The sequence below is a fragment of the Apis florea genome, unplaced genomic scaffold (genome assembly GCF_048593485.1).
Source record: "Apis florea isolate Af1SG1 unplaced genomic scaffold, ASM4859348v1 contig_2495_pilon, whole genome shotgun sequence".
NCBI lineage: Eukaryota > Metazoa > Arthropoda > Insecta > Hymenoptera > Apidae > Apis > Apis florea.
The window spans coordinates 2,558,015-3,554,335 of NW_028256595.1; the positions used below are offsets into that span (position 1 = coordinate 2,558,015).

Here is a 996,321-nt window from a genome sequence, read left to right on the forward strand (position 1 = left end):
ATTGATAACATCTACGGGTGACAAAGAGAAGGGAGGGGGAGGAGGAAGACTAGAAATATAGACGAAACGTGGCAATTTTTCAACGGCGGATCGCCGGGACACGCGCGTCTTTTAATTTTCGCGCGAGCAAACAGCGGGGGCTTCGCGATAAACGTTAAAAGCCCGCGGCCGGGCGGATACAAATTCCGTGGCGCGAATAAATTTCGCGCCCGCCTCCGGGGAATAAAAGTTCTAAACGGGGAGGGGAGGGGGAGGGGGAGGGGAATAAAATGGATGAAACGGAACGAGCCTCACGATTTTTCGGCGTGAACTGAATTCTCCCCTTTTTGTTCATTCAACGAATTCGTGTAGTAGTATACTTTTTTTCCACTATGTTTCCATTTATTTATTTTTTTTTTCCCTTTTCTTTTTTTTTCTTTCTTTTTTTTTTTTTTTTTTTTTTTTGTATATGACAACAGTACGACCTGTTCCTGCTTCTTTGTAACAAAGAGAAAAAGAAGAAGAAAAAAGGGAGGGGGGGGGGGGGAAGACGAGAAAAAAAAATTAATACTTTCTCTTTATCGTCATACTAGTAATCGCTCGTAATAGTTACAACGTGACACGCTTTCGATATATGAAAGAAAAGAAAAAAAAAAAAAAAAAAGAGCAAAAAATGAAAAAAGAAGAAAAAAAAAAGAGAGAAAATAAAATGAAAACACACGCTGCTGCTTTCTTTCGCCATTATTTTTTTTTTTTTTTTTCCTGTTTTTTTGAGTCTCACACACGCAATTGAACCAAGCGATCGCCTGTTCACGCTTCTTTTTTTTTTTTTAATTTTTTTTCCTTTTTTCTTTTTCTTTTTTTTTTTCTTTTTTTTTTTTTTAAGATCTCTGCTCTTAAGTTACGCTGGCCGCAGCCTTAAATCTTAAGTAACAATTTTCGATATCTTTTATCATATACGCTATACAACTCTCACCTCTCTTTCTCACCTTCACTCATTTCTATACGTTTCCACTCACTCTCTTCCATTTAGTGCTCGATGTCGTGTCCTTACGTGTATATATGTATATTTATATGTATATGTATAAGTATAAGTATAATAATAATAATAATAATAATGATAATAATAATAATAATAATAATAATGATAATAATAATAATAATAATAATAATAATAATAATATATTCTGAAAAGTAGATGATAAAAGTCTAAGCTCAATTTTGATTCGATATAATAGACAAGTCTGAACATGATTTATCAAACGTATCGAGCACCATGATCGCGACTCAAAAGAGAAAGGACACCCGGAGTTTCCAAATACGAAATCTATTTTGATCGGAAAGGAAAAACGATCGTGAAAAATCGATCGTCGTCGGATCGTGATTCGATGCGTCGCTGATTGTACTTTTTCCATCTCTTTTTCTTGTTTTTTTTTTCTTTATTTATTTATTTTTTTTTTTCTCCGATCCGCTCTGTCATCTGTCGCGGAATAATAAGTACACACGAGAGTAAAGATAATAGCGCCTTTCAGATCCTGACCGAACGAATGGAAAATGGGATTCCGCACGCCATTTTCGAAAACGCTCTATTCCTCCTCGTCTCGAACGCGTCTCTACGTAGCGTATTGTCGCGATGATATAATAAAGCATTTTGCTTGCTTCGATCGTCGGTGTACAATGTTGGAAGGCCTTCGTTCGATTCGTGGTTAAATTTAAGTACTCTGCAAAATCGGCCTTTGCTCGTAAAACGAACGCGCAAGAAACGCTAACAATAACAAGTTTCGAGTCTCGATATTTTGATAATTTTTTTTTCCTCTCTCTCTTTTTCTTCTCCCTCTCCAAAGAATATATCTTAGAGAAACGTCGAGGAGGCGAAATATTCGGGAAAATTGCGTTTTTGAAAAATTGGGATTATCCGCGCGTCGCGTACGATATCCGCCGTTCGTCCGATAAGGCTGGAGAGAGAACGGTCGACGACGGAATCTTATCGCTATAAGTATACGAAGTACGAAGGCACAAGTTTGGGTGAAGAAGTAGATCCGTGGCTCGGCCACGAGAATCCGAGAACGAGAGCGTTATTCGATGGATAGAGATCCCTCGAACCCCTTAATAATTTTTTTCCTCGAACGAATTGAAACGAGAACGAAGGGATCGCGATTCCTTCTTCCTTTCCTCTGCTCCTTCCTTAATGCATCTCCTTGATTGAACACGAAGCACGCTGCTATCGCTAAGGCACGAAAAGTGGCCGATTATCCGTTTTAAAGTTTTCGTCCCTGATAGACACAATCGACACTTTATGGATTCGTATATATATATATATGATATATAGAGGGGGATAAAGGTAATAGAGGCGGATAAAAATCTATGTGTGTGTGTTTCGGAGTGGCAGAGAGAAGGAGGGTGGTGACTCGAGAGAGGGTGATGGAGGGAGGATGATACATACGTTCATACATTTTTCATGCGTCCGATACGGATGGAAGATGGTCGTCGGAGAAGAGGACATGGCTCGCGGCGTGCCATTTTTCAAAACACCTGTCGCCCATTGTTCGTATCGTTCGATCAATCCCCATAAATCGGCGGGGATAATATCTTTCCCGCGCCGTTCCTACTCCTTAATTCCGCGCGTATATCCCCCCCTCCCTCTCTTCGATATCTCCCACGAATCTTTCGTATCCTTCACGATTCCTTCCTTCGCCATCCACGCGGATGTGTCGTTTCGTATTCTCCTCGTCGACCGTCGATCGAAAACGAAGAATCGAATTCGAGGCGTCGAATCCGAATCGCGGCTGAACGTGGCTCGGGAAGAATTCTTCTTCTTCTTCTTCTTCTTCTTCTTCGTCGTGTCGATTCGGATCGAGACCGATCACCGCGAGTTGCGTGGGGGAAAAAAACAAAACGAAACAAAACAAAGGAATCGAAGAACCGATCGACCGCTAGATGGATCGTAAGGCGCGAATGCAAAGACGATCCGGTTTCGTCGATCGACGGTGCAGTTTCCGGTATTTCGAGGCCATCGCTCATCGGTTGTTCACGGAGAATAGCAAGCACCGTGAAAGAAAAGACGTCCAAGGTACGAACGAAGAAGAATCGTATCGACGAGATTACTATTAATGATTCGAGTCCGCTGCGAAAGATCCTCCTCCTCCTTCCTTTCGAGAGGGAGGCGCGCGAGAGGAGGAGGAGAGAAACGAAGAAATACACGGTTGAATAAAACTGGCGAGAGACTGTATCGTTGAACACTGTATCTGTGATAAAATTGGGGGAGGAACCGGGAGAGGGATGGTGAAGGAAGCATATCCGTCCGTGTGAAAATATACGAAAGCCCCGTTACGAGTGCCCCTCTCCTCTCTCGATCCACGGAGTCCAGGGGAAATAATATCATCTGCTCTGCGTCCGCTTGGCGGGGGGTTGATCCGTTCCTAGCTTCTTGGGGAGTCGATCGACGAGGAGGGGACGCTTGGGGACTCTCCTCCTCGTCTACTCCATCGCGGCCTCTTGGAGGGCGTGAAGATGGGCGTAGAGGCCATCCGCCGCGATCAGGTCGTCGTGGGTGCCCATCTCCGCGACGGTCCCCTTCTCCAGGACGCAGATCACGTCCGCGTTTCTTATTGTCGCCAGCCGATGAGCTATGGTGATGCAGGTCCTGCCTTCCATCGCTTTGTCCAGGGCCGCTTGCACCACCTGCGCGCAAAAAATAATACACTCGATATTTTCTTCTTCTTTCTCTTCGTTCTCGAATAATTCGAATACGAGAGATAAATAAACGAATATACGATACGACGAACGATACGATAGGACGATGATAGGCGCGAAGAGGATCGACACGATCGGGCGTTAAACAAGCACGCGGGGGTACAACGGGAGTCTATTTTGGCGCGGTGAGCGGCCAACAAAGAGGGGAATGCGATTGCCTGTAAGCAGCCGCGAAACAATAATTGGCGTGAAATTCGTTCGCCGCGAGAGAGCCGCTTTTCCGTCCGCGGGAACAACAATCGAGCATCCTCTCGCACCGTATTTCCGATTGTTTCCATAGATAATACTATCGCGTCGCTCCCCCGATTTCGAGGGGGATCGGCACACCAGCCTGGAACAATCGATCTTTCCCCGCTCTCGGGGAAATTAAGCAGTCGAACCGAGATAATCGGCTAGGCGGGAGAGGCTTTCGTTCCATCGGAACGTCGATAGAGGAAAATAGAGCGAGGAGAGAAGGAAAATAAGACGGATCGTGATGGCGCGTGACAATTCCGTTTTCCCGCTTTTTCTTTATTTTCTTTATTATCTTTATTATTACCGCTGTTCCGTTCAAATAAGTTGATAGAATTGCATATTCAGCGAAATTCCGTGTTTTGATTTCTCTCGATGGTATTCTCTTAGAAGTCTTCCTTCGAATATATCCTTTTTGCCATTTGTGAGTGGCATTCTCTCCGTACAATTTGTTTTTTTTTTTAACGTATCAATCGCTTCGTTTCCTTTCCAGTTTCGATGAGAAATTTAGAACGCATTAACGCGTTCCACTTTGAAAAGATCACGAAACATTTACATTTTTCGAGAAGTGAAAATTTAATCCGTTTATAGATAAGACTAGATCGGATAACGAAAAGAATCGTAGCTATTTATTTTATCGAAGAATAGATAATGTGGAAACGCGAGGGAAGTGGATATAATTACGTGTTATGATGAGCGTAGGAGTAACCGTTCGTTAACACTGAATTCTCGCAAATATATGAATTTTAATTTCGTTAAATTAACGCGTAAAGGTATATCAATTCTGCGATGCAAAGAGATAGAAATTTGGTCGTATCTTTCCTTTTTTTTTTTTCCTTCTTTCTTTCTTTCTTTTTTCTTTTCCAACTGGTTCGGTTCACGCGTTTTTTGCCCGCGTATTGTTCATTAAAATCCATCAGGATCCATTAATATTCATCAGCTCGCGTACTCGCAACACTACGAGTTACTTGGTTAATTTACATTACCGAACCTGCGCTGTTATTCACATTCAACGTTCGCGAGAACAAAATATTTTGCAGCAACTTTGATGGCAGGGACGCGAAAATACACGAGGGCTGACGTAGTAAAATATCCGCGTGTAAAGTATCGGTGTAAAATTGGATCATTTATGCAAAACGTTAAGTCAATCCGCTTCGTATCACTAATAATACTTGCGCGCGACGATAATATCGCGTGTAATGATATTTATGAGATCTAGTTGGAAGACACGATTCTTAACCGAGTAATTAACCAATTAACTGTCTCGAGCGGAGCATAAATTAAACTTTAACCGGGGAAGCGTGTTAAATTTTCCGTGCAAATTTTTTTTCCCTTCGATTCGAAAGAAATAAGTTTCGAGAAAGTCGTCGTCTCTGGGGAGAATTCTCGAATTCGAGTCGAGTTCGAAAAGACGATCGATTCGATTTTTCCCGAGAATTAAGCGCACCATGAAATATTCCGTCGTGTAAACAAAACAATTTCAATTTTGTTGAAACGCGCTATTCGAGTGTACCGTAGTGAAAGATACGCGATAAAGGAATACAAAATTGCGTGGCTTTTGTGAAATTATTTTCGAGAATAGAATGTATTATAAATTATATTGTTTTCTCTGCTTTAACAAAGTGTACCGTCCCGTTTCCTTTTTCTTTTTTTCCGAATTTCTTTCCTGCACGAATGCACGAACGAGCACGAACAAATATTTTATGTAAGAAAGAAACAGCATTGAAAGTAAATAATAGCAGCGTAGAATTACAAACGTTATATTACGGACGTATATACGTCTTCGTCGTGTATAAAAATTCCAAACGCTTTGGAAGTTAAAATAAAGTTCTCGACTATCGATTATCAATATCGATCGTAAAAATATCGTTCAAAAGTCTGTACATAATAAAAGTCGAGTAAAAATGACTGTTGCTTTTTTCATTTTCTTCGTTCCGAGTTATTATTGCGCCACGTAAAAAAAAAAAAAAAAAAGAACGCGTTATACAATCCACTTCGAAATTGACGCGTTAACATTTCCACTTATTTTTCTTCATCCTCGTACGATATCTTGATGAGACGAACGTATATTTATCGCACAACGATGTGTCATCCTCGTTCCGGATATTCCACGATCCAAAGAATATAATCGGAAGGGAGGGAAACAGTTGCGGCAAAGTTACGAGGCTGTTAATTGGCGACGAGCGGGGATGGAACAATGGGTCGGCGATGGGATGGAATCCTTTTGTCCACGCGAGAATTCCTTTCTCGCGCTTCTTCGGGAGGGCGGTCATTTTTTTCGTCGCCTTTTCTGCCCGCCGTTAAAAAGTTCCACCGCGTATTATATTAAATGAATGAGCCACCACCCCCTATCTCTACCTCAACCCGATTTCACGACCCATTTTCTCCCGCGTTGCCCGCGGTGTTTCTCGCGCTTTTTCTCTCGTCGGCCCGAGTAGAAAATAGTTTTCGAGCGCGAAGAGGAACACGCGTGGTTGACCTCTTACCTTCTCGCTCTGAGTATCAAGAGCGGACGTGGCCTCGTCGAGTAGCAGGACTCGAGGATTTCTCACCAAAGCGCGCGCAATCGCGATACGTTGCTTCTGTCCTCCTGACAGCTGCGTGCCTTTAGAACCTAACCTAGTATCGTATCCCTGTAACAAAGGGTGGAATGTAGGATAAATTCGCGAGGGATGAATCATCCGTGCGGATGAGACGAATCGTAGCTTTCAACTTTTCACAATTGGAACATATATAAAAGTGATTGCAAATAGTGAGGCTTATGTATATAATGATATCGTATACTTGGCTCGATGTTTTCGTAAAAAAAAAAAAAAAAAAAGAAGAAGAAGAGTCGAGGAAAATGATGGCTTATCGGTGGCGCAATAATAAAGAATTATCCCCACTCACTAGCGGTAGAGAGCTGACGAAGCTGTGGATATTGGACTTCTTGGCGGCCTCTATGATCTCGTCCATGGCCACCAGCCGGAAATTGTCGCCGTAGGCGATGTTCTCCGCGATGGTACGGTCGAAGAGGACCGGCTCCTGGCCGACCACACCGAGCTGGGACCTCAAATTGCGCAACGAGACCGACGAGATGTCGCGCCTGTCCATCGTCACGGTGCCGGAGATCGGGTCGTATAGTCGTTGCAACAATTGGATGCAGGTCGATTTGCCGCATCCACTCTGGCCGACCAGGGCGACCATCTGGCCAGGCTTCACGATCAAGTTCAATCCCTGAAGAATTTGCATCTCGGGCCTCGTCGGGTAGTGGAACTCCACCTTGGAGAATTGTATCAGCCCGTCCGCCTTCTGCAATTTATTTATCGACCGTTTTTATACTCTGACCTCTCCCGTGACCCGTCGAATTAACAGAGGGGAGGGAGGGACAGAAGAAAATTGATTCGAGGGAGCGCATAATAGGGTATTTGCTCGTGGAACGAGTTACACGTGACTGGCGTTCGCGAGTGGCGCGACTCTGGAAACTGTCGTTTATACGTATATCGCTTCATTAAACGGATTGGAATTCTGCGGGGATAGTCGGAAACCTCGATCAAACAGAGCTCTTCTCGTTTCGGGCGTAATTAATCCGCTCGTAGCCGGAGGCGTAGCTGTCGGTACGTCATAAATTCGACGCTTTGCTAAACATTCGTGATGAAACCGAGATTGGGGGGGCGAGGTAGGCCAGCTTTGCCAACCGGATCTCGCCCCTATACTTTGCGCGGTTACTTCATAATTTCGATCGAAATTTCTTCAATTCGGTGTGGTAAATGCGAATATATATCTGATACACTGGTAAACTCACCCAATCGAGATCTTTGTCCTCGGAATCCGGTGGCGAGGCGATCTCTGGAACTCTGTCCAACAGCTTGAATATCCTTCCGGCCGAGATCTTGGCGGTATTGAAATTGGGCGCAAAGGCGAGCGCCTGGCCCAACATCCAAGAGCCGAAGATCAACGCCTCCGACACTTTGATCACGTCCTGATAATTCAACCCCTCGGTGGCCACCAAAGCGCCCCCGTAATACAGGCTCAAAGCGTAGCCGAAGAACGGCGTGGTCTGGCCGCACGAGAATACCAATCCCCTCAATCTCTGCCTGATCCTTGTCGCCTGGGCTACGTGATCCAGCTCCGAGCAGTAACGCTGAAGGAACGCCTCCTCTTTGCCGAGGCTGGCCACCGTTCGAATGTTCGAGATCGCCTCTATCGCGATCCTGGTCGCCGCCTCCATCTTCTTCTTCTCCTGCAACCCCTGCCCGCTCATCACCCTCGCCTCGAAGAACACCGCGCCCAGCACCAGAGGTATCGAGACCACGGAGACGAGCGTCATCTTCCAAGTGTAGTACATGGACAATCCGATGCCCAGGACCAGGGTGGACAGGGCTTGAAGAATGGCGCCTATCCGTGTCCCGGTCGCGCCCTGCACGGCGCCCGCGTCCGACGAAAGTCTGGCGCAGAGCGCGCCCACGCTGTTCGTGTCCTCGTCGTACCAGCCCATCTCCTGCTTCAGCATCGCGGCGAACGTTATCTTTCTGATCCTCGTGGTCATTCGCACCCCCGCCAACCCGAACATGTACATTTGTAGGAAGGTGCCGAGGCCGGTCACCACCCCGACCACCAGAAACAGGATGGAGAAGTTGACGGTTTCCCGGCGCACTTCCTCGTCGTCTTGAAGCCCCAACACGTAGTACACCTCGCCGAAGAGGACGGCGAACGCGGGGAACGAGGCGCCCACCATCGCCGCCGCCAGACATCCTGTCGAACGTAAATTTTTTTTTTTTTTTTTTTTTTCCGTCGACGAAATTGCGCGCCATCTCGGGGGGAGAGGATTTTATCGCGCGATCGACGAAGCGGCGAACGATCGAGCGATAAAATCGGCGCGCGAATTCAGCGACGCGATCGTTACCGATGATATTGTACGGCCATTCCGGTTTATTGAGCCCGAATATCCTCATCATGGGCGCGTCGTACGGTTTCTCGTGCTCCTCCAATTGATTCGCCGAGGTCTCGGATGCGCCGGCCAACGACAATCGATGGGAGTGCATCGACAGGGTGGAGAATTGTCTCTTCAACGGTGGCTTCTGCTTCGGTATAGCCGCGGTCACCGTCTTCGCGGCTGAGGCAGTCGCCTTCGCTGAAAATTCGATCCAACGTTTGTGTCCCTTGTCTTTCGAAGGAACGAGCGAGGAGAGGGAGAACAATTTTAAACTCAAATCTAATCTCGAGGAGAGATTCTCTTCTTTCTTTTTCAATTTCCCTTCGAATTTCTACTCTTCTCTTACGGGGAGAGACTTTGTACGCTCGGATCCGAGCGCAAGATTAATTACCTCTGGCGGTGGCGCTGGCGTCGGCCGACACCAATCCGTAATAATGCTTGCCAAGGGCCAACAATTCCTCGTGGGTACCCTGCTCCACCACCTGGCCGTCCTTTATAAACACTATCCTATCGGCGTTCGTGATGGTGGACAATCTGTGAGTGACGACTATCGTCGTCCTTCCCTTCGAGGCAGCGTCCAAAGCTCTCTGCACGGTGGCCTCGCTGTGAAGATCCAACGCGGAGGTGGCCTCGTCCAGCAGAAGTATGGCCGGCCGTCTGACGAGGGCGCGAGCGATCGCGATCCTCTGCTTTTGCCCGCCCGACATTTGCGACCCCCTCTCACCCACCGGGCTGTCGTACGCCTGGAACATAAAGCTCTCGATTCAACGACCATCGACGACCACGCTCCCTCCTCCCTCCCTTATTACGGCCCAATGTTAATCCTCCTGGCGAGCGTTCCGATTTTAATCGGAAGGGGGCGATCCTCGACCGATCGGAGGAATTTAATGGAAATCGAAGGAGCGCGATTTTCGGTCACGTTTCCGGCGATAATTATTGGAAGGGAGGGCGAGTGGTGGTCCGCGACCCATTTGCCCGTTCGATTACCGTGCTCTCGTGGAACAGGCCATCGCGCGGTCTCTGCGGTTTGAAACAACGATTATTTCATTAACGGAAGAGTACGACGTGACGCGCCGCGTAGAGAGATTTAATAAATTTACGAGGCGCAGCACTTTGCCGCCCGTAACACGCGTATACGTATCCTCGTGCTTCTCCGAAATCGCGATTCTTCTCTCTCGCTTCTCTCAACGTGACGAACTTTCCGAGTTTCTTTTAAGATAATGAAAAAATCCAACCTCCCGTGTATCTTTCCGATTTTTCCGTGTAATTCCGATTTTTTCGTCCGCGTTGTATCATTCGGACGCGTATTACACGCACACGATACCTTCCCCCCCTCCCTCGTTCGTTTTCGCCGGATAAAATTTCCCGTGCACGATCGCGGCGCATCGATCCGTAAAATAAACTTGCACGGCGCCTCCCTCCCCCTCCGCCCCATAAACTGGAAAATGTCTGGTCCACTTGTTCCCGCGGATCGTTACGCGTCCTAAACGCGTCGCGGGGGGTGCGAAAACCGTCGAATTCGATAATTCGTCTAATCGGTCGACGCGTAATCTGGAATACTGTTATTTGCCCCGAGCGCGAGGCTTAAACGGGTGTTTTATCGTCTGTTTGCACGCGTGCTCCGGTAGTCCTCGCACCTGAGACTATTGTTAACGCGGCCAGCTGGATATCCAAACACCGGTCAACACCGTGTATTGCAAATCCTTGCGAGACAACCTTCGTCGAAATCGAGATTATCCGTGAATAATTAACGACAAACATCGAAATCCGCGTGTCATCGACTCTGCCCCCTCCCCGTTGAAAAGTGGCCGAGAAGGCAGCGGACGGATCGAAAGTCGACGAGATTCCGATCCGAAACGGGAAGAAGAAAGAGTCTCGCTCGGAAGCCACTCACCTCGGGCAGTTTGCTGATGAAGTCGTGGGCATTCGCTTCCTTCGCCGCTTTGATCATCTCCTCCTCGGTGATGCTGTCATTTCCGTACCGGATATTCTCCCGTATCGTCGTGTCAAAGAGCACAGGCTCCTGCCCGACCACGCCTATGTGCGAGCGTAGCCACTGCACGTTCAGCTTCGACACGTCCACGCCGTCCAGCAGAACCTGTTCCAGAACAAAAAACCAATAAGAATCTCTCTTTTCCCCGAAAGGGAAAAAAGTAATAAGAAGGGATCGTTTGGTGGAGCGTTAGGCGGAAGAATTTGCCGACAATGGTGGACAATTTCGTGAATGGAAGGTTGCTCGAAATCAGTATACGGCGTGATATTTTCAACGGGGGAGGCCGTGAAACGGCGATGGATGCTGAAAACCACTAAAACTTTTACTACTTGGAAAACTGTGGTGGTGCGCCGCCACTGTTTTCCACCCCCCTCCACTCGCGTGGAAACGCTTCAAACTTGTTCCGTAAAATTCCTATTGCCCCGCGCACATTCGCGAATACAAATGTAATAATGGGATATTCACCACGATCCGGATATATATATATTTAACCTGCGAGCGCAATAAATAATTTCCACTTTCTAGAATTTAATCCTACGAATTTCACCTACGAAAGTATATTATTCCTTTACGTAAAATTTTCGCTCGAAACTGGAACTAAATGTCGGGCGGGGAGAGAATCGGTGCGAAGAAAATTGGCGATATTGGAAAGAAAGATAAAGGAGAACTCGAAAAATTACAATTTCGACGAGCGATTTCGAGTCTAATAAGGAAGGGAAAAAGAAAATCTGTTCTTGCGTTTTAATAAATTTACTCTCTTCCTCTCCTCGGCCAGAGATGAACAAATTGGAAACGCGAGATTTCGCGGAATGGAAGATTATATAATGAACGCGAGATTAAATTGCGCGATTTAATACAAGAATTATCGTTATTATCGTTTAATTGCGATACAGAAACGAAGCTACCGGGCTCGTTATAATTTTTCGTAATCAACAACAGCTCTCGGTTTAAAGCAACGTTACGATAATTTAATTCCACCTAAAGTTGGATAACAATTCATCGAAGAGAAGATCGAAAGATTTATTTATCACGATTCTTCTTCTTTTCGCTCACCTGTCCCTTGTGAGGATCGTAGAGTCGTTGGATCAACTGGAGGCAAGTGGACTTGCCGCAGCCAGATCCTCCGACGAGGGCGACGGTCTCGCCCCGATTGATGGTCAGGTTCAATCCCTGCAACACCTTCACGTCCTTTCTAGCCGGATACTGGAAGTGCACGTTCTTGAACTCGATCTCCCCGTTCACGGCGGGAAGCTTCTGCCCCTCCTTGCTCAAACTGTCGATCGTGGGCACGCGGTCGAGCACCTGGAAAATGGCCGCGGCCGAGCCTCGCGCCACGGCGAACGCCTCGAGATGGGGGGAGGTGAGGCCCATGTTCTGGGCACCGGCCAACACGCCGAAGAACACGATCACCAGCACCGCGGGCGTGTACTCCTTCACCTCCTTTGGCCTGTCCTCCAGGATCAACTGGACGCCGTACCTGACGATAACCGTGGGATCGATCGATTACTCCCAACGAGAGAGAAGAGAAAAAAGAATTTGGGAGAGGAAAAGGATCGTTTTATATCGAATTGAAGTATCCCTCGGCAAACAAAGGAAACAACTTTTTTACTCGTGACGCAACGCGAGGAATTATACTCCCCCTGACCCGTTTCTCGTGCCTTCCTGCACTCGGGGAGGGAAACGAAAAAACGTTGCAACGTATATGTATACGGCTTGGAAAGCTGCAAACTTACCAAAACGCGATGGCGTAACTGATGTATATGATGAACCACATAACTCCGCCACCAACGCCCGACCACATACCGCGCTTGATCCCGGTCTTTTCCGCGGGTATCAACTTCTCCGCGTATCTGTTCACCTCCTTCTGCTCCCCGTTGAACGCGATCACGGTCCTGATGGCGCCCAACACCTCCTCGGCCACGCTCCCCGCCTGGCCGTACGCGTTCAACTCCTGGGCCGTCAACGAGCTCTGAACTTTGGCCACTACGGCGGTCGCGATCACGATGATGGGCGCGCAACTCAGCACGACCAGGGTCAACTTCCAACCGTAGACGAACGATATGATGATGGAGGAGATGAAGGAGACCATCAGGTAGGTGAACACGCCCAGCTTCTCCCCTATACCGTCCTTCATCTTGTCCAAGTCTCTGAAACGAGGCAAATTATTATTATATAATTGTGAACGAATGAGATGCGACGCGCAAAATTTCAAACTTTTGCCCACGCTTGTCGCGACATTGGGTCGAGCAAGGCGTAGTAGTAATTAGACACGTTTATATCGTGTCTCGGAAGTAACGTTGACCGACGAGGACGAAAATAACCAGCGGGCAGCCATTCAGCGAATTAATTAAAGTTCGGCTTATCTTCCCGGTCACCTTGAAAACGAGATCTCGAAATTTGTATACTCTACGAGTATACCTATTTACCTGGAAATTAATTATAAGAGTAGAGTGATCGTCGTTCGATCAAGCGCTGAAATTAGAACAATCTATTTGGGACGTTGCGCTTTTCGGTGTAAAGTTCGTAAATGTCAAGGTGAGCCGTCGTCGTTCGTGCATCTAACTGTTCTCGTGTCGTCAGACGTCGCTCTCTCTCTCTCTCTCTCTCTCTCTACGAAATCCGGTAAAATCGTTCTGGCGCCACGTTACGACACTTCCGGGTGCAATTAGCGTACAATAATACGCGCGCTGGTGGGTGTCGTACCAACTCCCGAGACCGAGATCGATAAATTTGTTAGAACAATGTCGCTTCGTCGTGAAATAACGTTTTCCGAGCGATAACGCGGTGTTTGACGTGCGATTACACTTGCGAGATATAAAACGATCAACGACGAATTCGCGTGGCAGAGCAGCCGTTGTGCAATTTTACGAATACGAAACGATAGAAATCGAAAGATTCGTTTTAATTAAAATTAAAATTGTAATTGTAATTCGCGAGGATGGCGAAACGAGACAAAAAAACGCCGGTTGATCTTCGATCGATCCATGTATCTCGTATCGCAACATTTATTGTCTGCGTGATGATCAAAGATAGCGCGACTCACGTCGATCTCTAACGCGGCGCGTCTGCATCTTGAACGAGAAGGAGAAAAAAATGTAAAAGATACGCGTCGAAATTTCCCATTCGAGATTCCAACCTCGAGTGTCGCAATTATCACATGCGCCATTGTTGTTCGAAGATTCTCGCCTCGAAATAAATAAAATTGCGCAACAAAACGATTTCGTCGTCGCGCCGCCGATTTAATTGGCCCCTGTTATTGATCCATCCTTGACTTTTCGATAATTACGCGGACTGCAACGCGTCCGCAAACGCAAGAGAGAGAGAGAGAGAGAGAGAGAGAGAGAGAGGGACGATTGTATCGGGGCAAAGGATTTCGAGTTTCGCGAACGGCCACCTGTTGATGAGCAGAACTCTCGTTTCCTGAACTTTGCCCCACGGTTCTACCAGCATCACGGTTTACATTCGTCCTCGAGATCGAAACCACCACGCTCCCCTTCGATCGCTGTGGGAGAACGCGAGGCGTGCGAGATGGCTAAGATTATTTCCGCTCTGACGAATACGAACGGTTGATTTTGAACAGCAAACGACAAAGAAAATCACTCACTCGGTGATCCTGCTGGCGAAGTTGGTCGACGTGTTGATGTCGTACCACGTCATGTCCTGTCTGAGGACAGAGCGAAGGAACATCTTGCGCACCCGGACGATTTGCCTGGATGCCGCGACGTTCAACAAATCGACCGTGAACACGGCGAACACGAATTGGAAGGTGGACAAAGCGGCGGATGAAACGCCGAACGCGACCGAATCGTCGTAAAGCGCCTCCATCCTTTCGTCGTACGTCGAATTGGATCCTCTGCAATCGGAATATTCGTCGATTGTATTTCTCGGCAAAATTCGGAGCTCCATTCATCGTTTCCCGTTCCAAATTAAACATATAAATAAATATATTTATATCGAGGAAAGAAATTACGAAACTGGGTGACGGGCTAAAGTAAACCAGACGCGGCTAAACCATCTTCCCCGCGCGATTCTATTTTTCTCTTCACGCGTGACGCGTCGCGGGAAGAAGCGAGCGCGATTCGTGCTAAAAATATAAGAATTTAGGTAGGTGGGTAGGTATAGGTAGGCGCGTCTGGACACGCCAAGACTTACAAGACCTTTCCTCCACCGAACCACTTCATTATGAGAGTCGGCGTGCTCGTGTGATTCTTCATGTTTCGGTCCACGAGCAACGTGGTGAATTCACCGTATTGAATCGTCGAGATGGGGATGCACAGGCCCGTCAAGGTTCCCATGATCAGTCCGCCCAAGATCAGCATCAACTCCCCGCATGTTGCAAATCGAAACTGCGAACAGAATCCCTCGGATCAGATTCCTCCCGGAGGGGAAGAAGGGAGGAGATTTTAATTAATCTCGTCGTGCATCGACGTTATGCTAATTTTCCGAATGACGGGGTTCACCCTGGGCGAGGAATCGGCGAGCAACTTGTCGCGAAACTAGTCGAAAATTTCAGAAACATATTCTCGGGTGATTTAGCGGCGTGCAACTTCTGCCTTTCCGAGAGATTTAACCCGGGCAAAATTAATGCCGGCCTAACGGTGATTAATGGGGGGGGGGAGGGGAGGAGATCCGACTGGTTCTAAACAAAAACAAGCCCGATCGATCGCGACAGAATCGCGGTCGTTAAATTTGTCAAAGACAAAGGGGAGTGTGTCCAGGGGAGCCTTCACCCCTCCCCCGAAAGATGGATTTCGTCGTTTCGTACCAGACTGGGCCGCCGATATTTCAACCGTGTCTCGATTGTTTAACAAATGTTGCCGACATCTGCTTTCCTCTTTTTTTTTCTTTTTTTTTTTTTTTTCTATTTGGAACACTTACGAGTTTGAAGTAAGGCACTGGCGGTAGGGTTGGCTCCGAAGGCGACTTCTCCTCCTCCTTCGTTTGTGGTGGCACAAATTCACTGTGAACACAAACAACGGCCCCTTTTAACGAACATTTCCGATCCCACGTGCGATTGTTGCATCGATCGTGCTTTCCTCTATTCCGCGGCACGAAAACACGAAACAACGATGGATTGTGCGATTCGTACGAAGAGTAGTTCCGGATGCGAAAACGATTCGATTGAAAGCTCGTTGATCGAGAAAGAACGCGTTCACGATCTTGCGATCTTATTTTCAAACTTTTTTTCCTTTTTTTTTTTTTTTTCAATCCAGAAATACTCTTGCGTTACGATATTTTAGGAAATCTTTATGAATAAATTTATACGATTCTTCCAGTCTATTTACGGGCGAGCAGAATATTCTCCCATTAATTTCTACAATGATTATCGTAGCAGGAATCCCGTGCTATCTTTTTTTTTTTTTTTTTTTTTTTTACATTTAACAAAGAAATCTTATTCGTACATCGGTTTCCCATTCTCTTGTAGCATATACTCAGTTTCCTCTTTATCCTTCTCCGCGTCTTGGAGCGTGTCTGAAATGAAATATAAAAGGTAGCGTACACAGGCATACATCGTACAACATATTATTTTCATATGCATCAGCAATGAAATTTTAAATATACGTTCGCCTCTTTGCCCATCGCGAAACCGCAAGTTATCCGATATCGTGCCAAAGATTGCACTCGATACGTGATCGTATTTTGCGCGTATAAATAATATTAACACATTCGACCGCAAATATGATATTATTGTGATATAATTTGACGATTCAAAAATCAAACGAAATATCCCCGAATTTAGACGTGACTTACTTACTTACTCGATCGGAAGCGCATCGAAATTTCGAGCGAAGTGCGGAATCTCGCGCTTTAAAATACCTTTATCGAATCGTTTATCTAAAACCTTCGAATTAAAATTTCTACAACTCCCCAATCTTGCTCGTTGAAATATTTTTTTCCTTCGTTCGACAATACGACTTCCGATCGCCGAGAAAATATCGTCGCGTAAAGAGAAGGGTGATTTTTCATTTCTCTCTCCATCCTTGTTCTATCCGACCTATCCCAAAGTCCAGACAAGTGTCAGAAGCGATTTGCTAGAAATCGGGGGACCATTCATAAATTTTAGTGCATTGTCTTGTGCATGGATATTTTCAGTCTTTGTATCTTGGCAACGACGATTGAGATATCGGGATAAAACGAAAAGACACCATTCCGATGACTTTTCTTTGTCTTCTAAATATATCATCTTGACGACAAAAATTACGTACGATATTTTGCATAAAAAAAATTAGAAGATTTATTGAACGCGATAATCCGTAATTTAATACACGCTGTGACACATTTTCCGTATATCTGGTTAAATATTTGAACGCGTTCATTTCTTTATAAATATATCGTTCAAGATCAACCTTGGCTGGATTATTAAACACGCGTCGTTTGTTCAAATAAATCGTTGAGCGATGGATCGTTCGCTTCGTTCAACGATTTCTTCGACGAAAACCCGCCTCCTTTTCGCGAATGGAATGAATCGAGTGGCAAAAATATCGTCCGAGCACGTCCGTTGGAATCATTTCCTACGAGTGGATGCGCGTTTCGTAAAACAATGGATGCGCGCTAACTGTCTAAACTACAAATGGAACTTTGGCTAGGAAGAAAGTAACAGCTTCTCTCTTCTCGGTCCGGCTGGAACGAGCGTGACAAACGATCCGACGACTCCCAGGAAATGGCCCCGTTAAATTCGATCCGAGAGCCTTTATCCCCTCGAATGTAATAACATCGCCCCAAAGATAATAACTCTTGTCCCTGTTTCTCTCAAAAAATACACATCGGGAAAATGTTTCTTCGAACGTTCCTCTCTCCGAGAGGCAAAATAAATGGAAATGGATTGAGTTTGAGAAACTCGAATTCGAAACTTCTCTTCTCGAGCAACTCTTCTCGAAACTTAAAATGCTTGTTTTTCCTTCTTGTTCTCCTCCGCGATTCGATCGTACGAAAAGGATCCTTCGGGACGAAAATATTGTAAATCGCGCAAATATATTTAAAAATTTCATTTTCTCGTCGGCTCGATCGGTGTTACGAAAGTATCACTACGTTAAAATTGCTACGCGTCTGAATAGAATGTAAATTTTACAAATGAGAAAGTGAAAACTTAATCTTTAACGACCAATAATCGAGTCAGAAACGAGTCCACGATCCAAATATACAGATTCGACGACAAAAATATAAATTGCATTTCCATTTAAATTTCCAGAACCAATTTCCAATTTCCTCGAAAATAATCAACCGAATTCTTCGAAATTAGACAAAAATTCACCATTCCTCTTCCGGACCAATAGGATCTCTATTATTTCACGGGCGTAATAAACGACTTTGGTGAGTTTGGATCCATAAATCTGGCCGGCCACGGTGTGTAAATCGCGTGGATTCGCGGAGACGCACGAGGCTCGCGCAGCGAAAGGAAACGCAAAGTTTCGAAGGAGAGCTCGGCCCAGGCCAAGCTTGCTGGATCTTCCCTCCTGGAGGAGGGAGGCTGCTCCATTAGCGGCGTAATTGCTGTTCGAAACTCGTGCGACGACGAATCTACGAACGACGATCGGCATTTTATGCAGGGGACTGTCTCGTCGGTGACACCGACTCCTCGACGAATTTACCCCCCGGTGCACGGATACAACTTCGCAAAGTTGGCCGGCCAAACTTTTCCCCTCGACTCCTCGGATTCGGTGCGATTGTGTTTTTCGATAGTGGTGCTTCGATTAATTTGAAAAAACGGAAGTGACTTTTCGCGGAGCGGAGGGTGGAAGATTTTGAAGCGATTGATTTCGAAGATTGTTGGTTAAATTAGAAAAATGATGACAAAACTTTTCTATGGAAAAAGAAAAAAGTTAGGGGAGAGAGAGAGAGAAAGAGAGGGTATGTAGTGCGATTACGAGTTCGAGGAACACCGTTCGTTGCACGTGCAATGGCCATAGTTTGACGAAGAAGGTCGTATCGCCTTTTTACACACCTTTTCCGTCTCTCTCGCGTTTTTATACAACTTTTTTTATACCTTTACTTTTCTCTCCTTTCTTACTCGGTAATTTATCAAGACCACGCGTACACGTTTCTAAGTATTAATCGCGTTTCGCTTCCATCCATCCTTCGGGATGAACGATCATCGTTTCATCGAGCTCTTCTCTCGAATTATCGCACGCACGAAAGCCGCGAGAAACTATCTATCCATCGAAGAAAAATTTGTATGCATCTCGTCCAGTAGTTTCTGTCGTCCGTCGATCGATCTCCCAACTTTCTCGCCCGACAAACTCGCGAAAAACGAGGGAAACGGGGGAAATAACGAGGGAACAAGTTTCGCCGCAAATTATTCCGGTTTAATAATCCAGCATAAAGGTGTTGAAACGTTCGATCGTAATCATTCTCGATCCGAGAAATCTCGATGATTATTAGTTAACGATCGATCGATCGAGGGGCGAAACGAGCGGTGGATCGATTAAAAAGGAAGGGTGGAAAATTGCAATTTTTCATCTCATCGATCACGAGGCTTATAACCATCGATCAACAATGAGGATAAGCTCGCCATCTATTCCCCCCCTCGCCTATTGTACGAAGTTTTTTTCTCCTTGAAGAGAAGAACTTTTAGCTCGCCGCCGCCAGTTGAACGATAAACCGTCTCGGTTGTGTAAATTAATTTTTCGCGCGGAAAACTTTCATCGTGGCGGCGAGTTTGATCCCTTGGCCCCTCCCTCGTAATGGGGCGAATTTCTATACAACGATGTTTGGAATAATTGGGGAAATTGTTATACACTTACACTTCAAGAATATTTTTTCCTGGCGGTGAGAGTTTGTTTTTTGGGGTTCCATTTCCATACCCTGCGCCTTCTCGCGCGGGTTTGCTGTCCACTGACAAATTCGCCGTGTCATTGCGCATTCTTAATTAACAACTCTGCAAAAGAAACGGAACATGATAAGTTTAACAGAAGAAACGGAAGATGATCAAGAAAAAATCGAAAAGTCACGACGATCAACGTTTCAATGCTCGACCGAGACAAGTGTGCAGGCAAAATTCGATCGCGCGTATATCCTTAACCTTTTCGACTATATATCGTTCTGCACAAAATGCCACTACGAAATACTACGAGCGACTATAATCTATATAAAATGCCACTGAGATACTACGAGCGACTATAATCGTTCCATATGTCATTGACATGCTACTATCGTTTTGCATTATCATATCGTCATTCATGTACGATTATAGTCGCTCTGCATAAAATGCCACTGAGATACTATACTGGCCGACTATAGTCGCTGTGCATAAGATGCCGCGTATCGTACGATATGACGAGCGATCGGAATTACCTTCTCTCGAATCGATATTTTGTTTTTATCATCAATTTTTTTTTTTTTTTTTTCAATAAACACCGTCGAAGCAACTCGGCTCGCAATCAGGCTTTCACCGAGGCTTTTCATATTTTTCTCGCCCTATCCTCGATCTATCTATCGATTCTTCCAATAATTCTCATTAATTATCGAAATCTCGTTGTTTGGGGAGAATGGAAACAAAAGCTGTCTCCGTTAAATCGAAGCTCGGGGGGCATGGAATGGAAATTTCGCGTCGGTTTCTCTTGCAACCGACGTTCATGTGTTCATTCTATCCCCCTCCCTCCCGTTGTTATTCACAACGTTGTTACGTTATAGTATATATATATATACACTATATCGGTGGTTAAGCGACGTTTGGAAACGTGACAATGTCGGAACCCTTGAGCTTTCAATAAATACGATCGACAACAGCGTGACCGCCGCGGATTGGGGAAAAAACGCGGCCTTGCGCGATAAATTAAACCCGGGGCTGACGTTTTGATTGTCGGCCTATATATTTGTTGCGGTCAATATTTGCCCCGCTCCCGATCCATTGTCGCCTGCCGCCCGTTACAGGCCGTCTGTTTCGTCCAGCTTTGCGAACGCAAACTGCAATTAGCAACGATAATCCAGGGACAACAAACTCTATTTACCCCGGTCATTATCCACTGTATCATACGTTTACCGCGCGGGATATACAATCTAAGCGATGGCTAGAAATTGCGCTAATACGTGTTAATTAATCGATTGACCGATGGGGCCTATGATTACGTTTAAAAGGGGGGGGCCCGGCGCTGGATTATGCGACGAAAATCGTTCGTCTGATGATCGATGGATCGTTCGATCGATGGAAAGATGGATGGATTCTAAACTGGATTAATTTTTTTTTTTTTTTTAATCGTCGATTTCTCTTTTTTGATTCCATCTGTAAGGAAATGAAGTATTCGAGAATTTGAGATTAAAGTATCTCTAATAAATTTAGTAAATTGTCGCTCGATCGAACGATTCGGATTTTACACCATCTACGAATAGACGTGTTTTATTTTTGAATAGAGTTACAGTAACTTTTAATTGTTGATTAATTAATTTTAATTAATTTTTCCGAAGCCAAGAAACCTCTCTGTCGGTTTTTAAATTAATTTTCGCAATTATTGGTTTGGCTCATACGTTGAGAACGATTTCGGATCAAAAGTTGGGGGACGCGTGTGTGCGCGCGCGCAAAAAGGCGCGAGCAGGCGAAAAGGAAACTTGGATACAGGGAAACCTAAATGGAACCACGAGGAACGTTAATGTTCGGCAACTACAATTTCCAACTCGTGCCCCACATCTCTCGGACTTTCTTGCGTCTAATTGCTGTTCTAATTGTCGAATGAACGGCACGATAAAAAGTCGTTCGAGTCGTTAGCTCGTGTTGGAGAACCGAGAGGCCTTTAATCGCCGCCTCGGACTGTTTCGCGACGGAAACGTTAACATCCTTTCAACGGCGAGACGAAACGGCAACGTTAACCTCGTTGCCGGAAGAAAGATCTCGATACGACACTCCATTGTTCGAATCGAATCGAGACAATTCGATCGAGAAACAGCGAGGACCGACTGTTAATTTATTCGCGACATCCAACGTAATTAACGTAACGAGTACTCGTGCATCGATATTATAAGATAACGTTTCTTTTCTCCCCTTTTTCAACACATCTGTCAACATCTGTATTCGAATAAATAAAACCAAGGATGGAAAGCGGTCTAAACGAGATACTTGGTTGGGCAAATGAGAAAAAACTAATAAAATACAAAAAAAAAGAAAGGAGAAGATATTCTCCTTTTTATTTCGACCGGTATCTTTCATCATCAACTCTCCCCCTTTGATCAACCATCTCTTTGTTATGGCGTCTAGCCGCCTCGCCTTCGGTAACTAGAAGTAACGACGCGACACCACCCCATCAATGTCTCGACTCTTTGTATATTTTTTAAAATCGATATCCCCTTGAAACGAGCTACTTTTCTCCGTACTCGTAGAAAGGATGGATCCAGAGAGAGAGAGAGAGAGAACTCCTTCTCCGTACGATATTTTCCAATTCGGTTGAATATCGTCGCAAAAAAAAGGTGGGGGGGGGGGGAGGAAGAAAAAAGAGAAAAGAAGGACGAAAAGCGAGGTTTTATTAACGAGCCACTGGAAGAGAATCGAGACACGAGGAGTAATAAAGAGGCGCGAGAGGACGGCCGACATCGTGCGCCCGGTCAATTTCGAATTATCCTATTTCACCGGGAACGAGAGATTTCCGATTTCATTTGTCTCCGTTCCAATAACCTTCCTCTCTCCTCTCCCTCCTAGGCACTAGACCAGCTAGTGCCGGTTTATAAAATTCTCTCCCCCTCCTCCTTGTCTTCGTTACGGGATCGATGCAACGATGAATTGTCTGTTCCAAGTTGCGCCCCCTCCCCCTTCTTCCGCGCCGCTCTTTTTTCGCGGATCATCGATCGAGGCCAGAAGAGACGAGAAACTCGAGCTCGAAAAATTTCTTCAAGATGATTGGGAACAGTTGAAATATGTTTCGCCCAAATTTCCTTCCCCAAATCTTCGTATCGAATCTAATGAAAGAGCAAAAGAGAAAACGAGTGGATCCAACTTTTCTATGCGTTAAAATTTTCAGATTGTTCCAGAAGGGTTGGCGATCCATCTTTCTCGAATTCGGGGACAATCTTTTCGAAATTTGGGGGAAGCAATCCTCGGCCAGATTTTGTCCCCGCTAATGTATTCGTCGGATAGTTGCCGAGCTGTAAACTTGGTCAGGGGCGAGCCGGGTTGAAAAATCGCGGCTAATGGGAAAAATTGGTAAAGTTACACGGGAAGTTGGCCGGCGACTTTCGTCGCGGCACCTTCGTCGCAATCGCGAAACTCCATTAAGCTTGGAAACTAATTTCAAACCGAGTTTTCGCGGCGAGCATCGGTGTAATCGCCTTCCGTCGTGTCTCGGATTATTTTTCGCCGGAAACAGCGAATTTTACGAATCCAATTTTTTTCTTTTTCTTTCTTTTTTTTTTTTTTTCACGTCGAATCGATATTACAAATATTTGCGCGTAGAAGAAATTTCTCTCGAACGTGTAATTAGTAGTTTTGAATATTTAAATTTCATTGAGGAGGATAGATAGGTTTGCGATGTTAGGAACGGTGAGAGAATCTTTTATCATTTCCGTTTAACGCGTTTTTTTCAATAATATGATATGTTATATCCATTCGTTATTAAAAAGAAAGCATCGATATCCGATATAGGAGAAATGAAAACCAGCTTGATCGGAGAATTGGAAGACTCGTATCGGATTTCCATTACGTCTGATCACAGACCGTTCCTTTCCCCTTGCTATTCTCTCGAGATTTTGATACGAACTTATATAACCTTCGTGATAATCATTTACAATTCTTTGCAATTACGCTCTGACTCTTTACTAATCGTCAAGGAACCAAGTGATTAATTTCCACGCTTACGCGTTCAAACGTACGTGACCAGCTATTAGACGTGCGAATAGGTTCCTTCCACTTTTTTTTCCTATCGAATTCGAATTACTTCCCGTTCGTCTTTCGAAACACCGTTCTCTCGTTTCTAAGAAGAGGCGCTCTCTTAGAGTTTCCAATCCTGTGCGACAATTTCGAGCGATATGACGTGCGTGATCCCAGCTTAGGAAATCGGCTGTCGAAGCTACTGAAATGGTTCGCGCGCCACAGAGAACGTGATGGCAAAGATTTAAAGCCGGAAATTTTAATTCGGAAAATGACGATCGTTCGAGAAAGTTCGACGACGGTGAGTCAGAGGCTCGATGAAATTTCGATCCAAAGAGAAGAATCGGCGGAAAGATTGTACCTGATTCATGCAATAAAGTCTTGAATTTGGGAAAAGAGGGTAGGGGAGGAAAATAACTTATTCGCACACCTGATACAAATATTCCCCCATCTTCTTTAAATCCTTCTCCCTAAACGATCGGGAGAGCGAAGCACCGCGCGCATAACGATGGTAAAAAAGGAGAGAGAGAAAGAGAGAAACACGTTTTAATCCCCTCGTCGTATCTGTCGGGAGCACGCGTAGCCGACCAACCGCGTATTTACGATCGACGCGTGATTTACGACGCTCGTTTTAATTAGCGACGAAAATATAGGGCGGAGGATCGGTCATCTCTGACCGATAGCCGGGCGAGAGGTGGAAATTTTTTTAACTCAATTTTTCTTTTTCTTTTTTTTTTTTTTTCCCGCGGAAATCCCCGTGAATCTCGAGCTGACCGAGTTATAATTAAAGCAATTCCGCGGTCCTCGGTTGCTTTGTGCCCTCTGAGGTTCGTTAAGCTCGACAAATTAATTTCCATTGTATTTCGAAACGGCCAGCGGGCACAATTCTCGCGCCCTTTAACCGTTCGAGTTCGAGTCGCGCGCCACCTCTCCTCCTCGTTCCTGTCTCCGCTCGACGATGGAAAGAAGTTAAAAAAAAAATGGGAGGGGAGGGGAGGATGGGGATTGGACCTTGGAATTCGGGGAAATTTTTCTGCCGGAGAGAGCGGCTCGATTGACAAATGTTTGAACTTTCCTTCCCGGTCGGGGAAGGAAAAGTTTCATCGGCGGAACGTTTTCCCCGCGAATCGTGAATCTTTTATTCGAAAAATGGCGGGGCTTAAATTGGTCGAGGAACGAAAGGTTAAAAATTTGTCACCACGGAGCGTGTTCTCGGTTGTACGTGTTACGGCCAACTCGATTAAAAGTTGCGTTGTTAAAAATCAACGAAAATTCCGTTTTTTTTTTCTCTCTCTCTTTTAATGAAATCGCGTCATACGCCGTCGAGCGTAATGTCGAGTCCTTCGAGGATTGATTTTAGAGAGAGATTCGTCCGTAAGCGGATTTTCCAGCCTCAAAGAGAGGTCGCGAGGTGGAAAATTAATTTGAGGGAAAAAATAAATTAGCAAATGAAAAAAAAATAGCAACTCGTTCCATATTCGAACGATCGACGTTCCAATTTTTTCCTACATTCTTTCGTTTCGCACAACGAAACGTGCATTATTATCTTGCTATCTTGCGTAATATTCGTTTTTACGGAATGGTAACAATTTTGTCGTTCGATATTTCTAATTCGACGACGGTTCATTTATTCCCGGCTTTCGATATTTATCTTGGCTCTTTACAGCGTTATTCGGCAAGGATTCGTCTCGAGTGTCGTTCGTTATTAATCGAATATACCGCGATCATCTCGTCGCGGCTCCCTCTCTCTCTCTCTTCGACTAATTTTAGAAATTTCGAACGGTCCACTTGCGGTGTAGGGGCCACTTCTGGAAACGATTCGATCCTCGTTCACGATCCTCTTATGCGTCGAGAAGCGTTTCGATTCAGGTGCACGTAAGGAGAAACACGTAAGGGGCAACGAGCCGCGTTAAATCCTCACACGCCTCCCCTCTCCTCGACTCGAGAAGCTGATTTATCCGCGTCGAGGATTCAACGGGGAGCGGATCTCTTAATTCGAAACTATCGCTAAAAATATAACTCGGATGTATCCTATCTTCCGCGATAACGAGAATCACACTTTTCGATTGTTTATCGTCCGATTATTCCGTTCTTTTCATCGTTGATGAAAACGCGGATATTTTGGGGAAAAATTGTCAAATACAAGTTACATCGCGTATAAGCACAATTCGTTTACGAATAAAATTGGAGAAACGAGCGTGTCTCTCCTCAATGATCTATTTCAAGAATCGAATCGAGCAACAATCTCTGGGCGGGGAGGAAGAAAAAGAGGGGAAAGGGGAGGGGGGTTTTGAAAAGCTCGAGTCGAATTTCGCGAACGAAACGACGATAGTGGTGGTGTCGTATTTTTACGCGCGCGCACGGGCGCGACTCCAAGTCCACGATCGAAAGCTAAATACAGTGGAGGGACCCTGACAGACGAGATCGTCTGCAACCTTGGGCGAGTCTGGCCAACGCCGCCCACTTTATCGCGAAAGCTTCTTCGACGTTGGCAGAAAGCGTCCCACGTTCTTATCCCCTCTCTCCGCGTGAGAGAGAAAGAGAGTGGAGGCGAAATATCGCGCGATAATGGCGAGGGACGCGCATAAACCCGTTTCCAAGACGCAGCTTTTCCGCCCGAGGTCACCAAGTACTACACTTTTAAGCCGTAAAAAGGAGGATCGTCGGTTGCCAAGAATCGGGAATCCGCGAGGAGGCAGTCTTGCGAAAGTTCGTTGCCAAGAAAAAGCATCTGGAAATCGAGTGGAACGCGATGTTGCGTCTAGATAATTGCGAATCGTCGGATAAATGCAGGAACAAGAAACGGTTCGATAACGACGACGTTATTATCGAAAACAGATAATAGACCGATTTTGTATATAATTGGTAATCCTCGTAAATTAATTGTAGATCCTGATCGATAAAGATATATTCGACCGTTTCATCCTCTCCGCGAAAAAATGTTCTTTTTTTCGCTGTGATTCTTTCGGCCGACTGATTTTTTTCCTTTTTTCTTTTTTTTTTTTTTTTAGCATCTCGGAATACCATTAGGTACCATTGTCTTCGATTCTCGAGAGAAAACAAAGGGAGGAGGAGGAGGAGGAGGAGGAGGAGGATCGGAAACGACGTGTTCCTTGACGTTTCAACCGTCGAGGAACGCAAACACACGGTGTGTTTACAATCGTCTCGTTGTTCCACCACGCTTTCAACGATTCGAATTGCCGGAACGGAAAGCGCCGAACATTTTCTAGCGTCAAAGTGGCGTAACAAAAAAAGAGGGGGAGAAGGTGAACATCTCTCTTCTTCAAGGAAGTAAATTTTGTGAGCGAGAGTACGCAACAACGATTGGAAATTTCGTGTTTGTTGCTATACTCGGTCGCGTCGATCGATGGTTTTTGATCCAATCGAGCCGCGTATCGTGTATTTGTTGGGATTTTTGCCGGGATGAGCGAAGATGCGGAGGAGAAGAAATTTCTTGGAAATTGGAAATTCGACGAGAAAAAGTTTTCGTATCGTTGGCAAATGGAAAGATCTTCCGCGAGAGCGTAGATTCTCCTGTCTGTGTCTCACTTCGATCGGTTTAATCCCCTCGTAAAAATTAATTCCGCCGTAGAGAATTGCCAATCGCAACTTCTCGCGACGCTCTTTCCACCATGCTCCTCGTATCTCCTTTCTCGACGAGTGGAAAAAGAAAAGAAAAGAAAGAAAGAAATGAGAAAAATCAAGTCTCCGACGTTGAAAGTGGATCCGTTGACCGATGATCTCCCTAATCTAATCGATAATCGTGATACGCCTTCGTTGAATCATTTTGTTTAATTTCGGACGAAACGAGCGATTACGTCCAAAAGCAGATAATATCTGGAAATTTGAACGATAAACGGAACGACGCGAAACATAAACGAATCACTCGTCCATGCAAACGAACTCTGCTCTAACTCTTTTTTCTTTCTTTCTTTCTTTCTTTATCCTTTTCATCGAGAAATTTTCATTGATCTCGACGGGACAAGTTTGGAAAAACACACCCACCCATGCACAATTTTCTTATTTGACCGACACGAAATAATCCCAACCGAGTTTCGTCGAAGCGTCCGAATGTTTCGTCGATCTCGTCCAATTTCCCCCCTTCCAAATAGTTCCGCCAAATCGAAGGAAGAGAGGATTTGAAAAAAATTAAAAAAAAAAAAAGGAAAAGAAAAGAAAAAATAGGGGCGTAAAAAAAGTCGAAGAGCGAGGATAATTGGACGGGGAGGGGGTCGCGTTTCATGGGAATTTCATCGTTAAAGTGGATGTGCGGGGGGAATTCGCGTAACAAAGGAGATTAAAGCGGGCGGGGATGTTGCGAGGAGACGGAGGGGGAGGTTGGCAATCCTTTGCGCAACAGCTGCCGCTAACTATCCGCGGCTCGTCGACCGTCCAATCCAGTTAAGGGAGTTTCGAGTTTAACGCTGTTACACGAATCAACACGGAACGTCGCCGCGAAAATCTCCGCTCGTTTCCCGCCTCCTCCGATCACCCGGTTGAATTTCGCCGCCGATGGTAACGAGCTCCCCTCCTCTCATCACCTCCAATCGAATTTTCTCTTCCTTTGTTCTTCGATTCCATCAAACCGCCCTTCCTGTTCACGCGTACGTGCACGCCTCGAAAATCCAATTGGTAATTTCGCGATCCAAACACTCTATGATGACACTAACGGAGCATGGCCATATCTCCTCCTCCTCTCTCTCTCTCTCTCTCTCTCTCTTCGCCATCCGTTTCGCGTTGATCTCATCCTATATCTAGCCATTAGAGTTATTAACAATCGACTGAAGGAGCCTGTCAATCAATTGTTAAGAACGAACTTGCGGACGAAAGCGTTCGATAAATCCAGTTTCGACGGACGATTTTCGTTTCGTCTTATTTCGCTTCATCGCCCTTTGCTCAACCCTTTCGCTACTTCTCCGCCGCGGCAAAAATGTGCACGATGAAAGATCGTCAGCGTTTATATCTCGCTGCAATTCGAGTTTCTTTGACGGTGTTTGTTGAGAAAAAGAAATTGACGACAAAAACAAAATATCGATACGTTTCGAGAGAAAGATAACTCGAATCGTACGATCTTATGCAGAGCGACCATAGTCGGCCGAAAGGGTTAAACATTGTTTGCTCGAGACGTTTATAACGTAATCTCGATTGATATCGCGTTATTTCTGGAAGAATCCGCGACTTGGGGGGGGTCCACGGTGACACACGGCGGCATTCGTTCGCGATAAGAGGGCCTCGATATCTGGATCCATAGGTAAATCTCTGGTCAAACAAGAGCGAACAGGCAGGTTCCGGGGTTCGCGTTGGAGATGATTGCACGATCGATGATGCAATCGTTCGCGCGGGGAACGAATCTTGGACGATAACTGCGAATCATCTTCGTTTACCCACGGGCACTGTGATACCAGCGAGGAAGAGGAGGACACGTGTTTGCTGAATACGGAGGAAGAGGAGGATACAACTCGGTTGGTAAAGTCACGGTAATCGTAAAGTACACCGCCGCTTTGGAACTTTGGACGGATTAGTGGAAGCTAGAAATAGATTCGACGTGAATTGGGATCTTTGATCCGATTGTTTTATCTCTAACAACGATTTTCTTTTTTTTTTTTCGCCATCGATTGGATTCGTTGGGTGAAAACCATCGATCGAGATGAGGGATCGTCTTTCGATTCGATTCAATTTCGAATAACCGACGACGACGAAGATGGCGGAACGAGATTGACTCGTTATCATCGACGAGACTGTTGCGGGTTCGTTGTTTGTATTGACAAACACAAAAGTGTTTGTGTATCCGAGAGAACGTCAGCAGATTTTCCACGATCGTGTCAAAGATAGTGGTGGAGGCAGTTTCGTGGAATCGTGCGATAAAACGGCCGATTATTAAATGCTTGCATCGATACGTCAACGTATTTCTCGACATATATAAATGTATATATTTCGAAAAGACAAAGCGTTAACGCGTGATTCGGTCCAAATTCGAATCACTTGAATTTCAGGTGAAAAAAACGATAAATATTTTTCTCGGAAAGATCAACTTGATATATCTAATTTTATACTATAAATACATTTGATATCAAACGATTTATGCCCATAAATAAATAAATAAAAGTCTGACAGTGCGCGACGGAATAAACAATTATTTATCGAAAAAAATTGATATTGACTATTGGAAATAAAGAAAAAGAAAAAAAAAATTGTAAATGGGGACAAAAGAAACGGCGCCAATTATACAATCGAACGATCTCATAATCTATTGTATATTACAGTTACGATAAGAACCGATGAAAAGTCTGGCTGCGATACTACGTATTACATAAGCAGTCGCCGATTTCCCACACGCCTAATTTACAAGTGCGTCCGAAATCTGCCGTGAAGTTCGAAAATTCCCAACCTCGCGTTACGTAATCATTCGATTCGATTAAAAAAAAAAGAAGAAGAAGAAGAAGAAGAAAAGAAAAAGACGCGCGAAGAATGTCCGTCCACACTCCACTCGACAGATAAATACAGAAATTGTATTCTATTTTCATTCACTCGATAATGCGACTCGATAGAATCTTGATCCCCTCGATTTTTATCAAAACCAAAATAAATAAAGGAACGAGGAAAAGAGAGAAATAATTTCGATCGAACGTCAATTCGTCGTTGGTGAAAAAAAAAAAAAAATCATGGATAAAACGTGGAAAAGATGAGAGAGAAAGAACATTAGGAAATATTTCCGACTGCGTCTCGATATCGATCGTTGATTCGTAAATCTCCTCGAGAAAATGTGTATATATATATATATATATTCGATGATGAAATCTTATCCCAAATTTTAAGCGTCGTGGCACTCGTCGTCGTGAAAACTGTCGTGTCGTGTCTTCTCGATCACGAAATGAAACAGTGTTTCCATCCGGTATAAATGTAGACAGAGAGAGGCTACTATTTGGCAGTCGGCCAATTTACCTCCATAAAACTAATAACGGATCGGCAAAGTTTATTTCGAGTGCGATAATAACGTCGAAGCAACACACCTGGTTAGACTTCATTCTCGTTGGTGGAATGGCGCGGCCTGTAATTCATGATACGAACGAGGTCAGGCAGATTCTTCTTCGTCTCGAAATAGGAGAAAAATATCGGAAGAAAATTTCGTTCGTACGAAGCTTTTCGTTTCCGAGTGAATCAAATCGCAAATTGTTCGAACAGTTTTTTCTTTTTTTTTTTTTTTTTTTCATACAAGCGAGTAAGATCGGCTAAATTTTGATTGGATATCAATAAATGATCGCTCTATTGTTGTCAAATTGAACGCGATCGATGAATTTTTAAATTCGATCCCCTCGAAATTAATTTTTAATCGAACAGAATTTATTTTCCATCTTTTTTTTTTTTTTTTTTTTTTGCTTATTTTCATATTTGGAATAAATTATTAGCAACAGTTCGCTGGCGCGAGTTACGGAGAATTTATCGATCTCGCTTCTTCTTCTTCTTCTTCTTCTTCTCCGCTTCGAACTACTTTCAGATTTGATTTGAAAAACCGTGCGGTTAAGCTTCGTTTATCTTAATTTTCCCTCCTATTTCGATAAATTCCCCTCCCGAATCTTTTACTCGTATCACGGCACCATCCTGTAGTAGAGAAAATAAGATGACGAGGGGGAAATAAAGATTAATAGAAATTCGCAGGGAAGAGGGAAAAATTGGTGGATCGTCCATTCGACTTCTCGATCCATGTAGGTCAACGTGCACGACTCTATCCTACTAGAACTCTCTATCCTTGTGCCAGTTTCCGAGCTTTGATAAACGGTACCAAGATTATTTTGAAAGCAACCAAGAGCTATATAGACGTCTGGCCGCCATCCGAGAGATTCGTTTGAATTTTTCAAACTTCGATTCCGTCCATTTCGAAACGTTTCGAGCGAAGAGAGGGGGAAAAAAGAAGAAGAGGAGGAGAAGGAGGAGAAAAGGAAACGAAAAAAAGAGAAAATCCAATTGGTAATAGTCGGAGGAGGGAAGAGTCGATTTGATGGGAGTTATTATTATTATTATCATTATTCGATTCGAGTTGAAAATCGATCGATTCTCGGAGAAACGAATACGAAATATCGGTTGGAAAGAATTGGCGCGGAAAAGACTCGAGACTCGATTTACGACAACCGTTGATGCACGTGGTGTTCCTCTCCCCGGAATGGCATGCGCCATTTTGCGCGGCAACAAGTTTACGCGGAACGAAAGGTCGCGAAACCATGGAGGGACTGGTGGGTCCATCGATTCCGACTTTTAAATAGGATCAAGTCGACGAGAGAGGTTTCATCCTCTGTTCCCTTTCAATGGTCGTTTACCTCTCGCTCGGGTTCATCGACTTTTTCGTCTCGCGAGAGAAACAACAAGAGAAACAACAACGTATTTACTTCTCTCGAGTTGAAAATTGATGGAGGGAGAAACGTTGCGCCAAGATAGACACATACACACAGACACACGCGCGCACACACTACCGTGGGTGGCGAGAGATCAAGGCGAGGGATCGAAGGAAACACGGTAGGATCATATACAACACGGACGATCGTATACACAGGTCGAGATCGATCCTACTGTTGCGTCTACTACTCGATACACGTTTCATACTCTTTGCACGAATCGGTGTTTCCACCGGCCGATTGGTATTCCAGACGGTTGCAAGGGCATCATCGGTGATTAATCATTGTGAAACGAGGCAAGGAAATGCATTATCCCGTCATCCCGTTTCGAAACGCTCCTAATTTCTGGAAACCGCATCTATCGTATATATATATATACATCTCTCCACCGTTGTGTAAAAATAAAACGATAGCGATGCTTTTCAAACAATCGCTACCTGTTGTACACGTCGGAACAGCTTATCGAATAATATAATATGTGGGACAAAGATATTATAATTTCTCTGCGAAAAAGTGAGAAAAAGAAAATTGGCTAATTCCTAATTGGATACGAATGGATTATCGATAAGAGATTGTTCTGTATATATATATATGTGTGTGTATATATATGTATGTGTGAAAATGGACAAAAAAAAAAAATTGTAAGATTTCGTTCGAAAATTAACTTTCTTCGCGGTGTATAATAACGTTCGTATATATAATCTCGATTTTCTAAACAACGATAAAATTGTATTCTTATATTTTATGTTTACTTTCACGCGTAGAATAACCTTTTATCGATAGTCCACTTATAATCTAATCGAAAATTAATCAGTTTCACTTATACTCGAAAATTTTTCGAATCGACGAAAATTTTTGTTCTCTTATTTTTTCTTTTTTCTTTTTTTCTTCTTCTTTCCCCCTCCCCCCTTCTCGTTCACCTCCATTATATTTCGGCCTATATATATATACATATATATATCCCTATCCCGACCGACCCGTTTCGTCGACAAAAACTCGATATTTTTCTCCGTAATCGTAGATTCGACAACGCGGATCAATCGTTGACGAGGAAACGCGAGAGAGAGATATTCGTATCACGTACCTTGTACCAAGCTCTACTGCTTCCAATCGTTATCCCAAATGTATCTGTTCTGATCAACGATAGGCCTCGGTGCGTTGACGGACCCCTTCATAAGTGTCCCTCGCAACTTCACTAGGCTTCACTATGCGGGTTGAAAATGCACACGCGTGGTCCCACGTATCGCGCGTGGTGTTGATCCAAAGCAAACGAATCCGAGGGTCTGTTCCAGGTGGAGGGGGTTGGGGTGTCGAAGCGCGTCGAACGTGGGGAGGGCGCGTAGGTTCGTGCGGAGAGGGTGGTGGTGGTGGTGGTGGTGCACGCACGGCAGCGAGAGGAGAACGTTCACGACGTTGGAAACGAAAGGCGCAGCGATCGGCCTCGCACGAGTACGAATTACTGAAGCCACCTGTCGAAAGAGTCTCTCTTTTATACGCTCGAGATAACGCCGGCTCTCGGGGTTTGCATGCGGCTGGGTTTCCTCGTTCTCGGTCGTAAACATCCGATCGGGCTGAACGGTGATTAGAATTACGCTCGCTTGTATAATTAATTATTTGCGATCGTTGGAAACGATTAGAAAACTTTGTTTTTTCTCCAAGCTTTACAACGATTCGCCGTTTTCGGAATGAATATTCCGAATATTCGGGAGGGGGGGGAACTCGGTCGATTCGAAGATTCGATTGTAAAATATAAGATATGTATATATATATATATATATATTTTTCGAGCTACGATAAGACCAGTTGATAAACCAGGTCGGTCAATTGTTGAATCGATTCGCGTATACGCGCGCAAACGAGCATTTCGTCGAAGACGAAAAGTGGGGAATGTCGGTCGAAACGATCTCGAGATTTTCGAGTAAACGACACTTTTCCTCGAATCGATCTCGGGATATATTGGACACATGTGCGGAGGGGAAAAACGCGATTTAGCAAGAATATGATGTGTTGCGATCGGAGAGGAAAAAAAGAAAACGAATCTTTTTCGAATCTTTTTCCGTATTTCTTCATCTTGGAGCTCGATTAAAAATGCGTTGGACGAAACGGAGGAAAATATACGAGGATGATCGATGAAAACGATGGAAAACTAGGAGGAAATTTCAGATTTTCCTCCGCACCTTCGTGGAAAATTGATCGGACGAGGTTTGCGCAACGTGAAAGAAAACATGCGTTGAAACGACGGTCGTCTAGTTGACTCGTCTCTTTCCTCCGTTTGGACGAAGGTGAACGAGAACGTCGTCGCGTCACTTTGGTGGTATTTGAAACGGGAGAACCGGGTCGTGGAAAAAATTCAAGCACGAAAAGTGACGCGCCACCTTAAAGGAGACCAGCCACGGCCGCATCCGATGCAGCAGTCGGGACGGGAAGCCAGACGGTTGGCCGTTAACCCGTATCGAGAAAAAGTAACCGGTTAGTAACTTTCTCTAGTAAAAAAGATCACTTTGGATAAAATTACTCCATCCATTGATACGCTCGAACAATAACATTTATCGTTGAATCCGATTTTTCGTACAACCTCAATTATTATTATTATTATTATTATTATTATTGTTATTACGAACACTAAAGTATCGAACTAACTTTATTCGACTGTTAAATTTTCCCCCACATCACATCGCGCGTGTTTTCTCCCTGTTTCCATCTCGATTCGACGCGAGATCGAGTCGAGGGGGTGGAAAACGCTTCCTCTCTAAGAACAAAGTCGAAAAGCGCGATCCATCGCGCTCGAATCGAGACGATCGGTCCCATATTATACATATATATATACATATATAAACGCGCGCGACACCACGTCGGCCACCATAACGTTCCGTCTCGCCACGCGACTGCGCGGCCGCGTTGCTTCCGCCATTGACCTTGAATTTTCCACCACCAAGGTCGCGACACTCGAAATTCCGCGGGAACGCGACGCGACCTCGAGAACGCGAGAGGATGCCCAGCGCGGGGGGAGCGGAAAGAGCGAAAACCCTCTCCCGAGCCGAGCTTTCTCTCTCTCTCTCGAGAGAGAGAAAGAGATTAATCCCTCTTTCTCAGAGAGAGAGAGAGAGAGAGAGAGAGAGAGGTATTTATCCCCCCACGGTTGAGAAACTCACTGGTGCGTTGAGCCGGTATTCTCTCTCTCCGTGCGTCGGGGGATCTTTTCGTGTGTGGACCGCGATGCTTAGTAGCTTTCGAACGACTGACGCAACGGTGGCTCGGCGTCCAGACGCTTACGCAACGACGCCACGTCGTCCCCTCTTTTTCAACCCTGTGGGATAGAGGCAGAGAGCGAGTCGAAAAGGGACGGCCACGCGTTGGACACACCGCGTCCAAGAGGATCGGAAGCGAGCCAGCGGGAACCGGTGCGAACCGGATACCGTCGAAATTCTAGGAACGAGATTCGTGGCGCACCGAGCCCTCGTCACGCCCCTGAGATCGAACCATGACGTCTCAACGCCGCCACTCTTTTCGCCCGCCCTCGATGACGCGTTCTTCGAGTATTGACGCTGCGCTCTAATTGAACGGAAATCCTCTCCTCCTTCTCCTCCTCCTCCTCTTCTTCTTCTTCTTCTTCCTCTCTCTCTCTCTCTATCTCTCTCTCTATCTCTCCGATCCTCGTAATCTTTGCCAAAACTTTTTTTTAGAATCTACTCCGCTCCTCGACCGAGCGCGGCAACAACGTTGCGACGTCGCGTCCCGTTTCGTTGCCTCTGTGGAAAAACAAGGCGATCGATCGCGGGCACCGAGCAGGAAGCGAAAAAGTAGGAAAATTTGCGCTCCAACACTGGTGGGTATCCGCGACGATATCGTCATAGGCGAACCCCGCAAAATACGAAGGCGCAGGCTTGGCACGAGATAAATGTGGGTTGCTGGAGCGGCTCGGCCAAGCGTACCCTTCTTCGATCCGATCGATGGATGATAATATAATCCGGCCGATTTCGATCCCGAAACCGTCACGTTTCGAAATTGAAACGGGCCAATTTAACCCTCTTCCACGCGCGCTATCCACTTCAACTTCGTATTCAACCTTCTTTCGATCCGCAATACGACTCGCGTCCATATATGCCGATCCTATCTTGGGATTAAACTTCTTTACTATCTTTCCATCATCGATTTTAATTATATTTAATCGTCGAGGGATCTGCCTTTTTCAAGCTAAAACAGTGCTGAAAAGCGCAGAAACGATCCACACGATCGGCAGATCGAAAGGAAGGCCTTTGGATCTTCTCCGCCACGATCTCGAGATCACGTGGCAATCGAGCGATAAAACCGAGTCTTCCTGTCGAGGCAAGTGACACGAGACGACGGGTGGTAAAACACGGGTGGTGTATACACACACACACACACACACACACACACCGACATCGATTATTCCACGTATGCCCGTGGCGGCTATATGCGACGCGATTTCAACTCACTGCGGATAGACGGCCTGCAACGAGCGGATCGACCTCGACATCAACGGTAGACACACTGACCCATTTCGGCTGCCAGAAAATTTCCCAAGAACGTTCGAAAGAACGGTGTTTAAACGAGAGAGAAAGAGAGAGATAAACGCTCGAGCGCGTCGAAAATCCTGCCCGTCCTCCACTATTTTAGAGAGAATAGAGCGATAACGAGAAGAATAGTGAAAGTCATCGGTGTCGATCAGAGAAGTTGGTTTGCCAACTTTTTGTAATTCTCGGTGTAAATGTTTCTCGGTTTGTTTAATTTGAAGTAGATGGATCGTGCCGAAAGTTTTATTTTTGGAGGATGATAACGCTTCCGTGATCCCGTGAAGATAGCGTTTGATATTTTCGTGCATCGATATAAATAATTTTAACGCGGCCTTGAAGAAACTTTGATTAGATTTCGTTTGTATGCAAGATCCGTGCGAAGTTATCGATAGCGTGAAAATAGCAGCAACCGTAGAAGGAACAAATTTTCCTCGTTCCACCTCGCTTAAATTTACGTTAAGATGATATCTATGCTAGCTGGAACCGAGAAAATTCCTATCCTTATTCCTTACATATCCAAAGAATTCTCAAGAATTGGAACCTGTTCGAGCAAGTCTCAATCGTTCCAGCACATCAATTTCCACATCAGTTGTCTTCACGATTAATAATTCCTTAATAATATCCTAAACTTGCACGGAAAACATTTACATCGTTTTACATAAACGAAACGCTACATAACAAGCTTGCAGCGAAATAAAAGCCAAATAAAGGGAAAAAAGAAAGAGCGAACGAATTTAATCGAACGAACTACGGGATACATCATCCCGTGAAATGGATTGATTCTTATCAATCGACCACAGTTAATCAACCTGTAACGAGCCATTGTGACTCACGATTAATTGTACACCGGAGGGTGGTAAACAGTTTGCAGGCCGGTGACAATGCAACGGGTGTATTACTTGGCCGATAACCATCGACTAATAAACCGGTGTTAAACCAGCCGACTGTAATAATCGACTCGGACCCTCCACCTCTACCGACGACAATTAGCCATCGAGTAAACAACGCGCCGGTGAAAGTAGATCTATCGCGATCAACCATCGTGCATCTTCCGTTAAATTCCATCCAACCCGTACTTATCCCCAAAGAGTACGAAACGTGGCTGCTCGAGTTGCCGGTTTATCGACCGATTATCGATCTTCCTTAAGTAATTTGTCAGAGACGTAACAACCGATTCGTAAAAGCAACTCTCCACGAGGTTATTTATCCCTCGTTACAAATTCGTTGCCCTCTCGAACAGCTATTTTCCTCGAATCCGAGAGCATCATCGAGGTCGCTCGATATTCCAAGCTATTCAGAACCGTGACCCCGTTTCAACCCTTCCCGAAATCGCGGAATCCCGACAAATCGCGAAGGGGGAGGAAATCGGTGGAAAATACAAGGAGGCGGTTGGGACGGAAAAGGGCAGTGACCCCGAGTCGCCGAAAACCTCCCGCTTCCTCTCTCGATGACGCGAACAGTTGAGCGGAATTTAATCGAGACGGCAATTGTTTCCTATTAACAGTTATGAAAGCGCTCGGACGAACCGTCCTCCCCTCCTCCGTCCCTCTGAACGACGCCGAAACCGTGCATACCCCTCGTTTCAATTGGAATCCGTTCGAAGGAGATTAGACAGGGGACGAATTCGAGGGCGAAAATTATTGTGGGGAAATTGGGGCGAGGGAAATATGCGAGGGAAACGCGTGGAAGGAAAAAATTTACGAATTATCAAGGGGAGAGCGGCGTTGCGTCCGAGAGGAGACGGTTCGATCGATGCGGTTTTAGGAGTAACGACTCACGTCGATGAGTCACGGATGAGAGCGTTCGTGTTCGAGATTTAATTGGAATCGATCGAGACTGGATATAAATAGAGATGGAGAAAGAGAGTTTTAAATAGACCGGACGATTGACAAATTATCGGGAAAGGGAAGGCGAAGGGAGTGGATCTCGACAAGGTAAATTGTGAATTCTTTCCGAATTCTTTCCTCCTCGCTGTTCGAGGAATGAATTTTTTTTTTTTTTTTTTTTCTAAAAGTTTCGAGAGAGATTGGGAAACGGATGGCGGATGTTTGTTTAAAAAATTATCGAGACACGATCGAAATCATCGTTTCCTCTCTATATATTCGCGACGTTGCTTGAAAGAGTAAACGCTGTTCAGAAAAAATTCAGAGAAAAAGAGGAAAGGGGAAAAAAAAAAGATATTACGTGGGCGGGTTTCGAAGAAAAAAGGAGAAAGATAGAAGCGATTGCCGGATAAAAATACATTATGACAAAACTCTTATTGCGGAACGCATTATCAGAGACACCATGTGCAACCTCGGTTTCCAGACGGGCAAGCGCGCTTCGAGCCATCTCAATAACGTAACTTTCGCGAAAAGGGGAAATTCTTAGCGAGCTTTTGCACGAAGAATTAAAAAAAAAGAAAAGGAGAAGAAGAAGAAGAAGAAGAAGCCGCACGATTTACGATTTCAAAGAAAAAAAAAAGAAGGAAACTAAATCGCGCAAGAGAGAGCAAAGTGTAGGCATGTTTTCAAGAGATGAGCTCGCGAGAAATAGAAAGAGAGGAATGAAAAACAGCCGAGGGGAAGAGCAGGAAGGTAAAAGGTAAAAAAAAAAAAAATTCCAAGAGAAATATTACAAAGATGGAAGGATCGTTTACAACGAAGATCGTTTAATATCAAGATGCAACGTCTCGAGCAGATCTTCCGTTTTCTTCTTGATCTACGCTTTTCATCCTTCCACCCTCTTCTCTCCGGCGAGAATATTTTTTTTTCCTCGACGATGTTTGTCCGCGGGGGAAAAAAAAACAGCTTCCTCAACGAGGAGCATTCAAATTCGAATTTTTCGATCGAACTTCGAAGAGGAGGAGGATGTTAAAAAAAAAAAGAAAAACGCACGATATCGTTTCTTGGACACGAGCGTAGTAGTAATCGTTTTTTTAGCACGCGCGAGCGAGAGATAATTCGTAATTTATTCCGAGATTCGACGGTCCCTTGTGTTAATTTATTCGATGTCAACGAACCGTAAACATAATCGATTTGTCACGAGACACTGGATATATTTACAACAACGTTAATTAGGCGCCAGTGATATCATCCATTTGCCTCATCCATCCAACCGCTCCACCTCCTTCTGCCGCCCGTTTCCGTCGACGGCAACCGTTCAAAGTGGCATAGCGTCACTTAGCAGCGCGTTTCACAAAGGAATCGAGAACCGATTGTTATTTTGTCCAACGCGTGCAATCAACGTTGTCTTCCGTACGAAACTCTCCTTCTTCGGAAGAACCGAATTAACAAACTATTCCACTACGATAATCGTCCAAGGATTCGTCCCGTGCTATATATTCGCGATTTCTGGGTGGATTGCGTCGTCTCGCAATTCGCGAAAATTACAATGTCCTATAATATTATTATTTGAACACCGTCCATGATGTGTGAATGAACCCAACTTCCTTAAACGATCAGCAGGGAGAGAAAAACATAGAAAACATAGGGAAGAAAGGAGGAAAGCGCGCGAGTTGAAGTTAAACTCGGACAGTTTATTGCACCTCCTTTTTTCCCCTCCCCACGAAAGGGGGGGGACGAAAGCTCGTTCCAACGCTCGCCCAATGTTTCGGGATTTGAATCTCCGGGTCAGAGACTTTCCACTTAGCCCGATGGCCGGGGTATTAAAAGTTCGCCGGCGTCCGCAAAGCGGATTACGAGCGGCGACAACAGCCTGAATCGAAATCCGAGCCGCGAAACGTTCATTTACCAGGCGTTGCATTTACCATCCCCCACTTTCCGTAAATTCTCTCCCGAATTCGCAGCGTTAAACGTTAAACGCTGTCCCCCTCTTTGTCTTTTTCTTCCGATTACGCTTCCATAGAGCCAAGATTTACAATAGCCGTCGTGGAGGAACGCGTGTCGTGGATAATTACTCTTAAGAGGCGTCGCGAGATATTGTAATAATAATAATAATAATAATAATAACAATAAGAGCGATAATCGGTAAAAAAATGACGCGAGGGTTGAAATTGCGAAAAGCCGTCTCCTCTCTGAAATAATAAGCAGTGACTCTGGCGAGCGAAACGAGCACCAGCACTCAAAGGGACGTTCTCCTCTTCTGTTGCCGCTGCTGCCAGTCGCGTTTCGATTTTTGTTTTCGCTAGGACGACCATTCCTCTCTCTTTCTCATTCAAGAGTCTCCCTTCTCTTTTTCCGTCCCTCGCTTTGTGTCGCTCCTTCTTCCGGACGCGCGGACGACACCCCATAAATCGCGACGCGAGCATTAAAACGCGACTCGCAACGGTGTCGCGGGCCCGCGAACGGCTGGGGACAACAACAACGAGGAGGAGGGGAGAGAAAAAAAGGAGGAGAGAAGCGATGGAGGGCGATGAAAAGGCGCGAGGGTGGAAGAAAAAGTGGTCGGGACGATTTTTCACGGCGCCCTTTCGAGGGTCGCGCCCCTCCCACTTCTCGCGCGAGCTCGTTTAATTCTCCCTGGAGAGGCGGAGGACAAAGGGGGAACGCGAGAAAAGAGGGAAAAGAAAAGAAAGGAAGAATCGTCAATGACGATCTCGTGGCGAGATCTTTTCTTCTCGAGCGGTGGACGCGAACCGTGGAAAAATTGTATCATCGTCGAGTGTTTCGATTCTCTCGCCCGATAGATCCCATAGATTTTTGAAACGGGTGCATGGTATTCACGGTGGATGAACGAGTAGAGGAAAAAGTAAAATCCGCGCGTATAAAACGAGGAAAGAAAATTTTAACGGAATCGTATAAAATCTCGTGTTATTGATGCAATTAATCGGTGTTGTCAAAGGCATCAATAACGAACCAGATTGACTGGAATTTCAATTTTTTTCTCTCTATTCACAATTATTGTATCCATGCATGCAATAATATTTCGATCGAGTATTCGATATCTTGAAAATATCGATAAGATAGCAGGAATAAAAAATGGTAGGCCGAGATATTAATTTTTCAAACGAAACTTTTTGTTGCTCGTATTTTTGTCGCGGCTCGCGATACGCTTTTAAAAATAACTTTGAAAAAGAAAGATAATGATTTCGTGATTGACGACTCGATCGATCAAAAATTATGGATAATCCGCGATCTAGCGAAATCACGTCGCAATGTTGGGTTCCAATCCGTTCCAAAAATACGCGAGTGAGGAGCGGCGTTGGCCAAATCCGAGCCGGCTCTCCGCCGTCGGATCGTAATAAGCGCGCGCTGTATAGAATCGCGGCTCGAATCGCGGTTCCGGCCGGTAATCGGGATGAATTATTGAAACGAAGTCAACGCACGACACGTCGCGGCCGCGGCACAGAAATAGAAGCAGCGTGGCGTGGCGGGAATCCGCCAACGATCGACCGACGAAACTCGACCCCGCGACCTCGAACTCCGCGACAAAGACGCGATCCATCCTGTGACACGAACTCTGTGAACGAGCGCGTCCCACCAGGCCAAATGAAATCACGACACTCGTACGCGTCGATCGATCGATCGTCGTTCTCGCGTAACCGATCCGCACGCGGGTCGAGTTCCATTGACATCGTTTAAACTACCACAATGGCGCGTGTTCCAACGTGTCCCCCATCGCCACGCCGCTAAGCGTTGCACAACGACGCGGGAATGGAAAATCCACGCGAGTAAAACGCGGATAAATTTAACGCGTTTTCTCGCGAAATCTGCGTTACGTCTCTATCATCGATCTCGATAAAATCGTAGTGGACCAATCGTAGCTTAATATCGCGTGCACGAGCAATAAAGAAAGCCGAGTTTGTTAATTTTTGCCGCGAGAGGATTCCCTCGCCACGCCGTTGGTTGTTTGTGTTTCCACCGCGTGAAATAAACCGGACTGCGCCCGATAAATATATAGCCACGTCGCGTTCTATCCACCCAGCGATTTCGTAAACCGTCGTGTCCGAGCGAACGGTCGGAAATAGAATAGAAGCGAGACTCGCGTCGTATCGCGTCGTATCTGCCTCGACCTTAAAAAAATTGATCGGCATCGAATTATCACGCTTCTGTAATTTTCCCGCTCGCGTCACGCGCCGATATACCTCGCGCGATCATGAATTAAATTAAACGCAAGTCGAACGACTCGCGCCAATTCGAATGAAACGCGGTTAAATGATAAATGTCGTGAACTCTTGTAGATAGATACAAGTCGCGATACGTGTTCCATTGCGATCGATCGAAGAAGAACCTTGTCCAACTGCTGACTATAATAATTTTCCACTTTTTCTTCCCCTCCCTCATTTTTTTTTTTTTTTTTTTACTTCCGTTTTTAACTCACGTCGATACTCTGTAACGATGCTCCTATTTTTGCGACCGGCAGTGCGGTGGCAGTTTATCTTCTTCCACGATTTATTGACGGATTACAAGAGTGAAAAATAGGGGCAATGAAAACGGACGAATTGATGGGAGGCGATATTTTATCGCTTGCTTAACCCCGACGCGGCCGACGAAAATCATCGAATCGTTATCGAATCGTCTCGAAAACGAATGCTCCATCGCCAGTTCACTGGGACAGCTCCTCGACACCGCGTCCATCCGTTACTTCACCTCTTTCATCCGAGAGTAATCATAACTCCGCCCTCTCCGACCGAACAAAAACTTTCGAGTCGAACGAAGCCTTCGATCACCTCTTCGAACTTCCGCCTTTTCACCCGAGCTATTCGTTACTCGTCGATCGATACCCGCCTTTTTTGCGTATCTCGCGCGAGGAAATCACATCGAAACCCAAATTCTAATAATATATGTATATACGAATAGATCGGCTACGATATTTTTCAAGCACGCGTGTACGATTCCACTCAAATCGCGCAGAAAGATATCCGTACAACGATCTAGTGGAGACCCATCCAATGGATGTACCACGATTGTTACGAATCGCTCGTAAAACGATCGGTTTTTTCCGGAACAATACACGCGACGAAGAAACACCTTCCCCTCTCCGATCGATTCTCCATATATATATATATTATTTAAAAAACATGTCGGTTATTATAGAAATCGAATTGACGCGTTTCAATCGGCCGATATTCGAACAGTGGGATGGAACGGAAACTCGAAAAGCGAGCACGTCGTGCCTGCCGCCAGAGATCGGGAGGGGTGGGGAAAAAAAACCTTTTCCAATCGTTCCGACTATTTTCAAATCGCAAACACGGGGGAGGAGGAGGAGGAGGAGGAGGAGGGGAAGGATGGGAGAGGGGGAAAGCGAATCCATCAGCGCGGGGAGTGAATCGCGACAAACGACGGATCGTACTTCGAATCCAATCAGTCACCATACAAGCTGCATATGGGGAGGGGGAGGGCATGACGTGACAATACGGGGAACGCACACACTGGCTGAAACAAGCATATCTACGAACGAAACAAATTCCACGACAAATTGGAAGGTTTTCACTACGAGCGGCCGTACAATCTTTTCTAACCCGTCACGTGCGCGCGGCATTCGCTAATTAAACGAAATTATCGTCGTTATTGTGCTCGCCGCAGCGATGGGACTGAGCGAATCGTGTAAGTAAATGTTAAGTTTTCTAAAGGAAGATTTTAACGATCTATTTAGCGTTTTTCGATATTTTGGACAGAAACCCGTTTCAACTCGTTTCCTGCTAGTAAATTTAAATAAAAATCTCGTGAGACGAGATATTTCGTCCTTGATAGTGAAAGGATTCGTTGACTGGCCAAACCCAAAAAAGGAAAGTTAGATTATTGCCATCTCGGTACCGTTATATTACGATTACTAAACGATAATTCCATTATTCTCCCTCTTGCATTCCCTCAATTCTCTCAACCTGATAACACAACTGAAAAACACATTCGTAAAAACCGACCGTGATCGTTAATAAACTCGGTTTCGTAATTTATCATCATCTCGCTCGATCCATCTCGCATTATCCACGCTCATCCCTCCCTACCAGAAATACTTTTCAAATAAAAAAATAAATCACGATTAACAGGGAAACTTGGAATCGACCGATCGAATTTAGATTTAATTTAGATTTACACACGTTGAACTTGACCCCGCCGCTAATCCGCGCGCATAAATTTTTCCCGCCCGCGTTTAATCTCCGCGGCGGTTCCTATCTATTATTTCCGAACCGATTAATACCAGTCTCGCGAGCCGCGTCACCGCTAATTATTCTTCGTCGAGGCGGAGTTTAATCGAGCTCGCTTTCCCACGGGCGGAAAAGCCGAGGCGCGGCAGAGATATGGAAAACCGCTGACACGCGCCAGTTTTCCACGTGGCCGGGCGGCGTTCAACGGCCGGGTTCATTTGCTTTTCAGATCGGGGTCACCCTCATTTCCTCTGTATTATTGTCGCGCCTTTCTTCCTCCGCGAGATCCAAACGGACCAAGGAACGAACCGTTCAACGCGATATTTTATTCTCGTTCGTGCAAGCGTCACGTTTTTCCTTCCCCGGTTCATTCCTCGAACGTTGTTCCGGATAATAACGGTGGGAATCGAAACGCCGTTTAACGCCGATGATTCGTGGTTCGAGTTCATTTCAGCTTCGAGGAAGTATTCGAAAGTTCGAATCTATTTCTAGAAGAGAATTTTTCTCGCTATCTTTAGGATATTCACCGGGGTTTAGTTTTCGATAAGGCAGAGTTGGCAGAGATGCATTGGCTTGGAGAGACGTATGCATCCTGTTCCGGGAATACGTAGAATTTTGTGCTCGTTCGAATTAGCTAATGAATCAACCGGACGTGGCGAGTCATGCACGATACGTAAGTTGCACGAGCGACATCCGGTAGATTCATTTGGAAACGATTATCATTCACCCAAAATATATTTATACCTTTGGATTTCGAAAAATTGTGAAAGCTCGACGAATATTCTCCTCTCGAGCTTCCATACGTACGGTTTATTACAGGTGGAATCAATTATCGGCGATGAATGAGCCGCGAAAATAAATCCAGCCATAGATCGTTTCATTAATTATAATTAAGCGCGATGAACCGAGACGAGATGCATCGATACAGCGAAACAATATGCGCGTTACCCGCCAACATATCGCGTCCGTATAAATTGAAGCCTTCGATGAGAGCCTCGTGACTCTTCGCCGCGATTATCATCTCTCGTTTTTTTTTCTTTTTTTTCTCAACACCGATGCGCTCGTACGCGCCTTGAAAATATCAACTCTCCTCTGGAGCGATTATTGTTTCCAAGAGAATGCCAAGGGTACGACGGACGCGCGAACCGATACGATTATTTATAAATAATGAGACAGATGTTGCGCATCGTGGTACTCACCATTTTGAAGAAAACCTGCCGATGTCGGCTCTCGAGTCGAGTAGAAACAAGTTAAAAAAAAAAGAATCTCTCTCTGTGTGTTTATAAATCCGTAAATTCGTCCAATATATATGTATGTTATATATATATATCAATTCTTTTGTCCTTATTTTATATTTTTCATCAAAATACGACCCTCGTTTCTCCTTCTTTCTCTCTTCTGCTCGCTTTATTTGCTCGTAATAATGGAAGAAAAATACTGCATAAAAAAATATCACTGGTTCGCTTTGGCTTATCCTCTATCTCTTTTCACCAATACTAGAAGAATCCCTGTAAACCTAAGAAAAACCTGCAACAAGAAATTCACGGGTTTAGAAACGCAGGATTGAGAAAAATATGAGTAATAATGATAACAATTCAAACGATACTCCATCGTCGCGTTTGTGACGTTCGAGAACGTTAACAACGAGAAGTTGGAACGACGCGTTCGAATAGAATCGGCGCTAAATGATGATAAAGTGTCGTTCAACGAGCTCGACCGTTAATTAACATTTAATCGTAAGTATCGTTCCGTTCGAAAGCATATCGCTATAATAGTATTTCTTCCCGCGTGAAATAACGAACGAATATATATATGCATATCCCTTCGCGCCTTTTATTCCTCGCTTTTATTCCAAATATTCGTTTCCCGATCGATCTCGAGAATCCCGCGTGTCTCGCGTCGTTGGAATTCCGATTCTCGGGGCAGAAAGGTAAAAACCTTTTTCTCGTCCCGTTTGTAATAACCTTTGGTCGAATTCAAATTTCCAAATTATCCATCCATTAAACTCTGTTGTCGCTTTCGCGCGAGGAAATAATTATTTATTAGCGGGATAATATACAGCGAACGAAAGACGGAGAAAAGTTGTCTCGTCTCTCTGGTGAAACTTATAAATTTTCCATCGGTGTGCGATGCGTTTTGCACGAGGCTACGTAATAGGCTCGTCGAGAGTCCACTTTCACCGGTAGATTGGCCAAAGATAGAAAACGAGGAGGCGAGACACCTTACGAAAAATCTATCCCCTTTCCTCGCACGGGCATTACGGAGGCGTATCATTAGAAAGTATCTCGCGTGGATGGTACCTGTCTAAACGAAACGCCAACTCGCTGGATACGTGGAACAACGATACAACGCTATCAATTTCTGATCGGTGCGTTTCCGCGACAGTGCGTCGTTAAGGAGAAATCATGTTTCCCTCTCTGTTTCCCTATTTTTCTCCACGTATTTTTCCACGCCAATATCAATTTCAAATTCGTCCTTCCTGTGAACATTGGATAAATTGGATCTGAAAACGAGACAGGGATGAATCAATGTTATTCGTATTGACGCATGTTATGCGCGTGATTCCACTTACCTGTGCGTGAAAATCAAACATCTCGTAAAAAAAAAGAATCAGGGAAATCAGGTCGTCGCGCGGTCGTCGCGAGGTGTGACCATAGCGTATCTCCACTACCCCTTTTTCTCCTCTCGTCCTCTGAAATCTATCGTTTATTTCACATTCACTCCGTATACCAGCGCGTACACACGTGTTACAATTTGTCGACTATCGATACGTGACCGGCTACGTCGTCGTGGCTGCTACTACCCAGACACTAACGGTGCTCTCTCTCTCTCTCTCTCTCTCTCTCCTTCAGCGGCATGCAGATCGATCCGCTCGCTCAGAGGTTCACCGATCCTCTACCAACCAGATACGGCCGCCACGTGCGTTACGTATATATAAATATATATATATATCCGTATTCCTCACCTAAAAAAACCTATAAATATTCTCGTATGTTGATCATCTTGTTGTTCGTATTGCCGATGAACCTCCTCTGCTTCACCATGTGTCCGCCTGCCGATCTAACCTGTTCCAACAAGACAATATCTCCGTTAAAATCTCTTCCTTTTTTTTTTTCCTCGACAAAATCGTAAATTCACGAGGAAAAAATATATAAACTACGTATCGTAACGAGCGCTGTATCTTTTTCCCCCTCCCTCGTTTCACACGATCGGCATATATCGTCTCTAAGACCATTCTAATTAATTTATGCGCTTCTTATGCGGGGGCCGCTCTCTTGAATCCGATCGCTTTAACCGAGCTAAATGGCCGCGCTTCGAACGCAGAACCGGCCACAGCTTTTATTAGACTTAATTCGACCGGTCGTTTTAATTCGATGCGCCGACTTTGCCGGCGCGATGACACCGAAAGCCGAGTTTACCGTGCTTCTCGCGCCTCCTCCTCCTCCTCCTCTTCCTCCCCCCGTGGTTCGAAATTATCGGGGAAAATGGCGGCGATCGAAAGAAACTTTTGAGGAGAGAATTTTTTCTCGCGCGCGAAGGGACTCGAACGGATCGTGATTTCGCGATCACGACGGGAGGAAAAGCGACGAAAAAGTTATGTATCGTTGGAACAAGAAGAGAATTGATCGAGCGATCGATCGATACTTACACTCATCGGGTACGGGCTGTGTTATCGCGCTGGCAGCTCGAAACTTCGCTAAACGGCCTCTAGCCGACGACCCTGGCAGCCATTAACGAGCACGATAATCTATATAAACAGAAAAATGCCAATGTCAATAATCCGTTTCCGAGAATTCGAGATCTTGGCTCGATCCGAGTTAAGCGAGAAAAGAAAAAGAAAAAAGGTCTATGCAAGAACAAAACGAATGCTTTTCATCTTAAATCCACCCAATCCGATCCAACTGCGCAACGTGAAAAATTTTTTCCTTATTATTACGATCGATGTATCGATCGATCGATAAAATTCTTAAGTTAGGAATGCTGGTTTTCTGGGGGGAAAAAAAAAGAACAGAATTTTTGTCGCGAATCCAATAACACGAGTTATCAACGAATGATCAAAAAAATACTCGTCGAAGACTTTTTAAATGGAAAAGTGAAAAAAGTGATCGATCCTCGAATACACTCTGGTATTGGCTTCTCCAACAACGCGTCACGGGAACGAGAAAGTCTTTAAAAGTTAGCGGGAAAAACGAGCGCCTCTTTCATTTGCATCTGAATCGCAGGTGAATTTTTATTCCATCCAGCTCATATTTTCCATCCTCCGTATCGCGATACGAGTGCGCTGCTGCCCGTTCCTATCAATCATCCCGGATATCCCGTTGCTTCCCACCTCGAGGCTGCGTTCGAAAACTTTCCCTCCCCTTTAACCGACACACTGGAAAAAGGGGAAATGGAGTTTTGGTGCACCGTGGTCGGGGAAAATTCCCTTCGAGCGAGCCGAGGAATCCCGACGACGACGAGGACGACGCCTCGGGCAGATGAAACGCGAAAGTGCGTCTAGACACGGAGAACCGTTCCAAACCAACAATCTCTCTGTCACGGAACATTTCCTTTTTCCACCAATCTCCACCAAAATATTTACCCTTTATTTATAACGAAGACGAAATTATTTCGCGCAATTTTTTTCATCCAATATTTTATTTCGGTGAGGTGAAAGTGGATAAATTGATTTTTCTTTTTCCTCTCTCTCTCTCTCTCTCTCTCTCTCTCTCTCTCTCTCTCTCTCTCTCTCTCTCTCTCTCTCTCTCTCTCTCTCTCTACCGAAATTGACTTTGGAGAAAGTGATTGGGTTGGCGAGGACGAGAGACCGATCCCCTTTCGCGAGACTTTTCTAAAAAGTCTGTCCAAGTCTGTTCGTGCCGCGTGGCCGAGCAACGAAACGTTTCGAAACGACGACAGCGGACGATAAATGCGGCGACGTATTATGCACCACGTTGCTTGGTTACACCGCACACCAGTGGAACGCGACCAGTTTGGTCGAAGCAACGTAAATCGTCGCACTGCGACACACACGTGGGCTTTTAAACACGGGAAAAGAATTCGTCGTGATTGAAAAGTAACCTCGTTATTATCGGCAAATTAATGGCGGGAGGATAAAAACGGGCGATTAAAGGCGAATAAAAATAAAAATAAAACGCGTTTAAATCCCTCGCTCGGTTGAATAAGGGAGTCGAGTGGGAGAAACAGACGCAATATCACATTTTCGTTTAAGTTTAAACGAAAGCGAATCGCGAATATGAAATATGGAATCATATTTCTCTTGAGCGACACCATTTCCATTCGACGCAAAACGTTCATCGTTGATATTGTGCTAGGAAATTTTAGAACGGACGAGAATAGAATAAAAATAACGACGCAAAAGAAATAAAAGAAATCGAAATTAATATACACGTATGGCGCATGCCCGCCCTCTAAATCCCTATGGGATATTAAAAAGAGAGGAAGAAAGAAAGAAAAAAAAAAACTGACTCGATCGATTTCCAGACGAGAACTGAAAACTTCGCAAAGTTGTCAACGTGGAAGTTTAGTTCCAAGTAAGGATTATCGTGATCAGCGAACCGTACACTTCTCTCTCTCTCTCTCTCTCTCTCTTTCTCTCCTCGTTCCACCAGCCTCTTTTTGCTTCATTTCGCGATGAATTTTACCGCTAATTGACCTTTGCCGATGACGTTGCCACGATTCCAAGAAAGTCCACGGCGAGAGTTCGATACGATCGAACCGATACGAGCGTTCCCTCAAAAGAACAGGACAATAAATTGCGCGAAAGTTGAAGTTAACGCGGGTACGTCGACCTCCGCAACGATCGATCGTGTATCTCCAGGCTGTGTGCTTAAAGGTGCACGCACACCGATGCAGAGGTCTCGTTGCAACGCCGATCGATCGCCTCCGAGAGAATAGAGACCAATCCTCGAATCGTAAAAAACCTGCTCAACAACCGGCCACAAATTTGCCCGATTTCCCAATCTTTCGCGTGCCTTCGAACGAAAGGAAACGCGATTTTATTATCGTAGACCGCTTCGAGAAGGAGAGAGAGAGAGAGAGAGAGCTCGTGGATAACTCGCGTGATTTATTTTTAAAGATTTATTCGCAAGTTTTCGACGCTTGTTCGAAAGGCAAACGACGCACCGTTATAACACTCGTCCACGACGTAGATTTTCGCCGGAAAGTTGGCTCGCTCTTTCGACCGAACGAAATTTTAAGATTCTGCCGGAAACTCGCGCGACCGCAGCGGATTCCAGCCATTGCATCGTCGCTCGTGCTGACGCTTTGTAAACATCGCGTTGCAGAAAAGGACTGACGCTGTGTAAAACTCGAACCAGAATCGGCGCTACGCCCGATTCTATTTTCGTATATAACCGAGTAGTAGTGGTCGGAATGTAACGTAAACGTAACTCGTTCCTTCACTTCGATGAACAATCAAAAATTCAAAAATTCTGGAATATCCGATCGAATCGGAAGTGGAGAGAAGGCGGGGAACGGTGCGAATTTCAAGAAAAGAACCGGCTCGACGATCGTTCTCTCCGCTTGTTTTCTGCGCTCCGTATGCATACGCGAGCAAATTATAGACGTTACCCTTCCACATTTACCATTAGGACGCGGTCGAGACTTCTCGATCGATTCGTCTAAAATTCGCGACGAGAGGAAGGATCGAGAAAAACCGTTGGAGAAGCTGCGTCCAGCGTGCAATCGCTCGATAATTCGGAGATTGCGTAAATTGGTTGGATGAAGAGTTGCATTTAAAGTTCATCAACCGAAACGATGATATCGATACACGACGGATGGCTAGATTGGTATCGTAAATGGATATTATTATGATACCGTTGTGAAATGAAATCGAACAACGGTAATCGTGTTCAAGCAGTGTCTCGAGTAACGACGAGCCGGAAACCGCAGCGAGATATTAGAACTGCTGATTACGAGTCAACAACTATCACTTTGCAACAACTATTCCGTTAATATTGCTAAGCGAAATTCGCAAGTGCTCGCGCGAAACGCGATTAATCATCGCGCGTTATTTATTTCGTTTTCGATTTAAAACGGAGATTAATGAAGGAACGAGGCAATTTGTCGCGAGTATCGAAATAAAGAAAATGATCGGATGTTTGATATCTTTGGATAATTGTCTTAAAAATTTTTCGTGAACAAGTAGAATAAGTATCGTGAATAAAATCGATAAGTCGGTTGGTTCATGGAACGACACGGATGCGTCACTAAATCGATACGAAATTCTTGGAGGCAAAAATCACGATATCCGGTCTGTTGTTAAAGTGCGTTTATAACCGCCTATATCCAACGTGCAACGTGTTAACTGTCGTTCGCATTTTTCATCTGGCATCTTGGAACAAAATACTCCGGCCGAGGCGAGCCACGTTCGAAGGACTCGCATTATTGCCTTGCACGGATTAACGCGACGTTTATAATTGGAAAAAAGGAGGAAAAATATATAGCGAGTTTAGATAAACGGATAAATGATTGTTCCACTTGTTATCTGTTCGATAAAATTCCCACGAGGCTTCGTATTTCTTTTTTTTTTTTTTTTATATTTATTTTATCATCTCTCTATCGTAATTATTTTATTCCGACATTTATCCCATTGGAATATTTTTCTTTTTTTTTTTTTTTGCATTACGTGATGCATTATTCAAATTTCGCGCAAATTTCGCGCCGAGCTAATATTTTACGTATTAATTGAAACGCAGGACGCGTCACGACGAAAAATCCGAAAAGTTCGACAAAGGGAGCACCCATCGTTTTCACAAGCAATAAGACTGTCCCCCATTAGCGAAGGATGCAACTCCTATTTTTATCTACCTCCGTGACTCGATATACGTTATCGTTATCTGTAATAAGACAACCGAGAAACGAGCTAAACGAGCGAGAGCCAGCCAGCTTTCAAGGCTGCACTTGTGCAGGATGTAAAATTAAGGTGCAAAAAACAGAATGTAAAAAGATCAGCAATGTACGCGTTGCGCAGTTACATCTATCCTTTTCCCTCTCTGCACAAGTCAGACATTCGCATGGAGAGGCATCGATCTTTGAGATTTAGCAATGGTCTAGCAATCGAGTAAACCGAACGATCGACCGAAAGCGATTTTTCCCAAAGTGGAGTCTAATTTCGTTTAGAGAATGAAAATTCTCAAAGAAGATTGAAAACTTCTCGATAATTCAATTTTAAACGAAGAAGGAAATGTGTTTTTGTTCGAAATAGAATATTGGTCTATTTAAATTATTGACGTCAATTTCGTAATTATACGTAAATTCATATGAAATGTTTCAAGAATGAGTTTAAAAACGTCCAAGTAATATTCATTTGTCTATTTGTGACTTTTTCAATTAATGTTTCATGGAATAAAAGCAACCACGTGTCGAGCACGAATTCTAGGATTCTTCTTAAATAAATATTGGCTTTTATTAATTTTTTTTTTTTTTTTTTTTTTTGCGGAAAATTGACGCACGGTTTTTAAAAACGAATTGAACGAATGTTCACGACCAAAGTGCGCGTGGTGAGACTGTTTAATTACTTGTCAGAAAGCAAAATGATGCATCGCTCACGATATGCATAAATTTCACGGCGAACGAATCATCAGATTTGACCCAAAAACAAAATTCATTATCGCGGAAAATATTGCACCGTGGCCTGATTGGATCCTCTAAATAATTTTGATCCTGCTAATACACGATAGCCTTCGATGGAAAATCGCCACGAGCATAATTCAATTTGCATATCGTGTCCCTGGTGGCGTATCTAAACCGAACGTTTAGTTTACCGCGCTTTTGTTTACCGTGTTGTTATATTTTTCATGGAAGCAGTATTTTTCAGAATAATGCTGCTCGGATAAATGGCAACATAGTTAAAATAAGATAAAGCTTAAACTAAAAATTTAAAAATCCTCCACTCCATTAGTTCCGCTGTAATTTTGCTCGCAACATTAGCCGCAATTAATCGAGAGCCATAATTAATTAATCACGAATCGTATTCGTACTCTTAGGAATATTAATCATCTTCGATCGAGTGTCATAAACAGAGCTCCTTGAACGCGATTCACATTCAAATGACATGACGCGGTGCGATGAGACACAGCGGAACTTTCCTATCGACCGTGAAGAACATATGTGGCAACGGAGAGAAAGAGAGAGAGAGACTTTTTTTTTCTTTCTCTCGTGTATCTCCATTCATCTCGAGATGATTTTATTTTCGGTCGATCAAAACGAAACGGACATATGCACGTGCGAAATAACTCTAATGCCAACAGAGTTCGTGGAACATAGGTGTTTCCATGCGACACACGTCCACTGGCAAAAGCGACGCTCCCAACACGAGATATATGGGTTCCGCGAGGAAAATATGCGGCCATTCATCCGACGAGAATGACAATGAACGAATGAAATCACGTCCACGTGTTTCTACCCGGCTAATCGACTTCGTTTACCTTCGTTGCTCACGGAGAAAAATCTCGAGATAACGTGCTTTCGCATGCTATCTGAACGATTACGTAAGGCTTCCAACCGTGTTCGAGAAACGATTTTTTTGTTCCGTAGAACGATTTATTTTGCGATTGTGTACGGAGAAACGACAATTTGAAATATACGTGGATCGATTAGTACGTCAAATTCGCGGACGGAAAACGAATGTTTCTTTGGCAAAAAAAAAAAAAAGAAATATATATTGAGAATATGCAGATGATGTCTATAATAGTAAGTAAATGACCTGACGTCATGCTGCCTAGGCCTTGAAACGAGCGATCTCTGGTTGTAAGGGTCTCGACTCGGAGTGGGGACAAGGCGATAATGCTTTCAAGCGAGTCGAAGCATTGAAGCGACGGATACTCGGTCTGAAATCTCCTTCTCTCTAAATAGATTCTTTAGAAATTTGTGTTATATAGCTAGCTCATCCTCGAGAATCTTCTCTTCGCGAATGCAATAAGTAGGTATTACATCTCGAAACATTTGTACTGACTGCATCGTGCCATTTTCCGAAATGGCAAACTGCTATGTAACCGGTGTCGCGAAAGCTACACTCTTGTGTAAAATATATGGTGGGTTTAAGATAATAGTATGTGCTCGCCTCAGCTATGGATTTCGAAGCTGGCGTGCAGCTACCTTTGTACCCGGCTATCAAACTGACGTAAGATTTGTGGGCTTTCAGATAAAACCGCGTTCGACTTCGAAGGTGATTCCTTCTGTTTCGACAATCGAAAAGAGCTTGTTCCCGAGCTCGCTATCTCGCGTGATTCACGATCGCCGACGGGCTATTTTCCACGCGAAGGCCGTTTCACACGCGTTCGAATCTCGCTTTTGGAACACGCTCGACGAACACTGTATTCCCATATGGAATGGATTTAACGACAAACAGCGCATATAACATAATACGGGGAGGGGAGAACCTCTTGTATAACGCCTCTGTTTATTTTACTTCGTTCGATCGAATCTCCCTTTCCTGTACAAATTTCATTTTATGTGCGATACGGGCGCATCGTACACGAATCCCAGGTAGGTAAAGGATCGCGAATGTTTACACGTTCACAGCTCTAAACGCGATTGGAACGAGGCTTTCCACGATCCTGAACGGTTCGTTTTAGCTGACGCTATTCGAAAAACATCCACTGCATTTTGTATCGCATGCCTCTACGTGCTCGCGAGTCGATCGATGATACTTTTGTCTCGAAAGTCGATACCTGGTTTCTATATTGCTGATTACACGCTCTTGAAATTGCACAACACTGATCGTTGCCAAAACATCGCGATCTTTCAACTTTATTCTTTTATTTCCTTATTTTTTTTACTTATCTTTTCGACGATATTATCCTTATTAATAAAGAACATGGTCCAATGTAAACAGAAATACACACTTCCCACCTTGAATTCAATCTCGTTGAGTCTATTTCTTTACATTTTCCGTCTTTCCTCGAACCATCATCCGCTTATCATCCGTGGATCAGTGACACTAACGGTTTGGAATTGGAAAAATAAAATAACGATCCGTACGAGGGCGTACGAATCAAAACGCGCGAAATTCAAACAGGAAATGTAAGTAAGTATCCGTTAGAAACGGATTTAGAAAAATCGATCGCAGAGAATAAATATCGCGTGCATTCTTGAAACATAACAAAAAATCATAACATCCAATGCTACCTGCCTCGACCAGGTTAAACGAGGATCCAACGGAACGGGTCACGCACACAGACGCAAGATCAAGTACGGGACAGGATCCAACACAGAACAATTTTACCTGGTCGTGTTCTATGCTGGCTGGAGTAACTAACTGGTTCCGAGCACTGGCCAAAATTTAAATTCCATGAAAACAGCTAATACACGAGTGAAAACGTAAACACGAGGTCTCGTATACGTCGTTGCGAGAATGGTAACAAGCCAACAATGATACTGTATGCTTGAATATATCGTTCTTGGGAAAAAAAAAAAAAAAAAGAAAAAAAGAAAATCCATCACGAAATCAAAAGTTTTGCCAATAGAGATTTTGCGAGAGGCAATATTTGTCCTGTAAAAATTTAGTTCGTGAAGAATGTTGATTTTTAATGCGACAGAGTTCTTTCGTACGCATTCGTGAGTTTTGAGAGTGTTGTAGCAGTGGGAAGCAGACGTCCTCGACGCGACGAGTACGTTTCTGGAAGCTACCAGAGAGATCGCCTAATTCTGTCACCGATGCTGAACGTTGCACGGCAGCTCTGCTAGTAAATATGCCGAATGTACTATATCTGAGTAAACGACATGCAGACACGATAACGCGGTATCCCAAGGAAACGAGCATCGAGTAGCGTGTATTCCGTTTTCAAACGAGAAATCTCGATTTAACGTGACGAAAAAAATAAAAGAGAAAATGTTCTACGAAATAATACGAAAAATATGAACGTTCAATCGAACGAAGCTTCGATTTATTCTTTAAAAGATGGATATTCTTTAAAACAGAAGCTCAATACCAATGAAAATCGCGTAAAATTCGTTACCAGGAAAAATACATCGATAGCCATTTCGAAACAAAGGGAAGCATCACGTCCTGCGGAGTAACATACAGGAAGTACGCGGAAGAACGTTGGCATGTCGTGCGTGTCCTCGTTCATGGAAATCGCGATTTCGCTTCTAGCAGTCCCATCGATTTACCTTTTATCCTCGTACAACGCGAGTCAGCGTGTTTTATCGACTATGGCCACGACGACGTTTCGACGATCGACACACTGTCCGTGTTACCTAACGACGAAACGATCTCACCCGTTTCGATTTGCGAAACGTGTTTGTAAACGAACAAGAGTGACACCACGGTGAACAGACGGAGCTTATAGGAACGACGTTCGACACGTTGCGGACAGAAGGCCGTTTTACACTGACCCCCTGCCACTGGAACTTCTACGTATAACCATCGTCTACGTCCTGCCACGGTTGCCATGTTGCGTGCTTGCCTGTGTGTGCGTTGCCTATAGTCTGCTCGCCGCCGGTGTGCATGCCATCGTAAGTGTCAGGTTCTCCCACGGAACTGTATACACTGAAACGCTTACGTAGTTACGACAAAGAACTTTGAATTCTCTTCTTTGTACGCGTGCCTCCATATTCGAAGTTCCATCGAGTCGAGAAAAAACCGTTGTCCCACGACGATCAAAAAAAGATGAAAGAAAGAACGGAAAAAGAAATTCGAGCGGTTTAATAACGGAAAATTCAATAATGGAAAATTTTTCGACTCGGAATCGTTAATTCGATCGGAAACATATGTACAAAAATAGATCGATATGGGAGTGGGGATTCTCGTATCGTGATACCGATCGACACTGCTATTTTACGATTTGTCGTTTGAAAAATGACAATGCTTTTGACTCGTTATGTAAGTAGACATCTGATAAGTAGACGGTTTTGAGGTAGGTGAAGAAGAAAGATTCGCGAACGGATATAATCTAATCTTTTGTAGAAAAGGTATATAATTAGTGGATTATTAGAGGAAAATGTAAGCCATATTGTGAGATTAAAGAAGATTGGGAATAGGCCAATCGGAAGTTAGAATTGGCGATAAAATTTCCACGAGGTTACGCGTAATTACGTAATTCGTTTTTCACTTATTCACTAACAAATAACCATGTTTATTCTACGAGTTCACGTTCACGGTTGATCGAACAATCTTCCGCGGGCTGAAACCGATGAATGGGGAATGTGAAACAGTGCTATACGGGCTTATCGCGAAAAATATGTACTCGAAAACACGCTACAACGGTTCTCAATTAGTCGAAAAATAGAATTCCATCAAAAAATCACGCGCGGCGCGATAAAAGGCGAACAATCAAATTTGATTGTTTGCGATCTCCATTCGCGATTTAGATAACATTATTGACGTCATCATCAAATTGCATCTCTCTCCCCAAAAAAAAATATTATTTGCTTCTACATTCTTGCATTAACGTGTAATCATACACCAATCCCATTCGAACAACATTATCGCTATTCTCGGTTCGTGATACGCAATCGTCTCAAGATCGTGACGAGTAATATGTTTTCGAAGATCGATCGTTTTCCGAGAGAAGCGAGAAGTTGCTGCTCGTTCGAAACTTGCGAAACGAATCGAGCGAGCAAATCCGTTCAATCCGCAGTAATTCTCTTTGCGAATCGATTTACGACGTTATGACAAACGACGGGAAACACGAGAAGATCGAAGATCTCGCATTATCTTTAATCGCCTCGAATCATACTTACGTAAAATTCCCTTATAGTCCCAGACGACTGGATTACGTAACGATCACTAATTTGTTTCTCGATCTCAGCTACGAGTTTAACGCGACGAAGAAATCGTGTCACGACATATTTCGAAATTCCTCACAATATAATATAACGATCGCATCGTGTTCGCTCGTGGCGAACGTCGCTTGGCCGAATCGATAGGCCGTGAATCATCGAGCCACGAGGGTTGGACGAAAAACCGACCGATTTTATCTTGGGACCGCGTTAATAATATTATTACCGGCTCGTAATTAAATTTCAAAAGCCGTGTATTTAATGGATATACGATGTGAAATTGTCGCGCGAGTAGATACGCGTTTAGATACGCATAGAAGGAAGGGGAAACAAAATATAGAAGAGAAGAAAAAATAGAGGAATCGGAGGGAAGGGAGAAAGAATATTGATTCGATTAAAACGGTATTATCGAACGAAATATTGAACGTCGTTAAAACATTTCATCGACGAAACGAAATTTACGCGACGTTTTATACATTTTGCAAACGCGGATCGTACCTCGTACACCGTGCTCATAATCTGTTACGGTGTTAATCACTGGCGGAAGGCCCAGGATCGACGGAATCCTCGGTGAATAAATCGCGTCTTCGCCTCGAAATTATCACTTTTGCCTCCACACTCTTCGGTGTGACTCGACCGCGAACACTTAACCCACTTGCGTGGCACACATTTCAACAAAAGTTTATCAATCGCGATAACGCGAATCATCGGTTTATTGTCTCAGACCCGCGAAACTCGTTATCACGGTTCGATGGCATTATCAGATCACCGGTATTAATAATGCCGTACATTTACTTTCTACAAACATTTCGATACGATATATTATTATTATTACGTATCGTGGTTAACGTACAATTGTTTCACGCTCGATTAAATCTCACTCCGTTAAAGCTCAGTTTTTAAAACTTGAATGATACGGTAATCTTAATTCAACGAACCAGCCGAAGAAAATAAAGTTAAAAACGCGCCATTCTTACGATCTCCAAGTTCTGTCCACCATGATAAATGAACCTCGTGTTCACGATTAAAATCTCAGCTTAAACGACATCTGTTCGCTATTTCCTTAATTCAAAATTCTCGTCCACCAAGGTAATAATGGTAATACACGAAATTACGATCTCAGTTACAATAACGGCGCTTATATCTAATTTAAAAAATCAGATCCAATTCCAATTCTCGAGGAGAATTGTCCTCTAAATTCTCTGGTAACCGAGCAAGAGAGGAGATTCGTTCGATTCATCGATGAATCGAAGCCAGCCACCCCTCCATCCCCGAGATCACGGCATTTCATGCAAATGGCCGATGATTTGTCAGGGGCGCGGGGTCTATTTTCAATTACCAAAATCTGGAATGGGTTTATCCTCGCGAGAGATGGCGTCATACGAGGCCGTGCCGAATCTCTCCTGGGATCTTCCCCGTGGCGCTTTGGTAATTTACATACGATTAATCTTGATCACTGCTCCGCCACCCTCCGCCGAGACCCTTCGTCTTCGCAGGCAAAACGACGAGAGGCTGGCGCGGGCCGCCCATGATGGATCGTTACATTTCAGGTTATACCGCAGGATAAATTCTCGAGGATCGATCTAATTAGATGCATACGTCCCTAGACGCGGCTCCTTGAGAAGGCCGTATTCGAATCGGATCGACGTTTGCTTTCTCCAATCGCGAAGGTGAAGGCGAACGCCGTCAAAATAAGAAAATTTCTGATCCTCGATCTGATAGAAAAATATCTTGCTCATAGTTGGACGATACGAGGAAGGATCGCCAAAAATGAGGAAAACGTCGGCGATGTAGCTCGTTAATTAAAACCGTATAATGACGAGTGAACGGTTTTCCGAGGATGGATCTGGCAAGGATGGGTGGACGAAATTAGACGCAGTTCTGTATCGGCGCGATGCAAAGACATTGGCGAGCCGAAAGCGGATTAAACTGGTTTTTCGCGTACGCCGCGTGTTTCCCGCCCAAGTTGAGAGAAGCCGCGAAGAATCGTGGGCCAAGTCACGCCTTTCCAACCGAATTAATCGGCTTCGTTGTAGGCCGAGCTCGGCCTAACCGTGGATCGAAATTGAATTAAACCTTTCCCTTCCCCTCACTGTTCGGTGATGGATTACGCTTACGCGTCTCGAGCTCACCTCGTCTCCGCAGACATATTCGGATTGATCTAATTAGACGATCCTCTCCAGTCGAACCGGTGGTGGAGGGAATTGATCGAGTCGCCCTAACGCGATCCATCGAGAATCGAGGATGCCGCGCAATATTCGACGAGATCACGTTCTCGAACCAAGACACGTTCTAATCAACCGAAGCGGTTTACGTCGATCGGTTTTCGTCGGTCGGTTTCTTGCCTGGCACAGTCGATTCAGATACACGCGGATATATCCTATGGATCGTACAACGCATCTTCTAATACAGCGTCGACGTGTCTGCCTCGTCATTTTCTCGTTCGCGTTCCTTTCCTTGGCCAAGGACAAAACAGATATGAAACGCTTTGCTGCTCGTTGATAAGATATAATAATAATATATCACTCGCGAAATAATCCGATCGTGTCGTTTAATATTTCGAAAATATTTTGAACGCGTTGAGAGGCCATCCGTTTCCATCCAAGGATTCGAGGCGTGTTCGGTTCGACTCCGAATTTCGCCCCAATTCTCGCCAAATTTTCCGTAGAACGAACGAACCTCTTGAAAGTCCACGCGCGGATAGCCGTGGATAATATTTTCGTCGCAGCAAGGCGACGATCGAGAGTTAAAGTTAAACGAGGGAATCTAGGAAAGGCGTGGGGTGACCGAATAAATTCGACCCGTTTCAATTTCCGATAGCAATGGCGGCGTCGTTCCTCGCCTTTCCTCCACCCATCTCCTCCCCCCTACATCCCGCCCCATAGAGGCCACGTTTATTCCCGTTTCGTCCCCTATGAATTATTCGTACGGAATAACGGTTTTCCCGCTATTCTAATTTCCCTTCCAACGTTCCAACTTCTCCTTGATCGTTAAATACTCCTCGCATCGTATCGGTTAAGAAACGAGTTTTCGCTCTCTTCGAGGCTGAATTCGATAAAGTTGTACCGTTAATTATCGATAATTAGCGATCCGTTTGTTAAATTCGATTAAAAAATCGCTTTCAGGAACAGCGGTTTGAAAATTATCGATCTGCAGTAATTTCGAAGCGATAGAAGACAATTATAGAGCGTAAGAAACGTATAAGTTACATAACAGAGCGGTGGAAATAAATTATAGTTCCATCTGGATTATAATTATCACGAGTACGTTATTTTCCTATATCCCGATATTTTTAATGCTCTAATCAAAGAAATATTCGAGTCGAGAAAGGAACGCAGGTTGGAATAATTGAGGGAGAGCATGTTGATTTAATCGGAGTAAATAAAAAACTGGCCGCGCCGAAGCCATTTATAATCGATGCGTCAGAGAAGCATCGTGTTGGAAGTGTCGCGCGAGATAAATCAGTCCGCAGCTCCATCGAGTCTGCCGAATTATCTGATAACAATGAGTAACAGGGATGCGCGAGAGCTTGTCTTTTAAATTCTCTTCTACCCGATAACACGCGCGCGTGTCACGCCAATTGATCGCGATCGCGATATTTTCGCCTGATAGCCGCGATTTCGAGCGCGCGATCTTTTGCCGCGAGGAAAAGGATGGATAAAAAAAAAAAAAAGGATGGCACAGCTTGGCAACCAAGCCGCCATAATCGAAGGTAAATAACGCGGGAAATTAAATCGTTTTTTTCGCTGGTCGGCTGATTTTCGAGCGTACGCGTTTCGAACGATAGAAAGATCGATAAACCAAACTCGATCCTTCGACCGAGCAATTTCTCCGCAAGTGTCACGCGAATTTTTCCACGAAAATTATTCGAATCGATTTCCTCGCGTGGACAAATGGCCGGTTTTTGCATGGATTACGACCGTGTTGTTTCCATTTAAAAGGTATTACATACCCAGCTTTATACACGGTCGACAATCACATCTGTCTCACACTTTCGAGGAAACACGTTTTCACCCATCTGGATTCCGTGTGGTTAATTTCACGCAGCCGACCGTGCCCTCGCAGAGGTTCAGAGGTTACGAATCACTTTACCAAAGGCGAAGACATAAATCTTGAGGTTTGACGAAACCTTCTAGCCGATAATTCGTCGGGCTAAAAACGCTCGCTCCCATAGAAACGTCACAAAGGTAGCCACCCACAAAGCATACCTGTGCGTCCTCTTTCCTCAGACCCAGCTTACAGAGGATAACGAAAGGATAACGCGGACAAAAGATATTGGAGAGGCTAAGATTTTCTCTTTCCAGAGATTTTTTCGATTACGATTCCAAACGACTTGGCATACTTGTCCCGCGAATTTTTCCAAGATAATAAATAAATGCGAATGATGATTATAACGAAAAAAAAAAAAAAAAAAAAAAGAACAACGCTTTAAACGTTTCACGACACCAAGAACGAGATCCATGATATCTCACGATGTGGCAAAGTTCGAGAGTCGGAACGACCCTTTCGAGATTAACCCTCTCGAACCTTAAGTCGTGTAACTTATCGTCACCGGATGAAGAGAGACTGCTCGATGAAGCTGCTCGAAGAACGTTGATAACGGAATGGTCTCTCTCGTGTCATCAAGCCTCCCCTTTAATCCCTCTCTACGAATGCATCTCTACGATGCGTTGTGTGCGCTTTTACCCGGGGACACGAAGATATTTCGAACAGGTATTCGCATTCCGTCCGTGTTTTCTCGATTGTTCAAAAATTCGAAATAATATTATTACGTTATTACGTTCAAAAAAAAAAAAAATCACTCAACGATCATATATATAATTTACATATCTTACCGAGTGGAAAAAACTTTAATTAACTTTAATTTACGGTTGACAAAAAGGTATCGTTGCACGCGATATTTTCCTCAATGTTTATAAACCGTGAATGTATTCGCAATACTTCATTCCCGTAACGTAACTTCGTAACGTAAATACGATCCATTCTTCATCGATAAATGATTGAACCGAATCGAATCGAATATACGAGAGATTCCTGGAGAAAAACGCATACGAAACGCATCTGGATGGAGAATATCGTCGTAAAATGAATGATCGACCTTTTCTAAAAACTTCTCTGTCCAATATGAGCTATTTTTTCCCAACCAGCCCGTGTATACGCGCCGTCGCGATCGTTCAATTGGACAAACCAAGCAAAACCGACGACGTAACGTTTATTCACGTATCGAATAACGTTAATACCGTGAAAGATTTTTATTGATCGATCGATTGGTCCGCGTGGAGGGAATGAATCGTCAAGGTGGTGGGTTCGCGGAAGAAACGAAACGCAACGGATTAAATTCTTCGAAATCGGGTGGAAACGGTTCTCTGGAGAGAAATTTGAGGAGAGATACGCGGTTTGTGCACTCGGTGCACGCGCGCCACGGCTACGCACGTTTTCTTGCGAGAACGTAAGCACGCGAATACTATTCCGCGAACGTCGCATCTGCAAATGACAGCGGTTGTTTCCAAGTTTAACCAAAACCGTGTTGTACGTAGCCGGTTTTCCGATTCGCTTGCTTACCTCTATATTCACGCCAATTTCACCGCGGCTGCGGTAAAACGGTCGGAATAATTTCGCGCCCATTACTTCTGCCAGTCTCCGGGACGAATTTCGCCTCGAGATCGATCGAGAAATTCCACTTCTTTCTTTCTTTCTTTCTTGAAGAAAATTTATTCCGTCTCTCGGAAGAAAGCGAGAAACGGAAAACGCCATTACTTTCTCCCCGGATAAATAGGAAAGCGAGGAGATAGAGTCGCGATAAGGAATAATCGCGGCCTCGAGTTTTCCAGCCGAAGAATCGGCCTCGTCTCGACGCCTTTAAACGGCATCCTTCCGCATCGATTACATGCAAATTGATGGCAAATTGACATCGTTACGATACGGTGCGAGTTCAAACAACATCGATCATCGATCCATCATTCTGTCGGCCGGTTGTTAAGAACGCGGATAATTTGTCTATTTCGCGAAACTGAACTAAACAGCCATTACGGGGCACGACGAGGTTGAGAGATTAAGGGATCCAATTTAATCGAGTCGATCGTTTCCTTTGTTAGCGGAGGATTATGTAGCGAGTTTCGCGGTTAACGCAAAATATCGGGGGGGCGCGTCTTTCTCGCGATATGCACACGTGTTCTTTATCTTCGTTATCGCGTAACAAGAGATCGTGGAAAGCTCGTGGAAAACGTAACAAATTTTCCTGGAAACTTATTACGCTACGTATCGAACGATAATACGCAACGATCGATTAACGGACGAAAGTAACTCGCGAGCAATTTGATTAGAGGAGGAGGAGGAGGAGCGTGGAACGATTAAGTATCCAATAATTTCACGTACGTTCGATTTATGAAATTATTGTTATTAATAAGCCCCGTTATAACGTGTATAATATTGCTTAACTGCGTGCAATTCGCGTTTAATTATTATTCCACGGTATTTATAGCACGACGCGGCACGATTATTAAACTCGTTTCGAACAACGATCGTTTAAAAACAATCGGTTTAAACAATCCTCGCGTTTCGTTCAACCTCCCCACGGAGATACGGAGAAGGAGGAGGAGGAAGATTAAAGATTCGAGAGGATTTGAGATTTGAGACGCGAGCGGAACGAAAAATTGGAGAGGCGAGCAAACCGGTTTCGTACCGAAAATTTCTGGCGCGCACGCTCGATCGAAAACGATGATGTAGATCATCGTGCGACACACTGTGTCCCTGATCATTCGATCGTATTCGATCCCAATTTCTCTCGTTAAAAAAGCGCAAGCCTTCTCTCGCTCTCCGGATGAATATTCGTTGCCGTGCAAATGGAATCGATAAATCGTCTCGTTCGTATTTTAAATCCTCGCCATTCGTGAAATTTCTTCCTTCCTTTCTCCTCTAAAAGATTAATTCAAGATCAACCGCTCCTAATTCCCCATTCTTCTTGCAAAGTAGAGAATCAAGCCGAGCCAATAACGTGTCCTCCTCCGTTGTATCGAGCGAAATCGATCAGACTTAATCCCTCTCCTCGCTTCTTCCCTCCCTCCTTCTTCAAATTCGCCGAGTATCCCGAGTCCCGTCACGTAACCAATTCGATCCGACGAGTGCTCCTTGATATTCGCGTTAATTCGAGCCTCGATCAATCCTGTCGCAACTTCGATGCGAATTTGTTCGACGTCTGTACGTACATCTTTCCCTTGATAATGAGGAGACGACGAAAGAAGAGAGAGAGAGGGAGAGCACGTTTCGAAGAATTGATTTTAAGAACGAATAGAATATTGTCGTGCAATTGAACGTAGTACATACTCGGAACTGATGAGACTGGCGGGTAAGATTCCACGTGAATAAATAACGTGGAAAATATAGGATTTTTTGATCCTTTTGATCGACTTTTCCTCCATCGGATGGATGATTATTCTTATATACGTGGAATGCAGACAGGTTAAAAAAGTAAATATCGTAGTGAAAAAGTCGCGTAATTGGCGAATCTTCAAATTCAATCTTCTCGAAGACTGATTTTCAAGTGAGAAAAGCTCTATATAATATTATTGTACATTTTGGCAGATAGAACAACTTCAGTTCAGCGGTTGAAAATTGTTCAAATTCGGGAACGAGGTAATGAAGAAAATGTTATTCCATTTTTCTCGAATTCTTATTTTTTTTTTTTTTACACCAAAAATATCCCGACGATAAATTTGGCCCTATTAATCCCGCATACGTACGTAATCCCTCGCGAAAAATTGGTTCTAGTTTTATCAATCGCGATACACAAGTTATGCGTATCAAATCGTAATAACATCACGTGTTCGTACGTGTGACAAGTGTGGCCGGATACCGGTGTCATTGCAAATAAATAAAAGGTTATGCGACTAATAGTGGAAAGAATAAGAGTGATTATCGTTCTCTGTACTTACTTCGATACGAAGAAACGATACTATCCCCAACTAGATGCTTCCTCCCGATGCGATAGAGACATAATTTCGAGTGTTCTCTGCCCGAGAGCATGACAACTCGTCCCTCTTTCTTCAAAAAGTCAACGTCTACGTTTACGCCACGCCACACCATTTATTTAATCGAGGAAATTGCACGAGGAGAGGGAATTTTAATTCCAGGGGGAGGGAAGAAGAAAAAGATATTTTTGGATCGGGATTAAAATTATTCTGGAAAAAAAAGAAAAAGGCGGAGGGGAGGGGGAGAGGGGAAGGAAGAAATAAACGAAGGAAAAAGTTTGATCGAAAAAGAAAAAGGAAATGTGTCATCGCCATCGTTTCGTATTAAGTTTCGTTCACGATTGTCTGGATGAAACGAGACCTCGAGTTGAAACAACGTTCTAAAAACAAAGACACGATCGACGAAATGGAACAATTTAACGATTGTTCCCTCGCCTAGGAACAATTTCTGATCGAATTATTATTATTGTTGTTGTTATTATTATTATTATTATTATTATTATTATCGATAAACGTTCCACCCGATACGACGTACAAAGAGGAAAATCAAAGCAAAATCTGAAACAATTAACTCTTCCTCGATTATTAATTAGCTCGCGATATCTGTCGCGTGATGTGATCGCGCATTCTCTCTCCTCCGTTTCCGAGTGGTCGAAAGGGATCAGAAACGAAGTCGAAACGCGGTTGGATCCACGATATATAAGCCAAATATTTCCTCCCCGGTTGATTTCCACGGTTTCGCTGACACCGATCGAAAATTTCGTCGACGCGAAACGACGACGGAGCGCGAATCGAATCATGGAGGACACGCGGGGGTCGGGAAGAAAATTCGTGACGGTCGATGTGTTTGCTGGTTTCGCATCGCGCGGCTCCATCTCGCGACAACGTCAACGTTTCATCCAGACAGATGTATAGACAGGCAGCGTTGTAGGTCCATCAACGAGCGTGTGTAATTCGAAAGGGAATGAAAGGGATCGAGGGATTCTCGTCAATGAAACGCATCGTTTGCGATTGTCAAAGATCTTTCTTCTTTTTTTTTTTTTTTAATATGTACAAAGCTTTTCTCCTCTCTCTCTCTCTCTCTCTCTCTCTCTCTCTCTCTCTCTCTATCTCTCTATCTCTCCCTCTGTCTCGTTACGCTGCACGCGTTTCGACGATTCGACATACTCGAATTTCACGCGATTCTACGGTTACGAGCCCGCGATATCTGCGGCTCGATCAATTACGCGGCAGATATGACCACGATAAGGATGCGTAATTGCCGCCTATCTCGAGAATTTTGTTTCGAGCGATATAAAACGCGAATCATATCTGCGCATACCAGTTTTCACCGGCGCGAAATTAATAAAATGCCCGAGCGAACGTAATCGATTCGTACGCGACATTGCCTCGAATGGAGTTATCGATTTTTTGACTTTTTTTTTCTTTTACTTTTTTTTTTTTTTTTTCCTTCCTTTTTATTTTTATTTCCTTACCGTACTGTGCTCCCAGCCGTGTTTAATTGAGAGCGATTGTACGTACAGTTGTTTTTGTTACTCGAGAGCATCAATTACACTCGACGCGATATCGTTTTGTTATTTAATGTTCTAATCTCTTTCTTTTTCTTTCTTTCTTCTTTTGTAGATTAGATATCGAGAAGATTTTTATAAAGATTTGAATAATAAAAAAAATTTGTTTCGAAATTGGTACGTTTAATAAGGAACTCTATACATCTTGAATGACGTGTAAAATGGTAAAATCTTAATAACATATATAAACATTGTGTGTGTGTGTGTGTGTGTGCGCGCGCGCGCGCGTGTGTGTATATATAAAATATTTATCTATAATATTAATCGACGCATTCACGTGTCACGACAAATCGGATATTCTCGCTACTTATCATCCGATGGTTATTGTGGAAAATTTTCGTATATAGTTGACCTAATTTCTCCACTTTATGCAACACGATCCAACATTATCTCGATGGATGGAATAAGCAGTTATCCATGTCTGTCGCATGCCTGTTGTTTCCGATCAAAAAGACGATGTACGCAACTACGTACGTAAAATTAACGCCAACGATTATCGCGCACGCGGCGATCAATTAACGCGGCCTGCAAAATAATATTATTACGCGTGCAATATCGATTGATCGTAACACGTAACGCGGGAGTAATAAATTTCACGCGTCAAACGCGTATCGAGGGAAATATCATTGTAAAAAAAAAAAAAAAAAAAAAAAACGATCAAAAGTACGTAACATGCGGTATAAAAATTGGGATGGATATCGATCGCGATTTATACATAGATCAACTAACTAAAATTAATCGTGAGCACTGCTGTCGTTGATGCGACAGCTTATGTCGAAAGCTCTTATCGCGCGCCAGTAACGTAGCCACTACGCGACAACGAAGTTAAAGCTATCACAGAAATCTCTATGATCTATGCGCCGATAAGAGCGATCCGCGTGGAAAACGCGCGTTATATAAATTTAATCGGTGTTTGTACGGGTGTATAATAAATTTGATCGAATCAATGAAATCGATCAGAACGTATCCATGTGTATGGTGTCCATGCTCGAGAAAACGTTCGAGACGTTGTTGCTACCGCTTTGCGCGTACATCGGCCCGTCGCTTTCGTTTTCCGTCTCCTCTGAAAAGTTCACTAGTACCTGTAAAATTAGAAAAAAGAAGAGCGCTCGATTAAATACTTGATCGCGTAAAATTGCTCGAAAAAAAAAAAATGATGAAATCGACGAAATATTACGAATTGGTGGCATTCATTTTTGAGAGAATCGATTCCAAGACAAAAGTCGATGTACAAATCGAAAATAAATCGATCGAGGCTTATTCATGGCTAGAGTTATGAGCAATTTAAATTCGCGTCAAACGAAGCGATTTCATGGCCCCCCCGTTTAATTTCGATCGTCGATTCACTAGTTTAATTTTTGCGTTTTAGAGAAGAGAAAGAAAATGTTGTAAAAGTTATTCCACGAATGCGGCGCGCAACAATTCTTATTTTTCCAGCTACTTGTCGCGCGAGTGATCGGGCGGCGCGATATTCATAGAATTTTTACCGAGAATCGGATCGGGATCATCCATTTTTTCCGTCGTTACGCAAATACGAATCCGTGAATCCATCCAACGCTCTCCAACTTTGGTCCTCGTTGTGCGCCGACGACGAGAGTACGTTCTGTACCCTCGTCGATCCAATATACGACGAACACGAGCGAAGGGGGAATAAAAGGAGGAGGAGGAGGAGGAAGGAGGAAGAAGGACGGCTCGCTCCTTCGGACGGGGGAAGCATAAAAATCATGGAAACTCTCACGGAACGAGGCGAGTTTCGCGGTTTACGTACAAGCTCACCCTGGAAGAGGAAAAAAAAAACGCACATCTCGGGTTCGACTCGTTTGCGGCCGGGTTATCTCGCGTTACAGGTTGTGGAAAAATTCCATCGGGGGACGACACCCGACACCATCGATTCCTCGCACCATCTTTATCGCGCTCCTCCACCTTCCTGTTTCGCATTGTTTAAAAATTAAAGTAAGTCTAAGTCGTCTACAGACGATCTCGACGTCGAGGTACCCATGATCGACCGTTAGAACGCCGTCGATCGGCGTCGATCCCGACCACGAATCCAAAGACGGCAAACTGGGGCCCGTGCGATGAAAAATTAATTATGCATCCCATAGGTGGGAGAGTAGCAAATTATTTTCAACGATCGAAACTAACTGCTCGCGGTTATGCACATATGGAATACACAATACTTAATTAACCGACAAATTCGGAATCGCGCGAAAGTTTAATGTTAACTCTCGAAAACGATGCGTTGAAGATGCGCTCGAAAATCTGGCAAACTCGACGATTAAATTGCCGATCGTTCGATTCTTCCTCGCCGTGTACACCAGAACGAACGAATTTATATCTTAGCTCCAAGGAAAAGGGATTCCACGAAAGAGACTCCTTTTCAATTTCGTCTCTCCCTTCAACGAGAAGAGAAATTCGCGAATCTCTCCCGAGGAACGAACGTCACCCGCGAACGTTGAAAAATGGCTGAAAGAAGAAGCCCGGGTGCGGCGCTTTTAGGGAGCATAAAAATCTGCATATCTGTCTCGAGCGATCTCGAGCCATCCCCGGAAATCGGCCTCCGTGATCCCGCTGTTGCAAAGTGTCGCGTTGCAATTATTTCACCAACAAAAAGAAGAAAGGAAAAAGGGGAGAAGAAACGAAGTAGCTTCTCGAAAATTTTTGCTCGACCACCGTCTCTCGCGTCGATCGGATTTCGTTTTCAACCTTTGTCTCCGTCCGAGAACAAAGAGAGGGGCGCAATAACCGGTTGGTAAACGGTTGATCCGAGCGAGATCAGAGACGAACCAATAACCAACCAAGAATAAATAACGAAGCAGCCACGCGCAACGGTATAGAATAATACACGATCCCTCCCCCCGATTATTCACCTATTTTCATAATTTCTGAACTGTCCGCTGTCGTTGCAAGCTTAATTAATATTCCCGCGTTATCATAGGATAAATTGTATTTCGCTTTTATCTGCACTCTTTGATCACGAAATCGCGCTTTATTTCAATCACGCACCCCCTCCTCTTCTCACCTCGTCTCAAAACTCTGTCAAAGCAAATGTTTAATTCGTACGAGAATCGATATCGCACGCTCCAAGACGCGTCTCGCTTCTCTCTTTCTTTCTTCTTTCATGGACGCGACGAGACGACGACTAATCGACCGAGCTGTCGAGTGGCTCGACGGAGAAAATATCGGTTCGACCGATTAATCGGAGAACGAAAGAGGACCAAAGAAAGAAGAGAGGAAATCCCTTGGATCGTGAGAGATACATAACAACGTTGATATGAACACGTATACCTCGGACCATTGTGTTTCTTTAGAAATTTCTTTATCGTCGAATTTCGTTGTATTTATTCAACTCTTTCGCTCGTATCTTTCTCTCGAAATGTGGCATCGATTTTTTTTCCAATAAACACCGTCAAACCAACTCGGCTCGCAGTGAGTAAAAAGTAAACGCGGCCATCTTTCATCACATTTTTGCCGCGGCGGAGAAGTCGTCCGTAACGATTAACACGAATACATTAAGAAAATAAAATTTTCCTGTCTCATAACGAATCGATCGTAAGTAAGACGAATGGATAAAGCTGAGTTACAGGACGCCAATTTCGTAAATTCTTCTTAAAAGAGCAATTATTTCTTCGGATATTTCAGACATATAAATTCGTTTCGGTCTATATACATACGTATTTTTCTTCGCGTCACGCATTTACGTGATATTAACAAAGACCTAGGGTGTTGGAAAATTAAAGTTATCAACGGTCTTCTTAGACTCTCTCTGCCTCTGTTAAGTTAATCTCGAGGGACGAGGTTTGTGTACGGGTAAACGTAACCGGATCAACAAATCCTGTCACAGCCCAGACGATCCCTGGAATCTTATCTCCGTTAAGAGAGACGGGACGCCCTGGCACGGGACGCGGACAAACGATGCGAACGTGATTCCATTGAACGGTTTCTCGCCAATCTCCCGCTTATTCCATCACCAGCCTCGCCTATGAATTATTTAGGCGTCGCGCGCCATTCCCCGACCGCTGAAAAATAAACTCTCTCTCGTTTCTCGTGGTGGAATTAAAAAGTGCGTCGAGTTTCGAAAATTTCAGACATAGAACGAACCAAACGATGGAGTTCTCGAGATGGAGCAAAGGGCTTCTCCTCCGATCGGGGAGAAAGGATACAAATTTCTAAACGGTGTTTAATTCACAGTCAACGCGAAACTTTTTTAATCAGCGTTCAAATCGGGCCCACGGGTTTATTAACGAGGCCGCTCGTTGGATGAATCCGCTGTTTCTGCGCCAGCCGAAACCGAACCCCGAGGGGGACGCCTTTTTATCCCTCCTCTTCTTTCTCCCCCAACTTCTAATTGCGTTTCACACGGTACACTAACCGCAGCGGTTAGGTAATCTCTCGGAAAATGAAGAAGGAGAGTGAGAAGCGAAGATTTAATCCGCGTCGAAGGACGAAACACACGGCTGCTCGATCGATCGAGGAGAGGGATCGGTCGATTATATTGCGCTTAAATGAAAAATTCCTGCGTGGAGGAGAAGAAGAAAAGAGCGATTAGATGAAATAGAAAGGCGTCGGTCCGCGTGTCTTGCCATTAAAATTCTTGGGGGCACGCGAACGAGATTTAGACTGGAAAGTTATCTCGGATGGGATTGAATCGACCCGTTCCTTCCACGGACGAGGCGTGATTAATTATGAACGCGTTTTGAAACGCAGTGGATGTACGTACGTAGTGGATGTTCGATAGGGCGAATCAGAAAGCATTTAGTCGAGCTTACGTAAGACGAGGCTGAGGCGGTGCAAGATTGGTTCCAGGGCCTTGGTTGGATGAAACCACGGGTTCGAGAGAGAGAGAGAGATTGTACGCAAATGCGAGTGTAAGACAAATCCATTAATATTCCTCGAGGTAGGTGAGACGTAAACGAGGATCGTCCTTGATCGAACGGGCTGGCAGCGACGCGCATCGACTGTACATCATCCGCTCGAGACAAGAGCGTTGTACATCGGGACACAGTCACCCGGAACTTTATCGATTCGCCTTCGATTCGATACGATGAGCGACTGTTTCGTAAACCTCGATAATTCTATTCCATCGTACGGGATAATACGTTCGGGGAAGTGGAACGAAAAGTTTGTACACGGAAATATTATCGGTTGATGTTCGTTTATAATTCACAGTTCGAAAGTTTTTGGCGTCTAACGCACGAACGAAGTTCTTTTACGATACGAAGAAAACGAAGGTTAAATCGAAGATTTGTTTTCCTTAAAATTCGATCGAAGTTCTCGAGTTTCTTCGAGAATCAATCCTCTGAAGATATCGCGAAATCCTGTCCCATCGCGAGCTATTTCGTCCACGTCCCCTTTCGTTTCGAGTTTAAGGCGAGGCGGAAGAAGTAAAACGTAATTTCTCGAAGCGTGAAACTATGTTCCCCGGACATACGCTTGTAAGTTTTACGATACGTGCCTGATCCAGTGAACTTTGAGTGAGCGTGTAGTCGGTGGCTTTCAGCTCGTCGGCCAACAGCTTCAGCTTATTAAAGCTAACGCTCACGGGCATGTCCTGGCTTCGAGGTATGAGGAGACGAGCCGCGCTGCCCTGCCTCGAGGAGACCACAGCCTGTGGCAAGTAGTTTCGCACGGCTTTCCTCAGATCCGTGGCCGTGATTGGCTGGCTGAATCGTAAGAACGCCACGTAACCTTCGCCGAATCTATGAACAAAATTGCATAATAAACGAACGGATCGTCTCGCCGCAACCGAAGATAGAATCGCAGCAATGGAGGCGATAATCGATCGCGCGCAAACGGAAAAAAAATGGAAATAAACCCGGCAACGAAGCTTCAAAACCGTTCCATTTATTCGCTTTTCCGTCCATTTATTACGCGCGTATCAACAACGTGTGAATCGTATGCCGTGGGAAAGGGCAGATTAATTATTATTCCGCGGCAAGTGGCGCCTATTTCTCCGTTAATTTACATTTACGACCGTGTATCGGAGAAAGAGAGAATCGATCAAAGTATTTGACAAACCGATCCGATATCATGCTTCGTATAATATGCCGTACATCGAGCAGTCTCTCTCTCTCTCTCTCTCGACGCTCGTAATCGCGTTAATTAAACGTACGTTGAATTTTCCCCGAGGATGGAGAAATATTCGCGATCGCGTCGTAAAAAATTGCGAAACGAACGAGCAACGATCGAACGAGATCTGAAACGAGACTTCGTACAATGGGAAATGTTTCGTTGTTTACTTGGTGAAAAAAAAAAAAAAAAAAAAAAAAAAAGAAAAAGAAATTGAAACGAGAGGTTCGTTCTTCTTGGAAACGTTTCGTCGAGATTCCGCGAGATGGATTGGCATCCGCGAAGGAATAGATTGCGCGTAGAGTCGCGGCGGTATGCGCGATACATAAACGTGACGAATTCCGTAAAGCGCACGATGCTGCGAACGGAAAAAGTAGGAAAAATAGAACGTAAAAGGGGGGGGAGATTTTATGACTACGAGTCGGCGAGAGTTGCCGAGTCTAAATACTTGTGGCGATTTAAGTTACATTTGCCGAAAAGGAGGTTATATAGATGGGCGCGTGGAAAGAGAAGGGGAGAGGGCGCCTCGATCGCGCAGCTTTGCCAATATGGCGGTGTTATATAGCGGAACGTAATCTCCTTCCTCTCCTTCCGTTCGAATTGGAAATGAATGAAATTTAATGAAATTCCCCACGGTGGGAATTGGATCGTTTCGCGGAGAATGATCGGATGAAATTAAAAATCAATCGACACGAAGGGAACGCGGAACGGCAAATAAATTATCGAATTTTGTCGGGAAGCTGTTCGCGGGGAGATGAAATCAACACGAACGATCCATTAGTTGGAACAACATCGTTAAAACGCGCTGATCGAAATTAATCCTGTCCGGGATATATATACATGGGGGCCCGCATATCGCGCCCGGAATAATCGAACGTTTCGTTTTGTTAATAGGGTGTTAAATATCGTATCGAATTTTTGAATCCGATTTGTTTGTGTTCGTTCGAGACGAGAGAGGAGCGACTCGTACGTAAAAACGATTTGGATAAAAGACTCGCATGGGAAAGAAACTCACTTGTGTTTCAAGTGTTGCGGCGTACCGATACACCTGAGGCCAGCCTTGGCAAGAATACCGACCCTGTTGCACACGTTCTCGCAATCCGCCACGCTGTGCGACGTTAGAATCACGCAACTCTGATTCCTCGTCAGATGTTTGATCGTTTTCGTGACGAGATCTTTCGTGGCGGGATCCATACCGCTATTCGATAAGAAAAAGAAAATATAGGAAAATATAGGAATTTCTTGTTTATTAAATAGAAAAAAAAAAAAAAAGGAAAAGGTGGTTCTTAATAGACCGTTTTACGAAAATACCTCGTTGGCTCGTCCATAAGAACCACGGGTACCGGCGCCATTACGCTCAAGGCGGTACATAGTTTCCTTTTATTACCTCCGCTGAGGCTGCTCACTCTCTTGTGCGCGTATTTCAGAAGATCGAGTCTCTTCAGCGCGGACTCGACCGCCTGAAACAAACAATTTTTCACGGGGTAATATTAAATTCTTGTAAAGGAGTCGGTACACAACGAAGGAACGAGACAACTGTTGGAATGATGAAGTTGCTCGAGATTTGTTGCTCGTCGCGTGCAATTGTTTGTGTATTTAAAAAAGAATAGGAGAAAAAGAAAAAAAAAAAAAAAAAAGAAAGAAGGCGATTGCCTGCGCTTTCGAAAAAAAACTTGGCACGAGAAATAATTAAAAACGCAATCCGCGCGGGAGCGAAGAAGCCGTGGGATGGAGGAGAGGGGGCGGAGATAGTTGTTTCGAAGGTGCGGGAGAAAAGTGAAGGAAGGAGAAGGGAAGGGAGCGGGAGCGAAAGTTGGAAGATAAATCAAGCGTCACCTTAGGGACGTTGCTCAACCCGCAAACTTCTCCGTGAATCGTTAGACACTGATGCGGAGTGAGAAAACCGTCGAGGCCGTCGCTCTGTGGACAATAACCGACCTCGCCGTTGCACAGAGGTCCACAACCGACCTCCTTGCCCCTCAAAATTATTCTGCCCGCTGTCGGGATGATCTCCGTGGTCAACATGCGGAACGTGGTGCTCTTCCCGGCACCGTTCGTCCCCAACAGGCCGAAACATTTCCCCGCTTCCAGCCCGATGCTCAAATTTTCTACAGCCACGTTCGTCCCGTAAACGCTCCTGTACTCCTTGCGCAGTTTCACCGTCTGCAACGCGTCGTCCGACATTCCACCCTCCACCCTCATCCTCTCCTTGGACACGTCGTCGTCCTCCTTCACCGCCTCGTACGGGCATCGTTGTTTCTTCAAAATCGGCACGAGTCGACACTCGATCATCAGGTTGAGGGAGAGGAGAACGGCACCGATTGTCGCGAGGAAAACGTAATGAAGGCCCAACAGTTGCCAGCCGAGGGGCGATTGGTACGTGTCCATGTGAAATTTCTCCAGCAATTGGGCGGTGATGTCGTTGCGCGATATTTGCACCAGAGCGTCGCCCAACGCGTATTGGGGAAACACGAGTAGAAGATAGTGCAAAATTTCACGCGCGTCTTCCGCAGTTTTCGTCCTTCCTAGAATATCGAGTACCAGAATGGTGGCAAGGGAGGCTACGCCTATGAACGTGTTAACGCAGAACAGGACCATGTTCGACATGCTCGAGTCGTGGAACATCTTCTCGGCCAGATGCGAGAATGGTATCGCCGCCCACCTTTAAACAAACAAAATTCGAATCGATCGAAGTCGGGAAAGGGAGGGAAAAGGAGCGATCGTTCTTCTATCGATCGCGAAACTTACGCGAACAGGAACAAGAGTAAACAAATGCCTGGCAAATTGTCCCTGGCGACGTACGCGGAGAGGCCAAAGATCTCGAAGACGAAGACGGCCAAACCGATGGAGCATCCGAACACCTGGAACAACCGAGGAAGAAATTCGAATTCTCTTCTGGTGGTTAGAGAACTGTCTAATTTCTTCACTTACGAGAAAGTCCCAAATTAAGGCGGTGATCCAATAGGTGACAGGATGGACGCCGGCCAAGAAGAGAATTCTCTTTTCCTCGGACAATCTTTCTCTCACCAATTCTTTCGAGCCTTGGGCGGCCACCAGGTTGAAAGCGATCAAAAGTACGAGGGCAACGCCGACGTCGGCCACGTGCTGCAATCTGGATCGAAATTTTGACGCGGATCTCGTTAACATCGAATTCGTGGCGCGAAATCGTTAAAGAGGATTAACAGAGGTGAGAAATGAGAGATTGAAATAATGAACGGTGAAACTTGGTCGAAACGATTGGAGCGACGAGATATAGCCGTGTATATAGGCGTCGAGAGTGTTAATTAAAAGTAAACGGAACACGCGCCATTTTATTATTCGCATTTTCCGCTTCATTTTGTCGACACGGTAAGATCAACCTTGTATGCTAATCCTTGACCTTAATTGAATTCGGTTAATCAAAATATAACCGGTAGGCGTTTTTGAATATTCATACGTTATTTCTCTCTCTCTCTCTCTCTCTCTCTCTCTCTCTCTCTCTCTTTAATGTAGCAAATTAATGGAAATTGCAGCTTACAGAGTCATTCGATTTAGTTGATCGCTGGAGAGCTTCAAGGGATGATTCAAGGTCGTTAGATGACCGTGGACACCTGACGCCCTTAAGATTGCCTCGTTCAAGGCGCTTAAGTAAGATGGAAGCGCGTGATGACCTTTGTTATTGTACCAGACCACGAAAAGTGGCTCGTCGTCGGCGTGAAACAGAGACCATCCTCCGTATCTGTCGATCACGATTTAGTAAATTTAAAATTCAAACGTATAAATTCGAATTTTTTTTTTTTTTTTTCTCTCCTCTGTCTTTGCCACCTTTTCTCTATGTATTCTTGATGAGTCGATACTATCCAATCCAGGGTAGGTCTGCCAGGTAATACTTGAAGAAGACCTTCAACGGCTTTGGACAAACCATGACAAACCTGTTGGCCATCCTCGCATTCGCAGATACCCGTGTCCTGAATGGAAAAAAATATTCGAAACATTCGTTTTACTATTATTCGTTTCTACGCGTTTTCTTCGAGTAATTTTCGTGACAAATCCATACATTGGGCAACGTTTGCCACGCTCCAGCATAATCGTCCCCGAATCGATTGTGCAGTTGGAGAGACACGCGTTGCAAAAACGAGTCGACGCCATTATCGATGCTAAAATAAGATAAAATAAAATAAACGATAAAATAGGATATTAATATTAATTCGTTAACACGATCGTATTTAATCACCTATAGAAATATGTGGAATGAGTGTCGTATAATTTTGGAGTGAGAACCAACGGTGGTTCATCCTCGGAGGGAGGCCTGATCAAAGAGAATCCCATAGCAACCGCAACGAACATGGTCGGCAAGAGAAGGCCGGCCAAGAATGTCAACCAATCCTTTTTGAAGTGCCATATTCGTTTCCTCAACAAAGCTTTCATCTGCCTAATTGGGGTGGGGTTCGTGGCGTTCGATTCGTCATGAATTAAATCAACGTCGTCTTTCGCCACCGTTGAACCTATCGAATATTACAATTATATTAAACCCTCGATAATAATAATTAATAAATATACGTTTTTATACGTTTTTACACACCGCTATTATTATCTATACTGATAACGCTATCCTGACTAGCTCTTACGATGGACGACCCGCTCTCCGCTCTGGAGCAGAGATCGAGAAACACCCTTTCCAACGTGTCGCATTCCAACGAAAAGTGGGAATAGCCCAAGATCTTTCGACTGTCCTCCAACACCTTGGCGGCTTGCGCGATACTGAAATAGATATAAATATATACGCGCGATTTACGAGAAAGACGCGAAATAAATAAATGGTCTCTACGAAGGACGACCCACTCGTTATTAACACCGTTCTTCCCCTGGAAGGGCAGAGTGACTACCATCTCCGTGGCGGAGAGCTCGTTAGTCACCGCGTTAGCCACCACCTCCTCGACCACGCTTCTCAGCGTCTCCGCTTTCCTCTTCCCCTCTTTCGAATCCGTATTCTCGTCGCGGGGATCGGCGGGGAACGAGACGAGGAGTCTGTATCCACGGCCGTGCATCATCTTCAAAGACAAGGGTGATCCGGTGCAGAGTATCTTTCCTTTGTGCATCACGACCACGGTGTCGCTGAGCGTGTCAGCCTCGTCGAGGTGATGGGTAGACAGGATGACGGTCCTCCCTATCCTGTGTTGATCGATTAGGCGCCAAATTCTGCGCCTCGCGGCGGGATCCACTCCGGCGCCCGGCTCGTCCAAGATCACCAGCTTTGGGGAGCCTAGAAACGCCAAAGCCACGCAAAGCCGTCTCTTTGTGCCGCCGGAGAGTCTATAAACCGGCTCGTGTTCCTGGCTGCCAAGCTCCAGAGACGTCAACATCCTGGGGAACAGAGGATCCCTTGTCTAATTTCGATCGATCGAACATCGAGATCGGCCTTTCAAGATGATCGATTCGTTTATTTATTCCATTCCGATACACTACTCACTCGTCCACGTTTCGTTGCATATTCGTTCCGTCCTCTTTGGATCGTTTCAGTTTCGCGTAGAAGATGAGATGTTCCCTGGGTGTTAGGCTACCGATCAGCACGTTATCCTGAGGGCACACCCCTATGTCGGGTTTGCAACCCTCCTCGCCGTTCAAACATATCTCGCCGGTGGTCGGGGCCAGCATCCCCGTCAGCATCTTGCTGAAACGAGAGTACACGCTCGAAACGGTGGATTTCGATCGTTCACGAAACAATGGGAAAATCGAGTGGCGGAGTCGAAGAAAATCTTTCTACTTTCTACTATTAATTTTTCAATGTATTTGGGAAACGTACATGATGGTAGTTTTCCCGGCACCGTTTCTTCCAAGGAGGCTGGTTACTTCTCCCTCGCTGAGTTTCAGAGTAAAGTCATCCACCGCCACGATCTCGCCCTGATCGCTGTTGTACACCTTCCTCACGCCGTCGAATCTCACTCCCGTCTGCTTCTCGTTTACCGTCAAACTGGTGGCGTTGCTCTCTTCGTCTGTATTCCATAAAAACCGTGCAAAAAGTGCACGCGTTTTTTAACAAGGCAATCGATAGTTTCCTCGAGCAAGCTCTTACCATTTGTACAGCCATTTGTCTCTTAATTCTCGAGAAAGCGGGATTGAAATATCGATCGAAAAAGAAGCGGGTGTACTTGGACGATTGAACTTTTTCTTTTTTCTTTCTTTCTTTTTTTTTTTTTTTTTTTTTACATACTTTCTTTCTCTCGAGAGAATGTAAGACCAATCACGGAGGAAAAAGCAAATTTTATATATTTTATAATTCGCATGCAACACATGCAGCATACGGTGTAACCATCTGTCGAACCGGAGAGAGATATATAAAATAAAGGAGATATATGGCGTGCAAAACGCAAAAACGTTCGATATCTGGTGCATCCGATCTGACGTGGCTCGCGTCGTGAGACTCGAGCAAACATCGGGCAAACTATCGAGAAGAAACACAGCCATGGACCGCGTCCATGACCGCGACATAGTATAAATTAAGCATTCGCAAATTTCCATTCTCGTGGAAGTAGCAACAACCATTTGCATATTTGGCGCAATCCAAATATTCGGATATCTCTTTCCCCCTCCCCAAAAGTGCAAATTTTACGAAACAGCCGAACTCTCTCTCTCTCTCTCTCTCTCTCTCTCTCTCTCTCTCTCTCTCTCTCTCTCTCTCTCTCTCTCTCTCTCTCTCTCTCGACATTTCATCGCTGATTGTATTACGCGTTTCAATTTCTTTGCAATTTCGAACGAGATCGAGTGATTTTTCAAAACGCGTACGAGTATCTCGCTCGGTTGAACGGAAATCCGAATATATCCAAATATTTGAGCGGCGCGCAAAGGGAAGGATACGGAGATATAAGAAACGCGGGAGAGCGCGCGTTAGAAATGGCGGAAGCGGAAGAGAAGAAGAAGAAGCGGAAATATCGTGCAAAGAGCGGAAGAGCGAGCTAGTGCGATACCTTGGTAAGTGGCTGAAGGGTGGAGAACGTCGTTAGTGAAATAGAGGTTGTTGACGAAGGCGAGGTAGCCGGGCCTGCCATAGAGAGAACGTGTGTTGGCCCACCATAAGCTACGGGACCTCAAATCGTGAAATCCCCTGCCTGGAAAATTTTTTTTTTTTTCGCCAATGCTCGTCCGTTTTCTTTTCCCAGAAACATTCGCCGGCTTTTGGGTCATCGACACTTCTTTCGCGCGGGGGACAGTCTTCCTCTTTTTTCTCTCTCTCTCTCTCTCTCTCTCTCTCTCTTTCATCGCAGTTTTCTTTCCGTCCATCGATTGCGACTGATTAGAAGAGGAAAGAGAAAGATCTCCGTGATTTGTGGTGAGATCTGTGCGCGAAAAGATGCGAACGAGAGAGACGTGTACGTGTTTGTGCGGGTATGTTTGCGTGTGTATGTGTGTGGGCGCGTAGAACTCGTAGGAAAAATGTTCTTTCAGTTATTGACAACAAAGTGGCGATAAAAAAAAAAAAAAGTGTGACACAAATAGCATAGAGACACTCCGTATAAATCCGTGACATCACCTGCACCACAGATCCCCAGTATTCCGTTGCGATCTTCCGTTGAAATGAAACAGTCGAATCAAAATTATCTTAACGATATATTATCGCGCGCGAAGAATGAATTTTTTGAATGCGATAAGAGGGAGGAAGAAAAACAAAAAAAAAAAAAAAAAAATAGAAAATAAAACGTCGGAGAACAGAGTAAATCGTAAAAGATTCTTCAAGCTCTCGATACCTCCACCAAACGTAATTGAAAAATCGATTCTACTAGAATTCTAAAAGTCGGTAGGCGAGTTGGAGTTTTAAAGTTTTTCTACCTGAATTCGTGTATCTTGCGACGAGGTAACCGATAACGGCGTAAAGGAAACCGTCGAAGGCTATGGTCAACAGGATCAAACCCAAGGACATGGAATCGCCCGGGCTGGATTCCTCCCACATCGCGGACCAAGTTAGCCCAACGCCTTGAACCTCCTTCCTGGCCGCGTACAGGCAACCGTAACAAAAGCTGGTCGACATGCTGAGACACTGAGGGAAGGGGAGAAAAGAGAGTTTGATAAATCGTTTGCTTCTCCTGGAAGGGAGAAGGGGACGAAGGCATTAACATAACATTATAGAAAATGGCGGTTTTATGGGGAAGCGCGCCTAACGCGTACCGCGAGCCGCGCGTTATTTGTCACGAAAATGCTGTTGCCAACGCTAGGTGATGATAACTTACGATGAGAAGCTTATAACCGAGACCAATAACGGCCTCCATAGCGATGACAATGACGTATGGCATGAACGTCAGCAAGAACATAACCACGGTGGTGATCGCAGCCAGGCTTGCCGAGCTGCACATCGTCGAGATCATGTAGCTGAAAATTTGTTCGAAATATTTCGATAGAAGGGGAGAAAGAGGCGAATTAATAGAAATCAAAGGCTTACCAAAAAGTTACGATGGAGAAGGCGTAATCGATTATCATGACGAGGAACAAGGAGGGATCGGATTTTGGTAGGATTTTTCCGGCAAGCAGGATCGTGGCTATGGAGAACATCACGATCAACAGTTCTATAAACGTGGTGATGGACCAGGCCACGGTGTTCCTCCATGGTTTCAATCCCATCACGCTCATCACCATCGCGTTTTGGGATTCCTTCTCCCAGACTATGTGCCTCACAGCTGCCCCGACGCACATCATCAGCGCGAAGAAAAAACCCACTTGAATACCTTGCGACTCGTAGAGGGTAGTTTGAAAACTGGATCGAAATATCAAAATTATTCGATTAGAAACGTGGGCGAAAAAAAAGAAAAAAAAGAGGAGGAGGAGGAACGATGATGGTTGACTCACGGCACGTCTTTCCAGCAGGGATACGGCATCTGTTGCGTCACGGTCTTCCAATTCTGATCCTTTCGAGTTTTCGTCCTCACGATCGCTCGATCGATAGAATCCTGAAGCTGCACGAATCCTCGCAAATATCTCAAATTCTCTATGAAACTGCTTTCCGGCCCGGGTGTCCAGAACTGATTTTTTAACCTTTTGGTGGACTGCACGTAATCCACGTCCATTCGAATTTTGTACACCACGTTCTCGGGCAGTTCACGGTCCAAAGACTCGGTGGACCTCTTCGAGGGTTTATCCAAAAAGACAACACCGGCTAAAAATTCCCGTGTCTCCATCAGGATCCGTGCTTCCGCTTCCATCTCCTCCTCCGACCGAAATCCTCTTACTCGATCCACGAGCACGCACTCCAATAAATCATTCAGCATACCGACCATAGTTATCAAACGCTTGGACCTTTTGAGTCGCCACGAAATCTCGCTCAGATTCGTATCGGCAAAATCTCCTGGGAATAGGCGTGTTTTAGAGAGAGAAGCATTCGAGAGAAAAAAATGGGAACGAACGAGCGTTTCGTTCCGTTTATTATTTTACGTACCTTCGAAATTACCCCCGCCGTACGATTTGATCGCGATCTTTATAATATCCGAGGACAGTATGTCTTGAAGCTCCCTCAGATTGTCGCTCATGTCGGAAAGATTGGCCAACGAGGTCAACGTTTTCTCGAGATTACCCATCAACGCGCCAAATTGTTCCATCTCCACGAAAGTTTTGTTCGCTAATTTCATCACGCCGTTGATTACCGTGGTATTGGGAGCATAAAGGATTCGGCCCCGCAGCAAAGGTTTCACGTAAGACCATATGATCTTTCCACCTCCCATCGCCACCATACCTTTGTAAGCGTTTCTGCAAAAATCGGCTGAGAAACAAATTTGAAATTTAACCAAGTTTCACGAGAGTTTCAAAAAATTAATCATCTCTTTTTTTCTTTTTCGTTGCACCGATTGCTTCGTTGTACACGTACTGGGTAAGGAATCGAGTTCAACTTTGTCAAAGTCCTTGCTGTTGTCCTCGATCCGTGAAATAATTTTGTACAAATCGCCGTTATCGGAGACCATCGGTTGGCCGCACAGCATCATACTCGAATCTTGAAGGAACTTGGAGGCTGCGAAAACGCATTTGAACATTAAACGTTAAAACTAATTTCATCCGTGAATATTGCATATAACTCACTGGAGACCGTTTGATCCGTCTGCTGCGCATCTGTTTCCAAAGCTTCGGACGTAGGCGTTTGCGAGGAAAGTTTGTCCTTGAAGAATGGGAGCAACTCCGCCGCTACTCCGAGATTATCCAACACCATTTTCCCCTCGGCTTCCGTCAAATTCGCGTTGGCCAATATACTTTTCACATTGGCGCTCATCAGCTGGAAATACGGATGGGAAGAGAGGAAGATTCGATTTCGATCGGTCGATCGAAAGGGTTACTCACAGTTTTGAACACGTCTTGAAAATTTAAATTCTTGATCAACGTGGTGGTCACGTTCTTGGTCTGCGAATCCTCGAGTTGGCAGAGTGCGGCGCTCACCTCCTCGGCGGTGATTCGATCATCGATGAAATTTAATATATCGTCGAGTTTTTTCGGCGAGCAAATGATCTCCTTGAAACTGAGAACTCTTCTTTCTTTCATGAAAACGGAAATCATGTCTATCTTGGCTTGGCTCAGCAACAGCGCGACGTCGTTGGAAATTCCAATCTTATCCACCAAATACGATTTCACCACGTCCCAGTTGTCGAACATGTCTCTGATAACGTCTGAAAAATAAAAATATCGAACGAAACGTCGCGACAAGTCTCGTCTCGGAAGGAAACACGGCGTGAAATCATACATTTCATTTCGAGTAATCCCAAATTCTTGAAGATGTCCATCGACTCTAGAGCGGCAATTATCCGATAAATATCGTCCAACGCGTTTCGATCTTCGACGAACGGTTTAATATCTTCCACTATTTCCTTCATTCTAAGGGAAAAAGAAAAAGCACAAGAGAATTACATATATACACACACACATACACACACACATATATATATAGCAACAGTCCAGCACACGCGAAAACGAAGAAGAGAGGAAGGTCCGCGTGACAACTCGGGTCACTCGATGTCTCGCCTCTAATCTCGTCCGCCCGATCGAAGAGATCCATTCTTACCCATCGAAAAGCTTGTCCACCGTCTTATCCTTCAGGATATTAACCACACCATCGACGATATCGGGAACTCCTAGGACGTCCGAGACGTCTTGGAAGTCTATTTTACTGGCGACGTCGAGAAGATTGCCGCCCTCCCCGATAACGATCGACAAGTGGGCCAGGATCTCCCTCAGCCAAGTTAAATTCCACGAGGCGTCCATCCGCCACTGCCTCGACTCGCTATCGATCCGTTCCAGATCCAGACTCTTGGACAATCGATCGGCGATCTCCATGAGGGAACGGTTGCTCGACGCGTCGTACTTGAACGCTTTCCCCGCTTTCCTCGAGCTCAGGTAGTTGTACAAAACCGTCCCGTTCCGACACTCGGCCTTCGTACGGCACAGAGAATCGTTCCTGTCGTTCAGCACCGAGTTCGCGTTGATCGTCGCGCCCGGTAAAAACTTCTCCACGTCCTCCGCCACCGACGCCTTCACCACCTCGCGCAACGGCTTCCAGATCGGCACGTACTTCTCCGCCGCCCTCGACAACGCGTCCATGCTCTTGTGATTCCGCCCCGTGTCCAGGACGAACGGATTCTTCCGCAGAGAGTCCAACACGCCGAGAATCATGGTCACGTATCTACGAAATCATGCTTCGTTTCATCTTTCTCTCTTTTTTTTTTTTTTTTTCTTTCACGAATAGTGGTTCGATTAAGATTCGAGAGAGAGAGAGAGAGACACTTACAGGCCGGGTCTGGAATAGGCGGGTCTCCCCACCAATTTGTCAAAGCATTCCTCCATCCTCCCTCTGTAGGTCTCGTTCCCGAAATTCACCATTATATCGGCCACGTAATGAAACGTGGTCTCCAACGTTGTTACGAACTCGTCTCTCGTTCGTTCCACGCTTAAATATTTGTAATTCTTCACCTGGATTCAGACAGATTCGAGATTAGGCGCGTGTACTCGATATACGACGGTGTTCGAGGAACGCGCATTACCATGCTCGAGGTTTTGTTCCAATAAAAGTCACGCGTCAAAATGTCGTGAATCTCCGTCACGTTCAGTCGTGTCAACTGGCAGAGCAGCTTCGCGTAGAGTTGATGGTTGACCAGTTGGGAGTTTAAAATTTCAAGGGGGAACGTGACGCACCAAGAACAATTTCTGAAAGAAACTTTTCTAATAAACGGGGGCCAGAGTTAATAAACAAATTCCGCGGATGTTAACGGACAGCTTACTCGGTATTCCCGCTGGAATTCAGAACGTTTCTGGCGATCGCGGAGACTTTTTTCACCACCAAGTGAGCGAGCGCCCTCGGATCCTGGACAACAATAATTTTCTCCTCGTGAATCCTTCGCCACGACGCGAATCGCGAATTTCAAATTTCGAAAAATTTCACCTCCTTCTTATACTGGGATAAAAAGTCGTTGAACGTCCCCTCCTTGAACGAGGTCCACCACGTTGGTATCTTCGGATCCTTGAAACCTTCCGAGACCACTCGGATTATCGTCGAACGAGCGTGCTCCAATTTCTCCACGAGATACGTCTCGTCGCGATCCGCCGGCCTCCTCTTTCTCCCTGTTAAACTTTCCTGCGAAAAGTTGTACAACGACACGACCTTATTACGCGTTATTCACGCTCCTCCCAACGTGCACGTTGCTGTTGTTGGAACGTTACCTCGCGTACCTCGTACTTGGCGTCGAGAGGCAATATATCGATCAAAGTCAGCCGCCCGTCCGTGAGAACGATCTTTTGGCAGAAGTTGGTGACGCTCGACAACACGACCTTCTTCCTCACGAAACTGGGCACGATCAAATATTTGTCGATGTCGCACGGGTGCAGCTTGCCAACCGACAATTTCTCCACGAAATCGTTCAATCTCTCCGACTTGACGAAAGTGTCAACACCGCTCACCATCAGATTCGGCATGTCTTCGATCAGAGTGAGGACAGGCTTCACCTTCGAGTTCTCGTACGCGACCCTGAGCTTTTGCCAAACGTCACCCCCTCCCATCAACTCGATCGCCACGTCCACCAGTTGATACGCTCTGATCAGTTTCGCGATCGGGTCCGCCTCCATCGACGACGCGTTATCCTTAGCTCTTATCGCGTACTTGCGTATCCAGCTTTGCCCCGCCTTGCTCACGGCCGACCAAGTCTCGTTCGAGAGATTCCTCCACGTGGTCGAGTTGAAAATTTTCGATCTTATCGACAAATTCGGACCCTCCCTCGCCTCCAGGCTTAACGCAGCGTCCAACAGTTTGGCGACCGAGGAGCACAACCTCGTTACTTTCAACATCGTGGTCACTTCGCTGTTCGTCACCAGAGACTGTTCTCGAAAGTTATTTCAAGATAACGAAAAGGTGTGCGTATATATCGCATTTCTACGATTTTCCAGCTCTACTCACGTAATATTCCGCGCTGGTGGTGCTCCTCAACAATTGGTAAGGGTCGAACGAGCATATTTCCTTTATGAATCGAGTCCTGTTAGGGGTGGACCAGTAGCTGGAGTTAAATCGAAAATTGCACATTGTTTTCCTCACATCCCCGTAACCCATTAAACCGCCTGTAGTCGCGTTCAGGGTGCTAAGGGTGGCCACCAAAGTGATCGTTTCCTCGGGATGATTGTCGAGGATTCTCAACAATTGGCGCCCGTCACCGCTCTCCACGAAGTCCCATATGTCGATCTCGCCGTTCCTCGAGTTAATACTTTTTATAGCATTCGTCACGTGCTCCAAAACCTCGGCGATCCCTTCCACGAGCAGCTTGTAATTGCTCTTTTTTACGTCCTGAAAAGAATCGCGAATAAAAATATATATATAAAATTGGAGAAACGCAACGATCGATTCACCTTGCGAACGTTATCGTCGATATATTCCAGAATCTCCTTCAATTTCCGAAGCGTGGTCGATAGATATTGCGTGGAAAACGGCGCCTCGAATACCATCTCCTTCTTATCTCGAATCATCTTCCAAACATCGGACGCGAAATCGTACGCGTCACCGATCACGGTGGTCACGTAAGAATTGTATCTGTTGGCAGACTTTTTCCACGCAAGCGCCTCGTTCATGTACAAATCGGTGTAAACGTTGAAGTTATCCGGATTAAGATCGCAGGTGAATCTCTCCAAGACTCTGTACTCCATGGGGGTGAGGCCGATTATGGAGTCGGACCACCACTCGAACAATTTGGAACAAGTGATCGCCGTGTCCTCCATCTCCGATTTCGTTATACGATTATACACTTCTGGATCCGTCAATCCGTAGATGATCGAGGCCAAAATGTAGGGCAGTTTCTTGTAATAGATCGAAATGGCTGTGCTGCTGTCGAATCCTATCAAGGGGAGCAAGCTCACGGTTGGAGATTGCAAAACTGGAAGCAAAGCAAAGCAAGAAATAAACGAACGAGATATTTCGTTTTTAAGAAATCATCCGTTTCGAAATGATTTACCGTCGTGCAAAATTCCGCTCGCTGTCCTCGCTGTATTGTGAACAACGTGCGCGATATATTTGGCTAAAATGAGAACGCGATTTTCGACCGAGACGTTCGAATTCCAAACCTCGCTGGCTGAAAGAGAGCTTTGAAACGCCGCCACCGTCTTGTCCAATTCCAGATCAACGTAGTCCAGGATGCCTCTAAACAAATTGAACAAATTAACACTACAAAAACTTTTCTCTTCCCCTCTTTTCTATCGATGATTCCTCCAACCTGGAATCGTTTTTCATGTCTGGCCACCTCTTGTCGAATATGCTCTTAACCCCGGGCACGAGAAACTCCAAATCGTCCCAGAAAGTCGGCTGCTCCACGAGAACAACCTTTTTCACGTCGTTGACCAGATCGTCCAGCTTCTTGGCCAATTGACGAAATTTTATGTAACCCGAAGTCCAATTGAAAGGCGGGGAACGTATCGTGTCGTCGTTCTGAAACTGGAAACGTACGCGAAAAGGTTGTCGACCTACGTGCAAAAATCCAACGCAACAAAGATTCCGTTCGATAAAGATACTCGCTATTTTCTTCGCCCTCGTCAACACCGGTTGTTCCCTCCATTCTTGAATAAACAAAGTTGGATTGCACGATATCCTCTCGATCTCTCTTATTATCTCACGGGTGCCGGATCGCAGTTCCATCGCGGCACCGACGCTTTCCCTTTGTATGCACGGCCATTGTTCCTCCCGCGATTTGTAATCGTCCAGAATTGATATCTGGGCGAGAAGAAAGGAGATTCGAGAGGAAAATTTCATTGAGTGGCTTATAATATAATAAACGAAGCGATGGAAAAAAAAAAGACTTACGAGATGGATGGGTTTCATGGTTATGATGTCGACCACATCGAGAACCAGAGGGGACAAATTTTGCAGGATGGCCGTTAAAAGAATTTCCGTCTGCGGCATGTCCTCCAGCACTTGGGAGAGTTTCACCAGATTCCCGTTCCTCTGAATTTGATCGACGATCTTCTCCACGTTGTCAAAGATGACCGTGGACGCCCACGCGATCGCGTGCATCTCCTTCCATCCGCCTTTCGCGCGGAAAAGAGGGCTCTCCATCAGGTTGAAGAATTTGCAGATCAAACCTACGCTGCAGAGAGATATAACGTGTCACCGAAGTAAATATCTGCAATTTGAGAATGGAGAACGGAGGGAAAGGAGAGGGGCGTTATTGCCATCGCGTACCTCATCTCGAATACGTCTTTGACGCCGATATCAATCGTCCAGGACGTTTGAAAATCTTCTTTCAACTTTTCCAACCGAGCCAAATCGTAATCCGCGTCCTCTTGGTGGACCAACGTGTCGATGTAACGATAAATCTCGACAATCCTCGCGTTGAAATCGGTCCAATTGAACGACTCTCTGTCCCTGTAACGAATCTCCTCCCTGCTCTTGATCTTCGTCACGTTTAATTCCAAGTCGGTTTGCACGGATTCCGAGATGCGACAGACGAGCCCCTTCAACACCGTCCGATTCGAATCTTTCGGAAAATTCAATAAATCCGGTGGGTGAGGATCGGTGCAGTAGCTCCTCGTGAAATTGTCGTATTCCAAAATTTTCAAAGCCTGCGAAAGAAAAGGGGAGAAGAGAGTTCGCTCGCCGATGTAAACAGCGTTAAAAAGAAAAAAAAAGAATTGGAATATCGAGTATCACCGACCTTGTCTTTATCCGTTACGGTTAAGTAGAACGACTCGATCAGTTGCATCTTCCTCCGTCTAACCTCCTCGATCCAACTCGTAGGATTCTCCTTTAAATCTTGAAGAATTATCTCGGCGAGTATGTCCATCTTCTCCAGATCGGATTCAATGGTCACGTAAGATAGACTGCGCGATCCAATCATTTTCGCTATGCTCAAGTGGATCCCTAGGCTGAAGAGAGAGAGAGAGAGAGAGGATGGTGAGCGGCTCTTACGCTCTCGTTTCGTTATTCTCGCGAGAACGGGAAGAAAGAGATATAATCTATGATCGCTCACATGTTCAATCTCGCTTGTGGCTGAGTCTCCTCGAAAGTCTCGCGCCACCTTTGGCTAAATTTGAAAACGGTCCAGTCGGGATTCGATCTTTTCGGCGATTTCAGATACGAGACCAATTTTTTCGTGTTGGCCACGAGGGAAGTCAAGTTTGATCTCTCGACCGTGACTACTTTGTGGAACGCCATATTGACGACCGTGTACAAAGAATCGTCCACCTACAACGAGAACGTTCGAGAACGTCGAGGCACGTTTCTCAAAAAATTATTTCCATCGAACGCTTACTATGCTCTCAAAGTTTCTCAACTCCAAACTTCCGTATACGTCCGAGATAAACTTCTTCCCCGTATCGCTGCACAGCAGTTCCTCGATGTGTCTAGATTCGTTTTTACCGTGTTTCAAGAGATCGAAAATTTCGTTCAGCGTCTCCTCCTGACAAAAGAACTCCTCGGGACTCGTGCGCTTAACTTCGTTCACGAATTTCTGGAAAATGGGCGCAACAATAGGCGTTTGATCCAAGGCGATCTATCCGAGCGAAATTAGATTTCGAAAGGAAAGGAAGCGAACCTCTAAGAAATTTAATCTGGAGAACGACTTGACGAACGTTCGATAAAAATTTGGATCGACGTTCGTCAACAATTTTTGCACCGTGTCCCTGTGACGTTTCGTGGAGATATCGTAAATTCTTCGTTGAACGTCCTCGTGAACGATGGCTGCTTGGTACAACATTCTCACGATCGAGTTCATGGAGGACAAGATGTAGCTCAACGTGGCCAAGACGTTGTCCGATAAAAAATCCCTGACCCCGTCCAATATCTCGGTCGGACTGCAAAGAAAAATCGATACTTTTGAAAAAAAAAAAAAGAAAAAAAAAGAAAAAAGTATCGTTTCGAGGAGGAAGGAAACGGAAGGAAAATCTCACAGTTGGATGTCGTCGGTGTGACGGTCCAAAATCTTTTGCGTCAGTCTGGCGCCATCGTGCAAAACGGCTACGCTCAAATCCAAAATTTGAGTGAGATTCTCGGTGTTGGCCACGTCCAACGCGGATCGAATCGTGTTGGACAAACGTTGCGCTATCGTGAAAAAAGTCTCGGTGGACTCGACGGTTCGATCCTCGGCCATGCCCTTCGCCAGCTCCAGTAACTTTTGCAATCTCAAGAACATCGGGCGCACGGTGGACCAATCGCGTTCCTTCGAGAATAACGGGTCCAAAATTCGAAGCGATTTATTCACGCTAGAATTAGATTGGAAAATCACGTGTTATTTCTCGCAACGATAATAATAAAAAAATTTCGCCCGAAATTTTCTCGATCGAAATCACTCACAAAGTCAGATCGATCTGTTTGAACGTGACGTTCTTGAACAAGGTTATCATCTTTGGCATCCATTGCCGTATCTTCAAGTACGATGGGATATACTTGTCCACGGTGTGAAGATCGAGGATCGTTTCGACCGCTCTCTTCAAGTCCTCGAAAAAATCGTAATCGCGAAATTTCGCCATTACCCGGTCAACCATCTCCAACAAGCCGAAGAAATCAAGGTGCTTGGCTAAATTCTCGAGTATGTTGGGTATCATGCTCGAGTCGATCCCGCAAAGTATCTTGGAAATCTGCCCGTAGTCCTCGTCCCTCGGCAGAATCAGATACTTCTTTAAACTTTCCGAGGAGCAGATCACCCCGTCGATATTGGACGAACCGAACGCCTCGATCAGCTGAAAATCGACCAACGTTCGATCAGACGATCGTCGTTTCGAATCGATCGAAACTCGCAACCGAGAGACGGATATAATATACTGACGTATAGCAATTTTATGGACGAGTCGAACAATTGGTCGATCAATCCCTCCCGGGCGTACGGCATCTGAAGCCTGAGAAGATTCTTGATTTCCTGCTGGTTGTGGAACAGATCGCCCAACCGAACGCCCCGATCTGGATCGACAAATTCGACAGAAGAAATTCGTTGTAAACTCGACGGTAATTCGCGAAAGTAAACGAGGTTGTTGAGGTGTTACTCGTACCGAACAGCGCTTTGATTTCCGGCCTGGTGAGTATCTGCGCCATTGATTTGAGGAGTTGGATGCTGTTCGGCAACGTATCGATCGCGGAAAGAATCGTTTTGTTGCCAAGCATGGGCTGCAGCTCAGCCACCAGTGGACCTAGACTGGATCGTCGAAAATAAAATTCTCCAATGCGTGAAAAATTTTTGAGTGAGAGGAAAGAAAAGAATTATATCGATACAAGGGAAAAAAAAAAAAAAAAAAAATTATCGTTGAAGACTAACGTGGCGTTTTTGTAAGAAGGAACTTCTTCGTATTCCGATAAGGGATCGCAGGGGTTTCCAATGCTGCAAATGAAGCTCTGAACGAACGGGAGCAGCCCGTTCTGCGGCATCGACCTCGCAGGAAATTGGCAAGTTGGATAGTATTTCGGATCCACATTGTCGCGAATCGTGTAGAGGATCATGAACACTGCCACCGGCCATACGAATACCAGAGCCAGTATGCCCTAAACATCCAAGTTTTCGTTCATGCGCTTTTAACCAAAACGAGATTTCCTACTCTAAACAATTTCGAACGAGTCTCGTTCCAAGCTTGACACAATTACCGGTTGACGTTTCCGGACGACGTAATTCTTCCATAAGAGAAGCCCGATCTGGTCGACCCTCATTTTCCACGCGAGAACGGTGTAGATCTGAAAAAAAAGATACGATATTTCAATATATACATATTTTTGTTAATCGAAAGTTTCTTTGAAGATATTTTCGAAGCAAGCAGATTCCGTTTTATAAATTATTTTCCAAAAAATCGATACAACGTCTCAAATAAAGATGGCCTCGACGCTCGAGTCCAGAAGTTTTATTTCGCGATGTATAATCTGATCGTCGTATATCCGAAAATATTGCGGCTTTGTCGTCTCTCTCATTCAAAGCGCTTTGTTCGCCGAATAATAAGAAAAGGGAGATTCGTTGGAACAGGTTTTCCGGCTTACGTGGCCGACTTTCGAGGGAGGGAGGGAGGGAGGGAATTTCGAAAACGTCAGGTGGAAAAAGATCGATGACGAGAAGCACTCGGAAAAGCGAAGCCGCGATCCATAAATCAAGATTGAACGAGGGAAACCGATCGTTGATATATAGTCGGGAGGGCAGAACAAATATTTGAAGAGCGTAACAAGAGCGTGTGCGCGGATACACCGGCAACCGGAAATGCGCTTCACTCTGTCGCGTGCTGCTCCGGGATCTATTGCGGGGAAACGGAACAATGAACCGCGCGGATTGCTTTTCTCCTACCAAGAACGAAAGTCGATCACTCGACTACGTACGGTGTCCTATCGATAATCCGACGATATCGATACACGGGACCAAAACCTTTATTTCCGGCCCCGTACAAACGAGTTTCTGGCTACACGGCCAACTGAGGGGGGGAGGGAAGAGAACATACATACGCCCGTGTATTTCTAATTTCCAGCGAGTAAATTACCGGTTGTACGTTAAACGGGGATTTAAATCGCGCCCCTCTTTGAAAACGAAACGAAATAATTTCCTTTTTTTTTTTTTTTTTTTTTTTTCCTCCTTTGATATCAAAGCTCTTGAAATTGATCGGATTGCGTTCGTTTATTCGACGCGTACACGGTTCATTTTCTATCAGTTTCTACGTATAATAGCAGCGCGGAATCGAGATAAAAATGGCTGATTTATCTGTCAATTTTCCTCGAAATTAAGGGGAGGAGGGGGATAGAGAGAGAGGTTTGTATCGGTTTCAATTAGGAGATTGAAGCGTGGAATCGGCCAATAAAGCCTATTTATCCATCGATTTCTCTTCCGTTCCAACGATTATTCGAGCGCGAATCGCGACGAGATTAAAGTCGGCGACGATCGATTAATAAATTTGCGCGAGGATGCTTCTCTCGATACGATGCGATTCGCACTCTCCGATCGTCGAATCGAGTAGCGTGCCTTGAACACGGACAGGAGGCTGTTCCACTCGTTCCCATACCCATCATTATTCCAATTCAAGAAGATGCGAGAAGTAATTATTGATTCGAAAATACACCGTTTCCGCTTTGTGATTCGCGTAATCGCGGATGCGTTTGCGTAAATTCTTGGAACCTTGTCGAACGAAGCAACAAAGAAAAATGGATGAGGGGAATAAAAATTTGAAAAAAAAAGAAAAAAAAAAAAAAGGAAAGAAAGAAATGTCGATTCTGTCGTTGATTTCTCGTGACGTAGAATCGTGCACAAGTTTGAAGCGAAACCAAAGTTCTCCGCATTTCGTGATAGCGCAATAAAAAATATGAATATACATAACGGAGTCGTTAGATAAATTGAATAAAAATTTTCATGACGCTATCTGGCACACTCGTGGCCGTGAATTAAATTTTTTTACTGTGCTCGCTTGTGTTGTGAGTTATAAGTCGTAATCTATTACATACATTCATGATTTATTTCGAGGTTTTTCATTTATTATTTTCTAATTGGAAATATCCTTTCCTTTTACTAATAATCCTCGCACGTTAATCCTCTTACTTACAACAACGAGCAGATTAACTAACTAGCATTGGAAAATAGATACGATTATTATTTATTCAATAATGGCCTGATTATCCGATCCGCGAAATATCGAAAGATTTTGTGATAAATGTGCCTGATAAAAGTCTCTTCGACTTTACTCGAGGAATACTCGAGAGAATATCGCTTGGTTATTTCAATTGTGCCAATAAGATGATAATACATGCCAATGGAATACACGAGTCTATTCATCTTTTTTAATAAGTCGTTTAATCAAATTAAGCATTCGCCGCATTATATCAATCTTTGCGTTACACGCATTATCTCTATCTCGTCTATTCCGCTAATAAATAATAATAATAATAATAATAATAATAATAAAAAAGAAACTCGTTCGAAGGAAGGCATTCCAGTAGAAGGATGGTTTCATTCATTAACGCGTCACAGATTGTGTGCACTTTCACTGCGTTTGTAAATTATGCCAACCAGCTACGCTGCATGAGCGAAACACGCGAGAGAGAGAGAGAGAGAGAGAAAGAGAGAGAGAGAGAGAGAGAGAAAGAGAGAGAGAGAGTGAGAGATCATTTAGAGAGTATTTTTTTGCAACGATGATGAAAATGTCTACTGGTATAATAAGAATCTCCGGTTTTTCTTCCCTCAAACAGTAACGAGAAGGAAATCTCATTTCCAAGAGGCATTCTCCCGTATAATCTTGTTATTATCCTTGCATTCTTGGTAATTATAAAAAATCAAAGTTGGTGAAATGAAAAAAAACGTACCGTTTCTATCCTCTTTCTTCGCTATATTATCTATAAGGGCAGTAACGTTCTTTTAGTGCGAACCACTGTTTCCTCGAACGAGGTTAACCGAAATAAGGAAAGATTCAAGAATAAAATACGCGCATTCATCTCCTTCTAAACGAGGAAAATCTAAAGACACGCGATTATTATTAATAAGCGTTATTCTCCTCCGATTCGTTCCCCTCCCTCTTCCTTCTCAGCCACACTTGACAACCCAACATTTACCTCGTGACGTAATTTCAATTTGAAAATCATCGCTGTCAACTTTATCGATATTATCAAGATCTTCACGATCATTAAGAATTACGCGCAATTAACGAGAAAACAGTGATTATTTCGCTTTTTTTTTTTTTTTTTTTGCGATACCTAGAAATGCTAATTTCTTCAAAATTCTCTCTAACGTAATAACAATTATAAATACATCGTACGCAATAATTGCGAGAAGAGGAAAATCTTCGATACGATTCGAAATGGATCGTCGCTTCGATTCGAAATTGTTGATCGTTTCGATCAACAAAGTGCAATTTAAAAGTAACAACAACGCCACTCCTCTTGGAAATAATCTAAACGGATTACGGCAAAAGGTAACGTAGCCGGTCGAACAAGTTTCCCGATGCCATTACCATGCGTACACTTTGAGAGGATGAAGGGCGAGGAGGAAGGGGGAAAAAATCTCAAAAAGATCGTTTACATCTCTTCCCACGTTCAGTCGCAACGAGAATAAGCGGATTGAAAATTTTCAGTATACAGTCGAAAGGAGGAAAAGAGCCGAGTCGGAAGGAAATGGTCGAATTTGTTTTCTTCTCTCTCTCTCTCTCTCCTCGATAAATAAAATTGTGACGCGTGTAAAATACTAAAAACCTCGTTAACGCGAACAAGGATCGAATGAAGGAAGCGAGAAATCGATGATTTCGACGCGAAATGTTGAAGAAGTAGGGAGGGGGATTCGAGGGATTTGAAGAGAGAAAACACGTTTGGTGGACGCGGCATGAAAACAAACCGTTCAGCCAGACCTCGTTCGACCGTTTTGAATTTCAATCCGATGTTTCGCATTTCACGTTATGCCGCGTAATTGATGAACGAAGGCGAATCAGGGTTCCGAGGTTCGGAACGAATCGGTAAACAATACAAACACCTATAGCGCAACGAAACACACAAATCGCGTTTTCCTACTTACGTTCTCCACTCGGTAAATCGTCCCCCCTCCCGATTCGATGGATCGACGGTTGCCTCGTGGAACAAAGACCGACGCTACACGCTGCTTGTAATAATATCACTCGAGCTTCATCGATCTGACGGAATCGCGAACACGTGAAACCGCAGTCACCAACACTGCGCGTTGCAACCGTAGTAAGTACCCGTCGAGTAGTAATCGTCGTCGAACGCGGGAAAAAGAAGAGGAGGAGGAGGAGGAGAAGAAGGAGGAAGAAGAAAAAGAAAGAAAACAAGAACGTCGTCGCACCGATCACGACTGATGATCCCACGATGATCGCTTCTCGCTCGATCGAAAGACTTGGCGAAATGCTGCGTCAAGGACGGATCGTCGCGTCGAGAGAAGACGTTCTCGCGACACCCCGAAGGTGTCTCATTACGATTCGTGCGATTTACACGGAGGAATGGGAGATGTTGTTTTGGGAAATTTCGTCGAGGCTTGCCTCCAATGAAAACGCGCACCAAACGAAAGGGAACTCGTCCCGACCTGTTCCCTCGATCCACGATCTTTCTCGCTCTCGCTATCTCGCTCGTCGTCGCGAAAGAGAAACACACCGGGCTCGCGTTTATGCACACTTGTACGACAACGGTCGGAGGCCGACTGTTGCCACCACCGTGATCCACGACCACGTGGACCTCACCAATGCCTCAACATCCGCTCGTGAATATGTATTTATAGGCTTGTACACAACGACGCGATTGTACGCGTGTGTTTCTCACCCGGGAATAGTCCCCTCTTCAACTTTGTCCGTTCCTCTTCCTTTTCTCTTCCTTCCCTTTTGCGCAATTTCGGGCCCGATCTTTCGCTCGAATAAAACCGGATAAATCCTTCCCAAAATCGATCGATCTCTTGTTTTTCCCCAACCACGAGTTTTCCTCTCCTACTCTTCCTTCTTCTTTAATTTCACGCGTCCATCCTTGAACGAGAGATATAATCGAGATCTTAATACGGCCCGTAACATATCGTGATTCAACTTCCGAAGGAGCGAAGAAAAAGAGGAGGAGAGTAGCTACGAAATTTTCAAACATACGATCGATAATAGTATTTTCGTTTGTTTATCGCGTATATATCCGCGATTGACAAGATATATTCTCGAAACACAGTGTGGGATCCACTGTGGAAGTTCCGCCAGCTCGAAGGGAGATTTTTCGAATGAAATTGAAATTGAAATTCTTCGACGCGAAGAACCTTGACACGAAGCGTGAAGGTTCGATCACTATCGAAATTTTCACATTTGACGCAACACAATGTCCCGATACCCATAATAATTCCGTTTAAAATTCAAACGATGTATTTAAAATAACATTATTTTTCGGCGCAATTATTCGAGAAACGTATTCTAACTCGATGGTTCGTATTCGAAAACGTATTACGATTGAATAAGTATCGCGTAAGTATTTTAATACGCGATTTAAAATTGCTCTGGTATAATTTCTACGAATATTATCTACGAATATTTGTATAATTATAGGATGGTAATGATTTAACCGTCGAATTTGTATATAGCAAATAGATCGAGGCTTGAGACAAACAGGTCGATCGGTTGATCCCGTTGTATTGAAATGTTCGAGCCAATCGTGCGCGACGAGTTATCATTGTCATTATCGAAACTCATCCTCTCTCGTCGATCGTGCGATTGTTTCAATTATTAATTAGTATCAATTAACGTTATTCGAGAACATTATTAAAATAAACGAATGCGAAATGGCGAAATTATCGAGCTATTTGATATATTCGAGAGGATGGAAAACACGCGAATTGAAATTTATGCATTATCATGAAAATAAATATTTTGCTCGAACATACAGGAAACAGTTCTTTTTTTTTTTTTTTTTTTTTTTTTTTCATTCTTCTACCTTGATAAATAATGTATTGTATCCTAAGAGATGCATATTTAGAATTAGAGAGGATGCTATGACGAGATATGCAATTATCATCGTACAACTTAGGAACGCGATAAAAACGATTCCAAGTATTGAAATCAAATCCCTTGTATACTCTGCGAAACTTTATAAATACATATATTCGATTACCTGTAATAAACAGTTCTATTTTAGTTACCGATAAAATAATTATAGGAGCAATCTAACGATCCATCCAAAAGGGAAGAAAATTTTACGAAACGAAGAAAAAAATTTACGAATATGAAACGATTTATAATAGGAAAAGCAACGATAAATTATTCTTGTCGTTGAAACTTAAGATCAATTGAAATTGAACTTAAAACGTATTCGAATTTCGCGAAAATTCATATAATTCTAATCTGCAATTCTATCTATTATATTCAACGCTCGAGCTTGTTATATGTAAATTTCACGATTGAAGTTAATTATCTCCTCCTCGATGAAAAGGCACAAATAAATTGTTGTTCAAGATCTCAATCACAAGAATCGAAGACTTTTAAGAGTAAAATGATAAACGAGTCGTTCGAGATGATACTTACCAAGTCTTTTTTGTCCTTGAAAGAATCTCTCCTTCTTTCCTTTCATATTTATCACGATGTTTTCCAGTTATACCCGTTACCAATTACTGCATCTCAAAGATTGCAATGAACGTTGTATCGCGTACGTACGAAAAACTGACTTCTTTCCGTGAACAATTGTGTAAACCAATCCTTCCGGAAAACGATTCAAGAGAATCTTTTCTTTCCTCCTTCGAGCGGAAATGGATGAAAAGGGAAAAACGATAGATCGATGGAAAAAAAATATATAAAAACAAAAACAACGAATTAAAAAAACGTTGCTCGGGCAAAGATTTAAAAGCGTCCCGAGTGATCGAAAGTGTTTTTGCCCCAGGTCGGTTCAGGTAGGCAGAGATAATTTTAAGGAGGATAGAAAGAGAGAGAGAGAGAGAAAAATAAGCAAACGTATTTTGACGTTCTCGCAGCTTGAAGAGAAATAAACGGCTCAAAGACGAGTCCTTCGCTTCGTAAATAAACCTGCGTTTCGATGGAACAGTTTAACAGTACCTGGAACCGAAACCGAACACTCTAGATGCACCTCTCTTTTTCTTTCTTCTTTTTAAACCCTAAAGGACTGAATCCTGAAGAAATATTCCTTTTTCTTCTTCTCTCTTATCCTTTATCAACCACCAGGTGGTAATCCTATTAAAGGACACGAGGGGAGAGAATAGCGGATAGCGAATGTAACCGAGTCGAAAATCCTATTCTCCTGTATTTTTTTCAAGCCTAGACCGAATCTATAAATATACGAAACGCTTGGTATTTAAAAAACGAGCCAAAAAACGCGAACCTGTCCGACCAGGGCTCGGCCTCCGCGTCTTATTTCGTGGAAATCGAGAATGCCGGACTGCGTACGCGTTGCATTATATCGACCTGGTATCGGATGATGCGGCTACGTCAGAAAATAAAGAAATTATTACGTGAATACACGTGGGAGAGAATCCAATAGGAAAAAGAACAGAATGGACGATCTGTTTTTATCGCTACAATGGTATCGAGAGTTATTTAAATATAAAAGTATGATGTAATAAGAGTATCGATTACGATTCTGATAAATGTACACGAAATAAGGAAAAATAAAGAAGTTAGAAAATCTTGGTAAATTTGCGAGAATGTGGAACGAGGAAGCGAGCGATTATTAATTAATTTACATATCGCACGTTGTTTTCCATACAATTTCTAACAATACGGGGAGAAAATACAAAATGTTCGATTTAACACGGCTATTAAGTGTTATTGCGTCTTTGCGTCGTTGAAATCTAGCTGGAAACGATACGATTTCTGTGGATGGCTCTTTCAAATAAAATTGATGCATTCGTTCTATCGATTCTTCTCGAATGTAGCAATCGAATACAAGAACTTTTTGACGAAACGCGAGAGTCTCGCGATTCACGATTATTGTAGAATCACACGTTAGACATTGTTGTACAGAAAGCAAGAAGAAGAACGTTGATTTGCGCTTATTTTTCGAGAAAGCAACGAAAAAAAAAAAAAAAAAAAATATGAAAAATATTTCATTTTTCATCCGCGAATATACTATGCGCGAAGTTTCGAATTAGTTTCGAATATCGGCGAATATGTTAGAAGAGCGTTAACTAGGAAAATTATCGATAGGTAAGAGGCATTAATTCTTCTGCAAATTGCTATTTATAAATAATGTATGCTGTATCGCGGTGTAACGAGGTGTAAGGAGAGAGAGAAAAAAAGGCACGATTGAATAAGAAACAAAAAAGAAAATAAGAAAAGTGTTTGTTCCGCGATTAAATTCAATGTCAACTATTACGCGCAAAGATTACGTGAATTAATTCAAATTTAACATGTATTTCGTGTAAATTTTTTCTTTTTTTTTTTTTTTTGATCGAAGATGATTCAACTTCCTTGTTCCTTCCTTCTCGTAATATCGAATAACAATTTTCGCAAAATTTAAGATCTTCAAAACCGATTTTTTTTCTACTTACATAGCTATTAAACGGGATGGGAAAATGAAACGTTTGGAATAATAATCGAGAGGATGGATACCATTCTCGCGGTTACGAAACCGTGTATAGGAGATTCTGATTAAACGTTTGCAATTTGTAAATTCGTTGTGTAAATATGTCCAGAGCAAACAGGACATCTCGTTTCATAATGAACACGGGTTTCATGTGAACATACAAAGGAGGTAACGTCCTTGATGATATTGTCTCGACGAAGACGAAGAACAGAAACTTCTTTATCGTTCGCGATCGTTGCTCCTTAGATATCTACGTACGTGTCGCGAATGAAATGTTTATAATGTGTATCGCTACGAATCACGAGTTGGGGAAAAAAAAAAAAAAAAAAGAAAGAAAGAAAAAATAACAATGCAAAAAAATGATACAAAAGAGGGCATATTAATCAGTGTGCAAGTTATCTACCCTTCCGGGAAGCATCTATCTGAGTGATATGCACTATATACTGACAACAGTGAAACGAAAAATTCGCTCGAGCGTTGCTGCACGCGTAATTACGAATAATGCACCGTTATTCGAAGGATTAGGCATTTTTTTTCTACGTTTCAAAAAAGGAAGGAGGGTGCAGGAGAGAAAGTCTTCAACGATATTGGAAAAATGTATAAATCATTTATTACAGATTTTTCTCTATTTAATTGTAGAGTTGAAAAAAAAAAAATTTAGCGATAGAAATTAACGATATATTAGATATATTTGAAAGAAATAGTTTGTTGAAATGATATTCAAAAAACGATATTAAGATATTGTATCTTCTTCCGGAATCCGGAAATTTCGCGTCGCCCTCCTTCCCAAACTTCGCTATTTGAATATGGATATGGATTCACATTCGCGACTTTCTAGAAAGAGAATATTCATAAAATTGTTCGTAATTCGTAAACTTATTGCGACATTTATTTTAGTAGAAATGGAATAAATTCATGGCAACTGACGACGATCGTGCAACGAATATTCGTGCAACAGTATAGGAATCACATTTTTGTTTTCCAAGAATATATTAGAGAAAATTTGATTCTCTCGATCCTTTTATCTTCTATTCTTCGAAAATTTGAAATTCTCGAAGTATATCGCTTTGTGACGCGCGATAAAAGCAAGGGAGATGAAAAAAGAAAGAAAAACGAATGGAAAGATTAATAGATTTCTAATCTTCTTTGATTTCTGTCGATAGATTTGCAGCACAAGCACCTCGAGGTATCAAACTTCTGGAATCATATTTAAATGTAGCGACTTCTTGCCTTTATTAGGTGTCGTAAAAGATACATTGAATGCTTAAGAAACTTCGTCTCGGTGATAATGCGTATGTATCCGCAGAAAAGGCGAATCGCATCAACCTCTTTTCGCATTTAATCGATCGTTTGATCAAACGCGTTCGTCCATAGTAATACCATCGATAAGAATACGTGGACCGTGTAAATGTAAAATACGCGTATTTCCTTTCTGTTTAAACATTTAAAGGATCAAATTTGCGTCGATAAAATTCTTTTGTCCAATTATGCGTTATGATAATAATAAATTTGAGAAATTTACAAATACTATCAACTCGTACTATCTCGTCTCATTGTTTGTTGTGCATTTTAATAAATAATGGTGAAAATATTTTTGGATAACATTGTTGAATAAAATAACATGAGACGAGGAAAATTTTATATGTATATGAAAGATAGACGCTTATAGACAAAACAAAAATGAATCACTTGCAATATTTTCTTTATTCATTTCTTCATTTCACGAAAAAGTTCGACGCTTGAGAAGAAGAGAGATCAATTGAACAGTGTTCGTTTCTGTAGATCTTTCGGATATAGAGAATCATCTGTCGCGTATTTCCTCGTCTAAGTAGCAAGAGATCATAGTATGCCTAAACAAAAATTAATATTAATTATTGCGTAAAGAGATAAGAGTGATTTTAAGCAATTTTTTTAAATATTCCTTATTATCTGTTCAAAACAATAAAATTGTTATCGTCATTCAACACATTGGAATGCTAAGGATTAATCTATCAAAAAAATTAAAAATAATAAGAAATTCGAATTCGATTTTAAAATAATTCGATCGAGTGAAAATAATCGAACATCTTAAGTATCTCTTCGATAGGTGCTTTGATTTTAATGTATCAATTTCGGGATATCAAACTTCAAACCCAACATCAAATCCAATCACACGTGCAACTATAAGAGTATCATGACTTAGTGAACTGATATTTCGAAAGTATAGAATGATTTTCAATATATTTTATCTTAGATGCTTTATTTTCTTCTTAAATATCAGTTGTTTCATATTTTCGCATTAAGTAACACTCGCGTAAATTTAATTATAATAAATTAAAATTATAATATGCAAAAAATTCAGAATCTCTCTCTATATAATGAGTAAAAAAAACTGCGATACGATATTTTTCCATTCCTATTGTACACTTCTTTCCATATAATATTATATGTATAAAAAAAACAATATATTTCAATAATAATTTCAAACTCATTAAAATCAATGAATTAGCATAAAACAATAAATTCGAAAAGTATCTTATTTTTTGTACGAAAGATGTATAATTCTATTTTTACTTCTAAGTACTTATTACGAAATGCTAGTTCTTGCTGAAACGGAATTTAAAGTGTTGCATCATATGATTCAAGTTAACTAGATAAACAAATCTGTACTTCTTGTTGTGTATTTTTCTTTTTCTGTTTATTCTGATGATAGTTTATTTTGTTCGGAAAATTACAAAAAATGTAAAATTGGACAATTATGTTTAAATAAACAAATAAATTAATTAAATTAAAAACATTTTATTTACAACATTATCGTTACAATAACGTAGAATTTAAAAGAGAACTTTTTCCATAACATATATATATATATTTTTATTATATAACAATTTGACAATTATCTTGCATATCACAAATGCATTATAAATTTTCGATATTCGATCATAATTAATTTAATTTAATGTATCGATAAAGTTAATTTAATTTTTTTGAATATAGATTATCGTACACTTAAAAATATTTAATGTTATCACAAAATGTCATCAAAAATCATTAAGCTGAATTCATTTTAACAAAATGATTGACTCACAATTTTCAATTGCATCACAGTTCTCGTTTTATTGGAAATAATGTGATATTTTATGCACGTTTATATTTATTTTAATAAAGTAAAATAAACAATTATATATTATAAATATCAAAGTAATTATTTTTACATATTAAAAAATTATATTAAAAATGTTACACTTGTTGCATTATTTTTGCTACGTCAATAGATTTTTTATCAATAATAGATACAATCGTTCATAATTTCGAGAGCATTCGTGACATAAAATAAATGTGTAAATGATCACAAGGGTCAGCATTATGCAATATACATTTGCAAACATGAAAACGGTCAATATTATGATTATTCATGATTGTATACATTAATAGATAACAAATGAAAAAATGAAATATTTTAAAAAATTAAAGATCACATAAAAATATTTTAATAATCTTCAGAATTATTATTTTCAGGAAAATATTACATAATCATTTTCATTAATTTTATTAAATATATAAATAATACCAATATAATAATTTATTTTTAAATTCAAAATTTGACGATCAATTGTACTACTTGCGACATCTTTCATCTTCATTATGCATCTATGATGACTAAAAGATATAGCGATTTTATCACTATCTATTTTATCGACAGATAAAAAATGATGCAAGAAAAGAGAAAATGGAAGAAATAAATAGAAAATTGAAGATTATTTGTTACAATTGATATTATTACTCTAGCTTTCTTATATAATCGTATAAATAAATATTGTAATATTAAAAATATTATTACGTTCGGATTCTAAACTTTGCCCTAATATAATTGAAAAAAATATCACTTCCACGACATCTATCAGTTTCTCATCAGATTAATAATTATTTTAAAAAAATAAATTGCATTTATAATTCTTGTTTCAAACAATCATACAACAATGAAATTTTAATCTCTCAAAAGATCTTATCTTGAGATAAATTTCATTCAGTTTATTTATAAAATCGCTTGTGAGTAAAATCAATTTAATTATCATTCGCGATAATTTAATGAAAAAAAAAACGTATTTATCAAAGATAAAATCTTATATATATATATATATCATTCAATAATCATTCGACAATTGATATTCTGCAATTAGAAAAATAATAGTACATATAATATTGAATCGAATTATCGATTGGAAAATTTTATTATTTCAATTTCTAGACGATTAAATTATATAAAATCCAAGTAAAATTATGTAATATAAATCTTCATAGATTATTTATAATTGCCTCGTTGAAAAACATATAAAGAAAACATAATCGTCAATCGTTCATTCATATGTTTCTCAGTCTTAGAAATAAAAGGGATAGTTTCGCAAGTCGCGGCGATCATTCAGTCGTGTCTCAACCACCTCACTAACAACATGTATCCCTTTTTGTTATTCGTCTTAATAAATGACATTTATTGAAATGTAGAAAATGTTATCTTGAAAAAGAATTTCATCTACTGTGAACAGTTAGTGTTATAATTCATTGCAACATATATTGTATTTACTCTGTGTATAATTTTAATTAAAAAATAATATACTAATTTAATTTAAATTCGAAATAAGTTTTATTTTCAAGAAAGTACAAAAACTAGAAAAAGATGGCTTGTCCCTTATCGGATAATATTGCGTAAGTAATCTTTTAAAAATATTTTCTTGTTTATTAAAATCTATATAATTCTCGATAACAATATATTCAAATGAGGAAATTTTTTATTTGTTTTTAAAATTATTATTTTTTTCATTTAAAAATAGATAAAATTAATCATTATATATATTTATTTTATATAATGATTATATATTTTAATTTATATAATTTTTATTGATAATGAGTTGATTTATGCTTAGGGAAGATCATGATCAAGAGAACGATCAATTGGCTGAAGGTATGTTATATGGTGAATACCTTCGGTTGGATAAAATTTTAACCGCACAAAGGTTACTGAGCGCTGAATATAACAAAGAAGTGCATGATGAACATCTTTTTATCGTCACTCATCAGGGTAAAAATTTTTATAAATAGAAATTTACAATATATAATAAACATGAATCATATTATATAATAGAGATTGAATCATTTCTTTCAATTTATTTTTATTACTAATGTAGTTTTAGTATATTATTCATATTTGAAATAAACAAAATATAATTTGATAAAATTATTGGTTGATCAATTATGTTTTCTCCTATTTTCATAGCATACGAACTTTGGTTCAAACAAATTATCTACGAATTAGATTCAGTCAGAGCACTTTTTAACTCCGAACCAAGCAACCGTGGCACTTTGAATGGTACTTCTAACTGTCATACTTCCATACTTCAGAAAAACAGAATCTCCGAAGTTTTAGACGAATCAAGAACTCTAGAAATTTTAAAAAGGTTAAACCGCATCGTTCTCATTTTAAAAGTAAGCAAAATTAAAATTTCGTTCTTAAAATAACTATATTACGTAAATTTTACTTAAAAAAAAAAAAAAAAAAAAAATGAATAAAAATGCACGATAAACGATAAAAATAATGGTAAATAATTTTCCCGCGTAAAGAGAACGCATCACTCGGTAATCCTATACTCTAGAAAAAAAGGCCACTGACCAGTGATCATATGTTGACAATGACAGTGATGGAAAAAATGTGAACGACCTTTAATCTCAAGCCAATTAGAATATTGAAATTTATGACAAGCGTACTTTTATCCGCGGTGCTTTAATCAAATTTCGAACATCATTGAAATCTTACGTTACATTTTTTCTATGACAAATAAAATTTATTATTAAAAAAGAAAATTCAATATTTTTGAAATATCATAATATACAATTGTCCATATTTAAAGAAACATTATTTCCATTGAACTTTTAATTTTTAATCTATTAATAAATTTTTAATCTATGAAATAACGGTAATCTTTATATTTACTAAGAAACACTGATGAAAAAAAATATTAGAAATTAATCTGTAAACTTAATCTTTAATTTTCTGTAAAAGATATATATCTATTTTAAAAAACTTCTTTAAAATTTCTTATTGTATATTTTTCATAATTTATGATCAAAAATATTTTTACATACATTATCAAATAGGTCAAGATACTTACTTAGCAACGCGACACTTATTCGTTATTATTATTTTTCTTCTTCTTATCGAAATAAGAAAAATTGTGAGAACTACAAAAATAATAGTGAGATCTAAGTAATTTAATATTGCTGGATGATATGCGACACCTTGTACCAATACATATAGATGAGTTAGGTAACAAGCTCAATGGCACTCTTTCCATGCCACAGAATCCAGGTGTGGTCATCATGTTCTCTTTTCTTGTTCTATTAAAAAAATCTTGTAGCAGGATTAAATAAGGGGGGATTTAATGCAACAATTTTATTTTTTTATGTCAATCGTATAAAAATTGTATTTTTTATTAAAAATTAAAATAAAATATTTAACTTACCAAAACAAACATTTAAATTTACAATTATTATGATAAAATTTTTATTTACTTTTGATCTCTTTTTTTTAAATCACATAATATTTAATCATATAAAGAATTAAGGAAAAAAATGATTAATTCTACATTACGCGTTACCGATTATTTCTTCCCTATGTAGTAAAGCATGAGTGTGGCAACCATATAAATGCGAATGCGGTTCTCCTTAGACTTCGTAAGATCGATTGACTGTCTATATCTAAAGACAATAATAAAACTTAAAGGATATAAATTTGGATAATGAAAAAAATGATATTAAGATATTAATATTTTTTTATTGAGAATTTAAATAATTTAAATTAATATATTTACTTATATTTTTCAGTTATTAGTGGACCAAGTGACAATTTTGGAAACTATGACACCGTTGGATTTTATGGCATTCAGAGATTATCTATGTCCAGCCTCGGGCTTTCAATCGCTACAATTTCGTTTGTTAGAGAATAAATTAGGTGTAAAACAAGAGCATAGAGTTAAGTATAATCAAAATTACACGAGAGTATTCGGAAGAGATCCAAAAGCTATTGAGGCGATTAAACGTTCAGAAGAAGAACCTAGCCTCAGTTGTCTCGTTCAAAAATGGTTAGCGAGAACACCAGGTCTTGAAACTCACAATTTCGATTTTTGGGAAAAATACAAAAGATCCGTGGAAAATCTACTCGACGAACAAGAGCAACTTGCTCGAGTAATCGTTTTTTTTCAATTTTGAATATACGAATAACTTTATTAAAAAATTGTTAATGTTTCTTATTATTTTCACAGAAATACACAAAGGAGCAACTCAGAAATTATCATTTAGCAAATGTACATTCTCGAAAAGCAGTATTCGAAACGATCTTCAATGAATCTCTTCATAATGCACTCGTATCTCGAGGAGAAAGAAGATTCGCGTATGCCGCTCTTCAAGGAGCAGTATTAATCACATTATACCGAGATGAACCAAGATTTAGTCAACCTCACCAAATTTTGAACGCATTAATGGACATTGATTCTTTAATTACTAAATGGAGGTGTAAGAAAAGAAAAATTTATTTAATTAATTTAAAAAAATTTCAAATGTATCATTATATGAATAATTTTTTTTTCTTTGTTCATTAGATAATCATGTTTTAATGGTTCAAAGAATGATTGGATCTCAACAACTCGGAACCGGAGGATCTTCAGGATATCAATATTTAAAATCAACTTTAAGGTTAGTTAAAAAAATATATTATATATTTATAGGAAATATTATAATATTATTATAATAGACACATTTCATCAATAATTTCGATTTTTCATCAATAGTGACAGGTACAAAGTATTTTTGGACTTATTCAATCTATCCACATTTTTAATACCTCGCCATATGATTCCACCATTAACGAAAGAAATGAAATCAATGTTATCTGTTTCCTACAATGGTTGGAATCCAGATGATAATTAAAACAATTTTAAATGTAAAATGGATATAAAAAGAAATGATGATTATAATTTGATAATACCTTAAACATCAGAATTAAGTAGTAAGTATTAAGATAATAATAGAAATATCGAATGCATAAATATAATATCGACAATAAATCTTTATTTTATTTCATTATAATATATATTAAAATATTTATAAAAAAATATGTAAATGACTGTATAGAGATAAATATACAGTACAATATTAACGTAAATATTCTGTCAATTGTATAACAAATATTGGAATTATAATTTAATATATATTATTATTATTATTAATATTATTGTCGTTTTTTATCTCGATTAAAGAACACATTATATAAATTTATATGCATTTTAAAATTGACATAAATATTTCTTCAAGTATTTTCATTTATATTAATGGATTATATTAATTTTAAAAAGTATCCAATGATGAGACTTGATTCGCTATACCTGTTAACAAAAAAATATTTAATATAAAAAAAATAAGCTTCTAAAATATGTATTTAAAAAATCTATACCGCATAAATTATTTCCTATTCCTATGTACATATAGCCTTTGTCTCCGAAATTTGATCCCCATGAGTTTTTTATAATATAATGTGGTACGGCAACTGATTTATCATATCCTATTATTTGTACAGCATGATTCAGATTATCAAAAGAACCATCACAATGATATTGTATTACTCCACCTAAATAGTTTTGCCATGATAAAGCATTTACTGCTGCCGCTACTGGTCCATGAGTGGCCAGTGCTATCAATAACTCATCCTCTGCATCTACGAAACTAAAATCCGTTAAATCTTTAATCTTCTTAACGGCAAATATAGCAGACGATAGATAGACCATTTCCAAATATTGATGAACAAATAAGTTAAAAATTTGAATCTACTAGAAATTTTAATCTAATTTAAATTTTTAATATAATTTAATTTCACACACAATTAGATTAATGAAAAAATAATCTAAGATTTTTATTTTTTCGTATAAATTCAATAATATCAATGCATAGATGATATGAGAATGTCAATAATTAGCTTATGTAAAGAAATCTTTAGATAATTACATTAGATATCATTCTTTTATCAATTGAATGTTTAATATTTAAAAATAATCCATCATATAAAATCATATCAATATCATATAATTATAAGTAACATTTTCTTACCTATCACACGTAAAATCTTGTATTTTTATACCAAATGCTTTATCTGTCATTCTATAAAAACGATATATATTATTTAATTCGATCCATATCTTACATATATTCAAATATAATTGTTGCGATATACTTACTTTCCAAGTTTACATGTACCCGTCATTCCTACGAGCGGATAAATAGATTCTTGAAGTATCTGAACTTTTGATACTAATAACCACGAGAGCAAACTGCATATATCTCCTCCTTCACATCCAAAATTACTATTTTTCGCACAATCAATCATCTGATCAATCAAAGAAATTAAAAAATGATATTTTCTATTTTTTATTAAATTTTAAAATATATATGAAATATCCTACTTCTTGCACGCTCAAAGAATGTAGAGTGCCATTTTTGATTGCAAACATTGATTCAATAACTTCAATAGTACTAAAAGCCCAACAAGCACCACAAGATCCTTGACTACGTACTGGAGTTATTACTCCTTTATCTCTCCAATCGAATCTTGAAGGTATACTAATTGATCTTTTCATTCGATCGGTAGATACCTGATGCTTGCGATGATACGGCGCATTTTTGTGTTTTTCTCCTAACAAATTATTTATTTATTTCTAATAAATATATGCTGTTTTATTTCTTCACGTAAATATAATTAAATTAATTACAATCTTTTTAAAATGATACATAAAAACATTTTAATTTATAAAAATTTAAAAAAATAATCATCTTTTTTCATAAGATTCTTTTTTCATTCTATTTCTTACCTCTTATTGGTAAGTCAGGTAAGAGGGTATGTAGCAAAAATTCGTCTTCCGACATATCAGAAAATTCAGTGAGTCCGTAATAAGCACTTTCTTGTGATGATCGAAGACCATTCATTCTTTCTATATGTTGCAACGATCTCTGCAATAAGGATAATATTTTTAAATCTATTAGAATTATATAAAAGAAATTAATTATTTTTTTATATAATACAAAAAATAATTTATAATATTTTATATTATGTATGTATGTTTTATTATAAGTATTATAGAGATTTCAATTTCATATTTTCTTGATATGTATCTTTAAATTTCATAATCAATTATCAATTGTATAAATATATCGAACATTATACTATCAAAACAAGCTATATATTATATCTAACTATCATATGATTTCGAAATATATTTTGGAAAATAGAATAGATAAAAATAAAAATGAAGAATATATATAACAACGCGGGAAATTTTTAAAACTATTATCTGTCAACAAGAATGAAATTTTTGAAAATAAAAATACATTGTGTGAAATTGAATTGTTTATGTAATAATTTTATGAATGATTTCTCATGGCTTACCTGAAAGCGTTTAAATCTTTCTTCGTATTCTGATGGATCATTTTTGTAAGATTTATTGTAGCGAACAACATAATTTTGAAAAAGTTTAATATCTTCATTATTATCTGGATCCACCTTAATTGGTATTGCCAAAAAACATAAACTTACAACTAATATTGTAAATGCTATTGTTTTCCACTCCATATCAAGGATAAGACATAATTCCGAAGCACAGTAAAGCAACAAATGCATACACAAGTGTATCTTCATTTCATGACTCAATAGAATATACATATATAACATTTATATAAAGATGTATCACGATATGCATGTGTGTTTTGATAGCACGAGGGACGTAAGAAGTAAATCTAATTAGTCTTGTAATGACGGTCAATATTTTTTATATTTTTCAAAAAAAAGTTTATAACAAATATAGAATTTCATAATATTTATTTATTATCTTATAACATTTTTAAATCTACTTTTATTAAATTTAAATTATTATTTTATTTTTTTATATACATTAAAATTATCAACAAATATATCTATATTTTTTTTTGTATGAGATAAATATACATCAGGTGTATATATATATATATATCAGTATAAAGGTTATCTAATAATAAATTTATCATTTAATGATTTGCATATTTATTTAAGAATAATTACATACTCTAAAGAATACACTAATTTTTCATTGTATTACGAATGTGTGTGTGTGTGTGTGTGTGTGTGTGTGTATTTCAAATATCTAGTGCTTTTTCTAACTTTTAGATCTACGAATCTAGTAACATATTAATTTTAAGACTAATTCTATTTTTTTATTAAAAAAATATTAACTATTTTTATAAAAAAAAGTAGTGTAAATAATCAATATTTTTAAGTAATATTTTTTTATTAACACTAATATGATGCTATATACAAACATCATTTCCGCTTCCAGTTAAGTCTTTTGGATTTTCGATGCCTTTTGTATCGTCAGCATAAAACATGGATAACCGTTCCATTTCAAAGAAGAGAAAGGTTTGTGAATTTCCATAATTTATAATTAATATTTTATAAAAATATGATGTCGATTATAATAATTAAACTTTTATAAAAAGTATTTTATTATAAAATAGGCATAAATGACATGTGAAAATTATAGATGACATGGATACTTTCAGCTGTTTTTCTTTGATTTAATATGATCATAATCTTTATATTATGAATATATTCTAAATATCTTATTTTTATAAGTATTGAAATATATTATATATATTAGATTAGATTAAGCAAGTTAAATTAACAAAGTTATGTTTTACATTTTATAAATTTGTGTTTATATCAACAAATTTTAAGGTTAGTTTGTAATCTTTTAAAATTGTATTGTAATAAATAATAATGAATAATTTTATTTTTTAGTTTGTTGGAGATGGAGTTTTCAAAGCTGAATTAAATGAGTTCTTAACTCGTGAACTATCAGAAGATGGATATTCGGGAGTTGAAGTACGCGTCACTCCCCATCGTACAGAAATTATCTTGCTAGCAACTCATACGCAAAGTGTTCTTGGAGAAAAAGGTCGTAGGATTCGAGAATTAACTTCTGTTGTACAAAAACGATTTAATTTCAAAGAAACACAAAATATTGAATTATATGCCGAAAAAGTAGCAACACGTGGTCTTTGTGCGATTGCTCAAGCAGAATCTCTACGTTTTAAATTAATTGGAGGTCTTGCTGTACGAAGGTATAAATCATATTATTATCTTGTATATTATTATATATTATTATATATAAATCTTGTATATTATTTTTATGTAATTACAGAGCTTGTTATGGAGTACTTCGTTTTATTATGGAATCAGGAGCAAAAGGTTGTGAAGTGGTTGTTAGTGGTAAATTACGTGGACAAAGAGCAAAATCAATGAAATTTGTTGATGGATTAATGATTCATTCTGGAGAACCAACTAATGAATATGTTAATACTGCAACTCGTCATGTACTTCTTCGACAAGGTATGTTTAGTAAATGAAAAATAATAAAAAAAAAAAAATTTTTTTTAATTTAAATTAAATGTTTTATATTAGGTGTACTTGGTATCAAAGTAAAAATTATGCTCCCATATGATCCTCATGGCAAGACAGGTCCTAAAAAACCTCTTCCAGATTCTGTTTCAATTGTTGAACCAAAAGATGAAGTTTTTCCTTCGCAACCAACATCTGAAGTAAAAGCATCAAAGGATTTACCACAACCAATACCACTTGCAGTGTAATTTATATAAAAGTGAAAATAAACTTTTAAAAGAAATATTTTTTTTTTTTATATTTATTTAATTTATTTTGATGAAAATATTTTATTTTTTTTTTAATATAATAACAATAGTATAAAGAAAGAAATACAGTAAGAACATTCTCTTTCATAAATGCAACATAACAAAAAAAAAAATTAATTTTTATATATGATAAATTTCTATATAATTTTTATATGTTCATGAAAATTTCATAATTCAATTTAAACTTAATTTAATATTTAGCACGATTTGTAAATGACATTCATTACTGATAGAATTATCTTAAAATATTTTCCGAGACTAGCTAAGACTAAGGTAATACTTAACTAAATACTACTTTACTAAAAGCTTTATGGAATAATCCATATTTGTATTATGTAATAGAAAATTTGTATTGTTCATATAACATGTTAACCTGCATTGAATTTTCCCCCCTAAAAAATAAGAATATCGATATAAACGACAATTAAAATATAACATTTTAAAACATATCTTAATAAATAAGATACAATATATATTGATCAATATTTTCATATTTCTTGTACATAATGTAAATTTGATTTCATGATATCGAATAATAAGAAAATAGAGATATTGAAATTCAAAAAATTAAGAAATATGAATATGGAATCTATAAAATCTATATAGAATAAATTTTAAAGAAATTCATTATAACAAACACATTTTCTCTACTACATATTCATTGAAATTCTATATGATTTAGAATCATATAGAATATAGAATATAATTAAAATCTTATTGTAAATATTATATATGATAAAATATTAAAATTTTAGTTATATATTATATTTATATGCATTTTAATGTTTAGTAAATAAATTCTAAATCTATTTTATTAATAAATTGTATGAAACAATTTCAAAAATGTTATTATTTACTGCATTCAAAAATGAGTACAAATATTAATGAAAATTTCAGAAAATTGTTTTCATTTGTGTTCATTTTGAATAACAGATTATGAGTTTGTAGTTTTTACATTTGCACTCATTTTGTCACTTTATTATATGAAATTATTATTATATGGACCCTAAACCCTAGAAAATTTTATAATTTAATATATCTTTTTAAAATGAGAAGTTACTGACGAAGAGGAGCCATTTGTTGTGTAAGTGACAGTAGACCTTCAATTATTTGTCGTATTATAATTGGCACTGTTGGTTTTCTTGAGACGGAACTTAAACCATTTCTAATTTCATAAAAAACATTGCGAGTGAATGGATTTCTTTGTGATGCAAGACGGAATTTTAAGAATTGGAAGTAAATAAATGGTGTTAATAAACTAGCACGGCCTCTGTAAAATGTTTTTATAAATTAATTTTAAAAAATTTAAATTTAAAAAACTAATATGTGATACATACGTAAATACAAGAAGAACTGTGAATGGCAAAATAATTATTTCAAATAATCCACACAATCGTAAAATATTTCGTGATTGAAATTCTATTAATGATATTAAAAGACGTGCTCCCCACCAACTATTTTGTCCTAAACACTGATGTAAAAAATAATGATATATAATAAGTATAATTATTATAATTGCCACATATTATCATACTATAATTAAATAATATGACACAGCATTACAAAACAAAATTTTTTTACTTACATCAAGTAATGTGAGAGAATCACTAGCAAAATGCATCAATGCAAATAAAAATATAGGAGTTAACACCACTAATTAATAACATTTAAGAAAAATAATTTTAAGTTACATATTATAAATGTAAAAAAATTTTCCTATATCAAAAAATATTTTATTTTTTCTATTTATTATATTAAAAAGGATACATGTAACAGGAGCTGTATAAAGAAATATTAAAGAATATAATAAATAATGACAGGAATCTTCAACAAATAAACGTTCTAAAAATTGCCTATTAAGTTGAACATGTGGTACTCTTTGATGAAGACGTAATGCACTAGTAGCTGCATTATTCATTAATATTTTATAATAAATATTATAAGGATTGCTGAAATATAAAATATGAAGTTTAATTTTTCAATTCATATAACAAAAGTTTAAAATAACATACCCAAATATTTGAATGATATAACCAATAGTAAATATAATAGTGAAAAGTCTTGTAACCCATAATGCGGCTTTAATCTTATTGTCAATGATATGTTGTCTCAAAGCACCCCAACCTTTTTCCATGTGTACTGAATTGCTTGATGCTGTATCTGCCATTCTATATATTAAAAATAAATCTATATTTTCAATTTGAAAATATTTACGCAAAATTTCTTTAAAATATTTTTTTCCATTTTTTTATCACATTTAAAATATTTATATATGTTACAAAATTATTTAAATGTATTGGTATTTCAAAAAAAATTTTTCAGAAATATATGATAAATGTAAATCACGTCCTATTTTCTAAAGCGAAAGCAGAATACAAGCAGTAAATGAGAAATTATACTAATAAAATATTTTAAACATAATTAAATTTTCATTATTTTTATCAATACTACGAAAAAATTTATATTATTGAATTTTATACTTAAAAAATATAAATAAAAATTTATGTTTTTAAAAAATATTTAACATAATTTTTTATTATACACAAAAATTCTATTTGCATTGAACCAATGAATAATTTCAAGTTTTAAAACGAACTTACTTCATATGATGTTAAACAGTTGTTTATTTAATAAAAATCTCAATTCTTACAAACACTTATACGAATTTATATTGTAAATTGTAACAAGTATAAGGTAAAGTATTTAGTAAGTAAATTCACTACCTACAGATCTATAATTTTCACAAGTATCTTAATAAATATTCTGAGTTTCGACTTTAAGATTTTTAATTTCTCTACTAGATGGTGTGGATGATTCGTTGCCTGACGTACTCTATTGGCATCTTATTGAAATATAAAACTATTTTAATAAAAACATCATTTACATAAATGATGTTTTAACTTTAATATTTTTCGTCAATTAAAAATAATAATTTTTTATTGATGCAATTATTGATGTATATAACATCAGATATATAATAACATATTTATTTTATATATTGTAAATATTTATTATATATATTTTTATTAAATATTTATTATCTTTTAAATATATTTTTTTATTTGCAAAATGATTTAGAATTTTTTAAATGATATAGATTTAAAAATATTTATAAAATAAAATTAAATAAAATTATATATTAAGAAACATTTTAATTAAAAATGAATTTTTTGATACGTTTATAATACGTTTATGATATTGCTAAATTAATATATATTGCTAATAAAAAGATATAATATTTAACAAATTTTTATATGTACTATAATATTATTACACAATCATATTACGTAAAAACATAATCGAAATCATTTGATCACAAAGCAAAATTAATATAAATAACAATATTTAAATTAATTTTTATTTCTTTTATAAATATAAAATTAAAAATAATTTAATAATAAAATAGAAAACATGTGATCTTAATAAATATTCTCAATAAATATATATATTATATATATTATAATTCAGCGTATTTCAAGCGTTATAAAATAACGGTATTAAAATTTGTGGTATATAAAAAGAGTATATACAAAGAGTATAAAGTATTATATTATATTATATTATATTAAAGTATTATATATAAATTTAAACCAATTCTTCAATTATATTCATTAGTTTAGAGCAACTTTATTTTGAGAAAACAATTTTTTATTAATTAAAAAAGATAAATTTAGGAGAATGCTATTTATTAGTTCAATCTGTGTAATATTTATAAGTTTGATTTACTATAATTTAAAACGAAAGTCTCTTCTAATCGAAAGTTTCGTTTGCGAGATAAAATATTTATTATTAGGTTTTAAAGAACTTATAAATGATTGGATAAATGTAAAAAATAATAAGAATGGTAAGTATTCAAGATAATAGATATATTTAATATTTATTATACTATAAAATATGTGATCATATAAAATTTATAAAATATTTTATATTTTCTATATTCTAAAAATAATATATATAACTAAAATTGATTCTCTTTTATTTTTATAAGAAATTTTATATATAAAAAAATTTTCAAATGATAAAAATTAAAATAATAGATATAGATATTTGAATTAATGAATTAAATCAATTATATTGATAAATTAAATTTAACTAAATTTAATCAATTTAATTAAAAATTAAAAAATGATAATGATATTTCGACAAATATTTTTAACAAATAAAAATTATATTTTTTTACATATATGTATATTCATTATAAAAATTATTATATATTTTTTAAATATTTTTTAAGATTATTTACCTCAGACAGGAAGAATTGCTATCGTAACAGGAGGATCCAGAGGAATTGGATTTGAAGTAGTAAAAGCATTTTTAGAACTTGATATGGAAGTAATAATTGGTAGGTTTAAAATTTTGATTACATTTCATTTATTTATTAAATTTTTTTTTTAATATTTTATGTATATATATATATATATTTTTTTTTTTTTTTTTTTTTTTTTTTAGCTTGTAGAACACCTTCTGCAGGTGAGAAAGCTATTCTCCAAATTAGAGAATCTGGTGTTAATACTGGACAAGCAAAAATATATAATCTTGATAATTCATCTTTACAATCTGTAAAACAATTTGCTACAGAAATAAAGAAAGATTATAAACAGATTCATGTTTTAATTAATAATGGTAAAGAAAATAAATAATATAAAAAATTATATAAAAATTTATACAAAATTGAAATAAAATTAATTTTATTTAATTATTTTTAGCTGGTGTCATGTTTTGTCCTTATCAAGAAACAATGGATAGTTTTGAACAACACTGGGCTGTAAATTATTTGTCACATTTTTTATTAACAGCTGAACTTTTACCATTATTAAAATCTGGTGGACTTCCTGAACAATGTAGTAGAATTATTAATATTACTTCTTGTGCTCATCTTCTGGGTAAAATTAATTTTAATGACATTAATAGTAAGTATTGTATTATCATATTTTATATTTTTTTTTCTATTTTTCATTTGCAATTTATATTTTCATTCATGAAAATTTCATGCTTCAGATAGAAACAAATTCCTCACTAAATATGCATATGCACAAAGTAAATTGGCACAAGAAATATTCACAAAAGGCCTACAAAATCTTTTAAAACAAAAACAATATTATATACAAGTTTATTCTGTACATCCTGGATTAGTATTTACAGAACTTTTTATACATTCCTATATTTGGAAATATAAATTATTTTATCAATATATTTTTAAGGTAAATATATTAATATTTATTTTATAATTAAAAGATTAGAATAATAAAATTTTTTTCAGACTGCCAAACAAGGAGCTACATCTATTATATATGCAGCTATAAATAAAACAATTGAAAACTGTGGTGGTATGTACATTAATAATTGTCGCCCCAGTCGAGCTCATTCAGATGCGTCGAATTTATCTATTCAAAAAAAATTATTTGATTTATCTCTTCAACAAGTACAACTAAATGATTTTTTTCATTATGTACAGTGAAAATATAGATGATTACATATTTATTTAAACAAATTATATTATAATTATATAGTATTATTATAATTATATATTATAATGAGTACTTATTAAATATATTTTTTTAATATATATATATATAATTATATATTTTTGAAAGGAATAATTTTTTAAATAAATATATATATCTTTAATTTATATTTATTTATATAAATATTATTAAATGGATCTTAAAATTTTACAACAAACTTACATGGCAGAAGTGTATTAAAGATTTTATCAATTGAAAAAAGTTAGATATATTTTTAATAAAAGTATTATTCTGATTATTTTTAATAATTCAATATAATATATACTAATATAAAATGAACACATAAAACACAACTAAATAAAGTGCAGGCTGTTTAAAAATGTTTCATAAGTATTAAATATTTTGAAACAAAACAAAATTGTTTGTCATTTATTGTAACAATTTTTAAATTTAAAACTGATCATTTCTAAATAATATAATATAATATAATATAATATAATTATATTTTAAATAATACATAGATTTAATATCTTATGAAATATTTTTTGTTAAACAAATTAAAAAAATCCAGAACTTTATAGTTGTCTTTTATCTGTATATAAAGTGATATGTTTTTATCAATAAAATTTTATTATAAATTTTGCACATTCTGTATTATTTAAAAATTATGTTATTATAAAATATTATTGCATAAGAAATGTAATCAGAATTTAAAACTACATTCATCAGAACAGCATAATTATATAAGAATCGCAACAATTTTTATATATCATAACATATGATATTATTAACAAAAAATTACACAAAATGTTTTAATATATTCCTACAGATAATTATTATAATTTAATATTAGTATAGATTATCTGAGGTATAAATATCAGTAGAAATACAAATAAATAATTTTAAATATATTTGAAAAGAATATATGTGATTCTATTTTATAATTGTTTAATTTTTAAATTATGTAAAGTAAAAAAGATAAATACTTAACTTTTTTTTATAAAAACATGTAAAAAATAATGGTGATCTATCACATAATGTAATTATAAATTCTATAATATAATTGTACAAAATATGAGATAACTTGTGAATTTTTATTTGTAAAATATAAAAAGGTATAAAGACTAGAACAATGTGCTAAAAAAATTATATTATTAATTGTATGAACAAGAAATATCTTATTCATAAATAATAATAAAAATTTAACTTTAAATAATACAAAGACGGAACAAGCATTAATTATCTATTATTTAAAATTGCACATAAATATGAAATCTTAGAAAATACAACAAAACTTTGGCTGTGCAAATGTTAATGATATACTGAGAAAATCTTGCGCACCCATTATGATAAGCATTGATAGAGTAAAAAATTATTTATAATAATTTACATTAACCATGATAACATAAATAAATATATGTTTGCATTTTAATATCAAATTTCAGTTTGTTTCAGTTGACTTAAAGCAGTATTAAACATTTATGTATACTGCAAATTTGGGAAAATTTTGGACAATATTAGGCTTATAATTTTTAGTAAAAATCTTATATTCATAATAACTTCTTATTCAGTCACCAAATATGAAATACTTATTTGTACTTTCTGACATAACAAAAAATACTATAAAATATACAGTAAACTTCCATTTATGCATATACAACATCAAATAATATGTTTTTAACTTATCATTTAAATGCAATCAAAATATTTTAATATAAAAACTTCAGTCAATATTTATAAAAACAAATTCAAAGACAAATATATATCAACATACTTAAAGTTCATTTTAATTTCAGATATTAAATATTTTTTGCAACAAAATTATCAATATAATCTGCTTGTTAACACTAGATGCTAACATATAATATTAAAGATTTTAATATTAAAATTCTTTTTATTTAGTTATAGAAGATTGACTAATATTGCAATTCAATCTTCATATTCTATAAAAACTGTATGATAATATTCTACATACATATTTAGCAACTGAAATTATGCATTTGTTGAATGACTTAATCATAGATATAAAAGCTACTTAAGAAAGTCTACTACAACCACAGTTACTTGTATCACCAATTGATGTTGTTTTTCCATTTATTGAAGTTGTATTTGTTTCATATCTAGGTAGCTCTTTACTGCGTGCTTGCTAAAATAATATATTAATTTGACTCTAATTAATTTTCCAAATAAAAATTGTTTAGATAAATAATTTATTCCATTTTACCTCCATAAGTTCAGCAGCTATTTCCATAAATAATCGCTCTACATTTTCTGCTTCTTTAGCTGAAGTTTCTAAAAAATACATTCCATGTCTTTGTGCAAAATCTTCTCCTACATGTGTTGGTATTTCTCTGTCTTCTCGATCAATTTTATTACCTAAAATAATTATTTATATTTAATACATAATATATCATTATAATAATATAGTTGTTACTTACCTACTAATATCCTAAGGACTTTGTTACTTGCATATTCTTCAATTTCTCTTAACCAATCTGGTAAACAATCAAATGTAGGTTGACAAGAAATATCATATACTAAAATCAAAGCATGAGCTGATCTATAATAACTTTGTGTTATTGATCGAAATCTTTCTTGACCAGCAGTATCCCAGATTTGAAGCTAAAAGAAAAATATTAATTATAATAAAACAAAATTATTCTAAAAAGATATATTTAAATATTGAATGAATCATAATATATTATGTTATATACATACCTTAACTTTCTCATTTTCTACTTCTACAGTTTTAATCATAAAATCAACACCTATTGTTGCACCTTGACCTGGGGGAAATAATCCCTAAGAGATAGATATATATATAATTAAAAATTTATATATAAAAATATTATATTTTAAATATATAAATCATATATGTATAATTATAAAAACAGATGGAATAAAAATATATATATACATAAAAAGTATATAAAATATATATAGAAATATGTTTTTATTAAAAAATAATATATTTTAATTAATAATATACATGTATATGCATATATACCTGGGTAAATCTGCGCACGAGGCAAGTCTTGCCGACACCCGCATTTCCTACGAGTACAACTTTAAAGAGAAATTTGTAATCCTCCATCACATCTGTACCGTATTACGGTCAGGAACTCTGTGTAAAACTAACGATGCATTTGCAAACACGACACGTACAATTTTTGCAACCGTTCACTTTGACGACGCAATAAAATTTTATAATATACTTCGTTTAATAAAATTCACTTTTTTTAGTTATTTTAAAGAAAATTATTTATGACATTATTTTCTGTTTCTTATTTTTATGATTTAATGAATAGACAATTTTACATTTTTATAAGATAAATAAAAACACATACTTTAATATAAATTGTAATTGACTTTCTAGACTTTCTGCCATTCTGTCAAAATGACGTTTTCTCTCGACCCCGCCATTGAATTATGACGTTATCATGATTTAGAAATAATGAAATTTTTAGTTTTGTATACATATATATATATATATATATTGTGTATAAGTTTTAAGACTTCATATTTATAATATTATTTTTAAATTTAATTTTGTAAGTTAAAATTATACAAATATTTATCATAATCCTAAAGTTAAAAATATTATTATATATTAGTTGCAATAATATAAATTATTTTTTTATAGACAATATTTATAATGACAATATGTAAAAAAAATTTTATATATTTAAAATAATTACATAATTAACAATCAAACTATAAATATTTATCATATTTGCAATAATTCAATAATTTGAATATTTTTTAATTTCATATTATTTTATCGTTTAATATAAATTTCTCTTATATAAATATCGTAACAATGAAAATGCTCCTGTATACTTCCATTTCACCACTAGCGACACGCGCGGATAATTGTAAAATTCTGATATACTAAGCAAACTAGTTGTATTCTATAAGGGAATATATGATTGGTCATTTACTAAAATTCAACCGACAGAGTAAGAAATTTGTCCAATCACAATGAGTATTATATATCTGTAATCCCGTTAGAAGGTACAAAGGAATGGTAGCCATTTTACGTGGATATCCCGTTTGGCGTAGCAGTAGTGTCCGCGTGATTATCGCGAAAAGTCAAAATAATCGTGTTTCGGGATATTTCTATTTTTTCGAAATGCGTTAAAAAGGTAAATGTTAACTAGTGTCACTTATAGTGTTCTTGATAAAGCTCACTATAGAACGTGAAGTTATAATACTGAATGTCGTTCAAGTTTGCTCGTCAAGCGTTAAGGAAATCCAGATGCGTGTTAGTTATTCGTATACACTTAGTTATTTGTGCTAAATTTCTAGAACGTGCATGGACATTGCAATAATAGTGTAATAAAAGCTTTTGGAAAGTGTATAATTGTTAAATGAAAGGAAAAATCGATATGTATATGACGTCTCTCATCTTTTGTAAAAAGATTTCAAGTAATATTATATAAATAGAATATAGTAATGTACTATTTCTGTTCAAGATGATGTTTTAAGTTAATTAATTATGATTAATTTGTTTAGGACAACAAAATTTTGAATAATTGTATATGTATTCAACATTTTTGGTCTATATATTTATTCATTGAAACTAAACTAGCCTAACCAGAAAATCAAAAAATAATGCACAAAGATTTTGTATTAATTTCTTATTTATACAATAAATAATTTTATTTAAAATTTTTTATTTATTTTTTATGTATATTAGAATTTTCTAATTTTATTATAATATCACAATATAATAAACAAAAATTATTCATTTATTTATATAATAAACAATAGTTATTCAATTAATATTTTATTATTTCTTTTCAAATTTATAAAAATTATATGTAAATTTTTAAACAATCAATATATGGATAATTTTTATAATTTTATATTTTTTAATATTCCTATGTTTAAAAATAAAATCTTTATTTTTAAAAAAGTTTTATATAAATATTTTTCTACATTAAAAATGCTTTACAATAATTATTGAAGTTGCATCATAAAATATTGATAAATTCTTGTCATTCAATATGTTACTTCAATAAAAAGTCAATAAGAGATTGTGTTTATTTTATTGCCTTCCTGTATTAAAAAGAATATTAGTATTTTTAATGCTTATTTCTTTGTGTGTCACAGTTTGATTACCATTGTCAATTTGACGAAGATTTGTTGCATTTATCAACTGGCAACACAACATCATGACATCAACAAAATCTAAGGAAATAGCAGATGAGTACATCTCATCATTGTCTGATTTGACGATCAACAGTAAACCATTGATTAATATGCTTACTATGCTGGCTGAAGATAATATAGAACATGCACCAGCTATTGTTCAAGCTGTTGAAAATCATTTGCAAAAGGTTATTTATCTATTGTAATTAATTAAAATTAATTTATATTGTTATGTACTTTAATATTAATTTTGTATTATATATAAGAGAATAGGAAATCTTGGAAATCTATATGTTGCATTTTATTTCAAATATTTATAAATTATATATTGCTAAAAATAGTGAAAGCTGTATTTCATACCTTTCCTTATTTAAGATAAAACAAAAATAAATAAGATAAATAAAGTTATATAGATTATAATAAATTATACAATATACTGTAATTATTTATATAATCACCTCTTCTTTTTTGTTCTTTAATTATATTTGTTATCTTTATTATGGTATGAAGTAATGGCTGAAATTTGTTAATATAAATTATAATATATATTTTAATAGGTGAGAAGCGAGATCAAATTACCTGTTCTTTATTTGATTGATTCAATTGTGAAGAATGTTAATGGAGCATATTTGAATCTCTTCACTCAAAATATTGTAAACACTTTTTGTGGAGTATTTGAAAAGGTATGTTTTCTTATTAGTATAAAATGTTTTTAGATATATGTCTTATATTACAAAGTTTAATGTGTTGATATTATATTTGTATTTCAATGGAATACAATTGCCATTGTACAAAACTGCTTTATATTCCATAGGATATAAGATAATTATTTAGTCAATATCAGGTTATTGTACTTTTATTTTTATACTGTCTTTAGTGTAAAGCTAACTTCTTATAAAAAGAAAAAAAGGAAATATGAATATAAAAATCAAAATAATATGAATATATGAATGTACAGGTGGATGAAAATACACGAGCTAGCATGTGGAAATTAAGGCAAACCTGGAATGATGTATTTCCAGCAAAAAAATTATTTTCTTTGGATGTACGAGTGCAAAGTATTGATCCTGCCTGGCCAATCACTGCCTCTCCCACTAGTGTTTCTTCGGGATCTATTCATGTTAATCCTCGTTTTTTTTCAATGGTTAGTTTGATAACTTCATGATAAATATAATTATATAATTTTATACATGAAAAAATATATATATGTATAAAACAAAAAATATATATATTTTTATTATTTCTAGCCTCAACAATCAGCAACATCTATTGTCTCACAACCAATTGTAGCACCTGTTAAGCTTCCACCAGGTGATCCAGTAACACCTACAGAAGCAGCAATGCGAGAACAATTATTAAAAAAACAACGAGAACTGATAGAATTACAAAAGAAAAAAATTGAATTAGAATTACTTCAAGCTAAAGCTAATTTAGAACAACAACAACGGCAACTTGATAAACAAGCTGGGAATTTAAAAGCTGAACTGGTAAGTCACAGAGAGTTTTTTAATTATATATTTGAATTATAGTTAAATTTTTATTTTTATTTATTTAGGTGACAGTTACAACACATATTACATCAAGCACAGAAACTATTACGCAAGGAAAACTTGTTGCAACTACTGTGCCAAGTCAAGCACCCAAACAAGTAGCTAAACAGGTAGTTATTCAGTAATTATTTAAACAATGAAACTAAATTATTTTATAATATATTATTTATAATATTTTTTTTTAATTTTTAGTTTCCAGCAGCAACAGCTTCGCTTCTAAAAAATGCAGGAATAAATAATGGCCCACGAATTGCACCAGCTAGTAGTATAGCAGTGGCATCAGCTAAACCTGTATCTCGTGATCCAAGATTAAAGACTACCTCGGTTCAAGATATATCAGTTTCAAGTGTGGATCCTCGTCAGCGAATAAGTACACCAACTCAAAAGGATTCGCGGGGTGAAGCCCAAACGCAGTTAGCAGCAAATACAAACACTGTACTTTCAGATCAATTAAAACAGCAGATACTTTCGAAACAGGCTGTGACTAGCACTATCAACAAGTCTCCGACAAATCTTGCCGGCTCCGATACTGCGACATTAAACGCTAGTAATAACAATAATGCTAATACGAACCTCAACAATAATAATAATAATAAAAATTTCAGTGGTAACGCAAATAAAGATGCTGTGTCGCATCGAACAAGTCAAAAGAAAGACCCTCGATTGTCTAGTAATAGTAGTGGTAACCTAAACAGTAATAGTTCCAAAGGTTCTCAAAATCTATCTGTGGGTAGTAATAGTTCTTTATCCGTGGGTAATAGAGGAGGTGGGAGTAACGATTCTAAGTCGAAAGATTCAAAGATTTCGAATTCTCGAAGTTCTTCGTCATCGACGATCGATAAATCTTCCGCTTCCTCGAAATCCTCGCATAGAAAAGTAGGTAATAAATCGCGATCTAAACAACCTCAAACATCTCCGAGTAAAATACCGAAAGTCGACAGAGATGCCAGTCCTGTTAGATCCAAATCTCGTGAAAAAGACAGTGGAGACAGTTCACCATCTTCGCGTACCTCTCCTCAATCCTTTCAAACCTGTAAAAATCGAAAAAAGAATACAAAATCGAGAAAGCGCAGTCCAAGCCCTCCATATAGAATTCCCAGGCGTAACGATACAAAATCCAATTCAGTTCTAAATAATTCTGGTGGTGTTACTGAGGAGGAGCAATCTGGTTCATTGATAGTCTCTCCTCCTCATCCACCTACATTTAAAGAAATCAGACCAAATGCTAGACAAAGAAATTACGTAAGGCGTAATAAGGATGGCAGTCTTAGTCCCGAGCGCTCTCCAGCAAATGCTGGAAACGTTCAAACTACTGTGGAACCAACTGTGGAATCATCCAGCAAGGATGAAGATTTGAGAGCAACTCTACCTCTTCCAGGTGCAGCCACTTCGGTATTAGAAAAGAGTGAGTTAATATCTTACATTTTTCAGTACAAATACAAACTATTTATAAACACATATCAAGTACTTTTCATTGTTTGATGGTGAGTTACTTTATATAATGTATGATTCCTATAAATATCCTTAATCCTAAATATTTGAGTGTCAAAAGAATTTCAGCTGCAATATTCTCTAAACCTTTAAGGGTGAAGCATTAAAATATCTTATTTATAAATAATATATTCTTTATTTCTGTTTCGAACAAATATTTTTCGTTTTTCAAGATATAAAACTAGCATGCAAAAGAGGATGCAATGATCCTATATATTGGTAAAATTAAATATACATATAATACTTGTATAATATTTGAGTTATTTCACTTTATTTCAAAATTTTTTTCAGAAGAGGACTTAGATTTACGTGTATTGCCATCAGCAGTTAATACCAATAAAAGACAAACTTCAGAACACATGGAATCTACTTTAGTAAAGAAAACAAAAGCTGAAAAATTTGATGCGTGTGTATTTTTGCTCTATTTTTTCAATTGTAAAAAGTGTTCTTAATTAATATTATTCTTAATTAATATAAATTTTTCAATTTTATAGATTATTTGGAAATGAAGATGTTGATTTACGAACATTGACTCATCCTAAAGCTGGACGGCCACCTACACCACCTCCACCTGTAATATCTGGTGAAGATGGTAAAGATAGTTGGGCAAAATTAAAAACACCGTCAAAGAATGATAGAGAAAAACAAGCTAATAATAATGATGATAAGCGGGATAACAGAGATCGTAACAGAGATAGGTTGGGTAGACTCAGGCTTTATAACAAACTTCCAGATGATCCTAAAGAAAGAAGGAGAACATTATCGAATGAAGATCAAGATAATAGATCAGGTCGACGAGGTCGAGAAAATGATAAACCCGAAAAAAATGAGGATAGAAATATTGAAATAATAATGAAACAAGCTGCTGAACAATTGAATCAAGGTACTATTACTAAAACTCAATATAATACTCTTATTCAAGAAGTTTTACATATGAGTGAAGATCGAAAATTAAGAGCTGCACAACGGAAAGAAAAGGAAGTTGGTTCTATTGTATGGGAAAAAGGTGTAAATTTAGATATAACAGGTTCATCAGATCGTACATCTACATTTAGTCCTTCTGCTGATAAAGAAATGATTAGAAATAAAGATCATCCTATTGCAAGAAATCCAAATGGTCCTAGATGGCAAACTCAACCTTGGCAACAACCAGGACCATGGGCTCATCCACCGGGACCTCCATATGGTGGTCCACAAGGACATTTTAATTCAGATTTTAGACCAGTTGGTCCATGGCAAAATCCAAGACATTTTGGTCCAATGCGACCAGATTACCAATATCACGGTGGCTTTAATCATACCATGGGTCCAAATCCTCGTTTAGGACCTGGAATGATGGGACCTATAGGACCGAATGGGCCGCTTATGTCAAATTTATTACCTAATGGCCCGATCGGACCTATGGGTAATCCACCTATGTCATTATCTGGAATGAATGGACCTGGAATGATAATGAATAATGGACCAATGACGAATCTCATATCAAATCCAAATATGTCTTTGAATGCTTCAAGAAATGTATCGCCAAGTTCATCCTCAAAATATGACCTTGAAGATAGTGATCAAAATTATACCACGACAATGATAAAGAATCCAAATCCTCATAGTCGTGAATTACCACCACCAGATCCAAAATTATTGGATGAAATTGCAAGAGATACTATGAAATCTATAGATATAGATATACAACATATACCACGTGAAATTAGATATTATGGTCAAACTGGAGTTGTTTTTATGAATTGGGATGATCCAAGAGAAATCGGATTTCAAGACGGCATACGACGAGTTTTAATCGACGATAAAATCACTATAACTTGCGCATTTAATGATCAATACAAAGAATTTATTTATGAAGGTGAAGTTCATCGGTATGTATTTTATTATGTAAAATAATATTTTGCTTTAATTTATTTATTTTTTGATTAATTAAAAATATTATTAATATCTTTATTTATTATTATTATTTTCAGAATTAAATTGGGTGCGCCGACGAGAGAATTATATATTGATGATAAGTGGTATGAATGTTATTTCGGTGGTATGCCTGTAACAGTAGATCTTGGTGGTAAAAAGGTTAGTGTCAAATTGGAAGGACCTCCACCCCTTGTTAAGATTGGTACTGTAAAGAGAACAGACTTAGTAGTTGCCAAAATTAATCTTATTATTAATGCTCGTAATATGGTTCCTGTATTTTTAGATGCAAAACCTCAAATGTAAGTTATATTCATATTTTTATAAGCAGTAATTTAAAAATATATAAAACAATGTTTTAACATATAATAATATCATTTACAGATTTGAAATTGAAGGAAAACCTCATACGCTAGAATTTATAGATTCATTACAAACAGTCCTTTTAAATGGACGACCATTTAAAGTAGAATTCGGAGGATTGCCTAAACCTATTATAGTCAGAGATAAAAAACATTTTATAAGATTTTCGGTATTACCTAGAGGTGTCCGACCAGGATATGTTAAGATTGCAGGTATGAAAGGTGAAGAACCTATTGAAGCACCACCTACTCCACCTTTATTGACACAAAAACCAAAAGTGGACACAGCTTCTACACCAACGCAATTTTCTACCGTTGAACATGAATCAACATCGCAAGATGGTTCAGATCTTAGATCTACTCCTAAACCGGGTAAATATTATATTTATAAAATGGTATATATCCTGTGCATGTAATATTAATGTAATATTTGAAGGAAAATATAATATATTTTTTTGCGTAATATTGCATTAGACTTGTAGCGAAAATTTGTTTTGTTCTAGATTTGCAATTAGATATGTTATCTTCTGCTTTGCCTTCTGCAATGGCACCATCATCTGGATTATCATATCAAGCTGAACCAGCAGAAAATCCACCTGCAACTGCTCCACCATTATCATTACCATTGAATATGAATGAATTGTTCCAAAGATTAGTTGAAACTGGTATTGTATCGAATCTCTCTGAACAAAAAAAACAAGAAGAGGAAGAAAAGAAAGAACCAGAAATTATTCCAGTTTCATTTGATAAACCAGAGACACTTAAAGTGTAAATATTTTAATAAAATAATTATTAAGTCAATTTTTTTTTAATTGAAAATCAATTATTTTTCATTTTAGTAAACAACCAGCTATTGCAGCAGCACTATACAGTGGTATGCAATGTAGTTCTTGTGGTGCTAGATTTGCACCAGAATTGGCAACTCGGTATAGTCATCATTTAGATTGGCATTTTAGACAAAATAGACGAGAAAGAGATTCTGCAAGGAAGGCTCATTCACGACCTTGGTATTATGATGTAAGTGACTGGATACAGTTTGAAGAAATTGAAGATTTAGAAGATAGAGGTAAAAAATGATTAATTAATGATTACTTTCTTTTTTATAATATATATTATATAACGAGATATCTAATTATCTACTTACATTATTACAATAGTACAAAGTTGGTTTGAAACTGAAAAACAGACAGCTGATACAGAAGGTATTACTGCAGAGGATTCTCCTCAAGAAGCTGCACAACCTAGTGTTCCTACTGGAACTGATGAAGATTCTAGATGTCAAGTGTGTCATGATGCATTTGAACAATTTTATAATGAAGAAAAGGAGGAATGGCATTTAAGACCAGCAATTAATTTTGAAGGAAAAAATTATCATCCATTGTGTCTCGATGATTACAAGGTTGGTTTTGTTTTTTTATAGACATATCTTCAATATTATATTAATATTTTTTCATATTCAATCAATTAAATATCGATATAAATTTATTAACAAATTTTCCATTTGTTGCATTCTTACAAAAAAAAAATAGGAAAAGAGTCTCGTGGTATGTGCTTTTTAATAATTCATATTTATATATTGCACTTCCAGACAGTTTCCGCACTTATAGATATAGTGGAATTAGGCAGTGAAAGATGTAATGTAAATTCTGCAATATATATTTTATTTAATTTAGTTTTTCAATCTTTTAAATTATTTTTTAGAAATTATATACTATATTTTTTTTTACTATGAATTGATTTTTAACATTTTATAGATAAGTAGGAATAAAAGTCATACATGTTACATCACTGGTTATATGTATTCGGTAAGATTTGAGTTTTATTGAATACATACATTATTTTATGATATAAGTAATTTAAATTATTAATTCAAATTTTTTTAATATTTCATACAAATTAAAAGATGATAAAAAGTATTATTTATATTAAATTTTGTTGCACGTTTATTGTATTATATATTTTTATTATTATATCATATATATTGTATATAGATATATCATAATACTATATAATAATTTATCAAAATTAATATATTAATACTCTGCTCTTTTTATACCATTAGAGAGCTTTGGAAAAATCTGCATTAGCGCTTGAAGAAACAATTGAAGAAATGGAAGATGAAAAAAAGGAGAGCTCTGATGAAACGTTTGTAGAGGATAATAAGACTGATGAATTAAGTGTGGAAGCATTAAATACTGAATTTGAAATAATAGAACCGTCGAATGACGTAATAGAAGATAATATATCAGAAGAACCTGCTGAAAGAGATAATAAAGAGGAGGAAACTATAATTGAAGATAATATAGATTGTATTGAACAAAATGAAAAAATAGAAGAACAAGAATTAGAGTACAATAAAGAAGAAGTTGATATAGAAAGTATAGAAAAAGAAAATACAATTGAAACAGAAATACCAGAAACGGAAAACGTGGATAAATCTTTTAAAAATATTAAAATTAAAGAGGAACCAATTGATGAACCTGAGGAACAATTAGAAGAAGAACATTTTGATTTTACTAATGTAGAAGTTAAAGAAGAACCTATTGAACCAGAACCAGGTATATATCGTATATTTAATATTATAATTTTTAATTTAATTTAAATTTAAAAAAATTAATATATATATATATATATATTATTATTTGAAAATATACAATATTTAAAAATTTTCAAAATAATTTCGTAAACAGATCCCGAAGAAAGTATAATAACCGAACCTGCAACAGTAGACACAACATATGCTGCTGTGAAGAGCTCTATAGACGGAAATGTAGAATTGGATTCTACACCTGCAGCAATTCCGACAGCGCCATCTCGAATTAAAATTAATATTACGAAACCATTATGTATTAATAAAGAACCTGAAGAATCAAAGGAAAAAGAAAAATCTATAATTGAAACATCTACTGAAGAAATAATAGAACCTTTGGTGCCTGCTTCTATTAAACCTGCTTTACAAGGTAGAAAACTTTCAAATTTACCTCCTGTGGAAAGAGGGCAAGAGTTATCAGGACTCTGCTCAATTATGTAAATAGTGTATGTAATGTATTTGAAATATGTATGTGCGGGAGTGTGATTTGAATGAATTTGTTTAGTGCTACTTAAAATTAAGTATTGATACATTGTACATCATATTTGTGCAGCTTATATCACGTGATGTATAATATTATAATTTGATTTTTTTTTTAAATTATCATTATACCATTCATTTTTCTGTATTTTACTTTTCTATTTTTTTCAATGCATATGCACAATTTTTATCTGAATATTTCTTTAATCTACTGATCTAATGTGGTATAAAAAATTAATCACATTCATTTACTTTCAAACATCACGTCGTATAAGTTAAAGCATATGTGTTATAATGTGTGACTGTATAAGTGTATGCGTGTATTTAGTTTTTAAATTTTAATTAAGGCGAAAAGAGAACAAGAACTGTACATATTTAATATAATCAGTTTAGTTAGAGGCGAGATATGATATAGTAGCATTCCTAATAATATCGAGTGCAATCGTGTTTCATGACAGAGAAATGTCAGAAATGTAATACTGATATGCACAAGACTAACTGAAAATTTCATACCGTTTGTACTTTGTAAAAACATTTAAAAGATATTCGATACATTGTTTTCTAGAAGCATCATCTCCTATTTGATTTTACAAAGCACGAAAACGAGGTCTCATAAAAATAATGAATGATTAATCAATTTAGTTAGGTGTACAAATTGTGTGATATAAAATTGTTGATTATAATGTACATAATACCAACACAAAAATAATCCCGATGATATTGGGTAAAGAAGAAAAACAGTTACTACTAGAGAAGGATTATTTTGTTGTATAAAAAAAATCTTGTTAATTATTCGGGGTCTGACTTCCTTTGGTTGCTTATTTATGATCCTACTAAATTTACCTCTCTAAAATATCCTTTATGATAATCGCTATTGCTGAATAACTTTAGAAGTTTAAATTTTTAACTATAAAAATATTTGAACAAATAAACAGATAATAATAAGAAGTTACACTTTAGTTGAGATTTGTCTCGGTATTTAATAAATCTTATTTTTAGAAAAAATTGATTTAAAGTTCCTGTTGTTTTCTTATCCTTAATATATAATATTAGAATATTTGTAATATTAGAACATAATAAAGAGTAAAGTGAATAAAGTTATATTTTAGAACATAACATTCGATTATAAATATTTATTTATTTAAATATTCAAAAAAACAAAAATTTTCTATCTCCATATATTGCTAATTTTATATAAATATTTCTTATTTTCTTCTTAGAAGAAATTTTATTTTAGAATATCTTATAATATTTATTTTCTCATGGAATATAATATATAATAATGGCATAATCATAGTTTTAAATTATTTATAAATTACAATTATGAGGCCATCTTGGAAAAGGGAGAGTGTCCTTAATATTTGGTATATTAAAGATATGTTGTAAAAATCTTTCAAATCCCATTCCAAATCCTCCAGTTGGAACATTGCCATATTTTCTGAGTTCTAAATACCAAGAAAGATCAGATGTTGAAGGTAACTTTGATTTCAATTTTTCATAATTATCTTCACGTAAACTGCCTCCTGCTAATTCCCCAACAGTAGGTACTAAAAGATCTATTGCAGCAACCTTTAAAAAAAATATTATATATATCTTCATAATGATTTATATTTGACATATTCAGTATTGCTATACTTACTTTTGAAGCATCATCTTCACATTCTTTCATGTAAAAAGGTTTGCTTTCTTTTGGCCAATTTATAATAAATACTGGAATATTATCGTTATATTTCACTAAAAATAATTCGTGTTCTTTAGATAAATTTGTTCTAAATTTAATAGGAGTTGATAAGGAATTTGCATTATTTTCTAAAATATTAATTGCTTCATCATATGTTATACATATAAATTTTTTATTTAACCAAGCCACTTCACAACCACCTATTATATGTATATCTGAAGCACCTTTTTCAAATACATCTTTAATAACATATTTTATCAATGATTCAATTTCAATCATTATATCATCAATACTATTAATAAATGCTAATTCAACTTCTAACATATAAAATTCAGTTAAATGTAATCTTGATTTAGAATTTTCAGCTCTGAACGATGGTCCAAAAGTATATACTTTTGTTAATGATCTAAAATGTATAATACATAACTTATTTGATTATTATTTATAAAACTCTATAATTTATTTACCTTGCTATTGTTTCTAAATGTAATTGACCAGAAACTGTTAAAAATGTTTTGGTATTAAAATATGATTCTTCTTCTGACATATTTTCTCTTTTCATTGATTTTAATAAATTTTCACAATATGGTTTTACTAAAAATAATTCACCAGCACCTTCACAGTCATTTGAAGTTAAAATTGGTGTATGTATATTAATAAAATCTTTGCTTCTTAAATAATTTTCAATACTTGCAGTTGTCATATCACGTAATCTTAATAAAGATGAAAATCTTCTAGTTCTTGATCTTAAATGCAAAAATTGTCTAACATAATCCATATCATAATGCTTTCTTGGAACAAAAGGATATCCATCCATAACATCACATGTACCAATTATAGTAACACTATTTGTATGTAATTCAATTCTACCATTTGGACTTAAGACTAATTTCCCTTCTGCTACAATACTACTTCCAAAACTTAAGTTATCTGGCTTATTGGATTTTGGTATAACAACTTGTAACATTTTAGGAGTTGATCCATCCGTAATATCAATAAAAATATTATTTTTCATCTTTCTGACTGCATGAATCCAACCCTATCTTTAATAGATCATAAAAATTTAATGTATTAAATTTAAATATAAATTTTAAATATATTAAATTATAATAAAATATAAAATTCAATAATAAACTGTTTTAATATAAAAAAAAATGTTAAATGAATAATTTTGCATATTAAGATATATTGAATATCATTAACATATTATTGAATAAAGATATTAAAAAATTATAAAATACATCTAACCTGTACTTTTATATTTCTTCCTATATTAGTTTCAGAATTATCTTTATATATTTGCAACATACTGTGAATATTGCATTTTGAGAATTTAAGATTAACAAATAAATTTCTATTAAACTTAAATAATATTACAAGTGACATTTTTTGTATTTAAAACACACTTATAATAAAATAGTAAAGCTATTTTCACAAATGAAATATAAACATAAATGAAGTAAGCATTGAATACTATTAAATAATTAAAGTATGATGTTTCGAAATATCGATCGTATAAATTTATATTGTAAAATGTTGAAAGATATATTCTATCGTCTATATTTTAACGCAACGAATTTAGAAATTATTATTTAAATAAAGATTAAGGACAAATAGGATAAAAATGTTGAAATTAGCGCCATTTTCATTAACATCAATAATAAGGGAAAGATCGATGTAGAATAAGAATTGATCGGCAATATCATTTTTCGAGTGCTAAACATCTTTTCAAAGGCAAGATAAAGTAAGAATTAAGAATCAACTCCATGTTTTAAGTACTTTTAGAAAGATTTTTTGGAGAAATATTTTTGATATTTAAGAGATAGCGCTAACAGTCAATTCTTACTCTGTTCTTCTCGTTTTATTTTATATCTTTGTATTTAATTTGCAGTATTTTGAAAATGGTTCACATATTTTTATTTTATCTCTTCTATCTTTTTTTCATTATTTATTTTCTTTGTCTATATTTGTCCTGCATAATTTATGTGTTCAAATTTCGATATTTGATTAACATTATTGTTTTTTTTGTATAATATAATCTATTCATAAAAGATCTTAACAAAATTTGTATCATTTTATATAACAAATATAAATTGAAAAAAAAAATTAAAAAAATAAACGCTAGTAACTCTTATATGATTTTATTAAATTTACTCTTTACTTTTTACTTATATATAAATTAAATATAATTTCTATGTTCATTTTAAATCATAGAATATATATTTTCTAAATATATTATTTTATAAATATTCACATTTCAAAAATATATACAATATTAAAATAATTTTATAATAATTTATTTACATAAAATTAATTGATATTAAATATTGTTAAAATATATCGTTCTATATAATTCTATATAAAATATTATAATTATTAACAATTGAAAGATTGATTTATCGATATTAATAAATGAAGTTAAACATCATAAAATATATTTAAATGATTAGGAATATGGGCATGAAAAGAGAAATAAAAATATTAGCAGAATTTAATAATTCAGAATATGACTTATTCATTCGAAGTGCAGTTAAAATTTATTTACAATCTTAAAACTGAAATATCTTAACATTATGAAAATTCATCCTAATATAGGATACAAATTAATTTTTCTCCAACACTTTTTTCTTTTTTTTTTTTTTTCCAAAGAATATTAACTCATAAAACCTAATCTATTTAGCCAATATTTTATACTTTACAAAAATTTACATTAAAAGTATATAATATGAATATCATTGTTATTGTTGTCATGATTTTTGCTTGGATAAAAGAAGATTTACTTCTGTCAGTATCTAAAGGAGAATGTTGCGATATCGATGCAAGTTGCACAGCTGCGATAAAAATATAAAATAATTCACATTTAAATAAAAAATTTAACATTTCGTTATAACGTATTATATATATATATATTATAATATATTATTATTATTAATTATGTATTGTAATTAAATAACTTAAAATTTTAAATTACCTGGTATTATTGTATCCTCTTGTATCGCGTTTGTTATATAATTATCCTTATCTGCTAAAAAAAAATTATATAGGTCACGAAAATATGTAAATGAAATGAAACTGTTTGTACAAGGCAAAGAAAAGCTCACTTATTTTTATTACTTACAAGCACCTTCTGTAGCGAATCTTATTATTTCCGACGGTTTACTCCAACCATAACGATTTTTTGACAATACGAGTGCCTCGTAATGTGTTGCTTCTTCTAATCCTGTCAATTTGAAGGAATATGTGTGAATATAACTATTTCCATCACTGCCACTGGGTATGTATAATTTACGCCATTGTCCAGGAACGCCATTCTAAAAATTGAAAAATTGAAAACGATTCAAAATACAACAGTAAAATACGCATTTATTCTACCTTACAATTGAATTAAATTTTATTCAAATCTTACCACATATTTACGAAATTTAAATTCGTATTGTACGATACGATTGTAACTGTGAACCTCCCAGACGAAATTGTACGAAGTCTTAGACAAACTATGCGAAGTCTTTTTAAAAACGGCTGGATTCGCAATACCCGATAATTCGACCGCCGCTTCTGTAATTCCTAAGGAATTCGAAGCTCTGCATAGATAGAAACCATAATCTGTCGTCCTGACGTTCCTTATTACCAAACTATGATCGCTGCCCGCGTTATGTTTCACTATTCTCGATGAATATTTCACGCTTTTATTGTTGAAATACCATTCCACCTGAAGATCAAATTTTACAATGTATTTATAAAAGTAAAAAAAAAAAAATCATATCATTCTTGTTATTATATTTATCCATTGGTTAAAAATTATCTATGAGAAAACTGTTCGGCAAAATACACTACGATATATTCTGAGAGAAGTCTCTAGGAGAAATGCTGCGTCAGCAATGGATTTAACCTTAGTAGCTATTTTTTGTAAGAAGTATCGCGAGTCACGTTTTCCGCCAATCGATTTGTCACACGTTACCGCTTCTAAGGGATAGATTCACAGAAATTGCTTCACAGATAATACCATTATGCCGAACGAATAACTCGTAAAGAAACGATGCCGAAATAAAAATAAAGAAATTCCTTTTTTGACGATGATGTCTAATGAAAACGAATTCAAAAGTAAAGCCAGGAAATAATTAAACGAAGATACGATCCTAATTACGTTAGGCTTGACCCCAAACCTATTATTGTTCGAACTGTTAATTACTAGGGTCGTAATTACATCGTTCGTAGTCTTGCAAAACTGCTCACCGTTGCCTCTGGCCAAGCGGTAACCCCACAATGCAGCTGCACTCGTATCCCAGCGGGTGCATGCATCCAAGTTTTCGTCATCTCGATTCTAGGTTTGTCTGTCGATCAATTGAAACAATATTGATCCGATAAAAGAAAAGCAAGTTTGATTACATAGTGTTAAAAAAAATTATATCGATCGAAGAAAGGAAAATTAAGGATCTCGCATAAACTTAATTTCATTTCACTTTCTATTATACATAATGAATTCTTTTTTGAAATATAAAACAATATTTGATCCTTTTTCCGAAATATTTGCTGTTTAGATCAGCTTAGATGCTTTTAATTATTCAACCGTGCCAATTATCAAATCATTTAACGATGAATCATTTAAATTACAGGTTGAACGTTCATTAAAAAAATCCGCATATCTTATAGACTAATTCTATTACGTAAAATATTTACCGAATAACGATTTTTAATTGATGTTAGAATTGTAAATTATGTATCGTCTTGTAAATTATGTATCAACAATTCAACATATTCGAGAATGGAGATGCTACAATTAGATCGTGCGGACATTTGATTGGAGTACAAAAGAGAAGAATGTAATTTCCTAATTTAATTACAATCGTTTAACAACGTATGCAGAATGGTACATGCTGCTATTTCCGTGCATACATATAGATGTATACATAAAGTCGATTAAGTCGTACGTAGGTGGATCACAAATTTGCGTTACAACCGTGCAATCATAATGAAATACAATTTATCGGGATACAATCATAGAGAGATTATAAGAAATTGGACAAAATGATACCTACATCTAACGTGCAAATCTATGGTGGCCATGGCAGGTTCGCCAACATCATTGTTTGCGACGCAAGTGTATCGACCAGCATCGTTCGGGCTTTCAGCGTGGAATCGTAGACGCGATCTATCATATAAAAGTGGTATCTCCCCGTCCTATTAAAGGGATAAATATTTTTAAAAACCGCTTTTTGACGAATGTTTTATTTTTCATTTTTCTGATCTAAAGATATTCACCTTATTCCTCCAAGTAATGATCGGAACTGGAACACCTTTTGCGACACATGCCATATCTACTTCTTCGTCCAAATTCACTTCCAATTTACCAGATTCTGGTATTGGATGAACGCTAGGTGGATCTGCGGTATATTCAAAAATGTATGTCATTTTTCTTTTTTTTCATTCTTTACATTCTCACACTTAATGCAAATTCTTTTCTTCCTTGAAAATATTTTTCGTATTAAACATTTACAACGACAATAAAATTAACTATTATTAAAAATTTTTTAATCGAAATATTCAAGAGAACTATTTTATAAAAGACTTGTAAATAAAGACTTTGGAATTGAATTCTATAGCATCTTCCCGACAAAACGACAGATAATATTAATTGAATCCGAATGGCACGTATATAAATATGGATAAATACGAATGGGCGTTTTTAATTTCGTCGTGAGATCTGGAAAAGATCTACAAAATTCAATTCCATCGACAAATAGTCGAGCTAGTTAGGATTCTTCTTTCTTTTAGGAAAAAGAAATCTGCGCTTAGTTTCACGAAATGGAACCGAAATCCTTACGATTGGATAAACTCCACAGAGAATTTCAAAATTCTGGGGAAACTTTTCTGAATTTGTTTGAGAAATGAATAGCGTAGAACTCGAATAGCAGTTTCGGGTCATCCATAATTTCAACGACGATAGAATCGATATCTGTGTTTAACTTTCCTACAAAACACACATCATATTCTTCAACCTTCTTCAACTATCTTTACTAAATTTTTGATTTCGATTAATTCGTTACTCTTGATTGATTCTGTTTCTTTTTTTTTTCAACCAATTAACGATACACACAAAAAGATGTTATTAAGCAATTTAAACATCAGGATTACGAAATTTCAGACGATTGAACAAGAAAATGTAAACGATAGGATTGAAATATCCAGCGATGGATGTACATCCGTGAAGTGAAAATCTGTGTCGGATAAAATTTGATCTCAATTTGACCGATCTACTTACACATTACTTCAATCTCGTGTACTTGTGTGGCATGTCCCCAGGGAGCTGGTCGAGACGCTTGGCATACATATTCCCCGGTATCGTTCCGTTTCACATGGGAGACCTCCAAGCTTCTGTTTGAGTACATTTTAACTCTTTCAGGTGGTTCGTGTCGTGGTTCGCCGCTGTCAGCTAAAAGGATACCATCTCTCCACCACCTCACCCTCGTCTGCACGTTATCTAGCCGTATACAGAGAATAACATATACTACACGTATATATGGAAATTTTTCACCCATTCGAAATTCGATACGAAAAATTTAACGTCCAATTTTATGAATAAATGTATTAATTCCCGCTTCTCCTGATAAATTCGATTTATCGCAATAACATTCAATTCGCGCATGCTTCCAAACCGATCGGAATGCCTTTTCCCTGACCCAATTTACCATTAATCCTAACTCAATGGAATATTAAAAGCGATCGATTCGTTACGTTCCAGAATCCGAAGGATTCGTATAATCCGAAATAAAGTCTTTAATTCGTACCGATCTTCTACGATCCGGCTTAACGCGTGCCCTTCTTATCGAAGTTGCGACAAGGTAAAGCAAATGGCTGACAGACAATCCAGTTAGGCGAAATCACCGATGACAGCTCGATCGATTGCACGGTAAATTGTTTGCGTTCTATACCTGAGTGTCGCGAATGGACTGCGTTATTGCTTAAGGAAATTAACATCGATCGTTGTCCGAAATTGCGACGTCGTTCTCTCTCTTTATCCTCGATCGAGTTATCGTATTTATTTCAAAATGATTTTATTTTTTTTTTTAAATAACACGATCCGTTCTTATACTTGTTTTCGATATGTAAATGTTTCTGTTTTTTGGATCGAAAAAACGACGAATGAAAAAAAAAATATTTAAGGATGGGAAAAAAGCTACTTACCAAGATCCTCCACGTAACACGGAAGCAAAACTGTATCGTTTTCGAAGGTCTTTACTGTTGTAGGATAACTTTTAAATCCATTGTTCGCTGTCGCTCGACTACCTGTAACGATAAATAAATAAAGATAAATTCGTACTCGTAAAATATTTTTCTTCGATTGCGCATTACGATAATACGGTAAGAAATCTTTTTTTCTGTTTAATTTTTCATTTTGCAAATATGAAATCTGACTTTCAGAATTATATTGCAAATTTTGCTTTTTAGCTTTCGCGAGAGCAATGGTATAGCCGCGTTTTCTCGCGGTGAATTCGTGAAAAGTTAAATGCAGATTTTCCATGCATTATGTATAAGCAATTTTCGTGGTGTGTGTGACAGCACTCAAGTAATGGAACACGACTACTTTCTTGTTCAAACGGATTGAATTTCCGGAAACATAGTGAATCATTTATTTTTCTTATTAAAACGAAAATAATGAAAAAAAAAAAAAAAAAAAAAGAAAGAAGAAAGGGAAAAGGAAAAGGAAAGAAGAAAAGAGCGCGGGAACAGTTTTGCGAAATGTTTATGATGAATTATAATTGTAGAAACGAAACAAACAGAGCGGAAACAATCTAGCGAAATGTTCAGCGAAAGTTGTAAAACTCATTTCCGCGGTCGTTACACGATTATTTTTTCAAATAATAAATAATTATTGTTGTCTCGATGCGAGAAAAATAAGCATTATTTTGTCTCGGGACAAGCGAGAAAATAAACGTGGGCGAATTAATTTGAACGAATTTGATCGGAAGAGCGCAAAGGATTGTTAAGAAAGTTCGATGAAAATCGAAATCTTTGTGTCTTTTTCTACGGAATACGCCTATATATCCGCGTATGAATATGAGATGCAATTATGGGAAAAAAAAAAAAACAAAAAATGTGCATGTGCTTGGTAAACTGTGTAATTTTTCCGCTCACCTATGATAAAAATGCAAAGCATCCAACCGAAAACCATCATGTTATAAAAACATGTATGTACGTTTTACCACCCTCGTGCTACAAAATAAACGAAGAATAGAAAACGATTGAGAATGATGACCGTGGTATATACGCGTGTACTCTTCAACTTTTCACGAGACACTGATCTTTGGCTAAGGTGGTGATCGTATTCCATGCGATCTTAACTCACACACATGTACGCTCACGCACACTTGTCGTCCAGCGTAATTATGACCAGTTGGCCATTGTGTGATCCAGGGATGCTCATGTTGTCACCTATAAAAAGATTTGTCATTTTCGAGAAGAGACGAGAAGCAACGATCTTGGAGGAAAATCTTTGAGAAAGGGATTGTAAAATTATAGAATTGACGTTATTGTATTTTTTTCTCCCAAATATCCGAATCGTTCGATGTATCAAGGTATCAAGGTATTCCTGAAGATTGGAATTTTGGAAGATAAAAAGGACGAATTTAATCGATATGTATTTACACGTAAGAGTACACGTGCACTGTACGATATTTATAAGAAGATTCAAACGAGAGAGATTCCATTTTGATTGAGAACCTTTGCGCCCTATTGCAATGCTGTCGCTATGTATTACACGCATAGGGTGTCCATCTACCAACACCAAAGGCATTCTTCTATAATTTGTTCAATTTACGCACCGACACGTACCATACATAGAGTCATTCATCGAGTTATCCATTAAATCGTTAATCTAATATATGAATCGACGGCCCCTTTTTAAAAGGAGGCGATAAATCGTGTATTATCCGTTACAATTGTAAACAAATGAAAATTTCATTGTCACTGCTACGCTATCATTCGAGAGACAATGGAATGTTCATGATAGGAATGAAATTAATTATTCAATCGACAAAATGAAAGGAAGAAGGTTTTTTTTTTTTTTTTCCATTAGCCGCATGTAGATATTCGAATTCTTTCTTTTCATTGCGATAACATCTTTTTTTTCTCTGAATAGCATATCTTGGAAACGTGGTTGGAATTAATCCAACAAATTAAGGATATTGATTTTAATTTCCCCTGATGGTAGAAACGACAAAAAGAATAAAGTTAACGAATAAGAAGAGTAGAAGTAGAACCACTTTGAGATATTTTGAAGCAGAATCATGAGAAATTAATGATGAAACTTTTGTATAGAGATTATGTGTAATAATTAATCGTCCCACCACGTTAAACAGTTAAAAATATTCATATAATTATTAAACGTGGTAAAGACATGAAAATTATTTTCACTCAAAAATAAATAATTTTAATCTTACGATAAAACTTCAATTCATTATTTGAAATGAGATCCTTCGCAATTCATAATTGGTTACGAGTGGCGCTTGACTTCTATCAGATGGTAATTCCGTGGTATCTTATTTAGATAATAGGTCGGCGCACAATTTTCACAATTATATTAATCGCTTGAAAATTCCTCTTTAATCCTTTGTATTCTCTACTTATCATTCATTCGTTGATTAATTCTACTAATTTGTTCTTGCCCTTGAACCAATGATAAACGAGGTATGCATACGCAGAAGATTGTTGACGCGCGTATCGTAAAAGTGGCCTGTTTAATAGCGGGCATCATCGACGCAAATAATGCCACTGAATCGCATTGTTCGTGCATTGTGATCCACAGTCAACAGTCTAACCAACATTCAGCTCGATGAGTTGATAATATTAATCCGAATGAATGAATTTCATTCGGATATCGATGTCACCGGTACAAACCGGGGCAATTCATTCACGATGGCTAGACTTCTATAAATAACCGAAAATTAACGCAAAGTTTTGCTAAACGCCGCGCCACGCGGCTCCACGTACAGTTTCGAATAGATCGGTGCAAACACGTTGTGCTTCAGTGGCAGATTTAAATTGGCCGTACGTTTTAACTTGTGTGCAACGGAGATTAATCCAGAATAAAGAAACAATAGTATAGAGTTTGTTATTCGTGAACGCTGATGAAAATTTTTTTTTTCGCGTTCTGGTGGAAAATGTACCAGTCATGAGAGAGATATAAGCGTTATAAGAAAAAAGAAACAATGAACAATAGCCTGGTGGAAATATATGGAAATATATAGAAGCGATAAAAGATTTTTAACACTGACCTACATTTCGTTAAAATATCGCTACACATTAATTTATAATTCAAAACTCGCACGCGACATAAAAATTCCGTAACTGAGTTTTTTACACTCACGTTTTCCGATATCGTGTGCGTTCTAATCTCTTTCCTTTTTTTATGTCATGATCAAACTTAACTTGTGCTCCTTTTTCCATCTTCGATTCGTATTGTTAATCTTAAGCATTGCAGTATATCTGGGATCGCTTAGAATATTTTGGAGCCATATCTTCTTCCACGCCGGAATTTTTATTAGGAACTTGAAGAATTTGTATAATTTTTCCCCGAGGGTTACGATATAAATTGCATTCTTAAGAAGAGCGATCGATTTTTCTAAGATATTATTTTCTTCAGATATTTCATCTTAAATATGCATAACCGGAATGAAGTTCGTTCTTACAAAATGTGAACGGACAATAACGATGTCCACGCTTTTTCTTTTCTTTCGCGTTCCACCAGCTGCTACTGACAAATTGTGCAAACCGCCTACGGCGACGCGCGTTCCCGCTTTTTTCTTACACCGAAAATGAATGCGTTTGTCACACGATTCGCTGACACGCTGTTGATCATTCTTTCGACTTCGAGGGTCCACGACGCGGATCTCACTTCTACGCCTTTTTCGACGACACCGACGAATCTATCTATCTACACGCTGATAACCGATAAACGAGGATATTAAGAATTTTTCTTTCATTTTACCTATCGCGCTTTCAATTTCACGTTTTAATTATGCCTTTTTTAAAAAGAGAATCGCGCGCATTCTTCAATCGCTCCATTACGTTTATCATCGTAACGATCGAGATAAATCGGAACTGTTTTCCACGTATCTCGTATAACTAAGCATTAAAAGCACAAAAAGTTGATTGAAGTATTTTCGCGTAATAAGGCTCGTGCAATCCGTGCTCATGAATAATGCGCATGGCGTACACGAAAATCGGCCCGTAATTCGCTCGATAATCCGCCGTTTCATGGCTTTTTAAATTCAATCCCGTTCACTTCAGCCACGCTATTTCTCTCTTTCCAAGTCTTCGAAATGTTTATCCCTGAACCTTCGTTTGTAAAATATAGCGAGCTAAATTATTCATCGGGGGGATCGTGCATTGATTATTTACGCATTACTTATGCACATTCGAATAATCCTATCGGTTCACACCCGATATTTCCGGCGGGAAGGTAAGAAGATATCCTGGCTTCGGTAGTTATTTTCGACTAGGCTTTTCGTTGGCCTCTCCTGGATGAAAAAGAAGAAACGAGAAAGTGAAACGTAGGGCGAGAATAATCCTCCCCTCTTACTTCGAAACGATTGCGCGCGTAGTCGTGCGAATCCATGTGAATATGCTTAATCCAATGTGAAGAAGAAGAAGAAGAAGAAGAAGAAGAAGAAGAAGAAGACACTTTAGTGCGGTTCTCAATTATCCGATACGTCGAATAAAGTGACATAGAAGGATTGTTAAGTTGATTGTAAAATTTGCTTACGGGGGGGAGAGGTCAATGAATTGTATATGTTTTGCACTTGTTTTTTTCTCGACAAGTAACATTTTCATACAAAAACATTTAAGTTTTCCGTTGATACAATTTAACGCAAGAGATAAATATTCTTCCCCATCTTCGAACTCGTGGATTATTTTATTCGTGAATCACGTTCTCGGTCAATATCGATTTTCTCTCGCGACGGTTGACATTCGCAACAGAAAATTCTTCTTGTCAACCGCGACGGACAAGACAGTAGCTAAAAACTCATGGTTTAATTAAGCTAATTTACCGAAGCACTAACCCCAAGCGAGCCATTGTCGGTTGAAGCGTGTTTACGGAGGGCTCAAAGGAATATCTGCTAGTTAAAGACGGAAATGGGATTAATTGCGCAGGTCATGTTGGTACACCGGAAATTTTTTACCCACCGATTCCTAAACGAACGTTTAATCGCTGTGCAAATGTGAAAAAAGAAAGCGCATTCATATACAGTCTGTACAGGGAAGAGAATTAAAGATATTTAAAACGGGAACGATGTTCGTTCGATCACATCGATATTCCATAACTAGATTTTCAATTAAGCTCAATGATTTGTGAGGTAAATGATAATACACGATCGTAATTATTCTACCTTTTCCAAGTTTTTCAATTTCTAATACAAAAAGCACATGCATTGTATTCGATATATCGGTAAATAATATCTGTTATTATTTAAACTGTAACTGTAAAAAATACTTGGCGATCTCATTGAAGAGAGGTCGAAAGATTTGAAAAAAGCAAACTAATTAATTTTCTACCGTGAATTAAGGCAATTATTAAGGCTAGATTTTATCAATGCTCCGGGCTAAACAGTCGTCTCTTGTACGTACAACACGAACACGATATTTCGAGTCACTCCCTTCGTATATGTGCGAAGCACGTGTCGTTTGTTTCCTCGGCGACAATTCCGGCGAAAGCGCACGCAAACGCGTAAATAAAACTGCGTATCAAATGAACAGCCTCGACATATTTCGAGAATGTACAAACACGCCCATGAATAATTCACTCTTTGCAACTTTAACTGACGGTGATTTATTTAGAATAAACCTCACCAACTTCTAACGTAGTTTCGTGGATCAATTAATTTGGAAAGCGAGGACGTATTCGCCAGAGGACACGTTACACGTTACTCGATTCAAGACTATCAAATAGAAACCGGAACAAGATGCGACGTGAGTGCATCAAAGCCTGCATAGAGAGTATCGCGAATGCATCAATGCGAAGTGCATAATTCTCTATGAAAAGCGACTGTGCCGCGAGAATGTTCGATGGACGTTAATGAATCGTGGATGGGATCGTGATATTGTTCTCGAGATTCGATTAGTATCGGCTAATACTTCGAAATGATCTTTGGAATGTTCTCAATTACCCGTTTGATTAATAGTTGCCTCGGTCAACTTTATGTTTGTAACGATCTGTACCTGTTTAAAATTCAATAAATAAATTCAATAGTTTATTTATTTATTTATTTTTTTTTTTGGCAAAAGATTGGTGGTAATGATTCGATGAAATTCGCATAATAGAAATGACCGCATTCATTCATTCGTGTTTAATGAGTTTCAATATCTATCCGAATGAATTCAATTAGTTTACGGTTCTAAAATTTTCGATTCATAAAAATTGCACGCGCGAGAGACACGCGATACAGCATACCTTCGTTTATTGAATTCCTATTAACTCATCGATGTCTCGATACAACCTTTATTAATCAATGATAACATCGCTCGAGAAAAGATTCATATAATATTGAAATTCCGTGCGTATTTGTTAATATTATTTATATCGAGTAGTCGATCAAATTTCGATAATGTTATTAATGAAAACTCAATCTCCGTGTTAGTATCGTGACAAAAATATCAATCGTTCTACTTATTCATCAACGGATATATTCATTTGAATACTATGTTATAAATTAAGAAACGATAAGAAAAACAGTCCGTGATATTTATTTGAATTTATATTGCTCTTTTAATATTAATCTCTATAATTGGCTCGCTTTATAGTTGCGAGTTTACGATAAAAGCCATTAACCCGATCATGTAAATTCAACTTACAAGTCAGTCGACTAACGAGATTTGAAACGAAATCCGATTAGAATACAAAGCGTATGAGGAAAGTTTCGTTTCACAGAGTATAAATGCAAATTTTCGTGCTTAATTCTGTCTGTTTCAGGAAGTTTCGCGGTTTTACGAATGAAATGTAAATCATCCAACAACAATCGTATTTCGGGACATATAATAAATCCATTGAACCAAAATTTCAATGAACGTATTTTTTCAAGATGAAATTGAGAGGAGAACTGTTCCGAATCCTCTTGAAACTACTTTCGTTCTTGAATAACTCAACGACCCAGTCAAATTATGGTGGCTGGATGATTAGTCCGACGCTTTGCAGTGGGTAAATTTGCCAGACCAAGAGGCTTAGGTACGACTTAATAAAGACAAGATTATCATGGTAAATACAGACCAGAGAACAGTGTAAACGCGGTGATTCTCTTCCGTAACATTCAATTACGTCGAAAGGAACATTAATCTTTATATAACAATATTATATCGTCGTATTTATTACGTTATTTTTGTGAAAATGACGAGGAATAATCGAGAAGCTTTTATTTTCATGGTTAAATCATTTTACATGCTACCTCTTTTCGATGATTCCTTAAGGGACATCACGATAAATAGAATCTTGGATGACCGTTGGAAGCTAAGTGGCAGCGTCAGGAAGTAACTTGAAAAGCCGCTATTGATCGCGCTTCTGAGGACAAGATTGTCGAAGAAATCCTCCAGAGAGATCTGTTCCTTTATCAAACGAACTTTCTTGCCAATTCCATAGATTTCCAAACTTTTCCTTAAATTAATCAGGAAATTTAACATTCTTTCCGGAATGTCTTCTTATATAAGATTCGTGAAAAATTCCAGATGTATACGAAGAAACAATACGAAAATATTTAACGCGAATGAACGTTGTAGGATAGATAAGAATCGCGTGACATTAGGCTTAAAAAATGATAATATATTCGAGATGAAGATCCACAGGTTAATGAAACGATGAAAATCTAATTAACGCGTCGTTACCGTTTATCTGGGGCGAAAGAAACTCCGGAGCGAAATGACGGCAGAAATAACGAAGCAGCTTATTTCCGGTGCCGCGTCCCGTAAATCGGTAATTTCAGCGGGAGAACGAATCGGTAAACGAAGTTTACGCGTAGTTAAGGGCCAACAGCCTTCAATTCTCTTTGTGCCAGCCAATCCGTTATCCGGAGAGATCTTTCTAACGAATTTGTCTCAGCTCGTTTAAAGATCCTGTTATAAGCTCATGCCGCGAACGGTTAACTACGTAACCTTTCGTCCGTGTCTCGAACCGGAAACACCAATCTCCTACGATTACGTATATATTCTCGCTCCAATAACCTCGTGCGTACAGTTCCTAGATTGCTAATTGATTTTTGCCACAGCTGTCGAGAGCATATTTGTAATATCGATTTAATTATAATTACAGGAGAGAGAGAGAGAGTGAGAGAGAGATTAGTAATGATGTTCGTATTTCGTTAAAAATAAAAAATTGCTACGATGAATGGAAATATTGGCGAAAATAAAGAATTTTAAATGGATTTAAAATGGAATTAAAATAGAAATAATTTTTGTAATGCCATTTTTTGTAAACGTTTCCGCTTATAATCGTGAAAAACTTATTCCTCGGAGGATCGTTGTTCATTTTACAAAAGCAAAAGTCAATGATAGAAGATTTGTTATAAAATATTTGAATATTTTTCCCCCTATGTTTTTATCTTAAGTAATTTTTATCGTAGCTTTATTCTCATATTTTTTTTGCAAATGATACGATTATATTTTTCAATTATTGTTAGTCGCTTTTTGAGAATTTTCCTCGCGTCGTTCACATTATCCATCCATTTTATCTATACCTTCCTTTATTACCCTCGCTTTTCTGTTATTTCTACCAAGTCAACCGCTTTGTCTCGCATGCTTCCATCCACTTCCTTTCATTTCGAGAAGTAAAACGGTCCGCAACGATGATCGTCTCCTCTTACCTTTGATTGACCCACTGACACACAAATTTAAGCTTCCTCTCTTTCTTTTAAAACGTTCTTCTCGTTTTCAACTGTTCGTTTCGCCAAGACAGAATTTTCTAACTAATCCAGTTTTTTCACGATTTATTTCTATATAGAATGATTTTGACCATTTTTCTTTTTCTTTTTCTTTTTTTTTTTTTTTTTAATGCAAATCTATGAGTTAAATACGGTCAACAGTTTCTGACTTTATACGCGTCATATCCCCGATTTCATAGCCCACTTTCTTCCAGTTTTCCCTTTGTTTTATTTTTTCACGAGCTACACATGAAACTTAACCGTTAACCTCCTCACGCTATCGTTTTAGGCACGAACCTCATACTCTCTATTCTTCATAGTTTATCTATATTCCTGATTTAACATTTTCCTTATTTTAATTTTTTTTTTTTTATTTATTTAAATATGAGCAAAATGTTATTTTTATTTTCTGACGTACAATTTCATGCACGTTTTAACTTATTTATTCTGTGCAGATTCGTTCGTGAATGCATACATAGAATTGATGGTAAAATATGCAAGTAGAACGTGGATATCGGTAAGAAAAATTTTAAAAAGAAAAAAAGAAATATCTTGGCAATTTGAAATTCTTTAATATTTCTCAATGAGATTCGCTATGAAATATTAATTTATTGATACAATTTTACCTACAAATACCTTTTTTCTACGACTCGTAAGAGACTATAAAGATTGTAAGTTCAGAATGATAAAAGTAAACGCGTTATGTTTCATGCGTTATCGGTATTCAGAAATTAATGAATTATGTATCTTTTCCATATCACAAGATCCTTCGGTACACGTACATTTCTATTTCTAAATTTAAATATCAATGTTAATTAATCGTTATTTAAATACGAGCTGTTGCTATTTTCAAAAGTCACGAATAAAATTAACTCAGATTGAAGATCGTGTACTCGAAACAGTCATCCGTGACTGTTTCTAGATTTACATTTTCATCGTACAGCCTATGATTCTCCATTATCGTTGACCACCGTTCTGATTTTTAATGGATGCAAAACGAATGCATACATGCAAAGCGGCATGCAAATCGAGGAATACAACTCGGTTGTCGCATCTCGCTCAATGTGTGCGAGCGAAACGATTGAACGCATTGATCGAGCAAGAATCTATTTCGATGAAAAGTTCGCGTGAAAATGAGAGAATCTGATTACTTGTTTCGTTAAGCGAGATTTTTTTCATCGTCGAGACGATTGTTAATTTCTTTTTTTTTTTTTTTTAGATGTTTAGATAATCGATGTATCTACGGGTAATTGAATCGATATCAATCGCCCCCTTTTATCGATTTATGTTTGTCAAACACCGTGAATGCTTGGCAACTCCAAGACGCATGGGTCGATGTAAATGTAAATTGACATCTGGCGTCGATATATCGTGCGTCAACGAAACACCAACACCGAAAATTAGGGCTGATATTAATAGATTTCAAGCGAGATATATTACAGTCTCGTTTACGTGTATTATACAAGATCGCTCATTCAATTTGACATCAAAGCCTAAATTTCGCTAATAAATTTAATGTCAAAAGTCCTCCATTAATGAATTTTATTCGATCGAATCGTGTTACTTTATATTGTTTTCCAACTATTTTAAAAAATTTTGCATATGCATTAAGAAAGGCTTGAATATTCAGTCTGTTTCCATATTAAAAAGTTGTTATGCCTTGTAATATTATTATTCAAGAATTTATTTATCTTCGAGTCTACTAATAAGTAACCTCAACTTTGCCCAATAAATCACAATTAATTTTTCATTCTCGTTCTTTTTCGAATTTTACTCTTTCTTACTTCGATTCGACGATACACGTCCAACGCTCATGATTTAATCTTGATCCTCGTTATTGAGAGATAAGAAAGAAAGAAACATTAGGGAAGAATATCGTGATACTACGATAGACCGGATTAATATTTGAAAGAGTCATATTAGAGCGCCTCAACCAGTATTCTAAAGGTTGAGAGTCACTATTCTGCGCTCGACGTTTATGACACGAAATTTGCTGCAGATATCCGTTTTCCTGAGGGTCGTAGAACGACGATGCTTGTCTCTAAACCTTCATCTCACTACTATGACTACGCGAAATGGAAAGCCATCTCATATTGATGGAACAATAAAACTTGGCCGCGTTTACAGAACGTGAAAAGGATTATATTCAAGTTACGATTACACGTTAATTTCAAATATACATATATATTGATATTCGAAGAAGGATGAGATATTTTCACGAGATATTATTTTTTTTTTTTATGCTGTTTCTCCTTGGTAAATTAAATTACTTCTAAGATTCCAGTAGTATGATCAGTAAAACTGGCGAAACTGGCGAGTTTTTCGATCAATCCCATTTCAGAAATTGATTTCACCGGCAGCCTTGGGGAATTTATGTCTTTATACTTTCGAAGATTAAAAAACCACTGGCGTAAAGTAGGTAAACGGAAGCATTTTAATATGCGAAATAATGGAGCGGATACTTCGTTTTAATGAAGAACACGAATCTGAAATTTATACAGAAGTCGATTTATTCCGATTTCATGTGTAAATGTAATTATAAATCGAGATACGTAAAGTTCAATTTTTGTTTTATTTGTTAAAAAATGACCAATCTTTCTTATCTGAGCTGGGAAATTTCTCGATATTTTGAGACGAAGAAAAAACTTTTTTAACTCGAAAGAAAAAGATTTTTTTTTTTTTTAAAAAAAGTAGGAAGAAAGTCTCGCATTTGATGACGACGGAGCAAAGCGGTGGAAAGGAAGGATGAAAATTCTTGCTGCGCGGATTTTTGCCCGCGAAACTTGGCGATGATTGATGTCAAGGGCTCTCGTGAATTCTAGAACCACGTTACAAATTTCGCTCGTTATCGGGCCGTCCCTCTAACAGCCGTGGAAAGCGACGTGGTTTACCATCACGTGAACAAACAGGAAGGAAAATGGCACGGATATCGTTTTGAGAGAGAAAGAGAGGAGGGGAAAAAAGATGGGTAAAAAATCAGATAACAGACCTGGGCAAAGAGAGTGGGTTGAAAAAATATGAATTATCATACGAATTAAAACATGGATAGATTTCCTTCCATTTTCAAAGTTAATTGTTCCACTTTGATAAATTAATTAAACATTTCCGGAATAATCTGCTGCGTTAAAAGGATATTCCATTCATTCGCGTAACAGTTTCATCAACAAACGCGATCGATACACTTCTATCGCTTGATATCATGAAAATTTTTGCTACCGTATAACGAAAATATATTTGCTTAATCGATTAGGAGACATTAAATTTACTCATTAATTAGGAATATCGCGGTGAAACCAATATCCATATGTTGGTTGCAGCATACGATACCTAAATTCTTCGTTAAAAGTTAATATTTATGTAACATCCTATACATAATATATGCACATTATCTAATTAAATATTTATTAATAAATGTCAATTATCACGTGTTAATAAACACGTTTTAATAAGAAATTAATTAAATAAGAATATGTAATAAATTAAACGGAATTTACAAATTTAAAATTGGAAATTGTATAAAAAGTGTCCTTCGTTCTGAAAATTTTTTTCTTCTAAGAATTTAAAATGTTTCAATAATCGTTGAAACGATTCAGTTACATCGTCATGATATTACTGAATCAAAGATCACGAATGTTTATTAGTGCAAATATGAATTTTATTATGCTCTATAATACAAAGCTTTCAACGATTTCTTGTCGATGATTATTCGATGATCGATCGATCAAAAAACTTTTCATTTTATCAGAACAGTGTGAAGCGTTGACGTTGTGATTTTATGATCGTGCATGCACCCAATGATGTTGTTCTAACGTGAAATTAGTTGATCGCGCCTGTTGCTACGACACAGTTTCGGTCTGTGCACGGATGATATACCTGTTACTTCGAGCAATCATTTAGTTTAGGCTTTCGCCCACCATCTTGGATCAAAAAAGCAAAGATTGTTTTTTGAAGAATACGACTGAATATCGTCACTCATACACGCAACACTCTGTCTCTCAATAATACATCTGACCCATATTATCTGTCGTATTTGTATTTCATTTTGTTATTTTACAGTACAAATATTTTGCAAAACGTAATATAAACAACGTTTTGATTTTGAATCGAAATCAATATTATGGAAATCACATTAGTCATTAAGATTTTATTTTATCTTCTGTTCATCTTTTTATATTTAATCTCTCTTTTTCTCTTTTTCGATTTTCTTTTATTTCTTTATTCTATTCGGTTAAATTTTCGACAAAAGTAAAGAAAAATGGAATTCATAGATGGATAAGAATCAATCGATTTATCATTCTACGTTCGAAACTTGATAATGATGTCTTATACTTTGTCCGCGATATTTGTATCGTATCGTATCTTCTTTTTCTGTGTATCTTTAACGAATGTAAAGACCGCAGTAGTATAATATCGAATAAGTCAGCCGTAAAGAAACTCGAGAAACAGCTCTCTCTCTCCTGCTATTCTACCTTCCGTGTGACAATTCGTTGAAAATTCTGTTGTGAAACTTTTTACCAATAGGTTCACCTCACTATTATAAAAAAATGTATATAAAAATATATATTGAATGGAATAATAATACAATGTGAAATATACAATACAATTATTTATTTTGATTTTTACAATTTATGTACTTTTGGAAAATCGAGATGATTTTTTATATTTGAACAACTTATAAATGCATACATATTGATTAAGAGATTGTAAAAGCATAGTAGAATAATAAGCGAAAAAGGTCAGGCAAATAATCTGTGACAAAGAATTTGTTTGCGTTAAACTTTAATTACTTTAACGGTGCATTTTGTTGATTGAAAACAAATAAAAAAAAAGTAGACAATAATTGAATATAGTTTTAAAAAAAGTTGAAATTTCGATATTAATACAAATATGTTGAACAACAATGTATTATTTTTCACCACGAAAATGTCTGTATTTATTTCCATGCTTCTACATCTACCACGGCATGCAAAACTCCTTTTTGCTAATGATACGAATTCCCTCCTTAATTACTTTCTACATGGAATAGAATCTTGAGAATACAATTCGCAGCTTCTTTTAATTAAACATTTGTTCAGAATGTTGAAAATCTGTCTTCCAGATATAATTACGATATTAATAATAGAGAGAAAACAAGATATTTTTGAAATTGTAAATTCGCACATTCGAATTTTCATAGCTTTCTAAAGAATACACGCCCGTACAAAGAGATATCGAAAGGACAGAAGCATTATTACTTACTCTTTCGCTTATATTTTACGACTTTGTTCGGATACTATATTAGCCTGCTCTTTGACCAAAGATTTCGCTTTTCTCCATAAAAGTCGGCTTTCTCCTCGTTTCGTATCGTACAACAAGATACATTGTAATCTTTCACGTTATCATTTCCTATTGCATCGCGTTTAGTTCTCTCCGCATTGTGAATGCACGTGAAAGAAAAAGAAAATAAAAGACATTCTAAGGGAAGAAGAAAAAAGAAAAAGGTATTCATCAAAAACTGAATACGGAAGATTGATGATTATTAAACTATCGTTAAAAAATGGAGGATGAATAGAAGCGTATTTAATCATGTAAAATTTTACATAAATGACATTAAGAACTTTTACGTACGTTGTAAATAATTTTACTTATTTTATTTTAAAAACCGAATAAGGAAGATTGATGATTATTAAACTATCGTTAAATATCGAGGGCGTGTTTAATCACGTAAAATTTTACGTAAATGACATTAAGAACTTATACGTTGTAAATATTTTACTCGTTTATTAAATATTCTGAAATTTCGTACATACACGCGCATATAAATGAGCAACGAGAGAGAAAGAGAGAGAAAGTAATAAATACACGCGAGTAGTAGAATGACAGACCGAGTCAGACATGCGCCCTCAAAGCGGGAATCGCGGCAGTGAAAGAGCTCGAGAGCAAAACCCACGTTTCAGTTTGTCGCGTGTGCTCGCTCGGCGCGCATATCGTTCGGCCAAACTCGATAAACAATGTCACGGGGAATGTCGAACATTTCGACAAGAAGAAACGCAGTCGTTTCCTCTCACGCTTCCTCGTTTGATGCGTTCCGTTTCACGTGAATTTCCAATTTAAATGGGAAAGGATGAATCCATCGTCGAGGGGAGCACAAGGGTCGGATCGAACGACGCACGAATCGCAATACCGGCAGCACCACCTTCACTTTTCGATTTATATCGAGAACACTTCAGTCAATTCATCGGCGTAAAATGCCTATGAATCGTCGAACGAATTATTAATTCTCCGGAATTCGAACTTTGCAATTTAATCATCGTCGTTAGATTCCTTCGTTCCATCTACTGCCACCGGTTTCGTTATATCCGTGTTATGGTGGAGTGTGCCCGACGTACCCGAAGTAATATTTTTCTCGATCATTTTCGTGGGAACAAGACAAAAGCGAAAATCGTAATCGGGCCGAATACACGGAGAAGCATTGTGTTCGCGGCTCTCAATCAGCTGTTCGTGCGGTTGCATCTCAACTAGATGGATCACGTGAATGCTGTTCACTCGATGTTCTCGGACTAACAAGATCTCTCTCTCTCTCTCTCTCTCTCTCTTTCTCTCTCTCCATGGGAGATCTAGTTTATCGTGGGATGAATATTGTCAGTGTAAAACGTTGTTCATATATATATATCTGACCGTTGTTCTGAACCGTTGTTTGCTCAAAACCGATGTTGAATGAAAAAAAAGAAAAAAAAAAAAAATAAAGAGGAAATAAAGATGAAATTACATATCGATATAAAACTAATTTTGAGGAATATCGTTATCTCAAAATATTGATAAACGCCAAATGTTAATAATATTCGCGACTGATAATTCCACTGTAACTGATTAAATCATATCCATGAATTAACAATGGACAAACAAAACACATGTGTTAATTATCGATGGTTGGAAGTGTAAATTAAACTGGTATTTTCGGTGTCCCTTTAATGGCCACGTAGCATAAAGCATCGCAGCATTTGCAGGCTATCGTTTAACTGTATTGTTAATTGCCTTGTGGCGATTGGCAATCAAACGGTGCTCCTTAAAGCGCAATAATGACGGAATCGCCAATACCGTCGGTCAGCAACGTTCAGACTTGTACCCATCATAGTCGAAGCCAATCTCAAATGCAAACTCAAGATGACAAGAGCGAGAAAACGGAGAAGGCTGTTCTTTCGGTAATTTAATTTTATTATCTTATTACATTTATCATTATTACGGCGTTCATTGACCGGAATATCATTAGATTCGATGATATTTCGACAAATTTATAATATTATTCCGATAATACGTATTTTCCTTTCACGACGACAAGTTGCGCGTATTACCGGTTTCGTATAAAGCAGTTCGAACGGTAAATCGTTTTGTTACGTTTAACCGTGTAATAATCGTCGATCGTGTAACAAATTGCTCGGTTTACGATCCTGGAAAGCTTAATTTCCGATTTGTGTATTATATCGAAGCACGTTCTACGCATTGTGATCGGTGCGCTTACTTTAACGTCAAACATCGGGGAAACGGGGTTAATAGAGGATTTTATTTCGCAGCAAATTCAAGAGATCAACAGCCAAGTGGCGCAATACCGCGATTTGCTGATAAACATCGGTCAACCACGAGACTGTCCGGAACTTCGAGAAAAAATTCGAAGATTGAGACGAAATTGCGTAGAAACGTGTAGACACACGTCCCAGCTTATACTGCCACAAGTACGAAGGTAGGGCGCAAACATTTTGCTACGATTTTTTCCTTCTTCTTTTTCTTTCTTTTTTCCCCGATTTCTTTTCCAAAATGAAAAGAAAGAAAAGCAGAGGGAAAAAATTTTTTTACCGTCCTTGACACGGTATTTCAAATCTTCACGGTATAAAATTTTCACGGAAGAACTGGCGTATCGATCATTATGGCCATTAAACTTGCTAATTGGCGAGTAGAGAGAAGAAGTGAGAAATTGAAGGATAAGTCAAAAGAAAATAAAAAAGGGAAAGGGGAAACCGAACGATTGATTAACCAGTTTATGTCAATTACTCGGAATCAACCATTAAACGAAGACGTGCTACACAGAGCGAACTCGAATTGCTTCCGGTTAATGGGATTCCAATTAACACGATAAATAGATTGCTATGATAGAAGCCAACCAGCCAACGATCGTATATGTTGTTAGTTTCCTGATGCGAGATAATCAAAGATTTTCTACGGCGATACTTGGAAATGCATCGTTTCAAGAAAATCTTTAAATAAAAGGTCCCTTTATTGGTCCCTGCCACGTATCCCTGGCACGTACAATTTATCAGACTTTATCGTCGTAACTTTGCATCTCAAATTACATCTTTTAATTAAATAAATAAAACGATTATTAAACGATTTTTTCGAAATCAAGTCGGTCTTCTTTGTACAATTACAATTATATAATCTTATCACGTTTTGAATCACGTCTTTAATTCCGTAACGGTAAGGATGGAAGGAGAATTATTAATTATTAATTAATTATTGTTACACCAGTCCTTTCGTTATCAAACAACGCGTCACAGAAAAACACCATTAAGATCAGATAAAGGAAAGAGTGAAATAATAGTATCACGAGAATTTCTATTACTTTGAAGTGTGCTGCAAAGAATGTTATCGATTCTACGGAATTGGTTTTTCCAAGAAAAAAAGATAAAAGGGAAAAACGAACGATGACCATCGACCGCTCTTTAAAGATTCTTAGACGTCACCTTTGAATTTCTTTGTCTGTTTTAATGAAAAGTTAAATGTTTCGTGAATTTCTTCCTCTTTTACTTTCTCATTAATTCCTAATTCTTATAACCAGATAGATAAATCAATTGAAATTTCTTAATTGTCTATTTTTTTTTTTATAAAATTGCCAGTGGTTAATCAAACGAAAATCGTTTTTCTCGTTGGATCGTATTTATTGACGAGTTATTTTTATTTAGTTCAATTCTTACCTTCAAATTATCGAGTATTGCATATTCATTTATTTTCACACAGTTATTCATTATATAATTGTTTAATTACGGTGCAGCCCTGCGTGTAAGTATACAAGACTGTCTCTTTCCTCTCTCTCTCTTCCTTTCTCTCTCCGCTTCCAACACATAGCTGCATAATTTCTGTTACGTTTAAAACGTCAAACACACTCTAATTGTGATTTAAACGTTGCTTAAACGATCATTCGGTGAAAATTAAACGCATATAATTATCGAAATATCGAATAAACTTATGTAAAGATTTGACATAGTATAACACGATTAAATAAAAATCATTCCTATTCGATATCTTTATTAGCAAAAGCATTGCTAACGTACGACGAAACGCTTAAGAATATCCTGAATGTTTGATCATGCAAACAACTTTTCCAAATACGTGCGTCGTAATAGGGGATGTCGTGCAACATATCTTGCAAAATCACGCGACTTCTGTATCGATTACACGGAGCGCGACAGCACAGAAACATTTGTCTTTCTTTATTCTTTTTCTTTTTTCTTTTATAAAAATTGTTATACCCATAATTCGTCGAATACCATTCTTTTCCCAATTTCATTCGCCTCTTTGACGAACAATTTTCCATTCAAACGCTTACGTAAAAATCTATTTTAATACCAACAATGAAAACGGGTCACAAACTTTGCATAAATTATTCGATTTTAAATAATTTAATATCCTCCTAATAAATATATTCCAAAATTATTCTTAAATTATTCGAAAATTCTGAAGATTGTTTTTAGCGGTATTTTTGATGAAACAGCGGCAAAGAAATATAGCAAAGCATCAAGTTTATTCTGATAATCGTTCGTTCATATTCGCTATAATTCTTGAATACGAGAAAATTTCAGCCCGTAAAACCGTGAGCCTGAAATTGAGCGATAAGTAGTATAAACCGCGTGCAAGACAGACTCTAACGCGAAGTGTAATACGTATAAATGATCAGCCATTGGAGAGAAAGAAATTATTTTCCTCCTTCGCCTGGTTTATTAGATTTTCGCGATACTTAAAATTATGGTTCTCGAGTAAAAGTTAGCCAAGAAACACGGAGAAACCATTTGCAAAGCTGGAGAAAAGAGCTTCGTAAAAGGCTATTATACAATTTCTATGAAACTTCATAAATATCGTAATAACAAAATATTTTATCCGTGTGCGTAATTACTTTTTGTTTTAATTTTAATTACTTTTGAAATTTTATCACAGTGTGCGTATATGTATGTGTGTATGAGTATGTATTATTTATAAAAATAGCAAAATAGACGAAAGTGTCACGCAAGAAGTATTTTCACAGCCAAAGTATTGTCTCTCCGTTTGGCTCTCTGGCCTCCAACGTGACGATTACAAAATTAAAAAATGCCAGAAAACTTTTCCTCTCCGTCGACTTGGTTAAATCTTCGTGGTTTGTTTTACGCGTGACGCCGACGCACTTCATTATGATTCTACGATCTCTCGCTTCGTCTCTCCTTTCCACGGTGAAAAAAAGGTGGGGGAGGGGGAATTCCTCATTTGATCACAAACCAACACTAACAAACAGCCTCGTTACAAAACGAATCGGTTTCACGACGCATTTACGAGAATGATATAAACGTTTTATATTCGCGGTAACAAAAAGGGATCTTAAGATAAGTCTTTAATATAACAAATTTAACTTGAATCGTGATAAAATAATTCGAAATAATAATCGAAATCCTTTGGATCTTCATTCAAAGTTCTACATTTTTATTGAATTTTCAACAAATGTGTATCAAATTCTTATAAATAATCGATAATCACGATTTGGTAAGAAGAGTAATTGGTTCGAGGGAATGTAGAATGAATTGTAGCGAAATTATAGGCAGGAAAGGCGGAGAGATGTAGGGATAAAAGGAAAAAGAAAGTGTAATAATTAAAGAAGGAAAAAAGTAGACGACGAAATGCCTAACGAGAAAACTTCGATGATAAAAAAGTAATAGGTCTGGGAATGGGTTTTGCTTTCAGAACTACGGATATCGGAATCCCTGTAGACAGTCCAAATTTGATGCTTCTCTTTTATGTCGCGCAATTGTTTCTGCGCGAGCTCTGCAAAAGTAAGAACCTCATCCGCATCGTGCCGATGGACATGACGGAGTATTACGGTAATTTTGAGAATCCTCCTATAAATATCTTATCTTAGGAATCAATCAATTTTAATTAATTAAACAAAACAATTTTAATTAAATCTTGCCGCCTTATAAATTCATTTACAATAATCCTGCTATATTAATAATATCCGTATCGAAGTTGAAGATATCATCGAGAGAATATATGTTAGAATATATGTCAGTTTTCTGGTGGAACCAATAATATTCATAGTAACGATCAGCATAAATCTTTCTCTCTCTGGTTTCAGAAACTCGATCCGGCCCATCCAACATCGGCAATGTGATCTCACAAATAGTTCTCTGCAAGCAAATCACACCAGATTTCTACGAGGAAGAATTGTGCAGCATTCAAAAGGATTCCGAAGAAATTCGTGGTCTGATCAACGAGTTGCAAGAGTTTATGCCTCAATCAAGTGGTGATATAGGTACTGTCATTTTCTCTTTCTCTCTCTCTCTCTCTCTCTCTCTCTCTCTTCCATCCCTTTTATCGCATCTTTCCATTTCCTATCGTCTACCTCTTAGAATTTTATTTTTTCAACGATCTCATTCGATGTCCTCTATATTTTGACCCGATTTTCACAGAATGATCGAATTTACATCGTTAGTATAAAAGTTCTTGTCCCACCACGAGTACGGTTTCTTTTCAATACGGAGAAATTAAATTTTCGTAATAAACGGTAGAAAATCGAGCCACGTTTCGAATCGTACTCGAAACATAAATGTTCCCCAATGGTTAATTCGATTCTAATTTCTACTTGAACTCTTGATTATTCTATTTGCCACCCTGATATACATACACCTCCCCTTGCTTCGTTGACCTTTCTTTCTCTGGCCATCTTTCTTCCTATTCTACTATTCTCTCCCGACCTATCTATTCAACCGTCTCTAATCGGGTTACTCCAGAGGCCAAGGTCTGGATTTCAAAGGAGAACAATTCTCCCTTTCTCTCTATTCGTCTCTTTGACTGCGTCTTACCTCGTCGCGCTCGCCATTGATTCTATATAAGGAACAAACGTATTACCTTCCAACAGGATAGAGCTCGCAAACTAGAGTTATCAGGCGGTGGTTCGCTTCTCAGCTCAGTTAGTACACGGCGGCCTTAATTATCTATCGATATAATAAGCGAATTTGGATGCGTCCCCGTAGCCCATTCCCTCGGAGGAAGAGAGGGAGGGAGAAAGATAGCACGAAAATCACCACGTGTACCGCGATCTTCGATCCCGTGAACGTCGATTCGAAACTTGGTTGCTTGCTTATCAGGAGAATAACGATGCAACTAGAGAGACAAGAGGGGGGGAGAGAGAGAGAGAGAGAGAGAGAGAGAGAGACATAGGATATTTGACATTGAACGAGAAAGAGGTCAAGGTCGATTCGAAACACGGATTTCCTTCACCGTGTGTTACGAACGGGAAATTCACGCTCGAGAAAGATCGTACCACTGTCTCCGAGGGAAAATAAGAAAAACAAGTGGAATCGTTGTATTCGTAGGTAGAATTTCGAGAAAGGACAGGTCGAGTAGCGGTGTGCACATGGCGTGTCGAGAGAATTCGTCGGGGAAACGGTGCAAAACGACGAGAGAGGAACGAGGTGGAGGGAAGCGAAGCGCGAATAAAAAGAGACGCATGGTTTATTCCCGAGCCGAAAGTAAATATATATATCTGTATGTGTACGTGTATTTATAGTAGTATTTATACAACGTGGAAGATCTTGTCGAAATGAAAACGACAACATTTTTAACAATCCTCGAAAGACGTTCGATTGATCATTTCGGGAATCTGATAATATATTGATTTGATAATATAGTATATATATATATATATATATATATATCGAAATATATAAACAAGTGCACTAACGTAAAAATACGTGAAAGGTACGCGAGTATTTAACATTAAACAGAACTCGGGTCAAGGATAGATGGAAACCGTTCCTGCGTTCCCTCCGTTCTCCACGAGAGGAAACGAGAATCCGCTGGGCGCGGAAAAAGGGTGGGAAAATCAAAGATAAAGAGGGAAATATGTCCGATCATGAACCGATAAAACAATTCGAATCGCGATTTGTGAAAGAATCTCGATTGTGCAAACTTTACTATGGACTACTCGTTCTTTTCATTCATTTTTTCTACCCAAATCTTCTGTTTGTCGCGATAAAATTAATGTGTACACGTAACGTCAACTGTGTAATGCAATTCTTGAGGTCAAGGACGAGTGGAATTCATTTTCATATTCATATTTTCATATTCGACTACTGGAAAAAATATGATGGTATAATATATAAAAAATATTGGTGTGATAATATAAAATTTTTCATTACAAAATGTTGTTATGTGATGAAAAATTATGACGATAATTCGTTGATAAATTAATTTAAGTTACAACTTGAAAAAAACCAAACTAAATTTTTTTAAATTCGCGAAACATTTTTTATCGCCAATGATCGATGATACCATTAGCGATTATCGTGATGATGCAAAGGATCAAACGTGAAAGGATCTCAAATCTCAAAGAACAAATATCCCAATTTATTGCGATTGCGTAGCAATCGAGGAATTAAATCACACATTTTCATTGAAACATCATGTGAACTTGTACGATTTTTTCGTATTATTTTATACTATGTAAAATGGTACTACTTTGCAAAAATTATTAATTAATAATATCATCATATTTATGTATCATGTTTTATGTAAGAAGCTCACGCTTACATTTCGCTACAATTTGACAAATCTTTTTTTTATGTTTTTATTTCATATAATTGTGAAATATATTTTCCCCATTAAAAATATATTTTGAAATAAGATATAGTGAAAAAAAATTTTTTTGAAAATTAGGAATAGAAAAACATGTTAATGTCGATTCATGCTATTCATCGAAAGTCGTATATTATAAAAATCGATATACGATCGAACAGCTAAAGAAGAATTTTAATAGAATCGTAAAAAAAAAAAAAAAAGTTTTCTTAGATTATGTAAAGAAATTAACCATTATTAGTGCTATTTGTTTTAATTTCGAGAAAAAGTTTATGGAGAATTCCTTAAATTAGAAGCGTATATTGATTCGAGCTTCCACTGAGTAATATCACGTTTTTTACTTCTTCTTTCATTAAATAATTCCATGGTTGAAATGCCATTGACTTGGCTGTATATTTGGCTTATAAAGCTTACCTAACTAAAAACATTTTTTTTGAATTTCATTTGCAGAAAAGTACACGGCTTTACAAAATGCGGGAAGTTGGAGTAATCGTACCAATGGTAGACGGATACACCGATGGAACCAAACTCATAATAGACCTACTAGAACTACCAGACAATCGTCCTACTTTTGCGGAGCTTTGAATCTTTTTTGTTGCGCAGCAAGAACAAATTACGTTTAATTATTAGACATATTTGCCCGCCAAATTTCTTTACAAAAAATCTTTTTGCAAAAGATTTTTATTAATTTCCTCCTGTGTTAGATTTTCTGTTTTAAATTTTAAATTTTAAGGATAAGTCATAAATAAAGAGAAATTCTCACTATGTTTTGCAATCATGAAACGAAACATTCTAATAATTAGTCGATTAGACGATAAGAAACCTAATACTGAGATTTTATTTAGTTAATAGTACAAACTATTTAATAATAAGTACAAATCTCTTAATATAGAAAAATATTCAATAAACATATTTTTATAAAGGAATTTCATTTATTGCGGAATTGTTTAAATAATAATAAGAAATCTAACTTAAACTTACGATGCAATTTGTCTCACATCGGTAATCGACGATCGTAAAACGATTAAGATCGATTTCTTGATGAATTTTATTATACTTCCTCTTGTTCTTCGATCAGCACCAATAACTATGGAATGATATTTAATATATTATAAAAAAAAAGGAAAAGTCAATGTAAAAAACAATCATTATAGATATGGTATTATTATTTGTATTCAAATAATTATTATTCAAAATCCGAACTGTGATGAACGAGCTCAAATTTATCGCTGATCGATATAAAAAACTACATCACATCGGATAATAGGGAAATAAATGCCAATTGAATTGGACGTTGATTATTTCAATAGTGGACCAACGTATCATTTGTATGCAATGAAAGTGATGTAATTAAAAACATTTCTACTATTTTAAAATTTTAATCGTATTAAACTTTTAAAAAATATTCTATTGTTAAAAGTATTGTATTTTTCATTATCATTATAAAATTGTTATTTATAAATTAATATGATAAAATATTTTATTTAGTTATCATTTTTTGTTAACAAATTGGCGATACGATATACGATTCGTTTTAACGTTAAATATATTATTATATGTATAAATATTAAAAATATACATGTATGTATATGATTATATATAAAATCTTTATGTACATGGTTTATATATTGCTAATGATGTTATGAAATGTTTTGTTATTTTAAATATTGCGCAAAAAAAAATATTTATATAAAATACTAATTATTTCTATTAATTTAAAAACAAACTAAATTGTATGTATATTTGTATGTATATATGTATATTTTATTGTATTCATATATATTTCTATAATCGCTCTATTGAAAATAATTAAATATTTAAATATATGAATAGAATATTGAATTAGAACATACACATGTTAAAAAAAAACTAAAATTCATGATGCTATAAAAAATTATACGCAAAATTGAATATTAATATTCATATATATTAATGTAATTATTCGTAAGAATATCATCTATTTAATGAATCTTTGAATATTTTTTTATTTGGCGGTGCAAAAAAACTAAATTTTTCGTCTAATTTTCTTTATTAATAAATAATTTCGTTGTATATTATATCATATATGAAAAATAATAAATAAATAAATCATTAGAAATTAAAAATTTGTGTTTGATTTTGACAGAAAGAAAAATTCTCCAATTAATATTTATAGATACATATATATAAATATATATTTATCGAATTTTTATTTAAATTTATTTCTCTTATTTCTCAAAATATAATAATATACTATTATTCTCTTGCAAGAAAATATATAGCGCGCATTTATAAAATGATGATCGAAACTTGAAGCATGCATAAAAATAAATCTGAAATCATAATTGAAGTTACGATTAATAATTCATTTAATAATTTTCATTCATATTAATAATTTAATCATATTAATAAATATAATAATAAATTGTAATTGTACAATTTCATATTAATTATTGCATAAATAAAATTTTAAAACTTACAAATTGCTCCCTCTAGAGATGTCGCTAAAATATATATACTTACACATCTGTGAAATAGTTAGTTATATAATGGTGGATTTGTAGTATTTCGTTTATCGTTTTCGGACTTTAAAACGTGCTATTAGAAATATATGACAATGTCTTTCAGTAAAATAATTGTAAGTAATAACACATAATTTAATTATGAATCTTAAAATTTAAGAAAAATGCAAATGAATTGAATTATCAATAATAAAATAAATAAACTCTATAATTCAATTATTGAATGAAAACATTGAATTTATAGAATATTATACATATCAAATTAATAAAAAAAAACTTATATTATATTATTATTTATCAGGTGCGCTCATTTTCCAGTAGTACTGCTGTCCAACAATTGGTTAAGGTATTTTTTAAAAAAAATATAAAATTATATAACTATAAAAAATATATATATATATATAACTATAAAAAATACATATTTAATGAATTATGATTATTTTCAGAGATTTTTTTAGAATACTATCTGTTAATTTCATTATTAATAACGAAAAAAAATTTTATTGGTTTTTTTTTAGCCTCCGATTCAAGTATTTGGCATAGGAGGACGATATGCTACAGCACTTTATTCAGCAGGTTCAAAACAAAAAACATTAAATAATATTGAAAAAGATCTTCTTAAATTTCAAGTATGTATAATAAATGCTATATTTAATTTTAATTAAAATTATTGATAAAAATATTTATTTGTTAGGATCTCATGAAGCAAGATAAAAAATTGAATGAATTTGTGAAAAATCCAGCAATAAAAAGAAAAGAGAAAGTAGAAGGACTTAAAGCAATTGGAGGAAAAATTAGTCTGAAAAGTGAAACAATAAATCTATTAGCTTTATTAGCAGAAAATGGTCGACTTTCACAAATTAACACTGTAATTAATACATTTAAATTATTAATGGCTGCTACTAGAGGTGAAGTTCCTTGTGAACTAATAACTGCAAAACCACTTGATGCGGAAATGACATCTAAGCTTCAAGCAGCTTTGAAAGGATTTTTAAGTAAAGGTCAATCTATTATGCTTACTGCAAAAGTTGATCCTTCCATTATGGGAGGTATGATTATATCAATAGGTGATAAATATATAGATATGAGTGTTGCTAGTAAAATAAAAAAATATTCTGATATTATTGCTGAAACACTGTGATTACTTTTTATAACATTCAGTAAAATGAGCAAAAGTACTCATATAGAGTAATTTATGAATAATGTGTATGTCATTAAACAATAAATTATTCCATATATATTTATTCCTATTAGAAAGGTTTGTTTTTTCTTATATTAAACCATAAATAAAAGTAATTTTTATATTTTTTTATAAATAAAAATGAATTTTTTTTAATAAGATTACATAATAATAAAATAATCATTTATTTTTTGTTAAAATAAAACTTTGAATACCATTTGGAAAATATTTTTTTATTTTAAATATTAAGTACTTACAATGTTCATATATGCATTTGCAAATGAATTTAAAATATAACTCTTAAATATTGTTACATTTTATAAAATAATATATAATATATTTGCAGTTTCTATTAGCATTATATTTGAATATGATCAATATGTATATTGTTAATCTCAAATAACAAAATTGGTGATTTTATTGCTTTTTATAAAAATTTTAAATGGAATGTTATGACATTAATTATTACACATAAAAAAAATATTCACATATTATTTTTCAATGTGTAATAATATATGCAAGCGTGCATATATACAAAACAATAATAATAAATTATTAAAAAAAATTGATTTTATAATTTTTTTGTTACAAATTTGTTTATAATATTTTTAAAAAATTTTCATAAAATAGATAACAATACCCAATAAAATATGCATATATATCATCCAAATGTACATTTAGTATTCATTGAACATTTTCTAATTTTTTGGTTATAATTAAAACAAAATAAATTGCTCTAAAATAAGACTAGAAAATATATTATCTATTTAAAGTTTAAATTTTGTATATAAAATGCACATATACGATTATTTTTATTCTAATTATAAAAACAATTCAGTTAAATGTGCAAAAATAAATCAAAAGTACATCTGCATAAAACATAAAAAATTATGCATAAAAATTGAAGTAATATCTATAATAAATTAGTTTCTTTTCAACTGAATTCTACATTGCAACTGGAGGTACATCACTTTTAACTAAAACCCAATCTTCTTCCTCAAGTGTAGTTGATATTATAAACTCATTTGGTACAACTAGAAATAAATATTTTTGAAGAATAATTTTATTATTCTTGCTATAGAATTAAATTTTTAATTCATGTTTATTCATACCTGTTGAATGTAACATTTTTCTTCCATCAACATAATTATTTTGTTGTAAGGGTTCATTTAATTTATCTTGTAGAAGCTTTTTTCTACATTCACCTAAATCTTCTAACTTTTTTAATTCAGTACGATAACTGACATCTTCTTCTCCAGATTCAGTTTCTGTATGATCACTATGTTCATTATATTCATTTTGCACATTTTTTTCTTCTGTGAAAGAATTATTGGAATGTATTTTACAATCTATATATGTAATTGTATCAATTGATTGAGATATAATAGAATTAGTAGTAGTAATTTGACTGCTGCTCATATACTTTGATAAATCAAAATCCAGAACATCAGCTAAAAGTTTTTCTTTATTTTCTACATCACGTTGAATCGATTCAAGATTTCTTTCAGTTTTTAATATGAACTCGTCATCAACATTAAGTGTTAATAAAGAAGAATGTGTCGTCTTTGCATCATTAGCATTTATTTTGTCTTTGAAAGCAGACAAATCACAATCAATATCAGATAAAGATGAACAATTTCCATTTCCATTTAATCTATTACGTGATTTTTTAATTTTTCTTTCTGGAGTAAATACAACATCTTCAAATTCTTGTTGACTAATTTTTTGAAATATTTGCCTCCTATCATTATGTTTTTCATTTTGTTCGCTTTTTCTTTTAGAAACATCGTTATATTCTGTTATTCTATTACTATCTGTTATTAATGAAGAATTTAAATTAATTGATATTGCTGGTATTTCAACAGCTTCTTCTGCATTTGTAACTGAAGTTACATCAGTACCAACAGTAACCATTGGTACAATTCTAAAAAATAGTAGTTTTAAATATATAATTTAAATGTTATTTATTAATACAAAATAAATTTATTTTTTCTTTTCTATTCAAATACTTTACCCCACAGATTGAATGATATTAGTTGGATTAATTTTGTGAAAAGGAATTGCAGGTACTATTGTGCTTTCCATTAATTTTGAAGTCAATTCTAATATACCATTTGTAACTGGTTTACTAATTTCAGCAAATGATGATAATGAATCTAATGTGTCTTTTATTTCTAAAAATAAAAATTAATTTTAATGTGTTAAAATTTTTTTAACACATTGAAGAAATATTTAATCAAAATTTACCTGATGAGAACATATTAGTTTCAGGATAATATGCAATACGTATTATATTCCTTTCTCCTTCCAATATAAATATTTCATCTTTAGTACAAGCAACGTCGGTAACACGACGTAAGTCTGTGACAATGGATGTTATAGCAATAGTTTGTGGATTTACTACATATATAATATCATCACTATATGTAACTAATAAATCATCACAAAAAGGTAAAATAACACCAAATGTAGGTTCACCACGATTTTTTTTACAACTTTCTGGTGCTGGATTTAAAAGTTCTACTTCCGTATGTCCAGATCGAACAGCATCTTTAAAAATAAGTGTTTTTAGGACAGTCCCAGTTTTATCAGCTTGCCATAGACGTAATCCAGGTCTACTTGCATATATTATTAAATCTTGTACATAATTTTGTTTACAACCAAATACAGCACCTAATTTACCCAATCTAAAATATATGTATGTATCATTTTTTTTTCATTTATAATAATAATAATAATAATAATAATAATAATTCATTAAATATTTTATATTCATCTTTTTTTACTAACGTTTTACGTTCTTTCTGACCAACTTGTGTTACCTTTCCATTCTCATTTCTATTTACCAATATTGTACGTAATGTTGTAGAAACTAGTAATAAACCTTGTTGATAACTTAACTGTACTACTGTATATTTTTCATTTAACAATTCTGATGATTTTGATAAATGCTAAAAAATATTTATAAGAGAAAGATATAAAAAATAATAAACAAAACTATAATATTATTTCATATATATTACATACCATATAAAAGTCAATTTCAGTAAGTACAACTAAACCATCTTGATCTCCGCTAAATAATTTCATACCATTCTTAGACCATTCAACTGTTGTTACAGCACTATTATGTAAACCACTTATGCTATATCTTTCTACCTGTTTTTTCTGTTTTGGTTTCAAACTATCTGGTAATGAATCTGGAGGATTTTTAGGTATTTGAAATACAGTTACAACTCCATGTTCATTACCAGCAGCAACCATATAGTCCACAGTTGATATTACTTGGATACATGTAATTTTTGAATTAACATTCTATAAAAACAAAAATGTCTTAAAAATATTTAAATATCATAAAATCATTAATTAATTAAGAATAGATATATTATGCATGTTACCTCACATCGAAGTCTTTGTAAATCTTGCTTTTCTCTATCAAACCAATATACTAATCCATAATTAGTTCCAATAGCTATAAATTCAGGCACTGCATCAATACAAGTAAAGTTAATATTATGTGTAAAAAGTCCAGTTTGAATTTTAGCAGGTATTTGTTGAAGAAGCAGAGCAAGAGGTGCCCATTCTCGTAAAGTTCCACCATCTTCACACATAGGTGTTGTCATTGTAAATGTATGCTATTTATATAATATTATATTTAATTTATATTATTAAATAAGTATTTAATAAATTAAATTATAAGTAATGTAGATTAATTTTTTATTAATTGATAATATCAAAACTAATGAAATCATATAAATAATCTATAATCTTTTTCATTTAAAATATTATATGCATAATTATTACTAATGATAAACTACATAAACTATTTTATTAGTATTCTGAAAGTGATACATATATAAAATTAGTATTATGTTATCATAATAAATATGTTATATGACATACCAATTTACCTTCTTACAAAATTAATATAATTGCAGAAAATATTACAATAATTAAATCATATTTCTTTTATCGTATATATAACAATAATATTTTACCAAACATTTTAACAGTCCACTTACTATTTCATATTTCGGCAAATTATGTCAAAATTACAGTGCACGCCTTTAGATACCATAAACCACGTCACATCTATAGAACAGACACGACGATAACAAAAATTATATTTTTTAGATTTATTTTAATGATTGATATTAGTTAAATATGAAATTTTGAATTGATTTAATAAATTTTTAATTATATTATGTTTATACAATATTATAATTAATAATATTGGTATTTTAAATATTATCAAAAATTAAATTAATATTTTATATTAAATGAAATAAATGTAATAAAATAATAAAATAATAATAATAATAATAAATTAAATAATAAATGAAATAAATAAATAAATAATATAATGAAATAAAAATTTAATAATATTTCTATAACATATATATAGAAATTAAAACTTTTTGATAATTACCTTTTTTTATACATATGAATCAAATCTCAATTTTACATATATCTATATAAACAAAAATCCACATATTTATGAAAAACTATAATATAATTATAAATGTAATATTGTTTTTTATCAAAAATATATTACCAATGTTCAAGATGTAAATAAAATATTATAAAATATACTATCTAGTGTATATATATATATATACTATATATAAGATATAACAAAAGTAAAATGAGGAAAAATACAAAATATTTTTTATTAAATTACAATAATTTGTTTGTATAATAAAAAAAACAAAATTTTTAAAAATAATATTTCAAAATTCAATTTGAATAACTATATATATATATATATAATATTATTGTAATAATTCAAAACTGAAAAAAATTTTTGTATAGAAAAATTATAGATCAATAGTATTTATATTTTAATTAAGACTATTAGAAACTAACATATTTTATAAAGTTGTTATGCATATTTATTTACTATACTAATATACAAAAAAGATATATTTCACGATTTCATATTCCGACATCGAATTTGAAAGCTGATAGATTAAAGAAATCGATAATATTCAAATTTATTTCAGTATTATTAATAAATGTCAAAGTTAGAAATATATAATATTTTTGTATTGCTTTTTTTTTTATAAATAATATACATATAGAAAAAGAAATATATCAACTAAGATTTACTTATATCATTATATCATATAATATAAAGATTAAAAAATCTCAATAATTTAACAAAAAAAATAATAAATTTAATTATACGAATTCAAAAATTCTAATGTAATTTGTATATTAAATAATATAAAAATGATTTGAGAAGTTTTTTATACTTAAATTCAATATAAAGAATTATAGAAAATAATAGAAAAGCAAATTTTATTTCATATATAAAACGATTAATTCACTTATCATACAAACGATATTACTAATTACCTTTTCTTTTACAACAAACCAAACAATTGAATTTCACACAACATCAGGAAAATATGGGACTTACTAACGGGATTTCACGATAAGTCATTATGAAATGAATTTAATTTAAACATTATACAGCCGATGACAAAAATGTAATGCTTTCATTCTTACTGCCTGACTGGTTGTAAATTGTTATTCTTTTACAAGTATCTTATAATTATAATAATAGTATAATATTAATATTATATCAGACAGATTCACACAACGTTCGCAGTATGAAAAGTGTTTTTTTCTTTATATATTTTTTGTTCCTTTTATGTTCCTTTCTGCTAATGTTTACGTTCCCCAATGACTAATACATGTAGCACAAATACTTAGTAATCGTTTTCGTTTAAACGTGAAAAATGTGTAAAAACGTGAACGTTCGATGCAACGACGGTACAGAGCATTATTTTGGGGAAGGGAATTTGCGTACTGTTTTTCACTTGATTTCTCTCAATAATATTAATAATTTTGGATTTGCTTAAATACTCCTAATTCCTGTCAGTGGCTCGGAGCTTCTCTTCAACAGCTTCTTCAGAAGCCTCTGATAGATCTGTTGCCTGTATATATTTTTGCACACCAACTAAGGACTTTTTCAAAGCATCAAAAGAACTAGAGTACAACATCTTCTTCTTAACTTTGGCCGTGTCAGGACACCACGACATCAAGAACAATTTTTGTTTCTTGGAAGCCTAGAAAAATAATAAGTCTAAATAAACAATCTATTTTAACATTTATTAATAATTTTTAATGTTTCGAATAATATTAAAAATGCTACCTCAGAAGTTCCCTGACATTGATGAGTGTATTCAAAATCGAAGAGGCCATAGCGACATTCTCCGCTACCACCTTTTTGCAAATCTTCAAGGAAGGCATCATATGCTGCATCACGAGGTCCGATGACTTCAACATCAATTTGTTTCTCATCTTTAATATAAAAGATTACATATCGATGCTTTTTGTCTTTTTTAATCTCTTCGTACGTTGTTTTACAAACGTCAGCCACTGTTACTCCAGATGCCTAAACAAATAAACAGACATCTATTAATAATATTTATTATACATTTATTATACATTTAATTATTATTTTTTTATTAATAAATTATCTTTTTTTAAATTATAACAAATAATTTTCAATAAATGAAAATTTATCGAAGTAATATGCAATCGTTGATATCATAAAGACGAATCAAATGTAATAATGAGTCACAAGGTTGCATAAGAGTCTGATAAAAAAATTGTTTATAAAACTCAATCGTACTCGTTGAAATTGATAGCGGTGACAAGAAACTTGTAACTCTTTATACAGTTTATGATACATATCCTTATTACGTGTATAACAATATGAAATGTTATTAGAATTTTAAATCTTGTTAGATTATTTTATTTAAAATAATCAAAAATCCAATAATAATTTGAATACCATATAATTGAAAATTAATTATAAGCATTCGATTGAAATTGCATTTGCTGTTCGTTTCGTTGATTTATCAGTAACTTACTTTTCAACAACTTCCCTACTTATCTCTCAATACCATTTTTTTAGATAAATAACTTTTTCTTTTAGCATCGTGTGAACACAGATTACGAGCGTCGGACATCTTTCTGCATTGCCATATATGAGTAAGTGTTTGACTAATGATGAGATCGTGCCAGTATCGGTACTATCAGTACTATGCGCGTCATGTTAGTCTGGCCGTTTAAGCTTATTTCGCGGGCAAACGTAGGGGACGTACCGAAATAAAGTCTTCCCACGCACGAATTCGATGCTAAAAGAGATCCGACGTCCATTTCTAAAGTTATCCTTTGCTCTCGGCACGTGCCACACGATACGGAGGTCTGCCCGACTGCGTGTTTCTTCCACTCTGTGGAAATTTGTGAAATACGACTATGACATGATACTCGGATAGATTCTGGCGAAGGCAGCAGAATAGAGGAAAGAATGAAGGGAGGAAAAGAGAGAAAAGAGGGAAGGAGGAAAAGAGAGAAAAGAGGGAAGGAGGAAAAGAGAGAAAAGAGGGAGGGAGGAAAAGAAAGAAAAGAAGGGAGGTAACGATACAGATGAGCGGCATGCACAGAATAAAAGTTCGAAGTAGAATAGTTATTTTTGAAAGAGCTTTTAGATAAACGTTTTTTAATTCGAAAATCTATCTTTTTAATTCAAATTGTAAAAAATTTTAGGTTATCTTGCGACAAATGCAAGGAATCATGACAAAACAAACAGGTTCATGACTATAAACAAGAAATTGCAAGATCGCTAAAATTAGTCGAGTAAAACGTAATTCGATATTTGAAGATAAAGCAGATACTTTGCCAGACCACATATACAATTCCTATGTATTTGCTTAAACTTGGTTATTTACTAAAATAAATAATCTTAATTATTTATAATAATGATTTAACTTAAAATTATTCAACTAAATTTATTTTATATTTACAATATCACAACATATTTCAATAAATATATTTCATACTATTATTTATAACATATGAATTTTGTATATGAAATCAATACGATTTTTATATATGAAAATGATCGTAATTAATAAAACAAATAAAAAATATTGTTTAAAGATTTGTAAAATTAATTCGTTTTTGTTAATTGATCGTTTGAATTTTTAAATAAATAATTAAAGCTTTTATTTATTTGATATAATGAACGTAAGGATCTATTGGGGTGTAAAAGGGTCTAACGAAAAGTGTAACATGGTTGGAGGATAGCCAGTGGATGGAGGATGCAATTCCTCGGTCGATATTCTGGCACGACAGGGGATGCCGGTTAGGGCCAGACTTGGCTCCCTCTAGGGCGTTGTTGTAAATGTCTCTTGTGTGTGGCACAAGGTCAAACGGAAGATGATTCACCGATGAAGAGCGACATAGTCGGTTGTTTAACTGTCGATTATACAGTTCGTTTACATATGCGATATTTATATTATTTATTTAATATATATTTTAGTACGAAAATATTAAAAGTCAGTAAATATTTAATTTTTGTTAAAGAAAAATGAAATACTATTTGAAAATGTGTAACATGTATAAAATTTCGATAAGAATTATATAACTGTTTTCAATTTTTTTTATACTATCTTTAATAATATATTCAATAATTTTAATTTCTAATTATGTTAATTTCTTTTATTTCTAATGATAAATATTTTTCTAGCAAAGATTTTATATAGAAAAAATAAATTAAATGAAAAATTGAAAATTTTAATCAATATCAATGTTTTTTTAATTATTGATAAGAAAGAGAAAATATTAGATTATTAATGAATTAAATGAATTAAAATAATAAATAAAATTAATTCTTGTATTGCTGAAAATAATCAGCGTATTCATCACGTTTAACGAAGGCGTCAGTGAACTGAGAGTCACTGGCCTGCAAGAACCGACCTCCTTACAGGCTCATTGAATTTTTCCCTCTCTGCCATACTCTTGTAGTTCACTGTCATCCTCAAAGCAATAGAGAGGGGGAGGGTTAGTTTCGCAAGGAAACTCAACTCTTCATTACCAAGGATACAGCGTCTATCGGTAGCTAGCATAAATATTTAAAATGTATTCAGAGAACGGTAGTTACTACTACTTGTGCCAGTTTCACATGGTTAATTCTCTGTCGCCAATTTGCCGGAAACGAAACACGACTACTTAATGAATTCTTCCGGAACTTCGATAAATATAATTCACAAAACAAATCATTCTACAAACATGAATTCTTAATTAGTAAAAAAAAAGCTATTTATTAATTATATCTTTTAAACAATTAAATAATTTCTAGCAATAGAATATGATCACAATTAATGACAATAAATAACATACTTTAGATAATACAAAAATATGAAATTTGATAATATAAATAATTCATTTTTAAATTGCACACTGTATTTTTCATTTATATATATATATTATATTTGTACAAATTTATATATTTATGTAAAATTTTTATTACATATAGATTCAAGAAAGTTTTTTTATTAATTTATAGTAAATTTATAGTAATTATTAAAAAAATAAAACATAATAATATAGGAATTTAAAAAAATTAAATGCAAATTAAAACTGTCGCTGATCGATAATAGAGTTCAATATTTCGACATCGTATATAAAGATTAGTATGAAATTTAAATCTGGCATAACCTATATTCGTTATATAAATTTTTGGCAATTATAATGAAAATTTGAGAAATGTTTGAACTCAGAATAAAATTATACCATAATAATAATATTTAAATGAATTTCATAGCATTCAATGAAATCAATGTCAAATAGTAAATCAATATAGTATAAGAAATAAAGAGAAGATCCTTATTTGCACAACATTATATAAAATTTGTACATAAAATTTTATTTTCAAATAATTATTCTAATATTTAGTGAAGAAATTAGAATAATATAATTTTAACAATTTATTAAATTAAAACATGTTTATAAAAAAAAATAAAAAGACTAACCGTCAAAAATGTTAGATTAGCGGGAAAACATCTTTCTACTGTAGAAACAAATTTCTTCTTTCCTTCTAATTAAATACAACTGAAAAAGAATTCCGAAACTATTACTATGCAACGATGTGTTACAATATAATTGCAACTTTTTACTTATCAACGATATATAATTTTTTCTCGATATCGATCACAGTTGCTCTTTGAGTCTGACTGTCGTATCACGAAACTGGAAATGAATCATCCGTTTCCTGGAAACAAGGAATCGCGAATGGCACGTAAAAATGCACCTATATCAGAAGTTTTAATTTTGTTTGTTCGTTATTAAAATTATGAAAATTAATAACACAGATGATTTCAAACAAGTACAATATAAATGATATCAGTTGATTGGTGTAGCCAAAAGAAGAAAGTCGTTCTCGCGGCGTATTGCCGGGACAGAAATGGCGACCGGCGCGTCTGCTTCGGCCATAACCACAAAGTAAGCTTTGTATCAATTTCCGAAGGATCATTGACATTTTTTGAGATATAGATACATGCACAGTATAATATTTACCATTTCGTGATGTAGTAGCCGGTGAGAAGAATCACGTAAACAAGCACTTTAACCTACACTTTCGCGAGAGCCTTGGTCTGGTGGAACTGGATAGGCGCAGTGTCCAGTCGCGGGGGTCGCGGCTCACGAACGAACGGGAAGGGAGTCTCCTCTCTTAGCTAGCTTTCTGCGAATCCTGTATCCCTACGCCTGCGCGCGCGCACTCTTATTAACTTTGTCTTGATTGGTTGATCATTGACTAACAAAAATTCATAATTGATTATACGAATACTTTCTTTAGAAAAATTCATTAACAAATTGTATATTTTGAATACTGTCTTCTTTTTTACTACAAATCAGCAAATTAAATACATGCAAGCCTAAATTTTATTTTGTAACCGGTAGAATTATTTTAATGCGCAAGCGTTGTGTGATGCGGTCATGCCGGTATTTATACAATATTTAATCTCGTTTAGAATACGATTTTTTCTGAGGTTATCTTGGAGATAAGATCAATCAATCAATTTCTTAATATCATAAAACAGCTATGTAAGTCATTCAAAGAGCAATGATATATAATTTGTAGAAATTAATCATCGATGTGATCTGCCGGTCATACCAACCAATCATAGTAAAGGACGTGGGGAAATTACCTTATATGGGCAGCGGCATGCAAGCGACCGCATACAGCCGTCGCGCGTCGTTCTGTGCGCATGCTGCATGCTTTGCGTGCGCACGACGCGCAATATAGTTGACATTTTCAAAAATATTCAGACCTTTATTAATACAATATTAAATTAAGGGTAATTTTCAGTAATTTTATATTAAATACTAAATTATTAATATAATGAATTTTCTTATTAAATGTTATTAAATTAAAAAAAACTTATATTATTTCTTCTAAATTAAATAGCTTTAATTCTATATAGATACTTCAAGTAATATGTACGATAGATATAGTATATTAATGTGACATATTTATATTTAAGAAATAACATTATGATTATTTGAAGCACAAAAACTCATAATTTGTATTTCTATAAATATACTATTCTTAAATACTATATCTTAATATGCCAAATATAATTAAATATAATATTTTTATATATTAAAATCTGTATAAAATATTTGGTTGAAGAAATATGAAATATAAGTATATATTTATATGTTTATATATATTATTGTAATACTGTTGCCAATCATACAGCTTCAAAGTATATGCAATACATTTAAAGATAATTTTTAATACAATTAGTCTTAGATCATTGCTCTAATTTATAATAATACATAAATAAAATAATGAATTATGCTATAAGCACAAATTAAAAACTAAAAAATATTAAAGCAATTTATATTGAGTATTAAAATATAATTAATTCATAATATATGCTAAAAATTATTAATCACATCAAAATTTAATTTATTATTGATTTATTTTTATATGTAATAATTTTTAGTATAAAAACTGAGTATTATAAATATTCATTTCATAAATTCTAGAATATTTTTTGCAAGGCAAATAAATTTAAATTTTTTTAAAGAATTTTTTCTATTTGACAGACAATTTAAGTAAATTCTTATTTCTTATAAATAAATATATGAATTTTTCTAAAATTTTTTAATAGTACTGTCTAAGTACATATATGTACAATTTGGCGAATTTGTGGATAGAAGCAAACATGTTTTGTTTTAACAACAAAGTAATGATTCTAATATTTTATATATATGTTGTTTATCAGTTTACATAATTTTTTGACATCTTGGATAAATAAAATTATATATACTTATATATATATATATAAATTATAATATATTTTGAAACAAAAATATGTATTTATTCTATAAAGATAAATTTTTTTTAATTGATCTGTTTTTTAAATTAATATTTTGTATTTATAAAAAAATGCATATTTTTTTTATATAAAATATGAAGTTTTTATTTATTCAAGATATTTAATTTAAAATTATATATATTAAAGAGTGATATTATGGAAAATGAAAAAAAAAAAAAAAGTAATCATTTTTAGACATTAATAAAAATCATACTATTAATACACTTGATAAATATCTATCAAACTTGACAGATTAAAGTTAACAATAATTGGATTAACTAGACATAAGAAAAGTATATATCTAAAAATATGTTTTTATCATTATTTAGTACAGAAATATATATATGTATATATATAAGAATTTTGCGTTTAAATTATTTGAACTGTTTAGAGAATATTTACAAATTTTTATAATAAAACATATTATTCAAGCATCTGTAGCCAAATTATATTGGCAGTATTTTGCAATTGTAATATTATAACACTGTAAGGAATAAAAAAATATTTATACGTATTCATAATATTCTTATGTAAATCAATTAATTATAAGCTTAATTATTAAAAGCATATTTTTATCCAGTTCAAATATATATAATTTTTCATATGTTTTTTACTATAAGGTGGCCGCTTATTAATATTTATTTTAATGTATAAAACACAGAAGAAATGTCACATTATAATATACACAAATCATGATTAATATATTTGTGATCCATGCTGATTTTTGTTATTAAAATTATCTATTAAAGATTTATATTAAGAAATTAATTATATATAATTCTAAATATAGACTTTATTTTTTCTTTTAAATAAAAAAGTAGAACTTTTGTTAAAAGGTAGAAAAAATTGTACCATTGAATGAAAAAAACAAATGCAGTTTTAAAGTTCTTAAATAATTCAAATTGTAATACTTTTCTTTTAAGTACCCCTTAATAATGTTCTTTAAAAAACAAATATGTTCTAATGAACATTAAATTGTATTCTTTCGTAAAAAATACAATTCGTAAATAGAATTATATGGTAGGAACCACCTATCTATCCTTTCTAAAAGAAGGAGTCATTATTTATAACAAAAAATAATATTATATATGAGAACTATACATAAGCTTTTTCAGTCAACCGTTACAAGACTTCGTCTTCTTTTTTTAGAATTAATCAGATCATCAAAGACTGATTTTTTTACTTTTAAAACTAATAAAAAATTAGATTAGCCCTCGTTTTTTCTTATAATCTTCTAAATTCAAAGATCGTCGAGGTCCAGTATCCTTGATATTACTAATAGGTTTCGGTAATACGCTAACAGGATTGTCTAAAAAAATAAATATTATGTATATATATTTCATAAAAAAAAATATTTATAGAAAAAATATAAATATACTTGACTTACTTGGAATTGGTACTTCTAAATCTATTGTGATATCAAAGTCATGAGCATTAAATAAATCTTCAGTACTTTGTTTTTTCTTTGTTTCTTGACCATTTTCTTTTTCATTACATACTGTCACTGTCTCAGTTTGTTGAGGACTTACTTTATCATTTACTAGAGCAGTAGATGATACTTCTTCATCTTCTGGTTTAAAAACCATTCGTGGTTTTGTACTTCGTCTGGTAAATGGATCATCTACTTTTTTACCTTTATTAGCTTTAAACTCTTCCTGTTATATAAACAATATATAACATTTTAATAATTTTATATTTTAAAGTAGATATTTTATAGCTTACCATAATTGCTTTTTCTGCTTCTTCAACATTCTTTTTTCGGTTTCGATCATTAATATATGATATACTAGATATTGTTGCTGTACGCATTTTATCAAGTTCGGAAGCACGTTCTTCAAGTTCACTTAATTCTTGATTAAGTCGACTGGCAGTTTCATCATCTCCTCTACAATTAGCTGCATCTCTTTCACGCATAAGTTGTGCTTTTTTCATTGCATAATTATATGGTGTTTGTTTAAATCTTTCTTTTTCTCGTACTATTTTTTCTATATCTTCTTCCTTAAATTCGTATACTAAAGCTTCTTTAATATCTTTTAATTTTTGTTCAACTTCTTCAAAAGTAGGCATTGATATTCCTTGTAAAGCACAAGTTTCTTTCCATTTGAAAAATTCAGATTCAGTAAATTCTTGATTCGATACAAATTCTAATCTAAATACACGTTCTTGAGCGCCATGTCTTAGTTTTAATCCTTTATTCGTTCTTGTACCACCAAGTTGATATATTTTTCCTGTTTCACAAACACCACTAATTTCAGCTACTCTGTATACAGGTTTACCATTATTGTTTCCAATGCCAATTCTAACAAAACAACCTTGCACCACTCTATCAAAGAAAGGTAAATGTACAAATCTTTCCATTTTATGACGAGATAATCTAATTTTATTAAGATCTTCCTTGGTACTGACATATATTGGCTTTTTTGGTTTGGCTTTATTACTGGTAATAGATCTGTAAAATTATTTGATTATTAATACCATTAATATTTAACTAATGCTTTTAATAAAAAAAAAAAAAAAAGAAAAAGAAAGAAAGAAAAAACTGACTTTTTATCAGTGTCAGAATCAGTATCTCTACTATCACTTGAAGATGATCTACGTTGAGATGATGGTTTAGTAATATCTTCTTCTTCACCACTATCTGATGAACCACTATCATCAGAATAAATATCAGATGCTTTAAGTTTTGTTTTATTTGCTCCTCCTTTGTGATCATCTTCTAATTCTTCTTCTTCAATATCCTTTGATTGTTGTTGCTGTTGTTCTATCCTTTGTTTTTCTTTTTCCTCTAATTAAGCAAAAAGAAATAAAATATATTTAATCGTAATAATTTCTAATTAACTTATTTTTTATTCTTTATTTAATTATTTGTTTAATATTTTACCTCTTTCTTTCTTCTCTTCTCGTCTTGCTTTTAAAAGAGACATTGCATGAAATTTTTTATCTTGTTTTTCCTCTATAGTTTTCTTACGATCTTTACTCCGTTCTTTAGGATCTGGTGCTCTATCAACTTTCTTTTCTTCTGTACCTTTTTCTTTCTTCCTTGATTCTTTTTGTTTTTTTAATTCTTGTTTTTTAGCCATTCTCAATTTTTTTTCAATCTCAAATCTTGTTTTCATAATTTCACGTTGTTCAATACGTTTAAAAATTTCTTGTTCACGTTCTTTTTCTGTCATTTGAGCAAGTCTTGCTTGATCCTCAGCATCTCCCATTAATTTATCATCATAGCCATCATTAAATTCTTCTTGGCTAGAATCAGAAACACTAGCATCCGAGTCTGAAACTTCACCTAAAAACAAAAAATTATTATATAATGTCATAGAATTATAAAATATATCTTAATTATATTTTAATATATAAAAAATTTATTTTAATGTTTGCTTTAAATAATTACCTTCTTCTGGTTCCGAGATCTTTTCAGGTTCTTTTTCACTAGCACTTTCTTCGCTACTAGACTTTGTCATTTTTCGTTTATTTCTTTTAGTTGGTACTTTCTTTTTCTTATTTTTGCCAGCTTTTGTACCCCAATCATCATCTGAATCTGATGTATCTGAATCATGTTTATTATCTTTTTTAATATTACTGGTTTCTTCATTAGATTGAGAATCATCTTGAGCTTTTCCTTTTTTCTTTTTAGCAAGTGAGAGTAAGTCCTAAATCAAACATACATAAATTTAAAATTAAAATTCAATTGTTTTATATAAAATGGATAAATTTATTAAATGTATAACTGAAAAATACATATAAACTGATATATATAAATATATTCTTTTTCTTTTTAATTATAAGTAATGAATTATTACAAATTAAGAACTTAACTATTTGAATGCCTAAATCTAAACATATATTAGTAGGTTATGTAAAATAAATTTTATATATATATTTTTTTATAATATATTTTAAAGATTCAAAAAATAATATGAAACAAGTAATATTAATATTAAAATTGATTTGTTTAATTTTCATTGTATAAGAAATGAAATAAAAGCATAAAATAGAAAATGTGTAATACGAAATTTTTATGTAAGGTTATATCATTTACATTATCCAAATCCGAGCCACTTTCTGATGCACTGCCACTACTATCAGAATCTATAAGAGCGTGATTCTTTCTCTTTGGCATTATCACTAAAATAAGCAAACGGAGATCGTGAAAATTGCACGCCCTCCTAACAAGGGTAAATTTAACGTCATGCAAGATATAATAAACTAGGAAGACCGCGTAGAACCAAAAACGTTAAACATCAACGTCGATACAGTAGCGTATATCACGCCATTCGTTCCACAGCAATCTAGTTTTATAATCAAAATTATAATATACCATATTATATATTATATAATTATTATTTATTCATATAAAAATCAAGTTATTATTATTATTATTTGTTTCATACAATTAATAATTATCCGATTTCATAGGATGATTCTAATAATATAATACTTTTATTTTAGTAACATTTTCTTCTACATATTGGTAATCACGAATGTTGACACTTTTTGCCGTCAATGGCGTTTGATAGACGCAACTGTGTCGATGTGTCAGAGAAATTTTATACTATATTGGATTTTATATGACGTTACGGTCAAATAGTGAGATGTAATTATAGAAGTGGCATTTACAAATTAATTGTAATAGATAGTAGTGTCATAGAGAACGTGAACATTCTAATTACGGATGTTTAAAATTGGAATGTTCAATGGCTGTGAATATGGAAGTAGAAAAGAATATATCCAAAGAGATTGACACTCAACTTTTAGCAAATAATTCGATGGAATTTAATAATGATATTCAGATAGACAACGAAAATATTAAAGATATCGAGAATTCATTGTCTTCTCTTAAAAATATAACGATTGATAGCGAGAAATGTGACGATACTATTATATACGCACAAGTTGAAAATTCTCAAATTTATGCAAAAAATTTAGAAGATAATTTAATGTCTACCAATGAAAGAGAAGAAAAAAGTGATGAAGATAAAGAAAAAGAATTATCACAAGATGAAGAAGTTTTAAAAAATGATTGTAAGACTGAAAAAATAGAAGTAACATCAGAAAATTCTACTGATGGTTATGTATCTCAAGCTCCATTAGCTTTCACAATTGACTTTGGCAATAAGGAAATTGATACAACAAAATATCAAAATTTATTTGAAAGATATAATGCTAGACATAAAAGAAACTTATCTACATCTAAGGTAGATGTATTATAAAATATATTTTATAAAAATATATAATATTAAAATATGTATCAAATAATTTTTTACATAAATAAAATATAATAAAAATATAATAAGTGAAATATATAACTAGATTTATAATTATAATTAGAATTGCATTTTTAGGTAGAAATAAATACAAAAAAACCTGGTACTTTAGTTTCTTCAAATTTAATGCAAAAACAAAAAGTTTCTAGTATACATTCTGAAGGTTATTTTAGTAGTGAAGATGATACAAGACGAAAAACAGATCAATTATCAAAAAAATTAAAACAACTAGGTAATATTTTTAATTTAAAATTACATCTAAAAATATTAAAAATTTAATTTATATCATATTTTTGAAATTTAATGATAAATTATTTTTTTTTAACATAATATAATAATTATAAAAATTAATAATAAATTTTTTTTATAAATTTTATGTATCTGAATTATAATAGAATTATTTATTAATTATTAATATAATTTAATAATTTACTATGATAAATATGTAGTTATTATATGTAATTATAAAAATTTTAACATTTAAAACAATGTTATAATTATTTTAACATTTAAAATTTTTATAATTATTAAAGACCAATTTCTTTTGAGAAGCATATATGATTATATCTGTAATGTATGAGTCATGATGAAGTCATCTTTACTATGCTTTTTAATATTCTTCTCAAGTACTTTCAATATATTCACAGTATGTATACTGCCAATATTAATGATTTTAATATCATATATGAATTCTTATTAAAACTTTATGTTGCATATATTGAATTAAAAAATTTTAACTTCATAGATTTTAGCATTAAAATTATTTTACATTTCTCCTCTCTTATTTTATAAGTTTTTATAAAATTTTATAGTTTTTTTTTATAATTATTGTATTTTATTTTTTTTTTTAGGTTCAAAATCACTTTTAAAACCATCACATATTTTTAAAGAATCTGAATCTAATGTGAAAGTATCAAATTTTCAAAATAAACAAGATATAATGAGTAAATCTTTTGAACAATCAAAACAACTTAAACTTCCTTATAAAAATCTATCTTTAGAACTTGGTTATACAGAGAAAACAAATGCAACATCATATTGGGTACCACAAAAATCTGCTACTATAAATGATTTAAGTAGAATTCAAACAAACAATTATGATGATGATGAAAAGTTGTATACAAAAAATATTGATCAAGAAGATGAATATGAACATTCATCTGATGTATCTGAAAAAGTATCTAATATCAGTTATATTAAACATAAAAGTATAAATATTAAGGAACCTAATTTATCTAGCATTAGCTATACAATGGAAGTAAATCCTAATGATTTAACTGAGACAGATATTGATGTTTTCAATGTTAGTAATATTGATGGAGGATCAGATGGTGCAGTTAGTGAAGCAGGAACATATACAATTCATAAAGATTATACAGATGAAGAAAAAGCTAGAATGGATATAGATAAAGTATTTAGTGTTGGTGTTTTAACTGAAGATGAAAGCAATGAAGCATGTATTCATAGTTTTAAAGTAAGTAAATTCTATCTATTTTATTATTATTATGATAATTGCTATTATTTAAAATATTTTTTTATTTTAAAGATGAGTGTTTCAAGGGATAATAATACATGGATATCAGAATGGGCTACTCAAGTAGCAGAACATAATTCTTTGCCACCAGCAATTGGTGGATTAACTGGTCGTACACCTCCACTAAGTCCTTCTAAAATACCATCTCCTATTCATAACAGATCGCAACGATTGATTCGTGGTCGCAATGTATGAAGTATTCATTGTTAATATTTATATTTATTACAATATATATACATATAATCAATATATACTTACAAAGTGTTACAATAAGAGCAAATTTAACATTTTGTCAAATTTTATTAATCTACTATATCTTATACAACAATATAAATATATATATATAATTATAATAAACATTTTCAGGAACAAAGCGATAGCAGTTTAGATGCAGAATCATATTTACGAATAAAAGAAAGAATTTCAAATCAACATATACTTATTGATTCTGGTGGAGAATCAGATGATGATACTAGTAATAGTTATAATACACCTCCACAAAGTTCACAAAGAACACCAGTACATGGAGTTTTGGCTAGAAGAGGAAGTCTTTCTGAATCTCTTTTTAGAAGAATTAATACCAACGAAAATAGAAGAAGTATTCGCAAATATATAAGTTCAAATAAATCAAAGACTGAAGATATAAATACAGAATTAAGTAGTCCGTCCAAAGATTTTACTTCTCTTCATTTAGGAAGACGAAGTAGTTCCTTGGACAGGTAAAAAACATCAATATTTAAAAAATATAATTTAAATTAATTTTGTAATTTGATTTTTCATAATATAGGAAAGAGTATACATCTAATACAGCAGAATGTAATACGTCCAAAAATAATAGTGTGAAGTATTATCAAGATGATGAAATTAAGTATTCAAATAGTCCAGTTTTAAATCGTTTAAGGCCGTCTACACCAAAATTAACAAATAGTCCAATTATAACTCGTAAAACAGTTACCAAAATTGTTAATTCACCAGTGATGGAAAGAACTAAACATTTGGCAAAGTCTTCTCCACAAGCAAAAAATATTGGATATTTTACATGTGTTGAAAATAGGTATAAATAATAACTAAAATTTGAAAATACTTCATTTCTATTTCTAAAATCGTTTTGTTCTTTTAGTCCATACATGTTAAGAAAATCTAATAGTACTGCAAATTATCACGAAGAAAATATCGGCTTTAGTACAACAAATAATGTTTTTCAAAATAGTCCAAATGTTAAATGTAATTTAAATATCCAAAGATCATGTAGCAATGCAAATATTAGAAATATAAAATTACAAAGCCAATCATCTCGTCGCAGTAGTTTTAATAGTAGTGATATTGATAGAACATCTTTAGGAGGAAGATATCTTCCTGCTTCGGACAGTAGTAGTGAAACTGGTGAACAGCAAGTAAAATCTTCATTAGGTTCAGTTTCTTCTGGAATTAAATTGAATCGAGCTTTTAGCATAAGAAGAGCTAGGTACTTTAAAATATATGTAATAAAAATAATAAATTTAGCACTAATATAATGTGTTTGTAATTCTTTCATAATATATAGATTAAATTGTGAATCTGATACAACTCCAAATACAACTCCTGAAGAAAAACGCAGAAGAGCACAAAGTGAAACAAAATCAACATCTTTAAATAAACAGCAAAATCGAAATCGTATAACTAATATGAATATAAATAATAAAGAATCTTTAAAAAAATCAGAGCCTATAAAACCAAGAACTACATCTATATCAAGAACTGATAGTACCAGACTTAGTATGAGAGCACCAAAATCATCTCATGTAACTGTTTTATAAATATTTATTCTATATTTTTTTTTTTATATTTCATATTTTATATTTTTGTTCTATTAAATTTATAAAATTTCTTTTTTAATATAATTATATGTAATTATATATAATTATGATTTATAATATTTTATAGCTAACTTCTACTACACAACGTCCTATTCAGAAAATAATTAAAGATCAAAAGAAATCTGGTAGAAGTAATTCAACATTAACATCAAAGGAAGTAGAATTTCAAAATTGGAAAAGGAGAAAAAGTTATGATCCAATGAAAGCAGCTGCAGAAGGTAGAAAAAAATTAATAGATAATTCAAAAAAACATCATAGTACAGAAGATAGTTCAGGAAAGTATGTATATATTGAAAACATAATATTGCAAATGTTTATAGAATATAATTTAAATTTCTGTTAATATATCTCTAGTCATGATAATTCTGTATTGCGATCAGCAAGTTTTCATGGAACTGGTGCTGCTCTTTCATTAGCTAATGAATGGTCTGACAACGAAATAAATATTGTTCAAAATGATAATCAAGTACCTCCACCATGTAGCCCACAATTGGTAAATGTATATAAATATTTTTTTCTAAAATTTATATTTATTCTTTAATTTTTTATACATAGGAAAGTGATAGTGATATAGAAACATCATATTATTTACAAACAACACAAAATGTAATGTCAGCTATGTCAGCTCGTATTACGGTTTGTCATTCACCTTTAGTAGATTCAGATAATGATAGTGATGAAGACACTAGTCATAGTTTACATAAAAGTATGTCAAAAACATTACATCAACCTAGTGATACAGAAAGCAGCGATGATCGTCATCCTAATGCACAGAATGTTCTTTCAAATACTAAATATAATCGAGCATTTAGGTAAAAATTTATGAATGTAATTAATGAATAATATCATTATGTATATTTTAAGTATTTATTTGCAGTTTACGCAGAGCAAGATTAGACATACAATCAACAAAAGTACCAGGAAATATAAATAAGAATAAATCAATTATACAAGATACTCGAAAATCTGAATCTGTTACAAGTATTAGTAGAACTGATTCTGGACGTTTTAGTATGAGATCAAGCAGAACTGCAAATACTGTATTTATCTTTTATATTATATTATATTTTATATTATATTTTATGTATAAAAGATAATTTTTATTTTTATTTTTTATATTTTTAAAAACATTTTTTATTGCAGGGATCTAAAATAAAACCAAAAGAAACAAAAAAACCTGCAACGCCAAATACAAGAGAGGTTGAAATGCAAAATTGGAAACGTCGTAAAAGTTATGATCCTATGAAAGCAGCAATGGAAGGAAGAAGAAAAGCAGGTTTGGCAAAGAAAAATACGAATGCCAATCTTTCTCCAAGGTAAACATTTATTTATATAGATTAAACTAAAAATCATATAAAACATGTTATTATTTAGTTAATATAAAAATAATTATTTCACTGTTGGTAGGACTGATAGCGATCGATAATCTAATGATAGAGACCATCGATACAAGCAAGTGGTACGAAAATGACTTGTTTGATTTTGCGATATAGATTTTTTTAAGAAATTCATTAAAAAATGTAATGTTTATTTTTTTTATTTTTTTATTTTTTTTACAGTCTCTTAAGAAAATCTTATCGCAGCAATGCTGCTTTTTGGTATTTTTTATTGTTTATATTAATCTATTGCCAATGCACTATTAATCAATGAATGCTATGGATATAATTGAATATAAGAATTACATATCTTTATTATATATGTTTTAAAATAATATTTTAATATTTCAATTATCAAATCCATATTATTCATTTATATATATATATATATATATATATTATATATATATAATTATTTTATAATTATATTTTAGTGAAATACATTGAAAAAAAATGGATTTTCACTAAAATAATATTATTTGTATACAGGATAGTTAGAAAATAAGATAATATATACTTATTTTATATAAGTATGCAAATCATAAATTTCAGTCTAGTTTGTTGTGGCTTATTAATGCAATACACAGCTAGATTTATGTCTTATTTATTAATTTGTTTTATTTGCATGATCAAAGAAAGAACCAAGCATATTGAAATATTTTTATCTTTGCACAATGTATAAATATTTATTTTAAAATGATTAATAAAATAGAAAAAAAAAATAGAAAACTGAAAATTTTATTTAATGGAATAATTTTATAGAAATTTTTATGAAAATATAAATAAAATTAAGATCTTTTTATATCAGAATCTTATTGTATAGATTTAAAAGGCACTAGCATGTTAAAACATTACTATATATTACATAATAATATACTTTATTGGTTCTTTCTTGATTTATTATAATAGTTAGAAATAATATTATTTGTTTTGTTTTTAGCAATGTTGCAAGATCACGCAGTTTCCATGGTTCATCAGGATTTGGAATTAGTGATTGGAGTGATGAAGAATTAGCTATATCTGCAGATGAAGTTACAATTTATTAAAGGTCAACTTATTAACAATATTATAAATGAACCTAATTACAAAAACTTTAATTATATTAATGTATATACAGATTAAGAAAAGAGATTGAATACAAGATTGCTCCATGAATAGTTCTATATAAAATTATAACTGAGGAAAATGTTAAAAAATCTTTTCTATATTAAAAGATTCTATTTTTTGCAACTTTTAACATTAAGAACCTATAGATCTATATGGCTGTCAGTACTGTTCTAAGTTGAAATATTAATGTTCAACAAAATTGATGCGTAAAATTTATGTTTAAACATTTTCTTATTTTATTTTATTATTTTTTTTTCTTTTGTCATGATATAAATTCTGATTATACGTATTAAATATATAATACTTTTAAAAAATAAATACTATATGAATAAAAAATGAATGTGCAAAAATCTTTTGAAATTTATGGTTGGAAAATATTATAATTCCAATGTTAGGCCTAAAAATAATAAATATTAAATAGAAAAAATATATGTAATTGGACCAATAATGATATAAAAATATTAATTTTCTCATATCTTAATAATTATTATGTTAACTATGTTTTATTGTATTATTGATTTTATTGTATTATGTGTATTATTGATTTCTAAACTTAATTTTTAATGATAGTGTGTGCTCTCTAGTTTATTTTAATCAATTATTCTTTATATATTATTGGAAGCAGCATATATCATAACAGATATTACTAAATTATTAATTTCTAATAAATAAAAAATTATATGTTCTGCTTAATATAAAATAGACAAAACTTCCATATATTATAAAATAATATGTATGAACTCTTCATGTTTCTGCAAAAATATTGGTACATATAAGAAAAAAAAAAAATACTATTTGCTTTCAAAAGGTGCAATGAATTATTATAATTATTTTTTATATTAAATAATTTAATACTTGATGTGATCATAATATGCTTTAAAATAGTAATATATATTAGAGTATTATGTTTTATTTTTTACTGACTAGTATAATGGAACATACTTATTAAATTATGTATATATTATGAAATTATTTGAATTGATTATTAAAAAAAAACTTGCATTCTCGCTTAATAAAATTAATGCGATCAATGCATTGATATTGATCTGTATAATCTAAAAATGATCTGTAATATGTATTTCAAAAGTTTATATTACTTATTTGTGCAGCTTGTTACTTTGTTATAAATTTATTAACTATTTCGAATTTTGATGATATTCATATTCAAATTAATTCATACGTACTTTATTTAGTTATAATTAATTATATTATATTTTTTACTGTATAATTTTTTTAAATATATTTATCTCTAATCTAAAAATTTATAAATTATTAAAAAATATCAATATTTTGAAACACTTAAAATTATTTCGATTTTTTAATAATTAGAAATTATTTTTATAAAAATTATGCAGTAAAATATAATAAGATACATTTTATGTTATATTTAAAACAAAAAGATTATTGTCCAGTAGAATGTAATATTTATTTCTATCAAAAATTCATTCTATCAAATTTTCATAATTTCATTAATAATAATTATATGTTTGCACATTATTATTATTGTTATTATTATTATTACTACTATTATACTATTATTATACTATTATACTATTAATATTATTATTATTATCAAAATGCACTTTGTTTGTTATATAATTTATTTTATTAATCTAACAAGGTGCTAATTGCAATACATTTGTCTCATTTAGTTTTCAATATCTCACCTATTTATTCAATCACAAAATATTATATTTCATAATGGAAACAAATATTAAATATGATATATAATTTAATAGTATCTTTCTCATACTATATATATATATATATATATATATATATATATATATATAGTGATGTTAAGATCTTTATATATGATGATCTTTCGAAAATGATGTAAAATAATTTTTATGTTGTAAAATTATATGTTTGTATTATACAAATTTTTAAAATCATATTACTATAAATATTTATAGTGATGCATGTGCATAGTATTATTATCTTATTTTAAGAATATCTTCTTCCATGTTCTTCTTTTAAATAAAAGTGGGCTTCCATAGTGAAGATCATTGTAAATTGTATTCTAAAATTTCTTATCTATTATTCTTTATATAAAATTAATAATCTTTTTCCTATTATTTATTTTATAATTAATAACTCATAATTTAAAATATATTATGGTATATTTGACATAAATATAATAATAGAAGAATAATATATTTATTAATTTATTTATAAAAAAATTTTTTAAATATTTTTTTTTATAGAGATTATCATTAATCATTATCATTGACATAATTAAAATTTTTTGAAGCAAAATAAAGACTTTAAAAAAAAAAAGATTCTTAGAAATAATTTAAAATTAATTTTGTCTTACTTGCAGACAAAATAAAATTATATATTTTTAAAAATCTTAATTTCAAATTATTTAAAAGTAATATGTTTTAGTTTAAAAGACAAAAAAATTGGATTTTTTAATTTTGCTAACAATTAATTTTATTTATAATTTATATATATTTATATATTATTATAATATAATTATATATTATTATAATATAAACATCATCAGATGATGTTTTGTAATTTGTTTGAAATATAATGAATTAACAATGTCGTTGATATTATTATAGTAATTTACTATTTGCGAATTCACGTGGTCTATTAAAGTTTAAAACTGTGCATGTATGAAATATTTTGTTTCGTATTTTAAATTAATTTTTATGTGTCAATATATTTATATAAAAAAATATAATTATATAAAAATAAAATTAATTGAAAAAAATAAACATGAAAATATCTTATAAGGTAACTATTTAAAGAGAAGTTTCATTATATTTACATAACCTTAAAAATCTATACATATAAACTTTTTAGGCAAATATAAATGATTTTTTGAATCATTCTAATAATTTCATGTTTGAAAATAATGATCATTCTAACAATGAAATTGATAGAAATAACTATAGGAATGAAGAAAATGAAGAAGAAGAAAAAATGAAAAAAAATTTTCACTTAATATCTAATAAAAAAAGAACGAAAATTATTGATGATTCTATTGATATTTCATTAAAAAAGAAAAGAAAATTAGATAAAAATTTATATAAACCACCAACAGTAGAAGAACTAAATCAACTTAAAGAAACAGAAAATTTATTTCATTCCAACTTATTTAGACTACAAATAGAAGAAATGTTAAATGAAATTAAAGTTAAAGAAAAATATAAACGTTTATTTGATATTTGGTTTAAACATTTTAAGAAAAATATTGAATCCATAGAGGAAACAAAAGAATATAAAGTAATTAAATTTATTTAATTAAATTATTAAAAATTGTAATAAAAATTTTATATATTATTTTATGATTATATAGATTTCAGATCAAGAATTGAAAAACAAATTAAATATACATATTCCAATGCCAAAGGTACCAGAGGAAACAAAAGGAATATTTAAATTTCTTAAGCCATCAGATATTGCTATTATAGGATCTTATATGTTTGATGCTGTAATTAGTCCAAATATTACTGTAGATATAATGATTGAAATGCCAGCCAAAATGTTTCAAAAACAAGACTATCAAAATTATAGATACATGAAAAAAAAAGCAATATATTTGGCATTCATAGCATTTAATATTACTGATGATATTGCTAAAAGCAAAACATTTATGAATGATAGTTTAAGACCATTTTTAAAAATTGTACCAAGTGGAAAATTAGGCACTAAAATGAATGTATTTATATATATATCAGCCCAAGAAGGAAGTTTTAAATTAAGTAGATTTTTACCAGAAAAAAATAATGTTAGATCTGAATGGTTTTTTAATGAGGAAAAAAGTAGTATGTTTTTTTGTTTCTTTTTTTTATATTATATATATATTCTATTTTTTATATTATTTTTATATTATATATTATATATATGTTATTTTTGTAATGATAGTTACAGAAGATTTACTTCCAACACCATATTATAATTCTATCATTCTTCATGATTTAACTATGAAAATACATTCAGAAAATATGAAAATAATAAAAGAATACCCAAATTTAAGAGATGGCATTATTTTATTGAAGATATGGTTGACTCAACGTGGATTATCAAAAGGTTGTACAGCTTTTAATGGATATGTAATAACAATGTTTATTCTGTATTTATTATCCATAAAAAAGTTAAACACATTTATGAGTAGTTATCAAATAATAAGGAATGCATGGAATTATTTAGGTATGATATTTTGTATACACATATACACACACAAATATATATATATATATATATATATATATTAGAAAGATATAAAAGATTTGATATTTTCATTATTATTATTAATTGATATTGCTTATTTTATCAGTACAAGTTGATTGGTGTGAATCTGGAGTAACCATGAATCAAAATGAAGATAGTAAAAATAGAATTTTTAGCTATCATAAATATTATGATTGTGTACTTTTGGATAGCACTGGTTATTATAATATTACTACACATATATTTAAATCTACATATAAATGGATACAAAAAGAAGCACAACTTTGTTTAAATCATTTGGATAGTGTACATGCAAATAGTTTTCAATCACTTTTCATGAGAAAAATACCATTTTATATGGCATTTGATCATTTTATATGGTAATTATTTTTATAAATTAAAAAATATTCTAATTAATTATATGATAAACTAAACAAATGTATAGGTTTGAGGATCCACAAGTATTAAAAAATATAGTAAATGCTAATTCAAGTAACAAGGATAAGTTAAATTATGGCCCAAATTATCGAACTCAAATAATAAAAATTCTTTACAATATTTTTGAAAAAGGATTGATAAATAGAGTCCATCAAATTTGTATTTTACCAAAAGAAACTTCAGAATGGGAATTTACAGAGGATAATTGCGATAATATTGGGAAGATTTTTCTTGGATTAGAATTAAATCCAGAACACTGTTTTAATATTGTTACTAAAGGCCCTGAAGCAAATTTACCAGAAGTATATAAACAATTTAAATATGATTATAGAAATAGTTTTAATTTTTTAGTTGTTAATATTTTTTAATATTATATTTTAGGCAATTGAATTTCGAAAATTTTGGAACAAAAAATCAGAATTACGACGATTTCAAGATGGAACTATTCGAGAAGCAGTAATTTGGTCAAAAGGCAAAACATTATCAGGAAAAAGAATAATATGTAAAAAAATTATAACTTTTTTATTAACAAAAAAATTAGGTTTTCCTAAAAATAAATTTACATACATTGCTGATCAAATAGAGGAACTTATAAAATTGCAAAAGGTAACAATTTATAGTAAAATTATTATAAATTTTAATCTTATAAATAAATTAAATATTTTTACAATATTTAGGTCAAAATAACGCATTTTGTTTATGGAACGGGAGAAGAAGCAGCTCTAAAAGCAATAAATGTATTTAATCATTTTGAAAAAGATTTGATGTCTCTTACAGACATTCCCTTGTCAATACATGGAGTTCAAGGATCTAGCGCAGTTTTTAGATATACGGATGTTTTTCCACCACTTGCAACAGTTTATCGGCCTACTGAACAATTTAAAAAAATTAAAAATTGTTTAATATTGTCTAAAAATGTAACAATAGCACCTAGATATGTTAGTCCACTTGAAGTGAGCTTGCAATTATCAACTAGTGGAAAATGGCCAGATGAATTGGAAGCTTTTAGAAAAACAAAAGCCGCTTTTCACATACAAATAGCAGAATGTCTTAGAAAACAATTTAAGTTAAAAACAAATGCAAACTTTTCGCATATCGATGTATATAAGGTTATTATTTTTAAATAAGAAAATATTTATTAAAAAACAATATTGAATAAAATTCAATAAAAAAACAATATTAAAAAATAATGAAATTATAAAAAAAATTAATTTTTTTTCAGGATGGATTTGTATTTCGATTAAGAATATCACATCAAAAAGAAATTAGTTGCTTGAAACAACATGTAACTGAAAATGGAGTTATAGAATATAAAGATAATGAAGAATCGATAGAATTAGAAAATAAATTATTCGAATTACCGAAACTAACTAGTGCTTTGCATGGGTAAGAATGATTAATTTTAAAAAATTGATATATTTTTATTTATATAGCATTGTTACATATCAGATTACATACTCAACAACCATCTTTTGGAGCTACTTGTTGTTTAACAAAACGTTGGTTATCTGCTCAGCTATTGGATAATTCTCATATACCAGATATAGTAGTTGACCTACTTGTAGCTTCAATATATTTAATACCTATTCCATATAGATCTTCTCAAACACCTCAAGTACAATTTTTAAGAGTCTTAGAAATGTTTGCTAGAGGTCATTGGAATACAGATCCCATTATTGTAAATTTCAATGATGAAATGTCTAGTAAGTAAGCAATTGATATAAAAAAAAAACTGTTATTATATTATTGTATTATTATACTTATTATACTTATTATATATTATTTTTATCTAATATATTTCATTTTATTTAGGAGAAGATATAATAGCAGTGGAAACTCTTTTTGCATCATTTCGTAATTCTTTACCACCATTATTTATTTCTACTCCTTATGATCAACAAAAATCATTATGGACTAAAAAAGCACCATCTATTTTAATTTTAAATCGTATTACAATGTTAGCTAAACAATCTATAAAGTTATATGAAGTTCAAGTTTTTACAAAAGTTCTTTTAGATTTTAAACCATTATTTAGACCACCACTTACAGAATATGATTGTTTGATATATTTAAAACCACATATGATTCCTAGAAGACTACAAGCAGTTGATATCAATGATGCACATCCTATTATTGAATGGCATCCATATAAACGACATTCAGCTCAAAAGATTCCAGTTGTAGGATTTGATCCTGTGCAATATTTTTTAAAAGATCTTAGAGTAAGTTTAAATGAAATTTCATTAGTATTTAATATTTTCATTTTTTAATATAATAAATGTATAATTTTTCTTTTCTTTCTCTCTCTTTTTTTTTAGAATGGTTATGATGAATTTGCCTTATTTTTTCATGATACTTATGGTGGTGATATAATTGGAGTTTTATTAAAACCTTCTGTATTAGAAATTAAGGATTTTAAGACATCAAATATCAATGGTCGAAAATGTAATAACAATAATCAATTAGTTTTAAATATTTCGGCAATGATTCAAGACTTTTATACTCTTGGAAAAGATCTCGTAGAAGCTATAGATATTCAATCAAAAAAATTTTCTTTAACTTGATATTTTTTGTTAAAAAATTAAAAAAAAATAATTATGTTTCATAGTATAAATAAGTTATAATATAAATTTTAAATTGTATCTTTTTTTATGTATATTGTTTTTAAAAATTAAAACTAATTAAAATTTGTAATTAATTAATTAAATTGCATAAAAATAATTATTTTATATGTAATACAATAAGAATTAATAGAAAAAATCAAATAAAATATATTTATTTAAATATATATATATATGTATGTGTATGTATATATATATATTCATGTAAAAAGGAATTGTAAAGTATTTTATATTTTATATCGTATTGAGATATTTTATAATATAATTTATATAAAAAATCATTTCATCATTAAAGATCTAATTTCATTATTTAATTTTGTAATAACCATATCGTCAATTGTATAACTCCCCGTTTTTAAAAGAGAATCACGTTCTTCAAGTAATGCTTGCAATCGTTCATTTTGTTCTTCTGATTTTTTTAATGTATTTTTGTTAACATTTTGCGAAATTTTGGAACTTATAGAATTTGGTGTAAATACTTGAGAATAAGCATCTTTTTCAATAAAATATGCTTTTGGCTTGATTACATCGATTTCTTTTTGAATCTCATTTAATAATATTTGATCATTTGTCAAAGCAGTAGTATCTGCACATAATATTTCTTCTAGGCTAAAAATAAAAAGAAGAGAGAAAAAATAATAGAAAATATTTTTTGAATGATTTCAATATTTTTACTATATAATGTACATACTCTAAATTTTGTAATTCTTCTTTACTATTTTTAATTTGAATTTGAATAGCTTGTTGATGCTCCATTTTTATACGATGTATTTCACGAACTGCTTTTGCCCACTGTTCTTTAAAAAAAGATTTATTCTCTTGTGCATTTTGCAATTTTTCTTCAAGTGTTTTTAATTCTTGTAATAAATTTGCTGTTTGATCTTGGGTTAAAGATCCTTTTTGATAATTTTCTAATTCTTCAGATTGTTTTGTTACAAGTGACTGTAATCTTTCATTTTCAATACTTAATTGTTCTTCTTGTACTTCTAAAGCTGTTTTCCTTTTTTCAAGAATATTTATCTATAAAGTATTAAGAACGTATAATTTAATATATATCATATCAAGGAAATTTTATTTAATATAAATTTTTACCAACCTTTGTCATGAGTTCTTCTTGAACTAATTGAGATGATTCTTTAAGTTCTCGTAATTTCATTTCATATCTCCATTGTAGATCTTCATTTGCTTTAATTAATCTACTTTCTTTCTCAAGACTTTTTAATCTTCGCGTTCTTAAATCTTCTGTGGCATTATTCAAACTATTTGCTAGCATTTTACACTGCTCAACGCTGCATGCGAGTTTTGTTTCTAAATTTTCTCTATGTTTTTGCCATTCTTGACTTAATAAATTTAAATGACGATCTTCCTTTCTTTTTAACTAAATTATTGTAAAAAATATTTATTTATATTTATTTATATATATTTATTTTTTTAAAATAGTTATATATTTTTATCTATTATATTTTTATATTTTTATATATATTTTTTTCTATTATATTAAAACATTTTACCTCAACTTTAAATATTTCCATTTGTCGTTCTTTCCAAGTTTCTAATTCATCTACTATTTTATATGCTAAAGTATCATCAAAGATTGGTGGGCCTAAATTTTCATCTAAATCAAAATAATTTATTTTATAACATTATTTTATCTTCTTTATATTAAAAGAAATTTTTTATTGAAAAATAAACTTACTAGGAATAACTCTTTTAATTCTATAATATGGACCATGATCTTCTAAATTTAATAAAACATCTAAATTACCAATACTATTATGTTCCATATCATATAATGGTATATCATATTGGCACTCAGGCTGAGATATATTTATTAAACTTTAACAAGTATATACAAGAATAAAATATCATATTTTTTATAATATTTTATATATTTTATATTACCTTATTTGGACAAAATAATTCCTTTGCATTAATTTTAAGTTGGCATATACAAGTCTTAGCATTTCCTTCTATTTTATATATGCTAATTTTTGGTGGAAAAGATAATAATAATTGTTTTATTTCATCTACTGCCGATATAAATTGAAATTTGCATCCTATATCTTGTAATTTTACTTTTTCTCCTAAAGAAAAGGATAATTTTAAATGAAATGTTGATGTAACTCCAGTTTTTGGATGATGAAACCTAAATTCAAGAAAAAAAATATATTTAATTGCAAGTAAAAAAAAAAAAAATATTTAATAAATTAAAAAATTAATTTTAATTATTAAATTAACATATAATAATTAATGATTAATACCGAATTTCCATATTTGGTACTGTTAATTTTGAAGATTTTGCTTTAATTGCTATTAATAAAATATTTAAATAATAAGAATGATAAGCTTCTACACTTTTAGAATAATTATTAATATTAGGTTGACATAGGAATGTGTCAACTGAATGTGAACAAATAGCATTAACAGGTTGATCCTTTATAAAGTTATAATCTATAGTATGTTTATTTATATTATCATATTCATTTGAAGTAGTAAAAGTTTGAATTCCATTAATATATTTTCCAAAATCACCAGCAGGATTTCTATGACAATCTATTTCACTATAATTCTGAAAATTACAATTACAATTAAAAATGATAAATTTTCTGATAATCTTTTAATAATTTAATAATTTAACCACACAATTTATTTTATAAAAAATTTATTACTTGTTTTAAGTTTATATCCTTAGATAAAGGAATGATTAAATCATTAATCATTGCATTAGAAACATCCATTCCTACATTTGTTTTACCTACATATTGTAATTTTAATTGTAAATCAAGGTATGGATTTTTACAAATTTTTTCTATTTCATTATTTTCAACAAAATTTGTTTTACATAAGTAACATCGTTGATTTAAAATACTACTACTATTTTCAGTAATTTTAAGAAATTCTTCAATACTATCAGTAGGAATTAATGATTGCAAATTTATTTCTGATTGACCTAGTATATTATCTTTATATTTCAAATATATAAACAGAAACGGTTTTAATTGTAAATATTCTTTGAAAATTTTTAATGAACTTCTGATCCTTATTACAATTTTTTCATTGAGTGCCCAAAGATCTCCATATTCCTTTTTTGATTGATTAAAGTATACATCATTTTCTAATATCTTACACCAAAAATACAAATTATTTTTCATATCTGTATAATATTTCATTGGTAATAATGAATCTACATGCATTGCAGATATAGCAGTAATATTCATTAAAAATAATTCATGACAAATATTTAATGGACCTAATTGTATAAGACGCTCATTGCGAAGTAAAATTGGTGTTACTTTATTAAGTTGAATACTTTGTTGACATTCTTTTAAATTTTTTAACTGTAATTTCATAATATATAATTTTATATATTATTAAACATTCATTTATATATCATTTATATATAATTTACCTCTAATTGAGCATTTCCTGCTGTATTTTCCAGATCATGAATACTTAAACCAAGAAGTAATTCAGGTTTATGTATTTTGAGTTCATTTTTCAAACCTAATAATTTATGCCAATTACGTTTTACATTATTAGCATCCCATTTGGTAAAAACTTGGGCTGATCTTAAACTAAGTAAAAGATATCCTAATTTTTCTTTGTTGTCATTGCTTTTAACGGCAAAACATTCTAATTTTAGTGGAACTTGCCCTGATCTCATCCTATAAAGTTAAAATTATATTTTAATAATAAATATTATTTTATATTAAATATTATATGATACATACTTTCGTAATTTATTTTTATCTACTTCCCAAACCAAATCATGATCATATTCAGGATTTGGATTTGGTTCTATTATTTCAGTTTCTAAAGAATGTCCATTTAAAGTTGCAACAATTAATGTAGGTAGTAAGATTTGCTCAAAACCTTTGCCTAAAATCATTAACATCAAATATCAAATTTGGTAAACTTTTTAAAATAACATTTGTAAAATTTTATTCATTATAAATCATTTTTGTGCAAATGATAATAAGTAATAAATAGTCGATTATTAATCGTAATAATATTTTATATTATTTTATACAAAGAAAATGTCATATCAAAAGGTTAATAAATAAATAATCGTAAAATGTACCTTCCTTTATATTTAATACAACTCGAACATCAGAATTTGCTAATTCCTCCCCCATTGCGTCATAATATAATACATAAAAATAATTAATATAAATTCAGCAAATATTTAATAAATATTAAAGAAATCCGTAAATTTCAAATTGGTTACTATGGATACGCAAGTATTTAATATAATAATATTTTTATTTATGATAAAGACTAGTTTTATAAATAACATACAAATTATACAAATTCATATAAATATATATGAAATACATTTTATTTATAAAAAGTATAGATTATATATATATAAATTTTTGCACATATAATATTAGATTTATTAGATTTTTTTTAATTCTATTTGAAAATTTAAATAAACGCCATATTTTATTATATTTATTATCACTAAATAAATACTGACGCATAAATAACTATTCATACTGGTCTAGTAACAAATTTTAATACTAATTAATTTTTCATTTTTAAATTATTTTATTATAATTTTAAATATATGTCTATAATGAAATCTAAATATAAATAAAAAAAATATTTCATCAGGTAAAAAAACAATTAGAAGTCACTGATACATAAAGATAGATAATTTAAAAAGAAAGGTCGATAATATTGAAAACGCAGCTTTATTTCTTTTTAAGTTGGCAGCACTGCTAGCCTCGTAACAAATCTCACCCATGTCGAGTCGAGCGCGAGAGACAGGAGCGTAAGCTTGTCCGCGATCGTTTGTCCGCGTTCGACAGGTCTTTCAAATATCGTGTGTGCAATCATTAAACGGTATATCTAAAGATAATCATATTTATATAATCAGTTTTCGAAATAAAAATTTGGGAAGACTTGGGAAGTGAAGACTGCGAAGGAACTATAGTTAATACAGGCTTGTGTGTGGGCATATAATAGCCGATCGGGCATACTGGTGACACGATTGCGGATTTTCCTTCAGCAAGAAAGAACATACGAAGCTCGCAAAGTGCATGTGCTAGTGTGCGTGTCACTGGAAAGAGTTCAGAGCCGCTTCGGCGGCGCTCCCAAATCTAACCGCAGAATCGAGTCTGTGGTGGTGAGGCCGCGGCACTATCGGGGCACGATTGAGTACGATCACGATCGCACGCGGCGGGGCCGTTTGTAATGGAGGAGGTTTCCGAGTGTATTCCCGTGCGACAGAACAGTCACGGCGATGCACGCCGTATTGACTGAGACGCGATATCTATCGTTGACTATTCCTCCCGGCCGGCCGGGTGAAAGAGGCAGGTCGAAATTGGTATGGAATCGTCCAGGGTCCTCGACACGACGAACACTCTCTCCCGTCTGTGATAATTACTAGCCCCTTAAAAAGAGATAGAAGAAGGGAAAAAGAGAGAGATAGAGCTGTGTGTGTTTCGCGCGTGTTCTCATCTGCTCTCTTCATTACGTTTTTAAGTGTAAACATTTCCCAAAATTCATTTCGAGGTTAGGATAGCATGGGGATTGATCCCCTGAAGGCATCGACCGACAAACCGTGACACCTGCGACTCGCCGTGTTACGGTGTGTGCGTGTGTGTGCGTGCATATGTGTATTCTCCCAGGAAGCCGCTGGAGTATTATTTTTCATCGGCGGCCATCCAAGGGAAGACCAAAGAAGAAAATATGTCAAGAATGGGGATCGATCCCCAATTAAATGCCGTGCATCGTTTACATCATTAATTCGATCCGGGACTAATATTGGCAATTTTTTATCATACAATCGATCCTTTCTGTCACGTTAAACAGACTGTCGCGGATTATTCTGCCACGACAGAGGACACTCGCACCATGCAGAAAAGAGACGGTAGAGATACACAGCTACAGCTCGCGCGTAGCTCTGAACGCGAACAGGAAACGACCAAGAGGATCTCTCGTGGTAGCGGTAATGCTACCAGATTCAACGCGTATTCCTCCAGGTACAGTGTCACCTCCTCCTCTAATGTACTCATGGTCGGTCCGAACTTCCGTGTTGGCAAGAAAATTGGCTCTGGCAACTTTGGAGAACTTCGACTTGGTAAGTTTATTTTTTTTTCTTTCTTTATATTTATTTTCTTTTTAATTTCGCAAGATATATACGTTTATTTCGAATATGATCTTGAATATGATCATCATCATTATATACTTTTTTTTATATTTATATCTTTCTTCTAAAAACATCTCTAGCCATTGTGATATTTGCGTATGAAATAATTTTTTTTCTATGATACATATTAAAATGGAGCCATCCCATGTGTTGTCGTTCATAATCAGAAAATTCTTTCTAACCTTTTCAAAAATGTTCGCGTTGCGAAAACGAATAGAACTTTGAAGCAATATTTCATTTCGATAGATCTTAAATAAAATTCAACTGATCTCATTTAATTTATTTGCAAAGTTTTTTATCCTTTTCGTTTCATATTATCATTTATAATATACCTCCTGTCATTTATGACGATTTATCTTGTCGAAAAAATCAACTATAGGGATGACCATCGCGTAAATTAAGAACAATGACGTTGAATTTAAGCGTTTCAGTTATCGTCGAAGTTCGGGTCTTACGCGTGACGTAATTCTACCGTGATAAATTTATATCTTTTATCTATGCTAAGAGAGAGTGCACCGAATACAGAGATGTTTATACCCGCCATCATCTTCTCAGCAGATTTTATTACGTATTCCAAAATAATTGGATTTTAATGTACAAATTAAATATATATTATTAATAATATAGGATATATTATTGAAGATAAATAATTAATACATCGTATCGTTTGTTCTTTCACGCGATTAAGATTAAATGAACTCTCTCAATAAACATTGAATTTTATTAGGTACAAATATTTTTATGTGTAATCATGATCGATTGTGTGTCAATATTTGTTGGAGCTCCCTCCAACATCTTGTATAAATTTTTTTTTTTTTTGCTATCTTTTGTTCGTTCACATTGGTGAGAACTACCACTGGCTCTCACGTTGCATCGCGGTATAATAGACAGATGTAAGATTCTTGTGGTTGCTGTCGTTCATGGTATGAGTTATATGCGTTCTCATTGAAAAAAATAAAGAAAAAAAAATTCATTTTCCACGAATTCTATCAATTCGTGTCAATCGAATATTCTTCACTGTAATGGAAACACTTTGGCTTGGATGGCACAAAGGCTCGTCCTCAAAGAGACCGAGTTAGGTAAACCTCTAACCTACCTTCAATGGAAACTAGAACTATTGAAGTTTAGGGATTGGTGTTGAAATCCTAAAGGATCATGGTAAGCAGTAGTTGTAATCATATGTCCAAAAATTTATTACTTCTTTTTTTTTTATATTTTTCAAATTTTTAAGAAATTTTCAATAACAACATTTCGTTCTTATAATATTATTTTTACACGTAATCTATAGATTATATATTAGATTAGATTATATTTATAGATATTATATTAGATATAATATATAGTAAATCTCTTTTGGATCACGATCATCCGGTCAATTTTGTGACAAGAATGAAGCTTTTAAAAGCTTGTTTCCAAAAAGAGCATTACAGAATACACAAAATTCATACTCGGATAGTATCAACTGTTTAAATATTAAAAAAGAATAGTGCCATTAAAGTGTATGCTTCTCGGAGCTTCAAACAAGATATTACGCGTTTAGGTTATTACGCAGACAAAAGGGCGACTTCCGTGATTCTTTCCCTGTTGTTTTTCGGAAATCACTCAGCGTTCCGACAAATACTATCTTCTCTGTATTACATTAAGTTATATTTACGCGTTATCAGTTGAATTATTGCCCAGCTGCGAATGGACCCTCGTGCTAACTTTACCGACATATCGCGTACAGTTTGTCGAATATATATACGAAATTAATATTTTACCGTTCGCGTGATACATTTTAAAGATTCTTTATCTTTTAAATTAAGATTTTTTTTTAATCGCTTTTATAACGGTAGCAATTTCATGACGATTTCTCGTGAATCACGAATCATTGACGTAAGAAGATTCTTTGAAAAATCGATCGAATTTTATCGTTTGTGAGAGAGAGAGAAAAAGAAAAACATAACGTATGTTGGAAAATTTCGTTACAAAGTGTAATCGAACCGAATAATCGCGTGAAATGATCGAAGTCTGCATTCGACATCGCGAACAGAAATGTATAATGCAAAAATGTTTCTTTGTCAACTTGACGAATTAGCAGATTTGATCCCCCCCCCCCCCCCCACTCGAATATATTTATTTTTTTACGGAGGCGATCGATGAATTTCTCGTTAGTCCTCCTTTTGAAAAAAAAAAAAACTTAATTTCCAGGTATATTTCTCTCCGTATCTTGTATATATTGGGAGCACGATGCGAGAATATATTGGAGGCTGAAAAATTTAGCCTCTTCCCGTGATTCATCCCTGAAAGATCAGCCACGTGTGAATCCCCATTTAGTTCTTCTGCCTCGGCGGTTCCTTAAAGTCCCTCGGCCTTGTACACGACGCTTGCATAGTCTCTTATTGTGGTTATTACTGTTCGAGGACTATTCCGGTTTTCACTCGTTCAACCCTTTGAAAAATCAATGTGCGTTTCGCTGGCGTTATTTAAATTTCTATTGATCAGTTGGCAGTATGAATATATTAAACTACAATTGGCTGTAGAACAATATAAGTTCAGTCATGCACGGATATATTTTTTGAAACATTTTGAAGTCAAAAGTATATTCATTATTGTATTAAATGATCCATAAATTATATATTATGGTCTTTGTTACAGTAGTGTCATCTATCGAGGAAAAAATACGATACGAATAGGACTCTTCATTTATTCTCTCTAATTTTTTATCCCCGTTGCAAGCGGAAAATCGTAAAAACGAATTGTGATTCGAGATTAAACATTAATTATTCAAATAAAAGAATTATATAAGAAATCTTATACAAGAATTTGGACCCACGAGCCATTAATTAACCAAATATTTAAAAAAGATAACGATTAATCGAAAAAAGAAATCGTGATTGTTATTAATCGGAGCTAGTAATATATCTCCGTGCAATTACGAGATGCGATGGTAATTTATGAGCGACTATAACGGCACTAGTAACGATTTAGCGACATTATCTCTTGATAAGTTAGCGCTAGCATACATATACCAGGCTGGTTTGGTTGCATTTAGAACGATGTTCGTCGAAGGCGTATGACTCATTCTTAATATTAAAGCGTTTGTCGCGTGATTACGTTCTCGTTCAATGGCTGCACTTTGCCGAACGTATCGCAACCTTGTTCCCCTGTGTTTTTCGTACTTTTTTTTCCTTTTCCTTTTTCCTTTTTTTTTTTTTTTTTTTTGCTAGGTTAGATTCCAATTCGTTTCCCTGCCAGCGACAAAACTTCGTCATATCGATTTGTGCACGGGCCAAGTGGCTGGTATAAATAATCCGTGATTTAGGACTTCCATAATTTATAGTCCTGCGCGGATTCAAACTGTGACCTTAATAATGCCCCCAGGAAAGTATCATCGTCCTCGTGGGGTGAATATCACGCTCATTGGCGGGATATCTTGGAGTATATCTTTGTTGGTCGATTGAAAAGCTTTTCGTTCAAACGGTTTGAACGTTGAATTGTGGGTGTATACACCGGTATCGAGATATTTTGCGGTATCGTAAAATCGTCGATCGCATCGATCGGGTTAACCGTCTGGAGTCGGCGTCGCTTTACATTCGAGTGATTTCATAGGTAGCGATAAAGGTACTACATTAATACCGTCGTTATTGTTCGCGAACATTGGATGTCCGACTAAATCATCCAAGTGTGAAGTGTTCCTTTTCCATCGATGTCGTCGTTGAACGTCTATGATGATCGTTCCATCATCTAACAATCGTTCGATTTATAAACTTCCCAAATTCAGATTTTGTTTGCGTGTTTTTTTTTTTTTTTTTTTAATAAATAGTCTAAAAAAAAGAGATGCGCAAAATTTAATAGATTTTCTTAACGATCGTTTTATATTTAAATCGAAAGATAGTCAACGATATTGTTCATTACCTTAATGCAATGGATATACCATCAGTTTGTCCGCTATTCCATTAATACTAATTGCAGATTCGTACTTTGAATTCAACGTTGCATGCTCCGACTTCCATTGATGATGCATCGAACCAGCCAATGGGTATTCTTGAAAGATTAGTTCGTTGCCCGTTTCATTACAGCGGGAATAAAGTTAGCTAATAAGCACGGCGCGATCGCGTGACTATAAAAGATTTGCCGTTGTGATTATCACGTCGTTGTTAAAATTTGTTTGACGAAACTAAAAATTTGTTAATTTCACCAATGAGCAGAGGGATCGCATCGATTTCTTCACACGCTCTTAACTGTACTCGCTCGCCGGACAATTTTCGATTTCACCACGTTCCTCATCCGCGATTATTTTAGATTATTTTATTTCGTTGTAGTTGACTGATACGAGTAATTGAAGGTGAAACGCGCGCGTTTGTGCAAACTTGTATCCACGTGTATTCCTTTGTCGAAGATAAATTTCGAGGTCGAGGAAAAAAAATAGAAAGTATAACTGTCCGTTTAGAGGAGTCGGCCACTTTGTGCGAAACATTCCTTTCATTTATTCACTTATTATTACGATTTTTCTTGAAATCGATGGAAATGCGATTGTACAATGGATTAGCCAACGTCGGGATTTGTTTTCAATTTTATCGAGTAACAATCGCTCTCCATTTCTCACGATAATCCTATCTCAGTCCGGTGTTTCAGATTCGCAGATAAATTATAATCAGATCTTGCCCTCGTCCTTTTTTCCATCATCGTATCTCTACGTCTTCTTTATTCTTCTATCAATTTAATAATCTTTTCATCTCTAATCATTTGTGACTCGCCAAACAACAAATTTTTCATCTTCGTTCGAACTTGGCGCGCGCCGATCTATCTATCACGAGGAAGAACGAAGAACTCGAGTTTGTTTTATCAATTGCGCGATCCAAGAAACATCTATCGTTGAAATTCAATCATCTTCTCGATTTTCCAACGATTAAAAAAGATTCTCGACAACCACTCCATTTTCATTTTATCATCGAACTGGATCGTGGTCATCTAATTTTCGGATTTTCATTCGGTTCGAAAGAATGCGAAAACAATTAGGAACGATCTTAGGAAACCGAGCCACGTGGCGTCATTCGCGTCTCTTTGTCTCACGCGCGGTTATCAGTTTATCGCTTGGTTAGCGGCTCGTCATCGTGTAAATGCATTTAGCGGTCATTGCGCGCTCCCTGATACTCGTATTCGCCTGGTGACCAAGAGTTCGGACCAAGAAGTATCGGTCGTATTGCGTCCTCGGTAAATTGCCCTCCACGTTGCGTTGTTTCACGGCCGGGGGAACTGACTCGTGTTCTCGAGAACGTGCCTTGAGCCATCTTCCGCGATGGATTATATTCTGTCGCATCGGCTTCTACATCACGTGACAACGTTCAGTGGACTGTTCGCGCGGAATAACTCGCGCGGAGGATGCAACGTTTATCGATCCAAGACAGCGCGGGGGGGAAAAAAATCTGTGTTAACGATCGACCGGTGCTCTCGCACGAGGATTTTTAGTCAGCAGCCAGTTATATTGCGGTTACACATCGGAAAGAAGAACGTCGTCAACGAGAAAATGCGAGCGAGTTAATAAATTCCTGTTTTTCTTTTTTTCTTTTTTCTTTTTCTCTCCCGTTATCGGTGAACGTTTATCGATTCTCGAGAGAGAAGGTCGGGTCTCGTTTACAATAGGAAGTGGTGTTTACCACTACTTTTCCAAGGCGCCATGTGGTTCTTTTTAAGCCGAGTTTTGAATTGATTTCCGCTTTCGGTGGCGGAGAAACGGGCAGCTATAGCGCAGTTATTTGCGGTGCGCACGTGCTCGTGTTACATGTCGTAACAGACGTTCGTAGCGGGGCCTCTCCCCTCCCCTCTGAACTTGCAGATGGGTACGACCGAACGGAACTTTCTCGTCTCTTTTCGTCCCTATGATACACTGCTGGAAAACTCGATCAGCTGATGCTGTGACGTGTCATTACGGTGCAAAGCCCCCCTCCCCCAATGGTCACGATCACGGCGTACAACTTTCGAAATTCTACTCGAAAGTCGAACGAGCCCCTTCGTTATACATTCGTAACTGCTTGCACCGGATCAATTTAATCGTTCATTGTCGACGGTTATCGCGTTAATTATACGTTACGACGTCCGTTTTTCTTTCGTTCTCGAAACCGTCGAGGCAAAACCGATGTAAAACCGGTCGAACGGGAGGTATAGAACGTTTCGAATAGGCTTCTCGTTGGTTGTAAGCTTGTTGTCCTTTATTTGGCCGGAACTTTGGTGCTCGTCCGGGGACAGGAAGTACGAAATTCCAAACCGTAGGCCAGAGAACGGTGTACATAAAACCTTCCGGCCGGTACCTGAGGGGGTCGATCGTGTCTGTTATGACGTTCCCACGGTCACGTTTTTGAAAAATTGATCGATCCCCCTTCGAGGGGGCAGCGTTTCTGCCGATCCTTCGTGCCGTGTTTCGTACTCCAGGCTAGATTTTATTATTCGCAATAGAATTCGAATCTCTTTTTCCGTTCTCTCTCTCTCTCTCTCTCTATACTTTTCTTCTTGCTTCGCAATTTTGTCGTACGATTCTTTATACTTCGAGTTCGTACTTTCGTACTCATTGGCGTAATTACGCAACTTCTCCGAAGTTGGCGGATCGAGATAAGCATTTGCCTCGAAAAATAAACAGAGGGAAACAAAAGAAAACTCGTGTCTCGTTGAAATTAGGTATAGCTCGGATTAAATCTCTCGAGATTCCTAAGAGGCGGGCCGATCCACTTTCCGAGCGCGTGTTAAGTTTTCGGTCAGCTGATTCACATCGGCTATCCAGCTGACTCTCTCAATTTCCCTTATGGTGTCTCGGTCGGAGACGGAGCGTGGCGTGGCGAGATGTATCTGGTCGTTATACATCACGGTCGCAATTTTCCAGTGTCCAGTTGGCGATGGATCGAGCGGCCTGTGAATTCTCCGTGCATCGAAGAGGGAAATGCACGCTCGTTCACAGACTCGTATCGCACGCACACGTGAAACGTGTTGGAGGGCAGGTAGCAACCTGTCTGGCTGGCCGACTCGCTGGCTCGAGTGACTCAGGAGAACCTGATGACTGCAAAGTGAAATGAACTCGGCCCCGGATCCGGCTAGACTAGCCGCACACCGTGTAACGTCCTTTTAACGCCGCCTCGTCGCTGCCTGCCTGCCTGTCTCTTTTGCCTCGCCTGTCTCTCTTTTCCGTCCCTCCCTTCTCTCCCAACCCCCTACGTGTGGGCTGGCTACGTTCCTTGCCAACTCGGCAACGGAAACGCGATACATATTTTTAGACGGCCACTTCTTCGGACTTGACCCACGCGGAGCATTAACGGTGTCGCACCACGCGTGTTCCTGCTGCTCCTCCCGTCTCGCCTCCTCCCGTCGCCTCTACCTGTTATCCGCCATCCGCCTCTCTTAATTGCCTCTCTTCATCGTTCGGCATGTCCCCCCAGAGGAGGGATGGAGTGTTCGGGGGTCTGAAGGGCCGATAAAGTAATACCGAATTACAATCGATGATCGGCAGACGATCCGATGCTTGTTACACGATAAGATGAAAGGAACGGGGGAGATTGCGATCGCATTATCGAAGGAAAATAAATTGGAATTTCCGCGGTTCGTCGTCTGATTTTAAAGTTCAACGAACGTAAATTCGATGTTATTGCGTTTCGCGTCCCATGTGTTTGCTCTTCTTCTTCGCGGTGTATTAAATCTGGAGGGGGGAGAGGGAGGGGAAGACGAAGAAGAAGAAGAAGAAGAAGAAAAAACAGGAGGAATTCGTGTTTATCAAGTGGTTATTTCAAGGCGGATTTTAAAAACGATCGGTTACGCCATATTTGGCCTGCTAGTCTAGTGGATTAACGTTTTCATGCTCTTCAAACGTGTTCATATTTATTCTGTCTGGTCTGCTATATTTCATGGCTTACGTATTTTCTCGGTTTTATTGTTCGGGGATTCAAGTTGGTAATTGGCGTCGAGGCTGGAACAGCGACGTTTGCGTCGCCGCGTATGAACTTTGTTAATTAACTTCCCTTTTCGATGCGTCAAAACAATTCTCATCGATCTTATTTGTGTTTCACCGAATCTTTTACTTTATCGTTTCGTCGCCGGATACTCGATAAATGCGATGCTCTTTGATTTGTTTCGTTCGCCCAAACCATTCTTCCGTGTTCGAACATTTCCCCTCTTTTTTTCTTTTTTTTCCCTATGGCTTCTGCGTTTTTTCTTTTTTTTTTTTTTTTTTTTTGTCAATCATAAAAAACCAGTTTCAACGCAAACAAACGAATCGTCTAGGCGATTATCGACGAATTGCGAGTTTATTTAATCGTGACGTTTCGTTACGAATGATTCCGTATATATTCCGTGCAAGTAATTTTCCGTAACAATCGTATCCGTTTCATCCTGCTATACGTAATTCACGAATTACAATGCCATGGCGAAAACAGACATGATACAGCATAAAATCGAAGATATAAGAGATTAAATTATCGGATATTTACGTAAAATTGATCGATTGTTGTTGCATTTCTTTTTGATTAGCAAAAAAAAAAAAAGATATTAGACGTAGAGATATTACGACGATCCATTTGGAAATGGATGGATGAGAGAAGGAGGGGAATAGGAAAGTAATTTTGTGTTCGACGATTGAGCGGACATCGCGCGATATTCTCGTTTTCCTTCAACATTCCTGTCACGATGTTGCACATTTTCTTCGAATTTTGGTCGCATATCATCGAGGTGGTGTGAAACGAAAAGCGTGAGCAAATCGCGCGTCAGAAGCTATGCGGTAAATCGCGGCGCGATCGGTTGTTTCCCTTTTGCTTCGTTCCGCCGATGTTGGAACTCGTGTCCCTTCATCGGCTTATGCCACTGACAATGATTTATGTCTGGCCACGAGTATTGGCAGAGATTCCGCGGTTTTGTCGGGGTAAGTTGTTTCCGCAGGAAAATGTTACTCTTCTACGACCCGTTCTACCATTTGTCCGTTGAACGCGCCTCTACGCGTGAGATAACGTGGAATGCTCTTTTGGATCTGCTTGTATTTCTACACGCGGATAAATTTGTTTCAAAGTTGTTTCGCAAAGCTTGCGTTTATTTTCACGCGATTAATACGCGAAAACATTATTCGCTTCGATACTTTCCGAGTAACTAAAAAATTTCAAAGCGTTGTGAAGATTCTTCTATACTTTTCGACGAAAAGAAAAGAAAAAAAAAAATGATTCGGTTTCAGAGATTTTCATTTTTCTTTGTCGATGATTTAAAACGTCGAGCGAAATACGCGTTAGAATAATCGTTCCTCAATCGTTCATTTCTTTCTTCCTTTCGTTCTTGGTTGAGAAGATATCAAAATCGTTTCTAACGATGATTTCCTAATTCTATGAAATTATATAAACAGCAACCGGAAGGCATAAATTTTTTTTTTTTAGAAGTAACCGCTTGTCGTTCGAGTCTAGTCCATTACGTTTAAATACATTCCAAGAATCGTCGCTATTAGCGCAAACCACTTGGCACACCGGAGTCTTCTGCTTTATGACATAATCGGGGGAGAACGCTTGTCGTCGGTGGATTTATTGTGCAGAGGTCGTTGCAAATACATAACGTTACAGAAACGATTACATCCGTAATCATCCCGAGAAGCAAGTGGCGGGACGTGATAGGAATGCGTTTCGCGGAGAAGGTGATGCGTTGCGGAGGAACGGAACGGCTCTGAGAAACGGAGGAAAGTATCATGGTAGATATCTCGTAGTTACACTCCTGCTCCAACATCTAACATCGTCTCAAACTTTTCCAATTAAAAAAAGTGGATCGTCGTTGCGCGTGGCTCGCCGCGAGTATAGCAAAACCATTAAGCTCTCGAGGACTTCACCGTTCTGGAAAATTAGGATCGCGGTGTCCTCTCGTATCCGTATATCGGGCAGGGCCGCGTTCGAGTTCGGTTATCTGTGCCCGCCAGACGGGTTTGATATTCCTTCTATTGTTTAAACCAGCCGAGCATCCTGGTAAAACGTTTGATCGTGGAGAAAAAAAAAACTAGGTCGTTCGTGCGTCGAGCTCTGATTAACGGGACTATCATGCTTCAAACGTTAAAAAAAAAAAAAAAAAGAAAAAAAAGAAAAAGAGGAAAAAGGGAAAAAAAGACAAGAAAAAATATATTCCTTTCTCTTCTCGTTATTTTTCCATTTATTCTATTCGATTTATCGTGACCCTTTTGTTGTTTATATAGAAAAATATCTTTGTATCGGCTATATCAATGATTGAACATTGATTTATATATTTCATAAGAATTTAGAATAAATATATAGAATAATCCATAAGATGATACGATCATGAGACGATCGTTATCTTGGCGCCATTTTGAAACCCTCATACCACATCGGTGACATCGGTTTCCCGCAACCGGAAGTCTTTGGGGATCAGTTGACAAGCAAAGAGGGCGTTGTAATAGCACGTTAATAGCGCGTCTCATTCAACGTTCCCTTTTTTTCTTTCTTTCTTTTTTTGCATTACTTTTTCCTTTATCTATTCTTTGAAATGATCTGTGGATTAATATTGCAAAAAAGGAAAAATAAAGAAAAAGAAAAAAAAAACATACGTGCAACATTATCCTTGAATTAACCATAACCTTTATTCTTTGTCAATAGAGAAACATGTAAACGGAATATCTTTTCTCCCGATGGCGTTTGCCAAAGGTCAGGTTCGACAACAATCTTTTTCCCTTTCTATGTACTCGTGGACTTGTTCACTCGATTCTCACAAGTACTCACAGTACTCGGAACGAGTTTTTTTTTTCGAATTAAGCGTCTAACGCAATTCTTCTGATCGTGTTTTTTTCTTTTTCTTTTCTTAAGTTATAAAACGATGTTCCAAAGAGAAAACAGGAAGGAGAGAGAAAAGAAAATAGATTCGCGATATTTTTAACGTTCCTCTGAGTCACGGGAAGCGATTTCCTCCTGATTTTTGTTGCAATCATCCCGATGCACCTGTGCGTATATGCAGAAGCTAGCCACGGTCTAAAAATACGACTTGATTTGAAATATTTTCGAGTCGCGAAACTACAAACCGACCGTTTGCTATTATTGGGTTGCAATAATAGAGGCATCTTTGCGTTCTTTGTATTCTCTTTTCCCATTCTTCTCCCGCTCTACGGTATGCGTTTCATTAATTCATAGTCTTATAATGTCTACCTTGTCGCTTGTCGAACTTGATAAAATAGATTCAGAACAAGAAGTAAACAAGAAGAAGCCTGTCTTCTAGAGGAAAATTTAATCATTCGTGCTTTTTAAGTTACGAACTACCGGTCTTCTTATTGCTACAATCGCGCAATCTATTCTCGGCCCTTCTTATTTATCCCTAAAATTACACGTATTTGGAAAAACATTATATTATTGTATAACGCGAGAGGGAAACATATGTTCGTTGCAGCTCGATTCAGTAGGAATTTTTGAGGGAAAAGTTTGAAAGAACAAAGCCGGTTTCGTTCGTTGGGGCCTATTCTGTTCGCTTTGTCAACAGGCGAATCGCTTTTTGCACACGCACGTGAACACATGCGCGCACATAATACCGAGGTCTTCGTCGATGGCCTCTTTAGCCAAAGTCGGCCTCGGCGGCTTCTAAACGTGAACAACACGCACGCACAGAAATTCTGGCTTTCCAAGTTGCAAACTCGTATACAGGGTGTACTCCAGTATCGTGTTTCTTTTCGTTGATTGCGATGTCGCGACACCGATACCTCCTTCAGTTTCACACTTTATCGCCGCTAATTAAATGGACTTATTCGTACTTCCTGGTTTCATCGATAAATTTCAACAGGGGGAGAAACAGTTTCGTACAGTTTCCTAGCATAAGTATGTATAACAGAGTTTTGCATATTCGAAACACAACAGGATGACAGGATAAATTTTGGAGCGAGAATTTTAAATTTCGTTTTAAGAACGGTATATCTTACGATATTTACGATTATTTTGCAGGCAGAATCGTCGATGAATTTATCGTTATATTTTTGAAGGCTATTTGAATAGCTTCGAAATTCCGTTCGTTGCAATTTTTCCCTCTTATTTTGGTTCTCGTTCGTCATTCCACGCTTCGATTCTTTATAACCTCTAATTCGCGTATTGTTTCGAGTAGGGTTTACACGGGTGAAGGGAGCTTAAAAAAATAATCTATGTACAAACGTATTAGTCGTAACGCACGTCGTGGCACGCGTCATCGAACAATGGAATTGGGAAAAAGAAATGCACGGTAGTGCGTTATGAACACAGCTGGTCGGTGATCGAGTCACTGGAACACCCAGTACACGAGGCATCGCGAATAGTTTACACTATTCAGCTGATACTTAATGCGGGACGAGAATATACAAACCGGTGTACGCGATGTAAACTTTACCTTTCGTTGATACAGGCCTGCTCCTTGCAACTCGTCGTGACCTTCGATTAATGTCGTGGAAATGAAATGCACGGTGGATTCCGAGGGAGCCGTCGATGACTCGACCCTCTTTGGTATTATTATATTCCCCCCCCCCCCCTCCTCTGTGTATCTAATAAAATTAAAATAAGTAAACGACGTTCCCTTTCCATTATTCGTTCTCGTATCGAATATTATCGATTTCCTTGGATTCGCTTCAGAATAGTCATTTAGTCTTGCTTGCTTCGTACTTCGTCTTTTCCTTTTCGATGTAAAATTTATTTTTACATCGATCCTTGAAGATAATATCATCAAGAATTTAATTAGAAAAACGTAGGGTGTACGGTTTCAATGTAGAGTCGAGAATACTATTGTATCTACCGTCTCGTTTTCGAAGCTCTAATTTTTACTAGACGGGTTTCTGTTTTTCCTCGGTCATCTCGTTGTTTGCGGACAACAACGTCGCATTCGTATTTTCTTTCTAGCTGGCGGCATTTCAACTTCGACGCTTTTCACGCTGTTTCGTCTCTCTCTCTCTCTGCTTCTTTCTGCGTTTCCTCTTGTTACAAGATCAAACGCCTCAACAGCTGTGTCCCGTCAGAATTTTCTTCATCGGTTCCAATTTCCTCGCAGCATAAGATAGCTTCATTGGAAATCCCTGTTGGGGAATCATAATGCGCCGACTCTGGCGCATGATCCATTTCGGTTCATTCGGTTCTCTTCTCTTCTTATTAGAAAGAGGAGAAGATACAGGAAATGAAAAAAATGTGTAAAAAATGAGGTTATCTTGATTGGTCGTTTTTAATTATAATAGATAGCTGGGAATCCATCGAATAATTACAATATACTTTCTCTTTTGTTAATTCTTCATCCTGAAAATCCTTCGTTTTCTCTGCTTTTACTTTCGCTTTATCGTTCAGTCGTTAAAATCGGAGTCAGCTTTTTCCTCACTTTCGAGTAGAGCGAGAGTTTGATCGTCTGTGTCTCGTTAAAATTCTAAAAATCTATTTTTTTCTTTCCGCATCTATCTTCTGTAGAACAAATTTCCTTTTTTTTTTCTCTCTACTTTTTTATTGTACACATACTCGAATAGGGTCAATTAAAGTGACGACGCAAGTTGTCCTCCCCACTTAGGAACTTAATCTTCATGGAAATTTATCAAAGGTGTGCAGGACAAACTTTACACAATTTTCTTTTTCTCTCTTATTCGTTAATTACTATCATTATCTATTTCAAAGGAAACATAAATACCCCGTGTCTTTTACCCCGTTCCCTTTGTCCCTCTTTTCTCTCTCTCTCTCTCTCCCTTTCTCTCTTTACACGTGAAAAAGTAAAAACGATGGAAACGCGGGGCGTTTACGTTTCGTACGAGCCACGTTTAACGAAGCTAACCTCGATACGAGAGCCAGTTCTTCTAATGAAATTTTATCCCGAGAAAGAGAGTCGGTGGTGCGCATTCGAGATCAAAATGTCAACACGAGAAAGATATTTCTCTCGTGCCAATTGTTCTACGTTTTGTCGACCAAGGAAAAATACGAAGTGTCGTAAGCGTATTCGTATAATCCGCTTTCCTGAAGATTTTCCGATATTCTCCTCCGAATAAAAATCCTTCTTTGAAAATTCACCGTTAAAGAAGTTTTTTTTTTTTTTTTTTTTTTTTTTTATTCTATCTAATATTTGTCCAAAATGAATATTAAGCTCCATTTAATTAACTGTAAAAATGTATACGTTTCGCGTATACAGATACATCAGGAAAGGCGATTATTTGTATAATAATTCTTGTTAATTTAATACGCTAGATCGTATTATAATGGCAAATATCATAGAAGATTAGAAGTTGTTCCTCGTAGATTCGCGTGTAATTGAACCTGCGGACTCCTCCCTAATTGGATCTTATCCTGCTATTCGAACACCCATCGCCTTATCAATCTGCATTTAATTAGCGTCATTCCCATTCCATCGCAAACATAATTAAAGGGGATCTGAGAAAACGCTTAAATTCGTGGATATTTTAACGAAGTGAAACGCCTTATAAAGGGAGATGAGCTTTATTTCCGCGCAACTCGATCATCAACATGGTTAAATACCGTTATATATTTTAAAATTGAAAAATTGAACGTGTCGCGCAAGGAGCTCGGCTCGTAAACCGATTCACATTGCCGCAATGAAATTTAATCATTCAGGTAGTAGCCGAGGCAATTGACGGATGGAAGAGAATACCAACGGATCTGTTTCTTCCCCCGAGTCGTTACAACGTTGAAGAAGGACCCCGCCCTTTCGAAATTTTGATTCACGTAACGCGTTCGAAGGTTCGTAGCGAAGAAGGTGTTTCGTTCGCATGTCAATCAAATCTCTGTCGAATTGTCGATTCAATTTCAGTCTCTAAAAGTATTTCTAAAGTATTCTACATGGTGAGCAGAGAAAATCGGAGATAATCACGGTTCTCGCTTTTCAATTTAATGGAATTTATGAAAAGTTAAATCGTTGGAAAGTTCGAATGAGGCAGATCGATCATTACGTTCGAAACGTGGTAACGCTTGTAACGTAGATATTCTATTTAAAGAATATAATGGTATGCAAGTTGTTTCGCGAAATTTAAGCGACAAATATTACCGATCGATCGATCCATCCCTTTCCTATTCTGTATATCGTTAGCACTGTACCGAGCACAGTTGAATCAGAGAACGATATCTCCGATTCATTATTAATTATATTCGAATCGTTGTTGTCTATTTGTAGGAAAGAAGGGAAGGGGGGGGGAGGGTAATAAATAATTAAGGCTAATGACCCGAGCGATTTGAATTATCGAGGCAACGCCTTGCCTCGCTATCGTTTCCTCCTTCGAATCGTTAATTTCAAATTCTGTCTACTGGATGTTGGACTTTGATGATTTATAATTGTTCTCGTGACCTACATGGCCTACGAGGATTATTGGTGCAAAATTCAAAATGTAAACGAAAAAAGAAAAAAAAAAAAGGAAAAAAGAAGAGGGAGGTGGAAGAAGAAAAATTCTTCGTATCGAGTTCCTCCGCGAGAAGATTGCCAATTATGAGAATCGAGATACTTGAATTAAGCTTGGTAGATTATAGGAGGAAAGAGTTGACGGAAGCAGATTACTCGTTAAAAAGGTTTACCAGATTGGTAATTTTATTTAAATAATTGAACGTGGCGTTTAGATTACAGCGGCGCCTGATATTTAAGTATCTCGTAGTAACAAATTTCAGAAAAAATTTTTTTTTTTCCAATAACCTTTAAATAAAAACTTTAAATGGAACATAAGAAAAAAAAAAGAATATTCAACAAATTTATAGATAAACCAATATTCTCTAATAAGGTTATCCGTAGCTGATACCACTAATCAATATCTTTTAATCCCTCTTCAACCTTTTTTAATCATTCGCCAACGATTAAATTTAACTCGTAATTTCTCCAAATGGTTTTATCCCACGTAGACTCTGCTCTCGCGAGCTTTTATCGCGGTTATTTTATATTTCAATATCGTATCATCACTCTCTCTCTTTCCCTCTTTACGTAGAGAGAAAATGTTGCACGATTTATTAGCGGTTGCACCAATTATTTAGCGGCCGACTAAATCCCCCGTAAACGGTGCTGGATACGCCACTCTTCTAATCGAACGCGATAATTAACAGATTTTGGAGTAGATTTCGAACGCGCGATAATACCTGTTCGAGAAACAAGCGCGTCTACGATGAAAACGTCGAAGCAGATTGCATCCTTGCACCACCGTCGGTATTATCGATCCCTCGATGCCTCCCAAAAGGAAGGGATTAGTTTTGTAATCCAACCGCTGTCGAGGATGAGATCTGTGAAGCGAATCTCGCCCAAGGTTTCGAGGCGGGCGAAAATCTTGGAGATATCGTATTATGGAGAAGAGCCGGGCATGGGGGGAGAATGGCTCTCGTGAGCGAACTTCCCATTTGTAACGTGTATTCTTTTGCGGCGCGAATGGGCCGGCCGCACGTGCTGGTACCCTGACCTACATTCACACCTACGTCTAAACCTATGTCTACGACCACGGTCGATCGTCTGACCGTCCCGCGCCGATTGCTTGGCAACTGGCCGCTCTGATTTAATATTTTCGAAATTAGCTCTGCCTCTCCTGTCCTACATTCTGGATATCGTGACGCGCGTTGCGAACCAAATGGAATCTTTTTCAAAAAATATATATATGTATATATATATTTCTGTCGGCGCGATTTACGTCGTGGATATCGAACCTGTTGCTTCCTGTTCTATCGGCGATGGAAAAGAACAAATGGGGGGGAGGGGAAAAAAAAAAAAAGAAAGGTATAGAAGTGTTGTAGAGCAGATCAGAAATAGCGCATAGGCTGGTCGATCGACGACCAACTTACACGTAATCACGGTGATTTAACGTCACGACTGTTTGTTTGCCGGTCGATTCGTTACTCGCGTTGATAAGCCGGCTAGATAGCACTGATTTTTTTATTATCTGAAAGTAGCGAGTTCGCGACCGCTACTTCGTCGAAGGACTTTCTCGGTTGATCATTGCCGTTTCGATGCAACGATAATTATGTATTTTCTGCTTGTTTCGAGTTCTCTCTCTCTCTCTCTCTCTCTCTCTTTAACGTTATCGAGAACTTTCGTGCTCGCTCATATTTAAGCAACGTCTTATTCGAGAGAAGGAAGTTAACCGTTAAGTTGGAACCACTCGTTCCGTCCTTTTTCAGTCAACTATTTCATTAGCCATTTATAGAGAATAATATTTCACACTTGAGCCTATATCCAGGTCGACTCGTTCGCGTTTTTGTTTCTCATCACGGTTATTCAAACCGTGTTTCGTTGGCCGGATTAATTTACATAGCATTTTTCGAATCCGCGAGAAATTTCGCTCCGCGTTCTTGAAAATTTCGTGACGATTGTTCTTCGACCAAGGATTTCCTGTAAAGATAGATCTTAAGACCGGAAGTAGCTTCACCCTCCAATTGCGAATCGTTGTTCAAACTAGACACACGGGAGAGGTCTATCTTTGGGTCCTTCTTTTTTCCATTGTTATTTTCATTAATTACGTCGAGCTAATGCGTAATGCTTATGGTGCATCAGATCAAAGGCTTAGAGCGTAAAGAATGGTCGTAAAGAAAAAGGGGAGAAGGTAAATCGATAATGCAGCTCTTCTTTCTCGTCTGCCGTCCATTATCTTTATTCGCGTCTAACGACAATAACAGCATCGTTAAAACACGCTTTTCAATTAATGAAGTTGCAATGGAAACCGCCAAATATCTGGGAATGGTTTCATCGCCGCTTCCGTAAAAATCGCCGAACGATTTTCATAAAATTGCCGAGAAAAAGAAAGAAAAGAAAAGAAAAAAAAAAAAAAAATGAGAGAAAATGCACAAATCTTGTTATTACGAGGAAATTGTGCCACGCTGAAATTTCTATTATTCATGATTTGATTACAAATCTAGGAAACGTAATTAATTCGAATGTAATTACAAAATTTTTCCTCCTCTTAATTCTCGACGACACTTTCTGTAATTACCATTGATCTTGTTTGGTTAAAAAAAAAAAAAAAAAAAAAAAAAAAAAAAAAAAAATCTTGGACAGAAGGCCCCGTTTCGTCGTCCCGGTAACGTCACATCGCGACATTGAAATTGACTTTTGAACGTTAAAAGAGGCCACTGTAAGATCGATAAATCGAATCTCGAGAAGCCCTCGCGTATCGTCGAGACCTTAGGTTGCAGCCTTTGTTGTTGATGCAACGAATAATCGAATGCGATGCAACTCGTATTCGTCGAGATGTTTGGTCTTGGATTAAAATTTTTGCGTAACTCATTTTTCTCATTTTTTTTCTTTTTTAAATCTCGACTTTATTAACCTTGACTTTAGCTTTGATCAATGACCTTTTGATTCAAGATTAAACTAAACCGTAATTTAATCCTGACTCGACCTAATTTTTAATTTTCAGAAAAAAAAAAAACCAAGTAGATTTGGGTCAATGCATGCAGATTGGTAGAATGTTTTAACGATGTCAAGTAGCAGCAAACAGTTCACCGTAACGTCGAACGGGACTCGTACTAATTCATCCCGTGTGTGAGTGTGTGTGTGTGTGTGTGTCATTAGTAACAAATTCGATCTCGTAAGATTCGTTTCGACGTTTCCAGTCGAACAAAAACGGTGATTGAACGGAAAATCTTTTCCCATCGAGCATGACGAAGCGAGTTGACATACAATTCGCAATTCGAACGAAGAATTTCATTAATTAGATCGATAAGCTTGCATTTTGACAAGCTTCGTTTTCGAGTTTAATACACGAGTTATCAGAGTTTCGTGGAAAATTAACGGAGGAGCAAGTTTCTCGACGAAGACCTATCTGGAAAAGTTTGGTCGTTCGATCATCTACGGTTGAACCGTCTCGTTCGATACGGTCGGTCGTGGACGATTCCTCTCGGACCGACAGATCCAGATCGAGCGGGAAACTTCATCAGCCGACAGGTTCGCTGCTACAGGTTTCGATATAATTCAATTACAGTTAGCCCAACGAAGATTACACTTTTTTCCATAGTTGGATTAAGATGAAATTGCACGTGTGTAATTTTGCCGTATTATTTGCCGCCCGTCCCCCCTTCTTTTCTCGTATCGCGCCAAAGTGGAGTTGGATATACGATATATTAACAACTAATTGTCTTAGTATAAACAAGTTACCACTATTGCTAATTGGATCGGTTTAATTAACCGACCACGTGTTAGTGATTCTATGCTATCTAGACGCGTGTTTCACAATGCACGCTTTGTATTTTGATCTTTGTAATGGCTTCGTAAGCGATGATATATCCGCTCCAACCTCAGAACATCGTCTGTTTACGCTCGTGTAAGACTTTTTCAATTACCTTCCACGTATCTATCGATATCTGTTTAAACCGGATAAAGTCCCGGAAACTTTCTACTAATTTGGTTAACCTATAACGACTTGCATGGTTTCGGTCCTCGAATTAATTTATTTACAGTTACCGAACCTTCGGTGGGGGCTAATTTGTAATTCAATTGTCCCAACTTATTCGTATCGGTCAAGGTTATCGCGCATTCGATCCGAGATTCGATGTTATCTCCTTATAAATGTGTATATATATATAACGAAAACATCGAAATCTTGTAAATCTCGACAAAGATCTCGTTCTCGAAATCTCGATTTATCCGCGAAATTTGAAAAGGATGATCGATGATCTCGACAATTATCGGATGCATCGCGATAAATAACGTAAAGATACTCGAGCGGGTGGTGCGTTGTCATCGATGAGATTACATCGAGGTACATACGAGCTTTGAAAGTCTCAGCTTGCGTACATCTTGTTAGGCCGCGATTCGGAAACGCGATTAAGAGATGGCGTTAAAGAAATTTCTAAGCGAGTTTTCATCATGGCGATGCCAACCGGATCCCATCGAATGGCGAACAAAAACGAAAGTTTCTCGTGTTTTTCCATCCGCGATTCGGGACGATTCGTCGTCTCGTTTCTTTTCGAATCGATGGAATTCGTTCTCGTCACGGATAAATTAGCGATGTTCACCGCGCATTCCAGATTCGATGTAACGACCAGAACGGATGTTCGACTCGACTCGGTGTGGATCGCGACGAGTCCGTTACTCGTCGAAGGGAATAAACGACACGGCCATTTTTCATTGGGCCGCGAGTCGATGAGGATCGTGACATTCCGAGATCACGGTCGAGCGATTTTTCACGCGCAACATATCGTGACGCTTCCGTAGCGCGTTGAACTACAACATCCTAAGGATTCGGTTCGCCGATGTTCTGAGGCTTCGCCAACACGTGCTCTCCTCCAATATCTCTCAGAACACGGCTGAGAGCATGCTCGATACATGTCTCGTCGTTTTCCCACTTTCCTTTCTAAACTAACCTCGCCTTTAAATTTTCTAATAAATAGATTCCTATAAATATTCACGGATATTCGATATTCTCGTGCGATTCGATAACGATTCGTTCGTTGCTCGAAGAAAATAGAAACGTTATCGGTCATTATTAGGGGAAAAGAACGCGCGTTTAAGAAGGCATGGAAAATAGAATTCGGTTGAAAACGTTCTTTTCATCCCTGACCCGGGTGCCAGTTGTTAGTTCGAGGAGGAAGCTCGAGGAAGCTATCGTGTGAACGGGGCTTCATGTGGTGTAGGAAGAAATGCTGGAACGAGGAGGTAGGGGACGAGACGAGGGAACGAGCGCGATGCAGAGAGGGAAAGAGATCTCGGAAAGACGCGGAGAGAGAACGAGAAAAAGAGTGAAATGGAGGGAGGAAGGGAGAGAAATGCAACGCACAAAGTCTCGATCGTGACACCTGCACGTCTTTGCGTGCCTTCTCTCTCTCTCTCTCTCTCTTTTTCTCTCTTTCCTCCTTGTTCTCCGTTCCTCGTTGGCTCTTTAGTTCATTTGTTGCCATCCACGGATGAACATCGTCGACGAGGTGCCTCGTTTTATGCCGGCATTACGCGCAGACAGCTGTCTCTGGTAACGGTTGGAGGGATCCTCGATTCTCAAGGTCCTTGGTTGGCCGCCACACTTTCAAAATTCTTCCTTTCGTTCGACCGAAAGATTCTTCTCTACCTAGCTTGTTGCGTAGGACGTTCTGGAAACGATTTCCTTTTGTCTACGTGTGCAACACGAGCTGATATTTCAAAATTTTCGTTTCCAAAACGATATAGAAAAGAATACAGATACGAAGATTTCGAGTATTTATTTAATCGATTGTTATTCTATGACTTGTCGATATTGTTTTATCAACGTTTTGGATAATCTTTTTATCGATGATATCTCGCGAGAAATGTGCGAAAATTAAATACTTTTAATAGGCTGTAATTTATTGTAATATCCGTTTAAAAAAATTACCGGGCACGAATAAAAATAACTGGATAATTTGCTGTGAGCCAAAATATGTCGACGTTTCGAACGATGAAAAGGGAATTATCACGGTTACGTGCGTACTAACGTGCGTTAATTGGTTTGAAAGCAATCGAATGGAGCGATGTTCGATGGAACTATGTATCTAATCGCGGATTCGATTAAACCGTTTCGCTCGAAATTAGTCGAACGTTTGTCATGATTTTCCCAGAGAGAGGAGGGAATCGTTCAACCCGCATCGAGTTTCTTTTTTCTTCCGATTGGTCGAACGTACAAGCGAAAATCGATCGAACGGTCGAATTTTTCACAATTTTTCCCCTCAACAATTCGATTGATATGGTTACGCCAAAAAAAAAAAAATAAAAAAAAAAAGAAAAAAAGAAAAAAAAAGAGATATATTTTTTTCTCAAAGCATCACGCGACCTTTTTCCCCGTCTTTGGCGAACGACGTTGATAGGATTAGAATGTTACTGGGTCGCGTCCCGAGGTCTCGTTAACTTTTATATTTACACGGAGAAAAAGTTGACGAATGGAGTCGTGTTACTTTCTTACGGGGACGTAATGTCACCCCGTCAGTAGAGGGAACCTCGTTCGCACCTCGGAACGAGGTTGGTAACGCATCGTTGCGTAGCGCCGGCTTCTCTCAGCTCCGATTACTCTCTCGCGGACAGTACGTTTATATATATATATATCGTTGTCGATAGCCGATAACGAGCGCACACGTTTCTCGTGTCGATTCATCGGATTACGAAATACTCGAGTATTTACGTGATAATAATTTTATATTACAGTGAGATAAAATGGGAACTCGGATCGGCTCGGGAAGAAATCGCTTACGAATATGGAAAAATTCGTAAATTCGGAAAGGAAGGCGTCGATACTGTTGTTTTACTTGGAATGGAATTCGTTTCGTTCGGCGCATTCCTTTTAGCGCGCTCTCCTATCTCCCGAAACCGCAAAGAGAGGGAAGATTTTGGGACAATTTCGCTGAAATTCGATTCGAAGATTTAATAATCGTCGATGTTGCGTCGACGTGGAGAGAATGAATTCGATTTCCCGTTCGTGCGGTGCTCGCGATCGTGAAGAACGCATCGAGATAAGTGGCACGCGTGGTCGTGTGGCCATCGACGAAGAAGAAAAAAAGAAGGGGGGAGGCGAGAAAGAGAGCGAAGGTTGGGGAGAATAAGGGAGAAGAAGAATACGGGAGAGAGGAGGTCGGCGAAACAGAGACAACACGGGCAAAGCGTGACCAACGTCCGATGCGGAGTGGCACGCGTGCGTCGTTATTGCGGGAGCAGCCCGATAGAGAGGCGACTCGAAACACGGAGGGGCCATTGATGGAGAGCGCGCGAAAAACAGGTTGGAAAGAGATGCGGGAACAAAGGGATGATGGTGTGTAAAGGGGCTGTGTGTGTGTGAGAGAGAGAGAGATGGCAGGTAGGGAAAGAAGGGGGTAAGGGTGGTGCGAGGAAAAAGATGAGATTAAAAGAAGGGAGGGGTAAAAAGAGGGTAAGGATCGAGAACGAGGGTGAAAGAGAGAGAGTGAGGGGGGAGGGAGGGAAGAGGGAGGGTGGAATAGGCTCTCTCTCCGGTAGGCCACGATCGATGGGAGCGATGTTGCCTCCGTTCCTCGTATACGTTCCGCTTCGATTTTCTAGTCGTCGGAAGGCCGGGTCGACTCGGTTGCTCGGTCGACTGGTCGGTACGCTGGTTGGTCGATGTACGCTTCTATAAAACGGCTCTTCTCGACTAGGTTAGAGGGTTAAAAGTATCCGCGCACGAGTTCTCAACACGTGGACCTTCGAGACGCTTTTCCTTTCTGTTCCATGGTGAACACGCGGTCGCGGCCCACTTTTTTATCCTCCATCGACGCGCACCCATCCCTTCGCCTCTCGACACGCGCTCTACCCACTTTGCCTATCGGTCCATCCGCTCTCTTCCACTCGCTTCTTTCCACTCGATGTCGACCGTTTCGCCTTTCGTCGTTCGAGCCCCTCTTATCGGCTGCTCGGGGACACGAATGTGCCACCGATACGTGCATCTCTGCCTCGGCCACGTCAACTCGAGCCACGGCATAATTTTCCCTTTCACCGCCTACTTGCGCTCTATGTATACCGGCGCCGATGTCGCGTCCAGTCGCGCGTTTCGCTTTGGTCATCCGGTTTCTCTCGATACACCGTCGTTTGGCTTCTCTTAATTATCCCCGATCGGTGACGGCGGTGCACGGTATCTCTCGTCGCAGCCTCGTCGAGCTCGTTGTTATTATTAAGCTTTCGTGTTGCGCTTTAAAATAGCATTACTGTCGTCGAGGGCTCGGGATATCGATTTTCTGGAACACGGTCACCGTTTAAATTCCGAATCAACTCGCCGCTTTTCCGTTTCTCCAAAGGATATTCGAAAATTTCCACACGTCCGCGATTATTATTCTTTTCCTCCTCCTCCTCCTCCTCCTCCTCCTCTCTCCAACTTTATCTCGAATCCGCAAATTTATTCTCGCGACACAGCCAAGGACATGGCGCACACTTTTAAAACGGGAATCGTACATGTCGATTGTTAGATTCTCGAGTGGCCTACTTTTACCCCGGCTACCCTTTTCCTTTATATAATCTCGATATCATCCGCGTCACATTGTTACGCGCTGTGATCTTGTTTTTCACCGAGACAGGTAAATAAGTAGAGCTCCGTTCCGAATACTTAAATACGGTGCCGCGCCACGTTGCTCTTCCCACTTTAGAACGGGCTGTCTGTGCAACGTCAGCTCGATTTTCTTACAGCTTGCCGTCGCGATTTTTGTCTACCGGGAGTCTCGTTTGCACCGGTAGGACAGGTTATATCCACCCAGAACCACCGGCCTGATAAAATTCTTGCACTGGATTTCTGCACCCGGCTTCGATCGCTCGTTTCTTCGAATCGAGTAGAACGCCAGCGCGCTACTGATTTTTCTCTCGCTCCTCTTACAATCCCCGACGCGCTCAATTTCTCCATCGATTCATCGAAAATCGAAAACCCTTTTTCTTTCGTCCTCTCGCGTCCCATTTTATCGCATTATCACCGACCGAGAGCGATAGCGATGTTTAACCCGTGGACACTTTCCACTCCGACTAATCCTTTCGTCTATTCGCGATAATTAACTCTGCTTGTTCGAGAAACGCACGATTCAATTCATCTCGAGGTTTCCCAAACTATGTAACGCGTGCGAGTTTTCCAGGGATATCTCGCTTTCGACTTCCCGACAACTCGCAATCTCATCGACGCGTTCTCATCCACGTAATTAATCGTTTCGTCGATCGTTTTACAGATTTGCCGTCTATCTTGACGACATCTACCTTTTCTCTCTCTCTCTCTCTCTCTCTTCTTTTTTTCCTCGTATTTCGTTTCTCGATGATCTTCGAATCTACACACTGCTGATTCTTTCCGCATACACGTGTGTTCACGCACACGTTAATGTATGCGATGGATTTGAGATACAAAGTCGTGTAAATTCTCATTATACTTTTCCATTGGATATCTGATAATTGTTTAGCTTTCACGTTATTTACTTTTCCATATTCGTCGAACGTACGCGTACGATTCTCGGAACAAATCGATGAAAATTTATTTACGAATCGGACGTTTGGTCGTTTAATTGTAACGACGGCAAGCAGTGTGATACGGGAAGGAAATCGGTGAACAACGCGTAAACGACGCGAAGGAATCTCTTAAGATCGCGAAGGAACCGATGATCGGAGAGAAGGGCGTGGCCGGTTTATCAGAAATCGTTGTCTCGTCGCAAATTAGACGTGACACAGTCGGTGGGCGCCTCGCCGACTAATTACAGGCCGCGAGTCAACGACCTTCGCCTCTAGAAGACATCCGAGTCATGTATGGATCTGGTTCTTTCGACTCGTTCAGCTGTATCTTTCGCGCTATTGTCGGCTGTCGCAAGTGGACGCAGGAATGCGCCACTCGTCGCGTCGCGCCGACACGATACTTTTCCACCGATCCGAATCCTACTTTTCGTAATCACCGTGCGTATCGTTATTCCTCGAGGATCGAAACTCTTTCCATCTTTTTCGATCGACGTTCAACGACGTTCCATCCATCTCAAAGCTTCGCCATCTTCGAACGTTAAGTGTAAAAGGTTTACATCTGTAAAATTTCGAGATGAATCGAATTTTTCACGAAGTCTCGTCGCAAGTATGGAGAATACTTGCGTCGAAGGGGAAAAAAGCGAACGACGATAAAGGGACATCGTCGATGCCTTTTTTCCCCTCCCTTTTTTTTTTTTTCCTTCTTCGACACGGAACGTTGATGCTCAAAGCGGCGGAAGCTCTCCGGAGAACGCACGGCAAAAGGAAAACATGGCGGAGGAATAATATTTTTCGCGAGATTCGATAATCGTCCTGTTTCCATAAACAGGAATAGAACGGAATATTGGTAATATCGTGACGAGGAAATTACACGGAATTACACGCATGATTTCTGCACGCCGGGATCGCGTGAGAGATCGTTGTGTACGATGTATTTCACTGATGCGGATCTACGCGAGCGGAAGAGTTACGATCGATAAACCGTTTTCAACGGAATATAAACTGACTTTTCCCTGTAAAATTCATCTGTATTTTGTATATCTCCGCCTTCCTAACGTTTCCAATTAATATTCCCCTTAAACGATACCTTATCGTTCATCTCTCGATGACGAATATCTTTCGTCACGAAAGTTCATCCGAATATCCGTCTCTGAATATTTTATTCAGGATTTCATTTTAATCCCTTAATTCCCCGATTCCCCGATTAGAAACGATTCGATCCCGAAAAAAATTTTTCACGAAGAAAGGAAACGCAATCGATGGAACGTAACGCGTTGAGAATTTCTACGTTCACGCGATTTCGTTCCGTCAATTTTGATTCGAACGTGTATTCGTGTCACGCGAATAACTCTCTCTCTCTCTCTCTCTCTCTCTCTGTCTCTCCGTGTTTTTTCTCTTCCGAATCTGTTTTTATCATATCGGCGTTGCACAGATTTTTCCCGTCCCAAAGAAACGATCGTCGAGCAACGACTTCGATCGCAAGAAATATCTTGTTCGGAACTTTCTGGCCAGCCGCCAGAAATTTCTTCCCAACTTCCAACGACGCGTTCACTTTCGTCCGTTACATCGATATCTGCCCGCGTCTCTCGTTCCAATATTCCGTGGAGATGTGCAAGATTATCGAGCATTCGCGTGTATAAACTTGCAAACTTCTCATTCGAGAGAAAATTAAATTCGGAAGAAAATTAAATTGGAATCGCGGTTACGACTTTCTGAGAAGATTTCTGCTCTTCTAATTGAATGCAAGCAATCGACACGGCGGTCGGACTGATAGACGATCTGATCGTTGGTCAAAGCATCCTTTTGTTCCAACGAATCCTCGATCGTATCCCGCGAAAAATGTTCGGCTCAAGAAGAAATGGCCGCGTGAGAATGGGGGGGAAGTTTTATTTTCCTTGGAAAAATAAAGGTCCAAAGGGACGTATCGTGCTCGAAACATTTTATTAATTGGCAGCACCTCGGTGAAATTTTTCTTTCTTTCTTTTTTTTTTTTTTTTTTGGTACTTGACACACTTTCGGGAAAAAACATCCTCGCGATAAATGCAGCCATAAAACGTACGTCGTTGGCTCAATCGAATCGGTAATGGAAACGGTCGACAAACAACCACCTTTACTCAGCGATACGTTTACGTAATAACGCAATAACCAACTGCCGTTTCCTTTTTTCACGAAAACCGTTCGCGATCAACAGGCTAAAACGAACGATTCACTTCCGAGCCAGTTTCTTCCGCTCGTCTATTTATTAGATTTTCCGCGCCCGAGTGGGAAACCTTTTTCAAACCGAAGCAAACACGAAGCTTTGTATCTTAATCGGCTTCTGTTGTTCACCGATGGTCCAGTTTGTCCGATATTTCGCCTCGACTTCCGTGTGCCGAGAATTTATCCGAAAATATGGCGGGGGAAAGGTAAATTTGTTCGGACAGAGAGAGTCAAGGTTGCGATTTCTCTCTCTCTCTCTCTCTCTCTCTCGTATCACCGAACTTCCGAACTTAAGCATCGGAAACGATGCATGGGATGCGTATATAAACTCGTATAAAAAACCGATTCGATCGAGAAAGTTTCTGGAGGAAGTGATACGAGATACGAGTTACAAGGCACGAGTTTTCCTTTTCCTCGATGGAAACGATCGAGAGATGGAGGGAAGCAAGTGGGAGGAAAATATCTCATCGCGGACGCGTTTCGGGAAGAAAATTGGCGTTTCGAGACGGTTATTTACTTGGGGGAGGGGGGAGAGGGGGGCATCGAATCGATCAGCTCTCTCTCTCTCTCTCTCTCGGCACGAGAATAGTAGCCGAAGAGCGAGCAGGGCTCGCGCTCGAAATTTTTCTCGCCTCGAGCATTTATTCGCCGCCTCGGTGCTCCTTTTATACCACTTTCTTCCGTTATCGGTTCTGTGTCGGGAAAGGGGAAGAGGAGGGCATCCGGCAGTAGTGGGCCGACGATGCAAAACTGCCGAGTCGAAGCAAATTCGTGGTCCGTCCTTTCCGACCAGCAATCGCGAACCGGCCAAACTGGATCTCCATTTTCCGCCCTCAAACTCAACTTCCGCGATATCCCCTTCTTCCAAGTAATTGGATCGTCGGATTTTTGCATTATGGCGGAGAATCCTTGCCTCGATTCGAGAAAGGCGATTACCCGAAAGATGCCGTGTAAGAATCGCGCAGGAAACCGGATTAAGGTAAAAAGTTGACCGCGATTAAACAAATTTAATTTAACCCTACATCGCTATTCCGTTCAGTGCGAAGAAGGATTCTGCAACTCTTTCTCCTTAACCCTTTCGCTACTACGGGCGACCAAAGTCACTCTGCACAAGATGCCGCGTATATCGAACTCATCGCGCGTCGAGTACTTTTCTCTGGAAACGTGGCATCGATATTTTGTTTTTATCGTCAATTTTCTTTTTTCAATAAACACCGTCAAAACAATTCGATCTTTCTCGTGCACATTTTTGGTGCGGCCGGAGAAAGGTCGGCCGTGGCGAAAGGGTTAAAGACAAGGACAAAGATCGAACCGAGTAAAATTCGCCAAACTTGCGAAAGTAGTAGCAAGCTTTCCCCCACTGATAGCCGTAATTCCTCGAATGCAGCAGGACGGAAGACGCGAGTAATAGGCTTAGGCTCCGATCCTAATTATCAAGCGCGCACGTTTAACTTTGAGTCTAATTATCGGTGCACGTCACAAAGGAGATCACTGTGATACACGTATGCATCCGCCATTTGCGCGGATTGGGTCAAAGACGTCAAGTGCATACCGAACGAATCCAGTGGATGGCGGAGTGGAGCGATTCCGATACGCGTGGGCGGGAAACGGAGTCGACCGCTTTTGTCGACCTCTCGGGACAGACAGGGTGTCTGCGGATGAAAATCTTGTTTCGTTGCTGAAACGTTGGAAACAATAGCTCTTTCAGCGTTATTACTTGACCTGGATCCCTTTCGCGTATTAATTTCAAATTCTCGGTCGATGAACAGAGAGAGAGAGAGAGAGAGAGAGAGAAAGAGAGAAGAGGCAGTGCACCGTTTCTTGTTTATTCGCACGGACCTCGTTCGATCCTCGTTTATCTATCTGTTGCATACTTTTTTCCCATTCTATGATTTTCGTTTAATATTTCTCCTATCCTCGCCCGACACAGACACATGCTTAATTATTTATTAGCGGGGATTATTATTAATTGGAACGACACGATTGTTGGTAAAACGGAGATATAACGTAATTATGGATTATGGAATCGATGATGTAAATACGCGGGTCTTCGAGCGGCACACCAGAACGTATGCAAATATTTCTAATAATAACAAACGAGTAATTTCTTTCTTTCGAGTCGAGATCGAGTTGAAAAGGGACGTTAATCCATTATCTGTCGTACGATTCTGTTACCTATTACGAATTGATTTAACTAACTTTACTTGGAGAAATTAGAATCGTGATTCAACAAGTTTGTAATTGATTTCGACATATGTTAAAAAAAAAAAAAAAGGAATAAAAATAAACAATCATGCGTTTTATACACGAGAATCCCGATTGTTGTGTATTAAATTCGTATTCAACTCGTCACAATACATTTGTTCTTGCAATGCAAATATATACGTAATAGGAGGTCGTCCCATATTCGTGTCAACGTTTCGATGCAATTCGATGGCGCCAACGTTCCCAAACCAAGCCAAAAAGCTGTTACTCCGGAACGAGTTACTTCATCGTCATCAAGGTTGCGGAAGGTGGAAAATTCGATAATCACGATATCGTGGACAAGGATCGATCCCGTGGCCCGCAGCGATTCAAACTTGCATCGTAATTGATCGATCGTCGGGAAAATTTCGAACGGGCTGGTGCAAATACCGTTTGTTCCACGTTCGATCGTGCGACAAACAAGGTGTCCGGTTGGAAAGATCGATACCGCTTAAAAAGAGAAAAAGAAAGAGAGAGAGAAAAAAAGTAATATCCTTTTTTCGAGCCCTGTCGTTATTACCGTTTTTTACCGTCCCTGGGACGCTCGACCGAACGATCAAATTGAACGTCACACGTGTATAGACGCGTGTAAAATGGGAGGAGACGTTTGTTGTAAAGTACAGTTTGTTGCGTACAGATAATATAGTATTAATTCTATGATTAGTACGTGTGTGGCGCGAGCGGGCACGAGCCACGGTCGCGTTAATTGTCGCGTTAAAACGCGCGTGGGTTGCTCTCGAATTTTTAAACGAGAGTTTCACGCGGTTACGCGTGTTTAAAAACGCGGGAAAAAAACAAAGTATCGGGATATATCGGGTGTATCGTTTCGTAATTTCTCGCTTTATGTAATTGGGATCGATCGTTGGAAGGTTGGAACGAAAGCGGGAGAAAGCGATCGCGAGTTACGGCGATTCGGTTTTGAGACGAGCGTGCCACGACTCGACGTACTATTTATTTCTCGACGTTAACCACCTCGCGAGTCGCGACTCGAGAACCCATCGTGCACCTCGTCCACGGTTATACGCTTTCACTTTTTTTTTTTTTTTTCTTCTTCTTCTCTCAAAGGAGAATCGGAGGTTAATTAACGCGCCGTTATTAACAATTGAATCGCGATTCTATTCTTTTCCAAGGTTTCAAGTTTTTTTCTTTCGAACTCGGCCGGAATGATGATGATCGTTCGGATTTTCGAATTAATTTTCGTCGATCTCGAGTTTTCTATTTTTTTATGAAATTACGTCGTAAAGTAAAGTATGATTCATAATTGGTTGGCTAATCGAATCGAAAAGAAGGAAGAACAAGAGCGTATACGTAAGAGGAGGAGTTCTCGTTTAAGTATCTCGCTCGCGCGTACGCGCTCCGAATATTTTCACAAACTTTATCGCCAACACTGTGCGAGGGTTGGCCTATTTTCGAGGACAAATCAATTTTTCCACGGTATTCGGAGCTGTAATAATTTCCGCGGGTCTTGCGCTTTCCCGCTGACATATTTTCCATTGTCGACTATCTCCTTAGCGGAATTGGATCGGTGTGCAGCTGTCCCGTATAGGAAAAGGATTGGCGCAGCAAACAAGTACGCGTCTTTTGCACTTGTACGATCCCTTTTCTTTCTTTTTTCTTTTTTTTTTCACTTTCATCGTCTTAACAGATTCTCGAGCTAACTCTTTGCTTTCGATCTTTTACACACTTCGTTCTTCGTCGAAAAATCATCGATCGCGTTTCCTTTTTAAATTAGCAACTGTTCTTAGACATCGGTCTTGGGACGCTCGATTAATCGTTTCACATTTTCGCAACGAGAGAGAAATCTTGGTAACCTCGTGCAATGACCGTGCACACTTTTCACGCGTCTTCGCCCGATGGATCGATACAAGGCAGAACGGATGTCCGACCGGATGGATACGCGTTGGCAAATATATTTCACGCGATGTGTTCTAGTACCTATATATATATATTTCTCCTCCTCATCGTCGCGATTTCCAGCTACTAAACGCATTTCCTCCCCGCGTGTCCGCTCACGTACAATATCATCACGCGGCTAGACGCGAACCATGTCTGTCCGTGTTCACGCGCACGCATTAAGCTCGTCTCGGCCGGCACGTGAGATCCGGCATTGATTCAACGCCGTGGCGCACTCGTCAATTACATCTCGCGTGTAATTCATTCGCGATCCGCGACTCGAGATTCCAATTGTCGTCCTTAATCGCACGTGTTCACGTGAAGAGGTGAAGTCTCCGGCGAGAGGCTAAGTACGCCGGCTCTAGATTCCCCTTGGAGACCGTGTCGATTCCGTGCTTAGACGACTTTACCGCATATCTAGGTCCGTGACTTGTCGATATAGCGAATACGGAGGGTTTAAATTCTAGACTCTCCTGGTACTAACGATCAACGTCGCTCCATGCCGATTAGCGGAATAAACACTTGGCACGAGGCAAACTCTTAACTAACCGTTTCACGCTTCCTATCGATTTCCGTCGAGATCCCTCGTTCGAGTTGTGTTCGAACGCACTCTTCTCGAATCGAATGGTTCGAGGATCGTCGAAATATTTTATACTTTTTTTTTTTTATTTAAGCGAATAATTGGAAAGCTCGCGAGGTACGTGTTCTCGACAGAGTTCTTTGCAGAGATTGGCGACGAAATGAATTCTTATCAATTGTTATGATTATGCACGTTTAATTACCAATAAAGTTTCCACTCGTTATTCGAGCAACTTTTTGTTTTCGAACGCCTCGAGTTTTCTTCTTCTTCTTCTTCTTCTTCTTCTTCTTGTTCTTCGACGAGCAAACAGCTCGCGAAGTAAAGGCTTCTCGAGGCTTTGACTCCTCCTCGCTCGATACCGGGATTCTCGTCACGGAGTTGACGTTCCTGAGGTCACTCTATCTTTCCTCTGGCGCATACGAATTCGGTTGACGACAAGATTTTATGTCTTCGAGAATGTTTCGGAAGCCACTTTCGCGTCGCGCCTTTCCAACATGCTTGTCGGCCGTGCCAGGTTCCGCTTAAATGGCGTATAAATCGAATTATAAATTTAAAAGCGACAACGAAGCTTTGTGAACATTAATGACCGGTAACCATAATACCACAACGACCGCACACGTTATTCCGCAAATCTGGTCAATCCAATTTCTCACGCGAAGCACAATCAACGATGGGAGTCATCTCTATAGATAGAGAATTATAGCGCGATTACGATGCCGTCGAAATGGAGGTGAACACGAATAAAATTAAAGAAATTTTTTTTTTTCCCTCTATACAATTGATTATCACGAAAATAACTAATCAAAATATCGATTGAACACATTTATCGTTGCAAAAATTTGGACGAGTATAATTAAATATTTACACACGGTTCGTGTTATTTGTTGAATAGAGACCGTTTATGCGTGTAAAAATATTCTTTCTATGTAAAAATGATATTAATAAAATCAGCATAGCACGTGTGAGTGCCATTCATTCAAATTGGCACGATAATGAAACAGATATAAATACAACAGATATATATATATAGAATTTGTATTTTATAAATTTTGTATTGTTTGTTACAGGAAAGAACCTCTACAATAACGAGCATGTAGCAATTAAATTGGTGAGTTCGAAAATGTTATTACATTTGTCTAAAGATCTCGTTAGCATGATTTTCTTTTAATGATAGTGAAATCGATTTCACGTTGAATCAAGTAACAAGCCTCTAAAGAAACATTAGCTTTACATACACCCTGTTTAACCTCGACGCTTTTATTTCGAAACGATGTCTTTTTCCATTTTCCAGGAACCAATGAGGTCAAAGGCGCCGCAGCTACACTTAGAATATAGGTTTTACAAATTATTAGGAACTAGTGGTGAGTAATATCTATCGAACACGCGATTAATTAAATTAAATTTACACGAACGTTTTACAATTTAATCGATCAACGAATTGTATACAGAGGGTGTACCAGAGGTGTATTACTTCGGTCCTTGCGGGAAGTACAACGCTCTCGTGATGGAACTTCTCGGACCAAGTCTGGAGGATCTGTTCGATCTCTGCGGTAGGAGGTTTACCCTAAAGACCGTTCTCAAAATCGCCACACAGATCGTAAGTAGAATTAATCGATAGTAGCCTATTCCATTCCATTTAGATTAACTATCTAAATTCTTAAAACGTTAATTATTCGAAGATTCAAATCGATCTTTTACGGAGGAAACTTGCGAAATTTAATCGATAAAATAATTTTTGACAAGTTTAATAAACTTGATAACAAAGTTGATAACAAACTGGATGCTAAAATTTTTTAAATATTAATCGAAACGTTCCCTTTTTAATGCAGCTCTATAGGATAGAATACGTTCATAGTCGGCATTTGATCTACCGCGATATCAAGCCTGAAAACTTCCTGATAGGACGATCCACAACGAAACGGGAAAAGATTATCCACATCATCGATTTCGGACTGGCCAAAGAGTACATAGACTTGGAGACGAACAAACACATACCGTATCGGGAACACAAAAGCCTGACGGGCACAGCGCGTTACATGAGCATCAACACGCACCTTGGAAAAGGTAAAACTTTTACTTCGCCGTTTTAGATATCCGAGGAGACGATTGCCACCCGCTGTCGGCCCATCCGCGCAGCAAACTTTTCAAAAAACTTTGGCGGCCGCGTGCACGTTCTCCGTCGAGTCCTGGAGAAAGTTGTAAGCGAGCACGCGTCGCGATACGCTATATTAAATCCACCAGGAACGTTTGTTTGTTACGTGGCCGATATCTCCGATTGTATTCCGTTAAAATATGAGTAAAATATATATATGTGTGTGTGAGAAAATTATATAATAATGTTATTAAGTTATATAAAATATTTGAGATAAGTGAAAAATATCGATGATCTAGCGGATCGATAGACGGAAATGTATACGAATAGTATCGACACGATTTTCATTTTGTATTTTTATTATCAGAGCAGAGCAGAAGAGACGATCTGGAAGCGTTGGGCAACATGCTGATGTATTTCCTGCGTGGTAGCCTTCCGTGGCAAGGGCTGAAAGCGGACACGCTGAAAGAACGATATCAGAAGATCGGGGATACGAAGCGGAACACACCGATCGAGATTCTTTGCGATGGGCATCCCGAAGAAATGGCTACGTATTTGCGATATGTGCGTAGATTGGATTTCTTCGAGACGCCCGACTACGAATACCTGAGGAATCTCTTCAACGATTTGTACGAGAAACGGGGTTTTGTCAACGATGAAGAATTCGACTGGACTGGCAAGACGATGGTACGTGATACATTGATGCTCAATGCCAAGTGATCCCAGTATATGTCACTTTCTCTTTTATCTCTTCGCAATGCATGCAAGAAAGGAAGACAGAATAATAGAAGAGTTGCATGATGGTTGATTTTGCCCAGAGACGAAGCACGTATCGCAAGAGTCGATATCAAAAAAACCCATTAACAAAGTTATTTTTTTCCTGCCCTTCTTTCTTTCTTTTTGTTTTTGATATTCAAACGATTCCCATTTACAATTAACACAATGTACAATAATATAATGTCTACATTATTCATTAGATTATGTAAATTAAAAGATTTTTATTAATGACACTTTTGATTATCTTTCTCAATCGTGTACGGGTTGTCGAATGTTTTTTTTTTTTTTTCTTCTTCTTCTTTTTCTCTTTATACATTGCACGTGGTAGTTGTTTTAGCAATATCGTGTACTTAGAAACTTCGAGATATCGTCTCTTACGGGTAAGTAAGTCGTCCTGAGGATTCTTTCTCTACGTCGCTCCTCCGAGATTTTTAGTGAAAATCATATATCACTAATTTTTAACGTTTGCATGCTGCCTCCAATGTATCTCTAGCCACACAACTTCGACCAGCTTAAAACTCTGAAGATGGCACCTCCCTCTCACATTGGGAAAACTAAATCCGAAAAGGTGGGTGATAAACGGTACACGAGGATCACGTTTCTATGTAGCTGTACTCAAATATATATCTATCTCTGTTTGATCGAAATTATTTGTAAGAACGCGTTAACGTGCACGAAAGAATAAGACGTTGTGAAACATCAAAATAATTTGTGAAAAGGGAGAGAGAAAAAAAGTGTATTTTTGCTCGAAGCAAAATCGTTAAAGCACATGGAACGATGCTGAAAACTTATCGATTTTTATCTTCTTGAGCGTAAAAGTTCTTATTTATCATATCCTTCGAGAAACACGATATCTCGTTCTGATCGAGATTCGTTTATTTACTGATTTATAAAAAACGCTTAAAAGTTGTATTTACCACTTATGCACGCGCATCTTCATTCCTTTCCTCTCTCGTCTTTATATTCAATTTATATTTAATTTAAACTCGCAGTTTAGAAATATTCTTTAGATTTTAACAGTAGCAATAGCAAATATCCTTTCCATCGCCACGTATTCTCGTATTAAAAAGCTTTTCACTTTTAGTAGAACGTTGATACATGCTAATCCATCCAGTAATCCAGTTTAGATTTCTAATCTGTAATTTTATATTTTCACTTCTATACTATTATTACTTTATTATTATTATTCTTCTTTCATGCTTGTGAATGAATCGTACAGCATGTTTTTATCGGTTAATTGGGATGCTTTCTGTTTGCAGACGATATTAATCATGATATTAATCCGGTTTTTATTTCGATTTGAATGCTCGTTCTATTCTGTCCAATACGAAGAACAGTGTACGAAATAATAATGTTGAATATTACCGTCAATTATTGTTCTTTTCCTGTCACCAAGTATGTTATACGAAATTCATCATATATGTATACACGCCTGGTAATAATACGCTCTTTTGTAACGTAATATTTGTGTTTCGTTTTCAGTCTACACCTGTCGGATCCTTGCAGACTGGACAAGAGATTATTGTATCTCCAAATCGTGATCGGCATCCGTACAAAGTACGTATATGATTTTATACCGATTTTCTATTTTCTTTTTTTTTTTTTTTTTCCTTTTGAAAAAAAAAAAAAGTAAAAGCATGACTGTGTGAAGCTTAGCTATTTGAAATAACAGCATGAGTATACACCTCATCGGTAACGGAATAGATATACACATATATTTTTTCAAAATAATTTTCACGAAAACTGTTTTCAATTGAGTTGTCGAAAGGAAATCGAAGAAACGTTGTTGAGATAATAAAAATTCGAAAAAAAAATTTGATTTTTCGATCGGAAAGAGATTTTTGATTTTTTTTTATTTTTTTTTTTGAGAAAGAGAAAAAGAGAGAGAGGGAGAGAGAGAGAGAGAGAGAGAGAGAAAGAGAAAGGAAAAGAACGTTACATAAACGATTTTGTTCCTTTGCGAAACATGGAAATCAACGATATATAGGAATGTGATGATTTTGAGGAAGATGTTGCCCTCACAATGGATGAGGTTCACATCGAAATACAAGGCAACTACGTAAGCCATCATACAAAATTTTTGTAATAAGCTGATCTTATTTCTTCACGCATGTACTATCTTATCGTATATCATCCCGGATAAAACTTGAAAGAGTATAGTTACGCGAATGTATACTATACAAGGATCGGTTATCGTGTATAGATAAAACGTCTTTTTTTTTTTTCTTCCGATATATAACAAAATCATAAGTTTTGACGATTTTTTTTTTTTTTTATTATTAAGATGAAACGATAATCAATAATTTCAATTCCACTTATTTTTCCAGAATCTCAAATTTAAAACACATGTGTGAAGAAAGGAATTTGAAACATATCGTATTTAAAATCCTTGTTGACAATTCTCCCAGTGTTGTTTCTATCATATATTTGACGAAACTTGAATGTAGTTAGTTGCGTAGCTCATAAATATCGAGTAAATTGAAAATCATTTAATATCATTCGGAGTATCTGTTGGTATATTTCATGTATCGTACGCTTCAGTTAAACGAAGAGATCGAGAAAGTTATACCATGCTGAGATAAAAAAAAAAAAAGATAAAAGATAAGCAAAGATAAAAAAAAAAAACAAATGTCATTCGTAATTTTTACATTAGGAAGCAGATTCGCCGTAGTATTTAAAAATTTTTTTTTCTTCATTGCCGTTGGAAAGTGGTCTTTAGTGCTTATTCCTTTAGGATGTGACAGAACCAGGGGTGGGAGGCGGGGGCGGTAAATGGGTGGGAACCTCGAGGACAGATACTGCGAAGCAATCAGGAGCTGGTGGTACATTGACACCCGCTGATAGGCACGGTTCTGTTCAGGTGAGTGGACCTTGCCAATCCTTTGTATAGTCCATTGTGTCCGCCTTATTCATTTATCTATCCAAAGATATATCTCTTTCTTTCTTTTTTTTTTTTTCCATTTTTTCCCCCCATTTTATCGTATATTTTTGTTCATTTGATCTATAAATTTCGTTTTATCGATAAATACTCGACATTAATATTACGATTATACGATCGTAAATTTGATCCATGTTTGATCAATGTTTGAAAAACAAGAAAATATTTTTATTTTTTTAACATTATATTCTATGATAAAAAAAAAAAAAAAAAGAAAAAAGTATTAGAATTTTGTGTTTGTAATTTTATTCAATTCGTCGAATAAAGTTTTAAGTGCAAGTTTATGTTTAAATAGGAAGAGACAGTGCGCCTCTGTCCGCGTTATCCATTTGTTCCCTTTTGTCCTCCCCCCCCCCCCCGTTTTCTTAGCCCAAGAAGATGACGTGCAGACGCGTCCACGAAGTAAACCGTTCGCTCTATTTCTAGACAAAGCAACGCCGGATTATGGTCAGTTAGAAATCTATTTGCAAATTGGTTTGTTGCAGCATGCGAACGTTTGTTTCGTTGATCGATTCACTTCTTTAATATCAATTACTATTTCACTAATACAGTCTATTTCATGTATTTCCCTTATACTCGCGCCTTATACTCTTTTTTTTTTTCTTCGTTCTTTATTCCAATGTTTGACCAAAGTTCGATAAAATAACTCGCGATTTTTGAAGAGTAACTTGTTAACCAAGTTGATTAGCCGTACCATGTTTTTAGAGTTTCACTTCGTTTGTATTAACAACGCCTTATGAATATAAAGTGCCGCTTGTTTCACGTAAATTATGGGCTTGGTCCTCTAAAAGTAGAGGTTTACATACACGTGTACATAAACAGATATCACGTATTTTATGTAATTAGTTCAGTATTACAATATCTTTTACATTTTATACGTGTTACATTTTGAATTTCACTTATTACTGGTGTAAGTCATGAAACTTCATTTTTGACATTTCAAAAATGAATATTAGCTTTTATGTCCTTACATATAATTAAATATATTTCCTAGTCTATTTGTCTAGAATCTTTTGGATAATACGTTTTATGTATTATTTAGGTGGTATCTTCGACGAATGGAGAACTAGCCAATGATGATCCTACAGCAGGACATTCTAATACGCCAATTACTGCGCCTCAAGAAGTAGACATGGTCGACGAAACGAAGTTAGTATTGCGTTTGTTATACATTTCCTTTTTTTTTTTTTTTTTTTTTCTTAATATAACTAGTAGATTGTGAATTCTTGATAAGTAAGAAATAAATTATAATTGAACCAATAATATTTATGTGACTAATGCATGACGTATTAGAAATTTAGAGAGAGAGAAAAAAAAAGGCTATCGTTAAAAACGATACACTAATATTGTAGATAAAAATTAGCAAAGTCACATCCTTGTCTCATCGTACAACTTTAATCTCGTATCCTTTGCATGATATATGTTAACCGCCCTATCTGTCCTATTTCAGAAAGAAATGTTTGCCGACAAAAAAGCATTGTCGTGGATGCGGAAAAATCCTACGCCGAAGTTTTTGCCTTCCTACGCCTACTGATCATCCTAGATCGATCCCTGAATTAAATTTATTATCCCAGCACAAGTGGCCGTTAAAGAATTTTCTTTTATACAATATAAAGAAAAAATATAGTATTTATTAATTATCGTTATTCTAATCTAATCTAATTATATACATATTATTCGTATTATTCTGTTTAAAAATATTCTTCTTTTCTTTTTTTTATATTAATAATTCTTATATCGTTACGTAATACACAATTTGTAAAAGATTAGAAGAAGAGAATATTGATGACACATGATTTAATCAAACACAGTATGACTATAACCTTAGAATCATCGTTCTTACTCCTTGTTTTCTTTTATGTTGTTTTATTTGACAAGTGAGTCATGTGTCGACCGTCCGTCCGGGACAATATTCTAGCCACTAGCAAATTGGTTTGAGAAAACAAGTTCGATTTGTCGCCGCTTTGGAATGCCTTGTCGTACTGCATGTTGGTGTCATAGAATAAAACGATCAAAAGAAGACGACTCTAAGTCCTATTAGTGTTTGGTTTATTTGCAGATGCTGTTGTTTCTTCAAACGGAAGAAGAAGAAAAGTGGAAGACAAAAGTGACTGTCTGTTATCGTCAGTCTTGGGGGGGACAATACAGTGCGCGTGTAACAGAAGTGCAGATGAAGTTTTTTTTTTTTGGAGAATGTGTTGCGGCAGTGCGTGAAAGGACCATGGACAAGAAAAGATGCAGCCGATCCGCAATAGGGGAGGCCGTTACCTTGCTACGTGCCGGAAGTCGATCCGCTTCTCAAGATTCGGTGCTGCACATCATCGTCACGATGTCACGCCTCCGTCGTTATCAAATTAAACCACAGCCATCATTATTATCGCTATTATTACTACTATTATTATCATTATTATTATCACGATTAACTTTGCTCTTCTTCTTTTTCTTCTTACGATTATTATTACGATCACTATTATAATATTATATTATTACTATATTATTTTATTATTTTATTATTATTATTATTATTATTATTATCGTTTATGATTATCATCGTCATTTCGTGTACGATCATCGTTCAAATGAAAGAAAAGAACATCGTTTGTCAATGTCGATGTTAGCGAATATATTGTAAACTTGTGACTGAAGATAGTCGAGCCGTTGATTTTCGACCGTTTAATACCGGCAAATTGGTCTGCCCACGTAACACGCATATGCAAGAGAGTAAGGAATTGACGTACGGATGGCGAAAGAACGTGTTTGTGCCTCTCATCTTGTTCCGCGGTGGCGCGCTTTTCAACACGTCATCATTGCGAAATGTGTTACGATATATGTGTATTAAATCGTAAAAGAATTGAAGCTGAAGATCTCATTTTACTCAAAGTCCCGGATAACGAGCGTAGCGTACTCCTGCTTGTATCGAAGTTTATAACACTTATGAAGTCTGATCGACTGGAAAGGCATGAAACTGAAAGAGTAAACACGTTCGCGTCTGCTTAACTCGTGTCAGTTTCCAAGCGCGTTTGATACAATGGCGTTCTTCAAATTCGTGATCGTGTAAGCTGCCTTTCCTTTGTTTTCCTTTCCAATGACTACGAGAAATAAACAATCGAGTCGAATCGAAATTCGCGTAACGCGTAGAGCGTGTTTTCAGAGTTCTTTCTCTCGTTTTCCAAATTTTCGAATATTTTTTTTTTTTTCTCGTCGTTGTTCCCATTAATTATCTAACGAATATTTCTTGTTTAATGAAAAATTACCCTTTTACGTTTATTTTGTACGATACACGAAGTATAACAGTATTAACGCTATCTAGTAGATAGCAGCAGATTCGTGCTAAATTGCACTTATCGCGTTTTAGTTAACAATTTTTAACTAATTTTATTTTACGCCTACACTGCCTGTTGTTATTCTATATAAGTATCACAATTATATATGAAATCCTTACACCTACTGTACATAAAATGTATCAAGAATTACATATTTTGCTACGAAGCTGCACATACTTTGTATCGAATATTTCAGTTAATCGCATATCATTTAACGAGCTTCGTAGAAAAAAAAAACCTCGAAATGGTTGTTAATATATATTCTAAAGTGGAAGGATAATGCGATCGCAATTCTAAATTGTCCGATTTCGGTTTCATGCCTTCCATGAATTCATTATGTAAAAGCTTATACGTCGCAGGAATCATACAAATTACATTTTACATTACATATCGAAACAAATAAAAGAGAAATTAAAAATTTTCGTCTGTAGAGTCTGATATCTACCATGAAAATTGAATAGAACGTAGATCAAGATATTATACACATGTATTCGATATAATTGATCCGTGTTCTATCAAAACACGAAGATTCGGGAAACTTTCTTGAATCGTATCTTATCATCTAGAAAAGGATCCGTTCATTTCGGACAAACTTTTTTATTCTTGAAACACGTGTGTTAAAAAAAAAAAAAAAAGATAATTATTAGAATTGTAACAAAAAAAGAGAACCAAAGTATGCTTGTAATTGAATATACATCAATATAGATTTGATTTTAAAGCAATAAAAAGAACTTTTACCGTCTCTGTTTAACTCTATGAAACGGAATTTCCTTGGAACGAATCATTGTTTGCTAGATCGACGCGAACGATATTGAATTTAAACCAAAAAAAAAAAAAAAAAAAAAAAACGAAAAAAAAAATAAATAAAAAAAACAATATAAAAATGTACGTGACATAGATATAGAATATTGTGCACTTGGGGAGAACTTTGTTCAGGGCTTATTTAATATGTTTGTTCCACGAAGTTAACAAGAAGAAGAGCGTTGCGACGTGATATATTTGAATCCTCGTGGATGTTTTGAAAATTCATCCAAGCAGTGAAGAGATACTTAAATGAAATGAAAATGCGCGCGAAGACGAAGGAGAAAAGAATCTTATCAGCCTTGCCGATTAAACGAGCAAGTAAGAATATTTAATATGTTAATAATATAGTTTTGTTACAAATTTGCAATACCATTCGTTAAAATAAGTTATACGTTTTAAATGAACTTATTTTTTTATTAGAGCAAACTGTTGTTGCGGAAAAACTTATTGTTGTTCGTTTATTTGCAGACTGATCAATAATAAAAAGATTGGAGTACATTTAATCTCAAGTTCTTTATATCTTGAAATTGATCGATATTTTCTGACAATGCATTTTATTGTAACATATAGATATTAAGCAACATGTAGATATTAAGTCTTTGAAAATTTGAAAAAAGATGCATTGTTAAAAAAGGAAAAAAACGTCCTTTTATCCTTTGCTATTTCGAGTATCGAAAATGAAGCTATAGGAAGAATAAGAAAGAATAGATTTTCTAAAAATAACGTACTTATCTCTAAATATTACCAATACTGTTCATATATAAAGATATATAAAAGATTACCAATGATATGAAAGTAAATACATGTATAACGATATATAAGTGAATTAATAAAAACAAGATAAAGATAATAATGATAATAGAAAAAAAAAATTGTCGAGATAACATCATTAGATAATCATTGGTTGATATAGAAAATAAAAAGAAAGGATAAATTAGACGTGTTGATTGATATATACAAAAGTACTTCATTTAGGACCAGACAAATTTGTAACAAAACGCAATCGATTAATTAAAAAGAGAAAGTCTGTTTAATCGGCTAGTTAGCATAGATGTTTTTCTTCTTGCAGGAATATATTAAGAGGCAATGTAATTGACAAATTGTCTGCGCGTGAAGATGGCGAATACTAAGATTATCGTGTCCGAAGGTCCGAACTTCTACTAGTCTGGCCAACGATTGCGTACCACTGCCGAGCCATATGATGTACCGTGTTAGTGTACCGTGAGTGCCCGTACACGTTTCAATATTTAATGGCCAAGCACATCCGACGACGAGACGTTCGATGTACTTAGAGCGAACGAGAGTGAAAGAGCGAGAAAGAAAAAGCAGGATTAAAAGAGAGAGTGTATCATGATTTATGTAAAAAAAAAGAGAAAATATTAAGAAAGCATTATGCCGCTAGCTTCTTCACATCTGAATGTATCATGTTGTTATTGACCGTCGGATGTCTTGAAGTAATACGCTTAAATGGAGATGAGAACTAAACCCATTAACTTTGTAGATTTCCTCTCTCGTTATTATCTGTATCTTCCCATTAAATATGCAAGAGTATTGTTCCTTTTATAAACTTGCCAGCGCAAGTAAACGTCGAACAATCAGACGTTACATTTGTATACAGAAAAAGAGTGCGAATGTAAGTGCTATGAAGAGAGAATGGCCGCTGAAATGTGTGATCGAAAAAAAAAAAAATAAAGAAAAGAGGAATGACAGAGCTAAAAGATAGTATAGAAAGAAGAGGAAGGATCTTGTTGTCCTTCGGTGTGTGTATGCTTTTACGTGGAAAGAGAACGAATCTTCGTGTTATCCGAATGCTAAGGAACTAATGTTTCTTACTTTGTTTCCTTATTTTTTGTCAATAGTATCATTTGTAATTATGATCTCTTGATGGAACATATATTTATACCACAAAATACACATACAACATATGCACATATACCAAATTTCGCAATTAGAGTATACATTAATAATGAATTCCAAAATTAATTAACAATATCTTTATGAAAGAAGACAGAGAGAAAGGGAGAGAAAGAAGAAGAATGAGAATGAGAATGTATGAAAAAGAGTGAAAGTAAGAAAAATGCATGAATGAACGAGAGCCTTCGTATTTATATGGCTATCCTGCCACATATCGTTGGCACGATTATGCTGCAACTATGTTGCAATTTAGTTTATAGCTTTTTTTTAGTCGATTTTTCATGCGTCACCAGTTTTAATACAACACGACTGACTGCTGGTTAAGTATGGTTGTGAACGAACAAGAAAATGTTTCCCTACGTTATTCAGGATATATACTATATGTCCCTTTTTCGTGATGATTTTTTTTTTCTTCTTTATTCATTCATGTATAAAAAAGGTTGTTAATCTTGTTCTAATGAAAAATTTTATCGTTCTTTACCTACGAAAGAATGATTGAGTTTGAAAGCGATTATATTTGTATATTTATAAATTGGTGCGAATAATTCGGATCAAGATCAATATACATATATGTCTTTCATTTCCTCGCTTTTAATGAATTGCAATAATACGCGACGTATTATTCTTTTCTCAATTAGGAAAACAATATGCGTTCATGTTCTAGTAAAATTTGAACTGATTGCAAGATAATGCATAGAAAATACGTGCTTTCCATTGCGTTTTTTTTTTCAATTGATTATTTTGTAGCCATTACAAAGCGAAATTAAGTATTTTTATTATGTATTTAAATTTTGAAAAATTTTACTCAATATCTTTTTTTTGTATTAATTATAATATTTGTTTATCAGTTATTTATTTAATCCTGGTTACTTTTTGCATGCATTCTAAGAACGGAATCTTTCTTCATTATTCTATTTTCAATTTATTATAAATCAATTCCGATTTGTTTTTTAAATGTTTTGCATTGAAATGTTTATTAAAAATGCATTATATATATATATTATTAATTGTCGCACTTTTTTTCTAGTAAATTATTCGATCATGCGATTTATTTTATTCAACAAACGTGATCTGATAATATACGATTAATGTACATTTTAATTATTATTCGTTTTTCTATGTATTCATTGCTGGAGCATTTTATAGCTTGTGTTCAATGATCATTTGCCATTTGTATGGAATTGGCAGCTCATGTGCATAATGATAGTATGCTCATGTAATAAGTGTGATTGATGATGTTATAAAAATTTGAGAAGTTTATCGATATAGTGAGGAGACGTTATGCTATGAAGAATAAAAACAAATCGGGCGACGATTAATTTTTGTAAATAGAAATTATTGGAAGTGGATATAGAAGTACGCACACGGAAACATGAAAAGTTAAAATATATGAAACGTCAGATGTTGGGAGATGTATCAGCTTCAAATTATATATATATATACATAATTAATAAAATTATATATATATATGTATATATATATATACATATATGCATAAACAATATCAATATCAATAATGACGATTAATAAGCTGTATGTTACTACAGTAAATACCACTGTCTCGCAATGGCAGCGATCGACTAATTTTATTACCATGTAATCTTAATGATGCCAGTGAGAAGTGGATGTGTTCTTTGTGATGAAATTGGATGAAGGAGTATGAAATCACTAATAATTATTCCATTCGCTAATTTATAGACAATTTAAAAGTATCGAAGATGCTTTGAAATATTTTGTCCATTTCATACATGTCTACAAACACAAAGACAAAGATGTCGGAAGTTTTTGAGCGAGGATATTCTATTATATTAATGAAACGACATTGTTCACTTTTATCATGCTTTTGTTATTATATTAGTGGATTCGTTTTCTTTCCACTTACGAAACTAATAATCTATTAAAGAAAAAAAAAAAAAAGAAGATTAATGTACATAGAAATTAAATTGTTTGAATACTATTCCAATGGATTCTGTGTTTACGCTAACAAGCGTATAAGAATAAAGGGTGGAGAGCGGTTTGCATCCTAATGGTGAGAAATACGAGACTGAAAGACACACCGGACCATAAAAATTTAACGCGTTATATTCACTTAATATAAATGACAATGTAATTTACGAAATGGAATCATGTTTTTATTGATTATGTCAGCAAATGTGCACCTCTCTCCCCTATATAATACATTTCTATCGTACTTGTAAGCTGTGATTGAAATCCTATCTTTCAATTCGTAATCATTGGCTTACGAATTGTTATTTATCGATTAATATATATATATATATATGTATACATGTATACATATATATATATATATATACATAAAACCGTCTGATAAAAACCGCTTTAATAGAATTTGAAAAAGATATTGAAAATGCGCGAAAATTTTTTCCTGTAAATAAGCGTTGTGCCTGCGCACTTAGTCAAACAAAAAGAATTCTTATTAAATTTCTTGTACGATTTCTTTTTAACTTTACATAATTTGACAACTCGAATATACATTTCGAGTATATTTTATCTTCTTTTTCAACGTATATTGTAGAAAAAGAAAATGTTTCCAAAGCTTCAAGTTATATTAATATGCGGTAAATAGAGAGAATAAACATCTAACTTTTAAGTTTTTTATTTTGTTTTAAGAATCTTCTCATATATACGTATACATTTTTTCTATAGGGGAAAAAATATGTGATGTACTTAAAATTTTTTTATCCTTATATAAAAAATATTTCAAAAAAATTAAAATTTCATATTGTTATTACGTGAAATTATCAGTTGGTGATATAAACTTATATTTTTAAAGAATTTGTATTCAATAAGTTAAAAAAGTTATTATTTCAAAAGATAACACAATATATTTTATTTAAAATTTACATAAAATTGTTCCATTAAAAACATAGTACAAGTTAAAGTACAAAAGTAATAAAGAATAGAATATCATTTATAATGTTTTCTTTTATATATTTAGGTGTTTTCATTTGTAATTTCTGAATTTTGAGAAATTTTTAAAATTGTTTCAAAATTAACTAATTCTCTATGATCTTCTAGCATTTGTACATAAAATGGTTCATTTAACATATGACTTGAGGCAGCAATAAAATTTACGATTAATTTTTTCATCATATTAATTTTTTCTATTGTTTTATTTATTCTTTCTTTGTTACTAAAAAAAAATTGAATAGAATATAAAGAATTAAAATCTTACTGATATATTGTTGCACAGATATACTTACATTGCATGCTGAGGATTTGTTTCTTCTAATCTTTTGTTGCGTAATTCCTCCTGTTCCTTTAAAAAATCTTTATATTCAAATAATGCATTTCGACATTGAATTTTTAATTCCAATTGCTTTTTTAATGCATTTTCTATTTCTTTTTCTATAGACAAAATATTATCATTCAAAACAAAAAGTTTACACATACATGCATAAATTTTTCTGAAAAGATAATAAAACTATTAAATATTTTTTTTTTTTTTCTAAAATTTTAAGATTTAAATTATTTGATTTTTCATACTTTTGCATATCATGATCACCTTCTTCACCTCTTAAAATAGCTTGTATACCATACGAATGCAGACATAATTTAATTGCTGCATTATTTATAAGAGAATTTGCTGTTGCTTCATGTAAATTTGTTACTATATTTTCTGTATCTTCTTCCAACTCTTCATTTCTTTCTAAAATCATATTGAAAAATGTTTATATAATCATAATTTGTTTTGTATATAATACTTCTATAACATACTGTATTCATTCTGTGCTTTAAGTAATAATAATTTGGCATTTAAATGTTTCAATGACTCTCGAGTAGTTCTAATTTTTTCTTCAATTGGTTTAAAATCTTCTATAGAGACTGCTCCAATTGGAAAATTACAAATATTTTTACTCAAGCATGCAATAGCTTGCATTAAATCTTCATATTTAGACATTTTGTATATTTATAATGCTGTTATAATTATATTAGTTGATTACAAATTATAATAGTTGAAGAAATTCTTAGTTTAATTTTTATTCTTATCTTATGTGATTGGATTATTAAATTTCATAGTAAGTTTATAATAAGAAAAAAAAATTTTATTTTGTTAATATTTTTATCTTTGAAAAGATTTATACTTTTTCTTAAAAATTTATTTTCTTTCTTTTATATTTAATTATATTTTTTACGTAAATTATTGAAAGGAATTGCATAACCAAGGAAAGAAAAAGATATATTCAATATATTTTTTCTTCTATCTCAAGGAAATCAAAACTCTTTTTCATTTTCAATGTTATTGATTCGATTTGGAATAAGATAATGTTAAGAAAAATAACAATTGTAATTAAATTTCAATATAAAATTACAAATAAAAAATATAACATTTATATTTATTTCAATTATATTTATATAAATTATTATGAAACATATAATTGTAATTTGATTTTACATTAACAATTAAGACACTTAGTAACTTTGAGAAATAAAAGTAACGAAAATATAATGCCTATGATCACGCATTAAAAATAAATATAAACAATATAAAAAAGGAAGTAGCGAAAGAACAAAAATAAGGTAAAAATATAGGAATTAGCGCCATCTTCAGAATGTGGTAAATGAAATAAATGTTATATAGAAAGGATAGCAAATAGAAAGAGAAGGATAAAGATAGAATAAGAATTGACTATTAGTGCCATCTCTTGAATGCAAAAAACAGGTAAGATATAAAATGGACATGATTACATTCAATGTTTTTTCGTATCATAGAAATTTTATTATTGATGACTCATTTACATCAAGTAATATATTTTTTTTCAAAATAGATATATTTAGAATATGCTTTAATTGTCTTTTTATTAAAAAAATATATATTAATTAATTTATTATATTTAATTTATTTTATAAAATTAAATTATTTTAGAGATTCACATTTCTTTTTTAAATTTCTTTTCGATATATATTTATTTGTGTTATTTTCATTATATTTGTCTTTATCTTTTATCTATATTATGCTTGAAGCATGAAAACATTTCTTATAACCTCTTTCAAAAATTGGAAATCCGTTTTTACTTACTTACTTGGCATACATATTACATATTTCTAAGATTTTAAACTTGTTTATTGTTTTATTTTAATTTAATTTTATATATTTTAAATATTTATTTAAAAATTTTGATTTTATGTAACTTATTATTAGTCAATATATGAACATTATAAAGAATAATTGAATTGAATTTTTTGATTGATTGCAATTAGAACATGACATATTATACAGTATTTCAATTTTCGCATGGATTTGAAATAAAGAATCGCGCATCTCTAACCAATCAAAAAACTACTCGGTGGCTCGGAGGCTCGGTGATGAAACGAATCAATGCGCATCATAGTGCGCATCATAATATACATCATAACGCGCATGACATTAGTCTACAGTTGAAAATTGTGGTGATCGTGTTTCATGATTCAAATATATATAATTTTTATTGATAGAATATTATAATATAATTATTGAGCTTAATTATTGATTATCAAGCCTTGAATAATTAATATATATTTATTTAATCATTATTATATCAGAATTAAACGTTTTTGTGAATATTATTGTTTGATTGGAATTTTGAACACGGGATGGAAGAATGTAGTAAAAATTTTTGTATATATCGTGATAATTAGAAGATAATTCAATAATTCATGCAAATATGGTAAGATTTTATTTTTTAACGAAAACATAGTTATAAATCTCTTTTATTTATATAGTTAAATAAAAATAGTTAAATATAATTAATATTATAATAAATTCATATATATGTATATTACACACATATTCTCACATATATATATTTCTTATCTAATTACGTTATTTGTACGTTCAATTCGTGGGTTATTATTTCTGTGTTTATTTTATACTCGAAAGCCCAAAATAATTCTTATATATTATATCCTGTATAAGAATTAAACATTTTTTATATATATATCGAAATCGCGATGCGATGTATTATTCTCTTGTCAAAACTTTGTGACGGTTAGACATTTTGTTTTTTTGTGTGATCTGTCTGTTCCTTAATACTTTATTTAACAATTATTCTTTTTCTTTTATATTATTTCATTAATACGCATTTATTCAATTTATTTATTTATTGAATATTATTACAATCGATAATTCTTTGAGAAGTAATTTATTTTTTATATTCATATTTGATTATTAATTCATATATTCGTATATTAATATTAACTTGTATTATCGAACTTTTAAAATAGAATTTATATTTAATTATATTGTTAATATTGTTTTTTTTTCTTAATATTATTATACACCGAAAGAATTTATATAAAAATGAATAATTTTTTGCGTATTAAAGGAGAATGGATGAGATCCGATCGAGTGGTTAGAGTGGCTCTTCAATATTCGTAGCAATCTTCATGCGGTAAGATTTATTTTTATTTGATATATTATTTATGATTATAACATATATAATGATATATATGTATTGATTATTTGATTTACATCATTATATTATTATTGTTTGATAATATGTGATGCAATTAAAAATTATATAGCAAATATCATGAACTAATTGACTAATTATTTGTAAAAAATTTATTTTTCTATTCGTATTTAAAATGAAGATTTTAAAGTAAAGCTGTAAAGTGTAAAAATATATAAATTTTTAGCATAGAAATAGATTTTTATTTTATTTTGAAAAATTGTATTATTCGATTTAAAAATTTAATTAAGTCAAAGATTTAATCAAAATATAGTATAATATTAAAAAAGAAAGAAATAGTAAAAATTGAATCAATATTGAAAAATCTAAAAATTATAGAAAATTATTTGGCAAGTTAAATTAGATTTATAATTAAATAGGATATTTTTAAATTTAGGAATTGAATTTTTTTTTAAATTTATAAGATTAATAATAATAATAAAATTTATTTTACAAAAAAAATTGAAATATATAGAAATTCTATAATTTTATAATTTTTCTCAATTTTATTTATTTAAATCTGTCATTTTTTTTTTTAAGTTTTATTTTAATAAAAAATGTTTGAAGAAAAATCTTTAAAATTCCATAGATGGCATTGTTCTTCAATTCTTATTCTTATGTTTTAAAAAGAGTATTTTTCATGCTCAAGAGATGGCGTTGATTGTCCATTTTTATCATATTTTTATCCTTTTCTCAATATCTTCTATCCTTTTATATATATTTGCGATATTCTGAAGATGGCGCTGATTTCAATATTTTTACTCTATGTTCTTCTTCCACTATTTCCTCTCTTTGTCTACTAATTAGATGAAAAATTTTATAACTTTTTAATAAAGAGCACTTCATATTATTTTGAAGTTTCATAGTTTCTTCATTTTAGTATTTATATTAAAGATTGTATGTTATTATGAGTGCATCATTAAATTTATTTAATAAAAATAAGTTTTATTTTTTTATGTGAAATAGTTGAAAATTATATATTATATATCCAAATTTATATAATATTATATGTATATATATATATATATATTTTTTTTTAATTATACGAAACTCTTCAAGAAATAATCTGTCAAATTTAGATTCTCTTCCATTTCCATTTTTTCCAATATGCATCGATATACATGTACACTGATACCAAGAAAAAGAATTTATTACGCTGAAAATTGTAGAAGTTATAGACATCTTCATACATGCATATCTATTTTGTCAATAGATATTAAAGAGTAAGATGATTAAAAAATATTATTAAAATTAAAATATATTAACAATATTATTACCATGTAAATTAGTATACGTGTTTGATAATATAATATATGAAGAAAGTAGCTTTTTATTCAAAACATCGTTATAATAACAAGTATTATAATAATTTTATAATACTTGTATGATTATCTCGTAGAATCTTTTCAATTCTTTTGGAAGAATTTTTTAACGCCTTAACATGATTTTAAGCAATGTTGATGCTATAATTTCGAATAAATTTTCAAACATTTGAATGGAATAAATATTTGAAAAATTATTTTCATTATTTTACAAATCTTATTATCACGTTCGAAATCATCTTCGAAAAAGATTCGTAAGAACGAATATCTTCACGTGTATATATATTTTTTAAAAAGTGTGATAACATCGATAAAAATGTATTATCGTATTTTGAACGTATCGAACACTGCGCTATTATTAAATTATATCGTTATTTGACGAAATTCACGCTGAAGTGGTTATTGAGCGGTAAATATGAAAGATTACGTATATTTTAATGCGCCATTAATATATATGAAGCAAGAATAAACTTAACATTAAATTATGCATAACGTTGTTTTCAGCATGTAATTGAATATAAAAATATTCATAAATAGATTAGCGTAATATATTATGGATTAAGTGGAAAAGATTCCAAGACAGTTTCTCAATCTTTAACACAAGTCAAATCCAAGTTTTTCTCCATCATCAATTTTTCTTTTTATCTAACCTTAATAATGATTTATCGAATCCTCCATTCAATCGCTAAACTCTTGAAAAATTTCATCGATCCTTTCCAATTTTTATTCGTCGTCAGAATGTGAATCGCACCATCATTTATCCATTCTTCACTTTTATTTTGTAATTTAGAAGAATCATCACGGACAACGAACATCATCGAACGGATCAATTAATCATTACCATTCCTCGACATTAATTTACCGCAAAATGTTAGCTGATGAGCCTGTTACTTCCGAGATGTTGGTAGTCGCGTTCCTTCCTGATCGCTCGTAACAAATAATAGCGGAAACAAGGTGATCGTGGTACGGCGATTTGGCCACAAATGATCCCCCCCCCCCCCCCGGATATGTGCGTTCTTGTTGCGCGTACCAAATAATTTGCATGGCTGGCCGCTTCTCAAGTTCGCGTCAATGGATTTCGTTTCAAACAAAAAGCTGCTCGACGTATCAGTTTCCAATAAAAACTGCTCGCCAATCTATTCGTATAATAGCGGCTGTTGTTGTTTTGCGAATCAAACGATAGCTTTTGAAATCGTTCGCGAGATGTTCACCGTGTTTCTTTCTCTTCGTAAAAAAGGTGCTCTAAACCTATCTCGACGATCGGAGAGGAGAGAATCGATGAGAAGTTTTTTTCGTTTAATTCTTTGGCTGTTTCGTTTTTAAATGCCAGATTAAAAGTTAGAAAATTTATTTAGATATACAGATATTATCTATCTACTCTTTATACATTACACGTATATTTTTCTTGTTTTTCAGCCAGTAGATGCGAATGATATCGAATGACTTCTTTCTTCTTCTGGCTTAATTGCGAAGAGTTTGTGTGATAACATCAAAAGTCAAGTAAGTATTGTACGTAATTTAATTACGTAGCTCGAAAATAGATGTCAAAGGATTTGCGAAAGAGAGATTTATCTCGTATGCATGTATTTAATCGTATCGTTACACGCTGTATCAGTTATTAAATACCTTTTTATATACCAAACTGCTTTTTATCAAACATCATGTTCAGGAAGAAAATAGCTCAAAAGAAGTAGAAATTTTTGTAATAGTATACTTTTACATTTATCTATTGTTCTTTTATCGATCGACGCGATAATAGATTTCATTCCACGATGGATTCCAATTGACTTTATATACATGTTTTAATAAAGAAAAATACAAACGTATACGCAACGAATTGTAACCAATTGTTTGAAGTCATCGTGGAATTGTTTTTTATCGATTTCGTTATTCGCTTTATCGAACTTTGTTTTTTGTATCGTTATCAGTATCGCCGTTGCATACGATGCAATACGCGGTTTATAATCGCGAAATACGTTAAATCGCGTATAATGTTTCATTCGATACTTTGACTCAGGCAAGATGAAACACACGTTTTTTTTTTTCCGCCGCTGTGTTCACGCATGATAGAACTTGGGTAATTTTTCAAAAAAAAAAAAAAAAACGCGCATCGAGCACGCTCTTTGGGAATGGGAATTCGAAGAAACGGAAGATGAAGCTCGGTTTGATCGAAAGCGGGCCGATCAGCATCGCTATTTAATTTGTGCCTATGGCTGCGCCAATAGCACGTGGAACAACAGTTCATATCGCTCTTTGACGTTATACCGAGCTCGCTCGCTCTCGATTGTCGAGCTCACCTTTGCTTCTGACATTTGAAAAGCCGGCTGGAAATCTTGGAAAATAATTCGCGCCGTGAAATCTAATTCCCATCCGCGATTTAACGATCGCCATCGTCAGGCAAACGTGTATGTATCACGCGCAACGATTATCGATACTGTATTAATATCTCGCGATTATACCGTGCCGGAATTAATAAGAAATATTTATACAACGTTAAATGGAATGTATTTTAATTAAAGGGGAAAATCATTATCGCGTTTGCCGATAGATTGAACATTTTACGTAAAATTCTACGGCTTCTTTCTCTCTCTGTTAGAGAATTTAAACCCGATAATAATAATATCACTTATCCCTCCTCCCTCTCTCTCTCTCTCTCTCCGATTATCCGTAGCTTCCTTATTTTCCACCTCGTTTCATCGTATACCTATTTTCTAAATATCCGTAAAACCTGTTTTTTTCATAAGAATATATATATACTCTCCAACAGCGTCGAGCGTCGAAACTCTGTACGAAAGAAACAATAGAGCGGAATTTTTGTTTAGAATGGCGACGTAAACGGCGCGCACTATTTAATTTTCGTCCGTGACACGATGGTGGACGCGTTACAAGGTTACAACAAGCACCGGTCCCCGCGCTGTTCGACGGATGAACGGGTAACGACCAGGGCGATAGCATACGAAGACTACACGTAAGCACGGAACAGCGATGGTCGAGGCTGGATGGACGGAGGCTGGTGTTCGCTGAATAAGGATGCGACGAGAGAGGAGTTCGCAGGCCAGGATCACACGGTGCAGAAGGAAAGAGGAGAGGTGGTGGTGGTGGTGGTTCGCTGGTGCGCAGCCTGAGCTGCGGTTGGAAACTTCTCGTAACCCCCCACGGCACACGGATACTCGCGTGCAGCGAGTACTTAGGCCTGTGGCGGGCGAGTAATGGTGCGGCAGGATGGCTGAGTGTGTGTGTGACTCGAGCGAAGCCGAAGGTGGTCGAGGACAGCCGGCCGCGCACGAACCACGAATCACCGCGGGAACCTGTCGCGCGCCACGAAAGTCGAACAGTCTCTCACTGGCGCCCGGCGCGGCGAGTGCCTTGAGAGACAGGATTTCGTGCGAGGAACAGGCGCAGATCTGGTGTGTTGGACGGATAAGGGTTGAACATCGAAAGGAAGAGAGAGAGAGAGAAAGAGAGAAAGTCGATCCTTGCGTGGAGGGCCGGTGGAGTGGACGGTGGTAGAGTTTCCATCCGCGAGCACCTACCCCCTTCTTCGAGGCCCGATGACCGCGGCACGCGAGGAACAGAATCGACCGTGGATCAGGATGAGCCCCTGCCTGTTCGCCGATTCATCACGCCACGTGGCTCCGGCCCTTCTCTTTCTTTGGATCCTCGTCATCCTGCTGAACGGTGAGTGATCCACTCTTCATCACACTTTTTTTTAACGCGCGATCCTTTAACGATTGATTCGATACACCTTGATACTCTCGGGAACGAAAACGGGATTATTCCGATTCGGAAGAAGACGAGAAGAACGGACGAGAAAAACCGTCGGTTAAACTCGTGTTTCAGTTAGATAATAGGGGGTGGGAGTAGGGGCGGATAGATCTCGGTGAAAAGATAGAAGTAGCAAACGAGTGAGAACGATCGACCAACAAAGGATCTCGTTGTTGGTAGACGATCTTCGTCTCGATCCGCTGACCAGGCCAAATTCCCTCCGAATTAGCAGAATCGCTTGGGTGATTCTTCAGTTCCGATTCAATTCCGTAGGGATGCCCCCCCCCTTTCTTTCATCAAAATTTTATCACTTTTCATCGATCGATCGATTTTTCTTTTACGAATTCCACGAGAAAATTCCCATCGAACCTATCGCGCGTATTATTACGAGTTCGGTTCCCCTCGCCGGCAATCTCCTCTATGTTATCGAATCGTCGGGAGTTAAATACGAGGAGAAAGAAAGGAGAAAGTTTTTGCAAGACTCGCCACGGCAGGTAAACGAATTCGAGCTCGGACGGATAAAAGGACGGACAAAAAGCTAACGAACTCGGGAGTCCGTGACCCGCGTTCGAACGAATCTCGCCAACTTGATAGGAACAGGGACGAAGGGAGTCGAAGGTAGATTGGCAGCTGCCATTTTTACGACTCGTTGGAAACGCGTTGTTTGAACAACCGATACGATTACCGCAAACAACGAGAATGATCGATCGTGTCGAACACCTCTCTAGACTCGCTGGCTTTCCGCGTGCCAGTGCACGTATCGAGAGATTTCGTAGGTTATTTAATTTGCCGGCAAAAACGAATCGTGTTCTCCAAATGTTTACGCGATGTGTGGCTATCGTGGTTCGAACGATCGTGCCGGTGTGTTAAAAGGATAATTATTTTACATAATTATGAGCGAGCATGTTGATTTACACCGTAGCAAAAACGTAGCGAAAAATGTCGTCGATAAAGCGATTTTTTTTTCTTGATCCATTACCTCGAAACGCAAGATTCCTTCCATTTACGTGATTTATCACCGTGCTCTTTTAAAAATTCAACCAAAGGATCGAATCGTTGCCGGATTTATTACTCGATTCGCGCGAACTTATTGCGCCCTGCAGGAAGGACAGGCTGTCCGCTTCGTTACGGAAGTTTAATAGCCGATGGCTAATGAAATCCTGCTACTGGTCGGCCACGAGTTACTCTCGATAGACCTTGTTTTCCTCTACCTCCATTTCTCGTTTTCAACCCCGTGTATATTTTGACGAGATCATCTATGAGGATTGATCAGAAATCGTGTTCGCGTGTATCGATTTGTGGTAATTGCCGATCCAATAGATTACAAGCGTAGATTGTAATAGATTAAACGTACTTCGTTAAACCACGTTAGAGCAGAAACGTGTATAAAATCGTATTACTGTCTTCCAATTAAACGAGGCTTTAGTCTCGTTGGCCCCGTCTCGCGTCGATTACCTCTCAGGTGGTGTCCAAAACTGCAAGTTAATTATCATAATAGCCGGCCGTAGATAGACCGTGAATAGAGACAGGAACATCGGCGATCTCCTGCCAATGAAATCCATTTCCCTTCTGCCAGAGGCGATAGGATCGCCAGAGGACGTTTGATCGATGGCATTTGTGCGCCGTCCGTCCAACCGGTGTCGAAATCGACCGGTTCAAGCAGAGATGAGATTCTAAACTGTAGCATCGCTACCGATTTAATACGTAAAACGATAACAATGGACGTGTAGTCGCTCTGTAAAACGTATTACTACTACTACTACTATTACTACTATTACTAGTAGTGTTCACGTCGAGAAAATTCAAGACGAATTTCGCTCATTTCCGAGATGGTGTGTAAAAGCAGCCTAAACTTGGAAATCACGCGAGACACGTACGCGTATTACGCGAGTGCATCGTTGAAATTAGTCTGTCCGGCAGAGGGTCGAGCCTCGAGTGTGAAGTTAACTTCCGGATCTAACTTTTGAATAGCGAGAACAGGGTCACGACTTCGCCTCGAGAGAATCGAACCGAATAAGCCGAAGCGAGGGAGGAAGTTCGGGCGGAGGATAAATTCGATCGAGCAATACCGAGAAAGAGAGTCGATTCGAACCTTTCGAACCGAAACGAGAGCCGGCCCGCTCTCTAATTTATCTTGTTATTTGCATTACGAATCGAGGTCAACGAAACATTTGCGGAAACAGATATCGAATCTTTCCCCCCCTTTTTTTTCCGTCGATTTGTTTACACTCCGTTTGAAATAATTCGGATGTCGGATTTTGTCGTTTAACCGAGTTTGTTTAGAAATTCGAGAACGCGTTCTTAATTAAACGAAAGTTTTTGTGGATATTTTGTGGGAGGGTAACATCGCGAAGTTTTCGCGAGTAGTAAAGGAAATCGTGAAAATTTCTTGAAACTCGATATTTCCAAATTTTCTTCTCTCCAACGTTCGTTTCCAACGTTAACTCGATCACGTTTACTTCACGTACGAAATTTAATTCGTCCGAATCGGTATATGAAAATGTTCGTTCCAATTTCCCCCGGTTCATCGTTCTCCACGAATTCCAGCAGTAGATTTCCATCATTCGGAATTTCATCGTCGCTTATTAAAATATCAATGGTATTATATCACTTTGCGTGATTCGGTGCAGTCGATACCCATTTTCCATGCTGAGTCGAAAGTTAATGCGATGAAAAATTTACGATATCCCCTTCGAAAGATTTCGCTTCGTTAAAATCAAAATTAGTACCGATTCGAGAGAAAAGATTGAATTGTACCGTCCCGTTATCGCAATCTTAACATCTCCACGAACGATTAAGAAAATAGTATCGCCGATCATCCCGAAATTTTCTTCGCTTCTCCGATCCCGACATCCCCAATTTACCGCCATCAAAGACGATTAGAGGGGGAGAAGTTAACTACGACGTTGCGGAAGGGCAATTCCAGAACGGATCGACTACTACTTGGCCGCCTAATTTCGTTAATGGAGAATGCACGAATCGTCGTGTCGCTGGTGTAGAGAAATAATTGTCTTTTAAGGAGAATTATCTATCTGAAACGCGTTACGAATCGAAAAGTTGTCTCGTCCATCGAGTCGAGGAGGAGGAACGTTATTTCGAAAAAAATATCGTGCGCGAAGAAGAAGGAAGAAAGAGAGTGGACACTTAGCATTTATATTCTTCTTTGAGCGGCCGCTGAAATGGAGCAACCGCTCTATTTCCCCCTTCCCCCTCCCCCTCCCCACGATTCCTTTGAGAAGCTCTCCTTATCGCACTCGGCTCGGAACGATCTCGAGACGCCTTTTCCGATTTCAATTCAAGTGCGTTCGAACACCGAACCTCGCTTTCATCGTTATTGGATTAAAGGATTAACTCTTGGATGTACGAGGAATTATAAAGTCGGCTGCCTTTGAAAGTCGATAGCTCGGTGTATCTCCCGCGACGCGGTGGATAAATTCTCGCTTCCTTTAATCCATCCACCGAGGATGCAACGCTGCTTTCTTACTCTCTTTTTCACCCCTCTTAACGAATTTAAACGTCTAGGCATTCTCGTCTATTACTTCCTTCGTTCCTCCGTTTAAAATCGAATCTCTATGCGTCTCCTTCTTTCTTAAAAAAAGAACGAAACAAAACAACAAAAGAGAAAAAAACGAAGAGAAAAGTGGAAAAGAAAAGGGAGAAGGAAGGGCGTAAATGGATATAGCTTGTCCTGCGAAATACATTTTCAGGGATTAGGATCATTTGCGGGGACGCGTTATCGCCCCAGCGACGGAGCTAATTGATGGAACGCCGCGGTGGAACAACGAGGATCGTTGATTTCACGGAAGTCGTTCGCACGACCCGTCACTCGTGAACTTTAATTTCCTGCCTAACGCGAGCTGAATACATTAGATAATTCGAACGGGGGCGACCGCCGCCATTTTCCATTCAACGCGATTCCGAAATCCGGCGAGTATTTGCACGGCGCGATATCTTAACGAACGGGCGTAGGTGGTATCACGGTGGAAAAAACGGCAACTATATATCGACTAACGAAGAACAAATAAAAAAAAAAAAAAGTTGCTCGCCTCCGTACACGGCCGAATATTTAACTATGTGCAGCGCAAAACGTAGAAACGTTGTTTTTATAAGTTATCGCTATATATATGTGATTTCACTGGGCTCGACAAATATTTGGACAATGTACAATGTACGGTGGAAATGGATGATCGTTATTCGAACCATCGGGCAAACAATATCGGAATGACGCAATTATAACCAATACCAATTTCATTGTCTGTTCCTACGTACCGCCACGTTCACTTTTCTCCCCGTTTTTCCCTCGTCCCCCGAGCGAGGCAATTAGTTTAATTTTAATTAAAACGATGAAACGATGGAGGGATGGAAGGATGCAACGGAGGATGCAAGATCGCTCGTGGCTATCCTATGCGTCCGTTTAACGCGACATCACGGTGCTTTCTTTTTCGCGATCGAGCCGTCCAATCGCTCGTGTTTTATCAACGCCTCCGCCGTTTAACTCGTTCGATCAAATTTATTCGACGTTGCGCGACCGATCTTCTGCTCTCGAGGATGGAAGGAAACGATACGGAGTGGGGGGCGTATTACCACCGGCTTTTTGTCCCTTTTCGACGAAAGTTGGTCGCAACGGACGCCAGCGTGCAAATTAAGCAGCCATCTAATCAAATCTCGCGGTTAAACGATGCTTTTTCGAAGGGAGAGATCCGCTGACGCGACGAGTCTCGCCGATAATTGCGGTATATCTTTACGATTCGATTACGAACTTTCTTTTCTCTATCGTTGCTTTTCCTTCGTTCTTTTGTTCTTCAAGCTCCAACATTTTGATTTTTGAAAAATTTGGAAAAAAAATTCGAGCGATCGTAAGAAATACCGTTTGGAAAAGTCGTGACGATTTTTTTTAGACGAGTTTGGAAACGAATGAAAATGGAATGGCGTGTTTTTCCCCTTTCTCTCTCTCTCTCTCTCTTGGAAAAAGATCTGGATTTCCGATAAATTGAAATTTTTTAGTTCAGAAATATTTTGATAATATTTCGAAACTTTTCGAAAGGGAGATAAAATTCATTTTCGATGCATTTTCGATGCATTTCTTTCATCGAGAGGGGAGAGTAAATTGATACGAAGGGTAAATTCTTCATCGATTTGAAAAAAAATCGATACGAACTTTCTCGATGGTGATTGATAACGCGAAACATATAACATTACAAATTTGTCGTGACATCGCCCCATATCGGATACAAAGATGAAATATTTACAGATAGAAATAAAAATACCATCGATCAATCGCGAGAAACGAATAACCTTCCACCGAGAAGGTTGCGGCAAGCTGTATTTACGTGGCAAGTACGTGGATCGGATATTCATCGGCCACGCAGTGGATAAGATCGGCTCGAGTCGGACGTCCGTCGGGCTAACAGAGGCCTCGACTACTTTGCTCCGGGGAGTTAAGTGTCGAGTATTATGCGTATTAACGTTAAAGCGGGCATTAAGGAGGGGACGTTGAACTCGGTCGTTAACGAAATGAATAACCGTATATATATAGAGCGTGTATCGAGCGAACGAATCCGCATTTAATCACACGCGTCTCTCACTCAATTTGATCGAGTCAGTGACACCAAGCTTTCCAGCTTTTTCTCGCCTTTGATTACTTCGCTTCATTCTTAACTTTCATTCTTAACTCGCAAGGGATGCGAATACGTTCGAGAATAAAAAAAAAAAAAAAAAATCTCAACATCTCCCCACTTTAGAGGAAAATATTCGTTAACGCTCGGTTCGGTTAATATACGGAATATTTTTTTTAATTACGAAAAAACGAAATTAAAAAAGAAAAAGGAACGCGATACACGATCGATAATCGATCGAAGCCTCGATGTATATATATCGTTCGATTAGAAATTAAATCGTGGCCAGAAGGTATATATATATACATGGAATCGGCGTAATCGATGATACATCGAGTTGGCCGACATCGGGTATCGGAAAGTCCATCGCTCTTAAATTTTTGTATCGCGCGTGGCGCGCCACCGGCCGCCAAGCCTCGTCTCGAAATTTGAATATTCATTATCGGGTCCGTGGATTCCGCGCGGGTGGAAAATGGAAAAGTGCGATGGAAGGCGGATACGGGAAGAGGAATAAAAACGACCGATGGCCAGCCGGAATATAGAAGGCGTGCGGGGAACAATAAAAAGAAAGCGCGAGCACGAAGAAACAGATGGATACATTAATCAATATGGGATAGCCGATAACAAAAAAGAAAAGTTAATCCGGCGTGATGAAAATTCAATATCGGTGGGCGTGGATAGAACAAAGCTTTGGCTAGGTGAAAGAGAGAAAAAAAAAAGAGAGAAGTAAAACGTGGAAAGATGGAAATAAAGTGGAAAGAAATGACTGGTCCCTTGGAATCGAAAAAGAAGAAAAAGGAAAAAAATCGAGTACAATCAAGTAGATTTTCGATACGGTTATCGAAGTAGTCGCATTTGATACGAGGTGGATACGCGCGTAAAACCAGGAGGAGGAACGAAAGCGTGTAAAAATCATATTTGCCCCGAGCGAAATGTATTTACAAGTGGAATTTTATGCACCGAGGATTCCAGACTCGCGGATCAACGATCACGCGGCATACAAGCCGAGCGAAAACGGGCTTGACGAGCAACGCCAACTTGCTTTTCGGTTGTTGGTTTTGTGAAAGTCGTTAAACACCGTCAGCGAGTGCCATTTATGGACTTCTGTTTTCCGGCAGACAGAAGCACAAGCTTGGGATGCTGGTACGTGTTCTATTCCGACCCGATGAAATCACACGGTAATCCTGTTTATTATGAGCCACGACGAATCGAGGAATTCGATTCGAAACGTTATCTCGAAAATTTCATCTCTCTAAAAAAATTCCCCTCTGTTAATCCTCTTAATCCTACTTCTTGACCCGCGATTTTTCGACACTTCCGCGTTCGCGAGATTATTCTTTTCGGCTCGTTTATTTCGCACGGGATCGTTAACGGAATTATACAGCTCCTTATACTCGGAGAAACTCTCCGAGGAACGGAATAGTTAGGTCGGCGTTAATCATTCGAAATATCGCCACCCGGCTGCGAGGTATTTTGAACGCGGTTAAAAGTTGGCTCTGCGGTTTACGCGCTCGACCTTCGAGATACTACGCTCGGTTTATTTCGCGAAATAGTAACGTTCCGTCGCGCGAAAGTCTTAATTCGTACGCGTAACCGGAAGTACACGGTAATTTTAAAATGAGAACCGGAACACGAAGCACCGGCACCCTGTACAACAACGACGAATTACGCCATTTTCCATGGGCTTGCACGCTATTTCTTCCTTTCTTCCCATCTTTCTTTCTTTCTTTTTTTCTCTCTTTTTTTTCCCGCCGCATAATCCCGCAATTTGTTTATTAAACAAAAGCCGCGCGCAAAATACGACAACCTGGGGAAATTTTTGCGAGGTTGATCGTCAAAATGTATGGCGTCGGGAGGGAAAAATCTCGTTTCTAGTCGCTCGTTTTGTGATCGCTCGCGGTTCGCCTCGATCGTTCCAAAAACGTATCGAAACGTTCGCGTGCGTTTCGAATACGTTTTTCTCGTGTTTCCTTTCTTCCGTTTTTTCCTCCTCTCTTTCTCTCTCTCTCTCTCTCTCTCCCTCCCTCCCTCCTTTTGTACTTTTTTTTTTTATCTACCTCTTGGCCAGATGAAACAACCAATGAAACGCCACTTCCTCGATTCCCTGCGATCCGCGTACCTCGTTAAAAGCCGAGAACCAGTGTCGCTCGCAGGCTCCTACTGTTTTCTGGCGGGCGCACGTTGGATATCCGTTGTCTGGATGCACAGGCGTGCCGGTTGCAACGGAACCGTGTAATAACCACGTACACACGACGATATACCTGTGGATGGGGACGAGGATGGATAGACGTAGATATAACGTCGAGAGAGAAGAGGGAAATGGATTCAGCGTGCGTATACGAGGTGTACATAGCTTGCGGTTGTTGATGTAGCACGATGCATCGAGTGGAGAGTCGAGTCGAGTCGAGGCGAGGCGAGGCGAGTCGAGGCGAAGAGAATCGGCGAGAGAGGGGTTGAAGAATGGGATAAACATGGATATACGTGGGTGTATGCAAAAGCGAAAACAAAGAGGGACGGAGATGGAAGATACATGGGAAACGGAAGGAAGAGGAGGGAAGGGAAGGCGAAGGAATAGGAAAATTTAGATTGGAGGGGAGCGAGTTGTCGGATCGAGTAGAGCACGCGTCGAGTAGAGCTGTGAAACTTGCCTCTAATTCTCCTTAGCCGGCGTCTAGGGTTCGGTTCATCCTTATCGGTGGCGCATAAATCAAAGTGTTTACTCTCCGGCAACCGGGAGAGGGGATGGAAATGGCGCAGGCTCACGACTAATAATGAGTATCAGCCGACGCTTCCGTCTGACCCGTTCAGAACCGATCCATTCAGCCAAAACAACCATCCTTCTATATCTCCTTTCCGCTTCTATTCACCGAGCTCGATGCGGAACGGACGGCTACCCACATCTTTCCCAAGCGGTCGGATACCTCGTTTTTCTTTCGTGCCGCACGATCGAATTAGCGAGAGGGTTCGCGCGTCCGCAAACCGGCCAGGTTCAAATCGATCGATCGACGAGCTATTTAATACGCGGCTCGAATTCCTTCGTCCATTGCGAATTTTTCTCGGGGTCTTGGACCGACGCATTCGTCTTCTCTTTACGCTCGGGTTTTGATTGCGCGTCGCCATGGTGATGACTTCTTCTCTTCTCACCGATGCGTCGAGAGCCTTTCCGGTCGAGTGCGGCAACCACTTGCTTCCGTTCCAGTGTAATTAAAAAGATCGTCGGATACGAGACGTTTTTCCGTCGAGGGTAAAAAAAAAAGAAAAAAGAAACGCGCGCACGAAAACGCGTCGTCTCAAAAGGAATTCCCGACGACGTTTTGTCGACGACATCGGACCCCGATCGATATCGAAATCGTTTATCGGATAACGCGGCACGGGTAAACGTTTAAAGAGCACAAAGGATAACCGCGAAGCGTTTTCGGCAACGACGGATCCCCTCGCTTTCAAACATCGCGGTCGTCTTTATCCCGCAGCGAGCAAATACTTTAGGCGACGTAAAATCCATAATGAGCTCGACACGGGGAATTCCGACACGGCGAAAATCGATACCTCTTAACGAGCGTTGTCCCTTTCTCCTCTCTCCTGTCTGTGTCCGTATATATATATATTTATATCGTTTTCTTGAAACTATGTTAAATTGATACACCGCAAAGAGGGCCCATCGTCCCCTTCTCAAACCCCCTTCTCAAGGGGGTTCTACGAACAAAGTTTAAGCGGTGAATGGGAGGGAACGACGACGGACGAGTGCGCGCCCCGTTGTTTGTCGAATAGACTTCCGGCATTTGACGAGCATTAAACAAGTTTCTTGGCGTTGGAGGGGAGAGAGTGGCGCAAGTTGGACGGGGGAGAGAAAGGGAGGAGGGAAGAGACACATCGTCCTGTGTTATTGGAACGAAAGATTACCGGACATCGGGTGTTTAATTACCGTAGTCGGTTAATACCGAGCACAACTACCAGCAGACAGGATCCAGTCCCGGCGTCCATTGAACCAGCGGCTAATCCTTGGAGCCACAATGGATATCTACGACATGGAATGCAGTAAACCATCGCCTGCACAGCCTCGATCTATCGCCTCTACCCCCTCTACTCGGATGGATGGGCGGAACACGCCTTACGAGATGCCGTTTCCACGTATTCGCGATGTTTGACATTCTCCATTAGGACGAGGGAAGGGAAAAATACGACAGGGATTATTATTTTTCTCGAGGCATTTCGTATATTTTTTTCTTTTTTTTTTTTTTTTTTTTTTTGCAAACGAAACCTCGTAGAGTCGTAGGGACGAACAATTTCGTCGATAATAATAATTGTTGGCGGTGAAATTATTGTTTATCGAACAATATCGAATGTCGCGAAAGGGGATTTTTTCCCCGATACGGCTTTTGTTCGATCCTTTTACATCCGTCCAATCGGCGAAACGATGACGCGTACCGATGTGAGAGCACCACGTATCCCCGCTTCGAATTTATTTTATTTAAAAAGTGATTACATTAATGATCGAAAAACGTCGACCCGGTATACATAGCCGATAGCTCGCGCGCAGAAAGGTAATTGTATCGCTTGAAAATGGATTGAATCGATGCTCGGCGTATAATACAGGCCACGTCCGCCGATATAATACCGGGGCATTAATTAGTAAATTAACAACGGCTTTATACGCGGCAGAGTCGGGAACAAAGTCCTGTTTCAAGAATATCGGCGCGCATTGCGATTCAACCTCCGGTTAACGAGCTTCGTAAACAAAGTTCTTCGAAGGAAAAACTTGTCTCGTCCCGACCACCCTTTCTCCCCCTCAATTTTAAATTCCCCCCGAACTTGGAAACAATTAAACAATGCTCGAACGAATAACCTTTTTCGTTGATTCGCGATCTCCTGCAACGCGATAAATACTAACTTTTTCTCGAATTTTTATCATTTCGATCGGTCATCGAAACGCACGGATTCGCGATTTTCCTCGCGCGCTGGGAGATCGAAATCGGCTGGAGACTTGTTAAGAAGGGAGAAGGAGAAAAGGAGAAGGAGAGAGAGAGAGAAGGGAAAAAATAACGCGTATGATAACTCGGAGGTGGATAATGAGAGTCGGGAGAGATCCGAGCCCGCGCTCATTTACCTCTTGATCAGAGAGCCAGCCACCCACTCACCCACCCTCCCTCCGCTCTTTCGTTCTTCGCGTTTCTTCCAGCTCATTCGACTTCTCCCATTCAACCGGCCTCGACCGGTCCGGTCGTTACGACTGGCAAGCACGATGCAAAACGTGACCAAGATATCCGCTTCCGTCGCACGGACACCGTCTTTTCAAATGTTTCCAAGTGGCACGTTGGTTTCTTAAATTCGCGGTTAATGGCTCGGTGACGCGACGCTCCGTGAAAGCTTAAGGAGGGGGCGGAGAAAGGTGTGGATACGCGGCCGTATCCCTGCTATACAGGCGGAGGGAGTATAATCTCGTTTAAAGATTTTAAGACGGTGCTCGGAGGGCATTATTATTATGCCGGGGCTGGAACGAAGAAGAGGGAACGGGGTTGAATTTCATCGACGTTTGTCTTTTAGAAATTTGCATACATTTCGCCCAACCTCCTCTCTTCTCGAGGCTCTTCTACCTCTTCTTCAAAGCGGTTCGATATAATCGAATCGAAGGGGGAGTAGTTTGAAAACTCTACGTTATCGTTTCCGGGTAAATGGAAGGAGCATATTGGTTTCGAGTTTGAGGGTACAACGATTTACGATTTCATTTTATATATTACGGTCGAATCGTAAGAATTAATAATCGTCGATCGATATCGGCTCTGTCGACCCGATTCGTGTCCGCGAGCCTCTATACTTTTTTATACAAATCTCATAATGGCCTCCATTTTACTCGGCGTACACGTATTTTGCCCGGCCGCGAAAGAGGTCGACGGCCTATATTTCCCTCCCGACCCCGGTTTTCAAAGTCCGTGGGTATATTTTTAAACGGTCGTTTAATAAGAAGAATAGCAGGTGCACTCCCCGATCCGCCTTTTCTCTCGCCGAGTTAGCCACTCGACTGCGATGGAAACTGCATAAAAACCGTATCCGCGCCCTGGAACCTTCCCGGCCGGCCCATCTATCGGTTTTTCTTACTTTAAACGTGCCTCGGCAAATATCAGTGCCGCCAGTCCACGATTTTCCACCGTTAATTCCATAATGGCCAGCCTCCAGTTCTAATAATCCCCCTTCTTTTTACAATAACCCGTTCCTTTCTGAAGGAAGGAAGGAAGGAAGGAAGGAAGGTAGGCTACCGCTCGGAATTCATTTATCGGTTTTTGCCGATTGTAAGATCGGTTCGACAGATCGGTCTTCGTGCTCCGCACCCTTATTAAAAGCGACAAATTTCACGAATCGAAATTCGCTTTCTTCCATTATCCCGGTTAATTGCGCGTGTTCCCTGCACGAGCGCAGGCAGATATCGTCGAATACTTTTCTATCTCCACTCCTGTTTCTCGCGTATCGTATCTTCTTCGATTCGAGGAAATGTTTAAGATCGTCCCTCGATTTCGTTTCGTTTCCGAATCGCGATTCACCTGGAATCGTGAATCGACGGAATGCGTGTTTCGCCGCCTATCCTCTCTTTCCCTCCTCCTCCCCGTGAAATCGACCTTGTTTCAGGCGGAAATTTATGGGTCGAAAACAAGGACGGCCACCCGATGACGGGGTGCTCGCCCCGTGCAGAATTTTAATCGAACATCGGGATTCGCTCGCGTCTCTCGCTCTCCCTCGACCTTCCGCAGGAGTTGCTCGTCGTACCGGCTCTTTGTGGACGGCGACGGGGGCACGAGGGGATCCGTAAATGCGCAAACAAGCTGTAATGTTGGTCGGGGCTCGATTGCCGCGACTCGATCGTTCCTAGGTAATTTACTGAATTATTATACCGTCAATTTTCATTACCGTCCAATTTACACGGCAATACATTACTCCGGTGGAATATAATGGGGCATAAATTTCGGTCGGCCAATCAATAACAGAAGACTTGTTCCGTAATGTTTTGTTGTTCCAACGTGTTTTACATTAGTCTGGATCATTTCGAAATTAATGGCTCGAGATTAATACCGTTTTTCTCGCGCGACCAGCTCATCGAAACCGAGCCGTTATCAAGGTTACGGGGTTTCGTTTGAAATTTTGTTATTTATTAATTTCAAACCCAGTTTTTAAACCTCGCCTCGACGTTCTTCTTCTTCTTCCTCTTTTTCCTTCAAAATCGTCAATGTCTCCGTTCTGGGCCCAATCGGTTAACCTAATTCCTCCGAGTATACTCGCGCCAACCAAATTTGATCCTCGACTTGATCAAAGAATTTCGAGCATTCGTGTCGACGCTTGGCTCAAAATCAAATTCCAATTCGGGACGACTCGAATCGAAGGGTGTAGAAGAGGGGGTCGATAAGGCATCGTCGATATTGAACCAAATACCGTTGGCCCGTCTAAATGGACACAACGCGGCACTCGATCGGCCTCCGTCCGTTAATCGGGGGGGGAGGGGGGGAGGGGGGGGGGAGGGGAAGGGGGAAGGGGAAATATGGAAAAAGCTGCGCGTAAACCGGCCGCCTGTTGATTTTCCTCGCGCGATATATCCGTCGCGTGGCACGCGACTCTCTTCTCCCCAAAATCGATCCCGACACATCCGATCGGGAAGCGATTGTAGGCGCGTCGACCATCCAAAACTTTGGGAATACGGGCGCGTCGATCGTTCCGTTCTTGTGACGCGTGAAAATTAAAATGTATAATCGTAATCGGCCACGTATACGTTAACCCGTGAATTTTGCTTCGATCGAATTCGTAGATTCGAACAAGATCGGGATAACGAGGGGTGGGGGAATGAAAAAAGCGCGTTTCGATCGTTGCGGTCCGATTTTCCGGCTCGATTAGCGGAGGACGCGTATTAGCCGGTCGCGCGAATATTCTGAATCCGGAATCATTTGACGGAAAAATTCCAGCTTTCCTCCACTCTCGTTAAATTACGCCGACTAACTGGGCATCGAACCGGCAAAGATAGAATTAGCTCCGGAAATAAAAGAATCGGCTCGTCGACTTCTTCTTCTTCTTCTTCTTCTTCTTCTTCTTCGAGTTTTACCTTTATTTCTGGAACTGGCAATTTTTTCCAGATAGCTACGTAACTATGCACGACGATTTACAAATACGGTACAAATTCCCATAAGCGTACACGTGTACGCGTAAGATGGGACATGTTGTCGGTGGACGCGTGACGCGACAAGAATCATGAGCGGTGTATGTCTTGAGCGAGCTGTTTAGGAGGCTTTGGCGGGGGAGAAAGACGAACAACCTACGCCCCAAACCGTAACAATGCTATTCATGTCACTCGTGGGAATATAGTTTTGTTGCAACCCTGTCACCCATTGTTCTTCCCTCCCTCCCCTTTTTCCGTTTCCTCGGCTGTCATGTCGAGCGAATCGCTGGTACGCGTTCCATAACCGCCGTCCCATAACCAAGAAGGGGGTTGGGAAGAGACGTGGAAAATATGCTCGCACGGCTACCATATTCCCCTCGTGCGCCGGTCTGACGTAATTTAAAAGCGGAAAAAGAAAAAGCTCGTTCTTACCGCGAACACTTGGCCGCCCATCGCTCCATCCATTCGAGAATTCCAGAATACCGAATTCGTAGCAATTTCAACCGGTGTCAATTTTTGAGTTTATCGTGGAGAAATTTAACTACTTCCCCCCTCCCACCAAGATTCGTCTAATGGGGCGGAAGATCGAATTCGCCCCGAAGTGGAAATAGTCGCGAATCGAAGGAAGCACGGAGTGGCACCGCGTATTTCCGATCTGGCGGCGGCGGCACGACTCCGCTTGTACGTTTCCGGACAGATATATTTCCATTACCGAGGAAAAGAATGCGGGCCGCCTTTCCAAATCTTTGCGCCGACTCAATCACCAACGATCTCGTCCGCCGTAACTTCGGCTCAACTCCCTAGTCGGGGAATTGGAAAATATACTCGTGGAAGAGGCATGAGGCCTCAGGCAACTTACGGTTCCATCGAGACGACTACGTTGTTGCTACGTTGTTTGTTGCGTTGTTGGAGTAGCGATTCGAAGCGTACGTGTAGTTAGGAGGCGAGGAAAGAAGGAACGATCCGTGTTCGGTAAGTGTTTCGAACGCGATTAACGTCGATCCGTCGACGAAACCTTATATCGAATTCCATGGGACGCTCGCACGAGTAAGAAAGAGAGAGAGCGAGAGAGAGAGAGAGAGAGAGAGAGAGAGACTCCAGCCGGGACTCGCGTGGAATTCGAAATCGGATCATGTTTGACCCATTCCTTCTCAAGTATAAGTCTTTATTACCCGACCGGCTAAAGCACGGATCTCTATAAATTCGATCTACGACTTTATTCTTTCACGATCGCTCGAATTCTTCCGCCCCTACATACACGGAATACGGAATATAAGAACGGGGTATCCCCGTTGTGTCGATCGATTAACATCGATTTGGGAACGCGACATTGGCCAATCGACTCCGAGCCGGGAAAAATACACGGTACAATGGATATAACGTTTCATGCTATAAAGGTCCATTCATCTTGGCCCATTCCAGCCGGTGCTGCTTTTTCGTTGTTCCATTAACTCTTATTTTTCCTCGAGACCCGCCCACAACCTATCCCATGCCAACGGACCGGGAGAGAAAACCAGAAGAACTTTAACCCCGAGGCATCGTATCAAGGCGTTTCCTCCTCTTGCTCTTTTCCTCCAGACTTTTACTCTCTCCACCCCTCCCCCTCCTACCCCAGCCGCCCATCAAAAGACAGTTCTTTCACCTGCACCCACGCCATTGCGAGCCGGATGCTTATCTCTCTTCCCCTATGTAGGGCTTCGTTCCGCGTGGGGCTCGCTCGAAACGAGATCGAGAGAATTTAACAGGTCGTGTATATATATATAATAAACGGTCGACGATAATTAATTTTCATCGGCGCTACCGTGATTTTTCATCCGAGTTCCGCGGCCCTTTGCTCCAACTTTCCTTTTCCTTCCCCTCCTTTCTCCCCCCAGGACCGTCGATTTTTCGCTTCATTATCGTCAACCTGCTTCCGAATTCACTGTTACGACGCGATATAAACGAACGAAGCCACGTCCCGTTTGATGAACAATTAATTAATGCGAAAATACCACGCTTCGATACGGAAACATCGCTGAAATTTAATAAATACGTTTCGTTCTGAATACTGTTACGCGCTAATTACGAGTGTCTCTTCCTCCTCATCCAACGAATAATTGTCGTTAAACTCGTCGCGGTAAAGTAATAATTGCGTTTCACAATCCTCTCTCTCTCTCTCTCTCTCTCCCTTTCTTTTTTCGAATGATAATCGCGAGTATAACAAGCGATACATAACAAGTCCTTACGATCTTAATATATCACATCGCCATCGAAGGAGCAACGACCGAACATCTCCATCTTGGTCTCGAAACGTTCATCGATCGTGTAATCGAGCGTATAACCGATTCGAGTTGGCGCGAATTTTACCGAATCGCGGATTTTTGACGAGCGGAAATTTGTACTCGGCTCGAAATACGCGTCGTTTAATTAATTCGCCGGTGGGTGTCGAGTGGCGCGTCACGTGACAGCTCGATGACGTTGAATGACTGACGCCGCTTTTCTTCTTTCCCGACGTATCCTCGAGCACCTGCTCGAAGGATCCCGTACTTCCCCCTCCCTTTTTTTTCCAGCCCGCATCAATTTTTCTCCACCACGGAGGGGAGGAAATAATTCGACGGTTCCATTGGATTGGATCCACGAAATACGCGATAACGATTATAATATTGGATTGTTTCCGTTCAATGCTTAAATTTACGAGTTTCGATATAATTGTTCGAGAGCGGTTGAATTTTGAAATTAATTATTCCAGAGTTTCCAGTTGTCTTATATCGATATAATAATAATAATAATAATAACAATAATTAATTCCATTGTCGCGTACGAGAACAAGTTCGGGACAAGGATTTTTTTTTTTTTTTTTATCATGGAAAACGTTGAACTCTTCAGAAGTTTTTGCGAAATTTCAGGAACAAATGGCTGTTCGATGAAATTGAAAACTATGGCTATTGTTACCAGGAAAAAAGAAAAAAAATAGTCGAAACTGATGGAGAGTTTTCGTTAAACGCGTCGTTTCTCATATATATATATATATATATATCCGCGAAGATGATCGTGAATCGGCTACGTCTCGAATCGTATCGTATTTCCATTTTCCATCCAAAGAAAGATCAAACGTCGGTGGATAAATATCGGACGCGTTTAATAAAAGGAATTTCATTGGCACACTTCGAAAGAAAAATAACGAGGTAATTTTTCACTTCCTCCTCGCTCTTTTCTTAATCGCTCTTACAACTTTTTTAACTCTCGATAAAACGTCGTCGTCGTCGTTTGTGTAAAAAAAAAAAAAAAATCTGGATCCAGAGGTGACGCGATTCTTAATAAATCTTCGATCCGTCGTTAACCAATTATTCGTCTTCGTATTCGTTAGCGCGATATAATCACGGAATTCGAGGAAAAAATCAATTTGCAGATTTGCTCGGTCCAACGATCAAAGATCTCCTGGCGTAATTACGTCCAGTATTATTGGGAACCAATACTCTCTCTCTCTTTCTCTCTCCGGTGCAATATCATTTCCTCTCCACCACTGCCGTCGCACCACCACGGCATCGTGCTTCACCCTTTCCGACCTCCGATATTACCGACCTCCTCCATTTACAACTTGCTCGTAAACGATAAAACCGGCCGCGTGTCGTTGACAGCGTTTATCTCGGTCCAACTTTACCGAGAATCTTCTGTTGTTTCTTTCGTCGGTGGAAGAGAACGGTCGTGAAAGAGAAGAAACGGAGGAACGCGAGCGAGATAAGAGACGAGATGAGATAAAACGAGAATGAGACGTAAGAAATGAAAAGAGAGAACGAAGGGAAGGGGAGATTGCGGAATAAAGAAAAAAAAAAAAAGAAGAAGAAAAGACGACGAACCGCATGAAAGAATTAGCAAACGTGGTCGATAAGTTTCTCGATCCGAGAACGAGACTGACTCTAATTAGGAGATATCCCGAGAAGTCGTAAGAAATCTATCGTTTATCGGACGCAGAATCGATCGGAGAATCGAGTGGAGATCGAATTTATTTACTACGCTCGTCTCGAGTGCGTCTCAAAGTTGGACGAGAGTGAATTTGCGGGAAGCCGGACAATCGGAATTCTCGGGAGCAATTATCGAGGCAGACGACTTGGTCGCTCGACAATCTTTATGCAATCACGGATCTATGGTTGGCGCGCGATATCGGCGCGTAGTAGTCCTCCTAGCTCGTTTATTCTTCCGCGGGTAGCACGATAGAAGCGGCGGGTGGTTGCTGTCAGTGGCAGCATTTAGTTAAAGGAAGGAAGGGGGAGATTCTTCGGGGAGAAAGGAGAAGCGAGACGGGGGAAGCAGATGGAAGGAAGAAGGCAAAAGGGAGAAAGAAGTGGCGAAGAAAGAAAAAGACGGAGACGAGGTTACAGGAGGTTGCAAACGCTCCACGGGTCACCGCCGTCGCACAACAATACAACCCCATCACCCTTAGCTGCAACCCAACTTCTCCCCTCCCCCCGCGGCGTCGAGGTTCTTCCCGCTACCCACGCCTTCACCACTGCTCGTTTCCACGCTCGTTTCCACCGACCTTACCTCCCCCATCCCACCATCTTTTCTCCGGCCTACGAGAACCCTATCCAAGGTGAAACTCACCTCTTTTTACCTTTCCCTCCTCGCCACCCTTCTCGTTTCTCCGACTCGCTCCTTACCGCACCGCATATTTTCTCTCCCCCTTCTTTTCTCCTTCTCTTCTTATTTCTCCTTTCGCGTCCCCGTTATTTCTCTTTCTCTCTCTCTCTCTCTTTCGCTGTTTCTTTCTCCTCGTAGCCGTCGACGTAGTCGCGGTCGTGATCGTGGCCGGGCATACCAAACCTCCGCCCTTGGACCTCCACACCACGGAAATAAATGAGAAGCACACGTCAAAGTAAAAAAAAAAGAAAAAAGGAAAGCCTCTTTTCTCTACCAGCGAGTCGTCGACCGCCCCGCTGTGTTCTTTCCTCCTTAACGGTGCGGCGCGTCTCGCAAAGGAAAAAAAAAAAAAAAAAAAACCGATTGCGTTTGTGCGAGCGGGATAAGGACGAGCGAGTCTCGACTCGCAATAAGACGGCGTCGGTGACACGCTTCTCTTGTTGTGCGCGCGTTTTTTTTTTTTCTTTTTTCTCTTCTCCCTCGCCACGGGTTCAAATACACGTCGATATAATAGGGGAGAGTCGGGTGAGTCGAAGACCCTGCGTCTCTCCTCGTCAACGCGATTCGGGGTTAAATTCGCGCGAACAGGTGACGGGAGAAAGGTGGAAATTCGCCCGGCGTCGACCGTTCTTTTCGCCTTCTTTGTGATCGTGTAGGGCTCTTGGACCGAATCATTACCGTTGGCGTTCGCGCTTCGTGCGTTCATACGCGTTTCGCCGCCAACACCTCCCGCCACGTTTAAACGCCTACGATTATTTTCTTCCTTTTTCGCTTTTTCTTCTTCGCTCTCTCTCTCTCTCTCTCTCTTTCGTTAGCGTCGCTAATGATTGACGAGATTTGCTCTCGAGGCTGCAACCGTTTGTCGAGTAGTTGGCACACGCGCTTAAACGCGCCACTTCGCTCTCGGATTTACCGACCGAGCAAGAGAAAGAATTTTCGAGAAGAACGCGAAGAATGTTGCTCCGGGGATCATCCCCGGGTTGCCCCCGTCGATCCTCTCTTCGTTTTCTGCGTTTAAGCAACCGCGCGTTTATCGAAAACTTTTTCCAACTAGGTTGGATCGTTTTAACTAGCAGTGATGATCGTAATTCGGGGTTACGAACGCGGAATATTGCCTCTAATATTTCTGTTGTGAAAAATTTCAACTGGTAATTCGGAATTGCGCCTCGGATGAAAGTTTTCGTTCGTTAAACCGTTGGAAAATCGGGGGAGGAATCGAATTTCAACTTGGTTCGAACGATCGTTGTTGAAAAATTATCCGATTAAAACGTTAATGATATCGTACGATACGACACGTATCTGCGCGCTCGAAAGTAATTTTATCTTTCGCGGGAAACGAGCAATGCGTTTTTTTTTGTTTTATTTATCTTTAAATTTCTCTGCTTCTGACGAATCCTCCTGCGCGCTCTCCTAACGGATATTAATTAAGATCTTTAAACACGGAAGAGACGAGGGGAAGAAAAAAAAAGGAAAAAAATTGTTAAACGGGAAACGAGTTACGTGGTTAAACGTTAAAGCCAGAAAGAGAGAGAGAGAGAGAGAGAGAAACGGGAAAAGAGGAATACAATGATTAAAAAGGTGGGAGAGACATTATGAAATTCCCTCGGATCGGAATGGGAATGAGAACGCGTTGAATGTGGGCGAATGTTCAGTAGTTAGCCGTGAAATTATTCGTCCCCTTGGCGAGCGTACGTGCCTCGCTAGATGCGCGTGTGGTTCTTTCAGTAGTCGGAACCGATAATATGGCCAGACGTGGCGCTGATTCAGCATCGAACTCGCCGGGCTCACCGCGACATTAAAGTTCCCCCCCGCCCTCCCCCGGTTCGCTTTAGCTCTAGCCAAGAAACGGTATTAACTCTCACGTCCGACTGCTGACTACGAGAACGCGTGGAGAAATACGCGTGAAATTTTAATGCGAGCTCTCGATTTATCCGTGGCACGCGTGCACCGACTACGACTCGCGATTCTCTTCCCTCCCTCCCTCCTCCTCCTCCTCCTTCCCTCTACATTTATTTCTGTCTCGAAAATTTTTACAAATCATCGCCCCTCGAACGGCCCCCGCTCGTGAACCAAGCTGGAAATCGAGAAATCGGGGCGAGGTTGCGAGCGAAATTTACGAGCGGCCGTGCTCGTGGCGCCACGATCGATGCCGCTCACGAACGTACGTTAACCTTCGGTAAATGAAGTTACTTCGATCTATTCTCGGTCCGCGGGACTCGATTCCCCTCCCCGAATAGAAAACGAAAGATCGGGATTCGAAGGTTATCGTTCCCGCGTGATTCCTATATCGCGATTCCTATATAGCGTGCCGCCTATCTAATCACGCCCGTTTCTTTCTCTCCGTCCCCGAATTTTCTCGAGGTGGACGGGTGCGGAGGAAACGTGACGCTGCCGGTGGGATAAATAAATTCCGATCATGAACAGGCGTAATTCGCGGGGAGAGAAGAGACGCGTGGAGGTTTAAATCAGCGGCGGAGACGACGGTAGCAGCAGACGACAACGGGGACGACTGCATTGGACGGGAAGTAGGAGGGGGAAACGGTTTAGTCGAGGCACGATATACGCGCTCAAACGGTGGCGAACAATACTTCGCGACTAATACGGAACGTTTGCCAAATGAAAGCTCAGCAGAGATCGCGCGAGAGGCGAAGGGAAGAGAGGCGAGGATCCGAAATATCTCTCGCTAATCACAGGATGGTACGTGTCTGTCTTCTTGCTCGGTTCCCGCAATCTCTCGAGACGTCTCGGATCGAGACGAGTCGAGTTTCGTCCTCGAATTATGTACGATCGGGACAATGGGGTATCGGGTTTCGAGACACCAGAAATACGATCCGTTTCTCCCTTCGCGTCTCTAACTTTCTCCTTGTCAATTTGGGATTGGTCGAGATGAAACGTTTTTTATCTTTCTCGCTTTGATACTCTTCTTAATTATCTGGCCGAGTAACGGGACGGGAATAGCGCGCGGATTAAACCGAGTTTTCATCCTTTAATCCCGCGTAAATACGGAGACGCTTCGCGTAAAACTCGCCGTCAGATTTTTTTTCAACGTAAACAGTCGAGTTGCCGCGTTTTTTTTCGATCGATGCTCGCAAGTATGCAAAGAGGTAGAGAGCGCAAGAGGAAAGAGAGAGAGAGAGAGAGAGAGAGAGAAAGGATCGAAGATGCGAATCCCGTCGCTAATCCCCGCGCGCATTTGATCCCCTGATAAGCCAGGCAAAAAAGCAACGTTCCTTTGTGTAACCGGCGAACTGCAAGTAAATGAGTTCCGGTCATAAACGCGAGTCGTCTCGAAGGGAGATGGGGCGAGAGGAAAGGGAGGAAAATGAGGGAATGCGCGTGTGTTCGGGGAAGCGCGTATTCCGAACGAGAAGAAACGATGGTGGCGGAGAGCCACGCAACAGAGAGAGAGAGAGAGAAGAGAGCGGAGAGAGCGGCGTTGTCGAACAATAAGGACCCCGAAGGTAGCGCGGGGTGTTTGCCAAGTAAAACTCGGCAGAGCGGGGCGAAAAATAGAAAGACTGAAGGCCGCCGCCGTCGCCGCCGCCCCCGTATCCACCGCGTCAGCCCCTTAATCTCTGGCGGCGTGATAACGTCGACGCAGCATTTTGCATGCTAGACTGCTGGCCTGCTACATCCATTCCTATCCTTCTTCTTCGCCCTCTCCCTCTCTCTCTCTCTTCCATCCGTGCCCCTCCTGCTCCTTACTCGTCCTTACTCGTCCTCCTTCGTTTCTTCCCCGCTACGCTCACGTTGCTTGCTCACGACGACGCTACACAGACGATGTCGCGTCACTCGGTAATCTACCTTCTCTTACCTTCTCATCCCAAGCCTATCGGTGGCTTTCGCCATCCCCTGCAGGCGATGCAAGTCTCATCAATTACCGGGTATTCCGAATACATCCCTCCTCCTCTCCTGAAATAGGTCCTCTCTATTCGGAATCTCGACCTTCAGCTACCATCTTCGGTCTCGGTAGTAATGGTTTCCACGTATAATCCGTCGTGGAAGGCGCGTTCGTTGTCGATCCGGGAAGGATGGAGAGAGTGGGAGAGAGAGAGGATGTCTATGAACCACTCCACTCCGAGTCGAGTAGAGCAGAGATCTCTGATGGTGGTGGATTTGATTGGCTTCGAATAACGCGGCGCGTCACTTTAACACGGGCTCGTTTAATATGGGTCACCGGGACAATGAAGAGGAGAGGCGGAAGCTGCTCGAAAACGCGATTCCATTTTTAACCCCCGACGATTTTCGTTGTCCGTGTCCCCGATACGAGGACTGCCGTTCTCGCGGAACGAGCGAGAGAACAACGGTGGAAAAATAATTCCCCTTGTTCGGGAAATGGACGACAATTACCGGTAACAACTTTCCGCCTACGCGTCGACCGACAAGGAGAAAGGTCGGTTAATGGCGAACCGGCTTTTTTAATTGGCGCCGCCCGGTTATATATATATATATATATATAAGAATGGTAAAGATTAAGATTAAGGCAACGTCTTTAATTTATAGCTGAGTTTTATGCGTTTCTTTCCCAACCGTGTGTTTCTGACTGGGGGTATAATCCTCCCTCTCTTGGCCCCTCCCTCTCCCGCCCAACGTATTTCATCGCGCTCTCTCCCTCTCTACGTTTCTTCTCTTCCCATCTTCAGCGAGGATATAAAAAGAAGCGTCTCGCGCGGACGAAGGATGTCGGGTCGGGTAAGGGAGAGCGGCTGTTGCGAAAATAATGACGCTTTTCGCGAAGAGATTACACATAAATCACTTTGGAAACTTATTGCTCGAAGACGCCCTCCTTCCTTTTTTCTACTTCCGCCAAAGTCCACGCGTCCCCTCGTTCTGGGATAGCATAAAGAGACGCGCCTCTTACTTTTGCTCCTACACGAGTTCGCTGTTTGGTGAGTTTTCGTTATTCGCGAAAATATTCGCGTGACCTCGATACGAAGCTTGGCGCACGGTTAATCGTCGAGACGAAATTAGACGGAGATGGACTGGATTGCTGGACGGACGTTAATGCGCCAATGGTACATGGAGCGGATGTTCCGCTCGCTTCCTCTCATAGTCACGCATTACGAAGTTTCTCTCTCTCTCTCTCTCTCTCTCTCGCTTCCTCGGCCCCTCTAGACTCGTACGTTTCAATTTGTCGCCGGCCTCTGATGTAACCGCGCGGTCTCATTAGTCGAGAGGTGAAGGAACGACCAAGCCCTTCCCCGCCTCTGTCTCTCTTTACAATCAACCTTACCGTTGCTCCACTACCCTCGACCTAACCACCCTATCCGCCTCGTCGACACTCTTACCACCACCGCGCTCTAGTGCCAGTGGTGTGGCGCCTCCAACCAAGGTGTATCGCGAGACGTTCGTTATCGTGAAGTGTGCGGTTGTGTGGTGGTGAAGCAGCTCCAGGTACGGGCAAACAATTACCGGTCCCCCAATTCTTGGACGATTGGAATGCCGGGGGAAGGCATTCCATCCACCTGTCGGCCAGGTTTCTAAGACTTCTCTCCGCGAGGGAGAGAAAGTTTGGTCGGTTGGAGGCGGAGAAAAGAGTTCGTCCCAAAGAGTTGCAAGGGAATCGAAATTACGTTCACCACCTCGGCAGATCCTTTTCTGTACTCCGACGTTCCTCCTCTTTTTTCTTCGACCGTTCGTTCTTCATTTTTCCCCGCCGAGTTTCCTCGCGTGCACGGTGAAAGCAGGGCGAACCGAAGAAAGGAAGATGGGATTGGAATGGGAGGGGGGATGGGGAATGAAGTTGGATCGGAAGAAAATAGGAAATCTCGCGATCGAGACGCGGTGGTTCCGTTGCTCCCGGCTAAAATTCCCCCTGATTACGAGGAACGAACTTATTTGTGTCTCTGCTCTGCTCGATTACGCGGCTCTAAGAAGATCTCGAGCCAAGTTTAATCGAGACCGTCGGAGAGAAAATTCGTTTCCCCTGTTGTTTCGAAAATTTCGAGATCGAACGAAATTCGATGAAAACTCTCCGTTTGTCTCTTTGTTTACGGATAATTATGGATCTGCGTGACGGTTATTGTAACGTAATTACTTCGTCTGTAATTGGCGCGCCATAGCGACGACGACGACGACAACGACAACGACGAACCGCTTCCGGATGTTTCCGTAAACATCGAAGCTGGCGGATACTCGAAGAGAAGTTAATCGAATCGGAGGACGTTGATGGATATCGTTGAGCGAACCTTCCAACCTTTTCGCGTTATCTTTTTCGTCCTTCCTGATTTCGAGAAATTTATCATCCCCCGTTTGATATGCGATCCTATCATCGTAAAATCAGCATTCTCTCTCTCTCTCGCGCGCGCGTTCGTCCATCGGGTTGCGGAAAAATTGATCGATTCCCCTAGTTGTCGGAAGATAACGGGGAAAGGTTTTCGCTCCCTCGTCCCATTCAATCTTGTCGAAATGAAAGTTTCACCCGAGACTTTCAGCCGACTTATTTTTGCCTGCGACTTATCCTGTTCGCGGAATAACTCGGCTAACTTAAATAACTTTCGTTCCTTTCGTGGTATCGTTGCAAAACACTGTTTTCGTATCCGGTATAAAAAAAGGAAAAACACGATCAACTCGTTCCTCTATAAATCTATTTCGATCTATAAAGTTCGAGATGTCCACCGATTGCTATTGATTTTGTACTCCTGCTTGTTGGAAACGATAAAAAGACCCCTTTATATATACCCCCGTTATTTATTATCCTACGTATCCCCATCCATCTTTACCCAATGTTCTTAAACTACCCTAAACCCGGACTTGTTCCGTTTGTTCGCGCACGAGAGAGGTTCGATGTTTGCGCTAAGGGGAGGGATTCGAAGAGCAGTATTCCCTGTTTGCCGAGTCCTCCTACTAGGAGCTATCCGCAAGCTCGATTAACTTAGTCCGTGGTGCTTAGGGCGATACACGATAACGACGTAACGAGCAATTATACGTTTTATATATCCTCGGATATGGAACAGCTGGACGCCTAAGCGTGACCAATATCGTTTCACTTGGCCGAGACAAGAAGCGTGACGATTAATCGAGAACCGCGGGGATATCGGGAGATTAGAATGGCAAAGTTTGGCCAAACTAGTCGAGGCAAGTCGTGTGGATCCGTTCGAATATCGAATATCGATCCGTTATAATTGGCTCGAGGAGAATTTGTTCGAGGTGGGTGGTTAAAAAAAAAAAAAAAGAAAAACGATCACGAAAGGAGAATCGCGATCCGGGTCAATGGAGGGGTGGAGGGAGGGAGGACCGATCCGTGCAACGATTTCCTCCGGTTCCGCGCAACTTGCGGAAACTTATTTCCGACTCGATACGGGGCAGACGTTGTTCGGATTAAATCGTCGGTGTGACCTCGGTGTTTTATCTTGTCTCGTGGTGGAAGACGACCAGCGCTATCGTTCCAACGGTGTCCCAACGGGGATCGTCGATCCGACATTTGGTACACGATGCGCGAAACGACCGGAGTAAGCGAGCGTTCGCGGAAATTGTTCCTAGATTTTCGCACCGCGATAAAACGTACGTGGAGGAATTGCCGACAAATCGAAAAATTCTTAGATATTTCGCTTCGATCATCGACCTATCACAGACTCGTTACTCTCCTGTATATAGAAATAGAAAAACACGATCGATTACGTAATTTTTTGCCTCGTCGATCGAATGAAAATTTTTCGTTTTGATCAGAGGATCACGCGTGACTTGTACGCTTGAACTGTGTTTCGTTTGTTAACCGACGTATATGGAGGAATTGTCGATAAATCGAAAAATTCTTAGATATTTCCGAACATCGACTCAGTAATTTTCTGCCTCGCAAATGAAACGATTCGATTATTTCGACGATCGAATGAAAGTTCTTCATTTTAATCATTAAGAGGATACGCACGCGTGGCTGATACGGCCGATCCGAGCCGTTTGTCAACCGACGTATTCGCAATCTTATTAGCCGGTGAATGAAACGCGTTTCTATCCTTGGCGCAAATATTCGCGTGAAACGGCGCGCCTCGTAATCGATTTCGTTCCGGTTTAATGAGATTTTAATTAAACGCCGCACTTTTTCAAGGAGGGCATCGCTCGTTGCCTTGCACGATGCACGGCGCGGCCCAATGCGAGTGAAAAATTTCCCCCGGAAAAGTCACAGGACCGTACTTAATTCGTCGAATCGTTCGCTTCATTTTTCTTATTTCTCTCTCTCTCTCTCTCTCTCCTTTTTCTCTCTATCATTTCCTCTCTCGCTCGCTCCCTTCTCTTCTCCCTCATTTTTTAAATGAACCGCGTCGAACGAAATTAATCGTCGATGTACACGGAATCGTCGACACGATATTCAATATGCATGAAATGAAAACGCGGTCGCTGGTAAGAGGGCTAATCAGAGATGACGGTTGCCCCTGTCGTGATTCGGGGGAGGGGGAGGTCTTGGCAATAGAAGCAATTAAGTGCGTAATTATACGAAACCGCAGGTGGGCACGGGCCACGCCGCCACAAATTCATTCGGAGGGGGACCGCAAAGCAAATCACTGTCGAGCATCGCACCGAGCCGTGTCGCCGGCTTGTCAACCGTCATTGAAAACTACGCCGTGCCACGGGATGATAGCGTCTACCTCCGCGTTTACCTCCTGTGATCCTGTCCGTGCCGTTGAACGGGGATACGCGCGTATCCATTTGCCGTTCGAGAAGAGTATCCGATTGTTGATCGCCACCGCGATCCTTCTCTCCTCACGGAGGAGGAAACGCGATACGATATTCCGTGGTATTTCATCGAATTCCATACTGTGTGTATGAATTATCGAGTGCGCTTGATTTATGGAAAGAGTCTGGAATCGCGGGAATATTCGGCGAAAATGATTTATGCGGACAAGTGGGATAAAATGGGATAAATCATATATATATATAAAAAGTGAACGTAGAAAATGGTTAGAACGTGTATCGAGAAATCATATATCGAGAATGGATAATAGTAGCGAAGCGAGAGATTTTTAACGATTGGAGCTTTACAATTTTTCAATCGGGATCAAGACTCGACGAGTTTTTACGTTTTTTCCTAAAATTCACGGGTTTGGAAAACGGTGGTGGACGGTGAATTTTCGTCGGTCCCCGGGGGATGACGGGACGGGATCGGGTGCAATTCCGTGACCGCAAAAGAACCGGTCAAGCCGTGGTGGCTTTGGCCGCGGACACGATACACGCAATTTATTTTGATGCGCTCTCGAACCCTGTTGAAACAAACCCTCGAAACAACGTTGCCTCTCTCTTTTTTTTCTTCCTTTTTTCTCCCTCCCCCCTCCATCCCTCCCTCTCTCCTCCCCCAACCATCTTTTCCAATCGCTCTTCGCGCGAAAAACTATCCTATCCTTCTTTTTCCCACCGTTGGACGGTTTTTCTCGCGCGAAGAAAGATTCCACCGCCGCGGAAAAAGGAAAGGCCGCGAACAGAATCGTCTCCTTTCCCCGCGTTCAGAAATATTCAGCGTTTATTCGTTGGAATTCCAGTTCGATTCGAGCGGGGACGAAGTTTACCCGGTGTTTGAACCCGATGTTTGCGGTGGTCGAACGAGTTTGAAAAGGACGAAGCGGCTGAATTTGTATTTGCCTCGATCGCGAGGAAAAGACGGGGTCGTAATTTTCCGGACCGGTGTGTACGAACACACTCGTCCCGACCTTCTTGTCCGCTCTCGTCGTATAAATACGACGCGTGCACCATCTCGATTCGCGCGCCTACTGATTTCTGTGTCAAGCATGTGTGCGGATTTGAAAAATTGAACGAATATCGAGCGTACAACGCGGCCACGACGCTTTTCAAACGCGCCGTTTCGACAATACGCGATTTCCCCGTTCGGTCGGAATTTTCTTCGATATCTTTTCTTCTCAGCTCTGGGAAAGAATCTGGGAGAAGTACGAGGGAAACGCGCGAAGCACTTCTTTCTTTCTTCCAACCCGTTAATTTCATATTCACCGACGAATTTAATTTTCTCCTCCTTTTCCTCTTCCTGCCCACTTTTCTTCTTCCTCGTTCTCGAAACCGCTCTTGAACCCTAGCCATCCTCCTTTCATCGCCTTATTAACGTTTAATAAACGCCTCTACAACGGGAAGATTTATTCTTTGTATAAATCTACCGCGCGCGCGTATTATTCGTCCGATAAACCGCTTAAAGTACTTTTAATTGGTGTTTAGAGGGGGTGCTTACGTCGCGGGAAGTTGGGTAGTCTCGTTAAGACGCGACGTGTATCACCGGTTGTACGACGCGTTACGCCAAGGAGTTACATCCAAGGAGTTGCGAGTTATCATTCATCCGGCGTATCGTGTAATGCTCGCCGCGGTGTTTACCGTTTGTCGCTGAGCGAGAAACACGGCGTTTGGAATAACCGGAGCGTCGCGTATATTTAAATAACGTTAACAACCAATTAAATATAGAAGCACTCGTCGCGTTGTCGCATCTCTGGTAACTGGGTGGTAAAATATACAAGCGGAAACGAGCAAGAACTCGTTTCGTCGTGGCGAAAAAATATCGGCCGCCGGTCGAACGAAACGGCATTAAAACGAAACGTTCGGAATATATATTTTTCTTTTTCTCTTTATCTCTCTCTCTCTCTCTCTCTCTCTCTCTCCCTCTATCTTTTTTTTCATTCATTTTACGAGGAGGAATATAATTGTAAACGTGTAATCGCGGAGGAATTTTTCGTATTCAAGGGAAGGGCGGTTGTCCAGGAGAGAGAGAAGGGAAAACAGAGTTTCTGGAGGCCGGCCGACGGTAAATAGACATTTCTGTTCGCGAGAGCGGCGCGTCTGCTCGTGATAGACAAGAATGCCGTCGTTATGGCGACGCTTCACTGTAGCCGGCCTCGCTACCAGATACGTAAACGAGATAGAAGCTTACAAAAGACGCGCTGCGGATACGATGCCAGCTTGCGGCCGCTCGCTCGCCTCGTTTTCTTTCTCCCTTCTTCCCTCGTTACCCCGACCGCCTCTTTCCCCGTTTCGCCTCGCGAACTTGAAAGAGTAATTGAACGTCAACGGAACACTCGACGCATTTAAAAATACACGCTACTCTACTCTCTCTCTCTCCCTCTCTCTCTGCTGCTGCTGCTGCTGCTCTCCATCTCGCCCATTCCACCTATTTGGAATCGCGGCTGCTTTTTAAACGATCGACCACACTCGTCCGCGCGATACGTAATTTTTAAATGCTCCCTTGAAGGGGCTCGATTGAATTTGTTATTTACCTTTCACGTTTTGTACGCGAGTATTTCTTTTTTTTTCGCCTTTTCCTTTCTCTTTCTTTCAATTGCGCCGAACGAAAATGCGAGACGAGCGTGGAACGAGAGAAACCGAGCGATCGAGTTAAAGAATAAAAGGGAATTTCGGCTAAAAGGGAATTTCCTCCCTCTTTTCGGGGATCGAATTGCAAAATAGAGGAAAACAATGCAGGATAATCGTGTATCGATGAATAATTCACGATAAGGATAGCAGGACTTACTTAACGATTTTCGCATAGATGGTTCTAATTGGATATAAACTTTCATACCCGCGCGAGTTAATACGGAAGCTTCCCCTCTTCTCTTCACTCTGAAGAGGAGCAACGTTTCTTTCGAACGTAACCTGTCGTAAAATCGATTTGAATCGATTTGTCTGTTGTTGAAACTCGAGTCGAATCGAAGGCCGGATAAAGGAGGGATAGTTTTAGAGTAGAGGGGGTTGGTGCGGTTTTGGTGCGCAAAGCTCGTTGCTCGAAAATATCAGCGGAACGCGTGCGAGAGATGGTGCACGGATAAAGACAGATGTACAAAGCGTGAGAGAGAGAGAGAGAGAGAGGGAGTTCCGGGGAGGAAACCGACGGCGTGGTTGAGGGTCGATTTTACACGGACAACGTACAATCTCTATGCATGAGGCTCACTGGAGCTACAGCTTCCTAAGTACACAGAATACGTATTTGCATTTCGGTCTTTGTACCGGTGTGTCCCTGTTAGTGTTTCACGTGCATCTGTCTTCGTCCTCCTGTTTCTCCGCCTCCCTCCGTTCCTCTCCTTCTCTCTCTCTCTCTCTCTCCTCTACACATCCTTGTTATTCGTTTGACCATATCCATCCACCGTTCCTCCTTTACTCTCTCTCCCTCCCTCTCTCTCTATCGAAACCCTCTGTTCTCCTTCTTGCCCTCTCCTTTCCTTCTCCCTCGCCCACGCTTGATTCGGTGTTTCTATATTCCCACCTCCCCTCGGGTCGGAGTTTCAACGTTGACCCGACTCCATACGGGCAGGTCAGCGGATCCACTACGCGTCCTGTTAACCGCACTGCGGTCTCTCTCTTAGTCCCTCAACTATCATGCGAGTCGGTATTTATAAACTTGGGATTAAATCATCGTTAAGGTAGCGAGAGTTCGAGAGAACACCGAAATCTCTCCTCGAGTTTCGTCTCGGTGGTTGGTGGTGCACGGGCATAAGTACGAATAATTTGTCGAGAAAGACGAAAGGGTGGTCGTCGGAGGAGTTTGATCTCTTTCCTCGACACGATTTTCCCTCGACTCGAAGGGACGCATCGTCTCGCATTTGCGACATTCTCGCGAGACCGCACTGCGGTTTCGTTTTAATCCTCCGACGACTCGCTACGTTTCAGACACGTTGGAAATTGATCTTCACAGGAAATTATTTACGACTCTTTAATTATGTATTTTCTCGACGATTCGAATTATTCTCGATTGTAGATGTAGGATAATTAAAATTTTTCTCGTCCGGGGAGATTAAAATACGGAATCTTAGGAAATTAAAGACTTTGAATTCGAAGAGTCGTGTTCGACGATCGCAGCAAAGTTTCTCGGGCTTTGGGATTCGTTGAAAGGGAAGAAAGTTTGTGAAAAGTGTGATAAAGTCGGAAAGACGCCCCTCCAGTCTGACGGGGACGATATTTCTCCCGCACGTTGTTCGTTATCAAGAATCCACTCGAGCATTACGACTGGATTTTTTTCCTCCGAACCCGAAAAGACTTAACGCTTCCACGCTTGGACATAGCGGGATGGATTTTCTATGCCATTAATGGCGCGTCCCGCCACTTCTTTCGAGGATTCTCCTTTCACTTTTTCCGAGTTGGCCGGGTGACGGAGACGGCGGCCCGCTATTTCGCGACTGCCCTGTAAATCATCGTTAAACCACTCAGAGTTCAAGACTTGCGACGTCCCTACCCGTTAAATTAATCACCGAACCGGCGCCAAAATTCTTCTCATCAGCCCCGCGCGAAACTTTTAAATTGAACAGCTTTTATCTATTCCACCTTTCATAAAATCCTTCCTTACAAAATGGGCCAGTAATTTCGCAAAATTTTTCCACCCTTCTCTCTCTCTCTCTCTCTCTCTCTCTCCTTTTTAATCTCTCCTTCTTGCGGTTACGTTTCACACGATTCAGTCAAGGTTTCACGCGGTCCAACAACCACTCTCATTTGCCAAACTTCCGTTTAAATCATGCTTAAATCACTATCGGAGTTTACGATTCCACTCCCATTACTCTGTCTCGAGTAGTTTCCGGACCAGTTGAACAACTTTGCTCGTCATAAATCGTTATCGATTCCTCGAATCGGATGTATCACCGAATGCTTGTATCCCCATTCGATTTGTAGTTTGATCTTTGACTGGTTCGTTAAAAACGAAAAAAAAAAAAAACAAAAGAAAAAAATTGAGTTGAAATTGTTTGTCCAATGATCGGGGGGAGGGGGAATCGTTTGATGCACAGCAGTTCAAGAGCGGTAATTCTTCGTGGACAGTTATGCTCGAATTAATAAGAGAACACGAGTGGAATTTTAAAAGGGGATCGTTTCTGTCCAGGACAAAGGAACAGTGCAGTACAGTACAGTACGGTACAGTCGAGAGTTTCAAAGAAACCGTTTTTCCCTCCCGTTGATCAGCCTTTTCCGAATTTCCACCGAGATAATTTTTTCCCCCCGAGGAGAACGGGGAGGGAACTCCGTTTTAAGCGTGACTCCACGAAACACACAACCGCTCATTTCGTGGTCACGGTTCTCCCGTGAAAGTGTCCTTCATGATTTTTTTAACAACCATCGTGGAACGTGCGCGCGCCTCGGTTTCACATTTTAAATCGTGTCAGTCTTTTCCAGGCCAGTCGCAAATCCTCGCGATAATTTATATATACCGTTTTTAAAAAATTTAACCTTCTTTTCTCTCTCCCAACTTCTTTATTTCTTTCCCTTTTTTTCCTTTTTTTTTTTTTTTTCCCTCCTCCCTTTCTCTCTCTCTCTCTCTCTCTCATCAAATTTGCAACGCTTCGAAAGAATAATAAATCTAATCTAGATAATAAATATTTATCGAACGAGGGGAAGCCCCTCCCCCCTCCCCTCCCCTCCCCCCCACCGCGTAACGGAACCAATTAATTCCTCTTTGCCAAGGAAGGTTTATTCGCGACGTGTTTACACGCGTATAGTTTACAATGGCGGTGAAGCCGGGGGTTGAATTTCATTTACGAAAACGCGCGGTCGCTCAATGACGCGTGACGCGAAATTATGCGGCGCTGCGATGACCGTAATCACATTATTTTCTATCGCGTTACGAGGCATCGCGTTAAATCGCGCGTACCCAGTAATGCATCCCACGCCCGTTTCAATCTCGCGTTTCAACCCTCGTCGATTCCTCGTTCATTCATCTATTTATTTATTTTTTCCACCACCATGAATCGGAGGGGAGTCTCTCGTTTCATTGTATTTTGATCCGGCGGACAATCACCGAAATAATTCCGCCGAATAGATAAAGTTCGATCGGAGGACAAAAGGATTTTTATCGGTTTATGTATCATTTAAACGATTACCCCGCGATCGATTTAACCGCGCCGCGCCAACTTTTCGGATAAATCGAACGAACGAACGAGGATTTGGCTGATTGCGTAAATCCGGAAATATCGCTCGTTGCGTGCCCGTATCCTCAAGCTTGTCACGTTAAGTACGCAAGTTTTCGCTTAACTCGTCGATTTTCTCGAGGAAACCGCTCTTCGTAGTTTTCCGTTGTTTTTTCCGCCTAACCAATTTCATTTCGTCGAAAAATTTTGACGAGAGATTAATCAAAAAAAAAAAAAAAAAAAGAAAAGAAAAAATCTTATCCACTTTATAATATAGAATTTTGTACTTTGAAACTTTATTTCAATATCAATTTGTCGGTATCTATATTGCGCGATGCACGTTGCTTATACACGATCTTTCGCCAAGTGATTGTGCAATGTTCTGATATTTTGCATTAAAATTTCATAGAGAAATTTGCGTTCCCCTTGTTGCCCTTTATCGTGTTTCTCGTCGTCTGCGATTGCCTCCACACTACGCCACGTTCCTCTTCCCTCGAGAAACAAACGCGTTAAAAATCAATTCGAGAAAAACTCGCAACACCGCCGATGATGTCGCTTTATCGCGAGGAAACTTGATGCATTCCCGATATTCCGTTATAATGCTCTGACAGCGTAGACTCGACGCGCACAATGCATTTTTATATTATATAAAATACGAGGGCTCTAAAAACTTTTTTTTTTTTCCTTTTTTCTTTTTTCCCCTTTTTAATCATTTTTCGTGCTACTTTCCATTGTCACGGATCCGGGGATAGAGAATAAAATTGCAGCATCGGTGGTAGTAGGGAATTAAAACTTGATACGACGAATCTCGGTCGTTTAAAAAAAAAAAAAAAAAAAAAAAAGATTTCGAGCAATACCGTATTTAACCGAATTACGATTTTGCGATATCATCGCAATTTTTTCGAATTAAAGATCACGTATTAATAATTACGATTAACGAAATTATCAATATACGTAGCAATTTTTCACAAATCCCCCGATATATAAATTCAATCCCCTTCGATCATCTTATTTATTCCAACGTGATATTACATCCGTATTTTACCTCTTTAAAATTACCCTCATCGATACTTAACGCAAAATACTGAACGGAACGTAACAATTCCTCTCTTCGTGTCGTATCGTCCAATAAAATATATTAAAAAAAAAAAAAAAAAAACACGATTGCGAGGCGCATATCGATGCATCGCTTCAGACGATGTGTATTTATCGATACACCCTCGTCGTCGAATCACCGGAAATTAATCCTAGCCACAAAGAGGTAATAATCGAGAGGGTGGTAGTAGTAGTATTAACCCGGCGGGGTAATGGCAATGAAAGAACGTTGGTCGATTAACGTTGGAGGGAAAGCGAATGGAGGAGGGGGTCGGCGTAATATTGTTCCCGAAAAGGAAAGAGAAAGAGAGAGAGAGAGAGAGAGAGAGAAGCAGAGACGAAAGAGCGGAGGGAACGGGAGAAGATAAGTGCGGCGTTCGCGGTCGGGTAGACGAATTAGTTTCACCGGGTTTTCCGCGTTTGAACGTACGTACGTAGGTACGGCTGGTAACGAGTGGATTTAAGCCAGGCAAGGGAGAAAGTTTTCGCGGCACTGCTGCTAGTAGCAGTAGAGTTACGAAAGGTCCCTCCCTCGGAAGAGGAATCAGCCTCTGACCCGGGGCTTGGTTTCACAGCGTGAACCGCGAGTGAGCGACCGTTTTACCTCATCGTTTTAATATTCCACCGGTCCACGATGGCGAGCAATTTTTCTCTCCCTCCCTCCCTCCCTCCCTCTCTCTTTCTCTCCCTCTTTCGGCGTTCCGGTCAAAAACGTCGTTTAACTCGCCGATACAAGTGTGCGTGGCGGGTAGAAAATTGGTCGTATAGGTGGGGGGAGGGGGGGGCATTTCCACCGTATGAAAAGCAGCGAAGTCAAAAGCGAGATACTTTGAGAGGGGGGAGGGGATTAACGTTTGAAGCGGGGAAAATTTCATGGGTATAAAGCGACACACGTTGGCCGCGGGGAAAAAATATTTTTTCCGAATATATATATATATATATATACAGCTCTGGCTTCCGGCGAATTTTCGTTTTCCCGCTTGCTTTTTTTTTTTTAATTTTTTTTCTTTTTTTTTTTAATATTCTCATTTTTTTTTTCCACTCGTTCCTTCGATGAATCCCCGCCATCTGCCGATAACAGATACGGTCGCAATTAAAAACGGCGTGCGATTGCGCGTATATACGCTCCGATTCGACCGCCCGATCAACGTGCGAACGCGATTATTATTTTGTTTACGTTGGTGGACGAGGGTGGAACATGTGACCGTTGAATACAGGGTCCAACGGGCCGGCACGTGGCTCCTGCGTGCCGGAAATAATGACAGGATGCTCGCGCGTTTGTCGTCGTTCCTCTCTCCCCCCCCGTCCTCGTTTCGCCGTTGATGGACCGTTCCGCGACAATCGACCCTTTTGACGGCGACGCATCGGGTCAGGATTGGATTTCTGCTGTTCTGCATAGAACAAGATCTTTCCTTCCTTCCTTCCTCTCTCGATACAATTTTTTTTTTTTAAGGAATCCTCTCCTCCGATCTCACCGTTCCAATTTCGAACAATAACGTAACCGCAGTTTATCGCGACTTTAAGGGTATTCGTCGAAATTCGTTTCCGATTTTGGATGCGAAGGAACGAGTATGTAACATCTCTCGAATCTGTTCCTCGAATCTCGAATCCAGAGGTCCTTTCTCGATCGAGCTAATATCGTAAACAGATTTGGCCACGATCACGCGAAAACGGTACGATAAGCCGTTCAGCTAGAAATCATGCTGAATCGCGGAGACAGGATAATGAACGGCTAATACGCAGAGCCACTCGATGATACGAAATAATTAGTTGGGGGATCGCGGGCGCTCCGGGCTTTAGTTAAATCGATGCGTATTATTGCTGACGCAAGTTATATCGCGTTGCTCGAATTTACACCTACCTTCCGCGAATATATATATATACATTAACGATATACAATAACGGCGATCATCGTTCGCGTCATTTCACCGTCCGTCCGATCGATCGATTAACATCGCGACTCGGATGGAAAACGTTTAAAGGATTTTTTTTCCCCTCCCTCCCCAATTGTCCTCGAGTTTACGTTATCGATTCGGATAATGGGCTCGGGTTAATTTCGCCCAACATTCGATTTATCAGTGGCGAACTTTCCACTTTGCGGCCATCGCAAAGAGAGTGAATATCAAGCATCGCGAGGCTGAAACACCGCGTTTTAACCGAAATCGATGATTCCACCTTTCAATTACCCTTCTCTCCTCTGTGTGTGTGTGTGTGTGTGTGTGGCCTCTGAATTGAAAAATAAAAAAGAAAAAAAAGGGAGAGAGAGAGAGAGAGAGAGAGAGAGAGAAAGATTCCCCTTTATGAATCGGAAGCATAGAAAGTGTATCGAAGGGTAAATTCGCACCTTTTGATCGCAAATTTCCCCGACAGCACCTGTTCGCGTTACGAGTTTAAAATTCACGGATCAGAGGGTGTGGAAAACGAACGATCCACGCTCTATCTCCTCCTCCTCCTCCTCCTCCTGTTCAACGTGTTTCCCCCTCCCCTTCCTCTGGACGATTTTTCATAACCATTCGCCGATATATACATATATATATATAAAGAACGATAAAAATCCCGGCCGATTGTACTCGAGGGCTCCGCGTAGGATCCGCTTCGCTTCAAATCCTATTTAAATTCCCCGGCCGTGAGAGGGAGAGGGGGGAATAGCGAGTTGCCATTCGAACGCCGGGTGAATTACCGTTCGACTAAACGGATTTAACGCTAAGGGATCTTTTATTTTATTTCCCAAATTCCACGGGATCGTTCTTCGTCGTGCCGCTCATCGTTTCCAGCTTCGATATTACGCACACTGTTATATATATATATATATTCCCTAACGGAGACAATGAGACCGCTTTTCTCCCTCCTCGCCTCTCTGCTCATTTTCGGGCCCGCATTGTTTCATTGAAGGATAAATAATGCGCCCCGCTGGGATCGCCGCGCGGTTTTAATTCAATTCGCGGACAAAGGCGAAGAGGGGGGAGGCTCGTGGACCAGCCTTCTCTCCGTGAGGAGTGGCTGCTTCTCGACAACGGACTCGAGCAACTCGAAAGAGTGGAGAGGGAGAGAGAGATCGGCTGTCGGAGTGGTTGGACGCGGTCGTTGACGAGCATCGCGTTAAATTCGAGACATCGCGGAGAGCGAGCGGGCTGGCAGACGGAGCTGGAGATCGTCGTCCCCAGGTGGAGAGAAGGATCGATAAACGGAGGAGCGAGCCAGGAGGAGCAGTTTCGGGCCAGATTCGGGTTAATAATTCAGCATCGGAAGGAAGATCGGGCGAGATTCGGCTGTTGTAAACGAGAGGGATTAAATCGACGGGACGCAAAGGGAAATTTGGGAGCTGGTGAAGGGTTGGCTGCGATGAGATATGATTTCTCCACGGTAATCGCGCGATAACGCGATGCGGGATTAAATGTTTGCGGAACTCGCGCAAGATATATCGGGTATATATACATATATATCGAGCTTCTCGAACGGTTTGCCGGGGGTGTTTATCTTCTTAGAGAAACTCGGAGAAAGAGGGAAGGAGAGAGAGAGAGAGAGAGAGAGGAGTCTTTGTAGGGTTTCTCGGCCAAGGAGCACCAGTGATCGATCTTTAAGTATCGGCACGAAGCGCGGCCACTGGCTCGGAACGATCGTTTCCCTGCTCGCGATTAAGATGGATCGCGATATGGTGTATTTCCCTCGTTTTTTTTTCCAGGAGGAAGATCCGATCGGTTGTCCGATTATTTTTTGTTCGAAAGATCGTAATAAATAAGACGGAATACCCGAGAAACGTGTCGAAGCGAATTAAAACTGACCCGACTTTCTCGGGGGATAGCATTATGCGTGTATTTAAATTTACGTAACTTAACTTCTCCGGGAGAATTCGAATTTCCGAGTTGGATGAAACAGGGAAGAGAGAGGGAGAGAGAGAGAGAATTGTGTAGAGGAATAAACGGAATTTAAACCGACGTAATTTAAAGCGACGAAGAATATTTAATATTTTTCGCGTTTCTAATTCTTGGTGGTGTTGAAACAGCGGTGGAAAACAGCGAGTTTCGTGAAAAAGTTTCCAACGTAGCGCGATTAATACAATGGAATAACACTCTTCGAATCGAAAAAGAAAATGGTGGGGCGAAAAACGAGCGGTTCGCTCGTTTAACCGCGTCTTCGGCCCGGAAAAGCGATCGAAATTTCGGGGGCGAAACAATGCGGCCGCAAACACGTTGGCGCGCAATACGCGTTTCCGTGTTTGGTCGTCGTCCAATGAGGGAGGGGCGCGATGTCACGAGGCCGAAACCCAGCGGCAATCCATCGGGACGAATTCCCGACCTATACGTTCCCGTAATTTCATTAGCAATTGAAATTCCTTGGGCGACGAGTTGCGTGCGCGGCCGATTTCGGCCAGTTTCCCCACGCTTTACGAATATTTGAATATTTGGCCCGGTTTTCGCCACGGTTTTCGAGGCCTTGTTAAGATGGTAATACGGGCGTCGAACCGGCGCACATAAATTTGCCATACTTTTCGAGCATCGAGGATAGAACAAAATTGAGGATGGGGAAGGGGTTGCGAAACACGGTAACCTCGTAACCGCCTCTTTCCTGAATATTAATGCCACGAAACTCGACGCAGTTTACGCTATCGTTGTATCAGCGAGCGAGCGGAATATTCCGCCCGTATCTTCTACCGGCCCTATTAGTTTTCAATCTAAACGTCCTTGTTGCTCGTTGCAACATCCGGCGTCTTCGAATCGGGTTGCGGTACTAGATTACGTCGAGCCCCCCGGGGGCTAGAACAACGTTAAATTTCACCTGGCGGGGAAGTCTAGTAAAGTCGAGAGAAAGAAAAATTTCTCGCGATATACACACGCGACACGCGTGTATATTATATATGTATGTATGGATGGCTTCGTGCATAAATGATCGCGATAAGTGCTCGAATGCATCTTCGCGGACGTTTTAATGGAACGCATCGAACACATGGAAAAGAAAAAAAAGAGAAAAAGTATTGAGAAACTTGGAGGAAATTGGGACAATTTTAATATTCCAGGTAAACTGATAATAATCTATAGAAAAAGAAGGCAGAAAAAAAAGGGAAGAAAACGTTAATAAAAGTTAGAAATGAGATGGCTTTATCGAGGGATAAAACGGGGAGGCGGAGCGTGAGTGGTGAAAAATTGGAGCGGCGCGGGGTGGCGATATCGGGGGTGTTTAATTCGCAGATTCTATGATTCGGGGCGAGGGAAGGTAATTGCGATGAAATTAATTCGCATAGGATTGGATAGGCAGGCGGAGGTACAGGCCATTAAACACGCGCGCGCGTCGACGGAGGTAGTAACGCGAAAGAGCGGAAGCGACGGTTGCGCGGCGTGTTGGAAGCCGCGTGCGCTGCGAGACTCGTTCATCCCCCCTCCCCCCCTTCCCCTCCCCCCCTCTGTGGAACCCGCTGCTAATGGAGTACAACGAATTAGTGCTAATTAACGGGGTCCTACGGTTGCGCGTGACTCTGCGTCACGTAACAAATCCTGGGGATTTCCGTTTCCGAGCTTAGGCAACCAAGAAGTTGTGCCATCAGCGGTTAGGCTGATGTATTCGTCGCAACATCCGGGATCGGACGTTAAACGCAGCATTTTTATCTACTTACTTTTTCCAATCCAATCGTTACGCCGTTCGAAATTGAAAAGTTTCGATCTTGACAATTTTTCTTCTTTTTTTTTTTTTTCTCGATTCTTAATCGAGAAAACGCGAAACTTACCGGCTGTTTTCTTTCTTTCTTTCTTTCTTTTTCTCTCTCTTTCTCTCGAGAAAGGGTACGAGCGAAGAAAACATCCAGGAAGATTTTCACGGTTCGAAAGAATCTCGTCCCTCCGAAATATGGCCGGGTAAAAAACGTAGTTGCTCCGTTTAGGCGAGGCATGCGCCCCGCTCGTGTACTCGCGGCGAATCTCGATGATTCCTCGCCCAAGAAGATGAGATCCCCGCGGGAAGCGAAGAATTCTAAATATTCTCGGCGGGAGAATATTCGCGTTAAGAACGCGAGGGAAGGAAGGAAGGAAGGAAGGAAGGAAGAAGGGAGATGGAAGCAGGCAGGTTCAATAGCGGTTCTTTGGCTGGTGATAGTCGGAGCGTGGCCCGTCCCCGAAATTATTCGTAATCTTGGAAAGGAAGACAGGAGAGGAGGCACGAGGACGGGGCGGAAAGAGAGAGAGGGGGGGGGGGAAGGGGAAGTTTCGCGATGACGATCGGTGGTGGAAAGAAGATCCCGCATTGCCCAACCTCGCTTCCAGCATCACTGGCAACAACCCCTCGCAGCCTCGAACAATGGAAACAATACATTGAAATGAGAAAGTTGGTTTGCATTGTCGGACAGCAAGCGGGCGCGGTGCACGCGGAGGGGAAACCGCCTCGCGTCTGCCTATCTTCTCCAACCGCGTCCCTCTTTCTCCATTCCCTCCCCTCTCCTCCCACGTTTTCCACGCTCGTTTTTCCATTCGCGTCTCCTGCCTTTTACCCTTTGTGCCTGTGGGCTACGTACGTGTGCCCGATTCTCTCTCCCTCTCTCTCTCTCTCTCTCTTCCATATCCCCTCTGTGTCGTGCACAGACCTGCGCTCCCTTCTTTTTTTCCTTTTCTTTTTTTTCCTTTTTTCTTTTTTTTTCCCCCTCCGCGAAGAGACGGGATCCCCCGCCTCGTTCCCCATCGGCCGGCTGAAAGAAAGGATTGTAAACCGGCGGATGAGCCGCGGATTCCGGAATGGGGACTGCTCCATTCGCCGTTCTCTCTTTTTCTCGTACGGGTGTCGAGGCGCCTGGGCTCGGACGGAGCACGCACGACGCGAGCATCGGCAATTAGTCTTGGAGTGGAGGGGAGGGGATACGTCTCCTCTTCCCTTTCGAGCGTATTTTAATAAGTTAATCGGGTCGCTTCCACCCCTCTCGAGGGTGATCCAGAGCGGGGAGGCATGAGGCCAGCCGCATTCTCTCGAGAAGCGAGAGAGAGAGAGAGAGAGAGAAGCGGGCTCCTCGAGCGGATGGAATTTTTAAGATGTTTTCCTATCGACGGTGAGGTTCGAGCGAAGATACTTTTCAGACAATGGCTCCAGGGAGGCGGGGGGGGGAGGGGGGGAGGAACAATGGCTGGGATACAATAACCGAGCGTATCGCGAATGAATACTACTCGGCCGTGTGCGGTTTTTTTTTTTTTTTAAGTGTCCCATTCACGGCGCGACACGGTCTCCACCAACGCGTAAACTTGATCGCTCGTGATATTTTTCATCCCGACGACGCAACCCGTGAAATTATATAACGATTTCTGCGCAATCCGGTTCCCGCTGCGCGCCACAGATAAAAATGTTGCGCCCGTTTAAATCGCGACGAGTTACGGGTCTCGTAGACTCGTTTGTTCACTTTGTTTATCTCGGTGGATCAATTACGCGAGAAATATAATTTTCCACCCCTTCTTTTTCTTTCTTTTTTTTTTTTTTTTTTTCTTTTTTTGGACAAAACTTTCGAGATCGAACAAAATTTTTCGTCTTGGCGCGAAATTCAGCGGCCAATCGGAATTTTTAGAAACCGTTTCTGGCCGAACCTGTCGCGAAATTACGAAAAATTTAGCACGGCAATTTTGAAGGAACAAAAAACTGCAAATCACTGTCCGCGCGATTCGCAACGGTCGTTCATATTTCATCCCCGTCCGTCAACCTCGCGATTCATTTTTCAGCATCGGCGAGTTTAATTTCGATCCGCACGTACGTGCATTCGAGGTGGGCGGACAGTGGCAGAGGGGTGAAAAGTGGCGGGAGAGGAACTTTGATCCCATTGATGAACGCGAAACGTAGCGGTCGGAAACGAGATTGGTCGTTACGCGAGCGCGCTTAAAGAAGAAGAAGAAGAGGAGGAGGAGGAAGAAGAAAGAGAAAAAAAGCGCAGAGGGGACGCGCACTCTTGGCGAGTCTTGGCAAGGGATGTTGACGCAAAGCATTACGCGGATGGTCGATGGACGGCCGTGTCTCGTCCCTCGAACGAGGAGAAACAGAGGTGCACAGCTCGAGAGGAGCTCTTCCCCGATGACATCGAGGGTTGACTAAGGTTAGCCCACTCGACGTGTATCGCGTACGACTCGGGATGGCGAACGCACATTCACACGCGTGCCCGAGAGTGTGGCTCTCCCTTCTCTCTCCACCGTTACTCTCCCCGAAGAGGGTAGTTCTCGAGTAGCTGCTGCCAGGGCCTCGCTTCTCCTCCCGTCTATTGTTTAGTTATTCTGATGAGCCAGTACATTTCAAATACACTCGAGCGGGCCATTATATCGGGGAACGCATCGCTTCCTTTCGGCCACGTGCGCTCTTACCCCTCTCTCGCGATCGTCATCTCGATCCGGATAGGACGCGGCGTTAATTGGACCTGAACCGCGAAGGTGCGTTTCAAAGGCTATCCCATCTCTTCTCGGTTCACGTGATATCCACTTCACGTGCAAGGACCTCGTTGATTCTTCGTCGTAAACGATTCCTTTCTGAGGATGGGGAGAGGATGAAACGTTGTTGCAACAAAGAGAAATTGGACGGACCGAGAAATTGTTAACGAAAGAAATCGATCGATGATTCGACGCGTTCTCTTCGTGCTTTTCTCTTCTTTCGTGTAAAGTCTGTACGTACATGTGTATATATATACATATATGTGTACATAGTTTTATTTTTGCTTGTCGGCCAATAATACCGTGCACGGCTCCCCGTCCCCTTTTTCTCCCCGGCTTTCTCTCAACGCTCGGCCGTTGCTCCTCTTCCTCCTCTATTTCTCTTTCTTTTGTTCTTCCATTTTATTCGAGTAAAAAGCTGAAACGGTGAATAGACACGGAGGAAAACGCTTTTTTATTCGATCAAAAGCGTGTTTTCACTTGTTAGCGCGTGATTATATCCCATTATTCGAAATTGAAAATACCACTTTGGCGAGCGAGCTCTTCCGATTCCTTTTTTTTTTTTTTTTTCCACACAGCGCGGGGAGGGAAAATGGAATTACCGTGATACTCGATTCTCTCCATGTTAATCCGGATTATGAGTCGCGCGGCGGAGGAGGAGGCGGAGCCCGAGAATGGTACAACGAAAAAAAGCAGGCGAATATGGAAATTTCTCGTAAACTTTGCAATTTCCACCGTTCGACTCGACCGATTTCTTTTCTCTCTATCATCCCTCTTCGTAAACGGTGATGATTTTGTTCGGGGTGCGGAAGGAAGCGATAGCGTTTCGAAGCGTATATATAGGCAACAACGTATATCGAAAGAGGGAGGATTCGATCGACCGGTTCGTCTGACGTTATATAGAAAATTAAGTTTTTCCTTTATAATGCGAGGCGAACTTTTCTCGAGAAAGAGTATAGAGTTACGCCGGTGATGGGAGCGAGATTTGCTCTTTTTTTTCTTTCGAGGAAAAATTGTTGCGGTGATTCGAGCGGGATGTAGGTCATAAGGTATTACCGTCTGCGCGGAACCGAGAAGCTTTTAGAAAGAACGAGCTCCGGAGGTTGAAGAAATCGCGGAAAAGAATATCGGACTTTTTTTCTTCCCCCTCGAATAATAATACAACTCTCGCGGTTTATTTTTTATTTCTCATTTTTCTTGGAAAGAATAAACGATCAAGTTTCGAGAAGATCGTTGGGACGGTTCGAATCGTTTGGTTTCGAGCGCATCTTGGAAACAATCCAACCGGCAGAAATACTTGATATTACTCGAAAAGTCTTTCCTTTCCGCGAGGATAAAGATTGTCGCGACCGAGCGAAGAAGCTTCCTTTTGAACCTCCCTCAGTCAAGAGGAAGTTAATTAACGCTGACTTCTCGCGGGGAAGAAAAATGTTGCTTGTTCTTTCTCCGCGTTGGATTCCATTATCTCTCGCGAAATCTTATCTTTTACTCGAAACTAGCACTGAAAGAAAGAGAAGGAAAACGCACTGGACAACTGTTTCAAGTTTTTCGATTAATCTCAATCTCCACGCGGAGATGTTCCGTAATAATAATAATAATAATAATAATAATGGAGATGGGTTTTTCCTGGGAGAGGAGGCGGCGAAAGCGTGGACATTATTAACTAAAACGTAACGGCGGATAGGGGCGAGGTAGGCGTGCCCTGTTCGTTCCTCCGGGTATTGGGCGCAGTTCGTTGGGCCGGCTTCCAGATGGGCAATGTTGGACGGAATGCGGAATACATCGAGGCGGGCCGGCATTCCTACTTAAATCAACATAACTCGGGTGATGAATGGTTAACAGGGTTCGCGGGGGACGCAATGCGCTCCATTTATGGCGAGCTATTACGGCCGAATTTCAGCGTTAAATGTGTGATTTATGGCCACCCGTATTATCTTCGCTCGTGTCCCGTCCACGATACACTGCGCCCCATCCGCGTCCCGCGCTACTACATTTCGGAAAATTACTTTGAACCCAGGCGAAAAAAAATTCATCAACCGGTGGTGTACACGTACGTACGGCCGTGATTAATGTCCTTCTAACCGTCGATTCGAAAATCGGTAAAGAAAATTTATTCTCATCTAGTACCCATTGCCCGATTACCAATAATATTTATAATATTGAGTTAATGTTGATAACCATCGATGGATTAGTACGGATTTCTTCGTTTACCGTATTTCGGATTTTTCTTCGATAAAGCAGAGAGAAGCAGCGACTCGTCTAAAAATATCGACAACTATTATATTCCGAGAATACTTCATCCTCCACGTTTCCACGGTTCTCTTTAGAAATATTAGTTGGGGAATTGTATAAGAGAGGGAAACAGTTGGGGATCTAATTACCAACCGCGTACGATATTACGCTAATATTCTTGTTCCGCAAGATGAGGTAAAAGCGCGAACGGACGTGGAGAGCGTTACGTGTGGAAGGGGAAAAAAAGAAGAATTCGTAGCGTGGTCCATTCCATTGCGAAAGGAAGGAAACGAGGGGAGGAGGAGAAGCAGGGAGAATACAACGCGTTACTGGTTTGTTACAGGTTGCGACGCCTCGTACGAGATGCAGGGGCCAAGCTTCGTGTCGGAGCCACCGTCGCGGGTGGAATTCACGAACGTGAACGGGGGCCGAGTGGACTGCATAGTGAGAGGAAATCCGGCACCTACCGTCGACTGGCTGGCGGCGGACGGTGGCAGTATAACGAGTATCCCTGGAATCAGACACGTCCTTGGCAACGGGACCATCCACTTTCCCGGCTTCGAGGCCGAGGTCTTCCGACAGGACGTCCACTGGGCTATTTATAAGTGCTCCGCCGTGAACAGCGTCGGTGCCATCGTTAGCAGAGACGTCACTGTCAGAGCAGGCACGCGAAACTTCTCGCTCGTTATCCGCATTACGCCACCCGCCTTTCTCCTCCTCCTCCTCCTCCTCCTGCAAGCAACCCGTTTCCACCCTTCCTTCCCTCGATCCTGTTCGACCCTGACCCCCCCTCCCTTCCTTTCTTTCGTTTTTTTCACTCGAAAAAAAAGGGAAGAGATCGAGATTCCAGGGAAAAATTTCGCCTCGTCTTTTCATCGATTCGCGAAGATATTTCGATTTCGCGGTTTCTTCTCGGCGATGTACCTCGGCGGAGACTACCTCGTTTGGGGAGTATTAAAGTTTAATGGCCGTTGAAGGGTGAGAAAATATATATTCGTCACGCGATTCAACGGCGAGATCCTCGAGGACGACGACGTTTTACATTAAACATCCCCTCGAGCACATCGCGTCCGCGGCCGCGTGAAACGAACGCGGCAGTTCCGTTTCCTTACACGGAATAATTCATCCTCTCGATCGGAAGATGGTACGTCTTCGACGCTATGAAATATTTATTCCCATCGGCCCCGTGATTTGCTTCGTACCCGACGCTTTGATGCACCTCCTCCATAACCGGAGGAGACGTGGAGAATATGGACTCATCGCGTTGATGGTTTGTCCGTCGAGAATCGTGACACGTTGTTGAAACGAACGTTGAACGAACACGTTTTCCTTCATCGAGTTCTTCCTTCTTCTCTTTTTCTTTTTTCGCCTAATGGCGCCCCGCTCGGAAATCCCTCCCTCGATCGAGATGAAATTGGTTCCAACTTTTCCCTAAAAAAAAAAAAAAAAAAAAAAAATAATCCGTCTTATCGAAGCCTCGCCCTCGACGGTCGTATCGCCATTAGAACCACGGTTGCACTGGTTTTCCAAAAAATATATTCACGGTTGTTTCCTCTGGTTGTTTTATGGGACGAGCCCGGAATCCAGCGAGACGAGATCCATGGTTGGGCAGGGATCCGCACCATGGAGGGAGGGGGGGAAAGAGGTGTGTCTCCGCGTCTTAAAAATAGAAGTTGGTCCGGGTCAACGAACCGGAAGATATCTTATCGACCTAATATGCCCGTAAATCATCGTCGCGTGAACGTAGCCCATACCTTTTCTTCGGATTCATGCCCGCTACCCCTGCCACGTCAGCTTCTGTCACAGCAGGGCCTCCCTGTCCTTTGTTCCTTCCAGTCTCCACACCTCCTTTCGAGCCGATCAACTTCGCTGACTCCGTTCCTTCCCCGCCCCACCAAGAAAAGTCTTTCCGAGCGCGGATTGATAAGCGCACTCCTCGAAGCAAAACGGATATGATTAGGCGGCCGCCATACCGTTGGCGGCTGGCTTACGTATGCATTCGCAACCCGCTGACTCTGCTCGAATCGCGAATCGAATAACAACAATGGAGATCTCGTTTTCCCCTTTCTCGTCAAGCTTCTTCGTCTAACCGCTGCCCAATCTCCAACTCTCCTCGCACGATTCGCTTGATCATTTTACGAATAAACCTTTCCAAATGACGAGGCCAACAGATCGATACAAAGAGAGGAGTGGCGTGAAAAGAAAATTGGATCGAAGAGCGCGTGTTCGTTAAATTGTTTAAAATATTTTTAAAGAGGAGGATGGTTGATCGATCCTTCCTTTTTTCTTAACCGTTCCGCTTTCGGATCGATCGATAAAGTATACAACCAGTCCCTGCGCGGGCTAAACTTCCCTCGAGGAATAAATTCGTAGCCGACAAGTAGTCCGTTTAAACCGTGTTGCGCAACGACCGTCATCCCGCGGATTTAAAGCGGGCAAGATATCCATAGTCCTTTGTGCGCCACGTATCCCTCCTCGTATTTTTCGTTTCCTTCGACTGTTTAAAGTTGAACCATCCTCGTGTGGCGGGCGCCAAAGAACTTTAATCAAAGTTAATTCTCCGCGAAGGAGGAGAGACGGATTACGTTTCGTTAAGAAACACACTCTGGTAATAAATAAAAATTACATTGTACCGTTTCGAACAGCTCTGGCCTCAACAGCCTCGATTTCCCTCCACGGCCAGAAAAATATTTGCCTCGAAACAACGATAGTTTCCTCCGATCGGTGGGACGATGGGCCAAACGCGACCGGAGAGAAGGGAAAAACCATTCGGACCCGGATGAGTATCTGGGGGGGAGGATAAAAAGTTGGATCCTCGAAGGAGGAGAATCGAGTCTGTAGCGAGTCGACGAGACGCCGTTTAATATCGGCTTTCCACGGAACACGCCGCGAAAATACCGTCGAAGTGAAGGAAGCTTGAGGGAGGGAGGGAGAGGGGAGCTTAACGACGTTTGTTAACAAAAACAAGAAGCGAAGCGTATTGTTCGCCTTCGCCGATAGCGACGTGCCGCTTTTCAACTCGATCGTCGACGCGTCGTTCGTCTAAGACGTTTTCTTTCCACCCATCTACTCTCTGCACTCGAGTTTATTCTTCTTTCTGCAAATTTTCGAGCGTTTAATTCGAGCGCAGCGCAGAGGGAGCGTTTGAGGCTGGGCTGTAATGAGAAATCTCGACGAGGCGTTAACGCAAATACCGTACGCGGTTTTATTGTTTATCGCCTCGCTTCTCAAACGCCACGCCTTGATTAAGATACGCTACGTTCGTCGACAAAGATATATCATCGATCGACTCGTGAATTCCTGCTGAATTCTTTCGCGCGTGCTCGTTTCGAGCGAAGAAAGGATTCGATGTAATTAAGCGGCAAAGTTGTTGGCTCGTCGTAACGCGATCCCTTGCCAACTGAAACACGATATCTCTTGGACGAAATTGAAAAGCTCGAGTGTAATGCGCGCTCTCGCCGATCTGAATACGCGGAGGCTCACTTTTTTATGATATTCTTGATATTCACCGACACGCGAAAAACGTTGGCGGAATTTCCCCTTTTCCCGCGCGACATAAGATACACTACGTGGCATATTCGACGTGCTCGTAACAAGTCGCTTAAAGTGATCTTATTATCGTAACCGCGCTACGTGTGCGCTCGAAACTCGAACACGCGTTGGAAGATGAAATTCCACGGTATAAATTCGGGCCTGGAAGCGCACGGTCGTTCGCTTCTTTCCTTTTTCTTTCTTTCTTTCTTTCTTTCTTTTTTTTTCTCCTCCCCCCCTCCCCTCCCCCCGTTACTTTTCTCGTTGCGCCAAATCTTACGAGAAAGGGACGTGTATATTTTTTAATTCAACGCGATTAAACGCGAAAAATTTCTTTCCAGTTTCGCGAGGCTTGTTCTTTTATTCCGTGAAGCGAGAAAGAAATTCGCGGAAATTTTATACGGAAATAATTAAACTCGCCCCGGGGTCGAGTTACATCGTAGATCTAATTCGACGCGGGCTCGCTTTGGCTAAACGAGCGTTGAACTTCGTCACAGAGAGCGCACACGTTCTCCCCCTTTCATCTTTCGTTTCCGCTCTCCGACAAATACCCTTCGTTCATTAATTTCCACGCTGTTCCCAACGCTATTCGATTCCACTACCTATTCTTCCTATATCCTCCTGCATGGTTTATCGTTCGTGTCAAACGCGTGTTAAACATTTTATTTGTCGAGCTTACGTGTATTACGGATATTATAATTATATTGTAAGATTTCTTCTCTACTTTTTTCAATAACTTTTCTAACTCCGCATCCGTTACCGATCGCACAGATACAATCGGGCAACGATCGATCCCTCGTCCTGCTCGCCTGGCCAGGCCGAGTCGAGGACGAGCGAACGACGGCAAGAAGAGGACGCGTGATCGCGACGCGGTTTGGCCGTGGAAAAAGGTGTAGACTCTCGTCTCGGCGTAAAATTCGAGGCGGGCAGAAAGGAGGGCGGTTTTCGTGGCCGAGGCGAGGCCCGCTCTTTCTGTCAGGTGCAGGGTTAGGTAGGCTGGGTAGGCTGCATAGCCGGTCGTTTCTCTCTTCCCGTAGGTTTCATGGTTTGTAAATATTACCTGCCACGATACGTCTGCCGAGTTTATGCTTGGCTTGGTTGCCGCGTAACCGAGAGCCGTGTGATACGGGGAGGGGGGAGGAGAGAGAGGGATGTATGGCAAGGCTGGAAACCCGCGCTGGAGGCAGAGAAAGAGGGTGGAAGGCAGAGGCGAACTCACCGAGTTTTTACCCCATTCTGGAGTCTGAGTGCCTCGCTCCGCTGACTCTCGAAACGGGTTGCACAGCCGGGTCCTACACACACCACCACCGCATTTTCCTTTCCACCCCTGCCTCTTTCGCCACCACCACCACCACCACCACCACCACCACCGCCTCCTCCTTTTCCACCGACTATAACCCCCTCCCCTCCCTTCTAACCCGTCTTTTTCTCCGGCATCGGTTTCTCGTTCTGCGTCCTTGCTTCACCCTCTTTCAACCCTCTGCTCTCTTGCCAACCTTTCAGCCGGGACCATCGACTTACGCGGAACGTTAGTTCATGGCCGGATTGGGACAGCTTCGAGATTTCGCGTCGAGATACCACCGCGATCCTTTCCTCCGAACTTCCTTCCTTCACCTCGAAACCTCTCTATCGATTTGCAAATTTTTCTTGCCTCGATGTTGCCTACCTACCAGTAATAAGGGAAGGTGGAGAGAGAGAAGAGAAGGTAGCGGGTTTGCTACTAGGGCAATCGACGAAATCGGCGAATCTTTCCATCTTCGAACACGAACGATGATTCTACCTTGCCTCGATATGGATGTCAGTCGTGAAAGAGGAGCGTTCGTTTTTTTTCCTTCTTCTTCTCATTTCGACTCTGGTTAAATAGAAATATAATCAAACCAGGGATATCAAACAGGCTCTTTCCTCGCGAGCTCTTTATCTCGACGGGGACGGTACTCGCGCCATCCATTTGCTTGGTAAGGTAATTAATACAAGCCTGCGTGCAAGAACGCGGATTCGTCACATTTGTTTTGTCTCTCCTCCCTCAGCCCCTTCCTCATCTTTCAATTTTCATTCATACGTCATCTTTTCAAAAAGCTCGCGCGAACCTATTGAGAGGCGGCGAGGAGGGGGGGAGGAGACGATCCTTCCTGCTATCGAGATTTTTCTTTTTTCTTTTTTTTTTTTTTTAATTAAGAGTCGAGCTCCGCTTCATTTCGAGTCCGTCACGCTTTTTTTTTATCCGGCTTTCAACCGTGAAAGTTGATTCCGCGGCGACGCGGGTATCAACATCTTGTACTCGCACCCGCACAAAGCCTCTCCCCGGATTTAATTCCGAGGTATCGCCGCCCTCCATTTTGCCTTACACCCTCGCCGCGCCACTTAACAACCTTTTTTTTTTGTTTTCTTTCTTTTCTTCCTCTCCTCCTCTCTTTCTCTCTCCTTTTTTCTTTTTTTTTTTTTTCGCCTTTCCACCACTCGTGTCCTTAGCAAGCTTCTAGCGCGTAGACAATTATGTCGAGCGCAGACTGGCTTCAGGAACGGATTCGTGCCACGAAGAGAATACCTCGAATCGATATTACGAGATTTTTCGTGCAAACGTTGGGACGCGTCTGTTTTTTTGTTTTTTTTTTTTTTTTTTTTATATTTGTTTTAACATTGTTTCGAGAGGGAGATTTCATATATTGGAAATTGGGAGAATTATTTTATCGCGTTATATTCGTTTAAACGTTTGCGTTCTTGCATCGAATTGGATTTGATATTCCATCGATTTCTTTTTTTTTCTTTTTTTCGACGCATGAAATATAATTTAATTATGCCTCGTAAATTTAATTTAGACGGAAATATGCAATTGATTATGGAAATATATAAAAAAAAAAAATACAATTTCAAATTATGTATCGCGATATGTATCCAATTTTAAAGTGAAAATTGTTAATTATTAGCGGTAAAAGGTAATTCGTATTGCATGGAAAATGGAACTTGAACGTATCGGAACGTATCGGAAAAATTACACGGCACGATTCCCTAGGAATCTAGGGGGGAGAAAAATGTTAGAAAGACCAATCTTCCCCACGCACAAGACCACCAGGGTGGTACACCGGTGGTTACGTTTCCCATAGGGTGGGAAAATGGAATAATATATACATTGGCTGGCCGGTGTTAACGTTATGTTATCATAATTATATTAAACAAACATCACGCGGTATTCGAGCTCCCCTCCCCCCGGTTTCGAGAATTCCGAGGTTGAGAGAATTTCGCGTGTCTGTTCCCGTTCCTCTGCACCTCTGTTCGAGGTCAACATTCTTAGGCGACGTGTACAACGCAGATATATTCAGAGTTTCGTATCGATTCGCCGAGATAATTTAGTCTTTTTTTTTTTTTTTTGCCCGGTGTGAAACGTCGATAAAAGTGGCGAATTTGGTCACCTGTTCGTTTCTATTAAAAATGGATCGTTATTCGTTGGGGGTGAAGCGTGGTGGTGGTAGGAAAGAGGGGAGGGAAGAAAAAATATTCGCTCCGATCTCCCTGTCCTCGTCAGCCTCGGGCGGAAGACGAATTTGTCGAATTTTCCATCGAGCCCCGAGTTTCGTAATGAAATAACGAAATCGCGCGCGGCTTCCGCCGTTTAATTGATACGTCATGAATTTATGAGGGATGTATCGGGGATGGTGCGTGCCTACGTATGAAGCCCCGGTTAATGAAGCTCCGTTTAACGTTATTACGTTTACCAAAGTTCGGTTATCGACGCTCCATATTGCACGGCCCCCCTAACAATGAAACTCAACTGTTCGTTCATTAGCGTCGGAATAAAGCGATCGTTGCCGATTCATCTGATTTTCTCTTTACTTTGTTACAAAAAAAAAAAAAGAAAAAAGAAAGAAAGAAAAGGAAGAAAAAATGCGCAACGAAAATCGATAAGAAATGGAAAGTTGGAGAAAAACGAAAATATTTCTTCGTCTCTCGCGTTTTTTTTTCCTTTTTTTTTTTTTTTTTTTTTTTTTCTAGCCAACTACGCGAGGTTTTTCAGAGGTTTCTCAAGCGCGACGAATCCGCCCCTGTCGGAGCTCCACGCTTTCGAGACGCTCTTTTTTCGAGCGGCTGTGTTGTTTGCGTGTTTCAGTGGTGAATCAGCGTTACGATCCGGAAGTGCAATGTCCCGGCGGTTTCCTCGGCAACAACGTGCTTATGCGATGCAACGTGCCCAGTTTCGTTCGCGATCACGTCACCATCACGTCTTGGCTTCAGGAGCCGTCTTTCAACATCTACCCCTCCACGATGGGAGGTGAGCGAGCACACAATCTTCAACTTTTATCCTCTAACGACGCTCGCTCATAAATAAGAATGAGAAGAGGGATGAATACTCGCGAGAGAGAGAGAGAGAGAGATATCGACCCTTTATTCCAGGATCGAATTCGACGGGGATAAAAATTGGATCACGGAGTGGAAATGGAGATGATTTTCGTGGAATGTTTGGGGAAGAAAGATCGAAAAACCGGTCTTGCGAGTATCTCCTCCTTGAGATGTAACTTGGAGAGGATTCGAAGCGGGTCAACGTCACGTATCCCCCAGATTACGGTATCTCTCGATTTCTAGCCTCGTTTCGCGAGACAGACCACCCTCTTCCATTCGATTCCGACTCGGTGGAAATTCGTGGACTCGCGACTCGAAAAGAAAAGCGAAGAAAGAGAAAACGTAGGTTTTTCTCGAGGACATAATTGGCGATCGCCAAACGTGCGCGAATCGCGGCAAACTTTTCACTGCATGAAACGTTAACGAAACTTGATTAATTATCAAGAAGTTGGATAGCGGCGTGGCTCTGAATGTGTTGGCTAATAAAGCGAAGCCGGATCTGTTAATACACTCATCGATCGGGGCAAGACGATCGATAATAGGCGACCAAAGTTTCGTCGTCGGGTTCGAAGTTGAACGAACTCGCGGTTGAAATGGTGGAAAAGCGAGAATTATTATCATTATTGTTGTTATTATCGTTCCTTGGGAATTTGAACTTGAAAATCTCGGGAGTTGTATAATCGAATTAAATTTCAATTCCGAATTTATAACGGAAATGAAAGTTGAAGCTAATTCCCAGCTACTCCGTAACTGTCGGACGAAATATACCCGGCGTGATTTCTCTCCCCTCCGCAGATGGGAAATACCACATGCTCTCGAGCGGGGAGCTGATGATATTGAACATCACGCGGGAGGACGCGGAAAGGACTTATCGGTGCAGGACGCATCACCGTTTGACGCAGGAAACGGTGGTCAGCAGCAACGTCGGCAGACTTCAATTGACCGGTGAGTACGCGTTAAAATTTCGCGGCCTATAAGATAACGATCGCGATCGAAAATTCATCCAACCGATCGATGCGGATGCGAATTAATGTCATTGTCGTGTTTTACATTCATCCAGATTTTATTCGAGACGATATTTCGAGATCAACGTTCTTGAGAGAACGTTTTAAAGATATACTCTCTCTCGTTTTACGCAATAATAATAATTGTGGAGTAAACGGCTCAAGATGCAGATGCTCGGTTTATTAACAAACGGGATCATGGGGGATGTAACGCGAGTTGAATATTTTTCCTCCTTCCCTTACGAAGCGAAGCTCGGCAAACAGTGGAGAAAGGGAGGAGAGAAGAAGGAAAACGATATTTCCTGTCCGTTAACACACTTTCTTCCCTCTTCTCTTTCTCTCTCCTCGAAAGCTTGCGCGCCTTCCCTCCAAGCTTCGTCAGTTAACCTGACTAATAAAGTTTTAACGTGGGGCGAAGAGCATAGAAGGAGGAGGAGGAGGAGATTTTTAGCGCGAGGAGGATACTATTAATAAGACTATCGAAAGAGGAGGAGGAGGAGGAGGAGGAGGAGGCATCGTTCTTGGAAGGATCCCATCGGCGCTGGGGAAAAGAACTTTCGCCTTTTATCGCCTCGAGAGAATGGCGAGAGGATACTCGTGAACGGAAACTTATTATTGCAGCCGGATGCGATATTTACAAATTTCTCGCGAGGACCGTTGAATATTTATGAGCCGGTTACCCTCGGCCGGGAGAGCGTCAGATGCTTTTGGATCTCTTTCCCCTCTCCTCCTTTCCCTCCGGATCGTTTATCGAGGCCACGGAGATCCAGGCCGTCGAGCTCCTCCAAACGCCCGAATCTGTAATTGGACAAACGGTTAGACCGCGGCTGTTTCTCACCCGATGCTTCCTTCCACTCTTCTTCTTCTTTCCCTCCTTAACGTGGGAAGGCACGGGTGGTTATTAAATTTTTTTTCAATAACAAAGTGGGGCAAGGCGGGCAGAAGAGAAACGGGACGCTAACCGTTGCGGGACATTCTCTCGACCTTTTTTTTCTTCTTTTTTTTTTTTTTTTTTTTTCCTCGTACTGAACTGAGCGCCATCGGTGGACTCTGGAGTTTCGCCCGATTTCGATTAAACGTTGGCGCTTCGTACGCGATTATTATTATCGTTGGGGAAACGTGGTTGGAAAAGAGGGAAGAGGCTGGCAGAGAAATAATCGAGGGAATTTTTCGGGTTCCCCCACTCTCTTTTCCGTTTCACTCTTCTTTTCTTTATCGCTTGAATATTCAAACGTCTCGTGGATAAATCTGTAAGGGGATAAACAGGTGGGATTTTGTATTATTCTCGGATTTCAAGGTTCGAGATTCCCTCGCGTCAAAATGCGAACCCCGTGTCTTTGTTGTGCAAAGATCGGCGCGATAAACTCGTCTCTTTCGTCGTCTTCCGATTCGATCTCGCGATCGATCGTGGAAGCGCGGGAAAAAGAGGTTGAACGCCGAGTTGAGGTCGTACGGATCCGATTAAACGCCTTATTTCGCGTCAATCACCGCCGATAACGCTATGGGATCAAAGATTGTTCCTTTAAACGGAATGAAAAAAAGTGGAAGGATTATTCGATTGCAATATGAACGAACAATCAATACATACAATAATTAAAACGATCTATTCGATCGCGCGTTACTACACGATTAGTCGAATCACTCCGTGTAAAAAAAAAAAAAAAGAAGAAGCACAAAAAGGGAGAAAAAGAGGGAAAATGTCTGCGGATTCGAAAAATCCGTAAATCTCCGCGACACGCGATATCCCAGTCCCTCGATTTCGCGTCGAAGGGTTTAACGAGGCATCGGATGATCGAGGCCCGATCAAAGCAAAAATTCTCTCAGGCCGGGCGTAATTGGCAGGAGGAGGGGTCTGTGGCGAGGCCCGCGATCGAGAGCAGAGTCTGAAAAGGTTTCCTCGAGTCTCTGGCATCGCTTGTTACCGAGGCGAGTTGTAACGCGTGCTTTGGTTCCGCGCCCGGCCACTGCGGAGGAAAGGGAGGAGTATAGGGGCGGAAAGGAGGCGAAAGCGGAGAGAAGGAGGAGAAGAAGAAGCGGAAAGGGGGAGAAATCTCCACTCGAGCCGGGCTAACTAATGATGCTTCTCTTCGCATGCCTCGCCTAACCCTTCAACAGATTCGTGTTGAAGCTTCAGACGTGCCTGTACACGATGCGTGAGAAGAAGAAGAAGAAGAAGAAGAAGAAACGGGCAAGACATTCTTCGTTACCGCTTTTCCCCTGGCACGTACCAAGCGTCATAATTCATTTCCTATACGCATTATTCGCATTTTTCCTCCATTCCTTCCTTTACTTCCTTCCTTTTCTCTCTTTTTCTCTCTTCCATCGTTTCTCGATCGTTGACTTCCTGTATATATATATATGGATCTGTCGTTCAGTCGATAAGTCCGCGCAGGTATGACGGGGAATAATTAATACACCGGCGGCTTAATTGTGAGCCATGGATACGCCGCGTAATCAAGTCGAAGGTAAACGAAAGTGCGCTGAAAATTGGGATAAGCGAGTTACGTTTTATTATTTTTTCCAATCGATTCCGTACCGAAATTTTTATTTATGTTTAATCATAAAAATTATTGCTCGTGCACCGACGGATGGACAACAAAACCTCGGCGAAAATGTGTTAAATGCTAGGAAAAATGTCTCGATGCGATGCAAGATTGAACGCGATTCGCGATTTGTGGAATATATTCGCGTAAACTTGATTCTGTGCTTGGATTCTATCGTGGATGTTTAACCGAAACATGGTTCGGATACCCGTAGGTGTTCTCAACTACAGTAACAATCTCTACGTATCTCTCAATAGCGGTACGTGAGAGAGAACATCGGATCGGGTATAAAAGAAACCCGAAGGTTCCAAATGTTCAGAGAAAGACGAGAGAGAGAGAGAAGGCGAATGGTATTTAACGGTTACACGTTGATAGAGGAAAATTCGGAACAGAGCGTGGTGAATCGATGGCCGGCGGGTTTATTTGCGAATCGTGCATCTCTGCGGAGATTCCGCTTTAATGGAAGCGAGAGAGGGGTCGTAGGCGATCGTTTATCGCGATCGACGAACGTCCCCACGAGATATATCCCGAAACTGGGTGATGTTTACCTGGCGGGATCCCGGCCTGGATGGAAACTGGCCGAACAGGATGGAAAATTCCCGCGTAACAATTGTTTAGAATTTCTAAATAAACACCGCACCGCGTTCTACTGTGCAGAACGCTGTGCAAACGATGATTACCTCTAACCGGATTGCAAATTATTATTAGTCCGGTGCAGCGCACACAGGTCTCGGAAACGATACGCAGAAGCGCGTAATTGTTGCCTTTGCGTTGTTCAAGATTTGTTTACAACAATCGGTTCCTCGTTTAACCCGCCCTCCCCTCCACGCTCACTCGTTGTATTTCTGCGCGAAACGGTTTAATTTACGAAAAATGATAATAATAATAATAATAACGAAACGATTCGACCGGAATAATTTATAGTTTGCCCGTTCCATTCTTTTTTTTTGTACAACGAGAATCGGGAACGAAGAACAGAATTTGGATTATCGGGGAGAGGCATGGAGGAGGGAGATGTATAACAGGGAAGAGATAATAAAAGCGAACGAGTGGAAAGAGATTTTATCGTCGTTTTAGTTGCTCCATCCAGTGTTTCCGGTTCGCGGTAATCATTGTGCGTAGGTAAACGAGCGAAATTCGCCAAGTTCAAAATTATTCGAGACGTAACTCACGCGAAACTTTATTACAGACTGTAATTTTTCTAAGGGCGGACTGCCGTTGTGATCGTCGAAGCGTTCCTCGCTTCTGGCGGGAGCGCGATAATTCCTCGAACGTTTTCACTTCTTTTCTCTCTCTCTCTCTCTCTCTCTCTTTCTCGACTCGTTATATTTGTCGTATCATACTCCTCGAAATCTCTCGCGAACGAATCGAGAGAACGAGAATTTTTCAACGAAAAGCGAACTACTCGATTGAATTTTTTCCGTGACAGAGAATCGGAAGGAGAAGCTTTTGAAGCTTGGCGGGAAAAAAACGAGCAGCTGCTCTATTCTTTACACGTATTCCATCCACGTATAATACAACAAGTTGACCGGGTTTGGCGGTTGGATAGAATTTATGCTAAGCGCGCTTACGTACTTGCCAACTTAATAACGAAGTTGCAGAGTGTGCCCGATCGTTTGCATATTCCCGGACAATCGTCGGGGATCCCCCTCTTCGTTTCGAACACGATGGTAAATTAACATCGAAAACTCCAGAGATACACCATTTTTCCGGGATAACGAGCAAACTTTTCACAATTATCCTTCGCCATAGCTGGAAATTTTCGTCCGAACGGTCACGCGTGTCTAGCGAAATAATCCCATTGAAATCGTGTAGGCTGCTGTGCTATCTCTGATCGATTTTCATAAAAAAAAAAAAAAATCTCGCACGGACAGGCACGCATTTTACGCGCTTTTAATCGCGTCGTCGCGCGGATAAGAATCTACCCCTTTTAATTTCGGGAGTTGCAAGTTTTCGCGCCAATATCTTGTTTCCATCGGGTGGATATCGCGACGTGACACGATTGCGGGTAATGCAACAACAAACGGTTAATTCGTGGCGCTCGATCGCCACGAAAAACGTTGGGAAACAGTTATCACGCGTGGATCGATGCCGCGTGTCACTCGGTTGTAAAAGCTGCGAAACATGCGGACAGATCGGGTGGTAGTTCGGTTGGATTTCGAGAGAAATAGCGAGCGGAGGAAGAGGGTTAATGGCGCGATCTCGATCCGCGAAAAACGTTCCGCTTTAATTACGCGGGCCCCTCGTTTTCATTGCAAATACACTATCTCCGTTTTGTTGTAATATTCATTGCCGCATTATTACGATGTCGTTTCGCCCGACTTCCCCGCTAACGCTCTCGGTTCCTCTTTACCGGTCGCGTTCCAACCGACGCTAATTACGGGAATATCTGTTGATGAAATCTTAACGGTGCGAACGGGTTAATTGGCATAATTTCATCGACACGTCGCCTCGATAAATAAATATCGAGAAGCGAAATTGTCGGCGTGCAGCGACGAGATATGTACACCGGTTATCTGTCCCTTTACGGTACGCCACGTCCGCTATCTCCGACCATAATTCCCCATTAAATGCGTTGCCTTGACGCGTTCCTTCCCCCCTCTTTTTCTCCTTCCTTCCCTTCGTCCTCTCATTTTTCTTCCCCTCCCCTTCTATATGCCTCGCCACGAAGAACCTTTGTTCCCCCGTTCCTTTTTCAGCCGACGGCTATTTATATATGATACGCCGCGGAAAACATTTCCCGTATATCATGGAACAAACTTACATGAACTCGTCCTGAGGGAGGAGGAGGAGGAGGAGGAGGGCCTTTCTTCGGTCTTGCCGCAAACTAACCCACCGTGTTTCATCGTGTGTTACGTACGTGTGCAAGGGAGAAGATCCGGCCGGGCGATCTCGCGCAGGATGTATTTCCACCGTCGTTTCCTTCCCTCTCTTTTGTTAAATCTTCACCGATATTGTCGCTATCAATTTTCCAAACAATGTAATCCAATACTTTCCCTCCCCGCTTTTTCCACCTTATTTTCCACGTATCGTATTTTCCACGCTTCTCGAGACGAGCGCGTCCCGCGAGAGGAAGAGAGAGAGAGAGAGGAACGACACGTAACGATCGTCGTTAAAGAGAATTTCATTTCGTAATATACAGCGGTTGGCTTTTAATCCCCCAGCCCCTCCTCTCCCTTCTTCGTTTTATTAAACTCGACCTCCTTGGTCTTTCCGTTCGCAGCATCAGCACCATCCTCCTTCACCTCGTTTCTCCCCCTGCAGGAATATATTTCCCGTCGCGGGGAAAAACTTGGTCCAACTTGGTCCCTCGTCGGCGAGGGATGTAGGGCCGAGTCGAAGGAATAAGCTTTGTTCCAGGGGGAGAATATCGCCAGAAATTATCACCTCCCTTTATATCGTCCCGAGAAATTTCACGAGAATTTTGTTGGAAATTTTATCTTTTCCAGCAGCGGGAGCGGCGGCGGCGGCGGCGGCTCGTCCACGGAAGAGATACACATATATGAATACGTTTCTCGATCGTTTCACGCGTAGTTTCCACCCCCCCTTCCCTCCCCCCTCGCTATCATTACAGGATTTATCCTTTCTGGGTTTTTCTGGTTGCAGAGATACGCAGCACCATGCCGCCGATGATAAACGAGAAGGTGGTTTATACGTCTGCGCGGCTGAAAGACACCGTCGTGATACCGTGCGTCGCTTACGGGAATCCAACCCCCGCAAACAGGTAAGAACCAACGTCACCAACGGGATACGCGTTGTACGTGTGTGCACGAATTTGTAGCTTTTCGCATCGGCCCTCGTAAACTTCCCCCTGCCTACCCTACTATCGGCGCTCCCACGAAACTTCTGGAAAAAAGGGAAGTGACGACGCGACGAGTGCTGATCCTCGGGATTTCGCGAGAACGCGTGACGCGCATCGATCCCGCAACGTTTACGACCCGGTTTCGAATCTGTCGTCGTTCCAGGGGGAGGCGGTTCGGTTCGCTTTCTCCTAGCATCTTGTTTCACTTATCTTGATTACAGGATAGAGAGCCGCTTTTATCGAGACGAGTTATTGATCCCTTTCGTTGAACAAAGTCTCGTTTAATTCCAAGAACTTAACTTTTTCTTCCATTCTTTCCTTCCTTCTTTCTTTCTTTCTCGAAGTTGAAAGTGTGTCGTTCGGGAAAAAGGAAAAGAAAAGAAAGGGAAGACGTTTGGTTTAGAAACGATTAGATGCGATGATGATTAGAATCGGACGATTCGTATCGAATAGCAAGCGTCGAAGCTTTGACCGAGTTGAATGCACCACCCTATTCGACGAGGGTTCAACAAAAGGATTCCGGTGTGTTCCGTAATTGCCGACTTTCGCGGAGGAACTCGAGTACGATTCACTTACGTGGCAAACAGTTTCCCGATACAACGAGGTTGGGGGAAGTTTAATTGGCTCGGCGGCTGGAGAGGAGAGGAGGCTTTCCCCTCCGTTGAAAAATATTTCGCTCCAAGTTGGTCGTCCACTCGCCTCCTTTGGAGAGGGTAAGCTTCCTAGCGAGAAAGGTTTAAAATATCGCGACACACCCCATCTCGCTCCTCTCTTCTCAAATTGCTTTCTCTCTTCCGTTTCCTCCCTCGAGTAAACGGATGTTCCGCCGCGCAATTAACCGGTAAACGACCATTTACTTTTCGCCGTGGTCGAGGCTTGCGTTACGCTTGCCTCGCGGAGCGCGACACGCAGACGGCTAAATTGAAGATAGCTGTTTGGATTAACACGACGTCTCCGGTCACGGATTTCGCTTTGCCGACCACCACTTCCGGATTTAAAATTCCTTTAAAAATCGTTGATGATTCAATTCTCTTCCGCCGTATTGAAAAGTAAAAATTTCAATTTCCACGTATTATGAGAGATCCGTCTCTTCGTTTTCGAATACGAGGCTGAAGGAACGCTTATTTCGAGAGGAGTCTCGCGATGGAAAGGGTTCTTCCGTTGAGAAGAAAAGCCGCGTTTGTTTCGTCGCGTGGTGGTGATGGTGATTGGGTTTCAGGATTTTCACGATTTCGTTTGAAAAGGGTTGTAGCGAGGTCGTAGCGAATGATAATAATAAACGACGTCGAAGGAAACGAGGCGCGGAATCTACGTGTTTCTCTTGCATTAATGCTAATTTCGAACATGACCGTGTGTTATTTCGACCGCGAAAAGCGAGACGCGCGTTAAAAGAATAGCTTTCCCCCCCCAAAAAAGAGATGAAAGGAAATCCGCAAGAAAGAGAAGAAAGAAAGTTTGATGGTTTTTGAAGGAGTTGGAATTAGAGAGGCATGGATTGGTCTTTCGCGGTGATGTAACGGGTTTAAATTAAATTGAAAAGAAACAGGCGTGAAACCGGATGAAAATGGTTCGTTTATTCTCGTTACTCGGCCGATATCGATGAAGATTCGCTTCTTCCTTGCACGATTCCTCGCGAGTTATGAACTCTGAAAATTCGGACTCCTCTCTTTCTCTCTCCTCATCGCGACGAATCCAATAAACTCGAGCGTGTACAAGAAACGAAACCACGGGTACATACAACAGGGAATCGTGGAATCGGGGACAAAGGGAAAGCGGGGAATAAAGGAAAGCCTAGATGAATTTTCTTTTCGTTGATCGTTTCGTTTCCCATGCGGATTCGAGTGCTCGCGAAGATGGAAAAGGATAGAAATAAGGGATGGAAAGGGGTGCAATGGCAAAGGGATCGCGTATTAATGTATTTATTATTCGAGCTCGAAACGAAAGGAGGAAACGACCTCTTCAGCGGTTTCATGCACATGCGCTCCTCTTCGATCTCGACAGGATTATTAAAACGTGTCTTTTTTCTTCCCTTCATACCGGCGCAGACGTGTAATCGAGATTTCTCGTATCCTACCGTTCCAAGATTATATTATCTCGAATCGTGACGTGGGCAAAATTTACAGGTCTCGACCTTCGCAGGATCGTTACAATAGCGATACACACGCGCATTGTGTCGGGGTATGCAAATTCGCGGAAGGTACAAACAACGAGATATCGGTTTATTACCAGTTTCCTCCCTCCCAGATGTTTGACATCGGAGTAATCAATCCCCCATTGACCGATATTAGGATCGATAGCCGCGAGAAACGAGACGAGTATATCGCCGCCTTCCAAGGAATTTCTCCATCCGTGGATAATAATCGATTAGCGGGAGAAAGCGGGGAGATAGAGAAAGAGGGAGACAGGAGTGATACGCATGACCGTGTGTGGATGTCGGGGATGCGGCAAGGTGAGGCCGTTCCAAGGTACATAGACGCGAGGCGCTTAGTGTGGGTAGCGCAAACAAACCGACCGCTGATTACAGAGACTGCTTCTGACAGCCCATCAAATATTCCGCATTTACGTCGACGTCACCGAGTATTCCGTGCTTGTGTTCACCGTCTCCTTCTCTCGCCTCTGGATCTTCGTCCTCTGTCCCGCCGCCTCTTCCGTTCGCTTGACTGAGTTGACGGAGGAGAGGCTGCAGCCATAGGGGGATAAGAGAGAGAGAGAGAGAGAGAAGGAGGGGAGGCGGCAAAGGATAAGCAAAAGGATCGGAGGGAGACGGATAAACGAGGAGAGGGAGCGCGCTCGATCCCTACCTCTGCTCACCTATCTTTCCTTCCCTCCGCCAATTTCCCTCCGTAAATTCGATTATCTATAGGTATACTCCTCGACCGTGTCTCGTCCTCCGCCTCGAGTCTGCCAGAGTCCGACGACTCTTCGACAACCTCATCGGCGTCCTTCCGCGAGCCCACCGTGCCGCCTCCACCGTATACACACGCGTGCAGGTCAATCACCGGCCGAAGAAGAAGTAGGTAGTAGAGGGAGGAAGATCGTTTTTGGACCGAGCAGTAGGAGGAGTAGTACTACACGTTCCCCAGGGATGCTACCTTAACACCGAGATTGGATAGGCTGGAAAATATTCGAGATCCCGGACGGTAAAGACGTCGCGGATTCTCCAACTTTTTTTTCCCCCCCACGTTTTTCGGACGATGCTCGAATGATTTTGCGAGGCTAGAGATAAGGGGTGGTGCAAAAGTAAGTTTCCAAGAATAATATTTATCGGAGGGGGGCAACGCAAAGGCAAATGGTCGAATCGCGGCCGCTTAAGGGAACAAAATCAATAGAGGCCGCGACGAAAACTTTATTTTCCAAGCTCGGCTCGGTAAATATTGACGCGGCCGTTCGCGCGCGTTTCAACGCAACGCAAATGTTTCCCTTCGTTTTGCACATCGCTGCGAGCAATCGTCTGAAATGTCGCCACGGGGAGGGAGGGGCGTATTAATAACGCGGTGGTTAATTTTAGGACAGGTTTAAAAACGGGATAGTTCTCCGAGATCGAAGTTGGCTCTGTGTTCGAGCGGCGTGTTGGCGGGGTCAAAGGTCGCGCGTGCCCGCCGAACATCGATTCGATTATCCGTTCCCGTCTCCCGTATTTTCACCATTTTCGGGGATTTCGCGTATATGGTGGTGGCCCGCTAGAAACGCTCTCTCTCTCTCTCTCTCTCTCTCTCTCTCTCCGTTCGTCCATCCCCTTTATTTAAAGATCCGCCGGTATTAACGATTTCTCTGTGTATCCGATGCACCGCGGAACCGCAGTTTATCCATCCGCTTGTTCGAGCGCGAGCACGTTTTGAAAACGTGCCAGGGAGGGTTCCGCGCGTAGACACGGAAAAGGGGGAGAGAAAAAGCGGAAAAGGAGAAGGAGGAAAGGGAGGAGGGCACAATTCACGGCCGTGTGCGTTGCGTGTGCATTCAGTCTTCCCAATGAAACAGTTGTTATTTTGTGGCCGGCGAGTGCGCCGGAGAGATACACGGTTGGAATGGAAAGGCTCGGTCGGATAGCGAGGCAGCGATATCGTCCGATCCCAGCCTTCTCGCTCCGACGCTATTGCGCTGTTATTTTTCCCTCGCCACCGAGCTGAATCTTGAGCAACGATCGAACGTAATGTAACGTTGTATCGCAGCGAGACGGGTGGATCGGTTGGTTGGTTGGTTGGCTGGCTGGTTGGTTGGACGGTTGACTGCAACGATGGAACGTTACGATTCATCGAGTCCGGCCAGTCAGTGAAGCGAGCGTACGCTCGAGTCGACAGTGATGTATCCCATTCCGCCGTAGGACGGAATCTTCGTGCCGCTCGTTGCGCTTCCTCTCTTCTTCCCGAGATTATCGACTCTCCCTTTCGCGAGGAGAACCGTCGAAATGGAATCTAATTTAACATCGATGAAAACCATACGAACGTGGATATTTCTATAAACGAGGGAGGAAAAACTTTGGTGGAAATTTACGTTCGGTGGATTAAATCGGTTGGGATTTGGAACCGGGTTGGCGAAATTCTAGAATTCTAGAATTTCCGATCGTGACGCCGTTTCTTTACGACGCGAGACATCGTGTCCCCCTTTTATCGCGAATCTTTCCGATACTGGGGAGAATCCAGGGTGGATACGATTGTTCTCATGTGGTTGTTCTGCCGCAGGTGGTACTACAATAGGAACCAGAGGGAGGAGCCGGTCGAGGATTCGTCCGGGCATTACGTGGTGCGAGACGGTTCGTTGATCATACAAGGCGTCCAGGAGAGCGACGGTGGATCGTACATGTGCACCGCTAGTAATTCCGAGGGCAGCGAGTCCATGGAAGTGAGGTTAACGGTGTCTGCGCCATTAAACGTGCACGTCCAACCATCGATCCAGACCGTTGATCTCGGGAAAGCCGCTCATTTGGTAATCGACAATTTCCCTTCCCTCCGCGAAAAATGTTCCGCCCTTCCAACACATTTTTTTCTCCCGCCAACCTTTTTTTCCAACCGCGAACGAACAGAAGAAGCCGCGAATATATCTGAATCTCGAGGTTGGTTGGTCTACCGGCAAATTGTTCGCTCGCCATTCGCCGCGATCCACGGGATAATCCGATTTTTAGGAGGAGGCCACGGGTTTCGAGAGGATGCGCGCTTTTTGCGCGCTCGTGGCAATCTCGAAAGGAAAAGGGAAAGGAAAGGGGCGCGAGATCCGAGGACACCGTTCTCATCAAGTCCCTTTTTCTCTAAACTGCTTTTCAGACGTGCAGCGCAAGTGGATTTCCGCAGGCGGCGTTGTACTGGCTGAAGGACGGCCAGCCATTGAGAACGGGCGCTCGCATAAGGGCGGTTTCCAGGGAACGTATTTCCGTGATGTCGGTCGCGAGAGAGGATCGCGGCATGTACCAGTGCTTTGTGAGGAACGAGTATGAAATGGCTCAAGGAATCGCGGAATTGCGGCTGGGCGGTGAGTCTTTGTTTTGCTTGCCGTTTTTTTTTTTTTTTTTTTTTTTTTTTTTATATTACGTCGCGCCCACCGTCCGCGCCGCCAACCGAGGAAAATAGGCTGGCCGAGTGAAAGATCGTCCGTTTCGTTTCCGAGGATACATTCGTTTACATTCTCGCGTGCTGACAATCGTCTTTTTCTTCGCTTCTTCGAAATGGGGGAGGGAGGAGGATCTCGGCCCATCCGCGTAATATCCATTATACCGTTTAAACGATTTTAAGCAACCCTCGTCTCACCTATCCCTCCCTTCCTCTTTCCCTCGTTGGAACAGAAACAGCTTAACGAACGTTCCGCGAAATGAAACGTTTAAGACGCTACTCCGACGTGCCATCTAATGACATCGCGTCGCACAGTTTTCAATTGCTCCGCTCTAAAGCGCGCTATTAAAACTCGACCGCTCGTTAAATCGCGAAAGCGAGGAATTTGCATTTTATCCTGCGGACACGGTGCGCGGGCTATCCACGGATCGGAAATCTTTCGGGATCGTCTTGGGGGATTCGTCGTTTCCCCTTTCGAAAAATCCGTCCATCCACGGATTGGCCGTGATTCCGGGAATATCTTGGAACATCTCGGTCGGAATAGGTTTGGTTTGAAAGATCGAATTGGAAAGAGAACGAGTCCATAAGGGGTTAGGGAGGAAGGGAAGGAAGGGGGAGGGGGAGGAGAAGGACTTGTTTGTCGAGCGAATGGTTCCGCGGTGATAGGTTGCCGATGGTTAATGCAGTGGAACTCTTCTCCCCACCCCGTACGATCCATCCCGGGTTTGCGTGCCACTCCATCGTAACGCGTTTTCCATCATCCCGGATCCCTTTCCCGGCTTTTCTCCGGCGAAGTACGTGCCATTTTTGCGCGAAAATGGCCACATCGTTTTTCCCGATCGCCACCGGAGACCGATGTTTGCCGCCCGTTAATCGCCGCACCTACCCGCTTCCTATCCTCTCCACGCTTTTAATTATCGAATCTCGATAGTCACGTAGCACCACTGGCTTAATGCTCGATCCACGATCCTTAAGGCGATTTCCATTCCGGATTACTCTTCGTATTTATATGTGTGTGTGTGTGTGTGTGTGTGTGTGTGTGTGTGTGTGTGTGTGTGTACGTATATACGTATATATATAGGATAGAATACGCGATTCAAAGCTTCGGTCGAGGCAACGTTAAAACGTTAAAGTACTTTTCGCTCGTCGCCCTAAAAAAGAAAAACCTTTTTCTTCTCCTTTCATCCGATGCCGACACGATAAAGTGTGTCAAACGATTGCGATCGACCGTTCGTTCGTCGTCGTGGCCGTCTAGGCTCCTCCGCTTGCGAGATGCTTTGCCGCTATGAAGCGGCGACATCTCACCTCTCCCCGCCCCTCCGTTTTGTCATTTCGATGTAAAACAGCCGCGAACGAACGCGCGACCGTCTCTTGTTCTTTTTCCTTTTTTTTGTCTTTTTTTTTTTTTTTTTTTTCCCCTCCCCTCCACGCACGATACGTATCGATACCGGTCATATTTCGGTTACGGGCGGGGCCGCGATGCTTTTTCCATTAACCGGAGCATCGAGCCTCCGCGATCGGAGTTACGGGTCCGAAGATTTCAATTAAAACACTTTTACCGCGGCAGATTGCCTTTCGGCCGGCCCCGGGCACGGTTACAGGGAATAAAGTGTCCGTGGAGCGATTTCGCGCCCGGCAAAGCTTCCTCTGCCCGACCGACCGGCATCGAGGCCTCGTTTCAACCCCCATTTTCGCGGCTATCGCTCCAAACCCCCCGCCCCTCGTAACGTATTTCCCATCCTGCCGCGGGCATCACGCGCTATTTTTGCGCGAAAATGGCCTCGTTTGCTGTCCACCGTTCACCATCCCAACGTGCCGCATTAATACACTATCGAGAACCACGCGATACCCGAATATCCCGGGAAACACAATCAAGCCAATTCACGGCGCCTGCGTTTTCCCCCCTTCCCCCTTTCTTTTTTTTCTTTTCTCTCTCTCTCTCACTCTTTTTCGTTTTTTTACAACGATACGCGTGGAAACAAACCGCGTTTCGTTTCGTTTCGTCTCGTCTCGAATTTTCGAAGGTAAACGTTTTCATCTCTTGACTTTCGATCGAACGATTGTTTCTTGTTCCCCGTTGAAAGAACGAGTCAAACGTACCTTTTTCCCCCTTTTTCTTTTTTCGTTTTTTTTTTTTTTTTTCGTTCGAGAACGACGGTTCGTCCCCGGTTCGCCTCGGAAAGGTTTTCCGGAACGATTTGTATCCGGTGATGAAACTTGCCACGTACTTTCCCCGCCATTAGCCACGCCGGCAACTCGGATGGCCGTTGAAACTTGAAATTTTCTTTCCCACGGGCGAAAGAAACGTGGACGGTGATTGACGTCGGTGGTGGCCGAACGATACAATGGCGCCAGCTTTCTTTCACCCTCGATCCGACAATCAAGCTTGGACGAGGGTATCGAGGAGGGGCGAAACTATTCTTTCTCCCTTCGCAACTGGCGCTCCATCGCGTGGGGGTAATTGAAGAGGCGAACGGGAGTGTGAGGCACTGCTCTTGGTGGCGGCCCGCTATAGAAACAAGAACAGGAGCAAACAACGGTAATGGATTCAACCTTTGAACGGCTCGCTCGCAATTGCATCTGGCCGCAATAACATGCCGCAACCGTCCGGTTACACCGTTAAACGACTTTTCATTATCCTTAAACGTGGCTACGATTTCTCCTTGCTCTTTCTTTTTTCTCTTTTTTTCCCCCCTTTTCACTTCGATCCTCGTAAATAAATTTATGTATCATCGTTGATCGATGATTGAAAAAATTCGAGAATCACGACAATCGACGACGGAAAAAAAGAAAGAGAGAGAAATATAATTCTCTGAATATAAAATTTCTAGGAAACATTCGAAAATATCGTTTCGATCGATTATCCGGAAATTTGGAAGGAAATTTTTCGGCTGGAATCGAGCGATCAACGAGGCGGCCCTTTTCCGATTTTCCGCTGTAGGAAAATTCGTGGCCATTAGCCCCGGCCGTTAGAATTCTTCTCGGTCGCATGATTTCTAAGCTGCAGGGCGTACAGTGTACATTAGGTGGGGATTGCCCGCAGCACGATGGGATAGTTAGTACCGCCAGCCTGGATTTGCATACGCTAACGAGATTCCTGCGGTTTTGCCGATGCTTTGCATGCCGGCCGAGCACGATCCCGCTCCATCCTGCGCCACTGCCTGCGTCTATTTATTATGCGTCATAGATACGTCAGGGAAGAAGGCACGTCACCCGCAAGAGGGAACGGGATACCCGTGTGGAAAATGGGGTTTGGAGAGCGAGTGGATCGTCGTGTTAGTAGCGTTAGTTGCCGCGAGTAGCAGTCTCGCGAATGTCGCGCGTCCTTCCCTCTATTAAACGTGTCGTTCCACTTTACGGCGAAATTCGCGTATCAGAAACCGCATTTCCGCCAATTGCCTGCCTCTCGATCGTATATCGAGACCAGGTATTTCGCTCCAAATATTTACCGATTATCGTATACGTATTATTGAGCGCGTGATATCTTTTCTTCTTTCTTCTTTTTCTTTTTTCTTTTTTTTTTTTTTTTTTGCGGGATTATTGACATCATGAACTATCTATCGAGCGGCGATATGCCTCGAGCCAATTGGATTGGCGAGCGTGTTGGAAACAAAGCGATTAAAACGAAATTCGGTTGAAACTTCGGTGGAAGAGATAAGTTCGGTTCGGAGGAAGGATTGGATCGTGGTAATAAAAAAAGTAAAGAAACGTTGGTCACGTTGGTTGGATAAAGGTAAGTCGGGGAAAAAAGGTGGGCCTTAAACAGGGTCGGGAAACGATGAAATTTTCCCCTCGCAGGGGGAGGGCGAGGAGGGAAATGAAGTTTTTCTCCACGAGGCGCGTCGGCCTCCGCAGATTTTTAATTTAAATTGCAATCACCCCCCCTCCCGGCTAAGAGGAACGCTCACGAGTACTGGTTATATTTGACGACAGCCCCGGCTATTATTTACACGGCGATTCTCGTTTTCTTTCCAGGCGAACGATAAACAAGCGGTCTACCCTGTTAACGTTTCATTAACATCAACCTCGTTCGCTGAACCGCCGCTTTTCCTGCGCGAGAGTGTCTTATATTATTATATACGGGGCGGGGACCGGTTGGTCGGTGGTCGGATTAAACTCTTAAACTCTGTGGAACGAGATTTCAGAAATATTTCGTGCAATTTTTTTTTCTTTTTCTTTCTTTTTTTTTTTTTTTTTTTTTCCCCTCGAAAAAATCGCTCGACAATGAGTTCGAAATTCATCCGTTGACCGTTTGAAAATGGAAGAAGCGGGAAAAAAGGAAAAAAGAAAATAGATGAACGAGATAGTAGAGGATTGCCCGTGATTTTTCTCTCTTTCGTCTCCGAGAGAACCACCGAGCCACCTTGGTAAACAGGCGACCTCGAAACAGGACGCTTTTAAAGATTATTCCTCGCCCTCCAAGGACGCAAAGTTGCACCGGGCTTCGAAGGCGAAATAACGAGGCGGACTAATTGGACAGACGTAATTGTTAATTTACTAATAGCTTCCTAGGTCCGGCAGTCTTTTAATTATACGTTCTCGCCGTTCTCGCACCGCCGTGATTTTCATTACGAAGTTTCTACGCCGTGCCGGCACGAGAAACGAGATCATCGCTCCCTACGAACGATGCTCCGTGAAATATCTGTAACGCGATTCTTTTCGATTTCGTTTCGAATAATTATCCCACGCGAATCTTTTCCACTCGAAATTGAAATTGCTCTCAAGAAGGATCTTTCCCACTCGTTCTACCACCTTCGTTCGAAGGTACGCAGCAATTATCCTCAAAGAAATAAATCTTATTATGCGGGAAATTTCAAACGCAAAGTGAGAAAAAAAGAAAAAGAAGAAGAAAGAAAAATATCGAGACGAGAAGCAACCGCAAAATTCCCACTCGATGTTTTCCTCGCGACACCTCGTACAGCATCAAAGTTGATGGTACATGGCGTGCAAGAGAATCAAGGTATGCATACGAAAAGTTGTAGGAAAGTCGGCTGTTATTTCGTAGTCGACGTGCTCGCGCTTATGAAGTTCATGAATTCATTACCGAGAGGGCTCGTTACGCGGGGTGGCACGTTCATTTAGAGCCCTTCTGGAACTGGAACGTATATGCCTGCGAACGCGCCACGGTTATTTTCAATGTTTCTTCGTTAAGTCGCGCTGCTCTTAATCCCTTCCATTAATCTTCCGGCCAATTATTTAATGGAAAATCCAGCCGCTTATTAAGGCCCACTTAACGAGAAACGATGCGACGTATCGAGGAGATGGACGCGCGCCGCCATCTTCTTCTTTCCGTTTCGCACGAGAGGATTATAAATTTTATCGCGGCGCCACAGCGTGCGACTGACCCAGATACGTCGAATCGAAGATTCGCTCTGGATCTTCCATCCGATCGAAATATCCGTCGTAACTAAAAAAAAAAAAAAAGAAAAGAAAAGAAAAGAAAATCCCTCCGATTTTGATTCGTATTTATTCGTACGATCCCTCCCCCAACGCGAATTTAATCTAGCGAGCACGATCGAAGATTGGGCGAGGGTAGAAGTCTATCTCGTAAATAAATAGCCGGATATTAGCGGAGTGGTGGCGGGGCAGAAATAGGTGGTAATTAGCGAAGGAGAGAATCGAGAGAGCTCGATCGAGGGGAGGATTGTACAGGGGAGGAGGATGGTTGAGTTGGAGGATCGAGAGAGAGAGAGAGAGAGAGAGGAAAAGGCAGGGGAAATGGGAGGAGAAGGGAAAAAGAAGGGGAAAGGTGGTTGGCGGAACGGTTGGTTGGAGGAGGATACGCTTGGAGATACGTGTAATCCGTGACGTAACGTCTGTTAACAGAGATCGCGCCGCAACTGGTCTACAGGTTTATCGAGCAGACAATGCAGACCGGTCCATCGGTTTCTCTGAAATGCAGCGCCGCGGGTAATCCGACGCCGCAAATTTCCTGGCTGCTGGATGGATTTCCGCTTCCGCAAAACGACAGACTCCTGATTGGCCAGTACGTGACCGTGTACGGGGACGTAATATCGCACGTGAACATCTCGTCGGTGAAGTCCGAAGACGGGGGCGAGTACGAGTGCATCGCGAGCAGCCGCGCTGGCGAGGCGAGCCACTCGGCGAGGCTCAATATTTATGGTGAGTACTCACGGGGCGAGAGGAGGGAGAAAGAGAGAGGGTAAAGATTGTTAAGGAGAAGAATCGTGGACCGGTGTCGATTGAAATTGACTGGAAACCCCGGGGAATATTACGTTCCATCTCTCTCTCTCTCGTTTTTCCTTTCCCTCTCCGTGGCTCGAATCGATCGCCGGGAATATCGGCTCGATGGGATCCTTTGTCATTAACCACCATCGTTGGAGGGGCGATTTCTGTTAATTAAAAATTGGCTCGTAGCTTTTGTTTTATCAACGAATTTTTTTTTCTTCCTTTTTATTCTTTTTTTTTTTGTACGGCCGTATGCGGGTGGCAAAATTCTTGCATCGAGAAATTTCCGACATAGGGTTTCGAGAGTTAGCCAGAGTTTAGTTTAAAAAGAAAAGAGAAGAGAAGAGAAAAAATAGGGAGTCTTATAATTTCAGGGACATTGGAAACACGGAGGATCGTGTCGATGCGAGGACATCGAGGGAGGGGGGGAAATCGCTCGAAGCGAAATATATGTTTCGTTGCTTGTCAATCGCAGGTTTGCCATATGTCAGGCCCATGTCGACGGTTTCGGCGGTCGCTGGGAAACAGTTTCACATCAAATGCCCGGTCGCCGGTTATCCCATCGAATCGATCGTTTGGGAGAAAGGTGAGTATTAATCTCCCCTTTCGTTTCGTGAATAAAAAAAGAAAAAAAAAAAAAACGCTTTTCTTAGATACTCGCGTCGAATTTATTTTCGAAATATTTCCCGATTCGTTCGATCACGGGGGAGGGAAATTGAGCGGTCACGTTGTTAGCAGATGGTGTAAGGTTGCCCACAAACATGAGACAGAGGGTTGCGAACGGCAGCCTGTTCATCGATACGGTGCAACGAGCCGCCGATCAGGGCACGTACACGTGCACCGCGAGGAACAAGCATAATTTCACCTCTCAACGCTCGGTAGAAGTGCGCGTTCTAGGTGAGTAAACTGCACACGAATATTTTCCGATACCGGTCTCTTTTGCAGGGTTTCGCAGTGCCAGATGCCACGATATCTGAATATCCTGAATATCGGTCACGCGCGGTACGTCGAACCTGTATAATTTCTATAATTTCGGGCGGAGACTGATATATCGATTTAACGTGGATTTTTTTCTGCGTTTCGATTCGAATACGAAATCGTGACGCAAATCCAAAAGGAAATAGAATGATCTTCGAGTAAACCAAAAAGAATATCGCGTGTGACCGATTCAACGTATCAGAGGCCGATTATCAACAGGATAATCGGAACAGTGATATAGCCGAAGTTACATCGTCCCTTTGTTCCCCCTTCCTTTCCTTCCTCTACGGTAATTTTCCAATCCCTACGGCAATCGCATATTAATTACAATTCGTGTATGCGTAACATACCGGCGTGTTTGATGCGTGCCGCCAAATTTACCTTCGCAAGATGTTTCTGTATTAGGTATTACGGAGGCAAATTCCGTTTATAACTCCATTGTTCATCGTTGGCCGAGATTAGTTAACGCAAGCGGCAAGCATCGTTGCTTCGGGTTTCCCGAGTCGTGTTTATCATCGAGTCGTGCGCGAAATTTTCAAAATGGCGTAACAACCGCGGGCCAACCACTTTTATCTCCTCTCGAAACCGTATTCCGTTATCGTCCTTTAATTGCGTCGTCGCAATCCCTTTTTTCTCCCTCCCCCCTCCGTTAAACCGATGATACACGCTCGAATTAAATTCGCGATATCTCGCGATTTTCCCACGTCCCCCTCCCCCTCCCCTCGTCCCCTCTCCGTCCTTTCCCTTTTTCCCACCTTATCGATTTTGGGATGGAAAACGTTTAAGGAAAACGGATCTGGGAGGGTTAAATTCGATTCGGAGCAAACACTCGAGAGAGGATCGCGCGCAATTTAATAGACGTTGCCTGCCAACGATCTATACGTACTACTATGATCCCGGGCAAAGTGCGACGCAAGTTGGAAAAATTCGAGAAACTTGCCCCAAGTTTTCTCAAAGGATCTTCCCTCTTTGGTCGCCGGCTCACCGGTCGAGCGTTGGAATATCGTTGCCGCGACTCTTAATCGTGCACCCGCCTTGGTATCGCGCTCCCTTCCAACCCACCCGCCATTTTGTATACTTTGAGAAAGTACTTAAAAGCGATCTTCTCCGAGAGTCGAATAAGTAATCGCTTGCTTCGCGTTTCCTCGCGAGGAAAAGAGAGAGAGAGAGAGAGAGAGAGAGAGGAAAGAAGAAAAAGAAGACGAAGATGGGAAAAGGGATGGGAATTCGATTAAACGTCAAACCGAGTCAACGAAGGAGGTGATACGATGGAATCGATAATCCTCGTGTCAACGCCAAAGTTAATTAACTCTCTCTCTCTCTCTCTCTCTCTCTCTCCCTCTCTCCTACATGATTTTCGACGAAACCATTATTCGTCCTCCTCCCATACCTCGTATTTACCTCAACACCGCAACGATAATCGCTTTCCGAATCGATCGAGAAATCGCGTAACGATCGACTCGACGACCGTCTTACGCTCGATGATCGTCCATCGGAGCTACGTATGACAGCGTCACCAGAGGGGACAATCGAAGGATGTAGACGCGCATAAAGAATGCTTCTACGAAACGCGACGGAGGCCAAGATCTCTGGAAACAGATTTATGAAAAACAGTTTCTCGAGCAGGACGTTTCTTAGGAATAGAACTCCTTACCTCGTGTACACGATCGTGCACGACCAGGGATCACAGTGCAACGTGTGTGTGTGTATATATATATGTATATATATATATACATAAATGTGCACTAGAGTGTGTATTGTGTGCGTGTATTTGCGTATCTATCTCTATCTCTCTTCCTCTCTCTTTCTCTCTCTCTCTCTCTCAATCTATCTATCCATCTCTCTTTCTATCTTCTCTTTATATGTGCGTCAACGGATATCCGTGCGTTTGACAACACTTTCCGCGAACGAACCCACGCACCAAGAGCACAGCACTTCACTGCATCGCTCAAGCATCTGTCCTTGCACGCGCTCGCCTAAACTCTGCTCTCTGTATATTATTACGTTACGTGCGTGTACTTTTGTACATAAAAATTCATAGCGCGCCGATCGTGCACGTGCACGTGCCCCTCCCTCCCTTGAAACAGGATCTCGCCTCGTTTAATCGCGTCGAGAAATCGGGGCGAGAACGCTTGCTTCCACTTTCAACAAATTTTTTTCTCTCCGCCGAGCGAAATATATCGCTGATCGGCTTAATATCGACGCGTCACACCGTGATATTCGTTACGATGCCTCGTTACTTAAGAAAGGTAAACTTCGTACTTATCTAATATACTTTAAAGAGAGTTTATTAGTTTTTTTTTTTTTTTTTTTTTGATAAATCGTAGAATCACGAAAGGAGAGTTTCGAAATTCTACTAACTTGTTTCCTAAGAAGAAGAATTTTTTATATTTAGAAATCGAGAGAATCGTAAGAAGATAAAAATTTCGATCACGTGTCGAAATCGTTACGCTGAAGTATCGCGCAAGTTTATTCGTCGAAATCCAGTTTAGTTTCTATAGATTTTTGCCCGGGGTAACCGATGCTTTTCGATAAACTCGATCGACCGTCACGTTTTCGAAAAATAGGCGAAATCGCTCGTTTCCCCGATCGTCCCGCGATCGTCCAACGTGGACGTATCGTCCGCGGAAGGAAGAGGAGGGAAAAAAGGGAAGTCGATAGACGAAGTGCCGCCCACTTCAGTCGTCAGAGTGCAGAGAAAGTTACAGGGAACCGATCGAGTGGCGCGATTTCAAACTCTGAAGGAGGGGGGGGGGGCCTGTTCTCATATTCGAGAACGCACGTGCACGTGCCACTTGTACATAAATATGCTGTTGTCGAAGCATCGATATTCTATTAACGTGACTCGAGCCGCCGTTTCTTTCGCCCAGCGATGCGCACTTCACCGGCCCCGAAAGCACCCCCGTATTAACCACCTCCCCGCTCCTCCTACGTATTACCATATTACCCACTCGTTCTCATTCAACAAGCTTCGATTTTCACCGGCAATTTTCATAATCGACGCCGAAAAAGGAGCACGCAACACGACGTGTAAAAGCGCGAAACCCCCCCCCCCCCCATCCTCTTGCTCCATGTATAAACGCGGCTGAATCACGGCTCGAAAGCAATCAACCGGAGTGGTTGTAACCGATCGATTGTATTCCACGGGGCGAGAATTTGCCGCGATTCGTCGGCAGCGAAAGTCCGTTTATCGGCGCCGCGCGCGATACCGCTTCAATTCGGCGAGCCACCGCGAATTAATTGCGAAAGCTTGTCGGCCGAGATATTCGACAAGCGTGCGGCCAGAGGGAGGCGAGAGGAATCTTTGAAACGAGGTAGGGGGAAAAAAAAAAAAAAGAACGGGGGATCGATGAAGGGGGGAGGGAGTCGAGTTCATTAATACGATCCATGGCGAGGGTGGATTTTTCGCGAATTTCTCGTGCCGCTCGTAACCGTGGAGGGGGCAGGGGCCACCACCACGCGGGGATGGAAAAGTGAAAAGCGATCGACGAAAAATTGTACGCCGTGTCGTTGGCCACGGTTAAATATCAATTACCGCCCTTGTTCCACCGTTAACGCCAGTTTATTCGTCGAAATTCGTTCGTGGGAGGAAGAAGCGCGTTACAACAAGCGGGATACGATTATCGCGGGATCGTTTCGCGATATTAAAAAAAGGGAGGAGGATCGTAGCCGACGTGGCTTTGTAAAAGGGGGGAAAAATGGCGCGAACGAGCACCGAGTCAAAGAGATATAATTATCGGCTCGTGAATTGGGATATGTAGTGATTTGAAAAAAACGAGTTTAACAGGCGTTTCTTTGATCACGCCGATTTTATCACGTGGATTAACTCGACCGGATTAACGAAAACAACACGAACGAAAATGAATTTTGTCGAAACGGCAAAATTTTCCCTTCTATGGGAGGAGAGGATTGTTTGCGATTATACCATTTTTATCTGTTTCTTTCTTTCTTTTTTCTTCGATGGATGACGATGAGAGAGGAACGCGCGAGAGAAGGCCTCCAACGAGATTCCGCACGGCGCACGGTGATCGCCAGTTAATTCTTAATTGAAGGGATTAAACGCGTGTTGCGTAACCGATCGAACGGTCTGTTCATTGGATTTCGATAAAAAAAAAAAAAGAAAAAAGTAACTGCTACGCCCGCTTCATCCAATTAAACAAGTTATTCTACTGATATTGGATTAATTCGTAACGCTAGGATTGAAAAATTAGCGAGAGAAATCGAAGCTTCAAGAATATTTAACCAAATGTCGGGTGGTTTGTAACGAAATAGGGGATTAAAGGAAAAATTGGTGCTTGGGCCGAGTGATGTCCGCAACGCGGATTCTATCTCTATCTCTTTCAAGCTATTTGTTTCTACATAGATGATCGCAATTTCCTACGATTTTCTCGCGCATTAAAGACACTTGGATCGCAACGATCGAATTTCCAATCGAAATGCCGATAAATGATCTTTTTTTCTTTAATTCGAGTAATCGTGTTTTTCGTAATGTTTCGTACGCCAAGTGTCTTAAATGCACAAGCTTCCTGTCTCGACCGATGTTGCAGAATTTTCAACGTTTCCACCTTTGGGCGACGTGTAAATTCCACGACACCGATGAAAGAAAAAAAAAAACCGTCCGTTCGATGTGTGTGCTCAACCCGAATTCTTTCTGTTCCATGAAAATATATCACTTATGTCCCATGATTACCATCGAACACACACAAACAATTTTAAATATATATAGATATATATATATACGCGAATTCTCTATAGCGTTTTCTGAACCGCTTTTTACTGGAATGCCATCTTTTGTCTTTGTATTGTTCTTTCAGTGCCACCTAAAATCACGCCTTTCAGTTTTGCTCGCGATTTAAACGTAGGGGACCGTACTAGCGTACAGTGCGTGGTCGTGACTGGCGATCTGCCACTGACGTTCACGTGGCTCAAAGATAACGTCCCGATAGAGATCAGGACGTCGCAGGATGCTCCGCCGTCAAGCCATAGCCGCGTTCAGGCCCCGGCCGGTCCTGGAGACGCGATTAAGGGGCCCAAGCGGGGCCCCAAGGCCGAGGGCCAGGCCGAACAGTCCCCGAGAAAGGCCATTACCGTCCGCCAATATGACGCTTTTACCAGCGCCCTGAGCATTAGCACGATCGCACCCGCGCACAATGGCACGTACACCTGTCGCGTGGCCAATGGCGCTGCCACCGTCGCTCATTCTGCACTCCTTCACGTCAACGGTAAACGCACACCGTTGGTGTACTTTCTTCGTTCACGCTCTCACTACGACGCAGAGGTGTGACGCTTGCTTTCCTACTCTCTTTTTTCTCTCCCTTCCCCTCTCGCTATTTTCTTCCCGATATTTCAACCCGCCTCATCGATCTCGACGTGTCAGCATGCACCCTCCCTCCCCACACGTCCCGACACGTCGCAAGATCGTCAATTTTATTATGTTCTCAACTTTCGTTCTTTCGATCGGTTCAGCGTATTTGAGAAACGATAAAAAATTCGAACGACTTACTTCGTCCTGGCGTTCTAGTCGATACGCCGCGATCATCCTTACCGACCCTATACTTTGCTTCGATCGATTTAGAGCAACAAAGTTATATATGGTATAGCCGAGCTCGCGATTCGTGGAACATAATAAAGACAGACTGGCAATTTTCCAACCCGGTGGATTATGTGCTCGCGCTGGAAAACTAACTGATTGATCGGTCGGTAAAGAAACAACGAAATCCAACTTTGGTACACGCGCGATCGATCAATCAGCGACTCCTCGAACCCGTGACGCGATCAATTTTCCATTCCGCCTTCCGGGAGAGAGAATTTTTCGACTCGATCGCGTCACTTTCGCGTCACCTTCTCGAAAGAATCGATCGAGAGACCTTAAAGTCCATAGACGCTATCATCGTTACAAACGCGCGTATCGAAGAAGCCGAGAGATTTTTTTTTTTTTTTTTTTTTTCGTTTTTCATTCGTTTGTGGCATTTCCTAGAGAGATCCACCTCTGTCGTCGTTCGCGAGTCGAGTTTCTTAAGCACCCACGTACACTGAAGATCGTCGAGAATGATCTCGGACCTCCCGAAAGATTATTACCGGCTGTCCGAAGTCATTCGACGCGACCTGTTTCTGCTATGATGCTAGTCCAAAGTGCACGCCCAACGCGGCACGTTCGACCGGCGACAATTGGCGAGACCTTTTTCTCTCTCTACTTCTCTGCTTTTTCGTACCGCCACGGTTTTTCCACTCACCGTTCGTGAACCGTTCTATTTCTTTAACCTCGTTTTTTAAATTCTCTCTCTCTCTCTCTCTCTCTTTCTTTTCTTTTTCTTCTCTCTAGCAACGGTTAGTTCGAAAATGGTTCCCAAGGAATATCGCGAGGCGAAGGATATCGAGCGTGGTGAAACGTGCCGCGCGCCGTCTCGTCGTGGATTATTAGATTTCAATTTAGATTAGAAGTGGCGGCGGTGGGTGAAAATCGAGACGGCGAGATGATTCGTTGCCCCCGCTGTGGGAGTTAGAGAGAGAGAGTGTGTGTGTGCCGCGTGTCCCCGGTGAGGACGTGCCGCGAATTTTTTCGATTCTCTTACTTCCTTACGATTTTTTAATCCCACCGTACTCTCTGTCTCTATCCTTCTTTTTTTTTTTTTCTTTTACACCCTCGGTGAGGTACTCATGACGACTCTATCCCGCACGCTGTTCTCTTTTGCACGCCTCAATTGCACGCCTTTTTTTCTCGAATAAATGTATGTGTATATATTGTTATTATTATTATTATTATTATTATTATTATTATTATTAATACCTACGAACGCTATATCGATACATTGTGTAAATATTGTAAATATTGTGTATGTAACAGTTAACAGTGTTTCCACGTGCTGGTCGTCGTTCACGAACGTTTTTTCTTTTTTTTTTTTTTTTAATCTAAATAGTGCGCAATAATCGGGCTGAATCAGTCGGACTTTTGAAAGTGTATATATATGCTCGTGTATATTTATATAATTGCGATCTGTGACATCGAAATGCTCGTTGAAAATCTGCTTCGGGGGCGAGTTTCGACTCGTTGCTCCGACTCTTACGTTCACACGCACACACATCACATATTTACAAACACTCGTTCAATCGCGTACTACGTAGATAGAATCCCTGCAATTACACGTACGTACATTCCGTCTCCTACTCTCTCTTCTCTCTCTCTCTCTCTCTCTCTCTCTCTCTCTCTCTCTCTCTACGTTTCTCTAACTCGTCCTTCCATCCGTCCGTCCGTCTCTCCTGTCTTCTCTCCGGCAAATGCTCGCGGAGAAACTCGTGTTCGGACTGGTTTCGAATTGGCTGCCGCGAAATTAAACGGGAATCCAGCGTCAGATTAGGATTTTTCGTTTAATTTTGCGCTCGGCAGCCGCGGGATCGGGCTCGATGTCACAGCGTGAGATCGCTTCCACGTGAAACGTAAACGTATCGTGCTGACTTTTTAATCTTCGCACAACACAACATGCGCGTGTGTACTTTTTTTTTTTTTTGCATCGTTCAGCATTAATATGTTCGAGAGATTCGTGTAATGTTTTGATTGAATATTGCGTTTTATATTATATATATATATATATATTATTCGCATTATAGTATATATATGTATATATATGGAATTTCTATGGTATTCTTTCTAGTCGGATCGTTGTAGAACAACGACACCTCGAACACACGATCCGCAAATACAGTAGGAATCGTGCTCTTTTGTCCCGTTTCGAATGAACCGTCCACCTTTGTTGCTCTCTCGATATTTGTCTTGTATATCGTGTATCAATCACGTATATATATATATATATTTTGACCGATTCTGACCGAGTCACATTATATTATACATCACTATTCCAGTAGTACAGTATATCTTTTTATCAAGACTATGCTATGTTTACGCTCGAGATATTCTCTATCGTTTGTTTACTGTCATCATTATCATCATTATTGCCATTCAAATATTATATTTGGGACCAGTAGTAGTAAATCATATTTCTATCGGGGGGGGAAATCGATACGAGAGAGAGAGAGAGACAGAGTTCTCAATCCGCGCGAATGAAACCGATCCTGACGGTGTATCATTACGAACTCGATATACCGTTAAATCATGTTGAAGAAACTCGATCGGTCAAACAATCCTCGAAATTTCGACCGAATTTTCCACCTCTCTCTCGTGTTTTTTCCGCCCTATATTTAGTTTTCACGCTCGTTTCGATAATTGATCAGCTCGATACAGGCCCTATACAAGTGATGGTAAGTAGTTCATCGTTAATCAAATCGAATGAGAAAAGAAAGCCAAAAAAAGAAAAAAAAAAAAACGAAAAACAAAAAATAAAAACGATCCAATCATAAATTATTATATTCGATGATTATTATATCGATAATATAATAATTTTTTTTTTTTCGAATCTGCTTCGCGCGAAAAACACGCGTCGAGGAAGCGAACAACGAAGCCAAAGATCGAACGGTTCTCCAATGGAAAATGGTGATCGGAAGAGAAGGAGCGGCGCGATCGTCTCTCGGTTCTCCCAACTTTACTTTTTCTCGTCAGACCACCCTCGTAAAGACGCATCGGTCTGAACATTAGCAGTTACCCCGGCTCATAAATGTTCATTTTCCAGGCCACGAGGTATACGTGGGCGCGCTGCGACCGAATATTTATGGTCGAGCCGCCATTTTTCACGTGCTCCGGCCGCCGCTGGGGCCACACCTGTCCAACGTCCACGTTTCCGGAGGTCACGTAGCGGGAAACACGTAGCAGAAACTCCAAGTTATTGCCGTTATCAAGCTCGGTTCTTGTACAAACCCCGAGCTGCTCGAAATTCGTCCGTGGGGCGGGAAGTGGTGGGTTGTCCGTGTTTGGTCGGACAACGACGAAATGGAGCAACCACCGGTGTCCATTTCACGTTGGGGGATCGGCGCGGATTCGATCAAACAACGGTGGTCGCGAATTTCGTGACCTCCTGTCCCCGTTCCGCGACGAGACTTCGATTCGAAGAGAAAGAGGAGGGGATCGAGCGAGAGGATCGAACGCGGGAAATACGGATTTTCTTTTTGCAGATAGCGTTCTTTTTGAATTCGCCACCGAGAGAGGAACATTAATTAAGCCCCCGTCCTCGGGCAACGGATTAAACTCGGAGCAGTTTGTATCCGCCACTTGTATTTTAATGTTAATTTCAGACGTTCGGGAAGAAGATTTATCAACTCTCCGTTGTTTTCGACGCGTAACTCTCTGCCGCTATTAATTCCGGCCCGCTCCTCTCCAGTCTCGGCGAGTTTCACCGTTTCGATGTAATTATCCGACTTGCCGTTTCCAATTTCCCCGCGGCCTAACACTTGACTCCCTTTCGATAAGAGATAGAATCGAACGAAAATTCCCGAGGAAGATAATATTGGGGATGGAGAGAGTCTCGTCGCGCAACGGCGGTGTTGTACGTCTTTCCTACGACGCGTTCGTCGCGCACTCGTCGCTCTTCAAAACTCCCCTCTCGTCGTCCATACTCCCGAAACTACCTTTTTCCACTGCAAACGAAAAAGAAAAAAGAAAAGAAAAAAAAAAAAAAAGAAAAGAAAAAAATAGGGAAAGAAGACGGGAGCGTAATCTCTGGTCGAGATACGCTAATAAGGAGAAACGGTTAGTGTCCGGCATGCAGGTAGTACATACTATTATCACACGTCACGTTTATAGTTCCACCGCGGATCTCGCCGTTTTATTTCGAGAACGGTGTGACGGAGGGGATGAGGACACAGCTAATGTGTACCACGAGCCAGGGTGACCAGCCGTTCAACATCACATGGTTGATGGACGAGAAACCGATTCAGGTCAGATCGGGTGACGGTGCGTCGGCGTCGTCCTCGGCGTCGTCGTCGTCCTCGTCGTCGTCGTCGTCGTCGTCGTCGTCGTCGTCGTCCTCCTCCTCCTCGGGCGGATTCACCGCGGCCTTTCTCGAGACGGGCAACAACAACATACAGATAAGCGACTATCCGCCGTTTTCCAGCATCCTGACGATAAATAACGTCAGCGCTAAGCACAGCGGGAACTACACGTGCCAGATCAGCAACGTCGCTGGCCTGGCCGAATACTCGACCAGCCTCTCCGTTGCTGGTTGGTGTCTCAAACGAGCAACAACAAAAATCGACATATGGTAGCTGTAAGAACCTGTGTACATAAACCGTGTGCCAGCCAGATGTATACTTGTCTCTGACTGTCTTTCTCTCTGTATGTATATATATATACATATATATGTGTGTTATATATATATATACGTTTATTTATACATTGTATATATGTATATACATATGAATTATATATATACGTACACGCGTGTATATACATATTAAGGCACAGATACGGAACAGCCAACAAGGAAGATTGGAGTACCGGAGTGTGTGTTTCGACATTGGAATCGATTCGCGTTTTCTCCTTTCTCGCGATGACACTTCCACTCCCCTTATCTCGACGTGATCCCATCTTCCTCGGTTCTTCGTCGCCCTTCACCACCTTTGAATTTTCATGCTCCACGTGGATGTTTCAATGGATTAAATCGAAATCTCGTGAAATTTAACTCGAGAATCGTTCTTTCCGGGAAAGAATGTTTCGTGTTTCGAGAGTGTAGATACATTTGTCTTTGCGTTGAGGGACGCGTTTCGATCCGTTTGAATTTTCCACGCAAAGCCCCGGAGTTCGTGGAACGGTCGCTCTCGAGTTTGCTCTCTGAATACAGAGAGCTCGGATTCTTATTTTCCCAACGAATTCGCGCGAAGATAGAATATTAAGGTGGATATGATGATATCACGTTACCGGGGGATTCTTCTTCTTCTTTTTTTCCCTATCCCGCTAAGAAGAGCGGCAAAAGGTCTATTTAAGGAGGATAACGCTCCCCGACCGGTGGAATATTTCTTATAAAAGAAACAAAAAAAAAAAGAAAGGAAAGAGAAAGAAAATAGCGAGAGATAACCCCAGTCAGATGGCTCACGTTTCCTTCAAAGACACCTCGTCTCGCAATTACATTTCTCCTCGCTGCTCCCTCCTCCTCCCTTTCGTTCGACCACGTTTTTTCCTCCACCAACGCGAGCACGTTTTCTCCCCAACGAGGTTTCCTCCTCCTTCCACCCTTCGAACATTACGTTACAAGCCTAGTTTCCCCGGAAGTTTGCTCGCGAGTCGGATCGCGGCGGCCTCTCGCGAGGATACAGCCTCGCACAGGCAAATTAGTTTCGAGTTTCCGCGGTAACGCGACTTTTCAACGAGTTCGCCAACCCGGTCGATGATTCGGTTCCCAAAGTCGGCGACAACTCGTTCCTTCGCCACCATCCGGTCTGAATCACTTTCTTATCTTCGTTCCGACGGATTCTTCCTTCCATTCTTTGACGCGCGTCAACTTTCTCGCATTAAGAGGATGATGATCGAATTACGACGAGGCGGGCGAACAATCTCGGTAAATAACGACGCGGAGAGAGAGAGAGCGCGTGTCCCTCGTCGATCTTCGTTAACCGGAAGTTAATTCTTTCGAGGGACGTTGCTCGCTCCGAAGAAAGAGGAAGGTAACCGCAGAGGAGACGCTCTGTTGTTTTCCAAGGCACGCGCGAAACGCGACGCGTTGCAATGTTTCTCTTCCGCTCTTCCCATTCATATTCACTAAGAGCCGGGATGGGTCGTTGGGTCGCGCGTAAAAACTACCGTAAATTCGAGTTAGCCGTGTTACGAGTCGATGCAAGCGCGATAGCACGGCGGTACCGTGATTTCGATATCATCGTTTTTCGACGCCGCGTCCGACACCCTCCCCCTCCGATATCGTTAACGAACTATTTTCACCGGCCTCGAAAATACGGTCTCTTTCTCTCTCCGAGTGCGCGTATTCCTGATGATTAGCAGGGAAATAAATCTCGAATTTTTCGAGAAATTCCACCAACCCTGCTCGATACATCCGCGCGCTCCATCGATCGACCAAACCATCGGAGGACGCATCGAGGACTGTTCGAGGGTTCTCGCTTTGTTATTGACGGATCTCGATTCGACGTAGTAGCGGATGTGGCAAAACGTGTTTTGCGGCCTCAACGTCTCGTGAAACAAAGGATCGTAAATTAAACTCGTTCGAGTACGTCGAACTTAACGACGCGATCGAAAGGAGATCGAGTCTTTTGTAAACGTCGCCGGTCAATCGTCGAACACGCAACCCTCGAATTATAATACTTAGGCCGGGCAAGATCGACGCAGGCTCGAGGACACTCGAACGATCCGTCTCTCTATCGATCGTGAAATTTCCTTAGAGAGGAGAATTTCACGAGGGGCGGAGGAGTTGCGCGACTCGAGTGTGAAATCGATGGAAAGTCGCGAAACTCGTTGGCCAATAAGAAAGTTTTTGGAAGGGAATTTAAGAGGGGTTTTGAAGGAAACAAGAGTCGATCGAGCGTAAAATAGAGTGCTCGATTCTCGGCGATCGAGGTTTGGGAACGATAAGAGGAACGGACGGCGCAACGATTCCGAGGAGAGGGCGATAAGAAACACCTGACTTTCCCCGCGTTTGTTTCGCCTCGGGATATTACGGCCGGTTGTGCCATAGTCGTGCGTTGTCCTGGAGGACGGTACGATCCGAATAACGTCTGGCCGAGTGTGCGGAATGGAGCGAGCGAAACGGAAACGGCGACGTGTACAGATAAACGCGCGCGTTATCGGATACACGTGTCCTAATGCGCATAAAACGACGTTCCACTACTCGTCATTCGAAAGCCATTCCATTCCCGAGCGCGCATCCTGCAGGATCCCTCCCTCCTTTCCTCCCCCACCCATATAAACGATCCCAACTCCCTCGAGGAACGCGAGTAATTTAAAGTTGCGAAGCTTGTTTCCAGACTTCCGAGTCTTCGCTAAGTTGTTTCAACTGAATTATACTAAAACGCACGGTGAATTATATTCATCTTATTTCCGTGATTGTCGACCGGCTAATTTTCAACCTTTCTTTCCTCGGCTTGATTCGCTCGCTCTTTTTAAATACAATATCCGGAAAAAAGTGAAATTAATATCCGATTATTCTTTATTTCGATCGCTTTATACAACGCAAAAAAAGGAAGGGAAGAAATCGATAAAAATAAATCGTATTTTTCTCCACACGTAAAACGTAACGCGATAAATATTACGTACTCTCGATATTAACGACGGATCTTTCTCCGTCCCTCGTCATTATAATTGATAGACAACAAATTATTATTGTTGTTGGAACAAGGGAATAAAACAGACGCTAACGCGTTTTATTTACATTTCGCTTCGTTCCTTCCGTTATTTATTTATCTTCGTTCCCGTAGAAACCAGCGACTGGAAACCGATTTCCAACCGCCAACACGAACACACAACGAACAGCCTTTGGTAATCTTTATCGTTCGGGTAACGTTTACTCGAGCCTTTCGCGTGCCGCATTCACGAGTAATTAATTGTCGAGATCTCGTCGATCGACGATTCAAAGTTTCGCGTTTCGTTTCGTCCCTGACAAATACGAAACGAATTTCCTTCCTCCTATTCGCAGCTTCTCTCAAAATAGCGAATCCCTGTGTAATCGCGCCGCGAAGTAGCAAGCGCTTTTTAAGTCCTGCCGTTCGTCAACCTGCGCCGTCTTCCTCCATCATTTTTTCGCAACAGATCGTACGCACGGGTTACGTCGCACTTTTGTTTTTTTCGTCCTTCGCCGTGTTTCAGCCTCAGGGAAAATGGTAAGCACGATAGGCAAGATGATAACATCTTCGAATACGTTCTTCGAATGCCTCTTCGAAACAATTGTTCCCCGTTTCATTTCGAATTAAATGTTGTTAAAAAAATCCTAAAAATTCGACGTAGTTCCATTTCTTCGAAACTTTGTGGAATCTTCTACAAACTTAGGTATCGAAATTTCGATGGAACACTGTTTCCTCGAGTATCGATAGAGAGAGATTCGCGCAGGGATTTCGCATGGAATCGAGTTGAATATGGGTCGAAGTGTCCAGCCGGAAACGTGTCCATCCTATCAACCCGATACCTTTCGTTCGCTAAAATGGCTCGATTTTGCATAAGGTTTCGAAGCCACGTAACGCTGACGCGACACAGGTACTCCAATCCTCTTCGAGGCGACAGCACTTGCGCGCAAAGAGAGTGTTTTTTTTTTTTTTTTTAGAAGATGGCGGAAAAAAGATATCTATATATATATATGTATAAGTATATACGACACGATAGGTGATAGCACACAAGCCGGAAGTCCAGGATTTCCTTCACGCAGCACAGAAAAAGAACGAATATTTTCTAGGGACGGCAGGCTTACGAGTCGTACGATTTATCTTCCTTTTTTTTTTTTTTTGATCTCTGTCTATTTCTCTCTCTCTATTTTTCTCTCTCTTTCTCTGTCCTTCGTTTTTAATGCATGCCAATCGACGTGCCGGTTAACCGCAACGAATTCGAGGACACGAATTTCTTTCGTTCGTGTGATTTTTCCGGAAGAGCACGTTTCGCCAACGAGCAACGGTTAAAGCAACATCAAGTTGAGATCCATTGGCGACGAGTCGGTAAGGAAAAAAATTGGAAAGAGTAAAATGGACGAATTGAGAAAAAAAGAAAAAGAAAAAAAAAAGAAAAGTAGTAAGAAATAAGAAAGATGCTGAAGTAGTAAATGAGAACGAAACTTAATTGTTCTTACTTATTACTTTCTTTTCTCGTTGTTTCATCGTTACTATATATATCTGTACATCCTCATTTGATCATCAGCATTTGTAAAGAGTTCGATTTGTAGATTTCGAAAGTTGAGCGTGCTGATGTCTGATTAGAATTAGAACGTTTTTGTTGTTCGGTCGTCTTTCTTTTTAATTGCGTACGAATTATTCTTTTTTCTCTCTCTCCCCCTCTCTCTCTCTCTCTCTCTCTTTCTCTCTCTCTTTTTCTCGTATCTTTCGTTTTGTTTTACGCGTGTTCATCCATAGTTATAGTGTCGTTTTCTATTTTCCTATTTTAATTATTTTTTTTTTTTTCTATTTTTCGTTTTTTCTATTCTTTCCTCTTTTTTTTTCTCTCTCGTTTTCTTTCTTCCTTTTTGTAGTGTGCGGTTTCGTGTACCGAGAGATATTACTTATATTGTGCTCGTGTAATGCAACAAAATGTCTGTGACGGATGTAAAAGCATGCGTTCGCGTAGTTAACGTTTACTGGTTTCAGTAACATTTTCTCGTACGATTTTTTTCGCCTACCATATATATTTTATCTTTATATACATACGAGCAACTTGGAATGACGATGGAAAGAATGTTGGAGATTAACGTTTACGTTATTTTACTGTGTGCCTCGAAAGTTTTCTCTGCGTGTTTTTTATTCGTATTTACACTGATTATAAGTAACGTTCTTTGAAGATAGGATACCGTTATTGCTTTGTCCGTTGTTCTTTAAAAAAACCTTTATTATTCGATTACATCTTTTTTACTTGGAATGATGCCTGCCGTGTTTTTTATATTTTCGAAAATGAAACGATTCTTGCATGCAAACACTTTATCCCCTCCCCGATAATTACGATATACTTTTATAATTAATCCAAGGAATGCTATTTCTATCTAACCGATACGACGTATCGGTTGCCTCTCTCCCTTAATTCGTTCGAGACACTTTATAATTTCGTTTTATCATTCTTCTTCTTTGTCGAGTGTATATTTTTAATTCCCCATTTGCAAATTAATTTCTCCGAGCACGTTTTCATTTCAGTAATTTACAGATTAATTACAAACGCACGCATATTTTTCCCTCCCCCCTTCTTTCACGGTTTTTAATTTCACGATTCGACGATTGTTTTCTTTTTCCTTTTTTTTTTTTTTCTTCTTTTTCATTCTATCAATCACTGCTCGATGTTATTTCTGATAAATTAGTTAGTTTGTTACCTTGTTGACAATCGACAACAACGACGAATGAATGAACATCTTACTCCCCCTCCCCTCATCTGAATACGACATCGTCAATTCAAGTAGTCCAAACACAGACACCACCGATTTTGTTGCCACACACGTTGTTGTTTCACACGTACTTTATTATACTAGCGTTGAGTAAGTAAGTATGCAGTAACAGTCGAAACCCGTTTTGAAAAATTGCATGCGTCTCTCACGACATACACGACACACGAGTACACAAAACGCGACTACAGAAAACAGTCAAACACGCGACAGCAAAGACAATTGTAGAAGAATCGTAGTGAGAAAACGCTCGGAAATCGGTCGGATCCTCGTCGACGAAAAACCTCGTCTCGCACGCCGTTCCACAAAAACGGATCGACGCGAACAATGGCTAATTAGTTCGAACGAAATATCAGATTTCGCTTAGCTCGATCGGAGAAGACGCGGATTGATCGACCCTCACACGTGTCCCAACCCTCATAAATTTCGATTCTCCGTATTAAAAAATGCGGGAGGGACATCGATTCGAGAGACGAAACGATACTTTTCCTTCTTACATCGTTCGCATTCGCCTCTCGATTCTTCGATTCTTTGTTCCCGCACGCCTGATTCGAAAGAACGGTCTGTTTCGGTTCGTAAAACGTGGCATGGTGCGTGTGCCGGTCACGCGAAAACGAGGCGATTGTCTGGAACGACCGGGACAAAGCGAGGAAGAAGGGCGAGGCGACAGGGTGCAATCGCGGGGGTTGCCGATCGACGAGGATCGTCCGAGAGATCGGGCGAAGACGAAGCGCCGGCCCGCGGGGAACCGGCGATCCGGAAGATTTTAAGCCAATTGGATCGTATTTTTAGTGCCGCCGCGCTGGACGGTCGAACCTATCGACCAGAACGCCGTTGTAGGTCACGGCGTCTCCATCCCCTGTCAGGCTGAAGGATTCCCCATTCCGACGGTGACTTGGAAGCAATCGATCGGTAAGTCACGACTCTGCCCCCGAGTATCCATCGTCCCAGCGCGGAGAAGATTCCGCGCCGGTACCGAAAAACTGGCCCTCTGTCTTACCGGGAAACCACCGTTGGCTGACTTACGTCGGACATCGATCACGAACGATGACGCGATTAGTCACCCTTTAAGGAGGAACTTTCTTATCTAATCCTGTTCTTTCCCCGATTCGCACTTATCATTTTCCTTCCGAAATACTGTAGTACATGGATTGTTTTTAATATGTGTTTAGAAGCATATCTGTGTGGATCGAGGTTTTATTTATTTATTTATTTTCTTTTTTTTTTTAAAGAGAGAAGCATCGTTTTTCTAAATTCTTCTAAATTCGGGTATTTTCCACGATATTTTTTCCGACGTCACACGGTCGTCGGCTGATTGATATGATACCGCATTCCACTGCGGGAAATTTCTTTGGCGCTCGTACAAGCACTCGTACGTTTTGAGTACGCGGGCAAGTTGGTGTAAGAGGTTGATACCACTTAATAAGCGGAATTCAATGCTCGCTTTTTGACGGGTTGTTTCCCCTTTACGCGAAACTCGTCTGCATCGATCTTTATAAACTCGCACACGTGTGCGCATCCGGGATGTAATGTGATTCCTTTCGAAAAGTTCCTGTTTCTTTTTAATGGTTTCCCTCGAGTTTGTTTAATTGGCAACGTCGATGCCTCTTATCTATTCTTTTCTCTTTCACGACAGCGTGGCATGAAAATTTCCTTGTCGACGAACGAAAGAATAGAATTTCGCGTCACGCGTCGTAATGATGATTCCGGTTGGGAGGAGGGGAAAAAAAAAAGAAAAGGAAATAATCATGGAATTCTGTATAATGTTTTTCGAAGAGAAGGAAATGAAAGGAAAATGGCGAATCCTACCGTAAGGGAAAATTTAAAATTCTATCAGATGGGATCGATTCGTGAGCCGGTTCCGCCTCGATTTATAAGCAACGACGGGAAAATCTATTCGAACGTTGTTCCGATTATAAATATCTTTTTTCGCCCGTAGAAATTTATTAGCCGAAACGAAACAGAAGAAATTTCCTCCAGACGTTTCTTCTTTACACGCCCTTATCCCTCTTTTCTCTTCCTCTTCGGAAGGAGATTTTTAATAATTCCGGCCGACTTTTGAACGCGAATCGATCGACCATTTTCATCGAGTTACGAGTGTATTTAACCCGAGGCTGGTTGACGAAGATATCCATCCAGAAATTTCGCTGATCGGCCAGCTTTCCAGCCAGGTCTCGTTCAATCTGAAATAAGCCCTCCGCCCGATGAAACGGTAGTACAATTAGTTTCACCGGTTCGTTGCTCGTCCACGGACGAACGTTACATCGCACCAATGAAATTTCTTCCCTTTTTCCTCGATCGCGGCCCATTTCTCGTCCCACTCCCTATTCCAATTTCGCGAAAGTTAAATTGCTCATTAAGCGGGGGATACATTTCGAATGAGCCGGCCAATCAGCCGCGGTCTATCAATTAAAACGATTTAATACGCATCCAACGCTGGGATTTTCTTTTCTTCTTTTCTTGTTCTTTTTTTTTTTTTTTTTTTTTTTTTTGGAAGAAAGAAAGATCGATACCTACGACAACGTGGCCCTACGTATGCATCGAAAGGGTCGGAAAGCGTACTTCTCGATCGCATTTTCACCCACGTTGTATCTTTTCACGCAACGCCGAATCTTCTTTGGACATTTACCCGCCCCCTTCCAGATGCTTATTGTATCGGAAAGAATGTCGAGTGATGTTGATCCGCCGCGGTGGTAACGTTGTTCCGTCGTTTGGAGAATGCGGCGACACTGCGAATTCCGAAACGATATTTCCCCGGCTGTGTAAAATTCTGTAACATCGTAAATGCCTATCTCACTAGCCACGTCGAATTCCTGTGATTGTGACGAATCGATAAATGTTCGAAATTTCTGTTCCTTTTTCTTTTTTGTCTCTCTATCAAAATCAAGACATCGAACGTTTTAATTTTGCAACGATTCAGAATCTCTACAATTTTGAAATTTGTTCGATAGGGAAGACAGACAGCTTCGTAAGATTAATCCACGCATCGCTGCTTAATCCACACAGTCTATTAAAATTCTATCGCGAGTAAAGAGACGTTCGATACGAATCCGTTGAATAATTTGACTGAGCGAAGTGGATTAACTCTACGAGCAACTACTCATGGTAGAACGTTTTCTATCTAAAAAAAAAAAAAAAAAAGAAAACCAGACGACAAGACGTCGATGAATTAATTTATTAATCATTCCATGCTTCTCTCTATTATTTTTCCTACAAATTCATCGAAATTCTATCCGTTTCTATCTAATTCGAGTTAGAGTAAGAATTCTTCCAATTTCGTTCCGCCCCCGTTCACAAACATAATAGAATTGCGTTCCAAATTCTGTTTACCATTATCTCGGATAACAAGCGGAATACAGACGGAGAATTATCATACGGGAGTTACTTTGGAGGTTCCCTTAATGGTTGCTCTCTCTTTCTCTCTCTCTCTCTTGGAACAGGGATGGATACACCAGGCGACTATAGAGAGCTAGGATTCAGCGGGACCGAGGGTGCGGGGGTCGCGGGGAATGGATCCTTGGTGATCTCGCGGGTATCCAGGGATCACGCCGGTTTCTACCTGTGCCAGGCGAGCAACGGGATCGGGCCAGGCCTCAGCAAGCTCATTCGACTAACAGTTCACGGTAAAATATTCACCCAGCGTTACGAGTGTGGATCTGTCAGTGTGGATCCGACCCGCGAACTTGACTTCGAAATTCTTCAGTCCCGTCGAATTTCTCCACCGATCCATGCACAGGGGAACGCCTATTGGGGGAGGAGGGGAAAGGTCGTCGTTACAGTCTGTTTATCGTGAGAAACTCACGAGCATATTGCTTTAAACCTCGTTACGATCCGTTTCGACGAGTCGTGCGCGTAGCCATCACGTCCATTTGCGTTTACTCGGTCGATCGTGATTTTTTTCACTTTTACATATATATTTGTATTGTGGCGTACGAATCGAGGGAAACGTTATAACGCGATACACGCGCGGAGTAATTTGGAAAAAAGGAAGGAGCTGGATTCGTGGGAAATTTCGGTTTCATCGGTTCGATCGCGATAATATATCTTTGGACGAGATCGACGATTTTTCGAACGCGTCTCATCCGATTTCGTTCCGGGATCAAAAAGTATACGATATGCGAAAATACGATACGATTTTTTCTCTCACTTTTTTCTCACTGGCGTTCCCCTGAGAAGAAGAGAGAAACGATTATAAGAAAGATGTTAAACATGTTTTGTGGAAGCAGCGGGCCCTCAAGTGTCGGTGAAAACTCAGCAGGAGTCGGTGAGGCGAGGAGAGAGCGTGACGTTACGCTGCGAGGCCGAAGGAGACGCTCCTCTTGATCTGAGCTGGCGTGCGCGTGACAGCCGAGTCGATCCCAACTACGATGTTAGGTTTGTATCGAAATTAATCAAGCCTCCCCCTTCCCTCCCGTGCATGCTGTCTGGCTTTCGCTGCGGCGAACGATCGATGAGAGCGACATCTCGATCGAGATCGACGAGGGAAGTGACGCGGCTTAATTACAACACGCGGACGGATCTGATTGAACGCGTGTCCGCGATCCCGAAATTTCCATCTTTTTAAAAACTGCGACGCAGACGTTAGACGCGCCCTCTTCCCTCCGGGCTTCCTCGAGGGATTCATTCGGTCGGTTCCACTCCGCGGAGCGTGTGGACGGAACGTTTTCCCAACAGCTCCTTCGTTACGAAATTATTCTCGCATCATCCCTCGCTAACTTTCGCTCACGCAAAATTACTCGACGCGATGCATCGGTTCGATAATTCGCCCGCGACAGCGAATCGTCGTATTAGAAATCCTATATCCTTTTTCGCTGTACGAATGGAAAGATCGATCGATGAAACTCTCCCTCTCCGCAGGTACACGATAGACAACCAGAAGGTGTCCGGGCGGGTGATCTCGGAGCTGCGCATCACCCAGGCGAACCACATTGACCGTGGGGACTACACGTGCGTGGCGACGAACGCTTACGGCCACGCCAGGGCCGGTATCAAGCTGCTGGTGCAGGAGCCACCCAATTTCCCCCGGAATTTACACGTAGCCGAGCAAGGGAGCAGATCGCTGCTGTTGGCCTGGTCGTCGCCGTCCAGCGAGCAGGATCCAGCGCACGCCAGCTCGCCCATAACCAAATACATCGTGCAATACAAGGAGGCGCAGGGTAGGTTGGACGATTCGCTTTGTTCGCCGCGATCGGATCACGCGACCAATCATTATCGGGAACGACATCGCCACGAATTTTCTCCGCGAATATCTCTCGGGTACGGTATATTAATCCGGATGCAAAGGTGATTGAAATGGATTGAAACTCGATCGTGGCGGCCTCGCGATGAGATTGGACGCGGCACGGTGATTCCGTTTGATGGGATGGAAACGAGGAGGCGAATGGACCGAGGTGCAATGCTGCGACGGTCCAGCTTGCCTCGAGACAGAGAGGCGTGTCTCGGGAGCGTGTACTAGCGACCCTGACTTCGATTGATCGTGGTCAAATGTACGGCGCATGCACGACGCTTCGTGGATCGATGGATCGAGGTTTCGTGAATCGGCAATGGGAATCATCGGGGCTCACGATGACGCGTACACCATGTCTGACTCATTCCTATCGCTAAATAGACTCGCATATTCACAGTGCATATTCGCTCGTTACGTTCCACCATCGTATTCACGTCGCTATATTTTCTTCTTTGACGAGTTACTTAACTTTGGAAAAGAGGAATGTTGGCGGATGTTGGGCCGAGACCGATTTCGAGTCGAAAGTTAGCGTACCGGGATCATCGGGTTTGAATTTGTCGAATGGAGTGACCGACTTTCGCCTCTCTTTCTTCGTTTTCGCGAGCAGTAGGCCTGTTATTTCCATTGTACAACTCTCGTAGGCTTTTCCAGAGTCAGCCTACTTGCGAACCGCCATTTTGATAATGGAGACGGGCAAGAGAGATTCGCGGAGTATTATTTCCCCGTTACGTACGTATCGTGGTGTGTCTCGAGTCAGAGCTATCGCTTTATCCTGATGATGACTTTTTAATACCGATGCTCGATCGTTTCACGCAGCTGTTGGCTTCTACGTGGCTTCTCGTAACGCGATGAAAGCAGACACGCCGACGAAGGAAATAGATACGCCGATGTTGTTGGACCGCAGTCCAAACAAGTTCCCCGAGTTTGGCAACGTTACATCGGCTCCTTTTCACGAAGGCGTGCAGCGTTTCTCAAACTTGATCATTTTTCATCTCGTTCGCGTTCGATGTGATCGGGAAAAAATCTGGAAAAATCGAAACCACCCAGGCTAGCGAGTAAATTAATTAAATGGATAAGAGATCGATTCCGAGAATCCCATTCCTTGTACCCGTATAAAGATAACGGAATATATCATAGAGGCGGATGATTTATCGCTTTGACATCTGCGCCGGGAAAGAGACTCTCTCCGAAAAGATTCTTTGGAATTCAAATAGCGATCTTTTTACCGCTCGTGACGGTGTTATCCATCGCGTCGCTAAGATCCATCTTACGGCGGTTCCTCGACTCTGCCGATGTCGTTCGACTCGTTCATAACGATTTCCGTGGGGAACGTGTCAGAGACGTTATTCGTATCTCGCCACTCTCGAAAACGTCTTCGTTATTTTTCACCGCTGCTATTTTCCAACGTCCTTTTTTTTTTTACCACGCTGTTCTTCGAATCGATTCCGTCCAATTCTCTCCGACCCGTCTTTCTTAATCGATCGCGAAACTCGACTCCTCCTGTATCTCCTCCGACTCTCTCCCTCTCTCTCTCTCTCTGTGTCTCCTCGGTGAAATTTGAGAAACGCTGTGCGAACCTTTCGATCGATCGAAACCTCGACAAGGTCCGCCACCAGGCAAAACGTTCTTATAGATTTTTGGATATATCGAGGGCAATATCCAGGGCGTGGAGCCGTTCGGCCAGGGAAACTCAAAGATTCGTTTCGATCGACCTTTTTCTCTCGCGTATTTCATCGGTAAATCGTCGAGGCCGATTTCGCGAACAGTGTTACTCGATCGATTCTTTTCGCGCAGGGGAGAAAGAGGAATTCATTATCATCGAACGCGACAATATTTTTCATTTTGGATTTCTTTTGTTTACATGAAGAAGTAGCTTCGTCCGTCTGCCTATATTTTAATTGCTTTCCATCCGCGGGGTCAACGGATCGTCGTTTTCATTACGAGCATCCGGACGTCGGAAGGAGTTTGATTCGTAATATCTCGACGATGCCACATTAAGACTCCATTATTGGACTGTCAGGCTGGATCTCAAGTTTAATCAATAGCCTGGCCGCCTGGCTCCGAAGCCAATCGAGGGAATGAAATTATAGCGCAATATGGCAAACAATATATAATCAATCCGAAGCCGGTGATCGTGGAACCGTGATCGCTGCTCCGTTTCTTTCGCTCGTTGATTGGACAGACAATTCCGCGTACAATTCCTTCCCTCCCCCCCCAGCTTTCTATCTCCTCGACTTCTCGATCGCCGGCCGATCGACCAACTTTCGACCGAAACGAAATAATAAACCATTCCTTCCCCTCTCGAAAGCGAGCCAATTCGAGCTCCCTCCCCTCGGTTTTTACATTTTAATGGAAAAATTAATTTCGAAGCGTCGCTAGCTTTTTTACTTGGCTCTCAGCTTCTTTCTCCTCGCAATGGGTCCTCCTGGCCGGGCGAAAGTTTTTCAATTCTCGTGAAAGCCGTCACCGAGTTTTCGAGTCGATGCTCGAATCAAACGTATTGTCGTCGATGGAGAACAGGACCGGCTCGCTGTATTTCACGATATTATTTCGCGATATTTAATTACGCCGCGTGGAATGACTCGTTTCTTTTTTTTTTTTTTTTTCGTCGAGCGGCGCGAGCAACCAGAGTCAGGTCGAAAGGGTGTGTTATATCGAGCGGAGTGTAGAGAGAGAAAGAGAGAGAGGGAGGGAGGAAGGGAGGGAGGAGGGGTAAGTCGGAGTTTTCATAAAAGCGTGCCACGAAAAGGAAGTCGAAGTTTGGCCGCGAAGTCGACGCCGTGCTTCTTCTCTGTCTCGTGCTTTTATTTTCTCCCCAAGTTGGGGAGAAACTTCTCTTTGAAAGCGAGCATCAACCCCACGCGATACCACCCCTCTCTTTCTTCTCCCTCTCTTTCGCAACCAGCCCCTCCCCTCAGGATCCCAACTCGCTCGTTAACTTCGGATGTCCTCATTTACGCCTAATCGACTCGAATCGGGTGGCCACCGCTAAATTATCGAACTTAACACATGGGGGGACACAGCGAGGTGTCGTGGCGTGAACGCGCGTGAAACAGGGCAAGCACCGGGTCGGATATATCACCGCCGGGGATTCCTTTTTCCCGCCATCCCCAATCGATGTGTATCGATCGTATCGGCGAACGTGCGATCGTTCTTCGATTCATACGCGATCGATCGATATGTATGCGTACTATATATATATATATAATATTTTTCTTTTCTTTACGCCACGGCCACGGGATTGAAATTAAATATGAACGCGTTTAATTTCGATTCTCTCCCTCCCCTCTCCTTCCCCCCTCCCCCTCTCTTTCTCTTTCATTTTCCCTTTTGTTTCCAGAGTAAAGCGTGATGGCGATGAATTTTTTACACGTATGAACGAGCATCGAGGGCGCGTGATAAAAAAACGCACTTGCGTTTTTTATTTATTCATTTATTTATTTTTTTTTATTTTTTTCCTTTTTTTTTTTTTTTTTTTGCTCACTCGCAGCGGGATACATTTGATTAACTTGTTTTAAAACTTTGGAAACCTTGCGTACCATCGCTTTCGCTCGCTTTTGCTCTTTTTTTCTCTCTCTCTCTCTCTCTCCCCCCCCCCTCCACTTCGTCCTCCCATCGATCTCCCGTACACGTTCGCACGTTCGATTTTTCGACAGCTTCGAGGCGGATTACCCGCTGCTACTCTACGCCCGACCACGACTATCGGCCAAAAACTAATTCTCTGGTCACGCCGGTTAACGGCTCACGTGCCGCCACTGACGAATCCTCGTCGCTTTCGAGCCGAATGATAAAGCCAAAAGGCAAAAGTTGGTCGGCCCCAACACCAAGGTGAGAGGAAACGTTCCCGGCCTTGATAGTCTTCCGTGAAAACTTTATTTTTCCAAAGTTTTCTTCAGACCGGGTAAAGCTTTGTGGTAAAGAAGTTTCTCGATGTTGTTGCTCGAATATAGGCAACAACAGACGTTAAACACGGACACGTAGAGTTTAAATTGATTTCGATAAACTTTCATCTCGGAAGTTTGGAAAGGTCATCGACGAAGAAAGAACGCGATCTTCGCTTCTCCATTTTTCGAATTCTCGTATTCGGTGCGTAACCGGCTTTAAGACGCTTTAACCGTGGTCTACAGATCCTCTTACGCGTATAAGATGGTAGGAAATTGCGGTAGCATTGGGTAACCGCCTCGGGGGAGTAAGGCGGAGGTAACGCGCGAAACTCGTAGCGGTTCGTAAATTCGTCGATTACCTTAGCGATCAACGATGCACACAAACCCTCTAAGCCCTTGTCGTTGCCTTTTGCTGGAAAGACGTGTGGCATGAGCACAACACGCAGAAGATGGTGGCAGGGGACAACACGGTCGCGCTGGTATCGCCCCTAAAACCGGCGACCTCCTACCACTTTCGGGTGCTAGCGGAAAATCATCTTGGAACATCAGCGCCAAGCGACATCCTTCATGTCAGTATCAAAAAAACATTTCAGCATATCTCAAAAAAAAAAAAAAAAAAAAAAAAGAAAGAAAAAAAAGAGAAAGAAAATTATCATTATATCGCTTATCCATCTTATATTAGACTCGTTAATGATCGAACGTGAACATTTTTTCGCCATTTTGTTTAACGCGTATCGATCGTATTTCTCCTTTCACTCTTCGATCCTCGTGACTCGATCCTGCGCCCAAAAACCACCGCCACCACGGCTACGCCACGGTTGGACGACAACGACAACAACGACAGGCCCAGACCGACGGCGAGATTCCTGGTGGATCGCCCAGACACGTCATCGCCGAACCCTTAGGGCCGCAGCAAGTGAAGGTCACCTGGCAACCACCCGATCGATCCCTGTGGAATGGCGAACTTCTCGGATACACCATCAGCTACGCCAATCTAGGGTATCGTTATCCGTTTAACGGCTGTTTAGAATAGTTTCTAAAGCACACTCGAAGACGATAGAATTTAGCAGGAGAAGGAACAAGCCGATCTCTCGTCGAGCCTTGCCCTATTATTATGCTGATATCCACAATGGACGACGATCGACTCGCGGATAATCGCCGCGCGATTGTTCTCTCCAACCCCCGTAACAGATGTTTCGCGAACGTTTCTCCTCCCCCCGTTTGACGGGCCGTGTCCGATTCTCCTCCTTGTACTTACGATTATTAAATCGGGTTATACGAACGACGAGGCCAATTTGGCCGTATAACGAATCTCGAGGAGGATTTTGCTCGGGGAGGAAAACTTCCGTGGAACTTTAATAATCTCGGCGGGGAGAAGGACAAGACGGATTCGAATAAAATTCATCGTTAACCGTCCCGAAACGATGGAATTTCTCTCCGAGTCTTGGTCCTCGTTGGGATTCTTGGGATTCTCGATTATAATTCGCGAAGAATCGCGCGCCGGTTCGTTAGGCGAGGGGCGGAAACGCGCCCTTCCTTTTCCAAGGAAAGGAAATTTGATATCGGGTTGGAATGGATTGTATATATATATATATATCGAGGAGGGGAGAAACGTGGAGGGGGAAATCAGGGGACTATTTTTCGCTCCAATTTTCACGGGATGGGTTTAAGTATCGTCGAGTTCCGCGCGTTCCTTCTCGCGCTTTATCTTTCCGCCCCGAGAAACACGGACCGTGGCTTTATTTCAGTGGGAATGATCAATCGGTGAACATCACCAGAGTGGGAATCACGGAAAACGGCGATGGCTCCTACAGGCTAACCGGACTTCGAAAGTACACCCAATATAGCATCGTGGTGAAGGCGTTCAATAATAAAGGAGACGGCCCAGGATCTGACCCGGTCACGGTGCAGACTCTCGAAGACGGTGAGCGAACAACGACATCAAGGTTATTTCCTTTTTCTTTTCTTTCTTTTTTTTTTTTTTTTTCTTTTTTCGTTTCTGTCGTTTTTCTATTCGACGTTGAAAATTTTTCGAAACCTCCTGGTCATCGAATTAATTGCGATTAAATTGCAACTCTGATAAATTATTTCGATTCCATGGTTATTTAATAAATTAACAAAATCTCTCCTGTGTGATGCGACAAAGTGGAACAACGGCTTCTTTGCCCGGAATTCAATCTGAACGTCTCTTAAATGAGAAATAAATCGTATTATCGAATAGAACAACTATATTCTCCCCCTTGGCTCGAGGAATAAAGGATAATCGGAGACTTTAGCGGTATTCGGAGTAATATGGAACGAGATGCGGCGCATTCTCGAGCGTTGATGAGGCTAGAGATTCGTGCCCCGCTGCGAAACGGTGAAATTAATTTTCACGGGTGCAGTTTTACATCCAGAAATCCGCAACAGCACGGAGAAAGGGGATGTAAAAAATTTGCGTACATCTCGCAAGGCGGGGCTCGTTAACCGACATATCTCTACTTTTTAATCGGTTGACCTGTTGTTCCAACTTGTTGAGTTTCACGAAATCTGTGCACAGGATTACAAAAAAAAAAAAAAAAAAAAAAAGAAAAAAAAAGAATTGTTTCGGAAATCGATCGAATTTTTCGAAATTCCTCTTCCACTCTTTTCTTTTTCCTAAGATCTTCGCGACGAGATACGAAATAACGGGTATAGTTTAGTCCTGTTTCTCGAAAGACGCGAAAAGATCTGTGTCGTAAAGGTGTTGCAAGGATCGATCAATTCGCGAACAGTGACGGATAGAGAGATGTCCAGGTCGCGAAACATTCCGCCAAACATCGAATCGAGGTTCAAGTTTGAACGAGTTTAACGGGGAGTGGCCGCGATGCATGAAATCCGTTCAACGCTCGCGCCATTTCCGTGGTCCGTTCCTCTCGAAACAATGGCGCCGCTTAATTGCGCGGTTTCCTTTGCCAACACTCGAGGAAACAGTCGAAACGCATTTTCCAACAAAGGAAATGTCGCTCCACGACAATACTGCCTCCATCTGTTCCGTTCGTGTAAAGAAAAAAGAGAGAGAAAGAGGGAGAGAAAAAAGAAAATTTGTAACAACGTTTCGACAGTTATACATATATATATTCGAACAAGAACAAACTTCAGTTGGGCGAGTTTACTCGAGAGGAAAGCGGAAATGCTCGGCGTTCCTCCCCGCTTTGCTCGTCGACGGTGGGAATTCGAGACGGATAACCATCGAACGAGCTTTCTCGAGGAAGAGGAATGGCCTTTCGCGCAAACCGCGGCCGCAGAGCGATGGACACAACGCGCGTGCCACGTTTGACACTTGACCCAGTGGAAAAACTTGCGCGCTGTTAACGAGACAGCCGAGTCGTGGCAAACATCGCGCACAACAACACGTCGTTTTCGAATAACGAGCTCGGGCAAAAGCGAAGACAGATCGATCGCTCCTCCACTCCTCCTCCTTCTCCTCCTCCTTCTCTTCCTCGCCTCGTTTCAAGAAGTTGCCACTCGGGGGGATTCTAGCCTTCCAATCAGCAACGCAAAAACAATCCACTCGACACCAGTTTACCTCTCTTCTCTTTGTCCTCGAATTTCCTCTCGAAACTGAAAACTCCCTAGTCGCGCCATTTGCGCGCATCGGTAACCAGAGACCCGCGGACTCTCCCCTCGTCGCTTCCGCCCCCGCTCGAATTTCCACAGACACTCTCCCTTACTCGCCATCCTTCCCTCCACGAAACATTAATTTTTTATTCTCGACCGATTCACGATTGCCACGATTTTATGACGCAGTTCCAAGCGCCTCGCCGCAGAACGTGGCGTGCGCCGCGCTGACCGGGCAGAACATCCAGGTGACCTGGAAACCGCCGCCTTCCGACAAAGTTCACGGGGTCGTTCAGGGGTACAAGTTGCTGTACGAGGCGGGGAGCGCGGTTCTGGAGCAGCAGGCGGGCAGAGAGACGAAGATCAGCCATGCATTGAGCACCGTTCTGCACGGACTTAGCCCGTACACCAATTACACGGTGCAGGTGCTCGCCTACACCAGAGCCGGGGAGGGTGTCACGAGCAGCCCTGTGTCCTGCACCACCGAAGAAACTGGTAAACCATTTGCTCGCTGTCGAGTTTCCTCTCCCTCTGCGCCAGACAAACGAGCGACAGCCACGAGCAAACAGAAGTAAATTTTCCACGCGTCCACCGGATCGGGAAAGAGAGAGAGAGAGAGAGAGTTGTGGTTCCATCGTGGATGCTTCACGACGAGCCGTGCTGTTGATGTTTCGATAGGTCAATATGTCCACGGGATCGTCGGCCAGTTTGTCGTTTTGGCCCGCAGATCGAAGGGGGTTGTCAGATGGGGGTTGTTAGAGGATCGTGGACGTAAGTCGATTAGAAGCCGGGTCGTCGAAACGTTAATGGGTTTCGTCGCCGTTGGCTATCGATGTTAAAATCGATCGTTTCGATTCCCATTTTTCGGGACTAATCGGAGACAACTTTTTTTTTTGCGTGTCTTTACAATATTATCATTTAACCACCATTTTCGATTGGAGAAAGAACGGTCGCGGGAAAATTGCGTCACGTACGGTCGAAAATTTCTGTTCAAAGATGTGTTCGAGAGTGGGAACGGGTGCGCTTTACAGCGGGGGGAGGGCGCTCGTGAATTTCGGGGAATCGTCGGGTGCCGTTGCTTAACGAGAGCGGGGAAACATGGACCAAAGAGTCAATGACGGAAACTTTGCCGCTCCTTTGAAGCGACGTTATATCCAGAGGAGGAGCAATCGCCCCCCTCGTCGTGGAAACTCGAGCTAGCTTTTCCATTAAACGCAGCTGCACACGTTGGGGCGGAAATTCCGCGAAATGGGTCGCGAATAATTGTATCGCGTTATCGCGAAACTCGTAATAACGCTCGGGCTGTAATCGAAATTTCGCGTGTATCGCGAAGAAAAGCGCCGGATGGGTTCGTCAACGACAAATACTCCGCGCGTGCCTCCGTTCAACGAACGGAGATTTTTAATTGCGCTTTGATGGAGCGATAAATAAAGGGAAGTTCGCCAAAGAGTGGACAGAGACGTGCTATGATAACTGGGATGATAGGTCGAATAACGGAGGAGGAAAGGTCGTAAAGGACGGTGATAAGGGTAAAGCTTTTTGCCTTGGTCATTTGCCGCGACAGTGACCGAGTAGTGTAGGGCGCAAAAATCACGATTCGAGGAAGAACAAGTAACTCGAAAGACGAAGAATCGTAACGCGAGTTACGAAAATAACGTATTCCTCGTATATAAAATTCTATCGGATAAAACCGAGAAGATTAGAGTAAATACCGTTTCGTTCTATTTTATATTTATTCTCCGCGATCGAATCGAAACTTGGATTTTCCAAAATTAAAAACGAGGGGAACGACCCTTCCTCCTCCCCTTCGATCGATGAACGAGAAAAAGCGAGGTTTCCATTTCTTCCGCTCCATATCCGGAAGGCAGTGATCAACGCTACCCGTTCTTTAGTTCCGGATGCGCCCGAGCGCGTGAAGGCCGTGACCAGTAACGAGGACGCGGTGGTGATATCTTGGCTGCCGCCGCGGCGGCCGAACGGCATTCTCACCAAGTACACCGTCCATATCCGGGTGTTGGACCAGGGCCAGGAGGTGAAGACCATTAAGAGTTCGTTGCCTGCGCAGAACCTGCACCACGAGGCGACCGGGTTGAAGCAGCGCGAGTCCTACGAGGCCTGGGTTACGGCCTCCACCAAAATAGGGCAAGGACCGAGAACTCCGGTCATCAAACTTCAACTGAGCAATACCGGTAAGCCAAACTTTCCTCGGGGAGAGGAGAAGGATTTTCTTCCTCCTTCTTTCTCTTCTTCTTCCTCCCGCTATACTCGCTCCCCGAGGAATCGATTTCCAACGGCTCGATTCGCCAACGATCGGTGCGGTGAACGCGCGGCAGGAAATTGGGCCAATGAAACGTGCAACTTTTATGAAAAATTCCCCACTCTCCGGAGGAATGAGACCGCGCGATCGTGGTTTTGTATCGCGTGCTCGACGATCCTACGATGGATCGATTTTGGACAACGAGAGAGATACACAAGATCGATGTGCGAACGTGAAGAAACTGTTGGATATACACGGTGCTAATGATCGAGTAATTGGAATACTTCGCGCCACAAATACCGGTGATCATCGAGTAACCGAACCAGTGATTAACGTCGATACAATAACATATTATCCTTTTTCCATACTACTTTTCACGGAACAAGTTCGCTGTTAAGAGAACAAGATTTCGTTGCAGGCACTCGCTCCCGATCTCGTTCCGTATGCATGGGATATTCAATCGACCCTGTTCCCGCGATTCTTTGCGTTTGAGTTCGACGGAGTTGGCGAAAGTTGATCGACGAGCTCGAATAATATATATACATATACACATATGCACAGAGTTGGCGCAGAGTTCCGAGAATTATGCATTTTAATCCATAACCCTCTCACACGCGTCGTCGTTAATAGAAATCTGTGCACGAGTTTTGTTTTTCGTCGAAAACTCCCCCCTCCTACCCCATATATATATATATACACATATTCATATACATAATTCGAGAGAAACAAAGTGAGGAGGAGAAAGGAAAAGGGGAGGGTAGAGGAGGAGGGAAGTTTGGAAAGTGAACTCAAACACGGAGGATCATAGCTGGAGCAAGTTTAACGAAGAGCAAGGATAACCGGGACTTTTAATTAGTTCCAGCAGCTATAATATCGTTCGGAGTGCCGCTCGTGGTGCCTTGGAGGGTGGACGTCAATATGGCCTGTCTTGCAGTCGGTATTCCACGTCCCACGGTGGAATGGCGTCGGGGCGACGTCAAGTTGCAGCAGAAGTGAGTGGCGAAAGTGGTGGAATCCGAGGATATATATCCTGTATCGCGTTGATCGCTGACCGAGTTTTTCTTATTTTTCCTTTTTTCATCGGACAGGTCGGACATCGGGGCGGACAACGCGTTGACGTTGAGGAACGTGCAGAGAACTCACGAGGGCAACTATTCCTGCCACGTGAAGAATTCCCTCGGTTCCGATGAAATCGTGTACACGCTCCAAGTACAAGGTACGTGGAACTTGATCGTTCGCCAGGATAAGATTCCGTCGAACGATCGGGATTCTTCATCCCTCGTCGATCGTTTGGGAATAATTTTCCCGTTATTCGATGAAAGAAGGGACACGGATTCCATCGTTGTTTGCGAAATATCCTGGAAAATCCTTTGGTATATTATATTTTTATCTCTCGTGAAAGCTAATTATGAAATTGTATCTCATACAGGTCGAGGTTTAAAGATGGAATTCACGCATACGATGCACGCATCTCCATTTATTATTATTATTATTATTATTAACTTTCAATAACGATAACGTTTACAAAAATTTTTTTTCTCTTCCCCATTCGATTCGATATAAAATTCTCGCCACTCGAAACGCTCGCGTAAATGGTGTTTTTTAGCTCTCGCGAGAAACGAATAACCACGGTGGGGTGGCGAATCGGGTCAACGGGTCGCGTTCCCGTCGAAAACGGGACGACAGGACACGGGGAACGGTGTCCCCCCTCCCTGGGAAATTTTCACTCCTTTTTCGCGCGCATCGCATGGATATTATCGCGGTAATGAACGGGAACGGGTCACAGGAGGGGTGAAAAAGCTTGTCACCGACCGGGTTCGTTAAAAGTTGCAAAAACCAAATCGTTTTTTCGTTGCGGTGGTCGCACACAATTATCCCGCATAATTCCTCCGCTGGTTGAAAATTCGAGCGCCACTGTTCGGACTCCTCGTTACGTGAAACGTCACGACTTTCGATCGTGGAACGCATACGAATTCGCATGCGATCGAATTTCGAAGTTTCTTCTCCCTCTTCTTCTCTTCGTTCGAAATCGCCCCGTTCTCGAGACCGGCGTGTTAATCGCGCGTGTGTAAACTTTGCGCAGTGCCGCCAACTCCGCCGACTTTGCTCGCCACCGGCACCACGACCGACGCGGTCCAACTGCAATGGAAACAGGGGGACAACGGGGGCGCCCCCATCAAGGGATTCCTGCTGGCGTATCGTCGCGAGTTCTCCGAGTGGGAGGAAGTGATGATCGACAGGAAGGCGAACACGTATCTTCTGGAAGGATTGCAGTGCGGGACCAGGTACCAGTTCACGTTGGCGGCGTTCAACAGGATCGGTAGCGGGAGCGCGAGCAAGATCGAGACGGCGAAGACGAATGGGACGAAACCGATCCCGCCCGTCAAGCATCAGTTGATCAAAGCGAATCAAACGTTCGTTACGTTGGAGTTGAACTCGTGGCAAGACGGGGGCTGTCCTTTGCTCTACTTCGTGGTCGAATACAGGAGGTTGCCCGGTGATTGGTTGCTCTGTAAGTTGCACTTCGATATTCGATTCCCTCGTATAAAATAATTTCATCGCCCAATTTTTCCCCCCGCTTTTCTCGTCGATCGATCGACCCGAAAAGCCAAAGCCGAAAATATTTATGGTAAAACGGTAAAACGTGGAAAGGCTCGAAAATTGTCCCCGGAATGTTCCCAGCCAACGCGTCGTCGCGATCTGTTTCACGCAACGAGCCTTACTCTCTGTTCCAGTCTCGAACAACGTGCAACCACAATCGAGATTCTCCATAGTGAACCTGGATAGCGGCGCCAAATACGAGCTCCGCGTCACTGCGTACAATAACGCGGGCTCGACGCAGGCCGAATACTCGTTCACCACGTTGTCGCCGACCGGTAGCAATCGAATACACGACGAGCACCCGCCCGAAACCGAGGAGACCTCGCTTCTCTTCGACGCCCACGTGCTCGCGCCTAGCGTCATCTCGCTTCTGGCCGTGTTCCTCACGGTGGCCGGCGTCTGCTTTTGCTTGAAAACACGTGAGTCCTCCATTCGTATTATTCGCCCTCACCGATATCAAAGGTATAAATCTCTGGATCGGATCGAGCAAGGCGCCAAAGGATCTCGTCATCCGATCGAGCGACTTTTTTACACTCACGCTTTTACGATTGGGAAAAGGCGATAGATATAACCGAAAATTCGAATTCATTTCCGCGTTATCGCGTATGCTCAAATAACCGTGCATATAATTAAAATCGCCGGCGGATGTGTATCTCGCATTGTATTGAAACAAGCGATATCAAACAAAGAACCATCGAATCGATGTTCAATTAACGATCCTAATTGCCTATATTTAAATATATTGATATAAAACACGAGTGCACACACCATCGAAAAGCATAATTCCGCGTTGCATCGGAATCGCACTCCTCGTCCCTACAAACGAAATTCACCCGATGCGTTCTCGCGCTTTGCCCACCCAATCGCAAACTATGCTTCTCGACCTAACCTCGCTACGATTGCATCTCTGATCCAACAATCGGCCACTCTCCAATTCCTCTAAACTCTCCAATTCCCTTGATCGAATCGTAGTAGGTACAAAATCGAAGATCGATCAAAGGACATCGAGTCCATCCAGATCCGGATCGTCCAGAACGCCGTTCATTTCTCGGAGGAAAGGGGAGACGAAAAGGGTTTCGATGGATAGGATTTCAACGGTGGCGGCAATTTGCATTAAGGGAAGGAAGGGTGTGTTGCTGGCGCCACGCTCGTGCCACTCGTCGTTATCGAGTGGCTAAACGTCGCGATATCGTGCTCCAATTACCCTGCGCTCTTCGAGGGGTGGCTTCGAGATATCGTCCGGCTAAAATTGATCCCTTCCCTTCTTTCCTTTCTCCCTCCTCCCTCCGTGGACGCGATTACTTCGAATCGAATCGAATCGAACAGATTCGATTATTAATTAAAAGCGAACGAGGCATTTCCACGCAATTATATCAACCGGTTGTTGACGGTAACGCGCCACGATCGTCCCCTCCCCTCCCCCGGCACGCGTGGAACGGATCCGACAAATATTTACGCGACCGCGATTAGTGGAACGCGACACGACGACGTCGTTTCACTCGTCGAATTCCTCGTTTCCGCCGGGGAATCTCTCCGGCGAAAATTTGATCCCGCTCGATAGATGGCAGACGCTGTACACTTACGAGATAACCGCGATCTCCTTTTCAAGATAAGTGTTGTTACAAGTTTAATCGACGCGAGTCCTTTGTTCGCTTTCAAACACTTTGATGGTTGGACGATGAAAGCCTGGCTCCAATTTCTCTTCGGTAACGCGATGGCGGTGGTGGTGGTGGTAACAGTGTTCTGATCGAGCGTTTGGTAAAACGATTCGGTGATTTTATTAGAGTGCCTCGTAAATTTCTTTCTTCTTTTTTTTTTTGATACGAAACGAATACGAAACGAACACGATATTCGTTGTTTAAGATTGATTTATATATGAATTGTTCTGCTCTATCATCTTCTAAAATTGTTTTGTGAGGTTTACTTGCGAAATATTTTTCAGATGCGTTTTTATTATATACAGCTTTTCTCTTACAATATGCGATTTCGCGTTGCCGTGATGAAAAAACGCCGTTTTTCTTTCGATTTATCAAGTTATCATTATCTCATTGCAGTATTTGACAGAATCGATTGTTTCACCTTGAGGAAGGAGCTCGTACTAGTCTTTCCAATCCCACCAAATGAACAAAAGAACGGTTTAAAGTCCAGGCTTCGCGACAATCTATTATCCTTCCTTGGAAGTGCGTTTTCGATGCACGTTTGATCCGAGTCTCGTCTCCGGTGACAAGCCTCTTTAAAAAAGGATCTCTTTCGTGTCGCTGGAGAAACGAATCGCGCGTAGATTCACAAGTACAAACTTGACATCGATCGATCAGGTGATTATGTCGTCCTGGAAATGTTAACTATCTCGCGCTATATCGGGGATTTTGGCAACGATAAAGTTCCATATAGCGTTCATCCAAATCTCTTATACCAATCGTGGACGATTTAAAACGGTTTTACAAAAATCTCCTTTTCACTATCGTTTGCGCTATTACCTTTTTTTCAAAGCAACGAAGGACAACACGCCTCAAATGCTTCCTCCATCCATAATGAACGACGTAGAAAAAAGTTTCAAAAGAGTTTTCTGTCACCAACGAAATTTTCATAAAAGTCATCCCTTGTTGAGAAAGAAACTTACGATATATTCCTCGCAATTCACGAGATTCGTTCTGTTGTATAAACGGATGATTTTCAGACGCGGAGCGATCGGGGAGAGCGAACGATCCGAGCTCGCAAACCCAGGCGGCGCTGGAGAACAAGCACAACATGGAGCAGAGGGAACAGTACTACGCGACGGTGAGGAAGCCGGGGCAGCAGTCGCCCTGTCGCGAGGTGAGCGCCCTGGAAAGAATACCCGAATATTCCGAAGACATTTATCCGTACGCCACCTTCAATCTGCCCGAGCAGGAAAACCTGTCGGCGAACCCGATGCGACAGGCGTTCTACTACGAACGCAGCGAAACCATGCTGCAAGGCAATCAGGTGCGATAAATAGCAATGATACGAACGCGCGGCCTATAATATTTGTTAATCCATCGAGAAACACCTCTTTCGTCTCGCGCCAAAGAAATGCATCTTCGTCGCGTAAGCGAGTCGATGCGACGATTTGCTTCTACATACACGCGCATATATCCCGTGAAAGTAGCGAGTTACTCCTCCAAAGTGGAGACTTTGGCTCGTAAGTAAACGTCTCTTCGAGGGGAGGGGAAACTCGTTACGCGATGAATCTCGACACACGAAGGGAGAGGGTTTCCAGGAAGGCGCGTGGAAATCTAATTTAAAGAAAATGGGGGAGAGAATGGGAGGAGCGTAGAGTAAGGAGCGTTTGGACGCGTTTCAGTGCGACATGGAGCAGTACACGAAGGTGCGGGGAAGGGCGAGGCGGAAGTCGAAGTCGTTCAAGTCGGAGTCGGAGGAGTACGACACCCTGGGCTCGGACAGCGACACGGAGGTGGGGACGAGCAGTCGGACCGAGTCCTCGAACCACCTGGACGACTCCGGTCCGGCGTCGATAATGACGCGTTCCCCGGGGCCGAATTCGATCGGGCAGAGGGAGCAGCGACTAGCCCTTGTCCCGAGGCCGGTTCATCATAGTAAGTTAGTATTCGATTTTCTGTGTCGACGCCGGCAACAGCCTTAAAACAAGCGATCCAAGCCGCCACTAACGCATCACGTTTCTCGCATCGACGTGTCTCGCGCGCAGATGTGCTGTACCACACGCACGAATCAAGTACATCAACCGAGCCGTCACCAATTTCTGAGAGGAAGACTTTCCCGAGGCTCGAGAAGCAAAGGTAAGAACGCCGTTGGTTGGGGAAACGAGGCGAGATCCATGCTCGTTCGTCGATTTCCAGGAATCAAGGAGCAACGCCCGACATGGGGATGGACGGTCGAGTGCCGGGGATACTGCGGCCCGTGATGAAGCTCTCGGATTCCGGGATGCATTCGTATTCGAGGGGAGGGTCGCCGAGTCAGGGTGGGAGGCCTGGGTCCTGCGATCGGCTGGGGAAGGATCCGAGCCCGAGGAAGTCGGTAGAGTCGTTGTGCCTGCTGGAGGAGCCCGGATCGTCCAGAATGGCGAGGAGGGAGGAGGACTGGGGCAGCGAGCTGTCTACGTTGGAACTGAAACCGCCGACAGGTTTCACGGACGCGCACGAGACCAGCGAGGCCGAGTGCGATATCGACATGAAGCTGAAGCTCCACAGGAAGAGGACGGGTTTTCCTTCTAACTCGCTCTCCAAATCACCTAAAGACTTCACTATCACTGTCTAACTGTGTTAATCAAATATTCGAAGAAAAAGAAAAGAAAAAACGAAACGAAACGAAACGAAAAAAACGAAACGCTAACGAAACGAGTAAAGAAAGAAAGAAAGAAAGAAAGAAAGAAAGAAAGAAAGAAAAAAAAAACGATATATCGCATAAGGAACACAGATACACGCACGTACATACAGACACACAGACACGTAAATTAAATAAAGATGCCAAAGCATGATGAGTGTTAATTCAAAAAAGCAAAAATGTAAACAAAAAAAAAAAAAAAAAAAAAATGAAACGCAAAATGAAATTTTTCCTCGCCGATGAGATTGTCGGGATCCCCCAACGCTTCTCTGTGGATGGATGACTGTCTTTCCGTGTAACTACCGTCGACGATCCATTTACAATAAAGAGGTATTTTTGTAAGAAAAACCGGAAAAGAAGTTAACCGTTGAGTGATTTTTTTTCGTCAATCCTTATCTCCCATAATATACGCGATGACGAACGTGTCGAAGAACGTTATTATTCCGTGTTATTTTTCCCTAAATGTCAACGAAGTTTATCGATTTCAAGTTTAAATTCATCGACAATTGATGGTGGTACTTCGTTAACGGCGATCGAGTAGATAACATCGAAGCGAATTTGGAAATTCGAACCGATCGATCGCCCGATTCCCATCCCACTGGCGAGGACAGTGATTCGTTAAAATGACAATTTGTGGCCATAGACGCGGTCATAAACGAGACGTCAATCAGCTTAATTACCAACGCTTATCAGTTGCGCGTCAGTCGTGTTTCTACGGGACAGAAATTCGATTCTGTCTGGAGACGGAATCGTTGCGTTTGTCTTCCTGATCGATACGTTCGAATGTGTTTCACCGATTTTATATCCGTTTGATATCGATTCGATTCTTCTTAAAAATTATATATACAGTAAAATTTACTGTGAACTTGAATTTTCCATTTAATAAAGAGACTTCGAACATTCGAAGCGCATCATTAAGATGTATCGATGTTTTGCGAATTCGTTTTAGAAATATATTTTAAAGCTGACAACGTTATTATATTTTTTTATATTAAATATATTAAGATGTATATGTAGTTTTGAGAAAGAAAAAAAACGATAAAATTGTTCGGTCCTGTAAAGTCCTGTGTAACCGTGCTTGTGGTTACGCGGTAGGAACACGTATAAACAAGGAAAGGAAATAGTGAGAGGAAGACAGAGATAGGGTAAAAATATTGAAATCAGCGCCATCTTCAGAGTGCCGCAAACGAAACACGCGTGGAAAGGATAGAAAATAATAGAAAAAAGATAGAGATAGGATAAGAATTGACCGTCAGCGCCATCTTTCGAGCTTTATTCAAAGATATTTCTTTCCGGGACTCGATAGATGGCGTTAATCCTCGATTCTTACTCTTCTTTATCTTACCTTTGAAGAAGTAATTTTCTCAAGAGATGGCGTTGATAGTTAATTCTTATCCTATCTCTATCTTTTTCTTACTATTTTCTATCCTTTCTACGTGTGTTTCGTTTGCGGCACTCTGAAGATGGCGTTGATTTCAATATTTTTACCCTATCTCTGTCTTTCTCCAATTCATTATTTCCTCTCCTTATCTATATCTTTACATTTACGCGCTCAAAAGATGGCATCGGTACCTGATTTGAACTTTATGATTTTTTTTTTTTTACCAATCTATCAATTAAAAATCTTAACCAAGAGAGTCTGATTTTTATACGAGAAGAAATTATTTTTGAGATCTGTTAAGTTTTGCGATTGAAATTATTATAAATCCTACGCTCGTCGTTCCAAATCAAAAAGCATACGAGACAACAAACGCAAACAACGGGATGAGAATCGTTAGATTAATTTTTCTAGGTAATATTTACCATAGATAATGATGAAAAATTTTAAATCGATATTCTTACTACTACTTATATATATATATATAAGCAAACATCGAGAAGAGTTTCTGATAATCTATAATCTACTTTTGATAAATGCAAAATAAATCAATGGCGAGTGAAAAAAAAAAAAAAAAAGAAGAAAATATCGATGTACTACAGCATGATCGATGTAATGAAAAAACTCAAGATTTTTTTCGATAGTAAGAAGTGTATATTACTACAACATACTTGTGGGATATCGATTGCAACAATGATCGCATCAGAGAAGGGGTGGGGAGCTGGAGCGGGGGTTTTCTACTCTTCTACACGGCGGATACGTATACAACAAAGAAAAAAATACACACATATTAGCTGTGACAATAATTTGTTCGCGTATCAATACGTGTGTCGTGTAGTTGCATTTTTTCTTTTTTCCCTTCTTCTTTTTTTTTTCCTTTTTTTTCATTTTCACCAGGATAGATTACAAGAAAAGTCGCATATAGAAAAAACGGAAACTACTTCACTCGAATCGTGATAGATTGTATCGAACGCGGAATGGTGCCTGATCGTTCGGCCCACCCCGTTTTCACGTCTATAAAATTATCGTAAAATACGTATATGGCAGTCAAACAATGTTTTCGTTTTCGTTGATCGTCTAAAAAAATGGGCGTGGAATGTCTCTTCACTTTTTTCCCCTTCTTTTTTTCTTTCTTTTCTTTCTTTTTTTTCTTTTTCTTTTTTTACTCCGTTCGTTTCATTTTTTTATTATTTTTCGTTTGTTAAAAAATTCGCGTAAACGATGATTGGCAGACAGTCGTTGGCAATGTTTCGTTTTCTTTTTTTTTTTTTTTTTTTCGCGCAAATGGAAGAAAGAAAATCGTGAGGTTCACACGAGCGAGGACAGTCGTCGAGAAAATCTGAACGAGCATCAGTTCGACACTTAACATTGAGTATTACGCAGGTAACTGGTTAACATTTATCTCGGTGTGAGTTATACATCCATGCTAGCTTAGTATTTAATTGGTCAAGATATTGTTTACGATGAAAGGACATACGCGTGATCTTTTTGTCTTCTTTTCTTTCTTCTTCTCTTCTTGTGCATTTCTCAAGTCGCGCATTTTCTTAAAGAAATTCGTGATCGTGACAACAACCGGAATCTCGTACTCGATCTTTTTCTTCCAAAATTAATAATCGAACGTGTCGCTAATTCTTTAATTCTAGTTCGAGTTTCTAGTTGTTCTCATTCAAATTATATGTACGCATTTCGTTCAACGAGTTGTTTCAACTTTGCAAACATTTTTTGTACTATGTCGAATTGAAAAGGTGGGCGTGCTAATCGTAATGCAACTGCGAACGCACAATTTCTCCGAAGTTAGAAGTTAATTCACAATTGACCGTGGCGAACGTGATGAAAAAGTTAATCCCATTGTTGAGGTAAAAATTATCGATTACAAAAGTAAGTAGATTATAAACGATGAACGTAAAATCTATTATCGTAGAAGATAATAATTATTCGTACGCGCTCGGTCGCAGTTTGATCGCATAACTGCGAAATTAACCGATAATTAACAAAAACGACCTCGCGATATTTCATTTTCTTTCTGTTTTTCCTACGCAGTTTCATTACGATATTGTCGTACGTAGCGGAAGTAGCGTGCTATGAAAAATTTAAAGATTCGAGGGAAGAAAGGTGAAAGAGATAATAGGATACGTGATCAATTAGGCCAATTGCACGTGCGGTGTAAAGTCGCGAGTGAAAAGTCGTTCCGTCATTACGATAGGAGGCAAAAGCTTTTCAGTGTATCGTTATCCCATTTCTCTCTCTTTCTCTCTCTCTCTCTCTTTTTCTCTCTTCTCTCGCTCGCTCATTCTCTCTCTCCTCTCTCTCTCTCTCTCTCTCTCTCTCTCTCTCTCTCTTTCTAGAGCGCTACGCATGTCGTCCGATCGTCGATTAGCTGAATGACAATTAATGCTTGTGTTATTTAGTGTACACGTGAAACATCATGGATACGTATATAAAGAGTTTCTCTTATCGTAGGCCTGTGCGAATACTTGCATTTAAATGTCGCGCGTCGATTGGCTCGATGCCGCGGAAATTAACACGTTGAAAAAAAAGAAACGTACGATAATCGTAATAATGGTACAATAATGATCATAAAAAACACCGTTTCATCGGTCGCGATTTCCTCTTCTCGTAGTCGTTTCTTTTTTTTTCTTTTTTTTTTTTTTTCTTCTTTTTTTCTTTCTTAATTCGTTTGTTGTTGCAGTCTTGTTGCAGTGCGACGTTGTACGTTCCCCGCGCGCGGATACTCTAATACGAATAACGTGACATCATGCTCGACCCGAAAATTGCCGATCTAACTGATGATTTCCCCGATGATATATTTTCGTCCCGCTAATTTTCTAATTGTTTCTTTTTTTTTTTTTTTTTTCTTGGTCGGACTGTACGATCAAGCGTTCGACTTTTCTTTGCTCGTTACCATATCCGATTCATTAGAAAAAAAGATCACCTCGATCACGTGTCAAAGTTGTTCAGTGGTAGTAGGCCTTCGATACGCGTGCCTCGCGCTCCTTTTTTTTTCTCTCTTTTCTTTTTTTTTTTACATTACCCTCGAACGTATATTTATCTTTCTATCGGATTATTTCGATGGCTGCGTCTGCAGTCAGTTCATCGCGTCGTTCGAGAAACGATTCATCACGATCAATTTTCCAATCGATCATCTCGTCACTTGATTTTATAATCGAATTTGAAAAAATTTGAAACAAAAAAAAAAAAAATAATAATAACCAACGAAATCCAATGTAAAAACTCGATTGTATATAAGAGTTTAGCGTTTATTAACGTGTAAGGAGTTTAATTTTAATTTGAAATCGATAACGAAGAAGAAATGATTGCAAAAAAAAAAAAAAGAAAGAAAAAGGAAGAAAGAAAAAGAAAAGAGATTAAAGATAAGATTAGGAAACGAGAATTAACGACGATTACGTCTACTATAACGAACACGTCACAATGTGTGAGACCCTCACCGCGCCAACGCACCCCCTCCGAGCAAACGAACAGCCGTAAACGCAGCCACGCGTTCATTACAACTCGTCCCTAAAGTGTGGAAAAACCCGAACGCGTCGAGTACAGAGAAACAACGATGGGAACGCGATGCGTTCTCCCGTGACAATGCAAGAACGGAAACCGAAATGAACAAGAAAAACGTGTGCGTCCTCGATTACGATTGTGTTATGCTGACTAGAGTCTAAATTATTCTTCTATACACACCTATCTCCGTTATCCTCCGAATTAATTATGTATAATATTTATATATGTATAAACGATGCATCGAACCGATTCAAGGATCGATCGATATACACGCATCCCTCTCCGTTGCACGCCCCTATTTACTTTCTCACGCACACGCGCACTCCCATTCTCTCTCTCTCTCTCTCTGCTCATTTTTATATATCATTCTTTTGTATCCGTATAGGTACATTCAGAATTTACGGTGCTTATGGTAAAATACAGTACAGATTCGTATTCGATGCCATTCGACGAGGTACCGTGGCAATATGCAAGGGAAGAAAATCTATATACGTTTTCGATCGATTGTTTCTTTCCTTTTTTTTCTTTTTTTTTTCTTTTTTTCTTTTTTTTTCTTTTTTTTTTTGTCTATCCCTTTTAATTTTCCTCCGTGTGCCGCGATCGATAGGAGGGACTTGGAATGACGGTGTCCACGCGAGTTTTGCCAACAAAACTATCACACGGCCAATTCTCGAGAACACCCGTGGAAACGCGCGTGCATGCATGCCAATTACGGTATCTCGCGTGGCAATTCAATGCGTAGTTTTCACTCGTATTATAAATATCTGAATATAATATATATATATATATATATATATATATATATATATATATATATATATATTTATATTTGTATTTATATTTATATATTTATATATATATATATATTTATATTTATATATATATATTTATATCTATATATATATATATTTTATCTCTTTTTATGTATACGTTTATGTATGCGTTTTGTCGTGTGATCCTTACTCGCTCGTTTTAAGCAATTAATAACATTCGATTGATTCGGTGGTGCGCTACGATCGTTTTACTGCTAAAAGAGGCTAAGACCAAGTGACCTCGTCATCGTTCATCCTCTATGGACTTTTATAATCGGTTTTACAATGTGCATCCGTGGTTTTGTGTACAATGTGCATATCTATATGTATATACGGTGTACAGTTGGCATCCAGACACGTCTTTGCACGAGTCAACAATATTGTTCTCGCGTTCTAATTTATCCCTAATTACAATAACGGAACCGATATTACATTATCATTATCATTATCATTATCATTATTATTATTATTAATTTTATTATTATTATTATTATTACTATTATTACTATTATTATTATTATTATTATTATTATTATTGTTATTATTATTATTCGCGTATTGTACAGACAATGTTTAGCTTTTTTCTCGTCATAGGGAGGGATTCGCTGGTTCAATCGGTCCAGAGGAATTATCTACTTTCGCGATGCTTCCCCATCCTACGCTCACGAGGAGGAAGACATCGTGTTGTTTCTGTCCAGCTCGAGCTTCTCGCGTTTTACCTATGCTTTTATATTTCGACGGGTAATATATACGCGAGAGAACCAACCACCATTCGTTCCCTCTCTATCGATCGAATTTTCGTGACGAATACTACAGCCAAGATATCTCCTTTCCCTCGAATAATTCACGCTCCCGGTTGTATGTATAACCGAGAGGGGGAGACGAACGGTTCTTCGATCACGAATACCCGCGAATTAATTACGGTGGTGCTCGACACTGGACGTCGGCTCGGTTTCTCTGATTCGTCAGAAGCCTTCTTCCATCGCAAGGCTCGAAGCGATTATGCTCGCTCGGTTGAATGAATCATCGACCAACGTTCCTTTGTCTATCGAAACGATACCAGACTTGACTCGCGATCGTGTACCGATAAAAATCACGAACGAATTCGTCTAACGATCGAATTCTCTTAACCGAAAAGGTGATGGAAGAGATGAAGAAATGCGAAAGATCGAACGTCGTGTAGTCGTACACATCGTTTATTATGGCCCCTCTCTCTTCTCTTTGCTTAATTATGTTTCGTTAATTATGTTTCTTAGCTTCGCTTCGAAACGTGTCCGAAAGTTAGAAAAAAAAAATACGATACGCCGAATTTAGATCTCAGTTATTTCTTTTAGTATTTGTTATCTCCTATCTTTCCGACACGCGAACTATATATAAATCTTAAATTTTATTAATTTTAATCTTCCTTCGGGATCCTTGAATCAATTTTCTTTCAATCGTGCTGCGCGATTCGATAAATTTTTTTCGATATAGAATAAATTTCGTCGAATGATTAATAAAATATCGATGAGTGACGAGTGAATGATTTCGCCGTATGGTAAAAAAAAGACATTTGGTTTTTTCATCGCGTCGATTCATCCACCGAAGGAAGAAGCAAGCTTTTACGTAGTTAAATAGGTTACATTGACATCGAGTTAAAGGAACCGATGACGAGTTATTAAAAAGATCGTTCAATCCTGGATTACATACGTTACATACGTCTTATCAAAACGGACACGATTACATATATGTACATGCACACACGTATAATTTCTTCTTCTCTCTCTTCTTCTTCTTTTTTTTTTTTTTTTTAATTTTTTCCTTACATTTTTTTTTTTTCTTCTCTTTCCCCTCATTTTCGTTAATAATCTTCCACGTCGTCGATTTATTAATCAGCAGTAAAAGGTAAAAACGAAGGACGATCGATCGTTCGTCAACGATTAGTCACGATATATATATATATAAGACGGTAGAAAAACACGCACAGTAGATGGATCGAAGGTGTCACAGGCAGTTTTCGTTTCCGTATCACGTAACGTTATCTTAATTGTACGGTACAAGACTATATAAGAATTTTATTTTGTGAGAGAACAGTCTTCCGGATGATAGGTATTCGATAGAAAAAAAATGATCGCGCGGCAAAGGAACTCGTGGCTAGAATAGATATACTCGGGTACAACAAAGTGTCCAATTTTTGTGTTTTTCTTTTTCTCTCTCTTTTTCATTTTTTTTTCTTTTTTTTTTTTTTTCTTTTATATCACAATAAAAAAAAAGTCTCACTGGATCACATGATTTTGAACAGCATTATTAATATATACAAAAGTTGCTGAATCATATATCTAGATTATCCCCGATATCACCGGAGCGGGGATTTTTGAGGATTGGAAATTAATCTCGTTAATTATCGAACGTCTCGAATTGCCGTCGCCATAGATTTTCGACGCTTGATCGGACAAACGGAGAAAAAAGGGCAACGAAATTCACGCGCGACGAAGAAAATTCTAAAATTACAAATTTATCTTTGCTGCGATACATCTTTCACGTTTCGTTTAATTCGAATGTTACACGATGTTAGAAATGGATTACGACATTAATTAATTAGAAGGGAAGATAGACAGATAGATGAATAGATAGATCACGTTTGCTTGCTCATTTCTCTCTCTCTTTCATTCTCTTTCCCCTTTCGCATGCAGTCACACACAAAAACAGATTTCACGCTCGCTAGCTGTTAACTATTTTTTATCGAGTTAATTTAACAGCGATTTAACAGCCACGATTCATCACGGTTTATTACCATTCTCATCGATCATGATTAATCGTAATCATAAATGCTCGCAAATCGACTTTGATCGCCTATCCCTTCTCTTATAATTGTTTCGATATATTTTTCTTTCTTTCTTTCTTTCTTTTCTTCTTTTTCTCTAAACATTTTTTCTTGCTTCCTTGTCGAATATTTCGTAATAAACCTCGAGAAAATCGAATGGGAGGCACGACGACGCGTTTACAACATTTTTTTTTTTTTTTCTTTTGGATCCTCAATTCCTTGTGACATTGCATATTCGCTGCGATGAAAAGAGACAGAGGGGTGAAAGGGCGTTATACAGGAACGCGTGTCTTCTAATCGTTTTTTCTTCGACGATGGCAAAAATAAAAAACGTGCACGACTGTCGGCGTTCGATCGCTCGATCTTGCGGCTAAAGCGATGAAACCGCTTTAGGAAAGGACTTAAAACGAAACGAGAATAACGAGTATAAACGATTCTTTGGTAAAGAAGTGGTCGAATGATCCAACTCGCGTATTAGTACGCATATTACGCGTGTAAATTTAAATTAATACACGCGTATTTATACGCGATGTATGATCGCCGTCCAAGTGTGCGAATAAATGAATTATGTAAATGTGCACGTATGCGAGCGAACGGTGTGTGTGTGTGTGTGTGTGTGTATGTGTGTCGGGGTAAGTATATACAAACAAAAAAAAAAAAAAAAACGAGAGAAGTGTACACTCACACTTGATGACGAACGAGGTTGAACGAGGGTGTCCATGGTGGCGTGCGTTAACAAAAATGATTTTTGGCACCCAACGACACCGAGAAACGGACAACCCTCGTTACTTCTTCTTTATATTTTACGTGTACGCGCACATCCTCGCCGACATCCTCGAGAGCGTACGCGTACACTCTATCCTATATCTAAATAACGATTTATTATTTACAGTACAACTGTAGAGAGAATCCCCTTTAGGCTGATCCCACGATCGAATAGCCGTTATTCCGTTTGTGCGAAGACGTGTCCAATTTGGAACTCCTTGCGCTGTGGCCTATACGCCAATGTTCATAGAGAGACAAAGAAATATACAATATATATATATATAAATATATATACATATACTTTTGACGCTTGCGGAGACGATAGGATCACAGTTGTAGCGCGAAGGGATGAAGAGACGAGAGGTTGAAATGGAAGGAGGAATACTCACAGAATCAGGATTACACTTCGGGCAGTGAGGAGCTCGATCGGTTACAGCGGGTCAGACCGGTTCGAGGAAACACTGCAACCGAAGATCGGCAGGCATCATTGAGGTAACATCTTACAGCTCGACTCCATACCCTCTGGTCTCATACGCATGCTGCCGTTCGTCACGTAACCGTTCGCGTCAACGATAACCGATACACTGCCCGGATGGTTGTGATAGCTTACGTTCCGATGGGTCATCACGATGTTTTTCTCGTGCTCGTTCCCCGTATGCGTGAACATACAGCTATCGCTGCTTCTGCTGCTGCACGGTTCCATCGAGTGGTCCACTCGAATCGGGATAGAATAGTCGGACATAGAGTTCACCTCCACCGTCGCGTATTCCCTGATCATCGTCGATTTCGGTGAATAATCCATCTGCATGTGTTGCATCGACGAGGTGGCCACGTCCGCCTGATCCGTTATCGTGGACACGTGGCCGTTCGCCATCGAGTACAGATCCGGCTCGTCGTGACTTTTCGACGACAGCATAGTCTCCAGACATTGATACAACAACGCGTAATCCTCCTGCGAGGAAATCGAATATTTCGAAAAATATTGAACAACATTTATTAGATACGTATATAAATTGTGCTACCTTTGATCGAAAGACTCCGGGTCGTTTCATGTACAACAATTTCGCGAACATATAAATATCGGCGCTCTTCTCGAACTCCAATTGCTTGTTCAGTGTCGTGAGCAAAATGAAGATTGCAGCCTCGACGCCACCGAACCTAACGTCGAATCGATCGATGTCATTTTTATTCATTATTCATTCGCCGCTCGAGTAGCTCGATTAATCGTAATGCGAAAGATTGCTATTACCTATCCATTACGACAATAGGGCCGTTCTGGTAATCCCGATGTAGATCGTGGATCAAGGTTACGAGGGGTCGCGGGTTAGCGTTGTGGGGCCAGAAGCCTGGCTGAGATCGCGGCCCTTGCACGATTTTGGCACTCAATTCGTAATCGTCTTGCAGAGATCGGACCGCCACTTCGCGCAGGATCATCCCACTCGCGGTCTCCTTGATTCCGCACGATCGAACGCGAAATGTCTCCGACTCTAAATCTTTTCCCTCGGTAGGCCAAAATTCCGGATACTCCTGCGGATCGAAAATTTTGAAACATTTTTTTTTTTTTTTTACCGCGTGAATGATGAAAATATCGAACGATTTGCTTTACCTCGTCGCACTCGGTTAACATGACTACAGTTTGCGCGTTGTAATCCCACATCATCTGCCAGAATTCCATGATTGTGTTTTCCATTGGGTGTTGGCTGATGATGAACTCGCGATTCCGATGGAAGCCTGAGAATTTGAACGCTTTGCATATTCCAAGTTACGTCGAGCTTGTGAATAATACGAGATTCGTCATTTACCAGCGATCCATGTAGCGTTGATGTAATCGCTCCCATCGATCCCGGGCTTCGGCGTCAAGTGAACGCGAGCCGTTTCGATCGAAATCACGTCTTGATTCCGATTTTTGTGAAGATTGCACGGTTTGATCGCGGATACGAGATTGAATTCTTTCGGTTTCCACGAAGTCACCAGCTAAAAGAGAGAGAGAGAGAGATTAAGATACTGGAGAAAATCCGGGGAATATAACATTTTATCGTTAACGAATGGCAACCTTGTATTGAGCTTCAAGGTTGTTCCACGCATCGGTATTGGTGTTGTTAGGACTCAACATGTCTTGCACATATTCTAATAAATTGTTTTCCTCGATATTGGTTTCACCGCTTTCAATAGCCTCTTGCAAAGCGTGATGAATGAACACATATTGTTCCTCGGTCTGAACCAAGAAGTTTCTCTGTGTGCGAATGTGCTTTAGAAATCCAAACACGTTCACTTCGTTCTTGCACTTAGCCTGCTTCAGCATGGCATCGATAACAATGTATGTACCCGTACGTCCAACGCCAGCGCTGAAAAGACAACGATTTCGATTCGTGTTTATACGCTCTTTATATCTTCTTCCCCGTCGAATCGATGACCGATCGATCGTCTCTTACCTGCAATGAACGACGATAGGCCCCGCATCCGGGGGATTGGCATTGGAAGATTTCCGGATGAAGCTCAAAACGGGTAACGGATGTTCAGGCACCCCGTGATCAGGCCATCCGGTGTAATGGTATTGCCAAATGATACGTTCTCCCATGTTAACTCCATTCTTCCTTTTCTTCACCTTACACAAAATTGAAGTAACGAAATCATCGTGAAAAATTGATCGATCAATTCTCAATAATAAACATATACCAACCTTCATGTGACGAATTTGAAGAGTACGAATGGTATACGTAGCCATAACGTCCTCCCTCAGTAGAGTCACTTGAATACACCCGTACGTCTCGGACCCCTTCTTAGGCCAGTACATATCACATTTTTTCTGTAGACGAGCGAAATAGAGCAAAATTACGTTCACAATTTGCGTTCACGAAACGCAATTAACGATACTCACGCGGCCACGTTCAACGAGATTCGTAATCATAACGATGATCGATACTCTCTGCTCCCACACCATCCGCCAGAATCCATCGAAAGTTGGTGGCAACGGACCCTGCGTACCGATGTACGCGCGAGTACGTTGCCAACCATCTATGTAATTCGCGTTCACGTAATCGTGACCCTTCTTCGGCGGCCCTCCGCCACACGACAACAACTGAACTCGCGTGTGATCATCTGTGAACAAAGATTTCCTTCTGAATCTCTTTACCACGTGGAACGACTTGCAGCGAGATATTGAGAAAAAAAAGAAAAAATCGTCCAGGTGATTCTCTCCTTTTCTCTCCCTCTCTCTCTCCTCTTTCTCTGATCTATCATCAGCATTGATAGGCATTAACAAGCAGTGCCGCGAAACATCTGTGACCTCATTGTCGAGTGCTGCCAGTCACTCGCATTAAAAACGAACGAGAGTAGCTCGTTAATCCGATAACATCGTGAAACTGGCCGAGAGGCAAGTGGCTCGCGAATTTTGACATATAATCGCGGGATTTTAATTCCAGTCTCACGATTAATATTCTTCTTATCTTAAAAAACGACTTATCGATACGTTATCGATAAAGAAATCGCGAGAAATTTTTCATTCGACATTTTTCCAAAGAAAAAAAGAGAGAGAGAGAGAGATTATGAGATGTTATCGCGAGAACGATATTCGGGTGTTCAATTGAATACGATTATTACGAGCGCATGAATGGCGAATGAAGGTTGAATCTTAATGTAACGTGCACTTGATGCGCGCTTGTCTTCATAAATAGACGGCCTTGATTCCACCATATGATAAGGAACGATCGATTATCGGGAATAACGGAGGAATTTTCTTATCGAGAAACGCGGAGTAAACGGTAATAAAGGTTAATCTAGGATCGAGCGAAGGAAGGAATCGTTTCGAAAACGAGACGGATTGTGGATAAAATGGAAAGCGAGCACGAACTCGATTTCAGCTCCATTGAGGATAGATCCCCGGTGAGGAGGAGGCGAGGTCGAGCCACGACGATTGCGAATTTCCGATCCCCGCGATTACAATTGTCCCCGGCATTGTGCGTTTCTGCCTCGGCGTACGTGAAACCTCGCGTGTGCCCGATGACGAACAAACGTAAGTAACGAATGGAAGGAAACCTTGAAGAAACGGAAACGTGCCAGTTGCCAGAGTTAATCGATTAATCGGGGCGCTCGATCGGTGTTGCCGAGAGTAGAGATAACGCTGAGTGTCGTCCACGATACGGATAGAACGAAATTAAACGTCGCGATATATCGCGAGGATGAAAGGGAAACCGGGTTTAAAAATAGAAGCTCGACGCTGGTGGGCCGGGAGAAGAAAAACAGGAGCGGTGGACCTGTCGAAACCATCCGCGTGCGCTTCGATGGAAATAAAGTTTCGTTCCACGAAGTGAACTTCTCGTTCCGCTGGAAAAAAGAAGAGAGAGAGAGAGGGAGAGAGGGAGGAGGAGAAAAAAAGGAACAAAGTTTTACACGTGCGCTCTAATGGATGCGATTACTCACAGGCTAATATGTTCAAGTATCGGTTCTTCGCTTTGTTCTCCACGTATTGGGAATTCTCCGCTGTGAATTTGCCGCTCTCCGATTGAATGAACTCGTATTCCTTGCTGAATCCAATGTCCCCGTCCGCGTGCAGGCTCGCGACGTGTTGCACGAACTTCTGAATGGCGACCGCGGTACGCTCGCCGTCCTGCTCGCTGTTCTCCCATTCCTGAAGCGTGGGCACGTTGCGAGGCGGATAATCGAGGAAGTAGTACGCGGTGTGGAAGCATTTCCTGAAAATTGGCCTCAGGCAAGGCCTAATGAGTTTCGTCATAAGCGTGCATTCCGAACGAAAAAACGTGAGAGACGGGCACGGGAAGGAGGAAAAGGAAGAAGGAGGGGGACGGACGCAAAAGAGAAAACGAACATCGAATACGTTCTTTTTTTTTTTTTTTTATTATCGAGGCGCATAAAAGTTGTACGACCTTCTTTCGTAAAACTTGTATCCTTATCAAAGCGCAATAATTTGAACGCGATAAAAGACACGAGTTTACCTACGATTTGTTTCCTTTTCGCGTTATCGTTTACGATCGATCCATCGATGTACATACAACCGACGCGTATGCACGATGAGAAATCTTCGTATTCTTTGTTCATCGACGATTTTTCGTAATGGAAAGAAGAAGAAGAAAAAAAAAAGGAGAAGAAGGAGGAGAAGAAGAAAAAAAAAAAGATTTTCGCAAGAGAGAAACGAAACGTTTCCCCGTTTCTACTCTCACAACTCACAGTTCGAGGAACTTCTTCATCCCGTCGACGAGCTTCTCTCACTATCCATTCTAGTTTTGCAGAGAGAAAATTTCCAAGATCGGCAGAGCAAGAAGAAACGGTAAGGTAAACGTTCCTCGAATAGACCAGGAGAGCGAGGAACGCAGAGAGCACAGGCCGAGGCTGGCCGTCCGTGACCCAGAAAATATTCCTTCTTTACACGAATCGTTCCCTCGCGAGTATGATCGCGCACAGGTATCACGGTCGAATCGACGTCCTTGAATAATATATATCTTCGAGCGAATCGGCGATGATCGAAATTTACGAGGGATTGCACGCGACGGCACGTGTTTTGGCACACGACTATCGGGATCGTTCGAGACACTCCACACTCTCCGCGTGAAACGAACGAAACGTGACGATCCGCTCGAAACGAAACGCCGCCGTACGACTGAAGGAAGCCTCGCTTCGCCGTTGTTACATTGCCGTTATCGCGAACGATAAGAGGTCAGCCGGCGATAGAGAGAAGGAGAAAGATTGCGGGGAAAGAAAGGGTTGGAGGGGGGGGAGGAGGGGAGGAAGAGAGGCGAACCGTGAATCGGAGAGAAGCGAATGTTCACCGTTCGCGTAATTGTTTCCCCTGTCCCATTAACGATGATATTGCGCGGTCAGTCTAAATACCACGAGACCAGCCGGTATACTGCTGAGCGCTCGCCGACCCAACTAATCGCGCACCGACTGCGTGCCATTTAATACTGCGTGACTGCATCGTGGATCGTTTGTAATTGCACGATGACGAACGAATGCCTATTATCGTGCGATGGGGCAGAGATATAGCGTTCGCAAAGTTGAATGAGCGAACACGAGCCCGTATCGGCGTGTATCGGCCGGCTTGCGTATCGCGTGCTTGTCGTTAGGCTCGGGAGGAACGAGTATCGCTTTTTTCGAATTGCGAATTCGCGAATTGAGAGGAAAAAGAGAAGAAGAAGAAGAAGAAGAAGAAGAAGAAGAAGAAGAAGAAGAAAGAGAAAGGAAAAAAAGGAAGGAGGAGAAGAAGGAGGAAGAACGATATCGTGCAAAATAAAAGATACAGAGAGGAAAATAAACGGTTGATCCTCACTTCCACAGTACGAAGGAGGTGATCATCAGCATCACCGCGAGACAAGCGCAGATCATCCCGGCGATCACTCCGCTGCTGAACCATATGGTGGTGTGTGGCAATAACGGTGGTGCCCTGTTGCAATCGCGAATACCGCGCACCTTCTGTGGAGCAGAGCCTTCTCCGCGTATAATCAGCCGATTGTCGATAGCGCTCCGCGTGCCTCCGCGTACCACGATCTCGTATACGCTGTTCATCGTCAGGTTGGGTATGATCATCTGTGGATAAAACAACGTTTATCGAGCTTAATCGGTTGCGTAGTGGCAGTTTCTCCGTAATTCCCGATTCTACTCCCCCTCCAACCTTACTTCTCTCTACACGAGAGCCTCGTTGAGTCATGGTAAAAATTTCAATTCGAAATTCAACGAGATAACGAAGTTTCTCTCTGTCCCTCCGTGCATTTCCGCCACGTCTGCAGTCGATAACCGACAAACGTTTTAATCGTTCAAGGATGTTGTTTTCGCAACAGCTTAACTCGTGTCCGTTTCGAACAATCGCCTCTTGTTCGAAACAATTTTATCTGAAATACCATCGAGGAATCGAATAGGAGAGAAAGAGAGAGAGAGAGAGAAAGAGAGAGAGAAGGAGAGAGAAAAAAATCGTTTATCCAAAGAAAGGTTAAAGAAATAGTCGATTGGCCGGGAAAAGATTCGCCAGATATAGAAACAGAGTTCCACCCCGCTAATTCTCAGAAATTGAGAATCTTTTTTCTAGTACTCGTAGAGCTGTTCACGGTGAAACCGCAAGGAACGAAGAAAGTGGAAAGAGATGATCACTGTCGCAGCACTCGGCCATTCGAGTTTAAAATTTAAAAAACTTACCGCGTTCTCGAGATAATTTTTCTCCGTCATCATTTCGATCTCTTCGTAACGATTGTCATTCTCGATCCGATAATTGATGAAGTAGTAGTCGATCGAGCCCCAGAAGATGTTCGGCCTGGCCCATTGGATGTAGACGGAGTCGTGGGTCGGGCAAGTGACGTTCAAGATCAACGGAGCGCTCGGCCCTGAAATATCTGTCCGACGAATGATGTGCTCCGAAGGCTCGCCCTCGTTCTTCCACGTGTAAGCTTTTACCCATATCTCGTACTCGGTGTACGGTTCTGAAAGAGGATTATCGATTAGTCGATTCGATATCGCGATCTGTAATCGAATATTTTTACAACGTGGGATGTGCAGCCATTTTACGAGTAAACATAATTTTTCTTTCTTTTTCTTTTCTTTCTTTCTTTTTTTTTTTTTTTTTTTGCAACAGAAAACAGATATTTAAATATAAACGAATGAAATTGGCGTCGTTGAACGTTTGGATGGAATATCTGATATTTGATATCCACAATGCGCGTATTTCGCAAATGATCGAGCGATTGTGATCGAAAGCAAACGAGACAAACGAGAGTTTAGTTTCGATCGATTTGCAAAATATGTTGCAACGAACGCAAGCTTTATCTCGCGAGTAAGATCGAATTTGTGCTTCATTGCACGAAACCCAGATACCAACGTATTATCTAACGATGCATTCACCTGCAGTCATCGAGCATATAACTCAGCGCGATGATAAGAGTTCCGGTTTATCGTCGAGCTACGCGTACTGACTGTCTCCTATTCCTTTAACCCGAACGACAATTCTCGAAACGGACTGTTATCAGGATTGTTTATTTCATTCCGAGGCCTAGCTCCGGTACAGAGAAGAGAGGAGAAACGAAAGAATTTTACCCGTTTAACCCGTTTCTCAATTTTGTTTTCGTTCTTCAACGAACGAATACTCACCCAATTCCTTTAAAACGAATTCGATAATTGGCCCATCGTACTCCGTTCTGTACATTTTGACGTCGGTGTAATTGGAATGCATGTAGTAAATGCGATAACCGGATATGATCCCATTGGCGTAGTCAGGCTCGGCCCAGGACAATTCGATGGTGGTGGAGGTGATGCCGTGAGACGATAGGTTTAACGGTTTCGTTGGCACTGAAACGAAAAACGAAAAACTTCAACAAAGTTCGCGTGCGTATCGCGAATCGCTCTCTGACTCTCGTATATATACGAGAGTATTCGTTATTACATCGTCGAAATGTGTTTTCGTAAGAAAGAAGAAACGTCGAGGAAAGTTTGGCGCGAGCGATCGTTGAAAACAACGATTTTGTCGAGGCGAAGCGTAAACTATTTTTCGGTCGATGCACTCGTGTCAGTTTTTCCTTCCTTCCTTCCTTCCTTTTCGTCGGCCGCTTATCATCTTCCAAGGTGGCTTTCCAATTTTCAGCGCACAAAGACAAGAGCGAGGTTGCCACGGCCGAAGTCTGAATAATTAATTTCGCCTCGAGTGTCTTCTCAGACCCCCTCGCGCCGTGACGAGTAACTCTATAGACACCATTCACTTTTCGTACGGAGCGAAGCCACAACTTCTAAGACGGTGGCTTTGCTTTCATCCTCTCTTAGGCCAAAACCTAAGTGCCGTATAACTGGTGGCCGGCGGAGAGAAACGATTCAAGCGGATCGAATTTTATCGCGTCGCTTTCGATCCACCGGCGAAACATCTGCTCGCTTCAGGGCAAAAGGGGGAGGGGACGAAACGAAGGAATACACGCGAAACGACGCGCGTCGTCTGCATCTGGCTTCGCGATTGAATTTCGCCAGGTTTTAAACGATGACGAATGAACGCGACGAAACGGCAGCGTTACAAACCGTTTTCTCATCGGCACTCGTTCTCGTTTCTGTTCCAAACGAATCGAGAGATCGGATATCGCGAAATCGAACATAACAAATGCACCCGGTTCGTTGAAATTTTCGCTCGCTTTCGTATTCCCGTATTCGCGCGTGCGTATACGTTCTACTTGAAACGATGCATCGGGCGAATCGATATTCTACGCGCACGAAACGGAGTTCGGTAATTACAGCCATACCCTTCGGTGCTTCTCTGTAACGCAACACTCCTACGCATCAACGGCACGCTAGTCGCGCGAACGTGTACATTCGAGCGATTTGTGAACGGTTGATTGGACCGACTAATATTACACGGAGATTTGTCTTCTCGAACGCGTAATATCTTGAATAACGGGAGAAGGGATTGAAATTTTTTAACGAATTGTGCGCGATTTTCCAAAATTTCCATTTTTGAAAATATCCAATTTCACCCGATGAAACCTAACGGAGGGAACCAAAGCTGCGAGAATTACGAACGCGCCGTTTCTATCCCCGACACGATCACTCACGTGATTTAAAAGGACCTGAAAAAGCGTATCCACGCGACTTGTCGCGTTTCGCGCTCGATCCCCCCCGCAGATTCGCGCCGTATTCGACGATTTTTCCGTGACGTTTCGTCGCAAAAGAGTCTCGCGACGCGTCTCGTTTCACGCAAGCTTCTCTCCCTCCGGCTTTTCTTCGCCGTTGAAAAAAACCAAGCTCGAGCAAGAGAACCTCCCTTTCCATTCGCATTCACGGAGAGGGGGGAGAACGTGCGCGACGATCTTTAGAATTCGCGTCCGAATCGCGATAAAAATTTATATACGCGGCTTCTGGAAAAAATTGTATGCAAGTGAACGGAAGGAAAGGTCTCGAACGGGGCGAGATTCGAAGCGAATCGAGCTCGAGGGAAATTAAGGAAGGGAGAAAGAACGACGAAAATTCGAATCCCGCGCGAACGTGATAAAAGCGCGTGAACATCCTTCCTTTGATCGAGCGAATATCAATCACGTGAATTACGTTCCGTTTACGTATTTTGAATCGAGAATTAAAGTTACAGACATAATAATACGTAGAGGAAGAGGATATTGTTCAATCCCTTTACCCCTTGGCTGCAATTTAGAGGTGAGTTTCTTTCGAAGTTGGACGAAAGACTGGTTTGGAACACTGCTGATCGGGAAATGTTCGGCAAGAAAAATCTTATATAACGTACAAGATTGGAAGTTGGTTCTTTGGTAACGACTCACGACTGAACGATTCTTTCAAAATAATCTTGGCAAGAAAAGAAAAGAAAAAGAAACTGGCTTGGCGAAACGGAAATATGGTATCGAGTCGTGAAATTATACGCGGTTATATTGTAGAAATCAAAAATCATTTTCGATCTCCTCGTTTAAAATTTCCTCCAATTTTCACAGCTTATCTGGAACAATAGGTTTTCCATCTTCCTTCTCACCGAAACAACCGACCCAGACACGGATCCGTGCGATGTGTAAGACAGGTACGGGCGAAAGTTGTATTATTAGGGTCGGTTCGCAATACGTAACGAACGTTTGAGTGAAAGGAAAGGTTGATAAGAAAAGCGAGGATCTTTGGCTACCTGCTACTCGTTACCTGGCTTTCTCGTTTCTTCCTCGACGAGAAACGTTTATGAACTTGAAACCATCTCCGCTCGTCGCAAAGCCTGCAGCACCGTTGCAATTTCGTCCTCGAACCGGTGTCCCGGCAAAAACGCTCGCTGTCTTAACGCGTTGGGTGACTCATGCCACTCCTCAAACCTGAATTCCAACTCCGTGGAAACTAGAATTCCAATCTAATCTAATATTTAACTGCTACGGAACTGCTACACGGAAATATTCAGTATGGAATTGAAAACTGGCGATTTATTTATTCGCGAGATTGAGCATTTTCAAACTTGTATTTATTTCAAATCTATTGGAGAATCGAATTGAATTAATCGGGTTTAACAAAGGTGTGGCGAGTAAGAAAAAAAAAAAAAAAAATGCGTCAGCGGGAAACAATTGCATCACGTTGCGCATACTCCATCCTTCCAACGAAAGAGAATCACTTTAAGAGCATTGCACATATTACTACGCGCGCCAACGACTAAAAAAGGATCGAACTTCACCTCCACGTCCGCCGTCCACGTGGGAGCAAGGTGACTGTCGCGCGGCGAAAGGCCGACATTAAGAGGTCCGATCGATTCGAGAGATGGACAAACTCGAGCGCGAGCTCTAAACATTTTCGAGTCGATGCGAATTAGACGTCCTTGATGTCCTCGTGCCTTCTGCGTAAAAATAGACCGGCTGAAAATGCCTCGTGTACGGTTAACGTGCTCCGACTTGGAAAGAAACGGGCCGAAAACGAGAGAGGAGGAGAGGAAGAAGAAAAAAAGGAGCCTTTCCACGGCCGAGTTTCTATAATTTTATACCTGCTCGATGGCACGAGGTCAGATCGGAGATTGTTGCGAACGAGACGCGAACGAGAAATCGCGATGATTTCTCTGAACGCGGATCACGCGAGTGACGATCTGTGTAAGGCGGTTGCGAAACTGGACCGAAACGGCGCGTAAAAAGCGGCCCCTCCTCGGGGATCGGGTCGGTTGTTCCACCGAGCGGAAACGCGACTCGCTTCCTGGCGGAGGGAGGCAAAGGATCGAGTGACGAGGATTTCTCGGCGCCGTTTCCTCGCGCGGCGAGGAGAACTAGTTCCGTGGTCACGGTTCGGAACCTGATCGCGGCCAGAAGGAAACGCAACGCGGTGTTTTCACGCGTTTATGACAGCGTGCATACCGCAAATCCGCTGTTAAAACCGCTTACGTAACGAAGCGAGCTGCGTTTCAGGGGAAGCTGAGTAAAGCCGAAGGGAGGTGGATAACGTGCTGGCCGACGGGCAGAAGTGGATTCCGCGAGAGAAATGTAGTACAAGGCGCGGTAGTGCACCTCGGAATCGAGACGGAAAAGGAAATGAATCGTGTGCTCGCAAACGCACGACTGAAACGACGCGTGGAAAAATTCTTTTCTCCACGCGTAACGTGACCTGCGCTATCGACGATCCTGTCGGATGTTTTTTTTTTTTCTTTTTTAGGGAAATTTTGATATCCGTTTGAATAGAATAGAATGGATATAGAATGGGAGTGATTGAAAGAAATTGGAGATGAAAGAGAGGAGGGGGAGACAAGGAAATGAGTTTATAGGATAGGAGCAACTTTCTTCTGTACGGTATATTGGAATAGATATAAGCGTATAAAGATGACACGTATAAAGGAGTCGTTGATAGTAAAATCTCAAATCCCAGAGATTTTAACGATAGAAATTACTACTTTGTCACGGTTTCGTTGATGCCTTTTATGCCTCTTTCCGTCTACTCTTTTTTACGATATACTTCTGCTTTCACGTTAATTACTTGGCGAAAACATTCCGCTCTACTCCAGAGAACGGTGAAAAAGTTGCTTCAATCTTCTTCCGCGCAAAATCGAATCGTTTAAATCGAAAAGAAAAGAAAAAAAAAAAGTTATTATCATCTTTATCGTTCGTTGTTACGTACTCACGAGATAAATCTAAACAGAAAGAGTAAGAATTTTTTCGTTCCCATCGGGATGGAAAATATTCGACGGTCGAATGGAATAATCCCATTTACCTTGATAGACATCGGTGTCGTTCTCCGTGGAGGAGATCGGCATCGTGTAGGTGGTCTGGTCGTAAGTCTGCTCGTCCGTGTACGCGATCGGGTCCGCGGATGCGAACAGTATCCGTAGAATGACAGCCACTGCGGCCGCGAGTTGAGCGGCACTGGCTATCCTGGCCCACGACATTTTCGTTTTGCAGCTGCAGCTGTGAAGCGCGGTGTGGCGCGGCGTGGCGTGGCGCACGGCGTGGCTCGCTCGCTCGCTCGCTCGCTCTCCACCGGGCTATTTCACGAATTCGTCCATCCTAGTCGCTCTTGGCGGTGTTCTCATCGCGCTCGTTTCACCCTCGATACACCACTCGCCACCACTCGGGGCACGCACACCAACCACGAGAAGAACACGCGACAGGATGGTCCGCCGTACCGGCCACCGCGAATGTTCATCGCTGTTTTCCGCCTCTGCGTGCAGCGCCACGTTCAAAACGTGGTGCCCGTGCTCCACGGGGGGAATGGAGTTCACGTCAGTTTGCGTCGTCTCATGGCACGAGATTGTTCCAACCACGAAGCGAAAGTTCGCCTCTCGGAAAGTTCCGATCTCGTTCGGAAACGTTCGACCCGAATGGGGATGGTTACTGGCGCACTATGATCATTTTCCAAATGTTTTCCTCAATCCGCTGGTGGAAGGGGGCACGGGATTAGAGGAAAAGCGATCGATCGGCCGGCCTGTCCCTCGCTCGCCTGGAGGCAATATAGGAAATTGTCGAGGCGTATCGGACGGTAAGGATCGAAGCTAACGAAGCAGTGATTGCGTTCGCGCTGCATCCTGGCGACCCGATAAACCTCCGCGCGCCACGTACACGTCCGTGCAACGTGACCGGAATATCAACGTGGCTCGAGATCGAACTGGCTAGCCCAATTTGGTTTGTCTCCCGTTGGACTTGTCTCTCTCTCTCTCTCTCTCTCTCTCTCTCTCTCTTTTTTTTTTTACCTTTGCTGCTCGACCGCGATAAATACATGTGGGAATGGCGAGATGAGAAGAGAGGCGGTGAAAAAAATAAATTTGATCATCGCCGGTTCCCGGCTCGCGCGTTGTCCTAATTGCGCCGTCGAGTGCCTCAATTAGTCGGAATTATGACCTCGATTGTTTCTCGTCGAGCTAGAACACCGAGAGGCAGCGACAGCGCCGGTAGCAACAGCGGAGACGACCGGCGGCAGCAACGAGCGCATCAGCTTCGCTATTCGCTGGTCGCGAAGCAATAATTACACGGCCCCTCTGCAACGTTTTAAAGCGGCTTCCCCTTATATTTTTAGTACGTCAAGATCGAGGGGACACGCGGTCGAACGCCTCCGCGACGTGGATCGAGCAACGATCCAGCAACGTCCGTCTCGCGTTTCCACGAAAAGGGGTTGTCCGAAAAAAGCTATCCACGATCATCGTGGAAACGCGCATCTCAGTTTTTTCCTTTCCTTTTTTTTTTTTTTTTTTTCCCCTATCTCTCCATCTATCCGATGTAATTCTATCTATCTCGTGCAGCGCGATTGGGAGTCGGCGATGCAGAAAGTTTCGTGCGAGAAGATGGAAACGAGGTTGATCGTAAAAGAATTGTGCCGGCGTTTGGCAGGGAATAACGACGAGCCTGAGGACAAAGAGGAATTGTTTACGTTCGATTTAGGAGACGGTACCAGCAAATGGACGACTCGCAATTATGACTCAACGATTGCAATATCAACCGCAAGTTAACCGAGAGCCGGCCGCAGCGGCGCTGCACGCATGCACGAGAACCACGAGCCTTGACATTTATACGTCACGGAGAAACTCAACGTCCTATGTTCATCCTAGTTGCGTGGAAAGTTAGGTGGAAAGAAACAACCGAGAGTCTCGACCAACTTGGACGGCGAGAATATATAAACGTGGAAAAACGTTTCCGCCGATCTTGGAACGAAAATTCAAGCAGTTCCGCAATAAAGGATGACTCACTGGCGTGCGACGCCTCGACGAATGCACCTACATAGGGTGTATCGTAACGTGTGAGCATCGGTTCAAGGGTAAACTCGAGATATTAAAATTGATAAAAAATCGTATTGCACTGGGCACTATATCGTTTGATCCTTTTCTCCGAATTGTAAGCGTACACCGCTTTTAATATCAAAATATTTTTCCATTTCTAAGTTTAATTTACGTTTGTTCACGAGTCGATCACCCTGTGTATCTCTGAACGTGATTTATACAAAATTTCAAGTGTAAATATCACGTGTGTACGTTCATTAACACGATATTTGTGTCGCTCATTCGTGAAAATAATTTCTATATATTATTTCGGATGGATTATTGAAGATTATTGAAAAAAAAGTAAACGTTATATTGTTCGTACAACGATCCTATCGACGATTTCCTGCCTATTTCCGTTTCGCAAGAAAGATGTTGAGAGAAGCGCTCGCTGCTTCCGATTTCAATATCCTTCGCGACGAGAAATATCCAATTCCGCGACGAGTCATCGGGAAACATTCAAACTCAGGCCACGAAGCGACTGGTATTATGCAACGATTGTATTTGCATAGGTCGCACGCATCGATGGCATCGTGTCGCGTGGGATCACACCGATCGACCACGATAGAAGACGAATCGATTTCTTTTCGTGCGAAAACGTCTCTCTTCAAACGGGCAGATTCGAGGGCGAAGGGTGTTGCCTTTTGTCGTCGATGGTACTCGTACTTTACTGCTGATACTTCATACCTGACACCGCGTCGACGATCCCTTTTCCAATATTCTCGAGAGAAAAGCATCGATGAGGTTACGTACAATTACACGACAGCGAAGATCGATTAAGATATGCTATATACATTGGCGGATATACAGAGAGAATAAATTATCAAAGCGGATGACATTGACATGTATCTCGTGCGATGCTATGTAGATGGAAAGTTATTTTTTATTAATACAATTATGGTATCGATACAATACGATACAACAACAATCGGATGAAACGAAACGATAATATTTTCGTACACGTTTGTATCGATACTTTAGAAGGACAACGTGCTACGAATTGTCACGGCATCAACGCGATAATTACGATAATTACGATCTAAGAGAGTTAGACGGAGAAATTGAGAAAAATTGGGAGGAAACGATCGCTCGATTAATTAAAACTCAGGCGTTTGATTTATCGTCGTTTTGGCGAAGAACCCTTTTACGCCATATCGACCCTTTCAACCTCGAGCCACGATTCCGCCCATGTCGAACTCGTACCCGAATCATAACCCCCCGATCATTACCACGCGATTCTTTGCATTTCGCGTATCTCTCTCGTCCAGCTAGAAGAAAAATGTAACTGTTACTGTACGGTACGTTGTGTGCGAATCACTGCAAACTTTCTCACACTAGGCGTCACTGGCACTGGATAGGCGTCGTTTGCGCGGTGAATCAAACGCCATTTCAAATTCAACTACACAAAGAATTCATGTATATCACGAAACGATGGATCTAATCGCGATCAACCACGAAAAGACCTGATCGAAACTGATCCCTTCGATGTGACGGGACGTGCAGTAGGGAGCACTGTTGCGATCCTGCGAGAGTGACAAAACGCACTGCTCTCCAGCGAGGAACACGAACGTTGGCACGCACACACAACTATCTCTCACGATTACCAACGTACAACGTTCTCGCGCGTACGGTAAATCGTGACTCCGGCTCTCTACACTCGCTACTCCAACTTGCTCCCAGCCGGGAAGAAAACAGACAGATAGGCACGGAGAGGGAGAGAAACTCACGCTTGACAAACACAGGTTCGAAACACTGGCGCGCTGTGTGTAAAACGTGTACGTGCAAAGGGGATGGAGCAAGAGGGAGAATGCATGGGTGTACGCGCGCGCGCACTGCCAACCACGCTACACACTACTTCGAGCAAGCCGGTATACACGTGCGCTAGGAAATGTGCGTGAGAGGAAGAAAGGTGGCGACAGAGAGGGAGAACGGGCAGGAGGAGGGGATGTGGAGAACACGTTACACAGTCGCACGCGAGAAGGCGCGACTATTGGTTATATACGTGTGTGTAGTGCCGTGTTTGTAGACGCGTTTCCTTCGCCTGTTCTCGCTTATCGCGTCTTCTTCACGAGCCGAGACGAGAGCCGACTTTGTCGTGTCTCGTTCACCACGTACTCCGATACTCCTCTTCTCGAGAAGACACCGCACACTGGAGTGAAAAATCGTGGAAAATCGATCGTAGAACGAAGAGGCGCGCCGGTGGCGACGACCGAAACGGCGTGGCAATCCCCACTTTGCCCGCCTCTCTCGCTCCATTCTTCTTCTTCCATACCTCTTTGTATATTCTATCTCCATCTTCCTCTTCCTTTCCCTCTTTGTTCATTTTCCTCCCCGTTTATCTATACCAACGTTTCCGTCTATCTCTTCTCCTCTCGCAAATCCCGACTCGTCCCCTCACTTTCTCTCTATTTCCCTCCCTCTAAGCACTTTCTTTCTCTTCTGTTCACGGATCTTCCGTTCTTGTTTTTCATCGCTCTGTGTTTCTTCTTCGCTCTGTTGTGCGACCGATATTTTGCCTACTGCCTCTCCGTCGTCCCTACTCTTTTATATCAATTTTCGGAGAATCCGAGGAACGAAAATTCATACGATTCGTGATTCGCGATCGCGGCAAAGAATAATCGGCTTTCACACGATCTTGTTTCGCATGAGTCATGAAACGATAACGATAGGTCACTGAAAAACGTGCGGATGGCCATGAAAATCCCGACCATACCTTCTCTCTTTCGAGAGAGAGAGAGAGAGACAGAGAGAGAGCGAAACGCCGACATACAACGATGGTTGTTGATGGACAAGGAGAAGAGCAACTGGAAACTTGCTGCTGAGCTTTCAGGGACGTAAAATCCAATCATCGTACCACGTGGCCTGTAACTGTCATTGTCAAAAACGTGATTCGATTGCTGATTACGTATTCTCCGGCAATCTTTCAGCGGCCGATAAAAATCTCTAGCATCATTCGTGATAATATCGTTGGAGTAACATCGGCGCTCCGATCGTCATATCGATTTTGGAGCAGATGTCGCTTCGTTCCGAAACATTTTTCCTTGGAAAATAATCGATCTTGTTGCAAAAATTTCACATTGATTGATAAAAAAAATTACAAGTGAGTAGATTTGAAATCAAGCAATAGCAGATTTTTGAGATCAATAACGGAATATATTCTTTAATATATATATATCAGTTATACATGTAATTGTAATTATAAAGAATAAAATAAAATTCCGAGACATCGAGATCCCGATAATTACGTATCAGCGTGGATATGATAATAGTTGGAATTGATAAGGCTAGTTGAGAAATGAGACTGTTCATCTCGAATAAAATTATATATTTTTCTTATGTTGAATTTTTTTATGATTTATGACCTTAAGAACATGATGGTAAAAAAGAAGAAGAAAGGAGCAAGAATTTATCAGTAATATTATCTAACGCACATTATATTATCCGTACGTTTAGACATAAGAATAATAAAGTTAGGTTAAAAAATATACTATTCAACGAACGTTAAGGAAGAATTATAGAAAGATCACTATGTAGTAAAGTAAAATGTTTCAAAACCTTAAAATTTAATGAAAGCTAATATGGCTTGTGACAGCTATGAGAAAGGGGGGCAAAATTAAAGACCATACGGAAATCAGGGACGTAGTTACAAACAAATGGACCATCAGGAAAGATATGCAAAGGCACAATTCCGAAATAATAACATTTATATAAAATTTATGAAACATAATCTTTGCGACTATACTATAGGAAAAAATGATACGTGTTTGGTGAATTCAAATAATATTAACTGCGTCAATTACAAGAAGATTGTACACTATCTCGTGTTACGTTACGTGTTATCTTTCTCTCGCATAATCATTGTACTCGACAGAACAGACTCAAAGAAATAAATTGATTTAGAGCACACAATTAAACTATTTTCAGCCGAATGATTACAAAGCGCAGTAAAATTGCAATGTTATGGAATACCTCTTCATTTTCAATGTCTTATGTAACCTATCTTTTTTATGTACTAAAGATAAAACTATTATGATCTTGGTATAACATTAGAATAAACTATGAAATGAAAGTCACACCTTTATTATTATGAATAAAAAAAAATTGTAAAGCAAAAATTAGATGACACTTAATAAAATTTAGCAATAATTTTTACTAATGATATTTGCTTGTTTTTTTTTCTAGTAATATTCCATTAATTGTTAAGACTTTAAGTATTTGATACAATATATTTCTAGATTAGATATTTTAGATTCTATGTGACTGTTGGTAAAAACACAAACGAGATATAAGAATTCCAATATTCCAGAGACTCCTTATCATTTTACTGTCATTTCCAACCTTACCGATAGAGTGTACAACGAGATTATAATGTTAGCAACTGTTGGAAAAGAAATCTAACTTTACTATACAATCATAAATAAAATATGATAATATTTTATAATTTTATAATCTTAAAGTAAAGAAAAATATTAGTCTAAGATAAAAAAAACATTTTACCAATTTAAATAATTTAGATAAAACTTTTGAATAAAATTTGAAAATTTTATATTAAAATAACAGAAAATAGTGAAAATAATGTACGCGTCATACAAATTAAGAAAATTTGTAATTTGTTATAAAATATATAAATAAAAAAATTTCAAAGTTTATATATATAATTTATAGTATATCATAAAATATTAAAGAATTTATAAATTATTGGAGAATATCTTGAATATTATATAATAAATATTAAAATAATTAAAATAATATGAAAAATCGTTCAATTTTTACGTTATCTTTTTATTTTTAATTTAATATAAAATGGAACTTTTATTTCAAATCAAAATTATTCATAATTGACCAATTATCGGTCATTTTATAACTTATGATTATATTATAATTATTTTTCCCCTAAATAGTATTTAAAATATTTTAATGCATATTTATATATCAAAAATTAATATTAATGAAAATATATAAAAATATAATATATAAAAATATATTAAAATTATTATATCGATCAATTATGAATAATTATATTATAACAAATTGTAAGATATTTAAATTAATGATAAAAACGTTTAAAAATTGCTAAAATCATTACTTAAATAATTAATTTCTATATTCGAAAAATTATTTTTTATAAAATTGATAAACATACATTTTCGCCAAACTTCGTGACAATTATAGAAATATTTTATACATATAGGTATTAAATTCGAGAAGAAGATCATTCTGAAAAAGAGATTGGAAATATAACACTGTTAAAATTTTACTAAAATAGAAAATAATTTTAAATCATTTATGCTTATAATATTCATATATAACAATATAATAAATATTCCATATCAATATTTAATATTATTATATAAATCTATCAATTATTACTATCATTTTACTTTTTAATTAAAATTTATTTTATTAAAAAATAATTCATTTTTATTTATTCTTTTATACACTTATTTATTTTAATATTTACTTTTTGATTTATTTTTTTAATTTTTTATAAATTTATTTATTAATTCATTTACTGATTTAATTATCCATATATTTATTTATTCATTTAAATATTTATTTCTTTATTTAACAATTTATTAATTAATTTATTTAATGACTTATTTATTAATTTATGTTACCATTTATTTGTTCATATATTGATTGATTAATTTATTTATGTAATTATTTATTCACTTATTTATTTATTAATTTAAATTTTCATTCAATTATTCTTTTAATTATTTTTTTTTTAAGTTTTTAATTTTAAATTTTTAATTTATTTTAATTTTTAATTTTTCAATCTTTATTCACATTTACTATTATTATTGAATTATTATTTTTGAAATAATTTTCAATTTTTCAAAATTTAAAACAAATTTATTAATTTTCTTTATTTATTTTAATTTAATGAATGTTGATTGGAAAATAAGTTCAGAATATTAAAAGTAAAGAATTCAAACAATGATAATGAATACAAACGGAATACGAAGCAACAGTTATCAAAATATTTTTATTGAATTTTATCGTTCGATTATACGATCAATGAATCACACGTTTTAGCTTTTTTGCTAATGGATTAAATAAATTTTTGAATATGATAATTGGAACTTAAATAGAAACTCAATTACGATGAATTAATTAAACTTGTTTACCATGAACTTTAATATCTAATTTTTTTCAACAATTCCATAACTTTCATAACAATTTCATAACTTCCTTATATTTCTGTTTAAATTGCTAATGTCATTTCAAAAATTTTTATAAAGAATAATTTATAGATTTCGATTTTATTTTTAGTTAAATTAAAAAAATGTTAAACTCGTGTTTTGCTTCTATATCATTCGTTATTTTTGATTTTAAAATGAAAGAATACAAGTATATATTGTTTTGTTCAATTAAAATTAAAATTTTTAATCAAAAGTAAATTATTTCAATATAGTTATTTTATTAAATCGAAAAAATTTCAATGTTTTATTAAATTAATTATTTATATAAAAGTTTAAATTTTAAACAATCATTCATTTCTTTTCATTTAAAAAATTTGGTTAAATAAAATTATTTTAAATAAAAATTATTATCAGCGCATAAAATATACAAATTGAGTGATTATTGATAAAAAAAAATATATAAATTGTTATAAAATATTCTTATAAATAGATCGAAATAGATTTAATATCTTCTAATTCTTTTTAACCATTAATTTTTATTTCATTACATAATTATTCTCAATTAACTGGTATTGTTAATTTGTTGTTATTTCATAATTATTTTAAAAATGGCATTTAAAATCTTAGCATAGTTACGAATAAAAAACTAATATAATAACTAAACTATAATATAGTTTTAATTTGTAAAAATGTTTCAATTAATATATTTATTATTGCAATACATTGTTAGAAATAACGTTATTATAGAAAATTCAAAATTGATAAATTACTGACCACTATAAATTCTTCTTGTGTTTATTTTGTAATTATATTCCATGTAAAATAACAATTAGAATTTTAATTAGAATTTTAATACTATTAAAAGTCGAAAATCAATATTATAAAATAGTAAATTTAGCTATAGTTTCTAAAAATATATATTAATTATTATATATATTGTTGTTAAAGATTGTTAGATATGCAAATTAATAATAAAAATCTAAAACTTGATAAATTATTATGTTCAATAAATCGATTTTAATTTAATCGGTATAATTCGTTTGTTTCCGCCGAATTTCGATTGTCGCGACTTTCTATAATACAAAGGAGGTCGCGACGGAGAGCTCATTACCCAACGATCTTTCCTAACAGATAGATCGAAATTATAATACAATAACTAAATTCTTTTAATATAGAAAATAATTTTTAATTATTTAAATTAACATTTGATATTATTTTAAATATATTATATATTCATTTTAATTTTTAATTAATATTTATTTATTGCTTCATTTATTTATATATTAATTATTTATATTTTTATTTATCGATTTATTTATTAATTTATATTATCATTTATTTATTTTACTTTACTTTACTTTTTTTTATTTTTTTTTTATTCACTTTACTTTTTTATTTATTTATAAATTTATTTATATATTTACTAATTAATTAATACTTATTAATTTATTTATTAATTTACACGTTTTTAATTTACATTTTTATCTTATCTATTTATTTTTTAATTTTATTATTTATTTTTATTATTATTATTATTTATTTTTAATCATGTAATTTTTTTAAATTTGTCACTTAAATTCATAAAATTCATAAGTATTTTTGAATATTAAGAAATATTTTATAATTCATATCAGTATTTTCTTAAACAAAAGTTTGGTAAGAAAAAGGATGGAAAATATTGAAAGAATATTTTACTTCTTTTTCTGCCATATCTCTCCTTAATTTATTAATTTATTAATCCAATTTTACTTTTAGCAGAATTTGTAATTAGGCGCAATGCGATCACTAGAGCCAGTATTCGCTTCGTAAAAGCTTTTTTTAAATCCTTAAATGGATAATGCGAAATTACATGACAACCTATTTCTGGAAATAAAATTTGGAAAATCGAAAGCGAAGCTGAGACGAGTGGTCATCGATGACCAAATTGCGGTTTTTTAATTAGAGTTGCAAAAAATAATGATGATTTATGAGATATCGTGAATATTTTTAGTAATTTGATTCTCATAAAATATAATTTTTAAAATTAAATTGTTTTTTATATTGATAAAATAAAATATTTTTTTTAATCACTAGAGATATTAATTTTAATATATTAATTTAATTTAATATTATATATATATATAAGCTTAAATTTTAAATTTCTTTTCTATATTTCAGATTTCTTAAATTTATAGATAATGATTATATTACAAAACATTTTTATTTTAAATTTTTTAAATTTATCACTTTTTGTTATGTATATTTTGTTATGTTTTTTACAAGTGTAATCTCGATGTATAATCACCTCCTCGTGGATGAAATCTGGTAATTGTCATCACTTTTCAAATTTTTTTTTTTCAAAACTTTTTACATTAAAAAAATTTTAAAAATGTAAGATACATTTTATCAATAATAATTTTCGAAAAACAATGGTAAACTATGCATATTTGCAGTTCAGTTTAAAATATTTCCTTTAATTATTTTCCTTTTAATTATTTTAGTTAATTTAATGGAATAGACTGCAGGTATTCCATTCGCTTATTTCAAGTCGCTATTAACCACATGTCATGCAACAGTGGCAAGAATCGCTGCTTTACTTCCAGTGGCCAGTCGAGGGTCCGCGCTCTGGTCGATTGGTACCTTTGAGTACTTGATCAGAGTTAGGTCTTGTGGTCGAACACCGTTCTCGTAAATCGGCTTCGGTGGAATCTAGTATCCCTTGCTCCTTCCTGTGTCGTCAGAACGTAAATCTTCTGCTAGACCGCTGTCGTAACCCTTGATTGGTCACGATTGGTAAGTATCATCTGTTCGGCAACTCTCGTAAGTCCACTGATGTAAATCGTGATATGAGGACGTCAGTGATTTATAGGGGTTGTTTCTTAAGTTTCTTTTTCATTTTTATTCGTCACATTGGTCTTTGTTTTTTTTTTTTTTTTTTTTGATATTTATCTTTCTCTCAAATCGCGTTTTATTGATTTTGTTTTTTTCAATCACTTGTATTTTGAGCATTGTAATTCTTTTTGATATAAATGATCAATATTTTGCATTTTTTTTTCGCTTTAAATCAGATGAGAGCATTCTTCATACGAATGATGCAAATAAATATCATGTATTATAAATTTTAGATTTGGTATTAAGATTTAGATTAAGTTAGTTTAGTTAATCTCATCGATGGATAATGTGGGATTTACGAGTGATATTGCGATGAATGTAAAAGATTTTTGTAAAGATTATTGTAAATACAATTGTATACTAATTTAGACAATTATTTCATTTTATATATTTTTAATTAATATTTCTTTTCAGATTTTTCAAATTTATTTAATTTTTATATATTTTCTTTTTTGTATGTTTTACTTTATTTTAAGTTATTTAATACTTATCATTTATTTATATTGTATGTTTTCATATTTTATATTTTTTAATTTTTTTAAATTAATTATTAATTTTAATATCCCGTTTTTATTTTTTAGCTTCAATTGGGTCTCGATGCGTAGTCACCTCCTCGTTGGTGAGACCTGGTAATTGGCATCGCTTTTCAAAAATTTTTTTCGTTTATAAAATATTTTACAAATTTCAGAAAATTTTCGAAATATTTTAAATTTATTAATACGAGATATTTTATCAGTAATAGTTTTAGAAAAGTGATGGCAAGCCAAGAACTACGCACAACCAGCAGTCTAGTCTAAAATATGATTCCCTTTAATTATTTTGTTCAATTTATTAATAGAGTAGACTGCAGGTACTAAAATCAGTACGAGAACATTCTCGTTAACTCTTTTTCATTTTTATTCTATTCCTCAATTTTTGACAAAATTTAACTTAACTTTATTTCTTTTTTTTCCTTTTCTTTCCAATAAGACTAGAATATTCTTGATACACATGTTAGATAAATGAATATCAATTAGATTAAGATTTATTGTAAGCACATTCCGTATTAAGATATACTCTCTACTTAAAGTGAAAGATAAAATTCTCAATTTTATTTCCTCTTTCGTTTTTATTATTTTCGTCTCAAATTTCCATTTTTACGGTTCGATCGTTTTTTTATCTTTTTCCTCAATTTATAATTATTTTACTGTTTATTATTTTTCTGTCGTTTATTTCAAGTCATTATCAACTATATATCACGCAACAATTGCAGAAGTCGCTGGATGGAGGTGTTTTATTTTCGGTGGCCAATCGAGGGTCCGCATTCTGTTCGATTGGTACCTTTGAGTACTTGATCAGAGTTAGGCCTTGTGATCGAATGTTCTCGTAAATCGGCTCCGGTGGTCGGGAATCTAATATCCCTTGCTTCTTCTTGTGTTGTCAGAACGTAAATCGTTTTTTTGCTAGACCGCTATCGTAACCCTTGATTGGTCACGACTGATAAGTATCATCTGCTCGGCGACTCATGTAAGTCAATTGACGTAAATCGTGATGTGAGAACGATAATGAGAAGAGGTTATTTAAGTTTCTTTTTTTATCGTATTTTAGATTCTTCTATAAAATTCATTTTTTTCTTGACTCGCTTTTCATTATTTTTCTTTTGAGCAGTCACATTTTGAGTTTTCTTTTTTTTTTTGATCATTACGATTATTTTTTAATTAAATTGTAAATGTATTTTAAAATTTTGTTCTTTTGCTTTAAGTTGGACAAGAGTATTCTTGATACGGATGTTGCAAATAGATTTTAAACTTAGTATTAAGTTAATTTAGATTAAGTTAAATTAAGTTAGATTAAGTTTAAGATCACATCGATGGATGACGTGAGACAATGATGAATGACGATGGACAACTTGGAATTTAGTATTTAATTTTTTATTGTAATTTATAGTGTTCAATGTGAATGATTTGTGGACATGATTTATTTATAATGTAAGTGATAAATTGTGATTTAATAGTGATAATGCGAAAAAATTTTTAAGAATTATATTTATAATTTTTACATTAATTTTTCTGTTTCAGCCTTTTCTATCATATCTCTCAATTTTCTTTTACATTTTACGTTTTTTTAATATACATATTTAAATTTTATTTGTTGCATGCCTCTTTAATTTAATTAATATTTATATATCAAATTTGTTTAATTTCTTTTACTCTTTTATATAATTTTCTTTCTTTCTTATGATTTTTCCAAACATATTTGAAAAAATATTTATATTTATATTCTCAATGCATTTTTTATTAGATCTCGTGGTGAGATCTGGTAATTGATATCGCTTTTCATAGTTCATATTTTAAAAAATTTTCATTATTCCTTTTAAAAATTTTACAAAGATTATTATTCTTTAAAAGGTGATATCAAATTAACTTAATTAACGCTTAATTTCATTTTTTATATTTTAATTTTTCTTAATTTTAATTTTTATTGTATTTTTAATAAACAGAGTTTGCTAGACTATAATACTATAGGAATTTATAATTAATTTATATTATACTGATCTTCAATTTTCGCGCGGTTTAAGTAAACAAAGAATCGCGCCGTTCCAGCCAATTAGAAGCGACTTAGATGAACCTATAGCATGCGACATCATTTATCTGCCGAAAATCATAGTGACAGGATGCGTCATAGATTCGCTGTTTGATTTCTATTACGCAGTAAGTAATTCTATTATTTAATATATAATTTATTGTCAGATTGGCTTATTTAATAATCCGTTAAGCATTATAAGAATGAAATTAATTAATCTTTTAAGTTTCTTTGTTCTTTGCTTTCGATATTTTATTTGTTTATTGAGGTTATCGATAGGTTATAATATATTGTAATCTATTTTAGCTCAATTTTTGTTTTATTTTAAATATCATTGTAAATTTATATTACATTTGTTGCATCATTCTGATTTTTATTTGTCTAAATTATTCGTTTAATTGTTGATTCGTTTAATAATATCGAAGAAATAGTGATTTATATCATGTTACGGTACAATAAATTTTCTATATATCAGGTAAAATTTTATTTTTATTCTATTTTTCCACAAGAATAGACGTATTTAACACAGGTTTTTATCCGTTTTTTATTAATAGCGAAACGGAAATACAATAAATGGTTCATTATAATCAATTTCATTGCATTGAATTAAATTATTTGAATAATACATTTTCCTTTTTTAAATGCATATATTTATATATTTGTCTCTTTCTTTCTTTATATTATTCTATATTATTCTCGAGGATATAAATATTTTTTATCATATATTTTTTTCAAGAAATTGAGGTTTGCATTCATTCTACATTCGATATATTTTTAACATGTTTCGATATATTTCGATTTATTGGTAAACTATGGTAAACAATATCTTCTCTCTTTCCTTTAATCCTTTTCGATAATCGAAATCGAATCACGAGGTGTTACTTTAGTATCGATAATTGTGTAATAAGTGTTTAGACGTGTCATTTTTCCCTCCAAGTTTGTGATTTTTTGCTGTACAGTGTTTATTTCCATAATTATTTTTTGTGATTTATATATTTTTAATCTATTACAAAGATTTTTGTATTACAAATCGAAATCGGAAATCGACAAAATTATTCTTTTTTTTCTATTCATTCTATTCGTCTGTCTTAAAGTTATAGGTTAGTATTGCAGATAATTTATATTATACTTTTCTAAGATAGAATTTATGTTTAATTATTGTTTTATTTTAATATGATCGATTAATTGTGTACATTATATATATTTATTCAAAGATTTTGATTTTTTTATGTAGGTTATTAATCGATTGCTGATATAAATTAATTTCGAAGAAAAAGATACAATATGGATGCCAATATGTCTTTTTATGGAAACGCGGTAAAGTTTATAATATATTCGTTATATTTCATTATATTTATTATTTAATTTTTTTATTGGATCATTTATTAATGATCACAGTATTAATTCATAATATAGCATTTATTTAAATTATATATATATATGATAATATATATGGTAATATATATATATGATATATATTAATATAATTATATATTTGATATCTTTGAAAAATTAACAATCAATTTGAAATTTCAGAATAATAACATTGTTTGGAACAAAACATTTCAAGAACATTCTTTCAAGAAAAAGAAAAATATTATAAACTTTCTTTTTTTTTTCTATTCCATTTTTTACATCAACACAATTTTATTTTTACTGTGAGAATTTGTGGCCGCGTGTAATGGTAGTAATGGCGGTCAGTAAAATGTTTGTTATATAATAGTTTTTAATGTTTTTTAAAGTATAATAATTTTAAGTAAATTTAATTACAATAAATTAGAGTCAGTGCTTGTTCGCCAATTGCAATTAGTGCGCCAACAGTCTTTTATTTTTCTTTTTTTTTTTTAATATTCGTTTTCGATATATATTAAAATCAGTGCATAAAAAAATACGGCGGTCATTTATTATGCAAAGAGACAATTATCTTTCTTTCTATTTAAATTTTTATTCTTGTATTGAAAAATTGAATCATTATAAAATTCCTTCCACTTTTTAAATTTTTATTTTATTTTAAGATTTTAATTTTTATTTTTATTACATTATATTTTATATTATATTAGAATTTCAATCTTTATCATTATATTTATAAATTTATATTCCATGTTTTGTTGCAGATATTTTTCAACTTTTATGATGATTTTCCATGGTCCATATTGATGGCAATGCAGATTCTTCGCATCTATTGGTGAGTTGCATGCATTTTTGTTCCTATGGTCACTCAATCATGTCGTAGGATGAAAAGTCCGAATCGACACGGGTGCCTGGTTATATATTTAGATTTTTGCACGAGCACAGTGACCGCGGGTATTATTTATACCCGTGAGTAGTAATATATCTATTTTATTTATTTTATTTATTAGATCAGGATAGGTCTTCTTGTATATCGAGTTGTTAAAAAATAATATTGATAGTTAATTTTCTATTAAGATAATATTGTGAATGATATTAATAATTAATTTGAATGTGTGTTTGGTACAATAATTTGTAAAATCAAACTATATTTAACATATGAATATTTGTAAAGTCAAATGAATATACATTTATGAATAAAAAATAAATATTAATTAAATATTATATAGTGAAGAAATCGGATATCCTCCGATTTCGTTATTAAAAAATTTTAATTATTATATAATAATCAAAATAATAATTTTTTTAACGTATGGAACAATCCACATTATGGAACAAACAATTTAATTTTTTATTATGTGCTTAAATATAATTTGAAATATAGATAGAATATTTTATTTTTTCCATATAAAAATGTATGAAATTTTATATACAAGGAGACATTTCGCGACAGGCAGATTTCGGAATCAAAGCAATACGTTTTGGACTTCTTGAAAATTTACTTTGATGAAGAAATCACCTGAGGTTGATATTTCATATAGAGTCAATTATTTTTAATTATTAGCTGTTAAAAATAAGTTTCTCATTAATTCTTATAAATAAATTCCTCATTCGTAGCCTATATATATTTTTCCTTCTTCAATATTAGAAATTAATTATGAAATAAATTTGCTAAAGTCAAAATAGAGTAAAATGTTAAATCAAAAAAACTTAGCCCGTTAGAAAATGATATTAATACTTATTTTAGCTTAGGATTTTCAGATTTAATCCTTTCCATGTCCATTTCCAGGATCTCATTCACATGCTCAGATGCTATTTGAATGAGAAAGAGGCAATGGGCATGATGATCATAGTTCATAAGTTTATAACAATTTTTCAGCGACTGACGATTGCATTAATGTATCGTGCACGACGTATTTTTCACATAGTGTGTGTATGTGTGTGTGGTTAGGTTGTGGAATTGCGTCGTTTCGATTATATGTTTATTCACACAATTTACAATAAAATAAAAATATTACATGACTACAAATTATAAATATTATTCTTATTTTTATCACTTATTTCAAGAATTTTATTTATATATATAATATATATATATATATATATAATGTATATATAAACATACATATATTATTTCATTCTTATATATTTATATACTTCATTCTTTTTATCGTTAATGTTGATAATTAAAATTGACTTACAATCTTTTATCGCGATACACGCAATCATCATTAATCATCGTTAGTCGATTTCAGGAAAAAGGTATGTAAAGTTAGAGTATGAGAGTAGTGTGCCAAGCTCGGGTGTCGGAGGCGCCCCGGGACGCTTTCCCCAGTGTAGGCTTTTTGCGCCCGAGTGTTATGCGTGAGAAACGTGGAATGAATGTGTTGGTATGTCTGGCTTGTTATTTTTTTTTTAAATATAGGTTTAAATATTAAGATAAGTAGCAGCAAGATAGGTAGAATGTTTTCTGGTATGAGTGTTAATTATAAGTAGGTAGGGCTGGGCAGGTTGTCGCAGTCTCTTATCGGGTAGGCGTGTTTTCGCGTGACAACCTGTTTCAGAAGATAACATTTGAAAAATCGAGGGTAAAGAGAATGGATGAATGGACTATGCTATTCGTCTCTGGTTTCGCTCATCGATTTTTCGAATTCCGCGGTCGCGGTCGCGAAATGGGTTTCGAAACGAACGTTGCGCTCGAGATTCTGCGCATGAACGGATAACGATCATTGCGATCACTGGTCGTTCATTCAGCTTTCGTGATGTAGTTTTTTTTTATTTTTTATTTTTTTTTGTTCGCGATTAGGAAATCTCGAGCCTAGTTTTAAGTTTCAGCGGGCATCGCGCCCGAAGAAAGAAGACCGAAGAGGCCCGACAAACTGTCACGAAGAGGGCTGCAACGAATGGCTTCTCATTTTTTGGATCTTGTTTAGCACCAAAGAATGGGAAGTCATTGTTTCTACTTTGTCACTGTGCTCGTTTTAGTAATATATGGTTATTATTGTTGTATTATTCGGCCAATTTGCATGCTGGCCCATTATCCAATCGTCATGGATATCGCGATTTTTATAGTATTAGCGTTGCGCTAAAAAGTAAAAATGAAAATCGCGTTTGCTAATCATGAGATATCGTGTTTTTATTAGATAAGTTGCTATAATTTCTTATATAATAATATTAAAGTTAGTACCATTTGCCAAAATTTTTTAATTATAACTTCTTAATCCTTGTAATAATTTAAAAAAAAAATTTTTTAAGAATATTGTTCCATCGCATTATTCAATCCATTTTTATTATTTTTCAATTAGTGTTGCGTTGAATAATAATCGTGTTATTTATTTTAATATTGCGAATATTGAATGCCCAAGCTTTTAGAATTGTGTAAATTCCTGTTTCTGTAGTTAAAATACGAGGGATTATACTAGCAGGATTTATTAAGAAAACTGCATAAATAATAATAAATATTTCATTATTAGTATTGTGTATTGAAATTTGAGTGCATAGAGTAATATTTACTAATGTTGCATTTATAAATAATTGTTTCGCGAATTTTTCTTTTCTTTTTTTTTTACCGTTTACCGTAAATTAATTTGTATTGTAAATAAAATGAAGCATTTTTCGCAGTTCCTTTTGAAAATTTAATATATTTAATGTTGCGAAACAATGAAATTCCACTTACGGTTTATTCGAGTTCACATTAAGTGGATTTATTATTATATTTTAGTAGTCTTTCTGGTTATTTTTCCCTTTTTTTTTTTTTTTATAAAAAGCCTCCTCTTGTAAAAATTTGTTATTAAAAATATTACTAAAAAATGTACTTATTTGTTATTTGTAGTATAGATATCTTTCATTTATTATATTATTTTTTTTAAATTATTGTAAATAGAATGAAATAATCAATTCAAATCAGATTCAAATCTAAATTTTCTAATTCAAATTTTTAAATTTAAATTTAAATTTACATTATTTTAAGTTTATCTAATTGTGATTGAAAAAAATGAAAGATATAAATAATCTAATAGTATTTTTTGAATTTAATTATATATTTTCAAATAAAAATATTTTATTTATCTAATAAATGTTAGATATTCAATAGAATTTATTATAGATTTACTAAATGTGTGAAATATTTAGTCGTATCTTAAATAAGTATATAGAGTTTATAAAAAGAAATTCTTATACATTTAATAGGAAAAGTTTTTAAGATATTTAAAATTTTATATAATTTTTTCAGAATCTTTCCATTCTATTCTATTTCTATTTAAATAAGTATTATTTATTCAGTTTTACTTTTTTTATTTTTTATTTTTTGAAATTAATATTTCAAAATATATGATATAAAATCTTGTAAAATCTCATTTATCTATGATAAGAACGCGTTATTACAGAAATCGTCCTTTCTGAATTCTGTTAAAGTATGTATCCGCAAAGTTCTGCTTATCGACCGAAGCTACATAGAAGTTTTTAAAACGTTCTGTTTTATCGATAGTTTCAATTTTAAAGCGCCAAGTTTTGAACATAGACGAACATCAATTAAATTTCTTTCCTTTTTATTAAATATTTAATCGTAAAAAATAAAAAAATTTTAATCTCACCTCCTTCGTCGGTCATTACAGAGATGGTGGTTGCAGGACCATGTCCTTCCGGGTTGAAAACCTGTAATGACACCAGGTATTGGGTGTACGTCTGCAGATTGCGGATTGTATGATTCTGCAATGAAACATGCGAAATTTTTTAATTAAACGCAAAATATCGATATAAAATCAAACGCAACACGGATAATAAAAGATATCCGAACAAATTTTTATTCGACTTACGTCAATGGCTGGATTGCGTATATATACTTCTTTTTCTTCCATATAGGGTTTGTCTCGAGGTTTATACCCGATTCGATACCCAAGAAATTCGCCGTGAATGGTGTCAGGGCTGGGCGCTTTCCACGCCAAATATATAGATGTGGCGGATGTATTATGAGCGCTAGTAATTATAGGTTTTCCTGATGGCACTAAAATGAGAAAATGAAACACACGCATTATCATATTTTTGCATAAATAAATATATATATATATATATAAGATACTTTTATGCTCGCAAAATATTTTATCGAGTATTGTAAAAACTCTTCAACAAAAATTTTCATTATTAATAGATATTTTCGTAAATTTTCTGGATTAATCTAAAAAAGAGGAAAAAAGAAAATGAGTTCTTTTTTTCTGAATTTCTAACTTAGTTTCGTAATTGGTAATTTTTTCGAACGTTCCAATAATCGAAGTTAAAGATTTAAATTTTTCTATTACTCAATTTCTTTTACTCGTTTATTTGTTTTCATCTTTTACTTAATAAAAAAAAAAAGAAATTGAAGAATAAAAACAACCGAAACATCATCATATATGAGTTATACATAATGAAAAAAAATCGACGTTTCGAATGTACTAGTTGAAGACATATGATAGAGGGGCGGGAAACATCGAAACAGACGGATCAACACGAGTGCCATCGGATAAAAACGTATTTGCAATGATTGTTTGATGATCAGCTCGCAATAAATATCGGATCGATCGTATTTATTTTCTACCTTTGGCCGTCGTCGCGAATAAAATTCGAACAAGCACGCTTAATCGTATTTCCCATTATTTCTCTTTCCCTCCATCCCCTCTCGTTTGTGATCCAGGTACACGCATTTCAATGGACCCTTCCCTGTCGTAATATTTTCAACAATTGATAGCTTTCGACTCGTTTAAAATTCGTGCGCGTGTAATTTAATACTTTTCGCATAATCAAATTTTGCTGGCTGATCAAAACGGTACCATCGTTCCGTTCAAAAAATAATAGCAATTACCCCCTTATCGAAAAAATACGATCCGATCGAGCTTATTTCATCTCGACTCCTCTATTTGTCACAAACGTCTCGAAGAATTTATCGACCAACGCAGTCGCGGAATCTACCCAATGAAATGGAATAGAAATTTTCATTGCTATCGCCTTTTTTCCCCTTTTTCTCTTCTTTTTTTTTCCCCGAGCTATATCCGACTTCCGGGTTTAATATATCCTTTTTAAAATTCTCTTCATCCCTATTCCCTGCATTTCCACTACCAAGACATTTCATAAGCACATGTTATTTCATTACTTTGCTCTTGGCGCCGACGTTGCTCCACCGAATACTAAGTTACATTGTAACAACGAAACTTCTAGCCACCAGTTTCTCGCTGTAACGGAATACACAACGAAATTCCAAGGTCAAAAAGAAAGAAAGAAAGAAAGAAAGAAAGAAAGAAAAAAACGTTCTCAAAAGAAAGAAAGAAAAAAAAACAAGCACACGTAACGTTCATACGTCTGCTTTTATACTCTTATAATTCCAACAACGTTTTTCCTAAAATGCTAACACGACGAGCTTACGTAATGTGCGATCGCGTTGCATTAAGCAACTCGCGTTACCCTTTTAATTCGCAGGAAACCTTGTGTCCTTATTAATTCCCATTTCCCTGTTATCTCGAGCAACCGAGATCACGGTACCCTCGACCCTTCCAAACGGTCTCGCCCAACTTAACTTAAGCGGCGTCCGTATCGTTGGCGAGGCTTGTTGCCGTTATCGCGCGCCAATATTCGCGGATGGAAAGTTGTCAAAGTTCCGTTCCGTGTTTACTTGCCGAGGGATTGGCTTGGAAATAATTTGAAGACGTTTAATGCGCGTCACGCGACGCTCGATGACAGGAGGCGGGTACGAAACTTGCGGCGACTCGTTAGCGACTCCGTGCGCTATAAGTGTTGGCCGCGAAGTGGCGATAACCGCCGCGAAAATAAAGCGTCCGCGGGTGAAAGTCGACGGATAATTAATGCGCCCCGAGCGAAACTTCGAACGGAACGTTTCGGTGAATAATTGCCAGTGACAAGGATTAGTCGGCCGGTTTGCGGAGAAATTGCTCGGACGAATCGCGATGCCCGTTATTATTGTTTCGCGGATTCAGGGAAATTCGTGTCGGTCGGGGAAATCGCGAGATATTATTGTGGGTTAGATTAACTGGACGAATATTAGGAACAACAGGGAATTATTGAGAGATATTTGGGAAACGGTTGTGTGCATCAAAGTGATTATTTATTTTTTTTTATTACCAAATGTTAGTTACAAATAAGGAGATGGTAAGATGAAGAAGTATTTGTCGGAGGTTTTTTTTCGAGTTTCGAATATAAAAATGATCGGTTGAGAGGACGGTTTTCTTCGGTGAATCAATTACCTACATTACATTAGAAATTCTCGATTATTTCGTCAATATTCGAGTTGGTAAAATCGATTTAACTCGCGATCATGTTATTTTTTACACGCGTAGAACGATCGAGTAATTTTTCCATTTGACTGGCCGTCAGTTTTTATTTCCGATGATCCTTTTTCGCACAATTATTCATAAGTTGAACAATGTTCCATTTCACCAATAATTACTAGTAGTAGTTAATTTTCATCCACGTTATTTTTCACAGGATTTCTTAGCTCTCTAGTTCTTTTTTTGTCGTTTAAATTAACATGCTCTTCAAAACAGACTAGAATGTATTTTCAGACGGATGATTCCAATTACGTTCAAAAGTATTTCTCGAAAAGGAAAATAAAATTCAATGGTAAACATATTTTACAGGTTATATTTCAGAAAAAAATTTATCGCGAATACGAGAAAGCTCTTTTAATATCTGCAAATTGGTTTATACATCATGATTGTATTTTTTCGAGTTTACTAGCTTCGGGGCATTCGTTCTTATTCCAGTCACGTTTTATTTCAATTCAAGTAAAACCGCTGTTCCCTCGACCACCATCGTTGCGGTGGCAGTCAATTAACGAAACAACCAGAATTATTAATGCCTAGCTGAAGACATTGTAGTGGGTCAGGTATTACGTGGTATACGGTGAGCGCGATAAGTCTTTCATGCGATTCTGGGCCGGCCACTTCGCCGAGGTAATTCAGCTTTCGTAATAAATGCGAGCAACGCGTTCTTTTTTCTCTCTTTTTCTCTTTTCTTTTTTTACCGTCGCAAAATCTGCGTTAAATTATTACGATTCTGTGCCAGGGCTACGTTTACGACGGCTATGCTTGCCTTTACGTTTTGTCTCGCGATAAAACGCCACGCGACGTTGTCGATCCCTTCTCTTCCCTTTTCTTTTCTTTTTTTTCCAAATATCCCTTCGAAATTTTCGTTCGAAGCCTCTTTCGTTTTCTCTTCGAGCCCCGCACGAAGTTACAAAAAAAAAAAAAAAAAAAAAAGAAAAAGAAAAAACTAATTCAATATCCCGCGCGATAATAAAGTGTGGCGCGTTAGGTAAAGTGTAGCGGTTCTATAACCTAAATAGACGCAGTTGCCGCGATACTCGCGCAATAAAAACGTCGCCGCCACTTGGCGAATTACACTTTTCACATCCTGGTGCGCGATATAAAACGCAAAAAAAAAAAAAAAAAAAAAAAAAAAAAGAAGACCGACAGAGAAGACGTGAAAGTTGGAGAGAGGAGGAGAAGGAGTACGTACGGATAGGAATTTCCACGAACCCGTGAAATTTCTTATCGGCCCCGAAGGGAAATAAAAGCGAGGCGATCCACCACGCTCCTCGTGTTAAAGTTCATAACTCAGGCTGATTACCGACTCGCGGACCGAGGATGTTGCCGAAATTAGCCGTGGCGCGACCACGAATTTTCCAATTCTCGCGCGGACTCGACCCCCTCCCCCTCCCCTCCCCTTCACGAAACTTGGAAGCCCTGTGTGGGGACGTGTATATACGCCGACACGGCTGTCCCGATGGCTAATTGGTGGCTCTGTTACGCGATATATTTATGGGGGACAGGCGGCAACGACCTTCGGAAACGGAGGGGACGAGAGGGGTGTCGGTGTACGTATTGGGCTAGAACGGTAGGAGAAGTTTGGTCGGTGAGACCCTATTGATCTGGGTGAGACAGAGAGCGTGGCGGTGGGCAGGGAGGGAGACAGAGAAAGGGCAGCGTTTCATTTAAGCCAGCCCGTGGATTCCTGTACACCGCCAGCGACGTGGGCATCGCGCGTTTCTCCCTCTCTCACACCTATCCTTTGCACACCTGCAACGCGTACACGTTGTACGTACGTTTGTGTACCGAACAATTAGTATCGCGAATTAGAATATGCTGGCGATAAATTGCGCTAACGAACGCGATGTTGACGTATTATCGGTTAATCGTGCAACCCGTCAATTTCATTTGTTTCCATCCTATCCGGTTTGTAACCGGTGATTCGGGGTCGAAGAATATGTTCGAGAGAAATTGGAAACGAGGAGCGAAACGATTTTTCCCCCGCGTTTGAATGTGGGTCAATGTTACAATAAGGCCGGCTATTTTCCGAAAAGTGTCTTTTTCAGGTAGGGAGAACACCTAATTCGAATATTTATCGCCCGAGGATCGAGAATACGACGCTCCGCGTGCCGCTTAAGGGTAGTTGTGCGCCAAGTTAAACGGGCGAGGGCCAGGAAGAGAGAAAAAGAGAAAGAGAGAGAGAGAGAGATGGAGAGGGAGGAAAAAAGGAAAAGTTTCGTAGCATCTCATTAACGACTGCAAAGGGGTGGAACGTTTACCGGCTGCGAAATTAATTATTCTCTGAAGGTGTATCTATTTGCGCGAAGAGATTGGAGGAGTTCCCTTCAATCTCTCGGAGGCGAAGATCAAAGAAACACTTCGGTAAACTAGTAGAAATTTTATTATAAAAAAAGAAAAAAAAAGAGGAAAGAAAGAAAGAAAGAAAGAAAGAAAGAGAAAGAAACGCATAAACATAAATAGAGTTGTTCGTTCGTAGTTTTTAAGAAAGATAACAAGTTGAATAACAAATCTCGCGGCAACGCGATTCTGGCGATAATATCGACGTTGTTGTTTCCATCGAATTGACTCGTATTCTATCATCCCCCTCGATCTCTCTATTTATTAGCTTTTACGTTGGTCGACGCACACGCGTCTCTATTGACGGTATTAAATACACGGCCTTCTATTAATTGCCTGTTTATTATCCTGATAATGGTTATTATCTCGTTATTGCAGCGCAATCATTGCCATCTAACCTAGATGTTTCATTTATGCGTTCGTCCGTGTATCGACGTTCAACCGTTCATTTATCTGTGTTTGCAAAGTAAAAGGCAACCTCGACGTTATTCTATCGATCCTCCGATATCGATCATTCGATATTTCACGTTTCACGCAATTTCACGGTTTTACCAAATTAACTACCCTTCTTCCTTGTATCGTTACACATATCCATATTTCCACTCGTTTCACGCATAATGTCGTCTCGTCAAGAAATTATACATGGAAATTCGATTTTACGCGTTCGAATTTCAAATCTCACAACACGTATCATCAACACGTTTTACTTGTGTATTTATTTATTAAAAAATTATTATAATTTTGGAGTTTGATCCATTGGCGCGACGACGATGGTTACTTTTCCGGGAATGGAGCGTTAGAGATTTTTCCTTCGATCGGGCGATTTTGAAAAATTCATTCGTCTCGTCGCGAGGAAAGCATCCTGTCACGGTTGACGTATTACTCGTCGCTCGCTATCTAGCAAAGGTTTGTCATCCTGTTTCAAACGCGTGTTCACTCCGGATCCGGAAAGACTTCATCGATCTTCAGATAGAATGTCACATCAGTCGGTCGTGATTCGAGCACACGAAACGACCAATCGAATTACGTTCTTGAATTACTCATATCTGCTCACTGTTTGATCGGGCATGTACGAATCGAGGAAGGAGCTTGAATTTTAATCCGGGCGAATACATCGGCCCATTTCGATTCCAATCTCGTGCATCGTGTATTATCGTCGAAAAGAATCACGTTTCCCTTGACGATCGATACGATCGTTTCGTTCAGAACAGATCTCCTCTCGTAATAGACGCCGAACCAAATTGACTTTTCTCGCATTAACTATTCGCGGCGCGATCAAGGAGGGGGAAAAAACAACTCGATCGAGTCCCATGCGTTTTCATTCGCGGTAAAAAATTCCAAGCTTCTTCCCTTCCTTTTTTTTTTAAACGTTAGAATTTCCACCGTGTCAATGTTTTGCTCGCGTCGATCGCGCGACGTTATTGTTGCGACGATTCCTGTGAAAACGGCGTTTAAACTTCGCTTCCGATCGCAATATCGGGAAACGGCGGCAAGGGAAAAGCGTAGAGAAAAACAAAACGGATCCGGGGCGTGCAATATCGTGAAACGAATATAATCGCGTTCGGTTTAACAACTCGTAACGTTTCTGTTAGTTCTGTTTTTTTTCTTTTTTTTTTTCTCGGTCCCCATCTCTCGACATTCGCTCGTATGCATTCGTATCATCGACAACGATCCCCCGGTATTTATAAATCGGTTATTGACGCGCGAATCCACGCGATCGTCCAAATGCGGCGGCCCATTCTTGGAAAAATAACCCGATAATTATTCCAACCTCCTCGCCTACCGCTATCGCGATCAATCCATCTTTCTGACTCTGGCTGTGCGCGTGTATGCATTTGCGTGCGAATTTATACGTTCAACAGGACCGATTTCGTGTCTCTTTATTAAGTTGGAGGGAACCGATCACCGGGATTTCCGTGTTTCGATTCGATTCGACGGAGCATCGAAAACATATCGTTGGCTAGATTTTCCAAATCCATCGATGTCTACCATTTTCGCCCGTATTTGCCACGCCGACAAACGTTTGCCACACCGCGATTCTTTTTTTCTTTTTTTTTTCCCCCTTTTTTTTTTTCACCCCCCGTCAAGCTCTCGATGCTCGTTTCGCGGCCTGATTTTAATTGATTTCGAGCGACCGATCGACGATCCGTTTTAACGCGCGCGGATTTGCTTTCGTCACGAGATTCATCCGCCGCGAGTTGTTTATTGGAAAACTTTTTAAAAGAATCTCGCGGGTATCGCGTATTTGAGTTAAGGATCGAGTTTTTATCGCATCATAGTTGGGAATCACTTTTTTTTTCCTTTTTTTTTTTTTTTTTTTAACGAGATTCAATCAATTATCGTTGTTTGTAATGCAGGGTAATCGATCCGTACAGAAAACACGTTTCCACAGCGCGGAAAGATTAATACGTAATGCAGAAATAGTCCCCGTTGTTAATCTGTTTCGGTAAGCCGGTTTATTAAACGTGCGGTTATCGCTTCGTTAATTACGCTATTTGAACAACGAGCTTATTACCAATACCGGTTTATTGACGTTCTAACGTGGATATGTCGCGTATCACGCGTTAATTCGAAACAACGCGCGAAAAACGGAAACGGTATCGATATTTCGCGTCAATGGAATAGAAAAGCCATTTGCGCGAATGTACGCGTGAATTCTAATCGTTTGATTATTATAGCGGTGTATAACGTGCGATGATAAAATATTTTCCGCGCAACGGAATCTTAAATCAACCAGAGAATGAAAATGTTACGCTCTCTCGATAATACGCGCTAGAGAGACTGTTTCGTCTCTCGATAAGCTTTAATAAACTCATTTCGCGTTTTCCACCGTTACATTCTCCGTCTCGAAAATCTGTTTTATTATTATACTCTGGTGTTCTGGTTTGTTTTATGCAAGTTCGTGCATCAGATATCTGGTTACGGTGGCGGCACGTCCAAAATTTTGGGAAAAACCGTATCAACGTTACGAAGAAAAGTAAAAACTGTAGAAAGAGAAATAAGAGGATAACACGGGGAAACGTTTCTTGAAAAATATATTTATTCCGGTTACCATTATATTATAAGCCCGAAACGTTAACGTAACCGGAGATATTTTTGCGCAGAATTGTACAAAACTCGCCGATGCGAGAATTTTTGGAATATATATTTTTTTTTTTCCCCCCTTCTTTTCGACCACTCTGTATTTCGTCCAATTGATACCACGATAATAAATTGCTTTCGACTGCATCCAGTATCGGCAATTTTACGTTTTAATCATATCTTTTTTCTCTCTCTCTTTCTCTCTCTCTTTCTCTCCACCAATCTATCGGGATTATTCCGTAGCGAGGCAAACGAATTAATCGAGTAATACAATATATCAATCGATGACTCATTGTAACTCGATATTTGCACGGAATACATATGTTACTTAAATTTCACACGTTAAATTTTCTATAAAATCGTTGGATACAGATTTAATTAATTCGTGTGTTTAGTTTTGTTAACGATGAGATGCGATATTAATGATTAACGCGATATATCGATACATCTCGTAGATTATTAATTATTCCGTAATTTTCGATATCGAAGGGAAGGGGGAAGGAAGGAAAATCGGGCGAATTTTTCTTTTCGCATTTTTCTTTTCTCCCCCGAAATTAATTTTTCATATCGATAAATTCGCCAATAAACGAATAATATTCGCGGTGACCCGCGAAGTTTGCAAACTTGCGCGCTATGTATTTATCTTGTTTTTCAAAAACAAAGAGATCCGTTTGCATTGAACGCGTTTGTAACCGGCGAAAGCAGTATAAATATTAGCCGATCATGTGATCGAGCCGTGTTCATTCGGTAAAACCGTATCAATTTTCTAAAAGCAAATGCACACTCTGAGCAAACTCTTTAACCGTTTGTGACCGTGGTAATTTTAGCCACAGGTGGTAATTCCGCCGATGTTACCTCGTGTATTAATGATTATAATTAATTGGATCAACGAGCGAGTTTGGAACCGCGCGAAAAACCAGCCAGAGGTTTCCCCTCCGTCCCCAGACGAGACGAAAAAAGGATCATACCGTTACTCCCTATTATTCTATCTATCTATCTATCTATCTAACTAAAGGAGCAAAAAACAGAGAACGCTGTAAGAAATTCTATCTATATTAAAACCTCCACCAATTTCGACTCCACCGGAAGAGCAGAAGAAGTAACGTTTCTCCTTTTTTTTTCCCCCTCATGTTCCAATTTCCTTACTAATTGTCCTCGAACAACAAGAAGGCGATAAGAAATTCCATGTATAGCAAACTAATGCATCCGTTCCTAAGATCAAATATTCAGTGGGAAGGGGAAGGAGTGTGGGGAATCTCTCGCAGCTAATTCCATCAACGGGGGACCGTGTAACGCGCTAATTGCCATTGCGATACGCATGGGAATCGAGGGTATCGGGGACTGGCGCGCGCTCCACCATCGGCGGCCCGTTTGTTAGCGTCGCCTTCGTCGTAATCTTCCTCGTCATAGTTTCGCGAATGCAAAGTTTGTCGTGGGTATACATACACAAGGCGTCGACCAATCCCGGCGGCGTTGACAGAATTTATAGGGCTGAGCTCGCGCGCCCGCTCAACCTATTTTCCAAGCTGCTCGCGCGACGAAGGGGGATAAGGAGAGAGATAGAGAGAGAAAAGGTGGACGGACTGCTCGAGTTAAGCGCGATTGTACACCGTTCCTTCCGGTGCTGCAATTAGCGCCTCCTTAGTTGGCTGCGTCAATCTCGTGACGCTGGTGCCTGGCCGCGGAAAACCGGCGGCCGTGCAAACCATTCTTCTCGCTTCTTCGTTTTCTTCTTCTTCTTCCTCCTTTTACGGCTCTACCCTTCGTTATATTCGGCCCGTTTACTCTCGCGAGCTTTAGCATTGCCCCGGAGGGACTCGTTCCGTTTGGACACCTTCCCTTGGATTTTATGTCTGTTATCATTCCCCCCTCGTGTTTTCCGCTAATGCGCCTCTCCAAGTTATAGGAATTGCTTATACGATGGGGAAAAATATCGTACATGATTAATACGTAATAAGTAAGATGGAAGTTTAATTTAAATCGAGGAATTAAGATAGAGAGAGAGAGGAAACGTACATTCTCGAAGAGTGACGGAGTGGAAGGTCTCTTCACTGGGCTTGCTTCTTCCCATGGCGTTCACCGCTGACACGCGAAAACTGTAGACGGTGAACGGCTGCAAATTCTCGATGTTGTAAGTTGTATCGTTGTTCGGTGTTACGATTTCCTCCGTTGCGTTCCATGCTCCACCTACCCCGGTCCTGCAAACAATTGCGCTATCGTTAGTGAAGGTCGTGCGAGCGGGAGCCGTTGATTTGACAGGGAAAACTGGTACATACTGAAAGCTTTTGTTGTTTCATCCTCGCGCTTTTTTCCCTCTTTTTTTTTTTCCAGTAGTATTTTTATATAGAGTAACCGTGTAGGGAGAAGTTTCGAAATATACGGACTGTTATACACGCAACTCGCCGGCTAAAAATATTCTTTCTATTCCGATAGGTATATAGGGGAAATAAAAAACCGGTTTTCAAAAAAACCGGGTGTCTATGTATCGATGGTCCTTTGAATGTCCTCCCTCTCGTCCGCGTCGGGGGATGGATTCGAAAACACACCCCCGCCAAAGATAAAAACCCGTTTTCCGGCCCGGTCGAATTACGAGACATGATTTGAAATATCGTAACTCGCGACGGCACGTTTCGCGGTTGATTAGAATTCAATGGTTCGTCGACGAGAGAAACCGACGATTGTATTTAGACATTAATGGTAGAGGGATGGATCGCTGACAATCCGGATGTATCGTGCTCGCGGATCGGATGCAAATCAACTGCGTGGACCCGATTAATTAATGGGGAACGGTTTCCCTCGAACAAACAATACAGTTTTGCCACGAGCCCACCGTTCGTTCCAGCTAAGTTCCGATCCGACGGAAACATCGTTCGACGTAGAGTAATGAGCGGTCGAAGACGCGACACCGGCCGCGAGATTTTACCCTCCTCTTCCATTCCTTCCTCCCACCCCTATCCCTAATTAATACCACCCATTAATCGTCCCGCTACGGAAACTTTCTGGCAACTGTGCCACGAGTAATTGCCACAGTTTTGCCCCGCTTTCTTTTTTTTTTTTTTTTTTTCTTCCTTTTTTGCCGCTCGTTTCGAGAGATTGGTCGCTCCTTAAATTAACAAGCCGTCGCTCGAGAAAAGAAGAAAGAAACGATTAAATATCCTTGGTCGTAACGGGAGGGGGGGATCCTTTTTCGAATCGAAGTGCCGGGGCGGGTGACGCGGGAAATTATTCGATTTTCGAGGGGAATCCCGCGGTCGAGTTCCGATCGTTTGTTCGAATCTCGTGGTCTTTGATTCTCGGTTGTTCTGCAACCGAAATATGGAATTTTTATTTCCACTTCACGTTTCAAAGGGCCGATTTAATTAATTCGTTCCGTCGAGAAGAATATTCCACGGATTTTCCACTTCGCTCATCTTGCATTTTCTCTTCGTTCCCCTCGTTGTACGCGATATTCTAATCGTTCTAATTGAAATCTCTGCGCAATCTGTACATTTGTCGAGTCCGAATCCTCCTCTTTTCAGAGCGCGCATTGCGAATTTCATAACGAGCATCCGAGTTTTCGTTCCCTTCATTTTTTCGTTTCATTCTTCGAAACTCGATTTCGGTTTGATTTCGGAGAGAGAGAGAGAGAGAGAGAAAAAAAAATCGAAAAACTGGAAAATTTTTATGCGTCCACTGATTTTATTCGTTTTCGCATTCAACCGTAGTTTAAAGCAATTACGGATCTTACTGATATTCACTAGAAATATTTTTAGAAATATTTTTTCACCTCTCGGATTTTTTGTCATTCTCGAGAGATATTTCCAGATATCCCGAAGGTATTTTCCCTTTTTTTTTCTTCTTTTTTTTTCCCCTTCTACTACGCTATTTTGAGTTAAAATTAATATTTTTCGACAAAAATATTACATGTGTTTTCAACGCGTTCGTTTTTTTTCGATCCTGTAACGCGATATATGTTTTCAAGTTCTGGATCTAGTAATGGAAATTGGAACCACGTTTATTTCAGAAACATGATCATTGAATACGCTCGATGGAGCAGCTTGTATTAGCTTCACGGTATATTTACATTTCCGGTGATTCTGGATAACAAGCATCGCGTGTAGAAGGCTGTATTGGCAACTTTCGAATTACCAATGAAATTTGGAAATACGTTGAAACACGCTCCCTGACAGTTCCAACCAAAATGGTTCGGTATTGATAATTTGGTATCAACGGCGTTACGCAGTTTATCAATATCGATAATTTCTAGCGTGATTCGTGTTTTCGAAACAATTATTTTAGAAATCAGGATCAGGGAACGATCCATCAGTGTATTATCTAATTGATAAAAACGACGAGACCCGATATTGCGACACGTCGACGAAATCGATTACAATTTTTACAATTTTTACGTTATTCTTACAATGTATAAAAAAATTCATACCGATCCAGCGGTGATGTTTATTTTTTCATCATTGTTGTTATTAAGAAAAATACTCGACGATTTTTCTACCCGTCGAAAATTGTACAAATCGAAATTAGAATTCTGAATTTTCCGCCGGATTTATTTATGATACTATCTGTCATCTTTAAAACTTGTTTCCCAAAACAATAGTCGTGAAGAGAGAAACGGGGAGAATGGGATTGTACGGGAGAGGGGGGAGGAGATATTTTTTAATTTTATCCCTTCTTCATGCCGCGCGATCGTTCCATCAACGTTTCGAAAAAAAAATCGGCGCAGCACGACGGGCTGACGGTAAAAATCGGGCATAAAAATTATTTCCAACTCGCGAGGAACGGTTCCCGCGGGAACGGTGCAAAAAAAAAAAAAAAAAAAAAGAAATAAAGCCGATAACTCGTTTCCAATTAACGTCACTCGGCCGCCGTTTATTTGCCCCTTCGATTTGCTTATCGTTTGTACAAGCAGATCATTTCAATTTTGGTCACGCTCGGGACACGATCATTCACTGGCTTTTCCGACCGTGCACGAAATCGATATCGTTGTACTACGTCGATTTAAATTCACCAGGACTGTTTTCCCTTCGACTATCTCTTCCCCACCCGCCTCATCTACTTGTTATTAGATCCGCGTTTATCGGCTGTGTATATTCGATTTCGTTATCTATATCCGTGGTCCGTCGTTGTCGTTGAAAAATGGAAATTCGATAAGTCAGTCGTTTCGAGTACGAGTACGAGGGGAGGGAAATTTTGGACGGCGAAAAGGTGGCGAAAACTCGAAATTCGTTTCGATAAGTTCGACACTGGTATGGAAGTGACAGTTCGCCCGTTCAGTTTCGCGCTCTTGAAACTCTTTCGTCGGTTTCTGGCCGACGGAGAAAGTTTTACCCTCGAAGGGATGCTCTCCCTCCTCGGTCGTTTTCCAAGAAACCGAGTCATCGTATCAGAAATTTTGATTCGTGTTTCCGCCACCTCCCGCCCCAATCCAAATAAATCGCTCTTCTTTAACTTTTCGATCAACGAACGTTTTAAGAGAAGGAGAAAAACGTCGGTCGAAGGAAATAAAGGATTCGCATTTTCACGGGGGAGAGAGAGAGAGAGGAGAGAGAGTGACGAATTCGAATTTCACCGTCGTTCGCCCTTTCACGAAGCTGAGTTCAAACGATGCGTGAAATTCGTCGATTTTATAATATCGAGCCGCTTTTTATCGAGAGAAAGTTGAAAATACACTTTCGCGAATATCCCCTACCTTTATTTTTTCCCTTTCGTTTCGAATTTTTTTGATCTCTATCAAAGAGGAATCAACTTGTCGATTTCATTTGAAAACAGAAATAGAAACGAGAGAAAGAGAGAGATAATGGCGCTGTTTCATCCGAATCACCAGAGATCTAGATTTACCGCGGTCACGAAGAAGAATCGATATTATACCATTGCTTGTTGTTTTTTCCGTGACCCGAGGAGCGTTATCGGGGCTGTCCACTGTTTACGAGAGATACGTCGCGCAACTCGATATTGCGTGTACGGAAACTCGGTATGTCGGTTGTGTATCACGGGCGAAAATAACGCCATGACCAGTTCTTTGAGCGTGATTATCATAACGACGATTGTGAAACTCTGCAACCTGTTTGATTCCGTTCGAGCGCGGAAACTCGTTCCTCTCCCTCTTTTTTTTTCTTTCCCTCTCGTTCTTTCTTTCTTGCTTGCTTTCATCCTCCCTCCCTCTTTTTTTCTCTCCCCTCCCCTATGTCCCTTTTCTTCTTTTCTTCCCCAGTTATTCGACGACGAATATTGCGTCGATCCGCGCGAGGAACAGACGACAGAGAGGAGGGAACGAAAGACTTCGATATTAAAAGTGACCGATATTTGCCTCCCCTCGGAAAATCCGGCATCCTCGCCCGTTTTGAATCGACCTAATACCCTGATTGGCCATTGAACGGCCGCTCATGCGAGCGGCAAATATATCGTGAATTCCCGGATGATTGTTGCGGATTTCGAAGAACCGATCGAAATACCGCATCGGGGTAGGTAATACGCCGGGGTGAAATGAATTTTCATACACACGGGGGATTGTCATCCTTCTCCGTGAATGTCGATGACAGCGAAATTTCCTGTTTCCCCGTCGCGTTCGAACGAATTATCCTCGATCGAGCAAAGATCCTTTTTTTTTTCCCCCTCCCCCCTTATCATTCATCGAGAATGAAAAATGTACACGGCGATCTTAATAGGAATCGCGATAAAAACAGAGAGCGCACGGAATAAAAGTATTCGAGTAAAACGCGATCGTGCCATTTTTCTTTTTTTTTCGCGTCATATCTCGTTTCATTTCGGATCGGCTTGGATAATGAAAAAGGTATTTTGCGACGATTATCAACGTTAAAGAATCGAGCTTAAATTTACTCGCGACGAGTCTCGCGTTGTCCAGGTTTTCAACTTCTCTCTCTTCTTTTATTCCTTTTAATTTCCCACACGGCCGGGAATTCAAATGCGCGCAAATCGTAAACACTTGGGATAACGAAGAGTTTTCACGGTTTGTGCGTGAACGGACAGTTATGAAGTTTTATAAAAATTTGTGGGGGGAAAAAAAAAAACGATCCGTCGCCGCGAGATATCGAAACGCTTCGCCACCGAAAACTATAAAATCCACCACATCTTCTTGTTCCTTTCGCGTGACGGTGTTTTCGCTCGTTTGGTAACGCCATTTTTTTCATACGGAAATTCAAGTAGCGAAAGCAAAAAAAAAAAAAAAAAATTCACACTCGACCTGTTTTTCCATTTTTGTATTTCTCGAGTAACGTTATTCACGCGTGAAACGTAAAATAGATTCGTGTATATATATATATATTATATATTCGGATATTTTCAAGCTATACAACCGCGAGACAAGCAAACTCATCGAGTTACAGCTGAAACAAAGAGGAACTGGCTATGAACTAAGAGAAAAAAAAAAAAATCACACGGTGTTTCCCCTCTTGCGATTCAAATGTCCGCGTCCGTGTGTGGAGCGCGATGAAAATCAACGATCCATCCCTGACGAACCTCTTTCCCTCTCCCCCTTCGTAATACTCGTGTTATTAAATCATTCCACGAACGAAACGATCCATAAAAAAATAAAACTCGGTATATATCGAGATAGAACGGGGAGTAGGGGCGGTTACGAGCGCACTATATCATCATTGACAACCATCTTGTAAAAATAAACTGTCCCGCGAGCGCCACCTCGCGTAATTCACCCTCCGTGACGCGTTGACGCCGCCCGTCTGTCCTCTCGTCACTCTCCTCCCGCCCCAGACAGACATTTTTTAACAATTCCCTTTTCACTCTATTCGTTTCGCTGAATTTCGTTTTCGTTGTAAATTGTCAAGGTCGGTTTCACAGAAATTTTCAATCCGCCTTTCTATTCTATAGGGTTTGCTGCGCCCTACGACCAAGAAGTTATAAATAAAACGAGATGCGTGAGTTGAAACTTGTTAAAAAAAATTGTTTAGGAATTTAATCGAGTAGATTTGACTGAAAATTTTATAATCTCTCTTTATAATGTAATAATTATTTCCAGAACAAAATATATCTTCCCTTTTATTTTCCTTTCTTTCGCATCGCCGCGATAAAAATTAAATAATACCAATATTGCATTGTTCAGGATTCATTCGAAATATATTTAACATATCGAGGGTTCGTTTCACACTGGATCCAGAACAGATAATACGTTTTCCCTTCTACTTTTCTTCGCATCGTCAACACAAAACGACGATACAAATGTATCGTCGTAGATATTACTCGATCCATAAATACGAATAAAAATAAGAATAAGAAGAACGATACTCGTTCGAGTACACGAGTGGCGAGAAATGGCACGTAAAATGCGCGACGTTGCCATGTCGTGAACGTATTCCACTTGCCAAAGTTCGGTTAACGAGCAAATCACGTTACACGTGATATCGCGTTCTGAGAACACTATCTACGGGGGTTAGCCGTGCTACATTAGCCTGGCCAATTAATTAAGTTAGGAGCGGTTTAATGGGGATCCAGTTATCTCTTTGATTGGCCCGTCCCACGTTCTCGCGCCCGCCGAATTTCTCGGCCCCACTTATTTCCGATCTTCCTGGCGAAAGGTCACCTCCCTTCTTCTCACCCGCCTTCTCCGTGAAACAAAGAGACCCGAACTCGGGCAAACCCGTCTCGGAGATAGAGAGAGCTCTGTAAATGATCTCAATTATATTCTTAGTTAACCGTTCCAGAGAACAAGCTTCCAACCCTCCTTTACCGCTACCAGTTGTCGCGCGTAAAACGTCGTTTCCTCGTGTTAACTTTAACCTACGCGCGTAACAAGTTGTTTGAGGATATTAACTATCCACACTCTCGACTACCTTCTCTGCACATTACAGAGTTTCGTAATACAAATTTATCTGTAAATCCGTTTTCGCGAGAGTGGAAAGAAATAATTTCTCCAACTCGTGCGATTTCGTGTAGTTGATACGATGAGACGAGACGTTCGTTAACCGATTAAAAGAAGGTGGGGGAGGAGGGGAAAGATTCAAAGGGGCTTGTAAGCGTTACATTCGCGCAATATGGAGCGTTTCTCACGGTAGAGTTCCGAGGAAGAGTTTAAAACTTTGCATCGACGTTATTCCAATTTATCATATCATTATCATATTTACAGGCGGGCTCGTCTTTCCTCGAAGGAGAGCACTCGTTCGAATGGGTGCGATGAATCGCGGGCCGGATGTCGGAAACATGGATGATAATTATAGAATTATAGATCGACTCGACTTGGGTTTTTCGAAAATCGGTGAATTTCAATCTGTGCCGCTCGACTGGCGGATTCGAAACGCGAGTTGGACGTAATCCCGATTAATAACCGCTTTGTTAAATCGTTCGTAGGAACGATCGTTGTTTTTCCCATGGACGACTACTTTCGTTTCGCGCGTAACACGGAGCGTTGCCCGCGTTGTCCGACGTTGGATAATTATTTCGATTAAATGAACAGTGTCGAGCCGCACAAGGGAATCGTTTGGAAACGTGACAGCTCATTAATTACATAGTGCGTACGTTTTATTAAAATTGAAATCGTTTCGCGTCGAACGACACACCGACTAAAAAAGAGGTGGGAAAAAAAATATCAAATCGTCGATGTATATATATATATATACATATTTGCGAGTAAAAGCTCGTTATAAAACTAAAATAATTAAAGTTAACAAGAAGCGCGTTTCTTTTTTTTCATTCCCTTGAGATTAGATAAGAAAAACACGGTTCCCATTGTTGACGCAAGAATTATCCTTTGGAATGGCAGGAGAAATAGAGAGAGAGAGAGAAGGCAAGGAGGGAGGGAGATCGGCATGGGAGAACGCGGGGATAGCTCGATTCGAGTCTCGTCACGGTGGCTGTCAGGGATTTGTGTGGATCTTGTTGCAGGGCGGTATACGTGGTAAACGTACCCGGAGAGATAGCTGGAGCGACGCGCTGACCTCTGTATAGTCCAGTGTCCACCGGCGAGCCAGGACCGCTGTTTATGCCAGCTTGGAATAGTAAATTGGACGGTATTATCTGGCCGACCGCGTATCGCGTTTCTACCTTCTGTTCGAACGAATCAGCGGGACGTCAATGATAATCCTGCGGCAGGGTTCTAATTTTGAGTGATGAACGCGTCACGTTTGTCCGCAATCCTTGTCCCTCCACGCACAACAACGCGAAATCTGTTTCTGCGCGATCATTTCGATTTTCGTCTTCCCTTTCGTCTTTTTCCTCTCGTTTCGAATTTCTCGTTCGCGAATTTTCTCGATTCTGGAGGAATTGGAGGATACGGTTTTTCTTTTTTTCTTTTATATCGAGAGATTTCGTTTGTCTCGAAATTCGAGCGGCAATTTCGAAACGTTCCAAATTCGATCCCGTCCCAAAAACGTCCCGCAAACTCGATCCGAATATAAATTTCATAGCACGGATCGAGTTCATTCGAGTTAAAAATAATGTGAATGGTCGCGTTGAGCCGCGTGACAGATTCTATAAATCAACGGGGTGGGAAATCTATACGCCCCTATAGAATGTCGTCGAACCAGAAGAAACGCGAGAAACAATGATTCTCAACGGAAGATATTAGATTTCGAGTGGGTAATGTATTAGGGAAATATTTGGGAAAAGAAGCGGTATAAAATGCTTTCGGACATTGTCTTTTTTTTTTTTTTTTTCCTCCGCAAGGTATAGTTCGAAACGGTCGGTGCAATATCTCATTGGTCGAATTCTCGGAATAGCGCGCAGGGAAGGAGCGCTAAACATTTCCAAATATTTGCCGTTCCGAGTCGCTACGAGATTGGAACCGGGTGGTAGCTCTGTTCCTCTGGAGGCGAGGGGGAGGGATATTTTCCGACCGAAACGAAATCTAGCGAAAGAGACTAGGAACGGAGGGCCGGCCGGAACGCGGGAATAAATTCACCGTTGATCCGAGCAATTATTTTCGCTTCGAACGAGCTTCTCTTGTTTTTCGTTGCAAAAAAAAAAAAAAAAAAAAAAAAAGAAAAAAGAAAAAAAAGAAAAAACAGCTCGTTCCAGGAAAGTAACGTTAGGCGTTTCCTGTTGCCCTTCCATCCGAAATCGTCGATCTGACGTAAACACGCCGCCATTGAACATCCTAACAAAGATATCGTCCCTCCCCATTTTTACTCCCTCCCCCGGTAGTAGGAAAATAAAAATTGCTTGTTTCTGCAGCGTTGCGCATCGTATATATCGATACGATCCACACTCTCTCTCTCTCTTTCTCTCTTCGAATCCTGGTCAACTCGTTTCGATGGGCTTAAAGAGAGGTAAAGAGAGGGAGGAACGTCATCCCCAAATCCCATGATTTTTCTTCTCTTCTTTCTCCTCCTCCAATCAGTTATTCCACGCGATCGATCGATCGATTCTTTTTTTTTTTTTTTTTTTTCACTCGCCACGGATAATTGTTAGTGTTTGCGGTCGCCTCGTGGATCCCGCGAAATCGCGTCGAATGTTTCGCTTCCCCGACTAGGTTGAAACCGTTCGCCGGAACCGAATCTCATCGGTGGCGCGGCAAAAATAATAGGCGGTCGAATAGAGTAAAAAAAAAAAAAAAAAAAAAAAAAAGAAAAAACGGAGAGGAAAAATCGAACGGAAAATCCAATCGAAAGTGGCGGGCGGAGGCGTGGAATTGGCGGCTCCGTTGTTAACCGAACCGAACGTTTCGACCCGGCGGGTAGAATTCGTTAACGAGGATCGTTGCGGATAACCGACGCCTTCCCCTCCGGCCCAAGGCGATGTTCCCTCTTTTCGAGAAGTTGTTTCGTCAGCTGTTGTTTCTCCGCGGAAATAATTCCCTCGCGCCTAAGGCTTGCTGCACTCGTTCACGCGGCGCCCCTCCATTGTTTTCCAACCGTGAATAATGAGAAATATTCATTCTAATGAAATTTGGATTAAACGGATTAAGATCGCGGGATCGTTTGGCCGTTCAATTTGAATAATTCCGTAGCGGAATCGAAAATTTCGTCCCTTTTCAATTTAACAGCATCGTCGTCGTCGTCGTCGTCGTCTCTTGATGGCACGAGAGAAGAATTTTCTCTACACGCGATCGACGGAATCGTTGTTGTTATTGTTCTCGGCGGGGAGGGGAGAAAAAAAAAAAAGAAACAAAAACGACGTGTAAACTGACGAATGCAATTTTCGGACGGAATTCACTTGGTGTGAATTTGCTCGATTCTACATAACTCGAATAATTCACGAACGAGTTGCATTATTACGCGGATATGGGATTCTGCGGGATTGTACGTTACAGGGGGGCGAGTTTCTGCAATATTTACGATTCCGTGACGTGAGATACGCGAGCGAGCTGCCGTCAATCCCCTCCCCCCCCCCCCTCGATCAATTATCGCTAACATGATCAATCGTTCGAACGTAGAAGGATACGCGCTCGAGAAATTGTAAAGAGTTTGTTGGTTTCGAATTCGTCTCCAATTTGTTTTCGAGATCGACGAAAACAAAGATCGTCGTAATAGACGATATAATTACACACAGGCAAAAATTACGATTCGTTCAATGGAATTTTAATTAGAAGCGGAAATTTTTATATATATATATATTTCGATAAAAAATAATAAATTATTTCGTATCGTTATAATTATTACCCTTGTTATCGTGTGTAATGTAAAATAATATTCGTATTATATCTCGATTTTTCATTGCTACTCGTACTAATTTAAAATAATTAATTGAAGGAGTCTTGACAATTTGATTGAAATAACCTCGAAATTACGCTGTAAAATATGTGAAAATTTCATTATTGTTACTCTTTTTTTCTTCTTTTTTTTTTTTTTTTTTTTTATTTCACCGAATCATCAACTAACGTTTCGTACATCAACGGCGTTCGCGTACGAACTAATTATTAAAAAATATCACAATTTATATACCTTTGAAAAATGAAAAATTCTTCCACGTAACGAAGACTCGTACGATTTGTAATTCGACTCGTGATTCTGGATCTCATTGGTATTAACTCCTCGATAAAGAACAGCCATGAGCATCGTATGAGACGTTTGAAAACTCGGACCTCAAGTATCCTCGTTCTATCTTCGCGCAACGAACGTACGAACGAAGCGAAGCCAAGCCGAGCCAAGCCAAATATCTGACGTACGCAAAATCTCCGGCGGAAGATAGCGATTATAGTTGCCCCGTTACTGCGGGATCGCGCGTGATCGTTCTTGACCGATGCGCATCAAACGTGGACCATCCAGTTGCCATAACTGGTCGAAACACGGGGATCTCGAACCGCTATCTCGAACCTCTGTTTCGCATCTGCTCTAATAACGTATGGTAACGGCCGCCCAGATGACCGACCCGTGTACACACATATGTACACACGCTCGCTCGCTCGCTTCACCCTCGTGCCGCGTGTTTACGCGCGCGCGTGTCCATCGTTGGTTGCCGGTGTGATTTACGCTCTCGAGCGCGACGATACGTCAACGGAGCGAACGATATCGAGGATGCGACGGGTTACGCGCGTTTTTCGTCGAATAATGGAAGAAGGGGGAGGAGGGAAAAAAAAAAAAAAAAAAAAAACAGGAGGAATCGATTGAATCGTTTCATCGAATTTGCGAATTTTCACGTTTTACCAACGTTTTACGATGTCTTCGTCAGTTTCTTCAGTTTCTTCGGGGCGCAGGTGCATCGATTAACTTGTGGGGCAGGCACTCGTTGCACCGGACGGGACGCAATTAGTGAGTGATACGCGTGTAATTAGCAGGGAAACGGCAGGGCGGATCGAACGGGTGACGTTTTCGAAGATTTCGGGATTAACGGGTGGCTGTGGTGCTGGAACCGATGCGGCGAGTGGGTGGGTGGGGGAGGGGGGGGGAGGGGGAATTGAAGCGGTGTTTCGGTGTTCGTTTGACTTGTAAATCGCTGAAAGCGCCGCTCATGTTCGAGCCGCCCCCTTTTTCGCCCGTGCGATCCCGACAAAGACCTCGCTCTATCAAAATAATGAAACGCAACGCGATCCGCGCCACTCAGAAATTTCCTGTCCTGTTCGTTTGGGGCGGGAGGGCAAGGGCAAGGGCCCGTTTCGTTCGGCGTGAAAATAATTATTTAAGCCGGGGCGGAGAGGGGGGGGAGGAGGAGGGGGAGGGACGTTTCGTCGCACGGTATACATGGATGCTGGAAACGGTGGCAGAGGAGGGTTTGCATTTTTAATTTCTCGTACGGGTTTGATCGTACGACGACGCGCCGTCACAAAGGGACGTTCGAAAACGTACGAAGGAATAATTTCGTTTCCTTTGTGCGCTGTTTTTCCCCCGATTTCGCATCGTTCTTTGACGTTTAATCGTTTGATCGCGCGTTTCGTTAAATGTCGGTATAAAGCGATATTGCAAAAGAAAGAAAGAAAGAAAGAAAGAAAGAAAAAACAATTGATAATGTCTATTATCAGAAATGCGCACGTCAAAAAATATTACGATAAATTATATCAATCTGTAACGCATAAAAATAATTGGCGGCAAATGTACGATCTCTTCCTTTCCAATATTGTTTAATCCTTTCTCGTCGGGCATCATCATCTCGAAGCGATGTACCGCTGTCACAGAGAAATAGTACGTTATTGCAAGCGGATGGAAGGGGAGGGTTGGAAGGTGTTCCAATTCCCCGACGGAATCACCTGGTGGAGTGGATAGAAAAAGGTGTCAGGTGTGTCTCTCGTCCGACAATTTGGTCACGAGCCTATTATTCGCCTCTTATTCAATCTCATGAACCGTGGCTGAATAAATCGGCGTCGTTTCCTCGTGAATCGCCACCTCTACATCTTTCTTTCTTCCCATTTCACGGGCTCTCCCACCCTCTCCCCCCAATTCCTAACCTTTCTCACCATTATACCTGCAGAATGCGCTCGATTCAATTCGAAGTGGCTTCCGAGGGTGGAAGTAGCTCTTGGAGATATATTAAGGACCTTCGAGGAAGTTGATCGAACTCCTCTCTTCCTTCGATTGCCTAAAATGATCTGTGAGAACGTCAAAGCTGGGATGAAGACTCAAAGGGGAGAGATTGATTCTCGCGAAGCAATCGTCATCTCGTCCTCGTCGTCGTCGTCGTCGTCGTTGCGAGCGTCAACGAGAATTCGCGCGATCGATGAATTAAATCGTGAAAGGAGTCGAGTCTCGTGAACGATTGGGTCACGAACGTGGAATTAACATCGGCGCTGTCTCTTTCATTGGACCGATGATAGGCTTCCAAGTTTTGCCATTATTGTTCATCACGGGTTAATTTTCACGGAAGTGGTAAAATTGATTCCTTCCTCCGCCGATCGTACGGAAGACAATCGTCACATTTCCAACCATCCGACATCTTCTTCGATGCGGTCCAATCAGGTTTAAACTATTAGGATGCCTATCGGCTATACCTCTTTATCTTTTCTCTTCGCGGAGCGAAAAGGGATCGAGCGAAGGGAGCGTAGATTGCCGATTTTCTGATATCGGATATTTGACATTTCGTCAAATGAGAATCAGGAATAGGAAATACGGGGGGAGGAAAAAAAAAAAGAGATTGTTTTCGGTCGGTGCCTAATTTGGAAGGGGGAAAAAGGGATCGATTAGAGGAGGGAAAAAAGGGATTCGTGGTTGAAAAAGGGAATCAGGGCTAGAAAACGAATAAAAGTTTTTCGATTCCGAAAACTTTTTACGACTTCATTTTTACCGTGCCGCTTCGCATCGATAAATGAAAACTTGGATAATTAATATAATCGCGGTCATTTATCGTTACAAAATTAGAACTTCTCTTTTGATATTTTTCATTCCCCCCCCAAAAAAAAGCGACTGATTTTTTCCACGTCTACTCTCCTTTCTCGATTTTCCCTCTTCCCATCGAATCGACGCGTTCTTCTACCTTTCAGATTCGTTCACCGATTCGGGGAGGGGGGGAAAGTTGTCCGTTTCGTTGTCGAACGAGTGGGAAGGATAATAGAATTAAACGAAGAGGCAACATTCTCGTTCCCCGTTTTATTTTCGAAGAGGGGCGACGAAACGTTGCGGCACAATTTCACGTTTCGGCCTCGTCGTGGCATAAAAGTTAATTGGCGAAACTGGTGTCACGCGGCTGTCGCGATTTTGACGCTTTATGGTCGTGAGGGTGAAAAATATTGGCGTTCGGAACGATCGAGCGGCCCGTGTCCCGTGGAAAATAAACACCACAGGCGGCCGCAATACCTCGTTATTTAATTGTTTCCGCATCGGTCTGCACTGTTAGTCGTCGGCACGGGTTATCGCTCCGGCTCGTCTTCCCAACGAATACGTTCGATTCTTCTAATTGAACAGCGAAACGGTTTAATCGACTCGGTTACAGAATGGAAAAGCCTGCGGTGTTGGAAGAAAAAGGAAAATTGAAATCTAGATAGGGAGGGGTGTGTGCTCTCGGTCCATTTTCGACGAGCCATCGAAGGGGGAGCCTCCTCCTGGAATGCGGGGACCATTCCGCCGAGTGGCGCGGACGAAATTAAAGGAAACGATCGATCAAACGAGAATTTGGCCGCAAAACCATTCCGCTAAACGGGCCATCGTGTTCCGTTCAATTTTAAGTAATTCTTCTCCCGACCGGTTGGCTGCCAACTGAAAATTTCATCGGCGGATTAATCCCAGGATAACTGGTTGGTGGACGTTGGAGAGGGGAGGTGGAGGAGATCGATCGGTCGAGATCGGTTTGATAACGGCGTCGGGGTGCTGCAACGCCGGGCCCTCTGCGCCGTTATTTAACAACGACGACGAACGAAGGGAGGGGTTTTACAATTACTCCCTGATGACTCGCGGCTGAGAGTGCAGCAGCAGCCGCCGGGGGAGTTCGGCCTCGCGGAAGTCGGGGATTTTCCGTCCGTCTTCGAAGAAGGAGAGGCGACGGTTTCTCTCGATCGAGGCGAGGAATCGCGACGAGAGGTTGCCGCTTTTCGATCGACCTGTACGAATGCAAATACGAGATTCCCGTGCATTACTGATAACGACACGAAAAGATAATCGTCTCTCGAAAGAGATTCCATAAGTGACGAGATTCTTCGAGGTTTCTTGCTTCCCGGACCCGTGACTCGGGAAACGTGCGAAAAAGCGGGGGAAACGTGAGAATTTTGTAAGTGGAGGATAAAAGAAAACGTAAGATAAGGAAGAGAGGGAGGAAAGAAGCGATGGAAAAAGTGGTGGTGGAAAAAAGGGTAGGAGAAACACGGGGGAAGAGAGAGAGAGAGAGAGAGAAGGTTTCGAATCGATTCGTATTGGAAACGTTTTAACGTTTCCTGCACGGCGGTGGCGGAAACAGGCGACGAACAAAATCGAGCGGATGCCACCATTTATGTAAATAGCTTATCCACGGGTTGTTAGATACATAATACTCTTCGGCTGAAATTTCCATATGAATATTGAGCATTAATTCGGAATAACGGTATAGGCCCGTTCATATGTTAATGCTTTTCCACCGAGGCGCGGCAACGTGCAAATTAACGTCAGATTCGGAAAAATCTTGTATTTACGTCGTCTCTCTTCGCTTGATATTTCCGGTTGCGGGCCCCCTATAATTAGCAATTCGTTGGCCGGGGAGTCGCGGTGTGCGCGTCGAAATCGATTTACGACGACAATACGCGTTCCGCGCAATTTCAACTACGCGAACTCGAGTCCGACAACCGTCTTCGACGTAGAAAAAAAAAAAATTAAACTTTTCTGCCAGCCAAGTTGTTTGAAAGTCGGAAGCGAAAGGGGGAATAAAATTCTTCTCGTCCACCGATCCGTTTCTTCTTCCTCTTCGGTGACTTCGGTTATAGCAGAGTTAATTCTGACCGTCTTTCCACGCACAATTGTCGGGAACTAATCGCGTTTGACGCGGTTCCAGACAATGGAAAAGTTTCTGAACGTTGGCTGAACACCCGGGCGGCGATTGTTCGCGATGAAAGGATGCCGCGGCGACTCCGCACAGACGCGGACACCGCTAAAGAACCTGCGTTGTTGCACGATGATGCGGAGAATTTGGAAACGAGGTCGCGACGTGAAAAGGAAATCTCGTACGCGCGTCGGGGTAAAAGAGACGAGGGAAGAAAGAGGGAAAGAAAGAGAGAATGAAGGAGACGAGAAAAGAGGGAGGAAAGGAGTGAATGGAAGAAGGGGTTGATACGATGGCAAAGGGAGAAAGAAGGAAAAGAGAATATTTTAAAGAGGAGAGTTTTCGATACGATACAATTTTCGGTTACGAGAGACGACCGCGTTACCGTTAAACAATTCAAAGGTTAGGGAGTTTCCGTCGGTGTTGCTCGAGTTGTTCGGGATCTTCATTTCCGAAGATTGAGCTCAATTTCAAACTCATTTCATTAAGGGGATCATCAGGTGGGGGATCGCGTTCAGCTTGCTCGGTTCGGATCGTCCAACTTTTAGGTCACTACCCGTGGAAAAAGCTCGCGGAGAAGAGAGGTTAATTAAACTAATGCAAAAGTATACAAGCCAAGGAACCGAAGGGAAATATTGAGAGTTCGTATCCAACTTGATCTCGACGGGCCATCCAATTGAATTTTCCTCGTGGAAATAGATTCGAACGAGTCGTCTTCAGCCCCATTTTCTATTTCGCCGAATATTCCGACCTTTCACCTCTCGATTGCCGATACTCTCGAAAACTCGATCGAATGCATTTTAAATACGCCGGTGATGGAACAATGTATCGATGCGAATCCCGATTTTATCTCGTATTCATCACCTCGATTATTCATTTAAAGAGTAGCGGCCCGTTTAAAGCGTAATAACACGTGTCGATCAGTCCATTCGTCACGGCATTGGATCATTTTGCGAATCGTTACTTCGAGAACGCGATCGCAAACGTTGCTCTCTTGTCATTCAGAATACAGGCGCAGGAAATACACGATTTTACATTTTATAATTCGGAGATGAAACAGGCAAAAATTAAGCAAATTTTAGCGTTTCGCATTACGCGTGTTTTCAGTTTTCGTGATTATTGTCGGATCGATCCCATTCTTGTATATTTAATTTCGATAAAAGCGAGCAAGATCGAATGGCATCGATTCTTCGTCGTTGAATCAAAATAAAACGGAATGAAAACAGAGAAAAAAAAGGAAAATAAATAAAAAAAAAAAAGAAAAAAATATACATACGTACACACGTGAAAAAGGAACCAAAAGTACAATTGGAGCGAAACGTATTGTTTGTATTCGGTGTTTGAAACGTGTAGAATAATTGCATTAACGGATATTAACTGGTGCATAACGATGGAACTGTATCGAGAAAAATGTATCAACCTGCACGAAAAAACAAACAAACATATATACATTTGACGGTTGTTCATGGTGATACTGTTGAAAAAAAAAATGCTTTGACAACGCGCGTGTGTGTGTATAAATATATTTCGATATTTCTCTCCGTGATATTTCTCGTTAACTAACACGCAGATAGCAAAGGAAGGAGAGAAATAAGAATGGAGGAGGAGAAGGAAGAAACTTGGAAAAGATTTTTCCCTAGGATCAACGTTATCGCCCGGGAAGAAAGTTGGTGGACATTAGCGTTAATTTAACAGGATGATGTATTCGCATTAATTGGCTCGAGCTAATTTCCACGTAATTAGGGAAGATCACAGTGTCCTTGGTAGGTTGGTTGAATCCGCAGTGGTAGAAGTAAATCTGGCAGTCGGCCAAGTAGAAGAAACGCTGAAGGGTTCCGTTCACTGAGCCAAAAATTACGAAGCGCAATTATAAGCGTATTAATTTCAAGCAAGCAACGAATGAGAGGAGTAAAATAGAGACAGATCGAAAGTATGTAGTATGTCCAGATGTATCGTATAATTCGTACTATTCGTTTCTTTTCCATTTAAAAAATAAATAGCATGGTAAATTTATTTTAGAGTGGTAAACTGCTACGTAAACTCTATTTAAACCAGTTGCATTTAATTCTGGATCATTGTAAATTGAATTGACCATCTACGTTTGATCGTGGCACTCGTCCTATCCTACTTGTTCGGATTTCGCTATTCGTTAAAACCGTTCAATTCACTTTACGTTTAATTCATTTAATCGAATATTATACATCTATCGTTGCTTTTTTATTTTACTTGTCTTCACGATCAGCGGATATAAGAATAAATCGTGGCGATCGTCGTTTCGATATTAATTTAAACATTTCCAACCATTGCACCTGATTGGAATGGTACTCGTGGATCTTTGCAATTCTTCTTTCAATTATTTTCATCGCACAAAAGCACAAAAATGGAATCGTTTCTTGCTGTCTTCAATGGTGCGTGGACACATTGGAAAATAACCATCGCTTTACGATCGTTCTCGGTACTTGAACCATACTCGAAAACACCGCGAAAGTGCGTAATCCAGACGGGTTAAGCGTGCTCGATAGACCGTTAAAAGCAATGACCATGTTTGTCGTGTCGCGGAAGTTATGCCTCAACTTTCACGATGCGAGATTCCAGAAGGAAAGATTCTCGAATGGGTTGCGCTGGATTCGATTGTAATATCCAGTCCTTATTCGACTATGCACGCTGACGGATTTCGTAATAAATAGTCGGTCGGTGAACAACGATCGACGAAGGAATGAGCAATGGTAGAAAAAAAAATGGCCACCCGCGACGAGTACCGTTATCGTGATTCAATCGAAAAAACATCGAAAACCTCGGTATTTTTGACGGCAATGCTAACCATAAAATCATTCCACTCGTCGATTCGTTTCTGGTGAAAAATTTTCGATAAAAAAGTAAGCCGCTCTTTATCAATCGTATCCTTATCTTTCTTATTCACGAGTACACGAATTTTTATATGCAACATTTGAAATTATAAGAGGGAATTTCATCCCACGATTCGATCGATAAAACGTCGCTCCCTTCGTTTCGAACTTTTAAAACGAACGGAACGATTACGCTCGTAATTCCTTTTGGTTTTATTCTTAAAGAGAATCGACCATCGAAACGAGACGGAGCAATTGATCTTCGTAATTGAGAACTACGGCGGAGATGTCTCGACGAGGTTTATGGGAAAAGCGGCGTTAATTATTCCAATGTGTACTAATTGCTGATTCGGTGGATTATCTGGTTATCTACTCGTGCAACCGACGTCTCTCTCCCTCTCTCTCTTTCCCCGCTCTTCTCTCCAACGTTTTCCCATCTCACCCTTTCCTCCTTCCAACCCCTCCGCCTAGCATCGCTTAACGGCTTAACGGTGACTCGACGTTGGTAGCTCGTCGAGGTCTCGCCAAGATTTTTCGATCGAATTTCGATCGTTTCCATACTTATCTCGCCTTCTTCCTAACGAGCCATCCTTTCCAACGTCTTTCCCCAAACGACTTTCGTTACATCACAGGGAGAGAAGGGGGCGTTTCAGAGAAACGTTTCGACGAACGGCATTATTATTCCACCCGCGTTAATGAATCCACAATTTTTTAATGCGAGTATATACGTCGGCTTAAATATCGCGGGGGAGGAGAGGACATTCAGGCGGAATAGGTTTGGCTGGTGGTGGGTGGTGGCTTATAGCGCGCGAAAAGTAGCGGATAATAGCGGTCGAAATTACTTTGGCGTGGTGGCGTGGTTAGTTGGTAATAATTAGGGCGTTAGCGATAATTAATAAAAATGCGGCAACGGGAGGTAACGGGAGGCGAGGGGAGGGGTGGAGTATCTTCTATATATATATATATATATAAGCGCAATCCTATTATCGTTCCGTATCCGTGTAGAAAAAAAGATTAATCCACACTCGGATATCGTTCGCCGCACACGATCCGAGATCGTTTCGACGATGCAATCGATTGAATATGTATCTTTTAACGAGTAATCGATATTTATGACGAATTAATTGCTAATTAATTTTCGACCGGAGGGGAAGATACAAGCTTTATCAACGTGTGTGTGTGTGTGTGTGTGCCGATCGCGCAATTTTTTCCCAACCGGGTTTTAATTAACTTTCTCCCTTAGGCTTCCGCTATCCCCGATTTCCCTCTTTTTAATTATAGAGCGAAAATTAAAAAAAAAAAAAAAAAAAAAAAAAAAAAAAAAGAGGAGCGAGGAAGTAGAGGAGAGGAGGGAGGGGTAAAATAAAACGGAGGAAAAGAAGGAGAGAGGAAAGGAATAAAATAAAATAAGATAAAATAGAAATAAAAATTTGTCCACCGGAAGAAAAATAAAATCTGAATCGACGAGGGCCCGAACGTATCCGCCCCGTCATTGTACCCGCAGTTTAAAAGGTTTTAAGTATCCAAAGGCTTATAATACCCCCGGTTGAGGGTTGGCGGGGCCAGGAAGATTCGCCATGGACTAATCTTCTTGAATTTATGGACCCGCCCGATAATGTTCCCGCCTTCCTTTTACCTTAATTCTAACCCAGGGCTGCTCATTCCGCTCTCACGAATTCCACCGGCATTTTTCCATTTCCACTCCCCCCTCCCCCCCCCTCACCCGCGAGTAACGGCCGTTTTTTCTTCCCTTCCCCCTTTTTTCATTTCCGTTTCGCATTAAAATCCCTTGCCCGGCGAACAATAGAGTTTAACGTGACCACCGTTATCGATCTCGCATAATAACTCAAACGCAGTTACACGTTCCTTTTTTTTTTCGCCCGATTTTTTTTTTTTTATACATTTTCCTTCCCTAGTTTCTTTTTTCCCTCCCTCCCTCCTTCCCTCTCTTGGAAGAATAAATCTTCTGATCGAATCTTTTAAAGATGATTCATTCGTGCCGAATGAATCCGGCCCCACTTTTTTTCGAAACCGACACCGATTTTATCCCCGACGAAACAGAGAAACGAATCGAGTTAGGAAATAGAGGGGGGAGGGGGGAGGATCCACGACGACCAGGCGTAACGCGTGGAATTTGCATGTAACCGCGCGAATTCTTCCCTCCGCGAATCAAAAATCCTGCGCCCATACGATTTCGTTTCGTTGACCATTTTCCCTCCCGAATCGCGCCAATTTCCCCGGACGATTTACCATTCGATTTCCGACCTTGTTTTCTCCCCACCCTCTTTCTTTCTCTTTCTTTCTTCCTCTCGACGAGACCGAGAGATCGTTCTCGCAGGGATCTTCCGGCGTAATCCGCGACCGCGATCGATAGACACCGATCATTTATATTTATGATGGACGGGTGGATCGGTGGAGAAGGGGAAGGGAGGAGGAGGAGGAGGAGGAGGAGGGTTGCTGCAACATTATTCAACCAAGGTAGGAAGAGAGCAGCGACGGACAACGTGGCTCGTTAAAAATTGAATCTATCTACGCGTCCGAGCTTGAAATTCAAATTCGACGAGGTAGTGGGCCGGCCTCGCCCATACCTTTCACTCTATAATCGATACATATACACGCGATACTCGCCTCGATATTCGAGGAAGAAACGTGGAAAAACACGATCCAATCCCTGTTACATTGTTTCTCGAAATTTCTTGCTTCTTTCGTTCAAACTCGACTCGATTCGACTCGAAGAAGAAGAAGAGGAGGAGGAGAACGAGAGGGCGGGATTAAGGGATGAAAGGAATTTTCGGCGTGGCGCGATAAGAGTTTGATTTTTTTTCAGAGATAGCGGCCATTGTCGTTGTGTTCGGTCGACGTGTTTCCCCGGGCGTCTTTCATTAGTTTTAATTCCATCTTGCGCTGATTACTTGCCGGGAATACTTAAGCTGTGCACGGTATTTTTTAATTACGGCTGATGCAGCCTAGGTAGGACGAGAGGAGGCAGCCGGCGTTTCATCGATCGCTTGCCGGGAGCTTGTCCGACCGCTTCCTCCTCCAACGTCGCAAAACCCTGAAGAAACCGCGAAAAGCTTGGCCGTGACCGTTCACCCTCTCGAATCCGGATTGTTGGGGAGGGGAGAAAGGGGAGAGTGGGTCGGTGAAGGAGATTAATTTCGCCCAGAATCTCTGTTCGAGGCAGCAGCCAGACATACCTGGTACGCATTCTGATCGTGATAGAGCGTTGAATGAAGTCCTCCTCGGGTTTCTACAGCTTTAAAGGATACCGGGACTGATTAATTAAAAATAAGGGGCGAAGAATTTCGTTTAAACGAGGGGCTTAAAAGCGTCGTTGACTCTTTCTCCCGCGCGGAGTTCCTTCTAAATTGGTTGAAAAAGTAACCCGTCGGAATTTCGCGAAAATAAAGGTAATTACGGAAGGCCCGAAGCGCCGCCTCGGGCGAAAACTTTAAGATACCCGTACACGGTAACCGGCCGCCGTTAGGTTTATGAGAGCGGCTCAACGGATCCATCCCTTTAATCTCTTCTTCTTCTTCTTCTTCTTCTTCTTCTTCTTCTTCTATTATCTTCTCACCGTATGTATATCACGATATACTTATTTTGTCAATATAATAATTTCGGATCTCGATCCTCGGCATGAAACTCCATTTATTGTTAACGTTTATGCAATTAACGCACACATCAGTTTGAGTTTCTTCGTTAAAAATAGTAAATTTTTTTCTTTCTCCACGAATCATCGAAGAAAAGGGGAGAAAATTTTTTGGACGAATGTTTGCCAGTGTCTCGAGACAGTGACGATCAGAGACGGATTAATTTCCTTGCCTCTCCGTCACCCGTATCCGATCGACCGATGAATGTGGAGCGGTCGCGGCGGTTTATCTTGGACATTGGCGAAGGACACCGCGACGTTGACAATTAATCGTACGGTCGAACAATGGAAAGTAACTCGACGGTTTAATCTGCGTCCCGAATGAATTAATCGCGGTGGACAGGCGGCGCGGGGACCGTTTCCGGTTGCTAGGCGACACAACCCCGCGCCTCCTCCGTGAAACGCTTTCACCCCGCGCTTCCATTCCTGTGCACCGTCTTACCTTCTCTCTCTCTCTCTCTCTCTCTTTCTTTCTCTAATTCCAAACCGCCTAATCTCGAACGTCGCTTCAGACTCGTGTCCCCTCTCCCTCCACCAAGTGGATCTCTTCTTAAACGAGATCCGTGCGTTTCTCGCTTTCTTCGATCGTGTTTTTCCTCTCCGCTTTGCTGTGCGATCGATCGCGCGGGAAAAAGTCGGGAGAAAAACCGGGGAGAAAAAGGCGAAGAATGAATATCCGGCATTGACGTATCGCTGGATGCTCGCTGCGGGAACGCGTACCTACACCTACCAACTTTTACCGCCGTCGTAAGTCGGAGGTTACGGTTTTTCGAGCACACGGGTCAAGCGTCGCAGATTTTCACCCTTATTTTTTGGGATTCGCTCGTTCCTCCTCCTCCTCCGCTCTTTCCGCCACGGTGAACAAGAAATTTCGTGGGAGATGGTTTTTCCAGAGAGCGGAGATTTCAACAGGGTTGAAACGAAGGTTGTGTTTGTAGAAAAGAAAAAAAGAGAAAGAAGGAAAGAAAGAAAGAAAGGATCTTTCTTACTTGTCATTAACGTAACGTTTCGAATCCCGTATATCCTATTAATCTCTTCGGATAACAGCACGATCGAACGTTGCACGAACGCGACACTTCCCTCCTTATTTACGCTGCAAATGTTTTTTTTTTTCCACGCGGAGAAAATCGATCGGCCGAGAAAGAGAAAAATTGCCAGGCCTCGTCGTTAAAAACGCATAACTCTATCCAGCCGGCGGAAGGTGAGGGAGCAAGCAAATTCGGCAAACACTTGGGAGGGAGGAGAGATAGAGCGGACCACGCGCGGAAGACGAAAGTCGACTGGAAACGAAAATGGAGCGGGGGGAGGATGATAGCGGAGGAGAAAATTCGGTCGGCCACAAATTTCACGAGTTACTTCCAGCACATATTTTCAGGTTAATGACAATTATTATCCGGGGCGGACATGCGCCGCTGTCTGCCGACCGCAGCTCCCGCAGATAATTGCATTATTTATACGGGCGTCGGGTGAACCCCCCCCCGGCTCGGTCTCTCCTTTTGGAAAACACCGTGTTTTTCGTCGCGACGTACGATCGTTTGAAATCTTTCCGAGAACCAAAAAAAAAAAAAAAAAAAAAAAAACAAAAAAAAGGAATGGCTTCTGAGTGGAACGAACGCGTCAGGATAATAAAGCGTCGCGGTTCGGATTTATTATTCTTTGCCGATCAACCGTGATCAGACGAAATAATATTGGCCGATTCCATCCGTTGTTTGCTCAATTCCCACGATATCCGGCCACGGCTCGTGAATGATGATAATTCTCGGCTCGTTAAATCTCATTTAACCCCGGTTCGTCGAGTTTCTATATTATATTCCGAGGTATATGGAAAGATAGAAGGATCCCCGTTTCCTTATTTCGATTGTTTCGGTGAAACGGAGCGGCAACCCTGTTTCGAGCGGAAACCACGAATTTGACAAGTTGGCGATAAATACAAGGAGATAGTAGCTCGATTCGGTTTCGGGCGAGGCGGTTTTCGTTAAACGTTGGGAAGGGGAACAATGAGCAAAGGCGGACGGAGGAGGTGGTCCATCGGTGCGCAATATGTAACCTAATTAAGCCGACAATAGATAACCAGGGGGGAGGGGAGCGCGCGCGATTCCAATGGATATCCCGAAGGAGAAGATAAGAGCTTTGAAATATCGACAGCGGCTGAAGGGTGTATAGAGGTCGAGACAGAGAGATAATCCCCTGGAGAGGTTCCCGCCACGGAGCTTAACCAGTCAGGGATAATCACCGTAAGGCACCTCCCTGTATCCACGGTAAAACGGTATCGACGTCGACGATCGTCTCGAATTTCAACGAGGCCGCAATAAAGATTCGTCAGACGCTTACCTCGGGACTCCTCGATGAGCCGAGTTCAGCGGCTTTTTCCGTTTCCTTCATCCCTCCATCATCCCTCGGTCGTTGCTGCGCCCAGGGTTTGACTGGACTTCCACCCCCCGTCGAGAGATTAGAATCCGCGAAACGAGCGGTGGCAATTTCTTCTTTCTCTCCCCGTTTGATCCCCGGTGAAAATTAAAGTCGAGTCTTTTCCACGTGTTTCAACGAGAATGGAAAAACAGCCAGGGAAATTTTTCTTTTCCATCGTCGATTTTCAATTATTATCGATTCGATCTTATCGCGATACGCGCTCGAAGATACGACGAAAAAAAGACGAACGAAGTTTATATACGTGGATTCGGCCACGCTCCTCGACGAATGGTTGCCACGGCACGGCACGAAGGAGGGCGACGAGGAGAGGTAATCGCGATCGATCGGGAAGTCAATCTCGTGCAGCAGCAGCAAATTTCGCAGGATGGAAGGTCTATACTCCCATAGGTTGGGAAATCTAATCGCGTCGCGAGAATCCTCTAATCGGCAGCTTATAGATACTTTTCAATATGCGCGCAACCGCCCTGCCCTGTATCGCCACGAACGAAATAAAGATTTAATTCGATTGCCGATAATTAGTTATCCGATGTTGGAACGGGCCACTAATAACTGGATTTAGCGTAGAAATCCGGCGAATTAGCAACTCGTCGAAAAGCCGTAATTACCAACGGTCGTAATGCTCGTGGAAAACGGGATTTCAAATACGCTTCGGTAACAAATCTGTAAATTACGATGCGCCAACTCTCTCGCACTCCCGGTCCACACACTGCTATCTATCTGTCAAAATTTCATCCCTTTCCAAACGATCATCGTACCGCAACGTTTTCCATAAACTTTGGCGGCTCCCCACGCTTCTTCGTGTCTTCTCCCTCCTCGAAGCCGCGCTTAAGGGAGGAAAAAGGGAAGAGCGGATCGAGAAGGAAAACGGAGGGAGCTCGGATTTAAAACCCTTGAAATCTGGGAAAGTATCGTTAAGCCGTGGATTAATCTGTCCATAAAAGGTCGCCGCGAGAGGACGCGCATAATACAGATATGCAAACGAGCAGCCTGCCCCCGCTTATCGTTTACGCTTATCGATCGATTTTCGCCAATGGTGTTTAGCGGGGCGGTAATAAAGTCGAAAGATCGATACCTGGTTGAAGCCGACTTTCACCGCGAAATCAGCCACGTTTGTTCGTTATATAAATACCGGTTTTCGTTTCAGACGGTGAATTAAGTTACACGCGCCGCTATTTTGATTCGGTTTCGCCCCGATACACGCGCGTGCTGTATACACAGGAGCGGAGTTTCTGTTAAACGTTGATAACGTCAATTGAATCGTAGTACGGTGCAATGTGTGTGTGTGTGTGTGTGTGTGTACGCGGTAACTATTATTTGGCGTGTAACCGGGTCATTGCAGCCCGCGTTCCCTCCAACACGGAAATCGATCGAGCGCGACAAGATTTATACCGTTTATTATCGTCGTTGTCGATGATACGCGACCTTCGCTCTTTTTCCTTTTCCTTCTTCTTTCCCGCCTCTCTTCCAAACGAAACACTCGCCCCCCTCTTCCCTCGTTTCTTCTTATCTCTTCATCGGTGTATAATATAAAAGCGACGAAACGAACAATTCGACGCGAAACTGCGTCGTGCTTCGGAGAACGGCTCGGAGAAGAATTTAAATCGAATCCGGTAAATTTACACCGTAACGGCGAATTTTTCAACGTTTCGCTTCGTAAGATTGAAATTGATTTCGCCGAAACAAGCCATCAGAACCTGGTGCTGGCTCCACCCTTTGATGAACGGAGAGCGGTCGGCGAAATCGACCGACTCGATAAAGTGGGCATTTAATCGGGTCGAATAAATTTCCCTCCGTCTCGATAAATCTTTGCGAGAAGCAAAGTCCAAAGAGCTTCTCGCGTCTTTTTCTTTTTTTTTTTTTTTTTTTTTTTTTCCCCCCCAACGAACGTACAAAATACGCGCGAGTCGACGCGCTTTCATCATCTCGGGTCTAAGACCATCCTTTCTACGTTTCTCCGCATCTTGGCGCGAATGTATCCACGTCCGCCTATCCCGTCCGTCTCCATTCTTTTTTCTCTCATTTCCGTGGACCGTGAAATTGCTTGTTCTATGCGACTCTCGGCTGCCGCTCCCTCGTCGCCTTCTTTCCTCCTTCTTTCTCTTCCCGACGCGAGGCGGCCTTTTAAATCATCTCGAAAGGTGTCGGGACGCATGCTGAAGCGGCGGGGACACCTTCGTGCGTAATTAAAAGTTGTCGTATTTGCTCAAAGGGCAGGCGAGATCGATATCTCGCGAATCTGAATCGTCGATAAATTTGTCACTTCGATTTTTTTCGATTGGAAATTTGGTTTATCGTGAACTTTTTCGTGCTCTTTCCTATCGAAAGAAACGAAATTAATCGAAAATGTGCCTTCCCGATTGATTCCAACCGAGATAGAATGAGCGAAGATAAGAGTACATCGAAAAACATTGCCGGTATGCAATTCCGCGAAACTCCGCGTTATTGGCGGTGGAATAGGTCCGTCTTCTTGGAGTTGGCGATGCTGGTCCTCGGAGATTTCCACCAATCAGGATCTTTATAATTAAGTTTTCCCTCTAATCTTCGCGATGGTCGATTAACCAGCGTTGTTTCTACCCTCTTCTCTCTCCCCCCGCCTCGTATTCTATAAACATAGGAACGGTACTACAATTTCTGGAATTAAGTCGGCTGACCCTGGCCAGGTATCGCGCAACTAAGGAACTCCTCGTTGATGGAAGCGGCGAATCTCTCGGGGATTTTCGACAACGATCGGGACGTTTACCTCTGCCTCTCTTCTTTCTTTTCCCCCCTTCTTCGTATCCGCCTTAATCCTCCGTCCTCGGATCTCCGAAGAAACGTATCGAGAGCCAATCCTCTTCTCGACAATTCGTTCCGTATTTTCGATAATAGCGGTGTCCTGTCCTCTCGGCGTGTCATTCCAACGGGGATTGCTCGGCTAAGAAAACTGCGATTATAGAGACAATCGTTTCTTTTTTTTTATAATCTAGATAGGTGATAAATCGAAACGTTTGCCCTCGATCGTTCACATTCGTGCGGATTTTAATCGTAATTTAACAGAGGATCGGTGTCACGACGAGAAAAATGTTGTCGCTTGGAAACAAAAGCGGTATCGAATACGCGTCGCTCGGCGGATGATCGAGACGATCCGCGACGGATGATATCGTGGAATAGGAAAATTTGGATGGGCCACTCGATCGGCGACGCGATTGAAAAGGAGGCTGGGATGCCTGTGAACATTCTCGATGTTACTTTCATAAGTGTCATCCGCCCCCATTGTGCCCCTGGGCGGCGCATTGTTTCAGCGGAGCGTGGGTACGAGTAATATACGAGTGAAACGGGTCAATGATTGGCCGTACAATAGCCCGTTGACGTCGAAACGAAATTAACGAGATTCTTTCGATACAATTGATCGACGACGAGCCAGCCACTTAATGAACGATCAACGGGGTCAGAGTGGGGTGACGACTCTCATCTCGAGAGAGAGAGAGAGAAGGGGAGAGGTCAAAGCCGTCGTCTTCTCATCGCGATTCGACTGCGCGTCACGTAACTGTCATTAATCCGTTATTCAAATCGGAGCGTGGGGAAGAACGCTGGCCGTTCCTCCACGATGAAATTATATCCATTAAGCCCCGAGGAATTTTTCATACGGCCGTGTTCCTCATCCGGGCGTCAGCTGCACAACTACCCCGCCAGAACTACGCTGCTGCTGCTACGCTGCGCGTTTTGAAAGGAACGGGGGAAAAGTGGTGTTAAGAAGGTGAAGGGTGAAAACTTGGAGGAAAAACGTGTCACGTAGCTTGCGCCCGCGTTGAAATCGTGTTTATCGCGTCGAAATTAAAAAAAAAAGTCGAGATCGTGGCAACTCTACTTACCGCTCTACTTCTTACGCGAATTACATCATTCCTTATACTTTGACTTAATCCACCTTTTTCTTTTCTTTTTTTTTAAGCGACTCTCCTCGACTCTTTGATTTCTCGCAACGAAAATTAACGAGCTTGTGCAATATTTATTTTTTCCACCGCTCGAACTATCGCTCGGTGGTATATCATCTGTTCCTGTTTTCGATGAATTCTATCCCCCGTGTTTGAATAATGTATTTCAATAATTCGTCTTTTCCCACCGTATCGAGCGGACTAATTGCTCGGTTACGAAGAAGAGAATCGACAAGTGTGTATTGTTTGTCGCGTGTTTGTTATATAGCTTTCGAAGACGTGGATGTTCATTGTTCGGCGCTTCTTTTTTTCTTTCTTTCTTTGCGAGAATCGGAACAAAGCAGCCTATGATCTTATTCCAGTGGATCGATTTCTGTGTAGCTAGTGAAAACAAACCCCGATCCTTCGCAGCCGCGCAAAGGGTGTCCCACATATCGTGATCAAATATCGCGCAACGTGGTTCGATTTCTCGGCGAAATTTAATCGTAATCGATGTCTTCGAACTTTCGAACTACGTTCTACTCGATTTCTTGTTCGAAGGTTGAACAAGAAAAGAAGAAATTCTTTATACACGAACGATTTTAAGACTTTATTTGGACAGAAGAATGAAAAAAAAAAAAAAAGGAAAAAAGAAAAGATTTCGTTTCGATCGAAACGAAAAATTATAGTAATCTCGTAACGAGTCAATTACGGTTAATGTCAAGAAAGTTTGAACGAATGTAACGATATTACGCGCGTTACACGGGCGGCTGCGAATGAATTATTCGAGGAAATTGATTGGCTCCCCGTGAAGGTACGAAGATTGATAGTCCGTCGAGTCCGACGGGCGTGAATATAGCGGGAGGATTACTTTCCCGTCGACAGTTCATTAAACCCCATAGAAATAAAACTCTCGATGAGAATTTAAGAGAGATTTTTATTCTTTCCGCGCTCGAAAAAAATCCTTCGCTCTCCACGATTTTCTTTTCCCCCGTTTTTTTTTCTCGCCACTAGAGGGGAGTGCCCGTTATAAATGTCACCGTAATCGTTGTCGCGAACGTTGTCGTCGATGCGAGATCGATGAATTCGTTCATTCGATCGAACGTTATCGAGTAAAATTTCCAAAGAGTTTCTCGGTCAATTAGACGGCCGAGATATCTGTGGAACGACAAACGTCCCCATCGGTCAGTCAGCCGACGTCGAATTTTTAATTCGAGGCAGCCGCCGCTTATCCCTCGAGAAGAAGTTGGGGACGACATTCTGGGGACGAGTCGCTCGAGGAGGAGAGAATCGTGGTCGTGAGTTCTTCGTCAAAATTCGCCGCTTGATTTCTTCAAAGATTAATAATCCAACGGGCGAAATGACTGTAGACCTCCTTCTTCGTAGCTTCGATGGAAACTCCGCGTGGTTTGAGAAAGGAAAAGATGGAGGATCCCGGAGGATGGAATAGAGCGAGAGATATAAGGACCGAGAGAGAGAGACGGGGGAGGGGGAGGGGGACGGAAGAAGGAAGTTTGTTCGAACTTTATTATAAAACTAATATTTTCCAAGTTCTATGAGGTATTACGATAGTTTTCTGAAAGGGCCTGCCAGCTAGAGCGGCAAGGCGAGCGAAATGGTTCGCGGGCGAAACTTCAATATTCGGCGACCATAACGACACCCGGCTGATATATTATTTCCTATAACTTCTCTTCACTCTCACGGCTTTGTCTGGCTCCGTTGAACGAGCGGGATAAGAGGATCGGAAAAGAAACTTGATTAAGAATTCCGTCCCCTCTGAACCCTCCGCTTTATCTTCCTCCGACCCGATCTCTCTCTCTCTCTCTCTCTCCTCCCTTCTCTCCTCCATTCTTTCCTTTTTTTCTTTTCCTTTTTTTTCTTCTCATCCTCCCCGACCGGGGATGGGCGTCTCTCCCCAAGAAACGAACGATCGTACGTGCCGCCAACGTGCCTTCTCGACCCGTGTCGTCCGATTCCAACTTAATAATTAAATCGCGATCGATCTCTCTCGCGCGTCGCTCGAGAAATTTCGCCCCGTTAAACGTGATCGTCAGCCAATAGTTGTACGATCTCGATATCCGAATATCGGATTGCGCGTACCTCGAGCATCGAGTTATCGGGGAGGGAGGACGATAGGAGAGGCGCTGTTGGGAAGAAATTGAAAGGCGTTTGAAACGGGGAAGCGGATTTTAACCGGGGAATCTTATTATAGGATTGATTTATGGGGAGGGCGGCGTAATTTAAAACTATTTACGAAGAAGCGTTGCGCGGCCGGCCGCCGCGAAACGGAAAACGTGGCAGGGATGAAAATCGAAGGTCTACTTTCCAAGCCGCAGACGCGGGCGGCCTTCCATTGTCTCTCTTTTCCAAAGACTCTAACTAATTTTCTTCCTCGCGCAACGCTCTCTCTCTCTCTCTCCTCCACGACCGGCTCTCGTCACGGCTCTTTTTTCTTTCTTTTATTCTCCCTTTCGTCGCTCATCTTTCCTTTCTCTTGCGCGGAAATTCCACACCGGCTTTTCCTTCGTTTGACGGCTCGCGATAAAAAAAGAGAAAGGGAAGAAACACGGTAAATGGTAACGAGCGAAATAATAAACGCACAGCCCATTGGTTTCTCGAAAACGATTCGTGAACCAACAACTGGCGACGAATCCGTATTTTTCTCCACTTTATTTCACGCCTTCGACTCACCGAAACAACGAAATCAAATTACCATCTCCGGATAAATAAAATTTGTCACGGGGGATAAAATCGATGGTGACAAGAAGAATCGCATATTCGCGTTGTGTTTACTATACACGTAGATTCCCACGAATGAAGAACGATGACAGTCGCGGCAAATTGAATTAAACCGACGTTACTCGCAACCCCCTCCCCAGCCCTGGACTCGGTCAAATTTACGCGCTCCATCCACGGATGAAAATTACGGCCGCTGCCGAATTTCCCGATGTCGCAGCCGACGAAAGGCCATGATCGGTGAAAAGCGAGGTTACTCGCGATAAGGGAGGAACGAAGATCTCTCCACGATTTTTCCTCTTTCTCTCTCTCTCTCTCGCTCGCTTTTTCACGCGCTCCCTTCTTTCAAGTCCAATTTCGTTGCGCGCATTTCACCGTGTGCAAACCTCGCGAGTGGTGGTCAAGGTTCGATATATATATATATCGGAAATGTCGATAGCGAATTTCTGGAAAATGGTGGAACGCGGGGTGGGATAAGTGCGAGTTGGCGTGGGTTGGCTTCTTTCTCCTCTCGTACGTGAACGAGAGAGGAGAGGGAGGAGGAGGCGAAGGGTCGGCGAAGGGCGAGTTGGACAGGGAGAAAGAAGCGGAAAGAGGGTAGGTGGGGTAGAGAAAGGGGCAGGAAGGATGAGAGAAGATAACAGGGGCTGGAGGAAGCGAGGGAGAACAAAGGGTGCTTATCGACACCGCAGTTCTTATCCCTAGTAACTCCTTTTATTTTATCCGTTTCCGTTCCCCCGGCCACGGGGCTAAAGCCTCGAACTCGTACCTTGTATCCGAAAGATAATCAGACTCTCCGAGACGTACTCGAATGCAGACGGCTATTTTGGACCGCGCCCCTTGTCCCTCTTGTGTCGTTACTTTCGAGCCGAACCGAGAGGAAATATCATCGTATCGCGGACACAATGGACGAAAAGGAGGGTAAGCAGGGGAGAGAGGAGAAAAAGGAAGAAGAGGAAAAAGATGGGAAGAAATTAATTCGTCGAAGGATAACACGTCGAACGTTGGATCCACGTCGATGGTGTTTCAAACAGCTCTCGCTTCCGGTTCCGGGCGAAATTAATTTCCTTCTCGATTCGAGAGAGAGAGAGAGAGAGAGAGAGAGAGAGAGAGAGAGAGAGAGAGAGAGAGAGAGAGAGAGAGAGAAAGAGGCTAATCTTATCTAAGGAGGTAAGTGTAGAGTCAATATTTAAAGGACTTACTGAGTTTCGATGACGTAGTACAAGATCGGGTTGTTATGAGAATTACGACTCGCCACCCAGGATAGACGCACGGATCTCGAGGTGAAGTTGGATATGAGAGGGCGGTCCGGTGGATCAGGCACATCTGAAAGCAAATTTCCAAGTTTTAGCCGGTCTTTAAACGACTTTAAGTTACAGGGGGGGGGGCGGGGGGAGAGAGAGAGAGAGAGAGAAGTGGAGGGGGCGGGGGGGGGGTAAGTAAAGTACATTTATATACCCCCGCAGTGTAACTTATCAAGCTGTATCATATCTCTCCTTCTCTCGTTACATGTAAATATTATTCTTACTCTCTAACAATCGAGCTAAGCGTGAGCGCGAGTTTATCTTAACTTTTTTAAACTTGGATTAAGAGAACGGAGATAGGGAGAAACTTTTTTAACGGCACGATTATTTTTTCCGCGGGTTAAAAGAATTTCCTTAAGATCGCTTCGTTATACAAGCGTCACGTTATTTCTCTATCCCTTCCTTTTTTTCTTTCTCTCTCTTCTCGAAAACGAAGATTTTCCGAGAAATATTATATGCTCGAGATCGTCTTCGAGGCGAGGAATTCCTCGATCCCACTCTCTTTCATCGAGTCATTTAAGAGTCGTCTACCGGAAGAGGAGAAATTTTCCGAAGGAATCCTCGGTCAGAAATACCGATAGTTGACCGTAGAGGTGAAGGGTGTTTAATATGCGTCGCCACGAATCACGTAGATATAACATTGCGTTGCACGTTGCATAAGATCATAAATGAGAAAGGGGTGCGCAAGCCTCGCAACGATGGAGTCATCATCCTCCCCTGACCTCGGCCGTTTGAACGTTTTGCAAAGCGGGGCGAAAAGCTGGTCACAGTTAGCCTCGAGCAATTAATCGCCCATTGTAAACGCCTGTTGCAAACACAACGTAACATAGTTTCCCTCGTCCACTCTCGCCTAGATTTTCACTCGTATCGTTCGTCGGCTAACCTCGAATTATCCCCTATTGATCCACGTCTTTTTTCCCTTTCTTTCTTTCTTTCTGTAAATGATCGCTATATTACGACGCGACTGCTTTAATCTTATCTCTCGAAGAGAACCGATTGATCGCGCCTGGCTATTGATTTTTAATACTACTAATTTCTCGTATCGAGCGAGTTTTAAATATCGCGATAGTCTATTCGAGAGTATAATTACCGATTATTCGTATATCCGTTTCTACGAGAAATTAATAAGAATTTCATTAATTCGCATTATCATCCGGATTTCGATTCCAATTCTCTTCTTCCCTTCCCCTCCCTCTCGATACCAATAATTCCACCTCCTCGGATAATCTCGGCAACCTGATGCATCGATAATTAGTCAACGATCCGGGATAAACGACCAAGTTTATATACGTAGCCTTTGACGCCCTCTTTTTATCCGATCGTCGAACAATTAGGTCGAGGCTTGGGAAGGCTCGAAAAACCGCATGCTAATTTCGCGGACAGGTTAAACGTAGTCTTGCACCGAGGCGTCGCTTCGAATATTCATCCCCTCGTTAATAATTCACGTCATTTCTAGACGAGGACGGAGAAACGGCGGCAAACGGAGAGACAGAGAAAGAGAGAGAGAGAGAGAGAGAGAGAGATCGACACAGCTGATATTTCCTCGGTGGCACGCGTCACGAAGGTGAACGCGAAACGACCATCAGCCAAGAGGAGCGAAAATAAACCGTATTGTCACGGCTTAACGAACTCGATCTCTCCTCTCTGTTGCAGGGGACGCGGAAAAATAATCGCCTCTCGACAGGGTCGAGTCATCGTGCTCGAAGAGAAAAAGGACAAAAAAGAAAAAAAAAAAAAGAAAGAAAGAAAGAAAAAAAAAAAGAAAGAAAAGAAGCAAAAAACGATGCGGGCTCGTTTGCGCTCGGATCTTATCTATCGAGCGGACATGGAAACGCGAACGGGGCGTGATCGAATCCTCTCGGACTTATTGGCTGGCCCACCTTCCGTCTCGTTTCTCCAACGCTTTTGTCCGTGCGATCGAAACATCGCGATGGTTAACGGGGGAGAGGGGGGAGGGAGATAGATTCGAACGGACCGTTTAAAGGGACGGGGTTCTCGTATCGTTTCTACCTTTTGTTTTTTCATATTTTCCAATGGACGGATCGTGAAAGCACGTTTTTAAAATAATAGCTATTCGAATGTTTACCATTATTGTTTACATTCGGATATATATCGTCATTCATTTATTTTTCGAAAAAACAAAAACGTACTCTCGAAAGGGTTCTGTGTACCGTGTATTTTTTTTTTTTTTTTTTTTTAAACGAAGCGTGCAGATATATATATATATATATATATACATACACATATTATATTTTATATTTTTCTTCAACTCGGAAAAGTTATAACGTCGTAAACAGGGGGAGGGATGGGTCAATCGTGATCCGAGGGACAAGAGGAAGGAGGAGGGGGAGGGAATCATTTGTATATTTAAGATATTAATATCAACGTAAACGTTTCTTTCGGGAACCGTGATAGAACTTTTTAATGAAAAGAGGTCGCTCTCCGCTCGCGTAACGCCCTAACGTAACGTCCCTCGAACGAGTTGAAACGAGAAAGGAGAGGCCGGGGCGAAGAAAAAGGGAAGAAGATAGCCGGGGGAGCTCTTCACGTTCTCGAGATTAATCCAAATTGAAGCGAGTTTAATTGGCGGGAGGCGCGCGGTAAATTCCGCAAAGAAGAAATCGTATAATAAATTGTGGGGAGAGGGGGAGGTTACCCTCGTCTCTTTTGTCCGGTGAGGGGCGTTTTACGAACAATTTTTCTCAATTAGAGTCAACCGCGTTACCGGAACTAGCGCCACGAAATGTGTCTTTTGCCCTCGGTAACGAGGATCCGCTTGATACCGGAAGTTATACGTACATATATATATGTGTGTGTGTGTGTGTGTGTATAGGTTACGTTGCATACCGCACAGAGGGACGACATCGTCCCTTTCCTATATACGCGGAATATAAATTCCAACGAGGCCGTTTAGCAAAATTTATGATCGTCATTTTAAGAACTGTTTTGCTTTGCTCAACCATATGGCTCCCACGTAAATATCTCTGGCTACGGTTTTGTCGTTAAATGCGCGCCGTCTCAACCCGTTCCTTCTTGCACCCTTTCTTCCTCTCGTCCTCGCATCGATCATTCTCGCTGCAACGCGATCACATCCGACGGATGAAACTTCGTTCTATGTCGATCCATACCAATCGAATGAACGGGAGGAGGAGGAAGGAGAGGAGGAAGAATCGAACGATCGTTGATCGACCAGCGTTGTTTCGATTTCGAATATTGTGATCGTGTTCTTTCGGGAATCTGATCTCAGTTTTGACAGATTTTAAAAACTTAGGTCTTTAAAGAGAACAAGAAGCTTTTACCAGTCAAATAATTTTTTTGGGGAAACTGTCACTTCGCATAGGTTGGAAAATTGTCAAGGTTTAGGGATTCGAGTATTGGTAGTACGTGCAGATAGACACAGAATCCATGTCCCTTCGTCGAAAAAACGAGTTTTTAATCGTATCGCAACATATATACGTCTCAACGATCAACTTTTTTTCCTTTCGAAGACGATTGTCGATCGTCTGTGAAAAAAACCTTGAGACAAATTAAAACGTCAAGGTTTTTCCCTTTGTGCCGTCTCTCAAGAGGTTATCGAAGCGTTACACGCGTAAATACAGCGGAACGAGGCGACGAGTCTATTTGTCGAAGAGCGATCCATTCGGTATCGAATGGTTGTACGCGAATCGATCTTTCCCCTGTGTCGATACACTTGCCTCTGCGTCGCATCTTTTAAACGTTAGTTTTCCTTCGGCACGGAATTTTCCTCGAGTCAAATAATACCTGATCGGATAACGTAACGTGCCCTCCCCGAGGTTCGATCGAGCCTTATCGATACCGTACCACCTGAGTCTCTATTACATTTCACGCTTCCGCATGACGTACTTCCGCCCGATATTGTTTCTCCTCTCCTCTCTCCTCTACGTTTCCCCTAATGTTTCTATTTATCCGATAGTGGCGAGCGCGATGCGTTTGTTCAGATTTTAACGATCGGTTTAACGAACCTATCGATCGTAAATGGGATTGCGTTATATATACACGTAGTAACAGCAGCGTTATTAATTTTAACAGCGTGAAAATATGTCGGAAAGGGAAGGAAGCAAAAGTTTTTTCATTTCGAGCTGTACGTGTATGTAGAGGAGAAAAAACGAGTTTGTGTAAACCTGTGTCGCGCGCGCACACAGTTGAATGCAGTTTGGCTAATTTTCAGCTAGGCAGATAATCGGCTGGAGATTGTTCAACGGCAAAAAAAAAAAAAAAAAAAAAAAGAACGTCAATAACGTAGAATACAATATTTTCGTTCGAAAAAAGTATCCGGTTAAAAAAAAAAAAAGAGAGAGTAAATTTCCGGGAAAAATCTAATTTTGAAAATTCGTGGAGTAACACGTACGTCTAATCTTCATATTTCCCGTTTGAATATTTCAAACTCAATTTTCTCAAAAAAATGAAGCCTCTAAACGAAGCAATTTTATTCTCGGTTTTACGCGTAGAATTAAAAAAATATCTGGGATATATATATATATATATATACAACGAAATTCGAAAGCTGGCTTCTCTCCGGTTGTTGTCGTATATGGCCACGCTCGACGATATACATTTATTCTACGTTTAAGAGATGCGCGATACGGATTACGTATTCAGGAGGGGAAAGTTGGATTTAAAGGTGCAGGCGAAAGATTCAAAGCGTTGCCACGCGTTGGAAAAAGCAGATTTGAAAAAAGGATGTGGGCAATTTTGGTTGGAACGCGGGCGGAATCGATTTCTCGCGGGCAAAGGAGAACCGAAGGAGCGAGCATCGTCTCTTGTTGGGATAAACTTTAAAGGATAAACCGTCTGTTAAGGTTTCATCCACTTGATGCGGAGCGCGCGACGCCTCTCTATCGGAAATACAAACAGTTGTTTCCGATAGGAGGAGGTTCGGTTAACGCGACCCACCCACGCGGAACGAAAAGTTTAAAAAGATTTCCCGGTATTATCCGCAAATATCCCTCTTCAGTCGCGGATACTATCGAGGAAACTCCGACGCCTTCTAAACGCTCGGATCTCGGTATTGACAAGCCTCCGTAGCATCGGTCGAACGAGCCAGTTTCCGGATATTTTGCCATATGCCGGATTCGGATATCATCGAATGTCGTTCCTCGTGTATATCAAAATTTTTCTACCCTACCGTTTCTTCGTGTTTTCGAGTTTCTAACTTCGTCTGCATCAATTTCTCCCGAAATTCTTCCATCGATGATGAAATTCTCAAATCGGACGAATTTTCGAATTTCTAGTTCAAAGTAATTACGAGTTCCTAATTAAAAAAGCGCGCGAAAAATATAATCACAAACGCGCGTCGAGAGAGAAGCGACAATGGAGAGGGGCGATATTTCCGATTGATAAATACACGGATACGCCGACGTTTACGTCGTCCCTCTGTGAACCTGACCAGACGCGCTGCGATATTTCCCTTCTGTCTGGATATACGCTGACGTTTTCCCCTTGGGTGGCCCCGGGACTATCGTTAGATGGAGAAACGGGATTACGCAGGGCAGGGCAGCGTGCAAAGTGAAAAATCGCAAACTGTCCCGAGGAAATTGGCCCGTGGTCCATTCTTGGCCGTTGCTTCCTTCGGGGAAGGATATCGATTCGATCCACGCCAGGATTTGCGTGGATCTACTACGCGGTAGAGAAGGGAGGTTTGGTACCCAGGTGTGGATCGAAGGCCAGTAATAGAACCTAGTTTCCGTTCACGAACACTTTTGCAACGAGGAGGAGGTCCTCTTCCTCTCTCGTCCATCCATCCATCCATATCCATCCATCCCTTTGACCTTCCCCCTCCTCTATTCTTTCAGTCGTTCCATATCTTGGACGACGACGAAAAAATGCAAGCAGAGGAAGAGGAGGAAAAGAAAGGAAAGAGGATCGAGAGTCGAAAGAGCGTGGAATGCAATTTTCGCGTGGTCGCGATAAATTGCACGTGTAACCGCAACTCGTCGATCGGAATGGTGCCGCGTTATTTTTCGTTAACGCGCTCGACTTTTCGATCCCGAATCGAAATTACAACGATGCCAAATCGTTGGATATATCCACGCGGAGCGTGCATTTATTTTCTTCCTCGTTTCAATCCGTTTCAAACCGATTGTCGTCCTCTCGTTAACGTAATGCCGCCGCGTAATATTTTCCTGTTTATACCGCGTTGACGGAACATAATACAACCGGACCGGTGTAAATTTCAAATCACATATTTGCGCTCGTTTCGCTATTCCTCCTCCCCCGGTGACCGCGAATTTATCGCGAACGGCTAGCCGAGATTTACACAATCGACATTGTTTTCGCATTGGGAAATTAATAAGCCCGAAGAGGCCGACCGAAAAATCTCCTCGCCCGCGCACCTCGATTACCTTCATTAAAAACATAATAATTAACGGATCGGGGATTCCTTCCTCCTCCTTCGAACGGGGGATCGAAACTGACCATCGAAATCCAATTAAAAAACTAACGAGGAAACATTCGCTCGGGGAAAAAATTGTAAACTCTATGAAACGTTACGTGGTTGCAACGTATCGTTCGATCGGCCGGCTAATTTCGTGTTGGCTCGCCTCGCGAGGAACGGGAAGAAGAAGGAAGAAGAGGGGGAGAAAAATCTCGTGGCGGAAGGTTTAATATTCCTCACGGGTCCGGAAGTGACCGCTGATATTACCCGAAATTTCCCACCGCAACGGGCACGCTCATTCCGTATTTTACACTAGAAATCCCTGGGAAGGGAAGGTTGAAGAGGGTTGCACGATGGGTGGCCCCGGGGATAGAGGCCGGAGGCAGAGCTTTCCCCGTTCGAATTTTTGCGGATCGCGGAAACACGACCACCACCTCCTCCTCCTTCCTAGCTTTTTTTCCTAACTAGGGAACCGTGCACATCCAACCTCCGACAAAAATCGAGGTCCAAGGACGCCGGATAAAACGGAAGAAAAGAACCGGTGGTGGTGGTGGCTTTTGCTCGCTTGCTTCTCCGCAACCCCTGCTACACTTCTCTGGGATACTAACGCGTACGCGTCTCATCGTAAACTCCGGAGAGGAGGAGGAAATTAATGCCCCCTCTTCTACGCCCTTTATACGAACTCTTCTATTCGGAAATTTTATTCTCGCAACGTGGTTTTTTTTCCCGATAAGCCTTATTCGTTAGCCGCGAGGAAAGGATTTGGTTCGTCGTTTGGACCGATCGATACGAGGAAATTCAGAGCTCGATTTTCGGCCGTGGCAGGATTGATTTACGATCTCGTGCGTTTCCTTTCATGATTTCCGACAGACCGTGAGATATTCACCGTGTTGTGAAACGCGGATCGTGTGGATCTCGTGTTTGCGATATAGGCGGAGTTTTCGAAATCGAATCATATTTCGTCCTCGCGCGCGCGCGCGCGTGTGTGTGATCAAGACCTTTTCAAGACGCGGCGAACGCTTTCACTCGGAACAGAGGTAACGATTCGTCGTGGAACGATCTCAGAATGCAATATGTGCGTAACGCTGGGCAAATATCCGCTCTATCCGCGAACAGAGGTGTATAAAGAGACCGTGATATTGATGCAGCGACGGCAGAGAGATGACTGAACGACGGGAAAAATCGGTGAACGCGTGTAAAAGGCTTCGGAACACTTGGAGAATCTCCTCCTCGTGCGACGATACACGCACCGTCGAGAGACGATGAATATTATCGGGTATATTATTCTCTTTGAGTAATAATTCGACAGATATTGGAAACTTTTGCTAAATCTTTCTCGCTCGCTCGTCGCTCTACTGTTACGTGGATTACAACAAATGGTGTGAAAAATTGCAATTATCCGATGTTTGAACAGATTTTTCGGGCGAGAATAAAATTTTTGTAAGAGTTGGGGATAGGGAAAACGGGAAATACGTTTGCCAAGAAACGAACGACTCTATTCGAGTCCCAGATGCTGGAAAGAGAGATTCCTTGCAGAATTTCTCTCTCTTCGTTCCTCGTCCTTATTATCCAACCCACGCTATAACGTGTTGTACGCGTAATATTTGTTCACCTGCCCGTGAATATGTTTGTCGCTGCGACACAACACGCGTTCCAGCACCCATGTTTGCGCGTATATGATTTTGTCGGTCTATTTACGACATCCTCGTAGCATCCTCGATCGTGCGTTTCGCGCGCATCGCATTCGTGTTCCATTTACAAGCGTGCAACGACCCTCGTCGAAGAAACGGGGCGAATATCGCGGTGGAAAGAGCGGTTAGTTCGCCCGATAGGGTCGGCCAGTCCACCCGATCTGAATTCGAAATTTTTTGGACGCCGCCAACCTTCTTCCTCCAGGCGGTCGGATCTCGCGTGAAACCGGACGGAATTAATCGAATATAAAACAGCGCATTAGAGGCGGGGAAATCTCGAGTTGGCGCCGGGATCCACCTTGAATACTTTATTATTCGACGTTGGCGCGTTGGAACACCGAAACGCGATTTCCTCTGATTAATTTTTTTTCTTTCTTTCTTCCTTCCTTCTCTTTCCCTTTAGATCAACTTGATCGATACGATTTCAATTCAAGCGTGGACCCTATCTTTATATACCGGGGTGTTTATAATTTTTCAAGGCGGAAAGAAGAAATAGGAATCGGGATAATTTTCGTGATCGGCGTTGCGTTAATTCCAATTATCGTAAAGAAAGGAGAGAGAGAGAAAAAAAAAAGGCACGAAAAGAGCGGAACGACGATGATTCCGCGAATCGTTTGTTTGCACGAGTAGCCAGATGTTTCCCGTGCAAATAGTTTAGACAGAATTACCGATAGGATCCGTAATCCCTCGTAAAAATACACGTTAACGGGATTTAGCTGGGACAACCGGATGGAATAAGACAGAGGAATAGTGGCTAGGTGGGAGGGGCAAAAAGAGGAATCGCGGGCTAAGGGGAGAGCGGTTGCTTGCTCCCGCAAATATTTTACTTGCGTCTCGGATGCTTTAAGTACGGTGGCTGAAGTACAAAGACAAATGTTGCCGCGAATAACCCATTTGTTTAGTGCGACGTAATACTTGCGGTCGCGAGCGAAAAAGCTTGGACGAAATAATGGCGCGGATACGACAACGAGGACGAAGACGACGAGACGACGACGACGACGAAACTTTTCAGAAAGGGTAACAACCCCTTTTGTAACGAGCGCAAGAAGTGGATCGGTTCCGGAACGGCGCAACCTTGTCGCTGGTGGGTAATAAAGTCCTTGTGCGAGATGATTTAATAACGGTCTTGGCGAAAGGTGTTTGAATCGAGAGGATAATTCACTTTGAGAAAGATTCTTCGCGCAGTTTCTGCACCGTCGAGGAAAATGACACGCGTAACAAAAATGCGTGCAAACCAGTCGTGTTTCGTATCGAATATCATCGATAATCTTATTTACATTACACCGCCGACGACGTTGTCTTAATGGCCGCGAAGAAGATTGAAAATGTTGAGAGAGGATGATGAATATTTCGGAGGGAAGCTTTATGCACGTTTTTTAATATCGTCTCGTTACGGGGGAGAAAAGTGTCTTTTTTGAACTGGCTTCGAAATCTTGGCTTCGAAACGGGTCGTAAAGCTGCTTAAAACTGAGCTAAACGGAAAAGGAGAAAAAATGGCGAGAAACGAAATCACTTTAAACGTATCTGGATCACTAGGGGCCGGCCTCGCAACACCCCCCGTCGTCGAAACATCAATTTCCCACGGAGAAATCCACGATAAGAGCATTATAAAAAGCGGGGACAGCGTTGTTGGGGAACAAAGTTCGACATCGGTAAACGGACGCGCGATTTTTCACCGCGGGAACGCGATTAAACATTCACCGTCCCGTCGTTCAAACGTCGTTCCTTTGTGAACGAGTCTCGGCCCCGGTCCCGCCTCCGACCAACCAAGCGCGCGCTATTTATTTTCGGATCCGCTCGGCAAACAGTGCCGCCGCCCATCCGTTTCGTCCTTTAGCCCCGTAAATGAAGCTTATGCTAAAACCTCGCGGTTTCCCGATAAAAACCAACGAACGGAGAAATTTTCCTCGACCTCTCCAACCTTGCCTCCTCCCCTCTCTTCCCTCGCATACGTCTTCTAATGCAATTTCGCGAAACTCCCGTTTTTCTTTTTTTTCTTTTTTTTTCTTTTTCACGCCAACAGCGTGCAATGCATCGCCCGGAAATACATCGCGCCACGACCTCTTTTTCTTCTTCTCGCGAAGAAAGAGTGACGAATAACGGGGAAATGGTAATTGGATGAAACGATAGAATGGTGTGGAATGTAAGAAAATTATCTCGTTACGTTAGAAAATTGGGTTACCGGGAAAATTGCCTCGGAAAATACGAGAGAGAGAGAGAGAGAGAGAGAGAGAAGATTGAAAGCGATCGAAACGAGAGTGTATGTGTCTGTGTGTGCATTTCGACGAGGGTAGGTAGAGTTGACAAAACAATCGTGAGATTGGCGGGGAAAACGGTTGCTCGTTTTTCGATCGTGGATCGTAGCCTACTGTTAACTGAAACGCGATTCAACCGGGACAAAACGTCGTCCAGTTCCACAAAGGGATTCAGGGGGTATAAAAAGGGGTTGCTAGGAAAAGGTTTAATTAGAGTTTAAGCAAGAAGGGAGCAGCAGGAGGCGGTGTGGAAACGGCGAGTGGATTTTAATCGCGGCGGGGATAATTGTTGACATTAGCGGTGCAAAACCGTCGCCATCGATGCTGCTCTTTGATTCGAAGCCACCCTTCTTCCGGATCTTCTTTCTCTGCTCTCGTCGCACTATCCGCCACCGCTCAATTTCGCGCTGTTTTATAAACTCTTCGCGTTAATAAAATCGAATGGCGATACTACTGAAAGTCGCTTCTCGCGACTACGTGGTTACACTCTTTCGACCCTCGTAAAAAGGGTTTACGAGTCGTTTATCGCCGGTCGCGTGGATATCGTGAAGAGAAGAAAATTAGAAATGATAGGAAAATTAATCTCTTTTTATTCGACCGTTTAACTTCCCTTTGGTTAACAGAAACGAGATGAACGCCGTAATGGATTCTCGGTTCCCTCTTTTTATAATCGTTAACGTTGTAATTAGCGTTTAACCGTTAGCTGTTGTTGATTTTTTTTTCTTCAACTACTACGATATTCATTAATTTTTCCCCCAATGGCCCCAATTACTATTTCACAATTTTCATCTCGAAAACGTTACAACGTTAACTATCGAGCGAGACTAGTCTATAAGATTCTCTTATATATCCTCTTCCTTCGCTTGGAATTTCCTTTCTTTCCTTTCTTTTTTTTTTTTTTTTTTTATCTCGTATCTCGATTCCTCCTCGAATTATTCATTTACGAATCGTACACACGTAAAAGGGGGATCTTGATGATCGCTAAGAAGATTCAACGATAGATCATCTCCTCTCTATTTTCGCTTCGAGATCCTCTTGCTTCTTTTCCATCGAGCAATCGAACGAGATGGAACGCGAGAAAGGCGGAGGCAAAATATTTTCCTACGATTATTTAACGCGGAATTTGATATCCGAACATTTTGCCTCGATCTCGTCTTAAGATCCATTACGAGGTCCACGAGTCTGGGTGGCAGTCTGCGAAATCAATGCGAGTGAAATCGTCCGTCTGGGCAAATGAGACCGATAGCGAGACCTAGGGCGCAGAAATTTGCCAGGAGATAGGGGCAGGGCGAGATTTCTAGCTGGAAATACGAGCGGATGCGAATTAGCATCTACAACCGGGGACAGAGAGAAAGAGAGAGAGAGAGAGAGAGAGAGAATTTCCAAAATTCGGTTGGGCGGAACTGGCTGACGTTTCATTACGACATAAATGTCCGCGTCCATATCTGAGATAGTTGTGCACCCCGCCTCGATCTCCCCACATTTCGCCTTCTGCTTTTCCTTCTTCCCGAAACCGTTCGTCTCGAAACCGGCTTTGGTTGCATTGGTGGTAGTCGCCTCGTCGTCGTCGTTGTTGGCGCATACCCGCCTGGGGGAAACAATTACTCCGAGACAAAAGATAACGCGTAGACTCGGCGTGGAAATTTGCCAAAAGTGTCAAGACTGCTCCTCCGCAGCCGCGACGCTCCTCCGTGACCCATCCAATCGTCATTCCTACCCTTTACCCGTCTAATACCCAAGCGGGATACCCAAGATTCACCGTTCCCGGCCAACAAACTTCTCCAACAATCCTAACCGACCGTTATCGCCACAATTTATTCTCCCAGGGAAATTGAATATCAACCCAATCGAATCGAACCGGCTCGAATAGGGATAGGTGGCCGAGTTAAACTCGAGTTTGCCTCGAGTATGGATCGTCTCTTCGCCCACTTTTCGCTGCAAATCCGAATTGTTGCGAACGATCGAAATGGCTCGGTTTCGATCTCGTATCTTCGAACTCGCTTCGATCCGATCGTTGGAAACGTTGATCGAAGCGTTTTCAATAATGATTTTTCTCTCGTTGCGCGAAAAGGTAGCGATCAATTCCGATTTGCACCCAACGTGATATCACAGTGGAGCGAGTGAACTCCTCGCGAAATTTCTGGGGACGAGCGCGTACGGGAACTCGAATTTCAACCCCGTGGGTGCGCGATGAAAAAAAATAAAAGGCGCGAAAACGTGTCCGGGTGTGGCGCGCGATAATTCGCGATAATGTAAAGCATTAGCGCTTCAGTTCTCCGAAACGCGACAGTTATATAATATCCATTACCGCGGAAAATTCGTGTCATTAACGATTCATAAACCTTTTACAACCACGTTTCACCACGAGCTAATAATTCCCCTCATCGGGCCTCATCGTACTTTTAAAAACCGCACTTATCCAATCCAACGAACGAACGCACGTACGTACGCTTTTATCGATCCCATCCCGTTTGTGCAAACTACTTGTCCATGATTTCTTCCGTCGATCGAACGGGAGAACCTTCCGTAATTAATCTTAATTCGTATTCGTTCGATGGAACGAGGACAGTGGTTGATTCTCAAGTTTCGAAATTTCGTCGAAGAGGGTACGAATGACGTTTACAACAAGAAACGCAGAGTTTCGTTTGGGTTTGATATATATATATATATATATCCATCGAGCAGATTCACGTTGGAAGGATGGTAAAAGGGGCAAAGTTCTTTACAGAAGCGGGATAGGAGTGTTCTCGTTCCGGAAAAACGTTTCGCGCGAGAATCGGCGCACGTTTGGGTGGAGAAGGAAAAGCGCGCGTACGTGTAAGAGCGTGGCGAGGCGAGGCGAGGCGAGACGAGAATCGGAAGGGCTTCTCCCGCTGGAATTTATAGGAAAGATAATATATGTCGAGGCGTTTCGCGGACAGAAGTGGCTTATTTCTGATGTCTGGGGACTCGGCCGGCTAAAGAATGTCCCGCGTTTTGATTTATACCGCCCCGTCCCGCCACGGAAGTTGCGGATATTCGCAAACATCTCCCGCGAAAAATCCCTCCTCCCTGTGAAGACGGCCCACATCCCCCACCCCCACCCCTCCTCCCTCCCCCCCGCCAACGATTTATGGGGGAATTTCATTCCTCCTCGGTTATTCGCGCGTCGCGGCGCCCCGTCACCGACCATCCTCCTCCTCCTCCTCCTCCTCCTCCTCCACTTTGCCATCGTTTTCGAGGGGAAACCGCGATGATCGAACCCCCGCGCGTTTCTTAGGTCCGCCGACATAAATTATCGGGGGGAGGGGGGGGGAGGAGAGGGAGGGAAAATCAAGGTGTCAACGGGCGTGATGCATGGCGCGGTAACGATCGATTTGTCGCGATGACACAAAGGCTTCCACGTGGCGAGGGAGGGAGGGAGGGAGGGGAAACTCAATATCCATGGGTGCCAGAAAAATGTCGCTCTGCTATTTCACAAAAGAAACCCGATGCCAGGAAACCATTATTCTCGGACAATTCTTGCTACATCCAACCCGTTTCCTCTCAAAATTGGATGTTTCAACGTTGCGCGTCGTACGCGAACCCCTCCCCTCCCCTCTCCATTCTGTCCGTCTCTCTCTCTCTCTCTCTCTCCTGCGGACGACGCGTCGACGTATCGGAGATTCGACCCTCCTCCCCCCCCCCCCTTCGATTTTATTATCGAATTTTCGTGACGGCAATCACGATGCCTTCCCGTGCACGCGGCAGGGAAAATAATCGCGATGCCTCGCGAACCGGTAGACGCGTCGATATTGAATTTATACGGTTGCGGGAGTCCTGATTGGGCTCCGGTCGAGGTATCGATTATTCCGACGTCCAATCCGACAGATTTTCTATCTAATGGCTATTTTATTCTTAATGGGGAGGGGGGAGGGGGTAATTCTCGACGAATTTTGTCCCGTCGTTACGAACGACAAATTTCCAAGAATTTGCCCATCGTTCGTCCAAGTTTCGGATCGATTTCGAAATTTGAAAATTCGGCCCGGCACCCGACAGTGTCGAATTATGGTGACGGCCAATGGAAAACGGTGTGAGGAGACCCCGATAACAACGCGCTTCGACCCCTCTCCCCCCCCCCTTCCCCAGGTAATCAGATCCTCCCAATATAGACCGTTTCGTCGCTCAAATACACCTACTTTGCCAATTACCCGGCGCAGCTACTTCGCCAATTACAACGACCGGCCAGTCGATTCCCACTATGCAAAACGGCATCACGCGTGCTCGTGTTACCGGCTCCCCAACTAATGAACGCGCGAGCCAGCTTCGTGCGCATACCGCTAAGGAAGTAACGAACCCTGTCGTGCGCCACGATTATTCGTCGAATGGTGTAGATGGACTGACTAGTGTGTGTAAATGTGTGTGTGTGTGTGTGCGCGCAGTTTCGAATCGAAATTAACACTTCTCGAAACGGTCCGTTATTCCATCTCTCTCTCTCTCTCTTTCCTCTTCCTTTCGCATTCTTTCTGCAAATTAATCTTTTCCACGGGGAACACGGGGTAAACGAATTATTCGAGGTATTGGATCGTCCATGGGGGAAATCAGTTTCGGAAGTGGAATTCTTGGTGGAAATTACGCCGGCTTCTCTCCGTTCAAACTCGACGCGAAAATTAAACGGCGTTCTTTGACGAAAATGGCGGTGGTGGAGGGGCACAACGAGACACAAACAGCTCGTGATTAAACGTTTAAGCGAAGACACTTTTTAGGGAAAGCGCGAGCAAGGGATTTAATTAGAGGCTCGATACGATCAAAGAATGTTATCACGCACGTTCGAACAGATTATTCGAATACGGAGACGAGAACTCGCGTTTCCACGGCAATCGCTCGTTCGTAGGAAACAACGAACTTTTGAAAAATATTAGCCGCGATTCCATGGAAAGTCGGACACACCGAGTACACCTACCAGTATTTTTATCGAGGGCGAACACAAAGGGAAGAGAGAAACGGGGACGCGAACATCCCGAAGAATAAGTCTGGGAAATACGAAGCTTTGAGAATACATCTGCTGGTCCGGCTGGGGAATCGGATTCCTGGGAAAATATTTGATTTTTATCCGTGCAAGAGGACGCGGTTTACGTGACCGAATCCATCGTTATCCGACCGCTTCTTCCTCTTTCTATTCTCTCGTAAAGTGAATCTTGGGATTACCGAATTTTCCAGAAAATCTCGAGCCATTTGGATGGAGTGATTGTTGTTTATATTATCGAGGAAAGAAAAAAAGGGGAGAGAAATAAGTATAAGGGAGGGAAGGAAAATTGGCGTTAAAAAGTGAGTAGGGATATTACGGGAACGCTGTCAGCGGTGACAAAATGGCGTCACAGGGAGAGCAAATGAGACCTTTTTTTCGGATCGATGATAGTCCTCGAGCGACGGGATTACAGCCCGTAGTAGAGAAAGGAGAACGATGTCGGAGAGGAGGTAAAGCCTCGCGCCGGCCCGCTCTTACGGGTTGGAATTTTCAGGCGTCAGGCTTCTCGGGAAATTTATAGCGGGGGTCACAGCTTGGATCGCCATGAACAGTGCTCACCCTCCTTTATCCGAGCTTGTTATCGTTCTGAACCTTTTGCCCTTGTAGGAATTACATACGTGTCCTCTGCCTCTATGTACGTATACATTACCTATACACACACACACACATATATATATACGTATATACAACACGTATATATATATATATCTAGATAGGTACATTTCGGTTCGTTCGCGTATGTATAAAGCAAACGCACGATTACACACACGTGCAACGAGGCCACGATTGCTTGGGCAGCGCAAAATTTAATTTTGATAATAAGCGCACCCGTATCTCTTCTCGATGCCGGAGAAGAAACGCCCGAGCGCGAGGATTCTTCTCGCGGGGGCCGAATCGGAGGAGTCAGCTCGAAATCGGTATCGGTCAGGAAGAAAAATCGGGATAGAACGTAATAACGGTGGTATAAAAAAGTTTGGAACGATATTGAGTTACGCGAAAGATTTGCCGGATCGCTTAGGAACTTGGAAAGATTCCGTGTTCCTTAAGGCGTAACTTTCCTCCGAGACACTTAACCTTTTCGTTTTATCACCGGGGCAGAGAGAGAGAGAGGGGGAGAAGGGGGGAATCGCGGTATAACCCGGCCGTGACCGCGCGGAATGACTCGGGATTTCGAGCTTCGAACCCTCGAACAGGCTGCACTTACAACGGAGCCCGAAATCGGGCCAAGTTGGATCGTTGTTTGGACAGTGTATTGTTTGCTCAAAACTGACCCCCGCAGGAAAGCATAACAGTTACGCGCGATGAACCGGTTGACTTTGATGGAGCTCCCAACCAGTGGCGCTGTTAACTCCAACCCGTTGGCGCACCTGTGCCAATGTTGTTCCTTCGCCCCTATTAAAAATATCTCTGGGAATCCGATTCTTCGAGAGACACTCGGATGACAACTACTCGGCCAGAGCGCTTCCGCTCCTCCTCCATTCAAAACGAACGCAACTTTGCTCGATTTAAGAAGGATTTGCGAGGATTTCGCTCCCGTGAAATATTCCTCGATGCTGCTTTACTTCCACGTGTTTTCCCTCACAACGAGCCTCGTTGAGCACCTCGCTCAGAATCTATATCTTCGTTTGCAACACGCGCTCGTTGTTTCTTTTTCAAATTTACCATTCGTACAATTCTTGGCGCGAAATTCAGATCCGTGACGAGTAAACTGGCATCAGATCGCATAAACTCGCAAGAAATCACGTCGTATACCGCCTTCGCGCCTATTCTTTATTGCACGGCCACCAACCTCTTTTGCTACGTGTCACGGATCACCGCACCGCGCCATTTCCGTATCCGGTTCCGCGATCAAATGGAACACGCGCGCGCGCGATTTTATCGTCTCGCGATTCTTCTCTCGTCGCTTTCTTCCTCCCCGTGCGAGGCACGCGTGTCAAAGCGAGGCAAATAGAGTTTTAACGCGAGGGCGGATCCCCGAGGAGGAGGGACAGGAGGAAAGACAGGAGATCGAAGAGAGAATGCGTCTTCGCGCAGGGTAAGTTGGAGTGATCGGCTCGCTGATTTATCGGACTATAATTTAGTCGACCGAGCGGTGGTCCGCCTTTTGCAGTTGCCCGGAGGGGACGTGACGCCGCGATCATCCAATTTCACGGTGGCTGTAATTTTTTTTCTACAGCGCGCCAACCGGATTTATCTTATAATTATGACGTATTACTTGTGTCTGGTTAACCCTGGAAACGTCTACTCTAATTCATCTCGCTTTTTCACATCTTCTCTTCCCTTCCCCCCTCCCCTTTTTTTTCTTTTCCCAAAGAAGAATATTATTTGCCAACTTCTTCCCTTTAAAACGAGATCTTTTCTACCGTTCTTCCAAATTAATTAAAATTACTCTTTGCTCGATTCGGAAAACTCGTGCGGGGATGATTCAGAATCGCCTTGGAAGAAAAATCGTCACATTCGTCCATCGCTGAGATGAATTATTTTTGCATTATTTTTACGCGAAACGAATTATTCCCTCGACGACTGAGAATATTATCCGCCTTTTTTTTTTTAAATATCCGATGCGTGTTCCGGTAAAACTCTAAAAAATCGGATCGATCGTTTAATCGGCTCGTTTATGGAAGGATCGAAACGAGATTCCCAGAACACTTTCGCTCGATCGAGAGAGAGAGAGATCCTCTCTCCCCCCCCCCCTCTGTAGTTTTTAACGAGGCGACATTGATCATTGACGACATTGTCATCGTGCGAACGATTTAATTTCGAAATGATGAATCGATCGGAATGCGGGAAACACTACACCGCGACGCAGAAACCATCGGGTCGCCACTGAATTTGATTCTGTGAATCGTCGAACGGATGTTGCACAGTTTTTTTTATGACACGTACGCGCAATTTCAACCTTATTTCCCCGGCACGCGGTCATCGAAGCGAGTGATTCGTCCAACTCCCTTCCGGTGTTACACAAAAAGCGAAAAAAACACCGATAACTTTCGACTAATTGCGGGAACGATCCTCCAAGTCCATCCAATCGATAGGTTGTCGAATTATCCGCGATTCCATCGATCTTTTTTTCATTTTTCCTTTTTTTTTTTTATCGTTCGATTCGAATTCTCGTTACAGCTCGAATTTTACGGTTGAATAGAAATATTCACGAGGTGGTGGTGGTGGTATCCAAGTAAAGGGGGAGTAAAGAAGGAAAGGGAGGGGTGCGCCTTTTGAAAGATCGTATCGCAAATTATCCTTGGCGGTGGAACAAAGGAATGCGGCTCGGGAGGATTAAGGATCACAATAGTGGGGGATTGTCACGCGAGAGTTGCACGTTCATCCGGGGCCAGGTAATAGCGTGATGTATAATTCCCGACTATGTCATCATCATCATCATCATCATCATCATCATCGGGGTCGGTTCTCGTCTTTTTTTAAAGGTGGCTCGCCGGAAGAAACGAACCCTTTGTTCCCCGTTGATCGTTCACGCGTTCCACGCGCTCGTTACGTCCCGCGGCTAGCTGGTCCATTAATGCTCGCTCCCCTCCCTCTTGGAATAGATACCAGCTTTAATTGTTCGTTATAACTCAGCTTATAACTTCTCCCGCAGGAGATCCTCGCGGGTGGGGATTGGAACGCGAAAGTGTACCTACAGTGGATTGTCGAGAAGAAGAGAAGGAGGAGGAGGAGAAGGAAGAGAGAGAAGGAGAAGAAGGATCGAGCCAGGAGAGTGGAAGAGGCGAAATGGAAAAGGTGGAAGGGGATGAAAGAAAATGGACGACAGTGGGATGGGAGAGAAAAATGATAGGAGAGAGAGAGAGAGAGAGAGACGACGGCGTGTGGGAAGGAAGAGGGTTTGAGATGAAGGGGAGGCAGTTTAAGTTGGTGGAGTGTTAGCGAAAAGATGGACATTAAGGCGTCAGGCCACGTCTCGTATGCATCCCCAGGGCCGTGGATGAGGTATCGTCGAAAAAGGAGGGTGGCACCTGGTAAATCAGTGTAATCGGTGACCTGCCCTGGGAGTACATTAGAATAATTTATGATCGGGACCCGCTAAGACGTAAAAAGACATCGTGTTATCCATAGGCCACCGCTTTCTCCTCCTTCACACCCGTTCCTTCGCTTTGCGGAGCGTGACTTTGGACGAGCATCGGTTACTCCGATTGCCAGGCTACAAGTTTTACCAGGCCATTCCGCGTGACTTATGTCCGACCGGTGAATCGGACGCATCAATCAGCGGAGATATTTTCGCGAATGCAAATGTGCTACCCTCGCTTTTGGTTTTTTTGCCACGAGATCGTTCGAGGAACGGTTCCCCAGCGAAATTAAAAACGTCATAAAAATCTTGAATGATGTCGGTGGCCGGGACCTATTTGTTAGCTTTATCTCCGACTAGCCACTTTCCACCTTTCCTCTCCCCTGCTTCTGTCGGGAGCAACGCTGATTAGAATTCAGGCGGGCGCCAAAGAGAACTTGGAAAGAAAAACGGATATCGCCTCTCCTCCACCGTTCAACCGGGGAACACGAGAAATAATACATTTCATCGACCGTGTCTTTTACATCAGCGCTACATCGTTCCCCAGTTTACGTAATATTTATCGTATTTTCTACGAGCGAAAAGTTCTCGTGGATTCGTAACGAGCAATTTTCGCGAGTGCGTGGCGAAAAGCGAGGTCGCCAAAGGGATACTTTTGGGATTCGATCGGAGGAATGCATTTGACACTCGAGTTTCACAGATCCCGGCGAAGAGGGCGCTCGTTTCAAACTCGATCAAAACTGGTCAAACGAAACTTGGTCCGAATTTAACTTGGGTTAGGAACGTTCGAAACGAATATAGAGAAGGTTGAAAAATCGTTGTTCCCTCCCTCTCCCCTTTTCGATCCGGTCAGAATTCTTCTAGAATAGATTTTTACCGAAAGTTGGAAAGATCGATTTTCGCAAGTATCGGTATCGTATCGGCAAGATTCTCGATCGAAAATTTCATTCGACTTGGATTCGGTGGGCGGAAATATTAAAAGATCCGTGGTTCACCTGTTAGGTGAGCGTGGTCGGTGTATATATAACGCGCGCCACGAGAAACGCGTTTGTACACACAGGGAATTTCATGGGAATGAAATTCATGTGGCTGCATTGGGGAAGAGGATTAGGCAGGAAGCGTTACTCGGGAGGAATTTCCTTGCCTCCGAGTTACCTTCTGATGTCGCTTCTCGACAGAGAAAATTCATACGTCGCCTCTTAACTCGGACCCGTTATCCCGCCGGTCCAGAAATCCCCCTCTTATCTTTGTCTTCTTCGACGCGACGGCTTGTTTCTTCGTGGGATTTCGCGTTAACAGGCCTGGCCTGCGCGCGGATGATTACATCGTTAAACGTTTCCAACTCGCTCTTTCCAACGAATTTCAATTTCTCTTTATTATAAACTCCGAGTAAACGTTTGAGTTCGAGTTACCAACTCCGAAGCAAATACTCCGAGAATATCTCCGAGAGAATCTCGATTTCAAGAATTATCTTGTTATACCTATACTTTCAAGTATATTTTTTACCTAAGTTTCGCGAAATTATTTCTCTCTCGAAAAATTTTTCCGACCAATAATAACGCTCTCGATATCTCAATAATTATAGAAACTGTTAAACGTACGTTTTATTTTAACCACTTCGTTCTCATACTTCTCTTTTCGCGTTCCATCTGTATTATTAACAGATTTCGAATCTGTCTCTAGACTTTCGTGTCAATCTCGTGGGCAAAAAATAGAAGTAATTCCATCGATTCGCTCAACGTGCCATACCACGCATCGAAACGAAAAAGTTGGCGTTTCTTATCCCGCGTTTTCATCCCATCTTTTCAATATTTACCCATCTTCGCGCTGCGAGATCGTTGCGAATTAATTCGATCCGATCGAACAACTCGTTTCCTGACTCGAGCGGAGTGCTCTCGCGAATCGAAAGATTCCACGGTCGGTGTCGTCCTCCCTGCGCCTCGGGTAAACTCGACCTCCTCCCCTGTTGACACATCGCGGTGTTTCGTCAACCGTGATCCTTGCGTGTTTGCTCGCGCCGCGAGCGTTCCCACCACCATTCCCCCCCGCGGAACACGTACGGAAAGACGTGGCTCGAGAACGAACCGATTCCTGTTCCGCTTCCCTCGCGGAATCGAACAACTCGGACAAATCGGATTACCTGTTGAACGAAACGACCGATCGGATTATATCATCGTGTAGCAACGGCTCGATATTCTTCAGAATTTTCGCTTCCTCGTTTCTCTGTTATTTTTCCCGAATTTCGATCGAACGACGCTTGTTGTAGAGAGATTCGTATCGAATTTTTATAATACAGAGGGAGTAAAAGGTGGGTAATGGAAAATGTGAATTGTTTGTATTTTAATGTGTGTTTTGATGTATAGATTAAATAATACCATTGCGTATTAATTTATACTCGATATTTTATTTTTTATCGGGCGATTATTAATAGTTAGAATTAGAACGAAATAACTGGTCCGAATTTTGACTGACAAGGGCGAATAAATATTCGATAAAAGTTTTTCACGCGTGCCGGGAAATATCGAGAAGAGGGAATGAAACAGAAAAAAAAAAAAAGAAGAAAATCTTAATTCATTAGTTGTTTCTTTTTATTGAATTGGAGGAGATAATTGTTTTAAGTAAAGTTTATCGAATTTATCGTGTTGCCTTGTTATTATTATTATTATTATTATTATTATATGTTCAATTTGGTAAATCATGTTTGTATTGCAAATATACTAGCGTAAATGCGTTTAAATATTCTGAAATTTTGTTATACGCTAATAATCACGCTAATAAAATGAAATATGAATATGTTAATACACACCACCATGTGTGTATTACTATCCACGATATATATTACCATAATGTATATATGTATATATTGAAAACTATATGAATTACAACATAGAGGTATATATATATATATATACATATATATTGGATATAATGATATGATAGACGTATAAACGTAATTTTAGATATTCAAGTCAAGTGGAAATTTCCATTTCACAGAAGTTACAAATTGGAGGTAATCATATTTAAAAATTGATCGAGTGGGTTCTCGACTATTACGATATTTAAATACTTTTACCCTTTGACTGAACACTTATCAAAGTGAATTGTCATCTTTTAAAATTCATATTCTCCACGATTATAACCGTTATCGAGGGGGGAAACTATACCTATTTTTATCGCGATACAATCGGATCGTCGCGTGATTCGATTTCACGATCGACGAACGATCGACAGAGGAAGGAAGGAAGAGGAATGGAATGGAGAGGCAGAGCGGAGAATCTCTCCTCCCAAATGACAAAGCGCACGGGTGAGAGTGATCGGACGTTACGAATGCCGTTCGAACCGGTTCACGACTAATGAGAGTAATGAGAATCCGGAGTGGTCGCTCATTCGAATTGCGAAAACGGTGACCCGGTTGTAGAAAAGAATCGCACGAGGAGAGGGAGGGAGAGAGGAGGAGATCGAATGGCCAACAGGGAGATCCCGCACGGCAATTTAAATTGCGCCAGATGGGTACTACCTGTGCACTGCAGGATTTCATTGCTCGAGGTCCTTTTTCTTGCGACAATTGCGACTGGAAATTGCGGGCTAGATAAACTGGATTCGCCCGTGTGCGACTCTATCTCTCTCTCTCTCTCTCCGCTCTTCTCCTTTATCTCCCCGCTTTTTCCTCTCTCGTTCGCCGCTATTTCCAAGAAACACGCTGCGACTACTAATTGCGCTTTAACAATAAACCCATTATCGACGCAGCTGATCGGAAAGTTGAGAAAGAAACAAAGAACCCGCCGCGGCCGCCCCCGTGTTTTTATCGAAACTTTCCTCCGAGTTTTAACCAACGAAATTGGATGAATATCCCCTCCCCTCTACTCACAGTTCCTCTACAGTTTCTCTTTTCTCGTTACTTAAAATTTTCCCGAACGGAATTATCAGGAAGAGGGGAGAGGGATGATATCCCGTATGATACACGAACGAGGATGGAATTCGTCGAATTCGCAAGGTTCGGTAGACGCGGCGACGAACGGTCGGTCGAACGCGGCATACGCCGCAAATTCCATAGCTTTAAGCAGATTAAACTGGATCCCCCCGGTATTCCGAGTATCGTTGTTAAACTTGATTACATAGCCAGTTTAGCAGCACAGGATATAATTATTCGGTGGCTCGACGTAAGTTTAAAATTTGCGCGGTTCGATGTTGATCGAGGCGCGGGGACAGGTGGAGGAGGGTTTCGACGCGCCAAACCTCTCTTCCCCCCTCCCAACTTCGTTTCGGCTGGGTATCGTTGGCAAGTTGGACGTCGCGCGGCCATTCCGTAACGAGGTATCGAGTTTGCTAGTCAACGCGCCCGGTATCGCGTTACACGCTCGTATCCCGAACAATCAGATTATCGCGCTAATTCCGCCACGGCTCCTCGACAATTGCCACTTCTTCTCTCCCCGAATATCGTTTTTCGAAATTTGAACGCTTCCTCGATCGTCGGCCCCAAGATCGTCGGTTTAATTGTGCTTTAATCGTTCGGATTGAAAGAGGAAGACGGAAATCGATGGGGGGGTAATTCGTAAGCCTCTTCCGTGTTAATCACGCGTACCGTTCGAAGATGCGAGCAAATTTTCAGTGAGTGGCTCTCGTTAATTCGATCAACGAGCTTATGAAGAAATCGGTAGTAGAGGAATGGAATAAACGATATTTCAAATCGTTCTATCGTTGATCGAACGAGGGGAGGGGGAATCGGGATTAATCTCTGCGATTGTTAAACTCGTGCCGTTCGAAGATATTCCTTAAAAAAAGAAAAAATAAAGGATATATATACACGTCTTTAATCGCAGTTTGAATCATAGGTTAATTACGTAAAACGCGTTAATTACAAAATCGATGTCGCGTCTCTCGGTGTACCTCGATCGATTTTCGAAGCCGATAAATAATCCGGTCGCGAAGATAAAAATTTCCTACCGCCAGTGAACCGAGTGGACATACTTTAGGAAGGAACGGAGCAAATACCTTCGAAATACCACGAAAGTCGTGTTTCGCGATATCGAGAGCATTGTCGTCGCGAAGGAGGGATTGCGTCGTCGCAGTGTATCAAGCGGGTGAGCGGCGCTATAGAAGCCCGGCACCGGAAAGAGCGGAGGCGTCTGAAGCCATTTGCAGAGTTGGCGATCTTGATTGATGCGTCTCCGGCCGACCCCCACCGGGAGAGCAAAGTGTTTTCGAGCGGCGAGACGCCAACGGCGCCCACCCTTGCTTTGCTTCGTCGCAGCAACCGTGTTCCAAAGCGTTTCCACACCCGTCGAATATCGCCGATAAAACGGCGGTGGGGCGACGAGTCGAGCGATTCGATAAATATCGAACGTCTTCGGGGTGACGGCGATCTCGCCACTGTTTCCGGAACACGATGGCCCGTGAAGTTGATCGGCCGTTAAACACCACTCGGTTATCGCGGTTTACGCGAGCTCGATTAATTACCGCGATGGGATGATGGATCGTTTCGACGATAAAAGCGACTCCCACGACCGATATGGAAACGAAGGGGAGAGAATTGCGGGGCGCAAACTGGAGGAGAGGATTCGAAGGCGTCACGAATTATTCTCCCTTTCCTGTTCAACCGGGAACAATCGAATTTCGCGCGCGTGAGCGAAACCGCGCAACTGTTTCGCGTTCTCCTGGGGATTTCTCCCCCTTTTTTTTCTTTTTTCTCTCTCCCCCTCATTCACCCCCGTCGAACCGCGTACAAACGAACACCGCCAAGTGTACAGGTTTACGCGGTGTACCTTGTCGGGGATGAAACGAGAGAAAATAAGAGAAGAGAAACGGGGAAACAAAATTAAAAGGTCCGTTCAGAGGAATTTCCTGATGCTTTTAAGGCCGCTTTAACCGACCAGGTGGGAACTCGGCGAACAATTAGCGTCGATTATGGAAGGTTACACCGCTAATAAAACGTTGATGTAATTTACAGGATATATACATATATACGCGTACACGAAGTTGATATCTTATAAAATCGGCTCGACCATTTTATGAAACGCTTTTCACGCGGCGGCGCATATTCCGCGCGAAAGCTTTTACATCCTCGATGCTCTATCCATTTTGCTCGGGTGGTGGTCGGTCGCGGTTAAACTAGGTAAAGCTCTAGTTTCGCTCGAGTCCACGGTAGACTGCGCGTTCTCGATCACAACTCTCTCTCTCTCTCTCTCTTTCCTCTTTTTCGCCTCTCCCTTTTCGTTTTCCTTTTGTTTTCGAGCGTCGAATCGATCTTCGAGCGAGGAGAAACAGAGAGAGAGAGAGAGAGCGAGAGGGCCAGCTGCGACGCATTTGTTACGGTTTTAGAAGCGGGATTACCGGAGACGTTTCCCGGACGAATTGCACGGACAGCCGTTCCATCGATGGAATCCACTCGTAAGGGAAACAAACGTGAATAGGCAGACCGCCACTCGTGTATCCCGATTTTTCTGTTCGTTGAAAACGTATCCGATAATTGACGGATTCGCGGTGTCAAGTTTTCGATAATGTATCCAACGTTTCCGATTTTGATCCCTCAACGCGAATATCCATTTAATCGAAGGAGAATTTAATTTTCAGGAATCTCGATATCGTACGAAAATAATTCGTTCGATTAAAATTTTTGTTTTGAATTTCTTCCAAGAATAGCGATCCATTACTTCATTTCCGTAGAGCTTCAATTGTATAGAAGATTCGAGGAGCTCCCGTTTCCTTTTACCCTCTCCTAACAATGTCGGCGGGGCCGAGTTTCGCGTGTATATATATAAAATATGTCGTAGAAGTCTCTTCAGGGGGCATTTCGAACCGTGAAATTGCTATTTATTCGGTGAACGGTGTGTAGGTGAGCGAACGAATCGAAACCGAGAGAAAGAAAGAGAGAGAGAGAGAGAGTTCGCCGACATAACCATTTGGCCGGCTCGAAATCCATTACTGGCGAAACTATGAAGTTATCGCGCCGCTACTTGCCAACTACAAGCCACGCCGAGCGAAAATGTAGGCCGCTCTCGGGTTCAAGGTGCTCCTCGCGAGCTCCAGTCTCCAGACGATCGTTATCGGGGAGAATCCTACAACAAGGTTGCTCGAAAGGTTGCGATATTCGGATCGAAGGAGAAAGAGGGATCCTCGAATGGGTTGGTGGCCGCTTTCGAGGACAAGATATCGGCCAAGAGATCGTATTTGTATCGAAGATCGACAATTCCTCCTTACGAAATGATTATTCTTCGACAAGCCTGTTTGGTTTCGATTAAAAGACGTCTCATTCGAAATCTTTCAAACACTCGTCAATCGCAGCCGCGATTGATCCAAGCTTCCATTCTCGACCAATGAACCGTGAGAGAGCGATTCTTTCACGACACGGGGAGAAGAGAAATGGGGGTTCCTTTGCGCCCTGAACGAGTCACGCCTCCGCATCGATCACGAATCATTCGCGACGGGAAAGTGAATTTCTTCCCGGGTTGAAGGGAATCTGTTTTGAAGGATGCCGCGACAGACTCGACGACGACGACCGTCGCCAATTTTCTATTTTAACCGCAAATTCGTTCTTCGCGCGTCTCTCCTCGATCCCCGTGCCAAAATACGAGCGTGTTTGTTCCCGAATTGCCGCGTAGGACGGAAAAGGACGGCGGCAAGGGATCGACACTGGTGAATTTAAATCTCTCCGTGGGGAGAGAGATATTTGGTTTGGAGATTTAAACCGAGTTGAGTTTTTCGCCGTTGGTTCTTTTTTTTTTTTTTTTTTTTTTTTTTTTTTTTTTAATAAATGAAACGTTCGTTGAATTCCCTTTTTTCTTTCATTTTTCTTTGCTCCATCGATATCTCAAAAATCTATTTCTTTTCTCTTGTTCGAAAAGAGATGTGTTTACGAAATCGAATCGAAGCGCATCTACGATTTATTTAATAGAAGAGCGACGTTTCGAGTTACGTTGTTGCGGCTATTTTTGTCTACTGGCGTGTACGCGTGTATTTGGCCTCGATTTGCTTGTTCCCGAGCGAAATTGCGGATGAAGGAATGCTGCGCGGGAAAATATCTCCATTGACGAGCGATGATGAGAATGCAATGGACGGGTAATGTAATCTTGTCATGTCGATCATGATTACGTTCGGAATGCGACTAAATGAAGCCATTGGTTTCTAGCGACATTAATTTCCCGTGCGTGCAACCTCCATCCGGGTTATGCTGCAATATAATTACGGTATATATTAATTACAAATATAAATATTTACAAAAGTGTCATGATTAAAACGTAACTGAAATCAAATTATCGATATCATCCTCTTATTTAACATTCCATTTCACGTTCTACTGGACACACCAGTGGCCAACAACCGGTGTATAACGTTTCAATTTCTCGTTTATTATCACGCTCGGCCAAGCGTCGACGATACGTTTTCCAATTTTATAACCGATTTTTGTAACCGTCATCGACCGCGCGTTCCTCGGCGCGCGCGGGGAGGGCAATAATCAGGGAACGGAAGAACACCGCTACGAAGGGGAGGAAATTAGGGGCCGCTAAACTTTCGCACGTTTCCTTCGAATGAAAATCGAGAAACGAAATCGTTCGCGACAATTATCGCGACGAAGCGTCGAGTTTCGTCGGGGAAGGAGGAAAACTCGATCGAATTATCTCGGGGAAACAATTTCGCGACGAAGAGACCGCGAGGAAAAATCGGACGAGAAGACCGCGAATGGATCGATTAACCTTATTATTTACGACAGTTGGCTATTAGCTCCGTTCCATTTCCTTCCATCTCTATCCACCTATAAACACCGCAAACGAAATTTGATTAAGTATCAATCGCTCTTCGCGATACGAGTTTGGCCGATGGGAATGCTCGATACCCGGCCACAATTTTGAATTTCGATCGGCGCGTATTCGGTGACTGGTTTAAAGGGTCTGGCTAAATGGAGAATTAACACGGTATATACGTGGAAACGGCACTCGTGGTATTTACTTCATTTCAAAGCCCAAACGCGGACGTTCCAATTTGAATTTTCAAAATTTCCAATTTAAATCTTTTTCCCCCGATGGAATTTTAAATTCAAAGTGAAATTAAAAAGGGGGCGGAGGGGGGAGGGGGAAAAAAGTGTGTAATTAAACGACGCGTAACGAAATCGACTCTCCTCGTGGATATTTCCAGTCAAAATACTCTCCTCCGCCCGGTTAAAGTAGCGGGGCACGAAGCCTCGTACGAACGGACAAAGTCGCGAAGGATTTTTCGTGCGTTGCGCAACCATCGAACAAAAGCGGGTACAAATTATAGCGGCGGAATAAACGAGAGGTGGTACGTAGCCGAGCGATTCCGAATTCCCGAATTACCGGGACCTTGTTACGGCCGATCGTAAAGCTTAGAACTGGAGAATAATGCCGCCAACTGAAAGCAGTAATGGCATATTACGGAACGGGGTTATGGATAGGAGGGGGGGGATTGGGACGGAACGAGGCGACGGCGTCGTAAAGCGGAGCAACGATCGAAATCGACGCGGCCAATTGATCGAAGGAACGAGTGGATCGGATGCGTAAGGACAGAAACGATTCCTCCCCCCCGATTTTATTCCGAAGTCGATACAGTTTACGATTGACGCAAGATCGGTGACGAGTGCGTTAAAAACCGTTTCTTTAAAAGCGTGATGTGTAACGGAGAATCTCGAATCGATTATTTGAACGGACGGATTCCGTAAACGGAGTGGAGGGTAAGGTTGGTGGCAGGTCGGTTACCTGGTGCCATTTGGGAGCTGTTGTTGTTACACCCTGTTAGAAACAACTAGGAACTCGGTTTAGAAACTTGGACGCCCCGAGTGTTTCGCGATCTCGACCCGGGCGACTCATAAATCGCGGCCCCCACCCGCGCGCTCTCGTTCGTCCGCTCTTAAACCCCTCTTCGAATTCCCGCCGCTTTTCTCCTCGACCGCGTTAATTCGTCATTCGGCGAGACGAGATATCGCGTTTCGAATCGATGGAGAAATTATTTCCACGGGTTTATCCACGGATCCGGAGTGCGAATTCGAGTCAGACGCCCGGCCGAAAATAATACGATTGTTTGTCAAACGTTTGGCACGCGCGGCCAACCGATTGGAAACGTAACTTCTCTATTTGATTTTCCAATTATTCCGCGCGTCACACATTGCGCCGTCGCGCGATACTTGTCCACGTTACATCGGTATATTTCACCTGGCATTTCCGTAATTTCTGACTAATGGATACATGGATTCGTTTCCCATTGCGTCCCGTCCCGATACAATGTTTCGACGGCAGGGAGGGGGGAGAGAGGTTAATTATAGATCAACCGGGGTTGGATCGCGTCGTCCGGTTCAATTTTTCCCGTTGCTTCGAATCCGAATATCTTATATTATCGTATTATTCGGAAATGTTGGTAAAAAGGTTTAAAATTGGCGGAAATTTTATATTCAACTTGGAATTCAACTTCGATACTCGGGACAGAATATCTCTGTAGTATCGGAACTTGATTTTATAGTATCATCGATAATAAGTTTCGTACGTTTGCATGCGATTTCATTGGTCAATTAGTTCGATTTAGTAGAGTGTATGATATTTGGTCAGCGGGTAATCAACGAAACTGGAAGGAACGGAGAATCGGGAAGTATATCGGTTGCGAATTAATATTCCAGGTTTTGCATGCGGAATATTTATAAAGGCGCAATAATCAATGCAATTATTTGGGAAATTTGCCCGTCGGTTTTACGTGCTCGTTTTAATCCCTCCTTCCCTTCCGTTCGTTATTCCGAGTTCCACGCAATCGGTGTTTTTAATGCTCTTAAACACCGATCGTTCGAGCGTTAACTAAATATCGCTATGTAAAAGTGATCGGTAACGCGTATAAAATATCGGCGTTCGCGTATAAAATGGAACGATTCCCTTGAAAAGAAAAAAAAATTCAAACGATGGCTGCTTAAAAATTCACCGATGGGAGGGACACCCATTAGTGTTAACCGTGTTGCCTAGCGCCAATCCCCCCACCTGCGGAGGCCAGTTTTTCTCCGGAGGGAGCCACAATCGAGGCACGATAATCCACGTTGACGCGGAAATCGTGCTTGTCCATCTGTCATTACGACGTACGGAACCCGAGTCAGCAAATTATTCACGCACGACGCCTTGTGACGGCTCTAACGATCCGTTTCCCTTCGGGGATGTGTACGTCTCCCATCTTCGTCCCTATCTACACCGATCTTGGAAATTCAAACAACGAATAAAGAAGATAAAAGAATACCAAACTGCTCGTTCAGTTCTTTTTATCGAGATCAACACCGTGTATACACCGTTTTATTTTTTTCTCCTCGGTGACTAGAAAACCGATCGATCGAAGAAACGACGAGATGTCAACGCGCGTGACGGGGGAATATGCGTTAAAGATAACATTGAGTATGGAAAATACGACGATGTACGACGGGGCGAAAATCGACGAGTCATGCTCGGACTAACTTAAATCGGATCAACCCTTAACCCTTTGCGCTCGACGACTTTTTCAATCATCTCGGGCGAACTCGAGATGATTTTACGCATGCGCGACAAGTGAAATGATTCTACAATAAAGAAATAAAGATCCAAGGAATCTATTTACGAATTAATAGCGCGCTCTTGTTAATTGGAGATAACGAAATCTAGCATAAAAGTCCCACGAGTTGCCGCGTTTCTTTCCAGTTATCCTACCCTCCTCCATATATTTCCTCGCTAGTTTCCTCCGTTTGCCGAAACTTTGTCCCAGAGAAAATAAGACTTTGCTTGGAACACGGAGCTGGGAACGCGATCGACGACGTTTCCCCCTTTTATCTTCTTATTCTCGTAACTCGGGTGCAAAACTCGACGCGACATCGGAATCCATTTTCCCGACCCGACACGCAACCACTCTTAATTCCGTCCATTCCTTCCCTTCGATAAGGATTGCCGTTTTCAACATTAACGACAAATTACCGGTGTTTCGGCCGCCGAACCAAGAGTTCGACAAATGAGAAAGTTCCGTAAGAAGGCAGTTTGCGAGGCGAACCTTCCACACGGCTAATGCGTCCAAAGTTGGAGCTCGCGCGACCAAAGTTTGCCGCGTGTCCCCATCCGCCTCCAACTCGAGACGGACCTTCCTCGGGATCCTGAAATTCTTATTAATGTTTCAACCGGGCGGAGAGCGGGCCGCGTTAAACGAATACCGCGTCCATCGAGCTTTCCTTTCCCTCTTCCTCTCTTTTTCTTTCTCTCCCCGTTCTTCTCGTTAATCTTCCTTTTATGGAGTATCGGCTATCGAGTTTAACCGAATTTCCCCCATTTCCGCCGCTTAATACACCCCCACGGACCGCCCGTTTAATCCATTTTCCCGTGGATCGGGCCGCGAAAAGGACGGGAGCGGCGGGATTAATGCGATCCTATTTCGATTTTTCAACGTCCCCGCGCGCCTTTTCTTCGTCCGCCCTCCTTTTAATCGTGTCCTTGGATCACGTTTAATGGAAAGTTACGCGTACACGAAATGAGAAGAGAAACGGAGTGTCGCGCGCGCGCGTGTGTGTGTATCGTATATCGTAATCGGTTCGTTTACAGAGATTTCGGCTACGGGATAGAGAGAGCAATTATTTCGGTTTCTGTGGACAACGGACAGCTGGTGGGCCGGCTAAACGCGGAGATAAACAGGACGCTCGCTTTGAAAACATGCCCGCGTCCATTGATACGAGATTCGGATTAAACATACTTTGATCCGAAACTCGGGTTTCTTTCCAATTTCTAATCTTGTTCGAGGGAACGATAATTTTTATTTTATGGATATATAAACGGCGATCGTTTCGTTGCAGAGCGGATTAAACAAGAATAGGAAGCTGTAATCTGATTTCCGTGATATCGGAAGTCGAGATCTATTGAAAAGTCGATGTACAGTATAGAAATAGTACTATCTATAAACGGATCGACAACTTTAGAAATGAACGTTTCTCCACGTATACTTTTTCGTAAAAAGGGCATTTTTGGAAAGTAGGAATATACAGCTAATTTATATAGCGATTCGATGCTTTCGTTTGCTTTATTTGAAATATTTTCGACTTTCGATTTCTGACAGCGGTCGAAATATATATCGCAGGCTTCTTTCACGTGTATACTTCTTACACGCCTCGAAACAGACAATTAAATTTGAATTGAATTTTCACGAGACTCGATAGTTTCAGATTCTGCGGCGAAGGTTTCTCTACCCATTTCTGGAATGGTAATCGCGGATTCCCATTGAATGGCGCTCACCCCTAATACCACCCATAAGAACTCGCCTTAAGGACGCATGGTCGTCCCTCTCGCTTAACCTATCCGAGGTTAGTTAATTAAACGACTCGGGCGCCGCGTCTGTGAAAGGGGAAATTCGGTGGCGTCTTTGACGATCCTTTGTAGCGTTTTTTGCCCGTTAATCGAAACGGCAGATAAGGAACACGGCGAGTTGAAACAACGTGGATGGATGGGGTGGATCGATTCTTTCCTGTCTTTTTATTTCTTTTAGACAAACTATCTCTCTCTCCATTGTATCGAAATATAACAGACACTCGTAAATCCGAAACGCACCGTTTCTTTTCTTCGTTGTTTCCGCGTGGGAGGAAGGCAATCGATCTAAATCTAAAGTTGGAAGGGAGGTTCGGGTGGAGGAGAAGGAAGGTTGTTGGATACCGTTTATATCGGAGGCGGCGTCGTGAGGCGAGAGCGCGTCGACGATGGTCACAATAATCGCGTACAAATGAAATTATTGCCGCATCCTGACGTTAATTATCGTAAATTGATGGAATTCTATGGTACGGTAACGCGTTTAACGGACGGCAGACGCGGTTAAAACGGGCCCGGGCACATTTTGACCACGAAAGTTCGTAATTGCATCGGACAAGTTAATTACCGGTAATGAGTGAGCGAAACGATATCTTGCAGTTACGACGAAATAAAGATGAGTCGATCGATACTCCCCTACCGTTTCCGAATTAACGCGGAATCGCCTCCTCTTTCCCTCCATTCCATGCCATTTCCCTCTCCTTCCCCCCCTTTGCTATTCTTTTCCCAACGCCCTTCGTCGGAATAACGGGAAATTATTAGGAACAAAGAATTTCAAACGCTCCGCGCACAATTTCCATATTCGAAACTAGAGGAGAATAGAAGTGGAAGGTAATGAATATCGGCCAGGAATTTTCATCGTATCGTCATCCGATTACAACGGCCGAATTAATATTTCAATCGAATCCCTTTTTTTAATCTCCTCTTGAAATTTAAAAAAAAGGGAGGCGAAATGGGGCGTAATCGTTGCTCGAAGAGATTCTATTATTTGGAATTATATATCCCCCTCAGAAATGGGATCACGTCGACGAGGTGACGAATCGCCTTTGACGTGATCATCCGTGAATCTCCCGATCGCCATTAGTAGTATCCCCGCGGTGAACACCTTGATTTCCATTCGAATCGAGATTGGAGATAGGATCCTCCACGTATGCACGGATCGATATTTACCTGAAAATATATACCTCGCCGGATAATTCCACGGTTAAAAAGAACGAGTTCCGATTTATATCGGAAACGACACGTGGTAACCATTTTATCTCCCAACTTCCCGTTCGAATTATATACCTTAACGCGTTGCGAATAGCTCGAGCTAATCGAAGGACACGTGTCACGAAAATACGATGACACCTTTTTTTCCTTCCGCGAATCGCATATGTATTATTAATCGGATAGCTCGTCGCGGGAACGAATGATAGATAGGTGTAAAGGGATGGAGCGACAGAGAGAGAGAGAGAGAGAGAGAGAGAGAGAGAGAAGAGTAATCAGGATGGGATCAGATAAAAGGGGGTCACGCACAGTCTTGTTTGCTTGCCAACTGTTTGCTTCTTGGAAGTTGGTCGAATGGTTGGATCACGCGAGACAACAGGGACTGGATGATGATCGAGCGGGGGGGAGGATGGGGTCGATTTATCCGTCGTCGAAATTGCAGCCCGCTCTTAATAACGTGGAAGACACGTGTAGAAAAAAGATCCCGTGTTTAAAGCGATTCGGGTTAATCCGTATCGATCGGTCGTTACCTTTAACGGGGGCGTCGCGTTAATGTCTCGTAAAGGGAACGTTTTCGTTCGCTCCTCCAATTTTCAACCCCCTCGCGAGATTCCCTTGTAATTTTATAGGGAATTAAGCGTCGTTCCGAGCTGCGGTTTATTCGTTCGAACGAAAGGTGAGAAAAAGAATGAAAGAAAGAAAGGAATATCCACCATTGATATCGGGTTGGTAAATACATTCGTTGTATGCATGCATTATTTCACGAAACAAATGGAAAGGCGGGGAAATTCGCTAATTTTTTCCTCGCGTCCGTTCGATGCGTTAAATAAACGAATCAACTTTTCCACTACGGGGGAAATTTTCCACTCTGGATTCATAAACGACCCAGTTTCGATTCGGATTCTCGCAACATTGCCGTGGCAACCGTGCTTCGTAATGAAATTCGTTACGAAAAAGAGGAGGAGAGGAGAATAACGTTCGGCAAAATGACCGACGAAGAGATCGCGGAGGGACTCTCGAAACCGTGTCGTTAAACCAGACGTTCATTTCGAGACCACTGACCTTTCCAGTTTCTCGAATTTTCCTTTTCTTCGAATTTTCCCGCTCCGCCATATTGTACACGTGAAACGCTATTAAACGAAGGAAAAAAAAAGGGCGGTGAATTGAAACGCGCCCATTCAGTCGCGAACGATAATAGCGAACGATCTCGTATCACAATCCCCCGTTGTCGTATATTCGAGGTTTGTGATGTGCTGGTCACCTCTCTCTCTCTCTCTCTCTCTCTACATAATATCTCGCGTTATTCCCGTGACAATCGTTTTAATCAAGGTTAAATACGAGAGGAAACGATCCTTTCCTAGTTGTAACCCTCGCGCGTAACTCCTCCTTCCCTCCTCTCCGGAGTGGCAAAGTTTCTTTCAGGCGTTGTTGAGCGCTCTCCATTGAGAAAATTGAATAATTTCCTTGAGAAGCGGTGATGCTTCCTTCAGTCCATTATCGTATTCGAATCACCGAACACCGAGAGGAATCTCGATCCATTGTTGTCTCATAATGCTTATTGTCTGTCAGATTGCGCGGCAACAGAGATAATGAACGAGAGAGATCGTATCTGTGTGTAACGCGCATACGTGCAAGCGGCTGCCTCCATCATGGTGCGTGCACTCCGAAAGACAAGATAATTAACGTGTCCCAACTGCGTGCGCAACGACCAATCTATTCGAGCCGAAACCACGGAATCGAGAATTCGAATCTTCGTCTTGCTGTTCGAGTTCATCAATCCGTGCCGTGCGTTCCTCTCCCCCTCTTTCTTTCCGTCTCTCTCGTTCTCGCGCCATCGTTAAACGCGGCAAAAAAATTGGATAAAGAACGTTAAGGAGAAAGAGAGAGGAAAAAAAAGAAGAAAAGAAAGAAGAAGAAGAAGAAGAAAGTTATAGCACGTATATAACGAGGAAAATTTTATTTTCTCGCGTTAAAATTGTTTCACGCCCGTTTGTTTTTTGCTCGCGAACGTAAATGCACCCTCGACCAATCACTCGACCCGGTTCGAGCACTTTTCACGCGACGGCTTCGAACCCAGTCAAATGTCATTCAATTCCGACCCCGTCCACGATCACGAGCTACTTCGAATTTCATGGAAGCAAGGGGAGAAGGGAGGATGGGCGAGCCACTCGCCGCCTCAGGGGAGAACCGAAAAACAATCGAGCGACCATCTTACGTGCGCGTCATCGTTCCACTACAAATTTTTCCCCTTCTCTAAGTATTGTTCCCTCGTGGCGCGAATATAATTTATCCTGTGCGAATATTCGAACGATCGAGCGGTGACTCGAGTCGTCGTAAGAAACGATGATGCGCGCACAAACGAGAGATTAGCAGGCCGTGTCTTTTCCATAATTGACGCTCGGCCTTGTTCGCGCACGATGAATTATTTTGGATCTGGTTTAAATTCAGATCGATTCAGACGAGTATCGCCTGAAAAGTTTCATCCCCCGACCTCCTCTCCCCCTCCTTGAATCTCATATTACGGATTTCACGGTACGAGATCGAATCGTTTAGGAGATCAAGTCGAGTGTTCCATTACGTGTTGGGCTGGTAGCAATCTGGTTGGACATAATCGGGAATCCATGTTCTAATCTGCCCTCTAATGAAATCCTCGTATATCGAAGGGAAGGGAGATCCTCCCCTGTTGGGAGTCGGGGCTGCGAAACGGCAGCCGTCCCGAAATAAATGTCAAGGCTTAATTAATCCTCCTCCCTTCCCGTCATCGCGAGATCCGTCAAAGCGAGTCGTAGCGGGGCTAGCAGGAAGGCGACACTGTTAAATTAATCGGACTCTCGAACTAAACTCGTTCGAGTACCCGACCAACTATCAATAAAATGATACAACGAAAGGTGCGTATACCGTTGCCAGTCTGTAAAGAAACAGCTTTGTTTACGATTCGTTTAACGTCGCGAGAAATCCAAAGTTGCTTTAAAAGGTCGAACACTCGGAAGAATCGTTCGTATTACGCGTTGTAAAGTCGAAAGTGCTCGTTGATTATCTTCGTTTCCTAAATCTTCTTAGAAACTGTATAAAGTTCTATCTTTTCCAGCGCTACTTGTCGCAGGGAACGTAAAATATTTATAATCCGACAATCATCTGCGTGCCTGCCCTCATCTTGTTCGCCTACTTTCGCCTACTTTTGTCGCTCGAAATTGATTCAAAGTGGAAGAAAGGGGGGGACGTATCGAGAACGGATCCAACGCTCTCGTCTCGTCAGCGTCTTTCGGGACACTCGAGAGATCCCCGCCGCGTGGAAGGGGGATGCGTGTCGAACGATCGTGGAAGACTGTGGAGTCGGTGTCGAGCGAACTCGCGCGGATCGCGCACCCTACGCGCCTCTACGTTTTGACGTGCGACTATAAATTCGCGTCGCGTCTACCCCGCTGCATCTGCACGCGCGCCAAACTATGCACATACCGTCCATGAATATATGCATGCGAAGGAATCCACGTGGCTGCATCGAATTCGACGGGACGGAATAGTTTCGTCTTCGGGTCCTTCGAGTCGAGAACACGCCCTCCGCGGCCGTTTACCTACTATTTTTATCGCATTTTTATTTCGACCTGGCTTCCCTCTCTCTCTCTCTCTCCCTTCTCTTCCCTCCTCCGCGCGGACATCGTTTTTGCGCGCAGCGTTGCGCTTGAGGGACGTGGAAGAGATTCTTGGCTGGATGCTTGTCCGACTATTCCAAGTATTCTGCGTAAAGATTCTTGTTATAGTTGTTGACGTTGAGCTAGAGGAGGAGGGTTTGAACGAGGGGAGGTCGATCGAATGGTTAAGTCAAACGGTTGCGCAGCGTAAGGACAGCTTTTTTTATTCGAATACTTCAAATCCGTTTGTTACATCCTTTCTTTCGTTCGTCGTTTATTGATGTATGCGAGGAAGATTTGTTGATTGATCCCACGGTCGAATAATTTTGAGGGCGAACGACTGGTGTCGAACTTTTTCCTCGAACGAGTCGTCTTCGATCTGGATAGATTGATTTTATTCTTGGAAACTTTGAAAGATTTTAAAGACCACCTTTTGAAGGGAAAAGATGAAATCACTTTGACGTTTGTTTGTTTGTTCAGCCAGTTGTGTCCTCTCTTTTTCGATTCATCGTTTATTGGTAAATCAATGTTCGTACGCGAGCAAGATTTGTTAACTGATAACGGCCACGAATAATTTTGAGGGCGAACGACTGGTGTCGAACTTTTTCTTCCGCTCGAACGAGTCATCTTCGAATAGATTGATTTTATTCTTGGAAGCTTCGAAAGATTTTGAAGGCCATGTTTCGAAGGATTTCGCGAGAGATAGGAAGGTGAAAAAGGCGAGAAATATCACTTTGACGTTTGTTTATTCATTCAGCCAGTTGGTCGGGATTAAATGTAAATTCAGCCGAAGCCCGGGAATTTGGTCGCGCGTCGAAATTCAATAACGCAGGGAAGGTCGTGAAGAGGAATGTAGGTTAGCGGGCGCGGCGCGTTTCAGCCCCGGCGTCGAGCTTTTCCAGCACGCGTCAAACGTGCCACAAGTAAAAACGCCGCGACAAAATTGCATTCTGTTCCCGGGGGCAGGAACAAAGAGCTTTCGCTTTTGCTCGCTTATCTCTCTCTCTCTCTCTCTTTCTTCCTTTCTGTCTCTCTCTTCCGATCTCGCAGAAGAAAGCACGATAATTTAATAGAGCTGGTATAAGAGTATCGGCGAGAAAGGAAAGTTTCTTTTGGCCAGTTGCGTAAAACGCGAGTTTTTCAAACGAGCGCGATGAAAAGTAACGTCCGACAGGTTGGACGCCCCGCGAGATTATCCAAAGCTTTCGAGTCTTCTGCCCGCAAAAGGGCATTTCTTTTTTTTATTCGGTGGAAAAGAACACCGTTCCCTGCATTTCTCTCTCTCTCTATCTCTCTTTCTTTCAATCTTCCGTATTCGCGATTTCTTTCCGTATTCCGAAATTGTTCTTATCAACTTGTTGGAACGCGTATCGCTGTATATTCGCATCGTATTTTCAACAGAAAAAAAAAAAAAAAAAAATCTGACAAATATTCTAGCATCAAACAATGACCGTAATAAATTGTCTTTGAAATATCGAAAGAGGATGAAAACTGCCGGACGATATATCGCGTTTTATGAAAAATTAAAAAAAAAAAAAAAAGAAAATGGAAAAATACACGGAATGCGCGGAGCAAAATATCCGAGGGGAATAAATTTCGCAAAAAAAAAAAAAAAAGAAAAAGATATAATTTTGCCTCCCCTCCACCAAACGTGCGCGCGATCTAATTACGAAATGACGTCAGTAACGAACGTTATAACCGATATACGCGACCTGGTATACGGCACGGGCCGAGTGTATATTAAACAACGTAACGCGGGGCGGATGATCGATCACGCGGATTATCACGCGGGAGGAGGAGGAGACGGCCGATAGACTTTCGTAATCTGTTTCATATCGAGTAATCTACTTACGCGACGCGAATTCCCCGGCCGCGTCGTTTGAAACCACGATTTATGATATTAAACCCGTTCACCGGTTCCGGTGACACGCTCGGTTCACCGATTAATCGTCGTCGCCAGGTGAAACCTCAAAGGTTTTTGCGTTTCAACCAAATCAACCCGATTCCTATCCGCGATTATTATTCTCCCGGCGTCACTGCGCTTTCGAAAATTGTTAATCCTTTTTACCGTGTTTTCGGTCACGATCCACGATTAATCAAGATGTAATTGTATGTATATACGCGTGATAAATGGAAAACACGGGGAAATTATCGTTCTATTTAATCGACGAGCAATTCGATTTCCATAAGCAACGAAACCAGGAGCACGTTAACTTGACGCGTCAACGTTTAACACGCCAGTTATCGACCTCATAGCTCACGTACATCACGTACGTGCAGCTCGTGGTCGTACTTGTAACGTGGTCGAAACACGGTCGGTTTTCGGGGGCGATATCGGCCACCGAGTATCGTCCCTGATACGCTCTCGTCCGTTCGAGATATCGCGAATTCTAAACTCTTCTCCCAATCTTTCGACTCGAATTTGATATTAAATTCTTGAAAGGAGAATTCGTATTTCCCGTAATTTGATGATTCTCATCGAGCAACGGGAGGGGAGGGAAATTAGCCGTGGTCGGAATCGGAATTTCTGTTTCAAAGTCGGGAACGCGGATTGGCACGGGATTGGACGCGCTGCTGCAATTTTCCATCGTTTTTTCCCCCGATCTCGACCGCATATTCGCCACCCACGTTCGTTACGAGCCGTGACACCGCGGCGAGCTTGTAAAAAAACTATTTTGCCGCGGCGCAGATAGGTTTTCGTGGGACAATACGCGAATTCGTTGTAAGTGCATTCGTGGAATAATAATGGAATATTGTTCGATGCGAGCGGAGGAATTTTATTTCCAACGTTTCGCAAGCATCGCGAATAACGCGTTGCTCGAAACAGCTAGGCCAATAGGCGATTGCACCAATCCCGTTATCAATTTTTATTATCTTTTTACACGGCTTTTTCGTCCCGAGAATGCGACGACGTCGTCGCGACATCGACGATAAACGCGACGAAACATATTCGCTCTGTTTGAATCGAACACGAGTAAATTCCGTGAAAAATTTAACTCGTGAATGATTCCCGGGCCGAACTTTACGCGGCTCTCTCTCTCTTTTCTCTCTCTCTCTCCGTTGAAATATTAGTTTCTCGTATCGATAATTACATCATGCACGGAGAACGGTATAATATACGGATGAACAACGTTAATAATCCACGCTGTTGGCACAACAAATACAAAGAACTGGCATAACGATATCGACGATGCAATTATTTCCGCGCTAAAGCATCATCCTCTCATTACGGCTCGGCGCAGGACGTTTCAAAAATCGTCTATTTAATTGCAATTAGTTTCGCGTATAATCCCCGTGTATTTCGCGTATTATTAAACAAATTGCGAATGCGGCGTGTTATCCAATTTATCGCGTATCCACCTCTCTCTCTCTCTCTCTCTCTCTCCTTCTTCGAGGAGCAAAATTCGAGAAAGGAAACCGCCTCTCGCGATACGAAGGAAGGAAGGAAGGAAGTGGAAGCTATCCGCTTACTTATCGCGAATACGCGCAACGTGTTTTTCGGTTGCTCGACAGCGGGATATAATTAATGCAAATTAACATGTCGTCGATGGCCGCTCCTAGAACCGAGTCATAAATTAGAAAGATCCGAGCAGGCGCTCTCGTATTTTCGACACGGCTTCTCCGTTCCGCGTAACGATAACTGAACGGCTACTGTTCATTAAGCTCCCTCCTCCGGATAGGGAACATTTTCTTCCTTCTACCGTTGGTCGCGTAATAAATTTCGTTCGTTAATCCGTTCACGGAAGCGCGCGAGCCCGGCTAGTTATTAAACTAGGGGCCTCGGTGTTGCTGAAAACATTGCGCCAAGTTAAAAGTTGCACGAGTGCGCCATTTCTCTCTCTCTCTCTCTCTCTCTTTTTTTTGCTCCTCATCGCGTATCCGCTATATTATTTAAGCGGTTCGAAGTTAGTTTTCAGCAAAGTCAACGGATGAATTATCTATGTTTTCGAAACTTGATCCCACGGTGCGACAGGGATCGGTGGAAAATAAGAGAAATACACGTGCGCACATAAGTTTCCAGATCGAAATGTGGAAACGCGTTATCCCGGTCTCGCGATGCAATCCGAATTCCACGGGAGGGAGCCGATATCGATAAGGTCCGCGAGATTCAATTTCAGGAATGCGTAAGCTTATAGTTGGAAACAAGGATGAGTTTTCCAGCAGGTGGGCGAGGGGGAGGGCGAAAAGTTAGAGCTTGCGCGCGGGCTCGAATCCTACTAGCCCGGGATTTCCAAGTTTTATCGGTGCACCGATTGCTGTTGTCCCGCGGACAATTTTCTCGTCACCCACCACGTCTCTCCGCGTTCTTCGTCTGGATCGGTGCGGGGAATCACCCGGTCGAAGGGAATCGAACGAATCCCTTCCGAAAATCTCGAACGAATAAATATATTCCTGTTGCACATCCTGTTCACCCGTGTTTCACAACGTGACGTGGTTTAAGGAGCGTTCTTCTCTTCTGAAATCTTTCGATCTTTCCATAAACCGTCTCGAATAATTGCTTCCTCGAAGCAGCTCGAGGAAGCAAGTTTTGTCTCGACACGACGGGGGGAAGACGGCTTGGCGAATATGTCTTTGGATAAACGAGGGTGCGGTCTAAAATCTACATTCTACAGTGTAAACACCGGTGCATCCTCGAAAGCTGGGCCACGACAGCGCGAGGGTAGGGGGCTCGTAATTCTCCGGGTCTGAAAACCGGCGGCTCGAAAGCGAGGGTGAAGCACATTGTGCCGGGCCTCGCCTCTCTAAATCTACATTCAAAAAGGGAATATAGAAAATGCCGGCATAATTGCGTTCCGGATTAAAAGAGTATACGTGTTCTATATATATATGTGTGTGTGTGTGTGTGTGTGTACGGCGTGCTCAATTTCACCGAGGGCGCAATAAATTCGCGCCTTCGCCCAGGAAACAGAAGGGTACGGTGAAGGGACGAGGGGGGCAGAGCCTGTCTCGAATAAAATCGTCGCCCCTTTAACCTCCGCCTTGACCCGACACGTTCATCCTACGCGGGAAAAGGCCGGAAATTTATTTTCAAACTTTACCCATCGTCCAAGTAGAATCCACCAGTGGCCTGCGATAACGATGGATACGATGGGAAAAAATTGCGATTTGTTTTAGATATTTTCCCTCGGCAAACGTAGCGCGAGCGAATTGGCGAGAATAGTAGGTTAAGAATGAAAGATTTATTCGAATTTTCACAGAGTTGTTCACAGGTAACGTGGAAGAACGATGAAAGAACAATCTCATCGCGACTTCTCCTCGCGATTTAAATATACTTGGATCGTTTTGTCGCCGTCAAACGACCACGGTTTGAAATGGCGGGGAGGAATCGAAGGAGATACGGCGACGATACACGGTCTTAGAAGGTGTGGTGGTAGTAGTCGTTCACCTGTCTACCGGTTGGATACGAAATGAATCAAAGAGCTTTGACGCCCTTCGGAACCATGAATAATGCATACGCCGCGATCCAATTTATAACTGGCGCGGCGGCGTAATATGTGTTACGCCGTGTTACGTGGCACGCGGCACGATGCGCGGCAAAGAAGCCCGGGGAATATCTCGACCCCGGGTATCCCCCTCCCGAGTGCTCGTCCCCTGCATCCGCCTAATTGAATGGATGTCGCAGTGTCCGGATTGCGAACGATCCCTGAGATTTGCACGCTTCCTCTCCAACTTGCCAGTTTCGGATCCTTCGTTAAGAGAGATTCGCGATCGTTCTGATTGTATGGTTTCGCTTTGTACACCGCACCTTTCCGCTCGCAATCCGGATAATTAGAGAGACCGGATCCCCACACCTGTTCCGTTATTCCGTTATAATTATATTCTCAACGCGAGGATCGTTGCCAATCTTTGCACGGATGGGGTTGGATGTTTGGTCGGATGCGTGCAAGTTGATTTGTAATTCCGACCAGGGGATACGCGACATCGTATCGACATCGTTGCATTCCTAATTGATCGAATATCGACGTTAATTTCGGAAAATTAATAATATCGTCGAATCGTCTCGTCTACGTCCTCTCGCTTATTCGATCGGATGACCGATTCGAAACTTTATATAACAGAATCGCGATAAATGGGCGAAGGAAACGATCGAATCGAATTAACGTCATAGGCGAAAACGAAGGAAGGAATCGCGAAAGGGGACGAGAGATTAAAGCCACGCATGGGTGGAAAGAGGTGGTCGAGTACAGGCCACGCTCGAACGCATGCGAACTTATCAGCTGCGAGCAGGTGCTATCGCGGTACAACATTAATGAGTTGCATTCTATCTGTTCTATTGCGTGCACCGCGCCAATGCATCTGCTCAATCGTTCATCTCTCTATCCACGTGGCTTTACGATCGTTTCCTCTCGCTTCACCGGTTACCTCGCGCTTTTGCCCACGCGCTCCGATCATCCACCCTTTTACGAGCCCCGTCAATCGGCCAATAACCAAATGAAACCATTACCGTATTGCCCGCTACGATTCGTCTACGATTTGTCAAAATTCTCCCGAAAAAGCATAATTAATTCTCTTCGATAACACTATTCAGATATTTTGGAATGGATTTCGACCAGAGTATACGTTGAAGCGAGAAACCTCTATCCTGTTCCAGATGATTCTGATTCAAAAAGCACTCTGCACTTTCGCTTCTCTCGTTCGTTTAAAATTACGAGTAATCGTGGATGAATTCACAAATATTCGGGAAAAAACTAATTTCCATGTTCGAAGAAAAGTCCGATAGGCGATTTTTCCTCCTTTCAAAGTTCATTTACAATTTTATATCCGATCCATTTTTGCAACAACGATGTTCAAACCATGTTCGATTCTCCGCCAAAGTTGAATCCATCTTGGAAACGAGGCGACAGCTGCACTCCGCAGATGTGGTCGCGCCGTCGTAACGAATTCGTCGCAACGTCTCGTTGTTCTCGTCTTTTAACGTTAATCGAGCTTATCCTCGGGACAACGCTCGCCAACCCGAAACTTTCTCCTTCTCCGGGGGGATCATTTTCGTAGCGGCCACGGCATAATAGATACGGAAAGGCAAACTGGAGAGCAACACCGGGAGAATAAAGCCCGACAGACCGGCGGATAAATTCGAGACGCGAATATTAGTTACCTTGGCTGGCCATAACTTCCGAGCACGAGACACGTACATGTTAAGTGACGTCCCTCGACTTTCGAGGGACGGTCGGACCAGACCCTGTTTGAATTCAATTGGATTTTTGTAGACGACGTTCGCGCCTCGGAATTGCGAATTTTGTTGGGTTAACACGGTCGAACGATATCGCTTGATGAAATATCAGCAATTAAAACGTTTCGTTTGAACGTTGGCGCAATCGGATAATCGGATAATGTATTTTGTTGATTTTTTCTTTTTTTTTTTTTTTTCATAATTTATATGGAGACGCGAAATTTTAATTTCATTCGATAATGTTTTGTTTGGGGAACGAGTGGATTTCGACGATATTTTATCGGGTGATTTAACCGGCAGCCGTGATTTCGGAGGAAAAAAAAACACACACGCACACGCCGAAAGTTCGCTGATTTGTGTTTAAAGCGTTGCGACGAAACGCGCTTGGTTCGCAGAGCGGGCCGTTTTTCGCGATGATAATGTAGCTGAAATAAATCGCCCCGAGGTGCGGCGTTATTTCATCACGGGAAACTTTTGGAAATTTTTTTTCGACTCGGTTTAAGAGTTGTACCGCGGGGAACAAAATTATAAAGATCTCTTATCTCTTTCCTCGGTTATTTCGACCAAGCATCGAATCGAAGAAGCATACGGTGCGGACGACGAATAGGAAGACGTACAATCGGCCTTGATTTCAAAGTTCTCGTTTAAAAGTTTTTTTCCCATTCACGTTCGAAGCGGAGAGGGGTAGGGAGCGGCAAAAAAAAAACGAAAAAAAAAGAGCGCGATTCGAAATCGCGTGGAACGCGATTGTTGTTTCAACGAAGGTGTGTGTGTATATATATATATATACACGTGTATAACCCCGTACATCTATGATACGATCCGGCATCGATGACCGGCCATTGTATCCGTGGGATACGCGCGGAACGGTTGTTACACGCAGGCGAATACGCGTTTACGCGTCGCCAAACACCCGTGTTCGGATTTTCCTCGACTGCATTAGCAGAAATACATCGTATATACACGCATACGGCCGATCTTCGCGGCACGAGAATCTATGCTAATTTCATAGCGTTTCGTGGATGGTAAGCTAAAGGGGTTATTGGCTCGTTATTGGCCCATCCCCGCCGATATCGGTTATACTCGCTCGATTATAACGGTGCTCGCCGATATTGGATTTCCAACTGGCGATGCGGATGCGTAGACGTTTCCAAAGTGCATATGCATATCCCTCCATCCGCGTATTGTATTGTAATCAACGCGATGCCGGATCCATCCTCGATTTCGAATATTCCATCAATTTTTCACGTTCCATTCGATCCCTCCCCAATTGACCCCCGTCGTCTCGGTCGGAGCAAAGATTACACCCGACACCGAGATGCGTTACGCGAGATTCGTTTTCGAGCGGCGGTGCTTATCGATTATACATGTGGGGAGGTTATGAGAGGGGAGTGGGCGGATAGAGCGTGGTGAATTTTAAACGCGCGAGCATTCAGGGATAGGTCGATAGCGCGAATTCAAATTCCCTTCAGGAGTCGCGTGCGCGTCAAAATTCGGAGATCGTACTCAATGTATGGTTCAATAGGAGTTTCTCTCTTCCCCCCGCCCTCCCTTCCACTACCCCCCTTTACCACTCGTTGGATTCTACGCCGAGATATCCGCCTTTCAAATATAACGCCGGGAGACGTTTTCTGCGCCGTGTCACGTATATCCCGCGCTGTGTCGAAGAGAGGGTGCGCAGCCATGGCGACCACCGGGACGAAATATATTACATGTTTCCCACTTAAAAAGCAAATTTGATATTCCAACCGCCTCGATTCGAGAATATGAAAAGGTAAACACGATTCGCTTAAGGATCCGCTCTCGTTCCGAGCGATTGTGTTTCGAGTTCGCCGTTTTGACCGAGTTTCGATAAGGTTCGATCGGTTAAGAAGAAGGAGGAAAATTCGCTGCGTACGTGGTTTTTTTTTTTTTTATATCGATTTTTTTATCTTTTCCATAGAATTAGGAGACCACGTTAATAATTGGTTTCTGTCAATGTTGATACCCGGCGTTGATCGATATTTCCCGTATTTCAATATTCGATAATAATAACCGTCGAGAAAGAAAAATTAATTTCTCGCCGTTGTTTGTCCACGTCAAACGTACGCAACGTACGTTTCACGTACACCTGAAGATTCGAATTGCCGAGCTCGTGATTACCGAGCTTCGTAACCGGTGGTCAACCTCTGTCTACAAGCTCACAAGGATTGTTTCCCGTTTGCCCGGGATCGTTGAAGAGTAATTGCCGAGTTGGTGGTTCTGCTCGACTCAGCACGGGGTGGGTGAAAAAGAGAGGGGAGGGGGAGACGGCGAAGATGGCCGAGTCGAAGAAAGGGGGGAGGAAAGGAGGATCCGATCGTAAATTTTCAAATATTTTCCCGGCCAAAGTGAATCAAGACGAGAGGTGGCCGTTGTGCCGCGTATGCAGAAACGGCGCGTTCGATTCCTCCCCCTTATTTTTGTTCGCCCCGCCCCGCCTCGAACGAATCTTCCAAGCCTGGGGAATCGATAATTTGCTAATCTCCACTTTCCAGTGGAGTCCAGACCGATGATTATTAACCGCCGAAATGGAAGAATAACAATCGGAACGGAAACTTTCCGCGTACGATTCTCGTCTCGATCCTCTCGACTCGAGCCCTGCTTCTTTCAATTTCTAAACCAAACCAACGCCCCTGAGAAGAGAAATCGTATATTTAAAGCTGTGTCCACGAGTGTATTTGCTCGTAATTTTAACAAGATCGATCGTTTCTCTTATTATTTTCGCGAAAAAAGCGAGAACGAAGCGAATAATTCCGAAGTTTAAAACTTCTGTCTTGCTGTAACTTATTTTTATACATTTTATACATTCGATTGGTCGAGACGAGTCCTGTTCCATCATCGTCGCATCATCGTCAACACACGCATAAAGTTTTCGACGAGGTGGGAATCGGAGAAGAAGGTGGACGATTATTCCGATTTTCGGTGAATAATTCATAATTCAACGGAGGGGTAATAAAATAACAGGGAATCCGAGCGCCAGGTATGGACGAATCGGCGGGTGGATTGGCGTTTTCCACGGTCGGCTCGGTCACGGTTGGGCAAACGCGGCCGAACCGTTTACGGCCGCAAAACGCGGGCCAACGAGCAACGGGCCGCGCCATTGTGTTCCGCGTATTATATCCTCCGCGGCCGATCTAGGATTTCTCGCGTCGGCCGTCAACGGTACACGCTTCCGTGTCAACAAAATCATAAATAAACGGGGAGGGGGAGAAGCCGACCTCGTGTATCCGCCGTATCGATTCGACGCCAAGTTACGGGATTGACGGACGGACTGAAGCCGAAAAAATGAAAAAAAAGAAAAAAAAAAAAAAAGAAAGAAAAAAAGAAAGAGAAGACACGTATATATATCGAGGAATGTGGATATATCGAGAGGATGTGGAGGTGGGAGACAAAAGTAACGGTACGCTGACTTTTCGATATTCCATTCGCGTATCGAGCCGATTCGCTATTCACGACGATCACGTACTCGAACGGGGACGAGTAAATAAAACCTGTCTCCGTTATGATTTCTAGTTTAAATTGTCCAGGTTGGAGCGGGGAAGGGCGATGTTTATCGTCGGTTGGAACAACGAACGGGATGAACGAGGGACCCGATAAGACGGGCAGGGATTAAAACGGGATTTTGCGTTTGGGAGAAAGGAAGAAGACGCGGGAGAGAACGAGTGATTCCGCCAAACGATGATGATATCCCGGGTGGATGCGATATCGATGGCGCGGCTTAACCGATCGCGAGTCCACGTAACTTGGCCGGTCGAAACTTTAACCCGCCGCGACAGACACTTAGTTTGGCTTTAACTGCTAATTGATCAGAAAATCCAATTGGTGATCCTGATACATTATATTCCGCCCTTGTCGCGTAGATCAAAGTATCCGCCGCGCGACTTCTCCGAGTCCAGACCTCAAGTTTCTCTATTAACCTACCCTCCCCACTTGCTCTCAACTTGTCCGACTCGAGCAAATTTATCCACGTCCACCGCCGGTGCCACATCGACCCACTCTCTCCCTCTTTCTCTCTCCCCATGTATCTCTGCTATCTCTCCTCTTCTTCACGAGCATACTCTCGTGTTCAACGGATGTTCCGTGCGGAGAAGTCCGAGTTTCGTCGCCCTGTGCTAATTTAATATTCATTAACCGCAACGTCGCGTCCTATGGAAGATCGTGTTACCGTAATTGGAACACACGGACTGCCGATAATGCGTTTCAACGTAATAAAAAGCGCGTCGGATAAGCTTTTCAATTAATTATATTTAATCCAACGACGAGAGAATCTTTTTTCTTTCTTCTTCTCTTTCTCTCTTTCTTTCTTTCCGCGTTTCATCTATCAGATGAATTCATCGAAACGACTATTCGTTGTTTGTTCGACGTCGTTCGTTCGATTCCGTAGAATTCGTAATTGCCATTTTTACCACCTAACCCCTCTTCTTAAGATTAAACCGACATAGACTCGGTCACGACATAGAAGCGAGTGCCACGATTTATTACCATCCCTAACGAAACTATTCACTTGCCGCGGTTACGTTAACTCGTTCGCCAGACACCATCCGCAATTATTCATAATTTATACTCCGTCGCGTTAACGCACGCGATATCCCCGATCGTGAATCTTTCTCAGGGTGGTTCGAACCCCTTCTCGAGCCTGTCTCCCTCTCTCCTTCCTTGCTCCCCTTGAAAATGGGATAAATCGTTGATAAATTGCGGATGGTGGGGGGGGGAGGGATAAAATCACGCTCTCGTTCCGCTTATCGACCCGACTAATTACGAGCAATTAATCATCGGCAGGTGCTCATTGATGGAAGCCAGAAACTGGCCGCCCTGGTTCTGCGACCCTGCTCCACTCTCACCAAATTTTTTTTCATTCCCGGATACAACACCGTCGTTGTTCCGCTTTGTCGCTTTGTCGATCAATTTTTCTATCGGTTACCGTTAATTATCGGGCATAGATTGTAGCACGATTCGATGCACGCTCGTTTTTAATGGCTCGTTTCAAATTGATTGGAATATGATCTCGAAACGTTTTTATTATAGCCACCACCCCTCCGACCGACACGCGAGCATCCCGAGGTTTTCGGGATTAAACCGTATAAACGGATACGCTCGACGGTATCATCGGTGCTTTTTTGCGGCTTAACCGACCATTATCATTCTCGAAACAAAACGAGAGGGTTGGACGCGCGCGATTGGAAAGAAATACTTTTTACCTTCGTCGAAATAGGCCAAGATATTCTCGCAAATGGATCCATCTTCTTCAAGGGATACGACGTCAAAAGGGAGTGGACGCTTTGCTTAGTACGCTTCCATAATTTGTCCACTTAATTTTTTCTCTCGTACGAATTTGTCATCGAATCTTTTCGAAAACGCGCGTTTTTCGAGTCAATCGTATCGAGATTAAAAATTCGCGACGAAAAAAAAAAAAAACAACGGAAACTGATCCGGAAACTTTTTCACGGCCGATATAACCGTAATCAGTGAAAATTCCATTCGACGCGTCGGCAAGTTTATCTTGGCGCGGAAAGCTTCGCTCCTCCTTTTCAGCATAATAAATCTTGCGAGCACGTGCTAAAGCTCGGAGTAATATTTCACGATGGCTCGGGTGTGCAAGTGCGCGGGCTAACGTTTCCGCGGTTCGTTTCGCCGTTGCGAAAGCAAGCAAACGGTTGAACCTCGCGGGGAAAGCAGGTGGCGCGAATAAAAAGCGGCGCACGGGCGACGATTCGTCATATGCTCGCTCCCAACCGTGTTTTCGTCTCGGTTCGCGTGTCCCTCACCGTCACCACGCGCGCCACACCCCCACCTATTGTTCTCGTTGTTCTCGTCGAATAATACATCCGGACAACGCAACAACGGGGCTATCCGATTTTGGCAAGGGTCGCGATACCGCGGCTGGCATCGTGCCACCCTTCTATCAGCGTAATTATTTTTATGCCGTGCTCTCCCCAACCTCTCTCCCGCACGCATTTCAATATTTCACGTTGGCCGGCCCTTCCTCTATCCTCCTCTCGTCCTTTCCCTCCTCTTATTCAATTTCCAAGATAACCGAGCAATTCCTCCCGGGAACGAGAAACTTTAAACCCCGGCGGATCACGTGTTTTCATTCCGCGTTTCTCTCTGCGAACTTTTGCTTCCCGGCCCGTGCCGTGCTTCTCCCCCTCCCTTTCTCTTCTCTCTCTCTCTCTCTCTTTTTCCCGTGTAACGCGATTGTGCTCGTCGGACCAGGCAACACGGCGCGGCGAGCTGGCCGCGAAATTTCATTCCACGATATTTCGACGACGTCCCGTGCTTTTGACGTCACCGGTGACGCGTGCCATCCGTCCGTGAAACGGTCGAACGCTCTTCTCGCCCGGTGATTTTTATTTTTTCACGTTCGCACGCGGGTGAAACGAACAGCGGAACCGCGCTGCATCCAACCGTTCGAAACGATACCTCGAGAATTTCCCCTGTTTATTCCCCGTCGGATATCCGTTCGAATTCGAGACGAATACCAATCCCTTCGGTGATCCACACCGCTTTATCAACCGAATCCGTCTCCCCAGATGCGTCCTTCCCTCTTCTCAATCCTATACGGACAATAACGGCGTTTCCGAGTGGATAGATTTCAACGTCCGCGCCCCGATTATCAATCCTGGCGACAGAGTTTCCAGGAGACCCGTCCTGCCCCCGACACAGGTTATACTTGCATAATTACTCCGGACGATGGAATTAGCAGCGGCGTTGCCTTTGCGATGCGATCTTCCGGATAACACGTGTGATATCATCCCTCCGCAGAGAGAGAGAGAGAGAGAGAGAGAGATCACCGAGTTGGATCGGATGATAGGGGAATAGGTGACGTGGATCTTGCACAGGTGTTGCGCAGCAGTTCTTCGGTGTGACAGATTCGACGATCGACCCGTCTATACGCAGACGAGTTTCCATTCGAGCTCCACCAATTCCTCGGCTTCGACCTCTCCTATGTTTCTCGCTTCCTATCACGACAAATCTTCAATCGTCCAATCACGAGGGAGCATCGTACGTACCTTTGTCTCGCGACATAGCGCAATGGATTATCTCACGATGACCGATTTCCACTTTGATCACAGGCAAATCTCGACGATTGTATCGCTTCGCTCGGTGATCTAAGACCACGGAAGATTTTTATGCCGGAGCGATTAAACCTTGGACGGGTTCTGCTCGAGAGAAGGATCACGTGGACATCACGTGTGCGAATCACACACGTTCGATCGAGTCCATTGTTTTCGAATAACTTGCGAATCCGGGAATCAAAATCAAGCAGCGATTCCGTCCCCATGCATTATGTATATTTCTTTTACGTAATCGAAACGTTGCGAAGACGAAGATCGTCGTCTATTCTTGCCGAAAGACGACACCCTTGTGAATATTTAATAAGACGGTTGGCGCGAAAGAAGGAGAAATATTCGTTCTCGTCCATCTACTTGAGAAAGAAAGTCGAGTTGTCGCGTCTACGTTCGTGTCGTAGACAATCGTTGGATAGAATGGAACGTTGTTTGTCGGCCGGATTATTGCCATCGATCCGAGAGGCCATAATCTTCGAATCTCTCCCTCCCTTCTCCGATTCTTCGATATTCCAGAAATCGAAATCGCGATGAAAGCAAGGTGGTTAATTGTGAGACGCGTTAATTAAGCGATATCCGGCCGAGTGGTAAAGAAGGCGCGATTAAAAATGCTCCCCACGGAACGGAGCATTATTAATGCGCTGTTCGCGCTTCAACGCCGTGTACCGTGGCGAAGCACGATCTTTATTAAATAACGGTCGATTAAACGAGACGTCGATAGGGAAAAAAAAAAAAAAAAAAAGGAAGAAAAAACTTGGGATTAAATCAACGTCGGTTCGTTTAATTCCACGTAACGAGAGAACGATGGTTTTCTCCCTCGTAATTCTTTTATCGGATCTATTCCCACCAGAGTTCGAACAATCGTTTGCCGAATTCATCGAAAACAAAGATGCTATACACTATCGATTATAAACCTTGCCGCGAATTAAATTTCACGACGTTTGCTTCCCATTTTGGGAGGAAACGATCCATAACGATATATCGTATATATATTACATATAGGAGAGAAAAGGATCGAGGAAGAACCGGTTCCAGGGGAGAGGGAAGAGGGGAAAGTGGGCAAAGGCGGAGGAAAGGGGAGGGGGGAGGGGGGTTGGAGGAAAAAAGAGGATATCTCCGCTTGTTCGTATTTCTGACGTTCGAGGATCCGTTTCGCTTCTTTCCCAGGAATTATGCAATTGGATCGGTTGGCACGCCCAGGAACTAAGTAAATTTCCCGCCATTTTCACGACTCTCACGGCCATTTATGCTGGGTAAATTTGCCATTTGTTTCTTTTCCATTTTCCGGGCCACCGTCTGCCCGGAAACGCGAGGATCGTAATGGAATCCAGAGAGGGCGATGGCGCCTCCTCCATCCCCTCCACCCTTCCTAACTAGTCCTACCATCATCCCCCCGTGGCTGGCTGGTTATCGACTTCTCGGAAGGAATTTTAACTCGCGGAGACGAGAATCGCCCGTTATGAGTTATTAAGTGTTCGTTCGCGGTGGCTAATTAATGTTACGCGGGTCCGAAAACCGGTGGCGAAATTGTAATTAAGACCGGCGGAATTATTCCGAACCTTTTACCCGCGAAACCTCGTGGAAAATATCTACGCGAAACTCGACTGGTGGAAAAATATGACTGCGAAAAAAGTGACCTAACTTTTTCTCCCACTCTCCTCTCTCTCTCTCTCTCTCTCTCTCTCTCTCTCTTTCTTTCTCTTTCACGATACGTTTTCTCGAGCGAGCAATTCTTTCACGTCGAAGATGCGTCGTAGAAATTCTGTTTCCGCGTCGTCTCGACGCAGACCTCGTCTCGAAAGACGGATCGAGCGGGGGATCACGAGGCGGCTACGACGAGATATATCGAGAGCCCGAGCAGACGGGACGGAGAGGGATAACGAATGGTCCTCCGCGAGACAGCGACGGCCACTCTCTTCATCAGAATCGTCAATTAGCAACGGTTCGATTTACGTCACCGGCGTTATCGAATTTACGCCCGTCAAAGGTGGATGGAGGAGACTGGAAATGCGCACAGCCGTGTGTACACAGTAGTGTGCTCGCACAGCTTGCGCGCATCTCGCCGTATGTGACGGATCGCCCCTTCGCCCGTCATTCACCCGAACTCCATTTTTGACGCGTGTCGCGTCTCGTTTTCGATGACACTGCTTGCCCTGTTCAATCTGATAATAATCATCGTTCGACCACCACCGTTCAAACGATTCCATCGTCGATCGCGCGTTGTTTCAATCGCGACTTTTCCTTTTTCTTTCTTTCTTTCCTTCTATTCGCCAAGTTTCCCCTATTTTCCTCCTTCGAAGATACTTCGCTTCGACGGATCGAACAAGTATCGGATGTAACTAACATCGAAAGGGGCGAACAACGTGGCGAACTGTATAGAAGTAGCGGCTGTTCTTTTTTCATCGAGGAGGAGATAAGACTGTTCTCTCTCTCTCTCTCTGTCTCGAATCGGAAGGTTGGAACGAACCGGTCGGTAAATTTATCGGCCGCGTTACTCCTGGGTCCATTTCGTAGTTGGCAGAACGGGTGCTGCTCTCGGGTACCGATGTTGTAGCGTAGTAGAGCGGTGCTTGGAAGGTTTAGATCTATCGGCCGGTCCACTCTGGGGGATGCTAGCCTGTCCAAAGGATGCGCTCTTCCCTTGTACCACCGTCTACGCTTTCCTCCCATCTCCCCCTTAGTTATCTTCCTTTTTCTTCCACCCACCGCCGCTGTTACGTATCGGATTATATCTCTTCTTCGACGAAGTGCACGTCCGCCGCCGGGAGATGTACAGCCAGGCTGCGCTCCATCGGATCCCTATCCCCCGTTGGGAATTCGTGAGAAGCGTGTCGGTAGCGACCCAATCCAAATTAGTATTACATTTTTTACATTCTTCTCTTCGAACGCTCTGTCTCGAAGCCTATATCATATAACGTATATCCCCAAACGTGTTTCCTCTTCGTAATTTCGTCCCGTTCGCGGCTTCTCTTCCAATTCTACGTACAATCCGTCCGGAATATCGAGATCACGATTTCTCTTCCTCGAGTTTCCTCGAGAGTCGTTATTGATTCTCATCTCGATTCTCGACTTTCATTTTCGTTTCAATTATCAACGAGGCTAAGGAAGAGAGAGAGAGAGAGACTTTACCCCTTTGATCTCGAGAGAAAGAAAAAGGCTCGACTCGTGAAGTTGCTCGATATGAATAGGGACGATGTCGTGCTGGCGCGTGACGAAGCTTCGCGCTCCCCCTCGTTGCTCGATCGCTTGGAGAGAGAGAGAGAGAGAAAGAGAGAGAGGAAGAGCCCGAGGCCTGCATCGACGCGTCGCTAACCCGCTCGTGGTCGACAAAGGTGGCATAATGCAACGATAGAAAGAAGGAAAGAGGAACCGAACCGAAGCCCCATCCATTTCCGCAAAACTGACATTTCTATCGGGACGTAGTAGTTTCTCCTTAAAAACTTTCTCGAAGAATATAGTGTGTGTGTGTGTATGAGCGTGGTATAGTAGACTCTCATTTTTTCCTCCCTCCCTTTCTCCCTCGCGCCCTTATTCGCATTTTCTTCAAGCAAGCCGCTTCTCTCTTTCCGCTCATACACACACCCCTCCCCCCGTGTGTATAACGATACCGCGCGTATTTTTCTATTTACGTTTCGCAATTTACGAGGGAATGGCGAATATTCCACAGCCACCATCCTCCCTCGCCTCGCCTCGCCTCTTCGCCCTTTATCTTCCTATCCGTTCCTCTTTCTCGCATCGTTCCTTCCATTTTTCACTCTCTCTCTCTCTTTGTCTGGGTTGTGCATACGGTCATCGCATCTTTATTGAAATTCAAGCGGGATTCATACCATTCTATTCGCACGTTTCCCGTTATTCACCCCTGCTATCTTATACCGAGCTTATTAATTTGTACCGAGTGTTGGGATTTGCTTTTGCTTCGAACCGTGGTACGCGCGAAGAGGGACTAACTCGGTTAAACCTGTGTTCGGAATTAGCAAGGCAGTTTGCTCCGTATATCGGGATATACGTAGCAAATAGATTGTCGTATTTTCACGGTCTCTGAATGGATTCAATGGACATTCTGGCGCTGAAGATTCTGGTAGTTCGGGACCGAAGACTCGGGTAATTGTCGAAGAGAATTGTCCAAGTACATTTGCGTGGAATATGTAGCCACGTAGAGATGTTACGAAGATGTTGGGAAATTACTTTATCCTCGTTTCGAGTGATCCACTTCAATCTTAGAAGCACGATATCGCAATAGCTTGCGACTTTAACGAGGTTTTCGCAATTGAAAGACAGAGCTCGAGAGCGCTTTTAATCACGGCTAATGACTTTGTGTCTTTTGTGTCTACGAGGTGTCTACGAAGTGAGCAAGCGAAAATTATTGGATCGAGTGTCATTGGCGGGAAGCGAGCGAGCATTACGTTGTTCCGCCATCACTTTCGCCTTTCACGATTGTCGTCGCACGAGAAGTCTTATTTCGACGAGACATCTCTCTCCTCTCTTTCTCTCTCTCTCTCTCCAATCTTTCCACCATCCGTTGCATTTCATTTACTTCCGCTCCGATTTTTCCTCTTTCATTCTTCTCGTCGCGTGCCACTGAAGGCTGTCGACGAATATCGCCTCTGGAGGGCGTTCGAACGGAAGGAAACGAAGAAAAAAAACGTGTTCCTCTGACGCGTTGCTCGAACAGACGACTTTGTTGTTTTTCGTCGAACTTGCGCGTCGCCGTTGTTTATCGAACTCGTATCCACCATGCTCGAAAGATAATAAATAAAGCAAAGGAATACACGATTCGATCGAGGAGGAACTTTAATCTTTCAACCGGCGGCGAGTATTGCGATCTCTGAATGTGATTAAGGTGCGAGAAAGGGTAACGATGCCCCGATAAAATTGGATTTTCAAACTTGCGGACTCGTGTTTCATCTCGTGTGAACTCGATGAACATCGTTTATTATACGATTATTCTTTTTCCGTGAGAGGGACGAATCAGAAACCACGATGTCATGTTTGCGGAGCGCAAAGGACTGCGAGGAGAAAAATCATCAAGGCTAGGATCTTCGAAATTATGGATTGAGCGAAAAATTGGAAATCGGGTTTTGGTTTCTTCTGGTAAACTTCTTCGCCGTATATATTTTTCGACTCGTCGACGACGGTTTCGAATCAAACTCGATCGTGGAATTTTTCCAACGATAGAAATACGCAATCTTTAAATTAACTTTTTGATCGCGCGGATTCTTCGATTTATTCTCCCTAAACAGATGATCTCCAATTTTTTCCCCCTCTGTTAATCTTTCATCCCATAATCCTCGCCGAGCGAAGTTCGACGATAATACTTGGTTATAAATAATCTTGGTCGGATAGAAAAGTTAACGATGCAGGCGGTTCGCGTTCCTTCGATCGAGGCTAAGAAATTTCCCGGCTTTGATCGATCCGAGTTATAATCCCGCTTTTTCTTCTTCTTTTCGATTCAAGTTTCGCGATCACGCGCAATGCGAAGTTTCTTTCGAAACGCTCACTCGAAACGAGATCTGAAACGAGGCGTCAACTGTCGGTTCGATAACCGGCCGAAAACATCGGGATATCCGGATTCGATACAAGGAACGAAAGGGTGTAACGACCGGTGTAAGCTCTAAATCACTACAATAAACCTCGATATCGACGCTGAATCGAATGAGCAATCCTCAATCAAGCCGCAAAAGCGGAGAATAGCCGTGGCTAAGCGTCGCTCTTAGAGGAGGCGATTGGCGTCCACCGTTTGATTGCGTTCTGCCGTGTTTCTCTCCGATATTTAGGCTCGCGAAAGAGGAGAGATCGGTGATGGAAAAGCCTGGATACGACCACGCGCCACGCTCTCCGTTTTATTCCGCGGCGCAATCATCGGTCGCGCTCGAACCGGTGGAGAATCGTTTGGAAAAGTATCCCGAGCATTGGACGGCTGGAAATTAAACGACTCGATATCGGTGTGTTTCGCGACGGGGATCTCTATGGACCGCTGTTTGTGTTTGGCGAGAAAACGAGAGTTGGTGAACGGGCAATTCGGAAATAAAATTCGACCGATCGTGTTCGACGATGGTGACGCGACGCTCATTCTCGAATGAAAAACGTAAAAATGGCTGGAAATTCTAATAAATAGGTTATCCATCTTGGTTTTCGCTTTTTCCTTCTCCCGCTGTATTATTGACCCGTTAAGTATTATTCGATGTATATATATATAGAAAAAAAAGGAGTTACGCATAAAATACACGAAAGTTGCGCTGGAAAGTAAAATAAAATTAAAAAGGAATATATATTGGGGGAAATAGATCGACGAAAAAATTCGCATTCACTTGGAAAATAAGGGAACGAGTTTCACCGTCTCGAATACACACACGCGTGTGTTTCGAATGGAGATCCAGTGTTTACGAATAGCTCGTGGTGAACGAGCCAGCCAGTTCAAGCTGGGGCTGGGGTTCGGAAATTATAAATCGAGGAACGCGAGTCGAATCGAATCGAGCTCGCTCGGTTCGAGCGCGGGTGGACCAAGCCGATGTAAAGAGAGAACATTGCTATTGACTTCTGCTATTGAATGGAAGAGCTCCGAGGCTAATCAAATCCTTGATACAACCCGCATGTTGCGCCCACCTTACACGTCCATTCTTATCAGCTAGCATGGAGCACGCGATATCTCAAAAAAAAAAAAAAAAAAAAAGAAAAACTGTCCTCCCTTTTCACCCATAAATCCGATCGCCAGCCCGTTGTTTTTTTTTTTTTTTTTCACGATTCATCGACTTCCTCTCTCTTTTCATCCCCCGTTTCCGTCCTGATGGACCCAGTTTCCCCTCCCTAATAGATTTAAATTCTCGTTTACCGACGATCAACGGGTGAAAGGGGGAGAGAAAGAGGGGAGAGGGAGGGAGAGCGTCTTTCCCCCTTCGATATCTCGTCGCGTTCGACCGGCTAATCCGATTAACGTTCTTTTAGAGCGGGCACGGCGGTAATTGGGCGGAAAGTTTGCGAGAACGGTGCACGGCCACGGGTTTCAACGAGTTTCCATCGCGCCCTCGCGTCATTCCTCGCGTTTTTGATCGAACGCCGCACAAGGACACACCTTATCAACAACATTAGCATCAGCTCTAATACGTTCGTGCATCGCGCGTGCAAAGGGGCAGTTCGAATCTTTCAGTTTCGAGTTGGTGGCTGGAGATCCGTTCTTAGGCATCCGTGTTCTTTCGTACCTGACGCTCGAGCATCTTCGATCCAAGGAAATTGTATCCTCCCAAAAAATAATACTGAACATTGCTCCCATTCCATCCGATTTTTCTCCCTTTTCCTTGAAAATTCACGTAGTCGTAGCCGATCGATCAACTAACATAATTCGACTAACTCCCCCTTAAACGTGCTCGACGATATATCTCATTAGAACAAGGATGATACATATATTATATACGTAGACATAAATGAAGCGGACGATTTATTCCCGCTTATCGCGATTCGCCCACGGGGAACGCACAATCGTCCCCCTTTTGTTATACTTTTTTCCCCTCTTAGCGCGATCTCTACATCTAAACTGGTTATAAACTGTCGCACAAGTAACATTATCGTTATTTAGTGGCGGCCACACAACTTCCCTTCGGCTCCCGCATTCTGCATTTCCACCCGAAATTTCACCTCGCTCGCCCCTTTTATCCGCGCGGTTACTATACCTGTTTCTCTCTGCTCCGCTGGTAAAAAAAAAAAACCGGTAATTTACGAGTCTAAACACGAGATAAATCGTCGAACGAGTCGTCCTCGTTTCTTGGCTTGGTTGATCCAATCGATTTCAACCGATTATAAATGTCGATACGTGGAAGTTATCGGTGGAGGTGTCTTGGAAGGTGCGATTTGCGGCGCGGAGATCGATCGGCGAGGATCGGTCTCGAAAAGTGCGCTTAATTGTGGGCCGGCGCCGCGTCGTTCTAGTCGGATAGGCCGTAATTAATTTGCGGTTACAACACGTGCGCACGTGTCCCCGCGACCGATGACCAATAACGGTAATTATACTAATTAAGTTCGTGCCTAAGCGCGGCATGCTGCGCGTCCACTATTAACCGGCCTCGCGCTAAATCCGTCCGGGTATTAATACGAGTGAGGTATTCGTCGAGGCCTCGCCAGACTTCGTCGAATTCGTTTAATCCAGCTTACGTATCAGAAGTTTCGCTTCTCGTAACGCTTCGTCCGTGGAATTTCCACGTGGAAACGGACCGTCTCCTCCTCGTGATTGAGGGCCGAATTATGCTCGGAATGTCGATAACGGGTTATCGAATATCTAGCCGGATGTTAGTTAATTAAGTATGATTTCGCGTATTAACGTCAAGCGAGCTGTAACCAGACGGGGTTATTGCGCTTAAGTGGCATGATCGATAAGATCGCCCGTCACCGCCCTTCGAACCACGATTTCTCTGATTCCACGGGAGAAGAGTATGGAACTCCATTTGTATGTAAACTCGTGTCACCTATGAATCGGTGAAACTACCGTAAATTCTCTCATTTTCGCGCGTTATTAAGACGTTCCGAGCATTCGAACGTGCATCGATGGAAGACGTACGGTCGGTTAAGACTTAATCGGACGGTCGAGTATCCGTGGAATTCGAAGTTGTGGCCGAAACGTCGACGAATACATTGGATCGATGTCGGGAAGAATTGATTTTTAATCCCGATCCCAGAACAAATCTGTGTGTTAAATCGAAACATTCCGAGAATATTCTACTCTCTCGAATAAATTTAAAACTCGATCGTTGTCAAGAAAACGTAAGTGACGGACTCGTCGTAACGGCGATTATTCGTATTACGTAAAAGTAGGAAAAAAAAAAAAATAAAATAAACGTATATATTTTCTTTCCACGTGGTCCATCAAGAGTTTCCAAATATCGGGACGTAGCCAGCCGACTGCGCTATCTTTGACTCGTTTCCCTCGCATCCGATCGACCGCGCTGCTGAACGTAAGATCGAAACGCCGGGTTGCCATCCAACAACAGCCGGTGTAATTTCACTCCGAGTTTACACTCGGATGGATTCCTCCTTCCGACGAAAAGGAAACTCTTGGATCGTCGAATCACGTCGTTGGCCACGATCGAGCGCATTGTTTTCCGATTTCCTGCCAGCTTTACGACAGGTTAATACCGCGTCGCTGCGATTGTTAAAAAATTTACGATATCTGTTGAGCCGACAGCCAGCCCGTTTTTACCCGTTTCCGGAAAATCCATCGCTCGTTCCTCGTTTTTTGCATCAACGATGTAATATGTATATATACACACACACATACCCTTTGTGATGTAATATTTCCCCCTCCTCTTCCCCTCCCGGTTAAAGAAGATCCTCGATACAATTTCGAAGGGACGTGAAACGAGTTAATCGTAGATTAAAAGTAAGAAGATTAGTCCAATTGTCTGGGAGAGGCAAATAATCCTTCTCCGAAATCCAATGTCGTTAAGCCCCGTAATTCCCCCAGTTTCAATCCGACGTGTCGAATCGAGCAACGGGGGGAGGGACGGTATAAAGAAGGGAATATGAACGAGCGTACCGACGAATTACCGTGACAATTATAAAAACGGGGATAGCGGGGGATGATGATGATCGCCGGCTCGGAAAAATTGAAATCGAGGTGATAGGCCGGTTGGTTGATAACGTTGTCGGATAATTGATCGAGGCGAGACCCTCCATCGTTTCTCCCCCGTTCCTTTCGATTAACCGATCCACCAATCGCGGCTCGATATCCGAAAATTTGCGGGATTAAAGTTGGACGGCCGGTGCAAATAGAGGACACGTGATCGGCCGACGAGAACCACCGAACGTGTAACTTAAAATCGAAACGTGCTGACTGGCGCACAGCCACGCGTCCACAGCTCTCACCGTTCAATTACACGGCGCGTGACTAACACTCTAATTATGTATTTAGTCTTGATTAGACGCGGGGGACCGTCGGGTCGCCTCCTCCGCTCCGAAACTTGCGATTCTCCGGCTCTCCACCACATCGCTCGAGGAAAATTCGACGGATTAAAATGTCGTAATAATCCAACTTGCACGAACTTCCCCGGAGAATTTCTCTCCCTCGACAGTTTTCGCCATCTTAACGCTTCCCTTCGAGATAACCCAAGTCGTCAACGATTCGCAACGATCAACAATGGACAAGAACGACAACACGGTCGTCGCGGCGCATCTAATTGCGCTTGCTTCAATTTATAATGATAGAGAGCGGCGTTGGAAACTTCGTGCTCCCCTCGATAAACGACGAGATTAACGGTAAATCTGGTTGGATTCGAATTATACAGCGTCGTGTCCCGATATTCGAAACACGAATAGATTCTCGCCAATCGCGTATTAATGGAACCGCGGCGAGATCCCAGGTGCTAAGGATGACGAGTCACGTGATCGCAGGGAATTGCGCGCGATACAACACGACACGGGGAGCGTGGCCTCGATCGATATCAATTAACCCGGCTCGGGCGTCGAAAGTGGATTTCTACGCGTGAACTGTTCACCGCACTTCGCGCGGTTAAATGGCTCTCCACGTATCGGCCGTCCTTCCATCGCGAGTTCCACCGATTCCGGATTCTCGATTGCTCGATTTTTGATAATTCGACGATGAAAGTCCGCTACTTCTCATCGTCGTTTCTCATGCTCGCCAATCACCGTCCCTTCGATAGACCATCGATTCGCCGGTTTCCACTCCTTTTTTCGCTCGGCCGAACCAACAACTCCGATTTCCCGCACCCGTTCGATGAATCTCTTTAATAAAACTTTTATATTTTAATATCTCGTGTATCTTTACATACACGATGAAGAAAGAAAATTTATCGAATATTAAAATCTAATATTAAAATCAAAATGTCGTTTCACGTGTTTCATCTTTCTTATTTTATCGAGAATAACGTGCTCTCACATTCACTCTATCTATTATTCTTATTTTCCTTCTCTCTATCGTCAATTTCTTCGAACGAATAGAAATAATTTCGTTATTCAATAACGAAAATCAAACTCATCTTTGCTCGAACTAATTTCATTACCGTATATTTCATGCTTACAAAATTCAAAAACTTTTCATCGTTGGTTGCTCTTTCGTATTCGATTTTCATGCGATGATTTTTTTTTTTTCTTTTCACTTTCAGAATGTCCCCTCGCGAAGAAGGAGAAAGAATTGGGAGAGTCTTAATCGATGGATCGAGCGATGTTTAACGAATTTTAGAAACGCGAGGTTAAAAAGCGAACTCCGAGAGCCGAGTACCTAATTTTCTCGAAAACTCACGATCCTAGATTTTGCTTCTCCGCAACAACTTTATTAGACCCGAAACTTGTTAGTTTGGATTGGTAAGCCTACGCGATTCGACTCGATCGAAAAACTCCTTATTTCGATATGCCTGGTTGCGTCTCTCTTTTACGATTCTCGATCGTGTCTCGATCGAATCGAGGCAAAGTTCCTCGAAAATTGAAAGAAAAGGATAAGTCTCGTGAAGCATTCCCCCTTTTTTCCACGCTTCTCCTTTGAGAAAAAGGGAAGAAGTTCTCTGTACAACGTGGAAGAGTTCGAAAGCTACCCTCGAAAGCGTCGATTCGTTTCACCGCGCTAATCCCCCCCTCTCTTTAAAATAAACCGGGGATCCAGTTATCCGAAAAAACGAGTGGTCCTTACTTCCGACGCCGAGGAGAGAATGGGTTTTCGATGGGGTCGAACGTCGTCCCGGCCCGATCATTTTGTCGATTCAACGAGAAACTTTGCCCCGGGGAAGGGCTTTTTCGAGAAAATTCCCTCCACCTTTCCCTTCTCCCAACCTCGTCGCTCGTTGATTCGTTCGTCAGGGGGACAGGCACGGCTCGCTGATATATTGGCCCGATACCGCGTTCCAACGTTACCAACCCATTAAACGGCCTCACCTCGACGAAATTGCCGAGGTTATAGATAGATTTTTAATGGCCGTTTCCTGCACCCCTTCAGTTTCGCCCGACCAAATGTCGCGCGTGCAACAATCGCGGTAAATATCGAGCGACAACCGAACGCGACAAAGCTGGAAACCGATAAAGAAGGCGTGCAACGAGGTATAATAACCGGTCCTTTGGGGGATCCCGCTTGATGGTGGCAGGTGTGATTTATTAGGGGCAGCCTCGTGGCTTTACTTATGATCGCGGTATAAACCGGTTACGCGAGTCACGTCAATATCGGGAATGTGGCAGCCGACAACAGTCGTACTTGTTTCGTTTCATCGGTCTTTGACGGCTATGGTCACACGGCCGTCGTTGCGAACGACACCAAACCAAGATCACATAAATATTTAACCGTGTCGTGGCGATTTAACGATCCGCCGGAGCCAAGCTGGATGGAGAGTGCAGATGGATTGCTTTTGAAACGCGACCAAATCGTGGAATTCGAATCGCACGTTCTTTTTTTTTTTTTCTTTGTTTTAACATTATCGTACGAGCGAATTTTCTTCTTTTCTTTCGCTTTTTATCCGTTTTCCTTTTTGGAACATCGATGCAAGTGTTCCTCTTTATCGAAATAAATCCGTGGAAACGTGGTTGGTCCGACAATGGGGACAATTATCCGCGCGAAAGTCCATTATCCAAATGAAAGTCGCGAAAAACGGTTGCGCGAAATTAACCGGATCGTCAAAGAAAACTAATTTAACCGGTGTAAATGCGGTGTTTTAAAATGTGTGTCCACCGGTGTAAAGAGATTACAGTTGAATTATATTCGATCGATCGAAACGGATCGAGTCGATGCGGAATACTTTGCCACGTGAACCGGATGAATTTTAACCTCGTCGAATAAATATCCGAATTATCATAAACTTTGCCAAATTATACCCGTATATCGTAATTTGGATTTTCTACGCAAACTGGAAACTGCTAATATACGTTTATAAAATTGTAAAATCGGTCTGCCGAAAAATTAAAAATGTTTCAAATGTTTCAAACGGAATAAAATTTTCACAAGAATTCGTTTGATTCCTTTTTACGAATATCGTATTACTATACCTTTTGACCCAACTTTTTTTTGATCCACGTTCGAGGAGGATAAAAGTTCCGTTGATCCGAAATTAAAACTTTTATCCTATAGCAGCATCGATAGCGATTTCTTCTCTTCTCTCTTTCACGCTACGATATTAATTTACGATCGTAGTAAATTTTCTAAACGGCTTGTACAATTTTAACACGACCTAATTGTTCGCCTTCTCCCCCGCATTTCTCTAAAAGAATCCAAGTCGACCACCTAATGAGAGCCGAGTACCAGAATAATCGACCGCTCTACGTGTCCACTCGAGTGACCTCGTTCCACGGACCTTCATAAGCCGTCTCAAAAATACTGCAATTTTTAACAATTAAACCGGTTCCCCCATGTTTCAACCGTGTTCCAAACTTGGGACGGAAGTCGAGCTCTCTTTTTCGAGAGAGCCATGCTTCGGTTAATACGTCCACGACTTACTACTAAATTAAATCAAAGAGAGCTGGTGAAAGCTTGGCCGATGCTCGGCCACGAGGCATCCCCGACGTCCCCCGAAATTCCAGTTTCGCTATTTCAGGAATTCGCTATTTCATATGTCCTCGACCACCTCTACACCCGCCCGTATTCCACGGATCAACGCCGTTTCCTTCGATCCAAAATTCTCGATCGCGATAACGAATCGAACGATTTCTTTTTCGATTTCCCTGCCCGAATCCAATCTCGAGGAGAACGATTGTCGCGAATATACCGATACCAGGGATCGAAAGGAGGAATGTTTCGGAAGAGACGGAGGGGAGGATCGGGTGAAGCGACGTTAAAGCGAACTTTCATGAGCCGGGAAGAAAGCGCGCACAGGCTGACGCGCAGTCAGGAAGAAAATCGTATAAAGCATATCTAACGACCGATCCATTGATTTTCAATTTTCGCCCGGCTAGAAGTAGTCGGGTTTGGCGAATTAGCCAGCGCCTGCCGCCGCCTTGTCTCGATGGAGATTCAGCTTCGAAAACTTTTCCAACCGCGTCGTTATCGTATTCCCCCCACCACCATCAGGGGGGAAGAAAAATATCACCTCCTCGTCGCGCGAGAGATAGACTTTTCCGATTCGTTGCAGGAGGGAAGGAACGACGCGAGTAATGAGAATAAGATTAGGACGTTTGAAAGTGGGCGCGTCGTGTCTCTTATTTTCAAATTTGCTTCTGTTGATCGAGCGCACGTCAGCGTTTCATTACAGAACTTTGTACGAGGCATTTCGGGAGAGTTGTGTATATATATATATATAGAGAGAGAGAGAGAGAAGACCGTTCAGTCGCGTTTTCATCTCGCCTCCCCTCCTCTCTAACCCCCTCCTTTTCCACTATGGGAACACGTAAAGTTCGTATCTGCACACATCTGCATCCTGCGACCCTGTTTCGCTTATTTACCTGGCTCGTGAGGCGACCCGAACGAAGTCGCTGCTATTTCTATGCAGTAACGAAGGACATTGTGCTCTAATATCGCGGAGAGGCAACGAAGAATCCTAACGCGGACAAAGGTTGAATACACGGCGTGCTTCTTGCCTGTAATGTATGCCGTGTACAGTGGCAGCTAAATAACTGTATTTCATCGTGAAATCTATTTGAATACCGAGACAGACAAACCGGTATTTTCATCATATGCACACCAGCCGGGAATATTATATATACGCGCGATTTCAATGCTGTTTAACCTTGCTCCCATCGTATTCTCGTACGAGATATAAATTTTTTAAGCTCGACGATAATGCGCGGAAATTCAATTTTATTTCAACTTTATACGGAAGATTTGGATGAAATATTACGGTTTTTTTTTTTTTTACGCGGAATATAAGGATTCAGAGATTAAATCCTTTCTGTCAGAGTACACGGGTTGGATAAAAATTTCTCGCAACTTTTCCTTGGAATCCAAAAAAAAAAGGAAAAAAACTGGAGAAAAGCATTATGCATATAATATCGTATCTCCATTCTCCGCGTTTAATTTCTCGTCCCTTGTCGAACGCGTCGAATGCTCGCGCATTATTCGTTTCGTCAAAGAATTAAAATTCGCAATTTTAATTTTACGAATCATCGATGATTAAACAAAGAAGAAAAGAGAGAAGAAAGCATTCGTTGAAACGTCTCCCCTTCGAACAAGGAAAATTCGCGTTCGCGCTTCCTCGATGGGTTTAATTAACGCGGCACCTTACTTTAAACTCCGCCACGGCATCGAGCCCTGTATATAACGCTCGCGCGTAAATGAAATTTCGCGGAACCTCTATAATTGATACTTTGGAGAGGAGAGAATGTTGGAGAATCACATCGCCCAAATCGAGGGAAAAGCGGGCCCCCTCCAACGTGCGGGATCTCGTTTGGACGGATGGTAATCCAACGCTTCAAAATTGATATTTTTCCTTATTAATCGAGTTATTAATTATCTCCCCAATCGATCGCCCAAATTTTCTCTCCCAAGATCCCGATAAAACGCGCGTTCGAATTTATCCCAATTTAGCCGTAAACACCCGATCGATACCCGATTTCCGTCACTCGCGTTTAATTGCCTGTTGCAAGGGATGGGATTCACGATGATTGTTTAAACTGCTATAGAAACCGTGGACGTTTCCCCTGGCTGGCCTTCCAAGGAAGCCAGGATCTCTGCCTCGAAAGGGCAGGTCGCGATCGGTAATTCCGGAGGGCGGCAAATTTCCTGGCAACGTATCGATTGTGGCCAGGCGCCTCGCATTATCTCGGAGAGCGCCGCTGTTGTGGATCCGTGGAGACGCGACGCCTCCTCCTCCTCCCCCTCCCCCTCGCAATCTCGCGCGCATTACATAAATTCATAGACGGAGGGAGAGGGGGGAGAGATGGAGGGGAGAGACAGACGCGTGGAAGGGTGTGTGTGTGTGTGTGGAACATGTTTCGCGCGATAGTGTACATTTGAGATACAGCGGACTACGGTTCTAATTCCGATGACGTATGAGCTTGCATAACCTAGTTTTCTGTTTGCCAGCCCCGGTAATGAGTTGTCTAGTCCTCTCTCCGCCCTCCTCCTTCCTCCTGTCCACCTGTAACCACCGAAATCCGGCTCTGTCGCGCAACGCTTGCAACAACCCGCGTGCGTAAATTCTATCCGTTACGTTGTAAATTAATACGGGCGGTGACGGGTAATCGGGTGCGTTTCCAAGTTTCGAAACGATGATTGGGGAGGGGGGAGGGAGAAGTAGGGGGAAATCCGAGGTTGAGGCCGCGATAAGCGGCGGGGGTCACGTGATAAATTTTCGAGGTGATCGCCGGTGAAGATATACCTCGAACGGAATTATTTTTAATGGAAAACGACGACGAGGGGATTAGCGGGAAACGGATTATCTCGGATGAACATTCGACAGACATCGAAGAGACTTCTCCCTTTCTCTCTCTCTCTCTCTCTCTGTCTGTCGAGTTGCGGGAAAATTTTCTCTCCCCAACGAGGGAGGAAAAATCGTTGGGGAAAGAGAACACGGACAACATCTCTTTTTACTCGGGCGAAACTTCTCGCGAAGCGGAGAGGAGGACTACAAGAAAATTCTATCACGTTGGGAACAATCCCTAAGAGGTTTTAGTTGCCCGCGCAACTTTCGATCTTGGAATTCGGTTAATTCGTGTGCATCGAAAAGCACTCGAAACGCTTTCCTGATCCCGTCTCGCCGCTCCCGCGAATCATCCTCCAAATTGTATAAACGCTCGAGATAAGCGTATTTGTTCCGTGCGTGGGGAAACGGTATTTTTGGGAAACAGTTTTTCGAAGAAGATCGATCGTTTACAATTTCCCAAAGCGACGTTAACTGTTAATTGACCGTCGACATACTCGGCACAAATTTCGTTTCAGAGAAACTGGATAAACTTATTTCCTGGCTGGCGGATCTGATCGATTTAATTTTCGATATTCTTCGATCGTTGTCGAGGAATACTTGTTGCGATCAAAAATTCGAAAGTAAAAAAAGAATTAATATTTCTCGTCAGCCAAAAAGCCAACAGCTCTCGAAGAAAACTCCGCGCGAAAGAAGCGAATCTTGAATCTAGATGGAGAAAAATTCTATGTAACGATCTCGTTCGTTAATAAATCGATCATTCGGTAAGATGATATCCAAGCCGAGAAAACGATTTTTCATCGGTATCGTTCGCGAAACTCCTCTTTCATCGCCGTTTGTCTTCCTTTCCTGCAACAGGCCATCGACGACGACGACGACGACGACGATAAAACAAGTTGTTCTCGATGCCTTGGTTTCTCGTGGTGTTTTGCGACTTTTCGTCTACTCGAGGCGTAGAACGTTCTGGCGATCGTCGACGAATCTGTCGCGGGGACAAAAATTGCAACCGCGAAAGAAAGGAAAAGAAGCGTTTACGATGCGCGGAGGGGTTGGAGCAGTAAAAGTTTTTTCGACGGTCGGTTGTTAAAAATACTGGAAGAACGTAAGGGAAAAAATTTGACGTGGCGAGTTTTCAGAGAAATTGGGGCAACGCTCGTCGGATTTAACCAGATTAATCTTCGAAATTTAAATTTTGATAAAAAAATATACCATATTTTGTTGAATATGGGGAGGGGGGGATATTATCATGTGAAAATACCGTAATATTTTGTTTACTCTGTGAAATAAAGCACGAGCAATTATAATTCTAAATAGAATTGATGGAAAAACTTGTTGAAAATTTTAATGTACAGAGAAAAGAAAAAAAAAAAAAAAGATTACATCTTGTACATTTCCGTATTTAATGTTTCGTTTAAAATTGAAAAAATACATATACAACGATTAACTTAATATTTGAAAGATATCTAAAAATTTCATAACCGAGATGATATCTCGGATAATATAATTTCACTTAATAAAAAGTCGTTGCTTTCATACGCATCTTCAAAATCTATAACCGAAATCTATGCATACTTTATACAATTATTTTTAACCTTACCCAATTATCCTTATTTTCTCTCCTATAATCCTCTCCCGTTCCTCTTATTAAAACTAATAAGAAGAATGTCAGAAGGTTTCGCGTCACTCGTCTACAATTTCGTTTCGTTCGTTCGTAATATCGATTTGAGATACTTATCCACGTTTCCTTTCTTCGTTTTTGGATACGCATTTCGAAACGTTGAAAAGTTTGCAAACAAGCTTTCCACTCCCTCGAAAGAAGAGGAGAACACGAGAAGAAATTGGGAACAGGAGAAACTTCGGTTAAACTTCTCCTCGGTTGATCGCAAGGCAGAGGGAGAAGAGACCGCACGCGTCGTTACACGTAACAAATGCAACACGGTGGAGGAGGGACACACTCGAGGACGGGACGGGATGGAAGAAGGTAAACGAGCATACAAATGCGTGAGCGTGACAGAGTAAAAAACTCGGCAACTTAACGAGGTAATTCAATCCGTTTTGTCAGCCGAGCCAACCGGCCAAGGGATGCTTCACCAGGTTTACTCGCAACTTACTACAGGGATAATAATTCACCGCGAGTTTTGCTGAATCCACGCTTACTCTCCGTTCCTGATTTCGAGAAGAGAAAAAGAGAGAGAGAGAGAGAGAGAGAGACTGTTGCAGGATCGTTGATGAGATCATTTCGACGTTGGTATCGGCGGTGACAATCCGTCAATTAATTAATATCGTTTTCGAATAGCCGCCCCCCCCCCCTTTTTTTCGCGATTAAACTTTCGAACTCCTCCACTCTTCCCGTCCCAATGCGAGAATAAAGTTTCGAGTCCACTTCTGGCGACCTGGTTTTTCAATGTTACGGCGTATTTAAAGGGGATAAAAAAAAAAAAAAGAAAAAATAAAAAGAAGAAGAAAAGAAAGAAAGAAAGAAGAGGGATAGTTGTTGAATATTTTGTCGAGTAACAAAATTCTCGATGGCGGGACAAATTTCTCTGGTAATCGGTCGTTGCGTTTGGTCGAACGACACTTTGAGGAAACGTTGGATAACGGTTGAAAAGAGGTTCGTTCGTACGAAGCGTATCTTGTTCGTATATCTTATTTTCACGGCGCGCGCGGATGAATTCGGGTTATCCGCCATTGAAAGAACCGCCGTGGAAAGATATTTTTTTTTCTCTCTTCCTTTTTTATCTTTCCCCCGGTCTCTCTCTTTCTCTCTGTAAAATGAAGTGGCCGCTTAGAACTCGAAAAATTTGCCGGAAAGAAACGGACGCGCGGTGCAAAACTAGGCTCGTTGAAAGCTTAAACGCGCGCCGAGGATTTTCAACTTGGTAAAAAAATTATTAAATTCAGATCCGTCTGTTGCGAAAAATGGCGTGATAACGGGCAAAAACTTTAATAAATATTTCAACCCGGGAAAACGCGCGGTTTTTTTCCTTCCATCCCTCCCTCTTTCTCTCTCTCTCCTCTCTCTCTCTCTCTCTCTCTCTCTCTTCCAAATAGATTTCCGTTTTTCTAGTTTATTCACCGAGTGGAAGAGCAAACGTTAAAAGCACAATGCAAAAGATACGGGACGACCAACGTTTCGCCAATTTATATTCGTACGAAGAAGAAAAAAAGAAAGAAAGAAAGAAAGAAAAAAAAAGAAATATTAAAAAACGAATTAGGGGGAATTATTTGTCAGGAAAATTGGTCAGGCGAGCGCGTGACACACTCGGACATGGATCCGGGTTGACAATCGTGCGGCCCATATTTCGCCCCTCTCGCGTTGAATTAAACGTTGGCATTTTTTTTCGCGCGGCGAAATTTACCCCCGAGACGTGAGCAGCATCGGCGTCTTTGTCCCGGTTTACACTGTATTCCCGGGACGGGGAAAGGATACCCCGAAATATATTATCCGGGGAAACGTTTCCACCCCCTTATTTCAGAGGCGAGCTCCTCTCTCCTTCTCCTCTCCCCCCTGCGAAACAGTGTAGAAACTGCGGCAACGACGAGCCTTAACTTTACCGCTGACACCTCGAGTGTCCAAATAAATAATGCGCCTTATTTGTTATAGGAATTGTGCCCGGCAAGGGATGAAATCTGCGGCAGCCAACGCCAGCCGGCCAACCGGAAATCCGCGTGATTAAGCGCACCCTTCGTTGGACGATAATTGTTCTACAAATACGCGAAATTTATTGCCGACGGAGGGACAGACAGACGCCACAAACAGATCCTTTTCGAGGGAATCCTCCGCGACGAGATGGTCAACACGAACGAAAAGGGTTATCCTCCTCTCTTCTTTATTCTGAGCGCTCTTTCACGGATCTCCGTTCGAGGAACGCGACACTTTCGCTCTCTCAACTCGATAAAGGAGGAGCGGCTGTTCGCGAACAGAAACGCGACTGGTTTCTTCTTGCGGAGAAGAAAAACGAGGAAATCGTGACGAGGTCGGTTAACTTCGGATAAATTTGTTGAAAGAATTTCATCATGGAATGGAAATGGAGGAAACGCACTCGCGGTAATCGATAATTCTTCGCTCGATTAATAAACTTCACGGTGTTAAAAGCGCTCGGTAATTTCCCCGGGCGAGGGAGATATCCCTGTCGGATACATCGCTCGGAAGGGATTTATAATGAAAACGAGAAATTCATAAAGTTGCACGGGCGAATTTACAATCGTTGTGCCGGAGTATCGTGCCGGATCCGGTATATTATTAATCGGTGGAAAGAACGGTGTGTTTCGACGTTGAAATAACCATCCCGTATCCATCGAGCTCGATTTCGTTGTTACGTATTACTGTTGCTCCGATACGTTCCTCGCCGCGGTTTCAAATTTTTAATCGGTGGCGTGAAATCGGTGGGAGGAAGGAAGAGAGAGAGAAACGAGAGGGCGGCCGATATTTCTCGCATTCACGGCGCTTCGAACGGCGAGGGAGTTGAAAAATAGAAGCGGCGAGCAGCAATTTCAAACGTTTCCGCGTAATCAGCGACGGCATGATAAAAATATATTGCGTAGGGACGAAGCGACAATGCAGGGGTGTTGCTCGTTTCGGTTTTTCATTTTCGGGGGAACGACGAAGTATATATATCCGCGTGGCGGACGCCCACGGGTCTAAAATCTTTGCCAATTCCGCGAGATTTAGCGCGTTCGCTATCCATAAAAACCGGAAATTGATTACGTTCGCGCTAATAGAATTTTTATTCGCGCGCGCGAAATCACCCTTTCGTTCTATATCTCGAACCACCACCCCCCAGCATCCACCGATATAAATTTAATCGAGACGGATAATGTCTTAAATATCCCGCTCGTGGATCGCGTTCGTTTAAACGGATTTTCCGTTCCCGAGCAAGGAAGATGAGAAAAACGATTCGCTTTGGAAAGAGGTTGCGTTTCATTTCGCGAAAGAAGAGCGTGAAACTCGTCGCGTTTGAAGCTGATGGCAATGATGGAAATTTTGACTTTACGCTTTGTTGCTATACATATATATATATATATATATAGGTATATGTGTGTGTACGATATGTCGCGTTTAAGATATTACACAGTAATTTAGTCGTAACACTTTTGTTCTCCGCGTTCAATTGCCATTATTAATTTAATCTGTCGGCGTAACAGTGGGAAAACAAGGTATAATTAATACAATTACTTTATTACGAGTCCATGATACGAAAACAACGGGAATTATTCAAAATGTTAATCGTTCATTTTATAAATACTGCAACTACCGGTTGCATAATATGCAAATTCTCTCGTTAATTTCCTCTCGCGAGGAAAAAATTTTTTTTTTCCGCGGAAATTTCCTTCGTAACGATCCTTAAATCGTGTAGGAGAGGAGACGACGAGTTCGAATCGGAGTTGGAGATATCAAAAGATGTCGCTTCTTAACGAATCGCGACATACGTATTATCAATTATTTCCCTCGAATCGGGCAAGCAAAGTGAAAAGTGAGAAGGGGAGCCGGCACGGTGGAAAGCTAAAAGGAAGTGAAAACAACCTCCATGAATGTTTAACGGCATATCGTCGTTTGAATATTTAATCCCTCCTCACGACGCGAATAAACGCGCGCGTCACCGTGGTGAAACCAAGGTGTCCGATTCCGGTTCCCGGCGGAATCTCGACAAGAGGCGGGCGCGGAAGTGCGCGCGAATCAGGTTCAATGTCGGCGGCAGTTCGTTACACGAGGAGGAGGAGGAGGAGGAGGAGGATTCTTCCTCGGCGGTGTACTTTTTTCCTTTTTTTTTTTTTTTTTTTTCTTTCTGCGGCACTCGCGACTCGGTGACGGTGTTAAAATTCAGCGCGTTCAGCTTGTCGCCGGAGGCAGTCCAACTGGGTCATTAAATATGAGAGATCTCGTTGCCGAGACTCTTCTCTCGTCGAGCGTGCTCCTACACGTACGGTGGTGGAGCAAAGAAAAAAAGAGGGAGGGGGAGAAAAAAAAAGCAAAAAAAAAAAAAAAAGGAGAAAAAAGAAGAAGGAAGAGAGAAGAAAGGAGGGGGAGGAGAAGAAGGGTGGTCGACGAGGAGAGGGTGAACGAAACAAGCGGGAGAGAGGCTTGTGGAGAGAGGAGTAAGTCTCTTGCAGTTGTTTCTCGGCTGCCTGACGCGCGAGACGCGCCACTCTAGATGCACTTTTGTATAATTTTACTTTAATTGCTGTTGAGACCCGGGAGTTTTCAAGTTTCTCCTCTCCTTATCTTTTTCATATCCCCCTCCCCCTCCCCCCTCGACCCACCGCCCCCTGTCTCCGTCTCCCACAGCCTCTCCTCTCCTTTCTTCCCTTTAATCTATTTCTTCTCCTCCTCCTCCTCCTTTCGCCCCTCCCCTAAGCTTCTTGCCTTTATTTCCTCTCTCCTTGGCACACTTTAACTCCAACCGCCAAGCTTCACACCCCTCATCCTTCTCGCCCTTCTTTCTCATCCCTGCCTTCTTCCACCTCGCTTCTCGCTTTCTTCCTTCTTTTCTTCCTTCCCGTTCTTCCTCGCTATTGCCCTGACGGCTCCTGACCGTGTACCCACCACCGTCGAGGTATTTCGAGCTAAAACTGCTTTATGCAACCGTTCCCCGTCTTAACTCGTAACGCGGGCGCGCAGTCGAGTCGGCGATAAGCCTTTCACGGTTGCCTTGGCTCCACGGGATCCGCGAAATATGATCACGTCCGGCACCGGATTAAGCACGAACTCGAATTAGGGGTGAAAAGAAGTGGGGCCCCAGCCTCAACACCCCCCTCCGTTCTCTTCTCTTCTCTTCTCTTCTCTTCTGGGAACCAGGAGCGTCTGAATGAAATTCCCGGGACGTAATCCAACGGCGTAATAACGAAGACAGAGTTTATTGTTTTTTTTTTTTTTTTTTTTTTTTTCAGAGGAATCGATAACAGTCGTTAACGAGATTCCTTGATTTTAAACGCCCGAGTGGAAATAATCGATCGATTCGTCATTTATCTTCGATTCGAGCTTGAGTCGCAAATTTTAGGTGTATATTAGCGAGGAGACGTTACTCGAGACTCGGTCGTTGCGAGACCAAAGGCGATCCTTTATTATCGTTCTCCATTTAAAAGCTCCCCATAAGGTGGTGCACGGAAAGAGGGACAGGTCAGGAGCTTTTTTTTTTTTTCGCGTAGCCTCGATGGGTTGGAGATGGTATCGGACGTGGTGGCGATGTTTACCCAAAAGCGGTGTAAGGATCGCTAGGTAGCCGCGCTCTTTCACCGAGCCTATCGGATATTTACATCGTGCTCGTAACGTAAGGAAAGTTTTCCCCTCGTGGACGGATCGATGGGATGTGGGACACGCACGTAGCCGTCGTTCACCGATATCTTTTTTTTCACCTTTGCTTATCGAGGCGTATCAAGATCCCCGGCTTTATTCTCTCGCCTCGGCCTGTGTCGACCCACGAGGCAGCTAACTCTCGAGAGAAATAGGGATCCCCGTTCTTCGGTCGGGAAGGAATGGTTTCCCCCTCGTCGAAAGATTTTCCAGATTACGCGAGTGATAATTATTTCTCGATTCGAGGCGGTGAAATGAGTGGAATTAAAACGACGCGGCCCAGTCGTTGAATAATATTTAATATTCATTCGGGTGCACGAATCGGAATGAATATGCAAGAGCTCGGGGACGATTATCGCGCGGTGGGAGAAAAGTGGATGTATCGAGGTCACGGATCCTCTAACTTAAAGATAAATCTCCGCTCTCTTTGCTCGCCACGAGTGTGCCTCGAAGGCGCGCACAACGCTCCTTCTCCCTTTGTCCGTTTTCGTTCGTTGCCGGTCAAATAGCGCGTGCACGTGCCGCCCCCGCACCCTTCATTCGCTTTTTCCCCTCTTCCCTCTTATCGCGTCTTCTCGTGCCGGCTTTTCATTCCTTGCATACGAAACCTATCCCAATGAAGAAGAGGTGACGGGACGACCGACGTTGATTACGACGAGCAATTTGCAGAGGGAAATTTTAGCTAGGTTTATTCGAACAAGTAACCGAGTTATCGCTCGTTCGAATGAATGGAAGAAACCTCGATTTGAATAAGATCGCGACCATACGGATGAAATGACGTGTCTTTACCTACTTTTCTTTATTAAAATATAAAATATACATTTTTTTTTTTCAACCGCGTTCGTTACACGCGATTGCAAAGATATACTATCCCCCTCTAAGTAGAAGGCGGTAAGCCATGGTTGAAAGTAGCCAGTCCTAGGGAAGAAGAAAGAACGGTCGGAAGTCGGTGACACGCTTCCTTTTAATAAATTACTCCACATACACGCCATACGATATAAACCAGGCATTCGAGATAGCGACTCTCTGACCACCCTTATTACCGAGCTAAAACCACGCTACACCATCCACTTCTACCACACGGTTCCACACCCTTCCTCACCAATATTGACGCCTCTTCCCACCTCGTTTCTCCCCACTCCTCTCCAAGCTCTTCTCCCTCGAGCCTTCCCCGATCTCTCCATCCTTCGTTTACGTTTTCCATTTCAAAAAAGGAAGGAGAGAGAGAGAGAGAGACGCTCGAAAAGAAACTCGAGCTTCGCGCGAGGTCGAAAGAAATCAAAAGGACGATGCTGTTACGTGTCGCGTTTTAGATTACCAGAAATTAACTCGATCTCGCGTCGGGAAATTAATCGCGTCGCGTGACGATCGAAATCTCGGGCCACGCGTGTTATTATTTATTCCTATGCGATAAGAGACGAGGGGCAGCGATGGTATTAAAACCCGCGATAATTGTAATAAGTATTCCCTCCCGCAAGTATTCCCTTGGCGGGAAAGGAGAAAGGGGTTGGCCGGGATGGGCGGAAGAAGGGGGCGAAAGTTGGCGGTTTACTTGCAAGGCAGTCAAACAAATAAATGTTCCGACGGGCGAACATAAAACTCATGATATACGAGATAGAAGGAATACCGGCGATCTCTCGCGTGAATCCTCACGTACCAACCCCATGCATCATCCCCCCGTGCACCGACCGACCCCACCACCGACTCAACAACTTTCCTAACACCGTTTCCATTCACATACGCGTTCAAACTCCTCCCCCCTGCGTTACATTTTATGCTCGCTCGTGCGGTGCAACGGATGCGCCAATTTTTTCCGTGACCTGTTTTTTATCACTATCCTTTAGACCCTCCCTCTCCACCCTATCTCTTCATTTTCCCTTTCGTTGGACGGTTGCCAGAATTTCCATCTCGCGACACAGTAATTCTACGCTTTTCTTCTCGTCACGATTGCTTCCAATCTTCTATTTTTTTTTTTTCCCTCTCTTTCTTTCTTTTCCACAAAAAAATCAATCGCGGTCGGCGAATCTCGCGCAAGCCTCTTCCTTCGTTTCTCTCGTTCCTTTTTTTTCTCTTTTCTCCCCTTTTCGCGCAGGCAAGCCAACGACAACGATCGTTAATTTTAAACTGTGATGGAGATATATATATATATATATCGATGGGAAATCAATCGCGTTCGATTTGGACCGATACACACGCGAATGTATCGAGTCCCAGGGAGCGGAGAGATGAATTTTTCATTCGTTTTTCGTGTGTTAATACGGGGCGTTGACGATCGCAGCCTTTATCGTTACCTTCTCCTGGTATATAATAAAATACCAGGAAATCGGTATGGAAAATGTGGGAGACGGTATCGGGACAGGTTTCGTGGTCGGGTCACATTCCTGCCCACCGTTGCGAAAACGAGATTTTCGCAAGCTTGGCAACCATCTCGACACATCTGTCCCGCTTTTACGATAAGCGTAAAGTCAGGTTGGCGAAAGCTCGCAATCGCCCTCCCTCTTCCTCTCCCGCTTATCTCCCCCATAAAGCTCCGCGAGCAACCGAACGATTCGATCGAACGCACGGCTTACGCTTCACGCTCGCGAAATAATTGGGAATTACCCGTAATACCTCGCACGGATCCAATTGGGATTGAGAGGGGGAAGGGAAAAAAAAGAGCGGAGCTGGTTAAACCGTGATTAAACCGATCCGACTCGATAAAATAACACGGAATTATGAAATGGTCCTCTCTTTCTCTATCCGCTTCCAACCGCGAACCAATTCTGAACCAATCTTGAAGGAATGCGTTCTTTTCGAATTTGAAACGTGACAGTTGTTAGTCGCCTCATTCCCCCGAGAAAATACATTCGAAATAAATTATGTTAACAGCGTTGTATAAATATTGGATTCCTTTTGAAAATCGACGATACGATGGAAATAATCGTTCGATGAAGGAGGAGGGGGTTCGGATTATCTCTTTCGATTCGATTATCTTTATCGAGGCCCTTGTTATCGGGGGGCATTGATTGCGCGTAAATAGATTCGATAGCCGCGAGATCGTTGTAATCGGTTATAACTATAATAAACTAGGTACGTTATTAACGATTCATCGGGGCAAATTTGCCCTTATTAGTCAGATTGATACGTGTTCGGCTACATCGATTTTATCCCAAGTTCCCGAATATTTTGATACGTTATTAAACGCTTGTTTGCCGACTAATCATCGAGTTTGTAAATTGCGCGGATTAACTTGGCGCGTAATTGCAGATTTACACGGTGAGCTTTTTCTCAAAAAAGGAAAAAAAAAAAAATAACGAAAATAAATCGATCCGACAACATTTCGCGTTTCCGTTCTTCCGTTTTTCGAGTCGCGCGAGTGTCAAAAATCAGGAGGCATGGAGACGAGGGGAAGAATTATGGCGAAGGAACGAATTCGGGCGAGGAGCATGCATAATGGATTCGCGTTGCATGTCGATGCGATTCCCGGTGCTCGATCGTATAAAAATGTCAGCAGCTTTGCCGCATCCCGCTTTCCCCCTCTTTCTTATACCGAGTCAAAAACGTACGACGCGGGACGCAGGGGTGTTTCCCGTTCTGAATAATTTTAAATCTCACCGACCGACCGATAGCTACCCTCGTCTCCACCGCTCCTCGACCGCTTTTACCACCATCTCGACCAATTCCCAGATTCGGGATGGATTTCGTGAGACCTCGATTTCTCTCCTCGAGAAATATATCCCTACAATTCATCGAGAAGAAACGGAAAGATCATTCGACGATCTGCAGAACCATTCTTCGACCAGTTTTGCTTTCGTCTCGAGAAATTGCCGATCGGGCGAAATTGCCATTGGGCCGAATTCGGGCGAGATATCGGTATAGGTAAAATCGGTATCTTTCCTTGAAAAATATCTGCGCAGTTCGTTGGAAGAGAACAAACAGAGCCTTTCACTCTTGCGCTACGGTTTTTCGATTTTAGTTTTGTCCCCGTCTCGAGGAATTTTCCGCGATCGGCTGAATTTCGCGAGAATTTCTCGATAGAGAAAGACACGGAGCGGCCTTCCTCTTCCTCCTCGAAAAATACTTCCATAGCTCATCGGAAAGAGACAGGGACGTCCAACTTCCACCGAGATAATGTTCTGGTTTTGCAGTAAATCAGTTTATCAGCATTGACCCGGATACTTAGCCATTCCTCCGAGTTATAATTCATACGGAGCGCCCGACCGGACCCCTTTCTACCTCGGTTCCCGCGATTCAGACGTTCCGACCTGGTTGCGAATTCTATCGACGAACAGATATTAAGATGGTAAGATGCTTTTCTCGATTAAATGCTCCCGACGTGATTGAACGTTCTAATCGACAACGGGTTTTTAAAACCCGTTCCACGCTATTAGTCAGTTTCGATCGAATGTTCGATGTTAGATTTTTCAGGATTTTAAAAAATATATTCAAAAGATAGAAGAATTTCTATCCGAGATAAAGCATTGTCACTTTGTCGTCGACAAATTAATAAACTCGACTCGATGTTCAACAACGATTCGGGAGACGTTCGATGACTTCGCTTGTCTCCGTTATTTCGAGCACGAATCGATCAAACGCAGGGGGCATGGCACAACGAGGCACGATTGTGAATCTGACGCCTTTAGGTGATTCCGATCCCGGAGGTGGAGACACGTCAACCGGGATTGGCCGGACCCGATCAACCGTCCCGGACACTCGGCCAGCAGCCCATTCACGTGTGAACTCTCGCGTAACTCTAGCGATGATGTTAGTTGCGTGCGCATGGATGAATCAATGCGCGGACGTGATCGGGTAAAACCGTTCTGGAATATGGATTCGCGGTCCACCAATTTTCCTTCCTCTTGTGAAACAGATTGGAAGAAAGATTCCACCAATGAAGATCTTTCTAGAACGAACGAAAATCCAGTGCGAGAGTCGGTCCGTTCGAAATTCGGAAATTGTTTAAATTTAAACAATTTGAACGTACGAGTTTCAGAATGTACGATCGAAAATTGTAGGTTTAAAGGGGAAATTTATACGACAACGGGGATAAAGGAGGGACGAACAAATGGCCAAAGCCGTGGATAACTGCACCCCTTCGAGTGGCATTCACCCTCGATCCAGCGGTTTCCATCCAATCCCGTGGTTTTGATTCTTGCAGAGCACACAGTTTCGGCAAAACTCGTGCCGCGAGTCTTACCCAAATCCCGGTTTCAGAAACTCTTTTAAGAACGCTGTCTATCGCGACCGATCCGGTTAAACCGGAAGCGAGAACCTGTCGCGGCGTATAATAATCCCTCTCAGAATTGAAATTCTGGAATTTACGAGAAAAATTCTTCCCATCGATTCCATCGTATTATTCTTGTAAAAGAAGAAAGAAAGAAAGGGAGAAAAAAAAAAAAGGAACTTTTTTCCCCGCTACTTTTTTAACGCGAGATACCTTGGTTGCGCAAAAAGAACGCTTCTTTATCTCTCGACACGATAATCGATAGGATAAGTTCAATAACCGATATTGCAACATCATTCTCGAGGGGAAATCAAGCCTGCGCCATTATTCCCTTGAACTTCCACCCTGCTAGTTCTCCGTTAATACCGTCGATAAATCACAAACAACAACAACAACAACACCGATAAAACAAGCAACCCTTACGATCAACAAAATCAAAGCGAAACTTTCCCTCCAAGAAAAACCACCACCACTGTTGCACGAGAAATATCGAATCTAATTCGAACGGTTAGGAAAATTTCGAGGGCGCGCCAATCATCGCGATTTCGTCCGCGACACCCCATCCTCGGTTCTCTTCTTTTGTACGATCCTCACAAAAGTGTCTGCCGCCACTCTCCACGACTAAGGGAGGCGACGAACAGAGGCGAGAAAGGAAGCGCGTCTGGGCGAGTAACACGCGCGTCCCCCACATTCTCTCTCTCTCTCTCGACACCGAACAATGCGCGTCTACGAGCGTGTCGCGTCTTCTTTCTCGTCTGTCGCACCCATCCCCCTTCTTCAAGCCAGGCCTCAACCCGTGTGTCGTCGCGGCTCTTCAACGCGGCTCCTCTACTTTTCGCCTTGCCCGCGAGAGTGGAGGAGAGGAGAGCCAACTGTCTGTTTTGTAAATCGACCAACTTGTTTTAACGAAGTCGCGAGTGTCCGGTTTCGTCTGGAAGAAAGGAAAACTGGGACGGGAAGTGACTCCTCCTGGTTAACCAGGATTTATCGGAACACGATTTACCGACTTACGTATCCGCAGATACGGAAACCGCATCCGTGGAAACCCGTTCGTGGAAACGAGTTAATTCATCGACTGGAGCAAACAAGCTCCACTACGTTTATTGAAAGCTCCGTTTCCAACGCGCCGTCCCATCTTCCTTCAACCCGCCTCGTTTCCCTTTGACTCTCGGATAGACGTTTTGTAACTCTGTTCAAAGTTCATTAGTTAGTTCTCGCGCAACGTAAATTTCGTGATTGATAGAACGCGGCTATTTAACTTAACTCTATCCTTATTTTTCTTTTCTTCTTTTTCTTTTTTTTTTTTTTTTTTTTCTTTTAGAGGCATTCGAGAGAAGGATGGAAAAAAAAAAGACACGAAGGGAAGCACACTTTGCTCGGTAAATGAGTTCGAACAAATACTTGGTCCAAGTGGAAACGTTTCGACGAGGAATTCGCGCGACTCGAGGAACGATCGAGAGAGAGAGAGAGAGAGATTCGAGTCCAAGACCACATTGCGGCAAGACTTTTCTTATCACGCGGTTGTTTCGTATATGGAAAACTCGACTCGATGAAAAAGAAGATCAGAGAGTTTCGCTCGCAGGGCATTTCAAAGTTTGCCGGGAATCGAAATTATTCGAGACCTTTCCCGCCAACTTCTGCTCGACCGGAGAGACTTCGGTGAGACACGCGTCTTCGACGTACGTGTATTATCTTCTTTTAACAAAGTCTATCCTCTACGGACACGACTATTCGGCTATGCTTGTGTATCATTCAAGAGAGAGAATTTTATTAGAATTGAAAATTGTCAAAATATGGGGCGACGGACAACGGAATGTCAGCAGTAAAAGGATCTTGTTTCGTATTATGTAACTTGTATCCAGAATGCGAAAGGGAGAAGATTGTCCGGAAGCACTTTAAGGGCATGCAAGATTAACCAATAATTTCGTTTAAAATTCTTAACTCGTGTATATGCCGGTTCTGGCGGAGAGAGAGAGAGAGAGAGAGAGAGAGAGAGAGAAGGATGTTAAATATTCCCCTTTATAAGAGACCAGAGGCTTTTTCGTACGACCAAGTTTAAGAAGAAAGTCGCTCGTGCGTCATGAATATATTCGTGCAAGAAGTTGGCGGAGAGTTAGTGAAAACACCTTGTACGTCGAGTCCGCCCGTTTCACTTCCCGTGGGCCGCCACGATCCGAAACGATCCACGAACACGGGGGCCCTTTTCGCGATTAAATTTCCCCGTACAACTGTAATTTCCTACGTTTTGTCCAAACAAAACGGTTACAGGAGGAGGAGGAGGGCGGTGAATTTGATTTGGAAAGCGAGCGTGTCGCGAGTAAATAACAACCTCGTTTTCCAACGGCGAGCGCAAGTGGAAAATTATCGTTATTACGTCGAATTAAGTTACATACGATATAACTAATTATCCGAAATGTTAAATTAACACGGAACGGGACGTGATTTCACAATAGCTTTGAAAGCAATAGTGGCGATGAAATAATACCGGCAAGTAGTTATACGAGCGAGGCAATAGTACTAATTTCTGATTAGTTTCGCCGGTAATTACGAAACGATAATGTTGCCCAAGTACCGGGTTACCTCGGATGCTTATCAAAATGAGAGCGCGCGACACGGTTGCCCCCATTGATGACCCATTGTTCATCCCGCCTCCCCCGATTAAAACGCTTTCGCGTCGATTTCCCAACTCGTTTACCCGTCTATGAAACGATTCGCCACTTCTCACCATCAATATTTTTCTTTTATTTCCATAGGATGGAAATCTCGTTGAAAACTTGTCTCCCTCTCGGCGAGAAATCGAATCATCCACTCCTAACTTCCTCCCTTTAACTTTACCGTTTATACTTTCATGTTCGTAATCGATATTCATCGACGATTCTAACATCATCGCATTTAATCATCGAAATCGGAATCCAAATTTTCAAGAATCGAAATCGATCGAGTCGAATTGGCGGAGAGCCAAGGTTGTTATAAAAATTACGACCCGTTAATTATTTTTAACCGGTTAGCTCTTAGCCTGGAAGCGGAAACGGCGCGAAATCGTTAGTTGAAATCGCGCGATTCCGCATTAACGAGCCCGTTAATTTATCGGCCGATGAAATAATAGCGGGATAGAAAATGGTGGGTAGCGATCGGGCGGAAACAGCGCAATTTCAACGCGATTTCGATTTCGATTTCGCTGGACCTTTCTTTCCTAATTAACGTTTTAATGGCTAATGATTTTGATCTGGTGCGATCGGCCGTCGATGAAATCGCGTCGATTAATGGGCTACCTGGGTGACGGGTTCCAATGACTTTTCAACGGTAATTGGGCATCGATCCGAAAGAGACGACGATGGCTATCTACCGAGCTCCGCTTCTCCTTTCCACTTATACATATATATATATCTATCCACTTTTTCTTCGATTCCGTGCACGCGGGCCGCTATCACACGGCCAATTCGACTCGCGACTTGGATGATTGGTCGAATCGATTAATTCGATTCAACACCGAAACAGAGGCGTTCGACTCGATTTGTTCCCTCGATTTGAATAATCACGGAGGAGGCACGAAACGAGAAAATTGCCGGAGGGGAAAATCGTCGGGCGCAAATGGCCTCGATCGAAACCTCTTTAACGATATCCGCGTGCGATTCCAAACGTTCTCTCGCCGCTCTTTTTTTTTTTTTTTTTTTTTTTTTTTTTTTATCTCTCCGCATTTCTTTCCGCCTTTGTTTTTCCCCTTTTCCTTGCAGCCCGCAAAGGGGTGATTATGAAAGCCCGGTCAGGTTAAATTACTTTTGGTAACGTTAAACTGCCGGCTCCCTAGTTGGACGAAGATAGCGCGCTTCGAAACAGGGGTTTGCCGGCAGACCAGGTTTCCGCGCACACCTGTCGAGTTTCCCACAATTTTACGCGCCGGCTCGCGCGTTTACAGACATTTGGAGAGGCCGTGCCGCGAAAAAGAGAAGGATCGGGAATCGTCCGGGCTCGTTTAATGCGATTAGAGCATTCCTATCATCACGGCCCGTTCGAGTCGCCTTTTTGCCGCGAGTCTCCGTAATGTCTCCCTTCTTCTCGCCCCCTCCTACACCCATTTCGATCCTGTTTCCACGTTTTTCGCCATCTCTCCACCGCCGCCTTCCTTCGACTCGCGTTAATGGGCAAACGATGCCCACCTTTTAGCTGATTCTGCTCCAATTTCCCCGCTTTCGAAACGGTTATATATCGTAAAGACGGTGTTTTAAGGCGAGACATCCGTCGTTGGTTCGACTCCTCTCTTCTTCGACGAATCGAACAAGATATTAAATACGAAATTTCATTACGACACTCTCCGAGATTCCGTTAAATCTCTCCTCCTCTTCTCTTTTTTGATTTTTCTTCGTTTTTTTTTTTTTTTTTTTTTTTTTTTAAGCAGACCAATTTAAGCAGGCAAAGACAGAGGGAGACGAAATTTCATTAGGTCCTCCCGATCGAGCGGTGTTGTAGACGTTCGACATCGCGGGCCCGCGACTATTAATTACACGGTAACACGGTTAATTACGCGCGATTCGAAACTCGGCGCGGCAGTTGGAGGGGGAGTTGCGCTAATGAACGCAATAACGGTGGACCGCGGGGGGATCGAGGCACAGGGAGGGGAAATCGCGGCGAAGAAAAACGAGCACCACTTCTCGTTGACCCAATTTCTCGACGGTCAGCCACGGGGGCGCATCGAGAGTGGAGCCTCCGCCTCGCCAATGTGTCTGTACGTTCGTTACACGAGTGATTTAAGCCAACGAGTCCCTCCTATTTATTTATACAATTCGGCAACTTCGACAAGATAAGAATTTTTCCAATTTTCATTTCGATAATTGGTGTCGTATTAAATAGAATTTCGAAGGAATATTTAAAAGGAATATATAAAGGATCTTTCTAGATCGATTAATTGTTCCTTTTCAATTCTGTCGTTAATAACAATCGAAATAATTGCGAGGTATGCAAATATATACACATCTCGAAATGGATTGTCGCATTTATAATCCCTCCCCCCCCCCCCCCATCATATCGATCGAGGATTTATTTCCGTAGCTGGATTAGATTACCGTTAGTTATGGGGGAAACACGGTATTCCACGGTATCTCCAGTCACGTTAATATTATCTTCGTACGAGGCCAGCCAAGGGACAATACGGTTGCGGAAGTATCAACAAGAGGTTACCCTGCCGCTCGATCGTATCCCTCTTTGATCAAGCAATTATTAATTATCGCCAGTTAGCGATAGTTAATTACATCGGCGGTGGTGCACGAACGTGCAATCAGGCTGTAAATTATATCGTCCTTACTGCGTGCCCATGGAATGTCCAGATAGACCCTCCGTCAAACCTTAAACGCCACCGAGCTTTCGCCGATCGGTGTATTAATTGGAGACAACGGCGCGAGAAAAATCAATCGCAACGTAGATTTCGATAGTTAAAAAAATATATATACATATATAACGAGAGCGTGACGGATCTGAACGAGTTTATAATTGTTATTAACGAAATACACCGAATATCTGAGATTTAACGTAGTTCGAAAGATTTTTAAAAGATGGCTGATCGAGATAAGAACAGTTTCCTCGTCTCGCGTTCAATAAGATTGGTCGGAAGGGAAAAAGTTTTTGGATCGATCGAAAAAAATTTCCTCCGATTCATTTTACCTTTTGCTCGGCTAATTAAATTACTCACGGCTCGAAATAATATGCGATCCTCGATCTTCTCTAATTCCTTTGAAGCGTTCTTCTCCCGTTCAGGCTAGAATAATAGGGCCCATGGTGAATGGGTTCGATCAATCGAAATTAAACGAGATCTGGATTCAATGGATAACGATAAATAAAGGATGCGACGAGGACCCGAAGAAATCGAACGGAGATGCCTGCAGATGACTAAACTCGATTTTATTTTGTTCAACCAGATATATTGTTTCACCACAACGATTTTAATTTCGTAGTCATCGACATCTATAAATTGGGATGGCAATTACGCCATCACCATGGATATTATTGTCGTCCGAATAATAACGAAGATTCGAAGTTTTCTTCTAACGATATTGTGGACGGATAAAAATATCTCGTTATCCGAGTGCGAACAATCGAATTTAAATTTAAAAATGTCTTCTCGTGTAGATTCGAGCTCCGTCCTGATTTTAATATACGCATTCCCAAAGCACAAAAGCGGCGGGAATGCACAATGCATGGATCAATCGGTAAAATGGAACGAAATAAACGTCTTGGAAGAATTCAGAAATTTTCGTGCACAATACGATTTGTATTATTCGCGCAAAATACGATCTGTCCGGAATCTCGATTATTTATTAATCGCTCGACACCGTCACCTTCTTTTCTTCCTCTTCTTCTTCTTCTTCTTCTTCAGAGCGGAAGACGGAAGAGAAGAAAAAGAGAAATCTGGATGAACAGTCGAGTGGTTGGAGAATATCGCGTTTCAAATATGCCGAACATTTGCGAAATTTGATCATTCTAATGTGGAATTAAATGTAGCGTAACGTAAGCTCTAATAGTAATACCTTTGCTAATGGACGAGATGGGGGAAAAGCAGGGGACTTGTTAATCGTTAAACGAATGTAACTGAATTTTCACCTCGCTGCATTTCGCGACCAAAGTCAAAGAGCATGCGAATATATCTAGGTTATGTTCTCGCGCTTTCCTATTTTCACTGCGATTAATTATGCGGTTTCGGTGATATTTTCACGAAAATCCTGGTCGACCAGTTCCCTCATGTAACGCGCGCGCGCGCCACACTTTGCACTTTGTCACGCGGAGTAATTTCTTTCTAACCCTTTGCCGCTGCAACGGACAGCCCGTGAACCCGCAAACAACATCTACTCGGTAATATTTCAGATTTCTCGACAGACCTTTTAATTTCTCGTCTTACCATTGTGAACAGAGCCGAGTCGAGTCGAGTCGAGTGTGCATACATTATCCGCCATTCCGCTCCACGAATTTTTTCTCTCTTCGTTTACAACGAACTTGATCCATCGTTTGATCCATTTTACGCCCTACTCCAAGCCAGAATTAAAAGAAAAAAAAAAAAAAAGGAAAAAAGAAAAACTAAAAGAATTGTGAATATTCGTGGAAATCATTCCAATTTGTTCGACATTCGAACAGCGTTTGTCGAATTATTCGAGCGAAAGTAGATCAATGTAAACGCGGCTTTGCACACACACACACACGCTCATCGACCAAGTATCTCCTTATCGAGAATCGAATGCGACAAAGGGTTCGGTGGACCTTAACTTTGCTAATCGGATAAACCCTATCTGTTCCGAGCCATATTTTCGTCATTCATATTCGAAATTAACGCGTTACGTAATTGAATTTGTTGGTACTCGGTTGATGATTCGAGTTTTTAACCTCGTTAGCCGCGCGATGGCGACTCGCCGCCTTGCAAAATATCAAGAAAATCAAATTTCAAATTGTGCCCGGGGACGTGATAGAATTATTATACAGGGAGTCGGGTTAACCCGTGCCGCGGTCTCGTTTCCCCGCGGCTAACAAACCTTCTTGCATTTAAAGCACGTGACACGGTGAGTGGGTTACGTATGCACATCCTTGCAATACCATTAATATAAGCGACGATAAGGAGACGCCTAATCTGTCCAAGGGACGAAAACGTTCCTCGAATGTCGTTGAACGTCGACGATACAACATCGCCCGATTACAAATCGATCGTTCGATTAATTTAAGAACTCTCCACATAATAACATCAGTATAATCCATTTCGAGTTTTCTTTGATCAAATCGAATCGAAAAGGAACGCGTGGAACGAAGAAAACGGTCTACGCGAAAAGCGCAGTTGATACGGGTCAAGGGTTATTTGCGAACGAAAGTTCGAATCCGATTCCGACAATCTCGTTAGCGGGATCTCTCTCTCTTTCCCCATCGTTGAAACGTAACGTTGCCGCTATGTCGAAAAATGGAAGAGAGAAAACCTCTGTTTACTCTCTACCTTCCATTTCGACCGATATCGTCCTCTCCCCTCGCTTTCATCGTGTGCATCGACGATAATAAAATCAACGTTATCATATCGTATCGTTTCCAGAAAGCAGAACGAAGCACAGGATAATATACAGAAATGCTCGCGACGAGCATGACGCGTGTACACGATCCTTCTTCCTGGATCGAAACGAAACGTTTTCGTCGGTTACCAAAGACGAAGGGGTTGGGAGTGGAAGGATAAGCGATCCCCAAGCGGACAAAGAGGGGCCGGGAGAGCAGGCGGCCAGGCCAGGTATCTTTTTCATCCGCTGCTTCATCAATTTCAGACGGGGCCTGTGTATGTGTGTATGTGTACACTTCATATTTCCTTTCTTGCGGGACTCGTTCGTAACATACTTTTCCCACGAAGAAAATTAACGTGGCGGGTACGCGCGTGGAAAACGCCGTACTGGCCACTTACGTCCACCTAGCAGACGTATACGCCAACACATTCCCCTCTCCTCTATTTGGGTCACCGAGCGATTTTTCTCTGTCTTTCTCTCTCTTTCTTTTCTGCCCGAACCACTTTGTGATTTCCGCACCATGCACCTCCACGCGTTCTCCCTGACCATTAATTTATTATTTAAATATCGGCTCGTAAATCACCGGATTCACCGCCGTGGTGTCGCTCGTCGACGAAGATCGAGAAGCGCGGTCAACCGTTTTTTTCTATAAATTCCACGTGTCTCTCGCCACTTTCCTTTTTTCCCCTTTTCGCGCTCTACTTTCCAAAGCGATAATATCGATCGAATCGATCGTTTTAAAGGTTTAAAACCTTTGAAATCGTCCAAAAGTATCTGTACACGAACGATAATTGAACGGTTACGCGGTTTTTCATCTCGCGTTACACGCTCTCCCCTTTATATCCGCGACCTGGTTCCGCCTTTGTCGGCTCGGAAGGTTTTTTAATTAAAACGAAGGAAAAAGGAGAAGAGGAGGCACAGTGACGCCTGGTCGCCCATATTCTTTCGGTAGACGCGACTCTTTCGAAAAAGAATTATTATGGCCGAAGATTACGACGTCGAGGTCGGAAGGGAAGGTGTTACGTTGGTTAAACGTAATTCTTCGATGCAAACGAAGAAAGCGTCTCGAGTCGCGTACATCCGTTTGAAAGATGAAGGTTGACGAGGAAATATCGGGATACGTGTGTCGCATTAAAAATTGGGCATGAAGCCTCGTCGATGTATATACGCAACACGGATGATAAAGGAATCTCGTTGAAAGCGGCCAATTCCCTCCGACGGATTTCTTTTCCGTATTAAACGAAATTACGAACGAAAGAAAGAGGTTTCAAGAAAATTACCGCTGTACTTCTCCTCGGAATGTATCGTGTATCTTTGGCGAAACAAAGGGCGAAAACTTGACGACGATTTCTCTTCAACTTTACGATCTCTCGTTTCAAACGTAAGCTGCACATCGCCACGGAAATTCGATGGAAAGGCCTCGACAGAAAGGATTCGTAAATTCTTCAAATTTCGATCCGGCGGATTTCCGCGAGTAAGAATAAAACGCGTCCGCGTGGTGAACATTGGCGCGACAAATTTCTTCCTTCGTTTCAACCTGTGGAAAATGTGAAGAGAGTAAGAACGCGTGGCGGGATATCCTAGAAGATGGGGGAGGGTCGAGGTAAAAAAACGGAACGGAAGAAGAAGTTACACGTGTATAGGTGAAAGAGAACGCAAACTCTTTCGCAAAGTTTCGCGAAAATAGATGCTCGGTTGTCCCACAGGATACCCCTCCCTCCCCAACTCCTGGTTATTGTACAGCCGAGTGAACGGAGGGGCTGTAGTTTCGATACAGGACACGGGTTTTCGCGAGTATCTCTCGTCCGTGCGATCCAGGTGAAGCAATATCGCGCGCCACTCGAGGGGAAAAAAAAAGAAAAAACGAAAAAAAAAAAAAAAAAAGAAACTTATCACCGAGTAGCAATAATAGCTCGCCCTTCCCGCCCGACGTATTTTTGTCCTATTCACCGAGCGTCGATTCGTCGAGCGGAGGAGGAAGAGGCGAGGAATCACTTTCAACCGACGAGCCAAGAGCCACCACCCTCCCATCCCAGTTCGAGTCGAAAGTTTTCCCGTGGAAAAGTTCCATCCTTTTTTCCTCCGGGGATCTGCCGGTGTTCCCCCTCTCTGGCATCGAAGGGAACGGATTTTAATATTCGCCTCGAATTAACGTCGGCTTCGAATTAAAAACTCATTAAAACTGTAACCGGCCGAACGATAATGAGATTGGACAAATAGTGCGAGCAATTTCGCGACGGATCAAAGGAAGCGGGCAAAGGTCCTCCTCGCAATTGCCTCGCATCCGCCTCGCGTCCCCCGACGTCATCGGCTCGACGCGCGACGACGTTATTAAAACTTTTCCGCGCTCTCGGTTGTAACCGACATCGGCTCGTCCGTTCGTTTCTTCCTGCTCTTTCTTCCCCTTTCTACCTTTGCTCGCGATATCGAATACTTTCCACCACTTGGTTTTATTCCAACGGTGGTATCGTATCAATCGGGCGGAAACGGCGAAACGAACGAAAACAACGTAACGACGACCACGACCGCGATTTACCAGAAGAGAAGGGGGAAAAAGGAGAGAGAGAGAAGGGGAGGAATAGAAACGGGGACGAACGGGGTGAACAAACCTCGATCGGGCGAATCTCGACCCCCAAAGATATGCGTGTGTTTGCGCGGTGCAGCGGCGCGAAACTCGGCAGAATTCGAGCCTAACGCCGGGATATTCGATTTTTGCGGGCATGCGAGAAACTTTTGACGCGATTCAACCGAACCGATCAACCGAGGTATGCAGCTCCGTCGATATCATCCCCTCCTCCTCTCTGTTCCATTGTCGAAAGATCGATGGAAAAAAAAAAAAAAAAACAAAACGCCGCGACATTACCGGGGACAAGAATAGCAGCTATTGAAATCGCGCACGTTGGTACGAGCCCGATGTTTTCTACCACCATGTTTATTTATTCGTTTTTCTTTTTTTTTTTTTTTTTTTTGGTTTGGTTTGTTTTCTTCCGCTCTTTCTTCTTTTCCTCTTTCCCCGCGTTATTGTCATACCGGTATGCAACCCTCTTAATCAAATTAAGCGGGAGGTATTTTATGCGCGCCGGACGATTTTTCGCACAATGCGTGTGTACAACGGCCTTTCCCCATTTCTCTAATTGAAAACAACGAAGATAGATGCGTAGACGATAAAAGGTTGTACAGATCTTGAGTAATAATAAGGGATAAAAAACGGAAGTTTATTCCTTTTTTTTCTTTTTCTTTTTTTTTTTTAACATCCTTTTTTCTCTCTTGAAAACAATCTTGAATTTCTACAAACCGCCCTCGACGAAAGAAACTCGATGCGAAAAAGATTATTCGTGGAAACGAAGAACTCATAAACGATGAGCTACTGTTCTTTCTCAGAGATTAATTTTGTTAGGAGATATAATCCAGATCCTTTGAGACAACAAAGGCAACAATGTATAATTTCATAAGCGTAAATAGCTTTTGAATGTTTTTCGTTTTTGTTTCTCTCTCTCTCTCTCTCTCTCTCTCTCTCTCTCTCCCCCTTTCTCTCCTCCCGTTTTACTTTTTCGGTATATTCCAAAATTCGAACGTTCAAAAAATTGAAATTAAATTACATAAAAACAATCCCTATCTATTTTTCGAAAAACAATAGCGTTTACTTGTCGAATTTTATCGACATTCGGACGCGTGCAAACACACGAACGGTCGCAATCGAAACGTCCAAGATTGTTGGCAATTCACGCCCGCCACGATAATCGATGCATATCCGATCAGATATGTAATCGGTCCATCAATCGAACGTCCAACCTCGAATTTTTGTATCGCGGTAAAAGCGATACGATCGGGATCGACGATCCAGCCCCCATCGATCAGATGCGCCCCCTGTCCTATTTTTTTTTTTTCTCTCTCTTTCGTAATGCCGTGTTTTTGTTCCATCCTGACGGGCATATTTTGCGCGGGAAGATTTATTTTTGAAAGCGAATTAAACAAATTTCGGAAAGGGGATTTCCGAAAGAAAGCGGCAAACGATCCATTTGCATCAATTGGAACGTATATAAAAGCGTATATTTTCACACGGAAATGAAAATTTCAATCGTTCGCTGCAATCGTACGAGCCATTTTCTCCCACGCGTTTTTCGTTCCCTCTTCGTGAAGACGCTCGGTCGTAGAAAACGCTCGGATATGATTTGATTTTCACAGCAATATTTCGTTTCGTTGCTTTGTCATCATCGACACCTCTATCGGTTGTTCCAAGGGACAAAGAAGCGCGTGGAAAAGGGGGTTGCGCCAGAATAACATATGCCTAGCAGCGGCCCGAAACCCGCGACGAATTCCACCGGTAAAACCGACCCCTCCACGTTCCACGGTGTATTAAACGATGTTAGTCGAATTTCAATTCCAGGGAAACTCGACAAAGCAAAAACACTTGGGATCCGACCGTTAACCGTGGATGGGGATGGATTTAAACTGGGAGATAGGGGTGCCTCTGTGCAAAGCCCTCGAACCACCCTCGTTTTCCATTTGAGGATAAACACTGGCATTGGCCCACTGTCGGTCTCTTAATTATTATGCGCGTATATACACTCGCTGTTCTCTCTATTGTTTTCACAGAGCTCCCCTCCCCCCACGTTTTCATCACGCGCGATTACGCGATCGCCAAATAATATCGATCGAAACGATCGGACGGAAAGGGAGAGAGAGAGAGAGAGAAAGCGAGCGAGATCTTGGATCGATTCGTTTCTCCATTCCTATTTTCTCGAAACGTGTCGTATCGTTTCTTCGATAAGCTCGGTCCAGTCCATCCTTTCCCAACAGAATTTCTCTCGGAAATTTCCATCGACACGAGACACGATCGATCCATTTTCCATCGCTCGTTTTGATTCCTCGACGGGTGGCCAGCTGGCTGGGAATTCGATGGAACAAGAGAGATTCCTCTCCTCTCCTGTTCTTCTTTATCGATTTCGCGAAAATGTGTCGCGTGGAAGGCGCGCGACTCGATCGAAATTCGGCGCGATGTAAGAGGCCACTGCCACAGAAAGAGGGAGAGAGAATTGATCGGATCGAGTTGCCTCTAGCTTCCTCTCTCCTCTTGTTTTGAATAACGATCGTATCGAATGGATACTTGGTCCGGATTTTCGAGCTATCCCGAAGACGAATTGACGGAATAGCCGTGGAGACGGTTCAAGGGTTGTAAAACTTGTCTCGCGATAGATTCGAAGCTTTTCCTAAATCCCTTTGAATCGATCCTGGCGTGCACGTTGTTCTCCCGCGTTCCCCATTACTCGTGGTATAGATATTTCAAGCGTAATAAAAAGAAGGGAGTTACAGTTCGGGTTGTCTCACCGTGTCTATCTCTTTTCGCAGGAAAGGGAAGTTTTCGCAGGAAAAACTCCGACAGTTTTATAAGAAACTGTAATCTTGACTTAATTTCCATCACTGAACGGTTTTAATTGCATTTTTTTTCACCACGATTGAAATTGCAATATGCAAATCGCCGCGAGTAGTCGGGAACGATTACTTTATTCCTTTTCTTTTCCTTTTTTTTTTCTTCCCTCCCTCCTTCTCTCTTTCTCTCTCTCTCTCTCTTTCATTTTCTCTCTTTTATTCCATTTCAAGGGTGGTGAAAGTCGCGAGGCTCGGAAGAAGGAAGAGGAAGGAAGCGAAAGAAAGGAATCGCGCCGTGTCGAGACGTATCCATAGGAGTCGGTTAAACGAACGCCACCTCTCCGATTGACTAAAAACTGATTTGCATTTAAATTATAGAGGTGTCTACCTATGCAGACGGGGTTTTAATTTATCTGTACCCTCAATCCGGCCCAAGTTTCGTATCCTTTTTCCCTTTGAATATAATCTTATCAGAAGGAGGACGAGAACCGGAGGAAAATCCGACCGTCCTTCTTCCTTTAATATTCATGATTTATTGTCGCCGACTTCCACGACTTTCCGACAGACGACGTTCCCCACAGCGAGCGCTTCCCCACCGTTTCGAAGATCGTTCGCCCTTTCGTTTCACGTCGAAATCCTCGATGTCCTCCCCCCCCCCCTAAGATAAACTCGCGAATAAACGCGAGATATCCCGCGATAAATCTACAAACGAACCGTGATGATAATTGAGAAATACTTCGACTGGCTTCGAACTCTTATTTTAATACTCGAACTTTTTAACATTCAAGCATATTTCGGAAAATTATTTTTTATTATTATTTAATTTCCAAGACCAACACACGAATTCATCTTGACTACAATGAACTACAATTCTGACTACGAATATCTCGAAGAAAATGCTTTCGAATCTGATATTCATCTATTGAAACACGAATCTCGTGTGAAACAATTTTTGTTTCCTTTTTGAACGCATAGAATTTAAAACGTAATTGGATAAATTAGATTAGAACGAGGCAGCCTTTTTAATATAAATTTCTATCGTACTCGATCGAAAATCGACTCCACGTTCTCTTATCGAGAACACCTTTTTTTTCCTCGAGTCGAAAATTTCCCCTAGACGGTGAAAACGAACACCTCTCTGTGAAAACGGTTTTCTTCCAGAGGATGGAAAGGTCCGCGAGAAAATTCAGTTGGCGCAAATTGGCAGACATCAAAGCACGCGGATAAATCAGGAACGGAACGTCCGCGTTCTCTCCGGCGGACCGTATTATTGTCGACCACTTTGTGGCCCTCCCCTTTCGATCTTTCGATTAGACCGCCACTGTCCTCCTCCCCCTCCTCCCGCGACCGCAAAAAGATTTCCCCGGTAAATCAGCTTTTCTCCTCTTACTCGTTTGTTGCCGTGTTACGCGGCTCGGTCGCGCGGACCAAAAGCCACCATAACCAAACCGAACGTAACCGAGTTACGACGAAGGCGAACACCGCTCCCTCTTCCTCTTGTTTGTATGGAAGAATTTGTGGAAACCGCGCGTGTTACGAACGATTTGTGTGTTGGGTGGAGAATAGGAAAAGGAATGGAATATCCGTAAGTGGTTGTTGGTGCTCGATTCACCAAAACCGATCCAATCTTGTTGTTGTTGTTCACGGGATGGGCGAGGATTCTGAGGATAGAAACGCGTTTGTTTGGTATGTGTGAAAAAGAACGTGGAAACCAACAAGTTTATACTTGATTATGAAGATCTCTTTTTCCAATGCACGGCGAGAGGGAAGGCAAGGGAATCGAAGAAATTTCGGCTGTTAAAATTTTGCTAAGAATACGGAACGGAACATTGGACTTCAGCAACGGAAATAAACGGACGTTGACGATAAAAGTTGTGAATTTCGTCGAAATAGCGAGAGCAACCGTTACGTATGATTTATTAACTCCGGCTCGCTTTCAATCTATTTTAGAGTGCAAATTTATCGTTGATAATTCCCTGCCAAAAGGGCAGCGCGATAAATCGTCGAAATACAGGGAAACATTAGGACGCAAACAGTTTTCTTCTATTAAACGTTGTTGCCGCACGATGCGACGCGACGTTATACGTTGGAAAACTCGCGTGCAAGATTTCTAAATGCATCGAATGAGAAATGAGAGACGCTCACAGTTGCCGCACACGTGCATGCACGCGCGTTACCCGAAATATAACTAATCTTCTAGAAGCTCATCTCGAGTCGCCAAAAGGGAAATGAAAATATATGTATATTTCCTTTTTCTCTTTCTTTTCCACCTTTTTCCCCGTGTATGTTTAAAATCGCTCCCGATGGAAAAATTTAAGTATTACGAATAGTATCGATCTACTATGGAAAATCCAATTTTCGCTAACGAACAGAATGGACGTATAGTTGGTTCGTTAAGTGCGCCATTTAAACATGTCCTATTATAGGGGATTAATTTAAATCGTAATTAAATTTTAAATATGAGATAGCGGTTATATATTGTAAAATAGAACGGGGGAAAATGATTTTAACGTAATATGTACATATATATATATATATATGTATATACAATCAATCTCGAGAGTGTTCGATCACGATCGGCAAACTTTACGAGAATTGGAACATCGATAATGAAAAACCAAACTCGATCTCTTATTTTCGAACAAACATTTATCGTATCTTCGTTATTTTGCAACGATTCCTTCGAAAACGAAATAAAACGCATGCATAAAAAAAAAATCATCTATTAGAAACTAAATATATATATATAGTACTCGATAAAACGGTCGGATATTTTTGTGATCAACGCTGTACATCCAACGCAAATACAACGGAAGAACAAAAATGCAGAAAGAGAAGGAGACAAAGCAAGGGAAAATAATTTCTCTCCGTGGTATATCTAATTTTCGAGCGCAATATATTTTTTCGGGGCAACGTTTTGTTATTTTATCATTTATCTTATCAAACGCGGCACGTGAGTAAGTCCAACTAATATTCAGACCTTTTTCCTCGCGCACGAACGAACAAATCCCCCGCTCTCATTTATATTCTCTATCTCTTGCCAAGATGCAACCAACGAGGAAGCTACATCGATCTCGAGAAAAATCCGTGTTATTCTTTAACAACGAGCCCAGCTATCGATTCTTTCCTGTCGTCGTGTACCCTCCCCGACTAATTACGTCCTCCCCCGTTAATTTGACGAGTTGATCGCGATCGATCGCGCAAATCCCACGCGAAATCGCGGTTTCCACGGCACGAGAAACGCCTATTACTCTTGGAAGGAAGAAAGGAGCGCTGCGCAGATACGTGAAGGAAAAATGGCAGGCCGGTCGTGTAAAGTTTACACGCCGGTCCACGCGGTGCTGGTCAATTACCATCACGAAGAAGTTAATGGAACTTTTCAGCCAGGCCGGGGTCGGTGATGTATTAATCACGCCTCGGAACACGCACGCCCTTTCAACCCCCGATATTATAATTAATAGGATAATTACGGTCGACCGTAGGGGGAGGGGATACCCCGACGATTTCCACGGTGCTATTATTCGAAGAATATTATTCTTGCGAATACGAAAACCAGGGATTAGTTATTCTTCGATTAACTCTCTTTAAACGATGAATCGTTCTTCGATTAACTCTCGAATAACAGGAGAGCAAAAAAATGGAAACGTTTCTCCGTACGAGGAGATTCTTAACCTCGCCTTATACAAGGAACACGAACCGATTCGTCCCACCGTGTTTCTTTAAAAAATACGACCCGGGAAAATGGGAGGAGGAGGAGACCGATCTCCCTCCTCCACCGAATTACCGAATTAAACACACGCGTTATAACCTCTTTCGATCGATCGCGTCCTATCTCCCTCCCTCCCTCTCCTACCCGCGTGATTTAATCGATTTAATGATTCGGCTTAATTAATTCTCTCATCCTCGGTCCAATTCCCGCGAGTGGTCGATATCGATCGATCGCCCCGATTCCTTTCGCCTCTCGATTTTCCTCTCGCCGCGTCGACCATGTATACACGCGCACACCGTACGCATTGTGCCGATCGTCGTTAAGCCTCTTAGCGTATGGGCGCCGTAACAAATCGTGATCGCGTTACTAAGCAATTTCTCGCGTGAAAACGTGTCTCTTTCTCTCCCGCGATCGCTCCACGGGATGCAGCCACGTAGAGTTGCGGATAATGTATTCGCACGCGAAATCTCGCACGCGAGCGCTTTTGTGCGCGCCGCCACGCCTCGAACAATGGATGGACGGGGGGGGAGAGCTCGTGATATCCGCGCGATCACGACAAAGAGGAGGTTTCCCTTTGGATGGAAGGGACATCCCTCCTTCCCTGGATCGCGACGTAAATCATCGTTATACGAGTACGGTGGAGCCTAGCCTCTCCGCGTAAAAGCTTCGCGGAGGGAGAGAGAGAGAGAGAGCTCGCAATTAGAGGGCGGGGCCGGTGAATTTTGACGAGGCTGCTCTCTCTCTCTCTCTCTCTCTGTTTAATCTTCGCGCGAGCCGACCCTCGATGCCAAGTGACAATCGGACGGGAGGGATTCCAGGGGTGGCGCTGCATTCATTAGCGCTTGCTTGGACAGAGAGGGAGGAAAGGGGATTTAAGATGCTCGCGGACGGTGATCTCCGAGTTTCGTGACGTTTCGAAGGTGTCGATACATTCATGGGAGGAATTTCGATCGATTCAAAAGTCGGAAATAAACGTTTGATTATTTTACGTGTGCGATAAGTTTAGTTTGAAAAGCTGAATTTTAACGATCGATGGATCGAACGTTAAATGTGCGAAGATAGCGTTATTTTTAGACGATAATCGAATTAAATGCTTCTAACAAAATTAGAAATCGTGTATTTTAAAGCGTCGTTAATAGTCGACGCTTTTCCATGATTAATGAAAATGGAGTTGCGATCCGTCTTGAACAAATTGAAGACTCGGGGGGAGGGCTGAGGATTCGCACGAGTTTTCCATGACAATTAAGGCCGGTACGAGAATTCGGGGAGGGCAAATACGTTGGAGTGGACGTTGCACGGAATAGCTTAAGTTGGATAGCGGCGCTGTAATTTAATATCATATTACTGGTCGCCGGTGCCCGATTTACGGTGCGTAATGTATGATCGAGGAATATCCGCGGTCTCCCAAGGCGAGTTAATTGAACATTAAATTACGTTAATCGAGAATTGGCCGCGTTTAGCCGAAGGAAAGGGAAACGACTGGGTAACGGCCGCCGCGTTCTTTGCCTCCATTAAGGAGAGTTCGCCTCATTGTTACAAATTGTGGTAATAAATCGCGTCGCGTGGGAAAACTCGTATAATCGTCCCTATTTCGATCTCGTTTCCATTTAAACCAACGAGTTCGATTCAACGAACGAGACACGGTTAATTCATTGTTTATACCGATTATGGGAAATTCGTTACTCGACGAGCAATTAGAGGGAACAGCGTTGAACGAAGAAGGAAATATTTCACTTCACTTTTTCGCAAAAAAATCTTTCGATCTTTGCTACATTCGATTAAATTTGTATTTCATTCCCAAAATAAACACCTTTTCGCTCGTATTCGCGATGGCTTTTCCACTTCTATCAATATGTATAACGACGCGACGTAGCCAATCTTAACCATTTCCATATCCCGCTGCATTTTGCAGCGAGGATCGAAATAGCCTACGAAGAGTCGAAATGAACAAAAAAAGAAAAAAAAAAAGAAGAGAGGAAAAAAAAGAATAGAAAACTCGTGCAACAACAAATCCACGCGAAAGCTGGAGCCCCGGGGGGAGGGGCGAAACCGAACATTTACAGCCGACGAAATGGAATGAACATCGATATAAACATGGAAACGGATATCAAGTGTCGACTTATCGCGCGGAAGAACGTGGTCGAAAGATTAGGAAACGAGTGGGGAGGGGCCTCTCCTCCTCCCTTCCCCCGGTAATCCCTAACGAATTTACGTCGGTTCGCACGCTCGTGGACCGCACCGTGGCAAACACCTCGGCAGAGGTTACGCTCACGACCGATAGGAAATCAATATTTATGGGGACAGCGTGACGGGATGGGACACTGGTTGATTTCCATTTGCCTTCCGAGCCAAATCGTTCGGGATTTGACGGTATGAATTTCATTATATATATACACACACATATATATATACATATAGTATATACGCGCGTGCAACGATCAAACTTTGATCGTCCCTTGCTTGCGATCGGGCCTTGATAACCGCATGGTTTGGTTATTAAAATCGATCGATTTCGGAACCGAGATATCGAAAAAAGGGAGGGGAATATCGAAAGCGCGCGGAATCGGAAATATTTTACAGCGGAACCGGATCGATAAATCGCATTTGCATCGGTAATTGGGTATAATGGTGTCAATTGGGTCGCGATTAACGCGCTCGGCCATCATTTTCGCTTAAATCTCTTGCCCGTTATATATATATATATATATATACACACGCGTATGTACGCACCTCGAAACGGTGGGCAGAAATTGGGGAAGCGTTTTTAAAAAGGTTCATCCGCTGATGTAACTGCGACAGCGATGACGACGACGTTTGTTGAGCAATTATTTGACATCCTCGGTTGATGGAACCGAGACGCGGAATAAATGGTCGTAGGCCACCGCGGGGGGGTAATATTTGAGAAACATGAAACGGGTAGAATAATATTATAGAAATGGGAGCGTAGAAATGTTTGAAGATATGGAAATAAGGGGAATATTTCTCAGCCAGCCGGAGTAATAGGACTATAAAATATATACGGGCGGACGTGTATTAGAAATACACGATGGGGGGGAGGTAAGCCCGCGTGATAACCGATGCGTGCAAGTATCACGGGAGAAAAGTCGAAGCTCTCTTGAAACGAGGAGCGCGAGAGAGAGAGAGAGAGAGAGAGATTCGTTTTCTCGATTAGACGCGTTCTACACGATCGGTGTAATCGGTGGTGCATCGGTGCTCGTCTCGTCCCATTCGCGAAAATAAAAAAAAAAGAAAGAAAAAAGAAACAAGCGTGGAGCTGCCTCCGGCTATTTTTCTCCCTGTGATGCAATATTCATGGGCCGGGACGCCAAGTCTCGGGGAAAAGTTGAGCTCAGACAGGATATCGGATCAGGTGAAATCTGTTGGCGAACGTGAGCTGCGCGACGTTACCATTGTTGGACTTGCGTACGCTCGAAGGAATTTCAAAGAGTCATCGGGGCCAATCACGACGACTTTTGCTTCCGTTGCATGCGGGGGATTACGATTGATTTTCATCGATGCGTTGGATCGGACAAATACTTAACGAAGAAACGAAGGCATAAAGGTTCGGCATCCGTGCAATTTCGAGCGCGATCGAGAATCTTCATCGAGATCCCGTCCTTCTTCGAGGCAGGCGAGGCGAAACTTTAATCCCCTCCCCCGTTTCGTTTGTTGGGAGAGAGAGGGGAGAGATCCTTATGATTAATTCAGCGCATTATCGCGGCGAACTATTAGAAGAATAGATTTAAATAACGAAATAGTTCTGCTTACACGATTCTCTACTTTGCCGGTCCGGACCCTCCCCCCTCCATCTTGGTTAAAATACAGTCGGAAATTGAGTTTGACAGTTACCGGGCGAAGGCCTAATGTAACTCCCTCCGGTTGAGAGAACGGTTTCTGCCTTGCAAATTGTATTTTTAAACACTCCCCCTATTCATCTATTTCGTCTCATTCTTCGAGCAATTATTTGCCCGGACTACTACTCGACGCCTTTCTCTTTGAAAGATCCCGTTTGGGGGCGGGCAAGGAATATTTAGGTATCCTAATATTCGCGAGAACGTTGCTTCCTCTCTCTCCCGAGAGATGAAAACTCGCGTGGAAGCTCTGTTAACCGCACGAGAGGGGAGGGGGGATTAACGGAGGTCGAACGAGGAAAGGAAGAAAAGGGGAGCGAGTACGAGGAGGACAAGTACCATCCGATGCAAATGAATTCATCGATGAGTCGCGGACGACTGATGGAACGAGGGCACGAGTTGCGTGCCCAATCGAGGATCCTTGATGAGAGGGTCCCGGCGGGGCGCGCGTGTTGGAGAGCGGTCGGACGGAAAACTTCCGGCGGGCGGAAGAAGGGTCGCGAGGAGGAGGAGGAGTAATCAATGACCGGCCGGCGGGGAGGATTATTTTCAGCGGCGACGCGAAAGGGGAAGAGTATGGAGGGATGGATTTTTGGAAGGCGAGCGGAAGAAGAAGAGACTATAAGAATTTTCGATCGGTGGAGGGGAGGCGGCCGACACGCAGGGCAAAGAGCAGAAACTGCAGGGGTTGCTGGAGATTTGCCAACCGACGGGAACGGTCCAGATATTCGCACGCGATCGTTTCGCAGCGCGAGCGAGGAGGAAGAGCAAGGAGTAGAATAGACGAGGAAGGCGGGGAAAAGAAGGTAAAGCCGCGGAAGGTACGGTCGCGCTTTCCTCGACGTTGTTCCTCCTTCTCTCCTTCCTCTTTTTCGTTCAGAACGGAGCAAAGCTAGCGTGAACTCCGGGTCCCTGTGTTCTCAGCTTAAACTTGGGATCAATGCTCGGAACAATTGGTCGGGGGCGGGGGAGGAGGGGGGGGGGGGCTTAAGCGGAGGGCTTGCCTTATCGGCGAGTGATTTTCGTTCGGGGAACGATACGAGCGAGGCTGGTTCGATCGAACCGGACCCGATATCGAGGTAAAAGGAGAAAAACGAACGGCGATTATAATTGAGCGATACGATACTTTTTAACCTGGCGTGTTGCCTATGAACTCTATACAAGAACCTGTTTCTGGAATCTGGAATGAGGGTGATCGAGGATACGCATGTATCGTGGAAAGGACGAAACTTGAATTCACGTACGTGAAAATCGATCCGGTGGTCCTTATAGTGACGGTGAGATCGCTACTTTGATTCGCGTTAGAAACAAATGAAGGAGTTATCGAAGGGGATAACTTATCTCGAGGGGGATAAGTTAACATAAAGTAACAATTCTTAATATATTCGAGCGAATAGTCTCTTTTTTCTTTTATTTTTTTTAATTTTTCCAACGAGCACTCGTTACGATACGATACTTTTTAATCTGGCATATTGCCTACGAATTCCACGCAAGAACCTGTTTTTGGAATCTGGAATGAGAGTAATCGATCCTTATGAGATTGCTACTTTGATTCGCGTTAGAAACAAACGAAGGAATTATTGAACTCGATTCTCGAGGGGAATAAATTAACATAAATTAACAACTCTTAATATATTCGAATAGTCTTTTTTTCTTTTTTTAATTTTTCCAACGAGCACTCGGTGAAAGAACGTGGTATCGTAACGAACGAGCAATAATCGTTAGCAGCGAGGAAGCGATAAAGTACCGTGTATTATTACGAACGATGTACGTAACCTACGTAACTCGCTCGAAGCGAATACGTTCGAGGCAAACGCAATTCGTTCGAAGAAGCGTTCCCGTTTCTCCCAGAAACACGTTTCTAATTGTAACGGTGGGATTAGCGGGAGAACGTGCAGGATTAATTGCTTCAAGTCGAACAATTCTCCTCTCCCCGTAGGATGAACACGAAAGACGTCGTCGTCTTTTCCAAGATCCTGTCTCTCTCTCTCTCTCTCTCTCTCTCTCTCTCTCTCTCTCTCTCTCTCTTTCTGGAATCTTCGGAATCGAGATATCGCGAAGAATAATTCCCTTCATATTTCAGCTCGGGCCGTTGATCGTAAATCGGGAGGAAAACGTCGCGCGGAGAGAGAAAGAGAGAGAGAGAGAAGAGGGAAGGTCATCGAAACTTTGGAGAACCGCTGAAAATGGCCGAGGAACCATCTGCTCCGATTCAAAGCTCCATCACGCGTCGCATTTTTCCTCGTAGATTCCTACGTTTTATTTATCCCCTTCCATCCCTTCTTATCCTCGTTTCATCCCGATTCCACGCATCGAACGTTGACGAACGGTGTTGAAATATGAAGAGAGGGGAAATCAAAGGAAATGTTTGAGAATCGTTCCCTCGGGGAAAACCTTTCGGACGATAAACAAAGTAGAGTTGTTTCAACGCGTATGCGAAGAAATGAAACGTCGTGCGGTTGCTTTGTTCAGACCCGTAACCGTTCTTTCGTCCAAGTCTTTTTTTTTTTTTACCTTTTTCCAGAAGTATCTCGACAGACTTCCACCCTTTTTCCATTCGTCTCGCGAGCGGCCCGTCAGGACAGGAACGGGGTTCAACTTGATTCAAGAAAAAATAGTTTCGATTAATTTAACCTGTTACTTATGGAATAAACATGGCCCGATTGTATATGAAGGGATACTATAATATTACTTTAAGAAATATGGCCTCGCGCATTTTGTAAGAATATTACCGAATTATCGAATTTAACCGGCCACGCGAGGATGGAATTAATAACGAAATCTGTCTACGGGACGATTCAAAATCGTCATTGACGGGTGACGTGGATTCGACGTGGAAGAAATTCGCCACGAAGATGTCCTCCGCGTCGACCGAATTACCGGACATCGCCGAGGTAACACGTGCAATTGAATAATTATCGTGGATTCTGTAAAGGTGTCACGTTTCCCGAGAACGCGTCACGGCGATCGCTCGAATTATCGCGTGAATTTCAGATCGATCCGTGGAAATTTTCCTGGAATGGTTTCTCAACCATTTCGTGATTTTTATATTCTCCTGTCCGAGATATCTCCTTCAAAAAAAAAAAACGAAAAAGAAAAAGAAAAAAAGAGGAGAGAGAATTTTTAAGAGATTTCGAAAATTCGGATTCGAAACCGTTGGGTTCAACAACTTGGTCGTTCGTTAGTAGGGGGAAAAAGAAGGAAGAAAAAAATTATCATACGCCGCATTAAAATTCATCAAACTGGGAAGAGATTCCGAAAATACGAGCAACAACAACAACCAAGTGGATGCGGTTTTTTGCGTCGAAAGTGGAGGTTGGTTGGTAAAATTTCGGTGCGCATTCTTCGCGCTTCCACTGCTCATTTCTCTAAATCCTAGTCGTGTCCATAGCGCACGGAAGAGGGGGAGGGGGGGCGGGGTGGCGCGCAAAGCACCAAGAGGGGTTTATTATGCTCGTCCCGGTGATTATTCGCCTGATGGATGTCAATTAAACACGGAAACGTGGCCGGCATTCCACGCTCGATCGACTCGGTGAACAATTTCGCTGTGCTTTTTTCCATCGCCCCCTCCCCCCCCCCCCACCCTCTCGCGCCATTGAATTATGTTGACGGTATCTGTACACGGTAATGGCATCGTTCCTTTTATCGCGTATCATTAGTCCCCTCCCCCCCTCTCGCTTGTTAAATAAATTACGAACGACGCTTGTCCTCCCTACACTCGTGTATCCTCGTGCCCATTTTTTTTATTGTCGCGTGATGAATGATTGAACGCGCGCACGATGGCACGTACGACGCCGGATCCAAACGAATTTTTCATTCAGAGTATCCCTGTTTACGTGGAGGTCGCTTGAATAATATCTTCTTCGTATCTAATGATATTAAATACATTTATAGCGGAAGAGGTGGAATGGTCTCTTTTTTCTTTTTCTTCCTCCTCTTCTTTTTACATTATTAGAAATTATACCATCCCCGTATAATTTTCAGCGTGCGTCGACGCGCGGTTGATTTATTCGCGATAAATGCGCGAGATAATTCGTCCTCTCTCGAAGTGGTCGAATTCGGGCTGAAAGGAACCGCTAAAGAATGATATTGGCGAAGAATTGGAAAAGCCGTGTCAGATGGCGCGTTTTATCCGTGGCGCGGAAGCATCGGGGACGTAAAGGATGAGGAAGGGAGGGAGGAAGGTAGCCGGTAGATATCCGGAGTTAATCATACTCTTTTATTAGAGTAATTTGAGGATCTAATTATTATATGGAAATTTCCTTTTTCCCGCGGTGGCCTTTCGTACAATTTTTCTTTTACAAGTTCCGAACTACCCCCGGAGCAATCTACTTTCCCTCTCCTCGCTCTCGCCCCCCTTTGCCTCGTACGCTCGTGTCAGAGGGTAAAGGAGCGGCCATCATCTCGCCTCTCTTCGCCTCGAATGCTTTAAAAGTTGGCCATCCGACGCCAACTTTTGTCCTCTCCCTCAGAAATTAACCCCGCCGACATTAGCACGATGATGCTCGCCTGCTTCGTCATCGCGATAAGAATGTATGCAATTATATTTTCGAAACTGTCGCTCCAAACCGATATCTCGCGGAGATCTTATCCGCGAGAGAGTCCCGCTTCGTGGAATACGTTTCATCGTTCCACGAGCGATCGTGGAAATATTCATACGCTCTTGCGAGGACTCGAGTAGTAGTAATAGAATTTTAAAACCATCGTTTCTTATTCCCCCTTGCGCAAACGTTTACGCAAACTTACGCTCGTTGGTTATTAATCATCACGGTGGAAAATGCGATTGAGTTAAGAGACAAGATTCCTAGGAGCGGAAGCCCGGCAATATCAACCCCGAACGAAGAAAGAGAGGATCCGCAGCGCCGGATTGCGGGCAACCGGTTTGTATTTTCAAGGGGGAGTAATTTGATAATGGAAAAGGTTGGTAGATTTCCTCCTTCTCCTCTTCTGTGCGTCGCCACCCCCTTTTTAAGAAATTATGTGCCCTCCAGGATCGCTCGATCCTCCTCTCCTTTTTAGCCAGCCTTTTCGTTTCGAATCCATCCTCCGACGTCGCCTTCGCCGTCTCGAGTGTTTCCACGGGAAGGCCATCACCACGAGCGTAGAGAAACGAACGTTCTCCATCGTACTACTTTTTCAACCTTCCTTTTCCCCGCCCCCGAAGAGAAGCTACACGATCGGGCGGTCGTGTAATTTATTCCGGGGAAAAAAACTTCGGTCCCTCTCCCCCCCTCCCCATTTTTGCTGGATCATAAAAAGACCCGAGAGTTTCGCGAGAACGTCATTTCGCGATAATTAAGAAGAGGCGAGAAATCTCGTTGAAAAACAATCTTGTGGCACAGGGACCGTTCCATCCTCGAACGAGCCGCAATTCAAGGGAAAAAAACGCACGTAAACGTGCTTTCATCCGCGTGCAGTTATTACGCGCGTTCGGGTTTATTTATTCGAAGGGATATTGCGTTTTCGCGCAGAGAAGAAGAGAACACCGACAGTGTGTCAACGATAAATAGGAAAGGGAGGGGGAGGGGCGGGGGATCAATCGTTCCGTTGCATTCGTCGCGAGCGTCCATTTAAGCGTTTACGACGACACCACGTCTTTGCCCGCTTTCCATGAACACCGAGCCTTTCGACACCGTTTCCTAAATAGAGAGAAAATACCTTCGCCGGTTGAATAGGGAGGAGATATCAGGCGCTGGAGGAGGCAACGTTTCGTATAGAATTATACCCGGTTATAGAATGGATATTCTAATTTAAATCCTGGATGAAATAGTCGTTGACGAAGAGATAGAGAATACAGAAGGGAAACAAGTTCTTCAAACTTGACGACGACGAATCTTCTTATCCGCGCAACGTTGCAAATTGCTCGCGTTACGGATCACCGCTAAGTTTACCTTATTTACGAGTTCACGCGCGATCTTCTTGTTGCATATCCCTTGCGCGAATCTTCCTTCCTCTTCCGTATTCTTCTACCCTCGAAATTATGCTACCGTTTTTCTTTTTTTTTCTTTTTTTTTTCTTTTTTTGCAATCATCTTGGACACTTTCGAAATTAGAGAGGAGATTTTTGGGTGTCGGTCGGCCGACGAAATTTCGTTGCGAGAACGAAGCAACGAAAGGGCGGGTTGGGCTTCGCTCGAATTTCTCCGGTCAAAGGGAATAATTGGATTCGAAATCAGATGCGATGTCAGTCGGAGATGAGGAATGATGCGACGTTGGAGTTAACGTTACCCCGGACGAGATAAGCTCCGACACGCAACAATTACGCAAATGGACTGATCGCGAGAATAAATTCCACTCTTGTGTTGCGAGACGTTGCGTTACATTCTTCATTACCTGCCGGGACCGAACCTGCTACGTGATTCACCTGTATACACACGCGCGCGCCGTTTATTACGAGTCTCGCGTATATACGCACGCGCACACACGCACACATGTGTATATATATATATATATACATATCGCGTATATACATACACGGACCTGGATTTATTATTCAAACGGTTGCAGGCGAGGCTGCGTGAAACGTATTTATCGTTAAGAGGAAGGGTAATCAACGTTTCAACGAACCGGTATTTCACCGTACGTACGTACGGGGAATGATTTGCCGTGAAACGGCTCGTCTTTCGGCCAATCTTCGATTGGCGAAACGAGCGACCCAACCCACGCCAACCGACATCGACCAGCCGGGACGGACAGGCGCGTAACGAGCAGCCCATTAATAACCGGGCCGATCGTAAACCAATTAACCGACGTCCGTGTCCGAAGGCGCGGAATCGGGGTGCAGTTGGAGAGATAATGGCAGTCTGGGCGGAAAAACGAGGATGGGGCGAGGAGGGACAGGTTTCTTCCGGTCTTCCGGAAGAAAAGTAGCCCGACTATGCCGTGGAAGAGGGAGAATCGTAGCGTGAATGACTAGAGGCTAGAAAGGGGAGGAGAAGAGAGAGAGAGAGAGAGAAAAGAGAGGAAAGTTGGAAGAAGATAATGTAAGGGGAGATATAAGGGGAAAGGAGGAAATGGGGCAAGGGAAACCGAGCGGAAATGGCGAGAGGACGGGAGGAAAAGAAGGCGGAAAATGAGCAGGTTGGGGAAGAGGAGGAGAGGGGCGAGGCAAAGGACAAGAGAGCGATCCGGTTTGGAGACGGATGGAAGAGACGGGGATGAGATTCGTAGGGGGACGCGCGGCGGTTCGGTTGACGCGATGCGTTGCATTATTCATTTCTGGCCGGGGCAACGTGCAACCGCCTCAACCCTGTTTCCGCCCACGCAACCCACGATCGCCACTGCGAGAGAGGTTTTGATCGGTCTCGATACCACGCCAAGCCAACCCCGGACAACGTCTACCCCTGTTGGTCACTTATCAGCTGCAATTAATCCAGCATCGATGTGGCAAGTTCGAGTTATCGCGTCCTCGAGACGTAACGACGAAATCGTGTTTCAGATCGGATAATTCCCAGATCGAATTCGAATATCGTGCGAAGAATAGGAAAACTCCTCTACCGATCAAGCTTCTAATTCAATTCTCAAGTAAAATATACGTAGTTTGGAAAGTGCATCGTTGTGGACGTAGCCACTTTCGTTGCGTATCGTAATCCAGCGTCGAAGGCAAATCCGAGTTATCGCGAATCGTAACGACCACATTATGACAATTCCATTCGTCCATCAAACAAGCTTCTATTTCGGCTCTCCAGTAAAATATACGTAGTTTGAAAAGTAGCGGACATAGCCAGTGAAATCGTTGCTTCGCGTATCGTTATCAATTAATCCAGCATCGATGACGAGTTATCGCGAATCGTAACGACGAAATTATGACAAATCGTGTTCAAGGATCGTACGAGATTGGACTACTGGAAAAGGAAAAGTCCTCCACCAACCAAGCTCCTATAATTCGGGTCCCTATTAAAATATACGTAGTTTGAAGGTGGCCGGTGAAACGGTTGGCGCGCCACGTCGTCCGTGCTCGAAACGAAGCGTATCGTTTGCGTTAGCAGCCCCGAGACCGCATCGCAAACGACCTTGGTCCCGCGGGGATAGAATATAACGGTGGACGAAGCCGGCGGACGTCCACCACCGACGTGACGAGCAACGAGAGGATAGAGAGAGAGGGCAACTGTTTCGAGACGAGGGGGCGTGTCGATGATTTTCCACGTACAAAGGAGGACGAGAGTCGGTTTCGCGGTGATTCGGCGGATGATGGGCCGATTCGCTAAAGGACGACACAACTGATCAATTTCGACGCAATCTCATCGTGATCTCGTTCGAGGACACCTGAAATTTTACCGGCGGTCGATCCCCGTAACCGATCCCCGGTGAAACGAATGAGAATCCTCTCGATGGAGGTGGATCGATAATGCCCCCCCCCCCTCCCCCCGATCTGCAATTAGCTCGCGCGAAAACAGCTCTCGGTTGCGAGCCGTGATGGTCGTCGATCGTTCCACGCTCGACGTGGCCGTGGCGCGCGTGGGCGTGGTTGGCGTTCCGCACACAAAGGAAATGAAAATCCTCTTTGTCCGGGGGAGGGTAGAGTTTCATCGAAACATCGGCCCACATCGGGTTCGGGGAAAGAGAGAGAAAGAGAGAGAGAGAGGCGCGCTCGCTCTCCTGGTATACAACCGATACCGTTGGATATTAGCCAGAGAATTTTCCAACGTTCCCCCCCCTTCGTTCGAGGAGAAATGTCGAGGTGCAAATGTTACCGCTCCCCGACCTTTTCCACTCGGCCGAGAGGAGCGGAAACTTTTCCTCTTCGATTCTCCACGGATCGTTGCACGCCACGCTCTTTCACCGGCTACGCTGTTTCACGCGTGCGTACGTGTAAACGCGGCAGGCAAGTTTCCAAGGCGATTACCACGCGAAACAGAGAAAATTCGTAATTTCGAGGAGGGGTGGAAAATTCTTGCAAGACGGAAAGTTGGAGGGCGTGGCGAAAGTTGGGTGGGGGAGTACGTTGCGTGGAATCGAGATAAGTGTTGGATTCGAAGGTGATAACAGGAAACGGAAAGGTGATTTCGCCTCTCCTTACGAGGAGAGCGCAGACGTTGCATGAGTCTCGATCGTAATATGGGCCGCTTAATGCAGACTAATCGTTGTTCCGGTGAAACCGAGACGGTAATTGCAAAAACTCTTCCGGCCATTTCACGAATGACGCATTGTACCGTTTAAACCGTTCACGCCTTTCCCCTCTCTCTGTTATTTCTTCTGTTCCGACGAATCGTGGGGAATAATAATCGCGACGATTCATCTCGATATTACGATTCGGGTCGCGCGATTCCGTTTAATGGGCCGGATCTCGTTTCAGGTTTTATATTTAAATAAGAGAAGTTTGGATAATGCGGAGCCAATGCATAGCCCTTTGAAAATAGAAGAGCAATGGGAAACTACTCGAGTTATCGACCAATTCAACCGATTCCCTGGTTCGATGGGGACCCGTAAAGTTACATTGGTTGCAAATGGATCCCAGTACAGGGACGCGGGAATTCCACGCGAATTTGCATCGAAATTTTCAGAGATCGCATCTTCCGTTTCTCGTTTCTCTGTCTCTCTCTCTATCTCTCTCTCTCTCTCTCTCCCTCTTCGTTTCTAACGCTTCCATCGAAAATTTCCACGAGAATCACGAGAATTGGAGAATCTTGAAGAGAGACTCGGTCGAGGTTAACTTTTGTCTCGTCGCATAAGTTAAATCTCGGTACCATCGAGAGGGAAGTCACTCGGAAGTATAAGAAAAACGAGAAATAAGGATATCCAATTAAAGAGCTGGTGGAAAAGTTTCACGATTGTTTGGTCTCGCAAACTAAATGCAAACGAGCCGACGAGATTTACTCTTTCTTGACATTTAGAAGGATCTCGGTGATATCGTTTCCGTCCTCGAATATTAAAAAAAATGAAAAAAAAAAAAACCACCCACGAGAAACGTATGAAAAGTTTAGTCTTGAACAAGAAGAAGAAGAAGAAGAAGAAGAAGAAGAAGAAGATGTTGAAATTTAGTCGAAATTTAGTCGCTCGCGTTTCGAGGTAACAAATTGGAGGAATTCAGTTTGTAGGAAACGTATGAAAGTTTTTCCACGGAATGAAACGCGATGGAACGATGTTCAGTGACGGTGATTCGCGCGATGTTCACGCGGTCCTACTCGATTCATAAATGTTTAGCATCAGGAGTGGCAGAAGCAGTTGGAGTCGAATGTCTAGTCGCGAAGTAGGAAAGAGCGCGTAAATAATGGATCGCCGGGGAAACCGAGAAAAGGAATTCTCTCCTCTCGCAAAATTTACCGAGTTACACAGCTGGTGAACCACTTTCGCTGCATGAATAAACGGTACGTTTAAAATGGTTCGCTCGTTGCACGGTTTGCGGGAAACAACGAAAACGAATTCGTTGCCTCCGTCGTTACGTCATCAACGTCTCCTCCTAATGACTTTTCCAGGAAAAACGACTCGAGATTTTTCTTTTCTTTTCTTTTTTTCCGAACTGCTTTCAACGCAGAGCGACACGAGGTGGTTTTCGAATTCGAAGGGGGGAAGGGGGGGGGGGGAGAGGATACCACGACTCGTGACGTTTGCAAAACACGAGAGTTTATCGAGAGTCAAACGACGCGTGAATAAAATTATACCGAGGGATCGGTGAGATGATCGTAAAATTCAGCAAAAGAAACTGTACTCGGCCCATCGAGGAGAGGAATGAAATCTTTAAAAGTACGATATCGAGCAAAGTTTTATGCTATGCAGAGGAGATGAACGAACTGGAAATTTGCCAACTACCAACTAATACGACATTTTAATTGACATATTTAATTTGCTAACCCTTAAATTATATCCTATGCGTATCGATACCTTCTACTTGTTCGATCATATTCCATATTCTATCCCGAACCACCGAGATCGTTCGTTGCAAAGAAAAATTTTCGTTCGAGATTCGAAAAAAAATATCCAATATCCGTTGGAAACGGATTTTAAATTTAAACTTTTTAAATTTATCCAATCGAAAAGGCAAAAGGCAAATCGAAACTAGCGGGTTTTTAAAACTCGATTACGAGGCGAGGGATAACTCGTAATCGAGGGCTCGGAAGTAACTAACGTTCGTTCCATTTTCGAACCGTTGCATGCCCGTTGAAAGACAGAGCGGAAGCATTACGGTATATAATGCCGAAAATTTAACGAGGGACCGAGGAAGGAGCGTGTGCGGTTTAGCGGCTTATTTGAGGAAAGTCGCCATTTTTCAGCTGGCGATTCATTATCTTAGTAACCGGACCACTTTCCGGTCCGGAGGCCGCGTTTATATATCGTAGCATGCCCGGTGCTCACATGTTAAATCGCTCCTTTTATTCACCGGGCCGGGAACGTGAGTCGTCGTAGTTTGTCTCGCGGAATCGAGCCACGGTCTACCGGCCACGAATATCCAACCCCTCACTCCCGTTCCGCTAAGACGATTACTTCACTAATCGCGCTTTACTTTCAACGATCCGCCTCCTGATACTACGCCATTTTCGCTTAATACCTGAATCGCTTTATTTCAGACCGGCCAATCAAAATATAGCGTAAAATCACCGTCTCCCTTTCGTTCGTTTCCTTTCTCTTCTTTTTCTTTTTGTTCCTCGGATCGGAAATCGCCAAACGGAAATATCGCGAAAATTGGATCGCTCGAATTGGGGACGAGCTTTATTTCTGCGTATTTAAAGGGGGAGAATTTTGATCGGGTAATTAATCGCGCGTAAAATTACGCGTCAAATGTGAGATTCGGTGAAAATGTGGAAATTTCGTCCGACCCGATTTATTCTTACCGGTCGAATCGAAGGTAAATTGGTCGGCGCGTAATGGGCATAGTTGAGAAAATAATGAATCCGGCCGGGCATGGCCCCCGCTATATACGTGTCCGTTATAAATTACGAAGCGAAGTTTAGAGATTAGCCCGAAGTGGTGGCGCGACCACCGATGACTTATTACGCTTCGCTCCGGGGGGATGGAGGATTTTGCACGAGAGGGAGTAACAGGTGAACGTCGATCAAACAGGTAATAACTCGAGCACGATAGTTGGGAGGGAGTTTCAGATTCGAAAGGACTCGCGAGCACTTTGTTTGCGTACGTGGATCGTTTTCCGTACAGGGAGACGATTTCCGTTTCTGGGACGTTAATTGCCGATCGATCGGAACGAATTGGCACCGGTCTGGTTAATGCCTCGATTAAAAGGAGGGTAAAAGGGTAAAATGGGAGAGCAACGATTTTGCTGGATCGACCTTTCTCGATCGAATACGTTCCTTACACGTGTGTCGCTGCCGCAACGCGGGAATAAGAGAGAAAGACTCGACTTGCACGTTTCGTTTATTTCTTATTTTGCGCGGCCACCCCATTAATCCACCCCTGTTCGACCGTACATCTCTTTCTTCGCGTCGCTTCCGTTCATTTGCATGTATCGGTTCTTCCCACTCGATACTCGCTCCTCCTCCTCTTCGATTTCCCCTCACCTCGAGACCTCGCACCAGTTTTAATTTCGCGGCGTCGAACGAAACTGTACTGTCGCTCGCTGCGCGAACCGACCGAACAATTCCTTTTTTTCTTCCTGCTTTTTCTTCGCTCTCGTGCACACGTGCGTCTCCTTCCTTCCATATCCCCGATGCGAACTCGTAATTGCATAAATTTCTCGGTTTCCTCGTTCGGTGAAATGTCGCTAGCTTTGCTTCTGATCCTCGGCGAGGGGAAAGATAGCGCGCAGCGTGCATACGCGGTGGATTCGAGTACAGGTTTTTGAGTAATTGGTTTTCCAGGAAAAAACAGTTTTGTCTACCGATGCCGGATAGAAAGGAGGCAGAACGCGACAAAGGTAACGGCCAAGCGTCACGAGACGCGTTAAAAAGAGAAAGAAAGAAAAGAAAATTCGCTCCTTGTTACCGCCGCTTTCTAGATTGCTCCCCGATTTTCCTCCTCCTCCTCCTCCTCCTCCGAGTAACGAACCGAGTATGCTAATTCGAGATCACGAACGATACTCGAACCAGCACTCGAACACCACGCTCTTTCGACAATCGCGTGCAAGCCAATCGCTTGTCTCGACGCTGGAGAAACGATATTTTTCTTTCTTTCTTTTTTTTTTTTTTTTTTTTTCGAAATTTACATCGTTTCACCGCTCACCTGATGTTAATCCAATCCCAAGAATAAAACTTATGATTTACGTACGTAACTCGGAATGCTGCGTTTAAAAGGCGTTGAAATAAAAAGGAAGAGACAAATGATTAAATCGGGAAGAAGTGGAATTGGAGGCGAGGGCAATTAGCCGAGGATTAATGAAAGTTGGGAACGTTGGAAAGTTTCCGGTTCGGTTGGCGATGATTTATTCGCAAAGTGATTTCACTAATCGCGGCATCGATCGGAAAGGGGAGGAGGAAGGTGATCACAGGCTTCCGTAAGTGTAGTTCCGGGATTGGCCGGTGAACTCTGGCCAACTTCAATCTCCGCGAGGATAAGCGGAATGTAAGTTCCGTGCGACAGTAACAGCCGGGATTCCTCCGCCGCGCGAACGAATTTCCATACCACCGTCTCCATCCATTTTTTGGTAAAGCAAGGATGGAAAAGAAAACGTAATAACGCGAAAATCGTGGAAACAGTTTTGGCCAGGTTCCAAAAAGAGCCTGGCCAAAGTGGCGAGTCGCGTGACGTAGCTCGGATATTAAACCGCTCCTTCGGGAGGGGGAGGGAGTCGTTCGCGTGTCGCCTCGAAATTTGACGTTTCAATCCTTCTCCTCAACAACCAAGGTTCACGAACGTGGAAGGGAAAGGAAAGGAAAGGCGGGAGAAGGGGAACGCGATTATTTCAAAGGGGAGGCATTCGAGAAGGGGAAAAGGGAAAGCGTGCGTCGTTGTTCATATTCGTTGATGTATATATCAACCGGATAAGTAGGGCGAAAGCGAGCGAGCAGCTTCATTTTCGGTGAACCTGAACTTTATTTCGGTACGAAGATTGCGGACGACAGTTATACGGTCGAAACGAGATTGCCGACTGGCGCCTGTTTTACTCGAGCTCAGGTCTCGACCCATTTCTCTCCCTTCTACCCACCGAATTTTCCTTCGATCCTTTGAAATTTTACGCCTATGTATATTTTGAATGTTTCTTTGTTTCTTGAACGCCTATTTGAAGCGAGGACGAATATCGTCGAGTCGAGTGAGCGAAGATCGTTTTCGTTGCGAAAAACGACGCGAAGAGAACAGCTTGTGTGTATACGTGATTGCGTGAAACAAAAGTTATTACCAGCGATGAAAATAACAATTTTTCCCCGTTAAAGTATATATCATCAAGTATGAAACGTGGAAACGTGGTTTCACACGGTGCTAGATATCTGTCGTCGCGCGAAGGAAGGTAACATCCTTTTCAGGGTTGAATTCAATTGGTCGCCAGGGACCCCCCCCCCCCCGATCTCGATTCGAGCAGACATTTCTCACACGTTTACGTCCACGTATTTTCGAGGCGCGAGCCCTTTCACAGGTTGACAAAATGCTCGTCCAAGAAACGAGCAAACATCTCCAACCGGTCGATCCGAACTGGCTAATCAAAGGTCATTCTGGTCATTCGCAGTTTGGATGGTCCGCAAGTTTGTCCATTTTCCCCGGGGAGGAGGGTTTCTTTCCAACCAACTTTCGAGGTGAGACGCTCCATCCACCATTTCGCTCATAGGATATCGGATTGGCGGCGAGAAATTTACAAATAGTTCTGGCTGATGTTTACACCCTGTTGAAATTCTCGCACGGTTCGAAATTCGATAGCCGCAAACCTGCGGCTGCAAGATTTGTAGCAATTGCGAGCAGCTGTACCGATTTGCATCGGCTCTCTCCATCGCTTTTTCCCTCCATCGTGTTCGCCATGTTGGATGAGGTATCGATTCGTCGAAACCTCTGATTTTTAGCCGAATATTCGCGAAACAGACTCTCTGTCGTCCAAGTTGAACCACGTCGATCATCCCCTTTCTCTATCTCGGTTGATGATCGATCGACGTTCAATTTCGAAAAAAAAAAAAAAAAAAAGAATGGAGGGAGGGATGAATTATTCTTTCTCGAATTTCCAATTTGTGTCGCGATGTAGGAGAAATTCGAACAGCGAGACAGCAATCGCGGCTCATTGTTGTCCACTCGGAGCGAGATGGAAGTGGCGGATGGAAAAACGCTATTCAGAGGTTAAAGTCTAAAGTGGAGGAGGCGAGAGAGAGAGAGAGAGTCGGCGATGTTTTAGTTATTTGGGTCGCGAATAGTTGCGCGATTCGTCGGTATCAAAGGATGAACGAAAGAAAGGAAGGAATCAGGAGGGAAGAGGAGGGAAGGCGAACGGGGGGCCCGTTTCTTCGAGCTGACAATAACCGAGCCGGGAAGACAAGTAGTGTAGTAATCTCGAGAAAGAGAAATTTTATTTGCCCCAACGGAACGCTCGCTCCCTTTTGACTCTATCCGTTTCGAACTCGTCGCACCTGTCGACTATGTCGACCCACTTCCGCCAACACGCTTTATTTATTCCATTTCTTCATCGAGAGATGTATACGTATGTGATAAAACACGTCTCTAAAAATTCACTCGTTAACTTCGTAATTCAATTGCTCGCTCGTAATCGTATTCGCAAGGAGTCGAGGTTGAAAATTGCCGATTAATTTCCAGCTATGAGAATATTCAAGGTTCGATTAAATTTTCAGAAAGTCGATGAAATGAGAATTCCACGTGATCCGATAAGAAACGACGATCTTGAAAGCTTCTTGATCCGAACGTAGCCGTGAAAAACCACGAGGCTGGAATCGGAGTGAAATAAAAAATAATCTCGCGGCCGCGCGACAGTGGATAAAGTCGACGATGAATCCGGCGTTAAACCGGTTCCGACGCGTGTATGTTGATTAACTCGATCCTCGTGTCGGAAGCTTTGATTACGAGAGGCTGGCTCGCGGTGCAATTTCCGCGGCTGGAAATCGTGTCAAGTTCGATTCGGGCTGAGTCGCGGGACTACAAAGAGACGACGACGCGGCGGAGGAGGAGGAAAGGGAAAGGGGGGAAGGAGAAGAGGATAGGAATGGATGGGTTGGCGATGGGGGGGAACGGCTTTTCTGGCAAGATACAAAGAGACATTTTATTTGCCCCGTCCTCGTGGAGGGACGCAATCTCTCTTGCTCGTCATGCCATCTTCCTTCCATCGGTGCCTTTCTCAACCGCTTTCCACCTTCCTCGAGCAACTGTTCCACTTACTCTTTGCAACTGACGCGGAGGATCGTTTTCGCCGCTTTATTCCTCCATTTACAGCGAGATGCCTCTCCCGCTGGAAACCTCTGTGACGCGAGATATTCCTTCTACGTTGTTTTTTTTCCCTTCTCCCCTTTTTCTTTTCTTTTTTTTCTTCTTTGTCTTCCATTCGCTCTAATTATGTATCGCGCGACCTACAGTTATCTCGTAGCGGGAGCGGAGGGTGCGCGATAAAGGAAAAAAACACTTGGATTTATTTACGCTTCTGGCGTAAAAAAAAAAAAAAAAAAAAAGAAAGAAAGAAAGAGAGAAAAAAAAGAAAAACGTGGAACACAACCCTTTAACGTGGCTACGCCAGCTTCGAAATCGCACCGTTTTCCTATCGGCCAACTTCCTGGCACCGCGTCTGCAAGACGGTACTTCTTGTTGGAAGTGTTCTTCTTGTTTCGAACTTCCTGTTCAAACACGCTTCTTATAGATACTTCCTGCGTATAGCGCTTCGCGATCGTGACATGATCCTTGATGAATTGTCCTTTTAATCGTTGTATCGATCGCATTCGGTTATATTCGTAATACGTTGGAAATAATACTAGGGGATTACGAGGAATCGACGCAAACAAAATATACCCTAGGCACGTTCGTCGTGCAAAGATTCGGCGCGTCTGAGGGAGGAGGGGGTGTCGGTCGTTATCCGAGGAATAATCGTGGCTCGTTAGGCATCACTGAGATTTCGCGCTATTTCTTCCCTCTCCTCTTTATTCCTTGCCCGGCTTCCTCTGTCTCTCTATTCCTCCTCTCTCTCTCTCTCCCTCCTCCGAAGCTGGCCGTAGTCTGTCATGCATATGAATGAAACGATTTCGCCACGAGTCGAAAAAACTGCAGCGCTGTTAAACGACTGCCGTTTATTCATGGCCCGGCTCGGTGAACACCGGATTCCGATGCAGTAAACCACGATAATTCCCGTCTGCTTTGTGCGTCTGAGAAGAATGGATTTCCACCAGTATCTCGCCCTTTTTCTCTCTCTCGTGCCAACTCTCGAAACGAGACGAGACGCCCCTCCCGCATTACGTACGCGTCGAAGCGCGAGTAAAACGGTACCGCGGTTTATTTAACGAATTGATCCACGTTGAATCGTAGCTCGGACACGTACTCTTGTTGATCGATCGATTAAAATTCGCCGAAAAATTAAGATAAGACGGTAGCCAGGAATCTTTTCTGTGTCTCGTGCGAGATTTTTTTTTCTTTTTTTTTTTTTTTTTTTTCGTTATCGACGCGACGGTCCATTCGATTTGATCGAATACTCGACGCGGTCGTACTTTGAGAAAAAAAGCGGAGAGGCGAGAGAAAAGCGGGAAGAGTGGCGAAAGGAAACAAAAACTCGACGCGAGGCGAGGTCGAATTTGAAACCGCGTGCCGCTACTACACAATGCTCGGTGTTCGCGCACCTTTTTCTCCTATTGTCGCGCGTCGTCGCTGTTCCGAGTCGTAAACGCAGAGACAAAGTGCATCGATTCGGGTCGCGCACATGCGACCTCGTCGTCGTAAACGCGAGCTTCGCTTTCCTTTCCTACCTTTCTCATTGTTTACGCGTAACGACGCGCTCAAATTCATTCCCTCGAATCGAATTTAAAGATCATTACTCTTAAATTACGTCGTAATCGCCTCTGATCGTTGAATAACTCTCGTCCAAGGATTCGATCGATCGAAACTTTTCAACTTTGCGATCGATATTTCTACGAGACCAAAACTTGTTCCTCTTCTTTACCAATAATTCCAAATTCTTATCTCATATCTCTTCGTTCGAATCGAACCAAATGTAATTGAAAATCCATGACGAGAGTTTTTCTTTTTTCTTTTTTTCGTTCCCTTTGCGAAACGTGAAACGATAGAGAGCGCGGATGAAAATAAGATGAAGTTTCGACCTTGGAGAGAGAGTCGGGGCTTCCTCCCTCTCCCTCTATACACGAGCATCGACAAAAGGCAAAAACATTTATTCGATTTCAACGTTGGCCCAGAGTTGGCGCGGCCCTTTGAAGATTAACGAGACCGAAGGCCTGGAAGCCCCTTCCATATATATATATATATACTCGATCGGCCTCCTTTCTTTGGCTGCGCGCGGTGTTGGCGCGTTCCAGGGACCGAATTCGAACCATTTCCCTGGAAAACGTAGTTATCTTCGCGCGTCGATAAAGAGAAGCCGAGAGGAGGAGGATGTGGAGGAGGGAAGGGCACGGTGTCAAGGGGGTTGAGCGCCCTATTCAGAGAAATAAAATGGGGGAGAAACAAAGGTACAACTCGTGGAGTAACAAAAGCGGCGATCGTTATCAGATCCCTCACTCCCCTCTCTCCTCGTCTTTGTACCACCACTTTCTTTTCTCCTCCTCGTCGTCGTCATCGTTTACTCTCTTTCGGTCGATCCAACCCTCCCCGTTCCACGTGTTCCCGTGACTGTCTCCCGGTTAATTTTTGCGTGAAACGAACCTTGAAAGTCGACGAGCACCTCCTCGTGCTTTCCCACGAACGTCACAAACAGCAGCGTTTGCAATTTCAACGAGAGCAGTCAGCTGAAGTCCAAACAACAAGCGTTGGCTATCATTTCGGGAATGTAAACTCAGGCTTCGGGTTTATCTTGTTCCCGAGTTATAATCGTGTTGATGTTTTCGATCATTCTTTCCATAGCTTCCATTGTTACAATCGAATAATAGTTACATGGGATTGTATCGAAAAGTTCGAAGTTTGGTGAACAATGATAGGTTAATAATCGTGAAGTTTGAATTACGTTTATTCGTTATTCGAAAACAATACGTTTCTGCTTTTTCCTTTTTTCTCCTCCCATTCAAAATCGACAACGAAATAAATACACGACGATCGTAGATTAATAATTTTCGTTAAACGTTTCGTTATTCGAAATCGAAAATTGGCAACGAATAGATTGCGCAAGTTTTTTTGACAATCGAGGTGTCTCGATTGAGATGGAAATTAGACGTAATGAACGAAGTCGGTAACCTGTCGTTATCGCGTTACGCAAAACGATTTCACGAGTTCTCTTGTTCCCGTGAAATTCGACGGTAACGAAAAATACGAGTCGTACCAGATGTTGCGCATAACCTTTTCTTTTTCGAATCATTTTCTAATTCGCGAACACGCTTGTTGGAATGTTGGTCGAAAGCAACGCTTTTACGAACGATTTAAAATTTGAAAAGCGATCGTCGTGCAAAATGGCAAAATGTTTGGCCCTTTCTCGATCGCGCTTGTAACCTGTCCCCGAATCTGGGCCGAATGACGTAAGTGGAGTACGAGAAAAGAAGGAAAAAGATATAAGGTTCTTTCGGAGACGAGGGTAGAAACGGGGACGACATCGATGTCACGAAGGAACGTATGACACGAAGAATTTTTCAAAGCTTGGAGGAGGGTATCGCTTGTGTGCCTGGCGCAGACTCGCTTTGGCGAATTTGATTTAACTTCCAGCAGAAAAATCTGGTTGAAAAATCACAGGAAACCGTTCCGTTCCGCGGAACCTTTTACGCCCCGCTCTTAAAGGGGCTCAACTTTTCGAGCGGCCCAAATAATCGGCCACCGCCAAAGACCGTCAAGGACACTGAACCACCTCTTCCGTTATACCGCTTACCACTTCTTCTTCCCCCTATACGTATACGTATCCACGTTTCATAAAAGTTTAAAACGGAAAAAACCTATAAAAAGTTCCATCTATCTTCCCAGCCAAGGAGGGGAAAAAAAGAGGGAGGGAGGGAGGGAGAAAAGAAACGAGAAAAGAAAAATCCGTCGCGTGGAACAAAGCTCTAAAAGTAGAATTAATTTCTAGCGGGATTCCAAAAGCGAAAATCCATGTCTTTGATTATGGAATGGAACCAGGTTATCGATCGATTCCCCAGTCTTCTTCTCGTCCCAGTGGCGCCTAATCGTTCTTTCATCGATGACTTCTCGGAGGATTCGTGTGGAACGATAGATAGAAGAAGAAGAAGAAGAAGAAGAAAGTTGGATTCATCGAAGGTGATGGTGATGGCGAACACACGCCCAATGACGATTGGGGAGGGAAGAAATCACGGGGGATGAGGTAGTTTCCCGGCGGGAAACGAGCCATCGCGGAATCCACACTCGGCATGGACTCGAGAAATATTCATTTTAATGGTTGATATAACGCGGATATTGGTTACCGTTGAAACGCTACGTGTCCGGAATTCCGGACGGTATCACGCGCCGTGCGGAATATACGATATAAAAGGCGGGGTATCCCGAGCGCAGGTATTTGAAATCGGGAACCGAAGTGAGCCGGGGAGGGAAAGTACGTTCCTCACCTATCGTCCTCGCGTTTACATGTCGAATACGAATTTTCCACGGTTGACGATTGACTTGACTCGGTCGAACAAAAAGGGCCTTTCGCCCTTTTTTCGTCTTTCGATACGATTCTCCTGCGCATATCCTCTTTACTCGTAACTTTTGCGTACTTTTCCATCGATCGATTGGGGATAACTTTTAAATCAATTTAGTTATTATTAAGATCGTTGTTAAGCATTAGTTTTCTACGAATAGACGAATCTTTCGACGTTAAAACGTTAAAACTTCGGTATTAAAATTCAAGAAAAACTTTGGATCGTTGTAATTACGAAGATAGCGAGTTCCGGTCAATGAGCGAGAGATCACGTTGGAAGCGCGCAACTTTTAAAATGCTTTCTTCTTGGATTTCTCAAATACGACTTTCCTGAAATATGTCGTCGTGTAAAGAGAGGGGTAATTTTTTTAATCGCTTTAATCGCCATCTACGGTTCCTCTTGCTCAGTTTTCTCTCCTCTCACTGATCCAATTTCAGACAAGTGACATTCTTCTGGAAAAATGTGGTACGCGTTTCCAAGAAAAAATTGCAAACCCATTCGAATTCCTGCATCATAAATACTACTGAATATTTTTGAATTCTACATTATTCTCGATTGAAAAACGATTTCAATGACACGATTTCCTCCATACTCTGAAGTTCGGACGAGTTTCGACAACGAAAATATTTTGTTTCCGCTCACGTTTCTTACGTATGAAAATTCTAGAATCCGAATTCTGACTTCGTATAAATTCCAATGGTCCGTTGTCGCGATTTAAAGCGCACAGAGATTTAAATTTATCTCGTTTCATGCTCAACCAAATCAAGAAAAAGAAGAGAGGGAGGAGAAAAAGAGAAGAAGGTCATCGAAGCATCACCCCCCGGGAGAAAGAATCTACGAGAAAAATATTGAATTTATTTTTTTTTTTTTTTTCTTTTTTCGAAGCAGTTCGTTTCAACCACGGGAAACTTCTTATTCAAATGGAGTCGCGGTTCGTGCATTGAATGCAAATGATCGAGACATAACGCGATAGGGGTCTCGTTTTCCCTTTTTCTCCCACCTTCCTCTCGTTTTTCTCTGTCTTTCGGGGCAGATGTGCGCGCGCGTGCAAAACTTTCAGCCAAGTTATGCGGGGCGAAGTTTTAACGAGAACTCCCATGATTCCGGCGCCTATGGGACGAGCGGAAAAGTTAGCTTTTGACGCGGTGGGTGACACGTGACGAATTCAAATCAGCCGTAAATACTTGGTGCAAACACTTCGCGACGAGTGAAGAAACTCGAGTCTCAAATAAAGCGTTACGACGTTAACCCTCTCTCTTTCTCTCTCTTCCTTCTCCTCCATTTCCGATCCATTTCCCCTCCTTTCGGCTCTTTTGTTTCGACCGTCGCGCGAACTGTTTGTACAAACTCGGCCAACTTTCGCGGGGGACCGATTCAATAAACACAAATTACCAGACACTGGGTGAAGAACGGAAGAAAAGAACGCCCATTACCATTGTGTGGGAGAAGGATCGATTAATTTCCCTCCACGCGGAGAACGTGGACGGTGTTTCGAGATAATTCCTGGGAATTTTCAGTTTCAATCGAAGGGATTCGAAGGTCGTCGACGAGCAACTTGTAGCGAGTTCCCGTGCGCGCAGAGGTCCGCTCCGAAAGCGACCAAGAAAAGTTTTCTTCATTTTTAACAAGGGGAGGGGGGGGGGGAGAAACAGAGGAAGCGCGTTCCGAAGTTGGAAGCGCGTTGTTTGGCGCGCTAACTTGGTCGCAACTTGGGGTGGGAGGGATTTTTCCTCCGCCAAACAAGCGTCGTCGTCCCTTCCTTTCCTCGGAAGGGAGGATTTATCGGAATCTTCTCGAGCGCCGCCGTGGTAACTCGATCGCAACGACGAAAGATCGAAAAACCTTTCGATAACGGCCGGTGTACAATTTCGATGGCCAAGAGTTTGCCCGATTATATCGAACGACCATGTAAATTGCCTTGACATTACGCCGGAAATTTAACCCCCTCCCCCTCTGGCTCCCAAGTTTATCCAATATCGTGGAAGGAAGGGAGGGAGGGAGGGAGGGAGGGAGGATTGAAGTTGCCAGGAGCTCGGCTACCGCAGGGGTGAGAGCGGCAGAGGTGGCTCAGCGGTAACACTCGAAAATTGCCTTCGTTAGTTACGCGGCTACTCTTTCTCGGAGGACCCTTTAAAATAATAAGACCGGTAAAATTCGGCGCATGACCCGGCCGCGTTCCACTTGCATAATAATAAGAAGGAAGATCATCGTCGATCGTTATTGCGTGCTCGGTCATCGCTGCGTTGTTTTTCAAACATCAGAGCGAACATCAGAGTAACGCTTGTGTCGTTGTTGTTCGCCTTTTTTTTTTTCTCGCGATTTCGCGTGTTCGAACGAGCGCAGCATTAAAGCAGAACGAGGAAGGAATTACGGTGCATCAAGGTTAAAACGCAAATGTAGCGACCCGCTTGGCTCGTTGGCGGTGCGCCAAGTGACGAGGGACGCGAGACCGGGTTAATTTTTAATTTACTCGCCGAGAGAGAGAGAGAGAGAGAGAGAGAGGGAGGGAGGGGAGGACGATCCTGACGGGCTAAATAGAGGGACTTGCCGGGATTTTCCGTGATTATTTTTACGATGCGCACATTTGCCCGATTCTCGGTTCATTTCAATCCGTATGGACTTCATTTTTTTTCCCAACGAGAAAAAAAGAGCTCGTGTTATACGAGTGAATATATCGTTTCGATTTAATCCTCTCCCTACCCTCGCTTCGATAGCATTTTATATCAATTCGATTTACCCGTCGACCCAATTCGACTCGACAATTTTTCTTTCTATTTTTTTTTTTTTTTTTTTTTTAAAGCATCTCTTCAACGTCGCGTTCGAATCAAAATCGAGTCGATCTCGAAAACGCAATAAAAAAGAAAAAAAAAGAGAAGAAAGGAAGGAAGGAGGACTCACCGTGAACTATGAGACTGATGACAGCTTCCGGCATGCTGCGACTGTTCACCAAGCAAGTGTACTCGCCGGTGTCCTGCGCTGTGACCGGATGAAACTGGAGCGAGTAGTTCTTCAACGACAACGAAACCCTGTTCTGATGGTTCCACACTATCGTGGTGTTGCTGCTGTACTCGAGCAACTGCATACTGTTAACCCGCCATTCGAGCATCAGTATGAGAGAGTTCTCCGTCACTCCGGGACAATTCAGCGTCACGTTCTTCCCGGCCTCGACGACCATCTCTCCCACCATGGAATCTGGAAACAGAGACGTTGGTCCGTCGTTACATCCGTCACGTCGTGGCCGTTATCGGCCGAATAAAATAAAACCACCCAACGCTTTCTCGTGGACACGGCGCGAGGAGGATCTGCACGATCAGCCTGTGTCAGGACCATTTTGCCGGATAAAAACCTTCCCCACGCTCCTCACGATTCTCCTACGAATCGCGGCCAATGCCGTTCCCCCAATGCGAGTCCCCAATGTTGGCGAATTTTTTCCACACGGAGGGGGAGAGGGAGGGAATCCCTGTTCGAGTTCGACAGAGTTTAACCGTGTCGCCTTCGAACGCCAACCGGATGCGGTTTAGATAAATTTCTAGAAATCTCGACAGAGAGGAGAAGGAAGAGCCGAAGCTCCGTTATTCAAATCCTACTATAATAACGTTCCAAGTTTCCAAGAAGATTTCGCGATCGACTTGGACAGTTGGACGGATCGATCGAAACGCGCTCGCGATTCACCTCGACTTTAAAAGTGGAAGGAATCATCCTCCTGGATATTTTCTCTTCCGAACAATTTGACCACCCATCCTCCCCCTTCTGGTCAGGACACCGCGTAACGACATTAGCGACGCGGATTAAATGCAACGAGACGGATCAAATGGCAACGACTGCAATTTCTCGACCTGGCGTTAAACGTTCCTCCTCCACTCTCGGTGTCTCTCGCGTCGCGGAGCAATTTCGTGTCAAACCCCCTGGCAAAGAGTCCAATTAGAGTTCAACTGTGTTCCTTGTTTTCGGATAATCCTCCCCTCCCCCAGCCGACGTTTCGTTGATTCGAGAATCGGCCGGTTCGAAGGGAGCCTCGGTTGTGATTTGAATTTACGAGGCAACCTTGTTTGTCGAACAATTCGCGTTACTCTTGTCTCGCCACTCTTTTTATCCACCCTCCGCACGAGGGAGAATTCTGAAGAAATTCGATGGACGAGCGCTGATAACCGATAAGCGCTAACTATTAACCTCTTCGCACACAGTTACTTCTTGCCCGGATTCCGGATAACCAACCGGCTAAACACCGGTTACCTTAAAGCCTGTGTATATCTATACCCCAATTAAGAGTAGTAATTACGACTCCGTTGTTGGTCTATTATTTCTGTTCGCGGTTTCCTCGAACCATCCACCCTCCATCCAGAACTCAGGAGTTCGAATTCCAACAAGAAGCCGGCAATTAACGGAATTCGAGCCGCGGTTTTCATATTTCTGAAGTTTCGAAGTAACGTGGTCCACCCCCGTTATTACAAGGGAAAGAGAAACGAATTAGCCGTTAAAAATTCTTCCACCGTTTCTCCGCGCGCCATCCTCCCTCTCACATTTTTCACACGCCCGTTCCACAAAATTTCCACGCGCTCCCTTTTTTTTTTTCCTTTTTTCCCCCCTCCTACCCCCCCCCCCCATTTCTCGCCCATATCCCGCCGCGATTTCGACCCGTGGCCGTGTAGCTCCATTAAATCAGCAAGTGGTTTTCCATTGAACGGGAAAAAAGGGGGAGGGGGGCAGAGAGTGGATTGGTTCGATCGCGAAATCGCGCGATCTGGGGAAAAAACGGCGGCGTCGCGATTCGTTCGCGCGAAAAAACGATTTCATCTCCAATCTCTGATAAACCGCTCCGCTCGGTTCACGCGTGAATAAAGGCCAAGTTAGCCCCTGTATCCATTCCGGCCCACTCTTCTCCCCGTCTCTCTCTCTCTCTCTTGAATTTTCACCGTCCGGGCGAAACTCTCGAGTCGCGATCCAGCGATCGTTCGATTCCCGCCGACGAAGCGGCGATCAACGGGTCGAGGAACGGGTCGAAACGGCGGGCTCCACTCCGCCACCGTTTCAACTTTGATCATCCGACATTCTGCATCGATTCCTGGCCGGAAGTTACTATGGAAATTACCCCGAGACCTTGCCGTAATTTCATCGGCTGCATTATAACTTCGGTACACCCCATCAACCCGGGCCCCCGCCCGCTTCTGCTAATCATCAAACGACCGGCACAGCGCTTCCTTGCATTTCGTGCAACGATATATTCGAATTCCGTTTCTCCCCGATTTAATCGAGAATTAACTTTTTAATCGATCAACATCGTTCCCTCGTTTTTTATTATATTCTGCATGTTGATTGAGGGAAAGAAGAAGAAGAAGAAGAAGAAGAAGGTGGGATGTAACAGAGTCGATTAATTAATAATCGAACGGGAATGATTTATTTTTGAACGTCCGCGTTAGAATTAATAACAACGATAGAAGAGGGCTGTTTAACAATTATCTGCTGTCTACAAAATTAACAATCGGACGAATAATCGATGAAACGTTACTAAAACACTTATCTTACGATCAATCAAAATCCTACAATTTTCGACTTCTCGTTTCAACATGCTCCTGACTCGAACATCCGAGATCTTCCTGTTTCGTTCGGCTACCTTCTCTCCGGGTTAACGCGTTCCTTCTCCTCCTCCTCCCATTTACAGCCATTCGTTTCCGTGTTCCGGCTTTTCGTCGATTCGTGGAGAGGTGTAGGGAGGGATACTGGACGAGACCGCTGGCGTGAGATGCACGAGAGGGATGTACGCGAGAAATAGGTGGTGACTCGCATCCTTTCGAGCGGGTCGTAAAAACTGGAAGGAATTGCAGCTGCGGAATCCCGTGGATTGCGAGCGATACACCGGCAAAAAAGGTGCTCGCGAAAGATGAAAACAGGGGATGAATGTTTTTCGCCCGAGGATTCGAGGAGATGGGAAGGAGAGCGTTTGCCACGCCAAGAAGAAATTGCATCCAATCTGTTAAATGCATCGCAAAGTCGCGATATTAATCACGCGATTCACGAAGCAGTAAACGAATCGGCAAGTGATTTTTGATTATTCTGGAATATTTTCCGAGCTCGCGATCGACTAACATCGAGAAGAGGAGTTCTTATTAAGAGTATCGAATGAGATTATTTTTGCAGGTGGAGGGATCGATAGAGAAATTCAATAGAATTTCCCCCGGGCAAAATTGGAGGAAAGAAAGCGGAGTCGCGGTAAAATCACTTTCCGAATGGGAGTCGAACGCGCGCTTTCTTTGTTTGCTCTGAAACTAAATTACTTTACGACGCGTAAAGGGATTCGCTTGGCGCGCGAGACGAAAACGTTTGAAATTCAAGCGGCCGTGTCATAACAACTTCCCTTCCTTAACTTCGAACCTGTTCAAACGGGTGAGAAGCGCGTTCGAGCACAAAGAAATATATATTAAACGATCCTCGCCTCCATTATCGCCGATAACGCTTTATCCTCCCGCGAGATATACTCGTGAAAACGGGATTGTAAAGTATCGAAACAAAGGTATTACGGGGAGAGGAAAATAAACAAGTTGCCAAGCCTCTCCTCCTTCGTCCAACGTGCGTCCAACGCTTGTTTCAACGGTCGATTTTGCGCCGCTCTATTTCACGTGGACAACACGTGGAAGGATGTTTACAGCTCGAGGAAACAAGCCTCGATTCGTCGCGGAGTCGAGAAAGAAAATATACGAACTTGGAAAGCAACGTGGCCAACTACTCTTCGACGGAAATATCGAAGGATAACCCGTGCAAGAAAAGTGAATGGTCGCTCGACGCGGCAATTTTCGTCGCCCAGTTTGAAATTAACCGATGATTAGATTAGAGCCCCGCCGCTTCGTGACATTCCACGCTGTTTTATCGCGGAATAATTAGAGTGCCGCCCACGTAACTTGACCACGTGTACGTAGTTGAATGCAGAGTCTTGAGGGGATAGGACGGCGTGGTGGAAATGCGCACGCAAAGGAAATGTCATCCCCTTGACACAGGGTCGTTGCTTTAATTGAATAGTTGGAACCGGCGTTTTTAGGCCACGACGAGTCCGCGGGTTGGATTGAAGCCTCTCCGAAGGAGAAAGAGAGAGAGAGAGAGAGACTAGAATCGTATTCTACCCGAATCTCTCGAGCAAGTTGGCGTAATTAAAAACTGTTATTTCGCGAGAAACCGCCGTCCCTTCCGTGTGACTTCTCGCGCTGATCCACTCGAGCATCCCGCTCGAGATATAATATTCTTGATAAAGAGAAGAAGCGGGACGGGGGAAAAAGAAAGAAAAGAAAAAGAAAAGGAAAAAAGAGGAAAGAGGAGGCGTCCGCGTTCTCCGGCTAACGAGCGAGGCGAAGGGCGTCCCGGAAACGATTTCTTGGTCGTTTTTCGTTCACGGACCATGGAATTCTATCCCCAGACAGGATATAGATCACGGTACTTAACCGACTTGCCTGCAAATGCAAATAAATAGAAAAGTAAGGACGCCGGCGTGGCACCGGTTGGGAGGGACTCGGCGGGAGATCGAGCTAGGAAAACAACGAGGGGGGAAAAAGAGAGGAAAGAGCGGAAGTGGAGAGATAGAAGTGTGCGAAAAGGGGGACGGCAACTTCGTGTTTTCTTTCGCGTTGTCGTTACGATTAATCCGATTTCCTCCGTAATTACGTCGACGAACGCTGGCTAACGGAACGTGTCTCGACGTCCAACTTTCTCGTCCACTCGATCGACTTCGCCTCCGTAAATCCGCCACACACCGTTAAGATCGTTCCCGTTCCCGTAAGACGAACGCGATCGAAACGACGACCCTCTTTCTCTTTCCTCGTCTTTTTTATTTTTATTTTCTCTCTCTCTCTCTCTCTCTCTCTCTCTCTCTCTCTCTCTCTCTCGTTCATCGTGCAAACGACAAAATTTCCCGCGAATTAACTAGCCGTTACTAGACTTACGCGAGCCATCCTCTCTCTGAAAGGGCGGGACCAGCCTCGGCCAAGACGAGTCCATCCTCATCTAGAAATTGAATTTCGTCCTCTTTCCCTCCCCCCCTCCGTGGGAGCGAGTACCGCGGGTTGCCAGCGTAAATTAATTTACGCAAATCTTCTACGGGCATGAATTTTTCCTGCGCTAATTTCCCCAGAAGCCAGCGCCACTCCGCGGGATGCACTCGCACGGGGGTTGGCAAGCCGTTACCACGGTAATTACCTTCCCTACCTTCGTTCTGCTCGCCCTTTTTGTCTCATAACCAACTAACTATCTTAATTGCTTTCGCTTTTCTGACTCTACCAAGGATACGTCTCTCCTAGCTCTGTCTCCTTTCGTTTCCTCCCCTCCCTTCCTTTCCTTCAAAAAACTGTCCACTCCACGGACGGCGAGTTGCTCGTTCGGCTATCCGTTCGCCGTTTCACCGATCGGTTGAAAAACAAAAAAGGCTTCCTTTCAACTCCTCCGTTCCCTTCTCGCGTTTTCGCGGTTTCCTTTCCCTTCGTTCCACCTTCTTTGCCCACCCATGGAAAATCCTCCGCTCCCTCTTCGCAGGCAATAATGCCTGATCAGTCGTGCGCCGCGACTGCGTGACAATCCTCTCTCGAGGGAATATCGAACGACGGAGTTCCGGTCGTTCCGCCAATTTTCTCGCTAACCGCTACTCCCTCCTGCTCCTACTACTCCTACTCCCACACCCTCGTTATTCCGCTTAGAAAAATACGCTCGATGGAACGTTGATACGATGGAACCGATAATCGTCAAACTCACCTAAGTTCTCGTTCGAAGTGAAACGATATTCGCGATATATGCGTGTTGGAAATGTTGAATGAGAGACGGATAAAAATCACGGTTACTTTTATTCCTCGAGGACAAATTTCTTCTTCAAAGTGCCATTATATCAACAATCGCCGAACCGTAACTACGAAGAAACGCGGCACAACGTGATTATGTAAACGAACACCGTGACGAAGGGAAGTACGCGTTCACGCCACGATGAAAGCGGCACAGTTGGTTCAACATTTTTTTCTTTTTTTTCTAATTTCTTTTTCAACCGACGCACTACCGCTCGCGGCTTCAACCGAGTGTATCTCTATTTCGCGGCCGCCCACTTCCCGGAATATCGTTATTTCGACGAGAACGTTTGTTACCATTCGCGGCTCGCCTCGGCTTCTTCACCGCCGAAGTGTTTACTCGAAAATTCACCGCCGAGAAACGTGGAGTGGCGAGTAACGGTGCGCCACCTCCTCGTACGCCCCTCCAAAGCAATGATTTTTTTAAAAATCCAAAAGGGGTCTCGTGGAATTCGTTAAAGTCGTTCCAAAGGAGTTTCTCTCTCTCTCTCTCTCTTGTTCGCCTCTCCCTTCCTCTCCCTTTTATGCATCCTCGTATCTCGAGCGACAAAAAGATCGGACACGCGGTTCCACGCCACCCCTCCACGCCTTTACAATGTTTCCATCCTCGAATCGTTGCCTTTTCCATTCGAGTTCCGCTCACGCCCCCTTCGAATTTATCGTTCGCCACTCGCTCGAAGAAGAACTTTGGATCGCCAGGATGTTGACTCGATCGTGGCCATAGTCCAACCATCGATCCCCTGATCGACCGACGAATAATCGAATAGCACAGATTAGAAGGTAAACTCTTTTTCGAGTGTTGTTCGGAACAGATTACAGGCACTCGAAGAAACTTCCTCCCAGATCTATCCCCACTTTTCGATACGTAATTATCGTATCCGTGTGTGGCAAATTATTCGTGAAGGATCGAACATTGATACTCGAAATCGTCGGAATGGAAGAACAAAAATTCTCCTTAAATCTATGAACGATTCTCGAATTTCGTTCCTGCCTGGCAATACGTAAACTTCTCTTCCTTGGCTTAATTGGCCACTCGGTCAGGCTGGCTCGTTAATTACCTCCCGTTTAATTAACGTTTACTCTCTTAGAGTAGTAACAGTGGGCAGATCGCCATCGCGCCGAGTAAATCACCGACTCTCCAACGATTCGATACGTTCCCGGAGATTTCTCCTCGCGCGGCAAGTCGATCAGTACATCCTATGCAATCTACCGTATTTTCGACCGACTGGCAACTATTTTATGCAGGGAAGGAGGAGAGAAGATTCCCATTACTTTGCTCTTTTGATTTTCTTCTCGAGTACGAATATATATATATATATACAAGTCGAACAACGATCACACCTCTCTGAACATTATATTGATAGAGTTTCCCTTCTCGAAGCATTTATCGTCGTTACGATAACGAACGTTGGAGAATTTTAGTCGAGAAGTGGAGCAAAAAAGAATTTTAGAATTTATTCTCTTAATCCAGAAGGATTCGTAATTCGTGTTACGTCTATTCTTTTCTTACGTTTGATTCGTTTTACATTCGGAACGAGAGAGCGAGTCGCGATCGATCATTAAGAAATAGTATTCCACGGGCGTTGCCACGGTTAGACGATTCGAGGATCACGAACAGCATCCTTCTCCTCGACCTTCTACTCTATTCGATTCCCCGTTGAAAAACGAAACTGGAATTGCGCGGCCCGTGAGATTCCGATAGTCGACGCTTCCGCTAATGGATCATTCGGTAGAGACAAAACAAATGGAACCGGGCCTGCCCCCCTCCCTCCACCCTTCGTTTCCCACAAATGGAGCCCGCCTCGTTCCGCCCGATGCCCTCGTGTCTAACCGTCTCCCCGAAGGAGATACTGGGTCCTGGAAGAAACCTTAGCACGCGGCTTTCACCGACCAATCTCGCACGATATCGCTCGCCCGACTTAAGAAACCCCCGTATAAATCACCCTCCTGTATATAAATAACCACCTACCCATTTTCACCATTTTCGAGTATTATTCCACTTGAACAAATTTCACTAATCGATCCTTCTTTCGCGTCAATGATTCGTGCGTCGCCGCGCTTATCGCTCGTGATATTTATAAACAGCTTATTCGGAGAAATTTCCGTTATTATCGCTCCCAGTCCTCTGTTAAGCGAAGGAAACAAAGGATGAGAAGATTTTGAAGAGTTTACGTTCGACACTTGTGTAATCGTATATTTTCGACACGCTTCAGTCTAGCTGGAGCGGAGCCCAAGGCTGATTCAACGGCAATCAACGGCAGTTCTAGTTGGAGATATTTTCTTCTAACTTGGAGAGGAGGAAGGTGTCGCGAATCAGTCACTGACCATCGTGTTACTGGTCGTTATCGTGCTTTATCGAGAAACTGAAGATCGAAGTAGGAAGGGATTTTCTGAGGGGAGCGAAGAGAGTTTCGTTCTAACGCCACATCGTGGTCTGACTCGATTGCCTGCCGCGATATTGCGAGAAACCCAGCTCTTTTACAGAGGTACGTGTAATTGCTCATCTTCGAAGAAATATATATTAACATCTCAATCGAATATATATTTACGTGTATTTAACAATCTAAACACTACTGTGAAGCATTATCGATTCTTTTATACCGTTTAATTACGCAAAAAATATTTGTTATCCGTTTAGATAAAAGGAAAAAAGATTTCATTCGCACAAATTTTTGCAATGGAAAAGTGGAAGAAATTCGTCGAGTTGGATTCTCTCGAAATCGTTCGTTATTTTCGCGAACGATGCGTAACAAAAATTTAATATCGTTGCCGTGATATAAATCGTATCTGCTTTTAAAGGATAATTACAGGTCGCGTGCTTCGTCGAGTGGCGGGCTCTCCCGTCATTTTTCTCGTCCACGAACCAGGATAATCGTAATTACGGAGGGAAAAGGAAAAAGGACGAAAAGTTTTCATTGTTATCACGATAACCAAATTCTAACGTTGGATCTCGATCGAAACGAAACGAAACGAATCGTCCAGGAAGTCGCTTCGTTTATTTCCGTCCCCTACGCGCTTTCAAATGGGCCGCGATTGTTCGAATTTCGCTCGGAGGCGCGAGAAAAAAAATGAAACATCCTTGTTTTTCCTCTTCTCTCCGTGTCGATACGCGCTCTAATGGATTTATTCACGTTTTTTTCTTTCTTTTTTTTTTCACCAGACGTATTATTTTTAGAATAATAATGACATTCATTCCGTGTAAAAATTGACTAATTTAAAAATAGATGTACTATTGTGTATTATATCTTTATAGCTTAGAATATTTCCAAAATCTATGATATAATAATAATAGATACTAGAATCGACGGAGAGAAGATGAGTATCGTTTCGTATCGAACGGACGAAACATTATTATCGAGAGCCGTGCCGCGAAGCTTATTCTCGATCGCCGATTCACCGCGTGAACCGAGTAAACAATCCAGGTAAACAAGAGCGATGTTCCACATCGAAGGATCCACGTGAGAATCAAATTGGAAATCTCGATATAATTGGGAAATTAGGTACACAGAGGCGATAAGTGTCGTGTCAAGTGAGACAACCTTCTTCGCGCTCTTCTGCAGGTAAAAACGAAAAATCAAACATGGATTCGTTAGGTTACGTCGACACTCGAGAATAATTAACACGTAGCGCAAAGGCGATTGTTAATTATTTAAATAATTAACCCTTCTTTCACGTGTATTTCATTAAATAACAGATCCAAAGATTGTTCAAAGCCGCGTTGAAATTACATCTCTCTCCATCCGTGCTTCTGTATTCTCTCCACAGTTAACTCTACAAGATGTTGAAAATTTTCATGCGAAAGTCGTACATAAGCATGGCTGGATATTCGAGTAGTGAGCGCCACGTAAACGAGCCGCATTCCCTTCTTTCTCCTCTTTGAAACATCTTCGTCGAACGCGTGCAACTAATTACACGCACGCGATTAACCATGATCCACGACCAACCACTTCCTTCGAGACGAATCCCATTTCGATCTGGCTTATCCAACGAGCGGAGGAGACGCGAAGCGGCAGACTAGAGCCCGCGCGGCGTGCACGAGTTTGTACACGTATAAAATACGTTTGGATTGTTAACAATAAACCGTGATGAGACGGATAGAGAGACGAGAGGAGGCGCAATCGCGCGGTTGGAAACCCATCGCGGAAGAACGCGAGGAGATGGCCCGAGGGGACGTCGCGCTGAATCGAAGGGGGAAGAAATGGAAGATGAAACATGAAAGCCCTCTTCGAAATCGAGAGCTCGCCGGGACAAGGGAAGGAAGGTTTGGCAGAGGTGGGTAAAACAGCAAGCGAACGAGGTTAAACTCGGGCACAGAGATTCTCGAAAACTTCTTCCGAAGCACGCAGCCCGACACACACGTTCCCCGTTTTCCCATCCCTCTTCGAGCTGACGTTTTGCCTGGCCTCGCGTGATGGATCGTGACGCTTGCCGGGGGACACCGATCGATACCGTGTCGATAACACGCCGCCGGATATTACGTGTCGGCCGGGAAAATTAACGGTTTTAATGGAGGTCGCCGTGAATTTTCCGCGCCGTCGGCCTCGCCGATTCGAATCGAGTCGCTTCTTCCTCTCCTTTGTTCATTTTCTTCTGTATTCCTTTTTTTTTTTTTTTTTTTCCCCCTCCACCCATTTTAATCCCACGCGTCGTTGTAAGTGGCGGTTGAACGCTCGAGAAGCAGCTCTCGCCTCGCGATCTAGATACCCGTAATTGCTCGCTTAAAGCATGCGTCTTCGGAAGGGATTTGTTTCCGGAGTAATTACGGATAGAGATAGGGAGGAACGCACAGCTGCGCTCCTCGTGTTACTCCACGGATGTTTGACGTTCAACGGTCGGGTAAACGGTTCTTGAAGTACGATCCACGGGATCTTCAAGTGTCGAGGAATCCGCGAGAGAGGAATTTTCTTTCGTTTTTTTCCTCTTAATTAAAAATTCGTTTCACTCGATTTTAATGTAAAAACGAGACAACGAGTTTATTTTCGCTGTTCGCTCTCTGTTCGATCGGAGAGGAAGAAGGTTCGTGTTTATAACGCGGCTCGTTGGCTCTTTGACAGTTTGCGACACCGACGCCACCGCAAATCCTTGCCGCAAACGTGGACTAAGCGGAAAGCATATGTACAGGGGAAATTGTCGGTCACGAATCCGTGGATATTTGCGCGGCTATTAGGGCCGGTTAATCAAGCGTCACGGGGGATCTAATGAAAGGAAATGCACCCTCTGAGACCAGGGCGGATACAATTTACGAATTTATCGATACCATTAATTCGTGGCTGGTGGCGTCGCCTCTGAAGTCAAATTTCCGTGCCCCGGCCCGCTTTCTCGCTTATCGATGGAAAATTAACCCTGGGATTGTAGCGTCGCCCCGACTTCCCGCCGCGAATATCGCTTACGGGGCAATTGCCGCGAAACTGGGGAGGGGGAAGGGAACTGCTCTCCCGCCGATCGAACGGAATCGATTTTTCCGCAAAAAATTATCACAATGACGAGCCACGGCCGGCCACGCGTTTATTACCGGATGCATCGAAATTAATGGCCGATGCGAGCAGCGGGGGAAAATATAATTGAAGAAGCGGCGTTGAATCGCGCTTAAAATGTTATTTCGCAATCCTATTACCGGCCGCGTTTCATTCGATTTACCGCGATTTATCGAATTATTAAATTCACGCGTTTTCATTGAATCGATAACGATTTATGAACAGGCGTTACGCCGCACGCAACATCTGTGTAAACGATTAAAAACGCGGATTCGTCGGTTAAATCTGCCTCCCCCTCGATCCTTCCTTCCGCCTGTCGATTAATCAATTCCGTAGCGAATTCGCGCCAGCTCGAATTAAACGTACGGCGAATGGCAAGCTGTTTGCACGAGGAGCAGAGGTGTACATCGCTGGGTGTAAGGTAGGACGATGTAATTAAAAGGAACAATAATTGTCGAGGGTTTCAATTCCCAGGGTTTTCGAAGTGTTCTCCGCTCGTTCGTTTCTTCTTGGTGGCGGGGATGGTGGCGTTTATTATCACCGAGGAAGGTATCGTCGAAAAGGGGATGACGACGACGACGATGGTTGGTCGAACCGGATGGACGAAGACAGAAGAGGCCGTGGTGTGTAGTCGTTTCTCGTCGAGGAAGCGCAAAAGAGACGGGGGGAGGGAAGCACCATCGCCATTGTGCCGACACTCGAGCCCTTTGACGTTTACCTCGAGCACAAGTGATGGCGGACAAATCCTAATTCACTTGGGTCGAATTAATCGAATTACCATGACCCCCTCCCCTCCCGGCTCTCCTCTGTTGCCTCGTCTCTCGTCACGAGTCCCCCGTAGTTCCGATCTCCATCGAACACACCTTATCTTGAAATAACCGACGACGCTCGTCGAGGGGCGGCGAGTGGCTCTAGTTAAGGGTCCCCAGGTAAACAAGAATAATCCAATTTCTTCGTTGAGCGCTGCGAGGTCAACAGAATTTCGGCCGCGTCGTTTGTGGCCATCCTAATTCCGCCCGTCGCTTAAAACACACGTAGGATCGTGCATCTTTTAGATTTTCCATCTTATCGAAGTGACGCCAGCAGATGAAATTTCGATCGCAGACTGGTAAGAACGAGTTAACTCGATGGAATCAAGTTCGACGGTTGAATTAATTCGAACGTTCGGGCAATAGAATTGAAAATTTTAAGACGTATCGGAACAGGGTCGAACGTATAAGCTATTATTAGGTGGTAATTAGCGCGACGAAGCGTAGGTTTGGAAAATCTTGATACAGGCTATTCCATTAACGCCGTAGAATCTGTAATCTGGCGCATAGGTAGGCGTTTGGCCGAATGCTTATTAGCACGCGAAATTCTCGCTTCGTTCTCGAAATCCGCGGATGTAGGCCGGCTGTAGCTGTTACACGCTTCGACGTTTCGTTATTTCGTTTACGTGTCGGCTCCGTGTTTCGCCCGCTCCGTTCTGCATCGTTGCACGCCTCTCTCACGCCAACTTTCGTCCCATTTTCCCTCCATTATTCCGTTCGAAACGGCTATCAAGATTAATTGATCATTAGCCGGCCCGCCACTTGGATCCTCTGGCTTTTCCCTCGTTGCTTATCTATTTTTCTTGTTGATTAGAAGAGAGAGAGAGAGAGAAAGATATATACACGAAAGAACATGATGGATAACCCGTGTTCCCTGCTTTTTCGCCTTTAGCGTCGCTGTTTAACGTCGAGCATTAATATGTTGAAAAATGACTTTCCACGAGTTCACCTCGCGTCTGTCACGCTCGATGGCTCCTAAGACGCTCTTTCATCGTGCCGTACTTTTTCTCTTAACGTTTCAAGCTTCGTTAACAAAAGAGAGGATGCCTCCCGAGTTTTGTAGAAAGAAAAAAAAAAAAAGATAGAAAGAAAGAAAGGAGGGACATAATTCCATTTATGACCAGTCCATTTAGGACCATCTCGAATCCAACGAAGGATTCGAACGGAGGCGAATTTTCATCGATGCTCGAGAGCATTTTATTACAACCAACTTCGTGGTTAGTTGAACGATGAACCGCCTAATGTTATTTCCTAGGTCGAAACCCGAATGCGAAGCGTTATATCGCTTTTAAATCCGTTAATGCGAGGTTGGGAAAGGCAATTTGCATAGGTTTCACGGTAACGTACACGAACGCGGGCTCAGGAACTAGCAACGTAACAACCTGGATCCGTATCCTGCTAATCCTTCGGACTTTGCCCTTGGCGCTCGCGCACGAAAACGCACACGAAAGGAGAGAAGCACACTTTTAAACAAAGTTCCCTTTTCGAACTCTTTTCCCCAAGATATCGATTCTTTTTCCACGATTTTTTCCCTCTCGTTCGCGTCTCTCCTCCATTCGAAACGAAATTTTCGCTCGGAGACACGCGCGAGTGGCAGCAGACTTTTACCTCGTCTCATATTTTTACCTTCTCGTCCTTCTCTCGAATTTCTTAGGATTCAGTAGTGCTTTTCGCGAAAATTCGATAGATATCCGAAATGAAAAAAAAATCGATTTGTTCCACACGGAAGAACGGGTGCGATGCGACTTTATCATTTATTCCCTTCAACTTCGTCGAATCTTTTTCGGTTCGCTCTCCTTTTTTCCCTTCCGATTCGCTCGTCCCTTTTCGCGCGTTTTTTTCGCCGTTAAATCCGGCGCATTTCCAGGACAGCTGATCGAGGCAGGAACTATCGGCAAACTGGGACAAACAAGTCTGACGCGAACGCTTCGAGACAAATACAACACTTTAAACCGCGAACTGTAAACATATCCCTCGGCATCCCTTCATTATTGAATCGTCCCAGAAAAAACCTACCTCTCTGTGCTTCCCCCTTCCCTCCTTTCTTTTTTCTGCCGCGTCGTGGAATATCGCCCTCTTTTGAAGTTTTCTACATTCGAGAATAGCCAGCTTTCCGATCGACGTCGAGTTTATTCGTTTGAAATTAAACAGTGTACAACAAATATATATATATCCGTATTATAAGCGTTTGGAGAAATGGATATAAAAGTTTGTACACAAAAATATCGGTAAAATAAAGTTTATTTAGTTATAAGCGAGGCAATAAGATGGAAATAGAACAGAAGTCTCTCTCTCTCTCTCTCTCACCTGTGAAAGTGTTTCGCGGATAATATTAACTTTAACACAAATCTCGCGTAAAAGGCACGATGATCTCTCGATCCGTCCATTTTTTTCGATAAAATGTATACAGGAGAAAATACATTTCCGATACAATCCTAGAAGTAAGTAAAAATCGTGAATCGAAAACGTAGTCGAGCGATTGGATGGCGCGTGGCGGGCTTCGGCTTGCCCGAAGACAAACCCTTGCTCGGCTTAAGGTTGGCCCGTGGAACGTGGCCGGAAACCGCAAGGTGCGGGCGGAAGGATTCCACGTGGTGATCCAGCGCGGGCAGGTAATCTAGGATGCGTCGCGTGCGACTTCACTGGCTCGAATAACGAACGCTGATACGTCGAGAAGGGAAAGCCGAGATATCGAGCGCGAGAAATCGTCCTCGAAACGAAGAGGGGAAGGGGAAACGATCCCGTGAGAGGAGAGGAACGCCGCTCGAGATAGGGCGCGCGCGAACGAAAGGGAAGAGAGAGGAGGAGGGACGAGGATAGGTATAAAAATGGCGAAAAAGGAGAAGGGGGGAGGAACAGGAAGTGGAATAAAAATGAGGGTAGTTACCGATGGCGGTCGGATCTTTCATTTGATTCCACGCTCGTGGAAAAATTGCATTTGTCCCCGACAGCCTTTGGGCTTCGAATAAGGTACGGCGGTGCGCGAAAGGGCGCCCCCGGGGCCTTTACGCGAGATCAGATATTATGTTAAACGTTTTTAGTTATTCACTCGACGCTGCTCCCCGTCGAGCTTCGACCTTCCCTCCCTTTTGCCTACTCCTCCTCCTCCTCCTCCTCCTCCCCCGATCGTAGTCGTAAATCCGCCTTTGGTAATCGGAGAACGACTCGCGGGGAACTCGATATCGCGATTCCTTTCTTCGTCTTCTTAACGAATGATCGACCTCGCGGGGAAAACTCGAAAAGGTTTATCGACGTCTTTCGAATCGAAGGGGGCGAGTATCAAGCGAGCTGATACCGAGAAAGAGGATGTAATCGAACGAGGGGGTGGTGCTCGAAGATAATGAAATATCTCTGATCGTTTTTTCTTTTTTGTCTTTTTTTTCTCTCTCTCTCTCTCTCTCCCTCTTTAAAGGTGTCACGGTTAGGGTCGCGCTATCTTCGAGCCGCGATTTTCGAATTTCCTGCCAGACAAATCGCTCGACGAGGGATGATCGGTCGAATAGCTTAGGATGAAGGTAATGGTTTATGGGCAGGTTCAAGGGACAAAGGGAAGATGCTCGTTTCTTTCTCTCTCTGTCTTTTTTATCCCTCTCTCTCTCCGATTTATTCGACCCGGACGGATACATTAAGAGAGAGAGAGAGAGAGACGTTTTACGAATTTCGAGTGTCTTTGGCAAACGCGTGCCATTAAACGTGTCACACTTGTCTCGTTCGACCCCGCCCACGCGGGAAAAATCAATTTCATCCGTACGAGTTTGACGCTGGTTTGGGCCACGACCCCCTCCCCCCTTCCTGCTCACCGAAAACTCGCACCCCCGTCGTTCATAGACTCGTTTAATGAATTTCTGGCCGGGAACAAACGTTGTCGTCGTAAATCGCCGTACGATTTCGGCGGCGAAATTACGGCACGCGCAGGTGAACGCTTCATAAAGCGGCGCCAACGCTCGGACGTCAGGGAGGGGGTCGAATGCGTGGGGTGCGGGCGACGAAAAATCGATGATATTTCGATACAGTATCCGTCCCGGTCCCTCGTCGCAACCTCGCGTTTCCAACCGTTTACCCGAGATACCAACATTTACATCGTAAATTTTCAAAGACGCGTATATAGAATATCTGATCGCGTATAGAAAAGCGAATTTATGCACGAGTAATGCACCACTGTCGATAAAAAAAAAAAGAAAAGAAAAAGAAAGAAGAAATCGAAACGTAATTGCCGATCATTAAAATTCCATTCGTTTCGATTACAATACGAAATTCACGCAACGACGAGAAAGAATACACATGGATAAAGCTGATTTTCTTAATTACAAGTTTGATGTTTCCTAAATTCTTGTACATTGTTTAAATTTATATAATCTATCTATCATTTCTCTATCCGTTCGAAGCTCATAACGCAGTTTCATCGAACATATTCCTCCATTCCACTAAATGACTATGAATTATTCCTTACTCCCAAAATTACATTCGAAACTAATCTTCTCGTATTTCGAATCGCGATAAATCGGTCTTCGAAGTACTAGAAAACGAACCTATTGGAAGTAACCTGTTTCAAGGCTGTGTCCGTGGAAGAAGAAGCTCGTAGGCCGTTCGAAGCAAAGACGGGGCAGGTCGAAGGTCGTAGACAGTGGCTTTACCGCTTTACCACCGTAACGTCCGTTTTAATAACGTGTCAGAGAGGACGTACGAGCGTTGACGTATACTCCGGCTGGCTCTGCCGGAGGACAATGCCCGGCTCCCGGCTAAGGCCCGTGGTTGGAATATTTTAGAGATAAGGTCGTTCGAAGCGAGACCTCGCTCGTCTCGCCCGAAACAGGGGAACGAAGAGAAAGGAGTGGCGCTATAGAGGGGACAAGGTGGGAGAAAAAATAGTAGGTAGGTGAGATAAGAGAGCGGTTGATGGACGGGCCACCAGAAGGAAAGAAATTAAAAAGAGGAGGAGGAGGAGGAGGGTGGATAGAAAGAGAGGGAGAGCGAGAGAGAGAGATCGAAAACAAAAATGGGAAGAGAAGAGAGGGGAAGCGCCTTGGGACCAGTTGGAGGAATGTCAGAAGATATGCAAAGTTCGGAACTTGATTCATTTCTGAGGCGTCTCACGCAAACTTGGAACGTGCCAGATCGCTCGCCATCGACGTTATATATACTTGCCATTGCGGTTTCCGTACATCCGTACTTGTGCAAATTATTAACCGATGCTCGCCGATAGCTCGAACAACTTCATCCCCTCGACTCGAGGAGATCCCCCTCCATTTCCCTCGACGACCTCTCCACCGTTTCTTTCGTTTTAAAAACTTTGCCAAGGTGAGACGTGGAGAACGTCGGGGCATGGACCGCTCGGGAAAACTTCGTCCAATCGTCCAATGTATAAACTTCCTCTCCCTCCGATCCACGATTCGACCACGATGCGATGGTTTCACAATTTCGCGAAATTGCATTTCCGAGAGGCGGCAGCTCGATCGAAATCTTTCGCGTAGATTACGAAGATTTCGAAAACATCGTCGGTTACTCGTTTCCCTCGTTTTCTCGATTTCTTCCTCCCTCCCTTCTGTTTCTCATTCTGCAACCGCCACGAGAATTTCCAACGAATAAATTTCGACGCGAAGTTTAATGAATCGACTCGCTTAATCTTCACCAAGTCGGATGTATTATATATATATATATATTATAAATCCAACGTTTCTACGACGAAGTTCGCGAGTTCAATCTCGGCGACGAACATTACCTACTTTCCCCCCTTTTTTATCTCTCTATATTTTATATTCGAGGAAGCGAGAGGGGAAGGGTGAAAATATCGACGAACGAGGGAGGGAGGAAGGGCGCGGACGGAGATGGCGAAAGATTGAAACGTCAATTACAACGCACGAGGAGCGAGATTATCGAAATACCATCCGTTTGAATTATCGCAGCGCCACTTGGCCAGGAATATCGATTATCCGGAAGCTCATATAGAATGTAAATAAGCCCATCCCCCCCCCCCCCCACGTGTCGTTGTTTATTCGAGCCTAGCGCCCATTCATTGTCCCCTATCGAGCCGTTCCTGTTCTACCGATTTATCCGCGTGTTGCGCGCGCGAACTCCGCTTACTCAAACTACTACTCAAACCGGCTAAAATATCACTTCGATTCCACGGATTCCATTTTCCTTTTGTTTTGCTTCTTCCTTTCTTTCCCCTCGGCTAACACTTGGAACAAACTCGGAGCGGAATGCAAAAATATGCAGCTAATCGAAAGATTCACGCCTCGAACGCTATTGTGTATCGAGAGATACGCTTCTATCTTCTTTTTTTTCTTCTTTCTTTTCATTGTCCCGATCCATATTCCATCAAGCCCATCCTGGAGGCGAGAGCGCGGGTCATCAAAAGAACATCGTGAATGCATAAAACAAAACCGTGATAAGTCGGGTCTAACAAAAGTATGAATTCTTAAAAGCACTTGCCACTATGAGAAACGTCCCTGTTAGAAACGTTTACGTAAGTGGAAGAAGTCAGTCTTTGTACTAGATGGAGCCAGAGATCGATCTAGAAAAGAGAAGAGAGAGAGAGAGAGAGAGAGAGAGAGAGGAAATCGAATATCGTTCGAGATTTATAATATACGTATTTCTCCCGACTGTTAACCATAGATTCTCTCTATTAATTTCGAATGTTCCTTCGAAGCTGGCTCCCTCGATGTTCGCCTTAATAAGGTATTGAACGAAAAACGTGATATCCGACTCGTGTTGTTAAAGGGGGTGAAAATAAATACTTGTCATACTTGGAGAACGTGCTCTTAGGAACGTAAGTAAGAAGAAAGTGGGTCCTCTAGCTGGCAGACGTAAGATTCAGAAAGGAGAAAGAGGAAATCAGAAAGGAGAGAGAAAGAGAGAGAGAGAGAAACGAAACGTGACCCAGAAAGAGAAAATCGAATATCCTCGTAACGACGAATCGCTCATTCCCACGATTGTTAATCGTCGATTCTCTATTAATTTCAGATTTTCCACCACCCTCGAGTGTTCGCCTCAGCCTTAATAAATAAGGTAGAGGAACGCGGGAACGTGATATCCGACTCGTGCTGCCGAGCTCGGCGAAGAGGAAGGGGTGAAAAATAAAAAGAGGGGATTGCGGCGATACACGGCGTTAAAGGGAAAGGGGATGAAAAAAAATTACACGGTACGCGTAACGTTTGCAAACGACTCCCATCTAAAGTACGCCACTTTACGTCCCGCGCAACCCTACGAGCACAGAAATGAATTCTATAAACACATCCGGCCTCGCGTGCAGAATCCACTTCATTTGCGATGAAGTGCTTGTTTCATCGCGCCACTTTTCGTTACCGGGAATAAAGCAAGAGTTCATAACGAATGCATAACGAAGGAGCCGGCCTTCTTTTTCATCGTCGATGGAGGAGGGATTCGAGTGGCCTTGAACGCTTCTTCTCGAACCTTTGGCCACGAAAAATTAGGCTACATCTATCTATCTATCTCCTTAACCGGGAACAGATTTACGAGTTACGGTAAACGAGGCATCGTAAAAGGAAAAAGTATCGAAGGGGGTGAAAGACATAGAGAAGAGATAGACGTAAAAATCTCAACGTTACGCGAGACTTTTCAAAGGATAAACTTAAAAGGATACAAAGATTCTGGCGAGAAACGTATGAAAATTGTCGTGGAACGATGCTATATCCAGCACCAGTTCAATCGCAACGATACAATGCGATTACCCTCCCATTCCTAAGGCTAAGTCTCGCGTTTTATTCGCTCTTCGGGGTATCTTCGCGTGGATATCGACGCAAACCTATACGATTCCCTTCCCTATATCTATATACATACATACATACATACATACATACATATATATATTGGTCACGAAATGCGTAAATGAACAATCGTCAGACTCGAGATACAGCGAGGAGGGGGATGGAATTTCTTCGTTAAATTTTTTATTCCACGACTCGATTACGGTGGCCCAGTTTCCCGTTGACACGCGCATTCGCCCTCTTGCATATTCGAGCGAGGGAGAAACGTAACGCAACGGTTGGTTGGAAATACGGCCATAATTTAGCGAGCCGCAATATGGGAGGGCGAGCCACGCGAAGGATATCGCCGTATAGATAATAGTTCCGCTTCGTATCGTGTTCCTGATCTATATTTGATGGCTCTATTTAGATAGAGAGAGCGGTATCTTCTCGGCGTGGCGACGCCCCGCGGCCATCGTTGTTCCGCCGAGAGATTATCGTTATCCACTCCGCGTACCACGCGCCACACGCACATTCCACGTGCAGCTGGCTAGGCCTCAAGACGTAGGCCGTGTATCGATTCCTCGCGACGTTCCAAGGATGCCCGGCGTTATTACCGCCCTCCCCCCAAGCTTAAGCCGCCTCCTCGACCTCCGACATTCGAGTATAAATCGGATTTTTCCCGAGGAGGAGGAGGAGGATCGTGACAGATTCCACGAAACGGGCGGCCTGTTGCCAACGCGGTGTCGGCCAGGGATCGATTTAAATTTTAGCCAAAGGGGATATATCGGAATCCGCGGTGTCGGACGACGTCGAGATTAAGTCGATACGAGTTCGTTCCTTTCCTCGGCGAGAAGAATGGCGGTGGGTAGCCAGCGCGACGTAACGAGAATCCGAGAACACGGTAAAAAGATTTCGATCGTGGAATTTTCCTCCTAGGAGGAGGAAAGGAATCGAGGAATTGCCAATATATTCCACGGATTTGAATAAGTGAAAAATGTTTCGTTCGTAATGGTGGCGTTTTGATTAGATCTTGGAATCGGAGATATTTCGTATAAAAGTTGTAATTTTCGTTCCATTTTTGTGTCCTCGAAAACACGACTCGAGAGATTCGAGAGAGAGAGAGAGAGAGAGAGAGAGAGAGAGAGAGAGAGAGAGAGAGAGAGAGAGAGAGAGAAAGAGAGCTCGTGTGAAAAATCTTGACAATTTTATATTTTATTTTAAACTTTCCTCGCGAGCGTGAATATAACAACTGTTTTTTACGGAATAATTATTCCGCGTCCCTCTATTTCGAAAAAATTGTGTGCCGCGTGCTGTTTCCCAGCAATCTTTTTTAATTTTTCCATCTGTTTCACGGGGTAAAGAGTCCTCCCAAGAAGAAATAAATTCCGCACACTTGTTCCCTTCCCAATTCGTTATAATTTCAATTTATCTCTCTTATAATTTACAAATATCTCTGTCTTTCACGCTCCGTTTACTTATTTATCTCTAGGTTTATTTTTTTTTTTTTTCAGAAAATAAAGAAACGAATATACACGCGTATATTTTCGACCACTTAAAGGGTTAAATCGACGGATCATGACAAAGTCGAGGGGGGAGGATAACAGTTACGGATCCTTTGAAAATCAAGATCGTAATTGTCACCGAAATGAAGTTTTCGTGGCCAACGAGGGATTCATAGAAACGGGGAGGGGGGGAAACAATTTAAAGCCAACAATTAAAAGCTTGTCCGGCATTATCCCCCCTCTTTTCAGAGCCACCGTCCCGTGAACCAGGAAACGCTGTTTGCCCCTCAACCTTTCCCACCCCCGGGTTCGCTCAATAATTTTCGCGTCTCCTCCACAATCGCGCTTTTATTCTTGGTGAAAAACGGGGGCGTAAGAGAGAAGCTGTGCGCCCGTCGTCGGCTCGCGACTTAATTATCAAAACGGGTACATCAGCTGGAACGAGTCGTCCGCCAGTTTGCCGCAAACAAAATAAATGTGCCGAAACAAAAGAGGCGAAGAGAGACAAAGAGAGAGAGAGAGAGAGAGAACGTTTATGAAAAGAGCATTAGTGAAAGCGAACGTTGGCTTTTATTCGCTGTGTAATTCGGTCCACTACTGTTGCCGGGTGGCCGGCCTCCCCCTCCTTTCCCGCAGCGAGCTTCTTCCCTGCGTTTCGCCGATAACCTTTGCCACCGTGGTCCCTGCATTAGAAGGCAAAGTCGCGAATAGGTTTGCCCATTAACGGCAGAGATAGGAGAAATTTGGAAAACCGTTTACAGTTGAGGCCAAAAGGCTTTTAGTATTAACCGAATAATAATGGAACCGAATGAAAATAAGATCGAAACGTATGCGAGGAGGGAACTTTTGCAACGATTGCAATCATCCTCCCTTTTCCTCGTCCTTGTTATTAAAGGAAAAATTGGATGGAATTTGATCGAATGGGGAAAAATATTTCCTCGACGAAGACTGTTTTCTTTTTTTTTTTTTTTTTTTTTTTTCCCTCCTCTTTCCGAGGACTCTTCTCTCCAAGTCTTTGGAAAGGTTTTTATTACGAATGAAGCATCGAAATCGAATACGGGAAAATTCTCGGCGACTCGGCTTCCCCCTCCCTCCGAAAAGGCTTTTGTACCGAAAAAATCAAATGCTACGGCGAAATTCTCGGTGATCCAATACACGTAGAAGGTAGACAAACGTAATGGTGAAACGGAGAGAAGGACGAAGCATCGGCCTATCTCGGCGCGACACGGAAACACTCGTAACCTTATTAAACGAAAACAGTGGGGCTTAAACGATCCAATTAAAAGAAGATTGGAGGTGACGCGTGGGAGAGAAGGAACCGAATTCGAGCGTTTTCGTTCCCTGGCGACGCGTGGCGCGGAATGTTCATTGAAAAAAAAGGGGGGGAGAAGGGGAGGGAAAAGGCGGGAGGACGAGTCGGAAAGTAATTACGGAGAAGATAGAGGCCGAGGTGCTCGTCGGCTGGAATCTTTAGAGGGGTGAATCCAGTTCTTCAGTGGCGGGAAGAAGAGATTGCCGGGGAGACGTTCTGCGAATGACAAGCGGCTCGCCTCGCCTTCCGCCGCGAACAAGGAAACGCGAGAACCCCGTTGGACCCGCACGATAAACTACGATCCAGCGTGCACTCGTGGAAAGGTCAGCGAGGGTGAAATTAAACGGTCATCGAGAAAGATTGCCGATTCTCGTTGCGCGTCTCGTCAATCGCGATTTTCCAACGAAAGATACACGATGCATCAGGATGCGATGAACCTTCTCTTTTAAACTTGGCGCGATCATTTAAAGGAGTTTCGTGTTTAAATAAATCGAGTTATTTTCACCTATTACGGATCTGCAAGATTAGCTGCAAGATTAAAGCAGCGTCGAGAGATTGATTGAAAAGATGTGATCGCTCGCTAAGATCCTTGGAAATCGTATTAATTACGAGGAGAAAAGGTTTGATCGATCCATTTGAAGGACGGCGAGATGTTCGCGGAGGAAGATCGGCTGATCTAAGAGGGGAAATTTTCATGATAGCGCAAGTTTCTTTGTTCGGGACGTAGTGAAAAACGCGAAAGGGACGAGAAGACATAAAGAACATTTTCCAAAGCCGGTACACTCCCCGAACGAACTTTCTCGACGGCCGAAAGAATTATTTCCATCGTCTGACAACCGTCTTCTCTTCCGTCTCGCATTCCCCGCGTTCAAACTTTCTCTGCACGCTCGATTTCGGTTCGTCGCCATCTCGAAAACGGGATACGCGAGCGAAATTCGACTGCGAATCCCATCCACTTCTCGATTCAAAGGATGGGATGGGAAACAAGAAAGAGAGAGAGAGAGAGAGAGAGAGAGAGGGAGAGGAAAGATCGATAGACGGTTTGTTCCGACTGAAATTTGGGTGGAAGGGCGTTGGTCGAAACATCACGACCTCTTAAAAGCGCAAACATTTTCCCTTTCTCGAGGAGGATACTCGAGGCGAAAGGGATACGCCATCCTTTCGAGGATCCAACCCCTCGATGGGCCAACCCCTGTCTGCTCTCAGTCTGCGGAACGTTTCTCGCCGCGGGGGAAATCTTTCTCGGGGCGCAATTTATTTTTAGCTCGATGGTGTATTAAGTGGCCCGGCTTACCCGCGCAATCGTTACGCCCCCTTTGCCCGACCTCTTCGATTTCCTCTCCCTCCCCCCGAATTTCGAGCAGTCGATCCTCGGAAACCGCGGATTTAAGAACCTCGGCTAAATTCGAAAACAATTGTGTTCTCGAAGAACAATTTTTACATTTATATGATCGAAACGGAAATTATATTCGAAAACTCGGGATTTTGTTCCAGAGATATTAAACATTTGGAAATATTTATCGATCCATCGATATTCGATATTTCATTATTTCAATCGACGATTCTTCTCTAATCCGCATTAATGACCAGGAATTACGGATAAAATATTCAGAGGAAATTTTACGGAGAACGGATATTTCATGATATTTGCCGTGATACCGCGAGGAATAAAATGAAGGAATGCAAAATGCAACAGGAACGCACGACACCTAATCGCGAAGAGATTTCCGTTCTCGATTTTTCCGAAAAAAAAAAAAAAAGAGCAGGTGTCGAAAGATCGAGGCTTTTAAGAGAGAGAAAAAGAGAGAGAGAGAGAAGGATCGATTCGCGGGATCGATCGCGAGTTCGATGTCAACGTTTTGAGAAACAGAAATGTGGGGAGAAGGGGGAAAGGGTAAGGTGGGTCCGAAATGGCGGCCACTTGGAGGAAATAAAGCGAGCGTTTTGGTAGAGAAAGCTGGTCGTTGGATCGGCACTCGATGCAACGTCTGCGAGAGAATGGCGGAAAAAGAGGTTGAAAAGAAAGCAGGGCTAAGCGAATGGAATGGAGCTGGAAGATGGACGGGAGGGTTGCGCGGCGCTGTAAAGAAAATGGCTACGAAAAAGGTGAAGTTAACGCGTGCCCGCCCAGGAAAGAAGACGAGATACGGTCGGCCTTTTATACGCTCGTATGTAACTTACGGATAAATGGACACGATCGTTCCACAATAATAACATTACACGGAAGCTACGATTTCAGGGAAAATGGATTATAACTTTTTCTAATAGCTTTATTTATTCGGAAGAATCAAAATTTGACTTGGTCGAATACCCTTTTGAATAATTCACCCCCATTAAGCGCCATTTATTCATAGTTTCGTAAATAAATTATTTATCAATATAAATTTCGCTTTAAATTACGTTGTTATTATCGTAGTTGTGACAATTCGTGATTTACTGTTCAACAGAGTCTTAATAGCGTCTTTTGTGCGGTAACAGATGTTGAATTAAAGCTCATACGGATACCCGAAGATTTGAAGGTAATTAATGATTTTTCAAACGAAAATGCTTTCGTAAACTCGTTGTCAAAAATTTCGCTTGATCGAAACTCAAGATTAAACCCATAAAACCCGTATCGTTCCAACAATCGAAACCGGGATCTCTTAGATTTATCTCGTCGACTTTATGTCTCGCGCAAAAAAAAAAAAAGGTAACGAATTCCATCATCCGTATACAGAGATGACCGACCATGAATACCATCGAAATTGGAGGTGCAAGCCCATTGTTGCTTGGCGCGGCTTCACTGCTGGCCCCGAGAGAGTTGGGCCGCGGCTAGCAACCAGAATCTTGCGGCATCTGCGTCGTAAATCTTCGCGTTCCCCAGCGAGCCCCTCGTTCCTCTGAAAATCTCCTGCCACGAAATAAGTTTAAATCAGCTACCACTCGGGAAACTCGATTACGTCGTCGAGCCGTGCCTATCCACGGATCTAATTGCGCTGTTCGTCATCGAAAACGTGGAAAAACGTGGAAGAAAGGAGAGGAAAAAAGTTCAAGTCTCGTGGATATCCTTTCGAATCGATCAACGATTCGAAGAGACGCGGGGGAGAGGCGATCGATGGCGAACGAAGAAGCGGGATATTAAAAGTTAACGCGGATAGGTTACGTAATAAGCCGTCTTCATCTTCGTTATTAAAGCACGCCCCGCACACAGATATTATCTCGCGTCGTAATATATCCAAGGAATAAAAAGCGAGGCTGGTTGCTCCACGCAAATATAGGACTCGTCCCTTTGGCGAACGACGTTTTACACGGATCGTCGTGGTCGTGGGATCGACGATATCTCGAAACTTGTTTGCGGAGTCGTTTCGAAACTTCTCTAGGCGAAGGGAGAGGAATGAAAGATTTATCTCTGCATCTTTGTGCGGTGATGCAGCAGCAGTATCACTCGTCACCGTAAGAGCATAGTACGAGATTATCGAAATATTCCATTTCTTCCAACTCGAACTCTTTGCATCGCAACAATTCTTTGATCCTTTTGATCTTTTAATTATATCGTCGTATCGAGCGGCAGACTCTCTCTCTCTCTCTCTCTCTTATTCAAGTTGCTTGTCGATCGTGGCGTACGTGCGCTTCTCGCGTACGTGTATAAACACGCGAAAAGGAGGCACGACAAAGAATAGAATTTGATGGGTTGGCCGAGGAAAAGACGGGCGACATTATTCGGGAATATCCTACGAGATCAAAGCCGCGGGTAAAAGACGTTCTATTGCTCGAACGGGGTTCGTTAACGAAAAAGAATAGAGAAGCCTGTTCCACGGAAATGCTCGCGTTTCCTTAATGCACGTATTGTTGAATATTCCTTCTCCCCAGTTTTTCCAGTTCTCCCTCTGTGTTCCTTTCCATCTCTATTTTCGTGCACGAGCCGCATTCGTAAACTGCGTCAATCCTGTCGTCGTCGTCGTCGTTAGGCCATAATTTTAAAACATGGAAAAAGAGCGAAATCTCGTTTAACGGCAATTCGATTCGAGGAACGATTTCCCACAGTGGCGTAGATATTGAGCGACGACGAGTTTCTTTGAAGGAACGTGAAATCAATTACATCGTCGCCGTTCACCTGGAAAGACGAGAAAGAAGAAGAAAGTGAGAGAGAGACGCGTACGACGATGCGTGGAATGGCAATTAGAGCGCGAAAAATTAAACGGCGGGTTCCGTTCGGCCTCGATTCCGAGAAAATTACCACTTTTCCACCAGTGGCTACCTTTTCACTCTGCCTCCTGTCTCTCCACTCTCCTCTCTTTTATCGGTCGCAATTTCGTCTTTCATTCTGGCTGCCGCCCACGGACGGATGTTAATTTTCGAAGATGGCTTTCCTCCGCCACCGCCTTCCCTGCGTTTTACGATTATAGGAACCACCTTTCCCCTTCCCTCGCTTTAAAGCTTCGAGCGTAAGGAATGGGTTGGCTGGCGGCAAAGGGATAACGTTTCTCCACGGCCTTGCGCGAGAAGGAGGCTGTACAGAGTTTCACGTACGAGACGTAAATGGAACGAATATTCGTCGAAATTTCGATTCAAAGACGATGGATGGATGGGATTAAGCCCGCGAATAAATTGTTCCAAGCCCGATTAAAACCGGTCATCTCGAGCGTCTGTCGACGCTTATTGTTCGAGAGGGTTTCGAATTAATTAGCGGGGATGCGTTTCTAATAATGCCACTCGGGGAGGGAGGGTGATAAACGCAGCGCGAAATTGCCGCGTTTCCCCGTGTCTTTCCGTACGTATACACGGTGGATCACGTCCCATCCGCTATAACACGCGGACACGATTAATGTATTTCGGTAAAGAAGCTGGCAAAATGGGTGTCGGTGGATCCGCAGAGGGGTGCAGCGTGCACGCTTGCGTCCGCATGAAACGCGGCGTATTATCCCTGGCTGGCGTACGGAGGCTAATTAATTCTCTACTAATTAAGTTGCCTTCATAATCCGGAGGACACAATTGCTCCGCCGTTGGAATGACAAATGAATTAATGCTCCGTCGGGTCTTCGCCGCGCGACATTTATCGCGTCTCTCTCTCTCTCTCTCTCGAAGAACGAACGAACGAACGAACGGTGTCCCGATGAAACAGCGTCCCCTGTTTACGAGATCGACTCGTTATTGGCATCGACAAGGATGAAGCGGCGCTTCGTAGCGGGCGGTTAATGCGACGAGAATCGGGCCGCGTCGATCAGACACCATTTTTGAATTAATGGACTTCCATCGACGCGTTTTCCGTGCTGGCAAAAATTCTACTATCCCGGGATTACGGGTATTATATCGGGAGAGGGAGGAATTTCTTTTGTTCTTTGCACGAATGCGCGAAAATATTCGGGACGATAATGGAGGATTGTTACGAAACTGTTTTCGTACTGCTTTAATTTAGGTTTTTTGCGTTTGAAGTTGTCCATCTTTCCTGTTCTTACTTTACTCGAGATGGACACGTAGAGAATTGGAATTCAATTCAATTCCGAATTTACTAATTATCGAAGAAATCAATGGCGAGATCCTCGATCGAATGAAATAGAGCTTGATATCCCTTGACAAGAGATCACAGGAGAGAGATCACAATTTGATCGGCGCATAAATTTCTGTGCAGCTCGAGAAATAGAGCAGCAAAGGAATTTTTATTCTCTTTGAGGGATGCCCTCGTTACGATCTGGAATATCTGAAGCTGGCGAGGCACGAGTCCCAAGCCGGTCATTCGGAAGTAAGTTAAGATTGTAACTACCTCGACCCCCTCCCCTTCGAATCTCCTTGGATCTCCGTGGCACGGTTTCCACGAAGCTTCGATATATGAAAAACCGGATACCGCTTTTTCCTCTTTTTGGCTCGCGCACGTTTCGTTCCGCACCTTTGACTCCCTCCCCTCCCCCTCCTTTTTGCTCGATTCTCGTTCGATCTTCTCGGCTCGTTCGAGAAAAAGAAAAGGCACGGGAGGCCTTATCCTCGAGACGTGGTGCGCTATATCTTCTGACGATCTTACTCGCTTACTCCCTAGAGATTCGAATCAGCATCGATTTACATAATGTCGGATAGTTTCGCGGTGTGAATAGGGGAGAAAAGGGGGGGAAGAGAGAAAAAGGAAAGGAAAGAGAATTCCTCGAAATCGAACACCGTGTATTTCAATCCTCGAATATATATATATATACGCGCGTGTATAATCGAGTTTGATTTTCGATGAAAATCAACGGCAGCCACAAATCACCGAAAATTTCCTCTCGTATTTCACCGTTCCCCGGTGAAATCCCGTAATTAAAACATCGTTTTGTCGCGGATTAATCGCGCCGCGCGATTAAACCTTTCGAACGATCGAAACATTTTCGCCGTCGAAAAACACTCCTTTTGAAAAGATGTCGCGCGGATATCGCGCGTCCACGCCCGCCATTCTCGAAACTTTCAACGTGGTAATAATGGCCAGGTTCACAAAGGGAGGGACGTCTCGTATCGCGACACAATTTTTCGCAAACCTTTGATCGGCTGCTGCCCCCTTTGAACCTTTTGCGAGGTTATATCCCCCTCCGCCTATATTAATATTTTATGATATTGTAAATGAAGCGAGGTGTCGATCGAAAGAGAGAGCCTTCTCAGGGAAAAATGAGAAGCGGAGGGCGGGCTTCTCTGCCGCTTCTCCGCCACCTCTCCATCACTAATTGACCTGTCCTTTCTCTCGGCCCTGTGGTTCCATTTAAAACCAACGTCATCCGCCGATTGCAAAGTCGCGTCGTCGTCGTCGTACAAAGCCGCCCATTTTCTCTCTTTTACACGCTCGACGTTCTCTCTGACAACGAGGGAAGGGGGAGGGGGGAGAGAGAGAGAATCCATTGGAATGTTATTTCAATAAATCCTCATACAGGAGGCGTGCGTTCAGCTTCGTCTCTCTCTCTCTCTCTCTCTCTCGATAAAAATTGTCAATGGTAACAAAGAGTGTTGTTACGCCGCCCTAACGCACGACATCCGATAACGGAAATTTCCAAACGTTTTCCAAATCCGCGCCGTTGATTGTCCGACGTCGAGGACGATCTTGGACGTCGAGGAAATGTATTTAAAAAAAAAAAAAAAAAAATCGCACCGATTTCAACGAGAGAGACAAGCTCGATCGCTCGAGCTTTCGTCGATCGACGCGATTAATCGCGATTCGAAGCAGCCGCCTGTTTCGGCCAATGTTTGTCGCGCGTGCGAAGGAAACGTGGAGGAGGGAAAGGTGAGGAGGGAGTGGAAAGACGAGGGAAAGAAAAATAAAGGAGATGATACGGGCGAGGGATCGTTGAGTAGATCCACTCGAGTCTCGAGCTCGCGGTGGGTTAAACGAGACCCCTGAAACATCTCTCCGCTCTCTTTATTTTCTACCTCTGTAATCTGCCACCGTACGTGGCCGACCTCCGCGCTGATATTTATATGCGGTGAATTACGGCAAAAGGGGTTTCAAGAATGCAGAAAGCTCGAGTTTCCCCGCCGCTCGTTAAGAACAGGGTCGAAAAATCATGTCTGACTTATAATATTAGGTGTAAACCTGGATCTTGAATCTAAACGGAACAAGATTCAACGTTTTCAAGGGATAGTTGATTAATCGAGCACGTAAATTGACTCGGATCTGTCGCTGTGTGTTAACGAGAAAAATTTTTGCTCTTTTCGCCCGATCGAACAACCTTCCGAGATTCCTTTCTCGTTCGTTCACGAATTCTTGCGAGAAGGTGGGACGAGGAGAGAAATCCTCGTTACTGCGATTTGTAAAATTATTCGCGACGACGACAACGGCGGGTCTTCTGCCGGAAGGTTGCCAGTTTGTCACGAGGAAACGGGCTTAAGTCCGATTACGACGACTCGAAGTCGAGAAAGAATCGTCGCCGAATCGTTATCGTTATTCGTATTAATATGTAGCCCCGAGTTACGCCTCGCCCACTTTTTCATTCGTTCTCGAGAGGAGAAGGAGTGAACTGTTTGGTTCTCTCAGAGAGAGAAGTCTCGACAGAGAACGGAAAAGAAGAATCTCGATGAAAATGTAAATTTCTTTTCACGCGGACCTTTCTACTGCCTTCGTTCGGAAGGCAAAGGAAATATATTTTTAATTACGTGTTGGTAATCACGGCTTCCACATTGTAAACACTTTTACGGTCTTATTATTCCCCTTTATTTTTCCCCTGGCCGCGATACGATCGGTCAAATTGAATGTATTTACAGGCGCTCGATTCCCCGCTATCGAGGAGAATAAGGGGGCGGGGTAATACGAATATAAAGAGGCCATTTCCACCCTAATTTCTCGCGTGTGTCGATAAAAGGCACTAAGTGCCGTCCTCGATTACGTAGCACACCGCCGCAAATAGCTTTGAGAATGTTTAATTTCGCCACGGGATGCCGGAAGAAAGCTTTCGTAGGGAAAAAGCTTTTCCCCGCCACAATCAAGTCTGGCCTGATTGCCGACTAAAAATCCCTTTCCACCGAAACCTTTATTGATCCCTCCCCCCCTCGTCCGTGAAAATTACTATCATTCGTGGACCAAGTTTTATCGCTCTTTTCTATTCGTAATATTTGTTCTGTAGAAACAATTTTAATTGGGAACAGAGAGCATATACGGGTTGTATATATACGACGCGTATTACCATTTCATTTCTGCGTTATTATTATCCATAGCAAAAAATATTTCGCGTTCGAGTTGAATGGAATATATTAAAAAATATATAATCTCGTTTAAAAGGGGAAAAAAAAAAAATATTAATGACTTTATCCTCGGTGAAATCCACTTATTGAAAAGAACTAGGAACGTAATAAAATATCCCCTCTGTTCGACTCTATCCGAAAAATTCTTCGCTATCGATGAAACGAGTAATTGCACGAGTAACAAGTTTCAATTATGTCAAACGAGTAAAATTTTCTGTAACAAATAATTACAAGTTCGATCCGTATCCGTATTTTATACCGAAGTATTTCACAAGTTGTGGAAAAGAATGATAAATCAACGCATCTTCGAAACAGATAGTTTAAGCGTAATACATCCACGTTTCGTTTGAATATCCCTCGAACGGTGAGCGAAAAGAGGCATAGCGGTCCGCCATAGCCTCGTGATTTAGCCAGGCCGGCCGAAACACGGCGTATCCCGTGATATTTATGTGAACATATGTGCATAGAAACGCCGCTCGTTAGAATAAATTTGCGGCTGGCTACAAGGATATCCCTTCATTCTCGCGGCTATAATGCTACCCGAGAGGCGGTTCGAAATAGAGGTAAAAGGGGAGCGGGCCGCCCCTCGACGAAACGTAAGACGCCGTCGATCTTCGATACGTGATCCCTTTAATATTGTAGGCCGGGTGAAAAATACATTCGGGTGTCCTGGGACCGGTTACACGGGGCTCGCTTTCTTCGATCCCGAATTGGAAGGCCCCCTGTGCTCCATTCCAGGCCGACATGTTTAAGCGACGGAGAGAACCGTTTTCCAAGGGTTTGGCCAACGTGCGCCCGAACTCCACTGCTTTTCCACAGATTATTATTCCCTCCCCCCGCCCTGATCAGTGTCGCGAGAATCGATTTCACCGCCCTTTCGAACCGTTCGCTCGCTGTTTTAAATTCGTTCCAACGAATAATTAATTTTAAACAAGTGCGTGGAATCGAGGGACAGAGTTCTGTAAATGATGCAGTTGAATTTTCTTTTTTCTTTTCAGGTGTTCCTGCCTTTCTCCCGTCTGGAATCGAACGTAAAAGTGGGAACGTTTCCTCCTTGTTAGGATTTGTCGACCGTACGAGCATAAATACATCATAATGTAGCGTGATGTAGCGAACGTGAGAATGCAGCCTTCTTTTACGATAACACGGCACGCGGGGGGGAAATATATCTCAAGTTACAAAGATGATCACTTGCGAGCGAAGGTAAATATATAGAAGATATATAATCCGATCCATCATGCGAGGAGGTGGAATAAGATATTCCCGAAATACCTGGCTACGGGAAACTCAACGCGAAGAAGTTATTCGAGATTCATCCGACACTTGGCGAGATTTCACCGTTAACTAGGACGCCAACTTTGGATTACACTTGCCTCGTCACTTTTATCTCGCACGTACGTCGTCGCTTCGGAAATTTTACTTTTACTTTACGTAGCGCATCAAAGTATCGCGAAATCGAGTCAATTAAACGACTTTCGTTTTCGCCACCGGGCGTAATTTTCCACGCGAACGATTTCCCTTATCGCGAAACCCGTCTACGCGAAATTTCCGATGATTTATACGCGAAATAAATTCGCGAATCTACGCGGCGAACGTCGTCGAGCGGAGTGCGAAATTTACGTGGGCCCCTTTCGATAATTCGCGCCTCTCCCCCTCGCGACATTAGCACGGGGGAAAGGTTCGGCAGTTTTGCTAAATCGCAGGGATGATTTCGAAGGGTTTGAGTTGGGTTGGTCACCACCGACGTGATGGATCATCGTGACCCGTATAAATCATTCGCCCGGCTATCTCGCATTCGTCTCACTTTCGGTCCACCCCGCTTCCTTCCGGTCGAGTCATTTCTCTTTTTCTTTTTTTTTTTTTTTTTTTTTGTAATTCGCTTCTTGCTTCTTGTTCTATCGATAAATGTCGAAAGAAGATCTCGTCGATTCTCCCCGGAGAATTGGATGGAATGCTTCCAAAAATTACTTAGCAATAAATAGTTTTCTTTTAATAGCAATTTCGAATCTCGAATTATACGTTATAAATTTAATTAATAGAAGGTTAAAAAATATGCCGGGTGTCGTGCAAGTCGTTCTATTGTTGGATCCTCGTGAACAATTGGGACGGAAATATATATTTATACGTTAATATAAATATATATTTATAACGAACCGGTCGGTATTAGCTCAAACGTGAACTTAATTTCCCGGCCACGGAAGAAGTAGCGGATCGCGATACAAAAGGGTTAATTACGCTTGTAATTACACTGTCACGGAATTCGCGCGTAAAGCAATTTCGCCAGGATTCGCTGGAGTTTGCTTGCGGATAAACAGACAAAAGGGAAGCTGGAGCGTTTGATTCATAAAAATGGGCTCTTTCTTTTTTTTTTTTTTTTTTTACAGGGAAAAGGCCTTGAGCCGAATCGAACGTCGAGGGCGGAAAACGCTCGAGCTCTCCCTCGTCGAAAATATTTCTCGGTCCAAGCTGGAGAGGCCAAGGTTTTAGAGAGGGTTGCTGCGAGAAGAAGACCAGAGAGATGCAAGCTCGAGCCGATGTTCCGATGTTCCAACAAATGAATTAAAGGGGGTAGAATCCCTCCCTTTTTTTTCTCTGTATAGATTGTTGAACGTAACCCAGCGCACGCTTCGTTGTCTTTCACGGGAACAGGAATGAATTAGAACTTACGAAGTGATTAGGTATCGAATTTAACCCCTTCAAATTAGCTCGACGAAATCCGGACCCAAGCGGTAGGACACTTTGCAACGTAGATTATAAGAATCGTGATTTTCTCGTGGTGAGAATTAAATCTCGATTGAAAAAATTCATTCTACGAGTCTCACTCGTGACGTTTAGATTTGGCCCGATCTTCAGTTCCATTCGTGCTATTCATGTTTAAGCCGAAATCATCATCACGAGTCAGACTCGTGATGATACGGGAAGGGGTTAATTTTCTCGATAGTTTCGATAATTTTTAATTCACAGTGATTTACAAATGGGTCCGATTTCCTCGCGTTGTTCCAAAAAATAATTATTCGGGCGGCAAATACTTTACGATCGATCGATGGAGAAGCGTTGCTTATTAAATCGCATTTTCGCGAATTAATCGCGGAACAGGTATAATTTTCGCGAAGATCGCGCAACTCGATCGAGATCGAGCAGACGTCGAAATCGATCGAATCGCCACCGAAGTCAAGGAAGAAACCGAGAGAGTTATTGAAAACTTGCATTGGAGGCGGTCGAAAACGGTGAAACAGTTGCGCAACAATGAATAATCCTTCGAGTCCAGTCGATCGAATCATCGCTTCCGAGTTGCCGCGCCCGAAATTCGCATTCGGAAACAATGGAACACACAGTTGATTGCGATCCTTGGACACCGAAATCGATTAGACTTTAACGCTGGGGGTCGGCAACGAGATCGAAACCGATCGGGATTCGAGAAGAGTGGGAGGAGGCTCGACTCATGAATTTATTCCCGCACGCCTCCATGAAAAATGTAGTGCGTCAGCGTGGAATAAATTTCACTGAATTTATCCGTCGTCGCGCATACCCCTTTCTCCATTTCTCCCGCCCCCGTTTTGCAACCGATAACCTGACATTCGGACCTTCCCTCCCCCTCCCCCTTTTCGCGCCCTCACGACTCGCGTCGGAGACGTAAATACTTTACCGAACAAAAGTCAACGAAAGAGGGGAGGGGAGGGGGGTGGGGGGAGGGAATCGGTTTTGCCCCGGGGAGATGAAAAATGGCCAACTTGCCAATGCGCGCTCTCTCACCGTGACAAATCGCACGCGGGGGTCGGAAACATTGCGGAGCCTTTTCCTCCTCCTGGAGGAAAATTCCTGGAGGAAAATCTCGGGAATGCGAGAATGCTCTGCCAATCCCCTCCGCTGTTCGCTAACCGTCGATGACGGAAAATTGGAAAAGTATCAAATCGAATTCGGCGAACTGTTATCAAATCCTTTGAATTTCTTCCCCTCTCCATCTTTCTCTTTTCTCGCATCGGCACAAATCGATCCCCCGCGTATATATTCGCATAATACAATAATACCCGCCTTCCGTGTTTAAAAAATTTTTTCCATTTCCAGAGATCGGTCGTTTCAAAAGATATTACGCGTTTCGAAAGATAAAAGATTTAGGGAGGGAGGGAGGGAGGGAGGGGAAATTTAAAGCGACAAAGGAACAAAATCAGATATATAATTTTTCAAAAATTGTCGCGTTAAATTCATTTGGTATTTTTATCCCGGCTAAGTCGTGCGTGGAGCAACGAGCAAGAGGATTGACCGGAAAAAAAAAGAAGAAAAAAAAGAAAGAGAAAAGAAAAAAAAACAGGTCGGTATTCAATTTCGCGGTGGCAGCTTAAAAGCGTGTCCAGCATCCGGTAAATTGAAAATCATAAACCTGGCGTCGTTTTAATACCACCGGCAAAGAAAGATCGGCCCTCGTAAATCTCGCGTGCGATGCGTGAGCCAGCGAACGGTGTTTCATTCTACCGGTGAATATGGTATACATGTTATATATATATGAAGAGAGAATGCAAGGAAGAGGGAAAGAGAGAATGGGGGAGAAAGGGCAGAAAGCGCGAGCGTCGAGTGGATTGCAGGCCAAGCGTATTCGTTATACGTAATCTCATAATATTTCAGTTGACGTCTGCAACTACGTGTACCGGCTCTCGTGACGTACGAAGTTCGGTGCTCTATCCGACGACTTGAAATGCACGATGATTTGTGGCGAGGCCTGCGCTGTATCCTGTGCGTCACCTGTGCTCACCGATCGCCTACACCACTCGTCTCGCCCTCCTCTTTCGATCACCGCTATCTTGACAATTTTATAAAACTTTCCAAATTTCTCTATTCGTTTTTTTTTTTTTTTTTTTTTTTTTTTTTTACCTTTGAACAATTTTAATTTCGAGCGGTGCGCGATCAAATATTTTATTAAACGAAACAAATTAAAAATTCTGGCAGCCTTTTCCAACTCTTCCAAAAAAAAATAATAATTCCACAAAGATCATTTTTATCGCGATCTTTTCATTTTTCATCTATGCGTTGTAAAGTTTCTTTTTTTTTTCCCCATCTCTCTTTCTCTCTCTCTCTCTCTCTCTCAGATTACTCTGCACAGTCGAAACGTTTGAAGTAGTTATATATGACCGATAAATATCGATCGGATAGAGCGTGTTTACAGGGCTTATGAAAAAAAAAGTGAAAAGGTTTTCGAAACTCTTTGTGGAGAAATCTCGATGCGCCCGCGGTCTTGGTGGATGGCAGCTACGTAAACATAATATCCCCTTGGTTATCCTTTTTTCACCGCGTGCGGTGTGTATGGTTCCGCGGCGAATAGGAACACGCGTATGGAAGCAGAGCGAGGAGGAGATAGCAGTTGTAGCCGGAGAAAGAAATCTCTCCTCTCCCACGAAAATTCGAATCGATGAAAACGCTCGATGAAATCCGCCTCGCCCTTTGCGACCAACCACAAAAGTGGACCCCGGACTCGTTTCGGTTTTACGACAAAGCACACGCTTTTCGCTATATTACGCTCTTCTCCTCCTCGCGCTCCCTTTCTCCTCACCTTTCCACTCCTCGTCCGCCCTTAATATCGCCGCACGAGCGACGAAACAAAATTTGATTTCACGATATCGCGATTTCGATCGCGCGCTATGATTCATCCTGGGGAACGTGACGAAGCGTTTGAAATCGAGCGGTGAAAACGAGCGGGGATAGATGGAAAATATTTAAATTCTCCGAGGCGTGGCGATCGTTAAAATGGCGGGCGTGTTGGCGTGAAATTTTGCAACTGCGAAACTAATGACACCGGAAGTCGGATGCGGAACAAAGGGCAGCATGCGCGCGGCAAAATTGTAGGGAAAAGTTATCGCCGACATTTTCGCCCTTCGCCGCCCGATATTCCACGGTGAACTTTCAATTTATTCCACGTCCCCCTCCGCAACCCCCCCCCCCACTCGGATCCAGTCGAATCTCTGGCAAATGTCGCGACTTCCAGACGACCAGCATTTCCTCCTCGTTAATCATTAATCCTTTTTTACCCTCCTCCGCTTCTCTTCCTTTGTCCCGGATAAATAAACAATTGCCACTTGGAAAAATTGCGAAATTATGTTATTAAAGCGTAATAATGGAGCATTAGGGAGGGGTAGTAATTCTCCTCTTGAATACGATTAATAATTCTCGACTTTTCTTGAAGGGATCCTCGATCGTTTCTTCGCGGAAAGGCGAAGAAACTTTTTTCCCTCCCCGTGCAAGCTTAATCCGTGCGCGTGGACGCGTCCACTATTTCAACCACCGAAAAGAATTCCGTCTAACGCGCTTTCAGAACTCCGTTCCATCTTCCAGGCATAAATTCTGGTAATGTAAAAATAATGTTCCCGAACGAAGCGTTCTTGTTCGCGATATATTAGGGATGATGAGTGACCCGTGGAAAAACGTTCGAACGCGAACCCGGGTTTATTCGGGTTTATGCACCGATACACGCTATCCATGACTCAGCGATCCACGCGCCGCCCCCCGAATAAATCGTGTTTCGCTTAATACGTCGCGGCAAATTAAATCGAAACCTTTCACCGAATCGCTCTCCCCATCTGACAAATTTCCCCTTTTCCATAACTTCCGCCGAGATATCTTTGACGGCCGATATAGTCCTTGCACGGTGTTCACAGGCAGGCGTGCACTTTATCTCGAGCGAAGAAAATTTCAAGCGTGGATTCGTTCCGGGGATTATTTGTTTAGGTCAGTCGGGGGAGGAGGAAAAAAAAAAAAAAAGAAAAAACTTTGGAAAAATACGTTTGGGTGAAATTATGTTTTTGATTAAATCTCATACGCGGTCAAAGTCTCTGTTTCTACAATCGGTTCCATTCTGGAAAATGGGACGAAACAAAGGGCGCGCTTCTTTTCCTTCCCCCGATATTAACTCGTTTCTCAACGTTTCTCGACGCGGATCCCGCGATCCACGGATTAAAAACATTTTCGTTTCGCCTCGTTTTGCCTCTGCGTCGAACAACGAATTTCTCATTATCGCGATGTCACAGGCTTTGAACGGTTACTCGGATGCAGCTTGATTTTCCATTTACGCTGGATTCCACCGGATTCCCCTCTCCTCTGCGTGCTGAATAACGCAGAGGGGATATTCGAAGCGATACGGATAGGATGAAGCGCGGAGAATAAATTTATTTCTTCGTACGATCTTTATCCGATTCGTGGAGGAAACGGACGACGATCGTATAAAAATTTGTAGATTGGTCGGGCGCGCAAGTTCTTTTATTCATTCGACCCGGCAACAGCCGAAAGCTGTTGCGAAACGGTCGCATGGCTACCGCGCCAGGATTTATGGACTCGACACGGTGTATCGATAAATATCCAGGCCTCGCGGCCCTCCAGTTAGTCCGGCATGAATTAGAGGCGGCGGCCTTAATTGAATTATGTCGGCGAAGATTCCAGGATCCGGCTCGTATTTCCATGTTACGTGCGCCAAACGTGTTTCCCCTCGCTATAACTTTGTTTACATATTTCTCGACCACGTCCAGACCACGTAACGTCTTAGTTTCCCCGGCTCGATGCTCGGATAAGAAATTATAACGACGAATCTGAGCGCGGGAATTTAAAATATTTATCGAACGATGTATACGCGTATCAAAAATCCTCCCTTCGAATTTGAGCGAAAAGATGGAAGTTAAAACGGACGAAAAGAGAAAGAAAGGAATAAAAACAGATCGTAAAAAGATCGATACGTGGATGGAATGATGCGTACGCACGATGTATTAAACGGAAGGAAATCCCCTTTCGGATAGGGGTTGGGGGTGAAAACTCGGTTGATTACCGCCGAGAGAGACGCTCCAACTTTCCGAGCAACGGTTCTTCGAATTCTGAATTTCGAAAGGAAACCTCGATCCAGAGTGTATCGCGAAAGATTGGAAGTTCGTTCCAAAATCACCCTCCGGTTTAATAACTTCCCCTTCGAGATTCCGTTCCTCCCCCTCTCGATCGACAAACGGGGAAGTGGATTTCCGCGGGTCCGGAAACTGGGAAAGCGCAAACCGAGCGTGACGCGATTCTCGATTCGCTTTTGCACCGTTTCAAGTTCGCCGCGTTAATTATACGCTTCGAACGTTTTACGCCGGAGACGTCTCGAGCGGAACGAAAACTGAGGGGGATGGGGCACCGCGCGACCACCACGTAACACCGCCGTGTATACGTCCCCCGCTCGTTTACATATTCAACGCCGCTTTGTCCGCCGTTTTCCCTCGTTCGTCGCCTCCCAGGCGGAAAAATCGCTCTGTTACGCGCGTTGCGTGAGCGATAAAGGTGTTTGCCCGATCGAGACGAGAGAAGACGCGAATCTGAACGATTAATAAGGTGGAAAGGGGGAGGCGGGTTGTTTATTATCGCGAGGTTCGAGGGCGCGAAAGAAAAAGTATTATTCTCGCTGCCGAAGTTTGGGCGTGCGTGTTCCGAGAATGGTCGGGCAGTTTGCTCGATCGAGTGGAAGAAACTCGAGATGAAGAACGAAAAGGGAGAAGACGGAAGCGTTAGAAAATATCGCGCGGAAAACGTATAATCGCGAATCGTTGAATGAAACTCTCTCTCGAATAATTTCATCTCGTATATTCCATCGAATCCTATATCTTGACGACTGTATTTTTAATCCCTTTATTCCTGTCCTGTTTTCTCAAGTAATTCGTCCACTTTGATTTGGGATGGAATTTCGAGTTTTGGAAACGAAATTATTTACGAAGAATCGGTATCGGGGGAAAAATTTCGATATATTTCGCGACTCGATCAATTCTCGAGCGGTTAACGTGGCGCCACGCGTAAACGCGTTTTACTCGGTCGATTTGTATTGGAGTGGGAATCGGTACTTGGAGGATAGTGGCCGGGAAGAAGCAAATAAGAACGCATAAGAACGAAAAAGGGGTGAAGGCAGGAACGAATTATCGTTAGACTTCGACCAAACTCTGCCCACCCTCTCTCCTCCCCTCCACCCATTGAATCGCCTCGTTTCCACCCCGGAGAATCGTAAGTTTCGGTGATATAACATTAACCCCCCCATCGAGGTTCCGTGACCCGAATCGTCTCGAAGTCGTCTCGATTCCAATAAGCGGTCTTTCCTCCAACCAAACCAACTTTCCTCCTCCTACTTTTCCCGAAATGTATGCCCCAAATCATTCGATCCAATCCCTCCTCCTCCTCCTCCTCCTCCTCCTCGATTGGAAAATTTTCTCTTTCTTTAAATTTCGATCTCTACGCGAGATTTCCTTTGAAAAAACAGTCACCGTTCTCTTCGACGACTCTGAACTAGGAATCAATGAAAAGAAATAGGAGGAAAGTAACCACGTTCCACGGATAGGTTGGAATGAAAAGAGATCAAGCCCTCTTTCTCTCTCTCTCTCTCTCTCTCTCTATATCGACGTCCACGAACCAGATTGCGTCAATTCGCTTCGATTTACGCCGCTCGCGAAACCTGTAACGACATTCGAGTCGTCGCGTTATCCGCGATCTGGTTACGCGCTTCTGCTTTAATTGGACGCACCTGTACTTAATCGCGTTGAAATACACGGGACCGATCCAGCCTCCTTCCTTTTCGCTTCCACCGATCCTGTCCCAACTCTGTCCCCCTCGAAAATGTGCAACAACCGTGGACACGGGCCACGGATATCTCGCTTCTGTTTCTTGCGTCGCCCCCGCGAATCCTCTACAATTATAGCTGTATAACACACTTTGCGCACCGATTCAACCGAGGATAGGTTGGAAAACGATCGACCGATATCGCCATCGATAGAGGGGCAAGAAAACGACACGCAACAACACCGTCCTACCTCGATAAAGTCACGTTTCTTGCCGTCCTTTCCCCTCCCCGAATACGATGAGAAACACGAAAATCCCCCTTTTAGTCGCGGTCACGCTACGAACAACGCCTGTGTATCTTGCTACCTATCGATATACCAACCGATCTCTCGTCGTTAATCGTAGCGATTCGAACTTGCCTCGAAGCGGCTCTCGAATTATTTACCAGAGGTGTGCACCAGAGTGAGGTATAGGATTCTATCCTCGGACCACCGATCGTGGTCCGCCTATAATTTCATTAAATCGGGGCGAAGCGTTAATCCGAAGGCGTAATCCTCGAGACGAAAGAATTCCGCCCGGGGTGAATAACTCTTAATTATTCGGGGGCGAGGCGAGCACGGTCACCCCTTTCATTATTCATGCCGGCGTAATCGTAAAAAACAAAGCGATCGAATCGCTCCTCCATCCCTTCCTTCTAAGCCCGGACTTTTTCATACAACCGCGGCCGCGTCTCGTTCGAAAGGACCACGTCGATACCTCGTTTCGCCACGACGAGATATCGTTTCTGGGGATTTGGAGAGGAGTGGTGGACGATGGAGGGGAAAACTTTTTCATCCGCTTGGTAGGAGTGAACAGAGTGGGAACGGAGTGGACGGACAAAAATGAAAGTCGATCGAGAACGAATCGCGCAAGGTTTTCGTTCGCCAACTAAACATCCCTTCGTTGACTATCGAATCGTACCAGCGAAGGAAGAAAAGGGAAACGAGACGAGACGAAAGATCGAGCCGTACGAAAAAAGTGTCGCATCAAAATCGATTTGATCTTAAGCAGAAACTGTGTCCAAAGACGCTTCGAGGTTCCTCTTTTCGTTTTTTTTTTTTTTTCTTTTCCGATCCATCTTCGTTTGACGACGAGCTTTTCCTTTGTGCGAGGAGACGTCGTCGTCGCTTTCCCCTCCAAGTTCCCTTGGACGCGATATCGCGTGATTCTCGAAACCTTTCTCGGGCTCCCTTCCTCGGGATCCATTAAAACTCGCGCGGAGTGGACGGCGGGGCATTCAATATTTTCTCGATGCCTCGCCGGGAGAGAACTCGATTTAACAGGAACGAGGCAAGAACTATCCCTCCTCTTCTCCTCCCCCCGCCCTGTCCCGCCCCATCCCCGGAGTTTCAGCATTATTTCGGGAAGCCAGCCGCCTTTCTTGTCGTTAACGAGCTGTTTTTAGTTCGAATTATCTGTTGGACAGAGTTCCTCCCTCGAACTTCATTTCCTCCTTCACGACCAATTCTTCCTCCTCCTCCTCCTTCTTTCCCAATCCCCCCTCCGACCTCCTCCCAATCCATTGCGCGAGCTATCGCGCTCGATTTGCTCTATCGATCCCCGATCTTTTGCCAATTTTTACATCACGCTCCGCTTTGTGTTAACTCGAGCGAGAGGGCGGGCGGCTCTCGTAAAAAGAGGGGAGGGGGTGGGGAGTGCAATTTACGCGCTCGTTCGAACTCTTTATCGGGGGAGGGAGGAAAGGAATCGAGTTGAAGCATGGGAACGACTCGCTTCCAACTTCGCAACGCATCCCTCCCCCCGACAAAGGGGAATTCCTTCCCTCTCCCTCTCCCTTGTCCGAGTTATCATCGGGAGGAAAAATAATGGAGAGTCACCACGCGAGTGATAAATAGACACGGGTCGTAAAAAAAGCTCGAGTTTCTACGCGAACGATAGCAGGCATTTTTCCAACTCGTTTGAAGAAAAAGGAATCGGCCTGCAAGGATGGTATCCGTATTTCGCGTAATTGTTTCGAGAACTCGCGTGTTAATCGTCCGCCGCAAGCCTAATATCGCAAGATTCCGCGTAATTCTTCGCGGTACACGGCGTGTATCCGGCGAACTCCCCCTGCCGCAGCATTTGCATGCTCGTAACTCGGGCGTGCGATAACGGTGGTGGTGGTGGCGGTGGTGGTGGTTACACCTTCGCGTCGAGAACACGCGTTCCCTCGCATACGACGATAATAATTACAAACGTTGTCCCGGCCAGAGTCTAAACTAGTCGCGATCCAATCGCCCGTATTACCGTACTCTTAAATCACACGCGCTCCACTCTCCGTTGAAAAGTAACGGGGATCTGTTTCTTTTTATTTATTTCTTTTTACCGGGGTTGAAGTAAGTTTTCGTTGTCGAAAACGATTATTCGAGGAAACGTGATTTTTGTCTCGCGATGCACGTGTTATTTCATGTCATATCGTCGAGTCGTTTTACGCGCGAAACGAGAGATTCGAGAAGATCGGCTCGAATCGACGTCGAGGTTATTTGTGGAAAAAAGATATCGTGGAATCGGTGACGTTTTCAATAGATGGCGGGGGAGTTTAACGCCATCGATATTGGAAAGAGGGAGAGAGGAGAGGGGCAAGAAACGCGTGCAAGAGGCCATTGGGAATTGGAGGCAGCGTATGGCGGTCCGCACTTACGGTGAACCGTAAATGATGCCGGTCCTCCTCTCGCTAGTCGGAGTCAATTTCATGCTCAGACGCACATACCGATTTCATCGAATTATTCGTCGCGTAAATCACACGGATAATTCCGGACAATCTCTCGTCCGCAGCTCCTCTTCGCCCTCTCCGACGCGCGTATTTTGCACGCGTCACCGTCGCCCAGGCGACTTCGGAATCGGATTAAGGAACGGCGAAACGCTTGGAAACTAATAAAACGTCAAACACGGACGAGATTCCTCGTTCACGGATCCCCGTGTATTTCCACGGACGGCCGTGTAATTATTTACACGGCGGATTCGACTTATAAACGAGGAGGAGCGAAACGAGGAGCGAAAAGGCAAAATACGAAGGGCGCGACGGAAGGAACGCGAATTTTCCTCCCCATCTCACGAGATTACTTGGGAATTATTTAAAAATCGCGTTACTCAGAAATCCGGGCGATTCAAGGGAACGTAATTTATTCATGGGAGCACGGTCGCGCTGACGCGTAAAGATGTACATTCATAGACGGCCCTCTAAATTTGCTTTACCACCACGGCTCTTCGCCCACGGTTCTCTACTTCCTTTCTTTTCTTCTTCATCGCCCCCTTCCTCTCCCTATTTTTCATCCCGCCGCTCCCGAATTTTCGCCGCGCCACTACCATCCCGAAGCGTCGGTTCCTCTTCCATACGATCCTCTGCGAAAACTTGTGCACTATCGCCTCTCGTATCGCGTCTTCTCTCCAGAGAGCTTTCCTTCGTCATCCGCCTCGTATCGAACGGTGTCTCTCGCGTTCGCGGCTCGTCCAACTCACGTATACACGTGAAACTTATAGGATACCTCTCTAGGACGACGATAAAACCGCACAGCTTCTCGAGACGACGAGCGGCGTGGAAACTTTTTCGCGGCATCGATTATCGACCGTTTAATTTTCGATATTTTTTTCCTCGCTTCGACAGTGTGTCCTCGTGTGACCTCGAGATCCTCCCCCTCCTCTTCCTCCGCCCGTGAAAAATGGGAGAAAAGAGGCATACGGATCGTGGAGGCAAAAAAGGCGAAACGAATTGTCGGAAAAGAAACGAAACGTTCAACGTTTACCTTGCCAAGCCGGACCAACCTCCCCGCCTTCGATTTTGTCCAGGGATTTCTACCGATTTCTTGGCAATCCTCGTCATCCTCTCGTTACCCATTCAACGTTTTCCTCCTTTCCCATTATCCCTTCATCCCTTTCTAATTTTTTTGTCCTTTCTTTTTGCAACGCGTGGTGTCGCGCATCGTTGGCTGGTTAAACATCGATAACGAGGTATCGAGCGGGGAAATCGTTATCGGCGCTTCGGACGCCTCCCGATTATCCCGATATCGAGAAACGCGGGGATATCGCGCAAGATATCGGAAATCAATTTATTTGGAACGCTTGCTAATTACTGCTCCTCGATCGCGTTTCACGCTCCGATCGACGAGCCGTATCCGGGTGGAAACGGGCCGTTTGGAAGCAACCGACCCGGTCAACAGCTCGACGAGCCGAGGAATCGATCGCGAGCGATTCGGAAAGGAGTGGAAAATCGAAAGGGCGCGTACGAGGGGAAAAAAAAAAAAGAAAAAGAAGAAAAGAAACGAGGGTGTACGTCGGGATGGACGTAGTTGGAACGCGGAGCGAATTTCCGGAAATTTAATTGATTGTTATTCCACGGGCCGCGTCATGGAAACTTGCCAAGTAAGTTTCGTTTGAGCCGTTTGAGGAAACTCAACCAGTGGTCGTCCCCGAAGTACATTTCTCTCTCTCTCTCTCTCTCTCGCCTCGCCAAACGAATCCCTTCCTCTGTCCCCGCCCTCTTTTGCCTTTCTTCCAGGCCAAGACCAAGAGAACTTGGGATGCGATCCTCGCCGGCCAAACCAACTTAATCGAGATGCAGAATCAGTCCTCGATTGTTCCACGAGTTATTGGCCAACGCCTGTGTAACTTCCGCCAACCCAGATTAACAATTTCCGATTTTGGGTCAGAACACGCGCCGCCCATTTTCGCTTTGTCCATTTTGTGTTTACATCTCGAGGAGTAGATCGGTAGAAAAAGAAAAAAAAAAAAAGAAGAAAAGAAGAAAAATGGGAGTTGGTCGCTTGTTGCTCTTTAACCAAGATTTTCAACGCGTAGCTTAATCCCCCGGAAAAAGGCAGGAGGGGAAGAAATTTCATTCGACTTCGGGCAGGATTACCTCTTTCCCCCCGCGAAGATTATACAATCTTCTCCTCCCTCCTTTTTTTCTCAAAGTTCGCAGTTTGGATCGTTGGAGGGATCCAATGTTCGAAGAAATCGCATTTAACAAGTTGGGTAAAAATATTAACGCGGCGATTTCTTATTAGCTACATAATCGTACCCTTTCCTTTTCTTTTTTAAGGCTTAGAAGGCCGCCGCCAGGAAATTGAATCATCGCCGTTAAGGTGGGTCTCGTTTAACGGGGCACTTACCTGCAACAGAAAAAAGAACAGGGTACATTCTTTACGACGCGCCTTTACGATACATAAAACGCGGGGGCATAGCGGTCCGAGCGAGTATTTAAAAGCTTCTAAGTAATCCTAGATAACTATAAGCCGTCGTTATAGGTTACGCTTATCAACATTCTTAAATAAATAATGACTGTACGTGTACGGTATAGTTGCCGTAAAAAAAAAAAAAAAAAAAAAAAAGAAAAAGGAACGGCGCAAAACTTTCTCTCTTAATCCCATTCCCATTATTGAACAGACTCACGCCGGGATCATTACTCGATCCACGACACGTTTCGCGTTTCATACTCCCTTTATTATTACTCCGTCCATAATCGAAACCACCGTGACCCATAAAAATTCTTACGATAGCTCTCGCTATCGTTCCCGCCACTTCGAAAATATTCGATCTCTCTGAATGGGGGGAGAGGGGGGAGGGCTTTCAAGATCTCATCGAGCGGACGAGATCCCGAATTTCAAAGGGTTCCCACCCAGCCTCCCTCCTTTCGAGTCGATACAGTTTGTCTTCGGTTTGCGTTTGCAGTTGGCGGGCAAGCGTGTTATCCGTGTTGTTCGAGCGGCGTATAAGCGAGCCGAGGAGGCCATTAAAGTTGCATGGCGAGTGTACAGGCGAGACTTGCCACTTTTCAGAGTCGTCGCCGATACATCGATTCCCGGAAAACGGGCGAGAAACGGGACGAAAAGAATTATCAAGGCTACACAGCCCTTATCGACTACGACGTTCCAGTCGCCAGACCCCAGTTTCTGGGACGTGGCTTGGTTTAGATATACGGGAAATTATTCGAAGAAACGATGGCCACGCGATCAAACGTGTTTTTCGGGGAAGACCTCTCCCCTCGATTTCCCGATCGCAACGGACGATCCCTTCTCCTCTTTTGCCTCTCGCGTTATCGATTCGTTGGCCATCTGGTTCGTGGAAAGACTAATTGAACGAGGATCGACGAAGGACGACGACGACGACGAGTCTCCTCTTTTAGCTCTCGTTCCCGATAGATTTTAGGACGTTGCATTATTCGAAGGAAATTACAACGTTTATCTATCGCGAGTGCGACCAATCTCTGGCGTGGAGCGTATTGCGTGGGTCGGTATGTGTGGCGAGGTCATAAATTATCGCACTATAGGCGCTACTGATTGATGTTCTCTTCCTTCGCGTAAATGGGATACGTATACCTAAATATCTATCTTGTTTATCGGCCCGTGAAAAAGGGACCGAAGGTCTCTTGCGCTATTTCGAGGATCGAGTAACGAACGAAGAGGAAGAAAAAAATTTCGTCAATACGAATAACGCACTTGAGATATTTTCCCCTAATTCTTTCCACTGTTTCTAATTTTCCGCTCGATCCGTTACGCCTCTCAAAATTGAGTACACGAGAGGCGCACGTTCAACACCTGGGACTACTTGAATTATGGCAGAGACCTCGTTAATCACGGTGTCGTCGTCGTCTGTGGACCTGCATGCCCAACCGCGCGTCCATTTGTTTATTTATTCAATATTATCCAATATTATCCGTTCTCGATTACGAGCGTAAACGAAAAGCGCGCGACGAAACCCGCCGATGCCCTCTCGAATAAATAGTCCGCCTTATTCCCTATGCGAGAATGCAGCCCCCCACGCATGCATTTCAATAAATAACGAGCCGTCCCCTTCGTTATCAGACCAAGTAGCTTAACTGTCGGCCGGCGACTGCTGCTTGTTGTCAACTCGAGCAAACGTGCGAGTGTCGAGACCGCAAACGCCCGAGAGCTCCGCCCGGGATGCGGATGGAAGCGTCTGACAATGAGAGGAAGCGCCGCAGCCACCGATATACCGGGTGGATCTCGAGCAATCCAACTTCTATATATAATAATACATCGAAATAATCGTTGGAGAGTCGAAGCCGCCGAGGAGATACTAGAAGAAGAGGATCGAAGAAATAAATTTATTTCACAGACGTGTCTTTGAAGTGGCAAAAGTCAAAGATAGCCGACGACGTGGAATAATTGTAATCGGAGGGAAGCTTGGCTGCCCTATATTAAGATATTTTTTCTTTTTTCTCTTTTTCTTTCAGCAGCAATACGCGGATCAAAGATAGGGGAAGGGAATTACGGGAGATACGAGGTCTGGTCGCAATCTGCCAAGGCTTCGGCGAAAAACTGGAATGCAAAATTCAAGATCCGCTTTCAGCGCGCAGTCACACGGCCGGGGAAGTTTGTAAATAAAAAAAGGAGAAAAATACACTCGAATTAATCCCCCGGCTCGTGTTTTCAACCAGGCAGTTTCCGGCTCGGGAAATTTTCATGCAAACGAAACATGGCGCGCGAATTTCGCGAGGATCACCTTGTATGCGTCGCCGCCGCTAGGCCGAAAACTGGAAACGGTGGCGGTAATGCGGAGAGAGAGAGAGAGAGAAAGGTTAGAAAGGGAAGGAGACGGCGGTGGTGGAATTGGCGACGGAAACTCGTAGCGCACGATGGGTGGCTCGGTGTTTCGTTCTATAACCGGATACGAGTGCATCCTCCTTTATCCAGCCGTTGCATAATTGTCACACCGACGCCGCCCATTCGTGTGTTGCCGAAGTTGGCGGAATGGTCGCCGGCCTCCCTCCCTCTTATCGTCCTTCGAATCATGCCAGCTCCAGCATGCGAGCCTTCGTTCCTTATTAAGCGCAACTTATGCCGTCTACTGGTGAGGTCACTTGGAAATTCAGAATTAGGGACGCGGTCGCGACGAAACTGACGAGAATCGTTGCCTCTTGTTCGGGATTAACAACGGATGGTGTGGCGCACCGCGCGCGGTACGCCTATGATTTACGGATGCAACGATAAAGTTGGAACGCGAGCGGGCTACGTAATCCTCTGTTAATCCTCGGCGCACGGTGTATCGTATCGTTTCAGACGCGTACGATCGGTCGGGGAATTCTCGAGGCGGAGATCTAGTATTCGTAGGAATTAAAGATGAATTACACGCGTGGGATTCTACACCGCGATAATAATAAAGGTGTTTTTTTTTTTTTTTTTTCAATTTCTTCCCGAATCGAGGCCGCCTTCTTTTCTAATCGTGGAATAACTCGTAAACTTGAACGATAGAGAAGATTTATATATGGAACGGTTTCGGGAGAACGGGTTCGTGGAAATCGATATCGATACTCTCAAATAACGTATCCCCAAATATTCGTTAATTATCGTGAAAAACGATTCGAGCGACGAAATGTCGAGACTGATTATAAAATGGGATAAATTTTCCCAAATTTCAACGCGTATTTTCCGATTCTCCGTTACAAAAACACGCGAACGTTCCCAACATGCTGCGTCTGTTATTCATAACCAAAGTGTATGCGTTTACAGGAGTCGTTGGTTCATCGCCAATACCTATTGCTATTTCTCTGGTATTAATTTTTGAAAACTCGGTACGAGACTTGGACTTGGAGGAGAAGTTAGAATACGCGTAAAAAATAAGGGAGGGAATGCGGGAACGATGTTGGCATTCTATTATCCAAGGAAGCATCCAAGACGGTTCGTTGGGTCTCGATTCGAGAGGGGAGCCGGCCCAGGTATGAATACAAATTCCGAATCAGACGTTATTATGCATATTAGGTAGGTAGCCGCGCTCGTAATTCTCCTCCTCATAAGTTCTTCGGTTACTCCGCTTGGCCCATCCCCAGAATCGTCCGCCTATCCCTCTCCCCCAATCGAACTCCGACTCCTTCCTCTTTTTCCTCTTCTTCTTCTTCTTCTTCTTCTTCTTCTTCTTCTTCTTCTTCTTCTTCTCGCGGTAAACCAGCCCTCTTAAGGGAGGAACGCGCCACGAACGAGGGAAACTTCGCCTCGTTCCGAATTTGTAATCCGACTTTGAGTTTGATAAGGAATTTACATTCGTAAAAAGTCATTTGGGGATCGGATCCCTCCCCACCGTGCAACTTTCAAGAATGAAAAGAGATTCGAAAGCCGTTCTTCTTTCCACCCCCTCCTCTCCCTCCGGCCTCAACCGGCCTTTTGCCAATCAAGCCGCGGATTCCGCGAAACCGCGTCATCCTCCAAAGGATCCCTTCTCTCCTCTCTCTTCCCTGATCAATAATTTATGACCGCGCACCACTCTCCCCAGCAGCTCGGGAATCCCCGGATATTGAAATTTAACGACGATGACCGGCATCCCCCACCTCCGCGCCGCATCTCCTTGCGTTTCGATCGTTTTTTTTTCGTTTCGAGATAAAATTAATAACAATTATAATAATAATAATAATAATCGCGAAAATTGAAACGTTAAACGGTGGGGCGCGTTCAAATAAATATCCGCAAACGAAACCCTGTCCCGTTTCGAATCGAGATTAATAATCGAGAGGGGGGAGGGGAGGAGAATTAATCACGGCGCAATACACTCACGTCACGGTATATAATTTCCGATCGACGCGTGTGTGGACGCGTCATTCTTCGCGTGTAAATCAATCCCCAATTTCGCTTCATTTTCGCTGCTTGGCCTCCCTCCAATACTTGTCGAGATCAGCCTTGTTGAGGAAACGGCGATCATCGGCGTTAAACTCTATCTTATCCTTCCATTTTTTATTCCCCGTCGACGTATCGAAGAACTCTCTCTCTCTCTCTCTCTCTCTCTCTCTCTCTCTCTCTCCCCTCCCTTCCTCTCTTTTTCTCTAACGAGTTCGTGTCGAAGACGAAGAGATGCTCCCGGATCCCGGATCGATCGTGATTCGTAAAAAGGTACACGTATAGCCGAGTCACGTCGTGGAAACTCTTCTCGGCGGAAGAAGAAATCGTCAGAGCCTATTTCCAATTGGCCGTTCGTGCGAGAAGCGTGCGAGTGGGAGGAGGTGATTCGGTCAGTTCCGCGAGAATCCGTGGCTGGCGCGGGCCGATTCGGATCGGGACGGGACGACTGACTACCTGCGGGAACGTATGCTGAATTTCAATCGAGCGGCGAGTTTTTCTCGGGAGGAAGTGCCTTGCCTTCGATCGAGGCAAACAAAGGCGAGTCCCTCCTCCACCTTCTCTTTCTCTTCGCTACTGGCGAAGATACTCGGTCGAGTATGTTGGAGCAAACGGGAATCGAGGCGAAAGAAAGGAAGGAAGGGAAAAAAGAGGTAGAAGCGGGGAGAGAGGGCGAGGCGGTGATTTACTCGATCAACCGAGCTTAACCTTCCCCCGAGAAGAGGTTTGACAAATGGACGACTTATTTCACGAGGATCGCTCCTCGAGACCGGTGTCTCTTCTCGCGATATGGACATCTCGATAAGGCAGCCAAGGATAGATAATTGTCGATCCTGGAGACTCGATTCGTTCACGAATTTTTCTTTCCAAGGAAATAATTATGAACTAACGCGGGAAATAAAATTGGGATCCCGATTCCCTTCGGCCCTTTTTCTTTTTTTTTTTTTTTTTTTTTTTGCCAGGCATGCTATTAAGAGCTACAGGTGTGTGTGTGCGCGCACGAAAGTTGGATCTTCGATTTTCGCACGCGTTCCACCCGATATACCGACTTATCGATTCCCACGGCTTTGTATTTATGGCTCGCAGCCGAGTTAAAAGGGCCATCGAAAATAGACGATCCGCGCTAATTGCCGCGCTAAAACGTTCGAATCGATCTCCATCTCGGACGGTTTCGCGAAAAATGGAAAATACCAGGCGTGAAATGGACGCGCTTGGAATATCGCGGATAATTTCCATCTTCGCTATCTCTTCCCACGAATAAATTAATTTCGAGTAGAAGGAAGATTTTGTTCGTCGATCGAACGACATTCGAGGCGTTGTGCCAGTGTTCAATTTTTCAATTTGCCGGGAGGGTCGACAAAGTATGAGTAACTCGATTAGTTTTTATTACCTCTCGGAGGCCTCTCGGTCACGTATATACGGTACGTTTGCCGATTACGTCGAGAGGAAGATGCATCGATCCCCTCGACGTCAATCTCCCCGAGCGGAACCGTGTCGGAAGCGGACGAAAAGGGGGGAGGGGGCAGAGAGGCCATCGAAGGGTGGCGAGAGCGTGCGAACGACCGCCCCGCTTTTTTCGTCCTGCCTTCGATGTCCCTCCTTATATCCTCGTAGTGTCCACTCCACAGTGAGGGTGGATGGTCCATTCGAGCCTAACTGTTTCGCAAGTCCCACTTACGAAGGGCACTCGCGCGCGCCGAAATGCTCTTATTTCCTCGCCTCTTTGTTCCGCGCCATCGTCCACAACGCGATGGCAACGCGACTATGGGGAAAACGAGGGGAAACGGTGCCGAATCGGTCTTCCCCCCCTCGTACCATCGAGGGACACGGTAATTCGTCGGATGGCTTTTACGCCGGTTCAATAAACCTCGAGGAGTTTTATCGTAAAAGTGACGAGGTAAGACTCTCAAACCCACCTTGAAACGGAGGAAAAGTGGAGTTGCGGGAAGAATTCGAGGCGGCCACCGATTTTCCGATTTGGAGGAGGAGATCCCACGAGATGCGAGGTAATCGTAGAATCGTGAGAGCCGATTAGACTCGGTATCCTCGCCTTTGAGAAAATTATATTCCACGAATCGACTCGTCGTTTGCATGGAACGATATCCTCGATGGTCCTCGTGTGTTATCGAGCCAACCGATCTCCGGCTCGACAGACACCGAACTAGGGTTTCAAAGGAGTTGGTGATCTGATTGGCACACGTTTCGAACAGTTTCCTCCGACTATCACCGCGTCGTAAAGACGGCCTCCGCGTCGAGCAACGGAGAAGGTAAGAAACCGGTTGCGAGAACAGTCGGCCTTGTAATTACTTCCGTCTCGGGACCTATCGTTTTCGACCTATCGCCGTCGACACGCGCTCCTTCCATCGCAGCCAAGTTGAAAAGTTGCGGCCAAGTTGCGACGATCGTGGAAATAGGCTGGCTATCCCTGCCGAGGCGAAATTAAAACGAGCAAAGAGAGGGAACGCGTTGGAAAAGAATTTTTCAACGGGATAAAACTGTGCACGCGTGTGAGAATGCGTCTATCGAATAATCGGAGCATGGTCGGTGATTTGAATCGCGCTTTTCCGCGCGAACAATTCGAGAAGGCGAGCGAAATCGTTTCGACATTGTCCGGAATCCGTTCCCGCGACGATGACTCGTTGCGGTTGAAAAACTGAGAGAGAGAGAGAGAGAGAGAAAATAGAAAGGAGTAGCTGGAAATATGCCATCTGTGATGACCCGTTAGCGCCGTTAAACTCTCTTAACGCTGTTCAATGGCGAGCTTCTGTTCGCACACCAAACAAATTTCTTTATTTTCGTTCCCCCCCCCCCCCCTTTTAATTCTATTCCTCGCTTTTTTATCCTCGAACGTTTTCTCTTCTCCGGGACGAGGAGGGAGGCGGAGGAAAGACGATGGAGCAGTAAAGGAAGAGGTGGCGAGATGGATGGATATCTGAATTCCGGGGCCAGCGCGGTGATAAACTCGTCTCGCGTTGCGTTGCCTTTGAGAGTCTCGAAAAGATGGTTATTTATTACGTGTGCTCGTAGACAGTCGAGTCTCGGTTCGGTTAGCCAACCTTTTCTTTCTTTTCGTTATTGGATCATTTTCTTCGGCAACTGTTGAACAACTTCCCTCCCTCGAAGATTCGTGGAAGCGCGTAGGCGCGCCGCGACGAGCGCGCGCAACTACTTAAAGCGGCTAATGCTCCGGCGGCTGCTAAAGTTGATAAGTTTCAACTCTGTATGAAAATCAATTATCGCGCGCGGGGGCGTTCGAGCTGGAGGTATCGCAGGGAATTAGGAACTTACCGCGGGAATAACTTGAATAATTCGCGTAGGGCTCGGGAAAGCATAACATATTAATGTGCATACGTAACGAGGGCTAAATATATTCCAACGAATCAGTGTCGCGTCGAGTTTGCAAAGGATCCCTACCTCGTTCCCAGCCAAGCCTCCTCCAAAAGCGTTTGCTCTCGTTTCGAGTCGTCTTTTGTCCTCCCTCCTCCTCTCTCTGGAAACGAAGCAAAGTGGGAGGGGAAGAGAGGCGGCCTCGAATCGAAAGCGAAAGAAAAGAGTAATCCGGACATTTCTTCTCTCCTCGTCGTTGAACGAGGGAGGCGATGGTGGCGGCATCGTGGTGAACTCGGCAAGCAATTACTCATCCGGGGCCTCGACGAGGGATTCGAATCAAGCGGAAACAACGTTGTTGTCGTTGTAAACTCCCGTAAACAGAGTTGAGGGGAGGGGTGCGTTAATTCGACGTCGACGTGCTCCCCGTTATCGATGAACTTGCAAAGGCATCCACGCGATCAAAGGAGAGGGAGGGGGGTCCACTTCTTGCGCGCCGGGAAAGGAGCAAGAGAGGAGCGTTTGAAACACGGGTTGATGGCTCTGATTACAATTACAATGCGACTCGTTGATTCTTGAACGAGGGAGGGGGCGTGAGGGTGGGAAGGAGAAGGGGAGGAGAGGGTAAAAGTGGGACAAGACCTTTGCACCTTGGTGGGACGAGGGGTGAAACCGAGGCTGGGTTAAGAAATATGAAAGGGGCGGCTCGACGCAAAAGAGACAACTTGTCGAGCTCGAAAAGGAAGGCTGCGAGAGCAAGGCTTCCCTCTACTTTAAACTGCTTTTCCCTGCCGAATTAATTAAAATCGTTGCACGGTACGCCAGAGAAGGAGGATATTTTTATTCCGAGAAGGAAGAGAGAGAGAGAGAGAGAGAGAAAAGGTGCGAGAATATGGAAGATGACAGTTGGAAAAAGTAAGCAAGGAGAGAAGGATATCCTTTAGGAAGGCCTTATATGCGAAGGAGAGGCCGAGAGAGGAGAAGAGGAAATCGGTGTCACACAGACGTAGCTTACCGTGACGAGCGGGTTTAAGGTTCTGCTCGGTGCATCCGGTTGAGTAATTTGCTTATACGTTCTCGGAAATTCTTCTGACATGGACATCCTTTTCCATCCTTGAACTTTCCTCAAAAGTATACTCTTGCTTCACACTCATCCCACCCCGATTTACTTCCCTTCCCTTCCCTTTTAATCGAAATCCTTCTCTTTTCTTTCGAACGAGGCTTGCCTCTTCGCAACCAGTCGAACGAAAAGTGCAAACGTCGAGTATCTTTCCTTTCCTCTTCTCTCGATAATACTTTTCTTCATATTCGTCTAATCTTAAGTGAAGGAATAAAACGTTTTGGGGAATAAAAGAAGATGAAGGAGTTGCAAAAACGGTGAAAAATCGAGATGAACGTATACTCCTCGAAGAAACGATCTTATTATCGTGTATAATATGCGAGAAAAAAATACGATACGGAGGAAAGGAGAAAAAAATTTTTATCACCAGCGTGGAAACGAAGCTAAGCTACCGTCTCGACGAGCGAAACACGCGATAAGCGATAAGCGCGCGTTTCTTTCCTCGTTCGCCCTCATCTCGTCCTCTTACATCCTCGTTACATCGAGCGGAAGCCAGTTGTCTCCATTGTGCGCCATCTTCGACGTCGATATGTCATTCGAATACCTCGCGCACCACTCGACCACCGCCATATAAAATTCCCGAGCGAATAAGGGTCGCGAGGTAAGCACGCCGAAGAGAGAGAAAGAGAGAGAGAGAGGAAACACGCAGACGCATAAATCCATTTCGCGTCGAATTCCTTCCTTCGTTCGAAAAAAACGTGCGGCGATCGCGTCGACATTCTTCCGCGCGAGACATCGAGCCACGAAAACTGGAAACGATGGGGAGAATTCTCGAAAGGTGAAGCTCGGCGGGGAAAAGGTTCTTAAGAGATAAGTAAACAAACGCGCGTATTCTCGAGAATGGAGATTTCGCCTTCAGTTTTCTCGTTTCACGATGTCCCGCCGAGCGTAAAATTGTTCCGAGAGAGGGGAGAGACAAAACCACGGAACAAGGAAGTATCCGCGACTTGAAAATTAGTTTTTGTTTAATCGTCGATTCCTAACGAAATTCGATCGATCCGTTTAATCGAGAGCCGGGAGAGAAGCTGGTATATCGTGAACGTGTGTGTGTGTGTGTGTGTGTGTGTGTGTGCAAGATCCCCAGGAAGCGTGGAAAGCAAATATCCCTCTCTTAGGTCGCCCGTTTAAGCTGCAATTTAATTTTCGACAGGTTAATTAACTTTCGAGTCGACGTTTTCCAGTCCCGGTCGCGAAAAAGTACGTCAAGCTCGGTATAAAAAAAAAAAAACGGTTCAACAACCTAAAAATCTCCTCTAAACGACGTGATTTTCGTCGGGGTTGAAAATCGATTAACGAGGGGGGGGGGGGGGAGGAGAAGGGATTTTGGAGTTCTCGCGTTGGAATGATCGAATTCGTTTGTCCGGCTTCCCTCCACGGCTCTTTTAGCCCGAATCTCGAATTCGCGTCACGAGACGTCGAAGGAATCAGTGCGGCCATGAAGAATGAAAGGCGACCCAGGGACGCGATACACGGACAAAGCACGGGGCCACGGTGGCCGGCCGTTCTTTTTGCGGGTCAACCAATTTCACCATCCCCTCACCCTTTTTTCGTCTCCTTCTCTTCTTTCGTTCCCCCGAGATTCCGAGGCTGGAATCCAACGGGGCGGTCTCCTCCGCGTCGTAGAGTCGTCGTCATCGTCCCGCTGCAGCAAGCTCCAATTCACCCCTCCCCGCTTAATATTAAATTAACATCCAACCGGATAGAGAGAACCGCGGCCTTCGAACTTCTCCTTTTGCCAGCCCACTGGCTTCTCCGTAAAGCCACCACGAGAGAGGAACGGGCAGCGCAGCTAAATTTTGTGCGCCGGCCGCACAAGGTATTTTATGGACGTCGTTATTTAAAGTAATAGAACGCGCGTAATATATAATGGAAAATTGTAAAACGGAGCTCCGCTGGACCCTTTTTTTTTTTTCAATGAGATACCTTGCGCCCACCATTGTTCCCACTTCCGCGACCCATTCGCCAAGAGAGAGGTATTGTTGGTTGGACGTGGATGGAACCGTGTCCCGCGACGCAAAGTGTTTATGATATATTATATGGAAGAAGTTTTAATAAGAATTGTTCGCGGCATTTCTATTTTCTACGGGGGGCAGGGGTCGCGCGTAGATGGAAGATTAGGGGAAACGTCGTTAATTCCCACGAGGGAATCGATGTCCTACGGATTCCCTCCTCCGAGTTTTCCGAGTTCATACATTTTCATCGGAAAACACGGGGAAGCGATACGTTATATACGAAGGTCTCGCCTCGCCACGTTGTTTCGTTCACGTCACGACGGACGCGAAACTCGAACGTCGACGAGTAGAGGGATAGATGGAAGAGGGAGAAGGGTCGAGAGGGAGGAAGGACGAGGAGGATGGGGATTTCGGGTATTAAATATTCTCGCGTGGCGAGATTTGAAACAACACCGAGCGAATGATGAAAATTGCACGATTCGTAGGAACACGTTGATATTATCGGGAAAAAGTGAATCGAAGTACCGGCGAGCACGAATATACACGGAAAGATAAAACTTGGGAACGATTGTAATCAGGTATTTTGCGGTGTGAATAGGAGGATATTAAAGAAGTACAATTCAGCCGAATAATAATAACGGAACGGAATATATATATATATAAAACCGGTTTCACGCCGAATAGTTTTATCTCGTATCTCAGCCGAGGATGCTTTCCTCGTCGCGTAACCACGCCGCCCAGATTTCTGTATCGCTCGTAAACTTGCGTTATAACCTTTTGTTCTCTCGTTAACCGTCATCCCATCATCCCCCCTTGGAAAAATCAGCGTCTCGATCTCATTACAACTTTTATCCCCGTGTTTAGCGACCAGATTACTTCCGTCGGAGCAAAGATTTTCCACCGGAATCCCACGTCTAACGTCTACGGAATCTCGTCCACCCAACGTATTATATTTTCCATAATGCAGTGCGCGCGACACCGAACAGCGCCACTTCGTCTTTCTCTCGTTTTTATAGCGTCTGCGGCATTAAAGCGAAAGTTTCTCGCCTTTTACGACACGACGACGGTTCAACCGTGAATCGCGACACGTTCCAATCGTCCAAATCGTCCCCGATAACGGGTTCGCGCGCTCGTCCAACGGCTGATCCTTTATTCATTACTTACTTTCGTCCAAAGGTTTCGTCCGAGCGAAATATATATACCGAAATACATATACACAATTCGCGTCATTCGAGGCGACGTTTCGTCGTCAAAATCGTTCACCGTTGATCCTCGTCAACGGCTGTCCCATATAACGCCGGGCGAAGAATTAGCGCGATGCGTACGATTAAATCTCCAGCAGGAGGCATTCACAGGAGGCATTCGCGAAAAGGGAAACTAGATTTCAAAGCCGCGAGGGATTTCCGTAATACCAGGCAGGGACAAAGAACCGACCTAACCACGGCCTAGATAGACGTCGGCTCGTTCGTTCGTTTCTGCCCATCTCTCCTTCTCCTGGCCCCCTTCCCCCTCGACTCTCTCTTCCTCATATACCGACGGTAAACGGTCGTGCTGCTCGCTTCGTTGCACGCCATTACCGTGTCCCGGGGGCCAAAACTTCGCGAAAAATGCTTGAATTTATGTCCAATCCCCCCTCCATCCCTCCCAACTCCCCTTCTCCCTACCCCCCCCTCTGTTCATCCTCTATTTTCTCTCGCCTCTTCCCTTTCATTCGACGCACGACAAGGGGGAACTTAACCGAACCTGGCTGCCCGCCTTTTCTCAAGTTTGGAAATTATTTGCGGCTACCCCCATTGTCCTCGTAGCTCGCCCGCCACCCCACGAGCTACCTTCCCCCCGCTATTTTCGCCGCTATTTATTATAATCCGAGCTTTCTATCGGGCTCCCAGGAACTAACCGCTATTAAGCGAGTCGGGACTTTGTGTTCTTTTGATTCGGTCGTGGCCAATTTGCTCGCCACTTTTCCTCTCCCCTCCACAACTGTTTTCGCCGTTTGCACGCGCTTATCGAACACCCCGTTCTCGTGGCTCCTGCGCCCTGGGAAACGCAGCTCTCCCGTCCCACCAGGTATTAGATGAAATTGGGATTTCGAGGAAGGTTATTTTCTTTCGAAAGAATTTTTTCTTTTCTTTCTTTCTTCTTTGGATAGTCTTGCGTTCAGGGGATTCGCGACGAGGGAAAATTATTATTATTATTATTATTATTATCGATCGACACTCGGTGAAAACTCGATTGTTGTTTGCGTATTCTTTCGTTATTTGATTAGTGCGACTCTCGTTTCTTTTTTTTTTTTTTTTCCATTCTTTCTTTCTTTCTTAATTGCAATTGCACTCCGTCACGAGTGACAAATTGTCCTTGGTTGATGGAATTATATATAGACGGGGATGATCGTGTTTATGCATAGAAATTAATTTATTACCAGCCGGTTTCAAAGCATTTAACCGTTGCCGGTCATTAATTATCCGAAAGATAACTCTTGGGCGCTATAAATATGACGATATTTTAATCAGTGGTTATCAATCTCTCTGTAATATCCAAGTAAATGGAAGGGGAGGATATAAGTGAAAATATACTATGTCGCAATTTGTACGGGATTTAATTAAAAATTAAAAATCCTTACCTGCGAACGATCAACGCGAAAATTTCGTTTAAAATTCGTTCCTTCTCTCCGTCGTTCAATCGTAATTGAAAGTAAAAGAGTTGTAAAAGAGAAAAGAAAAAAAAAAGAAACACGGAACAAGTAACGGTCATCGCATCGTTCGCGCAACACCTTCGTTTCGACTGGAAAATTGCGCCAGAGACCAGAAGGAAAGACGACGAGTATCGTGACGAGTCGTTGCATTGCGTAGAAAAATATTGTTTGGAATTCGTCTTCCCTTCCAGCCGTGAAGATCTGGCCGATAGGCCACCGCGAATTCCGCAAACCCGTTGGAGGCCATTAATCTCCCGGTCGGCCGACCGATCCCCGTGGATATTCCAGATTTTATAAACAGTTCGTTCGCGGGTATACATTCCGCGTATTAACGGCCGCGTTACAAACGGCCGTAAACCCGCCCCGTATAAATTCACCCAGTCATGGAAATTTCCAGCTTAAACGAAATCCATCCCTCCAACGCGCTTCGAACGAAACCGGAAACGAAACCAACTTCTCTGTCCAACCTCTCGCGGAGACCCAGCTGACGCGAGAATCCAGGACGAGAGAGAGAGAGAGAGAGAGAGAGGAAACTGATCGTCGTTTCGTTCCAAGCTGGAGGGAGAGCGGAGCTCAAGATCGGATCAGAGATCGGATCGTTTACGCGCAGCCACCGTTTAAAGGATACCTCGTAATCCGCATATTAATCGCCAGGACATGGAGATTTCTCGAACGACGATATCAGGAGTTGGATAGTGGTAAAGTTTCCACCGGTGGTGGTGGTGGTGGTGGTGGTGGTGGTGGTCCTCCCCTCTCCGTCACGCGAGTAGCGACGAGGCGACCATTTCCGGTTATTACTCCGTTTCGTTAATCCAAGCACGTTCCAAACGATATACTCGACTAGCTGCGAGTTTAAGGCCTTTCCCCGTTCGCCCTCTCGCTCCCACCCTGCATAGGTACACACACGTTGCGCCGACCTGTACAACTCTCGGCCACCGAGAGTATCTCGGAGTACCAATGAGTACGGACGCAGCAGTGTATACACGTACACGGGGGGCCAACGTCATGCCGTGTCATCGATGCACTCCACTCTGCATCTCAATGAAGCCAACTCGCTCGTGGATACGCTCCTTCGGAATTGAAAAAGCCGGTCTTCGATCCCTGTCGGTGGTTACCTCTGTTTCCTTTGTTTCTCCATTATAACGATCTTCGATAATATACATAGGTATATAGAGGTTGATTTCACGTTTTCTTTTTTCTTTTTTTTTTTTTTTTTTTTATATTTCGAAATTTTTTCGAACACGGTTGAAAATCAGAGACGATTAGAAATCTGATTCGATCGATCCGTGTTAAATCGTCGGAGAACGCATCGAGATGGAAAATGTTGGCATCCGGCAGTACGGGATTGTTTCACTCGGAGAGAGAGAGAGAGAGAGAGAGAGAGAGACGTCCTTTATCCCCAGATTCTTTGCGCCGTGCTACTTTGCATTCGATTATCTAGAAACGACGACGTCAGTCTCGGTGCTCACTGAACTGGGTAATCAGTCGTATTGGATATCGATGTATTTATTATCGAATTCTGTCGCGAACCGGCTTGCCACCGACCTTCTATCTACGACTCTCCCCGACTTTCTTACCGAAAAATTACATTTCCCGAGTTGTTACGTATACGAAGAACTCTCCGATTCGAATACATCGACAAACTGGGTTTCACAACCGCGTTCAAATTTAACGAACGGCTCCGATTTATAAATAGGGCGCGCGTCAAATTCCCGAGCAAATACGAGAACGAGAGTTTTCCCTCGTGGGACGGAATTATATTAATTCGATTTCTCTAATGACGCTCTTCTCCCCTTTCCTCCCCTCAAAATCGCAACAAGAAGAGAAGGACGAATCCGAGGCGTTTTATCGCGTTCGAGGCTGGGGGCTGTTGCGCGCCAGTCGTGAAATCACCGGCTAAAACAGTTGCAACGCGCTCCCTTTGATTTGCACGGGTCCGCGGGGCATTGTAAAATTAACTCTTAAAGGCCGACACGGGCGTCCTCCCTCTCGATGGAATTTTTATCGCAAAAAAGTTCCCGATGGGGCTCGTCACCCGTCAGTCGTTCGCTTCCCTTTCAACGATGCACCATGGAAACGAGAGGTGCCCTCTCTCTCGATTGTTTCTCTCTCGAAAATTCACGCTGCACCGACTTTATATGAAAAATTAGACGAACCCGGCAGCGGCCTTCTTGTTTTTCGCGCGTTCGTTCGGGGGGAAAAAAAAAAAAATTTTCCCACGCGTGCCCCATTTTTAAAACTGCGACGAAGCGACGAGTTTGTGCTAACCGCTCCTTCGATATCGATACCGATCGAGCGAGTCGTTTCGAGAAATAATTTTAAAATAGAAAAACTAGGGAGAGAGGGGAAAATTTTTCGATTATATATTTGGGACGAGATCGAAAGGGCATCGAAACACGGGATCGAAATCCATAAGCCCGAAATTGCGGGGCATAAATTATGAAGGCGGCCGAGTATCGGTCGGTTTGTGGACGAGATCCGCGCGGCCATCGATCCGGCTTTTCGTCCATCTATCAAATAAAGGGTTGTACGCCGCGATTCCATTAAACGATACACGCATCGACGACAAAAGCTACGTATAGCTTAACGTCATCGTTAATCCTCCATTCGTTTAACGACGGCCAAACGGTCGCGGGCCACCAATTTAATTATCGAATGAAATACGCATCCGTGATAACCGGAACAGGAGGATGTTTCGCAGAATACGAGGAAGGAGGAGTCGTTTTTTCTTCTCTTCTCTAAGGTACACCATCTTTGCTCTTTCTCGCCGCGTTAATAAGTCGCGCATTGTTCGCGGCATTTGGAGCGCGTTCGACGCGGGAAGAGCGCGATTGGTCGCTGCGAGAGGGAGACGAGAGGAAGGCGAGAGAAGGTTGGGAAGGGAAATAAGGAGAAAGCCGCGGAACGATTCCCCGGCGCGGAGGGAAATCTCGTTTTCATCCCTCCACGAGACCTATATCCGCCTTGCCCCCCGGCTTGTGTGTATTCTGTCTCCTTTTATATCACCGGATACCCAAGAGACCTCGATTCTATATGTTTTCTCTTAGCCCTCCGGCCTTAAACACGCTCTTCCGACAAAGTTGCTCGCATTTTTAACGCGCCGCGAGACTGTCAAAGCTTTGTCTCATCCCTCTCTCTCTCTCTCTCTCTCAACGAGCGTCGTCTTCCCTAATCGGATATTCGTCGGTGTCTCCTCGATTCGTCGATCGTCGCGGGCTATGCATCAAAATTTAAAGCGCGTGACACAGTTTCACGCTGCGTCTAACTCGTGCAGCAGCTCGAGCATTGTAGCGAGATAGCGAGTGGAAGGTAGGAGGAGAGACGGAGACTCGCATTTTCTTCGACTTGGCCGGATACTTTGATACGTTTCCTTCTTCCAACCTTTACGTTCGAATTGAACCGCCGTCCCTCCGCCGTCTTCGTATAAACGGATGTTCATTCATTACTCCCTCCTCTCCCAACCTTCCTATCCCATCTAGTCCGACCCGAAAGGAACGAGAAGAGGATGAACCCGACAGTCAGACTTGGAGCAACCGAAGAAAATCCCCGGGGAGGAGGAGAACAAATCCGTGCACCTTCCTTTATGTATTCTCTCGCGCGGCCATCGGCGAAATTGCGGCAACTTCGTTGATTAGCCTAGGCGGCGTAGCGAGATCGTGGCACGCGCCTACGAACGGATATCCCCTTCCCTCCATTCTCTCGTGTCTGCCTGAAAGCTTTCCGAAGTAACATCTTCTTTCCATCCATCCATCCATTCGGCGAATCCCTCAACTCCCGATTTCACCGGATCCGCGCGAGTACACCGGCTGTTTTCACGCATAAAAGACGACGACGACGACGAGGGGAGGTACGGCGTCGCGACTTTCCCCGCAATATCCTCTTCTCCGCGAAGGACTTTTGGGCGCGCTCGGGGACCCTTCTCGGTTTAAAGCGATCAGTCCCGCCGCCCACTTTGCGACGCGTACAAAGCGGGGAAAGTGTACAAAAGCCTCCTCTTTCTTCCACCCTTAACCCTGTCCTCCAACGCGCGCATTCTTCTTCCTCTTCTTCCTCCTCCTTCGAAAGCAGCCACCTTCCGCCTCCAGGAAGAAGCCGGGCGAGAGACCGGCCGCCGTCGCCTTTGTAATCCAACAAATTCACCTTATTTATATTCAATGTGGCGGTGCTCCCACTGCTCCCACGTGCGATGCACGTACGTATTCCACTAACGCGTGAGACACCTCCTTTACCTTACCACCACCCAACCCTGTTTTCTTCCTTCCATCCTCCCCCCCCCCCTTATCCCCGAGACTCCTTTTACCGGTGCGTACATGTTTTGCACGAGTTTATTGGTCGCGTGCTCTCCGTACAGGTATGCGACCCTGTTCGTGTCGGGAATGGCGGATGAAATAGAAATAGGTTAAAGGGGGAAGGAGAGGGGGGAGAAAGGGATATTGTTGCAACCCGGGGCTCTCTCTCCAAGTGCATTGAAATGCAACGTGGCCTCGAAGGAGGAAGAGGAGGGGGAGGAGGAACCCCGAAAAGGCGAGAACTCGGGGATTTCGCGAACGTAGCGCGTTTCGATATCGCGAGGATCGAAGTTTCGTTCGTCTTTTTTCCCATAGCAGGGGGGGAGGGAGAAGATATCTCGCAGAAATTCGATCGAAATACGAAATCGACCTCTCTCTCTCTCTTTCTCTCTCCCCTTCTCTCTCTTCTTTTCTTCCTCCCCTTCTCCACGAGGATAAATCGTAATTCGAAGGATACTACTATCCCAGCCTCGAGGCGGGGAGGAGGAGCGAAGGTTCGGCGCAAACATCGCGACGCCTTTTTTCCCCTTTGGCTGGGAGCGTAGGCGGAAACGCGAAAGGGAAGATCCGGAGGATGAAATAGGCGAGGCTCTATTCGGGTTAAGAACACCGAAGAAACGGAGACGGAGAGATAGATGGAAGACGACGACGACGACGACGACGACCTAGTGAAAACCACTTCGCTTTAGCGGCGCGCACACGTCGAGAGGCAAAGAGGCGCCGAGTATCCGAGAGAACCGCCCCTTTAATACGGCAAATGTCGTGAAATTCGCGGATATTGGTACAACGAGAGCTGTGGAGGAGAGGATCGTCGTCCATCGTTTCGATATTAAAACTTTTTTCGAAAAGCGAAAGAGAGAGAGAGAGAGAGGAAAAAACCCCGTCCAATTTTCGCGTCACTGTCGGGGAAAATGCGAAAATACGCGATTTCCCCGGAAGATCGTACAATTTTCCAGAGGGTGCGAGGATAAGTTGAAGATTGCGTGTACGTGTTTGAAACAGATTCGTCGGTCGGCTATGGGTGGAGGACGTGAGAGCTTCTTCGCCGTGTTTGCGACCCCGTGTCCGGAATACGTTGGAGGATTACGAGCGGATGACGGGGTCTCGCCAATGGAACGCGCAACTAGAAACGCGTTATTAATCGTGTTTATTCGCATCTACAGTTTGCAGTTAATTCCCCCCGCCTCGACACGTACAAACAGAAATCACGGGAATGTTCTAATTCACGATCGTTCAAATAATATCGTTTACTCTGCCCGATTGGTTCGCCGTGTCCCGGTCGTCGACCGACCAGGTCAAGTCGCTCATCAACATCGCTTTTTAATTCGTCCACCACGCATTCCAAACCTCGCGCTCGTTCCTTTGTGTGTATCGTGCGCATGTTATTATTAATTACCCGTCCAATCATATTAATGGCCGCGGAATTCGAAACACGCGCGAGAAAATTTTCGCTCGCGTGGAAAATTCATCCGCCTTTCGAAAACGCCTCGAAAATGACAATTCGTTCCTTCGAAGCGTCCTTCGCTCTCTTCCGAATTCGACGTTCGTTTCTCACCGATTCGATTAATTTTTACACCGACGAGACCTCGCTAGACTTGGTCCATCCGTGCACTGTTGATAAACTCCTCGAGATACGTTCGATCCTCTTCACCTGCATCTGATAGAAAAGGGGGAAGAGAACTCGAAATATCGATCGGAGATGCGAGCGAGATGCGCATCGTTTCGAATTGTAATTACTTCGCAACGAGCTCCAAGCTTTTCTCGCTCTCTCTCTCTCTCTCTCTCTCTCTCTCTCTCTCTCTCTCTCTCTCTCTCTCTCTCTTCCTTTTTCAGACGTGATCGAGGATAGGGGATTGATGTGAATATCGACTAGGGGTTAAGACGAGACTCGTAAACGCGTCCGCCACTGGTAAAATCTCGTTAAACGAGCGTAACTAATACGATCATACTCGCGACCAGCGACACCGCGATTTATCGCCCCCGCGTCCCGCGTTACGCTTAATCACGGATACTTAGCCGCGGTTGTTCGCTCTAAAACGCCGTTCTCGGCCGAGTGTAAATTATCGAGAGAAATTCGCGAGTTGGGAAAATCGAGCTCTCTCCCTCCCTCGTTTTTTAACGTTTTTAAAGTGGAACCGACGATTTTTACGGGATGAACATCGATGTAGGGTAAATGTCGTTCGAGAATAATCCTGCTTGTCGCACACTGTAACGCGTTTTAACACGCGAGCGTTCACCCCTCTCGAAACGACAAAAAATATCTAAATTCAAAATGGCTGAATCTCGACAGAGAATAGAGTAATTCGTTAAAATTCTTTCATATCGATCACGCGATCGTAATTGACCCGTTTAACTCTTCCCTCTCGAATTACGAAATTCAAATTACTCGACAGACTTTCGTGGAATAAACGTCTCTCTTCGAGAAAAAATACCCCTTTAATATCTCTCTCCTGCTCGAGCCGACGTTTCATTTCAATCGCAAAATCTTTCGATTCGATCGTATTCAACCATATTCATACGATTTAATTTCCACGAATAGATCATCACATCAAAACATCATCGCGAGAATCTCGTCTTCTCAAGAGTCTCCTTCGAGCAAAGAGATACACAAAATCCCATTACCCAAAATCTCGCGCGGTTAATCAATATCTCATAAGCGTTTAATAGCTCGCCCCGAACTTTCCCGCACAAAGTTTCGCGCGTGGCAAATAAAGCGGAGCCGTGTATCCCACGTTCCACTCGAGCCAATCGAGCGAGCATCGCGAGCAAACCTCGAACGAAACTTGGCAACCGTGTGTGCGTGCGTGCCACGCGCGCGTATTAAACGAAGAAGACTTTGAACTGGTCGTCGCGGGTCGAATGCAATTCAAATTAATAGATGTCTCTGCTGGATGTCTCTGATATCGTACACGATATATCTCTGGCCGAGATGTCAGCGGCAGAAGGAGGGGGGTCCGATCCCTCCTCCCTTTCTCGCTGTTCAAAAATCGCTGCTTAATTACCGAAGCGTCCCGCGTGAATCGGACGGGGCGCATTGTTTTGGGGACGATGTCGCGTCTGTCTCCTCCCAACGAGGAGGAGAAGAGGGAATCCTGTCCGTTCTTTTGTTCGAGTCCACCGCGGTTGACCCTTTGTCCGCCGCGAGAATGGTATTTCCAGTTTGACCAGTGCGCAATTACGCCATCCTCGCGGAAAAGTTATTAGCCTGCGGAAACGCGGACAGATGAACTCACGATGCAGCAACAGAAATGTTATCGTTGCTTCCCCCTCTCTCTCTCTCTCTCTCTCTCTCTCTCTCTCTCTCTCTCCATTATTCGCCCTCGTCCTCTATTCGGAAACAAACGGTTAATACGATTTGATACGCGAGTTGGAATACGAATAGTCGCGGATTAACCGCGATTCAAAGACGATCGCGAATTGATCGTGTTCCGATCGAATTGGAATGTTCGCGTCGAGCACGAAAGCTTGGATAAGTACACGGATACTTTTTTCGCTCGTTGTACGCCGAGGCGTACGATTCATGCAAACGTTGCACGCATCGTCGCGTACGTCATCAAAGCGAGCGGATAGATTCCACTCTTGGTCGACGTCCTCTGTTACTGACGCCACGCGACACTGACCTCCAGCTCCCTCGCTCGTTTCGCCGTACATCGCGTAACGTATCGATCAGAAGAGCGGAAGGGACGAGCGTTAAAAAAGGAGAAAGAGGGAGAAGAGGAAAAAAGCTGTCATCGATGACTGGGGATAGAGTGGCGCGAGTTTACATATACTCCAATCCCGTTGAAATATTCACGATTGGTGGATTAAACGTTTCGCTTCGAAATCGAATGTTTATAGACGCGGACGCGTGGAAATTCGCGTTGAATGCAGTTTACGGGAACACGAGGTTCCGTATTTTAATCAAAGGGACGTGTGACGAGCTCGCGTTACGCGTCTGCTCGAATAATTTGAGAAAGGAGGAAGAGAGGAGATCGAACGACGGATGATGATCGGTTGAACGCTGCGTAAACACTGCTCGAAACGCAAAACTCGGTAAACTCGGCGGTCGCTTGCCCCCCTTTAATATTTCGATCAAACGTACGGTTTTGTCCCGGCGAAATTGCGGCAGGATAAGCAGAAATTACCGTGATTTCTCCCCATTATTTAACGGCCTTTGTTCGCCAAAGTTGGCCAACTCTGCTACGCCGGTCCTCCCCTCCCACCAACCTCTCTAATCGTAAACCTTGCTCCCCTATTTGGATGCCTCGTTCGTTTTTTCTACGATAAGTTTTCGATTCTCGTCCAAGTCTCGGCGTAAATAGGAGAGGGGATGAATTACTTGGACAAATTTTGGTGAAACGCTGGTTCATTGGACGGTGGTGGAGAGGAGAACGAGCGTCTATCGATATATTCGTCGACCGATAAATTGCCTCGCAATGGGTCACGATTACTCTCCGTGACTAGCTGAGAATCGAGCGTTCCAACGCAGCGTTCCGGATAAACGAGCACAGAGATCGCCTCCTTTCGTCTATCGCGTTATTGGATTTTCCGACAGTCCGTCCTTGACGAAAGTGCATTTGCGCCACGTTAGGATACGATTCTAAAGGGAGGAGGAGGAGGAGGAGGACACGAACGAAACGAAGGAACTTAATAACTGGAAACTACTGTTCCGTATCTCTTCGTATTCCGGAGGAATCGAATTTAATTTTCACACGGTATAAGTGGCTACCGAGAGAAAAATCACACCTTTTTCTTTCTTTTTTCGCTCAAATTTCTCGATCGATTTTTGTTAGATATTACGCGGAAAAGGTGAATAATTATTGTACCGGGAAAAATCGACTTTACAATTTAACCAATTTAGCCGTCCAACCGGCGACCGACAAACTCATCGAAAGCCCGTTTCGCTGGAAGCGAGTATGCAAGTGTGCCCGCCCGATATTAAACTGCCTCTCTGATGCGACCAATCCGCGCACGCCTCATCTATTGAATAATGCACGCCTAGGAATAATAAGTTTCGACGAAGCAACGCTTCCCCGTAAGGGGACATCATGCGCCGAGAAATCGACCACGCGGAACCGAGTATGGAACTGGGATTGTCTTTGCCGATGTGCAGAGATTCGATTTGACGAATTCCTCGAGGTCTGAATATTCAAAGATCGAGTCGAAGGAATTCGGAGTTATTCGCTCGCTCGAATTTTGTTTCGACGTTTCTTTCTTCATTTTCCCACGATGGAAAAATTTCCTCGTTGGATGCGAAATCGTGGTTTCGCTCGAACACGATACGTGGAGGATGTGTATCGTTACACGGATATTCCGTTATCGATTTATCGGAATCGTTCCACCATTTTATACGGATAATCAATGCTCGAGCGTACAAAGGGTTCGGTCGGAGAGTGACTTCTCTATTTATGCGTCCCCACGAGTACGCCCTAAATACGGGAAAATGCTCCCCCGGGTTTTCTTCTTCTCCGAAATATCGCGAAACGAGGTAGACACGCTGTACAAAGCACACACACGTCGCATCCTATAAATCGATACGTATCGAGTTGAAATTGATTAACTCGACTTTTTTAAAAATTCGATCGTAATTCAATTGTAATAATTAATAATTTATTACGTTAAATTGTGGTAGAGAGATAATTGAGAATGGCAGAGCGAGATTCTCGTTGAATTTATACGCGCCAAGGTGTCGTATCTTGTATATTTATGTGCGAATCCGGGTGTTATTGGACGCTGTTTCGACTCTGTTTTCCCTCGTTTCTCCTTCTCGACTCGTCGTTGTTGTCGTGGTGCGAGCTCAGTGTAACAAAGGCATCGGCACGACGAGGTTCGTTCCTATTTCCTTCGTTAAATACATTCTTTCTTACCATGTATTCCTTATAATTTCAATCGAATCGTTTCGCAACCCTATTAACCGTAGTCTAACGACTCTTCTAATTGATACTTCGAAGATAAGAAGTCTATTCGCATTCTTCTATTGAATTTTGCCGTCGGGTTCAACGATTCTCGCGCGACGTCTCGAGATACAATAACGATAAAGAAGGGATGGAACAGCATCGACAACAATATCTCGGGGAGAAAATTGCGTTGATTCGAAATATCCGGGAGGAGAATAAGGTCAGGGCACAAGGTGGATGTAATCGGGTTATTCAAATATCCGTCAGAATTTTTCTACCAATACGTTTATGCGTACTTTCAAAGAGAATTTACTCGTCACGAGTTCAACTCGGCGTACCGTGTAACATCTTGAACACACTAATCGATATTTCGCGGAGCGTGGTCGCTCGCTCTTCCTTCCTCGAGTTATATATTTCTATATGTTTCCCGTCTCTTCTTTTCGCTCTTTTTCTACTACAACCCACCCTTTCTTTGTCCGCTTCCTCGATAATACACGATCGTTCGACTTTCTCATCGATGCTGGCGGATATTCGTTTATTTCTTCGTTTATTTCGTTTATCCTCGATTACGTCGATTGTCAAACTCATTCGAATCCTTGGTATAAATTACAAGAGTTTTCTTTTATTTCGACAAACTCTAATACAAATCCCGCGATCACGAAAACTTTCCCGAACGTCGTCCCGATCGAACATTGACACCGAATCGAAACACCGGTCGAGAAGATCTGAGAAAACCGTGTCCAACTCGTTGAAGGGAAAGATACGTGCGATATACGTGGCTTCCACGTGGCCAGGCACGCGTCGCCTCTCGCGAAAAGAGGGGGAAAGCGGTTGTGCACGCGCAAACGCGCGCTCCTTGATGAATCGTATCGTGGATGATCGATCGGTCGACGACGCCAATATCCAATCCGATATGTGTAGTACGGCGATCGAGCGTCGACTATTTGCCGTGGAGAGCAATCTCCACGAGCTGGCGTACGTACACGTCCTTCCCCCTCGAAATCGAAGATCGAAAATGGAGGCCCATATTTGCACGTAATTACATCCGAGGAGGTTCGAATAATACGCGTGTCATAACCGACGGATTTCGTCCTGTCTTCCTCCCCCCCTCGTCTGTTTGTAAATTTCGACGACATTTTTTTCGTCGAGTGCGCCGAGTGATTTAATTAAAAATCACGGTTCACGACGGGGTAGGGATACAACCACCGGTTGTCTAGTTACCATCGCCGTTAAACGGCGTGGTAACGAGGTTTCCACGCCACGGGAAAGTAATGTTTGACTGACGAGAGAGGGACGTTTTTTAATTTCAGCGTTAAACAGCGCTTCGTTATCGGGCCTGACTCTGACGTGTTCGCTCGGCACGCGTGCAATGGGATGACAACAATGTTTCTTTCTTTCTTTTCGTTTCGTTTTATTTTTTCTTTCTTTTTTTTTTTTTTTTAATCCATTTCCCCTCTGCCCCCCCCCCTCCTCCCCTTTTTCTTCGTTACATTTGTTTTCGAATTTTCGAAAAATAGATGGTTAATTCCGCGCGACGGTTAACACTCTCGGCGTTTTTTTCGAACGTGGGAGAAAATTGATAAAAATTTCACCTCGTCGAGAACCAGTTTTAATAGGAGGGGGAGAGAGAAAGAGAGAGAGAGAGGGTTCTATCGGCGCGAAAGGGTTATTTAATTTTCAAATTACACGTCGCGGAACGTAAACGGCCCCCATTCGAGAAGTTGGGGAAAGTTGGACAGCCCCCGAGCCAGCCGAAACTTTCTGGGGGAAGCCATTATTACACGGCTCCACGTTTGCCTGGGATTTCATTAGCCAAGATAATGAACAATTTTATAAATACACGGTCCCCGCCCGACCGGGGACACGATGTCGCCCTCGAAAACAGAAAACGGACAACCCCCTCGTCGTCGAGTTTCGTCGTCCACAGTGTTAACGATCGCGAAAATATATATATATACATACACGAGTGATAATATAAAGATAAATAACAGACAGTTACTCGCACATTCGGACAATATTCTACACGCGCACACCGTGTATCGCCGCTTCGATATCTCGCCGCCGAATTTCACAAGGGGGGGGAAAGGGAACGGGTGTGAAACTTTTAACCGCGACGCGTGAACTTACGTTGATTCGCGCGGCCACGAAAATTTATGCGATCGATTTGCCATCGCGCTGTTTGAATACCGAAACGCGTTTACCATAAGCTCGATTTCCATTAGTCGTCGGTTCAAACGGACCAGGGAATTCGTGGACGGGGAAAAAGCGTCGATCTCGATAGCCCGTCCATTGGACAATGCCGGAAAACGAGGAAATCGTGGAAACACACCGTCTATATATGTGTATATATATATCGATCGTGGCAACGCGATACATCGTGGTGGATTCGTAAGGAATCGTCGCAAATTCGCGGAGATTGGAGGATTACGTGAAATCAAAGTATCCACTTGTCGCTCGTTTTATTGCACGATCGATCGTAAGAGTCGTAGGTGGCAGTTTCGTGAAAAAGAAGAAAAAAAAAAAGGGGGAAAATCGATCGTTAACAGCCGACTCTCTCGCTTGAAAATAGCCAAAGTCGATGTTTTTGGTGGAGAAATCGGTGAAAACAGAGAGAGCGTGAGAGAGAGAGAGAGAGAGAGAAAAGGAATAGTCGCGCGAAAAAATATCCACAACTTTTCGGTCGCGAGAGTCGCAAACCTTCCTCGAGCCGGACGAGGAAAAGAAAAGGGTAAGTTTGTGTTAATTAATACGTACTTTTCGAAATAAAAGCCGGCTTGTAATTAGACTCGTTAGAAATACAAACCTAGCTATCGCTGGCTAGTGTTTTTAAAGGCGACCACACGGACAAAGTTTCTTTTTTCTTTCTTTCTTCCTTCCTTCCTCTTTTTTTTTTTTTTTTTTTGCATGGGTTGTTACACGTTTTATGGCTTGATGGTTTGTTTATGGCCCTTCGTCAGGCGTTCAACCGACAGTTTCAAACCTGGCATCGCTTTAATTGCACTTCTGGTCCCGCGAATTTAAGTTTTACAAGCCGGCGTGTAGTAATTCGTGGCCGGGGAAAAATATTTGAAATTTTAATTGAAAGAAATTTATATTTACACTTTCTAAATGCGCGATACATCCATCGGGATATAGATATAAAATTCAACACGCTGATGAAAACAAATTTTTCCCTTTCTCGAAACGCTTGCACGACCGATCGACAAAAGCGAAATAAATCGGGGAATTTTCAAAACTTGAAAATTCGCTATCACGCGGATAACTGTTATAATTTTCATACGCCGTCCGAGCCGTGGCGTTCACCGTGGATCGTTTACGGAACCCGGAGGGAAAACGAAAAGTGAAAAAGTCGTTTCGATAAACAACGCTGTCGCCGTTGGCCGCCGCAATATAATTACGTCCCGTGACGGAATGGAAACCCGAAACTATTAACTCAGACTTCCTCGGAGTGGAGTGGAGCGGAGTGTTTCAGCCGTTGTGGCGTAACTTTACTCAGGGGGGCAGGGTGGGGGGCTGAGGGGTACACAGAGGAGCGTTTCTCCGGCGACACACGACCAAGGGCGAGGCGTATTCCACACGTATTTCTTTCGGAAAGGAGGATGATCCTTCCCTCTGCTGCTTCGAGCATTCTTTCCACTTGGTCCATCACGAAAATATTTTCGTCGCATATCGAGTTTCAACCTCGTTCGAACGGACGAAGCGAAAGTTTTCCAAGACGATTTTCCAATTATTCGATATTCTTTTTTCCTTCAACCCTCGTTTCTTCGTTCCGTATCGCGTACTATCGCAGCGTTCGAGAGTTGCATAGAATTTCTAGTAACGGTAACAGTACAACCTCGGTCGAGGAGAAATCGCGGAGGAAAGTTTGCGCGGAACGAACGAGTTCGAGGAATGCCGGTTGAAGTGTTTGCGCGACCTGTGACCTATCGCGTGCACACGCCGGGAAAAGCGGGCAGGCGTGTAAGCGTTTCACGGCATCGAGGGAACCGTCGAGGCTGAATTTATTACACCGTTAAAGAAGGGGAGGGAGGGGGGGGGGAAGAAAGAACGATCGAAAGATAGGGAATATGCAAATTGCACGGTTCGAGGCTGATGCACGAAACTGAAATCAAGAGGTTATCTTAGCCTTAGCCCTGGAGAAGAGAACGCTAATTCCGAAAACATTTGCTCACCGCTAACCCGCTGCTCCAATAACCGGCCGCCGATTCAAACCTTGGACGGAATATTCGTACTCGAATATTCGCGCGGGTAAGGGAATTCGCGTTCACCTCTCCTCGAAGGATCTATCGCTTTGACAGAAAATAAATTACGATTCCTGCGAAAGGTTGCTTGCCTACATCGATCCTGACGTGTTATTTATATATCTTTAATATATATATATATATATATGTGTGTGTGTGTGTGTGTGTGTGCGTGTGTTTGAATAATAAACCGCGGGTGATAAATTCGGAAGGGAGAATAAATGGAAAAAGTGGCAGTTGGGACGAGCCGAACCTTTCCCTCGAATATATATATATATATATATATATATATATATATATATATATATATATATATATATATATATCGATAAAGGGGCTCTGTGTCGAAATACGATTAAACTGCGTGCACCGTTAATCCTCGTGTCGCGTCCATTAGCATCGCGCGAATTTGTTGGAATCGGCGATCGTCGCGAGGAAACCGATAAAGCAGAATTTACTCGCGGCGCGGATGGACCGGATTAGCGGGCCCGCCGTGTTTACACGCACGACTCGAACGTGAAATATAATTGGCGACATTCGCGAAGAATACGCAAACACGCGTGTGGAAACATAACGTATTGCATAAAGCAACAACGCCGGACAACGGCCGAGATAATGAAACGTAATGTATAGCTGCGCGTGCCTACTATTCATCCGTGTATATATACCCCTCTTGCGTCTCTGCTTCGATTTACGAAGAGAGAGAGAGAGAGAGACGTCGAACTTTCCACGAATCTTTTCTCCTCTTTTTTTCCTCTCCCCACAACGAAACCTCCACGTGTATATATATACGCCTATCGATTCGCGATAGGTCTCTGGGGCGCGTGTAAATCGGCGTTATCGCTCTCGAGCCACGAGTTTTTCGATCGAGAAGCCACTTTCGAGAAGCCATCGACCTTGGTGTTTAACCAACTAATAACCATAAAGGGCGAATAACGCCGTCCGCGATAAAACGAACGAAATAACGATTAAGGCAAAGTGGGTAGGTTTAATTGAAACGGGTCATGAACGGGAGGTGCGAAGATGGAATGGAGAAAAATCGAAGAAGGAAGGCGATCTCTCGATTCTATTCGAGAGAGTTATAGTTAAATGCAAATCCGCAAATTATCATTATTCAAAGTTATTTCAAAGTGAAAACTTAATCACGGCGAATCTTCGAGCAGGGCAGGTGCATTATTCATGCCCGCGCCCCAATTATTCTTGCAATTTTTATTACCGCGTTAGCCATATCGCGTAATTAGGGGTGGTGATGGGAGTACGTGAAACGTCCGTTGTATACGGAGTATTTTCGAGTAGTGAATGTAAATAGAAACGAGACGTTTACACATTGCCGCGTAATCTTGTCACCGGCTAATTGGCTAAGTTATGACGCGACAAACGTGGCGGCGCTTCGTTGCGCGGCTTACCGGTTCAATCCGCGACAACTACGACGGAAAGTTGGTTCGCGCGGGGAGATAAGATCGATTAGGTGGTAAAAAGAGTACAAGCGAAGAAGGATGGCTCGACCGGTTGGTTCATCTTAACCTCATCGTCGAAAAAACACTTTTAGCTCCCGTAAGCGTTCGAACAGGAGGCGAACGAGAAAAATTGGAAAGGAAATTATCGAAGATTAGACGCGAGTTCTCCGGTTGGATAAGATTCGAAAAGATATGGAATGGAATTGTACGAGTCGTGTAGATATCAGGGGATGGAAATGGATTCGAGATGGATAAACGCGCAGCGCGGTTTACGAACTTTGAGGCGAAATATTTGGAGGCGTTGCGCGCGCGTATAGCGCGGCCCGATTAATACGCACGCCCATTTGACGCGTTTGCGGTTCCCGCGGTTATCCATCTAGAAAATTGTTTGTCGATCGATCCTTGCTAATTCTATTAGTTAAGGAATTACCACTCGTCGCCGTTTTTCGTCGCGCTTCGCTTGACAGGAGATATCGATCGGAAAAAGGAGAGCTCGATTTGCATCCTTTCTCGCGCACGACGTACTCTTATAGCTGATAAATGCTCAGATGCTGGAGGAACGATATATAACCCGATAAAACTTGACGTGTTACCAAGTTATTTTCTCGCCTCGATCCATCGATTTAAGGCCACGTATCGAATCGTTAATTTCTTCCCGTCGTTTGGGGATTAAATATGCAACTTGGAACTTATTAAATTGCCGCATAAATTCGTATCGGCCGATAAATAAACAAGCTATTCCCTTTCTTTAAAATTTCAAGCGAGAACTCGCTCGGATTAAGCGAAGCTAAATCGAGACGGCGATACATCAATTGTCACATTGTTGTTCGCGAGAATTCGATCGAAAAGACAGCACGAGAAACAGCAAGGATTCTCGATTATTAAAATCCTCTTGTTTAAATCGTCGCGTTAAGAATTCTCGTGCGCACGGAATTTCGTATCGATCGGACTCTCGCGTTAATCGCACGAGCCGTTCGTTTCAAAGGTAACACGATTGGACAAACACCTTTCACAGAGTACACGTACGTAACTTTGTACTTTGTGGGAGGGAAAGGTTCGTGTCGTATTATTTCCGAGAACTCGGGCACGTGTATCATCGGCCGATTCCTGTTGTCGTTAAGTGTTTATGTAAACATCCGCGAAATTGCCCACCGCTCCCGAAACGCGCTTTTCCAAACGTCACGTTTAATTAAACGTTTAATTAAACTTCCCTTTCGTGAGAATTAGCCCCCGCTTAAACGAGGGGGAAAGAGCAACGGTTATCGAGGGTGGGGAGGGAATTCGCCGCGCCTCGTCGAGGGAATCGCTCGAAACGGGATTAAAATTCATCCCCCAGCCGGCAAATCGAAGGATAAACGTTTTTATAACAGGTGGGATCAGGCGACCATCGAATATGATATATCCGACGATATTATATTATTATTATTATTATTATTGTTATTCGATTCGAGACGAGAAAGTAGGAATAAGATAAAAGTAGGAAGAATCGGAAGTATCGCGAAATATAGGTCATCGCGTACGATAAGAACCTATCTGAATATTTTTACGGAACGACGAGTCGCGTTGTATCTAGATTACCGGTTGATCGTTAGATACTGCACTCTCTCTATCCGTCCCATCCGACCTCGAACGGATTCCTTGCGATACCGAAAAAAGAAGAGAAGGGAGGGGAAAAATCCCGCCAATAGAGAAAGTTGAGAAAAGAGAGAGAGAGAGAGAGAGAGAAACGAAAAGAAGAAAGGACAGGATAAATCGGTCGTGTTAAATTCGCCGCGATCCGCGACCCGAATTCAAATTTCGAAGGAAATCGCGCGTTAAATCGGGGGAAAGCCTCCTTCGATTTCCCCTATTAATAAAATCCCTTGGATCGTCGGAGGTAGATAAAAAGGATCCATTTTCGATGGGTCGAGTCAACGGCATCGATGTCGTTCCACCGCTTGGTTCGGCCAGCAATGGAAATAACAGGTGTGCGAATAAGTTGTTTCTTCCCCGAATTCAAGATTTTATTGCATAAATCAACAAGATCATTTCTGTTTCAGGATAGATTCTTCTCGCGGATTTTCCTCCGATTCACCGTCGTCGAACTTTCTCGATGCACCTGAACGATGTCTTTCGAATTAAAATTTCCAAATTTAAACCTTTGCCACGACTTTTCGCAGCGTTCTCTTCCAATGGCGCGCAAACAGTTGATTTTCTAAGCTGGAATGACGCACGCCATATCGCTCGAAATCGTCACGACTGGAAACTCTCAGAGAGCTCGTCTCTTCTTAAAAACGCTGTTGCGGACGGTGAAGTGATTCGAATTCGGAAGTTCGAACGATCGTGGAAGAAAAGGGGAAAGGAACTTATTTGCACATTTAATAATTACGTTCGAAACGATCCATCGGCAGCCAAGTTTTCACCTTTGCCGTTTACCCAAACGCGAAACCGAGCGTTCCATTCGGGATTCCTTATGCGCCAACCATTTATACAGATATTACGTTTAGCTTCGATTTCCCTCCCCGCTGGGAGGAGCCAAGTCGGGGAAATTCTTAGCTCCGCATAGCTGGATTCACACCTCCTCCGAATATTTTTTTTTTTTTTTTGGAAGAAAAACGTTTCCTCGTTTTTCCCGATTTCATTCGATTCCGGTTAAATTAGATTAGAAGAAGGAGGATCGTCTTTAAGAGATTAAAGGTGACGGCAAATGAGAATTGTCTGCCGGACAAACGCGAGAATATTTTACGCTGCGCGCGATTGAAACGCGAATATTGCCAGGAATAATCTCGATTTTTCATTGGGAGGGAAACTGCTGACATTTCGAACGTCTTATTTGCAAGGTTCGCAGTTGTTGCGGTTAAATATTCTCGCGCCCCCGCGATGCATACAGGGTTATTAATCTTCGTTGGACGGGGAGGGAGGGGAGGGTAAGCTTTCGATACGACGTTGGAACGTTGTCCATTTGTTTTCGTTTTCCTTCTCCGCCGCCGCGAATACGATTTCCTCCGAAAGGAAAGGGAGGAGGAAGATCCTTCTCGGTTAGAGGTGAACGAGGACGTACGCGGGGGGAGAGATGGGGGAAAGGTGGAAATTATACGTCCGAAAAATAACGGGACGGGGTCGTTTTTCTCGGCTATTTACAGGGGAAAAATGTTTACAGAGAGAAAAAGCTCGGCAAGCATCCCCGCCCGATGCTTATTCGACGATGGTGAGAGAGAAGGGTGGTGGTGCGGGCGAGGGTGGAAGCCATTCCGAGTGGAAATTTTCAATGAACTTCTATAACGCGAAACCGGATAATCGCCGTCGAAACGATACCCGCTTCAAGGCCCATTTACTTTATAAAATCATTTTCGACATCGCGGCGTCGAAGCGAAAATACACGAAAAGATTCTCCACCGATTTGGAAAATTCGATTCGATACTTCGATCGGCCACCTCTCGGATCCCACCTCTTTTTCGCATTAATCAACTAGAAATTTTTCCCTAGATATTCGAATATTTCACTCACACGCGTAATCTTGTTTTTGAACGTGAATTTATTAATCGATTAATTCAATTACCAGCCTTCTTATGGAGCAACATTGGAATAACATTTCCGTCGCGAAGAAATATATCTGAAATAGAATAGAAATAGTCGGTTACAGTTGGTCCTCCGAGAGCAAGAAAGTGCAAAGTAATCCCACGTCTCGACCACGTTGTTGGGAAGGAAGGAAACCGTCCTTGAGCGGTCTTCTTGAATCAGTTCCAAAAATATTTTCTACTTATTAGTATATATATATATATACCCGTGTATACGAGTCGATTCACGAAGAAGAAGAATTTTATTTCTCCCTCAAATCGTATATATAAACGCGTAAAACCTCTCCCGTTGCAAAACTTGCCGAGTATTCGCTCCGCACTGGAAAACTCCATGCTTCGACTCTCCACGAAACTTTGGCCCAGCGACACGCTGACCGCCTTTAAGAACCTTCTCAATGCCGACCCTCCACTTTTCCTGCACAACCGCCCCATTTTTCCAAATTCTCGCGCGTATTCGAAATTGAAATTCCCCGCAACGATTCGCACCTCCTCTTCTGCTTTGCTACGTCTCTGGTAAAAAGCTTGACGATCTACGTGATACGATTGAAAGCGGTAAAAATCGATTATCCGGAAAACTTTGGGATCGAAAAAGCGCAGAGGGAGGAAATAATGAGCAAAGTGGTTTTATTTGCGTTTCAAATTTACCACACGTTCCATCGTTGGGAGCTCGATCGCTATAAAAATCGTTTGGAGAATAACGGTTCGGGAAGTTGGTTCCAATTTTATCGACGATCCCTCCTCCAATCCCTCCTCGTGATTCTTCCTCGGGTGGGCAGCATCGCGAAACTCGATTAATTATTGACCGGCAATTATCGAATTATTGTCGGATCGATATCGCTTGGGGGATCGGTGAGTCGAGTAGCGTCCACCCTGTGGCCCGTTTTAAACAACTTTGGCCGCAACAGTTTGGCAAGAGTGGATTATACCTCGGACAAAGTGAAGCGGTTGTAAAAGTGTTTGGATAAGGAAAGATATAGTTTTATTTGTTTCTCGTCGCTTGTTTCCAGAGAGCTAGATGAAGTTTTCGAAACGACAACTCTTTCAACGTCGTGCAACGAGAGCTGAGGAAGCAAAGGAAACAAGAGGATGCAACGAGAGAGAAACGAGTCGTGTCGATCGCGTCGCATATTTCTTTCCGTTTGAAAGAACGGATGCCAATTCGTTTGGAGGGGAACAAGGTTGGATGGAAAAGTGACCGTGTGAAGGGGAAAAGCGAGGAAGGGAAGCGTTGGTTTTCGTTTTATTTTCTCGCGACGAAATGAGAGAGAAATAAAAGGGAAAATTGTAAGGAAAATCGTAAATTACAGAAATAAGGAAATCGTCAAGACGCATTCTTCCGCGAAAGAAGAATTATACTTTTCCTTTCTGTTTGATTTGTCGTGAATTTTAATTGAAATTCCTTCGCGATTTTTTTTTTTTTTTACACGACGCGCTTGAACGCAGTCTCGAAGTTTAACGAGTTTCTCTATTTGATTTTACAAGAGAAGAAATATACAAGAGAACCGACGATGAAGTTTGCCAAGTTGGAATTGATAAAATTACGAGTAGCATCTTTCGATGCTCGTTCCGTGCATCACAGCGTCCCGTACTCTCTTAAACGTGTGTGAACCATCTCGTGGTTGGAGGAATAAGTAAACGTTGCGCCTCTACTTCAGATTTTATTGGGGCGTCCGTCGAGATTTGGATCAAAACTGATCAAAGTTTAAAGATCTTTAATGCGTTTCTACGTAACTACAATTCTCTCGGGATGTTCGTTCGAATTTCATTTCACGTGTCGGATAAATAATAAACAAGAGTTGTTAGTCAAATTGTTCCGACTTGAGAGTGAATGAAGTTGCCTCAAATGTACGTACGGGATTAAATGCGCGCGATCACGGCGATCAAGTTCAACATTTTCCTATGTAATTGGAGAATTTCTGGAATTACAGAAAAAAGAAAAGAAAGGATACGACACGCGGATAATTACAATTTACAAGAGGCAAATCTACGATTAATCAAACTACGTAAATTATAAATCGATCGATACAATTTGAAATCGATATACATTTGTCAGCAACGATACACGTATCATTATATTATAATTATTAACATAGACACGGTCATAATACAATCCATAATCATTCTATACATAGTATATAAGTACGTTTTAGCATGATGACTAAACTGTTAAATAATGTAAACAATCTAATAGTTGATAACAATCCACAGAGATGCGTGTGTATAAACGCAGCTGTAAATAAGTAATAAACAATGAATCAAAATATAGTATCAGATATATTATCGCATTCGTCTACTTAATTCGACTTTCGTTCTGTCCACAACTTTTCCATATATTCGAATATACATCGCGTAGAAAAAGAGGAGGACGAAAAGAAACAACTTCGACGCGCTTCGTCCGACTTGAAACCGTCACTCGAAGGTATATTCCTTATAATTCTTACTTGCCGGATCGAAAGGTAGCGTGAGAAAAAGTAGGATCGAAGCGAGCGAAATGGGCTGGCTGGATGTGCCTCGAATCCAACGCTCTCTAACTCGATTCATCTACTTAATTCGACTCGCACAGCTTTTGGCTCGGGGCTTACTCTGGAGCTTTGGAGGAGGGCGCGGTCCAATTTAAGGCAATTATCTGGGGGACGACGACTGGACTTTGCCAATCAGGAATTTGTATTTCCTCGGGGAGAGCGCGACGCGGACGGTAATCTTGAAAGGAGGAAAGTTAGACGGGAATGGGGCGGACGACGACCACCCAAGAAGAAAAGTTACGTGGCGTCTTCCGCCGCGATCTAAAAACCTATCGAGAACGAGGCGAGAGCTGTATATAAAGATCGATTATCGAAACGTTGATTTATGAAAATCAACGTTCGAAGGAGAATCTGCATACGACTTTCGCTTTTACTCGAAAGAGGAAGAATCACTCGGATAAGTTTATCGAGTTTCTTGCCATCTGCTCTTTTCTTCTTCTTTTTTTTTTTTTCTACAACGACGCGTTTGATCGATGCGAAATTAAGAGATGCGGAATTTTCTCCGTCGATCGAAATGAAGAAGCGTCGAAGAAAATTTGCCGCTGCGATCGAGTTGAAATCCAAGATCTCGATCGAGAGACGTCTCTCCTCGATCGGTTGCGAGGAGTTTACTCGGCGGTTGTCGGTCACGTGGTGGCTCGATGATCGATACGATTTCTTCGTCACCACGAGAAAGTGTATTACGGTCTTTGATCGATCACGCAACGCGGTAATTACGTATTGTCGACCGCTCAACGATGGAAAAGAAAGTTTGGCCGGCCGTGTCTCCTCGTGCTCTCTTACTATCTGGATCCTAGTCTCGTCGAAGGGAGGAAAGACAACAGGCGATGATTTTTTTCTTTTTTATACGTCCGACACGCAATCGAGCCATTTACGTGGATCGGTCGAACCTGGATACGTTCGCGGTATATTTGCATCGTGGGCAGAAATTCTCCACGCGAATTCCGATTTTTCGCTCCGCGAAACAATCGAGATATCAATCTTCGCGATCAAGCGCGATCGAGCTTGAAGGGGAGCAAAAAGAAAGAAAGAAAAGAGAGAAAAGAAAAGGGAAGGGAAGTTGAGGAAAGTGGTGTAGCATCGTCAAGGCACGGAATAATTTGCGGTTGGAGAAAAGAAAAAAGGAAAAAGAAAGAAACTATTGGAACGGTTGAAGGAAAATACGGTATCATCGCTCGACGATGCGTCGCGACGCAACCCTCTCGAAATATACAAATCCTTCTGCTGCCCTGTCCAATGAAATTTATGCGCATAAAATCTCCATTCGTAAAACGCTGACTTCTCCGGCAAAAAAAAAAAAAAAAAAAACTACCACTACGGTTATAAACAAAACGTCGTCGGGAAATGAAAAACTGATGGAGGGATAGAATAAAACGAAACGAAACGAGAGGAAAAATAAAAAAAAAAAAAAAAAAAAAAAAGAAAAGAGGAAGGAAGGAAATAAAAGGAGGAAAATTACACGGATTATTTATCCGCGACTATTCGAAAGGGAGGTTACCGGGGCAAAGAGTTAAGTGGCGATAACGACGAGAATTTACGAACTCGGGGCGGAAAATTTTTTTCATCGTATCGACGTCCAACCTGGCACGTCAAGTTGCCAGGGAAACGAGCTCGCGATGAAACACGAATTCATTGTTCATCGAGTTGGGGATAAAAATATATTTCATACGAATATTTTATTCGATTTATTGTCCATCTTTGTGCTTGATTTCCCTTTTGATCAATTTTCCAATCCCCGTTTTAATTAAATTTTTAAAATACCATACCCTTTAAAGGATTCGCGTATTTTTGTCTCCCGACAAAAGCCGATCTCCCGATCGATCCGTGTCTTAAAATCTTTTACTTATTGTTAGTTACTGCCATAAATTCGCGCTCGAATTTATCGATCGCTCTTGGGAAATAAAAAAAAAAGAGAGGAGGGGGGGAGGGAGGAGAAAGAAAAAATAAATCGAAAATTTTTTTTCTAAATCCAGATTCACGCGCCAAGATCAATTTAGATGATTTCGATTCAATCGATGTAGGGATTACGAGATTACCAAAATATAGCTATCGAGGCAAGTGTAATCGTACCGATCGCGCGTCATCCGTTCACGATGCACGAATCGAGGATCAAGGAGCAACCATGTCTCAGACGCACGGTTAACCGCGTTTAATCCTCATCTCATCGATCCCTTCCCCTCGAAATCCATATCCCTCCCCACCTATAAATCCATCAACGATCCCTTAACGATAATCTTAAATCAATAAAATTCGATCGAACGGAACGAGTGGTTCCGTTCACGCGAGATTTCACCGATTTCACCGAAGGGTGAACCTTTTCCAAAAGTCGATCCGTTACGAATTCCCGTGAAAATTCGCGAGACGAATGGACAACGGCGCTCGTGACAAATCTGGGTGGCGGTTGCAAAGAGATGGAGGGCTCTCGAGGGCCGTGACTCTCGTACGCGTGGCTGAAATTGGTGGCCAGGCCAGGGGAGGAACGAACTCTGGGATCCGTCCGAGAAGAAACAGAAGGGTTGGTTGGTCGAGGAATGGGGAGAAAAACGGGCGGAGAAGGCAGTGTAGGTAATTAAATGGGAGTGAACGTGCCGGTGAACGTTAATAATGCAATGAATTAACCAAGCGCCGCGCCGCGTCACGTTAATGCGGATCAATCGTGAATTAATGGGATGCGACGTGACGCGAGCGGTATGCATTCGACAAGTGCGATTTCGCGAATGACGGCGTTAATAACCAACTTCAGTTCAGCCAAGTTCGTAGCGCTTTTTATTTTTTGCAAGCAACAAAAGAAGAGAAACGGAGGGGAGGGAGAAATTTGAATTCGAGGCGAGGGTTTAACACGGGAAATAACGGGTCGAGCGATTTTTTCCCCCCTCGTGAGCGTGTAACAATTGACGCGAGATATTTAAAATTGGAGGAGAAACAAGGCGGAAATTGCGCGTAAAAAAAGGGGCGAGAATCGAGAAGGAACGAACGAACGTTGAGAGAAACATTTAACAGAATATATTTTTGTAACTTGAACTAATATTACACGCGAGTTGTCCCTGTTATTAATTCTGTATTTTTTTAATGAAACAACGGTTTGCGCGAGCGGGGCTAAAATAATCTCCGCGGGGAGACGTTAAATTGGAAACAAAAATTCGTCCCGCAAACGCGAGTAGAATCGATTCGTATAATTCATCGGAGCAAAACGTTTCCGACCGATTCGCGTCCCCCAAAGGAATAAAGACAGAGAGCGACTGAGAGAGAGAGAGAGAGAGAGAGACTCGTGAATGAACTCGCGAGAGACCAGATACCGCGGTTGGCGAACTTGGGGTGAAAAAGTGTCGGGTTCGCTTTGTGCCCGACCTTGGACAAGGGACGACGAGATTTCGAATATAAAATTCCACCGAAAGAAAAAGAGAGAGAAGGGAAAAGGGAGACGACGATCAATCTACCCTCCAACCGTAACCGTCTCCATTATACCCAGCTTCTTTCGCGCATCCCCCATAACGCATCCGGTGTTGCATATTTGACACGTCATATCCCGGCTCGGTGGGAGGACAAAGCGCGCGCTAATGCGGGGCGAAAAGGAGGCGCGCTTGGAACGCGTGTGGAGGAAGGAACGGAGATACAAAAGGGAGACGACGCAAGGGGTGGCTTTTATCTCCCGTTTGATTGAAATCGCATCGAGCAACGCGCTCGAGAAGCCGCGTCAAAAGGATTTCCCCGCGATAAAATTGAAAAAACGCGACAGTTATCCAATTAAGGGTGGGGGTCCGGCATCGGCGTGCCCAGATTGATGCAGATTGCGGTGCGATCCTGATAAACGGCCAAACGAACCGTAGGGCGATGAAACGATGAAAGGAAACCTCGAGTGGAGTCTCGTGGAGCTATAAAACGAGCGTCCCGATCTCCGAATCTCAGAGCTCGTTGAATTATCGTAGGCGTAATAGGGCTGACACCGCATAATCGGCACCCCTCTCCCTCGGGTATCGATGTAACCCGTCCCATGCATTTACGGCCGTGGCTATTGACACAGTATTTCGACCCTCCTTGTACGCGTAGCAAACACCCACCCTTCTATACGCCGCGTGTGTGTGCGCGAACGGGAGAATCGTGTGTGTGTGTGTGTGTGCTGGTAAACTTGGGCCACCGTTGAATCGACGGGGCAAACAAATCCATCAGTCAGGGACGAGAACCGCACGAGAGCGCCAACCCTCCGGCCAACTCTCGTCCTTTTATTTGGCTAAAAGCCAGCCCGGTTATTATTTCTCCCGCGTTCGCGGAGATGTTCGTTTGGATCCACTCGAATTGTCCTCGTCGGCCACCGCTACGGACGCGTTGATCGTGACTGGAGATAGTTAGGGTGATTAGGGCGAACCGTCCAAGAATTAGGATAGAACGAAAGAAACGAGGGAATCGTTTAATCGATGCATCGCGTTTCCACCTTCGCGTTTTACCATCGCGTTCCCTATATATTTCTCTCTCTCTCTCTCTCTCATGCAAATAACATTTCGCGAACGATAGCCAGGTAATTTATCCTCGATTCGAATCGAGGACTCTTTTCAGCGCGGGGAGGGAGTCGATTCAGCTCGTGAAAACGGAAAACGATCTAGATTAACCTATCTCGTTATCTCGCGTGAGACGACGAGAGAGAGAGAGAGAGAGAGAGAGAGAGAGAGCAACACGTTACGCGGCACTCGTGAAAATTCTTCGAGCATTTGTGGTCGTTGGGGGGGATTTGGGGGAGGGGAAGATCGAGAGACGTCCGTCGATGTCCGTGGTCCAGACGCTTCATCGCCCGCCTCTCTCTCTCTCTCTCTCTCTCTCTCTCTCTCTTCCCCTCCGTCCCCCTTTCGAGCGCATGAGTCGCACAATTTCACTTAACTCGATTAAACCGCGAGGCAAGCGGTTTTTCCCCTCTTTTTCCGCCGGAAAACCTCTGCGGTCTTGGTGATTTACTTCCGATATTGCCACGGGGGCGATATTTTATCCGGGATTGAAAAACTCTGCGATAGGATGATCGCGACGTTAGGAGAAACGCGTGCGTGGAAGAGGGAAGAGAAGAATGGAGTAGATAACAGTGGCAACGAGATTGATCCTGGTGACTTACGGCCGCGTATGACTCATCCGCCAGACGACCCGTCCATTCGTCACCTAGAACGTCTACGATAATTATGCATTATGGATTCGATATCGATTTCGAGGGGAGGGGAAGATAAGACCGATTCCGTTGAATTCCCAGCGAGAGAAATATACTCGAACAAATCGTTCGAGCAAGGGATATCCGAATAAATAAGCAACGATCTTGGAGTGATATTCTTCGCTCTCGGATGATGCAGTTAATTTTCTTCGCGCGTTTAAACTTTGAGGAGGAGAACCGAGTTTGGATCCGAATTTATTCGCGACTGTGTTGATCCCGTTAATTTTCTCTCCGTTTCGAAAAAAAAAAAAAAAACAGAATTAATCGGATTCGAAAATTCGGTATAAACGAAAATGCGATATAAGCACGGGAAATAAAAGCGATGTCCCATCGAGTATCTCTAGGCGGCAAGTAGCTCAGCCTGTTCCAACATGTTAACACATCCATTGACCTCGAACTTTCAACATCAAAGTACTTTAACCATGATTCTGTTGGGTTGGGTCAAAGCTCTCTGTATTCTCCCTCTCCCCTCGAAAAATTACTACACGAGGCTGAATATATCCTACGTGTGCACAAACAAGCCGCCAAAACCGTGAGCGCGTTTCTCGAACCCGCGCGTTCTCCGACCGCAACCCCGTGCATCATTTATGAATCGAAAGAGCACTTTAAATTTCGCCCTACGTTATATTTCTATGGTGTTGTTGCCGGCTGTCGGTTAATTATGCACAAAAGAAGAACTGCCCGAGGATACACGATGTTGGGGACCGGGATGAATAAATAAAAGGGGACGTTTTCCGAGATACGATTAAAGGGATAGAATGACGCTTTATCGGATACGACATGCACACTCGACCGCAATTTCCATCGAATGTTTCGCCCAACTATTTTTCTCATCGCCGACTTTCCATCCTGCGCACGTTACACGAATGAATAATATCCAACCGATCTATTATCCTGTAAGCTAAACTGGAAAATCAAGAAGACGGGACGATATTCCTATCATCGCTTTTAATTAACTATATAGATCGTTTATCTTAGTTGCCACGCTTACGTTCCCTTTTTTTTTTTTTTTTTCCCTACGTAAAAATAAACTCGATTCTCTATTCTCAACAAGCGAACATTATTTCCACGGTATTCTAATTTAAAGCGATCGAGGATTCGCGACTGATAATTCATTGTCGTGATGCGCGATTTCTTCACGTAATATAACTCTAAAATATAAAATCGTCGCTGAATTGAGCAACGATCGCGAATGGAACGAGTAGAGGGAACGGATATCGATGCGGCACGGTTGAAAAAAGGAAAAAATACGCAGGAGGAATTAATGCCTGGTTATTTGCGTCGATCTTGTGAAAAATTCCCACTTTCGCAATTCGCGCAATCGGCATCCACGGACTCGAAACGCTTGTTTCACGTATATGGAACGGCGCGTGCTTAATTGCGACAGAAACCGCTGAGAACCGGCAAGGTGACTGTTCTTCGCGAAGGAAAGTGCACTCCTCGAACGAGCTCGTACGAGTGCAATCGTCCGCGTCATTCGATTTAACCGAAGGTTCGGTCGATGAAGGGAACGCGCGAGATCTCGACGCCGCTTTCGTTGCAAAAACCGCAACAAGAATTAATTTGTCCCCGGGAATAATTAACGGGGCTTCGACGGATGTTTCGCGATTCTGACGTCAATCGGAATTTAGGTCGAAACTTTTGAACCGAAACGAGCGAAAATCTGGAGAAAAGGGGGAGGGGGGGGGGGATTTGAGCCGATCAATCGAACTCGTTTCTATTTGCGTTATTATCGCGTTTAATCGGGTCTTACGTCGTTCATTCTCGACGATTAATTGTTCGTTCGAAGAAAAATCGGTTACGAAAATCGACCGATTAAACCGTCGACGTAACGAAATCAAGATAAATTTCGCTGACGATTTCGATGAGAATCCGTTGCCGGTTTATCTAACGCTATTATCGTAATTTTAACGCGACTTTTAATCGAGTTTGGCGATCGTTCCATCGCCATCTTTCCAGCAAACGAAATAGAATCGATTAATCTTAACGCCTGAACGGTCGAAAGTGCGAGGACAAAGAAAAAAAGCTTAAATACATTTTTTCTCCACGGTAATTTCGAACGTTTAAATTTCTTTCCTGAATACCTGCTACCGTTCACAACCACGGGTCCCGTTATTTCGTGAAATTACCTTCCGCATTCCGTGAAAGTATTCTTACAGGAGTAACTTATTTTTCCGTGGCTCCATACCGCGGAAAATTGAGCCACAGGACCGGTTATCTCCTGGCTGGGAGAACTGAATATACCCATGCCTCGTCGCCACGAGCGTTGTGTAGACGGCGCGGCGTTAATATCGTTTTAACGCGTCGACGAGAAGTTATTGTTAGGATACATCCGCGGGCAAATCTGTTTCCAGTAGGTTGGACACTGGCGGTCGTCTTTGCCAAACGCCACAATTCTCGCGTGAATTCGCGCCTTCGCTCGAAGATGGAAGACTTTGCTCGTTGTATCGTGACCGACGAACGAACGTGTAAAAAAAAAAAAAGAAAAAAAAAATGAACGGATAAACAATCGCATCGAGTTTTTACGAAATTGCTCGATGCATTTATGCGAACAGTCGTCACGATGGCCGTCATTTACATACGCGTTTGGGTTCTCCGAAAACGGAGAAGACATATTTCCGTTTTACAACGAGGATCACGCAATTGCCACGGTCGTTCGACTTTAACGAGGAGGATCGAACGACGACGATCTGTCAACCGAGAGAAACGCGTTTACCCTTCCCTTGATGAGACCACCACCACCACCACGGGGAGAACCTGCCCCGTTTCTCTAGTCGCTCTAACTCGTTTCTTCACGCTCCGCGTGTCTCCTTCTTCCCGCTCGTTTACTCCTTTCCATCTCCTCCATTTTCGCCGCTCTCCATTTTCATTCCTTCCAACCCTACGCCTCGAGAACTCCTCTTCTCCCTTTTATAATTTTCTTCCCGGCTCGAGCCGACCGAGATCCTATAAGTCGCAATAGGGGAGTAGTCTATTACGAGGAGGATCACTTCTCGTAATTTGAAAACTCGTTTGATAAGCTCCTCGGCGTTTCTCCTCCCTGTGTCTTTTTTTTTTTTTTTTTGTTTTATTTCTTTTCGTTTTCGTTTCTTCTTCCCCTTCGATATCCATTCGACCATTTATGTTCGTTGCCAATCTATTGTTTCGTCGCTTCCTCTCGAACGGAGAGGAAGCCGGTCATCGTTGCTATCTTTGTTGCTACCTTCTTCCATCTTCGTCTCGTCCCCTCTATTGTTACCCTAAACCAAAGCCAAATATACCTGGACTGGAACGAGCATCCATCGGATTCGCTGGAATCGTTAATTTTTCCCGAGAAACGACTGTCTTGGTTGAATCGGTTAGCACCGAACGAGCCGAGATGGTGGTTCGAAAGAAACGAGGTATAAAAAATTCGAAAATCGATGGGATGATCGCGCGAAATCGGTACGTTGGGGAAAGTTCTGGGGAGAATTGTCCGTGTAAGAAAAGAGGTAAACTTGCCAAGACTCGCGTTGTTCTTGAGAATCAATTATTTAAATTAGTCTCGGGGCGAAGGGTATCCCGGAACGAGCGTAATAAATTAAAGGTCGCCACACCCCCCACGGGGACGACGTCGTTCACCCAACATCCGATCCTCCCAACCAACATCGATCCCCAAGATTCGACCGATCGAGCTTCGCCAATCCGTGCCCGCTTTCCAAACGTCTAATCTCGGCCAGTGGCGAGCTACCTGTTCATTTCCCTGCAATTTCGATTTCCAACGACCGAGTCAATTTTGTCCGTCTCCGTTCTCGCCCTTCCCACCACCAATCCACAACATTCCTTCCTTCCTTCCTTTCTCGCTCTCGTGAGACGTCCACGCGGCGTGTCTGTCCGTGAGCGAGTACATCCACGTTCCAGCTCCAGCTCGTGTTTGTTCTATCCCTGTGTGTACAGATTCGTAGAGGGGACGAAGCGAACTCGTTTCACGCTCGCGCGAACATTATTGAGAGAGTGGTTAAAAGACTCGCTTCCTGATCCTTCTTCTTTTCCCCTTCCCCTTTTTTTCTTTTTCCTTTTTCTTTCTTTCCTTCTTTCCTTCTTTCTTTCCACGTTACTCCTCGCCGCCGTTCAAACGTGAACGGAAACCATCGATTTTTCACTTTACGAAGAATTAATTTGCTCCACTTTCGCGCGACCAGATCTTGCTCCAGAAACATCTCGCTGCATTTTTCATTTTTCTTCTCTCCCCCTTCTTTTCCCGGGTGTTCGATTCGAGGCACGACACTCGTTCGTTCTCCGAATGTTTGCTCAACCCGTCATCGGTGTTGTAGAGAAATTAGGCGACCGACGAGTGCAATTACGAGGCATTACGAAGAGAGATAGGATACGTAATCTTTTGTCGTTAGCTCTTATTATGGGAATAAACGAATTTCGGGGCGGAGGGGAAATAATCCTTTCGTTCCGTTCGTTGAACGTCTATTTATTCGTCGCGAACTCGCCTCGTGAATCACTCTAATTAAGGTGTTCGACGAGCACAATTCGAGAGGCAAAGCTGACGTGCCGTAACTAACGGGTGGTCCCCCTTCGTCAATTATCCGGGACTTAATTCGAGGCGTGACTCAGCCCTTCCCTTCCCTTTCCTTCCCCGATCGACCGACCAACACACCGTTCAGAAATAAAAATTAACGACGATCTCTCCTTTCCTCCCTCCCTCCCTCCCTCGTTTCTGTCCTCACCTCTCGTCTCCGTTACACACGGTGGTGCAGGTAACGAGGAAGTTTGCCATCGGAGGTGGAGGAGCGAGGCGAAGCTCACCGACGCCATTTTCGGAATGCCGCTCGTCTCCGGAAGCTGTCGCGCCAATAAATCAAGAGACATCTGCGACTTCTGAGACACCTTACTGCGAGCGCCGTCGTCACGTACGTCGGAACCTCCTCTTCGACCGCCCTTTTCTTTCCACCTTTCCGTTCTCTCTCGCGTCTCCCCCCTCCATCCTTCTCCCACCTCTCTTTCTCCTTCAATCTCTCCACGTCGGTCGAAACTAATATTATAGCTACTCTCAGCCCGGTATGCTTTCACGAGAGGTGAAACCGGCGTCTGATACAGGACGACGGCATCATTGGTATCGAGGATCGAAGCGAGACGGCGAAAAGAAGTTTCGAGTGGGTTGCTTCCGATATACTCGGGCTATGCGATTGGGCGAGTGGATACTGGACCCACTTCCGGATATACTTTGATGTAATTTTCGTATATATTTCTTTTTTCCCCAACTTCTTTCCTTTTTTTCTTCCCCCTATTTCGTTTCAGAAACCAAAGTTGTTGATAATGTAAACGCCGACGAAGTTAGTTCCTCCCTTGGTTATCGAATCCATTACAGTTTAACGATCGATATCTTGCTCACTGGTGTTTCGAGGATCGTTCTCCTCGTGTTACGCCGATTGCTTTTTTCGCCGATACCAATTCTCGGAGAAAAACTTTGTAATATCGAAATTTCGATCGATCCACGGTTTTAAACCGTAACGATACGACGTTTCCTCGTCCAGTTGCTTCCAGGCGAGCGGCGGTCTGGTGCGTCTATCGCCTCGAGGAAAACACGTAAATCGCGAATACGGAATATTCGACCAAGATTCATGTGATTTTTTTTTTTTTATTTACGGGTCGTTCAATCTTCCACGCGACTTTAGATTGAAACCGCCCCCTCCTTCGTTTATACACATCGACGAAACAGGTGCAGGGTGCAATCATCCAGCCTCGGCCGTGTCTTCGTCGCTAATGATCAATTCACCTTGGCACGACGAGGGAAGGAGACGGATGGATAAAATTTGACCGAGCAACTCCGCCGAGCGAGCTTTGGGAAATTGAAATCGTTTAATCCCAAGTATATTCCCGACCGGCCTTCGCCACGCTCCCGTAACTATCTTCGTTGTTCAACTTTCGACGCTCGAAACTTGCTTCATCTCTCTTTCTCTCCCCCCTCGTTCCTGCACGATATTTCGCCACCCTACCTTCTTAGGAAGAAATTTCGCCTCTCTTCCCATCAAACTTGGCCACCGCTTTTATTACACCGGGTGGATGGTAAGATGGTAATTAAGAATCAAATAGATCGTACCGATTATCCATCGGAGGATATCGCTCGCCTCGTCTTCCTCAACGCGAGCATTTGTCTCGTGAATGCTCGAAAGATGATGCAATCGCAGTATAACGCGAAATAAGACTTATTCGTCGAAGAATTTTCAGTTTTGAAAATCTATCCGAACGGAAATCTATTCGAGGGAAATGCACACTTTCGCTCGAAATTTTTCAATAAAGTTTCCACGAAAAATCGATCGACGGACAAAGAGAGAGAGTGGGGGAAATTTCGCAAACAACGGAGCACGAAAATTCAAGCACGATTCGACGAATCGTGGATGGAACCGTAGCTCTCGGTTTAAAAGGGGGAGAAGGGGGGATGCGTTTAAGCGAGGCTCGGGTTCGGTTGTTTATTTCGAGAAAGCCGGTTACGAGCGGCAATTAACGGAATGTTCTCTAATACGAATGTAAACAGTCCGGCATTTGGGCGGAACACCGCGCGTTTCGATGTATACTCGGTTGCTCGGCCTTCAATTTTGCATCGGTCCACTAGCGCGGCCGTTCCATTTCTCTGCGCGTACGGAAACGGGCACAGAGGCTGCGTTAGCCATTCTCGCGGATTTTACGAGACAATGGAATCTTGGTGGAGAAGTACGCGAGACTGGGCCGTAAATCCACGCCCGAACCGATTCGACGAAATCCAGTTTCGAGCGGGGAAACACCGCGCCGTGTTTACATCAAAGGAAGTCGGTTTATACGTTGTTTCCAGCTTGATTCGTCGATTTCGTTGGCCGCACACCGTTACGAGGTTACGTTACGAGAGACACGTTGTAGCCGCTCCCAATCGAATCACGGCGAGAAATTTGGCGATGCACACGAGAGTTTGCCTCGTCGGAAATACGATATCGATTAACGTCCACGGATTATACACGAGGAAAACGAAGGATCGATCGATATTCGATAACTCTATCTAACCCATGGAGCGACATGGAGTGGAAGATATCGCGTTCGAGCAAGGAAACACACACCGTATAATACTGGAAATTAACCGTTGGTCGTTTCGTTGGCCATCTCGTGGCGAGGCGATCCCCCTCCCTCCGTGTTTCGTTCGAAATAGTCGTCCGGTGAAACGTGACGCGAATACACTTTTCTCTCGTCGCGCAATTGTTTCGTGGTGAGCGAGCGAGGTGAAAAGTGCGGACCTCGACGATCGAGGGAGGCGGAACGGAAGCGCAAGTTAGAAGATCGGTCGGTTTCATAAGTGAATTTCGCGAATGTCGGATGCGGTAACAAATCGCTCGTATCGACGGAGGCCGGTCGTTTCGGAAAGGAGGATCGGCAACAGCGTACATGGGACGGAAAATCAATTGCCTCGGCTTCCCAAGCGTCCCATCTTCCCGACCATCTTCTCGGCCATACCCGATACCTTCGAACGTTCCGAATAAATATAACGCTCGACTCGCGTCACTTTTTCCACCATCGATATAAAGCCGAAATAAATTATGCAAGCCGATGTTTCTTCTTCCCCCTCCACGCCTCCCTTCTCGACGTTTCCCCTACCTACAACCGTGGTACAAACCGCGGACATCGGCGTACTATATACGTCCATTCTATTTTTACCACCGCATCGTCGTCCATTTTACTCGCGTCTATTTGATTCGCGATTCGTTCTCCGTAGACGTCGTTTTCGCGTTTCTCGTTCCGTTCAACAACGTTACGTTCCTCGAGCCGGGGAAAGGGATAAAAAGCGCAGTTGCCCGGACCACAGGGAAATTTGTGGGGAATTTATACGGCGGGTGTAAATCGCGGGAAGAGAGGCGATATAAGGATACGCGAGATCGAAGGTGAGAGATGGAATGGGGGGGAGGCGGGTAATTTAACTTACGAAAACGATTATACCATATAACTTTTTATTACCGTCTATACTTCACCCCTGCAAATCTTCGGGGGAGGGGGGGGAATTCTCGTTAATTCTTCGACGCGGCGTGGAAAATCGGTTAGAAATCGATCGACCGGATCGACGAAAGACAAATCCGCAAATGCGAATATTCGAGGCTGTTTGGAGGAGGTTGTGCACGAGTATAATGGGATACGTAGGCAACGGTAAGAAACGGTTTGGCGGAATTGGCGAGTGGATACGAGTAATCTCTTTAATGCCTACAGATCCATCCACGCGTCCCTCCCCTTTGCTCCGACCGGGCTTCTTGGGGATGATGACTCGCAGTGGCCAAGCCTCTGTCGTTGCGTTATTGCGGCCGGGATATTAAATTATTGGCCGCTCGGTTGCCCGCTAATATCGAATATTCCTCGATTCGGATGAATATTAATGGCCGGTGTTAAGCGACGTGGGAGGGGAGGGAAGTCGCTGACCCGCAGAATTACGCGATACATTGGCTTGGGGAAGGGAGAGGACGTTATATAGGGAGGAGTGTAATTTTTTTCTCGAGATCCTGCCTTGATTTTCTTCGCTGATCGAGATATTTTCTCGGTGTTAAAATATTATGGATGGCTTCGTCCCGCGCTTGTTAGTTAGGAGATTCGTGGATACTTTTCTAAATATCGAAACGATGATTAAATATTTCTTGCGATATTAAGGGAATCTGATCTGGTCTAACGAGCGTAAGAAGAAAAAACAAAAGAAAAAAAAAAGAAAGGCGTAAAGGCGAAAAAGGAAGGAGAGGAAATGAGAGGAAATTAAAAGAAAAGGAGAAAGAAGGAAAAGGGGAAATTTCAATTCGTTTAACGAGCAATCGAAAAAGCGATTTCGCGTCGAGGGATAATAATAAGTTATTCGCGGATGAAATTTTCGTCGCCGAGTGTGCAACGCCGGAGGGCATTAACGCTCTCGACGAATTTATCGAACTCCCCGCGCTCGTTTTTATCCCCGTGGCTGCTTGTAATTTTCGCGCCCCGGTGAGAACGGACTGCCTTATTCCGCTCGGTCGTTCGTCGTGACCAGAATCAGCGTGGCAGGATCCTCCGATCACGAGCCGGGGATCGATCATCGTTGTTGTTGACGTGTCTCTCTCTCTCTCTCTCTCGTGTCGAACTCTATTCTCGAAGGATCGTCAGGTGCAAGCGTGACTAATGGACGTTCGTCCAGCGAAACGATCGTCGTGTGTACACGACGAGAGGGCCGATCGTTAAAACCGATCTCGCCGGAGGACAACGCGGGGCGGAGGGGAGGAGGAGCGTTTCGTTCGGAATTAGATCGCTAATTGCCGAGAGGGGGAGAGCGTCGATTATCGAGTTTATTACGCCGGTGGAATTCTTCAAATATATCGAATCGGTTCGAATCGGTTCGATCGAAATTCGAGAATTCCAGAGTTTCGATGGCTCGGAAGCGTTAATTGTTCCCCCTTCCCCCTCCTCCCCTCCTCCCCCCCCCCCCCGATTCGCATGCACGAACGATCGTGGAATTCTATCACGAGGGGCGGCAAATATTTTTCGCGTTTTCGAATTAACGCGTGTAAATTTATTCTAAGCCGATTCTAAGCCGAGATTCTAACGCGATTCTAACTCGCGTACTCTCCTACTTCTTTTCGTCTGCGATCGTTGGAGCACGCCACTCCAAGAGAAACAGAGGTCGCGGATCTGGTGGTGGCCGCTATTTTACCTTGGAATCCTTTATTTTGTTCGCGTGGAAATTCCTTACCTTCCTTCTTCTTCTACCTCCATCATCGTTCGAGCCATTGCGCTCTCCCGAATTTTCGCGAAACGAATGAAACGTCTCGCGACGGATAGATAGCAGTTCAACGCTCAACGTATCTACGAGTTCCGCCGAGTTTCCACCATCCATTCGAAGGGACTAGTTTCCACATACCGCGTACACTCGAAAAGTTACCCACCAATTTCGCGGAGTCGCGAATTTTCCCGGAATCTTCAAATACCGCGTTTTCATTACCCATAAACTTCTTCCTTGGTAAAAAAAAAAAAAAAAGGAAAAAGGAAAAAATCTATCACGAGATATCATCCAAGATAACTCGTTGCTCGTCGAAAAGTCGCGTCTTTCTATCCACATTTTACCCTCTTTCTTTCTTTTCTTCTTTCTTTTTTCCCACCCCCCCCTCCCCTCTCATCATTTCGTCGTTGATTCAAATCACCGACGAAATGAAAACGTGAAACGAAAATGAACGATTCGTGAAATTTTTTCCCGAATACCAAGCACGTAGCACTCTTTTTGTTTTTCTTCTTTTTTTTTTTTTTTTTTTTTTCCCCTCGTTTTCTTTCCTCGGGTCTTTTACATCGCGCGCAGTATCGGAAATAGGAAGTCGGAGCGAATGAATAATACCGATTAATAGCCTTAGGTAACCGTTATATCGTATCCACATAAATTAACTATTCCATTGGGAGCGGTTTTTTTCGCTCGAATTGGTGTAGCGAAACAAATCACTCGCGAAATCGAATTACCGAGAAATCAATGGACTATGATAAACACGTATGCATTTATGTATCCGTTTAATCATTCCCATCGATCTCGTTGGGACGATTCTCTTTCGTTATGCTCGTTATTACACATGGTCGGTTCGTTCGCGAAATTTCAAACGGGAAACGGTAACGAAATCGGTCGTCGTACGAATTCTAATCGGTGATAAACAACCACGTGAAACGAAACGAAACGAATCGAACGGAAGAGGAACTTTCCCCCGAAGAGGTCGAGACGAGCTCGTCCCTTTCTTTTCTTACGCATCAAGTCGTATCGTTAAACGGGCACACGCGAGATTTCTTCTTGCCAACCAATGAAAAAAGTAGCGCTCGCGCGAGATATCTCCCCGATCCTCGAAATGCAAATTACCACGGAGAACGAGTGAGATACGAATCGTTACCGAGGGGGAAAAAAGGGGGAGAGGAAAAACAAGAGAGACGTGGGGGAGAAAGGAAGGAAAGTAGGGAGGGAAGGTGGTGTTATCGGCTCGGTTCCCCGAAACATCCGCGTCGGCCGATGCGTTTTTTTCCTTGAGCGACGCAAAAATCGCGCCGCGTAGCCTGCACGGCTTTGTCGCGATTGTTCGCCCGTTGCAACGACCGTTTGATTAAAAAGAGATTCGTCGCGGTGAATCGTGGCACGCGAATATATACGCGGCTTTGTGCACCTCGTATTCGTCAGGATTACAGTCATATGCGGCGCGAGAACTTGGCAAACACGTCTGTCAAAACGCTTTTTTCCCCCCTCCCTATTTTTTCTTTTTTTTTTTTTTTTTTTGTGTGTGTGCACTTTTTATCGAACCGAAGGCAGCAGTCGCCAGGCAATCGGCGGCGGCCAGAACTAGGATGCGACCTCCTCATCCCTCGACCGATCCCCAGCCTCGATTTCCTCGAAACATTCCTGTAAGAGCCACTGAAACTTAACAGTCTCGTAAAGATCGCCGCTGGATTCTCCAAGGAGAACGAGTTCCACGCGATGAATATATTACGTGTACACATACACACGCAAGTATATATATATACTTAATCGTGTTTAAGCACGTTTTACGGCGATGTCGGTCGAACTAGTGGCGCGCGATTATCGAAGTTGAGGTTCATAAACCACGCCATCCTCGCCTCGTCTATTTACGATGGACGATGGATCGCGATTTTTCGCCAACTTTCCTCGTCGAACGGTCACGGCTTTTTAGGCCGTGCACGTGGAAGGGAGGGAGGGGCAAAGTTGGCAAGTTTCGAAAAAATTCCTCTCGACACGTCCCCCTTTTCGCGTTGAACGAAGTGGGGTTGAACGGGGCGGGCCGTAATTAATGATCGAGCCCGATGCCCGTGGAATTTCAATGAAAACGTGGAACAGCCGACCGTTCCGTGTAATTAATGAGCACGGCCTGTTGACACGGTGAGAGAAGTCGGCTTCGACCGGATCGTGTCGCGAAGAATACCCCGTCCCTATTCTATTCACGTTTTATCCACGCGTTTCAACCACTCGCGCGGAGGATACACTCGATCGGTGCAAAAGATAAGACTTGTTGCGACTAAGAGTCGCGTGTCCGTCCAACAGATGCGTCGGTTGTTCTTCCAACCGCGCACGTATCTCGCGAAATTTTATTATTTCTCGGTACAACGAAGGAGCGAAATGTCGCGAGACAAGGGGATAAAATCGCGGAAGGGAAATTATGAGAAACTGTCGGATTGAACGAGATCGCGGATTTTCCCACGCGAGCGAAAAGCGGTTACGAGGGAACGCGGATATACGTTATACACGAGTTACTCGAAACCAATTAGCGCTCGCGCTTTTTCTTCCTCTTCCTCGAACTGCTCTCTTTTTTATCCCCGCTTCTTTCCATTCTTTCCTCTCTCTCTCTCGCTTATTTTTCCTCCACCTTTCCAGGCCACGTTCGAACGCGTCGATAACGAGAACTCGTAGCCGTGTATCGGTTCTGAACGCGTTCCCCGAAGCGAGCGTTCGAGGGAAAAGGAGAACGCGGCGATCGCGCCACGTGGCACGCATCGAGTTCCGTTTTCTAAAATTGGTGAAATTGTTTCAAAACAATTGGGAGGAAGTGGGAAGAATCGAAAGTTCTCTTCGTTTCCCGTGGAAATGGCGAAGTTGCGCGGCGAAAAGATAGAAAAATTTCAAATTGGCACAGCAATGGAGAGGGAGAGAGAGAGAGAGAGAAGAGAGTATAAAATTTTAAAGGATAATTTGGAATGGAGGAAAGGGAGGAGGGAGAAAACGAGGCGCGAACAAATCGCTATCGAGGGAGATTCGACTTTGGTAATTAGCGTTTCGGCCGAGTTTGATTACGAATCCTTGCGCGACGAACGAACGTGGAAATTGGGTAAATATTTTCGATCGGGCGGAATGAAATAACAATTCGATAAACTGTAACAGGGAGGAGGTGGGGGAGGGGAGGGAGAGGGGGGGGAGGATAGCGAAAAATATTGAATTCTCGGTGTCCGGGTAAATAAGCTGCAGAATAGCGCGCAATAAAAAAAAATTATATGTGGACAGAAGTCACGAGAGGATGGCGTGTATTTGTAATTTAAATAACTGCAACAATTGCGATATATATACGTTTTGGACACACGTACACGTAGCGGTCGCAAAGCCGGATCGGGAACACAACGCGCGTGGTGTACACCGCGCGACTAAATGAATCGTTACCTATCGCGATTAATTGCGATTCTTCAAATATTCAGCCCTATGGTATAAAAAAAATTGGCAGGCGCTGATTAAAATCTCTCGCGCCAGCGAGAAGTAATCAAATCAAATTTAGAACGCTTCGTTAGCGCTTAAATTCACTCTTTGTTTTTTTTTTTTTTTTTTTTTTCCTTCTCAACCGTGTAAAATTATAATGCCGATCAAAACAGTGTTTTCTATGTTTGTTCGTTCCTCTCTCTCTCTCTCTCTCTCTCTCTCTCTCTCTCTCTCTCTCTCTCTCTCTTCCCTTCTTTTTCTTCCTTCCCCCCTCCTGATCTGATTGAACCTGGCCAATCAACTTTTCAACGCAAACTTCTCTTCAATCGGAGAAAAATTGAACGAAGGCAAAAGCAACAAAAAAAAAAAAAAAAAAGAAAGAAAAAAGAAAAAAAAGAAAGGAACAACAAGGCTGCTTTGCCTCCGTTGTGTTTTATTCCGGAAAAACAAGATAATTAATTTTGTTTCCGCGTAAAAGTAGTTTGGTAATTTCAGAAAGAAAAGGGAAGAAGGAAAAAAAATCTCGGAACAGTGTGTGTCGAATACGTGACGAGATTTGAAAATTAATCGATAGGATTTAACTAGTAATATCTTGGAGACAGATTCTCGATAATGACGGCGCGAATGGATGCGAGGGAAGGATTAACGTTCGTTCATTAGCGGCAAGGCGAATCTTTAATCACTTTTAATTAGACATTAAATTTGATGTCAACCTATGTTAACATTATTAATTAAAACGAAATGGATATTAAACGAAACGAAATACAACTCGTATGTATTTCGTAACGATTGAGACACGATATTTTTACGAAACGGGGCGTTAGAGGAGAGAAGAATTACGCAATCGATAATCAATGGCTCAAATGAGGTTAGCAAAGCGAAAAAGAGAGTGTAACGAGAAGAATGACGGAACGTTGAAAAAAAAAAAAAATAACGAACCACCGCAAAGTTTCATCTTATGAGAGCTTCCTTTCTTCCGTTCTTCCTCTCCTTCCATCAAACATTGAAATTCGAACCGTCGAAACTATGAAAGTTTCGCCCGACTATCTCAAATTAACGAAGATCCGATGATCTATAAACTCGCCTCGAAACAAACTTCCCATCTGGGAGTCTGCAATTATCGATCTGGAAATAAATTAAACCATCCCCTTCTTGGGGAGGAGGGGCGGGGGGGAGGGGGAAGGGAGAGAGTTCGAGTTGGAAAACGAACGATTCGTCGCGATTTCTCAATCGTTTAATTAACCAGGCAAATTGGAGATTTGCGAAAATAAAAAACAGGATCAGTAATCGTAGTAATCGTTTGTTCCAGATACCGAAGAATTTTTCTTTTTCTTCTTTTCCCTTTTTTTTTTTTTTTTTTTTTTTTTCCCCTCCCCTCGGGTACTTTTAAAACCCTGTGGCGGTCCGCAATTTTCCAGAGAGGCTCGTACGTTTCGGCTTTTTTCACGTCCGCCTTTCGATACCGCGTCTACAGGATAGGCAAAAGTTTCCATTGTGGGCAGAGACCGTTCGCAACAATCCCCCCACCCCACCCCGGCATGCGTTGCACCACCATTTCAGGGCATTATGATTGCGGAAAGCTAGCATCCTCGCTAGAACCGTGTGCACCGGTGCACTTTGCATGAAAGATTAGACTACTAGAAGGGAGTGGAAGTGGAAACGATTCGACGCGACGTTGCTGTTCAACAGTTTCCGCAACGGTGCGGCGATACCAAAGACTTTGGACTTTCCAGTTTGCTTTAACGATCGATTTTAATTACCGCGTTACGCTGCGCATTACTCACGGCCCAGATAAGTTCAATGTCCAAAGTCCCTCTTCTCGCCACGATTCCCCACGATTCTCCGCGAATTTTATTTTTCCTTTTTTCCCTTTTTTTTTTTTTGTTTCTTTCTTTCCTTCTTTTTCCCCGTCGGTGCAAAGTGAAAATTATTGTACACGACGATCGTTCTAAATAACAGTGGCCGGTGTCGCCGAAAAAAAATACTCCCGAGAGTATTTTTATTCTCGAACGCGTTCCATCGTCGCGATGACGTAACGCGATAATTTCGATTCGATGTATGAGCGCGAACCGTTGATCGAAAAAAGAAGAAAAAAAAAGAGAGAGAAACGCAAAAGGGAATTACGACGAATCTATCGACATCGCGACTCGATGCACGTTGGCTTAAGCCAACTTTTCCACCCGAGCTGTTCGAACTCGGATATATCCTATTACGAAAATGTATTTCGCCCCGCCACCAATCTCTAATGGCGCCGCCCTGTCTATCCGCTTATCCAACCCCAAAATTCGTCGGCTATGTTTTTATCCCTCGCTGCGCACCACTCGAAAAATCAGTCAACACTCCGCCGCGGACACGATGCTCGCGAGTGACGTGCGAAGGGCTGGTTCGCTCGTGTTTTGCCGCGCGGATTCCTGCTCCAATTACGACTGGCTCGAGGGAAACGCGATCGGTCGAATGCCTGTCATCGCGTGAATAACGAGACGATTTTCTGCGATACTCCTCCAGATAATTCGAAGAGTTACAGGTAGCACCCCGTATCGAGGGAGATGATAGTAAAAATAGAAAAACAGAAAGGATTTCGTGTCGGAATCCATCCGATAAAAATAAAATACGGGTTTCGCGTAATTGAAACGACGTTTTCGATAAAATTCGATAATCGATGATCGTTCCACGCACGATCAGAACAGAAAGAAAGCAGAAAACAGAAAACGAGAGAAAAAACAGGCGTGTAAATCGGAAAGGGGCCACGATTTCGAACCTGCGAGAAATGATTTGTGCGCTCCGTATTCGCCGCACCGAATAAAATGTTACAGACTGTCGGCAACGGAATGCACATCAATTTCGCTTAGCCTCGCGCTCCTCTCTTTCGTCCCCCTTTTTCCCCCCTTTTTTTCCTTTTTTTTCCCCCCGAATGGAAACACGTATCGCCCCGTGTAAATCGTCGGTGGGGAACTTCTATAAACGAATAACGAGCAGAACTAACGAAGAGCGGACTTCCGGGGGGAGAACCGCAAAAAAGTAGTCGAAGAAGAAATGGAACCGTTGATCGTTAAACGAGAGACAAGCGGGGCCGGCGTATATACTCTTGGATATTTATTTGAGCGTTTATTAAATTCTAGAGTACAGAAGGAAGAAAAGAAAAAGAAAAAAAAAAGTGAAGAACAGCGAAGAATCAAAAATACTTTACTACGTTACGAATTAATCGTCGAATTTTCCTTCCTTCCTTCGAGAGGACGAATACGCGACGTTTATGAGCGTCTCTTGTCGTTGTCAAGCGATGTTTTTCCTTCTGCCATTCCAACCCGGAACTCGGTCGCTCGCAGAGACAAAGGCGAGGATCCTTGTACCACGTTTTGCCGCGTAACCGCGTCCGTGTTAATAGGGAATTCTAGGGAACGTCGAATTCTGAATGTAAATTAGCCAAACGGAGACGTTTCGTGAACGGTGCAAATCATTGGTATCCGGGAACCCGGCCAAGAAACTTCTTGGCAAACACACGTCGAGAGGAAAGTAACGCGTACGGCGCGAAACGATACGGGGAAAGAGAGTACAAATACGATAAATCGTCGGCGAAGCTGCGATTGATTCGACCAATCGAGTGGATTGGCCCAGCCAAGGGGAGAAAAGTTTCGTCGATCGCCAAATTCGAGGGGCGAATCTTTCTCTGCGCCCCCCCCCAAGAAGATCCCTGCCGCGATCCCTAATTTCGCGCGGAGGAAAGGGAAAAAAGGAAAAAAAGGAGAAAAGAAAAACGAAGAAACAAGCAACGAAAAAGTGGACAGATCGGGGGAATGATATCGGTGGTATTCTGTCGATACCAGTGACGCCTTGTAAAACGATGCAGCGGACTTGGCGTCTATTGATCAAATGATCACAATGGGATCACAATAGGAACATGGCCGGCGCAGATACTACGCGTTGCACCCATTCGATTTCTCCGTGTGTAAATGGGACCGCAGCCTCCTCTCAAAAGGCGTCCTACCTACACGCCCTACACGCGTCCATACCAAACGCGACGTATCCGCGAAACTGACCTCCGCCGGTGCAAAAAGCCAAGCTATCATCCTCCTTGTGGATCGATATATATATATGCATGCATGTATGTATACGCACGTCGATACCGTGGCCACGAATCGATACCTCACTGTCACGAGCCTCGACATATTTCGACCATTACCGACTCATTTCCACCCTGTGTGCCCTGCCCACCGAAATTCGCCCCTGTTTTCCCCGGATATTTTCCGTTTCCAACTTTTCCACCGTTTCGTTACCCGACTCCTCGATCCGCGAGTTCTCCACTTCCGTTCGCCTACATTCGCGGCCGTCCAATGAAACCCTTCGAGAAAGATTCTTCACCTGATCGACCTTACTCCCTATTTTTCCGACTTTCTCTCTGTGTGCACTCCCGCTTTCCTTTCGACTCGAGGAAGGAACGAATCCGCGGAATCGATGTGTTCGAAAGCGGCTCTTGGAAACGCTACGAACATCTCTTCTGGATCTTCTTTCTACCCGCGACCGGTTATACATCCCACGATATATATTTTTACGAACGAGGGAGGCGGATCGACTTGCTGTCGCGTTTGCTCGCGATACGCCATTACGTTGGACAAATGTTTGACGAGGTACGTTTCGTGTAATCGTCTCGACTCCACGATGTCGAAACTTTTCGAACGAGACGGGGAGAATAAACCGTCGTTCCATACAGCTGACAGCTTCGATACGCGACTCGGGATCGACTTATCCCAACTCGTCGGCTAATCGTTTTTTGGATACAACCTGAATTCCGTGCAAAGTTTCGCGTACGAGATCGATCGATTCTCTTCTTTCTAATCGACATTTAATTTTTAACCGATTTATCCGAGACAGATTTACTTCCTGATCGTGAATTTCATTCGCCGTTGTTCTCCATCGATTGGAAAAAAAAAAAATAAAATAAAATAAAATTAGCTCCACGGTCACGATCCGTCTTTCGCGACAGCGAGAGCTCGTTAAATATCGGACGAATATCGCAAAACCTAGTCCTCGAATTTCCATTTCTGTTTCACATTTATTTCCACGAATGTCCAATTTTCACTTTGTTCCGAATTTATTTTCCCACCACCGTCCAATTTCCAGCGGCAAAATTGAACGCTTCAGTTTTCAAACCGGCCCGGGGCGTTTTTTAATTAAAATAATGATAACCGATTTACCCATTTTCCCCTAAATTTCTAAATGAAAATCGGCGCGTCTAAGCCAGTGTTACGTATTGTCGATGATAATAATTACGTTTCATTGTCGAACGGCTGATCGTTGAACACACGAGTTTCCAAGTGACTCGCGCGCGTTTGTGACGAATCTTTCGTGGATTCCGCAATCACTGCGTTCACCGCTTGCTCCAACGTTTCTAAACACTTATTGGCGGCGTTAAGCAAGATCTAGCGAGGAAATGGTATTAACATTAATATCGACACGAATGCATTACTGCGTTCCTCGTTTCGATTCTCTTCGCGGTCGAGATATTTCTTCGGGAAGAGAGATGATTTTTGATTTAAATTTACATTTTAAACGTAAATATTTAGAAAAAAAAAATAGAAAAAAATAATCGATCGTGGATATATGTATATATATATAAATGTTGGGCGATTTTTGCATCATTTATAATGGGACATGTTTATTATGGAAACGAATATATTATGGAACGAGAGTAAGCGTGAAAATAAAATCAGAGCGTAAAGAATGAGATCGAATCAGCGGCGCTGTTCAAAAATTTATATACTTCTTTCCACTGGCGCTGAATCGTATTTCCAATTTTACCACTTAATTTATGCCGAAAATATTAATAGCAATTTCCTTTATCACGACGAATATTTTATTAATATGTTTTCCCAAATGATCGAACACCGCTCGATTCTTGAATTTCCTCTTTATAAACACTGCGTCTAATTTCTCTTCGAAATTTCAAAAAGTTCTATCGTATCCTTCGATCCATCCAAACGCAAATAGACGGCATTAATAAAACGATAGCGATAACTATTATATAAACCGTGAGAAGAAAACGATAAATAAGAAACGAGAAATTGAAACGCGAGCAAGCAAAATTCCAAGCCCCGTTAATAACGAGATCACGGTAAACGCGCCCCCTTAAATCCAACCATCACGGTTTTTCGCAGTCGAATTCTTGCGGTCACCTACACACACACACACACACACACGAACGGAGATATAACGCAAATTCATCCACACCTATGTATATATACATATAATGCCGCGCATTAACTCGGCATCATTAAGTCCACCAACACGTGCGACCGACTCGATTATACGCGCGAACACGCGAGTGAGATAGCGAGAGAGAGAGTGAGATGTGCGCGTTCTTCGTAGAACAGAAGTCCCTTTTAGGAACACGGACAGACACATATAGATAGACGAGTGGATGTCTGCACGCGTTTATACGCGCATACCTTAGGTCTAATTCAAGGGAGGTAGGGTGGGGAGAGGAGGGAGTACGTACCGCTATCTCTGGAATGCGACCTTTCTTCCTCCACGGTTCATTTACCCCATTCGTACGTACCGAATCGCGAGGACGTTACATTCGGCGCGATATTCACTTGGTAAGTGTTCATTAAAACCGGCCGTTCTACCGGGTGTGAGTGTTAATAATAGCGGCGTATAGCACGTATATATATATATATCTTGGAGAGGGAGAGACTTTGGAGGGTAGAAGTGGGTCCATCTGGTGGCGCATTTTTCAGGACACGCACGTTGAACGCACGTTCGCGATTTCTCGAGGGGACGATTGATCGGTATCCGGCGTGTGATTAAAGTGGAACCGCTTGAACTCGTTGGGCGAAAATTTCATTTCTGATCCTTCCTTTCCCAATTAGAGGAGAAGATCGATCCCGTTTTCTCTACTAGGTGATGTGTCGTGCGAACTTCGGTGTGTCCTCTTCGAACGCCGCGTGCATTAAATTCAATTCCCTGACCTGGGGCATTAAACGCGGCGAATCCACGTAACGAAACCACGCGACGAATATATCGGCGAGAAAGGAAATAGGGCAGCGGATAATTGAGGCGACTTTAGTAACGTGTTAACGAGACATCTTTCGACCAAAGGTGTACCTATTTCCACCCCGAGGTTGGAACCCTTTACGATAATTAACACGCGAACGTTCCACCGGCCAACTTCCGTCATTCGATGCATACGTACGCTATGAATTCCGGTCTGGCTTCGTGTCGGTAAATGCATACCGCCACCGCTTCGATGATTTCCAGGATAAAGACGTATCGCGTTTAACACCGCGCCACAAACGCGACACCGTTTACCTTTCAACTTTTTCTTTCAACTGCCACTAAACACGAATAGGGAGTTATAATACGAATTAATAAGTTGAGAGAACAACGCGAAGCTTAATTCGTACTGGGCTATTAAACGTGTAATATTAACCGTTCCATTAACGAGATAACTTATCGATAACGTTTGTGCTTAATTGACCGCGTCATTATGGGTAGAAAAAATTGTTCTCTCTCGAGAATGTTTCGAGGATGGAGGATATATATACGGTGTTGTACGTTTCTACACTGCTACACGAGGAATATCTAAGAAACTAGGGATGTTCGAGGAGAGGATACGAAGCTCGATATGGATTCGTGCATTTTCCAGAAACGTTCATACTTGTAATAATGACGATAAACGGCCATTTTACATTCAACGCTTCTTCGCTTCGCCCGTTTAAAACACTTTGCGAACAGAGGAACGAAGGAGTGAAACGTGTTGCCAATAAGGCTTAATGTTCTTTCGATCCTTTGCCAAGTCCCCTAGCTTCGCTAAACTTCTCCCAACAGTTCTTACGCTCCTCTCTCGGAACATTTATCCTCCCCTCACCTTCTTCAAAAAGATCAAGAAATTTATCTTGATCGAGGAATTCTGTCCGCAAAAGTTTCGTCCTTGGAAACGAAAAACCATCTGCTCGCGCATACGTTATCTCGCACGAGATATCTCATATCGAGAAATTATTTTCTCGAAACTTTCGAAAATAATAATCATCGTTCGCATTCACATGACGTTCGTAAACCGCGTACATCCTAACTGCACCCCCTTCGCCCTCCTTTACCCGATGACACGGTCGATAACGCTTAACGCTGGCCCAGGCTAATGCGAGATCTATGAATTACTCGTTAATCCCCGATAAATCACCGACCACCATTATGTCGATACTATCTCGCCCCGAGATTCTTAAGGAAGCGCAACTCGTACGGGAGAATAGATGGCTGTCACGAAAGCTACAAATTGAAAAATGTGCGCCGCACCGCAACGTGCGCGATGGGGAACACACAACGGCCGTACACACGTACGATGCACGTGTACCTTATATTCCCCTTCTTTCCTCCCCACCCGTAGAAGCTAAAGTAACACGTCTACGTCTATAGCCGGCCGCTCTCCTTTCCACGTCCTCTCCTTGTAAGCCGAGAGAGAGTGAGAGAGAGAAACAAAACGAAGCGACGCGCGTCTCCTCGAATGACGCTCGCATCGATTGCCGGATTTAAGCGCGTAGTCCGTCAGCTCCCTCGAGTACATTTTCCATTCTGCCCTACTGCGATTTCCTCCGGCTGGAAGACGTATTTACAGCTACCGATACATTCTTGAATGTATATATATATTCCCTTTCCCTCCCCGTCACAGGTGGAAAACAATGTCTCGAGCACGGCCGCGACGAGAGATATTGAAAATATTTCATCATTCCGGTATCGATGATCGATGGATACGGCTCGAGCTCGAGCCGCGTTAAACAGCCGAGCTGGGATGCACGGGAATACCGATCGATAGATATCCTTCTTTCCTATTAGAGTCGCGAAAAGATAAGGATAGAAATATAGTTTGATTAAAAAAAGAAGAAGAAAAAAGAGCAAATTGGAGAGCAGGAAAGCAAAGTGGGGAGTTTTTAAAAAACTGTTCATGCGTTTTCACGCGTCTACTTGGAAATTCACGGATGGACGATGACACGCGACGCAAGCGAATCCGATATGATCGGAGAACATACGTGATATTCGTGATATTCGTTTTTGGTCCTCCCTATTCGTAACCGAAATATCGTAATAATGTACGAATATTACAACGGATCGATCACGAGGATTATCCGCGCGAGCGATGGTGCGAAAAAAAAATTGGGTGTATTTTAATAATAGCTTGGATTTACCTGGCCAAATCGAGCGCGTTCCTCCAAGATTAATGCGTGGTCGAGAGGGGAAAGGACGCAATGATTATCGATTCGACCCGGTTCCCCTGGCACGAGACCTCTTCTTCGTCGAACTTTACTTTCCGCTTTACTATTCATACATTGATTATCGCGTAAAAATACGGCCATCTTCCAGGAATTCCGCCGCTCGCGCACGTACGCGAACAGTCCCCTTCCGGTAGTGCAAATTGAAAATTCTTTATTCATGAAAATACGAGAAAAATCGCGAGGGAGTGGAGGGAAGGGAAAAAGAGAATATTCCTTGAAGGAACGAATGTTATCCACGCGACGATACTAAAACGTTTAACAAAGAAGATAAGAGATGTCTCGAATTAGTATCAATTTCGTTCTTACGCTTGCATTTGATAAAAATACCGTTCGAGCAGAAATCAATCAGATTCGTTTTCAGTGATGGGAACGCATCCGATTGTGCGAAGGACGGAAAGAGTGGACGAACAAACGGCTGGAAACTCGCGTTCATTAATGATCATAGATATTATATATAGTATATATATATATATTACTTCCGCATCCCTCGCTTAAATAAAATTTAATACGCGCGAACGGCGCTCGTGCGCTTCCGATGCTAATTTATGTTAATTTAATTTCCCGGCCTATGAATCCCAGCTTAATTGTATTTTAATCGAAACATACTTCCAATTCTCCTGCTCGCAGACTTGCTAACTAGGATCTGGAGAACAGGATTTACACCGTAACGTCGCTACGATGGAAATTTTATCAAGTTGAATGACGTGAACGCGGAGAGAGAGAGAGAGAGAGAGAGAGAGAGAAAAGAAACCTTCTTCTCTCTGAACCATTTTAAATTATACGTATGATTCGAAAATTAATATAATCACCGATCTGTCCAAATATCGTCGACACGGAAGCAAAAAATGACCGTGGATTGAAAAATTGATAACGTGCTCGTTGGAATGATAAATATCTGGGATATTTAGAACGGTTATTAACTCGTTACGTAGAAATTTTTCTTTCCATTCAAACGCGCGCACGATGTGGTAAACGATCGACGAAGAGACGGTCGTTATTGCGGTGTATCGTCCCCGAAACACGGGCAACAGGCATTTAGAAGCATACGAAACGCGGTTCACCGCGGTTACTAATTAATTTCGAGCGGTAAGCTAGCGATTAACTCGGAGGTATGATCTCCTATCCGTGCTATGTACACCTATGGATTGACAAATATGCTCGATCAGGTGAACACGATGCTGTCGTGAAAAGTTAAGCGATAGTTGGCAACTCCAAAGACTCTTATGGCGACGAGTTTGCACGTCGGGGCTAGAGATAATAGATTATCATGGTCGAGATTCGACGAAGCCAGCTTCGATAACAATTTTGATAGTTTCGCCGCGGACAAGCTACGCAAACTTCATTACCGTTCATTAATTCGTCCTTCGAAGAGGAATGTCCTTTGGCGAGAAATATTTTCACGAAATTGTTACACGATACGTGAACGTACGTTTTCCCTATCCCCGGAGTATTTAAAGTTAATACGTAAAACGAAATTCGCTCGAAACTTTTGTTTCAAACTTTATCGTTTCACGGACGTTCAAACGTTTTACGAACATTACGGTTACCTTTATCAGATGCACGAGGAATGATGCCGTTGATGAGGTTAGATTATCCTTTGTTCGGGCTGTCTATGCACGTTCGTGTAGCGGATCGTTCATCACAAGCACAGTTAATACCAAAGGCACTACGAATCGAAAATTACACGTGGCAGGATACGATCGTAAGACGAACGCGAGAATCGAGCAATTTATTTCAAACGCGATTCCTTTCGCGTTGTCTCTCGAAAACCGCGATAGAAAAAAAAGAAATGGCGCGTTGGAAATAAAGCGTGAATGGTGGCGCGGACAAGCGGCGTTTTCTCGAGCACGTTTTCACATTTGGACAAAAGGTGGCTTTTATTTACGTTCAACGTTCGCTCTCTTATTTCGCAGGCGGCGCCACCGCTAACAGTGAATTACACGCGCAATACGATGCCACTCTTTTGTGGCGCGAAGAATGTGCCGGAAGTAATCCATAAAAAATGCTACGTGTTCAATTTAGCCGTGGCCGTGTACGCGTTCCCGAAGTCATTGACTAGCGGGCACGGGCTTTTGTGCCTTGTACACGGCAATGAAAAGGTTAAAGTAATTTCGAGTCGCGTTTCATGCAACAACGTCGTCTCTCCTCCCTGCTGTGTTTATACTGTGCACCGCGCGCATTTTTTCCGTCCGCCTTTTCAAATAGGCTCTCTCGCGAGTCACCGCGCTCAAAAAAAAAAAAAAAAAAAAGAAGAAAAAAAAAATACTCCTCGGGAACGACGCGTTTCGGTCTCAGTTTTGAACGTGTTTCCAATTATCGGGAAAACCTTCTTTCGGGCTTAAATTTACCTAGCTAAATCATTGTTATTCCGATGTAATAGAATTTTCGGTACAATAATTAGTCGATGGAGCAATTTCACTCGTTGATTTGTTTGTTTCACCGCGTGAAACTCGATCGAAGGAAAGAAGTTGAAAGCGAAACGGTTAATTATCCCGAGAACGCAAGTTTCCTCGGTTCGAGGAATTTTTTAAGAATATCAAAACCCGAAGGGCTCGGGCGGCTAGATTCATCGGCGGAGGTATTGAAATTAGTTTCTCGCTTGCATAAAGGGGCCGCGTAATTTGCAAAAGGTAATTAAAAAGCTTGGCGAGCGAACGATTCCGCGTAGAAAATGCGACAAAGGCGACTCCGGTTTCTGTGTGTAACGCGAACACCGCAATCCTTCCACCGCAATGGAAGCACGGATGGAAAAGAGTGGGCGTGTTACACGACGCGACAACGAGTTGACAAGTACGATGAACCGAGGACAAGGTATTTCGAACATAAACGTAATCGCGTGTCAAAGGGCGTGCATCGTGGCAGCGGATTAGCACGTGGCAAATCCCTTTCGCCGCGGACAAAAGAGGCGCCAAAGGCGTAAAGAAAGGTCAAAGAGCGTGGAACGAGTGTACTCACCGAAAATACCGCCCACCGCTGCTGCCTTGAACACGACCCATAACGAGTAGGTGTAGATAATCCGTCCCCGCAACCACCAATCCATCGTGTTGGCGAGTTTCGCCCGGCCTCTTGCGGATGGGCCGTCGTTCGCCCTTCTAATCCGATCCACGATCGGCCTCGATGTCGCGATCTCGATACTCGCCCGACGCGTCACCAAACTCGACCACCTCCTCCTCCTCCTCCTCCTTCGTCTCTGCTTCCTTCTTCTCGCGAGGAACAAGCGAAACGATCGAGGAGGATATCATCGAAATCGCGATGTCGGCTCGTGGTCGCGGCTATCATTCGCTCGCGAGCTCGAGAGCTCGGGATGGGTCATGACGCGCCAACCAACAGTTTAGCCGGCGTTACGAGCCGCGATACACGCGCGGTTATACACCAAGTTTCGTTACACTTGTTAAGCGTACGACAACGGGACGATGACTATCGAACACGAAACACCCGGAGCACGCGACTCCGCTCCACGCGTTTGAATACGACGGGAAGAGATCAAGTTTTCTCCTCTGCTCGCGACCACGCGCCCGACTACACACTTCGCATCTCACGTATTACGCGTGTATCGTTGCAGGGAGCGCGCGCGCGCACCACCGCCTTTGCACGTCGTCCGAATCGCGCGACCGGTCAAATACTAAACGGTGTAACTACACTCTGTTTCTTCGACTCCCTTTCTCCCGCCCACCCTCCCTCCCATCCCCAACTACACTACCCTGTGTTTTTCTCCAACGTTCACCACGATTCCTTCGCGATTTTCGCCTCGAATGATCGTTTCCACCTCCTCTTCCTCCCCCTCCTCCTCCTCCTCCTCCTCTTCCTTCTCCACCTCCACCTCTGCCTTCTCCACCTTTCACTCCAGCCTCTTCCTTCTCCTCTTCTTCTTCTTCTTCTTCTTCTTCTTCTTCTTCTCTAACAGTGCCAACGTCCTCGATACGTTATCGTACGTAGGGCAGGGTGGCGTGGACCGGCTGTTTTAAAGGAAAACACGAGGTTCGCTCCGCCGTTTCTGGAACGAGCGGCACAACCCGACCGATGCATGGTTGCCGTGCACCGGTCACCAGCCTGCCTCCAATTGCGCGATTAATCAAGCTTTTAAGCGCTTTCTTGCCCGATTCCAAGGAAACGGAATCTCTCTTCGAGGGGGCGGGAGAGAGAGAGAGAGAGAGAGAGAGTTTCTTCTTCCTCTTCTTCCTCCTCCTCCTCCTCGATCGTTGAAATCTTGGGATGGTCGAAACGAAAAAACACGGCGAGGACTCCGACGAGGACACTTTCGGCTCGCGATCGATCGCGATCGTACACTGAGTCGCGCACTTTTATCTCGGTGTTATCGATCGAGAACACTGAATACTCGAAATCGAATCGCGAACGAGTCGTATACACGAGTCGAGGAGAAGATCGTCGATATAAAAATGTTTGGAGACGGAAGAAAGAAAGAAAGAAAGAAAGAAAAGGTCGGCTAGAGGCGTTTAAATCTCGATTTTCTTGGCACACGCGTTCCTCGGCAAAGTGGCTTCGAGTCCAACGTCGAACTGTACATCCATCCTCGTTGTCTATCGTATCCTTTCTTTCGTGAACGAATCGAAGCGTGGTCCGAGCAAATGGGCCGAGAAGATCGAGGAAGAAACAAAGGTTGGTTTCGACTTGCTTGTTCGCCGAGGTTTCACGCCATTCCTCTTCCACGAGGCAGAAAAAAGATCTTCCCCGGGTTACGTCCACTCGTGCTCCGGGAAGGGAAGTTTGTACATCGACCGGGGTACAAAGAAAGAAAGAAAGAAGTTTTCCAAATGTTTTTTCACGGCTCGACTTCTCGTTCGACGCCTCAAAGTTTGAGGAACGCGATCGAAATGTCTTCGAAAAATGCGCGTTCCGTACGCAATAACGAATCGTTTCACCACCGCGTCACCTATTTCTTCGACTCTCTTCCCAAACCGGATGCGCGTCTCGAGGTTGGCCACGACCTCTGACCAACCTCTGTCCAGAGTTAAGCACCGCAGCGGGCGGAAATGCCTGCCTGCCTGCCTGCTTCCTACTCGTCCTTCGATCCTCGCAGTCGCAGTACGGTTCCCCGCGTAAACACTGAAACGCAACGTAGAGAGACACTAGTAGCCAGCGCGAAGAAGGTGGAACGTGAACGTTCGCTAAGCAGGAGGAAGAAGGAGAGGAGAATGCAGACGAGGAAGGGACAACAGGTAACTCGCGGCTGGAATCGTGGAGCAGCAAGCGGGTAACGAGAGAGAGAGAGAGAGAGAGAGAGAAGGGGGGGAGGGATCGTGGAAGGCAGAGAGCCGGTCGTCGAACCGGTTTCCTCGCGAGAGATCGCAACGGGCCAATTGGAAATACCACTGACAATGAGTCCACTCTGGTCGGCCTCTTTACGATCTCTCCGCGCTCACCTGACGACGACACGATCCACGGAGATCTCTGCTCAACGCCACAAGAATCTAGATCCGATATAAAATCCAGATCCAGTTCGGACCGCTGGTCAACCGACCGATCGAGAATTTTATCTTATTACCCCGGCCCCATTATCCGAGCTCGCGATCGTGGCTGGCTCGTGAGTGGCCAAGGTCACGAACCAACAACCAGCATACGCATCGCGCGGTGGACGGTTCGATCATCCTTTTCCACCTTATCGAGCCCTGTCACGGAAACGTCGTTTCGTTCGACGACTCGTCGAAAGGAGGCAGCGCGCGGAACGATCGAGATAATGGTTCGAGCCGAGTCACGATGAAAATTGATAAAGAGGCGAGGGAGGGATGAAAGATCGAAACCGATACGACAGGGCAAGAATCTTTTTCTTTTTTTCTCCCTTTCTCTTTTCCCTCTCGGAAGGTGAAACGTTTTAAAAATCTTTCATTCACGCGGAAATTGCGTTCTAATCGGAAGCATTCGTTCACGGCGGTGCAACGGTGGTCGCTATTTCGTTCCTTTCGACCACGACCCACGAGAGGACGTTCCATTCGTTTCCAACGAAGATACATTTTTTACAAGGTTCGCGGGCTTTTGTGTCGCGCGTCGTTTACATTTTTCCCGAGAGGACGAGCAACGGGGACGGACGACCATCATCCCGATCGCCGATGTCCAATTTTCGATTTCGAATGACACGGGAGAAGCGTAAATTTTCGATCTCTTTTTTCTTTTTTTTTTTTTTCGCGAATTATCTCTGCCGCGACACTTCGATGTGGAAAGTATCGCTATCGGATCAACGAATCACTGTCGACAACGCGATTGATAATTTCATCTTCGTTCCTTTAAGGGAGAGGAGAAAAAAGAAAAGAAAGTACGAAACGCATTTTTTTTCTTCTTCTTCTTCCGCGAGATCCGCGAGATAGGTGGCGAAAATTCTATCGATCGATTAGATCGGCGCGAATTCGATTTGAGAGCGAAACGGGAGAAACGTTTGTCGCGACGTTAAGTGAAAATCACCAAATCCGATTGGCGCTGGTCGATGGAGAATGGCACGCCGAGGCTGTGAATCGCGTTCCATCTCGCAACAGTTTCGCCCGATTAAGCCGGGACGAGTCGCGCAGGGAAACGAATTCGAATCATTAATTTAGCAGGGGTGAAAAGTCGAACAATGCGGGACTGGGCGTTCACACTTTTAGCGCGGGCAGAAAATTACGCTGCGAAAAATGAGCGGTACTTTCCGATGGGTCGTATCAAAAAAAAAAAAGAAAGAAAGAAAGAAAGAAAGAAAGAAAAGAGGAGGAAAAAAAAGAAAGAAGGGGAAAAAAGACAAAAAAAAACGAAGAAAAAAAGGAGAGAAATGAAAAAGGATTCGTCCCAGTTGTCATCGTGCAATTTTCTTCCAGCTCTTGCTCCCATCTCCCACATTCGTCCTCTTTCCCCCTCTCTCCTCTCTCCTCTCTCTCTCACTCTCTCTCTCTCTCATGGACATAGAAAACATATTCAAAAGGGAAGTAGAATTTTCCATCGGAGCGCGTGAACAATTTTGTCACACGAAGCGAAACGCGCGGCGTCTCCTCTGGAAAAATTCTTTCCCCGGGTATATTGTACGATGTACGTCGTAGTAGTACCTCTTCCAGTCCCCGTCCAGTTTCAAGCGCGAACACGTTGGGGAGGAGGGGAGGAGGAGAAAGGAACGGAACAGACGTTGAAAATCGCGTTGAAACACACGCGGCCAAGGAGGTGTCTCCAGCCGCGGGAGATCCTGTCCTCCGGCCAATATTTTTTCTTTTTTACTCGCCTCTTCCTTCCTTCCTCCCTTCCTTCCTTCCTTCCTTCCTTCCTCTCTGCCGTAATTTCACGCGACACGCCGACACGTCGATCACGCGCCCTTCTACTCGCGATCTACTACCCTATCCTTCTACATAGATACGATCACCCAATTTTTTTTTTTTTTTTTTCTCTTTCCTTTTTATCCACACGATAACATCGCGTGAACCGAGCAAGACGTGCGCCACGTCCCGTCTACGTGCCACTCTCGGCGTCGTGGTGCGTGTGCCCGTTCCGATCGGACGACGCAAAGGCTAAGGACAGCTGAGCACCGCGACGCTGCACGTCCCACAGAATCACGATCTGCACTGGTACGCCATCGAGCGTTAGGGAAACTTCAGCAACCCTCCAACATTCTTCCCCCACTATTTCGACCACCACCACCACCACCACCACCACCACCACCACCACCACCACCACTACCACCAGCCAGCTTCACCACCACCGGAGACCAGCAGCTCGGTGTCGTTGGCACCAGCACCAACCTAGAGCCAAGCACCGACTACGAACGCAAGAACGTATACGCGAGACACAATACTCGCGCCCGCCGTTCCGTTCTCCACCGATGGACTTTGCGCGCACGCTGCTATCACCCTCCACGATGTGCGCGAGCGCACCAGGTACTCACCCCCACTGCCTTCCTCCGTTTTATCCCCTCCCCCCTCCTTCCTCCTTCCCTCCTTCTCTTCCTTCCTTCCCTTTCGCGTTTCTTTCTTTCTTCCTTTCTTCTCTTTCTTTTTTTTCTTCCTCCTACTTTCCCTTCTTTTCCTTCTCTTCGAGTTCCAGTTTCTCTCCCCCTTTCGACCACCTCTCTTACGGATTACATCACGCTGCATGACGATTTCGGACGAAAACATCGTTTGAGTGGTTGTTGCTCGAGATTCTCGACAATCCTAAAAGTGTTTCGAACGCTGCCCGTGAATCCGCGCGATCGTCGCGCAGGGAAAGCAAGAGAGAGAAACTGTACCGAATTCGAGACGGATTTGTTTGGAAATATTGATGCGTCGAACAGAAATCGGAACGCTGCACGCTTTGATTCGCGCGGGTCCCCAAGATTGAACCGAACCGATCCTTTTGCGCGTTATCCCCTTTTGTTTTTCCAAGAGGGATGGATCGAGTCGAGTTGAATTATTAAGTCGAATCCATCGTAACTTTATCGCGCGAGATTCTCGCGATGTAGTTCTTCTTTTTCTCCTCCTCCTTCTTCTTCTTCTTCTTCTTCCAATCTCTCGAACGTTGTCGCGATAGAATTCAAAGAATTTTATTCGGAAAAGATTCGAATCCCTCCCTCCTATATACTGTATATATATATATAAAGAACGATTCTCGCGAGTCAGTTACGCGATAATTGAAACGCGCGATAAACGATGTTAACGTCGTTCTCGATCAATTTCCCCTCTTTCCCTATGTTCGACGTTTACATTCGTTATCGCGTTTCTCTTTATAATTTAAACGGATCCGAATCGGGCGAAGGCGGGACGCACGATTCAATTAACGCTAGAACAAACCAAACCCGTCGAATTGACGGATTTCATACTTTTTATCGAAAACGTGAATACGCTTTCTTGACAAAATTTATATTAATTTTAATTGAGAGATAGAAACACACCTACTCATTTTCTCCTCACCTCGATTACGATTATTGATATAATCGACGAGTCAATTGCTCGATATTTCTCGCCTCGATCTTCCGTTTATGGATTATCTTTTTGCGAGTTCGTCCACGGATTTCATAATTTTTATCGAGAGCGTGAATACGCTTTCTTGAAAAAATGAATATTAATTTGTTAAGAGATAGAAACATATCTATTTTTCACCTCGATTACGATTATTGATATAATCGACGAGCCAATTGCTCGATATTTCTCGCCTCGATCTTCCGTTTATGGATTATCTTTTTGCGAGTTCGTCCACGGATTTCATAATTTTTATCGAGAGCGTGAATACGCTTTCTTGAAAAAATTAATACTAATCTATTGAAAGATGGGGATCTGCTCATTTTCTTCTCACCTCGATTACGATTATTAATATAATCGATCGATTAATCGCTTCGAATTTACATCTTTCGCTCCGATCTTGGGTTTATAAATTATTTTTCTTTGCGAATTCGGATCGATTTGGGCGATAATGATTCTCGCGAGAGGATCATAGGAGGATGAGCGGAGATTGATCGATCGGATAGATCGAGAAGCGGGTGGAGTAGAATGTGTCGCGATGGAAAATCGATTCGAAAAGAATGGGCGGCCTGTTTGTAGATCGAAATTGGAATCGGAAGTTTTCAAATACGCGCTACGATTTCGATTTATACGGGGGGATTGCGAATCGCTCACCGTGCGCCAAACACGGCGTACCGGATGCGCGCCACGGGTTATCTTTGCGGACGAAATATTCCGTCGCTTGTGCATACACCGAATACATCCTTTCGCGTGTTCCCTGTATCATCTGTTACCGATGGATAATAAGCCCGTTCCTGTTCCGCGAATGCCTCTCGAATGAAACGCGCTACGGATGCTTTCGCAGCTACACCAAATATTCTCCGCTATTTTTCGCAAAACGCGGCGTCTCCCGTTTCTCGAGTAAAATTCGTTTCGAAATTATTCGACGATCCTCTCGGTCGATCGATCTTATCGTTAGATTCGCATTTATCGCGACTACTTGACTATCAATAATTTACGAGTCGATGCGACTATCTATTAAATAGAAACAACAATAAGCGAAATTCGTGAAAATTTTTGCAGTGTTTACGAGCCACGCGTAATTAACGAAATGAAGCGATGGTCCGTTTCGACAAATAAATTTTTATTTTTTTTACATTTGCTTGAATATTGGAACGCGCGATATTCGACGTTTCGAGTGCAGTTCGTTGATCATTCGCTGTCACATCGAGCTATAATATCGAAAATATCTGAAATAGCGCGCCTGAAGGCTAATGTCTGACTTCTTGGAAAGAAGGAAAAACAAATTACTCGACGTTACGCGTGAATGGAATGCAAGAGGTAAATACCAGGTGGCGAATAACAAAGAAAATTTATGAAAGAATTCTCGCGGTAAGAAGCATAGCGACTTTTAAAGCGACTTTTTCATCGCGTTATGCTCGTCGTTAAATTTTCCGAATAGGGATACGAATTCTTCTTAAACGAATTAATTAAAACGTGGTTATATATCGCGATCGAGCAGGACGGGTCGGTAAACTTGACCTATAAATTTGATCCGGATGAATCCTCCGTCTTGAATTCGTCCATTATCCGTTCCACCGTTTCATAATAAAACGTTATTTTCTGGGGAAATATGAAAGTTGGTTGGGAAATATTAAACGCAAACAGCATGCATGCGAGAACGGACGAAGCGTCAGCAACAAACATCGAGGCCGGACTTTCACGGTATTGCCAAACAAAAAACTGTATTGGCAAACAGTGAATTACCAAACGTAATAAAACGGAATAATAATCGACTATCGATAGCTAGATCGAAATAAATTGACGATCGATTCGAGCAAGCTCTTTACAATTCCCCGAAATTCTTCGACGCGATTTTTTCGACCCTATAAATATGTATGCGTTTGCAAAAATTCACAAGTTATTTCCTCGTCACGATTTCCGCCAAGATATATATATATCGTCTTCTCCGCTCTCGTAAAAATTTCTCAACCCTCGATTGCTACGAAAGGGTAGGCGACGCGACGATATCGAGATCGCGAACGCGATTACACGACGGACGAGTGGAGGGAAGGACGGGCGAAATAAAAGGAGGACACGTTGGAGAACGTAAGGACAAGTGCAACGTACACACAGGCAAAACCTGGTGGCCAGAAATTGGAAGTACGCTCGGCCAACGAAGCCGGAGAGGAAGGTCTGGGTTAGGCCACCTAATCTAATGTTTTACAGGTTTACTGATTGCGGTGGAGAGTGCGCCGACCCTCTCTCTCTCTCTCTCTCTCTCTCTCTCTGTGTCCTCTCCTCTCCCCCTCTTCCTAACCCCACCACCCCGTCCGCAATCGTTATCTCCTCGATCCTCCTCTCCTTCTGTCTCGCTTCCTGCCCTAATTCCCCGGCAAATAAACGCATCATTGAGCAGCCGTAGATTTACCAATCAGGCCGATGCCCTCGTACAGGACGACAGAAGCCGTGCGGAAGCCCGCACCATTCGGAATAGCAATGAAAACAGATCTTTAAATCCTACCCCTATCTCTCTTTTCCGCCCTACCCGTTCCATCTCTTCCCTCTCCTCTCTTTTAAATGCTCCATCAACGAAAGGCTTGTCGATTCTTCTCTCTCTTCCCCCCCCCCCCTTGTTTTCATCCGATTCGACGAGCAATCCTCGTGTCGATCTTTTCCCTTTCGATAAAATTTTTGACATTCTCTTCTCTTTTTCGAAGAAACGTAAATGTTCCGGATTCGGATCGTTTTGAGCAGAAAAAGTCGGTCGAAAAAATCGGATTCGATAAATCCTCGATCATTGGAGGAGAAAATTTTATTTGGAGATACGGATGGGGAAGAAAGTTTTTTGATACGCGGCGAAAAGGTGTAGATACAGGCGATAAGGTTGGATGAATGGATGGATAGACGGATGAAAGACCGCGATGTCCCGAATATCGATTAAGAGGATAGGGAGAAAGTTGTAACTTGATCAAGACAAATGATAATCCTCTTATTTTTAACCTCCGCCTGCCCGGGTTATCGCGACTTATCGCGGCTAATGAAAACCGATCCGAACGAGGATTCGTCACGCGCGTCTCATCTCACGTTTTGTTTGATCCAAGGGAAAACGCGATACTCTCTCTGGATAAAAATGATAGATTCCCAACAGTTGCCCACCCATGGGGCAGAGTCGATAGGATGATACGCGAGGTGAATGCGCACCGCCGACGTGTAGAGAAATCTTTCTCTCTTTCAGTCAGCGTCGCTCGTTAATTATTCACGTCTCGGTCGATTTCGTCTCTTTCTCCCTGCCTGGAGGAGTTTTGAAAATCTAGTCTAGGAAGCAGATCTTGTTCTCAAACGTGGAAAACGTGGGATTTAATTTTCTAATCGACCATCATCCGGCAACTGGTTGAAAATTTCCCAGGTTGCCTTGGTTACACAGTTATTACACGTATACACGTATCTTGCGCGGTAAAATATTACCGCGTACGAGCGTTTCGCGTTCCGGGGAGTGAACACATCAAGACACACGTTACCATGGTGTACAAATTAAATCATGATGCAGCCTTGGTGTATAACGGTGCATCGCGTTAAATGCCGTAATAGTAGTTTAACAGCTCGTAATGCGACCGCTATTGCACGTGTTAAAGGAAAATAACGGGTGCCATTTTGCAAAGGGTGGTCGACACGAGGTCTCCGTGGAAAACTCCGTTCGAGGGAACGACGATAGGCCTGGATGGTGGCGCGCTAGAAGCCTCGATCCGCGCGTGGCAAAGCCGACGAAATTTTTTACGAGCGGCGCGATGATCCACGTTTAACGAAAAACGTCGTAATTTCTCGGGATTGCGAGCATCCTCCTCGCACCCGCGTTGTCCGTACGGTTAAGAGAGGCGGTACACTCGTGTTTACACAGGTTTACTTCTGATTTATTCCTATCCTCTCGCTCTTATTTTACCACCCTCTCGAGTTATACAAGCGCCATCTTTCCGGAATATCCCTTCCTCCTCCTCCTCCTCCTCCTCTTCTTCTTCTTCTTCTTCTTCTTCTTCTTCTTCTTCTTCTCACAGTTCAACGCGGATACACCGCTTTTACGAAGGCTAAATTTAATATCCCGAGGTATCTCACGGATGAATAAAATATTCAAGCGACCGAACCTTCCCTCGTTTCTGGTCACCAAATCACCATCAGAGGTAAATTCGTGTATGCACGTTATTTTAACGCTCCGTTCACATATCGAGGCGTCGTAACGCCGGCCAATTCGAGCGGATAAAATATAGAAATTTAAATTCGCAAAATATCCGAGGATGTAATATTAAAAAGTTCCGTTCGAGAAACGTAGCATAATAATTTGCATAAATGTAATGTAATGGCATGATTTCTCCCGGTTACAATTTCTCCCTCTCTTTCTTCTTTTTCTTTTTTATATACAGAGAACGTACCAGTTTCCATAGGTCGATGACTTCAATCAAGACGGAGCCCACTTTTATACGAACAGCGATTTCCTTCGACTAGCCTCCTTCTTTCTAAACACCGCTTATTACAAATTCGTATCGATTCGAATATAATTCACGATAAGAGCGTCCTCCATCTTCCGACATTCATACGGCAACGTTATCTCGGAATTGGTTCGTTGCCTGGCTCGAGAACAGGGGATGATGCTTAAGACGACGATCGTCTCCTCCTTCAGGAGATCGCGTTCCGATGAATGCGAAACGAAGTTAAATCCTCGAGGAGAACCGAGAGAGTCGAGAGATCGCGCGCAACTTACGCGTCTCGCGAGTCGTGCTACAAAGGATACTTACTCCCTGCTACGAGCGAGCGGAAATAAATTTACGGAAAGGGAAATCGAATAGGCGAAGGTTAAACCTGGTAAACGTGTGCATCGTATCGATGTGCACGCAACTCCTCATTCCCCCCCACCCTCTTGGCGTAAAATTGTAAAATTGGCGCCACTTCAACGAACCTCCTTTCCTTTCCACATTATCCAGTTCATCCCTCCTCCGATCAGAAACGCAATCTTCGACTATCACCATCTTCGATTAACATGATAAAAATGAAAAGGAAGAAGAACTATCTCTTGAACTACTCGCGCCTAAGAGAGCTTCTCCTTTATTATTCCTTGCATACAGCCGCCCGACGCGTGGATAAAAACTCTTTCTCCCTCGATCGGTATAATATCCCCTCCGGTGCACGTTCTCGATATCTTAGGGATGAATTTACCACGCGCCGAGTTTACATTGCCATTAACGAGCGCGGGAAAAGGTTGCGCTTTCGACCTACAAAAGTGGCGCGCGAAACGTGCCCGGGGATTTTCGCGGGCGGGGGAGGGGAGGGCGACGAAACGAAAGAGCGGCCGCGAGCCCCGGCCGCCAGAGGGTGGAGGGGAAAATAAATGAAATGTCGCTAAACGGACTGATTAACATTATCGCCCGTTTTATTAATTCCCCGAGAGTGTAGAGCGGGGGTAACCTTAACCAATGGAGGGGCGATCGATAAGCAATTTTGCCGGCTGTCGAGCTTTCTGAAAAAGGGGGGGGGGAGGGAATCGTATATTTTTCGAAATGTCCACGGCGCAGGGCGACATCGAATGTGATAAAACCGCGTACACCTTGCGCCTTGTCGTCGTCGCGCGCTCGATCGGGGGTAAAAATTTGTACAGGGGGCGGGCACAACAGGTCGATTTATCGAGGGAGGGTTTTGGGGTGTCGCGACGGGGGAATATTTCGATAAGAGAATAACATTTTGTTGGCGGCAAAGATTTACAAGGGCTGCGGATAGATAGATGACGAATGTATTTTGAAGGGATGTATAAATATTTGTGCCGATAAACTTTGCCCATTGGATATTACGAAGATGAAAAATGCGAGGATAAATCGGGAGAAGCGAGTGATAAATTAAACCGAGGCTAATTCGTGGGTGGTTGTAATTGAAAATATTCCGCCCCGTTTAAAGAGGATGGATGGAACCTTGAAATCTCTTTTGAAAACTCTTCATCAACAAAGGGATTACGTTACGCGACGACTTTCATACGCAAAGTTTGTTCGCGCGCTGTGAAAATATCGCGCGGAGGAAATTCAAGGTGATCAAAGTTATCGCCGCCCAACCTGTATATTCATGGATCGTCCGATCCGTGAAGTCTCGTACTTTCGAAAAGTTTGCCATCGTTCGAAACCGCGTCCTTTCCTTTCCCTCTCCTCTCTGAAATCGAACGGATAGGGAAAATCTTCCGAACCATACCGATAGAAATTTTCGCGACGAAATTATTTGTATTCGTGTCGTCTTCTTGCCTCCGTCGTGAACGATAGCGGATAAATTTCACGCGTTTTAAATCCTCGCAAATGGTGAATTTTGCAAAATAAAAATCGCGCCAATGAAACGCGCGAAACAATTGTTAAAAAAAAAAAAAAAAACACGATGTAAAATTCGTTATCTCGTTTAACCCGATTCTCCGAGGTTTCCACTTTCGACGCGTCGCTTCGCGCACAATTTGATTAAAATCGAAATTTTCGAACGCACGAATTATGTCTCGCATGTTTATTTATCGAGTAAGAATAAGGGAAGGAAGGAATTTATAGATGGGTAAAAGGAAGGTAATTACAGGAATGGAATGCCGATCGTCGATAATCATGGGACGACGTCGAAGCGAAAAGTTGGATTCGATCGAGGTTATTGGGGAAGAAGAAGGAAGGAATTTGGCGCGGATCAATTGGAGATGGAGTCTCGTTGGATCTCGTGGATCTTCGCACACAGTCGGAAAGGGAGAAACTGGTGTCTGCGTGGAATTTCGCTTTGACTAAAGTGCCCCAAGGGTTAAGTAGCGGGGGCACAACGGACATCGTCGTTCCAGAAACTCGACCAGTTAACCCAGCGTTCAAAGCTTCGCTTTGCAAACGGCGAAAGCAGAAAATCTACTTTCCCCAACTTTTCGATCTCTTTCCCGTGCATCGCTCTCCCGACCTCGCTTCTTATGCATACCGAACGCTTTTCTTTTCCAATATAGACGATATCCTAAAATTGTTCCATACCATTTTTTCGATACCTGTGTTTCGTAAAATTGCAAAATTTACAACGATAATTTTGTCGGGCCACAAATTGATTATTGAAAAAAAACTATCTATCTCGATAGATACGCGCTCGAAGGCGGCAATCTTGCGACGTTGGTAAGTTTCGACAAAATAAAAGGAAAATATGGATGTCGAATTATCGCGTAAAACATATCGCGTAAAGGAAGGTGTTAATTCGAGATATAGATCTCGAGCTGACAGGAAAACTAGTTGTGCCTCGAACTTTTCGATCCCTCCTTTGTCCCTCTTCCTTATTTCTCTTTTGCGCCCGGAATCACGCGAATGGACGCTTAACGGGAGAATCGAAGAACTAAAGAATTTTCTTCCCTATGAAAAGAGGAAAATTTCGAAACTCGCCGCCGGTGAACGCGTAACGAGTTGCTTTGTTCGATTCGAACGAAGAGGAAGTGGAAGGGCGAAAAGAAGAGGGAAGAAGAAGGAAAAAAAAAAGAGAACGAAAAAGAGAAGAGAAGAAAGACAAAGAAGAAACGAAAGGAAAAAAAAAAAGTTAGGAGGGGACGCGAAGAAACATCATCAAATTATCCGCGCGAAAAGTTGGAATCGCACGGATGAAAAGTTTGGATCGACGCTTAATCGACTCGCGTATAAAGGTACAAAGATTTGTGAATTTTCGTGCGTATCTCGTTATTAACACGGCCATTTGATCCGTGCCGAATCAGACGAAATAATTCCACTCGTAATTTTCGAAAGTTATACACGTGTGTACAAACGTGCGTATCCCCCTCTGATCTTTTCGCCATACCGTAAAGAATTAATTACACGGGGTCGAAGGGATAAGTGAAACGGCGCGTTAATCAACGGGATGCGAGCCGTTTAAAAAAAAAAAAAAAAAAAAAGAAGGAAAAAAGAAGAAAAATCGGCTCACACGTAAACGCTTTAATTAACGCAACGTTTTTAATTGGCGGTATTTGTTGATATATTCCGTTCCTCTTCCTCCTTCCATATAATTTCGAATCGGCCCGTGTGTTCGCTATATCCGATATATGGGTTCGCGTCTATCTCAGGATATTATTAACCGTTTCAACATGTTTGTTAACCGTGTTGTGCGCGAGTTGTGCATTCATTGATAACGTACAAACATTTATGGAATATAGAGTGCTCTCCGCTAAATTACCGCCGAGTATATTTCGCCTGCATTAACGTATCGGCTAACCGGCAAACTTGGCCACAATTAGAAATCATTGTCCCTCCCTCCGTTCGAATTGGAGGGAGGGAAATTGTACGGGGAGGAAAATTGCCGTTCCGTTGAAATTCTATTCAAGAAAGCGAGCAAGATAATTGTCCTTGTTGTTTGATTTTTAATTAATATTACAAGGCCGATCGATATCAGAAAGAGGATCGAAAAAAAGGAGGAGGGGGATTGTAAAGCTCGTGTTACAATGGAATCATTGTATCGACGTTCCACAATTACTTGGGACAATTTACAATACGTTTAGGGATCGCGCGTTAAACGTTCCACGAATAAAATGCTAATTTTCCCGCGTTGATATATTCCAAGGAGTCCTTGGGGATCAGACGGTTAATATCCCCTACAGAAACTTCGCGAGGAGATACATTTTTTTTCCTTCTTCTTCTTCTTCTTCTTTTTTTTCTTTTCTCTTCGTTCTCGTCCACTCTCTTTCTCCCTCCCCATCAGTTCCCCTTGGCATTTGGGGACGTTAATACGGACGCGTTATTGGCGGACCTCGAGCTTCCTCGCTACTGCCAATTCATTCCTCCGGATCATGAAGGGAACAAACTGTATCCGACCGAAGTGCGGATAGAATTTCAACACGAGGAGGCTATAAAATTGCGTTTAAATTGCGGAGACGTGTAAATAAGGAAGGGAGGTGTAAAGGAGAGTTTGTTTATTCCAATAAATTGTTCTCGCGTTAAAGGATATCGTGAGAATTGAAATATGGAGTATTAATTAATATTACTTAATCACTTTACTTGCCTTTAGATTCGCCAAACAACGGATAATTGATATAACGAACGCCGTGATCGCGATATTTCGATTATATCGCTCCGTATATCCTATTCCTAGATTATCTATTTCATTTCAATTTTATAAAGATGCAATATTAACTCGAGGCAGAGTCACTTTGGCGTTCTCATTATAAAATTACGACCACTCGTCCATCCCTATCTTGGCGACAAGGAAGGGTGACGAGAAGAATAAATTGCGGTATCAATTTTTCATTGCATCGTTCCACCCTGCTCAAGTACAAAGACACTTCAACTTTTTCCTTTATTACACCGAGCGGGCTAATGTCGAGCCAACGGAACTGAATAATCCGCCATTAACCATAACAATTTCTAATTTCCATTTGCTAATCGCTACTTAATTTTATCGCCGCTCCTCTTTCGATAAATTTATCTCGAAAGCGGAGTGTATGTGTCGCGGAATACACATATATCTGCAACGAAAAGTTAACAACACTGCGCGGAAAAAAAATATTGGCGGAACAGTGGAGTAGCGGAATAGATCGAGTCGAATACGAGCGACATATCGGTCCCGCGATGATGTACCGGGAATCTCGTTTCCTGTTCCTCCAATTTTGACTGATGCGTATAAAATGCATCGATGCAGCGTGCACGACCTTCTGACCTCTTTGCAATCGATATCTCGTCCAATTTGCAAAATTTCCAGCCGAGGCGTCGTCCCGAGTCGAAAGGAGTCGCGGATTTTTCCCCCAACAATCGACCACGATCATTCTCGTCATTATACCTTGTTATTATTCGTATTATATAATACCCTCGATAAGAACGCGTTCGCGATGTTTCCAAGGTAAATTGGATCCTCCCTTTGGAGTGGAGGATCTCTGTGCGTACCAACTTGATATCTACTTTGCGTTGAGTTACGGTGTACTTTGTGATATAATCATATTAACGTTAAACGGAGTTGATAAACTGTAAGAAGAACTTGATAACTAGGAGGGAGTTATGACACGTTCTTGATCTCGTTCCACGTTAAGATAAAGTAGGAAAAACAAAAAAAAAAAAAGAAAAAGAAAAAGAAAAAGAAAAATAGCGGATAATTCGTTTATTTTTATCTCGTTTCTTATTTTTAAGAATCGTTTGGTGAATCGATTTCGATCGAAGAATCGCGAAATGACGAGATCGAGCAAAAGTTTTTGCGTTAAATTCTTAAGCGAGTCGCACACGGGATCTCGTCTAATTTAAATGGGGAGAAGGTCGATAACTTTTGTTTCCAATATTTATACGTACAATTCTCTTTAATCCGGCGGCTTAAAATCGGGGAGGGGGGGGGGAGGCGAAAAAATCAAGAGATCGGCGATTGTAAATGGTTAACGATGCCCGACACGTAAAAGAAGAAGCGGCACGACACAATCGGGGCGAGATTTAATTTCATGGCGGGGCCTCTAAGAAGATAAAGAGGGTTTCGAGGGAAAGCGATGTTTGAATCGTGGGTTAATAAAATCGCATGAATATTCAGTGGCGAGTGGAGGGGAGGATTGAAGTTTCCCCGCGGAATCGAAACAAAAAGGTCGTACAGATTTGCCGGGTTACAGATGCCGCGCGGGCCCGGAAAATTGAACTTTCAAAATCCCGCGCGGGGATTATGTCCCCCCCCCCCTCTCCCCCCTTTTCCTTTCTCCGCCCCTTTTCATTTTTCTTCCACAACTCGCGCCGATTTCGCGAAATGGAAGTTGCTCGATTAAAACGTCATTTCTGCGAATCCTCTCGAAACCTTGTCTCTCTTTCTTCTCCTCCCTCCCCGATACTGCTGTGCGCACAAATATCTGAATAAAATAACAATAAAACGACGGAAGGAAGCGGGACTTATCTTTAAAAAAGCGCCTCCATGTATCAAAGATTACGGGACAACAATGGGCAGGGAGTGGCGGTAATTTTCTGTGCAATTATTCATGCGAGATCGTTTATCGCGGGAAAGAAAAAAGGCAAAAAGGCATCTTTCTTTCACCCTTGGCCATCGTATTTTTTCTCTTTCTCTTCCTACTTTTTTAAGGAAAATTTATCAAGGGGCAAACAAATTTTACGCGATTTCGCTCGTTTCAACTCGTCCGAGGCCGTTTCGATCGGGCAAGAAGCTTTTAGTTTGGATTGGTGGCGATGGATCGACACCGAGTGGACGGGTCACGATCGGCTCGAGAAAGGATTTCCACGACCGCTGGCCATTTCGATGCGCGCCACGCCGTTTCCTCGCTCGAAAACAAACACCGCGAGACTAAATATCCGATCCTCTCCCCTCCTCGCTTCCTCATCTCCTCGTTTTTCGCCACGCGGAAAAAATCCGGAAGATTTTTTATTCCAATTTCTTTCGCGGATCTAACGAGACTGTTGCTCGCGAGAGGAACAGACTTCGTTCGATTAATTCGCAATTAAAACGTAGGAATCTCGTTGGGAGAGGAATTGGGACGATCGACGCGTTCCAACGCGTTAGAATTCAAGGCGGGATCCTCGCCTCCCACGTTGCAGAGAGGGGACAAAGCGATGGAGTTTGAACGAATAACAATTTAATTGGACTTTTAGCCTGGACTCTGCCAGTTTCTAAACTCGCCTCTATTCGTAATTAGGCTTGCGGCCGGTTGCGGTGAAATAATTCAATCCCCGCGTGAATTTGAGGCAGGTCTTTCGCTCTGCCATCTGGTGCGAACGAAATTCCCAACGTATTGGTAATCGTGCATTAAGTGGGTAGCTCCCTCGTACGTGACGTTGCTGGTTGGCCAAGGTCGTGGATCGAAGTCGTATTCGTGTAATCGAGTCGTGTCGACGCGTCGTATTCGTACGACGATTAACCCCGACGCAAGTATTGTTCTCACGCAATAACGCGATTACCATTTCATGCAAGATGACGGGCACGAGTTTCGGACTCCGGGGGGGATTCGAGCAATATATTCGAGGATGTACAAGTTCCGGTTATTACGAAACAACGGGCAAAGCCATTATTTCGTTGGTCGAGAGGGCTGCCCGGATTAGTTATCATCGCTCTGCTTGTTTCTATTCATAGGCGAACTTTCTCCACGCGGACGAAAACGATCCGCGGGAGAAATATCATCGGCGAAATGTAACGAATCAACAAAGGGAAAATAATAATAAGAGAGGCAGAGGCGAGGTCGTGAAACGGACGCGGAGGCGTTTCGAGGGACGCGTGCGTGCAAAGCATTTTGACAAATTTATATGCTAATCTCGTGCGGTTGACGAGTGCGAGATTAACTTGTTGTGTCCAGAAACCGCTTCTATTTTCTCCCGCTCCCGACAAAGTCTGGTTGCCGCTTCATTTACGCCGTGCACAATTGACGCGGGCATTATACTCGGGAGGGGGCAGGGGTCGAAAGTTCATCGCGGGATTGGACAAATTTGATCCCAAAAGTACGAAACTACAACCTACTCGTTCAAGAAGATTTTTTCCACCCCCGTGGAAAGTTTCCACCCTCTTCCATTACGCGGTCCGCGATCAACTGGTCGCGACAGCTCGGCCAAGCCTCTTCGAAATAAAATACAATCCGTCGCGTCCGGAGCGAATAACTTTTCGGGAATCGATTACTTGGACGAACGTGGGGAAGGTCTCTCGTCGATCGAGAGGAATTGCATGCAACGATATTAAAATATCCAAGAATATTCGAAGAGGAGGAATCGATCGACGCATACGGAATATCTCTCTCTCTCTCTCTCTCTCTCTCTCTCTCTCTCTCTCTCTGGTCTCGTTTATTTTCGAATGGAGGCGAGTGGGGAAGGAAAGGAGAGGAAAAAAAAAAAAAAAAAAGAATTTCGATCGATCCGATGCCGGTGTCGGGGGGGGGGGGGGGGGGGTTGAAACCACGGTTGCGGATTCGGCGGTCGTCTCGTTTCTGCCAACTCGCAACAGTTTCCCAGGTGTCGAAAATTAAGGCCGACGAGGACGATGTCTCGTGGCCTGGCTCGGTAAACCATCGATGCAATGTGGAAACGGGTGTGCAGGTAACTTTTATCGTTATCCGAAAATACTTTGGTTTGGCCTTTCGGTGAAATGGATTTCGCTCGATCCGCGGGATGATGTTTCTCTGTAAAATCGAAACTGTAAATCATTTTCGCTGCTCCCCTCCTCCATTCTCATCGATTTTCCTTTCTTCTTTTTTTATTTTCATCTTTTCGATTCAAGTGAAAACTCTTTGGTTGATTTTCGAAATGTATTTCGCGTGTATCGTATCGTATCCCGCCACTGCGAATCGTTACTGCGCATAATCGTTGTTTGATTTAATCGAACGATACTTTAAACCTAAACCGCGAACGAGTGTGCTGTATGTATGTGCAGTATGTATGTGACCGGTATATATATATGTATATATGTATCCAATTGTTTAATAAACAATTCCAATCTCGTTTTAATTCGTTCGAAAATAATAACGGTTTTTGTCAGTAAATTAAATATTGACGGAGTACACATAGTGGCGATATTTGTACATTTCGTTTCTTTCTTCTTTTTTTTTTTTTTTTTTTTTTTTTTTTTATTTTTCCCACCATATTTCCCCTTTCGCCCGATATAACCGTAGATTCGACGGTTAAATCGTTAATAATTTACAAACAAATGGACTAAAATCTTAACTTTCACAACAGGTAAATACTTTACGCGCTCGTAGAATGTTAATTCCGGGAAAAGGTTGGCAATATATATATATAAAAAAAAAAAACTCGAGTTTTCCAGATACAGTGCATCATGCCAAACCACCGGATGCAATTTATGCAATTTCTCTCGTTCGTCCGTCCGTTCGTTCGTTCGTTCGTTTCCATTTTATCGAATCGAATATATCCTTGCTTTGCTTCGGAAATACAATTAATAAATACACCAGCGAGAACCGTATTTCTCCGACGCTTGAAAATACTTATAAGAGAAAGTTTGAAACGGTGTTTAACCACTGTTCGATATATAACACCGTTCGAACAAGTTCGACCGGGGCATTAAGAGTTTTAATACATCGATAATGAGGGTGTACTCGATGGAGGCCGCGCTCCTTTCCCCATCATCATTGCTTAACGAATAATTTCCTACGCGTTCTCACGTGTAATCGATAAAAAAAAAGAACAAGACCAGATATTTCCTTCTCGTCGCGGTGAAAAATTCCACAACACAACGAAAATTTCCAAAGTAAGAATTTTAATTTTGAAATTTCCACCCCTTAAAGATTCTTTCTCTGTCATTGATTAACAAATAATTTGCTATACGCGCTATCACTCGTGATCGATGAGAAAAGGGTACCTTCTTCTCGTCTCGGTGAAAAAATTCAACGACATAACGAAAATTACCAAAATAAAGATTTTACCTTGAAATTTCCTTAACAATTCCATTCCCTTCTCTGTCATTGGTTAACAAATAATTTACTATACGCGCTATCGCGCGTGATCGATGAAAAAAGGGTACCTTCTTCTTCTCGTCTCGGTGAGAAAATTTCACGTCGAAAATTTCCACCGTCCAAAATAAAGATTTTACTTTGAAATTTCCTTAACGATTCCACTCCCTTCTCTGTCATTGGTTAACAAATAATTTGCTGTACGCGCTATCGCACGTGATCGATGAAAAAAGGGTACCTTCTTCTTCTCGTCTCGGTGAGAAAATTTCACGTCGAAAATTTCCACCGTCCAAAATAAAGATTTTACTTTGAAATTTCCTTAACGATTCCACTCCCTTCTCTGTCATTGGTTAACAAATAATTTGCTGTACGCGCTATCGCACGTGATCGATGAAAAAAGGGTACCTTCTTCTTCTCGTCTCGGTGAGAAAATTCCACGTCGAAAATTTCCAGCGTCCAACGTAAGGATTTTAATTTGAAATTTTCACCCGTTTGCGGTCCCCGTATATAAATGACGCAATTGCCTTCGGTGCGGACGGGCGAAAATAAATTACGTTCCCCGTTACGGCAGATTCCAACGCGTGCACACACGGGCCGGCCGGTGCAAATTTATTTGCGCGAAGAAGGCACGAAAGAGAGCGAGGCCTTCGCTCGAAATCTTGCCTCGTTTCGAAGGGGCCCGGCAATAAAGGGATCACGCGGGTCGGGTTAAGACGATTTATCGTCCGGGTAAGTTTGCCATATTCGATAAAAAAGCCACCGGGCCACGTATTTGCTACACGGATGTAGCAAAGGGAAAGAAGAAGGAGAAGTAGGGAAGAGTTGTGGAAGGATAGGGACAGATAAAGTCAATAATTCCTCGCGTTTGACGCGCGGCTTATTGGCCTCCGCTCGGGGAAGAATCGCGAGAGGGACGAGGATCTTGGACAAGGCCATTTGTCAACGATATTTTACGCTCGGATACTGGCATTTTGAGTCTTCGGACGCCTTTCTTTCCACTCCCGCGTCTTCTCTATTTCCTTCGTTCTCGATCTCGCAACAGAGATTCCTTCCCCTTCCGACTTAATGGCGATTTTATTCCTCGAACATGGAGAAGAAAATAGAAATAAAAAAGGTTGTATCGCGGTTCGATCACCTCGATATCTCTCTCTCTCTCTCTCTCTCTCTCTCTCTCTCTTTCTCTCTCTCTCTCTTGATACGTCTGTTTCGACGCGTTTGTATAAGAGGGGGGAGGGGGAAAAAAGGATAAGAAATGAAGACACGTGTTTCTCCCGCGTATCGCGATCCAAGGGTTTGACGACGATCGGACGAATTCCGTTTTGCGCACGAGTTTTATGACGTTCCGTGTTCCGATATCGCTCGTTGCGAATCTATTCTTCTTTTATCTATTCTTCTATCCCCTCCCCCCTCCCTCCTCCTCCTCCTCCCTTCCTGCAGGAGGGGATTCACACACTCCCGTTCAGGAAGAATTTATCACGTGGGGAAGAATTTTAACAAGCCCCGCCCCTCCCCTTTTTGACGAGCAATAAATCTGGGATGACCATCGATCAAAGCAAGTCAATCAACCAGTAGCTCAGAACGAAACAAACAGAAGATTTATCGCGAGTCTGGTGCCAGTCTCGATCGTGTAAACGTGTATTGGACGGTAAATTAACGGATATTAACGGATTTATTATCTCAACGAGTTATTTACAACGTGTTATAGGGAAGGTCATTAAAGATCGTTAAAGATAAATTTTGATGAAGGATTTCTTTCTTCCTTTTTTTTTTTTTTTTTTTGATTCTCGCTTCAAACGATTCAGAAATACAGAATATATATAGGCGTTAAAGGTGTTCGCCATCTAGCGCCATGTACAGGTCGTTTGAAATGATCTAGTCGACCAATTCCATTCTACTTTATTCGCTGCGGTCACGTTGGAAGACAGGGGATAATACCAACAGCCGAGAACTAACTCGAGTGAGCTGATCGATACGCATCCCCGTTTACTCTCCGTCGGTGGGGCGCGATAAGGGTAGTTTTCGCGGAGGACACGAAACACTCGTCCACGATAAACGGTAAATTTGGCAAACGTTTAAGAACAGCGGCGAGATAAATTACGAAATTGCGTAAAATCGGCTCAATGAAACTCATAAATATGTGCAAATGTGCAACAATGGTAGATAAATAACATTCTCTTGCAACAATATTATACACAGTATGCACGGTATTGTATCATTTCGAGGACGTGTAAAATTATAAAGATCCCGATTTCGATCTAAAATTCTAAGAAAAACGTTACGATCGTGTGATAAAGTAATAACAAGCTCCTTATTAGAATGAATTCCTTCGTTGTTTCAACGAATTTATTGTTCATTTCTTTGATCTCCCCAAAATATGGCCCGATAATAAATCAACGAATCGAAAACAATCGTCTGGGAGGCAAGACGATGCGTTTGGCGGAGGAACGTGGCGATCGCGTGAGAAGAGGCGTACGCGGGCTCGGCTCGAGGCTGAAAATAGCCGAACAGAGCTCGCTTCACTCCGCTCGGCGCGGCCCGCCAGAATCGCTCGAGCCTCGACACGAATTTCGTCGTGGTGGGTCCCGACCAAGGATCCAGCCATCCTGAATCGATCGATCGAACCACCTCCTCGCCAGGTCGATCCGGAAATCGACTCCAAATCAAAGTGAGTGCTTCTTCAACTAGTGGAAGTAAAGCGAGCACGTTTTTTCTTTCTTTTTTTTTTTTCTTTCTCCCTTCGTTCTTCTTCGAGGTGAAAATTTCGAAATCGGTTCTTCTGATTCGTTACATATATATATATATATATATATTCTCTCGCGTGACGCACAGTGAAGTGGTTGAAAAAAACGTATGATAAAATGCGTGCGGTTCGCGGCGTGGGTTGCATCGCGGACACTCGAGAAACTAATCGACCTCGATGTACGCATCGAATGTAGCAGTGCGAGTGTGTACCGCGGGAGCTTTCTCGAATGTTTGTGTCTGTTTTAATTACCTTTTTCGCCACATGGTGTTTACCGCACGGTTGATCGAGATCGAGCTCGATATCTGGAAATATATATATATATATATAAAATACGAAACGCGCACAGAAGAGCAAAGTCTTCTTCCTTGGATCCTCCTTACGAATCGATATATGCTTTGGCAACGAATTTCCAAAATTGCGAAACACCGAGACCGAATAGCGGTAACATTGTCGCGGTTTTATTTTCTCTTAGCTCTCGGTCGGAATCGGGTGAGGAAATATTTAGCACGGGAACAATATTTTGATCCGTTTGATCCGTTGCCAGTTAAACAGTTTCGTGATTTATCGACGTATCCGTCGCTCCGTGCTTTCTCGATCCTCGCTTTCGCGACCTCCCCCGAAATCGCGACTCTCCTCCCCCCCCCCCCCACCGAAATGTTGGCGATATCCTTAACCTTCGATCGACGCGTTATTCCGCCGATATTCTAATTCGAGTCGGCCACGAGATCCTCGCTCGATCCGCCGAGTTGTAAATGCATCTATTTCTGCCCGCTCGCTGGAAATAGACTCGAGAATGAAATAGGTCCGATTCCTCGAAGGAGGAGGAGGAGGAGGAGAACGAGCGTATCTGCCGCGTTGTCATCCTCGATCGATCGATCGATATTCCTTTTTGGATCATCGATCGAGGCGCGTTTGATCGAAAAAAATGCCCCGAAAATTGGATTTATCGCGAGTAAATTAGATTTTCGCCGGAGATACGGGTTTCAGAAACCTCGTTCAACAAATTGGAAGCGCAGTTGCAAGCAAATTAGGGAGAGCAATTTGGATTACGATGCCTTAAGATCTCCGCGGAAGTGAGACAAGGGGGATGGCCACTTGGTCTAAACTATTTTTAAACTTTTAAACCCGTTGAATACCGTTGAATCTACCACATCTAAATATATCTTCCGTTCTGGAGGCTTTTCGAGTTTAATTGACGCACGTTTACCCATCGGTCACGGTAATTGCGTAAATAACAAAACCGATAATATCGTTAATAACAATAATAATACGCACTGTTGCAATTAAGCACAGCCACGCGATGCCACGCGACGATTAATTATCCGCCACTGATTCATCCTGAAAAGAATAATCAAAAGAAAAAAAAAAAAAAAAAAAAAAAAACCATCGATCCTCCGTGTAATATCCTCGTTAAATGATATCAACGAAGTATTCCGAAATACGGCAAGAGTAGAAATATTCCAGGTCACGATAATTATTTTCGAGGATGCAAACGATCCCCTTCTTCCTCGTTTTCTTTCTCTCGAGACGAAAAATTTTCCCCCCTCCCCCGATAATTCCCGATAATCGATGCGATTAACTCGCGATACTTCATGCCCCCCTTCATCCCTCGGGTATAAAATCCATTCTTATGATTCTAGACCGATAGAATCACCGAAAACAGATTGCGATACATCTCTCAACGAATTCCGAAAATTCTTCCCGTTTCGAATACCATTTTCCAAGATTCAATTTCTCCGCGAAATTTCTCCACGATCCTCCTCCCCTCCCCTAAGATAAGACTAAAATCCTGGGGGAAAATGGGGGAAAATACTTGGCCCATTTTACGCGAGACGAGCGGATCACTCGGAAATAAAAACAATCGCGGAGGGGAGGGAGAGTATGTGCATTACACGGAGGATAGATTGGCTAGGACGGAATTTCGAGCATGCGGAATTTGATTGAAGGAAGCGGGCGCTTGCGCGTGGGTCTGTGGCGAGGTACGCGCTAACCACCCACCCACCCCGTTCCCCAGTAAGCGGGTGATCGTTGGTGCTCCATCGGAGGTTAGGACGTCGCCGACACCGCCGCCGCTGGTGTTCGTCGTCGTCGTCGTCGTCGTCGTCGTCGTCGTTGTCGGCCACCGCCGAGAGGAAAACGTTCCCGGCAGCCGTCAGTGCGTGCAGCCGAAACATGTCGGATCGCCAAGCGTGACCGACCAACTTTCCATCCGCGCCCTTCCATTCGCTATCCATTGGCTGGGGACAAGTGAGGGCAAGGGAGAGGAAAATAACGCGACAAAGGGGGTGAACTGCGGAACTCGGGTTACGTGAGGAACCGACGGGATGGCTGACAGCGAGGGTGGCTCCGAGCAGGATGACGTATCCTTCCTTCGCACGGTGAGTATTTCACTCCTCTTTCCTTTTTCTCTTCTTCGTCCATTTGTCGGAAATTTGCCGCTGTTCCTGGCACTCTGCAATGGAAATTTTCTTAATACAATTAATACGATTATTCGTATCGATACGTGATACGTAATATGAACGACCGATGGAATACCGTTCTTTTTTTTCTTTTTTTTCCTTTCCTTCTTTCTCTTAATGTATAAAGGAAAAATTGTTTCCATTCGATCAAAAGTTTCGATATCGAGCAAACGTTGATCCAACGAGGGAGACGTTCGTTGATTATTAAACGAGCCACGCGATGTTCCGCCGCGCGCAGATAAGCTCGAACAATCGGGGCTATCACGTGGGGATGAAAAGCGCGCGATGTTATTGAAGAATCCGTGTTCCAATGACGATGAGAGAACGTTTTCGGTTTGAAAGAAGGGTCGGAGATATATATATATATACACATACACGGTCGGATATATAGGGAAAAACGAGCATCGATGTCGAGCAAATCCGCTTAGGCGGCGGTTTAAAGTTAGAGTCCGAGGACGCGTGTGTGGCGTGTTTACAGTGCTGTTGTCACCTGTGTGTACGTGTGCGGAGCCCCTATTTCTCGCACGTTAGAACGCGATTCTCGCTCGTTGGAAAGGGGGAGTGGCGTGGAATTCGGTGAATCGTGGAAGCACTTAAAGTTCCCATACTTGACGACCTTGACCTCGTTCGAACCCGCAAGGATCAACACGGTGACCGAGAGGGTAGAATACAGGCCTTGAGCTTCCGTAAGCTGTACACGCGCTTCCGATGCTCCACGCTCTTTAATAGTCGCCCTTTGGTAAAAATACATCTCTCTCTCTCTCTCTCTCTCTCTCTCTCTCTCCCTCTCTCCCCTCCTCTCTCTCTCTCTCTCTCTCTCTTCGATGCACGCGGTCCTGTTAACGGAGCGCAGCCACAACGTTAACAACGTCGACACGCGTGCTCATCGATTTTTTTTTTTATTTTCCTCCATGTTTAGACCTTTCCCGCGTTATTCGCTCGTCCCTCCTTTTCCTTCCCGCAATAACTTGGCAATATAACGTACCTATATATAAAAACAAGTGTATATTTGTCTCATACAGTACAAAAGGCGTTTTTTTTCTTTTTTTTTTTTTTTTTTTTTTTTTCTACGAGTGGATACACACAGGACACGGGGACGACAGTGTCGAACAATGATTCTCGATACGAATTTCTTGTAGTTTATGTTTCGATTTTATAAATATGATGAATATGAATCGTCGTTGGTTGTTGTTGTTGTTGTTGTCGTTGCGCGAAGGTTCGCGAGCATTTCGATTCAAACGCGACTGAATCGAACCACTTGTCTTGGAACACGAGGCATCGCTTTCTTCGCACGAAAATGCAAATTCAAGGAGAAGCTTTCGTTCCAAGCTTTATCTTCCGTACTCCTCTTATCGCGAGCTTTTTTTTATCACCAATAGACAGACCTCTCGTTTATCCCTATCTTCTTCTTCGTCTCGCCTTTTCCGCCAGCTGAATGTATTTCCTTTTCGAACTCTCCGGCAGGGCGCACCACATTTTGCCCGCTTTGCGCGCCACTTTCGTCACGCGTTCCCCGGGCGACTTGAAGTACATTTCCAGGTAGAAGATGATGAACGGATTCGAGGATAGGATCATCCTTCGCCTTCTTCTACGCGGTTTGCAAATGCATTTGCCCTTCCTCGAACGACGACGGCGACGACGACGACGACGGGGGCGGCATCCTCTTCCTCTCTCCACCACCGCCGTGTCCACGTTTGTATTCGGTTCCAATCGAACATCCTGTGGTGTCGCGTTCCTGTCGAAAAATCGGTCAACAAATTGAAACGAACAACGAATCCCTCTCCCTTTCCAAACATCGTTTTCTTACGTTCCTCGAAACAACGTTCCTCCTCCAACGATTCCAATTTATATGTAACGATCTTTTTTAATATGTCGTCGAAATTTGCAACTTGTCATTTACGAGGGAGGAAGAATTTTCTCGAGCGAATTTCGTTGTTTCGAGAAAGTAGTCGTCGTCCAAGCGACAGATCTTTCCGAGGAAATTGTTGCGAAAAATTTTTTGAGGTATTGCTTCTCAATAACCGGCGATAATTACGTTTCTTTGTCCCGATTCTTCCTTTTCGATCGTGGCGGGGCGCGTTCGATCGAATCGTGAAGAAAGGGAAGATTGTTGCGTTGATTTGATTACACCGCGTATCGCGTATCCAAATAATTGAGTACGGGTGTTAAACGGCGTTCGTGACTGGGTAACATAACCGAATGCACTTGCTCAAACGAGAGGTAATCTCGTCGCAATTCAAACTTTGCGCTTTTTGAAGAGAATAATACCACCACTTTGACACGTTTTGTTTTAATTGGTTGAAGAAAATTTTGGCCGTCGGGCGAATATCGAATATCAAATTCGAGCACACTCTCAACGAACCGTTCTCTCCCTTCATTTGGGTTAAGTTGGACCACGACCGCGAAACGCTCGAAACGTTCGTCCATTTGTGAAATCGCGAGACAAGGTTTGTCGTGGATAGGAATCACGATGAAATTTGAGCAAGGATGATGGAATTGTCGGGACGAGTTGTCGAGCCTCGTTTTCGCGTGGAAACGAATCGTGATACGATACGAGAAGATAAGTGATTCGTATTGAAACACGATTTCTAGCCTATTCGAACGGATCGTTCGCCTCACCTGTCGTCGTTGAGATTTTCATAGCCGAGGGGTCGATTCATGCCTGTGCTGCTGTGTCTTTGGTTATTGAATTTTTACTTGAAAATTTGATATATGTAGCCAAACTTAACATATCCAAACGGTTGAAAACATTTGAACTATTCGTCGACTATGTTCGCGTTATATTGTGCGATAGAGAATTGTATCGATAGTATCGCAGCGCGAATCGAACATCGATCGAGGACACCGACTTCTTGCATAATTCATTTATCCCGTTTATTTCGAACGAGCCTTCCCTTCCTTTCCCTGTTTGTAATCCGATCGAATCGAGATCACGATACACGTTCGTTCGTTCGTTCGTTTCATCAACCATTGTCGGAGATGAAAGAAACGCTCGAATAATCTGCTCGAAATTATCGGCGGCCTTGGTGCACGAGAACGAGAGTAAATCAATTTTCTCCCCGCACAAGCAACGAGCGGAAATAGGAAGCGTAATTTCGTTCCTCTTCGACTTTCAGTTTTTCTCAATGTCGGAAATTGATGCGAAAGTTGAAAATCGAACGAAAATATCGAAACGTATCAGATAACAATCCTTTATCAACAACAGGTATTATAAAGCCTTTTCTTTCTTTTTTTTTTTTTTACATCAATCGTGATTTAATGAAAAAAGAAATATATCGATAATCGAGGAATATATAAACATATAACAATTTCGTTATTTCTTTTTAATCGCGATCGTTTCGACGATGAAACAAAGTTGGAAAACAGTGGTACAAGTACGTTCGAGACGTCTGGTGGAAAATTATGTCGAGGTGTACACGGTTCGCTGCATCGTAATGATCATTAATTAATAAGTGAACAACCGTTGGCATCGTGGGGCGCCACTCGAAATTATCGCGCACACTTTCGCGTGTTGCCGTGACGATTGAATTGCCACGACGAAAAGAGACGTGGGTAATTAAAAAAAATAATAATAAATCGTTGGTCGTTTAAAATCGTGCCGAACCACTCCTACCAGACTCTCTCTCTCTCTCTCTCTCTCTCTATCTCTCTTCCTTTCTTCTTTAAGAGCGTGGCGACAGTTAATTTTAGCAATCGATGCTGCATTGTTCCGTGTAATCAATACAGCTCTTCATTAAAGATTTCACGTCGAAAAGCAACCGACCGTGCGTTAATAACACAGGCTCGGTTTCACTCGGTGGTTCACTCATATATTGCGAGAGTGGAAAGAATGTATCGCTGACGTTTTCACGGCAATTTCAGTTTGTAAGTGAATCGATCGATAATTGAGATCGTACATCATTTTAATCGTGTAATCGTTTGATAAAATAAATTGAAAATTCCAAATCTCGTTTCTCTTTTTCGCAAATTCGCAAATGGTGAATGTAGCGAGCAGTTGTATATGTATATATTTTTTGGCAAGTAGCGTACACGTATATCGTTAAATGTCGAAAAAGATCGCGGAATGCAAATATAGCTTGCCGATTCATATCCAAAAGTCAATGTGATTTATATTTAGTATCCGCTCGGACGAGATACGCGCCGGATTGTCGGACGCTGAAAATACAGACACACCCTTGACCCGAAGTTGCAACACGTTGCAGCTTCGATCCGCGAGGGCGAGGGGAATAATTGATTTATTCGAATCTACGTTATTCTACCATCGTTTCGCGATGGGCGCCACGAAGAATAGCAATCGGAGAGCTCGATGATGGGCGAAAATCGGCGATCCACTTTATAGATTATTCGATCGAACTCGGCGAGCATTCTCGTTATCGACGAATTTCTCCCGATTTTTCCCCAGAATCGGCGATTGTAAACCGTGTCAGACGAGACTCGCGTGCTTTTCCATGTAACCCAGTAACACATTATGTTAATTCGAGCTCGTTTCGCTTTTTCTCTCCTTTTTTCCCTCCCCAACGATGTTCGTGTTACGCGCGTTTCGCATGCGTGCGCCATTTATCCGCGTGAAAAATATTTGCCTGTAAAGTAATGGAGCGGAACCGTCATTAGTCTCGACGTTGTAAATTGTAAATTGAGAAATGTCACGGAATTTTGCGAGCCAATACCGCACGACGGATCGTGCGCGATAGAAATAATCTTGTTGAACGTATCGTTCCTCGATCGCAATTATATTCCCGATCGAGTTATAACACTTTCCACGTTCGAATCTTCGAGATTCTAAATTTGTCGCGTGATCGTAATTTTAAAACTACATTTGGCTACATTGTAGCGCAGAATCGTCGGTTTAATCCCGGCGCAAAGATGTGCAAAATTGTCGAGTCGATGAGAAATCGTTTCGTGTGCTCGATTTTAAAAACGAATCCCACGTATGGTGGGAATCGCGTGACAACTCGATCGAATAAGACCGAGTGACTCATGTACAACCTCACGAAGAATGCCACTTACTTAAGCAACACTCTGACACTCTGTGTGGTAAAAACACAGTGGCATCGTTCCCCTGACAAATCCGCTACTTCGAAACGCTTCGAAAGCGTTTCCCGATATACGCTCGTGGAAAACTAGTGGCGCACATTCTTGAGACCGTCCAAATTGGTTTTGGCACAGTGTGTAACATCTGCTGCTTGGCTCACATCATATTTCAACGTTTCGCAAAGATCGACGTTGCTCTCCTCGTATCTCTCCAACGCATCAATGAATCAATGTTTTTCTCTTTTTTTTCCTCTTCAACTCCGCGATCGAAATCTCTTTCGACGATTTTTTCTTTAAAAAAAAAAAAAAAAATGAATTATAGGCAATAAATTGCACGGTTATATTGTACGAAAATACGAAGGTGGATCAACGTTTGCATCTCTTACCTCTAAGTAAATTAATTTAACTTAGTCGAACAACGATGAGAAATTGAATCGAATATGGAATTGGAATTCGTAGGAGGATATGGTATGTCTGTCCTGCACGGCAACCGGTGAACGAGTTTGCCTCGCAGCCGAGGGATTTGGTAATCGGCACTGTTTCCTCGAGAATATCGCGGATAAGGTAAGGTATTTAACCGTTGGGTGGCCGCCCAATTCTTTCTCGTACCACTTTCTAAATGAAGCAAGGGGAGGGGAAAGTGAAAAAGTTGCATGTTTTTGTTTACAATTGCAGAACATACCACCCGACCTGTCGCAATGCGTATTCGTAATAGAGCAGGCTCTCTCGGTGCGAGCTTTGCAGGAATTGGTCACTGCTGCCGGTTCCGAGACGGTAACGTACCACTTCTTTATCACTCGTGAACATCGTACAACGATATATATATATATTTATATTTATATTATAGAGAATATCGTTACAACGTTTACGAAGTATTTAGATTTTAATAATTTTAATAATTATTCGATCCCTCCTCGTGGTCTCTTTTTCTATTTTCCTGTGCAGACGTTCTCGTTTTCGCTGTTATATATTTTTCAGTTTTGCTTGATCGTGACGACAAAGATTGCAAGATTTTCTTTTTTTTAAATGCATTTTAAAGAACTCTCCTTCGCGTAAGGTGATCGATCGGTTGACGTAAATGATCTGAGAAACGTGAATCACCCGCATAGGAGTGGGCCATAAAATTTTGTTTGATTTCATTTCTGCTGGGGAGGATTACTCATTTGTCCATATTTTTTCTTTTCTTTCCACTTTTTTTGCGAAACTAAACCGAACGATGCACTTAGAAAGTAGATACTCGCGATTTCCAGTCGAGTCAATATTTTGTTTTCAGACAAACTGTCAAGCATATTTGACATTCTCTCTCTCTCTCTCTCTCTCTCTCTCTCTCTCTCTCTCTCTTTCTTTTTTCTCTCTCGCTCTTCTTATTTTCTCTTCTTTTTTTTTTTTTTTTTTTCCTTCGAACAAGATGCAAAGAAATAATTTTCTGAATGCATCCGCACTTTTTTTCCGTTTCTTTTTTTGTCCATCCAATCAATAATTGTGGCATGCATCCATGTAGCATCCGTGTAACACGTCTCAAATTGTCTTTCGTTTGTCCGTATTGTCTTTTGTCTCCCTCGTGTTTATGTCCAATTTTTTTTTGTTGCGTCTGCACTGAAGCGTTGCAACTCATCGCAATACGAGAATCATCCATATGCGTGAAAATCGCACGTATAGATACATATGTGTACATAATACATTTCACCTATCGATCGACATTCTAGGCGTGTTCACCGAATTTCTTTTCATTTTCTCTTTTTCTCTTTCTTTATTTTCTCTCTCTTCCTTTCTCTCTTTTTCTATCTATCTATCTATCTATCTATTCATGATTGGCAAGACAGAAAAATTGAGATTTACAACACTTATGTTTCTGTTTGCAGCAGCAAGAAAATTTAGTAAGTATATCTTTCGTATCACTCTAAGACACCAAGTTTACGTTCACTGCGCTTGTAAGTAACGTCATAAGTAGCATCATTTGCTTGCGTTCTTTTGGATCTCGTTCAAAAAATTCACATCTTTATTTTTCTTTTTCTTTTTCTTTCGCTCTACTCATATTTCTCTCTCTCTCTCTCTCTCTCTTCCTTTCGTTGTATCGTTCGATACTTTCTCTACTTGGTTTACTTGTATCTGTGCATTTTATGTTTAAACGCTGACGTTATGCTGATCACGCGGATCTACGAATGCATTTTTTCTTTTTTTTTTCTCCCCCCTATTTTATGTTCGATTAACACGCAACAATCGATTTGAAAAATACTTCTTCCATCAGAAAAGCACGTATACACGCTTGCGCCAATTTCAATTTATTATTCGTTAACAATACATATTATTTATGGCCTTCTCTTATCGGTAACGCTTGTGAACTTTCATTTACATTTCTTCTTCTTCTTCTTCTTCTTCTTCCTCCTCTTCTTTTTCTTCTTATTCTTCTTCTTTAATCCAATTTTCACAATATTCACGTATCTTAGGTATATCCAAGCGTATGTCCGCTTCAATCGCTATATCTGTGTGCATTTGTAGGGAAAGGGTACAGGATCTGGACACAGAACTCTGTTGTACGGTAACGCCATTTTACTGAGGCATCAGAACAGCGACATGGTAAATACACAATATAAAATCCCGTAAAAATCGTCATTTCCACGGAGTAAGTAACTCGTCGTCTCATTTACAGTATTTGGCTTGTTTATCGACCAGCTCGTCCAACGACAAGTTGGCTTTCGACGTGGGTCTGCAACAGCATTCTCAAGGTTAGCCGATGGAACGCGATCGAATTTAATAATATCAATTCCTGTCGTGCTTACACACGCGTATATCTGACATGATCGATCGTTTAGGCGAGGCTTGTTGGTGGACGGTGCATCCGGCATCGAAGCAAAGATCCGAGGGTGAGAAGGTTCGAGTCGGCGATGACCTTATCCTTGTATCCGTGGCCACCGAAAGATACTTGGTAAGCAATGTATAAAAATCTTCCCCCCCTTCTCTCTAAATTATTCTTCGAAATATTTCCAACCACTCGCTTTTTTCCAGCACACAACCAAAGAAAACGACTTGTCGGTGGTGAACGCCTCGTTCCACGTGACCCACTGGTCCGTGCAACCGTACGGTACCGGAATCAGCCGGATGAAATACGTCGGTTACGTGTTTGGCGGCGACGTTCTGCGATTCTTCCACGGTGGCGACGAGTGTCTCACTATACCGTCCACGTGGAGCACAGCGCCGAGTCAAAAGTAAATATTTGGAAGGAAAGAAATATCCTCGAAAGTGGTCGAAAAGAAATTTTGCCCTCCATTGCCTCGTTCGGGATAATTCGATTAGCGGTACGTGATTGAAACCGGTATTTAATTCCGCTTGTTTACACAGTATAGTGATCTACGAGGGAGGCAGCGTGATGAGCCAGGCACGATCGTTGTGGAGGCTTGAGCTGGCGAGGACGAAGTGGGCGGGCGGTTTCATCAATTGGCTGCACCCGATGAGAATCAGGCACCTGACGACAGGCCGGTATCTCGGCGTGAAAGAAAACAACGAACTGTATCTGGTCGATAGGTATTTTATTATTAGAAAAGTTCAAGGGTCAGGCCGATAATCATTGCCCGAGTTGCGTGAATTTTCTTTTTCTTTTTCATCCGTTCGAAGGAACGAGGCCACGATCGAGACCTCGACGTTCTCGTTGCGGCAAGAAAAGGACGATCAAAAGATCGTCCTCGAGGACAAGGATCTCGAGGTTATCGGCACGCCGATTATCAAATACGGTGACTCGACCGTTATCATGCAACACGCCACCACTTGTCTCTGGGTCTCGTACAAAGTATGAGAGTATTTCTTCTTTCGCTTATATTTTTCTCTTTCTCAAGAGGAAATTTAAATCGTCCTCGATTTTATTATCCGCGTAGTCGTACGAGACGAAGAAGAAGGGTGTGGGCAAGGTGGAGGAGAAGCAAGCCGTCCTTCACGAGGAGGGGAAAATGGACGACGGTTTGGTCTTCTCCCGTTCGCAAGAGGAGGAGTCTAGGACAGCTCGCGTGATTAGGAAATGCAGCAGTCTGTTTACCCAATTCATCACGTGAGTATCGTCGTACGTTGTTAAAATATGGAGGATTAAAAACGGTAGATGTTTGGATGGTGGCACGCACATCGACGAGACCGAATGATAAATTGAGCGGATTAAAAGGAGCGAATATGTTTCAGAGGCCTAGAGACGCTGCAAGTGGACAGAAGAGCGTCTATGTTCTTCCAAAATGTGAATCTGAACGAAATGGTGATGTGTCTGGAAGACTTGATTAATTATTTTGCTCAACCCGAAGACGACATGGGTAAGGGAAACGAATTACGCGTAAACGTCATCCAATATTGTCCGTAACATTGTTCGCGTTTCGCGTAGAACACGAGGAGAAGCAGAACAAATTCCGAGCCCTGAGAAATCGTCAAGACTTGTTCCAAGAGGAAGGTATACTGAATCTGATCTTGGAAGCGATCGACAAGATCAACGTGATCACGTCGCAAGGCTTTCTGGTCGCCCTTTCGGGCGACGAGAGCGGCCAAGCCTGGGATCAAATATCCGGATACCTGTATCAATTATTGGCAGCTATAATCAAAGGGAACCACACGAATTGCGCCCAATTCGCCAACAGCAATCGATTGAACTGGTTGTTCAGCCGTTTGGGATCGCAAGCTTCGAGCGAGGGCACAGGGATGCTGGACGTGCTTCATTGCGTCCTCATCGATTCGCCCGAGGCTTTGAACATGATGAGAGTAAGCGAAATTCGAGGAGAGACTCGATCTTGGAATCACGATTGATTATAATTTTCGCAGGACGAGCACATTAAAGTGATAATTTCCCTGCTCGAGAAACACGGAAGGGATCCAAAGGTGTTGGACGTTCTTTGCTCGCTCTGCGTGGGTAACGGCGTCGCCGTCCGATCGTCGCAGAACAATATCTGCGATTTCCTGTTGCCGGGGAAGAATCTGCTCCTCCAAACGCAGCTGGTCGACCACGTGGCGAGCGTGAGGCCGAACATATTCGTCGGTAGGGTCGAGAATTCAGCCGTTTATCAGAAATGGTACTTCGAAGTAACCGTCGATCATATAGAGCAGACCACGCACATGATGCCGCACTTGAGAATAGGATGGGCTAACACTTCTGGGTAGATCCAATTTTCGACAAAATTATGATCGATCGTAGATTCTCTCTCGTTCACTCGTTTCTTTTCTTTCTTTTCTTCCTCTCTAAAGATACATGCCGTATCCCGGTGGAGGGGAGAAATGGGGTGGAAACGGCGTCGGCGACGATCTCTACTCGTTCGGGTTCGACGGTGCGTATCTGTGGACCGGCGGTAGAAAGACCCAAGTCGTTCACAACGCGACGGAACCTTACATCAGAAAAAGCGACGTGATCGGGTGCGCGTTGGATCTCACGATACCCATAATCACCTTCACTTTCAACGGATCGCCCATCACGGGCTCCTTTCGAAATTTCAACCTGGACGGAATGTTCTTCCCCGCCATCAGCTGCTCGTCCAAATTATCCTGCAGGTTCCTGTTAGGGGGTGATCACGGCCGGCTCAAGTTTCAACCGCCGGAAGAGTTCTCACCCTTGGTGGAGAGCCTGTTGCCGCAACAAATTCTGTCGCTGGATCCCTGCTTCTACTTTGGAAACATGAACAAAGTGGTGCTGGCCGGTCCCTGGCTGGTCGAGGACGACACGGCGTTCGTGCCTGGCCCGGTCGACACGTCCATGATCAATCTACCGTCCTACGTGGAGCAAATCAGGGACAAGCTGGCCGAGAACATCCACGAGATGTGGGCGATGAACAAGATCGAGGCCGGGTGGATGTACGGGGAGCACAGGGACGATATGAGGAAGATTCATCCTTGCATCGTCCAGTTCGAGAGATTGCCGGCAGCGGAGAAACGTTACGACACTCAGCTGGCCGTGCAGACTCTCAAGACTGTTCTAGCGTTGGGGTATTACATCACTATGGACAAACCACCGTCGAGGATAAAAACTTTGAGGCTTCCGAACGAGCCGTTCTTGCAGAGCAGCGGCTACAAACCCGCGCCCCTCGATCTTAGCGCGATCACGCTTACGCCCAAGATGGAGGAGCTGGTCGACCAACTCGCGGAGAACACGCATAATTTGTGGGCGAAGGAGAGGATCAGCCAGGGTTGGACGTATGGCCTGAACGAGGACTCGGAGATGAGGAGGAGCCCGCACTTGGTTCCCTATCCGAAAGTGGACGAAGCGATCAAGAAAGCCAATCGCGACACCGCCAGTGAAACGGTGAGGACACTTTTGGTCTACGGATACATGTTGGAACCACCTACGGGGGAACAGCACGAAGGTAAAATATATGTTGGAATTATTCTCCAATGTGTTCAAAACGTTCGAAAATTGCTCGTTTCTCGTTTTCCATGCAGCTTTATTATTGGAGGCCAGCAGGTTACGTCAATTGTCATTTAGAACTTATCGGGTTGAAAAGCATTATGCGGTCAGCAATGGAAAGTGGTACTTCGAGTTCGAAGTTTTGACGGCTGGTCCCATGCGAGTTGGTTGGGCAAAGGCGGATTGCATGCCTGGAAGCATGCTGGGAAGCGACGAGAACACGTGGGCTTTCGACGGTTACAACGTGAGTGTCATCCATCCCGTATTTCTCGTGAAATTCGATTATAAATATAACCGAACTCGGGAAAGAAAGAAAGAAAAAAATAAAATAAAACGTACGAGGAATTATTATTACCGGTAATAGATTTGCGCGCGAGTAATTTTAATAACGATCGGCAAATTGCACGCGTACGTAAGGTTTTTTGTCCGTGAAATTTTTTTCATTTTAAATCGATCCTATTGAGTGAATGAAGGATTAATCATAATGATACCAATCGTGAATGTCAGGTAACTAAAGTACACGCCGGTACCCACGAGTCATTTGGTCACAAATATCAAGTGGGCGACATTGTTGGATGTTTCATTGACGTCGCGGACCGAACGATCAGTAAGATTTTTCCCAAAAATATATCCAAAATAATTCGATCTGTAGGTCTATCATCTTTTTTCTTCTTTTTTTCTTTTTTTTTTTTTTTTTTTTTTACGTTTTCTACTACTGTCTCTGTCTTTGTCTCTGTCCATGTTCTTTTTCTCCATGTTGACTTGATTGTTTCTTTTTTCTGCGTTTCCTTGTGTCCAAAAACATCGAACGAAATTAATGGGGGATTTCGTTCGACGAAGTGTGGCTTGACGTTTTTCTCTTTTCTTTCTATCAACCGCGAGCAACGTTATGTTATCTCTACGATATATTATATCGATCAAAGTCGAAGTAAATCATCGAATTTCTCGTTGTCCGCTCTCGTGATCTCGCGCGCATATAAAAACGTATCAAGATATACGTGTGTTCACGCGTTTGTACGCAAACGCGCATCGAAAAACGTTAAAGAAAAACGGAACGTTTGATCTTGAATTCCACGATTTATAAAAATTACAATTAATCGCGTCACGGTTTCCCGCGATACGGTTTGGCAAACGAGAGAATTTGAAATTGGTGAAATTTTGTTTTAAAGGAGGAAAAAGTATACTCGGGAACGGCCGAGACATTTGGCAAACAATGGCAGGTTGGAGACGTTGTCGGGGTTTTCCTGGATCTAATCGACAGAACGATTAGTAAGACGGAATCTTTCAAGCGAACGCTTCAGCTGCCATTCCAAGCTATACATACATACATATTTATAATTTGATCCAATAGAGATAGATTACTGGATACATTTCTCAGTGTTCGAAAAATTCGAATGAATAATTTACATTGATTATTCGCTTCTTTTTTTATTTTTATCTTGTTTCGTTGTTCTTTGTATTAGTAGTAAGCACGCGACTAATTTGCACTGTGAGCGTCGTCGTTTGTTCGATCAGCCAAACTTTGCAACCGACGTAAAGCGTTTTTATTTTTATTCGTTCCCTTTCGCGAAACGAAAGATCAGATGTTCGTTACATCGTCGATTACAATTTCATCATCGTCATGTCAATCACCGGCAATGCTTTCGTGTATATACAGTATATATTATTAGATTTTTCGCTCGTTCATTAATCAACTCGATGCACTTTCATCATACACGGTATCATAATTAGCATTCACATGTGTGTTGTATTTCTTCGTATCCAGTATTCTACTCGGTCAATGTATTGTAAATAACAGCGATAATGCTTGTCATAATTCTCATATACGACTCATATTTGCTAACCGCTAACCACCAAGAAAGATCTTGAAAGAAAAATAACGGGCTTGAGAAGAACAGCTTTTGAAATCGTCATCGCCTCGATTAAAAATTCTTCCAAATCAAAAATGCGAAATGCCCTTTTATAAAATTTCGTCATCAAATTTTGCTTATTTATTTTTCCTCGATCCACTCGTCCACTTATTTTTACGTTTTAATATTTTACGTATTTTATCCATCCCCTGTATGCATGTTTAACATTCGTTTCCGACAATTTTCACATTTGCTTCGCATAGTTGCATTCTATCTACTGTTTTAATCTTTGTATTAGCCGCTATTACCGTGATGCTTCTTTAAAAAATTTCAAATTGCTAGTCGCAATATTTGTATCTGTTCCTTCGTTTAGTCGACCCCTTTGAAACTAATTTTGTCTCGTAATATTAATAATAATATTCCTTCATCGAACGATCTGAAACACCTTCGTTTAGGCTTTTCTCTAAACGGGGAACTGCTGATGGACGCGTTGGGCGGTGAAACCTCGTTCGCCGACGTGCAGGGCGACTGTTTCGTGCCAGCTTTCACGCTTGGTGTCGGTCAAAAGGCGAAGTTAACGTTTGGACAGGACGTGAACACCCTGAAATTCTTCACCACCTGCGGTCTGCAAGAGGGATACGAGCCGTTCTGCGTGTAAGTGACACTCGATCGTTGTACTAGAATCCGCGCTCCACCCGAACGTTACGTGAAATAATCTTCGAAATGCACCAGAAACATGAATCGACCGGTTACGTTCTGGTACACCAAGGATCAACCGATTTTCGAGAACACGGACGACATGGCCGACACGAGGATAGACGTGGCTAGGATCCCAGCTGGTTCCGATACTCCGCCATGTTTGAAGATCTCCCACAACACGTTCGAAACGATGGAGAAGGCCAACTGGGAATTCCTTCGACTCTCCTTGCCAGTCATCTGTCAATCGATCTTTATTTCGGAGAGCGAGAAACTGAGAAGGTGGCAGGAGATCAAAATGCGTCAGAATAAACTGTTGTCCGAGCAGATGGAGCAAGCTCAACAAGTGCCCTCTGCTCACATTGAGCAGATCATGAAGTCTGGTTTCAGCATGAGCGACATCAAAGGTAAGATATTCTCCGATGTGTGAAATTTTTTCTCTTTTTTTTTTCTAATATAAATTTGATCGAAATCCGCTCGAAAGGATTGCAAAGGAATTATTCGGAGGATGCGGTGGAAGCCGACGAAATGATGAAAGAGTCGCCGATTCCTATGCAGAGGAACAAGCCGGCCAGGCCTCCGAGAAAAGGTTCCCTGTACGGATCGAGGATGGGGAACATGGAGAACGCGATTAGCGAGGCCGATATGAACGGATACGGAGACATGAACGGCGATATCAAAGACGATAAGAAGAAACGTGGGCGTTCGCCGTTCCGGTTAGTATGATAATTCCATCATTTCTACCGTATTTATCTTCTCATAGGGATAAATGGATATTGATATTTCGATCTTCCTAGCAAACTTAGCAAAGAGATGGAGGATGCCCCGTAAGTTTTCGAATTAAACCTGACCTAATCTCGCGTCTTGAAATATATTTTGTGTATCCATATACGCGTCGAAGAATATGTGTATATGAAAAAAATGTTCCACAGATTCTTCTCGCGGAAAGCGAAGTCTCCGGATGCGAAATCGAAAACGCCCGAACCACCGATACGCTCCGACGTCTCTGACAAAAGCACTAAGACACTGTCGATGAACAAAGCAAGTAGCCGGCCTCCCCAAATCCGTATATCAAACGTAAAACCATTTATTTTTATTTTTATTTGTTCGTTTGTTCGTTCGTCCAATCTCGTATCATCGAATCTTTTCGTTTCGAAACATGAAGAGAAACTTCTCTTTCCCCCCCGCAGACGGACTTGAAAGTGGTACCGCCCCAGATCCCAGAACGCAACGCGCCCAAAGCAATGTCCGTTCTGACAGGGAGCGGCGTCGAGGCGATCGGAAACGAGATATTCGATGCGGAATGCTTGAAATTGATGAACGAATATTTCTACGGGGTACGGATATTCCCTGGACAGGATCCAACTCACGTTTACGTGGGATGGGTCACCTCGCAGTACCATTTGCACACCAAGGACTTCAATCTGTCTCGCGTGAGGAAGGGCTCTGTAGTGATCACGGATGACTACGATCGTCCGGTAGAGCAGTGAGTTCTTCTTCCATTCTTTTCGCTTCTTTTTCGAACGAGAAGGAATATGTTTCCAAATTCGTCGCAGGGTGGACAGACAAAGTTGCTACATGGTAAGAGCGGACGAGCTTTACAACGAGGTGACGCAAGACGCATCCGGCAAGGGTGCATCTCAAGGGATGTTCGTCGGGTGTTTCGTGGATACGGCGACTGGTTGGGTTTCGTTCACGTGCGAGGGAAAGGAGACCAGTCACAAGTTCAAGATGGAACCTGACACCAAACTATTCCCCGCCATCTTCGTGGAGGCTACCAGTAAAGAGATCCTTCAAATCGAGTTGGGAAGAACTTCCACCACGTTGCCATTGTCCGCCGCGGTGTTGCAGAATTCTGAGCGTCACGTGATACCGCAGTTCCCGCCTAGATTGAAGGTTCAATGTCTGAAGCCTCATCAGTGGGCCAGAGTTCCCAACCAGTCGCTCCAAGTGCACGCGTTAAAGTTGTCCGATATCAGGGGTTGGTCCATGTTGTGCGAGGACGCCATATCTATGCTGGCTTTGCACATTCCTGAAGAAGATAGGTGTATCGATATCTTGGAATTGATCGAAATGGACAAGCTACTCAGGTTTGAAATTTTGAAAAATGATCAAAAAATCGATCGTTTCTCTTATGTTTCGAGGATCGACGTTCGATTTGATTTCAGTTTCCACGCGCATACTCTGACGCTGTACGCGGCTCTGTGCTACCAATCGAATTACAGAGCAGCACACGCTCTGTGTCAGCACGTCGATCAGAAACAATTGTTGTACGCGATTCGAGCGGAATACATGTCTGGACCCCTACGACAAGGATTCTACGACTTGCTGATCGCGTTGCATCTCGAATCACACGCGACTACGATGGAAGTGTGCAAGAACGAATACATCATTCCTTTAGGTGAGGCTTAACAAGTTTTTCTTAAACCGTTCTGGAATGAACGACCATCGTATCGCAACGAATCGTATCTTATCCATTTCTCTTCAGGCCAAGAACTGAAAGAGTTGTACGAAAACGAAGAAATGAAACACAGCCTCAGATATCTGGAGACCGAATCGGTTCGACCTCAGATGAAAATGACAGACATCAGGTAAATAGAACGAATCGAAAATTAAATGTGAACCCCGTGACTAATAGTCGACATCAAGGGATGATTCTTCCAGCGACCAGGCGATCGAGAACATAAGGAGTCTATACAGCCCGCACTTCCCTCTCGACGTGGTGCGGGATTACGTGATGACCGCTTTGAACGAGGCTGTCGAGATCAATCAAGTTCACAATCGAGATCCAATCGGAGGCAGCAATGAGAACCTTTTCTTGTATGTAATCGCAACGAATACGCGCACGCCTGGCATAATCCTCGCATATTTAGCGTGCTCGTCAAGCAGAATAAGAAGGAGAAGATAACGCTTTCAGGATAATTTGCTTAGCTCTGCAGAATCATAATAAACGTTCTTCTCGTATTCTTCCATTCACCTGAACTTTGTTTGTTGCAGACCACTTTTGAAACTTGTAGACAGGTTGCTCTTGGTTGGAATGCTCAGGAACGAAGACATCATGAAGCTTTTGATTATGATCCATCCCGAGACTTGGGATCCAACGTTTGAGAAAGGTAGAGAATGAAGTTGTAGAATCATGAATTTCCATTTTTTTTTTTTTTGGAATCGAGAGAAAGAGAGAGAAAGAGCAATCAATTGCAGAGGGAAAGGACGAGCACAAGAAGGGATTGCTTCACATGAAAATGGCCGAGGGAGCTAAGCTGCAGATGTGCTATCTTCTCCATCATTTGAACGATATCCAGCTTCGACATCGCGTCGAATCCATCATCGCGTTCAGCCACGATTTCGTTGGTGATCTCCAATCCGATCAACTTAGACGTTACATCGAGATCAAACAGTCCGATTTGCCATCGGCGGTGGCAGCCAAGAAGACCAGAGAGTTTAGATGTCCGCCTCGAGAACAGATGAACGCGATTTTAAGTTTCAAGAATATGGAATTCGAGGATGATCCCGAGAATATACCTTGCGGAGAAGAATTGATAAGCAAGATGAACGAATTCCACAACAATCTCATGACCTACGTGTCCTTGCACGCTCTTCAGGAAGCAGCGGATGCCTTGGAGGCGTCAATAGAAGAAGTTCAGAAACCTGGCGCCATTAAAAGGTTGTTCAATTTTATCAACGCGGTGAAAGAGTTAGAGGAAGAACCTAAACCTGAACCGGAACCTGAAAAGAAGACTCCAGAAGGTTTGAAGAATTAAATTAAACGATAAACTATTTTTTCTTGTCGCTTCTTCACGTTTTTCATTATCTTTTACAGAGGTATTCCGCAAAGTTCTCATAAAAACTATCGTCAGTTGGGCCGAGGAATCCCAGATCGAGACTCCAAAGCTGGTTCGAGAAATGTTCAGTTTGCTTGTCCGTCAATACGATACCGTGGGCGAATTAATTCGAGCGTTGGAAAAGACTTACGTGATCAACAGCAAGACGAAAGACGACGTTGCTTTGATGTGGGTCGGTTTGAGCCAGATCCGTGCCCTGTTGCCTGTCCAAATGTCCCAAGAGGAGGAGGAATTGGTCAGAGAACGACTCTGGAAATTAGTGAACAATCACACTTTTTTCCAACATCCAGATCTGATCAGAGTATTGAGAATTCACGAGAACGTAATGGCGATCATGATGAATACGCTGGGCAGACGTGCACAGGCGCAGTCGGACGCTCAAACACAACCGCAGACAACCGAAGGAGAACCTGTTTCCAAGGAGAAGGATACTTCTCACGAAATGGTGGTGGCATGCTGTAGATTCCTGTGCTACTTTTGTCGAACATCGAGGCAAAATCAGAAAGCGATGTTCGATCATTTCGACTTCCTCTTAGAGAACAGTAATATTTTACTGTCGAGACCATCGTTAAGAGGTTCGACGCCATTGGACGTGGCTTATTCCTCTCTTATGGAAAACACGGAGCTTGCTTTGGCACTGAGAGAACATTACCTCGAAAAAATTGCCATCTATTTGTCTCGTTGCGGTTTGCAATCGAATTCGGAATTGGTTGAGAAAGGTTATCCTGATCTGGGTTGGGATCCGGTGGAAGGCGAACGATACTTGGATTTCTTGAGATTCTGCGTTTGGGTTAATGGTGAGTAAAATAAATTCATCCAAAAGATTTAAATCCAAGAAGTTGCACGTAAATAATTACAATTCTCTTTTAGGTGAAAGTGTCGAGGAAAATGCAAACTTAGTGATCCGTCTGCTGATCAGAAGACCAGAATGCTTGGGTCCAGCTCTTCGTGGTGAAGGCGAAGGTTTATTGAGAGCCATTATAGACGCCAATAAGATGTCCGAAAAAATCGCTGATCGACGAAAAGTACACGACGAAGCAGAAGGTTCAACGGTTATGCAATTCGAGCATCCACTTCCAGAATCAGACGACGACGAAGACTATATCGACACGGGAGCCGCCATCTTGAATTTCTATTGTACTTTGGTGGATCTGTTAGGCCGCTGCGCTCCAGATTCTTCCGTTATCGAACAAGGTAAGATTCTTCTATCGTCGAAAGTTAAAATCCCTTTCCCTTGGATTTACGATATCATGCGATACATCCGTAAGTATCACTCGAACACGCATCACACTTATATACGCACTACTTTCACTGTTTTGAGTTGACAAACTATTTGCGAGGTTAGTTTCATTTCCAGTCTATAGCCATTCTCTTTCATTTCCAATTCATCGCGAGCTCCTCTATCTATTTCGTTACTTTCAAAATTCTCTAAGTCTAATGTTTACACTGTTTATTTTTTTTTGACGAGCAACAGAGGCTTCTACAGAATCTGTCGGTAATATATACAAAATCATGCTTTTCGTTTCTTTAATACGTTCGTTATGTGAACGAGATTACATCAGGCAAATTTTTCAGGGAAGAACGAGTCTCTTCGAGCGAGAGCCATTCTTCGATCGTTGGTGCCTCTTGACGATCTACAAGGTGTCTTGTCTTTGAGATTCACTTTACTGAATCCAGCAGCAGGTGAAGAGAAACCAAAGAGCGATATGCCGTCTGGTTTGATTCCTGGACACAAGCAGAGTATCGTTCTGTTTCTGGAACGCGTTTACGGTATCGAAACTCGAGAACTGTTCTTCAAAATACTCGAGGAAGCTTTCTTGCCTGATCTCAGAGCTGCTACTATGCTGGATAGGGTAAAATAGAATATAAATTCAATTTGAATCAAGAAAAATAGACGAAAATTGTGTTATTCTCGATCTCAATTGTCGTTTCAGAACGATGGATACGAATCAGATATGGCGTTAGCGATGAATCGTTACATCGGGAACAGTATTCTACCATTGTTGATCAAGCATTCCAAATTCTATAACGAGGCTGATAATTACGCGAGTTTATTGGACGCCACGTTACACACTGTGTACCGATTGAGCAAGAACAGAATGCTGACAAAGGGTCAACGAGAAGCAGTCTCGGATTTCCTCGTGGCATTGACCAGGTAGGCACGATCTTTCTCAGAAACGTAATTGAAATGATTAACGGAATCGTTTTGTTGCTTAACAAGAGAAGTCCACGAGTTAAATGTCTCGTAAGTTCGAACAATATTATTCTAAATTGCTAATTCACGCCTTCGATTATAGTCAGAAAATTTGCGCTATGAGGGTAACGGCTTATAGATTACATTACCCTCGATTCTTCTCTTTTTTTTTTTTACAATACATTCCTAATTTCTTTCCTCTTTTAGCCAAATGCAGCCCAGTATGCTGTTGAAGCTGCTTCGAAAACTGACGGTGGACGTATCCAAGCTATCTGAATACACGACCGTCGCTCTAAGGGTAAGTTATTTTTTTATTATTAAAAAAAAAAGAGACGAATAAAAATTAAATAAAATCAATTCCATAATAGCTGCTGACTCTGCATTACGATCGTTGTGCAAAATATTACGGTTCAACCGGCGGACAAGGTGCATACGGTGCATCGAGCGATGAAGAGAAACGTCTGACTATGGTTCTGTTCAGCAACATATTCGATTCGTTATCCAAGATGGATTATGATCCAGAATTGTTCGGAAAAGCTCTGCCTTGTCTCACGGCTATCGGTTGCGCGTTACCACCTGACTATTCGTTGTCTAAAAATTACGACGACGAATGGTACGGAAGTAAATCTGCATCTGCACAGTCGCCCGATGGACCATACAATCCTCAACCTATCAATACATCCAGGTATCACATTTTTTTAAATCGAAAACCATCAAAAAGTTCACAATAATATGGAATTAATAATGTTGATTTGTTATTTGACAGTGTGGTGCTGAATAATGATCTTAATCAGATAGTACAGAAATTCTCCGAGCATTATCACGATGCTTGGGCCAGCAGGAAGTTAGAAAATGGTTGGACATATGGCGAACAGTGGTCCGACATGAACAAGACACATCCGAGATTAAAGCCTTATAACATGTTAAACGATTACGAGAGAGAACGATACAAAGAGCCAGTTAGGGAGAGTTTAAAGGCTTTGCTTGCTATAGGGTGGAGCGTTGAACACGCAGAAGTGGATGTACCCTCTACGAATCGTAGCTCAATGAGGAGATCATCGAAAAGTCAGGTAAATCCTGATCGCACATCTCTATGGATACAATTATTGAATTATATTATTGTTATACGAATGATTTCAGGGTGATTCGGCGAATCCATTCAATTACAATCCTCATCCAGTTGATATGACTAACTTGACTTTGAGCAGAGAAATGCAAAATATGGCGGAACGTCTTGCGGATAATGCACATGATATTTGGGCGAAGAAGAAGAAAGAGGAACTTATCACTTGTGGTCTGTATCAACGAAGAATCGATATAAATTATTACGTTTAAAATTCAAAAGCAAAATATTTGATTTGGAATGTTTGTGTTCTTTTTAGGAGGAGGTATCCATCCTCAGCTAGTCCCCTACGATCTTTTGACCGACAAGGAGAAACGAAAAGATCGCGAACGTTCCCAAGAATTCCTAAAATATTTGCAATATCAAGGTTACAAGCTTCACAAACCGAATCGAGGCGGAGAATCGGAAGTTGCGACAGCTGGTGCCTCGGTGGAGTTGCGATTTGCATATTCGTTGCTGGAAAAGTTGATAGCCTACTTGGACAAAGCTACCATCAACATGAAATTGTTGAAACCTTCAGACACGTTCAGCCGTAGAAACAGTTTCAAAACGTCCACTAGGGACATCAAATTCTTCAGCAAGGTCGTTCTTCCGTTGATGGAAAAATATTTCAGCACGCACAAGAATTATTTCATCGCTGTGGCCACAGCTACCAACAACGTTGGAGCTGCGTCTCTGAAAGAGAAAGAGATGGTCGCGGCTCTGTTTTGCAAATTGGCAAGTCTATTGAGATCTAGATTGGCTGCGTTCGGGCCAGATGTCAGGATCACTGTCAGATGCCTTCAAGTATTAGTCAAGGGGATAGACGCGAAGAGTTTGGTGAAGAATTGTCCCGAGTTCATAAGAACGTCCATGTTGACTTTCTTTAATAACACCGCGGATGATCTAGGACACACGATTCTGAATTTACAAGAGGGCAAATATAGTCATCTGAGAGGAACGCATTTGAAGACTTCCACGTCTTTGTCGTATATCAATAGCGTAGTTCTACCGGTTTTAACAGCCATGTTCGATCATTTGGCTGCCTGCGAGTATGGTAGCGATTTGTTACGTAAGTATACAATTTTCAAATAAAATACATCCGAGTTTTTAACACGAATAATATAATTCATATCTTTATTCTTCTATTAGTGGACGAGATTCAGGTAGCATCCTACAAAATGTTGGCATCTCTCTACACCTTGGGCGTAGACGCGACGTTGACACACGACAGAAAGTATTTGAAGACGGAAATCGAGCGTCACAAACCGAATTTAGGTTCTTGCCTAGGTGCTTTCTCCAGTTGTTTCCCCGTAGCCTTCCTGGAGCCCCATTTAAACAAACACAATCAATTTTCTCTTCTGAATCGTATCGCCGATCACTCGTTAGAAGCACAAGATATTATGACGAAAATGGAATCGAGCATGCCAACCCTCGAGACGATTCTGACGGAAGTCGATCAATTCGTCGAGTCTGAGAAAACCTACAACGAAGTTCCTCACGTGGTCGACGTTATTCTTCCTCTACTTTGCTCTTATCTGCCTTTTTGGTGGGCCCAGGGCCCGGACAATGTAAATCCGACCGAAGGAACATATGTCAGTATGGTTACCAGTGACCACATGAATCAATTACTGAAAAATGTATTAAAATTGATCAAGAAGAACATCGGTAACGAGAATGCACCATGGATGACTCGTATCGCGGCTTACACTCAACAGATCATCATCAATTCATCGGAGGAGTTGTTGAAGGATCCATTCTTGCCGCTTGCTGAACGTGTCAGAAAGCGTACAGATACAATGTTTCACAAGGAAGAATCTCTTCGTGGTTTCATCAAGTCGTCGACGGATGACACGTCTCAAGTCGAAGCACAGATTCAAGAAGATTGGCAACTTTTGGTTCGTGACATCTATTCCTTTTATCCTCTTTTGATCAAGTACGTTGACTTGCAAAGGAATCATTGGTTGAGGAATAACATATCGGAAGCGGAAGATCTCTATAATCACGTGGCAGCGATATTTAACATCTGGTCGAAATCTCAGTACTTCTTGAGAGAGGAGCAGAACTTTATATCTGCAAACGAGATCGATAATATGGTGCTCATAATGCCTACTGCGACCAGGAGACCTGCCGCCATCTCGGATGGAACTGCACCTTCTGGAGGAGGCAAGGTTTGTATCAATGGTATTTCGATCAAAAGATAATTTTATAATTAATGAAATGATTCGATTAACAGAAAAAGAAGAAACATCGAGATAAGAAGAGGGATAAAGACAAAGAGGTGCAAGCTTCTTTGATGGTAGCATGTTTGAAAAGGTTGCTCCCAGTTGGTCTCAATTTATTCGCCGGTCGTGAACAAGAATTGGTGCAACACTGCAAGGACAGATTCCTGAAGAAGATGCCGGAATACGAAATCGCTGAATTCGCCAAGACTCAATTGACTTTACCAGACAAGATCGATCCAGCTGACGAGATGTCGTGGCAACACTATCTGTACTCCAAGTTGGGCCAAAAGAAAGACTCCATGGAACCAGTGAAAGCGCAACAGCTGGAGGATGTGGTTGCGAGGATCACCGATATGGCCAAAGTCCTTTATGGTTTACACATGGTAAGTGAAGAATCATTTCGAATGAAATAAATCATTGTTTCCTGAAATACTTTACGATTGTTATTTTTTAAACAATCAAAGCTTATTTATTCTAAGTAATTTTGTGTTCTCGAGTAGATAGATCATCCGCAACAACAGAGCAAGGGTCAATATCGATCCGTGGTGTCGATACAACGTAAACGAGCAGTAATTGCTTGCTTCCGTCAAACTTCCCTACATTCCTTGCCCAGGTATCCTGTTTTGGTTTCAGTCGCGTTATACACGTTTCGTTCCTGCCAATAATAAAATAATCAATCGTTTTATAACTTTGATTAACTTTATGTTCACGTTTTGATTTGAGTTTCGTGTATATTTTTAACCTGTTACCAGTCAAATTAATCATCAATTCCATTTCTTAAAAATTAACCATCTTAACCATCACTAATAGCTCTTGTGATTATTTGTTAGTGATCTAACAACCATAGTTGTGTGTGCATGCTGCTAAAAGGCAACGAAACCTCCACCATCTCGGGATGGATGGAAGCGTGTGTTGTGCGCAGCAAGAAAGAGGGCAGCGATCGCATGTCTGCGTAGCGAGCCACTTTACAAGTTACGAAGGTAAGAAGATTAATGTCATCTCAATTTTTTGATAAACTACTATATATTTTCCTAATTTATTTCAGGCATCGGGCTATAAATATTTTCGCGCGAACATATTACGAGCTCTGGTTGCAGGATGAGAATGTTGGCCAAGAAGTGATGATTGAAGACCTGACGGTAAGAATAAGAAATATCAAACTCAATATTCTTTCATATAAATATTTCGTTTCATATTTTCCGTTTCACTTATCGCTGAATATATTTTAAATTTCTTTCAAAGCAATCCTTTGAAGACGCGGAATTGAAGAAGATGGACAAGGACGAGGACGAAGGAAAACCAGACCCGCTCACACAACTCGTAACAACGTTCTGTCGTGGCGCTATGACAGAACGATCTGGCGCGCTTCAAGAAGATCCTTTGTACATGAGCTACGCGCAAATTATATCGAAATCTTGCGGCGAAGAGGAAGAAGAAGGTGAAGATGAGGGCGGAGGGGGTGAAGAAGAAGGTGGCGCCTCGATCCATGTAAGTATTTCTTCGATATCAAAATATCGAGAAAATTTTTTTCTTAAAATACTTTTTAAACTACACATTTCTCTAATGGAAAATTTAAAGAAGAGAGACTAACAATGTGTTTGAAATTTATTAACAATTTCGTATCTTTTTTTCGCGTACTGACCCTGTAGAAGCGGGGCCATAAGCCACTTATGGTAAGGACACGTAGTCGTTTGTGGAAATTCAATTGCTTCTATATGTAACTGATTTCGTTTCAACTTGAAAAATCCGATTGCTACCATTGCTCGTCGCAGTATCGATCGATTAACCCAAAAAATTTCGTTCATCGTAGTTGATCTGATTAAACAAAATTGTTTCCTATTCGAACACACATATACATATATGAGTATAAATATGTAAATACGCTTGCATCAAAAGTAGCCAGTTTCCTGATCACTTTCTAAAAAATTTCGTTTCCACATCATTATCTTTTCTTCTCGAAAAATATCATTGCTGATATCAATATCCAAGAATTTTTCACCCAATATATCATAAATATTCCCGATATATCAATAATCAATTCTATGATGCTTTCTTTAACGCTCTTCCTAAAGCGACCGATGCACAAACTTATGGTAAGATACTTGGTAAATATGGAAATTAAAATCCTTGAACTTCCTTAATTTCAAAATTTACTTTCATCTGTCATATCTAGGAACAAGAAATGGAAAAACAGAAGCTTCTTTTCCATCAAGCACGACTCGCGAATCGTGGCGTGGCAGAGATGGTACTGCTTCACATCTCAGCCTGCAAAGGTGTCCCCAGCGAGATGGTGATGAAGACCTTGGAATTGGGAATCTCCATCCTACGCGGCGGTAACATAGAAATTCAACGAGGAATGTTGAACCATTTGAAGGAAAAGAAGGACGTAGGATTCTTCACATCGATTGCCGGTCTCATGAATTCCTGCAGTGTACTGGATCTGGATGCATTCGAGAGAAACACGAAAGCAGAAGGTCTTGGTGTTGGTTCCGAGGGAGCTGCTGGAGAGAAGAATATGCACGATGCTGAGTTTACATGTGCTCTGTTTCGTTTTATCCAACTGACTTGCGAGGGTCATAATCTTGGTAAGTACTCTCCTAGTCTTCCTCAAAATGAATAATAAAAAGAGAAAAATAAACTTGTACAATTTTCGTTATCAATAGACTGGCAGAATTATCTAAGAACGCAAGCTGGTAACACAACAACGGTGAACGTAGTCATCTGCACCGTCGATTATCTATTGCGACTTCAAGAATCCATCATGGACTTCTACTGGCACTATTCCAGCAAGGAGCTCATCGACCCTGCCGGCAAGGCTAATTTTTTCAAAGCTATTGGCGTTGCCAGTCAGGTGTTCAATACCCTCACTGAGGTGATTCAAGGACCCTGCGCACAGAATCAACAGGCATTGGCACATTCTCGATTGTGGGACGCGGTTGGTGGATTCCTTTTCCTTTTCTCTCATATGCAAGACAAGTTGTCCAAACACTCGAGTCAGGTGGATCTATTGAAGGAGTTGCTCAACTTGCAGAAAGATATGATCACTATGATGTTGTCTATGCTGGAAGGTAATTATTTCTGATCAAGAATTTCGATAATATTAATTTTTTTTTTTTATAAATGTCTTACAATTTTTGTCATTATAGGTAACGTCGTAAATGGAACTATTGGAAAACAGATGGTGGATACATTGGTAGAATCTGCGGGCAATGTCGAGTTGATTCTCAAATACTTCGACATGTTCTTGAAACTGAAAGATCTCGTATCATCTCCTAGCTTCTTAGAGGTGGATTTGAACAGCGATGGCTGGGTATATCCGAAAGATTTTAAAGAAAAAATGGAACAACAAAAGAGCTATACCGAGTAAGTATTTATTGTTTGAGTGCTCCTATGAGGATTAACGAAAAATTTATAATAAAATTTTTGCAGCGAGGAAATCGAATTCTTATTGGCCTGTTGCGAGACAAACCACGACGGTAAAATCGACTATGTGGCTTTCATGGACCGTTTCCACGAACCGGCTAAAGAAATCGGTTTCAATCTTGCCGTTCTGTTAACCAATTTATCGGAGCACATGCCAAATGAACCCAGATTGGCGAGATTCCTCGAAACAGCAGGCTCTGTGTTGAACTATTTCGAGCCGTACCTCGGCAGAATCGAGATTCTCGGTGGAAACAAAAAGATCGAACGCGTATACTTCGAGATCAAGGAATCAAACATCGAACAATGGGAGAAGCCACAAATTAAAGAATCGAAGAGGACGTATTTCTACAACACCGTAGTAGAGGCAGGAGAGAAGGAAAAATTGGAGACTTTCATCAATTTCTGCGAAGACGCCATTTTTGAGATGCAACACGCGAGTGCGTTGATGGCAGTGGAAGAAAGTGGAGGAATCGGAAAGGCCAGAGAATCTTCCTATACCTACATGACGGATGACGACGAGGAAAGAAACAAGGATCCCATCAGAAGAGGCATCCAAACGTTTAAGGACAGCATTTACTTCTTCTTCTCCATATTCTCCCCTAGCAACATCAAGAACAAGATCGCTGAGATGCAACAGATGACATTTTTGGAACTCTTTATCGGCTTCTTCAAGATGATTTTCTACGCGTTCTATTATTCTGGTTTCGGCGTTGGTTGCGTGATCGGATATTTCATGAGATTATTGTTGGCGTTAATGAAAGGACCACACGTGGAAGAGCCCGTAGTCGAGGTGAAAGAAGAGGAGGAGAAACCATCGAGACATTTGCCCGCTTTACCGCCAACTCCGGATGAGTCTAATCTACAGGTTCGAAAAAAATAATCGTGCATGATCATGATGAGAAGGAAGAACTAAACAAATTCATCTAATGATTCAAATTTTGAACAGGTACAAGCGTTCGGAATGGATATAACGAAGGAGGAAGGGGGACAGATAAAGATTGCGCCTCACGAATCGGCTACATCCACGCCTCAATCGAGTATCGAGGAAACGGGCGAAAGCACACCGGAAGAAGCCACTGGAGAAGAAAGTGCGAGAGCTGAGGGAGGTGGAGACATGGAATCGCCTGTTTCGTTGGCCGATTTGTTAGGGTGAATAATTATCTTATTCTTATGATATCTCTCTAACATAAACGCATAAAATATACTTAAATTTGTATTTTATTTACGAGCAGAGGTGAACAAGCTAGAGCTCAGGCTGCAGCCGCGGCGGAAGCAGCGGCAGCTCAACAAGCAGCAATGGCGGCAGTCGAGGCGGAGGCGAAACAAGAAACGATAGCAGAACCATCAGCCTCCTCTATCGACTTTTCCGAGTACACGCATCGCATCGTCTCCTTCTTGGCAAGGAATTTTTATAATCTGAAATACGTGGCTCTAGTACTTGCTTTCTGTATCAATTTCATGTTGTTATTCTACAAGGTGAGCGTGATACTTTGTCTAGAATTTTAGATATAATTATGTTCAAGTAAAATGAATATTAATTTAATATTTCGTTGTCACGTTGCAAACCATTGGTTCATAGGTTTCATCTTTGGGTAACGAAGGAGGTGAGGAAGGAAGTGGTCAGATAGTGGACATGTTGGCAGAGATGTCTGGCGAGGGTGCATCTGGTTCTGGAAATGGCAGCGGAGTTGAAATAGGTAGCGGGAGCGGAGAGGCTGAATCAGAGGAAGAGGAAGACGAATACGCTCTGGAATATGTGGAAGTGGCGGAAGATTTCTATTACATGGCACACGTTATAAGACTCATGGCTATTCTTCATGCGATCGTCTCTCTTGCTATGCTAGTTGCTTACTATCACTTGAAAGTATGACTCTCGGAATATCGTATTTTGCACGTATAAATTTTGATTATACAAATATCTCTGTATGTAAAACATGAATATACGATATAGGTGCCGTTGGCTATCTTTAAACGAGAAAAGGAAATTGCGCGACGCGTGGAATTCGATGGTCTGTATATTGCTGAAACACCGGAAGAGGATGATATCAAAGCACATTGGGATAAGATGGTGATATCGGCAAAAACGTTCCCTGTGAATTATTGGGATAAATTCGTGAAGAAGAAAGTTCGACAGAAATACAGTGAGACTTACGATTTCGACTATATCAGCAATTTGCTTGGTATGGAAAAGACATCGTTTAGCCAACAGGAAGAAGAAGGTTCTGGTTTGATACACTTGTAAGTAAAATTGCATTGTTTTATCTACCTCGTCTCTTAGTTTACGATTATTATACAATTTTTATTTTTTATTACAGCATCGTTAATATCGATTGGAGGTATCAAGTATGGAAAGCTGGAGTTACCATTACGGATAACGTAAGTAAATAATGAGTGTTTGGAAGATTTAATTCATTCAAATATATATTAAGTTATAATATTTTTCCATGCAGGCATTCTTGTACAGTTTATGGTACTTTACATTTTCAATCCTTGGCAATTATAACAATTTCTTCTTCGCTGCTCATTTACTGGACGTCGCAGTTGGTTTCAAAACTCTGAGAACGATCTTACAGTCTGTGACACACAACGGCAAACAATTGGTGTTGACAGTAATGTTATTGACTATTGTCGTCTACATATATACGGTCATAGCTTTCAATTTCTTCAGAAAATTCTATATTCAAGAAGAAGACGATGAAGTGGATAAAAAATGTCACGACATGCTAACAGTACGATAACTATAGTTAAAAACTGTTTTCTTTAATAATTGAAATATACTTGGAACGAAGATTCGATTGATCGATATTTGTGTTTCAGTGCTTCGTATTCCATCTATACAAAGGTGTCAGAGCTGGTGGTGGTATTGGTGACGAAATTGGTGAACCTGATGGCGATGACTATGAAGTTTACCGTATCATGTTTGACATCACTTTCTTCTTTTTCGTCATTGTTATTCTGTTGGCCATTATTCAAGGTAAATTTGAGGAAAATTTTCGAATCTGAACCTTCGTTACTTTTTCTTTAAAACTATAATTTTAATTATTTTCTTCTATCTTAGGTTTGATTATCGATGCGTTCGGTGAGCTTCGAGATCAACTTGAGAACGTGAAAACGAACATGGAAAGCAACTGTTTCATTTGTGGTTTAGGAAAAGAATATTTCGATACGGTACCACATGGTTTCGATACTCATGTCCAACAGGAGCACAATCTTGCTAATTACATGTAAGTTATTTAAATCAATTTCTATTCTCGTTTTTCATCAATAAATCGTCAACCAATTAGCTACAATGATTTGAATTTTCTCAAGGTTTTTCCTCATGCACTTAATCAACAAACCAGACACCGAATACACCGGTCAAGAAACGTACGTGTGGAACATGTATCAGCAAAGGTGTTGGGATTTCTTCCCGGTCGGTGATTGCTTCCGCAAGCAGAACGAGGCGGTGGAGGAAGAGGCAAAGAAGAAATAAAGAAAATTTTTCGTATTTATCTCTTTACTTTTCGTATATTCGAATGACCAAAATCAAACAATTTACAATTAAGGAAAAATCTCTTTCCTGAATCGTCTTCGATAATCGTAGGTTGTAATTTCTATATGCAAAAAAATATGGTGCGTTAAATCGTCGCGACAACGTGCGATAACGTACCATTTTCAATTTTTAGAATGCTATACTTTCGCTCGTCTGTCGATAGATAACTACATAGAACATTGAATGCGTGTGTACCTTTTACATTCGACATCTAATCGTTATTCCAAGTTTTACACGAATTCTTCGACACACGAATGGAATGCAGAAGAAATCGAAGAAATTGCGCGAATTGTACGTGCAACAGATTTCGATCACGCGTGAACGAGTGAAACGAACCGGGCGAAATATTTTTCCAACTTATTTTTCCAACTTTGTAAGGATGGCTGGATATTCGTATATTCGATACAGTTTCCTCTTTAGATAGATAATTTACAAAGTGTTGTTGATCATCGACAAGTGAACCGACTGCACAAATTTACTACATTAAATCATAAACGTTACGATTGCCTTCTTTTCATACGTCGGGAATGATCACATTTTTTCGCATAACAATTTAACTCATTAACACGTAATGTTTGAGATATTATAAGGATTATTACGTAAGTTGAAGATGTTTAAAAATTTATATCAAATGTACAGGTTTCTACGATTACGTGGAAACTTTTTTAAAAGAAAAAAAAAAAAAAAGATTATTGACGACTGAAATCGCAATTTAATCAAACAATGTCAATATAATGTAAATAACGATCTATACAAGATTACCTGAGAATAAAGAAAGACATACTTCTTTACGTCATTATTCTTATTTTTATTTTTAAACCTAAACCAAGATTCATAGATCAATAATCTGAATAAATTCCTAAATAATCGTCGATCAATAATTTCCAACTTGATCAATTATCTTTTCAACGGAATCACGCTTCAAAATGGATCGATCTTTCTATTTATACCCTCTCCACTCTTTTTCATTTCAAAACTTCTCATCAAAAGGTCAACGAGTTTCGAGCCACGATACTCTCTTCAAACGAAATTCATTCATCTTTAACGATCGATCGATTTAGCCAAAGTTGGAAACACGCACAATCGAGGGACCCCTCTCATCGATCGATCCGAAGTCGGAGAGAACGGAAGAAGGAAGAAGAAAAGACGGGTGTAGAACCATCGTGTTTCACCACGTTTACGTGCGCAACGTTTCATCATCGTGTCCGCAAAACGAAAAATACCGGTCCTTTCTGGTGGAGAGCCGATGGAGGGAAAGAGGTCGCGCAAGCGCTTCCCTTGCACCGCCGGTGGGTGAAAGCCTCGGGGTGAAAATGCACCCTGGCATGGGAGTGTCAGCGGGCGATCGTCGCGAAAATACGGTGATGCAGGCCAGGAACGGGGTCTGCGACAAGATCGAGAATTACATATCGGATCTGGGACAATGGTAAGCGAGATTGATTGGTGGTCCATTGACGGGGAAACCGAACGTCGATCCGCCCTCGAACCGGCTTCCACTCGGTCAAGGGGAAGGGGAACATGGGGAATAAAAGTGGCGGGTATTTACGACCAATTTTTTTCCGTTCGTGTGGGTGGAAAAACACCGCGTCTCGGTTCATTGATCCCTGCTCTTTCGTGTATGGGTGCATACGTTTGTTTCCAGTTGTTTACCTTCGATCGAAAGTGATTTTAGTGCGGAAAAACGTATTGTTTCGTTGAAATAGTGTGGATAATTTTTCGTGTAATTTGCTTGGAAACGTTGTATTTATTGGCATCGGTTTAAATTTTGGTTTAATTTGATATTTTTAATTGTATCTTTTAACGTTAATAGGTCAGTATGGAAAGCGATAATACTGGGACAATTTTTGTCCCTTGTGTTATGCTTCATGACGCTCGCGAATCATCACATCAACACCGCATACCAGCTCTCATTCCCGACCGGTAAGTCATTAATGAGTTTGCATGAAAAGCTCATCATATGACGATATAACGAGTCGTGTAAATTTTTTTGCATGAAATAGGACAAAATCTTCCACACTACATTATGATGTGTCTCGTATACACAACCTGGATGTCCTGCAGAGGAGTAGGGAACGGCCTAATTTCAGTTATAAAAGCCCGTGGATTCAGGTACTTGTTGGTGGCACTCATTGACGTCGAAGCGTGTACACTTATAACATCCGCGCATCAATTCACCAGCATCGCTGGCATACAGGTACGTGCTAATGATGTCACGTGAGATTTGCCAAACAAATGATGATGAAGTTCTTTTTCTGTGCAGCGTACAAGCGGAAGTAGGCCATTAATTATTTTCATTCTGGCATAACCTATATTAAAATGAAATAAAAAGAAATATTAACAAAAGATTTATTTCGTAGAAATTGCATAACGAGATATTTCTTTCACTGAACAAATTTCTTTGTTTCTTTTAAACGAATAAAAATTATTTTCTTCGTTTAATTTTTCCCGGTTTTACTTAATACGTATAAATTTGTATGAAATTCATGCTTATTCCATATTTATACGTATACTTATATTTATATAAAAGAAAGATCCCATTTAATGCAAAAATGGTGCGTTGAATATTGGCATAGAATTCTCCTTTGTTGGAATAAAGTGCACAACTGACACGTCGTACGATCTATATGCGGTTCAGGATGCATCTTTCATAGCTCAGCCGTCAATTAAACGAGTGTTAGTGTTCGTGGTCGGGATGAATGGCATGGAACAACTATTGTATCGAGTACACACTACCACCAGCGAAACGAGAATGCCGGGTCTTCGACCCGGCACACTCACCCCTCGTTGGCTATTCTTAATCGAACGCGATGCGAATATAAGGAACATCGTCGTCGTCATCCGTTCTCTGCATTGAAATTTTAACGATTCGAAGAATCGACCGTGTTTCTGACCGGAAGTAATTCTGTTTCAGCTGCTCGATTGTGTCGCTATACCGGTCGCATTGGCATTATCATGTTTGATCCTCGGGGTGAGATATCGAATGGTGCACATAGTCGGCGTTTCCGTTTCATTGATGGGTGTGGGATGTTTGGTTTGGGCAGGAATCGATGACAATAAAGATCCTTCCGCAGGTAATTGTTCGACACGTTGAGATCTACATAGAAATTAATAATAATTATTAATTACTAAATTTAATTATCAAATTTGTTAATTTCAATTTTTCGTGCGAAGGAAAGAATCACCTTGTCGGTGATATGTTGTGCCTCGGAGGCGTGATATTGTTTTCCATAACAACGGTGATACAAGAATTAGCAGTCAAGACGGTCGATGTTATCGAATATCTTGGCATGATTGGTTTTTTCGGTACTATAGTGTGCTGTTTGCAAATGTAAGTCTTTCTTCTTGAAAAAAAAAAAAAAACTATGATATAAAAATCACATAAGTTGTTCGATATAATTCCAGGGCCATATTGGAGAGCTTAAAGATAGAATCATTACAATGGATTAATACACCAGTGATCACTTTCTTGGTAGTTTATTGCATCACGCAATTCATCTTTTTCTCGTTAGTGCCTGTCGTACTATACGAATCTGGTGCAACTGCATTGCAACTATCATTGTTGACCGCAGATTCTTTCAACGTTTTAGCTGGCATGTTGGTCCATCAATACAAGGTATTGATTTCTTTGTGTAAAATATAAATTCTTAATATTTTCCATCATAAACGGAGAAATGTCATTATCCTTATTCCTCGTATGTATTTAGAGCAACGCGTTATTACGTCTATTGAAATGTATATTTCAGCAGCATAACGCACAATACACATATGCTAATAAGACTTTTTCCACGCTGTTCCAGTTTCACGCATTGTATTTCGTCTCCTATACGCTCACAATGACGGGTATATATATTTACGCGATAAAGAGAACACCAATGGCGTCAAACTCGCGAAGGCAGCACGCTGAACCTTCTGCTCCAGATTATAGGTAATGTTCATAAAATGCTTTTCAAGGTGATCTATTTTAATTATCAAATAGATCTATCTCGAAAAGTACACTTGATTTAAAAAGTTGAATAAAAGGGAGAACATAAAAAAAAAATTGAAAAATATCAAAAATGAAATGTCAAAAGTCACTAAATGATATCTACCACTCTTCGACAATTCATATTTTTTTAAACGCTATATATATTTGTTACAGAAAAAGCAAAAATGAATATATGTATAATTGAAACGTACTTCATGCTCTAAAAACTTCTTCTGAATATAATTATGCAATTTCGTTAATATCCTTTTTTATTTTCTCTTTTCAACGCGACGACTTTTTGAAGTAAATTAATTTTTCAAGAAACATTTCCACGAAACTTAATCGCAAAATTTCTGATAATATTATTTCTTTATTTTTACTTTTCTTCTTTTTTTACCAACTGCCCTGACAAGAAATTAACGAACGATTGACCATGGATTAAAGTGACGTCATTTTAAGACATATGTCTCATCCCGACGGAGAAGTGGAAATGGCAACAAGTTCAGGGATGTCCGGCGTAAGTGGTACTCTCGACGTAAGGACATCGACCCTTGGCAGCGAAAAGGAAACGATGGACGCTACGAGTTTGCCGCCGAGTGTTAGCTCTGATACAGCTTTCACCTCCTTCTATGGAAATTACTACGATTGAGGAAGGACCTTAGGAAGATGCAAAAGAAACGTAAAAAAAACCGAGGAATAAATAAATTTTGCCATGTGTGCGCTCTTGTTGAAATTTTACACGAAATTTTAGACTAATCATTCGAAAAGAAAGACATTTTTTTCGTTTTCTATAATAGGTAAAAATAAATAGATCTCTGTCGATCAATAAGTTTATAATACGCGTTATACAGTGTTCTAATTAGTACAGTGATTTTTCTAAGAATTTAAACAATTCATAAATATCGATTAGTCACGTATAAACGCGATTTTCATTGTTGATTTAACTGTTTATCGAAATGTAAGTAAATGCTATACATTCTTGTTGCTCAATATACTTTGTAAATGATAATAGTACGACATAACTAATTGTTACTATAACTAAATACTAAAGAACGTTAAATAATTTCCTGTTGTAAAATAATAAGTCATAGTCAGTGATAATTATTTTTATGGTTCTCATTACCTTTGTTCATAAATGCATTAGATTATATTTACATTCTATCGTCCATCCATTTGTCAGAATGTTATTTCACGTAGTATGGATATTTTTTTGAAATAAATTAATAAACGAATGATAAATTAATCCTTTTTTGTTCCTTTCTTTCTTCTTATGGTTCTTATGGTTAATCTTCGAGATAAAAAACTTCACAAAAAACTTCTGGCATTACTTACGATATATAACAATTAGAATAGATATTATTAAAATTTTTCATTAAAATAGGTTATGTATAAAAAGACAATAAAGTTAATCAAATATCGAAATTGAATATAAATTTTCTAGACTTTTGTGTAGATAAAAAAAAGAAATAACGAGAGAAGAACAGACAGTAGTAAAAATATTAAAATCAGCGCCATCTTTTGAGTACTGAAAATGTCTCTCTAAAGGTAAGATAAACTAGAATAATAATTAAAATTCAATACTATATATTAAATATTTCTTTTCACAACTACTCAAGAGATGGCGCTGATATTCAATTCTTACTTTATCTTGCTTTGGAAATATTTTTGCATGATACGAGAAATAAAGTAGACATGAAATCTTACGGAACTTTGTATCGCATGTTCTAATTTCAATTAGTATTTTTTATATCAACTAGTATAATCTAAATATCTCAGTGAAATACGTCCTATCACAATGATTTTCAATTTTCGATCGATGTACTGTGATGTACAGTAATTTGTCTCACATCTGAATTTAGCAATTTTTTGGTTATTTAAAACTGTATGGTTCTTTATTTCAAATTCACGTGAAAATTAACACATTAAGTAATATATATATATATATTATGTTTTATTTCAATTGCATATGGTCAAAAATATCTAAATTTATCACTTCTTCATGGCGTCCATATTGAAATTTTTCCCGCCTTCGAAAGTAGTAGTAATCGACTAATAACCTATACAAAAGAAAATCAAATAAATATTTAAAATATATAAAATTAATCAATTAAATTAATAAAATAAAATAAAAACTAAGTACAAGTTCCACGTTAGAAAAATATAATATAAACTATCTACAATTTTAATCATTAAACAAATGAATAAAAAAAGCCATTAGCTGTCAAAAAATTTCTAATAATTTAAGAATATAAGAAACACATATAATTGAATAATGTATCTAATAATATATTATGTAATTACACATTGACACAAATGATGAAAATTAATTATGAAAATAAATATAACTCAAGAAAAAATGAACGTCTAAGCACAATTGACACTACACATTTCACGTTACGATTTTGATTATCGAATTATAAATTAGAATATATACAATTCAATATATTCGTATAATTCAATAAATCGAATATAAAAGTAAACTTCCAATTTGGAAAAGCTATAAGAAATATATTATATTCTTCGAATATAATATAGACAAAAGATAAAAACAAATATAATATAAATAATATAAATAGATTTGAAAAGAAATTTAGAAAGGAAATATAAATTTAAAGAAATTGTAAATAAACTATTGTATATTTGTGTCAATATGAATAAATTAATTCTAAATATATTTTTATGAAAAAATGTTACCTGATGTATCAATATTTGTAATCAAATTTCTGTGTCATAAAAAAACATATCTATTTTGTTACTTATCTATAATTTTTGATTCAAGAACTATCATATTGTCAATTTTTATTCTATACTTATATTTCTCACTTTTTTTGTCTTTTTTTATATAATTTTCTTATATATTTTATATTTTATCATTTGCGATATCTTGAAAATATTTTTAATCTATTTCTATTTTTCTTCTAATATTTTCTCTCTTTATCATTTATTAAGAGAAGATTATTAAGAGAAATCCCGAACGAAGGATTTTTTCCTTTCTTTTCCCTTTAGGCCATTTTTATAATCCTACCATTATTGCCATTATTGCCATCAGTTATACTATCTATATTATATTTAGCAATTGCTAAACAATAACTCCCACCACTGTTTTTTCTCGCACTATCTTTTCTTCAAGTTTCTCAAATCCCTTAAATCCCTCGATCTGGTAAAGTTGTTCTTGTCTATAGTTTCTTTTGGCACATGACAAACAAATCAATTGAACATATTTTTATCATTTTTTTTTCAAAATAATGTATTTTAATTTTTAATGGAAAAAATATAAATATTATATTCTTGTTTATAACTTTAGGATGATCATCTCACAAAATATTCATCTTGATATATAAGTGTTTTGACGGGAGTGTTTTGACGCGAGTATTACACATTATCTATAGCAATATAGCAAATACGCTATGGCTACATTCACTTAATACGACATCTGTTGACTGTGCTTTGCAAAGATCAGTGACAATGCCACAATGGCAGGTTCCATAGAGATTCCACTTCGTGATACAGATGAGGTGAATATTTTTATTTTTAATTCTCAATTTTATAATTTTTAAGTGATTAGAAGTAATCTAAACGATTGTTGTTAATATGTGATTTGTGCACAAGTTCAAATTCTTTAAATACTCAAAATATAAAAATAATTTTCATATGCCTAACCTCTACACCAGAAATGTTTATAAAATAAATTGTGTACACTAGCCTATATTATCAATAATGTTTCTTAAATAAAATTTATTTTAGAATATAATATTATAAATTACTATTGTTTTATTTGTTTTAATCATATAATTTTTAATTTGATTTATTACTTTATTTTGTTCATATTATTTTCAGTATGTTATTCATTTATATTATGTCTAGTGAAATATTAAATATTAATTATTTGTTAACTAAAATTTTTCAGTTTTTTTATCTTTTTTTATGTTTATTATGTTTTATATATTTAAGTTTTTTATCATATCACTGATTAATTATTTCAATTTATAAAATTACATTTTATTAGGTAATTGAGCTATACCTTGATCAATTACCAGAGGGTGATGAAGTTCTTGGAATTTTACGTCAAGAACATGCGCAACTTAATATTTGGGTCAATTTGGCCGTATGTATTACAAAATATAATATGTATAATATAAAAATGATAGAAAATAAAATATATTGTTTTTTATTACAGCTTGAATATTATAAACAACATAAAATCGATGATTTCATTAAAATACTTGAATCTTCTCGAATTGATGCTAATATTGATTACCGTGACTATGAAAAAGATCAAATGCGTGCATTGGATATGTTGGCTGCATATTATGTGCAGGAAGCCAACAGAGAAAAAAATAAAGATAAGAAAAGAGATCTCTTTACAAAAGCTACTTTATTATACACAACTGCAGATAAAATTATTATGTATGATCAGGTATATACTATATTTTTAATAATTTATTTAACATTGAAAAATATTTAAAATTTATTTATATATAATATTTTTTGTGTACAGAATCATTTACTTGGCAGAGCTTATTTCTGTCTCCTGGAGGGTGATAAGATGGATCAAGCTGATGCCCAATTTAATTTTGTACTAAATCAATCTCCTAATAATATTCCTTCTTTACTTGGAAAAGCATGTATAGCATTTAACAAGAAAGATTATAGAGGTGCACTTGCTTTTTATAAAAAAGCTTTAAGAACAAATCCAAATTGTCCAGCTGCTGTGAGGTTGGGAATGGGCCATTGTTTCATGAAATTAAATAATCAAGAAAAGGCGCGTTTAGCATTTGAAAGAGCATTACAATTAGATGGTCAATGTGTTGGAGCATTAGTTGGTCTTTCAGTCTTGAAATTAAATCAACAACAACCTGATAGTATTAGAACCGGTGTGCAAATGTTGTCTAAAGCTTATACAATTGATTCAACAAATCCTATGGTTTTAAATCATTTGGCAAATCATTTTTTCTTTAAAAAAGATTATAACAAAGTACAACACTTGGCACTTCATGCATTTCATAATACTGAAAATGAAGCTATGCGTGCTGAGAGTTGCTATCAATTAGCCAGAGCATTTCATGTGCAAGTAAGTTTCTTTTTAATATAGAATTTTTTTTTAATATTTTGTGAATTCTGACAAATAATTAAACTATTTCAGGGTGATTATGATCAAGCATTTCAATATTATTATCAAGCAACACAATTTGCGCCACCAGTATTTGTATTACCTCATTTTGGCTTAGGTCAAATGTATGTTTATAGAGGTGATGCAGAAAATGTAAGTATAACGAGTTTTATTATGCAAAAGAATAAAAATAATAGATTTTAAATAATTTAATTTTTTTATCACAGGCAGCACAATGTTTCGAGAAAGTATTAAAAGCTCAACCAGGTAATTATGAAACAATGAAAATTCTTGGATCGTTATACGCAAATTCAAGTTCTCAATCAAAACGCGACATCGCTAAAAACCATCTTAGAAAAGTAACTGAACAATTTCCCGATGATGTTGAAGCCTGGATCGAATTGGCTCAAATATTAGAACAAAGTGACCTTAACGCAGCCTTAAATGCATATGGTACTGCAACTAGAATTTTAAAAGAAAAAGTTCAAGCGGATATACCGCCTGAAATTCTAAATAACGTTGGAGCTCTACATTATAGGTATATTCCATATTTTTTATCTTAAATTTATCATTGTATAATATATATAATATATACTGTTAAGACTAATATTTATTATCTTATTATAGACTTGGAAATTTGGAAGAAGCTAGAAAAAATTTGGAAGAATCTTTAGCACGTTCCAAAGCAGATGCCTTACATGATTCTGTATATTATAATTCAATAGCAGTTACGACAACATATAATTTGGCACGATTGAACGAAGCTTTATGTATATTTGATAAAGCGGAAAAATTATACAAAGACATTTTAAAAGAGCATCCAAATTACGTGGATTGTTATTTACGACTTGGTTGTATGGCTCGAGATAAGGGACAAATTTATGAAGCGTCTGATTGGTTTAAAGATGCTTTAAGAATAAATAATGAGCATCCAGATGCGTGGTCTCTTTTGGGTAATTTACATTTGGCCAAAATGGAATGGGGTCCAGGTCAAAAAAAATTTGAAAGAATTTTAAAAAATCCAACAACAAGTACTGATGCCTATTCATTAATTGCATTGGGTAATATTTGGCTTCAAACATTGCATCAAAGTGGAAAAGATAAGGATCGAGAAAAGCGACATCAAGATAGAGCACTAGCTATGTATAAACAGGTATAATAACAAAAAATAATAAGTTTTTATGTTCATAAATACATGTTGGAATTTTCATCAGGTTTTAAGAAATGATCCTAAAAATATTTGGGCTGCAAACGGGATTGGAGCTGTATTAGCACATAAAGGTTGTGTAAATGAAGCCAGAGATATTTTTGCTCAAGTTCGAGAAGCGACAGCAGAATTTTGTGATGTTTGGTTAAATATTGCACACATTTACGTAGAACAAAAACAATTTGTTAGCGCTATTCAAATGGTAATTTTTATCTTATATTTACTATCATAAAAAATAAAATAATAATTTTTTATAAATATTTAATTTTTTACAGTATGAAAATTGTCTTCGGAAATTCTATAAATATCATCATGTTGAAGTTTTACAATATCTTGGAAGAGCTTATTTTAAAGCTGGTAAATTGAAAGAGGCAAAATTGACATTATTAAAGGTAATTCAAAACAATTTGTTATATTATTGTTAATACTCTTTAAATATGAAAACCTAATTAATCCTAATTTGTAACATTTAGGCAAGAAGAGTAGCTCCACAAGATACTGTTTTATTGTACAATATTGCACTTGTTCTTCAACGTTTAGCCACACAAATTTTAAAAGATGAAAAATCTACCTTAACGACAGTACTCCAAGCGGTTCATGAATTGGGACTTTCACATAAATATTTCCAATATTTATCAGCTCATGGTGACAGAATGGAACAACTTGCAGAAGCAGAAGCAAGAAGATGTCAAGATTTGTTATCACAAGCACAATATCATGTCGCTCGAGCTAGGCGATTAGACGAGGAAGAAAAAATGCTCAGAAGAAAACAAGAAGAAGAAAGGTAATTATTTAAACATAATCAATATTTGAAATTTATTTATATTATAACAATAATTATGGATTAATTTATAGACAAGCATTTAAAATGCGACAAACGGAGGAACAACGGAAACTTGAAGAAATGCGCCGTCAAAAAGAAGAGGAAATGTTGCAAAAACGTCAAGAATATGTTGAAAAGACAAAGAATGCTTTAGTATTTGGCGAAATGCCTTCAGAAAAGCCTGGAAAGAAAGGAAAAAGAGTACGTACTGATCAATATGTTAGTGACAGTGGTGGGTCTGGAAGAGAAGAAGGTAGAGAGGAAGCTCCTAGAGAAAAGAAACGCAAAAGGAAAGCTAGTGGAGAACGCAAAGAAAGAAAAGGCAAGGGTAAAGGAAAACGTAAGAAAGAATTGGCGAGTGGAGAAAGTGGTGAGATAGCATTTCATAATTTTCAATTATGTAAATAATCATTGAGAGTTAAGAAAAAAAAAAACATTTTTATTTTTAATATTTAGGTTCAGAAAGCGATCGGCCTAAGCCGAAACGTGGAAGGAAAGGTGGAGCCAAGAAAGACAAAGGATTTCGAAAAAGTACAAGTGAAACTACAAAAGGTAAAATGCCTTTATCGAAAGAGACAATATCGACCAGCGAATCTGATAGTGATTCAGGTGGTCTTAAAATTGCCAGCGGGTAAGAATCATTCGTGAGCATAATATTCGATAATATATAATACATAATAAAATTAATGATATTTTTCAGAGGTGAAAGTGGCAATGAAGGCCGTGCACGTGGAAGTAGACGAATTATGTCTGATTCCGAAGGTTCTCGTGCATCACGTTCTAGATCTCGTTCCAGATCAAAATCCAGAAGTCGTTCTAGAAGTACCTCACGTTCACGATCGCGTTCACGATCACAATCTCGATCCCAATCTCGATCTGTATCCCATTCACGATCTAGATCGCGTTCAGGCTCAAAATCAAAAAGTCAATCGCGATCGAGAAGTCCATCAAGATCAAGATCCGGTTCAGCAAAGAGTATGTCACGTTCGAGATCAGGTTCTAGATCAAGATCAGGATCGAGAAAGAGTCAATCACGATCGAGATCGCGTAGTGGATCCAGAAAAAGTGGATCACAACCAAGATCAAGATCAGGTTCTGCAGCTAGCGCAGGGTCAAGATCAAGATCACCTAGTGGTTCTAGAAAAGCAGCTTCGCGATCTAGATCAAGGTCAAGATCAGGATCTAGAAGTGGTTCACAATCAGAATCAGAACGTAAATCAAGGAGTAAAAGCCGATCAAAATCCAAATCTGCATCAAGATCGCGTTCCGGTTCAAGATCAAAAAGTGGTTCCCGAAGTCGTAGTCCAAGTGGTTCAGCAAGGTAAATAATATTAAAATAAATTTATAAAATAAAACATGACTTTCATTTGTATATATTACAATTATTTTATTTCAGATCTGCTACTCCAGAATCTAGAAAATCAGTTTCAGGTAGTGATGTTGGTTCTCGCCATTCAAGTACTGATCGAGGCGGTGGAAGTGAAAGTGAATAAAATTGACTTTGAAATATTTGTATTTATTACATTAAGATAATGACCATAAGTTTTAACTTAGACAAGCTTATAAGTCGGTTAATATGAAATCACAGATTTTTTGTTTACAGGTACCAATTGTAGTACTTAGCTTAATTATGCCGTATAAAGTATATTAAATAGAGAATAAAATATTATGTAAGCTTTGGTATATACAGTTTTGCGGTTTTAAATACTGTCATAATTCTTTAGAAATATGAGAATGAAGTTCTACAGATACAGTTTTGACAGGGAGTAGTAGCCGCTAATCATTTTTGATATTATTAATCGACAATTTTATTGAGTTTCGAAATCGCTGAAGCTCTATTAACTAATATATTCTAGTTCCACAGAGACAGAGAAGATTAGATAGAGTAACATTAATTTTAAAAAAATATACAGTAACATTGAAGTTAGATAGAATCCATACAACCATGGATTGACAATTACGGTTAATACAATCAGAGTATGCTATTATTAGAAGAATTGAAATTGTTGAAAGTATACGTCATTTATTACAATCTCATTTTGTTTTGTCGTTTTTTTTTTTTTAATAAAATTTATGACAGGGTTTCACACTCACACTTTTTTATCGTCTGATTCAAATGAATCCAAATGAATTAAGTTTTATTTAGTATGATTTTTCTTTTCATTTTTAAAATATTTATATATATCTTGATATATATCTAGATCATTTATTAATAGAGTCATTTGATAGAGAATCTCTCTTAAATAAACCTAATCTAATCCGTCTTTGTCAGAACATATCCTAAAGTTAACCAAATCTATCTAAAAACTTAGAAATATAATTTAAAATATTTTAGTAGTAATTGAAACTAAGGCCGAGCGGCAATTATATCTATAAGTAAAATTACTCAGGATATTGATCTTGATAATATATTTCAAGATCATCGAAATCGGAGAAGTGTGCCTCTTTGTAAATAATTATCCATGCTTTTGTAAAAGTCAAATTTGCATAAAATATATATAATTTTTGCGATATGTTTGTTAACGCATGTTTTAGAGGATTATTTAAATTAAAATAAAATCATTATGTTAATATAGTACCAAAAACTAGCAATCATTTGAAATTTCAATTTTAACAATAATTTCGATTTTTTTCGATATTATATCGAAAAAATTATATCGAAATATAATTTCGAGATGACTAACAATCTTCAGATCGAATGATTCCAATCATAGTTGTACATCAGTTGAACTTTTATGTTCGCGGCTTATCTTAATACCCGTTAGTTTCAGTTTAAGGACTAGAGTGTTTATTTTCTTCAGATTGTATATAAAAGGAAGTACAACTTCATGATGTAAGGTAATTGTAATTTTATGCAAACTTATTTTCATATTGTTTACATTAATTCAATGTGTAATAAAATGATTTGCTTTTTGAATCATCTATTGATATATTGTACAATAAACAAATAGTTTCAATTAATATTATACATTGAAATTATTCAATAAGAAAAATCATATAATTAGCACATAATCTAGCAAAAAATATTTGTTTAATTATATCACTCAACATGAAGCAAAAAAAAAAAAAAAAACATATTAAGATTGTATTAATTACGAAAAGATTGTTTTTTTTTTATCAAAAAACATGAATAAAAAATGATTGGAATCGATTTTTCTATTGTGTCCTTTTTAATCGTAATACATAATTAAAATATTCTGCATATAGCATCAAAAAATTTTCTATATTATAATTATATAAAATAAATGATTAAAGTTTAAAATTTAAAAATTATCGAACATCACTGATAATATTGATGTCAATGCATTTATATCGTTCTTTTATTCAATTTAGTATATTAAATAGCATATGCAATGCATACATATATAGAGTATACAGAGTTTGACATTATATCATTGATTATCAAATATACATATATTATTTCTACGTAATCGATTTATAATATTTATAAGATAAATAAAAAAATGTAAGTATATATAATATAATTACACTTCAAAATATATAATTATCTTTGATTTATATAATTTAATGACAAAGGATAAATGATTCACTATTTTAATTAATCCTTCAAATGTTGCAATTAGAATAATGCCTCAAAAATATTTTTAAACTATCACTTTTTGATACTACAATTTATCATTTATTACACCATTCAAATGGTGTAAGCATATAGGAATATATATACATCGTTGTGTATACGTATATATATGTATATATATGATGTGAAAAATCTCATTTGAGTTTGCGTAAAAAAAATGACAAAGAAAACAAAGAAAAAAAAAGAAAAATAGAATAATAAAGAGATAAGGATATTGGTTTTAGCCAAACTTCAAAGATTCTGAGTATTCGAAACGTTTATCCTTTCGATTCGACTTGTGAAAGGATTTATTTTACTTTCCTTCCTATTTGACTAGCATTTTCGTGTAAAATCGTTAAAAGGAGTTTCCTCTACAATAGATATTCTCTATAAAGCCACTCATAAAGAAACATAAATTTTAATTAGGTTTCGTGAATAAACTTATACTATATATAGCGAGCGGATATTTGAGCGGATATTTTTTTAATTATTCGGTAGCTTGACGAAAAGAATTGTTCTTTTGAATATCTTGAAATTAATTAAGAGAATAGTCTCTTGTAAATTTTACATAATTGTTATTCCGAAATAAATTTTTACAATCTAAAAAAAAAAAAACGATGTCATCAAGTACGCTATAAATGTCACATCAATAATTTGTTAAATAAATTGTTTTTAATCCGGATTATATAAATTTTTTTCGTCAGTCATACCTCAATTCATAAAATATTTGTGCAAATATTATCGATAATTCTTTTCGTATTTACGCTACAACAATTTTTAATCCCTTTCTTCCTCCGCAAAATAAAATTAAACTTTTCATCCCAGAACCTTTTTTCAACCGATGCGAAATCGACAACATTTTTATCAAAGCGATTAGTTCCGACCATTATTCACGATTCATGACACTTTATCATATATCCACTATAATCTCGTAGGATAACAATAACTTCACGAAATCTAAGGAACTTACATTTTCTTCGACTTCCAAGTCTGCATTCGACCTCGTTTTAAAGAGATGCGGAATGCAATATTTCTTCCGCATAAGAAAAATCGAGCGATGTTGAGGCGGCAGTGACCCACTTATAAATCGAAAAATCTTGAAATATATGTGTATCTTCCTCGATCATTTTCCTCTGTATCGATATTCCTCTTCCTGTATTTTTCCTTCGTTTTTTTTCTTTTCCTTGGGGAAAAATATTGAATGCACTTTCTCAAGATATACTTGAGAAAGCTCTTGAAAATTTTATAATGTTCTTCGAAATAGAGGTTTCCAATCCTATAAGTTTAATTAGTTTCATATATCGCGTTTTATGTGTATATGTCTCTCTCTCTCTCTCTCTCTCTCTCTCTCTCTCTCTCTCTCTCTCTCTCTCTCTCTTTCTCGCTCTCTCGACGAAAATCCAGGAATACGTATACGTCTCGAAGAATTCCTAATTGGGTCTCTTTGTTTCGAAAATTGAACGATTTAACGATACCAACCAAATATGTTTGCATCGTGTGTTTGCAATCTTTCATTATCGATTCCTGATTTTAAAACGAGAATTGATATAAAAACGATCAATTATTAGATCAGTGTGATGCGTTTTATCTTTTTTGTAAAAGTTTCAAATGCGATTAATGTTGCACAATGTGAACCGATTGAATTATGGTACAAGAGAAAAAAAGATGAGGATCTTAGAGAACAGATATCCAACGTGTTTTGGATATCCGATATCCAACATAGAAGGAGCGATAAGATTTTTCTTGGTGGAGGGAGGGGGGAAGAGGTTATGAAAAAGTTGAAGATTAAAAATAACTTGTATAATTTCCTTTGTCTCTCGTTATATATCAATTTAATTGTCAACAAGAATCAAACTTACGTAAGTTTGAAAATGAAAACTGAAAAGCAATAAAACATAAATTGAATCTCTAAGAGCATTAATGGCAAGGACAATCGAGATTCCGTTTGTCCACAGGAGGCTTTTATCGCGACAATTTCCAACGATTTTCTGAAACGATACAAGAAGCCATTCTTTCTTCGTTTTAAAATTGCAACTGCAATTGAAATTAATTATAATCTTATCCTCTTCCCGGTAGTCTTAATCATTGGATTAATCGTTTCGACATTCGACATCGTTGTTTCAAATTATCAATAGCCATTAAAACAAATCTAATTTTAATTTAAACGAATTGAATTTCTCTGATATTATCCAACGAACCGTGATACACGAAACGTTTAATTAGCGTCTAAGGCAACGTTTTATTCGCCACTCTTCCACTCGAAAATTCCTGCTAAATTACTCCTCTTATTACTCCCATAGTTTATATATTATTACATATATAAAATGTTTTCGTCTACAAATTTATCCAAATTAATGCTCGCTTGTATCTTGTCGATGTGCTTCTAATCTTCTGAAAAAGGGATCGAATTAATTCGACATTAATTTTTATAAATTCAAACAACTAATCTCTTCAAAATCTAAATTTGAATACACCTCTTATAATTATTATTACAATTGCGCGGCGAAAGATTCTCTTCCCTTCCCTTCTCTTCTCTTCCCTTTCGTTCGCGCAACTGTCACATAATTTATTCATAAAAGAGAGTTAATGTAATCCGCAAGAGAAATGGGCAAAGTTGGCAGTTACGTGTTAACCGCAAGAACGTGAGTTATATATCCAACGTATCGTACAAGGTTGCAATTACAAGTTCGTGTACAAACTGTCTCCTTCGTGTAATCTCTATTGTTGAACGTATGCGTGTACACAAGGAGAGAAGACACGTAGGAAGGAATATAGAACGGCAAGTTTCACGAAGCTGATATCATTTAATTGAAAGCGATTACGTGACTGTCCATTTGTTCAAAATTCTAATAATCCTTTTGTTGATCAAGTTTCCCTTGAATCGAATCATATGCATTAAAGTATTTGCATAGAAATACCCTTGTGACAATTTTTTTTTTTCAAAAATAACGATGAGAATATTCCACGACGAACGAATATCCTTGGATTCAACGATGAACAGTAATTCACAGTGGTACGGTTTATTATTGGTCAGATCGTCGTTAAAGAGAAAGGCCGTTCTCGTTCGTAATTTTTCGCGTTAATTTTTTCTCGAATAATTCAAGTTGATTAAATGAAAAGAATATAATTATAATTCTTATTTATTATTTTCTAAATCCATCGATCGTTATATGCGTATACACTTCTTTTATCTTTAAAGAAAGATTTTTCTTCGTGGAAAAATCAAGTCGAAATTCACAAATTCTTCGAACAATTCTCCTCTCCTCCCGTGTTATCGAATTCCGGGCTAACGATAACTGTTTCACGTGTCAAACACGTTCATTCTCGGATAAAAGTTACAATAACGGGCGACATGTAGCCCGTCCACTTTCACTCGGCCATACCGGTGCTCACATCGCGACCAGTCCGGTGTAACAGCACAGACGCATTAGAACATTGAATATCGGTGTTGAATAGTTGGTAGTGGTAAAGGCCATTACTCGTCAGACAACGAGGGACACGTTTCTATTACACGTCCCATACGAGATACTCAATTGTCGATGAAATATTATTGCGCCGCTAGATCAATGCGGCTATTAATGCGGCTCTCGTAAATTGATACACAATTTCAGATGAAAACGCGACGATATGAAATTATGAATACTAATTTTAATTACCGGTTCAATTGCGCGTGCGATGAAATATCGTGGCGCCAGTTCGAAATTTTCACATTCACGGATTTCGTTTTGAAAAAATACTTTCCATATTTTCCATTCGAAAAATTTGTGCCCTCCGAAATAAAAATCGCGTTCGAATTGCGAATAACGTTTTTAACTCGAAAAAATTTGAGTTTTTATTTTCAAGCGAAATTAATTATCCGCCCCAGATCCCGTGACCCGTGAGGCAGCCTACAAGAATCGTGGCAAGAATCCACCCGTAAAAACAAAAGGTCAGAGACCGGAAATTCCAATCTAATAGTCGACGTACTCGATGGCATTGGCTTGATTCGAGACTCCTCGAGGTTCACTGACTCGCGTCGTGTGCACACGTCGAAAGGTTATGGCAAATAGTCGCCCTCGAACGGCCCAGTGAACGAATTCGTGATATTTCTTTCGTCTCACGACGTCTTGAACGTATCTGGTTATTATCTAATCGTTTATCTTATCCATTGGCGGGAGGAAAATAAAAGTAATTATTTCCAGTCAGAATTTCGTTATTATTGGATTGATCGTGAAAATAAAGGTGCAAACATTCGATGCGAACAGCGTTCGTTGATCTTGGAAGGATCGATGTTTCCTCACTTCTAATTTCGTCTATCCAAAAATTCTGCAGAATTTTCTCTTTGTCGATCGTTTCAATCATCACGATTTTAGCGAAAGAATATCGTTGGTTAAACAGGCTTGATTAAAATTTTGTAAGTATAATACGTCTCTTCCGCCATGGGAATAAAGATTATCCTGTCCCAAGTTTTTTCTTTATCAAAGTTTTTCCTTCAGGTTGACTGAATCAATGAGCTCGAAGTCTCAACTTCTCGGGAAAAATTCTCTTAGGATATATCTTTGTAATTCTATTTTTATCGTTGATTTTTTCCCCCCTCCCCTTTTTCACGTTTCACGCGTAGCAAAGATAGAATAAGAGAAGAATGGAAAGAAGTAGAATGTGCTGGAATGTCCACCTGCCAGTCGTTTAATCGTTCGATAGGAATCGATTGAATGGAAATTTTGTCGTTTAATCAATCCCCCGATTAATTCCCTTCGTTAATTCTTTCATTCGAAGACATCTTCATTTGGAAACACATCGTTTTTTAATATCTCATCTTAAAAATTAATTTACAAACTAGAATGAAACGAACCATTTACAAAATCTCTCGACAAGTTTTATCGATTCTTTTAAACGCAAATTATCAATATTCCAAGGAAACTTTTCTCCCGTGATAAGAATACGATAAATGAAAAATATAATTGAAGGATATCTCGATAGATTAATCTTAAACTCTAAATTAAACATGAAAATTTTCGAACGAAAAAAGTAATTATTAAGATATTAACATTATTCGATTGATGAGATTTAGCCAAAGTACGCTTCGAGGGGAACGTGAAGTCTACATGAACGATGATTAAGCGGAAAGAAAAAAAAAAATAAAGAGAGAAAACGATATAATATCACGTTAATTAACGGTCAATGCGAATTCAGAAAATTAACGGTGCGTAAGGTTGAATTAAACGAGCTTTGACTTTAAATCTATTTAATTTCGTCGACTATCCAAAAGCTTTAATATTAAGATTAATTAACGGAGTTCACTTTTTTTTTTTTCGCTTTTTTCCATCCCATTTTGAAAAGTTTCAAATTTGAAGAAAATTTGGAATCATTCGATGAACAAAGACCGGACAAAGAGGATATTTTTACAGATCGACAAAATGCGTTTATTTCTTTCTTATGATGGAACGAGTTAAAAGTTCGAGCCTACGTACGTACGTCCGAACGATCGATCAGAATTCTATCCCTTTACTTCAGAAACTGGAAACTGACCGCAGATTGATTGCCGCAGATTTTTTTTTGCCCCAGAAAAGGAAAAAAAAGAATCTAGTCAGTCGGTACACGAGAATTCCATTCTCCATTTTATCGTCCCGATATTAATACGAATACTTTAAACATTGCGGCAGAACGAAAATTTTACGGAATCTTGCAATCTCGCATAGCCGTGAAAAATGGAAAAAAATCTCTTCCTTTCTTATATCATCCAAGATGCGTATCAAAACTTATCAAAACGTGACGTGGAGAAAAACGTGAACAACATTATTCACGAAAATGTTAGTTTACAGTATTCGATTCCTATCCTTCCAACGAAGCGTGATATCGCGACGTGCGAAGACGAATCGTCGAGTTTGAGAACGATCGAATCTGACGCGAGAATATCCTTTCCTCTTTAATACCTACACACTCGTGACCCAGTCTTTATCGACTGACTATGCATACACACGTAAGAATAGGGTGTCTCGAGGGTGAGCGCCTCGACCCATCCCTTGCACACGGCGAGACAAATATTTCTACAATTTTTACGCGGGTTGAGGGAAGTCGAGCGTGTAACATCGCCTGAATTTTTCCGCTGAAACAAGCAAGTTTAAACGGAATTCATCCGATACTTACCCCTTTTGGAAAATAATCGAATGGAAGGAGAAAATATAAAAGAAGGGGCAGAGAGAAATGCGAGGGATAAGAAATTATTCGTCGAAAGTTTTCGACTCGATGGAAAAATCAAAACGAAGGGGAAGCCAGCCCGTTCGCATCCAATTTTCCACCAATTTCCTAGGAACTCGTTGGAATTTTTGAACGGAACAACTTCTAAACAACATTTGCATTGGAAAAAGTATAAAGAGGTAGAAATGATATCTGTGGGATCTGTTTCACGACAAATAAATACGAGGAATACGATTACAAATAGATTGGTATTCCATTATTGCCCGTGGAATATCGAGTGTGTTGATCGTCAAGATAAGATGATCGTTATAATAGTTCGCGATCTTCTTCCCAATATTGGCAACATTTCGAGATGGCCCGTCCTTGACATTTCCTCGAAACAACCGAATTTCCTTTTCGGTTAGTCGCGAGGAGGCAACGATCGAGATTTTACGGATCAAACATTTATTCTCCACTGATACGAAACGGTTTAGATGGATATTGATATTGGATCTTTTTTGAAAAATTCTTTTATCTTAATAAACCGAGCCGACAGAAACGAATTAAAGAATTGGATGGTTCTTTGAATCGAATGAACGTTACTGATAAGAGGACAATTAACAGAAGAAACATTTTAAGAAGAAAAAGCACGAATGTAATTTATATAAGGAGATAGCTTGTTCGAAAAGAATTAACATAATTAAAAAGTTAAACGAAATGATCCATGGAAATCCATTTATCCCCTGATAACTCCATCCGTTTATTCTTGTCTATCTATCTCTTAAAAAAAAAAAAAAAAAAAAAATATTGGGACGACATCTCATTGAGCGATGGGGTCGAATCGATCCTTTTAAACAGTTCATTAATACAGTTTGTAAATCGATTGTTCATTCCGTGTTGGACGGAATTTAATTCGAAAGCTCATTTTCATGGCAAATATCTGGCCGGCGGGCCGATGCTAATGCCATTTTGATTGAAATCGAAATTCGATCTCGGGGAAAGAACGAAACTTGTTTAGAGCGAACGTAACAAACGACGCTCGTTCTTCCACGTCACTCTTCGCCAAGTTCGAAGTTCTATTAACTGCAATATGTATGGTAATTCGAGTCCAAAGAAGATCCCAACCAAGACGATTGCCGCGGGAAAATACTCGACACCAATATCGAGAAAGTACATCGCAAGATGGATTCCGATCGTCGAAGAAATCGCTTCTTCTTTAAAACGATCCAAAACTTAGGCTTTGCCCTTTAAAAAAGAGTCACTCGTGTTCTCGTTAACGACGCTCCCCTAGTCGTACCGTTTGTGATCACACGCGTACAAACGAAAGAGAGAATGGTCGAAGCGGGATAACGAGCAATCGCGAAATTACAAACAACGCTGCTGGAATATGATAATTCGGTTGGCTGCCTTTGTTGTTCAGCTTCAGAAAGAAAATTGAAACGTTGAAGACCGGCCGCGTAATTTTAATCAATTTCGATTATGACGAATCGCGCGACGTGACTCGCTGCGAGAAAGAGCCAGTTTCTTCAAAGACGTACCGTTTCTTCCGATGATTCTTCTATTCGAGAAACGTTCTCTTAGTAACAATCCCGTGAGGATAACAACTCCGCGTTTCGACACTAAGTTCGTATTGTGGCCAATCGAGCTACTTGCGGAGTCCGTACGAGAATTAAAGAGGTTGAAAAATGGAGCTACCGTGCAGTTATTCGAATATACAGGATAAACAAGTTGCCAAATTGAAAAGACGTGCGATTTAGTGAAGCAGCGTTCGACTTTTCCTTCTCGCGGGAATGTTTGTTTGCAAAACTTTCTAAAAATTTGATTCGAATTTAGAAGTTTAATAAAAAAATGATAAATTAGAAAGAAAGGAAAGGCACGTCGAAAAGAAAAGAAAGAGAACTGACTTTCAAGTCGCTCTTAAGAACCTTGAAACGGTATTTAACGATTCATCAATCCATGATCGTTTAATATTCGAAAAGGAACCGCATATTTTGATGCGATCTCCCTGTTTTCATCACGTTTACAAATTCCATTTGCCCACCACACTGGGGAATTTATAGTTACTGCCATGGCTCTATGGCTCTGCTTATGCCGCTACTTTTATTTTAATTAGCGCAGAGCACAATCGTTAGATCCTTCGCGTGGATAATAAGGATCGATAAGGTTTCGATCTGCACGATAATAAACGCGTCGGAGAGATATAACGCTTCTCAGGATTATTCAACGAGAGTCGTGTCGAGTTTGCGATCGAGTATAAGTGTCCTGGATAATTAAAAAATATCGTTGCTCGACGATACGACATCGCGATATGCACACCAGATACCATCTGGAAATAGATATCTTTATTTGGATATCGCGGAGTAGAAAGGAATAATAAATAAAAAAAAAAAAAAAAAAAATTTCAAAAAGAGTTTACGATATTCTAACCCTGTAATATTTTTAACGCTCTATTTGTAGATTCGAGGACGTGATAGACGTATATATTACTCGATATTCTTTTGCAAGTTGTCTATTACAGGTTTCGATCAATTGATTTTTCCTTCCCTCCCCCCCCCTCCCCCCAACAGTGTCGAATTACCACCACTATCGGATAGCGCATAATTGATTTAGCTAAAAGCACGCTTTTAATTAACCGGCTCATTATCGAGAATTATCGATAGTCACGTTCGTTAAATTATCACTTTTGCCCCCTCGTTCGCCGATTCTCGCCTCGTGCTTCGATTCCCGAGTCGTCGAGCGACTGGTGTTAAAAGAAAAAAAGAAATGGTCAACCATACCCTTCCTTTTCTCCCCCCGTTTATTTAAAGTATCGCATAGGAGAGTCGTTATTTTAATCCGAACTCGTTTCGTGAAAATGCCGAAAAGAGAGTGTTAAACGATCCCATCGATATTGGTCCATTTCGATTAACAAATCGAAAAAAAAAAAAAAAAGGAAAAAGAGAGCGGTTAAAATGACGGTTTAATGCGTTGTCCACGCCGTTTTTACAGTTGTCAAACTGTGTAAAAATTACTCGAGGAATTGCAAACATGTCTTTTCGACACGATTAGACGACTGGCTTTCGCGAAATCCAATCCACGATGAACCTCGGCCACCGATTAATCCAACTTTGAATTAATTTCATGTCCCCAAGTACGAATGACCCTGTTCGAAGCTCGTGAATAAGCTCGTCAGAAAACTTCCGATATTCCGGTTAAACGGTGAAATTAATCCGTAAAGCGGTCAATTTTGAAAAAAAAATGGGGAGAGAGAAAGGAAGAAAGGCTTATTTTTTACGAAGTTTCACGCGTTTTCCTCTATTTTTTTTTTTTTCTTTCTAAATCGTTAAAAATTCACGAGGACATTTTTTTCATTATTTCGGTAAATATATATTTCTTCCTCTAAGAGGCAGATAATTGAAGATATCTTCGAATAAAGGGGATTGACTATTGTCGAACGAGGTAACACGATACAAAACGCTTCTTGCTTTCCTCATCGTCGCCTCGCTTAAGGTTGAAGTTCATGTTGCCCGGTTTGAAAAATGTTTTTCAAAGACATTGCTTCTTTAATCTTTCTTCCCCATTCATTCGGCTGATAAAATTGCGAATAAAATTTACACGGTATGTGAGAAACTTTGATATTTTCATACATATATATATATATTTTTTAAATTTTTCATGCGGATAACTGGAAAAAAAGATTTACTTTTACGGTACAAAGCGAAAAGTCAAGCGTGAAATTTCATTTCTGCTGACGCTTAAAGAATTTGAAAAAAAAAAAAAAATAACAGTTTCACAGCGTGAAACTCTTAACTTCAAAAAAAAAAAAAAAAAGGAAGAAGAAGAATGTTTTTATCTAAATTTACTGCAGCGTTGTTGTTAACGCTGTTATTCTCATCTTTCTTTAAAAACTCGACAAACGGCCCCCTTTTACGAAACTCAATTACGCGTGTTGAATTACGCGTGTTGAAAATTTGAAAAGATCGATCGATTGATAACCGAGGAACACTTTCGTTACCATCAGGGATTATGCGTAAAAAATGGAAAAACAACAAACAACATTGGTATTCGATTTATGGGATTAAAAAAAACAAATCAAAAAAGAGGAATGCTCATTCATGTTTCGCGAATGAAAAAAATATATATATATAAATATTCAAGCACTTTATGAGAACGGAAGCTGCGCATTTTCGAACAACGAATGAAATGCCTTACCTTTTGCCGAATAAAATCGTTGCGTTTATGCGAAGAGAGCAAACGTATTCTTCTTTGCTATTCTTCCACGAGCATTTCAAACATGACACAAAGGATAAGTCTCTCTTTCTCTCTCGCTTATATCGCAAACTTTTTACATCGAGATAAGATCCGAATTTCCCAAGTAAGTACCATCGCATTCTTTCTCAAAGATATCGCGAAAACTTGCCCCTACTTTAATACCAAGCTTACTCGCGTAACGCGTAATTTTTCGCGTTTATACGTGAAATCTTTTCGTCGACGAGTAAAAAAAACTGAACATATTTACTCGTTGTACAAAAAAAAAAAAACAGAAAAGAAAAAAAAATAAAATACTGGCGCATATGGAGAGAAACGTAGTTGTGCAAATAATAATCAAACGGCTTGTTTAAAATATATACGTTGTATAGTGGAGATGTAGAAAAAAGGAAATGGAGCGTTTTCTTTTTTTTTTTTTGTTTTTCTTCTTCTTTTTTGCTCGATCAAGCTTTACTCGCGAGGTTTTTACAAAGAACACGGGCGCTGCAAAACTCCTCCGGGCAATGAAAATTTTCCAGCCTTTTCCTCCTCCCGGTTTTCCCGCGGTAAAATCACGATGATGTAACGAGGAAATAATCGTACATACGCGCGTAGAAAATTTACAACGCGCGATTGTTGTGCTTTTTAAAGGGGTGGAGGGAGGGGGAAGGGGTGAAAGGAGCGATTAACGTTTGCTTCCGTGGAATTCTTTGTTCATCGTCGTAATCGTTCTCGAAAGAGCGTGGCGTTATGGCGAAACGTGAAAAATAACCGTGGCGTTTAATTTCGTCGCAACGCGAAGCCAGTGAACGAATAAGGACGGAGCGGAGTGTGAACTTGAAAAAATTTCAAGGAAAAATTTAACTCCGTCCGATTACGATTATCTCGATTTCGCTGCTTCCGCTTCTCACGCATAGCTCTGATATTTTATAGAAGTTCATCGATTGTGCGTTGTTTTTTTTTTTTTTTTTTCTTCTTTCAAAGAAGGAAAATCGACCTTTGGGTCGCTTAAAAATAATTCCCTTATTACATTTAATTACTTTACTCGCCTCCCACGTTTCCCTTCGTTGCAACTATTTCTTCGCGGCAAACATTTTTTTTTAACAAAAAGTTCGAGCGCTCGTCTAAATCTAAAATTAAATCATACCTGTTCTAAAAAATCTGTTTGAAAAGAGATAAACGCAACTTCGATCGTAACATTCTCACAAACTATCCACTCGTTGCAAAACGGTTCGAATCGAGGATGGTCACCGAAGAGGGATTCGAAATTGTGGCGAGTTACGAGACGTGAGAAAATATAGTGGATGAAAAATTCATGGAATAGGAAAAAAATCGTGTCTCTTCTTCGGGAAGAAGGAAGAGGTATTAAACATTCTTTTTACGACCGACGTAAAAAGTAAAAGGGTTTCATCATCCTCCCCTAGAACCCCTAAATTGGAAACTTCTCGCGGGGATGATTGTCGACCGAGAAGAAAATGAAGAACGAGGGTAAATCAATTAACCTATCACGGACGAGATAATTGCACGGGCAAACATTCCAATGTAACTCTAAACGGACGCCAGTTGAAACATTCCCTTAATATCATCCTCCATTCTAATATTCAAACCTGCCGCCTATTTATTTACCGCGAGAAATTGCCTCTCAAAAATTGAAAAGGAAAGGAAATTTTCTGTTTCAACAACAGGGGGGAATAAATTACACCGATCGCATCGATTTCCTTCAACAGGAGTTAATCTCCTTCGTAAATCATCGCTCCAAATATTTTAATCCATCTGCGAGCAAAAGTCCACCACTCTTCTCCTCATTTTAGCCCTCCAATACCCAGTTTTTCACGAGGAAAATCCTTTCCCCACGTATAATTTCGTGCCCTTTAAGGATCGATCGTAGGAAGGAAAAGATCGAACAAGCAGAAGGATCGCTAAGGTCGAGCCCACAATCACGGGGCGTATCACCGAGAGCGTCTCCGATCTGCGCGTCGCGCTATTCGCTGGCCAGAGCTGCGGGGCGCGTTCAGTCTGCTCCAAGCCGCGAACGCGACAACTTGCGCCGCGACCCAACGCGAAAACAAACCGCGCTCCGTATTCTTGCTCTCTCTCTCTCCTCTTACGGGATTTCTAGAGGGATCGTAACGAGCCGATAAATCCATCTCGGGTAAATATATATTTTCTCGACGGCCGGCCTTTTCTCTCGACACGAGGCCGTCTCTCGTAAAGAGAAGAGGAGTGAATCGTCGTCGTTGCGTCGGAAAAAGCGTTTTAACATATGATACCAACGGGAAAGGAGGATACCTCGCGATCGTACTCTTTGGTGGACGTGAACACGTTACCACCGTATCTGTACACGGAGGTAAGTGGAAAAGTCGGATGGGGTAAGTTTGTTCTTCTTCTTGCTCGCATGCTTTCCTCTTCCTTTTCCTTTTCCTTCGAATTTCTCTTCTACATCGAATTAATATCGGTTTAGAAGGGATGTTTTATCGCAACGAACATTTCATTCGTTTCTTCCGGATATTTTAATCTGAGCTGGGGATCGAAGAGAAGCTATTGCAACGTTAATTCGTCGCAACGCGAGGGTAGGGATTATTTCGAAACGCGGGGGTTGAAACGAAACAAGAGCGTAGTTTGGAAACTACGTAACTAACTCGATCGTTTCACATATCGAATGAAAAGCTTGTATGTGGCGTAGAACGAAAGATCGATTGTGACAATAGCGACACTTGGTGTTGACTTACCGCGAGGATGTTATTGACACGGGAGAGAAACGGAAACGGAAAGGGGTGGTAAATAATTCAAACGAGGTTCGGTCTTTAAAACTCTATTATTATTATGATCGCTCGTTTCAACGGGGATAAAACAATTTTCGAACGACACTGGACGAGAACGGTGTTTACGGAAACAAGAAATACAAACGCTACAAACTGTGGAATTACGCGCGAAAGAAGAAACGCACGTCTTTTCGAAGACGTTTGTAAACAGAGGCGATACTTGGGCGTTGACCCTCGTTCTACGATGGAAAAACTCTCTGTTTTAATTAATTGTTAATCAACTTTCAAGTTGGCTCGTGTTTCTCAACTCGGTGGGATCGGGAGATTTTTCGCGGTTGGTTAATTTGGGCGCGCTTGTGGGTCAAGAACGCGAACGGGTTCCAGGCGAGAATTTTGTCACGATGTAATAAAAAAAAAAAAGGAAATTTAAGGATAATTTTAATACGAGATAATGCAAATTTAATTCGTGGCGTCGCTTTCTGGGAAATTCTTCGTGCGTGGGGATATTCCTCTATAATTTTTTCCCCTAATTGGATTTAATTGCTAAGCGTGCGCGTGGCACACGGAGGAATAAAATTTCGATTATGAAACACCCTTTTAATCGTGCTTGCGCCGCAAGAAACGCGAGGATTTCAATAGATTTTTTTTTTTTTGTTCTCAAGAGTAGTCGCGTACAACATTTATCTGCACACGATTTCCTCATCAAACGCGTACTCGCGACTTTGTGCGTTTTAAAATATTTTTATCGAATGGTCATCGAATATATAGTATATATATATATATATTCTTTATATAAATTCTTTTTTACAGAAATTTCCCTCTTGTATCGTTCGATCCAACTTCCCCTAAGGATGAAGTTCTATATGAATTCGTTTTCGAAGAATAACAAAAGTCTTCTTGGATTTCGAGGATGTGTTTCTTTTAAAATCTGATAATGAATTTCTTTAATGATAAAAATGTTCTCGTTAAACGTTTATCTCCGTTTGTTATTCTACACGAGAAGGACATTAATGGGGAAATAAAAGCAAAACAATTTAATTAATGCTACGATTAATTTACGAGTTTCTTCTCTAATGGAAATATAATAAACTATGATAAACGCGTATTATAATTTTTAAGTAGAAAATATATTAATCGATATCTCTAAGGGAAAAAAATTCAGCGTCTTCGTTATTAAAAAAGTTGGTTTGCAATCGTCTTTATTGAATTTTGACGAGGTACGATCAAAATATATCGATTTTCTTTTTCTCGATAAGAATGTTTATTAACGCGTTTCTTTCGTTTTATTTCGTCGTAAAGATGAGATGCAAAGCAACGAATCTAGGCATTCAACGTCCCTAGAGATACGCGTCAATGCCCCACGATACAAATTATACCAAAATTCCCTCGATTTTGTAACATAACGAGATTCACACACTCGTTTTCCTCCACTTTCGTGTTCAAATATTATCGCTCATAATATTTATCTTTCTATTTCTGGTAAATCAAAAATCGTGAAAATTCATTAATTTCGAGAATCCACGTATTCGTAATTTGAAAAGTTTTAATTCCGCGTATCATCTTTATTAATATAGAAAATAACACTTCGTTACTCGTACAATCATAATTTACTCCCCGTAGAAAATTAGTTCGTGAAATTTCGTATTATTCTTCGTGTTGATTATCGACTAAAAATAGTACAAGCAAAAAGAAGAAGAAGAAAAAAAAATAATTCGTACACATACATAATTAAGACTCTCTCGTATAAACCTTAATTACTCATTGCACATTATTCATCTTTTACGGGTAACAAGCACTCGTGAAACGCTCGGTTCTCGTTTCAACGATGCGAAATTTTTCATCTCTGCGTCAAGAATTTTTCATTGATCGTGAAAGGATGCGTATATTTTTACAACGCGTATATTTATTCGCCAATTCTAAATCTGAAACGAATCGAACAGTAAACCATTCCTTTCGATCCTCCCGCCTTCTTCCAACTTCCCTCCACCACGTACACCGTCTGACACGTGAAAGACTCGTACTACTGCGTCACAGTACGACACGCTTTTTCGATTTAAAGATTCTATCGTGTCTGGCCAATCGTCCAATCGGTTGGATATAAAATAACTGCATTACGTTCTATTTTTGTTTCCACGATATCGATCGCGAATCGTTAATAAGCGAAATTGTACAGAGTCAGTCACGTATCGCGTTTACAAGCAGCGAATGGCGAATCGATGCACACGATGTTTTCGATATCCACCTCCCGTTTTCCAAGTTAACCGGCTTAAAATTCACGCCGGGCATTGAATATCGAATTTTAGCGAAGGAAGCTTGAAATTGCGCTTGAAACGTTTCGCACCCTCGATTGGCAAATTATCGTTCGGATACCATGTTTCATTTTATTATTTCTTTTTTTTTTTTTTTTTTTGAATTTTATCTCGTTCGAGAAATAATGGGGATTCGTGGGGTGTTAAATAAAGTCTAAAAATTACGATGCTCTGCGATTAATCGTCGCGATTATCGCTCGCATTTTCCGCGTGAAGAGAGAAAATCTTCCCTCGAGGGGAGAGAACGTGGAATCTTGCGCACGAGCAAACTTAACCCGCATCCTCCGCGTAATTAGCAGCCGAGTAACGCTTCGCATTCCAAAACGCATCAATTCTCGCTCTATCTTTGGAAACTTTGATCCGATATCCGAGCAAAATAACGTTCGAGCACGCTTTTCCTTCCACGTATAGATTTTCCGTGGCGGTTCGAAAAAGTGTGGATAGCGCTTTAAATGGACGAGGACCATGCTGATTAACGATATAAATACTTTCCACGAATAAGAAAAAATTCTCGACATATCTTGTTTCCTGAATTTATACGAGTCTTTCAAGTATTCTACTGCAATTCTATTGCAATTATCAATTTTGATACAATTTCGATGATACGAAACTGAAATTCTTTTCGAGAAAAATTCGTTACGTTTTATTTATAATGCATGGAACGAATTGTATGTAATATTATAAATCGATATCATAAATTCAAGGCAAATTTACCAATAGCTTTCGACAATTTAAACACGTTATAATATATATATATAAATAGTATCGAAATTCGGTAGCTCTAGTTATAAAGCAATCTGCATCTTTGCAATACCTTGATGTTGTCGAGGAATTCAACAGTTGCTACGTGCGTCTCGATAATTCCAGAACGTCTGGAAACATTATGCAAATTTAGCGGAATTAAGGACGAGTTTCAGCCGAGGTGACTACGTTCGTGCCCATCTCGTTCGAGATTATTATTAGCATAACTGGCTTTGTCAACGTATTATCATCAGAATTTTTACCCTCCTTCGTTGAATCCATTCATTTTCCACGAGTTTTCACTCGAATACCGGTTTTTGTAAATTATCTCAATTCTTAAGAAAGGATTAAACCCGCCTTTCCCCATATTGCTTTGCTTATTCCTCAACAAACGGCGGATACCATATTCAAGTGTAATTCCCCTGGATGAACCCACGATGAATTGGATTGAATGGCGGAATTATTTATTTATTAAATCGCGTGTAATACACGTGAAGAAAATAGTTGGATTAATGGAACCTCTCCTATGAATTTCCAACGATGTTAAATATCCGAATCCTACATTCTACTTGACTCCCGATGGAACAATGCAATTCGAACACATCGTGAATTTTTTATCCCGTATACACAAGGAATATTACGAATGCAAAATAAAGGGACGAACAACGGAGACGAGGATTAAGATTCTCGTTTCAACTTGGCCGATCTCGTTTCGCCCCATTTACCGATTTGCCCGTTTCTTCGAACAGATTGGATCTGGCATTCGAATCTTCGTTCTGGCATTCGCACGATGTCCGAGCAATGAGAGAAAGAAAGAAGAAAATCCCGGGGAATTTAATTTCCTTGACTCTGTTAACCAAAAATTTTTGATGATATCCCTCGATCTTTTGATTTCGATAATTCTCTTAAGTAAAGAAAAACCAAAAAAGAATTATGAAATCCGGTAAATAACGATGAATAACGATGATTTGGATTTAAAAAAAAATCGATCGTTTGATAAAAACATATATATTTTATTTTTGAAAAGTTTTAAAATCGAAGAATTTCGTAAGAATTAAATGGAGTTTCGCGATACGCATCTTTTCATCTTTTCACTCGGAATTGAAACTGGCGGTGTAAAATTAAACGAAATGCATTCCAGAGACTTTTTTAGGCGAGATATGCCGGTCATTCGTTTGAAAAGAGAGAATAGAATTGCATTCGGGCGTTTAACAGATGAACAACAGCTTCAAACTTGAGCTCGATTGCACGTAACTTATCCTCGCGAATGCAACTATTTTCTCGATTGTCGCCAAGTGTATTCCATTTTGTCAGATAAATATCCGCGAATACTGTCATTCTGCTTTTTTTCTTCTTCTTTTTTTTTTTTTTTTGTGTGTTTCTTCCTTTCGAAAATTTCATTTCGACAACTTTCGTACCTTGTTCCCTTTATCTCATCGAATCGTGCGAAAATTAAAATCGTAGTTGTTAAAAAAAATACCGAACGAAATAAAACTGGGAATACAATTGGAAATAGAAATAAATGTCGGACAATAAAAGTGTTTCTTCTATTCAGATTTATATAAGTAATAGAAGCACAAAGGTGTTATCGAAATGTTATCGATTATAATCGTTTATTTCGAGGTTCAAAGGGGACTCTCCTTTTTTCTTTCTTTCTTTCTTTCTTTTTTTTTTTTCTTTTTTGTTGTCGAGAATATGACATTCGGTTGATCGATCGCTCGTTAAAGCAATTAACGCTCAAATATCGCTCCCTCCATTCTCTCATAAATTCTTCTTTTTTTACATTATTGTCGGAAATTTCTTTTGAACGACCCACCGTCTGACGATACAGTTTCAATTCCATCCTTGGAAAATAACAGTTTCCCGAACTCTGTCCGGGAAACTTGGTTAATAACGTTGCTGCGCAACCCGAAACATGCCCACATTTGTACACAACTCGGCCACCAAGTTTTTCCTTCCCGCTAAAATTTCCAATCGACTCGAACCGCGAAATTTATATATCGAGAGCGAGAAGTTGAGAAAGCCCCCAGGCTCATTTCCATCAACCTATTCGAATAAATTTCCTAGAAGTAGTGGCCCCTTCGTCCTCATCTTCCATCTCTCGAACAATTTCCTAACTAACACCCCCCCTCTCGAACTACTAATCCACCTTTAACGATCGCTCCTCCAACAACATCCCCCCCATTCAATCCCCCTGAATGAGAATATCAATCGTCTCGATCAATGGAAATACAAGTTTGATCTTCGGTTGAACGATGAAGCTCCCCTCCTCTTCTATCCGGCAAATGAGAAATTTCTCGATAACGACGTTTACGATACTCGAGCCGCGATCGATCTTGAAAAAAGAGACGCGTCTTCTCGGATTTATCTTGTAACGAAGTCTCTCTCTCGAGAGAGAGAGATCGCTCCGGTGGATCGTCCTCTTATCTCCGGCTTTCGCGGCGAAACCAGGTGGAAAAATTCCCCGAGCGATCTCCTCGCCGATTCAGAAATTGAGAAGAATCGCGCGGTCGAAATTGGCCTTGATTCCGCCCCGTTAAACTCGTCGCCTTTTCTTCCTTCACTTGGAGACAAGTGAATTTTCGGGAAAAATGACGGAACGCGTCATTCCATCCATCGTGGATCGCAGGAAAGATGAACGAAGGATGATCGTTTTTAATTTCGACTAATTTTCTCTCGTGCAATAATATTTTTGAGAAAAGATGGATAAAGGGGAGAATGAGAAACTTAGTGACGAAAGATCTTGAAGTTAACTTTGAACTTAACTCAGCGAAACAATACTTGTTTGCTGTTCGAAAGACTGTGCGACGATGTTTTAATTTCGAAAATTTCGTTATATTTCCAGTTTAATTAGCATCAATTTTTTGTTTACCATAAGGGAATTTCCAGAACGATTAATTTACAGATAGGATGTTAAATCTTCTAATTTCCAACGAAGAAGAAAGATATTTCACTGTAATCTTTAAAATTTTACGTTTTCAAGAAGAGGATCACTTTTCCATCCGAAAAGAAGGATGTTTCCTAACTAAGGTGAAAAGGAGTGTGTTTACGTCGTCGATGTAATAAAACCTGCGTGCAAAGGTACAGATAAATTAAAGGAAAAACGATTGTCGGATTCTGAACGAAAGAGAAGGCTGATCAAATGCTCTGTACGCGTTAAAACAACGATCGCGTGTTCCTGCTATCTGACACGCGATTACATCGGAAAAAGCATTATATAAACGTGCCGTGATAACGTGCAGCAATAAAAGGGAAATAATAATAACGAGTTATCGAAACGATTAGCGATTGGAACGACTTTTGGTTAATTAATTTCCACTGTTACGCAAAAACTGTAACTGCATCGAGAGAGAAATTTCTGTCGATTGATTGTCCGCGTTTAACAGGTAAACGATTCGTGTCGTTCAACCGTAACACTTTCTGCGTACGTTTCATTCAGCGATCGAATCGCGATATTCCATTCTTCGCCCTCTTTCAAAGGAAGAGAAGAATATTTTCATCGCGGAACATTTCACTGGTGCAAATGAAATATGGAATCGCTCCAGTTTCCTCCTTCGATCCGTAATTATCCACCGACTTCGTAAACATGGGGACAATTAACGAACGATAAAACGATAGAATCAACGTGTGAATTGATTGATCGACGAGCGCAGTCGATTGCCATCCGCGTCGTTTGCGACGAGGAGAAAAGGATTCGTTATTCATTATTTCCATTATTTCTGTCATTAAATTTCGATCGAGCTTTATTAATTTTGAAATTTCACCTTTTCTTTTGGAGAAGATAGATGAAATTCTAGAGAGAAGCATTATGTTATTTTCGTTTTCATTCTGGAAAACAATTTCTCAAGAATAAACAGCTACACTTTTTATTTTTCCTCGTGATGATTAACAACACGAATTTGATTAATCGAAAACGACGTTCAATTTTATGAATGAATCGCGGCTAATAATTCGAGAACTCGTTCGACTCGACGCTGTCAATAAAGTGAACATCCTCGCTCGGTGGATTAAACCCCCTTTTGATTTAGTTAGCGTGAAACGAGATTGAAAAAGCGAGTGAGAATTAGATTGGCCGAGTAATGCGATGTAAAATGATGAAATAAATAATTTGAAATAATTATTATAAATATATAATATATATATATATATCCGCAATTTACGTTATATCGTGTAAATAAAAATCGTATTTAAAATTATGACACGCGAACGGAAGCGAAGATAACGATCAAGTTAAATTAATATTGTCGATTCGTGGCGATTAAGGAAGAATTACGAATCCATCCTTTATCGCGACAGACGTAACATTCGAGAAAAGTTACACAATTACGGGACTGAAGTCTCGTGCAATTTCCCTTCGATTCGTTAGACACTGCCGTTTCCTCTTGGAAGAGCAGCCCGTCGTCGCGAACATTAATTATCACCGACCGCGCATCCTCTGTCAAGCTTAATGTCGGCGTGCCAACTTATTGAATATCCGATGGCCGGCGCGGAATGCAATTTTCCCAGGGAAAAAAGGCGCCTCTTTCGCGTGTATCACTCGACATTCGTCCGCTCAAAGACGAACGAAAAGGAGCATATATGAAACGTTTTCCTCGCCTCGCCTGTTCGCTTATTCGCGAGAGAAATTGTGAAAAATGTGAGGAAAAAGTTTCTGAAATTTATTATCACTTTTCGCGGTTATTTATTAATTACATTACGATCCAATTTTATAATATAGTTATTACTTGTAATTTGTAATTTGTTACGTACGTTTCGCCTGTGATGATAGTTGAAAAGTTTGACAACATCGACAACATGCTTAAAAATACATAGAAGAGTTATCGCTCGATTATCGCCTTTGCTTCGTGATCGGACGGAATTGGAATTCGTTCGACGAAAAGGGGAACGAATCGATGAAAAGTAATAACGCGTGAATTCAATTACTCCGACGAAGGTTTCATTAAATAATGGGATTATTTCCACCGCCGTTGTTCAACGTTTACGAACGAAACGCGACTCGCATTGCTCCCGAAGATATCGTGAAAATGTTCGTCGCCTGATCAAGGAGGATCGAAAGCCGTCGGTGAGCTCGTCGACGCCTACCCCCGCCAGAGTATCTGGGTCATCTTTATAAAAGTCGTACGTTTATTACGTACCTGGCGTGTCCTCTGCCTCGCAAGAAATTGATTCCATACCGTTGATTATCTTTTCCTAGGCTAACCGTACACCTGAGGACAGCCTGGTGGTGTTTCATGCTCGTGGACACTTTGCATGCCGGCCGAGGCATAAAAATATTTCGACGAAAAGAAGAAAATAAAGTAGTAAAACCGATTAGCTTCTTTCCTCGAGACCCGAAGGTCTCGTCAATCCATTGTTAACGATTTAATTAGAATTAGCAATCTCGTTGAAAGATATTCGATGGAATCGACGTTTAACCTTTGCACGATCGAGAAACCAACGAGTGTAATATATAATTAATATAAGGATTATAATTAATTTAACGACGTTTGCATTTTATTCAAGAATGAATTTTTTTTCTCTTTCTTATTCGTCTTTCGTTCGCTTATATGAGAAAAACGAGAGGAGGGTAATGAAAAGTTGTTTTCCAGGGATGAGAAAATGCCTCTGTGATGTTGCATCGGAGCACATCATCGCGACGCTGTAGGGCATCGCGGAACATGACGAACCTTGGCCACACCTCGCCGATCGCCGGGCCAAGAGGGCGCCGCGCCAGCGTGGCCACCGACAAACCTGTCGACCTGCCGCCGACCACTCTCAGGGGAACGATGGAGCGTCAACGCTCGCCACGGGGCAGCATCGTCCCCCCCGATATCGCTCTTGACATGGGAAACGGCGTCGAGGTTGTATTCCACGATCGATCCTTCTTAATTTCCCTCTCCTTGAATACTTATTCTTCCCAACCCGATGATGACATGCTCTCGAATATCTCCGAAATATCTCGCGAAACAAGTTTCCAGAAATCTTGCAAAACCTAAAAATTATTTCCAATTTCTTCTTGCGTTCCCATCTCCTCCTCTCCACCGAATGCAAGAGTTCGATACTCGAATTATCATCGGCACACATTCCCCGTTTCTCCAAAGTTTGCCCACATGCGTTTCAGGCCGTGGTCAACCACAAGCCGCTTCCGGACCAGTACGGCGACGCGAGGAGCCAGGCGGCGTTCAACCAGAAGATGGTTTCGCGAAGCCCGCGAAACTCGCTGGTCCCGGACGATTACTATCGAACCAGCCGCAACGGTGGCGTGTCGCGAAGCCCTCGCAACAGTTTGGTCCCGGACGCGAATCCCGACCTGCTCTACAGCTCGCGCCACTCGTTGCTCCCCGACCCTCCTCCTCTCAGCCCGCGAAACTCGTTGGTGGCGGATGGCGGGCACAACAGGAGCCCGAGGAACAGCCTGGTCCCGTTGACCGGGTCGAGGACGTCCCTCGTGTCCGAGAACGGGAACCTGGGATCTCGGGGAAGCCCCCGCCACTCTTTGATACCGAACTCGTCGAGGAGCCCGAGGGGGAGCGTGACGAACATGGAGCTGGTCGATCGAAGCCCCCAGAGGAGCCCGAGAGGGTCCATAGCGTCGGAGTGCTTGAACCAGAGCCCGAGGAGCTCGATTGTCCCGTACGAGAGATCGTCGCGGGGGAGCATCGGCGTGAACGAGGCGGCGGCGCACAGAGGATCGATCGGGGCCAAGGAGGAGGAGGAGGCGGCGAGGAGCCCGCGTCGCGGCATCGATCCCGAGCACGCGATCGACAGGACGCCGAGGGGGAGCCTGAGCGGGTTGCAGGAGAGGAGAGGCACAAAGGCGAGCCTGATAGCGCAGGATCCGAGGAGGGGTTCGGCCGATCAAGGTGAGAGTTGGGCTGGGATAGAGAGAATTTTTTAGGTTAATTAGGTTGAAGGATGAACGGAGGTTAGGTTTCGTTGTTGCTGCGTTGGAAGTAATTGAGGATCTGCAGAGTTGCCTCCTCGAAAGGCGAAACGTGATTCGATTATTCGTCCTTATAGGAATCTTATAGCTGCTCGATTTCGACCACGTTCACCTCGTTACCCGATCTAATTTGACGCGACGTCTCAAGGGGGATAAATTTCATAAATTCATAGAATTTCATAGAATTCATAGAAGCTATCGAATTGGATCGCTCGAACATTATATCGATATCGAATTATCAATAATTGTTAATTGTCGCGATTAATTTCTCTGTTTCGAACGGAAAATTATTTTTCCTTCGAAAGACTTCGAAGATTCGAGAAGCATCGGCTCGCAGGATCTCGTAATGAACCGAGTAATATCGGCTGATCATCCGATCTATTACGGGCGAGCGCAGCACGGATAACGATAGGAGCGAGTTAGCGTCAGTGGCTTCATCGGTTTTGACGCAACCGCATTAAGCTTTCCGAGCCAATCTCCCAAATGTGTACACACCGGCTCCATACAACTAGAGAACTGTTACACGGTTCGACTCGGAATACACGGTGTATAAATTGGGTGGGCCTAAAGCCATCGCACACCACCGTTATTCCTCTATGAATATTGTTAACAGGATGCATCTTAGTTACCATTGATATTGATATTTGCCTCGAATGAACGCGACACGAGTGTACTCTCTTTCCTTTGATCGCAATACACGTCAGTATACACGTTAAAAAAAAAATAAGTAAATAAATAAAGGAATAAATAAAAGTTTTAGAGTTAACTTTCCAAACACAAAGAGGGTGGGGATAGATAATCGCACGCCCACTCGATTCAATGAACGATGATCTCGGAAAAGGTTACGTTGAGTAAAAGTAGTTTACTCCAACGGGATATATCTTTGAAAAAAGTGATAAATCATCGACGCGTTAAGGATTTAAGCGGCTTTTTCTCCTCGGTAATCGACTCCTCCCCGTTTCCTGGATTGGAAACGCCGATTCTGGTAAAACGAGAGCCACGATTTAGGAAGGAAACGAAGCGACCAGATAACAGGGGAAAAATTAATAATTGGATTTTGTCGTGCCGAGGATAAAGTAGAATTTCGCTCGAAATTCTCGCTCGTGTTTCTCGAACTGTGTTATATCCGGTTTCCATTTACTTCCATGTATTTTATTACATCGATGCCGGGGGGGAAGATTCACGGATTGAAAATTCAAAACGCGTTGCTATCCGATTTGTCGGAAACTTCGTAGATTAAAAAATGGGAGGATACCGATATGAACGAAAATGATCTCGTCGTCAGTGGCTCTATTTATTTTTAGAATAGAAAAAAAAAAAAATTATTTATTCCCAGCAATCAACGTATCGTTCACTGGAATGGAAAGAAGTCTCGCCTGGGAAGGAAATAGGTCTATTTTTTTCTGTTTCTACCATGATCGCGTGTATCAATCCAAAATTCGATGCATTAACGCAGAATCCAGGGCAGAGTTGGGCGGGCATTGACCCGTTGAAAGAGCAATTACATTCTCGAATAACGTTACTTTAAGTAATTACCAAATAACGTTTATCCCTAGCTGTGTATCGAAGTAAACTTTAACTGTTACATTTTGAACGATCCATCATTGGATTCCAGAGTATGCATGCTATCGATGTACAATTTTTTTTACTTCTTGTGATATACATGCAGGCTAATTACGGCTATGCAGCGATAATAATAATTGTACGTACACGAATAAGTTAGACATACATGTATATCGATATCTCTCTATATAAAATAATTGATAGTTATTTCAGTCTTGAATAATTATCCTAATACAACTTCAACAACAAATGAAAATAATTTTCACGATTTCGAAATTAATTCAAAAGTAGCGTCCGAAAGATAGGCGAAAGATCCGTCTCTCGAGGCTTTTTCCCACCGGTGGACATGATATACATTTCATGATATTCAATGCAATGTTTGTGCAGGGGTGAACGGCAATCGAAATTCCTCCCCCTCTCGGGAGAGGAAGGAGGTGAACACGGGAAGTGTCAAATCCCGCGGAAGCACGGTCCAGATCAATTTAGGATATGGGCCAAACACCTTCGAGGATTCTAGACGGGCCAGCAGCTCCGTCTCCCAGGTATGACGCGTATTTCCCTTGTGTTCCTATCATATTTATATTATTTATTGCCCGAAAAAGAAAAAAAAATTCGAAAAAAAAAAAAAGGGAAAAATAAAGCGTTCTCTCCTCGTGCGAGATACTCTTGGAAGCATCCTCTTAGGAAAATTTCGTTGGACAAAGTGCAAGTGCAACACGGTTACAATTTCTCGAAAGCCTTCCTCGTAGTTTGCCAAAATATATTCTTCCGCGAAACAATTTTTAATGTCCACTAATATGAAATATCGCTGCACGAGCACAGAACGTTTCCAATTCCCAATGATTTCATTCCGCTTTTACTATAAAGTTTTTTTACTTTTATATTCGTGGTATAAAAGTATCAACGGCCAGGAGATACTGCTGTACGCCCAAATAAAGTATTCCACGCGCGCGCCACCATCCGAAAATCGTTTTTCTTTCTTTCTTTTTTTTTTTTTTTTTTTTTCCGCATCCGGTTATTGAATTTCGTCAGGAAGAACGATGTGCATCGTTGGAGTTTTATCAGGGTAGCGTGCTACGATACGTACGGCAATATCAGGCGCGAGATACGACCGTATTTTTCATCGTGTCGCATATTTCGCGACCTTATGTCCCATCTTCTTGGCTGGAGAAAGTTTACGAACGATATAACGAACTGGCTCGTGTCGTGCGTGCGCGAGGCAGCTTCACAGAGGGGCAAAGAAACAACCGAATCGTAAAAAGCTCACGTTGGATCTCGAAGCTACGAATTCGATCGTCCTGCATTATTCGAATAAGCGAGAAAGACTATTCCAGAAATCTTTCGCGATCCCTTTCTTTTCTCTCTTTGGATCAACCAGCCGGTTTTACCCGGAACTCTTTCAAATTTCAATCAACGCGAGTGGTGCGCCGTTTAAAGCACAAATTCGCCACGTTCTCCACCGTAATTTCGAAAGGGTTTTGCGGTTTATCCAGCGTCTAAGCTGGTCCGTGGTGTCTCGAAACCACGGAAAATCGACTCCCTCCCTGCTTTGACGACAAAGCAATATTGAAATTGAAGTGCGCTCCACTCGTGTTACGGGAGAGGTTAACCCGTTCGACGTTTCAGTTTTCAGGCGACGAGTCGCGGCGTCTTTTCGCCAACGGGGCCAAAGTGGCGGAGAACACGGCCGAGAGCAGGAATCTGGGCGTGATTACCTACGGTTCCGTGGTGTTCCAGTTGAAGGACGCGAATCTCGAGGCGAACAACATCTGCGACTTCGTGTTTCGGGGGATGAGGGTCGTGTGTAGAACAAGGGTCGTTACAGTGTGCCTGTTCTGCCTGTCCGCAGTCCCGATTCTCATGTTGATTTACGGTGAGCGAAGAAAATTACCTCCGAGACACGTTGCTCGATGTAAATATTTTCCTTGGCATTCGACTTGCTTGAGCGAGCTGTTTCGGTTCGAATTACGTTCCCCTCCTGCAATTGGAAAAGGAAATTTTCGAAAAGGAAATTTCTCTGTGGAAAGCTCCGAGCAAGGATTGAATTGCGCGTAAAGAATATATGCCGAACACGCGGCGAGTTCCACGTTTCGAATCGATACTCGGCTTATAAGCGGTTATCAATAAATTAGTCGGAGCGAAACTTGGAGAAACCTGCCGTCATTCGTAACGTCATCATACGTTTGTTAACAACTCGTAATACCTTGACAGAGATATTAAGAGTGTCGCAATAGCGGGGCAAGTAACGAGTTTCTTCGACACACTTCGATGAACGAGGAAAATTTGTTTCGCCAAGAAAATCCATTTTTCCCTTCAACCTCTCGAACCGTCTTTTCATATCGCAAACTGAATCAACAAGAATAATATACAAATAGCGTGCACGAACGATCTTTTTTTTTTTACTTATTTTTCTTTCCTCTTCTACCTACAAAAATCTCTCGATTCGTAAACTGCTTTCACCGAAAGATGTATACAGAATATATACAGAACACATGGAATTTGCATATGATTCGACGTTAATTCAGTGGAAATGATGTGAAAGCAGAGCTTATTAACCTTGGTCGCAACGCGATCCTAACGCCGTTCTATTCTAGACTCAACACGATGAAAAATGAAACACCACGAAAATCCGTCGTGTTGAACTCTTTCTCTCGAGCCTACGTCGTCAGAATTAATCGTAACACGCGTGTAACAATTCCCTCCAACTTCGAGGAAACTGGGAATATTGGGCCAAAGGCGAGACACTCGATCGTGTGTGTGTGTGAGACTCGAACTCGAAGCGATCTGCCACGATTCTCCGCGAGATTGGTGAAACGCGGCCGTTGTTCCGTAAGCCGATCGAGTCTGTGCGACACGCGAAACGGCTCCCTCGCGGGTTTAACCAACGACGGTTTATTGCGGACGGTACGTTCACCTTTTCGCCAACGTTCCCCCAACGAATCGATAAAAACGACGCGGCTGGTTCGTAGAAAATTAGCGCGCGCGTGTGTGAACGTTTCCACCACGTAAGCGAAGATTTATAGCCGCGTTGCGGTAACCGAAAGTAAACCCCTTGCTTCTCTCGCGGATGATTCGTTGATCGATGATCTCGCGATTTTAACCAACAACTTTAGGAGAATTCTTTCCATCATTGCGTATCGTTACATTCTCAGGGATGAGAATTTTCTATCGAATCGACGCGTGTTGTACGATATATCGTACTTTCTTTATTATGTGTTTATTATCGTTATAATACTTGTTTATTCCCATGACGTTTCGCGATATGAAAATGCGTGAAAATCAAGATTGACAGAGTGGGACACGTTGCGTATTCGCATACAGGACAGGTGTGCCACGATTAACGAGCAATTAGTGATAAGATAGGGGGAGCAAGAATAAGAATGGGTGCAAGCATGATTGGCATGCAAGCCTGGCTAAGTATCGAAATAGAACGGTGAGTGAAAGTCAGGCAAGCTTCGTCGAAAACTTTTTAATATCGATCCATCCGTTGATTCGGATGGAATTCTGGCAGATTGCGTGGAAATGTCGTCGTCGAAATATTTCCTTTCCTTTCCGCAGGTTGGAACTACTCGAAAGACTGTCCAAAGGAGCCAAGGATACCCATGTACCTGGTGATCGGCGGAACATTCGGAACCATGCTCATGATGCTGCTCATCTACTCGCAGATACAGTCGAGGAGGCCGGAAATGCCCCCTGTTCCATCCAACAGGCCCCAAATTTCCTTCATGAAATTGATCATCATCGTGTTATCATGCTTCCTGCTCGGCTGGTTCGTGATGGGTGAGTCGTGGAAGAAGAAATTTTCTTCAACACGCCACTCGTGCATATACGTGCGGATATACGTACGTTTATCTGGAGCTATAGTGACGGGCAAAATTTAATAGTCCAAGTTACGAGTAAAGCTTTGCCTCGATGATTTATTATTATGTTGAAAAACGGTTAATAATAACGCGAAAATAATTGTATAATACGGCCGAGGTTGTACGAAAAGCGGATCAACTGTAACAATTAGAGAATAAATATTGTTCAAACGTGTTTTAATAAGTGATCGCTCGAAGTAACTTTATTCGAACTCTGTCCATGGGAATAGGAGGAATAGATCGATCACGTGATTCGACGCTTAATCGTCCCCGTGTTTTAATGCTTTTGTCGCGAGCCTCGACGTTTCAACGATTGGCACGCCGCGTACGCGATTCGAAATAAAGAGAGAGAGAGAACGTTGAAAGCGATGGGAATACAATTTTTCGGGGATGATTCTGTTCGAATGAAAAAAAAAAAAAAAGGGGACGAACGTTAAAGAATGTTCGAGTGATAAAATGCTGATCCTCTCGGTGCCGGACATGGAGCGAGCGTTTTTCACTCGCGAAACGAAAGCGATCGATCGTGTTCCGCTACGGTAATTACCAGACACTGGTGCTGGTAAGCTGCTCCGATGTGTGTAACCTAATTTTCGTTCGTGATCGCGCCTAGTTATAAACCTACCGTGTTATATATATATGTACAAACGTAATTGCGTCCGTTTAAAAAAAGCTGACGAGTCTCCAACTTTAACTTTTTTTTTTTTTTTTTTTTCCGTTTCTCTTCACGCATTCGTACGCGAGAAATTGTTGGGTGACGAGACTCGTTCCTCGATTCAATATTCCATATTTTCCAAAATGCGTTTCTGTCGCAGGAAATTATTGGATACTTCACATCATGTGGCCATCGTACACGTTCCTGTTGCACACTCCGAACGACCACTGTCACAAAACGCTCTACCTGTTCTCCCTGGTGCATCTTGGCGTGATGTACATCACGTTCGGGATCATGCTGCTCGTGGTGACCGTGCTGGCGTCTTTCAGAATCCTAGCCTGCCCCTTATCGGAAAGGTAAGCCCGTCGATGGTCGTCGAATTCCTCTCGAATCCGACCTGATTCGCGGATAGGGAATAGGAGCGTGAAATCACGCGACTGCCGCGATTCCACGCGATTGTTAGCCAACGAGGCGTTAAACCGCCGCTTTCCATTGTGCACGTACGTTCGTGCGTTCGATCGGCAAACCGAAGCGAAATAGGAATTCCTTCCGCGCGTAAACCGCGCGAGAGAAAGGCGAAACATCGAAACATCGTGGAGAGGAAAAAAAGGAGAGAAGTTGTTTCAAAGCAACGGATAGATAGATGGAATAACGATTCTGTTTTCCATAGGATTCGCTTGATAGAAGCGATGGAACCGAAAGTTCAAGGGTTACGAAGCTCCATCAATATTGATACTTGGATACGCTCTTTTGTTGCAGAGATTGTTCCTCGCGGCTTCCGCTCCAAATGTATAATAGAATTAAACGGAACGAAACGGAGACGGAGCGTGGTGCGCAGATTCATCGATCTATACAAAATTCTATTCGACCGATTCCCCTTCGATGTGACTATTACAACGAATAATTAACAGTTTACTCTCCCTCATCGACTGTCTCGATTTCTCTACAGACGAATATAGTACGGGATATCTTTTACTCCATCTTTCGATAATTCTTTTACCGATTAATGCAAGTCGGATTCAGCCTAACAAGAGACGCCTGTAATCGAGATACTCTTTTCGCGAAAAATGCAACCTCAGAAAAGTCATATCGCGAAAAGTCAAATCGCTTTCGACACTATTCGATTAATTTAGATTGGATTCAGCCTAGCAACAGATGTCGACGAACCGTTCTCGCGCGTGTAATCGAGGTATTCTAGATAATTGGGTCTTCATGAAAATCTTAAAAAAAATCGTATCGAGTCGCTCTCGATCAATGTGGATCGTATTCCAGCAAGAGACAAACCCTTCCCGCGCGTCTAATCGAGATATTCTAAGGTATTGGGTCTTTTCAGAAAAATCGTATCGCAAAAAATTAAGTCGCTTTCGACACTATTCGATTAATTTTGGATTCAGCCTAGCAACAGATGTCGACGAACTCTTATTCTAGAGAGTATTGGGTCTTTTCACGAAAAATGCAATCTTAAAAAAATCGTATCGAGTCGCTCTCGATCAATGTGAATCGTATTCTGACAAGAGACGAATCTTTGCCGCGTATGTAATCAAGGTATTCTAGAGTATTGGGTCTTTTCACGAAAAATGCAACCTCAGAAAAGTCATATCGCGAAAAGTCAAGTCGCTTTCGACACTATTCGATTAATTTAGATTGGATTCAGCCTAGCAACAGATGTCGACGAACCGTTCTCGCGCGTGTAATCGAGGTATTCCAGAGTATTGGATCTTCGTGAAAATCTTCAAGAAAAATCGCTTTCGATCAATGTGGATCGTGGATTCTAGCAAGAGACGAACCTTTGCCGCGCGTGTAATCGAGGTGTTCTAGAGTATTGGATCTTCGTGAAAATCTTCAAGAAAAATCGCTTTCGATCAATGTGGATCGTGGATTCCAGCAAGAGACGAACCTTTGCCGCGCGTGTAATCGAGGTGTTCTAGGGTATTGGGTCAGAGCGTAGATCGGGCGAGGGTGTTCCGCATGCATGCGACGCGAAAGCCAAATATTCTATACCCGGGAAGCAATCAGCCGCTGCAGCGTACACGTGCACACGCTAACTGGATCTACGTGCAAAATAGTGGGTCAACGAATTTGGTCGCGTGTCGGCGCGGGTAAGGCTCGTTAAATACGAGGAGGCCACGGTGCAGAAAGCTCGCCGCGTCGATGAACCGACCGTTTTTCTACCGTTTTCGTTTGCGTTGCGAGGAGGTGGAAAACTCACCTCCTCCTCCTCCCCTCCCCCCTTCGCTGCTTTTTTCCATCTGTTGTGTCTTCCTCGCGTTAAACGCCGGCTCGCGTGTCGGACGGAAAATCGATCGAGGAAAGAATTGCGCGACACGCATACCGAGTTAAACGATACGCGAGCTTGCTGACCGGGTCGCCGTTTCGAATCGATCTTAACGAGCGGTGATATATCGCGTTTCCGTTTCGCGAAGCGGAGCAGGAAAGCTGTTAGCGTTATATATAGTTGTAACACGAGGGATTAGTCACTCGTTGCGATAAAATGGTTTCAAAATTCCCGATTTTTCATTCCCGATTTTATTGGCTGATCTGTCTCGGTCTTGGTGATTCGAACGAAGCGAGGCGACGAAACAGCGATATTTCTTGGAAGAAAATAGAAAATTGGAAAGAAGAAACCATCGATCAAGGAGAATGGAGGTTTAGATAATCGTGTGAAATATTCAAGACCGTGAAGAGAAATATCGTCTCGTGAATGCCAACGCGTGCAAACGATTCGTGAAACCGTAAACTGCTACATCAACACTCCTACATAATTTTCTACATAAAATTTTAATATCTCTCGAACGTTCGATCATTCGTATCTCGGATTTGAGTAAAAACTTGCTGCGTTAACGCGAACGCGTTATAAGACGTCGAACACACGGCGCCATCGTTTCGATTCCACTTCGCTCGAGGAAGCTATGACACTCTACGAGGAAGAATATTTTCGTCGATGTTCGAAAATCTTGTCAAAAATTCCTTTTCAATCGCATTTTCGTTTTATTCGACGAATTACGTTAAATACGCAATGATCGACGTTTCCAATCATCGTGTTGGCTTCTTTTTCCAGATACAAATAACCACAGGAGTTGTTCACTCGCGTGAGAGAGGGGGCGAGAAAGGGCGGGCGGAGGATGGGCGGAGCGCGGTCCAAGGGCAACTTCTGAAGGGAGTCATAAAGCGGAGCGAGTATCGTGCGAAGCAACGAAACGACGAGATCGTTTCCAACGATCGGATCGCCAATCGTGAATCTAACCTGTCGAATCGCGATCTCGTGGCCAATGGAAAAGGGGTACACTTTCGATTGAACTTGGGCTGCGACGTCGATTCGGACGATGGCAACCGGCGATTCGTTACTTAGCGAAAATCTCGCGAGGATCGAAGTCGGCGTTGAAAAGGAGAGGAGGCGTAAAGGAGAAGAATCGCGTTACCTGGATTCGAGGAAAAAAAACCTTTGCGAAAAAAGATCGCTTCCCGACTTTCCATCCCAATTAATCCGTTCTTACCGATTTCAACCGTGATCAACCGTTAACGAAGACGAATGAATTTCGGGGAAAATTGAACGTTTCCAAGATGAAACGATTCCACGAAACGGAAGGGAATAAACGTGATATACGTTCCTAGCTAATTACACGTGGGTGCGTTCCACTACTCAGAATCCATGAGAATACCACTTCGTGGAAAACGGTCCATTGTTTATCGTGCTGGATCGCATTATTATTGCTGGATTTCCAAGTGTAAAACAATTTGCGGCGTTCGCAAATGATACGGGGAAATGATGGAAACGAATTGAATTCGTTTTGAGAAACGAAGGATAAACAAGGTCTCGAAGTATCGCGAGGCAGGCTGCCATTCGATTAAATCCGAAATTAATTCATCGAGAATCCATGGAGAACAACGTTCCTCTTCGAATCGCGAATATTTGGAAGAAAGGAGTCGGAGCAAAGAGGAAAACAGATCAAAAGATCCCGTATTTGCCTATACGTTAAAGATTACAGAAAAGTAAACCGGAGGAGATTTTTAACGTGGAGGATCTCGTCCAAAGAAATTCGAGTATCTCAGAGAGAGGGGAAGCTCGATAAATCGTTCATTCGATAATATTTATCAAAGGGATCGAAGGTAAGCTTTTGTCTTTTCTTTTCTTTTCCTTCCTTCTTTTCTTTTTTTCAACACTTTCGAACGTCTCGAAAATTCGCGCTCGATGATCCGTTTGAATCAAGGAAGAGGATGTCGACTTTTTGTCCAAGTTCGTTTGACTGTAATATCGATTGGTTTTACCGTCACGTCGAAAATCCGTACAAACTTTTTCATACGTATTTTTCTTTTTTTTTCATCGACGATCATGAGACGTCCATTCACACCGTAGCTGAAACTATTAACAGTATCGCGTAACCGACTGAAATCCTGAATTCAACTTAATCGACACCAATTCTTTTTTTATTTCATAAACTACGTTCAACCATTGTTTTCCGTAACGATCCGTTCTATTGAAACAGACTCTCGTGAATGAGCTTTTTTCGTTAAATATAGATTCGCAAGTACAAACGAAAAAAAAAAAAAAAAAAAATCACGAGATGAATCGCGATGATTTGATTTGTGCCCGTTTTGTCCTTAAAATAGTGTTAAACAAAAATGACACGTGAACATTTTTATGTTCCGTTATTCGTTATTCGATGAAATGCGGAGCCGATATCGGATGATAAAAGCTTAAACGGAAACTGTAAATTATTTGAAAGGATAACGTATCGATGTCTGTCGTTCGTTGCACGAGGCCGCGTTGAAAATGCCCCCTCAAAACAGAGTCCAAAAACCGTGGTGCGTCCCCGCGTGTCCGATAGATATCACCGTCGAATAAATGCCAAGAGTATCTCGAACTCTCGAAGAGGATAAAACGAATAAGTGTCAATTAAATCAACGCAATTTCGGAAATTTCGTTTCGTGAGATGACGGTCGGTGTACACGCGGTTTGATGTATACATAAAGAAAAAAAAAAAAAAAAAGAAAAAAGAAAAAAAACACGTATATGTATATTCTGTATATGTACATATATAAATATCTGTAAACGTACGCTGTATCTGTATAATTAAAATTAACGAATCGACCAAAATAAGAAGAGGAAGAAGAAGAAGAGGAGGAGGAGGAGGAGGAGGAAAAGTACTGGAGTAGGTATTTAGAGAGAACACGAAACGTTTTCATACGTCTAGTTCCATCATCTAGATGAGTATTATAATTATAAGAGAATGGGTTCATTCGGAGTAACACGTTCCATGATCGCGTGGATTTGGAAAACGGGTCCATACTTGTAATCGTCCGTAAAACCGAGTAAATGTTATCTAATCAATACTTTGTCGATGTAGAAGAAGAAGAAGAGAGAGGGAGAGAGAAAAAAAAATATGTACGCGAACCAAACCACTTCGTTAGACAATTGTATCCCTCTAAATCGCGATTTCGTCCTTTTCGCGATCGAGAAGGAGGCGAGCGATGAAATCGTTTGAAACCTCGTCTCGAGTCTGTGTAAATCTGTGTACGAAGGGAAGAAAGGTGTATCGTTATAGATATACAACACGTACACGCGGAAAAATATTTATTTGTGCCGTTAAAATGATATAATATCGGCGACCGCGCTCGTTCGAATTTACGACGAGAACGTGGATCATCTGTTAAATCGGTGACGGGGAGTAATCACGATTTCACCCGAAATTTTCCACCCCGAAACGGCTGAAATCAACTGGAAATTTCATTTCCCAACTGTCAAACGTGTTCGTGTACGTGTGTCGTGTTGCGATTTACGGGATGCAAAATTCTTCGCGATTTGCCTCCTCCGGCAAATCGACTCATTGTAGAAAGATCGCTCGAATTATAACCGAATTAAACGAACCAAAAAGAAAAAAATACGATTTTGAGAGAAATTTGAAAATTTTCTTTGATACTTTAGAATTTTCTCTAAAAAAAAAAAAAAGAAAAAGAAAAACAAGAAATAGATAGGTCTAGAGTGTATATCGTCCGTGTGCAAACAACGAAGTACAAAGAAGGAACAACGGATCAATTAGAGGAAAAAAAAAAAAAAAAGTCGCGATAAGATCGAACTCGATGATGATACGTTTTTAGAAATTTAGAGGGACACGAACGAAAAAGGGACCTGAATATAAATGTGCGGTTACGTCTGAGATTTGTTACGCGACGAATTTCTTTCAGACGGATCTTTTTCCAAAAAAAAGAAAGAGAAATTTGGTCGAAATCTCTCCACGCGATGTTTATTATTATTATAAATTTCTTCGATTCTAATTTCGTTACTTATTCGCCCGCCGCGATAAAAATCACAGACGTAAGCGCATTCTTACCACATTCGAAATACTACACTTGAAATATTCGTATCGATAGCTTTCGTCGATAATAATTAATTCGTTCGTAATAATCATAAACCAACGAGTCAACGAAACGTACAATTCCAGTAATCACGGTGTGGTTAAATTAATTAGCTTGATAGTGTAGCACGAAAATGGTTTGCTCGTGCCGCTGTTCCACGACAATTCATACGCGAGCATAATCCGCAAGTGTCGATTATTTCGTTAATAGTGCGAATTCACACGGCCGTGCGAGCGAGTGTGTGTACAGATGCGTGAACGATGCGAACGCTCGAGTGTGTCGCAATTATCCAACTGAATTTGCTAGAATTTTATTATTTCCCGTTAACTCGGTCGGGCAATCGTGAAAACGTGTCTCTGTTTTTTCTCTCTTTCCTTTCCTTCCTTTCTTATTTCTTGTCAATGTCGATCGATGGAAAACGTGTTCGACGAACGAAAAAGAAAAAAAGAAAAAAAAGAAAATAAAATTCCTGATTTTGAAATCGCCGAAAGAAAAGCGGCGAATGGAATCATCGTTTCGGGGGAGAGGTGACAATATTCCACGGAAACGAAATACCAGTGGATAGGATGGAGAGATTTTTGAAAATATAATAAAACGAATATATCAAATTAATCGATCGAATTCGAGTTTCGCGTTTCCACGTTTCCACGATTCCCGATAGAATGGATGTAATATAGATTTATATATATATATATCTATATATGTATATATCTGTATATGTATCTGTCCTCGTATCGAGAAAGGGAAATCTGGTTACTTCGCATACCAACCATGGTTGGAATCGAGACGATTTCTCTTTCGCGATCTTCTCTTCTCTTTGATCGCAAGATAGCAATTAAGTAAGGTTAACGATTGTGTTGATCGCGTCTAACGTTAACGCGTCGTTGGATTTACATAGAATAGAGAGCTTATTTATTTTTATACTGGATCGTTTGATAGTCGTCCATCCATATGATACATTTAATTGAGCAACGGGGCGGACAGGTGTCCAAAAAAAAACTTGATTGTTGTCGCGCGTTTATCCCCGACTTTCACTGCAACCGCGATCATCTGCCGTACATCGATTGATTTTCAAACGACAGACACCACCCTTTGAATTAGATCATACAAATAGTATACCGACTAAATCCATAAACGCATTACGTAATTATAATTATGTGTATAACGTGTTTCTGAGAAATCGAATTTTAGAGGGATGGGTGATGATGTGCGTTTAGACGTGTCTCAAAAAGAAGGAAAAAAAAAAATAATAATAATAATAATAATTAATTAACGATCAGTAGAAATTAGAGACGATTTGCACGCGCTTGTGTCGCGAATCCTGGTCCAGGCTTTAACGTAGAGTTCACCGTCGTTCGAACGGCTGTTTTCTTCCGGTAGCGGAAATAGCGGTGGAAACCGTTCAACCCTTTCAACGACCTCCGATTACCGTCGTCCACAAACATTCGACTCGCTTGTCTGATCGCATCACACCTCGTATCGCGACACTCCCTAAACTAATTTCCTGTTCCATCGATCTCCCATCCTCGAGGGAAAGGAAATGTTTCCACCGCTATTCACCGATCCATCGCTATCGCGTCATTACATTTTTCTACGCTGTTCGCGCTATCCCATCTAAGCCACGACGATCGTTGTGTCATCATCGTTTCGACGGATATATGTAGATATACCTTACGTACTTGGTCTGTACATATTTAGATAAGTTTGGAGAGATCGCATCGTGCGCGAAATTGACATCGAAAACACGGTACGGTGGCGGTGCACGCCTGTTATCGTATTCCCCCAAAAATAGTCCCCCCCCCCCCCTTTGAACGGAACAGTTTCTTTCGCGGAGGACCATCATCGACAAAATTCTTTCTTCGTCCAATTTCACTCGTCCACGCATCGATTCCACGAAGAAAGGGGGAACGAGGAAAGGATGGAATCGACGACGCGGGGAATGGGATCAGCGTGGATCGAGCCGGAAAGGAGAATTCCGCGGATTTGTCGGAGACATCGCGGCCGCCATCCACGACTTTTCCAAAGGGTCCAATAAAGACGCGTTGTTGAGGGCCGCGTCTCTTCTCGCACGACACGCTCGAATCGGCGAGCGCCGACGAGAAAAAAATCGGCCAATCGATCAGGTATCGTCGGTTCGAACGTGAAGTAGGAGAGAGCCTATCTCGAAGAAGTGTCGAGAATTATTTTTTTATAGAAAACATGAGGAGAGAGATCTTCGATCGGCAACATCTTCGAATCGACGATACTCGATGACATTGCTTGTGAAATCGTTGAATCGAAACGGTGAATAACCGGTGTTCGCCGCTGATTTTTCCGCGCTGCGAACGGTGTATCTCTTTTTAACGTTGACGCGTCGTCGTTTCGATAGCAGAGATTGCGAGATGTGCATCGATTCGAGCGGAATAACGCTCTTTCGGAAAAGAGCCGTCTCTCCTCGCGCGAGTGTTGCGCGTGTCACGTGACGGATACGAGTATTGCCTTTTGTATCTAATGTCTCTCGCTACGAATACCGCTTTCTACCATCATACTTTACTTTACTTTACGCCACGTCTGAACGGAGTTTCATATTTTAACACACGTAACGTTAGACGATGAAAAATTGTCGCTTCGGTATATATATATATAAAATATTGTATTAAATTATTTGGATATATTTCTTAAATGGGCAAAATTTTAACGGTTCGAGTTAACGATAAAAAATAAGTTACGTTGAATGATTTATCGATCAAAGTATTTTTAATTTATTAATTAAAACCGGGTTACGTATGATCGGATTGAATATAAAGTTATCGTTTAAAATAACCAACGTTTCTAATTAACAATTTCACCGGCGGGAAAAACCGGTATACAACCACGATTTAATGGAGACGTTCCGTCAATAAACGGCGGCGGCCGTTCAAAATAAATTGAACGTCGAATTGCGAACGCATTATCTCGACGTAGCCAGCAGCGAGGTTGAGCCCGGCTCGATGCAAGGTGAGCTTATCGCGAGCCTCGACGTGTTTCGTTAAATTAAACCAGCCTCGGAACTCGGTCGTTCCTCTTCCATGGCCTATTACCCTGCCTCTCCATCCCCTTTTCTCGCAGCTGCTCGCTAATCAAACACGATACAATCTTTCCGTCGCATTCGTATTTACGTGACACGCGCCACCGCTATTCGTCCGCTCTGTTGTGTGTACGAAATAGATAAATTGGAAAAAGAAAAGAAAAGAAGAAGAAGAAAAAAAAAAGAAACGCGTTCCATTCAACGAAGGTAACGAAGTGACCAACATAGATCGATCCAGAATCGATTCGATTCGATGAAATTGTTCGAGGCTTTTAGAATTTTACTTTTTAAAAAAATAAAATTCGAGACTCTATTTTTGAAACGACGCGACGATGAGCGATTCTCCGAAATATCTACGCGATTATCGAATCCAGTCGTGGCAGCTACGTGCGAGTACGAACAAGAGCGTAGGATCGTAAAAATGATATCCATTCTCCTGTGGTAGCGTCGAGAACTGTATGCGCGAGGAGAAAGAAATTGTTTAATCGATCACTTGCGACACATTTGCATCATCTGCGAGCGAAATAATTATAAGCCGATATGATGGACTAATATTGTGACCCATTTATAATAACGTAACCGCCGAGTAACTGGGAATAAAAGTGTCTACGTGGTACACACTATTTACATTTTAACCAGCCAATGAATAACGACTCCTTTCACCCGAATCGCCATCAATTCTCCAACTTTTCACCTGTCCCTGCCCTCCGTCACCACCATCCAAGCAACCCGATATGGAGCACGAAGAACACGCCAATGGGGCGGATGAAGGTAAAAATTTTCAAGGATATCTTGGAACCTTTTCGAAAAAAATATTTTTCCTTGGATGAACGCTCTTGGAAGGATATTGAAATTGACTTTGAGAAGAAGGATAAACGAATTTTTATATTTTCATAGATGGATATATTTTTTAGAAAACGAGAGAAATTTGCGTTGGAGAGGGATCGTCGCCTTCCTAAATTTGAATTTCCCCTGAGTAATTAATGCGTCGTTAATGAACACGATTGAGCAGGGAAGGGGATGACCGAGATTCGCGAAAAAGATAATGTCGATAATACGAACTATCCCATCGTGATTCGCTGATTTTAAAGTTTCTTTTTCCCCCCCCCCTCCCTTTTTTTGAGAAAAAACACGATCCAAATTCGCTGTCAGCAAATGCTCAGAAATTACTCGAATCAAATGGGATGTGTACGTCCAATTTCTAAATTCTCTCACGTATATCCTCGCAACGAGGGAGCACGAATTTTGTAGGAAAGAAAGGGAGCGAGAGGAGGAGAGATGTGAAAGTAACGCGCACCCTTTCTCGTCTAGTTAGAAATCAGCGTAGTCCAGCTCGATGCTCCAAACTTGCTCTTGGAAAATACGAAATTCAATCTAAATGTAAATATAGGTGGGCCCGTATTCCGGAAGGACGAGCACGAGAAAAGGGAAACACGGGAAACAACGGGAAGGCGGAATCCCTGGAGCGTGTCGTTTCCCTCGTTCCGACTTTTCCAACGTAGTTCCTCGCGTGAATTCTTCCAGATCGATACTTTTTCTTTTTTTTTTTTTTTTTTTTTTTTAACTATCGATCGAAGAGCCTCGGTTCGTTGGTCGAACCGAAATTTTATCCGTCGAGATAAATAAGAATAAATCGTCTCGATGGGTAAGCGAGAGAGAAATAATTCTCGATCTTTTTTTTTTCCCCCACCCTTTCTCCGTCTTCTTCTCCCGGACGTTTCCTCGAAAATGGGAAAACGGAGTTGATGGCCGCGGATGGATTCTTGGTGGATCCAGCGATAAAGCTCTTAAATTCCATTGGCGGAGGCCGTTTTATCGTGGCGAGTAAGAGGATTACGAACGTGGATGCCGATGAAACGGCGAGAAAATAACGAGAAAGGCTCCATCCCACGAGAGAGCATCGATGCTCGACGAAATGGCGAACAAAACTTTATTTTCCTCCTTGTTGCCAAGGATATATTCCACGTGTCTAACGTTTCATTTTATTAACGTACAATTTATCGAATCGATCGACCCTTCTCTCCTCCGCGCATCCTTCCTTTCGTTTTACTTTTATTTCCTGAATCAGAATCTTTTCGGAATGATCCAGTTTTCCCCGAGGGAATCCCGTGAATCGAGGCAGCATCTCGACGAGTGCGAATTCGAAGGGAAATTTTCTGCGAAATCAGATCGCTGCCTGCGGTAAAACGAATCGTAAAAAACGATAAAGCGTCGAGGCGCGAAAAAGTTTCCCTCGAAGTTGTCGAAGAATCGGCAACAATCGACTGACCTTCTCCTTTTTGGACTCGTGTTTCCCTTGCCGGTAACTCGAGTGGCTGCACTTTCGGGGTTGACATTTGACGATTTTTATTCGCGTAATTCTATTCTCGTCACGTGACACACGATCCACAAAGAAGGATCCCGACAAAGGGAGGGAAAAGGAGCCGAGAAAGAGGTAGTCGCGCACGTGTACAATGGTTAAACGTATGTATCGCGCATTCATCCCGCCACCCGTTTAATCCGTCCTTCCTAAACCTGATTGCGGTCGATTAAATTGAACGGCGACCGGCTCGAATAATTTCCACGGCGCAATTTCATTGTATCCGTCCGTTATATCGGCGGAAATCGTACAATGTATCAACGGATTCATCGATATCGATCGACGCGTTATATCGCGCACATTCTATTCTATTCTTCTTCTCCCGCAATTTAACCGAATAATTTTGAAATTTCCACCGAGATCCTTCAATTGGCTTTAACGCGTGTTAAGCAAGAAACGTCTGGAATATTTTCGTTTTTTTTTTTTTCGAAATTGTAAAATAAAAATTTATTCGTATTTTCAATATGAATGGGTTTAATCGAAATCCGAATGATCTTAATGCGGGGCGAAAACCCTTTGGAACGGATTATGGAAACGTATTAGCGCGCGTGAAATGGCGGTCAAGGTCGATAAAAGTATATCGCTTCACACGATTCGCTTAAACGCTTCGAATCCCCGGAAGCGGATGTAATGTCGCTGCCTCGCTAGTGTAGAAGCTCGATACGAAGCGAAACTTTTTGTCTGATCAACCAAGGACTAGAGATCAACTCTCGATCGAGGGAGGAAATTTATTTACGTCGAATACTTGTCGATTGCTCGCCTTCAAAAGTCAACCGACCGTTTGTATCATCGTGTTGTATCATCGGTGGGCGGATCATTGGAAATTACGAGTTCGAGTAAGTCTAAGCGACGACCGAACAAACTTCGAGTAACAATGATAACGAGTTGAAACGGAATTTGAACGAATTGCCTGTATTCGAGCCTTGTCGCTCGCGACAAAGTAATCCGAGAAACTTATTCGAGGGTATATCATTCGAGTGATAAGCGTTATTAAGGATACATATGTACGATACGATAAATACGAGGCATATATAATCAGAATCGAATGATTTTCTTTCACGATGTATAAATAATAAGGTTTGCGCGTGGCAGCCGGTCAGATCTTATCGTGAAAATGTTAATATCCCGTTGTACAGTTTCGAGGTTATGATTAAAGAGGCAATGTTGCCCGGTATCGTATTACCCGCCATATTGGACTGGACGCAACAACCGGCGCAATAACCCGACTCCGTTAGATAAAGCGGCAGAAAGTTTTTCTATTATGGATCTTTTAGTGGATCATTAACTCCGCTCGCACACGGTTTACTTTATGACGAACGCAATTACCTTTCCTCGTTTGGTTTTTTTTTTTGAAAACAACACGAATACTCGAGTGGATTATTTTATAAATTTTCTACGATTACACGCAAGAAGCGTTCGATATTTAATTCGCGGCATTTCCTCGTTAATCTACGCGATCGTTTCGAATCTCTTATCGTTTAAAGCGATGCAAATTGGAAACGCAAACTCGGCAGGCAAATTAAAACTTTCCACGATCCTTTTTCTTTCGAGGATCAAAAGAATGTGCAAATAGTCGAACTCGTGACATTGGCACGAGAATAACAGAGGAGGAGGAAAGGCAGAGAATTAGATCGAATTAGTCCTCGTTCGAATAAATGTTTCGTTCACGTTTCGTCGATCGACGGTTCGAGTTTCGAGTCGGCTTATCGCAAAGAATCTGGCATCTGCCGAAGTGCACAACGTTCTAATTCAAGGAGGAAATAACAGGAGACGCGGAGAGAGAGAGAGAGAGAGAGAGAGTCAGTTGGGTTAAACACCGTTGTCAAAACGAATTAAACCTTCTCGGATCGAGAATGAATGGATGATAGACGCGGGGCCACTCTCTTTCCCCAAACTTTCTGCAGATGGGGCGACGCGATTGCGTTTAACCTTTTCGATACCTCGTCGATAGAAGGAGAAGGAGGGTGGCATCCGCGCCGTTTCTCAAAGCAACGTTTCGAAAGGGATCGCATTGTGAGGAAAGGTATCGTCTGCACGAACGATATTGCATCGATGATGATGTCTCGCTCTCGTCTCCGTTGTATACTTTCCATTGCATCCGTCGTCGGCGAGGCTCGACGAATCGACGCGTCTTTTCACGGAGACGAGATTGAATCGAGGCGATCGATTGACCTGGAACTGCACAATTTTCTCCAGATACAGATTGTTTGTCCAAACTCGTCGTCTCATTCGAAGTTTCCATTAGTCTGACCGTTCCCATGACGCGTTGCATTCGCGCTTGTTCGCCACCGGTGAACTGAATTTACCCACGCAGAGTTTTTTTCCCCTCTTCTCTCTCTTTTTTTTTTTATTTCAGAAAGTAAACGCACACGTTGTACGTATTGTGTATCGAGACACGAGCGTATCGATTCAGCGAAATTTATATAAAAAAAAAAAAAATTCATTTTACGCGGAACAGGTAGCGGATGGAAACAAATTGTTTGCACAAAGAGAGAGAGAGAGAGAGAGAAAAGGAACGAAAGAATTATTTATCCCATCCCGAAAACTTTTAAAATTGCTCCGTTTTCGAAACCGTCGTATCGGGGTTATTAATAATTTTGAGATTCAAGGATAGGATGTAATTAAAGTTTGAGCCCGCGAACTGATTGCGAACGACATTGAATACATATTTCTTCCACCCCTTTCTTCCCTTCCTGAACGTTTGCCAGTCGAAAGTTTTTGGCTCGGCTGCGAATATCGATCGCGCTTCCCTCTTATATATCGAAGACGCGAAGTTGCGAACGAACTACTAATTAATTTTGAAATCAGTGTTTCACAAGCGGTCAACGTCTCAACCGTTTGGAAACGGATCCTTCACGAATTCGGCAAAATTATCTTCACAATATCGTTGGAAAAATCCAAAATAAGTACTTTTCCTTCGTTTCTCCATTCAAGATCAGCTCCTTCGCGTTTTCAATCCCTTCCTCCTCTCGAAATCCGTCGCAAAGGCGAGACGATATCCAACGTACGACACAAGAAAAGAAAATGATAATATTTACGGCTCCTCCAACCCCTTGTTTCCTCCGGAGGCACTGTTTCCATTCCATTCGAAATCGCTCAGGCATAGATCGAAAGGCGATTTGTCGAGCGCGGCACGCCCACCGTGCACGATGCACGCATCACGAAGTGAAGAAAACCGGATCCCGGCACAAACCGGAACTTTTCGCGCGGTCTTTGCCTCAAGACCGCAACAACCCCCTTTCCCATTGTCGCATACCCTGCACGTATCGTGTGCTTTTGAATACGATCAAAGGGAGCTGACATAACATTTGGCCGCGAGCAAGGAGGCATTGGTGGTGGGGATAATTGAACGAGACACCGGATCGAATAATGATGCGTATAAAATCGTTTAAATATTGCCACAGCGACTCGTCTTGAGCTCTCTTGCGAAACACTGGTTGTACGTATGATTAAATCATTCCCCATCCTCCTGTATTTTCTCTTCTTCGTTCGTGAACGAACGAATTTATTCGAGGATTATTGCCAAGTTTTATTTCGTTTCGAATTAAAAAATCATCCATGTACATTTTTAATAAGATCAGCATTGACCCAGAGTCCCTTTCTTCATACGCATCATTTTCAATTTGTAATAAATAAATGTTCGTCGAAAATGATTAGGTTTGCGTAGATTCTTATTTCGTTTATTAAATTAAAAAACGGGATATACAAGACTACTGGCATCGGCCAAAGTTCCTTTTCTCACACGCCATCATTTTCATTCGTCACGTCGTGACAAATACGTTCGTCGTGAAGAGAATCAAGAGACTCGTTTTTAATATATTTAATTCAGCAACGAGGCGGCGGTTAATCCATCATCCACTTGGATAATTCCGAATGCGGTGGATAAAACATTTTTTATGCTAATTAAATTTTCCAACTTAATCCTCGTGACCTTATTAAAATTGGCTTCGTTTCCTTCATGCGGGAAACGTAGTTTCGCGAAACGTGTTCCCCATGGAAACGGGCTTCTTTCTGAAACAGTTGTTGTATACGGACGAGTAGGAAAGGAACAAGCCGGCCAAAGTTCAATCTTTATTTGATATTTCCGTGGTGAAATACGATTTCCACGTTTTACATGCATGCAATCGCTATACCATGTTACCGCGATAGCAACAATTTCTCTACCTGCCCTTATCCCTCCATTTATCAACATTCGTACGTTTCGATTCCACCGTCCGTATGGGACGTATACACGACGGTGGAAAAATTCGTTTTCAACTTCATGCTTCGAAGCTTTTCGCCACCGCAAATGAAATTAAAAAATTCCACGAAACTTACTCGAAGCTAATTTTCATTTCCTTCATCGTCCTTCTTTCGTTCTTCGAAGTACGAAACGGAGGATTAAACGAGTGGAGGAAAAAACTGGATGGAAGAAATGTCTCTCTAACGACTCTACGAGCAAACAACGATAAAGGAGACTAGGAAGGGGTGCGTAAAACTAAAAATAAGATGGAATCGGATGGATAAGGCGAAGACACGAAGAGGATGAGAGAGGATAGAGAGAGAGAGAGAGAGAGAGAGGAAGGGAGAGAAGGAGCGGCGGTAAAACTTGGCTTTATTGATTTCGTTCTCTGGCACGCGGTCGGAGGGTGGCTATCACTGGGCATTAGTTCCCTTCCTCCTTCGACGCCTGTTCCTACGAAGAAACGGTGGACAAAGGATAGAATGGGAGAGGAGAGATAATCGTCAAAGAACTTTGATATCTCTTCCTCGACGAGGGAACCGCAATTTCTCACGCGAAGCGAACTCTCGAATCCATCGTTCGTTCCATCCTCCTCAGAGGAAAAAGAAACCTTCCCTTCCCTTTTTTTTCTCACTCGTCGCTTGGATGTTTGCGCGTGTATTTTCCCACCAGTGAAAATCTTTGAGGATGAAGTTAATTTAAATCCTATCTACGCAGGATCTTGCAGGAAATTATCGTTTCCCGCAGCGAGAATCGTAAAACAACCTTTTTCAAACCTTTTTTCTGCAAACGAAAATCATTTATTCTCTCTCTCTCTCTCTTTATACGCGGATTTTTCAAAGAACGTACTCTATTTTTTTTTTTTTTTATCCACAGATGCATATGTGCCACACGATATATAAAAATTCGAATATAGAATATTTACGCTCTAAATTAAAACTACTACTACTACTACTACTGCTACTACTACTACTATTCGTTCCCACGGCAAAGCAGAGCACGACGCTTTGGCGAAGAGAAATGAAATGAAACGTAATAAAAGAAAAACGACTGCGCGACTGAATATATTTTGGTCTCTCGAATGGTGGCCGCGTATAGGTTAGAGAGGAAAAAAACTCGGCGACCAACTCTTTCTTCCTCTCTACACGTAGCATCTGATATTTGCATATTTTTCACCTTTCTTCTCGGAAAATGGCGCGCTCCATTTCTGCGTTATCCACCGCCTTTCGTCAAACACAGAAGGGAAGGGAGAAGAAAGAACTCGTTCCCCTCGTGACACGGAGAAATACATCCGTTTGCTATCGGTTCGTTTGAAAACCGCGAAACAATTCTTCTTCTTTCCTTTCTTCCACGAAAGTGTCGAAAGTCCTCCTCGACAGGAGGAAAATATTTAGATTTTCTTTCAATTTTGCGCGCACGGTCACAAATGGATCTCGACTCCACGCGAATAAAATATAATTCGTTTGATTCAGCGTGTCTGGGCGTATCTGGCGAAGAGAAAGAATCGATTTTCGAGGGAAGGCGTAGCTATTTCGCTACGTCGAGGATCATTGTCCGTTTGGTTGGATGGTTGGATGGAGTAAAGCCGGTTGGCAGCGCCTCTCAGGAGAAACGTGGCACGTTGTAATCGAATTCGTGCGCCATACTTAACCACCGAAGTAACGCGTTATTTCCCGCGTTAGTTGGATTTATCCCCAAACGAAATGCAAATCCTATGTAAATTATTTGCGTTGCGCAAAGATTTTCCCAACGTTGCGTTACGTTACGTTACGTCACGTTACACCAAGTAAAATATCCATCCCCATTTTTCATGGATCCCGAATATTTAGAATTAATAATCTCTAAATAAAAAGCGAATTTCCGGACGAAACTAGTTTAGCCATTTAGTTTAATTACGCATAATTGGCGCTTGAACGTCGATGGGCAGATTTATGCCCGAATCTCGAATAAGCCGCGCGTATTGCGGTTAAATTCCTATCGGCCGTCGAATCCAAAATCGCTATTATTTCGAAATAACTCCAATGCTGAATCTCAGACGGATAATATTAAAAAAAAATCTATCTGTTTTTTTCAACAGCCCTCTTTTCTTCCCTCAACGTTATTAAATGAAAATAAAACGGATCGTTGAAGAAAGATGGAGATTCGAAAGAAATACTCGATAAGAAAAGTGGCAATAAAATCTGATTACGAAGCGATTAAAATTTCCACGCGATAATAACGCAAATATGATACGAGGGGTGAGCAATCTTATCTAGAACGAGATAGAGCGAACGACACGAGCAAACGGTTCGCATCGGATTCGCCCCTTGGAGAATCGTCTCCGGTTCTAATCCTTTGGGAGGATGCGGGATCCGTGAAAGCGAGCCGAGTTTATTTGTCCAATTAACGTGATCGAAGGAAGAGAGAAGCCCCGTCACACGTGCACTCGCCAGAGAATTTCATACGATGTCGCACTTGCCGGTCTTCGCCCCCAATTTATCGAGCCAATCGTGGAAACCGTACCAACGACATTCGCCCGCTTCGAATTTGTCATCCCACCCTCTCATCTTGTGGGACGATCATCGGGCCCAATTTTTATTCCGAACCGTCGTGAAAACCGTCGCGTTTAATCGCGTTTAATCCACCCAAGGTATCCGGAAGGGATGGACGGGCGAACGGATTAATTTCGATCCGGCGGTGAGAAAGAAATCTTGGTGGTAATATTTGATCGAAAGTTAATTAGCTTTTAAAACCGGATCTCGATGATTGGAACGGAAATGAGATCGGAAGCGATCGGATCGAAACTTTTAGGATTAAAGGAAACGAGGTGGCGATGGATCGTTTACCTTTCTTCCATTGACTCGCTGCTCTTTTCTTTGTTAATCCATCGGATCGTTTCTTTCTTTTTTTGGAATATTCGTTATATATAGAAATTGAACGATACATCTGAGAGAGAAAAATCGAGGAAAATTTTTATCTTGCAAGAAAGCTGATGATAAATCGATCCAATGAACATTCTGCTAATTATCCGCGATGATCGAAGGAATCGAGGAAGAAAAACCGATTATCACGACAACACACGAAAAGATAGATATCGATTCGAAGAAAAGTATCTGGAAACTGGCAGCTTTCCACGAGCAGAGGAGGGAGGGAGGGAGGGGGGGGAAGGGAAGAAAGTTTTGGCACGGGCGTGGATCATTAACGGGATCGACCACGCGCCAATGGCCCGTTCGAATGGCGGCTAGGGGGTGTCGAGGAGAACGAGAGAGAGAAGAACTTTTGGAAATCTTCTCGCACAAAGGATCGACATATGTTCTTGGAACGTGCGAAGGTATCACCTCGAAGAAATATACCTCTCGAGGTGAAGGATGACGGGGGAAGAGGAGTGCGGAGTGTTGGGTCGTTCTCGCAAATAGATGTTAAACTAACCCAACTTCCTGCGACTTCTAGCCAAGTAGTCCACGTTGTAGAGAACCAATGTTCCGTAAAATTGCCAGATTACTCGCATTACCCTCTTCGGGTAAAGAAGCTGCCCTCCAAATGTGCGTCCTCTCCTCCCAACTTCTTTAACACTCCCTCTCCTCTCCACTTTGTTTTGATTCGCCCCCATTTTTTTTTTTTTTAACAATCGTCAGTCCTCTTTCGTTCGATCAAATAATCGAATCGTCGAAGAAATATGGGAAACGCGCGATTGATTAATAAATCACGTTACCCATGATAGATGGTACACGATCGATCGACGAATTAATAATTTCTTGCCAAATTTCGTGCCCCATTAACGCGATAATCGACGCAACACGCGAAGCAAAGAAAGGCTCGGTGGTCGACGGACAAACGCGTTTAATCGCGCATTCCTCGAATCGAACGCGCGGTGGAATCGCGTGTGTCCAAGTTTAACGAATCCCATTTAAATGGGAAAACACGAAGCGAGGGAACCGCGTTTCCCACCGATAAGAGCGTTCGTGAATCGATCGGTTAGCCGCTCGCTATCCCGTCCAACCATTAAATCACACGGTTGAACGGACGGCCATCGGCAATATGCTACTTGTTTACTAAATCACTCCTCATTGACTACTTGGCAGGGCGAATAACCGCCAACAATAACGAGAGACACTTGATTGTGCATCAAAGCCGAAGACGCGTGCATCCACCGCTCTCTCTTCTTCCGTCCCCCGCTTTTCCCCTTTTTTCGTACACGCGCTCCAAAGTAGTGGTGTAGTATACTACGCGTGTATTTGGACATCGTCCCACGGGAAGCAAAAATCGCGTATTTATATTTGACGAGGCGTCGCGATTGCGTCGCCTCGATATTATAAACTCTCTCTCTCTCTCTCTCTCTCTCTCTCTCTCTCGAGATAACGAGTAGCAAACAGAAACAGGAAGTTTGGATGGTTTTAAATTCGGATATCGGACCAAGGGGGATGTATCATCCTGGGAATTAATGCTGATTATTCAAACGAAGAAATATCGAAACGAAAAAAAGAAGAATTTTTTATTTTACGCGATTACGTTTCGATAATACGCTCTTCTCTGAATGTTGGAGACGATTTCGATCGACACGTTCGATAATTCTCTACGATATATATATATATATATGTATCAGTTGGGTGTAGAAGGTAAAAGTAATTATTCGAGAGCAAATAACGATCCATCGAGCACCGTTGTTTACTTTACAATACCGGAGAAGAATGTAAATTTGCGATCCCTCTCTCGCGTCACGGTGACGTTACGATTCCGATATAAATTAATTACACGGAGTCGAATCGAGGGAATATCCCGCCCTTCGAAGTCAAGGAGGCAAACCGCGACAGACGTTCGACCGAGCCACCACGCATTCCTCCTTTCGACATATGATCGCGCGATTCGAAATCGACAATAAAAGAAACTCGCTCGGATCCGCTACCAACTGTTACGTGGCATATTGGATGAGTATGCAAAAAAACTGGTCGAAAGGAAAGTTGCCTGATCATTAATACAAATTTGTCGCAGCGCCGTCCACTGTGAACCGTGTAATCGATGACGATTCCATTTCCGTCGCGTCTCTTCCACCCGATCCAGACGGTGGTCGGGTCATCGGTAAAGATCATTAATTTTTTTTCTTTCTTTTTTTTTTCTACAGCGCATAGTCACATTCATCGGGCACGTAAACACGTTTTTTTTTTTGAGAGAGAGACTGCAAACACGGATCGATGGTTTCTCGTAAACTGTTGATTTTTCTTTTTTCTTTTTTTTTTTTCCTCTTTGTTTGGTTCCATTTCTCCGTTGAATCCATCGCTTTCGATCGTTGTATGCGCAGATAAATGAAGCTAACTACGTAACACTATAAAACGATCGCTGTATCTTTTGTAACTGGTGCGCACAATATAAACACCGCGTGGATATATAACGGGCATTAACGTGTATTAACACGCGTGATCGTAGAACGTATTTGAAACCAGAAGCATGACGAATCGCAGGATGGCACACGTGCACGGTGCATCGAAAGAGCGCAGAGGGGCTGCCGAAACAACCCCGTGTCTCGATGTGTTCCAATGGCGCCGCTACGAACGAATCCAAATTGTTCCAGAATTGTCCGCTCGACGAAACAAAACAATCCAGTTTCTCGATTTCTTCTCTTCAATTCAGGGGAGGAAAAAAAAAGAAAAGAAAACACGAGGATGCATCGTGACACCTACGAAAAATTACGCATCGAATCATTTCTTGCTCGATCATTTCTGCTGCTCTAAGATTTAAAAGAAATTTCGAAGAACCATTGGTCGATCGAGCTTCGATTTTCGAATATTGGAATGATTTATACGAATTGTCACGGTTGAAAGAGTTATTCCAAAAGGACTCGAGTAAATTCGATTTCGAAAAATTTGTCGTTCTTTCTGAAACGTTCTTCCAACTCGCTGCGCCATTGCGTCATTGAAGAGTGGCGCATCGAACTCGTCGTCGCCTCATCTTTTTCAACTCGACAATTTAGGGTGGAGGACATATATTGGCTAACACGAGGATTGGTCCAGGGTGACGCGTATTTGTTTTCGCTCGCTATTCGTTTCAACGTTCTACGGATTCCACGTGTCGAAGAATGGCATAGGCGTTGCAGGTGCGTTAGGGTGGCTCGATAGCGCGTAACGAATCGTCCTCTCTGCGATTCGTGCTTTAATTAAGAATTAAATTTAGCTATATATATATATATATATTGCTTTCACCGTTCCTCTCTGGCTGCGTAGTTGTGCCAATGGCGGAACAAATTCGATCGATCCACCCTTTCCGAGTCGTATCTTCCGAGAATTCACGAGCGATTACGGGCGACAAATAATTGCATTCTTCGCGTTCCTCGCGCGTAAAGAAGAAATTACGAGAAGAGAATCATCGACCGTGATAAATAATCGTCGAATCGTGTCGTTCTAATATTATTTTATATAACACCTCGTGACATTTATGGCTCGTGACGCGCGTATTTATTCCACCAGAATCGTAACATACAATCGTAACAACGATCCAGCTGTGCGATTCGAATCAATAGGATCCATTGAGATCATCGATCGCCTTTCGCTTTCGTCGAATCAAGAAATCGTATGTACGCACCATCCATCCTTTGATGCGTTTTGTGCACGACTCGAACTTGGAATCCTCGATCGGCGGAATCAACGATCGATGAATTCAAAGAAGAAATTATACACATCGATCCCGAGTCGAACCGGGTAAATACACACCGTCGTCGATGATGACCAATCGTGCATGTTACAGTGACATTGGTGTCGAGCTATTCGATCATTGATCGAGAAACCGAATGTACACACATATATGATCATCAATAACGTTCAACGGATCTTGAAACGACCTATAGCCGGCCTATAGACTCCACCCAGTTTCTCGCTTCACCGCTCCCATCTAACAAGGCAGGTTCAAGTGGCCATTGTCGGGTTATGAATACACGAAACATATTCAATCTTGGGCCCCCTCCCTCCCTCTTCCCCAAACTAGATCCCCCTCGACCGGTTTTTTTTCACAGACCGGTTACAAAATTATGATATATCGCGCGTCACCGGGGACACAATTCGGTGTTGTTCACGCGCTCAGTTTTGCCATCTATACATTTCGCCGATTTCGCGGACGAGCGAGCGCCTTCAACGCCGCGCGGCGGCGTACGACGAAATTACGCGTGTTTCTCATCCTCGAACAGAAACGCGATCGTGCGTGACAGTGAAGGATGATGGCGCTTGAACGCGAAGACCTTTCAAGAATATACGTAGTACGTACGTAACGTATACCTCCACCAAGGAAATTTCCATTTCCATCCTCGAAATTCTTGGTTGACATTCGTGGACAACAAATTGTAACGAATATCCATTCTATTCCATTCCATCCGGAATGGAACGTCGAATTGATCGAGTAATTTTTCACCGATATTCTTCGCGTTTCACGCGGATTGGAAATCGAACGATAGTCATGGGAGCAATGATGGGCAAAATTTAATAGTCGAAGTTAATTACTTCGATAAGTTACTTCGATAATTTTGTTGTTCAAAACGTGTCATAACGATCGGAAATAATGGTAATTGTGAAACAGCCGAGGTTATACGAAAAGTAAGATTATAATAAAACTACGAATAAATGTTATTCGAGCACTTTTAACAAGTAAGTTATTTAAAGTAAGTTTGTTCGAAATTTTTAACTAATTTTACTTTTTCAACGTTGGGTTAATGGTCAACTTTAATGGCCAACTTTGGTCAGGAGGGACGTTTGAAACGTTTCGTTTTGAAGTGCATCGTTGCAATGTAAATTGCGTGGAGATGGTGGGACGGGCATCACGTGATTCGACGAAATGCGGTGTACAGCGTGCTCGATATAACGAGGTGCTTCACCTCGAAGGATGGAAGATCGCCACAATGGATCCGTGCTCGAAACTGTCACATCACGCGTTTATTAAGGCAACAAACTCGAACGGGAAGATTAATCGTCGATTCGGGGCCTCCCGTTGCTACCTAGTCGTATAACGATCGTGAAATTATTAGTTTTCGAGGATGAATATGCGGCGAAATGCCATCCGATGAATCTGCGGGTTCTTAGACTAATGAATCTACGATGATGCGATATTAATCGCCTCGAATCGAGGAGCAACGCGGCTGGCTTTGCCCGCCATTGGAAATCGAATCGAACGATATTCGTATCGTGTAATAAATATATATATCGTTTCAAGCGCTCGATTCAACGAAACTTTCTCGCAAAAACTACACCTATACACTCGCGTTGGAAAATTATTTCTCTCGTCTCCACTCCTCGTTCCTCCCCACTCGATGTTTTGTATCGACAATGGAAGTATTTTTAGACGTGCTCAAAGATTGATTTCGAGTTTTCGATCGATCGAGGGGTAGTGGGTGGGCTGAACGAAGACACAAGATGAATTCCAGCCGTTCTCGCGCAAGGTTTTGATGAAAACGGTGAGCAAAGATTCCTCGCCACGTATTTCAGATGCTTCCAACCCTAGTTGCATCTAGCGCGCTCCCTTCGTTTCTAATTTAATAAACGTCGCCTGGAGAGGAAGCGAGGCTGGGGTTGCGGTTCGTCCCTGAAAAGGACCACGATGTCGGGGAGAGAGGGGGAGATTATTTTGCCACTCGCACTCATAGGTATGTCAAAGCGAAATCAGTTCTATCCTCGCTAAACGAATCTCATCCTCGTTTAAGTAATTTAATCGTGAAATTTTTATTGGCTCGTAAAAATATTATGGCTTTCAAAATCGTGAATAGCGAGTTTCTATCTTTTCTTTTTTTTTTATGAGAATTTATTTTGCGAAATAAAAATTACGCGATGGAAAGTTATATAAGAAGCTTTCTTCGACGACCATTGCAGAGTTTTATCATCGCGATTGAAGTAAGAACGTCCGACTCGGTTCATGGAACTTAAATAAATAAAAATTTATAACGTATATACGTCCGAGCTAGCCGAACGAAACACATTTTTCCTGCGATTTCTTTGCGACGAAAAATGAATAAAAGTTGAGGGGTCAACGTTAATGCGATGTAACGGCGCTCGCGAAATTATAAATACCGCATCTTTGGAATAATTCGTAGCGATTTTTCAACTCGTTGTGCAACATTATAGCTTACAACGTCGCAACAATAATTATTCTTGTTGTCCGCTTTGTGATTAATCCTTAAAAAAAAAAAAAAAAAAAAAAAAGGAAAAAGAAAACTTGCGAACAATCGTATTCGAATCTAGACCGGAGCGCGATCCACGAACGAGATGCAATTTCTAAGAAAAGTTCAACCGATGGTAGGCACATTTAGGGACTTCGTTGGAAAATTACGAGCAACCACCAGGCCATTTTTCCCTTTTGCCTTAAGAATGCAGAAGGAGCAAGGTGTTGCAAACAGGGCTTAAGAAACTCTGACAAATCAAAATTTACGACTGAGAAAGCCGCGCCACTGCGTTTTACGATCCCTCCCCCCTCATTCATATCGCTTATAAAATTAGAACGTCGTAAACCGTTTACCGCAAACGCTCGTTTAACGACCGATCACTCTCTCTCTCTGTTTACCGTTTCCCCCTACTCGTTTCTCTTAATCAAACGTGTTTTCCTTCCAAATGGCAGAAGGACGGCCATTCGGATATCGCGCGCACATAACGCAAATTCTCTTCAATCTCTCCCTCTCTCTCTCTCTCTCTCTCTCTCTCTCTCTCTCTCTCTCTCTCTCTCTGGATGATCGCCGGAACGAGATGGTCGAAACGAAATTACTATGCGGAAACTATGCGCTCGGCTATTAGCGAATCGGGTCATGCCGCGTTTACAGCCATCCAGATATCTCAATTAGGATCCATTGACCTATAAAGTACAAGAGTAAACTTAACGCTCATCCAGTGGCACGATGATTTGCGCTTAATTCATTCAAATTCACCCTGGCCGAATGGCAATCGCCCAATGAGAACCGCAACGGTCGACGAGTGAACGATTATGCTTTATGTGGACAATGTTATCAACCATCTCGAGAACTCGTGTTCGCGTGGCGCGACGCCATTTTGCTCAAACATCGCAAACTGTGGTAAACCATCTTCCTACTCATCTTAGAACAGAGATGTCGCTTTTATTTTATTATTATTAGAAAATTTGGCAAAATGAAGAATTACGCGCTCTACTCTTTCTCTTTTATATAATAAGAAGGAGAGGAGGGGAGGGGAATAAATTTATCCCTATTGTGCCGTTTATTCTCGGATAACGAAAATATATCTCACATCTCCCTTTTTCGTCGTGGCGAGAAGATAAAAAAAAAGTGTCGTCGCTCACCTTTCAACCTTCTAAAGGCGCTAAAGGAACGTGAACGTCAAACAAAATAGCACGAGGTATCCATACGCGTGTCGCTTTACGTACGGTATGGTAAGTGATTATCTCGTTTCGTTATCTCTTTCACGGGAGAAAAAGAGAGAAAGAGAGAGAGAGAGCGAGAAAGAGAGAAAATGGACACAAAAGGGAATATGTAGGTTAATCTCTCGACCTTCGAAATCTTGTCCTTCGTTTTCCAACGATACGTTTTCACGTTCCTGAAGCGATCGAAGGCCTTTCCGAAGGACGAGGCTAAAAGGAGTAAGGAGACTCGTGTCTCTTCGAGTCGATTTCCTCGCTTCATTTCCTCCTCGCGTCGGACCTCTCCTCGATCGAAGAATCGACCTTCCTCCTCCTCCTCGTCGAGGAACAGCCGACTTATTAATTATTTTAAAATCCATTCTCTCCTTTCAATTCCTCTCCTCTCGCCAACGTGATCGCTCCTCCCTTCAGAAAATATCAATTTACTCTCTCTTATATTTAACCACGTTTCTTTTTCGATGAACGAAAAAAAAAAGAAAGAAAGAAAAGAAAAGATAAATATATTCGACGAATAGGAAAGTATGGGAAGTAAAATTCCTGTATCCATTCATCGGATCCAATTTCCTCGAATGGGTGTTTAATCGTTCTGAAAGGCTTTAAAAACGTCGTTGACTTCCCTTCACGAGCATCCCTTGTACTACCAAGTATTTCTGGGACTCGATCCGAAACATCCCGTCGAGCCTAACACTTCTCCAATGACGTTACCTCTCATCTACCGCCCACCAGTTCGGTTTCCATTCATCCCCGCGACGCTGAATGAAGCTGGAGAGAGGCACTTGGCTCTCGCGCCAACAGAAAAGAAAACACCCTCTCGAGACAGAGAGAAGGAAAGGTATTACCTATCGCGTTTTTACCGACTAAACTAAACCGAAGCGAGTAAGGTTATCCCTTCCCTCCTCTCACCCATTTCTTCCCATTCGTTCCTCCTACGATTCTCTTCCCCTCGTCCATTTTATCATTGTACACCCTCGAGCTCTCCACGTTTCTCAATGAGAGTAACAGTCTTCTCACCTTCGAGCCCCCCTTCCGTGCGAGAAATTTAAATTTTACGTTTCCTTCCTTGTACCACCAGCCTCCTCCCTCTAGGATCTTCTAGGTTACAGGTACTCGAAGCGACAATGGGCCTCGTCTCGAGGAGCCGGCCGAGCGTCTTGTGAATGAAATCTATACCGGCCTGCCTTAACATCTGGTCAGCCCCGACTTATACTACGAGTATAATAATAGCCTCACGGGGATCATCGAGCATCTCTCGCCTGAGAAGCGTCGCTCTCTTCTTATTATTCTTTATGCTGGTTTTATGACACCCTGCGAGAGAGAAGAGGAAGAAGAAGAAGAAGATTCGCTTGACCTGCACCCTGGACACGTGTTCAATGGAAAAGATCGCGTTTACCGAAAGAAAGGAAAAGCCCCGTGTTTCCTCTTTCTTTCGTCTCCGCGAGTTCGCAACTATCGCGACCCGCTATATCGATTTCGTATTAGCGAGCGCAGGTGAGAAAGAAAATTGGCGAGAAAGAAGCCGCTTTCGATCTCGACGAATGTCATCCACGAATGGCATCGGTCGATGGAGAGAGAGAGCGGTTCGAACGAATCCACGAGCGCCTCTCGAGCGAGCCTTTCATCCCCTTTCGCGCGTGTCACGGGGAGGAGAGAAAGAAAAAGAGAGGGAAATGGAGCACCATCCACCAGGAATATTTCGACGCGCGGTGAAAAACATCGCTCGTTCGTTCAACAGCTTTTGCTCTCGTTGGTAGAATCGAAGGGATGGCTCGAATCCAAGAGGATCTCGTTCTATATACGTTCGGCGTGTATTTGGAAATTTAACTCCATCGATTAATCCACTGCTAACGATATGCCCGATTATTGGAATTACGGAATCAAGTTGAATTTATCGTGGCCAATTGGTAAGCCAATTGTGGCCTAATTGTTGCATGCCTACGCGATCTCGAAAATTAGAAAAAAAGTCGACGAAACGAATAATCCGATATAGGATCGGATATAATCGAAGCTGATTTCTCGAGAAATTGGAATTTGAGATATTTTAGGAAGACGTTATTGACCAACGATGGATTTAAAAACGTGTTTGCTTTTCTAGATTTTCTAAGAAAACGAAAGGAAGAGGTTTGGAATCGATATCAACTATCGATATACAAACGGAGGATTTTCGAATAGAAAAGCTAAATCCTGGAGAGCTTTTCGATCGGATGGAAAGGTGTGGAATGGCAATTTTCTCCAAGTCTGGCCGAATCGATTTTCCAAAGCGCCTATAAGCAGTTCCATAAAAGAGAAGTAAATCCTTTTGTCATCGATCAGATCCTTGAAGTGGCAACGGACAAATGGCAACGGAAGCTCGAGAAACGTTTCCTTTCTTCGTATCTTCTTCGAATTGGCGAATTGTGAATCGTAATAAAGTCACGATCGCTTCCCCGGTTGTTAATACTGGCCTATCTTTATTCAATACGATACGCAATCGATATTGCAATCATCTTGCATCCTCGTCGATTGTTCGACTTTCCAATAAAAATATTTATCGGAAGAGAAACTTTCTTCTTTCGTCGTATTCTCGTTTTCTCGATCGTTGAAAGATTTGCAAATGGTACCGTTCTTTCAAACGGTGGAATAAACGAATAAAAGCGTGATCAAATTATAGAAAAAAATTTAAAGGATTCGGTAAATTTTTTATTTCTTTCCGTTTGAAAGTTTTACGATTCCATTTTTAATTCTGCTTTGATTTAACGCCAGGCTTTTCGAGATTCCACTCGAAAAGAATTAAATTTTTTAAAGAGAAAGAAATAATAATCGAAAAGGACAAAGGCTGTGAAGAATAAAAAGCGTAGACATCGATTCTCTTTGCCGTCTTTATCTCGACGTAGAAAGGAAAAAGATCGAAAAGAATGGAAAACTACTCGATAAAAAAATAAATCGGAGAACGCGTATCAACAAAATCAAAAAGAATACAATTCAAAATAAAACTTTGGTCTTCGCGTAATCGATAAATAAATTTAATTTCTACGTAATTATCAATGTAAAAAAAAAAAAAAAAAAAAATAAGAAAGTTAAAAAATACATTTCTTGAAAATCGAATATTAAAAAAAAAAAATTATCCCGCTTTTTATAATTGTTTCGTCGCCACAACTCGAATCGAAGCATATACGCTTTAATACGCTTCGTGGCATATCGCATTAAAGAATATTTTTGATAAGAGCACGGTCGCGATAAAGCGGAAATTGCGGGCGTTAATCGAGAAGAAATGGAACGAGGAACGGTATATTATCCGCTTTAACGTGCCTTTAACCTTTTCCTTCGTGCGCCAATATTTTGTTTCATGGACCGCGAATAAGTTGGAGCTCGTTTTGAATTTTCCAATATCCGCGATAATTCAATCGAAATGATCTCGTGATCGTCGTTTCCTTAATCATTTTCCTCCGTAGTGACCCGCGTTAAAAGGCCGTTGATCCCGCAACCCATCAGATCAAATCTATACGCTGAATCTTTAAAATGATTGTTCGTGAAATTTATTTCGGAATAAGTATCGAACGAAAGTAAATATCTAGCAACGAGACCGTTTGTTCGAAGAAAATGGAATTTTTCGGTTGGATATTTAAGAAGATGAATCCAATTAGATCGATCGATGAAATGGAAAGACAACGAATCGAATAGATAGGATATCACTTCCATCCTTGGTATTGGATCATCACTAGTGGATCAAACTCTCGGAGGGAAAACAGAATTTTGTGTGTCCATATTCTGTGAATAATTCGCAAACACGAAGAATGATTCTACTCGACAGTAGAATTGGAGCCACTAATGGAAAAAATTAATTGGTTAAAATTTTAGAATAAACTTACTTCCGAGTAATAATTTTAAAATGCTCGAGTAAAATTTATTCGTTTCGGCGCTAATAACTAATAATAAATTATTCAAAGTACCTTCGAATTAAAGCTAACTTTATTTCTCAACTTCAATCGTTAAAATTTTGCCCAGGAAAAAACTAAAACGAGCAATTACGAGCCAAGAACGAACGATTCGTTCGAAAGGCTTAATATGCATTAAATACGTTATATACACGCGAATTCGTGTTATTTTATTTTTAACGAACAATGTATCGTTCTGCAACGAATATTGAACTCTAACGTGATATTTCACGCGTATTTGGCGAGCAACGTCGTCGTCCAAATCGAAATTCTATCAAGAATTCTATCGTGAAACGACGCGGATCGTGAAAGACGGAAAAATTCTAGGGGGAGAAAGAATAGGCGCATCTGCGGTGAATTTCTCCCGGTTTCACGCGTTCTCCGCAAAATTGACGGAATATCGGAGGACACTCGAGCGCGCATTCACCGATTTCCAACCCTCCTCTCTGCCCATTTTCTTGCCGCGGTGAGAGGCACAGTGAGAGCACGCGTGTATTCTCTCGATTCCCTCTGGTTCCAAGAGTAGATGATCGAACGGAGAAGAGGCGGCAGTGTATCCTCGAGAGGCGTGAAATGCTTCGATCCGTACCGCGTCTCGATCTTTCCCGGCGTATCAAATTTAAACGGGGTCCCAAACGCACTCTCGACAAATCGTTTCGGCCCTTCCACGTAGGAAATCGGCGTGCAACGAGCCTCGCAGCTGCCGCAAAACCGCCCTTTTCCACCGTCTCGACATCCTACACAGTTTTCTTTCACACTCTGTGTAAATATATATATATATACAGAGATGTTCGAGCGCTCGAAGATCCACCAGACTCGCCAGTTTGAAATCGACAATCGATTTCCACTGGATCTTGCCCTTTCGCTCCTTGAAGATTTCAAAGGGGTTTGTAGAGTAATAATGTGAATTTAAAAATTTGAAATTAGAAAGCGATCGAGAAGAAGGAAAGGATGTTGATCGGTGGAGACGTGTTGGGTCGTGAGGGGGCGAAATGGAAGAATTCGAAGGAAACGAACGATCCATCAATGAGCCTGCGCGGACAAATTTGTTTTCAAGCCGTGTTACGAGGCTACCCTCGTCTCCCCAATTTGTCAGAAAAGCAACATCGCGCCACCGACAAAGCCGAATTGTCGGCAACGAACGACTTTGCTCTCGCACAGTGGCAAAACATAGGGCTTGGACGAGTGGGAGCGTTCGTTGAAGAGAGGTTTTCGAGGAGAAGAATTCGGATGGTTAATGGTTTCGCTGACTGGGTAGTCTGGTGACACCTGGTACATACCTGAACACCGCGGGGTGTGACGTAATTTACCTGGTCGCGCCACCCTGTTGTACGCGCTCTTCGTTCTTACCTTTTCTTTTTTTTTTTTTTTTTTTTCGTGACCGACACAACTCTTGGAAAAACTTAAGATATATTAGCCGAAATGGATAAAAAAAAGAAAAAATCTTGTCGTTTAATCCTCCTTCTGATCCCACTTTTGAACTTGCTCAACCCCTAAACCCCCACGAATCGAAAATCAATTACTATCCATTTTCGAGTAATGGTGGTGTCGCAATAAGAAACGGAAGATTAAATATTTAATAAACCGAAATCGTTCTTCTACAATTACGGTAACGTTTATTGCCTATTTCCCCATAAAGCGGCGCGATAACTCACAGTGAACATCATCGGTATTCCATTATACCCGATAAATCTGTATCTCGATTAAATTTAATCCTCATCGAGCACCTGTGTGCAGCCTCGTAAACCTAGAATTACCCGTTGGGTTCCTTTGGGTTTTACGACTTTCACAGGCGAACTGGCAGCTGACCTGACCCGCTTAATTATTCGTACGCTCGTGAAATCGTGAACATGATGCGGCGAATAGCCCAGACTCGGCCAGATCGGCTCGGTCACGAAACGTGTTCTTCGAGATCTGGCCGAGCGCATATATACATACGCGATCCCTCACTTTTCACTCATCTAATGAACACGCGAATAAATAAATTGCCTTACCCCTTTCGATCGATTCTTTCGGCGTATAACATCAGTGTCACGGATTTTATTATTAATAGAGCGACGTACTACACTGGCGTTCGAGCAAAAGTGGACGACATTTATTTATCAAATTTAAAAGAAAAATAATCGTTTCGATGTAACGTATAATAACCACACTCTTAAAACTCTTTTACATTAAACAAAATACGCGTGTATAGGGGGGGGGGGGGGAATTCTATAGAGAATCGGATAATTGATCGGTCAATATTTCAATAATTGAGAAATATTCTTTAAATTTATTAAGAAGCGTTTAAATTTCAATTTTATAACGGATATGACATGTCGAAACATCTATTTTAATTTCAATCGTTATAAATTATCAATAAGTTTTCTATTTTTTTTTGGAAATTAAACTTAAAGTAATTACTTCGTGTTAAAAATTCACAAATGATTTATCATCAATGATTTTTAATATGTTCCAATCCGTCGTTCTATAGAGTTGGATATATAAAAAATAGAAACTTTCTACTTTATTTTACTGCCATATTATACATGATCGAACACATTTTTACGAAATAATAATATAAAAAGTAGTATCGCTTTCTAAAAAAAAAAAAAAAAAAAAACAAATTAAATAAGCTCAAAATGGGGAAAAAATAATTTTGTCCAATTAGGCCCTATAATTTTCTTTCTGTGCGCGACTCGAGCAATTACCAATCGAGATGACGGAATACAAGTGTTGCAGCCGCTTATTACTTTCACCGTTCCCTGCACGAGGAAGGAAAATCTCGTTGGGACGGAGAAGGAGAGGGGGGGAGGCGAGCGTAGCCGAGCAAAGAACACGGGCCATCGAGTTCCCGATGGTATCTTTATAGTGCATTATTGCATTAAGCACTTCTGTACACAGCCAAGGGTAGCATCGTGGATGGATAACAATGGGAGCACCCACGGGCCCCAGCTTCGACCATGCTGCCTAGCCAGCATTATCGACGCATAATGGGTCGTGTCTTCTCGATCAAACGCGCGTCCACAATTTTTGCCAGCGATACGTACACAACCGTGAAAGCAAGCGTATCGCAGTCGGTTACTTTTCACTCGGGCTCATCGCAGTAGTTCGGTTTACTCGAGACCCTTTATGCCTATAATATCAGGTCACGGATCATCCGTGTTATTTGTGTGTTTATCGAACGGCGAATTATTACAACCCCTCCACGACCCCTCCGCTCCGAACATTAGATCGGACTGTAAAGGCCGTTAAACGATATTTGAAATATTGCCGTATCGATTTTAATATCTCCCGCTTTCGCTCGCGCGCTTATTTACAATTTTCTTTCTTTCTTTCCTTCCATTTTTTTTTTTTTTTTCTTTTCAAGTTTGGATACGCGTGCATATTAACTATTCCGTTTTATGTTTTTAATCGAAACAAGATCGCGTGTATAATAAATAAGGTGTTTGAAATTATAGTTTAATTATATTTGCATAAAAAAATAATATCTTTTTACGACGCGATAAAAGAGCAATGAAAATGAAAAGCTACGGCAAAGAGAGCGTGGTAAAATGCAACGGCCTTATTAACGAGTTGCGGGCCACCGTTTCGATTTCGTTTACTTAGGCTCGTACGAGCGTTTCATTTCGCTTCTTATGGACGAAGGAAAAAGAAAAAAGGAAGAGGAAAAAAAAAATGATAACCGACGGGCTGGGAACGACGCGCATCATAACTTTGATCTGTATATCATTCCGAGCCGTTCTCACAATGGCCGCTCGTTTAAACGAGCCATTAAACGATCGTTCCTCGGTTTCTCCGCGAGATCGAGCAGTTGTTTGCGCACGGAATAATATCGCATAAAATTTTTTTCCAATCACTCGTCGAAAGTATCGAATTTTTCATAGATATATATATATATATATTTCTCTTTCCGTTCTCGTTAACGAACAATCTCTCACGATTTATCATCTCTCTGCTCGATTAAGAACAGGAACTCGTGAATGTTTCAAACGCCTCGATGGATGTACTCGCGTGTTCCTCCGCCATTTTTCCTCGCTGACGGTACTTCTTAATAAGGAATTTTTCAATTTGACATTCGGCTTCGAAACACGCTTGTGGCTTGGCTTCGAAACAATCATTATCCTGTGTAAAATATCAATCGATGAAATTATCGTAGAGTGGAGCGAATCGTCCGTTTTTCCAAACGACGTTCGTGTATTCTCCCTTCTCACGAAGAACAATCTAGCAACGGACGTGCAATTTTTCCAACTGCCAATCCCTTTCGCCTTTCCTTTCCTTTCTCCTTAAACAGAGAAAAGGCGAAAAGTTCCGTCTGCGATTGACTCTCGAAAATTGACCAATCGTTTCTATCAACAGCGAAATCTTGGACGCTTTGTGATCCTCCTATCGTTATCCAGACCGCGTTAGACAAAGATCGCAAAATGTACAAACGATTCCAAGTAAACAGTTTTTCGATCTTTTCGAGAGGATGGAGACAAATCCTCCACTTTAAATCGAGCCAATCCCAAATCTCACGTCCCATTCCCGTTATTATACGTTACATCCGCGTTTGTAATTCTGAAAAACCTCTCCCTCTTAATCCCTGACCTCGAGGAGGATGAGGAGGAGGAGACTCTTAATCCATTCGTGTGCACTCACTGAATGAACTGTTCATCAGAGCCTGGAGGAAAGCGTGGTTGAGCGTAACGACACCCCGTATCCGCACACGCAGTTTGTGGTGACAGTAGGACGACGAGTCGAAATGCGAAAAGGTTGGCCGTGGTACACCCCTCCCCCTCCCCCTCTTCCCCTTTAATCCGTTTAACGCGGCCAATCGGGTAACCTTGTACACACCACGACGACATGGAAATGTAAATACGAGGAAGGATCTCTCGAAAGGGTCGACGTCAAATATCTACGGGCGTGAACTTGAGAACACCCGTGGCTGGCATGGAAAAGCTGACATTCTCTCGTCGACAAGGCGATTTTATTGGGTTAGGTCTCTGTACTCTAACTGCATTTCGCGAGTAGAGTGGACTATTTTGATCGAGGGGGCGTTGTCGTTCGAAAGAGAGGCGATGCCACTTAAAAAAAGTTACGACTTCGTCCGGATGAATTAAATTTTATGTAATTTTTGGCGTCTTGGAAAGTTGGTTACGCGATCCATCATCGAGGAATTTTCCCGCTCCGCGCTTTCTTTTTCCTTTTTTCTTCTTCTTCTTCTTCTTCTTCTTCTTCTCTCTTTTAGACGCCTGCAACGTCTCTCAATTTGATTGTGACATAAAAGATACTCGGGACAAAAATATACCCGAGCATATTTAAAAGTTTAATTTTCTCGTTATAACGGAGCGGAGAACCGGTCAAAGGATTATAAGGGGCTTGCGAGAAATATATTTTAACATTTATTGTACAAGTATATAAAAAAGTATATATACTTTTAATTTTACGAGGGAAGACCGCCCTGGAAAATACTAATAACACGGAAAGAGAGATCATTTCATAGCCCCTTTTGTGCTATTATCAATACACTTATTCTCTGTATTCATAAATCATCGCAGATTGTTACAATCGAGAGGAGAGAAATGATCTACGAGATCTTTCGCATTTCTTATACATTCTTGTACGCAATCGAAGAAAAATATATATACATTTATAAATATTTATCACATAGTGCAAGTATTCAAAAAAATTTCATTTCGAAAAAGATTAAACGAGTTAAATTAAAACCGATCCACGAGACGTATAAAAGCATCCCCCCCGAGGGATCGAACCGAGTTAATTCGTCGGATTTCATCCTGCTATATCATTCGATTCGCATCAATCCGTATCGATTTAACGATACGTTTAAAAAGCGACTGATATCCCACGATGAAAAAGAAGTAGGATCGAACGATACCTAAAATTTCTCAGTTTTCATCTTCGATTCCTTCGATTTCGTCTCAGCGAAAAATTAAACCGTCCAATTACGAAACGATCGAATAATTCGTTGTATCACGGACGTCACCAGCAATTCTTCGCGAAACGTCTCGATTAAACTCGAGAATGCTCGTACACGGTTCGCGGGAAGTTGAATTGGCTCGATGCATATTCGTTTGCATAAAAGAGAAAGAGAGAGAGAGAGAGAGAGAGGAAACGAAGAGAGGCACTCGAGCTTTAACGGTTCACTTGGCAGGTCGAATCGAGGCCTCAAACGCGATCTACCCCCATCCGTAAACACACGTCACATGTGTAACAATGCTGTTAAAAGCACGAGGAAGAGAGGGGCGACCGTTAATTAAGTGGACTCGTTGACTCGGAGTGGTGAAAAGAAAATCGGGCGATCAAGTCTCTCTCTCTCTCTCTCCCCGAGCTACCTGGCTCCTCGTTAATTCATACCGCCGGCATTTACGACCGTTTCACGAGTGCCACTCTCACGCGATGCGGAAGAATCACGTCGATGCCGCGAATTCCAGCTGGGCTGCCTGGCCCGGACACGCTCCTCGTACACGCCACGTAGGCTGGGTATCGATTCGACCAGGCCCTTTCCAAGTAATTTCGAAGAATGGAAGGACGCGTTATACAAACCTCCCCCTTTGTCGTATTAAATTAACCGCGTAAATAAGAATGCGCCTCGAGGAAATCAGACCCTTTTCTCTTTCCGCCATTGTCCCATTGTACGGTTCCATTGATGGGAAAGACTTGCTTCGCAACAAACAGCATTGTGCTCTCGTTTGATTTGGGCAGAGATTTGACCTTCGAGAAACCTGTCGATCGAAAATTTGTTGGATTCGATAAAACCCGTTGCGAGAGAATCCGATATAACAAGATAAAACAGGGATCGAAAAATGTGAAATGTGGGATAATCTTTCATCATTGTCATATTGCATATAACACGAGCAACGAAATGTTTTTACGATCCACAAAAAAAAAAAAAAAAGGGAACGAAGGTATCGAAGGTGTATTTAAGACGAGACTCGGAGGTTTTCTTTAAGTTGAATTTCGTGGAAAGGCGCGCGACCTTGCGAGACAACCTTCCGACCCCACGAGCCGAGGAAAATAGGTCGATCGACCATCGTTTCGCCGCTAGACCCGGGCCTCCCCGTCTTAGCTACACGATAAGCTATCAGGAGCAAAGCAATCTACGATAAACAGTGGGTGGCTATGACGAGGCGGCATGTATACACGACACCACGTCAAATAACCTCTCGATAACAGAAAGTGAGCAGTTGGATGTTAAGGGGAAATTGTTAAATTTTTTACGACTGTCGAATAAAAGATGACGGGAAAGGAAAAAGTGTCGGAACATTAGTCGCAAACATCTTTACAAATTTCTATTCTTCTTATTCTAAATTCTTATTCTAAAATCGAACGATTCAAATTTTGTACGCGCGATCGATACTTTCTTCAACTACAGAACAGAAATCGTGCTGGTTCGTCTCCGAGGAAATCATAAAGTTTGCAATTCGGAGGTTAAAAAACATTCAGAAGCGGCGAGTTAAATTATCGATCGTCGTCGGCAAGTTTCGAAACTTGCGTCGAAATGATCGCACGGAACTTGCTATAAATCACGCGCGCCTCTAGCTTTGTCCCCTTTGCGGGGAACGAATAGCAGGCAATATAACACTGTCTTGCAGCGCGATTAATAAACAGGAAACGTTCGTGGTGCGGGTTATCGCTGGTTAAAACGCTGCACAAAGGAAATGCGAGGCTAATGAACGTAGACGACGATCGATTGTTCGCTTGCTCGTGTTCCGATCGTTTTTTTTTTTCATCAAAAATTTGGGACGAATGTAGGATCGATTAGGAGTAGGAAATAGAAGGGAAAATTTTTCAGAAAATCCGCCGCGCACGTGTTTCAAACAAAGAAATTCGCGGAACCGTGACGAGAGCGAGTTGCACCGGATGAAATGGATCAAAAATCGAATTTAAAGTTTAATCAAATCTCCAAGTTCACGGGTATATGTATATATTCGTCACATGTCCGTGCACTTCCACTCGAACGCACATTTGAACTGCCACGATTTTATCTCTCGTTTCTTCACGGTGAGAACACTCGTGGACAACGAGATTTCTTTTTCAAGGAACTCGAAAGAGAGGAGAAAAGAGAATGGAGAGAGAGAGAGAGAGAGAGAGACGGTAGAGGCGTCGAGAGGCGTGATTATTATCCGAGAATTTATCAGTGGCAGCCAAGCTTTGAATGGAAAGTGGGGAGAGAAGAGAGAGAGAGAGAGAGAAAAAAACAAACAAAAGTCAAGAAGAGAAGCGTAATTGTATGGGCGTCGTGACGTTGAGGCTATCTATGGTCGTCGTTCTATTTTCGAGAATGATGAATTCAACCAAGGATGGTCCCGAGCTAATTAAATTGCCTCTCCGGTTTCGCGGAGGAAAGGAACGACCGAATAAACGGGAAAGAAAAAAACAAAATCATGCCTCTGGTCGATGCTTTCAAACTCAGCCCGTTCAAAGTTAACACGCAATTGGACCGAAAACTTTTTCTTTTTTTTTCGGCTACGTGCCGAGTTAACATTGCCATTTTCCAACTTTTAATTAGGACTTTTCCTGAGCAAGAGGGAGGGGGGAGAGAGAAAAAGAAATCGAGATACTTTCGCTTATATCAACTGTTCCAACTTATTAAATCCTTAACGAATTAAAACTCAAACTTATTCGAATCTATATTAATGGCATCTATAGAAATAATAAAAAAAAAAAATAGGTACCTTTTTTGATTGGCGACAATTGTACAGTTGACATCCTTACCAATTAACTCTCGTCTCGAGGATGGCACATTTGGCCGATACAACGGGCCGATTGGTCTCGCCAGCGGATAAAATTAGCATAGGCATAAGTGGGCACGATTTTTTATAGCATCGGTTAACGCATCGTGCAACCCTCTGTACGTGGAAACTCATTGTCCCGCTATTATGTCACCGTCGAAGAGGGACGTTAATTCGGCGTCGAAGGGTGGCTAATGTTATGCAAATCCCTCATTAACGCGACGTCATTTGAAACACGACGACGCGTTTTAACGTTTGCCCCTCCCAGCGACGCGAATGGCGTCGTTTAATTAATCTCGAAATCTCTTTAACCACCGATTTTTGCCACCGCGAATAATAATAATAATAATAATAATAATCATCTTGACCTCCTATTCGAACGACTACTCGTCACCTTCTTCAAAAAATATGAAACACGATTCGCCTCGACTCGCGAGAAGAACTTTGAAGAACAAGATCCGATGAAACCGAGTCATCGAGTCAAAGGATATCGCTCGAGGATATTATTGATTAATACACGGCATCGACATCGTTATCCGCCCGATAACGATCGTTATTATCGCATTGTCTAAGTACCGGCGGCTTGTCAAGCGTGTCACCACTAATTGTCGCTTTCGTATGCCCGATGCTCCCCGCTAATTGCATTCCTTACTCAATTTCCATTACAGAATGGCCCCCGCTGACACGTATCTGGACGAGGACTGACAACTTTACAGCCGATTCTCGGTTGTACCATTCCATGCCGGCCCTCGATCCGAGAGATACCGAGTTGGGCAGAGAAGGTGTAGGCAGGGCCGCGCTAAGTGGTGTCTTCTCGTGTGCCCCATTGTTGCCGAAACGGTTAAGTTAATCCCGCTGCTCGATCGTGCCGATAAACCGGGGGGTTAAATAAGGATTAGCGCGGTGACTCGACGAGATTTGAGGACAGGTTGTCTTCGAGCCGAAACGGAGAACCCGATCACCGAGAGCTGTCGCTCCGAATCGTGGGCCTCCGATCAAATTCCCGAACCGTCGGGAATCATCGCGTGAAAAATTGTGAGGGAAGACGTCGGTAGATCGGTATCTGAACCTGTTAAAGCGACGTTAAAAGGTGGTCACTCGTTAAGAGATCGGCCGTCGGATCGAAACGACTGTTTTCTTGCCTAACCGAGAGGTTGTGCAAAGAGCGATTGTAATTTTATCTTTCGAATATTTCTCGCAGTTCACCTGTTCGAAATCGAATACTTGGACGAATATCATTGGACGTATAGGATAGAAACAATCCTCGGCATCGTGGAAATTCTTCTTCTGTTATTTCTATTCTAAGAAAGAAGGAATGGCGAATCGATGGAGACGAGGGAGAGAGAGAGAGAGAGAGAGAGAGAGAGAGAGAGAGAGAGACACCCGTAGATTCAACGAAGCTCTCATTTCTCGGATAGTAGCTCATTCTCTAGGATTGTATCTCTAGGTTTCTCGATTGCCTCCGTCTATCGGGGATCGAGACAACTACGGATTCAGCGGAGTCTCCTCCGGTTAGATTAGATTCTGCCTCGCCCGGCCGAGGCGGTGTGTAATCGTGGAACGACTACAAATCTCCCGACCCCTTCGTGACCAGCTGTACAACACGCTGCTGGTCGGGTTCGTAGTCTGTTCAAAAAAAGGGTGTTCTCGCGTTGGGTGTTCCTCATCATGTGGCCACGCACAATACACGCTTTTTCTTTTCTGTTTTTTTTTTTTTGTATCATCACCGCGAACGATACAATGAGAATGTTCTTTCGCGAAAGGGGAGATGGAAATTAAGTAGCTATTTCACGGTGCTAATTATGACAAATAGGGCAGACTTTACGATCTCGCTATTAATCTCGAAACGGAGTTCCGCTCGTTTCGTTTCGTTTCGCAATCGTTTTCAACCGATTCGACCTAGTTTCTTAAGAAATTGAAGCATCGAACAGTTTCATCCGCTTATTCGATTAAATAGGGAATATCGCGATAACGATGGAATTAAAAATGAAAAGAAAAAAAAAAAACGAGGTACATCTTACGGATGGATCATAATCGAATTATTCGATGATCTAACTGCCAATGATGTATCGACATTCTGCAACGTAAAAAAAAGATTATCAGACACTTGATACGCGCGATTATCGACACGTGATGCAATAGTATATTTTTATACTCGAAAGTTCGTTGCACCGTTACTCGTTGCTAAGCGCGTCAGAATATCTTCTCGAATTTGAAAAGAAGCTTTCGTACATGCCACACATATACCGTACATTGTCTCTATTGAGATGTCGTGTGCACTTTCATTCGCGATTTTCTTCTCTCTATTTTTACGCCTAATCTTCGTGCACGAAAAGATTAATTAATCAAATATACGTGGAAATATTGACAAATAATCGGTAGAAATGTTAATTATAATATTAATCAAATAATTGTTACGATATTACTCGTGTTTCATTTATATATATATATATATAATATAAACACGTATACGCACAGGTATCCACGTTTAACCGCAGAGAAATTGAAATTACACGTCAAAGCTGCGATTTTAATTACTATGATTAAAAGATCGATCGATGCAGAGAGTTCATTTCATAACGCGAAACACCACAATCAACGTTGAGATTAATTTAATCTTCAAACCGCGAAATTGTGTTACGGCAACCGGTTACATGCCGTAATAAGTGAGACTTTTCACAACAGGCTCAGTGGTCTAGGGGTATGATTCTCGCTTTGGGTGCGAGAGGTCCCGGGTTCAAATCCCGGCTGAGCCCGTTTTTTTTTTCTCCTCCCCTTTCACGTATTTTCTCTCTTTTTTTATTTTTACTCGTGCTATCTCTTCCGCCAAACGTAATACGATTACATTTTATACGAATTAAAAGTACAAGCTTTTTTTTTTTACGATCAAAGAGTACGTTAAAAAAGTCACGCGAATGAATTTTCATTATTTCCATCAAGTTGGTTCGTGCTTTTAATTTAACGTCGATTGTTTCGCGACCATTCTCAAATTGAATTATTTCACGTTCGAATCGTGCGAATGTTAAATAAAAGAGGAGGAAAAAAAAAAGAGAACGAAAGAATAATTTATTTAATAATTATTAATTTTTTTAAAAAATATAAATTAGTTTTAAAAACATTTGTTCTCCGTGTGTAACTCGCGAAATTATATGTACGCAACGAAAATTGCATCGGCCTCTCTGCATACGTTTATTACATTTATTACGCATAAAATTTAGACGCGTCGAGCATTCGTAACAATTTGCGAATATTTCGCGTATCATCGCGTACAAACCAACCACGACGAGGCTAAACAATTGCGAGTCTGCCTCGTATATCATCCGCCACGGCAGATGCACGTTCGCATTTCTATAATTTTATTATTTTATTATCACGTAACTTCCAGATACTCGTCTCCAGACCAGATATATATATATATATATATATATATATATATATATATATATATATATATATATATATACGTACGAATCGTTTGCGCATCTATTTTCTATTTACGATTAAAATGAGAAAGGATGAGACGTCTCGTTTGCATTCTCTTTCTTTTCCAACGATAGAATTTCTATTCGAGTTTCTCGCGAGTAGATACAAAGTGGATCGTAACAAACAGAAAGAACGAGTTTCATGGGAAAAGAAAAGAGACAAGTGGAGAAATATAAATACGTCAATCTATCCCGATATTATTACAAACGATCTTTAATTCGAATCTGAAATCTTGAAAATTCAAAATTTATTCTCCTTCTTTTTTTCTTTTTTTTTTTTCTTTTCACTTCTGTCCGTTTCTTCAAATTTGCCGCAACGATCCATTCCTATTTTTCCTTTTAATTTTCGTGGAATGTTAACTCTTCGGCGCCAGAACGATCGTCACGCTCGGCCACGTTTTACGGTTACAAATCGAATCGACGAAGCTTAATTTCCTGAAAGTTGGGTGGCAGAATTAGGCAGAACGCAGATGCGTGGGACACGCGTGCGTGGTTCACGGTTTAATAAGAAAATCAAACGGCGCTCGAGGAGAGCGATAAGGCACCTGCCACGTGTAACGATCCCCTAATGACTCGTCGAAACCGTGTCTCTATTATTCTTCTCCGAGGGAAACTTGAGGGAAACCGGGTCACCACCCGAAACTCGATGCTTTTCCACGGATCCTCACTTGTCCAAGTTGAGCAAATTCTCGCGATGAAATTCTCCTCCGCTAATAATAACAACGGAAAAGTAGAATAACATTGTAATAAACTGGGACGAACGATTAATTCTATCAACTCGGGTAAACGCGAAACGATTCGAGACGAATGATCTTGGAATGCTTTCCCCTATTCGAGTAAATTGGTTTCCATCGATGACAAGTTGTCGCGGTATAAGTTGCCTCGCCCCGTGAATATCGTCGAGGTGTGTAGCGTTTTCTAAAACGAATTCAGGTAAAAGATGTTGCCCGTGTTGTTGTGGGCGGTGCAGCGGAATTATTCTCGTGTCATTGGTCGAGCACAGTGCGCGTAGCTGCGGTGGCTTACGGTTGTTGGCGAGTGGCAGTCGATCGGACAATGCGGCCGCCTCACAATGAGAAAGCTGCGCCGTTCGTCTCCACCAACGTTCCCTCGAAACGTTTAGGTTTTGTTGCACAGTCATCGTAAGGCGGCGAAATGCCTTCGTCAAGACGCGTTTCGAAAGAGGGGACAAAATGGAGCGCGCGTGACCGCGCCAACCATCCATAATAATTCCTTCTTTGTAAAGATTCGTATTCGTTCACTCGTGAGACGTGATACGAGTTTTAATCCGGGCGGTAAAAAATATCGTCGAAGGCTCCAAGACTTGGTTATTCGCGACGAATATATATATATATATATTCGTCGATAGAGGCGATAGCGTGACATCACGATCGAGGGAGATCAAGTTTAATCAACGATCGATGAAAGAGATCGACGGTAAATATTTTAACGACCCGATTTTCTCAAGAAAGAAGAGAGAAATGAATTTCGTCGTTATACGCTTCTATTCGAAAATGATCATGGACGAGCCACGAGAAGGAGACGTTAATCCTCGTAATCGTAACTCGAAAGTGCGCACAAACAACGATGAGGCACGGTGATTCCAGACCGGGTGGAATTCTGTCCGCGTATCGCGGAGAAGAAGCGCGCCTTTGTGAGGAAGAAAAAATTCGTTACGGTACTGGTGGCGCGACAACGTTAAAAAGGGATTGCCTGCATTCACGTTGAAACCGCGCGCCTCGCCATTGTCCGTCCGCAATGGCAAACACGAGAAAACGGTTTCAACTTTCGAGTGCCCGCACCGCCGCGCCACGGTTCCTACTCTCGTCTTGTCACCGCCGCCCAGAGTGCTTCCACCTCCCCCCCTTCTTCGACGAGAGCCTTTCCCCCGCCATTCCGCTACTCGAGTGCCGCTGTCGCGCTCACTCTTTTCAACTTTGATCGAGCGCCTCTTCACCGCGCATAAGATGAAATGAATTAGCGCTCCGGAAACAGGAAAGCCTCGCCTCCCCTCTCCCTTCCCTTTCACGCTCTCTCTCTCTCCTCCGCGCCCCGCCGTTTCTCCACGCGCGAGAACCGTTGCCGTTTCCCTTCCCTTCCCTTCCCTTCCCGAATAGGTCTAGGAACGAGCACAGTTTTTCTCCACCGCGACTCGTCGATACCTCGTCTCGCGCGATCCAATCGAATAGAAGCAACGTGCGAACAGCGTTTACGATCGTTTCGAACTCTCTCGTTCTGGGTTGAATTATCCATCTGAACCGATCGCGAGACAAGAACATCCTCCGAATCGATTCCAATATCGTCTTCCACGCCGCGTCGATACGGTTAACGGGCCGTTTAATTACAATTCCAATAGTAATCAACACCGCGTAATTATCGCCAATGAGGCGATACACGTTTCCTCTCTATAACGCGATATTCCTCTCCTCCGTCGCGGCTCGATCAATTTTCACAGCGCAAGAAAGAATCCTTCGTTAATTCGCTTCTCCTAAAATTTGTCCGTCTCCTTGTCGATTTTCGTTTCTCGAAATTTTGTTCGCGATCATCCCCTCTTTCTTCCTCTCCTCGTCTATCCGACCTGGTCGAAACTTTAAAACTTTGCTCGAAGCGTTGATAGATTCGCGATCGAAAGGAGTTGGCTTCTCGTATGGTGCATTAAATCGGGATCGGATTGAATTCGAGGCGTGACGAGGCCTGTACACGGCCGAGGATCCGGAAAATTGAATTGCTGCTCCGGCCACCGCTCGCAGAATCATTTGCCTCGATACACGGAATTCGCCTCGATGGCGCTCGATTGAACCCGCTCGACCCGATCGAAATGGAAATCTGCTCTGTTTCCATGAATGATCGAAAAGAGAAGAAAAAAGGACAAAGGGAAAAATGATCGATGAGAGAAAGTAGTTGTAATCTTTATTTCGAAATTTACGTTCGCATGAATCATTTGGAAATGGATCAATGGAAATCTGTTTTCAATCTGTTTCGATGAATGATCGAAAGAAGAAGAAAAAAGGATAAAAGAACGAAAGGAAAAATGATCGATGAAAGAAAGTTGTTTATTTCGAAGTTTACGTTCGAGATCGCAATAATTTCCGTCACGATCTGTTTGCGATTGTCACGTCGCGTGGTTGTTTCGCAGTAGAAAGGTAAGTTGAGTAAGCAGATTGTGACCCAAGAAAATCGTATTTTCGAGAACGAGACGAAATTCGGTGCATGCCGAAGCGATAATGTGATTACAACTACGGTATATACCTACCCCCTTTCATCTCTTACTTTCGCGTGCGAGGAAGGAAAAACAATTCCCTTTGTGTCCCGAGTCGAACGAGCGAAACACGAACGAGAGGAGGGAGCGGTGGATCGTTACACATGCCGCGAAACAGAGATATTTCCCTCGCGATTCCGATCAACTTCTTCTCCAAATCCCTTCTTCCTTCTGGCGAACGTAATTTTTCAACTTATCGGAAAAACTCGAGGCGGGTGAATAGCGAAACGTTACCTCGAGGCCCGATCGATTCGAGGCGTGTTCCGGCCATCGAAATTCAGGCTATGAAACAACCGTTGCCCCCGTTAAAAACATTGAGCAGCGAATTAATTCGCAACCGAACCGGTGAATCAAAGAGGATCACCGATCCTTTGAAACCTCTTCTCTCTCTCTCTCTCTGAGAAAAAAAGAAAAGAGAGAAAGAAAAGTTGGAGGCGCGCGAACCTGACTGAATTTTTTGATTCCGACTTTTTCCCTTAAACGGTCGCTCATTCTTGGCCGCGGATGAATGAGGGCCCCGAGTACGAAGCCGAGGCGAGAATCGTCGAGGATTCGTGAATGGGAGCTGAAACCTGGTGGCGGAGGAAAAAAAGACAGCCGGTTTTCATTCGTTCGGTCACCCGCAGCGCGAGCTCACAAGTGTCCCATTGTCGATCGACGAGGATGCGAGAGTGCCTCCGCCCATTGTCGTCGTCCTCCTCGTCGTCGTCGTCGTCGCTCGTCCTTAACGCCATTAACTACGTTTTACCTTAAATTTGACCCAAAGTGGGGGCCTCTTGACAAATTTCCAGGATTTACGGCATCACACCCGATTTCACGTCGACAATGACGCGCCCGTTCATCGCCGATTCTCCCTTTTTCTGCGTTCCTTGCCACCTTTGCTGCCTACTCCTCCTTCTCCTCCTTCTCTTTCATCCCTCGTCTTCTCCGTTTTATAATCGCGGCTTAACAATCGAATCGGAAAATGGGCGGGGTAATTGGTAACGGGTTCCTGACGATAATCCCTTTTCACGTATCCATATTTACTAATTAATGGCCGTGTTTTATTTATCACGAATAATCCACGATGAAATATTCCGCCCGTGAATTTTTTCCGTATATATTTCCCAATTGACAATTGAAAATTTGTTCCCGGTTTTATTATTATTGGGATGGACGACCTCTCACTCGAATCCTGTCAATTCGTTGTAGGGGGAGAGAAACGAGAGACGCTTTTTTCCCCACGAAGATTCGTACAACCGATAAATATTCCCAATTTTTTTTTTGACATAAACAACTATTACGTTGTGCTGTGCAAACTATTCAACGGATCAAATTGCTTTTTTTTTTTTCGTTCGATGATAATTTTTGCAGAGGAATCGATACTCGTATAATCGTATGATTCACTGGCCTACGAATGTTATGCAATAACACGACGAATCACCTCACCGTTTTACATTATGAAATATTTATCGACCGTCGCTCGTTCATCGCGTCCATATAAATTCTTTCGTAAATTTCTAAATTAACGCGTATTTTACATACGATCGTTATTTATTATCGTTCCAAATTGGGAAATTATCGTGAAATAAATTTCAAATGAAATTACGATCATCGTGTCGTCGTGTATACACGTGAATGAGCTAACACGAGGGAAACAAAATCATAAGACGTTATTTATCGTGGTAAGAGAAAGGTAACGTATTACAGAACGTAATACTCCATAACGAGGGGTATTCAATGTGGAAACGCATCGAGATCAAATTTCAATGATCAATTTTATTTTCCTCGAAACGTATACAGCGTTCCTTCCTTCTCTTCCTATCAAGTACAAAAATATATTATATATATATATATACAATATTTACAAGACTTACGTAGATCGCAATAACGAATAAAAGACGCGAATCCTTCTTCCCTTCCATTCCAATCTTATCTCCTACGAATTAACGATCCTCTCCACGGTGTGCTTCGTGCATCCTACACCCCTGAACACAGGCGCGACAACGGTGTCTTGAATCGTCGAGTTTTGATAAAGCGATCCATCGATCCGTCTCTTCTTGTCCTCCGTTTCCTCCGCGTCCAAGTTCCTCTTCAACCCTCTCGACAAACCGTGAACGTTGTTCCCCCCGTCGTAACCGATCGAAAGCCCAACAACGTTCGATCTCTCCTCCGTTTCCCGTAGCAATCGTTTCGAGTTGTCGGTTGGCAAAGATGGGATCGAACGATCCGCCGCCATCCTCGACGTTTCCTCCACTTGGCCGATCGCCGCGTCCACGGATTTCTCAATTTTCTCGTTCTTCGTCGCCGATCTCTCCTCATCCTGCCCGCATTTCCGACTCGCGACCCCATCCTCGCCGCACCCCTCCTTCCTCTTGCCGCACGTTCGAAGACAACAGCATTTCTGACTCTGGCCCGAAGGAAGATCCTCCTTCTTGTACTTGACCCTACGATTCTGGAACCAGATCTTCACTTGCTTCTCCGACAGTCTCAGATTGGTAGCGATCTCTATTCTCCTGAGCCGCGACAGATACATGTTGGAAGCGAATTCCCGCTCCAGTTCCAACAATTGGGTACTCGTGAACGCTGTTCGAATCCTCTTCGAGCTGTTATTGATGGAACTGGGTGACTTGGGAGGCGGCGTCGGGGTGCTGTTGCGCGACGGCGATTCTCCTGCCGCTGAAACGTCTACGAATAATAAGAATAATAAGAATAACGGTGAGACGAGAAGTTTTTTTGTTAACAGAAATCAATGGGAGAGAGAGATTTACCCGAGAGTCTGCTCGCAGAGGTGTTCAAAGGGGACGGTGGGCTCTGGCCGGGTATCGGACGTAGATTGGCCAAAGCGGGCGGGCTGATCGGGAGCGGGACAGGCATTGCTGGTGGCCTCGGCACTGGCCTTATCGGTTGATAGCCCAACCCCAGGTTGAAGAAGTTGAACATGTAACTCGGCAATTGGTTGCCGTAATACGGTAAAGGGTAGGCGGGCGGCGAGTTGTTGCCGATTAACGAGTCGACGAGGAAACTTCGCGACATACCGTCGTTCAATTTATCCCTTCGATTTGTCGAAAGTTCGAGCTTCTCCTCCTCCAGTTGCGACGACACTCGAATTGAAACACTAAACGATCCGAAAGCCACTGAACCCTCGTCGTTCCGCACGATCTCTCACCTTCGATTCACAGCCTCGATCCTTCATCTGCTCGTGATCCAATCCGTGATATATCACTTTCCAATTTCTTTCCGATCGTTCGAATCGAGGATCCTATAACTCGTTAAGAGGACGAACGATAAAAAAACGAGAAAGATTCGCGGAAAGATTTTTTTTTTTTTCGAAATAAAAAAACCGAGAGATCCTCGCGGCTCGATGGTACACCGTCCTCTGCGCCCCGGGAAACCGGCGCGCAAGATATATATATATAGACGGGGGTTGGTAACTCCACCCAGGGGTTGGTTTCCTTGGGGCCCCCTTTTGTACAGGGCCCCGCCCTTTTCTCCAGGGTGCCCCCCTTTTCGATTCACCCTAAACGCGCGCGGGGACCGAAACGGGGATCGCCGCCTCCCCTGGGATCGACACCGAGTAGGGCATTTTCTCGCAACGCTAATTCGACGGGTGGCTAATACGTCCGGAAACTTTATACTCCCCGTGTATATACATACATACTCCCATCTTTCCGCTATTATTGGCCTGGCCCCGCACACTTTCCCGTCTCCTTATTATTCCCATTCGTTTCTCGCGATGATTTTCAAGTACGATTTTAAATTCGGCGGAAACCAAACACGGCGGCGGATTTATGCGTGTACGGGATTCGGATGAAGTGAATATTTTGTTTGTTTTTCTTTGTTTGCGATCTAGTGCAGTCTAGTAATTGACGTTTCTCGAGTTTCTTATCTAATTATTTTTCTATAAATAAATATAGGAATAATAAGCGCGATGATGATCGTTTCATTCGTCGTCGGAAAACGTGTCGAAGAATCTGCTCGGGCAATCGAGATAAGAGGAAGGGGGAGGAGTACGGCACAGTGGTAATCCAACGTGACTAAAGAAAGCGTCATTAGTGGTTGGCGCGAGGAGGACGAAATTGGAGAGCGTTTTAGGGCAATCAGGATGGAAACATTCGTGAAGGGAAAATTTTCCAGGTAACGTTTCCTTAATTTCGTACGAAACTTTCGATCGGTTTACATTTCAACGAGATGAAAAGAAAAGAAAGAGAAAGAAGCGAGGTAAAGGAAGCGATAAATAATCTCGTTGAGAGCATGGAAAGTGTGGAAAAGCATTTTGTCGATTAAGTAAGGGAAAAAAAAAAAATGGGTTTAAAAAATTCTTCTCGCCTTTCTCTCGTACGAGAACTTGGTCTCTCCTCGCATCGATATTCAATAACTTGAAAGATCCAACTCGAATCCGAGGAACGAACAGTTTTTTTTTTCTTTCTTCCTTTCTTTCTTCCATCGAAGAATTCCGGAAAGCATCTGTTCCACGATCGTTTACGCTTCCGATAAAATTTGCCTCTGGTTTCATTCGGATGGAACGAATAATAATCCCACGAATTTTGAAAAATGCTTGGGCAACGATCCGTCTCCGTTGTTTAATTCGCGAGTAATACTTTAATTTCGTTTCCACATTTTTTTCACGGTCGTTAAATTATTCCGTATATATCTCGATAAATGGCCTCGCTCGCGTGTCAACCGGTCGGAAGAATCGAAGATAAATAATAAATAAATATTTGTCAAAGCATCGATGAAATTTTAAAATTCAGAAGAGTATCGCGCAGTTTCGCTATTTCTACGACCGAGAATTTTAACGATCTCGATTATGCAAACTCTTGAACGTGCACGATCGATGAAAATGGGAGGCCAGGTTCCAATTACGGGGCTCACCAATGATTCCGCGAATACGCATACTTTCAAGAAATAGAAGGAAGGGGGGAATATTAAATTTGTTCGTGAAAATAATTCACGTTGGCCGAAATACGTTATTTCCGAAAATTGCCAACGAATTCGAGTTTCATTGTATCCGTTGGCAACTTCGATATTCCATTTCTTCGAAATGGAACGACGAACCGTGTCGAACGGACCTCGATCGACTTATTAGCAGAAACGTAGAGTTAATCTTTTGATTATTACGTGGCTGCTTTATCGACCGTGTCGGCGTGTATAGAGAGCGTTCGTGGTGTGTTCAGGGAGCGGAAAATTAATATTTAACGTCGATACCTCTTTTCGAGGGCTATCGGTTCCCGCCTCGTCCCACATTTTCCCGCACTCGAACGCGCTCCACCCTTGCCACCTGCTCTACGAGAATCGCCGTGTCCTGCGCGATAACGATGACAACGTTCGCGTTAACGCGTTAACAAACACCTCGATTCGTGCCCTTTTTTTTTTGTTTTTCTCGAATCAACGTCGCTCCAACGACGATTTAACATTGCGCTCTCTTCGTTAACGAGTTCGCGTTAATCCATTTGAAGTATTCGAGGCAAACGAATCAAACGCGATACGAAAGCGGTCTTTGAGAAAAGATCGAGAGAGAGAGAGAGAGAGAGAGTATAAACCCTTGATTTCAAACCTCTAATAACGCGACTAATCCCATTACGATGTTACCAAGGCGAGGAGGAGGCCGGAACTGTCCCGGTATTAAAAATCGAGGGTAAGGTTGTATCACGAGCCGCTCGTGAATAATACAATACGCGTGTCTCTCTCTGTTCCAGCATATGTCCGGCTGATTTCCAAGGGTTGGATCCGCACCCTTCTTGCGAGGGGTTGGACCCGTGCCACCCTTCGTTTCGAAACATCGAACGTATCGCAAACAAAAAGTTAGAGACGCAGCGTACTTTGTTACCACCCGTGCCCCGAATCATTACGACCCAAGGATATTTTAATTTCGCGTGGGACCCCTCCTTCGGCCCACCACCATTGGCTCCCCTTTTTATTTGGGGCGTATCCCGTCTCTCGAGGAAGAGAGAGACTCGAGGACTCGTCGATGTTACGGAGGTGGAGGGAAGAAGAATAGGTTTATGTAACATTTTGACTCGGATCTCCGATTTCTTTCGGTCGAGAATGGATATTAATGTCGATAAGTAAAAGTGAAACGTACGTGCGATGTAATCCGTGATTCGGTATTAAGGAAAAGGGATGGATATACAATGGAGAAGAAGGAATCGTCGTCCAACCTTTGAATTCTTAATTCAATTTTCCTCGGTTCCTCTTCCCAAATTCTTCTCGCTGCTCCAAAGTAGTTTCAAAGAGTCTCGAGCAGTGGATGGGCATTTTTCAATTTTCTTTACTCGCTGGTAATACCCCTGTATAACCTTGGTGACCTAGTTTCAAAGCTTCCTCGTGTATTTCTTCCGTAAGTAACGATGCCCTAATGCTCGCGACATTAAGTAAGAATGTTTTAAAGGTGGTGGAACTTGCAATTCTCATTCATTCACCGCCTTATAAATATTTGAAACGCGTCTGATCCGCGCGAGCTTTCCACTCTGGAAACCGTTGAAATTGTTGAAAACTGTTTTCATCGATAAAACGGTTAGCTCTCAATGACAAAATTAAGGGCAAGTTACTTCGTCGTGTAAATCGGTGCGAACAACAAAGTTTCAAAATTCGCAGTATCGCGTAACACAGTTTCCAGTTAATATCCGGGGGGACGTTGGTTTACTGACGTGCCACGCATCGAGCATACTCTTCTCCAGCCATAATCTCGAGATAAATTTGGACGTTTGCCAAAAAATATTAAACGGCGGATATTAATGAGTTCCTCCCCTTTCGACGTAGATTATCATCCAGGGTTGGCAACCAGATCTCCAAGTTTCTTGGCGCGTAAACGCGGAACGCCTCGGGGATCAAATGATGAAGCAAATTATTTAACGGGGTTATTTAACGCGAGAGAAGAAAGGAAAACTGGATGAGATCGAAGAGGACATGCCAATTATTTCCCAATTTTCTTCGAGGAACGTTCGAGGAAAAGTTAAAACAAGTCGAGTCGATCGTGATACGCTAATCGAATCTCGTCCTCGTTCTTCCTTTTCGCGGTTCTTTTCTCAAATTTATATTAAACTCGTAAAAGTTTCCCTCGACTCGAAACTTTCTTCCGGAACCAGATTCTCAGACCGTGATCCTGAAAGTTGGCCGCGAGGGTGGTCGTTTCCATCTATTCTCGATTGTTTCTGATCGCAAGAAACGGATTATTAATTTTTTTCTTTTTTTCCCCTCCCCTCGTGGAATACATCGAACGAGGAATCTCGGAATATTTGGAAATAAAAATAACAGGGAATAAATTTGAAAGAGGAAGAAACGCGATCCTTTGTCGCGATGTATTTCAAATCTCTTCTTCCTTTCTTTCCTTTTCCAAATAATCGAAATAAAACGCTCGCCGGAAGAAGGATGGGAAGCCACGAAAGGATTTCCTTCTGTCGATATTCAAAACTGATTTGATTCCAATTTTTTAAATTGCCCGGCCGAGCGATAAAACTCGGCGAGATCTCGTTTTTTCCTTCTGGCTGTTGCAAAAAATCAAAATTGCGCCAAAATTTCTAGTCGAGCAACAACGACAACGACAACAAAAAAAGACGGAATCCGAGAGGGAAAAAACGATGTCACGCGCTCCGCTTCGATTTGTCCCGTCGACGAACAAACAAACGGCACAAGGAGTAATCCCCTTCGAGGGATCGAAGCGAAAATCCTTCGAGATTAACGCGATAAAGCGTGACGTAATGGCGACAGGTAGACAATGATCCCACACGCACGAATCCGGGGATGGGATCTTCGTTCGATCGCATCGATACGCGCGCTTCTCCTTCTTCGAGAGATTCGACGATTCGCCGATCGGATGGAGGAAGGAGCCGTGAATCGATCCGGTTGAAAGGGAATTGCGAGAATCGTGGCGATGTCGTGCTCGGTAAACTTACTCCTTTTCTTTCCAACCATTATTTCCAATCCAGCACGGATCCGTTTCGTTCCGTGGAGACGAGTCGGTCTCTCGAGTCGGTCTCGATCTCGGGGCAAGGATCTGAAAATTAGCTCGGCTCATTTCACTCAGGGCAGAAAAGTGCATTCTTAGAAGGCGGAATGCAGGATCCCAAAGGAGCATCCTATTCATCCCCGACTCGACCCACGCTATTGGTCATCTATAAAAGGGAAAAAGGCTGATGAGGGGAAAGAAATGGGAGGGGGGAGGGGGAGAAAGAAGGAGAAAAGAAAAAGAAAAAAAGTAGGAACGAAAGAATGAAACGTGGTGGCGGGTAGAGGTAAATAATAATCATGGGAATGGCAAATACGATTTCCGATCTTTCCTTTTTCCCGTGCTATCCGGACCAAATAATTCGTCTATAGTTCGGGTAAAAAGCGATGTTTTTGGCGGAAATCCTTTTATTCCCTTCTTCGTTTTACCCCCTTCGCTCTTCCCTTATAGAATTATATATCGCTCGTGACCATCTCCTTTATCCATACATGATCCGAGTGAACGTAGACGGAAACGTATAACGCGTCCCTTCGAAGACAACCAACATTCGAAACTTCGACGATTCGAGGGGAGATCGTTCGATCGTGAAAATGAAATTTGTATCGTTGTTGATACGCGTGGAAATCTTATATTCGAGGTAAAAGTTTCGTGTCAACTTCCCCTATTCTCGGAAAGTTTATCCGACGGACCGCGAAACCCCTTATCTATCCACACGCCAACTACGTAAGTAGTATATACTTAACTGCATAGCGATCTCCAACTTCCATCGAACTCGACATTTCGCAACTCGATAAAGCTGCTGCCTCGTGTTCCGCGATCGAGTGGCGAGATAACTTGTTCCGAAGGAAAGAAAGAAAGGAAGGAAGAAAAGGGAAAAGAAAGATCGTCGATGACTTTTTGCGAAATAAAGGATGGGAAATCTATAGATATACAAGATAGCATAACACGAGGATTTTTAAATTCATCCGTATCCGTATCGATGACCTTTTTGTCGGTCTGCCTCTCGTTGTTGTTTCGCCTCCCATTGTTGCCAACAACGAGAGAATCGAGATAATCATCGTAGCGTGGATCATTCGATAATTTCGCTGGCTTTCCTCTTTCCATCGTCAATCTTCTTACCGTTTTTTTTTTCTTTTTTCTTTTTTTCTTTTCTTTCCGCCTTGGTACCCGTGTTTCGACACGCGCCGAGAGAAGCTTTCACGAGTAACGCGGTCAGCTTGGGATTTTTGCCGAGCTGTGCATGGATACGGCACGGTTTCCTGCACACCGTGAATCAACACCGGATCCTCTTCCTTCGCTTCTCCCGTTTCCTCGACGGGCGTGACGTGAGAGTATCGTAGAGCGTAATGACCGAATCAGCCATATCCGTTGATCAAACGTTGGGAAACCGTGTATCTTTTCGGATAAAAGCGTCTCTAAACCGAGCGTCTTCCATCCTCGAAACACTAGGGACAGGAAATTTACCAGAGGATCTTTCCACGCGTGTAGGAAACGTGTAGGAAGCTCGTGTAAATTATGGCTGCACGCCTTTCTCTCGAAGCTTTTACTCGCGCTTCTTGATAGAAACGGGATTCGACGGAATTCAGTGTTCTGGAGAAATCCACGGGAAATTTATCCACGGGTGTAAAATTATTCGTGAAGATGCGGAAGAGGGCGGTCGGGTTGCGGAAAATCGAAAAGAGACGGGCCGGTTAATTGTTAACGAGGTTGAATTTTGCAACAGAGGACAGAGTTCGGTAAAAGAGAATGAATTACTTAAAGGAAGAAAGGGGATACAAAAGAGGATTCTCCTTCTCTAAATAATGCCGATGTTAATGCGGAACCGAAGAAAACTTCGAAGCTGATTATTCCACGTTGTAGTATTCCAATCTGTAACTATTAACGCGCTTCGATAAAAATTGGAGATATTGAAATGACGATTCGTTACTTTCGTCGAAAGTCGACAGGCCTTGTTATTCCCGGCTTGAAAAGTGATTAAAATTTTGCCAAACAATCTTGTTCCTTTCATTCAAATGGGTCAGGGATAGAGTTGAAAAAAAGTGAAAAAAGAATCCATTCCAGCGGATGTCGATTGGATAATAGAATCATCCGATCCAAGGTAATTTCGTGAAAAATCGGATCAAAAGATGCGCGAGAGACGTTTCAGATTTGGAGCTTAGGTTTCCGAAGAAAATGGGGTTATTGTGTTTCGTTCGATCGCATTGTTGATCGTTCCTCTCTCTCTCTCTCTCTCTATTCTCTCACCCTTGAATAACAATCGCGAAAAATGAAGTTTCGATGACAAGGCGATACGAGAGCTATTCTTCCTCCTCGCAATTTCCCTCCCCATCCTCTCTCTCTCTCTCTCTCTCTCTCTCTCTCTTTCCGTTCATCCTGAATCATTTTATAAATTCATCAGGGTGAGGCCTGGGGAAAGGGTGATCGAAAATCTACCCTCGTTATGGCTCATCCTCGCAACCTACTTGTAAATAGCTATCCTGCGCCAAGATGCAGCACCTTTATTATTTCCACAATACGATACCGAGTATACTGATTCTCGAATTTATTCATTATAGAAATGTCCGTTTGCACTATCCGTAAACTATTAACGAAAGATTGAACTGGCCAATCAGGGAACGCCTAGTCGAGTAGCATATTATAATTTTCTTCGTCGTGTAATTTTTTATCCATATTCACACATTGCATCTCGTGTTCGTATTTTCCAAAACATGTACATATATTGGATCTGCTCGACTAGACGCTCTCGATTGGCCAGTGTTTCTTTGTTAATAACGAAACGAAAGGAAAATATTGCTCCTCCATTTTACGAATGTTCCAACGTTTTTGGGACATGCTGTACGTTCCTCTGCATTCTATCCACCCCGTTTTGGAAACAAAATAAACAAGTGGGAAATCACCACGACTAAATAAATACGAGAAGAAGAATGGCGTCGCGAAGAGGGTGTTGGTTGGGTGAAAATAGCGGGCGGAGTTAAACCGTTTCCGAACGATCCAGGAAACTTTATTCGACGGGTTGCACAATGAAGGATAGATTGGTCCGTAAGTGAGTTTCGATGCGTGCCGCGGGTGCACGCTTCCGATCACGTGGCGCATAATAAGCGCGTGGCAGGATAATAATTCGTGAAGACACCGGTTGATGAAGGCCACGTCGCCGCGCTAACTGGCTCATTGTCGGCCCCGCGTCAATCCCCGCGCCGTGATTAATCCCATTATGGGTGGCGTGCATGGCCACCGGCTCGAATGTAACAAAGCCGTCGGAGGTTGGGACACGTTTTACGAATTGCGGACGTGCCTCGAAAACGCAAAATCACGCGAACGACGACCGAGCGCAAACAGGATTACGCGAGGCCAATTCGGACCCCATTGCTCCCGGTTAAAATTCAAACTTTTAAACAACTATTCTGTCTATCTTTCGACCCGTCGTAATTCATTTCTACGAGGGCGTGTTCTACGAGGATAAAACGAAATTTATCAACCGATCGATATTATTCGCGAAAAAAATGTTCGTAATCCTGTTGTTTCTAAACTAGGTCAAGGAGATGGACACGGAGGAGCAAAGTTTCTACGATATATACGCGTTCCCTTACCCTTGGCGAATCTTTCTCCCGGATTCCTCTACCTGCTCGTCGGATCTTCTCCGTCGAGAACAATATGGTGGATGATATCGATAGGTTCGATAGAATATCAATTCATCGAGTGCTTTATTCGTGCACGCGTACGATAGGGGATACCGACGAACAATATTCTTTCATTCGACCAACGAACTCGCGTTTCGCCATTCGCTCGGCCGCATTGTTCTCCTCTCAATAATACGCTTTGTTATATGGACGTTGAACGAAAGTTTAAAATCGGAATCTCATCTCGAAAGGAAGATAAAAAGTATCGTGTATGGATATACATGTGGAAATAATTGTCGTCGTTATTGACACCGAGCGAGCCAGGTGCACGAGGCTCGAGCACGAGGAGGAGACACGAGTCCATAAAATCCCATAAATAATCCGAAAGAACGTATCGAACGCGGTTGGTAAATCGTGAGCCTTCGCTGAAAGGAATAAAATATCACTTTTTGCGGCAATTTTACGGCAATTTTCCGATCCGATGAAATCGTGTGCAGCGTGTTACCAGGTGTCGGAAAATATCCGTCCTTCCCTCCACTCGCCCCGCCGCCCTCTCTTCGCCGCCCTTTCGCACCGAAGGACACTGATTTTTCCCCTCTCCCTCTCTTTCTTCGATTCTCGCTCGTTTCGACCGACGCCTCGATAAAACCACTCGATTACAATCGATGGACACTTCTCTCTCTCTCTCTCTCTTCATCTCCACCGATTTCCACAAAAACAGGTAGGGCACAATCCTGGTGGTTTCCTTTTCTTCTCTTTTTTTTTTTTTCTTCTTCTTCTTCTCTTTCCCGATGAAAGAAACGTGTGTCCCATTGAGCGATCAATGGCCCGTGAATCGCATTCGAAACGAGAGAACATTTTTGGCGTTGCACGGTTAATCGCGCGATTCTTATATTAAATAACACGATGATTCACGTTCGAATAATGGTATCCCATCCGCTCGAACGGTCTCCGTTACATTACGTATCATCGTAATTTACGAGGCCCGATATTAATCAAGCTTGCCTTTGCTTTTCCCTGCCTGCCTATTGCAAACGGGTTTACCATCGACTCGCACACCAGATAATTACATGCGTTTAACAATAATTTATAGCTTCCATGGGATGTTGCATTGCTCGTGTATTTTATCTCTGTTTAAGGAATGGAAGCGATGAATAAAGGAAGGGGAGGCAACGAGAAACTACTAACCCGTTTAGTTGCTTTGAAATTACTTTCGCGCAGTTTTCGAGGACATCGTTAAACCGAGCGAACGTTTTACGATTTATCGTGCCAATTTCGCGGAATATCGCGCGGGAAGGCGAGAAAATCGATGACGAGAGTGACCCCGCTCCTCGGTTTTCCGTTCCTGAAACACAGACGGAAGTTTAATTTGGTCCGTTACCGCGCCAAACCTCCTCCCCGCGTTGCAAACTTTGCAACTGGCCGAGACTAATTTTCTCTTCTTCTTCCTCTGTCCTCCGATGGAACAAAAAACATCCCCCCCACAGTCGAAATCCACGGGAAAAGCAGCTCGCGGAGCGCTTTGTAACGAACGTTCGCTTAAATTATCGAACTGAAACCACTTATAAACCTTACCGGTACCGGGCGAAACTTTCTTTCTGAAAACGGGAACCCGATCTATTTTTGCGTGTATATAATTCCTCGCGTTTCTCTTTTTTTCACTGGATAAATTGGATTCCTGGCAAAATTGATCCCGTTGCAACATTTTTGAAACAGTTTAGAAATATGAATTCTCGTTTCGTATATTCATAAATTTCCCTAATTACTTGCCACGCATAATGTTCCATTTTCGATAAAGTATCATTTTACTTTATTTTTAAATAAGTATACGAAGTATATTTTTCACGAGATTGTGCGAGAAGGAAAGGAAAAGTATCGGGGAACGATCCATCCGGAAATGATTCATCGAGAAAGACTAATGTGGAGTTCGCGAGAAATCTTTAACCGCACGTCGAGACGAGAGAGAGTCTTTAATCAAGAAGAAATCTTCTCGAAAAAAAAAAAAAAAATAAAAGTCGAAAATATAAGATGGAACTAAAACTTCGATCGAATCAGTTTCAGCCAAGTAAATCGAAGAATTTATCAACGTTGTCGATTTTATTAATTTTCTTCCGATTCGATTAAAATTTCACGAAATTTCGTCGATCGATCGTAAAATAACAGATCCCGTACGAAAGAAGAGAACTCGACTACTTAACGCCTCTCCCCACTGTCGTAAACGCGGATCGAATCGCTCGTATAACGTTGACATTGTCGAGTCTCCTTCCCCCACTCCTTTTACCAACGTAAACTCGAACGACACGAAGAGAGAGAGAGAGAGAGAGAGAGAGACACCGTTTCAGCAAAAGCATTTCGATATTGTGCGTTCGAGTGGCGTCGAGTGCCGAGCACGTCGAGGGCTCGTCTTTAGTTATGCCGTGTTAGTTACGCGATCCTTGTATTTCCCGATGAATTATATGCCGTCGGAAAGAGCATGGACGGTAGAACGTTGTCGAAACAAACGCTCACGTTCTCACGATGAGCGTGAGCGAAAAAATTGAGATAACATTCTGTGTTGTTTCGATATGGAATCGTGGCGCGCATAGCGGTATTAGGATTTATAGAGGGCGAATTAATTTCGATGTAAATACGAAGTTTCGTTCGAGTGTTCTGTATAAATCGTCGCGTTTATTATTATCGTTTATTATTCGCTCGCCGATGAGAGGAAGAGTACACGAGTTGTGAACGGAGTAGATAAATTCGTCAAAGCATTCTTAAAATAACAAAGTCTATGAAAAAAAAAAAAAAAAAAAAAGGAAAAAAGTGAAGCGTAGTATTGGGTTTTTTATTTTATTTTATTTTATTCTATTTTACTTTTTTTTTGTTTTATAATCGAAAATACCGTTTCAAAGTGCATTGTCTATCCCATCCTCGCGCCAAGTATTGACTAACAACTCGTGATTTAAATATTCTTTTGCCAAGAAATTTCCTCGAAAATAACACGATTTGTAATTAATTCAACCAAATAATTATTAACAAGGTTAGGAATTACATTTCGCAATATTTTTAAATGATTTTTAGGTATTGTTTGAAGATAAATACGAATAATGATGAGGAAATATTACAATATAAATAAAGTGATCGATTCAACGATAATGATAATGAATATCTTCGATTCGTGTTGATCCTTTGATTTTCCATTAATTAATAATCATTTGCAATTCTTTATCTAATATCCGTAGAACAAACAAAACTCTAAATAAGAGATAATATCTTAATCTCCAATCCTTTTCTGCGTCTTCAAAGTGTTAAATACAAATCGAATTTTCAATAATCGTTTTAATTATGCATCTTCCTCTTTTTCGTTGTATAAGTACGCGTTGTATATTTTTCTATTCGCAATAATTCTTATTATAAAGAATTAATCTTTCTTAAGGCCCGATCCTTTCGCTCATTCCCATTTTGAAAAATCACATTCTTGTTGTGAGTTATGCGATTGCGAGCATACGCTGCCATTTTCACACCATGTATGCGACCATGATGCGCTGCGATTGCCATTGAAGTTTTCTCTACGAGGACAAGCTGTTCTTCTCTATACGGTGGGCAAGAACCCACCACCATTACCAACCACCTTATTTACTCAGGTTCCTCTTTCAATTCTGTATCAAACGGGATATAATCCGGCGATATATGAGTCTCATTTGTAACTTGTAATCTTCAACGATACGTGCGACATAATTCAGAATTAGGACATGTCGACATGTTGGAAACGTGGACGTTGTGGTATATTGCGGAACAACGATTCCATAATTTCCTTCTCGTTTTTAAAGAAAAAAACGTTTAAACGCGAAAGTTAAAATCTAATCTACTTATATCTTTTGCAAAGATAAGAAGTTTAACGACGTTAACATAACATTGTAACAATTGAACACGCAAAATAGCGTGTGAAGTATGTTTTGAAATATGTTAGGAATCTTTTTTTATTATTACAAATTATGAGATATTTTTTGAAAATCTTATCGACAAACGTTTGTATCGATAACAATATGTAAAAATTCTTCTTCCTTTCTGCCGAATTGTATGCCGAATTTTCATTGGCAAACACACGCCATTCCGTGAAGGGTTCATCCGCAACGTCCCCCCCTCCATCGAATCAATTATCATTTCATTCGGGCGAAATTACCGATAATTCTAATGCCTGTCGGATTAGAGATCGATTTTCCAAAAAAGCGCAAAAATTTTCATGAATCGACATAAGCTGCTTAGCGGCGTGTGTCCACGACAGCTGTCCTGTCCATCTATCGAAAACCCATCATTTTATATATGTACATATGTGTGTGTGTGTGTGTGTATTGTTCATAGCACAAACATTAATCCCATAAATACCAAAATTATCCGGAAAGGGCTCTTTGAAAAGGCAAAAAAGGGCAAAAGCACTGCAACGTGTAATCATTCCCCCGGGTGAGTGTATTTGAACAGGGAGGGCATTTTCTAAATTTGAAAATTTTCAAAGAAGAATATTTTCCCAAATTTGGAAATCCACTAAATGATTTTAAACAAAAATTTTGTTTAACAGAGTTATGATTTAACGCGTTAATCATATCATAATCTCAGTATAATCAAATATTATTGATCCAACTTTTGACTTTTCTTTCTGTTTTAATTACAAAACTATGGATAAAATTAGTATAGAATACATTCGATTCTCTTGTCCTATTTGAAAATAAAACATTGTCAAAGAAATTAAATATAAAAATCTAAAAATTGTCGACGTATTGATTATTACATTCCAAAAATCAGTTTTCATATCAGCTATCAGGAATCATATTTTTGCCTTACTCCCTGATTACGGACTCTAAACGAATAAGAATACGTGCAAACGATAAAAATACATTGTTACATGTATTATATACATTCAGAAAGATTAATTGAATAAAATAAAGATTTAATAAATTTTCTGGAACGTATATATAAAAATATTTCTATTTTAAAAATACGGGGTAAATTTTAATAAATTAAAAACAAATTTAATAAATTATGATATTTTATAATTATAAATTATATAATAGATAATTAATAAAATATTAATAATTGTAACATTTACATGTTTCATATTTTAAAAATATTCGTTTGAGAAGTTATAGAAATTATTGATATTCCACCTGTAACGCTTAACTTTGTCGATTAAACGTAAAAAGGTTTAGACATGTCGAAACTACACGCATTTTATTTCGTGTATGATCTAAAGTTATGTTCGAATTTTGCGTTTTATAATATTCATATTTTATTTTCATGAATATTTATATATTTATCATGAATGTTTTTAAATATATTAAGTATGTTAAATCGCAAATATTTGTGCGTTTTATTCATCATTTTATTCATCAATTATTATTGTTTTATCATTATTATGAAAAGATAAGAAATTTTTGTTATTATCACAGATAAAATATAAGTCTATTTTTAAATAGAACTTGTGTTCTCAAATATCGATCGCACGAAAATCAGTGTTTGTTATTTTTTTTTTTCTATATACATATAATAGACGATTAATCTTAATTTTTAAGATATTCGTAAGAACGAAACTTTTTGTGTTATTGCATCGAATTTTGTCTAATTTATATTCTACGACATATAAATAACGAAATAAAAATAAAAAATAGATATATAAAAATCGAAAATGAAAATGGATTACAATAATAATTATCTCATAATATATATAATATTAATTATATATAATATAATCTCATATAGACAAAGAGAGTAAAGAAAAGAGAGTAGCGAGAAAAGGATAGAGATAGGATAAAAATATTGAAATTAACGCCATCTTCAGAGTGGCGCAAATGAAACATATAAAAAAGGTAAGAAATAGTGAAAAAAGGATAGAGAATAGAATAAGATTAAGCAATAAGCGCCATCTCTTAAGTGCCAAAGATATCTTATCAAATATTTTAACAATTTTAGTTCAACCAATTGTCGGTAGATGGGGCTAATCTTTTATTTTATCTTACCTTTTGAAAAAATATCTTATTCAAGAGATGGCACTGACAGTCAATTCTTACCCTATTTTTATTTTTTTTTCATCACTTTCTATTCTTTTTATATATTATTTTTACTTTATTTTTATCTTTTCTCACTATTTTTTTTCTTTATATATATATATATATATACATTTGGCGCATGATTACAAATGTTAATACGAAATATTAAGCGAATACATTTTTATTGTCTTTTTCAAAATTATAATATTTCTTAATTTTTGATATAAAAAATGTATAAGATATAATTTTTTTGGTTTTTTTTTAATGTATAGAACAGCTATCTTCCAAAATATAATATATTTTAATATATATTAATACAAATATTTGAAAAAACATTGAGAATAATATTAAATTGGCAAGATATTTTAATATTTTTGATGTATGGGATAAAAAAATTCATGAAACAAAAAAGAAATATTTATTAAATTTATTTTGTATCTCGTTTAACAGTATATTATATATATTGTTAATCATGTCTATATTACATATATGTATAATAATATAATAAAAGAGACATTTTTATTTCTGCTTTCTATTTTATTGACTAACTTCGATAGATTAAATGTAATTCCTATATTTATCATTATAAATTATACAGAACATATATAATGATTTCTATGGATTTCAAAACATGAAGTATAAAGTTTTATAAGATGGTAAATCTATACTATGCTTTATCTATGATTATACTTCGTAGCATATTTCATAGCGTATAATATATATGCGTGTGTATGTATGTATTGTGTATTGGACAAAATTTAAATTATGTTTAATAATTGATATTTTTAATTAAAAATAAAAATTTATATTTAAAATTTATCTTTAAAATATTTTCAAAAATTCATTATACATATTATATTGAATCATAATATCGACACAAATTAACAATAATTAATTATAGAAATATTTTGATTCTATTTTGAATATTTGAAAATCAAATTAAAAATAAATTTATTATTCAGAAATTGTTTTAAGAACTTGAGTCAGATTCTGACATAAGCAATATAAATTTTCGTATATAAGTAGATTGTTGAAAATAAATTGGTGGGGATTTAAAGAAACTAAATCACGCGAGAAAAGCCGAAAATTGCCGATTCATACTCGAGTGGATTCGGCTTCTGACCTGAATATTCGTTATTCTTCTTGGAAAGTTGTGAACATTGTGTCTATTAGTGTTTTATGTTTTATAAAAACATATTTTTGTATTATTCATTCTAGTATTAAAAACCACTTGTAAAAAAGAATAATAATGGCTGTAACAAGTGATGCTATGCATCAATCAAGAATCATTGCTCCATCATTCGTATCGTCAAATATGTATTATGGTTGTGTACAACATTGTAAGAAAGAAACTCAGCATAATGTTATGCTTGAACATATCGGAATTTCAAAACCATCATTAATCGATTGTTGCTCTTACGATACACTTATGGAAATTGATGAAGACGGATGTGATTATTCTATGACAACTGATTATTTGAACAACGATTCTATAATTTTAAAAGCAACAGTACAGAATCGGTTAAAAACTAGTGAAAAATTACAATCACAACAACAAACAACTTATGATGCGGATATGCTTCAACGCAGAAGTCGGAAGCGACACAACAGCGATTTCAATTCTACAAGTCAACTGAAAAAGTTACGAAGAGGTAGGAAAAAATTTATAATTATATTTTTTTTATATTTCTTTAAGGTAAAGACTTAATAAGGATATTACGATTATCAATTTATTAATACGTTATACAAAACCGCGATCTCATTAATTTATATTCGTATATGCTTTAAATAGATCTTGTTAGAGGTCGTTGTTTGTTCTTTTCTTATTTTTAAGCGGGAAATTTTTAAGCACGAAAAAATATTTATTATATATTTGAAGAATGCATAATATTTAAATATAGTAATAGTAAAAATATTTTTTGAATATCAGATTTAAATATCATTGTGAAATTTATTTATTGTTGCTTCAATTCTATTAGTATATCGCTATTGATAAATATTAAAATATATAAATATTCAGTTTTCCTTCCTGTGGGGGGAAAAGAGTTGTATATTTACATGTGATCACAGAGATTTTCATCCGATCCTGGCATTAAATTTATTTTGAAGCTTAATGCATCCTGTCATCTTCTGTACCATGGATAATGGTATGCAATGGAAAGCATGGATGCTAATATTTTTTCATAAACTAATGACACTTAGTAAGTTTGGTCTTTTTTTCATGGTAAGGATATAATTTGCTGAAAACAATAAATGATATAGGAGGTATTCGGTTAAATTAAGAGTTAAGGCAATGGGTTTCCTTTCAGAGGCGGTGGTAAGGACCATGTACAAGAAGACACAACAGATACAAAGGACTATGGCTCAACCATTATGTCGTGTGAATCAGAAGCATTTCAAGTAAATATTATTGATAATGTGCAACAATCTAAGATTAAAAATAAGAACGGGGCAGCAGAAAGTCATATTAGTTTCAATAATTCAAATTGTGAAGAATTGTTATTCAATAATAGTCATAAATCACTTGAAAACATTGTTGAATATGAAAATATGTTATTTGAAACACATGGATGTTCAATATATCAATTTTATCGTTTGCAATTGGATAATAATGACTGCACAGAATTTTAAATAAAATAATATATAATTATTTTTAATGTTTATATTCTTTTTTATTTGTATCACAAAACATACATTCTTTATGCATTTATACATGTCACTACATTCTATATGTATAATAAAAAATAAATATATATATATATATATATATATATATATATATATATATATATATTTCTAAATTAGACCTTATAACCTAATAATACATATTATAAATAAAAAATTTTTATCATATATTTCATGTTTGTATTTGAATTATTAATATTGACAAGTATTTAAATTAGTATATAAATAAGTAAACAATTTACAAAAGAAATTATAATTTCAATCAGTACTATAAAATATGCTCTTGATAGCATCACAATATATTATATATAATTAAAAAAGGTATGTATTAATCTTATAGTATGTATTCAATGATTATGTATACAACTAAAGATAGTTTTTAATGTAATTCAATATCAAAATATTGCATTATTTTCATTTCTTTCATCTTCAGCTTTAGCAGCTAAACTTTCTAAGTCTCCTTCACCACTAAATCTTGCTTGTGCAGATTCAGTATGACTTACTACTTCACCTTGACCTTCTTCATTTTCTTCTTCATTTTCAGGAAGCTACATAATTCATATATTTTGGACATATTTTATTTTATTTAAAATAAAATAACTTTAAAATATATGTTTAAAATACCTGTTGATTACCAGAAGATTCGGGTCTTGACTGATCTGCTTCTGCTAGATCTTCGTTGTAACCTGGTTTAATAGATGTTAAAGGCAGAATACCTGCAGAATCAGCTGAAGATGTTCCCTATAAAATATATGAAAAAAAATAAATAAATTTTTGTTTTCTTTAAATATTTAAAAATATATTATGCTCACAATAACACTTACTGGCATATCTAAATGATCTATTAAAGGTATATGTGCTGTGGGAGATGAAGTTCCTGCTTGAGATGATACAAATAGTTCTGTTATAGAATGATTTTCTGTTCCCATACCTAATACTACATCTACCTCGGAATCTTCATCACTAGATTGACAACTTTCACTGGCAGTTTGATCAGTTGTTTCATTCTATAAAAATATATATATTATAAATATATTGTAAAATTATCAAGAGTATATATATATATATATATATATTTATTACTTAATATTTGATTATATTGTTATGAATATACAAACCAATGGATTGCTTAGAGATTGTGTATCTTGTAAAGCACGCAATGATCTCCATAAACGGGGTCGCAATCTATGATCTTCGCTTATGGCTTTAATTTCTCTTAATATAATAACGAGATAATCGGGCCGATTTTTATTCACATGTATGAGTGAACTTAGTACTTCTTTCATTTCAGAACTACATAATAAATTTTATAGAAACTTAATTTTATTATATATTTTTTTTAAATTTTTCTTTCTGATAAAAAATTAATTCAAAAAAATATACCTTAAATTTTGAAATGGATTATCATCATTTATTACAGATGGTAATCGAAATGATGAATGTGTATCTTCCCAAAGATTATCAACTTGTTGTTGTTCATTTGTTAAGATATTACTACGCATAACAGTATTTTCTCTTTCTTGTTGCTGCAAGTTAGACTGTAGTTGTAAATTTGAGGAATATTGTGTTTCTGCTACACTTAATCCAGGTAAAGGTATATTATCAGTTCCTTGATCTCGATTACGTTTATCCTTCCTTTTGTTAACAATATGTTAAAATTTGCATTTAATTTTTACAGATAAAATAGTTCTTAGAAACAATTTATATAGTTACATACATAAGAGAAGTATTAACACTTGATATAGTATTTCCAGATGTATTTGCAATGGGTCCAGAAGTAGTATCAGTCATTGTTTTTATATTTCCAGAGAGTAAATTTTGTCTGGAATAACTGAAAATATAGTAAAAAAATATATATTTATCAAGTCAAATACAAAATTTTATTCAAACTATTCATACCATGCTTGAAAAAATAAAACATATGATATAATCAAAATGATAAAAAAACAATTTTGAATATATGGTTTAAAGAGATAAGATGAAACACAACAGATATCACAGAAAAAAGAGTTATGATTATTATATTGAATGCTTATTATTAGTTAAAATATTTCAAATTCTCAAACATATATTACATACCCATAATTTACGTACCAATATACTATCCTCATTCTTATTTACTAATCTTTGGTTTACAGATTCAGTAATCAAATTAATATGGTTTTTTGTGATATAGCTTAAACGAGGGTAGTAATAAGTAAGAAATACAATAAAAAAAAGTGCAGAGATAGATCGTGAAGTTTATTACTTTATGTAATGATACATTAGATTTATACAAAGATGGGAGATGAATATGCACAAGATTTGAATATAAAATTACCTATAGTCATAAAAAAATTTTTTTTTAATGATATTAAATTAAAAAGAAAACATTAAATAATTTCACATAGAGAAAGAACTACAAATTTAAAATTCATAAATCATAAAATAAATATTCTAAAATTTTTTCAAATACATCTTTGTACTAAATGATTACATGCTTAAAAATCTCGATTTAATGTATGATGTAATTTATATTAATCGTTTCAATAACACTTCTACTGCACTAAGACAAATAAGATTCATGTCATCATTAACATATACATATATATATTATTACCTTCTGAAATTATCCCAGTAATTGTTTGCTCTATTCCCAGGAGGAACTTGATTATTCAGTTGTTGTTGCTGATGTTGAGAATTAACGGAAGATGTCGTAGCAATATGAGATAATGCAGGAGAAGAATTTGGTAATGATACCAGATTTGGTAAAGATGAACTTGGTGGTAATGCAGAATCTAATGTTTCACCAAGATGATGAATATTGCGACTTAAATTAGAATATTCATCGTTATTTTCGCTATTGTTTCGCTGTTGTGATTGTGTTTGTCTTAAATGAGATTGTAATTGAGTAATAGCTACACGCATAGCTTGCAATTCTCGTTGCTGAGACCACAATAGTTGACAACATTGTTGTATTGTAGTACCCATCATTTGAAGTTGTTGCGCTTGAGAACCTAATAAAAGTTGTCGATAATACTCTGTTGAGCCTATAAAATATATTTAAAAGTTATAATATTATATAAATATTAAATAATAATATATATATATATTTTTTATCATATATATATTACCATGTTGTAATTGACTTAACGGAGGTGGTGGGTATGTCCACCAATTTCCACTGAATCCATTTTCAATTGCCGTCGTTTGAGGTCCAATATCCATTAAATTTTCCGAAGATACGCCATCTACACTCTGATCATTAGATCCACCTATATATCAAAATATAACTTTAATTATATTAAATATATCTATAAATTTTCTTATATTTTAATTACCCATTGTTGCCGAAGGTGGCCAAGCATTAGCAGGAGTACCTATATGACTAATATGTGAACTAGAACTTCTATGACTACTTAAATCATTTGGTCCTCCTATATCTCGATTGATATTTATTTGAGATGATTCCTATTTTTCAATAAAATTTAAATAATAAGGCAAATATTGAATATTATTTTTTGCATATAAAAATTTTAAATAAATACGTGAAATTTAAAATAAATACTTTTCGCACAATATCATCGATTTGACGTCTTTTTTCCTGAGCAGATTGAATTTCATAATTACTAGTATTACTTTGTTTTTTATCAGAGCCAGTTGATGCTGTAAGTGATGGCGGAGGAGTTGAAGTTGAAAATACAGATGTTGAATTAGAATGCATTGCTGATAAAGGTTGCTTTATTCGTTGTAATTCTGCCCTAGTAGTTTGTAATAAAGCTGATTGCTCTCGAAGTTCTCGTGTAACAGCCTGTAAAGAGTTTTTATTTATTAATTTATAGAAATATAACAATATAACATGTAGTTTTGATTTATATTTATACTTGAATTTCTTCAACAGTTGGCCTATCTCCAGTATTTCTGATTTTTTCATGATTTGTTTCATCAGTATCACTTTGACGTTCAAATAAAATATTTGTTCCATTTTCATCTTCATTCCCATCCATACCAGATGTTTCACCATTTGCATCTACATCCATTTCACGATCCGAATTAGAATCGAGACATTCACGTACTTTTGTTGCTTCTTCCATTAATGACTTCAAATGAGCAAGTTGTGCTTTCATAGCTTCTAATTCAGCAGCTTTGTCTTTTCCAAAATTTCTTGAAGAATTTCTCCTTGAAGATTTTCCTTGGATAATTCCTTCAGAACTCTAAATATAAAAAACATAACTATATGTATCACTCTGAATAAAATTGAATAAAATTAATAAAATAAATTAATAATAAAAAAAATGTACTGACACAACTGCCTCTATCAGACATCTCTACAGCTTGTAATTCTGCTACAAGATGATCCATATTTTTTTTCTTTGTTTGAAGTTGAGCCAATTTTCCCCTTAATGCAGCTGTTTCAGATTCAAGTTGTTCAATATTCATAGGTAATGGTAGTGCTGAACCAATTGAATTTTGATTTTCTTGTTGTAAAAGAGCTTGTTGAGCTTGACGTGCTTCATTTAATCTTTCTCTAACACGTAATTGCATTCCAACTAAACTAGCTTGATGTTCTTGCAGTTGTGCAAGTTTTCTTTGGGATTCCTCCATCTTCTTACGTAGCTCCATTTCTCTACTTACATCATTTTCTTCTATTTCCTCTCTATTATTTTCACCATTCTAATAGATAAATAATTTAAAATAATTATTATTGATTCTCTTGTTAAAAAATAATATAAATGCATAAAATTAATAAACATAAAATATGATTTATAGATTTCAAATTTAAAGAAGCATGCATAAAAAATTATATATATAACTTTTATAGTTTAGTAAATAATAATTCTTGAAGTTCATTAACCTCACAAAATATTCCATGATTTTGATATTGTTCCAAGAGTTTAGTTAATTTTCTTTCACTGTCATGAAGATCCTCTACCATTCTACTCAACTTCTCATTTTGGGCTTGTGCACGCTACAGTACAATTATATAGAAAGAAAAATATTCAACTTATGAAAAAAAGGAAATATTATATTATGATTAATATTTATACTTACAGGATCACTGGATTGATTCAATGAATCCATCATAGTTGATGTAACTCTGATATAATCTCTAATTTGATTTAAACGTGATTCTACTTGACTTCTATCAGGCTGCAAAACAAACATTAAATAAAAATAATAATTTATTAATTTAAATAAAATAAAAAAATTAAATAAATAAAATCATAAATTAAATATTAAAGATTATTTTACCATTTTATCAACATTTGAAGGTTTTGTTCCTTGAAGTCTTGGAGGAGATTGAGTTTGAGAATCAATTGGTGGAACCATCTTCTGCCAATGTGAATATTCTTCTGCACTATAATTATATGGTTGTCGACTACTAAATGATACTAGAATAATAATTTTTTAGTTATTAACAAACTTTATAAAAATTAAAATATAAAAATAATTTAATATATACCAAATTCAGGTATATCTTGATAAGAACTAGATAGTGCTGAAAAAACTGATCTTGTGTTACTATTCTTTGTTATCCTTGAATGTTCCTGTTCCACAACTGGTTTCCAATCCAACTGATACTTACATATAATTTATAAAAAAAAAATCAATTAGATATATAAATAATTATTTGTATTTTTTAGAAATGATGAGTGAAATACTAAAACTCTACTGTCTCAAGATAGAATTGTATCTGGATATGTATTCTTAGAGAGAACTTCCCCACTATTCAGCTATCTATTAATAGATTATCTTTTAAACTACTATATACAGATTGCTATACAAAGTTTTCATTTGGAAAGTTCAAGTTACAGTTAATTTAATATATTATATTTAATCTATAATAAAATTTATGATATTGAATTATTATTTAACAATAGATTATTCCTTGAGATTTTAAGTGAAAATGTTATTATATTATAATTAAATTATAATAAAATTATTTTAATTTGTTAAAATAATTTTCTTATTTTTAATTTTTTATTTTTTAATAAATATTTTAATATAAGATATTATATAAATTAACATTAAAAATAAAAATTATCATTCATATTTTTATATTAGTTTACCAAATTGTTAGAGTGCTGTGCATATCCATGATAAGCAGAACGGATTGCAAATTGATTAGCAGCAGATCGTTCTCTATTTCTATCATTTCTTCTATTGCTTTTTGGGAGTGTGCCTGTGCTGCGTGAACCATCATTAACACCGGGCGACATATTCTTTGCACAAATATTCTTACACTCTTGAAAAAGTATCTTTCTGGTTGTTGGCTGTTCACAGTTAACTTCGTTGCACAATTTTAATTGCAATGCAATTTTTAAAAAACGAGATTTTATTAGAAAAAAAATATCAATTACCTGCAAGTATTATAGAGCCGATTGTGCGAAAAGATGCATTTCAAATAAATAATGCACGACTGACTCAGAAACCGATAAGGCGGAAATGTAAAAGTATGAATTGGTATTCACGAGGCTCTTGCGTCAAAATACTTGGCAGGCTAATAAAAAGAATTAGGTACTATAAATAAATTAGGCCATTGACGTATTTACTACGATGATTTTAAGAATATATCGATTATAATTTCAAAATCACTCGTAGTTACTTCGTAGATGCGGCCATTTTTAAATACTTCTTTGACATGTCTAGTAAATATAAATTGCATTAACAAAATCTAGCGCTTAGATTTATTGTTTAAAAATTGTTTGTATGAAAATATGTTTATATTAATATTATAATATATTGCATTAAAATTTTTTTTAATTTATATACATAGTATATTTTAAAATAGATATTAATATTTACGATTAATATTGATTAAAAAAATATATCATTTTTTTTATATATATGAAATATATAAAATATTATTTATTAATAATTTTCATAAAATTATATTTTATTATATTTTGTATTTTTTAAAAATGACAAAATTTATCAAAGTTAATATTAATACTTAATAAATATAAAATTTATTATTTATTAATATTAGTTAACGTTTAAATTTAAAAAATATTTCTATTAAATTTATAATATCGATATATTAATATTTAGTTGCTAGATATTTTTATGTTATCGTAGAGAGCGCTTGCACTGACATATAACGACATCTAACAACGAAAATGTAACTAATCTGAGCGCATGGCGCCATGATACTTGTAGAGGGACGTTTCGCGCCCATGGCCTGGGGGTTAATAATAAATAACCGATTCCATCACATGTACTTTACTTCTACGTGCTTTACTTCTAGTCCTTAGAATCTAGGCAGCGCCTATGACAGGCGACGTAGATCTTGATAGTGTCGCATATGCGGCTAGCATTTCTTTGAAGTATCGTCTTCGAACTACGAATTCGTGCAGATTTCTGAAACGTTTCAAAAAGAAAGAAAAAGTCAAAGATTAAAAATAAGCTCGACAGGATCCGTTGTATTGACACTGACAATCAGTTGACTATAGTTGGATATCATATGTTTTTGTTAAGGTTAAGTGTAAGACGTTTTCTTTTATACCACTTTCCTTGGGTGCGAAACGAATATCTAGTGGTTATAATTTGTGTGTTAGTGCATGCTGTGTAATTTTCTTGGAGTTTGCTTGGATTTATCTTCTAACGCTGTGAAATGCTGACAAGCTGGCAACATGCATATGACAGCATAGTTGATACGGACATACGGTTTAGCACCTGTAAGTATACCTTAACATTTTATTCTCTTATTCTAAAATGTACATAATATTAGAGGTTATATTATATTGTAATTATAAATGTTACAACATTATTATTTACATTTTGTTAAGAATAAACTGTATACATTTTGTAAAGAATAATAATTAGAATACAAATGTAAATGAATAATATTTATTCATAAATTTTATTATTATATACACAATGGAAATATGAACTATTATGTATACATTTTTTACATTATATAAATTTAATATCCAATTTTAATTTATGTTAATATTCCATTTAAAACATTATATTTTCATTCAACGTTTTCATTGTATAGTGGTGCAAATAAGAATTATTGAAAAAATTTATATATAATTTGCTTTATGCAGTTATGAATTTATTTATTTCTGAATGTAATTATTTAATATTAAAATCATATATTTTATCAATCTATCATATAGTTTTTCACTTATAATTTTTTTTCTATGCTTTCAAATAGGATAGTGAATATGTTAGAAATCTATCGTTGATGAAATATGATTCAAACTGGGAGCGTAATTATACTTAATTCAAATTGAAATCTTATTTGACTCGATATTACACGTGTTTATGTCGTGTAAGTACATCATCTTTAATTAAAATAAACGATTACCCAAGGACGAAACAATTATTCACAATAAAAATTATTTTCTCGATGCTTTATGTATATCAACGCCATCGACAATGTTAGTAAGATTGATATATGTAACTATATTTATATAATTTTCACGCGAATAAGTTGAGCATTGCACTGCTGTTTGACTACTTGTTGCATAATGCATCGATTTAGGTGACCTAACCTAACTATACAACGTCTTTATGCACTTGCTTCTGTTTGCATTACACGTGTATGCTCATGAAACAATTGCATGACGATAACTGTCGCGCGACACCCGGTATATATACTACACTAGTAGTAGTATTCCATTATATGAAAAGTCGATAGGTTTTATTTCTTTCATTCAACAATATGGACTAATGGCCTTGCTATAATTTTGCGAATGATCAATAATATGCGGTTAGCGTGTTAATACTGAAAACTAGGTTCTATCATCTAACTTTCTTTCTCTTTGTTTTTGAATCATCAAAATGTCACTGATTTCGTTAAATATATCTTTAATTGATTTTCATATTTTTTCTTATGTAAACAATGATATAAAATATATATAAAATATTTTTTATAATTAGAGTTTTTGTTTTAAGGTTGTTTAAATATTACTCTTGTACTAGTTTATTTCGACAGTCCATCAACGCATGCATTTTGTTTAACTAGTCTATGAAATGCGGAACAAATTTTCTCTCACGTGAACTGCATATGTCGCTGAACATCAGCCAGCTTTTCATTTCGTTCGTCCCAATTTCATAGAGTTATTTTTGAGAAGAATGGTTTTTCACAAATCCATGTCAGTCTCATAAAAAACTAGTTGGCAAAAATTCCATCTCCAATCGTAAAATTATTTCCTATTGGATAATGTTTAAACAAATTGCACCAACTGATTATATTGTAAACTTTTTTGAAAGAAATTTGAAAGAAAATCTGAAATTTCTGAATTAAAATGAATTAAAATGATGAATTTTTTATTTTTATCAAAGATTTATTTATTAAAGTATTACATCTTCAAAATAATGCTATTAAGAATAAAGACGATTTTACTTCGATTTTACTCAATTTCGATTTTACTCAATTTCATTTTGAATATCAATTTGAAATCTACATCAACAGGTAGCTTGATATTCGTAATGGAACGAACATCATTTCGATCACGTGTACGGAACAGATGTTTCCAAAGACAACCTGTTTCAGAACAGTTTGTAGATACATGATCACGTTGACAACCAAAATTCAGCCAGTGCCAATTACAAAAACGTGATTTGGAAGATTGCCTACATGCGTGATTAAAATGCAATTCACTAGCGCCAAAATGTTTCTAACGTTGTATTTGCGATAAATAAATATTCAATCGAATTTTTTCAACATAATATTTTCATAATACGATATTTTATAATATTATAATTAACATGTTAGTCATTATGTAATTATCTTTGTCTAAATATAGCATTATAGAAATATTTATTTAGAACAATTTATTTTCACGTTATAACATAAGAAAATGGAAAAAAAATTCTCGCTGATCTTAAACATTGATTTTTATCAATTAAAAATTTTCATTAAATAATAAGAACAATTGTCAAAGAAATACATAAATTTAATAAATTTATAAATTTTTGACAAATAACTCCATAACATTATAATATATATATTATTATAGAATATATATATTATAATATATATTATTCTGATTTATTATATAGATGTTGCATTCAAAATGATTCAATGAGATTTCCTGATTGTAACATGAAATATTAAAAACTACTAGAGTTTGACTTCGTTGTTCCATCTATATACGAATCGAATCACTCGTGCACGATCCTTATAAATTAATCAAGAAAATCGTTTTTTTTTCATCGATTATATTACAGTTCTGTTATTTTCTTTTTTAATTTACTTTCCGATTTATTGATAAGAAAAATATACTAGAATTTCGTTTTAAATAGGGTGTGGCGTAATGTGTATATCCTATAGTTCAACATCAATGTCGTGCCGATAGCAAACACGAAAGCTAACCTCATAAATAAACAGACTTACATATAACTATGTATACGCACCCATTGGACGAACCAATAGAAAGAGCCGCTCCTTCTTGTTAGACCATTCCCTCGATTATTTTTTTTCGCTTTATTTCCGTTCCAAAAAATTACACCCAATACTAATTATAGGGATCACGCGATCTTTTTCATCATATATAATTGTTTAGTAATTCCTCGATATTTATACTTCATTGTAAATAGATTCTAAAAAATGTTGAAATTTTTGTGTGATTAAATATATTCTTTTTTCGTAATTATAGATCGATATAATTTTTCTCGATGCATTCATTTATATATGGAATTTTCTGTGTAATTTAATATATGTGTGGATACATCACACTGATGCGTTGATGTAAATAATGGCAAATCATAGCCACCAAATACTGTAACACAATAAACGAAAAAAATGAAACATTTTATGTGTATAATTGTATAGTTGTGTGTAGCTTGAAAATCGATAGAAATAAAGGCACTCCGGAGGATTAACATTTTCATGGATAGGTTAAAAGTGTAATGTCCTTTGTGAATCTCGGCAATCCATTTCCGCTAAAGGGCGATTCCTGGCAATAACTTTAGATAAGAATCGATTATGTTTCTTATTACTTGTGACTTTCAAATTCTAAGTATATTGTGTAATTATATTTGAATCAATTAAATTCAATTATTCAATAATCTTTCGATCGATTTATTTCTATTATTTTAACGGTATTTAATTGTTTTTTTATCATTTTTTAGCTTTTTATATCATCATTTAGAAATGGCTATTTCGTATTATACAGGTGACAGCTTTTCTTTTCTTTGAAAAATGTTTCATGTTCATGTAATTTTTGCATTTTATCAATGATAATAATACAAACGTGCAGTTGCAGGATAGAGTGATAATAACGCAGCGACAACATGTGCATATTGCATAGAATGTGATAAATGTGGATGCGGTGTTGACCGTGCGAAACAGATAGGATATTTAGTCTGGAATATAGGTTGCGAGTGAAGGACGATTTCGAATATCAAGGCGCATTCTTTAACCCCTTACAAAGTATAATTTAATAAATCATCTCCATATTCGTATTGGAAAATCGATTTTTAAAATATACATCATTTCTTATATGTCTATAGTGAAAGTATCAAGAGTGTAATGTAAAGAATTAGAAATTCTTTAGAAAAAGTCAAAAAAGTCAAAAATTTTTCAAAGAGAATTTTTGATGTAATTTGTCATGTAGTGTAGTATTGCAGTCGAAAAATCGTTTTGCATCATGTTACATGTTGTATAAGAATAGTATTTACTTACTAAAAATTTAATATGCTAATATATGTATTTTAATTTAAATATTATAGATAAAGTGTTAATCATTTTAATTTTAAGGGATTATTAAACATCTTTTTATTTACTTCTTAAAAATGTATAAGTTCAATTAATTTGTCAATCAATTAAGAATTTATTTTTCATTTATATTCATCTTATTGTTTTAATTTATATTAATAATTTTTTTTTATATTTATTAATGCATTCTATATAATACACAAGAAATTTTAATATATCATTACTTTAATAGATATTCATCAATTCATTTTAAATGAAATAAGCAATAGCGAACATGATATGAATCTTTAGGTTTATTTCTTATCGTTCTGATATGCAACAAAAACTATTTTCAAGTCTTTTATATTAACCAACTCACTTTTTATCGTGATACAAAGACCTATTTATTCATTCTATCTAATTGTTCATCACTATCAATACATACTAATTAAAACATGAAGATACGCGTGAAGAATAACAACAGTAGTTTGACGTAAATTCACTTCCTGAAGCTGCTACACAACGGAAACTATTTTCTAATCTATTTATAAAATTTCCAATAATTTTCACATACTTATCAGAATATTCGATTTATTTTATTAATTATATTCTATTTTATCTAAATGTTCGTATTTAATCATCAGTTTACAGAAATTTATTAAAAATACAATAATACATACTTAAGACATGATTTTATTGTCTTAATTTGGCGATCGAATGATGACTAAGTCGAAGCGAGTAAATGGCAGGCGCAGAAGATCGTAGGCGGTTTATATCTGGGAGAGACGAGAGCCGACACGTCTGTCAGGTAATAGTGTACGTCGTCCCGTCGACATGGAAACCCGCGTTCAGGAAGGGAGACGAAGTAGTACACGTGTACGCGTACTAGTTTTAGGGACATCGAGAAAAATGGAAAAGTTAATGGACAATAAATGCGCGTTGCACATATTTGACAATATTTTATCGCATAAAACGTCCTTGTTAAACTAATCACGAATTTATTACCGTTATCTAACTTGTGGTATTCAGCGATTGGTTATTTCGAGGAACAGTGCTTCGATACGTATTTTATTGGTTCGCGATACTTATTGTAACTTAAAAATGATGTTTCAATCGTTTTTAGAAATTTTTAAACATGATAAAAATTGAGTTATCGAAATATATTTTTTAAATTTCAAATAAAAGATAAAGATTATCGATAAAATATTGAATTATCTTCCTGTGAGAGATATTATATTATAGATTAGATGCGGAAAATAAAAGCATATGAAGTGAATACGTGAAGCTTATCAGCGTAAAATTTTCTAATGTGCCGTGGTGCCTCTTGCCAGACAAGATTCTTATCTGAAATAAGGATTTTATGACAATTGGCCATGCCAAGAAAATATTTTCCTGAAAATTTGGCCGTTCTTTGAAAAATATACCGATTTTCTTACTACGTTTATGGTTTCACGTATATAGTTTCATCAATCGCTATTAATATTTTTTTAATTTTTTTTTTCGAAAATTTTATTTAATATGCTTAATTAGATAATACATCGTTGCATCATGATTACATTAATTTTGATTAGATTAACGCTATAAATTTCAAGTGTTTTGATTACTTGACGTAGGTAATCTGTATCATAGTACGAAATTTCCATTCGTAGTAGTATAAATAAAATCGATTATTTTTTTTTTTTTTATCGCAGTTTTGATGTATTCCATTCGTATATTATAGTTCATAAAAATCTATCATATATAATAGTGTGTTCATGTATGAATTAATAAAATCAATCGGTTGGAATAACGATCGTTTCATTGATCGATTCTTGTTTATTTTTTTCGTTGCAAATATTTGATACCAAAGTGCGTAGATGGCAACTTCAAAAAAATGCAAAAAATCTTATTCTCTATAAACGATTGTTTGCATGGTTTTTAATAAAAAAAATTTTTTATATTTTTTATTATCTTTATATTTTAATCGATAATAGCATATCTATGTTGTGTAAAAAAAATTGAGTGATTTTATCGTGGTAATGATTAATTCTTCAAGAAAGAATTGAATTCTTATGTGACGGAGAACTTCACAAGTATAAACATATTTTATATATAGTATTTGCTACAATACGCTATTGATAAAGTGTTTTTTTTATCGATATATTACAGACTGTGCGTACCTCGAAATCAGTGTGAACCAATCGCTTTCTTCGCAACAGCTTAAAAATAAAAGAATAGTTTTAAAAAAATAAAGTGATTATATATTTATACGTTTTTTGACGCGATAAACGCAATCTATTTGTGGTAAATTTATTTATTATTATATATTTTATTTCTCGAGTTGTTTCGAATATTTTACTCCGCTGCAGAAAAATTGCGATATCTGTTCTACAACTTGTCGTCTGTCTAGAGAATAGAGTTACTACTGAATCTTAGTTGAATAAGTGACTGTGACGAAACTGAAACTTTTGATGTAGAGATTCATTACATGGATTGTATATTTTTTTTTTCCGTTAAACTCAAATTGCGTTAGTTTGTTCGTATAATGTATCGAAGTGCCTTGCTAATATAATAGATAAGATTAAATTATCGATAAATCGTTAACAGTTTTGCTTAAAATTACAACAAAGTGTGTGTTGTAACAAAGATTAGACGAAATGAATTATTTTTACATGCACACGTTAGCAAAGGCCTGGTAAAACGTGATACAAAATTTCGAAGGCTGAAATTCGTGAACGCGGTCGAAGAACGACCGTCAGAAAACCACCTTGGCCTACTCGATTAAAAGTAGTGAGTAACTGGACACTAGTATCTGAATATTACTTTAAGATATATTTTATAAATAAAAAAATATATAATAGAAAATTATTTAGAACATAATAATGATTAGGAAGGAAAATCAATAATTAAAAAAAATTAATTTTATATGAATTTTTAAATATTTTTTTCTTTTCATTTTATTTTTTTTTTTGTAAGAAAAATTTTTGTTGCATCATAGATTGTTTTTTTAGTATTATTCCATTACTATTGGAATTATCATTTTTCTTTTAATAGATTTATTGATTCACTAATAATCATATAATCATATAGCAATCATCATGCTGCTAGTAAATTGCTACACTCATACAAACGTAAATTATCGTATGACTGTTAATTATCGCAAAACCTAATCAGTGATGAATTTGTACACATCCAAGACATCAATATTTGCTTTCGATTTTAGTGTACAAAGTTAACATTTTTAGAACATCCAGAAAATATAAGAAATATAAGATGAAATTAATCATGATTGTGTTAATTCTTGTTATATTCCAGAACATTTTTTTGTATATTAAATGATTCATATCAAATGATTAATATCATTAATCAGTAAATAAATTTTGACATAAATCAGAATTATGAAAGTATGGTTCTTTAGAAACAGTTTAAAATTTAAAATATATATGTTTGTATTATGTAGGTATTTTTAACATCAAAGACATTACATCATCGTGGATTTCGTTCGTCAAAAACTATTATATTTTATTACTTGATCGTAATCATCACTTACCCTCGTTTCGTTTTCAAAATATATTTGTGTAATTTTAAGTATTTGCTATATTATCGCATACCGCAGAAGAAAACGCATTGTTGAATTGGGATCTGATCCAAAAGTTATGCCAACTATATTAATTCAAAAGTTAGAGAATTTGAAATAATTTACTGTAATATTATCTTATTATATAAAAAACATAGCCGATTTCTAATGATCGATATTACTCATTACTTAAATAAAATTTAATTTTAAATATTTTTTAATTGTTATTTATAGGATAAAAATTCGAATTTTCATTCTTTCATGTTTGAGCAATTGAATCATTCAAATTTTTAACAAATTTTTTTCTCGTAACCAAACAGTCATCATAGATATTATTAGTTGCACTAATACATTTGATCTGATTTAGGTTCCGCTACGTTCAATGCAACCAAGTGCCAGGGGGAACCCTCAGGTTCCCAGTCCTGGCTCATTACGTCCATTTACACCGCCGGATCTTTCTTCTATACCTCATATGGACAGTACACCCCCACAAAACAGTGGTGTTCGTAACAGTTCATCATCTGTGACTGGTCGAACAAACGATGGAATCCAAGAACAATCCGGGCCTTATATCATTGGTAGTCCTATCGACCTCGGTAACATCGATAATGTCGATAATATTGGCCTACATATAGATTCCCTGGCGACTGGACATCGAAGGACACGTGAACACATCGAACTGCAAGAAGCTGGAGCGCACGAAACGAGTTCTGAAGGTAAGATGTCTTCATGCTTTGTTATTTTATATAATTAAGGACTGAAAAGATTTTTTTTGTCAGTAATGGAAGTAGCATATAGAACGTAATTTATAAATGCTTGTGAAACGGTTGTAATAATTAGTAACAAGGTTTATTTTTTGTTGTCGTAAAAAAACATATAAAAATAATATAGATCGATAGAAGTTATACCTATGATTTTAGATACCTAGTATTGGATTAACATACATAATGCAACTTTGTATGGCACTTAAATATGGCAGTACATTTAAATGTCAAGATATTTTGTGTTTTCAATATTGTCATACGTACTGTTAGATATTCGTGATAAATATTTCAAATATTGCTATAATTTAATTTTTTAAATTTACATTTTGATATATTATAAAAAATTGAAAGTAAGATTACCGGTCTTTATACATATTTTGCACATGCATTGTTATATTTCCATCAAAATAGCATGAACGGATTGTCCAATAAGGTATAATATCAGTGGTGCGGAGCTACCTCCAACCCACCCCAGCGGAAGTGTCCTTGGCCTATAGTCTACGAGCACCGAGGTTGTTTATTGATGCAACCTTACATATCTCCGTATTCATGGAAAATGCTGGTGGAGTACAGCACGGTGCTGACGCCAACTTGTTGCCGGTAGCAGGCGCATGCGTTTTTGGGGTAACACGTGTACAGGGCTGTCACATTTTGCGGGCACCCTCTTGATAGTAGTGTACTAAACCATTTAGGAACCTGTGTTTTTAGTAATCCAAGTAACAACTTTTGGTATTATATTATATTATACATTAGAAATATCATATAGATGTAAAATATTATATAGGTATATTCATTTATTAAATTATATTCCTATTCGAAATTATTCTTTTTTTAATTATATTAATATTTGTTGTGCTTTCTCATTTATTTTCAAATATTATGAACAAAATTTGAATATTAATGCAATCCAAATATCTAGCACATATAAATTATTCAATCGTCGACAATCTAGTGGACTATATATACCGCGGTAGAAAAGCCGATGATGATCAGTGCCACCTACGAAGTAAATTCAGTTCTCCCGTGTAAATTCGCAGGCGCGATGTGGTTACGGAAATTCTTGATTCGAGAATTTTTATGAAGTATTTTTGGTTTTAAATTATAATCTTATGTAGATTAATTTATAAACTTATGTTATACATTCGCGTTTCCATTAGATCGGTAGGGGTGTGGCGGTAAGCGCGAGGCTTCTGTCACGATGACGCAGATATGTAGTTTGTTTAACCGATCGTTATTTCGAGTAGAAAAGTGTTCGATCAGTGTATGTTAACTACTGTTTTATGAAAAGAGTGTGTAGATTTTCATAAAATATTGATTGCCTGTATTACTTTTTTTTGTATTAATTAAAGAAATTTGTTACCGCTTATAAAATGTCAAAATCATACATTAGTTTTTTCTTATTTTTTTATTATAATAATTGAAATATTCATATGTATAATATATTTTAATTTTTTTTTAAATTTAATATTGATTAATTGTTTTTATTTCTCAATCATTATTGATATTTAATTTAATAATCTCGTCACATCAAATAGGTTGTCTTTTTATTTTTTACTTTGATATTGTTCAGCTACTTGTTACACAACTGTTTTAGTAGTAGTGACGTGCGATGGATAATATATCACCGGAAGTAATTATTACATGATTGGTATTGAGAAACCATAGGATATATGAGCTCAAATATTTTGCGTACACGCATGTTGTAGAATGATGTATGTGCATTATCAAGGAATAATCATTCAATATTCATGTCTAATGTTTCATATTATACACTTTTTATTGTATATATATTAATATGATCTGAATGTAGTAGATATTGGTAACACGGATATATTTAATATTTTCAAAGTATGTACAGAAATTCTCAAAGTATTACATCAAGATATTTATTATTCACAATATAGATATATTTGGCTGTCCTTGAAAAAATATTTTTACGAATTTCACATAAATTATCAAATATATTTAAAAATGTATATATTTGTAAATTTTTTAAAAATTTAACTCTATAATAAATATATAATTAAAATTTTTTAATAATATGATAATTTTATATTATTATTTTATATATTATAATTTTATCATCAATGTTTTGTTTTAGTATTTTGTAGTAATTATAAAGTTATGAATTAATATAAATTTATTTTAAAATCTTGAATATATAAAAATTAAAACGAAAATTTAATGATAATTTTATGTTAGTGATATTCGAATAATTTTTTATTATTCAACATTTTTACTGATAAAGAAGTTTTATATAGAATTTCTTTTTAAATATGCAATTATAACCTCTAAGATTATAGTACAATCGAATTATGTCATTTTCTTAAATAACGTAATGAAATCATTAAGTTTTTTTTCAACAAATCAAGTTTGGATTTTATAATCCAAATTCAAATTATCTTTAATATAATTTAAGATTAGAAAGAAATCCAAAATATTAATAGTTTTATAACCTATGAATATTACATTATCATTAATGGAATATCAGACATGTTAGATTTCGTTCATAATAGTATTTTATTACGCGTTAAATATGATTCGAAGTGCCAAAGACAAGTAAAGTGAAAGACATTTCATTTAATAAACGACAACATGGAAATAGCTGGTACAAAAGTGATACAATGGTTCAACGAACTCAGATCCCGGTTTCATCTTTATCTATACGCTCAAAATCGTAAGTCAAATATTAAAAAGAAATATATATATAAAAATAATTTATGTTTTCATCTATATATATCATATTTATATATATAAATGAACACATGCGAATTATTTTTACATTATTGAAACGGGATAAAAAATATTTTTGAAATTATTGAAAAAATATTAATAATGATGAAATGAAAAAGTATTAATAAATTTTTCATACAAATCATACTTTAAATTGTTAAGCTTTAAATGAAAAAGAAAATATTAGAATAACATAAAATGATATATATTTTATCGTAGTTGGTCCTGTAAGAGCGGAAAATGGTGGGTCCCAAGGTGACGATCAACGGTCTTCACGTCAACACGATAGCAGTGAAGAGAGAGTAGTTTTCATAAATGCTCCTCATCAACCAGCGAAATATAGAAACAATCATATTACTACTGCGAAATATTCATGTCTTTCGTTTATACCTATGTTTCTTTTTGAACAATTTCGTCGATATAGTAATTGTTTCTTCTTGTTCATCGCTCTAATGCAGGTATTAAATTTCATCTTTTTTTTAAACATATATATTTTTTTTTTATTTATTTTTTTTTTTATGTAAATGATATTTTGTTTTTGATTTTAGCAAATACCGGATGTATCACCTACCGGTCGATATACAACTTTGGTTCCATTAATTTTTATTCTTAGTGTATCTGCATTAAAGGAAATAGTCGAAGATATTGTAAGTACCTAATTATATATTATTTTCTACTATTTAATACAAAATATTATAATATTTTAGAAAAGGCATAGAGCAGATGATGAAATTAACATGCGTGAAGTAGAAGTTTTAAGAGATGGTCATTGGCAATGGATACAATGGAGGAAAATTGCTGTTGGTGATGTGGTTAAGGTTGCACCTATTTTCTCCAAGATCATGGATGTGGTAATTATTAGTATTCCTGCTAGAATCGCTTTCTTTAATATGCATAGGTCCGCAACAACAATTTCTTTCCTGCTGACTTGATCTTATTATCATCATCGGAGCCACAGAGTATGTCTTTCATAGAGACTGCCAATTTGGATGGAGAGACCAATTTGAAAATACGACAGGCCCATCCTGACACTGCCAGTCTCTTAGATACTGCTGAATTAATGAATTTTCGTGCAAATATTCAATGTGAACCACCAAACAGACATTTATATGAATTTAATGGAGTATTGAGAGAATCTAATAAACAGTATGAATTTTAAATTTGTTATAAAAATTTGAAAAAGTTTATAAATGCAAAAAATATAAGAAATGTAAAAATCAATTTTTAGATCTGTACCTTTGGGACCTGATCAAGTATTGCTTCGTGGTGCAATGCTAAGAAATACACGTTGGGTATTTGGTGTAGTAATTTACACAGGCCATGATACAAAACTAATGCAAAATAATACTACAACTGCACCTTTAAAAAGATCTACTTTAGATCGACTGACCAATACACAAATACTCATGTTATTCTTTATACTTCTTTTGCTGTGCCTTCTATCCTCAATATTTAATGTTCTTTGGACTAAAGCTAATAGTGATGGATTATGGTATTTAGGTTTAAATGGTAAACTAACTTATTTTTTTTTTTAATTAAATTAAATTAAATTTTGTTTTAAATTATTTCAAAATTATATAATAATTATTTGTATATGTTTCAGAGGAAATGACTAAAAATTTTGCTTTTAATCTTTTAACATTTATTATTTTATTTAATAATTTAATACCTATTTCATTGCAAGTTACATTGGAAGTAGTGAGATATATTCAAGCTACATTTATTAACATGGATATAGAAATGTATCATGCAGATACAGATACACCAGCAATGGCACGTACAAGTAATCTTAATGAAGAACTTGGTATGGTTAATTATGTTTTTACTGATAAAACTGGAACTCTTACAAAAAATGTAATGGAGTTTAAACGATGTTCAATTGGTGGCAAGATATATGAGTGAGTATTTTAAGTAATATCATTTACTATATTTCAACTTATGATTTAAAAAAATGTTTTATAGTTTACCAAATCCAAATTCAAACGGTGATGAAGATGGTATTAGCATCAATAGTGAATTAATTAAAGATATTATTGAAGGAAGATCAATACAAGATCTTCCTCGTCCTGTTGATAAAAAGGCTGCAAACCATGCAAAAATAGTACATGAATTTATGATTATGCTTTCTGTGTGTCATACTGTTATTCCCGAGAAAATTGACGAAACTATTATTTATCATGCTGCATCTCCAGGTAATGTTATAGATATTATTATATTATCAAAATTTCTTTAACATTTTTTTTAATTTAGTCTTTGATAGTCATTTATAATTTAATTTTATATTTATTTATTTAAATAGATGAAAGAGCGCTGGTAGATGGAGCACGTAAATTTAACTATATATTTGATACTCGAACACCTGCTTATGTGGAAATAGTAGCTCTGGGTGAAAGATTTCGTTATGAAATATTAAATGTAATAGAATTTACCTCGGCTAGAAAAAGAATGTCAGTAATTGTGAAAACACCAGAAGGAAAAATCAAACTTTTTTGTAAAGGAGCTGATTCTGTTATTTATGAAAGATTGTGTCCAGTTTCTTTAGAGAATAGTGATCCTGAACAAAATAGTTTGGATGATTTTCGAGATATAACTTTAGAACATTTGGAAGCATTTGCATCTGAAGGTTTAAGAACACTTTGTTTTGCTGTTGCAGATATACCTGACAGTTTTTATCAGGTGCATATTTTTTATTATTTGCTTAAATATATTATATTTATTTATAATAAAATTGATGCAATATTTTTTTTTTTAATAGTGGTGGCGTGAAACTTATCATAATGCAATAATTACTATAGGAAATCGTGAAAACATGATCGAAAATGCCGCAAATCTTATTGAAACAAAATTAAAATTATTAGGTGCAACTGCTATTGAAGATCAATTACAAGATCAGGTATTTATAATATTTATTTTTCTGTATTCATTTTTAGAAGTGAATAATTGAAATAGAATTCATAATGTTGTAGGTACCAGAAACAATACAAGCTCTTTTACAGGCTGATATTAATGTATGGGTATTGACTGGTGATAAACAAGAAACTGCTATAAATATTGGCTATTCTTGTAGATTAATTACACATGGAATGCCATTGTATATAATTAATGAATCGTCTTTAGATGTAAGAGAAAATTGAGAATAATATTCTTTATTTTTTTATGTTTTTTTTTCTTTTTTTAAGAAAATTTTTCAAATTTTTCAATATTTTTTACAGAAAACAAGAGAAATTATAATACAGCGTTGTCTTGATTTTGGAATTGATTTAAAGTGTCAAAATGATGTAGCTCTTATCATAGATGGAAATACATTAGAATATGCATTATCCTGTGATATTAGAATGGATTTTCTAGATTTATGTTCATCTTGCAAAGTTGTTATTTGTTGTAGAGTTTCGCCAATGCAGAAAGCTGAGGTGATTTTTATTTCAAATATATTTAAGTTTTTTATATAATTTTTTTTTATTATTTTTTAACAAAAATAATAATCTAATAGAGATTTTTAGGTGGTTGATTTGATTACAAGTAATAAAAAAGCTGTAACACTTGCGATTGGAGATGGTGCAAATGATGTAGCAATGATCCAAAAAGCTCATATTGGTGTTGGTAAGATTATTATTATTCATTAACTGTCTAACAAACTGTCTAACTAACAAAAGAGATATATTATAAATTTTTATTATTTCTAGGTATTTCTGGTGTTGAAGGTCTTCAAGCAGCTTGTGCTTCAGATTATTCTATTGCACAATTTCGTTTTCTAAAACGCTTATTATTTGTTCATGGATCATGGAATTATAGTAGGATGTGTAAACTTATACTCTACTCATTTTACAAAAATATTTGTCTTTATGTCATTGAATTATGGTTTGCTATTTATTCTGGCTGGAGTGGTCAAATTCTTTTTGAGCGGTGGTCGATTGGTCTTTACAATGTTGTAAGATATTTATATTTTAACATTAAAATATAAACTATTTTACATGTATATATATTATGTATATATATTATTTACATTAGGTATTTACGGCAGCACCTCCATTAGCTATGGGACTTTTTGATAAAGTATGCTCCGCGGAAACTCATTTAAGTCATCCAGCATTATATGCCACAAAAAATACTGGAGAATCATCGTTTAATATTAAAGTAATATATTTTTTCTTATTGTATTTGATATTATATTTTTATATTACAGACTTTATATTATTTGCACAGGTATTTTGGATATGGATTGCAAATGCTTTAATTCATTCATCTCTTCTTTATTGGTTATCACTATTGGCTCTAAAAGAAGGAATAGTATGGGCAAATGGCCGAGATGGTGGTTATATTGTTTTAGGAAATTTTGTATACACAGTATGTATCAATTGTTAATGAAATCAATTATCAAATAATTACATTGTTATTTATTTATTGTTAATAGTATGTTGTAGTGACGGTATGTGGAAAAGCAGGGTTAATAATTAACTCTTGGACATGGGTCACTCATTTGGCAATGTGGGGATCTATTATGCTTTGGTTCTTATTTATTTTAATATATAGGTAATTTTCTCAATATATATTCATTTTATCTTTATGAAAAAATTATAATATTCAATTATATTAAATATTAAATTATAATATTTATTAATATAATTTCAGTAATTTTTGGCCTATTCTAAATGTGGGTGCAGTAATGTTAGGCAACGATAGAATGTTATTTTCTTCACCTGTATTCTGGCTGGGTTTGGTACTTATACCATCAGCAGTACTACTTATGGATATTACGGTTAAGGCGTGAGTATACATGCATTAAATATTTTGACATATAATACTTAAATATATTAATAGATTTCGGAACATGTCTTTTTAGAGTCAAGAATACAGTTTGGAAATCCGTAACTGCGGCAGCTAGAGAAAATGAGATTCGAAAATCTGACCCCGGAGATGTATTCAATAGTCACGACTATAGAAGCTCGTAAGTTTTTTTTATATATTGTATTTTATAAAAATTTATTAGTTGGAAATCAAAATTTCGTGATGAAGCAACGCTTTTAATAATTCATATCGATAACTTTTAAAATATTAATATTTTTGCAAGAATTTATAAATTCATATATATTCAAACATATAATAATACATACATATATATATATATATTGCATGAAAAATTAGATTATTAAAAACAAAATTATTAAATAATGTTTAATATGCATGGCTTGTTGAATGTAACATATTAATAAAACTTCACAGTAATTCGCTTCACAGTAAAATAACATTAATGAATTTTATAAACATTCATTATTATGATAATAATACTAACAATTCTCATAAAATTTTCAAAAATAAGTAATCACTTAAATGCATGCATATAATACAGTATACAGTTTCTTAAAAAAGATATTAATTTAATTTGCTTCAGTAGCAACTATTTTTTTTTTTAAATCAAATGATGAATTATTATATTAGATATCGTACAACAATCATAATTAAAATTTTAAATCATCTTAATTGAAAAGAGAAATTATAACAGGAAGTATTCGAAGAGGCGATGGTTAATTCGGTGTTGGACCTCAATCTGGTCGCCACGAAGGCGAAATAAGATCAGAATCTTCCCGATTGCGCTCGTGGCACGGGATTTATGGTTCACTAACCATGCAGAGCATGTTTCAACTGCACCATTTCGTATTCCATGACCTTAACGAATTCACGTTTCCTGTCCACTTTGAAATCCGTAAGCATTTCGATGTTTTTATTTCTTACCAATTTTCCTAGTTTTCCTATGTTATCCTATTTTCACTCTTGTGTTTAATTTTTTATTTTTATTATATTGAGTATTATATTTATAGATTATTATGAATGTGCTGTTCTTTTATATGTAACATATATGTAGTATAAAATTTATGTACTATGTTATATATAAAACATGTACATTTATATCTATAAAAATAAGATGTATTCTTTGTTTTCTTAGAAAATTAGAATTATTTAATAAATTTAAACATCATATATTAACAAAAAAAAAAGTAAAAATATTCATTAAATGTTTTTATTTAACCATACATTTTTTGTATCATTTATATTAATCCATATTTTTATTAATATGCAATTCATTATTTTTTAATTTCATATTATTCTCTATTATTATCTTATCCTCTAATATTAAGTGAGATTTTCTTTCTAATTTATTAAATGATTTGCAATATGGGCTAATGACTATTTTATGTGTATAAGTAGCAGTATAAAAGCATAAAAACAAGATTTCCTTAAAAATACCGCGCATATGAACGTTCTAATTTTAGTCATTTTGTATTTTGAATTTGGTTTACGATTAGATTGAAATAAAATGTAATCGTAAAGTAGTAAATAATACGAACAGATGAATATTTTGAGAGTAAATTAATTCTCTAGTTGTCAGATCACAAAAAGAAAAAAAAAATCACGTCAGTATGAAGCAAAAACTTTCTTCGTTAATGCGGTTTTCTGGTATGTTTTATTCGCGGTATCCCGTGAAGGCCTGTGCATGCCATCGCCGAGCTCGCGAGGTGTAAGTACCCTAAGTAGTATATAACTCGTAGTGCTTTTGTAATTTTCTATATTTCTAAACAAAAGCACTGCTAATTAATCAAATTGCATGATTGTTCAACGTTTCGCTTGCGATGGCACCTAGTACGAATAAATTATTAATTGTATGTGTATCACGAATCTTTTAATATTTTTACTTTAATATTACAACTTTAATATTTTTTTTTTTTGTGTCGAAAGTTGGATGGAAATAAGTTGTGTATATCTCATAGAAGATATATCTTTCTCATATTAATATTTTAATACTTTGAAATATAATCTTTATTGTATTGATCTTGGTATTAAATATTTTTTATAGAATTATATTTTCGAGGGACGCAATTTGTATCATCCAAACTTTGATGACAAGCTTAGAAATTTTAATAGATTATAATAGATATTAGAACAACCAAAGACATCACGAATTAAAAGAATCGCACCGGTATTTGTTAATATTACAGCATCGCATGAATCATTTTAGAGATAAATAACCATTAGATAGCCAATGAAGAGAAGGTTACACGCGAAATATAGGGTTCATCGAATGTTATTGAGAGAAAAAAAAATATCGAATATGAACTATAAGGATGAGGACAACCAATCAAACGAGTCTTTCTAAAACAATTTTGAATGCACGCCTTTCCAGATTGACGGAGACAGCGCGGCTACTGAAAAACGTAAAAAGTGTTTTCACCAGGCGATCAAACGCCGCTTCCAGAGTTAATGTCGAAGTGGAACTATCACGTAAGTTATGTTATCTATTTAACGACGAGCTGCAATCGAGAGAAAGTGAAAGAAAAACAAGTACAACAATTCTTTTGTACAGATTTTTTTGTCTTCTAAGTTCATCGTTTGTATCTTCTTCACTACTAATATTTTGTTACTAACAAATGTATTTATTATTAAAGGCACGCGCTTTTATTCACGGCTTCCGCCTATTTAATATAAAGAAAAATATTCTTCAAAATAAGCAATTTTTTTCACAATATTGGCACGTGCATACGCCTTAACAGTGTACATACGCTGTGTCTATAGGTTAGTTTATAGGTTACGCACAAATAATATCCTTGTAATTTGTAAATCTTTTACTAATCTTTTACTAATCTCTTGTTCTTGTTGAACATTATCTTCAAACGTAGTTCCAAAACGTAGTTTACAAAAAAGTAGTAGTTTACAATCTAATAAATATGTTGTAATATCGATTACAGCAAATTATAACTAATCCTTTCTTCCTGCAAATTGCATGTGTTTTGATTTTTTAATGTTGTGATTAAACAGAGATTAATAGGTTGCAATCTTTGTTGTTGCACATGCTGCGCGATGCAGATGGATTTGCATTCTCTCAAGAGGAAGGAGGCTCGGTGACTCAGACGGATGTGATCAGAGCTTACGATACAAATCTTCCGAAACCTGGCGGCATGTGATCTTAATTCTACTAGCTAGAAATAGTACACAGATGTATATTCTATATATAGATCTTTTTTTCGACTGATAAAACAAAGAAAAAAAAAAAAAATTCAAAAAAAATGAGTGAGAAAGAGAAGAAGAGAAAAGTTTTCCCAGGAATTCGGTACTCGCCAAGCCCTACGTAACGCCTGTCTGAATAACTCTGTTTCACGACTGATTCAACGTCTCGATCTTTCTTTCCTTGAAACAAGGAAAATCTTAACGGTTCTTAACGATGGGCCTTGTAACAAAGAGTATTAGAAAGACTATCAAACGAAAATTTTAAGGAGTAATATTCCTTTTTTTCAATCATCACTTGCAAATAAAAAAAGGAAATAAAAAGATACTAATAAATATATCCTAGATCAGCGGTTCTCAACTGTTTCATAAATTTTGAAATTAAAATTTAAAAATTTCATCAAGGTATATGAATTTAAGATAGAAGATTAAAATTATTAAAAAAACAAAATCTTGATTTTTTTTTTTTTTTTTATTTAAACTATTCCGTAGTTGTTCAGAATTGAAACAACCACATATATAATATTATGAAAATAAATTTTTGGACGATAAAAATCTTTATACAGAATTGTATATTGCGCAAATTGTCCATTATTAATTAAATGTACCACTATGATGTACCATTAATGGTATATATATATATATATCACCAGTAGAGAACCATTGCTCTAGATAATTGTTTTTGATACTCTTATGAGATTTATTATATTTCTTATATATCTCGAACTTCATTATATAAAACTCATACTCTTGATAATCATTGTAATGACTATCGTTGCTGTCTTGTGCATTTAGATGCATTTCTAAACGCATTTTATCTTAGTTTGGAATGTCTAGATAATTATTACATACCTCGAATTTACCTCGAACGTATATTCCATTTTTCGTAGTTCAAAGGGAACTTGGATTTTTTTTTTTTTTTTTTTATATCGAATTGGGTAAACTTCGAAAATCAAACGACAAAATGGAATGATTTGACGCGATTTGATGTGTGACCGGCGATACGTAAGGCGACAGTTCAGTTCTTGAAATACAAACACACGTATATTCTAAATACATGCTATTAAAACAATGAGAAAGTATTTGGGAAAAGTTATCGTACGTAATATTCATCGAGTAAGAATAGCGTTTTGTCGATTGTCGTGATATTAGGTGTTAAAAGAACATTGTTCCCAATGGATCGTACGTTTGCTCGATTATTATTCTCGTTCCCTCTTCTTTTTTGTTGATTGTTATTAAATCGAATCGACTGCAATTTTACAATTGTACATATACGATAGTTGTGTCTAGTCAGAAAAATTTGATGTGGAAGAATTTTACGTTTTCAAAGAGATTTATTCTTCCCGACCGTTATTAAACGCTCTTTTCTTTTTTCTTTTTTTTTTCTTTTCCTTTCTTTTCTTCAAATTTACGACTGAATAAATCTTATCGAAGAAATAATATGTGCACATGTATAGCAACAAGTTTTGTGTGCATTATATTCAGAATATATATACATATATATCTATATTCAGAATAAAAAAAACATGATGAAAAAAAGATATTTATTTTGTTGTAATTGTTAGAAAATGGTTTTAATCAGTGATGTTCGAATATATTGTAAGTGGATCTGAAATTTTTATTAAAACGATATATATAAATAATGTAAGTACAAAGCACATGTAGATACACTGTTTCAGCAAATGATCGATGTATATAAAAATGTATATATCTATATATATATATATATATATAGTATATATAAATTTACTTAATTTCTACAATTCTTTTACGTTTGCTTTATTTTCTCGTTATTCTTCTTCTTATTTTTTTATTTTTATTTTTATTTATTTTTTTATTTAATCCACCGTTATATTGTAGCGTACAACTTACTCCTGATCGACGATGACGATGATTAATCATGCCGTTTGAGGATTACATAAATTGCATTGAAAACTTCAGCCATCTTCGTAAGGAAGACTTAATAATCGTTACTATTTATCAAATGTTTTTATACATTTTTTTTTTTTAAAAACATTTCTAATTCTATCTCGACGATCTAACGAATATTCGAGTGATAATAATAACTTAAAAATTCCTTTCTCTTATTATTCGTCTTCCTTCCTTCTTATTGTTGACAATAAACTGCCAAGTTTCCTTAAATTCTTTTGTTCAAGTTATCATCGAGGGTTCCAATTTCAAGCTGATAAAAAAATTTTCCCGATCCTCCCTGTATCGAGTCTTCAATAAGAATTCCTTGGTGAACGAGTGGCCGGGAAAATTGTATCCTTGAGCCCGTTTCTGACAATCCACCATCCAAGTCACGACATCTAGAACTCGTTTCATCCTCGGATCCATATCCCTTAATCTCTCTTCTTCCTTGTGACGAAATTTCCTCTTCAAAACGGCGTTGTACCAACGAAAAAAATATTTCCACGCTAAATCCTGTTCCTTGATCGTCCACGTCCCATCCGCCTTCTCCTCGTAAATCGTCTTTTCGTCCTTTTTGTTCTTCATTCTCGTCAAAATGGAAGCAAAGATATTCTTTCTAGACTCCTGCTTCTGCTCCAAATTATTCTGATTAATTTTCAATCGCGTATCCGACGCGCTTATTTTGCCGATAGACATTCTTTTGCAAAGATCGTTTGCATTTTTTATTCCATCGTGCACGTGGACAACGGTGTCGTGACAATCGTTCGAATTATTTCCAAGATCCAAAAGTCTGAGCAAAAGATGGCCCACGTACGGTATAAAGGAGGAATTACAAGTTTCGACTTTGGCCCAAGCTTGTCGATACATCTGGGTACACGGATGCTTGTAAATCTTGCAAAGTCTTTCCATGGTTTCGTATCTAAACGTATCGTCAAAAGAACGATTATTTATTTCGAACATACGTCCACGTTTGCGCGTATAATAAGAGAACGCGTAACAACGAGAGAGAGGTAATACCTATTGGCGTGATGAGTACGCAAGTAATTCCACGTCTTTCGAAGCCTGAAAATCGGTGGCGCCTGCAATCCGGCCAAGATCGATCTACACGAATGAAAGTTTCCCATGGCGTAACACTTCTTGGCAGCGTTCACCAGCCTCGCGACAATCCTACTTCTCATGGGTAATTTTTTCACGGCAAGAATTTCGCTCGCCATCAGGCAAGAGATACGATGGCTGAACGCTATCCACGCCGCCAAGTTGGGCGCGTTCCTCGAACTCCTTTGAAACACCAATGTCTCGATTTCCTCGGTCGGGATTCGAACGAAGAGATCGCGGTCGATCAGGGTCAACTGCATCGCCAGGATGTCGCTGTTTATATCCCAGATCGTTATTCTGAAATCCATTCTTAATAATCGTCTCAACTGGTCATTCGTGCCGCTCTCTTGATTTTCCAACTTCTTCTTCTTCTTGCAAGATCCATTCCCGGAGAAGATCCTCTCTAGGAAACTGTACTTTTCCTCGGGGACGATAATGGAATCCTCGTATTGGTATTTCTTTCGCCTGCCGAATAACTTCCGTTTCGACGGCCGTTCCTTCTCTTGGCGAAAATTTCTCAAATGGGTCAAGTGTTGCCTCACTTCCCTGTTGCGAACAAACCAACGATGATATTTAAATCCCCATTTCCAACCATTTTCATTCGTTACCTTTCGTTACCTGTAAGCGGCAGAGGCGGGCTTGGGCCTGTACCAATATTCCGGGGTCCAAAACAGCACGATACGGCCCTTGGTGGTGGCTCCGATCGAGCCGAACCTACCCGATTGAACAGCGGTGTACGAAATACTGGCCGCCAATTGGCGGCGGGATACAGGAAGTTTCAATTCCGAGTCGATCGGTTGCCGACGAATCGTGACCAAGCTGAAGGACCTTCGACCTTGAAGGGTGCATCGTTCTCCGGGTTGCACCGACCAGGGGCCGAGGGCGTAGTGGAAATGAGGGGCGGTGCAGATACCGTATCTCCTGAAGTGTTTGCAGTACAACGACTTGCATCGACCCTTCTTCTTACCCTCCCAAATCTTCACACCGTTTTCCATCAGAGCGTAAAAATTTTGCACCTGTTTCGCGCTCATATCCCTGGTAAACTCACGTTCTGCGTTAATGGGGCCGAGAACCAATCCCGAGTGGCATTTCTCCGGCACCCCGAATCCGAATCGAGATATCCTTCTCGTCAGTCCCTTCTTGGGACTTCTCGCCTCCTCCCTCTCCTCTTTCGCCAACACCTCGTCCAACGTGTCCTGCCTGTACCACACGCTCCTCTTCTCGATCGCCCTGTCCTCCAAGATCTTCGCTTGCAAGTGATTGCGGGGACAACCCTGACAAGTCGTGTAGAATTTGCTCGTGTTGTAATATTTCCGATTGTGGTCCCTGATGAACAGCACGTCGCAGAGAACGTCGTTCTTATGTTTCTCCTTGAAACACCGGCACGTGGGCCAGCTACGTGTCACCTTCTCGATCTTGATCGGAGAAAAATCCTCCAGCTCGGTCTTGATATCTTCCAGGCTTGCGCCCGCGAATCTTATGGGAATCGGGGCGTATCGGCCGTTCATCAGCTCGTTGTAAGACGGCCCGAGGTACAAATCCTTCTGACACCACGTTGGGGGCGCGTAATCACCGGCGCCTCCGTAATGAGTCCATATTCTGCGTTCAATTTGAATTCGGTTAAATAATATTGAGTTTTAAGTTGATAAAGAGAGAGAGAGAGAGAGAAAGAGAGAGAGAGAAAAGATATGAAAATGATTTGGAAAATGATTCGATATCACCTGCACACTGCTCTTTTCCCATTCTTCTTTGAGTTTTTCCGAATTTCAATCTCCGAGGAAAGGATGTACAAGGTTGTAGTGCTCGACGAACTCGCGGCAGTTGTTTCCGACAACGAGCTCCCGTTCATCTTGCTCGCGAGCAAACTCTCCACGTGCTCGCACCATTTCTTCCACAAAATGTTTCTTCTCTGTATACCTCCGAGCTCGTAATAGTTTACTCTTCCGTCGATAAATCTAAATCGGTATTAATGATAATCGGTCAACGCGTCGTTCAATTATCAATTACTATCGTGAGAAAAACTTGGTGAAAGTTGTGAAAGCTGTCGCTTTTTGTATTGACGACTTTTATTTTTTTTTATTCCTCCTCTCAGGAAATGTCTACCTTGCCTTTAAGGTTTTTCGACGTCTTCTGCTGAATATGCTCAGGTTGACGCATCGTAAAGGATACACTGAAATAAGCTCGAAACATTCGATGCTGGGATCGAGGGTACGTGGGCAGAAGAATTGCGATTTCTCGTTGAAAACGTCGGCAGCAACGATTAATTTTGATGGCGTGAGAGCGAGGGAAACTTGTCGAATTCCACGACCGTTTCTCGTCGTTTCGGCGAACGGGGATTCCACGAGGATAACATCGGAGAAGTCTGAATACTCGGAGGCCAATAATTTTTTAATCCTGTTTTGGTCCACCTCGGGGTTCCTCGTGCGACGACGAGATTTGATTTTATATGTTTGGTGCATCGAGTCGAATTTTTATTCATATGTGATACAAGATTCGTTACACGACCGGTTAATTTTTTTTTGACACGACCATCGGATTTGTGCCACGATTCCGCTCGCGAGAGGTTAATAACTTCCGAACGAAGTTACAAAGTGTGATGTAAGCCGATCACTTTTGTTAGAGGGCGTGTTTGCATGTAATTTTTTTTCAAAGCATCGTTGACGATATTAGCTTTGAAGTTGTCGCAAAAGTGAAGCATCGATCGAAGCAAAGTTGTCAACTTTATATCATAGACGATATTAGTTTTTTTCTTTCTTCTTCTTTTTTTTTTTTTTTCACGATACTTTAACTTTAGGATCACTTTGAAAGGGGTGGAAGCGAAGAAACGATCTAATTCCATTGGGTATCATCGTTTTTATTTTTTTCAATTCAATGCCTCCATCGAGTCTCGCGACCTGTACATTAGTCGGCGACGGAGGGGGACTAAGTTTCTTTTATAGACTCGGGCCTACGTGGTAAAAGGTGTCGCAGTGCCTGTCGTTTCGGTTAATTAAGAGTACTTTAGCTTTATTTTTTTTTTCTTTTTTTTTTATCTTTTTTTTCTTTTTTTTTCTTCGTTTTTTTTCTTTTGTTTCTTTTTTTCTTTTTTTTTTTTTTACTCCTTACTCGCTACAGTACGATAATAAATAACATGTAAAAAAAGACATACAGGTAAAAGACAAGTAAAAAAGAAGCTCGCCAATAGGGGGAGCGCTTTTTCAATCTAGAATAATAATAAAAAGTCGATGTAAGTTGAAAGAGCGTGCAAAAATGTACAAAGTGGCAGAGGTACATGGTGGACTCCTAGAAAACGATTTGTTTCGACTTATTTCTTTTTTTTTTTTTTTTCCTTTTTTTCTTTTTTCTTCTTTTTTTCTTGTTTATTTTATTTAAACGAAAGCTAACTTTTTTTTTTATCGATTATTATGTTCCGGGTTCACTTTGATGGTGACTTTGTTGTTCAGAGCGGACGCGAGCTTCTCGACGTTGCTCTGACCCAACTTGGAACCCGGCTCCGAGTTCGTTGTCTCGTTGTTCGACACCGTTGTGTTTTCGGGGATCGGTTTAACGGTTGGCTGTACTTCCTGGAACACAAAGTGAAACGTTTGCGAACTATATATATATATATATATATATATACGCAACTATTTCCTTGAAATTCCTCGCTCGTCGCCTCACGATCACGTTGTTTAGCGTATACACGTATAATTAACTTAATTTCTGCCTTTATCGTATGCTACCTGACATACAATTTCCAACAGCGTTGTGCTTATCTACCAACGATATAATAATAATAACTTTTTTTTACACGCGCACCGATCTTCGTTTTTTTTTTCCTTTTTTTTTTTTTTTTTTTTTGAAACGAATAGAATAACAACAAGCAAAAACTTGTTATTTTCGTAACTCGAATCAAGTTTCTTTACATCTCTTTCTAATATTATATAACGTAAAAGTGTGGATAAAAGAATAATTTGAATTAAAGAGAGATAATTCGATTTATTCAAGTGAAATTGGTTAATATTTCGAAGCACGAGCGTGATCCAGAGTGATGGGCAAAATAATTTACTTGGATAAGTTAGTTCAATAATTTTTTCGTTTGAAACGATAATAATAATAATCACTGACGACTAGTGGCGCCAAAGCGTTGATACGAAAAGCGGATCAACTATGATAACTACGAGCAAACGTTATTCGTAGCATTTTAATAACGAGTAATTATATATGAAATAACTTTATTCGAAATTTTTAACTATTTTTCGCCTCGGTCGAGAGAATTAAACCACTCACCCCGTCAGTCTTTCTTCTTAGGTTCGATCTTTGCAACGTGGCAGCCAATTCGTTCTGCAATCTGGACACGACCGGCCCATTCGCCAATTCGTCCGTGCCGTTTCTATCTGCGCGAGACTGTTGCGACAGGAAGTCGAGTTTAGACGGTTGTTTCGCTTCCCCTTCGTACGCGCCTATCCTAATGGCCACCTTTCCGCTCGATGGTTTCACGTTTTGCGCGTTCGTGGCTAGCGGTGGCGCTGCTGTTTTCGCCGTCTCCGATACCGGGCTCGACGAGCACGACGACTCTTTCCCATTCACCTGGGCCTTGTTTCCGGCCCCGTGTCGCGGACTTCCGTTGGACACGGAATTTTGTATGGGGAAATAGGTGGGCGGGGGCTTCGGAATTACCGGGTTCGGCGTCTCTTTCAATTTGAAAGACTCTATGCTCTGCATCTCGACAGAATCCTCGATACTCTTGGGCTTGGTGAGAAGCGGAAGCGGTGGCGGAGCCGGTGGCGCAGATGGCGGCGTAGGCGGTGCAGGAGGCGCCGGCGGCGCAGGAGGCGCAGGAGGTATGGCCGGTGGTGTTGGTATCGTTGGTGGCGTTGACGTCGCGTTGTTCAATACCCTTTTCTCTTGTTCCTAGGCGACAGTTGAAGAACGAGAGTTAATGTAAGGTAAGAGGCTATTGTAAAAACGTTGCGTAAAAACTTAACCAAGGTAAATTTGTATACGATAAAGAAAAAAAGAGTAATATTTGTGATTTATTTTTAGACGCGAGTACGTACGTACGTAGAATACGAAGTAATGCACGTAGAAATATAGATATTTTAAATTTCTCTGCAAACTCGTGTACTCGTTCGCTTCAACGCAACGTTTTAAATGTTGCAACGAGTAAAAATTTTCCGCGTAACGATACGTAGGTAGATTAAAGGAGAGCGTTAATTATAATCGTTAAAAATGCTAATTGGTGAGATAAAAATTCGATAACTAACATGGTATGGCGTGATGGTAACCAGCACGCGGCTCGTCCGTTCACCGTTGCTCGGCAAACCGTTCATGGTTCTTCGGTTTCAAAAGTCTAGACCATTTTTCCTTCGATTAACTTTCCTTCTGCTTCGAGCACGGACAGCAGCGGCGCATAACGGTTCAATTTCAACCGTCTTTTTGTAAATCACTTCCGACTCGTTTAACGTACGGTCAGCCTTTCGGAGAAGCGCACTTTGCGCACGGTCGTGGAACTCGAGGTCGAACGTTTATATTTATATATATATATATATTCGTCCTCGCTACTTTTCCCTCCCAATTATACTCGTCTTTGGTTCGTGGTTGGCTGCGGTTTACGTTAAATCGCAGCTTTTTCGTTAATCGCTCCTATTTTCGCGACAACAGTTGTGACGCGCGGTGACTACCTTGAAACCGATCGCACGACGATTCGAGCCGACTGAAAACAGTCGCGGCCGGTTACTCCTTCTTATGTAAGCTCTATTATTTTCCACGTCTGCCGCAATTCGTAAAAAGCGTCGCGTCGCGACCTGGGGAAATCCACGTACGATCGAGGGGGCTCGATCACTCGCGCGTGCATTCGAACCGATCGAACACCGTGCATCCACTGTTTCGAACGAACCGTTGAACCGCCCGTTTATTAACGACGTTTGACAACACCGATAACGTGGATTATAATATAATGATTCATCGAATTCACGGTTGATTTTCTCAAGAATGTCGCGATTCGAGCCACGTTTTTTTTTTTTCTTCGATCCGGCGGAGAACAATCGCTCGATCGATCCTCGTCGCGGGATGGTTAATTAGCCAGTTCGAGCCGTCGAAAGATTCGGAAAGATTTTTCACTCGTGATCGATCGTCATTCTTAATTAGAACGCGTGCGATTTGATCTAACCGGGAATTAATGGAACGCCAGGTTCGAATCGCGCGGCAGATTCACTCGGACTGAGACGAGACGTAGCGAGTTGCGCGATTATAAGAGAGAGCAGATCGCTCTCTATCTTGCCGATTCGAACGATATATAACACCGCGTGTATAACAGTTAATAAACGTGGCTCGTAAATACGTATATTGAGCGTGAATTCAGGTGCAGCTGAGCGTATTGCGCGTGCTGCACACATGTTCGCGGCTCGCAAACAATGATCGGCTTCAAATTCTTCGTAACGCGTCTCGTTATCATCTATTTACTTTGCCAGATATTTAAAAAGAAGGTTGTGTAATTAAAAGCGAGACGTAACAACGCGCAACCGGCGCGCAACGTGTCGTTTTTCGAGAAAGATCGAAATATTATTTATTTACTTTTTCTTCTTCTTCTTCCTTCCTTTCTTTCTTTTTCTTTTTCATATCGCTATTGAATCTCTCTTGGTTGCCAAGCAAGATGCTCGAGATTCGCGTTCAATTTCGTAATGGATGGTTTAACAAGGATTTTTAATTAATCGTTTGTTATCCTCAGTTCCGCTTTTTTTTTCTTTTTTATCGAAGCGCAGACGTTGCCCCCTGTTCGATCAACTCGTACCTCAGGAATTTTATCCATCGAGCGCGATCAAAAGCTGTAACGTCTTCACCGTCGAAGAAAGGAAACGGTGAAAGTATAATAGTAAACGTCGGAACTTTACTTGGCTGTAACGTATTTTAACGTGTTTGTGATAGAACGTGAACGATGAAAGAGATCAAGAGATGAAGAAATCAACACCTCTCTCTACGTACACCTCGCTTGTTACATACCTCGCGGTCATTAACAATTTAGAAAATTTCTCGAAAGTCGAAAGAATGGTGGGTGATTCCGAGAAAGATATAATCGTTCGTCGCGGCAACAACGAAGGAATATCGCGATTCTTCCGATCAACCGAAGATACGTGGTTCATCGCGTATTCGAGAATAAAAAAAAAAAAAAAAAAACACGAACAATCGACTCGTCGTCGAAAGTTCGATAAGCTTATCTTAACTTTGTCTTACCTGGTCGGAGGCCACCTGATCGGAGAAATGGACTTTTTGCTGCGCGGTGTTGAACATCTTTCGGTGGGCACGTTTGAATTCCTCCATCAACTGCGAAACAAGGATAAACGCGTGTTTTTTTATCTCCTCTCTTTATCTCGTCCTCCGTTCAATTCCTTATTCCTTCGATCGAAGATAAATCGGAGGATCAACGGATGGAGAAGAAAGAGGTGGACGCGGTGAAATTTTGCGACCCGCTCGATCCGCGTACGCTCGCGAACTGAACTCGTCGTTTGAACGCTTTCGTCGTACGAAACTTGGATCGTTTGCAACATCGCGCGATAATTTTTTAATTAGACCTGCTCTCTCTCTACTCGCGTTATTATTACCGTATTCAGCATGCGTTTTAATTACGCTTTTTGTTTTTTCCTTTTTTTTTTTTTGTTTATACACCTTCTCGCCTCGATCGTGAAAAAATGCGCGAATAAAGTTATCGGACGATTTACGACTCGCTTCGAGAACGCGATTCGATTAACTCGATCGATATATTAATAATCATCGTCTCCCGATATTTCGGTTGGGAGTGAACGAACTTTTGCGAGCGTTGACAAGCGTTGGGATGCCGCGGAAGGAATCGAGTGGGTGTTGTTGTTGATACGAGAATCAGGTTCTCGAATGCGCGATACGAAACGTGTTGCAAACGTTACGAATGCACTACGAGTCGAGCGGAGTTGGATGGAGTTTAGTTAAAGTTCAAAAGTCACGGAGGGAAGAGCGGATTGGAATGTAACTTTATCGGCATTTCGTCGATTTAAATCACGCGTCAACGATCGGACTGATTCGTTGCGACAAGTGGATTCGAGGAATTCAGAATCAGAGGGAGAACTGTTGCTTATCGCAACATTACAAATATCGACTACCTTATCGTGCGTAACCTTCTGTTCCTGCGCCCTCAGAGCTTCCGGATTTTGCGGCTTTCGCGGTTCCACGGCCTTCTCCCTCGCTGCTTCCGTTTTTGCCGCGTTGTTCATGTTCCTCTGCAAGGGATCAATGTGCATAGATATATATATATATATCATCTATCGTGTCATCAATGGATTATCTCGCGATGCTTAATCATAACGTGAGAAAATATCGATGAGTCGTGAGTCACATCGATCGATAAAGAGATGTGCTCGAATTGTGCAAACTCAAGTGACACAAGCATAATTAAAAAATCGAGTTAAAAACAAGTTTGAAAGTATGAACGAAACTTTGCATTATTGGTATAGATTAGAAATTATGTTGCAGGAATTATGTTATCTATCGAGGGTAACGTTATCTTTGAAGATGACGCACGAGATACGCAAAGAGAAGGAATAAAATACCCGTGATATGCGTGGAACAGAATTCTTTCGATTATTCGACAAAATATTCGAAAAGTTATGTTTTTTTTTTTTTTTTTTTTCCTTCACTTCGAGGGATTCGTAAATTACGAAGCGAAATACAAGCGCAATATAAAACAATAGGTATTAAAAAAACACGAGCGATTCTAAATTCCAATTCAAACAGCGACGAATATCGTCTCGTCTGACAGGCGCCAGTTCAGCCGCAAGAGAATCTAGACGCTGTTGTTGTTTTGCAAAAAAGGAAAAAAAAAAAAAAGATCTCTCGCGAAGAATCGATCGATACGATGTAAAAAAAAAAAAAAAAAAATCGGGATTCCATACGTAACGCGTACGATAATACTTATAAACAAGCGGGTAACGCGATCCAGCCGGTGTATTATTTCGTCTGACGAAGGGGAGGGGGAGGAGGAAAAATCGCTCGACTCTCGTACCTGCTGCGCCCGCCTCTGCAATTCCTGGGTGATGGCGGTGCCGAGATCGGTGCAGGCGATCGGAGATGTCCTTGTGGCGCAATTACGGGACGTTGCGTGTGCCGTGGTGTCGTTCGTTTTATTGGCCGAGGTGGCAGTGATCGAGCCGAACGAAACGGTCGACGGTGGCTCGCAGGAGGACGTCGATAGGGACGAGGAGGTCGAGGCAGAATCCTTGCTGCAGGAAGACTCGAGGCTCGACTCGGTCTCGGTCGAGCCTGTGCTGCCCATCGACATTGTGCTGCCCATTTGCATACCCTTCGCGTTCATTGGCTTCGTATCTGCAACGCGATTGAACCGCGTTTGTTTACGACGCATTTCTCTTCCTCTCTCTCTCTCTCTCTCTCCCCTTCCGCCCCCAACCGAGAAAGGAAGGTATTTGCGCGCGAGGTGGGAATGGATTTCGATAATACCATCCTTTTTTTTTTTTTTTCGGAAAACAATGATGCGATTCGTATCGTTTCGATATCGTGTTCGTTGGACTCGAAGAGAGGGAATTGTTTGGAGATTATTCCAACGAACCTGCAGACCACTTGTAAGGAAGAGGAGGCGGTGGCGCCGGTGGGCAGACAGTTTGGTGGATCTCCACGGTCGTTATCGTTTTCCTATCTCCTTCCTGTGCGCCGTTCTCCTGCGAACAGAAACGACACCCGTTTACGATCCATCTTTGTAAAGAGAATCAGAAACGGTACAGGGGATCGTTTCTCTCGTTAATTAAGTTGTCTCCTTAAGAGGCACACGAACGTACTCCTCGTCGATCGTCACGCTAATTCGATCTGATAATAAGGGATGATCAAAAGTCGTTCGAGGTAAAAGGTAGACTCGAGGTAGTCGAATAAACCTCGTTAATCATCCACGAAGAATATTTCTCTCTCGTGGGCGCGTTTTGGACTCACTTTGGATCCATGATAGGGAGGAATGTCGTCGGCCGGCCCATCATAAATGACGTCCTGCTGTCGAATGTTGTCCCTTCGATAAGCCAAGCGGCGATTCGCTTCGTCCCTCGGATTCGCGTCGAAGTCGTGGACCTCGTAATCGATCCTAGGCGCTACGGGGTCGTAGAGCGGCTCGTTGTCGATGTCGTCCTCGTAATTTCCACGCGAGTTCAAACGGCCGGCCGGATACCTATGGTTTTGGTTCTGGCTCTGATTTATACGGATCACCGTCGTGTTATTTGGCTTACGCGTCCACTCTTGGGCCTGTTCGATACTTATGTGTATATATAAATATATATATTTTTTTTTCTTTTAACAGTGAAAAAAATTGGTTACCTGATCCATGTGAGGCCATTCAGCGGAACTGCAACTACTGGTGGACAGAGCGAGCGGGCAACAGATCCTAGAATTATTCGGGGGCACGCGTTAACCTAATAATTTTTCCATCGAACGGCAACTTTCTAACTCTCCCAATTAAACAATGTCGTGAGGAAGCGGTGGGATAATGGTAACCGAGTTACGAAGCGAGAGTTAAGAACTCGAGGAGGATGAAGCTCGAGTGGTGGTCAGAGTATTATACCGCCGAATCTCCTATTAATAGACCGACTTTCTCCCGGTGTAAATTCGTCGATGTGACGCGATAACCGGTGAAAAAGTGATATACGTATTGGGCAAAGGACGGTTTCGTCGTTAATTACAATTACAACGAAATCGGGATTACGATGGAGATTCAACGTTACGTCACATTCATGCCACTCAATTATACCGACGCTTCTTGACAAATATTTATCTTGATCGTGCGGGAAAGCGAAACAAAATTTCTGACGTCGCTCTGGTTTCTAGCTCTCTTTCAGTTTTCAAGATGACGAGACGAGAGATACCGTTCTTCCTCTACCAACCTTCCATTTCGATTGTAAGCATCGTCCCGGGGATATCGATGATGCATCCTCGGATCGTGGTGATGCTGGGGCGAGTAGGAAGGATTTTGCTGGGGCTGGGGGCTGGCCGCAGCCACGCTCGACGTTTCAGAGTCGTAACCGCTCGAGCCACGGGTCCAGAGCGGTTCGGGGCAGTCGTAAAGGTGATTGGGCGTGGGTCGTTGCACTATCAGGTCGAGAACCGCGGAGCTTCTCATCACCTCGATCGCTCTCTCGAATGGAAGATCGGTGAGCCGTTGACCGTTGCACCAAATTATAACGTCGCCGGCTTTTAACCCCGCTGCCCTCGCTGGCCCGTCGTCCCTGGTACCCTGAAACGAATTTCAAAACTTCGACTCGTTCGAAAAGTTAGTTTTCCGAATTTCTCAAAAATATGAGATTCGTTTATATACGATACGCGTATTATCTACACGTAAGAATTCGAGGAAGGAGTATTCGAGGAAAATGCAAGAAGTGGAGCGCGTTACGAAATTAGTATTAAATGTCAGGTATGGTTAACCTGAACGGTGAGGCCTGGCACGATGCCTCTGCAAACGCCACACCCGAGGCGACCCTTCTCGCCGACGAGAATTCGAATCCTGACTTCGGTGCTCGGTACGCTACCCAAACCAGTCTCGTTGTATTGTAGCTGCTGCTGTTGCTGCTGCACCATGTGCCAAGTGACCGGATCGTTCGGGTTGCTTTGCGAATCATAAAGTATTCTTTTATATATATATACGAAGAACGAAACTCGTTCCGTGAACGAATGCGTCGCGGGATTTTTAATCCTCGTAGATACTTACTCTTTCACCGGTATCATTCCCACGCCTGAAACAAACAAAACCATCAATTCCACTTGTCGATTACCGCCTGCTCCTTTATTGGAAGAATTGAGAGAGAGAGAGAGAGAGAGAGAGAGGAAAAAGGCAGGAATAATTACTTCGAATCTTGAGAACGAGCACTTGCTGGTTTTTTGCCAGAAGCGCGACTTCCTGATGGACAGCGTCCTCGACCGGATACCCGTTCACCCTTATGATCTGATCGCCGACCTGAAAGCGGAACAAAAAGAACGAACGAACTAAAAGTAAAACGCATCGTTCGATGAGAAAATCGATTCGAGGAAACGGTTGATTCGAGCAACGACGTAATCTGGAATTTACCCTTAATCCATTTCTGTGAGCCTCGCTACCCGGCTGCACATCGCTCACGTAAAATCCGGCCGCGTACTCCCTGCCACCCCGCAGGGAGAAGCCGAATCCGGACGCTCCACGCCGTCTCAGTCTCACGTTCCTGGTCACACCGATCACGGCCATCCTGCCGCCTCCTGTTGGATTTCCAGAACCTCCACCGGTCGATGGGACCATGCCGGCACTTGCCGTGCCGGATGCACCACCCGACCTGCCAACAACAAAATCCAATTTAAATTCCTCAATCGCCGATTTTCAATCGTAAATTTTCAATCGCGGTTGAAAGAAGGAAAAGGAGAAACGCGAATCAACGGTCCACCATCCGGAAAAGTGGAGCGCCGATTCATTTGACCGAATGAATTCGCGAGCACGCGTTGTCCGCGATGTAATTTTATCCTGGATTCAACCGCGTTAATTAAAGCCTCCTCTTTTGCGTTACGTAAAGGCAGCATTACTTTCTCGGTATTAATCCATTATACGCGTTCCACATTCGGTGAAATCACGCGAATGAGAACCACACCGTGTCTTTCTCGCTATAATAATTACGATTATACGTATATATCTGCAACGAAAATCGTCCTATTTTTCGCTTCGTTACGTCGATTGAAATTCTTCGATTTCTCTCTTCGTCTCCGATTAGACGCGTATCTCCATAATTATAATATAATATACGCGTATCGGATTATTGGCCGCATGTCTGCGGTGGAAGCGACGCGCGTCTGGGTTACGTTCTGCCGGGGTGGCGGCCACGCTCGTGGTCGGGCAAACCCTTCCCCCTTCCCCCATTTCCGCCTCCTCCCGATTTTAGATAGACCATCTCTAATTACCGGTAATCGCGTATCCTGAACGCGTGTTTATACTTTATACTTCCTCCTCCTTCCGTCTCCTAGGAATTCGATAAACAGTTTCACGAAACGGATGGTAAACGGGCGATTTCAAATATTCGATTATTAAGACAATTGTCGAGGGAATTTCGTTTTCCGTGACACGCAAAATCTGGACGAAGAGAAAAGGACGATTGAAAGAAGAAACGTATTCGAGGAGGAGCAAAACTGTCGGAGAAATTCGTGTGGAAAGAGGAATTACAGTAATTTCGTGTCAACGACGTGGCTCACCTTCAACGATAATTGTCGTGTAAAAATGGCCGTGTTCTTCGTAGCCGCAGTCCGGCTAGAAGCAATCTTTGTTCGGATCTCGCGGTCTTTTTCCGCGCCGCGAAATTAATGACCACACCTGGCGCGCCATTGGCCTGCGCAATCCTCCTCGGCGGAGGAGTCGAGGCAAATTCCAGCGCGGACGACGAAAAAGACGAAAGATAGAAAGAGCCGGGTGGATGAAACAAGGAGAGAGAGAGAGAGAGAGAGAGAGAGACACTTTATGTCCCCTAATGACGCCGGGAATCCGTCTTGTCTCGGACATTGAAAAGATTACGCGCAGTATGAAGGGCCGTCGTAGGTTGTCTGCTGCCGTGGAACACGAGGATGACACCGGGTAAATGACAGTCATTAGAAAGAACGAGACGCTAGTTTAAAACTACTCCGCCTAGCTGGAGGGCCTCCGACTCGTCTTTTCCGTCTTTCTTCCACCCGCCTCTCGCTCCTTCCTTTCCAAACGCGACCGAAGGCAAAAGGGAATTCCATCGTCTGCTCCTTCCTACCGAACCATCCATCCCTTCGGGGCTTTCGCGTTTCTCTCTCTTTCCTTTCTTTTCTTTCCTTTCCTTTAAAGAGGATATCATTTCGGTCAGAAAATGCGCACGAAGGCCGCACACTTTCTAGTTCCGAGCCAATTTGCGTGCCACTATTTACGACGCTTATTATCATTTTACTCCAACGACGGGAGTTGCACCGCGCATTCGCATAATTATCGAAAAATTACAAATTTCCTTATCCGATGGTAAATAAGATTCGAACGAGACGACTCGTATTCGTATATCGAGGCTGGACGACGAGACGACGACGCTCGACTTCGATCTCGAAGGACTCGAGATCGTTTCTCGGATAAGGAGGAGAACCGGGAAGTCTGTTCGTCTCTGTGACGAATCTCTCGCTTTCGACGACGACGACGACGACACTCTAAGAGAAGGGGGAGGAGGAGGAGATTTCTCAGGGCGGAGATCACCGACACGAAAGGTACTCGTTACGAGCTGTTAACGCATTTTTAAATCGTCGTGTTGCTCCGTGTTCTCAAGGAAGTGCAATGCAGTCCTGCTTTATTAAAGATCCGCGCTCTTTTCAAAACGCGTACAAGTCTTGAACCGACTCGACCCGATGCTCGGCCTCCACTTCTCGACAGCTCGGTAAACGCGGCCCCCTGCGCCCTCGTTCCTGAGCATCTCTTCAAAATTCGTTCACCCGACCTTCCTTTCCTCCACCGTATTTCTATCCAAGACACGAACGTGTATACCAAGTTTCCTCGATAACTTATAGGCTCGCATACCTGTATGAATGTAAATGTACGATGTGTATATATATATCATGGAGAAAAGCGTAGAAAAAGTTGAGACGGTTGTTCAGACCGAGTACTCGGTGTTGATAATCTTTTCTTTCGATCTCGATGCCGATAACGCGATCGCGCGGTGATCGATCTCTGAAACCGTGGAGGTCGTTGAGAAAAGATTTCAAGAGCAACTCTTCGCGATCTCTTGTTGCAATCTCGATTGGAGGAGAACGGACGCGAGGTTGATCGCGAAGGGGAGAGGCATCGATATTCCGCTCGCTGCATACCGTTATTGTCGTCGATATCGCTACTTAACGATCCAGTCATGAAAGTGTTACGACTGTCACGAACGAACATTCTTCCTTCCACGCGTTACAACGCCGGTATCTTCGAGTGTTCCGAAAGAAGACGGGGGAGAGGCAGCTCGTCGAGAAGCTCGTCGCGTCCTCGCTTATCATTTATGCCTCGAACGTTTATCTCGCCGTGTGAATTCCGTTCGCATTTTATGCTAATAGTTTCGACCAGGTGAAGAAGAAGGATCGAAAACGAGGAAGAAATTCCCTCCTCGGTTCGGCTTCATATTTTCCACTGGTTCTCGAGGGAAAACGAACGAGCTATTACCATTTTTTCATTTCACGCTTCTCGGTCGAATTATTTTCTTTCGTTTCGTTCGCGATTTCGTTTGCGGTATAACGATACGGTTTGCGAGGCAATCTCGTAGCGGTTTCGTTCGAAAGAATTTCGCGGTGTAAAGGAATCGTCGAAAAGGAAGAAAAGAAGAAGAAGAAGAAGAAGAAAAAAGAGAAGAAAAGTCGTATGATCGCAACGATACGATCACAATGGTGAAGGAGCGCGGCGTGCATTCGTCATTCGTGCGAGCGTAAAAACGTAACGAAATATAACAGGACCCTCGAATATCACCAGGGATTCCATTCACGCTTTATGATAATTGGGATGCGCGAAGGGAGTTTGTTCGACGAAGAGAAAGCGAGCGAGCGTGTCGAACGTTCGAAAAGAACAAAAGGAGAAAAAGGAAGAGAAGGGACACGGTGTTACCACGCGAAAACTTTATCGTCGTGTAACCGATCGCGTACAACGATCGAGTTCGCCTCGAGTTTTCGTCTCTTCTTCTCGCATAATTGCATCCTTCGATGCGCCGATCGAAGGGATGGATCGAAGGAACGTCCAGCGCGCGAACAACGCGCGGAGAAAGTGCGATGCACGGGAAAAGACACGCCCTGATGACGACGACGACGACGAGTATTCCCGCCTTTTCGAACCCCGTCCCTCGCCCCCCCTCACCGCGAATAAAACACACGATCGGGTCACGATCGAGCCTTCGATACTTTCCTTTTTCCTTTCCACCGTGTTTCGGAGGAGATGGCGAAAAAACGGAGTGGCTCTCGGCCCGCTCGTAAACATCGCTACGTACGAGTCACGATGAAATATTAATTTTAATCCAGCCACGAGTGAACGTAGATTAATATTTACGATCTCTACGGTGGTAAATTGTTTCGAACGCTCGATTTCGAGTTGGTGGAGGGATTGCGAGAGAACGGTCCACGACGATCGAACGATTCTATCGAGTGGCGGTGAATCGAGCGATCGACCGCGATCCATCGATAAAACGGGCGATTCTTCCGCGCCGTTGAACAGCCCGTACAAATTACCGACAATGGAAACCGATATCGGCGTTTCTCTCCTCGACGAACCAATCTCTCGACTCGTCGTCGTCGTCGTCGTCGTCGTCGTTTCATGAATGGAGCGGCCCATTGTATAAAGGACGGCGTAAACGTTGAGGAATTAATAACGATTAACCGATTTCCGGCAATAACGAGGAAATCCGTTGCTTTCCTAATTGACGTTTCGCGTTCCGCTATCCCGATTACAAGAATTTTCATTCCCCGCCGACTAGCCCCGTAACGCGCGTATAAGCTGCGCATAAGCGAGCGTAATGAACGGCGTAGCCCCGCGATTAATGGCAAGATCGAGCGAACTCGTATTTCAGAAAAGTCGCGATTACAGGTTTTTCTGGTTCCCGTTTCGCCGCCGCGCGCACTACGCTCGAGAGCTTTGAAACGGAGTAATAGCCGAACCATCGTGTTACAGAGAAATTAATCGTGGAAATAAATTATCCGCTCTTAATTCGCTATATTACGCTTGCGAAACGCGATCCGCGACGATCGTCCGTGCGCGCCATTTTATCGATTTTATCGATCGATCGAGTTTTCGAGTACGTTTCGATTTTTCGAAACAAATTTTTTCTTCCCTTTCCTTCTTTTCTTTTTTTCTCGTATAAAAAGTATAAGAAACGATCGATCATAATGGATCAAGGTGGAAAAAGTATCAAGAAAGTGGCGAACGAAAGAAAAGTTCGAAAGTAATCCCATTGTGCTCGCTAATTGGCGAATGTCGATATCAACGGTTCATCAACGACGATTGGAACGACGTATATATATATATATATATCGGTAGGAAATTGTTCTCCTCGTTTAACCTGTCCGAGCAACCGGCTCTGTTATCGCGGATCGCGCATCGCGTCACAATTTCGAACCGAGTAAAATTCATTTTTCGTCACGGCCGAATTGCCGCTTCGAGCCTCGAGGAAACTAAGAGAGAACGGATAGAGATCGGGGAGAACGAAGAAAGAGAGAAAAAACGGGGAGTGTTTCGCGTTTCTTCCCCTTCACGCGCCACCGATCTCGTTCCATTCGATCTCGAGAATCCGTGGCTTCGATCGATCCACGGTCGTTGATCCATTCTCAACTTCCTTTTCAATTCTACGCGCCGTTTATATCTACGCCGTTTCCACCACGTCGAAACGGAAACGTCGGATCGGAACGATTCTCTGTTCGATCTCGTTGTTTTTTTTTCCTTTTTTTTTTTTTTTTTTCACGTTTCTTCTCCTCTTCTCCTCGAAACGTTCGAAAGATACAAAGTCGACGATGGGACCGAGTCAGGTCGATTTCTCTGTTGGCGTTTTTTCGCTAATCGTCCTCGAGGTGAGTGAAAAATTACATAGCGCCTCGGACGGCCGACCAAGTCGATAAACCGGATATCGGTGATCAAAGAATGGAATTACTGTAATCAAGTTCCCCCTCCCTGCGTTCTTTTATTTGCAATTAACTCGATATTGAACGACGCCGTTCCTGGCCTTGAGATATTTCCGATATTCCCGTTTATTGGATGTGCCGTCCGCACAACGGAAAAGTAGGATGGCGATCGCTTTTAAAGTTCACCGTTTCGCGTCCATTCTTTCTCCCCGCATCGAGCAGACTTTAACGATCGAGCAGAGAAAACTTTAAGATCCGCCTTTTAACGAACGATTTAATCGAGTTTCATAGTCTCGATAAAGGGGACCATGATTTATTCATTGTTATCCGCGTTGAATAATAAAAAAAGAGAGAGAGAGAGAAGGGTAAGAACGAAAGAGGATGGACAACGCCACGACCGACCGTTTCAAACACGTCCAACGTCCAATCATGATAAATGATTGCGACGTATCGATCGAAGAAGCAAGTGACTCTCTCTTGCTCACGAGCGAAACAGGAATGTTACGGATCGCTTTGTTTCCGCTTTGATTCTTTCGGTAGGCGAACGATTTACGGGCCTCGTTACCAGTTTCTTTTCCATCGTGTTTGCGGAGGTAGGAGCTGCGAGGAAAAAGGAGGAAGGTCGAAAGATACGAAGGAGAAGCGCACAATGACTCGTTGCCATGTTTGCGGTGAACGGTAACGGTGATCGTCCGCCGGCCGTAAAGTTTTCACCTCGCCTCTAACACGGCCGATTATGGCGTTTAGAATGCCATGGCGCAATGGAATGGCAAAATTATTTTTCCGGCGAACCCGCTAACCCCCTGGGTCCACTGAGAATTTTCACGAGTGTCGTCGCGGCGATGGCGGCGGTTCGCGAAACTTCGTAAAATGCAAAATTGTATACCGGAGAAAGAGAGAGGCAAATATTTTCTCGTTAGCGTTCGAGCCTGTTCGTTGTTCACCAATTTGTGCTTGTTACGCGAAAACCGTGTCCTCGTGGTTCGAGAGTACACCTCTCAAAGGGTGTTGGCAACTTGTTGCCTCGTTAACTTAAGAGACGCTCGCTTTTGTCGTTTCGTTCCGCGTTCCTGGTAGCAGGACGCTTTTCATTCCTGGTGGTTGTTGCGGGCGAGGAATTTATTCGCGAACGGTTTCTTGGTAGACAAGAACGGATCGTTGCGAAGGTAAGGATGAGGCAACTTGTTTGCAAAATTCTCCATTTTCGAGCAGCGTGAAATAATCGAGGGAAAAAATATATATATACGTTTCGATTAAAATGCGTGGATCGATTTCCCTTCGCGAATTGGGAAACGAAACGATGCAATTTACTTGGTGCAATGCGCCAAAATTGCACGCTCTCTTTTCCATCGCTTTCCTTTTCGATCATTCTAGGTCACGATCGACCATTCGTTTTTTCGCGAAACAATTCTAACGCTTCCTTCCCGTGACTCTGCTCATTCTCTGGTCGATGTTTTTTTCCTTTTTCCTTCTTCTTTTTTTTTTTTTTTCGACTTATGAAACGGAAGATTCGCTTTCACGCGACGCGAGTAGAAAGCGAACGCGTTACGACGCGTTCCGATTCTATCTGTTCCTTAATTTTTTTATTCTTATTACGCGGAAAAAGAGGGGGGAATAATTAAAGAGGAAGAAGTCAGCGAAGACTTGTCGAGAAAATGGCGATCACTGCGCGCGTGAAAGTAGAATCCTCGCGTATCTAACTATTTCTCAAACTCTATATATAGTAATAATCGTCTCTGTCCACTCGTTAAAAATCATCGAGCTGGACACTAGCCACGCGCGTTTATTTTCATCGTGTCACACGTACGTAGGAGGGGGGATATAGATAAAATGAAGTCGCGGCTGATCGATGGGTCCGATGGGAGGAGGACCGATAAATCTTTCGATCCGATCCCACCGCGCCGGTTTTTCCCTTTTTTTCTTTTTTCTTTTGCGAGCAGCTATCCGGATCGCGGAACACGGTCGTCGACATACGTCGGTCTACTATAAAAGTATCCGCGGTGCGAGGCGAGCAAGAAACGCGCGTGCACTTGGAAGAGTGTGTCACCGGGTCAGCGACACCCATTAGCGGCAACAAAGTTCGATGTTTAGCCGCTGGTTATCGACCTTGCACACAACCGAGCTCCCCCTCCATTATCGATTAAATATGATTTTCTTTCGCGGACAACTTTCTCCGGCCAACAAATCCTAGATATATTAGATTTCGTTCGTTCATCTCCATATCTTCGGTCACTTTCGTTCGAACGCGACCTACGTGTACCGTAGCTGTGAAGCGCGAGAGACAGGATGCATATTCCAATAAACGTAGATATTCGAGTTTCCAGCTATCGTAACAGATATCGTTGGATCGAGCGTTAAATATATATATATATATACATTCGATCGATATTTCTGATTGGACGCGGTCGATAAATTAGAGAAACGGAAAAAATTATCCCGCGTTTAATAGGTTTCGTTGAGTTTTGAAACGCGTGGAGGATCGATCGGGGGGTCGCGTTAATTGCAGTCATTTCGCTCGCGGTCGAGCGCCACGCTCCGCGCCGCTTTCTAAATCGGCACGAAGCATTGGAAATCGGTCGCAGATCGGCACGAATTGCAATCCTCGATCAATCCTCGTGAAATTCCGCCCGTTTTTCGACGAATCGTTTCCGGGAGTGGAACGAAAGATATCAAGGTGGGATCGGTTTCAATCCGAAAAATCATCGCGGCCGGATTTATTTCGCGAAAATGCGCGGCAAAGGTTTTCCGCGCAAAACCGCAATGACAAGCTTTCTATCGCTGTCTATCGCGTCTGTTTCTCGTTTTCCTATCACGGACGATTGTTTCTATCTATATCTATTTTCAACGACGACGAGTTTTTTGCCGTGGTGAAAGTCTAGACCCACCGCAGTTTCGTCCGATTTTAACGAGCATCGAACGCTTCGGTGTAATTCGTTGTTGTATCCCCCGACGAGGGGACGAGTTCCGCTCTAACCGTGGTTCCTTTTATTTTGTTCGACACGTATATATTGTTCGCGCTGCTTCGATGCGCACGCAGGAATGCATTCATCGCAGGAGGAGAAGCGACTGGGTGAAAATTAATTGTTCGGAACTACAGTTATGCATGGAATCTGTGTCAGGATGGAGCGTAATTTTTAACGCTCTAATATGATCATGTTGGGGCAACGTTTCTAGGTGAGATCCAGCTGAGACCGAAGAGGAAGGAGAGGACTTTTTCTTCGGAATCGACGGAGTCGGGTGTCTCGTGGGCGCAAAGATGAAAGAAGAAAAAAATATTCGCGATTAAATAACCGACTGGAAGTAATCCTGCACGGGATGTTATAGAACGAACGGGAACTAGAGTCTCCTTTTACGTCTAATGGCGAGAAGGGAGCTTAATTTAAGCACGGCCGACTCCGTTTTCTCCGGTTTGTCTTATAAGGAAAGGAAAGTTACAGGCGTCAATTCGTTAATCCAACCTCTTCGGGCTAGAATGTGTTCACGTAACTCTTTTCAAACCGATATGCAAGCCACCACGGCCCGGCTGTGTTGCGTAACGCGCTCATACGTCACGCGCAACGATGCCTGTCTGTTATAATCGTCGAGTTGTAATACGCGATACGCGAGAATTGAACGGGTGCTGGCCCACCTTCTCAAGATCACCAGCCACGTTTCGCGTGACATAACTTCTCGCCGACGACTCGCTCGACGGTGATCGTGATTCGCGTTCGACTTTGAAATTCGTTAAAACCTCGCCTCCTCGTCGTTTGCTCGTCGCGATTAATCGATCCTTGGCCTCGTGTTGTTTTCCTTTAACGATTCCCTGAGCTCGAACTAGAACACACGTATACGATCGTGAAACGTATCGTAAGACGAAGAGGTGGCTGGTTTTCAATGGTAATGCAACGTCATTGACACATAAAGATCGCGCGGCTACACACCGACTTTCTCGTCCTGTAAAGAAGAACACGACTGTTTACACTCGGGGATCGTAAAGAGTTGGCATCTGGAAAGGTGTAAACCTATCTCCACTATGGCTATCGAAACTATCTAATCTCTGATCTACTTCGACACTCTCGTTCGCCGAAACGCGTTCGATCGAACTTTAAATGTTCGTAATAACACTTTCGCTTCTCTTCGTTTTTCTTCGATAGATACTGATTTTTTATTTACGACGGCTATTCGGGAACGACAACGAGGTAATCTTATCGTGTCGAGATCACGCATCGAGATGAAACGAGTACCTGTCTCTTCCGTAATACGACGTAACACGACAATTCTATTCCGCTAATGTTGCCAGCAGAGCAGCTCGTCGAGCGAGCTGAGATTTTTAAATGACCTTTCCCATGCCACAAGTGCGCGAGCTCGCGTTGTTGCTTCAGTCTGTGAATAAATAACTATCGTATCTGTTAGTACGTTCGCACACGTTCCAAGTAATCCTCTCTAATGGAGTTAAAATCTGTCTACATCTGTCTTGACGGCGCCGCAAACCGATACCCTTTAACTTTCAGGGATCATCTTCCCTCTTCCGTCCAATATTTGAATATGGACGCCTAAGGCTAAGCCTGCTCGCAAACATTCCGTTTTCGATACGAAAGCTGTAAGAAAAGCAAAGGAGATACCAATGATCGATACCTATCGGTATAAAACGAATCTCTAACCGTAACCATAGAAAGTGAATCTAACGATCAGGTTGGTGAACTCGGGGATTCGAATCTCAAAGTCTTCGATCTTAAGACGATTATTCGATCGATCGAGGTGGCGCGAGTCACGAACGAAGCCGTTTTCTCTCTGTAACCAATCAATATGGAAAATGATTAAATTGTCCACAATAGGTTTTGCCGAGAGAGGGATAAAAAGAATAAACCGATAAGGATATCGACAACTTCGTTATTATCGCGTTTTTCAATTTCTCCGTTGAAGAGTGAAACGGAGTAAAAATGTCATGGCATTCGCTTGAGAATTTCTGCCACGGACGTATAATATACGAGACGGGGAGAAAAATACGCGCGTAGAAAGGACGATGGAGAAGGAGGGGCAGCCCGCGTATTTGCTTCACTTCCACGAGAGGTTAGCCACCACGTAACAGACATCGCAATCCCTAATTATGCAACCTTCTTCTTCGTCTTCTTTCATCCAGTCATATCTCCCGCCGATATGTTCTCTCGGTTTACTCGCCACGGCAAGTAGTGAGTTTTCTCACGCACCTGAGTTTCCGAATGCCGAGCTTGGTGCCGCGGCATTTCCAACGTTTTGCGCGCTATTTAGCGCCTACTGCTTCTACAACATTGCAATCTAGTCACGAAGGACGTGCCAGCGTTTCTTCTTTTCTTCTTATTCAGTGTTTCCGATTGCGTGGCGACTTCTTTATTCCCTTTGTTTTTCCACGGGAAAGTGGATCAACGTAAAAATGTTTTTATTCTTCGGCGCGGAAACGTTCTACCACTTTTTTTTTTTACTTTTCTTTTTTATCTTCAGTTTTATTCCATTTTTAGGACAACAACGGGATACGATTACGAGCGAGAATCGAACGAGGCGTGTTTATCTCAAAATTTGAAGCTTTTTTCTCGCGCATGCGCCGCAGACTCATTTTTAAACTTGTAACTGTCAATTGACTTGCGCGGTCCTTCGATTCGGCGTTCACGAAACAATTTTTCAAACATCGAGTTACGCGTCACTCTTGTCTTGTGTAACAACGAAAGGATAACGATCGGGAACCTGTCTCGAGTTTTCATGTCCCGATTGACATTGAAACGCGTACAAGGACGACACGGTCTTCGGAATTTCTTTGCACACGCGTTCGCGTTTCTTCGATCGTGTTACGCGGTGTTTCGTTTCGTTTGCCACGTACAGGTTATGTGCGATTGTGACCGTATCGCTGACACGAACCGGGCAAATCGTGTGTATTCGCTTCTTCGGAATGCGGTGCATGGAAAAAAGACGTGATTCAAGTAACAGGCGACGTGTTAAAATGACACGAAACCATATTCCATGGTTACGATAAGATTTCGTAAGGTGACAGATTACGATTGACGGCACCAATCGGATGATCGATGGGAAAGTAACATCGAAAACGTGAGTTGAACACGAAATATATTCATCTAACGTTTATCATTTCAAAAAAATACCAATATATTATTATGGGAAAGTCACGCATAAAGTTTTCACGCGAATCAACATTACGTTTCAAGACGCTATTGGCACTTGTTTTGCAACGTTAAAATATTCGCAGTATTTATCGTTTGCTTTAATGATCCCCTATTGACCGAGCGTTGCATTCACGCATACAAATTGCACAAATGTTCTCTCGCAATACACAAAGATTTATGGATTCTTTATTAGACGTTTCTTAAACATTTTCGAGGGAAGACTATTTTTCAAACATTCAGTTTTTTTTTTTTGCATCGTTTGACTTTTATGCATTGCAGGAACTTCATTTAAACGCATAGGTTAGGTTTAAAAGCAAAGAAATCGTATGTGTTTCTTATCGTTTTTCTTTTGTGGTTCTAAGTGGTTCAGCCTTGAGTAGGTAAACCGGTAATTGTAAACAAATGAGGTGATCGACCTCGATGGCGAACCTTGAGAGTCGCTCTCGGAATTCTTGATATTGGGCAGCTTTGAACTATGCGAATCAGACGACGCGACACGACGTGTGTCGTTCGTCCGACGATTAGATCGCGATTCGATCGAATTCAACATTTATCGTATACACTACGTGCTTCTATTATTGTTTCGTTACTTTATCGCTATCGTTAAAAGACGCACAATGCTTGATTGCATAAGTCGTGGCACGATTGTCGGAAAAATTTCGAAGGAAGTCTATGCTAGAGAACTAGAAACGGTAAAATCCCAGAATTGTGCCGGCATACTCTGTCTCATTGCGAAAACCGAGTACAGGCATGCGCGAGTATTAATTACTAGAGTAGAGAATTTCAATTTGTGTCCATCATTGGTATTCAGTTTTGCTTGAATAAAAATTGCTAATCCATTAACATTGGAAGATTAAAAAAAATTTATACAAACATAGCATCGCTTGCGAATGTTTACTCGAATAAAAATTTTTCTTTAATTAAAACCTAATAGAATATTGTTTTTATAAACGTATAATATATATGTAAAAATTTTTTATTTAGAACCATTTCAATAAATTAAAAAAAAACGTTATCAGCAGTTGTGAATTTTGTTTTCATCAGCTATACAAATGTTAGCTCATTCAGAAGGATTACTATTTGCTTTTATCTCATCACAGTTGCATGATACAAACGAATCGAATAAATGGAAACGATCCAGAAAAAAAAATAACATTCCCGCGCTAAAACAACAATTTAAATCAAGCTAACGCAGTTTATGGAAAAAGCATCATAAAATCGGCATAAATCGAATGCACCGTAAGATCAATATTCTACCTCACGATAGTTAGAGGAGAAAATATAATATTTACTTATGATAAGCAAGAATTCAACACGTTCTTAGAAATCTGTAGGAAAAAAAGGGATCTAAGTTGGATTATACATATCATAATTCGATTTATGGCTAGTATCGTTGCGCGTTTCATTGAAACGCATCCATTCTCCGGCTACTTTCGATAATCGCCGTTTGAAAATTGGTTCTGTTTTTCCATGTATATCCGTTGCCCGTGGCGCCAGTAAATAAAAGTGAAATTGCCATTCGTTCGCGTGGCCTTTGTAATTTGCGACTGTAAACTATAACTTTCACTGGGACTTTCGTTGGTTCTGTCGAAAGAGCAGCGTCCCTCGTCCACGAGATGATATATACACGAGCCATTATTGTCATTCGTACGCGGGCAAAAGCGAGAGCTATGTCGTAATTGCGCGCGATAAAGTTTTACACGACCCGTTCCTTTCGACCACGTATTAATTTGCGTTTCAAGAAAAACGACCGCAAAGTTGGAATACGGTGTTTGGATTAGAATTCTGTATAATAATCTTGAGAAGTTAACGAACGATGCTTAACGATGTTACGTTATCGCTGTGTCGTTAATTAAAAAAAAAAAAAAAAAAAAAATATGAAAACTACAGCATGAGAGATAGATCACGGAACTAGCATTAATTTTATGGTTGCCTGTATTCGAATAAAACTCTTGTTATATAATTATTGCGTTGAAAGAAAATGATAAATTGATAAATAAAGTGATAAACAATCGAAATATCAAATCCCTTATAAATTCGCCGATTCTTCCTATTGTTTAAAATTTCTAATTTCGTATTCGCGTTCGCATAAGCGTGGATCCAGTAAGGAGAAGTTCACTTAATCAGACAATTTCAATTGATTTTTTGCTTCCGATAAATACGAACGTCCAGCATAACCGATGATCGCCATTCGTTACACTCGAGTCATTCCTCGCTCGGGGAAAATTTTTCCCGTATCTGGATATACGGGTATAGATCGTCCAACATCCGAATGTCGAAAGGAATTTCTCGATCGGACAGGCGGATGTCTCGGAACGCGCATACCGGTACGAACGGTCGCGCGTATCCGTGGTACAGGCGCATCAAGAGCAGCTCGAGATAATCGCGCGGCGAGTTCTTAAAGGACGACGTATCTCTATACTAAGCCAATTTAAATACCTTTCCGCGGTGTATAGTGGCTTCTTTTCCTAGGCCGGTTGGAAGCTCGGTTCACCGGTGTATAATTATACCGGTGGGTTAATAATGACTTACGAACTGCAACCAGGCCTTCTTGTTCGTTTGTTTAGTGCCACCGATATGTGGTTGCACCGTCGAGGCCGGCCACGATGTTGCATTAAATTGCATCGCGCTAATCTACCCATCGTTCCATCTCTCTCGTTCCCTTTGTACGCCGCGATTCCAGCCATAAGGAGATTTTTTTCTTTCTCTTCTTTTCTTCTCTTTTCTCTTGGATAAACGGCAAGAGATTTCCTCGCGTCACGAACATTCGCCGATCGTCGATTCTAAACGGTTTTCGTTTTCGTTGGTGTACGAAAGGAAATTCCATCGCGGTTGAATCATCCCGGCTACCACGAGATTCCACCATTTATCCAAGTTTCATGTATATATATATATTTTTATATATATCCTACGTATCTACGTTTCACGGTCAAGCGTTGGTTTAATTGGTTTAAATTATTAGTGATACGCGCGTTAACCAATGTACCTTGGTATGGATTCATAGATATTCATTACGCGTTGTAGACATGTATTTACTTTCAATTAACACGATACGTAAATGCGTGTTATCGCGGATAATCAATTGGCTAGGAAAATTTCTGTTAGATTCGCGTAAACGAATGTGTGTGTGTGTGTGTGTGTGTACGTGTCTCTTTTCGCTCAATATCACGGATTAATCGGATTATTTTTTTTAAAGAATTTTAATTACGCGTGTCGGGTAAATTGCATATATTCTGGCAATTCGAAGCTCGTAATATCAAGTGTTAATGCCGAGAATCATTACGGGGAAGAGAGTTATTAAAGAGAGAATCGGCTCACTTTTTTTCTTTTTATGCCGATCCGTGCAATTTCGTGGCCCCACCATCGCATACCATGCGCATTCGATGCACCGGGGAATATCACACGCTCAAGTTTTTCTTCGAAACCGATGCAAGTAGGACATCATTCTTCCTTTATTCTTTTCTCTGGCCTGAATTTGCTCGGGTAACATTCGATGCTCGTGCAAACGCCACGAGTCTATTTATCTTGCACTTCTCTTTTTTCTCGGGAAGAATATAATGTACCTGAGAATATCTCGTTAAAATCTGCGAGAACTCCGTTTCTCCGCGCATCGCCTTTTATTTTCCACCACAGACAAAAAAATCGATAGTTTTAAACGAAGAATTTTATTCCTTTCTTCCACTCGAGATTTCCACGAAAAATCATCTTTCGCTCGGATAAACGAAAATTAGCGTGCAAAACGACGCAATCTGAAACGATTTACGACCACGATTTCGATCATTGTTTTCCGATCGATGGAACGGATATATATTCGAACAAATTCCCATCCAAAAGACGAACGAAAATTCGTGTTTCGAAGAGCGATCGACGAGGAAAAGAAAAAAAAAAAAAATGATAGGATCATTGAAGCGAGAAATATCGATTCTCGCGTGGCTCTCTCATTATCGTCTTTCCCCAATGCGCGGCACTATGGTTTAATGCATTGTTATTGCCGTGTATCGCATAATGACTGTGCCCACCGCATAATCCCGTTCCTTTGTCGTCGTACACCTCGAAACAACACCACTCGAATCGATGAATGTTAATCCGTGTCGAACACCGCTTACCACGAAAACGTTCGGCTTATTTCGTGGCTTGATGACACCGCATCCGTGAATGTTGCCGCGCATCGGATATCGAGCTTAAACGCGGATGCTTGTTCGCGAAACAAGGGTAAAAGCGAAGGATACGGCAGAGATGTGAAAGAGAAAAATTTATGGGTCAATGGACGAGAGAGAAACGTAGGAGGAATAATACTCGGGGATAAGAGGGGATATAATTGGGAGGGTAATTCTTATTAGGGCTGAAGGACAAGGGGTGTAAGAATAAAGGGAAGGAAAGTGGTCGAGAAGAATGTGGAAAGGGAGTAGAGTGTTTGTGCGAGCGGAAACAGTACGCGTACACGCGCACGTACGTATAAGAGAGAAAGGAAATCGGGGGGGAGGAAGAGGGGAAAAAAGGAGATCAGTGAGAAAGAGGATGAAGAAATAAATTTATACGAAGTATTAATAAATGTCAATCCTACTTGATAAGCAAGGAACGAATATTCTTAGGAACGGCGATAATCCGCGGTTGGAACGACGCGTGCAACCTCGTAAAATTTTATCGCTCCCCTATATCCTCTCGTGCCTACCGACGCGACGTTGCGACTCGGGTATTCATAATCGATCGCGCGCTTCTCATCGACGGCTGTTTCGAATTAAAAATAAACGGTTTCGAAGGAATTCTTTTCTAGATCTTTGAAAAAAGGGACAACGACGCTCCTCCGTTCGACGAAGCCGGTTGAAACGCTTCGCGATCGATTCTTTGGAAACGGAAGAGTTCGGTAGAGACTTGGTAGGATACGTGGAGGAACTCGAAACGGTGGTAAAAACGTTTGTGAAAAAGGAGGGCAAGTGGGTTTTATGCTCGCCAACGACTTCCTCTCCTCGATCGATCTTCCGGGTTCGTACGGTAAATGCTCGTAACCGATATCGTTTCCTCGAGTAGAACGAGACCTGACTCTCCATTGTGCGCTCAATGCGCTCTCGTGTGCGAGCAAAGAAAGAAGAGGAGGAGAGAGGGAGGAAAAGAGGGATACCACGTGCTCCCGAACGATTCGTACGAACGGTTATCGTGTACGATTTCGAATTTAAATTTTAGATCGTAGAGAAATTGGATCGAAATTTTGCGAAGCCGCGTCGTTTCGACTCGATATTTTTTGGAAATATCGCTTCCGCCAATATTGCGTTTTACAATCGTAAAACGAGATAAATCCTTCGCCGTTGAACGTTTTTTTTGTAGCAGCGTGAATCTTCCGGGTCTGTCGAGCGTACTATGTAAATATGTCTCGATGTTTTACGATCAAGGGAACGTTTTAAACCGTATTACGCAGACTTTTTCTCTCGGTTCGAGAAGAAAACTCGAAGGGAAAAAGTCGGAGCCAACTTTATTTCCTATAAATTACCGATGTGAATTTATTACCGATGTTTTCGAGGGAATTTATGGACAAAACGTGTGTCCATATTTCCTCGGCTACAACTTATTCGCGTATAAATCTCTGAAAGTAATTTGCGATTCGAAATTGGAAATCTGATCTAACTAGACAAAGATGGGATTAAAGTTTGAGGGAACGATAATTAATTATTGTCGCGCGTTTATACGAGAAAAGGTAGAGTGGACGTTACACACGCATCGCTTCCGTCCACTCGATCTTCCGGGTTCCACATAAGTGGCGAGCGGCTCGATTCATACGGTATGTATTCCATAACGACCCGACTAGTAAAACTAGTTTCGATTCGGTGGAACGCAAAACCGCCTCGCGATCTCTCTCCCCGGATAACTCCGTAAACGTTATTGAAAAAGGTCGCTCTATGGGAGCTTCTTCTTCATTCATATTCGACGCGCGTGATCATTCACGAAGCGAGCGCGAGTCCTTTCTGTGATAATCGTGAAAGTATCGCGAGGTGAAAACCGATTCCCAACGCGTTCTTTCAATCGGACGAAAAATCGGTTAAACGCGAGGAGGAGAATCTCCGTTGTTTAGAAATCGAGCGCGCGATCTTTTCACTATTTTACTCATCACCGTTATTCTATTAACTCTGTAAATTCTACGCAAACGTACCGATCTACTACCACTCTCGAAAAAGATGCTTGAAATATTTTCAATGGGACTCGTTGGTTGGAGACCGAAACGATTTTCCAAGTGTAGCGCCACGATTACGGTTCAAGTTCGCGTGGGCCACTTCCGATCGATCGGTCTTTTCCGGGTTGCACGTAAGTAACGAATGGTGGGCTCGGCGGTAACCGATATCGTGCAACGAGTAAAACTCGTTTCGGTAGAGCATAAAGGGGACAGAGAGGCAGGGCACACGGCCACTCTCTCGTGGATGGCCGTGTAACCCTATAGGAAACCTTGGGCGAGTTTCACTTTGCGCTCGCCGTTACCACGGGACTCGTCCAAGGGGGACGTAACGCGGGCTGCAAACGCTTCGTCGTATCGAGCATCGCGTGTGAATGCGCCTCCAACAACGCGCCGTGCCCTAATACGACCGCGACTACGGCCTTATTCTTTCGCCAAGTGTCACGCTTATGCCGGAAAAATAGAGAGGACGACCGGTTGCGACCAGTGGTATTCGCGTTCCCCTTTTTTTTTTTCTCTATCGCTTGCTCCAGTTACACAATCTTCTCCTCTTCTCTGGATTCCCGTTTAAAACGTTTCGAGTAATTCTTTTCCTCGGAAAAAATGTATTCCAATCCTCTCTCTCGTTGTTATTTTAACGTCCTCCTCCCGATCAGAGATTTTTTTTTACACACGGGGAATACGAAAGTTCGTTCGTATATGGCGTTCACGCACGATTCGTTAGACGAGCGCCACATTTTCAAGTCTATTGTCATCGAAAAAATAACTGTTCCTAACGATACACGTAACAGGAATCGTAGACTTTTCTCGGTATATAAGTCATACGAGACACCGTCCCGTTCGCGGTAGCTGTCTCTACGTCCATAGAATTCGAGGCGACACACGATCGCCAACCGGAGATATCTGCGGTAGGCGCGAACGAAAGTCGATAAATTCCTCGTAATCCCGTTTTCTATAGCTGCCTCGCGCCACTCATATCGAACATCTACTTTTTTTTTTCCAACGCTGAAATACCAACGCTTCGACTCGTATCGAGATTCTCGATCACGCCTAAAGCAGAGTTCCTCTGTTACGTGTCGTCGTTACAACTTAAAGGGGGGAGAGAGGAGGAGGAGGAGGAAGAAGAAGACGAGAAGAAAAAGATACGAAACCGAGTACGAAACGCTCGTAAGTTTCGTGTCACGATACTTTGAAAAAAAAAACACAATGATTGGAAATATCGGGAATCCTGATCTGTCGCGAATCCAAAATAAGCAATGGATAAGCTCTGATTTTTTCGAATCTTCTTCTGTATCTATAGATTCTTCCATTTAATCTAAATTCGATTGTATATATTCCAACTTTCCAATATATATATATATATAATCGTAAGAGAAAAAAATGTTTTCAAACTTGGCGCGCAATCGGCAGATCGACCAATCCGAATTTCAGTCGGGGAGAATTACGATGACCTCGGTACGCCGTGGCAGATGTATCGATTCGAGCGGGTACGAGACACGGGACAACGTGGGGCCATTCCCAACACGAGGATGCACTTTGGATAAGCTGTGGAGGGATCAAAGATACGACGAGGGTAACGCGGCTGGAATTAATGCGGAATGACTAAGCGGCTGCTCGGAACGATCGTTCCACACGCTCGTGCACTATCGAGAAAATATTTCTCCTCGCTACCGCCATCGTCCATCTCTCGCTATAAACATTCCTAATGTCTCTTACGCTCGTTACGTAATCCGCGCCCTTTCACGGTATCCTCCTCGTCGTCGTTTCGACGTCTTGCCACGGGCAACGAAAAAGGGCGTGTTCCTCCACTAGGAAGTCGGCGGCCGTTGTGTTTTATTCTTTGCCATCGTGATTCCGCGTTACGTTGGATCGTTAACTTGGTTTGCTACGGGCGTTTCTCTATGAGTTTGTTGTTTATCATAGGAACAGAGATGCTATCCTCTCTCCGGTGAATATTCATTTCGATGTTTGTCTATTTCCGTTCGCCATTATTATTATATATATATATATATATATACCTCTTCCCGTTATTTGTTATATGTTAAAAATAAATAAATATATATATATATAAATCACTTCGAATAAGATAAGAAGAGAATGGAGAGATTTAATTCCAATTACAGCGCGGATAATTCAACGACACGAGTAGAGAAAACGTTGAAACGGAAAGGAACAGATACGATACGACTCGAACAATGAAATAAAGTATCGTACGTAATGTCGTTGCACGCGAAACGGCCGATACGCAATACGGGTTCCCGATAAACTTGAAATACGCGTCTTACCGCCGTTATTTGTAATCATTTTTCGTGGCCTTCGATAAATCGAGTGCGTCAGTCTGATATTCAAATGAGGCTGGGACACCAGCGGTGAAGATAGCGACGAGCACGAGAATGCGCGAGGGACAGAGAGAGAAAGAGAGAGAGAGGGAGGCGGGGAACGAGAGAGAAAGGGAGGTGGAGTGAGAGAGGAAAGGGGTAGGGAGGATAGAAGGAGAGAGAGAGAGAGAGAGAGAGAAGAGGAATAGAGAATGACCGCACTTAGGTCCTTTCGTTACGGAGGAATAAGCCTCCTCGGTCAATGGCTGCGGTATCCGCAGGTTCAAGGAAAGCGGGCTGGTCCGATTCGACATCGTGATGTCGTTCACGGGGAAACCGAACAGGTGACGCTACTCGTGAAAATGCAGGTTAATGGAATGCCTGGACTGGAATTACGGACACGCGCGAACGTCCTCGTCGAAATGGACGTTGTTTCGAAATATCCACGTATTTTGAAATATCGATAACGAAGGGGAATGCTTCGTTGTCCGATTCTTCTTTTTCTTCGAATGAGAAAAATATTGAATACATGGATGGATATATAATGGAAGTAATAACGGATTGATGTTCGAGGATGTTCCCGCGATCGTTGAAACGTAATTATTATCCATGGATTTGCAGCGGAGAGAGTTATCGATCACGTATACGCGAGACGGAATTTTCTCTCGTCGTTTTTCGAAAGAATGGAAAGATTCGATTACGGGTGAAGTGGCGGGTAACAACGCCCTGTGCAAACAACGATCGCTCGATGAAAATGCGTGTCTTTCTTTTTTTCCTCTCCCTCCGCTCTCGCGCTACACCCTCCAATATATATATATACACACACACACGCGCGCGCACAGATATATCCGTGTCTCGCGGAAAACGGTCGAAAACGGGGAAAATTTAAATTTCCTCCGTGTACAATCGCGAAATAACGAGAAAGATTATTCCCCCTGTATGTTGAAAAGTTGGGTGAAATCGATTGGCGGAGCGGACGGGAAGTGGGCGCGTTTCTTGGTCGCGTAGAACGGTGTAATAAAATCGTAGCGGTGTAGGGATAGTTAGATCGGACACGATGAAGCCGGGTCTCTCGAAACCGCACCGGCTTTCTTTCCTCTTTCCGAGGACGACTTTGACGAACTCCGTGTATATCGCCGCCAATCCCCCTCCTCTGCTGCATAGCAACAAACCGATCGATCGAACCGGCAACATTTTGGTGGAAATTGTTTTCGGGTGGGAATATCGTCGGTGGGACGAGAGCGAGAGACACACGACGACGAGGTTAGCCCGCGTGTGGGACGTGTTTGCGTGCAGTTATCGATCTAAAAGTATATCCCATACCGGTGCATGAAGGCGGCAGTCGACATGTTATTATCCATGGGGTGGTTCCATAAATCGCAGCCCTTCTACGCCAACACGGCCCGTTTTTAACACACGCCCGTTTTCCCGCCGTGGCACCGGCGAAAAAACGGGGGGGAGGGAGGGGAGGAGAGGTTGGTCGAAGCCACAGAAAGAGAGAGAGAGAGAGAGCGAGACGATCCTCGTTGATCCTCGCGAATCCTCCGTCTACTTATTCCGCGAACTCGTTTCCCCGGAGGGAATATCCGCGGATGAAATCGGTCCGTGGATGGCAACAACCGTTTGCCAACACCTGCACGACTCGACAGGTTGAAACCGTCCGCTGAACTGAAGTCAGAATGCGCATTCGTCGGTTTCCATGGTAGTGGCCGATGCTGGGTGGTGGTGGCGGTGGTGGTGGTGGTGGCGCAGCGGAGGAGCCCGGTAGCTGTGCCCGTGGTGGGGATTGACGGAACAGACCGTCTGCCGGGCTCTCTGGCTGGCGCGTTCACAACCAGGTGTCGATGCCACGGAACCTAAGGTTCCGTTCACATGATGGTCGGACAGTTTCCACCGATCGACACGCGTGACTGTTTTCGTTCCGAAAAGGGGGAGTCCTCCTCCTCGTTCCAACTGTTTCATTTCTTCAAATTAGTATATAGAGCTATAGAATACGTTTCGAATGGAAAGTACGTTGGAAAATTGTCAATAGGAGGAAGCATCAGCTAGTTCTCGAATCGTTTGTTTCGATCTCTTTAACGGCTACGCGGATCTTTCGGTCGTGATGCAACTCTGTAACTCTGGACGTTCTCGACGAAAAAGTTACGGGGGCAGGTCGGTTTTATCGAAACGATCACGATGTTCCCTTTTTCGAACACTGTAAGCACGCGCGTTGAACTTTAATAACTTTCTTGTGGGCGCCTTGGACGGTTGCGGCATCGGGATAGCGAAACCACGCAAATACATTTTCCTCCGCCCGTCCTTCCTATCTATCGCCGATCTTGTAATCACTTACAAAACGATCCGCCCTTTTCCTTTTTTATCCTGAGAACCGAGTTTACCCTCGTGCATCAGCCAACCCGACTCCGCGGACCGTGAACGCGCGGTCGTCGAATCGATAAATGGATCTCGCGAGGCCTGCGTCTACGCGAATCTCTATTCGCCGTATTCATCCAAGATCGAATCAGGTGGTAGTAGTATAAGATGTTGAGTTAAAAAAAAAAAAAAAAGAAAAGAAGAATAGTATTTTTCCCTTCGAAACAATGTGAATTCTTCGTGGAAGTAGAATATAGCTACGGTTTTGAATAGAGCGTAAAAATCTTGCTGGAATCGGAATAACAATAACAAGAAAGTTTTATGAAAACTCGAACGTTTCTTGCTTCAACGGCATCGGCTCGTCTACAACGAGGAAGAAGCAGAAAGCTTAAAATGCAGCTTCTTAATGCACCCAGCCTCCTTTCTACGCCACGGCTTTTTTCCTCCCCTTCTTCCATTATCTTCTATCTCCCAAACCGACCGACCCTTCGTTCAACCGATCATTACACGAAAAATACTCGCTAAAAAACCTCACCTCTTATTCTTACTACTCCAAAACACTCGCCTAATCTCGACGAAATTAAAACACATCTTATTCTCCTTCCGTCCGACCATTTATTCTTCACTCGTCGTTCGTGTAATCCTTCTAGATCTACCGTGCACGACGCGTGTGTTTCTAGCTCCATTCATCGGCCGACCCTTTTTCAACGGCCCTTTTCATCATCATCATCTCGCACAGGGAAAAGAAGTCGAAGCGAGCACACGAACCAACTTCTCCGGATTCTTTTCGTCATTGCCTTTCCCTCCCTATTTAATTCCATCTTCTCTCCCCCCGTCTTCGTTCCTCCAGCTATACTCCCTTGCGCGACAGAAGGAGGAGGAGGTGTTCAGGACTCCCGCCTCGTCCCGCTGCTCCACTTTCCAGTCCACGAGATTTCCAGCTTCGGAACGAAGAATGCTATTGGATCGCCGCGGATCCACCGAGTCGCGCGCGCGGTTCCGACCGAGTAAATTAACGCCGCTTGTATTTTTTTGCGACGGGTAACGGTGAAACGCAAATATTTGCCAAGAGTATATACGCGGCAAAAACGCCCCTCGTGGGGCCCGGTTGATTAATTGGCATCCCAAATAAAGCGTGTCCGTTTCGCGCTCACCGATGAATCAAATACGAACGCGAGTCAAGTTTAATTCTCTTTTTTACAATCTTTCGAGAGTAATATCGATCGTATTTGCGTAAAAACTCATAAACACGACGAACGATCGTCGAACACGAGCGTGGTTGTCGATCGTTTCCAATGGAAAGAGGCGCCGCAAACTTCTAACTCTCGAGTCGAGTTGTAACTTTGGAAGCCCATATATAAGCTCTAATTAAAGTGTTAAAGTTTACTTTAGTAGAGCGACGATTTTATTTGTGACGCGTTGCAACAAGTTCGAGGAGATGGCTCGACTCGGTGTTTATTGGTAGGTTGAACAAGCAAAATGTCTGGTCGAGTACAATGGTTGCGCGTTATCTTGCATAATAGTTCGGTCGGGCCAATTGCATTGGCCTACTCACAGCTCCTCTTTTCCCGAGTTCGAGTACAATTTAATTTGCAAGCGAAGAGCGACGAGTTCGAGTGGCACCGCGGAGTTCTCTCGGTTTCACCTGGACGAATCCCCCGGTTCCGCTCTATTCCGGATTTAATGCTCGAGACGAAATCAATACGTGGAGATATCTCTCGTCTACCGTGAGTGTCCCTGCTCGCATCCACACCCGATGCTCCTCCTCCTCCTCTTCCTCTTTTCCTTTCATTTCTTTTTTCTTTCTTTCGTTCTTTCTTTCTTTCTTTATTTTCCCTCGTCTCGTCTCCCGATGAGGGACCACCGAGTCAGCAAGCCGGAAAGTATGTCAATAAAGAGAAAAAGAAGGAACGAAAAGAACGACGAAACACGCTGTGCAGGAAATCCAATTTTTAAGCCACTCAGACATGCAAAGATAGCTGCGTCCAATCGATCAAATCGTTCCTCCATTTCGCAATCTAAAATCAAGTTTCGTAATTTTCTACGATTCGGTTATTTATCGCTGAAAATCTTTCGAATCGTTTCCATTAAAAAAAAAAGAAAAAAGAACTAATAATCATGGCGTCGAGCGAGCAACTACGCTCGAATCTTTGGAGATTCAACCAACCGAGAACTTGGCAAACTTTGCCACGTTGAAAAGGGACGAATACGATTGGGAGTGAATTTCCTCCGCAACGAAACGCCGAACACGCAACGAGCACAGTTGGCACAGATCGGGAGGCGCAGACGCATTAGTTTCCCGATTCCAATCGTTTTCCTCGACTCGTGCACGATTTTCAATTGTCCCGACGTGGGACAAGAAACGCGCGAGAAAAGAATGGAGGGAAGTGTGTGCGCGCAGCACACACACGCGGTTACTGGGATTGGAGCACGAGTACGAGTGAGTATTATAGCTCCGGTAGTGCGTTGCCTTTCATTCGTCATTGTCCGAGGACCCTTTGTGGTAACGCGCGAGAATGACTCGTACACATGGGTTATTCGCCGCGGAGGACGGGTTACGAACGTGCACGCACGCGTGCGTGGGATTACGTGGGACACGGTTACAGCGTTTCCAGAATGGGGAAACGGCGCGTGAAAACTTATCGCGCGTGTGTGGCCCTCGAGGGCCGATGGAATAACGCGAGGATGGAGGAGAATCGCGCGAATCGTGAAAGTCGAGTTTGAATTAGGGATAGAAAAGAAGAAACGAACCGAGAAACTGACGGGGCCATACGTACTTTTTTCCTTTTTCGGATTTTCGTGGCGCGGTTAAGCGGGCGATTCTGCAGATTGCACGCGAATTGTTCGCGCCAGTAATCGCGCGGAAGAAGTTTCAATCTACGGTTGAATATACGGTGGGTGGAATGTATGAATCTGGATAGCTCCGGGTTCTTTCGTTTGTTCGATTTTGGCCGATGAGTCATTAGCCACCAGGGCTTTATCCAGTCGGAGGGTAACGAAAAGGGGGGAAGGAAAAGGATATTCCTTTTTCTTCCTCGTAAAAAAAAAGAAAATAATAATAATAATAATCTGTTGATTAATCGACGCAACAGATTGGAAAGATGGATATGTAGGAAGTAAGAGGAGGATAAAGTAAGGAGGATGGAAAAGTATACGGGTGGTTGGAACGCCTTCGGAATGGCAGCCAGTCACGCCTTGGCGCAAAGACTACTCGGCGTAGGGTGACGCACACACTGGCCGGGGTGAATAAACGTGAAGGGAAGGAAGGACGTGACGATGATATACACGAGTGGAAAACACATTACGAATAATTAGAATCGCGAGAAAAACGACAAAATAGACAATGGAGTAATGGAAATTTGATGAAACGCGGATACGATGGATAATTCTTGACAGAGAACCCGAGTTGAAACCCGTAGAAGAAATTTTCGACAAGGATTGTACCTTGTCTCCGTATCCGTGAAAATTTTTCCCTCGTCTGTACGGTTTGCCCCGGGGCCATGGGAAATTTGGCAGAAACTATCCGCACACGTGCTCCATTGAATATTTTAAAACTCAACGGAAACGATATTTCCTCGCCGAGTGGAATTGGTTCGGTGATAAAATATGGAAACGTTGAAAAAAAAATGCTATGTATCTTTATAATATCGTGCGTATTTTCATCGCGGATACTCTTTTGTCGTAGACTGTACCGTCGTTCGATAATTAAACGGAAGATAAAAAGCAAGGCTGATAGAATGCGACGAAGGTTTATTTTGGCGAGACGCCTGGATTACGGGAACCCGTCGTGCTTTAATGCAAGGAGGCCTGCTGCAGCCTGACAATAAAGGGGTGAATAAGCTGTAGGCAAACATATAGCGGAAGGCGGCCGTTATTGAACACGCAGACTTTCAAACGCTAAACTTCGATTAGAGCGTCGAACAATCGTTCGACGAGCCGTTTGGTTTATCATTTTTTAATTCTATTTTGCAAGTTTGTGCGTATACTCGATTATATCTCCCTCGATTTGAACAAACTCATTGAAATATTTATTCCATTTCCTTGTATTCCAACTTGATTTAAATTATCGACGAAAAATCGTACGTTCTTCGAACGAAAGGGAAGAAACATCGAAACGTGTTGGACAAAAATTTCTTGCCTCCGCTGTACATCCGGATGACCGTGTGAAATATCGACGCGCAGCTTACATCGCTCTCCTACGGTTCCAATTGGCCCATCGTGTTTTTGTATCCGATAAAAAATTGCTTGTCGTTTCCAACAAACAATTTCTTACAAATAATCGATCCTGATAACAAAAGTTTTTTCCTTCAAATTATTTAAATTATTTAACTTGAATTGGCGAGGATGAAACGTTTGGGACGAAAATTGCTTTATTTTAAGAATATTTAAAAGTCATCATTTCGAGTGATTTATCTTCTTTTGACATTCGTTCGACCAGCCAGAAGTTGGTGACAAATCTTCTCCCTATAAACCATTTCGTGCGTGCTATTTCACTGTTGGATAGGCAGGATATGGGGAATGCGAAAGGGGACGTTTGAATAGGATTTCCAACGAGGAAACATTCGTGCACGTTCCTTTAATCGAATTAAAAAACACGATTGAAATGATGACGCGAAATTTTTCGTCGAATTTCTTGTTATTCCAATGAAAGTATCAATGTACTGCACGGTCATCGATCGATTTACGAACCAAGAAAATAATCTCCTTTAAAAAATAACAATGACATAATCGAAATATAAATTGATACGAAGATTTGTATATAGATTTTATATTTATTACGCGTACATAGGTACACAGTGTATTATCATATATATATATATATATATAATTTATATGATAAATACACCATACAATACGCTATGTATTAAACCCGAAATACTCAACTTATTATTCTTAGAAACTTACAAAACTGGAAATAAAGGTACATCGAGTATAATACTAAATGTAACGAAATAAAAAAAAAAAAAAAAAAAGAAGAAGAAGAAAAGAAGAAAAAATGGTGAGAACTGTACATTGGAAAGATGCGCGTGAAGATGCATTTTGATTCTCGTACTTCAGCTTAGGTGCACTCAATGACGATGACATTGATTATGAATTCATGAGTCGCTCGAGGACGGCTGACATCCACTTCTTCCTCTTCGTTAGTTTAGACGCGAAGAATGAAGTTGTCTTTTTAAAGCACGCTATTCTCTTGTCATTCTATCAATTTGAAGAGAATGCACGAGAAAATCATGCCGAAAAACTGTGAAGAAACATAAATAATAATAATAAGATTAGAAAATTATAAAAAGAAAAATAATCATATATCTAATTTTCACCAAGAAAAATTGTAAAATAGAAAAAGCACAATGTAATTAGATCGATGTTACGTTAACATCATAATTATCGCAATATTCGAAAGTAAGAAGAAAGGAAAAGCGTTTCTCTTGGCGAATTGGCAGAGCTCAATGGAAACGCATTTGTTAATGGATTTTCACTAGCGTCAAAATTGCATTAAAATGCAAATGAAAACGGCGAAACTCTTACCATCAAGCACGCGACTGCAATACCAGCGCCACCCATGATTGTCGCATGCTTCTGCATGTAAATCTTCGTTCCATTGATGCAACCGACGAGATAGGCATTCGAGGGGTTCACCGTGTCTGGTCCAGCGTTGCAGTTGAATCGCTGCAACATAAGATCGATCGGGTCGCCATGAGAAACAATTCGATTCGAGAAAGTCGATCGAAATCGATGTGAAAGCGTGAGAGGCAAAGCTGCAGACTCGAGGTCCGATTAACAGATTACCACGGAATGGTTGTTGCATTTCTGAACGTAATCGATAGGTCGTGGCCGATGTTTCGAAATTCCGTGCAGAATCGTTTGAATCGGGCTTTCCTAACGATCCACGATTTCGAATTGCAAATATAAGAGATTGAGATTCGTAGTCGAGACGAGTTTTTATCATTGGTCGATACAATGGTAGATATCTACCGAATCGACTGTTGGTATTCTCCATTGTTTTTCGATTTAAATAAAAATGAATGTAAAAAATTGTTTTTCTCTGATTTTTTCTCTCTCTATTTTTTTTTTAGCGAAAAATACATGATTGACGCGACAAAGGGCGTGAACACCCTTGTTGTTTGTAAACCATTCGCTCATGAATTATGCAAATAGACGCAAATTGAAAGCAATTACATTCGAGCGCCAGACAGATTCATTTTTTTTTTTCTTTCTCGGTTGTTGAAATATCATTGAATCTCATCGAGGTAATAACGCTAGACTCGTATAACGATGGCTCGTGCGCGATGAGTATCCCACGTAAATCACTAATTACTGCAATTACATATGCACGGATTCGCCGACGACTCCGAGAACGAGCTCGTTAAGAAAATTAATCTTTACCTGTCCAGGTTGAATCTCGCGACAGCAACTCTGCGGTACACTGAGTCCCCAATCTCTCCAACCATTTACGCCACAGCAATGGAGCTAAAAAATTATGAGAGTAAAGGGAAAAAGGAAAAAAAGATATATTAGTCCAAAATCAGACGAATATCTTGTCTATGAATACTCAAAATAAATTATCCGCGAAAAATTTGTCGCGAGAATTATTTCTTATCTCGCGCTTACCTTCGATTGTGTCATATCCCATGCCTCTCTAACTGCTTTACGACTATCGTAAACTCTCATCGAACTCGTCATTTCCCTTTCAAGCGTGTTCACTAGTTTTTCACGGAACACGTACGCGAGCACTCCGCCAATTAACATGGTTACGAACAGAAGGAACACGATGATGAAGTACTGAAATTAATTTTTTTTTTTTGGTTAAGCGTTACATAATTTAATCAATAAAGTTTTGTTTGTTAAAAACACAGGAGCATGGGATAATCAAATTTACCGTGAGAAGCATGCATTTAACTTCTCGAGATGCACCTAAGCAACCGAAGAACGACGTTAGAGCAACGATGATCCCAGCGACCAATAGAACGTAAATAGCACCTGTTAGCAAATCGTTCCCTACTAGTTCGCCTATCCATGGTACTTTGTCCAACAGAGCCCACGTTGCTAATCCAATTATCGCCACTCCACCGATCTAAAAAGTTATTTGCATATTAATATCATTACTAATTAGAAAGATCTTTTAACGATAATTTAATTATTTCAAATACTTACGAAAATTACTAAGTTCACAAAGAACAAGGAATATTTCATACAACGACCGCAGCCATCCATTTCTGTGCCGTATCCCATTTTTCCTTATTCTTCGATCTGCGATCAACCAAAAAAGAAAAATAAATAAATCAATTTAAAAATTCAGAAAACTGTGAAGTTTTAAAATAAACACGAAGAGACGGAGAAATCGTAAATTATCGACGTGTAAATTATTTTTATCGACAAATTTACATGTAATTTCGAATGCAGTCAGTTTGAGATGCAATTGCAAAACTATACATTTGACACTGTGAATTAGATAAAAACATGCAAGGCCTTCATCAAGGTGGTGATACTTGGAAAGCATCGGAATGTTATTTTGCAAGTGCAACAGTGCAGATTCTATATCCGTACAGGGAACGATCGCGTAATCTTAGTCATTATAATTCTCGAAGACGTCTAATCAGACGTTGCCTAGTTGATTTATTTCCGCACTGATGTCACGACAGTACCTTAGGTATATTTTTCGTAATTTCATAAAACTCGTCCTCAATTTTTCCCTTCCGTCGACCCACATTTTTGTTATTGGCCGTAATTATGTCGCTATGCATACTTGAAAAGTATGCGTAAAGATAAAATTGTGTCCCAAATCGATATAATCTAACATTTCGAAGATATATTTGCTACATTCGTCATTAATTTTCCACCGAATCTGAATCTAACTGATACCTAAATATTTTTGTTTCAACACGAAACTTTGTGTCGTATGCGATTTCAAATTCCAAAACGAAAGAAAAAAAACTTTACTCCATCGTATTCCTATTCATCTATATAAAATCATCGAATGAATCATTGAGGAAAAATAACCCAGATACAGCTAAATAAATCGCGCGAATTCCTCCCCCGTAGTTAAATGCGTCATGTTTTCAAGATTTCATACGCTGATACGATGACTAATATTCCTTTCTATTGTTAAGAAAAACACATGATAGTACGATCACGCATTATTTTCGTAACTAACTCATGGATTTATTTTACGTGACGTAAGGGATCGCACGATTTTGATATGTACGCGAGTATCGAGCTCTCCTCAATGTTCCTCAAACCTTTCAGAAAAGCCTCGGTGATAGGATATCGGTCGGGTTCTCTTCGCACCTGTTAACCACCATGAATGATGACCTTCGTTCAGATGAGGGCGTGAGTAATTCCTCTTGAGGCCAAGAGAAGTAGGTCATTTCAAATCGGTGATTAATATTATATTATACCTTATCGATATCGGAAATTATACGAAGCTAATTTAGGTTCCGCTTTATGCATAGTACTCGAAAAATTGCATTAAAGAAAAGAAAGATAAAAAGAGAAGGGAGGAATTTAATATACTCGTGATAAGCACTTAAGAGAAGATAGAATCGTTAAGATAGGATTAATCTTTCAAATTCTCATTACATCGACCTGTGATATTTTTTTTTTTTTTTTGTTTATGATTTTTATCGTGGCATTTCAAAGCACGCAATCTTGAATCTTGAGGAAGCGAATTCTTAGCTGATCACGAGAATTATTCAATTATCACACGTAATCTCGCGCAATTTCCTTCAACGGATTTGACCTAGATGAGGAAAACTCGAAAAATTTCAAAGCCGGTGTAACAGGAAAAAGAGGAACATTATTTCATACATCTTCCTGGACACGTGCGTGCGCGTGAATATTTAGATTTTTCACTAATTACATATATTCGTTATAACGATTCTTATCGTGTTTCAAGGAAATAATGACGTTGGGTGTTTTTAAAGTATTTTATCCATTTTATCCATGAAATTACATTATTTTTCTTTTTTTTTTTTTTTTTTTTTAATTTGTTATTTCCATCAACTATTACAGTCAAATATCGCGCATTTTATAAGGATGATGTAATAGCTAATGCTGGTTGAGAATGCTGGTACCTATATCATTCATCATAGAAGCTATTCATTCCGATATTATACAAAAGAAGATTATTCGGAGGATCAACAAATAATATTCTCTTCAAGAGATTATCCTGATAGAATCGCACACAAATCCTTGACAATCGTCAATGCCACTTCGATCATTGTTCATTGAAGATAATAAAAGTGAATCTTGGAACACAGAAATTACGTTATATTACATATTCGTGCTATTAACTGGTAACTAGGTAAACACACGCTTGTTTACTTACTCTTGCATTAAACTTACATCATAATTAATAAAATGTTCATCACGAAAAAAATCACGTGATATCGCGTGTATAGTATACATACATAATTAGGCTCGCATTTATCGATATTTTTATCATGGGCGAGCCTGCTTTGTTTTACCTCGTAATGTGTCATGTAACTTGATCAATAACTTAAAATTTTAATTCCGTTATTTCTTTTATCTTTTATTAGCTTAGATCCGATAATCCACAATCAATCACGACAATAATTTACTTGAACTTGTCGCAACAGGACGTAATTCGATGAACGACAATTAAGAATCACCTTAAACGCGTAAGTGTTATGTAACAACACCATGTAGTGCCACGATATCGTGAGCTGGAAGGACAACACCGGTTTTGCAACAAGCTATAGAGCTACTACTCCTCGAGAAGAGTAGGCTCGGTCACGCATCGACATACTGCCTCAAAGACACGTTATCCGAGAGAGAAAGTGCCGTCTCCCTTCGCATTAAGTAATCCACGAGCAATATAAAACATAAAAATAATATCTAAAGCAACTAAAGAGTATATGACGTCATCGAAATGCTTCCTTCCTCATCCTGGACGATGGAGTAACCGACCATCGGGGTGGTACTAACTTAATTAGGGCGACGTGTAGTTTCCTTTCCGCCTCGTAATTGCGACCGTTTGAACGACTTCAATGCGTATTGATCACATTTCGTCCGAGTCTCGTCGCCCTCGTCATCAAAAAATAAAATTTTTTTTTTTTTTTTTACGATACAACGATTTATAAATCGATGCTAATTATTTAAATATTAATAATAAAAGAAATAAAGAATTTTTTTTACTAATAATTGATGTAGAATAATAGTAATAGTTAAATCATCCTCTTCGCATTGTAATTAATTTTTTTTTTTTTTTTTTTTTTACGTTTTAATCGTGCGAAATTTTAATCTATTATGTTAAAATTATTATGTTAAACGATCAGCAATGCGTTTCACTGAGAAGTCGTTATTTATTATGAATTCTTCGAAAACAGTGACGAGACACGTTTGTTGATTTATGTGAAAAATATGAAGCGACGGTGAAAAATCTTAAGAATGTAGAGTGTTGGTAAAACGTTTTTAGGATATTTTAGCGAATAAAATCGAAGATTAAGTCAACGATTAAAAACACGTTTCTTACACTGAATTCATGTCATCACAATATCACAGACTAATTTGTAGCTTTCGGTTAATTATTTACTAAGAAATGAGTCAGCGTTCAAAGATTTGGCACATTGCCAATAAAGATTAAATCAGACATTTGTACACATATTATATATACAGAATTGAATAGTTACACGCGATATCGAAATACATCACAATACGTCACACACACGCACACTATCTAACCTGAAAAGAAAAAAAAGGTTGATAGGATCGAAAAAAAGTTAAAGGAAGGGTTCCTTTCGATCAGTTGGTCGAAAGTTATGTTGTAACCGAGGTCAACGGGTTTCACACAGTCTGCAGAGTATTTCTACGATAACCAGAACTCGCATTCACGATGCTCTCGCGTCTACAATTACGCGCTCTTTCCTTGGCTTACCTTGCAACGACGCATAAAGCAAACGATCGCAACAATGCCATGCTTCGTAACAACATGGACACCGGGAAATTCCTGACTGTAATAATTGATGATTTTTGATGATTTATTTAATATATGATATTAATGTATTTTACTACGATTATTCTCGTATAAATTTGTAAATGTACATAATACGCATGCGCCATTGCGAGAAAACATCGTTCATTACGATCGATCATTCGAAATCGAAATTGCTCGCGCGATATGGCGAAACGCAATCGCAATCGTAACACAAACTATCACTACTTGCAACATCACCGTAATTTTTTGGGATTCATGTTTGTGAATAATAAATGAATTAATCCGAATATTACCATCGACTGGCTAGATAAGATGAAATTGAATTTTCTGACAGATTCGCATTTATAATTTGTATGAAATGAATTGCTTTATTTTTCACCGTAAAATAAAAGCTTCGTGAAATAAATTTATGGCGAACAATTAGATGAATATTGTGATTGAAATTAAGAAAAATATCACAAACAACAATTGATCGTTCACAATTAAAAATAAAATTGATAATCAAGTACAATTTTATCTCGGTAGAACTTAAAATCACATATAATTGATCATAATTGACAATTAACATTGGAAAAGATAATCAAAGAACGTTACTCACTTGATTTTGTATGTCAGTCTTTTTCGTCTTCGTCGTCACCGATATTTGCAGCAAACGAAAGATAAACAATTTCTTTCACCGATGAAACGTGACACCGTTTCACGTAGCACGATCAGATATTATTTTGACAACAGTGAAATGCAAAAATCATTGGTTTCACAATTTTCTTAAATAATATAAATAACAATAAAGCACGATAACTTGGATAATTATCGCTTTTATTTCAGGCACAAAGTTAGGGCTCGAGTATCGGCGTAGACACGCGCGATTTCAGGCCGGGTCTGAGTGAAACTGAAATGGTAAAACCGACACGACTTCTCTCTTGCTCCCTTCTGTTTCTCCCTCTCTTTCTCTCTCCTTCACCGTGTTGCTCAGCTCCCTGATTATTTCCCTCTCTCTTTCATATTATTTCTTTCTTCGTTTCTCTCTTCTTCTTGCTCTCTTTCTCTCTCTTTTTATTCCATTCCTCTTCTGTGTTACTTAAATCTCTCTTTTCCACCACGAGCCATCGTTTATAGTGTCCTTGTTGTCATACCTGTACATATTCAACGCAAATTCTCGTCTCTACATATGCTGCGTATATCGTGCGATTCGATGCTCGGAGAATCCATGCTTCAAAGAGAGGGGCAGAGCTACCGAAAGTAGGGTACGACTGCGTCTTTGACCGTTGCGTGTCAGATATATGTATATGCAATGAGATAGATCTTATATTCTTATATCACATTGTATACCAGATGGAGTATGTATGTTGGAATGTTGTATATATATTTACAGAAACCTGTATTAATCACAAGAAACAAGTCCTTTGTGTCACCAGTTATTGATATGTATGATTATTACCATATATATCAATGTAATCTAGGTCCAATTTATTTGAACTTATTCGATAGTTGTGTATCATTCCTAAGTTGGTATAACAAATAAACAAATGAATGCACGCCACACGATTGAATAACACAATATTCGATTGAATTCTTAGAATTACTAGATTTAATTAATGAATTTTCTCCTTTAATAAAAGAAAGGTCATTATGAAATTTATATGAAATTTGTGAATAATATTGATATATGAATCATCTATTATAATCTATTAAAATTCTGAATGAATATTTGTATCTCTTTTCGTGAAAATGAAATATATATACATATATATATATATATATGTATACATAATTTTTTTTCTTCTTAGAAATTTCATGAAATATACTAATTTATATAGAATGTGATATAACAGATAATGATCTATATTTGGAATTTTGGAAGTAATACGAATAATTAATTTGATACATTATAAAGATTATTAATAGTAAATTCGTTTCGTAGGAAATTATATTTATATAATTAATGCATTTCAATATTCTAATTATTTTTTACTTGATAAACATGATTTAATAATAAAATATTAAAATAATTAAAATAATATTTTTCATGTTTGTACGATATAATTAAAATATAAAATATTTTTAAAAGAACATTTTTATATATAATCGTTACATTTTTAATGGATTTAAAAATCTAAAAAAATGGAATGATTTAGAATGATTTAATTTTAAATAAATCTATAATAATTTAAAAAGAATAATTTATTTTTAGTTGATATTTTTTATAAAAAAATTGAATGAATAATTTATGACAATTATAATATTGTATAGATTCTATTCTTGCAAAATTATTGGTACATTGGCAATATGGGTGGGACATATTCTTCATCTATAACGTTTTGTCATTTCCAAAGTTAGTTCTTGCCTGATCTAATTTCATCGTTTGTTCAAACGATGGCTCCACCCGAGTAATAATCATCAACTCAAATTGATCAGCAGTTGAGATATTTCTTATTTTTTGCTACCATAAAGTTTGTAAGTGATAATAAATTTAAGTAATAAAATTCACTAGTCATAATTTCAAATAAATCATATAATATATTTTATAAAATCATATAAAATAAAATAAAATTTTGAATAAATATTTATATTTTTTCTATTAATTATTATTTAATATATATTAATAGCAAACAAATCACAATCTAATATGTTAAATTATTTATTAGATTATTTAAAGTTCATATCGCTGAATCTGTTTTCTTTTATGTTTATATTATATTCTACTATAATGTTCATATGTAATTTTTAAATAACGATACATTAACCATATAATATATTTATCTTAATATTTATAATATTTGACTTCTTTTAATAAATTTCTTTTAAGTTATATTTTCATTCTATTTTATTTAAATATAATTATTTTATGATATAAAAATTAATTATTTTATCCCATAATGTGCTATTACATTGCGATTTAAAACTTATATACTACTTTAGTATTTGATATTTTTTATAGATAAATAAATAAAATTAATGTGTTATTCTCATTTATCAATCTATAAATAAAATATAAATAAACGAATATTCACAATCTTTTAATACATATTAAAAAAATTTAAGAATTTAATAAAATATTGTATCTAATAAAATAAAATATTACAAAATAATTTATTTTTTTAAAATATAATAGTTGTAATATTATTGTATTCAAATAATGAACGATATATCGATAGCTAGCTATTACTACACAGTAGCGATATATCGATCTTAAAATCACAGTGCACCAAATCGTCAAGATGGTGGCAAAGAATTCAAGGTTTAATAGGCGCGGTTCCTTTTGTTCGTTATTTGGACAAGCAAAGTGACATTGTAGCGCATAATAAACGATTTTAAATATCTATAAAAACAGCTAATTTCGATTTTGAAATTGTTGATACTTTTATGATCTGTTTTCTATTGGTTTATACGTCAGCTGACACATGTTTATGTACAACTTGAATGTACGCATGTAACGTGTATAAAATTTTACCTAAAAACGTTGCCAAATCAAAACGGTCATTCTGAAAAATCTCGTTCGAGAACGAAATGACGTTGCATATTATGGAAAAATTGAAAGATAAGGGGTGGTGCGTATACAAACCAATATATTTCGTCACATTTATAAATGTCTTTTAAAAACAAATATTATTTTAAACTTGAACATATAAACATTTATAAATGTTTGAATTAGGTATATTACAGATCATGGTTACAATACTGCAAGTGATTCTGGAAGTGTTATTGATATACAAAAAATTATTAAACGATTATTGGATGTAAGATTAGCATTTTATAATTTTTTCTTTAAAAAAAAAAATACTTATATATATTTTAATTTTTTTTTTATTTATATAGCTTGATTTAAGAGAGATTGGTAGTGGTCAAGGAGATATAATTCAGGGTAATATTGTATTACAAATACAAAAAATACGTAATGTAGCTGCTCCTAAAAATAATGAAGAGTCTCGTGCAGCTCCACGTTTATTAAAATTCTTTTTAACAGATGGTAAAAATAATTTTCAAGCTATAGAAATTGAACATATTTCATTTTTAAGGTATACCTCAAAATTTGATTAATTACATTAAAACAATAATTAATCTTCATATTTCAGTTTTTACAAGGAATTTATATTATGAATTTATATGTTTATAGTTTAAATACACCTCCTGGTACAAAAATATTAATTGGTTGCGGAAACCTACCAATTTCTCATGGAATCATTTTATTAAAACCTTCAAATATAACACAAATACTTGGAGGAAAAGTAACAAATCTTGTAGAAAAATGGGAATTGAACAAAGTATGTATATTATTTCATTCTAGTATATATAGAACTAAGAAACCTATTCTTTGTAATAGAAATTAGCATTACATATAAGAATGAGATCTGCAGAAGAAGGTGGTCCACCACCATGGATACCATTTGGGAAAAAAATTATAAAAGTCTCTGAACAGGACAAAAATTTTAAAGCTTTAGCAGAAAAAGAAAAATCTAGTAAAGAAAATGCTGAATTTGAAGCTCAACGTAAAGATGCTATAGCAGAAGCTTCTAAACAAGGCAGTAAAAAAGTTTTTGGAGGAGGAAATAAACAAGTATATTCTATTAATTATCTATTATATTATTTAAATTTAAAAGAATTTTATTTTAATATAATTATTTTACAGCTCTTAGATCATAGTGTACAAAAAATTGTAGATCAAGGCTTTTCTATAGATCAAGCAGAATATGCCTTAAAAGTTAATCGAAATAATGTTGATAAAGCTTTAAAAAGTTTACAGAAAGCAGATAATAAGCATAAGTATATCTATTTTTTTTCAATATATTAAATTAATATAACTTTTTGATTATTGATTTTATTTATATTATTTCAGTACATTTAAAGAATCACGAGAATCGCGTGAACCTCGAAATAAACGATTCGATAAAAAAACCGAAGAAGGTAAACCAAGTAGCGGAAAAATTTCTCTTTTTGATTTTCTTGAAGATAAATTACCTTTACAATCTGAATCTACGGAATCAAGCAATCTATCTCAAAATAATTATACTCAAAATACAGAAAATAATTATGAAAAAATTGAGCTTAAGAATAACGAATCACAAAGTGGAAAAAGTGGAAGGTAAATTTTATTCTTATTAAAATTTTCTACAATTATAATTATAATTACAATATGTAGTGAAATAAAAGTTTTTTTTGTAGATCTCAAAAAGGAAATCGTGGATATCAAATTCCTCCAAGACTAGAAGAAAATAAGAATAGTAAAAAGTCAAATTTTAATAATCCTACGACTCAATATTCACAATATAATGGAGGAAATCATTCTCAGCAAAATAGACCACCGAGATTTCAAAGAAATCAAGATAATCATAATTACACACAACAAGATTCTTTACATAAAACTTATCAAAAATCTCAATTAAATGATTCTCGAAATTCTAATGTACAAATACGTACAGAAGGAGCGAACATTATGAATAATAGTAATTATTATAAAGCTCCACAAGATCAACAAGGAAAACATTTCAGTGGCAGGAATTATAATCACTATGAGACTGATGTCAGGAATAGACAAATTTATGATGCTTCTTACGGTAGGCATAATCGAGCACAAGAAGATGGAACACATAAAACTTATCCTGCAAACACAACTGATAAAAATTACAAAAACCAACTGAACAGATTTCAACCAAATGAGAATTCTAGCAAAGGAACTTTAGGATCTAACAGTCAAAGGAGTCAGTATAATAGTAATCAAAATACACATGTTTCTCTTACTGGCACTTGGGTTTGGCGCGTAGGTGACAAATGTTTGGCTAAATATTGGGAAGATAATAGAGTAAGATAATATAATTGTTTATAATAACTTTGTACTATAATATTTACATTTAATCTTGATTAATATTTCTAAAATATAGTATTATAATGCGAAAGTAACTGGAGTATCAGACAGAACATGTGTTGTTCAATTTAAAGGATTTGAAAATTATGAAGAAGTGCTTCAAGTAGATTGCTTACCTATAACAGATGATGTATGTAAAATATATATATGCTCTTAGTATTTTAAAAATGGTATTTAAAAATTGTATTTTATTGTAGAATCAAGTTGTTCAAGATTATGTTATGGATCAAAAACAAACAGATCAACGATTCAATAATAGACAAATGCGATATGACCAAACTCAAAATCATATAAGTGGTAAATTTATAATCTTTTTGTAATGATTATTTATATAAAATATATAAAAATGCAAGTTATTTATAATACTTTCCATAGTAGGTATGGAATTTCGAAGAGGCGGAAGTGGTGTTGTTCCTGGAAATAAAGCTGTTTATAATAAAAAACGTAATCAACAAAGAAGCACTCAACCTATTTATCAACCTCCGGCTCAACGATCTCAGAATTCTATGCCTATGAATACTCAAAATAATTCCATACTTTAATGTATTGTCAGTCATTTTTTTTTAGTAAAAGTACTGAATGATGCTGAACTTAATAACTGTAGTTGTGTTGTTTTTAAAGACTGACCTTATGAGAAAAAAATACTCCATACTTTTCATGTATGGTAATTTATATCATAGGTCAATCAATTAAAACGTGATGTAAACGAATTTTGTGCCACAAATAATTCATAAATGAAAGATGTAATAAATGTACAATTATAGTATGAATTATTTCCTTATACAGTGAAAGTGAAGTTAATAATAAAAAATATAAAAGTAAGATATTTATTATAAGAAACATCAAAGTATTTATATTGTAGAGAATAATCATGTGCTCTAATGTCAAAAGATTGTGCAGCATTTCAATATTTCGTCCAATTTCGCTAAAATATTAATACAATCTAAATGCATAATGTAAAAATTGTGCTGTATATTATTTGTAATTAATTTGTAATTACAGTTATTTAGAATGAATTACAGTTGTGAAAAACGAAAAGACGTTTAAATTCACAAAAAAATGTGAGTGCTTATTATTTATCTATAATTAAATTATATAACAAGCATACGTAATTAGCATAGAATAGAATAAATATGATGTATGTATATTTTTTTATATTTAAGTAATTTTAAAAGAAAATGTTAAAAGAAAAAAAATATATTCAATTAATTTTTCTCGGTTTATGATCACAAAGCAAAGAGAATTTATTGAAAAGAATAGATATAGAGTAAAATTATGGAATTATGGAATTATCTATAGAGTACTGTAAATGAAACAAACATAAACATAAGAGAGCAAAATTGAAGAAAAATAGAGATAAAATAAAAATTAATTATTACTATCTCTTGAATGTCTAAGATATTTCTTCAAAGATAAAATAAAATAGAGTAAGAATTGAAAATTGAATTATCTTTTGAGATGATTTTGATATTCAGAAGATGGTGTTGGTAGTCTATTCTTATTTTTTTTATCGTTATTTTTCTTCTATTATTTTCTATTTTTATATATATTTCATTTGTGGCATTCTGAAAATAATAATGTTTAATATTAGCTTTTTTTGTTTTTAACATATAATAGATGAAATACAGAAAATAGAAAATAGATGAATAACATATAGATGATAATAGATGAATGGATAATCAATTTTTATCATTTCTCTTTCAAACTATCTTAATTTTTAATATAAAAATTTTACATATATATCATATTCTCGGTTTTAATGTATTTCTAATATATTATTACAAAATATATATGCGAGTTTTGATATGAAGTATTATTTAGTGAGTAGTGAAATTTAAACAAAATTTGAAATATGAATATAAAATTAAATTAGATAAAAATAGTAAAGATCGAATAAAGGATAATAGTTAAAATAAATGTTATAATGTAAGAAATTTAAATATTTATGATTTTTGATCCAAAAAATTTATGCTCTTTTTAATAAAAAAAATGTTTATTATATTTTTCTATACATATTATGATATCGCTAATAATTCAAAAAATATCACCAAATCTTTTATCTATTCTAATAGTAGTCTTACATATGTCGTTACAAATAAAATTGATCATCTTGGAAACATTTCAAATTGACAATTGAGATACGTTTTTAAGACGCCATCTATTGAATCTGAAAAAATATAATAAATTTATATGTGGCAAACACGCCATGTCATTTCTATTTACAAATTTTGTAAATATATTTAATGTCAAAAAGATTAAATGTATTAAAAAAGTGCAATTTACTAACCGTGGTGATTAAGACATCTATACGGTTTTATCACTCGGACACTGGTAATGCCACATCTATCGGGAGGTTTCGGTGAACAGATAGAGGTTAGCTTTTCAAATTTGTCATCCGAAATAACTTGTTATATAACATTTAATTAATAATTTTTAATTTTAGGATTACGAAGTATTAAACTTACTTGGAAAAGGAGGTTTTGCAAGTGTATATCGAGCAAAATGTCTTCGCAATGGTATAGAAGTTGCAATAAAAATGGTAATTTAGATGACTTTTTAGGTTAAATGTACATATATGAATGTATATTTATTCTATAAATGATTATAAATAATTTTAGATCGACAAAAAATTAATGCAAGCTGCTGGGATGGTGGATAGAGTACATCAAGAAGTAGCAATTCATTCAAAATTGAAAAATCCAGCTGTACTTGAATTGTATACTTTTTTTGAAGATGCTAACTATGTTTATTTGGTATTAGAATTATGTCACAATGGAGAACTTCAACGTTTTCTTAAGCTACAAGGATCTCGTGCATTGCCTGAAGAACAAGGTATTAACAAATAAATTTTTTGTTTTTATTATTATTCAATACTTTTTATTTTTAGCTGGTCATATAATTAGACAAGTAGTGCAAGGATTATTATATTTACATTCACATCGCATACTTCATAGAGATATGTCTCTATCTAATTTGCTTTTAACCAGAGATATGCAAGTAGTAAGTAAAATTGTAAGAAATTCTTAATTTTATAATTGAATTAAATATATTAAAAGTAATTTTTTTATTGATAGAAAATAGCAGATTTTGGATTAGCTACTCAATTAACAAGGCCTGATGAAAAACATTTAACTATGTGTGGTACTCCTAATTATATATCACCTGAGGTTTGTTAAATGATTTGAAAATATATAAACATTTAGAAAAATATATTTATATTATTTTATTGAATTTATTTTTTATGTCATTATAGATAGCAACAAGATCATCTCATGGTTTGGAAGCAGATGTATGGAGTTTAGGATGCATGCTATATACTCTATTAGTTGGCAAACCTCCTTTTGATACAGATGCTGTTAAAAGTACTTTAACACGTGTAGTTATGGCTGATTATGTTATGCCAGCTCACTTATCAGATAATGCTAAAGATCTAATAGATAAACTTTTAAAAAAAAATCCAAAAGATAGAATTCGTTTACGTGATATTTCGAAACACCCATTTATAGCTAATTTAAAAAAAAATAAATTACACAGTGTAAGTAATAATTAAAATGATTAAAAAAGCTATTTATTTGTTTATTGTAAATATATATATCTATAGGAAAAGAATATGAATAAAGGATTGCTAGGAGATGGTACTGTTGATTCAGGAGTTGGAAGAACATTATCTTCATATGAGAGACCAAGAATACGTTCTAGATCGGAAGAAAGAACATCAACGATACCTAATGGTCTTATGTCTAATGGTTTTGGACCTATGATGAGCACAAAAAGCGAACCTTTATCTGAACCTATTATAAGAATGTATTCACATAAAACAAATAGTATCGATTATCGCGTTAAACAAAATTCCGTATTAGCCGGAATACCATTACCGCCACAAAGCAAAATCTTTTCTCAATATGAACAATATAGCAATTATGATACAAATCAGGAGATTGATAAACATAAAAATGATAAGTATAGAAAAAAAGAAAAGACTGAAAATTGTTTTGAAAGTACCGAAAATGGAGGAAAATTACAAATTTCACCTTTGTCTACAGAAAGATTACAACCTACTAGACATAAGACGAAATATACAATTCTTACTATTTTAGATAATGGAGAAGTTTGCATTGAATTCATCAAACGTAGAAATGGCATAGTATGTATAAAAAAATTTTAATTTTAAATTTTAATTATTTTTTATATTTAATCGTCTTTTTTTTAGGAAAAAATAAGTGAAGTATGTCGAATATCTAGTGATGGTTTAAGAGTTATTCTCTATAAACCAATATCTTCAACAGATGTTGGTAATCAACCACTCCCATTACCAGCTCGTGGAGCAGACAGTATTTATTCATATGAAAATTTACCTTCCCGTCATCATAAAAAATACATATACGCTTCTCGTTTTATAAAACTTGTAAGAGCAAAAACTCCAAAAATAACACTATATACTCAACGATCAAAATGTTTATTTATGGAAAATGGACCACATCCAAATTGTGAAGTTCACTTTTATAATGGAGTGAAGGTATAATAAATAAAATGAATTATAAACATTAAAGAAATTAAAATTTGTATTATTACAGGTTGAACGTATTGATGGTATTGTAAAAATAACAGAAAGAAGTGATGGTCCGATTTATATCGAGGGTGAATTTCCACCGTATTTAGACGATTATTATGAACATTATTCAGAATGTTATAAACGTTGTTTGTTGATAGAATCTACTTTTACATCTTTGGAAGCAGCTACAGATCATTCGTGTTTTCCTATCATTATTGGACGCAGGCCTAGTTCGGCCTTAAGTGATTCTCCTTGTTTACAAGGGAAAGAAAATATTTCGCATGCAACAAATAATACACCCGTAGTAAATAATTAAATTAATATACAATTTTCATATAATATGTGTTATATGTATATTGATATTTTTCAAATTATTAATATTTCAGATGCCATCCTTTGACGCTAGTTCCGTTATTTCAACAGTAGCATCACGGTCACGAAAAATGAATTCTGTACGAAATACTAGCAATAATAGTATTTGTAAAATAGCCATTCCGGATATATGTACTGCAACACAATTATCTTCTGGAGATATCCATATTAATTACAAAGATGGTTCTTCTTTAATTGTAAATAAGAATGTTTTATATTACGTTATTAAAAATTAAAATATTATTAAGAATATGACTTAATAAAAATTATTATTCTTAGGTTAGCAATGGTGGTGATATAATTTATGAAAGTAGTAATGGTACTGCTAGAAGATATAATCTCCATTATCAGCAAAATGTGGAAGTACCACATATCATTAAAGAAAAATTACGTCATCTGCCAACAGTTATTGAATATCTTGTTCAACCGAAACATAAGAATATCCGGTAGTTTTAATTTTTTAACTATATATTTAGACATAAAATATTTTGTATAAAATATATAAGATGGTTCAAATGTATTCCAAACAGTTTTCTTTAAAATCGATGCAAATACCAATTTTAATTTTTTTTCTTTATTTTATTATTTTTTTTAAATATATATGAAAACTAAATTGATATCTACATTAGTTTTGAAGGAAATGAATTGAAATATTTTTTGGACCACTTAAAATAGTATAATTATAATAATAGTAAAATAATTTTTATACAACTATCTACTACATATTTTTTAATTATGAATTATATAAAGGATTTTTTGAATATAATAAAATAGATATATTTTATTTTTTTTTTTTTTTACATTTTTATATTTTAATTTTAATTTATAAAATTCTATAATATAAACAATTTAATATCTTTATACTATATGTGTGCGCGCGCGCGTGCGTGTATGAAATTTAAATTCAAATGTGATTTTCCATCAAATTTAAAATAAAACTATTTAACATAGTAATGCTAGTTATTTAATTTATTATAGCATTTTTTATTCAGCATAAAATTTTTTTAATTAAAAAAAAATACTGTGTTATAATTTATTATATATCCTATAAATCTTTAAAGAAAACAAAGATTCCATTCGCTTTTACCTTTTGTCGCCATATTAGTTTCTTTTAAAGAATTACTATAAAACAAGCGATGTTCTGAGAAAAAAAATATCTAATATAAAAATTAATGATTGTTGTATGAAATATTTTAAAGTATATTGACTCATTCTTAAACTTAAATTATTTAAATACATAAAACAAAAGATATTTTGATTAATTTTAATGAACGATTTAATACCAGTCTGTTAATATCATAGTCTTTATGAACCAGTGGTATAATGTGCGGATGTGTAATTATGAGAAGTATGTGGGATGTTATTCACTAATACAATAGAATGACATTCAATTACGACATTAATTGAGAGAATTCTAGACTTGTAGTTTCAAAATCAACAAGAGACGGTATCTATTAAAACAAACCTAACCTTGAACAACATTAAAACTAAAAAAATGGGTAAGCAAAAAAATTTGGAAAATATTTTTATCACATATGTTATAAAATGAAAAAGTAGACTTCTTTTTCGAATAGTAATTTTTCTTAGTAATGATTCAATACACCAACAATCACATAAGATACGCATCGTAATCTTATCTATCATATATAAGATTATTCATTCATCGTTTCAATCATAGTTTTACGGCAGACTTAAAATGAATGTTGAATATTAAATTCATAATTAAACATGAGAAATCAGCAAGACATAGGTGATATATTACCATTACGTAGACGATTTGAAAGTAATATTAGTATTGATAGATTTTCCGAAAAAAGTCTTCATGGGCTTTATTTTGATGATCGATCATGTAGTAAGTTTTTTAATATAAATTTATATATAACAATAAAGATTAAAACAATCGGTAATTCTCTACATTATAAATTAATATTAGAGTATTTATTTACATATATTAAATCATTAATAAATTTTTTTTACTATTTGTAGGAAGTATATGTAACGATTGTATGGCTAGAGTGCCATATGCAACTCTTATTGCAACAATAATGTGTTGTTTAGGAGTAGGTATATTTTGTGGCACAATGTATAGAGGTGTCACATTGGGTTCTTTAATGATGGATCAGGTAAATCATCAATATAATTTTTTTTTTACGATATGTCAATTATTTTCTTAATATAGTTATTAATAATTATATATTACAAGGTATTTCATTTACGACTTGGATGGTTAGAAGCTGTTCAATTGATTTTTGCAACAATTGGTGCTAGTATGGCAGCTTTAGGCTTTATGATATTATGCGTTGGTTGTCTTGCAACTGGAGCTACAAGACATAAAGTATATAGAGCCTGGAGGTCTAGAGTTGGTGGACGTATTTCTTGTGCTGTTGTATGTAATTTCTGTTATTAGTTATATCATAATATGAAGAATATAATATACAAGAATGATATGTTTTATATTTTTTAGTTCATGACAATTACTTATATATTACAACTAGGTTGGCTTCTAATATTTGCATTCTTGGTTATAATTGCTTGGATTTTTACTATATTCTGGGGTTTGTGCAGCAATCCTCGTGTCCAATCTCTTGATCAATGTATTGATTTTACCCAATTTAGTAAGTTATTGTTTATTTAAATTTGATTTGTATGATTAATTTTTTAGATATTTTTTAATTAATCAGAAACTTTAAAAAAATTATATTTCATATAATTATACTTAAATTTTTTTTATAGGTTTTATATTCCCAAATAATACAAGAATAGAGGATATGAAAATATGTGGACCACAAGAAGTGAAATTATTTTGTAAAGATTTTGTTGAAAAAGCAGTGGTTATGTTTATTTTGGCAACAATAGCTGCTATGTTGGTTGTATTAAGTCTCATACATTATTTGATGTGTTTATCTGCTAATTATGCACACATTAGGGATCATGAAAAGTTTCAAGAATTGCAAGAACTTCAGTATCTACAAGACCCAGGAGATCCAGACTCTCCTCAACCTGGTATGGGAACTTTGAGTTCGCATCGTGCTAAGGATAGATTCTAGGATACGGCCCGCGAGATCTTCGCGATGAATCCTTTATAAAACATTGAAAATATCTATAAAAATTGATAACTATTTAATGTTATTCTTCTCTACGTACCTATACTCAGTATTCTACTAATTGATTAATGTGATAGCAGTTTACTGATCGAAGATCTTGCGGGAACACTTTATGCCGTCCATTGTCTTAAAAGCATTTATTTTTCTTAAAGTCATGAATTTATTAAATGACTAAAACAAAATATTTCATCTTTTGTAACGTTCTTTTGATTATTTGTTGAATTTCTATACATTAATATATAACATATAACATTTCATTCCTCATACATATTTGTTAATTAAATATATTTTATTATATTTCAAACAAAACTGTATAGTATTATAAATGTGCAAAATATAAACGCACAAAGAATATACTTTATAAACTATTTGCTATATAAAAATATATATTGTATACTTGATTCATATTAACAAATTTCTGTTTGCAGTAATATATTACTTTATATTACAAATTTTTTTAATATTCATAAGACTGTTTATTAAGACACAAATTATTGTATTTTGTTTAATATTATTCTCATATTTTTAAGTAAAATATTCAGTTTTTTTGTACCTCTTTAGAATAAGATAAGGAAATTATTAATATTATATATTACTACTAAAAAATTCTAATTATGCTGAAAGAAAAAGATTAAGAATTATTATTTTTGTTCTTATTTCTGATTAAATTTGTAATAAATAATTATGATTTCTTTCAGCATAAATAATTATCTTATATCAGAAATCTATTTTTTCTATATAATCTGAAAAAAATCAAATTTATTGTAAAATGTTAAAAAGACAATAGAAAAATAGTTCAAATTATACTTTATGCATAAATTTTAAATGTGCCAAATTTAATATGACTTAAACAATAAAAAAATTGTTACCTATATTTGCCAAGAGACAAACTTTAAATGAATATTCTCAAAATAAATTTAATTTACAATAATTTCGTATTTGCTCAAATTGTTCGAAAATAGTTCAAAGTTCTGTTGAGTGTGCAATAAATTAAAAACAAATCAAATTATATATAAAAAGTACATATCGAATTAAAAAATACATTTTATTTTAAACAAATTAAAATAATACTATTATAAAAGTTGATGCACGAATTACATATAATAAAAAATGAATGTATTATAACTTTTCAGATACATTTTTATTTCTAATTATTTATATACATTTAAAATTAAATAAAAAACATTTTCTAATACAACATATATATTTAATTTTTAAAAATAGTTTAAAAGTTATTTTGAGAATGCTGTAATCGTTTTATTACAGATTAAGACAAATATTATTTTTTAGTATGTACAATTAATTACAATATTATACAGTAATATATATTAATTATATTATTCATCATCAAATTGGAGATCTAATTCCAAATCAAGAGCACTCATTTCTTGAAAGGTATTGATGAATGTATATCGCGAAAATATCATGTATAACTTTCGAAACCAAACATATTGAGACTTGTGTGCAATCATACCTTTCTGTAAAAATAATTAAATTATGTTAACAACTATGAACAGAATAAATATATTTTTATTAACACATAATTAATTATTTTAATTAATTATATTAAAACTTATATTTATTGTATACTTACTTTTATAATTTTTTTTTGATTATATGTTATTAAATACCAATATGAAGCAGTTAATAAGCTAATTGGTAAATCTAAAAGTTGCACATATTTTCTAAATATATTTACAGATTCTAAAACATATAGTTTACAATCTGAAACAAATTTAAATTATTTAAAACTTTATTAATATTAAATACTTCAATAAACAATAACACTTACAATATGGTACTTTTTTTTCTATGCATAATGCAGCTATGGCAAAGTATAAAGAAATATGATTTTTATGTTTGCTTATGCCATGCTTATCAAATGTTACAACTGCATTGATTTTATAACTTTCTACATGTTGTAAAATAAATTCTGCCACTATCTCTGTTGGCCATTGTACATTTTGATCATCAGGTAACTCTGTACTCCTACACATGTATTTATTGAACTAAGATAGAAGATTAAAAGCATAATATTTAACTGTACATTCAAATAATTAATAATAAATTATTTCGTACATTAAATAAATTAAGTAATTTCTTACATTATTATAGTTACATTATCTTCTGGAATTCCTAATATTTTTGTACATTCCCATAATTCTTCTTTTCTTCTCTTATCACCACCTTAAAACAACATGTATTCTAATTCTTGAAATATTTTTATAAGAAATCAATAAACATACCATTACTAAGACAGAGGAGATAAATTTCACTAGCCTTGGATTTTGTAACCCAGTATACCAATGGACCAAAAAACATGACTTCATCATCAGGATGTGCTGTGACTAACAATATTCTGGCAGGTGGACCTGGAAGCTGCCACGCTGTGTGGCTAACTTTCTTCAGAATTGAATAGAGAAAAATACAAACGCAAAGATATGCGGTAATAGCTATTAATAACTGCCATGAAATTTCATTGATGTAAAACCACCACCAACAAATTATTTCATTAACTTGCATACTTAAATATTCCCTAATTAAATTGAAATCTATCATTTTGAATGATGTACAAAATATTTCCACTTACAAATATTATGGTCCTGTCATATTTTTGAAAGAACACGCTATTCCATTAAAATTTGAGATAACATTTTTTTTATTTAAAGGACTTTGATAGGTTATGTTACACACAAACGAAATAATAGGATTGGACGCCATGCTTTTTTATAAATACACTATTATAATGCTCGTTATTTATTTTACTATTAAAATCTTTAATTTTTCAAAATTCTTTCTTTCCTGTATGTAATTTTTGATATTCCTCATATCAAACGTTTGAATTTTTTTTTTAATCGCATAATAAATATGCTTCAATTTTAATTCATTTTTGTATAATTTTTATTATTTAATGCAATACTTATCATTTTCTTTCATAAAATTTAAATTTTATTTAACAATAAGGACATAATTGATTACGTTTTATAAAGATTCATATAATGTTTAAAAAAGTTCTTTTTTTAAAATAAATTTTTAAACAATCTTTTTATTATTTATAAATTTGTTTTTTTATTATAAATGAATAAAAAAATATATATGATTGATTTATGAAAGTTTATCTTTTCATTTTATTTTAAATACCATAAGTTAATTGCAGATATTTTAACAGAATTGCCAAAAAATAAAATTCCCTATGTTCAAAATTTTGATCATAAATTCTTTGAATCTTTTCTCTCTTTTATTGTTAAATTATTGCGCTATAATTATTATTTATTTTAATTTATTTTAATTTATCAGAGCATTAAGTTACAAAATTTTTGTTTTTTTTTTATATGAATCAATTCTATATCATCGTGTATTATTAAATAACATGATATAAATAATTGATGTAGGTTATCTTTAATAAGTCTATGAAAGTTTATAAATAAAATTTATATCATGAATGAAATAAAAGAAATAAATATATATCGTGATACTCCTATTAGATATTTAGGTAAACAAACCAAGTTATCTATTTTATTATTCGTAAATAATTTTTGTTTCTCTTAAATAAATTGAATAATAGATTATTTAAAAAAAAATGTAATATTTTGTATATTATATATTATTAATTATTAATTATTTTTTTTAGGATATGCAAATGAAATTGGAGAAGCTTTTAGACCTATAATTCCACATTCAATAGTATGGTTTAGTTATACTATAGCCAGTGGATATGTACTTGCAGATACAATTAATAGTGGCTTTAACACTTATTCAGTAAGTTGAATGTAGAGAGAAAGAAAATATTTATATATATTGAATATATAATTAATAAAAATATTACTATATAAATCATTTTATATTTCAGAACACTGTTACTACAAAATCAAAGAATGTTTTACTTTCTATGACAGATACTTTGTTATGGCAGTCATTGGCATCTGTAATTATTCCTGGTTACACAATAAACAGAGTTTGTGCCGCTGTACAATTTATACAAAAGAAAAACAATAATACATATTTAAAAAGTAGGTGGATTCCAACTTTAATTGGTTTAGCAACTATACCTGTTATAATACATCCTATAGATAACTTAGTAGAAGAAATAATGAATATTACATACAGAAAATGGATACGTTATTATCCAAAATGACTACCAATCAAAAATTATATCATAATTAGTATAATTAGATCAAATATCTCTGAGAATTGATTCAATTTTCAAATGAAATAAAAAATGTTGCGCTTATATATGTATAAAAATTATAATACAATTATATCTATTTTATTATACTATTGTACAAGTTGAATATTTTTATTTTGATACATATATATAGAAAATGCTTTGAAACATATATTTTAAATTAAAAACATAGCTATAAAAAAAAAAAATAAAATAAAATGTGTTATTAATATTTTTATTTTGTTTTATAATTTCATCCTTTATATATATTAGGCTGATTAAAGATAATATTCACAATAAAAGAAAAAATAAATGTAAATATGTAAATTTTTTTCAATATTATATTCGCACAACAAAATTTTTAATAATTTATTCCCATACATATTTATATAAATCCTGATGTCGGTATTGTAGTTCAAAATTAGAATGCGCGAAGTAGAATTGTCAGGTATATAGTCAGACGTTCTTTAAGACTTTGAATTAAATAAATAACACAAACATTATATTGTTTATTTTCAAATTATATCAAATTATTGTCATATATAATAAAGAATAAATCATAATTTAATATATATTAAAAAAAATAATTGAAAAGAACGAAAACGAATTAACATTGAAAGTTTTTAAAATATCTATAATGTAAGTATTTGGTAATTTTTTATATAAAATGTTGATTCCTTCAATTAATCATAAGAGCTAAATAAACCGAAATGACTCGTTAGAAAATCAATAATAATTACATGGAAGATCGTAATTCATAGCCATGTTCATTTTCCCATTTATCGTCTTGTCGGGTCAGACGAGCCAACCACAGAACAATAGCTCGACATTGCGTAGGAACGAATAGCCTGTCATACCTGTGACATATATTTTTTTCGTCATAAGTACAATCACCATGTCAACTAAGAAGAAAAACTGATCGTATTTCTTTGCTCGCAGAACTATTATCGTGATTTTGTAGATATTTTGTTCAAACTATGATTTTAAGTATGAATAGCATATTTATATATATATATATATAAAGCTAAAATGAATTCTTTTTTGATTATGACATTTATTTTTTTAGTTTTTTTTTCAACTAATCATATATCTATCTAAATCACATATAAAAATTAAAATAAAATTATTATCTTTTAATTATTATCTTAAATTTGAATGACATTTAATTTTATATTATTATATTACAATCGAAATATTTAGAGGTTAAGTAGAATTTAATTTGAGAAGGGACATTAATTTTTTGTTAATTATTCCTCATATACTTACTGCAGATTACATTAATGCAATATGACTTATCATCTTATTCGCAATCGAACTGAAAATAAAACATGCAAAAAAGTACAACGCTTTTCGGGATTGTGAAATTTCATGTATCTGTCTCGTAAGATTTATAATATAATAATATAGAATATTATCGAAACGGAAGCATTTTGATATCAATGATAATATACAATCGACAGTTAATAATTGTGTATAACAATAAAATTTGAAAAACTAATAACATTTTATCGCGAATATCGTTGTACTCATCATTAACAGTTTCATGTATTGAAATTGATAAAGTTGTCAAGTGAGAATAATTTTATATAACAGATTCAAACTACTTTTCTTACTTCATATTTTATCAATCGTTTCTTTGTATTTATTTTTTTAACTTTTAATCGTTCGATAAATAAGAATGCAAGAATAAGAAAAGGGAATTTTGATTTTATAGGAAATTTTTAAAAGAATGTTTATTTACAGAAAGAGAATAAAATACAATGGTCAATGAAATATCTACTTACTCAAATACCATATTGTATGAATGAATTGTCATATTCAGAGAACGGTTGATTTTTCACGAAACTCTATAATAATCCTGGCAGCTTTTCAGTAGTCTATGGTCGACCCTTGTAATAAGCTTAACCAGTCCAATGTAATTTATAGAAGCCACTTGTTTACGGCTAATTATGGTGGTACGCGGGTAACCGTTATATTGTTTCTTTTTTTTTTTTTTTTTTGACATTTTCGTATGTTAAAATTCAATGGAATTTTTAAAATAATTAACACAAAAGTATAATTATTATTGTTATTGTGCATATTTAAAAAAAAATTCACCGTAAAATATATGTATAATTCCTTTGAATCGTTCTTTGTGTAATGAACAAATAATACTCGTCAAACAATATGAAAGTCACGCGCGAATCCCGATCAGATCAGAATTGATCGTATTAAAAAAATATTAATCGCCTAATGTTTCTCTCGAGAACAACATTGAGGATATTTCATGATATATATATAAAAATATATATATATATAAAATGTATTGATATCGATTCTTAAAACCAAACATCGAACAATAGCGAAAAGAGGTCCTTAATCGATAGAAAGCAATGCGTTGCCTCGGTACACGCCTCCGTCAGAAAACGAGCCTCGCGATAAGGTTATGTCTCGTGAATCGGACAGAGGGCGCATAAATACATGTACACAGGTAGATATGTATACTATCGGCGCGAATAACGGAGGAAGCGAGAAAGAAGATTGACGTACGTTCGCGGAAAGGAAAGCGGCAAATAAAAAAGAAGGAAGAAAGATGCCATGGCCTGAGATCAAGTAAATGGGAAGAAGCAAGAGAAGGAAATAAAAGGGAAAAGGAGAAGGTAGAGAAGTGAGAAGCGAAGGACGGAGGGGAGAAAAGAGGAATATTTCGCGGGCGCGAGTGGTAAAGATTCTCTGAAACCTGTGGCATTTCGCGAGGCACTCTTCTCTTCGGTATACACCGAAGGGGGATCGATAGCGCGTCAGAGACGAGGAGAATCAGGCGGCAGGCTATTTCGAGCAACAACACGGCGGCAGAAGCAGCAGAAGCAGTAGCAACGACAGAAGCGTCCCGTCCGCCGCTAGAGATCCGCAGCCATTCCACGGCCATGTCTGCCGGCGCACGGGGTTGGCTACGCCCGAGCGGGGCCTAGCCAGCCAATCGAAACGGAGCACGGAAGGTCCCGCGCCGTGGTCGTGTCCAATGGGCGTAGCCCGTTCTAGCGAGGCGCGCGACGTCTGGTCGAAGTAGAGGGGGGCCCTCGCGGTTGTCACAGGTGCAGCCAGTTGGCTGGCGAACTCGAGGCGAGCGTGCTCGGGATCGTTGTGTTTCATGTTTCGTGTTGTTCGGTAAAGCACACCGTTTTTAACCGGTTTTATTTCTTCTATTCGTTCGCGTTCTCCTTGAATCGCTCCATCATTTCAAGTTATATTTTTCCGTTGCAATTTACTTCGATTCGTGAAAGATAAATAAAAAAAAAAAAAAGAAAAGAAAGAAAAAGAGTGCGGATTTCCTATAATTTGTTTATAGAAATTTGGGTATATTAAAGTTGTTGGTACGGCGAAAAATAGATAGTAACGAGGTTTTTTGGCGGAGAAGTAAAAGAAGCAGAGATCTCTTAATGTGGTCCGTCGCGCGGACGCGCACGTCGCGTCTGAAAGATCTATCGCGATACCGGTCTCATCGGCGCCATGATCCATCGCGGAGTGTGTAGATCCAAAGGAAAACGACTTTAACGCGACGAAGTTTTACGATGTGCCGGCGGTACCGGCTGATCAGCTGAGATACAGACAACGGTGATAAAACGGTATCGAAAATTAGGAATTCAAATGACCAGTAGTGATTCTATCATAGAATCTGATCAAGAAAAACATTGAGAAAATCGAAGGAAAAGACCGTACTGACTGCGAAAAGATTACATGAAAAAATCGTTCGTAACAAACAGTGATAACTAAAACGTGGTTCATAGGAACGAGAGTAACGCGAATTTGCCGAGATAACTGGAGGCAAATAGAATATAGGAGAAAAAGAGGAGCGAATTGTCAAAATATCGAGTGTGTGCTGACGAAAAAAACTGGCAGCCAAGGGGGGAAGTGTGAGAAGTGCGATTTAACGGCCGTTGGGATAACACCGCAGTAAAAGTGGGTGCACTGGGGCCCTCGGGACCGTTCGGCCGATACGGGCCCGTGGAAGGTGGGCCTGGTGGTGGTCCCGGGCCCGGCAAGGGAGTGGGGACAGGGGTGGCCGCAGTCGCGGCTGGGGAGGTGGAGGGCTACGGGGGCGCCGGGGGCGGGGGAGGGGGCCCCGGGGGGGTTGGTACCCCCCGGATAAGGGTCGCGACCCTCAGCGGGCCCTGCTGCGCACCCCTGCCCGTCACCCAAGCCTGTAACATAGGTAAGCACATATCGTATTTCGCTTTTCCCTATTTTTCATTATATTTTTTTTGGATAATTCCTTCCTTTCCACGCCAATTTTCGAGGAAATTTCTGCGAAAAATTCAAATTCCTTTTGGGGGAAAATGATTTTTTTCATATTTTCGCGAGACGAGTTTCGAGTTGAACACGAGTGAAGTTGACTTGATATCGAATCAAGATTCGTGCGAAAGAGGTTAAGATTTCTCTTAACGTGGCTGTTAAGAGATAGTTTTATCGGATTAATTTATTTCCAAGTACATAACGAAGCGAACAAATTTAAGTTTTACTAGTAATTGATGGATTCTTCGTCGATCCCCTCGTAAATCCGATTGCGTTTTATTTTTTTTCTTTTTCGAGAATAGAAATTTTGTTTTTTAAGAGTCAATAATCAACGTTTCGCGTTCTTTTGCCAAGAAATATTTCGATTATAAACGATAAGAGAGTAAGATTGGTTTCTTAACATGTCATAAGCGCCGGCGCCAGTTTGGCTTCACGCATATAAACGCGCAAGATCGAAGGATTTTCTTTTCGGAATTTCCTTCGAATCGAGAAATACGATTCCACTCTTAATAATATTTTTCCTCCTTTCTTTTTTCGTAGAAAGAAATGCCGTTCGTTCGCTTATCTTGATTGATCGTACCGTAATTTGGATGTCATTGGAATGCGCGTTTTTTATCCGTAGTGATGGATTGTCCCGCGGTTCGAATCTAACGAGGATAAATTTGCCTCAGACAGGGTTGAACACTCGTCGAAATACGCGTCATTGTGCGTAACGAACGACCGGATTCGAGAAAATCGTCATCTTTCTCGATCCAAATGTAAGCGGAATTATACGTAGCCGTTTGTACGACGGATTTTTCCTTCTTCTTTTAACCGTGAAAAAAAAAATGATAGAGGTTGAAAGAAGAAAAAAAAAAGGAAAAAAAAAAACGAACTGTTACTCGGAAAAATTAATGAACGATGACGAACTCGAGGAATCAAAGTATGCTAGCAAGAGAAAAAAAAAAGTAACGATATATTTCTGTGAGAAATATCGGCTACGAATCATGGAAGTATGATCGATTTTAAGCGGCCGATACGGATATCGAATCGTAGCGACGGAAAAGTAATATCCATCGTGCGTTAACATATTAACGAGGAGACGATAAAATAACAATATTTTATTAAGTCTAGTATCGGCGCAGCGTTATCGAATGAAAATAAAAAATTGTCGATAACTGTCCCATATCGTTTCTTCTTTCTTCGCCGTTTAATTAATTCAATTTCTTTTTTGAAATTCTTTCTCAAAAAACTCTCCTTTTTGCCCCTCTGCTACTTCATTATGCGGCCACATTTTTCTTTGTTCTTCTTATTCTTCGCGGAGGGACAATGCGAAAACAAAACTGCGGAAGAGTTTAAGAACGTGCATTAACATATTCCGAAGGGTGGCTGGAAGAAAAATATTGACACTAAAGGTATCGGATCACTTGTTCGACTACGGTGGATTTGCGTAGCGCCGCAATCGTATTGATTACTAATTCACCGTGACTTTACGTAACGTTTTATGTTAACTGTTGAACCGATTAATTACCCTCTTGCCACTGTTCCCATTATAATTGTACCTATCCAACGACTTACGTTCACGTGATAGTTATGAAGTTTTTATTTCAACTGGAATGACGCCTATAAATTCGGAATGACAATTTTTCAATCCTTGAATAAATGAAGCATTATATTATGCGATTAAAGGGAGAATTAAAAGTATCCAGATATCGATCTAGGATAAAAGAAAAAAAAAGAAAAAAGATTTTCGAGGAAAGCGTGGCACGCGTCGCACGCCACACCGATGGAAAAGAATCGGATTAATCAACCCCCGTTTTCGATCGTTCAGATTTTCGTCTCACGTACTCCTAATCTGGTTTGGACGATTCGAGGGAAATCATTGCGTCCTCCTCTTCTTTTTCACGCGCCACGTCCGTGAAATCGGTTCTCGTGATATCTGATTTAACAAATGGAAGGTCAACCACCGTTAGAAGGATGCATATTCTTCGAAGGGAGCTATCTCGATCATTGTTTTTTTTTTTTTTTTTTTTTTTTTTACTTCTTATAACTATACAACACAACTCGGTCAACTTTTCTTTCCTTATTAATCTTAGCCGCGATAGATTTTCAGGATGAAAGTTCGAAGTTTATCGGAAACGTGGATCGCGTGTTTATCGCGAATGGAACGGCGTATCCTCAGCGTGCGACTAAAAAATATTCGGTGGAAATTTCGCCGTAGGAATTACTCGTAAGTCGATTTCGCGTGGAACGATTTAAATCTCGAGGTAACCGCGGGGTTGGTTGGTTCGGGTCGGGTCGAGTCGCGTTCCTCCTTTTTCTTCTCGCCCTCCCGCACTACGGAGGGAGATGAGATGCGCAAGGTCAGACCTTAAGGGGTGGGAGAAGGGTTGCTAGGTTGACAACCCTGCTAGCAGGGAGGAACTCCGCCCATTGGCGGAAACCGCGAAAAAAAGAGAGGAGTGAACCCCGTAGAGGGTTCAGCAATGGCGAAAAAAGAAGTCGAGGGTGCGAGAGAGGTAGAAATACCGACGAAGATACCGGGGGGGTGGGAGGGAGGGAGGGAGGGAGGGAGGGGTATATAACTGGAGGCAAAGCCTGGGGGGGGGGTAGAGAGGGGAGGCGAAGAAAACGTAATAGAGGGCAATCTCGTCCACGAATGTTAATTAACAACGAATTGTAATCATCGAGCGGCTCGTTCGACGGAGCACACACTCGCTTGATGGCTATTGACAAACAATTATGATACCATAAAGATACAAGCGCGATCATTAAATTTGATGGCATAATAGATTATGTTGCTCCTTGAAACAGAAGTGTTATACACGGTCAACCTTAACCGTGTTATTATAACTTTGGGATGATTTTTCCTTTCTTTCGTTTTTGTTTTTTCGTTTCTTTTTTTCTCTCGGAAGGAAAAAAAAAAAAAAAAAAACGAAAAAACAAAAAAGAAAATTCGTTTCGACGCGGCGCGGATAACGCAGTTACGTACACAAGACAAGCTTCGTCTTTACCTTACCGCGTACGTTTTTTACGTTTTATTGCGTTGCATTATCGATCATCTTGAAACGTTTATAATTTTCTTTTTTTTTTTTTTTTTCTTTTTTCGTTTTCAAAGGGGAAATTCATTTATTCGAGATGCGCACTTGGATGAGCTTGCTTCGACATTAACGATAAGAAGATTGCATTTCTGTTGCAGTATTACGTTTTCTTTTCGATTCGTATTTTGTACAGTTTGACAGGCTGCACGGTGATCAAAGCGTTTGAATGATAAAAAAATGTCCGTACAATACGCGGTTCGTTATGCACGTGCGTAATCACCGCCGGTACGCCCGATTTCCTTTCAGTTCATAATCTAATCGATAATCAGGAATGTTTCAAATCGAATCCGCGCGTGTTCGGATTCTTCTTTTCTTTTCTTTTTTTTTTTTTTTTCTTTCTTTTTTTAACGAAATGTTAAAATATTCGCACCGATCGGCCGGGAAAATTGTTCACCACTCGAGAGTTTCTTTCTTCAAAAATTTTCCCCCCTTCGAAAGAGGGGATTGATCGAAACATTGTACAGTTTCGTTTTTATTTCAAAGCGTTATGCAACGCGAAACTAGGACAATCTCAAAGCACACACACACACACGATCGAAACTATCGCGAGCATAGTCGAAACACACAGTGTCGCAGAAATTTCCTCGTTTTCCGCGTTTCGTTTTTCGCACGATGACGCGCGCGTTCGAACGTGCGCGAAATTAAAACGCCTCGTCAGGTCGCAGCCGCGCGCTTTCCATCAACTTTTCTCGATGCTCGACGTTTTCGCTTCTATGGATATTTTTCAAACCCGCTCGCTTTTTTTACCCTCCCCTTCCCATCGACCGGCCGCGTATAAATAGCCGCGAGAAAACGCGCCTCTGCTTTCTCCCCTCCCTCCTCCCTCCTCCCCCCCACCCTCCCCCCCATGCGATAAATCAAACGCGAGCGAATTTATTTATTAAAATTGTTTTATATATAATATATGTATGTATATATCTATTTGTGTTTTACAATGTTAAACTACGTTAATCGGTCTCGTTTAAATCCTCTGTATTCACAGATGCTCTCTTTCTTTTCGAAGCAGGGAGACGTGGTTTGGCGATGCTCCTGTCATGTGCAGGATGCGAGAAACCAATAATGGATCAGTACCTGCTGAATGTTTTGGACCGAGCGTGGCACGTCGAGTGCGTCCGCTGCTTCGATTGCAGAACCACGTTGCAGGACAAGTGTTTCTCGAGGGAAGCGAAGCTATTTTGCAGAGAGGATTTCTTCAGGTGAGTCTTCAGAGTCTTCTCCTAACAACTTTTGCATCTTGCCGAGAGTTGAGACGCGGCTTGAAACGGCGCAAGAATCACGCTGTTCGAGTTTGGCGAATTTGGCGAGGGATGATGACGTTCGAATACGAACGATACTTCGAGATCGATTATTATTTTCGCGTTAACGTATTCGTGTTCGAGATCGAGCAGCTTTCGTAAAGAAAAGGCGGGGAAACGAACCTTATCATTTTCGCCATTCTCAATCCAAATATTCGATCCGAAACATTTTATAAGGATACATTTCAAATCAATGTTGCGACTCTGATTCAAACCGAACACTCGAGAATCGATCAACTACTATATATATATATATATACATTGACGAGCCCGATATAGGGGGTAAAAAGTTGCTGGTCGAAACAATACGAACAGGTACGAACGAAGCCGAATTCGGTTAGTAATTCATCGGAGCAACTTGTTCTACCTCCAGTTCTACGTGATAATTATCGTTCGAGCTCGTTTCATCGATAAAACTTAACACGATCGATCCTCGGTGGAGGAGAAGTCGTGGAATTTTTTTTTTCTCTCCCCCTTCGAGCAGAAGCTCGTATATACCGGCATCAACCGACTGTTTCCCGTTTGCATAATTAAATAATTGGCTGTGTCACAACTGGTACCAACCAGGCGACGAACCGCTCGAAGAAATCGAAAGATTTACGACGCATTAGGGGGACAATCGCGGCGACGTTTGTTGTCCGTTGATATTTCTTTCCTTTTTTTTTTTTTCTTTTTTTTCGTCGCTTTTTACGATTAGAAGATTAGTCGATAGATGGTGGGCAGACGGTGGTGAGCAGAGGCGAGGCGAGAAAGACAGAGAGAGAGAGAGAAGAAAAAGAAAAAAAAAGCATTTCGAGCGACGAATGGAAAGGAGGGCCTTGACATTTTCCCAGACAGCTCCCGTCGTTATTTCACTCGATCGAGCTTCCGAGGCAAAAATCTCTCGCTCGATCGAAAGCGAACGAACGAAACGCTATCGCGATTCGTTACGCGGTTCCACCGACGTTAGTATCGTATATCCGGATACGGGCGGGGAGTCGATTTCTTCGGTGGCGATTCGACAGACTTAGAGACTCCGCTTTCTTGCCACCTTTCAGAGTAGAAGCGTTAAATGGAAACATCGAACTCCGCCCGCTCTCTCTCTTTCCCTCTCTCGCTTGCCCTTTTGCGCCAAGTTTTCGGCATAAATCAATCGAGAAATAAAATTCTAATTAACGAGACCGCGTTGAAAAGGAACTCGCTCGTTTCGATAATTCGTTCTTTGCATCTATCGGATCGGGCGGGATATAATCCGTGCGATTCTTGTCACGTCTTTATCCAAAACGAAAAGAAAAAAAAGGAAAAAAAAAAAAAAAGAAAAAAAGGAAGAAACGGTGCAAAATCGTAAACTAACTAACGATTCTTATTTGTGACAAGGAACGAGGGAATCTTTAAAGGAAGATCGTCAGTCACGTCGTGGAAGATTATTGCGAACGTATTGATTTACGAACGTGGTTCGGTAGGGAATATTTATGATGCGGTTTGAATCGATGATCCCAAGTGACTCGGGCAACCAGAACGGATGCGAAAAAATAGCGCAGTGTGGATCGGTGATTTTGAATGCGCGAGCGAGATTCTTCTCGGTTTCGCGAGAACTCTCGTCCTTGACACTCGCGTGAAAAAAACCGATCCGAAAGCGAGAAGATGCTCGAGTTCCGCTTCGTTTCGAGCCGGTAATTTTGTCGCGGAACGCGATTCGAGAAGGGACAAAGAAGTGGTAAGAAGTGGTCGTCGATCGGGGTTAAATCAGATTAAATCGGGATCGAGAACGTTGGAATTTTCACGTTGATCCGGCCGGTATTCCTCTCTTTCTTTCTTTCTTTCTTTCTCTCGCGATTATACAGTTGAAAACGGCGTAAGTATCTGTTAAATAATATTTAACGGACCGGAGAGTACGATCGCGGAATCGTGCAGGAGGGAGAAAAAGTATCGCAAAAACTCTGTGACGAATGACGGTGCACGAAGGGCTTGCAGCTCGATTATATACGCGAGAGTCGCGTTAAAAATAAAGGTCAAAGGGAGAAACTTTTGGTTTTTTGGCTGCGCCGCGTAGATTAATTTCGTTATCTTTTACGTCTAATCAAGAGTATTACAATTTATCGAACGGTGTTTCGAGGGACAGAGAATTCGCGAGTCAAGGCAATTAATAAAAAGAGAGTGTGAAATATAATTGGAATAGTCGCATCGACCGATGACAAATTTCCATGGAACGACGATATTGATGACTTGTTTACCACGAAATAAAAATCATCCACCTTCCCGATTCTTCGAGACTCTCTCTCTCTCTCTCCTTTCGCGACTTCTGGAAGCGATGAACGATCCCCTTTGTAGCCAAGGGCCCGAGAACGCGCGGAAAGTGGGGAGGGCGTTTAAAGGGGGGCCCTTTGATACTTATACACGAACGAGTGTATAACGAACGTGTTGTATACTTTACGAGCCACTTTGCATTTCATCCCGATGAAAAATTCATTAGATGTAAGACGAACGGTTGGCTACGCTCGAGCGGCGTAGAAAAGCTTTTCGGGTCAAAAATAACTCGATCCCCGGCGTCCCGTTAATTAGCGTTATCCTCTTTGCTACCGTTACACACTGTGGAAACAGCCGATCGGCGATCACGCATTCTTTTAAATCGCCTCTCGGGATAACCACGCTTGCCACCACGCGCGCTATGAAAAATCGCCAGTTCGGGAGTTTCGCGAAACGACGAGAAACGCAAAGTGCGGAGAAGCAAAACGATAGAAACAGACGATTCCCAGGACAATCGTGTCTATCGATGTCGGATCGAACTACAACCCCTCCCGCTACGGGAGGGAATCGCCGTTGGGAATAGCGTAACACCTCCGGGAGGTCCGAGGCATGGTTGGAAGGAACGGTACGCACGGTTATGGTAACCGGCTCTACGAGTCGCAGCAAGGTCCTTAAAGGTCGATAATGGCCCATGGGGGCCCGAAAGGGTCCAGGATCAAAAGAACCGATGTCCCCGTTTCAGCGCCGCCTCGACTGCCGTAGCTTGCGGTCGATGGCCCTCTGTGTACCCACCAAGAAATTATTGCCTTAAAATATGGTCCGCCACGTCGTCGAAATACGCCCGATGAAAACATTAACTCAAGGCTAGGGGCGAGATGTGGCGGTGTCAACGGTGAGTCGAGACTCCTGAGAGCGCCTTGTCGCTGAATAATCGGTCGCCAACAGTCGGTCGGATTTCGCTTCTTTCGCGCTTCTTCTCGAAAAAGTATCTCTCTCGCGATATTCTACCAATTACACGTACGGCAATCGTACGCGCGCGATAATTTATCGAGGCATCGATGGCGCCGAGCATTTTTCTTTCGGCCGAAATAAATCATAGGCAGCGGTGTTGCAACCGATCCGTGCATTCGAACCGTCGATAGAACGTCGAGAGAGGCGAGCAATAATCGCGATCATCCGCGACCATCTCCGTCGTTCCGATCCCCAATCGAATTTCGATACTACCGTCCACATTCTTCTCCCTTCCCAAACAAATTCGATCTCTCTGAATCGAGGATGGATACGGTTGAAAACTTGGCGTTAATTAACAGTGGACTTCGAATCTCTACCGTTGCCACGGTGGCCCGTTTCCAAAGCCTGATACGAGCCAAGTTCCGCGGGGAAAGCGCGGAAGACAGAAACAGGGACGATGGACCCCCCGGCTCGAAATCAAAGGGAAACGATCGAAACCGATCATCACCATCATCATCATCATCATCATCATCATCATCATCGTCGTCGTCATCATAGATCGGCGTAACTTTTCTCTCGAGAGTTGGAAAGGGCGCCGACGAGAGCGATCTCTCTCTCTCTCTTTCTCTCTCTCCATTGTCCTTGCTTTCCACCCGCGGTGTTGGCCTCCTCGGGAGTAGACCCGTCGAAACTCGAACGTGGAAACATTATAAATGCGGCGTGACGCCCGCTACGAACCGTAGGAGAAGTTTGTTGGGCGTGACGGGGCCGGCGCGGTCGAGAACAGAAAGAGAAACGGGGGAGAGAAAGAGAGAGAGAGAGTGAGAGGGAGGGAGGAGTTAGAGGGAAGAAGAGAGAAAGAGGGAGCGAGAGAGGGGTACAGAGTTGTTTCCCTTCCAGGAAGGTACGGCAATAGTATATATCGCGATGCGTATTCATACGTAGGGAACGTTTTTGCCAACCACCGGTCTCTTGCGTCATACTCTCGAGACAGGACCCTGTTCTCTGTCATACGTCGTACGCGGCGTGGTCGAATTATTCTTTTCTCTCCCTTCTTCTCCTCCTCTTCTTCTTCTTCTTCTTCTTCTTCTTCTTCTTCTACTCGTTCTCTCGACTCTTTTTTTTCTTCTTATCAATTAACCAGTCGGGTCCTCGCGACAAAAGTTTAATCGGGATTACGTAAGTGGTGAGCGCGGTCGTAGCGCGGGTTCGTTTAACGATCGTTTGTCATCTCGTTACGCTTGGTATTTAGCCACGAATCGTGGAGAAAGTGGCACGGACGCCGGACCGATACCCGCGAAAGTTGGATGAGGAACGAGGACGAAGATGGAAAAGGACTTTATGCAAACGGCGCTGCGTTTCACATGGTGTCGCATGGCCAACGTCCACCCATTAGCATAACTGTTATGAACCGTTTTCTCAGCCTTCGTGCCTCTTCGCCCTCTTCGCCGCCCCGTTCGGTAATCGACCATATATTTCAGGAATTAATCGGCGCCAGCTCGAAACTGGTCCCGATTAACCGGGTTGCAACCGGGATCTTTCCGCGCGATAAAGTGAAAATCGACGACGAAGGAAAGGAGAAATGTCGTCGCCTCTCTCCCGAGCCGACAATCCAACGAATAACACGAGAGAATAATAATCGAGCGGGTGGAAAGAAATCGATCGGTCTCGAGAAGCGGAAACGAGCGTTTGTTCTCTCGCCCCGCTAATTGGATTCGGTTAATTAGACTTCCGCCGCCTGAGCAATCTCGCGGGTGTTTATTTCCTTTATCGGCGTATCCTTTATAGCGAGGCGTAGTAGGCGCATGCGCGCCGATGGGAACCGACACGAGTCGGATAGAAATTATGGGAGCGATCAACCGTTCGCGAAGAAACGACGAAAATTTTCCGCGAATATTCGAGTCGAACGATTGCGTCGAGGGAAAACATTGCTCGAAATCGATTTTCCTTTACGCGTTCTCGTTCGATCGGAGAATTCATGGTCGAGGCGGGTATCAATCGCGATCAAAAATCATTTTCTCCAATGATTTCGTCCTCTCCAAGGATTGTGGAACGAAGGAGAAAAAGTTTCGTTTCTCGACGAACAGCTTCCACATAGTTATATCGTACAAGGGACTGCGCGCATCGTGGTACGGATGGACGACGCGGAGAGGCGAGCACGCACCGTATACATAAACTCGAGGCTCCGTGGCAAATCGTGGCCCGGACCCACCCCCTTTTTTTTTTTTTTTTCTTTTTATCCGAGGCCCGCTGTCCTATATTTCTTGCTACACGCCAGAATTCCTGGCTCTTTACGCTCTCCTCTTTAAGGGAGCCCGAGAAGCCCCACACCCCCTTCCTTCTTCTCGGGACGGCGGGTCGCCCTGATCGAACCGCTTTCTCACACAGCCACGAACCAGCCACGAAAGCACCGCGTAAGCCTTTCTATTAATGATTTTTACGGCCGGCCTCCGTTTCTTTTTCTTCCGAAGAGGAAGAAAAGGACCTGGCCGGGCGCTGCTGCCCCTCGCGCGGGCTCTCAAAGGAAAAAAAACGAGAAAATCGGCAGACGCGCGTCCATCGACGAGGAAAGGGCGGCGAAGAAACGGCGTGGGGCGGAGAGGTGCAGGAGGAAGGAGTCGGTGATTCGGTGACGTATGCATTCGGGAAGGTTGACACGGGATCGGCTAATTGCTATAATTAATTAAATAATTCCTGTAATTAGACTAGAGGGATTGTGCGGGCGAAGGAGGGAGGGAAGGGAAGGATAGGCGAGAAGGGGAGAAGAGCGAGGAAAGGGAGGGAGAACGCTGCTCTGGCAGCGTAATGACCGTTGGTCGAGAAATATCTCCGGCTTCTGCTTCCGTGAGAAGATTGTTAGGAACTGCGAGTAGGACTGCTAATTTGGACAGGTTGATGAATAGTTTGAAAAAGTGTGCCGGTTGATTATAGGATATTCCGCGTAAATATCTATAGATGATCGCGTCGATCGACAAAACGGAATCCTTGTAATTTGTACTCTCTTTTCCCCACCGCTTGCCTCCCCTTTGCTCTAAGCAAACAAAATTCCGCGCCTGTCGTTTCCACTGTAACCGAACGACCACGATCGTCGTCGTCCACTACGAATGATCCACGACGAGAGAGAGAGAGAGAGAGAGAGAGAGAGAAATAAAAAGAGATAAAAAACACTCGTCTCGTTTGTCTTTCTCACGACGAGGAATCTTGCGAATTTTCTTCGTTCTCGTGGTAAACGGAGATTCGAAGAGATCTCGGGAAGCAACGAACACGAAAAATAAGAATGGACGAGATTGGCGCGATGTAGGTGGCGTTGCGGACGGTTTCGAGGAACGCGCGGGATAATAAAATAGCGGTGGCGAGGTGAACCGATATTATACGCGCGAGCAACGGGAAAATTCTGGGAGAGAGAGAGAGAGAGAGAGGAGTCATCGGGGATTTGAACGCGAACACGTTTCGGGATCGCGGCTCTCGTCGGAGGTGAAACGCGAGCACTGGCCTACCTCGTGCCTGGCCATCGATTGAGATGTATATTTACTTTCGAAAGGTGGCACCACCCCTAAAGGGACCACCGGGTAATTGCTATAATTAATCCGCGTGATTCCTGTAATTAAAAAGATTACCACGGGTGGAAAGTATGCGATGCTTCCGTAATAATAACACGGAAGGATCGGACGGACGAATCCTTTTCGGTTAGATTTATTGACTTCGCGCGCCGCGCGTGAAATGTGTTGCCGCCATGTCGTTGGACGTTGCGTGGATGTTGCGAAAGAAAAAAGAAAAAAAAAAAGAAAAGGGCGCGTACGTTTCTTTTTCGTGTAAATCGTCGCCTATCTTGCGCCTCGTAATTCTTTCTTTCTTCCTCCTTCCCTTTTTTTTTTTTTTTGCTCGATCGATCTTCGGAAAAACGGAGCGGTTTACGACAAAGAAACGATCTCGTTCAACGAACGATTAGGTAAAAGAAGAAAAAAGAGAGGGGAGGGAGAAGAAAGAACGGCTAATACAAAATTAACGGCGGAATTAAAGGAATAAAAGGGAGGGAGGGAGGGAGAGAGAGAGAGAGAGAGAAGGAAAAAAGAAAGAAAAAGGAAAATCGAACAGGCGCTGGCGCTGGTTACCACGTTGCGCTTTTACAGCACCGAAGGGTTTTAACTTTTTATGCCCTATCGGGACGTTAAAGTCCCATCTCTTTAAAAGCGCCATATTTCTTTTATCGACGTTTGCGAGTGGAGCGGCTTAATGACAGGACTTGTAAGTTTCGAGTCCAATAAACGTCGTCGACGTACAACATTGACTTTCCTTTTCGTTCGTTTCGTTCCGAGTCGCGTCGACGAGTGTCCACGTGTTCGCGATTGTTGATCGCCGAGGGAGGAGAAGAAAAAAAAAAAGAAAAAAGAGGAAAAAGAGGAAAAAGAGGAGCGAGAAAAATAAAAGAACGCGAAGACTTATGACTATTGGAACGAACGTAAATCGAAGAAAAGTGAATTTTATGTATCGCGTCGCGTTTACGTCATATCGAGCGTTGAACAGAGATAAAAGAAACCGAAGAGCGAGAGCGAGAAGCGAAAAAGGTAAGATTCGAGAGAAGGCGCGAAACTCGCGACGAACGGAAAAACCGCTTCGAACGATTAATCATCGCGAGGTGACGCGCGCGCTCGTTATCCGATGTTTCAGCGCTTCCTGGTCGTGGACGAGCTTAAAAGAAAGAAAGAAAAGAAAAAAGAGAGAGAGAGAGAGGGAGAGAGAAGAGAAAAACTTCGTTGGTCGTTATTCACGTGGTTGGTTGCGTGGCGTTCTGTTGCAGGCGATACGGGACGAAATGCAGCGGTTGCCTCCAGGGGATAAGCCCCCAGGATCTCGTGAGGAAGGCGAGAGACAAGGTTTTCCACCTGAATTGCTTCACCTGCCTGGTGTGTCGGAAGCAGATGAGCACCGGAGAGGAGCTCTATGTCCTGGACGACAACAAGTTCGTGTGCAAGCAGGACTACCTGTCGGGCAAGCCGCTGCCGGACACGCATCACGTGCACGGTCATCATGGTGAGTTACAAGTGTCATTGTCCCTCGTTATCCACCGCGAAGAGAAACACCATCGCGAGGCGGAGACAATCCGTGTGCGCGCCGCTTTGTTCCGTTCGTTTGCCCGGAATCCGATTTGCGGAACTATATACCGGTATTGCCGGCTCGCGGCATGTTATCGATTCTACACCCACTCGTTTGTTCTATGAACGGGCGCGATTTAAAACGATCGTAATTTCGTAGCCGATGCGCGGCCATGTGCTCCTACGCGTAAACCAAATCCGTTGTTACGTTATTCCTTTTCCCCATAGGCGTAAATGCCTAATTCGTATCGCGTCGGAGGGATGCCGATCGACGTCCTTCGAGCCAACTCGTTCTCCGTTCCAATTTTTTCGAAAAATAAATTCGGATATTATTCGCCTCGCTTTCTCCCTCCCCTCCCCCATTTTTCTCCCCCGATCTCGATAGGGAATAATTCGCGCCTCGCGACGCGTGAACGTTCGTTTAAAAAGATAAAGCGCGTCCACGATCGAGATTTCTAACTTTTTTTTTTTGGAAGAAAAAATAAGGAGCCGAGAGAGAGAAAGAGAAAGAGAGAGAGAGGGGAGGGGGGGAGCTCGACGAGGCTAGAAGAGTCGCACGGGGGAGGGAGCGCACGGTTCAACGCGTCCAACGCGTCCGAGATTTCACGAAGTCAGGTTCGTTTAAAAAAAAAAGAAAGAAAGAAAGAAAGAGAGAAGGGATGGGAGGGGGGGAGAAAAAAAGAAGGGAGACCGGGGGTAGGTTTTTCACGGGGGTTTTATCCTCCGGTTGGAACGGCACAAGCTGTGAAAACAGCGCGCGTGTAACCGACCGCCAGCCACCAGCCGAAAGAGAAACAGAGAAAGGGAGGACGTGAAAAAAAAAAAAGAAAAAGAGGGGCAAAGCGCACGAGAGCGAGCGAGAGGGAATGGAAAAGAGCAGCAGCTCGGTTTCACGAGGATCTCGCCGGTGTGTAAGCCGTGAAACGAAAACCGAAAGGTCGTTAGGCAGGGGCAAACCTTTTGTCGCTTCGATGCCGACGCTTCGAAACCGCAAAATGTCCGACGACTCGTTTTCTTTTCCCTTTTTCTTTCGCCACGGGAGCGCGCCGCGTCTCCCTTTTCTCCTTCGAAAATGCAAATTTGCGACGAGACGCGTCGTCCTCCCTTCCAACGTCTCGAGACGCTCGCCACGACCACCACCCTTTTTTTCGGCCGAGAAAAATTCCACGTACTCGGCGAATATTTTTCTTTTTTTTTTTTTTTTTTTTTTTGCGCCGCGCACTTTTTCCACAATTCGAGAAGGGACGAATTCGAAGAGGAGCGCTCGCGAAAAGTATAGGTAGGGTACGGGGAAGGAGGGGGAGAGGGACGACGATTACTCGTTTCGATGATCAAACATCGTGACGTCTGGATATTCCACGCGTTTCCGACATTAATCTCTATCACCGTGCAGCCATTTGTCAGTTGTCGAATTCACGGTGATCGTCTGCGGCGTATGCGAAAAGCGCAGCAATTACGCGACGAGTGTCGATTAATCAGCAACGTTTATCGATAACTTTTAGCGTCTTTTGTCGCTGGATACGATCGCGAAATTGCGTAGATGCGCGGGAGGTGTGGGAGGAGAAGGGGGAATTGCGAAATTTAAAAGAGGAAAAAAAATGAACGGGTACCGCGATGGCGCGCGCCCCGTGCGTAGGTCCACGAGCGGATAACCGTAATCACGTTTAATTGGTAATTTCGTATGGAACATCGACAAATTCACTCCGTTCCGTTGATAAATTATATTCTATTTACTATAGCGGATATTTTCGCCGCTCCGCTACATCTAAAGTCGACGTTGATCGATGCAATTATTTTTTACAACGAAATTTTTACACACAGCTACGCGATCACCGGTCTCTCGCGTCGTTCCCTCGCATCGTGATAAGTCGTTCGACGAGAATTATCTACGATTCGTGAACATCTTTTAGGTCTTTTCCCCGAGGGGACCGATCGAATCGCTGATTTCGAAAGGAATTCGATCCCGAAATTTAGCGCGGGGTTTCTTTTCGCGCGTCGAAGCCCTTTGCGTAGCCTGTAACGAAAACAAAATCATTGAACAGAAAAGTGACTGGTGCTCTTTTCGAAGTCAATGATTCGACGAGCGATGTGATTAAAATACACGATTCGGATCGTTCACGAGCAGAATCGTCCAACCTGTCGACAGGAGGAGACTCGTTGATGGGTTCAGGATCGGAAGACGAGGACGAGGACGGTAGTGCTCACCATCATCACGGTGGTGTCGGTGGCCCGCACTTGGGCCCTCACAATCTCGGTCCAGGTGGTCCTGGTGACCAAACGGTCGGTCATACTGGCGATCTACCTCTTGGAAGCGATCCTTGCAAGCAGGAAGACTCCGAGGATCAAGGTAGGTCCATCTTACATCCGACTTTAAATTAAAAAACCTTTTTCTTTCTTTTTTCTTTTAACGCAAATTTTATACGCACCATTTTACGCTCCGTTTCGTTGGATTGGGATGTAACGATTCGCGAGAGAAATCGAAAAAGTTCAAGTCGAACGTGAGAGAAGGAAGAGAAGAAAAAAAATTGTCGTCAATTTGGCGCACAAACTCGATTCAGAAACGATCGACTGGGATCGACCAACGACTTAATCACGGCCAATCTTGCCCTTTCGTGGAACCCTCGAAACGAGGGAGGAAATTCGAGGTGGCTTGACCTGGAACGTCACCACGAATTACTAAGCGCGTCAGGTCTTCCCGGCTCTATTATTCGCTTCTGCTCTTTTATCACGAGCGCGCGTAACACAATGACCCCTCGGTTTTGCCTCTCTCGAACCGAGAGCTATACACCGGGTACAAGCATCTATATACCGTGCTATTCGGCAAAGAGGAAGAGAGGGGTGTCTTGGCGAAGGGTGGCCCCTGTAGTGCGGTGTGACACTGTCCAAACATTTTCTTTGTCCCGTGGTTAAGACCTCCCTGGGTATATATATATATATATAGATTATCGTGAAGAGTTGGGATCCGAAGCTACGCGCGCGCTTCGTATACGTGTGCATTATGCGTGCACACACGCACACGCGTGCTTTATAGAGTGTAGCTTTCAAGCGTAGACCAGCCACGATAATCCGATGGGGGTTTCGCATCGCTTCCGGGGGATTGGCTTCGATTGTTGTTACCTCGATCCGGCCGATCAAGATTCCGAGATATGTATATATCATGCACGCGTGTCTGCGTGTAGAGCTTGTTAAGAAACCATCCGTCGAGGAGAAAAAAAGAACGTTCTATTATTTATTCGGCCTGTAAAGCGAAATTCCCCATCGGGGATTTCGTGGATGGAAAAATATATTCGTATACGTGGACTGTTTCTAATAATCCACATAGCCGGCGAAAATCGAGAACGTGCGCAAAATTGGTGAAATTAGGCTGAACAAAGAGAGCGCGAAAGCGGGGGTGGGGCATTTGTTTCTCCCGCACGGAACAAGTGTGTTTACCCCGTGGCGCGCGGGATCGATTATTAAACTGGTGGTTTTGTTTGCATTGGCCCAAGGTTCCCTGGACGGCGATCCCGAAACGAGGGATAGCCAAACGGAGAACAAAAGTCCAGACGGTGGTGCCGGTGGTGGTAGCGGCGATGGTGGCGCCGGTTCGAAGAGGCGAGGCCCAAGAACGACCATAAAGGCGAAACAATTGGAAATTCTCAAGTCGGCGTTTTCGTCCACTCCGAAACCGACCAGGCACATCAGGGAACAATTAGCGAAAGAGACCGGATTGCCCATGAGAGTGATACAGGTTTATAACACAGGTTTTCATTACCCTCTCCCCGACCGACTTAGGGACGGAATCATGACGTTATTCGATGAGCGATTAATTAAAGCGAATCGAAGAGAGAGAGAGAGAGAGAGAGAGAGAGAGAGAGAGAGAGAGAGAGAATCGGTTGAAATCCTAATCCTAATCCAAGCAAGCGGCCAATTAAATCGAATGAAAAACAGCCGGGCGTAACGGTGTTCCCAGGTCTGGTTTCAAAATAAGAGGAGCAAGGAGCGTAGGTTAAAACAACTGACGTCGATGGGCAGGAGCCCGTTCTTCGGCGGCTCTAGAAAAATGAGGGGCTTCCCCTTGAACCTGAATCCCGGTGCTTTGGGCGGCGAGGACGGACCGCCGCCCGGTTTTCCATATTTCGGCGCGGAGAAGTTCGAATTCGGTTACGGCGGGCCCGTGGCATTTCACCATGAATTCTTTGGTGCTCATCCGCCCCCTCATCCGCATGGACCGCCCTTCAGCGGACCGGGCAATCCTGGTGAGTCTTTGGAATTCTTCGCCACCATCCATTCCATTCCTTTCGATCCCTTTCTCCTTTAGGGAAAACAACGACAAGGAACACGCGGCATTATTTTGCGCATTGTCGCGATTTTACGCAGCTGCGAAGAATTTCGAAAGAATCTCGTGAACGAAACGATCCGTCTATTCGAAAGCTAGTATCGAAAGCAGAACCTTGTCTCTCGAGTTGTGTCGCGGCTATAATAAACATCGTAGCGGGTTAGGTAGGTCGCGATAATTATGACAGCCGGGTTCGGAGATAGGTGGCCGGATACGATCCTCTCTGAATAGTACACGTAATCTGTTTCTGACAGGTTTGGACCCGGCGAGTTTAGCGGGTATGGCGGCCGCAGTGGCGGTGACAGGGGAATATCCACCTCCGGGTGCGGGAGGCGGCCCTCCGGAATTTCTCACGGGCCCTCCTGGACAGGGGCCCCCTGCACCTTCCGGCGGTAGTCCTGGAGAGTTCCTAGCACCTTCAGGTATGGATTCAAATTCTTTCTCGAGGAAAGGTTCACGCCTTTCTGTCGAAAGATGGAACGTTTCCTTTTCTTTTCCTCTCTCTTTTTGATTTTTACCTACTCTATTTCGCAACATAATCGCTTTCTCTTTCTTTCCTCCCGATGTACGCGATTAATTGTTTAATATACTGAAATCGCGTTAACGAGACTTTGGGGTGTGGGTGGAGTGTTGGAAACTTTGACAAATTGTAACGTGTACGGTTACACGAGCATCGACATAGTAGAAAGTTTTCGCGCACAAAATTATCGCGCGATCGAAACCTTTCCACCAACACTTTATTCGTGCGTTTGACGAAGGAACAATCGGTTTCTTCCTTTTTTTTCTTTCTTTTCTCTCTTCTTCTTCGAATCTCGATGTTTCTGTGTAATATTTCTCTGTAAATTTGGAGAAGAGAAAGAACCGATTTGGATTTGATGTTTCTCAGGTGGAGCACAGGGTAATCCCAGTGCCGGTGGGAATGGTGGCGGTCCAGGTGGCGGCGGCGGCGGGGGTGGGTTCCTGGAGCCGCACCAGATGCAGAGCGAAGGGCTGGCCTGGTAGTACGAGTTTTAATTAACGTTTATTTTTTTCGTGTTTATGTTGCTTTCCATCGACCGAGCGAAATATCGATCGAATTTCGAAGAAAAATCGCGCGTGAGCCGATGGAGAGATCGTACGACTTTGTTCCGGCTTCGAAGACTTTTGCCCGCGAGATGAAGTTGTGGCGAGAGTCGGGAGCCAGGTCGATTTTGCGTCTTGTACGTTTCTGTAAGATACGCGTACGATAAGAAGATCGATCGTTTAGCTTCGTTTCTTTCACGGTTATCATTGTCATTATTAACATTATTATCTTTATTATTATTATTATTAATATTATTTTATTATTATTATTATTATTATTATTATTATTATTATTATTATTATTATTATTATTATGATCGTTGGCCAACGCCAACGTTACTATTTTATTATTATTATTTTTATTATTATTATTATTATTATTATTATTATTATTATGAGTTATTAAATATTATTATTAATATTATTGTGTATAAAATTTCGAAATGTCCTATCGTGTAATATTATACCCTCCCTGTTGATTAATTTTCGACGTTAATTTTAAGAGAAATCCTGTAGATATCTGCTGTTCTACACCCGAGAAATACATGCGAAGACACGTAAAAGGAAAAAAAGGAAAAAGAAAAAAAAAGATCATCGGAAAAGAAAAAAGACATAACGTTACATCTAAAATACGTAAAAAAAAAAAAAAAAAAAAAAAAAAACACACAATACGAAACAGAATACAACAGGTACACATACAGGCGACATTCAGTACACATGCGTAAATTCTACATTTAAAGAAACCGCTGTACTATTTATCAATAAAATATAAATATAAATAGGAATGTGTAACCTGTAACTGTTAAGGTGGCGATCGATGTAAATAATAAATCTGTCTTTTTTTTTTTTTTTTTTTTTTTTTTGCGAGAGAAGCGCGCGAAACCATCAGTTGGCTGAGTTCTGTCACCGAACTGTGTCTGTAATTGTAACTTGCATTAAAAACGTCACACACACACACACACACGAGAGAAAGAGACACGCCGCCTCGATGCATAATGATTATAAATATTATTATAATAAACCACCTCGTATTTCCGTATACGTACAGTTGTGTGCATTTTTTTGCCTCTCTTTTTATCTCTCTTTTTCCACACGCTTAAAAAAAAAAAAAAAAAGAAAAGAAAGAAATCTATCGACGCCAAGATCATCGCAACGGTAAGTAAATCTCACTTTACCCGTTTCTCGAATTAAATCGCGCGAAATTGCAAATATCCACATTTATCGCGCTTCTGTTTTTTCGAAATCAGACAACACGTTTTCCCGAGCCGAAATCTCGGTTTCTTTCATCCGTTCCCCAGCGGGGACAAACACCTGAGACTATCGATACGTACTCGATGAATCCTTCGGCTTCGGCCCCCCCATTCACCCCCCTTAAATCGGTGTCCGCAAACGCATCTGCGACTCGGGGCGCTGGCCTAACATCGTTAACAACGGGTGCAACGTCGTTTTCCAGGACGATGGGGGCGGGGAGAAGGAGGAGGAGGAGGTGAAGGAGGAGGAGAAGGAGGAGAGGGTGTGCGGGAGATTCGTTTTCCTGGACATCTGGTGAATTCGATTTTGATGTGTTTCTGCCCTACGGGGGGGGTTGCGTTGCTTCCTCGGGGCTTCGCCGTTCCCGTATCTCTGACAGTCCCGTTGGGGGTAGGAACGATGCTGCCTACGTACGCTGCCTCTCTCCGTGTGTTACACGATACAAACGTGTGTACACACACGATATCGACCCTCGACGATCGTTCCCGACAAGTGTGCCTCCCTTAAGTACGTACGTAGCGCGGTCTCGCTACGTTTACCGTTCCCGTCCCCACCTACCTACCTGTGTATTTTTCACCGGCGCGAGAACGTGGTCGACCACCTTTTTAATATTGCACCCGCCCGTTTGTCTTCTCCACGATCGCCGACTGCCAACCACTTGTTCTCCTCCTTTCTTTTATCTTCTCCTCGCGTCTCAACGTGTTTCTTTCTTTCTTTCTTTCTTTCTTTCTTTTTTTTATTACACGGTCCTCTTCTTCCTATATTTCTTGAACGCGAGTTCAGAAAAATCGACGATATCGAAAATCAAAATTATCGTTCGGTAACTATTATTTGTCAATTTTTTCGATCCAAATTTTTTCCACGAGAAGACGGTGATGATCGGGAGAATAGAATAGTTCGTTTTTTTCTCTAAATCCTTCGATCCCCCGACGAGCTACGGAGCCGCGTCCTCGCGGGAGTTTATCGTGGAATTTTAACCGTGATAGAGTAGCGACCAGAGTGCACCGTGTGTACATTGTAACAGTGATTCGAAACAGAGGACGAAGGGCGCCGGTGTAGCGTGTAATACGTGTCCTGACGGATCTCTTGCAGAAGATCCATCGGGAGATTCGACAGATGCGTGCCCGCCTCCGCGCCCCAGGAACTACCACGGGGGTCTCGCGGGAGTCTTGCAGAGACAAACCGTCCCAGCGGGTCGGTATACACCCTACCGTATCATTTTTGTTACCCTCTCGTTCGAGCGTTCTTCAGCCCACCACGAATTCTCGCGCAACCGATCGCGATTCCATTTTCATTCCATTTCGATCGACCAATTAGTCCATCCTTTTTTGAGAGGAGATATTTTGTTTCTTTCTCTCTCTCTCTTTTTCAACGATGTTCGAAAAGAGAGAAATTTATCCGGGAGCGAACTAACTCGTTCGAGAGAGATTTTTCTCGCGGGGGTTAGAAGGGAATGCGTTCGAAGGCTGAGAATCCCGAAGAGGGGATCGCGTCGAAAGCGTGTTTCGAACATTCACGTGGCGGAGCACGTGTCGGGAAACAAGCCCCTGTCGCGCAGAACCCCTCGTTCTTCTCCTATCATTACGCAAGGAGGCCTTACAAATCGTGGCCGGCTTACCGCGCACGTTCCAACCCTACCGCTCGTCACTGCCTCGAATTAACGTGGCAAAGCTACCAATTAACCCTCGCTATTGCCGTTTGATCGCCGTGATTTCCTCGGGAAATCAGGATCGATTGTTGCACCGTTGTGCAGCTTCCCGTTAACGTTCTCGCGTCAACGATCGCTCTCTCTTTGTATCGGGTTTAATAAGACGGACGATCGGCAACGAGCACGATCAACGTCTTAATTACGAGTAATTATTGAGCAGTATCGGCACGGTTAATTATTGCCCTCCTCTTTGTGGAAAAACCCTTCGAATTCCGAGTATTGTCGTGAATAAACACGCGTGGCTCGATTCTTCCGCGAACCGGCCGTTCCTGGAACCATATAAATTCGACGAGGAGTCGAAACGGGGGAGAAGCGGGAAGACAAGGACAAGGACGACGACGACGACGACGAACAGGCGCACAATGGAAACGTCTACCGGTCGTTGTCACCGATCGAGGAGGAGAGCGACGAACACGGATGAAACGTGTCTTTTCGTGGCGTGTAGCAGGCCAGAACTTATTTTCGAGCGGACAGACGGACGCAGAAGCGTCCAGAACGACCTCCCGGTGTTCGGGCCGGGCTTAGGCTAATCCGAAATCCGGATTACTCGTGCCTCAGCTGCTGCTCCACTCTTACGGCTGCCCCCACGTCGTGTAACAGCGATAGCGCATATTTCTTTTTTTTTTTTTTTCTCGCGCATTAAGGATCTCTCGATCCGTTTTTACAAATTTCTCGTAAAAGTGGCCATCCTCGATTCTCCCTTCGAAGAATTTTCCACTTACTTCCCCGTCCCTGTTTCCAAGGAAGATACGATCCTCATAAATAATATACTTATGCTAATTGCTCCGGTTTGTCCACCACCGGTTTGATCCGCTCGATCCGCTGAATCACGCGCGCACCAGAATACACGCGTCTTCTACACGGAGACGTCTGCACGGAACGGAAGTTCTTACGGCGTTCCTATTACCGGGACACTCGGCGACGTATGTAAATAACGTACGCTGTGGATCGCTTTATCTCGCGCGTGGGTGGGTGTACGCGAGGAATTTTCAAAGTTCGACACCCCGAACCTTTGAATTCTTCCTACCGCGATATCGGATAGATCATAAATACGATCGCTCGCGCGGTCCCTCCGCGTTCGAATATAACGCCGAGAGAAGTCTCTCTCTCTCTCTCTCTCCTCCTCCCCCGTCACGCGTTTCTTCGTCTTGCGTTTTTCGATACGGTCGCGTGCGCGTATCTACCCTCTCGAACCCGCTTATCGGTACTTCCACCCCTGGCCCGGGAGCGAGATAAGTATTTGCTATTTAAAATACCAGTCCTCGCCGCGTGGGCCCCAAGATAAACTGTTCGTGCATCTAGGAGGGTGAAAGACGGCGTGAAAGAGAACGAGAGAGAGAGAGAGAGAAAAAGAGGGGTTGATTATAAACCGAGGGTAGAGAGGGAGGAAGAGAGAGAGAGAGAGAGAGAGAGAGAGAGAGAGAGAGAGAGAAGGACGAGGGTGAAGGGCGGTGGAGTGTGCAGCAACAGCAACAGCAACAGCAGCCACGGCGGTCCAGCAGCGTGAGGGTGGTTTATGGGGGGTTGTACCGGGTATTGTTGTATAAATAGGTTTGGCGAGTTAGGGGTTGCTACCCCCGAGGGAACTGCACATGTCCGCATCGATTATACCACCCCTTCCTGACCCCCCCTCCTCCCCCCACACCTCGCCCCTTCCCCCCCTCCAGTTCTTCCGTCTCACTTCCGTCTCGTTCGTTTCTCTCCCTCCTTACGACGGGGGAGAGAGGGGGACTCTTCTCGATTCTCTGCCACCGGTGGGTGGTTTCACTTCACCCTCACTCCCTCCCCCCCCTGACTCTCGTCGTACAACGTGTCTCCATCCCTCTCTCGATTTTCCCCCCTCCCCCGTCTTTTTCTCTCGGCCTACGACCCCCTCGTACGTCTATCGAAAGCTTTCTCCCCGCGGAGCCCACGGGGCACACCGCTCGGTTATTTTCAAGCCATTTGCTTTGTAAACGCACGCAATCTCGACCAGTCACCCTCCCCCGTACACTTCTTCTTCGCTAGATTTTCACCCCCCTTCGCCTAATATTACTCCCCTCCCTCCCATCGTATCGAAACGTCAACGTAACAATTTGTGTGGAAGGAAAGGGAGAAAGAGAGGATGCGATCAGGTGGGCGAACAGGTGGCGAACGTTCCTCCCGAAAGAACGTGAAGAAGTGGAAGTGGAATTGGAGGAGTTACGAAGTCGATAGTAATAGTGGACGGTTATCGAAACTTCGCGATAGCTTCTTCTCGCGTAAGATCCGATCTTTCCGAGTCGTCGACAATTATTTATTTATTTATTTATTCCAGATACATCGATTCTCCTTTTACTTTTATCGCTTCCTTTTTTTTTTTTTTTTTTTTTTACACCACCCTCGCGCGCTCTTGCAAAATATATATTCTCGCGTACGAAGAATGGAAGGTTTGTTCCGCTTTTTTCTCTCTTTCTCTTTTAGCCATGGTGGGCGCATTCATAAAACATCTCCGTTCATATTTCTTCCGAAATCCTTGGGTGGCGGCGGCCTCCGTCTCGATTCGGGGCGGCTGTGTGTGTGTGTGTGTGTGTATGTGCGGGCCACCAGCCGACCCCGTGTACACGGGGGTCGAATTCACGGGGATGCAAAGGGTCCGTAAACCGTAAAACGGGGTTGCGACGAAGCGAGGTTTAATACCCACCACGATTGGGGTGAAGCCAGGCCTCGAAAATAACCGGGTTGCACACCTCCAACGTCCTAGCTACAAGTGGCGGTCCCCACTTGACTTCTCGCGATCAACCCGTGAACCTCGCCAACACCCGTTAGAACTTCCTAGCGTTGCAATCAGCACCGCCCTCGCCCTCTTCCACCCCCGTGGACACGAGGATCCATCCTCCGGCACCTGGCGCATGACAGAGTACACTCCACTGAAATCACACTTCGCTCCGAACCCCCTCCCCCATCCCCATCCCCTCCCTCGCTCCCCTGATGTTACGCCACGTTTGACCTCGTGTTTTTATTAACAACAGGTACTACTATTACGGTCCATCGGTACGATGACGACGCCGATTCCCGACGACGCCCTTAGGGTCGTCCACGGATAGCTTCGAAAATCACCGACCGTGTGTGTCTATCCCCTCCCTCCGTCGAAGGTGATTTTCGATCGGGCCAACGTAAATTCTTTCCCCGCCAACGAGGAAAAATACGAATTTTGTAATGTTTTTGTTTGTCGTTTTTTGTTTCAAAATTTGTTCCCCCTCCCCTTCCCTCCAACTCGTTTTTTCCTTCTGTATTTCTTTTCTCTCTCTCTCTCTCTCTCTCTCTCTCTCCTTTTTTTTCCACGTATAAATTTGTTTGCCGCTCTCGTTTAATATTCCTTTTCGTTTTTAATTTCGCGCGCACAATGGATATTTCAAACCGTTCGTTTAACTTTGATGTCAAATAATTTGATTTCGCGTCAAGCAATTTCAATGTCGAGCGTCCATTTATTTGCACGTTTCTAGGTAAATATTATATACCGCGTTGATATTTCAGTTTGCCGTGGGATCATCGAACGGCGTTGTATATTTCGATCGACACACTTCGATGCGCGCGAAATTTTTTCTCCTTTTCTTTCTTTTTCCCCCCGTGGCGCGATCGTCTTAGATCAGCGTCAAGCACGGACCAGACGGTTCGTTCGTCCTCCTTTCGCCCCCCTCGTGTTGTTCGGCTCGCTTCTCTCCCGCCCGTGCTCCGTCGATTCGTAATTCCAGGACGCCGCGCCACGGGCTGATTCTCCGCCTCGGATAATTACGTTTCGCGTTGTCCTAATCGCGTTACCAGCTCTTATAGGGGAATTAACATAGTTTGCCGGAGTTTGGTATATACCAGCCACTGGAAAAATATTTCATCATCGGGGGCCGGGATGCCGGGAATTTCCGGATGGAGGAAATTCAAATTCAAATCCCGAATCCCGTCTCGCTTCGATGTTATTTTTCGTTATCAAAAACTGATTCCCGCGCCTGATTGATTCTCCGTCGGAAAGGACGTTTGAAGAGAGGAAGAGAGGGACCACGGTTTTTTTTCGGGGGGGGAGGGGGGGAAGAATACGAAATCGAGGGATAAGAGCGAAAAAAACACGGCGAGCCGATAAAGCATTTTTTTTTTTTTTTCCTTTTATGATCGCGCAACTGGTCGCGTAACGACAATGGCCAATAATAACACGTTATTGTTGCGTGGACCCATCCCGCAACACCGACTCCGCGACGATTACCCCCGCGTGACACGGTGCACTGGCTGGTTTATTGCTATAATTTTTCTCTTTAGCGGTTCTCCCCCTGTGAAATGGGCGGTCGGATCGCATCGGCGGGCAGAAAGCGAATCGGCGCGACCAAGGAAGACGGCGGTGGTCATACGGGCACTTAGCCGCGGAGTGCACGGGGTTGGAAAAGCGTTGCGGAGATATGCAGAGAGGCGTCGACCGAGATACGCCCCCCATCTGTCCACCCTCCTCGATCCGATCCCTTCTCGAACGCTTCTCGACGCTTCCCTCCCATTCGATAGAGGCGATGGCACGCGTTCAAACGGGGTGAACGGGGTCACCCCGTAGGGGGTGCGATCGTCGAGGGGTCGGTCGTCTCTTTCAAAATTCTAACTCGTTTATATACATGCACACATGTGTATATATATATATACATATATATATATATATACATATATACGTGCGCGTATATATTTGGTCGCGCGTGGAAGAAATAAAAAAGAAAGATGGAACAGGTGTCTGCGGAGAAGTGGGTGTTTCGGGAAAGGATGAACGTCGTATCGCCTCTTCACGCCATGTTATGGTAGCGTTACATGGTCGGTAAGGGTGGAACGTGACGTACGCGTGGGATTCGTCACGGCTCCAAGGCGTAATCACGTTTCTGCGTGGTAATTAATGGAAGGAGGTAAGTTTATCTCCGTGACGATGGTGGAACGAAAAGGACGCGGATTCTAGCGTGGTTGGAAAGTGGACGGGGGAGAAGAGGGCAGGGGGCAGGGGCAGGGGGAGGGAGGATGCCGCCGGGGTACGTACGTACCTAGTGAACTAATTTTCGTTTCGATCCTCGGCTCCGTTTTCCCATCGGGGGCCGCTTTGGGTGAAAAGGAGGGACGAGAAGGAGGGACGAAAATAACGCGCGATATCGCCGCGACCTTTCTCTCCCTCCCTCTCTCTCTCCTCCTCGCTCCACGGGTTATCGATACGTTGTTTCTTTGAATGGGATTCGAGCGTGAGAGGCGTTCTTAACGGGCCCCGTGCGTGTACTAAACGTTGCGGGCTGAAATCTCGTATCCGAGGAGGGAACGAGAGGGAAGGGGAGGAGAGGGGAGAGAGAGGATAGGAGGAGGAGGAGGAGGAATATCGAGGGAGGATAGGAAAGGAGGAGGAGGAGGAGGAGGAGGAAGAAACAAAAGGAGGAAAGGAAGAAAGGGACGGAGCGTGCGAAGGGAGTATGCGTTATGCGATATCCCGCGTTGCAGTTGGAAAGGTGGGGTCGCGAAAGGTGTATGGGAAAAGAGGAAGAAAAAGGTGGTGGAGCAAGGGGGTGTGCGGGGGGGTGGGGGGCTGGGAAACGGGGGTCCCGGATGACCCCATGGCCCGGCACGTATGGGGCCCCCAGACTGCTGGGCCCGACTCCTGACTCCCAGCTTCTACCAGAAGGCTAACCCTGAAGAAGCGAACCGTCTCTCTCTCTCTCTCTCTCTCTCTCTCTCTCTCTCCCTCTCTCTCCTTTCTTCTCTCGTTTCTCCTCTTTGTCCACCTCAACCCACTTCTTCTGCCTTCTCACAGCCTATACTTATCCTCCTACTAATACCACCACCACCACCACCATCGTCGCCACCACTACCGCCGCCACTACCTCTCCTCCCCTCCCACTTTCCTCTTCCTCCTCTTCTTCCTCTTCTTCTTCTTCTTCTTCTTCTTCTTCTTCTACTTCTTCTTCTTCTTCTTCTTCTTCTTCGGGTTACCTTATACTTATTGCCTCTGGTGGGCTCCGGGGCCTGCCCCTACAGGGTGTGTTATTATTATCTGACATTATCTATAATTCCGAAGCGGGCAGGAAGCCCACTTAGGGATTGTGATAGCCCCCGTGATTAAACCACCCTCCCCCGACCTTTACTCCCCCACCTCTTCCTATCCCGGTGTATACACCTACACGACGGGTAACCGACGGGTGGAACGCGGTTAGGAGTCGGTACAGGACCGTTCAAAGCGATTTTTTTCGCCACGCGGCAACACCGTCGTCGCAATTGCGTCGTCCTTGCGTCTCGTGCGTCCATCCTCCGTTCTCTCTCTCTCTCTCTCTCTCTCGAATAACTCTATAAAACGACGCTACGGTTGTTGAACAGAGAAGTTGGTAGAAATTGTTGGGAAAAAGTGGCGAGGGACGGAAACTCGGAGTAGCGGAATTTCGTCGTTGATTCGCGATTTTTTTTCTATCGATATCGAAGAAAAACTCGGACGAATCTCGTGTTCTTCTTTATTTCCAGCGTGCGTAAACAGCGTGGCGATTCCGCGATTGGCTCGCCGTCGATGAATAATAGCGAATTTCTGGACACACCTCGTCCAAGGTAATATTTCTCCTTTGATCGATTTGTCAATCGGTCGGAATCTGTCGGAAGTGTCACCGTTCCACGGGATAAAGAATCAGGTGGGTGTTTCGGGTATGGATATCTGATCATCGCTGAACAGGCCTGTAGCATAGGAAACCTACACCTCTAATCGTACACCCCCGTCGGGCCTGAATCGGAGGGGGGAAGGGACGAAGTCCAACAGTAGGCACCCAGGGACCGGCCCCAGGACGCTACTTCGGTAATCGTTGGCCGATTATAAACCGAAAAAGCCGGAAACCACTTACGTCCGAAACCGTGTGGCGTTTATATGGCAGTTATGTCGGTGAAACCACACCTTGCCAACGTCGGATGGATTGTCTCGTCCGACCCAACACCGTTGGAGAAATATAAATGTCAATATCTTCGCCGCTTTGAATAAAATAAAATACGTTAAAAAACATTTATTATACCCGCTGAAAATTTTGCCTCTCACCGGTGTTAATTATGATGCTAATCTTTTCATACCGCATAATATATGTAGGTACACGTTCTCGAGGATTTTAATTTAATTTAAACGCGAAATAAAGTGGAAAGTTCGTTATTGTATGTTATTCGAAAAGACAGAGGGAAATTTCCCCCGCGTCGTGGATATTTCTCTCCTCGCCGCACTTCCTGGATAGAGGCAGAGGCCTGGTAATATCCTCTTATTTTTTTCCTCCGCCTGTCCTTGACTCGTAAGAGGTGCTAATTTAGCGGACGGATGTCTGATCCGTAAAGATCATCGTTGGGGAGGGAGAGGCTCTCCTCGTGGAGAGGAAGAGGAGCGAGGTGGGTAATAATCGAACATCCCCTCGGGCCGAAAGGCTCAACAGTAGGCGGCCAAGTCCAGCCCTAGAACGCTACCTCGGGTAATCGGTTGGCCGATTATAAATCGAAAAAAGCCGGAAACCACTTGGGTCGAGCGTGGCGCGGCGCGGCGCGGCGCGGTGGCCGTTTATACCAGGGCCAGGTTACTGGTCCCTGGAACCACACCTTGTCGCCACCACTTGTCGGAGGACAAGTTGTTGCGCCCGCTAGAAATTCGACTTGGTGTCGAAGGAGTGGGTGTCGATGCGTATCTCGTGCAGCCGGGACCCCTGCAGCGTGGAAGGCCTCTGAATGTCTCGTCGAGGACCACTTATGGCGATCCTCCGGAGCCCGAGGTGGTGCTACCGTGCACGTGTATATCGGCCACCGATCTACGCCGATCGATCGTCCCGATCGGGTCTCGTCGCGTCGTCCATCGCGGTTCTCGCCACGAATCTACGCCAGTGTTTCGCGAACGATCGCTTTCTCGATGCGCGCTCCTCTTCTTTCCCTCCCCTCCCCCCTTCCTCCCCCTCTCTCGTCGATTTCTCGCGTCGCAATCATCCATCTACGCGATGACGCTTTCTCACCAGCCGGAGAAGGTGGAAGAAGCGGCTCCGTCGTGGGATACGAGCACGTGCGAGGCGAGAAAGAGAGAAGAAGAAAAGGAGGAAGAAGAAGGCGGAAGAAAAAGGGTGGTGGAAAATCGAAATCATCGAGGTAACGTCGAAAACACGCGAACGCTCGCGGGTACCCATGTGGAAACATCATCGGCAGCTGGGATCGCGGGGGCCCTTTCAGCCTGTATTTTTGGCGAATAGAAGGGGGATGGAAGGGAGCGGGGGAGGGGGGGGGAGTAACGGCAGTCGGTCGTTCCAGGCGAGTGTGTAGGCGCCCCTAAGCCGCCCCAAAGCGCGACCGCCAAAACCCTGCGGAGCTTATTTCACGAACGACCGGCCACCCTCGACTCGACTCCGTGTCTCTGCACACACTTTCTCCGCTCCTTTCCCTCCCGTAACCACCCACCAGCGCCCCTCTTAGACACGCGGGGAAAAAGAGACGGAGAGAAACTGGCTTATCTGGAATCCGCCAGCAACGGAGCCTCGCCAACAGAGGCTCGAAACTCGATCGTCCTATACTGGGTGTGCTGGATCCGGTTCGAAGCTAACGATATCGCGCCAATTATCCGAATAGGGGTAGAGGGGGGGGAGGTGGGAGCGAGATATTTTTCCCCGATTCGTTCGTCTATTTTCGCCGGTCTAAGCTCCGCGTGACGGGCTTATATCAGCCGGTGACAGCGGCAGCGTTTTCACGGCGGCTACGCTCGCTGAAAACGGAACGGCGTCCACGTTGTAACGTGGAGCGTACAATGGACGCGTTTCCGGGTGACGATAACCACCACCCCCTCCATCCCCTTCGAGGTCATTGTTTCGACCATTCTTTCCTCTTTTTCCGCCTTTTCATCCAGTATTTGCCTCCGCGGGGGCAAAAAATCGTTCGCTTCGAAAATCCGCCGCCGGATTTCTCCTCTCCTTCCTTCTTCTCGATACATCTCCCCCTCCTCTGCCCTTCTCTTCCCTTCTTTCTTTCTTTCTTTCTTTTCTCTCATGCATTTCGGGCGAGCGCGAAAGCGCGGGCAGCAGAATTCGACGACTTCGACACCCAGTATAGGGCAGGGGTGTAGCACGGAAGGGGGAAACGTTATCTGTCGGGTCCCAGGCTGACGGGGTTCGCCCTTCGGGAATAACGCGGAGATAAGCACCCCCACTCGCCCACCCCCGCCTAGCAGAGATGCAAAGAGATCTTGATACGGGCTACATCGAGGCCCTCTTGCTCTTCGCCTCTCTTTTCCACTTGCGCGCTATCCCCCCGTAGATACGGCCACCCTTGGCCTACGGGAGCTCCCCGATAACTTATGAGTCAGATTTATCTCACCGACCGGTGACTGATCGCCCTCACGAATTTCCAAACTTCCAACCTTCGACCGCCCTCGTCGCCGATCCGGAGAAGGGGAGGGCGGAGGGAAGGAAAGGAGATTTTTTCGAATCGAAGACGCGATCGCCTCGCGGATATTCCTCGTTGTTCCTCGTCGCGAGCCTCGGAACGCGATTCCGTTTTCGCAGGCGAACGATTCGTTCGCTGCCTGGAATTAATGGGACAGAACGAAGAAATAGGCTGGTCGAGTTAGCCGCGATTACCTTTGGTCACATGTCGATGTTGGATGGCCCTTCGCATCCGAAGGAGCCGCGCGCGTCACGAGGAGCGCATAGGGATAATAATAATTTCACGGTGTTCATCGGATGGTACGAATAAGAAATTCTATTCGGGGAGGCACGTTCGCGGAGTGGGCGTCAGCGTGGTCGAGGTAATTTCTCGTTGAGATGCGATGCTGGTCTCGAGGTTAGCGATGCACAGCAGCGAAACGGGGGCGGCTCCTACTACTGGAACAAATATCAACCAGATACTTTATCGATTCTCCGAAGCGGGAAAATACTTGGAAGCGGTGTCATTCGTATCGCGCGCGTGCGGGAACAAGGATAATTCGTGAGAAAAGTATCGTTGGGTAAAGCGATGAGAAAATAAAAAAAAAAAAAAAAGAAAAAAGAAACGAAAAAACGAAGTAGCGGAGCGGAAGATTTTGGAAGAAGAGTCTCCCTTTTTCCCTCCCCACCTCAGTCTGGATTTCAACTCGGAGCGGCGTTTGAGCGTGGATCCCTTTTGTTTTCGTAACACCCGGTGCGTATCGGTGGTCGGTCACCGGCAAACGAGCGTAAAACTCGTGCGGGACAATGGAGCATGGTGCGTGCCGCATTTCGGCGGCACCGCCTCGCCGCGTATAAGCCGTATGCGTATAAGTGTACATCATTTGCGCGCAACAGTGGTTTCGATCGTGCATTATAGGGCGTGGAAGGCACGCCGGGCTACGTTGCACGCATGAATCGGGTTAATCAAGTGGAACTGTCTGCCGGTTTGTGCGAAGGGCGCGGAAGACAGGCCGGCTGCGTGAGCGACGGACGGCACCTACGCGATAGCGTGCAGGTGCCGCGGCCATTCCTTCTTGCTTTCCGTTCTTTCGTCGAGAATCGGCGATACCCTCTTCGTCCGCGTCGCAGTCGTCCATCGCTTGTTCCATTATGGACGATATTGGCTGATTAGAAACTCGAGCCATATAATTTTACGGAATTTCCAGATTTTCGAAGAAAGGTCGAGGAATCTTTCTTTCTTTTTTTTTTTTTTTAATCCCAAAAATCTTTTACCTCCCCCGATCTTCGACGCAACGTCATCTGCGTTGCGGTTCTCCTCCGGCTCTTCCCAACCTCCGGATTTCTCTTTCTTTTCCTCCGGTTCGGAGGAGGGCTTCGATCCGTCGAGGGGGAGCAGGGAAATTGCCACAGACTGTCGATACTCGCGAATGAAGACAGATGGTGCGCGTTTTCACGGCGTGTGCCGGCACGGATGGAAAGAAATCGACACCGCCGAGGCGGTGTTCTTAAAGTCGTAAGAAAGAAGAAGTGGAACGTCGGTCACCAGATGACAGAGCCATGACCTAGGAAATCCCACGAAACGGAGAGGGAAGGGAGGGAGGGAGAGAAGAGAGAGAGAGAGAGAGAGTTTGAGAGGCGTACGTCGGACGAGGCACTGAAAAATTGATGTTCCCGCGCTGATTCCACCCGCCCCGGGGAGGATCGAAGGGGTGGTGGGCAGCGGGCAGACCGGCGGAGGAGGAAGAGAGAAACGTAGACGATGGTGAAACACGATGACTGGCGATCCGTTTTTTCGAGATCAGGGCGGCGAAACTTCAAGGACCTTCACGAAGGCCAGAAACACTCGCTTGGCCCCCTAATTATCACTACGGGGGTTCCCCTTTCGGGCGCAAGGCCTCTTCTGGTACAAAACTGCGCAGCAGGGGTCCGGTGTGGAGCCCCCTTCAACCTCCTCCTCGGCCACCTCTTCGTCCCTTCTCGCTCCTCGATCGACCCACAAAATATCTTTCTCTCTCTCTCTCTCTCTCTCCCTCTCTCCCTCCAACTATCCTATCTTTGCTCGTTTACTAATATTTTCGTTGTCGAGGAGCGGCAAGTGTAAGTTGCTAGGAGCAGGCTGTTGCGATAATTGAGAGCCAACGTTGCGACGATCAATTGTTGAGTAAGAAGAGAACGAGAGGAAGGAAGTGGATTGATCGTTCCGTCGTGACTCGTGAAACTTTCGCAACTTGAAAACTTTTCCTTCCGTTTTCCGGGGGGGAAAATACTTTTCATCGAGAATCAAAATTTCGATGCTACCTTTTTGCGATTAGACTCGAATCGAGGATGATCCCTGCGAGTCTCGACCAAAGTATTTCCGAGTAGCGGCGATCGTTTCCTTTCCACGTGAGCCCGACACGTTTTACCAACGTAAAACCCGGAAATCTACTCCGCGTCACGATCCACGAAGGGTGGAAAGGTTGGTGATCGACAAACACCGTAAGACCATTCCTGCGGCTTCGAAGCAACCCCACGCCGACCAGGAATGCGTCCTGTCCCGTGCACGCATTCACCCATCGTTTCCACCCCCGATCCGACACTTGGCCAGCTCGCGGCAGTTACACGCTTCTCCTCCTTCTTCGAGTCGAGGGGTGGCTCGTGTTTAGGGTGGTTAGCTCGATCGTTGATGTTTCGTAAACGGGGGAGGAGGAGAAGAGCGCGAAAAACAAGAGAGAGAGAGAGAGAGATGGTAGGCGGAAGCGGAGGGACGAGGAGAGGCGTAGGCGTACGAACGGAAGAAGGAAAGCGTGGTGGAGGGGTTGGAGAGGGGACGAGCACACTTCGTGTTTCCCACGTGGTGTGCTCGGTGCAAACGTCGTGCATCGCGTGCTCACCTATACGTGCAACCGTCACTCTCGAAAGGGAATGGGATTAGTCGAGGGGGGGTTGGCTACAATGGGGAGGAAGAGAAGAGGGCGATAGCGACGGGGGTGGTGGTGGTGGATCCGTGGTGGATGATTGCAGGGACGACCGCGTGACGGTAACTACTGGGGCTTGGCATGACGGACAGCCCCCCGACGGCACACGGCCCGCACACCACGGTCACGCGCCTGTCTCTTTGGAAAACTCTCTCCTTTCCCGCTCCATCTTCTTCCACCCTAGCGGCAGGATAACCACCGTCGTGCGATCGTTTTGTGACGTGACACCTTACACGCTCCATCCTATTTGTTTGCGTGTCGTTAGAGCGGATTCGTACACCCAAACGAGATTACCGCGTTTTTTACTCGTAACCAGCCGCGATAAGCGAGGCGATCCTCGCCAAGTCGGATTCACGGCCGCGATTCACGAATTTATTTGGTGGACGGTCGAACGAGGAGCGAGGAAACGTTCCGATCTTACTTTCTCAAAGTGACGTACGGCCAGTCGTACGGAGGAGCGAATAGGACGGACGCCGGTGATCGTCGGTACGCGTACGTAGCCGGGATCGATGAATAAACTGTCAATTATTATCAATTATCGAGCGCGCGATGCGATGTTGCGCCTTGGGCTGACCGATACCATCGTTTCATTTTACGAAACAGATATTTCATGGAACAATAATGATAGCCGTGGCACGTGATGCATGATTCTCCCGCGATTTCCAACCAATGATAGATAATAGATTTACCCCCTGCGAAGATTTCATCATCGCAATCATCATTATCGTCGTCGTCGTCATCATCATCATCATCATCATCATCATCATCATCAACAACATCACAGTTGCGCGCGGTCCACCGATCGCGTACTTCTAACACTTTCCCGCTTACTGCTCACTCTCGATCCGATAAATTGAATTTACCAAGTAACGCGATAATGTTATCACTGTACAAGGATGACGAATGACACGATTAATCACGTTAATCGAAAAATCCTGCTCACCTCGGGACCCACTAACATAATTTCATTCGGGTATTAACATAAGCGTATCGATCCTTTTTTTTTCTTCTTTTTTTTTTTTATCTTTCCATACCTGGCACACCTGGCCATTCCTCGCGTGATTTATACAGGGGATAATGCGAGCAACCGGTAGAAACTTTTACCTCATCGTCGATTCCGCGAGCATAAACATGATCGACGTATCATATTTTTACCTTCCTCTCTCTCTCTCTCTCTCTCTCTCCTCTCCATTTTTTGACTCGCCAGACCGTGATAACGCGTAATATCGGAAATTGACGTCGACACAGTTTCTAAACCCATTCCCGGTCATCGATCGTTGAATTCGGGACTAATGTACGCGAATTACGCGCGACCTTGACTGCATCGGAAAGGCAATTCCAACGAAATTAACCGCGATGAAGTGGCAAATGCTTCTTCTTGTTCGCACACTATTCGACACGTAGGAAGACCGATATTCCTAGCAATTTTATTCCCACAATACGCTGTAATACGCTAAAATTATTCCCTGGCCACATGTTCATCGTTATTATTATTATCTCCCCCTCTCCTCCCCCTTTTCTCTCTGTAAGTTTCGTATTTTTAACAAATCGTTTCAAATTTTACTTCATACTTCGACTTACATATATATATATATATATAAGTACTATAATCTCAATAAGGAAGAGAAGATGAGGAATTTTAAAGAAAGGTAAGTTGCAACGACGGTAAAATGTCAACGAGTTGCACGAGCTGAAAGCCGACCCTGCTCCCGAAGAGGGAGCAGAGGGACGAGTCGATGCTAATTTGCTCGAATTATGTCCGACCTTGAACGGTTCGAAGGATCAATTCGGGTGTAATCGGTTTTGAAGAAGCACCTAGACCTTCTTCTTCATGTACATATGTATACATCGGCCCAGTTGCGTTTATATATATATATATATATAAGAAGTTTCGTCGATCCCGATGGAATCTTAATGGGAAAGCGAAGGAACGAACGAACCTGGAGGCAGAGACGTACAAGAACGCTCATCCTTAACCATCTTTAACAAATTGCGGCGGGCAATCGTTGTTGGCCGAGGGAACGGGATGCGTCTTGTACCGTTTTTTCCTCGAAACCATCCCTTCGAAGAACATTCGTCGCGACGCATGTTCGTCATATTTGTTGCGCGTGAACAACCCGCGTATAAATAAATTCCACGCTGGACGGACATTGTTGCCGCTTTAATAACGTTTGCCGTTTTATTACTATAATCGATATCGTGGCCATTTTTCGATCCTCGAGATAAATTTTTGCTTGCGATTCCGGGCGATGAAATTAGGCGGCGTTCCGTTTTGCACCTTGTGAATCGGGCTTAAACCGAGGGAGGGGGGAGGGGGGGTTCTAGTGAAAAATTCACCACGGCGGTTCGTGCACGTGCGCGCGTCCGTGCACACGCGTGGAAAACACACGTGCTGGGCGTGATGCACGCACGCACATTTCCAGCTGGTAATCAGACGTGGCGCAGGGGTGCGTTAACCTTTCGATCGCAGATCGCCAGATTGCCGACACGCGAAAATAAATCTTGCCCGACGATTTTTACGTCATCGCCAATATCGCGAACACGTTCGAATTTCGTCCGATCGCGATTTTGAGATTAGAGGAAAAGAAAAATGCACGCGTTACAGTTTCTACAGGGGGAATTAGATATTCGGAGAGGAGAGGAGACACGAAACAACGATGCTTTTTCCGCGTGACGACGTGTCGGATCGAATATCGTTGCGATTTTCGCTCATTTGTCGCGATCGGTGACGATTCGATCGTTTTCAAAAGGAAAGATGAGTTCGAAAAAAAAAAAAAGAGGAAAAATTGTTTTCGAGATATACGCGGTGGTGGCGAAAGTTTAGAAACGGAGGGGGGAGGGCGCGGTAGTAATTGCATCGACGATTTAACACGTACGGCGGAAGATGTGGTCCGGTGTCGGCGTGATAAGTAGGATGGCGCACTTTGGTGGTTGCAGTCGTCGGTGGATGCAGACAGAGGTGCGCCCGGATACTCAAAGAGAGAAGCGTGTGTTGTGGGTTTCCATAGGGTCGTCCGGTGGCGAGTTGGAGGCTGGCCGTCACGAGGGAACGAGAGGGGTTCCCGAGGAGGGGGTTGGAGTCGGGGAGGGGAGGGGGTGAGAGGGGTGGACCGTGGGGCTTTAATGAACCAATTTAAATGCATGCGATGATCAGTTGGCCTCTGAGCCCTCTTCTTCTTCTTCTGCGGGCTCTTTCGACGACGACCGGCTACCTTTACACACGATAGGCCACGCCACACGACACACGCTGCCTCCTAGGACTCCCATTCGTTTCTCTATTGCCCACCTTTTCTCCTTCTTTCTTTCTTTCTTTCTTTCTTTCCTTTCTTTCCCTCCTTCCCTTCCCTTTCTTTGTTTCCGTCCGTTTCTCCACCTGGAAGCTGCTCCATCTCCATTTTTTAATGAAATCGGAATTGCGCCTCTCTCGAGAGCGCCGCTCCGAGAGAGCATCGCGCGCCTCTTCTCTCCCTTCTCCCCCTTGACACTGTGCGCGCGGCCTTTAAACAAGAGGGAGGGAAGGAGACACGAGCGTTCGAAGCCGTGGCCCGCAGCGACAATCCGGAATCGTATTAAACGAGAGATTTCTGGGAATCGGGTCTTGGGATTTTCTCATTCGCCTTTCTCGCGAGCAAGCGGTTTCTTTTACACTTCGATGACCAATAAATAGTCGGCCCCGTTTTCGCGAAATAACTCCTTCCGCCTTTAGATTCTCCGTTTAACTTCTCGATCGCGAGATTTTCTGGCACTTTACACGCGATATTTAAGAGATGGACTAAGGCAAAAAGGCAAAACGAAAAAAAAAAGAAAAAAAAAAGGAAAAAGAAGAGAGAAAAAGAAGAAGAAAAGGAGCGAAGACGGTGGGGGAGCCGGAACACCTGCCCCGCGAGACCCATGCGAGGCAATGATTGCAACGACAAGACGTCTTGACACCCCATAAAAAGAAGGATACGCGTCATCGATGCGTCGACCCCCTACGACGCATCGGCACCCACGTCCCGCGTTTGTCATCCTCGCTGCTTTCGGATTGACGAGTTTTATCGGTGATTAATGTCGGTTTGGCCTCGTAATAATAATTTTATGGGAAATATCCCGACACTTTCTTATTATCGGTAGTAAACGAGTCGACGACGGTCTGCGCGACTTCCTGCGCAGATAAATTCCACAAATTGTTCCCAGAATTGTTTAAACTCGTCTCTTTCTTTTTTTTTTCTTCCTTTCTTTTTTTTTTGCAAAAACATTCGTTTTCTTCCTTCTCCTCCACTCCACTTTCCAATTCGATAAATAGGCCGTGTATAAATGTAAATGTAGGTAGCGAAAGAAGAAAGAAGAAAACGAAGAAACGACCTACTTATTGACCGGCACGAACGTTTGGCGAATTTTCTTCGCCGTGCAATATTTCTGCCGGAGATGAAAATAGCGGAGACACGGAGTTTATTTATCGCGAAGTCGCGCCACGCATCGTCACCCACGTAAAATACGCAAACACACGTAGAGCGCCGCTCGTCATCGTGAGGGGTGCTGTCGAACCAACGTGTTTTGTCGATAATCAACGTCTATCGAACGCGTAATCGAGTGCAAGCGCGCCCACGTTCCTCCTCCTCCTCCACCTCCGGCCTTCCTCGCCACCTTCATTTCGAGCGAGCGAAAACGCTTCCATGAAAATTCGTTCCTTCGACGAGTCGTCGAGTCGTCGTTTCCGTGCTTGCGATGCTGTCCTTTCACTCTTCCCCCTTGATTACTTCGTTCCTTTTACCTCCCCCGTCAATTTCCTCTCTCTCTCTCTCTCTCTCTTTTTTCCTTTCTTTTTTTTTTCAACTTATTCCGCCCGAGATGATCGTACCGTGACGAAAGAGAGAAAAAGAGAGAGGGAAAGAGAGACCGCGAGGAAAAAATGTCGACAACATCCAGTGATATTTCCAGACGATATTTTTATCCCCGATATTTCCAACTTCCGTATGAAACGGGGATATTTCACGTAAAAAAGAAGAAGAGGAGAGAGAGAGAGAGAGAGAAAAGGATATCCCTCGCAAGCAGAGTCGGGACATCGTTAACATGGATCGGGATGAAATCCTTCAGAGACAAATGGGAAAAATTCGCTTTCTAATAATCTTGACGGTCCCGAGGAGCACGTCCCAGAAAAGTTGAATGGAAATCTGGCGACGTGAGAGTTGGAGCTCGCGTATAGATTCACGGGAAAACTTCCACGACGTTGGTTAAAAACGAGAAAAATCTTGCGAACAATGATTTATGTCATGATTATATCATTTGCCTTTCGTTTTCGCCTTCGTAAACCGTGCAATTATAGTCGAAAAAAATGCGTATCTCGCGCGTTGGGATGATTTCTTTGGCTGGCCGCGGAGGATCCGCCACGAGGCTACCGAGGGGGAGGGAGGGAGGGAGGGAGGGAGACGTTTCGCCCGGTGGCTCTCGGCGAGCGAGCATCGCCTCCTGCAAAGTCACGGCAGTGAAATTTAGTGCCCCGCCACTAAATTTCTCAGGTATTCCAATATATTCCGCGGCGCGTATCTACCTGTTCCGCGCCTCCTCTCTTTCTCTCTCCCTTGCCCGCCTTTTTCCCTCGACCCAACGTCTCGCGAGGAGGAGACCCTCCTCTCTTCGATACCCTTCTCTCTCTCTCTCTCTCTCTCGCCACGCACGCACGCACGCACGCACGCACACACACCACCCTTCCCAGTGCTCCCAGTTTCCCTTTCTCCCTTCCCTCCTCTCCCCCTTTTTCCCTCCGTTTCTCCATTTCTGTCTGGTTAACGCGAAATAGCGTAGAGCGCGCGCGCCACAGAGGCCAGAGCGAGCGGGCGCGTTCACGTGAGACGAGCGTTTGTTGCACACGCTCGACTTTAAAAGAAAAGGCACGAGATGAGGATGGGCGTTCCCACCGGAGTTATTAATGGCTTTGACTTCGTTGCTATGGATATCCATAAGTCTTTGGCCTGCGAGAGAAAAAGGGAGAGAGAGAGAGAGAGAGAGAGAGAGAGAGAGAGAGAGAGGAGGGAGGGAGGGAGAGAAAGACGAGACCGCCGCCACGGTCTTCCTTCTCTCGGACCCGCTGCTGGACCGAAGGACGTGAAACACGAGAAAAAGGCAGAAAGAGCGGAAAGGGCGAGTGGGGAGAAGAGGTGGTACACCCGAGTCGTTGATTCGTCGTCAATTTTGAAAAAAAAAAAAAAAAGCAAGTATCGTAAACGTTATCCGATCGATATCGCTTGTATCCGTTTCTGCGATCGATCTGCTTAATATAACGATTTCATCGATTAGATATTAGACGCCGTTACGATAATCGCGACGGATATATCCCGACGTTTTAATCCGACGTTTTCAACTCATATGAAATAATAATCAACTGCTACTAATTAGCGGCGCGAATAAAATCGGTGGCCGGATCGAAGGGAGGTCGATTTTCATCAGCCGGGCGAGATAGGCGGCGAAATGTCGAAATCGAAGAGATCGATAAGAGAGGCGTCCGCGGCCTCTTAGATATATGGGATGGTAGGATCTTTACGAACCGAGGAGAATCGAGAACCCGTTCTCGACGAAGACGAGATCGGGACGAGTTTCCTGGTCAAGCGGCGAGCCGCGGTGTGTATTCGAGAAAACGGGATTGCTCGTAACGCCTTCTTCGCGGTACGATAGAACCGCCACGTGAACCACGAGAGAGAGAGCCGAGGAATAAGTGTGTGTAAACATAATGGCAGAAATAACGTCCGATACCTCTCGGCGGCGGAGCTCTCGCGCGATTTTTTATTCGACTGGTGAAACGCAGGAGTAGAGAAGGTGGGCCCACGGTTGTGCGCGAGCGATTTCACGTGCGAGTAGTCGCGTTGATCGCGTGAAAAAAGAAAAGGGGAACGTGAGCAAACGCTGAGCGTTCGATCTCGAGGGATCGATGATGATCAGAGCATCGTTTCGTTCCGTTCGCGAATGCGTATTTATTCGGGATAAACGAATATCGAAGGTATCTATAAAGTGTATATAAACCGGTACGTAATTGTTTACGTACGCACGCGATTCGAATCGGGGAAGGCGAGCCGATCGTGGCTGACGCGAGCGCGCGAAATACGTCGGAGAAACGTCGATGAAATTCTTCCTCCGAGATAAGAATAACTTCCCATTTGAACAATTTAATATCCGCCACGAAGGTAAGAAGATTTATCGACGAGGCATTTCACGATTCGTCAAGGACGAAGAGGCACGGACGGATCATCGGAGACTTTCCCTCCGATCGACTCGCGTTTTCCTGACTTTTTCCATTTTGAAATTCCGCCAGAGATTTCCATTCCCCCGAAGAGGGAAAAGTTGCGACAACGAGGGGACGCTGGCACCGGTGTTATCGGCGAGGCGAGACGCCATTAGGGAATCCTTTGAAAAGGTGGCGATAATAAAAAGAGCCGTTCCTTCCTTCGTACTGCCATATAATCAGGACCAAGTTCGGCCGTGTCGTTTCGCGCGGAAGAAAAGAAATTCAAGAAGTGGGGCGGGGACCGAGGGATGGCAGAGAAGGGAGGAGGAGGAGGAGAAAAAGAAGAAGAAGAAGAAGAAGAAACTACAGGAAAGCGTTTTCCCGTGGCCGGATTAAGGACATTATGGACCGAGGATTTTTTTAAAGAAGGAGAAGAGAAATTTCGTTTCAGCTTGTCGTTAGGACCGTTAGGATCTTGTCTTGTGACTTCTCGAAACAACATCGATCGTTTCGCTCGACTCCATTTTATTTCCATTCCGAGAGTCGAAATTCCGAGAGAAATTGTCCGCCGGAAGCCGGTAACGATCGGCTGGTGTTCGATCATCGAGCGTAGAATCTGGTAGAATTCGCACAGTGAGTGGCGACGAACTGGCTCCTGGATCTATTTTTTAGCCGGTCGGACCGGCACCGGTTGCGCATTATTATGGTCGCGCAGCGGTGATGGATCGGCGCCGCGTTTTCGAAAAAATCCAACGAAAAATCGAAAGACAACGAGAACGAGGGGAAAAGATACGAGATGAGAGAAAAATATCGGGAGAGAGAAGGGAGGAAGACAGAGAGAGAGAGAGAGGTATGGGCGGAGAGGAGGTGGTGGAACGAGGGGGGA

At 41.3% G+C, this 996,321-nt stretch overlaps 39 protein-coding genes, 8 long non-coding RNA genes and 1 other non-coding gene across 136 annotated transcripts; 25 read left to right on the plus strand and 23 right to left on the minus strand.

The window, feature by feature from the left end:
• Positions 1–550: 550 nt before the first annotated feature.
• LOC100866282 (multidrug resistance protein homolog 49) lies at positions 551–56,963 on the minus strand. Of its 9 annotated transcripts, none has more exons than XR_015291649.1 (20): positions 56,727–56,963; positions 48,259–48,357; positions 47,575–47,674; positions 47,182–47,308; positions 46,910–47,112; positions 45,809–46,136; positions 19,613–19,746; positions 16,274–16,343; positions 15,750–15,831; positions 15,024–15,217; positions 14,476–14,724; positions 12,605–13,018; positions 11,925–12,348; positions 10,773–10,976; positions 9,270–9,621; positions 8,849–9,076; positions 7,748–8,697; positions 6,853–7,254; positions 6,450–6,596; positions 551–3,660 (listed from the first exon to the last, which is right to left on the minus strand). It is a non-coding gene; the product is annotated as a multidrug resistance protein homolog 49 (long non-coding RNA). The 9 variants fall into 9 exon arrangements; XR_015291648.1 differs by having other exon boundaries at positions 47,182–47,504; XR_015291650.1 differs by lacking the exon at positions 56,727–56,963 and adding an exon at positions 55,467–55,551.
• Positions 56,964–67,974: 11,011 nt separating this feature from the next.
• Positions 67,975–97,514, minus strand: ldd (lipid droplet defective). 3 transcript variants are annotated; one of them, XM_086906999.1, is made up of 49 exons: positions 96,852–97,514; positions 92,975–93,061; positions 92,652–92,875; positions 92,389–92,531; positions 92,169–92,299; positions 91,697–92,082; positions 91,294–91,605; positions 90,939–91,197; positions 90,657–90,854; positions 90,375–90,589; positions 90,060–90,270; positions 89,588–89,967; positions 89,210–89,492; positions 88,925–89,119; positions 88,626–88,843; positions 88,368–88,552; positions 87,769–88,289; positions 87,326–87,706; positions 86,605–87,246; positions 86,318–86,509; positions 86,157–86,239; positions 85,920–86,082; positions 85,667–85,848; positions 84,944–85,561; positions 84,626–84,756; positions 84,229–84,551; positions 83,974–84,163; positions 83,765–83,905; positions 83,339–83,659; positions 82,753–83,248; positions 82,349–82,660; positions 82,140–82,278; positions 81,742–81,949; positions 80,883–81,023; positions 79,721–79,910; positions 79,388–79,588; positions 78,760–79,281; positions 78,500–78,678; positions 78,152–78,422; positions 77,975–78,074; positions 77,743–77,885; positions 77,456–77,656; positions 76,870–77,050; positions 76,687–76,799; positions 75,775–76,600; positions 75,250–75,398; positions 74,954–75,136; positions 73,325–73,568; positions 67,975–68,954 (listed from the first exon to the last, which is right to left on the minus strand). In XM_086906999.1, the coding sequence occupies exons 2-49, from the start codon at positions 93,035–93,037 to the stop codon at positions 68,829–68,831; spliced, it is 12,216 nt and encodes a 4,071-aa protein (XP_086763125.1). In that variant the 5' UTR covers positions 93,038–93,061; positions 96,852–97,514; the 3' UTR covers positions 67,975–68,828. The 3 variants fall into 3 exon arrangements, with proteins under 3 accessions (XP_086763125.1, XP_086763126.1, XP_086763127.1); XM_086907000.1 differs by lacking the exon at positions 96,852–97,514 and adding an exon at positions 95,654–95,778; XM_086907001.1 differs by lacking the exon at positions 80,883–81,023.
• An 8,220-nt stretch (positions 97,515–105,734) lies between these two features.
• On the plus strand, positions 105,735–109,798 carry vermilion (Tryptophan 2,3-dioxygenase vermilion). The gene is made up of 7 exons (XM_003696784.4): positions 105,735–106,024; positions 106,243–106,397; positions 106,593–106,801; positions 108,197–108,556; positions 108,634–108,883; positions 108,970–109,063; positions 109,159–109,798. Exons 1-7 carry the CDS (start codon positions 105,996–105,998, stop codon positions 109,295–109,297), a joined length of 1,236 nt encoding a protein of 411 aa, XP_003696832.2. The 5' UTR covers positions 105,735–105,995; the 3' UTR covers positions 109,298–109,798.
• Positions 109,065–112,142, minus strand: LOC100865928 (cathepsin O). Its single transcript, XM_003696783.4, has 7 exons — positions 111,804–112,142; positions 111,229–111,367; positions 110,824–111,053; positions 110,599–110,747; positions 110,471–110,521; positions 109,821–110,089; positions 109,065–109,752 (listed from the first exon to the last, which is right to left on the minus strand). Exons 1-7 carry the CDS (start codon positions 112,083–112,085, stop codon positions 109,715–109,717), a joined length of 1,158 nt encoding a protein of 385 aa, XP_003696831.4. The 5' UTR covers positions 112,086–112,142; the 3' UTR covers positions 109,065–109,714.
• Positions 112,143–112,435: 293 nt separating this feature from the next.
• On the plus strand, positions 112,436–114,069 carry RpS3 (ribosomal protein S3). 2 transcript variants are annotated; one of them, XM_086906409.1, is made up of 5 exons: positions 112,436–112,639; positions 112,726–112,805; positions 113,187–113,509; positions 113,590–113,777; positions 113,850–114,069. In XM_086906409.1, the coding sequence occupies exons 2-5, from the start codon at positions 112,773–112,775 to the stop codon at positions 114,032–114,034; spliced, it is 729 nt and encodes a 242-aa protein (XP_086762535.1). In that variant the 5' UTR covers positions 112,436–112,639; positions 112,726–112,772; the 3' UTR covers positions 114,035–114,069. The 2 variants fall into 2 exon arrangements, with proteins under 2 accessions (XP_086762535.1, XP_086762534.1); XM_086906408.1 differs by having other exon boundaries at positions 112,482–112,665.
• Positions 114,070–114,071: 2 nt separating this feature from the next.
• Kr-h2 (transmembrane protein 33-containing Krueppel homolog 2) lies at positions 114,072–116,969 on the minus strand. The gene is made up of 6 exons (XM_003696782.4): positions 116,695–116,969; positions 116,107–116,262; positions 115,862–116,043; positions 115,680–115,747; positions 115,432–115,565; positions 114,072–115,364 (listed from the first exon to the last, which is right to left on the minus strand). Exons 1-6 carry the CDS (start codon positions 116,697–116,699, stop codon positions 115,151–115,153), a joined length of 759 nt encoding a protein of 252 aa, XP_003696830.1. The 5' UTR covers positions 116,700–116,969; the 3' UTR covers positions 114,072–115,150.
• LOC105736481 (retinol dehydrogenase 12) lies at positions 116,938–120,642 on the plus strand. Of its 2 annotated transcripts, none has more exons than XM_012491185.3 (6): positions 116,938–117,938; positions 118,329–118,436; positions 118,544–118,717; positions 118,801–119,004; positions 119,093–119,295; positions 119,355–120,642. In XM_012491185.3, exons 1-6 carry the CDS (start codon positions 117,773–117,775, stop codon positions 119,550–119,552), a joined length of 1,053 nt encoding a protein of 350 aa, XP_012346639.1. In that variant the 5' UTR covers positions 116,938–117,772; the 3' UTR covers positions 119,553–120,642. The 2 variants fall into 2 exon arrangements, with proteins under 2 accessions (XP_012346639.1, XP_086762533.1); XM_086906407.1 differs by having other exon boundaries at positions 117,563–117,938; positions 118,343–118,436.
• Positions 120,643–120,692: 50 nt separating this feature from the next.
• LOC100865681 (ras-related protein Rab-30) lies at positions 120,693–123,056 on the minus strand. Its single transcript, XM_003696781.4, has 5 exons — positions 122,567–123,056; positions 122,278–122,361; positions 121,998–122,181; positions 121,784–121,935; positions 120,693–121,705 (listed from the first exon to the last, which is right to left on the minus strand). The coding sequence occupies exons 1-5, from the start codon at positions 122,651–122,653 to the stop codon at positions 121,595–121,597; spliced, it is 618 nt and encodes a 205-aa protein (XP_003696829.1). The 5' UTR covers positions 122,654–123,056; the 3' UTR covers positions 120,693–121,594.
• A 527-nt stretch (positions 123,057–123,583) lies between these two features.
• Pcf11 (Pcf11 cleavage and polyadenylation factor subunit) lies at positions 123,584–134,213 on the plus strand. 3 transcript variants are annotated; one of them, XM_086906411.1, is made up of 17 exons: positions 123,584–123,704; positions 124,675–124,901; positions 125,271–125,396; positions 125,672–125,857; positions 125,961–126,200; positions 126,269–126,373; positions 126,456–127,668; positions 128,046–128,160; positions 128,249–129,625; positions 129,728–129,970; positions 130,053–130,402; positions 130,534–130,798; positions 130,870–131,096; positions 131,188–131,429; positions 131,560–131,574; positions 132,093–132,588; positions 132,721–134,213. In XM_086906411.1, exons 2-17 carry the CDS (start codon positions 124,737–124,739, stop codon positions 133,059–133,061), a joined length of 5,706 nt encoding a protein of 1,901 aa, XP_086762537.1. In that variant the 5' UTR covers positions 123,584–123,704; positions 124,675–124,736; the 3' UTR covers positions 133,062–134,213. The 3 variants fall into 3 exon arrangements, with proteins under 3 accessions (XP_086762537.1, XP_086762536.1, XP_031774608.2); XM_086906410.1 differs by lacking the exon at positions 131,560–131,574 and adding an exon at positions 131,785–131,835; XM_031918748.2 differs by lacking the exon at positions 131,560–131,574.
• A 5-nt stretch (positions 134,214–134,218) lies between these two features.
• On the minus strand, positions 134,219–136,570 carry AsnRS-m (asparagine--tRNA ligase, mitochondrial). 2 transcript variants are annotated; one of them, XM_012491198.3, is made up of 4 exons: positions 136,030–136,570; positions 135,249–135,824; positions 134,740–135,187; positions 134,219–134,669 (listed from the first exon to the last, which is right to left on the minus strand). In XM_012491198.3, the coding sequence occupies exons 2-4, from the start codon at positions 135,794–135,796 to the stop codon at positions 134,409–134,411; spliced, it is 1,257 nt and encodes a 418-aa protein (XP_012346652.2). In that variant the 5' UTR covers positions 135,797–135,824; positions 136,030–136,570; the 3' UTR covers positions 134,219–134,408. The 2 variants fall into 2 exon arrangements, with proteins under 2 accessions (XP_012346652.2, XP_003696999.3); XM_003696951.4 differs by having other exon boundaries at positions 135,249–135,820; positions 136,030–136,445.
• Positions 136,571–137,062: 492 nt separating this feature from the next.
• LOC100865326 (neurotrimin) lies at positions 137,063–143,139 on the minus strand. 4 transcript variants are annotated; one of them, XM_086906412.1, is made up of 10 exons: positions 142,915–143,139; positions 141,964–142,065; positions 141,041–141,259; positions 140,041–140,162; positions 139,818–139,959; positions 139,015–139,112; positions 138,188–138,490; positions 137,900–138,092; positions 137,753–137,806; positions 137,063–137,612 (listed from the first exon to the last, which is right to left on the minus strand). In XM_086906412.1, exons 1-10 carry the CDS (start codon positions 142,952–142,954, stop codon positions 137,470–137,472), a joined length of 1,416 nt encoding a protein of 471 aa, XP_086762538.1. In that variant the 5' UTR covers positions 142,955–143,139; the 3' UTR covers positions 137,063–137,469. The 4 variants fall into 4 exon arrangements, with proteins under 4 accessions (XP_086762538.1, XP_086762539.1, XP_086762540.1 ...); XM_086906413.1 differs by having other exon boundaries at positions 137,753–137,803; positions 142,915–143,089; XM_086906414.1 differs by lacking the exon at positions 138,188–138,490 and having other exon boundaries at positions 142,915–143,094.
• Positions 143,140–156,660: 13,521 nt separating this feature from the next.
• Positions 156,661–166,049, plus strand: dcma (syntaxin-like domain-containing protein decima). 3 transcript variants are annotated; one of them, XM_086906416.1, is made up of 6 exons: positions 156,661–157,861; positions 158,231–158,397; positions 161,637–161,773; positions 162,028–162,204; positions 163,268–163,423; positions 164,979–166,049. In XM_086906416.1, the coding sequence occupies exons 1-6, from the start codon at positions 157,739–157,741 to the stop codon at positions 165,149–165,151; spliced, it is 933 nt and encodes a 310-aa protein (XP_086762542.1). In that variant the 5' UTR covers positions 156,661–157,738; the 3' UTR covers positions 165,152–166,049. The 3 variants fall into 3 exon arrangements, with proteins under 3 accessions (XP_086762542.1, XP_003696826.1, XP_086762543.1); XM_003696778.4 differs by lacking the exon at positions 163,268–163,423; XM_086906417.1 differs by lacking the exon at positions 158,231–158,397.
• Positions 166,050–166,978: 929 nt separating this feature from the next.
• Positions 166,979–168,286, plus strand: ATPsynO (ATP synthase subunit O, mitochondrial). The gene is made up of 4 exons (XM_003696779.4): positions 166,979–167,145; positions 167,331–167,375; positions 167,548–167,658; positions 167,724–168,286. The coding sequence occupies exons 1-4, from the start codon at positions 167,119–167,121 to the stop codon at positions 168,168–168,170; spliced, it is 630 nt and encodes a 209-aa protein (XP_003696827.1). The 5' UTR covers positions 166,979–167,118; the 3' UTR covers positions 168,171–168,286.
• A 135-nt stretch (positions 168,287–168,421) lies between these two features.
• On the minus strand, positions 168,422–172,325 carry LOC100864967 (uncharacterized). 3 transcript variants are annotated; one of them, XM_012491189.3, is made up of 8 exons: positions 172,232–172,325; positions 171,608–171,844; positions 171,237–171,524; positions 171,000–171,160; positions 170,457–170,896; positions 170,224–170,383; positions 169,322–170,133; positions 168,422–169,243 (listed from the first exon to the last, which is right to left on the minus strand). In XM_012491189.3, the coding sequence occupies exons 2-8, from the start codon at positions 171,830–171,832 to the stop codon at positions 169,155–169,157; spliced, it is 2,175 nt and encodes a 724-aa protein (XP_012346643.1). In that variant the 5' UTR covers positions 171,833–171,844; positions 172,232–172,325; the 3' UTR covers positions 168,422–169,154. The 3 variants fall into 3 exon arrangements, with proteins under 3 accessions (XP_012346643.1, XP_086762544.1, XP_003696825.1); XM_086906418.1 differs by having other exon boundaries at positions 172,113–172,319; XM_003696777.4 differs by having other exon boundaries at positions 172,121–172,301.
• Positions 172,326–173,493: 1,168 nt separating this feature from the next.
• On the minus strand, positions 173,494–178,687 carry tsr (Cofilin/actin-depolymerizing factor homolog tsr). Its single transcript, XM_012491188.2, has 3 exons — positions 178,584–178,687; positions 174,370–174,612; positions 173,494–174,283 (listed from the first exon to the last, which is right to left on the minus strand). Exons 1-3 carry the CDS (start codon positions 178,584–178,586, stop codon positions 174,083–174,085), a joined length of 447 nt encoding a protein of 148 aa, XP_012346642.1. The 5' UTR covers positions 178,587–178,687; the 3' UTR covers positions 173,494–174,082.
• Positions 175,246–176,179, plus strand: LOC105736482 (uncharacterized). 2 transcript variants are annotated; one of them, XR_015291657.1, is made up of 2 exons: positions 175,246–175,640; positions 175,773–176,179. It is a non-coding gene; the product is annotated as an uncharacterized LOC105736482 (long non-coding RNA). The 2 variants fall into 2 exon arrangements; XR_015291658.1 differs by having other exon boundaries at positions 175,553–175,659; positions 175,773–175,982.
• Positions 178,688–178,812: 125 nt separating the features above from the next.
• On the plus strand, positions 178,813–179,736 carry LOC147657850 (uncharacterized). The gene is made up of 2 exons (XR_015291659.1): positions 178,813–179,009; positions 179,149–179,736. It is a non-coding gene; the product is annotated as an uncharacterized LOC147657850 (long non-coding RNA).
• A 1,279-nt stretch (positions 179,737–181,015) lies between these two features.
• On the minus strand, positions 181,016–184,685 carry Rtf1 (RNA polymerase-associated protein Rtf1). Its single transcript, XM_003696776.3, has 7 exons — positions 184,434–184,685; positions 183,786–184,044; positions 183,276–183,680; positions 182,939–183,179; positions 182,117–182,843; positions 181,782–182,049; positions 181,016–181,703 (listed from the first exon to the last, which is right to left on the minus strand). The coding sequence occupies exons 1-7, from the start codon at positions 184,512–184,514 to the stop codon at positions 181,597–181,599; spliced, it is 2,088 nt and encodes a 695-aa protein (XP_003696824.1). The 5' UTR covers positions 184,515–184,685; the 3' UTR covers positions 181,016–181,596.
• Positions 184,686–184,883: 198 nt separating this feature from the next.
• LOC100864729 (uncharacterized) lies at positions 184,884–193,028 on the plus strand. 4 transcript variants are annotated; one of them, XR_015291660.1, is made up of 16 exons: positions 184,884–185,589; positions 185,737–185,890; positions 186,510–187,132; positions 187,205–187,381; positions 187,559–187,911; positions 187,980–188,246; positions 188,313–188,657; positions 188,736–188,973; positions 189,116–189,327; positions 189,403–189,541; positions 189,604–189,860; positions 189,926–190,088; positions 190,192–190,364; positions 190,456–190,507; positions 191,365–191,472; positions 191,542–191,559. XR_015291660.1 is itself a non-coding variant. In XM_086906421.1 (15 exons), exons 1-14 carry the CDS (start codon positions 185,089–185,091, stop codon positions 190,472–190,474), a joined length of 3,621 nt encoding a protein of 1,206 aa, XP_086762547.1. In that variant the 5' UTR covers positions 184,884–185,088; the 3' UTR covers positions 190,475–190,507; positions 191,365–191,867. The 4 variants fall into 4 exon arrangements, 3 of the variants coding, with proteins under 3 accessions (XP_086762547.1, XP_086762546.1, XP_086762545.1); XM_086906421.1 differs by having other exon boundaries at positions 191,365–191,867; XM_086906420.1 differs by lacking the exon at positions 190,456–190,507 and having other exon boundaries at positions 191,542–191,673.
• Positions 193,029–194,094: 1,066 nt separating this feature from the next.
• Positions 194,095–198,861, plus strand: Mat89Ba (nucleolar protein 6 Mat89Ba). The gene is made up of 12 exons (XM_086906422.1): positions 194,095–194,276; positions 194,346–194,768; positions 194,842–195,310; positions 195,411–195,695; positions 195,823–196,096; positions 196,162–196,456; positions 196,536–196,760; positions 196,832–197,263; positions 197,377–197,540; positions 197,604–197,857; positions 197,967–198,376; positions 198,473–198,861. The coding sequence occupies exons 1-12, from the start codon at positions 194,259–194,261 to the stop codon at positions 198,716–198,718; spliced, it is 3,495 nt and encodes a 1,164-aa protein (XP_086762548.1). The 5' UTR covers positions 194,095–194,258; the 3' UTR covers positions 198,719–198,861.
• rha (protein) lies at positions 197,555–203,235 on the minus strand. 2 transcript variants are annotated; one of them, XM_086906423.1, is made up of 11 exons: positions 202,857–203,235; positions 202,507–202,654; positions 202,185–202,440; positions 201,445–202,113; positions 201,037–201,344; positions 200,678–200,921; positions 200,472–200,592; positions 200,287–200,390; positions 199,872–200,153; positions 199,467–199,795; positions 197,555–199,384 (listed from the first exon to the last, which is right to left on the minus strand). In XM_086906423.1, exons 1-11 carry the CDS (start codon positions 202,909–202,911, stop codon positions 199,054–199,056), a joined length of 2,847 nt encoding a protein of 948 aa, XP_086762549.1. In that variant the 5' UTR covers positions 202,912–203,235; the 3' UTR covers positions 197,555–199,053. The 2 variants fall into 2 exon arrangements, with proteins under 2 accessions (XP_086762549.1, XP_086762550.1); XM_086906424.1 differs by lacking the exon at positions 201,445–202,113 and having other exon boundaries at positions 202,857–203,027.
• Positions 203,236–203,827: 592 nt separating this feature from the next.
• gish (casein kinase I gish) lies at positions 203,828–246,521 on the plus strand. Of its 11 annotated transcripts, none has more exons than XM_086906427.1 (12): positions 203,828–204,267; positions 204,596–204,863; positions 237,717–237,757; positions 237,941–238,010; positions 238,098–238,246; positions 238,479–238,713; positions 239,109–239,428; positions 240,012–240,086; positions 241,001–241,075; positions 242,253–242,378; positions 243,499–243,605; positions 244,498–246,521. In XM_086906427.1, the coding sequence occupies exons 2-12, from the start codon at positions 204,638–204,640 to the stop codon at positions 244,565–244,567; spliced, it is 1,494 nt and encodes a 497-aa protein (XP_086762553.1). In that variant the 5' UTR covers positions 203,828–204,267; positions 204,596–204,637; the 3' UTR covers positions 244,568–246,521. The 11 variants fall into 11 exon arrangements, with proteins under 11 accessions (XP_086762553.1, XP_086762555.1, XP_086762551.1 ...); XM_086906429.1 differs by having other exon boundaries at positions 244,516–246,521; XM_086906425.1 differs by lacking the exon at positions 244,498–246,521 and adding an exon at positions 243,907–244,162.
• A 4,799-nt stretch (positions 246,522–251,320) lies between these two features.
• Positions 251,321–253,132, minus strand: LOC100864323 (uncharacterized). Its single transcript, XM_012491168.3, has 4 exons — positions 252,236–253,132; positions 252,005–252,167; positions 251,722–251,925; positions 251,321–251,651 (listed from the first exon to the last, which is right to left on the minus strand). The coding sequence occupies exons 1-4, from the start codon at positions 252,417–252,419 to the stop codon at positions 251,453–251,455; spliced, it is 750 nt and encodes a 249-aa protein (XP_012346622.2). The 5' UTR covers positions 252,420–253,132; the 3' UTR covers positions 251,321–251,452.
• Positions 253,133–254,172: 1,040 nt separating this feature from the next.
• On the plus strand, positions 254,173–259,215 carry LOC147657851 (uncharacterized). The gene is made up of 3 exons (XR_015291719.1): positions 254,173–254,889; positions 257,688–257,771; positions 259,094–259,215. It is a non-coding gene; the product is annotated as an uncharacterized LOC147657851 (long non-coding RNA).
• A 153-nt stretch (positions 259,216–259,368) lies between these two features.
• On the plus strand, positions 259,369–371,003 carry LOC100868024 (cell adhesion molecule Dscam2). 2 transcript variants are annotated; one of them, XM_086906440.1, is made up of 28 exons: positions 259,369–259,949; positions 305,249–305,569; positions 312,539–312,700; positions 313,564–313,713; positions 319,922–320,039; positions 324,797–325,040; positions 325,376–325,580; positions 331,484–331,780; positions 332,322–332,432; positions 332,585–332,743; positions 337,639–338,046; positions 349,564–349,683; positions 352,212–352,394; positions 352,998–353,145; positions 353,629–353,927; positions 358,303–358,451; positions 358,727–358,881; positions 359,631–359,806; positions 361,651–361,956; positions 363,354–363,650; positions 364,575–364,710; positions 364,807–364,934; positions 365,802–366,230; positions 366,454–366,738; positions 368,997–369,283; positions 369,642–369,894; positions 370,005–370,095; positions 370,156–371,003. In XM_086906440.1, exons 1-28 carry the CDS (start codon positions 259,823–259,825, stop codon positions 370,571–370,573), a joined length of 6,162 nt encoding a protein of 2,053 aa, XP_086762566.1. In that variant the 5' UTR covers positions 259,369–259,822; the 3' UTR covers positions 370,574–371,003. The 2 variants fall into 2 exon arrangements, with proteins under 2 accessions (XP_086762566.1, XP_086762567.1); XM_086906441.1 differs by lacking the exon at positions 337,639–338,046 and adding an exon at positions 342,513–342,929 and having other exon boundaries at positions 259,370–259,949.
• Positions 371,004–377,519: 6,516 nt separating this feature from the next.
• On the minus strand, positions 377,520–692,380 carry LOC100864056 (putative receptor-type tyrosine-protein phosphatase mosPTP-1). 5 transcript variants are annotated; one of them, XR_015291661.1, is made up of 20 exons: positions 691,890–692,378; positions 579,771–580,064; positions 454,761–454,884; positions 422,252–422,433; positions 412,319–412,506; positions 412,097–412,211; positions 387,996–388,193; positions 387,051–387,331; positions 386,191–386,447; positions 384,327–384,622; positions 382,786–383,006; positions 382,588–382,713; positions 382,340–382,512; positions 381,961–382,252; positions 381,710–381,881; positions 381,514–381,638; positions 381,157–381,434; positions 380,930–381,065; positions 380,297–380,859; positions 377,520–380,137 (listed from the first exon to the last, which is right to left on the minus strand). XR_015291661.1 is itself a non-coding variant. In XM_086906439.1 (20 exons), the coding sequence occupies exons 1-20, from the start codon at positions 691,972–691,974 to the stop codon at positions 380,058–380,060; spliced, it is 4,056 nt and encodes a 1,351-aa protein (XP_086762565.1). In that variant the 5' UTR covers positions 691,975–692,380; the 3' UTR covers positions 377,520–380,057. The 5 variants fall into 5 exon arrangements, 4 of the variants coding, with proteins under 4 accessions (XP_086762565.1, XP_086762563.1, XP_086762562.1 ...); XM_086906439.1 differs by having other exon boundaries at positions 380,427–380,859; positions 691,890–692,380; XM_086906437.1 differs by having other exon boundaries at positions 377,520–380,859; positions 382,340–382,506; positions 691,890–692,380.
• Positions 692,381–713,825: 21,445 nt separating this feature from the next.
• On the minus strand, positions 713,826–718,780 carry LOC147657852 (uncharacterized). Its single transcript, XR_015291667.1, has 2 exons — positions 717,868–718,780; positions 713,826–717,370 (listed from the first exon to the last, which is right to left on the minus strand). It is a non-coding gene; the product is annotated as an uncharacterized LOC147657852 (long non-coding RNA).
• On the plus strand, positions 713,832–748,421 carry RyR (Ryanodine receptor). 10 transcript variants are annotated; one of them, XM_086906442.1, is made up of 60 exons: positions 713,832–714,840; positions 716,865–717,296; positions 722,868–722,972; positions 723,084–723,182; positions 724,271–724,285; positions 724,908–724,985; positions 725,059–725,134; positions 725,222–725,334; positions 725,415–725,614; positions 725,748–725,930; positions 726,021–726,192; positions 726,278–726,447; positions 726,573–726,697; positions 726,766–727,136; positions 727,197–727,528; positions 727,617–728,725; positions 728,802–729,010; positions 729,274–729,373; positions 731,072–731,270; positions 731,349–731,719; positions 731,797–732,028; positions 732,110–732,139; positions 732,245–732,389; positions 732,503–732,798; positions 732,869–733,402; positions 733,481–733,713; positions 733,801–733,903; positions 733,962–734,132; positions 734,310–734,425; positions 734,514–735,059; positions 735,133–735,951; positions 736,025–736,348; positions 736,629–736,649; positions 736,730–737,007; positions 737,089–737,309; positions 737,556–737,646; positions 737,717–738,033; positions 738,115–738,418; positions 738,489–738,642; positions 738,731–739,522; positions 739,603–740,621; positions 740,687–741,058; positions 741,176–741,288; positions 741,721–741,814; positions 741,918–742,163; positions 742,325–742,348; positions 742,748–742,768; positions 742,849–743,260; positions 743,339–743,743; positions 743,822–744,038; positions 744,105–744,963; positions 745,045–745,247; positions 745,331–745,574; positions 745,678–745,962; positions 746,050–746,336; positions 746,414–746,474; positions 746,549–746,827; positions 746,916–747,072; positions 747,157–747,322; positions 747,408–748,421. In XM_086906442.1, the coding sequence occupies exons 2-60, from the start codon at positions 717,243–717,245 to the stop codon at positions 747,568–747,570; spliced, it is 15,435 nt and encodes a 5,144-aa protein (XP_086762568.1). In that variant the 5' UTR covers positions 713,832–714,840; positions 716,865–717,242; the 3' UTR covers positions 747,571–748,421. The 10 variants fall into 10 exon arrangements, with proteins under 10 accessions (XP_086762568.1, XP_086762569.1, XP_086762570.1 ...); XM_086906443.1 differs by lacking the exons at positions 729,274–729,373; positions 736,629–736,649 and adding an exon at positions 729,936–730,035; XM_086906444.1 differs by lacking the exons at positions 729,274–729,373; positions 736,629–736,649 and adding an exon at positions 729,936–730,035 and having other exon boundaries at positions 733,977–734,132.
• Positions 748,422–748,656: 235 nt separating this feature from the next.
• Positions 748,657–752,837, plus strand: LOC100863940 (solute carrier family 35 member F1). 3 transcript variants are annotated; one of them, XM_086906453.1, is made up of 8 exons: positions 748,657–749,056; positions 749,441–749,550; positions 749,631–749,824; positions 750,542–750,701; positions 750,802–750,958; positions 751,033–751,243; positions 751,428–751,555; positions 752,008–752,837. In XM_086906453.1, the coding sequence occupies exons 1-8, from the start codon at positions 748,944–748,946 to the stop codon at positions 752,012–752,014; spliced, it is 1,080 nt and encodes a 359-aa protein (XP_086762579.1). In that variant the 5' UTR covers positions 748,657–748,943; the 3' UTR covers positions 752,015–752,837. The 3 variants fall into 3 exon arrangements, with proteins under 3 accessions (XP_086762579.1, XP_086762578.1, XP_003696819.1); XM_086906452.1 differs by having other exon boundaries at positions 752,039–752,837; XM_003696771.4 differs by having other exon boundaries at positions 752,054–752,837.
• Positions 749,355–750,545, minus strand: LOC147657853 (uncharacterized). Its single transcript, XR_015291666.1, has 2 exons — positions 750,409–750,545; positions 749,355–749,936 (listed from the first exon to the last, which is right to left on the minus strand). It is a non-coding gene; the product is annotated as an uncharacterized LOC147657853 (long non-coding RNA).
• On the minus strand, positions 750,841–754,998 carry LOC147657854 (uncharacterized). Of its 2 annotated transcripts, XR_015291665.1 has the most exons (3): positions 754,289–754,998; positions 752,718–753,651; positions 750,841–750,971 (listed from the first exon to the last, which is right to left on the minus strand). It is a non-coding gene; the product is annotated as an uncharacterized LOC147657854 (long non-coding RNA). The 2 variants fall into 2 exon arrangements; XR_015291664.1 differs by lacking the exon at positions 750,841–750,971 and having other exon boundaries at positions 751,846–753,651.
• Position 754,999: 1 nt separating this feature from the next.
• Positions 755,000–761,319, plus strand: Ctr9 (RNA polymerase-associated protein Ctr9). Its single transcript, XM_003696770.4, has 14 exons — positions 755,000–755,109; positions 755,601–755,699; positions 755,772–756,011; positions 756,093–756,665; positions 756,738–756,857; positions 756,932–757,242; positions 757,332–757,857; positions 757,919–758,113; positions 758,187–758,303; positions 758,385–758,695; positions 758,767–759,104; positions 759,191–759,365; positions 759,435–760,055; positions 760,131–761,319. The coding sequence occupies exons 1-14, from the start codon at positions 755,068–755,070 to the stop codon at positions 760,225–760,227; spliced, it is 3,765 nt and encodes a 1,254-aa protein (XP_003696818.2). The 5' UTR covers positions 755,000–755,067; the 3' UTR covers positions 760,228–761,319.
• A 13,408-nt stretch (positions 761,320–774,727) lies between these two features.
• LOC100867667 (uncharacterized) lies at positions 774,728–798,342 on the plus strand. The gene is made up of 8 exons (XM_012491197.3): positions 774,728–775,041; positions 784,095–784,346; positions 784,607–785,348; positions 787,379–787,533; positions 788,618–788,864; positions 790,550–790,771; positions 791,664–791,859; positions 794,562–798,342. Exons 2-8 carry the CDS (start codon positions 784,116–784,118, stop codon positions 794,569–794,571), a joined length of 1,803 nt encoding a protein of 600 aa, XP_012346651.1. The 5' UTR covers positions 774,728–775,041; positions 784,095–784,115; the 3' UTR covers positions 794,572–798,342.
• A 34,780-nt stretch (positions 798,343–833,122) lies between these two features.
• Positions 833,123–833,194, plus strand: TRNAP-UGG (transfer RNA proline (anticodon UGG)). Its single transcript has one exon. It is a non-coding gene; the product is annotated as a tRNA-Pro (tRNA).
• Positions 833,195–839,097: 5,903 nt separating this feature from the next.
• LOC100867541 (uncharacterized) lies at positions 839,098–840,194 on the minus strand. The gene is made up of 2 exons (XM_003696941.4): positions 839,930–840,194; positions 839,098–839,846 (listed from the first exon to the last, which is right to left on the minus strand). The coding sequence occupies exons 1-2, from the start codon at positions 840,192–840,194 to the stop codon at positions 839,098–839,100; spliced, it is 1,014 nt and encodes a 337-aa protein (XP_003696989.2).
• A 15,428-nt stretch (positions 840,195–855,622) lies between these two features.
• LOC100863621 (uncharacterized) lies at positions 855,623–857,404 on the plus strand. The gene is made up of 2 exons (XM_012491143.3): positions 855,623–856,395; positions 857,055–857,404. The coding sequence occupies exons 1-2, from the start codon at positions 855,993–855,995 to the stop codon at positions 857,372–857,374; spliced, it is 723 nt and encodes a 240-aa protein (XP_012346597.2). The 5' UTR covers positions 855,623–855,992; the 3' UTR covers positions 857,375–857,404.
• A 181-nt stretch (positions 857,405–857,585) lies between these two features.
• Positions 857,586–863,907, minus strand: cmb (combover). Of its 7 annotated transcripts, none has more exons than XM_012491135.3 (18): positions 863,770–863,907; positions 863,479–863,682; positions 862,872–862,989; positions 862,661–862,800; positions 862,460–862,558; positions 862,263–862,376; positions 861,713–862,081; positions 861,292–861,621; positions 860,976–861,218; positions 860,749–860,878; positions 860,542–860,682; positions 860,028–860,457; positions 859,146–859,259; positions 858,812–859,063; positions 858,547–858,721; positions 858,253–858,435; positions 858,053–858,169; positions 857,586–857,976 (listed from the first exon to the last, which is right to left on the minus strand). In XM_012491135.3, exons 2-18 carry the CDS (start codon positions 863,626–863,628, stop codon positions 857,824–857,826), a joined length of 3,258 nt encoding a protein of 1,085 aa, XP_012346589.2. In that variant the 5' UTR covers positions 863,629–863,682; positions 863,770–863,907; the 3' UTR covers positions 857,586–857,823. The 7 variants fall into 7 exon arrangements, with proteins under 7 accessions (XP_012346589.2, XP_012346588.2, XP_012346594.2 ...); XM_012491134.3 differs by having other exon boundaries at positions 863,479–863,696; XM_012491140.3 differs by lacking the exon at positions 863,479–863,682 and having other exon boundaries at positions 862,872–862,983.
• A 96-nt stretch (positions 863,908–864,003) lies between these two features.
• Positions 864,004–885,871, plus strand: ATP8A (ATPase phospholipid transporting 8A1). Of its 18 annotated transcripts, XM_086906456.1 has the most exons (24): positions 864,551–864,893; positions 864,967–865,086; positions 865,572–865,797; positions 872,984–873,332; positions 876,333–876,571; positions 876,662–876,760; positions 876,821–876,931; positions 877,012–877,259; positions 877,342–877,622; positions 877,717–878,011; positions 878,076–878,305; positions 878,413–878,789; positions 878,869–879,006; positions 879,080–879,232; positions 879,326–879,523; positions 879,614–879,713; positions 879,797–880,041; positions 880,122–880,247; positions 880,317–880,457; positions 880,525–880,643; positions 880,743–880,877; positions 880,954–881,058; positions 883,291–883,388; positions 883,923–885,871. In XM_086906456.1, the coding sequence occupies exons 3-24, from the start codon at positions 865,774–865,776 to the stop codon at positions 884,066–884,068; spliced, it is 3,957 nt and encodes a 1,318-aa protein (XP_086762582.1). In that variant the 5' UTR covers positions 864,551–864,893; positions 864,967–865,086; positions 865,572–865,773; the 3' UTR covers positions 884,069–885,871. The 18 variants fall into 18 exon arrangements, 16 of the variants coding, with proteins under 16 accessions (XP_086762588.1, XP_086762580.1, XP_086762583.1 ...); XR_015291670.1 differs by lacking the exons at positions 864,551–864,893; positions 864,967–865,086; positions 865,572–865,797 and adding exons at positions 864,004–864,057; positions 882,596–882,627 and having other exon boundaries at positions 883,971–885,871; XM_086906455.1 differs by having other exon boundaries at positions 864,551–865,086.
• Positions 885,706–889,570, minus strand: LOC105736476 (uncharacterized). Its single transcript, XM_086906473.1, has 4 exons — positions 888,836–889,570; positions 887,733–888,713; positions 887,037–887,660; positions 885,706–886,938 (listed from the first exon to the last, which is right to left on the minus strand). Exons 1-4 carry the CDS (start codon positions 888,961–888,963, stop codon positions 886,260–886,262), a joined length of 2,412 nt encoding a protein of 803 aa, XP_086762599.1. The 5' UTR covers positions 888,964–889,570; the 3' UTR covers positions 885,706–886,259.
• Positions 889,571–889,947: 377 nt separating this feature from the next.
• On the minus strand, positions 889,948–920,976 carry LOC100867417 (uncharacterized). Of its 3 annotated transcripts, none has more exons than XM_086906470.1 (14): positions 920,621–920,976; positions 899,173–899,410; positions 898,953–899,061; positions 898,816–898,840; positions 898,533–898,734; positions 897,995–898,344; positions 897,432–897,498; positions 897,057–897,359; positions 896,683–896,791; positions 896,122–896,441; positions 895,223–895,339; positions 894,324–894,413; positions 891,381–892,004; positions 889,948–890,677 (listed from the first exon to the last, which is right to left on the minus strand). In XM_086906470.1, the coding sequence occupies exons 1-14, from the start codon at positions 920,656–920,658 to the stop codon at positions 890,507–890,509; spliced, it is 2,763 nt and encodes a 920-aa protein (XP_086762596.1). In that variant the 5' UTR covers positions 920,659–920,976; the 3' UTR covers positions 889,948–890,506. The 3 variants fall into 3 exon arrangements, with proteins under 3 accessions (XP_086762596.1, XP_086762597.1, XP_086762598.1); XM_086906471.1 differs by having other exon boundaries at positions 898,533–898,713; positions 920,621–920,975; XM_086906472.1 differs by lacking the exon at positions 920,621–920,976 and adding an exon at positions 900,315–900,334.
• Positions 920,977–926,404: 5,428 nt separating this feature from the next.
• Positions 926,405–934,016, minus strand: Tsp74F (Tetraspanin 74F). Its single transcript, XM_031918674.2, has 7 exons — positions 933,205–934,016; positions 928,805–928,900; positions 928,530–928,724; positions 928,262–928,432; positions 928,037–928,120; positions 927,179–927,319; positions 926,405–926,894 (listed from the first exon to the last, which is right to left on the minus strand). Exons 2-7 carry the CDS (start codon positions 928,880–928,882, stop codon positions 926,847–926,849), a joined length of 717 nt encoding a protein of 238 aa, XP_031774534.1. The 5' UTR covers positions 928,883–928,900; positions 933,205–934,016; the 3' UTR covers positions 926,405–926,846.
• Positions 934,017–935,797: 1,781 nt separating this feature from the next.
• Tdrd3 (Tudor domain containing 3) lies at positions 935,798–939,699 on the plus strand. Of its 4 annotated transcripts, none has more exons than XM_012491150.3 (11): positions 935,798–936,154; positions 936,259–936,343; positions 936,423–936,622; positions 936,721–936,868; positions 936,928–937,161; positions 937,234–937,367; positions 937,441–937,686; positions 937,767–938,403; positions 938,483–938,596; positions 938,664–938,763; positions 938,842–939,699. In XM_012491150.3, the coding sequence occupies exons 1-11, from the start codon at positions 936,114–936,116 to the stop codon at positions 939,006–939,008; spliced, it is 2,106 nt and encodes a 701-aa protein (XP_012346604.1). In that variant the 5' UTR covers positions 935,798–936,113; the 3' UTR covers positions 939,009–939,699. The 4 variants fall into 4 exon arrangements, with proteins under 4 accessions (XP_012346604.1, XP_012346605.1, XP_086762602.1 ...); XM_012491151.3 differs by having other exon boundaries at positions 938,845–939,313; XM_086906476.1 differs by having other exon boundaries at positions 935,809–936,154; positions 937,755–938,403.
• A 458-nt stretch (positions 939,700–940,157) lies between these two features.
• On the plus strand, positions 940,158–944,344 carry SAK (polo like kinase SAK). 3 transcript variants are annotated; one of them, XM_086906475.1, is made up of 12 exons: positions 940,158–940,839; positions 940,910–941,005; positions 941,085–941,298; positions 941,354–941,466; positions 941,541–941,633; positions 941,720–942,001; positions 942,068–942,610; positions 942,677–942,982; positions 943,041–943,104; positions 943,177–943,322; positions 943,405–943,587; positions 943,670–944,344. In XM_086906475.1, the coding sequence occupies exons 1-12, from the start codon at positions 940,801–940,803 to the stop codon at positions 943,838–943,840; spliced, it is 2,250 nt and encodes a 749-aa protein (XP_086762601.1). In that variant the 5' UTR covers positions 940,158–940,800; the 3' UTR covers positions 943,841–944,344. The 3 variants fall into 3 exon arrangements, with proteins under 3 accessions (XP_086762601.1, XP_003697059.3, XP_086762600.1); XM_003697011.4 differs by having other exon boundaries at positions 943,041–943,322; XM_086906474.1 differs by having other exon boundaries at positions 943,041–943,319.
• Positions 944,345–944,447: 103 nt separating this feature from the next.
• On the plus strand, positions 944,448–947,692 carry M6 (neuronal membrane glycoprotein M6). 2 transcript variants are annotated; one of them, XM_012491196.3, is made up of 5 exons: positions 944,448–944,889; positions 945,377–945,513; positions 945,594–945,776; positions 945,855–946,005; positions 946,124–947,619. In XM_012491196.3, the coding sequence occupies exons 1-5, from the start codon at positions 944,886–944,888 to the stop codon at positions 946,435–946,437; spliced, it is 789 nt and encodes a 262-aa protein (XP_012346650.1). In that variant the 5' UTR covers positions 944,448–944,885; the 3' UTR covers positions 946,438–947,619. The 2 variants fall into 2 exon arrangements, with proteins under 2 accessions (XP_012346650.1, XP_003696810.1); XM_003696762.4 differs by lacking the exon at positions 944,448–944,889 and adding an exon at positions 944,985–945,242 and having other exon boundaries at positions 946,124–947,692.
• Positions 947,617–949,188, minus strand: PIG-L (phosphatidylinositol glycan anchor biosynthesis class L). The gene is made up of 5 exons (XM_003696763.4): positions 948,741–949,188; positions 948,600–948,681; positions 948,287–948,483; positions 948,089–948,219; positions 947,617–947,972 (listed from the first exon to the last, which is right to left on the minus strand). The coding sequence occupies exons 1-5, from the start codon at positions 949,051–949,053 to the stop codon at positions 947,832–947,834; spliced, it is 864 nt and encodes a 287-aa protein (XP_003696811.1). The 5' UTR covers positions 949,054–949,188; the 3' UTR covers positions 947,617–947,831.
• Positions 948,807–950,891, plus strand: LOC100863149 (mitochondrial fission process protein 1). Of its 2 annotated transcripts, XM_086906479.1 has the most exons (4): positions 948,807–948,940; positions 949,887–949,987; positions 950,126–950,253; positions 950,345–950,891. In XM_086906479.1, the coding sequence occupies exons 2-4, from the start codon at positions 949,933–949,935 to the stop codon at positions 950,627–950,629; spliced, it is 468 nt and encodes a 155-aa protein (XP_086762605.1). In that variant the 5' UTR covers positions 948,807–948,940; positions 949,887–949,932; the 3' UTR covers positions 950,630–950,891. The 2 variants fall into 2 exon arrangements, with proteins under 2 accessions (XP_086762605.1, XP_003696813.1); XM_003696765.4 differs by lacking the exon at positions 948,807–948,940 and having other exon boundaries at positions 949,216–949,987.
• Positions 950,892–951,164: 273 nt separating this feature from the next.
• LOC147657855 (uncharacterized) lies at positions 951,165–952,554 on the minus strand. Its single transcript, XR_015291672.1, has 2 exons — positions 952,444–952,554; positions 951,165–951,516 (listed from the first exon to the last, which is right to left on the minus strand). It is a non-coding gene; the product is annotated as an uncharacterized LOC147657855 (long non-coding RNA).
• A 2,192-nt stretch (positions 952,555–954,746) lies between these two features.
• Positions 954,747–973,997, plus strand: Lim1 (LIM homeobox 1). Of its 3 annotated transcripts, none has more exons than XM_086906481.1 (8): positions 954,747–954,851; positions 959,015–959,207; positions 967,282–967,514; positions 969,702–969,923; positions 971,065–971,306; positions 971,529–971,814; positions 972,149–972,316; positions 972,781–973,997. In XM_086906481.1, exons 2-8 carry the CDS (start codon positions 959,035–959,037, stop codon positions 972,894–972,896), a joined length of 1,440 nt encoding a protein of 479 aa, XP_086762607.1. In that variant the 5' UTR covers positions 954,747–954,851; positions 959,015–959,034; the 3' UTR covers positions 972,897–973,997. The 3 variants fall into 3 exon arrangements, with proteins under 3 accessions (XP_086762607.1, XP_086762608.1, XP_086762609.1); XM_086906482.1 differs by having other exon boundaries at positions 973,460–973,997; XM_086906483.1 differs by having other exon boundaries at positions 969,723–969,923.
• The last annotated feature ends 22,324 nt before the right edge of the window (positions 973,998–996,321 follow it).

Bases quoted from the DNA above. Each gene is read 5' to 3' on its own strand.
- ldd (XM_086906999.1), bottom strand. From the start codon at position 93,037: ATGAGGGTCGACCAGATCGGGCTTCTCTTATGGAAGAATTACGTCGTC. The intron at 83,249-83,338 runs GTACGTAAAATA...GCCTATTCCCAG, and splicing joins CGGCGGGGGTAATTTCGAAG to GAGATTTTGCCGATACGAAT. The intron at 81,024-81,741 runs GTAGAAAAACTT...AAAATTTTCCAG, and splicing joins CGCAAGATACACGAATTCAG to GCAGGGGATTTCACGATTTG.
- vermilion (XM_003696784.4), top strand. From the start codon at position 105,996: ATGGCTTGTCCCTTATCGGATAATATTGC. The intron at 106,025-106,242 runs GTAAGTAATCTT...ATTTATGCTTAG, and splicing joins CCCTTATCGGATAATATTGC to GGAAGATCATGATCAAGAGA. The intron at 108,884-108,969 runs GTAAGAAAAGAA...TTTGTTCATTAG, and splicing joins TTTAATTACTAAATGGAGGT to ATAATCATGTTTTAATGGTT.
- LOC100865928 (XM_003696783.4), bottom strand. From the start codon at position 112,085: ATGTTATATATGTATATTCTATTGAGTCATGAAATGAAGATACACTTG. The intron at 110,090-110,470 runs GTAAGAAAATGT...AACGGATTTTAG, and splicing joins CAAGATTTTACGTGTGATAG to TTTCGTAGATGCAGAGGATG. The intron at 109,753-109,820 runs GTATAGATTTTT...TTTTGTTAACAG, and splicing joins AATAGGAAATAATTTATGCG to GTATAGCGAATCAAGTCTCA.
- RpS3 (XM_086906409.1), top strand. From the start codon at position 112,773: ATGGATAACCGTTCCATTTCAAAGAAGAGAAAG. The intron at 112,806-113,186 runs GTTTGTGAATTT...TTTATTTTTTAG, and splicing joins CCATTTCAAAGAAGAGAAAG to TTTGTTGGAGATGGAGTTTT. The intron at 113,778-113,849 runs GTATGTTTAGTA...GTTTTATATTAG, and splicing joins TCATGTACTTCTTCGACAAG to GTGTACTTGGTATCAAAGTA.
- Kr-h2 (XM_003696782.4), bottom strand. The intron at 115,748-115,861 runs GTATCCTTTTTA...GTTATTAATTAG, and splicing joins TTATACAGCTCCTGTTACAT to TGGTGTTAACTCCTATATTT. The intron at 115,566-115,679 runs GTAAGTAAAAAA...TTTTTACATCAG, and splicing joins ATTCTCTCACATTACTTGAT to TGTTTAGGACAAAATAGTTG.
- LOC105736481 (XM_012491185.3), top strand. From the start codon at position 117,773: ATGCTATTTATTAGTTCAATCTGTGTAATATTTATAAGTTTGATTTAC. The intron at 118,718-118,800 runs GTAAAGAAAATA...AATTATTTTTAG, and splicing joins TCATGTTTTAATTAATAATG to CTGGTGTCATGTTTTGTCCT. The intron at 119,296-119,354 runs GTAAATATATTA...AATTTTTTTCAG, and splicing joins TTTATCAATATATTTTTAAG to ACTGCCAAACAAGGAGCTAC.
- LOC100865681 (XM_003696781.4), bottom strand. From the start codon at position 122,653: ATGGAGGATTACAAATTTCTCTTTAAAGTTGTACTCGTAGGAAATGCG. The intron at 122,362-122,566 runs GTATATATGCAT...TCTATCTCTTAG, and splicing joins TCGTGCGCAGATTTACCCAG to GGATTATTTCCCCCAGGTCA. The intron at 122,182-122,277 runs GTATGTATATAA...TTTTTCTTTTAG, and splicing joins TAGAAAATGAGAAAGTTAAG to CTTCAAATCTGGGATACTGC.
- Pcf11 (XM_086906410.1), top strand. From the start codon at position 124,737: ATGACATCAACAAAATCTAAGGAAATAGCAGATGAGTACATCTCATCA. The intron at 124,902-125,270 runs GTTATTTATCTA...ATATTTTAATAG, and splicing joins TTGAAAATCATTTGCAAAAG to GTGAGAAGCGAGATCAAATT. The intron at 126,201-126,268 runs GTAAGTCACAGA...TTATTTATTTAG, and splicing joins GGAATTTAAAAGCTGAACTG to GTGACAGTTACAACACATAT.
- AsnRS-m (XM_003696951.4), bottom strand. From the start codon at position 136,167: ATGTCACTTGTAATATTATTTAAGTTTAATAGAAATTTATTTGTTAAT. The intron at 135,188-135,248 runs GTAAATAAATTA...TATACATTTTAG, and splicing joins CATTTAGAAACAATAGCAAG to ATCATTAACAAAAGTATATA. The intron at 134,670-134,739 runs GTAAGTATAGCA...TTTTTTTTAAAG, and splicing joins GTGAAGATGATGCTTCAAAA to GTTGCTGCAATAGATCTTTT.
- LOC100865326 (XM_086906412.1), bottom strand. From the start codon at position 142,954: ATGATGGTTTTCGGTTGGATGCTTTGCATTTTTATCATAG. The intron at 141,260-141,963 runs GTAAGTAGCTTT...GTATACGGCTAG, and splicing joins GTGTTACGTGGAGGATCTTG to ATAACGTGCAGACGAGGGTG. The intron at 138,491-139,014 runs GTGAGCAGTTTT...TTTGATCTTCAG, and splicing joins CCGCTTGGCCAGAGGCAACG to GTGGAATGGTATTTCAACAA.
- dcma (XM_086906416.1), top strand. From the start codon at position 157,739: ATGACGGAATCGCCAATACCGTCGGTCAGCAACGTTCAGACTTGTACC. The intron at 157,862-158,230 runs GTAATTTAATTT...TTTATTTCGCAG, and splicing joins CGGAGAAGGCTGTTCTTTCG to CAAATTCAAGAGATCAACAG. The intron at 162,205-163,267 runs GTACTGTCATTT...TTGTATTCGTAG, and splicing joins TCAATCAAGTGGTGATATAG to GTAGAATTTCGAGAAAGGAC.
- ATPsynO (XM_003696779.4), top strand. From the start codon at position 167,119: ATGACAATGTCTTTCAGTAAAATAATT. The intron at 167,146-167,330 runs GTAAGTAATAAC...ATTATTTATCAG, and splicing joins TGTCTTTCAGTAAAATAATT to GTGCGCTCATTTTCCAGTAG. The intron at 167,376-167,547 runs GTATTTTTTAAA...GTTTTTTTTTAG, and splicing joins CTGTCCAACAATTGGTTAAG to CCTCCGATTCAAGTATTTGG.
- LOC100864967 (XM_012491189.3), bottom strand. From the start codon at position 171,832: ATGACAACACCTATGTGTGAAGATGGTGGAACTTTACGAGAATGGGCA. The intron at 170,897-170,999 runs GTTAGTAAAAAA...CATATATTTTAG, and splicing joins GGTCAGAAAGAACGTAAAAC to ATTGGGTAAATTAGGTGCTG. The intron at 170,134-170,223 runs GTAAAGTATTTG...ACTATTTTTTAG, and splicing joins AATATCATTCAATCTGTGGG to AATTGTACCAATGGTTACTG.
- tsr (XM_012491188.2), bottom strand. The intron at 174,284-174,369 runs GTAGCATTTTTA...TTATTTTTCTAG, and splicing joins AATGTCAGGGAACTTCTGAG to GCTTCCAAGAAACAAAAATT.
- Rtf1 (XM_003696776.3), bottom strand. From the start codon at position 184,514: ATGCCAAAGAGAAAGAATCACGCTCTTATAGATTCTGATAGTAGTGGC. The intron at 183,180-183,275 runs GTAAAATATTAA...TTGCTTAATTAG, and splicing joins AGAAGAGAAGAAAGAAAGAG to AGGAAAAAGAAAAACAAAGG. The intron at 181,704-181,781 runs GTAAGTCAAGTA...TTATTTTTTTAG, and splicing joins TTTAGAAGTACCAATTCCAA to ACAATCCTGTTAGCGTATTA.
- LOC100864729 (XM_086906419.1), top strand. From the start codon at position 185,089: ATGGCTGTGAATATGGAAGTAGAAAAGAATATATCCAAAGAGATTGAC. The intron at 185,590-185,736 runs GTAGATGTATTA...TTGCATTTTTAG, and splicing joins GAAACTTATCTACATCTAAG to GTAGAAATAAATACAAAAAA. The intron at 188,658-188,735 runs GTACTTTAAAAT...CATAATATATAG, and splicing joins TTTAGCATAAGAAGAGCTAG to ATTAAATTGTGAATCTGATA.
- Mat89Ba (XM_086906422.1), top strand. The intron at 195,311-195,410 runs GTATGTTTTTTT...TTGTAATGATAG, and splicing joins TTTTAATGAGGAAAAAAGTA to TTACAGAAGATTTACTTCCA. The intron at 197,541-197,603 runs GTAAGAATGATT...GTTACATATCAG, and splicing joins CTAACTAGTGCTTTGCATGG to ATTACATACTCAACAACCAT.
- rha (XM_086906423.1), bottom strand. From the start codon at position 202,911: ATGGGGGAGGAATTAGCAAATTCTGATGTTCGAGTTGTATTAAATATA. The intron at 200,593-200,677 runs GTAATATAAAAT...AATATATCTCAG, and splicing joins AATTATTTTGTCCAAATAAG to CCTGAGTGCCAATATGATAT. The intron at 200,391-200,471 runs GTAAGTTTATTT...ATTTTGATTTAG, and splicing joins AATTAAAAGAGTTATTCCTA to ATGAAAATTTAGGCCCACCA.
- gish (XM_086906425.1), top strand. From the start codon at position 204,638: ATGCAGAAAAGAGACGGTAGAGATACACAGCTACAGCTCGCGCGTAGC. The intron at 242,379-243,498 runs GTGAGTGGACCT...TGTATTATTTAG, and splicing joins ATAGGCACGGTTCTGTTCAG to GTGGTATCTTCGACGAATGG. The intron at 243,606-243,906 runs GTTAGTATTGCG...GTCCTATTTCAG, and splicing joins GACATGGTCGACGAAACGAA to AAAGAAATGTTTGCCGACAA.
- LOC100864323 (XM_012491168.3), bottom strand. From the start codon at position 252,419: ATGTCTAAATATGAAGATTTAATGCAAGCTATTGCATGCTTGAGTAAA. The intron at 252,168-252,235 runs GTATGTTATAGA...ATATGATTTTAG, and splicing joins TAAAGCACAGAATGAATACA to AAAGAAATGAAGAGTTGGAA. The intron at 251,926-252,004 runs GTATGAAAAATC...TTATCTTTTCAG, and splicing joins GGTGATCATGATATGCAAAA to AAAAATTTATGCATGTATGT.
- LOC100868024 (XM_086906441.1), top strand. From the start codon at position 259,823: ATGACCGCGGCACGCGAGGAACAGAATCGACCGTGGATCAGGATGAGC. The intron at 312,701-313,563 runs GTGAGCGAGCAC...TCCCCTCCGCAG, and splicing joins CTACCCCTCCACGATGGGAG to ATGGGAAATACCACATGCTC. The intron at 325,581-331,483 runs GTGAGTCTTTGT...GTCTGTTAACAG, and splicing joins CGCGGAATTGCGGCTGGGCG to AGATCGCGCCGCAACTGGTC.
- LOC100864056 (XM_086906439.1), bottom strand. From the start codon at position 691,974: ATGGATTGGTGGTTGCGGGGACGGATTATCTACACCTACTCGTTATGG. The intron at 387,332-387,995 runs GTGAGTATTCGT...ATCCTCTTTCAG, and splicing joins ATTCGTTTTAAAGGAATTGG to AACCGTACACCGAGTACGAG. The intron at 384,623-386,190 runs GTGAGGATCAAC...GAAACTCATTAG, and splicing joins ACCTCCTTCGTACTGTGGAA to GCCTTGCCTGAGGCCAATTT.
- RyR (XM_086906442.1), top strand. From the start codon at position 717,243: ATGGCTGACAGCGAGGGTGGCTCCGAGCAGGATGACGTATCCTTCCTT. The intron at 735,952-736,024 runs GTGAGTAAAATA...ATTCTCTTTTAG, and splicing joins ATTCTGCGTTTGGGTTAATG to GTGAAAGTGTCGAGGAAAAT. The intron at 738,643-738,730 runs GTCTGTATCAAC...TGTTCTTTTTAG, and splicing joins AGAGGAACTTATCACTTGTG to GAGGAGGTATCCATCCTCAG.
- LOC100863940 (XM_086906452.1), top strand. From the start codon at position 748,944: ATGCACCCTGGCATGGGAGTGTCAGCGGGCGATCGTCGCGAAAATACG. The intron at 751,244-751,427 runs GTATTGATTTCT...ACGCTGTTCCAG, and splicing joins TGTTGGTCCATCAATACAAG to TTTCACGCATTGTATTTCGT. The intron at 751,556-752,038 runs GTAATGTTCATA...CATGGATTAAAG, and splicing joins CCTTCTGCTCCAGATTATAG to TGACGTCATTTTAAGACATA.
- Ctr9 (XM_003696770.4), top strand. From the start codon at position 755,068: ATGGCAGGTTCCATAGAGATTCCACTTCGTGATACAGATGAG. The intron at 759,366-759,434 runs GTAAGAATCATT...GATATTTTTCAG, and splicing joins GGTCTTAAAATTGCCAGCGG to AGGTGAAAGTGGCAATGAAG. The intron at 760,056-760,130 runs GTAAATAATATT...ATTTTATTTCAG, and splicing joins AGTCCAAGTGGTTCAGCAAG to ATCTGCTACTCCAGAATCTA.
- LOC100867667 (XM_012491197.3), top strand. From the start codon at position 784,116: ATGTTGCATCGGAGCACATCATCGCGACGCTGTAGGGCATCGCGGAAC. The intron at 785,349-787,378 runs GTGAGAGTTGGG...ATGTTTGTGCAG, and splicing joins GAGGGGTTCGGCCGATCAAG to GGGTGAACGGCAATCGAAAT. The intron at 790,772-791,663 runs GTGAGTCGTGGA...TTTCTGTCGCAG, and splicing joins GCTCGGCTGGTTCGTGATGG to GAAATTATTGGATACTTCAC.
- LOC100867541 (XM_003696941.4), bottom strand. From the start codon at position 840,194: ATGTCGCGAAGTTTCCTCGTCGACTCGTTAATCGGCAACAACTCGCCG. The intron at 839,847-839,929 runs GTAAATCTCTCT...TATTATTCGTAG, and splicing joins CTCTGCGAGCAGACTCTCGG to ACGTTTCAGCGGCAGGAGAA.
- LOC100863621 (XM_012491143.3), top strand. From the start codon at position 855,993: ATGGCTGTAACAAGTGATGCTATGCATCAATCAAGAATCATTGCTCCA. The intron at 856,396-857,054 runs GTAGGAAAAAAT...TTCCTTTCAGAG, and splicing joins ACTGAAAAAGTTACGAAGAG to GCGGTGGTAAGGACCATGTA.
- cmb (XM_012491135.3), bottom strand. From the start codon at position 863,628: ATGTCGCCCGGTGTTAATGATGGTTCACGCAGCACAGGCACACTCCCA. The intron at 862,377-862,459 runs GTAAGTATAAAT...ATTGTACTGTAG, and splicing joins TGAATCAATCCAGTGATCCT to CGTGCACAAGCCCAAAATGA. The intron at 859,260-860,027 runs GTAATAATATAT...CTATATTTTCAG, and splicing joins TACTGGGATAATTTCAGAAG to TTATTCCAGACAAAATTTAC.
- ATP8A (XM_086906454.1), top strand. From the start codon at position 864,022: ATGCGGCCATTTTTAAATACTTCTTTGACATGTCTA. The intron at 873,333-876,332 runs GTAAGATGTCTT...ATTTTATCGTAG, and splicing joins GCACGAAACGAGTTCTGAAG to TTGGTCCTGTAAGAGCGGAA. The intron at 879,007-879,079 runs GTATTTATAATA...ATAATGTTGTAG, and splicing joins AAGATCAATTACAAGATCAG to GTACCAGAAACAATACAAGC.
- LOC105736476 (XM_086906473.1), bottom strand. From the start codon at position 888,963: ATGAACGGGAGCTCGTTGTCGGAAACAACTGCCGCGAGTTCGTCGAGC. The intron at 887,661-887,732 runs GTAACGAAAGGT...TGTTCGCAACAG, and splicing joins CCCGCCTCTGCCGCTTACAG to GGAAGTGAGGCAACACTTGA. The intron at 886,939-887,036 runs GTATTACCTCTC...CGATACGTTTAG, and splicing joins CGTACTCATCACGCCAATAG to ATACGAAACCATGGAAAGAC.
- LOC100867417 (XM_086906470.1), bottom strand. From the start codon at position 920,658: ATGGATAATAACATGTCGACTGCCGCCTTCATGCACCG. The intron at 898,345-898,532 runs GTTAACCATACC...AATTCGTTTCAG, and splicing joins TGCCAGGCCTCACCGTTCAG to GGTACCAGGGACGACGGGCC. The intron at 897,360-897,431 runs GTAACCAATTTT...AGTATCGAACAG, and splicing joins AATGGCCTCACATGGATCAG to GCCCAAGAGTGGACGCGTAA.
- Tsp74F (XM_031918674.2), bottom strand. From the start codon at position 928,882: ATGGGATACGGCACAGAAATGGATGGCTGCGGTCGTTGTATGAAATAT. The intron at 928,725-928,804 runs GTAAGTATTTGA...ATAACTTTTTAG, and splicing joins TTGTGAACTTAGTAATTTTC to ATCGGTGGAGTGGCGATAAT. The intron at 928,121-928,261 runs GTAAGCGCGAGA...ATAATTTTTTAG, and splicing joins GGGATATGACACAATCGAAG to CTCCATTGCTGTGGCGTAAA.
- Tdrd3 (XM_086906476.1), top strand. From the start codon at position 936,114: ATGACGTTGCATATTATGGAAAAATTGAAAGATAAGGGGTG. The intron at 936,344-936,422 runs GTAAGATTAGCA...TTATTTATATAG, and splicing joins TTATTAAACGATTATTGGAT to CTTGATTTAAGAGAGATTGG. The intron at 936,623-936,720 runs GTATACCTCAAA...ATATGTTTATAG, and splicing joins GAACATATTTCATTTTTAAG to TTTAAATACACCTCCTGGTA.
- SAK (XM_003697011.4), top strand. From the start codon at position 940,801: ATGCCACATCTATCGGGAGGTTTCGGTGAACAGATAGAG. The intron at 941,006-941,084 runs GTAATTTAGATG...AAATAATTTTAG, and splicing joins TAGAAGTTGCAATAAAAATG to ATCGACAAAAAATTAATGCA. The intron at 942,611-942,676 runs GTATGTATAAAA...TCTTTTTTTTAG, and splicing joins TCAAACGTAGAAATGGCATA to GAAAAAATAAGTGAAGTATG.
- M6 (XM_003696762.4), top strand. From the start codon at position 945,119: ATGAGAAATCAGCAAGACATAGGTGATATATTACCATTACGTAGACGA. The intron at 945,777-945,854 runs GTATGTAATTTC...TATATTTTTTAG, and splicing joins GACGTATTTCTTGTGCTGTT to TTCATGACAATTACTTATAT. The intron at 946,006-946,123 runs GTAAGTTATTGT...TTTTTTTTATAG, and splicing joins TATTGATTTTACCCAATTTA to GTTTTATATTCCCAAATAAT.
- PIG-L (XM_003696763.4), bottom strand. From the start codon at position 949,053: ATGATAGATTTCAATTTAATTAGGGAATATTTAAGTATGCAAGTTAAT. The intron at 948,682-948,740 runs GTATGTTTATTG...TGTTGTTTTAAG, and splicing joins TCTCCTCTGTCTTAGTAATG to GTGGTGATAAGAGAAGAAAA. The intron at 947,973-948,088 runs GTAAGTATACAA...TTATTTTTACAG, and splicing joins ATCAAAAAAAAATTATAAAA to AAAGGTATGATTGCACACAA.
- LOC100863149 (XM_086906479.1), top strand. From the start codon at position 949,933: ATGAATGAAATAAAAGAAATAAATATATATCGTGATACTCCTATTAGA. The intron at 949,988-950,125 runs GTAAACAAACCA...TATTTTTTTTAG, and splicing joins TACTCCTATTAGATATTTAG to GATATGCAAATGAAATTGGA. The intron at 950,254-950,344 runs GTAAGTTGAATG...TTTATATTTCAG, and splicing joins GTGGCTTTAACACTTATTCA to AACACTGTTACTACAAAATC.
- Lim1 (XM_086906481.1), top strand. From the start codon at position 959,035: ATGCTCCTGTCATGTGCAGGATGCGAGAAACCAATAATGGATCAGTAC. The intron at 969,924-971,064 runs GTAGGTCCATCT...CATTGGCCCAAG, and splicing joins GGAAGACTCCGAGGATCAAG to GTTCCCTGGACGGCGATCCC. The intron at 971,815-972,148 runs GTGAGTCTTTGG...TGTTTCTGACAG, and splicing joins CAGCGGACCGGGCAATCCTG to GTTTGGACCCGGCGAGTTTA.